Source organism: Mustela nivalis (assembly GCF_964662115.1).
Source record: "Mustela nivalis genome assembly, chromosome: 16".
NCBI classification, from domain to species: Eukaryota; Metazoa; Chordata; class Mammalia; order Carnivora; family Mustelidae; genus Mustela; species Mustela nivalis.
In genome coordinates, this window is record NC_139035.1 from 30,369,286 (window position 1) to 31,511,401 (window position 1,142,116).

The 1,142,116-nt window shown below is 50.6% G+C and overlaps 14 protein-coding genes, 7 long non-coding RNA genes and 6 pseudogenes across 74 annotated transcripts; 12 read left to right on the forward strand and 15 right to left on the reverse strand.

Annotated features, from left to right (window-relative positions):
* Positions 1–493: 493 nt before the first annotated feature.
* On the reverse strand, positions 494–19,834 carry CNIH4 (cornichon family member 4). The gene is made up of 5 exons (XM_082704520.1): positions 19,640–19,834; positions 16,086–16,154; positions 11,433–11,545; positions 4,642–4,782; positions 494–1,125 (listed from the first exon to the last, which is right to left on the reverse strand). Exons 1-5 carry the CDS (start codon positions 19,706–19,708, stop codon positions 1,098–1,100), a joined length of 420 nt encoding a protein of 139 aa, XP_082560646.1. The 5' UTR covers positions 19,709–19,834; the 3' UTR covers positions 494–1,097.
* An 11,150-nt stretch (positions 19,835–30,984) lies between these two features.
* Positions 30,985–38,215, reverse strand: LOC309850515. The gene is made up of 3 exons (XR_014304302.1): positions 37,903–38,215; positions 33,175–33,298; positions 30,985–31,104 (listed from the first exon to the last, which is right to left on the reverse strand). It is a non-coding gene; the product is annotated as an uncharacterized lncRNA (long non-coding RNA).
* Positions 38,216–38,507: 292 nt separating this feature from the next.
* On the forward strand, positions 38,508–138,239 carry NVL (nuclear VCP like). 7 transcript variants are annotated; one of them, XM_082704507.1, is made up of 23 exons: positions 38,508–38,632; positions 42,182–42,255; positions 44,839–44,886; positions 44,969–45,068; positions 49,577–49,634; positions 50,838–51,092; positions 52,678–52,807; positions 53,024–53,100; positions 53,596–53,730; positions 55,605–55,706; positions 57,309–57,426; positions 61,977–62,121; positions 72,068–72,332; positions 73,626–73,844; positions 74,742–74,846; positions 78,954–79,016; positions 85,027–85,146; positions 88,335–88,434; positions 108,088–108,194; positions 125,368–125,444; positions 127,667–127,755; positions 129,894–129,964; positions 137,950–138,239. In XM_082704507.1, exons 5-23 carry the CDS (start codon positions 49,611–49,613, stop codon positions 137,992–137,994), a joined length of 2,247 nt encoding a protein of 748 aa, XP_082560633.1. In that variant the 5' UTR covers positions 38,508–38,632; positions 42,182–42,255; positions 44,839–44,886; positions 44,969–45,068; positions 49,577–49,610; the 3' UTR covers positions 137,995–138,239. The 7 variants fall into 7 exon arrangements, 6 of the variants coding, with proteins under 6 accessions (XP_082560633.1, XP_082560630.1, XP_082560631.1 ...); XM_082704504.1 differs by having other exon boundaries at positions 38,509–38,632; positions 44,834–44,886; XR_014304285.1 differs by lacking the exon at positions 108,088–108,194 and having other exon boundaries at positions 38,509–38,632; positions 44,834–44,886.
* On the reverse strand, positions 98,646–99,748 carry LOC309849728 (hsc70-interacting protein pseudogene; annotated as a pseudogene). Its single transcript has one exon. The product of its transcript is annotated as a hsc70-interacting protein pseudogene (transcript).
* A 16,896-nt stretch (positions 138,240–155,135) lies between the features above and the next one.
* Positions 155,136–164,502, reverse strand: DEGS1 (delta 4-desaturase, sphingolipid 1). Its single transcript, XM_082704517.1, has 3 exons — positions 164,292–164,502; positions 158,992–159,734; positions 155,136–155,638 (listed from the first exon to the last, which is right to left on the reverse strand). The coding sequence occupies exons 1-3, from the start codon at positions 164,371–164,373 to the stop codon at positions 155,492–155,494; spliced, it is 972 nt and encodes a 323-aa protein (XP_082560643.1). The 5' UTR covers positions 164,374–164,502; the 3' UTR covers positions 155,136–155,491.
* Positions 164,503–164,609: 107 nt separating this feature from the next.
* LOC309850508 (F-box only protein 27 pseudogene) lies at positions 164,610–166,673 on the forward strand (annotated as a pseudogene). Its single transcript has one exon. The product of its transcript is annotated as an F-box only protein 27 pseudogene (transcript).
* An 8,748-nt stretch (positions 166,674–175,421) lies between these two features.
* Positions 175,422–201,896, reverse strand: FBXO28 (F-box protein 28). The gene is made up of 5 exons (XM_082703853.1): positions 201,591–201,896; positions 193,584–193,693; positions 189,476–189,614; positions 181,604–181,799; positions 175,422–180,178 (listed from the first exon to the last, which is right to left on the reverse strand). The coding sequence occupies exons 1-5, from the start codon at positions 201,855–201,857 to the stop codon at positions 179,784–179,786; spliced, it is 1,107 nt and encodes a 368-aa protein (XP_082559979.1). The 5' UTR covers positions 201,858–201,896; the 3' UTR covers positions 175,422–179,783.
* Positions 201,897–201,964: 68 nt separating this feature from the next.
* Positions 201,965–224,501, forward strand: LOC309850206. Its single transcript, XR_014304133.1, has 3 exons — positions 201,965–202,217; positions 222,264–222,339; positions 223,413–224,501. It is a non-coding gene; the product is annotated as an uncharacterized lncRNA (long non-coding RNA).
* Positions 224,502–253,573: 29,072 nt separating this feature from the next.
* Positions 253,574–309,213, forward strand: TP53BP2 (tumor protein p53 binding protein 2). 5 transcript variants are annotated; one of them, XM_082704501.1, is made up of 18 exons: positions 253,574–253,719; positions 276,417–276,564; positions 282,115–282,228; positions 285,357–285,439; positions 288,328–288,429; positions 290,350–290,524; positions 291,308–291,489; positions 291,828–291,992; positions 292,249–292,477; positions 293,888–293,992; positions 294,496–294,644; positions 295,333–295,792; positions 297,134–297,909; positions 300,401–300,538; positions 301,206–301,339; positions 303,100–303,266; positions 306,215–306,414; positions 308,411–309,213. In XM_082704501.1, exons 2-18 carry the CDS (start codon positions 276,417–276,419, stop codon positions 308,450–308,452), a joined length of 3,369 nt encoding a protein of 1,122 aa, XP_082560627.1. In that variant the 5' UTR covers positions 253,574–253,719; the 3' UTR covers positions 308,453–309,213. The 5 variants fall into 5 exon arrangements, with proteins under 5 accessions (XP_082560627.1, XP_082560625.1, XP_082560629.1 ...); XM_082704499.1 differs by lacking the exon at positions 253,574–253,719 and adding an exon at positions 254,566–254,816; XM_082704502.1 differs by lacking the exon at positions 253,574–253,719 and adding an exon at positions 256,178–256,210.
* Positions 309,214–312,885: 3,672 nt separating this feature from the next.
* CAPN2 (calpain 2) lies at positions 312,886–353,281 on the reverse strand. The gene is made up of 21 exons (XM_082704521.1): positions 352,909–353,281; positions 348,569–348,638; positions 331,623–331,741; positions 330,367–330,500; positions 329,338–329,506; positions 328,073–328,156; positions 326,779–326,864; positions 326,155–326,229; positions 325,535–325,695; positions 324,000–324,169; positions 322,710–322,721; positions 321,930–322,141; positions 321,159–321,195; positions 320,362–320,427; positions 319,378–319,435; positions 317,808–317,872; positions 317,111–317,179; positions 316,387–316,465; positions 315,318–315,434; positions 315,031–315,089; positions 312,886–313,736 (listed from the first exon to the last, which is right to left on the reverse strand). The coding sequence occupies exons 1-21, from the start codon at positions 353,143–353,145 to the stop codon at positions 313,713–313,715; spliced, it is 2,103 nt and encodes a 700-aa protein (XP_082560647.1). The 5' UTR covers positions 353,146–353,281; the 3' UTR covers positions 312,886–313,712.
* LOC309850517 lies at positions 348,665–351,733 on the forward strand. Its single transcript, XR_014304303.1, has 2 exons — positions 348,665–350,093; positions 351,490–351,733. It is a non-coding gene; the product is annotated as an uncharacterized lncRNA (long non-coding RNA).
* A 389-nt stretch (positions 353,282–353,670) lies between the features above and the next one.
* On the forward strand, positions 353,671–358,250 carry LOC309850518. 2 transcript variants are annotated; one of them, XR_014304305.1, is made up of 3 exons: positions 353,671–353,755; positions 357,363–357,557; positions 357,671–358,250. It is a non-coding gene; the product is annotated as an uncharacterized lncRNA (long non-coding RNA). The 2 variants fall into 2 exon arrangements; XR_014304304.1 differs by having other exon boundaries at positions 357,363–358,250.
* A 20,615-nt stretch (positions 358,251–378,865) lies between these two features.
* Positions 378,866–399,873, forward strand: LOC309850524 (calpain-8-like). Of its 2 annotated transcripts, none has more exons than XM_082704558.1 (10): positions 378,866–379,154; positions 386,061–386,130; positions 391,947–392,065; positions 392,642–392,775; positions 393,472–393,640; positions 394,481–394,570; positions 396,266–396,351; positions 398,239–398,313; positions 398,858–399,017; positions 399,556–399,873. In XM_082704558.1, the coding sequence occupies exons 1-9, from the start codon at positions 378,912–378,914 to the stop codon at positions 398,976–398,978; spliced, it is 1,107 nt and encodes a 368-aa protein (XP_082560684.1). In that variant the 5' UTR covers positions 378,866–378,911; the 3' UTR covers positions 398,979–399,017; positions 399,556–399,873. The 2 variants fall into 2 exon arrangements, with proteins under 2 accessions (XP_082560684.1, XP_082560683.1); XM_082704557.1 differs by having other exon boundaries at positions 399,598–399,873.
* A 10,704-nt stretch (positions 399,874–410,577) lies between these two features.
* LOC309850438 (sialate:O-sulfotransferase 1-like) lies at positions 410,578–414,096 on the reverse strand. 2 transcript variants are annotated; one of them, XM_082704377.1, is made up of 3 exons: positions 413,731–414,096; positions 413,115–413,241; positions 410,578–411,367 (listed from the first exon to the last, which is right to left on the reverse strand). In XM_082704377.1, the coding sequence occupies exons 1-3, from the start codon at positions 413,908–413,910 to the stop codon at positions 411,288–411,290; spliced, it is 387 nt and encodes a 128-aa protein (XP_082560503.1). In that variant the 5' UTR covers positions 413,911–414,096; the 3' UTR covers positions 410,578–411,287. The 2 variants fall into 2 exon arrangements, with proteins under 2 accessions (XP_082560503.1, XP_082560504.1); XM_082704378.1 differs by having other exon boundaries at positions 413,115–413,279.
* Positions 414,097–431,080: 16,984 nt separating this feature from the next.
* Positions 431,081–941,413, reverse strand: LOC309850529. Its single transcript, XR_014304311.1, has 2 exons — positions 940,713–941,413; positions 431,081–431,442 (listed from the first exon to the last, which is right to left on the reverse strand). It is a non-coding gene; the product is annotated as an uncharacterized lncRNA (long non-coding RNA).
* On the reverse strand, positions 434,610–448,337 carry LOC309850528. Its single transcript, XR_014304310.1, has 4 exons — positions 447,933–448,337; positions 444,951–445,039; positions 435,511–435,608; positions 434,610–435,207 (listed from the first exon to the last, which is right to left on the reverse strand). It is a non-coding gene; the product is annotated as an uncharacterized lncRNA (long non-coding RNA).
* Positions 486,635–498,226, forward strand: LOC309849669. The gene is made up of 3 exons (XR_014303829.1): positions 486,635–487,016; positions 497,460–497,738; positions 498,154–498,226. It is a non-coding gene; the product is annotated as an uncharacterized lncRNA (long non-coding RNA).
* CCDC185 (coiled-coil domain containing 185) lies at positions 517,176–519,182 on the reverse strand. The gene has a single exon (XM_082702592.1). The coding sequence runs from the start codon at positions 519,099–519,101 to the stop codon at positions 517,293–517,295; it is 1,809 nt and encodes a 602-aa protein (XP_082558718.1). The 5' UTR covers positions 519,102–519,182; the 3' UTR covers positions 517,176–517,292.
* SUSD4 (sushi domain containing 4) lies at positions 532,474–610,719 on the forward strand. Of its 7 annotated transcripts, XM_082704555.1 has the most exons (10): positions 532,478–532,636; positions 533,065–533,241; positions 577,396–577,608; positions 583,035–583,208; positions 586,539–586,727; positions 605,295–605,486; positions 606,508–606,652; positions 608,804–608,898; positions 609,113–609,180; positions 609,876–610,719. In XM_082704555.1, the coding sequence occupies exons 2-10, from the start codon at positions 533,100–533,102 to the stop codon at positions 609,885–609,887; spliced, it is 1,230 nt and encodes a 409-aa protein (XP_082560681.1). In that variant the 5' UTR covers positions 532,478–532,636; positions 533,065–533,099; the 3' UTR covers positions 609,888–610,719. The 7 variants fall into 7 exon arrangements, 4 of the variants coding, with proteins under 4 accessions (XP_082560681.1, XP_082560678.1, XP_082560680.1 ...); XR_014304306.1 differs by lacking the exons at positions 609,113–609,180; positions 609,876–610,719 and adding an exon at positions 607,135–608,088 and having other exon boundaries at positions 532,474–532,636; positions 608,804–608,893; XM_082704552.1 differs by having other exon boundaries at positions 608,804–609,180.
* Positions 677,291–696,099, forward strand: TLR5 (toll like receptor 5). 17 transcript variants are annotated; one of them, XM_082704535.1, is made up of 9 exons: positions 677,291–677,754; positions 678,095–678,201; positions 684,245–684,420; positions 685,072–685,252; positions 689,041–689,205; positions 689,419–689,620; positions 690,675–690,766; positions 691,326–691,433; positions 692,708–696,099. In XM_082704535.1, exons 7-9 carry the CDS (start codon positions 690,693–690,695, stop codon positions 695,286–695,288), a joined length of 2,763 nt encoding a protein of 920 aa, XP_082560661.1. In that variant the 5' UTR covers positions 677,291–677,754; positions 678,095–678,201; positions 684,245–684,420; positions 685,072–685,252; positions 689,041–689,205; positions 689,419–689,620; positions 690,675–690,692; the 3' UTR covers positions 695,289–696,099. The 17 variants fall into 17 exon arrangements, with proteins under 17 accessions (XP_082560661.1, XP_082560672.1, XP_082560668.1 ...); XM_082704546.1 differs by having other exon boundaries at positions 684,259–684,420; XM_082704542.1 differs by having other exon boundaries at positions 678,130–678,201; positions 692,488–696,099.
* DISP1 (dispatched RND transporter family member 1) lies at positions 735,444–910,622 on the reverse strand. Of its 10 annotated transcripts, none has more exons than XM_082704531.1 (11): positions 910,247–910,373; positions 887,101–887,226; positions 833,236–833,298; positions 786,873–787,054; positions 777,052–777,580; positions 755,087–755,116; positions 749,654–749,777; positions 748,766–748,893; positions 747,945–748,042; positions 745,890–745,987; positions 735,444–739,015 (listed from the first exon to the last, which is right to left on the reverse strand). In XM_082704531.1, the coding sequence occupies exons 5-11, from the start codon at positions 777,561–777,563 to the stop codon at positions 735,467–735,469; spliced, it is 4,539 nt and encodes a 1,512-aa protein (XP_082560657.1). In that variant the 5' UTR covers positions 777,564–777,580; positions 786,873–787,054; positions 833,236–833,298; positions 887,101–887,226; positions 910,247–910,373; the 3' UTR covers positions 735,444–735,466. The 10 variants fall into 10 exon arrangements, with proteins under 10 accessions (XP_082560657.1, XP_082560654.1, XP_082560655.1 ...); XM_082704528.1 differs by lacking the exon at positions 887,101–887,226 and adding an exon at positions 803,686–803,747 and having other exon boundaries at positions 910,247–910,355; XM_082704529.1 differs by lacking the exon at positions 887,101–887,226 and adding an exon at positions 816,043–816,217 and having other exon boundaries at positions 910,247–910,355.
* On the reverse strand, positions 860,312–910,336 carry LOC309850523 (transcription factor SOX-2-like; annotated as a pseudogene). Its single transcript, XR_014316590.1, has 3 exons — positions 910,247–910,336; positions 894,624–894,766; positions 860,312–861,502 (listed from the first exon to the last, which is right to left on the reverse strand). The product of XR_014316590.1 is annotated as a transcription factor SOX-2-like (transcript).
* Positions 923,352–924,958, forward strand: LOC309849329 (receptor-interacting serine/threonine-protein kinase 2 pseudogene; annotated as a pseudogene). Its single transcript has one exon. The product of its transcript is annotated as a receptor-interacting serine/threonine-protein kinase 2 pseudogene (transcript).
* On the forward strand, positions 927,919–929,925 carry LOC309849743 (protein O-glucosyltransferase 3 pseudogene; annotated as a pseudogene). The gene has a single exon. The product of its transcript is annotated as a protein O-glucosyltransferase 3 pseudogene (transcript).
* A 2,790-nt stretch (positions 941,414–944,203) lies between the features above and the next one.
* On the reverse strand, positions 944,204–949,296 carry LOC309850526 (sialate:O-sulfotransferase 1-like; annotated as a pseudogene). The gene is made up of 4 exons (XR_014316591.1): positions 948,915–949,296; positions 948,299–948,463; positions 946,352–946,549; positions 944,204–945,322 (listed from the first exon to the last, which is right to left on the reverse strand). The product of XR_014316591.1 is annotated as a sialate:O-sulfotransferase 1-like (transcript).
* A 14,277-nt stretch (positions 949,297–963,573) lies between these two features.
* Positions 963,574–983,356, reverse strand: LOC309850525 (uncharacterized protein). Of its 4 annotated transcripts, none has more exons than XM_082704561.1 (5): positions 983,104–983,356; positions 980,100–980,188; positions 970,602–970,699; positions 970,228–970,299; positions 963,574–964,534 (listed from the first exon to the last, which is right to left on the reverse strand). In XM_082704561.1, exons 4-5 carry the CDS (start codon positions 970,286–970,288, stop codon positions 963,651–963,653), a joined length of 945 nt encoding a protein of 314 aa, XP_082560687.1. In that variant the 5' UTR covers positions 970,289–970,299; positions 970,602–970,699; positions 980,100–980,188; positions 983,104–983,356; the 3' UTR covers positions 963,574–963,650. The 4 variants fall into 4 exon arrangements, 3 of the variants coding, with proteins under 3 accessions (XP_082560687.1, XP_082560685.1, XP_082560686.1); XR_014304309.1 differs by lacking the exon at positions 963,574–964,534 and adding an exon at positions 964,564–964,776; XM_082704559.1 differs by lacking the exon at positions 970,602–970,699.
* An 8,064-nt stretch (positions 983,357–991,420) lies between these two features.
* LOC309850527 (sushi domain-containing protein 4-like) lies at positions 991,421–1,029,291 on the reverse strand (the record flags this gene model as incomplete). The annotated part of the gene is made up of 7 exons (XM_082704562.1): positions 991,421–991,449; positions 992,146–992,522; positions 994,671–994,815; positions 995,836–996,027; positions 1,020,005–1,020,193; positions 1,023,517–1,023,690; positions 1,029,117–1,029,291. Coding segments are annotated over 7 exons (1,281 nt in total), but the record flags the coding sequence as incomplete, so codon positions are not given.
* Positions 1,029,292–1,142,116: the final 112,825 nt, after the last annotated feature.

Here is a 1,142,116-nt window from a genome sequence, read left to right on the forward strand (position 1 = left end):
GCGTCTGACCTCTTGGTGACCCCACACCTTGCATAGCTGCCCACTTCTGCCCGGACATGGGCAACTCCCTCGGATTCTGCCGTGAAACAGCTGTGTCCGACCTCGAGGCCAGGGCTCCAGATGGCGACACCAGGGCAAGAAGCAGAACCGAGAATCAATAGCTGGGTCACGTTGCCCAGCAAACAGAGCCCAAGAGCTCAACACTCACGCCAAGCCCAAGAGCAGGCCCGGCTCCAGGGAACAGAGTTTGGCTGGGGAGCTCCACGTCCGCGAGACAGCCTGTCCCTGGTCACAGGGTGGACATGGGCACGGCAGGTCAGAGGCGGCGCGGTAATGGCTCCGTGGTCACTTGGTGACCAGGCTATTCCTGCTCTAATCTGATAAGCATCTTCTACCAAATCACCTCTCCAAACCCATTAGGCAATGTATCTGAGGCCAGAATAGGTTTGAAGGTGATTTTGAAGGCAGTGGCTTTAAATGAAAATTCTTGATAAAAGTTTGAATTTTTGATTTATTTTTTTTTCTAGAAGCAGGAATTACATCATACCTGGACAAATGGCTTATGGGGTTTCACAGATTCTGCAAAGAAAGATATATTTTTTGAAATGCCATTTTCTGTTAACATTCTTATGAAAAGACTTTGAGCTGACAGTCCCATACATCTTTACACTGAATTAAATCAACAAAGCTGCCGCAAGAGGGATAATTTCTCTCTTCCTCTGCCCAGATTAACAGCACTGCTCTGCACTCTGCCTTCTCAGCAGAGAGTCTGGAGGGCTTTCCCTTTGACGTGTGTCCTTTGTTTCTCTGGCGCGCGAGGCCGGCGTGGTGCTCCCACCGCTACGTAGGGATGACAATCTTCAGCACACAGACGATGAGAAATGGGTCAGGGTCTGGGCTAAAGTTGAGAACCAGAAATCTACAAAAACTCAATTCGTGTTTTTAAATACTTTATATGGTAAAAATACAGCAAAAATATTTTTCTTTTGTTCAAAGAGGAAAAAATATACTGCTATGGCTGCGGTTCTGAGGAGTTCTGCCGCCTGTGGCTCCTGGGCTGCGTGCTGCAGACGGACTCGGGCACAGATCCTCGGGCTTCAGTCGTTTATCAAAGCTAAAATCATACTGCGGAAAGAAGAGACGAGTGTTAACCAGCGTCTCCCAAGCACAGTGCCCACGAGGTCTGCTCTGTCCGGGCTCACGTCTCCGAGGCTCAGCAACCACTGGCACTTTTTTTTTTAAAAAGAGTATCTACTTAGGGCCCCTCAAAGCCCCAACTTTTTTCATGTAACCAAAATAAATAACTGGGGAGGGGGTGGCAGCGTAACTTAAAACCAATGTTGGGCTACAGCTCAGAAGCAGCCACGGCCAGAAAACAAACCAAAATTAGTTGTCCAGCCAGACCTCACACGTGCCGTCCCCAGGACCAAGAACTGATCCCTGTCCCCCTGGGATGCCCCTGCACAGACTGCACAGCGGCTAGGAGGGCGGGCTCAGGACTCGCCCCTGCAGGCACTGAGCACCAAGCTTAGCGGCACCCCGCTTTTGCGCCAGGCTCTGTGTGGCCCCCCAGGCGCAATGTTGGGACCATGGCAGTTATCCAGTACATTCTGCTAAAACCACCACAGCCAACAGTGGCGACAGGACCGCCATCATGTCCTTGTACTGATGTCAGCCTGGCTGTGCTAAGAGCAGAGGATCAGAGCACAGAGCACTAATGGTGTCCTTACTTGTCCAAGTTTCACCACATCAGTGTACGCCATGCACAGCACAAACACACACTCTGGAAAGATGTCCGCACATTAAAGTTAGGTCAGCACAAACCCAAGTGCTTTATGTGTGTTATCTCAATTAGTCCAGATCATGACCCAGCGAGGTAGGTACTGGTTACAATCCCATTTCCAGACGAAGAAACTGAGTCGCAGAGAGCTTCAGAAAGTAGCCCTGGGTCACAGAGTAAATGGCCAGGCCCAGCCTGCACTAGGCCGACACCCAACCCAACACCAATGGCATGGGCTCCAGCACTCTCTAAGAAGATGGGTATTTCCCCCTCTAATTCCATGGGACAAACCCTGAGCGTCCACCATGCAGCAGGCAACCCGGAGAGGACCAGCTGGGGGGCCTGCATGAGGGACCAGATGACTGGGAATAAAGCCACCAGACACAGGAGCAGCCCCGAAAGGGAGAAAGTGTGACCAGCGTGTCCTCTGAGACTGCTCCCTCATCCGGGGTGCAAGCCACAGGTGACAACCAGGGGTGAGGCCACAGCAAGGTAGAAGACACAAGCTCAGAACGTGAGGCAAGAAAGAGGGATGTGGTGTCTCCCAAACCAGCCTCGAAGGCTGCCTACCTAACACTTGGTTGTGTGGGGTCCCCCTCAACCTGCCCCAGCAGCACCCCAACCCCTCCGCCCACTTCCAGTCCCGTCCCACTACCGTGAAGCCAACCACCGCCCACCCGGAGACTCGTGTGCACTTTCAAATCCCAGGACTTGGCATCTACTAGGCAGGATCCTCCTCCCAGACCCCGCATCCCCCAACCCCCACACCCACGAAGGGCTCTACTGTGATCAACACTGCTTCCAGCCCTGCCCACAGCCTCTCTCTCTGGCGGCCCAGACACCTTCAGGTAGTTTCATGTTACAAAGGGTGTGTCATCGTGTTACTAGTACACTTCTTTGCTCTTTCTTCTTCATTTTTAAAGTAAGGACTGAAAATTAAACACGTAAAATGTAAGGTGCAGTATGAGAATCAGAAAACGATACCAGTGTGTTTTTTATCCCAGTTTTTAAATTATTTTTATCTATATTTAAATCCAAGTTAGTTAACATAGATGTCTACAGATAGCAATGTATCTAAATGTCTATGTAGATAAATTCTTTTTTTTTTAAGATTTTATTCATTTATTTGACAGAGATCACAAGAAGGCAGAGAGGCAGGCGGAGACAGAGAGAGGGGGAAGCAGGCTCCCTGCTGAGCAGAGAGCCCAATGCAGGGCTCGATCGCAGGACCCTGAGATCATGACCTGAGCCGAAAGCAGAGGCTTTAATCCAGGAGCCCCTCTTTTTTTTTTTTAAAGATTTTATTTATTTATTTGATAGATCACAAGTAGGCAGAGAGGCAGGCAGAGAGAGAAGAAGAAACATGCTCCCTGCTGAGCAGAGAGCCCAATGCAAGGCTCGACCGCAGGACCCTGAGATCATGACCTGAGCCGAAGGCAGAGGCTTAATCCACTAAGCCACCCAGGCACCCCTCTTTTTTTTTTTTTGGTAACCTCTATTGCCCAACATCCCTGCTTTTCTGTATTTTAAAAACCAGGAAAGGGACCCCTGGCTGGCTCAGTTGGTGGAGTATAGGACTCTTGATCTCAGGGACAGGAATTAAAGCCCCATACTGGGCTTAGAGATTACTTTTTTAAAAAATTAACAATAGGGCGCCTGGGTGGCTCAGTGGATTAAAGCCTCTGCCTTCGGCTCAGGTCATGATCTCAGGGTCCTGGGATCGAGCCCCACATCGGGCTCTCTGCTCAGCAGGGAGCCTGCTTCCCCCTCTCTCTCTGCCTGCTTGTGATCTCTTTCTCTCTCTCAAATGAATTAATAAAATCTTTTTTAAAAATTAATGATAATAAATAAAAATTAATAATTCTTAAAAAAATTAAGAAAACTAAATATGACCAATAATGAAAACTAAAGAATCTAACCTAATTTCAATCCAAATCTAAGTCTGTGGATGGACTAAGCCCAGTGAAAGGATTTTAGAAAGCCTGCTTTATCAGGCAGACGAATGGCTCGAACTTCAAAACTCTTTCAAACAAAACAGTAATTTTTAAAAACTGCCATCTCTATGCAGTTTCTAATTACTGGAACCCTCTGAATGATAGAAATTTAGCTCAACACAAGTTCTTCCTAAGAGTCCTCATGCCTGTGTAAAAATTTAAATTTACCTAGGGAAAAGAATAGGCATGATCTAGGTAAGCTTGCATACAAAAGTTAAGTCTGACTTCTGGCCTCCAAAAGGTTTCATCAAATCATATGTGCACAATGATCTTGTTTCTCTTCCTTGCTCTATCCATCAGCCTGGGACAGATAAAGGAGTAAATGGCACGCTTATCTCTACAACACAGTTTAACATGGGACATAACGAGGCATCCCATGTCTGAGGGCCAGTCTCTGCTGGGGGCCCTCATGTCCCATGTGCCGCGACCGGAAGGCTGACGCGGTTCCACCAGAATGGGCCACCAGGGATGCTGGTGAGGCAGCGCCATGCTCAGGTCCTCACCATGGACAAAGACCAGGCCAACTCTCAGCTCTCCATGCTTGACCCCCAGGAGACCCACAGTGGGCCAGTCCCCAGGAGGATGGCCTGCACCACTCATGATCAGCAGTGAGGCCTAGACATGGGAAGAAGAGAAAGCACAAGACGGCCTCGGAGCCAAGGCATAACGAACGCCACAGAGCAGCTCCACCGCAGGTCCCACGACACACGGATTCAGTGACACATACAAAATGCACACAACCACCAGAATTCTGCAGGATCTCCCGAAGCTCTGCATCGCCCACACTAAGGCCGACAGGCCAGTGGCACCTCACCCAAGAGCGGGCATCAGATACACGGAACCGCCGCAAGGCCTCTTTAAACTCACCTATAAAGATACATGAAGAAACAGAGCAGGTGGAAGCCAAGCTTGATCATGGCTTCCTTCATGTGTGACTTCAGCTGCCCCCGGTTGTGTATCTCCGTCGGATCAAACACTCCCATGTTCCCACTCGGCACCATAATGAACCTGGTGTGCACACATTAGAGGGAAATCAGATCATCAGTATAAATACTCAAAAGTAGGTATTCAATAAGAGCCAACCTTGAAAAGTGAACCAATCGTAGCAGCCTTAAGTCCAGACCCTATGGGAACAGGGTGCCACGTGGTTTTCCTTTGAAAGATATGCTTGTTAATTTGTACTGCCATTTCCTGCTCTCTGAAAAAAATACAGTGACACGCTAGAGAAGGATATTTTACTATCGAGACCCTTTTACCCACCCATAGAAAACTCCTAATCTGGTCATTACCTACAGCCATTTTCCACCAGACACACATAAAGGGGACTCCAAACCAAACCAATCTTACCAAGTTCTTAGAAACCTCTTTATCTAACAAAGTTCTAAAATAATAAATGCAACATCTTTTCTGAAAAAGATTAATTCATGAGTGAGAGCATGTGCAGAAGCAAGCAAGGAGAGAGGCAGACGGAGAACGAGAGAGGGAATCTCAAGAACACTCCACACTGAGCAGAGCCCAACTGAGGGTTTGATCCCATGACCCAGAGCCACCCAGGGACCCCTGAGGCAAGATCTTTAGAAGAAGTAGTGACAAACATAATTATTCCCATTTCACAGAAGACAGTGAGAGATTCTGTGTCCAGATTCGAGCCCTCCTCTGTGCTCCTGCTGATCTGGAGATAACACACCTCAGTCTGCAGGTTTATAAATGGCGCCCAGCTTATAAGCACAATTTAGAGAAGAAAGAACGAAAATGCAAGTGCCTCCACAGTGAAGACAGAACTCCTCTTTAGTTAAGACACTAGATAGTTCAGAGTCAACACCCGATGTCTAAGTTTATGGAAGTCTTAACAAAAACAGGCCAAATTCAAGCTATTATTAAGTAATGATAACCTCATGAGCCAAAAATGTACTTATAGCGGCGGAGGCCTGGCCACAGTGGGACATGAATGGGCACCTCCTTCCGACTCCGAACCAATTCCTCCCACTGTTCCCACACACTCAGAAGAGTTCAACTGTTTTTAAAAAATCCTGAAGAGGGGCACCTGGATGGTTCAGTGGGTTAAGCCTCTGCCTTTGGCTCAAATCATGATCTCAGGGTCCTGAGATCGAGCCCTGCAACGGGCTCTCTATTCAGCAGGGAGCCTGCTTTCTCTCTCTCTCTGCCTGCCTCTCTGCCTACTGGTGATCTCTCTGTCAAACAAATAATAAATAAAATCTTAAAAAAATCCTGAAGATACTATGTTCAACATACCATGGAGTATTTAAGGCTTTCATATTTATTTCATGTCATCGTGTATGTCACAGTCTTCTTCCCCAAACAATTCCCTTTCCAAGTGAGGAAATCAGGCCACTTCTGGAAGGTCCAGCAGTGTAAGTGTAGGCAGCGACACCCAGACTGTGCCACTAGTGAAACAATGAGTCCCAACCTTGCATTGTCACCGAATCTTTCCTGCCACACACACAGTTTCTCAACAACAACTTCTGTGAAACCAAATGTCCCTCCCTGAGTCCCACAAATCTGAAACTCTCCCCCAAATCTTGCAGCCCACCTAGAGCTGAGTAGAGGGCTTGACACGTGAGTGTCCAGACATCTCAGCTCTGTCTCTGATAAGTCTTGTCCTCCTCTGATGTCCAAGTCACCTAGCAGCACTGTCACCATTTTCCAGGTGGTCCTCACAGACTCTCTCCACCCCACCCTTCCCCTCCCTCCTCATCCTGCTTCCACAGAGCTGGTCTTTCCAGTTCCTGCATCCCAACCTCGCTCCAGCTGCACAGTCTCAGCCCAGACTCTGAACGGGCTTCCCTACCCTCCTGGCTCTTCTCCACCATCCAATCGATACTACACGATGCTTCCAGAAAAGTCTTCGCAAAGATATTTGATCAATTTACCTATTCAAAACATGCTAAGAGGATACGTGAATGACTACTAAGCACATTAAAAGGTCCTCAATTCCCTTAGTCATTAGGGAAATGTAAATCAAAACCACAGCCAAACACCGCACCCAGCAGGATGGCCAAGTTAAAAGACACGGAGTGCCTGGCTGGCTCAGGTGGAACGGCACACGACTCTTGACCTCTGGGTCATGAGTTCGAGCACTACCCAGGGTGTGGAGAGGACTTAAATAAAAACACACAACAACAGCTTGGCGAGGACGTGGAAATGATGGAACCCTCACACACACAGCCGGCGGGAAGGTAAACCGGCACAGCTGCTTCTGAACATCTAGGCAGTTCCTCCAAAGGTGAAACAAAGTTACCGGAGGACCCAAATTTATCTAGATTTTACCCCAAAACTAGATAAAAGTCCACTCCTAGGAAAAATGAAAATGGATCTCCACACAAACATGTGCACATGAATGTTCACGGGAGAATTACTCTTAACAGCCAAAAACAAACAATTCAAATGCCCATCCAGTGCAAATGGACACACAAAACGTAGTCTACCCGTACAGTGGGCTATCATTCAGAAACACAACGGAGTGAAGAACGGACATCAGCCACCCACAGATGGATCTTGAAAACACAACAGCGAGTGAGAAAAGCCTGCCACAAAAGAGCACGTACTGAACTCTCCTCTAGGATGCGTCTGTGTGGAATAGGTCATCTTGGGTGACAGAAAGTAGAGGGTGGCTGCTGACTGGGGAGGGGAGGGCAGGAAGGAGTGGCACCTAATGGGTAGAGGGGGCTTTCCTTTGGAGTAATGAACCTGTTCTAAAATAGACTGTGGTGATGGCTGCTGAAATCTCTACACGTTCTAAAAGAATACTTTAAATGGGTGAACTTGGGGTGCCTGGGTGGCTCATTTGGTTAAACAACTGCCTTCGGCTCAGATCATGATCCTGGAGCCCAGGATCTAGTCCTGTATCGGGATCCCTGTTCAGCGGGTAGCCCACTTCTCCCTCTGACCTCTCCCCTCTCACGCTCTCTCTCATTCTCTCAAATAAAAAAAAAAAAAAAAATCGAAATGGGTGAACTCCACACTACTACTACTCTCATATTTATATACCAACTCCATGGACCAAGATTCTGTGTGACCCATCCCGTGCTTCATCTGCTCCCATTCCTCATCTCTGTGACTGCCGCCAGATGCGTCCTTAAATCTGCCCTGCACATCTGCCTCCTGGTTTCCCTTCCAGCCCTCCCCACCTCTAACATGCCCAGGGGGAGCCCCTCACCCACCCTGCACAGCTCCACTCACACAAGCTCTCCACAAGCGGCCCAAGTGCAGCCATCTGCCTCTCTTCCCAGCCAGAGTTCCCACCGCTCCTCCGGCACCTCAGTCTACCTCGAACTGAACTAGTATATTCTGTTATCCTGTGTTTTGCCTCTTTGTCCTGCGGCAGAGTCCATTTCAGATGTCTGCAGCGCCAAAAGCATAAAGCATAGACGTCTGAAAAGAGGAAACGAGCCATCTATTTTTTTTAACCTTTATTTTCTGTTTTTTAAAAAGATTTTATTTATTTGACAGAGAGGAAAGAGTGCACACAAGCAGGGGAACAGCAGAGGGATAGGGAGAAGCAGGCTCCCCACTGGGAGACCAAGGCGGAACTCGATCCCAGGACCCTGGGATCAGGACCTGAGCCGAAGGCAGATGCTTAACCGACTGAGCCCCCCAAGTGTCCCCACCCCAACCTTTCTAAAGAGAAAGTAAATCTATGAACAACCATCAATCTGTTGCAGCCATCATCAGGGCAATAAACCCACACAATCTCTATGATGACAGGGAAGAGAAGCCATGGACTCTACTGTCCTCCCCATTAAAACCTCACAGAGCCTCCTGCTATAGTCTATCCTCTGCATAAAGCAGCTGCACCCAAGCCTGCTCTTCCTCTGGCACCTGCTGGGGCCTGCAGAGGACTGATGGGGTACACTGAGATATGGCTAAGATCCAGCCTCAGAGGGTCCCGCTCTCACTCCCCAATTCACGTTCTGCTCAGAGGGACCCCAGGGGCACGGAGCTGTGCACCAGGTCTGCGCGGACCTGCACCTTAGTAGGTGGGTGAGAAGTGCATGCTTCTCACTGAACTCAGGTCAGGGGGTTGGACTATGGGATGACCACAGAAGAGCAAAAAGAAACTGGAAAGAAAAATTAAGTCTTTCCCTCCCAAAAAAAGGTATGGAGATTTAAACTCTCTTCCGTAGCTCAGGTTCTAATCTCACGATCTTTATGTATAAATTCATTCCCCCAAATCCACTCACTTCCTCATCCTCAGGCCTTCCGTTACCATGTACTCCCTAGCCTCTTTCCACCGCTCCTTTATTATTTTCTTTGTCATTCTTACTAACTGCACTTTTAAATTTGTTTTTTAAGATTTTATTTATTTATTTGAGAGAGAATGAGTAAGAGCATCAGAGAGAAGGCCAGAGGGAGAAGCAGACTCCCCAAGGAGCTGGGAGCCCGATGCAGGACTCGATGGATCATGACCTGAGCCAAAGGCTCAACCAACTGAGCCACCCAGGAGCCCTCTAACTGCACTTTTAAAAACTCAGAGGTATGGGGCATCCAGCTGGCTCAGCTGGAAAAGCGTGTGACTCCTGATCTTAGGGTCATGAGTTCTAGACCCACATGTGATGCAGAGATTACTAAACATAATAAATTAATTTTTAGGGACACCTGGGTAGCTCAGTTGGTTGGGCGGCTGCCTTCAGCTCAGGTCGTGATCCCAGCATCCTGGGATCAAGTCCCACATCAGGCTCCTTGCTTGGCTGGGAGCATGCTTCTCCCTCTGCCTCTAGCCTGCCACTCTGTGTCTGTGCTTGTGCTCTGTCTCTCTCTCTCTCTCTCTAACAAATAAATAAAATCTTTAAAAAGAAAAAAATAATAATTAATTAATTAATTTTTTAAAGATTAATAAACTTTTAAAAAATGAATAAAAATTAAAAACCACAAATCAAGATCAGCTGATGATTTTGCCCCAAAACTAGATAAAAGTAGAAAAAAAAAAACAAACACAGAAAACCAAACAAAACCTAAAAATTTAGCAGAACAGCAAACTACTAAAAATAATCTTAGGTTTGCCAAGATTATCCCACAGTTCTTTAAAGAAAATACATACTGTCTGTACAAGTGCTCAACTATACTATCACATCCAATAAGGGTTTACACCAAGCTTTTGAAAAGCTTCCTAAATTCATTAAGTTAGAATTCTGACATTATCTAGTCTGCAGACTTTAAAATGAAAGTCTCTCTGGAGCATTCCAGATATACACTAATTAAAACCTGCAGATATAAATAACAAGAATCTGGGGCACCTGGGTGGCACAGTGGGTTAGAGCCTCTGCCTTCGGTTCAGGTCATGATCCCAGGGGCCTGGGATCGAGCCCCACGTCAGGCTCTCTGCTCAGCGCGGGGAGCCTGCTTCCTTTCCTCTTTCTCTACCTGCCTCTCTGCCTACTTGTGATCTCTGTCTGTCAAATAAATAAAATCTTTTAATAAATAAATAAATAACAATAATCTTACATTCTGGGACGCCTGGGTGGCTCAGTGGGTTAAGCCGCTGCCTTCAGCTCAGATCATGATCTCAGGATCCTGGGATTGAGTCCCCCATCGGGCTCTCTGCTCAGCAGGGAGCCTGCTTCCTCCTCTCTCTCTCTCTGTTTGCCTTTCTGCCTAGTTGTGATCTGTCAAATATATCTTTAAAAAAAAAAAAATTCCCATTCAACACTTTAAAAAAAAAAAAGAATCTTACATTCTCAGGCTTTTGATCATTTTTTTTTTTAAAACAAGGTCTTCTGGGGGGCGCCTGGGTGGCTCAGTGGTTTGGGCTGCTGCCTTTGGCTCGGGTCATGATCTCAGGGTCCTGGGATCGAGCCCCGCATCGGGCTCCCTGCTCCGCAGGAAGCCTGCTTCTCTCTCTCTCTCTCTCTGCCTGCCTCTCTGCCTACTTGTGATCTCCGTCTTTCAAATAAATAAATAAAATTAAAAAAAAAAAAAAAAAAAAAACAAGGTCTTCTGGTATTTTTTTTAAGGCTTTTTTATTTATTTGACAGCGAAAGAGAGCACAGGTAGGCTGAGTGGCAGGCAGAGGGAGAGGGAGAAGCAGGCTCCCTATCGAGCAGGGAGCTTGATGGAGGGCTCGATCCCAGGACCCTGGGATCATGACCTGAACTGAATGCAGCTGCTTAACGCACTGAGCCACCCAGGCACCCCAACTTTGGGTCATTCTTAATGGAAACCACCACACAATTCCTTAGACAACTCAACTAAACATTCCATATTGTCTAAATTTATACCTGTAAATCTGTGTTTTTACAAGAGTAGATCATGCAAATTGCTACTTGCCCAGCATACCAAAGAAAATAAAAATGTATTCTGATTTAATGTAGCATTCTGCTGTCATTTATTTCATGACTGATACATATTTTATTACAGGAGAAAAAGCTATTACTTTTTTTTTTTAAGATTTTATTTATTTATTTGACAGAGAAATCACAAGTAGACGGAGAGGCAGGCAGAGAGAGAGAGAGAGAGGGAAGCAGGCTCCCTGCTGAGCAGAGAGCCCGATACGGGACTCGATTCTAGGACCCTGAGATCATGACCTGAGCCAAAGGCAGCGGCTTAACCCACTGAGCCACCCAGGCGCCCCAAGCTATTACTTTTTTTTAAATGTTCTTTTAAATTGCCATGACGCAAAGCTGTAAACAAACTATACTCACCGATATATATTCCAAGTGGCAACAGGCAAGTTGAGAAGGAAGATGAACCAGTGCAGTGAAACGAGCATTAATACCGTGACAATGGTATGGCCAATCAACTCTGGGATTACCCACTGCAAAGGAAGAACACAGTATTACATCTGCCCCTGTGCTCTTCCTGAATGCACCTTTTATTTGAAGTTAAATCAATGAATACACAGAATTTATAAGCTCGTGGTTCAAGATTATTTTTAGATTCAGATGACCCAGATCTGCATACTGCAGAAACTGCATACCCCATGCAAATACATCAGGGCACAGTTTAAAAATAACGACCTTAAATTTCAATTACGTTTTATCCTGAGCAAAGGTTCAGATTCATTCACGAAGGAGGCATGAATGACAACTAGAGGGAAAATGGAGTATCATTTACTTTCTATTCCAACATCTATGCTAAAGCCTCTTACTCTAATTTGGGGTGGTTTATATCCAGATATATAATGCCTTGAAAGTCAGAATATCAATCTTAAACATCTTCCAATCTCTAGAATCCTGATGGAAATCATTTCTCTCTCTCTCTCTCTCTCTCTCACACACACACACACACACACACACACACGGGTTCTTTAATAGATCACATTAACAGCTCAAAGTTGAGCAGATGTGGTAATGAACCAAGATGTCAGCTACTGGCTGGGCAGTACCCACTGCCCTCTATGCTCCCCTTGTCAACTGGGTGACACTCTATCTAGTTCTCCTGCACAAGAGAGCTATTTCAGCAGGTCCTCCATTCACTAGTAATCTTCCTCCCATAAGAATAGAGGTTTTTCTTCTAAAGGAAGTTAATATATTCATGCAGACACAAACTGGTAACCTGCACTTGCAGAAATGGGAAAAACTCAAGAGAGCTTAAGTAACTTGCCCAGGGTTACAAAGCTACCTAAGTGGTAGAACAATACAGTGTAAGCCCAAACCCACGGGCTCCAGGGCTCTCTGCATTAAGATTTTTAGAAACTTGTTTTTAAAAACAAAAAGGGGATTTGCTAGGCCTTAGACCTAATATGAAATCAACAGGAACTTTTTATATGTAATACAGATTTTTTTTTTTAAGTGTAACCAATTGCGCCTACTGCTGACAGGTGCGAGCGGCAGAGTCAAACCTGGAGTGGAATTCATCCTCTAGCCTCCTGATGAGTTTAGCAATCTTAAGAAGGTCGTCTGCCCTTTCTGAGCCACGACTTTCTCATCAGCCTTTTTCATCTGTAATGCAGAGCTGACAATCCCTGCTGCACAGAATTAGGGAGAGCGGGCAGTTTCCCTCTCTCTGTGCCCTCCGTCCACACAGCAGGAGCTTCCAAACTCTATTTCTTACCTTGTTTTCCATAGACCAACTGGAAGCAAAAGTTTTAGGAGGCGATACTTAACAAGATGATGATTGCTTTACTTACTTTCAACCAAGCCCTATGTTTTCATACTCTTCCCTCCTTAGCAATGTGTTGTTCTTCCCCTAATCAGCACTAGGCTTATGGCCCCCAGCAGGAGCCTGGAAAATTCTCCCCTGGAGTAACTTAACAGCACAAGAAAGAACACAGACAAAACAACTGCCCGTCCGGTACCCCAACAAAAGCCCAGGAAGATACCAATTACCCGACAGTGGAGTCTGTCTCCCAGTAAAGCATTTCAGGGCTTTACCCTTGCATATGGACAGACAGCCAGTACCAAAAATCGAGGAATGCCTCTAATTTGAGAGGGGAGAACACAGGGGTTAAGGAGCTTGGAGGGAACAGAGATAATGGAGGAAGCACAAGGAAATTTAAAAAACCACGAAATCAAGATTCTCAGAGCGCTAAGAAACTCAAACTTGAACGAAGAAGACAACAAGCTCTTAGAAACAAAAACCTGACGTAAAATGGTGTGCACCCTAGAAAATCAGAAGAGCAAGCACAGGGAACTTGAAACAAAAAGGTAGGGAAAAAAAAACAGATAAAACTTTTAAAATAGAACAGCAGATAATCAGCAGATGAATTATCCAGTTGTTGAAAAAGAAGGGGAGGGAAAGGGGTGTGGGGGGGAGGGTGTGGGGGTGGGGGCACACATTATCAAAGAAAGAAGAGATGTGCCAGGTTGAAAGAGCCACAGAAGGTAGAAACAGCACATGAAAAAAGCCTTAGGGAAGGCACAGAAAGGGGAAGCCCTGCAAAATTCCCCAAAATCCTGGAGAGAACAAGGAAGAGAAAAGACGGAGGGGAGGGGTGGGAAGGTCACATCAAAAGGTTAGAAATCAAAAGGGCATCATACTGCCCCATGTGAATGACAGGAGAATTCAGAAGACCAATGTCTTTCAAACTCTGACAGAGAATCTTCGCCAACCTCGAACGAACGCTTTGCTCAGAGAAACTATTGCCGAAGGTAAGAACAAGACATTTTCAAACAGGCAAGGCCTCCAAATTTAGACCCCATGTACCATATCTCAAGAAGCTACTCCAGCAAAACAGAACAGCAGATCGGAAGGGAGACATGACTTCCAAGGAGGGCCCAGACCAGGTATCCCAGGATGCGGGCTACGGGCGGGCCTGGAAATGGCCAGTCCAGACCACAGCAAGAGGAAAGTGGTGTCAGGAAGAAAGGTCACCTGGAAAAGAGCTCCCCTGATAGATTATTTTAATGTTTGACCCATGTAGAAAATAGTACAGGAAAACTTTAAAGATGTATCTGAAAAGACTTCATAACAGGTAAGTGAAAACTAAGGAAATTTTAAAAACGTAGCAATTATTAACACTGAGAAAGAGAAAACTATCCAGAAAAACACAAAAGAAAGAAAAATATGATGACTGTCCTATCATGAGGCTCAATACTAAAAAAGAATTAGCATGTTATTTTATTTTTTTTAAGATTTTATTTATTTATTTGACACACAGAGATCACAAGTAGGCAGAGAGGTAGGCAGAGAGAGAGACGGGGAAGCAAGCTCCCTGCTGAGCAGAGAGCCTGATGCGGAGCTCGATCCCAGGACCCTGAGATCACAACCTGAGCCGAAGGCAGAGGCTTAACCCACTGAGCCACCCAGGCTCCCCTAGCATGTTATTTTAACACTACATAGTAACAATGTAAACACAAACACTGAATATCAATTTAACCCAAAAAGGAAAATAGGAGAGGTGATGTTCAGGGAAGGAGGTACCTAAGAACTAAATCTATCATATTGCCTCAGAAGTCAATAGGGGATACTTAAAATGATAAATCAAGAAATAGCAGTTCGAGTATATAAAAGAAATATGGACATAAATATCAAAAAAAAAATTAACAGCTCAAGTGTGGAAATCAGCTTCCCCTAAAAAGTGTGACAGATATGATTCAAAGGGGTCAGACAGAGACTGCTATTTTTCAGTGTAAGATTTGTAATATCTTTGACGAGTTGTGTGCAAATATTACCTTCAGAAAAATAAAATTTTACATTAAAAAAATGACTTAACTTCAAATTGAAGGGTAATTTTCTCAATAGAAAAATCCAGGTAATCTTATCTTTGCATTTCAACTTTTATTTTTATAAAAGAAAACCCAATTAAATGCCCCCTAAAATATTGCATAAGCAAGAAATATAAAAAGAAATACAATCCAGCTGGTAAGATATATATTTAATCATTCTTGTGAAGGTGAGGAGGACTGAAACTAATATAATATGGATTACATCTCAATTTTTTTAGAAGTCTTTAAGTACAGCGGATATATACAAAATCTTTTATTTAAAATCTGTCATTATATTAAGCCATGTTCCAGAAAATACAAAATAAAGAAAACAAGAGGAGTATCGTTTACTAGAAATTTTAATTTTCCACATGTGACTTTTTCCCCTCGTTAAGTAGATGAAGAGGTGAAAAGACACACAGAATGATGTTTAGGTCAAGCCAAAAGCACCTCTTAGTATTTAGTGAATTGTTAACATGAACTTTTATCCAGAAAGCTGTTCTGTCTGCTCAGCCCATAAAATGAATCAGGACTAACTGGTTTTCCTCCATGCAGACAACCCTGCAACTCGAGAGTATTCTTAGCAACATCAAGTTCTGACTATATACCAAAAGTAAAATGGCCTTGAAACAATCCAACTCATTAATTCCATTTTTCAGCCAGCCACGAAAAGAAGATTGTCTTTTATGCAACAAAAAACAGACTGAGGTTGGGGCGCGTGGGTTGAGCCTCTGCCTTCGGCTCAGGTCAGGATCCCAGGGTCTTGGGATCGAGGCTTGCATCGGGCTCTCTGCTCAGCGGGAAGCCTGCTTCCCCCTCTCTCTCTGCCTGCCTCTCTGCCCATTTGTGATCTCTGTCAAATAAATAAAATGTTTAAAAAAAGAAAAAGACTGAGGTTTTTTGTCACGAGCAGGTAGGATGGGTTTAGACACAGAAGACAAAGACAATTACCCTCATAATGAGCCTTTCCCTCGTAAAGTACTGGTGGGCACAGGAAGAAGCACTGTAAAGAAAATTTCTGGGGAGGTCCTCTAGTATAGTTTCATGATCTAAAATACTGCAAAAACACAGCTCTACAAACATTCCAATGAATAAGCAGATAAACACTTCAAAATCAAATATACATACATTGGTTATCTGTAAGTAATCTCTGACACAGAAAGTGCAGAACTACCTTTAGCGCCGGAAATGAGTAAAGAAATGTCTTACCTTGTTTAATTTCGAGCAACATGATCTAGCATTAATGTAATCACATTCTAAATCAGACAATGTAATTATCTGAAGATCAAGATAAGGAATAATAAGACTTCTTTGAGAACAACAATTTTTATTTTTAAGTTTCAGACAGAAACCCTAATGCAACGCAGAATGAGATTTGACTTGAAAAGACTGTAGTTATCTCCGTAAAGTTCACTCATTCGACAACTCAATTTTCTGACTTCTGTTCCTTCAACAAGTTATTTTCACAAAATAATCTTATGCTCAATTCTAAAGTGACCCATATGAGACCGTTCAATGGGAGTTCCTAAAAAAATCAAACACTAACTGTTAAGAAACAGAAAATAAGGCCTTTAAAAAAAATTTAAATGTGAATTTAAACCTGAATTCCCACTAATACGAAAAGTGTTTCTCTATGACAGATTCATAAACTGTCTTTGAAGACTCAGGATGTGACAAAAGAATAAAATACAAAACTATCGATACAGGACGGTCTTATGTCAGCACGGGCCATGCCTCCTTCCAGATGACCTGTTTTCCTCATACTTTTTACAATCTCCGAAACCTTGCATATTAAATATACTTTCTACTAGAATTAAGCAAAAAATGCTTTTTAGTACCACATGCAAACTCGTTGAGGACGTGTGACTCGGAAGGAAAAGTCCTCAACGGAACGATACAAGGCCTGAGATTTGCTGTGAAATGTTCCCACATCCCCTCCCCCCGGGAAAGGAGAAAGCAAAATGCTGAAAATCACTGTTGGTCACAGAAACAGGGGGGTTATTACTCTATGGTCTCTACTTTCATGCTTGAAAATGTCCAATGAGGGACGCCTGGGTGGCTCAGTTGGTTAAGCAGCTGCCTTCGGCTCAGGTCATGATCCCAGCATCCTGGGATCGAGTCCCACATCGGGCTCCTTGCTCCACAGGGAGCCTGCTTCTCCCTCTGACTCTGCCTGTGCTCGCTCTCGCTCGCTCTCTCTCTGACAAATAAATAAATAAAATCTTTAAAAAAAGAAAAGAAAAGAAAAGAAAATGTCCAATGAAATAAGTAAAAATAAATGTTCTCACCTAAATTCTAAACATTTCCATATGGATATTCTCTCTAACACCTCTATACAATTCAAGTCAAACGCATCATTTTCTCCACAGATTGTCCGCCTCCAAATGTGTTTTCTTTCTGTCGATGACACAAGCACCATTTGCCCAAGCTCAAAACATGGCAAGTTCTCTCTGTCCTTTGTTTTATGTCCTACAAGCAGCCTCCCGCAGGTCTGGGCAACGCCCTCCTCTTCACTCCGCCCAGGAATCCCTCCTTTTCACCTGCCCACAATCAGAACTATTTCAAATCCACATGGGCCCATTCCCCAGTGGTTTACCTTCCAGTCTTTCCCATTTCCAACCCACTCTGCAGATTCATCTTCTTAATACGCCATTTGTTCATGTCAAAAATATTCAGTGGCTAGAGGATAAAGTGAAAGCCTTCCCGCCTTAACACGCAAACTCTTCAAAATCTGTTCTAACCCGGCGTTTCCCATCTGACCTTCTACTACCACCTCAATTAAGTATGTCTCTCTTTCTTAACCCAGTCATCCAGAAATGCCATAAACACACTTGAATCTTCACCTTTGCCCTGCCTGATTTTGAACTCCACCCGTTTCCTTCATGTTTCAAAGTCTGGGAAAACTTCTATCCCTACGGGACAATATTCTACCATTCTACCTCTTGCCTCTAGAATTAAGCTGGTTCAGCTATCCAAAAATACAGCAATATGCTGAATCTCATCGAAAGACGCCCTAGGGGCACCTGGGTAGCTTAGTGGGTTAAGACTCTGCCTTCAGCTCAGGCTCAGGTCATGATCTCAGGGTCCTGGGATTGAGCCCTGCATCTGGCTCTCTGCTGAACAGGGAACCTGCTTCCCCGCCACTCTCTGCCTACTTGTGATCTCTCTCTGTCAAATAAGTAAATAAAATCTTAAAAAAAAAGAAAAAAGAAAACAAACCAAAAAAACCCCTAAAGGTACCTGATTGTCTAAGTCAAATATTCCACCTAACGTTTTTTCCATACACACAAATTGGTACAAGCCACGCCCATTTTAAATTATCAAGCCTAGTTTCCAAACTGCAAACACAGAAATTCATGTTTCATTTCTCTGTAAGTCCCAGATCCTTAGGCCACAAGAGGGGCATAGGTCGTCAAAACTTGGCCCTGTGATTCTGCCCTTTCAGTTCACCAAACCCAATAAAACTCAAGGTTCTCCCTTGACTGACTGTCTCATTGGTACAGCATGTGAGCCTTGATCTTGGGGTTGTGAATTCCAGCCCCAGCCTTCTGCTACACAGATTACTTAAAAATCTTAAAACAGGGCACCTGCGTGGCTCAGTGGGTTGGGGCCTCTGCCTTCTTCTGCTCAGGTCATGATCCCAGGGTTCTGGGATCTAGTCCCACATTGGGCTCTCTGCTCGGCAGGGAGCCTGCTTCCTCTCTCTCTGCCTGCCGTTCTGACTACTTCTGATCTCTGTCAAATAAATAAATAAAATCTTAAAAAAAAAATCTTAAAACAAAACAAAGCCAACTCAAGATTCTCCTCATTAGAATTCATCAGTTCAAGTAAAAAGTGCAGCTGAAGTGGGGCGGGGGAGGCAAGCACCGTGCTGAGGGCTGAGCTCTTGTACACACCCAGAGCTGGGAAGTAAAAAGTCCCTTTGTAAAGATAAGAAACCCCAGGCGGAGAGAGGTGAAGCACTGTGCACAGCAAACATCTAGTAAAGCAAGGGGTCCTGACTGCAAATTCTGTCCTTCTCTCCAACGGACCGCCCGACTACAATACAGCGTGAGGTCACGCTGAAAACTCACGCTACAAACATCCTAAAAGCCGGGATGCTCTGGCAAAAAGTTTACTTCCATCAGAAAGCACTGAGAGTGAATTCCAAGGAAAAGAAAAACCATGCAATTCCCCGTGTTTGTTTCCTAGTATCCTAAACTGGAGGGTGCACTGGGGGACGACCAAGACTGGATGCAGGGTGCGGGTCCAACCCTCACGCGCGCTGGCCTGGACACCAGTCTGAGGACCAGCACAGGAGCAAGTCTTCCGTGCGGGCGCCGTTTCGGCACAGACACACGGGCACCCGGCCCCCCACGGTCCCCAGCAGAGGGCTGCCCCGGCCCCAGCCCCGGCCGGTCCCGCACGACGCCCACGTCCCAGGCGGCGCCAGGCCGCCAAGGCCCCGGTGCCACGACAAGGGCGGCGGTGGCTGTCTCCCACAGAGACCGGAGCCGGCTCGTCGCATCCGCTCGCCCGGGACCCCAGCGTCCCCCGCGGCCCCGCCAGGGAGGCCCGCCGCCGGGCGGCTCGGGGCGGGGCCGGGGGCGGCGGGAACGGCGGGCTTCCCGAAGGCCCTCCCTCGCTGGGCCGTCGTTCCACCCCGCCCCGGTCCCGGTCCCGACCGGGCCGCCCTCGTCCCCGCGCACCTGCCCGGCCCCGCCTCAGCCCCGTCTCCCCGGCGCCGGGCTCGGCCGGCCTCCGCCCGCCTCAGGCAAGGATACGAAGTACACCGAGAGGAAGATAAGGGCGCAACAGTCGAGGAGAGAGAAGACGAACACCACCGCCTCCATCCTCCGCCGCCGCCGCCGCCGCCGCTCCTTCCGTCAAACCGGCTCCGGCGCCCGCCGCGCCCGTCCGCCCCTGATAGGCCCTCGCCCAGGCCGCTGGGGCGCGTTGTGCGGATGCCACGGCGCGGCATGCCGGGAATTGTAGTCCGCCCCGCGAACCACCCCGGCCGCCGTAGTTCTGATGCATGCTGGAAAGTGTAGTTCGTCAGCACCAACACCCGCGAGAGGGAAGGGCGGATTCGTTCCAGAAATTATGACAAGACTTAATCAACGAGCAATTACTGAACGCTGGTAATCTGCTGCATACCTGGTACAATTTGTTATAGTGTGCGATTTTTCTTTTGGATTCCGCGTAGGCCCCACAGGATCCTCGAATTGGCAATGCTAAGACGTTTTCCTCCTGCAGCCCAAGTGTCTCCGCAACAATCCTTGGCTCGCACGTTGAGACTTGCTCTTCCTGATCTCCGTTTCTCCGGAGGTTTCACGGCCCCTTGCTTATTCTGTGACAGCAACGATTCTCTCCACTCTAGACTGTAAGATTTTTGAAGGTGTTGCAGGTCATCTCATCCATTCATTCAACAACTACTTACTGACTCTACTACCCCCACAACATGCCAGGACCTGCCCTACACCCGAGATACAGGAAAGTGCGAGGCAAGACAGGCAAATAGGTAGCGAACAAATAGAGAGGAAATGTCATTTTAAAGGCCCATTAGGGCAAAGTAATACGTTCATTCAACCAATATTTTCTGAGCAGCTTGTATATGCCAGTTCCTGGACCTTAGGGATACATGATGAATAAGAGGGGGAAAGTCCTCGCGGTCCTGCAGCTCCCATTACAGTGGGGGAGACAGAGGACAACAAACTGTATTAATGACAGGCAGTTATAAGTAATTTGAAGAGGACAGAGGAGGGGAAACTGTTGCCAACTGAACCATCAGAGAAAGGCAGGCTGAGGAACTTTTAATTTGAAATCTGAACAGCTCCCTGAAGATTTTCAGGCAGAGTGTTTGCAAACACCCTATTGCTCACAGATACTGTAGTCTTGAAGAATAGGAGAGAAGGCAGTGTGGCTGTACTAGGATGAAGAAGGATGTGAGAGTTTTGAGAGGACATCAGAGGGAGCAGGGTAAGGTCACACAGGTCTTGGGGACCCTTCCCAAAGAGTTTAACTTCTATTCTAGTGTGATAATAAACCACTGGACAGTTTTAAGTATAAAAGTACCTTGGTGTAGGGGCACCTGGGTGGCTTAGTTGGTTAAGCATCTGTCTTTGGCTCAGGTCACAATATCAGTCCTCCAACTGAGCCCTGAGTTGGAGGAGAGTAGGGGGTGGAAGGAAGGTGGAAGGGGGAGTGGGGGTGCTGCTCAGTGGGGAGTCTGCCTCTCTTCCCCCACCCCTCCCCCAGCTCATGTTTGCTCATTCACGTGCGCTGTTTCTCTCTCTCCCTCTCTCTCAAATAAATAAGTAAAATCTTAAAAAAAACAAAAAAAGTACCTTGTTCTGACTTACATTCTAAAAACATCCTTCTGTTTGGTGCACTAAATGTATGAAAGGGGGACAAGTTTGCAAGGATACCAATCAGGAGAGAAGAAGATGACTAGGGGAATTAGTATGAAGGCAAACCAACAGGATTTGCCTGACAAAGCATAAATTCATAGGATTATTAAGGGTCCATAGGTTAAAGCCAGGCAGACAGGTAACAGTTTATCTATACACCAGTTATTACTACACTCCTACTGCACCTTGTCCATACCTCTCCAGAGAGCTCACACAACACTCCTTGACATGCCCAGCCAGCCATGCCTTGGACTGCAAAAAAAGAAACAAATCTTATTAGTATTTTTGCCCCCTAGCACCTTCCATCCTGTAAATAGCTGGTGTTTCGGAATTGTTTGCCAAATGAATGACCTATACTGACTGTAAGGAGAGATTTCATTAAAATTATTACAGATTTTTAAAATATATTTTATTTATTTGACAGACATAGATCACAAGTAGGCAGAGGCAGGAGGTGGGGTGGGGGAGAAGATGGCTCCCCGCTGGGCAGACAGACCGACATGGGGCTCAATCCCAGGACCCCGAGATCATGACCTGAGCCAAAGGCAGAGGCTTTAACCCACTGAGCCACCCAGGCACCCCTGCAGATTTTCTTAAAAACATAAACCTCATTTCCCACTCCTCTCACGGAGCAGAAAACACAAGCTATCCCATATTTTTTAACTGTTGTTTTATCCTGACTAAAAAAAACGCTGGTACCACCATCAAGGGTTAGAGGTACCAGTTTTAATTAAGATAGCCTTTGTCTCATCCTACTTGAAAACTCAAAACGTGATTGAAATGTCAATTATGGGGAAAGTAAAATTTGAGAGAAGAATATTGATCAGAGTTAAAAAACAGAAAGTAGGGTGTGTGTGTGTGTGTGTGTCTGTGTGCATGTTTGTGTGCAGGCACCTATGTGTGAAAGAGAGAGATCAACACTTTTGGTTTAAATGTTTTTTTAATATTTTACTTATTTATTTGACAGAGAGAGACACAGCAAGAAAGGCAACACAAGCAGGGGAAACAGGAGAGGGAGAAATAGCTTTCCCACCATGTAGGCCGCCTGATGCAGGGCTCTATCCCAGAACCCAGGGATTATGACCTAACTCAAAGGCAGACACCTAATGACTGAGCCACCCAGGCGCCCCAAAATACAACCTATATTTTATTATTTTGATTTTTTAAAAAGATTTTATTTATTTATTTATTTGACAGACAGTGATCACAAGTAGGCAGAGAGACAGAGAGAGGAGGAAGCAGGCTCCCTGCTGAGCAGAGAGCCTGATGAGGGGCTCGATCCCAGGACCCTGGGATCATGACCCGAGCTGAAGGCAGCTGGTTTAATCCACTAAGCCACCCAGGTGCCCCCAACCTATATTTTAAACCGAAAGTGCTTGTGTTCCCTCTCTTGCTGTGTCTCTCTCTGTCAAATAAATAAATAAAATATTTTTTTAAAAAGTATTTATTTATTTGACAGAGAGAGATGACAAGCAGGCAGAGAGGCAGGCAGAGAGAGAGGAGGAAGCAGGCTCCCTGCTGAGCAGAGAGCCCGATGCGGGGCTCGATCCCAGGACCCCGAGATCATGACCTGAGCCGAAGGCAGCGGCTTAACCCTCGGAGCTACCCAGGCGCCCCCAATAAATACTTTTAAAAAATAAAAATTAAAAAATAAAATATAGGTTGTATTTTTTATTTATTTTATTTATTTTTAAGTTTTTATTTATTAATTTGACAGAGAGACCACAAACAGGGGGAGCAGCAGAGGGAGAGAGACAAGCAGGCTCCCCATTGTGCGGGGACCTAAAAATATAGTTTGAATTTTTTTTTTAATTTTTTAAAAAGATTTTATTTATTTATTTGTCAGAAAGAGAGAGAGAGCGCACAGGCAGACAGAGTAGCAGGCAGAGGCAGAGGGAGAAGCAGACTCCCTGCAGAGCAAGGAGCCCAATGTGGGACTCGATCCCAGGATGCTGGGATCGAAGCCGAAGGCAGCGGCTTAACCCACTGAGCCACCAGGCGTACCTATAGGTTCTATTTTAAAAGTTCAAATTGGGGGTGCCTGGGTGGCTCAGTGGGTTAAGCCACTGCCTTTGGCTCAGGTCATGTTCTCAGGGTCCTGGGATTGAGTCTCGCATTGGGCTCTCTGCTCAGTGGGGAGCCTGCTTCCCTTCCTCGCTCTGTGCCTGCCTCTCTGCCTACTTGTGATCTCTCTCCCTCTGTCAAATAAATAAATGAAATCTTTTAATAAATAAATAAATAAATAAAAGTCCCGATTGGGGTGCCTGGGTAGCTCAGTTGGTTAAGTGACTGCCTTCAGCTCAGGTCATGATCCCAAAGTCCTGGGATCGAGTCCCACATCAGGCTCCCTGCTACTTGGACAGTCTGCTTCTCCCTCTGACTTTCTCCCCTCTCATGCTCTCTCTCACTGTCTCTCTCACAAATAAATAAATAAGATCTTTTAAAAAAATTAAAAATAAATAAAAGTCCAAATTGAACTGTTTTGGCTTCCAGTCTGGCTTGTAAGGAGAGCTTGGAGATTACCACTGGGTCCTAACAATAATCAAAAAGCCAGGTACACTAAAAATCTTAGATATGTGAGAGAAGTGAGGTTACTGCTCCAAATAGGTGATATAGACAGACTGATAAAATCACAACTTACCAAGGCTGAAAACTCCAGGAACCAGCACTGGGGCAGGAAAACCTGAACAGTAACTGTCAAGAAGTTGGAGGCTCAGTGTGGACAAGCCTGAATATAAGAACTCCAGAGGCTGGGGCACCTGGGTGGCTCACTTGGTTAAGTGTCTGACTCTTGATTTCAGCTCAGGTCATGATTTCAGAGTTATGAGATTTAGCTCCAAGCCCTGAGCCTCCCCATGTGGCTCTGCGCTGGGCATGGCGCCTGCTTGAGATTCTCTCTGTGTGCCTTCCCCTCCCTCTCTTAAGAAAACCAAAAACAGGGGTGCCTGGGTGGCTCAATAGGTTAAAGCCTCTGCCTTCGGCTCAGTTCATGATCTCAGGGTCCTGGGATGGAGCCCCACATCGGGCCCTCTGCTCGGCAGGGAGCCTGCTTCCCTTCCTTTCTCTCTGCCTGCCTCTCTGCCTACTTGTGATCTCTGTCTGTCAAATCAATAAATAAAATCTTAAAAAAAAAAAAAAAGAAAAAGAAAAAACCCCTGGGGGGCACACTACTGTGTAGGATTTAAGGAGTTAGAATGAAAAACTCACAGTGGGGTGTCAACAGTAAATTTGAGCAGGCAGAAAAATAATCAGCAAACTTGAAGATAGACTAGTTGAAATGACATAGTCTAAGAGGAAGAAAGGAAAAACAAATAAAAATGGTCAGACCCTATGAAACCTGTGGGACACTATTAAATGCCAACATATGTGCCAGAAAAGGAGAGAGAGAAAGGAACAGGAAGAATATTTGAAAAAAATAATGACTACTATGTACATGAATCTACACATTCAATATGCTCAGTAAATGCTAAGTAGGAAAACCCAAAAGACAGCCACACCAAGACACAATATAATCAAACAATTTAAAGTCAAAGATGGAATTTTGAAAGCAAAAGAAAGAAGTAACTACTCATGCATCTCAATAAGATTAGAGTCAAAATCTCAATGAGATTAAAGTTGATTTCTTACCAGAAACCCTGGAGACCCGAAGATACTGGGGTAACAGAATCAAAGTGCTAGAAGAAGAAAACAAAACAGAACAAAGTCCCAAACAAAGAGTTCTATATCCAGAAAATTGTCCTTAAAAGTAAAAGAAAAATGCAGAACTCCCATAAGAAAATATGCAGGAAAGCTCCATTACGTTGGATTTGATAACGATTTCTTGCATATGACACCAAATACACAGACAACAAAAGCAAAAACAGATGGAACCACATGAAACATAAAAACTCCTGTGCAGGGGCACCTGGGTGGCTCAGTGGGTTAAGCCTCTGCCTTCAGTTCAGGTCATGATCCCAGGATCTTGGGATTGAGCCTCTCTGTGGGCTCTCTACTCAGTGGGGGGCCTGCTTCCCTTCCTCTCTCTCTGCCTGCCTCTCTACTTGTAATCTCTTTCTGTCAAATAAATAAATAAAATCTTTTAAAAAAAGCAAAACAAGGGGCCCCTGGGTGACTCAGTTGGTTAAAGCCTCTGCCTTCGGCTCAGGTCATGATCCCAGGGTGCTGGGATTGAGCCCCACATCGAGCTCTCTGCTCAGCCAGAAGCCTGCTTCTTCCTCTCTCTCTGCCTGCCTCTCTGCCTGCTTGTGATCTCTGTCTGTCAAATAAATAAATAAAATCTTTAAAAAACAAAATAAAACAAAACTCCTGTGCATCCATGGAAACAGCTCACAGAGCAGAAAGGCAACCCATGGAATGGAAGAAGCTCTGAAATTCTACATCTGTACAGGTTTAACAAGAATACATAAAGAAAAAAAAAAGAATACATAAAGAATTCCTACAACTCAAGAAAAACAACAACAAAAATAACCTGATTACAAAACTGGCAAGGATTCAAACAGATATTTTTCCAAAGAAGACATACAAATAGCAAACAAGCAGATAAAAGTATGCTCCACACTATTAACTAACAAACCAAGGCAAATCAAAACCATAATGAGATATTATCTCATACCCAGTAGGTTCGCACTATCAAAAACAAAAAACCCAAAAACCAAAAACAGGAAAATAACAAGTGTTGGCAATGATGTGAAAAACTGGAACCCCCATGCTCTGTTGATGGGAATGCAGAATGGTGCAGCTGCTATGAAAAAAAGTATGGAATGCCTCGGAAAAAGTAAAAGTAGGTTTACTACATGATCCAGCAATCCCACTTCTGGGTATCTCTTCACAGAATTGAAAGCAAAATCTCAAGGAGATATTGGCACACCCATGATCACTGCAGTATTGTTCAAGATAGCAGGGAGGTGGGAGCAACCCACATTTCCACTGATGCGATGAAGGGATTTAAAAATGTGATATACAAAGAAAGTAGAATATTTTTGGCCTCTAAAAAGGAGGAAACCCTGTCACATCCCATAACATGGATGAACCTTGAAGACATGACACTAAATTGAAACAAGCCAGCCACAAAAAGATAAATACTGTATGATTCCACTGATATGAAGTATCTGTAGTAGTCAGAGACGTAGAAACAGAAAGTGGAATGGTGGTTTCCAGGGGCTGGGCTGAAGGGGAAGTGGGGGCTTTTTGTTCGGGCAAATCTGTAGAGATACACAGAAGCTTCATGGTTTCCAGGGACTGCTCAGTGGCATGGGCTTTCTTCTTGGGCTGAGAAGAATGTTCTCGAACTACATGGTGTTGACACGTGCACAGCTCTGGCAAACATATGGAGAACCACTCAATTTCACACTGCAAAATAGTTAAAATGGTGAATATTTTGTTATGTAAAATTAGCTCAATTTTAAAAATCACTGAATTGTACACTTAAATCAGATACATTTGACCCCTCAATAGAGCTTTTTAAAAAGATGTATTTACTTAAGGGTGGGGGGAAGCACAGAGGGAGCAGGAGACGCAGACTCCCCACTGAGCAGGGAATCCAATGAGGGACTCAATCCCAGGACCTTGGAATCCTGACCTGAACTGAAGGTAGACACTTAACCGACTGAGCCACTCAGGTGGCCCTCAACAGAGGTTTTAAAGAAAGAGTGATGTGCTGAGTTCTCATTCAAGAATTGTTGGGCTCTTCTCAGCCATTTGCTCTTTCCCATTAATCTTAGACTCAGCTCTCAAAATTTCTTCAAATAACCTACAATTGCTCCAAATAATGTTTGTTGTGAACAACAGAAACCTCAAATGATGATGATTTAAACAAGAAAGAAGTTTATTTCTCTCTGTTCCTTGAACAGGTCAAAGGCTTCAGAGCCTTTGCACATACTCCCTACCTTTGGAAACTCTCCTCTGACAAAACCAGTTTCTGTTGACCTCAAGGTTCCTAAATATAATGTTCTCAGAAAGTCTTCTTCTGACCCCTGGGACAGACAGAGGCAGGCTCCCTCTGTTATTCCATACCACAGGACCCTGATTATTTTCTTCACCATGTTCCTCCATCGAACACCTTCTTATGAAAGGGACTACTGTGAAATCCTTGTTATTTCTCATTATTCTAATTATAGATTTATTGTTTTGCCAGCCAATGGCCAGCCCCTCTCATCAGAACATTAATAAGCTCCAGATCCATATCTGACTGTCACCCTCTCAAGGTAGCACAGACCTGACATTGAATAGACAATAAACATTTGTAGACTTAAGGCATAAAATCCCAGCTCAAAATCTTATTTTCATTCTATTTAAAATCAGGGACATGAATGAGGCAAACATCTCAAAGGAGGATGCACCTTCTTATTGAACAGAATTATTAGCTTTAACCAGATAAAATAAATCAAAGCCTTTCCCCCCCAAACCTTAGAAAACAAGGACACGGACTCAGTCTCTGGCTTCCAGCAAACAGGCAACCTCCCTTGTGAACCTGGGTAGGAAATCTGTGCCCTGCACACTCTCTCTCCTTTTCTCCCTGCCCCTCTTTTATATGGGGTGACCACATCATTTATTGCCCAGACTAAACCCTTCTGAGAGATCAAGGTAAGAAACACAATACACAGACGAACAACAGCCTGAGCCTGTCTAGAAACAGAGCTCTGACTTACACTCGACAGCATCTGTCCCAGGAAGCCAGCCTGCGACCTACAAGTCCCAGGCTCATAGAACATCAAACCGTTACTCCAGCAAACATTCCAGGAGGCCAAACAATGAATCCTGTATCAACTGGCCCCAGATGGCCAGGACCCCATTAATAAATGACACCTTCCCTGGTTTTGGTCCTCACTTTCCATTTCAGGACCAGCCAGAGAAATCCAAAACCACTCACCAGACTAGTTACACAGGATGCCCTCCTTCTAGTTAGCAGTCCCGCAGCTTCCCTGGGGCCAACAGCCTCCAGCCAGAGCCCTCCAGAAGCTGCCTCTGTTCCAGCCACACATCTCAGTCACTGGTCTGCCTGCCTTTGAGCCTCTGCCAGAACTTTACGGTGGCGGCCACCCTTGCTATTGTGAGCTCTGAATAGTCTTTACCCGTTCTCATTTGGGTGATTTTCATTTATTTCCACAAATCACTACACTGTTAATAACTATGCTGAATCAAGAGGTAAAAATCGGGACTATTCAGAGTCAGGATTAGATCACCCAAACTATAAACTCCATCAGCCCGAACCTATTTGTCGGCTAGATCAAGTCGGGGAGGGTGAAGGTGTGAAGAACGGAATGTGAAATGTACCACTAGGTGGGGTTGCGCCATTACAGATCAGAGAACGTTTCCATTATTGTGGGAAGTTCTGGACAGACGCAAGCACTCATCTTTTTTTACACAGTCAGTCATCTTTTTGGTCTGGATGTATGGAAGGGTACAAACTGAACAATGGACTTGTTGGAAATTTGTCTTCAGGGCAGTAATTACTAAAAGTAATTCCAGCTGAGAATGTTCAGGCATATCATTACTGATACCTAGTATTAACGTACTTTCAATTACTGCCTGCTGCCCTTGATAGGGTAAAGAGATGAAAAACATACTGTTTGCCCTTGAGAAGCTGGCGTTCTGAAAAGTACTTAAGGTCTGAATAGGTCGCATAGTTTGCAAATTTTGCCCAATGCAAAATTAAAATAAGGGTCCACTTCTTCAAAAAGTATTAAGAATTTCAAGGTGGAAACTTTATGTGGCAAGAAAAGAAAAAAAAAAAAAAGAGAAAGAAATCCTTTGATTCAGAACAATGAAGAATACTTTATTTATTAACAGTAATACACTTCAGGGTGCCTGGGTGGCTCAGTCATTAAGCATCTGCTTTCAGCTCAGGTCATGATCCCAGGGTCCAGGTTCGAGCCCTGCATCAGGCTCCCTGCTCAGCGGGAAGCCTGCTTCTCTCTCTGCCACTCCCCCTGCTTGTGTTCCCTCTCTTGCTATCTCTCTCTCTCTCTCTCTCTCTGTTAAATAAATAAATAAAATCTTTAATATCTTAAAAATAATAATAAATAAATAAATAAAGTAATACCTTTCTTTGACAGCCACACAAAATTTTTTAAAAAGAACAAATTTGGGGCTTTTGGGTAGCTCAGTTGGTTGGGCCTTTGCCTTCGGCTCAGGTCATGATCTCAGGGTCCTGGGATCCAGCCCTGCATCTGGCTTTCTGCTCAGCAGGGAGTCTGCTTCCCTCCCCCCTCTCTCTCTGCCTGCCTCTCTGCCTATTTGTCATCTCTGTCTGTCAAATAAATAAATAAAATCTTAAAAAAAAAGAGCAAGTTTGAAATTCTACATACCCCTGAAACAAATAATATATGCTAATATAAAAAAATAAAAAATAAAGAAAATTCTATAGTGTCAGGGAGTTAAATTTCTTTCTTTCTTTTTTAAGATTTTATTTATTTATTTGAGACAGAGATAGTGACAGAGAGGATGAAGGGGAAGATGAGGGAGAAGCAGGACCCTGAGATCATGACCTGAGCCAAGTCAGACGCTTAAGTGACTAAGCCACCCAGGTGCCCAGGGTATTAAACTTCTTAATAAAATTCAAGTTGGCATGAATATTGTCAATAAAAACAACTACTGAAGATAGTGCACTTCTTATATTTAAAATGTTTAGTGCTTTTCATGATGAAACACTTGTGCATACTATTACATTAAGCAAAATAGTTTTATTTTAAAAAACATTTTTTAATTTATTTATTTATTTATTTGAGAGAGAGAGAGAGTACGCATGACAGAGGGGAGGGTCAGAGGGAGAAGGAGGATCCCCACTGAGCAGGGAGCCTGACATGGGACTCTGGAGTCTGGGATCATGACCTGAACCAGAGGCAGTCACCCAACCAACTGAGCCACCCAGGTGCCCTAAGCGAAATATTAAAAAAAAAAAAAAAACATTTGTAACCCATAACACAGATAAACCATAGGGAGAAGCAAGGACTGGTTTATATGGGTGCTGTATACTTTCTTTTGCTTGGGGTTCATAAGTGAGGCCCCTTTTCTGGCCCTCTCACCATGCTCCCATTTGACACTAGAGATTCTTAGATTGGACATATGACTTTGATAATCTCAGGGCAAAGACCCTGATGACCCCCATTTGTCTAAACTTGGGGAAAAAAGAAAAAAGAATGTCAGGCAGCCACAGCAGACCATTAAACTAAGCGTGGGATCTTCTAAGAACGGAGGCCTTGGCGAAGGCACAGGTCATACACCCATGAAGCCAACAGAAAATGTAGATATTGTTCTGTGACAAATTACAGACCAACAAAGTATGATGCTTCAGATATGTTGTGATGCTGCTGGCCCTGTCAGCCCCTTTTTATTCTTACATTTTGCATGCTCACAATTAAATTACATTTAAACAGTTATTAAGCATTGACTCTGTGCTATTTACTGTAGGAAATCTTTGCTAAAGTTCAATATAATTGAGTACATACACAATCTAATTTTTAAAAAGATGTTATAAAAAGTTAGAATTCTTTTGCTCTTCCTCCCAAGACTCAAGAACAGGGCAGGGACTGAAACTAGTAAGCACTCAATATATTTTTGCTGAATATTCATTCAGTGGGTGGAGATTTTCACAAAGGGAAATATCAAGAAAGGCAAAAGGTAGATGGCTAGCTAGGATTCTAGAGAAGTCATAGACTGGCCAGGAAAGGCATTGTAGACAAGAGGAAATGTCAGTAAAAGCAAAGTGCTGTAAGTATTACCTTCCAGGAGAACTGGATGCCTCCTAAAAGCGGGGATTTGTTTCTTCCCAGCTAGGACCAGCACCTGTGGCCCAGCAGGCCTTCAGGACTGACCCAGTAAATGCAGGGAAGTAGATGAAGCTGGAGCCAAATGAACCAAAGTTTTGAATATTAGAGGGAGAATATATATTCAATGTACAGGTAAGAACCATTTGAAAAGGGCAGTGAAGTGATCAGAACTCTGAGGAAAAAAGAAGCCTGTGGTTTCCTTGCTGTGGTTTTGGAATATAGGTGAGGTTATATGGGGTGAAGTCTGGAGCCAAAACCCAAGAAAGAAATCTTGAGACATCTTTGGTGCAGAAAGGTGATTTTATTAAAGCATGGGTGCTGAAGGAACAGAAGGTTGGCTGAGGACAAAGCAAAAGCTGATACCCTACAACGTTCCCCCACTCCTGGGTGGCACCTATGTGACATTCTTTAGGTATTAATGTTAATACCTTGCTAAGAAGGGAAAAATGACCTTGAGAGTGGCAAGGCCTCTGGTATCCTGTGTTTTGTAGGTCTTCTTTGGCATATGAAAGTTCTATTGAAACCTCCCTTTTCCTTACTTCTCCCAACCCCATGGTATATAACCTGCCACCCCTCACGACCCCAGGGCAGCAACTCTTCCTGCCCACAGGTCCTGTTCCGTGCTTTAATAAATCACCTTTTTGCACCAGAGACATCTTAAGAATTCTTTCTTGGCCATCAGCTCTGGACCTTACTACATTCTAAAACTTCATCATTTGGTGCCCAACGTGGGGCTGAGTCTTTACATCTGGACTCTGGACTTTGGTGCAAAATTGGTGAGTACTTTCTCTCCTCTTCTTTGACTCTCATTTCAGGAGCCCTTCAAAGAGTATGGTCTTATTGGAACACTTTCATGCTGATTGCTCGGGCTGTAATCTTCTAGCCCGTGGCTACTGTATGGGGAGGAGAAAGTCTGCCTTTTGGCTGGAAGTTAGTAGCCTGGTCGAAATGGTAATAAGACCCAAAAACTTGATGCCCTCTCTCTGTTCCTCTTCTTATACTAACTTGTCTGTCTTGGGCATGGGACAGCCACCTAAGTCACCAGGACGGCTGCCAATCTTAAGACTCCTGGGTGAAGTTTCCTCCTGATTGATCTAATGTGATCTCCTCCACATCCCTGGTCTAGCATCTTCTGGCCACTGGACCTCCACTGGGAGCCCGCTGAAACCAGTACCCAATTGAATTAAAACCCAACTGGGGACCGCTTCCTAGGGACGTTGGCTGTAAGGACCACATGTGTTGGAATGTTGCTTAGACTATGACAGATTTCAGTCTTTACTGTTTCTTGTCAGTGTCCTCTACTAAGTACTTAGAGCTACAGAATTCATTAATTTCCCCTTGTAAAACTTCTCTAGTATTTTCCATGGGTTAAAAATGGCAGGGCATTAACACAGCTTCCAGACTATAGGATGGCACAGTATCTTAGTCCATTCACCAGGCACCCATCTGTAGCCTAGGATGCAGTGCGGAAGAAGAGGGATGCCAGCACCCTTTCAGGGCCTTTTACAGCGGGAATGCCTTCACAGGAAGGTAGAATGGTGATCAACAGGCCTCTGGTATCCTCCCGTCACTTTTAACACCTGGAATGTCTGACATACTGCATGAGATGCCACCCAGGAGTTGGGGGGGATTTTGGTAATGAACCTTCTTTACTTTTCTAGGAACATGGGATCCTCTTCTTCTGTTCCCAAGGGTTCTCCCTTGGGATCCCTTTTAACCCACTGGAATCAATTCAGATTGCAAGATTTAAGAAAGAAAAAAAAATGATCTTCTTCTGTAACATTGAATGGCCTCAGTACTCCTTAGGAGATGAGGGAATGTGGCCCATGAATGGGACATTAAGTTTCAAGTCAATCTGTCAGTTAGACCTCTTTTGCAGGGAGAAGGGCAAATGGACTAAAGTCCTATACGTCCAAGCTTTTATGGCCCTAAACCAGGATCTGGGCTGGCAGACCTCTTGTAGAGTGTGTTTAACCCTCAGCCCAGCCAACAGCCAATCTGTCTAAATAGACAGATTCCTCTTAATAAACCTGAGTTGGAGGAATTGCCAGCCAGTCTAAAGAAAGCGAACACTGGCTCTGTTGCTAACCCTCCTCCTTATAAACCCCAAGACCCCTTTGCCCCCAGCCCAGGTGGACATACCAGGAGCAGGACTCCCTCTCTCCCAGGAGCTCCATCTAAGTGGGGAATGCATCCTCTGAGGATTTGCAGCAGGAGTGGAGAAGTGGGCACAATTAGGGTCCATGTCCCATTCTCCATGGCAGACCTGGGTCAAGTAAAACCACAATTACGATGACATTCTAAAAATACTTCTCAATTTTATTGAAGGCTTTCAAGAAGAATCTATTATGTGTGATTTGACCTGGAAGGATATATGTATCATTTTAACTTGTTGTTGCCCCTCTGAGGAAAAAAACGAATTTGGGAGGGAGCACAGGAGTTCGCTGATGAGCCAGCAACAAGAGGAACATTCTCCAGCTGGGGGTGCTGCTGTCCCTGGCATGAAAGCACACTGAAACTACTGAGAGAATAGTCCAGGGAGAGAAAAACAGGACCATATGATCACTTGTTTAAAAGAAAGAATGAAAAAGGGATTTTCTAAACCTCTAAACTTTGATAAACTTCAGGAAGTTACACAAGGAACTTTTGAAAATCCAGCTCTATTTCAGGGACAATTGGAAGAGGCCATCTGTAAATACAGAAATTTAGACCCAGCCTCACCTGAAGGAGTAACCATACTAAACATAAGCCAGTTGGCACCTGACATCCTCTGAAAACTAACTAAAATGGCTTTAGGTCCTCAAACTCTCATCCAGCACCTACCAGAAGTAGCAACTGAAGTCTTTAATAACAGAGATATGACCTCAAGGCAAGAAAAAGACCAGAGAACTAAACGGCAGGGTAAGATACAGGCTCAAAAATAATGGCTGCTGCTATTGTGGTTTCCCACAGCACCAGACTAACCGGGGACCAAAAAAAAAAAAAAAAAAAAAAGCCAGTAACAGACAGAAAACTAGGTAAGTCCCCATGCTGTACACGTGGCCAGTTCGGACACTGGAGCAAAGACTATCCAAACATGTGTTCTCCGCTAGGGCCGTGTCCTGTCTGTAAAGAAGCAGGACGTTGGAAGAGAGACTGTCCTCATCTCCAGAGAGAGAGGAAGACAGGAAATCACTTCCCTGCCTGAGAGTCCAAGTTGGAGGAGCTGGCATAACGGGGCCCTGAGGTTGGTCCGGCTCCTTCTGACATCAAGATGACTGAGCCCTGGGTTACTCTAGGTATGGGAGGCAAGTTTATCAATATTCTTACAGACACAGGAGCCCCTTTCTCTGTCCTTATTCAGCACTCCAGCCCTACTTGCCTTTCTTTCTTTTTTTTTTTAATTTTTATTTATTTATTTATTTATTTAAAAAATTTTTAAAGATTTTATTTATTTATTTGACAGAGAGAGATCACAAGTAGGCAGAGAGGCAGGCAGAGAGAAAGAGAGAGGAGGAAGCAGGCTCCCTGCTGAGTAGAGAGCCAGGACCCTGAGATCATGACCTGAGCCGAAGGCAGCGGCTTAACCCACTGAGCCACCCAGGCGCCCCCCCTACTTGCCTTCCTAACCTTAAAGTTGTGGCATAGAAGGGGAAACTAAAACATCCTGTCAGACAAGGTCCTTAACCTGTAAATACAAAAGTCAGTTGGTCACTCGTGTTTTTCTAGTCCTTTGTCTTGCCTCAGTCCATTACTTGGATGAGATTTAATGTATAAACTGGGTAGCCAATTGGCTCTTCCTATAGAGGGGGATGGCCTGTTCTCTTTAACATCTGGAGAGCTAGAACCATACCCAACTGTCACTTCCAATGTCTGGAAGGAAGTAAATCCACAGGTCTGGGATTGTGATACTGCAGGATAGGCTCTTACAGCCTGACCCGTCAAGGTGACCTTAAAAGACCCAACCAATATACCTCTAAAAAACAACATCCTCTAAAACCTGAGGCCAAAGCTGGGTTGCTACCACTTATTGATAAGTTTCTGAGACAAGGTATTTTAAAGCCTTATCAATCTCCTCATAACACCCCAGTTTTACCAGTAAAAAAGCCAAATGGGGAATATCGGATAGTACAAGACTTAAGAGCTATAAACGAGGCAGTAACGCCTATTCAACCCTTACTGCCAAATCCGCATACTATTCTCACCCACGTCCCTGGTAACACCAACTGGTTTATAGCACTTGACTTAAAAGATGCCTGTTTTTGCATCCCACTAAGTGAGGAAAGGCAGCCACTATTTGCTTTTGAATGGACCTCACCTTCAAGCCCACAGGTTGCTCAATGAACCTGGACGGTCTTACTATAAGGATTTTAAAACACTCCTCACCTCTTTGGAGCTTCAAAGATCTCCGTGATATATCCTTGTCTGAGGGGACAATAATTCAATATGTAGATGACATTCTAATCTGTAGTCCCAAGAAGGAGACATCTGATAAAAATTCTATAACTTTACTTAATTTTTTGACAGATAGATGGTATCGTGTATCCCCTAAAAAGGCACAAATATCTCAACAAAAAGTACACTGTTTAGGATATGAACTAACACCAGGTCACTGTATTCTATCTACTGATAGAAAAAAAGGCTATATTGGATCTTGAGCCTCCCACTACAAAAAAACAACTCCGGGGGCGCTTGGGTGGCTCAGTGGGTTAAAGCCTCTGCCTTCAGCTCAGGTAGTGATCCCAGGGTCCTGGGATTGAACCCCGCATCGGGCTCTCTGCTCAGTGGGGAGCCTGTTTCCTTCTCTCTCTGCCTGCCTCTCTGCCTACGTGTAATCTCTGTCTGTCAAATAAATAAATAAAATCTTAAAAAAAAAACAAACCCCAAAACAACTCTGTATTTTTCTAGGTATGGCAGGTTTTTGCCGCCTATGGATTACTGGATTTGCACTCTTAGCCAAACCGTTGTATGGTTTTGTTAAAGGTCCTGATGAGGAATCTTTGCTCTGGACTAAAGCTCAGCAGATGGCCTTTCAAACCTTAAAAGCTAAACTCCTGTCAGCTCCACCTGTGGCGTTACCAAATTTAGAAAAACCTTTCACTGTACACGAAGCAGAAGAGCACAGCCAAGCCTTGGGAGTTCTCACCCAAAAATTAGGAAATGAAGCTAGACTGATGGGCTATTTTTTTTTTAAAGATTTTATTTATTTATTTAAAGATTTATTTGTTTATTTGACAGAGAGAGAGATCACAAGTAGGCAGAGAGGTGGGCAGAGAGAGAAGAAAGCAGGCTCCCTGCTAAGCAGAGAACCTGATGCGGGGCTCCATCCCAGGACCCTGGGATCATGACCTGAGCCGAAAGCAGAGGCTTTAACCCACTGAGCCATCCAGGGGCCCCTATTTTTTTTTTTAAGATTTTATTTATTTGACAGAGAGAGATCACAAATAAGCAGAGCGACAGGCAGAGAGCGAGAGAAAGGAGGAAGCAGGCACCCCAGCAAGCAGAGAGACCCCGATGCAGGGTTCAATCCCAGGACCCTGGGATCATGACCCGAGCTGAAAGCAGAGGCTTTAACCCACTGACCCACCCAGGCGCCCCTAACCTCCCAATTTAAAGCAAAGATGGACATGATCTGTTTTTAAATGGTATGAGCACTTAACAATTATTCCTTAAATAGCATCCCCTTACTTAATATCAAAGTCACACAAATGTGCAAAGCAATCCTACAAAATAGAATGGCCTCCCTTTTTCCTTACCTCCTCTAGCCCCATTGTTTACAACCTGCCACCCTCACAACCCCAGGGCAGCAACTCTTCCTGTCCATGGGTCCTGTCCCCGTGCTTTAGTAAGTCACTTTTTTGCACCAGAGACGTCCTAAGAATTCTTTCTTACATTTTAAAACTTCGTCATGGGGACAAGACCCATGGGTAGAAAAAGCTGCTGCAGAGTTGTGAGGGGTGACTGTTCATATACTTGGGAGTTGGGGGAGGTAACTAAGACAAAGGGAGGTTTCAAAAGGATTTTCATATGTTAAAGACTCACAGGTTACCAGAGACCTTAACCACTGTCTATGTAAGGTTGTTTTTCCCTCTACCAGGGCATTAACATGAAGACAGTTGGGAACCTCCTGGAGTAATGTCCCACAGGTCCCACCCAGGAGTTTGTGTGTGTGTGGGGGGGTGGACATTGCAGGGTGTCAGCTTGTCCTTTGACCTCAGCAAGCCTTCTGTTCCCTCATCACATCATCCTGAATAAGGAGGTTAATACGTCTAATTCCGCCTCCCTCCATCCCCAACCTTAATAAACACTGTTGTCATGATGAAGTTTTAGAACGTAGGTGAGGTTCAGTGGAGTGAAGTCCGGAGCCAATGACCAAGAAAGAATTTTGTGCAAAATAGTGCTTTGGTGCAAAATAGTGGCTTATCAAAACATGGGGACAGGACCCGTGGGCAGAGAGCGCTGTTGCCCTGGGGTTATGAGAGGTGGCAGGTTAGGTACCACTGGGTTGGGGGAGGTAAGGAAAAGGGAGATTTCAATAGAACTTTCATATGCTAAAGAGGACCTAGAAGATACTGGATACCAGAGGCCTGGCCATTGCCAAGGTCGTTTTTTCCCTTTTCAGCAAGCTATTAACATTAAGATATTGGAAGATTCCTAAAGAATATCCCATAGGTGCCACCTAGGTGTGGGGGTGGGGGAAGGCTGCAGGGTGTCAGCTTTTGCTTTGTCCTCAGCCAGCCTTCTGTTTCCTCATCAGTCACAAGCCAGGACGACCTCAAATGGGAATCTTTTAAAACACTGTGAACCAAGCAAGCACACTGAAAGGAAAGCCAGTAACTGTGTTAACTGTCCCGTTATTTATGTCTTAACGCCTCACTTGCAAATACGGACCTTTACCAGAATTCTGGGCAGCTTCTAGGTCTAGCTGTAGTCCTGCGCTGGACGCGCTCCACAAACCAGCGGCGGAAAATCACTCAAGATGACAAGCTTTCCGAACGTTGCAGACGGTATGGTCACCTGCGCACATCTGCGTGCACCTGCCTGCCCACCCCGCGCCCAGGTGCTGTCTCCCTGCGGAGCTAGGTGGCGCTGTGCTTTTACCCCTCCTTCATCGTCCTGGAGGTCTCTAGGTTTGGGGTTCATTACGATTCCGGCCCACACTAACTTTGCACGGAGCAGGGGGTGACTGGAACTTGACCCAGAACCCAAGCCGAGCCACGCAGCCCGAAAGGTGCTGGCCGAGGCCGCGCGCAGGCGTGTCCGCTCAGCGGGGAACAATAAAGTTGAGCGTGTTCAAAAGGGGTCCTTGTCTTCCAGGGCCCTCTGGACAAGCCTGCAAAATAAGACTCCCTGAAAGTCCCTGGGGTTGGCAGGTGTCGTTGTTCTCGGGGGCGTCTTCCTCACTGGCAGTGGGACAGGAGTTGCGGGGCGGCGCGAACGGCGGGCGGGCGGGCGCGGGCGGGCGCAGGCGGAGAGGGCGGCCCGGCGATCGTCGTGGGCAGCCCTGCGAGGACCCCGGGCCAGTGGAGCGGGCCGCCTAGTTGGGGCTACCCTGACGCGAGCGATGAAGCCACGACCCGCGAGGTTCGTGGACAACAGGCTGAAGCAGCGAGTCGTGCAGGTAGATACTGTGCGCGGCCCCTTCTCGGCGGCTTCCAGGCCAGGCTGGACTGGCCGCCTGTCACGGCCCGGGTCCTGGCCGGTGCGTCGGCCGCCCTTCCGCCGCGCGGAACTGCTGGGAGCCGGGGTCCGGGCGGGTGCGGCGCCTGAGGAGACGGGGAAGGGGCGAGTGCAGCCCCGGAGGAGCTGGGACGGGGACTGGTGCAGCCCGGGAGGAGACGGGAAGGGGGCGGGTGTAGCGCCTGTGGAGACCGAGAAGGAGCGGGTGCAGCCCGAGAGGAGATAGAGAAGGAGCGGGTGCAGGCCGGGAGGAGCCGGAACGGGGTCGGTTCAGCACCTGTGGAGACGGAGAAGGAGCGGGCGCAGCGCGGGAGAGACGGGACGGGGCTGGGTGTAGCGCCTGTGGAAACGGAGAAGGAGCGGGTCGGGTCTAGGCCGGGAGGAGACAGGGAAGGGGCGTGTGCAGCTCGGGAGGAGACGGGACGGGGGCGAGTGTAGCCTTGGAGAAGCTGGGGTCCGGGAGGCTGCAGCCCGGGAGGAGCCAGGATGGAGGCGAGTGTAGCCTGGAAGGAGTGAGGACGGCGGCGGTGCAGCCCGGGAGTAGCTGGCGAGGGTACAGATGCAGTCCAGGAGCCGGGACGGCGGTGGGTGCTTGGCATGGATCAGATGTTGTAATAGGCTCTTGCCTACGGGTTTTTCATTTTCATACTCATCTGTAGAAAACGGTGTGTAGTAAATGTTTTGCAGTGAGTGGCACTGTCTGCCAGCAGTCTTAGGAGGAGCGAGAAATTTCTCAGCACTCCGTACTCTGGGAGCTATATTTTCTTTCCCTTTTGCTTCGCTAGTGCTGTAGTCCTCTTTTCGGATGGGTCTCTTCCTTCCAAACTCTTAAGTGATGGAAGTGCCCTGAGCTCCTGCGCTGCTGTTTCTCTAGACTCATATTCCTCTCACCTACTTCCTAGGTGGTCTCCTCCAGTGTAAAATCTTTAAGTACTATCTATATGTTTTCTATACATTCACTAAAATTACTATAAACATAAAATTAAATATAAATATATGAGTATATAAACAGATTCAATGAAAGTATATGTACTTTTAATTTTTATTTTTAAAAATATTTATTTGAGAGAGAGAGAGCATGAGTTGTGGGGGCAGGGGACAGAGGGAGAGGGAGCAGCAGACCTCCTGTTAGCAGAGATCCCGATTTGGGGATGGATCCTGGAACTTGAGGATCATGACCCGAGCCTAAGGGAGATGCCTCACTGACTGAGCCACCCAGATGCCCCATATATTCACGTTAAGTACTGTCTGTATAGTCCCAAGACTCATGTGTCTAGTGTGGATTTTATTTTGAATAACCGTCTGCCTACTCAACATTTCCTCTTGAATGTCTGATGGGTATCTCCCACATCAGATCCATATTGAATATTTTGATATTTGCCTCCAAACCTGTTTTTTTCCTATTGTTTTCTGTTTCAGTAAATGACACTACCATCCATCCAGTTGTAAGGGCCAAAACCCTTAAAAACCATTACTCCTTCTTTGTTTTGCTTTCTGTAACCAATTTATCAGCAATTTATTCGGCTTTACCATCAAAATATACTGCAAACCCGGACACTCCTACCTCACTGTACCTCCAGCCATCATAGCCTAAACCGGTTTGATCTCTCCTAGTTCTACCTAAGGTCTGTTTTTTGCAGGGCAGCCAGGGAGGTCCTTTCAAAAGGAGCTTGGCAGAGCCCTGCTCAGAAAACCCCTCCGATGGACTCCCAGAGTTATCTAGAGAAAAACCCATCGTGAAGAATGTGATGTAGTCTGGCCCCTGTCTACTTTTTTGTCCTGTTTCCTTCTGCCATCCCCCTTACTTTCACTGTCGTCACCACACTGACCTCAGACCTGCCAGGCACATGACCTTCATTCCCGCAACTCACAGCTGCCTCTGGATGTTCCCACCACTGGCTGCTTTGCTGCTTTAACCGATGTCTCAACAGTGATTCCTAATGGCTGAATCCAGTGGCCCTTACGCAGCCCTTCACCATTTCACGTTATCCATTTTTTTCTATTGCTTTTGCTTTAGCTTACTATGAAAGCAATAGGTTCTTATGCTTTAAAATAGAAGGGTCAGAAATGCATAAAAGGAAATAAAGAATCCCTTCATCTTCATTTCTGTAGGGGTAACCATGGCGAGTTTCTGTTGTATCTTAAAGTTTTGTACATGTGTACACACTTGTGTCTATATATATGTGTGTGTATATGTATATATATTTATTCACACATAGAGGATCACCTGGTCTCTTGTCACTGGAGGCATTTATGCCGAGACCATTATCCTGTGTTAGGGATTCTTGAGAAGAAACTGCTGTCTGAAGTCAGGCATACCTTGACTGGATGAGCAGCAGGCATTGAAACTTGGAAGTGGGGGCGCCTGGGTGGCTCAGTGGGTTAAAGCCTCTGCCTTCGGCTCAGGTCATGATCCCAGGGTCCTGGGATTGGGCCCCGCATCCAGCTCTCTGCTCTGTGGAGAGCCTGCTTCCTCCTCTCTCTCTGCCTGCCTCTCTGCCTACTTGTGATCTCTCTGTGTCAAATGAATAAATAAAATGTTTGTTTTAAAAAAAAAAAAAGATTAAAAAAAAAAAAAAAGAAACTTGGAAATGGGCAGACATTCTGGGTTTGAAATCTGGCCCTGTAATTTACATGCTGCCAAGTAAGTAAGTAGCCTTTTAAAGTCTCTGAGACTTTCCCATGTATAAAGTGGGGGAGACCAACTTCCCTCATGGGACTCTGAGTGCTGCTAGAAGAATGAGTTAGAGGCCTGCAGCAGATGCCCAGAGCCCTCAGTTTCTTGGGAGCTTTTCCCGGTGCCTCCAGGCCAAGTAATACCTGCTGGGTCTGTTTATTAAACAGTTAGATTCAAGCCACTTCCTCACTATTTAATCCAAGTAACTTAGTAGCATTTTGAAATAAGTGATTTATAAAAATGGGAAAATTAATATTGTTGTGTTTCATTCTTAAATAATCATATGTGAGTGGGGTTTGTATGCCCTTTGGGTCAGATTGACTCTGACGTTCTCATATCTGATTCCACATTAAATTTTGCAAGGGATTTACTTACAGCAACTGCTGAAAATCCAGTTTTGCAAAGATATGACATCATCAAAAAGTGATTTAATATTGAAACCATGAGTGGTCTCTGGCCAGCAGTTCCTGCAGTATTGGACAGGTGGCAGATATTATGATGCTCCCTCAGACTTAAATAGCCCTTCATGCCCTTGTGAGCCTAGTGCTTTGTTCTGGGGTATTTGGGAATTTAGAGTGTTATAAGCCCTCACTTATAGCTATTTTAGTTATTGGTACCGTGCTATCATAGTGATTAATAATGTTAAATTCTCTTATTCCAGGCTTGATAATTATGTAGTGATTTTTTTAATGTTTCTGATATGCTTAATAATGAAGAGTTTACATTAAAGCATAAATGTTTGAATGGCTCAATCTCTGATTAAAATCACTGAGTTTAAAATAGTGTTGAAGTTTGTCTTATTTTCTGTTGTAGTACCTCACCAGTAACAAATGTGGCAAATATGTGGACATTGGAGTCTTAGCATCTGATTTACAAAGAATGTACAGGTAAAGAGATGTAATCTCCAGATTCATGCCTTTATTTTTAGTTTCCATCCAACAATCCAGTTGATATTAATCACTGCTGGCATTTATTCACTAGTCCAAAAGTTTAGAATTCAGTCTAGGTATACAAAGATTTATCAATTACCTATTATATGCAAGATGCTGTCCTTGTTACTAAGGGAAATGGCTGCTGCTTCCCTTTCAGTACCTTACAGTCTGGTCAGGAGTATTGCCTTTTTTCCTGTCTCATTAAAGAATTAAAACCATCAGGTATGATCTCCTTGAGCTTCCTGGCTACCTTGAAACATCTCTAGGCTTCCCCCTAAAGATTCAGTTTTTCTCTTCTGTCTCTAACTTCACCTTTCCTGATACCTCACTCCATGAATTATCACCACTTTGTATATTTCAGACCCTCTGTTTTCTTTTTCTCAGTATTCTAGTTTGCTAGGACTGCCATAAAAAAATATCGGACAGGGCGCCTTGGTGGTTCATTCATTAAGCATCTGCCTTTGGCTTAGGTCATGATCCCAGGGTCCTGGGATCAAGCCCGGTATCAGGCTTTCCACAGAGCCTGCTTCTCTCTCTGCCACTACCCTTGCTTGTGTTCCCTCTCTTGCTGTGTCTCTCTCTGTCAAATAAATAAATAAAATCTTTAAAAAAAAAAAAAAGAAAGAAAAAAATGAATCTGAGGTAGGGGATCTTAAACTACAGAAGCTTAAAGTCTCACAGTTGTGGGGCAGGAAGTCAGGGATCATTCAAGGCTCTGCCTTGCAGGTGACTGTCTTCTTCCTGTGTCCTCACCTGCTCTTTCCTCTGTGCATCTGTCTGTATCCTAATCTCTTACTCTTTTAGGATTTTATTTCTAAGTATTCTCTATACCCAGTGTGGGACTCAAACTCAGAACCGTGAGATCAGCAGTCACGTGCTCCACCAACTGAGCCAATCAGGTGCCCCTCTTACTCTTTTTTTTTTTTTTTTTAAGATTTTACTTATTTATCAGAGGGGGGGGGGGAGAGAGCGAGCACAGGCAGAGAGAATGGGAGGCAGAGGCAGAGGGAGAAGCAGGCTCCCCGCTGAGCAAGGAGCCCGATGCGGGACTCGATCCCAGGACACTGGGATCATGACCTGAGCCGAAGGCAGCTGCTTAACAACTGAGCCACCCAGGCGTCCCAAGTGCCCCTGTTACTCTTATAAAAACACCAGTTGTATTGGATTAGTTTGCTTCATTGCTTTGTCCTGTGGGCCCACTAGGATGGCCGCCCTGCCCTTAAGAGGGACAGTGCCACTTTCCAGATCTGGACCCCTGGGCCCACGGCAGTGGTGGCAGCCCTCCAACCTCTGAGCCTCCTTTAGAGTCATTCATACCTTTCCTTGAAGGGTCATGTGTGTCCACAGCTGATGGCCCCTCCTGTATAATCTTAGAACTTCAGTCGTATTCCTTCCTTCATCTTTCCTGTCTCTTCCAGTACAAGCTGCCAGTAGTTCTGATGCTGTAACCCCATTTCTTTTTTTTTATTTTTTTAATAGATTATTTATTTATTTATTTGTTTGTTTGACAGAGATCACAAGTAGGCAGAAAGGCAGGCAGAGAGAGAGAGAGGAGGAAGCAGGCTACCGGCTGAGCATAGAGCCCGATGTGAGGCTCGATCCATCCCAGGACCCTGGGATCATGACCTGAGCCAAAGGCAGAGGCTTTAACCCACTGAGCCACCCAGGCGCCCCATAACCCCATTTCTTTTTTTTTTTCTTAAAGATTTTATTTACTTGACAGAGAGAGAGATCACAAGTAGGCAGAGAGGCAGGCAGAGAGAGAGGGGGAAGCAGACTCCCCGCTGAGCAGAGAACCCCATGTGGGGCTCAATACCAGGACGCTGAGATCATGACCTGACCCGAAGGCCGAGGCCTAACCTACTGAGCCACCCAGGTGCCCCTGTAACCCCATTTCTTTTATCTTTTTCTTTTCTTTTTTTTTTTTTAAGATTTTATTTATTTATTTCACAAGTAGGCAGAGAGACAGGCAGAGAAAGGAGGAAGCAGGCTCCCCACTGAGCAGAGAGCCGGACGCGGGGCTCAATCCCAGGACCCTGAGACCACAACCCAAGCTGAAGGCCGAGGCTTAACCCACTGAGCTACCCAGGTGCCCCTGTAACTCCATTTCTAATCAAGAAAATGTTATGGGTCCCTGGGTGGATCAGTTGGTTAAGTGTCTACCTTCGGCTCAAGCCCTGGGATCAAGCCCTGTGTTGAGCTCCTTGCTCAGTGGGGAGTCTCCTCCCTCTGCCTCTGCTTCTTCCCCTTCTCATGCTATCTCTCTCTTTCTCTGTCTCTCTGAAATATATAAAATTTCAAAAGAAAAAAATTTATAGTAGTGAAATGTAAACTCAGAATTTCCTTGAAAATAAGCTTTTTTTTTTTAAGGATTTTTATTTGTCAGAGAGAGAGTGAAAATAAGTTTATGGTCAGGGTGAATACAGTGACATACTTACATACTTGTGCAAATTAATGTGATCGATTTAGATTGAGTCTAATGGGAAAACGTTGGTGGAGACCACTGTACTGAGATTCTTTTCATGTTTTTCAGTATAGACTACGGTCGAAGAAAAAGAAATGCTTTTAGGATTCAGGTAGAAAAAGGTGAGTCTTTTAGTGTTAGAACTGAATTATTAATGAAGTTAAAGAATTATTTTAGGTCATGACATTTTTCTCTTTGTTTCAGTATTTAATATAATTACTAGTGAGAAAGAACTTAAGGATCTAACAGAATTGGAAGATGAACATCTGGCAAAAAGAGCAAGACAAGACGAAGACGATAATGAGTAAGGATTACAGAAAAGGAACTGTTTTTCTTAAGCAGGAGCCCAGTCACATTGCATTTCTATTTGCAAAATTTTCAGTGGCTCTTCATCACCAGCGTTGGCTACATGTAATACTTAATCTGTCTCCAGATCTTTGCTTCAGGCCTACTGAGTACTCACAGTTGCCCAAAGAGGACATATTTTTGTGCCTTTGTATGAGTGGCTTTCTGTAACTCCCACCCAGCCTTCAAGACGCCACATTAGTGCCTTTGTTGGGCCGTCTTAGATGCCTTTCTGCAGATTTCCTTAACTCCTATTTATAGATATTTGTGATGTTGCTTGTTATATGGTGTTGAGATTGTTATGTATTATCTGCAACAGACCCATCTCATTATCTGTGTTTTCCTCTGCCCTAATACAATGCCAGATATGTAAAAAGGTACCAACTAATTTTGTCATTTAAGTAATAATATTGAGGGTTTTTATCATGAATGGGTATTCAATTTTCAAATGCTCTTTATGCACTTAATGAAGGATTTTGCTATGTTTTTTCCCTTTGTTCTATTAATTTGGTGAATTATGTTGATTTTTTTGAGTGTTAAGCGGGTTTTATATCCTGGGAAACACCCTACTTGGTCCTGATGTATTATCCTTCTTAGATATTGGAAAATCCTGTTTGCTAATCTTTTTTTGTATGTTGTTATGTCTCTATTCATACTGGTGTGCATTTTTTTCTTTTAATGATTTTGTTTATTTAATTAACAGAGAGATAGCAAGAGAAGGAACACGAGCAGGGAGAGTGGAGAGGGAGCCCTTTGCAAGGGTCTGTCTCAGGATCCTGGGATCATGACCTAAGCTGAAGGCAGATGCTTAATGACTACCACCAGGCACCCCCATTTCTTTCCTCTTTTGCAGTGTCTTCATCAAGTTTTGGTATTAGGGTTGTACTGACTTCATAATATTAGCTGGAAAATGTTTTTATGTCTCTATTTGATGAAAAAGTTAGCATAGTATTACTGTTGTTCTATCTTAGTTTGTTAGAATTCACCTAGAATTCATGTTGACCTAGAGGCTTCTTTTTGGAAGGGGTTTAGATAACATTTATTTTTGCTAGATCTAGGGCTCTTCCTATCTTCTTTTTCTTTTATCAGTGTTGGTAAATTGTGCTTTTAAGGGAACATTTCCATTTCAGCTAGGGTGTGGAATTTGTTGGCATAAAGTTCAAGATAACCCTCTCATTTTCCTTTCAATGTCTATAGTATTGTGTTGGTAGCTCCTTTTCACTTTGCTGCCTTTTCATTTGGATTACCATCATTTTCTTAACTAGTTCAACATGTGGTTCTTTCCAGTTTTGCACTATCGTGCACATAGTAAATAATCCTTTAGGACATATCTTTGTATACATTTTTAAAGATTTTACTTATTTATTTGACAGAGAGTACAAGCAAGGAGAGTGGCAGGCAGAGAGAGGGAGAAGCAGGCTTTGTACTAAGCAGGGAGCCCTATGTGGGGCTTGATCCCAGGAACTTGGGATCAGGACCCGAGCCAAAGGCAGACACCAACTGAGCCACCCAGGCACCCCCATTTCTTTGTTTTTTTTTTTTTTTTTTTAATGTTAAATTCCTGAAGTGGTTTGTCTGGGGTTTTCAAAGATACATTTTTGAGATTTCCGATACATTTGGAGTTGTCTTCCAAACAGTTGTCTGGGTTCATACTCCTAGCAGTTTTGTATAAAAAGTGCACTTCTTTTCTTTTCTTCTTTTTTTTTTTTTTTTTTTTTAAGATTTTATTTATTTGTTTGACAGACCGAGATCACATGTAGGCAGAGAGAAAGGAGGAAGCAGGCTCCCCAATGAGCAGAGAGCCCGATGTGGGGCTCGATCCCAGGACCCTGAGATCATGACCTGAGCCGAAGGCAGAGGCTGTAACCCACTGAGCCACCCAGGCGCCCCTCTTCTTTTTTTTTTTTTTAAGATTTTATTTATTTCTTAGATTGAGAGAGACAGGGAAAGAGTGAGCACAAGCAGAGGGAACAGCAGGCAGAGAGAGAAATAGACTTCCTGCTGAGGAGCAGCCTGATGCAGAACTCGATCCCAGGACACTGGGATCATGAGCCGAAGGCAGATGTATAACCGACTGAGCCACCCAGGTGTCCCTAAAGAGTGCATTTCTAGCACCCCTGTACATACAGGACCACCCCTGTGGTCCTAGTAGTACTATTCTTTAATCTTTGCCAGCTTCTTAGGTGAAAATTGATATATTTTTATTTGTAGTTTTTTGATAACTTGTGAAGTTCAGTTTTTTTTGACTCTTTCATCTTTTTTCTGTTAGTTGCTTGCTTATGGGTTTTGTCTCTTCATTTGAGAGGTATTCGAATTTTCCATATTAGTTGTCAGATATATTTGTATAAAATAATACTACCTTTTATAGGTATTGCACATGCTTGTTCCATTCTGCCATTTGTTTTTTATTTTTGTTTAAAGTGTCTTTAGGGGCACCTGGATGGTTCACTTGGTTAAGCAGCTGCCTTCGGCTCAGGTCATGATCTTAGGCTCCTGGGTTCAAGTCTTGCATTGGGCTGCCTGCTCAGTGGGGAGCCTGCTTCTCCCTCTCCCTCTGCCTCTGCCCTTACGCCCTGCTCATGTTCTCTCTCCCTCCCCGTCTCAAATAAATAAATAAATAAATAAAATCTTTAAAAAAAAAGTGTCTTTTGATTAGAGAACCTAGTCCAATTTGTCAGTCTTTATGGTTGATGCTGATATACTTAGAAAGCTCTATCACAGGAGTATATGGGATAATTACTGTACTTTTGCTTATTTATTTACAGCTTTATATTTAACTCTGTAGTCTGCTTGTATTTGTAGGGTGTGACTCATAGGCAAAATGGATTTTTTTCCTAAATAGTTGAATAATTCACCTTCTTTACATTGATTAAAAATGCCCAAACTTGTATTATTAGAATTTAATGAATAACAAGAGAATTCATGTCTTAATTATAAAAATGGGACATAACATTCACATAAGCCTTTTTGCTTAAAAAGAGTCCTTTACTTACTAATTATTTTCTAAAGACATTTGATTAAATAGTAGCAGGGTCCTATAGTTTCCTGAAGCTATTAAGTATCAACTCTGGGTTATGATGAACTGAGACTGCATTTTCAGTTTGTACTTGTTAGGATTTATGCCTGTTCCTTACTGTAGGATATGAAAACCTCTGTGTATGTTCATTTCTCATGGACAGACTTGGGAAAGCTGCAATTGGTCATGTGACTGGGTCATATAGAATTTGTTAATTTGTTACTTAGTTATTCAATTATGGCTTGCTGGAATATTTCCCCTTTTTTGGCATCTGATATTCCTAATGAGACCCTTGGGCCAGATAGGAATTTGCATTTCACTTTTATTAATTGCTAGGATTAAGATAACCACAATTAAGCATTTATTATGTACTCTAAGGACTTGGTGAGCTTCTGTTGAATCTTCTAATAAGCCAGTGAGGTGGGTATTATTTATTCTCCCTCTTTATAGATAGAGAAGCAGGTCCTCACAGAGATTAAGTAGAAGCTAGTAACCGCACTGTTGAATGTTGAATCCAGATTTCTCTTAACTCCAAAGCCTGGACTATTAACTACCATAATACTTTGCCTTAGTGTATATATATTTTTTAATTTTTATTTATTTTTTAATTTCTTTTCCATGTTTCAGAATTCATTGTTTATGAACCACACCCAGTGCTCCATGTAATATGTGCCCTCCATAACACCCAGCACCAGGCTCACCCAACCTCCCACTCCACTCCCCTCCCCTCCCCTCCAAAACCCTCGGTTTGTTTCTCAGAGTCCATAGTCTCTCCTGGTTCGTTTCCCCCTCCGATTTCCCCCAACTCCCTTCTCTCCGTCTCCCCATGCTCTCCGTGTTATTTCTTATGCTCCACAAGTAAGTGAAACCGTATGATAATTGATTCTCTCTGCTTGACTTATTTCATTTAGCATAATCTCTTCCAGTCCTGTCCATGTTGATATAAAAGTTGGGTATTCATCCTTTCTGATGGAGGCATAATATTACATAGTATATATGGACCACATCTTCTTTATCCATTGTCCATTGAAGGGCATCTTGGTTCTTTGCATAGTTTGGCGACTATGGCCATTGCTGCTACGAACATTGGGGTACACATGGCCCTTCTTTTCACTACATCTCTATCTTTGGGGTAAATACCCAGTAGTGTCTTAGTATATTTTTTTGTTTGGGTAGTAAATTTTTTAGGATGTGGGAGAAAAGCCTTTAAAATGTTTGTTTTCGGGGCGCCTGGGTGGCTCAGTGGGTTAAAGCCTCTGCCTTCAGCTCGGGTCATGATCCCGGGGTCCTGGGATCAAGCTCCGCATCGGGCTCTCCACTCGGCAGGGAGCCTGCTTCCTCCTCTCTCTCTGCCTGCCTCTCTGCCTACTTGTGATCTCTGTCTGTCAAATAAATAAATAAAGTCTTTAAAAAAAATTTAAAAAAATGTTTCTTTTCCTCTTCTCACTGAGGTATACTGAAAGCTATTCAGATGATGATTCAAATATGGAAGACTACCCAGATCCACAGGTAAGTCAGACATTTAATGGACCCATTTTGATTTTTTTTAAAAATCATTATGAACACTTCTTAAAAAAATCAGTGTGGAATAGAATAAGAGACTTTGAACACCTCCATCAATAAATAATGGAAAACTTTCTATGTATAGTGTTGAAGAATTCTCCGGATGGCCATCCTTTCAGTATTTGTGTTTATGGCTTATTTTATAAGGAAGAAAAGGGGAAGAGAGTGGCCAGAAATAAGGGCATAGGGGAAAGGAAAGGGGAATTATCAGTAAAAATTGAGAAAAGGATACATTTTCTGTCAAAGAGTTGACATTTCCAAGAAGTAGGCTTTGATTGAAGGGAAATGTAGAAATAATATGCCAGATGATTTGTAACTTACTGTATTTTTTCCCTAATGGTAATTCAGTTCTTAAATTTATTAACAAAGTTAGAATGATAATGAGTTCTATCTGATTCTGTATTGAATTGATGGGATAGTAGTGACTCTCCTTGACAACCAGCTTATTTTTACACCTAATTCTGTTGTATTTTTTTTTATTTTTAAATTTTTTTTTATTATTTTATTTTTTAAAAAATATTTTTGTTTATTTATTTGACAGAGAGAGAGATCACAAGTAGGCAGAGACGGGCAGAGAGAGAGGGGAAGCAGGTTCCCCACCGAGCAGAGAGCCCAATGTGGGGTTCGATCCCAGGACCCTGAGATCATGACCTGAGCCGAAGGCAGAGGCTCAACCCACTGAACCACCCAGGTGTCCCACTGTTGTATTTTTTTTTTTTTTAAGATTTTATTTATTTACTTGACAGAGATCACAAGTAGGCAGAGAGAGTGGGGGGGAAGCAGACTCCCCACTGAGCAGACAGCCTGATGCGGGGCTTGATCCCATGACCTGGGACCATGACCCAAGCCTAAGGCAGAGGTGGCCTGAGCTACCCAGGTGCTCCCACTGTTGTATTTTTTAAAAGGTAGTTTACTTGCTTGATTTTATTTAACTTTTTATTTAACATTTATGAATTGGTGCATTAACTTGAGGTGAAGTGGGGGGACATCATTTGTGAACAGTAAATGTTTGTTTATGAAGCATCTTATTGTGAACCCCTGTGTTTTCTGGCTGAAATGCTGTGAGAGAAGGTGGTAGTGGAATTTACAGGTAACCAGCTTCCCATGAGTACCTTCAAGTAATTCATGCTGATGTCATGTTTCTGCCAGGCAGCAAATCACATGAACAGCTCCCTACTCTCCTTATATCGGAAAGGACATTCTGATTCTGTTTCAAGTACTCCCGAGATGGAGCCCAGAGAAACCACTGGTTCGACCCCATGGACACCTTCGGGAACAGGCTCCATCCCGTTAAAGACCCCAGCCAGAGGTTCTGAGGGAGGGTGGTTTATCGACAGAACTGGTGGAAAGATGGACCTGACAGATGAGAAGAGTAATCACAAGAAGCCAGGATCTGAGATAGAGGTATTTTTGTAGTGGAATTTTAGCCCTAAGTAGTTGGAGCACATTACCACCTTTTCACTTGATGTAACATCAGCAGATTCTGTGTTTCTTGAAGGGCATGGGGATTTGAAAGCATACAGAGAACGAGGTCATGTCGCCATCATTTCTGTCCAGGTCTAAGCCTTAACTACTGAAATAACCTCCCCCCAGTTTATTTTCCATACGCAGATGTCATTTTATTTGTTTAAGATTTTATTTATTTGAGGGGGAGAGCACAGACGGAGAGGGAGATGCAGACTCCACACTGAGCAGGGAGCCCTTTGCAGGACTAGATCCCAGGACCCCGAGATCATGCCTTAGCTGATGTCAGACACTTAACTGACTGAGCCATCCAGGCACCCCACAGTTGTTGTTTTTACAAGTCAGATTGTTCCCATTCATGTATTAAAAATGGCTTTGTTCAGTCTAATCCAAGGCCTTACAGTAGCCAGGAAAATTGTGCACACGGCTACCCTACTGGCTCTTCAGTCATCTCAGCCACCATGGCCTTGAACACTCCATGCATGCTCACCTGGGGCCTGTGCGCTTGTGCTTCTGTCTGGTACTGTCCCCAGATTCCTGTGACTCATATCTTCTTTCCCTGCAATCTTGTCAGTGTCCTTTTCTGATGTGTAAAATATCCCGTAGTTGGATACTGTTTTTCTGACTCTCCTTCATCTCCTTTTTGTCAAGCACTTAGGACCACTTAAACTTACTGAGTAATTCTCTTGTTGGGTTTTTTTCTTTGACTTTCCTCACTAGAACATCAGCTTCAGGGGAATAGGACCTTTGGTTTATTTAATAGTGTCTCCCTGGCTAAAATGCAGCTAATGGGGGCACCTGGGTGGCTCAGTCAGTCGAGGTCTGAATCTTGACTTTGGTTCTGGTCATGGTCTCAGGGTCCTGGGATCGAGCACAGCATAGGGCTCTGCTCTGGGCAAGGAGCCTGCTTGAGAGTCTCTCTCTCTCTCTGCCCCTGCCCCTACTCATGCACACGTGTGCATGCTCTCTCTCTCTCTCTCTCTCTCTGTCTCATTCTCTCTAAAATAAATAACTAAAATCTCAAAAATGCATCTGACATATAGTTGTCACTTTGTTGAATTAGTGCCTAATGAGCCTTCCAAGGTGCATTTACCAGTGCCGGTTAAAAAATAGGTACTTTGGGCATGTGTTAGAGAAAGTTGGTTGTTCTGGGAGGAAGGGAAGTTAGTGCTAAACCAGTGTGTGGCTCACTTTGAGCTTAGGGTAATAACTTGAGGGAGCCTGCCCAAATGGTACACCATGAAAATACAGTGTAAGCAGTGTAAGTAGATGCCCTTTTTTTTTTCTTTAAAAACCTTTCTAAGTTCCACCCAGGGATCCAGGGTCCTGGAATTGAGTCCCACATCAGTCTCCCTATTCAGCGGGAAACCTGCTTCTCCCACTCCATCCCCCCCTGCTTGTGTTCCCTCTCTTGCTGTCTCTCTGTCAAATAAATAAATAAAATTTAAAAAAAAAAAAAAGGAAAGAAAGAAATACTGGTGCTGTGATTTCGAGTAGGGCATATCAAAACTTCTTTTCTTTCCAGGATTCCAAGGATGCTTCTCTTCTGGAGAGTAGTGAAAAAAGGAAAAGTAGGCTGAAGAGCAAAGGAAGCAAAAGGAAGAAAGACCTTCAGGAAGCAGATGGAGAAATCGAAGCTGTCCTGAAGCGGAAAGGTGCGCTGCGAGTCCTGGGGGGTGGGAGGGGGGCTGACCAGTGGGCTCAGGGAGTGGCGTCCTCAGTCCCAGCCCTTGTACCTGGACCTGCCGTGTGCAGCGATGTTTGTGAGAAAAATCTTCACTGTCCCATGGACCTTGGTTTCCTTAGACATTATTCAGTAGAATTCTGAGTTACTACTGAATCCTAATCTTTTCATTTCTTTTGTGTACAAGCTAAAGCCAAGGAGCTAGAGTTACAGGTCTCCAAGGTGAAGTTTGAAGACGTCGGAGGCAATGATACGACATTAAAGGTTAGCTTGAGTGCAGAATTTTACTGAGATGGGCTTATTGCCAAACTGTTACTCCAACAAAGTCTGCCTCTTTGTTTCTGGTAGGAACTGGGGGTGAAAAGGAGTCTAGGGAGGGGAGAAGGGCAAACCCGGCTTGTACCTTCAGGATGCTGAGGGGGAAAGAAGTGTAGTACCTTCGACTTCGCCACGACTGGAATTATAGTGTATGGAAGATACATGTTTTGTGAGTGGTACTGTTGTGGCAGAAGTAGGAGTGACAATTACTGTTCACTTAGCATCTGCTCTGTTCCACTTCCCACGCGTCATGTCTGTGATGCCGCGAGGTGGGTGCTCTGACAGTTGGGGGTGGGGGGCATGGAGAGGGTCCTCCATCAGGCACCAGAGCTGGGCTGCAGCCTTCGCTTCAGGCTAGTTGGGAGGACAGGCCGATTGCTTCCCTGGGGTTCACTCCCTCTTGGGCCGAGAAAGATGTCTTTCCTGTCTGTTCCCTGCCAGGAAGTCTGCAAGATGCTTATCCACATGCGTCACCCTGAGGTGTACTGCCACCTGGGCGCCACCCCGCCGCGTGGAGTCCTGCTGCACGGGCCACCGGGCTGTGGGAAGACCTTGCTGGCGCACGCCATTGCTGGGGTGAGGTTGGTCTTTGACTCTGTGGCTTTTGGTCCTTGTGTCCTTGTTCCTCTTCGGTCAACCTGAACCAGAATCGGCATCTTCTCTGGAGGATCAATTTCTCTCCATTGTTTTTTGTTTTTAAAGATTTTATTTATCCATTGGACAGACAGTAGTAGTAGACACAAGAAGGCAGAAAGGCAGGCAGAGAGAGAGGAAGGGAAGCAGGCTCCCCATTGAGCAGAGAGCTGGATGTGGGGCTCCATCCCAGGACCTTGGGATCATGACCTGAGCTGAAGGCAGAGGCTTTAACCCACTGAGCCACCCAGGTGCCCCTCTCCATTGTTTTTTGTTTTTTTTTTTAAGATTTTATTTATTTATTTGACACACCGAGAAGGGACACTAGCAGGGGCATCTGGGGCAGGTAGAAGGAGAGGGAGACTCCCTGCTGAGCAGGGAGCAGGGTGCGGGGCTCTATCCTAGGACCCTGAGATCATGACCTGAACTGAAGGCAGACATCTAACCACCTGAGCCACCCAGGTGCCCTCCATTTTTCTCTCCATTTTTCCCTCTTTCCTGCTGTTGTGTGCTTTAATGCAGCCAGTTACTTAGATGGCGGGGGTTGGGTGGGAAGCAAAGTGTTGTGGCTATAAACAGCCTTTTTTTTAAACACACAATTTATGTTTTGGCTACTTTCTTTCCCTTTAAGCCAGTGCTTCTTAAAAGCAGTAAATAAGAAAATGAAGGATCATATTGTTTTTCACAGAACTAAAGTTACTCAAAATTTCCATTCAGAGTCATATTCCTACACTTTTTTTTTTTAAGGTTTTCTTTCTTAATTTTTAAATAATCAAGAGATCAAGAGTCAAACGCTCCATCGATTGAGCCGGCCAGGCACCCCATGTTCTTGTACTTTTTAATATGAAAATAGCATTTCTAAATGGTGATCTTAGGTGGCAAAATACAGAGATAGCAATCTTTAATCTCATCAGATTTTTCAGAAACTGTGTTGGGTGGTAAAATGCACAACATCCGAGTGACTGCAGTTTAAAGAATAGCATTTATACCTGTGACTAGTAGGTTAGTGCTCTGCACAGGGAGCTTGTTCGTACAGAAGAACTGATGGATTTGGCTCATTCGTTCCTCTGGTTTTTTTTTTTTTTTCGTTCCTCTGTTTTGACGAAACTATTGTGTGACCACCACGTGGCAGACACTGAAATATAGTGAGGCATATAGCAAACCTAGTCTCGTAAGAGAGGTTGCGTGAGGCCACCATCAGACAAGTAAATGTCCACAATCAGTAGCGGTCATGAATGGGAGACTCGGGGTGTGGCACATGGGTGGCATCTCTGTGGGATGCCCATGGCTGAGGCAGTGATTTTCAGAATGAGTAGGAATGTGAAGTCAGGCTGGTTATTGTGTGTTGCCGGCGGAGGGTGCAGTGCTGCACTTGCCCCTCCTTCATGTCAGGAGCCTGTCCTCTGACTGGTAACGGGCACCTGCCCCATAGGCCAGGTGAGACAAGCCAGTTGTGCCAGTGGGACACAACTGTATTGTGATCCTGCTTCTCTTTTCCAGCAGATAAATAACTGGAACTTTCTGGCTCAGCTCTAAGCAGGAGGACCTGTCTCTGGAGAGCCAAGTCCCTTTACTCAGAAGAGGTGACAGCAGGGTTGCAGAGTGCCTTTAATAAAGTGAACACAAGTGGCAGGTGTCCAGGTGCTATGTTTAAGCAACCTGTAGATTTTTAAATAATCAGCCCAACACAAAAAGATGAAGTTGCTCAGAAAATCGGGTACTCAAACCAGGAAATTTTGAGAGAGGGACTGAATAAGGAACAGGTAGGAAAGATAAATTCTGACAACGTGATCATTCTTTAATGTGTTTCTACCCAGGAACTGGACCTCCCAATTCTGAAGGTAGCTGCCACAGAGATTGTGTCCGGAGTGTCTGGGGAGTCGGAGCAGAAGCTGAGGGAGCTGTTTGAGCAGGCCGTGGTGAGTCAGACACACGCTGGGTCATCAGGTCGCCCATGGTTACGACTGAGAGCCTGCGATGGCTAAATACTTCCAACTATTCACGGGTACTGACTGTTGGCTAAACACACCTGTTTAATGTGAAGTCAGGCATAAGTGTAACTGGTGAGGAGTTTGAGGCTGTCGTAGCCAGTGGTTGTGTGTTGAAAATAGATTATCCTGGTCTTGTTTCCTTTCCTTTCACTTTCCCCAAGTTAAGTTTAGCAAACAGTTTGTAAGCAGTGTGAAAATTGTTCACCTTTAGGATTATCTCATTATAAAAGCAGCCATAGAAATCCAGGATAAACTCTTCTCTACTTGCCTCTTTGAATCAATGAAAAGAAAATCCTGTTACCAGAGAAATTATGGATTGGATTTTATCCCAGCTATAATTCCTTTTGTTAAAACATGGTTGATGGCCAACGTTCCCAATCCCTGTTACCTAATGAAGCAGCACTAGGGGGCATGGATCAAAGGATAAAATGGTCCAGGCAGATCACTTGGTGCTTCTGTCCAGCTGAACTCTGATGACCATCACTTGCTCCTCCTTCCTCTTTTTCTCACTGGGTTTCCTGGTCATGGGCAGATGCTGTTGTGCTCGCCCCCAAGACCACTGTCTGTGAGCTGACTGACTGGGTGTTACCTACAGTCCTCGCTGCCCCTTGGCCCATGTTGTCACTGGGAGGATTGGAAGTGAGCTGGCCAGATCTTCCCTTTAGTTGCTGTGGTCCCTATGGTGTTGAGACGCCTTAGCCAGGCTGAGAGTCTGACCCTTAGCATGATCAGTGTCCCTGAAGAATTAGGAATGAGCTTGCTGGAGATTGCATGTCTCGATAATTTTATTTAAATTTTTCATATTAACCGATCCTCCTCTCTTTTTATTTGTTTTTATTGTGGTAAAATAAGTTAAACTTGCCATTTTAAACATTTTTTAAGTGTACATTCTGTGGTGTTAATAAATATATCCACTCACATGTTTTGTGACCATCACCCTTAACGTCTCCCCAGCCTGACCGCATGCTCTCTGGCCACTGGCCCACGCCCTCCCTCCCCAGCCCTCCGCTGCCACTCTGTTCCCTGTGGCTGTGGCTTTGCTCCAGGCAGTCGGTGCTTCTGTCGGAATCTCCTCTATCCACTCTGAGCTTTGAAGAACACACGGGGAAGGTTCTGGTCATCCACACGGCAGTAATGGGGACTCCCTTCCCTTCTTTCCTCAGTGCGTTCTTCACGGCTGACTGCTGCTGGTTCTCCGGCTTGGCTTGTGCTCCCTCCTGGGTTGTACCTCATAGCATTGCAGATACTGCTCGCTGATGACAGAATTTCAGTAACTTGGTCACCGCAAAGCATGGGTGGATGAGAGAGTTGGAAGCTTGATAGCCTGTGTGCAGTCTCTCATTGTCCTCTCTGCGGTGACTTAAGTCATATCAAAGCAGACAGGATCATGCTGGGACCTGCCTTCTTCAGTGCTGCTCGTTGGCTGAATGGCGTGAGAACTCCAGAATTTTTTAAAACATTACATACTAAACTATGCTGCAGTGTGGGGAATGTCTTTGTGATTGTCTTCTGTGATATTTTTATTTCTAGTCAAATGCACCCTGTGTCCTTTTTATTGATGAAATTGATGCTATTACCCCCAAGAGGGAAGTTGCTTCAAAAGACATGGAACGAAGAATTGTAGCCCAGCTCCTCACCTGCATGGATGGTCAGTTTAAAGTAATTCATTTTCAGATAATACGTTGTGGGTTCTTTTAATAGTGTGAGTAGCTTGAGGATATAAGACGTTTGGGTGAAATAACACCGAGTAAAAAATCCTTTTCTTAAAGGATTGTATTGTTAATTTTTTGGAGTACATCTTACAGTTATTTTAATGTGTTTATGCATACATGCGAGCATACTGACATTGTTTTGCTTTGTACAGTGCTGCGATTGCACCACTCACATTGTTCTAGGACTTGCTGTGTATATCTTAGTGCTCCTGAGAAATGTGGCTATTTTAATGCATTTAAATTTACCTTTTAACTCCTGCATGGTGTTCTTTAGGATGGACGACTTATATTGCATGTAAGCATTCCCGTTTTGATTGATGTTTAAGTTGTTTTGTTTTTTGCTTTACCAGAAGCTGTAGGGAATCTAAGTGGCCCTTTTTGTTGAAAACATACTTTTCGAGGGTAAATACCTTAAAAATTAAGGTAATGGTTAAAGGTTACATGCTTTCAGCTTTATACGAACTGGCAAACTGCCTTCAGAAGGGTTTGCATTGTACGCTTCCCCGTCCTCTGAGACGCTCTGTGTCCATGTCCCTCCACAACTCTGACTGTTACCATGTTCTTACGTTTGATAGGCTGGTGGTGATGATAAGAGATCTTACCTTGTTCTTTTACATTTCCCTGTTTTTGCAGGAGGTGGATCATTTTTCTTTATTTCTTGGCTCTTTGTATTACCCCAATCCCTTTCTCATCCTGTGCTTCCTGTGTAACTGAATTTTTTTTTTTTTAAAGATTTTTATTTATTTGAGTGAGCGAGCACGAGAGAGTGGCAGAGGGCGAGGTAGAAGCAGGCTCCCCACTGAGCAGGGAGCCCGATGCGGGGCTCGATTCCAGGACCCTGAGACCATGACCTGAGCCAAAGGCAGAGGTTTAACCCACTGAGCCACTCAGGCACCCTTGTAACTGAATTTTTAAAAATCAATTTGAAGGAGTATTTTATTTTAATTTGTTAAGGAAGCAAATTCTTTGTCAAATACAGTATAGTTACTTTCTCCCAGTCTGTAACTTGTTTTTCAGTTTTGTTAAATTGTTTTTAGATAGAAATTTGTAGGGAAGGTAAATACACTTTTGGAACTAGATCCTGTCCACCGTGAAATAGCCTGGGGTTTACATTCACAAGATACTTTCAAGTAGTACAGATTTGGGGCTCCTTGTGGTGCTGGTTGCAGGTTGCTTAGTTCTGCTGTTTTATTTTCGTGTAAAATTTTCTTGCCATGTTTTGAGGCCTCTGTTCTGAATTGCCGTATTAAAGGTATATTGTTACCAGTTATAAGATAGGTGGTTCCCTAAGAAGGGGAGAGACCCCAGGAGGCATACTGAGGCACAATGCTTATCCCACGATGGTAGAAGCTTTCTGATTTCAGAGATTTTACAATCTGGAAGAAAGGAACAAGTACCGGGCCTAAGCAGATTACCCATTACTAGAACTTTACTGACAGTTGGGGTTAGTTGGGGTTTCTGGTGTGTCTCTGTGTGTGTTTTAGGGTCTTCTCTGTGAACAGAGTAGAGAAAGCAGTCAACAGTTCGATGGACACAGTCGTGCCACAAGTAGTCTGTCCCAGGTGGTGGTTTTTCCCCTGCAGATTGAGAATTTTATGACATACTAATTCAGAGTTTACAAATTTGAATTTTAATAATTTAAAACTTTTAAGTAAATTGTTTTGAATTAGGTAATAATGAGGCCACTTAAGAGCTAATTTTACCTAATTTCAAAAAAACTTAAAACTCAGGCATAATTTTAATTATTAGGAGCTGGAAAGTATCTTAAAATATGATCTTGTCCATGAGGAAAGTGATGCACAGGGAGCCAGGGCCCAGTGTATACAGTGGGTCATCAGCAAAGCCTGGGCTAGGCTCCAGAATTCTACATACACATGTACGGCTAATAGGCTACCCGCAAATGTGTGCTTTGTTTAGGAGAGCTGATGCCCCATAAACAGGTTTTACTTTGCGTGGCAAGAAGTAAGACTTTGCTTTTTCCACAATATTTCAAAATTCAAACTTGTGGCTAATGTAACGTCAGTTTATCATGATCACGTCATACTGGTGAAAAGGGAGAAGAAGAATGGGATTTATCTTGAAGTTATTGACAGGAAGGGGTGGCCAGTCCTCTCTGAGGTCTGATTTTTATCTTTTATGCAACAGGAAAAAATAGCATTTTGACATTCGTGCTTACTGCCTGTTGATTACCTGTGGAAGGGTATTTTTCATGACGGAGGCTTTCAGATTCCCACAACTGTTCTCACTGAGTTCTGTTACTGACCCATGATACACTCAGCTTGCATCCCTGAGACCACAGTGTCTGAGTGACCCGACCTGGAAGAAGGAAGGGAATTCCTAGGTCGTTGTCGTAGCCGTGGGCATTAGACCCATTTAACCAGCCAGGGAGCGGCTTTGGCTCCATGCCAGCCTCAGTGCTGGGGCACTCAGTGTAGGCACGTCTCCGTGGGAAGCACGTGTGCTGCTCATGATTATAATGTGCCGTCTCATTTCCTTCAAGTTTTTCTTGCTTGTTCAGTGACTCTCACAGCGTGAATCTCTTCCTTGAGCTTTTATGCAGTTTTCAGAAAGTTTTTTTTTTAAGAATTTATTTATTTATTTGACACAGAGAAATCACAAGTAGGCAAAGAGGCAGGCAGAGAGAGGGGGAAGCAGGCTCCCTGCTGAGCAGAAAGCCTGATGTGGGGCTTGATCCCAGGACCCTGAGACCATGACCTGAGCTGAAAGCAGAGGCTTAACCCTCTGAACAACCCAGGTGCCCCAGTATTCTGAAAGTTTTTAAGAGCTTTCCTGTCTCACTCAAACTGACCACCTTGTGCCTCTTTTCTCAACCCAAAATCTGTCAAAGGAGTAGCTGCTGTCTGCTAAGTACAAGCTTGTGTTAGCAGTCTACACTACACTCCCTTCACTACATGTCTGTCCCTGACGTTTTACTGAGGCTACTCCTGGGACAGTCGTGGGGGAACCTCTGTTGGCCACATTTGGTGGCTTTCAGTGCTCATCTGTCTGAACTTCTGTTCAGTAGTTTCCTTGTCTAAAAACTACCTGTTCCAGGGGTGGCAGGTGTTGCCCAAGGGGCCGACTACACCCTAGTGCCTGGCACACAGCAAGCCCCAGCAAGCGTCCGTACAGTGGTTCTCCAGAGCCTTTGCGCCTGTCGGCTGCCTCGCCCTGGGCATTGTTGGCACACATGGCTTGAGCACGGGCACTGTCTTTTCTGTCCTTGCCCCATCTGTCCGGCTGCTCCTTAGCCGTTCCCTGCCGTGCCTGCCTCTGTCCCCTGTCCCTCAGACAGAGGTGGTCTGTAAGGCTTCCCACTCAGACTTCTCCTCTGCCTTCTGCCCGTTTCCTAGCTGTCTGATGAGCAGCACTTCAGCAAACAAAAACTATCTGTAATCTCAGTTTCTAATCAGCATCGACTCCTCTTCCCCCTGCTAGATACCCCATGCTCCGTGCGCTCGGGCCAGACCCGCTTCCCTTCTCTGTCCTTCTGCCCTCGCCCTTCATGCCCTTCGAGGGGAATCACTTAGTGCCTTGGCCGCCTGTGCAGCCTTACCCTGTGAGGGGCCTCTCCCCCTTCTCCCCTGTGTTCCTGCCTCATTGTCTCCTCTGTCCCCTGATGGCTGCCATCAGATAATGCTGAGCTCTCCTCTACTCTCTTCTTCTCTACTCTTAGAATTGTCTTTCCAACACACACACCTTCTCAGAAAAACTTTCTCTGGCTTCCTGTGGGCTAAGGAATATTCTACAGATTCCTCATGACTCAGCCATGAAGGTACTGAATTAGCATCTTCCTGCCTTCTTACCTGTGAGGAGTGCGACCTCAGACCTCAGGTCAGACCTCTGCTGGTCTACCCTGGCTTAGTGGAGAAGAATGAGAGAGAAATAACACTCAGGAAGGACACGCGCTGGACACTGCACTCTGCCATTCCTGAAACTGTCTCTAGATGATGCCAGAGCAACTGAAGACTGTAGTGTGTACCCCTCCCCCCCACACCCAGGTATCCACGCCACACGGCTGTTTGGAGACCTGCACTGTGCATTCTCTCCCAGTCTGCCTGCTGCCGGGCAGCCCCCCTCTGAGGCACGTGTGCCTGTGCCTCTGCTGTCACTCACACACTCTGTTCAGGCAGAACTTCAGTCACTTGGGTCTGCTTATGAATATCCTCTTTCCCTGAATGTAGCCTCTTCTGTGAAACTGTGCTGTCTTCCATTGTCTCACTGCAACGCTGTTTCTACCCATCACCATGCGTCACAAGATTTGTCCTATGGGTTTCTCAATACACTGTGAGCTGCTTGAGGACAATGTGTATTTATCCTCCTCTTGTCTTCCATGTAACAGACAATTAGTAAATGTCAGCTTTGTATGTATATTGCCGTCAAAACATGTACTGCTCTCTAACTACTCAGGTGACTTATGGAAGTGCTGTTGTCCGCCATCCCCGGTGTCTTGTTTGCTGCTCACCCTGTGTCTGCTTCTTACCAGATCTGAACACCATGGCCACGACGGCCCGGGTCCTCGTCATTGGAGCCACCAACCGACCAGATGCTTTAGACCCAGCTTTGAGACGTGCAGGAAGGTTCGACCGAGAGATATGCCTAGGGATCCCAGATGAAGCCTCCAGGGAAAGGTACACTCTTGGAAGATGAAGTTTATGTGTCGCTGTGTTGTCTGAGTGGAGTGGTTTGGAAATGAGCGCTGAGAAGTACCACATAGCCTTTTCTTTCTCTCTTCGTTTCTGTGCCAGTAACATTGATTTGGAATCCATGGCTGGTGTCACTTAGTCGGGCAATCGGCAGAGGAACAACATGGGGAGCTGTGGAGTGGAGCTGTGCTCGCTGTCCCATGCGGAGGTTACATCGAGCACCACACTCTCACCTGTTGCGCTAACCTGCTTAAGACACAGGGTTTGCAACAGAAGTTAGCCAGAGAGCTGAAAGCCATGTGTGTTCATTTGAAGACCAGCCTGTCCTAGTTGGGGGGATGGGGGGTGGGGAATGTGAGTGTTCGTGGAGCAAAGAAAGCTCCAGTAGCATCTCAGTAAGCAAAGGCCACACAGGAGGCACTGATGAGGCCAGGGAGCAGGAATCTAGCAGAGAGGTCTTCTGTAAGAGTGGATTCCTCGTGGCTTTTGGCTCCGGGTTAGTGACACTGATGTTGGCGCCGTGGTCCCCAGCAGCTTTCGGGAAGAGTGGTGTGTAGGGAGAGGGGACTGCTCATAAGGCATGTGGGTGGGAGAGAGGGTGGGGAGGAACGCATCACCCCTTCTCCTTCCCAGCTCCTCAATCATTCAGCCTTAGATTGTCGACCAGGTCCTTCCTCAGCAGCTGTAGTCCCAGTCAGGCACATGCTGATTACGTTCCCACACATGTGGTCTTCCATAGTCACTCAGGTGTTCAGGTTCATCTGCTCGTGTTTAAGCCCACAGCATGGTGATATTTAAGATTTCAGTGGTTCTTACTTATTTGGCAAACATGCTGAACATATGGCGTGTGCAGATACCACTGTGGAGGGCGAGATGACCAATGCAGAGAAGTACGAGTCCTTGCTTTCAGGACGCATCCAATCCGGTAAGAGTTCTAGAAGTCAGGCCTGTGTTCTGCCTCAAGCCTTAGTTTCACCCACGGCCCAACCTACATAAAGACATAGACACAGTGGGGCCTATCTTCGCTGCTGGATAAAATGTCTGTTCTCTGCCCAGTGTCCCTGATCAACAGAGTCCTTAAACACTTTCGTTGATGGCCGTATTTTGAAAAATTTGAAGCCACAGATAAGTTGAAAGAATAGTATGATTAGGGTCTGTATGCCCTCCAGCTGAATTCACCCCTCGCTAGAACTGTCCACTCTTGTCTTTAGCCTCGGGAAAAAAACACGTATATTTGTGTGTGTACCTTTTTTTTTTTAATTTGCCAAGCCATTTGAAGGATAGTTGGAGACGTGATGACACTTCAGCTATAAGTCCTCCGATTGGACTGTCATTCTGTGTCACACCGTTTCACATCATTCCAGGAAATTTGATATTGACACAATGATAATATCTCACTGTGTAATCCGTTCTGATTTTCCAGTTGCCCCACGAATGTCCCTTTTTAGTTGTTTGTGTTTCATCTAGATTGCACTCCGGGATCAAGCCCGGCTAAGTCCATGTGACCCTATAGCCTTAGCCTGCCTCCTCGTGGAGGAAGTGTTTTCATAACATTGGCGTTTTCTGGGTGCTGCGAAATTTGAACATTCCCAGTTATTTCCTCCTGATGACACTCAGGTTAGACACTTTGGGCAGGAATACTGCCTGGGCGGTGAGGTGTTCTTAGCATCATGTCAGGAGGCTCATAGTGTCACTTCGTGCCATCATTGGTCATGTTAGGTCCGATCGCTCCGTTAGGAAGTTTGTCAGTGTTTCCTCCTGTAAAGTTGCCTTTTTCTTGTCCACTTAATAAATGGAAACCTGACATTTCTAGTATCTGCAGTAACTATGGCTAGCTTTGTCAGTTTGTCCAAACTCCATTGTAGACTCCTCAGTGCTGTGGTGTTCACGGCAGTGTTTCACGTAGGCCAGGCGCTCTGGCTTAGTCCCGGGCTTAAGTGTCTGCTGTGCTTAAAGCCAGCTGGGGAGACTAGGGTTCAAAGCCTGAAAGACGGTAGCTCTTAAGTAGAATCATGAGTGAGACTCTTATAAAGCAGTGTATTTAGAAATATCATTTTTATTCTGGTTAAAAAAAAAAAACATAAAATTTACCATCTGAACTAGTTTTAACAGTACAGTTTAGTAGTACTAACTTGATCCAGTTTGTAGCAAATTTCTAGAACTTTGCAACTTGCAATTTCACTGTGGAAAATTAACATTCAGTGCCCCTTACACACCCATTACTCCTCCTATGAAAGAGTATTTCTTTTTCTTTCCTGCGATTTTATCATTATTAGTACTTAAAGATTGATTGATTGGAGAATAAAGATTGATTGATTGGAGAGAGAGATAGAGACCACAACCCTGAGATCATGAGCTGAACTGAAATCAAGAGTCAAACGCTCAACTGAATGAGCCACCCAGGGCTTTCCTAAGATTTAATTATTTTTTAGCAATCTCTACACCCTTCGTGGGGCTCAAACTCAAAACCCTGAGATCAAGAGTCAGACGCTCCACCAACTGAGCCAGCCAGGTGCCCCAAGAAAGAGTATTTCTTTTTTTTTTTTTTAATTTGATAGACAAAGATCACAAGTAGGCAGAGAGGCAGGCAGAGAGAGAGAGGAAGGGAAGCAGGCTCCCTACTGAGTAGAGAACCCGATGTGGGACTCTATCCCAGGACCCCGGGATCATGACCTGAGCCGAAGGCAGAGGCTTCAACCCACTGAGCCACCCAGGCGCCCCAAGAAAGAGTATTTCTGATTTGAGTCTTCGACAAAGGCAGAATACAGTTTTCTTATTTTTGTATTTGTGCCTAGCTCTGAGTGCAAAAACAAAGCAGTTATATTATTATATGCAAGTGCTAATACCTTAAATTCTAAGGTGGGGAGAATATATAAATAGAATTGAGGTATGTCAGTGTTTGTATCACTAGTTCTTAGAAGGTCATTGATTGAGGAAATACTTCAGCACCTTTTGTGTACAAAGGAGGGAGGCAGAGTGGTTGGCATTTCAGTCACTAGTGTGAGTGATTAGAAGAACAATGTGTACAAAAAGGAAAAAATAGGATGTATCAAGCAAAGCATGCCGGTCTGGGGGTTCTTAAAGGCTTCTCCGAGGAAGCTGAGACGTTAAGGATAATAGCGATGAACAGATCACTTAATGATAGATTATTCCAGGTAGGCCCTGAGGTGACTGAACTCAGTGAGTGCAGGGACCTGGAAGAACACTGAGACTGTAGAAGAGATAAGGTGTAGAAAGGCTCTCAAGGAATGCAGAAGGCACTTTACATACCCTTGTTAAGGATTTTGGATTTCTCTGTGAGTGGTGAGAAGGAATTAAAGCAGTTCAGTTATGTAGGACAGTGATGGAAAGAGATTTTTTATTTTGAAAAGATGACTGTAGCTACAATGTGAAGAATGAATGAAAGAAGAGTGAGAATGGGTTCTGGTGGTCCAGGGAGGGGCCTGTTGTAATATCCAGATGAGATGGCATTGGGCTTAAGGAGGTGGGAGGGTAGGTCAAGATAACGGGAGCATGGATAGAGCACAGCTGGGGGGAGGGCATTGCCTGGTGTGGGGAGCGTGGATACGGCACAGCTGGGGGGTTGTCTGGTAGGGGAGTGTAGATAGGGCACAGCTGGGAGTTGCCTGGTGATCAGAGCATGGATGGGGCACTGACTGGGGGAGTTCCTGGGGGCACAGCTGGGGAGTGCTTGGTGGTTGGAGTGTGGATGGGGCACAACTGCGATAATCTGAGACATTTAGCAAGTAGAGCCAGTATGTTGCATTTCTTGGCAGAAGGAATGCGTGGAAGGTGGGGGCTGTGATGGAGCAGGAGGGAATATTCCCAGGTTGCTGTGGTTTTCTCTGAGGGGTAAGAAGCAGTGGAGGTGTTAGAGGAGGATTTGGGGAGAGCTGGAGCTGATCCGGGCAGCTGGGCTAGATGTGCTTGCAGGCTGTTCAAGTGGAGATGTCAGCTTGGCAACTGGATGAGTCAGGAGCTCTAAGGAGGTACAAATTGGGGAATTATCAGCATACTGAAGGCAGCTGAATTTCTGTGAGTAGAGCAGATTAGCTGGAGTGCGAGAACCAGAGGTCGGAGGTCCTGGGGCAGGGTTAGGATCCAGAGGGAGCCGCTGGAGAGAGGAGAATGTGCGTCATGGGAGTGAGGGGACGTGAGTGTTCCCTGCAGGAGGGACTAATGAGAGCTCCGGAGGGCAGGGCTGGAGCACCGTTGTTAGAGTTGAGCACCTAGCTCAAATGAGCTATCTGAGAGCTCATGAATAGGCTGATCAGGCAGCATCCTGGTTGAGTAGTTAAGTGAGTGGTGGAAAGAGAAGGAATAAGTGAGCGGACTTTCATGATTCTGCAAAGGGAGGTGTGGACATGAAGGGGGAGAGGGAGGTAGTGGCTGTGCAAGGGGTATTGGGGTGTTGGGGGTGGGATAGGAGAAACCAGAGTACCGTGGAATGCTTTGGAAAGGAGCAAGTAGGAGGAATGGGGAATGGGAGCCCAGGGAGATGCTGGCTGCGGTGCAAGGGCTCATCCGGTGGAGCAGTTGCAGAGGGAAGGGGGGTGCAGGCCACGGAGCTTGTCACTGTGGTACTTGGAAAACGGTGTTTTCTCCATGAATCCAGCAGTGAGATCATCTGATGAAAGTCAGGCAGGTGACCTGTAGAGGCTGAAGGAGGGTGAAGGCCTGCAGTTATGTTCTTGGATGATTCGAAGTGAGCCAGCTAGGATAATGGGATTTTTTGGTGGTGTTTAGGATTGGGATGTAGAATGGTACCTAAGCCTCGTCTTGGAGTTTTTTCCTCCCCAGGAGTGCTCCCCAGTCTAGGTACAGTCCAGGAGGGAGCCGAGATTTAGAATTTAAGAAAGGAAATAGAGGCTCTGAGGTCTAAGTTGTAGAAAGAGGAGCACCTGCTGAGGAGGGGCGAGCTCAGGGATCTGTCAAGGTCCAGAGCAGATTTGGGGGAGACGGGGGACTGAGTGCGAGGGCCTCGAGCATGTGATCTCAGAGGTTGAGACAGCTCTGCTGTGCATCCCTGTACCTTTCCCTAGAGAGCTGACGTTTTCTAGCTTTCGTTGTTTACTTGTAATAAAGGAAAAATGGTAACAGTGTCTCGTTTTATCTATAAGACGGTAGGGGACCTTAACTTTGAAAGGCTTCTTGTAAGGACTGCATTAACGTACCTAGCACAGCCTCCAACATGTAGGAATCGTAAGGTACCTGTTGATGTTTTCCTGGACTTTAAAAGCATTTTGTTACAGAAAATTCCAGTGTACACGAAACAGTCTGGTAGAACTGTTCAGTTTCTGTTGCTGCAGAACAAACCACTGCAAAATTTCATGGCTTTCAACAATAGTCATTTTATTGTCTCTCACAAGTTCCATGGGTAAAGAATTTAGGTTCTGTCTCAGGATGTTGTGTGGTTGCAGAGACGGTAGCTGGAACTCCGAGCCACAGGGTTGAGCTTATTAGTGCACCTACTACCTGTCTATCTGTCCCCTCTTCCCCGTCTGTGTGGCACCCATCATGGGACCCTGTGGGCTTCCTTGGAGCCAGAAGGACTCAGGGTGGTAGGATTCTTGCTGGGCAGTTCCTCAGCCTCTGTTCCACTGCCCTGTGCTGTTGAACAGCCACAGGGCTAAGCCCAGGCTCGGGGAGAGGGGCCAGAGTGCCCACCTCCCAGTGAGAGGAGGCTCAAGAACTTAACAAACATTCTTTAAAACTCTTAGGACAGTGAACCCTATGTCTTGTCATGTTATGATCATTTCAGTCTTGTTCTATCTAGCCCCCACTTTTTTTCCTGGAGCATTTTAAAAGCAAAATCCAGGCAGTGTGTCGTTCCATCTGTAAATACTTCAGTGTCTCATGGATAAAGACTTTTTTTTTTTTAAAGATTTTATTTATTTATTTGTCAGAGAGAGAGCGAGCGCGAGCGAGCATGGGCAGACAGAGTGGAAGGCAGAGTCAGAGGGAGAAGCAGGCTCCCTGCGGAGCAAGGATCCCGAGGACGCTGGGATCATGACCTGAGCTGAAGGCAGCTGCTTAACCAGCTGAGCCACCCAGGCGTCCCGGATAAAGACTTTTTATTTAACTTCCATGCAGTGGTGTTATAAACATCACAAATAATTCTTTAATGTACCTGATATCCAAACCATAGCCACAGATTTGAAGTGTGTAATTGCGTTACAAATTCTGAGTATAACTGTATTTAGCATTTTCATTTCTCCTCTGTATAAATATTATTCCCTGCTAACCTAAGTCCTGTATCAGGATCATACAACCTTTCTTTACCATTTTAACTTTTCTGGAATTCATAATTGTATTTTTTTCATTTCCTGACCCTCTTGCAACTCTTTCACATTCTCTGTTTCCTCCAGGCATCTCTGTATGTGTGCCTGTATGTTTCGGTCTGTCCTGTGCCGTATATTACAGGGAGAGGCAGTGAGACACATGGGTAAAGTCCAAGCAACTGTACCTGCTGTGTTGGGAGTCCTGACCTGTGATGGATTAGTATCATTTCCTGTGGGTGCTTTGCTCGAGTGGCAGACTGGGGCCGACCATTCTGTTCTAAGAGTGAGGCTGATGGGACACCTGTGATGGGAGGTTTTTTGTTTGTTGTTTGTTTGTTTTTAAAATTTTATTTATTTATTTGAGAGAGAATGAGAGAGAGAGCCAGAATGAGACAGGAGAGGATCAGAGGGAGAAGCAGACTCCCTGCAAAGCAAGGAGCCCGATACAGGACTTGATCCTGGGACTCTAGGATCATGACCTGAGCCGAAGGCAGTTGCCCAACCAACTGAGCCACCCAGGTGCCCAAGTGGTAGCAGTTTTGTTGAAGCCCGAGTATCACTATAAAGCAGTCAGGTGATACTAGTTGTCATTTCAGCTAGATAATGCCACATGTCCACTTCCCTAGATGCTTTTTTGTTGAGGCACTTCAGTTTTTTTCAGAAACAGACATTGAGGCAGCACCGTAGGCTGCAGGTCTTGTGGTTGTAGTTATTGGACTCCTGACACGAGCAGGGGAAGGTGTGAGGGATCGCACATCCCATTTTCCTGGTGGATGGGGCTTGCAGTCGTCCACACACCCAGATCTCTCCTCTCCTGCTTCAGGCTCGGTGGAAAGCACACTCTGGGGATTCCTGCTGGCTGCAGGCATGCACATGGTATGGGGTCTTAGTGCTTCTCACGTGGGCTGTCCAGAACTTGCTGGTTTGGTTCTCCGCTATGGCCCCCGTTTCTGCCGCCCAGCCCTTGGGTGCCTCCATTTCCTGCTTTCTGGGGCTCGCCAGACAAATCTCTTCCCTTCTCATTAGTGCACCTCTCTGAGGAAGGTCAATCTGACTTTGTCCCCTCTCCTAGGTCATTTATCATCCACTTCATTTATCTGTCCACTTCATTTCTTCATAAGTGGCTGTCCACTTGGCCTGTGCTGATAAAAATAAATGACTGAATAAAGAAATAAAAGGCAAGCCTCTGGTGCAGAATTCCAGATTATTTATTAGGATGTACTGAGAAGGAGTGGAGTCTGACTCCCTGCACCTCAAACGGGAGCTGGGCATAGTACAGTGTGGAAGAGGGAAGGGCTAACCTCACGGCAGAGACCCTGCCAAACAGCATCCAGCCTGCTCAGGGTTCATATCCCAGTGGGGAGGGGTGTGGATGACACTCCACCTCTGTGCTCTTCTTCCTGACAATACATTAACTTAGTCTGATCACCATAAAAATATCAGACTAATCCCGCCGAGGGGTCCTCTACAAAATTCTGGGCCAGTAATCCTCAACATTACCAGTAGTAGTAGGATAGCAGTGTGAGGTGTAGTGAACTCTGTACTATCTTTGCAATAATTCGGTACATCTAAAACTTCAAAAATAACAGGTGAATTTTTTGGGTGCCTGGGTGGCTCAGTGGGTTAAGCTGCTGCCTTCGGCTCAGGTCATGATCTCAGGGTCCTGGGATCGGGTCCCGCATTGGGCTCTCTGCTCGGCGGGGAGCCTGCTTCCTCCTCTCTCTCTCTGCCTGCCTCTCTGCCTACTTGTGATCTCCCTCTGTCAAATAAATAAATAAAATCTTAAAAAAAAAAAAAACAGGTGAATTTTTAAAAAATGAGTTAAAATTCATCCTATTTATAGGCAAATAATGACATTAAACCTGGATCATTTATTCCAGAAACCCCTAATATTTTCATCTTTTCTGGGAGTTTATCGCCCTTAAGGCATCAGCTAGAGCTGATGCAGAAACCCGTGTCGGGGTGCCTTTCTCAGGTAGTAAGACGTGTACACATCAGAACCCTCTAAACACCCGTCCCTTTGGTGTCCTAGCGGTATAAAGACCTCTCTCTACATGGAGCCCCGCTGGAGCCTGGAGACTAACGTTGATGGCTTTCGAAAGACCTCATACAAATAAAGACTGAACTTCTTGTTTCCCGTTCTGTGGCTCCCTTCCAGAATGGGCCGGGGTCTGGGTGGTAAGAGTCCATACAGCCTCCTGGTTTCGTGGACTATGGATTTCATGCCTCCGGATCTTGTTATTTTTCCAGGTAGAGGACTGTTGCTGCCGTAGTCACTCTGCCATCTTGAAACTGGAAATCTCTTCCTTGGTCTTTTCTCCTCCTCTGGAGTTTCCAGAGTGTGATGACTGGAAATATCTACATTTTTTTCAGAAATATAAATTGTAACTGAGAAAAGGATGATACTTATTTTATGTTAGCAGTTTCTTCTGACATTCTGAGTATCTTAGTGTTCTCATGAAAATGGTTTTATAGTGGAAGCTTTTTTTGCTTTCCGTTGTGTAGAGTGTCTGAGTGATTTTTCATTGGTCAGTAATGTTTATCTGCTGCTTTTCTGTTCACTTACATGACCTCAGGGGACTTTTCTGGAACTTACTCTCCATCAATGCTCCTCTGCCCTACAACTTTGGAAATTCCAGACTGTATTTCCCTGTCCAAGTTCATCCATAATATCACAATATGTGAATCGTAATAACTAACACTTGGGCGCTTGCTGTAGCTCAGACGTTGTTCGGAGGGTTCAGCAGATGTTCACGCTGACCCCCCTGTGAGCGAGTGCTGCTATAATCCATAGCTAACAAGTGACAAAACCCAAGTGCACAGGGCAGCAACGGGCCCAGGCAGGGAGCGGCAGGGCCGGCTGCAGAACTCCCGGCTGGCTTGTTTCTTCACAAGCTCTTACCACAAACTGTCTGGGGTCCTCTTTTGATGGCCATTACCTGGAGACCCACATTCTCTGGCCCTACCTGGTGGTGCTTCCAGTGAGCGGGCTTTCTCTCCCATGTAGTACGGTAAAGTTGGGGAAGTAACTGTCCTAACATGAAGCTAGGGGTTAAGGTGGGCAGCAGCCTAGCTTTTTGTGACAAATAGAACTGATGGTTTACTTGAGTTTGGTGGCTTTTATTTCTGGAAGATGTCCATTTAATCTACTCTCAAAGCAGAATTTACTTCAAATAAACAGTAAGTTGTTTTATTTTGTTTTTTAAGAATTTTATTTACTTATTTGACAGAGAGAGACAGTGAGAGAGGGAACATAAGCTGAGGGAGTAGGAGAGGGAGAAGCAGGCTTCCCACTGAGCGGGGATCCCGAAGTGGGGCTTAATTCCAGGACCCTGGGATCATGACCTGAGCTGAAGGCAGATGCTTAACGACTAAGTCACCCAGGTGCCCCAGTAGTGACTTGTTTTGACTGGTGAGTCAGGAATCGGAATTTTTTAAAAAAATAATTTATTTATTCATTTGACAGAGAGATCATAAGTAGGCAAAACAGCAGGCAGAGAGAGGTTCCCTCTCTGAGCAGAGAGCCTGTTGCAGGGCCCAATCCCAGCACCCCAAGATCATCACATTAGCCGAAGGCAGAGGCACAACCCACTGAGCCACCCAGGTGCCCCAGGAATCTGAATTTCTTTTTGCTCCTGTCTTCCCTACAGAATACTTCGAACTTTGTGCAGAAAACTTAGACTTCCGGAAAGTTTCCCTTTTTGTCATTTAGCACACCTGACACCAGGCTTCGTTGGTGCTGACCTGATGGCGCTGTGCCGAGAAGCGGCCATGGGCGCGGTCAGCAGGGTCCTGATGGCATGGCAGGAACAGCAGACCATGGATCCCAAGACTGCAGTTTCGCCCCCTGGACGAGGCCGGGAATACCCAATGGGAGCCGAGCCCATTCCTGAACCACCGGCGTGTTCTGTGCAGGTACCTTCCCCTATCCTGATGTCAGCCATGCAGCAGGCATCAGTGGATTTGAGGTGTATGATTTTTGGTTTTATTGGCATTTTATCCACTGCTTGATGATCAGTTACACCCAGAATGCCTCTGGTTTCCAAAGTACAAGTTATTTTACGTTTTTAGCCGATCCTGAGTGAGATCCTTTTACAACATGCATTATAGAATTGTGGAGCAGGGATTGGCAAACCATGGGCTGCCCGCCTGCTGCCTCTTCTTGGGACATAGCTATGTTCCCATGTTTCCCACATCACCTCCCTGCTGTCCCACTTCACAGCACAGTTCACACTGGAGGCTCCCAAAGCCTATAGTGTTGACCCTGCAAGTCTATCTAGAGAAAGTTCTCCAGCTGTTGTAAGAGCACCAGACATTTAGTTCTGTTTCCTGGTTACCGTCTGCTCACGTGGACTGGCATAGTCTACGGTGAGCTTGCTGCACGTGGCTCTGGAGGATGGTCCTGCTCTAGTTGGGAGCTCTATGAGTCGTGATGACTCAGCACAACATTTATGTAGCACTTGATGGTTTGCACAGAGGCATCAAGGCTTTATGATCAGAAGAGCTGAGCATGAGAGACCATGGCCTGCCCCGGCCATGCAGCTTCTGCTCTCCAGAGCAGACATCCTGGTGTGTGGTTGCAGATGTCTTTTCCCTCCTTACCCATTTGGAACCACAGATATATCTGTTAAAATTCACAGCAAGCACAGTCCTTATATAATGCTGTACATAAGTTAGAATTTTATGAATTGAATTACTCAGTTACTCTTCACCCATCCTTTCATTTCTTTACAAAGCAAGAAGTCTGCCTTTGAAGCTCAAGGCTCGGTGTAGTCCTAGGATGCCAGCTCTCTGTTTAGGGGCAAGCCTCCGGGGAGCCATACTGTGAATGACACTCTTACTGGTGTAATTTTGGTTTAATTTCATCAAAATTCACCTGCTGTTCAATTCTTTATAAGTGAAACATGGGAATTGGTGGTTGTAGAAATGAACACGGTCAGCTGCTAGTGTGGGTCCCAGCCAGCCCTGGCGTCGCCTACAGACACCATCCTCCTGTGTTCCATTCCAGTCAGTGGACCTGCCCCCGGCCAAGTTGCTTGAGCCCTGGAGACCAAAAAAACCACTGTGTCAATGGGGGAAAATTGTTTAAACACAGGAAAGCTCTTACAGCTTAAAGAAATACTGCAGTAACAATTCTTAAAAGTACAAAATAACTTTTTCAACAGACTTCATGTTTGTTCATCTTCCCCCTCAATTGCTCCCTGTCAGGATGAGTTGAAGTGGCTGCTGGAGCTGCTAAGAAGCCAAGACCCCCTGTCCGAGGAGCAGCTGCAGGGACTGTGCATCGAGTGGGATGATTTCACTGCTGCGCTCGCCTCAGTCCAGCCCTCTGCCAAAAGGGAAGGCTTTGTCACCGTCCCCAATGTGACTTGGGCAGATATTGGTGCCCTGGAAGATATCCGGGAGGAGCTCACCATGGCAATACTGGTAGGTGTGTCTGCGGCTGAGCGCCCAGCATGTGCACAAGGCTGTGTGTCAAAACAGGCTTGGCTGTAACTTTCTCCTGTGGGTCCTGTTGGATTCTAATTAAGCCTCCAACAGCTGTTTCTCATTCTTATGAGATCTGTTTTAGACCCATTCTCATGGTTGTGCTTGAATTCTTGGCAGTGAACATTAAAAAAAAAAAAAAAAAAAAGGTTTCAACCAAGAGCCGACTATTTGAGAAATATTTTCTCAACTCGCTCACACTCCTATGGGTCAAAGCAGTTTAGTGCCTGTGAAACTTTAAATTAATATTTTTTAAAATTTTATTTATTTATTTGACAGAGAGAGAGAAAGAGGGAACCCAAGCAGGGGGGAGTGGGAGAGGGAAAAGCAGGCTTCCCACTGAGCAGGGAGCCCGATGTGGGGCTCAATCCCAGGACCCCGGGTTCATGACCTGAGCCGAAGGCAGATACTTAACAACTGAGCCATGCAGGCGCCCCTTGGATTAATTTCCTTTACGCTTACTTTTCCACTTTCCTGAGCGTTCTGTGGTTCATTAATGAAGGATGATCCACTTCGAGGTGTGGAGTTTCTGAAAGCAAAGAGCAGGGTATAGCATGTGTCTCTGGCTCCTGACCACGCAGGGCACTCCTGCTTCTGAGCCTCACAGGATGGCTCCACCTGATGCTTGGGAATTTAGGTAGCATAAAAAAACTCTTGATTTTAAGATGCTGAAGTATTGTATCCTTATGCTTAAAACGTTTGAATTCCCCAAGAGCAGGGATTCCCGTAATAATCACATGTGCCCCACACTCCTCTTGGCAGCATGCATCGAGATCATTCGGGCACACAGTATAGGATGGACATTTGTAACAACACACGTGGCTATTGTCTTCACAGGCACCAGTGCGCAACCCTGATCAGTTCCGAGCTCTTGGATTGGAGACTCCCGCTGGGGTCCTCCTGGCTGGCCCCCCCGGCTGTGGGAAAACGCTGCTGGCAAAGGTATGGGGTGAGCGCAGGGGTGAGCGTAGCTGCCCGTGTTATCCTTCTTACAATGGGGAGGAGAGTAGGAATTTAACTTCTGTCTTACAGCAAGAGGGTTTTACATAGTCTCTATTACAGACTCTTTCTAGCAAGACTGGCCTTTTCTTCAGGAAGGTTTCCCACTTTTATTTTAATTACAAAAAAATGCATCATTGAGAATTTGCACAAGAAAAAGATTTTTACATTAGCCATCACCCCATCAATTTTAACAGCAATTTACCATATTTTCTGTTATTCTGGCTTTTTAGTGAGCACTGTCATGTAACTGTGGTTTGTAGCTGACCTTGTTTATAAGTATTTTCTTCTGTGTTTCTTAATAATTGTTATTTTAAAAAAACCCTTTCCTTGCAATAGAAAATATACAGAAGCCAAAGGGGTCACACTACTTAGAATCCTCTCATGATGGCTAACTGGTTCATTCTGTGTTCAGTCCTTCCAGACATCTCCATACATGCACATCCCAATGATATGTGTGCATAACTTTGCACGTGTTTTGACAAGTATAAGGTTTTTAATGATGTTTTCCCAGCATAGCAATATGTCTTGATCATGTCAACATATATACACCTCAGTATTTTAACATCTGTCTAGTATCCTGTCATGAAGATACTCTGTAACTTACAGAAATGATGCCCCATTGAAACAACACTATGTCTAATAGTCCCGTACTTAGGTTTTTTGTATCTTAACTGATTGTTTTATTAAAATGCATTCCTGTGTAATTTTTCAATAAAAGGAATGCATGTTTCTAAAACTTTTGACCCATTACGACTTGATCAGTGTGAACCATTACCAGATTACATCTGCTCCATCACCAAAGTGCCTTCAAGATGCTTTGTGCAGATTCAACCCTGGCAGTGTGGGTATTGTCCCGCACACCCCAAGTTAGCAAGAACCAATGATGTTTTCAATGTCTGATGGTCAGGGAGGCAAAAATGGTATCGTACACTTTCTAATTCACATTTTAAAAATTACCAGTGGGCTTATCAAACTATGTATTTATTGGCTATTTTTCTTAATGAAACTGTTCATATCCTTTGCCTGTTTTTCCATTGACATGTGTGTGGTTCTATAATGATTCTTCAAATATTAAAATGGTTTTTTATTTATTTTATTTATTTTTTTTTTTTCATTTTTATGTGGGCAGATTTCTCAGTTTGTGTCTTTTTTTTTCCTTTGGAGTCATGCAAATTAGACCCCTCTTCCTTATCTGTAAGTTATGTGGGCTGTCATTTTTAATGTCTGTATAATGTTTCATCTTTTACTTAGCCCTCATCAGCTTTTTAAATTATTCGAATTACTTATAAACAGAATGAAAACTAATAGCACTTTTAGTAGGTGCCACAGCAGCTAATTTGTGACTGCTCCATAAATATCCACTAGCAACAGTAAATACCAAATATCCATATATCAAATAGCACACGTGAAGTTTTCCAAACTTACTGTTGCTGATACGACTACATTTCCTTGCTCCGTGTTCCTGCACTCTTCCAGGCCCTGGCTGTGCAGGGTCAGAGGGCACCGTGGGGGGCGGGGGCAGCAGTTTCCTGGGCATCGTTCTAAAAGGACAGAGCAGGAAAGAAGGGCCTGCCTGTGAATATGTAAATTCATCAGGCAGATGCAGGTCCTGGGCCTGGATGCCTTGCCGAGTTTGTTTACTTACTTACATTTGCCTTTGAGTAGCCCTTCCTTGGCAGAAAGGAGACAGTGTGGGTTATTTGAAATCCATAGACCGATTTTCCGGATTTTCCTCTTCTCCGTATTCCTGCCTCCCCCGACGGCCAACAACTTGGTACCTGTCTGCACCCACATTCTGGCACCAGCACCTGATGAGGGGGAATCTGACCAAGGACGCTGTGGGTGGCCTTCAGGCTCACTGGGTCCGTGAGCCCAGGTGGTATTTGTGCAGCTGTGTACTTTTTCCTGGGAGAGGGTTCACCACTTTCTTTAGATGCTCTGGGAGGTAAATGCCCGAAAATCTTGAAATGGTAGAATGTGTCCTTGAATGGCAGAAGGAAATGTTACTGTAGGAAAGTTGTGGAACTACTTATAAGTCAGAACCTGGCACCTTAGTATGGACCATAAATGAAGATTTGGTTGTTTTGTTTACTCAAAGTCACAATAAGATAGTACCATTTTTCTGAACACTGATGCAAAGAAAGTGTATGAGTAGCATAAGGTCAAGGCATATGATTGCCAGAGCCAAGACCTTGCACAGTGATAGCTGATGAGGAAACTGCAGAGAGAGGAGTGAGATCAACGAGCGTCTGGAGCTCTGGCCTGAAGCAGACAGCTCCTGACCATGTGCAGGAGGCTCAGTCTGTGAAGAAAAAGTAAATTGTGCTCACTGTGCTTCCCCTAGGAGACAAGATTGCCAACAACTTCAGGAACTCTTGGGGGGTGTTTGTGGTTAAATTTTGGTAGTCTGGCAGATAGAAGCTGAAAAGCTGATGCAGGGGCATCAGCCCTTGTTATATGTGGTCCCTGGTTCTCCTGTTTGTGTCATGTTGAATGAAAGCTGGGACAGAGACCAAGCGCTCCCTCCGAGGCAGAGCACGCATGCGTTCGTGTGTTAGGCACCTACTTGGCCACTTCCTTACTCTGCCGGCCCCTGTTGGAGGCGAACCAGGCACTTCCTGTGGTGGCATTTACTGTCTGTCTGGGGAGACAGGCAGGAAACGGTAATAGAGTAACACTGGAGATGCAGCAAGGTTAGGCTGGAAATCAGCAGATGTGCTGATACATTGGCTAGGAGGTGGCTGTTTGAGGTAGTGATGTTTGGGGATGCTCTCAGTTGGCAGTGTTCTGAGGGATGGGCTGGCCATGTGAGGCAGCAGGGATAGAAGGGGAAGGCTCCTCCAGGCAGAGGGAACAGCAGTGGCAGAATCCCTGACGTGGGGAAGGGCTTGGTGAGTTCGAGATCCAGAGAAAGCCAGTGTCTGGACTGTGGAGAAGCTGTCCTGTGCCAAACTACAGGCTTGTGAGCTGTGGTTAATGTTTCATACTGTGCTCAAAGATGAATGCGAATCCTAGGGAAATGATAGGACTGACGTGCTGGGGGCGCTGTGAGAATGGGTGGAAGGAAAGCAAGAGGGAGATGAAACTGGTCAGGGTCTTGGGTTTGGTTTCTTTGGATATCCAGACAGGAGATACAGTGGTCTGCGTGAGGGAGTATGTGGTGGAGAAGCAGAGAGCAGTGGACTCCTGCATTTTGGCATCAGAGCTGACAGGACTTGCAGGCAGATTGGATGATGTCACAAGACAGGGTCAAGGTGGGGGCCCCAGGGTTTGGGGCTAAAAGCTTTTGGAGTTGGAAGTGTGGGGTGTGGAGGGAGTTGGACAGATCCACACGTCCTGCTCTGTCAATGATGGATTTGAGATGTGTGTCCAATTGGGAGGGAGATGCCGAGCAGTCTGTTGGGTCTAGATCTGGAGCTCCAAGGTAAGGCTCTGAGGGGAGGAGAAGAGGGAGATCCCTTCCCTGGTCCTCGTGAAGCTCTGGGTGATTTGCTCAGGGTTCAGGTGACCTTCAGGTGAACGCTGTTGGATTCTGCCACATGTATAAGCACACGTGTCTCCTTCGTGCTTCTCTTTGGCTTTGAGCCATGAGGTTTAATCGTTATTAAAAATAACCAGGAAACACTGGCCTTTGACCAGGGCTGATACTGATGTTTTTGAATTTGGGGTCATGAGCTAATGATTTTTTTCACTGGGCAACAGCGTGCTAGGATGTGGAGGTTATGGTCTTACTGGGATTCCAGGCTGAGGCTACGAGTGTGCAGATGTACGTGTGTGAGCAAGTTTACAGAAACAGAACACTGACATAGATGTTCCTGTTGTCTCCATCTGACTTGCAGTCTAAGTGATTCTTAGAAAGTGAATATTCCTTGATTTTTTTTTTAACCCGTTTCTCCTTTTCCCATATGTGAGTTGCCTCTAATAAGGAAAAAATGGCTGTGAGAGAAGGGAAGCAGCATAAGCTGCAAAAGTCCCTGCTCTGTCACGAATTGCTGTCACTTTCTGCTGTACTTGTCTGACTTGTATCCTTTGGTTTTCTCTCCCTAGGCTGTTGCAAATGAGTCCGGACTGAACTTTATATCGGTCAAGGGACCTGAATTGCTCAACATGGTAAGTCATGTGGCGTCCGCCATGAGTATAGGTTGGGAGACTCGGGGCCACTCCAGTCACGGGCTGGCATGTCCTCAGTCCTGGGGATGGACGTGGCATTTGGGTAAAATCTCCACTGCGGGCGTGATGTTAGCTTTGCTCTACAGTACCGAATATGTGTAGCTGCTCTCCCAGTTAGGTCTCATCAGCTTGGCATTTCCATGTTCTCACCTGCAAAATGGAAATAACATTCAAAGTGTATGCTCCTTGCCGAGTGTTCATCACACACTGTACATACACAGTCATCCCTCAAGCAGCCTGGGTGTGAGCTGCGCAGGCCCACGTAAACATGCAGAGACTTCTCAGCAAATACAGTCCTCGCCATGTATTTTCCTCATATTTTCTTCTCTGATGCTAGTAACTTTATTGTAAGAAGTCCGCTTGTGATACACAGAACATAGAAAGTAGGTGTCAGTCGACTGTTTATGTTGTCGACTGTTAGGCTTCTGAAAGTCAACAGGCTATTGGTGGTTAAGTTTTGGGGGAGTCAAAAGTTACACATGGATTTTCGACAGCAGTGGGCAGGGGGGGTTAGTGCCCCTAACCCTTTGCACTGTTCAAGGGTCCACTGTATTATTCTTCAGCAACCCAGTGAGAGATGACTTACTGTTTCCTCTGATTCCTGATTTCCAAACAAGGAAACTGAAGTCTTCAGGCAGTGTGCACCTTGGCCAAAGTCCGAGAGCTGAGGAAGGAGAGCTGAGATTTGAGTCTTGGTTACGTGACTCCTGGTCTGCTTGCCTTGCTCTAGTGTCCTGTGGCTCAAATGACTGAGGTGTTTTTTTTTCTTTAAAGTAGGCTCCACACCCAGCATGGAGCCCAACACGAGGCTTGAACTCATGACCATAAGATCATGACCTGAGCCAAGATCAAGAGTTAGACACTCAACTGACTGAGCCACCCCAGTACCCCCAGATGACTTAAGTTTTAATAAATAAAAGTACTAAGGAGAAAAATATTACCATAGTATATAGTAACTTCTTTCCATATTTAGCAGTTGACGTAGTGTCTCAAATTTAAGAGAGTTTGAATACCTTATTATCTCTTTATCCCCATGAGAAGTAAAAATGCTATTCTGTCATGTATTCAGATGAAGAAGTGAAAGTAGTAGTGTTTATTTTAAAAGGCCTTTCGGGGTGCCCGCTGGCTCAGTCAGTGGAGCATGTGACTCTTGATCTTGGGCTTATGAGTTTGAGCCCCACGTTGGGTATAGAGATGATTTAAAATCTTTAAAAAAAATTTTAAATAAAAGGCTTTTTACATTTATACCCCTACTGGTTTTTAATGTGTTTCCTATTGTATGTGATACCTTGCTCCTAAAGTAAGGATTCATATTTAAGTGTTTCCTGTGGGCTTTCTACATACGTCTTTACTTCCCTTATGCTTCATTTCGGCGTTCTGGCAGAAGTGTTAGAAATGAACCTTGGAGGGAGAGGATTGATCAGGGATGAGACTGGAGAAGAAGGGACAGTGAAGGGCTGTCCTACCTTGCTAGAGCTGGGATTTCCTCTCCAGAATCACAGAGACCCAGCAGAGGCTATAAATTCAGCGTGTGTTGTTGTGTTAACTTTATTAGAAAGCATCCCAAGCACAGAAGTAGTTATGGAGAGTAATGGAATGAATCCTTCTTGTATTTGTCACCCAACGTTTTTTTTTATAAAGATTTTATTTATTTATTTGACAGAGAGGGAGAGATCACAAAGTAGGCAGAGAGGCAGGCAGAGAGAGAGGGGGGAGGCAGGCTCCCCGCTGAGCAGAGAGCCTGATGCGGGTCTCGATCCCAGGACCCTGAGATCATGACCTGAGCCAAAGGCAGAGGCTTAACCCACTGAGCCACCCAGGTGTCCCTTTGTCACCCAACTTTAAAAAAACACACAAAACCAAGGTGCTTGAAGCCCCCTCCAGACCTTCCCTAACCATGACCCTGTTTTCTCTCCCATAGAATTTACCATAATCTTAAATTTGGTGTTCATTTATCCTGTGTAATTTCTACATTTATTCTATATGTACTTAGCCCTCAGCAATACTCAGTATTATTGTAAATGTTTCAGGAATGTTTAGGGGACAATTAGAAATGTGAACACTTGCCAGATAGATGATGTTTAGAGAATAATTTGGAAGGAAAGGGTGGATTTGGTGACAGAGTGCAGAGTGCGCTTGTCCTGACCAGTGCTGAGTTAGGCGGGAGGAGCAGATGATGAGTGAAGCGGGGTGAGGGGCATATTTGGGGTTCCATATACTATAATGCCCACTTTGTTACATGTGTGGAATGCTTTTGTAAACAGTAAAGGAAAAACAAAAGAAAATCCACTTTACATAAATGGTATGTGGGTTTTTTGTAACTTTTTTTTTTTTGGAAGATTTTTAAAATTTATTTGATAGAGAGAGACACAGCGAGAGAGGGAACCCAAGCAGGGGGATTTGGGAGAGGGAGAAGCAGGCTTCATGCCCAACAGGGAGCCTGAATAGGGTCTCGATCCCAGAACCCTGGGATTGTGATCTGAGCCTAAGTCAGACACTTAATGACTGAGCCACCTAGGCACCCCTGTAACTTGATTTTATTATTATTTTTGTTGAACATTTTTATCATTCTTTTAGCGTTTCTGGCCCCAATTCTGGTGAGGAAGGGATTCCCCCTCAAAAACATTGAGCAATTTCAGACACCGGCAGGGTATCTAAGAACACGCACTTCTCAGTTGAGCTCAGTTCTGGCACAGTCTGCTGGGACACAGCATTGGACTCCAGAGGCTAGAGCTCAGTCCTACAGGAGGGTCCCACACCCTCCACTGCACACAGCCTCCTCCTTAGTTGCTGTTGATTTGCTAGACCAGCTCATAGAACTCAGAAATACACTTGTGTTTATTGAAGGAACTGATAAAGGATAAGAAGAGATATATGGGGCAAAGTCCCAAACAGGAGTCTTGCGAGGCTTGATGCCTGGCTGCGGGGCACACGGTAGCGAACTGGCTCCCTGGCATAGAAGGATGGAAAAACTTCCTCTTGGGTTTTTATGGAGGTGTGATTACATAGCCATAATTGGCTGAGTCACTGACCATTGGCTGATTCATTCCCCAGCTCCGTCCTATATGGGGATGTGGGGGCGAGGAGGACTGAAAATTCCATTCCTCTGACCACCCTGTCCTCCTGGCAGCCAGCCTTGCCCTCAGGTGGGGTCCAGATTCACCTTGATTAGCAAGACGTCCTTTAACTTTTGTAGTTCTGACGTTTCTCAGAAACTATGGGTGAAGATTAGATATATCTTAGTGACCAAATAAATATATCATCTAAATCATTCTATCACAGGTATTATTTTTGTTGATACGTTTACTTCGAGCTCATTAGTCTTATGTGTGGTATTCCACTGATTGAATATAACCACACTTTTAAAAAATCAGTGACGGATGTTTAGGTTGAACATTATATACACATATCCTTTCATACATTTGGGAGCTGTTTGTCCCAAGGGTATGTATTCAGAGGAGAATTGCTGTCTCTTCTAGAGTGTGTGCACTTGTAAAAATAGAAAGTTTTGCCTGCTTTTTTCCCAAGGCGGTTGTTGCTGAGTTACACCTCCCCCGGCTGTGAAGGGGGTCCCCACGTCCTCAGCAGTGCCGGTGGGATCAGCTCTGAGGAGTGCGAACGGTCATCTCACTGTGATCTGACTTGTTCTCTAGGGAGAGGTGTAGGAAGAGGTCGGTGGCAGAGTATGGAGTGATGGGCAGAGATGAGGTGGTCTGTTGGAGATCGACTTTTTGGGGTTGGAAAATGCATTTGCTCTGGGAAATTTCAGGAACAAGGGGTCTGGAGACATCCAGCAGACATGCAGATATGAGTTTGGAGCTCTGAGATTTGGTGTGGCCCCTGAAACCCTGGGAATGGGCCAGGTCTGCCAGCAGAGGGGGTGCATTCACCGGGTCCCCTGATGGCACTGGGGCAAGGAAGGAAAAACTGGCAAAGCAGGCTGGTCTCTCGAAGGGGAGGATGCCCAGGACTTCTTAAGCCTAAAAACCGGGAGGAGGCTAACTAACTCGTTGGTATAACCAGACCGAGTACCAGGAACTGGAAGTAGGTAGGACCTTGGGTTTGGCAACTAGAAGATCATTAGTGACTTTAGGGCAAATATTTTCAGTAATTGTGTTTGCAAAAGCCAGATTTTCGAGGTTGAAAAATTTAGATTCTTTAGGACCCCGAACCAGTCCAATGTATTTGTACAGGGCTCAGGGTGTGATGATTGAGGCGAATGTGAAAGTGACGCAGGCTTTCCGAGGACATCCACCATGACGCGGTGAAGGTGGACGAGCTGCAGGTCACAGTAGTAGAGACACTCTTGAGTTAGAGGAATCAGCAGACAGTTGGGAGAACTGGTGGCAGGCTGTGAGACAGTGCAGGTGGGAGGAGCACAATGAGCAGAAGTACCAAGAAAGGACAGGGCAGCCGTGAGGGAAGGACAGTTCTGCTCACAGGAGCCTTACACCTTCATCACCACCGTGATGTACCGTGTGCCTGCATGATACGGCTTTCAGATTGTTTTAGGCATTGTATTATGAAAAACCTACTTTTCTTTCTTTTTATTTAATTTTATTTATTTATTCTTGAAAACTATTTATTTATTTATTTATTTATCTGACAGAGAGAGATCACAAGTAGCAGAGAGGCAGGCAGAGAGAGAGTGGGAAGCAGGCTCCCCACTGAGCAGAGGGCCTGATGTAGGGCTCCATCCCAGGACCCTGGAATCATGACTTGAGCTGAAGACAGATGCCTAACGACTAAGCCACCCAGGTGCCCCAAAACCTGTTCTTCTTAGTCAATCGGTTCGAAATTTTACAAGAAGAATTTACAAGAAGAATGCTTCGCCAGCAGTGAGACTGTATTCTCACATGTGACTTTCTGTACGGATTAGTCTAATGTTATAGCTGCGTGTGAATTGCTGTATTCCTCAACTGAACTTTTTTATTTTGATTTAGTTTTTTTAAAGAATTTTTTAAAAGATTTTATTTATTTATTTGACAGAGACACAAGTAGGCAGAGAGGCAGGCAAAGAGAGAGAGGGAAGCAGGCTCCCTGCTGAGCAGAGAGCCCAAAGTGGGGCTGGATCCCAGGACTCTGGATCATGACTTGAGCTGAAGGTGAGGCTTAACCCACTGAGCCACCCAGGCGCCCCTAGATTTTTTTTTTTTTAAGATTTTATTTACTTATTTGACAGAGAGAGGGAACACAAGCAGGGGGAGTAGGAGAGGGCTCGCCAAGCAGGGAGCCTGATGAGGGGCTCGATCCTAGGACCCTGGGATCATGACCCGAGCTGAAGGCAGACGCTCAACGACTGAGCCACCCAGGCAACCCTTGATTTATATTTCTTTTTAAATTTTTATTTCTTTAAGTCATCTCTACACCCAACATGGGGCTTGAACTCATGGCCCCTAAATTGAGAGTCGCACACTTTTCCGAAGGAGCCAGTCAGGCACCCCTGATTTAGACTTTAACATACCATATGTCCCACAAAGCCATGGGAGGCCTCGCTGGCTCACCTACCATCTCTGAAGCCATGTGACGACATAGCTCTCCCGTCAGCAACATGACCATGTAGGTAACACAGCAGAGCAGCGGATGACAGTTAGAACCCTGCTGAATTCGGGAGAGTTACGGCTGGGTATCCTACGCGATGAAGTTTAGGAGATCCGTTCTAAAATACAGCCGAATTACGGGATTAATTGTGACCTGGAGGAGACCTTACACTCACTTTGCCTTTGTTTTGCAAATGAGGAAATTTGTAAATGTGGACAACAGCTAGTTTTTTTAAGTTGACCCATATATTGGCTATTTTTATGCATCAGAAATGGGTACCTATCCACAGTTGCATGTGATTCCCACCTCATGCTTTTTGGACTCTTGATATCTAACCGCTATTTAGAACTAAATGATTTGGCCCCAACCCCAAAGTTGACTGGTCTCTGTGTTGTTTCTGCTGTGTCAGTACGTCGGTGAGAGCGAGCGTGCTGTCCGCCAGGTGTTCCAGCGAGCCAGGAGCTCCGCACCCTGCGTCATCTTCTTTGATGAAGTAGACGCCCTGTGCCCTCGGAGGTCAGACCGGGAGGTAGGTGTAAAGTCCTAAACCTTTTGTGAGTTCTGACAAAGTCACTCCCTAAGAACACTAAGATTCTTGCAGTGAAGAAGCCTAGTAATTCAAAGTGAAGGCTGCCATGGTGACAGTTGGTTTTTCTTGGCATCTGTGTCCATTTTGTCGCTACATGGTATTGCTTAAACTGGTCTGGTTCAGGCAGGCAAGTGGCTGGGAATGGGAATGACGTGGCTTCCAAGAGCCTGCCTCATGATCATGACTCTCTTCAGGCAAATGGGTTCTGGAGACAGGAGAAAGTATAATTTAAGATTTCCTTGAAATAGGGCTGAGCTTTGACTCAGCCCTGCTCCTTGTCTACCCAGACTCCCCCTGCATCCCTGGGCTGATTTAGGGTTGGTAGGAATTTCAGTATAGTGAGTGCCTGGAAGTGCTCTTGTTATAGGGATGCTTGTCTTAAAGTCCCCAGCAGAGCGAAGCCTCCTGTAAACAACAGCCAGCCTGCAAAAGGTGGTGGAGACTATCGGATAAGGACATTCCTGGCATGATGACTAAGCCGGTGGTTTTATTTCCTTTGTGATTTATCTTTAGATAGTTGTTCGGTTATCTTCAGACAGTTGTTCTGTGCATGCCCCTAAGGTTGTAAAAACAGTTACTAAATACCTCACTTAGCTCACAAATTCCAGAAACCTTCCAGAGGCCCAAGAACAAAACTTGACTAATGTCCGAGTGATTCATGTCATAGGAAGATTGTTTCCTCATTCAAGAGTCCCAGAAAATCCTTCCACAGTCTTGTCTCTGATGGCCACGTGGGTGGCCAAGGGTTGCCCTGCCTGCTTTGACATTCTAAATCCTATGTGGGATCCAGAGCAAAGCACTGCCCTTTCTGTCCTGCTGGTTGGGGCATGGTGCCCTCTGGGTCTGACTCCTTTTTAATTCTTCTGTGGCTCCACATACGCCCTTCATTTGTCAGGAGCCCCTTTCATGGGTTTTCAGCTATCAGTCATCGACTGGGAATCTAATTTGCGGGGGTTCACCGAGATGCCGCCTGCCTCAGAGAAGTCTGCAGCCTGGGAACCTCGCTCCTAACATCTGGCTTCTCTTGCTCTCTCTTGGGTGTGTATGAACACACGTTTCCATGTTCCAGTACACGTGTTCTGCTTTTTTGATTTCTTCAAATGAGGGGGATTCTGAACATATGTTAAATTTGAATGTGTTCTCTTATTATACAGGTTATACATGAACATGTACTTGTGAGAAAATTCAAATAAAATACAAGTGCTAAGAGATAGAGTCTTCTAATTTTTTTCCCTGTTATTCTCCTTGGAGGTTACTGCTGCCAACCCTTTCATGTATGGTATTTGTCATTCTAAAACTTTCTCTGTAAACTTAAAAACATGTATGACTTAGACTTTTTTTTTTTTTTTAAGATTTTATTTACTTATTTGACAGAAATAGAGAGAGATCACAAGTAGGCAGAGAGGCAGGCAGAGAGAAGGAGAGGCAGGTTCCCTGCTGAGCAGAGAGCCTGATGCGGGGCTCAATCCCAGGACTCTGAGATCATGACCTGAGCTGAAGGCAGAGGCTTTAACCCACTGAGCCACCCAGGCGCCCCTAGACTTGTTTTTTTACACAAACATGGTCATTCATCTTGACAATTTTCCCATGTACTTAGTAACTTAATTTTTTAACGATTGCTTAAATATTCCACGGTCTGGAAACAAGTATTTCTTAAATCACACTGTTTCCAGTTGTTTCTCTTACAAACAGAACTGAAGTAACATTATCATCACATATTTCTGTGCAAGTGGGGGACTTTCAGAAGTGGGATCTCAGCGTAGATGTGTATGTATTATGATCTGAAAGCTCACACTGAATTATCCTTCACAAAAACTGCCAGTTATGCGTACCCGCCAACACTTTGTGAAAATAACCATCTCCTGTGCCTTTGTCAGCATCGGGTAACACCCATCTAAACAATTTTTGTCAATTTTTTTTTGGCAAAACATGATATTAAATCTTAATAATCATGTCCACGCTTGTCAGTAAGATTGATTGTCTTCACTGAATGTGTATTTCATCTTCTATAATTTGCTTGATCAGATATGTTGACCTTTTTGCTCTTAAAATTTTGTTCTGATTTTAGGAGCTTTTGTGTGCTCCAGAAATGAGTCCATTGTCCAGTTATGTGTGTTGGTGCTTTTTTCCCCAGTCTTTTTACTTACCTTTAATCTGCTTATTACGTACAATGTTATAATTTTAATATAGTAAAACCTGTCATCCTATTCCTGCAGATTTTGAGAGTTTCGTCTTGTTGAGGTGGGACAGGGTTTATTGTTAATCTGTGCTGCTGGACTGTTTTGCGCCTGGATTATAATTATCTTCCATCCTCTGAGATGTTGGTGTTGTGTGTCCCAGGGGTGGTAATGTGCACCAGCTACTTTCTGGAGAAATCCGCCTGTAAACTCATGACCACCTCTGCCCGTGGACTTTGTGTTCAAGAAGGGCAGTCATGACAGACACTCACAGACACAGACACAGACACAAATGCATGCACAGATACGCAGACACACGAACAATACAGACACATAGAGACACAGACACACACAGATGCACACAGAGACACACACACAGATGCGTGAATAGACACCCCACTTTTCTCATCTCCATTGTGCATTTAGTACATTTCTGTGTCCGAGTGAGTTACCCCTCTGTCTACCACCTCCCCAGATCTTTCTCTTGGATGTTGCCCCGGAGGAGATCTGCTTTGTACTGTTGGCTTTCAGGAAAAGAGGAAAAGCCTCCATGCCCCAGTCCAAGGATCTGGAGCATCTCACATCCTAGGGCATCCCTTTGCGCTCAGTGTACACATGACCCACAGGAAATCCATTGCAGCCAGCAGGTCTTTGAATAACTTGGAGGCGGGAGACTCGGGTCAGCCAGCCTTGCCTGTGTTTAGCTGAGAGGCCTGGACAGGTGGCCTCTCTGAGCCTCAATTCCTCCTTCTGGAACAGGGGATAACAGGACTTGGGGGAGTTCCTGATGGGAATGTGTTTTGCACAGCACCTCTCAGAAAAGTGATTACTGTTACCTCTTGATCAAAGATTTCATTCAAGTTTGCAAATACCCCATTTCATGTGTAAAAACATGGTGATGTGTTTTTCTTTTTATCGGGAACTGATGGAGCTGTATTTATTTATTTTTAGACGGGAGCAAGTGTCCGGGTGGTGAATCAGCTACTTACCGAGATGGACGGTCTGGAAGCTCGGCAGCAGGTTTTCATTCTGGCAGCCACCAACAGGCCAGGTGAGGAGATGGCTCTCAAATCTTTAGCATTTGAAAACCGTCGGATTTACATACAGCCTCGTAATGGAAGATTAAGTTTAGGAAATCGCTTTTTGGCTCCTCAGTTGAAATAAAACCTTAGGAAGCTTCCTTGTAAGCTAGAGTAAAAAAACATAGCATTACTGGCTAGATTTAATGAGGTTTTTCTCTGTGTTGATTCTCAGAAGGTAGTCTGGTTGGCAGAAAATTCAGAATGTATGCTCGTGATCATACAAGTATTATCAGCATTTATGTCCTGTAGTTTCTGTCAAGCTCACAGGAAAAAGAGCCAGAGTCCTTTTACTGTATCTGAAGGTAGAGGATTGGTTTTCAAGGATTTATATCAGCTTCATCCCTGTACCTGCATTTAACTTGTACTTAAAGTTGTTTGTAAGCTTCAGAGCCACGATGGGTTTAGAAAAGGCTCCACATTTCCCGAATTCTCTTCATGTCGTTCAGTCCTCTGCTGTCATGTGAGCTTCTGGCTGCCATAGTGGCCTCTGCATCCATCCGGGTGTAACTGTGTTGGCCAACAGTCCAGCTGATGAAATTGTTCTTTCAGGTCTTATAAGTTCCTTTGGAAGGTGAAACCCTCCTGAATTATATACCACTCCATTTTCAGATGGAAAATTGACAGATGTTAAGGTTTATACTTTGATGAGAGTCCAGTGCTGTCTTTGGAGTCTGATTGCACGGGGTTTGAGTCCTGGCTATGGCTTCATCTCTGGCTGTTCTGTTCCAGCCCCCGGTGATCTGATAGCCACGGGGTGACTGGTTCAGTTCTGTCACCGACCACACACAGAGCTGGCAGATCCTGTGAGTCCCCAGGTCCCCTGCTCCCCACGTCTGCTCGAGTGGTGTCTCCGGGACACCCACACTTCTGACCAGCTGCAGTTGAACAACAGATGGAATGCAGGAAAGCGCCATACACTTGGCCCTTAAATAGCGTGGTTTTGAATGATGTGGGTCTACTTGTACACAGGTTTTTCTCGATGAACACAGTGCAGTCCTGTAAACACATTTTCTCTTCCTTTAAAAAAAAATGTTTTTTTAAGATTTCATTTTTTTACTTGACAAGACACAGCGAGAGGGAACACAAGCAGGGGGAGTGTAGGAGGGAGAAGCAGGCTTCCTGCTGAGCAGGGAGCCCAATGTGGGGCTTGATCCCAGGACCCCGGAATCATGACCTGAGCCAAAGGCAGATGCTTAATGACTGAGCCACCCAGGTGTCCCCACATTTTCTCTTCCTAATGATTTGCTTAATATTTTCTCTACTTTATTAAAAGAATTTGGGACATCATACAGAGAGCATTCAAAATGTGTGCTGATTGACTTGATGTTATTGGCACAGCGTCCAGTCAGCAGTAGCTACTAGGTTTTGGGGGAATCAAAGGTTACACTCAGACTTTAGAGGCAGGGGCGAGGTGGGTAGTCAGCACCCCTAACCCTGCATTGTTTGAGGGTCAGAAGTTGCAGGTTGTTGTAAAGGAAAACATTGGCCCAGGTCCGGGGGCAGTGCAGACCCTTGGTGCCCTCTTCCCGTGGAGCTGGGTTAGAGGATCACGTACCTCACAGCCCCCTCCTGGCCCCAGTGTGCTCATCAGCTGGGAAGCTGTCCTGAGCTTTGCATCCAGAGAGAGTTTCTGGGGGGTTTTATTACATAGTCATGCCGCCCTTTCTCTGCAGAGGTCTGGCTCCAGATCCCACCACTCTAATTGCAGGGCTGGGCTTTTTGCTACCTGGCCCATCCTGGCATTGGCTTAGGGCCACCTTGAGTCCTCTCATTAGTGTAACGAAGACTCCCATCCCTCAGGAGATTCTGGGGAGTTGAAGTTTTCTGACAGGAAGGAAGAGCACTTGTATTCATCATGCATCAGCCATGGCACACCTTTCTTCATCCTTCATCCTTCGTCTGGGAGATGAGGAGAGCAATACCTACTTGGCAGGACTGTCGCACTTGTTACATGATGCCACCAGCCTGTCTCCCAGCAGATGTGGGAAGTAGCTGCTCGGTGACTTTCATCATTGCCAAGAGCACTTTGGGTGACTGCGTGGAGCGGTCTTGAGGTCACACGCTCCCAGCAGTCCTGGAAGAAACCTGGAAACTCTCTCAGATTTGCACAGAATCACAGCCTACCCTTTCTAAGTAGATACAGATTTCCAGAAGACAGATTCTGGTCTGTGATAACCCACTCTGTCTTCAGTGGCCCTCGCTGTTTTCATGTTTGGTTATTGTAAACACTTTAGCTTAATCTGTAGCCTAGGGAATAGCAGGTCCTCAGTGTCCTTGGGTTTTAATCGAATCTTCTCCTTCCAAATGGTGCAGGAGCATTTCCTTTTCTCTGGGTCGTGTTTCCTGATCTCTAGTACCTCTGAATTCTTGACAGTTCTCCAAATTCTTGGTTGTAAAACCCAGGACTGAGTAGAGGTGTCTGTGCTGAGTTTAGCCAGTTACGGTAAGAATGACAGGAAGGTGGTGCCTGCATTTTGTCCCCTCCAGCATCCCTGACATTGTTTTCCTCACTCTGCCCCTCCTCTGTTCTCTGTCCCCAGAGTAGATCCCACTGCCTTGGTGCCTACAGAAATCCAATAGTTGTTCTAGACCTTTCACCTGTTTGCCTGCCTGTGGCAGTTCTGTTCCCTTGTGTGCTGTCCTGTGACAATGTTTGATTGTTTATGACTTGCTTTCTCCCCAGCTTTCAGAAATCTCTTCTTGCCTGATGACCTTTGCCACTTGAGAAATTACTACAATACTTAGAGGCTGAAAATTGCCGTTCTTGCTTTTTCCACAATTTTGTGGGTCAGGGATTCAAGAGCTTTTTTGTGTGTCAAGAGCTTGTCTGGGAGGTTCCTCTGTGATCCACACACCATCAGCTGGCGTGGCTGGGCCAGAGGATCCCCTTCCATGGCCGTGCTCTGGCATCTCTATCTCCCCTCCTCCACTCATTGTCCTCTTTCTGGGCCTCCATATGGCTTCCCCTGGGGTCCTCATTCCCGAGTGACCACTGGGTCCCAAGAGAGGAGCGTGGAAGCCGCCATGGGTCCTGAAGGCACAAGTGGGGAGGGTGACAGGGAGACTCAGATACAAGAGCAGCAGAGGGAGAATGTGAACAACTGGGGTCACTTGAACTCTATAGACATACGTTTCTGTCCCATTCTTTTTCATCGAGCACATTGTAGCTCCCTCTTTCCATCTAGTGCTGAAGATCCATCAATCAGTGTCCTGCTGTTTAATTTCTCAGCAGATTCACTGTTTCATTCATGAAGTATTTCTTGGGTTTTTACTGTGTAAAGACTAGCAATTCAGAAAAGTTGTATCTATCCCGCTCTGAAGCTGGGACACCTGGAGTAAATGATAGACAACCAGGATCAGAGGGTAGAGGATGATGGGTAGTTGGAGGGAGAATGCTAATTTAGATACCATGGTCCGGGAAGGCTTCTTCCAAAGTGGTCTGTGAACACGTGTAGCTGGGGCGCAGGGGAGCAAGAGCACCTGGTTCTGGGGATTGCAGATAGACCACGTTCAGCAGCTCACCAGTCACATGACCAAGGCAGAGGCGCAGATGGTGGTAAAACAGGAAAGGAGTTCATTTCAGTGATGCCAACACCAGGAAGACAGTGGACTAGTAGACTAAGACAGTCTCCAAAGTGCTGCAAATACCTCCAGGTTTGCAGATGATAGGTGTGGGGCAAAGGTTGGTGGGTGGGTGCTGGTGGGCAGTGGAGGTCAGGCTTGTCTTGGGGTCAGTCCTGGGTGGGGTCTCCCTGAGGGCAGGGCAGTCCTTATTGCTTGAGCGGGGAGTGTCAGATCCTGCCAGGAGATGCTCTGCCTGCTGGGTTTTTTGCCTGAGTTATGAGATAAGCTGGAAAAAAATTTAAAAAGAGAGACAAGCTGGAAAGAAGAGCTAATTAGTTAGAAAGTACAGACTGTGGTCCAGATGGGGACTGCTGACAATCTCTTTCACAGCGACCCAAAGGACATGAAGGATGAGACATGCAGAGTCTGCGCAGAGCACTCCAGGTAGAGGGTGGGCAGTCAGTGTGAAGGCCCAGGTTGGCATGTGTGCCATGTTGCAGAACATGCTGGAAGGCGGGGTGCCTGCAGTGAGACGAATGGGCCTGGAGGAGAGTACAGGGCCTTGGAGGCCGCGGAAGGGTCTCATGTGCTTTGCTGAGATGGGGGGCCCTGTGGGGTTTTGCGTGAGGAAGTGGTACCATCCCATTTTCTTTCCTAGTCCTGTTTTTATAAACTATGGTTCTACTCTTGTTTTTTTAATTTTGTATTTGGAAGCATTTATAAGTTCACAGGAAATTATAAAAAGAGTGCACAGGGGTTCCATATACCCAGTTTATCTTAATTGTTACATTTTATGTAACTGGCAGCATGTGCCAGGTCAAAACCAGGAAACAGACATTTGTATAATAACAGACATTTGTATAATGTGTATGTGTTTCTCTGCAGTAGATTCCTGTAGTGACCATAGCGGTCAACATGGGAACTATGCCATCAGCTCCGAGATCCCCCTTGCGCTGCCCTAAATGGTAACACCCGCCTCTGTGTCTTCCCATAACTCCACACCACTGCCAACCTGCTCTCTTACCTACATGTGTCACGTCAAGAGTTTACTATAAAAGGGATCCTAGAAATGTGGCTTTTTAGGTTGGCTGTGTGCTCCTCGCATAATGCCTTTGAGGTGGCTTCAGATGCAAGTATGGCTCTGCAGTTTGCTCCTTTTTAGTGCTGAGTTGGGGAGGGCACAGTTGGTTTGACCTTTCTCTTCCAGGGCAACATTGTGGTTTTTCCACTCTGTTACACATACCATGAACCTCTGTGTGAACAGGTTCTTGCGTGGACCTAAGGATTGATTTCTCAGGAATAAATGTTTGGGAGCACAGTGGCTGGATCATATGGGAAGAATATGTTCAGTTTTTTTTTATTTTTTAAAAGATTTTTTTTTTTTTAATTTATTTGATAGAGAGTGAGAACAAGCAGGGGGAGCAGCAGGCAGAGGGAGAGGGAGGTGCAGGCTCCCCGCCAAGCGGAGTGTCAGGTGCGGTGCTCAATCCCATGATCCCAGGATCGTGACCTGAGCTAAAGGCAGGTGCACATGGTTCATGTGCTTAAGGACTGAACCACTCAGTGCCCCAATGTTCACTTTTTTTTTTTTTTTCAGGTTCTTAATTTATTTTCAGCATAACAGTATCATTATTTTTTCACCACACCCAGTGCTCCTTGCAATCCGTGCCCTCCATAATACCCACCACCTGGTACCCCAATGTTCACTTTTTTAAAGGGCTTGTCGAACCTTTTTCCAGAGTGACTGTACCATGTGACATCTCTGTAATGGCATGAGAAATCCAGTTGGTTTGCTTCCTTCCAGTATTTTGTGTTGTTACTATATTTTTTCCTAAGGGATGTATAGTGGTATCTCATCATGGTTGAAATTTGTAATTTGTATTTCTCTAATGGCTCATCAGCCATTAGAACATCTTTTTGTGTGTTTACTTACCATCCTGTATATTCTTCATTGAAGTATCTCTTGTATCTTACGCCCATTTTCTAAAATTGGATTGTATTTTTTTCAAGATTTTATTTTTAAGATAAAGTAATCTCTACAGCCAGTGTGGGTCTCAAACTTAGAACCCTGAGACCAGGAGTCCTACTCCACTGACTGAGCCAGACAGGTGCCCCTAGACTACACTTTTGTTTTCTTTTTTAAACTATTGAGTTTTGAGAGTTCTTTATATATTCTAGATATGAGTCTTTGTCGGATACATGATTTGCAATATTTTTTCTCGTTCTGCAGCTTATCCTTTCATCCTCTTAATTGAAGAGACTCCTTGTATTTTTTTAAGTTTTTATTTATTTCCTAATCTCTACACCCCAGGTGATGCTTTAACTATGACCCGAAGTTCAAGAATTGCATGTTCAGAAGGCTGAGCCAGTCAGGTACCCCTTCAGTATATTAATATTTACCTTTATATATTCTGATTTGGGGAGCATTTTTAAGAACCTTTTTCAGTCTTACGTCCCCAAAATTTTCTTCAGTGTTTTCTTCTAAAAGTTTTGTAGTCTTGTGTTTTTACAACTTAAAATCTGTAATCTATTTTTAGTTAACTTTTATTTGAGGTAGGAAACTTAAGTCTAGGTGTATTTTTTCCCCTATGAATATCCAGTTCCTCCATCATTTTTGAAGACTATTGTTCCTGCATTGAATCAGTTTTGCACCTTTATCAAAAATCAGTTGGCGTATATCAGCAATGGACAATTGGAATTTGAAATTAAAAACACAATACCATTAGGGTGCCTGGGTGTCTCAGTCAGGTAAGCATCTGACTCTTGGTTTCGGCTCATGTCAGGAATCTCAGGTTCCTGAGATTGAGCCCCACATGGGGCTCCACACTCAGTGGGAAGTCTGCTTCTCCTTTCCTCTGCTCCTCCCCCTGCTCATGTTCTCTTTCTCTCTCCCTCTCAAATAAAAATGAATAAATCTTTTCTTAAAATGACACACAATACCATTTACATTACCGCTGGAAGGAAGGAAAGTAAATAGGTCTAGGTGTAAATCGTACAAAATATGTACAAGATCTATATGAGGAGGGGCTTCTGGGTGGCCCAGTTGGCTAAGCCTCTGACTCTTGGTTTCATCTAAGGTCATGATCCCAGGGTCCTGAGATCGAGCCCAGCCTTGGACTCCCAGCTTGGCAGGAGGCTCGCTTTTCCCTCTCCCACTCCCCCACTTGTGTTCCTGCTCTCATGGTCTCTCTCTCTGCCAAGTAAATATATAAAATCTTTTAAAAAATCTTCAGGCTCCCTGCTCGGCAGGGAGCCTGCTTTTCCTTCTCTCTTTGCCTGCCTCTCTGCCTACTTGTGATCTCTCTCTCTGTGTCAAATAAATAAAAATAAAATCTTAAAAAAAAAAAAACAATGGTGCACCTGGGTGGCTCAGTGGGATAAAGCCTCTGCCTTCGGCTCAGGTCATGATCCCAGGGTCCTGGGATCAAGCCCCACATCAGGCTCTCTGCTCAGCAAGGAGCCTGTTTCCCTTCCTCTCTTTCTGCCTGCTTTTCTGCCTACTTGTGATCTCTGTCTGTCAAATAAAGAAAATTAAAAAAAAAAAAAAAAAGACGTGGTTAAGAGGATAAAAAGAGGGGTGCCTGCGTGGTTCAGTGGGTTAAGCATCTGCCTTTGGCTCCAGTCATGATCTCAGGGTCCTGGGATCGAGCCCTGTATCAGGTTCTCTGCTTAGCAGGGAGCTTACTTCCTCCCCTTTCTCTGCCTACTTGTGGTATCTCTCTCTCTCTCTGTCAAATAAAATTTTTTTTAAAAAAGAGAGAATAAAAAGACAAGACACAAACTGGAAGAAAATATTTGTGGAACACATACCTGATAAAGGACTGGGCGGTGGACTGAATGTCGTGTCCCTACCCCAAATTTATTATGTGGAAATCTTTACCCCAGATGTCAGGATATAAAAGATGGGGCCTTTGGTAATGAGGTCTGTGGCTGGGCCTTCATCAGGGGGATTAGCACCCTTATAAAAAGAGACACAATGAGAAGATGGCATAGGCTGCAGCCCATAAGAGGGCTCTTCCTGGAAACCAGCCACGGGGGCACCCTGACCTCAGACTTCAGCTCCCAGAACTGTGAGAAACAAATTTCTGTTGTGTATCATGCCACCCAATGTGTGATATTTTGTTGTAAGAGCCTAAATTGACTAAGACTGATATCCAAAATATACAAAGAACTCTTAAAAACTCAATAATGAGAAAACAAACAAATATGGTAAAGATCTAAGCAGACTCCTTACCAGAGAAGATGTACAAATGGCAGATAAAGACATGAAAAAATGTTCAACAGCATCGTATGTTATTAGGGAAATGCAAATTAAGACAGTAGAGATATGGGAGCCTGGGTGGCTCGGTGACTTAAGCCTCTGCCTTTGGCTCAGGTCATGATCTCGGGGTCCTGGGATCGAGCCCCGCATCGGGCTCTCTGCTCAGCAGGGAGCTTGCTTCCTCCTCGCTCTCTCTCTGCCTGCCTTGTGATCTCTCTCTGTCAAATAAATAAATAAATAAAATCTTAAAAAATTTAAAAAATTTAAACAGTAGAGATACCATTGCACATCTACTGGAATGGCTGAAATCCAAACACAGACAACACTAAATGGTGACAATATGGAGAAATAGGAGTTCTCACTTGTTGATGGCAGGAATGTAATAAAATGGTACAGCCACCTGAAAGACAGTCTGGCAGCTTCTTTAAAAATGAAACAGGGACGGGGCGCCTGGGTGGCTCAGGGGGTTAAGCCGCTGCCTTCGGCTCAGGTCATGATCTCAGGGTCCTGGGATCGAGTCCCACATCGGGCTCTCTGCTCAGAGGAGAGCCTGCTTCTCTCTCTCTCTCTGCCAGCCTCTCTGCCTACCTGTGATCTCTCTCTGTCAAATAAATAAATAAAATCTTAAAAAAAAAAAAAATGAAACAGGGACAACTATCTGGCTCAGGTGGTGGAGCGTGTGACTCTGGATCTCAAGAGTTGTGAGTTTGATCCCCACACTGGCTGTAGAGTTTACTTAAAGACAAAATCTTTAAAGAAAGAAACATCCTTACCATAAAGTGCCTAACTTGTAATTGTGGATGTTTCGATGCTCCTCTCAGTCCTGTTGGCTGCACATCTTTGCGGTTCTGTTGTGCATATTCATTTATAACTGTCTTTTGGTGGGCTGATATGTTTGTTCTGTCATTACATTAAGTCCTTCTCAGGCCCCTGACAGGTTTCTTTTGAAGTGTATTTTATCTGCTATTAATATGGCCATTTCTGATTTCTTTTGATTGATGTTTCCATGGTGTATCTTTTCTATCCATTTAATGTCACCCTATTGATGTTATTAACATGTGAAGTAAGTTTCTTATAAACAGCAGGTAAGGTCCTTTTTTATATTTTTTTAAGATTTTATTTATTTGACAGACAAAGATCACAAGTAGGCAGAGAGAGAGGAGGAAGCAGGCTCCCGCTGAGCAGAGAGCCCAATGTGTGGCTCGATCCCAGGACCCCGGGATCATGACCTGAGCTGAAGGCAGAGGCTTTAACCCACTGAGCCACCCAGGCACCCCAAGGTCCTTTTTAAAATCCACTCTGCCAATCTCTGCCTTTTAATTGGTGTATTTAGAGCGTTTCCATTTAGTATACATTTTTACTCTTCCCATAGTTTTTCTTTTCTGGTGTTCCTAATTTTTTTCTATCATTTTCTTTTTGTTTTAGGAACTTCCTTGAGCTATTCTTTTAGGTATGTTCAGCTTGTAGCAAATTTTCTTGGTTTTTCATTTACCTATGAATGTCTTGATTTCAGTTTCTTTCTTGAAGTCTGTCTATGCTAGATAGGCAGTTCTGGGTTGACTGTTTTCTCTGCCAGTACCTGAAAATTGTGCCACGTCCTGCCAGTGCTTGTGATTTCTGAACATAGATTAGCTCTCCTTTGAATGTTCTAACGGCACAGGGAGGGTGGTGTCACTGTTCTCTGCTTTTGTTTTTAACTTTTTATTTCTGTTTTTCAAATATTTTAGTTATTTATTGGAGACAGAGAGAGGGAGAGAGAATCCAAGTAGGCTCCATGCCCAGTGCAGAGCCTGATGTGGGGCTCAATGCCATGACCCTGAGATCACAACCTGAGCTAAAACCAAGACAGCCCACTCAGGTGCCCCTCAAATACTTTTTTTTTAGCTCTTTCTCTTTTCCTCCTGGGACTCCTGTGACACACATGTTAGATCTTTTGTTATAGTCCCTGAGGATTTGTTGCTGGTTCTTTCCATCCTGTTTTCTCCGTGTTGTTCATATTAGGTAATTTCTGTTCTTCAGGTTCACTCGTTCTCTCTGTTGTCTCCATGGTTCCGGTGAGCCTGTCCAGTGAGGTTTTCCTTTTGTTTGCTCAGTTTTGCCATTGAAAATTTTGTTTACTTTTTTTTTTAATATGTTTTTAAATATTTTTAAGGTTTAAAAAGTGTTTAAAGTTTGTAGTTCCTAGTAGGAAAACATTATCTGAATGAATACCCTAATGGCAAACCATTGTAGAATGTTTCAGTTGCATGGGGAGCAGAGGGTTAGGGATTCTCTTCACAGCACCCCAGCTTTCTTCATGAGAAGGTCAGAGGTACACTGGTTTGTATTATTGCGACATCCATTAGGTGATCGAAGTTGCTTTTCCTTCAGCAAAGGCTTTATTTGTCAGAAGGGCATTATGCTTGACCTCCAAATTTGGCTGACAATTTACTGATGAGATTCATAACCTTTGGGTTGCTCTGATATTTTGACATATTCGCTGGGTTCTGGGCCACATCCTGGAAGGCCACCATAACTTCTGGATCCTGCATGGCTGCAAGAACTTCCGGATCACTAAGAATTTCATTGAGCCCAGGCGTTCCTGCCATTCCAGGCATCCCACAGGAAAGCCACCTGGGAAAGAGCCATACTGAGCTCCTGATTGTTGTCTGGCTTCTTCCTCCCTCTGGGCTCTCTCGTGTTCTTCCGGAGCCTTCTTAACCCTTTCTATTCTTTCTTTGATCTCTCGCTTTTCACGTTTTTGCTCATATTTTCTCCAATGTTCAGCAATTTTCTGGGCCCTCGGTTGAACTTCTTTCAGCATCGCACTAGCATCTTCATCATAATCCAGTTTGCAAGCAAGGGCAAGATCATGCGCTGCTTCTTCCCAATGGCCCAGAAGTCTATGTGCTTTCTCGCGCCACTTATAAAGCTGAGCTGAATCAGGATTTATTTCAATAGCTCTATCACAGTCTCGAATGGCAGCATTTGGCTTCTGTAATTTGATGAAGACACTGGCTCTCTTGGCATACAGAATGGCCAAGCGAGGATTTAGTTTGATGGCATCTGTGAACAAGTCAGTGGCTTTCTGTAGTTCACCATCATTTAGGGCATCAATGGCAGCCACTTTTTTATCATTTGCCTGATCCATATTTCCTCAGTTATCTCTGCATTTTCATCTCCCATTTCTTGAGGAGCATCGGTATCTGGTTCAATCACACCTTCATTGTCAATTTCTAGATCACTCTCCTCACTTGATAGTTCATCTGTCTTTATGTTTTCCTCTGCCTTCTTACTATCTGGTTTTTCTTCCTTGATACTGTCTTCTGATTTAGTTTTATGAGTGGCAGGTGGTATTTTACCCCCATGCTCTCTACCCACTCCCGCAGGAAACACATTTCCTCGGTGTGCAGAACGCTCGGATCCTGCTTACACATTTTCATGAAAGCCCGAAGCTTGCTCACTTTGCAGGGGTCCATAGTCCAGAGGCAGTGGCAGGCGACAGGCACGGCTGGGGTTGCGAACCATTCCAGGCGCGGGTACTAGCTCAGCGTGATTGTGTAGAAAGGGGAGGCTCTGAAAATTTTGTTTACTTCTTTCCGTCTTCTCTTTCTTTGCTGAGACTTCATTTTTTTTTTCATTTGTTTCGAGCCTGTTCATGATTTTCCCATAAGTACTTATATTGTGGCTGTAGTAAAACCCTTGCCAGGTGACTGACTCCAACACCTGGGTCATGTCAGTGGTCCACCTTCTGTGTTTCTTTTCTCATTAAAGTTGAGATTTTTTCTGGGTCTTGTTTCAACAAGTAATTTTCAGTTGTGTTCTGGACATTTGAGTGTTTTGAAATGTTGAGTATTAACTTACATTTTCTTCGTTGGAGGCCTTCTCTGACTGTGCAGGGGAAGGGGAAGCCACCTCTTGGCCATGGGCTGAGACAGGAAGCCCAGGCTCATTGCTCTACCTCCATTCACACTCACTGGGTGGGGAGATGTGTTGTTCCTGCTGGGCGACCATTAACATCCCCTCAGCCTGGGTAGGGGCACCTCGTACTCTTCCCCACAACCTCCAGGAACCCGGGAAAAGCAGAGGTGGAAGTGTCAGCTCTCCACTGGGCCTTTTCTGACACTGCCTAGCATGAAAAGAGAAACCCAAGATGGGGAGGTAGCTGTTAAAATTCAAATGACACTGAAAAGCAAAAAATAAAATTACCCTCTCTGTCCCTGCCCAGAGGCAACCACTGGTAAAGTTATGAGCTGTTTCTTTTGTATTTTTTTTCCATATTTTCAAATAATATGCTCATATTGCTGTTTCTTATCAGTTTCATATGCTGCTGTCACTGCTTTCTCAGGCACATGAAGATTTATTATATTCACTGTTGCTCCACATGCGGCTGCCGTCCCTGCCACTGCCACCCCGTCGTCCCCACATGATACCGTTTCTGCACAACTTTTGGTCACATCAGCAGTCGGTGTTTATATTACCAGGATAGTGTACCTATTTCTCTGCGTGGACCCAGGAGTTACACTGTGATCAGAGTTCTGTTTTCACATAACCTTCTCATTCTTAGATGTAGAAACTCTAGTTTTCTTTCTCTTGCTTTGTTTTGTTTCTATTTTTCATTATCTGATAAAAATATTGACCGTGGTCAATATTATTTGTGTCCATGATTTATTTTGCCTTTGTTTCCAGAGCATTCTCTGCTCTGGCTGCAGTCTGGGCTTTTTGAGTTTGGTATATTTGAGGGTATCTCTGTTCCCTCCTCATTACTGATTGGTAGCCTGGCTGAGTACAGGATTTTGAGTTGAAAATTTTTTTTTATGATTTATAGGCCTTGCTTTTTTTTCTCTTAAAAGTTTTGTGTCGGGGGCACCTGGGTGGCTCAGTGGGTTAAAGCCTCTGCCTTCGGCTCAGGTCAGGATCCCAGGGTTCTGGGATCGAGCCCCACATCGGGCTCTCTGCTCTGCAGAGAGCCTGCTTCCTCCTCTCTCTCTCTTTGCCTGCCTCTCTGCCTACTTGTGATCTGTCTTTCAAATAAATAAATTAAAAAATCTTAAAAAAAAAAGTTTTGTGTCATACTGATCCTTTTTATGTGACATTAAAAAAAAAAATCTTATTTTTAAGTGCTCTCTACACCCAGTGTAGGGCTGAAACTCACAACCTAGAGGTCAAGAGTTGCACATTTTACCATTTCAGCCAGCCAGGCATGCCTTATGTGACATTTTGTTAATTTGTTTCATGTGTATGCTTAGCACTTGGTGAGTCTTAACCCTCTGGATTGGACTTTTAATTTTTTTTTTTTTAAGATTTTATTTATTTATTTGACAGAGAGACATCACAAGTAGGCAGAGAGGCAGGCAGAGAGAGGGGAGGAAGCAGGCTCCCTGCTGAGCAGAGAGCCGGATGGGAGTCTCCATCCCAGGACCCTGGGATCATGACCTGAGCCAAAGGCAGAGGCTTTAACCCACTGAGCCACCTAGGCACCCTGGATTGGACTTTGAAATGTCTTCTTTTCTCCTAGTCTCTATTTCTGTCTTAATTTTTCCCCTACTTTTTGAGCTACTGGTTTTCAGAAAGTAAGTGAAAGATTGTTGCGTCACCCTTCACCTGTGGTTGCCCTGTGGCCCAGCCACAGCTCTCCTGTGTTGTGTGGTCCGCCAGAGTCCACACCCTGCCCTGGAGATACCCTGCTTCCCATGCTGTCTCCACAGAGTAGTACAGCTAGACCACAGATATCTTGACTCACCTCCCTTCTTCCATACTGGCTCCAAGGGACTGTCTGTTCCCACTTCAACCCGCGTCGGGCTGGTTGGAAAAGCGGGTGCCTGGTACGCAGATGCGTGAGACTGGAAGAGCCCTGCCGGCTTATTACTTACTCTTCCGCACAGCAGGGATCTGTGTCCTACTGTAGCCACACACAATCCAGAAAGTTTCTGCCCCCAGTGTACAACTCAGGTGAAGAAACACTTCCTTTATGATGGATAAGTTTCTGGACAAGAATTAGGTATGAAGTTTCACATTTTGATAGAAAGCTTCTAGTTGAGGGTCCCCATCTGCTGTAAGCCCTTCGTAACTCTTGGGTGACAGGGGGATGGCTTACATGGAAGAGATTCACTTCACCTCATAGGATATTCAGCCACTTTGAGTTCCAAGTAAACTGCCCTGTTTCCTTACATATCTGGCCTTGGGTCATGGCGGTGCCTTGGGGCCATGGTCAGACCTGTGTGTCTTGCCCTTTGGCACAATACTTTATATATATATACATATATACATAATAATTATATATACATAATAATGTATATATGTATATAATATGTATATATGTGTGTATATATGTGCCCTTTGGCACAATACTTTATATATATATACATATATATGTATATATACATAATAATGTATATATGTATATAATATGTATATATGTATATAATTATATATACATTATATATACATATATATAGGCATATATATATATATATATATATATATATATATATATATAGGCAAACACGGCTCAGCCACCGCAGTAGTGCACGCAACACACGTCAGAGCCCCCCGCACCCCCCTCCCCCTGCCGCAGCTACTGCTGGGGAACAGGCACGGGGCACTACGGACCTCCCCCTCCCGAGGCCACTGCTCTTAAGTGCAGGAGACGGAGCTGACTTTCCTAGTACACAAAACAACCCGAGATGGAGACGGGAATGCATCCCCACATATAAGAAAGAACCGAAAATGACCTAAAAAAAAAAAAAAAGGCGAACGGTGAGCAGCGGCGGCGGCGCGGAGACGTGCAGCGGAGGTTTCTGGTTTCGGAGCCCAGCGGCCGGATGGGTGAAATCCTCCCTGCAATGGATCCTCAACAACCACTGCTTCGCCAGAGAGAAGGAGGGGGACAAAGCCAGCACCGCCGTCCACGCCGCCTGCGCCATGCATATATGCCTTTATATATATATAGCCGTGTTTGCCTACATATATATGTATATATATAATATATATATAATACTTTATATATATGTATATGTATATATAATATTTTATTTATTTGACACAGAGAGAGAGAGAGAGATCACAGGAGGCAGAGAGGCAGGCAAAGAGAGAGGGGGAAGCAGGGAAGCAGGCTCCCTGCTGAGCAAAGAGCCCAGTGCGGGGCTTGATCCCAGCACCCTGAGATCATGACCTGAACCAAAGGCAGAGGGTTAACCCACTGAGCCACCCAGGTGCCCCAGTACTTCCCTTTTAAAGATGACTTAGGCCCAGCCTCACTTCTGCTGCGTCACAGGAACCTGGTACATGAGAGAACCCAGGAAGTGTTTGTTTAGTGAATTGTAAGAAGAGGCCTACTTTTCTTTCATGAAGGCTGACCCACCTTGTAATACTTTTCACTCAACACATTATTCACGGTCTCATTAGCCTGAGGATGGATCCAGTTTGTAAGGAAATCCGCTTGATTGAGAGGTGACATAGCGTTAACTTTACCAGATTCAGATAACTTTACAAGATTCATTGGTATTGAGTGTATTTATAGACTCCTATGGCCATCCCAACCATCTGATTTTAGAACATTTCTATCACCCTAAAAAGCAATCTGTTGTTGGCCATTACTCGCCATCCTTCCCCCACCTCCAGCACTTCTGCCTATGTAGGCTTCCCTGTCCTGGCTCACTTATGTGATAGAGCTGTCAAGTCCACCTGCCTTTACCTAGCATCCCCTGTTACAGACCATAGCTAGCACGTACCAATACTTAGTCCCTCTTGCCGGATAATGGTCCCTTGTGTGGGTATACGACATTTGATTCATTCGCCAGTCAGTGGACATTTAGGTTGTTTCCACTTGGGGGCTTGTGATAATACTGCTGTAGACATCCAGGTACAAATTTTTGTGTGGGGATATATATTAAAATTTCTGTGGGGTAGATACCCAGGAGTGGGATTGCTGGGCCACGTGGTGACTGTGTTTACCATTTCAAGAAACAGCCAGACTTGTCCGCAGTATTTTACATCCTGCTAGCAATTGTAACAAAGCAGTGTGTGAGCATTACGATTTCTCCACATCCTCGCCAACACTTCTTATGTCTTTCTTTCTGGGCATAACCATTCTAGTATGAGGTAGTATTTCACTGTAGTGTATCTTCTTTTCACTTGGGTTATGCCTTGTCATGGAGTGGTAAGACTTTTAATTATTTTAGTTAGGAGTGTATACCAGATATGTGACTTGCATATGTTTTCTCCCAGTCTGTGGGTTGTCTTTTCATTTTAAATTTTGGTGAAGTCCAATTTATTAATTTTTTTAAAGCACATGCACTTTTGTTGTCATGCCATATCTTTTAAAAAATCACTGCCTAGCACAAGGTCACAGGCAGGCAGAGGGAGAAGCAAACTCCTCACTGAGCAGGGAGCCCAATGTGGGACTCGATCCCAGACCCTGTGATCATGACCTGAGCCAAAGACAGATGCTTCACTGACTAAGCCACCCAGGCGCCTCCTACGAATGTTTGCTCATCATAATTGGGATTATTAGACCAGGATTACTTTTGAGCTTGCAGATCTGGCTTTAAGATCCACTTGTATTCTTAAGTTAAAATATGTTTTACCATGTGATACTGGCATAACCACAGATTTACACATCACTGAAACATGGTAGGATCTAAAAATATTGCTCCATGTATTGAAATAATTGAGTTCTTAAAAACATGAAGGTCATGCAAGGGCGCCTGGGTGTCTCAGTTGGTTACATGTCTGACTCTTGGTTTCAGCTCAGGTCATTATCTTGGGGTCATGAAATTGAGTCTCATGTCCGGCTTTGTGGTCAGTGGTGGGTCTACTTGTCTCTCTCCCTCTGCTCCTCACCACCTCCCCACCATGAGCACGCATGCTTGCTCTTACCTCTCTCTCTCTCTCTCTCAAATAAATCAATAAATAAAAATCTTTGAAAAACTCATACACAAAAGCCACGCAGTGGACAAAGAATAGCCTTTTCAACAAAGTGCTGGAACAATCAGATATCCGTGTGCAAGGGGTGCCTGGGTGGCTTAGTCAGTTAAGCATCTGCCTTCGGCTCAGGACATGATCCCAGGGTCTTGGGATCAAGCCCTGCATTGGCTGAGGTAGGGGAGGTTGTCCCTGCTCAGCAGGGAGTCTGCTTCTCCCTCTGCCCCTCACCCACCCCACTTGTGTACTCTCTGTCTTTCAAGTAAGTAAAATCTTTTTTTTTTTTTCTTTAAAGATCTTCTTTATTTATTTGACAGATAGATCACAAGTGGCAGAGGTTGGTGGTTGGTGGGTGGGTAGCAGGCTTCCTTCTGAGCAGAGCAGAGAGGCTGATGCGGGGCTTGATTCCAGAACTGGGATCATGACCTGAGCCGAAGGCAGAGGCTTTAACCCACTGAACTACCCAGGTGCCCAGTTAATAAAATCTTTAATAAAGAAAAGATGGGGCGCCTGCGTGGCTCATTTGTTAAGCGTTGGCCTTCAGCTCAGGTCATGATCCCAGCACCCTGGGATCGAGCCCCACATCGGGCTCCCTACTCTACAGGAAGCCTGCTTCTCCCTCTCCCACTTCCCCTGCTTGTATTCCCTCTCTCACTGTCTCTCTCTCTCTGTCAAATAAATAAATAAAATCTTAAAAAAAAAAAAAAAGTCATATGCAAGAAAAATCACCTTTAACACACACTTATTACCACACGTAAAAATTAAGTCAAAATGGATCAAAGATCAGTGACAACTCACAGCTGTAAAATTCCAGGAAGAAAACAGGAGAGAAATGTTTCCTACCATGGATTAAGTGAAGATTGCTTAGGTGTGACACCAAAAGCACAATCTTTTAGAGCAAAAAGATAAATTGAACTGCTCTTCACAAGATGCCACTGAGTGAACACAAGGCCAAAACTACACTGACTAGGAAAAAATACTTACAAAGTGTATATGTGGTCAAGGATTTATATCTGGAACGTAGAATGGATTCTCAAAACTCAGCAACTGAAGAATATTAAAAATTGGCTGAACACTGCACAGACCCTTCCCTGTCATGAGTATACAGGCAGCAGATAGACCTGAAAATGTGCTCGGCCTCATTAGCCCTCAGGGAGATGCTAGTGAGATCCCGCTACAAACCTTAGAATAACTATCTAAAATGAAAACGACTATACCAAGTATTGGCAAGGAGGGGAATGTCAACTGGCACAGCTAGTCTGGAAAACAGTTTGTTGGTGTTTTTAAATTTCAGGCTACCACTGTGGTGGGATGTAGCCATACTGCTCTGCATCCCACACTTAGCAAGGGAAACACACCAAGACTGGTACATGAGTGCTCCAGAACTGGAAACCAAATGGTGATCAGCAGAGCAATGGAAGAATAAATCGAGGCATAGCTGCAATACTCCCCAACCATAAAGGAAGAATCAAGTACTGAGGCACGCAAGAACTTAGGGGAACCTGAAAACAGTTCTGTTGAGTAAAAGAAAGCAGAGTACATAGAGCGTGCTTACACATCTATAAAATTCTAGAAAATATGAACTAACCTGTAGTGATAGAACCAATGAGTGGCTGCCTGGGGACTAAGGGTGTCAGGGAAGAGCAGCAGGGAAAGGCCACAATGCAGTCCTCAGTAAGTTTTTAAATTGCAGAGGTTTCCTGAGACCTGAGTGTGTGGGGTCCTTCGCCCTATAGGGTAAGAGGGCGCTCAGGCCTGTGGGATAGCACTCTATCATCATGCTGCAGGGGTTATGCAATCAACTTTCCTTTTCTTCCTTACTTCCAAGTAGTATATCCTAGCATCTCAAGAGAAAGTCCAATATTGTGTTTAACATCAAAAGATCACTGAATTAAGTATTTAGCTTCCCCAAGGGAACTGAAGAACAAAAGTAACAGAATCAGAATTTCAGCTAGAAAGAACTCTACCTCTTTATGGAATAAATTAATGGTTAAGTCTGAGTGTGTTCATTAGAAAACACGAGACCCATTATTTATAGGTGCACTTGTGCGTGAACAAGGGTCTTATCATAGTGAGCTACGTGAAGCCTCTCTGGAATGGTTGAGGGCCTCTTCACGGAGGAATCAGGAATGTACCTAATGAACTTCAGTGTCAGGCAGAGTTTGGAGCTTGCTCTCTGCTCCTGCTACCAAGAGTCTCGTGAGGACAAACAAGGGCAAGAGTTTCTTCTGGGGGACTCTGGGAAGGCTTCCTGGAGGAAGCTATTGTTTGAGAATCCCACTATGTGTCTGAGGAAGAAAGTATTTTGGAGAAAGGAACCACTGAGAGCAAAGAGAAGAAGGCTTGAGGCTTCTAGGTTGTTTAGGGAATGGAGAGAGAGAGAGGTCTGGTCAGGGGGTGTGGGAGTTGGGGAGACTGAGGAGAGAGGGAACTAGGATGGGAGGATCGGGTCCTTTAGGGCCTTCCTCCTGTGGTGAGAGATACGGGCTTGGTTCTGCCACAGCAAGTGGTCGGCAGGTGTTTTAGAAGATAACCCTAGGGGCATTGCAGTGGGTCCCAGAGAGGGGAAGATCAGAGATGAGGCCAGTCAGAGGTTGTGACATTTGGCCCCTGAGGATAGGGTAATGGGAGGTCCCCCTGCCGGAATCCCAGGCTCCTATGGCGGGTCCTCATCTGACCCAGAGAACTTTGATGGCTCACGGGTTTGGGCAGAAACATGGGCTGGACTTTTTTGAAGGATATACTCTTTTGAAGGAGGAATTTTAATTTTAATAAGGTCTAATTTATCAATTTTTTCTTTTTAAAAAGTCGTCTTCCCACATCTCATGTTAATTATATTTTTGTAAAGATTATATTTAATTTATTGAAGACTTCACCCTCCCATCTTCTCTAGACATCATTGACCCTGCGATCCTGCGCCCTGGACGCCTGGACAAAACACTGTTTGTGGGTTTGCCACCTCCCGCAGACCGTCTGGCCATCCTAAAAACCATTACAAAAGTGAGTAAAGGAAATGGCATGGTTTCATGTGTTTCTGTCCTTTTACACACAGGTATCTGTAGTTTTAAATATTTGTTCAGCCTGTGTCTCCCAAAGAAAAAGTGAATGGTTTAAATAATTGAAGAGACTGTCCATTCATTTTATTTGCTTAAAATAAAAGGGATATTTAGAGTTAAATGCTTGACTGATGTATTTGAGATTTTACTCTAATCATACTTTTTTGTTCTTTTGAATCTTTGATTGTTATTTTAGAGAAATTGCCCTTAGAGGAATTTTAAATGGAATAGAAACTTTTGTAGCTGAGAAGTGAATAGATACAGGCCTGTTATAAATATCCACGGAAACTGAGTCTCAATCACAGTGTTGAATCTGTCCTCCATGTTTGTATAGGCCAACTTTTTTTTTTAAGATTTTATTTATTTGTGAGAGAGAATGTGAGTGCGTTGGGGGAGGGCTAGAGGGAGAGAATCTCAGGCCAATTGCACTGAGCGCAGAGCCTGATGTAGGGCTGAGTCCCATAACTCTGAGATCATGACCTGAGCTGAAACCAGGAATCGGGCGCTCAATCAGCTGCACCACCCAGGATCCCTCTCCTTTATTTTAAGTAAACTACACCTGACATGAGCCTTGAACTCCTGACCCCAAGATGAAGGGTCAACACTCTATAAGCTGAGCCAGCCAGTCTGGTGCACGCCAGCTTTATGATGCCTGTATAGTATTCATGTTGCTATTGTTATAAAAATAATAAACAACATGGACAAAATACAAAGAAGAAAGCAAATCACCCTAAATTGTATGGCTACAAAAATAATGTGCATTGACATTTTTTTAATCTTTTTTTTACGATTTTATTTATTTGACAAAGCGAAAGACAGCAAGAGAGGGAACACAAGGGGGGGAATGAGAGAGGGGGAAGCAGACTTCTCATTGAGCAGGGAACCCAATGTGGGGCTCGATCCCAGGACCCGGGATTATGACCTAAGCCAAAGGCTGATGCTTAACAACTGAGACACCCAGGTGCCCCAACTTTCTTTAATTTAAAAAAAGGCAAAGCTAAAACAGTTATCAGACCTCCAGTAAATGTTTTTCTCCATAAATGATATTATTTCCTAAAATAGCACCCTAAGTGTTAAAAATGTAAAAAGATCAGGAAAACCAGTAAGCAGCAGAACCATTCTTTTTTTTTTTTTCCCAACTCTCATTTTTGTTTTAAGATTTTTTGTTTGTTTGTTTGTTTGAGAGTAGGGGTGAGGGAGCAGATGGAGAGGGAGAGTCTTAAACAGACTTCATGCTGAGCAGGACTCAGTCTCACGACCCTGAGATCACAAGCTGAGCTGAAACCAAGAGTGGGACAAAATGGTTCATGCCTTTATTTGGTTGCTACTAGTAAACGTTAAACCTTACACGTGTGTAGGGTATTCCATTTAAAATTCCTCTTTCTGTAATGGCAGGGGAAGATTCCAGGCTTTCATTACCTAAAACTGCATAAAGCAGTGAGTGTCCGCTGCTACCTTCCAAAGGAGGGGGTACGAGGGGACATAGGGGTGCAAGGGGGACCAGCCTTCTGGGTGGAGGCCCCAGTGAGAGATGTCTGGAAGACTGCTTGGAGGAAGTGAAGCCAGAAGCTGTGAAGGGAGGTACGCCAGACGCAAAGCCATGTCCGGCACAGCAAAAAGAACATGTGTGAGAACTGGGTCTGGTGTGAACAAATAGGATGCTGGATGACTGTAGAGTTGAGGGGCAAAGGCAGAGCAGGAGAAACTCTGTTTGGACCACTGAGTGGGTGAGAGTCTGGGAAGGAGGAGGTTCTGGTAGCTTGGTCAGTCTCCTGGCGAGAGTCAGCTCGAGTCTGGGAGGTCAGGAGAGCCCTCTAGCCGCCACCAGCATGGCTTCCTGTCAGAGACATGAAGACACATGGCTTTGGTCCAGGGCTTTTGACCCAGGGCAATCTGACTCCCAACAGCCCACCTCGCGGGCAGCATCTGGGGACACTCGTTTGGGGCCCAGGTGGGGGTGATGGTATGCCAAGTAGCCCCACAGCACGAAGTACCCGAGCCAGGACGTCCGCAGAGCCACAGCCACATAGCCCTGCTGTCACATGTGTCCTTGGGTCTCTGTGGCCAGCGGGTTCTGTGACAAGTGCACGCAGCATTTTGTCCCTGTCCTGGGCTCCTTCCCGGAGCTGTCTCTGAGGCATTGTTTGCTCTGTTTAAAGTGTGTGTGTACAAACACAGACAGACAAGCATGTGCACGTGCTCCTAATTTGTTTCCATGAACTCCCGGTAGTTCTGGTGGCTGAAAAATCCTTCCACTCTTGCCCCTGGGCGAGAACTAAATACAGGCACGGACCGGAGGAGGCCTGCCTGACGGGTGCTGTGGGTGCTCAGGGCCGCCCACATTTGGACCCACAGTGATGACCGATGGCTGTTTCCCTTGTGTTTTCCTCTGTGGGCTGCTCAGCACCATGGGACAGCCTGACACGTCCTTTAGCTATAATCCCAGTGCCATTTGCCGCAGTTATTAGCCCTCAGAGTTGGGTAAAAGCACCCCACCTCAAAGGCAAAGTTATTGAGAAAAGAAGGTAATAGAATGCTGTGCGTGGGAAGTATGTGCTCCTGATGGTGTGGGCTTGCTGAGGACGGGAAACCCTCCTCTTCTCTGAGGAGCACGTCTCCTAGACCAGAGGGTGACACGCATGCTTACAAAACAACACAGGCCCATTCATTCCTGCGGCATGGAGGCAGTAGAGGGGCTGAACCGCCCAGGGGTTTCAGCTATGTGAAGAAGAAAGTCCACTGACATATGGGCACTGGGCGACCCAGGGGTGGCGTTACAGGGCTTCGTCCGTGTGGTCAGGTTTGGTCCATCCACCAGCCCCACACGTTGTTGGACCAGCTGCGTGGGGAGAGCTGTGGGCATTTGGCTCCGTGGGTTTAGTGGTTTATGGTCTCAGGTTTGGGGAGGGTGCAGGGGCCTTTGTTCCAGGTCACTTTAAGGTGGCCATACTGTTATGATTGGGTGTCTTCAGTCTCACCTGGAAGGAAGGCTGGGCCACGGGGACAGATTGCTGAAGAAGCAGCTGTCACGTGTGTCAGTGGGACAGGGGTCTGGTTGCTTGGACACTGCACTGTCTGCGCACAGACATCATGATGCAGGTCACTGTTTGTTGATGTCCATGTTCTGTGACGTCGTGTGTGTTCAACAGGGGAACACCACCAGCTGGCTGTGAGTGTGGACGTTCTCAGGTGACAGTGAACCCCTCAACAGTCTCAGGCCCCATCCTGTGTCAATCCCAGCCTTGTATTTCCAGACGATCTCCTGCGAGCATATAGTGGGGGGTGGTTAAAGAACCATTTAACTGGCGTAAATATGGAGATTTAGGAGGAAGAGTGTAGAATTAGAGACAGCCGTCCTTTGGGCAACTTCTACACACAAGCTGGGAATATGGAATGAAAAGACAGAGAAAGACATTTTAATAGGAAAATCAGTGTGACTTTAAAAGCAGCTTTCTGGGGGCGCCTGGGTGGCTCAGTGGGTTAAGCCGCTGCCTTCGGCTCAGGTCATAAATCCATGGTCCTGGGATCGAGCCCCGCATGGGGCTGTCTGCTCAGCAGGGAGCCTGCTTCCTCCTCTGTCTCTCTGCCTGCCTCTCTGCCTGCTTGTCATCTCTCTCTGTCAAATAAATAAATAAAAAATCTTAAAAATAATTTTTTAAAAAAGCGGCTTTCTGTAGCACTATGGTTTGGGCTGTTTGTGGTCAGTTCTCAGCATCTGTCAGGGATAAAGGCAAAGGAGGGCTTTCGGCGGTGTCCTCTTTGACCCTAGTGGGTATTTTTGCTTCAGTTAAGCGTGTGCTGTGTGCTTCCGCGGGAGCCTTGGAGCCTCACACACAGAACCGCAGAGGGAAAGTTCTCAACCAGTGCCTGGGCACCTGCCTGCAGGGCAGAGGGCGGATCATCCTGCGGCACGCACTCTCCCGCCTCCACCCTCCTCTCCCCTTCCTCTCTTCTCCCCACTCTTCTCCCCAATCTCCCCTCCTCCTCGAATGTTCTGTTCACGGTCTATGTTGATAGCTAGAGCCAGAGCTGGCAGAGGGACAGGATGCAGAACCTCCGATTGCCAGAAGAGAACACAGTCAGACCGCCTGCCTGGACTGAGGAAAAGTGGCATTTTCAGTGTTTACCCTTTCGGTGCTAAAGTTTGCTAGACTTTTACTCCAGTTCCCCAGATTGTTATATATACAGTTTCCTCTTCTCTTACTGATATGTGAAATTGTAGGGGGAGAGGACAGTAAAATTCTCTCATCTTGGTCCTAGAAGTCTGAAAACACTCATAGGTGAAAGCAACTTCTCAGTATCTTTTAGTCTGTTTCTTTCTTTTTTAAGATTTTATTTATTTATTTGTCAGAGAGAGAGAGCACAGGCAGAGGGAGAGGCAGGCTCCCTGCCGAGCAAGGAGCCCGATGGGGAATTCGATCCCAGGACCCTGGGATCATGACCTGAGCCCAAGGCAGACGCTCAACCACTGAGCCACCCAGGCTTCCCTTGGAGTCTCTTTCTTTCTTTCTTTCTTTTTAAGATTTTATTAATTTATTTGACAGACAGATCACAAGTAGGCGGTGGGGGGAGAGGAAGCAGGCTCCCTGCTAAACAGAAAGCCCGATGCGGGGCTAGATCCCAAGACTCTGGAATCATGACCTGAGCTGAAGGCAGAGGCTTTAACCCACTGAGCCGCCCAGGTGCCCTTGGAATCTGTTTCTTAAGAGAACTTTAGCAATAACAAATTACTTACTTGGTATGTTTGGTAATAATGTGATAGAAAGATGTTTATCACCAAAAGCCCCTTGGACAAAGGGAATTTTTTTAAACTTCTATTTCTTCCTTAATAAATGTAATTAAAACAAAATGTCTGCCAAGTGCTTTGAGATAATACATAGCCTTTAAAATAGCAGTAAATCCCACTAAAAGACTCAAAATTCCCCATTTGTTTTTTTTTTTTTTACAGTGTGTCCCAGAAGACTAAAATATATCTTAAAATCTCATCTAGAAACATTAAATTTTCATGAGCTAAGAATATCAGGTATAATAGGCAATGTCTGTGAACCTCGTAACAGTGTTCCAGGCATTTGGAATGTTTAGCTGTTGTTTCCAGTTTAGTGATGAGCAGGATACAGAGGGGTACCCTTCCATGGGTAAGTCCAAAGATTGGCAAGAAACTCCAAACTAACAATTACCATGTTATCGTGGTAAGGTGATATTAATTTTCCTTCCTTTATTTCTTTACGATCAACTATGTAAATAGATAACATTCTGATTCCAGAGTTTATTATATGACAAAGGACAGGTTTCTGTGATTAAATATAGATGTCATCATTGAAATAAAAATTATAGGGGCGCCTGTGTGGCTCATTCAGTTGAGCATCCAACTCTTGTCACAATTCAGGTTGTGATCTCAGGCTCATGAGCTTGAGCTCTGCATCACCCTCTGTGTTCAGCAGGAGTCTGCTTGGGATTCTCTCCCTCTTCCTTTCCTTCTGCGTGTGCTTGCTCTCTCTCTCTCTCAAATAAATAGATCTTTTAAAAAAACAAAAAAAGCGGGGGGCACCTGGGTGGCTCAGTCAGCGGGTTAAGCATCTATCTTCGGCTAAGGTCATAATCCCGGAATGCTGGGATCGAGTCCCACATCGGGCTCCCTGCTCAGTGGGGAGTGTGCTTCTCCCCCTTTTGCCTACCCCCCGACTCATGCACGCATGCACTCGCTCTCTCTAATAAATAAATAATAGTCTTGAAAGTAAGTAAAAAAAGAAAGAAAAGTAATGGTATAAGACAAAATACTTTTGAACCCCTGTTCTGTAACATCTGTGCTTATTCAGAATTCTAGGAATAATTGTAAAGGGGTCCTAACTTCTTTTTCTTACTTGTGATAAAATATGTTTAACTTAAATTTACCATTTTAACCATCTTTTTAATTGAAGTATAATTAACATAATGTAATATTAGATCCCAACACACACTATAGTGATTCAACACTTCCATGTGACAGCCGGTGCTCATCAGGACAGGAGCATTCTTCAATTCCCATCCGTTACATCACCCACTCCCCTACACACCCACCCCCTCTGGTGACCATCAGTGTGTTCTCCACAGTGAAGAGTTTGTTTCTTGGTTTACCTCTCTCTCTCTCTTTCCTTTTTTCCACTTTTTTCACTTGTTTTCTTTCTTAAATCCCATATACAAGTGAAATCATATCGTATTTGTCTTTCTCTGATGGATTTATTTCACTTACCATTATACTCTGTAGCTCCACCCATGTCATTTCAAATGGCAAGATTTCATTCTTTTTTATGGCTGAGTACTATTTTATTATACCACATCTTAATCCCTTCCTCACTCAGTGGACAGCGGGGCTGCTGCCATATCTTGGCTGTTATAGATAATGCAGCTATAAACATCGGGGTGCACGTGTCTCTTTGAATTAGTGTTTTTCTATTCTTAGGTAAATACCCAGTAGTGCAGTTGCTGGATTGTAGGGTAGTTTTATTTGTAATTTTTTGAGAACCTTCCCTACTGTTTTCCAGAGCAGCTGCACCAGTTTACATTCCCACCAACAGTGCTCAAGGGTTCCCCTTTCTCCATGTCCTCCCCAACACCTGTTGTGTCTTGTGTTGTTGATTTTAGCCACTTTGACATATGTGAGGTGGGATCTCCCTGCGGTTTTGATCTGCACTAACCTGGTGATCAGTGACGATGAACATCTTTTCATGTGTTTGTTGGTTATCTCTCTTGTCTTCTTTGGAGAAGTGTCTGTTCATGTCTTCTGCCCATTTTAATAGGATTATTAGGGGTTTTTTGGTGTTAAGTTGTATAAAGTTCTTTATGTATTTATGTATTTTGACATATCAGATATATCATTTGCAGTTACCTCCCATTCGGTAGGTTATCTTGTCATTTTGTTGATGGTTCCTTTGCTGTACAGGCGATTTTATCTTCATGTAGTAATGTAATTTCCCTTGGCTTTCCCTTGCCGGAGGAGACAGATCTAGAAATGTTTCTACGGCAAGTGTCAGAGACATTACTGCCTACATTTTAACCATTGTGAAGTGTACAGTTCTTTGCCATTAGTACTTTTACAGTGTTCTTCTTAAACTGTACAGTTGAACCGAGTAATTTAAAGATCAGATTGGCATAATTCTTCAGTTCATGAATCAGCAGCATACCATCCAGCAGGTAGAAAGGAGCTCCGAAGAGTTGTAGGAAAAGAAAGATTTTTTTTAAGGCAGAAAGGAGATGGGACAGGAAGTGTATTAGGAAGGAATATGTCATTTCACACCAAGTTACCTCCATAAGGGGTCAGAAGGGTCTGTTGCAGAGTGTGGGGGGATTGTCTCACTAGTTTGGACCTGCTGGTCAGAGGATCCCCTCACTGACAGAGACCCGCAGCTGATACCTTCCTTGCGTCAGAAGGTTCCCTTGCTGGTGAGGACCCGGGGCTGAAGGTCCCCTTCCTTCAGTCTTCCTGGTGGAGACCTGGGGCTGAAGGATCCCTCCCTTTGTTGGGTTTCCTCGTTGCTGTAGACCAGGAGTTCCAGACCCAGGGGCTGAAGGTGATGTGACCTTCTGGGAGAGGCTACACCTGCAGTTGGGTTGGGTGTTAAGTCTCGGTTTGCTGACTGGGACTTGGCACAACTGATTCTGTTCATGGCCTTGTCTCCTTTTTAACAATTCTCCCACTTTTGGTCCTACCTTCAGCCTACCTGAGGATGTGATAAAAATGTACGGCCCTGGCACCCCTCCCCTCTTGGTCTTCGAAGGTCTCAGTGTTTGCTGATGCTCTGTGGTAAGGACAGGTCATGACTTCAGGCTCACTGCTGCTTAGTGGGTCATTGCCTTAGTCCCATTTCTAACTCTGTTCCTGGGGAGCTTGTGGGCTGGGTTCTTAGTGACCGTAAACATGCATCTGAAGCTTTTGAGGGCATACAGCATGCTAGGGAGCCAGCTCTGGTTATTATAAGCAGAACAGTTCCCAGTGCACTTTAGGTGCACTTTGGAGCCATGGTCCCAAGACCCACACCAATCAAAATCTAGTCAGAGAAAGACCCTGTTGAAGGAATTACTTTTTGTAAGTCAAGTGGCCTGTTCGATGACTTTATGTTGCTGAGTTTCAGCTTCCCCAGAAGTGTGGGGCACACGGTCTTGGCCACAGCGTGGACACCTCCTCTTTTTATAAAATCAAGTGTGATGCTACCGTCAGAGTCAACTTTGGCCAGAGTCTATGGGTTTTTGTTGAATAGCTTTGCTGTAGGAACAGATTTGGTAATATTTTCAAGAGTTAAGGAGAGGTTCCTGATCTTAGCTGCATATACTTTTATTCCTACCCATTTCAGGAAACCTGGGACCTGCCAGAGGGAGCTAAGTTTGAATCATGAGGGCTTTCTGCTACAGCCACAGAGTCCAGGGAAATTTAAGGGTCTATAGACCACATGGACTGTTTTATTCAGGTTATGCCTGCTGTGTTTATCCCTTTGAATTAGTATTTTTGTATTCTGTAGGTAAATACCCACTACTACAATTGCTGGATCATAGGGCTGTTAATCAGAGACAGGAGAATGGACCCAGGGCTCAGAGAATCAGGCACAGTAGAGAGGGGCTGAATTTGTTCAAAAGAAACTGAGGCAGGAGTATGATGGCAGGTCCAACAGTCAATTGGAAGTTGGATTACCCGCCCCTCTCCCACTACCTTTTTGGCCAATGCCAGGGCAGAGGGAAAAGAAGAAAGGGTTTTGTGGTTAGTTGAAGTGTGAAGGTTTCCTCTGGGGACTTAGGAGGAAGCAGTCCACCTGTGGCCTGCTCCTCTGCCCATCACTTTGACTTGAGGTCTCCAGCTGCGGCAGACCAGATGTCAGGTGACGTTCTTCAGCTGTGTGCTGCTTATGCAAAGTCAAAACCCTGAACTCTGAAGGCCTTCTGCCTCAGGAGGGCCACCTGCCTGGGAGGGGCGCCTGGCATGAGGCCGTCCACGGGGGCTGGAAGGCAGTCTTTGTTCGTAGTGATTCTGATCCATAGTGGTGGGTAAACCAGAAATGTTACTGTGGAGAGTCATGGGCAGATGATTGAGGAAACAGTTCAGGACCCGGTCTAGTCACAGGTCTAGTCACAAAGCCTCAGCGGCAGTTAACAAGACTAGAACGGAATATGGACAAAGGTACGAATGAGCGTTTCTCTACAGTTACCTTCATTTTTGAATTTTAGGGGTATCAGGCTGGGAGAAAAGTAAATGTTTCACCTTTGTTTATAAAGCCTTTTCCAAACTGCTGTTAAGTCATCTATAGTTCCTCAGATGAGGAAAAATAAAATATTAAAGAACCAGCAGCGCTTCTGGCAAGAGTTGTAAAAACTGTAATCCTTAGTTTATTCAGCCCCGTGTTATTAATTCTTGTTCTGTATGAATCCAGGTTTTTGCCTTCAGTTCCAGAAATTCTTGCGCAATTTTTACACTGGATCTTAGCCAAAAGGCTGAGAAGCGATTGCGCCATTCATTTTTATGAAGTTACTGGAAACCTGTATTTGCCCGAGGGTTTTCCATGAAACTCCTTGAAGGTGACCCACTTTGGCAGGAACATTATTGCAAAAGCATCCAACTAACACAATAACTCTGTAAATGACAGACAACTTAAAAAAACCTCCATTGTTAAAGATCAATTAGAGTCCATTATGATGGGATTGACAGGAGATTTGGTTGATTGTGTAACAGAATTTTCAAATGACAACTGGGAAGACGATGGTAACATTATACTGGACGTACCAGATTCTGGGAGTCTCATGTCATTTCTGCGAGAGTCACATACCCACACAGTACTCCATAAACAAGGCTGGTACCCCACAGGGCCCCCCCGCCATGACAACATAGCAAGTAAGCCGTCATTTGACATCTCCCTCTTCATAAGGAGAGAAGAAATCTTTGGAGATGTTCTAGGGGCCCTTCAGTCAATTTCAGAATTAGCTCTAAGTTAAAAAGACTTCATTTAAGATTTGAAATTGCCAAGTTTGTCAAAAGTATCAAAGGTTTAAAACACTTGAGTAGTATCACAAGGTGTTCACAAGGTAACCATTGTGAAACTTCTAGTTACCTTCTTAAACATGGTGACACTTAAATACCTCTCAGGCAAATATCGAAAATTAAATCCTTTTGTAATTTCCCCCCATTTTTTTGAGGGGGGAGGAGCAGAGGGAGAGGGAGACAGAATCCCAGTCAGATTCCATTAGCATAGAGCCTGACGTGGGACTCAGTCTTCCCAACCCTGAGATCAGGACCTGAGCCGAAATCAAGAGTCAGACGCTCAACTGACTGAGCCACCCAGGTGCCCCTATAATTTCTTATTTAAGAGCAAACCAGGGTGCCTGGGTGGCTCAGTGGGTTAAAGCCTCTGCCTTCGGCTCAGGTCATGATCTCAGGGTCCTGGGATTGAGCCCCACATTGGGCTCTCTGCTCAGCAGGGAGCCTGCTCCCCCCCCCCATCTCTGCCTGCCTCTCTGCCTACTTGTGATCTCTCTCTGTCAAATAAATAAATAAAATCTTTAAAAAAAAAAAAAAAAAAAGGGCAGGCCAGTAATCCAAGGAAACTCGTCCTTCTGCAGATGAGAGAAAATTAAGGTTTAGTTCTACCTAAGTACAATATTGGTACTAAAGCTTCTTTAACCCATAAAGGTATTTGATGTTATTCACCTTGATCACCTGTAAAATTCTTTTTCAACTCTTAAAAACCTTAATTTGTAATGAAAATTAAGAAGTAAGCAATTGTGGACTGTCCGTTCTGTGCCTTGTCAAATTTACGAATATTGTTCATATTTTCTAGAAATGTGTTTTCTCACAGTAAACTTTTGGGTGACACAAAACATGTTTTCTAACAGATCCAAATATCTTTTGCTACTCCGCAAAGGAAACCAAATGTAGATGAACCTGGTGTAAATGATGTTTCAGTATTTCATTTGCGGATGATCTAGACATTGAATTTAGACATTGAACACTGAACTCATCATTTAACTAATTAATAAAACTTTAAGGTTTTGGGTAACCAGAAGATCTTTGGGAACTATTTGCTGAAAATTTCACCTAGAGATTCTTCTCATTTACATCTATTTAAATCATTTGTTCTTAACAGTTGTGCTTTGATTCCTTAGGAAAATTTCACTGACTTTGGACACAAAGTCATTTCAAGTTAGTTTTGGGGGCAACCGATTTTGTAATAGGTAACAGGAACTTACTTGATTAGTAAGCCCGAGTGGAAAAGACATTTCATTATATTTAGTGTTAATAACTCCAAAGACGTGGCTGTTTTAATTAAACCAACAAACCAGAAGTAGTTTTAGTCACCAAAGATTATCCTAGATCATGTGAACTGGAGGGTTGGTAAAAGCTCCAGATATTTGGGTTGGGTTTTATATTTTTTAAGGGTTTTAGGAATCCTTCCCCAAACCCTACAGAAGGCCTTTCCTTCCGTCTGGTGACATTGGCTTAGCTTAGCTCAGAGGGGAGGGCTGAAAAAAAACATTCCTATCAGGCTCTGAGTATCAGCTTCCAGTTTGACCAAGTACTGAAACAATCTTTTTAAATACTTTGTCAGTTTGTAGTTTGTTTGTAGCTGGGACAAACAGTAAATATTTCTGGCAATATTGAACCACCCCTTGGACTTAAGTGACGTCACCAGAGAGGGTGCAAAAGTTCGATCTCTTTCTGCTGGATGATACAGACAAAGGGCTGGGAGGGCGGACTCTCGTGGGAGTGTTCACCTCTGGTGGCTGTTCTGTTTCCCAGGATCCCGTCTGCAGGCTCCATACAGCTTCGGGCAGAGGTGTGGCTCTGGTATCCCCCAGACTTTGATAAGGTTTTCGTTAATTTTGATTCTGGTTCCCTGGCTGTTTCTGGAGTGAGGTCACAGCCCACTCCCACATCTCTGGGAGCCTTGCCAGCTCTGGGACTGCCCAGTGGGAGCCCTCTCTCTTGGCGGGGTGGGGAGGGGGGATGACAGGGTGTATGTGCAGGCACTACTTTGGCAGGTCTTGTTGGCTTTTGTTCCATAGTCTTTCCAAGTCAGGTCTTTGGCCTCTTATCCTGTTTTCTGCCTTCTTATCAACCCATTAATCTTACCACAGAACTCAAGTGTAGAAGCCTTCCAGGATCCTCCCTGAGCTTAGGAAATTTTTTAGCTGTGACCTTGAATTTGACTTTTGACCAAGGATTGAAAGCTGCCTGAGGAGGATGGCTGTGGCTCTGACTGTGGGTGGCCTTGTTTGAAAAGAAGCCTATTTGATAGTGACCTCTCAGTGCAAAGGGGTTGACGCTGAGGAGTGCTAGAAGGAGGAGTGCTGGAAGGAGGAGTGCTGAGCAGAATAGTGACATCGTACAGTCTTTTGTATTAGTTGCCTCTCCTTTTCAGTTTCCATTAACCTTAGGCACAGGTCTTTGAGGATAGCTATTTTGGAATTTTGAAGCATTTTGGAGGCTTCTGCACGCCAGTTAAAATAGGAGTCCCATTCTCTTTATTTGGTTTGGGAACCTTTGTTTTTAAGGACACTTTTTTTTTTTTTTTTTAGGATTTTAGTTATGTATTTGTTAGAGAGCGCAAGCAGGTGGTCTTTGAGGATAGCTATTTTGGAATTTTGAAGCATTTTGGAGGCTTCTGCACGCCAGTTAAAATAGGAGTCCCATTCTCTTTATTTGGTTTGGGAACCTTTGTTTTTAAGGACACTTTTTTTTTTTTTTTTAGGATTTTAGTTATGTATTTGTTAGAGAGCGCAAGCAGGTGGAGCAGCAGGCAGAGGGAGAGGGAGAAGCAGGCTCCCCGCTGAGCAGGGAGCCCAAAGCGGGGCTCTATCACGGACCCTGAGATCATGACCTGAGCTGAGGGCAGATGCTTAACCAACTGAGCCGCCTGCACCCCAAGAATAATTAAGATTTTAATTTGATTATTTGGTTTTTGGGTGTTGAGTTGTATCAGTTCTTTGTATAATTTGGACACTAACCCTTTATCAGATATGTCATAAGCAAATACCTTATGCTATTTAGTAGTTTACCTTGATCAACAAGTAACTGAACATAAACATGAACAAAACAGGTACTTTGGTTGATCATTTCCTTTCTCTGCAGAAGCTTTTTATTTTGATGAAGCCCTAGTAATTTATTTTGCTTGTATTTTCCTTGCCTCTGGAGACCTATCTAGAAGAACATTGCTATGGCCGATATCAGAGACATTACTGCCTATGTTCTCTTCTAGCTGTTTTATGGTTTCAGGTCTCACAATTAGGTCTTGAATCCATTTTGAGTCTTTTTGTGTGTGTGTATGGTATAGGAAAGTGGTCTAGACTCATTCTTCTGCATGTAGCTGCCCAGGTTTTCCCAGCACCATTGACTGAAGAGATTGTCTTTTCCCCATTGGATGTTCTTTCCTGCTTTGTTGAAGATTAGTTGACCATAGAGTTGTGGGTCCATCCCTGGGTTTTCTGTTCTGTTGCACTGCTCTCTGTGTTTGTTTTTGTGCCCATACCATACTGTCTTGATCACTACAGCTCTGTAATATAACATGAAGTCCAGAATCATGATGCCTCCAGCTTTGCTTTTCCAAGATTGCTTCACTCTTTGGGGTCTTTTGTGGTTCCACACAAATTTTAGGATTGTGTGTCCTAGTTCTATGAAAAATGCTGTTGGGGGACGCCTGGGTGGCTCAGTTGGTTTAGCAGCTACCTTTGGCTCGGGTCATGATCCCAGCATCCTGGGATCGAGTCCCACATCGGGCTCCTTGCTCAGCAGGGAGCCTGCTTCTCCCTCTGCCTCTGCTTGCCATTCTGTCTGCCTGTGCTCTCTCTCTCCCCCCGCCCCCGATAAATATATAAAATCTTAAAAAAAAAAAAAAAGAAAAGAAAAATGCTGTTGGTATTTTGATAGGGATTGCAATATATGTATAGATTACTTTGGGTTGTAGAGACATTTTAACAATATTTGTTCTCCCAGGGGCGCCTGGGTGGCTCAGTTGGTTGGGTGATTGCCTTCAGCTCAGGTCATGATCCTGGAGTCCTGTGATCAAGCCCCACATCGGGCTCCCTGCTCAGCAGAGAGCCTGCTTCTCCCTCTGCCTGCTGCTTTGCCTACTTGTGCTTTCTCTCTATGTCTCTGTCAAATAAAAATAAATTAAAAAATAAATTTTTTGTTTTCCCGATCCATAAGAATGGAGTGTCTCCATTTTTTTGTGTATTCAACTTTTTTTTTTTTTTTAAGATTTTTATCTATTTATTTGACAGAGAAAGACAGCCAAAGAAGGAACACAAGCATGGGGAGTGGGAGAGGGAGAAGCAGGCTTCCTGCTGAGCAGGGTGCCTGATGGGGGACTCCATCCCAGGACCCTGGGATCATGACCTGAGCTGAAGGCAGATGCTTAATAACTGAACCACCCAGACATCCCCATCTTCAATTTCTTTTATGAGTGTTTTTTTCAGAGTATCAATCTTTCAACTCTTTGGTTAGATTTATTCCTAGGTAGTTTACTGTTTTTTGGTTCAATTATAAATGCGATTGTTTTCTTAATTCTCTTTCTGCTGCTTCACTATTGGTGTATAGAAATGCAACAGATTTCTGTACATCGATTTTTGTATCCTTTGATTTTACTGAATTCATTTATCAGTTCTAGCAGTTTTTTGGTGGAGTCTTTAGGGTTTTCTACATAGAATATCATGTCATCTGCAAATACTGAGTTTTGCTTCTTCTTTCCAATTTAGATGCCTTTTATACCTTTCTGTTTTCTGACTGCTGCAGCTGGGACTTACAATAATATGTTGAATAAAAGTAGTGAGATTGAACATCCTTGTCTTGTTCCTGACCACAGAGGTCAGTTTTTCCCCATTTAGGATGATATTAGCCATGGGTTTTTCATATATGGCCTTTATTATGTTGAGTTATGTTCCCTCTAAACCTACTTTGTTGAGGGTTTTTACCATGAATGGATGTTGGACTTTGTCAGATGCTTTTCCTGCGCCTATTGAAAGGATCATATGGTTTTTATCCTTTCTCTTGTTGATGTGATGTATCACAGTGATTGATTTGCAAAGATTGGATCACCTTCATATCCCAGGAATAAATCCCACTTGATGGTGGCGAATGTCTTTTTTAATGTACTATTGGATTCAGTTTGCTCATATTTTGTTGAAAATTTTTACGTCTATGTTCCTCAGAGATATTGGCCTATAGTTCTCTTTTTTTGTGTGGTATCTTTATCTGGTTTTGGTATCAGGATCACGCTGGCCTCACAGAATGAATTTGGAAACTGTCCTTCCTCTTGTAGTTTTTGAAATAGACACTTACTGTGTTTTATTACCAAAATAAATTATAAAGTTCTAGGAACTTCCCAAAGTCCATTTAGTTGTAGATTTGAATTTTAGAACTCAGAATTCCTAATTCCTGGCCCAATGTTATTTCTTCTTTTTAGACTTTTTACTGAAGTACAATGCACATACAGAGAAGTGGAGATGTCATTAAATACTCAGCTGCCTGAGTTTCTATAAACAAAACCTCCAGATGAAGGAAGAGAACATTATCAGTTATGGTCAGAGAGCGTTAGTTGCCAGGGCTGGAGGCAGTGGGAGTGGGCAGGCCAGTGGCTCTGCGTCTAGCATTTCATTTGGGGAAGGTGGAAGAAGCTCTAGACATGAACGGCTGTACAACACTGTGAATGTACTTAATGCTACTAAACTGTACAGTTAAAAATGGTTAAACTAATAAGTTTTGTTAAGCAAATTTTACTGCAGTAAGAAAAGAGAGATCGTCACCAGAGCCTCAGAAGCTGTTCTCCTTCCTTCCCGCCACTCCCGAGCCCCCCAAACCCCTCCCCTTCCTGTGCCCCACGTTAACTGACTAAATGGAAACATTATACATTATAAGGGTCCATGCAGTCTGGCCATCTAGTTTTACACCCTTGGGAGGGAAAAAAGAAACGAGCACCAAGATTGTTTGCCTGAGGTCCCACAGAGTTTATTCCTCGTGATGTCTTCCCAGGTCAGTGTGGATTGAGTGGGAACCATAACTGTTTCTTGACTACGTGTTGGATGAACATTTGCGTTTTATCAGGTCATAGCAGATGCAGAGTTTATGAAGCTGTTAAATATGCACAGCCGGGAGGAAGAGATAGGACGCTGTGTGTCTGCGTGTGGCGCCTGGCCGTCTGGTCCAGCTCGCGGCGCCCACCATGCTGATGCGTAATACCTAACCTTGAGGTTTAAGAGCCCTTTGACTCACTCACTTTCTGTGTGTTTCTTCAACTGTTTCCTAAAGTGATACTTATTACAAAGGAAGGAGTATATGCAATATATGTGTACATTATAAAAAAGAATAATAAAGCAAAAACTCACAGACCTGCCATTTATCTCGGTCATGATTTTAAGTCACTAAAATGTCATTACATCTGTAGCGTAAGCAAATGCCTATATGTTGCTGGAATTCCGAACATGTCCTGATGTCTGTCCTTTCTGGCATCTGTTGGTATATGAGCCATTGGGGAGGTGGCACCAAGGCCTGGATCGAGTTGCAGACAAGGGCTAGGAACACACGGAGCCCAGAGGGTGTGTGGCATCCTCCCCTGGTCAAGTTCAAGGTTCTTCCCGTCTCACCTGCCAGCCTTGCTTCGAAGTACTTGCCTTATTTAATTGGCCAGAGGAAGTGTTTCTTCCCTTTAGAAAGGTTGAAGTGGTGGTTTCTGTTCTTGCTGCAACTGCACAGATTCTCAGCTCCACAAGATCAGTCAGTCATTTGCCTTTAGCTTTCTGAATATTGGAGTCCACTTCCTAACCTTGTTTCTCAAAATTGGAATTTTTTAAAAAGATTTTATTTATTTATTTATTTGACAGAGATCACAAGTAGGCAGAGAGGCAGGGAGAGCTGCTCTGCAGAGAGCCCGATGTGGGGCTCGATCTCAGGACCCTCAGATCACGCCCCAAGCTGAAGGCAGAGGCTTAACCCACTAAGCCACCCAGGCACCCCTCAAAATTGGAAATATATAGAAATCTCACAATACTGGTCTAGGAGTCAAAGATAATTCATTTAGTCAAGCGGTTATTACTGTTCATGAAGAACCTGTTCTGTGAAAAAGCCCAGATCTTTAAAGTCTCCATGAAAACTGATTTTTCTCTCTTAGAATGGCACCAGACCGCCCCTGGGTGCAGACGTGAGTTTGGAAGCCCTCGCTGCTGACCTGCGCTGTGATTGCTACTCGTGAGTACCTCAATCTCAAGTCCTGATCTCTCGATCTTGTGGACAGGATGGGGGACAGCAGTCCTATGGGGAGGGTTGAGCTTGGTGTCTGTTGAGTGCCCACGGTGGTTAGTGGCTGGCTCGGGCCTGGCTCTTCCTTCTGAGAGAAGGGACTACCCGTCTTGAGGCTCTGAGGAGCTCTGGTGCTGGGGCGCATGTGCTCCCACATCGACTCTTGGTTCCCAGCTTCCCTGACTACTGTGGCTGCCTTCGCCTGTTGTCCATCCCTTCTTCCAGAAGACCTGAGCAGACATTTCAGTGTTCCTGCTTCAGCCCTGAAGAGGGTCATCTGTGCGTGTTTTGTTCTCCAAGGCTCAGAAGGCATTTTCACAGCACACCTGCTAACCTGTACAACCATAGTGACAGCCAGAAAAGAGCGTTTCTGCTGGCAGCACGTGTGTTTGTGTGGTCATGGTTTTTGTTATTTTCTTTACGTTCAGTAAGGTGGTTAACTGTCCCACTTTGGGTACACAGAGAAGAAAACGAAACTCTCATTTCACTAACAGGGAGACGTCTGCCTCTCTGGCTTTGAAAGCCTTACTGCTTGGTTGTCCTTAATATATTTGGTGCTCGTGATATTCCTCTAGATCAGAGCCAAATATGTGCTTTCCAAAGCCAAGCGAGTAAGGTGATGTTTTCTTTCTTTATCTCTCTCTTTTTAAATTAATTTATTTCAGTGAGAGAAAGAAAGAGCGTGTGATGGGGGGAAGGGACAGAGGGAGAGAGAATCTCAAGCAGACTCCGCACTAGTGCAGAGCCTGACATGGGCTCGATCCCATGACTCTAAGACTGTCAACTGAGCTGAAACAAGAGTCCAGTGCTCAGCCAACTGTGCCTCCCAGATGCCCCGAGACAACATTTTCACATTGGAGACATTCAGGACTCTGTTACTCCACAGTGTAAACTTAAATCCCAACAGCCAGACCGACAGGGGACCATATTGGCATCTGGTTACATCCATTCTAGTCGAAGACCTTCATTTCTTGTAAAGAGGATTACACTGGAAACCATATGATCATTCTCAGGGAGTGTGGTCAGGATGCATCATTTTATCTCGTTTCTTCACATATGAGCATCGGGGCCATGACCCTCTTCTCTGTCCAGCTATCTTGGCTCAGGCATGAAGGCAGGGATTGTCTTGACGACAGGACACACTCAGAGTCACAGGTGGTGGTGGTCAGCAGAAGCCCCTCCCTCCCTCTAAGGACAGTGCACTCCTTCCCCCACTTCGATTGGGATCAAACTTGTACAACTACAGGAACTATTACACAGGGGGGATGGCTTATGTGAGTAGTTTACAGCTTGAAGAGCTAAAACACAGAGGCAGTTTAATGGCAGAACTTACCCTGGGCCACACCTTCTGGATTCTTCAGAGGAGGGTGCAGGTTTACAAAGGGGTCAGGGGTACCATTGGATACCTAACCACAGAAACGTTGCATTTAGCTAATAATTTAAGCTCTGTGGGCATTTAATGTTTTACATTGTGTTGGATGGGCAACATTATATACATGAAGTAAGTTTTAATGTCTAGAAATTAGGTTTTTGTCCCCAGGTCCAAACTTTCTCCCAAAGAGCTGCACGATTCTGTTGAAGATGTGATGTAGTGAAATGCCAGTGAGCTTGTTGAATGCTCGTTGAACTCAGGAACTGTGCTAAGTCAGCATAGTGTAGCACAAAGTAATTAAAGGCTTGTTAGCTGTCCTGCTTTAATTCATTTATGACAGGTCCACTCAGCTCAGACTTGAGTCAGGACATTAAAGACTTGCTAGCCTTTGTGCTTCCCCTTTTTGAAGTAGGTGCCATAAATGACTCGTGTAAGCTTATTCTAGGCGGTAGGTCGCGTGTGCACAGGCAGCACACTGGCAGCACAGGCCCCGTGGATGGAGATTTTATGATGAATGTGTAACTTTCTATCAACTGGGCAATTCATGTAGACTTTTTACGTTAACTTCAGTATCTATGGCTGTTAGCACAGGAATGTTTATGATTCCTTGCATTGTTTCCATCATAATTACCCTTCTTCTAAAAGCTAGAGATATTTGAAGTAAAATTGAAAAGGTCTTTTGCTGCTGACCCTAGTGGTCAGTCTGTTCCCAAGCTGTGTGGTTTTTGACTAGAAACTGCAGTCAGGCTCCATTCTTTGTGCTGTCGTAGAATAACTAAGAGCAGTTCTTCTCCTGCAGGGGTGCAGATCTCTCTGCTTTGGTTCGGGAAGCGTCCATCTGCGCCCTGAGACAGGAAATGACAAGACCGAAGGGTGGAGGTGAGACAGGTACGGTGCTTTTTGGAATGTCTCTGTTCCCTGTCGTTGTCACCTCACACCACTGCTGACCCACAAAGTGACCGTTGTCTCATGTCTGTGATGTGAAAGCTGACATGTCTCTGACAAGACCATTCCAGTAGGCTTCACCTCACATGGTGTCTGGCAGCCATCTGGTGGCTTCTCAGCCTCTTCTTCCCCCCTCAGAGTCCACGCATCTGTTTTTATTCCCACTGGGTTTCTCTGTCTCCCTCTTCCTTCTGTCTTTGGTTCCTGAGAATCCCAGGGTGAACTTTGGTTTAGTTCCCAGCGGCATCTGTGCCACCGAGATCTGTCAGCACACGTCCCTTCCCTGTGTTTTTGTTATGATTCAGTTATCCAAATCGCTTTTATTATAAGCTATTTTAGATTCCTCTTGGAGGTTGTAAGTGATGAATCACTAAATGCTACTCCTGAAACCAACATTACACTGTATGTTAACTAGAATTTAAATAAAAATTTGGAGATGGAAAAAAAAGAAAAGACCACTGGACTTAGAATCAGGAAAAAAAAAATACAAGTTGCCGTGGCATTCAGATTATATTACATGATTTAAAAAAAAAAAAAAGTTCACCCATAGAGAGCTTTATAATTCTGCATTAAAGTTAAGAATTAAAATAAAACAATAAAAATTTAAAAAGTTTTTTTTTTAAACAAAATTTAAAAATCTCTTGGAAGTAACAGATAAAATTCGCAAACCTAGACTATCTTGTAAGAAACATTGTGTAAGTGCTACTTGAGAGCAGAGTCTATGGTGTTTTGCTCTCAAGCACTTGAGAGCAGAGTCTGTTGGCTGTTTGGATATTCATGTGTAATCATGCAGCAAATTCTGACATCTGTGCTCTGCTGCAGTTTGCATTACTAGTTACCTGTCCTCTAGGGACTTAGTGTTGATATCTTCCTCACCGAAATCCTTACGCTGTTCACCTTCCACCTGACGTGTTTAACTACACATTTTATTCTATTTTTTTTTTTTAGGTAAATACGGTATCCTAATATTTTTATATTCAGTTTTAATCGTCATCGTGCAAGCTGTTTCAGGAACATTCTAAACCAAGCCTTGTTCAAAATGTAGTTATTTGATTTCCCTTACTTACATAATGGCACAACCTTATATAGAAGGAGAGCCCCTTCTGATCCAGTGTTGGGATAGTATCTCTGTATCTAATAGATATTATGACATAACGCTGTAACAGCATCTGGCATCTGGTTACATCCATATGCACTCTTAAATAGCTATAGAATATTACTTTCCACTCCCAGTTAAATTATTTGTATTATCTTAAAAAGGAACAATTTTGGCTCTTCTTCATCAAACATCGTCATTAAATTAAGGCGTTAGTGCAAAGAGGGGCCTTCAAAGCGTGATAGTGTAAGAGTGATAGTCTCTCTGCGGTGTCCTGCATTGAAACCTGGTAAGCATGGGGGGATGATGGTTAGAGGATGAGACTTCCTGACATAAAATGAGCACATTCCGGGGGTCAGATGTATTGCATGAGGCCTATTTAACAATAAGGATTATATACTTGAACGATAGATCTTAGAAAGATAGATCTTGAAAGAGTCGATCTTAGAAGTTATACACACACACACACACACACACACACACACACACACACAATCGTGTGAGGGATGTAGGTGCCAGCTAACATTTGTGACTTTATAACAACGTCTGAAATCGTCACAATAGTCACCCACCTTAAACTTCCAGGTTATATGTCAGTGATCTCTCAATAAAGGGGGCGGGTAATGAAAACAGGGACTCTAATTAAAGATGAACAAAGTACTTTTTTATATAATTTGTCCCAAAGTAAACTGTTTCAATTACTGAAGGAAAAAATTTTGCACTACAATGGACACTGATATAAAACTTAAGCATTTATTTAAAATTAAATATGGTTAGGTGTGTGTAAATTAAATGAAATTGAAAATATGTCCCAAAACATCTGATAAGCAGGGTGTTCCGGTCTGAACGACAGAACAGACCCAGTGTGATCACTATCTCGTCCCTCTTCCCTTGACCTCTTGCAAGTCAGTGTCTCAGGAGAATCTGCTTGTCAGTTGCTATTAGTGCTCCCCCCACCCAGATGTGTCTGTGATTTGCTCCCCAGGTGAACTCAAGGTCAGTCAGAAGCACTTTGAAGAAGCTTTCAAGAAAGTGAAATCTTCTATATCAAAAAAGGTAAGAAATGCTCTTAATATGTGTAGAGAAGAACTAGAATGGAGATTGTGAGCTTATGGAAACAAGGAAAATAAATGTCTTTATGGGAGCATTCTTGAGACTGTAGTTTTGTGTGTTTCTTGAAAGTCTGAAGCCGAGAGAGGGTGACGCATGTGGGTCTGTCCACCATCTGAGGATTTTTAGTCTCTTTGGTCCACGTGTCCCCTGACCTGCTCCACCCTTCCCAAGACTCTTACCTGCCTGGAGCCAGACTTCCTCGTTGGCACACGGGACTCACCCACACATTTCAGGCGGGTACAGATGTCCTCCCAGTAAGGTCAGAGAAGGGTTAAACACAAGAACTCCTTTGGTGGTAACAAGGACAGCCAATGCCACACAGAGCTGCGGGGGTGCGTCCAGCCCTCTGAAACGCCTAACTTGGGCACCGCTGTGATAAAGCTCGTTCACCTGGCTGCCTTGTTTCGGGGCTCCTGGAAATGTAATGCGCGTTAGCCGCGAGAACCTGCTTCCTGATGGACTAAAACTCCCTTTAAATCATTAGGCATTTATTATCCCAGGCCTGGTATTTCTGATGATAATTACTGATTGAAAACCTTGGAGTCAAAGTCCAAGGAGTTATGGGAGGTGGGCTGCCCTGTTTGGTGTCTCAAAATTTGCTCTGAACCTTCTAAGTGAGGTGACTGCTGTACCACTTTTATTTTTTTTTTAAAGATTTTATTTTTAGTTAATCTCTGCTCCCAAAACGGGGTTCGAATTCACAACCCCGAGATAAGAATCTCAGACTGTACTGAGTGAGCTGGCCAGGCGCCCTCCCCCCATTATGCTAACCACAGAAGCTGGTTAATTGGTCGGGGCTGGTGGTGGTTCTGATTCGGCCTGAGAAGAGTCTGCTGTACCCAGACTCAGTTCTCCGCCGTAGCTGGAAGCAGTGGTCTGCCTTTACCTCTCAGGTGTTTTTGTATCCCAGAGGAAACAGGTCTGTTCTGCTGAGCATCTTCAAGTAAAACCCAGTCTTGTGAGGCGCCTAGGGCGCCTGGGTGGCTCAGAGGGTTAAAGCCTCTGCCTTCAGCTCAGGTCATGATCTCAGGGTTCTGGGATCTCTGCCCAGCAGGGAGCCTGCTTCCCTTCCTCTCTCTCTGCCTGCCTCTCGGCCTACTTGTGATCTCTCTCTGTCAAATAAATAAATAAAATTTTAAAAATAAATAAATAAATAAGAATCATTTTTTAAAAATTAGAAAATTAAAAAAAAAAACAACAACCCTGTCTTACTCATTAAAATCGATAATAGTTTGGCAGACCGGTACTCCTCGTTTTGACGGACAAGAGATTCATGATGTTAGTGTCCTCCAGAAGGCTTCGTCATCAAAAACATGGTTTTAGTTGAAATTGTTCCTCACCCGCAGCTGGAGCCCCGGGCTTGTCAGGACTGAGAGGACATGTGGATGCGGCTCCTCCCCTAGCCTCACTGTGCTTAGTACAAATGTATCCACACGGTAGTGCACACACACAAGTTTTTTTTTTTTTTAAGATATTATTTATGTATTCATGAGAGACAGAAGAGATAGAGGCAGAGGGAGAAGCAGACTCCCCACTGAGAAGGGAGCCTGATGTGGGACTCAATCCCAGGACCACAGGATCATGACCTGAACCAAAGGCAGACACTTAACCATCTGAGCTACCCAAGCACCCGCGCACACACAGTTCTGTGATCTCCGTCAGTGTCTAGGACATTCCATCCCTTCCGAAGTTCCTTGTGGCCCCTCTGTGGCCAATGCTGACAGCACTGCCCGTGATTGCAGATCTGACCTGTCTGTGGGCTGCATCCCACCCCATGGCATGAGCTCCCCAGTCCGGCTGCTCTGCTCAGTGGAGGCTTCTGGGTTCCATCCCTGTTATGTGTCGCCCATTTCTACCTGAGCAGTTTTCCAGGATAAGAATATAGCATGGCTCCTTCTCGTTTCCTCTGCTGGGGGACACTTGGTGCTCCTGGGGTATGTGGGGCTTTCATGAGTAATGTGTGTGTGAGAGTAGTGTGCTGGCTTGCACTTCTCCCTGGTGTGCAGCTGGGGCGGCATGGCCAGGGCTCCAGACCCTTCCTTGGGGAGCCGCTGAGTCCCCCAGTGTCATAGTCCTTTCACAGCATTAAGCGGCATAGAAACTGGTATCTCATGTGCTCTCCATGAGCATCTCCGAATGGTAGGACACCCAGCAAAGTTTCACGTACCTGTGAGCTGTTTGGAGTTCTGCTGTCCTGTCCTCGTGCTTCGATCTTAAAAGCACTAGACTTGTATCTCTCCTTGCTATAAACGTGCACAGATTCTTACTTATTCAGATGTGCATGCGGAGGACATTCTCTCCAAATCTGCTGCTCACCTTTCTGTCATCTAAAAGCACCTTCTGGAGAGCAGGATCCTTGAATCCAGATGAGGGCCCACCTGGCTCCTGTGTATATGGCTTGTGCGTTCTGTCGGGAGAAATCTTGGCAATTTCAGGTTCACAAAGATTCTCACCTTTGCTTTTTTCTATACATGTCATACTTTTTAGCTTTTACATGGAGCCTTGTGATCCATCTCAAATTAATATTTTAGTTTGATGGGAGGGGAGGTGGGGGCCATGGTTCCATGTTTCCATGTGGCTCCAACTTGCTGTGACTCTGTTGAGAAGACTTCCCTATGGAGTCACCACCCCCTCTCTGAAAACCAGTTGTTCGTAGAGGCGTGGATCCGTTTCTGGATCTGACTACATCTGTCTTAATGCTACGGTATCTTTTTTGCCACTGTCTTGATGACCATAGATCTGTAAGTCGTGGGATCAGGTATAAGCTCTCCAAATTTGTCCTCTTTATCTCCCCTCAGTTTTTAAAAATATCTTAAACCCTTTTCATGTCCACATAAAGTTTATAATCAGCTTATCAATTCCTGCACAAGAAGCCTGCTGCGATTTGGAATTGGACTGAATCTAGATCAGTTATGAGAACAGCGCTTGAAAGTTTTTCACTTCATGAACTTTGTACATCTGTCCATTTAATTAGATTTGTTTAATTTCTCTCAGTTAAATTTATTCACTTTTTAATACATTTCACTTCTTAGATCCACAGGATTTACCCAGTAATGTGAACTTTCATGGTAAATATTTTACCATCTTTCATCAAATTTATTCCCAAGTAATTTATACTTTTTTGTTATTTATGGATTTTTTTTTTTTTTTACATCTTGTTTTCTAACTGTTGCTAATATATAGAAATTCAGTTAGTTTTTATCTATTGACCTTGGATAGCTCATTTATCACTCTCTTTCTTTATCTCCAAAAAGATCAGTTTTTTAGAAACTGCTGTATTTTGAAAAGTTCTCATGTTTGTTGCTTGAGTGACTTTATTACAGAGGCTACAAATGTGTCGTACAAAGTTCAAAAATCACTTGACCTGATTTCAAAATTTGGCTATGTTCTCATCCAAGCAGCTACAACAGTTAAGGGTTAAACCTTTACTTTATCTCCTTTGCACACTTTTGCAGGTGAATCTGACACCAATGTGTATTGTGCTTTTTGGGGGGGGTTCTCGGATCCTTCTCATTCCTTTTTTTCCTGATCCTTCCCAGTTGAGAACTGTGGTAAAGAACCTCTTCCTTCTGGTTGAGGATAGTGCAGTTGAAATTAGAGGCACAGGCAGGGTTGAAAGGTGTGGCACTATTTGGGATGTGAATCTGAGTAGCTCATTGATAAGCCACTTCTTTTTGCTTTTGTAATTAGGGCTCTTAGTTGTAAAGGACAGAAACCCAACTCCAACTCATGTGAGTAGGGGAAACAGAGTTGTTTGGAGGTACCTGGGTGGCTCAGTTGGTTAAGCATCTGCCTTCATCTCAGGTCATGATCCTGGGGTCCTGCGATCGAAGCCCCAGAAGTGGGGCTTGCCTCTCCCCCTCCTCATACCCTTGTGCTCGCGTGATCTCTCTCTCTCAAATAAATAAAATAAAATGATGCATCTTGAGTTTAAAAAACAACAACAGTTCATTGTTCCACTTAACAAGGATCTTGAGAGCACAGATGGCTCTAGGCATGCTGGCTGCCAAACCTCATTGCTTCCTTTCCTGGGGGAAGGTGGGAGGCTCAGACTTCTCCCAGCAAGAGAGTTCCCCACAGGCTCTAACGGGAGAGTCTCAGGGAACCCTGGGGTCAGTCCAGCCCAGGTTAAGATCCCGTGCCAGAACCAGTCAGTGTGGCCAATTAGGAAATTAGATGCTCTGGCCAGGCTGGGCTGTGAGGGGCCATGGAGTTTGGTCACGCCTTCAAGGCTTAGAATGAAAATCTGTAAATAAGATGTTGGTGACTCAGGTTAACTGACATGGTAGTGGTGGGTTTGGGGTTTGGGGTTTGGGGTCTTCCTGCTGAAAGAAAATCGCTAGATTTTGTTTACTGTACAAGGAACACACATTTTAGCCTCTCGGACCTTCTTACCAAAATGGCAGTTGCTTTGAAGTGAGTTAACATGGGATTAATGAGACGTCTAAGAAGACAGAAGTCCTGTCTCGAGGTCTACCGAGTGGGCCTTCATAGTTCTCAAATACTCAGCACACTCTTCACTTAGAGACCCAATGCAGAAATGTGTCACCTGGCCCAGTAAACCGTTGGTAACTGGTTCAGGGTGGAGGTGTCGGCAGCGAGCAGACACTCCTCTCCGGCTGTCCTTTCCGGCTGTCTGTCCTCACCAGCTGTCCATCCTCGGCCGACTCTCACTCGGGCAGGGCGAGGCCCTCGGGCTCCACTGAAGATCCCTGCCCGTCCTCACTGCTAGTGAGTGGCTGTGTCCTGTTTGGTCCCAAGAGGACCTGACAGGCTGCAATCTGTGAGGACAGATCCCTGACACAAAAGCCAGGACCCTCTGCCAGCGGCTTCTCCCAAATCCAGAGGCGAGCGTCCCGGCCGCGCGTGCATCACAGAGCAGTGTCATTCCCTGTGCCGGTTCCCTGTGCACTGGAGACTTGAGGCCCCCCAGCTACTGTCCATGTTGAGACCTTGAGGTTACTTTCCCAGGTATTTATTATCTCCCAGTACAGTCTCGTCATGCTGCTCGCTCTGGCATCGTTCCACCGTCAGGAAGGAAACCTCACTCAGACGGACAAGCCGGATTTTGTTCTTTACTTCCTCTGTTAAACCACCCCAGAGCAACTCTCCTGTTCATTTGCTCACTGGCGGCGTGTTTTTCACACCTGCTGCCCCCAGCTCTAACTTTTTCTTCTCCACACCCAGGAGTAGATGGTTCATTTCCCAGATTATTTCCACCCCATGGACAGTCCCAGGAGAACAGCTCCTCAAGTCAGAGTTTCCAGCTGTGTTTGTTTTGTTTTGTTTTGTTTTTAATTTATTTGACAGATCAAGATCACAAGTAGGCAGAGAGGCAGGCAAAGAGAGAGGAGGAAGCAGGCTCTCTGCTGAGCAGAGAGCCTGATGCGGGGCTCGATCCAAGAACCCTGAGATCATGACCTGAGCCGAAGGCAGAGGCTTAACCCACTGAGCCACCAGGTGCCCCCCAGCTGTGTTTTAATGGGTTACCTACAATCCGACTCGTTACGTGTGTCGAGTCCCTGCTGTATGCGTGCCAGGCTCTGTGCTGGACTCACAGAAAAATTGCAGGGGACAGGCTACTACACATAGAACACGTATTGACCTGGGCACTAGATCCCATCAGTGTTAGAACGGGGCTTCCATGTAGCTTTTGCTACATGGAAGGGACCAACTACATGACAGAGGCAGTGTGACTGATTTTATTAAAGACATCTGCACCTGTCATGCCAGACGTTATCAAAGCCTCTGCGGATGTCCTAGTGAGACTTAGTACTAGTGTAGTCTTCATAGTTTGGGAGATCGTAAATCTCTAAATATTTGATTTCTGAAAAACTTAGCGAATAAGAAGCTATAACTTCCCCTGGGGAAGTAGGCATCTTATGAATTTTGAATAAATATTAAATAAAGCAGACGACCAAGCTGATTATTAATTTGATCTTTTAAAAATAAGGCAGGGCATCAAGGTGAAGCCCCACACTCCCACTGGTTCTCATGAAACAATTACTTACAAAACTAGTGACAGCTGTTGGGCGGGGAGGAGACTAGCTTCCCTTGGGGCCTTTTTATCTTTATTGAACTTTGCACCATATGAAGGTCTTACCTAGTCAAGAAAAGTAAATACTGGGTGCCTGGGTGGCTCAGTGGGTTGAACCGCTGCCTTCGGCTCAGGTCATGATCTCAGCGTCCTGGGATCGAGTCCCCCATCGGGCTCTCTGCTCGGCAGGGAGCCTGCTTCCCTCTCTCTCTCTCTGCCTGCCTCTCCATCTACTTGTGATTTCTCTCTGTCAAATAAATAAATAAAATCTAAAAAATAAAAAATTTTAATTTAAAAAAAAAAAAGAAAAAGAAAAGTAAATACTGAGGGGAGCACAGCTGGTTCAATTGGTGGAACGTGTGACTCTTGATCTTTGGGCTGTGAGTTCCAGCCCCACGCTGGATGTAGAGATTACTTAAAAAACAAAAAGTTTTGAAAAATTAAAAACTAAACAGGTGCCTGGGTGGCTCAGTCGTTAAGCATCTGCCGTCAGCACAGGTCATGATCTCAGGGTCCTGGGATTGCACCCATCGTACTCTCTGCTCAGCAGGGAGCCTGCTTCCTCCTCTCTCTCTGCCTGCCTCTCTGCCTACTTGTGATTCCCCCCTTTCAAAAAATAAATAAAATCTTTAAAAAAAAAAGGAAAGAAAGAAAGGGATTGCTCTAACCTGGTTATAATGTAGGGGTGCTTAAAATGTCTTTACTGTAGATTATTCGGCACTGAAACTGATGTACAGAGGGACTGTTTTACCCTATTTCAGAGTTAATTCATCATTTCACTAATTCCTACTTTATGTTCACCTTTGAAACTGTTTGACAGGTACTTGAAAAATCACTAAAACAAGTTACTTAGATTTTTTTTTTCTAATCCGTCTTTCAGACCGGAGGTGAACATTAAGTACAGTCCAGGAAATGGGTTTCCCTAGTGAATGGGAAACGCCCTCTAGTCAGGGTCTGACTTCTCGCAGAGAGAACAAACAGAAGAGTTTGCCTTTCTCTGCCTGACCCAGGATTGTGGCCAGGATAAAAGCTAGTGGCCGTAAAGTCCCCTCTGAACACCGGACAGACCTCATACGTGTGGGACAGACCTCATCGTGGCCGCTTGTGCGAGTGTCTCGGTGTCCGCCAGACGTCGGGAACGCGGCTGTGCCTCTAGCACGGGGCCCTGGGCTGGTCGGCACATGCCATGCTAAGGCCATTTGTTGCTGTTCGAAATCGTGTAAATGGCTCTACTCCGTGGTCTTTTTAATTCCTGCTTAATTTGTGCTGGGGACCAGATGGTGCGACTGAAAGTTGCTGTGGAAAACCAAGCAGACTGCAGCAGCAGGAAAGCTGCAGGAAGACCAAGCTGGGAGTGGGGGCGGCTAACAACACTGATCTGTTTTCCAGAAGCCTCAGTAACTAAAACGCTGTGATAATGGGCCATGACCTGACCCTAATACATAACTTCTACAAACAGTCCATCATGCTGGTCCCCACACCAGTGACAGAAAGACGGGCACTGATGTGGGGGCAGCTGGGGGAGTCGGCCTCCCAGGTCCCGTGGCAGGCTGGGCACACTCCACAGAGCTGCAGGTAGAGGGACTGGGGGGCGTCCCTATCACGGTGTCGTCCCTCATCACGGTGCCGGCAGGACTGGCTTCTCCCGAGGCCACTCCCAAGGCCTCCCCGGGCCTGTCTGTTCTTCATCCGCCTTCCTGCAGAAACACTGGTCCCGCTGGCTTAGAGCCCATCGTGGGGGGGTTCCTTACAAATTCACGGCCTCCCTGAACACCTGACCTCCAGTCACGGTTACTGTGCGGTCCTGGGGGAAGATATCAGCATGCGCATTTGGGGGACGCATATCGGCCCCTGTCACACTCACGAGCTCTGTCTTGTCCTCTGTTCTCAGGACCAGGTGATGTATGAAGCTCTGCAGCGGTCCCTCAGCCGGTGACCCCGGCGGCAGCGGGCCCTGGAGCAGGTCAGTGTGTCCAGCCGGCCGAGCTGCCCGCTTGCCACCTGATGCAGAGGGCGTCCCTTGTGAGCGTGTTACTCCCGGAGTGATGTGGCCTGTTGGAGCCGAAGACTCTTTCCGTCTGGCTAGCTGGGCGCGGGAACACCCTCCCTTCTCTTTAACAAGAAAGATGTTTAACTGTTAAACTAAACTGATGACTTTTTTTAAATAAAATTTTGAAAACAGTCTCGAGTGTACTTCAGCAGAGTTGCGATCACAGTAAAAAGAACTTTGCCCTAAGCCATCTGAGTGTAAGTTGCCTGCTCGAGGCCCGGTCACCCCCAAACACTATGATGTACGTCTCCCGCGCCCCAGGCTCCCCCGATAGCCAGCCGTCACACTCAGGAAACCAGCTGTGAGACGTGGCCGTCCCGTGGCCCCCCAGCTCCGCCAGGCCTTTCTCTCCAGCTGCCCCAGGTCGTCCTTTTGACAGAAGGGCCAGGAGTGAGCTGTTCAGTCTGTTCCTGTTTCGCTCCCGTTCCCTCAAAGTTGGAGCACTTCCCGTCTCCTGACTTCTGACTCTCTGGAAGGTTCTGGGCCAGTTACTTTGTAGAAAGCCATCAGCAGTTTGTCAGTGGTATCCTCATAGACCCACCCCAGGTACGCGACCGTGGTTACGCAACTGTGGCAGGACTTTGACGAAGTGTGCTGTGTTCTCACTGCGTCCTGTCTGGTGGTGCCGTCGGGGTTTGTCCCGCTCCTGACGCAGTCCCTGTGATCCCGTGGGAGGGTGGTCCTGCTGGGCTGCTCACACGTGGCTCTTCTGGAAACCATGAGCGACTCCCTTCCTTGTGGAACATGCGACTCTCAGGTTGCCCTGGGTCTGGCCGGTTGGGAGCCCCTCCCTTGCCTGGGACAAGTCCCTGCAGCGTTCGCAAGGGCCGCGTCTCTGTTCGCTATCATCGCTCATTCGCTGTGCTGCTTGCGGCGTGATGTCACTGCAGATATGGGGCACCTGCCTTCTTTTCCTTCCATTCCGCACTCCACCTCACGCTAAGGAAATGTTTGTGCTACTTTGAAGAAGAATCAGTGGGGGCGCCTGGGTGACTCTTGGTTTCGGCTCAGGTGGTGATTCCAGGGTCCTGGGCTCGAGCCCCACATCATGCTCCCTGCTCAGCGGGGAGCCTGCTTCTCCCTCTCCCTGCCCCTGCTTGCTGGCTCTCTCTCTCTCTCTCTTAAATAAATAAAATCCCCCCACCGCCGCCGCCCAAAATGGAGAAGCTCCAGCAGATGAAGTTTCCAGCAGAGATCATTAGCTTCTCTTCCCTCCGTCCCAGTACTTGCTCTTCCTCCTGGTCACCCGAGCTCAAGCCTTGAAGGGTGTTCAGTTCTGAGCGGCGGTCAGGTCTCTGTTACACAGACGTGTTTCTGCAAACTCCCCTTCCCTTGGCCTCAAGGGCTCAGCCTCGCGCTGCCATTACCTTTCCTTATTGACCGGGGTCTGCTGGGCCTCCCGTTCCAGTCTCGCAGACACTGAAGCCAGGGCCGCCTTTCCAAAACACTCCTAAATGACATGGAGACAGAGGGTCGGGTCCCTCAGGCCTGACCTCAAGATCCAGCCTCCATGAGGAAGAGCAAAGGGCTAAGACTCGGGGCCTTGAGGAGTCTTGCAGGGCTGTGGGGGGTGGGTGTTGCAGCCAGCAGAGACCGGACCCAACCAGTCTGCACTACCGTGGGCCCCAGCGCTGACCCCTCACCGGCTTTCCTCCTCATGACCATGTGCTAACTCTTGAGCATGTTCACAGACACGCCACTCATGAAGAAGCATGATGTTTGGGTTCGCAGGTGCTAATAAACCCATAAACCCGGCCCATACATGCTTTGCTGTGACTGACCTCCCTGCCAGAGGCCCCTTTCCTCTGCACAGCTCCCTCCAGCTGGACCTTAACCCCAGCAGCCTCACCTTGAGCTCCTGTCAGCCTCTAGTCAGTTCTCCTGGGGTTCGGTTCTCAGCCCGAACTCATTAGTCTAATTATACACGGACCTTCGTGCTGTGACATCAGCCCACCCTCAGCGCCTGCCCTGTCTCCCCACCCCAGCCCTGACTGATGTGCACTCATTCCAGGGAAGCTCATTGTTCTCAGAGCCTCTGCTGGGGAGGCCCCCACCCCCTGGAGCACCTCCTGTGTCCCGACCCACCCAGTGCAGGGCGTCCGGGGCCTGAAATACCACTTCCTGAGAAGCTTTGCCTCATCGCTCCCTCTGCTTGTGCGTGGGCCGAGTTTCGTGCTGATGTGGCCGGTGGCGCCCACATGGGATCCTCCTCAAGCGCGAGACCCACGTTCTCCACGCGGCGCCCAGACCCCTTCCTGCCTCCGCGGCACTCGGAATAAGAACAAAGTAACTGTTGGGACGCCTGGGTGGCTCAGTTGGTTAAGCGGCTGCCTTTGGCTCAGGTCATGATCCCAGTGTCTTGGGATCAAGTCCCATGTCGGGCTCCTCGCTCCACGGGGAGCCTGCTTCTGCCTCTGCCTCTGCCTTCCACTCTGCCTGCCTGTGCGCTCTCTCACACTCTAACAAATAAGTAAATAAAATCTTTAAAAATAAAAAAAATAAGAACAAAGTAGCCGTTGAGTTGCATAGCCAATCTCTTCCCCACAGGAAGCTGCGTTAACACTGGGGAGATCTGATGTTTCCACCAAGGTGTCTACCCAGGTGGGACCTGGTAGCTCCGAAGAGGAGCCCGTGGGACTCTTGGGGGCGCGTCATCTGCTGCAGGGTTATTGCTCAGAAGGATTCCCAAAAAAACACTTGTCCCCGGCTGAGCAGCCCGAGTGTGCCCAAGACTCTCAGAAGACACTGTTGTGGGAGTTGGGCCTGCATGAGCATTCTCTAAAACAGAAGGCTTTAAAGATTATTTATTTATTTATTTGACAGACAGAGATCACAAGTAGGCAGAGAGGCAGGCAGAGAAAGTGGAGGAAGCAGGCTCTGTGCTGGGCAGAGAGCCTGATGCGGGGCTCGATTCCAGAACTCTGGGATCATGACCTGAGCCGAAGGCAGAGGCTTTAACTCACTGAGCCACCCAGGCGTCCCTAAAACAGAAGGCGTTAAAAAGAGACAATGTGTGTGTGTTTTACACCAAAATTCTAATTCTCTTGTTTTGCGCAGACAGGAGCACAGGCTGTCCCACTCTGGCAGGCTGTGAGGGAGCCTGGTGAGCGGAGTCTGGGTTCTCCGGAGACTCCAGGAAATTTTGCTGGCTTGAACTTTGTCAGAATTAACCGTGTAGAATGCAAAGTGAGTGTCACGATCACCGGGGGCTTGAGAAGTGCAGACACGGAGTGAAGGAAGCAGCTGTGGCACCCAAGGAAATCGTGTTTCAAGGTACAAGGTGCTGTCTAGAAAGGGGATCAGCAAATCTAACTCGATAAGCCCTTTGGGGGCACCTGCTTCATGTCTGCTGGTTTTCAGTTGCCTCCTTGATTTTTCCCAGCTCACGAAGAACTTACAGTCAGATTTTCCAGCCCTCGATTGCCACACTCAGTTCATGGTCCAGCTTAGATTCACTTATTGGAAATGCAATTAGGACTCCTGGGTGGCTCAGTCAGTTCGGCGTGTGCCTTTGGCCCAGATCATGATCCCGGTGTCGTGAGACTGAGTCCCGCATTGGGCTCCCTGCTCAGCGGGGAGTCCGCTTCTCCCAGTCCTGCTGCTGCTCCCCCTGCTCGTGCATGCGCGCTCTCTTGCTCCCAAATAAATAAATGAGTCTTTAAAAATAAATAAACGATAAAGTAATGGATGACCTGTCTTTGAATTCAAGCGGCTAGTATCAGAGGCCTCAGGCAGCAGCCGCTCAGTGGACGTTGAGCTTGTGCGGAACAGTCGAGTGTTTAAATGGCTGTCGGGTCTTTCCGAGGAGCTCATTGTCAGTGGGCTCCTAGGGCAACATGGAACCACAAAGGTGAACGTGGGAACCGTGACGATACAGTGGAATGCGTGGTTTGCCTGATTATAGTGGAAGCTGTCAACGCTACGTGTAAAAGAACAGCGCTTGGATAACCATGAGCAAGTTGCTGCTTTTGTGGGTAACCTAGTCCAAGCAGAAGGACTCCCTGAGCGCCCCTTGCTTGGATTCTCCACCCACGTGGCCAGCCTCCCTCCACCTGTCCGCGCCCACGCCTCCCACGGTGGATTACTTGGAAGGGAATCTGAGACAATGTATCATTTACTCCATAGGTATTTTAATTAAGTGATTTTTAAGTACAGAGGGTGGAGGCGAAGAAACAGCGCCTTTATTGTTCCTCCTCTGCAGTGAAAGATGGAAGGAATCAGGCAAATGGGGAACTCCCGGGACAACAGAAGGCGCCCACCTCTCTGCAGCAGTGTCAGAGGCCAGCTTGTGTCTTCCAGGCTCTGGAGAACAGTGACCATGTCCCCACAGGGCCGCCTCCAGGGGTCTGAGCACATCCGGCTCCACGGCCCTGTGGATTTTGTCTTGGAAAATATTACCAGCAGCTTCCCGAGTTGTAATGCCACAGCAGGCATTTGAATCATCTGTCAGTGTTTCTCAACTCAGGGTTACACAAGAATCACCCAAGGCTTTTCAAAAACATGCCACCTGGGCCTCACCGTGGACGGGCTGAATCAGAGTCGCTGGGTGGGGAGCAGGGAATCTCGCTCACACACTCTCCCAGGCGATTCTGATTCCCAACCCCCCCACCCCGAGGAGGACCCCCAGAACCCCACTCTCGCAGTTGAAAGGTGGGGAGCCCCAGGAAGGAATTGTGCAGGAACACACGCTAGTGATGCCCAGGGTGGAAATGCGTGGCCAGTGTGTTCTGCAACCACAGGGGCTCGCCAGCCTTGAGATGGGGGAGGTGAGGATCTGGCCCCCTTTTAGATTGCTCTCGCCATGGTTTACCCCCAGCAGTGCATGGGCTGTGGCGGGGACAGAGAGCTGACTCAAATGGGCTGTGGCCCCGGTGCCTCTCCTCCAGGTCTCAGAGCTCGCCTGAGTGCATATCCCTTGGCCCCAGAGAGAGGAGCAGGACCAGGGACTCCCTGCCCGGCCTCCTCAGCACCCACAAATAGCTCGCACACCCTCTCAGGCTGCAGTCCCCTGTGGAGGGAGCCCGGCACCCAGGCCTCATGTCCAGGTTCCAGGCGGTAAGACTCTGGCTGCACTCCCCCATAGTGCAGAGGGTCTGGGGTTGCCATTCTCTTGTGGCAGGTTTTCCACGAGCAGGCCAGTGCGAACCTGAGTTCTTCCAGGCATGGACTTGACCTTCCCTAGGCTTCTGCAACCCCGAGCCCAGTGGCAGGCCCTCTTCCGGGAGCCTCTGGGGAGGGGTGATGGGTCTAGGGCAGCCTGAGCACAGGTCATCACAGGTCATGACCACAGAGCAGTGTTTTAAACATGAAGACGAAACACCCACCATGTGCTTGGCTCACTTCTCTGTCCTTCTGTCCATTCCCTGGAGTACTGAGCACCTTGCTTTCCAAGCACCTGAGCACACAGACTTCAGCCTCTGGCAGCCAGCGCGAGTCTGGAGGCAGAAAGGCCAGAGCAGCCCACTCTGTTCTGAGCATCTCGCTGCTGGACGGGTAGCACCTAGATCACATGGTGCCCTGCTTGTGCCTCCGGGGAACCCTCAGGGCACCTCATGGAGAATGAAGCCAGGCTCTGCTCCAGCTGCCCGTGGGGACCGGCATCCAGTGGGGCATCAGGGTCCTACAAAGTGAGGCTCGGACCTGCTCAGCTTTTCGGAACAACTATAGGTTTATTGCACATCCACACATGGGTAAGACCAAGCAGTGAGTCAAAGAGCTACTGCATCATCTCACTTGTATGGGGAATCTAAAAAACAAACTGATGCAGACGCCTGAATGCAGAGGACTGATGGTTTGGGTGAAGGGGATCAAGAGCATAAACTTCCAGTTACCAATAAGTCGCGGAAATGCAAGCACAGCATGGGGAAACCAGTCAGTAGCATCCTAACAACATCATGTGGTTGCCCAGGGCGAGGACTGCGGAACGTATAGAATCGTCGAATGTATGTTCTGCACCTGAAGTGAATATAACATTGTATGTTAACTCCAATTTTATTTTTTTTTTTAAAGATTTTATTTATTTATTTGTCAGAGAGAGAGTGAATGAGAGCGAGCACAGGCAGACAGAGTGGAAGGAAGAATCAGAGGGAGAAGCAGGCTCCCTGCGGAGCAAGGAGCCCGATGTGGGACTCGATCCCAGGACGCTGGGATCATGACCTGAGCCGAAGGCAGCCGCTTAACCAACTGAGCCACCCAGGCGTCCCCGTTAACTCCAATTTTAAAAGCATTTTCTAATTAAAAGATTTGGGGGGCACCTGGGTGGCATCTGACTCTTGGTTTCAGCTCAGGTCATGATCTCAGGGTCGTGAGATAGAGCGTTGGGCCCCCTGCTCGGCCAGAAGCCTGCTTCTCCCTTTCCCACTCCCCCTTCTTGTGTTCTCTTCCTCGCTGTGTCCCTCTCTGTCAAATAAATAAATGAAATCTTTAAAAAAAAAAAAAAACTTCATAAAAACAAAGATGCACAGATGTCAATATAATGGTCCCCTCTGGGAGGGCTGCCCAGGGGTCCTCTGTGATGTGTGTTCTGGTTCATTCTTTCTTTGTCCACTTTACTGAGGCGCAGATGCATCCAGAAAGCTATGCAGCCTTGTTTACGACTTGATGAGGTTGGAGATAAGGACCCACCTGTGAAACCATTGCAACAGCCTGTGCCATAAATCTGTCAGCACCTCCCGCCCTCTTAATTAATTTCCTTATTTGTGATAAGAACAGTTGACACAAGATGGACTGTCCTTCTGAACTTGTAAGTAGTATAGTTACTTGTAACTATAAAACTTGTAACTTGTATAGTTAATAAGCACGGGCACTGCACAACACCATCGTCGTTCTCATGGTGCGACGCAGACTTTGTACCCCCGACTGGCGTCCCCTGTGCCCCCTCACCTTCACTTTGTTTCTGTTAATGATTCTCTAAGGTGTATGTATACATTTTCCGTGCTTTCCTGTATTTATGACATATTTCCCAGTGAAAACAGAGATTCAGGGATTGCTTTTAGGAAAAGCAAGCCAGCCGGGTGGGCAGAGGGATGGTGATTATCAGGCTCTAAGTCATGGAGCCAACTTTCTGTGTGTTCAGGCCAGCAGACAGCAACCGCAGGATGGGCAGAGCTGGGCGGCGGCCAGCCCTGAGTCACCGAGCAGACGTGCTCGCCTGCAGGGGTCAGCTGGTGCGGATGCATGCGTGCCTGCCCGCTGCACAAGATGAGATCTGTGCGAGTGGTTTCAGAGCAGACAGACAATGCCTTTGTCTCCTCGCTGTCTGCTTTTCCTTCCCCTGCAGCCACCAGGTGTTTGTGGAGCTCACACACCTTCTCTCTCTGTTGCCGTGGGCCTCGTGGGGCCCGCCAGGTCTCAAAGGAAGGAGATGCTTTGGCAATCCTGTCGGGTCTCCAACCATGAGAGCCTGTCCCAGGTTCCCACAGCAAATGGAAATCAGCCAAGTTCACAGACTCCTAATTGAGTCTGGCGGCCACCGTCTGAAGGGCAGAAACGTAACTGGGAGGAGAGGTTTCACTCATCTGCTCAACAGATATTTATGGACAGGCACGTGCCATGAGCCGAGCCGGGCTCCGTGCCGGTCACTGGCGGTACTGCTCTAGCAGAACCCCAGCCTGTCCTATGATCTCTCCCGGGGGTGGGGGGCAAGGTCGGTGAGCCAAGAACACAGCGCACAGAGCAGGGGCAGGGGCTGAGCGGGCAGGGGCCACCGGGGGCTAGTGCACTGCGGTATGCAGACAGGTCATGCGAGGGAATGCGCTGGGCGGCAGGAACCACGGGGCAGCCTCTGTGCGGGCTCTGAGTATGACCTCCGACCTGGCCTCACACCACCTCAGAGACCAGGGGCCCCCCAGTCAAGGGAGGAAAGGCTGTCCACTTAGTCCCAGCGTTCCACCAGCTTTTTCATCAGAAGTTTGAAAAGTAGGGGCGCCTGGGTGGCTCAGTGGGTTAAAGCCTCTGCCTTCGGCTCAGGTCCTGATCCCAGGGTCCTGGGATCGAGCCCCGCATTGGGCTCTCTGCTCAGCAGAGAGCCTGCTTCCTCCTCTCTCTCTGCCTGCCTCTTTACCTACTGTGATCTCTGTCAAATAAATAAATAAAATCTAAAAAAAAAAAAAAAAAGTGTGAAAAATAGTGATGCGTGGCCTTGGGGCTGAATTTTAACCCATTCGGTTCTCCCAGGCCCCCTGGGTGGGAGGTGTCGTCCTGGGAAGTAACCCTAGAGCACGCAAGGAGCTGGCCGCAGCCAGAGGGCAGCCAGGCGAGTCTCCCCCACTGAAAATCCCTTTCTTCGAGGAAACAAAGCACAATTATGGGAAGTTTAAAGGTCTAAGGTTTAAATAATGCTGCAAGTGTAGTCACAAGGCAGAGCAGTGACTCATCCAAGGAGAGAGGCTGAGTCCTCGGAAGTGCTGGCTGCGGGTCGGGTCAGCTGGACGAAGGGGAAGTCCAGGGCCCGGGTGGAGTGACCAGCTCAGGAGCCGGGAAACGTCTGTCATATACGTGCGGACAACTCTGCCATCTATTTTTCTGTGGCTACAGGAACTCCTAGAAATTGATGGGAAAGTGGAAAAAGGGTATACAAGCCATCCATAATCTCATTTTCAAACACCACCACTGTTACCATTTTTCGAACGTTTTCCCCCACGTTTGCCTCTGGTCGGATGGGTCAAGTGGTCTTGTCCCTGATCCAAGGTTACCGTCGCTTCCCGTGAAGTTGGTCTTGTGTTTCTGCCTGGCCGGTCACCTGCCTCCTTTCCTACCATCAGTCCAGGAGGCAGAGGGGCCTTGGGACAAATCTGTCTGCCTCGCCCCTTCCCCAGAGGCACCTGCCGGCAGGGACACTAGCAGAAATGTTGCCTCCAGCTCTGCAGGCCATTCCAATCGTTGGGACATCCCCTTCCTGAAGCTTGACACGCAACGCCACGGGAAGCTGATGAGAAGCAGAGCAGACTGGGCAGGTCACTCAAGGTCCGTGGAGTTTCTTTTTGTCTGTTTTGTTTTTTATTTTTTATTTTTATTTTTTAAAGATTTTACTTATTTACTCGGGACAGAGAGCACGAGTGGGGGGAGGCAGAGGGAGAGGGAGAAGCAGACTCCCTGCTGAGCAGAGAGCCTGTTGCAGAGCTTGATCTCAGGACCCTGAGATCATGACCTGAGCCCAAGGCAGACACTTAACCTACTGAGCCCCCAGCTCCCCTGTTTTGTTTTTTAAATCCTCTTCTTTGCTGTTGGACTTTCCCGCGCATACGGTGCTCCTTGTGGTCTGTCTGCGTCTGCTTTGGCCGCGGCACGGCTTGAACGACAAAAGCTGCTGGTTGCTGTGTTGGTCTCTGGGAATCTGGGATCAAGGTGGCGGCAGGGCAGGCTTCATGTTGATACTGGATGCAGTTGTGTTCTCTCCATGGGGCCCACGGCCTCCTCTCCATGCTCTGGCAGCTCCCCTCCTATTCGGGCACAGGTCCAGCCCGGGGCCCTGATACCACCACGATGGTGTCGGGGCTCCGGCCCTGAACACTGGGAACACACACATTGGGTCTCTGACCCTGAACAATTTCATGACCAGCCCTCTGCATCAATAAAGGGTGAGGGGTGGCAACCAGCTTCTCAGGACCCCATTTGAGGACAGTCCGCCTCATGCCATGCTCCCGGCTTCCCCCAGCCCCTTGGCAGCCTGGCAAAGGGGAGGGAGCACAGGTCAGAGCACGCGAGCTCGCTGAACTTCAGCAGGAGCATGGGGGGCATGCGGGGCTGTAACCGAAAAGCAGGTATGAGTCGGATGGCCTCAGAGAGCGATATGCATGTGAAGAAGATAAAGCAGACCCGAGTTTGTGGGGCGCTCTTCAAGAAGGACATGTGTCGGGACGCCTGGGTGGCTCAGTTGGTTAAGCAGCTGCCTTCGGCTCAGGTCATGATCCCAGCGTCCTGGGATCGAGTCCCACATCGGGCTCCTCGCTCCGCAGGGAGCCTGCTTCTCCCTCTGACTCTGCCTTCCACTCTGTCTGCCTGTGCTCGCTCTCGCTTGCTCTCTCTCTGACAAATAAATAAATCTTAAAAAAAAAAAAAAAAAGAAGGACATGTGTGGCTCTGTGAAAACACAGGGAACAGCCTTCAGTGCCCGGCTCCTGCCCGCTCTGGGGGCCTGGGTCCCCGTCACGTTGGGACCTTTCTGGGTCTGCCTCAGGGTCTCCTCTGTCCCCTCCCCCGCAGCAGACGGGTGGTGTCCCAGCAGACACTGTCAACCGGGAGTTGGCAGATGCACGGGGGTTGGCAGACATCACCCCACTCCCTCACCCTGCATAGGGACCTTTAAAAGACTGTTCTTGTAAACGTGGACCCAGAAGACAGAACAAATGGAAGGCTGCGTGAATTGCTCCCACAGCAGGGCTCTAGAGACACGTCTACCCAGGCTCCTGGGGCTACCTCTGCCCTTTGCTGACACCATTCCATGTCCCCCAGGGATCACCCTCCAAACACAGCTGTCTGTACCCACATTCTTGCCTCAGGTCTGCCTCAGGAGAAACCCCACGTCAGGCAGTGGGTGAGGAAAGGCGTCGTGCGAGCCCCGAGGGCAGGGAAGGAAGGGGCCTGGCCAAGATCCAGGCTCCTGGCCGTGGCGCCCAGAGGCCCTGCAGTCTCGGAGTCCTGAGCATGTGCGGGGCAGAAAGCAGACACTGTGGCTGGAACACGCCTGTGTGTGGGGGACCTGAGGCTGCCTCCCACGGGGCCTCAAGAGCCTGTGCATGCACGTCTGTGTGTGTGTGTGTGTGTGTGTGTGTGTGTGTGTGTGCGCGCGCGCGCGTGTGCACACGTGGCTATGCTCGCCCACGTGTGTGGGGGTGGTGTGGCAGGAGGGCATGGTGAAAGGCCGGTCCTCCCATGGCCCCACCCACCCCACCCCTGGCCACTGGCACGTCTGCACTTACCGCACATGTTCGTGGCCAGCCGTGGCTGGAAAACCCAGTCTCATGGGGCCATTCCAGTCCGAGGACAAGTGTTTATTCAAATCGGGTACATTGAAAACCTGGGAATTACCAGGATCTCGCTCCGAGGTCTCCGGGAGGTGGCCAGTCACGGATGCATAGCCTCAGTGCACAGCCCAAGCCCTGGAGCCCTGGCGGCGGACAGACCAGCAGACACAGCACAGCCAGGACTGTCCCTCGTGTCTCCCCTCTGACCCCTGACAAGTGCCTGGCCACTCCCGCCAAAACCAGGCCTCCCATGGAGTGTCTATTGTGGGTATCGATGGGCCGTGAAGAGCTGGGCTTGCTTTAGAGAGGAAACACCCAGCCACGTTCACAGAAAGTGGAGTGGGGGCGCTGGGGTGGCAGGAGGGGGCAGTGGGGAGCTGTTTGTCGGGTGTGCGTGCTCCGTTTTGGGGCTGGGGCTGTTCTGGGGCAGGGCTGAACAGCAACGCGAACATTCCTAACACCACTGACCTGCACAACCTGCCCACTTAGAAACGGGTATGAGGGTAAGCTTTATGTTACGTGTTTTTACCCCAATTCTTTTAAATTCTTAAAAAAAAAAAAAAAAAAAAAAGCAGCTCCTAAAGCTCCTATAAGAGTTTGGGCAGCACGCAGTAACCACTGTGGTTTGGAACAATCCTGACAACCAGTTTCAACACCTTTGCGTTCCCAGTGGCAGCAGGAGCCATCCCAGTGGAACCCGGGCAGTGACCGTGCCTTTACCCAACGATCCCACAAACCATCCCAGCAGTGCTGGGAGGTGACTGAGGATGGGGAAGCTGCTCAGAGGAGTTATAACCTGCCCCGGGCACACAGGCTCCGAGGGCCTGTTTTTCTTCCCCGTTGCTCTCTGAGATGTATAGAGCTGACACGGTGTCCTCGCAGTGCCCCCAGACACAGGTGACCTGGCCGGGGTCCCTTCCCAGGTCTCTGCCCTGGGCCCTGGAGCTGGGTCTGCAGCCAAGGCTCATAAACCTGGTCAAGCGGACTGGGGCTCTGGTGTCCCTGCACCCCGTGTCCGCCCACCTTTCTTGTTTTGCAATCTGGGCCCAGGTCCTGCCGGCTTTTCCCAGATTGGCTGTGTGATGTCCCCTGCAGAGCGGCGTTGCTTGGAAAGCCATGTGCTCGGAAAGCCGTGTGCTTCGGAGCCTGCTCTGAAAACTGATGACATGTGCCCTGCCGGCCGCAGGAACACTCCTCGGAGAACACGTGGGGGACTTCTCAGGCCACTCCCGCCCAGCCTGTGTGCTCCCTCGAGTGGCCCCCCTATTCTGTCCTTGGAAACTACAGGTGTCAGACTCATTGGGGAGAGAGCTCCAAATTCAAGAAAAATGTCACAGACTTTGAATTTGTTTTGTTGATTGGAAAATGAGAACGATACCAGTGTGAGGGCTGACAGCATGTGGGGGGTGCAGCCCATGCCTGGCCCCCCACCCCCATCCCCAAGCAGGAATTCCCTGGGAATTAGCAGCACCAGCGCCCCCAGTGACCTTTACTCAGAAAAGTAGTTTGGCCTGCAACATGTGGTTCTGTGAGGCGGTGACGACTGCCCTACACCTGCTCACGTTCAGCCCAGGAACAGGGAGAGGCGCCTCAGGCAGGGTAGGGGCAGGAGGACCGGAGCTGGGAACATGCCTCGGAGAGTACACTGGCTGGCCAACCCGATGCAGGGTGCCGGACTTTGGCTCTCATCCTCCTCCATTAACCGAGGATAAAAGATCACGTACTTGACATTGAGTTAAAAGGACAATGATGGCTGCATTCCAAGAGGGCAGAGATTTTCCTAGTGCGTGATCCTGCTTCTCTGCTCCATCACCAGAGAGATACATGAGGCTGCCCAGTATGCCGGGAACCAAGGGACCATGGATATTTGGTTTTGGGTTTTGGCCCATCCCGTGGAAGCACATAGCCCCTGTCAGGCTGGGAGGGGTGACACCCCCTTGCGCCCAAATCTCTCGGCAGCTCCCTGGGAGGGAAATGTGGGGCCTCAGCCACTAACCCGATACAGGACTGTCCTGTTCCCTCTGTGACAGATGGTTCGTTCCCCTGGGTTTCCTCCAGGCCTTCCTGATGGCCTGTTCCAGCCGCCATGGGAGGGAGATCGCAGAGCCCTCCCTGGATTTGCACACTGCTGATCTATGGGGATTTAGAACCCAGCGCCGAGGGCCACGCAGTTCTTCTAGGTCTTTCCCACAAAGGATTTCCGACCCAAGGAAACTGTGCACACACCGTTGGTGTTTGTGCAGGTCCTACCCTGAGGAGAAAAGGCCAGGCTTGTGCCCCAGATCCAGGAAGGGGCCCTGCCGGACAGCAGCTCAGGCCGGGGCCCCACCCCTTGCTCTGGGTCTTGTGCGCCGAATCACCCCAACCTGTGCTCGTGGCCACTTGCCCCAGCCTGTGCTCGTGGCCACTTGCCCAACGGCACTGGTGCTTTTACATGTGGGCGTCGGGAAGCTTCCCTCCGCTGGGTCATCGGCTCCTCCAGAGCGGGCTTGGCAAGCACAGAGCCCGTTTTTGTCAGACACCGCGCCCATTCTCCTCTTCCCTCAGCCCTGTCATTAACTTCCCAGGAAGCGTGCCAGCCTGCCCTGCCCCGCACGTCCTGCCCCTTCTCCCCCTCGGGGCGGCCCCCAGGCACTGTGCCCTCCTCAGCCAGAGCCTCGGCCCCGCGGGGTGCGCTGCCCTCCCCCTCCCGCCTCCACACGGGCCTCTGAGAGGGTCTTTGCTTCTCCTACCCTGGGGTTTCTGAGGGGTGTTCAGGGCTTGCCGGCCCGTCCTCACTTCCCTGCTTCATTCCACGTGACTCAGCTTAGCTCCTGGAAGACTTTCCCAGCCAGACAAGAAGCGACACATTTCCTTGTCTGAACATGGAGTCTCCAAGTCAGCCGGGCAGGTGGAGGGGCGGGCATGTGTCTCTCTGGCCGTTTCTTCCTGAGCTGGCGCGCGGGGTCCCTCCCTGGCCAGCCCCGCACAGGGTACACGTGACAGTGACTTGCAGGGCGGGTGTGGCATTGGTGGCTGCCCTGAGTCCCCTCGCCCCAGCCACGGCCACGCGGGCTCCCGTTTCAGGCACTGATTTTGGATTCCACACGCAATCCCAGGGCTGGCGCATCGGCTCCTTTTTTGGGGCCCCGTTTTGTCCGCATCCTCACTGCCTGATGCAACGCTGGCCACGAGCCCGCGGAGTGAATAGGAAATGCGCTTTTGCTATGAATTTACCTGTTAATGTCCCACAGCAAAGTTTAGATGGGCCTTCTGCTCAGCTTCTGCTCAGGGGCTGGGGCCTGGTGCTGCACACCGTGAAGGGCTGGGCACAGTCACGTAGGCGACAGCAATGCCCTCGTGAAGGCGGCCGGCGTAAATACTGAGCCTTCCTGGCTGGGCTTGTCGGCAAAGGCGCCGGCCTATGTCAACATCGGGATCCTTACCTGCCTCGGGGGGGCGGGCAGCCCTGCCACCTCCACACTGGCGCCCCCAGAAGAGGATGCGGGCACACAGAAGGAAGAATCTCAGGAGGCCGAGGAGGCTGTGGACTTGGGTCCTTTTCACTAAACCTCTTTTGTAACGTGTTCTGTAAAAAACCAAACTCTAAAAAAAAAGACTTTGAGTTTGTTAGAAGTCAGACCCCCGAGATGCAGCCTGACCCGCAGGCTCACCGGAGGAGGGTGGCTGGCAGCAGAGGGAACACGTTCTTTCCCACGCCCGTCCACGCCGGGCTCCGACGCTTCTGGCTCTCCAGTCCCACGGTCAGAGCTGCAGCTCACTCAGCGTGGCCTCGGGCCCCTTGACTCCATCCCGCTGAGCCTGTCTTCTCCTGTCCACGATGAGGATAGGAACGGTGCTCTATCCAACGGGGAAGGATTGGTAAGCTAGTGCAGGCCCAGCAGAGGGCAGGGAATCTGGGCAAATGTCCACTGTTCGCAGTACACCCCCCTCCAAGGTCAGCCACCTGCCCTCCAGCTTCTGCTGTTCTGCACGTGGCTCTCCTTTTATTCCCCGCTTGTTGACCCTGCGAGGTCTGGCAAACAGAAGTAAAGATCTTCCTGCCCTTCAGGAGTGACTGCCTCTTGGGGAAACAAACTGCACATTTCTAAACAGTATGTGGGGCCACACAATCTTCTGGCCAAACTCTAAAAAGAGTGGCGGCTGACCTGCCAGGGAGTGGGAAAGGGCTGCAGAGGCCTGGCATGAGCTCCGAAGATGAGCAAAGCAGACCAGAGGAAAAGGTGCCGGCAGAGGAGAGTTGTGCAAAGCCACAGAAGGATTTCTCATGCCCAACCCTGGTGCTCTAGAGGCGCTAGGCCTAGCTTTCCTACCACCCCCTAAGAGTCCTAGATCTCTCTTTGGAAAAGTCACTGCCACGGGCAGAAACGATGGGCTGAATTGGCAGCTGGGCACTGGACTGGTCAGGAGACCTGCCACCCGAATGAGAACTGGTAACGTGACAGCCAACAGCAGGTCTGGGGAGGGAGGACAGTGTGCGCACCATGGCCCCATGGTAACTGGGCTCAGAGAAGGCCAAGCCGGATGGGGAGCCGAGTGAAACCAGTGGCTCGAGTTCTGCAGGCAGGGAGAGTGGGAGGCCTGCCTGCCAGAGAACATAGTCAACTTAATGCATCACATCCATGGGTGCGTTTCCCAGATGCTGTTTCACTGAGCGAGGGTGTTTGAATTGTAGAGTGGGTGCTATTATCACTCTCAACCGTGAACTCAATGGTTCTTGAAGCAATAGTTTTGATCTTAGGAATTTTCCTAGGTGAGAGGGCCAGGAAGGAAAAGCAAAGTACTCTGGGGATGAAACGAGGTCTGTAGAGCAGGTTTGCCTCGCCTTCTGAGAACGAGGATGCAGCGCAGCTGGTGATTACAGGAATCAGACTTTGAAACATCTCCTAAGGACGCCTGGGTGGCTCAGTCGGTCAAGCATCTGCCTTCAGCTCAGGTCACATATCAGGGTCCTGGGATCAAGTCCCACATTGGGCTCCCTGCTCAGCAGGCAGTTGGCTTCTCCCTCTCCCTCTGCCTGGTGCTCTTCCTGCTCCTTCTCTCTCTTGCTTGCTGGCAAATAAATAAATGAAATCTTTATTTTAAAAAAAGGGTGCTTGGGGATTGCTGTTGTGTACAAATTGCAGACTACTTGATTTTTCTGATACCACATTTTATTTTTTTTAATATTTTATTTATTTATTTGACAGAGAGCACAAGTTGGGGGAGCAGCATAGGAAAAGGGAGACGCAGGCTCCCTGAGGAGCAGAGCGTGACTTGGAACTCAATCCCAGGACCCCGGGATCACAACCTAAGCCAAAGGCTTAGCTTGACCAACTGAGCCACCCAGGTTTCCCTTTTTTAAAAAAATGTTTTATTTATTTATTTGACAGGGAGCACCATCAGGGGGAGCAGCAGAGGGAGAGGGAGAAGCAGGCTCCCCGAGAAGCAGAGAGCCTGATGAATACCACGTTATTATTTTTAAAATACTTCAACATGGGGTGCCTGGGTGACTCAGTTGGTTAGGGCGACTGACTCGATTTTGGCTCAGGTCATGACCTTAGGGTCACGAGAACTCCCCCCTAGTCAAGTTCCCTGCTGGGTGTGGAGGCTGCTTGACATTCTCTCTCCCCCTCTACCTCTCCCTCTAATAAAAAAAAACAAGAAAGAAAAATGAAGATGAAAAAAATAAAACACTTCACCACGTCACACTCCATTTACCCCAGCGACACAGTTCAGCCTGGGGTACTGGCCCCGTGAAGCCAGCTGTCTGCTGTCAGACCGCACCCCCATCCTGCTGCAATACAGGGGGAGCAGCTTCTAATCTGAGAGTCGCTGCATCTGGAAAAGGAAGTTCAGTATTGGATGTGATCGATCACAGTAAGTCCTTTATTTACTTATGAGGCTCTGCAGGATTCAGGAGTGTGTCATCTCAGTTCCACTTGCAATAGTAAAAGTTAAAAATTCAGCTTACAGGGAAAGATCTTTCCAGATTTTAGGGGGGGTGGCGGCATTTTAAAGTAAACTCACCCCAGTACTGTATTATATAAAGAGAGTAAAGTATGAAAATGTGATAAATACTACTGTGATTAATAGCTCAGTTTATTAGCTGTTTTAATAAAGTACAACTTTATAGTGAAAATAATGTACTAGAAATAGCTTTTTTTAAAGCTTCTTTACAATACGCTTACAAAATGTCAGGCATCAGGGAAACTGTCCTCAACAATGATGATGCGACACACACGCTCCGTGGGAGCAAAGCTAAGCGCGGGCTGGACAGGCTGACAGTGGGAAGCCAGGGAAGCTCCGGGCGCGGGACTCACGCTTGGGACCCGCACGAGGAGCCTCTCCGCCTCACTGGGCTTCGATTAATAGTGCAGAAAGCCCACTTTGCAGCCCTCGTGAAGCTCCACAGAGAATTCCTTGAGTCCAAAGGACCTTCACTCCAGGACCACCTTGCCTTTCTGATGCCGCTTCATTCTTGAGTAGGGACTTATGGTGTCATCCGTCACAAAGTCATACAGTACTCTAATCCATGAGTTGTAGTGGGGCAGGTTGTCGTAGTACTCAGCGGCGATCTTCCTCACCTGCGAGGGCAGACATGCAAAAGTGAGTGCTGGTGGAGTCCGGCTGGACCGGACGTGACGACCAACTCCGACACAAGCACCAAGAAGAGGAACCACCCTCTGGCCGCCTCCCTCCCCAAACGCTCATATATAAGAGCCACGGCCAAACTCCAGCACAGAGCAGTTCGACAGTGACATATACTCGACCCTCTAGGATCACAGACTGTCCCATCAAGCTCTGAATGGCGGTCTGATTTTATTATTATTATTATTATTATTTTTAAATATTTTATTTATTTATTTGAGAGAGCGAGCGAGCAGCAGAGGCAGAGGGAGAAGCAGGCTCCCCGCTGAGCAGGGAGCCCGATGCAGGGCTCAATCCCAGGACCCTGAGATCACAATCTGGGCTGAAGGTAGACACTTCACTGACTAAGCTGCCCGCATGGCCCCGAATGGTGCATTTTAAATAGCTGAGCTACAGATATAAGTTATATCTTACTAAATCTGTTACAAGAAACCTTGTCACACACACCTGTTAACATCGTGCACTGTAACCACCGTAATATAAGGATCCAATAAACAGCAGGGACTTGCTGAGGACACAGCACAGAATGCTCCCTGAAGCACGCCTGACAGGAAGAGCCGCTAAGGGAAGACCAGAGCTCTGAGGACACCTGTCACGGCAGCTCAGGACTGTGATAGCAGGCAGCCAGCAGGAAGGGAACAGACACTGCTCACCATGGGCCTTGCGGCAAGTGATGTCTGAAGCAAGCAAATTCTCAGGTTGGGGAATGTTCAAGAAACCCAGTAAGATGGGGGCGCCTGGGTGGTTCAGTCCGTGAAGGGTCTGCCTTCAGCTCAGGTTGTGATCCCGGGGTCGTGAGATCGAGCCCTGAAATGGGCTCCCCCTACTCAGCGGGGAGTCTACTTCTCCCCCTGCTCCTCCCCCATGCGGTCTCTCTCTCAAATAAATAAATAAAATATTTTAAAAGAAGATTAAAAAAATAAAAAAGAAAGAAAGAAACCCTTAAGTTAAGGTACAGTTGACCTCACAGTTGAACCACACAGTCTGAGCCACATGGGTCCACGTATACACAGATGTGTTTTCACTAAACACAGTGCAGTCCTGAAAATGTGACTTCTCTTCTTTGCAATTTTCTTTTTCTTTTTTTTTTTTTTTTTAAAGATTTTATTTATTTGACAGAGAGAAATCACAAGTAGATGGAGAGGCAGGCAGAGAGAGAGAGAGGGAAGCAGGCTCCCCGCTGAGCAGAGAGCCTGACGCGGGACTCGATCTCAGGACTCTGAGATCATGACCTGAGCCGAAGGCAGCGGCTCAACCCACTGAGCCACCCAGGCGCCCTCTTCTTTGCAATTTTCTTAACACTTTCTCTTCTCGAGCTTACCTCACTGCAAGAACACTGTATATGACACGTATAATGTACAAAATACATGTTAACCGACTGCTTATATCAGGGTTCAGCTTGCTGTCAACAGTGGGCTAGTAGTTATGTTTCGGGGGCATCAAAAGTCACGTGTGGATTTTCAACCCTGTGGGGACTTGGTGCCCCCACTCCTTGTGTTGTTCAAGGATCAACTCTGTGGTTAATGTTAATGTTGTTTAAAGGGCAACCAGCTTTGTACCCTCTCTGAAAAGTAAGGGGAAATTCACTTCTTTAGTGAAGAGGCGAACGAGACCTCCCCTGCCGTCAGGCGTGTGCACAGGTCAGGCGACACAAGACACATTACACCTGCTTTCAAACTTGGCTCTGGTTGCATGGTTTTTCCCCAAACATTTTATTTTGAAAAAATGTGACACCTACAGAAAAGTTGAAAGAGCAGAACAGACACCTCAACGCCCTTAACCCAGGCCCACCACCACCCTAAGTCGCTTCCTGTCTGCATGGACATACACCATCTAATATGCTCTCTCTGCTGAGCCTTTGGAGAGCAAGCTGCGGACATGTGACAACTGACCCCTAACATGCCAGCCCAATCTCAATATGGACCTCCTAAGAACAAAGACGTTCTCCTACAAAGCCACCATGCTATTTTCACACCCAACAAAGTTAACAGCAACACAATATTCTCTGTGATACGCTATAGATTTAAAGCTTCCCCACTGACCCAATGTCCTCTCTAGACCTCTCTTTTCCTCGAGTGGGAATCCACTTGTAATCAGACGTCAGACTTAGTTCTCACGTGTTTGTCATCATGTCAATAGTTAAACTCTTATGAAGAAATCCATTAAATTCAATTGGGTAGATATGATGGCATAAAATATTTGGCAATAGCTCCCATGGGGCACCTGGGATGGCTCGGTCGTTAACCATCTGCCTTCAGCTCGGGTCATGATCCCAAGGTCCTCAGATCGAGTCCCACATTGGGCTCCATGCTCAGCGGGGAATCTGCTTCTCCCTCCCTTGGTCCCTCCCTCCACCCACCCCTGCTTGTGCTCATTTGTGCTGTCAAATAAATAAATAAAATCTTAAAAAAAAAAAAGTTAACTCCCTTATATCAGAGCTTAAAAAATTTTTAAAAACTAGTATTATATTTCATACATATTCCCCTTCTTAGAATTATGGAAACACTTTTTGGTAATAAACTGTAAAAGCCACCGATTTTGAGGAAGGGAACTCTAATAAAAGAATTCACCAAGAAGATAAGCGAAGTTACAAAGGTGGGCGTTTGCAGAGGACGGAGGGATGGGGGGGTCAAGCTGTGTTCTTTCACGTCCTCCACAAACAATACACTGCCGTGTGGGGAACAGGCAGGCCCTGCCTGCAGAAAGTTTGCCACCCTGGAAACTGTTTATGAATGCACGGGCCAACTGCGTGGGACGTCTGCATTTCCCAACAAGCCAACACATAAATCTTAGCCCATCAATGTAACAGTGATGAAAGCAAGGTGAACTTGAGCTCACTTTGCACAGAACTCCTTTCTCAATCTCTGACATAGTTTATAAGTCGGCAGATCCTCCAGCACTCCGGACCCAAGGGCCACTGCTAGGCTTTGGGACTCAGAGGGAATGTGGATGAATCTAAGGAGGGCACACAAAGGACGCACACCTGTCGTTTGCTTTGATGAGTTTAGATGGGCAAAATACACCAGAACCTTTTATTATTTTTTAAGGTTTTATTTATTTGAGAGTGAGGGAGAAACAGGCTCCTTGCTAGGCAGGGAGCCTGAGGGGGGGTGGGGGGAGGCTCGATCCCAGGTCCCAGGGGATCATGACCTGAGCCAAAGGCAGACATGTAACTGACTGAGTCAGCCACGTGTCCCTACTAGATTCCTTTTAAAATGGGAAAGCTGAGACTGATTTTGGCCATAAAGCCCCCAGAAATTAAGAGTTTGTGTCAAATCTCTTTACTTACCAGTGGAAGGCTTTTTCCAGGAATGTTGGGGAAGTCATGGTGCTCGTTATGGTAACCCACATTGAAGGTGAGCAGATTCAGAGGCCCGTAATATGAGTAGGTTTCATGTCCCTTGAGGAACATGTAATGTTCGGCTATGAAATGTCCAGAAATCGGGTGCAAACCTAGCCCCAGTAAGGATGCTGCCAACATGTAGACCAAAGATTTAACTCCCAAAACATAGTAAATTATAATGTCAAAAGTGACCTGGATCACAGTATTAATAATTTCCAGGTAAGAAATGGGTTTGGGGTTGATGAAGAGAGGTCGAAAAGCATAAAAGAGAGGCTGAAGGACCACCCATATAAACTTTCTGAAAGTGGTGCAGAAAAACCAGCCTTCAAAATCAGTGGGAATATCCACATCGATGCCATCACCCCCAAGGTAACGATGATGGTCCATGTGATACCTCTTAAAGGAGATTGAGTAGGGAACGCCAATGGGAAGATTGGCAAATATGCCAAACCAGCGATTCCACATAGCTCTGTAGTGGCCAAAGGCACTATTGTGGGAGACCTCATGAATAGCCAGAGTCACAGAGTGGTTAATGCAGCTGCCGAAGGCGTACGCCCAAAATATGACCCACTTCCAGTCCAGGTCCTTCACTAAGTAGAACGCAACCAGCTGGGTGAGAACCATCATGGTTATAATCCAGATCAAGTTGGGATCGGGTTTCATCAGGGACTTTATCTCTGGATACTTTGCTGTAAAGAAAAACAAACCAGTAACTGAGAAGAGCACACACTCGTTCTGCAATTATGATTAAATCAACACCCATTAAATTAACGCATTAATTAATTTTTTTCTTCTTCCCAATCATGATATGCCCTCCACTAGAGGCTTTATCCACTACAGGGAGGAGTATATTCCAATAGTAAAGTTATCAAATACCGCGTCACAACAAATCTGTGCAGGAAAAATTAGCCTCAAAATCTAGACTCCACACAGAACAGAAAGAAAATTACAAATGAGTAAAGATTTTATGGCGCCCAATTCCCTTTTTCACCCCTAACAGTTCTTTGTATATAAAATTGGTAAGTTTTGCAAAGTTGCGATCATAGTCTGATAAACCTATTCCAGTGTCTGACAGAAGGTACAACATATGCATATACTTTTGTATCATGTATATGTAATGTACTTACATACGATATATATTTGTTGTAAAAGACACATACTTAGATCTTATAATTTCCTTTATAATGATGGAATCACTTCTACTTGCCTGTCGTAACTTCTACCCACTTCCCTATTTTTAGACATTCAGATAGCTACGATTTCTGCCTGTGTGGCCTCCTGACAGGCATCAGGAAATCAGGATAATGTGTGAGAACTGCACGGTGCTAATTTGTCAGATTCTTATTTGCACTGTTGAATCTACATGCAAATATTCAAGTATGACCAAAAAGGCCAGTAACAGAATCTCTGCATTTTAGGCAAGTGTCCTCTAAGGGCAAATGCACACTCTTCTCTGGATCTTACCCACCCCCTCCTCCCACAACAAGAGGGAGCCCCAGGGTCTTTGGTTTTATGTGTTGCTGAGTAGGTATGACCTAGGACAGCATGAGGGGAAAGGACCTTCTTCTTGAGCTCGGTCATTCAGATAAAGAAGGGAAAGGAGCAGCTTCATCCTCATTCCTCTACATGTGAAACAAGGAATTCAATGAGAGCTTATACTGCAAGGCAGACTACCGAAGTCCGGTTTTATATATACGACATGAGGGTGGAACTAACCCAAGTGGATAACTCCCCATTTTCTCTCTCTGCTCCCTAAACTTTAATCGTCATTGGTTTAGTTCATTTTATCAACAATGAATAATTTTGGAGGCAAGAGACAAAGAAAAAGTAACCCTAGAGGCCTAGAAGTGAATTTGTCTAAAACTAGTTTTCCTTTTGCTAAACTAGCATCTGGGGAGCAATTCTCCAACAATAGAATAACAACTGTTCAGTTAATTGGTGGATAAGAAAGAATTCCTTGAAAAATTCATTCAGTAAGTAGTAGTATGTGCTTCTGCTCCAGCATCTTTACCTTATTCAAAACTTGGTTAAACCGACACATCTGACAAAGGATAGAAGGCAATACACATTCCAGATAGTCTAAAATGACGAAAGTCACCTGCCTCGTTCTCAGACAAATCAAGTTGCTCCAAGTAATTCCGTACCAAATGCTGGCAACGCTTATTTTAGTACATAAAAATCAATACTACAAGGGTACCGCTATAATGAAATAGGGAAAGAAGAGTTTTTGCAACAAATGGTGCTGGTTATCAACATCCAAAAAGATGAAGATGGACCCCTTCTTCACACCATACACAAAAAGTAACTCAAGACAGATCACAGACCTCAATACAAGAAAACTATAACACTCTCATAAGAAAACAGAAGTAAATCTCCATAACCTTTGTGATTTCTTAGATACTATACCAAAATCACAAGTGACCAATGAGCACATGAGAAATGCTCGACATTATCAGTTGTTAGGAAGACGCAAACTGAAACCAAATTGAGATGCTGGTTCACACATGCTAAAATGGTTACAATGACAAAGACAGGCAGTAATCAAGATATGAAGAAACCGGAACCCACACAAGTTGCTGGTGACAGTGTAAAACGGTCAGCTGGTTTGAAGAATCTGGTTGTTCCTCAAAATGCTAAACACAGAGCTACCAATGACCCAGCAATTCCACTCCTCGGCAGCTTTCCAAGGGGAATGAAAACATATCCATCTAATAACTTCCTCGTGAGGGTCACAACAGCATTATTCGTAGTAGTCATAAGGTGAAAACAACCCCACAGTCTAGCAACTGAAGAATGAATAAATGGAATGTGAAATAGCCATACAGTCGACTTTTCCTTGGCGGATAAAAGGAATAAAATACTGACCTAGTACAACATAGATGAACCTTGAAAACAAAATGGTAAGGGAAAGAAGCCAGTCACAAAAGACCAAGGACTGTGTAACTTCATTTATAAGAAATGTCCAGAATAGGGGCCCCTGGTTGGCTCAGTCAGTTAAGCGTCTGCCTTCTGCTCAGGTCATGGTCCCAGGGTCTTGGGATCGAGCCCTACACTGTGCTCCCTATGCAGCAAGGTGTCTGGTTGTGCGTCTGCCTGTCCCCCTGCTCATGCTCTCTCTTTCTCAAATAAAATAAAATCTTAAAAAAAAAAGTCCAGAATAGGTAAAATCTCCAGGCACAGAAAGTAGATTAGTGGTGGCCTAGCACTGAGGAGTGTGACCGGAGAACACAGGAACTGCTTTTGAGTATGGGGTTTCTTTCTGGGAAGACAAAAATGTTCTAAAACTTAAGACTGTACTGGTAGTTACACAACTGTGTGAACACACTAAAGAACACTGAATTGTATGCTTTAAATGGATGAATTTTATAGTTCGTGCATTGTCTCTTAATGAAGCTGTTAAAAAACACGGTTTCCCTGTGGATGGGCAGTAAAAGGAGCATTTCTTGTGCTGTATTACTTGACCCACTAATAACGGTCTCGTTCCTAGCCTTCATTAAGGAGGTCATTTTTTTTCTTTTTAAAAAAAGAGACATAGAATCTTAAGCAGACTTCACGCCAGCCTGGAACCTGGCTTGGGCGGGGGTGGGGGTCAGTCTTATGACCCTGAACCTGACCTGAAATCAAGAGTCAGATGCTCAACTAACTAAGCCACCTTTCAAATGAACTTTAAATATAACTCCAAACACACATTTAGCATACAGATGTCAGTTGTTAAAAAACATCCACGTTCTCACGTTCTGTCAAGGCTCTCTCTTCCCTGCCCAGACCCAGCCAATTCCAGAATTATCTCTTTATCATTTAAGTATTCTCATCTTTCCTGGGGTTATTCCATCTCCACTCCTGAAATGGGATACTGAGCAGTATTTGCACCTGCAGGGAAAAGGGCTACTATATTTTTACTGAGGAATCTGTCATCCTTTTACTTTCCCAGTGAAATGGTTCGGTGATGTTAAGTATGTGGAGAAAGGCTCATTGTCAAGATAAGCATCAATAGGCACCTTTTCACTTCCTTGATTATCTGAATATTAAATCCACGGCTAAGTTCCAGTACTGAGGCACTGGGTCTTTTACAAGGTGGACACCGCACTGTTCTTACCAGGTGTGTTGACTGTCTAAGGCATAGATCAAATGTATCAGACACTGTCTCTCCTGTGTAATCATGCAAACTATACGTTTTAATTAAAAATAAAAAGAAAGCACACACCCAATAACCGATGTCTCTTAAAAGGCTATCCTGAATACCAACTGTAAAGATTCAAGCTACCAATTTACTGATTCCATTTTTTAAAAAATCCATTTTAACTGGACCTACTAACTCCAATTTCTAAAAGCATGAAATTCCTAACTCTAGACACCCCAGCAAAATTTGGGCTGGCTTTCTCTGCTCACTGGGCAGGCAAATGGATGTTGAGAAGAAAAGCCAGGTAGGGGCTTTGTGAGAAATCATTCCTCCTATTTGACTTGGCACCCGCTGGCTTCCTGATTTTTTCGAAGAGGTGGAGAGCATCTGCCTCGATCGGAACCCCTGCACCCCTCCTCACTCTACCTACTCGTCGTCGTTAGAGTGGGGGGGGGGGTACCAGGGACTGGTTCCTGCGAGCGCCCAGCGGGGTGGTGTCTGTAACCCACTCAGCAGTGTCGGGCCCCGGCGTCAGGAGCGGCCTGGGAGCAGCTCGTGGCAGCTGAGCGCGCCCTCCACCTGCAGGGCCCGCCGAGGCCTAGCGAGCCAGGAGCGAGGGGCCCTGGATGCCCAGTGCGGGAGCAGCCGGTTAAGCTCGGCCGATCTTCCGTGCGCGGGTCTTCGCGGCCTCCAGGCGTGCCCCCCGCTCGCAGCCCACCGCCCCCTCCCCGGGCCAGGACCGCTTGCCGGCGTTAGCCCCCAGGAGCGCGGCGGCGCGGGGCTCGCAGGCCCAGGACAACGCCCTGCCCCGCACCCGCCGGCGCCCGCGCTCCCGGGGCCCGCGCCGGAGGCTCTCCGAGCCAAGGACGTGGTTGGGCCTGCCGGGAAGCCCCCCGCCCGCCGGAAGCCCCCTGGACGCCCCCGCCGGGACCCCCGATCCCCCGAGCGCCCCCTCCCTGCCGGAAACACCCGGACCTCCCCGCCGCGGCCCCCGGGACCCGGCCCGCCGCGAGCCCCCACAGGCTCTTTAACGGGCCGCGGGCGCCCGGGCGCCAGGCCGACGCGGAGAGCGCGCCCCGGCGGCGGGAGGCCGCGCGCACATAACGGAGCGCGAGCCCGGCCTCACCCAGGATCTCCTGGCGCCGGCTGGCGTGGGGCTGGTCCGTGTAGACCCACTCGAAGTCTTCTCGCGCGACGCGGTTCCCCATGGCGGCAGCTGGCGGACCCGCACCGGCTCTCGCTTCCGGCCCGGTTCCTCCGAGGCAGCCGCGCGGCAGCTCCGGGGGAAGACAGAGGCCGGGGCGGAACCCCGCGGCCCCGCCCCGCCCCGCCCCGCCAGCCCATTGGTCCTGCGCCGCCGGAGGGGGGGTCTCCTCGCCCGCCCCGCCCCCAGCCCGCCGGCCCAATGGTCCTGCCTCCAAGTCCCCGCCCCTCAGGTCCCCGCCCATCCATCCCATTGGTTTTCTCCACTGTCTGGCCCCGCCCCACTGGCCGCGCCCCGTGACGTCAGCGGCGGTCGCTAGACTAGGCAGGCTGCCCTCCACCGGCTGTAACCGCGGCGGGCTGCCGCAGCTGAGCGGTGTGGGGCGTGCCCGTCACTGGCGGCGCTTCTCGGCGGCGGCTGGAAGCGGAACCTCAGGAGGGCGCGGGCGCGCGGCCGCTCGGGGACAGTGGCGGCCACAGCCTCTTCTGCGAGGGCTTTCTGTTCCAAAATTAGGCACGACTTCTCCTTTACAAAAGGGGCTTGGGCTGAAACTACAAAGAGGAAGATACTGTTAGGACAGCAGAGAGCCACCGGCGAGGAGCCCGGGCTCTCATCCGGGTCACCGCCGCCCCTGCTCTTGGAGTGGACCATGGACGCCGGGGCCTCCCGAGGCCGGCGCGCCCGGGTCTCCGCGCGGGAGCCGGAACCCGAGGAGGTGCTGGACCTGAGCCGGCTCTCCCCGGAGCTGCTTCTGCTGGTGCTGAGCCACGTGCCCCCGCGCACGCTGCGGACCTCCTGCCGCCGGGAGTGCGGGGACTGCGTGCCCTGGTGGACAGCCAGGCTTGTGGATGCGCATCCTGGCCCGGGAGCAGGGCGCCCTGCTGCCACTTGTCCGCAGCTGCCTTCCGGCTCGCCTCGACGTTAGGCCCGGCCTCCTGAGATGCCTCCAGGCCGGTCCTCCTGAGCCGCGCGTCCTCCTGAGCCGCTTCTGCAAGCTCCGACAGTTCGGGCGCAGCCTCCTCCTCAATCCCTGCGGCCAGGAAGGCCTCCAGGGTTGGACGGTGCAGCACGGTGGGGACGGCTGGGTGGTGGAGGTAAACCTGACACAGGTGCCCGGGGCCCCCTCGCAGAACTGCTTTGTGTCTTCCTACAAATGGTGTCACAAAAAGCAGGTCTTGGATCTGGTGGAGGAGGGTTTGTGGCCAGAGCTTCTAGATAGCGGCAAGATTGAGATCTGTGTCTCTGGTGGGGAGCCCGAGACGACTATGGTTGTGTGTACCGACTCCTTGTCCAGCTTCTAGATGCCAGGCTGAACGTCCTGGATGAATTCTCTTCCTCCCCGGATCCCGTCCAGCAGGGGAACAACCACTTCTGCTTTCAGGTCACCCACGTGTTCTCCAACATCAAGACGGGCATGCGCTTTGTGTCTTTCAAACACTGGGGCCAGGACATGCAGTTCTGGGCTGGCACTATGGAGCCTGTGTCACCAACTCCAGTGTGGTCGTGCGGGCCTGACTGTCTTAGTGGAGAGCTACCCTTGAAAAACAACCTCAGCGGTGCCTTCCGGGACCTGGGACCGCTGACCAGGACTTCTCATGAACCAAGGATGGATATCACCTCCCTGGGATCCTGGGATCGAGGGGCCGCTGGGCACCCTCTTCAGGTTCTGCAAACTACTAGAAGAGAGTTCTTCCGTCAGAGCTACGTACTGCTGTTACAGGGCAGTCCTCCCCTTGGTGAGCACGGAGGAATGCTGGACCTGGAGGGGCTCTTGATCCTCCCGGCGGAGGCCATCTGCTCAGCCCCACTCCCCTCTGCCCTTGCCTTTCTGCTTCAGGGGCTTTATCGGTCCCTTTACAGAAGGCCTGCCTTCTCTGAAGTGGAATCTCGTCCTTACTGCTGGGAAAATTCCAGCCACCTCAGGTGGCAGACGGAATGTCGGCCAGCTTTAAGGCGGGGACCAGGTCTCAAAACTGAAAGCCAATTAGCCCCCCAAAATGTGTGCAGATCCTCAAGGACCCCAGTGATTGTGTGGTGTATAAAATTGTTTTTTTTTTTTTTTTTCGGCCTGAGTGGCTCAGGTTAAGTGTCTGCCTTGGCTCAGGGCATGATCTCAGGGACCTGGGATTGAGCTCTGCATCAGGCTCCCGATTGGCGGGGAGTCTGCTTCTCCCTCTGCCTCTCACTGTTCCTCTCTCTCACCCCGCTCATGTGCTCTCTTTCACAAATAAACTCTTTTTTTTTAAAAAAAATTTATATTGAAAAGTTCTGTAAACATTGAGAGAAAAATATATCAGCAACAACTATCTGCCAATCTCACATAATTTATTATTTTGCCAAAAAGAAAAAAAAAAAACCTACAATTTCTTCCAGCATTCCACCTAACAGAGTTGCTCGGAGTGGCACACACTGTGGCCTCGGAGCCTGGGATGCCGTGTGTGGGCTTCTAGTGAGAATTGGGTGGGATCCAGCCAGGTCCCCTTCCTGGGTCAGGTAGTCCTCCCTGCTGGTGGGGACCCGGGGGGAAGGCCCCCTCCCCACCTCAGGCGGTCCCTGTGCTGGTGGGGAGCCAGGGCTGAAGGATCGCTCCCTGCATCAGGGGTTCCCTCCGTGGTAGGGACCTGGGACTAAAGGTCCCCTCTTCATGTCAGGGGTTCGCCTCCCTGGTAGGGACCTGGGCTGAAGGATCCCTGCCCGCATCAGGGGTCCCCACGCTGGTGGGGAGCCAGGGCTGAAGGATCCCTCCCGCAACAGAAAGTTCCCGTCCCTGGTGGGGTCCTGGGGCTGAAGGTCCTCCCCAGCATCAGGGGTCCCTCGCTGGGGGGACCCAGGGCTGAAGTTTCCCTCCCCTTATCAGGGGTCTCCTGCAAGTTGGGACCCAGGGCTGAAAGTCCCTTTCCTGAGTCAAGAGGTCCCCCTGCTGGTGGGGGCCCGTGGCGGAATGATCTCTTCCCATGTCAGGGGCCGTTCCCCCTCTCGCCCCCCACCAGCTGGTACAGAACAGTTCAGACTCAGGGACTGAAGGTCCGGTGACCTGGGAGCAGCCAAGCGCGAAGTTGGGTTGTGTGTTAGGTCTCAGTTTGCTGACTGGGACAAAACACAATTAATTCCTTCTGTGGCCTTGTGATTTTTTTTTTTTTAACAATTCTCCCACTTTTAATCCAACGTTTTGCTCTCCTGAGGACAAGATCAAAATTTAAGGCCCTGGCGGGACGCCACCTAGATAACTCAGTAGGTGAAGCTTCTGCCTTGGGCTCAGGTCATGATCCCAGGGTTCTGGGATTGAGCCTCACATCAGGTCTCTGCTCAATGGGGAGCCTGCTTCTCCCTCTCCCGTTCTCCCTGCTGTGCACACACACACTCTCTCTCTCTGTGTCAGATGAATAAATAAAATATTTTTAAAAAGAAAAATGTATGGCCCTGGCGCCCCTCCCCACTTGGTCCCTGAAGGTCTCAGTATTTGCTGATGCTCTGTGGTAAGCACAGGTCATGACTTCAGGCTCACAGCTGCTTAGAAGGTCATTGCCTTAGTCCGGTTTCTGACTCTCCATTCCTCATGGGAGCTCCGTGGGCTGGGTTCTTAGTGGCCGTGAACATGCATCTGAAGCTTTTGAGGGCATACAGTGTACTGGGGAGCCAGCTCTGCTTATTACAAGCAGAACCATTCCCACTGTCTGGGTGCACTTTGGAGCCATGGTCCCAAGACCCACACCAATCAAAATCAAGTCAGAGAAAGACCCTGTTGAAGGATCTGCTTTTGTAAGCCAAGTAGCCTATTTGGTGACTTTATGTCGCTGAGTTTCAGCTTCCCCAGAAGTGTGGGGCATGTGGCATCAGCCACAGTGTGGACACCTTGTCCAGCTACAAGATGTTTAAAGGCGATTCTATGATCAGGAACAACTTTAGCTCTGCAAGGGCGGCTGCCACTGGTGAGATGGCGATTGTGGGCACATCTGATTTGTAATCATAAGAGCACAGCGGTGTGAACATGCCATGATTTGCATGGGCATTTATGTCTGATTGGGCAGGTACAGTTATAATTGGAGAAAGGTAAACATGAGGCACGGATGCTCTGGCCGTGAAAGGCAGATTCCTTTAGGTGACTTCGAAGGCGGAGTGGGGAGTAGTTGGAAATAGAAGAAAGACGGATCACAGGGAGGACCAGAGGTCTCTAACCATCGTGGATGGGTAGGGGGTTTTGACAACAAATCCAGCCATCTGAAAGGTTGGCCCAATTAGCAAAAGGAAGTGACCTTCCTTACCTACCCATGAGCAAGATTACAGACCGATTTATCCAAGCAGTTCCTGAAAACTGTGTGGTCATATCTGAGTCTGTGCTCGTTTCTTTCAAACATGACATTCTAATCAAACCCTTGGTCATATGGGCAGTGTTTCCAGTTGTGTCCCGTTATGAAGAAAACAGATTCTTATTGAACTTATGAAAATACTGAATTCTTGAGGGAATAATTACAGAGGAAAGGTAAATATTTCATCTTTGTTTACAAAACTACCCTTTACCAAATTGCTATAAGTCATAGATAATTTCAGAGAAGGCATTGCCTTAGGTCTGGAAAAACAAAACATTAGGGAATCAGTAGTAATTCAAACAAAAAGTAATAAAAAGTCATAATCATTGTTGTGATTTCATTCAGTTGCATATACTTAGTATTTGTTCTGCTTGAATCCAGTTTTTCTATTAATTCTGGAAATTTGTACCCCGTTTAAGTTTATGATTTTTAAGTTATCAAAAAAATTGTGCTTGTAAAGTCTTTTCCATGAATCTCTTTTTTAAAATTTTTAAAATTAAAAAAAAAGATTTTATTTTATTCATTTGATAGACAGAGATCACAAGTAGGCGGAGAGGCAGGCAGAAAGAGAGGAGGAAGCAGGCTCCGTGCTGAGCAGAGAGTTCGATGTGGGGCTCCATCCCAGGACTCCGGGATCATGACCTGAGCAGAAGGCAGTGGCTTTAACCCACTGAGCCACCCAGGTACCCCTCCATGAATCTCTTTGAAGATGAAGCATTTTGCAGAAACACTTTTACGATAGTATCAGAGTTAAACAACAAGATTGCTTTTTAATAATTGCCATTCTACCAGGTATAACGTGATATCTCATTGTGGATTCAACTGCCTTTCTTTGATGATTAGCGATACTGAGCATCTTTTCATGTGTCTTTTTGGTCATTATGTATGTTTCCTTTTTCCTATCTATCAGGCTCTGAATATCAACTTCATATTGGACAATCTGACCCCAGAGCTACTCAAAAAATCCTTTCAAATGGGAGCATCTGGGTGGCTAAGTAAGTTAGGCATTTGACTCTTGATTTCAGCATGGGTCATGATCTCAGGGTCGTAAGATCGAGCCCTGCATCAGGCTCCATGCAGAGTGTGGACCCTGTTTGGGATTCTCTCTCCTTTACCCCCTGTCCCTCCCCTACTCGTGCACATGTGTTCTCTCTCTCTGTATTAAAAAAAATCCTTTCAAATGAAACTCACCACCATTCCCATCCCCATCTGGGTTATATTTTTTATTTTTTTTCAGATAGTAATTTTCTTCAACTTATACCTTTAAGCCAAAGAATTGCCTCCCTCCCATGAAAGCCCGATAAAAAGGAAGTTGCTATGGTTAAAGTATAAAGGTTGGCAAGACATAGACAAAATTTACAGACCCTAGCAGAGGTTGGAGGAAGTGGAGAATGGAAAGCTATTGTTTAATGGGTATAGAGTTTCTGTTTGGGATGATGAAAAAGTTCTGGAATTGGATAGTGGCTGTACCACATTGTGAATATACTGAATGCCACTTAATTGTACACTTAAAAATGGTTAAAATGGCAAGCTATCTTATGTGTATTTTACCACACATATACATATGCAAACAATAGAGAGTTCAGATTAATGTGAGACACCATTAAGATTATCAATATATGTGTAATGAAAATGTAGGCAAATTTTTCAAAGAAAAAAATAGTTGAAAACTATCCACATTTATTGAAGAACATTTTTCTATACATCCAAGAAGCTCAATGGACTCCAGGTTCATGGACTCAATGGACAAAATGAGAGATCAACACCCAGGCACATCATTGCAAAAGGCTGAAACACAAGGAGAAAATCTTTTTTTTTTTTAATCATTTTTTTTAAAGATTTTATTTATTTGACAGAGAGAGAGAGATCACAAGTAGGCATAGAGGCAGGCAGAGAGAGAGAGGAGGAAGCAGGCTCCCTGCTGAGCAGAGAGCCCGATGCGGGACTCGATCCCAGGACCCTGAGATCATGACCTGAGCCGAAGGCAGCGGCTTAACCCACTGAGCCACCCAGGCGCCCCACAAGGAGAAAATCTTGAAGGAGCAAGAGAAATATGACTCATCACATATAAGGAAACCCCACAGCATAAACTTCCAATAACTCCTCATTGGAAGCAGTGGAGACCAGAAGGCAGAGGGATGGCATAGTCCAAGTGCTGGGGGGAAAACATCCTGGCAACTAAGGATCTTATATCCAGCAAAACTAACTTTTTTTTTTTTTTAAGATTTTATTTATTCATTAATCTGAAAGAGAGATGGAGAGTGCCCAAGCAGGGGGAGAGGTAGAGGGAGAGGGAGAACCAGACTCCGTGCTGATGAGCGAGCCCAACATGAGGCTTGATCCCAGGACCTGGAGATCATGACCTGAGCCAAAGGCAGACGCTTAACCAACTGAGCTACCTAGGTGCCCCATGAGAAACTATCTTTCAAATATGAAGGTAAGCATTTCCAAATAAACATAAACTGAGAGAATTTGTTGCTCAAGCAGCCATTTGATAAGAAATACTACAGGAAGTTCCTCAGGCTGAGAGCAAGTGACCCCAGAATGTAACTCAGTCCACATGAAAAAATAAAGAGCACCCACAAAGGTAAGTAATTATAACAGCTAGAATAAACACTTATTTCTTCTACTTATTTAAAAAGCAACTGTAGAAAACAGTACGTATATAATTGTATCACTGGCCTGATAGAATATATCAATATAAATAACAATAATGGCACATGCGATGGGAGCAAAGCTGCCTTAGATCAGGGAAATGATACCAGATGGTAACTCAAATCTGCAGAAAGAAATTAAGAGAAATGAAAATGGTAAATAAGGCGAGTAAAACAAACTCCATATATAGTCCCTCAGTTTGTTTCTGAAGCTCAAGATCATATAAAGTAACAATTATAACAGTGTATTTGGGATTTGTAGCATACACAGATATAATATGTTTAATGATAATAGCACAAAGCAGAGGAAAAGGAAATGAAACTACATAGATGTAACATTTCTTTTTTTTTTTTTTTTAAGATTTTAACGTAAGTTATTTGACAGACAGAGATCACAAGTAGAGGCAGGCAGAGAGAAGGGGGGAAGCAGGCTCCTCACTGAGGAGAGAGCATAATCCCAGGACCCCAAGATCATGACCTGAGCCAAAGGCAAAGGTTTAACCCACTGAGTTACCCAGGTGCCCCAGGTGTAACATTTCTATATGTCACTGGAATTAGGTTAGAATAAACTTGATAAGAATATCCTGATAAGTTAAGATGTATATGGTAAGCACATAGAGCAAACACTATGAACATAACAAAAACACGTAGTGCAAAAAATCATTAAAGGAATTAAAATTTTACAAAATAAAATATTCACTAAATATGAAAGAAATCAGCACAGAGGAATAGAAGGGGAACAAGACTTGAGACATATAAGAAACAAGTAAAATAGCAAAGATAAATCCAACTTTGTCCTAATATTAAATGTAAATGGATTAAGGAATCCAATCAAAAGGCAGAGATCGACAGACTAGATGAAAATATAAGCTCTAAATACAGATCTTCCTTAACTTTGGCCAGGGTTATGTCCTGATAAACCCTGGTAAGTTAAAAATATGAACCATAAGTCGAAATACATTTAGGGGCCTCTGGCTGGCTCAGTTGGTGGAGTGTGCAACTCTTGATCTCAGGGTTGCAAATTCGAGCCCTCCGTTGTGTGTAGAGATTACTAAAAAAAAAAAAAATCTTAAAAAAATACATTAAACACACCAAACTTACATACCATCATAGCTCAGCCATGCGTCCTTTAAATGTGCTAAAACACTTACATTGGCCTATAGTTGGGCAAAACCACTTAACACAAGGCCTGTTTTATAATAAAGTATTGAATATGTCATGTAGTTTATTGGCTATACTGTACTGAAAGTGAAAAGTAGAATGGTTGTATCAGTTGTTTACCCCCATGACCACATGGCTGACAGGATGCTGTGACTTGCTGCCACCCAGCATCGCAAGACAGTGTTGTTTCACACAGGAAAAAATAATCATTTGAAGTATGGTTTCTACTGAATGCATATTGCTTTCGAAGCATTGTAATGTCGAAAAATTGTTAGTTGAACCATTGTAAAGTTGGGGACTGTCTATATATAGGAACTACAGGAAAGACACTTCATATTCAGAGATGCAAATAACTTGAAAATAAAATAATGGGAAAAGATATGTCATGCAAGCAGCAACGATAAGAAAGCTGGAGTGGTTTTGCAAGTATTGGACACAAGAGACTTGAAACGTAGCGATAATGAGGTTCATTTTATGATGATAGCAAAACTGATCAAACTGCGGGGACCAGTAGGCATTTCAACTGTTAAAGCTGGAGATTTGAATATCCCACTTCCAATAATGGAGAGAAAAATTGTATGTGATCCACCAAGAATAGAAGACTTGGAAACACTGTGAACCCCTTGGACCTAAAGACTATGTATAGAACACTCTACACAGAAACAGCAGAAGACATATTCCTCTCAGGTGCACATGGAACATACTTTCAGATGGAAACTTAGCTTTGAAAAGTAAAAAGGATTGCAATGATATAAGGTATGTTTCCTGATCACAGTGGAATGAGAATTGAAGTAAAAAATGGAAAGCAATTTGGGAAACTCACATATATGTAGGAGTTGACCAACACAGTCCTGAATAACCAAAGGGTCAAAGATAAAGTCACAAAGAAAGTCAGAAAATACTTTGAGATGAATGGAAATGAAGACACACTACACCAAAAGTGGTGGGACACAGTCAGTCAGTACTTAGAGGGAAATCTGTAGCTGTCCGCCATCACCACCAGCCATTTTCTGAACCATTTTCCCCTTGCAAAACTGAAACCCTCTACCCCTCACCCCTCTAACCCCGGCCCTTGGGAGCCATCATTCTCCCCTCTGCACCTGTGAGTTTGACTAATCCAAGAATGTCATGTAAGTGAAGTCTCGGTACTTTTCTTTATGTGACTGACTCATTTTACTGAGTAGGCTGCCCTTGAGGTTCACCCATGTTGAAGATGGGGTCAGAGTCTCCTTGTTTTTGAAGGCTGAGTATATTCTGTGATAGGCAAAACACACCGCGCTTTGCTTCTGCGCCCGTGTCAGCGGACATGGGTCGTTTCTGCATTTTGGCCCTTGGTGAATAGCTTCTGGGAACATGGCGTGCGCTTCTCTCTTCAAGACCCTGCTGCCCAGTCCTTTTACATTCCCAGAATTGGAACTGCAGGACCATGTGGTAATTCTATCACTTTTTTAGTGTTATGAAAGGATATGATGAAGGATGGGAATCAACAGCCAGATGGAACTGATGCACGGGGTGAGATAGGGGAGAAGGGTTTGGAACCTCGTGTCCCCTCCATGCGCGTGACACAGGTTCACCCACCCAGAAGCTCCAATTTTTAATTTTTTGAGGACTCTCTTTTCCACAGCAGCTGTACGACTTTAGCTGACCGCCAACAGGGCAGGATAGTTCTGATAGCTCTACATCCTTGCCAATACTGTTAGTTTCAGGTTTTTTGTTTTGTTTTTTAAATATAGTAGCCATCACAATGGACATGAGCTGGTAGCTTTGATTTGCATTTCCCTGATGGGTGCCGGTAAACATCCTACACGTGCTTCCTGGCTATTTGATGGTATGCTTTGGAGAAATGTCTGTTTAAGTTCTCACACAGTTTTAAACTGGGTTTTTTGTTTTCATGGCTGAGATTTAGGAGATCTCTACATTGTGGCTATTAAGCACTTATCAGATGCGGGAGTTGCAATCACTCCCTGTTGTGGGGTGCCTTTTAACTGTGTGATCATGTCTTCCAAGGCACAAGACTTTTAACTTTCATGAAGTCCAATTTGTGAGAATGACTGGTGTTTTAATTTCACTGAAATTCCCAACCTCTAGTTTTCAAGCTGGAGGATATTTGGGAAAATGAACTGGTTTTCATTCCTGACAGGGCGAAAGAACCAGCGGTGACCACTCCTCTGAATTGATTGGGAACATTTATTATAGTAAGGCAGTTATGGACTTGGGTTACTGGCCTCGGACCCCGTCTACTGTGAGGCCTGCCTCATACGGGATTACAGGTCCTAGAAGCCTTAAAAATGTTTTACCTGCCGTCTCTGCCTTCTGCTCGGGTCGTGATCTCAGGGTCCTGGGATCGAGCCCCGCATCCGGCTGTCTGCTCAGCAGGGAGCCTGCTTCCTCCTCTCTCTGCCTGCTTATGATCTCTGTCAAATAAATAAATAAAATCTTAAAAAAAAAATGTTTTACCTGCCTTAGGGTGAATCCATGGCCAAAAAACTTGAGGACAAAAGTTGCCTTTTCTAAGCGCTGCCCTTCTGTGCTATTAAGTTCTACATGCCATTGACTGCTTCTAGATGTATGGAATGTTCATCTGTATAGTTATTGCTCAGCTTAGAATGAAGGCCATCTAGAGTCTCAAAGCTCCCAGCTGGTTTAGAACGTGGAACAGTATAGCAGGAAGCACCTGAGTTGGAGGTGCGCAGGTCTGTGTTCAAATCCCACTGAGGCACTTGTGTCTAATATTAGAGATACGCTGCTCAGCCTGTGGTTAAGTTCCCTAAGTGGGGTGCACCTGCTTCACCAGGCGGCTGCGAAGACCGAAAGAACACATGGAAAACACACACAGAGCTGTGCTTCTCTAGTGGGCACTAGCAACATAGCGCCCGTTAGAAGCGGACTCTGCCATCTTTTGTGCAGGAAATACAAAGAAAACAAGTAGCACTGGTTACAACACATTTATTCACGTACCCTGTTGTGTGATCGGGAAGTGCTTCTCACTCCCAGTAATTGAATTAGGTTGTAACAGTTAAAATTCCAGAAGCCAAACTAGTAATTTATTGGTGCTCATGAGCATAAGTAAACAGACATGGTACCACATAATGGAATTTTAAACACTTCTAAACTTTTGGTATAGCTTTGAATATGGACCAGTATACTTTGGCAGTGGACCTGATAGATTTCCAATATGCTTCGAAATCCCACGGTTCTTTCAGACACAACAGGAGAAATTTGGATTTAACTTTGGAATCTTGAGGACCAGAGATTCTCAGGAAGCTGGAAAAGGCCAACATTACTTAAGCCTCTACTTACCGTGAATACAATTTAGTGCTATTAGAAAGAAAACGGTGGGCAGCAGTCAACCGATTGCTGGTTTCATTTTTTTTTAGATTGCTTTAGTATTTTTTGAAAAGAATTGACCTGAGATGGTGGGCTATAGGAACTTGTTATTTCTGAGGAGTTTTAACTTTGTAACCTTCCTGGACTACCAGTTATAGAGTCTTTTGTCTCAAGAAATTGATAGCATTGTCAGATCGGACTTTATGCGTTACGTATTGGAAATAGCCGGTTCCAAGAGAGACTGCATCATATGGGCTGATTGCTTTTCAGAATGCCTCTACTCCTGACTTCAGATCGTACTTCCATGATATTTTGAGCGGGCTGGGTAAGTGCTAACAAATGGGTACTCACAGCTAGGGCAGGAGGTGAAGAATGTGCTGATCACCAAGGATGAGATTTTATGTTACATTAAATTAAAATTCTCACTGTTGGGAACAGACAAGACCAGGAGTTCCTAGATCCTAGAAAATATTATGGCTAAGGAAATAGAGAACTCAGGGAAGGGATCCACCTCCAAGAAACTTTGAGTAAAACAGAATTAAGTGCCCTGTCTTAGGAAACAGTTCACTACTGATCAGGAAGTGGGACATCACACATCGTTTCTTTGGAGATTAAAGTGCAGGCTACGAAATGGCATAGAAAACAATGCATAAAATAGTGCAATTTCAAGGTGCCGTGTTGTCTGCTTCTTACACACAGCCTCTGTTCCTATGTTCATCTTTTCTTAAAAAACAAAACAAAAAAAAAAATCCAGCTATCGTGACACCTTTAGCTTATTTATTTAGGCATGACTCATACTGTTTTACCCACCTTCTGGGCTACATAGAATATTGCAACATTTTAACAAGTAGAATAATAGTGCATACACCTTGAAACTACTAAATAGAGATTAAGGCAAGCCCCTGTAAAGTTCAGTACTCCAGAAAACACGTTTTACCAAAAGTAAAAAAAAAAAAAAAAAACCCAAAACAAAACAAAACAAACCAACCCAAAAAGCTGCTTCTAAGACCGGTGGCTTTAGGCCAGATGGCACCCCAATGGTTTTTTAAAACCATGTGATTCGTTACGGGGACTGCGTCTGCCCCATTATTTTCAGGCTCTGAAGAGCCAGAAAGGAGCTGAAAAAGCAGGAGGTTGAGTAACCTCAGGTCTTGAAAAAGACTTTGTATTTGGGATTAGGGGAAAACCGAGCCGAGTCCGTGCAGGAGAGAGGCAGAGGGCCCTGGGTGGGTGAGGTGGGGGCAAGTCCCCATGGAACTGACTGACGCCTGTTCCCCTGGGTCTGTGTTGTGGGCACTGTGCCATCATCGACTGACAAGCGCGAGTGACCCACTAACACAGAGAAGTCTCCTCTGAGAAACAGGACCCGAATAACTCATGGCATCTCACTCCAGGACAACATGACACTCACAGATGCCGCCGAAGCCACGGGTGAAGCCACGGGTGTCTGACCCCGGGCAAGATGGTTCCCATCCGGGAGGCTCATCTACGGTGTTGCTGGGGCCTGCCGGTTTTAGCTGATGAAAATCCTTTGTGATCTGTCGAACCCTCAATGCCACTCTACTATCCAAAAGCAAGCACCTGACTTTTTCTTAAGCAAGATGTCTTCGGTAAGATCGAAGACTTTAACAGATAACTGAACCGTAGTGCTTTCTTCTCCTACTCTTACGAACATTCGTGCATTCACAGGTACAACTCATGGGCCTTACGGACAGACAGTTACAAGTGAATCTTTTAGAAATTTGGACTTTACAAAGAGACAGAAAATACCTTCCGATAGTGTGGATGCTTCCTACGAAAGCCAAATACTCATGCTGACTAACAGAAGGCTCTACATACATTTAGGGTATGTAGGTGCAGTTTAAAAAGAAACCTAGGAAACTTGAAATAATTCAAGAACAACTGCTAATCATCTGAGGTTGTACCCCTTTGATGCGTAAGGATCCTACTTTATAAACCTGTAAACATGTTACCTGGTTACTCAAGAGTCTTCCTTTTACTGGGAAGGCAGACTATTCATGGCCATGAGTATCCCAGCAGGCCTGCTTCAGAGTTAGAACAATATGGCTAAATCCTAGGATTAAAAAAATGACACCTGCCGAGAAAACGAGTTCCAGACGGGGACTTTTATGGATGATCTTGGCTGACAAATGTTTTTTGGAAATTGTTTATTTTAAAATTACCTTCCCAACAAACCATGAAAACACTTGGATGTTAGATGTTTTTTTTTCTTCATTGAAAACATACTACATTGTAAATGGAGTTTCCAAGTCAGACAGAAAATTGATCAAAATCTAAGGACAGTATTATGGAAGGACAATATTAAAAATGGGTAAGAAAAAGCTTCGTTTGGTGAGATTAAAGGATGCATAACCGTGTCATGGTGGACAGGCAGAAAGGGTGGTAACCTTGTGCTTTTATTCAACTAAGGTACTTACCAAACCTTAGGTTTTTTGCAGGTGTCCAACTCCCACCTGGACAGGGGTAATTTTCTATATTACACCTAAACCTATTTTAAATAACTGAAGCCCATGGCAACAGCTGTTACGAGTTGATAAAAGAACTTATCAGTCAAATAATAACTACATAATTTAGTACATAAAATAAAACGAGGACAGTAATAGCTGAAGGTCTCAAAAATATACAACTGGGGAAAGTAACCACTGTATACAATTTGGAGGTTGTTAAAGTGACCGCTTAGAAGGGTGAACAGTGCAAGACATGCTTTTCCAGTTATACGCTCAGAACAGGAGTGCAAACAAAATTAAAGCTTCTGTTTAAAGTTGTAGGAAAAGGAAAGCTTGAAATTAGTATTTAAAAGCTTCCCTCAGGTCATCCCCCAGAAATGAAATGATCAAAATGCTTTTTCATAGTTGGATTTTCTTCAGTGAGTTTTCTTTCAGTGGTAAAACTGCATCCTACAAGTTGGGTCCCCTGCTCACACCTGTGGTGATCACGTGCTGATCCATGAACACACACGGTGGTGAGGAAGGGCCACGACCAGTCCCCAGAGGTCCGACAATGACAGAGCCTGGAGTTTGGGGTTCTTGCCTTGGCTACTATACCTGAACCCTACAGAGAACAGAGAAAGCGATGAGCTTTAGTGTTCCCTTGTTCCCCTAAAACTGGAGGACAAATGGACTAATTCCTCCCTGGAGGCAAGCTGCTATGGCAGTGGAAGGTGTTAGGCGCTCAAATAAGCTAACGCTGCTCTAGAAGGTGGAGAAGTAGAGAAGTTCAAGGTCAATACCAGTGCCAAGAGCTTTTTCCGTGAGCTGACTAGGCGATGCGGGCATGCATCCATGCAAAGGCAGGGCGTCGCCCCAGAAGAGAACTGAAAACATGTGTAGAACAACTGGATAAGTCCCTTGCCAGTAGGTTATAAAAATATATAGTCAATCCTGTAGAGGCCCCTCTTACAGTCAACACTATGGAAGTCTGTTTAGTTACCCATTACTTTGATACCAAAAAGCATTTACTACTTTTCAGACATTCCAGACAAAGGTCACTTATAACAAAAAGTCAACTTTTTTTTTTTTTTTTTTTAAACAAGAGACTGTCCATTTAAAAAGTAGGTCTTTTCTTTCAAGTGAAACAGGACACTTTCTGTATTCAACTTAACTTCTAGTCTGTCCAGACTGGTTTGTTTCAGATCCTTCTGTAATGTGCATATATGCAGGAACAAATAAACTTACTTTTAAACGTTATCTGCACAGAAAAAAGTTAACTCCTCAAAACATGATAGGACAGGTCTGGTTAGTACAAATCTATTGCAAAGTAAAAAGACTCTGTGCATCAGTTCAACCAGGAGAAGCGGGAGAAGACTGTCCCAACCGTGAGAGTTCAAGTTGAAGTTGTGTTCTGTCTGAAAGCCCAGAAGCCTCTGGGGCGTCCTGATGGGCATCACTGCTTCGGTTGCTCAACCGCGTCTTCCTTTGGAGCTTGAAAGCCCCCCACCCCCAACTTTACTTTCTATTCCGAAGACGCTTCGATTTCCTAAGGGAGTCTATGGCTTCTGGTGCCTTCTTCCGTTTCCGAGGGGACTCCTCGTTCTGCCCAGCCCCTGAGGAGTTCCCCACCGCGCTCTCCATGACCTCCCGCAGTTTGCGCTCCAGCTCCGCCAAGCGTGCGTTCTGTTCGCCTATGATCTGGGTCTGCTCTAGCAGCTTCTGGTCCTGGTCCTGAAGCTGCTTCTGCTGCTCCTGCACTTTGGTGCGAAGCTCGGAAATTTCACGCCTGAGAACAGTCACGCCGGCACCGTTTGTCTTAACCTGCTGCTGGAGTTTGGTAACCTCTTGTCTTGAAGGGTTTTGCTTGGAGAAGAGCTGCATGGTTGTGAGGGCTGCAGAAGGTCCCGGAACTGCAGAGAAATGGTTTTAAATGGTCAATTAATCACTTAAAATGTCTCCCACTACTGGTAATACTTCATTAAACTTCTTTTGAAATGGAACAGCCTTATAATATCACTTCTGATCATTTCCTCTTGGCAATCTACATCCGTCTTAACAGTAAATGAGTTTGAATTCTGATGGTTGGGTTCACGTGGCAAAGTATGGATTGCCGGGAAATGGACAAGGACTACAAAGGTAACATCGACATAAAAATCACTATCATAAATAACCTCCCTTTAAAAAAATGTTATCTCTTAAAGGTTTTCTGAAAGGACTGGATGGATCCATTCCTACCCTAAACCCGCCAAGACATATATATAAATAATATCTTCCTAGACAGATGCATTGTTCCTTCTCTCTCTGCTTACCTTTATCTAATTTCCACAAACACAGCAAGGCTTAGATCAGTTCCTACCTCTTGTCAACTCTCAGTCAACAATGGTTCTAGCTTCCTTAAGATCCTGTCTCTGCTACTCATTTGGCATTTCAATGGACCCTTCTTTAAAATGTTTCTCTTACCAGTGATAATTTAATTTCAAGTCTGGATATGTCTTACCTTTTGACATAGTAAGATCCTTGAGAGCAGACACCAAGTATTACACTTCCTTTTAGTCTCCACAGGACACAGTACAGTGCTGTGCGCGTAATAGGTACTCAATAAATAACTGATTAACGCTGAGATGCCACAGGCATTATGATTCAATTACAGCCAGCCGCTCAGTCACCCCACTGAGCACTCCAGGGAGATAACTCATCTGAACAGAACGTGACGTCTTACTAAAAAAGATTTTCCTGATTTAAACTATTTGTGAGAGTTGAAGATATTTTGAATAATTTTGTCTTTCAGTAGATAAGCGATATACTTCTCCAAAAGAGCTGCTAAAGAAGTAGCGGCAGGGCTCAAAGCAGCCTTACGTGGCCTGTCTTTTCAAGCAGCGGCCAATCTAGGGGCTGAAATAATTAAGTGAATAATCCGTGAAGAATTTGGGGGGTTTTATCTGGTATATTTCATTCTGTTTTAGCACCATGGATGTTAACTAGTCAGAAACATCAAAACGAAACAACAAAAGACACTCCACAAAATCCCCCCCCAATATACATAGCTTTTTATCCAAAATTCTAAGTTATTGTATGTCAGTAGTTACGGATATGTACAAAGATACAGCCACTAGACTGTTCTTCAAAGTGTAGTTTAAATACTGCAAAACGAGCTCAACAAACGTGCTAACAGCGATGGATCGGTTACACGAGTGACGTCATTAAAAATCACGTTGCAGACACTATTTACAGACACAGGAAAGGTCACAATATACGACTAAGTGTGGGTGCGGGGAAGCAAGTTAGGGAACTGTGTAGGAATGTTCCTTTACACTGAACATATCCACACGAGCTACCTGGAGGAGAGCCCATGAGCCTTCCGGACACATCTGATCCTGGTAACTTCCTCTTCAGAATGGGCACGATCTTCTCATCAAAGTACTCCATCGCCATGGAGGAGATGTCCCTTAGCTCTTGAAGTACTTCATGAGCTCGCTGAGGGGCTCTGGTGGAATTGACGTATCTCAACACTCGATAAATCTCATCAATCACCTACAATAAGGAGGTCTCATTAGCACTTTCAGTTTTGTCTTTATAAGAAAATGGCTCAACAGGGAGAGAGGGGACGATGCCGTCTGTACCGCATGGCTTTGGGCTTGTCATAAGCCTTCGTGTGTTTCATATGCACATTTATTAAGATTTTCTGCATCAGGTCCTGAGGCTAAGGAATCAGGATGAATAAAGTACAGCTCTTGCTCCAAAGGAAACCAGAGGGCAACAGACGCGGAAATAAGTGGTAGGAAAAGGGACATACAAGCCGCGAGAGAAACCAGAGAGTGAACTATGACGCTGAATCCTGTCTGCGGAGAGGGCTAGAGGAACTGACCCAAATCCACTTCACTCCAGCCTGAGGGTTTCCTGAAGCCCCAGGAACCCAAACAGACTTCCTGCTCTGGGACCAGGCACTCTGTCCTCGGAGATTTCGTTTCTCTTCAGACCTGCTATGGACTAGGATGAGGTCTCCTCGGATTCCCCTCTCCCACTATCAGCAAAGGGTAGTGAGAGGCCCCTTTTCACTTTAAGGGTATAACTGCAATGGGAAACACAGGCGTAACATACGTGGGGGAGAGAAAGCTCTGACCACCCTGGTTCCTAGTCCTCTTGCTGGAATGGCAGCTGAACCTGCCTCAGCTCTAATCCCTACAACTGATACACTGTGCTCCTGTAAACTGACTCGTACCTTATCTTTACCCTTTTTGGTCTTTGAGGTAATAGTGTGAAAGCAAGGTCTCTCTCCATTTGCTCAAGTCTTCCATTAGGAAAGGTAACATGTTACAGAGAGATTACGGTAGTCAAGAGGAATAATCCATGTTTTCAATAAAATTAAAACCATTCTCTTAATTCTGTCCCAAAGTTACGCACCAAGGACAAGATGAAGGAGATGACCTACACAGCTTCGACCATTCAGAGGGACTGGTGGCCACAGTGTCACATGTTAGGAAAACATGGTATTGACCCAATTTTCAAAATTATTTCACCCTGCAAGGGTTTTAATTACTTTCTGAAAATTACTTTAGCAGCAGGAATGTAAGGGCACGATAAGTCTGGAGGTCTACTAAAGGGATCACAGGCCTTAGGCTGGTCACTTATAGTATTTCTAACAGTTCGTGATTTTTCTACTTCTCAGTAGATCATTCCTTCTATCTTTTTAATAATGTCTATATCCAACATGGGCCTCAAACCCAGGGATTGCACACTCCACTGACTGAGCCAGCCGGGAGCCCCTGGCCACTCAAAGTTTTTACAGCTTTCAAATATGCTGCATGCTGAACCCCTCCTGAACCTGAGATGATAATATTTTACAAAGTACGGTATGACCATATATGATGCTTCTCTAATGCTCTAAGCTCATGTTAAAACTGGCAGCACTGGGGTGCCTGGGTGGCTCAGTGGGTTAAGCCTCTGTCTTAAGCTTAGGCTCAGATCATGGTCTCAGGATCCTGGGATCGAGCCCCGCGCTGGACTCTCTGCTCAGTGGGGAGCCTGCTTACCCCTCTTTCTCTGCCTGCCTCTCTGCCTACTTGTGATCTCTGTCAAAGATAAATAAAATCTTAAAAAAAAAACCAACAAAAAACCGGCACTGTAATAAATGACATACCATAAACACGACTGAAGTATGTGGACTATTAAGAGAATTTCTATCTTGTGTAATCTAATGTTGAGCAAAGTTCCTATTAGAAAACAGAACTTTGATGTCCTCACTTTTTCTCACATTCCATCTTTTTGTTCTACTTGAAATTTTCTTAACTTTCCCCTCTACCCCTTTTATTGAATTAAATGCTTTTTCTATATTTAAAAAATTTAAATGCACTTAAAAATGTTTGATTATTTCTATATGGCATGTGTTTAACTCTATCTCTAATGATTCTCTGTGCTCTGCTCATATTTAAGAACCCAGCACACCTGGGGTGCCTGGGTGCCTCAGTCGTTATACATCTGCCTTTGGCTCAGGTCACGATCCCAGGGTCCCAGGATGGAGCCCCACATCAGGCTCCCTGCTCAGCCTGCTTGGAAGGCTGATTCTCCCTCTTTCACTCCCCCGCTTGTGTTCCCTCTCTTGTTGTGTATGTGTGTCTGTGTGTGTGTGTCTCTGTCAAATCAATCAATCATTTAAAAAAAACCCAAAACAACACACAGACAGACAGCTCACCAGAACCCCTGTGCTTAACCCAGAGGGCAGGTGGGGTTGGGGGCAGAGGAGAAGGGAGAGGTGGAGACGAGGGGAGGGGAGGTGTGCCAAGAAAGCAGGGAGGGGACGGGGGGCGCAGGGGAGCTGATGACAAGGGGGGCGGGGTGGGGACACTGGGAAGGGGGGCGGCTGCAAAAGTCAACGCAAGAACAGATTGATTTTTCTTCTTTCATTTTAAAGGTTCGGGGACTGTATTTATTTTCAGCACAGTAAAAAGAAGAAATGTGCCCAAATAATACTGATTCTAAGAATGTCTTCATATTAAAATCAATTTTAAAAGAGATAAAAAACACAACATTCTGGAAACATTCAATAAACTCAAAGAATATTTCTCAAAATAAGGGACCCATGTTCTTCAAAAGCAAAGGAAGCCCAGGAACTATTCCACATTAAGGAGGTTATAGAGTCCAGCGGGACTGCAGACTGGGTTCTGGACTGAGAAAAAAGTCTCTAGGACGAGTTTCACTATCAGCGGTGAAATGTGCTGTGGGCTGTCAGTGAGAGAGGCCATCGTAGCAAACTTGCATTTCCTGATTTGGTAACTGTGCTGCAGCTCAGTTCGAGAATGCCCTTATCTCAGAAACCACATCAGAATATTTAAGAATAAAGGGTCATGGTATCTCCACTATTTTGAAATGGTTCAGAAGAAATAAAACAGAGAATAAAAGCAAACGGGACAGAAGGTAATAATGCGGGATCTGGATAAAAGACGTATGGAAGATCCTTGTCCTATTCTTGCAATTTCTGTGCAAATGTGAAATTGCATCAAGACATGTAGTTACCAGAAAAAAAGAAGAGACTGCAAAATGCCACACCGCTGTTCCTCCCGCCGTCTCCTGGCCCAAACATGAAAAACCAACTAACAAAACCCAATTCTCGGATTTTTAGTTTGTTCAGGGAAATCCTGCCTTGTGACCCTGCATAATCATTCACACTGAATATCCTGACTTTTGGGAACCACTGGGTTTCAGTGAGCACAGAAGCGGTATCAGAGCCACTGGTAAGGCCTTAATTAACAGGGTCTTACCCATGTTTTTCTTTACTATTCTATTTCCCAGAATGGTCAGTTGGCCTCTGTTCACTTGTGTGCTTCAGTATGTGTGAACTGCCAACACGGACGCTGAATTTTTCGTACAGTGTGACTTCTGTCAGAAGAGTTGAAAAATACCAATACAGGGCGCCTGGGTGGCTCAGTGGGTTAAGCCGCTGCCTTCAGCTCAGGTCATGATCTCAGGGTCCTGGGATCGAGTCCCGCATCGGGCTCTCTGCTCAGCGGGGAGCCTGCTTCCTTCTCTCTCTCTCTCTGCCTGCCTCTCAGTGTACTTGTAATTTCTCTCTGTCAAATAAATAAATAAAATCTTAAAAAAAAAATACCAATACAGTGGTCAGCGTCAGCAGCTGGGGCCCTACTGACCTGCAGCTGTTTCTGTTCCAATGTTTTACTGGAACACACGCACATGCCTCTGTTTCCCTCATGCTGTCCATGGCTGTTTCATGGAGCTGAGACCACGTGGCCTGCAAAGTCAGAGATGCTTACTACCTGGCCCGTTATAGAAGGAGTTTCCTGATCCTGTTCCATGATCGACAGTAGCAAACTACCAACCAGTCTGACTCTCTTTTAATGCCCTTGCGATCCATACGGTCTCCCTGTCCAGAGACCCCATTCTAAACCCCTTCCGCGAGTAAGACCTGGTTTTTCACTCAGGAGGAGGGCAGTGACCTAGCTGTTTGGAGTTGGAGAGGGGACCTGTAGGTTTAAAACATTTTTAAATACAGAGACGCAACCCACCCTCCCTTGTTAGTCCCACTCGCACTTGGAGCTTTCTAGAAGCCAGCTGTGCAGACCACACTGTCACCCAGCTCTCCCACGGCCCATCTAGGCTTTAACCTCCTCAGCTCTGCTGAATTAGCTACCACTTCTCGTGTACATTCCAGCTTCCAGAATTTTGTTGCTGCTGCTCTCCTGACTTCACTCTCATGGGTCTCGGTCTTTTTTTCCTTTTTAAACTAGCTCCTTTACTGTAAGAACAAGCTTTGGGAGGAATCTGAGGTAAACATGCATTTAATCTGTCATCTTTAACCTACCATTTGCTTTTAAGAGTAAATTTGATTGCTCTTTCAGAGAATATTTAATTTTGAGAGGCGGAGGGAATCTTAAGAAGGCTCTGGGTTGAGAATGGAGCCTGACCTGGGGCTCGATCCTGTGACCCTAAGATCACGACCAGAGCTGAAATCAAGAGTTGGTCATTTAAGCGACTGAGCCACCCAGGCACCCCAGAGAACAATTTTAAAAATGCTTTTTGCCCAAGTGTTAGTTTAAAATTCCAAAATTCTGTATGTATTGGGCATTCTAATTTAAACTATAATGTTGATATTACCCAGGTTCACTTAAGTACCTTGTAAAAGAGTAATCTGTGAATGAAATATTTACTATAGACATGAAAACGAGTTCTTTTATGAAGTACGAAAATTCCTGAATTTTTAAAAGTTTTTATTTGAAAGGTTTACCCAGGGGCACCTGGGTGGCTCAGTGGGTTAAAGCCTCTGCCTTCGGCTCAGGTCATGATCCCAGGGTCCGGGGATCAAGCCCCGCATCGGGCTCTCTGCTCAGCAGGGAGCCTGCTTCCTTTCCTCTCTCTCTGCCTCTCTGTGATTTCTGTCAAAATAAATAAAATCTTAAAAAAAAAAAAAAAAAAGGCTTATCCATTTGTCAGAGAGCGAGTGAGAGAAAAAGAGCACAAGCAGGGGGAGGGGCAGGCAGAGGGAGAAGCAGGCTCCCCACTGAGCAGGGAGCCTAAAGCGGGACTCTATCCCAGCACCCCAGGACCATGACCTGAGCTGAAGGCAGACACTTAACCTACTGAGACACCCAGATATCCCAAAAGTTCCTGAACTTTTAAGTAAAATCCAGAAGCAGGGTCTGGGGGAACACAAGAATAACCTAATATAGAAACCTTGTACCAGATCACGATTATAGGTTAACACTGAGAAAGAATTATTATTTTTTAAACATCTTATTTATCTGTCAGAGAGAGAGGGAGCAGCAGGCAGAGGGAGAGGGGGAAGCAGACTCCCCGCACAGCAGGGAGCCAAATGCAAGGTTCAATCCCAGGACCCTGGGGTCATGACCTTAGCTGAAGGCAGATGCATAACCGAGGGAGCCACCAAGTGTCCCTGAGAACTATTTTATAGAATGTACTCCTCCTTTAGGCATGTGAGGATTAAATGCCACGTCCTTTGGTTCTGAAGACAGAATGTGAGGACTTTTAGGCTGAGAAGTGCAAAAGGGGAGAAATAGGAAAACAACCCCAAATTACAAAGTGTGTTAGGTTGGCAGTTTCATTTTTGTCTAAGCAAGCTAAAAAGTACCAGCTACATGAAAATAAAAAGTAACATTCTGGGTGGTGCCTGGCTGGCTTGGTCCGTCAGTAAAGCAGACAACTCTTGCTCTGGAGGTCATGAGTCTGAGCCCCATGTTGGGCTCAGAGATTACTTAATTAAAAAAAAAAAAAAGAAAAAGAAAAAGAAAAAAAGCAATATTCTAAGGATACACAGTGTTTGTTGTTTTAGGCAAAATATAAACTAAGAAGATGGCACTTTTTAAGAAATAAAGTTATTCAAGATGAATCCAACAAAAATCATTTGTTTTTTTGGTGGGTGGGGATTTTTCAGGTTTACAGGAGAAAACTTTGGATGAGTTTTTGTGAAGACACAGGTCCTATTAAGGAAGAATCAGCAGGCTGGCGCGAAGCTTCTGTCAAACCCATCTGCCAGCTGGGCCCTGGTGCTCTTACCAAGGGTACAGGGACAGACCCTCCACTGCCGTGTGGAAAGGCAAGGCCACGCACGTGAATGTGCTCTGAGGACAGAAGTGTTTCCCGCATCTAGCTTGAGAGCAGGGACAAGGGAGAGTGAGAGGGGACGGGTCTGGGTTAAAGGTGGGCCTGGGCATTCTTGACCGCTGTGCCGCTGAGGGCCCAGGAAGGGCTGCAGTGAGGAGCTGGCCCGAGCTGATGTCCGGGGGGGCCTGCCGAGCCTTGACACCATAACATATTCTCCATGGCGCCGTGGTTTTGTTATTTTGATCCTAAAATTAACGTGAAGAGTCAACAGAAACTTGCAAAAAACCAGCAGGACTCAACTGGATTTATTTGTTCAGACAGTCAAGACCAGCATTCCAATCACATGATCCTGAATCACCCAGAAAGACCCGTCCCTTCTGTAAAGGTCAAGTACTAGGCATCTCAGCTCTGCGGCCCGTGTGGACTGAGCACACACTACTCCACTCTCGTTCGTATTAACTGGCTGAAGTGTTTCTGAGGTTATGAAAACTCTAAGATGTTTCTCAAATATTGACATTCCTAACAATGAGATAAGCAACAAAAACCACGAGGCAGCAGGGGACAACCTACACTAGTTCCATGAACTTCTCAGATCACTTGAGAGATGAGGCCTGTACATGAGATCTGGATGCAATATGGAGTAAGAATCAGAACCAATTTTTAAAGTTAAGTACTCCATAGAAGAATTTGTAGCTAACAGGAGGCAAGTGAGATATACTGAAGAATATTTCAAATAAAACAAGAAACAGGATCCCCCCCTCCATAAACATCACAGAAAACTGAAAATGGAGGAAATACAGAATATGTTAAATATAGAATATTGTTAAGTATCTATGGAAATAACCAAAAGAGAACATTCCAGTTTTTCTAGGAACTGATTAGCTCCGACCATAAGGGAATCTTTTGCTAGCATCAACTAAGTACCAAAAGGACCTTTCAATCCACCTCTGCCTCTTCCACATACGATACGAAGAGACTTCATCTGAATTTATTCTCCATTCAGGAAGCAAGATACCACAAGCACTGAGGCAGTATCTTAAGTAGCACATTGTGAACTTGGGGATGGTAAATACGCCACGACAGACTGACTTCTGGGTTCAATAAGACTACTCCTGTGCTGCTATCCAGTAACTGTCTATTCTCGCTGAATTTGGAAGTATTTAAAGTGTCTCCATGAGATGCTTCTCACACAAAACAAAAACCAGCTTGTCCCTCCTACTCCACCTCCCCCAAATCCAAATTAGAACAATCCTGAAGGCAGGGACAGTACCTGACTTATTTGCTGTCGATCTTAAACAAAGAGTAAAAGCCCACAAATGTGTTTTTCAGCAGGAACTCTGTTTTCTCTTCCTATTTATGGAAAGAGTTTGTTAACTGGAGTTGAGGACAAATTCCTAACAAGCTTTTCTAAAGAACAGCAGAGCATCTACTGTGTGTTTCACAATGAGACTTTTAAACATGAAGGTCATGTATGGTATGGACTTATTATCAGTTATTGCACCGAAACTAAACAAATCCATTCACAGAAACTCATTCCAGAAAGATGGGTACAATTCTGACATTTAAACAATCGCTTAACAATAATAGAACTTTAAGTAGTGCACTCTAGCTGTTTTGGGAAAGCAGTTCTATTTTACCTTTCCTGGGATGAAGCAACAGAGATTGGAATCCACATACTTCATGAAAGTCATGTTTAACAGTGAGAGCCTTGTTTCCACAGCAGCAAGGATGTCTGCGTGACGAGCTAACGAGTGGTTTCTTCTTTCTGACTCCCTCCTAGAGTAAGAAAAAAAAAGCAAGCATGAAAGTAATATTGTGAACTAAATGGCAGAGAAAATGACTTCCTGGGACCTCTTTTTTCTTTTTTAAAAGATTTTATTTATTTGACAGACAGAGATCAAAAGTAGGCGGAGGGGCAGGCAGAGAGAGAGGAGGAAGCAGGCTCCCCAATGAGCAGAAAGCCTGATGTGGGGCTCAATCCCGGGACCCTGGGATCATGACCTAAGCGGAAAGCAGAGGCTTAACTCACTGGGTCACCCAGGCACTCCCTTCCTGAGATTTCTAACAGTCTAATATTTACCTGTGAATTTGATACCTACAATTGGGTCATGATTTAACCGAAATCATCAATGAATCGCTATGTCCAGAAATCCCTGCCAAGGACTAGTACTCACTAATAAATTATAGGGGAGAGGGGAATCCGTTTTTTTTTTTTTTTTTTTTAAATTTTGTGTTTTGCTGTATCAAGCCTAATGGCCATTAGAATAAAAAAAAAAAATCAGAGAAATGGAAGAATTACACAGGGGTATGTGAACAAGGGACATATGTTTTTACCCATAAAATCAGCTTACTTAAACTTCTATATAAACTTTTTTTTAAACTGTTTATTTATTTTAGAGAGAGAAAGAGAGACAGAGAATGGGGGTAGGGGCAGAGAGAAATTTCAGGCAGACTCCGCGCTAAGCGGGGAGCCTAATATGTGACTCGATCTCACGACCCTGAGATCACGATCTGATCCCAAACCAAGAGTTGGTGGCTTTATTGACTGAGCCACACTGAGCTAGGCACCCCTAGCTCACTTACACTTTTCAGGTGTTACTGAAAAATACTTCACATACAAAATTCACTTTGGAGGTGTGTGACTTCATGATTTCTGGTATATTCAGAGTTGTGCACCCACCACCACCATTTAATTTCTCAACGTTTCGTGACCACAAAATGAAAGCCCGTAACTATTACCAGTCACTCCCATTCCCTAGCCCTTGGCAACCACTGGTGTACTTTCTGCTTCTACGGATCTGCCTGTTGTGGACATGGCAGGTAACTGGAGTCGTAGGATATGTGGCATTTTGAGTCTGTCCTTGTTCACGTAGCACAGCTCTCAGGGCTTATCTATGTTGGAGTGCATATCCATTCCTCTCCACTGCCTGCTGACATTTCTGTCATACAGACATGGCATCATTCTGAGGACCTGATCATCAGGTGATGACTTCTGGGCTGTTTCCACTCTCTGGCTATTATGAATAATGTGACACAGAACACTCAGGTACGTTTTTGGCGTGACTATATTTCCATCTCTTTTGCTATAGCAAAAGAGATGGAAATATGTACGGAAATGGAAATACATATATATATATATATTTTTTTTTTTTTTAAAGATTTTATTTAGGGGCACCTGGATGGCTCAGTGGGTTAAAAGCCTCTGCTTTTGGCTCAGGTCACCCCCCGCCTCTCTGCCTACTTGTGATCTCTGTCAAATAAAATCTTAAAAAAAAAAAAAAAAAGATTTTATTTATTTATTTCACAGACAGAGATCACAAGTAGGCAGCAAGGCGGCAAGAGAGAGAGATAGGGGGAAGCAGGCTCCCTGCTGAGCAGAGAGCCTGATGCGGGGCTCGATCCCACGACCCTGGGATCATGACCTGAGCCAAAGGCAGAGGCTGAGCCACTCAGGTGCCCTGGAAATACATATATTCTATGTATATAGAATATATGCTGGGTCATTTGTTAATTCTGTGTTTAGTCTTTCGAGGAACAAAGTGTTTTCTAAGGGCAGAACCACTTTACAATCGCACAAGTAATTTATGATGGTTCTGATTTGGCCACATCCTTTCCAGATTTTTTTTTGTCTTCTTTACTCTGGCCATCCAAGTGGGTGTTGTGTGCTATCTGTGTTTTGATCTGCAGTGCTACCGGCTGGGGACTGCTGATGTTGAGCACCCTGCATATGCTTAGTTAGCCTTCAGCTTCTCTTCTTTGGAGAAATGTCTCTTCAAATCCTTTGCCCCCTTTTAAACTGGGTTCCGTGTCTTTTTTATTGTTGAGATCTATGAGTTCCGCATACTACGTGGATCAAGGTCCCTCACTGGGTTATTTGAGCTGTTCACGATTTTCTCCCCTGGTGTGGGCTGTCCCTTCACCATCTTGATGTCATCCTCTGCGGCACAAGTTTAAATTCTGAGAAGGTCCAGTCTGCCTACTCTTTTGTTACTCATGCTTTAGGTGTCATAGCAAAGAAACCACTGCCGAATCCAAGTCCATGGAGGTCAGTATTGTTTCCATGTGAGGGTTTACAGTGGAGCCCTGACACTCACACTTCGACTATAGTCTACTTGGAGTTAGTTTTTGTAGATGGGATGAGGAAGGGGCCCAGCTCCATTCTTGTGCAGACACCCAGCTATCCTAGCATCATTTGGGGAAAGCATTAGTCCTTTTCCCATCGAGTTGTCTTGGCATCTGGCTTGAAAATCACTACATATCTAAGGATTTCTTGTGCATCCTCCTGGTTCCACTCCACCTGTGCAACCGCCTGTCTTTATGCCCACACCACACTGGTTTGATTACGGCAGCTTTGCAGTAAGTTTTGATATTGGAAAGGCGCAGGACTCGGTCACCTTTGTTGATCTTTTTTAAGACTGTTTTGATTAGGGGCACCTGAGTGGCTCAGTGGGTTAAAGCCTCTGCCTTCAGCTCAGGTCATGATCTCAGGGTCCTGGGATCGAGGCCCACGTCGGGAGCCTGCTTCCTCCTCTCTGTCTGCTGGCCTTCTCTGCCTACTTGTGATCTCTATCTCTGTAAAATGAATAAATAAAATCTTAAAAAAAAAAAAAAAAAAAAAAAAAAGACTGTTTTGATTCTGAGTCATCTGTATTTCTATGGAACTGTAGGATGAGCCTGACATTTTCCGCACAAACCACAGCTAGGATTTTGACAGGGCTTACACTGCATGTGCACAACCACTTGGGGAGAACCGCCACCTTCAGAACAAAAAGTCTTCCCATTCAACACCATTTAAGTCTCTTTCTATTTCTTTTACCAATGTTTTGTGGTTTTCAGCAGACCAGTCTTCTTTTGTTATAGTCATTACTAAGTATCTTATTCTCCTTGACGGTACTGTAAATGGAATTTTTTTTTTTTTTAAGTAAGATCTATGCTCAACAACCCAGAGATCAGGAGTCTCATGTTCTTGGGGCTGAGGCAGCCAGGCCCCTGCCCCTATTTTCTGAGTCTAGTTGACACACAGTGCTACAGCAGTTTTAGGGGTACAACATGGTGCTTCAGCATTTTTCTAACTTATGCCATGCTCATCCCAAGTGTAGCAGACAATGCTATTATTCTGCCATGGACTATATTCCCTGTGTTGTACTTTTTACCCCCATGACTTTTTCATTCCATCACTGGAAGCCTGCGGAGATTCCACTCCGATTCACCCACCCTGCCCATCCCTGCATCCTGCAGTTAACTTGTTTTTGGATCATTGGTTGCTAACACAATTATGCAACTCCTTTCCCGCACTGATCTTGCACCCCATATCCCTGCTGAGTTTTTATGAGCTCTAACAATTACAGGACTCCTTATGCATATGATCACATATATAGGAGATCTTGTCACCTCTGAAGAGAGAAAACGACTTCCTCCTTTCCAATCTGGAAGCTTTGAATTTCATTTTCTTGCCTAACTGCCCTGGTTAGAACCTCCAGTATAATGTTCAACAGAAATGGTTAGAGTGGGTGAACCATAGTCAAAATCACTTACTGTGATTTAGGTACCCTTCCCTATAAAAACTTGGAAACCATTTAGTATGTAGACTTACCCAAATTAAAAAAAACAAACCCCAAAACAACAGGGGTGCCCCATGTCGGGTATAGCCATTACTTTAAAGACAAAAATCCAAAAAAACCCCAACCAAGAAAGGGAAAGAAAATTCCCACTTGTAAATTATTGCCAGCACTAGGCACAACGTACCTTGGAAGTTGTGCTTTAACTTGTTTCTGACATAGATTGTGGTATCTCTCCACTTTTAGAAATCCCTGATTCAACATTCTCTGGCAGACCAAGTCCATTCTTTTACAAACCTACAGGAAGAAAGAAGGAAAAGGGAGAATTTTAACAGATAAAACCCAAATATATAACAGACAATTAACTTAGACTCCTGTTAGCTGAAAGTTCTCTGTGCCAGTACTGTTCCGCAGTTTGCAGTCTGAATCTCTAAATCAATACACATGGTAACATGTGGTGTATAGTGAGGTGAACCCCTCCTGCTTTATAACTCTTGTGGCATTATGTTAAGAAATTAATACTATGTATAGGCAAGGAATTTTACTTTTATTTTAGGTACTGGTCTGAATGTATCCCCACTACTATGGTCAGAAAATGTAGTCCTGAAGATCAATAAAACAAGATATTCAAAAAGTTTTTAATGGTTTGAAAAAAGAAAGTTCTCTGGTAGCTCAAAATGTGTATTCAAACTGATGCCCAACCTCTCATAAAGTTTATGAGCTATAACCAGAATGAGAATTCTTACTTATTTCTACAAGCCAGGGTTAACTATGGAGAGTTACTAAATACTGTCCTGTCTTCCATAATATCAAACATTTTAACATATGGAACAGAACCTTGACTATTTTGAATCCTTAAGGAAAACTATGTTTTTATACAGTAAAAGCACCTGAATTTCAACGTAACTTTTATGTGTTCTTGAGCAAGTCAGCTCAATAAAGCTGGAGCCAGCCTTCTGTAAAATTGGATAGTACCTAACTCACAGAGGTAGCATTAGGATTAAATGAAACAATACACACTAAAATCATTTTGATAAACTCTAAAGTGCTCTGTAAAAATTATGTTAAATTGTTTAACTTTGTACTAACTGGAAGATGTTGTTCCAGAGATGCCGTATTTCTGAGAAATACGTATTATCTTAATAAAACCTGGTGCACAAAATCCTTTTGTTCTTCGATTCCTGAGGATTTTGCAGTGACTCGGAGGCATCAACTTGAATGTCAGTTCCCACTGTATAGGTGTGGATATTTAAAGTGCAAGACATTGAAATAAATCTAGATCAAGGCCAAGGCGGTTAGGTGGATGCTGTCCTATGCTTGTCTCTCTCCTAGCACCCGGCACAAATGCTTGACAAATACTTGCTGAAATTGAAATGTTTGTTTTCTCTGAGAATACACAGACAAAAATTCTGGCAAACTGGATTGAAGCTAACAAAAGCTGTAATACTTATTAATGAAAGCTTTAATACTACAGTATTAAACACCATGTAGTTCCAAAATCAGAGCACACTAAATGAAAGGTATTAAGGAAAACACTTCTTTTCCATTTGAAAATAAATAAAAACAACAAATTTTAAGTAATGAAACTAAGAGTAATTCCTAGTTATATTTTAGAATATGGTGGGATCTATTTCTAACTAAACCAAACCAGCTGTCAACAGTCAACACATGGTCAGTGTCTATTAAAAAATAACATTAATAGGGGCGCCTGGGTGGCCCAGTTGGTTAAAGCTTCTGCCTTCAGCTCAGGTCATGATCTCAGGGTCCTGGGATTGAGCCCCACATCAGGCTCTCTGTTCAGCAGGGAGCCTGCTTCCTCCTCTCTCTCTGCCTGCCTCTCTGCCTACTTGTAATCTCTGTCTGTCAAATAAATAAATAAATCTTAAAAAAAAGACATTAATAAAACTAATAAATATAAACATAAATACATGTTAAAGTTTATTTGTTTTTTAGTAATTTCCACACCCATCCTGGGGCTCAAACCCATGACCCTGAGACCAAGAGTTGCACACTCCTCTGCCTGAGCCAGCCAGGTGCCCCAGTATAAATAATTTTTAAAGGAAAAATAACTCTTCAGAAAAAAAATATTTAGAGTTACATTTTTGCAAATCTCTTTGATATGTAGTTTTATAGAACAGAAATAAACTGCCATATCTGCTTCTGTATCCAGTCTACTGAAGTATTACCTTAGTTCGAGAAAGCACACAAGCACATGTTTCATGAGTTATCTGTATGCTGACATCATCACATGTCACAGAGCTCCTGGAAAGCTCCGCTGTCTACTTGTGAAAGGCAGAAATAACAACTTAAAACTATAATGAAAAGACTTCAGATCTTACAGACTCCCTCCCTGAAAGGGCCTTGGGGACCGCTCTGGGAGCCCAAGACTAAACTATAAGAACCACTGTCCCACTCCTAAATAAACATTGTCATGAGTACTGGTACTGAGATTTTAGGTAAAAAAAAAAAAAAAAAAAAAAAAAAAAATATATATATATATATATATATATATATATATATATATATGATCTACTTTTACTTTATCTTTGTTTTTGTGCTGTTGGTCATGGCTTACTGAACATCCAGGAAAGAAAGAATACCAAATTAAATGCTGTTCTTTTCTTACAATATTGATTAATGCTTAAAATATTTTTGACCTCAGCTTTTGTGGTTCTGTTCTCATTTGTCTGTCTTTGTGACCTCCTGTTTTTCCAAAACTGACGGGAAAAAATTTTACCTTACTTGTTATTAAAATACAACAAAAATCCTAGCAATCTGGTCATTTACCCAAGACAGTAAAATAAAATTCTGGAGTCTAATATATCAAGATGATGACTATGTCAAAAACTATCATGGCATTCAGAGATCAGCACAATAGATACTTATCAACATACCAGGGAGCTCACGGAATACTAGTCTCCAGTGGAGACATTCAGTTTGGGCTCCTCCGTTACTGCTGTTCTAATTAGAAGAGATGTGGTTTTTCTTTAATTATTTGAAGAGTTAAACTGCCATGTTTACCCTCTTCCATCATTTTCTAACCTAAGTAGTAATGAAATATTTTGTTCACTTTGTCTAGGAATCTTTTTTGATTTCTTATGCCACCATGGTCCTACTTAACAACGCAAGACACATATGCCATAAATTTGTGAAACCTGTAATTTTCCTATGAAACCTAATCTTAGTGTCAAATCTCGGTTGATTCTAAGATCCATATCTTTCCAGATTTTAACATTTGACATTGGAATGGTCTTACAATAATTGGCAGCATTTCTTTTTCAGAGGGCTCACAGGCTACGAAATAGAAAAGGGTGGACTTCTTTGATTTTGTTTAAGATGCTGCAGAGACTTTAAGATGTCAATAAAAGCTCTTCGGAGGGATGGGGAAGCACTGCCAGAATATACATACAAAATGATCAAGATGCATTCTGATTTCAAAAATCCTAAAACACGAAACTGTATCTTAGAATCCAGGAAATGTTGTAATAGGTTCGGATTTTTCATGTCCTTATTTAGTGCTTTACAGTTCTCAAATGAATTGAATACCTGATGCTTTTCTCCAATTAATGCAGAAGCTATTATCAAAGATTAGGCCACTTACCAATAACCCTCAAACTGGAAAGAACTTAAGACACCAGAACCTTTCCTTTCTTTTTACAGTGAGAACACGGAGGCCTTAAGAAATTATGTAACGTGTACAAAGTCAAACTATGCAGTGGCAAAAATGAAATTAAGAATTCAGGTTTCTAATTAGTATCTTTTTAAATTTAGTGATCTGCAGCTCTACAGAGTGAAACAATTATCCTAACAATTCTCAACTGATTGGTCTCAACTAACACTCTGCTGCTACAGAAAATGTTGACACAAGTCTCAAGTAGGACTTCCTGAGGCAGTATGAGATTTTAAGGACATTAGGGGGTGTTCTCATCACACTGCTAAAGTTTAGAGAGATGGTGCTAGTCTATATCTTTCTAGAATTCTTCCAAAGTTCAAAAATCAGAAGTCAATTATGAGGAAGCAATGAGACAAATCTGCACTGTAGAACATTTTATAAGCCATCTGCCCTGATTCTTCGAAAAGCCAACTGCACGAAGAATGAAAAAAGTAGGGAGAATGTTCTAGATTAAAAAGACATTCTGGGTTAAGCCTCTGCCTCCAGCTCAGGTCATGCTCCCACGGTCCTGGGATAGAGCCCCACATCGGGCTCTCTGCTCCAAGGGGAGCCTGCTTTCTCCTCTCTCTCTGCCGGCCTCTCTGCCTGCTTGTGATCCCTATCTGTCAAATAAATAAATAAAATCATTAAAAAAAAAAAAAAGAAAGAGCTGTGGTTCTCAAAGTGTGGTCTAGGGACCCCTGGGATTCCCAAGATCCTTTTGAGAGTCTGTGGGGCCAAACTAGTTTCATAATACGACGGCGTTATTTGCCACTTCTACTCTCATTCCTCCATAATATACAATGGACTTTTCCAGTGGCAACACAACACATGACAACAATTTTCTGGCAATTAATGAAGAATATACTGTCTCTTCCTGCATCTTCTAGAATTTTCTAAGGTAAGCTCTTAGGGTCTTCAGTAACTTAAAAGAGTATAAAGATGTCCCGAGGTTTAAAAAAAAAAAAAAATTGGGGCGCCTGGGTGGCTCAGTTGGTTGGACAACTGCCTTCGGCTCAGGTCATGATCCTGGAGTCCCGGGATCGAGTCCCACATTGGGCTCCCAGCTCCATGGGGAGTCTGCTTCTCCCTCTGACCTTCTCCTCGCTCATGTTCTCTCTCACTGTCTCTCTCTCAAATAAATAAATAAAATCTTTTAAAAAAATTGAAAACTACTGGCACACAGCAAGAGATGTAAGGAAGACAGCATGCCTATTAAAAAAGGAGTTAATGGTTTCTCATTTTCTTACCAATCAACGTTCTCTAAAATTTTCTAACATGTTTGAACAAAAGATATAAAAGGAACTATAAATGGGTAACATTTAACTAGCTACAGTGCTCTGAAGTATCTCAGGATGAAAGTATATAGGTATTTTGTTACCTACCAGAAAATTTCATTCCACATAATGAGCAAGACTTCTGAATTTAACCTTCAGTCATATTTATGTCCTGAACTACTAACAGGATTCCATTAAATTTATAGAAGCTCAAACCATACAGGAAAAAATTTCATAGGATACCTCTAAAACAGCTTTTAAAAAGCCTTCCATATTCATATTTCAGTGAGTGAGAACACTATGCTCACCAATCAAAGTCAAACGCTCAAACTTGGCTTAGATACACTCCTGAACTGGGGGTAGGACCTCACTTCTTAACCTTTGCCACGTGTTTCAAAAACTCTCACCCTATCAAGAGGGCCTAGGTGACAGTCTAACGCTGTATCAGCACAAATTTGTCTGATTTACTGAAAAAACAACTCAAAGTACAAGTTTTATCACTTCAAAAGCTGTGTTCCATCAAATAATTTTAAATACATTGGAAGAGTTAAGTATTTAAAGCATTATTTCTGTGTAATCAAGATTTCTAGGCTCTGGATACATTTTTGGAGCATCAATGGCAGGAAAAATGAACAAACAAACCAACAATTCAATAAGGCATTTGGATAATCCCTTGGAAAGAACTGGAGAGTCAAATTTCAATTATTCATGGCAACAGGAAGCAAAGACTATCATCAACTAAACTGAAGACACAAAGAACTGAAAAATGTTATTTTAGCAATCTCAACCAAGAGCACATCTTTTATTTTTTATTTATTTATTTTTTTAAAGATTTTATTTATTTATCAGAGAGAGAGAGTGAGCACAGGCAGACAGAGGCAGAGGGAGAAGCAGGCTCCCTGCCGAGCAAGGAGCCCGATGCGGGACTCGATCCCAGGATGCTGGGATCATGACCTGAGTTGAAGGCAGCTGCTTAACCAACTGAGCCACCCAGGTGTCCCAAGAGCACATCTTTTAAAGAAAATACAGAGTAATGAGTACATGGCTTATGTGTCTGTCTTCTAATTTAGGTGCTAACCACAGTGACAACTGAGTCCCTAGTAAGTAAATCGGAGAGAAAAAAAAACCTGAAACATCCAAACAATACATACACTAGTTCATCAACCACTGAGCTGCTGACATTTAGTGTTATGGAAACTAATTCTATTCTTAATTAGTATCACTCTCTTCCAAGCATATCCAGCCTAATCCCACTAAAAAAAAAAAAACAAAAAACAAACAAACAAACAAAAAACTTAAAATGAAAGGAGCTGGAGTAACGTGTACTCCAGATAGCAGCCTACATACTAATGTTCCTTGATTTTTTCTGGCAAAGAGCCCTTTAGATATAAGGAAAGCACGAAGCAGGCACTGTTTCTACCCTGCCAATGTCATTAAGAGACCACAATTAAATTAATGCTGACATCTAGTGGCAAGAAAAAAATCTTTCTTTTATAATGCTACCTGAATTGTACCTTATGACCCCAAACGATCAATCTGAAACCAAAGACATTTCCAAATAGCCACAAAAGATTATCCACTTAATCTACAAATTATCTATTAACCTTAAGCAAACAAAAGAATAAGAAAATAGTTCCTCATTACTAAACCAGAGGGGAAAGACCCTCTCTAGGACATAAAATTGACTTAAGAATCTTTGGGGGGGGGGGACACAGGGGAGGGTAAGGGGCTCCTTATGAAAAATCTGTTTGAAACCACAAATCTGTACCCTAAAAGTCTAGAAGAGATGACTGCTTTAAAATTAAGAACGCAACTGAGTATTTCACTTGAAAGAGATGTCATTCATTAATAAACAGTGGGATGTCCTAAGAAGCTAGTTTTCCCCCCCAAAAAATGTTTTTAATTTTTAAAAAGGTAAACGACTGACAAAAGAACAAAAAACCAGTGTTCCCCAACACTTACAAAACAGAACTGTGAATATTCCAAGCTTTACAAAGCCATTGTTTGGCTGAGAGGCTCAATTCAATCAAATGTTATGCCTAATTTCCAGACACTGTGAACATACAGCATGAATCTTGAGCAAACATCATCCTTCATAAAAATCGGACTATTTAAGATTCTACACGGAATTCTAGGATGACATGTTTGGGGAATGCAGGGACAATCAATTTTGACAAACGATTTTTCAACTGAAGTATCTTCCATTCTGCAAGACTGGCGTGGTAGAACTGCTGGGCTGACTAGAAAAGAGAAACCTGGTCATCAGTTTGAATCAAAATTAATAAACTTTCTTTAAAAAGTATGATTTCCCTTCCAAAACGCAATTAGAATCAAATTTAAACTGGGGGTGTAAACCTAAAATGTGGCACACGAACGAGAAAATGCTGTACACACTACATTCAGAAATATGTCTTTGTCCTCTTAAAAACAATCCCAAGCACAGATTGAGCTCCTACACAGAGTCGGCACAGAGTCCCTTCAAAATGTCCACCTCCTTCAATTTCCTTCCCACTTAAAGGATAAATTCCCCGACAGGAAGCCAAAGATCTTAACTGACCTAAGACATTCATCAAACCTTCAGTCCACGGTGTGGAGCGAGGTAAATTCCTCCTTTCTATAAATCACTTGAACTACTGTGATTTGAAGCTGGCGGGTGGGCCTAAGTCACTAGTTAGAAAATGAACTGCAAGAGAAACCAACCCTGTCCAGGGGCGAGGTGCTCCCCGAGGGTGGGAAGTGTCGGGGCGAGGCCGAGCCGGACGCGCTCTCGGTGGGCTCTACTTTACTGGTCACCTGGGGAGCTGGGGCCACCAAATGGCGTTCACGCCCCTCGGAGCCCCCACCGGGTTTGTGGAGGCCTCCCCGACCCTACTTCATCTTCTCCAACCGGGAAACCTGGGTCGGGGTTGGGGGGGAAGTGGGGACACAGTGCGTGATTCCTGCGGACCGACCAAACCTGGCTGGGCCCGGCCGGGGGCTGGACGCTGGTGCACAAAAGGCGGCGACCCGAGCCGCGGAGCCGGCGTTCGGGCCCGGCGGCGTTGGGACGCCCCAACTCCCGCCGCCGCCCCGCTTCCGGGCCGGGGCAGCGAGCCCCCTAGCTCCGCGGCAGGAAGGGGAGGGGGGATGACCCCGCCGCCCGGCGCCGGGACTCCGCGTCCTGGAGCCGGCTGCGGCTCCCTCCCCGGGGGACGCGCTCCCCTCTCCGCCCCTCCCCAGACCTCGGCCGGCGGAGGGGGCGGCGGGGGTCCCGCGGGGGCCTCACCAGGCGGAGCTGGCTAATTTCGTCGTAGGACATAAAGCTGAGGATGTTCTCGATGGCTACGATGGGCAGCGCCACCAGCGTGTTGTTTTGAGGCAGCTGGTCGGGAGCCAGCGCCTGGGCTGGGGGCGCCTGGGAGCCCGGCTGCGGGGCCGGGGGCGGGGGCGGGGGGGGCAGTCGCTGGGTAGAGCCGATGGCCGAAGAGGGGCCGCCGTCGCCGTGGCCGCCGCCTCCTTCCTCAGCCATCCGCTCCTCCGACGCCGCCGCCATCTTGGGGGTTTGATTTCTTCCCCCCGCTGCAAGGGGAACTAGGGCGCTTCCGGTGCGTCACTTCCGCCTCGGGCCGCGGGGCAGGGCCCCGGAGGGGTGGAGCCTGCGCGGTGGCTGGCGGCGGGATTCGGTTGAGTTGCGGTTGGTCCCCGTGGCGGTGCGGCCAGGGGGTGTTTTTCCCGGGAAGGCGACCTTTGGAGGCCCTCTGACCCGAGGCCGGCAGGGACCGGAGGGTGAGGGAGCCCGGTCGGTTGGAGTGCAGTCCGCCGGCGCGATTTTCTTGTCGCGCCTCCTGACACGGGGCGGGGAGAGTAGTGTTGCCTCGCGGGTGTGGACTCGTCGTCGTTTGTGGAGAATGAGGTAATGGTCCCTTTAAGCGAATGACGAGGAGTGAAGTACTGACTAAAGCCACCGTGTACAGGGACCTTGAAAACTTCCTGTTAAAAGAAAGAAGCCAGACCCAGAGGACAACATTGGTCTGGGGACGTCTGCAGCCGTCAAGTGCGCGGAGGGCGGAGGGGCGGTTTTCGGGCTCCGGGGCTGGAGGGAGGGAGGGGCGTCCTGCTGCGACCCCAGGGTCCTGCTGGGGGATGGAGAGTAAGGAGGGGAGCTGGGCGGCCGGGGTCCTGCTGGGGGAGGGAGGTGGGGCAAGGAGAGGAGTCCTGCTGGGGATGGAGGGGAGGGAGAGGAGTCCTGGGGGGTGGAAAGAGGGAGCGGTGTCCTGTTCTGGGGCTGGGGTCCTCCTGGGGTGGTGAAGCGGAGGGTGGGAGGAGTGGTTAGGGCGGCGGCACCTGCAGAGTGGAGGGAGAGGCATCCTGCCGGGGTGAAGATGCTTCCGGGTTAGATAGCGTGGGTGCACAACCTTGTGAGTACCCTAAAACCAGTATGTTAAAGTGGTTGTACACCTTGCGCATTGTATCTCAATGTAAACGTTGACTTAGGCAAGAGTCATTAAAAAATGCTATAAGGAGGTATATAAAGGTATGACGTGGAACGTAAAATTTAGGTAGTCTCAAAATAACTCCCCATAATTTACATGTTAATTACAAAAAAAAAATAAATAAGTTTGCAGTAGAGAAGCTGGGTGGACAACTGCCGTGATCAAGTCACCAACACTAATATCAGGCGTTTTGAGAGGGATGAACATCATGTACCTTCTGACAGGATATCCTGAAAAGAACGTGACACAAGATAGTACTCCTGAAAAAAAGAAAAAAGCAAGCATAACCTTTAGTTGAGGCAGGCAGATCTGATTAATTGTTCCATGCTCTTCAAAAACATTACTGTCATGAAAGACAAAGACTAAGGATTTGTGTCAGATTAAAAGAGGCTAAGGAGGTAAGACAGCTACATTCATAGGTGATCTTGAATTGGATCCTGGATTAGGAAAAATAGCTAAAAAGAACATTGTGACAATAGGCAAAATTTGAATATGGGTTATATATTAGATAGTATTGTAATCAATACATTTTTTTGATTTGGTTAATTTTATTGTGCTCTTGGAAGAGAATGTCCTTATTCTTAGGAAATACACATTGAAGTATTTAGAGGTCAAGGGGCAGATCTCAATTTGATCTCAAATGGTTCATTGGAGAATGAGATTAATAAAGCAAATATAAATGTTAACAAATTGTGAATCTGGATGAAGAATATACAAGAGTTCCTTGTACTATCTTGTAATTATTTCAAAATAAAAACTTTTTAAAGGTCGTGCTTGTTAAAATCAGTAAAGGGAAACCCCACCAGAGTGGATTCTGGGTGCAGAAGGGGAGAGGGAGCCGCAAAGGGAAACCCCACCAGAGTGGATTCTGGGTGCAGAAGGGGAGAGGGAGCCGCGCCACTCAAGGTCAATCACAGACCCAACAGAAGAACCCTCACCAGGGAAGGATCCCAAATTCCAGGCCCCCACAGGGAAAGGTGGACATTGCATCTCCTACAGAAGTGAGCTCCCTGGCAGTGCGGCCAGGGACAAACCACCACCACCCTGAACTCCTGTGTTTCTCCAGTGGATTTTGCTTCAGAACAGCCCTCCCAACTTCCTCCTTGTCCACAAAACCACGTTCCTGTGGTCTTGCCGTAGCTTGCGTGTCCCAAACTGCAATTCTCTGCTATTCCCGAATCCACTTCCATGGGGAAAGTAACAACTTTTATTTTTAAGGTTAGTAGTTAATATTTCCATATTTTTGTATTCTCATAATCTCCTATAACAAAGGTGAGGATGCACAGGTGACTAAATTTTGACGCTTTGTCTTCTTAGTCCTGAGTCTTAATCTCAGTCTCCAGTGTGTCCCTTCTTTTGCAGCTCTGGTTTGGAATCTGAGGGTTGCAATGTAGATGCAGAAACCACAGGAAAAGCTATGCGTAAGGGCTATGGGCAAGGGGGCAACGAACACAAGGAGATTAACTGGGGGTAGGGGTGTGTTGGCCAGAATGGGCACACTTTCTGGTGATGGGCATTAAGGAGGGCATGGGGTGTAATGAGCAATGGGTGTTACATGCAACTGCTGAATCGCTAAATCCTGACCTTGAAAAGAATAGTACACTCTAAGTTAACTAACCGAGTTTAAATAAAAAATTTAAAAAAAAGGATTGGCACACTTTACCCATTCACAGGCTCTTAAACAACTGGTCACTTCATCTACCTTGTTGCACCTGAGAAACCCTTTGAAGTTACTTCTTTAGTTCCCCCCTCGCATGTCTAGCATTCCATAAATGCTTTATGCCTAAATGTTCCTGATACAGGGCGCCTGGGTGGCTCAGTGGGTTAAGCCACTGCCTTCGGCTCAGGTCATGATCTCAGGGTCCTGGGATCGAGTCCCACGTCGGGCTCTCTGCTCAGCAGGGAGCCTGCTTCCTCCTCTCTCTCTCTGCCTGCCTCTCTGCCTACTTGTGATCTCTCTCTGTCAAATAAATAAATACAATCTTAAAGAAAAAAAAAGAAACAAACAAAATAAGGATAGCACCCGGCACTCAGAGGGGTGTGTAGCTCCTGGTCTTGGGGCCGCAAGTTCAAGCCCCATGTTGGGCTCCACACTGGGCATGGAGCCTTCTGAAAAATAAACAGAAACAGAAGCACAGGTGCTTTATGATCCACACCCTCGAACTGCACTATCCCATGTGGGGTTTTTTTTTTTTTTAAAGATTTATTTGTTTATTTGAGAGACTGTGTGCTTGCATGCAAGCTGGGGGGAGTGGGGCAGAGGCAAAGAATCTTCAAGCAGATCCCCACTGAACATGGAGCCCATAACAGGGGCTGATCCCACCACCCTGAGGTCATGACCTGGGCCAAAACTGAGAGTCCAACGCTCAACTGACTGAGCCACCCAGGTGCCCCCAAGTTTGATACTTTCTTAATAGTCAAAATTGAAATTGGACGTCTATAAATGGAACTATGTTTTAAATACATTATGGCAACTCTTTTTTTTTTTTTAAATTTATTTATTTGAGACACAGAATGAGAGGGAGAGAGAGAGCATGAGAGGAAGGAGGGTCAGAGGGAGAAGCAGACTCCCCACTGAGCAAGGAGCCTGATGTGGGACTCCATCCTGGGACTCCAGGATCATGATCTGAGCTGAAGGCTGTCCCTTAACTGACTGAGCCTCCCAGGCATCCCGGCAACTGTCATTATAAAGGAAAGCCATTGGAAATTTTTGAAAAAGTGAATCATCACTCCCGAACTTATCTGTTCTATAAATCCACTAATTACCTCCAGTTTTGTCTTTCTTGAAATGGGTGGGTGAAAAGCCTTCCTACTCCCTTCTCTTTCCATCTGTGTTCAACTAGTTAACCTAGGGCAGGCTGACCACAGATCTGCACAACAGAATACAACTTTGGAAATGACTTAAGCCATTTCCTGCCAGTAAGCTCATTCAAACTATCCTCTGTTTATGAATATTGGACTTCGTGTCCTTATGTTCCCTATACATTTTTTAATAGAAAAAATTTCAAAGCATATAGCTTTTTTCAATTACTGAAATCAATGCTTGCTTTGAAGATGCTTTCCATCAAAACAAATAGTTGTAACTAAAACGAATATTTGAACTTTCAGGAGTTCTGGGTTCTAAATGAGGCTGCATACCAGTCAAGTACTGTAAGACCTTTGTAAAACAGTGATTGTAGTATAGGATGGAAGTATGCATCTCAGGAACTCTATTTCCAGTTTCATATTTACATGAGAGAACATTACCTTCCTCCTTAAATCTCCCAAATATGAGGATGAGTTGATTCAGCAATTAAGTGGAGTTTTGAATTCCTCTGATTAATTTATTACCATGCAGACACTGTATCTCACGTATGTTATTTTGGTCTGCCTTATCCATCAACCTTCCCGGTCAGGGTATGTTGGCTTGGGTGCAGTCAGGTGTAGGGAAGGATGAACTGAGCTATGGCACCTCTACAGGAAGAAGGGCTTTGTATATGAAAAAGAGGAAACCCAAACCAGACATTGGTTTTCCTATTTGTTAGCAGGTTTATAACATACAGAGAAAGAAGGATGAGCTCACAGACGAAAAAGAAGTTTGGGGGCACCTGGGTGGCTCAGTGGTTAAGCGTCTGCCTTCTGTTCAGGTCATGATCTCTGGGTCCTGGGATCAAACCCTGAGTGAGGCTCCCTGCTCAGTGGGGAGTCAGCTTCTCTCTCTCCCGCTGCCCCTCCTCCCTGCTTGTTCTCTCTCTCAAATAAAATCTTAAAAAAAAAAAAAAAAGATTAGAGTGTTTCTACAGATTGTAATTAGCTATGTTTTTCTTTTTAATGATAGTAAGAGAAATAACAAAATTTACCATCTTAGAAAAAAAAATTACCATCTTAACCATTTCTAAGCATACAACTCAATAGTATTAAGTATATTCACACTGTTGTGCAACCAGCTCAGAACTCTTTCGTCTTGCAAAACTGAAACTCTACACCCATTAAACCACCCCCCCCATTGTCTGCCACACCCCCCACCCTTGGTAGCCACATTTCTACTTTCTGTTGCTACAGATTCGACTACTTTAGATACCTCATCTAAATCTTACTATATTGGGGGGGAGGGGTTTGGTGACTGGCTTATTTCACTGAGCATAATGTCTTCCAGGTTCATCGAGTTGAAGTGTGTGTCAGCCTCTCCTTCCTTTTAAGGGCTGTATAATATTCTGCTGGAGCCATATACAGCAGTGGGATTCCTGGATCATATGGTAGTACTATTTTTAATTTCTTGAGGAACTGCCATACTGTTTCCCAGAGCACTTACACTAGTTTTATAATCCCACCAACTGCGTGGGAGTTCCAATTTCTGTCCATCCTTGACAACACTTGTAATTTTCTGGTTTTTGGATAGTAGCCTGTGGTTGTTAATGTGAAAATGTTGGGGTTCAGAGCAAATGATCAAGAAAGAATTCTTGAGTGGTGCCTGGGTGGCTCAGTGGGTTAAAGTCTCTGCCTTCAGCTCAGGTCATGATCTCAGGGACCTGGGATTAAGCCCCACATCGGGCTCTCTGCTCAGCAGGGAGCCTGCTTCCCCCTCTCTGCCTGCCTCTCTGCCTACTTATGATATCTCTCTGTCAAATAAATAAATAAAACCTTAAAAACAAAGAATTCTTGAGACATCTTTGGTGCAGAAAGGTGGTTTTATTTTATTTTTTTTAAAGATTTTATTTATTTATTTGACAGAGAGAGATCACAAGCAGGCAGAGAGAGAGGAGGAAGCAGGCTCCCTGCTGAGCAGAGAGCCCGATGCGGGCCTCGATCCCAGGACCCTGAGATCATGACCTGAGCCGAAGGCAGAGGCTTAACCCACTGAGCCACCCAGGCGCCCAGAAAGGTGGTTTTATTAAAGCACAGAGACAGGACCCATGGGTAGAAAGAGCTGCTCTGTGGTTATGAAGAATGACTGATTATATACTTTCAAGTTGGGAGAGGGTTAGAGATAGCGAAAGTCTCTAAGGAATCTGGAAGCAAGGTTTCCAGGACCTTGAGGGGCTAGCTGTTAGGAAAAAAGTCATTTGTTACTGTTTAGTAAAACCTCAGTCATGAGACCCTTCACAGATCATGGGCTTGGAGATGAATACTAACATGTACTTTGTGGGGCAGAGATAAAGGGAGTCTCCAAACGAATTTTTATATGTTAAAGTAGACTCCTAGGATCCTGGGGGTCAGGCTAAGATTGCCTCTTGCCCTTAGCCAAGTATCAGCATCGAGGCAGCTGAGCTCCCAGAGGAAGGTCACTGCCTGTCTCAAGGATTTGTCAGTGGATTGTAAGTTGCAAGGAGATTTAATTTTTTTTCCTATATTACTTTTACCTTTGTTCTCCACATCAGTTTTGATTTGCATTTTCCAGATTGTTAGTGATGTTGAGCATTTTCTCATGTTTGTTGTTCATCTGTGTCATCTCTTTAAAAATGTCTGTTCAAATCCTTTGCCCAGCTTTTAAAAATAATTTTTATTGATTTGAGAGGGAGAGAGAATCTCAAGCAGACTTCCTGCTGAGCACAGAGCCCAAGGTGGGACTCGATCCTTCAATAGCCATGTCACAGCCTGAGCCAAAAGCAAGAGTCTAACGTTTAACCTACTGAGCCACCCAGGCACCCCTGCCCAATTTTTAACTGGGGTATTTGTTTTGTTGTTGTTGAGTTGTCTGACTTCTTTATATATTCTGGATATTAACCCCTTATCAGATACATGATTTGCAAGTAGTTTCTCTCATTCTATAGGTCGTCTTTGTGTTCTGCTGATTGTGTCCTTAGATGCACAGAAGATCTTGAAAATAGAAGTTTTTAAGTTTTCTTCACAGATGTCCCATTTGTCTGTTTTGTCTCCTGTACTCTGGGCTCATATGCAAGAAATTGTTGCCAAATCCAGTGTCATAAAAGCTTTTCTCTATAATTTTTTTTTTTTAAGGAGAGTTATAGTTTTAGGTCTTTCATTTAGGTTTTTGATCCATTGTGAGTTAATTTTTGTATATGAAGTGAGACTGGGGTCCTACTTTAGTTGTCCACATGCGTTTGCCCAGTTTTCCCAGCGCTGTTTGTTGGAGGGCAGGCACCTTTCCCTATTGATTGGTCTTGGTGACCTTGGCAGAAATCATTTGACCATGTAGTTGAGAGTTAATTTCTGGGCACTCTACTCTATTCCTTTGGTCTGTCTGTCTGTCCTTTTTTTCTTTTTTTTAAGATTAAAATTAAAAAAAAATTACTAGAGAGCATGTGAGCGGGGCAAGGGGCAGAAGGAGAGAGAGAAGCAGACTTACTTCCTGCTGAGTGGGGAGCCCAATGAGGGACTCGATCCCAGGACCCTGATATGACCTGAGCCAAAGGCAGAGACTTAGCTGACTGAGCCATCCAGGCACCTGTATGGTCTGTTCTTGCATTAGGACCACAGTCCACAATGTTTTGATTAGTATAGTTTTGTAATACATTTTGAAATCGAGAAGCATGAGGCCTCCAACTTCATTCTTCTTTAATTATCTTTTTTTTTTTTTTTAAGATTTTAAAAAGAGAGATCACAAGTAGGTAGAGAGGCTGGCAGAGAGAAAGAGAGAGAGAGAGAGAGGGAAGCAGGCTCCCTGCCGAGCAGAGAGCCCGACTCGGGACTTGATCCCATGACTCTGAGATCATGACCTGAGCCAAAGGCAGAGGCTTAACCCACTGAGCCACCCAGGCGCCCTTTAATTATCTTTTTAAAGACCCATCCCTGTGACCAGATGAGAAGTTACCTGTCATGGCCAATGCCTGAAATGCTATCATTAGATGCGTTCTTTTTAGTTTAAAGCTTTGACTCTATGGAAAGATAGCCCACTAACCTTCAACTCAGCAAATGCTGATTGGTTGCTAACCAGATAGGGTGCTGGGAAGACACCAAGATAACAGTGTTTCCCACCCTCAAGAGGATGGGGATCTGGCCACAGTATTGGTCGTCCCAGGGACTCGCAGATCTGACTCCACTGACCTGGCAGGCTGGCCGGGTCCCTCCGCATTTTCTGTACGCACTCTTCCTAGAGGTTTGCACATTCGGGTAGGTAAACAATTTCCTGGACTGATCTTCAGACCAAGTGATTCAGCGAGCTGTGCCCTCCCATCGTTTGCAAAGTCTGCAAACCAAACTGAAGCAAACATCTAAGTAGGAGTCATTACTTCCAAGTGGAAGTGTCAGGGAACTCGTCACAGTGGAGGTTACAGGTCAGCCTGGCCTAGAAGGATGGTCGTGTTGGGATCCTTCTGGAGGCTTTCTTCATGAACAAGCTGAGGAGGATGAGAGGGCATCTCAAAGGAAAAAGGAACAGTAATAGCAAGTAGCGTGGACCCTGCGACAGTAAGGAGTTGCTCATGGATTCCTCTGGGCACCAACTCCCGTGGTGCTCAGTGGTCAGTGGCACCCAATGGCCACCAGCGCCCCCTCTCCCCCCATACCTGCTGCTGCCTTCCGTGGCTATAGTGCAGTGCCTCTCGTGGGGCACCTCCCCTGGCATCCTGGAGACCAGGCTTTGTTTGGGGAGTTCCGGAGGGCAGGTTCCCAGCCTGTCCTATCAGCACCGCCCGCACAGCGATGCTCCGCCCTCCTCCGAGCCCCTGCGGTGCCCTCCCAACAAGTCTGGGTCCTCTACCGTGGAGGCTGTGTGTCTCAGCTGCAAGGAGCCTGTGGCTGCTCCCCGGTTTGCCGTGCCTGCATTGGAGTCCTTCCAGCTTACTAGCCAGTGTCTTGTTCTCATCCCCTGCTAGGGTTATGAAAGCTTGGGTGTGAACCGAACTGCCGCCATCTTGAACAAATCCCCCATAGTGGCCCCTCTGACCAGAAACCTTCCAAAGGGCAGCCCCCACCGCATTCTTCCCCTCCCTATGCCCTTGAGGCACAATCCCTGATCTGCTGGGAGGTCTGACTGTGACACATGCTGATTGTTAAGGGTCTGTCCTGGTTGTCCCAGCTTCTAGGGCTGTGAAAGCAGATCCTGAGGCAGCTGGGGTTTGGAGACCATAACTGGTGGCGGCGCAAGACTCACTTCTTCCCTAAGGTCCTTTAATAAGCCATTTCTGGTCAAGCTGGACTTGTTGGCCTTTGGTTTCTGTCTTACGGCGCCTTTGGCCACTGGAGATCTTTTCCCACCTACACTCCCTTCCACCAAATGATATTAAACTCTCCCTGTTCAATTACCGTCTGGTTTCTCTCTTTATTGGACTCTGGCTGATAATAGCAGTGAAGTTTTTACCATGAAAATTTTTTTAAGAACCCTAGTACAGACCTTTTCTGGTAAAGCCTGGGGAGGTGGGGGGTGGGGGGACGGTAGAGACTCGCCCATCTGATTGATCTCCCTCTTGTTCCCTGAGGCAGCTTCTCTAAAACAGTCTGCAAACATTGAACAGCCTTTGCTGTGAGCAGTTGGAAGCCGTGTGGAGATAGAGGAGTGATGGGGTCAGTTGTGTGTTGGGGGGGCTAATTCTGGTGATAAGGAGACTGGACTGTAAGGCAGAAAGTTGGTGTGGAGGGAAGCCAGTTAGGAGGATGGTCAAGGACAAAGAAGACTTTGGATTTGAAACAGAGCAGTGACTCTTAGAGTGGAAAAGAAATGCACGCAGAGTTAAAAATTGTTAAAATTGATAGGTCTGTAACAGTACTTAATGACCGGGTGCTAGAAATACGGTGCTGGAGAAGTTAAAGAAAACACTGTCCTACAAATTCAGCAATAGGATTGTTGTAGGAAAATGTTGGAGTCCAGAGCCATCAGCCAAGAAATAATTCTTGAGATGTTTTTGGTGCAAAAGGTCTTTTTATTAAATTAAAGCATGGGATGGGGCCAGTGGGCAGAAAGAGCTGGTCGGTGGTTCTGTCTTGTGGGTGATTCTATATTTTCAAGCTGGGAGAGGGTTAGGGAGACCGCATGTCTCTAAGGAATTTGAAAGCAAGGTTTCCAGGATCTTGTGGGGCTAGCTGTTGTTAGGAAAAGGTCATTTATTACTGCCTGGTAAAACCCTACTCATGAGACACACAGTGTGGGCCATATGCTTGGAGGATGATTGCCAACATGTATCTTGGGGGGGGAGGGGTCGAGATAAAGGACGTTTCCAAAGGAATTTTTATACTTTCAAGTAGACTTACAAGATCTTGGGTGGGGGTGGGGTGGGGTGGGGAGTTGGGCTAAGATTACCTCTTGGCCTTTGCCAAGTATTAAGGTAGCTGAGTTCCCAGAGGAAGGTCACGCTGCCTGTTTCAGGGACTTGTCAGTGGGCTGGAAGCAGTAAGAAAATTTAATTTTTTCTTTTGCCTTTATTTCTCACATCAGGGTGCCTGATAGGCCATGGAGGGAGGCAAGGGTGACGGGAAGAGGCTCAGGTTGGATGGGAGGAGAGGGAAAATGAGTCCAGGGAACGATAACCCTAGCTCGAATTTATCAAATGGTTACTATGATTCCCTGAATCTCTCCTTATACTCTGTTTTTAAATGCACCCAGGATTTTGTGTTAATCGGGAAAGACAACAGACCCAGAGACAGCCCCTTGAAAGAAGCTTTTTCCTCCTGTAGTCCCCGAGCCCAGGCCATGTGGGGGAGCAGGGGGAATGGGAAGTCTGGCCCAGAGCCTTCACGAGACTTTCACAGGGAGGAACAGGCGAAGCAGGATGGGCAAGCTGACCAAATGTAGGGGTGCCTAGTTTGAATAATTTTGGTGGCCTCCGTTACAGGAGGGTCTAGTTCTCCAGTACCAGGCCCTGGAGTGATTTAGAGACAGGGGACAGTCTTCCAAACTGCCAGAGGCTGATAAAAGGAGGGGGTGGAGTCTGGATGGGTTGGTCTGCATCTCAAGGACGAGTTCAAAGGCAGGTTATTTGCTCTCTCTAGGAATGTGCTGACCCTAAGGAATGCTTGAGGGGCAGCCTCTCCCCCAGATCAGAGTAGCCCCTGACACCAAAGCATCATAAATCTAGAAACAGAGCACATGACCTCATGTCCTCTGCTCTCCAGGATCCTCTCGTTTCAGTCTTAACTGCTCACACCCATGGTCACTTTCCGTGCCCGCAACTTTCTGTATCTTCTTCACAGTGTTCCAAGCATCTGTCTCTGGCCTCCTGTCTTTGTGCTTCATTCTCTCACCTTGATGCTAATCGTCCTCTGAACCCCGCACCTGCCCCCGTTGCTCCCAATGGCTTGTTTACTGCCCCTAGTCTGGCTCATGGCACCTTCCTGCCTGATGCTTCGAGCCTTGTGGACTTGTTACCACTTCTCCAGGCAGGGAAGCCTCTTTGCACTGTCATGCTTCTAGCTCTGACGTGGTTAGCACACACTCTGCTCACCCCTGCCTGCACTAGTGGGCTGAGCGTGGCTGCCTGTGGATATGTACCTGTGCTGACCATTATCCCTTCAACCTCACAGTCACCACCGCCAAGTGAGCCTCACTGCTGCTCTGCAGTCATTGTACGTTTCCCCAGTTCACGCCGCCCGCCATTTTCATAAGTGATTGTTTCATACCCTCCCTTCTGTGCTCAGATCTGCCGTACTTCTCACCCAGCTCCCGACTCCATTCAATGGTGACCTGGCTTCTTACATCAATGACAAACCAGACGGAGTCAGGAGAACCTCCACCAGTTCCTGATGAGCCGACTGCGGACCTGTACCTGCCCAGATGCTCCTCCTCCTCCTTTGTTCTTTTGACGCACTTGGCTAGCTCCCAGCCTGGCTGACCTTCTGCGGGGTCACCTCCCACAGGCCCCCTCCCACCTTCTCTCTGCTGCTCCAGGACTCCCTCCCGCAATCCTCCTTTCTCGCTTTTACAGTATCTCTCTTTACCTGACATTTCCGTTCCGGTACACCCACACCACTGGTTTCCCATCTTGGAAGAAGAATCTCTTCTTTTACACTGTTGGTGGGAATGCAAGTTGGTACAGCCACTTTGAAAAACAGTGTGGAGGGGCACCTGGGTGGCTCAGTCGTTAAGTGTCTGCCATTAGCTCAGGCTGTGATCCCAGGGTCCTGGAATGGTGCCCCACATGGGGCTCCCTGCTCAGTGGGAAGCCTGCTTCTCCCTCTCCCTCTCCCCTTGCTTGTGTTTCCTCTTTTGCTGTGTCTCTCTCTGTCAAATTAATAAATAAAATCTTAAAAAAACAAAACAGGGGTGCCCGGGTGGCTCAGTGGGTTAAGCCTCTGTCTTCGGCTCAGGTCATGATCTCAGGGCTTTCTGCTCAGCAGGGAGTCTCCTCCCTTGCCCCTGCCTGCCTCTTTGCCTTCTTGTGATCTCTCTCTCTGTCAAATAAAAAATAAAATCTAAAAAAAAAAAAGCAAAACCCAAAATAAACAGTGTAGAGGTTCCTCAAAAAAATAAAAATAGAGCTACCTTGTGACCCAGCAATCGTACTTCTGGGTATTTACCCAATGATACAGATGTAGTGAAAAGAAGGGCCATATGTACCCCAATGTTCATAGCAGCAATGGCCACGGTCACCAAACTGTGGAAGGAGCTGAGATGTCCTTTAACGGACGAATGGATAAAGAAGATATCGTCCATATGCACAATGGAATATTACTCAGCTATCAGAAAGGATGAATACCTAATATTTGTATCAACATGGACAGAACAGGAGGAGATTATGCTGAGTAAAATAAGCAGAGAAAGACAATTATATGGTTTCACTTATTTGTGGAGCGTAAGGAATAGCATGGAGGACAGGAGTAGAAGAAAGGGGGAAATTAAAAGGGGGATCAGAGGGGGTGACAAATCATTAGAGATTACGGACTCCGGGAAACAAACTGAGGGTTTTAGAAGAGGGGGTTGGGAATGGGTGAGCCTGGGGTTGGGTATGAAGGAGAGCCGGCACTGCATGGAGCACTGGGTGTTATATGCAAACAGTGAATCATGGAAACTACATCAAAAGCTAATGACATGCTGTATGGTGACTAACATAACATAATAAAAAAATTATTAAAAAAAAAGAAAAGAATCTCTCCAGCTCCGCTGCCCTTCCAGCCACTGTTCCATCCCTCCTTCCCCTCCCTGCAAAACTTCTTCTTCTTCTTTTTTTTTTTTTTTAAGATTTTATTTATTTATTTGACAGACAGAGATCACAAGCAAGCAGAGAGGCAGACAGAGAGAGAAGAGGAAGCAGGCTCCCTGCTGAGCAGAGAGCCCGATGCAGGGCTCGATCCCAGGACCCTGGGACCATGACCCGAGCCGAAGGCAGAGGCCCCAACCCACTGAGCCACCCAGGCGCCCCCCTGCAAAACTTCTTGAAAGAGTTGGCTGTGATTCTACCCTTAACTTCTCATGTTCTCTCTTGATCTTATTCTAATAGGCTTTTACTCCGACCACACACTTCCAAAATTGCTCTTACTAAGGTCTCTGGGGCGATGCATCGCCAAGTCGAATGGTCAATTTTCAGTTCTCATCTTACTTGACTTGTCAGGAGCATTTCACGCACTGATTGCTTTACGCCATATTTCCAGCTGAGCCCCATCAGACCTGCTCTTTCCACAGACTTCCCCATCTCTGGAAGACTTCACCCTTCCCATTGCTCAGGCCCCAAAACTTGAAGTCATTCATTAAAAATAATAACAATTTTATTGAGATATAATTTGAATATCATAAGAATCACCCACTTAAAGTATACAACTCAGTGGCTTTTAGTGTATTCACAGAGTTGTGCCACTGACACCAGTCAATTCAGAATACTTCGTCACCCCAAAAAGAGACCCTGCACCTTTCACGGAGGCCATTCTTGACTCTGCTCTCATGGCCCACCTGGAATCCATCAGGATTCTGCCTTCGATCATTCTGAATATTCCACCTCTCACCACCTCCAGTGAGCACCCAAGCCCCATCACCTCTTGCTTGGGTTGTCGTGACAGCTTCTTTGCTGGGGTCCCTGTGCCCTCTGTGGCACCTCTTCAGAATGTTCTAACCAGCAAGCCACAGCAATGTCCCAAGGCAGACCGCATCCCGCTGCAGAATGATTTCCATCCCACTCAGGAAAGCCAGAGTCCTCGCAACGGGGCATGACAGTTCTGATGTCACTGTTCCTCTTGGTCTTCTGTCACTCTGGCCTCCCCCCACCATCGGGGGCCAGTACTCACCTCTCATGGTCATTCTCTCTGTCTTCAAAGTCCCTCGCCTAGGCACTCCCGTGGTTCATTTCCTCACACAGTGGGCTTACCGGAAAGCTCAAACCTCAGCCTTCACTTGCTGCTTCTCTCACGTTCAGAGAAGCTTCTAGTGAAGGGGGATGGGGGAGGATGGGTGGACAGAAGGGAAGCTGGATATTTGAATCTCAACATTCCAGGTAAATCTTGGGACAACTAGGCATGGCCTGCCTTGGCACCTGTCAATGGGTCAGCATGTCTCCCATCTGATCAGAATCCTGGCTCCGAAAAATCTGGAGCTTTGGATAAAAATGATAGTTCCTAGACCCTACACAAGATCTACCAGATCAAAAGCATTTATCTGCTTCTGCAATAATCTTTATTGTCAGTAAACTCCACACTGATTTCTTTTCTTGCTTGCTTATGTTTTAATTTTAATTCTAGTTAGTTAACATACAGTGTAATATTAGTTTGAGGTGTACAATATGACAATTCAACACTTCCCTACATCACCCAGTGCTCATCAGGACAGACATGACCCTTCATCCCCATCACCTGTTCCACCCAATTCTCCATCCAGCTCCCCTCTGGTGACCAACAGTTTGTTTCTCTATAGTTAAGAGACTGTTTCTTGGCTTGTCTTTCTCTCTCCCCCCTGACTTCATTCGTTTGTTTTGTTTCTTAAATTCCACATATAAGTGAAAACATATGGTATTTGTCTTTCTCTGACTGACTTATTTCACTTAGCATTCATTATATTCTCTAGCTCCATCCTTGTTGCAGCAAGTGGCAAGATTTCATTCTTTTTCATGATTGAGTAATGTTCCATTTACATATTTACATTCACATACACTTCTTTTTTAATTAATCTATTTATTCGGGGAGGTAAAGGGAGAGGGAGAGAGCCTCCCAAGCAGGTTCCATGCACAGCACAGAGCCGAACACAGGGCTCAATCTCACAACCCTGAGATCATGACCAGAGCCGAAATCCAGATTGGACGCTTAACTGATGGAGCCAGGTGCCCCAATATACCACATGTTCTTTATCCATTCGTCACTCAATGGGGTGCAAATGGTCACTTTGGGGTGCTTCCATATCTTGGCTATTGTAGATAATGATGCTATAAACATCAGGGTGCATGTATCCCTTTGAATTAGTATTTTTGTATTCTTTAGGTAAATATCCAATAGTGTAATTGCTGGACCATAGGGTAGTTCTATCTGTAATATTCTGAAGGACCTCCATACTGTTGTTCACAGTGGCTGTACCAGCTTGCATTCCCACTAACAGTGCACAAGGGCTCCTCTTTCTCCACATCCTCTCCAACACCTATTATTTCTTATGTTGTTGATTTTAGCCATTCTGACAATGTGAGGTGACATCTCATTGCAGTTTTGATTTGCATTTCCCTGATGATGAGTGATGCTGAGTATCTTTTTATCTGTCTATTGACCATCTGTATGTCTTCTTTGGAAAAATGTCTGTTTACATTTTTTGCCCATTTTTATTTGGATGATTTGGGTTTTGGGTGTTGAGTTGTATAAGTTCTTTATATATTTTGGATACTAATCCTTTGTCAGATATGTCATTTGCAAACATCTCCCATTCCGTAGGCTGCCTTTCAGATTTGTTTGTGGTTTCCTTCACTGGGCAGAAGCTTTTTGTTCTGATGAAGTCCCAATAGTTTATTTTTGCTTTTGTTTCCCTTGCCTCAGGAGATATATCTAGAAAGAAACTGTTATGGCCGATGTCAAAGAGGTTACTGTTTTTTTTCTCCTCTAGGATTTTTATGGTTTCAGGGCTCACATTTAGGTCTTTCATCCATTTTGAATTTATTTTTGTGTATGGTGTAAGAAAGTGGTCCAGTTTCATTCTTTGGCATGTTGCTGTCCTATTTTCCCAACACCATTCGTGAAAAAGACTGTCTTTTCCCCACTGGATATTCTTTCCTGCTTTGCCAAAGATTAAATGACCATTAGTTCGGGTTCATCTCTGGGTTTTCCTATTCTGTTCTAACGATCTATGTGTCTGTTTTTGTGCCAGTACCATGCTGTCTTGATTACTACAGCTTTGTACTATAATTTGAGGTCTAGAATGGTGATGCCTTCAGCCTTGCTTTTCCTTTTCAAGGTTGTTTTGACTATTCAGGGTCTTTTGTGTTTCCATACAAATTTAGGGTGTTTTTTTTTTTTTTTTATTCTAGCTCTGTGAAAAATGCCATTGGTATTTTGATAAGGATTTCATTAAATCTATGGATTGGTTTGGGTGGTAGAGACATTTTAACAACATTTATTCTCCCAGTCCATGAGCATGGAATGTCTTTCCATTTCTTTGTGTCCTCTTCAATTTCTTTTCTCTGTTTTCCATGTATAAGTCTTTCACCTCTTTGGCTAGGTTTATTCCTAGGTATCTTATTGTTTTTGTCCACACCCATTTCTTGGGCATGTTATATGATTTGATTGTCTGGATTTGTTCCTTCCCCCACACCAATCTGTGTGACTGTGACTCAAGTTCAGGGTGCGCTGGAACTCAGATTTCCTGCTCAGTTCACTATTTTAAAACTCCTTTTCCTTATTTTCCTCTGACTTTGAGGCACTGGCTTATATTTTTGTGATTTTCATACAGCTTTTTGGGGAATAGGCCATCCAACTTTTTGTTTTGGGTAAATACTTTTTTTTTTCTTTCTAAATTTGCATCTGTGATTCTTTTCAAGACAAATCTTGTCTCATTTACCTCCATGTGCCTTGAGTACCTAGCATGGTACATTGGCATAGTAGATGCTAAGAAGTACCTAAGGGATTCAATTATGTGATAATGATGCAGAGTGAGGGGTGTTAATAGTTATTTGTCATTGGAATGGGGGCAGCTCTTTAACCATGGAGGGCTCAGCATCACCCTTCTCTGTGGGGGTGGCCAGCAGCAGTGTGAATCATATCTGGTCGACAGTCTGAGGAGAATTGTCCTCCAAATCCAATCCTGATCTACATAGTTTCAGGGTCACCTGGGGTACTGGTCCAAGATCAGTAAGAGACTCCTGCCTGCAGGGTCTCTGGCAGAAATTATGCAGATGATGTGACTCATTAGTAACTGCTTCATAGTTCTGCAGGCTTCCTCAGAATGTGGAGCCCTGGTTTGGAGTCCCAAGTCATAAACAAGTCAGAATGAGTCTGCAGCTTTCAAGGGAAGAAAGGCCTGCAAACTTTGTATGGAAATGAGGTATAGCCTTTCGAGCATCTCTGTTGTCCTCCCCCGTCATTGTCCTGGAGGCACAGGAGGGGCATGTTCTAGGGCATTGGTTGTGGAAGGAGGTGTAGCAGGAGGGCAACATAACCAAGTGAGGACATGCAGGGAGTTGAGGAGCAAAGCTGTTCCTATGCAGTTCCTTCTTCCATTATCATCCTCTAAACTGTCATCCCAATCATGTTAATGCTCCTGAAAATCATGCCTTCCTCATCCCAGTGTTTACGGCAGCATCATCTACAATTGCAACGATATGTAGTCAGCCCAAGTGTCCATCGACAGATGAATAGATACAGAAGTTGTATATGTGTGTGTGTGTGTGTACATGCATACTAGGGAAAATACAGCATACACACACACATACAAAATGAAATATTATTTGGCCTTAAAGAAGCAAATCTTGCCACTTAGCAACAACATGGTTGTTGCAAAATCAGTCAGTTAGAGAGAGACAAATACCGAATGATTTCACTTGTAAGTGGAATTTAAGAAACAAAACAAATGAACAAAAGGGGAAAAAAGAAACAGAGAGGCAAGGCAAAAAACAGATTCTTAACTCTAGAGAACACATGGATGGCTCCTAGAGGAATGGGGGATGAAGGGATGGGGATAAAGGTGTGTGCCTGTTGTGAGCACCACGTGTCTTATGGAAACCTGGAATCACTGTATTATACACCTAAACCTAATACTACACTGTATGATCACTAACTGGAATTTAAACAGAAACTTAAAAGCCATTATATCTTAAAAACAGAACAAGGCAAAAAAACCTCCCCAAACCCTACAAAACAGAGTGCTTGGGTGGCTCAGTCGGTTGGGCATCCGACTCTTGGTTTCAGCTGAGGTTTTGGTTTCACAGTCTGTGGGATCCAGTCCTGCATCAGACTCCTCACTCAGCCAGGGGTCTACTTGAAAAATTCTCTGCCTCTGCACATCCCTTCAAAATAAATAAACAAATCTTTAAAAAACAAAACCCAAAACCCCATAGCTTCCTTTCCTTAGTCTCTGGATCTCATAAATGACGCCTTGGTCTACTCTCTACCTGTAATTCACTGAGTGATTCAAGCCAGCCCTCCTGTTTCTTTTCTGTTACCATGTGTGGCCTGAGACGTTGCTGCCTCATGAGCTCACGGAGCAAGTAGCTTGACAGGCTTGTTGACATGGTTCTCTGAGGCTCCTTAATGAGAGGGGATGGGGAAGAGTAAGCAACATATACTTATGGATGGGACAAATCAGTTAGTGGCCCACAATCGACCCTGATCTTTTATGTCACAATGATGCTATTCTCTGCCCCAAATTAGTGGTTTCCTGATCATCAATTTAAAAAATACAGCTCCCTGGGCAACTCCTCTGGGGACGTGGACTCCGTGGACCTGAGGAGGGCACGGGGCATTAACAAGAACTCCACGTTCCTCAAGAAGTTGAAAATAGAGCTACCCTACGAACCAGCAATTGCACTGCTAGGGATTTACCCCAAAGATAGAGACGTAGTGATCCAAAGGGGCACGTGCACCCTACATTTATAGCAGCAATGGCCACAGTAGCCAAACTAGGGAAAAGAGCCCCGGTGTCTGTTGACAGGTGGATGGCTAAAAAAGGTGGTGGATATACAACGGAATATTATTATGCAGCCATCAAAATATGAAACCTTGCCATTTGCAACAGCATGGATGGAACTAGAGTGTATTATGCTAAATGAAATAAGTCAATCAGAGAAAGACAATTATCATAGGATTTCATTCATATGTGGAATTTAAGAAACGAAACAGGATCATATGGGAAGAGAAGAAGAAATAAAGCAAGATGAAATCAGAGAGGGAGACAGACTGTAAGATACTCTTAATCATAGGGAACAGACAGAGGGTTGCTGGGGGGAGCAAGTAGAGGGTTGGGGTAACTGGGAGACAGACATTAAGGAGGGCGTGTGGTGTAGTGAGTGCTAGGTGTCCTATAAGACTGATGAATCACTGATCTCTACCTCTAAATCTAATCATACATTGTATGTTAATTAATTGAATTTAAACAAAACTAACCAAAACAACAACAAAAAACCCCCAAGAACTCGACAGATTTCTCAGGTCCAGAATGTTTGGAAGCCAAATAGTGTCCACAGGATCCAAGGATGTAGATGTCATTTTGCTCTGTATCCAGATCTTCTTAGAAAAACTTACTGAGGGTCACCTGGGGAGCTCAGTTAAGCATCTGCCTTCAGCTCAGGTCATGATCCCAGGGTCCTGGGATGGAGCCCTGCATTAGGCTCCCTGCTCAGCTTCTCCCTCTCCCTCTGCTCCCGCTCCCTCTGCTTGTGCTCTCTCTCTATCAAATAAATAAAATCTTTTAAAAAAAGGAAGAAAAACTTAAAAACATTAAAGTTGAAAACAAACTATCTTTATTCCTGCCGTTTGAATATAGGGATTCCATGCTTTTGCAGTTCCTTACAAGCTATACTCACATTTTACATACTTATAAATGTAAAAATACAAAAAGTTGGGTTCTGCCTCTTTTTTGCTTACAAAACATGTCAGAAACATTTTTTCCTTGGTGTTCCACAAGTTTGGTAATTATAATGTTAAACATCTATAATTTACCTATTTACCAAGTACTGGGTGTTTTTTTTTTTTTTTTAAAGATTTTATTTATTTGACAGAGAGAGATCACAAGTAGGCAGAGAGGCAGGCAGAGAGAGAGAGAGAGAGGAGGAAGCAGGCTCCCTGCTAAAAGCAGAGAGCCCGATGTGGGACTTGATCCCAGAACCCTGAGATCATGACCTGAGCCGAAGGCAGCGGCTTAACCCACTGAGCCACCCAGGCGCCCCCTGGGTGTTTTGATTATTTCTAATTTTCTGTTTATAGCACAGATGATATAGTAAATATTTTGTGTATAAAAGTTTTACCTTTAAAATTTTTTAGAATAGTTCTTCAGGAATGATATTAGTGAATTAAAGAGTTTGCATATTTTAAGGCCAAAGTGATTAATACTGGAATATACAGTATTTCCTGTAGAAATTGATTAACTAGATTTATGTTTCAAATGCTTGTGAATCTGTAGTACATTTCCTTCACTTCTTCATATTTAAAAGTCCATTTGCCTTTATTTGCATCGTAATGGTTTAGCGGGAATGTTGTTTATACAGTGATGACCTCTCTGATGAAGTCTCTGGAATGTCACCAACGTCACTGAAGGCAAAGGAATAGCTCAAATGTCCTGAGGTGGGTGGTATGCTTGAGAATGCGGGAATGTGGGGGACAAACGGGGCGGTGGGGGGGGGCAGGTCTCGGAGGTCCTGCAGGCCATGCAAGCACAATGGAGGACATACTGTGCAGGCAGGGGAGTCACCTGTATGTCATGGGACACCAGGGAGAATAGCAGGGTGGCTGAGGATGGGGCCAGGGAGGCTAATCAGAGGCTCCTGCGTCAGGCAAGCAAGGACAGTGGCTGGCAGCGAGCCAGAGGAGGGGAAGGCGGTGAGAGACATCAGAGCGGGGTGCGGAGAGGAGTCAGTGATGCAGGATCTGAGCAAAGTAGGAGGAGAGCAGACATTTTCTGAGACAGAGGAGCCCAGTCCAGGTGAGGGGATCACGAGCTTTGCTTTGAATGTGTTCAACTTCCCTTTAAAAGCCAGTTTTATGGGAGCACCTGGCTGGCTCAGTCAGTGGAACATGTGGCTCTTGGTCTCGGGGTTTAGTTCGAGTCCCACGTTGGGTGTAGAAATGACTTAAATAAATGAACTCAAAACCCCCAGCTTCATGCAGGTATGACATGCACACAATTGATGGTGTGGTTGGTGAGTTCCACGAAGCTACCACCATAGGTGAGGTGCAGGACGTCTTCCTCACTCCGAGGGGCTCCCTGGACCCCTTCTCGGCCCCCCACCTCATGCATTCCTCGTTGCGGGGGACCACTGTCATGCATTCCACTGTCCTGGAGAGGACTTTCTGTGAAGTTTCTGTGCAAATGGAGCCATAAGCGCTGGGGAGAGCAGGAGGAATCCGACACGTCCACTGTCTGGCAGTGTTTCTTTCGCACCTGCTAAGTCCACATCCTCTCTGATAGCTTGGGGGGCAGTCTCGGGTTCTGTCCTGCCAGACTGGTTATGTAGGCTGGGACCCTACTTTCTGATCATGACTGTGAGACGACTTCTCTGTATTCTCTGCAGCCAGGAAGATCTTGTTGAGCATGACTTTCAGAAGTGTTTACAATGAAAATATTTATTTCCTCTTTCCTGATGTAAAATAACATCAGATTCCAGTGTGACTCCAGCTTACGTTGTTCTTGTCTCCAGATTCTGAGAAGTCTGCCTGTGGCGGGGAGAGCCCTTGCTCCCCACAATCACCTGCCTGTTCTAGCAAGCACATGGGCATCGGATGCTAGCCAGTGGCGCTGACCTGCTAGGCGACATCCGGGGAGGACGTCGTGTAACTCGTGCCTCATGCTCCGGTGCTAGGCCTACTCTGGACACCAAGCACAGAGCAGTCACAACCCAGGGCAGTCGCTCCTGACCCTTTTTTATATCCCTCGGCTTCCTGACGTTATTTTTAATGGTTCTTCCCATGATCATATAATAAAGAGCAGCATGTCAGAGGTCACCGGGATCCAGGAAACAGGGAGCATCAGACAGGTCTGTCAGAGGCAGGAAAGAGCTGCTCCAGGCAGGACATCCCCAGGAGGGCTGCTAAGGGTAGCATAACGGGGCCAGGATCTCACAGCAGAGATGTGAAGAACTATTGTATTGTCACTGCAACGGGAGATGTCAGTGTTGGAATCTATGTGTCCTAATGGCACATTCAACATTTGACCTGCGGGATGGCAGAACGTGGGGCACACGTCTATGGTAGCGGGTTGGTTTGTCTACAGGAAGGACCAGTTGATTTATTTAGGGAGTGACATCCTCCTTTTGCTCCCCCACTCCTCTTTATGACAATGGTGACTGCCATAGTGATTTTGCCCTTAGTCTCTGTTTTCAGCCCAAGACCTCATAGCTTCTCCACTAATGCTCGAAATACCAAAGAGCAGGAAAAATTTGAAAATGTTGCGAAGGAAAAATTTTGAGAGAGAGAGAGAAGCTAGGCATTGTGTCCATCTTTCTCATTCCTCTAGACTCTCTGTGTGCATTGAGCTACCATCAGGAAGCTAAATCATCAAGTTTGGCACCCTACAGATGTTTCTGGGGACGTTGATGACTACACAGGATTTCCTTTGTGAGCACCTGCAGAAAAACATTTTCCCTGGTCTCCACCAGGAAGAGTTGCGTCAACTTCCCGAAACACGCCGGGCATCCCGTGGTCAAATCTGCTTCCCTCTGTCCTGGAGTCTTTCGCACTCAGAGCTCGGAACCCGCGGCTCCCGTCTCTACCCAGAACAAGCCTGCCCAACTTCCTGCTGTTTCTCCTGCCCATATTCTTTTCATTTGTAATTGTCATTACACTGTTGTGTAGAATAACTGAGACTCCTGATACCCTCTTTAAAAGCAGTGGCATATAAATAAATTGTAGTTAGAAACTTGAGGGGAGAAGTCTTTGATTGTAGGGGTCTTGGGCAACTATCCTGTGGTTTTGCTGTTTGGTTTTTTCCAGTAGGCATGTAAGGTAGTGTTTTAATTCACAGGTTCTGGAGTCTGGCCACTGGGGGCTTCAGGTCTTCACTTTGCTACTTACCTCCTGTTTGAGCTAAAGTCAGTCACTTGATCTGTCTGCCCTGGTAGTTTGCTGCTTGATAATCCAGCCCATTTTTTTTTCATTTATTCAGCAAAACTCCAGGAAGTCCATTGGTTTGATTGCAAATTCTGGGTTTGCTATATTCCGGACATCCCTGAATTTTAGTCCCAGTACAGTCAGTGTACTGCTGTATTATGTGTATTTCTGTGTAACAAATTATCCCCCAAATCCAGCAAATTAATACAGCACACATATTATTTCATAGTTGGTTGTTCCGCATGAGTCACGAACCTGGGAAGGGCTTAGCTGAGTCCCCTGCTTCGGGATTTCTGTTATCTGAAGGCTCAGCTGGGGAAGAGTCAGCTTTTGAAGTTATATGGCTGTTGACACGATTCCATGCTTCAGCGGTTGTTGGACCCAGGCCTCCCTCAGCACCTTGCCATTCGCTTCACCAAAACTGGCAAGAGAGATATGCTAACAGCAACACGGAAGCCACGCTCTCTCCTACCCTGATACTGCACAGTGAAGAATCTTCTGGTCCTGGCTCCCGTTTGCGGGAGAGAACGTCTAAATCCTGAGATTTCCCCGAGCTGCAGGCATGTTTTGTTACTCAAGGAGGCCCTTCTACCCTGTTGCATTTCTGTTGATGAGGTGACCCAGGGTGACCAGTCTGGAAGACCAACCATGTGACATGGGGGCGGAGGGGGGTAGGTTGGGACTTGAGCGGGACCTCCTGTGAGGGAAAGGCTGGAGATGGAGTCCAGCCACACCAGTAACTGTTGGTAGAGCAACCACGCACCCAAGGAAACCCCAGTAAGAACTCCAGACACAAGCTCAGGGGAGCTTCCTGGCTGGTGAGCCCAGCGAAGTGCTGGCAGGTCTAGTTGTCCTGGTTCCACAGGGAGAGGGTACGGGAAGCCTGCCTCTGGGACCCGCTCCAGCTTTGTGCTGTCCTGATCTGTATCCGTTACAGTGAAACAGTAATTGTGTGTACTTTCCGTAGTTCTGTGAGTCACTCTAGGGAATGATTAAACCTGAGACGTGGTGAGAATTCCCCAGATGTGGAGCCACTTGCTCAGAAGTGGGGCGACCCGCTGGCCTGTGCCCTTAGGTGCTGAAGCCTGAGCTCCCGGAGGGTGCCTGACGTCAGACTGCACCTAATCGTGCAGGGACAGTCCCCCACCTTGCTTTACTCTGTGGGTCACAGGTAAGGCCCTGGGCTCGGCCCACATTGCAGGGCAAGGGGATTGCGTAGAGGGGAGGGGAAGCAGACACTTAAGTTTTTCTATTTTATTTTAAGATTTTATTTATTTATTTGACAGAGAGAGAGAGATCACAAGTAGGCAGAGAGGCAGGCAGAGGGGGAGAGGGAAGCAGGCTCCCCGCTGAGCAAAGAGCCTGATGGGGGGCTCGATTCTGGGACCCTGGGATCATGACCTGAGCTGAAGGCAGAAGCTTAACCCACTGAGCCACCCAGGCACCCAAGTTTTTCTATTTTAATCGTAGTGTAGTTTACATAGTGTTATATTAGCTTCAGGTGTACAATAAAGTGATTCAACAATTCTTTTTTTTTTTTTAAGATTTTATTGATTTATTTAGAGAGCATGATTGGGAGAGAGGGTTGGGGGGGATAGAGAGAGAATCTCAAGCAGACACCCCACGGAGCACAGAGACTGACCTGGGGCTTGATCTCAAGACACTGAGATCAGGACCTCACCGAAACCAAGAGTTGGATGCTTAACCAACTGAGCCCTGGTGATTCAACAGTTCTCTACATTACTCAGGGCTTATCATGTTAACTGTGCTGTTCATCCCCATCTCCTAGTTCACTCACGCCCCCTACCTCCCCTGTGGACCTACCCGTTTGTTCTCTAGAGTTAAGAATCTGGGCTCTTTTTGTTTTTTTGTTTTTGTCTCCGTTTTGTTTCTTAAATTCCAGAGTGAGGTCATTTGGTATTTGTCTTTCTCTGATGGACTTTTTCCCTTAGTATTATACCCTAGTATACCTTTATACCTTAGTCGTATACCCTCAAGATCCATTCATGTTGTTGCAAATGGCAAGATTTCACTCCTTTTTTAATGACTGAATAATATTCCATTTATGTATATTATATATGTGTGTGTGTGTATTACATATTCTTTTTTTATTTTTAAATTTTTTAAAAGATTTTTTTATTTAAGATTTAAGATTTAAGTCTTTAAATCTTAAAATTTTAAATTTAAATTTAAATCTTAATTTAAGATTTTAAGATTTTTTTTATTTTTTTAAAGATTTTATTTATTTAACAGACAGAGATCACAAGTAGGCAGAGAGGCAGGCAGAGAGAGAGGAGGAAGCAGGCTCCCTGCTGAGCAGAGAGCCCGATGCAGGGCTTGATTCCAGGACCCTGGGATCATGACCTGAACCAAAGGCAGAGGCTTTAACCCACTGAACCACCCAGGCGCCCCGTGTATTACATATTCTTTACTCATTCATCTATCTGTGCATACTTGGGCTGCTCCTCTATCTCGGCTATTGTAAATAAGGCTGCTACAAACATTCAGGTACGTGTATTTCTTGAATTAGTATTTTTGTATTCTTTGGGTAAATACCCAGCAGTGAGATTGCTGGGTCCTTGGGTAGTTCTATTTGTAACTTTTTGAGGAAACTCTATACTGATTTCCAGAGTGGCTGCACTAGCATGCATTCCCACCAACGGTGCACTAGGATTCCCCTTTCTCTTCATCCTCGCCAACCCCTGTCGTTTCTTATATTGTTGATTTTAGGCATCCTGATGGGTGTGAGGTGGGATCTCATTGTGGTTTTGATTTGTGTCTTCCTGATAACGAGTGATGTGGAACATCTTTTCATGTATCTGTTGGCCATTTGGATGTCTTCTTTGGAGAAGTGTCTAGTCTGTTCATGTCTTCTGCCCAATTTTTAGTTAGATTGCTTTGTTTTTGTTAGTTTCTCTCTCTCTCTCTTTTTTTAAAGTAATCCTAACACCCAGCATGGGAGTCAAACTCACGACCTGAAGATCAAGATTTGCACTTCTTCTGACTAAGCCAGTCAGGTGCTCTGGTCTCTAAATATTCTTATTTCTTGAATGCAGTGTCTGTCTTCTCTTCTTTCTGAGGTTATTAGTTAAGTTTTGTGCTGTCTCACTATCTCTGTAGTCTCTGTGTTCTTTGAGTTGTTTTCTTTCCTTTTTTTTTTCCCCTGTGTATTTATTATGATCTGTTTTTCATGCTGGAGATTTTCCTAGGCTGCCTGGTGGGCCTTAGATGTATTGTATTCTGCTTGTATTGAAGAGAGTCACCCTCAGAGGCTGTCTGGAAACTCTGAGTGTGTGGGTGGGGCTTGTTCATGGGTTTTGCCAAATGATGGAGGTGGAGGAGTGGCGACCCTTCAGCTAGGTTCTTAGGTCTCTACTCTTTGGACTGGTTGGACTCTGTACAGAAGGATTCGGTGCTATTTTCCCACTAGGAAAGGGACTGAGCTCAAAGTACTTCCGTATATCCATGAGAACAACACGGCAACCCTCCAAAAGAGCGTTTGTCCAGACAGTGTACCCCCTACTAATGGGGTGGGGCAGGGGCTCGGGGGCCCTGCTAGGGATCCCTTTCTGCCTCCCGCTTTTCTTATAGGCTCTTCCAACATCAACAAGAGGAAATCCAACAAGGGCAAACTCTCATGTCCTGTACTTGAAATGCAAATTCCAATTAACCCAGAACATAAGAGGAAGTGTTTAATGCCCCCTCACGGGGAAGAAGACCGAGAGCGATGTGAGGATGAGACACTACTGTCCTTCAGATGCTAATCCACGCTTGGGCTGCATGAAGGGAAGTGGAACCCTCCCTGTCCCCTCTGCGGCCTTCTGTGCCCTGGGGTCGCCTGGTCTCATTCAGGACCCCGAGTCTTTGATTTGTCTGTCCTCATTAATCGTGAAACCTGGGCTCGGGCATTTCCATCGAAGACCGTCCCTATCCTTGCCATACTGTGAGGATTGGCCTAGTCCAGAAGCCCAAGAGTCAGAATTATGGATCGGGTGGAAGGCAAGGATCTATGCCGGTCGAGTTGTGTTAAGGAGCAGGTGTTATCAGAGGTCAAGAACGGGTCAGGAATTCAGGGTGGCAGGTCACCAGCGAAGGGGCAGTGAGGTCCCCAGACTCAAGCAGACAGAGAACTCAGGCCCAAGGCTAGTATGAGTATTACTCTCCCTGACGTCTTCCTTGGGGGGCAAATCAGAAATCTAAGAGTGCGTGGGCATAAGCTTGAAGGTCACTTGTCGCTGTGATTACACCTGCTCAAACAGGAGGTCGGACTCCAGAGACGGTGGGTTCTGCTAACCTGGAGAGAGCTTCTGGAAGGTCATACTTCTCCTAACTGACCACCTAAGGGGAAAAGCATGTGATGATAACACGATACTTTGCAATCACAGAGCACTCTGGCCAAAGAACCAATCTATTCATCCCTTAAAATCCAGCTGGGGAGACCAGCTGGAGGGGGGAATAGAGAAGAGGCAGGTATGATTTCAGAGTCACACCCTACACTTTTAGGAAGTGATGGGCAAAATTCAAAATAGCCTCTCACATCTGACCATTGGAAACAAGCTCCCCACCCCCTACACCTCGCCCCGTGGTAGCTTCCCTTTCTTTCTCCGTAGGTAAGAGGAGATGAGCACCAATCTCGGCGGCCGGGCGAGGGCCAGGAGTCTACTGGGGTGAGTAAGAGTCAGGGGCAATATGTTCAGTGCGTAACCGCAGTGAGCTACTGTTTGGTGTCGCGTGGCGGGACCGACCGGTGACCCATGGCCAGGCCAAGTCCCGTGGCTGGAATGGCTGTAGCTCTTACACTTCATTGCTTGGTGATGAAAGGGGACCAGAACAGAAGCGCTGACCTCGCTCCTCTGAACCTTTCCATCCCCTTCACTCAGATTCGTTTTATTTTCAGGTATTATTTCAGGAAGATTGTCCCTCTTGATCCGAGCACACAGAAGTCCGTCCCTTACGTTTTTTTGGCAAGACTTGAATATATAATCGCCTTATCCTGGGAGCCTCCTTGAGTTAGAAAACAAACAGAACACAATTGGAAAAAACTGTCGGAGGTTACCTAACTGTGCGGAGCAATGGCCTCACTTGGAGCCTGTTTTCAGGAAACTGGCTTTGTTTTCTTGAAGAGTCTCAGGGAAGAACGTCTTGTAATGGTGCAAGGCCAGGACTCCAGGACTGGGCTTCAGCAGTTTATCCCCAGGGGCTGTTTCTGGAGAGGGGAAGCTCAGGGGTCATCTGCAGAGTCTCTTGGTCTGAAATGATCACAGGGACATTAATTCCTATGCGGGGAGGCGGCTACAGGTTGTCCCACTCAACCTTACTACATTTGCAGGACGCTTTTCAAACCAACTGTGGATAACAGGTGCAGAGGAAGAAACTGAGGCACAGAGTACACTGGCAGACCGTCTTGCTTTTGCAGCAAGGATGGGACTTCTGTCTGGGTGATGAGTTGTCTAGACAATGGTTTTCAGTGCTGGGCTCCCTGGAGTGAGAAAGGAAGGTGTGGGTCTGGGGGGACTGGGGAGGCTTGGAGTGGGCTGCTGCCTGGGAAACATGTCTATTGCGGGGAGGTTTTTTTAAAATGTTCAGTTAGTTAACATATAGTAGATTGTTAGTTTTTGATGCATGGCAGAGTTTTGTGACTCACCTTGAAAAAATTAAGTAAAAAAAAAAGAGAAAGGAAAGAATGAGAAAGGAAGTTACCCTTAAAAATGATCCATTAGGGGTGCCTGGGTGGCTTAGTCAATTGGGCAGCTGCCTTTGGCTCAGGTCATGATCCCAGTGTCCTGGATCGAGCCCTATGTCTGGCTCCTGCTCAGCAGAGAGCCTGTTTCTCCCTCTCTCTCTGCCTGCCACTCAGCCCATTTGTGCTCTCTCTATCGCTCTGTTGAATAAATAAAGTCTTTTAAAAAATGATCCAGTAGCAGTGGAATTTTCACATGCACACTGCCCGTGTTTTGCCTCAGCCCTAACTTCTTGCTCTGTTCCTTTTTGTTTTTAAGATTTTTATTTATTTGTTTGACAGAGAGAGAGATCACAAGTAGGCAGAGAGGCAGGCAGAGAGAGAGGGGGATACAGGCTCCTTGCTGAGCAGGGAGCCTGATGTGGGGCTCAATCCCATGACCTGAGCCGAAGGCCATTGAGCCACCCAGGTGCCCCCCTGCTTTGTTCCTTTGCCTTCTACTTCTTTTTCGACACCCACCGGAAAAGATGGCAGGGGGGGCTCTCTGGGCAGTGAGGACGGGCCCACCGTTTGCTCCCGGCTATCTGCCTCTCCCATAGGACGCTCAGACTCCCTTTGGATTTCCAAAGTAATTGCCACATATTACTTTTTTCATCTCTTGACCAAAGGGCTTTTTCTCCAAGGGGGGTTTGCTTGACTGGTATAATTTTGTATTTTCGGAGTCAAAACCTTAAAAATTAGATTTGCCGAAATGTCTCTCTCCTTTTGTGTCTTAGTCTGTATTCTGTATAGTACATTACTGAAGGTCAGGAAAAAAATCAAGCTCTGAAAGTGTTGTCCAATAAGTGAGCTGAACAGTCAGAACATGAGGTAGACTTTCTTGTCACTGTTCAAAGACGCGTCCAGCAAGCTTTTGCAAACAAAGCCAAGGGAGCTGCTCTCGTTGCCTTGGGAGATGGACCATCAGAGGCTCTGTGCTGCGATGGGATGCCTGCCTCGGCCAAACCTCACATCGGGTCTCATTCGTCCCAAGCCCCTCGCCTCGGTTCCTTGGCTCCTGTGCTTACTGCAAACAGTTGGCATTGAAAGCCCGCAAGGACTCTCTCCCTTAGCACAAGCACCCGGATGATTTCCCATAATTCTTGCAAAAACGAAATTAGGTTAAAAACCAAACCCGCTATTTTAAAAAACGAAAGTGTGAAATCCAAATGGCTCCCAGCAGAGAAACGCTTAGAAGCTGCAGAGAAAGTTCTGGAACAGCCAACGAATGTTCGTGGACATGCGTCTATTGATTTTTCATGAATGTCAAGGAATTTGCCTCTGGAATCAGATACCTAACACTCTGGATGAGATGGTTTGAACAGCAAGGCCTCCAGTCCCACACACCAGAGCTGGGGAAACAGCCTTCCCTCCTCTGTCCCTTGGGCTGTGACTGCCAGGTGCTAAACAATTCCGACTGAGGCTCTCAGTGGGTCTGCTGTTTACCCACCTTCATCCTCACATTCAGCCGGCCTCCCCTGCAGGGTCCTCCATAACAGGTCCAGCACGGGTATCTGTCGGAGCGTCAGCCACGAAGACGAGCCCAGCGTCTGGGAGGTGGTGACAGACTGGACACAGCAGAGGAAGGTAGGCGCCACCTGATTAACATTCAGCTTTTTAAATTTTTTATTTAAAGTAGGCTCCACACCCAGCATGGGGCTTGAACTCACGACCCTGAGACCAAGTGTCTAGGTGTTACCAACTGAGCCAGCCCGGCGCCTCCTGCTTTAGCGTTTGGTTCCATCAAGCTTCCATTGCCCCTAGATTTAAAAATGAGCACGAAGAGCACTAAAAACCACAGACTGCTGCCCCGTCTTAGGCTCCCTCCCCACCGCACCCACACTCACTTCTGTTAGGCGGTTCTTCTGAGATTCATCTCTGTATAAAACAAGCATGCTTGAACTGTTAGGTTTTGGTTTATTGATTTTGAACCTCTTCTGAGAACCTCCTGGGATGATGCATGGTTAGCGATTATAGGAAATGGAAATAGAAAGAGGGTCCAGTCTTTTTAGCTTCACAAAATGTGGCCCCATCTCCCTTTCCTATTAGCACAAGTTTGGTGGCTTCAAACAACCCCAGTGCATTATCTTACCGTTCTGTGGGCCAGCAGTCCGACAGAAGGCCAAGTGAGCTGTCATCAAGGTGTCCGCAGGGCCGTGTCCTTCCCAGGAGTCTGGGTGAGAGCCTTGCCCAGCTTCCCGATGCTGTTGGAACTCCCCGGCTCGCGGCCCTTCCTCCGCCTTCAAAACCTGGGATCGAGAGTCACGCGCTCCGCGGATGGAGCCGGCCAGGGGCCCCGACGCACCCAGGTTTAGCTCTCAGCCCCACCATGGAGAAGTTTGGAGTCCTCATGAAATTTCCCTTCTGTATCTCGGTTCCTTCATTTGCGAAACCGTGGGTGTCACAACAACACGTGTCTCCTAGGATTGTTGTAAGAATTGTGTTGTAATGGTGTTGAATCTTCGCTTGATGCCTCACACGGAAGCACCAGCTTCTCATTGGCTGTTGTCTGAGGGCAAGACCAGCAAAGCCTCCCTGGGCCCGTAGGGCCGGAGCCTGGACTGACCTGGGGGAACCCCGAGGCACATCTGCGCCTTGTTCTCAGAAGAGTGTCGCCATGCCAGGTCCACACAGACAAAGAATCGAATCCCGACAGCGAGTATGACCGCTCCATTTAAAAGTGCAGCTCCTGTGAGAGCCTCAGCCTCTTTTATCACTTATGTGAAAAACCCACGAAACGTGGAAGGGGAAGACCTGAGTCTTGAATGTTCTATTTTTGTGCTCTCTCTTTTCTTTCTTTCTTTCTTTCTTTTTTTTTTTTTTAGAAATAATTTCAAACCTACAGAAGAGGCACAGGAATAGTGCACAGAGGGGCACCCGGCTGGCTCCGTCGGTGGAGCGTGTGACTCTTCATCTCGAGGTCGTGGGTTCAAGCCCCACAATGACTGTATTTCTATTTAAAAAAAAAAAAAAAAAAGGAATAGCGTGCTGAAGCTGCACGTTTCTTGACCCCACTTTTCATGATTTTTGCACATCTGCTTTATCACTCCCTTTCCTCTCTATATTCATATTACTTTTCCTCTAAACTATTTGTGCTGCCTTACTTCAAAATACTATAGCAATGATCACCTAGAGCAAGGACGTTCTCTTGTCTAATAGGTCAATTCTGAAATCCAGGAAATTTAACCTTCCCATGATCTTATTATCTCCCATTAGCTCCTTATATAAAATTCTGCCTCTTCCCTCAATAGCGTCCTTGCAATGACTCTTCGGTGTCCTTGAATCTGGAACAAAAGCTCCGCCTTTGCTGACTCCTATGACCTTGTTATTCCTCAGAGTAGAGGTCAGTAGATTTGTAGAATGTCACTCACTTTGCTTGTGGTTTATGTTTCCTCATGATTAGATTGACATTGTGCGTGTTTGGCAAGAACGCAGAAGCGATCGTGTGTCCTACCTGGTGCGTTCTCTCCACAAACTCGTGCTATCCGTTCGTGGCACTGTTGGTGATGGTAACTGTTGGCCAGTGCTTTGATCCCTGACAAGCACAGTAAGGATGGAGGGAACAGAGAACAACACATACTTTGGAATCCAGTTAAGACTTCTTTTAGACAAATGCCAAACATGTTCCTAAGTGTTTTGTGTCTCTGTTCTCAAGTTTTTTGGGGGTGGGTAGCACATCTTCTAATTTTCAGTGAGTTTGGAAAAATCAGGCCATTGTCATGCTGTCACAAGTGGATTCTGGGAAAAATAATTTAGAACATTTCCTGACCTGGCACACACAGGCCCAGGTTGGAGAAGATGGGCTGATGGATGGATGGGGATCCTCATGCAATGCATAATGTTAAGGTAGATGGGGTGGCTGAGGGGTACTCTGATCCTGGGACTCATCAAAGCCAGAGATGGACCTAACAGCTTCCTGTCTGGTGTGGCCGGTCCCTGCCATTCTGTCCCAGACTTCTGGGCTTTACACAAGTCTGCTGGTCTAAACCCCGTAGAAGGACGGGCGTCAGTTAGGGCCCTGCTATGACCCACTTATGGCCACGGCAAATAGAAGAGCAGCGCTCAGCTGAGTAACCGGGAGGCAGAGGCCTGCAGGAAGCTGGTCAGAGGGAAGCTAGGGGAGGCAGGTGTCAACACACCAGGTCCTCTCTGGAGACACGTTTCTCACCTTTGCAGCGACGTGTCACCTGGGGCCCTTCCTTCAGGCAGCCAGGGCCCGCTGCACAGGGTGCTACTAGAAACACTAGCAAACACAGACACAAAACAGAATGATCTGACTCCCCCAAACTCCCCCAAAGGACAATCAAGAGTTGACTGAATAGTGGAATGAACAAGACATTAAAAAAAAAAAAAAAAAAAGGGAGAGTGAGACAGTGTGGGTGTTTGTCTTTGTGAATCAAGCACTCCTTTATTTCTTATTAATAATACAAACACATCGCTGTGCTCCCGGAGAAGCGGCAGGGGATGTGGCGAGGCGCACCGGCGGTCTTCCAGGCTCCAGGCGCTGGAGCGTGGTCACCCGCGGGCGATGCTGACGCCCCTGCAAGTGGCATTCTCAGAGGCAAGATGGTGATAATTCTGTTGCCTGGGGCCGATTGAAGGCACGACCGAGAGCTTCGGCCAAGACCGAGAGGAACAGGTCTCACAGGAAGCAGTGAGATGAACCAGGAGCCAGTGAAGACGCTTTTGTGCTCCTGCAAAGCTAACAGATGAGAAGTGGGGGTCACTGCAAGTCTTGGCCTGTCCTCGCGCCTCTGACTTCCTGGATTGAGGCTGCACTTCTCAGCGTAGCCAGCAGGTGGCCTCAGCTCCCTCGCGAGCACCTGGCACGGGCAAGTCTCGGGCTAGGCCAGCTGGTCTCCGGGTCCTGAAGGTGGGACGTCAGTGATCCTCTTGCCCGTGTTCTTTCCTCCGCCAGTGCTGACCTGCTACTGTGCCCATCTGCTCCTCCGTGCTCTGTTACAGCGCCTGGCGGACACTGTAAGGTTTCCATTACAAGGGAGCAGCCGATCACCCAAAGACCAACGCACACTTCAGGACAAAACACTTCCGCTCCCCCAAATTCCTTTTCTACTTGCCATAGTGTCTCCATGTAGATTTTCTATAGTTGTAACAAGTGTGCATCTACTATTGGGCATTCTACTTTTCATTCAGTGTTTTCTCACCTGAAAATTTTTATTTTATTTTTTAAAGGTTTTATTTATTTATTAGAGACAGAGACAGTGAAAGAGGGAACACAAGCAGCGGGAGTGGGAGAGGGAGAAGCAGCCTTCTGGCGGAGCAAGGAGCCCGATGTGGGACTTGATCCCAGGACCCTGGGATCCTGACCTGAGCTGAGGCAGATGCTTGACGACTGAGTCACCCAGGCGCCCCTCTCCATCCATTTTTTTAGAAGGCAAGGGGCACCTGAGTGGATCTGTGGGTTAAGCGTTTGCCTTTGGCTCCAGTCATGATCTTGGAGTCCTGGGATCGAGACTTGCATCGGGCTCTCTGCTCAGCAGGGAGCTGCTTCCCCCTCAATCTCTGCCTGCCTACCTGTGATGTCTCTCTCTCTGTGGGTGTGTGTCAAATAAATAAAATCTTTTAAAAAAGAAAGCAAAATAAAGTTTCAACCTATTTCTCACATTCCCATTATTATACATAGCATTGATATGAACCACAGGAGTTTTCGACACCAAAGTAGAAGGATCAAGAATGATTTTAAATTCTTGTTATATATTCCCAGATAGCTTTATAGGAGAAAAAACAAAACAAAACAAAACAAAACCCACATTACCTCCCGCCCCTGATTTCCACTTTCCCTAAAAGCCTCTAACTCCCAATAAAAAATAAATTGCTGGTGCTGGAATCTTGCTAAGCTGAAACCTTCCCTGCTTGCCTCCTCTCTCCCTGGCACCGGCAGGTGCCCCTTACTCCCTTCTCTGCTAGGGGCTGGTGAGCGAACAGCAGGGAGGTTGAGGACCTCAACTCTGAGGTTGGGAACCTCAGAGTCTCTTGCCAGGTGCGCATCAATGTTGTTTGGGGAAAGTGCTCAGACGCCATCTGAACGAGCAGAACATCTTATAAACTTCAGTTTTATCCATTTTCATCTTAGAGAGTGTCATGTTTTCCAATGCTGCCGGAGCCTATATCTCTTCCATTAGTGATGGGGTCAGTCGTCCCCTGCATTGTGACCCGTCTGTGCTTACGTGTCTGAAGATGACCCAGCTCGTCAAGGGAAAAATGAGCACCAACTTTATCCATTTTTAAAATTTTGTTGGATGTCATATTTTTCACTCTGGTGTTCCCAGTTTTTAATCTTCATTTAAACATTTTAAATTGTGGGGTGCCTGGGTGGTACAGTCCGTTGAGCATCTGACTCTTGGTCTTGGCTCAGGTTGTGATCTCAGGGTCATGATCGGGGGTTCTGGGATTGAGCCCTGAGTCTGGCTCCATGCTCAGTGCAGAGTCTCCTTCTCCCTCTCCCTCTGGCCCTCCCTCTTGTGTTCTTTCTTTCTCTAAAATATATAAACCTTTAAAAAGAAAGTTTTAAGTTGCATTTTTCTCGTGAAGAAGCTGTTTTGAAATTAAATACTTTTAAGTAGCTTAATAAAATGTGCAAAGCTCAATAGAGCACAAATGAAAAGTGACCACTTCCATCTAGTCTCCTAGTTTCCTTTCCAAAAGCAGCCTAGTTTTTTTGTTTTGGTTTATTTTAGTCATTTATTAGTCGCTTTTTATTACTTCCCAGATGGGTTCATTGTACAAAGTGTATATATTTTTATATTTATATATGCGCTTTATTTAAAAGCACTGAGGATAGACACAGATACACCACGTTAGTACCTTGCCTGTTTTTAATCTTCACAATGTACCTTGGAAAGGTTTCCACATTGCGATATACACTCTGTGTCCTTATCACAGGTGCATAGCATCTCGTGCAAGGATCTGTCACCGCTGGGTGAATGGCCTGCTTTGTGTAGTCATTCCAGTTATTTCCAAACTCAGGTTGCTACAGGCAGCAGCTTGGTGAAATCCTGGTTTCGCGTCCACTTGTGGGCGTGTCTGTAACATCGATGTTTAAAAGAGCAATTGCTGAGTCAGAGTATCTGAATTTGAAATTTGATAGCTACTTGTGATTTTCCCTACAGCTTTTAATTTATATGTTTAACATTATGAGAGAGGTCAACATTTTTTCATTTTATTTTATGTTTGCTTGTTTTTTAAATAAGTTCTTATGCCCAATGTGGGGCTTGAACTCACAAGCCCCAAATCAAGAGTCCCACGCTGCATGGACTGAGCCAGCCAGATGCCCCTTTTGATAAATTAAGAAGCCATCTATCTTTTCTTTTCTGAGAAATATCTATTCTTGTCCTTATGTTTTATTGGTTTAGACAATTGATATAGGAGTTCTTTATATATTAAAGGAATTGGCTCTTAGTCTCTGTGTTATTAATACTTTCTTCAGTTTTTTGCTTGCCTTTTGTCTTTGTTTTTTCAATTGCTTTTTTTCTGTTATATTTTCCTATAGAGCTTTTTTATAAAAAAATTAAAATATAGTGTATTATTTGTTTCAGGGGTACAGGTCTGTGATTCATCATCTTACACAATTCACAGCACTTTCCATAGCACATACCCTCCCCCAGTGTCCATCACCCAGTGACCCCGTCCCTCCCACCCCCCTCCCCTCCAGCAACCCTCAGGTTGTTTCCTGAGATTAAACCTTATGGTTTATCTCCCTCTCTGGTTTTATCTTGTTTCATTTTCCCCTCCCTCCCCCCCCCAAACCTCCCTGTGATCCTCTGTCTTGTTTCTCAAATTCCTCATATCAGTGGGATCATAGGATAATTGTCTTTCTCTGTTTGACTTATTTCACTGAGCATAAAACCCTCTAGTTCCATCCACGTCATTGCAAATGGCAAGATTTTGTTTTTTGATGGATGCATAATATTCCATTGTATATATATATATATATACCACATTCTTTTTTTTTTAAAGATTTTATTTATTTATTTGACAGATAGAGATCACAAGTAGGCTGAGAGGCAGGCAGTGAGAGAGAGAAGGAAGCAGGCTCCCCGCTAAGCAGACAGCCCGATGTGGGGCTCGATCCCAGGACCCTGGGATCATGACTGAAGCCAAAGGCAGAGGCTTTAACCCACTGAGCCACCCCGGTGCCCCTATATACCACATTCTTTATCCATTCATCTGTTGATGGACATCCAGGCTCTTCCCATAGTTTGGCTATTGTGGACGTTGCTACTATAAACATCGGGGTGCACGTGCCCCTCCAGATCACTACATCTGTATCTTTAGGATAAATACCCAGGAGTGCAATTGCTGGGTCATAGGGTAGCTCTATTTTCAACTTTTTGAGGAACCTCCATGCTGTTTTCCAGAGTGGCTGCACCAGCTTGCATTCCCACCAACAGTGTAGGAGGGTTCCCCTTTTTCCGCATCTTTGCCAACATCTGTCATTTCCTGACTGGTTAATTTTAGTCATTCTGACTGGTGTGAGGTGGTATCTCATTGTGGTTTTGATTTGGATTTCCCTGATGCCAAGTGATGTTGAACACTTTATCATGTATCTGTTGGCCATTTGGACACCTTATTTTCCTGCAGAACTTTTTAAGATGTAAAATTAAATGTGCAACTAAAATACATGCACGTGTATCTTCAGTGTCACAAGTTTGTGTTATTACCCACATCTGATGTCACGAGTGCTTCCTCACCTTCCCGACTGTCCTCTTCCTGAAGAAAACCCTCTTCCCAAAACACTGGTTAGTTTACTCAGGATGCTTCCTTACAACACACACAAAACAGTCTTATCCCTATAATACCACTGCACCTACTGAAGATTAACCTACCAGGTAAGGTTCAAGATTTCTTTCTAGTTCTTTTTGTCCTTTGAATATGTCCCACTAATTGGTGTGTAATTTATTTGAATTAATTTCTGTGTGGTATGGAATTAACATTTTAATTTTATTTATAAAATCTTTTTAACAAAAATTCTGTCTGGACTATGTGTCATACTTAGGATAGCTTCTCCCACTAAGATTATATAGAACTTTCTCCATGTTTCTTGAAGTACTTGTAATTTTTTAAAAAAAGATTTTATTTATTTATTTGACAGATCACAAGTAGGCAGAGAGGCAGGCAGAGAGAGAGAGAGAGAGAGAGGAGGAAGCAGGCTCCCTGCTGAGCAGAGAGCCCAATGTGGGGCTCAATCCCAGGACCCTAGGATCATGACCTGAGCCGAAGGCAGAGGCCTAACCCACTGAGCCACCCAGGCGCCCCTACTTGTAATTTTTTATCTGACATCCAACTGATGCAAGAAATACAGAATATAATAGGCTACATAGCCTAGTATTAGAGCAGTTTCTTTCTTTCTTTTTAAGATTTTGATTTATTTGAGAGAGAGAGAGAGAGAGAGCATGAGCGGGGGAAACAGCAGAGGGAGAGGGAGAAGCAGGCTCCCTACTGAGCAGGGAGCCCACTGAAAGGGATTTGCTCTTTCTGTTCCGGGTTTAGTGAAAGTCTAAGTAGCGATCTCAGATCAACCTGTTACATAAACAGAAAGGGATGAATGATTTTCAGTAGAAGGATATCGCACAGAAGGGAGGCGCAGCTGTGGGAGAGACAGGAGATCAGCCATCGTCTTCCATCCTGGAACAGTCACGGTCATGAAAAGCGCTCAACCCTAGCCTCCCAACTCCAGGCTGGGAGGGGCCTTGGAGGTGGTGTAGGGGTCTCCCACTCTCTGCCCTTTGCACACAAACCTTATTTTAGAAATCACTCTTAGTGTCTTTTTGCAGATTACCCTGGTATCCACTGAGCCTGGTCCAGGGCCACTGGTTCATTAGTCAGACCAAAAAAATTTTTTTAAAGGTTTGTTTTTTTTTTTTAAGATTTTATTTATTTATTTGACAGAGAGAGATCACAGTAGACAGAGAGGCAGGCAGAGAGAGAGAGAGAGAGGGAAGCAGGCTCCCTGCTGAGCAGGGAGCCCGATGCGGGACTCGATCCCAGGACCCTGAGATCATGACCTGAGCCGAAGGCAGTGGCTTAACCCACTGAGCCACCCAGATGCCCCTTTTTAAAGGTTTTTAAACATTTTTTTAAAGTAATCTCTACACCCAACATGGGGCTTGAACTCACAACCCTGAGACCCGGAGTCGTATGCTCTACCTACTGAGCCAGTCAGGCAACCCAGACCAAGCATTTTTATCATAAAGAGGTCTACATTTAGCATGCATTATATATATATATATATGTATATATATATATACACATATGTATATATATTTATATATATACATATTTATATAATGTGTGTCTGTGGCTATCCTCAGTGCTTTTAAATAAAGTGCATATATAAATATAAAAACATATACACTTTGTACGAGAGAAAGAGCACGTGTGCATGCGCAAGCAGGGGGAGGGGCAAAGGAAGGGAGAGACCAGCGGACTCTACCCTGAGCACAGAGCCCTATGTGGGGCTCGATCCTAGGACGCTGAGATCATAACCTAAGCCAAAATCAAGAATCAGACACTCAACCAACTGAACCACCCAGGCGCCCATAAAATGTGAACGATGCATTTTACTTGGTCTGTAGAGTGTTTACTGATACAACTGCTATCTGTTAAAAGGGAGGTTCTAGATAAACATTCTGGTTTGCGTAATTACCAGAAAGACTACAAAACAGCATTCTGAAGTCTCACCTCACTTGTTTTTTCAGGCCTAAAATTGGAGCTCAGTAAATGGGTGACAGTCCAGGGACTTCTCCCCTGAATGGCTGGGATGCCCTTCCTTCTCTGACCAGCAGGACACTCAGACTCAGAAACCACCTCTGGAGTGAGATCATTCATCTATTTCACAAAACGCTTAGAATATTGTGGCCAGTGGACCATGCCTCCAGGCTGGGAGGGACCCAAAGATAAATTTAAAATAAAACCTAGGCTAACAGACTTCACTTCTCATATGTGGAAAGGCTTTAAGCCAAGTCCATGGACACCTGTAAAGTTATAGTGGCAGATGTCTTGGGCAGTGGCAGTGAGATGATTCAAGGGTGTGGGGTCCAGGTGGGGGCTTCTTCTTGCTTGAAAGCATTCCTGGAGGAAGTGGAGTGTGCAACAGTAGTGGGGGGGGGCTTCGACATGTAGGATGGGGGGGAAGGGGCTCCTGGCATCAGAGGGAGCTGGAGGTGTCTTTCAGCCTCAGCTGAGATGGAAAAGTCTGTGAGAATCAAAACTTGCAGAAATGGGAAGCAAGAGGACGACCGTGAACCAGGAGACAGTAAGGTGTATGTGTCCAAAGGTGACAAGGTTGCAGGGTCCTAGACATGACCACCTGCCTGCGAGACAGGAGGATGTTGGGGCTTTCATGTCCCAGCATATGAGCCAGGGTCTGAAAGGGGGCTGCTTGGGACCTAGTGGGAGATCGTGAGCACCTCCATGCACTAGCAACGATGGGGAGGGAACCAGGAGGCAGCCACGTGGATAGCGTTGTAGGGTGAGACCCCCGCAGGACCTTGATCACCAAGAAGAGGACTTAGGACATTTTTTTTTCTTAAAGCACTAGATTCCTTGAAAGGCAAATCTGGCATGTGCTGGGAAGACTGTTCCTGGTCCCCGCCTGTGGCTGTTCGGAAGGTCCTTGCAGCCAGAAGTGCTCCTTAGCTGTCTCTTTCTGCCGTCATCCCCTGGGAGGGACACAGTCCTGCTTCGTGGTTCCTGTCTGTGACCCCAGCCCAGGGCCCAACTGGGGAGGAGGACCAACTGGCTGGGTGCTTTCCGGGGGGCAGGCGAGGGGGTTGGAGCCACATCCTGGCTGAGCAGAAGGCATCAGGAGGAGTCCATGGGCTGGAGGACACAACCGAGCCAGGAGGACTGTCACTTATGAGGGAACGGAGATGGGATAGGACAGCTGGACATGCACTGCCTCAAGGGTTGAGTGCAGCGGAGAACCAGGTAATCAGGTCTGCCTCGAATCATCCAGAGACTCGTCTGCAACTTCTGCCTGCGGGTGGGAGTAGTGGCCGAGACTGTGGGTGACGTTTTGAGTACCTGATTTTGGCTCGTGAGGCAGAGATATGTAAATAAGGTGGTAAAGGAGGAGGAAGACAGAATGATCACGGACACACATGTCATATACGCACATGTCGTTATATGCACAGTGTAAGTATACGTTATGTACCTAGTCCATGGTGGGCGGGAGGGAAACAATCGGATTATTTTTGTAGGCAGACAAATACATAAACATGATTTCCTAGGGCCTGGATTTCCTGAGTCTTTGGTTCAGGTCATGATCCTGAAGTCCTGGGATTGTGTCCAACATTGGGCCCCCTGCTCAGTGGGGAGCTTGCTTCTCCTTCTCCTGCTGCTGCTCCCCCTGCTTGTGTTCTCTTGCTCTCTGTCAAATAAAAATGTAAAAAAATGATTTCTTAGCAAGGCCTTCATAAACTGTTCCTTATGACATAGCTGTGACTTCAAAGCATCCTGATATGTAAAGGGTTTTTTTTAGTGGGGGGCAAGGGTTGTTACTGATGGGAATCCAGTGGGTCACACACAGCCCAGTGGCACCTCTGCCACTTAGGGACCTTAGGGACCGAGGGGTCCCTAAGCTCCGGGCTCAGCTCAGTCCTTGGATTTTTTGGTCCAGCACCTGGATTTTCTCTGTCCTCATGGGGACAGATGCATGTTCATTAGAATTCCAGCAGAATGATTTGTAAGAGGGGTTTGTTTACCTTTCCAGTGACAGAATGCCTGAGTCTCTGATCTATGCCTGTGGGAGGAAAGCTACTGTGACCTGTGCTAGAAGGGCTCTCGGTGATGGCATCGTGTGCCAGAAGGCTGTTTCCAGAGCATAGAACACAAACAAGAAAACATGGCGGTGGGCATGTGTCCCATGTTCTGGAAGCCTGAGGAACAGTCCCTTCTCAACAGAGGCTACTTCTCCACGGACATGCGGGGTCTTGGATGGAGGTAGATGCTATTGGCTTCATTGTCTCCCTGGACCCATAAGTTCTTCCCAACCCCCCTCCTCTCTGACACTTGGATCTTTCAATGACTTTAGTATTGCCAACACAAGCCATAGTCAAGGGCTTTTTCTGTTGGCTGCCGGACGACGCAGGTCCCACTTCCCAGAATTAGAGGACTGGACTCCTGTTTTAGCCCACAGTGTTGATTAAACCAGGAGTTTGGGAAGGATTTCAGCTTCTCTGAATTTTTCCCACGCTGACGAATGTGTTATTTGTGTTGGGAAATTAACATGACCTGCTTTCCAGCAGCTTTGGCTGTTCCCTCTCTGCAGCTCCAGTAAGAGGGCACAAGCCAGACAGATGGAGCATTCTAGAGGCTACCCAAACTCCTACAGCACACCCGTGTGCCCCTCCACTGATGTGCGATGTCTTTATCTGTCAGGAAGTGTGGGCCTGGACGCTTCTCTGGAGCACGGCTCCCACTGTGAATCTTTAGTTCCGGATGAACCCCTAACCTTGAACGACCTCTGGCCCGCCCTGTTGCAGGTCTGTGCAAATGTGTGAATGTCTTCCCCAAGAGAACGTTAGAAATCACGTGGTGGGGATCACCTCCCAGGCAGCAGGGAGGGAGTCCACAGGGGGCACTGGGGATCATCCTGGAGGTTGGAAGGAGGCACAGCTCAGGGGAACAGGTGGCTGGTGGGCCGCTACGTGGGTGAGGACCAGATAGGGTGAGTCATCTTGGGAAATGGAATACTGCACACACTCATGTTAGGGTTGACTTATTGGTAATGACCCACAGGGATTTAGCAAAACGTTTACTTCTGTTCTTCTGAAAGATAAACAGGGGACACCCCATGTGATCACAGGATGAGGTTAAGGGTCATTGACCCAGGAGAGATAATGCCGGCCTGTTCTCTCCTTTGTGGTATGCCACTCCTCGGCTAGCAGGACCACAGGGAGTCTAGATGATGAATAGGAAAAGTGGGGTTGGGAAGCGAGGATGCCAGGGTTTCAGTGACACTCTGGGTTACTGGGACAGACAGCTGTCCCTTGTCGAGGGGTCGGTGTTTCCCTCTGCAGAATGAAGTTCTAACAACTAGTAGACAGAGTCGTTGCGAGAATTTAATAAAATAATGTGGTTCGAGGGCTCAACAATTGTAAGCACTCAAAAAAGGAGACGGTCCTCAGTATTCGACCTAAAATGTCACTTTGTTTCTTGAGACAGCTAAGAAGAAAGACACCTGACGAGACTCAGGGCTCCCTCTTCGGTCCTCTTGGCATCTGGGGTCCCAGATGTCATTTCTCTTTCCGCATATTTGAGGTTAATATAAAACCACAGCTTTGCTGGAAGCTCAGAATCGACACACTGCTTGTTCTTATTGTTTGTTTGCGGGAGAGCATGAGACAAGATCTTGTCGCCTTCTGCCCAGGGAGGTGAGCTGTGTGTAGGTTCTAGAAGGTTGTATAGGTTCTAGAAAGTTGTGAACGGTCAGGTGCCGGGAACATCAGTCAGGCAGAATCCCACAGGGCTGAGGCCCAGGAGGTGGTGTGATGGCCACAGGCAAAGCCACCAATGGGGCACGTGCAGATGTGTGACATTTCAGGAGCTGCTGGTAGCAACGGGGTTTGTCTGCAGCTGCCACCCCTTTACAGATGTAACAACCTGCATTTCTGACTTCTGTTTTATGACAAAGGACAATGGGTATAGGACAGAGAATGTGAAGTTATTGATGGTGTTGATGACAGTGTTGTTGAGGTTGGTGCAAGGACCTCACACGTTACACATTTCCACCCCATGCTTGCCTCTTCCTGCCATGACTCGCGGAACCCTGGCACACTCCTGGGCTCTTCCTTCCCTGCCCTTCACATCCCAAAGCTTCCCTCCGCAGCACACGCGTGTCCGCGTCCCTCTTTCATCCGTACCACCAGCCTGGGTTGGGAGTGCTTTGCTTGGATTATCAACATGGGTTTTCCCTGAAGCAGAGCCTGAATAAGGACCTGCAGGGAGGGGTCAGCGGGACGGCGGAGGAGGAAAAGCATTACCGAGGGTCCACACGACTTCGAGCAATGCAGTGTCATCCCACCGGGACCTTTCAGGAAGCCTAAAGATTCTCCAGAAGAGAGAACTTTACTCAGTGTTTCTGTCCCCCGTCACTGAGGGGGACCCTGCTCTTCGCCGGGGCCTGGTGAGCGCTGAAAAACCCTGCCTGTCCCCTGGGCAGTGGTGACAGGTTCCTAATTGTCTTCCTGCCTCTGTGTCTGGCTCCACATCCTGTCCCCCCATCCACCACGACGATATGGTCGGTGTGGCCTTCAAAGGAACAGCTCTTTGCACAGACTCCTGTGCTTGAAAGCCTCCATGACATCCCTGAGAAGCGGTTAGCAGCTCAGGGGGGGCTCTCCGGACCCCTTGAGCTGCCCTTGCTGGCACCCAGACCTTCCCACTCCCCCATGTGGTCCTCCTCTACCCTTGCTGCTTCTCACCATCTGAAAGCCTACCTGTCCCTCCGGGCGCAGCTCATGTGTCGCCGGTGTCAGCCTTCCACTGCTGCATACAAGTTACCATACACCACACAGGAGACTGGCTGAGCAGGTGGGAGCCCCAGGGGGCCGCTGAGGGGCTTTCCCCTGGAGGCTGTGGGGTCACTCTGCTCCCCAGCTCATCTGGATTTCCTGCCAACCTCACTTCCTTGCTGTTGTCCCTTGTCTTGGTGAGGGTGGCTCTCAGCTACTGGAGGCCACTCTCTGGCCCCTATGCATGACCCCCATTTCAGAAGCAGCAGGATCACCTCAGTGAGATCCCCCCACATTTCAAGTCTGTTTCTTGCTGCAGGAGACTCGGTGTTTTGCCCGGGCCCACCGGGACAACTCCCTTGTGTTAGAGAAGGCAAAGCCATCACGTGGACTCATTCCACTCACGCTCTGGGGGGATGAGGTCACATAAGGCTGGGGGGCACTGGGGTCATTCCCAGAATTTGGCCCACCGCACCGCTTCTCCCAGACGGCCTTCCTCGGCGCCTTCCAGCCAGCTCTCTCCTTCCTACAGGGAGCGCCTCCGGTCCCCCCAGAAGAGGGGTCACTGGCCTTGCGGACCTGCCATGTGTCATCCCCAGTACTGGTTCCTCAATGTCTCTGAGTTACTCTTGTGCCAGGACGTATCTGGGTAATGTACTATATTTAAATATGGAAAGACACATCAGGGTCAAGAGCTTAAAAGGTGAAAGGAAAAGCACAGAGTCGTGAAATAAATGGGGTTCTATGGAAGAGGAAGGATCCATGCCCAGACGCCCATCCCAGCTGCCGCATCGTGGGGACAGACGGTGCCGGCCACCTCACACAGCGACACCTCCCGGGTCTGGCTGGCTCTCTGACGTGCATACCCTCGGCCGCCCAGGTGATGTCATGAGTGTCCTCAAAGTGACCACAAAGACCAGAACTTCCTGATTTGCGTGATTTTGTGGTGTTGTCAGAGATCACATCTGGCCAGTTGTGGGAAGAGGAGCAATAAACTTATCCTCAAGTGGCAGTTTGGTCACAGGACCTGTTCTGTTTTGTTTTTTTTTTAAAGACTTTATTTATTTATGACAGAGAAAGAGATAGCGAGAGAGGGACCACAAGCACAGGGGATCTGGAGAGGGAGAAACAGGCTCCCCACTGAGCAGGGAGCTCCATGCGGGGCTTGATCCCAGGAGCTGGGATCATGACCTGAGCTGAAGGCAGATGCTTAACCGCTGAGCCACCCAGGAGCCCCGGGCCTGTTTTTGTTTTTGTTTGTTTGTTTAGGGGAGATGATTCACATAAAAAGACCTTTAAAAAAAAAAAATCAGACATTCAGAAGAGGGGGGTATAGTTTCACCTGTAAATTGCACACGGGACAAATCTGTGCACGTGATAAGTGTGAACAAGGCTCCCTAGGAAAGCACTTTGGCATGTGGTTAAAAACTGTATTCACACCTGCAAAAACAATAATGTTAAAATTTAAATCTAACTTCGGGGGCCCTGGGGGGCTCAGTCAGTTGAGCGTCTGCCATCTAGGGCACGGATCGTGTCTTATCCATATGCTTCATATCACTACGCATGTAGTAGACGCTTGATAAAACACTGCTTAAATGAAATAAAATTTCCTCCCAGTAAATCAAGGCCTCAAGTATACGGAATAGAAAACACCCAACTTCAGGAAAGTTGGTTCATTTTTTATTTTTTTATTTGTTTTTTATTTTTTATTTGTTTAAAGATTTATTTTTTATTTTTTATTTGTTTAAAGATTTATTTGTTTGAGTGAGAGTACGAGCGAGCAAGCAGGGAAGGGAGAGGGACGAGCAGACTCTGCGCGGAGCACTGAGCCTGACAGCTGAGCTCCATCCCACAACCCTGAGATCATGACCTGAGCTGAAGGCAGCTGCCCAACCATCTGAGTCACCTGGGTGCCTCCCCACCCTTTTTTTTTTAAAGTAGGCTCCATGCCCAGCAGGGAGCCCCATGTGGGTTTTGAACACACGACCCTGAGATCAAGACCTGAGCTGAGACCAAGAGTCAGACATTCCACTGACTGAGCCCCCCAGGCGCCCCTCCTGCTTCAAATTTTGTAGTTCTTCCAAGTTTGCCTTCTCTGTGGACCTTTTTAAAAAAAATTTCTCTGGGCCTCAACTAGGGCAGTACACACGAGCTCAGACAGGACTTCTAGAAAGACTCCCCACCGTTACATTGTGCAATGCTAGGGGTGCAGCGGGATACGGACCTGCCGACGGATAATGAATGTGAGCTCATGCCTAATTGTTACTGGATAATGATGGGGTTTAAGTGTTGGTATAGAAAACCTTCTGATGAGATTTTTTTCCTTTCTAATTGTTTATCTTTGGCTACTGGGAAAAAAATTTTAAAAGTAGCAACATGATTGCCTTTGTTTAATAATTAACTGCTGGTAAAAGTGTGTGCTGGTTAAAGGGAATGTCAAGAACTCCAAGAACTGGTCCTTTCCCCAAAGGAGCCGTGCCATTTATCTACAAAACCAGTGTGTTGTTCACAGGCACTTGAAAATATTTGAATAAAGCCCATTTACAAATGGTTTAAGATGGTTTTTAAGCGACGAGAACGTAATTTATTCCAACCTAATATGTTACTAGAGACCTGGAAGGCATGCGTGCACATTCCTCTCCGTGGAATTAACACCTTTCTGTGCTGGGGACCACAGAGGCCACGGCATGATAGCCCGTGATGATGGCCAGTGGCCTTTGTGATGTCTAGGCACTTGATAGTGTCTATCGCGATCTGCTGGGCCAGACTTTTCTTGCTTGCCCATAGCGAAGCCTCAATTCAGGCTTCTGAAATCCAACTCATTCAACAGATTTTCTTTATTTTCAGGTTATGCTAGAATTGTACAGTTCTTCACACGTGCTTACGCCCGGGGCCAACCATCAGCAATGGGTTTGGGTTCCCTAGGTCCTTTTACCCTTGTTCAACCTGAGTCTCTTGTAGGCTTATAAGGGACGGCTCTTTGGGGTGATAAGTAGGCCGTAAGATAGGATAACTCTCTGGGTGCCATGGACCTCGCAGTATCCCCCCAAAATTCACAGGCTGAAGCCTTACCCTTCAATGTGGTGGTATTCGGAGGTGGGGCCGTTGAGAGAATCACATTCATGTGTGGTCATGAGGGGCGGGCCCATATTGAGATCCTGTATGAATCCTTTCTAAGAAGAGACACCAGGGAGCTCACTTTCCTTTCTGCCCCAGCGTATGTGGATACACTTCTGAGATGCCAGTCTGCCAGCGAGGGAGAGAGCCCTCACCAGGGAACAGGGCTGGCAGGCACCTTGATCTCAGACTTCCCAGCCTCCAGACCAGTGAAAAAAGAAATTCCTGTAGTTTCAGCCACCTAGACTATGATGTATATATATATATATTTTAAGATTTTATTTATTTATTTGAGAGAGAGAAAGAGAGCATGGTGGGGGTTGTGGACAGAGGCAGAAGGAGAAGCAGACACCTCGTTGAGCAGGGAGTCCCACGCAGAACTCGATCTCAGGACTCTGGGATCACGACCTGAGCTGAAGGCAGCTGCTTCACGAACTCAGCCGCCCAGGCGCCCCTAGACTGTGCTATTTAGTACAGCCGTAAGCTGACAGAGACACTGGCTTGAACCACATGCGTTAGAGACAAAGGAACAAGTCGTTCATTTAATTCCCTCCTGTGTTCATTCACGTGTGCACCTGGCTACCATGTCCAGGGCCCCGTGGTAGGCCGCCAACAATCAGCGGGAAGCAGGGATGGGTAGAAGTCACTGCTCTGTGGTTTGCAGAGTAACACCAGGAACACCAGGAACGCAGGCCAGCGTGAACATGTGGAGGTGGCGTGGGGCACAGAGGGGAGGGCCTTGGGGCTTGGCTGGAGCATGTACTGGGGAGAGCAAAGAGGGCACAGACAGTGAGGCGGAGTCTCAGAGGGTGTGGGGCAGGGACTGGGGGTGGTGGTAAAGGTGATTTGAAGCAGGGGTGTCCATTAGCACGTGTGGGACTTTGGATGGGCACTTGTGGGGATAAAACACCGGGAGTCTGAAGATATATTTGGGAACCAGAGAGGACTGAGCCCGGGTTAGAGGGGACGGAGAGAAGGTCCAGCTTGATGCCTCGCGCTCTGGTTTGAGAGAGTGAATGAGCACCTGTGCCATCCTCGGACACAGAAAGTCCTGGAAGATGACTGGACTGGGGAGAAAGGCCATACATTTGCTTTTCGATGAGCTGTGGCAGCCACACTTCGAGGCAGCTGTGCGGCGATGTCAAGCTGGCCATTGGATGGGACCGGACAGGGTCCCCGGGACTGTCCAATCCAACGGAAACGAATGCAATACTATGTGTTAGTTATACTGGAATTCAAATTAATAAAAAATCACAACTTCAGCTTCTCACTTGCTCTGGCCACATTCCATCACTACACTTGGCCCACAGCTTCCACATTTGGCTATGAGGTTCTAGAGCCCAGAGGAGCAGACCAGACCGAAATGTGGACTTTGGCCCCGTATGCTGGTGACAGTTAGGACTGTGGATGTATGAGGAAAGCAGGAAAGGGTAAGACCTGAGCCTCGAGTCAGGGCTGGTGGGGAAAATAAGGCTCAAGGACACGGAGAAGAGGCAAGGAGGGGAGGGGGAAACCCCGAGAGCCCCGTCCTGAAGCCCAGTGACAATTGCATTGGGAGAGGGAGGGGACAAGCATCGCTCCCACGAGAGAAAATGTTTAGGCATCCGTGAAATAAAAGTGACTCTGGCAAGTTTCAGACGAGGGTGGGACCAGAAGGCAGGCAGGGTGAGTGAGGGGAGGCCCAGGGTGGGGACAGAGCAGCCAACAGGAGGTAAGAACACCACGCATTATCAGGGATGCAGGGAGTTCCTCAAACCACATGGAGGTACAGCCCACAGCACAGACAGATGTCTTCAGAGCCCTGAGTTTGTCCCATAAAGTCACCAATTCTGAGTCTTTTATCACGAACACAGGTGCACACGGGCTGTCCTCCCCCCCTTCTCTCAGAGAACAGGGGTGAGCTGGGCCTGGGGTGGGGAGCGAGGAGCCATGCTCACCGCAGGTGATTCCCATAGTGATGGAAAGCCACCCATGGCTTTCATGTTTCTTTTTTAGAAACGTGGTATTATCTAGAATGTAGAGCAGACCCAAGAAGACAGAGAAGTATAATAACCATCCATGTGCTACTCACCACCTGCCCCCACGTCCTCTAACTGACTACGTGGCCCCATCCTGAGATTTGAATTTCATGTGATTTTCATGTGTCACAAAATCTTCCTCTTCTCGGGATGCCTGGGTGGCTCAGTTGGTTGAGCGGCTGCCTTCGGCTCAGGTCATGATCCCAGAGTCCTGAGATTGAGTCCCACATCAGGCTCCTTGCTTGGTGGGGAGCCTGCTTCTCCCTCTGCCTCTGCCTGCCATTCTGTCTGCCTGTGCTCCTGCTCTCTCTCTCTCTAACAAATAAATAAATAAAATCTTTAAAAAAAAAAAAATCTTCCTCTTCTCTCTGGGACTCCTCCCCTCCCCCCAGCCATTAAAGAATGTCAAAACCATTTTTGCTCATAGGCAATACACAATCAGGCGGAGAGTCAGGTTTGGCCTATGGTTTGTCAACCACAAGGATGGAATGTGGACCGGAGGGCACAAGAGGACTCGTGTTGACAGTCCCCAAGGATGCTCAGGGAGACCCCCCTGAGGCTGCAGCAGGAGTCGGGGATGAGACTTTACCAAACCTGCAGAGACGAGAGAGAATGGTAAACTTACGATTATTATTAAGTTCCATCCATTCTATGCCCAAAGGACAACATTGGGGCTGAACGTAGACAAATAAGTGAATAAATGAATAACAATTGGTTTTTGCCATTTTGTCCAGTGGGGTGAAAACTGTGTTTTTTTCTATATCACATGGTGTATTATGATTGACAAATAAACAGATAAATAAATAAAGCAAATGGGGGATCTGGGGGCCTCACTCTGTTGAGCTTTCGCCTCTTGGTTTGAGCTCAGGTCATGATCTCAAGGTGGTGGGATGGAGCCCCATGTTGGGCTCTGCATGCAGCAGGGAGTCGGTTTAGGATTGTCTCTTTTCCCTCCGCCTCTGCCCCTTCCCTGGCTTGTGCTCACGCTCTCTCTCTCAAATAAATAAATAAATAAAGCATATAATGAGCATACATATATGTATATTCATACATTTCTGTACATCCTTAAATGGCTACAGGATAGGGATGAGGTATTCATTCAACCTGACTTCCAGAGCCTTCCATAGAGGTGGGCACTTGACACATGAGTAGAAGTAGGGTAAGGGGGAAAAGGGAGATGGGGGTTCACCTTTGGGGAGGGGATAGGGGAGAGGCTGGCTGGGGTCGGACCGCTGAGGGAAATGGGAAAGGGGGTAACTGGGAGGAAGTTGTTGGGAACTCAAACACTGGACTCCTGCCCAACAGATGAGGAGAGGTACTGTGCCCCAGGCACAAGCTCCCCTTGGGGCACTCCACCCAGCTTGCGGTTATGTGGCTTATCTGTCCCACAGGCAGTGAAGGAACAGAACCCGGCCATTTTACTCCAGGTCTTCTGTCCTTGCTTCTATTTCCATGTCACCGTTTTATGAATAAGCGGGGGCTGCCGGTGCTCCTATGAAATGTAAGGTACTCTAGCATGTGACCAGCTTCTGGGTGGTAAAGAGATGTGTTCTCTATTGAGAACGGGAATTCTGATGCCCAGAATTCTTTTTCTAGATGAAGGTGGATCGTGATATCTTAGGTTGCTGCTGAGATTTCTTTCTGTGCAAAGAAAATATGAAAACCCATGTATTATGAGGCCAGTTTTTTTTTTTTTTTTTAAGTGCTCAAGGGTCCGTTTATGAGCTGCCAGTTGCCAACGAGGATCCTTGTGGGATGGGATGTCCCGCTTGCTGTCTTCTGCCCCAGCTGCTGGCAGCTTCATCCTCTGCGACAAACATCTTGGACTTACCCTTGACTTCTTTCTCTCACATCCAGAGCTAACCTGTCAGGGAATTCTTCACAATGCATCCCAAAGCCAAGTACCCGCACTACAGCCAGGCCACTGCCCAAGCCACTCTCATGTTTGGCCTGGACGACTGCAAGAGCTTCCTACATTTTCTGCGAAGTCCAACGGTTCCGCACAGCCACCAGCGTGATCCCAGGGAGAGAGAGTCAGATCGTGTGCTACAGACCTTCCCAGGGCTCTCCACTGAGCCCTCAAGTCCCGGTTGGGGGGTGGGGGTGTCACTACGCGGGCCCCTTACGGTCTCTGCAGCTGTCTAGCACCGCCCCCCCCGCCCGACGCAGACAGGCTGTCCGGAGGCCTTAGCACTGGCCAGTGCCTCCTCCTGGAAGCCTTCTGTCCTGGGGGGTGCTCCTGGACCACCCTCTTAAGAGTTGTACCTGCAGGCTCCTCCCCCGACCTCCTTCAGTCTTGTCCTTAGGACCGTCCTGGTAATTTGTGTAATCATTGATTATTAATACACTTCGCTATTGGTTTCACCGCTCATCCAATGTTTGTTCTGTGCATCGGCGTACGGCAGCGCTCAGAACAGGCGGCAGGCGATGGATGAGTACTGAACCAACGCAGCCACAGAGCCGCTTTGCTTAACTCTGGACTACGGTCCGCCCAACCTACCTAGACCTCACACAGCAGGTTTGGAGACGTTTGCATTCAAATGGAATCAGGCGCTCTTCACTATTTCCGGTATGAAGGGGGTTGGTGCGCAACACAGGGTTTAGGGGTACCTGGGAAGGGGTTGCCGGACCCAAAAAGAGTTGCCCGTCCTGGAGCTGGGCACTGGCAGGTGCTCTCCTCGCTGGCCTCACTTCTCAGCCTCGCTGCGGAGGAGGCACTTCGGGAGGGCCCCCCACTGGAGCGCCCGCAACTCGGGGGCTGCTCCACAGCTCTTCCCCGGAGCCCCCCCCACCACGGGGGCTGCTCCACAGCTCTTCCCCGGAGCCCCCACCACGGGGGCTGCCCCCAGCTCTTCCCCGGAGTCCCCACCACGGGGCTGCCCCCCCAGCTCTCCCCCGGAGCCCCCCTTCGGGGACTGCCCCGCACCGGAGCTGTTCCCCCACTGGAGCGCCCATCCTCCTCTGGGGCTGCCACGCGGACCGGGGCTTCGGCGAGGCCGCGCCGCCCCTCCCCCAGCGCGCGCCCGCCGCGGGGCTGGGGAAGCGCGCCCCCCTACAGGCGGAGGGCCGGACCGGCTAGAGCCGCAGAAAAGCGGTTCCTTGCAAGGCTGCTCGGCACACTTTAAACCGTTTTGGAGGCTTGTTTATTGACTATAGCAAAAATATCTACGCTCTTCCATTGAAGTCATTTTTAGTGTATTCCTTTACTTAGTGAAAGCGAGTCAGACAAGAGTTTTCCCATGGAACCTGGGCTACGGGCAAAGGGCTGTAGGCGGAGGCCGCGAACCCGCGCCCAGCGGGCCGCCGTGCCAGCCACCCCAGCCTGGCCCGCGCAGGCGCGCTCCCGGCCCCGCCGCGCAGGCGCGCTCCCGGACCGCCCCGCCCCCACCGCCGCGCGCGGGGGGCGGAGCGCAGAGGGCGCGCGGGCCGTCGCGGGCGCGGAGGAGACAAAGCCGCGTCGGGGCAGCTGGGGGTGGGCCCGGGGCTCGGTGGCGCCCCCGCCTGCGGGGAGGGCTCGGCGGACCGCCCACGCCGCGGCCGCCTCGCAACAGGTCGGCGGCCTTCCGGGAGCCTCGCCCTGCACTGCCGCCCCCGGCTCCCGAGACCCGGGTCCCCCGCTCGGCCCGGGCCGCGGCTCCCATGCGGTTCGGGTCCAAGATGATGCCGGTAAGCGTGCGGGCGGGCGCGGAAGTGCGCGGGGCGCGGGCGGGCGCGGGAGCCGAGCCGGGCTGCGGGCGGCGCGGCCCGACTCCGAGTCCCCAGGCCGCGGTCCCCGGCCCAGCCCCCACCCTCGGCCCCCTTCACCCCCCGGCGCAGCCCCCAGCCCTCGGCCCCCAGCCGGGGTGAGCCGCTGGCAGGCAGCCGCCGAAAGTTTACTCCGGTCTCCGCCGGGGTCCTCACTTGGTGCGCTCCTTGAGCGTCGAGAACAGGGGCCCGGAGTCTCGGTTGCTTTGTCTTTTTAAAAAACTTTTTGTGAAACAGGCATCAAACTTGCCCTTGCCTTAGTTTTGGTTGGGTTTCGCTCTCGGTGTGCGGTGGCAGCCCGAGTGTCGGATCGCGGGAGACGTGAGTGCCCGCGGCGCCTTCGGTCCACGGCCCCCTTACCCGAGCCCCGCGAATCCCCCAAGTCCTATTGAGCCCCCATCCCTCCATGAACACCCCGTCGTCACCCCCCCCCCCACCGAGTCCCCGGCCCCAGAATCCCGCGAAGCCTCCCTAGCCCCCCACCCCGATGCCCCGCCCTCAAAATCCCCGCGAACCCACGGAGCCCCCATCCCCCCACGAACCTCCACTCCCATCCCCCGAGTCCCCGGCCCCATGAATCCCCCGAAACCCCCAGCCCTCCACGAACCCCTGGCCCACCCGTTCCCCCTCCCGAGTCCCCGGATCCATGAATCCCTGAATCCCCCCCAACCCCCACGAACCCCTGGTCTCCCCTTGTTCCTCCTCGACTCCCCGGCCCCATGAATCCCCTGAACCCCCCAAACCCCCACGAACCGCCGGCCCTCCCCGTACCCCTTGTCCACCCACCCCTCGGAGTTCCCGGCCCCCTGAAACCCCCGAATCCTCCAGCACCCCCCCGACTCTGATCTCCGGCACCCCCGAGTCGCCCCCCTACGAGACCCTGGACCTCCTGGCCCCCAGCCTCTGGCCCCACGAGACCCCCGACTCCCCAACCCGCTGAATCCTCCGAACCTGGCCTCCAGTCTTAGAACCTCCGGTCTCCCCCAACCAACCCTCCGAGTCCCCGCTCCTGAAGACTACCCCCTCCCCCCGCCGCCCCCGCTCTGGCCCCCCAGGGCTGACGCTGGAGTGAAGTGGTGCTTTTCTTCTGCGCCCGCGGTGGGAGTGGGAGGGGGTGCTGGGCTGGGGGCTCGTGCCTGTGTCCCCTGCGCCCCGCGAAGTTGTGCTCGCGCCTCTCCCCCGGACCAGGGGTCATTTTGTGGCCCTTGCTGTTTCCTTATGGCTTCGTGTGCTGAGACAAAGAAGCTGGCAACTTTTACCGCATTACCCCATCTGTAGAATGGAGCGAGGACAATCGTGTTCACTTGCAGTTACAGGTAGTCGTGGTCGTCCGGGTTCACCACCCTCACCCTCACCCCTCCCGCAAAGTCATGGGAGGGCATCCTAAATGTTCACAGTCTGGGCAAACTTAGTTTATCCGGATTCATTGATTTTCAATGGTTTGGGGTATTTTGTCCTGCCAGGATTCAAGGAATTGGAAAGTGTTGAGCGTTCTGCATCCTGTTTTAGTTTAATACCTGGTTACAAAGTCAGGTTTGTGATGCAAATGCCACGTATTAAAATATGGACCATGGAAGAAGGTGAAGGAGTTTGCTATTGAAATATTTATCCCTTCGGTTTACAATTCTTCCCTCCCCACCTTTTTTATATTTCTCTTGAAATGGCTTTTGCAGGTTGTCTCTGAATTTTCCTAAAAATAGGAGCAAGATAAGTGTTGGTTTTTGCAATGGGATATCTTAAGGATGGTTTCATGTCAAGATATCCTTTGGGCTTTCTTAAAACTTAGCAGAGTTTTCCTTGTCCCTGCTGTATACCAGATGACCAGAATCTATGAAAGGTTATGTTGCTCTGGAGACTCTGTGTTAGTGAGTGGTATGGTTCCTCAGATCGCCCTCAGCCCAGACTCCCAGTGTGGGGGCAGCGCCGAAGCCAGGAGCAGCTAGGACCTCACTACTTCAGCTTCGACCTTTGTGACCAGAACCATCGTCTTTTATTTTTTAAAAAAGATTTTATTTATTTATTTGACAGACGGAGATCACAAGTAGGCAGAGAGGCAGGCAGATAGGAGGAAGCAGACTCCCGGCTGAGCAGAGAGCCCAGTGCGGGGTTTGATCCCAGGACCCTGGGATCACGACCCAAGCCGAAGGCAGAGGCTTTAACCCACTGAGCCACCCAGGCGCCCCAAGAACTATCTTCTTTTAAAAAGTGATTTGTCTCAGGTTCAGCATCTGTAAAATGGGGATTATGATCCTACGGAGGTCTTAGAGGGGGTTGGAGGATTAGGGTTGCTAGTCTTGAAGCACTCAGTACCGTGTCCAGTTTATGTGGGATTTGTAATCCTGGTGAAACCAGGGGTTTCACCTGGGGTCCTACAAACGGGAGGCAAGTTTTCATGTAGTGCCATTGTGTTAGGTGTGTCTTTATCCTGTTGCTTCTTGGGTACTGGAAAATAAACCCATTTTCTTAAATATATTTCTCATCTTTGGCTTTTAATATACTTGGACTTTTTTTTAAGATTTTATTTATTTATTTGACAGATAGAGATCACAAGTAGGCAGAGAGGCAGGCAGAGAGAGAGAGAGAGAGAGAGAGAGAGATAGAGATAGAGATAGAGGAGGAAACAGCCTCCCTGCAGAGCAGAGAGCCTGATGTAGGGCTCGATCCCAGGACCCTGGGATCATGACCTGAGCTGAAGGCAGAGGCTTTGACCCACTGAGCCACCTAGGCACCTCAGTATACTTGGATTTTAATTTTAACGTTGAGGGAAGTTTCATATTTTCTTACTTTGAAAAATTCTAACCAATTTATTGGGAAAAGCTGTGTGCTTCCTCTGAAAAAATGGATTGTCTCAGCATGTAGATAGTTGTCTTGTGCTTTTTTTTTTCTCGTTGTAGTGGTTAAATGTACATAACAAAAGTTTCCATTTTAACCATTTTTGCTTGTGTGGTTCTCTGGCACTAAGCACATTCCTTGATTTGCTCTTCTAGGCATTCTAAAGATAACAGCTTGCTGTTTAGACAGCATTATATTAAAAATGTGCAAATAAATGGTGTCTGTGTATTTTCTCACCAAATGGTAGAGAAGTAAGTGATTTTCATGTGGGACATGAAGTGATAATTGGACCCAAAACCATAGGGGGAAGGTGCATTTTAGTAGGCTAACTAAAAATAAGTAGGCAAACAGCTGAGTATCAGGGCAGAGGTAATGATAGGGTGCGGCGGAGCGGGAGTGATAATTAACACCCATTTTCAGATACCCACCAAAGCATCTCTGATTCTCTGATATTTCTACCACTTGGTAAGAAGAAACTGATTAACTTCTCCTACTTGACACCGTATTTTCCTCATCGCAGAAAGCATCGTTTGTAGGTTGAGTATGGCTCTTTAGTTGAGCCTTCCTCACTGTATTTGATTATCAGATAGAGGGAGATAATTATTGCAAACAAAATTTCTCAACTATTCAAAATGATACCAGCTATGTTTTTTCATTACTTTTATTTTGCAAAGCCATTGTATGTAAGCAGAGCCTGTATTCAAAAATGTCTTTATGAGTTAGCCAACTCTCAAAGCGTTGTTCACTGCTTCTTTTAGATGTAGCTTTACAAAAATTCCTGTTTGTGCCTGCTATCGAAATGGTGAATAAAAACAAACAAAACTGTCCATAAAATCACGAGGTATTGTGTCGTGCCCCACGGAAGGTCGGAGGACTTGAATTTGCCTGTCTCTATGGTAGATACTATGTGTTACACACATTTCTGGCTGTTACAGAATTGTGCTGTGTCTGTCTTGTCCCCTGTGGTGGCCACCAGCCTTCCCCTGTGGTGGCCACCAGCTACCTGCAGGTACAGCATTTGAGATATGGCTGGTGGGATGAACAACTGGTCTTCAAACAATTATTTAGTGTGAATTATATATCTAAGTAGCCACATGGGCCTGGTGGCCACAGCACTGACATGGCGGGCAGTTTGGCAAAGTAGCCCAAAGAGTAACTTTACGTTGCAATCACATATTTGCAGCTTCCTGTTTACATTTGCACTTAACTAAAAATTTTTTTAATTTGTTTATTGGACAGAGAGGGAGAGAGAAGGCAAGAAAGCACAAGTGGGGGTGGGGGAAGAGGCAGAAGGAGAGGCAGGTCCCAGGACCCCCTAGCACGACCTGAGCCCAAAGCAGACAGACGCGTCACACCGGCTGAGCCCCCCCAGGTGCCCCTGCATTAATACTTTCAAATGAAATCATGATGTCCTGTTTAACCTTAATGACTTGGGAAATGAGTTTCCCAGGCCCTTAGTTTAGTGTTCTCTTTGATCGAGTCTCATCGTGTGGCCCTGATACAGATCATGACTCTAAGAAAAGGACAGATCATTTTCAAAAGCTCAGTTGACCTGAGCATGATTTAAGTTTTAAGTTTGTGGCATTTTCTAGGGCTGCAGAGTGTCCTAATTATTTCTAGTTATTCTGTGATGCTGTAAGATAATACCCGATTGGGTGAGCTTCTAGTTAGGGGAGTCTAGGACAAAAAAATTGGGTTTTCGCCGCATCTTCTTTGGCAGTCTGAGGGCTGGTTGGTAGGATCTGTGTTTCTAGAGGAAACCACCTTGTGCAACTTACAGACCAGAGGCAGGACTTCTGCTTAAATACTTGTATTATTTTCCTGTGAAAGGGTGGTCTTATTTGCATATATCTTTCAAACTGAAATTATGTGTTGAAATTAAAAAGCTTTTGAGTTACAGCTTTAGAACGTTGTATTCATAGGATTATACCACAAGGTGAAAGAATTTCTCCTTGTTGAGTAGTAATGTAGCAACTTAGCTTGGTTTGACTCCAGGATAAAGTTTAAGGTAAGTTCTTTAGCTTTATAGAATTGTAGTTCTCAAAGGCTGTTAAATCATCTCTTTAAAAAAAAAATGTGGCAAATACCTCACATTTTGTGTGCTGTAGTGAGATTTGTTGCGTTGTATTCATTAAAAGCTGAAATGCATTAAGATTTTCTGTATGTTTCCCTGTTTCAGGGAAGTGGTTTAGACTTTCTAAAGAACATTAGCACAAGCTTACAGGTGCTTGTATTTTAACAGTTAACTTAAAGGGAATTTATTTATCTGGAAGGCATGAGGAGGGAGGGTCATTTACTCATATACTGTTTCTAGGAAGAACTATTTTCTCTCCAGTTCCTGTCCCCTCTCCCCCAACTGTAGAAACAGTAGGACAAAACCTGTTTTTTTTTTTTTTTCCCTGAAGCTTTTAAGGAATACTATAGACCTTTATCTCTTGGTAATCTGTGATAGTTTGTGGCACTGGTTAAAAACTCTGAAGCTAACTCCATGCCGTTTTTGGCGCTCCTGTGTTGTGCGGCCTCTGTCCAGCTCTGTGGGGACAGCATACGAGGGCCTGTTGGTGGGATATGCCGTCCCGGATTGTGAACCTCTCCCCAAGCTCTACTAAGTATGAAGTGTTTAGAACATAACTACAATTGTTTTTGAAGTTGCAAAAGGAGAATAGATATCTTTCCACATTTAAACCTAAACTGGGTGAGATGAGAAAGTTTCGAATGACAGGGAGGTGACCACCTTGTCCCCGTGCCACAGAAACACCTCAGTACGTGTTGTCTTTGTGCCTCTAACACTCCATGGAGATCTCAGCCCCTGCACAGCATTGGTGGGGTTGGGGGTAGGAGCCACCGTTTGAAGGAGACATGTGGAGTCCTCATTCTCTGGAAGATGTTTGTAAACAGGGAGAAGGAACAGAAGTGGATGGGTGCACTGGGAGACGCGGAGGATGGGGGGACGTACAGCGTCTGTGGGGACAGTGCCGTCCCCAGCCTTCAGCTGGCTCCAGGGGCGGAGTGGTACAGCAGTGACCTGATGCGCGCCACTGCTGCTGGGAAGTAGGGGAGGACGCTGAGGGACAGTGCTGGCTCTGTAGTGAGGAGTAGTGATCCAGTTTATTGAGATGAATTTGTCACGTGTAAACTAGGGCCTGATTTGGTTTGGTTTGGTTTGGTTTTTAAAGATTTTATTTGAGAGAGAGAGCACGCAAGAGCGCACTAGAGCATGAGCTGGGGGTGGGGTTGTTGGGGAGAGGGGCAGAAGGAGAAGTAGACTCCTGCTGAATGGGGAACCCCATGCTAGGGACCAACTGAGCCACCCAGACACCCCCCAGAGACTGATTTTGGATGAAATCACCTTAGATCATTGTTCTTTGTCTTTCTGTATTAACCTGTGGGTTGTGTTTGGTGGCTGTTCGGGCCAGCATCTGCTCTGCAGATACATGGGGCCCGGCCGCCATGTTCTGGGCACTGTTCTGAGAACCTGGATACAGGAGAGGATAAGACCAGGTCCAGGGAGCTTACCTCCCGTGGAGGTGAGTGGGGGGTAGTGGTGGTGGGGGAGGACGGGGAGAATAAGAGAGAAACACAAGGGGAGTGGGATTCCAGTAGGATCCTGCCGCTGGGATGGCAGCTTTATACTGGGGGACCGGGGAAGTGACAGTTCAGCTGGGACCCAAGTGCTCAAGAGGAGCTGGTCCTGTATGTCATGTGGGCAGACGCTGGGCCGCGGGCGCAGGCCTGGAGGACACAGTGCAGCCCGGGAGGCTGGTGCTTCGTGGACAGCGGAGAGGGTGCTGAGAGGGGAAATGGGCTCAGGTGGCACTGAGGTGGGGTGCAGTAGTCCCCCGGGGGAGTGGCAGCAGGAGAAGGGACCACATCTCATTGACTAGGGAAGACTCCTGCGTTGGTGTGGGCGGTGGGCTGTGCAGGTGCCCGAGGGAATCGGCCCGGGGCTGCGGGGAGAAGAAAGGCCTCTTGAGGCCCCCTGAGGAAGGTCCACAGCCAGCCGTCTAAAAGGAGGAAGAGCCATACCTTAGCACAGCGAGGGCCCAGCTGGTAGTGTGACTAGTTGTGAGCTTGTTAACCTTAAATAAAACAGTCACTTTCCCCCTGAGAGTGGTTTATTTGGGAATAGCAGAGAATTGCAGTTTGGAACACGCAAGCTATGGCAAGACCACAGGCAAGTCCAACACACGAGGGAGAGGAATGTGGTTTTGTGGATAAGAAGGAGGAAGTTGGGAGGGTTCTGAAGCAAAGTCCACTGGAAAAACATTGGAGTTTGGGGTGATGGTGGTTTATCCCCGACCACACTCCTGGGGAGCTCACTTCCTGTAGGAGATGTGGTGCCAGCCTTTCCCTATGGGGTCCTGGAATTTGGGATTCTTCTGGTGGGTCCATGATTACCTTGAGTGGTGCGGCTCCTCCTCCCCATCTGCATCCAGAATCCACTCTGGTGGGGTTTCCCTTCACTGATTTCCACTAACTCCATGGACATGTGTGTCACCTGCTTCAGTGCTCTGCGCTTGTGCCCTGGGGAAGGCCTGAGGTGAGAGAAGCAGCAGTGCCTCCCCAGGGTGGGGAGTAAGACCAGGCAGGAGCAGGGAGGACTGCCGCCCTTGCACAGGCTCCTTCCTGTGGGTCTAGAGAGAAACCAGACTTTGTCTAGAATCCCAGAGCTCTGAAGAGCTCGAGAGGAGCACACAGTTACTGTGGTTCTTTAAAACCAAGTTGGGCAAGTCCAGTTTCTGAAGGAAGCCCTAACCTTAAAAATGTTTGACAACAGCTGTCCTTTTGACCCCATGACTCTATGGCCTTGGCAGCTTCTGACAGGCTCACCTCTAAGTCCCTTTACCGATTGTTTTTTTAAAATCAGAGATATCTTCCTTTTATTGACAAATACATAGTAGCCAGCCATCTGGGAGATAAGGGTTAGAGCTGCCTCAACTCTAAAGAGTACCTGCTCATGTTTTTCCGAGCCTCACCATCCAAATACTGAGCCTCTCAGTGCAAGTGATAGAAAGACACAAAACACCCAACAAGTCAGCATCTGCTTGTGCCACCACTCTCTGGCCTGCTGTTGGAATTGTGTACCTGTTCCAGAAGATGCGCTTCCTGCCTTGTTGGTGCCCCCCAGGGGATCTGTGTGAGGACTGCTGGTGGGGTCGGACGTCTGCGTTCCTTCTGCTCACGGCAGGTTGTCCTCTATTCCATGCTTCTGTTCATGACATGCCCTGTGCCCTCTGACCTCGCGGTAACTGTGTGTGTGAGGGGGGAGGGTGACGCCAAGTGTGCACGCTGACAGTTTCTGCAGCACGTCTGTGCCCCACGGGTTGAGCACTGACTGGTCCCTGTGTATTTGTCCAGTCTTGCTCCTGCCCTCCGGCTGCACCAGCTCTGGGACCGCAGTGACGTTGTGTTCGTGCGCTGCTGGCCTCTGCCCGGGATGAGGTTTTCCGGTCTGGATGTTCCTCTTCCTGCTTGTCTCACTCAGCCTTCAGTTTCCAGTTCCATGGCGCTCCTTGAAAGGGAATGGTTGCTTCCTGCTTTCCCCGGACCTTGTGTGTGCCTACCCGGGGAGGCTCCCATGTGCGGCCCGTCTGTTTGCCACCCCGCGGTGCCCCTCCAGCTCTGGGAGGCTTGGCACACTGTTTGACACTCAGTGGGGACCTGATATTGCTGGAGTGCATGAATGGTCTTCATTTTTTTTAAAGATTATATTTATTTATTTGAGAGAGAGAGAGTGAGAACACAAGCAGGGGAAGGGGCAGAGGTAGAAGCAGACTCCCCGCTGAGCAGGGAACCCCATGTGGGACTTGATCCTAAGACCTTGGGATCATGACCTGAACTGAGGGCAGACGCCTGCTCAACCGACTGAGTCACCCAGGTGCCCCTGAGTGTTCTTTCTTTCGAGGGTCTTTGGTGAGGGTAGTTCTCGCCACCTATAGTTATGTCCACGATTGGCTTTTGGGCTTTCTTAGAGAGTTCCCAGAACTAGACTCTTTGAGAATGGAGGAACACTTTGATTACAAAATGCAAAGGCAGAAGGGGGGGACCTGGGGGCAGTGGATTGGTTGATCTCATGGCCTCATGGGCGGGTCTGAGACATAATGTGTATAGTGGAGGAAAGCAAGACGTAGGATGAAAAAGTGCCTTTCCGTGCAGCGGTTCTTGCACCCATGAAGCAGCCATGCTCAGTGCGAAGGAAGTAAGATCGGAGAGTGGGGTTCGGGCTGGCACTGACCTACTTACAGACCGTGTTTAGTTCCTTTTTGCTCTCTCTGTTTACGGCAGATACTGAAAGCAGATGGCCTAATGGGAGTTGCTCTGCTGCGTGTGATTGGAATTTGAGATCCAAGTTGGGCTTAGGGGCGTGGTTGAACAGGAGAGAACAGATTTCTTCAGTTACTCTGAGCAGAATGCCTTGTTTCCCGTTTTGAGCCCAGTCTGGTTTGGGAAGGCTCCCTTCGAAGTTTCACGGCACATTAGCTTCAGCCCCTGCTCTTGCCCCTGCTCTTGTTCCTGCTGACTGTCCTGGGCCGCGGAGCTCGGACCCCCGGGCCCTGCAGCTGCCCCCGCCTGTCACCTCTTGGGGCAAGTGCTGTCAACTTGCTGTGTGTGTGAAGTCTGAGATAGCCTGTGGGGTGGAGGAAGCCTTTCAGGGTCAACACCTCTGTCCTCAAGGAATTTATACACAGCGAGGCAGATGAGACAGGGCTGTAAACAACTGTGTGTGTCGGGGGTGGGAGGGGGTGGGGGGGTGGGTTTAGAGAAGCCAAGAGAAAGTTTCCTTGTGGCTGGAGACCCTCCTACATGTAGGAGGGGTTGGAGGCAGCTGGAGGGTCTCTGAATCATTCTAGAAGCATGGGGATGATGTGGACACCAAGGGACAGGGTGTAGGGAACAGGTGAGCTAAACCAGGGAGATGAGTGAGGAAAAGTGTGCGTTTTTAGGTTTCTTATTTGGTGATTTGAGGTCATGATTGTGCAACACATGATGTAAATGAAGTTCCCTGAAAGTTGAATTATGCAAAGATAAATGCGAGTGCTGGCGAGTGTGTGGTGTTCCCACACGGTTTCTGTTTCTGGGGTGCCTCCTGGTGCGGTGACAGTTAAGGTGTGCAGGGCAGGTCATCATGCGCCTTGGTCACCTGGACAGTATTGACAGCAGGGTCCTCCCACCCTTGCACATAACAAAGCTCGCGCTTCTCACTAGTGGGGTAGTGGGGTGGCGGGCCCACCCCAAGGGCTTCCTATTCAGGAGTTCTGCCAGGGGGGTTGCTGCAACTGAGACTTTCTGCTTTGACAGGTCCCCTATCAATAATGCTGATGCCACTGGTCTGGCAACCAGATTCTGAGACCCCGCCTCTAGTGAGCTCTGCTGTACTAGAAATTGGAAAGCCTGCTTGCTTTCCACCTGCGGGGCCCTGGTCAACCGGCCCTTATTTGTGCCTGCCTCCATTCCTGGTATACTGCCCCTTTCTGGTCGTTCCCATGTGTGGCCTTCGTGTTGGGCGTATTCCCCCAGAGTTTCCAGGTGGCTCCTTCAGCCTCTGTCCAGATGTGTCTCTGGGAACCACCCCATGTCTTAGTTTCCTCCCTTGCCTTTCTGGGCCGCACCTGGCTGGCCTAGTAGGTGCTTAGGAAATCCTAATGGGTGCAGGTGGGACACGCATCTAGGTCAACAAGCAGTTGGGGCTGGGAGGGGACAGAGCCAGGAGCTTCTCCCGAGGGACAGATGTCAGGAGGACACCAGTCCTCTGAGGCCCAGAGGTGACCGTGCTGTCGGCTCACGGGCACCTAGTGTGGATGTGATCAGACATCTGAGAGCAGCGGGCAGCTTTCTGAGACAACACGATTTTTCCATAGAGGATTTTTCTCTCAAAGTCACCACTTTGTATTTGCTATATAATTTTTTTCTGGAATGGAGGTGGTCTTGGAGGATAACCATGTTCTCTGCATGACACTGGGTGCCTGGGGGACTCCCTCTTCAGTGTTGTCCAGCTCGCTGTTGACACTTCTGGGGTGTTGATTTCCAACTTCTACTAACTTGCTGTCCTGACCAAAAGAGTAAAAAAAAATCCATTGGTGATGATTTTATGCTTTTTCTTTAACTCAGATGTGGCCGATGGAAACTGATGGACTGATTGTAAACAGTGCTGTAATAAAAAGCAGCGCACTTAGCGTCTGGGTGGGTTTAAATGTCGCAGAATCTGACCAGAGCGCTGGTAGGCGTGACTCACGGTCTCCTGTGGCCTTGAGAGGAAACTCCAGGCCAGAGTCCTCGTGGCTGGGAAGCCAGGGTGCCCTGACAGCTGACACGAGGCCCTGGCTGGTCTCTGAGGGCCAGGATGCAGCACTGGGAGGTGTGTGCCCCCTCCCCCCCAGGTTCCCCTGGGACCCCTGTGGCTACCCATGGGTACACTGGGGAGTGGGGAAGGGCATGCAGGCTGGGGAGGGAGCCGGGGAGAGCACTGGCCCATGGAGAGGCCCGCCTGTGAGGAGGCTTGGCGGAAGATCCCAGGAGGTGGGGATGACTGGCTTGTCGTTTCTAACCCTTTGGCTAACCCTTTGGTCGTTTCTAGCCCTTCTGCACTCGCAGCCTCGGCTGGGTCAAAGGGCTGTGTGCCCCTGAGCAGTGCAACGAAACTTTGGCTGATGTTTCTTGTTTGTTCCTTCTTTTCCTGTTCACTGGGATCGTGTTGAAGGAGGGGTTGCTCTGGGTGGGTGGGGTGAAGCCCAGGAAAAAAGGAGGTGTTGGCTTGCATATCTCCCCGCACCGGCAAGTGCTGAACCCCAAACCATGCAGACTCCTTCCTGGTCTCACCCCCCTGTCTCGGTCTTGTTGCTTCTTCCCGACACCGACACCGAGTTCCTGAGAGTTTTAAGGTTTGGGGAGGATTTGTGTCACCCTTCTCACAGATTGTTCCTTTTCCTCTAAGGGACATGTTTTCCCCTCTTGTGTTCTTTTCTCTCCTCGGTAAACCTGAGCGATTGAAGGTTTTCTGAGTCAGAACCCTGAAGCTGCTATCACAAAGCCTTGTTTCCTTTCTACGACGAGGAGATCTTAGACTCTCGGTTCTTTTTCCTTTCTGTGGAGCTGTACATGGTTTTGTAGATCAAAGGAATAAACTGTAGCCTCTGATACAAAGTAAATTTCTCATAAATGCCCTAACCAGTTTTTGTGGAATTTTTTTTGTTTTTTTGTATTTCCTCCTGGAAGACTCTTCCCACTTTTTATCTGAGATAATGCCTCCGTGAAGATGAGTCACTCTTGTGTTAAGACCATAACATCATAGTCACACTGAATACATGTCCTCCAAAACGGAGCTCTCTCTCTCTCTCTCTCTCTCTCTTTTTTTTTTAAGATTTTATTTATTTATTTGACAGACAGATCACAAGTAGGCAGAGAGGCAGGCAAGAGAGAGGGGGAAAGCAGGCTCCCTGCTGAGCAGAGAGCCCAATCCCAGGACCCTGAGATCATGACCTAAGCCAAAAGTAGAGGCTTAACCCACTGAGCCACCCAGGCACCCCTAAAACAGAGCTCTTAAAAATAAATCTGTGACCCATTGTTTTTAAATGAAGGTTGTCTGTGACTTGGGGATTCTGGAAGGGCCGTGACTTGGGCATGTCATGACTCACTGGTGATTGGGGTGGGGAGCCGGGCCCTGACAGAATGTTGTCTTCTCCGAGCCTTTCCTCCCCCATCGAGCAGCTTAAAAAGCAGACGGAAGTCCTTGTCCTGGCTGCCACGTTCAGTAGAGTATTTCCACATTCTTTGATCATGGTCTGTAGTCAGTGTACTTTGAAATTGAGATTATCCTGAAAGTATGTTAACATCGAGAACGTTTTAAAGTGACGTCTGTACCCGCTCTCCCGTATGTTCTTTCCAAGCCAGTTTTCCTGTTTGTGGTTTTAGATGGTTCTGATCGGGGCGCCTGGGTGGCTCAGTGGATTAAAGCCTCTGCCTTCGGCTCAGGTCATGGTCTCAGGGTCCTGGGTTCGAGCCCTGCATTGGGCTCTCTGCTCTGTGGCGAGCCCGTCTCTCTAGGCCTGTCTCTCTGCCTACTTGTGATCTCTGTCTGTCAAATAAATAAATAAAATCTTAAAAAAAAATAGATGGTTCTGATCTACGATGTCACATGATGCTGTTTCGTGGCTTGCTCTCATCACTTGCCCAACATCAGATTATTTGTGGGAGTTGGCGGCTGGGTTCTAACCCTTCCAGTGGAGGTTTTCCAACTTTGCCATGTTGCCAGATATTTTGTTTTCCATGTTACTCTTTGGAGATCTAAGCCTGTAGGGAAAATCTTGTGGCATATAGAATGTTTCTTCCTTTCAGCTATTTCTCTGGGATAAATCCCTACAAGTAAGGTCATGAGGTAGACCTAATTCTGTGGCTTTTGACACAACCCGTTTTACTTTCCAAATGGATTTTTACAGTTTATGTGGTGCAGTCGTGTCCGAATGAGTCAGTGTCCTACAGTCTCATCTCTGTTGGATCTTTTAATCAAATTGCTGATATAAGAGCTGTAAGTGGTGCCTCGTTTCAGTTTAGTTAAAACAATCACTTCCTCGTGGGTTTTGCGGTGTTTTATCTCCTGTGAGCCGCCTGTTACTTCTCTGCTCTGAAGGGTACTTTAGAGTTGATCGTGTTTTAAGGAATCTCTTCTCTTTGTGGCTCATGCTATAAAAAAATGAAGTTCCTGGTTTACAAGTTGGCAGGAAGTTAGCATGTCTTTGGTCCTGGGAGGGGTTGCGGGTGTTCACCTGTACCAAGGGAAGAAGAGCCATCTGGTCTGTCACTCCGTTGCTCTGTCACCCTGTCACCATGGCATGCGTTTTCAGGTGCCTCCACAGTTCCTGGTCCTGGCTATGAGGGCTGCCGTGCAGCTTCGGCCTGATGGTTGCTGCGTTCTTCCTGGTGACAATAATTCACCTCCGAGGTTCTCAGGAAATAGCCAGAGCTTGAATCCATGAGAACAGGCACGACTCTCATGACAGCCTCCTTGGTAGCCCCATTTTTGGGTGCTTCCCTTTGGGCCAGGGCGCTGATGAAGCCGTCTCTGCATTCTTGGGAATATGGTATTTTAAAATACACATGCCAGGAAAAGATGATGTATTTGGAAGTAAGGTTACTTTTATTTTATTGATTTATTATGCTTTCCATTAATTTGTGCCTCCGGGCTGAAACCTCAGCCTGTCTCTGATCATGTGCGTTTTTTTCATTTCTGAATTTGTTTTTTTTTTTTTTAAAGCTTTTATTTATTTATTTGACAGAGAGAAATCACAAGTAGATGGAGAGGCAGGCAGAGAGAGAGAGGGAAGCACGCTCCCTGCTGAGCAGAGAGCCCGATGAGGGACTCGATCCCAGGACCCTGAGATCATGACCTGAGCCGAAGGCAGCGGCTTAACCCACTGAGCCATCCAGGCACCCTGAATTTCTTTTTTTTTTTTTTTTTTTTTTAATATTTTATTTATTTGACAGAGATCACAAGTAGGCAGAGGGGCAGGCAGAGAGACAGAGGGAGAAGCAGGCTCCCCGCTGAGCAGAGAGCCCGATGGGGCTTGATCCCAGGACCCTGAGATCATGACCTGAGCCGAAGACAGAGGCTTAAGCTACTGAGCCACCCAGGCACCCCTGAATTTCCATTTTACCTTCAGTCTCATTCCTTTACTTTATTTAGTAAATTGTCTCATTTTTCCATAAGCACATTTCATCTCCCTTAAGAGATTTTTAACTGGGGCGCCTGAGTGGCTCAGTTAGTTAAGCATCTGCCTTGGGCTCTGGTCATGATCTCAGAGTCCTGGGATCGCGTCCCCCATTGGGCTCCCTGCTCAGCGGGGAGCCTGCTTCTCCCTCTCCCTCTGTCTCCGGGCTTGTACTCTCACTCTCTGTCAAATAAATTAATAAAATAAAATCTTTAAAAGAAAAAAAGAGAGCTTTTGTATCTTACACAAAGCATGCAGTAGGCCCTTTAAATAGTGATACAGTTCATGCTCCATGAAATTCACCCTGTGCAGTGTGTGATGCAGTAGTTTTAGTAACTTCATGGGGTTATGTAACCATCACCACCAATTCCAGAACGTTTCCATCACCCCAGATGGAAACCCCGAACTCTTGAGCAGTTACCCCACGCCCCAGCCCCAGCTCCTAGCAGCTGCTCATGGGCGTTTTGTCTCCATGCCCTTGAATCCTTGGGACGCGTCCTATGTGTGTCAGGCTTTTGTCACTCAGTACAATGCTGTCAAGGTTCATCCATGTCATAGTGTCTCCGCACTGCAGCCCTTTTGATTGCCAAACACTGTTCTGTTCTAATGTGTTGGATTTCCAAGATCTGTTTCTGGACTACTTGTTTCTTGTGGCCCCTGACTAAAGTTGAGGCAGCACTTGTGCCCCAGAAAAGCACGATGGGGCACATGCTTCCAGTATGTGTCACAGCAAGGCCCCGGGAGGCGGTGGCGACCTGTGTTCATCTTACTGATTTCATCATTGGCTCCTTAAAATATCAGTTTTCTTGTGTGTGTGGTACATAATCATTCTAGAAAACTTAAGCATGGCTGAGCTCCCAGAAAGTCCCTTCATAATCTTCTCACCCTGGCATCACTACTGTTAACTTGGTGTATACAATTCCAGGCTTTTTTCTGTGTGTGAATTGCCTGCCTGCCTGTGTGTGTGTGTGCCATCTTCCCATTTGTGGAAAAGGATGTGGTGAACAGCCCTGTAACTAAACAGTGGGTAACCAACACTATTTCAAAAATGTGTGCTTTTTCCTTCTATGATGTTTTGGTAGCAGATGATGGAAATTCCCAAGATTTAACAGTTTTATTTTTTATCTTAAAAAAATTTGTGAATTATAGGCTAAAATTGTTCTCTGCCGGGCTTAGTTGGTAGAGTCCGCTAAAATCTCTTTTTAAAAAATTTTTTTCAACATGCTAATAAAACTTTAAACAGAACAAAATAAAGCAAAGCAAAAACAGCTTCATCTTGTTTTTATTTCACTTTTTAGGGAATTAAATTACATTTTTTAAAAGATTTTATTTATTTATTTGACAGACATAGATCACAAACAGGCAGAGAAGCAGGTAGAGAGAGAGGAGGAAGCAGGCCCCCTGCCGAGCAGTGAGCCCGATGTGGGGCTCAATCCCTGGACCCTGAGATCATGACCTGAGCTGAAGGCAGAGGCTTTAACCCACTGAGCCACCCAGGCGCCCCTTAAATTACATTTTTTTTTAAAGATTTTTATTTATTTATTTGACAGAGATCACAAGTAGGCAGAGAGGCAGGCAGAGAGAGAGAGGAAGGGAAGCAGGCTCCCTGGTGAGCAGAAAGCCCAATGCGGGACTCAATCCCAGGACCCTAGGATCATGACCTGAGCCGAAGGCAGAGGCTTTAACTCACTGAGCCACCCAGGTGCCCCTTAAATTACATTTTTTAAGACTTTCTTTATCCTTTCAGAGCACAGCAGATTTCTGAACAGAGATAAAAGGAAGGTGGCTACGTGAGGAATGTATGTACCTGCTTTTTCTCAGGTTAATAGGATGATTAGCTGGCCCTCTCTTTTGATTCTCTTTTGTTTTTGTTTTTTTGCTACTCTTTCAAGTAAGAAGAAGAGAAGTGATATTTATTAAGAAACTCCCTGATTCACTTCTTCTATAAAATTTTAAATAGGTATAAATTATCACATTAAAGCCCATAATTGTGGCCAGATTATAACTTAAAAGATTTTAAATTATAAGTGATATATTAATGTAAATGATATTTAACTTTTATAACTTGGGGACATACTTATGAATACATTTAAAAGTGGATGAAATCAGGGCCCCTGGGTGGCCCAGCGGGTTAAAACCTCTGCCTTCAGTTCAGGTCATCTCAGGGTCCTGGGATCGAGCCCCACATCGGGCTCTCTGCTCAGGGGGTAGCCTGCTCCCCCCACCCCGGCCTGCCTCTCTGCCTACTTATGATCTCTCTTTGTCAAATAAATAAATAAAATCTTAAAAAATTAAAAGTGGTTGAAATGGGTTTAGAAGTGTATTTCAAAGTTGGGATGCCTTTGCTTTGTTTTACTCATATTTTTCTAGGAGGGAGAAGTAGCAGTTATAAATACTGTGGCCAGCGGCGGTAGTGGCGTCCACCCAGCAGTGGCGTGGGTGGGGGAGGCACCTCTGTGGTTGCCTGGTGTAACGTATCCCTTCTGGTGGCTGGTGGATGCCTCCGATTTGCCCTGGAGGCTCCCCCGGCTGGCCCCCTCCTCACCTCCCTGTGTCACTTACCAGAGAGTGGGGGGTGGGGAGTGGGGTGGGGGGGCACCCAGACAGCATATCAGGTTCATACCAGTCTCTCCCTGCCTTTCATATCTGCCTGCTGTCCTTAAGCATGTCTCTGGCTCTGCCTTCGTAAAAGATCCATATCCAGCCGTTTCCCTGTGTCTGCCATCACCCTACAGCTCGGGCGCTGCATGTCCTCTCAGATGGCGTGTGCGTCGTCCCCTGGATCTGTTCCCACAGCGGCCACAGTGTTGTAGATGACATCACTTCGCTACCCTGCTTGGAATCCTCCAAGGACCTCTTTTTTTAAAAAATTGAGATATGACTCACATACCACCATTCTGAAGTATGCAGTTCAGTGGTTTTTAGACTTTCCACAAGGTTGTGCAACCCTCACACTCACTCCAGCATTTTCATTGCCCCAGATGAAACCCTGTAGCTGTTAGCAGTCACTCCCCCAGCTCCCTGGCAGTCACCAGTGTCTCTGTCTCTTGACCATTTGCCTCCAGTGGGCTCTTCGATGGGAACTTTTTAGAAATGGAGCATCTTGGCCCTCTTCCCGGATCCACTCAGTCAGAGACTGAGGATGGAGCCCAGCCGTCTGCACCCCAGTTTGAGGAGCAGTGACCTTGACACCCCTATAATCCTTTCCCCTTGCTGCCCCTGCAGATGCACTCTGCCTGCCTTCCCCTCCTTGCCCTGTGCAGAAGCCTGTGGCACCCATGTCCCCTCTCCACACGGCTCCCCCTGTTTTGAATTTTGGGCCGTGTGCTGTGTTAGCTGTTCAGTAAAGGTAACCTGCACAATGGGACCGAGTCCGTAGAGCCACTGGCCTGTCAGTACCAGATGAAGGGAAAGTGTGGAAGCAGGACGATGGCTGGCTAGGGCCAGTGGGAGGACCAAGAGGACACTAGCTCTGTTCCATCGGAGTGGCCGGTGGCAGCTGTGTGCTCTGCTGCACCTCTGCACAGATGGAGGCGGACTCAGGGTGAGAGCAAGTCTGAGGGGAGCCTGTAACATGCAGGACCAAACAAGCACCTACTGTGTGCGTGCCGTGTGCTGGGCTTTGTGGTCCGCAGGGCCGAGGATGTGGCGCTAAAGAGACAGACCTCCAGCTTTCGTACTGCGGATATTCCAAAAGGGCCGATGGAGGGTAAAGCCAAATTAACCGAATACGAAGTGTGGTACCTGAGGGACCGTGCCAAAGAGAGCCCAAAGCAGGGAGGTAGGCATGCATGCGTGCGTGTGCACACATGTGTCGGGATCTAGGCAGCGATAGTGGGGAGACCCTCGCTGGGACGGCGGTGCAGACCTGCAGGTCTGGGGAGCAGGCAGGCCAGCTGCAGACAGAGCAGGGCAGGTGTACAGGCTTGGTGGGCAGGATGGCTGAGATGGAGGGGATCAGGAGAGGAGGCCTGGGGAGGCAGTGGTGGCAGGTGTTGGCTCGGGCATGTCACGAGTCCTCTAAGCCAGACCAGCGCCCCCTCCCTCCCCGTCTCCCTGCCTGATGCAGCCACAAAGCAGAGCAGCCTCCTTTCCTCCCGAGTTTACTGTCTCCCGAGTTGCGCCGCTCACAGCGCTGCTCTCTTCCCCATTTTGTCACCAGGCCCCTCTTTCCTACGAAACCCATCCTTCCTCACAGCCTTTGTTCAGGCCCTTGCTCTGGCCCAAACGCTGGCTGTAGCGTGCCGGCTGTTGTAGGAAGGTGCGCTTTGACGCTGACCCCCGAAGTTGGTGGCAGTGCTGGGAGCACCAGACTCTTAACTTTGAAGATGGGAACTGAGGCTCCGAGAGGTGACGTGGTTTCCCCAAGGAGGTCTAGCTAATAATTAACAGATTTGGAGGCAGAGCCCAGACCTCTTGCCCAGGAGTCCTGAGCAATGAATGTCACACCACCCACGTACCAGCCACCAGCCCAAGCACGTGAGCACGGGTCCTGCAGTCAGCACTGAGCGAGTCCTCACACGCGGGAGGTGGTAATGGGTCAGCTCATGCACCTGCCATTCATGCAATGCTGTGGGCTTGTGGGGAAAGGTAACCTTAAACAGAACACATCTCTCATCATTCTTACTCGTAATCATACCTTTAAGTAAACGAAGCAGTTGTTTTCCAGAAAGTAAAAGACCAGATCCCTGTTAAAGTTTGGGTTACATAGAGCATTTCCTAATATTTTCCTGCTGTAAGGAACAGCCCGAAGAGTAAAGAATGGATCCAAAGAGCAGAATTAACCCTGTCATTTTAGTAGCAAGTCGATTTCTTCATAGGTAAAGAGAGAGTTGTGCTGGCTCTGCTCGCCTGGGGTTGATGTGAGTTTCTGAGCTGCCTGTGCAGCCCGCATGGGTCCTAGTACCCCTCCCCCCTCCACGTTCCTCCCAGGGGGTGGGGTGTGGTGGGGTGGGGGTGGGGTACTAGGATCCGTGGGGACTGCTCTCGGTATCCCTGCAGTTCCACAAACACTTGTCTGCTGTGTTCAGCGCAGACACTTCCTGGTTTTGAAGTGTTCAACTTCGCAGACAGTGTTGGGTGGGTGGGGAGCTCAGAGAGCCGCTGTGGAATTCCGGAGTGTCATGAAATGTGCCCTATGATTTGTCGGAGCTCCGGCAGGCTGGAAGTCTGTGAGCATAGGCAATCTTTTTTATGTTTTTCCAGGTGATTTTTGACAAGGCTTCAGGCTTTCTGTGTGGTTTTAAAGTACTCCCTTCTTCTCTGGTTGAAGCCTGGAACGATGTGTCTTTATTAATACAGTTTGTCGGGAGGGGAAGGACCGCATAGGATTAGCTTGAAAGCTGCTCAGTTCATCCTGGGAAGCCGTATGGTTTTTTCCCATGTTTTATTTGCTGTTCACCTGTATTCACTGTATTAATTTTTCTGGGTTCCCTGCTGCGTGCTCTCATGGGCCAGGTGACTCAGTGCATTGCATGGGTTCCTGTGAGTTGAGAGCTTTGGCTGGAAAAAGGAAGAACGCGGTGACCTTAAGGAAACGTGGTGGAAGGTGAAGGAGGAGCTGCAAGGTGCCTGGTGCTGAGCCTGCTCACCCTGGGGTGGGGCGGTGTTCTCCCCTGCCGGCTCCTCCTCTCACCTGACCGCACTCCTGCGGCACCCGGCCTGACCACTTGGCTGGTGTCCATCACTCCACAAGCAGGCCCTGCGTTTTTGCAGAGAAGAGCCTCGTGCTGCTTTCTGGAGGTGGGCGAGGACGGCTGAGCCTCAGGGGGAGGCTGTGGGTGGGCCCATGTCCGCCTGAGCCCAGTGCGGGTCCTACTCATTCTGCTCTTCTGTGGCCTTAAACCCCCAACTTTTCCCAATGTTGGTGGCCCATTAATCAGTTATAGAACGTGTGCTGGACCAGAGTGGACCCACCAAAGCCTTGGCCTTCTCCTTTCGTGGGAAGAATTATTCTCGCAGGATCAGTGCTCTCAGGGGGATTGCTTTCAGGCTGTGTGTGTTTTATCCAGATACGCGCGGACCTGCGTGGAGGAGGTGCTCATGGGTTGCCATCTGCGGTTTATTTGCTGGGTCAGTTTCTTCAGCACTGGGGATTCACATTTTCAGGGGATAGTTTATCTGCGTGAAAGTTTGCTTTCTTTACTCTCAGTGTTTACTAGGAGAAAGGTGGCAGGTGGGTTGGAGGTGGAGATCTTCTGCTGTCTGATTTATTTTCTCTGCGAGGCTGGGTGAGTGTTAGCCTGACAGCCCGTTGCTCGGCTAACACCTTGTTGATGAAGACTTAGACTGTCATGTAGGTATTTGATTAAAACATTTTAGCCTTGGGGCGCCTGGGTGGCTCAGTGGTTAAGCCGCTGCCTTCGGCTCAGGTCATGATCCCAGGGTCCTGGGATCGAGCCCCCATCGGGCTCTCTGCTCAGCAGAGAGCCTGCTTCCTCCTCTCTCTCTCTGCCTGCCTCTCTGCCTACTTACGATCTCTGTCTGTCAAATAAATAAATAAAATCTTAAAAAAAAACCATTTTAGCCTTATAAGTACGATTTTTTCAGTAGGTGGTTGAAGTACGTGGTATGAATGCTAGATTTCCCTCCAGGCTGTGTGTCCTGTTTCCCAGATCCACCATCTCAGAGCAGCACACTCTTAGGTCTCCAGCCTCTTTGGCGGAGGAAGGGTGCCCGCAGCTACCCCGAATCTCCCAGTGTTGGTAGGAGGGTCTGTTTCAAGCATGGGTCTGGCACCTATGAGGAACCATGTAAGTATTTGGCAGACGAATAACAAATACAGCCTCAGAGCCTGTCTTTGTTGGGTCTTTTGTGTGAACTTGTTTGCCTGAACCCCAAGGATCCTGGAGGCTCTGCGGGCACTGCTCGCTGAGGGGCCGGACTGCTATGCCGCTCTGCACAGGGGCTAGGGAAGGGGACCCAAGGGGACTGAAGAGTGAAAGGCACAGTATGGACACTGACAGCAGCTGTCTCTCTCTGTTGGCAGATGTTTCTCACCGTGTACCTCAGTGACAGCGAGCAGCACTTCACCGAGGTCCCCGTGACCCCCGAGACGATGTGCAGAGATGTGGTGGATCTGTGCAAAGAGCCCGGCGAGAGCGAGTGCCATCTGGCTGAAGTGTGGTGTGGCTCTGGTATGAGACCCGGATGGTGCTGCTGTGTAGATGTGGCTGTGGGCGGCATGCGTGTTGTCTCTGCGGGGAAGCCGGGGACTTGCACGTGCATCAGGGTGTGACATTCTCTCGCTGGCTTCGCTGTGACGTAGGCAGCCTTTCCGCTCTTGTCCTTCTGTGCAGTATGGTGAAGACGCCGCACCCAGTACACAAGGTCAAGGACAGGCAGGTGGCCCAGCAGGGTGGGCTTCTGGGCTGGATGCGGGAAATGCTTGAGGAATGGTTCCTCTGTGCTGTGACTCAACTGAATTAGAAACGTCCTGATTGCTTTGCCCTCTCCCGGTTTTTGTAGGTTTTTAGGGAAAGCTCTTCAGTGTTGAGTTACCATGGTGGCAAAAGGCAGTGGTGAAATCATAGGCATTATTTTAGGCTTTGAAATCAGTCCCTCACTCTATTTCTTTGGAGCTCTCAAATGGAAGAGCCTGGTCTTTTTCTGGCCCCTCAGGAGTTTGTAGACGTGTGAGTAATTTTCCATAATTTCTGCCTTGTTCCTGTACGGCCTGGGTGATGTCCCACTGCTTCTTTCTCTCCCAGGGGGCCAAGGGTCCCAGCACCCGTTATACCGGGTTAATTGGGTCCACACCATTCGTAATACCTGCCTGTAGCCAAACTCCCTCCCTCCCAGGCCTCTTTGTCATCTTCAGCCAGCTTTCTTACAATTGGGTATCCTGGAAGGTCCTGTGCTCACTCCCTGAATTGCTTGCTTCTTTTCCCTTCACAAAGGAACTAGATTAGACTATTCACATAAAGAAACCCAGATGATCCTTTTCAAATGAAAATGAGATAGTCCAACTTTCCACTCCTCTGTGGCTTTCTCTTCTCCTGAGAAAAAAATCTAAATTTCTGACCTTGGGTTGTGAAGTTTGTGTCACTGTCCTTGGGCACCATTCTCCTTGGCCTGCAGCTTCCCTTCTGTTCCCGAGGAAACTAATCTCCTTCCCACCTTAGGGCCCTTGGTGCCAGCCTGTCCCACTGCCTGTGTCGCTCTCCAGGTGCTATTGCCTGCAGCTCAGCCGGAGTGTTCTGGCCTCCCAGAGACTCTCCTGGAGCATCCTGCTACCGTGGCCATGAAGCCACCCTGATTTCATCCTCCAGGTTTTGTGTGTTCATTATTTTTTTGCCATTTGACTTCCTGTAGCCCAAACACATGCGTTAGAATGTAGACTTCCTAAGAGGAGAGGCTTGCGTGTGTTGTGCGTCAGTGTTCCTGGCTCAGGGAGAGGGCCTGGCGTCCGACGCTGCTCTGTCAGTGCTTCTTGAATGACTGAATGAATGCACTGCTGGCCGCTTCTGGCTGCCTCCTTGCATTCCACAGATCATCGTGCTGTGCCCTTTACTGAGATGATGGAAAGCCCCTGTCGGGAGCGAGGAAGCAGTGTCCTTCTCTTGGGAAAGGCTCGGTGTCTCCTGGGAACTCCTGATTCCACCTGTTCTTTTTCCTCTCTGTGTCTTGCTCACTTGAGGCCCGTAACCCTTACTATGGGATGATGTTTAGAAAAGTTCCTTTCTTCTCACTCTTTTGGTTAAAAAAAAGAAGAAGAAAGAAAGAAAGAAAAAAGAAATGACCGCACCTGAATGTGGGTTTTTTGTTTTGTTTTGTTTTTGTTTTTGTTTTGCAAAAGAGGAAATAATGTGGTCAGAATGGAAACCTCTCCCCCATGCCGGTCCCCTGCTCTCAGTGTAACTGCTCAACGTAGCAGGGAACTTTTCATACTCTTGTCTCTGCATTTGTAATTGTAGTACTATAGGAGTAATTCTGTGTGTTGTCTCTTTTTCTGTTTTGGTTTTTTTTCCCCTTTCTGTAAGTAGTGTCATACATGTCAATATCCTGCAACTTAGTGTTTCAGACCAGTATGTGTAAATCCATATCATGATTTTTACTTTTTTAAAAAATTTTTTTGAGAGAGAGCGTACTCAGGGAGAGGGAGGGGAGGATGGGGAGAGAGACTCTTAGGCAGATCCCATAGCTCATGTGGAGCCTAATGTAGACTCAATCTCATAACCCTGAGATCATGACCTGAGGTGAAACCAAGAGTTGGACCCTGAACTGACTGAGGCCCCCTACCTCCAGGTACCCCTCTGCCTTTGTTTATATAAATGCTGTGGTGAGATTCCTTTCAGGAGCCTCTTGATCTGGGCAACTGTTTTTCTCTGGAGTACATACCACGAAGTGGAATTGCTTAAAGGTTCACACACTTGAAAATTTAACATGTGGTGCTGGATTGCCTTCCATAGAGGCTGGCCACTCACACCCATACCACTTATTTCTGAAAGAATCTTTTGTCAACAGTTGATAGGATAATATTTTAATTTTTGCTAAGCTGATAGCTGAGGTTGCCTGTTCTTTTGTTTGTTGGCCATTAGGGTTTCCATATTTATTTATTTATTTATTTACATTTTAAGTTAGTTCCACACCCAGAGTCAGCCTGGAGCTCAAGTCTCATGCTCCTCTGCCTGAGCCCACCCAGCACCCCTGGATTTCCATTTTTAAAATATTGTTTCTCCACAGTCTTTGCTCACGTTTCCCTTGGCACTTGTCTCTTGATTTGTAGGCATTCAAAAACAGAAACTCTTCTGGATCCTAGGCCTGTTTGTGGGATTTAAAAGGATCCTTCCCGCAAGGCTGTAAACCTACTCTCCTCTTACGTAATGCTCTAAGTTTGAAAGAATTTTCCTTCCTCCCCCATTAACTTTTGTGATTTGTGTGAGTTAGGGAGGGAATTCCTTGTTTCCTGAATAGGGAGTGAATTGTCTGAGGTGCCTTACCCAACGGTGGTTTCTTTCTCACTGACGTGAAACATCCCTGCAGGCCAGGTTAGATCTCGTGCACAGTCCTGTTTCTGGAAGCCTCATTCCGTTGCTTTTGTCTTGTTTATGAAAGGATCAAGCAGTTCTGATTACTATAGTTTAAGAGTATGTTAAGTGTCTGTAAGGCAAGTGCTTTCATTTCATTGTTGTACTTTTTCAAAAAAAATAAATGAGCCATTCTTCCATTTTTCCTTTTTCAGATAAATTTGAGGATGGCCTTGAAAGGTTCCGTGGAAGGTCGTGTTAGGACTTAGATTGGTTGGAGTGAATTCATGATTCATGTGTGGGCTGTCTGCATGATGCTGTGATTCAGAGCAAGGCCTTGGGTCTCAGGTTCCTGTCTTTTTCACTTAGTGGCTTTGTAACTGAAGCTCCTGGCCAGCCTTGCCTGTGACCCTGCGGCAGGGATGGCTGTGGGTGGAGCAGGTGGTGGGCACGGGGCACAGGCAGGACTGCGAGGTGTGTGTGTGCGTGCGCAGCCTGCTCTGCCTCCTTGGGGCTCCCAGAGCGCGCAGGGTTCCCTTCGGCGTTTCGAGGGAGTATGTGTGCGCTTGCACCAGTGTGCGTGCACGAGCATGCGTGTGTTTGGTCAGGAGGTGGCAGGTTACTCAGAAGCTCTGTTGGGGGGGTATCTGCTGGGGTGTTTCCTTTTGGGGGGTCACTTGGGATTTCTGGGGCTTAGGGGCGAGGAGGGGCACCTCTGTCACTTCCAGGGCTGCAAGCAGAGTGGCACTTTGTTGTGGCTGAGTGGACTGGGCTTGGGGTGCGTCCACAAACCTGGTGGCTGTGACGAAGAGCAGGTGCACAGTGCTTTCTGAGGCTCTTTGAGCGTTCCTCTATTAAAACTTAGTGCTGGAGTAGCTCTGCTTTTTTTTTTTTTTTTTTTTAAAGATTTTTCTATTTATTTGAGAGAATAAGAGAAAGAGTGCTAGAGAGAGAGAGAGAGAGCACAAGCAGGGAGAGGCAGAGGAAGAAATAGACTCCCCGCTGAGCAAGGAGCCTGACGTGGAACTTGATCCCAGGACCCTGAGAGCATGACCAGACCTGAAGGCAGACACTTAAGTATCTCTGGGTTTTGTTTTGTTTTTAAAGATTTTGTTTATTTATTTGACAGAGATCACAAGTAGGCAGAGGGCAGGCAGAGAGAGAGGAGGAAGCAGGCTCCCTGCTGAGCAGAGAGCCGGATGTGGGGCTTGATCCCAGGACCCCGGGATCATGACCTGAGCTGAAGGCACCCAGGTGCCCCAGTATTTCTGGTTTTAAGCAGTTGGGTCCTCGAACAATAGGTTTGGTTTTTATATCCAGGTCCTTGAGGTTGGAGGATATTTTGAGGGTAGCTTAAGACACATGATTTCTCCTGAAGTTTCCATCTATTAGAGTATTCTGTGTCCTTTTTGTCTCTAGAGAAGTTTTGACAACTGGCAGTCTCACTGGAAGAGGGGCTGGAAAGATACACAGTTGGCCCTTCAACAATGTGGGGATTCAGAGCACCGACCCTCTCGTGCAGTCAAAAATCTGCATGGGACTTTTGACTCCCCCAAACTGCACTCCTTACGTCTTAGTGTTGCCTGAAAGCTCCGCTGACCACGTCAGCAGTCCATGAATACATATTCTGGATGTTAAATATTATATACTATGTGTTCTTCAATTTGCTAGAGGGAAGAAAGTACTATTAAGAAGATCGTGGGGCACTTGGGTGGTTCCGTCAGGCAGGCATCTGAGTCTTGGTTTCTGCTCAGGTTGTGAGATCGAGCCCCATCCTGGGCTCTGTGCTCTGTGAAGAGTCTGCTTGAGATTTTCTCCCCTCTCCTTCTGCTCCTCCCCCCACCACACATGCATGTGTGCGTGCGCTCGCTCTTTCTCAAATAAATCTTAAAAAAAAGAGAGAAAATCGTAAGGAACAGAAAATACATTTCAGGACTGAACTGTATTTATCAAAAACAATTCTCCTATAAGTGGACCTAGGTGGTCATACCCATGTCATTCATGGGTCAACTCTGTTTTCAGTGCTGTAAAATAGCCTTTTGTTTAGAAGTGGGTATGTCTGATTTTTTAAACATAGTTTATAGAATTATAGCTTAAAAATATGCTAACAGTAGAATTAGCCTTTATTTAAAGATCTGATTTAGAGAGTACCTGTGCATGAGCAGGGAGAAGGACTAAAGGAAGAGCGTATCCCAAGCTGATGCTCTGCTGAGTGAGCCCTGCGTGGAGCTTGAACTCATGACCCTGACGTCATGACCTGAGCTGAAATCCAAGGTCTCTGACACTCAGCCAGCTGAGCCACCCAGGTGCCCCTACGCTGTTTATGTAGAAAGTTATTTCTAATTTCTTATTTAAATTTGAAGAACCCTAGAACGTTTGGGTTAGAAGGGACCTCAGAGGCCAAAAGTTTACAGAGACTTCTGAACCCTCAGCAAGGGTTCTGAACCCTCGGCGAGCCTATGGCCAGTCAGGAGCACTGAGATCACTCCTGTGCTCATAGCAGCCAGCCCAGACCCATTCCCCCTTCCAGCGCCCACAGCGTCGACACCGACTGTGTGTATGGAAAATCTGTGGTGCTTTATTTCTAAGAGCCTTTTAATGAGAAGAAAGCATCAAGGATGCTCAGTTTTTCCTACAGGCATAATTTGCATGAAGGATGGGTAGTAAACGCTCTTTTCTGTACCTGCAAGTCATGTGACTTCTGTTTGTTTCCTTTAGAACGTCCAGTTGCTGATAATGAGCGGATGTTTGATGTTCTGCAGAGGTTTGGCAGTCAGAGGAATGAAGTTCGTTTCTTCCTCCGTCATGAACGGCCCCCCGGCAGGGACACAGGTTGGTAACATTGTGTGAATCCGAGCAAAGCTGTGGACTTGGACTCCACACGTCGGAGAAACGGGGAGATCAGGAGCCAGGTGACGTGAGGGGTACGGGACAGGAAGGGACATGGAAGCTAGAGAAGAGGCCAGCTTCCGAGACCTTTGGAGACCTTTGGAGACCGTCGGGGAGGAAAGGGTGTGGTTTCCTTTCATTTGTTTTCTTTGAAGAGGGGAGGAGCGGGTCGAAAAAAGTCCCCAGATCAGGAGGCTAAAGTGCAGGAGAGGGGGTGTGCACCTGAGAAGGTACTCCCTCAGTGGGGACGAGGTCCTGGGCGCAGGAGGGAGCCAGTGTCCGCTGTAGCGGAGGGAGAGGGAGCCGGCGGGGATGGTGGCAGGCATGTGCTTTGTGGGATCAGGTGGAGGGGCTTCTTGTCTGAACGTTTTCTCGGGGTTGGGAAGGTATAGAGGCCAGCGTGAACTGTTGTGGGGAATAGGTGAGCGTCTGCCTGGGGCAAGGCGCAGGCTGCTGGGGCCCAGGTGAGATCACAGACTCCGAGACCAGGGGCATTCCTTCCAGGCATGCTTTAGCAGTCTGGGCGGCTCTAAGAAGATGGTTGGATTGACCCGGGCTTGGGGTTTTGCTGGTCCAGCTCAGAGGGTGGATGGGGAGAGGAGGCCATGGTCAGGACAACTTCAGCTGGTGGGAAGGGATGGAGGAGAGGGCTGCGGGGAGATGCTGGGCAGGGGAAGAGACTGCGGCCTTGGTCTTGGGCTCATGAGCAGGTGTGGTGAGAGGAACTTAGGGTCAAAAAGGAGAATGTCTGAATTTAAGATTCCAAAGGGAGCAAGCTTCTAGGTGATGAGGGCCCCATTTGGACCATGAAATGAGCGGGAATTAGAGGTCAAGAGGTTAGCTTTGGATGGAAGTCACGTGGGACGGAGGACTTGGGGGTCAGGTGCTCGCACCTGTGGGAACCGAGGGTTCGCAGTGGAGTGTGGAGACAAGGTAAGGAGGGGGAAGGTGATGATGGGCGCTGTGCCAGTAGAGGAACAGTGGGCTGAAAGCTGCTGGACCCTGAGGGTGCAGCCATCCCAGGACCCTGGCGGCCTTGTTTCCAGTCAGATCTGTGCAGGATTACTAGGTGTTTCTAAAGATGGGAGAACTTTTAAAATGGAAAGTTGAGGATTTGTGACCTCAGTACATAATGCCTGGGAGCAGTTAAGTAGGTAGCAGATGTTAATTCTCTGTATTACTGCTTTAATAACTATGTCCTTTTGGTGTCTGGTGGTTAGAAATTAGTGACTGGACTGTGGGGGCCGCTGTGGCATGTGGACACCCGTGCTTTGCAGGTGAGGGGCGCTAGCACTTTGGCCCCCTCTCCTAGGCCATGTGCCATTCTGTGCGTTCACTTCCCATCAGCACACGCATTTCCTTTGTAGTTTTACATGGGCATTGACAGCACATTTTTATTTTGTCCTTTGTTGACATTACCGCACACATCCTCGTGGAGGAAGCTGACTTGTACCTGTTGGCTGACTGTTGGCGGATCTTCTGTGTATGTAGTGGCTAAATTATTCAGGAGCCTCAGTGGCGGGCTCTCTGTCTGTAAGGTGAGAAACACCATCCAGTAGTGCAGCTCTGTTCACAGCGTCCCACACACCAGCGCCCCCCAGTGCTCGAGCGGGGACACAGCAGCGTCACTGCCCCACAGGGTGGGAACCTTTCTGCGCATTCCTCTGGACTGTGGCTGGGGGCAGGGCTGCCACAGTCTGGGAGCTGCTCACCTGGGATCTGTGCTGAGCGTGGATGTGAGCTCTTTCTCAAGCTCCCGGGGCCCTGAAAATGTCCTGTGCTGAACGTGCTCCTGCTGGTTCAGTGCCCTGTCTTTGAGGCAGCAAAGAAAGCAGTAATTCCTAAATGGTAGATTTTTTTTCTTACAGAAATATTGTGACAGATTGTGTTGTCAGAGAATTTGAACAGTATTTTAAAAATAAAGCTAATGCGTTCAAGTTAGGTGTACATGTCATACCTGGCTCTGAGGACAGACCTTTATTGGCATGGGATTCTGTGCTAAGTAGATATAGTAGACGTTTAATTCAGAGGAGATATTTAAATTTTTTTTTATTTTTAAAGATTTTATTTATTTGACAGAGGGAGACCAGTAGTAGGCAGAGAGGCATGCAGAGAGAGAGGGAAGCAGGCTCTCCGCTGAACAGAGAGCCCGAGACGGGACTCAATCCCAGGACCCCTGAGATCATGACCTGAGCTAAAGGCAGAGGCTTAACACACTGAGCCACCCAGGTGCCCCAATTCAGAGGAAATTTTAATCTGAAACTTTTCTTGGGCGATCATGTGTTTGCCAATCTCTGGGAATTACAGGTGTAAGTTTGATTCCACATACTTAAAAAATGTTTTGATGTTAATTTCTAACAATGTATCACTTTAAATTAAGACTATTTTCCTTTTATGATGCAGTGCATGGTACTGAGAGACCTGTATTTTGACTCAAAAAATTCTTTTTAGCCAAAAAACCCCACCAATATAGTGTTCCAGTTAGTACTTTTCCAAGCTAAGAAAAACGGACATTTTTCACTGAAATAAATGGAGACACACTTCACGGTACTCACGGATTACCATAAAATGCCCTCAGTAAACCAACTATTCAGAACCCCTGGAAGGTTACTTTTTTCCGAGTAAGTTCCAAGCATGGTTAATGGGCACAAGGATGGATTGATTTAACTTGCCCTTGTTCCTTCCAGTGGGAGCTCTTGGTTTCGCCGCTGAGTAGCTGGGGTACTAGGAGGAGCAGTGAGGAGCGGATGAGGCGCATGACCCGCAGTCAGAAGTATGTTACTGTTGTTGGTTTTCTGTCTTCTGCTGCCAGGATGGTGCAGCTCTCCCGGGAGCAGTCAGCACACGGTACTGTCTGCTGCTGAGTGTGCACCTTTCCAAGTAAGGTTTTCCAAAACAGGCAGAACTATGAGACCTTCACTCTGTTGTTATGAGAAAATATTTTGTTTACCGTCTACTTTCTACTTGATATTTAGGAGCAAGAATCACAGAGCTCAGAAATGAGCCAGTCCTTAATAGCATCTGCCAGCTCTTGTGGTGGGTAACGCATCAGTTTTGAATTTTCTCCTTAGTGAGTGGACCACGGACTCAGGATCCAAGTTTAAAGAGAAATGGTGTGAAAGTCCCTGCTGAACATCGAAGGAAGGAGAACGGGGTAAGTGATGGTTTATGTGCTTGCTGGCTGCTCTTGTAACTGTTCGCTCTCGCTCATTGCTACTTCATAGCCACTTTGTCACTCACCACTTAGGAAGGACGGTTTTTGCTACTTTGTTGCTCAGCGGGTTATGAAGGATGGCTGCTTTTTAGTTTTTTAGTTTTTTTTTTTTTTTTAAGATTTATTTCTTTATCTGAGAGAGGGGGGAGGAGAGAGAGCATACACAGTAGGGGTGGGAGCAGAGGGAGAGGGAGGAGCACTCTCCACTGAGCGGCACTCGATCCCAGGACCCTGAGATCATGAACTGAGCCAAAGGCAGGTGCTTCACTGACTCAGCCAACCCATACCCCTGAGGTGCCCCAACAAGGCCTGCTTTTTAAAGGGTTGTTTCAAATGTATTTCATAGAAAGGATTAATTTTAATGCTCTCTGCATGGCTGACTTTTGAGAGCAGTTAGATGCTGGATATACTGCAAATTCAGAAGGGAGGATTTTTTTGTGGGTATGATTTTGTTTTTTGCTGTAATTGCTTTAGTAAAATGACAAAGTACATGTTAATGCCCTTGCTGTTGCATGTGAATTTTAGCAAGTATCTTTGGGGGCACCTTACGGATGTTTTCTTTTCAGGGCTCAGAATTTTTAATACTGTAAGGAATTAGCTATATCATCTTTCTCCAATGTAGGGTAAATTTATGGGAGAATGCAGGCCATTTGTTCCCGCCTTGCTTTTCTCCAAATTCTCGTTTCTCTTGTGAGATCATAGAGTTCTCTTACAGAGATGAAAAGCTCATATAAGGATGACCAAAAACTGTTTTAGCCATTAACAGGGTTTGAATGCATCTCGACACAGGGTATCTTTCCCCCTCAATGGGTTTTATGGAAGTATCATAAACGGCTCACAGTTTGAGTACACAAAGTGGTAAGTTTTCACATGCCTGTACCCGTGTGAAACTGTCCCCCTCAGCCCGGTAGTGACACTATCTTTCATCCCCAGAATTTCCTCTTGTCCTTTTGCAACCCTTCCCTTCTTGCCTCTCTCCCCATCCTCCAGGACCCCCTGGTGGGTCCACTTTCTGTCACTACAAGTTAGTTTTATTTTCTGGACTTGTACATAAATGGAGTCATGCTGTCTCAAGTCTTTTTGTCTGAATTTGCTCAGCATCATTATTTTGATCCATCTCATCAGTAGTTGGTTCCTTTTTATTGCTGAGAGGTCTTGCCTTGTCCGGATGTGGCTTGTTCATCCATTTCTCTCTTGATGGATATTGGGGTTGTTTCCAGCTTTGGGTTACTCTGTATTAAGTGGTAATGAATATTTGGGTGGAAGTCTTCGTATGGGTCTATTCTTTTATTTGTCTTGAGTACATACTAGGAGGGGGAGGACAGAGTCATGTGGCAGGTGTGTGTTTACTTTTTAAGAAGCTGCAAGACCATTTTCCAAAGTGATTGTTTTAGTTTATAGTCTCATCAGAGTTCCAGTTTTTCCACATCCTTGCCAACATTTGGTGTGGTCAGTCCTTTCAGTTTTGGCTAGTAGGCTTTAGTGTGTATTTCTCTAATACCTGATGACATTGGTGTCTTTCCGTGCACTGATTTGTCATTTGTATATCTTTTTTGGTGTGAAGTATTTGTTCAGGTCTTTTGTTCATATTTTTCTTTGTTGGTTTGTTTGCTTTCTTAGTATTGGGTTTGAGAATTCTTCCTTACTCTGGATCCAGGTCCTTTATTAGGTAATATGATTTGCAAATATTTTCCCCAATCTGTGTCTTGTTCTAAATTTTGGTTAAATATAATTGCTCAACTTAGAAGTTTTGTGCTGTTACTCTACATTACATTTTATGATCCATTTTGGGTGGACATTTGTATGTTGTGTGAGAATTTAAGTTTTGTCCATGGATAGGTGGATACTCAGTTGACTGAGCCATGTTTGTTGAAAGGACTGTTTGTTACTCCAGTGCCTTTGCACTTCTGTCGAAAGTCAGTTTGCCTGGTATATGTGCAGATCTGTGTTTGTGTTCTCTGCTTCTCTGTTTTGCCATCAGCACTACCATGTTGGCCCCCAAAGCGAGCTAAGTCGTGCGGTCAGGTAGTATGAGAAACCTGGTGGGACTGTGCCCCTCAGTATACCGTCATTCAGTATACCGGGGTTATGGGTTTCCAGGGCACGGGTCTTGGGCATCTGTTAAATTGATTCCTCGGTACTCTGTGGTTTGTATGCTACTATAAATGGTATTTAAAATTTTTTTTATATTTCTGGTTGTTAATGTAAGAAATACAATGGATTTTTTGCATAGCAATAATTTATCCTGCAATCTTGCTAAACAGCTTCCTAGTTCAGGTAGCTCCTCTGTGGATTCCACACCATTTTCCTCATGGGCGACTGGATACAGCTGGATACAGCTCATGTTGTCTTCTCACTCTGCTGCACGCACTGGCTAGAATGCCTAGGATCACGTTCTATAGAGTAGACGTCTTATTTGTTCCTGATAACTCCTGAATTTTCTGATGCTAGTGCAGTATTTGTAAAGGTCGTTTTAGATTAGCTGCCAGGGCCCCAATAGCATGTTTAGTGTGATCCAACATTGTTTTTCTAATATAAATTCAGTCCAGAACAAGGTAATTCTAAATTGTTCCATTTCTGTCACAGACTACTGAGACTGTTTAATTTTCATTTATAACTTAAAAGAGTGTTGGTTTGTATATTAGTGGGTCTTCCTTCGAAACAAGTCACTGTGGGAATATTAATATAAAAATTAGTGATCCCTTTCATGTCATGGAAGAAAATGGCAAACTGTGTCCGGTGGGGCTCAGGGGAAGCTTCCACAGGCCTCCAAGGGAAGAGTCTCCGTGCTGGTCTTGCAGCTGGCTTCTTTGTGTTCTCATGTGTAGGTTAACAGCCCCAGGATGGATCTGACTCTTGCTGAGCTTCAGGAAATGGCGTCTCGCCAGCAGCAGCAGATCGAGGCCCAGCAACAAATGCTGGCTACAAAGGTAAAGGTCCTGTAAAGACTGGACAGGCCCCTCTGTGGATGCTGTTATGCCAGTGACCCCAAGATACAAGTTGATCCTGTCAGCCCATAGGTTACCTGCTTTGTGGCACTGTCTTCTCTTTACCACAGCATTTTGTGGAAATTTTTAGATCATCCAAGTTGCTTAAGATCTCCAGAACCCTAGTTCTGATCAAAATTAACCACATTATGTTGTGGATCAGGAAAACAGCAAAGGCATAAAGAGCCCTTCGACTTTGCTAGAGGGAACTGCTCTGGGCTGATCCGTCCTGAATCATTACTGCAGCAAGAGGGACTTGTAAAGTCAATCAGTGCTAACCCTGTCCCCTTCTGCTGTATGGTGCTGATAATAGGCTGCTTGCCTTTATTTGGGATATGCTGCCCCCACAGACTGGTCCTCATCCTGGCCTCGAACAGGTGAAACAGAAGCTTCTCTGTTATCATCCCCACCAGTCTCCCTGTTGTTTCTCCCGCCAGCCTGAACTCTCGTCTGACCCAGATGGCACCACGCTTCCTCCATAAAGGCTCGTGGTCAGTGCTGTGGGCTCTGTGGGCTTCTCAGCATTGTGGTCATGGCAGAAAAGCAGCCATGGACAAACTCGTGACTGGCTGTGTGACGGGGGAAACACAGATGGTGGGCTGGCTTTCACTTGTTGCCCCGGTCTGAACACTCCATGTCTGCAGCTGGCCATGCCCACGGGGACTGTATGGTTGCCGGAGTGGGGTAGACCATTGGTGCAGGGTCCCCGGCAGCATGCCCTGTGGCGTGGGTAGCGCTCACTGGGGTTCCTGTGGGCCTGCTTCTGTCTCTGACACCGGCTGCTGGTGTTTTCAAAATCAGGGATAGTGTGGCTTCTCAAACTTGAGGTTGTGAAGGAGTCCCCAGGGGGTTGTGTTGAAAATGCATATCCTGGTCCAGTGGGGACGGTTCGGGGTCTGAGAGTGCATTTCCCACTAGGCTCCCATGTGGCGCTGAGGCACCGTTTCTTGAATGTCAGGGACGTGAATTCAAATAAAAAGACCGAGTAGTAGAATGCATCTTTGACCTCAGGGTCTTCTCTTGAAACTATTTTTGTGTTATATATATTTCAGTGATATTACTCTGAGAAGTTTTATTATAAATTGTGTGGCTCTTTTACTTTTTAAAAAGATTTTATTTATTAGAGAGAGAGAGAGAGCACGTGCATGAAGGGGAGGGAGAAACAGACTCCTGGTGGAGCAGGGAGGCCTGAGCCCAGGACCCTGAGATCATGACCTGAGCTGAAGGCAGACACCCCAGGCCTCCACTGTTACTCACTTTTAGTGAAGTAACTAGTGTAATATACTAGAAACAAAGTGTTACATTGTGGGTTTTGAAGCCAGGGTGGCTTTTAAGCTTTTTGCTAAGTATGTGTGCTGAGTGTACATTAGCTGTGTGAGGTTCTGTGCAATGAGGTGCACACTCACATTTCATTTATTCCTCACCATGGCCCCATGAGGCTCTTGATCACCCTGTTTTTGGCTGAAGAAGGAGACCCCTGTCTCGGTGAGGGTTTGTGGTTTGCTGTCTCCAAGCCCATAAGTGGCAGAGCTTGGGTTATGAGTCCGAACTGGACTCCAAGGCCACCTTTGTAGTGAGTGCCTTATGTTTCTCTGTGTGCTCCTCTCCAAGCACGAGCACCCCCTGTGGGATCACTGTTCCCCAGCTGTGCAAGAACCCTCGGGAGTAAGAATGCTCATGCTTGGGTCTTACCCCAAGAGAGTGTCGGGTTGGGGCCAGGAACTGTGTCCTTCACTCCTGGCGGAGGTGGATCCAGCAGCGTGCAGCATGGCTGGTCACCACTGCCTCCGGCTACGCTCAGCTTCCTTTGGGGCCGATACACCTTTGAAAAGGATTTGCCCGATGATGGTTTCTACCTTTTAGGAGCAGCGCTTGAAGTTTTTGAAACAGCAAGATCAGCGTCAGCAGCAACAAGCTGCTGAGCAGGAGAAGCTCAAGAGGCTGAAGGAGATGGCTGAGAACCAGGAAGCTAAGCTAAAGAAGGTGCGCGCCCTGAAAGGCCATGTGGAGCAAAAGAGGCTGAGCAACGGCCGACTGGGTGAGTCACTCCTGGAGGGGCCTGGCCAGTGCATGTGGCTCCACGGGGACGGGGAAACAGGGACATGGGTGTGGGGCCCTGCGTGAGTGATGGTAAGCCATGGCTGTGTGTGTAGGCAGCTTTAAAATCAAGGCTTTTCAAAGCACAATTCCCTGCAGTTTTGATGCTTTTGGTTCGCGTGAACTGAATTTAGGTGTTGGGTGTTTCATTATTTTTTATTTTTATTATTTTGGTGGGCAGCAAAGGAGAGTTTATTGAGTGATCTAGTACAAAGCTCCCACACAGGGATGGGACCCAGGAGGGTTGCCCTTAGCTGCTGGGTTTTTTAGACAAGCTTTTTAAAAATGTACTAATGGGATTTTGTTTTTCTCTTTCTAAATACTTTTTGACTGAAAATATGATGAAGGCAAGGATTTTTATTCATATAATAGGTCCCTCTATTACAATGCTATTTTAATTAAAATTTTCATGATGTAATACCTTCCTCTACCACTATAAAACAGATGAAAAGTTCTCAATAAATTTCATTGTTTCTAAAATTTGGAGCTTAATAATATTCATAACACAAATTCTGGTAGGGATCTATTCAGAGGGAGGCACGGACATTTAGAAATGTCTATGTTGATTTCAGTTTTTTGTAAAAGAAATAGGTTGGTTCGAGGACATTTCTGAAAAACGTCTGTACTTTTTGTTAGGAAGTTTGTTGTAAAGCCCGGTTGCCTGGGAGTACTCCATTCTTATTTTTCTTTTCAACTGTTGTGGCTTTTCTTGTTCTCATTCTAGTGGAGGAGATTGAGCAAATGAATAGTTTGTTCCAGCAAAAGCAGAGGGAGCTCGTTCTGGCCGTGTCCAAAGTGGAGGAGCTGACCAGACAGTTGGAGATGCTCAAGAACGGCAGGATAGACGGACGTCACGACAGCCGGTCTGCCGCGGCTGAGCTCGACCGACTCTACAAGGAGCTGCAGGTGTGGCCTGCTCCACGGGCACAGTTGCCACAGAAGTGGCTTTAAGTGCGGGATTTTGGTTTCTTTTCCTCAAACTGGGGGTGGAACGGGGTGTGGGGGGGAAACACCCAAACCCCAGAGAGTCTAGAATAAACTTAAGGTTACCTGACACAGGAAATTGGAGGCATTCCTTACAACCACAGTGGGTGGGCTGACAGTTTAAACCATAAGATGGAAGTGGGGAGAGGTGGAGGGACCTTACGTTTTTAGAAATTATGTAATAGTCAATCATGTGATTATCTGTTTGAGAAATTTTTCTTCCTACTCCTTGGCTACACCCCCCCCCCCATTTTATTCAGTTACGAAACAAACTGAATCAGGAGCAGAATGCCAAGCTGCAGCAACAGCGTGAGTGTCTGAATAAGCGCAATTCAGAGGTGGCGGTCATGGACAAGCGTGTTAATGAGCTGCGGGACCGGCTGTGGAAGAAGAAGGCAGCCTTGCAGCAGAAGGAGAGCCTCCCGGTAAGTGGCCGCCGCTGCCCCGTGGGTCACGTGGGCAGCCGCCTCTGGAGCCGCGCCTGGGTGTCCTCCGGGCAGAGGGCCTTCTGCCGGGGACAGAGCGAGGGCCGCTGCTCCTGCTGCGGGGCTGCGGTGGGGCGGCTCCAGGACGCTGTGGGGTGAGACCCCGGAAGCGCTGATTTTTATAGGTTAGTCAGTGCCACAGCCTCTCTGAGTTGGATGTGGTGGGACTCATCATGCTCCCGTGCCTCTCCCTAAGGTCTCATCGGATGGAAACCTGCCCCCGCAAGGGCTGCCGGCGCCCAGTCGTGTGGCCGCAGTGGGGCCCTACATCCAGTCGTCCACGATGCCACGCGTCCCCTCGAGGCCTGAACTTCTGGTGAAGCCAGCTCTGCCGGACGGCTCCTTGGCCATGCAGGCTCCGGAAGGGCCGCTTAAAGTACACACACTGCCCAACATGCGCTCTGGGCCCGCCTTCCAGGGTCAAGGTAAAAGGGTTCACTTCCAGTCCCTCCCACAGCGTCTTCTTCCTGTCCTCACTGTCATTTACTCCCTGGGGTTTTAAAAAAAATGTCTTTCTATTCCTTATTCACGTTTAAGTCCTGAGAATCTTTGTGTGGTTTTTGCTAGCACTGTGATGCATTTCTTTTCTTTTCTTTTTTAAAGATTTTATTTATTAGAAAGTGAGAGCTAGAAAGAGCACACACAGAGGAAGAGGGAGATTAATTGATGTAGGACTTGATCACAGGCCTCGGGGACCATGACCTGAGCCAAAGCAGATGCTTCACCAACCACCCAGGTGTCGCCATGATATATTTTTTAACCCTAAATAATGCAATTCTGTTTGGGAATGAGATGGAATATAATATTTCTGCAATGAAGATTGTTTTGAATTCCTTCTTGTTAATGAGGACATTTTGATTTGATATTTATAACTCGACCGCTTTTTCTTTTGTGTAAAAACACTGCATATGTGGTAGAGGTCTCATCATTATGGAAGGTGAGGTGGCCAGTACATTCTGCACTGTTCTGCACCGCGAGTACGTAAGCACCAATCAGGTGGTGCTTTCTGTGTGTATGTGCTCACACAGGAGCCTTTGCTTGCTAGCTCTTTGTAGAATAAAGATAAACCGTCTGGAAGCTCACAGTGACAATAACAGAGGCATCTTGTGTTAGTGGTCTTTGCATCTGTGTAGTTCTCAGTGCGTGGGGAGGTGTGAGCGGAGTAGTGTGACTAGAGTCCTAGATGAAGGGAAGCTTGTAGGAAAGCGGGATGAAAACATCCTCATTCAGACCCCTGGGAGAAGAAATAGTGGCCAGTATTGTTTCTTTTCCCCAGCCCCTGTCACGTGTAGAATATGGCTAATGTTACAGTTGCGATTATGTTGCCATAATTACCAGGGTGAGGCCATAGAGCCCCTGGTCTGGGTTTCCCTGCAGAAGGAACTGGCTCTGTTTTGCTGCTATTAGGACAGAGCTGTGGCCTTGATGCTTCTACATCTGTGTAGAGAAAACCTGCACAGAGCACACAGATCTGTGGAAGACTGGTCCATGTCCACAGCTTTGCCTCTTTGTTGTGTGTGCGTAACTAGTGTGTCAGATATGCCTTGGAACCCTTGGTCTGCGAAGTTGAAAGTTGTTTTCTGACTAGGACAGTGACAGTTTCGTACCAGTGAGAAGCAGGGTGTCCTCACTGGTTCAGGCAGATTTTCTGTTGACTACAGTTAATCTTAAATTTGTTTCAGTAAGTTTAAATTAGGAATCTGAATTCTCATATTTTCTAAATAAGTTTAAGGGATGGTTGGGGGTCTGAAATTTCAAGCTGTTTTCAGAGCAAAAGGAACCATTAGAGATCTGTTTGGAATGCTTGGTTACTGTGGTTGCTTTCTGCATTGTAGGCTCTAAAATCCATCTGCTCGGCCCTGACTGGAGCTCCCCAAGTGCAGACATTTCCGCCAGCCAAGCCTCCGTGCCTGCGAGCTCAGGGGATGCCCCGGACCAAGGTGAGGTTCTGTTCTGATGTCTGAGAGGCACTGCACGATCTTTTTCTTCTTTTTTTAAAGATTTATTTGAGAGAGAGAGAGAGAGAGTATGAGTGGGAGGGGCAGAGGGAGAGAGAGAATTTCAGACAGACTCTGTGCTGAGTCCAATGTGGGGCTCTACTGCACAACCATAAGATTGTGACCTGAGCCACAACCAAGGGTCAGACGCTCCACTGTCTGTGTCACCACAGTCTTCTTTAGTTTGTTTTCTGGTGTGTCAAACCTGGGGACAGAGTTCACTTCCGGAACACCTTCATTTAGCTACGGAGTTCAGGTACTGGCGTAGCGTCTGGGCAGTTCTCCAGTTAACTCAATTAAAAATAGGGAAGCATGTCTTGGGGGTGTGGTTTCAAGGAGATTGAGGAGAGGGAAACTTACATGTGAAAAAGAGGTTTTACTACATGTGAAAAAGAGGTCTTACTACAAATGGCTTGAATCTCCTTGTGATTTTTTTCCATCTTTAGGTGATGATGGAGAGGTTCCCCTGAGGGAGAAGGAAAAGAAAGTGCGTCCCTTTTCGATGTTTGACACAGTGGATCAGTGTGCCGCCCCACCCCCCTTTGGGGCTCTGAGGAAGAACCAGAGCAGTGAGGACATCCTGCGGGATGCTCAGGTGTGAAGAATGGCTCAGGTTAACATTCAGTGGTAATTCTGTATATGCTCTTTAGAAGAGAGGGACTATCCTGTTGAGGGAGAGCAAGAAAAACCAAAATATTTCTGGAAGATGAGAACACAGAATTCTGTCATTTTGAATTCTGCAGCTTTAAGTGTGTTTGTGGTAATTGGAGAAAGGCTGCCATCCTTGCTGCTGGCTCCCATTTCGTGTGTTTCTCTGAAAACTGGGGCGCGTGCTGAAGCACATCGTGTGTGCACTACTCAGCGACCCTCTGGCTTCAGAATCTGGAGCCGAGGTATTGTCAGGAATGATTTGGCATGAATCTTGTGTGACTGTTAGGATCCTAGCCTTTGACTACAACGGGTGATGGTGGTGTGCTCCCAGTTGGGTGTTTTCACCACAGTGGTGTGATGAGCGAGGAGGACTTTGGATTATTGGGGTCATCTGTGAATATGTGGAGTAGGAGTCTCCGAGTCGGGGGTGATGATGAGGAAGAGGCGTGCAGGCAGGAACCATAGCGCAGTTCTCTGGTTCCTTATTAAACATAGTTCAGTGAAGAGACCTATGAGTTTTTCACTGACTTGAAAACATAGAGCCAGTATTCACGAAATTCGGTTATCTAGCACATGCTGTATACCCATTTGGACAGTGTTTTAACTGCCTTGTGTGTGTGTGTGTGTTTCAGGCTGCAAGTAAAAATGTGGCTAAAGTGCCGCCTCCTGTTCCGTCAAAACCAAAACAGATTAACTTGCCTTATTTTGGGCAAAATCCTCAGTCAGCGTCAGACCTGAAGCCAGATGGAAACCCTCCACAGTTGTCAGCAGGTGTGGCGTCCGTGGGAAGCAAACTGAAATCGGGGCAGCCACAGAGGGTCGTGGTGTCCCCCGGCGCGCCCTCGGCCAGCCAGAGCCAGGCCTTATCTGCAGCTGGGAAGCAAGAGAGTCCTCCAGCCGCGGCCGTCCGGCCCTTCACCCCACAGCCTTCCAAGGACACCCCTCCCCCACCCTTGCGGAAGCCCCAGACCGTGGCCGCCAGCTCCATATACTCCATGTACACGCAGCGTCAGGCTCCCGGGAAGAACTTTCAGCAGGCAGTGCAGAGTGCGCTAACCAAGACCCATTCCAGAGGGCCGCCCTTCTCCACCGGTAAGCTCTGGTCCCGTTTGCACTGGAGCAGGGGCGGCCCAGTCCCACCTGGAATTGTCATCTGTCCGTGACTGGCTGAGTTGACGCACACTTGTGTCCTGAGGGCTCTGTGGGGTCGCGGCTTGTCTTCTTGCCTGGGTGCTGAGCTGGGTTTTCACTCCACGTCATGGAGGGATGAGTGGGTGCCGTAGCTGAAGAAACCCGTGGTGCAGAGACAGCCTTCTCTGTCCCCGCTTGCTGGGCCCACCACGTGAGTGAGGCCCATGCAATATCCTCCCTATGGGGTTCACGCCAGGTGCTCCTGGGGTGGACGGTGGGATAGCTGCCCCAAGTCGCGCTCCCCACTGTGTCTTACGTTGCTCTCATGAGGACACAGCTGCTAGTAAGATATAGAAACATGGGAAGGCTGACAGTCTGGTGATCTGGTGGGTTCTTTCTAAGGGTCATTTGTTTATAAAACTAAAATCGAGTTCATCCTGTTTTAATTGAATAATGGTGGCTTTCTGGTCACGAAATCACGTGATTGTACCCTGAAATGTACCTCAAGTAACCAGACAACAAAGAATTTATACATGTGCTGTGGCCGATTCAGCTTCATTGAGAACTGCCGATGCAGTAATTTGGAAATTGGATAGTTTTGCTAGAATCAGAATGATAAGGGGAATGGTTTTATTAAATATACGCGGTTCTTAATGTTGTCAGCCAAATACAATCCCCCCTCCTTGATTTACTTTTAAGACATATGAAAGAGAGGGTAGTTATGTTTAGTTTTAACCCAGACGCCGGAAAGGATTGCTTTTTTATGTTGTTTCATATTTTGACATTTTAAGTTTGCTACAAGCAGTAGTTTCTTTTTTTCTTGCTTTTTAAAAAAGATTTTATTTATTTATTTGACAGGAAGATAGCAGGAGTAGGCAGAGAGGCAGGCAGAGGGAGGGGGAGAAGCAGGCTTTCCGCTGAGCAGGGAGACTGCTGTGGGGCGCGATCCCAGGATCCTGAGATTGTGACCTGATCTGAAGGCAGAGGCTTAACTCTCTAAGCCCCCCCTCTCTAAACACCCCAGCCGGTGTTTTCTTAGAGTTACAACGGCAGCATTTTCCTTCATGGTACATGAAATAATGGCACGTGTTCTCATCAGTGAGGGTTTTCATTCTGTGATAAGTTTACTGTGCTAACATGGAAGCCTTGCGTGGTCTTTTGTTGTTTTTAAAAAATCACTGTGTTGAAGAGTGCCGTGTAGTAACTGTGAAATTGAAGGAGGCTTTCAATCTTGTGCCCTGTGTCTATTACCTGCTGGTTTGATTTAATCCTCATTGGGGCTTTGTTTCCGTTTCTGATCAGTCTACGGCAAGCCTGTGATCGCTGCCGCCCAGAACCAGCAGCTGCACCTGGAGAACGTGTACTCCAGCAGCCAGAGCCAGCCTGGCAGTCCCGAGCCTGATGTGGAGCCTGTGGCCTCGGGCCAGGAGAGCCATGAGAATGAACGAATTCCTCGGCCACTCAGCCCGACCAAACTGCTGCCCTTCTTGTCCAACCCCTACCGAAACCAGAGCGATGCCGACCTGGAAGCCCTGCGCAAGAAACTTTCCAACGCGCCGAGGCCGCTCAAGAAACGGAGCTCGATCACAGAGCCGGAAGGTCCAAATGGGCCGAACATCCAGAAGCTTCTGTACCAGAGGACCACCATCGCTGCCATGGAGACCATCTCTGTTCCCTCATATCCATCCAAGCCAACGTCTGTGGTGGCCGATTCTGACAGCCCAGTTGAAACCCAGAATCCATATTTACACGTGGAGCCCGAGAAGGAGACAGTCTCTCTCATTCCTGAACCAGTGTCCCCAGAGGATGTGGGAAGCGCCAGTTCCGAGAACAGTGACATGGCAGCTCTTTCCCCGGGCCTTGATTACATGCCTGAAGGAGTTCTGGACAGCAGCCCCAGTTTCCAGAACAGTGCGGAAGAACCAAGTGCAGAGGCCCCCCACCCACTGGAAGTGTACCTGGAGGAGTATCCCCCATACCCGCCCCCACCATACCCGTCTGGGGAGCCGGAAGGGCCGGGAGAAGACTCGGGCAGCATGCGTCCACCCGAAGTCACGGGGCAGGTGTCTCTGCCTCCTGTAAGTAGTGTGGTGTCTCACAGTCCTTTCAGGAGACCCCCTTGTCACAGGTTTCCAGGTGGTTGACTCTCAAAGACCTGGAGAAACATACAACTGCTCAGGGCCACTTGCAGAGGATGGTCTGTGTGTGAATTGCCTATGGTTGCCAACAGTTGCCTTTTTATTTTACACCCCTTTTAGCGCTCAGGAGAGCTCAGAAGTATGAGTAAGATTTGGTGTATTCAGGGTAAAGAACATCTCTTTTTTAGGAAGAACCCTTCTCTTTGGGAAGAGGCAGAATTGGGTTCTTTACGATACAAACCCCACGCCGCTGTGGCGGTCCCTCTTGGGAGGCTGGCGAGGCTCTGAGGGAGGAGACCAGGCTCGGAAGCTCCCTCCCTTGACCAGCTTTGTGAAATCAGGCAGATGGTGCCCCTTTCCTCCACAGTGACATCATTCTTTTACACTGTTCTTCTTCTCAGTGATGTGTATCTTTAAGGAACTGTTTCAGGGGATCCTCAGACTTCCAACATTGGTAAACTTGGGCGTGTGTGGGACAGATGGGGGTGGGACAAGCCTGTTCCTCTCCTTCCAGGTAGGGGACCCCTGGCGTGCCCCTGAGCCCCAGCGTCCCTTCCTCCCAGGCTGTGCGTGTGTTGACTCGGGCACATGGTGCACAAGCCTTCCAATTGTCATGCCTTTGTTTGCAAGTCTGTTGTGTCCCTTTGAAGTCTTCGAGAGAGGATCAAAAATCCCAGGGTGTCCTTAAATAAAGTTGACCTTTCAGGTATAGCTGGCATTGCGCTGTTTCCGTAGGATGCGAAACCGGGAGTCTTAAAGAGATCGAAGCAAAATTGCATATTGTAGGGATTTTTTTAAAGTGTTTTATATTTTTGATCCCTCATTGCGTCTTTGAGATGTAATGGTATTCAGAGATGGTTATTGTCTTGATTTGCTCTAACTGCTGGTTACTGTGGCTGTTTGCTTCCAAGTTTTATACAGCACATTGTGGATTCTAGGGGACAGGGTTTAAGTAGGGATTAGGCCTTAAAACAGCGCTGTGCCCTGTCAGGGCGCATGGCTCCCTGCAGCTGGCGTTAAACTTGTGGGAAGGAGAGACGACTTCACACCTCTTTTTGCTGTGTCCCCACCTCCCCACCCCTCTTTAGTCGTTAAGTCAAAATGATTCACGTACCCGAGGCAGAGGAGACCGGAGGGTCACAGTGTCACTCTCTGTTCCTGTCATCCCGGGGGAGCAATTTCCTTCTTGTCTGGCTTTGCGAGAGACCGAACTGTCTGACTTTGCGAGAGACTGAACTGTGTGTCAGGCTTATTCGGAGTGTGCGTGCGGTCCTGCCCATCCCACTCGTGGCTGCATCTCATGGTCATGTGACATCTACACTTCTTGTTTCCCAGAAACAGCAGCAGTTGTAGCATGTTTGTGAAGTGGAGCGATGGCTGCTTGATGTTTTCTAAACCTCGGTGGTTTTCTGCATCCGAAATAGAGAAAGGACCAAGCTGCATAGCACAGTGAGCCTCAGGAAACTGTTGCCACTTTGCTGGGCGTGTGTAGGAAACTTACTGAATGGCTTGTTAAATCAGTCTTAACACTTTTGCTCTATTGTTTTGCTGTATTGTATTCATAGTCAAAAGGCTTGACTAATTGGCTCGTGTATCTTGGAGTGTAGTCAAATTCTGAATGTAAAATAGGGATAGCATTTTTTTTTTTAAATATTTTTATTTATTTATTTGACAGAGATCACAAGTAGGCAGAGAGGCAGACAGAGAGAGTGGGGGAAGCAGGCCCACCTCTGAGCAGGGAGCCCCGTGCGGGACTCTGGGATCATGACCCGAGCTGAAGGCAGAGGCTTTAACCCACTGAGCCACCCAGGCGCCCCAGGGATAGCATTTTAAGACTGGAAAGATTTCTTGTTAGTATACGTAAGACAGGCTGATAATACTCCTTATTTCCTTGGTTATATGCTTTCCCCTGAGGTAGCATTTCGTTATAAGATGGTTGCAGGGAAGGGATTTGAAGCCAGATGACTTGGATTTAAATCGCAGCTCTGGTGTTCCTGGCTGTGTGCCTTAACTTCCTTATCTGTAAGATGGGGTCACAGGGTTTGGTGGGGAGTCCACCAGTAGCCATTCATTAACATTAGCCATGATAAGTCTAATTGTGCTGTCGCCTGGTTTAATTGTGTGGGGTTTGCCAGCCTAACTCAGAGAGGGAACTTGAAGGCCAGTCTTGACTGATTTTGTGCCCCACAGAAAGCCAGCCTGCTCTCATCGCCTGTTAGGCCTTGCGGGCTTTGTTACACAGGTGTTACTCAGTAAGCTATGTATTGTGATTTATATAAATACGTTTCTAGATAACGTTTCATGTCCATAAAATGCGCTGATATGGATTTTTTAAATGTCCTTTTACTTTCTCAGCTGAGACATTCCTCCGCCCCTTCCCTAGGTCTGCTCTCGGAGACCGGGGTCCTTACTTCGTACCTCTCTCCCGCAGGGCAAAAGGACAAACTTGCGTAAAACTGGTTCGGAAAGGATCGCGCATGGAATGCGGGTGAAGTTCAACCCCCTCGCTTTACTCCTAGATTCATCTTTGGAGGGAGAATTTGACCTTGTACAGAGAATTATTTATGAGGTATGACTGGATTTGTAGATTTCTTAAATATGTTACATTTTGTTTCTGACTTCTGCTTAAGAAGCTCCTCTGGGGGGGAGGGGCCGAGGTAGGGACGGATACGGTGGGAGGGAGGGAGGGAGGGAGGGATGCGGAGCAGGCTTCAGTTTTGATTGTGAGTTGAAGTGCGGTGTCCCCAGCACTCTCCAGAGTACTTTTCTGTCTGGGGAGATGGTTCCCCTCTGTTTATAGTTGCTCCAGGGTGGACACGGACTCGTGCTGTTAAGTTGCACATGTGGTCCCTATTTTCAGAAGCCTACTATTTAAAATATTTTTAGTTGACCTTTTTTCCTTAACATGGGAAATGCACCTTCTCCTCAGACTCTAATTTGTGGTGGGGAGCCGGAGGGTAAATAAGCAAAAATGACTGAGGTTCCTGGCACCTGTTCATTTTTTAGACCTTTTTACAGTGAGTGCCTACTTAATGTGGCTCTTCTAGTGGTCTTATTTCTAGACCTGAGGTTGGTGTAGTCGTCTTGGCTCCTGGAGGTTTTAATTATAACTAAAAAAAAAAAAACAACCCCGCAGAGCCTATTTCTGTTCCCTTGATCCTGAAGAGCCAGGTGATAGTGACCTGAACGGTGACAGGAAGTTTGGGTGATGGCTCCCCTTCGTCTTGATGTCGCAGGTTGACGACCCGAGCCTGCCCAATGATGAGGGCATCACAGCTCTGCACAATGCTGTGTGTGCGGGCCACACGGAAATTGTGAAGTTCCTGGTGCAGTTTGGTGTGAATGTCAATGCTGCAGACAGTGATGGATGGTAAGTCCCCAGTGACCACCACCCTGGCCGCGGGGTGACGCCAGCACTGCTGGACGCTAGGAGCGCCCACAGGTGTCCTTGTGTGACAGTCCTCTTGCTCCTGTTTTGGAAGCGTGTGCAGTTTTTATGAAATATTGTAGTTGAGTGATGAGAAGATGTCCCTGAGTGGCACAGATGTGGCTGACTTGTGTGAGTTTGAGAGATATTGGTCCCAGCCCAGTCCCCCGAGCCCAGCGATGCCCATCTTCTGTCCACGGATGTCCACTGTGCATCTGCAAGAGGGAAGCAGAGTTTGTAGCATTTCCCAAGTGTATGGGACTGTGGAATTTTGTTTCACGGAGCCCTCTGCGGAATGGTCATGTGCGTGGAACCTAGAGGGCATTGTTAGAGATGATGAGTATCCTTCGTAGGATCATGGGTTATTTTTTGCACACCAAAATAAGGGGTCCTGATAGGTACTTTCACCTCCGATGACTGTAATAGAACAGAGAGCAGATTCTGTAATTCTTCTTTTTAAAGAAAGCATGAATTAGAATAAGCTTTTTCTTTGGAAGAATACAAAAAACTGTTTTTTATATACAGTTATTTAAAGGTAAACACCAGTCATTTTTTAATCTTTTCCCTTCAAATTTACATAAATATATATTTTGTAGCCTAAGTTTTTGGTTTATGTTTATAACTTAAGCAAAACAAATTCCTTTTTTTTTCTTTTTTTTAAAAAGTAAGCTCTACACCCAGCGTGGGGCTTGAACTCATGACCCCAAGATCAAGAGATAATCGTTTCCCTGACAGAGCCAGTCGACACCCCCAAAACAAATTCTTAGTGTGTCATATGTTTTTGTTTCCCTTTTACTAGCAGTTTAGGTCATATATAATTTTTCACTACTAAAAAAGCATGCAGTTAAAAATTCTGTAGTAATATTCACCAGACTTTGACCTACTGTGTTCTGGGATGCAGGGTGGGGGATCTGTGGTTTTGGAGACTGTGCACCTGAGAGGAACAGAACGGAGAGGGGCAGGAAGAGAAGGGTGGATGCGTGCAGTCTGGCCCCGGGTCGCACGCTGCTGTCTGCCTTTGAGCTAGGTGGCGGCACAGGCTTCTCCCCCCTTCCCTTGTCGGGGGTCGCCTGGAGCCCGCCTGAATGTGTGAGAGGCGGGAGGGGCTCTCCATAAGGGTGGCTGTAAGTTCCTGCCGGCCAGCGGCCTGTCAGACGGAATGGGTGTATTTCACAGTTGCTTTTCTCATCTGCATTGAATAAACAAACCTCTACTCCATGTTCAGTTTGGACTTCACAAGCTGTTAGGTGAAGGCAGTTCTCCATGAGCAGCCCGGATCCCTCGTCAGTGGGAGTGGGAAGCAAGTATGGACAGGTGCCTGTGTCGGGGGAGAAGGCCTCTGGTGTGAAGCAGGCTGTGCCCCTTGAGCTGCCCGGGACGCAGGGGTGGGTGCTGTGGAGCATCTCGCCCTGGTTTAGACCGTCACTCACATGCCTTGGCCTTGCACGTCTTGCTTGTGGTTTCTGTTGCTCTTTGTGCTGCCCCGCATAGCAGTGCCCAGTGTGGCCCGTCCTCAACCGTTCCTCCCTGTCCTCCTCTCGTGGGCTCAAATATCTGTGTTTAACTGATTTTTAGAAAACCGTGTAGGAGGTTTCCAGAAGAAGGGCCCAGACGGTAGACTCTGAGCGCTCTGCACAGACGCCGGGCCTGCCGGTGTCGTGTGCCGAGGGAGACCCTGCAGCCTGCTGTGTGTCGCCCCACAGGACCCCGCTGCACTGCGCGGCCTCCTGCAACAACGTGCAGGTGTGTAAGTTCCTGGTGGAGTCCGGAGCCGCCGTGTTCGCCACGACCTACAGCGACCTGCAGACCGCCGCGGACAAGTGCGAGGAGACGGAGGAGGGCTACACCCAGTGCTCGCAGTTCCTCTACGGTTTGTGATGAGCGCGTTCCCACGTGTTCGTGACTGTGCTGATCTGTCCTCTGCTTCTGGGGTACCGTTTGCCAAGTATGTTTATTATCAGGGAAAGCATTTTTATGGCGTGCCTAGTCCTGGGCGCTGGAAACAGGGCGGCCTTGATGCCCGCAATGAATGCGGCTTTTGTGCGTGTGTCTCTGAGCTGCCCACACGCCACGCGGTCCCTGACCCCATGCGGGCCAGACACTGGACCCCCCGTGAGTGGAGCCGCCTTCCACCACGGCCCCGAGGCTACGGCAGGGGCCATGAGCAAGCCCGCGGAGCTGGGATTTCCCACAAGATCAGACCGGTCGTGAAGTGAAGGAAAGGTGGCACCTGTTTCAGAGACCAGTTCTGGCTCTTCTGTCGTGGTTTTGCGTTTCTGATCCTGAGGGAGAACATCAGCTCTGACCCTCGAGAACAAGACAGGCCTCTCTCAGGTGGCATTTCTGTTCATGACTCTTACGAGCTGAGGTTCTCTCTTCTCAGCTGGGCTGGAGCAAAGTGAGGAGAGGAGGTGAGCAGTGCTGGGGGTCTGTGCTGTACGTGCTCCAGGAAGCTGCTCCGCCTGTCACTGGAAGGGCCGCAGAGCTGGTGAGCCTGTCCCTCTGTGAGGCTGCGTTCCCGGCTCACGGGCTGCTCTCAGGCTCAGGAGGGGTGGAGGGGTGGCCTCGCAGCTCTTCCTGTCAGTTGTGGGCACAGAGGGTGACCTTGCATTCCTGTTTCCCCATCTCTGGATTAAGAATGATTTTGATAGATTGAGATTTTACTATTAAGATATTACTATATACTTTGTTATATGAAATGCAGTGGCCGTCCTGAGCTTTACTTAATTATAGAATCTGATCTTAATTTTTTAAATTTTTAAATTTTTTAAAAGATTCTATTTATTTTTTTATAGAGACAGTCAGAAAGGGAACATGAGCAGGGGGAGTGGGAGAGGGAAAAGCAGGCTTCCCGCTGGGTAGGGAGCCTGGTGGGGGGCTCCATCCTGAGCCAAAGGCAGACGCTTAATGACTGAGCTACCCAGGTGCCCTGGAATCTGATCTTTAAAGACACGTAGGGACTTCTAATCGGAGGCTTTACTTTATGGAACATACCATGAACACCATGAAAACGTGTTTTTGCCTTAGATGTTGAAATGACCATGGCCTGGCTTCTCCCTGCTTGGGCCTGGGCGCCTGCCCTCTCGTAGCCCCTCACACCTATGGCAGCTGCGACCCTGACCGTTTTGTTCCTCATGTTGATCATTCCTTGCTTTTTAAAAAATCCCTCTGTCACCCGTGAATGAATCCTGTAATTCGGGCTGTCAGGTTGTGCCTGGGTTTGCCCTTTCTGTGAACTAAGTCACGCTGTGATTCTCTGGCTTGCCTTTCCATTCACGGTTGTTCTGGAGTCTCCTCTGTGTGGTGGCCCTGGCTCCTGCTGTCTGTCCTGCTTATGGCTACGTCTCCATATCTGTCCTTCCTCTCCACCTTGGAGCATTGGGATGCGCATTCATTCGTAGTCACAAACGGTCCTCGCGGAGTACACCTGCCAGTCCCAGGGACGCACTCCTAGTGCCTTTCCTGCTGTGTCCCCTTCTTAGTTCGGTGAATAGCAAAGTAAGGAGAAATTTTCTCCCATTCTTAGTGATTTCTTGGGTGTGAGACTGAAGTTGTTATTTTTTTATTAGACTATGATTTTCTAATTCTGACCAAATGTCTTTTAATTAGTATTTTACAGTCATTCAGATTTTCCCAGGATAATCTCACTGACACTTTGGAGAGCTGTCATTTGAGCAAACCACAGTGCCCTGGATTTCTTTCCCGCCCCATCCTGCTCCCACTCCAGCCTGGTGGGGGCCAGGTTCACTCAGGGTGTCAGCCTTGTGAATCTCATGGTCCCCTCTCATTGAAACAGGAAAGTTGGGAGCATAACCGTCCCCATAAGTAGGAGCCTGACCCTTAGTCGTTGGAACCTCTGCTGAAGTGCAGCTCCTTGTCCTGTGTCAGTTTTCCCAGAGCCACGGCAAGGTACCCAGTGCTCTGTCGTCTTAACTGATAGATGATTAAGTTTGTGATTAAATTCCGTGTCCACGGAAGCTGAAAAATCTGACTGTTCGAGGGCAAGCAGACACTTCCCTGCCTTCTTTTAAACCTGTAAAGGTGAAACCAGTAATGAGCTCTGCAGTGCTTGGGCTTCCTGACCTGACTGACTTGCCTTGCTTGCTGTGCCCCGTGCTCACCCGTACCTGCCCCATGGGCCTGTGCCTGTGCCCCCTGGACCTGTGCCCAGCCTGTGCCATCCCGTGCCCTCCCCGTGTCTGCCCTGTGCCCGCCCTGCTCCTGCCTACTGCCTGTCCTGTTATTACAACGAAAGTGGACATTTGTGAGTTTCCTTATCCTCATGACTTTATACTTGACTCTGTGTAGATTTTTTGTGTCTGAAATATTTGTGCATTCTTTGTGTCTTACAGTTTTCTTCCTCTCCCTTTCCCCACTTGGAAATGGGCAGGGACTGCTCAGTAGACATTGCCATTGTGAGCTGTGGTCATGGTTGCTCTAGGTTCCAGATCAAGCATGACGCAGTTTCTCCAGGGCTCCTCGTCCCCATGCTCAGCCGTGCTGGAGTTCGGCAGGCGGCACGCGTTCCTCTGACAGCCTAGATGCCAGCGGTTCAGTATATTCCTGGGCCTGCAGGGCTCTCTGTACTCCGAGTAAGACTAGTTTCTGAGCTGCCTTAGAGAAGATCGCGGAGGCGGAGGCTAATGTGTCTGGTGGGCGTCCCTCCCCGCCCCTGGGGCTTTTGTTCATGGGGGGCTTCTGCGCTATTTCCGGTTCAGCGTTTGCCCAGCTCTCCTCATGTGGCTTCATGGAGCCGAGGGTTTGAAGAGCAGGCGGGCCGAGTCATGCGTCCTGTGTGGTTTCTTCCTGTCATTTCAGGAGTTCAGGAGAAAATGGGCATCATGAACAAAGGAGTCCTTTATGCGCTGTGGGATTATGAGCCTCAGAATGGTGACGAGCTGCCCCTGCGAGACGGGGACTGCATGACCGTCATCCGCCGGGAGGACGAGGAAGAGACGGAGTGGTGGTGGGCACGTCTGCACGACAAGGAGGGCTACGTTCCGCGCAACCTGCTGGGGGTGAGCGAGCCATGCGGACGGGTTGCTGTGCAGGCCGGGTATGCAGGGGGCGCGGGTGTGCGTGCCTGGGCCCTAGTGGTGTGTGGGGCCCAGGTATGCGGGAGCTACCCTGTGTCAGGGGCTCTGTGCAGCTGACTGCCCTTTGCTCGCACCACATGGAATTTTAGAGTTTGGACAGTGTGAGGTTTACACTTGGTGGGTGTCCCACGTCCATATCTGCTAGCCCTTGAGGGCTAGGGTCCTGCTGCTTCCCAGCAGCTTGCGGGACATGGGTAACGTTGGCTACAAATGCTGCGTTTGCCCTCGCCAGCATCTATGGAGCTGGCAGACAGAGCCTTCACTCCTGTTCAGTGTTAAAGCTGGAAACAAACTGTACAGTCATGTGAGTGCGTGCAAGCTTTCCGTCCTGTTGTGTCAGGATAGAGGCATGGCTACGCTCACCAGGGGGCTCTGGGGAGTGTTTGCAGGGAGGCGGCAAGGAGGGTGGGCCGAGGGCAGGGAGTAGGAGTAATGTCCTGTGTGTGCAGGGGCTGGGGGTGGCAGAGTGGGAGGGGTGATGGAGAGGCTGAGAGGAGAGTCCAAACCAGAAGAGCCTGGCGGGGGTGAGTGGGGGAGAGTCGGCAGCATGGCTCCTCCCTCCACCCGTGCTCCACCCCGCCTCTATCCCTGCTTCACCCCTACACGCTCACTGTTGGGCAATAGGGTGTGGCACACGGGCACAGAGAACGCTGCCTCTAGAGACTGCTGGGGTGTCTGAAGGACAGTGGGAGGATGTTGTTCTCCTCGTGTGGACCTGCTCTGGTGTTGAGGCTGCGAACCTTGGCTCTGTGTGCGAACGCACTGCGGTGGCACATGACCTGTGTGGTGTGACTGTGGTGTCGGGACCTGGCATCTACTGATCCTCCTTGCCCGTTCCTGTGTGTCCTCTGCCCTCTGGTCCGTGGTTTCTTGTTAAGTCAGCCTTTGGGGCTTAGACAGTGTCCATTGGTAGGACCATAATGAAAATTACGAAGCACAGATGAGAGCTAAGGAACCCTGAGCCGTGAGCCCCTGAAGCTTCCCCGCCGCAGAGAAGCAGCTTGGCCTGCAGCCATATCCCCCTGAACACCAGCAGCACTTGTCACCGTTCCTTCCCTGGGAAGAACTCTGTGAACTGCCTGCGGGTCTGAGCCCTTCATTTTACTCCTCTAACAGAGCAGTCTGGGACTCAGGAACTGGGAAGCCTCACTTGTCCCAGCGAGGGGTGACCTCAGGGAGCTCTGACATCTGCAGACCAGACCCAAGATTTTCATGTTAATTTGACATTGAAATATTCTTAGCCTTTTGGAAATCTCTTTGGGGTAGAAGTGGCCTCTAAGTAACTTTTTTTGGTTTCGTTGGAGGCTGAAAAAATGGAAATCACATAAACAAGTTTTTAATCAGAGGCTCAGATGGGAGTCTGGAAGATCGTATCGACTAACGATCTTTTCTCAGGAAGATGGTCTTTTGTATAGTGTTGATCTGCCAGTTAGTTTTTCAGTTTTGGCTAGAAGTCTGACTCTCCTTTCTTACAGGGAACCTTGTTCCTTTTGTCTGGGTGGAAGGAGGGGGAGGGGGCTCTGTGTAGTTTGCCAGTTGAATTGCTAGTTTGCCTTGTTCTTGGCTTGCAGACTGCAGATCTTTGAACTTCACAGGCTCCTCTCCTGCTCCTACTGTGGAAAACAGAAAGCCACAGTAATCCACCAACAAAAAACTCCACTTACCCTCCCTTAAATTGGTAGTCTTTCAGTCTGTGGCATTTTGCGGCGGAGTCTCAGGTCCCATGAGAGTGTCAGGCTGTTGTGAGTGAAGCTGACCGACCCCGATCTCTCCTGTCCCCCTTGCGCGCGGTGTGTCACAGACCAGCTCCAGCCAATACAGGCCGAGCCTGGGGGCCAGGGCTTAGCGCTGTTGCCCCCATTACACTCCTGCGTGACTGTCTCTACAGCGTGTAAAGCATGTCTCTGTTCTCTTGCAGCTGTACCCAAGAATTAAACCAAGACAAAGGAGCTTGGCCTGAAACTTCACAGATTTTAGTTTCTGAAGAATTAATCTTTGTTATCACTAAGAAAAAGTAATGTGATTGTTTTTGGCAAAAATTTCACAAGACTGACTTTAATGACAACATAACTTGAAAGCAATGTAGAATGTCCTCTGGAAGAAAATGAAGGGTTGGAGAATTTGCTGTCTCTGGGGGACGTTCAGCACGATGGACTGCAGCAGCTTAAAAGTAAGCTGACCACACTGTTGGGGAACAGCGTTCGTGGAGCACTCGGGAAGATGAACAGTGACTGTCCTGGTTTTCTTGAGAAATAGGGCCTCGTTTGGGCTCCTGAGGGGTCGGCTTCCTTTCCCACCTCATTGGTGTTTGTCTGTACCTCCCCTGCCCCCACCAGAATGGACCAGTGCCATCGAGGTCCCCAGTAGACCCCCAGGGGACTCCTCTGCCCTCTCTGCCTCTCCCCCAAGTAGGCCCCCAGGGGACTCCGTTTCCTCGAGTGGATGTTGCTGGTGGAGAACTAACCGTTGGTCGGGTGTCCACAATCCCTGTTTGATAGGAGTTCTTCAGGACTACACATATGTTTGTGATACTGGATCCAAGCTGTACCACAGCTAATTAGATTTAGAACCTTGTTTTTAGGATGAATTTGAATCTATATTTATTGTCTTTTGTATCTTGGAAATTGGAAACGTGGCTGTATAGACTTACCCGTGATATTTGTCAAGATCATAGCTGACTTTAAAAACAATTATAATAAAATTAAACTTTTTGACTCTAAAGCTATTTACTAGCCTTACTTTTTTTGTGTCATTAAAAGCCTTTTTTAAAGTTTACAAGCCATTGGGTGGCTCATCCAGGGGGAAAATAATATTTCTTTACCAGCCTTGTGATTACATGGAAGAAGTGTTGTTTTGCTTACAGAGAACTTGGTTTTGCAGTTGGTCAGTTCTGCATTGGGTTTCGATAGAGAACCCTGGGCACAGAAGGTGTCTTTGAGATGGTCTTGTCCTTGTCTACATGGTCTACACTCATTCATGGGTTGAAAATGTACATAGGGTCTCTACATTGGTTTTTAGTATGTTACTGAGTTTGTGAATGGCTTTGGAACCCATGCTGCTTAGTGGAACTCTTCAGTTAATAGAAACCACAAATGAGAAAACAAGTGCTCACTTTTTGTTGTACATTTTTCCGAGCACCTAAATTCTAGCAAGAAAGGTGAGTGAAACACAGAACATCCCACGCTCATCAGGGTAATGGAGAAACAGTATAGACACCTTGGGCTAGCAGTCGGAAGATGTGTGTGGTGGACAGAATTCTGAGGACACCCTCTGGGGTGACAGTGTTTGGAGGTGGGGCCTCCGGGAGCCAAGGAGGCACGCACACCACCATCAGGTAGAGACCCCACACACCCCACGAAGGGTGTTTGTGCTTGAAAGGAGAAGAGGCCGCAGCCCTCCCCTCTGCCATGTGTGGACACTGCAAGAAGGTGGCCATCTGCATTCTGGGACGGGTCCTCACCAGCTGGCAAGTCAGTTGCATCCTGATCTTGGACCCACAGCCTCCAAAACTGAGAGGTAGATGTCTGTTGTGTGAGCCTCTAGGCCATGGGGTTTTGTTCTGGAGCAGAGCAGTCTAGGGGTCCTAGTTACCAGCCAGAGGCTGATCTAGGTGCTTCTGTGAGGGACTTTTCCAATCAGCAGATGTGGGGACAGGGACGTCACCCTGGGCTGCTGGGTGGGTGCAGGAGAGGTGTGAGGGACTCAGCCCACCACTGGCGGCCACAAGGAGGAAGGGGTCATGTGCCAGGGAATGCAGAAAATCGCTGTCCACAACTGGGGAGCCCCTCCTAGGGTCTGTGCTGGGACCGGCCAGTCCCATGGGGCGGGCTGGGACTCCTGCGACAGGACTGTGAGGTGATGAGTGTTCTGTGTTTTGCTTTGTTTAAGATTTAATTTTTAAGTAATCTCTTTTTTCCCAGCGTGGGGCTCGAACTTGCCACCCTGAGATCAACAGTCACACGTTCCTTCTACTGAGCCCTCCAGGTGCTGGAGGGTGGGTGTTTAAGCTGCTGAGCGAGAGGCAGCAAGTACAACAGGGCCTCTGGGACTGGTCTGGCACTTCCTAACTGTCCGTGCGGCCTTGCCCGGGGCGCACAGTTCAGCATCACTTCTGCACACCTTGGCACGTGGAGAGACCCACGCGGGTACTGCACATAGAGGTGCTGGGAAATTGTAAAGAATAGCTCAGGTGTATGGGAAGGGAAGACGTGAAAATTAGTAGGAGAGCGTGATCATGTTTCCTTCGTCCTAAACTAAGAAAATTCACTTTTATTTTCTTTTTGTTTTTCCCTTATCGTCAGCTTGAGTATCCTTGTATCAGAGGTCCTCGTGGAAATAAGTATAGGGAAGGGTCCCGGACCTGGGGTCACAGTGCTTGGAGGTAGCTGAGGGCACTAGTGGGACTTGCCGGTTACTGTGTCCAGTCAGGGTTTCTAGTCAGCCTGTGCGGTCAGCATGTGTGGCTAGTGTAGTGTTTCTGGTCACCATGTCTGTTTGGGGTTTCTGGTCAGTTAATGGTCATTGCGTCTGGTCAGCGTGTCCGGTCAGGGTTTCCTGTCAGTGCGTTTGGTCACCATGTCCAGTCAGCATATCCATCCGGTCACTGCGTCTGGTCAGCACATCTGGTCACCGCATCTGTTTGGGGTTTCCGGTTACTGTGTCCGGCCAACGTTAATGGTCACTGTGTCCAGTCAAGGTTTCCCATCAGTGCGTCTGGTCTCTGCATCCAGTTAGCATATCCAGTCACCGCATCCGGTCACTATGTCTGATCACTGTGTCCGGTCAGCACATCCGGTCACCACCATGTCTGGTCAGGGTTTCCAGTCTAGGTTTCCCATCAGTGCATCTGGTCTCTGTGTCTGGTCAGCACATCCGGTCACCACATCCAGTCACTGTGTCTGATCACTGTGTCCGGTCAGCACATCCGGTCACGCTCCAGGTTTCTGCGCAGGGGTTGAGAGCACGTGGCTTCAGCAGCTGTGGCCTCGTGCCTGTGACGTTGCTCGTGAACATGCTTTCCAATGGCTGTGCAATTCCCCGTCACGTGAGAGGTCCAGGTCTGACCCAGGCACATGCTGGTCCCCAATTTCTAGAGTGACGCCCCTGAGCCATCTTCATGGTGGCAGTTTTTAGATTTCTGAGGGGAGAGTAGGGTAGCTGGAGGGTGGGCCCTGCTGAAGAGGGGCTTCTAGTGGGGATGGGGGCCCATGGAGGACAGGGCAGAGGGCAGAGCTCACGGTGTCAAAGGCACAGAAAATTGGGAAGATGCCACTGGTTCTCCTTCATAGGTTTGGGCACTGGGAGGTAGGTGGTGGTCACGGGAAGCAACAGGGCCCGGGTGGTTGTGGGAGGCCAGGAGATGGGAGAGGAAGAGAGAGAAGAGAGAGGAGAAAGTGGAGGAGGAGGAGGAGGAGGAGGAAGGAGTGGGGGAGAGGAGAGAGGGGGGGGCAGGGAGAAAGAAGAGGAGGGAAGGAGGGGGGCGGGGGGAACGGAGGAGGAGGAGGAGGAGGAGGAGGAGAGAGAGGGAAGAATGGGAGAGGAGGGAGGGGCTGCTGGCTGGTTGGGAGGAGGGCGCGTCCCATGGTGGGAAGCAGGTGCCGCTCTCAGGGTGCTGGGATACTGCATGCAGGAGAGGACAGAGGCCGTGTGCCCAGCACAGACACTTGGAGGCCTGGGCCTGGGGCCACTTTTGGCCCCAGGGTCCAAAGATGTGGGGTGTTGATGCACCGGCTGGCTAACTTCTCCCTGTGAAGTAGGCGTTGGCGAGGGCTGCACTGTGTGGCAGAACCCCAGAAACTTGGTTAATTCTGCCCTCTTCATCCTACCATGCATAGACCTTCCCCGTGTGCTGGGACTGGACAGTGCCAAGGGAGTGGGTGAGCTGGGGCAGCTGGGCAGGTGCAGAGGGCTGGAGTCCGCAGCACGGACGTGGTTTTGCCTGGGCCTCTCCTCTTCCCACATGCCCGGGCCTCAGAGTCCTCCATCCTGCACCCTGGCCTGTGCTGCTCGCCGATGACACTCGCCAACCCTCCCTGCCTCCGCTCAGCCCGCATGTAGGGCCTGGGCACCTCCTTGCCAAGTCTGGGAGATGCCCCTCCCAATCCCATCACATCCCACTCCTCTGGCATCCCCCCAGGACTTCGTGCCTGTTCTGACAGCCCCCGGCACATCCCAACGCCCCAAGGCCTGCCGGGGCCTCCTCAGGGGAGACCAGAAGCGGGTTAGAGTCCCACCTACTTGGAGACCACTTACGAGCTTCCGGATTGTACAGTCGTGCAGGAAAGGGGAGTTCAACTGCCCATTCCTGTCACGAGGGGAGTTCAATGTAGCAGGCCAGGACCAGCGTGGGCACAAAGCCCTGGCAGGCCCTCCAGGAAGGACAGCACTGAGCGGGACGGTCTGGGCCACTCTTTATTAACAGCAGGTGTGGGAGAAGGTAAGGCAACAAGGCGATACTTGCACAAAGCTCCTAGCGTTGTCCCAGGGTGGAGTCGGGGGTCCAGCTCCCATACCACTTCCCTCCTGGCTCCACGCGCAAGCAGGGCAGGGGTGACATCCCGGTGGCAGAACTGTTGGTTCTGTCCTTGACCGTGACCCCAGGCCCCTGTGCTGGTGCACGCTTTAGGTAGCTGAGCCAGAGCTGATCCCCTTCAGCACCTGGGACACCCCCCATGTGACACCAGACTGCTCAGGGTTTGGGCTCAGACACACAGGTCACCGGTCGAGTTGACGTAAGGCTGGTATCTGGAGTGACCCACAAGACACAGGGGTGCCTTCTCGGTCGCTCCGGGGTGCCTCCTGGTTTCCCTTTTACTCTGGGGGCACAGACTGCTGCATTTTTAAACCTGAAGTTGCTCAATATTCCCAGCAGGAACCTTCTGTTCTCGGAGACAGACTCCACGTGCGGTCAGCTGTTAAAACACCTCCCTGCGCCCTCTCCCTGGTCGGCTGTCGCTGCAGACGGGAGTGTGTACAGTACGCAGATTCCAGGGTTTCTTTCAGTTTACTGAGGGTTAAGTGACTCGCTGGCATTTAATATCATGATATGCAAATCTTCGACTTTGAAGTTTGAACGTTCTGCTACCTCAAAAAGCATCTTTATTTTCAGCTACGATCATTCGTTTAAGTAAATGTTCCCGTAATTGCAAGGTCCAGATAAAAAGTTTCTCTGCGGAGGTCTAGTGCTCGGCTGATTGTCTTCAGGCAGCTTGGTTAGGACTTCAGAGGACAGAAAAGCAGAGCCACTGTTGAGGAAGGAAACAGCCATCAGCTCAGAGACCAGGGGCAAAACGAAAGGCTATTTATTCTGAGAGACCCAACTGCTGCCCACAAAGCTGAGCCAGGGTGGAGGCCTCCACGTACAGGCTTGTGGCTTCTTGATGCCACAGGCCAGGGGACCATGACCTGGAACTTGGGACACGCAACATTAGGCTCATGTGCGTCTGGCCTGTGGCTATCCCTGAAACCAGTGCCTTTGGCCCTTGCTCTCTGTTGGAGTAAAGTGGGCAATCTGGGTGCGATTCTGATCGAGCTGGTCTGGGATGGGCCTGGACCCCCGGCTTCTGCCAGGCTCCCCATGGCACGGAAGCTTGTCCTAGCAAACATGAGAGCCTCGGCTGTGGGCTGTGACTTCAGGGCGGGTGTATTCCCCAGGGATGTATGGTTGGAAAAGCAACTTAATGTTCTTTGTAACCAGCTCAAACAGATTTTCAGATGGCTGAAGCCCTTCCCAGCGCCTCACAGCAGGTGAACAGCTACTAAGCTAAGCTGCTGGCTTCCTCCAGAGTTCAAAGTGCAAGGAAAGGAGTGGCCAGGTGCCGACACCCATCCCACTTGTGACTTCACTCCTCCCTAGTACGTGGGACCTGGTCATTCTTGGGGGGCTCCAGCCCCCCGCCCAGCCCTGGGGCTGCCCCAAGCTCCATTCCCCTGAGAGCAGAGGAAATGTACAGCCTGGGAGCACAGGTGTAACCTTCCTCCTGGGGGTGAGAGAATGTTCTGGCATCAGGATGGCCAGAGAGAACACCTCGTACGTACTTCACTTTCCAGGGAGCCAGTGTCCCCCTCTGTCTGGCTTGAGGATCATCTCCCAGGTGGGCATTGTGGGGGCTCCAGACACATCCCCCAAGCTTAGTTACTACTGGGAGTGTTTTTAAAGGGGGATCTGGTCTAAGCATGACAGATCTTCCCAAACCCGCTTGAATTTCCTCCAAAGGGTTTTGTTACATGAACACTGCCTCCTGTGTGTGCTGGTCAGCGGTTCATTCTCCTAAGAGGCATCCTGCGGCCCCCTCTAACACTGCCTACTCGAGGCAAAGCCAGTGGGAGGAGGGGGTAGGAGGGTCAACAGGAGACGTGGACGGGGCTGCCAGTGAGAGTGCGTGGTGGGACCTTACAGCCACTTTTGGGCTGTCTCCCGCAGACCCAAAGACCTGTAAGGTGTAGCTTGAAGTAAGCAGCCACTAAGCCACAGGTCCCTGTGCCCCGGTGCCAGCATTCCGTCCCCCTAAGGGAGGGGCATGTGAACCACGGACTTACAGAGATGAGGTCCAACTGTATGGTCCCAGTGTTCTCGGGGTCCAGCTGCTTAAAAACCCCTGCAGAGGAAGAAGGGTCATCCCCTGTGAGCGAGGCGGAACAGAGGCCGTACTGTCCTCTTCCCCGTTTGTCCCAAGCCATTACTCCTGCCCTCTGTCCCCGTGGCAAAGGATCTTCATCGTCAACTGCAGATACGTCCTGGTTCAAGCGATCTCGCCTGAGACAAAGGGCGGGCTGCCTTCACCCCGGCAGGGCTGAGAAGGGCCTTCCCCTGAAGGGCCACTTACTGAATAGCGTTTCCAGTCGAACCAGACACCGGACAAAATTGTCGAAGTCGATGATGAGCTCGTCATCCGCAAAGCGAGCCACGATGACCTGGTGGAGCTGACAGGGCAGCTTGAAGCCTGCGGTGGGAGGAAGCCTCGAATTGAGCATCAGACGGTGCCCGAAGCTGCTCCCGTGCCTATGCCTGCACCTGCGCCTGCTCCTGCACCTGCTCCTGCTCCCGCACCTGCTCCCGCACCTGTGCCTGTACCTGCACCTGCTCTCATGCCTGCACCTGCTCTGGCGCCTGTACCTGCTCTCCCATGGAAGTGACCCTTCAGATCGCAACAACTGCTTTTGTTCCTAGGCACTCTTCTGGGGGGACTCTCGTGCTTTGCAAAGACGGTGCCTCCTGCCCTTGCTCCGGATTGCAGTCTGCTCGCCGACCCTGTCTGTCTCCTCACTGGCTGACACGAGGCTCCCCATGCCTCATCTACTGTCTGGTTAGCTCAGAATCACCTTGGAGACTAGACTCTTCTCGATGCACGGGGCAGAAACTGTTCATTGCAAAGTAGTGTGAATTCCCACCCTTTCCACAGCAGCAGGATTTCTCATGAGCCACGGCTATGTGAAAGTGATCCCATGTTCCCCACCTGCCTTGCAGCCCACTGAGGGGACATGTGCCCTGAAAGGCAAGGAGCCTGTCTCCCTGCCCTGTCCACCTATTGCCGGAATGTCATGGCGGCAAGCCAGCGTGGTCAGGCAAGAAAGGGAGGTACTGCACTTGGACCGTTTGGGAGAGAAAGATGGCTGTTTGGGTCTCTGTGGAAGGATTACATCCCAACCAATAGAGTAGAGATGCCCATTGGGTGTGAGGGACTTACCGGGGGTGGGGGGCCCGGTATGCTGAAAACTGGCTCTGCCCGCTCGACCTGCCAGGCCCTCGGAAGGAAACTTGGACTTGCGAGGGCACAGAGGGCATTTTATTTTACCAATTAGTTTTTAAAAGGGGGATGGACAGAAAGGACGAGCCAGCACCTGCCTCAATGCAGAGTAAGTGCTCACATGTTCTAAACAAAACCAAGTCCTTACCGGCTTCCTCTAAGGCTTTCCTCATCTCATAAGAGTTCATGGTACCCGACCGGTCCACGTCAATTTCCCGGTAAATTTTCTGGAATGAGCAAAGCAGTTACAAAGACCATTATGCAAAGCCAGCAGGTGACGAGTTAGCGCGTGCTGTGTGCCGCGTGGCATGAAGCTTGCCAGCTCTGCCTCGCCTCTGGCCTCGGAAAGTCACCCCGTTTCTGCTTTAAATAGCTAATAGTGTACACCTGTCTCCGTGAGTAGGCTTGTACACATGCGTGTCGGTCCACTAGCCAGCCACGGTGGACCCGTGTTGTGAAGTCACCTTTGTGCCTGGGGTGTCAAAAGTCCAAAGGACAAGAGGCTGCACAGCCTCTTGAGGACACTTTCAGGGCAGCTGGAAGGTGACCCTGTTACCGGCCACTAGCACGGAAGGGTGGGAGCAGACTAGGTCCATGGCAGAGGCTGGCCCTTGCTGTTCCTGCTGCCCATCATGCCTCTGGGGGTCAACTCCCCACTCCTGGGGATGTCCCTCTGCCCCCACAGAGGGTGCACCCGTCTTCACGGCCAGTCACAGGCCTGGTGCCCTGCCTTCCGTCCCCATGGAGGGTGCACGAGCACCCACGGCCTGACACGGACCCGGCGCCCTGTCCTCTGCCCCCACAGAGGGTGTGCTCCCAGACACGTCCCAGATATGCAGCCGCACGCCCTGCCTTCCATCCCAGGGGCACACCTGGTACTTCTGGATCTTCGTCCATAGAACGTAGAATTCCTTCAGCCCCAGCTTCCCGCTGCCATCTGACTGTGCGCCGTTAAGGAAGGTTAAGGAAAGCCCCGGGGGGTCATCGTGCGGGCGTGTCACTGGATGGCGTGGCGCCCTCCGCAGTTATGGGGAGCACCAGCTGAAGCACCTCACGCGGCACTAAGGGGCCAGAGCTGCATCCACGGGCTGGTGGAGGGCCCGGCGGGGGCCCAAGCCTGCTGAGAAGGCTCTGTCAGGTGACATGCAGGGGTGCTTCGCTGATTCTGAGACTATTTCTAGGGCCTCATGGGGGGCACTGGGATAGGAGGTGCTGGGAGCCCAGGAGACCAAACTTCTGGCAGCTCAGCCCAATCCCTGCCCTGAACGCGGTGAGGCAGGTGGGCAGGTGGCTCTGGGAAAGAGATGCCCACAGCGGGCCTCCCTGTGCCTTTAACTAGAGAAAAAACCCATGACCAGAGAAAAACAGATTCACGTCAGAAACAGGACAGTCAGGGGAGGTTTTCCAGGGCCCCTCAGGAAACCAGCCTGAGCTGCTTCGGCCCAGCGGGTGGGCATCTGCCGCTGCCTGCGCAGGGGGCTGGGGCTTCTGGCGCTCCCTATGGGGGTTTCTGAGCAGGACGGGCAGGGGCTCAACGCCCCGACTGTGCTCTGCAGCACGAAAGGATACGTCCAGCATATCCACCATGATTTTGCAGGTTTCGATGCTGAAGCCGTCTGACTTGATGTCCTGGCCTAGAAGACAAAGGATGATGGGGAAATCCCTGGGTGGGGGCGGGGGGGCTGTGCTGTCCAGAGGACCACCCCCACCCCCGGGGCAGAAACACTTGTGTGTGCCTCCAGGACAGGGGCCACTTCACCCTCTTCTAGTGGCACGGGGGCTTGCGGGGTCAGAGGGGACAGAGAGGAATGTGTATTTGCTATGTCAGCCTGTGTCCCTGTAGACTGAGAAGCCCAGGGGCCAGACACTCTCCAGAGCCACTGTGGCCCACTAGGAGAGTGGGGTACAGCAGTGGCTGGTGGCTGGCCAGAGACCCCTGTCACAAGACCCTTGTCACAGACTATGAGAGACTTGTCCTTTGTCACATCCTTGCAAATGTTGCAACGTAGTTTGTCTCCGAGCTGCCCTTGTGCGCACAGACCCCTCCACGGGCCCGGGCGGAGGCCTGGATCAGTGGGCGGCCTGGGAGGCTGAGTCCCGGCACGGCCTGGCTCTTCCCTGCCCGCCCAGTCTCCGTGTGTGTGGGAACAAGGCAGCTTTGTGGGCCACATGCCTCAGCAGCTCTGTGATTTCACTCGTGCCTGGCAGCCTCCAGGCCAAACACCAGCCTCTTGTCCTCACCCGGCCAGCCTGGGAGGAACCAGCTACGTGCGGCTCCTGAGCTGGGCACACTGCCCATGTGCTCTGGGGTGGGCGACCCCACCAGCCCAGGTACTTCTAGAGAGGTTGCTCCTGTGGGGGGTTAGGCCAGCTTCTGGGTGGAGCACGGGGCTGCTGCCGAGAACACAGCGACATCCAGGCTCTCAGGGGCTCTGGGGCGGCCGCGTTTCTCGGGGTGAATCAATGGGGAAGAAACGTGTCCCCTGAGGCTGGACCACACTTGGGGTGAATGAGCCTCAAGGTCCGTGGGAGGTGTTCCGGCTCTGCCCCAGGCCCCTCTCCTCCCCCTCCCTTTTCTTCCAGGAGACCCGACTGCCACCACCGCAGCCTTGGAGATGCCAGTCTGGCTCATGGGCTCAAACAGTAAGTCCGATGAGGCTCCTGGGCCCGCACACTGGGGACATGCTTCACGGACTGTTCTGGTGGTCTGAGTCTCTGATGGTCTCTGCCCTTGCACCCCAGCTACACAGGGAGATGTGGACTCCATCCACAACCCCGCTACATACAGCCGGGGTTCACAGCTTGGGGACTTTCGGGCCGGTGGGTGGGGCTGACTCAGCCCTCCTTGCCAGCTGCTCCTCCGAGGGGCCGCCCCACGGCACCCCTCCGGGAAGGTAGGTAGCCACCCACCCACTTCACGGGTGAGGAAAGAGCCCGGGGTCACGCGCCCGGCTTCAAGCAACAGCCCGCCGGTGGTGGGAACTGGGGTGTGGCCTCTGACCTCCACCTGGACCCTCTGTACTTTGTTTCATCGGGGCACTCAGAGACTCCTCTACTCAGTGCGGGGGGGGGGTGGGCACAGATGTTGCTGCGGGAGAGGGGGGTGGAAGGGCGCAGGGAGCCCCAGTAGGGCACTTACGCCTGGCCAACACTCTCCTCAGGATGGTCTGCAGCTCAAAGGCAGAAATCTCCGCGTCCTGTGGACATGAAGCAGAGCGTGGTTACACGAGGGGCACAGGACCCTGAAGGCCTGCTCTGGGGCAGGTGCACTAGGTGGGTCAGGGCAGGGTCTGTGATGTGCATTTCGAACGCCCCCAGGCCGCACGGTACACCTGCTCCAGGCGGACTTCAGCACCAGTTCTGAGCTCTGGAGGGTATAGGGGTAAGCCCTCCACTCCACGCGCACGTGTGGCCCCACAGGCTGTCCTCCCCTATGAAACTTGGGCCTGACTTCCTATTAAGCTGGTTAGAACCAGCACTCTTTCTGTGGCTAGGACTCCTTGGGGGTTCAGGTGCCTCTGTGCACGCACATATACTGGGTAAGGGTGGGTACCAAGCCCCAAGATTGGCTGTGGTCCCTTCTGCCTCCTGGGGCTGGGGGTGGGGTCTGTGTATGACTGGACCAGCGGGGAAATGTCTCTGTCCGTAAGAGACTGGGATGGGGGGGGGGGCACCTGCTGCACTCCGAAGGGGTGGGCCGGCTTCCTCTGCAGGACGGAGGAAGGCGCCAGGTTCTGGACCAGTGGGAGCAGCTGACAGCAGCGCGAGGCCCACATGGCTCCCGCAATCAACACAGTAGAGATTTGAAACACTTGTTCCCACCCTACCCCCGCCCCAGGTATCTTTGTGAAAATCAAGGATAAGGTCTGAGCCCCACGTCCCAGCTGGAGTGGGAGAGATGAGAGCAGGAGCCCTACCACGAGGAACACGGGGCCAGAGCGGACTCTGAACTGGCAGCCCCACTGCGTGGGCAGGACGTGGGCTGGAGCCCGAGTTCCATCCGTGTTTCCTCTCTGCTTCTGTGGTTTCCTCTGTCCCTCTGAACTGCAGTCTCCTCGAGGATGAGACCGTCCCTCCCTTGGCAGCGACCAGAGCACATGGCAGAGCCCACAGGGACACCCACCTCGCCTGCCAGCTGGGCAAACAGCCTCCTGAAGCCGTCGTCGATGTCGTCCTCGCTGGCCTCTATCTGGAAGGAGGGGCACATGGCTGGAAGCGGGTCAGAGCCAGGAGGGGGCCGCCCCCGCCTCCCGTGGGCCTACGGGCCAAGTTAGGGGCTTGACGGGAAGGATGGTAAAGATTGAAGGAACGATTTTTTCTAGTGAAGACAGGAGAGGGTTGGCGACTCTCTGGGAGGGATTAGTGAGCTCCTCACAGTGTCTTCTCTGACCTGCGACCAGAATGGCCCTCTCTGATCTATACTAGTGGGGATTCAGAAGCAGAGCCTAGCTGGAATGTTCCAGAAGGCCTGTGACAATGGCCCTCTGGGACTGTTCAGTCTCTCCCTGGGGACCCAGGACAAGCCACTGAGCCAAGGGTTATCAGGCCTGGGGACAGCAGGGGAGCCTCCCATCCTGTGGGTGGCAGTGTCCTCCCTCGACTCTGGATTTCTTGTGGGTGGGTCTCAGAGACCCTGAGCCTGAGTCACCAGTATTTCAACAGAACCTCTTGGAGCCCTTGGGGCCATGGGAACCTTGTCGCCCAGAGTTTTTATTTTATGATTAAGGAAACTGAGGCCAGGGAGTCATTGGAAACCTGAGTCCCGCACCACACGGTGGTCAGCGTGGGTGTGGGAGGCAGAGCCTAGTTGGGAGCTGTGGGCATCAAGTCCTCCTAAACCATGGCGATCCTGTGTTGTTGCTCTGGGCCCTGGGTCGTCCGCGGCAGAACAGGGGTGGGAAGTCTCGGGGCTGCACGTACCTCGTCAAGGTTGGCCTCAATCTCGTCGTCAACGACCCTGGAGACAGAAGGAAACTGTGTCACTGAGGCTGGGGTGTAGTTTGCGTGCCCAGTGCTGCCTGCAGGGCTGAGTCCCTCTCCACAATGAAGGGACTTAAGAGTCAGAAGGTCCTTCTTGGGCCCGAGGATCCCATGCCAGGCCTCTGAGAGTCTGGTTTGCCATGCCTGCATCTGGCAGAAGCCATTAGGCCCATGGCTGGCCTGACCTGGCAGTTCGCACACATGGTCCTGGGTCTTGGACAGGGAGCAGGTGGCTGTTTGCCATGTCTGCTTCCCATCTGCTCAAAGCCCCTGTGGTCTTTCAGTAAATCCCCTTTTGGTTAAGCTGCCCGAGGTGGATTACGTCTCTTGCAATCAGGCACCCAACTGAAGAGACATGGTCCTGGCGGTGGCTGCTATGAGGTGAGGCCATCCTGACGGCAGCATCAGGTGGACAGGGCCCACTGGCGCCCACCCTGGGCAGGATAGGGTTACTACCCCTGTGTGGCCATGGGGTCTGCGCTGGCCAGTCGGTCCGTGTGGTTACGTGTGGTGGTGGTGAACCTGACCACACACCACGATGCTGGAACCGCAGAGACGTCAAGTGACAACAACACTCAAGTCCTCCTTGACCCCACCTCCCCTGCTAACCCGGGCAGCGGCAGGCGTCCCAGACCAAGACATTGGGAGCCACACTTGGAGGGTTGGGACCAGCCACAGGAATCTGGAGGGCGGGGCAGTCAGGCCACCTACTGGTAGTCGGCTTTCTTCTCGGAGAAGACGCGGACACAAAAGTCCCCATCCTTGTTGGGCTCGAAGGTGGAGGGCACCAGGACGTACTCTCCCGGGGGCAGCTTGAAGCGGTTGAGCACCTCGCGCAGGTTGATGAAGGTGTCTGACCGCTCCCTCGCTCGGTGCGTCAGGAAGAAGTTTCTGCTGAGGTGGATGTTGGTCTGTCCGTACATCTGAAATGGAGGTGGGGGTAGTCAGATGCACAGTGTCTGGGTCGTTCCACATCCAGAGAAGGAGTGGCCCGGGGAAACCTGGAGGCGCGTGCAGCAGGGGCCCCCGTGTGCCCAGCTCTGCAGAGAGGCCCCACCTGCATGTGGAGGTCCTCGGGCTCCTCACAGGGGCTCGGAGATGTGCGTGGTGCGCCACACAGATGGAAGTGAGGACAGGGCCCGCCTGGGGATCCGGGCCTCCCTCTGTGTTCCCACACTATCTCACAGTCTGTGGGATGCCTCATGTCCCTTGGGCTTGTTTTAGGAGAACTGGGGGACTCTGAAGAGCCTCCTGCTGTCCCAGGACCACACAACTAAACCATGCACAGGTCCCGTGGGGCTGCCCAGGAGGCCTGGCCCTGAGCTCCGACCAGCAGGTTCTGGGACCTGAGCCACCTCACCAGGGCCGGGAGGGCATGGGGCCTCATCCTTTGCAGCCGCCTGCCCCTGCCCAGGCTTCACAGGACCCCTGAGCCGGTGGTCTAAGCCTTGTGCCCATTGGTGACCCCGTGCCAACGTCTGCCAGGCGTACCTCCTCTGGGACCTGCAGGGAGAGAGGGAAACAAGTCACTCGGCCTGCAGGGCAGCTGCGGGAAGGCCTGACTGCGTCATCGGCCCGCAGCAGCTCCTTCACAACTGTGTCCACAAGGTGGTTGTTTTCCACGCGACCCAAGCATTCCCACGCTGAAAACAAAGCCCTGATCTGACCCCTCATGGACGAGCCCTTCGCACTGTTCCTGACTCACAGAGCCCAAACCCGAGGCCCGGAGCCTCACAGGAACGGGTCTGGCTCACCCTGCCTCTGGCTCGCGAAAGCAGTACTGTGCCCTCGGGCAGACAGGGCAGTGAAGAGGGCACCGCCGGGCTAGGGGGCAGCGGGCATCTGCTCCTGGCTGCTGCCAGAGCCCCCGGGGGCATCCCAGCCCCGTGAGGTGGAGGTAAAGGGAGGGTAGTGTGTCAGTCTGGTTTTCCTGGTCACGCCCTCTCAGATCTGAAGCCTTCAGCTCCCACTGCAGAGACGAAGGGGCTCGGAGTTATGGGCCTTGTTTGAAATTATGGCGTCTAACCAACTCTGCTCCTGGTAAGCAAACGGGCAGGTGTCTCCGGGCCACGTTTCCCGTGAGGAGCGAGCAGGGCCATGTCTCCTGGCTGCTGACTTCTACCAGGTGTGGGCTCCTCTCCCCACCACCCTCTCAGGTGGCTCGGGGTATCCCTGTGACCTCGCTGGTGACCTCACGGAACGGGGGGACCCACTGGGGACTCTACCCACCAGTGGAACGGATCTGGTCAGTGCTGCAGGGAGGGGTGGAGAGGGTGCCGGGGTCCAGCCCCAGATGGCTGAGCTGGGCTTCTCTTGAACATGGTTCGAATGCAAGGACGTGCGGGAGACAGCATGAAAGCCAGTGTTCCCTGTCCAGAGCTGCTCCCAGGCCCTGCACCGGGCTGGGCTCCCACCAGCTGGGCACTGGAGCAGTTCTTGCCCTTGCCGTATTCCCAGATGGGGGTTCAGGAATCTCTATTCTTAAGTCTCCTTTGTTCCAAGGAGAGTGGTGCCAGGCCTGGGGGTAGGGTCTCAGAAGAGGCAGAAGGCCCCTAGAAATAAAGTGGACTACCCAGGAAGCTGCCTGTGGGGGCCCAGGCAGCAGCTCAGCACCTGAAGGGACCTCAAGCCTTCTCCCGAGACTGGCCGGGCCCAGATGCCGGCTCTCGTGGAAGATTCGCTTTGCCCCGGCCCAGCTCCCTGCCTGGGTCCCGCCTGGGTCCCAGGGCTGAGATGTGGGCAGGAGGGGAGGGGACAGCCCCACCGCGATGCTGCCCGCACCTCGTAGATGCCGAAGCCGATGGTGTGCATGTCCTCGCCCATCTTCCTCTGGCGCCTCCGGTGCTTCTGGATGAGGCCCACCAGGAAGGTGCAGCCGCGCTCCCCATCCTCCTGGTCCTCGTCTTCCTCCTCCAGCTTGATCAGGTACTGAGGGTTCATCCAGAAGGTGTCTGTGGCCAGAGGGGGCCGGGCTGCATCACTCAGGAGGCGGGAGCCCCAGGCGGGGGTGCAGGGGTGCAGCAGAGGTGGGCAGTGGGCATGGCAGGGGGCTTTGGCAGGGGGCGCGGTGGCGCTCGCCTAAACATGGTGGGGACTTTTCTGTACTGTTCCCTCCCACCCACCCGCAGGCTGGTCTCAGGGACTGATGGTCATCATTCTGGAAGAGGCCATTAGAGCTGGGCGGTCCCCTCGCGGTACCTCTCCCTCCCCATGCTCGATTGGAAAGTCAGAGGTTGCCCAGCTGGCTTGGCTGGGCAGGCGGGGGCACGCACCCCTGCACCTCCAGTGAACCCAGAAGCCAAGAACATCCTGTGCACAACTTAAGCCTCTTTTTCTGTGTCCCTTGTCCCCCCGGGCCTGTCCTGTTGTCCCCATGGTGTCTCTGCCGTCCCCACTTTCAAAATCTATTTACGGGAAGGACCTGCGGTTCATTCACATTCGGAATAATTGTGCTGACTGCCTTCCCCACTAATAGAATAAAGCTCTTTTTTGGGGAAAGAAAGGCTCCATCCAGGGCTGGGCTTGGCTGATCCCAGCCCTGTGCACACCGGCTGCCTGTTTTTACTGATAAAGTTTTATTAGAACACAGCCGTATCCCTTCATTTGATGGCCTTCGGGCTACAGCTATAGAGCTGGGAGTGTGATAGAACCTGATGGCTTACGAAGCCCTACATTTTTGCCATCTGGCCCTTGAGAGAGTTTGCCGACCCCTGACCTGGCGGCTGGGGCACAGTGTCTTCCCAGCACCTCTGGAACCGCCACTTGGAGGCCACAAACTTGAGGTGAAGGATGAGAGGCTCCGGGCTGGAGCAACCCGTCTGCTTGCCGGATGAGCTGCTCTGCGGCCTAGGATGCCCCTGAGGCCCTTGGGTCCCTCGTCCGCAGCACAGGACCCAGACCTGCCGCCCCAGAGAGGCCCACCATGCCAGCCCCACCGCCAGACCAGGTGTGCTCAAGTCCCTGGGAGCTCCCGGCCCAGGGTAGGTCCCTAAACCTCTGCGGGCCTGGGCAGCCTCATCTCCCAAGATGGAGCCGCAGGAACTGGTCACTGAGAGACCTGAGGAACGGCCTGATCAGCCCCTTGGGACAGTCCCTCGGGCCCAACCTGGAGCTCTTGCAGACTCAGTGTCTGCGGTGCGAGGACAGGGGCCCTGGCCCGTGTGGCAGCAGGTCCCGGGATCCCCAAGGGCGGGGTCTGGACTGTGGGCTATGTTATGTGTTAGGGCCCGTGGGTGAGGTCCCTCCCTGGGGGCCTGGCTGCCCGTGGACAGAGGGGCTGAGGGCATGAGCTGGGACTGGGCACAGTGGGGTCTTACTGGGGTAGTTCCGGCAGCCTCCCGCTGTGGAGCCCCGTCTCCAGTTCCCGTCCATCTTGGTGAGTTTCCACTTCTTATAGGACTCACTGGTGAGGGTGTCAGGGGTCAGGTTGCAAATCTCCAGACGGGAGTAGTGCCTCAGGAAGTCGCTGAAAGACATCCTGGCAGAGGCGGGGGACACAGGCACCCAGGTTACAAGACAATCCGTGGACACACACCTTGATTTTCTGCCCGAGGCCGGACAGAGAGCCGGCGGAGGTTGGGCTGCTCTGAGCACTGAGCCAGGCCTTGTGGAGGCAGCGGCGGTGGTGGGGCCCACTCACAGGCCCAGCCCAGCTCTCCAAGGGCCCATTTCCTAAGGTGCTGGGATGACCCTGCAGGGGAGAAAGGCCGTGTCTCTCCCACAGGATCTGAACGAGCTTCTCTATGAAGCTGCTCAGCTCTGAGACCCCACTGTTGAGAGGGACAAATCCGGGAGGAGGAAAAAGGGTTTCATTCAGGGTCTTCTAGGGAACAAAGGATGATGACAAAAGCCACTCCCATGCCTCCGTGCCCCAATGACATCACCTGGCTCAGCTCCCCAGAGCCCCCTGGGCTGACCCCCCTCCCTGCAGCCTTACCAGAACTCCCCGTCCTCCTGCCGTTGAGTCAGTTGCTCCCTCACCTCTGGGTCCACAGTGTTCCAGTTGGGGCAGCTGGAGAACCACGGGACAGGATGGGTGTTAGAAGCCAGTGCTATTGAGGCCTTGTCCCCAGGACCTCAGAATGCAGGCCCAGGAACACGCTTGAGCACATCTGAGGGCCCAGACCACCCCCGGCTGGGTGAGGCTCGTAGCCTTGGGCAGGGCGGGGAGGGCAGACAGAACACCAGCCATCGTCGGGAGAAGGGGAGAGCGTGGGCGGCCCACAAGGGGCAGCTCTCATAAGGGGAACGAAAAACCCCACGAGCGGCTGAGCTGGAGGCACCGGCCACCTGCCCGCCCTCCCCCACCCCCGGAAGGCCTGCCAGCGGGTGACTGCGCCAGGAAAGGTGTGCACCACAAGGTGATGGGAGGAACCCAGGGCATGCAGGAAGGCAGGCAGACTTGCTAGAGGGGCACATGCCCTGAGCGGCCCCTGGGAGTGGGGACCCGTGGCCTCTGGGCCTGGCCCCAAGGGCAACCCTCTGGCCCTGGCCCAGCCGCCAGCCTTGCGGTCTCCCTTCCTGGACCCCCCGCACCTCCCAGGGAGGGCACCCAGCTCACTTATCGTTCCACTTCCCAGTCCACTCCACTTCTCCCCAGGGGTTGCGGATACGGATCAGCTTCTGCAGGCTTCCCGCACTTTCGACCTGAAGACGGGTTATGGGGAGCAGAGGGGAGGATGTGGAGTACAAGTCAGGCCTGGAGGCACTCAGTCCCATAGCACCCCTCCATGAGCCAGGAGGTGTCAGGTCTGTGTTATGGGGGGGGGGGTCATGAGAGGGGGAAGGGCTGGACCCCTGGCCACTTGCTACTGCTGGGTGTGGACCATTCTGGGGGGTCCAGCCCATGGCAGAAGCTGTGAGCCTGGGGCTCCCGTGCACAGTGCCCCCGAGCCTCCTGACTAGCAGAGGACGCGCTGCTGTCACCCCCCGCCACAGGAAGAGGGCCGAGCAGAAGGGGACGCCCAGCCAGATCGGAGTCCCGGCAGGCGCTGCTACGAAGGGCGGGCAGCAGTTGGAGGAGTAACTACGGACTCTGCTCTCGATGCTGTAACGGGATTCATGTTTATTTCCCTCGGCAGTAAAACAGCACCGGCACCGTGTGAGATGGCTCTTTCCTGGGAGACGCATTCAGGAGCCAAGTTTGACATCTGTGACTCACTTCCAAATGGCTCAGAAAACAGCACGGGGACACAAAACAGACATGGAAAATCCTGTCAAGCCTAGGGAAAGTGTTCGGGTGTTTCCTATTATGCTGCCGTTTCAGCTTTTCCATAGACTTGAGCTTTTTCCGAAGAGAAAGATGCATGTGTGTCGGGGTGGGCGGAGAGTAAAACCAAACTTTAAGGTCGAACACCAAAAGGAGGCCCGGGAGGGTCAGAGGATGCGGGGTCCCCAGTGGGATGCGAGGCCAGCTGCGCACCAGCATGTGCAGTATCCAGTGACAGCCACTGCTATGAGCTTGTGCACACCTGCTAGGGGGCGGCTGGGCTCGCCACACTGGCCCCATGGGGACACTGTCACCATCTCTCTGACCTGAGAATGCTCCCGGAGAGAGAACTCTCCAGAGAGCTGGAGAAATGCACCCAGGCCCCCGGGGTGGCGAGAGGCAGTCAGACCTGATTGTGGATTGGTCGTGGACCAATCGTGGATCACAGGGAGAGCGCCCGAGCCGGCCCGTGGCCCACAGAGGGCAGATGCTGGCCGGCAGCAGCTCCAGGACCATCGGCCCAGCTCCCCGGGCCTCATGAGTTGGAGGCTTGGCGGCGGGGCTGTGAGACCACGAGCCCCACGCAGGCAGTCCCCCACCAGATGCGCTTCTGGGTGCCCCCCCTGCAAACTTCTGTTCACCTTACCTCCTCGGCCCCGGTGACTGAGTACGCATGCCCCTTCACCAGCTTCTGGAACGTGATGGCTTCTGAGTCCGCTATGCTGGTGATCTAGAATCATGGGAGGGGTCAGGCCACTGGGCACAGCCTTGTTCTGCCCCACTCTGCCTTCTGTTCCCCCGGGTCCATCGAGGCCCTCAGTGCCAGTCTCCCATGGCAGCTCTCAGACGGCGGGGATGGCAGGGGCAGCCGGGGGGAGAGCACTGCACCAGTGAGTGGATAGGCCTTCATGAGCCTTCGCAGGACCCTGGAGTGGGGCCGGTGGCCCCGGGCTCGGGACAGACCCAAGACGGGATCAGGTGGCCCCGAAGCCTGTGGTCTGGCCTGGCCCCACTGCGGGGTTCCCCGAGGACACTTCTGTGTATGTGGCCATCTGTGGGGTTTGCTCCTGTTCTATCGGAACTTTCTTGGGGCCCCCCGTTTCCCCCCAACTATGGGGAGGAAGGGAGGCTGGTGTGTCTGTCTCGGGCAGTGGGAAGAAGGGCTGAGAGCAGGGTCTGCAGAACAAGCCAGAATCCCTGCCTGCAGTCTGGCAGAGAGAAGACGATGGGCGGAGCCCCAGCCGGGGCAGCCACGCAATCCCGATACAGTTTCAGCACCCCCAGAAACGCAGTCTTGACTGCCAGTCTCCACCCCCGGAGACGGGGTCATCTGCAGTCTAAGACTCTCCCCCAGGGAACACTTAATAAAGTCAATTATTTCTTCAAGTTTACTAGGTTGAATTTGGTTTTTTAGCACATCAGACAGAGACTCTGGCCCCAAGAGCAGGGGTTTCTCTTTCTATCCCCATGGGGAACGGGTTCCCAGTGGCACAGGGGTGGAGAGTGGACTCAGCCCCTATCCAGAGGACGCCTGGGGACATGAGAGGGTGCACACCACCTTGTGAGGCCTAGCCAGCCAGGCCACCATGAGGAAACAGCCCCTCCCGAGCCTCCCACAGGCCTGTAGACCCTGCAGTTGGGAAGGGGAAGGGTGCCAGGCTCCAGGCCATGCAGGGCCTCTCCCCAGGGGCAGGTGTCTGCACTGGGTCCTTCCCCAGGGACCAGCAGAGGGTAGGGGACTTGCAGAACCCATGGTCCAAGCTGGCGGTGCCCAGAGGCGCCCTTGCCCCACCAGCTGTCCCCCACATGGCCTGGCTGCTGCTGGCCACCCCTGGGTTCCAGATGACACCCCTCCTGGTGGACAGGGATGGGCTCTTGCCCACCAGAGCTGGGAGAGGGGCCTGCACTCACATCGATGGAGCAGCCGAGGAGGGAGCCCTTCTGCAGGGCCTTCTGGATGATCCTGAACAGGTTGGGAGGGGCCTTCCTGAGCTCGTACCACTCGGCGATGCCCCCCGTGAAGTCCTCGAAGCCCTCAGTGGTGGCGCCCCCCGACAGTGCTTCATAACAGCCGTTGACCCTGAGGGAGGACAGATGCCGCTGCTGCTTCTCAAAGTGCCCCCCCATCCGACCTCCCGCCCTGACCCCGACCCCAACCCCATGCCTCCCTGGCTGGGGGCTCCAGAGACCCTCCGCTCAGGTTCCCCGGGACTTGGGCTCCAGCAAATCTGCAGCTCGATGGGGGGAGATCCCGGCAGTCATCAGGTCTGACCTCCCGTACTGACTCTTCTGTGTCCCCAGAAGGGCCATCCGGCTCCTTGGCTGCTTAGAACACACCAACTCGCTAATGAAAAAGGGTCTACGCACAGCACAACCTGTGGCTTCTAGCGTGATGGAGACGTGGCTCCCAGGCCCCAGACGCTGACCCCCGGCCACAGGGAGCCTGGCCCTCCTCCCTGGCAGCAGCTGCCAGGGACAGCCATCTCTGGACGCCGGAGAGCCCGGGCGGCCAGGGTGGGAGGCGCCTGCGGGGGGCGCTGCCACGGGGCTGGCGGAGGACAGGCTGCGGGCTGGGGGCGGGTCAAACCACTGCTAATGGCACACCATACGTTCTGCACCAGTTCCCGAGGTTTCCATCCCTCTGCAGGGGCCAGGAACACCCACTGGCAAAACTCCACTGTCTTTATCTGACAAAGACGTCCCCAACCTGTCTGGGAGGTGGAGGTCATCCTCAAGGTCAGCAGTCTGTGCCACACCCATTCCTGTGTGGGAGGGGTGGCTAACGTGGCCGCGACGTGGTGAGCACGGTCACTGATCAGGCACGACATGGCCAGGCAAGCACTCCTTGCACTGAGACCCCACTTCTGGCCAAAGTCGTCCTTGACTCCCACCTGCCACTTCTAGGACCCAGGCTGTCCGAGGGAGGGCCGCATCACTCACTTGGCGTAGGCCTTCTCCAGCAGCGCGCTCCAGAATTCACTGCCCTCTGCCGAGTGCACGAACAGCAGCTCCCCGTTCTTGGTGGGCAGCCTGTCGTCCACGACTACGTCCACCCACTCGCCGTACTGCCAGAACTAGGGGGCAGGGCACACGGGACGGGCTGGGGGAGGAGCCAGCAGCCACATGGGGACCCCTGGCCTCCGCAAGCCCGTCCTGGGAGGAGATGCTGCCCTTCCTCCGCCTGGCACAGCCTCACTGAGTAGCTGAGGGCAAAGGCACCTGTCCTTCCCTCCAAGCCCAGACCCACGTCTCGGACTGTGCCCCGAGTCTCCTGCTCTCTCAAGGATGCTACTTCTCATTTACCAGCATAAAAGGAGGCAGTGAGCAATAGCTCACTATTTTGTCTCAGATGTCCCAAAACAGGCTTTTCTAAACTTGGGAATGACCTCCCGAGTGCCTGCTCTACCTCCCTCCTTGCCGGTTCTGAGAGGCTTCCTACTGCTATCCTGGCAGGGCCCCCTGTCAGGCGCAGGCCAGGGAGCCTGAGGCAGCCTCTCCAAGTCCTTCTACAGAACAGCACGGTCCTAAGGGTCTGATGCACTTGGCTGAGCAAGGGAACCTATTCCAGCCTCTGGGACCTGTTCTAGCCCCCAGAGGGAGGAAGAAGGAACTCTTCTAGCCCCCAGGTCCTTACCCCCGAGGACCTGTCCTTACCCCTCCCGGGTGCTGTCCTTAGCCCACCAGGACCTGTTCTAGCTCCCAGGAACTGCCCTTAGCCACCCCCCAAAACCTGCCCTTACCCCCCATCCCCAAGGAACTCTTCTAGTCCCCAGGTCCTGTTCTTACCCCTGAGGACCTGTCCTTGGTCTCCAGGACCTGTCTTTACCCCCAGGACCTATTCTGGTCTTTTAGGGCCTGTTTTTACCCCCCAGATCCTGTCCTTAGCCCCCAGGATACGTCCTAGCTCCCAGGACCTGTTCTAGTCTCCAGGAACTGCCCTTAGCACTCCCACTTAGGACCTGTCCTTACCACCCCCTAGGAACTCTTCGAGCACTCTGGTCCTGTCCTTGGCTTCCCAGGTGCTGTCCTTACCCCCAAGAACTGTCCACAGCCCTACAGGTCCTGTCCTTATCCCCTAAGACCTGTCCTTCCCCCATGCCCGGTCCTATCCCTGGCCCCCCAGGACCTGTCTGTAGCCCCCCAGGACCTGTCTGTAGCCCCCCACTGGGGAGAAGCCTGCACGAAAATCAAGTCACCTGGAAGTGGAAAATCCCTGCATAGCTCTCCTGGAAGCTCTGGTTTAGAGGCACAACACGAGCCAGGACCTCTTCATTCAAGGTGAGGGAGGCAATGGCTGCCAGGAGCCAGCAGTCACCTGTGAACACAGCACACAGCTCCAAGCAGGGGCCTCACCCTGTCCAGCCCTGGGAGCTTGAAGCTGAGGATGGGGTGAATGCAGGTGAACACAGAGCCCCTGCGTGATGGGCAGGTTGTAGGGCTGGGTGACATCCTTAGTGCGGAGGTGACCTGGACGGAGGCAGAGGACTCACTCGTGGGAAGACACGAGCCAGCCACCTGCCTGGCCCATGGAGGACACAGCAGGAGCCCTGGAATGATGGGGTACCCACACTTCTGGGGGCACAGGGCATACAGGTGAGCTGGAGGCGGGACATGCAGTGGCGCGGATGGGACATGGTTGGTGGGCAGGAGGGCACAGAGGCCACCACCAGCAGGTCCCACACAGGCTGTCCTGCGCATCCCGCATGGGTCAGAAAAGGCTCATGGCCAGACTGTCCTCTAGGGGCGAGGGCACGTGGACAGTCACTTCTAGGGGGTGGGAGGGCACCGTGCTGGGGCACAAGGACCAGGACGGTCGGATAGGCCCCTCCTCGAGCCGCCGTGCCCCCTGCGGCTCAGGGACGGCCCAGCTGTCGCGGGAGCACGTGTGTGAAGTGGGTAAAGCACTCACACACCCACGGGAGGTGCTCTGCACGCAAGCACCATGACTGTCTTCAGTGCTCGGCAGTGAACCGTGGGCAGCAACGGTGCATCGCAGGGGCTCATGTTCACCTCCAAAGGCTGAGGCCCGCCGCAGGCCCCCTGGGCAGGCTGAGGACCTTGAGTTCGGTCTGAACAAGTGTGCGCATTCCTGTCACTTCCCACCGCAGTAACAGGATGTGGCCTTGGAGGAGCTAATGTACATCACTGGCTTCGTGCTTCCCAAGGACGGGGCTCGGGAAGGTGCTACTGAAGGTCACTGAGCTCTTCTGGATTCCGGTCGACTACTTTGTGTCCTGACGGGTGGTGTGTGTGCGGCTCTCGGAGGCCTGGGCCGGGCAGCTCTGCTCTCCCAATCTGGAACCCAACACAGGCAAACCAATTCCCTGGCTCCCTCACCGGGTGGGCGCAGTGGTGCTGGGCATGCAGGTGTGGCTTTCCGGCTCGCCTCCGGGAAGCCCCGCGTGCCTCCGAGACTCTCGCCGCTCTGAACGCTCCGTCCATGAGGCTTCAGTGGCGCAGACCCTGCCCCAGTTTCAGACGTGGGCCTGTGGTTTCCCAAGTATCACATTTCCCAGCCTGTTGTGGTCAGCCTGGAGAAGGTTCTGTGGCCACAGAACGTGAGGTGCCACGAGAGCTATATGGGGGCTTTGGCAGGAGTGAACAGGTGCTCTACTGCTGGGGAGGGGCAGCCTGCCTGGGAAAGGGCACACCTTGGAGGAAGAGGGGCTGGGAGATGGAAGGGGTTTAGAAACCAGGTCTTGCAGGCATCGCTGGAGACCTTGAATCAAGCCGCACCTGCAGCCTGATCTGCCTTGGACTCTTGGCCATGTGATGCAATGACCTCAGTCTTCCTGAGGTCCAGGGCACATGGGCAGTAGCCCTCACTGGCGGAGACCCTCAGATGTGCGGGCTACTCTCCTGGGAGCTTCCAGTCATTACCTCATCTCTTCCTCCCAGTGCTCAGTGAGGAACATATACGTGTCTGCGTCAGAGTGGAGCAGGACATGGGTGGGGAGGTTAAATGTGCTGCCAACGATTAAAGAATTATAACTGAGACTTTAAAAGGTGTGGTGCTTCAGTCCATCAGATCTCGGAGACAACCCTTTGGGTCAAGTAGGCCTTGACATGAACCAAACTGGAGACCCCTGGCGTGTTCAGAGTACGGAGCTTGCAGAGAAATCTGGTGGTGGGAGTCTTTAGTTCTCACGGGGCAGGAGGCGAGCAGCCCCACTGGGGGCATGGAAGTCTTCCCAGAGGGGCTTCCCCGTGCTGAGCCCACACTGCTGCCTGGTCAGTAAAGCAAGCTTTGGCCATTTCTGAGCATTGTGCTCTCCCACGTGGACCGTGTCACACTGTCCCCACCTGAAGCACAAACCCACCATGTGTCCACTGTTCTGGGCTCATGAGATCCCTTTTCCAGTCCTCTCCTTGTCCCCTGACCTCAGCTCCTCCCATGGCTTCGGTCCTTCTCCAGAAGCCTGGAGGTGTTTGTGATTCTTACTCTTCTTGAGTAGACTTGAGATTTTTCTGGGCCCTTTGGGCCTGTCAACACGTGGAGGACGACAGGCTTGCAGACAGAGTGGGTCAAGCATAGGACCCCAGAGGCAGAGTCCTGAAGCCAGAACCCCACCCCTGCCATGTAGCCCCTGGGAAGAGCGGCTGCAGCAGGTCCCTCCAACCCCTCCTGGTTTGGTCTCCCCGGGTCCCAGGAGCCCATGCTTTGACATGACACACTTGTGTCTGGCTCTGTGGCCTCAGACGTCACGGCAGTTCCTAGATGGGCCCGAGTGCAGGAGGGACCAGCTTCTTGTTTATCCTGGGCCATCCATCTAGGTCAGCGCTGGCTCCACACCAAGCTCAGATGACCGCTCCTCACCAGGCCCGGAGGGTCTCGCCACAGCCTGGCAATCAGGGGCCGTGTTCCATGCCTCCTGGTTTTCTTTCTTCCAGCCCCCTGGCCAGCTGGGGGGAACAAGGCCCCTGCACCTCCTGCCTCATGCAGAGCTATCCCAACCTAACAGGTGTCCTCCAAAAGGGCACGTCATCCTAGAGTGCCTTCTAGGTGACAGCACGGTGGCTTTAAGAGGTCGAGTCACCTGCTTGAGGTCACGTGTCCTGCGAGGAGCTGCGCAGGGGCAGAACCCGGGTCTGCCCTCGGTGGCAGCAGGCAGCCAGCGTGCGGGATACCGCTCAGCAGTGTGCAAAGAGCACGCTGCCCGGTTCTCTGCAAACCTTACGACATGATCACCCCTGCTGTCGTCACCTTTCTGTGGGGAAGAAATGGAAGCTCGGAGAGCACGCAGACCAGTGGTGACCCGGTCTCACAAGCAAATCCTCTAAATCAAAGCCTGGGCTTTGTTTAAAAACCGAACCTTGCTAGAGATTTCTTTTGGTCAAGGAGCATCTGATTCCTTCGACAAAGCAGAGACCCCACTAGGACTATCCTAGTGCAATCCAAATTTAAAACTGAGCGGTGATGTGCCGGCAGCTTGCTGAAGTCCTACCTGAAGGCTTAGAGGCCTCTGGAAGAGCGTGCGGTTGTCTGATAAGCTGAAAGTGTCAGGAACCCTGTTTTATGCTCAAATTCCTAACTGTCTGCCTCCGAGGGTCCATCTCTTTTCCTTACTTCCCCGTGCACGGGGGTTTTCTCGGTATCAGGGACTAGAACAGTGACATCGTGGGGATTCATGATGTGTCAGGCCCCCCACGTCATCCTCCCATTTCGTCACAGAGCAGCCAGGTGCTGTCGGCCGTGGTCACAGCAGAGCACAGGGGGCCTAGGGAGGCTGGTGGCCTCCCGAAGTCCCTGTAGCGAGCCACCATCATGGGGTCTGAGCAAAGCTTTTCATGTGTGACCTACATGGTCTTCTTTGCAAACAGGTGCCCATTTCCAAGGCACCTAAACACAGGATGTTGTTGGGGGGACTTCTGTCCTTGGGAGGGGACCTGATTGTTTCTGTGTCTGACTGCATGGCGGCTCACAAGCACCCTGCTTGCCGCCTGGATGCCACGTCTGCATGCCACTGCCCCTACACCTCCCGGAAACCCGTCCCACAACCTCCTGCTGCAGTCTTGGATCCTCCGTCCTCCCCATCATGGTCAGCCTCTCCCTTCCCCCAAATGACTCACAACCGCCCTTCTCCTCTGGACGGTTCCAAAGGGACATGGGTGGAGCCTCCCCCAGCAGAGGCTGTTTGGGTCAGCGGCCCCGGGATCTGTGTACAACCAGCTGACTGGTTCGGGACAGGGGAGACGGCAACGCACCCGGCCGCCGCTCTACTGGTTAAGCCTCAGGAAAGCCCGTGAGGCTGTCTTTCAGTGACAAGGACTGTCCGGCAAAGCCGCCACACAGACAGGCTTGGAAAGATGCAGGTGTGTATTTCCATAGGTTTTTAAATTACCTGACTGCAAGAGAGAGGTGAGGGTGGGTGGCCATCCAGACCACGGGGGACTGTCCCTGAGCGACACACCACAGAGCCCCTGCGGGTGCAGAGTCTGCTTACACTCAGTCACCGCGGATGACCTCATCTTCACTTAAGTCCATTTGTCTCAGAGCAGAGACGACGGTCGTGGGGACCTGCATGCCTCCCCACGTGCAGTGCACAATCTTCATCCTGCCCTCTGTCCCGGAGCTGGCCTCCCTGGACCAAACTGTGGGCTCCCAGCGCCTCTGGCTGCTGGGGGGTTCGGCCAGCGGGGGCCCTGGGGAGCACAGGAAGGGAGGAGGGTGCGGTGAGAGTATTTCTTCCTGGACTTCGCTTGAGCTGTGCCCCTTGACCCCGAGCACTGCTCCCTCGAGGTGGCATCTGGGCATGACCCATTTACGCTCAGCTCTTGAGTCCTGACACCAGCACCACCTCCTAAATCAGGGCCTTTCCTACCAGGGATCGGGTGATACTTCCTCACCGGGTCACAGAGGGCTTCGAACACACAGTGTGTATGGCCAACAGTGTTCGAGGCTTGGCTGACTGCAGTCTATCCCTCAACAGCTGTGCCCCCTTAGCTAACTCCAAGGGCAACACTCGGCATGGAGAAGCTCGGATAATCATTTACCCCATTTAAAACTGGGCTCAGATTCTTGGCTAGAAAAAGTCATCCTCGTAAAACTGCCACTTCCTCTTAAGTCAGTCTGTAAACTTTAGGTACTCCCAACAAAAATGGTAAAATGATCTTTTAAATTTGGAACTTAGCTTATGCAAAGTATAACATCAAGCATAGAAGAAAGTCTAGAAGGGAAGGAAGTCTACCTCTATTAGGTATTAAAACAGGCATAAAGCCACAATAATTAAAACAGTACAGAACTTGTGCGCAAGAATACAGATTCGTGACACAGAACAGAAAGTTCAGGAATCATTCTAAATGTAGGAATTTAGTGCAGATACAATATTCATATGTAGGATTGGAACAGTGGAAGGGCCATCTAGAAAAAAATCAAGTTCTAGCTCCTCTTGTCACAGGGATAAATTCTAAATGGAATAATGTTTGTAATTAAGCATTTAACATTATATTCCTTAAGTATATACTCTAATATATTATTTATATAATCTTACATAAATATGGTAAATCTAGCCATTTGTTTTATTTTTATTTTGATTGCCTATTTATGCCATATATCTTAATGGTATCTTAATATGTTAACATTATGATAACATTATAAATACAATATTTTTATACACCCACAGACATTCTGCAAAAGACAATGGAGAATTCCAATATAATGTGACTGGAGACAGGCTATTGAATTGTAATCCAGAAGCCATAAGCCTTTTGAATAATAAACTTAGTTACATTAAAGAAAAAAAAAGTTTATATGCTAAAAAAAATCACGATTAACAAAATCAAACAAAAAATAATAAGGAAAAATACTCAGATCCTAAATATCATGTATAAACTTCTCTAGTAAATAAATGACAGCTCCATAGAAAAATGGACAAAGATATAAGCAGCTCGTGAAAAAGGGAAAAACCAATGCCTTAAGCACATTAAGGGGCCCCTGCTCAGTCAGGAGCACACGGCTTTCAATCTTAGGGTTGTGAGTCTGAGCCCCAAGTTGGGGGTAGAGAATTCTTAAAAAATTTTTTTAAACCCCAAACTTCCAAAGATACTCACCCTCACTCATCATAAGAGAAAACAAAGTGGAACTACGCTGCACCATTTCTACCTTTTAGATGGCAAAAAACGAGATGTGGGGTCCCCAGAGCGGCTGTGGGAGACCCACTCTCACGCCTGTCCATGAGCACCGAGAGGCAACAGGGAGCGCACGCGCCCCCAAGATGCTGGTGCCGGGAGCCGGCCCTACAGATGCATTCATGAGAGCAACAGAGGGATGACATGGTTATTTCCTGGAGCCCCGTTGTAGCTAAGTGTCCATCCACAGGTAACCGGGGGAACAAATCAGGGGCATCTCCCCGACGAGACTACGGCAGCCAAAGAACGGAGCGAAGATGCTCCCTGCCGACCCAGCCTGACTGCCAAGCGGTGCTCAGAGAAACGGAGCACGGCACACAAGAGTATAGGTATGCCGAAAGGAAAACAAAAATGGGAGAAAACTTGGGGGGAGCATGGTAGTGGCCCTTTTTTGACTCCTGTCTTCATCCACTGAAGCTCTTATGGATAATTTTTTATGTGGTTATCTTTTGACTATGGTTTTATTACCACCAATCCTAGATTACTGGCCTCCCCAGGTTCCTTGGTTACGCCCTTACTTATGGTAAGAAAAATAGCTTAATATTAGTTATTCTAAGTGAACATCTTTATTTTATGTACGGTGCCCATCAGAATCGGTCTATCGCCAGTAAGAACAGCGCATCGACTCAGTCGCTCCTCTGACTTCCAGCGTGTGTTCTGTAGAAACGAGCTCCTCGAGAAGTTAACAGCTACTCCTTGAGAAGTGGTTTCTCTGGTCAAGGGAGTGTCCACGGGAATGCAAAGCTATGCAGGTCAAGAGCGCAGGCTTCCCAGCAAGGATCTGTGATTGCTTTGTGCGGAGAGCGGCACAATGTGCACACTTTCCACTTACTGGACGCTGGAACCTTCCACATACTTGGGGAGGGTGCACCTGGGGCTGCCCCCCCACCCCCCGGGGCAGGGTCTCCTGCAGCTGGGCTGCTCAGAACCAGATCTTCCCCGGGAGATGAGTGAGGCTCCTCTCTGGCCATCTAGCCTTGGCCCTAAATGCAGGGACCTTCTCTGGCAGCCGAGGGCCTTCTGACACCATCTGTGCCTCTTCCTGTCCCTAAATTCTGAGACCCTTTTCTTTCTGGATTGTCTTTTCTTTAGAACCTATAGTTTTCTCTACAAGACATGGTTTTATTGGATGCACTGGGGGAGGGGGGTCAGCCCCACTGAGGTGAGACACAGTAAATTTTAGCACATTCTGTCTACTTTGCCCAAAGCTGACTCCCCTGCCCAGCACCCCAGACTCAGGCAGGGACAAGGGTCGGAGCTGGGTCACTACAGGTCCTTGAGCGCCTGGGCTGCTGGTCATGCCCATCATTACAGGAGCAGACCAGGGGTTCCTGAAACACCCACTGAATGTCTGACTACAGGCTCCAGACTGGCTGGTCCCATATCCGGGCTCCTGCCCACCACACCTCCCGCTGAACTCCTGCCCCTCCAGTCTGTTCTGGAAGACACTCAACTGGTACAGGCCTGAGAGGCTGGGGGTGGGGTGGGGGGTGATTTTCTGCCCTGCTTCCTATCCTGAAAGCCCACCCGGGTACCCCAACAGCCACACGCTCAGTCAAGCAGGAGCTGCCTAGGGGAGCTTGGATCCCCCTTTTTCTGAAACTCCACACTGCATCTCGACTTAATTCCCAGAGCAGAACACAGAGTTGTCACCGCACGCTGAGACCAGACATAGAGTGGAAACTCTGGAGAGCTTCTGAGAACCTGAACCTGGGGTTGGGGGCAGCTAGGAGGCCCGCATTCTAGACACTGCCCAGGGGTGGGGGTCCAGGCCCAAGACCAACTGGCCCTAGCTTTCACTTAGGTCGGCATGGAGACCCCGTTCCCCCCGAGTGGAGATCTCAGGATCCATGCAAGGGACGTGCCCACTGGAGGCTATGTGTGTGCCTGTTTCTTCCAAGAACTGCCCTCCCTGGGCCCACAGCCTGCTCGGAAGCCCTGCCCTCTCCCTCCCGCACGCCTGGACACACTTGTGGAGACTCCATCCTCTCTGGTTCATGTCCGGTTCTGGGCTCCTGGCTGCCCGCTTTGTCCACTTTGACTGGGTTCAGCTTTCCAGCCCAGCCCCTAGGGACGCCCTTCCTGCACACCTGCCTCCCCGGGGCCACACTGTCCCAGACGCCCTCTCTGCCAGCACGGAGCTGCGAGCACAGGAAGCAGCACAGGCCGGGTGCTAAGACCTGGGTTTTGGATCCTGATCCTGCTGGTGCTGTGTGAGCTGCTCTGACCGCACGTTTGCTCAGCTGTCGAAGGCGGGGGCGGGGGGGCGCATCAGAAGGCTGTTAGGATCTGATGCAAAAGGGAAACTAGTTCCCTGGATGGGCTTCAGAGATGTGGAACCTTCTGTCCAAACTCTGCGTGAAGGTGAACGTATGTGTTTTTCTAGGGAAGGAGTTGGGACAAAGCTGGGACCCAGGACAGGTGAGGTCTCGGGCCACAGTGTGGGGTCCCCCAAAGGGAAGAGAGCTGAAAAGGGGGGCATGTAAGGAGGGGGAGACGCCCAGGGGAGGACAGGGTGCCGCGGGCCCTCACAGAACACAAAGGCAAGAGGGTTCTTTGAGGGCATAAGCACCCGGCGTGCCCCCTGAAGGGGGATGACCACCTTCTCCCTGTGTGTCTCACTGTGGGTTTCTGCACGGAATATTTACCTATGAATCTTGTGTCTAAGGCAGAGAGAGTTCACGTATTAATTTATTCATTTATCCGACGACTACGGAGTGACACTCTCTCGGCCCCCACCTGCCCAGCCAGGCACCTCTTGTGCTCACGGGCCCCAGGGAATCCACGCCGAGTCCAGACCTGCCCCCTCTTCTGACTTGTTTGGGAAAAGGGGGATTGGGCTGCATTTTGGGGTCATCAGGCACAGACACCTTGCCCTCTGGACTACCCTGACAAAGGTTTGAGTGTCTCCGGCTAGACTCACCCCTCTTGGCTCCAGCTGACCCGGAGCACACGGGGCACACACACCTTCCCCGCACAGCACTCCCGGGTAACCTGATTAATGCCTCCTCGAAGGCCCAGAGCCCTCTTCTGAAAAGACGAATTCCGACGGAGCCATGTCAGTAAATTTCCAGGGCTGTGTTCCCGGCCTCTGTGTGTGCCCTGAAGGTCATGTCTGTGCAGGGGGCGGGGTCACCTGGGGCCACGGCAGGGAGAGGGACAGGGCGGGTTTCCTAATATTTGTGGCCGCTGGGGTTTATCCAAACAGGGAGCACAGTGAGGCGGAGAATCCAGGAGACGCTGGGCTTCCGTCTCCCCCAAGGACAGTGCGGCTGCCTGCGGGGGTCCCAGAACACAAGATCCGTCAGGGCAGGGCCCGTGTCACTGCGGAGCACATGTCCCTGACTCGAGGCACACACAGCGTGCACACACTTCAAACACACACGCTGAAGAAGTGCAGACAACACACTGCCCAAGGCTGGCCCTGCCGCCTCCTGGAAGCCCTCTGAGCTTTGGTACCCCCCATTGTTGCTTCTCTTGGGGCCTTCGGCCTGACATGCCCCTGTTCCCCACAGTATTTCTGAGAGCCTCTGAGCATCCCCTCCTTGCAGGACTCTGGCGGGCAGGGACACCATCTCTTCCTCTCCTCTGCTCTCTCCTGCCTCGTTTGCTCCCCCCGTCCCCATACCTGGTGCGCGGGCTCCAGATGAAACTGGCCCTTGCTCTCAGGCACATGTACGACAGTGTGGGGACAGGTGGGGAACCACGATCACAGGTGGTGGTGAGTCCTAGGCTTCAAGTCTGAACAGGGAGGGGAGCTGCAGGAGTGGGGTGGTAAGAGAGGGTGGGCTAGGGGGAGGTGGGCTTGAACTGGTTCTGAGGAGCAGGTGGTGGGGAGGCGCCCTTGCAGGGCTAAGGAAGGGTGGGTGGGGGCACTTGTGCAGTGCAGGGGCGGCTCAGTCCCAGAGAAGCAGGGAGCAGGCACAGGTGGGACAGGGCTCGAGTGAGGGGAAGGTGAGGTGAAGAGTAGATTGGACCAGACTCTCCCAGTTCAGGGAGGGTGCTGTCTCAGCCTCTCCCTTTTTGCACCAGACCCTCCAGGCCAAATAATATGCTTACACTTTCCAGAAGGGGCCACTTCCCATGGGAAAGTGCCAACCCTGGCTGGGGCGAGGGGTCTTCCGGTGACCCCAGCCCAGTGGCTGAAAGTGCAGGAGGGGCCCTGAATCACAGGGCTAACCGTGGTCATCCTTCAAACCCATGAAAATGAACAGGAAAATCCTGTTGTTTCGAGTCACTCATGTTGGGGGTGGGTTACGACGCTAGATAAAGGGGTAGTGAGATAGGGGCCTTCCGGGAATCCGCTGTCCTGAGATCTGGCCAGGAATACCTGCCTGATGACTGTGATGGCCTGACCCGCTTTTGTGGGGAGCAGGTGCCAGCAAGACGGCGGCCAGCACGGAGATGGCAGTGTGGGGACCGTGCCTAAGGTGCCCAGTCACACTGCCGTCGCTGGGGAACCTCAGGCCCTGAGACGCAGTCCACACGGCAGCCCCAGGAGGGGAGCACCCTCCAGAAGCAGGGGCAGCCACTCTTCGGCTGCAACACCTCCGGGGGAGGGGAAGGGCTGAGCCCCTCCCACAGGTTCAAACATCCCAGCAATGTCCTGGTTCCTCCCAACTGTTGTGGGGGGCAGTCAGGAGCCTTGTCAACCTGCCCATCATTCACCACCACGGCTCCCTCCTCCAGGCTCCCTCTGACGTCCCCACCCTCCCCAAGGCACCCAGATGGGATGGTCCCTGGTTTCCCACCTAGGGCACTTTGCCACCAATTCCCCCATCCCAGGGCATTCTGGCAGTGTCTGGAGACATTTCTGATGGTCGGGTGTGGGTGGAGCTGGTGCATGTAGTGGCCAGGGGCCAGGAAAGCCCAGCCTGTTCTACAGCACGGAGGGTAGGAGGCCCTGTCCTATGTCCAGTCCCGCTGGCCCGGTCTTATGTCTTCATGAAGCTACATAAGTTCCAAAGAGACCAGATGCTAAGGCTGTTTTTGGCCACATCTGACCCTGGTTTTGGAAGGGAGGGGACAGAAGCCCCGACGGGCCAACCTGGGGCCACCCGTGGGAGCTGCTGAGGAGGGGCTTCCCTAAAGGACATGCACAGCCTGCCAGGGGGCCAGGCCTGTGAGATGGTGGCTGGGGAGTCCCAGTGGGTGTCCCTCCCATGACCCTTTCATGCCCTGTAGCACCAGCCCAGAGGAGGGTACCCCCAAATCAGAATGCCCCTACACCCAGTCACTGCTCATTTACATTGTTGACTGTGGGGGATGGGCCCCACCCCTCCCTGGCAAACACAAGCCTCCTTCCAGGATACAGCGGCATCGAATAATCCAGATCACATGTCCCTGCCCCTCCCGTCCCCTGTCCCCTGTCGGAGAGGGCCCTACAAGGAAGTAGGGAGCTGAGAATGTGAGCCATGTGGTTCCCGCCCTGACTCTGAACTTGCCTGGAACAATGGATGCTGGGAAGGGAGTCCCTGCCCCACTGCTGAGACTGGGGTGCCTGGGGCCCAGACCCAGGAGGAAGCCACCTGATGCTCTGATGCTGGTTTCAGCTATGTTCCCCAGCTTCCGGGACTGGGGCTTAGTCCAACCCACATCCTTTCTGCCCCGACCCCTGCTCCCTTCATCCACCCTCCAGGAGGAGTCCCCAAACTCCTGAGTCCCTGGAGGCATCCCCAGGGTTGAACTGTGGACAAAACCCTGCTGATTGGGGCGGGGGGGAGCCAGGTACAGGAGACCCCAGGACAAAGTGTCCCAACAAGAATGAGTTCTTGGGGCGCCTGGGTGGCTCAGTGGGTTAAGCCGCTGCCTTCGGCTCAGGTCATGATCCCAGGGTCCTGGGATCGAGCCCCGCATCGGGCTCTCTGCTCAGCAGGGAGCCTGCTTCCTCCTCTTTCTCTGCCTGCTTGTGATCTCTCTCTGTCAAATAAATAAATAAAATCTTTAAAAAAAAAAAAAAAGAATGAGTTCTTGACTCTAATCCAGACCCAGAGACAGAGAAATCGAGTCATGAAGTTCCCCACCCCACTGGGAAAGGGAGGACACAAGCCTCACCTTTGCTCCCACAGCCCAGGAGCGGGGGGTGGGGGGGAGCTCCGGCTGAAGGCGCACTATAGGCAGAGCGTGCGCCCCGTGGACGGGGCATGGAAGACAGGCCGGTGCCCCCTGAGCTCTTCTCTGAACACCACCTCCTGTACCTCTCCACAACCTTGGGGGCTGCAGAGGGCAAAGCCCAGAGCCCAGCCGGGCAGGTATGAACGCTGGCACCACGCCGACGCCCATGCCACTGGCCTCCCCAGAACCCATCTGACCCGCCCGCAGGAAGGGAGCCGCCAACCTGCAGCTACCAAGCCCCTCCCACGCGCCCCGAGCTGCGCAGGTGCGTGCAATCTCAGCCTCAGCCCTGGTGCCTCTTCTCCCCAGTTCAAGGATGAGGGAACTAGAGCCTTGGGAGGACGGTGATCCACCCAAAGCGAAGAGCCACGCACTGCAGAGCCATGGCCACGCTCTGCCTGATGGACCCCCACGTCCTCACTCTGGACCCTGACGTTCACAGGTGCTCATGGACGCATGTGCCCAGCTTGGCTTCGGGGGAGACACACAGGCCTGCAGGGACCATCTAACCGCAGAGAGGGAGGGACGGGAGGTTGGAGCCCGGTGAGCCGTGGTCTGCAGCGCCACCCCCGCGGTGCCCATATGCGCATGTGGCTGGCACAGACCACTTCCGTTCTGGTTAACTGCACAGCTGCTGGCCTGGCTCGTGGTGTGAACCACCCTCCTCCCGGGGCTCCACCCCCCCCCCCCTGCTGCAGGCCAGTGCCTCGCCAGGCCCCCCTGTGGCTGAAACTGCTGGGGGGTGATCTGAGCAGGGCTACCCAGACCTTGGAGCAGGGACATAAGTTGACCCCCTTGGGGGGTGGGTGGGGGGTACAGGAGGACTGTGGGGGTCTGCCAGCAGAGAGAACCATATTTTGGACTCACAAAATGTCAGAAGTAGTGGGACCTTAGGAAACGGATCCAACTCTCATGTCAGAGGCAGACAGCAGAGTCCAGAGGGTTGAGGCCTGGCTCTTGGCTCAGGGAGCACCTGAGAAGCGAAAGTCACAAGGGGATCAGAGGCCGGTGGGGAGCGGGGGGCCCCATAAACTCCTGGGCACCCCGGGGGCTTCAGCTGCAGATGTATGCAATGATGGGGGGCTTCTTTTGGGGGGGAATTCCTGCTGCCTTTGCTCTCTGGGGTCGGGAGGTCAGGAACACTGCTGTATACCGGCCAAGGCCAGGGCCAGCCGGGGCAGGAACAGGGGCCTGGGGGAACACAGCAGCGTCAGCGCTCCAGCCGTCCCAGCTTCTGCCACTGTCTTAGGGACAACAGGACGGGAGCAGGGAGCGCGGCGGCAGCCTTGGGGGAGCAAAGCCGTGGAGGAGTATTTCGAACTGGAAGGGAGGCTGGGAGGAAATGAGTCACAGCCACCACCCATCTGCTCCAGGACCCGGAGAGGCCCCGGTGGGGCGCTGATGATGGGGCTGGCCGCGAGGCGACGGTTGCCAAGAGAAGAGAATGTATTTACTTTCTCCACCAAACCAGCAGACACTTCATTTTTAGTCACAACTCGCATATTCCCGAACAGAGGGGCATCCTACAAGAACCATAACATGCAAGGGGGCGTGGGAAACTGCCACAGCCCAGCAGGACCCAGAAAGACGCAACAGCCAGACATAACGTGGTCCCTGATGGGGGTCCTAGAGCAGCGCCAAGACACCAGTAACCGCTGAGGAAACCCTGAGGGTGCCGGGTCATGAATGGTAACAAGCCCCCAAGCTCGGCGAGACGGGAGATCTGGGTGTGGGGTGGTTGGGGGGTCTCGGAACCATCCTGTCTGTCCTTCCATAAATCTGAGACCGTACCACAAAACAAAGGCTGTTAACATTTGCAAAAGGCACCTACTATAAAAATGACCTCTTAAAAAATTACACTGTAAATCATCCCAAAATTATTCACAGGGGTGCCTATGTGGCTCAGTTGGCTAAGTGTCCCTGACTCTTGGTTTTGGGTCACATTGTGATCTCAGGGTCGTGTGACTGAGCCCCGTGGGGGGCTCCACACTCAGTGCGGAGTCTGCTGGGGATTCTCCCTCTCCCTCTGCCCCCTCCCCTGCTTGTGTGTGTGTGTGCGCACTCTCTAATAAATCTTTAAAAAAATATAAAAATATATAAAAATTATTTAAAACACTTATTAGTAGTTAAGTTTTGGGGGAGTCAACTTACATGCGGACTTTCAGCCGTGCAGGGCATCAGCACCCCCGACCCCCTTGCGGCTCCAGGGTCAACTATATTGTCATTATTCCCACTTATGGAAGGGGAAACTGAGTCTCGGACAGCTTGGGTAACCTGCCCAAGGTCCCCCAGGCTAGTAAGCAGTGGAGGGAGCAGGTGCTTCTCTAGTGGGCTGGGCTGTGGAAAGCACACCTATAGCCATCACCCCCCATTAGGTGCTCTGGGAACCTAGGTGCCTTTTGGGGGTGGGCCCCACGAGAGGGCCTCGAGGACATGCTCCAGATGACAGTGACACGGGGTGGTGCCTTTCAAGGGCTATGACAGCTGCTGGCAGCTTTGAACCCTTCCCTGGGGGCCAAGGATGGGGAGGCGGAGAGCCAGGGGAGAGGGGAGAGAGCTGTGGGGGGCAGTGGGGGGGCTGTGGGGACTCTGGGAGCACTGGAGAAAGCTCGGCAGAGGAGTTCAGCTCCTGGATTTCCTGGGCCCCTGGGGGCGGTTGTGCCTGGGAAGAGCAGGTTACTGCCAGCGAGACCAGAGCCTACTTAGCTGCTCACTGTAGGGGCAATTCTGCAAGCCCCGCATGAACGACCTCGCTGGGGTTTTTGGCTGCAGCCCTGGAGGAGGGGGATGGTTTGGGGATGGCCTACTGCTGGGCAGACTCCCGGAAATGGAAACGTAGAAGTCCACGGACGGCACCCTACGGGGTCCCTGCTGAGCCAAGCGTGTGTCTGGGCAAAGAGTGAATTCTGCTCTGAGAACGTCACCTCCCGGTCCCCGTGACAGAGTCACAGCATCAGGACAGCTTGGAGGAGGGCAGAAAGACCTATAACTGGATCCACTTCCCTCCTTAGTGCGTTTCAGCTGTGCGGCGGTCTCTATATCCACAGCCGCACTGCTGAGGCTGTCTTCTGGTCTGCGTGGGGGTGAAGGGGTTTACAGCAGAGCTGGGGTGACTGCCTGCAGCAGGACACACCGAAGTGGGTGTGACAGTGGACTGTCACCGCTGCGGACTGTCGGGCCACATTCCATGCTGGAGCACATGGCCTGGGCTCCATGGGAGGCCGGAGGAACGACTCTAGAACAGCCAAATGCCTCGTCTGATCGATGACTTGCCCACAGTCTAGGAGCTGAGCCCACGTTGCCACTCTGCTCCTGTGGCCAGGCGCTGTAATGCTTCTGAGCCTGCTGGGACTGGCGACAGTCACCACCCCACGCCCAAAGGCCAGAGTCAGGGTGAGAGTTCAGATAATCATGTTTCCCAGATGGCCATTGAATCAGGAGACTCGGAAAGGAAAGGCCAAAGAGGGCAAGCGGCCTTAGGCGTTAGAGACCAAAAACGGAGGAATTAATTCTACAAGAGCTGATCACACTTGACCTTGTTTCTATCTGACCCAGGGCAGATCTCGGGAATTGTGCCCCTGGAATGTAAGGCCCACCCGTCTCCTCTCCTCTCAGAGAGGCCTCAAGAGGGCTTAAACACTCCACTTGCTACTTATGCTACCTGACTCTTGAGATGTCATAACCCTTGGAAGCAGATGTTCGGGCCACGTGCAGGGTCCAGTCCAGGTATGACAGATCCTCCAAGTCCCCGGGGCTGGCCCAGGCCTCTGTCAGTTCCCAAGGACCCCTGGGCATCTAGTCTATCGTTTGGGGAGTAGAGGGAAGGAAACAGGGTGTGCAGGAGGGTGTTCTCTGCAGGTAAGAATGTACTCCGGAATCTCAGGAATCCACACACAGAGGCTGGGCTCAGGCCAGCGGTCATGTTCCCTGAGAGGCATTTCCTGTGGGGCTCCTAGAGTCCCACAGTCACACAGCTGCCCTGACGTCCCTTGGCGACCAAGACTCTCCAGCCCCTTCTGCAATCATAGCCCAGGGGCTGAGGACACAGGCCCCAGAGTCCGGCTGTGCATGTCTGTGTGCCTGACCCCCAGTTCCGATGTCACTTCTGGGACCTCAGTGTCCTCATCAATAGGAATAATCACAGCACTGCCGGGATTCTGTCATCACAGCTTAGTGTCTGGGGCAGAGCGTCCACTCCATAAACACGAGTGGGTATGACTCTGAGTATTGGAACCTGTGCCAGGTGGGCCAGGAAAGGAGCTACAATTCCAAATGATCAATCTTGTCAGAGACGCTGCGGCCAGGGGCTCGGCCTCGGACCCTCAGATGCTCCCAGTTCAGCCCCCCTTGCCCCGTGTTCATTTAAATGAACATTGCCACCCCCTTTGCAGGGAGAAGCGTTGCTTCCTGCTCTTACGATCCCATGGTGAGCCCATCTTACAAACCCCAAGAACGCCCTGGTGCTCTGACTTCCCTTCAGCGGTGAGTGCAGGCTTTCCTCTTCCCGCACACTGAGTCACCATACCTGGCCCTGCAGCTGCCCGAGAACAGAGGTGTCAGGGCTGTGACTGGCCTGGGGAGTCCTTCCACCTGGCCCTCAGCCCACAGCCTGACTGCGTCATAGGCCGCTAGCCAATCTGCCCCCGTGGGACGGGGGCTCCAAGCACAAGGTGGTGAAATCCAGAAGCCCCTGCACCCTCCAGTGGGAGCATCTGTGTAACCTCAACAACCAGCCCAGAGCAGGGGACCCAGGAGGCCTCATGTGTGCCTCAGGATGGGCCCCTCAGGGGAGCAAGAATTCCAAGAAGCTTCTGGAAATGGAAACCCCAGGCTGCCAAGGGAGGGAAGGCACAGCCTTGCAGACGAGACCCCACAGCCCGCTTCAGACGCCGTCACTTACCCAGGGCTCCTTGGCAGATGTCTGTGCGAGTGGCCCCTCCAATAATAAACTTTGGGTCATCGCAGATCTCCTGCAAACGAGACCCGCAGAGTGCTGTCAGGCCACCAGGCTCCTGCTTCCAGGGTTAGGACATCCCCGTTCCTGGTGGGTGCACCAGACACCTTCTCCCCCTCCCCACCCAGGGCAAGTTAGAAACAGACTGCCATGGGCTCCTTCTCGTACTGCTGCCCATGGAAGGCGTGGAAGCCCAGCACCTCGCACTGCCGGCAACTCACTTCATCTCGCTACTTCCCCTCCACCACCTGTGGGTCCCTTGATACTCTGGGGACACCCCGCCAGCCTCTCTCCTCTGTTCCCACACATCAGCTGTATGGTCTTCATGGGATTCCTTTCCCACCCTGTGCTCTCCTGTTTCATCTCCTACCGTATTTCAAGCCTCACTGCCACCTCCTCCATGAAGCCCTCCTTCACAATCCAGCCCTTGCTCATCTCTGGGACTCTGAGACCCCAGCACTAGTACTCTGTGGTCTGGTATTTAGCTGTGCACCGTCCAGTGGTGCTGGTGGGTGTGTGCCGGGGATCGGAGCTAGTCTCCTGAATTCGCCCATGGGGCCGGGACATGGGTGGCGTCCATGTGTCAGGGACGCTGCTACAGAGTGGGGCTGTGCCTGGTGCTTCATGTCATGGGGCCCCTCAGGGACTCAGATGGGCAGGCGAAGAAACAGGAAGAAACAGGCCACGGAGATAGAACATGTAAACAATGTGTCTAAGTTACAGAGAGCTCTGGAATTTGCGACTACAGCCATAGAGAGCTCCTACGCTTCCTGCTCCCTGCTCCGGATCTGGGGCAGGGGGTGGCACTCCCTCTAACTGATTAGTAACACAGCTCTTGAGGGTGTTACAACCTCACTGATCAGTAACACAACTCAGGATGATTCCCCCTCAGCCGCATGGAGGCCAGTTTTGAACAATTCTAGCCCCTCCGCCACCCTGTCCATTTCCTGATTCTGAAACACTCCACCCCAAAGCCACAGAGGAAGCCAGCATAAATCTGGGCTTTTGTCGGCTTCCACGACCTCTGTGTGCAGGCACTCCACCCTACACCCCGTACTGTGCCCCTGGTGTGTCCCTCTGGGTCCAGCACAAGCCCTTCCTGGGTGGGGCCTGGATCCGGCCCAATGTCCCCAGTCCCCTGTCCCAGCACCTCAGTCCACAGGAGAACAGATTCCTTTCACGCCTCGCCATGGTCCCCTCCCTGCTCGGTCGGTCTGCTCGGGGGATGAGAGGACAATGCGAGTGTGTTTCTGCTGAACGGAACCTGCCAGCCCAGCACTTATGCAGCTCATCGAAGGACACACTGGGCTTGATGCCGAGAACCCAAGATTCACACCGCCATTCTTCTGTGCGCCAGGCTCTTCCCCCAGCAGGATTTTTCCACTGTTGCAGAAACTTTCCCACACCTCGGCAGCGTCTCCAAAGAAGGCAAAGCTCAGGGTGGCCCTTGGAGGTGCCACAGGAAAGTGCGGTACTGGATTAAACATGGATGCAACAGTCCTGGGGACGGGGTTGAGGGCTTGGGCTCTGGGTCCAGACGGTGGGGGGGGGGGGATCTGAACCCTGGCTCTGCCATTTTGATGGGTCCTAAGTCCCCGGCAAGGTCCTCCACCTCCTTTGGCTTTGGTTTCCTCATTTGTAGAATGGGAACTATTTGACGAGTGTACCTCCCACAGGGTGTTCTGGCGGGGGTCACCAAGTGTCCTTGGTAAGCCCTCTGCAGAAGTCAGCTATTGTTATTACCAGTGAAGAACAAGGGGATGACAGTCCCCTATCCCAGGGGCTGGAGATTCGGGCTGGAGGGTGAATAAGCAAGTCACCACAGAAGTGTGTACTCTCGGGGCACAGGGGACTTGCCCCCCCCCCCCAACTCTCACCTGACTACCCCTCTCCAGTGGCTGCACAGTCAGTGGGAGGTCAGGAAAGCGCTCCCTGGGGAGGGGCAGCGCAAGGCCTGCCTGCTCTCCCTTCCTTGGGACCCTGTGTCACAAGCTCCTCCTGTCTGCCCGTCTCTCACTCCTTCCTCCCTTGGTGACTCAACACATGACACATCCCACAGCCTCTAAAACCCCACTGCCTGCCCTACCCACCACTCCCCTGCTGCTTTTCAGACACCCTTCTGAAAGAAGCCCAACAATGGTTTTCCCTTTGGGTCCCTGACCGTCTACAGCACCCCGGTGTCTGGCTCCACATCACCTTCCCACTGCAGCTCCTCTGCCAAAGTCACCAATGACTCGCTGGTGTCCAAATCCAGGAGACATTTTGTTTTCCTTGCCTGACCCCAACCACAGCAGAGTTCCAGAAGGCAGGACAGAGGCAGAGGGCTGCTGTGAGCTGTGGGGTCTGCACACCCATGGGCTGGACAGCGTCCCAGCCCCCGCCCAGACACCTGCGTGAGCAAATATTTAACTTCTGCAAGCCTCCAGTTCTCCAACTGCTGAATGGGAACATAACAACCTCCCTGCCTCCCCTGCCCCCAACTTGTGCAGCTCCCAGCCTGTCTCATCTTGAGCAGGGGTCCTGAGATGGCCCCAGACCTCTCTCCCATCTGGAAGCACTACCGGCATGTCTACCTGCTGGGTGACCTGCCTTCCCTCACCAGCCCCTGAAGTCTAAGGAGGCAGAAACTAGATGCACCGTCCCTGGCATGTAATAGGTGCTCCGTAAATGCTTTAGTGAACAAAAGAACAAGTGAAGGCATGTGCAAATTCACTCTGTAAACTGTGAGTGAGGTGCTATGTTAGTGTCAGATGAATACATACTCTCATTTGTCACTTTCATGACTGGAACTTCAGTCAAGGCTCTCTACAGTCCTGCCTTCATTCATTCCCTGACTCCCTGAAGAATCACTGTCTTTCTCTTCACAGGTGTATCCCCAGCATCGAAGACAGTGCCTGGCATGGGAACAGGTGCTTAGGCCGCTGGATGAGGAGGCACAGATTTCTGGGGGACACACTGGTGACCAACACACACGGGGTCTCTGCAGTTTAGTGTGAAGGGGCAGATAATACATAATTACATCTGTAAACTACAAAAACACCGGAGAAATGTTAGCAGGGCTCTGTGAGGAACAATAAAAGATAAAGAATAATAAATCAATAAAGGGGAAAATACTTAGGCAACACCTCTCCTTCTAGATGAAGAAATGCAAGTAAAGAGGCTAAAAGGTGCAGGCAGGGTCACCCAGAAGGTGAGCAAGAAATGAAATCGAGTCCTAGGGACCCCATCTAGGGCATTTCTATTGCGCTTGCTGCCTACAGGCTGGGTTTTGGGTAACAAGAAACCTGGGAGGTCCAGAGGAGTAGACGCAGGGCAGCAACCTTACTCTCAAGTCAGGAATCTAGAGCCTGGGTTCCCAAGAAGCCTTGTTCAGGTTTGGTGGGGGAAGGCCAGGCAGTGTCCCATGGCAGGTGGAGCCGGCACATCCCGTGTGCTGGGGTCCCCAGCACAACCACAGGAGGGGACAAGCTGTCCCAAGACCTGCCAGGGAAGGGTGGGGATGGGACAAGGGAACTTAGAGCCAGCCCCCCCCCCAACCCGAGGTTCCCCGGGAAAGACTGGGCCTGTGCAATGAGGAGGAGCACTGGCTCCCTGCTGGATTACCCGGTCTATCCCCGTCTGTCTACCGTTAACCATCAGGGTAAATGTTATGCGGAGGTCTCACCAGCTCCCAATTGGAAAAACAAACACGAAACTCTGATTGGATAAATCTAACCACGACTGCACGAGAGAGAGTCCTTACTCACAAAAGGAACAGGCTCGGATTTCCCTGCCCCCCCCACCCCCGACGCAGACACAAGCTGAGTTAGAGCCTGACTTTCCCTGGTCAGAGATACTGCCTCCCACGCTCCTTTGCCCGCAGACTCTCCTTCCACCACCTCCCCGCCGGAGTCCAAGCAAAGTTTGCCCCAGGTTCCCTATGTCACCCCGACATCTGGCAGAGTCCAAGGCGGCTCCCGTCGCCTTCTAACTGCACCGCTGGGCAGGGCGCGCCAGACCCGGCCCGGGAAGTGCCGGGGTGGACAAAAGCCAGGCCCGCGCAGCGGACGCGCCCGCATCGAGTAACGGGGAGGGGCGCGCGCGGTGCGCTCCTGGTGCGCTTTCGGCGGCGGGCGCAGGCCCTCCACGACCCCACTGCCGCGGCCGGCCACCTCCTCCCAGCGGCGAGGCCTAGGCCCCGCACCCTGCGTCCCTCACCCACTACGGGCGCTGCGCCCCCGCCGTCCCCTGCCGCTCTCCGCCCACCCTGGCCCATTCTCCCCGCCGCCCCGTGCTCCGCGCCCTACCGTGGGCCGCTTCCACTCGATGCCCTGCGTCTTGCTGGAGTAAGGCCCCAGTTCCTTGAAGCCCAGGGAAGAAGGGATGGCCGGGAAGGAGGGGTCCTGGAAGAGCGTCCCGGCCTCCAGGCACTCGTCCCGCAGCGCCTCGTAGTCCTGGTTGAGGTACTTGATGGACTTCTCGTGCGAGCCCAGCCCCTCGGCCGTCTCTCGGTCCTTCACCAGCTTGGCTGCGATGCCGGCCATGGCGCGGGGTCTCGGCAGGGGCGCGGCGAGCAGCGACGGGTATCGGCAGGGGCGCGGCCTGGTCGGTCGCGCTGCGGCTGGACTGCAGTCAGCGGCGCTGCAGGCGGCGCCTCCCCCGGCAGCAGGCGCCCCCGCCCGGCGGGGTGTGGCCTTGGCGTCCGCGGGGTGTGGCCTCGGAGTCCCGGGGTTACGGCCTCGGCGCCGGGAGGAGGTGTGGCTTTCCGGCGGAGGTGTGGCCTCGGCGCCGGGGGGCGGGGTGCCACCTGCGGCGAGGACAGCCACCAACTCCCCGCCCAGAGTAAGAAGCGGGTACGCGACTGAATCAGCGGCCCCCACGTGGGCCCCGACTTTGTGCCCAACACCGCTGGCGGCTGTGCTGACGGTCTCATTCAAGGCTCGCAGCAACCGCGGGAGAGGGGTGTCCCCCGCTGGGGTTCCCATCCTACGGAGGCGAACAGCGGGCCTCGGAAAGGAGAGGTTGGGTGACCCAGTGTCGCACCAGCGGTCGCGGACAACTCCGGGAGTCCCAGGCCTCAGGACCGGTTGTAATCGCACGCTGCGCATCACACACAGGGGGTCGGGGCTTGCGATTGAAAATACATCCTCGCAGGTAAATGCGAATTCCAGGTTAGCACCAGTATTTCCTCAGTGTAAGTATGTCCCAGACAGTGCAGGGGCATACTTATACTAAAAAGGTACTCGTGGGGCGCCTGGCTGGCTCAGTCAGTGAAGCATGCGATCTTGATCTTGGGGTCCTGAGTTCCAGCCCCAGGTCGTGTGTAGAGATTACCAAAAACAGGTATTGTTTATCTGACGCTTACCTTGAACGGGAGGCCGGTGTCAATACTGGTGGGTTGTTTGGAGAGCCATATAGGGTGACTGCTCCCCCCCCCCCCCCGTAGGGGGGTACTGGGTTGTGGGGGAGCAAGCTTTTCAGCTCAACCAGGGAGGCATTGGTACACCCAGTTCTGCTGTCCTCCCACTCCCCACATTAAGGAGCAAGCATTTGTGTTTCAGTGGGAAGCTGGGGGCGACTTTGGCCTCCCCACCTTACCCCAGTGGGACACTTGGCCTTGCTGGAAGACATTTTTTATTGTCAGGACTGAGGATGGGCTGGGCACTGGCTTCTATGGGGTAGAAGCCAGGGATACACTGCTCAACTTCTTACACTTCCCTAGGACAGCTCCCCACGGCAAAGTGATCTGAACGTCTGGTTAGAGCACCTCTTTCCAGCCACCCGATGGTAGTCTTTCAGTGTGCATGAGTTATTTTGACTCTTGAGTTGTAGATAATGGTGGCCACCCAGTGTAGAGATGCACATGAATCCTGCCAGTGTAGGGGTCTCCCCACCCTGCGGGGATCTGCTGAGGCCGGTTGCACAGTCATTTCAATTTTCTTCATTTCATATAAACCAGTGCTTCTTGCACTTTCCCTTTGAACCAGATGTAGCATCTGCTTAGTAGCCTCAATTAATTAATGAGGTAAATGAAATCTTTAACATGTGTTCATTTTATAGCTAGATGAGAATCAGTCATGATTTAACTTTTTTAAAAAAATTATCTTTTAGGGGCGCCTGGGTGGCTCTGTCAGTGAAGTGTCTGCCTTCGGCTCAGGTCATGATCCCAGGGTTGTGGGATGGAGTCCCAAATCGTGCTCTTTGCTCAGTGGGGAGCCTGCTTCTCCCTCTCCTGCTGCTGCTCCCCCTGCTTGCACTCTCTCTCTCTGTAAAATAAATAAATAAAATCTTTTTAAAAAATTATCTTTCAGCTTGAAGAGCAGGAAGATTTGAAGAATAGGAAGTCCATCTTGAAGCATAGTTTGAGATTCGAGTATTTAGAATTTGTCCGCAAGACGATAACCTGTCAGGGAACACTTAAAAATCTTTGGAATTAAAAAGGAAGAAAGATATTCTGGGTGTTCTCTGCAATGCTAGTTTTGTTTGTTTGTTTTGTTTTGTTTTCCTTTTCTTTTCTTTTATTATGACTCTCACCAGCGCCGGACCAGGGAGCAGGTGTAGTCCTGGGGGTTTGCTTTCTTCTCGGCAGGCACCTCCAGGACGCCCTCTGTGGAGTCCTCCTGTGTGAGTTCATCCGGAACCTACGCAGTGCGATCACACCCGCCTTCGCACGCGGCCTCGCACAGGGCCCGACTGAAGTCTTCCGCGTAGTGGGCCAGCTCCTTGGGGTTCACATCAGGACTGACGTTCATCTTGTGCGAGCGGATCTGTAGGATTCTGGCCCGGACCTCCTCCCTGGACATGGGGAATTCCAGCTTTGGGTCCAGACTGCCTGAGCGGAGTTGTGTGGGTCCAGGATGTCCCCACGTTGGGTGGCTGTAGTCACCTTTAGTAGAGCTTTGGGTGGGAACCCACCCAGCTGGTTCAGAAACTGCAACAGTGTCCCCCTCACCTCCCGGTCGCAGGCTTTCTCACGAAGCAGACTTGTGGGGAGTCCCATGAGCTCCTGTCTGTGCCTTTCCCCGTGTGCAGGCTATTTCACAACCCTGTAAGTTTTAGGAAACTGACAGTAATGCAAATAACTCTTGTCTATGTTACTGCAAATAGGGTTTCCCGGAGGGAAGCTCGACCCCACAGCTTCCCTACAGCTGTTCTGTATCTATGAACAGATCTCAGTTCTGCGGTGCCCAACCCGCTGCTCTTTTAGATTCTTCTTTGAACTTTTTCTTTTTTTTTCAACACTTACTGGTTCCCTTCTTCACTGATGAGTGAAGTAAAATCTTGGACCTAGGTTCATCTTCTCTTTGAAAGTCATTATTATACTCTTTCGGGGAAGTATCTTTTGGCACACTTTTATGCACCGGCCCAGAGACTAACTTCCTGTGTTTTCCGCGTTGTCATGGAGCCTAGGGTGTGTTTTTGTTCTGTGTTGCTCCAGAGAGGAGACAGGGACCACCTATGGGCTTCATGGGTCCTGGGTTTAATTTAACAAAGAATGCTTGCACGCCAGCCTTGCCGCGCCTCGTGGAAGGGTAGAGCCCTGCGGTGAGCTCCTGAGCTCAGGCCTTCCCTAGCTTGGCCTTGGCCTAGCACCAGAACCCCTGAGAATTCCTTACTGATTCAAGCTCACAATCATGGGTTTTCCTTATCCCGTCGATTCCTCACAAATGTATATCATCTCTTTGACTAAAGTGAATACAAACTGCCTGTCTCGGTCCTTTCTTTGGGTCCCAATTTCATTACCAGGCTTCTGTGAGCATGGAATACAGCTTTGGGTCTTTGTCCTGTTAAGCGGCTCAGTGTCCATTGAATTTTTAGTCCTATTGAGCACCTGGAGGGCAGAGGGGAAGAATTCTCCCTCCCGGCCGGATGGGGTCCTGCTTCTGGGGGCTGGTTTCCTCTGAACGCCCCATGACCTGAGGGCTCCCTGGCCGGTGGTAGGACCCAGGCTGGAGGTGTTCTTCCAGCATCTCCGGCTTAAGAGTTACCAACTTGAAAGTCTGCATTGGCCTTGTTCTTGAGGGAACTTTTGCAAGGGGCGGCTGCATTTTGAAGGCACTATTTCTCTGCCCCTCAAAATCTCTTGGAGACAACCTGTGGTTTCCCCCTTTTCTGCATTTCCCAAAGAGGAGGAAGGAGCTTAGGATTCGCAAATTGCATTCTGCCACTGTGAGTATTAATTCAGATTCAAGAACTGAACCCTTGGGGCACCAGGGTGGCTTAGAGGGTTAAGCCTCTGCCTTTGGCTCAGGTCATGATCGCAACGTCCTGGGATGGAGTCCCGCATTGGGCAGGGAAGTGTGGGGGGTGTGTCTCTGCTCAGCAGGGAGTCTGCTTCCCCCTTCTCTCTGCTTGATGCTCTACCTACTTGTGATCTCTCGCGCTCTCTCTGTCAAATGAATAAAATCTTTAAAACACACACACACACACACACAAAACAAAACAAAACTGAGCCCTTGGAGCACCCGGCTGGCTCCATCCGTGGTGTGAGACTCTTGATCTCGGGGTCCTGAGTTCGAGTCCCATGTTGGGTGTGGAGATGACTTAAAAAAACAGAGAACTGATCTCTTTGTGCTTCGGGAGTAGCGTTGCCATGCACCCCATTTCCATGGAATCACCCTACTTTGGGGTTTGGGTTTGAAGTCACCAATACTGTCCCCTCCACCATTAATTCTTGTCCTTGACCAAGTGCTCAGTTGTCCATTTTTTATTCTCTGCCCTGCTTGCCCAAACTGTATTCAGCTTTGTCTCTCTCTTACAGGTGTCTGACCTCTGCTTGCCTGCAAACCTGAGAAGACACGAAGTGGAACATGACCCCTTTACCGGCGTCTCCTGGGACTTCCGGTCAGATCCACTGCTCATTTCCCTTGTTCACTTGGCTTCCCCTGCAAAGATTCTGCTTCTCTCTGTCTGCTCATCCTGTACCCTGTAAGAGACAAGCCCTCTCTGTATGCTGGTGAGATGCATGTTTCTGACATTGGAAACGTCTTGCTATTGCTATTGCAATAGTCTTTCTCTCCGATTCGAGTCTTACCTAAGTCCGGATGTGCTTTCGTCTGAAATCTCCAGGTCCTCTTTGCAAGTACCACCCCTGCCCACCTGTTCTGCTTTTGCAGCCTTGGATGAAATCGGAGACATTGACATTGGCTTCTAGCTCATGGGTTTTCTGAAAGCGCCATAACTGAGAACAGAGTGAAGAGACCGCTCTTCTTGGGACCTGTTAACTGGTTTCACTGTCCGATGTCCATGGCGCCCACCGGATTTCTTCTGGGCCTTGAGTATTTTTGGGAAAATGTGTCCACCTGACCAGTGTGATGGAGCTCACACATCTCTGGCCAGTCTCCCGGAGGCCAACTTGGCCCTGAAGGACGTGCCCTGTACCTGCCCACCCACATGTGGCTGACACTGGTCCCAGGTCCACTATGCAACATAGGAAGGGACAGACCAGCCCCACAGACAACTTCCTGCCGCCCCAGCCGCTGTCCACCAGCCTCCCAGGGCCTGGGCGCACAGGACTCCACTCACAGAGGACCTTCGCTGTCCCGAGGGACTCGAATTTGTTTTCAAATGCACGCAGTGATTACCAAGGACATGGAATGGATTTTAAAACCTGAATAAAGTGTTCTTGATACTTCTGGAGCCTCTCACAGGATGCTGTCCCACTGGCCAGTCTTTTCCGCTGGGTTCACCCAGGCGCCCACAGCCCTGCACTCCAGGCCTCGCCCTGGGGAACCTTCCTGCAGTGAGTCACCCTGCCCAGCCCAGAGCACAGAGGCTGAGTCAGAGCCAGGAGCCCAGCCTGTGCGGGTGGGGCCCAGCCTGTGTGTGTGTGTGTGTGTGTGTGTGTGTGTGTGTGTGTGTGTTTGACAGCGTCACAAAGAGAATAAAATGAGACAGAGTCACAAAGAGAATAAAACATCCCGACCACACAGCCGTGGCCCCGAGGTCCATGCTTGATGCACACTAAATCTTCACAGTCAGTCAAGGGAAACCTTCTTGGTTTTTGGCTTGTTTTACAGAAGAGGAAACAGAGGCCTTACGGAGCGGCCACGAAGGGGTGCTCTGAGCCCCCATACTGGAGCCTGTCAGGTCTCCTCTGGCCCAGGAGGGCTGTGTGGCCAGCAGGGGGCCGTTTTCTCCCCAGGGCGGAGGCCCCCAGAAAAGCGGATTCCCTTCCCCCTCCCCCTTTCTGGCCCGTGAGGAATCCTGTGTGGTTACCCCTCCCTCTTGGAGCGGCTAAAAGGCTTGTTGCTTCCTTGTGACTGCAGCTGGGGGTTGGAGAGGCCCGCTGGAGCCACCGGGTGTGGGGTAGGGGGGGTCGGGGGGTCGTGTTCCAGTGCCGGTCCAAGGGCTCGAGAGGAGTGGGTCCGAGGGCACTGCTCCTGGTGTCGTAAGACGTAAGACGGGGAGGTGCTGCAGGCTGCAGAGGGGAAGACTGGAAAGAGCACCAAAAAGCCGAAACAGCCTCCTGGGGTGGGGGAGGAGCAGAGCAGACATACTGGAGTCAAGGGGGCTGGGGCAGGGAGGGGGCAGTCAACTGCCAGCCCTGCAGTACTGGCCCTGTCTCCAAGTCATTTTGGGCCTCCACACATCCTTGCCCTCTGCTACACTGGGTCTTGGGAATTTAGACCCGTTTTCAGTACTCGCCTCTATCCGCTGCGGTATCCACCTGGATCAGGTGTATTTTTTACGTGGCTCTTTACCCCCTCCCTCCTTCCAGACACAGGGCTCAGCCCCCCAGGAATCTTGTTATTGCTGGGATCCCCCTTCCCCGGGGCCGAGATCCCAGGGACCCCTGGGTTTCCCTCGCCACTGTTGCAGCCCCTTAGTCCTCTGTTGTTGGAATAGGTCAAACAGACCGTGACTCAGTGGCAGCACCAGGAACCTGAGGGGGGGATCTGGGGCTCGTGTCTTAACCTTCCTGTGCCTCAGTCTTTCCCTCTGTAAATAGGGCTAATGACATCAGTGTGTCCCCATGTGCCCTGTAATTCTGATGGGTGGAGGCTTATGAATGTAAGGACCTATTAGCCAGAACACTTCCATCCAGGCTAAACAATAACCTTGTTGTTTAACCCTTAAACTGCCCCTGCCCCCCTTCCCCCAGGGGACTTACTCAGAAACCAGTCCCAGGTAACAAAGCCCAAATACAAGGGTGGGTCAGGCCAGGTGGAGACATCTGATCATTGGGGGGGGGCGGCGGGGGAGGGCCCCCCCAACATACTGTCTCCCTAGTTACCAAGGGCCCCGCCCTTTGGGAGCCTTTTGGGCACCAATTCTGACCAAGGTGATAGGCTAGTTCAAATATCTACTAGAATAAATTGTAATTCAATTGGTCACTTATGTGTGACCTAACATGACTGTGCAGCTTTCTCTGTGTGTTACAATTTCATTGGCCGCCTGTGTGTTGCCAGGCCCAACCAAATGGCCTTTGCCCTTAAAAGCTAGTCTGTGAAGCAGAGAGAGGTCACCCTCTCTGTAAGAGGTACGGCCCAGAACGTTTGATTTGATTCTTGATGCTTGGCGCGGAATAAAGCTTTGCTTGACCTTCGCTTTATATCAGTCTCGCTCCTTTAATCACGGACCCATTATTGGGGGACCTAACAATAAACACAGAGTGGGCTGTTGATATAAACCGGGTGAGGCTCTGGGGCTTTCCTTCTGTATCATGAGGCCCTGCAGGCACATTTTGAGGTCTGTATGACAGAATCCCAGCATTGCTGGAAATTTAGAGTCTTCTAGTTCAGTTTTTACCAAACTTTATTCAGCAAATTATAAATTCCACATGATGTTAATGGATGGTCTGTGCTGTGTATATAGGTGTGAGCATGTGGATGTTTAGTCAATAAACTAAAAAGTGTGTTTGGGACACAATTCATAGTATGTTCCCTCTTAATGAATCCTAGTGTGTATTATTATGTCAAAGGCTCTGACAAGTCCTGCAGCGAAGGTTTCTATTTAACCTAGTCTGTCATTTTTGCATCCTCCAGGAAGCAAATGCCAACACAAAGTTAGGAATGCAAGAGATTTATTGGGGGTCCTGCCTGGGGAAGATAAAGGGGAGGGGGTGCAGAGGAGGTGGCAGAAGTTTCAGATCACCATACGAGTCTGATACCAGGGAAGAGAGACAGAAAGCCCATGGGGTAGAAGGATCCCCAGTGCTGCCCTGAGAAGGTCTCAGCCAACCCTGTGGGTTGTCCTCAGCAGAGCTGGCCCATTAGCGGTCTGAACAGGGTAGAAGCAGTGGTCCCAGGGCCTCTGCTGTGTCACCGGCTGGAGCACCTGGGGAGAGCCTGTCCTCATCTTGGGTGTTCTGCAAATATTTATTCATTTTTTTCCATTTTTTAAAATTCAGGTAGAGTTGACATATTATTATGTTAATTTCAAGTGGACAGCATCATAATTCAATGTTTGTATTGCAAAGTGATCTCTGCACCAAGTAGTTAACATTCATGGCTATACATAGTCACAGACATTTTTTCCTTGTGCCATCTTTTCAGATCTACTCTCTTACAACTTCTGAATATGCACCACCCTGTGTGTTACACTCTGTGACTCATTTATTCTGTAACTGGAAGCTTATCTCTTCTGACCCCCCTTCACCCACTCTGCTCACCTTTCCCTAACCTCTACCTCTGGCAACCTCCTATCTGGTCTCTGTATCTAGGAATTTTGTTTTGTTTTGTTTTGACTCTACCTGTAAGTGAGATCACACAGTATTTGTCTTTCTCTCACTTCTTTCACTTGGTGTGATGCCTTCCAGTTTCATCCAGGATGTTGCTAGTGACAAGATTTCCTTCTTTTTAATGGCTGAGTAATATTTCACCATGTGTATAGTACCCACGGGTCCATCCTAGCCACTGACTCAGGAAATGAATAAGACTCCAGCCACCTGCTCTGTCCCAGGGAATCCTGAGGCATCCGAGGGGGTTGCATAAATCGGAAACATGGCTCTGGGTTGGGTTTACCAACACTGTTGCTGAGCGAACTTGGATGAACTCATGGTGGGAGAAGCCAGTAACTCAAGAGATGAGGGTTTGGAAAAGAAAGGGAGAAATGTATTTCCGGTGCTGGCAGATAGGGGAGGTGGCAGAGTCAAGCCTTGACAACAAACTTCTCAAATACACACATACATACAACAACCAGCCTCTCCTCTCACATGGGCTTTATAAGGGGATCTGGGGATGGGGGTGCCTGCAGGGGAGCAGGGGAGAGCGTGCGTTCATGGGTGGGGGTGAGTGTGCGTTCAGCCCAGGGTCACCAGCAGGTGAGGGACTGTGCCGGGTGTGGTCTTCTAGGCATTCCGTTGCTATCAGGGCTTTTCTGTTCTGGAATGTTCTGGTCATTGCAAAACATCTTCATGATGCCTTCAGAAAGTTGGATTAAGAAGTAAGCACGAGTTAAAGCAGTCTTGTCTATTTGTGTGGGGTTTTATTTATAATTTTTTTTTTGTTTTTAAATTTTAAGTAGGCTCCACACCCAGCGTGAACCAACTCTGGGATTGAACTCGTGACCCTGAGATCAAGATCAGTCTCAAGCTGAGATCAAGTGTCGGGCCAACTGAGCCACCCAGGTGCCCCTCGTCTTTTCCTGGTTTTAAATGACAAGGGGTCTTTAGCCGAGCACGAGGGCTGGCTGACAGACACGCCCCACATCATCAGTTCTCTGCGGATGGACACGTGAGCCGCTCCCTCGCCGAGGCTGTCATAAGTGACACCGTTGCGAACACGGGTTCTTTTTGAGTGAGGGTCTTCATTTTCCTCCCCAGATAAACCCTCACAATAACCCAATGAGATAGGTCTTGCTATGTTTTCCACGTTTACTGATGAAGAAACTGAGGCACGAGCATTGTGGTGACATGGCTGGGGTCATCTGGCCGGCGGCGAGCAATGGAGCCGCAGCTTGAGAACAAGGCTGCTTTTGGGAAGCTCGGCCCTGGACCTGGGGCCGTGGGGATTGCCGGCCTAGTGGGAAAAGAACACTCTGACTCTTAGACCCCCTGACCCCCCGCCGCGAACCCTTGTGGCCAGCTCCTTGGCGGTTCTCCTCACCACCCTTCACTGGCTCCTCTCGGTCTGAGCCTTGTGTGTGGGGCAGGCTTCTTCTGCCTCAAGACCTGCCTGGCCCAGCACCTCCTCTGCTCCCAGCTCCCATCTCAGGGGCCCTGGGTAAACGCAGCCAGTGCTTGGGACAGAAGATCAGCGCTTCCCCGGGCCTCTGGGACAGAGTATCTCCCCGCCCACCTCCGACCCTCTAAATACACACACACAGAGAAGACTTCTTGGGAGACCCAGAGATTTATTTTTTAGCATATTAAGGTAGGTTTCCAGGCATGGCTAGCAGTGCCCAGGTCATTCCCCATATGCCATTCCTTTGTATCCTTCTGTTCCCGGGAAGCCGTGTTCAGCTGCCCACACGCCAGGCTGTCGCTGTCTGTGTGAGTCTTGGGCACTGAGGCTCTTCCTGGGCCCAGAGAGAGGCTCTGACTGGGCAGCTCTCCAGAGAGAATACGAGCCCCTGCCTGGGGCCAAATAAGGGAATACCACCGAAGGGGCGTCTGAGCCGTGAGCTGAGTCTAGATGTGAGTCAGCGCTGAGCGATGTGGCCACACAGTGTCTGACTCAGAGCTTCTCCAGCTCGGAAGGCAAGAGTGAGAATGGCAAAGGCAGCAGCTCAGAGGCAGAGGAGGAGGGCTGGACTGTCTCCTTGTCTGACTGCTGCAGATGGGGGTGCAGCAGCCATGGGGGATGCCCGGGACCAGGTCGGGTTCTAGGCCGTCCACCTGCCGCCCGCTGCTCAGCCAGTGCCTGGCCTCTCCCTTCTGACTGTGACCCGGTTATGCTGGGGACACCCCTGACTCACACTCAGCAGGGAGTGTCCTGGAGGGATTTCTTTCCGCCTCAGCAGTCCAGGGACTTATCAAAAATGCAAGTCATGTCAAGACAGGAGTGCTTCCTGTTTTGTGATGTGGATTTGAATATAAATCAAACAGCACAGCCATGACCGAACAGAGCTGTAACTTAGTTCACAGAACTCTATACTTTTGCCAGGACACAAACATTCACATGTCCCATTCCCTGCTGGCCCATCAGTGCCGGAAATGGACGGACTTTCTTATTCGCCTGCCGATCCTGCTGGCATGGTACTTGGCACATGATGGGTCTGTGGGAAAGGTTATTCATGGAAGGATCACAGGCTCCAAGCTTACCCGAGGCAAAGGCTGCTGGGAACTTGAGCACTGGAATCGAGAGCACAGGTTGGGGAGTGCAGCTGGGGGCCCTGTGTCCTGTTAAAGGGGTCTCCTGATAGAGAGGATTTTTTTTTTTTAAAGATTTTATTTCTTTATTTGTCAAAGAGAGAGCATAAGCAGGGGGAGCAGCAGGCAGAGGGAGAAGCAGCCTGCCCCCTGAGCAAGGAGCCTGATGCAGGACTCTTTCCCAGGACCCTGAGATCATGACCCCAGCTGAAGGCAGATGCTTAACCGACTGAGGCCCCCAGCTGCCCAGGATGGGGAGTTTGAAGGAGCTCTTGTTTAGTAACTACAGAGAGTGTTTCAGAGCTCTGTGTTTAGAGCGGGCAGGGTGGACAAGCTCTCTTTCCAGGAGAACCAGAAGATCCCTCCCTGAGGGTGGGGTGCTCATGGCCTTTACTCCAGAGAAAGGTGAGACAAGGCTGAGCTAGCATTTCCTGCCACCTTCCTCTTTCCTCACCCTGGCAGGTTGGGTCCGTTGTTCAGGCTTCCGTGGGTGCTGGGGCAGGGGTGAGGAGTTCAGGAAATCTCTGGGGAGTCTGCTTGGGACACACAGCCCAGCCTCACCCCATGTCCGCCCCAGCGGCATTTCCAAGCTGTCAAAGTACCCGGGAAACCCTCTTGGCCTCTTGAAAATTTGTGAGAGGGGTTGGGGATGGGGTAGGGCTGGTGGTGGTCATGTTAGGGGTTGGCAGTGGTGAGGCCAGGAGGTAGGGAGGGCCTGGTCCTGCAAGGCCTCGTAGGATAGTGAGGGAGTCACCCAAGGGTCCTGGCTGACTGGGCTGTGTCGAGAGGGCCTGGGGCTGGCAGGAATGGCACACTGAGGGTCTCTTTCTGGCAGAGAACTCTTGGCCAGGACTGCCCCATCCCTCCCAGCCCCTCTTTCTTGGGTCCCGCTGGGAAAAAACAGGTTGGCGGAAGACCACAGAAGACCACGGAAGACCCCATGGTTCCTCCAGTTGTCCTACCAGTGGAATGCAGGCCATAGGCCCACCTGGGGCAAAAACACCCCTCTCCAGGCTTTTGTGGAGCCGGATGATTGGTCTGAGTCTTGGGGTCTGGTGGGGGTGGGGTTTCTAAAGACTGCGGAGACTTCCCGAAACCACAAGTGTGAGCCTGAGCTGAGTATCCACCCCATTCTGCTCTCCTTTGTGAACCAGCAGGGTGCGACCTGCTTCCGGACCTGGAGCCCTGGCGTCCGTCCGGAGGCCTCTTCCATGCTGTGTTGGCTCCACCACGCGGCAAAACACTGCGTTGCTATTTCAAAGCAAGAAAAACCTCAGCTTGGCTGTGGAAAAGGAAATCTCTGCCTCAACAGGCGTTTGATGCTTTTCAGCATTAACAACTAGAATTGGCAAAGTGTGTTGAGGGGGCTCTCCGGCGGCCACAGCTCCAGGCTCCAAAGCCCTCCGGTGTTGATACTGACCCATCTCTTTATCTCTTCTCTCATCTATCCGTCTATCTACCCATCTACCCACCCATCCATCCATCCACCCACCCACCCATCCATCCATCCACCACCACCATCCATCCATCCATCATCAACCATCCATCCATCCATCCATCTACCCACCATCTACCATCTCCCCCTCTCTCTCTCCTATCTGTCCCACCCACACCTAGCACCTGTTTAGTAATTAGTTGATTTGTCCATTCGTCCACCATCAGTGTAATTTGTGGACCAGAATCGCGCTGGGCTTTAGCGGTGAACCAGGCACAGGACAATGCTCACAGAGGACTTAGGTATGTAAACAGTAACCGTGATTACCCATGATAGTCGCTACTCTAGGAAGTGCATTTTAAGGACCCTCACCCAGATTTGGGGAGTCTTGGAAGGCTTCAGTGAGGAAGTCATAACCAAGGGGGTGCCCAGAGCTAGTTCAGCTTGTGGGAGGGTGGGTGGGCTGGCAGGAGGCGGGGAGGAGGCCAGCGAGGAGAGTGGGAGCCAGGACGGTCTGCTTGGTGAGTTATCTGGACAAGGCTGGACTGTGAGAACAAGCCTTCTACCAATACTTTTAACTTGAGTGCGGCAAATGGGTTGTTGGGGCAGGAGGACAGTAAGGAGGCTGGGTGCCTGCCGGCCCTGTGTTGGAGGAATCTCTGTCCTCTCCAGCTGCCGGCCCTGTGTTGGAGGAATCTCTGTCCTCTCCAGCTAATATGTGCACCCAAGGATTTTCTTTTCTTTTGTTTTTAAATGACTGATTCATTCATTCATTCATTTATTCATTCATTCATAAGGAATCTCTGTACCCCATACGGGCCTTGAACTTACAACCCCAAGATCAACAGTCATGTGCTCTACTGACTGAGCCACCAGGTGTCCCACATTTTCTCATTTTTTGGGGAAATGTACTTTTGCTTCATTTGTTATTTGCCGTTAAGTAGAGTCTGGACTCTTTTTTTTTTTTTTAAGATTTTATTTATTTGGCAGACAGAGATCACAAGTAGGCCGAGAGGCAGGCAGAGAGGGAGAGGGGGAAGTAGGTTCCCTGCTGAGCAGAGACCCCAATGTGGGGCTTGATCCCAGGACCCCGAGATCATGACCTGAGCTGAAAGCAGAGGCTTTAACCCCCTGAACCACCCAAAGGCCCCGAGTCTGGACTCTTTAAGGTTATATGTCAACATGTAGATTTTTGTCTGCTACTGGTGCAAATAATTTCTTTCAGGTAAAAGAAAAATAAAAGAACAAAGCCTCCAACCAAGCAAATCAGAGACAAAACCCCCCAAATCCCAAAGGTTACAGTTTCCTTGTCTTGAATGACATTAACCAGTTTTGTATATAACCCAGAATACTTATTTTAACATTTTTTATTTAGTGCCCAGAAACTTAATCTAACATTTAATATTTACTTTAAGCGACTTTACCATCCTGCTGGTTCTCTCTTAATGAAGTAAATAAATTATAAAAAAAAAATTAGGTACAAGCTCAATTTATATTTATGAAAGTGAATAAATGACATAAAATTTTGACTTCTAGGGGTGCCTGGGTGGCTCAGTGTGTTAAGCCTCTGCCTTCAGCTTAGGTCATAGTCTCAAGGTCCTGGGATCGAGCCCCGCATCGGGCTCTCTGCTTAGCGGGGGCCTTCATCCCTCTCTCTCTCTGCCTGCCCTTGTGATCTCTCTCTGTGTCAAATAAATATATCTTAAAAAAAATTTTTTTTTGACTTCTAAAAGCTATTGGGTGGCTTAGTTGGTTAAGTGTCTACCTTTGGCTTAGGTCATGATCTTTGGGTCCTGGGATCGAATTCCACGTTGGGCTCCTTGCTCAGTGCAGTCTGCTTCTCCTTCTGCTTCTGCCCCTCCTCCTGCTTCTGCTCTCTCTCTCTCAAATGAAAAAAAAAACAAACTTAAAAAAACACTTTATACTTTGTCACGTGAGTTCACATTGACCTTCACTTCCAAATGAAGACCCTATGACTTGGTTCAAAGTCTCCCCCTCTCCGTATTTGTAATACCCACCAACATTCGTACTGAGTTTCCTCATTTTCTTGCTTTAAGGTTGCACAGGAAGTAGTTTCAAGTTGCTGACCCATATTACTGTGAAAATCAAAACTACTGGCCAGCGTTCAGTATTTGTTACCAAGGACCAATGGTCAAAGTGCCACGGACAGAGTCGTTTCTGGGATCGGCTCCTGCCCCATTGTCAGGTGCTTTCAGCTTCAGGCTCAGCCAGTGTCTAGAACTGTGGGCACCTCTCGCAGGAAAACAGAGCCACTCTCCGCTCAAGTGGGTCATGTAAATAGGAACATCAAATATCCTGTAGCAGAGTGTACAAAAAATCCACTTTGATTTCCTCCCAGGAGCTGCACATTCAGTTCACCAGTGACATATTTTTACTAGGCTTTGGCTGGTATCCTAACTACATATTAGTTCTTTCCAGGCCACATGGAAAATGGTGGTATTGGCCCATTTTAATTAACTCCAGATAGTCTTCTCTATTTGGAGCACTGAGCAATTGATAGCCCTTCAGAGGGCCCCCCGATTATGAGAGAAGCATTCCCAGTTTCCAGGGCTGGGCCATTCAGAATCAGTTTTAAACAATGATGTTCCTGAGTGTCCAATTTTATATGTGGTGTCCACGTCCTTTTAGCAGCAAGGGAGTTTTTTTTTTAAGGGCTTCTATAAACGACATCTTCATTTTTACTATTTACTAGCTGGGCCGTGTACTACGCTCATGTCAGCATCAGAGACCAGATCCTAACAAAGTCAAACTCTGCAGTTTCCCTTCAGAGGAGAGAGGACCTCTCCCCTCTCTCTCAAGGGCATCCCCCTGTTTGCTGGCTCCACAGCGCCCCTACGATCTATTCTCACACATTTGAAAATATTTCATAAAAGCATCTGAGATTCATTCACATTAAGGTGTAAACAACGGACAACAGCTGAGCGCACCACTCTTCTCTGGTCGACACCCACGGACAGGAAACTCAGCGCAAACCCAAACATGGCCACATTTTTCCAAACCCAGGAAAGAAGTGCCATGTATGTATCAAGCTTTTCTTTTCACGATGTTTCTTACTTACAAAAGGTAGTAAAGGGTTAGAGGGACGAATACCATAAACCGACAGACTGCAAAAATATGCCATTTTTGGCATCATAATTTTATGTGATATGAGGAATGAGAGTACTTTATTTGAATATTTTGATTGGTCATAAGATTTGTCCGGCTCACTTTACTCAGAATTTACTTACTGAGCCATGGAAATGTATACCTTCAGTCCCCTGGGAGGTCCCGGACCCTCCACGGCCCCTAAGAGCTGCAGGGTGGGGGCTGGGCACCTTTCTAGCCTTTTCTCTGTCAGGCCCTGGGTGCAGGCTGCTCTCGGGCGCAGGGAGTTCTCATCTCACCTCACCCAAGGACACACCCTTCCCAGGTTGACCCACATCCCTCTTTGTCCTCTGAAGGGAATACTAGCAAACAGGATCCAGCTGCATTCACGTGGTAAGACTCACAGCCAAGCATAGAAGGGTTGGGGGTTGTGCGTCTGGAGGGCTCACCTGGTGGGGAATCTGACTCTTGATCTCGGGATCGTGAGTTTGAGGCCCCCATTGCGTGAACAGAATGGTGCATACGGACACAGCACAAGAAGATTGAAAATCAGACCATGGGAAAAGATCATGCAAACATTCATGAGAAGGAAGCTGGCAAAACCATATTAATAATGGACAAAATAAACTTTAGGGCAAAAAGCATCATTACAGAGAAAAGGGGGTCATCTTGTAATGAGGAAGGTTCAAATCATGAGAATATTCAAAGGAGAGGAGATATCCATGCATTTTTTTGGCTTGAATATTTTCAATCAAAGGGCAGAAAAATATCATTTTCATTGGAAATACTTTAGTGCATGTAATGCATAAAGACGTGACAAATATAGTTATATGAAAACTACAATCTCTTATACTCAACAAAATTAATAATTTCTTAATATCATATAATACCCATTTTTAAGAAAAGATTGTATTTATTTGAGAGAGAGAGAGAGAGAGAGCGCGTGCACACAAGCGGGGGGAGGGGCAGAGGGAGAGGGGAAGCAGACTCTCCAAAGAGCTGGGAGCCCGATGTGGGGCTCAATCCCAGGGCCCTGGGATATGACCTGAGCTGAAGGCAGATGCTTCACTGACTGAGCCACCCAGGCGACCCACCCAATTTTTAAAATTTAAATTCCAGTATGGTTAATATACAGTATAATATTAGTTTCAGGTGTACATGTAGTAATTCATCACTTCCACACATCACCCTGTGCTCCTCAGGACAGGTGCACTCCTTAATCCCCATTGCCTGTTCCACCCATCCCCCGCCACCTTCCCTCTGGTGACTGTCAGTTCTCTGTAATTAAGAGTGTGTTTCTTGGTTTGCCTCTCCTTCCCCAGCCCATGCTTGTTTGTGTTTTATTTCTTCAATTCCACATATGAGGGAAACCATATGGTATTCGTCTTTCTCTGATTTATTTCGCCCAGCATCATACTCTCGTAGCTCCACCCATGTTGTTGCAAATGGCATGTAATACCCATCTTATGTTCATTTTCTCCAAGTTGTCTCCAAAATGTCCCAGTTTGTTCAAATTGGATCCAAAGAAGATCCAAACATCCAAAGATTTTATTTATTTATTTGACACAGAGAGATAGGTGAGAGAGGGAACATAAGCAGGGGGAGTGGGAGAGGGAGAAGCAGGCTTCCCGCTGAGCAGGGAGCCGGATGCGGGGCTCAATCCCAGGACCCTGGGATCATGACCTGAGCCGAAGACAGATGCTTAATGACTGAGTCACCCAGGTACCCCTGTATTTGATTTTTTAAAAAGATTTTATTTTTAGGCAATCTTTATACCCAACGTGGGGCTCGAACTCACAACCCTGAGATCAAGAGTTGCACGCTCACCAACTGAGCCAGCCAGGAGCCCCAGCATAGTACTTGATTACTAGGTTTCTTAACTATGTTTAGATCTCTAACAGCCTTGTCCTCACCCCCTTTCCCCCCACGACATTGATTCGTCTATCATTTGTACTGTAGAATTTCCACATTTGGAAGCCGGCTCACGGTGTCATTGAACTTGTGTCTCTAGCCCAGTGGCTTGACTGGGGGAGGTTTTGCCTCCCAGGGAACATCTGGGAATGTCGGGGCATTTTCAGTTGCCATGACTACACAATGCTCTTGGCATTAAGTAAGGGAGGGCGGGGCTTGAGATTCATTTAAACATCCTGTGATACACAGAACAGGGCTCTAGGGGGCAGCAGAGACCACCAGCTGCCTCGGCCAGCCCCCCCATGGCTCTGGTACCTTCCAGGACGGATCCCTCACTCCAGAACATTGTTGCTTGCAGCTGGCAGTTCAGCCAGCTGGAACCTCAGCAGGTGTAAGAGGCCACATGCCGTTCACAGATGCAGGGAGGAGCAGGGGCTGTCCCTGGTGTCTCTGGCCCTTGTTCTCTGGGGCTGAAAGAAAAGCGTCTCACTGCCAGACTAGCAGCGGGAGTCCAGCAGCCGTGTGGGGACTCTGTCGAGAAAGCAGCCTCTCCCAGTTCAACCCTCCAGGTGCATTCCCCACATTCGCAAGTGATCCTTCACCTCTTTAAACCCAGCAATCGCACTACTGGGTATTTGCCCCAAAGATACGAATGTAGTGATCTGAAGGGGCACTTGCACCCCAATGATTATAGCAACAATGTCCACAATAGCCAAACTATGGAATAATCCCAGATGTCTCTGGACAGATGAATGGATAAAGAAGATGTGGTGTATGTACAATGGAATAGTACTCAGCCATCAAAAAGAATGAAATCTTGCCATTTGCAATGACGTGGATGGAACTGGTAAGTCAACCAGAGAAAGACAATTATTATGTGATTTCACTCATGTGTGGAATTTAAGAAACTAAACAGATGAACATAGGGGAAAGGAAGGAAAAATAAAATAAGACAAAATCAGAGAGGGAGATAAAACCACAAGAGACCTTGTAACACTAGCGCACAAACTGAGTATTGCTGGAGGGGAAGGGTGTGGTGGGGATAGGGTAATCAGGTGATGGACATTAAGGAGGGTATGGGTGTAATGAGCTCTGGGCGTTCTATGCAACCGATGAATCACTAAATTCCATCCCTGAAACTAACACCATATATCAAATGGACTGACTTGAAAAAAGTGTCAGTATACCATCTTAGAAGAACACATGGGCTTTTAGGCAGGATGGACCTAGGTTCAAATCCTCTTCTGCTACTTAGGAGCCAAGCGAGGCAGCTGCCTTTCCTCCTCTGGGACACATGGTTGGTGACGGCTGGTGTTACACAGGGTCGTTGTTGGGAGAACAGGAAAGGGTGCAAGCAAAGGGCTCAGCAGGAGGCTCGGCCTGTGGTGTGAGGGTGTGTGCGTAACCATGAGGGGGTACGCCTCATTTGCTCCTGGGGGGCTTGGTCCACCTCCAGGACTAATGCTGTGTTCAGTTCAGCAGGAGCCTGTCTCCTCCAGATGAGTGTAGTTGGGTTGAGCACAGACTGCAGCTCTGTGCTGCCACCCCCCACCCCCCGTGTCAGAGGAGCAAAGACCTGTGGGAAAGTAAGTGACTTCTCCAGGTGACTGAGAGGATCGGGCTGAAATCTGGGTATACTCTGGATCTGAGGCTCTTAGGCACCACATCAAAGCTACTATTTCTAGATACTTCCAGGCTTCTCCCAGCCCTTTCTAGTTTGTCTTGGTTTCCGTCATACATGCAAACCTTTTCAGACACTCACACTAGACATAGGAGCCCTGGATACAGGTGCACTTAAATTCCTCTCATTTTACCTATGTGGGGCATGATTGTATTCTGTCTCCTCCTAATCAAAGGGTGCAAGACACAAAGCTCGAGTCTAACTCCTGTGTTTGGTGAGTTATTCATTCAACACACATGCCCTGAGCATGTGTTATGTGTCCAGCGCTGGGCCACAATGAAGGGGTTTGAGAAACGGGGCAGAGACTCAAGGAGGAACAGTGCGGTTCCTGTGCGGGAAGGGTGGATGGAGGGCCACAGCAGAGCAGGGAGGGAGCAGGTGCTCTGGTTCTGGTTAGAGGGGGCTCAGAGAAGCTTTCTCCCTGTTAGTTCTGCCTGAGGAGCACGTGATGGGGGTGTGCTGGAGCCCAGGAGTGAGGGTCCTGGTGCCGCCCCCAGGAGCCCAGAGCGCTCAAAGATCCAAGGCTCTGGGGGCGGGATTCCCAGTGTATGCTACCCCCTCTGCCTGCTGGGGGATTTTGTGTTTGACTGTCACTGTTCAAAGCTGGATTCAAGGTAATTCTTTTTTTTTTTAAGATTTTATTTATTTATTTGATAGACACACAGCAAGAGAGGGAATACGGCAGGAGGAGTGGGAGAGGGAGAAGCAGGGTTCCTGCTGAGTGGGGAGCCTGACATGGGACTCGATCCCACGACCCTGGGAGCATGATCTGAGCTGAAGGTAGACGCTTAAAGACGGAGCCACCCCGGCGCCCCTAAAGATAATTCTTGATTCATGACATGCTCTCATCATTAGTCTGTGCATGGCTCTCTTTAATTATTTAATTATTAATAGTATAATGAACTCCTCTGTGTCCCTTCCCCCGTCCAAGAGCATTATGAAAACTTCAATCTCTGTCCACTTTCCCCCTTGTCCCAGCTCCCCCTCTTGAAGATGGAAAGGCCCTCTGCTCTGAGCTTTGTGCTTATCTTTCCTTTCTGGTGTGTTTGTTTGTGTGTTTATTTTTAAACATTTTATTTATTTATTTTTTAAGATTTTATGTATTTATTTGACAGAGAAAACACAGCAAGAGAGGGAATACAAGCAGGGAGAGTGGGAGAGGGAGAAGCAGGCTTCCCACCAAGCAGGGAGCCCGATGTGGGGCTTGAGCCCACCACTCCGAGGTCAAGTGCTGCCCGCTCCATGGACTGAGCCAGCCAGGCGCTCCTACTGAGTTTTGATTTGTATATTCGGATGTATGTGTTTCCCCTCCACATTCAAAGTTGCCCCACAAAGATGGGAAGGAGCTTTCGGAAACGCAGGTGAGAACCAATACGCACCCCTTGGAGCTGAGCCTGCAGCTTCCTGAGTGTATTTCATAGGAAACCTGTAGACCATGCTTCTTACTGAAGGATCCCTGAGTGATGCTGACCGTTCAAGAAAGCATGTTGTGTTTATGGGTCATTGTGTCACGGAGCACCCTGGAGGGCACAAGTCCCCAGTTAGGGCATGGGCTCCACCGCCAGGGAGCAGCACAGCCTCCCACAGTGAAACACGGGGGTGCGGCCATGCCCCAGCATCCGCATCTGTGGCAACGGTGAGGGGCTCCACACCAGGGGCAGGGCACAGACATCATGCCCCACACAGCCAATCCCATAGCCTGGTCGGCCACAAAGGGCCTGGGCGTCTCCCTCCAAACAGTGATCCAGGTCAGTCAGATTCTCTCCTGGGAGCCTGGGCTGAGTAACAGGAAGGATTATTGGCTAGTTAGCAGTGCGAGCTGCCCTTGACAAGCCCGGAGACAGAGCTGGAGCTGGAGAGGCCTCAGAGTGAGGGACAAAGGCCCCCTGACGACAGCCATGCGAGTGTGCCATCTTGGATGTGACTCTCCTGCCCTGGTCAGGTCTTCCGTTGAGGACAGCCCCTGGCTGACATCGGCCCCGAGAAAAACTCTAAGGCCAGAACTACCCAGCTAAGCTACGCCCGACTTCCTTATGCACAAAAATTGTAAGATTATAAATATTCATTGTTCTAGGTCACTAGGTTTGGGGTAACTCCTTAGCAGCAATAGGCTGCTGATTTGTGTCACATTCTGTGGATGCTCACTAGCTCAGCCGGGTTCTTTAGCTACCTGATGGCCATACCACACATCTCATGTCCTTATGCTGATCTGGGCTCATAGACACCATTTCTTACCTCTGCCCTCCAGATCTCCAACACCTGCACCCCATTCTTGCTCTCAGCTAATGTCCTCAATTCATACTCCTGAGCGTAAATGTTGCAGCCATGAGAAGAGAACATTTCACAGTCCCCTGTCACATCTCACGTGCACGCCTGCAGTGGGCCCTAATGGGGACGGATTGTCTGTGCTCTCAGCTCTAAACAGCCTTCCTCCTCAGCCTCTAGGTTGAGTCTAGTGGGCCTTTTACCCACTCAAGGACATCCCTCATGCAATTGTTTCCTTCTCTCCTTTTCCAGAAGGAAAGAGCATTGACCTGTGTCCAAATGCTACAGGCAGTCGGGTAAGAGGCGGACGAGAAGTGAGCACTGGTTTTGGCGACATCAAACCTCATGGTCATGAGGGCCATCGGCCAGTGGTCTCCCCTGAGCGTCTGACCAAGTGACGAGAAGTGAGGCCGGGTGGGGAGAAGTTGGCTCCATGAGGGTCCCGCGCCTCTGACAGAACGGTGTTGTACTGAGAAAGGGAAGGAGGGGGCGGGGCTGTGGGGGCCGGAAACCCTGACACCTTTTGTGTGCCGAAGGAGGAGGTCCAGTGGGGAGATGGACGATGCACGGCAGCCATGGCCAGGGCAGCGGGGCCTGAGGGCAGGCAGTACGTGACACAGTGACACCCTGACAACAGGAATAAGAACACACAGGAGGCCGCCAGGCGACAGGCTGCTCTCTGAAGGATCACAAGATGAGGTTCAGTGGGCACAACTCCCATCTGCCGTGGTCCCTGGCCACTGCCCTACATGGCCATCACCAGCTCCTGCCTGGTTGTCAGCAGCGGCCTCCTAGCTCCAGAGAAGAGTTCCACACGTGGAGCCCTGCACGCCTTCCACCAGTCCCTCGACGTTGCCCGTGGTAGCTGCTCTGGAATGCCAACACTCCTTCCAGGTGTTGTTTGCTCTGCCTGGTCCCAGGTGCCCTCCTCACGGCTTCCATCAAGCCCCCCAGCCATTTCAAGTCTCTTGTTCTTCAGGATCCAGCTGGAATGCCACCTCCTCCAGGAAGCCTTCCTCATCTCCTATCCCTTCAGAATTGTCACTCCTTTCTCCGAGTGTTGCTCTGTCTTTCCCACACTGGTGTTCCTCATGGGCAGGAACAGTGCTTGTTTGTTCTTTTATCCTTCTGCCTAGTGTCTACTCTGCCCAGCAGCTATGTGGGGCAGAGGCCACTTGAGTCAGTGGACTTCTTCCTATCTCGGGTCAGGGCTCTCTGCTGCAGGCCGTGCAGGTCCTGTTTCATGGCAAGAATGTGGACATGAACATCAGAAAACCCGGGGTCAGCTCTGCCACTTGAGTGACTGTGGGCTAGCCTGACAATCCGGTCTACATGCAGACCTTCTGTGGGTCTCTGATCAGCCGTGGACCTGACATTCTATCCAGCCCAAGGCATTCACAGCTTCACTCTGTCAAAATGGGTCAGTGGGATCTGGGTTGGTTGCTGAGCTTGGCTGGGCCCTTCCTGGGGTGTTGTGAACCCCCAGACCAGGAGAGGGGTGAGCCCACACTCTGGACGCCCCTCCCGCTTGCTCACGCTGGGGCACAGGGTGTGGTCTTCCAGCTCGGGCACTCTTGGGCATGAGGAGATACTCGCTGTCCTGGGCAGGTGGGGTCTGGGGATTCCTTAGAGACTGCCAACGAGCACGTGGATCACAGCGGGTCTTCTCCATCCTACTATTTTCTTTTGAGAAGAAATTCACACACTCTAAAACTCACCAGTTGAAAGTACGCAGTTCTGTGATTCTTGGCACCCTCACTGTGCTGTGGGGCCATCACTGACATCCAGCTCGGAAACACTTCCAGCACCCCAAAGAGAAACCTCATACCTGTTTGTAGTCAATTCCAGTTCCCCTGCCTGGCTAGCCCTTGACAACCAATACCTCCTCTCTATCTCTACAGATTTGCCTATTCTGGGTATTTCTCAAAACGTGAACCTCAGCAGCGCCTGACCTCGGATTCACCCCTTGCCTGCCTTAGAATTCCAAGGTGGGGAGGTTCTGCCAGGAGAAGGGCTTGATTTCACAGCACCTGGATGTAACGAGGGGGGATTCAGGCGGGCAGGTGGAAGGAGGGCGCTCACCCTGCAAAAATCCCTTGTGGAGACAGAAAATCACCAGCTGTGCTCACCGCTATGGAGGAAGGACTTGCTCGCTCCATCAGTCTGCCGGGGGTTTGCCTGGAGGTGCGGGGGGAAGGGGACCTGGGGATAGAAATTCCGCGAGGTCCCCCCCTTCGTCCACAGACATCCCTACCTAAAGGTGTGCCGTCTCCAACCCCTGCATTCGCCAAATATGTGTTCTGTCCCCACTACACTCCGGGGGACTCTCGGGGCTCAAGAGAGACAGTGGCGAGGAGCAGAACACAGAACACAGACAGGTATCTTTGTGGGGGTCAGAGTCTGGTGGGTGCAGGCGCGGCCAGGGCGTTGAAGCTCACTAGAGAGTGTGTCAGAGTGGGTGGGTTGTGGGGGGCGGGGTCCGGAGAGCCTTTTCAGGGTCCCTTGGGGTGGGTGAGCAGAGGGTGCCCCACGTGGAAGCCCACATTCCTGGACCTGGAGCAAAGACAGGAGCAGGGACTGGAGGGAGGAAAGGGCCCGATGCTTAGGGTCTTACGGGCCACATCGCCCCTTCCCTCCGTGTTCTCCTTGGAGCACTGGGCAGCCCCTAGCAGGGGAGCAGCACCGCCAGATTTGTGTTTGAAATGAGCGCTCTGGGTGGAGTCAGACTGCTCCAGTGGGCTTCAGATCTTGGGCCACAGATTCAACACTGGGAATAAGTATTTCCTTCCCATTCCCACACAGAGCAGCTGGATTTCTCCTGGAGACCACGGTGCTCAGGAGAATGCTGTGTAGAAGGAACGGAGCTGTGGTTCTGTGGTTCTGGTTTTAAAGGAGGATGGGGCCACCAGGTGAGACCAGGGGCACGTCCGGGGGCTGGTGAAGTGGGACAGTGGACGCTGGGCTGATGGTAAATCCAGGGAAAGGGCCCAAGTGAGTGAAGTTGGGGCCCCGGCGGGGCTAGGCCTGCAGTGCATCTCTCTGATGCCAGCTTGGGTCTGGAGCTTCTGGTGAAACCAGAGAAACCGTATTGTTCTGTGGACAGCTGGCTGCTTGTCTGGACCTGCCCAGCCCCCTAAGTGTTTTGTGCAGACTGTCCCTAACTCCAGGACCCACGTCAGACCCACTGACTGGCAAGGCCAGTCTCCCTGCAGAGACCCTGGGCGTCCTCCAGGTTCCCATGGCTGCTGGCATCTGTGGCCCATGGCTGTGTGGCTTCAGTCTCTGTCCCTGTGGACACATTAGCTCTTCCTTGTTGTTGTCACATCCCCTCGCCCGCATTGTGGGAGGGCACCCGCGGCTGCTGTTAGGGCCACGATGATCTCCCCTTTTCAGGAGCACTGACGTGGTCATCTCTGCAAAGGTCCTTTTTCAACCTGTTCTTTATAGGTTCCAGAGATTAGGTCCCGGGTCTTTGGGGGACCATTTTCCAGGCTGTCACATGCACGAAAGTTCAGAAATCCCTCATGTGCTCACTAGTGGTTGCCGGAGGACCAGGTGCGGTGGGGAGCGGGGGGGATGGGCGGGACAGGTCTGGGGAATGGGAGACACAGATGTCCAGGGATGAGTGAGTCATGGGGCCGGGAAGCACAGAGAGGGGAACACAGGTGACAATATTGTGCTGATCTCGTTGTGCCATGGCAGGGGGCCACCACGCTCTCAGTGGGGAGCACAATGTCTAGAGTTGTTGAATCACTTGGTCTACATCTGAGACTGATGGACCGTTACAGGTCAACTACACTCCAATGGTCAACATTAGCAGAAAAATCACAGATGGGGTCCACATCCTTCCAGTAGACCAGGCCCCGGAAACTGGAGCCACGAGAAAGTCCCAGGTTACATTTCCTCTCTGGGAGGGGAGCCCATGACTCTGAGCCCTGGGCCTTCCCTTCCAGCCCCGTTCCCCAGGAACAGCCTCAATTGCTGCAGACCACGGAGCCCTGCTGAGCCATACTCACGCTCCAGCTGGTCACTCGCCCTGCCCTGAGAGGTGGGTCCTACTATTATCTTCCATTTTAGGGAGGAGAACATTAAGGGGAAGGGAGGCTGCTCAAAATGACAGAGCTAATTACTGGTGGAGCTGGTCCAGAGACCCAAAAGCTTCATTCACACTCAGAGCCACCTTCTTGGGGGCTCACCCAGATCCTTCCTGCAGATCTCCGGTATCTCTGACTCCCTAGCAGATTAGGAATCAAACTTTCCTGGAAGGGAGGCAGAGCCCCAGCCCCTCACCCTCGTCCTGCTCAGAGCCACTGCCCCGGCTGGGGTAGACACCTGCCTAAGCTGCTGGACCTGTCTTCCCATCTCAGCCACCGGGGCCAAGGGCAGGGAAGCTGGCCTTGCCTGGGGCAGGGATGGCTGCCATCCCAACAGATTTCTTAGGGAAGGGCTCTTTGAGGCTCCCAGCCTCCTAATTGTTTGCTGAAGGGGAAGGTGGGTGAGATTCATTATCATGTGGGTACACATTTGCTTGCACTGTGACTCACTTCCCTCGGGAGCAGGCCCTTGCATAAAGGGTGACAGCCACCTGGCCTCCCAGCGGCAGGTGTCGGACAACCCTGTGTAGCTCTGCCCCGCGTCTCCTGTGTCCCCCGCGGAGCCCATGGCCATGTCAGCCCCGGTGGCCAGAGTAGCCCGGCGGCGGGCGGCCACCGAAGGTCTTGGCTCCCACCAGAAAGCCATGAAGTACTTGGGCCAGGACTTTGAGAGCCTGAGGCGACAGTGCTTGGACTCAGGAGTCCTCTTTAAGGATCCAGAGTTCCCTGCGTGCCCGTCTGCCTTGGGCTACAAGGATCTGGGGCCACACTCCCCGCAAACCCAAGGTGTTGTCTGGAAACGGCCCACGGTGAGTAGCCAGGCCTGCTCCTGGGTGTCAGATGGGACAGAGGGCTGTCGCTTCTTCAGGCAAATAGCTGAGGGAGAAGTCATTCTTTGAGGGAGAAATCATTCTTCCAGGTCCGTATTTTAGAATAGCTCCCCCGCCCCCTACCCTCGCCCTCCTTTAAAGTCTTTTTGGAGGAGCAAGGGATGGAGGGAAGAGCATTCCTGGACTTTGGAAGCAGACAAGTTAGATTTGAACCCCAGCTGGGCCTTCCTTGCACAGGTGACCTCTATGAGGCTCTCGTTTCTCCTCTGTGAAATGGTGCCCAAGGGCAGGGGATGGAGAACTGTCCTTCCCAAACCTCGGCCCGTGGCCTCCTGCTCCATGACCCTTGTCACGTGGTCTGAGCTGCGGGATCAGAGCCCCTCTGCAGGGTGGGTGTGAGCCCAAGTGAATTAAGGGCTCTGTCCTGTGTCTGGTCCACAAAACGAGCCACAAGGGACTAGGTTTTGTGGCTCCTGGCCAGGCCCCTTTTGTCTCCTCAACCATGATGGGAAAACTGAGCTGTGGGACCTGTCTTCTTGGCAGTGGTGGAAGAGGGAGCATGAGGACAGAAGGGCTCTTCAGATGTGGTCAGGACCACGGGCCAGCTCCAGCTACCTCTGCCCCTTTGCTGTGTTCCCCACCCGGTCTGCGCACAGTTCCCACGGCTGGAAGGACCCCTCCACCCTGCGCCCTGCAGCCACCATGGCCCACCTTCCCGTCCCCCTGAAACCTGTGTGGTTAATCTGAGGTGTGGGCAAAATCTGGACTGAGAATCAGTTTCGGATTCTCGCTTCAAGAGGTGGTTCAACGGGCAGGTGTGTTTTGTGCAGGGGGCTGCCTGCGCCGGTGGGGTGGGGGCGCTGGTCAGGGAGATGCCAGGAGTGAGCTCTGGTCCTGACTCTGATGGAGATGGTGGGGAGACAGGCACATGGGTGAGGCGTGGACACCCTGGGAAGAAAGATGGAAGTGCTCCACGGGGACAACCACGAGCCATGGGATCCTGGGTGTCAGGAGGCTGCAACCTAGAGGACCTGGAGCACCCCAAGGAGCCCGGGGCGGGAGAGACAGGGATGAGGACACTCTGCTTGGCCCTGAGGAGATCACTTGCTCCATTGCGCTTTCCCTCCCCACTCTGTCTCTCCTCTCCTTCCTTCCTTTCCTTATTCTAATTGCGGTAGAACGCAGTTAACGAAAGACCATCTAACCATGTTAAGTGTGTGCCAAGAGCATTTCCGCTGCTGCAGCTGTCCATCATCACCTCCAGAGCGTTTACACCCATTCATGAATCCAGGGGCCTGTGGGTTGCTTCCACCCATTGGCTCTTACGGATCACGGTTTTACGAAGACGCTATTCAAATATCTCTTTGAGACCTTGCTTTCGATTTTTCTGGGTGTCTTCGCAGAAGTGGAGTCACTGAATCATTTGGTGATTCTATTTTTGATGTTTTTTTTTAAAGAAACAAAATGCAGGGACACCTGGGTGCCTCAGTCAATTAAGCGTCTGCCTTTGGCTTAGGTCATGGTCTCAGGGTCCTGGGATTGAGCCCTGCATCAGGCTCTCTGCTCAGCCGGGAGCCTGCTTCTCCCTCTCTCTTTTCCTCTGTGCCTACTTGTGATCTCTGTCTGTCAAATAAATAAAATCTTAAAAAAAAAGAAACAAAATGCATTTTATTGGTTTCTTTTTAAAGAAAGTTAAAAAAAATCTTTTAAAAAAGATTTTTATTTATTTATTTGACACAGTGAGAGAAGGAACACAAGCAAGGAGAGAAGGAGAAGCAGACACTCCCTGCTGGGCAGAGAGCCTGATGTGCGACTCAATCCCAGGACCTGAGCCGAAGTCAGACGTTTTTTTTTTTTTTTTTTTAATAATTTATTTATTTATTTGACAGAGAGGATCACGAGTAGACAGAGAAACAGGCAGAGAGAGGAGGGAAGCAGGCTCCCTGCTGAGCAGAGAGCCCGATGTGGGGCTTGATTCGGGGCTCGATCGGAGGATCCTGAGATCATGACCTGAGCCGAAGGCAGAGGCTCAACCCACTGAGCCACCCAGGCACCCCGAAGTCAGACGTTTAATGACTGAACCACCCAGGAACCCCATTGATCTGTGTATCCCTGCTGATTAGCAATGTTGAGCATCTTTTCGTGGGTCTGTTGGCGATTTGGATGTCTTCTTTGGAGTATTGTCTGTTCGAATCATTTGCTCATGTTTAAATGGGGTCATTGGCTTTTTTGTCTCCCTGGCTGCGTTTGAGAGTGACACCTGACTTTGTTGGTCTCAGGGGACTTCACACCAGTGCTCTGATGGCCCTGCTTCTCACAAAGGTGTTAACTTTGACCTGTCCTGAGGGGAAAGCAGATGGGATCTGCTGAATATGTATGTGTGGATGCTTTTGCCCTCTTGATGATAGAATGAAGCTTGCTACTTAGATGTTTTCTGAAATCATAAATTTTGGCATCCTGCCCCTTTCAGGTGTTTTTTGCCTACTTTTGCTCTACTTTTCTAAAAGATTAAAAAAATTATTTGAGAAAGGAAGAGGGAGAGAGGAAGCATAAGTGGGAGAGCAGCAGACAGAAAGAGAAGCAGGTTCCCCGTTGAGCAGGGAGCCCGAATGGGACTTGATCCCAGGACTCTGGGATCACGACCTGAGCCCAAGGCAGACACTTCATCAACTGAGCCACTCAGGTGCACCCATTTTTTTTTTCTCCTATTTTTTAAGCTGCTAAATGGAAGGTCTGCTTGGGCTCTTCTTCTAACGGTAGAAGACAGGTTGGCCCAGATTGAAGACCTCAGGGTCAAGCTTGGGATCTCATGACTCTACGGTGATGTTCCCAGTGGCACTGGGCAAGAACAGGGCACTGTCGCAGACTCCATGGTGGTGTGTGAGACCAGTGGAGCTCTCCGCAGAGCGCTCTCCATTCTTGGCTTCCCCATCTCGCCATGCACACGGCCAGCCCGGGCCTGTGGTTTGAGGGCTGCCCAGTGTGCATGGGCCCAAGCACAGCCCAGTGGACGAGACTTTTCTCTGTGCATTTCTGTCATTTGATGAGTGCGTTGATCTTAAGGAGAAATGCAGAGAGGGGAGCAAGGTGTGTCAAGCACACCAAACGGACCCAAGAAGCAGCCAGCCTAGGTTAAGGGAGACGTGGAGGGTATGACTGTTGGGAGATAAGGGTTCGGATAAGGGGACCAGCCTTTGTCAGAGGCGGCCGCCCTTCTTCCAGCCGCTGCTCTGGACTGATGAGCTGGGGACTTTCAGTTCAGCCTTATTTATGCACAGGTCGTGTGTGCATGTGGGCGCAGAGCCTCGGAGGCGCTCTCTGGTCGGAGGGAGACAGTAGGACAGTTGGCTGAGAGTGCGGACTTGGGTGTCAGCTGGATCGGGTTCTGGTCCCTTCCGTGCTGTTCACTGGGTCTGTGACGCCACGTGATTTCCCGAGCTCCCTAGGACTCCGTTCCCTCACCTGTAAAAGGGGAGAAATAGCATTATCTACCTTGTGGGGTTTCGCATGGTGCCTGGCATGTGACAGAGCTCAGTACTAGGAGTGTCTCTGTTATTCATGTCAGAGGGGGAAGCACACATACAACGACATGCATGGGAGCTCGCGGAGGAAGCAGTTACACCTGACCGTGGAACGGGGGCCGGGCAGTGATGTGGAGGTCCAGACATTGGAGCAGGGCTGGGAAGCAGCGGGAGCAGGAAGGCCCAAGCAGGCTCTGCGCCTTTGTTCAGGGTGAACACGGCCTGGGAAAGGTGGTAATGAGAGAGGGAGTACGGGGGGAGATGGAGGTGAGGCGGGAAGCTCCGAAGGGTCCAGGACCTGAAGGGGCAGGGGTGCCGGGCTGTGATGTGGCCATAACTGTGGCGATGGTGACCAGTGTAGCAGCAGCATGGGGTGTACTGCAGTCCTGGACCAGAGCTCCCGGAATGGCCCCGGGGGAGCGTGGTCACTGAGAATGTGCCGTCCTTGTCACTTCCTGCCTTGGACTCAACACGGTGCCTGGGGCTCCCCCATGCCCTGCGTCAGGGGCTGGCATAAGCCTGAGTAATTTGTGTCTGTGTTTGTGTCTGAGTTCCTTACCCACATGTCAGTAAACATGATTACGGAGAAGACACGAGCTGCTTATGAAGGAGGAAGGATGGGGCATGGGAGGCCCCCCCTCTCCCAAAACGCTCTGCTTGCCACTTTCCCCTGTGTCCCCCACCCAAGTGTGGGTCCCGCAGGCAGGACGTGGTGACTGGGAGGGCTTTCTGTGGGCTCTAGAGGATGCACAGGACTTGTGAGTCACTGCGCTTGTTGGTTGGTATTTCTGGGCGGAGGTGTTTTGAATTGTGCTAACAAATGATGTGAGGACAGGAACATCCCCTCTGTCTATAAATCACTCTGTGCCATTCTGCCTATAACCTGTGAAATTCCTGCCAGTCTCATGAACCATTCTGTCTCCCGCACTAGATGCAAGATTGTAGCCGAGCTCATGGACCCGTTAGCTTTGAGTCGCTGAGGTTGGCAGCATGTGACCTATGTCAGTGACATGGGTGGCTGATCTGTGCGGCTCAGGGGAGCCATCAGGGGGATCATCCTACTCCGTGGCTGGGGTTTGGGTGATGTCCCAGGAGGGAGTGGCTGGCATGTGGCATTGCCGTAGGACGTGGAATCATTCGGAGCACTGAGGACCCTGGTGGAGGGCTCCCTGACTCTGAAGGGCGAGCAGAGCAGAGGAAGGAGAGGATGACGGAGGAGGAGTATTTAGAGAGGTGAGGGTACTGACAAGGGCAAGCAGGGATGCAGAAGCCAAGGGAGGAGAACTCCAGCAGGGGTGAGGAGGGAGGGGGCAGTCAGCACCTGGGGCAACCGTTCTCCCTCTGTGGTTCTGGTCGAAGGTAGAAACCAGATTTTGGGAGACTTAAGGATGAACGGGTGATAGGAGAGAACACTATTTTAAGAGGGTTTTTAAGGAGCGAGAGTCTGCGAGACCCCATTCAGTGTGTTCTCTTCCCTTCCTTACCAATGAAGCCGCACGTTCCTGTTCCAAATGAAATCTAATATGGTTTTTTTGTCCCTCTCTTTTTAAAAAAGGATGTTATTTATTTATTTGACAGAGAGAGAAAGAGGGTGTGCACGAGTTGGGGGAGCAGCAGGCAGAGGAAGAAGTAGGCTCCCCACTGAGCAGGGGGCCCTATGTGGGGCTTGATCCCACAACACTGGGATCATGACCTGAGCCGAAGGCAGACGCTTTCACCGATGGAGCCACTCAGGTGCTCTACCCCTCCCTTTTTAATTATTAATTTCTCAAATCTCTCCACCTTCTGAATTTGCAGCTTTGAGAACACCTAGCTTGGCTGACGCTGGGTCTTGGTCTAAATTGCCCTGGAGACCGCAGAAGCAGGAAACAAAGGAATAGAACGGAGGGTCCGCCCACGGAGGGCTGGCTGAAGAGCTTGCAGAAATTAGGATGAAATTCTAAGGCTCGCTCTGGGCTGGGAAAGGAGGTATAATACATTTGTGATAAAAACGGATATACATGTCAATGCTTTTATGAGAACAGACAGTTTCTGAAAGAATACAAAGGAAATGTGAGCAGCGAGGACTCTGCATACAAGCGATTTTGGTTTTATGGGCATTATTTACTTAGACTTTTTTTTCAACTTAGGTGCATATATTACTTTTTCAACAAAACACAAGTGAATAAATTTTTCTTACTACTTGGAAGAAAAGAAAGCCAGCAGGAAGGCACTGTTCCCGTTCACCTAGACGCGAGCTGGTGGCGCTGCGCAGGGTGTGGGGCTGTCACTGCAGGATCCACGGTCTGCTGCGCAGGGGGGGATCCCAGTTCCTGGTGCTGGCCCCGCCACCTGCTTCCCCGGCGTTCGGATGCACTTGCAGTCAGTCACAGGGGCCTCTTTGCTCCTTGAAGACCCACGACTGCCCGTGACCGTCTGCCTGGGGTTAGCCGGACACCCCTGTCCTGCTCCTAGACTGTCTAACCAACGGGCAGGCATCCTCTCCCGCCCGGAGAGCCTCCCAGACGCGCCCCTCCCAGGCATTTCACGTTCCCCCTTTCTGCACAAGCCCGCACCCGTTGTTATGCACTGGGCTTGTCTCTGACTTCGTGGAGGTCAGTCCGGGTTTCCCACACAGGATGGACGCACTTCGAGTGTGAGGTCTGTGCTCTTCTTCCCTGCTCTCGTCACCCTCGTGCCTGCCCCATGAGGCTATGTGTGCAGGGTGGGCGCCCCGCAGTTGTGCTGGGTAAACAGGGAAGAAAGAGCTTGGCAGGGCCCCAGCGGTGCCCCAGGCCGGTTCCACCCTGATGGTCCTGAGCACAGGGAGCGCGGGTCAGCTGCATGAACCGCCCTCCCTGCCCCGACACCTCAGCATCAGCGTCAGCGCCTGGGGCCATGGGCACATCATTGGGGAGTTGATGAGTGCACATAGCATGTAGTCAGCGTGGGGAATGTTGATCTAATGCTCTCTGTGCAAATGGGGTGTTGTCTGAGAGGGAGGTCATGTTCGAGCACATCAGTGCCAGCCTCTGCCCTTCTCTGGCCGCCGCTCACACCAGCGCTTGGCACAGCGTGCACAGTCACACCGATGCAGGTGGATGGTGGGGAGGCAGACTGTGGCTGCTGCGGCTGCTGCCCTGGACCCCTGCCTGCACCCCCACCCTGCACCTCTGCCCTGCACCCCCATCTTGTACCCCGGCCCCGCACCCCCCTACAGCCTCCTCCCTTCGCTGGCCTGCAGAGTCATCAGCAGTAGCGTGAGGGACTCACAGTAGGTGACTTGGCCTCCTCGAGGCTCTGCTCTGACGGTGGAGCTCCCCGACCCCAGCTGCGACCAGTGCGGGGTGTCTTGTGACCCGTGTTTTGTCCCCCTTGCTTTCAGGAATTGTGTCCCAGCCCCCAGTTCATTGTGGACGGAGCCACGCGAACAGACATCTGTCAGGGGAGTCTGGGTGAGTTACTGGGGACTCTCCATCTGGGGCAAGGCTGGCTGTGTGTGACATGAGTAATGGGACCTCACGTCCTGTCTGCGATATTGTGTGTGTGTCTGTGTTTCTGAGACGGTGCTCCTTGCGTGGGTCTGTGATGCTAGAACCGTAGCTCCCCGGGGCGATCTCTCCAGGCCATGGAACACCCTTCCACGCGGGAGCAATGGGCCAGGATTGTAGGTGCGCAGTGGACAGCCGCGCCGGGCGGTGCTTGACAGTTGTGGCCTGTACATGGACACCATTCACCGGATGGAGCAGCCACATCTGCACAACTGTGGGCTGGCCCAGCAGATGCTTTAAAATGAGTGAGAAAACGAGAATCCCGTCTTCCCAGCTGAGCTCCCTTTAGGGAGCCCGGGATGGTGGCAGGACCGGGCCCAGAGACGCAGGCGCCGGAGAACAATCCTACCCGTGAAGACCAACAAAGCAAACAGAAGTCCTGTGTCCACGTGGGCCTGAAAACCCTGTCCTCTCACAAGGTGCCCTCCCTTTTCCTCCTCATTCCAGCCGAGAAAATGCGTTCTCTTCCGCCTGCTGGAAGCCTTGATGAATCTGAAATTCACAGGCATTTTATTTCAAATGCTTCCCACGTTCTGGCCTTAACGAGCATTGCTCGTAGATACCCCCTTGGCCGAGCTCGCACAGCGTGAGTGCAGAACTGTGGGAATGTTCCGGGCACCCCACACGGTCATGCTCCTGCTGCCCAGAGCCACGGCCTCTGTGTCCCAAGCCCTTGTGCCGTTCGAGCCGTTTGTGTGGGGCTCACAGTGTGGGGGGGCTGGGGTGGGGTGGGGTGGGGGCAGGGCACAGCATTCTGGCCCTCCTTGTTCTGCCTTTTTACTTTGAGCTCAGTGTTTAACCTAATTAGCATGTGTCTCAGGGAAACACAGCCCCGAACGTACGCTTTTAACAGCTTCTTGCTACAGATGTTTTAACTTCGGAAAAGCTATTGAATAAGTGCCTTTTAATTGCCGGCTTGCATAGAGGTTTGAATGGTTTTGAGCAAGGAGAAAAGAGGGCTTCCGAGGAGCCTGGGTGTTGCCATGGTGAGTGCGGGCGGCTGGCCGGGCACAGAGGGACTCAACTGCTCTAGAATTCAACCTGTGGGAAGGAAGTGGGGCCACCAGCAGGAGCCCCGGGGTCAGCCCTGCTGTGTGCTGGCTTTTTGCATGAATGGAGCAGAAGGGGGCTGAGGGCCTGTGGCCGGGAGCGAGGCTCCGGCAGTGGAAATGTGGCTGCTCCTGGGTGTGGGGGTGCCCGGGGTGCTGGAGGTGCCGAGTCACAGTGCCGTTAGTCAGCCAGGCTGCCTTGTGTGGTGGGTGAGGGTTCCCCATCAGAGAGCAGTGCCGGGTGCCCCTCGGGGAGACAGGATGCGCCGCCAACAACGTGCGTTCAGAGTGCTTGCGTCTGACACCACACAGTGGGGTCTCCTCCGGGGTTAGAACATGTTCATTACTCTTGCTTGCTGTTATTTTACTACTGTTTTGAATTCATGACCTTAGACACTAGGAAGCTGTGCTGGGACAAGTCCGCTTCCTGCTTCCCATCCTTGGATGTCCGCTGCCCCGTGTGTCTGAACTGCTCCTTGTCCCGTCAGCTGAGGCGGCCACAGAGCTCTGTCTCTTCCGCTGTCAACGACAAGTGTCGTGGCAAATGCTGTCCTGTTGCGTGGGGGTGCTGGTCATTGCGTGGCAGCAGTGGTCCTGGTGGGCGTCTGGCTCCCTCCTGCTCAGCCAGGCCATCCTCCCAGAGGGGGGAGCCCCTTAGCAACCATCAGAGGTAGTGTTTGGCCAGCGCCCAGGGCCTGGCTTTCTTTAGAGACGTGATTTTAGGTGCATGAAGCCTGGGAAATCTGTGATGCTGAAGATTCGATTGCTCCCAACAGCTGCGTGGAGAATGGGGCCTATGCCCTCTTATTGTGGGGCTCGGCCTCTGCCAGAGGAGAGCGTGGCTTTGGCTCCATACCAGGAGCTAAGTGGATGTGTTTTGGGAAACATGGGCCAAACAGAAGCCCCCTGGGTCCGCAGGGCTGGGGCTGAGGAGGGGCACCGTGCTGGTCCCAGCCTCTCCTTGCTCCGTCTCCTTGGGGGGCCCCACAGCTCACCCCATCAGCATGGCCTCCATAGATGCGAGGAAAGCTCAGGTCTCTGCGATGGGGTAGGGCTAGGTGCATTGTTCCCTGGGAAGAACCTGGGCAGAGGGCTGAGGGGCATCCGTGGGATGGAGGCTGGCCACAGAGGAGGCCAGGACTGTAGCCTGGGGCCCTGAGAACCCAATCCAGCTGCTGTCTCCCAGGTCAAAACTGTCCAGCTTTGCCTCTGCAGGGGTGCAGGCAGGGATGAGGCCTGGCGGTGGCACGGTTTAGAGGGAAGGAAAAGTGGTATAGCTATGGGGCTCGGAGGGCCTGGAGGAGGCCTGGTGGTCACCCTGAGATGGCTTGGTGCAGGCGTCAGAGCCGAATCACGCTGGCCTGTGAACCCCAGGGCACACCGAAGCTGGATTTTGACAAACAAGCCCATATGAGCAGATCAGCATCCATGTCAGGGCTGGACGTGTGGTGGCACAGTGTTGTTTGCTCCCCTGGACAGTCCCTGCCTGCAGCCTGTCTCTTGCTGACCGCAACCTGTCTCCGAAAGGTTCCCCTTTCTTTTGGATCAGTGTTTCTCATTGGTTCACCTTTTTGGGTGGTTTCTTACTTCTTAAAGGCCGGCCCGTCTCCAGCCTCCCCAAGATGGCGCTCAGACATGAGGAAGGCGATCCTCCTGGGTGATTCCCGGGGTTGTCTTGTGATCCCACTCAGTTATGAGGTGCTGTCTGCCCGGAGAGAGTGTGAGACCCACAGGCTAAGGGCTCAGTCCCACGAGACTGTCCCCCCATATCTCAGACCGCAGGCTCCTGTTCCCATTGTCCTCCCCCGCACCCCCCTGTGCTTCTGACCCATCAGCTGCAGATGGAGGGCCTCACGACCCGTCGCTGGGAAACATCTCACTCCCCAGAGCACGGGTTCCTACCAGAGATCCAGCTCAGGCACAGCCAGATGGAGCAGAGGCATGGGATGAGGTCTGGGGAAGGGACGCTGATTGCCCAAACCTGCACGTGTGCGCCAAGGAGCACTGTGAGCCCCGGCCTCTGGGTATTTCTGAAGGTTCATGACAGAGGCCTGATGGAATCAGGAATCACCACTGCTAATGGGTCCCAGGGTCAGGGGATGAGATGGCTCTTAAATGTCCAACTCATTCACTGGGGTTGGTTCTCCTGGCAACCATTTGGGTCACCTAGGGGCTTTCCTAAGCCACCTTGTTAACATAACAAAAGAACCGTGCAGAAGAGGACTACCTAGCCTCTCTGGAGCTCTGGGCCCAGAAGCAGATCTAAGACCCAGCCTGCGTTTCTTTTTATAAATCACAGCCTCCAGGGCTGGCTGGTACTTATGCCAGAGTGGTCCTTGGGGTCCTGGGTGGCCCTAGGGGGGTACAACTGTGCAGGGTCAGGCCTGTTCTCCCTAGGGAGCTCCCAGGCCCAACCCTGCAGCCACCACCACTCTGGGGAGGGACCAACCTGCCTGGATCTCCTTGCCATCAGTGGATGCAGACGTCCCTGAGGCTGCCGTCTCCCCTCCTTTCTGCCTCCAGGCTCTGTGCCACCCTCACAGCCCCCGTGAATGCCCTCCGCTTAGGCTTCATCTTCAACCTAGTAGTGGCTTAACTGTTACTCCTGCTCCTGTCACTGATCAGCCTCATAAAGGGGCTACTGCAGTGATCCCAGCACTTGACCTCATCTCTGTCCCTGCTTCCCTCACCTGTCTTTCAGCCAGTGGCCCAGGGGCAGCTCTACTTCTTCCCTTGGCAATTAGGAAGTGCCCAATAAGCTGGACCCTGAGTTCTTGCTACCTATGATTTATAATAACACTAGGTGTTCAGACCTAAAGGGAATTTCTGATTTAGCACTTTCTGTTGTAAGAAAGCCTAACTCAGGATGACTGTCTCTTGGTGGACTTAAAACCAGAGCCCCTCATTGTTAGGGCTCGGGTTTGTTTGCTATTTACTGGAAGTCCTGAGGCCTTAGGGTGGAGGGGGGAAGGTTCTAGGGGGTCATTATATAAGTGTAATTAAAAAAAATCTCTTTATTGTTTTAATAACTATTAAACCCATTACTTGTATTACCCAAATAAAACATAGGAAGAACAAAGCTTAGGTAGTTCCCTGTCTTTCCCAGAGTTCAGTGACCCAGGACCCCCCCATTCTAGCTCTACAGTTAGTCCAAACTCTAACCCACAGCCAGATCTGACTGGAAGGCGGCTGGCGAGGAGGGACTCGTCCATCAAGGTATTTCCCAGGTTTTCCACCCACCTTACTCGCCACCAAAAGCCTCTTGTATCCAAACGCCTCTTGGCTGCTTCTGGCAATTAAAACTATGGTCCAAGGTCAAAGCCATGTCCCTATGGAGAAGAACCCAACGATTGTGCCACAGGCTTCAAGGCAGGTCCCCAAACAAGTTCCTGAAATGTTCTGAGCAGCAGAATAGAAGCCCACCCCCCCCAAGAGGACTTTGAAGGGGCATGTGCTGATTTGGATGTGTTCCTGAACCAACAGTCCACTCACGCCTGACAGTCCCTGGCAGGAATCCAAACACCCCCCCCTTGGAGCCCCGCGCTTGCCCAAGTGCCAGGAGGACCTGTGCAGTGTCCTGAGTGAGGCAGATGAAAAGAAAATTAAGCTCCTCCAGCTGGGCAGCCCTGTTTGATGTCAGCAACTGAGGGACGTGGAGTTTCCGTGCCTTGAATTGTAATGCGGGAGGAGTTTCTGGGTGGGTAGATGGAGACAGCTCAGCCAGGCTCGAGAACATCAGAGGGGCTGCGAGGATGCGTGTGTCCTGCGGGGTGGATGTCGGAGGGGCTGCAGAGTGGTCACTCTGTCAGATCCCCCTGGGGCCTGTGCTGGGAACCGTCACTCGCCATCTCTCCTGCTGCAGATGTTGGCGGACATGGGAGCTGTCATGCCTAGTGCATGTCCTCTTGGGCTCCCCATTCCCACAGACCGGGAGACTCAGGAGCAAACACACAGGGGCCACTGGGCATTTGTTCCAGACAAATCCATCGAGTCGTTCGGACACTTGCTATTCGTCAAGCCGGGCCCCCCTATGTGTCAGCCTCCTGCTGGGGGTGCCAGACCAGGAGTCCACATCCCTGCTGGCTGGAGGGCCCCGGGAGGTCACCCCGGGAGGCCGCCAAAGCGCTACTCAGTAGCGGCTGCTCGGATGGGTGCTGTGACCCAGTGCACAGAGCTTAGGTACTGTCCGGTCTTAAGGAAACACAAAGAGACAGAGTGACTCGTGGCTGGAGAGAAGGAGCAGGTGGCCGAGCCGTGAGGTCTTGCTAGGGGAGGGAACAAAGCAGCCACTGCCCAAGGGGAAAGGCCAGGGCATCAGAGTTTGCCTGGAGGGCAGGTTCTTGGTGGGAGCAAAGGGATGAAAGCTGGAGACATGAGTGGGATCCGCCCTGTCTTCTTTCTTTGCGCTCTCCACCCCAACCATTGGTGCTTAGGGGTGGAGTGGTCAGGGTCCTGTGATGTAGGGGCGGGCAAAGTACATCCCGTCCTGAGGACGGGACTTTGAGTGACACAGCAAGAGCCACCCGTGACCTTCAGACACGGGAGGATGATGGGGCATCTGACCTGGAAGGGGGCGAGGTGACGTGGGCGGGACGGAGCAGGGCGCTAAATGTCAGACTGGGCAGGGACATGCGGCAGGCCTGACCGGTGTGTCCCTGTGACTGGGTGCAGGTGACTGCTGGCTGCTGGCCGCCCTTGCCTCCCTAACCCTGAATGAAGGGCTGCTTCGCCGCGTGGTCCCTGGGGGCCAGGATTTCCAGCAGAACTACGCGGGGATCTTCCATTTTCAGGTACGGTGCTTGGGGCCCATGGTGACCCTGCAGCTACGTGGGGGTCGGGATACAGCCAGAAATCTGGCGTCTCTTTGGACTCCCTCAATTCTTCACCCCTGATGGCCAGCTGCTGACCTGAAGTCTTCCCGAGGGTATAAACAGTGGAGTCAAGCATGTTTCATAGCTCAAGCATGTTATACACTGTGCTCTTAGCAGAGAGCAAGTCAGAGAAAAGAAAACGTTGTTAAGAAAACTGTAAGGAAAAAAAAAAAAAAAAAGAAAACTGTAAGGAAGAGGACACCCATGGTTCAGGAAGGTACTCCATGTGTCAGCCAGCCCTCGCTGCTCTGACCGTGTCATTTGGGAATCCTTCCCATGGGCTTGGGTCCCTCCCACATCCCCAAACCAGAGACCCCCAACGCGGGCGCCTTTGCTTATCACTCACACGCTGGATGCCACGTGTCCTGTGTTCTCTGGCCTCTCCGGTGGGTGTGGATGGAAGATGCAGATCCTGCTCTTGGGGGGGCTTGGAGCTCGGCCCTCCACATGGGGTGATGTCTGAGGGGCCTCCGCCCCATGTCCCTTGCCCCCCAGTTCTGGCAGTACGGCGAGTGGGTGGAAGTGGTCGTGGACGACAGGCTGCCCACCAAGGATGGGGAGCTGCTCTTCCTCCACTCAGAGACGGGCAGCGAGTTCTGGGGAGCTCTGCTGGAGAAGGCCTACGCCAAGTGAGTAAGTGGTACAGGGCCGGGAGACCCCTGAGTCCCCGAGGATGGCACCTGCCCCACCCTGAACCCGGGGTGCCTGGCTGAGTCCCCCAGCACCTGGACACCGGGGCCAGTAGCTCTCGGCTCAGTCCTGCCCCCGTGAGGTGTGGATCAAGGTGGGGGGGTCAGCCCTACAGGTTCTTGGGGCCTCCCCATTCTCCTCCTTCAAATCCCAAAGTCAGTTCCTAGGTTAAGGTGAGTTTTTCAAACAACCATGACGAGGAAGGAACAGATGCACTTCGGTGCTGAGGCCCCGTCCAGCTCTCACCGCCCCCTTTCTGCTGGAGTTCCATGCAGGAAGCCTTCTTTGTTGTGGGTTCTGATGCGTGTCACCTACCCTGTCCTGCAACCCCATACCTTTCCAGCCTTCTTCCCGGAGTGAGCCCCCGGGGCCCTCTCTCTACCCACGGCTGCCCAGGGTTCCAACCCCCAGGAACCCAGGAAGCCAGGGTCTGTGCTGGGAAGTCTGCACTTGGCTTCCTACAGGACTTGGAGGTGGGGGTGTGTGGCTTGGTGGGAGGTAGCCAGAGCTCCCTGTCAGCCCAAAGCAAAACTGGCAAAGGGCCCTCTCTTATCTTCCAGCCCACTCTGCATCCTAGCACCAGCCCACATGGGCCCCTCCTCTGCAGATGACACACATTTTTTCTTTCCCTGCAGGCTCAACGGTTCGTATGAGGCTCTCACTGGAGGGTCCACGGTGGAGGGGTTTGAGGATCTCACTGGAGGCATTTCTGAGTTTTATGACCTGAAGAAGCCCCCAGCCCGCCTGTTTCAGATCATCCGGAAGGCCCTCCGCGCGGGGTCCCTGCTGGCCTGCTCCATTGACGTGAGTCTCCCTGCTCCCCACGGCATGGCAGGGAAGGGGCCACAGCAGCATCTGGGGCTGAACTGTGGGCAAGTCTGGGGACGGAGGGGTCCCAGACCTTATTAGTGGGTAGCAAGTGGGTACATCGTGGGAGTCGCAGCCTGCAGTGCCAGGGAATGGCCCAAGAACGGAGACCTGACCCCTGGATCCAGTATCCCACCTTTGCTGCCCCTTCCCTGCTCAGTGATCGTGAAGCTTTAGGAAACAGATACATGGTGGGTGTGGGGGGGTACCCGATGGAGTTGGAGATCCCTGAGAAGAAGGGGAGCGGATCTGGAGCCAGGGTGCATGTGCTGCCTGGGTGGGGGGGCTGGTGGTCTGGGCCCCGGGGTGGCATGGACACTGGAGCTGGCGTGTTGTTCCTGCCCCTGTCTGTCCCTGACCTGGTGGCCTTGGGCACGCAAACAGTACGTCTCTGCCAAATCTCAGTTCGAGGGTTTGCCTGGTGGGGAGATGATGGGGGGCCTAAAGGGGGGCCTGCGGATGAGGAAGGGGGAGACATGGGAGAAGCAGTCTGGCCCAGTGCGACCTTCCCAGATAACTGGCCTTCTTCAAGCGGCAGGGAGTCATTCGGGGACCTGAGGTGACGCCCTGGTGTCTGGTGGCATTTAAATCCTGTAAGTCATGCTCCAGCCCCCAAGCCACATGGCGCCTGCCTGGAGCTGCAGGACTGTTCAGAGGTCACCGAGGTCACCATTGCACCTGCACCCCAGTGTGCCCCAGAGGCCAGCCCCGACGGGGTCAGAGTCAGGGTCAGGGTCAGGGTCAGGGCCATCCTCTGTGGACTTCATCCCCAACCAGGTCTCCAGTGCAGCTGAAGCAGGAGCGGAGGCCACCACCTGCCAGAAACTGGTGAAGAGTCACGCCTACTCCATCACTGGGGTCCAAGAGGTAAAAGCTGGAGGAGAGGGGAGGGTAGCAGGTTGTGATACTGCATGCATCCAGGTCACCACAGAGAGCCTCCCGTCTGCTGAGGTCCCTCCCTGGCTGCCCAGGACGCCACCCGTGCATGGGTCCCTCTTGCTCATGGGCCCTTTGGACTCTTCCCCCTTGGAGATGGATCCCGCTGTCTGTCTGTGCCTCAGCTCCCTGGGCTCCAGCAACATGCAGATGAGACGGGCTTGGGGTGGGAGGGTGGTTTTGGAGGAGGTTGTAGAGATTGTCCATTAGATTTTCTATGTGGGTTAAGAGGTGCGTGTGCACAGGTGGAAACCCGTAGGACCCCAAAGGGGATAAAGGCAGTGATGTCGGCTCCCCCAGGATGAGGCCCAATGGAGAAGGAGCCGTGCTGCTCCTTCCTCTCCAACCCAAGCAGAAAGCATGCGCTGTAGTTTTCACGACGTTTATTTACTATATTCTGCCCAGTTGGAAAAAGCGTTTGCAGTGACTTACAGTGACGTGTGCAGACACAATCAAAACACGAAACTGAAATCCACCAGACAATGCAGGCGAGAGACAGGGCTGCCCTCGAAAAATGAGCTTTGCTCTGGGCTTCCCAACAGCCAAGCAAAAAGGGAAATGAGACGGGATCTCAGTTTTTGTTGTGTATGAAAACCCACGAGTGTTGTAATTCACCAACACGCTCTTCTGTAAAGTCATTTCCCAAACAGAGACTGAACACACATGTGTAAGCGTGGGCGAGGGCATGACGGAGGACACGGAGGGGAGTGGGACACCCAACACCTGACATCCTTTGTGTGAGTGTGTGTGTGCGGAATGTGAACACGGGGGCTCTAGTGGGGAAGGCAGTAAGTGTGAGCTTCCAGGTGTGTTTGCAGACACGCTGTCTGGGTGCCCATGCCCCTTCCACCAGGTCCTGACCTCAGTGACCTGCGCCCTCTGCATCTAGGATTCCTGAGCTGTCCCAGAGAGGTAGCCACGGCACCCAGCTCCTGGGACAGCCACAGGGCTTCAGGGCGGTGATGGTGTGTTTGCAGTGTTTGGCGCCATGTGTGCTTCCTCCAGAGGGTACTCCCCGAACGCTGGCCACCGTGCTCTGTGGCTTATTGTCATTTCATCTGGTGGGTTAAGAGCTCAGTGAGTCTTAGTCAATTACAAAATTTGAGTGCATGTGAAAGCCGACACAAACTTGTTTGTGAGCCAGACACATGGTTTGTGGAAAACAAACCAAATTGTGGAAAACAGAGCAGTTGGCCATATCTGGAAAACGTGTTAAAACAAGGGCGTGGCTCTTTGGGGACATTTGGAAAGTGCAAGTCCTCAGGGAGCAGACGGGGGGTGGTGGTGGACATGGGGTCGCAGGCTGTGGGGAGGACGCAAGGATGGGGGCAGACGTGGGGGCATGAGGGAGGTGCTGGGGCCTGGGGGTGGACATGGGGCGCGGGGGCGGTGGGCATGGGACAGATTCGGGGTTGTGGGGAAGGTGTGGGGGCCTGGGGCAGGGGGTGGACGCGGGGAGTAGGGGGTGGACGTGGGGATGCAGTGGGGGGCAGGCACGGGGTGTGGGGCAGATGCGAGGGGTCAGGGAGGGAGGCGGTCACGAGGCTGTGGTGGGGGGTTGCGGACGCGGGGGCGCCGGGCAGGGGAGCCCAGAGGCTCAGGTGCTTCCGCATGTGGACCTTGCAGGTAAATTTCCGGGGTCGTCCCGAGAAGCTGATCAGACTCCGGAACCCGTGGGGCGAAGTGGAGTGGACAGGGGCTTGGAGTGACGAGTAGGTTCTTGGTCCCCATCCTCACCCCGTGCTGTGGAAAGGCGGCTCACAAAACACAGCGCTCATGAGACCTGGGGCCCCGTGAGCATGACTGTGTTTTCGGAGCCCAGCAGCCGGTCAGGAAGGAGAACTGCTGGGCTCCTGCTGAGCAAAGCACGCCGCAGGCAGCTGGAGCATGGCTTCTGGGTCTCTGCTTGGCCTTTGCAGGCTTGGCAGCTCTGTCTCCAGAATGTTTTCCTGTTTCCCACCTGCCACACAGTGGTGATTGCCAGGGGAGGCCAGACCCGTGAGATCCCGCGCCTCCCACTGCAGACCGTCTCTCAGACAAAGGCCAAGCCCCCAGTGCCCAGTGGAGGAAGCAGGATCCGGCCCTAGGGGCCAGCTGGTGGCAGACAGCGGCGGGCATCTGGGAGGGCTGCTTGCTCTTTCCTGACAAGGTCACGGGGGGGGGGCAGACAGGCTTCCCTCACCCAGGCCTCCTGCCACTGAGGAAGCACCTGGGAAATGGGGTGTCCCTAAGCGCTCGGGAAATGCCCTGTTGTGCCCGCCCTTGCCCGCCCTTGCCCGCCAAAATGGCAAGACGTAGCCAGTCACCGCACACTTCCCTTCAGGTGTGTGCCACAGAGAGAGGTAGGTCCCGAGGGCAACAGACGCTGATTCCACTACCCGCATTGGAGCAAAACCCGAAACCTCCTTTCCACCAACTGCCCAGGAAGGGCACCCCCGCAGAACGAAATCAACGCTCTGACTTTTGGCCATTTCAGCTGACAGCTCTTTAGCAAGCTGCCCAGAGGGCTTCTGTGACCCCATCTCCTTCCCTGACACCCCCCCCCCCGGCCCAGTCTCTGAGAGGCTGCTGCAGGTGCAAAGGGGGGTGGTGTCGGCAGGTGAGGGCCGAACTCCAGCAGCTGGAGACACAGCTGGGACCATTTTTGTAGCAGCCGGTGGGGCAGGAGGACACTGGGTCTCTGAGCCACAGCTCTAAGTCAGCCCAATGTCCAGTTAACTTAAACAATCTAAATTTGTCTTAGGCTCAAAACCCAATTGGGAGATTTGATTCAGATCCAGAATTCTCTAACTTGTCTAATCTTTGTTTACAACAAGAACATTCTGAGATTTGGGTCTGATGGGTGAAAGTTTCCCTGAGCTGAAGGCGTCCTGGGTTCCCTCCTGCATGACCCCTGTGGTCCTGTGTGGCTGGACTTTCCTGGGGGAGGGTAGAGTTCGTGGTTTGCTGAAGGCATCCAGGGAAGGGACATTTTTATACCATTCGGTTCCTAGACGCTGCACACTTATTTCAGGAGACCGAGCTTGGTAAAGGTCAGGCAGGAGGCTGGAGACAGTCATTTGAATATACGTCTATGACATATATGGCCATTGCCACGGAACAGGAGGCCTCACGGGTGACACGACTTCAGGAAAATTGCTGCCCAACTGGGCCTGATGGCTGTCACTGGCGGCTCGGGAAACGGATGGTGCACCTATGCCCAGAGAGTGTCTGCCTCCCCCAGGGTCCTCACCTGAGGGACGAGCCAGAATGACAACCAGCCCATGGACCGGGGGTGCACGCCTGACAGGCAGCCTCATCCCTCTTCTCTTGGACCTGCAGCCCTGTCACAGAGTGTGGCAGTTTCAGCTAGAAATGAAGGTTCCCTGGCAGTGAAATTAAGGCAATGTCCCAGCTGCATGGCTGCGGTCCATGTCATCCCTCCCGGGATGTGTGTCCCCCTCCCCCACCACTGCCGGCCTGCTAGGGTCTGGCTCATGACCGTCTCCGCCCTCCGGGGGCCGTCTAGCTTCAGGAAACTGTGTGCTGCAGCGAACCTTTCACAAATGACCACCTTTGCTTCTCTTTTTAAAGATTTTAATTTTTACGATTTCCTTCAGTGCCCCAGAGTGGAATGACATAGACCCCAGGCAGAAGGCGGAGCTGGATAAGAAAGCGGAGGATGGCGAGTTCTGGTGAGCACGATCTGCAGGAAGTTGTCCTTCCCAGCGGGTTTCAGGAAGCCCATGTGGCTCCTGCTGGGGGCGTCCTTCTTCTCCCCCTTCACCCTTAGGCTGTCCGACCTCAGGGACTGCATGTGTCCCTGTCTCTGCTGCCCCGCCCCCTCATGAGGCAGAGCACCAATCCCATCTCAGCAAGTTGGGCTTAGCCACGTGACAGGGTGACTTCCTTTGTGGGTGGGCTAGGACAGATGACAGGGACGTCCCTTGAACATGACATGGTTTAGGGACATCTCTGCTGGGCAGACTTAAATTGGAGGACTTAAGTCTCTGCAGATTCCGAGGTGCCTGGCCCCGGTGGCAGGGGCCCATTTACTGTTCTGTCCCTCTGCCTGGTTGTTAGACGTGCGAGGGGCGCTCTCTAATGAAACAGAGATGCCAACGGTAGCCAGGGACTTGGACAGTGGCCCCGTAGACATGACAGGGTCAGAGCTGGTCCCTTGCTCTGTCCTGGAACCTGCCCCGTGAACCCAGAGCCCTCTGATCCTTCTGCCCCCAGGATGTCATTTTTGGATTTCCTGGAGCAGTTCTCCCGGCTGGAGATCTGCAACTTCTCCCCAGCCTCCCTGAGTAGCGAGGAGCTACACAAATGGGACCTGGTCCTGTTCAATGGCCGCTGATGCGGGGCTCTACCCCTGGGGGCCACACCAACTTCCCAGGTGAGCTGGACGGAGGGCTGCGGGGCCCCAAGTCCTTTTGGCCTGTCCCCCCTGGGCTGCACAATGCCTCAGCCTGTTCACTGGCTCCTGGTGCCCCGCAGGGGCCCAGCTTCTCTCTGGGCTTGGAGGCCAGGGCGGCAGGGTGGACAATGGTTCTGCAGCCCCCGGCTGAGGCTGGAGCTCAGCCAACAGGGTTCTGTAGCCTCCACGCTTCCCCCACCTGCCCCTGCCCCCCAAGGATGCCTCGTGCTCACTGTGCTCCTTTCTCACTCTTCTCCTGGTCCCTGCTGGACACGCATCCCCCTGAGATGCGTCCTGAGATGCGTGGACCCTGTGTTGCTCCAGTAGATCACGCCATGCTAAGTCTGTGTGCCCTAGCTGAACACGGAGGGTGGGGTAGAGCGGCCTGAGCCTGGGGGTCCGTGATGGCCACTCCTTCCTCCTGTGGGAGCCACTGGAGCTCCACCCCGGGAGGATATCTGGGCAACCCCTGCCTCTGCCCTAACTGGGGGGCTCTCGTCTCATTGTGGGTGGGGAGCCCTCCCCGGTTCCCTGGACATCACTGACGCATCCGACATAGGCTCCTCTCGGGCCGAGACAGCCGAGGCAGCAGGAAGAAGATGCAGAAAAAACGACCCACCTCCCAAAGGAGAAATAAAGGAAAGCAAAGCCTGCTCCCTCTGCCCCCCCAGCCCCCCAGCCCCTCTGTCCCCCCAGCCCGTCTGCCCCCCAAGCCCCTCTGCCCGCCCAGCCCCCCAACCCCCCAGTCCACCCAGCCTCCCGCTCCCGGCTCTGACGCTGATCATTGCAGGGCTGCGCTCCGAGTCCTAATAAAATCCCATGTCCGTGCAGGCTGGGTTCCGACCACTGTGTGTCTCTTCTTCACTCCCCACCCACCGCCCACCGTCCAGCCCAGAGCTCCGCGCCTGGCGGCAGCTTGGCTCACCAGCTGCAGGGCCCTGGGAGGCTCGTTTTCCTCTGCGGCACCGTGTTGCTTGGTCCACACAACGCAGGGTTAACGCCCACCAGGCAACGCGCAATGTAAACCCATGGTGTTCTGTAAGTGTAGGGCATTATGTTTGTAGCTCATTCTCTTCCTCCAGTTCTGTTCAGGAGTAAACAAAACAATGTAGGGATTGCCATGACGTTGCATTTGGAAGAAATTAAAATACGTCCGCCATTAGCGAGCGCTTAGAAAACGGGTAGGAGATGGGCCCGGATTGCTTTGGCAGCGTGGAACCGTTGGGGGCGCCCTGAGGTATCCGCCCCCAATCACCGTCTCCACCCCATCGGCACAGTCACCTAGTCACCTAGCTGTCTGGAAGGGACTGACTGTGCCTGGCCCTTTTGTAATGATGTTCTGTACGTCCACATGGGAAGCTGCAGGGACTTGACCTTGCAGTCCGCGCTTGTGCCCCAGACAGTCTGGACGTGAAGGTTCTGGTGGAGAGGAGGGACTGAGTAGGAAATGTTCTGGTTAAGTCCGTGGCTCTTGGTCTCCTGTGCATGCCTTGTTATCTCATCGAGTTGGACCCTCATTTAGGGCCTGTGAGGACCACCCCCACAGGCTGTCCTCCCCTGGGCCACATTAGTATTTCAAAACCGCTGAGGCCCGTCTTCTTCATTTACGCACTGCTGCCCAACTGTGTGCACTCCCTTGACCCACTGGACCTCTCTGTGCCTCGGAATGTGTAGTCGCTGTTTTGAAAGAGTTTTAAAAAGTTCTCTTTGAAGGGAAGCCATCTTTTAGAGTACCCATAGGTGGTGTGGCTTGTGTTCTTTTTAATTATCTCTCATGCATATTCAGTGACTTACCAGGGAGAGATGGTATCCCAATGCTCCAGCCATCTGGCTGAGGGGCAGAGGGTCAGCCCCCATGGCTGGAGGGGACAGACGCCCACCAGACCCGTTGTCTCCAGAGCCTGTGAGCAGAGGCCTCCTGAGACGTGACTCCCCTCACACCCCGAGATATTCCTCCCTGAGAGGGGCTCATCTTCACAGGCCAGGAGCTTAGAACTGGAAGACTTGGGGGTCACTCGTGAGCATTCCAGGGCAGCCCTGGCCCATCAGACCTCGAGTATTCCCAGTCAGATGGCGCTGTGCAAAGTTTCCGGATGCCACAGGATGCGTCTGCCAGTGTGTGGGAGGGGAGGGGGACAGGGAAGGAGGGCGTGCTCGCCACGCTGTGAGCAAAACTTGCCCCAGCCCACTGACTGCCAGCCGCGCCCTCTCTGGGGCGACCAAGGCTCTTCCCTTGTGTTCTTTCCCGCCTCCTCACCCCCCAAGGGGGAAACCATGCCCGGCGACCTCCTGGAGACCTCCAGCCACTTACTGGACCAATCCCCAGTTTGGAATCCATCTGGCCTAAGTGGATGACAGCCAGGAGGGGGGCATTGACGAACCCCACTGCATGGTGCTGCTGGGTCTGATGCAGAAGAATTGTCGGTGCCGGAAGAGGATAGGACAGGGTACGCTCAGCATCTGCTAGGCTGTCTACAAGGTACTTGGAGCTGGGTCACTTTTTACCGCACAATGGATGTCTTTGGTTGGACGCTGTTGGCTGGGAATCGGGGTGCATCTTTCCTGCCACTTGAATGGTCCTCATCAAGCACTCTTCTTGCCCCCCTGAATGCCTCTCCCATTGGCCTTCCGGAGGCCTGAATTCCACTATTAGAGATTCATTCCTATGGCTCACATTTCTGCTGTTAATATTCAGATGCGAAATTCCTTGAACTCTGCCTGTCATCAAGGGCTCAGGTTACTGCTTTAGACTTCCCAAGTGTAGGCTTCTCAGGGGACAGGAGCCAAGAAAGGGGGGCACAAGGCATTTGAAAGTGGAAGGGAGGCTGGGTATGGGAGGCTGTAGATTCTCCTTTCCTCCCGAGCTGGGCGACCTTGAGACAGGCAGGCATGGCTGGGGCGAGGGAGCCACACAGCCACCTTTGGTCTGGGTGCCTCTGGCTTGGGGACCACAGCCCTGTCCAGGCTGCAGTGCACCTCACAGATGTGTTGAAGCAAGGCCTTTGGCGCTCGATAAGCCCAGCCAGGAACAAATCACAATCTACTTTTTATACTGCCAAAGACTCCTTGTAACAAATTCCAGAGGGATTCATGGTGGCTGTCGTTAGGTAATTTTGTGAAGAATGAATTTCTTGAGAAAGATACAATTTTAATCAGGAAGAGCAAGAACCAGCTGGAGGCCCAACATCTCAGTGTACATTAATGCATGATGAAGAAGTGTTGTGATAAGAAGCCAGTTGCCAAGCTCATAGCCCCTGCGGCCCCTTTCTTCCCTCCACCTTGGAACTTACAGTTTTAGAGTTCAGGATGTGGTATGTGCATCTCTCATGGTGGAAAAAGGTTGAAACCTAATCCTGGCTTGATGGCGGGAGAAAGAATTTCAAATAAATACACCCACTTCTCTCCCAGCTTGGCCCTTCCACCCCACCTAGAGCCTGATGTCTCCAGACCAGATCCTGCTCATGGGGACGAACCCCCGGAAGGCGCCCTGCGTGCATTCAAGAGTGTCCACCTGGGATCATGGGGGGCACCTGGGGCTGTAGGGGGCACCTGGGGTCATAGGGAGCACCTGGGGTTTTAGGAAACACCTGTTCGTAAGGGGCCACCTGGGGTCATAGGGGACACCTGGGGTCATACGGAGTACCTGGGGTTGTAGGGAGAACCTGGGGTCATAGGGGGCAATTGGGGTTGTAGGGACCACCTAGGTTGTAGGAAGCTCCTGGTCATAGGGGAGGTCACCTGGGGCCATAGGAGCAGCTGGTGTTGTAGGGGACACCTGGGGACATAGGGAGCACCTGGGGTTGTAGGAGTCACCTGGGGTTGCAGGAAACACATGGTCATAAGGGGGCACCTGGAGTCATAGGGGACATCTGGGGCCATAGGGGGCATCCGGGGTCATAGGGGGCACATGGGTTGTAGGAAGCACCTGGGGTTGTAGGGGGCATGTGGGGTCATAGGGAAAACCTGGGATCATAGGGGTCCTGGGGTCATAGGGGACGGACATGTGGGGTCACAGGGAGCTTTTGGGGCCATAGGGGGCACCTGGGGTTGTAGGAAGCACCTAGTCATAGGGGGGCACCTGGGGCTGTAAGGGGCACCTGGGGTTGCAGGGGCACCGTTCTGTGACCCCTATAACTTACTACTAAGGCTCTGTGTCCGCAATCTGGATACCTGTGTAGGTCACCAGTTGGGGAGCAACCCCGATGCCCCAAGGCTGAAGAGCCCCGCCTGTCTGCCTGGTCCCTGTCCCCTGTCATTTTCCTGCTGTGACCACAGGCTCAGGCCAGGCAGGATTTTCACTGGGGCTTGGGATCCTGCATTTCTTTCCACAGACCTCGCCATTCTGGGTCTAGGTGCCGGTGTGCAGGTCTGAGAGCTATTAGCTCTCATCAAGATCCAGCTCATCCCTCCTGAACATGTGGGGTCCTGACCAATCACACGCCTGGAAAATAAAAAATCCAGCCCCTCCCCGTTCAGACTTCCAGTGTGAAGTGATCTCAGTCGGCCTCGAGTTCACCCAGGACAGTCTGTCTGCAGGATGTGGGGAGGGTCGCAGGGCATGGAGGGCGAGCCTCGCTGTCGTGGATGACTGCTCTTTCCTTCTGCTCCGCAGGTTTCCAAAGAGGTATGTGAGCACTGACTGGGGTGCCTTCCTTTGGGAAGATGTGGCTTGGTGGCCTCAGAGGGAAGTGGGTTCTCCTACACACTCTGGTGAGCCAGTGACCCTGGCAGGTGGCAGAGATGACGCTGGGTCCCACCCCAGTGGGACCTCCCCCCCCCGGGGGGGGATAGTGGTGACGTTTGCCCCCGTGTGCCTGGTAGAGGGCATGCCCCGGGGTCCTCTAGCCACAGGAACAAATGTCCTGATCTCTGATAAGAAAAGGAAGCACCAACTTTATCTGATTGGCTTTGGGCCCTTCCATGTTTCCTCAGTGACACAGCATCATGTCACACTTAATATCCAGGGTTTCCTGCTGATGCTCCCCTGGCTCCCCTATCCCTGGCTGGTAGAAGGGAGAGCCCCCACAGGCAGCGCCTCTGGGCAGGGGAGGGGGCCTGGCCCGTGGGAGCCAGTCGCCCCGGGAGCCCCTCCATGGCTGCACCCTGGACCCCTCTGGGTATGGAGGCTGCATCCCAGATGTTTCACTGCAGAATCTTGGGGGTGATTCCGGCCTGCAGCTGAGGTTGGGAACCACGGTTCCATGGTGGGCCCCCTCTGGGGTTGACTGTGCTAATGACGTGGGGGCTGTGCCTTTCCCGTGGCATCGTATCCCCCACTTCGCTGGTCCTCATGCTCCACCAGCTCTGTGGCATGTGACAAGGGGGCCCACATCCTCAGGACCCTGTCGGTGCCACGGGCCACCTGCCTGCTGGTCCGGGACTCACGTTGCATGTTATGAGCTCACGTGGAGGTAGTATGGGTTAGAAAATCAAAATCATTTGTCATTTCACAACTGTTGGAACCCAGTGTCCCAGAGACAGACCAGGTGTGGTCAAGGGTGTAGACACAAGGGGACCCTGTGCACTGTTGGTGGGAATGGAAATTGGTCTAGCCACGGTGACAAACATGGAGGCTCATGAAAAAAATAAACACAACTACCACATGACTCCCTAATTGCTCTACAGAGTATTTATTTGGAGAGCACAAAACACTACCTCAAAAAGAGAAATGCACTCCCATATTCACTGCAGTACTATTCACAATAGCCAAACATGGAAACATAGACATTGGGATCATTATGCTAAGTAACTCAGACACAAAAAGACAAATACCAGATCCTCTCATGGACATTCCACATGGAAACAAAAAAATACTGAACACATAGATACTGAGAACACATTGGTGGTTGCCAGATTCAAGGATGGGGGGAATAGGTGAACGTGGTCAAAGGTGCCATGCTTGAGTGATAAAAATGCCCAAGTCATGGAATATTCTGTGCAGCATAGAGACTAAACCTAGCCCTGCAGGATGGGGTACATGTTTCCCGCTATTTGAAAGTACATTTTTCCTAAGAAACTGTTCACAGCAGAATTGGTGTAAAGAAGGAGTTACCATTAAATTATACAGAAAACTAGTTGATACAAAAGTTGGGTATTCATCCTGTCTGATGGCTGCATAATATTCCATTGTATTTATGGACCGTATCTTCTTTATCCATTCATCTGTTGAAGGGCATCTTGGCTCTTTCCACAGTTTGGCGACTGTGGCCATTACTGCTATGAACATTGGGGTACATATGGCCCTTCTTTTCACTACATCTGTATCTTTGGGGTAAATAGCCAGTAGTGCAATTTCAGGGCCATAGGGTAGCTCTATTTTTAATTTCTGGAATCTTCACACTGTTTTCCAAAGTGGCTGCATAAATAATGAATCTTGCAACACTGAAAAAATAAAATAAAAAAATTAAAAATTAAAAAAATAAATAAATACTGACAGTACATATATTTTGGGGGGGATTCCTTAGACATTTTTTAAAATTAATTAATTTTTTTCAGTGTAACAGTATTCATTGTTTTTGCACCACACCCAGTGCTCCATGCAATCCGTGCCCTCTATAATACCTACCACCTTGCTCCCCCAACCTCCCACCCCCTGCCCCTTCAAAACCCTCAGATTGTTTTTCAGAGTCCATAGTCTCTCATGGTTCACCTCCCCTTCCAATTTCCCTCAACTCCCTTCTCCTCTCCATCTCTCCTTGTCCTCCACGCTATTTGTTATGCTCCACAAATAAGTGAAACCATATGATAATTGACTCTCTCTGCTCTGACAGTACATATTTAAAAAAGAAGAAGAAGAAGAAGGAGAAGGAGAAGGAGAAGGAGAAGGAGAAGGAGAAGGAGAAAAGAACAAGAAAAGAAAAGAAAAGAAAAGAAGAAAAGAAAAACTAGTGAGCATGCTCAAACTCCAAAAATTCCTTCTCTTTGACCTTTCTTAGGCCTCAGGACACAACATCCTAACAGATGCCCAAAGAAAATGGAAATAAAACAGCAGATGCTCACAGACACAATTCAAAGTGCTGGCAGCTGGATGCAGAGAGTAGTGCCCAGAAAGGAGCTGAATGGGGTGCATGCCTCCTCGGTGGTGGTTCCCCACAAGAACAGATACTGAATGCGATGCTCACTTTTCAACTCTTTTCATAAGAGGGAAATCTTCTTCAGGTTTTTTCCTATTACTGAAGCTGACTAATAACATAGATCTTTTCAAAAAGCCAAGTGTCTTACCATGAACTTTGAGAAAAGTTAGGGAGACTTTTACTTGAAAGTTGCTAAGGGGATGTTATAAGTTCTCCTGGACACAAACATCCACTGTGAAAGGTACCTGCCTCAGCAGGAGTCACAAAGACGACCTCCTGCCCTCTCCTTCCCCTTGCTCAGGGAAGGAGCTGGGAGTTACCTCAATTTCTCCTTTCTCCCATTCCCAACATCTAACCCATTGGCAAATCCTGTGAGTTCCATCTTCAACAGGTTCCCAGAACAGGGCTAACCACTCCTTCCAAGACCAACAGTCTGGTCCATGCTGGAGCCCATCTCTTGCCTGAGTTTCAGGAAAACTTCATTGTTGACCTCCCTTGCCCATCCTCAACCCTGGGACTTCTGCTCTCAGCATTGTAGCCAGGATGGCCCAGTGAAACAGGATCCCATGTGGTTATGGCCCTGCAATGGCTGTCACCCTACCGTCACCTCCCTGAGGTCATATCCTAAGCTGTCTACTGTGGCCACAGGGTCTTGTTGCTGTTCCTGGACATACCTCGTATGCTCCTGCCCCTAGGCCTTTACATATGCTTTTCCTTCCATTTAGAAGGCTCTTGATGTGACATCACTCACCTTCTTTAGATCTTGACTCGAGTATCACCTTCCTGGTGAAGTCCCACCTGGCCCCTATGTGGGTAGCAAGCAATACCCCCACTCTCCCGTCAGCACCCCAGCCCTGTCTCTAGAGCAGTTATATATTTTATAGTTCCAGAGCAGTTATCACACTCACTAGTCCATCTGGGCAAGGGAGAAATAGAGGCCTACATGGATGATTTCACCACTGACTCCTTCTGATTTCCTAGTCCAGAGCTCTGGGGGGGAAAAGGTGACCAGAGCTCTTGCACAGCCAGGATGTCCTGCCAAAAAGGTCCACCGACTGCATCCTGAACACCGTCAGGAAAATGAGCGATAAGAGGAATCCACTTGTACATGAAAACTGAAACCAGACACCTTCCTTAATTACAGGTGAGCACATACACTTCCTCTCCTTGCCTCAGGTGCTCATCCGAGGAAGCTGAGCAGAGAAGCATCCCAGGGTCCAAATCTCCCTCTGGCCAAAGTCCTGGGAAACAGAATCTCTCCTCTCTGCACCAGCTACCTGTGATTGAAGTCCAGCATCCTCCTAAGGTGGGGCAGAATGGTGCACCAGTCCCTCTTTCCTGGGACATCATCACAAACTAGGCTTTTGAGCAGTTTTCAGGAAGGAACCTGCACCAGCCACAGCAGCAGGCCACCCAGGCTCAGCCTCAGTCCCGCACATCAGGCCCCGCATGGAACTGGAGCTTTATGGAGACTGATGTAATGGCTTTATGGCCTCAGAGTGTAATGACAGGAGCTGAGATTTCAGTTCCAAATGAAAACTGGCCTCTTCCCCACTGCACAGGAATGTGGAGAGAGGATTTCTCAGGGGTGTGGCTCTGGAAGAAGTGGTTCTGTTGGCTTAATTCACAGACACCAGGCAGAGGACACCTGCTGCACCTCATCTGAGGAAGCAAGGGGCACACTGGGCAAGAATCAATAATGCTGCCTCTGAGCTGCTTCCCACCAAGCCCCCTGCTGAGATGAGGGCTTGAGAACCAAATAGGAAGGAACTTTTGAATCAGATCTGCAGCAGAAGGGCTGGCCAGGAAGCAAAGCCCTGCCCCTGGAGCAAGCTGGCCTGCACATCAAGAGTGATGGTCCACCCCCATGGCCTTACACTCTCCCAGCTCTCTGATCTGACAACCCTGCCAGGCTCAGACTTGCTCACACAATGACTCATTAGACCCAGAGACTGTTTCTCACTCCAGCTCAAGGCTTCTCAAAGAGAAGCAAACTCCAGCCTCAGAAATGTGCTCATCATTAGCTCTGAAATTTCCTGGGTTGTGTCTACACTGACCCAAACAGTTGTCATAACCAGATCATTCTCTTTCTCATATGGGTAGCCCTACATTACACATACTAATGAGAGATGCCACAAGTTCAGTCCTCATATATATATTTGACCTTGTGTTTTTCCTTTTGATATTTGTATCTCAAAGTCAATATCTAGATTGCTTTCTTAAAATAACAAGTATAATAATGACATGGGCATGTAAAGTTTTGGGTCTCTACAACCAGACAATATGGCTCTGGTTCAGATAAGGATGAACACACAACCTCTTCCCATGAAGCAAAGCCCTCAAGGATCCTGACACGCCTCATGGATGATGAGTTCCTTTGCTCCTCGGAGTTGTCTGAGTGCAAAGAATACAGGCACCCTGCAGGGTTCATTCTGTTTTCTTCATAAATTCCCAAGTTCTTTCTGACGACTAATGGTTCAAGAACTGGCAAAACGGATTTGCTGCTTCTGCATTAACAAAAAGGGGGAAATGTAACCGTCCCTCAGAATGATAGGCTGCTTGAAATATCACTAATGAGAAATTGTACTGGTCATGCAAGCATGCTTGACGATGACCTTGAGAAAACCCGAACTAGCAGCAGGCCTCCGGTGGAGAGGAGGATACACGTCCTTGAAGCCCAGCAGCTCAGGGTGGAACATCGCCTGTTTCCCTTTACCGTTGTCTCCCTGCCTCCGGAAAGCCTGCTGTTAAAATCATCCCTTTCTGTGCGCTTGCTCAGCCAAAAATTCCATGCTGCTGGGCCAGGCACAGCCTACTCTGTTTACCGGCAAGACCATGGTTGATGTAGGACTCCCATTCCTTCTGGTTGACCTACAAGACCCAAGACTAATGTATAACCTCCTCGTTCGTTGGCTGTGATCTTGTATCTAATCAATATGGGACTGAGGAGTTTTGGGGGTGACAGTCCTTTCAGCGTCGTCCTTGCTCCCTCCCTCTCCCAGGTGACTTGTTTCCTCCTCATTCTTCTCCTGAGTGCCATCAGGAAGGGGCCCCCAAATGCCTGGCAGAGGGAAGAGATGCACGGAGGGAGGCCTGGTGCTTGTATGAAGTGGGATGTCACTCAGCGCTCAGGGAGCTGTCATACCCTCAAGGCAAAGCTGTCCTCCTTTGCCCTGAGCCACAGTCTTGGATGCCAGACCCATACTCTAGGCCAGGAGTGTCTTTACATCGCCCTAGGGCTGTGAAGCAAGAAGATTCCGTGGGGTCCCCAGTGGGAGAGGAGCAGCGCTTCCAATAGGCAAGGGTGAGTCTCCCCAGTTTGCCCTCCCCAGGCCAGTGTTCTCCCAGGCCCATCCCCGAAACAGAAAACCTACTCTCACTCTTCAAGGGTCTGTCCTTCCAGCCCTACCTGCTCCGCTGGGCCATGGGAACCTGGAAATGGTGGCGTCTGGCTTCCCATGCCAGCATCCATTCGGCCCCCAACGTTTGCCCACATGACCCACAGAGGAGACTCAAGAGAGCTATGCAGAGAAACTAGAACAGGCTTTAATTAATGAAATGAACACTACCTAAAGGTTCTGAGAGGAACGTGGGGAGAGGGGAGGGGAAATCTGTGGGCAGCGGCAGGAATCCCAGGAGCTGTGGGACTGGAGGCCAAAGGGACCCAATCTCCGTGTACTGCCCCAAGGCCCATGGCCCCTGGGATCACAGACGAGGCCTCAGGCCCCCACCTTCCTTAAAAATGGTAGGCCAGGGATTGGGAAGTTTTCCCAATGTTGGCTGGCAGGCTGGGAGTCCGGTCTTGCTCCAGTACCAGGCTTGATTTGTGTCTCCCGTTCCACACTAGTCTTGCACCGGTGTCACATGGAAGTACACCACTAGATATGTCTCCAGGCAGCTATTGGCTCAGCCGAGACTCTGCCTCTTGGGCCCTTAGGAGGTGGGCTGTGATGTGGGAGAAGATGGTTTGTTGCACGGTGCAGCTCTTTTGCGTCCTCTTAGGTGCTGGGCACAGGATGACGGGTTCTTGGTGGCAAGGCTGGTGTGGGCCGTGCTGACCACAAAGGCAGGGCCATTAGGAGGAGAGGCCAGGACGCCCCGGTCCCCGCGGGCAGCCTTGTTGGAAGTGCAGCTGTCTGATCTGGAACTCTGCTTGGTCTGGTGCCTGGGGATGTGACTGAAGGGAGGAGCACTCGGGGCTCCCGACACAGGCTGGTTCATTGTGCTGGCTCCCGTGGTCCCCGACAGGGCTCTAGGGCAAGCCTGGGCCCTGTGGGCCACTTGGGGCCCTGCTCGTTGCTGCTGCAATGCAGAGTGCCCCAAATTGGAGCATAGATCTGCAACATCATCTTCTCTCCCCAAAACTGGGGGTGCTGCCGAAAGCCCCATGCTTATGGGGGCCGGCATTGTGGTGCCAGTTGGGGGTGCTGGCTGTTGGGCCCAGCATGAGACACAGCGCCAGGCAGCTGGGGGGCCGCTGTCAAGCCAGGGGCAGCGGCAGTGGGCTGGGATGTGCAGGAAGATGGCTTGTTGCATGGTGAAGCTCTTTTACACCTAATCAATCTCTGGGCACGGGATGATCCCAGCAAATACAGACATGCTGGGGCTTTTGTCTTGCTGTGGCGGTGTCAATATCCACAAATACAGCTGTGACCATCCTGCCACCTCGGATGGTGTGGGGACCCTTCGCTTTCCCTGGTCTTCACGACCACGCTCAGACAGGGACTGCCTTGGTGTCTCGACTGGGTAAACTGAGGCCCCTGGGAGCCGAGGAGGGACCAGAGCTCAGCCTCCTGCGCCTGGGGTGCCAGCAAGGGGCAAGGTGGGCTGTTGGTGATAGGAGCATCTGCCCAGACAGGGTCTTTGGCGACGGTCCTGCCCACCTGACGGCCCCACACCTGCTGCCCTCTGACTGCTCAGTGTCCCAACACTCGCCACCCGGACCCGTGTCTCAGCCACACTGCAGGGGGGGCAGCAGCCGAGCCCGGGCAGGGCCGGGAACGGGTGTCTTTGCTCAGGAGAAGAACTGCCCGGCCTCCCCGACCTCCCTCTGCCCACCTTTGCTCTTCCAGTTTCGGTCGGCCGCGTAGCCCAGGTGCCTGGTACACTTGCGGTTGAACTCGGCCACCAGGAGCTGTATGGGTTCTGGATCAGCAGGATGGCCGAGTCGAACATCTCAATCTCCCTGGGGCCGCTCTCGTGGGTCTTCTCGCAGACGGTGCGCCGGCTGCCAGTGGTCCTTCTTGCCTTTTAACCCTGCGGGGGAGACGTGGGACCGCTGAGGATGGTGATGGACCCTGCCGTGGCAGCAGGCAGAGCTGAGCGTACCTCCAGGAGACCCCACAAGTCCAGACCCTGCAGGCGCATGCCTCTGGGCGTCTGCAAGGCGATTTCCTGCAAGCATCGCCAACAACCCAAGAGGCAGTCATGGCCTCAGGCATGGCCAGAGTGTGCAGGACACCTGCCAGGATCGCAGGGCAGCACGGGGTTCTGGGCCCTTGGAGCAGCTGTCCCTGTGAGGCCGGGCTTCCAGTCCCCGCCCAAGCAGTGGGCCCTGGGGTCCTGTGGTGGGGTCCCAGCCCTCCCCACCCATAACAGAGTCACACATGGGTCAGCAAGACGCTGTGGGCACGTTCAGCGGTGGCCTTTATGCTGGGGATGGAGGGGCACCTCCCAGGAACTAGGAGTAGGGGGCTGATCAGGGGGTGCAGCCAGATGTCACAGAAGGACCCCCAGAGGGGTGCACTAGAACCTAGACTGCAGCCATATCCTGACAGACCCAGGGTCCGCCAGCCGGGGACCCATGCTCCATAAACGAACATGCATGTCTCCTGGGCTCTTGGGGACAGCGACGAGCCCCAACACCATCTGCTTCGTGAGTGGGGGAGGGGGGCATGCAAAGGTGCAGCAGGCAGGGCCAGGTTCTTTGATGCTAGGAAACAAGGCCTCTGAGTCCGGTTTGCCTCCTGGAACCCAACCTAGTTCAAACAGATCTCTGCCCCAGGCCTAACAACTGTCAGCCTTCGCCGGGGCTCCTACTGCCCAGCACCGGGGACGAGGGAAAGAGGAGCCAGGCCACGGGCTGTAAACACGGGATCAGGATCGGGATCGGGTCCCCAGCACCCCAAGACCTGCAGTGTCTTCTGTGTGCGGCAGCCTGTCCCCACAGCAACTGCTCCGTGTGTCCATGGGCCACAATCACCCAGGACAGACCGGGTGCCCATGCATGTCACTGGGGGGTCGGTGCAGAGGCCAGCGGCCACCCCGCACCAGTCCCATAAGCCTCACAGGGGGAACCCCCAGGGCCATCACACGTGGCCACGCCAGCCACTTGCAGAGCAAGACCACCAGCTGTGCAGATGGCTACGGTCCTCTAGACGAGCCGGTGGCCAGCAGCCCGTGCCATGGGACTCCACGGGCGCCAGGCCACAGCAGGCAGGACCCTGGAACAGGTCATCTGGCCGCCCCCCTGGGGGTGCCGGTAACACTCAGAGCATAAGGATGAGCGACCAGCTTTCTTGGCTTCTCCCACCAGACCAGAGCCCCCCGCCAAGGTCAGGATGCTATGGACCTGGGCTTCTCTTCCTAAACCATAGTCCGGTCAGGAATCTGGATGCAACGGGGGTGACACCTGACGGTGGACTGACAGCCCTTCACTTGGCTGGGCTTCTCGGTCCTACTCAGCACAGGGAGGCCTCTCACTTCCGCAGGGAGAGACTAGGGGCCACACAACTCCAGGGTCCTTTGCACCCATCTTCAAAAAAACAGCGCTTTGAGGAGCTCCTTCTGGCCTCCCAGAAAATCAGAAAAACGAGCCGGTGACGTCTCACAGAATTACTGCGGGTTCTGCCAACAAAGGGAAATTCGGAAAGTGGTCATAGCCTGGGAGCGTGAGCCGCCAGCATGGATGTCCCGAGTCCCAGGCCAGCCGCAGGGCTGGGAATGTGTTTGCAGTGCTGGTTCCCCGGCCCCCAGGACTCCAGGCCCTGTGGCCCTCACTCACCCTTGTTGTACAGGGTCCCATCGAAGCTGTAACTCCCCGTGTAGAAGCAGGTGACGTGCTCAATGAGGTGCCGCGCCCACATGCTCCTGGCTCCCGGGAAGCTCAGCAGAGCCACAAACACCTTGGCCTTGGTGGGCAGAAACCGCCGGTCTGTACAGCGAGTGTCTGAAAGGCCAGAGGCTGACCACCGACCGCCCCACCCGGACCCACCACCCCCTGTCTCCTGCTTCATAGATGGGGAAACCGAGGTAGTTCCGGGGGGGGAGGGGCGGCCACCCAGACTTGTGCCCAGAGAGAGCTCCGGGGATGATGAGGCCACCCACAGCCCGGGCAGGGAGCCCTGGCTCCCCGCACAGCACAGAACATTCCAGATTCTGCTGGAGGGTGGTGGGGCCCTGCTTCATGGCTCTCTTGCTGTTCCTCAAAGTACCTCCGTCCCAAGACCCAGGGAAAGGTCAGGTGTGTCCCGGGTCCAGCTTCCAGGGACAGTGGTGGCCTCCCCTCTCTACCCCAGGACGCATGCAGCCGCACTGGTCTCTCCAAATGCCCAGAGAGCACACACGGCAGACATGGCAGGGAAGGCCCCTCACACCTCATGCCCAGCGGCCGAACTCACCCTGCACGGGTAGACCTCGCAGTATCCAGCCACCCTCTGTGCCTTGGGTTCCTGGCCACATAGCGCACTATCCACGGCATCCCAGAGGCTGAACTGAGGCGTGGGGTAAGCACAGTAGCACTCCCAGCCCCACAGGATGGCCAGGGGAACTTCTGCCAGGGAGCGAGGGGGGAGAAGCATGTGGGGTGCCCACCGGGGCCAGGCCTCCCGGCTCCTGTCAACATGGACGGTGGCGATTCTTCCTGTGCAAGGCCCACTAGCATCTGCCTTGACCTCCTGTCATGATCTCAGGGTCCTGGGATGGAGCCCAGTTTAGGCTCTCTGCTCACCAGGAAGTCTGCATCTCTCCCTCTTCCCCGCCCTTTCTCTCTTACACAGAGGCTCTCTCTACAAATAAATAAATAGATAAATAAATAAATCCTTCAAAAAAAAATAAAAGCTCGTGTTTTGGCAAGCTTTTATGTTGGAATACACTAGAGAGAAATGACATGGGGCGCCTGGGTGGCTCAGTGGTTTGGGCTGCTGCCTTTGGCTCCGGTCATGATCTCAGGGTCCTGGGATCGAGCCCCGCATCGGGTTCCCTGCTCCGCAGGAAGCCTGCTTCCCTCTCTCTATCTCTGCCTGCCTCTCTGCCTACTTGTGATCTCTGTCAAATAAATAAATAAAATCTTAAAAAAAAAAAAAAGAGAGAGAAATGACACGCTTTCATTACCATAGCATACTCCCTTTTATTTTAAGCACCTTCAGGTTTGGCTCAGGTATTAGAAAGGAGAGGATTCCCATAAGGAAGGGGGAGCTCCATGAACTGTGCATTTTGGCTGTGTTGGTCTCATGATGAGTCTTCGTGTGTGGCGGGGGAGGGAGGCAGGGGCAGGGTGACCGTTTCCACCCTGTGTCATCAGGGCCACTGCTGCTCACAGGGCTCAGGGGTGGGACTGAGCCTGTTCATCCCGAAGCCTAGAGTCTCCCCTTTCCTGCACATCACATCCCTGTCCAGGGGACCAGTCCCTTGAAGTCTGCCCTACCAAATGCCTAGGTGAAGTCTCTCCTAGGGGACATTTGTAGACACTCTCCGCTACAGAAAACACAGTGAGCTCAGACCAGCAAGGGCCCTGGTGCCCTGTGGCTGTGCCCTGGGGATGTCAGGGCCAAGGTCCCCTTCTAGAATCTGTGGGGCTTCCTGGGTCCCAAACACCCAAGCGAGGGGGCCTCCTCCATCCGTCTCTGTGCCTCCCCCATCACTGCAGCACCTGTGTGTGCTTCCCAGGTTCTGGGTGGACAGCTGGAAAGGGGGGCCCTGCAGTTTTTAAAATGGACGTGGGTCTTTAGAATCATTGAGACCTATTTTTATTCGGTATTTAAACCCTATTTCCTGAATTATTTTGGTCACATCAGTTTTTCCATCTTAGAGTGACTACTTTCAAGGGCCTTCTGCTTTGTTTCAGTCATGACATGCCTTTGCTTTTTGATATTGATGTTTGAGTCATTTGACTTTCTTGCTGTTCGTTTTCACTTTATTGTTGGAATTCTCTATTTTCAGAGGGATCTGTTTTAGCTCTGGGAATGTAGGTTTAGTTAGTCAGTGGCCAATCTTTATTTCTGATTCTTTAGGTCCCTAGATCCTTGTCCAGAGGGCCATTTTTGCCTTGGCCTATTTATAGTCCCAGACAGCAGGCTCACAGGGAGCCTGGGTGAGTGTCACAGGCTCCCTAAGCTTGTCCTTAAATAATAAATAATAAAATGAAATAAATACTAAATAAAAATGATAATAAAAAATAAAATAATAATTAATAATTCATAATTAATGCAATTAATAAGAAATAAATAAATTGATAATTCAAGGCAGAATTTTTGGGACCCCTGACTGTCTATGTGTGTTAAGCATCTACCTTTCCTCAGGTCATGATGCCGGGGTCCTGGAATGGAGGCCTGCATTGGTTTCCCTGCTCAAAGGGGAGTCTGCTTCCCCCTCTGCTGCAACCCCTCCCCCTGTGCTCTCCATCTCTCTCTGACAAATATGTAAATAAAATCTTTAAAAAAATTTAAGGCAGAATTTTAGAAATAACCTCTAAAAAGACGAGCTGCCCGGGTGGCTCATTCGGTGGAGTGTGTGATGCTTGGTCTCAGGGTTGTGAGTTTGAGTCCGCCCATCCCCCCACGGTGTAGAGATGAATTCAGCTATGAGAATTTTGTCATTTTTTTCTATGGATAGATAAAAATCTATATCCACATATAAAAATATGTGAGCCAGGTTATGTTGGGACTCCCATTACTGAACAATTGGAAAGCATGTTCAACTCCATGGTCACAGACTATCCAAGAACACAGCTGGCTCCTGGCCTGGGGGGAACCGTTTTTAGCTGCTAACCGCCAGGAAAAGAAAGTCTCTTCCCAGACCAAGTTTTCAGCCTCCTGAGCCCCCGGAAGCATGTCTGTGGCCTCAGGAGCTCTCATTGCTTGAAGTCTCTGTGTGCCCCTGGTGTGGGTTGGGCCATGAGCAGATGAAAGCTCTGGTACTAGGCCAGCCCTGGACACAGGGAACGGTAGATGCCACCCACTCGTGCAAGCAGGTACAGGGTCCCACCAAACTGCTATGCACATGAGGAAGAGACTGACTAGGACACAGTGGGGGTGACCTGCCCACTGGGGACCTGACGAGCAGCCAGGAGGAAGAGCAGGATCTAGATGGCCTCACTGTATCCCTCGGTTGCTGCTCCTCCCCTCTTTCCTATCTGCCCTGTTTCTCTGTGTGTGCGTGTGCTTGTGTGTGTGTGTGTGTGTGTGTGTGTTGTCAGTCCCCTCTGTTCCTCTCCCCTCCCACCTCCTTCTGCAGTGCTGTCCCTTCTCTGCTTCTCTGTCTGCTTGCTGCCCCATCTTTCCCAACTACCTGCCACCGTGTCCACGGCAGTCAGCGTCATCTCTCAGCCCCCAGGCCACCTTTCTTGCATGCGCAGGCCAGCACCCTTAAAGCCCAAGCTGTACTTCCTGGGAGAGTGGCAAAGGGCCCTGTGGGGGACAGGGGTCCACCCCGCCTATGGGCCACCCTGCAAATGTAGCTGTCGGGGTCAGGTCCAGGCTACAGGGAACAGGCCCCACTCAAGCCCCAGTCCCAGTGTGGGGACAGCTCAGTACCTTCTCCCCCTTCCCACCTGTGTCCAACAAGCTCTAAGACCTATACAGATGAGGGAAGGTCAGGGCCTGGGCTCTAGCCAGGCCTGCAAGCCTCTAGGACCCAGCTCTCAGCATGGACTCAGGGTGGCATCAGCCTGCCAGCTGGGTGACCTGGGACAGGCGGTGAATCATCTGCGTGTCTCAGCGTCCCCAACTACGGAACAGCGGGGAGAAGACTCCCTCCTTCTTAAAGTGCCTCTGAGGACTGGATAGGGATGGACAGACATGAAGAACTTGGCACGGCAGCTGCCGCAGTCAGTGGTGAGAATTTGGTTCTGAGTGGCAGCAGCAGCGAGAGAGAAAAGCCCAGAGAGCACCAGGAATGCCCACTTGGACCTTCACCCTGTTGCTGGATTAATCAAAATGTGTAAAGAACCCTAAAGGTCTTCAGAGCATCTCCTAGAGGCCAGAGTCGCACCACATGTGAGCCCACCATCCAAGATGTCACCCAGAACCAAAGGGCCTGACACCCAGCGAAGGAGGCAATGCAGGCACTTGCCCAGGGAAGAGAAAATGCATGTAGCCCTGCCATGCCCGGCTGATGGGTCTGCAGGGGCGCGGCTATGGGACCAACTCTTGTCCCTTAGTGCTTCAGGCCCAGCCAGGGGAGAATGCTGGCACCCACTGCACTCCCGTTCCCCTTCCTCAGTTCAGCCTCCAAGCCCAAGAGATCTGTGAATCCCCCAAGGGTTGGGAACGAGGGAGTTGACCTCCCCATGGTGCCTCTGCAGGCCTGATTCTTGCACTGGGTGGTGACCCAACAGAAGCTGTGCGCGTGCACAGGGGTTCCTGCACGCACGCTCACTCCTCAGGTTCCAGGTTCTAAAGCTGTGTCCTGGCAACAGGCCCCGCATTGTGCTCTAGGCCTTCAGCCGTGACTTGGCAGCTGAAGGAGAGCGCTGCGAGCCTAGTTCGCTATCCTCAGCGTCTGACCTTACCGGACTGCTCTATGGGCACCTCCTGGAGCAGGCCATGCCCCTCCCCCCATCCCCGGGCTCTGCGGGGTCCGCACCTGCCAGGAGGGCTGGTCCGCCCCCACCGGGCTCACTGTGGCCGCAGACAACTCTTGGAGGCCAGGGCTCGCCCGGCGGTCCACGCCCCGGGGTCCACTCACAGGCGGTCTTCCAAGTACCCCGCAAGTTGGCATCCGCGCTCCGTCCTAGCAGCTTGGAGAAGGTACTCCGGGACCCTGGGGACCCCGCGCTTTCTTCTGGGGCTTCTTACCTCCTCCTGTAGGTGGGGCTGCCGGCTGAAATCAGTGCTGTCAGATGCCAGATCACAGATGTCCTGCCGCTGCCGCTCCTGCCGCTCCGAGTCCATCGAGGACACGGTCACCCCCTGTCTGCTGCAGAAGCGGGTCATCACTGGGCTGCGGCCCTCAACACCCAGAAATGACCATGGTGACTCCACAGCGGAGCAGGTGTGCAGAAATCCCAGACAGAGCGGCAAAGGGACAGCCCAGATAGAGACTCACAGAAAGGACCCTAAAGGCACTGAGGCCCCACAGGGGGCATTTAGGCGCCTGGGGGTCCATGGAGGCCTCTCTCCCTTTGTGCCCAGGCCTGGGCCTCTGCCGAGAGCCGTCCCCCGGAAAGAGAGCTCAGAAGTCCCATACAGTAAGAAGTCCCCCAGCTCCCACAGGAGCTCCTGCCCCACTCGAAATGCCATCACCAGTTCTTACAGTTCCACCAGGGGCTACCACCCGGTCCAGAAAAAGAGGCGTCTGGCCACAAGTCAGGCCTCGCAGCCCCCGAGGTCCCCCAAAAAAGTCAGCCAAGAGAGCCTCTTGTGTCCTGCCAGAGTGCCTGCACTCTGCCAAAAGAACCAGCCGGAAAAGGCTGCCGATACCACCACGGGGCAGAAGGCAGCGCAGAGGAACTATTCATCCCCAGCTGACTGTTCCAGGCCCCGAAAACGCAAGTTTCCTCTGCTGCCACACAGGCGAGGGGAGCCTCTGAGGCTGCCATCACCCCCTGAGCCGGGGTTTCGAGTGACTGTTGAGGACCTGGACCAGGAAAAAAAAGCTGCTCTCCAGCGCATCCAAGATGCTCTTCGAGGGGACACAGAGGCCACCTGCAGCTGTGGCCCAGCTAGCCCATCCAGTGCCTTGGCCCTGCCTGCTGCAGTGGCTGCTCCGCTGCCAGCCTCTGACTCCCAGGTCACCTCCAGGGACTGCTCCAGTTCTTCCCAGCCTCTCCCCTTGGGGTCTCACCCTGGCTGCAGTGGGAGCATCGTTGCATCTACCCAGGCCCCCTCGATGCCGTCCGGGGACATCACAGCCTCAGTCACAGTCCCCCCAGGGCTGCCTGCACTGCCTGGAGGTAGGGGCAACCCGGGATCCACTGTCCAGGCCCCACTCGGGGCTGTTGGTGGGCAGTGGCCCGGAGCCAGCACCCTTCAAATCTCTCCCGCGCATGGACAGCCGGCAGCTCAGGCTCCAGACCCACTCCAGGCCCTGAGCACGGCAGTAGTCCAGCTGTCCTTGGGCAGTGGCACCCAGGTAGGTTATGTGGTTCCCTTACCCGCATCTGCCTCCTGGGGGACCCGTGCCAGTGCCCAGCCAGGCTCGGTTACCTCCTCTGCTGTCCTCGCCCCTGGCGCAGCTGCTGCCCCTGGCTTGACAGCGGCCCCCCAGTTGCCCAGCACTGTGTCCCATGCTGGGCCTAGCAGCCAACACCCCGGCCCCCCAACGGGCACCACAATACCAGCCCCCATCAGCATGGGGCTTTCGGCAGCACCCACAGTTTTGGGGAGAGGAGATAATGTTGCAGGCCTGTGCACCAGATTAGGGGCTCTCTGCATCACAGCAGCAACAAGCAGGGCCCCAAATGGCCCGCAGGGCTCCAGGGCAAGCCTGGGCCCAAACACAGGGGGCCGCCCACGCCAGAGCACCTTGTCAGGGACCGCTGGAGCCAGCACGACGAACCAGCCTGTGTCGGGAGCCCCGAGTTTCCCTCCCTTCAGTCACATCCCCAGGAACCTGAGCCGGAAGAGGTCCAGATCAGACGGCTACAGCACTTCCAGCAAGGCCGTCTGCAGGGATGGGAGCATCCTGGTCTTTCCTCCTAGTGGCCCGACGTCCCTGGTCAGCAAGGCCCAGAGCAGCCTTGCCACCAAGACCCCCTCATCCCCTGCCCTGCGACTGATTAAGTGCAAAAGAGCTGCAACATGTAATAATCCATCTTTGGCCACATCACAGCCCACTGCAGCTGCCCCTGGCTTGGCAGTTGCCGCCCAGGTACTTGGCACCGTGTCCCATGCTGGGCCCAACAGCCAGCACCCTGGCCCCCCAATTGGGACCAAAATGCTGGCCCCCATCAGCATGGGGCTTTCGGCAGCACCCCCAGTTTTGGGAAGAGGGGATGATGTTGCCGATCTGTGCTCCAGATTTGGGGCACTCTGTATCACAGCAAAAATGAGCAGGGCCCCAAGTGGCCCGCAGGGCTCCAGGGCAATCCTGGGCCCGAAAACAGGGGGCCGCCCACGCCAGAGCACCCTGTCGGGGACCACGGGAGCCCGCACAACGAACCAGCCTGTATCGGGAGCCCCGAGTGCTCCTCCCTCTCGTAACATCCCTAGGCACCAGACCAAGGAGAGGTTTAGATCGGACAGCGGCACTTCCAGCAAGGCTGCCCATGGGGACGGGGGCGTCCTGGCCTCTCCTCCTAGCACCACCAGCCTTGCCACCAAGACCCCCTCATCCCCTGCCCAGAGATTGATTAGGTGCAAAAGAGCTTCACCGGGGAATAAGCCATCTTCCTGTACATCCCAGCCCACTGCCGCTGCCCCTGCCTTGACAGCGGCCCCCCAAATGCCTGGTGCTGTGTCCCATGCTGGGCCCAACATCCAGCACCCCAGCCCCCCAACTGGCACCACAATGCCAGCCCCCATCAGCATCGGGCTTTCGGCAGCATCCCCAGTTTTGGGGAGAGGAGGAGATATTGCCGATCTGTGCTCCAGATTTGGGGCACTCTGCATCTCAGCATCAACGAGCAGGGCCCCAGGTGGCCCACAGGGCTCCAGGGCAAGCCTGGGCCCGAACACAGGGGGCCGCCCACACCAGAGCACCCTGTCGGGGACCACGGGAGCCAGCACAACGAACCAGCCTGTGTCGGGAGCCCCGAGTGCTCCTCCTCCTAGTCACATCCCCAGGCACCAGACCAAGGGGAGGTCCAGATCGAACGGCGGCACTTCCAGCAAGGCTGCCCACGGGGATGGGGGCGTCCTGGCCTCTCCTCCCAGCACCACCGCCTTTGTGGTCAGCACGGCCAACACCAGCCTTGCCACCAAGACCCCCTCACCCCCTGCCCAGAGATTGACTAGGTGCAAAAGAGCTTCACCGGGGAATAAGCCATCTTCCGCAACATCCCAGCCCACTGCCGCTGGCCCTGCCTTGACAGTGGCCCCCCAAATGATCGGCGCTGTGTCCCATGCTGAGCCCAACAGCCAGCACCCCGGCCTCTCAACTGACACCACAATGCCGGCCCCCATCAGCATGGGCCTTTCGGCAGCACCCCCAGTTTTGGGGAGAGAAGATGATGTTGCCAATCTGTGCTCCAGATTTGGGGCACTCTGCATCTCAGCATCAACGAGCAGGGCCCCAGGTGGCCCGCAGGGCTCCAGGACAAGTCTGGGCCCGAACATAGGGGGCCTCCCACTCCAGGGCACCCTGTCGGGGACCACGGGCGCCCGCACAACGAAACAGCCTGTGTCGGGAGCCCTGAGTGCTGCTCCCTCTCGTCACATCCCCAGCCACCAGACTAAGGAGAGGTCTAGATTGGACGGTGGCACTTCCAGCAAGGCTGCCCACGGGGACGGGGGCGTCCTGGCCTCTCCTCCTAGCACCACTGCCTTTGTGGTCAGCACGGCCAACACCAGCCTTGCCACAAAGACCCCCTCATCCCCTGCCCAGAGATTGACTAGGCGCAAAAGAGCTTTGCCGGGCAACAAGACATCTTCCTGTACATCCCAGTCCACTGCCACTGGCCCTGTCTTGACAGCGGACCCCCAAATGCCCGGCTCTGTGTCCCATGCTGGGCCCAACAGCCAGCACCCCGGCCCCCCAATTGGGACCACAATGCCGGCCCCCATCAGCATGGGGCTTTCGGCAGCACCCCCAGTTTTGGGGAGAGGAGATGATGTTTCCGATCTGTGCTCCAGATTTGGGGCACTCTGCATCTCAGCATCAACGAGCAGAACCCCAGGTGGCCCGCAGGGCTCCAGGGCAAGCCTGGGCCTGAACACAGGGGGCCGCCCACGCCAGAGCGCCCTGTCGGGGACCACGGGAGCCAGCACAACTAACCAGCCTGTGTCGTGAGGGCCGAGTGCTCCTCCCTCTCATCACATCCCCAGCCACCAGACCAAGGAGAGGTCCAGATCGGCCGGTGGCACTTCCAGCAAGGCTGCCCGCGGGGACGGGGGCGTCCTGGCCTCCCTCCTAGGACCACCGGCTTTGTGGTCAGCACGGCCCACACCAGCCTTGCCACCAAGAACCCGTCATCCCATGCCCAGCACCTAAGAGGACGTAAAAGAGCTGCACCGTGCAACAAACCATCTTCTCCCCCATCGCAGCCCACCTCCTAAGGGCCCAAAGGGAGAGGCTTGGCTGAGCCAATAACTACCTGGAGACGTAGCTAGTGGTGTACTTCCATGTGACACCGGTGCAAGACTAGTGTGGAACGGGAGACACAAATCAAGCCTGGTACTGGAGCAAGACCGGACTTTCAGCCTTCCTTCCAACATTGGGAAAACTTCCCAATCCCTGACCTACCATTTTTTAGGAAGGTGGGGGCCTGAAGCCTCGTCTGTGATCCCAGGGGCCATGGGCCTTGGGGCAGTACACGGAGATTGGGTCCCTTTGGCCTCCAGTCCCACAGCTCCTGGGACTCCGGCCGCTGCCCACAGATTTCCCCTCCCCTCTCCCCACGTTCCTCTCAGAACCTTTAGGTAGTGTTCATTTCATTAATTAAAGCCTGTTCTAGTTTCTCTGCATAGCTCTCTTGAGTCTCCTCTGTGGGTCATGTGGGCAAACGTTGGGGGCTGAATGGAGGCTGGCATGGGAAGCCAGACGCCACCATTTCCAGGTTCCCGTGGCCCAGCGGAACGGGTAGGGCTGGAAGGACAGACCCTTGAAGAGTGAGAGTAGGTTTTCTGTTTCGGGGATGGGCCTGGGAGAACACTGGCCTGGGGAGGGCAAACTGGGGAGACTCACCCTTGCCTATTGGAAGCGCTGCTCCTCTCCCACTGGGGACCCCACGGAATCTTCTTGCTTCACAGCCCTAGGGCGATGTAAAGACACTCCTGGCCTAGAGTATGGGTCTGGCATCCAAGACTGTGGCTCAGGGCAAAGGAGGACAGCTTTGCCTTGAGGGTATGACAGCTCCCTGAGCGCTGAGTGACATCCCACTTCATACAAGCACCAGGCCTCCCTCCGTGCATCTCTTCCCTCTGCCAGGCATTTGGGGGCCCCTTCCGGATGGCACTCAGGAGAAGAATGAGGAAGAAACAAGTCACCTGGGAGAGGGAGGGAGCAAGGACGACGCTGAAAGGACTGTCACCCCCAAAACTCCTCAGTCCCATATTGATTAGATACAAGATCACAGCCAACGAACGAGGAGGTTATACATTAGTCTTGGGTCTTGTAGGTCAACCAGAAGGAATGGGAGTCCTACATCGACCATGGTCTTGCCGGTAAACAGAGTAGGCTGTGCCTGGCCCAGCAGCATGGAATTTTTGGCTGAGAAAAACTCACTCATATGTTTTTATCTAAGTTTTATCAAGGCCTGAGACAAAATTAAGGAGAAATTATGCCATAAACTAGAAATTCCCAATCTATCAGGGTAGCACACCCATCAAGGACAACACAATTATTAGTAGATCAGAACATTCTGCGGGTACCGCCCATTATCTGTGTTGAATAAATGGAAGATAACAAGAGTCAGGTGGAGCTCTCTACTACTTTGTTGAATCCTTAAAAGGGACACTTGAAAACAGGTGCCAGAAGCAGTAGGAAGCCTGATACCTTCGAAATTCACCAGCGGATAAGAAAGGCAAGCATCCTAACTGCACCCCTCCTCTGTTTCAGTGCATTGCTGCAAGAAAAACTTTAGAAATTTCCTTTGCTTTTTTTGGACAAGGTCAAGACTTAAGACTTATAGCCCAGATATCCATTACACACTCCTTGTAAAACCCCTCATCCAAGATCCAGTCCACTAAGGAGCACACTCCCAAAGCAAGAGTTAGCTACACTCCCAGTCTAAAAATATTTACTCCCCTAATTGAAATATTTACTGAATCTGAAAAACAGTGTAACCACTCTATAGTTGTCATATCCTTTTATGAGGTCAAGAAGAACACAGAATTGCATAACTAGACGAGAGCATAGAACAGTATCATTAAAACCAAGTATTCAAGGAAAACACCCACCAACTGTTCAAAAGTACAAGGTCACGAGTATAAAATAAAGGGCAGCTGTCCTAAGACCATATGCTAATGAAGCCATGTCCTGCATTTATTGTACATGGAGTTTGGGGCTTGTCAAAACAAAGCCCTCCTGCCCACCAACCCAGGTTCTTCCTTGTGGCTGATGGCATCTTGTTAGAAACATCTTAAATTTTTAAAATGCCCATCACCTGCTGCCAAACAAGCCTGATAGTTTCAAGTGAACTGAGCTACACCACATAGTTCTGAGCATAGAACAGGAAAAAGACGGTTTTAAGAAATAAAGTGGAATCCTCAAAAAATTCCACAGGGAGTGAGCAGTCAATCTAGATAACTTTCCATCTGCCCAGCTCAGACATAATCTTTAAAAAAAATTAGTTTTACATGGCTTTCTGGTTTGTTGACACAAGTAAGTTAATAAAATTGTTTTGCTAAAACCCTGATTTTTTTCCCCTTTGAACTCACACAGTATCTACATATTCCATTAGTTGCTTTTAATACTTCACTTGTCCTTTAAAAAAATCTGACTTTTAAAAGGAAGAGAGGGGTGTAAAGATATGCAGGTAAATACAATAAGTGCTTTTCTCTAAATAAGCTGCCAGCATGTTCATTGCTGTATTGCTTTTATTAGTAAAATATTGGAAGCACCTTAAATAGTTTTCATGAGGGAACTAGCTAAATAGTTATTGATATATAAAGGACTGCAATACAACTATTTTTTTTTTAAGTAGCTCTATCTGTACTATCATGAAAGATTTCCATTACAGTATTCAGTGAAAAAATTAAGTGACAGAACAATATGTATAAATGTGAAACCATGAATGTAAAAAACAAAAATATATTTGTGTGCTTGAAAGTTTGGAAGGATTTTACCAATATCTGAGAAAGAGATGGATAGAAGGGAATTACTTTTTGCTGTATACCTGTCTATGATATTTGTTTTTACTACAAGTAAGAATCAGATTGTAAAATAAAGAAAAATGTAAATCTAGAAAAAGACTCTAAGTGCACAAAAGATATACATAGGAAAATGGATATTTATATTTTCCAGTATGCTTTTTAAAATCTACACTCTAGAATTTTATATCATGGGACATATTATATATATGTAATTTAAATAAAGTAAATTTTCTAAAAAATAAAAAAAGAGTGCATGCAGAGGGGGCAGAGGGAGAGAAGGAATCTCAAGCAGACTCCATTGAGCGTGGAGCCCAATGCAGAGCTCAATCCAACGACCCCGAGATCATGACCTGAGCCAAAATCAAGAGCTGGACACTGAACAGACTGAGACACCCAGGCACCCCCCAGAGGCAACTTTAGATCCTTATCAGTGACCCTGAGCCAGCATGTCTCACCCTCAAAGTCACCCCACCCTGGACTCTGCAAACTGCTTCTCTGTTCACTAGGTGGCTGGGAGCTGAACTCTGCTGAGAGGCCGCACCAACAGGAGATTAGAGGCCCAGAAGGAAGATGGGATCTCCCCCTCCCCTCTGTGTCTTGTCCACATTGCCTAATCTAGAAGCCTAGACTGGGTGCCTTCACCCCAGTTCCAGCCCTGGATTCCAGTCTGCAGTGTTCCTGGTGCACATAGACCTAGCCTTGTTCCTGCCCCTTCAGAGATGACAGCTCCAGCAGAACTGGGAGCCCATCTCCCAGGCCCCAGGGCCACCCTGGGGCTCAGGATGCCAGCACCCAGGCTCCGAGTTTCAACTCTGCAGGGTGCCTGGTCCAAACTTCAGTTTTTTTTTCATTAACAGTAAAATACACACCATATGGAGTTTACCACTGTAATCACTTTAAGCGTACAGTTCAAAATTGTTAGGAGCATTTGCGTGGTGGGTGCAACCAAATTCCAGAACTCTTCTCATCTTACAGAATGGAAGCTTTATTCCCATTGAACAGCAACTCCCTATTTCTCTGTCCTCCCAGGCCTGGGCTGTCACCATTTGACTGTGTATCCATGATTTTGACCACTGTAGGTATTTACGTAAGTGGCATTGTACAGTAATTGTCCTTTTGTTACTAACTTATTTCCTTTAGCATGATATCCTGAAGATTCATGCATGATGAAACAGGTGTCGGAGTTCCCTTTCCTTTTAAGGCTGAAAATTATCCCATTGTGTGTATGGGCCACATTTTGTTTATCTGCTCACCATCCATGAACCCCTGCGGTGCTTCTATCTTTCGGCTACTGTGTGTAGTGCTGTTGAGAACACAGATATACAAGTATTTTTGAGATGCTGCTTTCAATTCTTGGTGTGTACCCAGAAGTTGAATTGCTGTATCATATAGTTATTCTAGTGTTAATGTTCTGAGGAATTCCTAAGTGTGAATAACTCCAAACTTTCCCCTCTGTGCTCCATGCCATAGGGGTGGTCGCTTGTTCCCCTTGTGGTGTTTTCATTATTTTTAGTTCCTCAAAAATTCTTTCTATTCAGTTGTGGATAATTTTTTTGCATATTAATTTTTGGGAGATAAACTTTAGAACCTAATGTTTAGTTACAGGATATCCAGCTTGGGTTGGGATTGGACTTGAGTACTCCACAGCATCCTGACTGGGTTCTAACAGCAATGCCCATTCCACCTGCTGAGTGAAAGACACCAATACATGACATACGCGTGACAGATGAAGGACACTCAATACATCATCCGTAGGTTTCTCACACCCTGGGTTCCCCTTGCTTAGGTCTGGAACCATGTTCCAGCCTTATCTCCAGTCTGGATTCCTTTCTTCCCCCTCCTTTTTAAAAAAAGATTTTATTAATTTATTTGAGAGAGAGAGCAGGAGAGGAGCACAGAGGAGAGGGAGAAGCAGATTGCCCACTGAACAGGAAGCCGGATGCGGGACTTGATCCCATGACCCTGAGATCATTACCTGAGCCCAAGGCAGATGCTTAACTGACTGAGCCACCCAAGAACCCCAAGTGCTTTTGTTTTTAACCAGACTTAAAACTGAGGGAAGGTACAGAGGACTGACAGACAGATGGACAGATCTGGACAACAGTTCACATTGGGACATCAGAAGGTGAAGTTCTGGAAGGTGCTGAGATTGTACAGTCCCACCTCCTGGTCCTCCAAGGAGACCAGCAGGATCGAGAGGAGTTTTGAGTTTCCAGGCCCCAGGACATTGGCTGGCAGTAGCTGGTACACGGTACCTACTCAGGAGATGAATAGGAGGAAGAAGAGGAGTGAGGTCGGCGGTGGGGACATTGGAGGGAAGGCAGGGCACCAAAGCAAGAGTAAAAAGTGATTCTTGCCAAAACTTACCTCAAAACTCGGTTCTCTTCTCTCCCAGTCTAGCTCTGTTTCTGCTAGATTATTCACATTTTTAATATTACCAATGTTGCCCAAAATGCCATCTACTTTTCTGTTGCTGACAACCATTTAACTGTGGAAGCAGTTGCCTGGAGTCCCTGCAGCTGTTGCCCCATGTACCCGAGATGACGGTATTCCAGCTGTCACCATCGAGAGCCCAGCATGCAGGAAAACAAGATACTCTGCTGCCTTAATTCTGGTGGGGATTTAATTTAATTAGCATCTGATTTACACAATGTGCTTCTGACAGCTGTGTTTGTGGAGTATCCGTGGAAACGAGAAATTACCCTTCACTGAAATCATCATCAAAGCTCATTTGTCTTCCTGCTGCACCTGACAGTCTTTGGCTGTGGGGACTTCATGTAGCTTCCAGTAAGTGACACTCCAGGGAGTGTCCTGGGGTCTGCCAAGTGTTTCGTGCAGATCCTTCATAGGAAAAATCTGGAAATGGGGCTTTGGAGGTTTGATCAAAGGATGGATATTTCTTAATAGTTGATTTTAAGACACATTAAGGTTCTCAGGAATTACCCCAGCAGAGATGAGAGAAGAACCTTGAGGCAGAGAAAACTGTGTGCAAAGGCTCAGAGGCTTGGAGAACAGGGGGATGGGCTGTGGGGCGTGTGTGTCTGAGTTTCTGCAGCTGGGGGCAGAGTGGGTGGGTGAGGACAGAGGTGGGGACACAGAGAGGGACCGTCCTCAGCCACCTGCTGCTCAGCCTGGAGGGACAGAGCTCCCTTCACGGGTACCTCGAGTTCAGAATGAGGCCACGCTACCAGGTCTCCAGTGTGTTGGGGTTTGGACCCCGGCCAGGTGGATGATGATGTGTGGGCCCCTCGACAGCTTCTCCAGGCTTGGAGTGATGGCGGCAGGGCCCCTTGGTCTGCCCTCCTGCAGGCTGAGCCAAACTGTGCCAGGGGAAGAAAACGGGGTGAGAGATTTGGGGAAACCAGCATTGGAACGTCCTGACCCTGCACTCCCCCCGGCCCCGGGGAAGCCCAGAGCCACTGTGGTGAAAGCAGGTGGGGTGGAGGGCCCGGCGGGCTGCCCTTCCTCGGAGGGAGGCCTCCACACCTGTCCCCGCCAAACTCACCGTGGTGCGGAGCCTGTCCTGGGCCATCCCACAGCCGCTCTCTGCTTAACGCTGGCAATGCTTATTGCCACGGCCCTGGCTCTGAGAATCAGTCTGGAAAGGCCCCTGATGAAACTGTTTCTCTGGAGTCGTAGGAAGACGTGAGGCCTGCCAGGAGGCCGTACCTGCCGTGCACCCAAGGGTCCCCGCACCCCCCGAAGCAAGCCTAGAGTCTCGATGGGATGGACAGCCAGATCCTGACTGCCTCCTGTGCCTAGCTCCCAACTCTGGCCCTCTCTCTTCCCGGCCCCCACACCCTGTGTGACTTTGAGGAGAAGACCCAGACACTGGGGAGGCTGGGAAGGGCACCGGAATGGCTGGAGAGCCAGGCCCACTGACCCTTGGGCCTCCCACCCTCCTGCCCAACCTGGAATTAGGACAGCATCAGCCAGACCCCCTGTTAGATGGTCCATTTCCTGCAGCAGGTCCGCAGAGACCTCCCTTCCTTCCCCGGGGAAGAGCCAGCTGCTGTGATAGCCTTGTGGCTTACAGGGGACCTCAACCAGACCTGCAGATGAGTAGAAAGATGGTTTCAGTGTACACCCAGGTCACGCTAAGTAAGTTCACATGGTTGGGTGCCCTACAGGGGGCTGGTGCTCCCGGGTGTCTGATGAGCAATGACATGCAAAGGCCCTGTGGCTGGTTCTTCTTGTGGAAGAGCCTGGAGGCACGGAAAGGGCTCTGGCTGTCCGTTGTGCAAGTGAGGTCTCCTGGAGCTCTCAGCTTCTCCATCAAGTGGGTGTTGCTCCCCTAAATGAAACAGAAGGATAGACAGGCTTCTAGACCCTGGAAACAAAGCTGCTTAATTATGTGAGCATCTTGTAACGAAGCCTCTTGTAGCTAAAATTAGATCCCGAGTGCATGAATGTGTGATAGTGTTTGCACGCCAGAATTCACTTTCCCCTTAAAACATGAGAGGAGCTCCCTGGTTCCTGGGGGGCCCTCCGCGGGGAGATGGGAGTGCTGAGGGGGGTCTACATGGCTACAAGACTGCTTGGTGTAGAGGTGTGTCTCCTGCACCTGGAAGCTCACCAGGGCTGTTGCAGTGTGGTTTGTGGGGGTCTAGTGGGAAACTGATGGGTCTGGGCCCCTAGTGCTCACTGTTCCCACCAGGACCAGTAGGCCTGAATGAGGTCGAAATGGAGTGGAAGGCAGAGCTTGAGCCAGGCAGGGCCATGCCCTGTTCCCCTCCGTTTCCCTCCCCAGCAGCCCTGGTGCCTGGGGTGGGGCTATTTAAGGTCATTGTCATCTCTGGGGTGGGGCCCCAGCTGGGCGCAGTCCAGCGGCTCCTTCCATCTCTCTGGCTACAGTGGTTTTGGGGATGGTTGCATGAGCTATGGACACCTATACACTCATTCACATGCAGAGACGATCACACTCACAGGCAGACACACATGATCCCATACGTACACACACGACCCACATGCTCACTTGGAGATACACGTGCACATGTACACACATGTCCCCATGCACTAACACACAGACACAAACACACGGGTATGTGCATGTTCACGCTCACACACACATGATCAAAGTCACACACACCGGCACCTACTCAGAGATCTGTCCAGCTCCACAATACAGACAGGAGGGTGGGTCTTGTGGGCATCCTGAACGCTGCGGAGGCCCCTCCCTCCAGAGCCCAGACTTTGTTCCCATCTGTGCTGCTTTCAGTCCCCAGAGCCAGGACCTCAATCCTGCTCTTAATTAACTGCAGAAAGGACTGGAACCTGTTAGATGGGCTCATCCTGTGTTAATTCAAATGCAAAACAGGATAAATGCTCTCAGGTTTAAACCCCCTTGGCTGGAGGACAGCTGGACAGTCAGTGCTCACTCTCAGGTGGGTCCTTCTGCCCCGGGTGACCCGTATGGCCGGGTCAATGCCCTCCAGGAACCCCACGCCTGCTGCCTTGGGAAGTTGTTTATTTGGGCTTCACGATGGGAGGAAGCTGAACAATCATAAGAATGCGTTTCTGCAAATTTTGGATTTACCTAAAGACACAAGCATGTGCCTATTAGGCATGGGGGAAATTATCAGCGAATGTTTTAAAAGAACCAATAAAAAGGAAAATATCATTGCTCGTTGTTTTTTATGGATCCTAATGTTTCTTTCTTTTTTTTTTTTTTTTTCTGATGGAAACATCAACAAACTCCCCTCCTAGATGCCGGCCACTAAATGACACAGCCAGCACACGGTAATGCAGGCACGTGGGTACCCGCCTGTCATAATTCATAATTCATCTTCAAAACGGTAATTGGCCCAACAAAAAGCACAAAATCACTGCAAAGAGCAGATTCAATAAAAAACCGATTTCACTCTCTTTTCCAAAGCAACAAGCTGGGGACGGGAGCTCTTAAGTACATATCAGGTCGCTTCTCCGATTGCCACTCCCACCCCAATTTGATGAATTCTCAGCTATTTACTGAGGACCTACTCCACTGGAATCATTAGTTAGGTACTGGAGGAAAGCAAAGTTTGAGGCAAATTCCCCATGGCCAGGAAGCACAGTCAGGTGGGGAAGGAGATAAGTTACACTGTTATGAAAGCCCCAGAAGAGAGGCAGTGTGGGTGACTCCTGCCAGGGAATCAGGGAGGGCTTTATGGAGGAGGTGGCATTTACACGTGATGGAGAGGCAGGAAGAGGGTGGGCAGCAGACTAGCACGGGGGCAGTTTTAGCGGAGTGCAGGGGGTAGTGCGGGAGCGTGCAGAAGGCAGGTGGAAGGTCCCTGATTGTGGAAGAAGCAGGTGTTGAAATTTGTAGGTGAAACCTGAGCCCCCTTCCCCTCCTGCAGTGTGGTAGGACAGCAACCTGCCCCCTGCCAGGCCCTGGGTGATCCAGCTCCCTTGGCTGCAGGCCTGCCCCCAGGAGCCCAGAAGGGCAGTGCATAGGACTCAGCCAATGCTGCTAATCAGAGGAGGCGGGGGCGTGGGGGGCGTGGTGGGGCTGTCACTGGGGTCACTGCTCACATGGGGCACAGGCCCCACAGTCAACCCCACAGCAGATGGCTCCCGGCGCTTCCAAGGCAAAAGATTTTGGAGCATTTACTGTTCAGTGCTTCTCTCCACCTCTGCTGCCGACATTCCCCTCCTTGAATGTTCGAATGCGCCAGGAAGAGACACTGAAGAGAAATGTTCAGGGGCACAGGAGGAAAATGCTAATGAGAGCCACAAAGCAGAATCCCAGGGAAGGGGAGGTCTCCTGAAGGAGTAGCCACCGGGTTGCTCCCTAACAGGGAAGTCGATTTGGTGACTGGGCAAGAGACTGTCAGAAAAGCGGGGCCCGGGGAACAGAGGCCGGGTGGCAGCCAAGGGTGGTGGGAAGGAGACCCACGATGGTGCAGGTCTGTTCGCCCGCCGGCCATCCAGACCTCCAAGGGGTATTTGCTAACAGACCGACTGACCGTGGGGAAACTAGGGGTCACAGCTTCTCTGCAGGGGAAGGCAGGTGCTGCTGGGACCTTTCCGTCTGGGAGGATCTTGGCAACATGTGGAATGTGTCCCTCAGGAACGCCCCACCTATACCTGTGGCTCTCACCTTTCTGGGGCAGAAACCCGGACTTGGGGGATCTGGGAGACATTTGCCCTTTCCCTCCCCATGCACATTCCACCTGTTGCCCACTCCGTGTGTCCCCTCTGCTTCTCCTGCGTTTCTCTGCTCCCCCTACCCCACCCAACGACCCCATGGATTCCTCTGGGACAGACTGAATCTCCAGTTTGGAGGATTCACTGCCTCATTCTAGATCTTACTTCTCAGCCTTCCCCCAGCCCCATGCCCCTCCCCCAGCCCAGAGTTCCTCCCCCATCCCCAGAGCCCTTGCCCAGGCACCACAGCCCAACCCCTGGCCCCATGCCCTTCCCAGGCCCTCAGCCCCTCCCCTCATCCCACAGCCCCTCCCCCCAGCCCTTGCCCAGGCACCACAGCCCCCCCCCCCACAGCCCTTTCCCAGGCACCACAGCCCCACCCCTGGCCCCATGCCTTTCCCAGGCCCTCAGCCCCTCCCCCCAGCCCTTGCCCAGGCACCACAGCCCCTCCCCCATCCCCAGAGCCCCAAGGCCAGGCCCTGCTCCCTCCCTGCCCTTGGGAGGGAGGTGCACCATGGTGGTCCACATGGGTGGACCATGTGACCTGTCTGGGCTAATGAGCTATTCTTGATGCAATGCCTCCAGAGGCTTGCCACGTCCTTGTGCCCTGGAGTTGGGCAAGCTTTCATTCCTGGGATCCCCCAAGAAGGTTATGCACCAGGCAGAGGCGTCACTTCAGATATGGCCTCTGCAGAAAGCTGAGGAAAAGACCCAAGTCTATTCAGGAGCCTAAAGAATGCCCCGCTCGCCCGCCCCAGAATGAGGGTAGCCCAGATCAGCTGTAGCGAGGTGAACCCGCAGAGCCCTGGTCATGAGAAGAAATAGCCTTTGTCTCAAGTCACGGAGGGTCGGATGCTTTGTTACATGGCGTGGCTGCTCTTGTTTGCGGGCTGGTGCAACCCTGGTCATCCAAGCTCCCCCCCTTCCTCCTTAAGCCCAACTGTCATAGGGATGCTCGCTGTAGCAGGAAAGACTTCCCCATGAGAGAGATTCTGACTTTCTTCCAGAGGCTTATTCCTTAGTTCACGTGCCAACATACGGAGATCCATGCTCAGCCTTAGCAGGGGCGACAAGAGGCAAGAGCGGGGTGGTTCTGCAGGAGGCTGAGACATACGCCCTTTCTTCGAGAGTGAGAGAGCAGGGCCAGAAGCCAGCAATCACATGGCAGGGTACCGGCCACGTTTCTGACCCAAGAGCAGACCACGGGGAGACAAAGTCATCATTCTGCAGATGCCCGTGTTTCTTCTTAAAGACAAATTATCTCTATTTTTTAAAAAATCCCCAGTAATTACGAGTATCCCTTCTTCTGCACACACCGCATGAGCCAGTGAGGAACTGGAATGCAACACAGCCTTCCCATATGTCAGTACCAGTTACGCCTTCTTTTAAAGCGTGTTCTGTGCATCCTTCTGGAAGGAGGTGAATGAAATGTTCTTGTAAATGGACAAATGATTCACGGGATCATGACTACTTCTCACCAGCTGCATCAATTCTAAGCAGCGATGGGACTTGGTGAGATATTATTTACAACTTGTTAAAAACACTCCTTGAGACACTTCAGGCCTGGTTCGGTCCTGGTGAGCTCAGCTGCACGTGGCTGGGATGGCAGTCGGCCGAAACTGGTCCTCCCGGCACACCCACGCTGCCTGGGCCCAGAGGAACTGCATGCCGGCGTGGGGAGGCTTCTGGAACTCTTTCCTCTGAGAGGGAGGACGGGGAAGCCTGAGACATGCACGGGACTTTACTGGGCCATCAACGAGGCATTCGATCAGGCATCGATCCAAGTGACATTCTGTCTGGTGATGGGGTCACAGCTACACAGGGCAAAGGACAAACACACAGTCCTGCTCTCAGGTTGCCTATGGTCTCACAGAGATACGGTTCCCCGTCTATTAGGTAGTCTTCAGGAAAGAAATGACCTGGCTTGCCTGTCCCTTAATCTCCTCCTCCGTCAAATTATGAAAATGAAAATGGTCATCACATCCCAGGACGGTGGGGACAGCCATGTCAGCCAACACATGTCCACCATACCCCCTTGTTCCCTGAGAGGACCCTGAGCTTGTTGGGGCGGCCATGCTTCCTGATGACGGCTCACCTTCCCAGGCTCCCTGCGGCCACGTGGGCCACGCGCCCCGGTTCCTGTCCGTGAGCACAGATAGAAATTTTGGTGAGCGCATTCCTTTCTGAGTAGAAGGACAAAGTTTTGCGAGAGACGCTGCTCATTTGCCTTCTGTCCAGAAACACCTGAATGGAACCTCTGACCACGTGGGACCAAGGGGACAGTGACGGGCTGGAGGGGCCTTGGGCTCTGGACGTGCTCCTGGGCACCTGTCAGCCGTGTTCTACTTAGTTCCAGACAGCTCTTGCTTCAGCAGCTGTCTCACGGGCGAACGTGCTCTGGACAGTGTGAGCCCACAGACTGCCAGGTGTGCAGGAAGTACTCCGTGGGGCCGCACTGTGTGGTTACTGATGCCGTGAGCACCCAGCACGGTGGCGTGGTGAGCGGGTGCGGACGCCAGATGCTTCACGGGGTCTGCAGTCCCAGCCAGTGCCACGGGCTCTGAGCCTCAGAGGTCTTTCCAGGCAGACCCCTCTGCTCCTCCCAGCTGTCCTGCCCTCCACGGGGCCTCTACATTGGCCGTTCCAGGAGGATCCAAGCCGGAGCCCTGGCTTCAGTCCTGCGCGAACCGTCCGCCTCGCTTATTTCCAATGGGGGTCTGCTCCCAGCTCACTCCCAGATGAGAACCTCCCGGAGGGACCCCTCACCATCAGTAGCCCCTTGACGTTCCCGTCCTTCGGGCCCGAGTGCCGACACTGCCACGGACATTTCAGCAAGGCCTGGGGAGACACAAAACATACCTCACTTTCAAAAATTCAATCCTAAAAAAAAAAAAAGAATCATGCAATGTTTGCTTTTTTACTGTGATATATTCTTGTTAACTTCAATATAAAAATGTTTTAACTTCCCTGCTGATGGGAAGAATTAATTGTATTCGAGGAAGATGCTGGGTGTTCAGCCGCAGTTTTGCGCGCCCCCTCAGAGGGCGTTCGGGAGCTCCCTGTCCTGTCGTCCATGGGACGTGGGTGCCCTCCTGTGACCCCTTGTTCCACACACCGTCCCGTCCTCATGGAGCGTCGTACCTCCCTGGCCACTGGCAAACTCCCGGGTGTGCTCCCGTCTGAGAGTGCCCAGCAGGCCGGCTGTGCTAACCGCTTCGGCCTCTGGTCCTACCACACACCTGTCAAGCACAGGGAACATTCTGTTCATCTTGGAAGGCTTCCAGTTACTCGTGTGTGACCAACGATCCCCACACCTAGAGACCGCTCCTCCCGAGGGGGACAGGTGCCCCAGGAGCAAGCAGGCACCAGCTGCCTGGACGCGCCTCGGTACCACAAGCGGGGAGACGTGAGGACAAAGAGAGCGTCTGAGAACGGATGTGCTGGCCGGTGACGTCCCCACGCAAGCCATCTCTGCCCCGCACCCGAGTGTGGAGGTTGAGGCTGGGGCAGGAGGGCAGGGAGGGACCTGCTTGCTGCTGGGAGGGACCCGGCACGGAGGGACCCGTCTCCGGCTCCCCGTCCCTGGTATTTCTTATCCCCAACCCCACACGGGAAACAGAGTGCTTGGTGTTCATTCTGAGTGCAGGTCAGTGGTCTGTACAGGAAACCGGGATGGGCTCTGGTGTTGGCCACATCCCCCCAGAGCCACTTCTGTGTCTCCCACTCTCAGGGGCCCAGCAGAACAAGGGGGGCTCTAGGCGTCTCCCCCAAGCCCCTCCCCTCGGAGCTCTGGAGGGGCAGGCTGCCCTCTGGGAGCTGTCCGTGGCTGTGGGCTAAGTGTCCCCCTCGTCTGCCATTAAGAGCTCCGTTATGGGAGCCGTCATAGCAGGTGTCATTGAACAGACATTAAGACCCAACTGGCCATGGTTAAGGGGACCAATAGCACATTCCTGATGTTTGAGGTGACAAAGGGAGACCCAGCCAAGCACTCATGTGATAATGGGCCGGGAAACACCCCCTGGGGGGAAGTAACAGGATGGGGGGCGGGGAGGGCATGCCCTGCCTGGGGCCCTCAGAGCATCTGCAGACTCTAAGTCAGCCTCGCCCTGGCCTCCCTGGGTCTCTGGCGCTGGACCAAGGAGGTGGGGACCGCTACCTGCCCCACCAGCCTGAGCATGTTCCAGGGAAGCCTGCCTTGTGACGGCAGGACAAAGGGTCACGCTGCCTCAGTTTCCCCCGAGCCGACGGGTCTTTGGGAGCCGAGACCAGCGTCAAAGCGAGCCGAGCTCATTTATGCTTCTGTGGGTCTGAAGGGGGCAGGCCCGTCAGGGCACTGACACCCCACCTCCAGCGGAACTGCGCATCCACACAGGTGGCCGGCCCCGCCGACCCACTCTACCACCTGCAGCCTTCCATGACCAGGAGGCGGCGCAGTGTGGGGTGCAGACAGGCGCTTTGGGTTCAGGTCTCCCTGGGTTCGACGCCCAGCTCTGCCCCCTGCGAGTCAGGCTCCTCTTTTCTGTTCCCTTGGGGCGCTGCACACACCATCCCTCTGGCCGCCCAGTTCCCTCTGCTCTGTGTTCATGCCTGCACCTGCTGGAGAGTGGAGAGCCCAGGGTCTCCTGGACCCTGCAACTTCCCAAGGGAGCAGACACCCCCTAAATCACGTTCCATCCATGAAAGTCCCTCCCCTGGGCCACGCCTGATGGCGAGCACAGCCGGAGACTATCCGCAAAGCCACCAACCTGCCTGCTGACCAGACCTCGCGCCCCCACCTGCGTACCCAGCCCCGGCCAAGCGCTCAGCTCACTCCTGCCATGCTTTCTGCTCCCAGCGCCCCAGGCACCACTTCCTCCTACCTGCTCCTCCTCCTCCCCTTTCTGAGCCCTTCCCTGCCCCCACCCTGCCTCCTCCCAGGCGGTCCCTCCCCCTGAACCTATGGCTCCCCATAGCCTCCATGTCCCTCAGCCTGTAGGCCCCTTCTGCGGGGCATGTGCCTTCAGGACCCTGCCTCGGGCAGCCGGGTCCTCCTCCTCCTCTCTCTCTGCCATGTGCTGTGGTGACCAGCAGTGTATGTGAACGTGCTCTTGCCAGACTCACCCCAGCCCTAACTGAACGTCAGGTGCACTCTACCCGCCCGCTGAGCCAGTCCCAAGGCTGCGCCCTGCCGAAGGGGTGAGAAGGTCAGCACCCCTCGTACCGGGCCTGTAACCTTGCACACTTAGCCCCCAGCCACGGACAGCCTATACTCCCCCGTGCCTGGAGTGCAGGGTACTCCCACGGGCCGCGGCCAGCCAAGCCCGCAGTGTTTCCCGTGGGTCATCCAGCCCCTCTCACACGCAGAAGTGCCTCCTCTAAGATTTCTCGTCCCCCGTGAGAGGTGGCGCTTTTACTCTTAGGACCGCGGTCCGGAGGGGGCTGAATAGTGGCCGTTAGAGAGGCACGTCTGCGTTCGCGACTCTGCAACCTGTGGCGGATACCTTTAACGGGTCTTGCCTAATGTAAATAAACGAAGGATCTCAACATGAGACGGTCCTGGATCATCCCCCAACCCAGACACAAGCGTCCTTTCCAGATACACACACACAGGACAGGACACACGGACACAGAGACAGATGGAGGGACGCAGCCATAACCACGGAAACTGGGGCCACAGCGGCTGTGCAGGGCCAGACAGACCCTGCCTCGGAGCCTGGCCTGAGTGGCTGCTGTGGCCTCACCTCGCGCATGGACGTCCGGCCCCCCCGGGACACTGATTCCGGATGCCCCAGGGACACTTAAGGGGCAGCGGGCAGCTTGTTAGAGTCTCGTGGGTACTGAGGGGCTGAGTCCCAGCCTCCCCGTGAAATGGGGGGGGGTAGTTGGTAAAAACAACCGTTTGCCCCTTGGGTTGCTGTGGACTTAAGGGTGTAGAAGAATGGACCCATGGACAGCAGGGAGGGCCCACGTGGGACACAGCATGTGCGTGGAAGGCACCTGCTGTAACAGCCCGTCTGCGGGGTCCCCAGCTCAAGCGCTCTGGTCTCCGGGGTCTCCGGGCTCACACGCTCTGGTCTGAGGGATTCCCCTTCTCAAGCACTGTGGTCTGCAGGGTTACCCGCTCTCGTGCTCTTGTCTGTGAGGTCTCCCGCTCATGCCCTCTGGTGTGCGGGGTATCCTGGGCTCCCGGTCTCTGGGCTGTAGGGTCCCTGGCTCACCCGTACTGATCTGCAGAGTCCTCTGCTCATGCATGTGCCCTGGTCTAGGGGGGTCCACCACTCACGTGCTCTAGTCTGTGGGGTCTCCAGCTCGTAAGCTCTGGTCCGCGAGGTCTCCCCGACTCTGCACTCTGGTCTGCGGAGTTTCCCTGGCTCATGCGCTCTGGTCTGTGGGGTCTCCGCCTCACGCACCCTGGTCTGCGGCACCTCACTGGATTGGGCGCTCTGGACTGTGGGGTCCCCTGCTCACGAACCCTGGTCTGTGGGGGTCTCCTGCTAACGTGCTCTCATCTGTGGGGTCTCCCCAGCTCTCATGCTCTCATCTGTGGGGTCTCCCCAGCTCACTCACTCTGGTCTGCGGGGTCTGCCCCTCATGCACTCTGTGTCCACCCCGCCACACAGCACGTGTTTCCCAGCCACCAGACTGCTGACACTCCCTGCTGAGAGGCTGTCCTGGGCTCTGTAAGATTTGAGTGGTGTCCTTCTACTGCATTCGCCCTGGCTTGGCTCCCTGTCATGTGGAACGACCCTGGCTCACTCTGGCCCAGGTTGGGAGACACCGCTGCCCTGGTGGAGAACAGCCTACTAGGTGGAGGGGCCAGGACTTCAGAACCTGGGGCTCCTGATTGCAGTGGGCTTGGGATGCAGGCAGGGGTGCAGGGTGGAGCACTGGAGCCGGCAGATGGTTAGCAAAGGCCCAAGGGTGGGCAGGCCATGCAGGTGGTACACAGACAGGGACCGGGATCGCCCTGGACAGTGGCATCAGCTGCACGGTGATTGCAGGTGCTTCGTGAAGCCGCGATGTGACGTGAGCCATCTGCCTGTCACGGGGTTGGCTGCCCCGTGGCCGTTCCTGCTGTTCCAGCCAGCTGAGTGAACCCTTAATGGGATGCGGGACAAAACATCTCTTCATGGGGCTGCAAAGCCTCCCAATCAACTCTTCAAATAATAGGCACACGCCCAAGATGGGGGTGGGAGTGTGCAGTGTGATTTGGAGGCGTGTCTCTGCCAGGGCTGAGATTTCTGTCGTGGTGATAGAGGTTCCTAAAGACCCGGGACCCCCGGCCTGTGATGACGATGATGGCTGTTGACAGACAAAGCTGAATCGGAAAAAGAGAGGCCACGCTTGGGGACTGTCACTTCATTTTCCTTTCCTGTGACTGCGGTCCAATCCACGGCGGTGCCAGCCCCTCCCTGCGGAGCTCCGGGTGGCCCTTTCACCCTCACCTGTCCTCTGCCTAGAAATTGAGGGGAAGAAGCACAAAGTCCCTCAGACTCTGGAGGTCTGAGCCCCTGCGACTCTGCCCTTTGCCCTGTGTGACTTCAGGCCAGGCGAGCCTGGACCAACTTTCTGAACAGGACAAGGACGGCCACGATGATACCACGCCTGCTTACTAGTGGCTTATTCCAGAGCCCACAGGAGTCACGATAGCACTCTGAGGGCGTGTTCTCACTACTCCCATCTTACAAAAGAGAGAGAGGCTTCGAGAGGTCAGACAGTTTGCCAAGGCCAAGCACCTCATCAGGGCCACCCTGTGTGGTTGTTCTGGTTGTGTACTGCACAAAGGAGCTCCACCTAGGGCGACAGTTACACTGCCCATGAATGCTGACGTCCAAGACAGTATGAAGTGGGCACAGGGCTCCCAGCGCCCCACTGGGCATGTCCGAGAACAATTTCCTTCATGACCCACCCAGACGCCCATGCCTGGATCCCCATGCAGGAGCACAGGAGCTCACGCTCCCTCTTGGCCTGACACCTGCTGCGGAGCAGATCCTGAGTCGGCTCTGGCTTGGCTGGGGGATGGAGCAGGTGCACGCTGGTGTCCATGAGACTGGGAACCCAAGGGAACAGCAGGTGGACGTGGGGCACCAAGAAGGACCCTGCCCAAGGACCAGGACCACGACCACAAACGCTGCTCTCTAGCAGTCTGGAGGGTAGACAACTCAAGGCAACCTTGCTGGCTGGACCCAGGCGTCACAGGGCTAGCCTCCCTGGCCTGATCTATTTCCTGCCTTTTCCAACCTGCCCTTCTGCGCCCCAGGATCTCAGGATGGCCCGAAGACAGAAGGGAGCCTCACATGAGGCCTGTCCTTCAGGGTCCGGGTGGGTCCCACCTCCTTGCTCAGTGAGGAGCACGGGAGGGGCGTCAGCTCCCACCAGGCCCCGAGATTCCTGTAGGTGGATGTTTCCCTAAATGTTCCCTGACTCCTGCCCAACATGTTCCTCTGGTGCTTCAGCAACCCCTCGGTTCCGCTCTCCAGCAAGCATGTCGGGCTCCAACTGCAGCACAATGTGCAAGTTCTCCACACACCATGCTGCACCACACGGGACGGGGACTTCATGCCAGCGGCCTCTGTCAGTACTGTGCACGACCCACTCTTCCCTTTGCACGACTGCCACTGATGATGAAGTCCTTGAGACTGTGCTAGGGTCACCTCCACCAGGAAGCCCTCCCTGATTACTCAGGAGTCGCCCTGAAGATTCTCACCCTCTCTATGTCAAATGGCAGTCCTCAGATCCGTGGCCTGTGCCCACAGGGGCCTGTACTCCCCTCTGTCATGACGTGTACCACTCTTGGTGCTCACCTTCTCCACCAAACTTTGATCCTCTCCACGCTGTGGACTCTGTCAGCAGGGACTTGACCAACTGAGAAAAGCTTTCCTCTTGGGTGGGGTGGTCTCAAGGTCTGGTGTGGACCAGAGCCAGGGACTCACAAGTCCTTGTGACTCTGCTAAGTCGGGAGCTCCTCACCAGGCCACCGCCAGCAATGTCCGAGTCTCCCCATCCCCCGCACCTCTGGCCCCCCTTCTGGTCGTGAGCTTATCTGGGACAGGGCAGCTCCTCACAGACGTGCTCTCAAACCCTCCAGCAGGCGCCGAGTGTTAGCCATTCTTCCGAGGGATACCGTGAGTGTTCCTGTGCCAGGCCGGAGCATGCGAGAATCTGACGTGACACGCTCGCCATCCTGAGAGAAGGGTCTGACCAGTGAGGAATGGGCCGCAAGGCAAACCACTGGAACACAACGTGTTCGCACTTGGGTCGAGCAAAGCGCTGTGTGACGCGGTGCTGAGACGGGCTGGCCCTACCTGGAGGAGAAGGGGTTGGCTCTGGCCGAGAACAGCGCACGCGAGTTTGGTCCCAAACTGCACAGCACTAGAGCGCCTGAGCCAGCCCTCCGGCGGCACCCAGGACGCAGGGATGAGGCATATGCAGAAGAGCCCAGCCCTGGAAGAAAGGCATCTTCACCGCCAAGACAAGGGACCTAGAATTTGCCCTGCATGCGACAGGGGCCAGGACAGTCCTGCGCTTCATAGAGACACCACCTTCTTGGGACCTGAGCCAGTGCCCCAGCAGCTGATGACTTGCTGGCTCTGAGCTCCTCCAGCAGCAGAAAGGACAGACAACCAGGAAGGCCCACGAGGCGGGAGATCGGGGGCAGCGGTCCTTCTGATGGGGATGTCCTCGTCTTGGCTGGATCCTTCTGCAGCCCTGAAAGCAGGAGCTCATCAAGGAACAGACAGAGTGACGGGGCCATGGACACCTCCTGGATCCTGGGAGCATGCTCAGGTCCGGGCGAGATGGCGCAGAGGTCAGAGAGAACATGGCCTCACTGGGTCCAGGATGCGGCCCTTCCTTCCAAGGAAGCCACGGTCTCCACATCCAAACCATCTGAACAGCTTCCCAGGCTTGTGGTCGGGATGCAGCCCTCGAGCACGGAGGGAGGGACGAAGGAATCAGATGCTGCCAGGCCTCTCCCCCAGCACCATGCACGCCATCCCCAGGACCGACCGGGGAGCCCCAGGCCAGGGCAAGCTCCTTCCCTGGACATGAGGACCTGGGCCCAGCCCTGGGGAAGCAGGACTGAGAGGAAGACTACGTTCTTGATGCTGGTCCTGCCGGCCTGGTGGTCATCCCCTCAAGACCAAGGGGCAAGAAAGAGCAAAAGACAGAGTTCTCGTCCCCAAGGATTCTCAGTCCACACAGCAAGAAAGGCCCAAAGGAGCGCCCCAGCTCATGGCCCCAAAGCCACTGGAATGTCACAGTGTCCAGCCCTTCCCTGGTTCTCCTGCACGAGTGGGAGACACAGCTCCTCTGAGAGACCCCCGCGTCCATGGCGATGCTCCCTTCCCGCATCCATGGCGACACTCCCTTGCCTGTGATCCTCCACACCCGTCTGAGCCTGGCCTGCAGCCCCAACCGTGCAAAGATCAGCTTTTTTCTCAAAACAAGGAGTTCCCTGAGGCCGGTGGCTTTGTCAAGCCCCAGGCATGGCCTGTAGCAGGTGCACCGTCCCAAGTCCTGAACAGCAGAAACACATGCCATTAGGCCCCAGCAGGAGCTCACGCGGTGGGTGCGCCACCCGCCCTAGATCCTTCCATGCTGCTCTCTGAGATGCAGGACCTTAGCACCTGGATGAGCAGAGAAGATCACTGACAGTCTTTGCCCCAATGGAGGACCATCCTTTCTCAGGGAAGTAGGTCCTTGGCGGCCAGTCACATCCCCTGTTCAAACCATGGACAACCCCTCCCTGAGCACAGCTGATGCACCCCCACCTCCACCAGGCACCCTGGAGTGTAGGACATGTACGGGCTGGGGCGAGCCTCCAGCGCTGGAGGCCAGTGGGTGACCAGCACAGAAGGGCTCTGAGGGGGTCCAGGAGTGGGCAACCCCCAAGTACCATTCCCCCGGGCTCATGGAAAGTGTCTATGCGGTGGAGAACCCTGTGAGGCCAGCCCGTGATGGTCCGCCAGCGAAGGAAGGCAGGCATCAGTTTAAGTCTGTTGTCTGTTCTTCATTTCAGGAGACTGAAACTGGGACTGCACGGTGGAAAGGTATTTCTGAACACTCAGGGTGGATAGTGGCTTCCAGGCCACTGCCATCCCTGTCACCCTGAGGTCACGGTCAGCACCGAGATGCACTGCTCACAGCCCGTCTCCCTCTTGAACTAGAGGCAGGCTGTCATGCCTCTAACGGGTTTCCCGCGGCCACCGGGAAAAGTCACCACACGCTCTCTTGTAGCTCTGGAGTCACGAGGTCTAAATTCGGGGCCGTGCTCCCCAGGCAAGTGTGTTCTCTTGTCTCCGAGGAGTCCAGACACAACTGTGCCCTTGCCCCTGGGGCCCTCCTCCACGTCCAGCAGCGGCGGCGATCCTCCACCTGCTTCCCTCGCTCCCGGTCTGTCTCTTCCACACACAAGCCCACACACAGCAACATATACACGTGTGCACACACATGCCTCTGCTTCCCTTGTCTCACCTCATCTGAGGCAGACCCACCTGCCCCCACGTAGGAAGCTCCTCACACGGAGCTGGTGTGTGGCCCAACAATCCAGGATCACCCCACCCCCAGTGAGAACCTTGAACCAGTCACATCGGCGAAGCCCCTCCTGCAAGGGGATGTCACACATTCCCAGCTTGGGGGCAGCAGGACGTGGCATCTTCTGGATGCCGGGACCCCATCTGGCCCAAGCCCCCGCCAGCTCCTCAGATGCAGCTTCTAAAGCCCCTCGGGCCTTGGCCTGACCACCCCCCCACCCCAGACAGAAGCCTATCTGTGTGGCTCTGAGCAGTGTGCCACCCCCGCCGCCCGGCCCTCAGTTTCCCGTGTGTGCAGGGCCATGGGCTTCAGTTCTGCCATCCTGCCGCAAGACCGCTCGGCACACAGGCTGAGCAGGGAGGGCCCGGCCGTTCGCTCGCAGCACGGCAGTGAGGACACCTGTGTCCAGAGAGAGAAGCCACTCACCTAGGACCCAGTCATGGAACGTGAAGAAGTCCCTCAGCTTGCGTGTTCTAATTGAATCAGCACAGATTTAACTCGGGTGTGACGTTCAGAACATGACCCATAAAAACATCCACCAGTGCTCCTCTAAGGGGCCTCCCGGAGGAAAGATGCCCTCGGGGGGTTCAGGAAAGGGCCACCTGGCTGGGGCTGTTAGCCGGAGCCTGGGAAGGGCTGGCGGGAAGTGTGTGAGGAAGGATCTACGACAGGCCAGAAGATGTCACCCTCCCACCTGGACGTCCCGAAGCAGAGGACGGGGTGTAGGGAGGGTGACCAAGCCGGCCACGGGTCCGAGGCTCAGTGTTCTTGGCTCCAAATGCCTGTGCCCCTCAGCATGGCTCTGAGATGGGTTGAAGGCAAACCCCTCGTGCTGCTCGGCTAGCAACAACCTCCAACGACAAGTGTCTACTAGACCTCCTGACCTCCATCTGACCAGCCTTCGCCCAACCCCAGAAACACTCTTACTGGTTCCCACTCTGCTAGTGAGGAAAAAGCCCTCCTAATAAAAGCTCCTCACTAATAACAAGAATCCCCTGTTGTGGAAATTTGGCGCACATTCTTCAACAACAAAAAGGAAAACAGGATGTCTGCTTTGCAGCACTTACCAGCCCTGAGAAGGAGACGTGGTGGACTCTGACTCATTTTTCCAACCACCCTGGGGAACGGAGATGCTGTCAATGTGAGCGTGAAGGAGCTGTGGGGACAGAAGTTAGAGACGGAGTCCGTGAGAGTCTAACAGATGTTATTTTTGGAACTGGATTTGGGGAAGCAGATAGAACCGTCGCTGCTGGGACTGTGAAGGTCACACCTGCACTAGGACACCACGGGCCCCAGTGTCAGAAGCAGCAGTGTCCAAGGGCCAGGACCTCCCCATCCCTCACATGGAGGATTTCCTCTAAGAACACCTCCATCCTCACATGAGGGTCCATGTCCACACAGGACGGATGAGAAAGGCTGACAGAGAGGAGCACGTGGGAGTGGGGACAGAGGTTCAAGCCGCCGGCCAAACGTGGCACGCAGCCACCAGGTAAGCCGGCGAGTGGTGCCAGGAAGGTGCTGGCAGACGTCCTGGCAGAGAGGATTGGAGAGACCACCTCCCCTGTGGACGCAGGGTGTGGGCTGGAGGCCAGGGTCACCTGTTTACTGGACTTCCTACTCCTGAGGGCGGGCTACAATCTGTCTTGTCCATGCCTCTGTGCCCCATGCAGAGGAACGTGCCCAGCAGAGAGCAGGTCCTCACAACATGGTAGCTGGCTGAAGGAACCATGAATGAGTGAGTTCCTAAGCACACGGCGCTGAACCAGCTCAGAGCTGAGCCCTCGGGACTCCAGTGCACTCTGCTGGGGGATCACCCAAGCCAGGCCGCCTCGAGGACCCCCCCAACCAGCTGCCCTCTACGCAGACTCCTCTGGCTTCTCTGGGACTCCTTTACTCAGCCCTGCCTGATGGCCGGCTGGCCACGAGGTGGGACTCAACCCAATGCAGGGGCTCCCGGGGTTCCCTGGATGGCTCCCTCCCAGCCCTGCAGCCTTTTGGCCACCAAGCCCTCCTCATTCCACCTTCCATCCTCCTTCTGCCTTACAGCTAGCTCCCTCTGTCTCGGCCGGGCCTGCATCCTGCTCTGCGTCCTGGCTCTCCGGCCAGGGGGCCCCACCCGCCTCTGCTGCACTAACAAGCCCCATTCCAGAGCCTGTGGTACCATCACTGTCACCCGAGGCAACCACAGCACGGCCACTCTCCCACCACAGGGCCCAGCATTCAGGGAGGGGAAGTCCCATCTGGCACACAGTGTTTTCACAGCAGAAACAGAAGCCAAGCCAGGGGTGGAAAAACTCAGTGCCTCCGGGATGGTTCCATAGCTGGTTGCCAAGTGTCTGATGCCCCTCCCTCCACAAGAGGGGGTTAACGGCCCCGCTGAAGGTGAGTGGGACTGCTGGCCCGCTGCGGCCAGCAAATATCTGCCCGGGTTTCCTAGGATCCCTAGACTGTGGCTTCAGGGTCCCCAGGCAGCGTGCTGGCCTCCACCTGTGCCCACAGGGCTCTGTCTCCACCGTCTGCGTGACCTAGACTTCCAACATGGGAGAATGGGGTGCAGGGCATTGCCTGAACCCTACATCAGCAACGGGCACAGAAATGTGTGCAGAGGCGGGACAGCAGGCCTGCGGCGAGGCTGGGAAATACCGCTCACCCCCCAGTAGACTGCAGCCTGGGAGTGGAAGACCGGGATCTAGGTGATGCCCGTGTCCCCAGCAGAGGGGGGCTCCCCAACGACCCCTTCAGTCTCCCCTCACAGCACCCCTTCCCCTGCCTCTCACCTCAGGACTCACAGTCAACCTGCCAGGTCACGTACAGAGACTTATCACAAACCCATGTCAATGGCAGCACACCTTCCCTGTAAAACCTGCTGTGGCTCCCAGTTCTAGTCGCCCAATGCTGCTCTAGCATCTGGGGGCTAGGAACCAAAGGCTCAGGTCATCTCCCGTGAGTGTGGGTTGACGGTGCAGGGACACATGCACAGCGGCCCTCTGCTGGCCGGCAGGGGTCGGGAGCTCTCCTACACGCTGGGCAGACATCCAGCAGGCAGGGCCTGCTGTCTGTCCTCCCCGAGGGCCTCTCTTTGCAGGTGGCCCCTCCCCCCAGCAGCATGGGGGCAGGATTGCAGGGAAGTGGGAGCATGGGATGGACCCTCAGGGGTCAGCCCTGAACAACACAGTGTCACTTCTGGCACATTCTTCACATCCAAAAAGACCGCAGGGCAGTCAAGTGCTACAGGAGGGGATGAGATCTGTCCTTGGTCGGGCGGGAGGAACTGCGTGTGCCTTTGTGGAGGGGGGACTCCCTGGGATCCATGCTGGGATGCTGCATCCCATCACTGGCTGAGAACAGGGTGCTCGGTATCCACACACTACAGAGATGCCTTGGGTCATCTCAGGAGGGTCTACACAGGGTTGACCCCAAAGTCACACCCTCCGGAGGTCTGCCCAGGGAGACTTGGGATGGTGAGACGAGGTCCCATGGGGCTGTCCGGAGCTCTGTGGTGCCTTCCCTCTCCTCCCCCCAGGGAAAGAGAGGAAACCTCCCTGGTCATAAGCCCAAGGCAGCCTTCCAGACAGACTGACATGGAGTGAGCGGGCCTTGACCAGTCGGCTGCAGCACGTGCACCCCACTGACAGCACACAAGCCTCCCGGGACCACCAAAGGGTAAGCAGGAACGTCTGCTGGACAGAGGCCAGCTCTGGGATGGGTGGCGGTGGATCCCATCAGAGTCTGCAGAGTGCACAGCAAGAACCCAGGGCTGAGGGGCACCTGGGAAGGAAGGACCACCCACCCATGCCAGGGTGCTGCCACCAGAGTCCCCGAGAATCCCCGAAGCGTCCCAGAGAGAGAGGACCAGCTTGGACACAGCCCACCCCGAGCCCCAGCCCCCGGGGGCTGCCCTCCCTCAGCTCCCCCAGTGGTGGAGAGGGGGCGTCCTTGGCCCCTGTTGCCCACGCAGCTGTCGCACCCCACGGGATACCGGGCTGAATGGGGGCTGGAGATGCAGCTGGACACCAGTGAGAGCAGTGGAAGGTCCGGCGCACACCCACCTTGGACGGCAGTTCCTCAGAATCAGGGAGCACCGCGCAGAGCCGTCAGCATACCGGGCGCACGCATTTCCCGTCTCTCGCGGCCTCGGGGGCGTGGGCTCTGCAGACTCTGGAGCAAGTCCGTCCCGCAGGCCGCAGGACCTAAGCCCAGCTCTGCCGCCTCAGCCACGCCAATGAAGGCGAAGTGCGCAGCCGCCCGTGACACCCACCAACGCGGGGCTCGAAAAAGAGTCACGGGGTGATTCAACGGGCTGAGCTGGAAGGCATGGGGTGTTCTTAGCCGAGCTCTCTCAGCGCCTTGGCAGCCGGCCTGGGGGAGCAGGCGGCTGGGCGCAGGCCGGCCGGGCGCCTCAGGGACATCCTGCTCCGCAGCTTGCCACGCTCCCTGTGAGCGCCTGCGGACGTTGCCGGCGTATTTCCGGCACTTCCGGCGTCCTGCCCGCACTTCCGGCTGCGACCATCCCTTGCAGCCGGCTGGCCTGGGTACTTAAGGCACTTCCGGGCTGGCCCTCTGATGCCCCCAGCGGGTGTGGACACCCCTGCACTTCCAGCAGCGTGGGGAGGACGGGCTGCTGCTGTGGTCCCGCCTCTTTGGGTCCATAGAAATTTTGTGTTCCATAGAAACACAAAATGTCTGGGACACCTGAGTGGCTCAGTGGGTTAAGCCTCTGCCTTCAGATCAGGTCATGATCTCAGGGTCCTGGGATCAAGTCCTGCATCAGGCTCTCTGCTTGGAAGCAGGGAGCCTGCTTTCCCCTCTGTCTCTCTGCCTGCCTCTCTGCCTACTTGTCTTCCCTCTCTCTCTCTGTCAAATAAATAAGTAAAAAAATCTTAAAAAAAGAAAAAAAAAAAGAAACACAAAATGTCTTTGTGTTCCATAGAAGTTTTAGGACTGTTTCTAGCAGCTCTGTGAAGACTGCTGATGGAATTTTGTTAGGGATTGCATTAAATTTTTTAAGAAGATTTTATTTATTTATTTGACAGAGAAAAATCACAAGTAGGCATAGAGACAGGCAAAGGGGGGGGGGGAATCAGGCTCCCCACTGAGCAGAGAGCCTGATGCAGGCCTTAAGAACCCTAAGATCCCGACCTGAGTCAAAGGCAGAGGCATTTAATAGACATTTTAATAATATTTGTTCTTCCAACCCTTGAGCATGGAATGGTTTTCCAACTTTTTGTGTATTCCTCAATATCTTTCATAAATCTTCTATGGTTCTCAGTGTACATCCCTTGAACTGCTTGGGTAGATTTATGCCTCAGTAACTTGTGCTTTTTGGAGCAATTATAAATGGGATCGATTACTTGATATCTCCTCTTGCTGCTTCATTGTTAGTGTATAGAACTGTAACTGACTTCTGTACATTGATTTTATATCCTGTGACTTTGTTGGATTTCTGTATCAGGTCTAACCATTTTTGGTGGAGTCTTTTGGGTTTTCTACATGCAGTATCATGTCATCTATGAAGAGGGAAAGTTTAATTTCTTCTTTGGCATTTTGGATGTCTTTTATTACTTTTTGTTGTCTACTGAGGCAAGGACTTCCAGTACAATGTCAAATAACAGTGGTGAGAGTTGACATCCTTGTCATGTTCCTTACCTTATGGGACAAGCTTTAATTTTTTTTCCCTTTGAGGATGATATTCACTCCTGGCCTTTCATATGTTTCTTTTAGGATATTGAGATATGCTCCTTCTATCCTTACATGGTGGAGGGATCTTTTCAAGAAAAAGATGCTGTATTTTGTCATATGTATTTTCCGCACCTATTGAGAGGACTATATGGTGCTTGTCCTTTCCTATATTAATATGGTGTATTACGTTGATGGATTTGGAGATGTTGAGCCATTCCTGAAGTGCAGTAATTAATCCCACTTGGTTAATTAAGAGGTGAATAATCCTCTTAATGTACTCTTGAATCCTATTGGCTAGTATCTTTGAGAAAATTTTTGCAACCACATTCATCAAGATATTGGCCTATAATTCTTCCTTTCGGTGGGGTATTTGTCTGGTTTGATGATCAAGGTAATGCTGGCCTCATAGAATGAGTTCAGAAGTTTTCCATTCATTTCTATTTTTTGGAACACTTTTGGAAGAATAAGCATTACTTTTTCTTTAAATATTTGGTAGAAGTTCCCTCTGGAATCCATCTGGCCTTGATATATTGTTTGTTGAGAGATTTTTTTTTTTTAAAGATTTTATTTATTTATTTGAAAGACGGAGATCACAAGTAGGCAGAGAGGCAGGCAGAGAGAGAGAGAGAGAGGGAAGCAGGCTTTCTGCGGAGCAGGGAGCCCGATGCGGGGCTCGATCCCAGGACCCTGAGATCATGACCCGAGCCAAAGGCAGCAGCCCAAACCACTGAGCCACCCAGGCGCCCCTGTTGAGAGATTTTTGATGACTGATTCAATTTCTCTGCTGTTTATGGATCTGTTCAGCTTTTCTATTTCTTCCTGATTCAGTTTTGGTAGTTTCTATGGTTCTAGGAATTTGTCCATTTCTTCCAGATGGCCCAGTTTGTTGGTATCTCATTACATATAATGTTCTCTTATGATTGTATTTCTGTGGTGTCCATTGTGTTCTTTACTGTTTCACTTAAGATTTTGAGTTCTTTCATTCCTCCTCCTCCTCCTCCTTCTCCTCCTCCTCCTTCTTCTTCTTCTTGCTAAGTTTGACTAAAGTACCCTTCCATATGCTGTCTACAAGAGACATATTTGGAACCTTAAGATACATCCAGACTGAAAGTGAAGGGATGGAGAAGAATCTTTCATGCCAACAGACCTCAAAAGAGGGTTGTGGTAGCAATTCTCTTAACAGATAAATTAGATTTTAAACTAAAGACTGTAGTCAGAGATAAGGAAGGACACCATATAATTCTTAAAGGGTCTATACACCAAGAAGATCAAACAACTGTAAATGTTTATGCCCCCAATATGGGGGCAGTCAACTACATAGGCCAACTGTTAATCAAGATAAAGGGCCATATTGAATGAATACATTAATTCTAGGGGATCTTTACATGCCACTCTCAGTAATAGACAGATCATCCAAGCAGAAAATCAATGAAGAAACAAGAGCTTTGAATGACACACTGGAATAGATGGACCTCATAGATAAATACAGAATCTTCCACCCTAAAACAACAGAATACTCATTCTTCTTGAGTGCACATGGAACCTTCTCCAGAATAGACCACATACTGGGTCACAAATCAGGGCTCAACCGATACCAAAAGATTGAGATTATTCCCTGCATATTCTCAGACCACAGTCCTTTGAAACTGGAGCTCAACCACAAGAAAACATTTGGAAGGAATTCAAACACTCAGAAGCTAAAGACCACCTTGCCTAAGAATGCTTGGATCAACCAGGAAATCAAAGAAGAACTTAATTCATGGAAACCAATGAGAATGAAGACACTTCAGTCAAAACCTATGGGATATGGCAAAGGTGGTCCTAAGGGGGAAATACATAGCCATCCAAGCCTCCCTCAAAAAAATTGAAAAATCCAGAATACAATAGCTGTCTTTACACCTTAAAGAACTGGAGAATCAACAGCAAATTAAGCCAACTCCACACACAAGAAGGGAAATAATCAAGCAGAGATCAATGGGATAGAAACTAGAGTTACAGTAGAATACATCAATGAAACTAGAAGCTGGTTTTTTTGAAAGAAACAATAAGATCGATAAACCATTGGCCAAACAAATCCAAAAGAAAAGAGAGAAGACCCAAAATAATAAAATTATGAATGAAAGGGGAGAAATCACAACTAACACCAAGGAAATAGAAACAATCATCAGAAATTATTATCAACATTTATATGCAAATAAATTAAGCAACCCAGAAGAAATGGATGCATTCCTGGAAACCTATAAACTAACAAGACTGGAAGAAATTGACAACCAGAATAGACCAATATCTAATAATGAGATTGAACAGTGATTGAAAACCTTCCCAAAACAAGAGCCCAGGACCTGACTTTTCCCTGGGGAATTCTACCAAACATTCCAAGAAGAAATAATACCTATTCTCCTGAAGCTGTTTCAAAAAATAGGAACAGAAGGGAAAGTCCAAGACTCTTTTTATGAAGCCAGCATTACCCTGATCCCCAAACCAGGCAAACACCCCACCATAAGGGAAAATTTCAGACCAATATCCCTGATGAATATGGATGCTAAGATTCTCAACAAGATCCTAGCTAATAGGGCCCAGTAGTACATTAAAAAGGTTATCCACCATGACCAAGTGGGATTTATCCCGGGGTTGCAAGGCTGGTTCAACATCCGCAAATCAATTAATGTGACAGAACAAATCAATAAGAGAAGAGACAAGAACCACATGGTCCTCTCAAATGAAGCAGAAAAAACATTTGACAAGATACAGCATCCATTTCTGATTAAAATGCTTCAAAGTATATGGATAGAGGGAGCATTCCTCAACTTCATAAAATCTATCTGTGAAAAACCCAGGGCAAATATCATCCTCAATGAGGAAAACCTGATAGCCTTCCCTTTGAGATCAGAAGCACGGCAAGGATGCCCACTCTTGCCACTGTTGTTCAACTTAGAACTAGAAGTCCTAGCAACAGTGATCAGACAACAAAAAGAAACAAAAGGTGTTCAAATTAGCAAAGAAGAAGTCAATCTCTCTCTCTTCACAGATGACATGATACTCTATATGTTAAACCCAAAAGACACCACCCCCAAACTACTAGTACTCATACAGCAATTCAGGATGTGGCAGGATACAAAAATCAATGTACAGAAATCAGCTGCTTTCTTATACACTAACAATGAAAATATAAAAAAGGAAATTAGAGAATCAATCCCATTTACTATAGTGCCAAGAACCATAAGATACCAGGGAATAAACCTAACCAAAGAGGTAAAAGATCTGTACTTGAGGAACTACAGAACACTCATGAAAGAAATTGAAGAAGACACAGAAAGATGGAAAAGCATTCTATGCTCATGGATTGGAAAAATAAACATTGTTTAAAATATCTACACTGCCTAGAGCAATCTATACTTTCAATGCCATCCCAATCAAAATTCCACCAGCACTTTTCAAGGTGCTGTAAAAAACTATCCTAAAAATTTTATGGAACTAATAGAGATCCCTAATTGCTAAGGAAATGTTGAAAAAGAAAAACAAAACTGGGGGCATAGTGTTGCCTGATTTCAAGCTTTACTACAAAGCTGTGATCCCAAGACAGCATGTCACTGGCCCAAAAACAGACACATAGACCAGTGGAACAGAGTAGAGAGCCCGGATATGGACCTGCAACTCTATAGTCAACTAATCTTTTTTTTTTTAAGATTTTATTTATTTATTTGACAGACAGAGATGATAAGCAGGCAGAGAGGCCGGCAGAGAGAGAGAGGAAGGGAAGCAGGCTCCCTGCTGAGCAGAGAGCCTGACACAGGGCTCGATCCCAGGACCTGAGACCATGACCTGGACCTGAGCCAAAGGCTTTAACCCACTGAGCCACCCAGGCACCCCAGGTCAACTAATCTTTGACAAAGCAGGAAAAAATATCCAGTGGAAACAAGACAGTCTCTTCAATAAATGGTGCTGGGAAAATTGGACAGCTATGTATAGAAGAATGAAGCTTGACCATTCCCTTACACCACATACAAAGATAAACTCAAAATGAATAAAAGAACTCAATGTGAGGCAGGAGTCTATCAAAATCCTAGAGGAAAACATAGGCAGTAACCTCTTCAACATCGGCTACAGCAACTTCTTTCAAGATATGTCTCCAAAGACAAAGGAAACATAAGTGAAAATGAACTTTTGGGACTACATCAAGATCAAAAGCTTCTGCACAGCAAAGGGAACAGTCAATGAGCCAAAGAGACAACCCACAGAATGGGAGAAGATATTTGCAAATGACATTACAGGCAATGGGCTGATATCCAAGATCTATAAAGAACTCCTCAAACTCAACACATAGAAAACAGGTAATCATGTCAAAAAAAAAAAATGGGTAGAATACACAAATAGACAATTCTCTAAGTAAGACCTACAATGGCTAATGGACACAAGAAAAAAATGTTCATCATCATTAGCCATTAGGGAGATTCAAATCAAAACCACATTGAGATACCACCTTATACCAGTTAGAAAGGCCAAAATCAACAAGACACTAAACAACAAGTGTTGGAGAGAATGTGGAGAAAGGGAAACCCTCTTACACTGTTGATGGGAATGCAAATTGGTGCAGACACTTTGGAAAACAGTGTGGAGATTCTTTTAGAAATTAAAAATAGAACTTCCCTATGACCCTGCCATTGCACTACTGGGTATTTACCCCAAAGATACAGATGTAGTGAAAAGAAGGGCCATCTCTATCCCAATGTTTAGAGCAACAATGGCCACAGTCGCCAAACTGTGGAAAGAGGCAAGATGCCCTTCAATAGCCAAATGGATAAAGAAGATATGGTCCATATATACAATGGAATATTATGCCTCCATCAGAAAGAATGAATACCCAAATTTTGTATCAACATGGTCGCAAGTGCAGGAGATTATGCTGGGTGAAGCAAGTCAAGCAGAGAAAGTCAATTATCATATGGTTTCACTTACTTGTGGAGCATAAGGAATAACATAGAGTACATTGGGAAGAGAGGAGAGGGCATTGGGGGAAAACTGAGGGGGAGATGAACCATGAGAGACTGTGGCCTCTGAGAAACAAACTGAGGGTTTTGGAGGGGAGGGGGTTGGGGGCTTGGAAGAGCCTGATGGTGCATATTAAGGAGGGCACATATTGCATGGAGAACTAGGTGTGTTTCATAAACAATGAATATTGGAACACTGAAAAAACAAAATAGAGCTTGAATTTTAAAAATGGGGAGAATATGTGAATAGATAATTTCCAATGATGGCACACAGGTGGTCAATAGACATAGAATAAGTTATTCAACATCACTAATCTTCATCAGTGAAACATAAATTAAAAACCAAATCGGTGTCAAGTCTCAAGTCTGCGGTGGGGGTTCCCATCAGAAACGTCCCCTTTGCGTATGAGGGGAAGGTCACACACAGGCACAGTGGGCTTTCCGGGGTCCTTCATGCATCACTGTGGGTCCCGTGAGCTGTCACAGGCTTGTGAAAGCTGCTGGCCCAGCCCCAGAGTTCCTGGTGCTGTGGGACTGGGGTGGGCACTTCTAACACGTCCTCCAGGATGCTCAGGCCAGCCCTTGGCTCACACTGAGGGCCACCTGCTTTTGACCCTGCCCAACCCTGCACTGTTGCTGGGCCCTTGCCCTTGTGATGTCTTTGGAAGGAAGGATGGAGGGATCCCTCTTGTCTCAGTGTCCTCCAGTTCCACGCGGGGGCCCCCAAACAGGGCTCTCTAATCTGCCTGCACCCCACCCCCACCCCGGCCATTGCTGTAACTGGGAGAGCCCCTTTCCTGACGCACTCTGAGAGAGGGCACTTCCCTACTTCAGCTCCACCGAGTACCTGCCCCTAGGGACCCCTATTTCCCCCCCTTGCTGTGTCAGGGATGGCGAGAATGACACGTAGCTCTTGGCTCCATAGTTTCATTGCTCCATAACACCTAGCCCTTGGCCGGGCCCCTGCTGGCCACCCTTCTAGCATTCTCCCACCCAGAATATGGAAGTTTGCGAGGTGTGTGTGGGCGGGTGGAATCCCAAGCGTGGAGGCTGCCCTTGGACCCGGGTCAGCAGGACCTGACTGGAGAACCCCGGGGAGTCCTGACCCAAGGTGCTAGGGGCACGTGGCTCCGCTTTCCTCCCCTGCTTAGCAGACCTGTGATCTGAAGTGGGTCTGTTGACTGTGGCTGGACGCTGTCCCCTCTGGGGTGGGTGTTCCAGGTCACCGAGAAGTCACAGCCCTGCAGCTTCTTGGCACAGGCCCTCCAACACAGTTGGCTTGAGGAAGCCACGGGAGGGTTACTCACTGTAATGACAGCCCTGGCGCCCTGTGGTCACTAATTAGCCCATGTCACACACCAGCCCCTCCCCCTACCAAACACAAAGGTCACAGGGGCGTCCTTCCTCCTCTGAGAGCCCGGAGCTGGGGGCTGCCCCTGCCTGCCAGGGGGCAAAATGGTTTCCCAGAGGCAGAGGAGAGCAGGCCCTTCTGTGCTCTTGCCTGAGGAGCAGGACTTCAGCCCCAGGTCTGAGCTGGGGGCTCAGGGCTGCTCTGCAGAGAAGGGTCTGTGCGATTGATAGTGGAGGGCTGGTGAGGGCAGATTCCCGGTGGGGAGCGCTGTGAGCTCCCAAGACCTTGCTCCGCGCTCCCTTTGCTTAACCTGGGAGGGGGCAAAGGGGCGGCCACTGCGGCATCAGGAGGTAGGTGCCTCACATGGGCCCTGACACCAGAAGTGCCCAAATACCCCTGCTGCCAGATATAGGCATGTTCTCAGCAGAACCCGGAGCCTCCCGGGGCTTCACCCAGCATTAAAAATCAGCCACCCCCATGATTCCATGGGGACACTGTCCATGATTCCGAGGGACACTGACCCTGCTCTGCTTTGCTCAGCTTCAGAACCGTACAACGCACCCCTGGGCCAGAACTTCTTCCTGGGCTGCCAGCCCTCTGCGTGCTACAGCACCCATGCCAGCCCGTGGGAGGTGTCTGGCCGGCTGCAGCTGCCCCCGGGGGAGTACAGGACGAAGACTTCTGCCTGAAGGTGTTCTCACAGAAGGCCACGGCCCTGTGCGCGTCCTGTCCCTCTGCGGTGCCGGCTGGGCTGAGGGTCCGAGCTGGGAGGCAACGCACGGCCTGGCAGGTTCACGGCCTGGGTCAGAGCTGCCGCGTCCCAGACAGGATCTGTAAACTCCCGGCTCCCACGGGTCTTCTGCTCAGTGTCCCCTTCCTGCCCCCCGCGGGTCTGTGGGATCCCAGGCTGTTTGCTTCCAACTGTTCAATGCTGGGCAGAGGGTCTCCCTCTAGTAGGGACGGCCCCTGGGCCTAGTGAGTGGGGTCCAGAGAGGGGCGCCGCTTCTTCTGCACACATGATAAACCTGTGCACACACGAGTGCACATGCCACACCCATGTATACTCCCCCACCGCACACCTACATATACATGCGCATCATACCACACACCCTGTGCGTGTTTGCACGCACGACCTGGGAGCTTGCTGGCTCATTGTCCAGAGGCCGTGTCTATAGGGATTCCCAGAACTGGGTCCTCCAGGGGTGAGAGAGAATCCCTCAGAGTGGGGCCACCAAGGCAAACATTTCAGGTTCCATGAAGGGGGCAGCTCTTGACTCGTGACAAATCCCTGGTGGGGGGTGGGGCTGGGGGTTGGGAGGGAAGGGAGGGATAAAGGTCAGGATTCAGTCTGTGTGGTTTGGTGCTAGTAGTGGCTGAGGGTCTTGGGTGGGAAGCCAGTGCTTCGGAAAAGTGAAATGCTTCCTGGAAGAACTTGATCATCTGTACTGTTTATTTACCGTATTTGTTTTTCTCCTTTCTTTGTGCTCCAGGGAGATGGGGGATGTGGTGCCTGGAAAACCACATGAGGTACGAGATCTCTCAGAACAGACGTTCTGGCACTGTGGTATACCAGGCCTTTGGGACTTTGACCCCTATCAGCTGGCGTTTGCTTCTGGAAGAGACGCCACGGAGCAGACCCCTTATTTAACCACAGACTGAGGGAGGGTCCCCGGAGCCTGGGCAGCATCTGCTGTGTGGTTCCTCCAGTGTCCAACCTCCGTCTTCTGGCTCTGACTTCTGCTGCATCCGCTAGGCTGTGACCCAATTACTTTCAAATCCTGTGGCTATTTGAGAGTCTGAAGAACACTGAGAAAACATGCATCAGCACTACTCAGCATGTTCATGTGGTTTCTAGGGTTCACAGTCTAGGGTTCACAGACTCCCGGAGGGTCTCTGGGGTGTCTCTGAAGTGGCCCCCAGGCCAGGACAGTGATTCTCTGCTGTCAGTTCTGTCCTTCTCTGAAGCAATTCCAGGTTGAAGCTGGCAACTCAGGGCTGGTGGGATTGCCTCCCCACATCAGAGAGGGAAGGCCACCCCCCCTCCCCGCCCCAGGGAGCCAACGCCGGCAGGGGTGGGTGTGTGCGATACGAACAGGGAGTGGTGGACGAGAGATCCTCATTTTCCCAGTGATCCCCTGCTGACTCTGCTCTGTGCTTCCCGCCAGCTGCACCCCAGCAAGGTGCACCAGGAGGACGGCCAGCTTGGGAGCCTTCTGGGGAAGCTTGCGGGGAAGATGAGTGGGGCCACCACACCCTCCCCCACAGGCAGGAGGTGGCGAAGACCTCAGGCCGCTTCAACCTCTGTCCCCTGGCATCCCCTTGGGCATGAAGGGCGAGGGGCCTCCTCCTGTCTTAGCTCTGGTCTCTCTCTGCCCTGTGGGGACAGCGATGGTCCCAAGGTCGCATCTCTTGCTGTATTGACGGACTCTCGGAAAGCAGGAAATCAAGAAGCAGGGCGGCCAGACATCCCTAAATCAATATGCTTCTGAGGTGGGAGAAGGCAGCTCCCTTATGCCAGCTGCCACTCACCTGCCCTCAGCTGCAGGCTTCAGGGCAGGTCCGGTGCCAGCAGTGCTTAGGCACATGGTGCCCCTGCCCCTGTCAGCCCCATGCTGTGTGAGGACTTGGGTTTATCACAATTCCAGGCCTGTGGGGGTCACACATAAGTAGAGCATGTGCACTGCTCTCTGGAGGGTACTGGGTTGTACCCCAGGGCCTTGGCTTGTGTCTCAGCTCTGGCTGCTGCACCGAGCACTGTGGACGGACCTCTAAACAGCAGGCCTGGACATCCCAGCTCTGGTGCAAGTGGTCTGGTTCTGGGCTGAGCCCCTTCCTGGCAGCAGACAGCCTTCCCGTGTGCCCTTCTGATGCAGAGACGGGTAAGGGGGCTCTGAGGCCCCTTTGCAAGGGTACTGATCCCACCATGGGAGTTCCACTCTCACTTGGGGCTTGGTCACCTCCCGCTGACCCCTCTTCCTGAGACCATCGCACTGGCCTTAGGCTCCCACACAGGGATTTGGGGGCACAATCGTTTGGTCCTTAACAGAAGAGGAAAAACATTACTGTCCACCCTGGTGAAGTTCGGGGTAGAAAATGGAATCGAAGAAAGCATGTCAGGATCCTTTTGCAGGAAATGAAACTGCACACCCAGTTCTTTCCTATTGAAGGAGCTCCTGCAAAAATGAGTCAGTTTCTGTCTTATTTGATGCTCAAACCAGTGTTTTTACTAACGAGCCTGTTGCCTTGGCTGCCGAGGGTCATGTTTTATTGAGAACATCAAGTACAATGAACAAAGAGCCTGTCTCCGCGTCCGCCGTCAGGCACCTGTCCCCCCTCCCCTGACCTGCGGGGTCCTCACTGTGGTTTAGCAGACGGCCACACGCGGCCTCCAGAAGGTCAGGCCAAGGTCTGAACACAGGCTCTTTCCCACAGTCAAGGGGGGCAGCTTGCTTGGTCCGGATACTGTGCAGAGGGTCCTGAGGTCTTCATGTGGGTGCCCGGGGGGCTCTGCAGAACCCTCCCCTTGTTGCTCCTGGTGGCTTGCCAGGGCTCAGGTGGTGAGGCCACTGGTACAAAGGATGAAAACACAGGTCACAGGGGAAGAGACACGGTGGACATCACACGGTCACTTGGAACGAAACACCAGCCCCCGTGCCCTTCTCTGCGCCTTGTGTGTCTTGCCCGAGGTCTGTCCCCATCTGAGGGTTAAATGGCAAACCTTCCTTCTGGCACACTTGAGAAATCTTCCCCAACACCTCCACACCCAGTTTGGGGGGCTCCCACGTGAAATGCCGAGGGGAGGAGCAGGTGTTTTGGGCAAGACCGCGTTAGCTTGGTGGCTGTGAACCCGCAGGAATCACATCACATGGGAAGACATGTTCCACTGTGCATGTGTATGGTGTTCACAAGTTTACAAAACTACAGGTCCTTGCTCCATGAAGGAGGGCCACGTGATTCTGAGGATGTGATGACCCTCGGCAGCAGGCATGTGGCTCCTGGTCCTGCCCATCACCACATTCTCACCGGGCCATGGGGAAGCCCAGGGAAGCTAAGAACTAGAGTTTCTAAAGATTCCCTAGGGCCCTTGCACATGCTGTCTGGTCCACATCAGCCTCACACCGTGGATATTTGCCAGGACCTGGCATGACTTGCGTTTGGGTTCCTCTTTCTAGGATTCTGAGATCGGTGCCCATGAGCTCAGGATGCCTCTGAATGAGGCCTTTTCCAAAGGTAAGTTCTTCCTTGGCGCTTTCCAGAAAGTTCGTGGGAGCCTGAGTCGTGCCAAGTAGGGGCAAGGGGGGTGAGGGAGTCAGGAGCTCAGGGGGTGCAGATGTGGAGGAGAAGGGGCCTGGGAACTCTGGCCCTGGAGGTGTCCAGCAGGGATGCGGAGTGTGGGGCTGACGCTGCTGGAAGGTGTTGGGGAGTCTTTGGAGGAAAAGCCGGGCAGAGGGTCACTCGACCGGTGGCATCGCCCCACGAAAGTACCAGGTTGATGCTGTGGGACAGTGCACATTGGAGCCATAGCTCTGACTTCCAGGGACTGGCTTCTTGTCTGGCCCAGGATGGGGATGGGGATGGGGACGAGGGTGGGGACTAGGATGGGGATGGGGATGGGGACAGGGACTGGGGTAAGGGTGGGGACGGGGACATGGGTGAGCATGGGCTGCTGGAGGCTTCCCACTGGTGGAAGGAGGGCCGGGACTGGGTTGAGATGCAGGATGTGGAGAAGGAGGCAGCTTGGGGCCTGGAGAGTCGTCAGGCTGGGGCTGAGCACAGTGTGGGCCCTGGCCCTCTGGTCTCTGCTCTCTGCTACAGCCCTGGCTTCTGCTGAGAAGGGGTGAGAGAAGAGGGGATGGCTGCAGGGTCTTTGGCTCCCAGGTGTGGGCCAGGTGAGATGGAGGCCAGCTCCAACTGGTGTGAGTGAGGAGTGTGTCAGCGCTGCCCTCGGACAGCCTGCCTTTAGACCCCGGCTCTGCCCCTGCTGCTTGCAGATTATTCAGCCTGTCTGGGCCTCCGTGTCCTCGTGTACAAAATGGGGATGCTGGTAGTCCTGACCACGTGAGAGCATTCTGAGGACGAGGTGTGGGGGCTCACCCCTACAGAATTAGCGGTCCTCTAGGAACGTACCCGGTACCAAGTGCTGTGCTCAGAAGTCACATTATCCCATCAGCTTGATGGATGTATCCTTTGCATGTTGCAGTCTTTTTCCTTTCCCTGATTTAAAGACTCCTGGACTTTTCCCGCAAGAGGGGAGGGAGAGGACGTGAGGGCCCCCTGCGCTAGTGGAGCTGGTGGCTGCAAGTGCTGCCCTCGCAGTAAGGAACTGGTTATCCCCATTTCACAGGTGAGGGGGCTCCCCCTCCCCTCCTCCAGCCCTGCCCTCCCCCTCCACCTCTGGTCTGTCCCCTGCAGCAACACGGTCCCCCCTACAGCCACCACCACCAGTTTAGACTTACCACAGGTGATAAACCCATTTGTCTTCTCCGGCCCAGTTCAACTCTGATTTACACTGAAGGATGTGTGAGAGTGTTTGGAAGGGCTGGGGGAGGCTAGAACATTCTAGGTGGAAGGAACAGTAAAAGCAAAGGGCCAGAGGGAGAATGTCTTTGTGTCTGTTTGGAGGTCACGTGCAGAGCCCATGTCAGCTCCCAGGAGGGCTGTCTGGGCTTCTGCCACCTCGGGCCGTGGGTGCACGTGAAGGCGTCCTGTTCAGGGAGGGAGTCTCCTCACTGGGGGTGGGGGTGGTCCTAGCGGGAAAAGGCAGGGCCGCTAGAGAGTAAGGGGAGGGAGTAGCTTGCCCACCAAGTGGTGACAGCAATCTGTCCACCGCTCCCGCCTCCCCCGGCCCCATGGAAAGAATGAAGTTCTGGAGCCTCGGAGGGTGGAGACGGTGAGCTTGTCCCCTGGGGCAGAGGGATGCCACATGGAACTTTCCAGAGTCTCTGCAGCCACGTGGGGGTTGTGGAGTCAGGGAAGGGGGCTTGCGGCGGGATGCTGGACAGAGGCAGCTCTCTGTAGTCCTGAAGTCTAATTTCCTTCCTTCTCTGGAGTTCTAGAACTATTCAGGCTGCTGGATGAGGACCAGAGCAGCGCGGTCTGGCTCTCCCTGGCTGAGATAGGTGGCTGGGGTTCTGGGGAACGACTTGCTGATGAGACTTGGATTCTGGATTGTCATAGGTGCTGAGTGTGGCTCGCTCAGTGACCTGTGTTATTTCCACGTGGCTCTAGCGTGCCTTCTCGGGTGGCAACTGTGGGGAGAAATGGGATTGTCCCATGGTCTTCCCAACACATACATCCCTTATTATCTTGAAGATAAAGCTACACTTTCATTTTAGATCACGCTGGGATTCCATTCCTCGCTGATCGGAATGGAAATATGGGTGGTGGGTGCAATTCAACGCCTGACTTCCAGGAACGGATGTCTTAGGTGAATGGAGAGAAGGTGATCCAAACCCAGCAGAAATGTCGGTGACCTATTTCCAATGATGTGGGGGAAATCTTCCTGAAGGTGTACCGGCAGGTACCCAGACCTCGGTGTCGACCCTGACATTGTGTGTATACACACACATGCTCGCACACTGATGCACACGCACATACCTGTTGGTGGGAAGCCCCTCTTGAGTCTGAGCCTTTCCTAAGCCACCTGTTGAGAGGGCTCATGGAGTTGGGACTGAGTTAAGGGCTCCAAGGTGCTCAGGGGAGCATGGAGTCATCACAGGTCACACCCCACCAGGCGGGAGAGTGTCTCTGGTACAGTTGTGCCAGCTCCCAGAGGAGCACAGAGCTCACACTGGGGTTCTTTTGCAGGGGCTATGTTGCGTGTTGGTCTGACCCGGGTGTGTGGACATCGGTGACAGTCCACACCAGCCCTCCTGTCTTTTTCCAGGTGGCTGAGATCCCGGTGCAGGTGGCCAGGCTCTGGGGACGTCCATAAGTGCAGGAATAGCTGCCAGGTGGAGTCTGCTGTTGCCAGTGCTTTGTCCACAGAGCCCAGTGTGGACCCGGGGACGCACTCATGAGGGGCTCACCCTGTAGGCTGGAGACTCCCTCAGTCAACGCTGACTTCAAAGCTACAGCAAAGTGTCAGGCACTTCCTCGCCTTGGAGGCCCAGAGGCCAACACCACCATGGATATCAGTCTTCGTGGGCTTGCCGTCTGGTTGAGGGAAGCAGACAAGAAGCGGAAGCAAATGAGTGAGTGAGATGGTGCGTTGGCGGAGAAATAAAGCAAGGGGAGGGGAGAACCTGTGGGAGCCACCCGGGGCGGGGAGGGCTCTGTTCAGGTGGAAAGGCCCCTCTGCCCAGTCAGTGACTTCCCCAGGCCTCAGCTTCCTTGTTGGAGGGAGCAGGTGAGGGGGTGCTTTTTTTCCAGCTCTCCGACCCCAGCGGTCTGTGTTTGGGGAATGAAAGTGCCTGGAAGCAGCTCCCAGATTACGTGGGTGGTCACCCTGGGCCACGTGGGCGGGCCAGTCTCAGAGCACGCATGCTTGGGTCCCTTCCGGGGGCAGGGGGCGGTTTTCAAGTCCTCACCCCACTCGGACTTCCCTCTCCAGCCCACGAAGGCACAAAATTAACAGCAATAACAGCTCCTTGTGCTGAGTTTTTCTAAATGCCAGGATTTCTGTGAAATGTGTCATGTGTCACTTCATCAATCCTTCCCGCTCTGCCACGCGTGCTTGTGACCTTGGGCCACCTGGTCATCACTTACCTTTCTGTCCCTAAATGTTCTCACTTGAAAATGGGGATAATTATCGGACTGACTTCATAGGGTTGTGATCGGCATGAAATGAGCTGACCCACGTGTTCAGACAGCGCGCAGCAAAGGCTCCGTCGCCGTCTGGCTGTTCACACTGCACGCACCGCTGCTGAGGACAGTGAGGTTCAGAGGCGGGAGGGCAGTCTCAGCTCCGGCTGCTGCACTGAGCACCAGCCAGAGTGGATGAGCTTGTAAACAACAGACACTGATTTCTCCCAGATCTAGGGGCTGGAAGTCCGAGGTCCGGTGCAGAGGGGCTGGTCCTGGGCTAAGACCCTTCCTGGAGGCAGACAGCCTCCCCGTGTGCCCTCCTGGTGTAGAAAAAGGAGAGGGGGCTCTGGGGACCCTTTTCAAGGGCACTGATCCCACCACAGGAGGTGCACGTTCACGTGGGGCCTGGTCACTTCCCACTGAAGCCCCCTCCTGAGACCATCGCACTGGGCTCAGGCTTTCACGTAGGGATTTGGACACAGACGTTCAGGCCATCACAGTGGCCAAGGCAGAACGCGAACCCGTGTCTGTTTGCTCGTGTGCGTGGTCCATGCCCCACACTCCTGGGATGGTTCTCGCTAGTCTGGTCCCCCATGCACGGTCCTGGCCCCAGAGGTCTGCTCCCCTGTCCCCTTCCCTGAGGGGGTTTCCGGAGGTTCTTTGAGACTCTTGAGTTGTGAGGAAAGCAGTTGACGTGTTAATGAATGGATTTCCCAGGGAGCCAAAGGACAGAGGATGAAGCCCCCAGGGAGGAGGCCCTTCTCAGCCGCATCCTGTGAGGCATCAAAGGGATGGAGGCTGAGCTGCCCAGCCGCCGCGTCCTCCGTCTCCGATGCCCTCAGGCTCCCAGTACCTGCCTTGGCCAGGGACACTGGCGTGTCTGCAACCAGTGTACCCACGATGCTTGATCTGCAGGACTGATGATGTCTGCCAGTGAGAGAATCAGTGGGAAAGGGAAAGTCAACCAGAGCCAGTTCTTTCCAGAGTACAGCGTCATTAATTTAAAATGATTTATTTAGTAAAATGGTAACATTGAGGCTAATGTTATCTCCCCGAAAGACAAACCTATTTGTTGTTTGCCACCTTGGGGTGAAGGAGTGAGGCAGGCCAGTCCTGCAGGGGGACCCATGGACCATCTGCAGGGAGGCCTCCCTCGCGCCCGGCGCCCATAGCTTCCCTCCTGCGGACAAGCCCCCTGTGGCCAGGCGTCCTGTTCTCCACATGGCAGTGATGTCCCTGAGGCTGGATGGGGACCGTGGGCATTGGACAGAAGAAGAAAAACTCCCCCCATTTCTGGTCTCTTCTGATTTGCTTAGTGTATGTTTTTCTGGGGTCATCGCTACCCTTTTAGTATTTTGTTCTGTCATTCATCTATTCTTATCTGGATAAAACAACAAGATCAACAACAACAAAACCTCCCCTTTTAAAAAAAGCACAAGAGGTAGTACCAACACACACACACACACACACACACTGGTGACTAGAATAGAGTCACACACTTGGTTTTGATTTTGGGTGTATCTTGGTTTGTTAGAAGGAACTGATTCCCCAAATTTTTTAAAGAAAAAAATTTACATATTTATATATTTATAAGGGTAAACACAATGAAGGGATGGAATATGAGTATAAAGATGAAAAATTTAAAAAAGATTCTAAAAAAGGAATTGATAAAATAAGAAGTTGGTTGAAAAAGAAAAAAAAAGAGGAAAGAGCATGATCAGGCTGGAGACTAGAACAAAGCTATGCATTAGATTTAGAGTATATTTTGATCTGTTAGAAGACATTGTATTCCAAAATCTTAAAGAAAGGATAACCTGTATGTATACAAAAAATATGGTTAAATGCAATGAAGGGATAGAATATGACTATAACAATGAAAATTTAAAAAGATTTTTTAAAAAGTACTGATAAAATAGTTTTAAAAGGTTAAAATAGGAAAGAGGAAAAATAAAAAAATTGAATAAGAAAAAAATAAAGTTTAAAACATTTAACTTTGAAAGACTAAAGAATCATGAGAAAAAAAGCCATGAATTCTATGTGTTGCTTTCCCCTAGCTCTGGAGTTTGCAGTTCATTGATCAGTGAACTCTGTTTTGGCTGGATGTTCTTGCTGATTTTCTGTGGGAGGGGTCTGCTGTAGAGATTCTCAAATGTCTTTGCCCCAAAAGGAATTGCACTGCCCTAGCCAGGCGCTGGGCTAAGTAATCTACTGGGTTTGCTCTTGGGGGCTTTTGTTCCCTGAACGCTTTCCATGCAGCTTTGAAGGACGGGAATGAAAATGGCAGCCTCCCAATCTCCGGTCCTGGAGGAGCTGAGAGCTGGGGGTCCCCTCCTCAGTGTGCCCTCAGAGAAAAGCAGTTAGTCCCTCCTGTCTCCCTGGTCTCCGGCTGCACTCCAAGCTCACCTGGCCTGTGACCAAGCATTTCTATCTCTGGCACACAGCCCTGTTTGGAGTCTCCAAACCCAGCAGATTTCTGCTGTGCGCTCCCGTGCCACTCCTTCTGGAGGAGGAAGGAGGGGGATCTCCCTGAATATGCCACTTGTGGGGTCCCTGCTTGAAGAGCATTGCCCTGACTGTGCCTCAAATTATGGCTTAAGGTAACCCTGAGCTGAGAGCCCCTCCTCAGCTCCATCTCTGCCACCGGCTTCCCTACTCTGATACCTGGCAGTTCTGCCACACTCAGGAACCCCAGGTCTTCCTGTCACCTGGAGGGTCCTGAGACCACACTGTGCCTAGGAGGTCTCCACCCCTGCTTAGCCCCTGGAGCCACGTCCCTCAGTGGAGCAGACTTCTAAAAGTTCCGATTTTGTGCTCTGCTGCTCTACCACTTGCTGAGAGCTGGCCCCTTCCCCCACGGTGTCTCTTCCTATTTATCACCTCGGATTTACTTCTCTGCATGTCCTACCTCCTGGAGAGTAGTCGCTTTTCTGTTCCTAGAATTGCAGCTCTTCTTTTCTTCTCTTTCCTCTTGAGTTTGTCGCTGTTCCAAACGGTTTAATAACTATCTAGCTGAACTATCTAGCTGGACCCAACAATATTTAGGTCTCCTACTCCTTTGCTATCTTGCTCAAAAGTCGAGTGAAGGAAACAGTGCGTTGTAACCAGATAAGCACTCAGCCTTTAACTCTTCTCCCTTAATTTCAGATTTTGGAAATGGGGTTCCTAATGAGGCACCCACCTCTGGCCCCACCTGTGTGTCAGGCTGTATGGTCGTGTCTCTTACTCCCAATGAGCAGACTAGGTGACCCATGAGCCTTTGTCCCTGAACATATTGGTTGTGTCCAGGCTGTTACGGGTATGATGGGATGTCAGGGTGGTGTCTGTGGCTGAATGGACTGAGGCTCATGGACCGAGGCTTGTGGACAGTGCACACAACCTTCCCAGGAGGAGGGAGATGCAGGGCTCTCCAAACGCAGTCTTGAGAGTCTCAAACCCCTCCTCCCCAGGGAAGGCATCACAGATTAGTGATGGGCAATTAGGAAGTGTGTTTCCAGAGAGATCTCCAGGGCAGGGAGCTCTGGGAGCCACTGTTCACCCCACTTTGTCTCTCTCCTCATCAGGAGGTCCAGAAGCTGGTTTGTAAACCCATCTGTTTGCAGAGTGCTGGGTGTGGTTTAATTCTACATCCTTCTCCAGTGTGGGGGCAGGTGTACTCGCTCTGGCCTGCATGAGTTCTTCTAGTGTGTTCTGTCTGCAGGCCACTCACCTGACCCCGGGGACTGCTGGGCAGCCGGGAATGCCAGCTGTTGTTTCTGGAGTTTTCAGACTCCAGGCAGTGTGACAAAACCCTGATTTTCATGGGGAGAGACCTGAGATCTGGTGAGTTAGTGTGGGCCTCCTGACCCTCTGTCCTCCAGCCCTTCTGAGCATTTGACCAAGGCCTGATTCCTATGGAAGGTAAACAACTGGGAATTTAGAGGAGACAGCTCACAGAGACCCCACTTCCAACACTGGTTCCAAGCTCGGAGGTTCCCAACATGGCCTCTGGGTTTGATGATTCACCGGAAGGACTCACCGAACTCACTCAAGCTCTCATATTCACAGTTATGGTTAATTACCAGAACAGGATTCAGGTGAAAACCAGCCATGGGAGGACGTGCGGGTGCAGAGCCCAGAAGGCACCAAGAGGGGAGTCTCCATTCTCCTCCCAGTGGAGTCAGGGGGTACAGGACCCAGAGTGGATCCTCTGCCCTGGGGCTTAGACCCCCACCCAGGCCTGGACCTGCGCACATCCTCATGGCTGCTCTCTGTGGCCCTGTGGGCCCTGAGGCTGAGCCAGCCCCCTGGATGGCAGAAGGACACCCCAACCTTGGGCTGGGGCCTCCTCTCCAGGCTCCTCTGTCCCAGAGGAAATGTTCCCGGCCACACGGGAGGGTCTGCCTCTCGGGCTGGGCGGTGTGGGCAGTGCACTCCCTCTGCTTCTGCCTCTTCTCTCCTTTGCATCCGAACTGTGGCTTAGTCAATTAAACGAAGAAGTCTATGCAGTTGGGTTGAGACGGGAAGTCAGACTATGCGAGTATTCGGTTTGTACGGAATATTAATTCGGGGCTACGGCAGTGCACAGACTGGGCAGTGGCTCTGGCTGCTCAGAGGCCCGTGTGGGCACTGAGTTCAGAGTGTGATTTCATTGTTTCCTGTCTGAGGCATTCATAATACAATCAATGAGCCTTCTTGCCCCGGTCACTCTGGTAAATGAGAAGTTACTCCCAAATGATCTTATCCGGTCCAATAAATAGATGAAGTTATTGAATTTATTAACATCTAAATTAAAAGGTCTGAGAAAAGCAGTTCCCATTAATCACCTTGTCAGCAGCCACCCCCATGGATAAGTGACTGGAGGCGGATTATCATTATTATCATTACTACTACTGATTTCTGGAGACACGTTGTTTTTGAACAATAACAGTGTTTTACAGAAGCTGCTCAGACAGTGTTGTTACTCATTTACAGATTTTCTGAGCCGGAAGCAAACAGGCAGTGCTGTCTGGGGCTTTCTGGTGAGGATCTGGTGCGGGGGGAAGGTGAGACCTCTGCTCTTGAAGCAGGTGCCAGAAGCGGGATGCGAAGCTGTGTGTATTTTACTGACCTCATGTCTCCCGGGGCATGAGGCTCTCCAGTTCTGGCTCTAGCCTACAAGATAGGGCCCCCTCTCCCACCCTCCTGACCCTCTCCCATTCACCTGTCGTGCTGTTTGCTAGCCTCCCGCGGTCGGGTGCCCTGGGCGCCCCTGCAAGCTGTCGTGCACTTGTGTGCTGGGGCCCTCCCATGGCCCTCAGGCTGGCTCCACGTCCCACCCCGACAGCGGGACACTTAAGCCCTCATGGCCTCTGGCTCGAGTGGTGGTCTGTCATCTGCTGCAGTCCCACGTCTGGTCTTTTGGCGGCTCGCCTGGGACCTGACCCTTCCTGAAGGGCATGGGGAAGTCCCTCCACTCTCCTGAGCTCTGTGAAGAGCCAGAGGGGGCTTGCCCGCCACCAGGGGAGACTGAGGGTGAGGTGTGTGAGGCCTTGCTGTCCCCTGTTTTGGAGCTATCAAGATCCACCAGGGGTTCAACGGGGGAGTCAGAGGCCCATTCCGGGCCAGCTGACGGAGGTGCTGTAATCTGACCTGCTCCCTGCCCCCGCCCCTGCCCCCCCCCGAAGTCCCCAGGATTCCCTGCAGGCTGTAAGGGGCTGGACTGTGAACCACGAGACCACTTTCCATAGATCAGAACCCAGCACAGGCCCCTCCAAGGTGTGAGGAGGATGGGGCTCTGGAGTCCATGCCCGGGCTGCTCCCAGCCTTAACCCCATAGAGTACATGGGTCATGGCCTCTGATGTGGCCCAATGTGGCACTCTCTGGGCCCCGGTGAGGGCTGACCTGCTGTTCTGTCCCTCTCCTCTCTCTTAGGCTAAACGCCTTTCCTAGCAGTTTCCTGAGACGCCCCTTCAGGACTGTTTCTTGGGCGGTCCTGCCTTCATGCACCGTTTTCACCCCTGCAGGGGTGGATATGAGGGTAGGGTAAGGGCGGGGTGCAGCCCATGGAAAGCCCTGAGGTCCCGCAGGGGTTTGGGCTATCCCCTGAGGGCGTGGGGATCCCTGGGGGGGGGGGTGAGTCAGGAAGAACGGCAGTGGGATCCGTGCTCTGAGCCTGTTGGAGAAGGGGAGGAGGGCGCGGCATCCTCCGCACGGGCAGTGGGCTCTGGGCTCCAGCAGCGGGGCCAGAGCGGAAGGGCTGGGCCGCAGAGGGATTTCAGGTAGCATGGCAAGAGGAGTCGGGGTGTCAGGGTGCCTAGGGTTGGAGGCTGGAGACTGAAACTGGTCACCAAGAGAGGCCGAGGCTGTCGGTCCCAGTGCTCCCCCAGGCAGAGGTGTGTGGTGTGGTGGAAAACCACCTAGGCTCTGGCTTCTCATTCTGGGACAGGCGTTAGTTGGCTGGGCCACCATCAGCCAGGGGCTTGAACAACAGACACTTAGCTCTGGCGGCTGAGTTCTGTTTCCGGGGCGGGTTCGCCGCACGGGTGGGGCGGTAAACAGCGGTCATCTTGCTATGTGGTCTCGTGGCCTCCTTTGCACTAGTTCGAGCCTGGGTATGAAAGAGCACAAGGTCTCCAGCATTTTTTCTTGTTCGGGTGCTAATGCTGTCATGTGTGCCCCCTGTCATGACCTCAACCTGCCTCCAAACACCTCCCATGAACTGGGAGGAAGGAAGACCTTCTCTCTGTTGGCCTCTGTGGCCTTCCTGGTCCCCAGACTCTCCATGATTAGGAGGTTCTCAAGGCAGATGTAGCAATGGGCCACTGTGGCTGCCTGGAGAACCTTCTAGAGCTCAGCCAGGAGCTCCGGGACCACAGAGCCTGCGGACACAACAAGTCCTTAGGTGTATTCTTCCCTTGCCTCTGGGAAGCAGCTGTTTGCAGAGGCCTGTAGAGCTTTCTCCTTTGCTTTGCAAAAAAATGTTAAGCAAACATTTAAGGAATAAGGGCTTTATAATGATGAGAGCAAACAGGAGGGATACTGGTTATTATAGAACATAAGTGTTTAAGGAAAAGAGGAAAGGAAAAGTATCTGGAAAGCTCCAGCTTGTCCTGAGCAGGTCTTCTCGGACTCGCCTTTCTCACTCTTCAAACTGTGGGTTAAAGCCTCCAGATCCTGGCCTATAGGTGGCTCCCAAGAGCCTTGGTACCCAGGTGCTTTCAGGTAAACTGAGGTCCTCCTTCTTGGATCCATAGAAAGGCAGACATGATGGCACGCCAACACCAGAGAGGACCAGCTCTGCTGGGCCCCGAACTGGGTGGCAGGCCAGGCTACGCCTAAGGGAAAGTTGGGGAGCAGAGGAGAAGGAAGCCAGGGACCCCAGGAATAGCCTCAAGGACTTGCCCACCTGGCAGGTCTAGCTGGAGTGCAGGGCTGCTTGCCAGGGAAGGTGCTGTCCGTGTTCCCCGGCTCGTTCACACACCGCCGACCCTGGGCACACTAAGCCTAAAGTTGGACAGTTTGTCCTAACATGTGATTTTGCTTGGCCTCAGCCACCCTCTCTGGGCCTCGAACCCCTCGTCTGTGACTTGGTGAGTAAAGTGTGCCTCTCCCTGGGCTGCTGTGAGGTTGCAAGAAGTGGGGCTCCCTGAGTGCCTGGCCTGAAGGCAGTGCCTGCCCGGCCACCTCTGGGGGTCCCTCCCGGTCCCAGGCAGGGGTCTGTGGGGGCCGTGAGGCCAAGGTGCTCAGCCCACAGCGATCCCCCTGGGCTCTGGCCTCCTCTCAAACTGCTCACCTAGCATCTCATCAGATGCAGAAGGTGAATGGCTTCCTGGGGGGCAGAAGGGTTCTCTAGCTCCCACTGGAAGCTGCTTTGTACAGTGACTCTAGAAAGGACACATTTCATCTCATTCCGGAGCTGGAAGGGACCTTCAGAAGCCATTTGCTGTGGCACAGGCCCAACCAGCTGTGACATCTCTTGGTGGCAAGGGTAGCTGCCTGGGAACAGGAGCACAGGGACATGGTCATGGAGCACAGGTCATGGAGCCTCGGAAAGAGGGATGTATGGAGCCTAGTGACATCCATGGCCCAGGACAGCTGGAGGAATGTTGGCTGGTGTGGACTCTGGACCCCTGCAGGCGTTGGAGATCTCTGGGCCCTTGGTTCTTAGTGGGTGCTTGGAGGAGTAGAGCCTGGGGGCTTCCCTGGGGAGGTGGGGGTTCATGGCCACACTATTTTGGGGGATTTTCCATTTCATTTCACATCCCTCCCAGCCCCACATCCCCAGGGTGTCTGAGGATCTTGATGGGGTGATCGTCACAAGGCGTGCCTCTGGCTCAGAACCACAGTGAGAAGTCCCAGTGAGGGCCCAAAGCTGGGTTAGGGTAGCCGCGGGACAGCCAGGTCTGGGTGTTGGGGACAGCAGGGTGTACACATTCCAGATGTGGCTGAGACCCAACTAGACAGAGGCTGTCTCCCGACCCAGGTGCTGATGGCCTGCAGGCAGGTGCTGCTCAGGAGAAGCAGACGATGCCATCTGCAGGTGGGCGAGGGGCTGGTGGACAGAGTGGCCTGGGCCCTGGGTGTGAGGCGGTGTTGCTGGAACCTCCCGGCAGCTGAGTGAGAGCCTCGGGGCACAGGAGACAGCAGTGGCAGCTTGACTGTGAGACCTGCTCCCCTGGCCCCTTACCTGGGGCTCCCCAGGAAACAGATTCTCCCGGAAAACACTGGAAGAACACAAACAATGACACTCATGGACACCCAGGTGTCACATGGCGTCGACACTACAGACGTGATAGGTCCTACCTGGCACATGTTGGTGTCACGTTCATTGTGAGCAGGAGCGGCTGCACACTCGGGCTTTGTCCGTGGAAGGGACCTCGCCCGGCGGTGTGGGCCCACGGAACCCAGAGCAGGTGCAGATGCAGTGGGGGAGGCGGCCCCATCTGGGAAGTGCCTGGCTGCAGGTCACTGTCTTGAGTGTGGGGTGCGCCCTTCAAAGGCCTCGCTCCTCTCCAGACTTGCTTTCTCCTCGCCCACCTGGCTCTTGGCTGAGTCCTCCCTGGGGATCGCCCTCCCACTTCCCTCGCTTGCCTGGCAAAGATGTCGGTCCCAGTAAACCTACTGCCTGATGAACTCTGCCTCCGCCTGCTTCTGGGAGCCCATGTGACGACAGCTGCAGCCCTGCAGTCTTTCCGTCCCTGTACTGCCTCCTGAGTGGGAGGAAGGATGGTGACAGAGGCTAGGGACCTGCCTGCTGCCTTGGGACCCTTAAGTGAGAGCTCTGCCCTGAGCAGTTTTCCAAAGCCTTGTAGATGCACTCAGAAGTGCAAGGAGACCCAAGAGAGGCTGCTTCACTCGCCAGGCGCCTGTGTCCTGTGCCCTCGGCTCCATGGCCAGTCTTGGAGAAACAGAGGGAGGAGAGACTTGCAGACGTCTGGGACTCCTCGTTGACCCAGACCCACGAGCATCACAGGAACAGGCCACACTAGACCTTGCTTCTAGCCAGAGAGCAAAGATCCGTATATGGGCCAGGCCCCTTGGAGTCGGGTTCTCTAGAGAAACCGTGCACACACTTGTGTGTATGTGTGTGTGTGTGTGGGGGGGGGGTTAGAGGTATTTATTGTAAGACAATGACTGACCATGGCAGAGTCTGCTGGCTCTAACACCCACAGGCACCAGCAAGTTGGGGACCCGGGGACATGATGGTCTTATCCCCTGTTATCCCCTCTTCCTCAGGATGTCAGTCTTTTATTTCTTAGGGCCTTTGAATGATGTACTAGATACACCCAGTGCATGGAGGGCAAGTTTACTGGTTTCCATGTTAATCTCATGTAAAGTACACCATCCCAGAGTCACTCTGATGTGCTTGACTGGGGGGTCTTGGCACCGTGGCGCAGCCAAGCAGATGTAAATCCGGCCATCAGCCCCCGATCACCCCACCATGGGACATCACCTCTGTTCATTTCAGGCAAGGGGACATGGCTTCCACCATCTTCCTGGAAGATGTCCAAGGACCATGCCCACGGACCACACCCATGGACCACAGGAGAGCAGGCAGGTGGCATCAGGTGAGAGAGAAACCAGGCACCTGCTAAGGTATAGCTGTCCCCACCTGGAGACGATGTCAGCCCCAAAGGGTCTTCCTCCTTCTCATGTGACTGTGGGTATTTCATGATCTACAGCACTCGGCTGGGCCTGGCATGCTGACTCTCCTAGGGCCACAAAGTAAACCCTTTAGGTGATGGGGCCATGTTCATCTGCTGCATATTCTTTGTGTTACAACTATTTAAAGACCACTGTTGGCTTGTTGGTCATATGGAGACAGTCCGAGGGCTGGACTGGCCTTCGCCAATCTTTACTCAAACTGCTAATATTCTCAGTACTCCTGGATGCTTGATATTCCCGACCCCTTCCTGTCCCTGAGGGTGCTCCCTGTCCCCTGCCTCTTTCAAACCCAGCCGCGCAATAGGGCCCTTGGGACAGAAAGTTGCAAGGTCAGCAGGACAGAAGGAGTGCCCACCAACACAGCCTCCACCCACCCAGAGGCCTCCCAGCCGAACCTGCCGTCCTGTTTGAAGCTGTGGGCCCCCCACACCTGGGCCAGAAGGGGAGGGGCTTCAGCCCACTGACCCACGCATGGCCTGGAGCCCACCCCCGGGGCCGAAGCCACATTCAGGCAGGTACTCCGAGGGGCCCTGTGGTGTCATGGAGAAGGGAGTCCCTGCCTGCAGTCCTGTGAAAGCCCTCCAGAGCCCCGGCTTGGGTTGGCGGGATTGCACCTGTCAGTTCCTTCCCAGGCCCTTGAGGGTGGGCGCTCTCTCCACTAGCTGATGGAAACGGAAGGTTCTCCCCAACCCAGAGTGAAGACAGTTACCCAAGGGACCGGCAGCACGCCGGACTTGCCCGGAGGATGGGGTTCTCTAGGGCACCCAGTGAGGCTGGCAGGGAAAGCCTACAGGGGGATGCAGGGCCCCTTGTGTGCTGGAGGTAATACTGCAGCAGAACCATCGTGAGCTGCACGCTGGGTGGCATTGCACATGTTCTCCCTGCTTGCAGGGAAGCCACCAACATCTCCAGAACCTTCTCAGCGTCCCTGGTGGTAACGCTGCCACGCTAGCTCCCAGTCTGTGACCGCTTTCCCTAGCGCCTGGTGTGTTCCTCCCCACTTTCTGTCTCTGTGAGAGTACCCCGGGGTACCTTGTCTGCAGGCAATCACATGGTGTCTGTCCTTCTGGCCCTTCTGTGTCAGACTCTGCTGGGCCCACAGGGCTCTCACAGATGCCAGTGGGTCTGGTGTGCGGCCGAGGTGGAGGCCCCCATGGGAGCAAACTGCCCAGTGCATGGGTCCAGGAGCCACGGGGACAAACTGCCCAGTGCACAGCCTTCCAGATGTTCAAGGGCAAAATGCCCAGTGCATGGGCTTCCGGAGCCCGACTGCCAGGCCCTCCAGGGCAGAATCAAGTTATTGATGTCTTTAAAGAGGTTATGAGAGGGAAAATGAGCTGGCCAAGTGTCCCCCGCAGATGTGGGCTGGGAAAGGAGGTGGTGCTTGGGGACGGAGCCTGGCCATTCCTGTCCCCTTCCCCTTGAGCCACCGCCATCTCGAGTCAGCCTGGCTTCTTCCCCCCAGAGCTTGTGGGGTGGCCGTGTCCCCCTTGCTGTCATAAACGGTGGGTAACAACATAGCCCTGGGCAGGGAGTTGGACCCGCGGTGCAGGCTCGTCTGCTTCTCCTTTCTCTGCGGCCCTGAGAGGAAGCTGTCATGTCCTAGGAGGCCATTTCCTAGCCTGTAAAGGGAAAGGGCCGTTTCAGTGGTCCTTATACTTCCCTTTAGCAGCGGGACCCTTTCCTGGGGTAAAATCTTGCATGCAGTCCGTGGTAGACACAGAGAGCAGAGCTGCTGAGTGGTATGGCGAGATAGAGCCCTGCTCATGGCCTCCCCTCCCTGAGGCCACGGAGGACACCCCACCCCACCTGCAGAACTCCCCACCCTCTCCCCCCGCTCCCTGGGTCCCTAGCAGCACCTGATTCTGGGACACGCCATCCGTTCCTACTGAATGAGGTTCCTGCTCCCACGAAGGCCACGCTGCTGGGGATGGAGCCAAGGACACTCCTGGGAGTAGCAGTCCCTGCACAGAAGGGGTTAATCACATGTGCCTTCAGAAGGCAGCTCCAGCCTGCCACGGGTACAGCCCTGTGACAGGGGTCCCTCAGTACCCCCCCCACCTCCGCAGTCCTTCTGTGGGTCCTTGGCCTCCAAAGTCCGCCTGGATGCCCCCTCCCTCAGGCTTCCCCCTCTGATGAGATGTCCCTCCACATGGGCATCGCAGCCCAACCCCCACACCTCGCCCTGCTCTCACTCTCTGCTCACTCCCTCTCGGCACTCCCCTGTTTTCTGGACCATCCCCGCTGGAGGCAGTCCCTGGGTTCCCTTTGCACCATAGGTGTGACCCCATGCCCTCATCAGTGGGATGGACAGGATGCCCGCTGCACAAGGGTGCCAGGGCATGGCTTGGGATGACACAGGCGAGACTCCTGTCTCCTCAATCTCAGAAGCCCCAGCTCCATGCAGATTGACATGGGGGAGACATAGGGGAGCAACTGCGGGACATGGGTCGGACCAGGTGAGGAAACACCCTTGGGGCCGTAGCAGGACTCAGACTCCGTCGTGCAGAGAGCTGGTTACGACCTGAGTGAGTGCCCATGATGTTCATGGCACCCCAGCAGGTCCGAATGCCACCTTGCTTGGAAGTAGGGCTGCTGCAGACAGAACCTGTTATGCCGGAAAAGGATGGCGGCGGAGCTGGGCAGGTGCGGGGCTGGGCTGGTGTCCCTGCGAGGAGGACTCTGGACGCTGATGCTCCGTAGGGAACGGCGTGCGCAGCTGCAGCCAGCATTCAGGGCACGGTGTCTGTGCCCCAGGGAGTACCAGGGACACCGTAAACTGCTGGAAGCCGGGAGAGCATGACACAGGGTGCCCCTGGCCTGAGAGGGAGTCCTCTGCAGCCACTGTGCTTGGTGTCCCGTCTCTGGCCAGAGACCACGTCTCTGCTGAGTCTGTACGTGGTTAGGGCAGCCTGCCCACTACCACAGCTGGGATCCTCTGCAGGACGGGGACCCGGGGGCTGCGAGTGACCACACAGGGCGAGCTAAGCCCGACAGCAGACCCGACGGGGCCTCACAGCCCTGGACTGACCATGTGCCTCTGAGAAGGACAGAGGGCCTCCGTGCCATGTCAGCCGTCGGCGCTGTGGTTCCTGGAGCCCAGATGGTGTGTGTCCTGCTCTTCCTGAGGACATGGGCCCTCCGAGGACTCTGCCTAGGATGTGGCCTTGCCTCGGCGCCCGTGGGGCTGAGAGAAGCTTCTGTGCACTTTGTGGTCAGCGAAGGGAGATGGGTCTGGGGAGGCCGTGCTGGCGAGTGGCCCGAGGGAAAGGCAGCAAAAGCAGTGTCCATGTCTTCCACAATCCTCGCTGTCTACAGACACTTGCATAGAGCCTGGGCCCTCGCTGCCACCCTGTGGGGCTGGCGGCCCCCGGGCAGGAGGGTGGGACCCTCCCAATCCACGAACCCTGGAGGCCCAATGCCGTCCTCTCGGGCCAGGAGAAGTGCCCTTGGACAAGCCCTTCATCTGTTGAATCATGTTTTTACATCACTCCTCAGCTCGTTTCCTCGCTCGCGTATTCATGGCACGTACGTGGGGAGACGTTCTTCTGTGTCAGGTTCCATAACCAAATCCAAGCCTGGAGTTAAAGATAAAGCAGGAGAGCTCCTGCCCTCCCGGGGCTTGCTCTCCGAAGGCGGGTAAAGAGCTAGCTTGCCCCGGGGACTCTGGGAGGAGGAGGCTCAAAGACCAGGAAAGCAGGGGGGCTGTGGGAAACGCAGCAGTCAGGGAGGCCCTGGGCTCGGGGCAGGGGGCATGAGCCACGTGGAAGTCTGGGGTGAGTTGCCTGGGCACATGTCCTACTAGGGAGGTGGGTGGGTCCTCTTGGGCCAGCCGGGACTTGGCATTTTGTTCTGAGGTGCTGGGCAGCAGGGACCCATGGCTCCAACACATATCTTTCGAGAAGACATGTCAGGCTCCTGAGGTCCCCGAGGGCATCTCCAAGGCCCATTAAGGCAAAGATCACCAAGACGCTCTGTTCCAGAGCTCTGCGGGCCAGAATAACCTGCAAACCCACAAGACTAAGTCCTACAAGCTGGCTTCTCCATTGATTCCCTTTTCCTGTAGCATCTGACTGACAGCCTGCCCATAGTTACAGACAACTGTGTGTCACAGAGCTGGTGTGGCCTCCCTGTGGGACCACCGCACGTGTCCCTGGCCTCTCCCTACACTGCACACACACACGACACATGCACATGTGTGCACATGCCATATACATGCCATGCACACGGATGTTCTGTGTGAGGCCCAGGGAGTCGGGAGTGAAACCTGAGTTCCCAGAGCCCCTCATGGGCTTGGAGACAGAGAAGGAGGAGCTTCCGGGGCAGGTGGCTGGGGCCCTTCTCCCAGCGGGACCCTGCCTCCATTCCCCATCATACTTTCCTGGTTGGGGGAAGGCTGGTGTGCTTGGCCAGGGTGGGGGCTCTAGATGAGTGCTGGGGGGCTGCAGCCCCTGTCCTGGTCTCTGGCTGGCCAACAGGACAGGATCACAGGAGCCCAGGTCACTGCCCCTCATTCCTACAGCTGCAGGGTGGCCTGTCCTCACAGGAGCATGGACGGGATCTGGCTGGAAGCAGGTGGGTAGCTCCCTGTTTGCTCCTGTATCTCTGGACCGCCTCGTCCTGGAAGGTCTGCCTCGTGGCCTGAGGACAAGTTCAGCAGCAGGTGGATTTCAGGAGCCATACAGGCTGAGGCAGACTCCTGCCACAGGATGGAGCTCATGTAGAACCATGCCTTCCCAGCCCAGAGATGCCAGGTAGCCGTGGATCCGGGCTGCAAAGACCTCTGCGGGAGCTTGTGGGTGTAGGGCCCGTCCTGAGAGCTGGTCCTCCCTCCCCGGCTTCTCCCGCATGCAGATTGATTCCCCCATTTCTTTCCACATTCACCATTTTATCTCCATAAATTTTCCAAGCTGGAGCATCACAGTGCGTTAGAGCTGTGCCTTCCATACATCAGTGCCCTAATTCATCACGCTGCTCTAGATGATGGCAGCCGAGCCCAGTAAGCCCTGCACATCCCAGCTCATAGCTTGTGAATATGGTGCTTGGAAGAGACCGAGCGGGTTCCCTGTTTCTCTTCCCTCGGGGTTCTCTTCCTCAGGAAGTCTCACTTCCACCAAACTTGGGAGGAGGGTTGGGGCGGGGGGACAGGGCTGGGCGGGCAAAATCTTGGATTTCCTCCATCTGTCCTTCCTTTGCTCTTAACAATTAATTGCAGAGCACAAGCTGCACGGCGCCTGCAGCTCACCTTGGAATTCAGGCTTCAGACACGGGGCTTGTACGTGTTTGTATGTGTCCGCCACCTGCGTCATTAGTCAACGCTCTGTCAGCAGAGTGTGTCAGCCCCCATTAGCCGGGAAGACCAGCCGATCCCATGAACCTTGACACACAGTGGAGGCTGGTGCCAGGGTTGGGGGGGCATGGGTGACCCTGGGGAGGCTTAGCCCTGGAGAGTCGACGCAGGCGGGGCTCTGATCAGGAAGGAATGCAGGCTTTTGGTTTCCAGGAGACCAGAAAGGGGCTCTGAAAATACACATCGCACCCTTTCCAGGATGGCTAAGAGCCACCTGGCCAAGGACCATACACGCCCATGCAAGTGCACAGAAACGCTCGGCCTCTGAGGGCCCCAGTTCTCTGAGTGGGAAAGTCCTCCGATATGCTGCCCAAGGATTTCTCGTGGAGGATAAAGACTGTACACAAAGACTGGGATACTGGGAGGCTACACAGCAATGCTTCTAAATAACAAAATATTGAAAATAATCTGAGTGTCCAACCATGTGTCTGCGTGTGTCTATGGTCTGTCCAGGGAGGGAGTCATGGACACAGGATAGACTCAGCTTTGGGGGATATAAACTGGATGTACAGTGTCGTCCATCTGGTTTGCCGATGCAAGTGCAGCCACGTGGGTGTCCAGAAGGAGAAGGTGCCCGCGGGTGTGACACAGCGTCTGGGAGGGTGGAGGGCGAATGATTGAGAGGCCAACTCTCGGGGTGGAGGTCAAGGATTCTGCGGATTTGTGTTTCGTTTATCTGTGTTTTCTGATTTTTCTACAATGGCACAGGTTACTTGTGTAACAAAGCATTAAGATTAAGAGACTGTATAATGCAAACCAACGTTCACAGCAGCACTGTTCACAGTAGCAAAACTGGAAACAACTCGAAGGTCCATCCGCAGATGGATGGAAAGCAGTGTGGTTGGTGTCGGAAAAGCCCGGAATGCGGTTCAGCCTGAAGACGGAAGGTCTAGGCCTTGCCGCCACGTGGATGGAGCTCAAAGACGCGTGGTCAGCCACAGGAACCAGACGCATAGGACAGTTCTGCCTGCAGGGACCTGCAGTGAGCGAACTCATGGGGACGGACGGCTGGATGAGTTGTTTGGTGGGAACGGGGTTGTTGTTGGGCAGGTGCCGTCCTTGAGGGGAATGGTGGGGACGGCCGCTCAGCAGCCGACTGAATTGTACACTTGCCGAAGGTGAAAATGGCAGAGTCCACGTTTACGTGTATTTTACCACGAAGCAACAAAGTGAGAGGATAAAATGAGGGGGCCTTCCTGGCAGGCCATCTCTGCAGCCCGGTTCAGCTCGGACGGGTGAGTCTGGGGAATCTTGCATGACACCACTACACCAGCGGCACCGGGTGAGTCTGGGGAAGATGAGAGGAGCGGCCGACTCGTGTCCGTCCATCCGTGCGGCTGCGGGCACAGACACAGGCGCTTTGGCGGGAGACCTGGAAGCTGCCGGCGTCCTCCCCTGCAAGGAACACTGTTTTCACGAGGCTAATTAACTGCATGTGCCATCCCTGTGTGTGTCTGTGTGCTCATGTCAGTGTTTGCCATGGTGAGGATGTTCACACTGATTAGAGTGGTGGCTTCGACCTATCCCTGAACAGCCAATAAGTGATCTCTTCTGGAAGCCTGTCGGCCGGCCATGCTGTGCTTCACCTGGCATCACACGTCTGTCTCTGGGTCCTGCAGACCATGAGCCCCCACCGTTAGGTTTGCGGAGGCGACGGGAGGGAGACACAGCCCCTCCTGCCTCAGAGAGACCCTGTATCGCCCGCTGCCTTCACCCAAAGCCCTTTCCCTCAGTCAGACCAGATTCCCTTCCACCCTCATCCACCCGGACCCCTCCTCTGCCAGAGCTCGTCGTGGGACAGTCCACCGGCAAAAGTGCCCCCAGGACATCCAAGGAAGGGCCGGCCCTCCCTGGCCACAGCCGACTAGCCGACCAGGCCCAGAAAAACCCCTTTGGGAGGCAAGGGCACACCAGGTTCTCTTCTCTGGACTCTGGAGTGGAAGCATGCAGACGAGGGCTCTGGCAGCCTTAGGTTTCTCTTGGTGCATGGGGTAGACGAACCCCAGCTCATGTAAGCCAAGAGTTAGCAGCCACGGTGATTCTGGCCGGCACGGGAATGAGGAGATGCAGTGGGAGGCCAGACTGCACTGCCCCAGTGAGACTCTGCTCCAACCACCCCGTTCCTCTCTTTTCTAAAGTTCAAATTTGCAGGAAAAACTGGCCAGCATGACTTGGGTCAGCATCTACTAAGGGGACTATCAGCTCTGGCCAGGGGTAAGATCCCAGGGGCAGGACTAGTGATGGGGGGTCTCCCTAGCGAAGAGGGCACCTCATGCCTGGACAGTCCCTTGGGAGGAGGTTATGGAGGGAGCCACGGTGAGCACAGAGCACAGGAAGGCGGTCTCTGAGAGGGAGGAATGACCCCAGGGCCGGGCGGGAAGCAGGAGCAGGGGGTGAGGCAGAGGGTGTGGGAAGATCTCCTTCACAAGCGAAGTTTGGGGCACAGCTGCTCTCCTCTATGGCCACTGCCTTGGCGACTCTCCTGCAGGTGAAGCCATTCTGCACGTCATTTGTCACACCCCGTGTGGGAGGACCTAGCTGCCCGTGAGGGTGGGCAGAAGGGGGATTGCTCCCCAACCATTTGCTGGGCTGTGCAGGCGGGGGCTGTTTGTGAAAATTCAGTTCCAGAGACGGCCGTGCGGAGCCTGCCTCCCAGCACCCCCGGGTCAGGGGCTCCCGGGGCTGGAGGTGAAGGACTGCACTGTGGAGGCGAGTGTAGCTGGAGACCTTCCTCCCACGTCCCTGGGGGCCAGGCCAGTGCTGCTCTGGGAGTGAGGTCCATGAGCTGAGAACCCCGAGCGGCCACCTCTGGTGTGAATGAACCGTGTAGGCCCTTGTCACCATCTGACTAGGTTCTGGCTCAGAGCGCGTGCCCCTCGAATTCTGTCCCAAGGAGGGGGCGACACAGGGTGTCCTCTCAAAGGCCTATGGATGAAGAGGACACAGCGGTGATGTGATGATGGGAAGGACTGGACGATCCACTGAGTGGCACTGCTGGGGTTTGGGGAGAAAGCTGCGGTGGACACGGGGGTAACACAGGGCAGGAAGGGGCACCGGGGCAGGGCAGGAGCTCCCCAGGCCCCTGGGGCAATGTGGGGCCAGAGAGGACAGACAAACCAGGGCAAGCTCAGGTGTCCGGAGTCTGGTCCCTGGGGTCAACAGTGGGCCAGGCAGGTCGGTCACAGAGTTCAAATGTCAGCTGGGTCAGTGGGTCGAGGGCCTGTGTCGAAAGTACAGATCATGCTGCCAGAGATGGGGAGCTGGGGGAAGTGGGCTTGCTGTGGCTGCCAGCGGCCAGGAGCAGGTACCCTGGCAACACAGGGTGGGGGCTCCCAGCTTTTGGTGAGGAGTAGTGGCGGGCTGGGGAGGGACCGTGCACAGGGTCAGCCAGGAGGAGGAGCTCAGCTCATTCAGGGGAAACAAAGTCCCACAGAGCAGAAACCGCACATCAATGACTAGCAAACTGCTTCTCCAGCCTCTCAATGCACGGAGCAAATCTCTGTCAGAGAAAGTGAGTGGCTTGGAGCTGGGATCTTTGGAGCAACAGGTGACAAACACCTGAGTTGCGAGTGGCAGCTGGAGGAGGGATTTTGGGAGCTGCCCCTGTATGTTCAATATCATCCCCCCCATCCCCCTCACCCCCCTTTCCCCCCACCCTGAGTGACCCCCGGCTGCACACAGAAGCGTAGCTCATAATCTGCCAAATTGTGGAGCCGGATCCCTTGGACCTGGCCACAGTAAGGGCTTTGCCGGCTCTCCCCCAGTCCTCGGCCAGACGCCTTGTCTCCAGATCCTAGAGTCTGTGTGTCATCTAGCAACCTGACCTGAATTTCTGTCCAGGGATCCCAGCGGGGCCCCTTTCTCCACTAAGAGTAGTTACTCCTCCCATCAACTTCTCAAGTGACTGGAAAATAAGACAAACATAAAGCAGAATGAGGCCAAAATACGGCGATGAGTACTGGGTGGTTGAAAGGTGTAGTTTGGAGGAAGGGCAAACTGGCCTGTGAACTGAACCTTCAAAATTAGGTAAAGTGACCCCATCCCAGGGGTGCTGTATGCCCCCAGGACCCCCTGTCCCACTCCCCATGGGGCAGGGCTGATGCCGTGATCAGTAGCCCCCCCAGCTCTCAAGGAGACAAAGACACAGTGAATCAAGCCCACTGAGCTGCATCCCAAAGCTCTAACCAGATACAGTCTCCTCTCCTGCTGGCAAGGAGCAGGCCTCACACCTCCACCTGTCTGAAGTGGGTGGAATTGTCCTCCATGTTCCAGAAACAGTGACATTGAAAACAGTCAGCACCCGTCAGCCCACACATGCCAGGTGGCAGCTGAGGCTCCTCTGTGCCTGTCATGTGATCTAGTCTCATGGGGTGGATGCTCTTGTGGTCCCCATTTTCCTGATGAGGAATGGAGGTGCAGAAAGGTCACGTGGCCTATAGGGCAAGGAGCCATCTCACTGTAGGTTGCTCTTAGCCTCGTGCACCCGGGTTTCTGCTTCCTACACAGCTCTGGGGAGAGTGAGTTTTGGGCATAATTGTTAGACAAAACTGTGCGATGCCATAAGGCAGGCTTCCTCTCTCCACTTGGAACTTTCAGGGACTAATCAACACGGGAGTCTTTCCCCCCAAATGCTTGTGGGCATTATCACTCTTCTGAAGCCCTCTCCTAATTGTTAGGAGTCCAGTCCTGGGTTCTAACCCCCTTGGGCCTTGTCATCCTCCTTGACACTCTGTGTCAGTGACACCAGGAGACCGGACGTTCTGACTGTCACCTTTGTTGACCTTGAGAGGCATACCTGCCCCCAGGCTTCTCATGTTAAATCTGGGACCCACTGGACATGTGTTGTTGGGTCCCCAATGTTGGGTCCCCCAGTAATGGGTCCGTGATTAAAGAAGCGAGACTGATACAAAGCGAAAGTCAAGCAAAGCTTTATTTCGCGCCAAGCATCAAGAATCAAACCGAACGTTAGGGGCCGCACCTCTTACAGAAAGGGCGACCCCTCTCTGTTTCACAGACTGGCTTTTAAGGGCAAAGTCCATGTGGTTGGGCTGGCCACGCACAGGTGGCCAATGAAATTGTAACACACAGAGAAAGCTGCATAGTCATGTTAGGTCACACATAAGTGACCAATTGAATTACAGTTTACCCTAATAGACATTTGAACCAGCCTATCGCTTTGGTCAGAATGGGCATCCAAAAGGTGCCCAAAGGGCAGGGACCATCCTTTTTGGTAACTAGGGAGATAGTATGCCCCCCCCAACACTGATCAGATGTCTCCACCTGGCCTGACCCACCCTTGTTTTTGGGCTTCGTTACCTGGGACTGGTTTCTGGGACTTGTTTTTAAGTAAGTTCCCCAGGGGGGTGGGTGCAGGGTCAATTTAAGTTTTACTGCATAAACAAAAAAATGGCAGTTCAACCGGGTGGGGCCGCTCTGGCTGAATAGGCCCTTACAGCGTGTGTGAGGGGGAGGATGTCCACAGCAGCTCCCGTCCATAAGAGACAGAGGGCTGGTGGGGGCAGCTAACAGCAAACCTCAGACCTCAGGTCCTTGGTCACATTCCCTGAGGAGACAGCATGTACTGCCCCCTGCAACCGGTGGGACACAGATGTGGACCCATGGACAACACGGTTCCCCTGCCTGTGGGGAGGCCTTCAAGAGGAGATGGCAGGCGTGTTGTGCCTTTGGGCGGGGTGGCGGGGCTGTGCACAGCAGAATCCGGTGGGTCAAAAGTGTCGTGCGGACCCAAAGGTGAATGCCGGAGGATGGCAGAGACGGTGTCAGGATAGCTGGGTCTGGAGCCATATCAGGGAAGACCTAGAAGAATAGACCCTTTTATTTTTAGCAGACGGGGAGCCCCTGATGGCTTTTTATCCTGAGCTCAGAATGGAGAGTGGCACCTATTAGAAGTTCAAAAACAGGGTTGAGAAAGGCTGAGACGAGGGGGGTGGCCATCCATGAGGGCACACACGAGTACAAAAAACCCCAGCTCACGACTTGCTTCCTTCACTCTTTCACAGAAACAAGGGACAGTCCCTCTGGGGTTCCCCGTCATAGGGTCTGCGCTCCGTGTTCGAGGTGGTTCCGTTCAGAGGTACAGGGTTCGTGCACCGCACACAGAGGAGCTGTTTTTCAAACTAAGACCCGGATTCAGCCATGGCCATCCCAGTGTGCATGGGGAAGCTGTCCCTCTCTAAGGCACGGACGTCTGACCTCTCTGGCGATGAGCACAGGCGTGAAACTCGCTTCGGGATCTAAGTGAAACCACCTGTTATCCAGATTTTAGTATCAGATTTAGTATCCAACCTTCAGTATCAGCACCAAGTAGGAGCTACCGGTTTAGAGCCTTGCCCTGTGGCACAAGAAAGGATTGTGCACAGCAGCGTTCCCTGGGGGATGGCGAGGTCCTGGGAGGGGGGAACAGACTGGAGGCTTCCCTGCCCCCCAGGGCCCTGAGGCCGTCGGGGCAGCTAAAACACCATGACCTTTTTGGTGGGAGTAATGGACAGGTACATTTCTCACTGTAATTGTGATAACTCCCTCTTTCTCTCTTGGTCATGAGCCCAAGAAGCCGGAAGTAAGAGAGGACTTTCGACAGGCTCAAAGCTTGGCTAGCATCCTCCATGGTGACTTTTCAGGTGGGGAAGAGGCAGTAGGAAACAATGAATGCTAATTAGTTTACATTCATCAAAACTGTTACCAGGCTTCTTTTTTTTCTTCTTCTTCCCAGAGCTTTTAACTGTGCCAGAGCAGGTTATCCAAATTTCACCCCTGTTTTTCAAAAATTAATAAGAGCCATACATTAGTGTAACATTCTGCCTGCTTCACAGCATATATTAGTACAGGTTTTAACTGCTGAAATTATACAGTCATAAAAAGATGATTTAGTGAAAGCAATCATATCATTTGCATTCTGGGCCTGTCTGCCCGCAGCAGTGGCCAGGAGCCATGACCACAAGGCGGCGGTGGGGGGAGGATGGGGGGGTGTTGCAGCCGAGTAATTACACCACCGTGATTCTGCCCGAGGCCCTGGGGCTGACTGCCTCCTGGGAAATGCTGTTGGAGGGATGAGAAAGCCAGGCTCATTGGAGGAGGCGGATTAGGGACGACAATGGAGTCCTGAAATCTGCCCCCCCCCAAACCCGGGGCTTGTGTTTCCCCGAGGAATCCATTCTGGCCTCAGATAAGGGAAAATTAATTGGCACGCTCTTTTGCTGAAGTGGTTTTGTGGCGGCTGGAGTGATTACCGCTCCGCCGGGGAGGGATGGCATCTGCATCACGGGAGATGAATTCTTTTATTTTCCTCTTCCCCACGTGGCACAGGACGGCAGCTGGGTATGCATACCTCGGGGCCCAGGGAAGGGCTCGCACCTGTTGGGGCAAGTGGGACTAGACCGCAGACTGGGAGTCCTGGCAGGTCCCTGATGGTCTGGACCTCGGGCTCCGCAGGGAGGAGGCGCCTGGCTTTCTTCCCAGGGGAACACACTGTGGACAAGTTTTTGAAGTCCACGGGTCGGAGCCCTGAGGGGCGGCCCCTGGGGTGGGACCCGCTCAACTGAGTGAGGACTTTGTGGAGGGAAATCCTGCGGGAGGAGAGTCTGTGAGCCTGGCTTGGAGTGCCCCATGCTGTTGGAAGCAGGTAACCTGTATTAATGTTACAAACTTTCCCACCAACCCTCCGAGGGACAAAGTTTCAAATCTCCATGGATCAGACCAGAAAACCGAGACCCTGAGAGCTTCAGGAATTGGAGCAGGAGCCATGGTGAGTGGCAGAGGGAGGCGTCAGCCCCGGGCCACGTGCTGCTAATGACCAGGCAGCACCGTGTGGCATCATCTCCCGGCCAGCTCCCCGAACGCACAATCCCGGGTGCAAAGACGGTGCCAGGAGAGCTGCAGGTATGCACCGAAGCTTGTTTCATTGAGCGTTTCGTGGACTCGGGAGGGGGGAGGCTGCTCTAGTATCTGAGACACCGAAGGAGGGCGGGAGGACACCCCGGGTTCATGCAGCGGGGGCAGCGCACCGCGGCTGCACTGGCCTGCTGCATCGGGCTCTGGGATGCGGCAAGGGCCGCCGCGGTGACTGGTGAATACAGCGTCCTCCCAGGAAAGGGCTGGGACCATCTCCCAAACACAGGTCAGACAGCATAGGGCTCCTGGAGATACCAAGGAGGGAGACGGGGCCTGGGACTCTGGCCCCACTGGGGATGACTCTGGGGGGGCCACTTGCCTCCAGACTCCTGGTGGGCCTTTGCTGTAGCTGCCGTCCCCCTCCATGAGCACAACTGAGCCCTTCAGGGAGCTTCTCTGTCCCCAAGGCCACTCTTAACACCCAGCATGTGACAGGGGCCGAGACTGGAATATTGGGCTCTCTTTCAATCCTTATGGGGAGTCTAAGAAGGGAGTTAAGGATGAGGGTGGGAGGCTTGAGTCTAGAAGGTTCCGGTCCTGCTCCCACTCCCGCATATGTCAGGTCGTGGGGCTCCTGGGATGACCATCTGCATTTCCAGTTTCTCCATGACTAGGGGAGTATGAGCTTTGAAAAACACTCTCTGATGAGTCACATTCGCCAATTGCTTGAAAAAATGAGGAAATATTGTTGGGTTCCCAATGTTGGGTCCCCCAATAAAGGGTCCGTGATTAAAGGAGCAAGACTGAGACAAAGCGAAGGTCAAGCAAAGCTTGATTTCAGGCCAAGCATCGAGAAACAAACCGACCGTCCGGGGCCACGCCTCTTACAGAGAGCGCGACCCCTCCCTGCCTCACAGACTGACTTTTGTAGCGCAAAGGCCAAGCGGTTGGGCCTGGCCACACACAGGTGGCGAATGAGATTGCAACACGCAGAGAAAGCTGCCCAGTCATGCTAGGTCACACACGGGTGGCCAATTGAACTACAATTCACCCCATAGTAGCTATTTGAATTAGCCTATCACCTTAGTCAGAATGGGTGCCCAAAGGCACCCCAAGGACAGGTCCCATACTCCTTGGTAGGTAGGAGACAGTATGCGCCCCCACTGTTTGAATGTCTCCACTGGGCCTGACCCACCCTTGTATTTGAGGTTTGTTACCTGGGACTGGTTTCCTGGGCTTGCTTTTAATTAGGTACCCCTGGGGGTGGGTGCAAGGTCAACTTAAGTTTTACTGCAAAACAACAAAATGGCAGTTCAACCGGGGTGGGGCCACTCTGGCTGGATAGGCCCTTACAATATGCAGTTCTAGGAATTAATGATAGAAATTAAGGTTCGCCATTCTGAACGTGTGGCAGGAAACCGCAGATTAAATGCAGCCCAGGTCCCATGGAGCTGACACGGATGGATAGGAGACCAACAGCAAGACAGAACAGCATGAAGCTGGGGGTGTGGGAGTGGGAGGGTCATCAAGTCCTGCTCAGCTTCCATTCAAAAGGGCAGGAGTTTGGGAAACGGAGACCTGCTTGCTCCTGACAGGGGGCCATTCCCTCCCCGGGCGCAGAAGCAAGAGGTTTGGGTGGGTCCCTGAGACACCAGTGCCCCCAGGACTCTGGTCACCCCATGCCATTCTGGGGTGGAGGTTTTGGAACCACAGCATGCTGCGGTCCCCTCGTGGGTCCACATGCTGTGCATGTGATGCACTGACCTGCCTCCTGCCACGTTTGACCTCGCTGCACATGTGGGGAAGATGACACTATTTCCACGGCTCACTGGGACAGCAGCAGGGGGGTGACGTTTGATAGGTTGTATTCTTGCAGTGGGAAGATGAAACATAAGTTCTTCCTTTTCAAAAGCAATCTCTAAGGAGAAGCTTGAGCCTATGTTTGCAGGCTTACTTCCCAACATCAGCTTTCTAATTACAATGGCTGGGCAGAAATCTTATTTGAGATTTTCATGGTTAGCCTGGGATCACTTGCGTGGCTGCGAACGGTATGACCGTGTCTCTTACTCCTCGTCTGGCTGAAACGCCCTCAATACCAGCCAAGATTCACAGAATTTGATCTCTTTAAATCATGCTTTCATGGTAAAAAAATTCAAATCCAGCAGCTTTTCCTTTTCTCCATCAACAGATAGGGTATTATGATAATATAACTGGATTTGGAATGCCGTCCAACTTGATCACGTTGGGTCTAAACAAAAGTGAACAGACTGCACAGGTATTTCTCTACTGGTCTTCAGTTGTTTTTAGGATTCGACTGTAGGTCCTGATTAATATCACTGGCACATCACACAAACCCCAATTATCTAAAGTTAAATTGTTGCTCTGAGTTCATAAAGTTGGGTCATACACATTTGTATGTCTTCACACAATTCTTGTACTTTTTAACTAATTTCTATTGGAGTCTCAAAAACTGTGAAACGATTTAAAAAGCCATTAACTATTTTTTGCTATATACTGCATCATGTAAATGATTCACAAATTGGTTTTTAAAAGGATTTAAAAAGTTTTAAAAAGAGGGAAAAGCAGGCTCTGCAGGGCTTGATCCCAGGACCCCAAGATTATGACCTGAGCCGGAATCAAGAGTTGGACGCTTAACCGACTGAGCCACTTGGGCACTCCTCATAAATTAATTTATAGTTCTTCCCTTTTTCATAAATTCCTATACAATCTGATGGACTTCACTGTGAGCCCCAGAAATGGGTATCATGACACCATTTGTTTTGATAAACGGATGGGACCAGGCAGCTTAGATTTTGGTTTTGATTTTTATGGTCTCACTCCACAAATAATTCTGATCTATAGGTAAACTTGCCCAAATGAGGGCTTCCCTGGGAAGGAAACAGGTGTTCCTTGCGCCTCCTGGTAAGGGGGCCTTACCTGGTAAGGCGTCTCCTGCGCCTCAGGGTAAGCGCATGAGTCACAATCTCCTCCTTCCTGTCTCAGCAGCTCACACACTGACTCTTGTAGTCTTTCCTCGCCTGGGGTTGTTTCGGTCCCTGTTTGCACCGCAGAGAACGTTCTTCCGAGCCCCATCTTCGGGGATTCTAACGGGATTGGTGACTGAACTCGACCGTGTTATTAAAAAATGTTCCCTGTTCCAAACATGGGGCGTGTGCGTCCCAGCCGCCGGGTCAAATGAGCCGTTCTGCAAACATGAGAAGCGTCTGGGCTTTTAGGTACTAATGGCCTGACTTCACGCTTGCTCCTCTGGTTTGATCTGATAATGATATAGCTGATCTTTGATTTGATTCTTGGAGATACGGAGAGCATTAGTTTGTTTTTCTCTGGTTCAGGTGGATGTTTTGCTATAACATGCTTTCATAGTTTGCTGGGGTTTATTCCTTCCTTTCCTTCCTTCCTTTTTTTCCCTTCTTCCCCCTCCCCGCCCCCCCCTTTCTTCCTTCTCTCTCTTCCTCTCTCCCTACCTTCCTTTCTTCCTTTCTCCTGTTTAACTGTGATAAAACACACATAACATAAATCTCACCATCTTAACCACACCATCCATCCTTCTTTCCTTCCTTCCTTCCTTCCTTCCTTCCTTCCTTCCTTCCTTCCGCCAAGAGCTATTTACTGGCAAGATTAAGGACACAAGGAAATACAGGTGCATTTCATATTCTTTAGTATATGGAAGTCACATTTCAAGTTCTGAAGAAAAACACAAGTAATGAAAGCAAGCTAAGTTTTACTAAATAACATCTGTGAAGCTCCTATCTCTGTAATTCCTTCAGTTAAAAGCACAAATTTTCCAAATTCCTGAATGAGGGTCTTCAGGTTTGTATCTTTAACAATAACCGATCACCCCCTTTCTTTTTACCTGTTTATTATTTACTATTGCGGTACAATGAACAAAAACAATCATATAAACTTGTAGTAACCATGTGTTAACATATATACATCCACTGTGAAATGAGAACACAGTATGATAATTTACAACTGTTACCTTATACAATTGTGTTTTACGTTTTTAATTATTTATTTGACAGAGAGAGACACAGCGAGAGAGAGAGAACATAAGGAGGGGAAATAGGTGAGGGAGAAGGAGAAGCAGATTCCCTGCTGATCTGGGAGCCTGATGCGGGGCTCAATCCCAGGACCCGGGGATTATGACCTAAACCGAAGACAGATGCTTAATGGCTGGGCCACCCAGGTGGCCCAAGTTTATACCCTTTAAATGACATCTCCCCGTATCTCTGAGTGCCCCTGCTCCTGGCGACCTCCATTCTACTCTGTCTTTCTAGGACTTTGACTTTTTTTTTTAGGGTTCTGCATTTAAGTGATACCGAACACTATTTGACGTTCTCTGGCTGATTTATTTCACATAATACAATGCCCTCCTGTTCCATCTATGTTGTCAAAAATGACAGGATTTCTTTCTTTTTAAATGGCTGACTAATATTCCATTATGTACACTCGTTCTCTCTATCCATTCACCTGTGGACCCAGAGGTTGTTTCCATATCTCGGCCATTATAGGTAATGCTGCAGTGAACATGGGAGTACAGATATTTCTTTAAGTTACTGATTTCACTTCCTTCAGATATTTTCCCAGAAGTAGGATTGCAGGATCATAGGGGAACTCTATTTTTAATTTTTCTGGGGCCCTCCATCCTGTTTCCCACAGCGGCTGCTCCCAGTTTGCATTCCCACCAACAGTGCATGAGGACTCCCCTTTCTTCGCATCCTCGCCAACACCCATTGCTCCTGGTGCTACTGATTTTAGCCATTCTGACGGGTGGGAGGTGAGATCTCCTTGTGGTTTTGATTTGTTTTCCCTGGTAATCAGTGATGTTGAGCATCTTCTCATGTGTCTGTTGGCCATTTGTGTGTCTTCTTTGGAAAAAACGTCTGTTCGGTTCTTTGCCCATTTTTAAATTGGATTGCTCGGGTTTTGTTTTGCTTGGCTATGGTGTTGCATGAGTTCCCTACATGCTTTAGATGTTAGCCCCATATCACACATGTGGTTTGCAAAGACACCTCATTCTGCAAGATGTCTTTCCTTTTTCTGATTGTTTTCTTGGCTGGGCACGAGGTTTTTAGTTTGTGTTTTGGTATCATACCCAAAAAATCATTACCAAAGCCAATGAGAGCTCTTCCCCTTTGTTTTCTTCTAGGATGTATGGCTTCTGGTTTTATTTTATTTTTTAAAGATTTATTTATTTATGTTGGGGGAGGCAGGGGAGGTGGAAGGAAGGTGGGAGAAGCAGATGCCCGCTGAGCATGAGCCCCAATGCGGGGCTCTATCTCATGATTCTGAGATCGTGACCTGAGCTGAAGTCAACAGTCGGAGGCTTAGCTGGCCAAGCCAGCCAGGCACCCCTAAGGTTTTACATTTAAGTAATTAGTCCATCTTAAGTTAATTTTTGGAAGTGGCTTAAGACAGGGGTCCAATTTCATTCTTTTACATGTAGATACCCAGTTTTTGCAACACCCTTTATTGAAGAGATGGTTCTTTCCCTGGTGTGTGTTCTTGGAGCCCCTACCAAGGATGCATGGCTTTATTCTGGGCTCTCCATTCTGTTCCATTGGTCTATGTGTTTTGAAGACAGCACCAAACTGTTTTCATGACTATGGCTGGTAATATACTTTGAGATCAAGAAACATGATGCCTTCAGCTTTGTCTTCTTTGAAAGGTACAGGGGACCAAGGTCAGCTGGGTCATGGAGGCCTTGGACCGCAGGTTACAGAGTTCGGTTCTCATGTCCAGAGACGACAGCGTGGGTTACTCAGAAGCTGCTTCCAATCTTTCCAGAGGATACGGAGCATGGAATGGGGGGTTTTGGAGAGAGGCATACCTGGGCCCAATCTCAGCTCTTAGCTGAGCCAGGTCTCCCAAATAAAAATTATGCATCTTGCAGACTGTGGTGAGGAATGCAGATAGTGAGCACACATAAAGTTCCTGGGTCCAAGGCCACTGTGCCGTGGGCGCCTCCAGCCCGTGGTCTCCTGTGTGCCCCCCGGCCTGCCAGTCCCTTTCCTTGTGCTGAGCTGTCCGCTCCTCTCATGGGGAGGCTTCTTGACCAGTGGTCACCATGTCTGGAAAACCATGTGGAGAGGGAGGGGAGCACGCCCACCGCCAGCTTGGCTGCTGCCTGGGGAGGACGTCCCACAGGCCTTCACGGGAGGCCCGAGTGTTCTCCATGGGGCAGCAGGTTGTTCGCAGCATTGCTAGTATTCCTCGCATGCCTCGCATCACTGTAGGAAGCCCTGTGGAGCCCCAGCAGTATGCGGGACAGAGCTCTAGCCAGAATCAGACTGGCTCAGCGTTTGTAGGTAGACCAGATGTCTGGAGCACACCAAGCCGGCAGCATCCACGTGAGAGTTCCCTCTGCCTGGCAGCCATGAGATGTGCTGCAGACCTTGTGCTAGATGGGTCCAGTGTCTCCAGGCCACGCTTTCCCGAGGAACATCTAGACCCAGCAGGCCGAACGCAGCCACTGCACCCCAGCCACCACGTCAAATGGGCAGATGTGTCTCCTGGTCCTGCAAATTACACCTGGTCACAGGTGAGTTACAGGCTTGCAGGGAGCGACCCTTTAAAGAGGCCATGTGCGGGGCGCCTGGGTGGCTCAGTGGGTTAAGCCGCTGCCTTCGGCTCAGGTCATGATCTCAGAGTCCTGGGATCGAGTCCCGCATCGGGCTCTCTGCTCGGCGGAGAGCCTGCTTCCCTCTCTCTCTCTCTCTCTGCCTGCCTCTCCATCTACTTGTGATTTCTCTCTGTCAAATAAATAAATAAAATCTTTAAAGAGGCCATGTGCACTCTGTGGTGTTTAAGTTGAGACTTGAATGTCAGCGGGAGAGCATGCATGGTACTTGGTTGTAAATAATGTGGCAGATTCTTCTTCATCCCACACAGATCACCAGAAAGGGAGGGAAATGATGGGGGTCCCTGGCCAGGCCATGCTGCCGCAATTCTGATGAAGGGTCCGGATCGGGGGCACCGCATGGGCAGAAAGCCCCCTTCCCCGCGGCTCCCGCCAACTGTGCCCCTGTGTCCCGGGGGCCACACGGGCTTGGCACAGCTCTTGCCCTCACTGTCCCCAGCCGGCCTCCTCATCCCCTGAGGTCTTGGCCATGGGCACTGCATTTCAGCAAGGCTCCTTCTCAGAGTGGGCTGGCCACCTGCCTGCTGGCTCCAGGGGTGCTGCTCCCCACGCCCTCCCACCTGCTCTGCAGCACTTCATGGTCTTGTCATTGCCCCCAGATTACAGATGGGACAACCGAGGACACAGAGATTATATCTGACCTCAGCCAACACAGCCAACACAGCCTGGAACACATTTTACCTTGTGCCCATCCTGCCTCCGCTTTTTCCTCCAAACCATGAGTGCCCAATTCCTCTCCTATAGGATGTTCTTCTCACCCCTACACTTACTTACCCCCTACTACCTTCCCTAGGACCTTGTTTCCAAGAGGCCTTAAAGACGGGAGCTAAGTTTCCTCCCTTCCTTGTCACCGGGTCTGGCATGTTTTCCATCCAATGTCTGTTCTTCTGTGGGCTGGGAAGAAAAGCCTTACTTTGAGGTAGACAGACGCCTTCTCAGGGAGAAAACAGTGTTGTGTTAGGAATTCAACGCAGAGGGCACCTCTGGCTGGGAAGCCAGCCTCTGGGTAAGGATGGGAAGCCTGGAAGGGGGGACCCTGGGAGGCGAGGTCAGCCAGGAGCCAGTTCCCCTGTTCTAGTTTGAAGAAAACTTCAGTGTTCACTGAGCACATGACATCCCAGAAGACAGTCTGCAAATCCCAGCCCTTTTGTGCCTGGCTGTGAGCATCCCCCACATCCGACCACTATTGGGAAATTCCTCCCCAGGGAGGAGTGGGCTCTCAACCCATCTTTCCAGCTGTACGCTTTGGAGACTGTTGGAACGGAGGCCACACGTGCAGAGCCCTGGGGAGACTCACAGGAGACCACAGGAGACTCACAACCTCCGCTTTGTTCTGTGAGACAAAAATTTAAACTTCTGTCTTGACTTCATGATGCCTGCTGTCACTTTGGGGGTGTCTCACTCCCACCAGTGAGAGTGTGCATTGGGACAGGTCATGGCAAGTATCACGACAGGTGTCAAGACACAGGTGTGGGGGAGCAGCTTCTTCCTAAGAACAGCATGTCCTCACGCTCTGGCCAGCCAGAGCCCCGCATCACCATCCTGACCCAGCAGGACTTTAGTGAGGCTCCCTTCACAGCGCATCTTTGTGTGTGGTCTGGGAGGAAAGTCCAGGACAGCATGTGTCCCCTCCTAGGTCAGCAGGAGGTGGGAGGGGACCAACTCCGGCGGTGCCAGTGACACAGTGTTCAGAGAGTAGACTGAGATGTGGCCGCGTTCTCCTGAGCCTGTGGAGCATAGACACATGCAGGATGGCATGGGACACACGGCTCAGTTACTCAGTGAAACTGAGTCTCAGGCGCGACCCCACAGCTGGGTGGCATCCCTCCCTCCTGTGGCATGCAGCGTGACAGCCACAGGAAGCCATCATGCAGCCGACCCCCTGCACGTGCCCCTTGCTGGCTCCACTCCACCATCTTCGTTCCTCTGCTGCTCTGCACGTGCTTAGCTCCCACCCCTGGGCCTTTGCACCTGAGAGCCTGTCTGCCTGGAGTGCCCTGCTGTCGGGGCCTCAGGTGGCTCAGCCCACCAGCCAGGGTGTTGCCCAGGGTGCCTCCCCTCTGCACCATGTTTGCCTTCCGCGCTTTTGTTCTGACCAGCTCTGGCTTCATTGCTGCTGTGCCCTCCACAGCGAGGATCCTGAAGTTCTGGATGCTTTCAGTGCACTTCCTGGCAGGGTGCTTCTGTCCACTGGAGTGTGAGCCTCATTCTGTTCTGTTTGTCCCCAGCTCTGTCCCCAGGCTCTTCTGTGGGACCCAGAGCACCAAGGTGTCGCTCTGCACCCAGGCATCATCAGCTTTGGGGCGATGTTGTGAGTCTGGATGAGATCACCTGGGAGAGGTTTTAGAAGGCAGATGAGGCTAGATGTGCGATTTGGGGGTGCTGTTCTGCTTTCCCGAGCTTGATGCACACTTGTCTGTGAAGTGTGGTTTGTAATCTCTATCAGGCAGAGGCGTTCCAGGAATTAAGTTCAATAACATATGTGAAAGCAGCTGGCATGAGGCTTGGTAGATTCTCAGAAAGTGTTATTTTCTTTCCTCGGAGTGTCCTTGTCCAATTTTATTAGGAAATGGGGGTATTTATGTAAACCATTAAGACCAAATCTAGGCAAACTGACGCTGATTGATAAACCTGCAAAAAGTTATTCTTGGGTGCTGGAAGGTGGATAAGGGAGGCACTATACGAGTTTTTCTGCTAAGAGGGCTCAGATTTCCTTGGAGAGGTGTGGGGGAGGTGGTGTGGGGGAGGTGGTGTGGGGTGGTGTGGGGGAGGGGGTGTGGGGGAGAGGGCCTGGGGGAGGATATGTGGAGGAGGGCATGGAGAGGACAGAAAATGAGGAGAAGGGTACTTCGGGCAGCATGTGAGAGCAGAGGTGGGAACACCCAGGATTCAAACCTCCATCCGCGGGAGAATGTTGGCTCCGGGCAGGAATAGAGCCGTCCGAGGTGCAGCTGACTTGGGATGAGGTTGGGAGCGATGGTGATGATGGTGGTGGTGGTGAGCCTGGTTTTGGCTGGGCTGAGTGTGAGCTGGTGGGGGGTGGGGGCGACAACATCAGGCAGAAGCCAGAGCTCGGGGAGTTTGTGCCGCTCAGGAGAGAGGCTGGGCCTAGAGCAGAGGTTCAGGGGGCCTGCGTGGAGGCACCGAGGCCTGGAGGACGTCGAGGTCAGGCACAGAGTCCGGTGACAACGTTCGCTGGAGCCCTCTCCTCATAGCTGCTTCCTCTTCCATGTGGCTGTCTGGCTTCCCCGTTTGATTCCAGATGTCACTGCTCATCCCCTTCCTCCATAAGGATATGTACCTCTCAGGCTGCTGAGTGTCCAGCACAGTGCTGACCCCCCAGCAGGTGTCACTAACTGTCCAGTATGGTCTGCATCCTAAACCAAGAAGTGATGTTTCCTACCTGCCAGATGTGTAAGCACGCATCAGATGTGTGTGTGTGTGTGTGTGTACGGTGTGTGCACGACAGGTGTGTGGGTGTGTGCGATGGGGGTGTGTGCACGTGTGCCTGTTTGTGCATGTGTGTGCGTGGGACAGGGTGTGTGTACACGCAACAGGGGTGTGTGTGTGTGCGACGGGGGTGTTCATGTGCATATGTGTGGATGTGATGGGGGTATGTGCGTGCATGTGTGTGCAATGGGTGTGTGTGTGTGACGGGGGTATACACGTGTGAGTCTTCTTATCCCTCCCACACGTTTAACCTGAGGCCCTGTCCTGACTAGTCTTGGGAGAAGAGCCCCTTCCTTGGAGTTTATCTGTCACTCTGACATCGGAGGGGATGGTGGATTGTCACAGACTCAGCTGAATATAGGGTTTTCTGGTTGCTGCAGCCCACATACTGCTCGAAGCCCCCCAGTGCAGTCAACCAGCTCTCCGTCTCCAGCGGAGCTGCCCCACCAGCGGGCCTGGCGCACAAGGGGAGAGGCCGGCCCTCGTCTTTACTGGAAACCTGCCTCCGCATTCCATGGTCTCCCCACCTTCCTCGTTCCTCGGCTGGGAACTAAGGCCATCCCGCCCCTTGGGAGGGGCCCACACTGACCCCACCGCTGCTGCTTGCCCTCCACACTCCTGTGCTCCCACGCGGGGAACGTGAAGAAGACTTGAATTAGGTAGGTCTGAGGCTCCATTGGCCTGCAAAGGTGTCCTCAGGCTGTCTGTGTGTGAGCATCTGCATGGCTGGGAGTATTTTTAGGGCCATGAGACACTAGCTCCTGAGCCGGAGTCACTGAGCAGGATCCCACGGAGCACACAGGACCCGCACCCCTCCTGTCCTGCTCCCCCCCCACCCCCGTCCTCCATGTGCACCGGGTTTCCTAAGCTATTTCCACAGCCGTGGGACAGTTTGGAACCTGTTCCAGGGAAGAGTCTCTGCTCACAGAGGTGTCACCTCCCCAATCCACCACTGTCCCCACCACCCTGGCTTGGCACCCTGGAAACGTCTTCACCCACCTCAAAGGATGGCTTGGGTTTATTTGTTTGTTTGTTTGTTTAATTTAATTTTAATGTCATTTCCCATTCCCACAGGGAAGTTACAAGACCAAGAATTTCACTCAAATTCAAGTAACGAGGGCGCCTGGGTGGCTCAGTCAGTGGAGCGTCCGACTCCTGATCTCGGCTGAGGACTCTATCTCAGGGTCATGAGATTGAGCCCCGTGTTGGGCTTCATGCTCAACGGGGAGTCTGCTGGAGATTCTCTCTCTCTCTCCCTCTCCCTGAATCCCCCTAAAATAAATAGATATTTAAAAATTTTCAAACAAATGTTGGTCTTTTATCGTGTTTGGCCTCCTCTGTCTGCTCAGGGGCCCAGAACAGTAAGACGGACGCAGCTGCTCATCCACACACCTTCTCCCGAGAATGTCCTCTGCAGCAGAAGAAACCCGACTCTGGATCCCATGGTCTCATTCCCCTTCTGGAATCTCAGGTACCGAGCATCTCTCTGTGTTCCCAATAAGATGTGTCTGATTCCGTGGAGCACCTCCTGACCCGTGTCCTGCACTCCCCTTGCTTCCCCGTGTGCTACGGGCTGGGCTGGCTGTCTGTGCACCTGTCGGGAGGCGCTCCGTCTCGGGGCTAGAGGGTGCAGCCGGGATTTCTCCCCTTCTGTAAAGTTACTTCGTAATTAGCAAGTGTCTTCTGCAGAGATGCTGTGAGATTATAAATAAATCACAAACTTCACGTTCCCTTTACATTTATGGGTTGGCTTTCTTCCAAGAGGAGGAACTTTCTAGTCTGTCTCTGTGGGTGTCGATTCTGTTTTTACAAACAAACTGTCAGCATCGTGTAAGTCCCACTGACTGAGGCCCCGAGGGATTCCCATGGGCGTCTGTCCTTGAGCCCCGCCGACAGCGAGACCGTCCATCTGTAGGAGCTGAACTGCACGAGGACGGTGAGGGCTGGGGTTCGCGGGGCTTCTGAGCAGGACAGGGCAGCAGACAAGGCTGAAGGAACTGTCTCCTATGAAAGGCTACGTGTCTGAGATGACCAGCAGCCAGGGTGTGTCCCTGTGATGAGTCAGGACGCACCCTCCACATGCACCCTGAGCTGTGGCATCTCAGAGCCCCTGGTGCTCCAGAGGGGGCCGGGATACCGGGTTCCCCCTCCTTTGGGTAGTGCCTTCAGGGGTACGGGAGCAGGACAGAGGTAGAGTGCGGCCACAAGTGCTGTAGGGGGTCCCTTGGTGTGTCTGGGAGCCACCGTGCAGGTGTCTAAGATCTTACATGAGGAGGTCCAGACAAAAGCCATTGAAGTGGAGGGTACCTCGTGCTGGAGCTGGGAGCCCACGGGACACACAGTCCCTTCCACACAGCAGCCCCCGGAAAATCCCGCTAGCTGGGCCTTCTTGGGCTGGGACAGGTGCCCCACAGGGAGCTGGTCCTTCTGCACCCCCCATGCTGTCAGCCCGGCTGGGGGTCCTCCTTCAGATCGGCAGAGTGAGCCAGGAAGTAAGACCAGGATGCCGTTGTCTCTGGCATGTGAGGACGGCATTCTCAGGAAAATCGAGGGTGGTATTAATTTATCGGTGAGTCAAGGATAATATGAGCTCCTGAATGGCCGCTTGAGTGTGTCTGGGCCACCCTGTCACATCGAAGCCTGCAGGGTTGTCTGTGGAAGGAAGCAGCTGTCAGGAAGCCTTGCTCTGAAATGCTGGGGCATTCCCACCGTGTGTGCTTCAGTTTTCATGTGTACAGTGTTTTCTACAAGACGGTGCATGTCAGGCTTCTGAAAACATGCCGAGACTCACAAGCAGGGCGGCCACGCTCTCTCCAATGTTTCAAGTGATTTTCTGGAAGCTTTGAGACAAACCAAACCCTGCTCCTGCACTGGGGCTGGACTATGCCCCCGGGGCTCAGACACCTGCTGAGACACCTGGAGGGAGCCTGACCTGAGCCCCTCTCCAAAGTCCCACAGACGCCGTGGGCTGGTGTGCTGCCCTGGGATGCTGTGTGCACGATGGCCCCCCACCCCCCATATCCTGGCCCCCAGTGGTACAGATGTCATCCGCCTGGGTCAGGGCTTCACGTGCTGCTCACTGAACAACTGTCCGGGTCTTGACCTGGCCAACAGGGACCTTCCCGCAGAGCTGTTACAATTCAATTTCAGTAAATATTTCTTGGCAGTCAATACTAGAACAGATGGGGAGGAGAGCTCAGGAAAGGCAGGCAGTCCCGCCTTCGAAACACGGACATCTTAGTTAGAACCCAACCAGTGTCGACTGAAGAGAAAGGAGCTCATGAACAGAGTCTGGGGCTGGACTCACCGGGATTGCATTTGGCCCCCAATCCTGTCGCTTGGGGGCTCGGGGGTCTGGGGGTACTGCTTGACCTCTCAGAGCCTTCCAGCAGCTTCCGTGTCTTCATTGCAAATGGAGAGTAGCAGCGCCCCCCATGGTCCCCGTAAAGATGAGTGGGGGACTGGACACAGAGCACCCAGCATGCCTCTGCGTCTAATCAGCACCCCAAGAACAGCGGCTGTGTCTGGGGCTACAGGCACACTGGGCGCTCTCACTCACCCAGCCCCCTCATGCTGCAAACCATGGACTGGGCAGGTGGTTCCTGCCTTCATCACTCTTTTAAAAGCCCCAGACCCATCTTGGGGTTCAGCAGAAGGCCCATGGGTAATGATGCTTGGGCTGACCGCTGGTTCTCCTGTCCTCCTGTCCTCCTGCTGTGTCCCCAGGTGCCCTGTCTAGCACAGGAGGCTCAGGGACACTCATGAGGAAATCTTGCGGTGGTCTGACAGTTCTGTCCCCAGCTCCCTCCTGGAGCGCCGCACTCCCTGGTAGCCCCGACCACCTCCTTTGGCATGGCTTAGGGTGGGTGGAGGTCCCATTAACAGAGCTTCTATTAAACATTCATGCTATATCCCTTCTCTTTGACCAAGGTTATTTTTCAAACACTAAACACAAATAATTATTCAAACATGTATGAAGACTGTACGATTCAAAGCCCTTCCGGAAGGTTGTACAAAGAGCAGTTGCTGTGAGGGTGGAGGAAGTAGGGGCTGTGTTCTCGCCTTCATCAGTGCCTGTGTGCTGTGGGGTGGGCACAGGTGGCCGCTGCTGGGCCCACCCTGGGAGAATGCAGGGACAGGCTTTCCAGCCCTGGGCCTCCAAACCACCATGCCCTTGGACTGGAGCAGCTCTAACCCCAGAGGTAGGAAGGAGGACTGCTTCCCAGGTTCTGAGACCTGGTGGACACGTTGGGAGTCAGGGGTTAAGTCAGTGAGTCGTGCCTCCCCTCAGGGAACTTAGCATCCAACAATGGTGCCTGTGACCTTGGCAGGGGCCTCCATGAGAAGACAACCCTGGTCTGCGCCCCACAGGCCATATATAGGGGGTGAGGGTCCGAGGAAAAGATCTGTTTCTGGTCTTTTGCCCCAAGGCCTGCAAGGCTTCTGGCAATGCAGGCTGCGAAGCCCTATGACAAGCAAGCCACCTCTTGCAGGACCTCCTGAGCCACAGGTTTGCCACCCCTTGTCCCTCTGGCCTCAAGGCCACCCAGCAAGACGAGCACTGTCATCATGCCCATTTTCCAGTGGAGGAAACTGAGCTCACAGTCACCGGGACCCAGGATTGTCCGTGAGCCTGTGGGGGGCGAAGCCCAAGTTTACACCCAGTGCGGCTGACTCTGCACTCAGCTGTTTCCAGTTCTTGCCTATTACAGATAGCGTTACTCAGAATACTTAAAATTTATAGTTGGAGATACAGTGGTCTACGTGCACAACCACATCCTCTGTGAATGATGAGAGCTGAGAACCCCCCTTTCCAAACCTTCTACGTTTTCTTCTCTTCCCTCCCCAACCCCTCCCAGTTTAAAAAGCCTTCCGCATTAAAAATCATGTTTGCGGTAGGTTTTGGTAAACTCCCCTTATCAGATTAAGGAAATCCCTTTCTATTTAATTATTTGTAAATTTTTTACAAAATCATAAATAGGTATTTTGAATTTCATCAAATGTGTTTTCTCTGTCTATTGAAATAACCATATTGTTCTGTTCTCTAATATGCTAATGTAGTGAATGATAATTACAGATTTCCTGAAGTTAAGCCTTCTATTCCTGGAATAAACCCAGACTGGTCATGATGTGCTGTCTTTTTTCACGAGGCACAGAATTCATTTTGCCATTTATGAAGGATAATTGCCTTTATGTTCGTGAATGAGGCTATGATTTTTCTTCACTGTATTTTTTGGATTTTAGTATTAAAGGCATAGTGGACTCAGAATGAATTGTTGAGTGTTATTTTTCTTTTTTACCCAAATGATTTGCATAAGATTAGACTGACAAGTTCCATGAATGTTTGGTAAAACTTAACCTAAAATCATCTGTGCCTGGTGATTCTTTGTAGGAAAATCAAACAATTGATTCACACATTTTAAGGGTTTTGAGCTATTTGGACTTTCTATTTCTTCTTGAGTTTGTTATTTTATTTTTCCTTTTTTTTTTTTTTTTTTTTAGATTTTATTTATGTATTTGTCAGAGAGAGAGCAACAGAGCACAAGCAGGGGGAGCAGCAGGCAGAGGGAGAAGCAGGATTCCCAAAGGGCAGGGAGCCCGATGCAGGGCTGGATCCCAGGACCCCAGGATCATGACCTAAGCTGAAGGCAGATGCTTAACCAACTGAGCCACCCAGGCAAACCTTGAGTTGGTGATTTTAAAGGAGTGTGTTCATTTCTTCTAAGTTTGCGCTTTTTTTTTTTTTTTAAAGATTTTATTTATTTATTTGTCAGAGAGAGAGGGAGAGAGCGAGCACAGGCGGACAGAATGGCAGGCAGAGGCAGAGGGAGAAGCAGGCTCCCCGCTGAGCAAGGAGCCCGATGCGGGACTCGATCCCAGGACGCTGGGATCATGACCTGAGCCGAAGGCAGCTGCTTAACCAACTGAGCCACCCAGGCGTCCCTAAGTTTGCGCCTTTTTATGCATTCTTTGGGTATAGTTTCTCTACAGTACACTTTTTTCTTTTTCATCCCTGTTAGAGCCTCATTATACCCTTTTTATTTTTCCGATTATTTGTGCTTCTCTTTCTTTCTTGAACAATTCTGCTAGAAGCTTGTATAACTTTACATTTTCCAAGTCCTCAGAACTGATTTGGGAGGCAGCAGGACCCTCCTTGTGAATGACAGACCCAATCCTGGGAGATCCACCTTGCAGGTGATCTCGCTTTACTACCTGGAACCCAGGAAGTAAGGTCTCCTCCTGCATCAGCAGCAACCCACCAATGAGAGACAGTGACTGCTCAGCCAACGAGAAGCTACTACACTTCCAGCTCCCAGTTTCCTCCATTGGACTTTTAGTTTACAACAGCCCCTTCTTTCCTCAATGCAAGAGAGTCTGTTCTTAACTTGTTCTGCTCTCTTGCCTGTGGTTCTGCATAGTTTACTTAGTGGAGTTTGCAATTTTTGGCTATTCCCAAAAAGAAATGCATTTTTTGCTGGTAACATAACTGGGGTTTTTATTTTTAAAGTTAATGATGTCATAAGCCATAAGCCTTGGACTATGGTATTTTCATGATTGTTTAGTTCCAACATTTAAAAATTTCTGGGAGTGTGGGCTGCTGGGTGGCTTAGTCCCTTAAGCGTCTGACTCTTGGTTTCAGCTCAGGTCATGATCTCCTGGTTGTGAGATGGGAATTCTGTTGTCACCTGTGCCCCCCTTGTTTGGCTTGGTGCTCAGCAGGGAGTCTACTTCCCTTCTCCCTCTGCCCCTCCCCCCACATGAGCACTCTCTCCCTCTCTCTTTCAAGTAAAGAAATCTTAAAATGTTTCTCTCTCTCTCTCTTTTTTTTAATCTACAAAGTTTATAAAAGTGGGATCTAAAAATTCTAAGCATACAGTTTTGAGTTCTAATTTAATTGCACTGTGGTTTGAGAACTTAGTCTATATGATGATGGACCCTTTATTCGGTATTCTTTGGTCAACTTCTGTAAATATCTTTTTGTTATATTGAGTCTGCATATTTCCGATAAACTGAATTGCTAATCCCATTTTAAAAATTTCACTAGTTTTTTGTCCTGTCAAATAAGAGGTACCTTGAACATTTTCCACTCTGATGATGAGTTTAATTTCCCTATGTGTTCTATCAATTTTGCTTTACACATATATTTAAGATTTTAGTTCTATTCTTCCTTGGTGACATTTGAAATTTTGCCATGCAAAACTGCTGAACTCTACCATTAGTGCCTCAACCCTCCCATAAACCACACAACCACTTCCTTTCTCAGCCTTTGCATGATTGGCCAGCAGGATTTTAATTTTCTCCTTTTAAGCCTTTTTATTTCCATAAGTTAGTCATGGGATTTAGATGTTAATATTATCTGTCACAGACAATGTTAATTTTTGCCCACTTATTTACTATTTTTTTGCATTTTAGACCTTTCTTCCAGGATGATTTTCTTCCTGGAGTGCGTCTTTTAAAAGTTCCATTGGCTTAGGTAGAAAACTCTGTTTTGTTTTCTCTGAAAATGTTTTATCTCACTCTCATGAGCAAAGATATTTTTGCTGGGTAGACAATTGTAGGGCATTTGTAGGTGTGATTTTTCTCTTGGCATTCAGGAGATATTATGCTGTCTCATGGCTTTTGTTTTGGCTGTTGAGAAAATTGCCATAAGTCTTACTCTTTTGAAGGTGATGTGTGTGTGTGTGTTTTAAAGATTTTATTTATTTATTTGACAGAGAGAGATCACAAGTAGGCAGAGAGGCAGGCAGAGAGAGAGAGAGGGAACCAGGCTCCCTGCTAAGCAGAGAGCCTGTTGCGGGACTTGATCCCAGGACCCTGAGATCATGACCTGAGCGGAAGGCAGTGGCTTACCCCACTGAGCCACCCAGGTGCCCCTGATGCGTTATTTTTTAATGCTTTTAAAATCTATGGCTTGTCTTTGGCATGTGACTTTCAATGTGTGGAGGTTTGGATTTAATTTTTCTTCATATTGTTTGGTAACTGTTGTTTTTACATTCATGTCCTTCATGAATTCTAGAAAAAATACCTTTAAATCTGGCCATTCCCCCATTGTCTCTCTCCTCTCTGGACTGTGATTATATTGCAACTTTTTACTCTTACTTCCTTGTCTTTTATCCTCCTTTTTTGCCCTTTACATCTTTTTCTGGGTGTTGCTTTCTGGGAAATTTCTGCAGATCTATCTTCCATTTCACTGACACTCTTTTCATTTGTGTCTAATATGCTACTTATCTCACCCTCCGAGTTATGTTTTTAATAGCAAAAACTATATTTTTCAGTTCTAAAACTTGTGTCTTTTTCAGATCTTCCTAGTCATATTTGCTAGTGCTACCTGCTTATTCATTTCAGGTTTCCAGTGCTTTCTTTTAAACATTTCATGTGTGGTTATTCTCTATTCTGGCCCTGAGAATTCCAGTATTTCACATATGTATGGGTCCTAATCTGTCTTATTCCTGCTAATTATCACTCACGAGGATTTGTATCCATGTGTGATAGTCTCTGTGAACTTGTGCTGTGCTGGCCTTGATCTGCGGAAACCTCGGGAGTTTGAAGTGTGAGCACTCTGGCATGGGTTGTGTTTGCTTTTGCCAGGAGCTAAGGATACTGCTGAGCTGGACCAAGGTCATTGCTTTCCAGTTCCTGGTCTAAACTGGGAATCTCAAGAGTCGGCTTCTCTTTTTGTCATGCTTCTCTTTCTGACATGCTTTGGAATGTTTTTAGAGTAACTCTGCTCAGGTCTCTGACTATGTATGTGCTTGTGAGTGTGTCTGAGTCTCCACGAAGGTTTTCCCTACTTCTGTAACCCCAGCAGTGCAAAGACATTATATTTTATGAAGGATATAGCTATTCTGAAGCTGTGGGAAGTGGAAGTTGGAGCCCGTTTTTTTAATAGAAGAGAGAGGGGGTGTGGGAATTCAGGGAAAGGTGGGAATATTTCATCGTCATTAAAGTGAGCCTAACTAATTGCTGGTTGTTGCTCACAGCATGTACTGCCCACATCTCATCTTGTTGTTGGTCTCTGGCTACCTCATGGGTTGAATTTTATTTTCTGAGCACCAAGAGCTCAGTGTCCTTCTTCTACTGAGCAGCTCAAGAACACGCTTACCCACTCCAGTAACCCCCATCCCATAACCGCCCGGAGAGGCCCAGTGTACAGTTGGACCAAGTATAATGCTTTATGCTATAATGCTGTCATGGACACAGAGATAAGTCCTTATGTTTGAACGTGGTGCTTCCCATGTTGGAGGCAGAGACGTCTCTCCTCTCAGATTGCAGATAGGAAACACACAAGCCTGAGGCTTTCGATGGCCATCTCCCATGGCATGTGGAGAAGGAGTCAATCTATAGCCTTGGTCAACACATGGTTCTTAGCTGAGCCTAAGGAAGATACTTACAAACTGATCCTAAAGCAATGGGTAGTTTCTGCCAGTGTATAACTTCAGCCTGTTGTGGGAGGACACCCCAGCTGTGGCATAACTGCAACATTGACCTTCTGCCCCTTGCCATCTTGAAGCCCATGCAAGGGTCATGGCTTTGAGCCATCATCCTTGTCCACCCAGCACAACAGATAGCTAGGTTAGTGGAGAAAGTAAGATTCAGAACCTTCTGGAGGGGTCCTTCCTTTGTTTTCAAGGATTAGCTCACCTCTGCTTAACCTCAAAAATGTAAGCTTGCTAGTAAATCTGACCACCTAGTTCCTTTGAGTTAAAACATCTGCAACATCAAAGAGAAACAATGGCCCCTTTTGAAGCACAGATAACTCAATTGGAAATAGAACTATTCTGGTTTCAAGTGCTATGAGAAAGGGAACTGGGTCTCACTGTAACTAGATGTGGAACTGGAAAATACTCAGAGCTTTCTGGGTTTTGAAGAAGGCAAAGCAATGACAAATGTTTGGTGTCTCAAAAAATAATCTTTTAAAAAAACCCATCATTGACTCTTGAGTATCCAGCATATAGAAAGAAGAAGACTGTTCCAGATCATCTCAGTGACTGTCCAAGCACAGGAGGGGTTAATGACGAGAATACTCACCTGAGTCAGCATTTTCTGCCGCTTCCCCACACATAGATTCGCTACATGATCAGGATGGAGGGAGGGCATTAATAAAAGCTGGTCCGATGTGGAATTAATTCAATTACACAGTCAGTGGAGGAACACTTAGGTTCCCTAGAGCCAAAGGCAATTTCTTCAAAATTCCTGATATCTTTCAGTTCAAATGCAACTAATATCATTGTCAGTCTTTAAGTTCTGCGATAAAAGACAACAGGTGTGCTAAGATTGACAGGAGTTAGATTACATTGGCATTCATTCCTCCAAAATTCTGAGCATACTTGTAAATCAGGTTTTCCTTTTAATGAAAATCTGTCCGGCATGAGACTTAAGAAAATATTATATAATAAAAGCGAACATAGCATTCGTATTGTATGTTAGCCACTGTTCTCGACTCCTTATACGTGTTAAACCATTTAATTTTCACAACTCTATGGATTATACACTCTACTTCCTTTATAGGGATCAAGACACAGACGCACGGAAGGGTGATGACCTTGTCCAAGGTCACACGTCAGATACGTGACACGGCATGGGTTTGCACATGGCAGTCTGGTTTCAGAGTCTGTGTCCTCCCCACTACCACTGAGAGGCCATGTGGTGCATTCATGGCAAGGGGGCCAACTGAGAACTGGGTTCAAATCCAGAACCAGCACTCAGATTGTGCTCAGCCTCACTGCACCTCGGGTTCTCATCTGTGAGATACCATAATACTTATATCACAGTGGTTATACAATTTAAGAATGTAATCAAATTTTAAAGTCGAGTGTACATCAGGTGCCTGGCTTGAAGTAGGCATTGGATCAAGGTTTGGCTGCTAGAAGATAGGATGTCTTGATCCCAGTTTTGATCTGATAGCTACAGATCTTCTTTGAGTTACAGTGGCGTTATGTCCCGACAAACCCATCACTCGTTGAGTATATCGTAAGTCAAAAATGCGTGTAACACAGCTAACCTACCATAGGTCCTTGGTTAGCCTCACCTACCTTAAACAGCCTGGAATGCTTAGCTTGGCCCACGGTTGGGCAAAATCATCTAATACAAAAGCCCGTTTGATAATAAATGTTGAATTTAATGTTCAAATGTGTCATGTAATTCACTGAATATAGTGTACTGAGAGTGAAGACAGAATGGTTGTCAGTGAGTGGACTGCTGAGACTCGTGATCACGTGGCTCATGTTGGCTGTGCCCACTGTGAAGGCAGGGAAAGATCAAAATTCAAGATTCGAAGTTTTTTCTATTGAATGCATTTCACCTTCACACTATTGTAGAACGGACAACTCCTGTTGAACTGCCATAAGTCAAGAGCCACCTGTTTGTAAAAGCTGTGGAAATCAGAATACCAAGGCTCGTATGCTTTCACTGAGAGAAATTTCCAACTGAAACTCCTTTAAGCCAATTCAATTCTGTGGTCAGTTTTCTAAATTGTACTGTCTTTGTTTCCACATTTTTGTATTTTTTTCAATTTTAAGACATTCTTTGCATTCAGACTATTTGCATTTATCTTTTGGTATGTTTTTGACAGTATCAAATGTGACCAATGTCAGCCTCTCTGCTCCTGTGGGCTTCCCCTTATGGGAATTATTTCTGCCAGGTTCAATTTCTGCAGGCCAAATCCTACAGATCTAAGCATTGTAAAGAAAATCTGGTTCTATCATTTAATTTTTGTCTTGATAGCAACTGTTTCTATTTGCAGTTTGAGGCACTGTTGAGCTCACTTCGTGTTAATTTCTACTAAATCTTGTTATCCTGAGGTCAATTTTTGAAGTTCCATTGTTACTAACAAAAATGCTACTTTTTCCAGCGATAAACAATGTGAGTTTTACTTTGCTTTGAGAGACCTTTTGAGATCATTGTAGATTCATGTTCAGTTTTAAGAATGCATGCAGAGAGAGCCTGGGTCTCTTTGCTCAGGGTCTCCTGATGACGACATCTCACAAACTATGGTATATTGTCCCGTGTCCCCCATCTCTGCCCCAGGACACTACACCAAGTTGGTCAAAAGACAGTATGTTTTCATCACAGAAGGCCCTTTCGGGCTGCCTTTCATGGGCACGTGTACTCTGCTCCGTCTGGACCCTACTCTGCCCACCCTGTCTGCAATTCCATCCTTTCCATCACGTTCTAGATGGAATCACACACCATGTATGTAACCATCCCTCAGAGCACTTCTCTGGATGTTCGTCCGAGTTCTGTGTGTCCATAGTTGGTTCCTTTTCATTGCTGAGGGGTGACTGGTGGGGGAGGTTTATTTATCCGCTGAGCTATCAAAGGACATCTGGGTTAGCCCAGCTCAGGGCCAGTGGGAACACAGCTGTTGGGAACATCCAGGAATAGGTTTCTCTATGAACTAAGCCTTCATTTCTCTGGAAGAGATGCCAGGAGTGCCAACACCAGGCCACGTGGTGGTGACATGTCTAGTATCTGAAGAAACTGCCAAACTGGTTTCCGGAGAGGCTGTTCCCCTTACAATCCCACGCAGCCTCTGGGAGATCTGGTTTCTCCACCTTTCATGGGGTCGCTATGTCTGACGTCAGCCCTTCTGATAGCTGAACAGTGATAGCCTGTTGTGGTTTCAAATTGCATTTTCTCATTCCATAACTCGTCATTTCATTCTTAACAGATTCTTTCTGGCCAAGCTTTGAATTTTGATGAGGCCCAACTTATGTTTTTCTTTTACAGAAGGTGTTTCTGGTGCCAAGGCTAATAACTCTGCTTAACCTTCAAGTCTGAAGATTTTCTCCAAGTTCTTCCCTAAAACATTTTACAGTATTACAATTTACATTTAAGTCTATGATTCATTTTGAGGTAATTTTGTGTAAGATGTGACCCTTGGGCTGAAGGTCTTCTCTCTGTCTCTGTATCTGTCTGTGTGTCTCTCCCTCTCTCTGTCTGCCTGTGGATATCCACTTGTTCCAGAAATGTTATGTTGAATTGGCTGTCTTCCTTCACTGAATCATGTTCGCATCTCTGTCAAAAAACACCATTAGATGTATTTGTGCCAGCCTGTTTCTGGTGTCTCTACTCTGTTCCGCTGAGGAGTGAAACCTATCCCCTCAGCAATATCGCAGGGTCCTGATTCTGTGTCCCAAGCTATAAGGTTGGGTAGACCGATCTTCTCACTGCATTTCCTGTTGGGAAATTGAGGTGTTATGTGCACATTTGAGACTAGCCTTGTCCAGATCTACAAACAAACCTACCTGGGATTGTGGTGGGAACCGCAAGCAATCTGTGAGTTTGGGGAGAATTAACATCTTTATTCTGTTGAGGCTTCTGGTCGACGGACAGTATGGTCTCCTGCTTATGTCAGTCTTTAATTTCTTTCATCCACATTTTGTGGTTTTCAGCAGACAAGTCTTACATAGGTCTTGTTTGATTTATGTCTAAGTAAACCTAGATGTGAATGGTGTCGTAGTTTAGGCAGCTGTGAATGGTATCCAATTTTTTTTTTTTTTAATTTCAAGAACCATGTGTTCGCTGATAGTATATAGAAAGACAGTGGTTTGGGGCGTCTGGGTGGCTCAGTGGATTAAAGCCTCTGCCTTCAGCTCGGGTCATGATCCCAGGGTCCTGGGATCAAGCCCCTCCTCAGGCTCTCTGCTCATGGGGGTGCCTGCTTCCCCCTCTCTCTCTGCCTACTTGTCATCTGTCTGTCAAATAAATAAAATCTTTAAAAAAAAAAAAAGAAAAAGAAAGACAGTGGCTTTTGTATGTTGATCTTTTATTCTGTGACCTTGCTGAACCCACTTATTAGAAGATTTGTGCGCATTCCTTGGGGTTGTCACCCAGACCACCCTGTCATCCGCAGCTTGGTATTATCTCTTCTGTTCTAATCTTATCTCTGATTTCCTTCCCCCACCCAGCCCTAGAACAGGCATCCTTCCTTGCTTCGGATCTGGGACACAGCATTCTTCTCTCACTGGTGGCTGTAACGTTTGCAGAATAATTTTTGGAGATGCTCTTTACTGAGCGGAGGAGTTTCCCTCTATTTTTCTGAAAGGATTACTCATGAACGGGTGTTGAGTTTTGTTAAGTGCTTTTTCCGTATCTGTTGATATGTTCTTGTGATTTTCCTTCTTCAGCCTGTTAAATACGTGAGTTATTGATATGGTGACTGTTTTAAAGAATGGATGAGACTTGAATTCTTGGAATAAATCCCACGTCCTTGTGGCATGTGATTTGCTGATGTTTTCTTAGGGACTTTTATGTCTACATTCACGAGACACATCCTTGTGCGGTTTTTGGTTTGCTTCGTTCTATCCTTGTCTGGTTGGGTATCATAGTACCACTATCTTCTAGATACGAACCAGGAAGGGGTCCTTCCTCTTTTATTGTCTGTGAGAGGCTGTGCAGAGTTGGTGTCAGCTCTCTTAAGTGTTTGTGAAATTCTTTTTTTTTTTTTTTGAAGATTTTAATTTATTTTAGAGAGAGGGTGAGAAAGAGAGAGAGAGAGAGTGAGTGCATGGCGGGGGGCAGGGGCAGAGGGAGAGGGACAAACTCTGAGCTGAGCACAGAGCTGGCCCCAGGCTCAACACCACAACCCGGAGACCACGGCCTGAGCCCAAACCAAGGCAGATGCTCAGCCCACTGAGCCACCTAGGCGCCCCTAAGTATTGGTGAAATCCTTGGCCTGGAAATTTGGGGGGAGGATTTTTTAAATTATGAATTTAATTTTATTTGCTGTTATGGACAGTTTAAGTGATCTATTTTGTCTTGGGTGAGTTGTGGTAGTTTGTGTCTGTGGAGGACTTGGTCCATTTATCTAAGTTCTCAAATTTACATGTATACAGTTGTCCCCCGTTATTACCCTTCTGACGTCTTTAGGGTCTGTAGTGATATTGCGGTTTCATTTATGATGTGGAATCTGTGTCTTCTCTTTTTTCTTTATCAGTCAGTAGAGGTTTGTCCATTTCATCTAACTTTTCAAAAATCTGTTTTTGTTTTTGTTTTTAGTTTAATTGATTTCTGCTTTTTGTTATTTTATTCTTGCTTTGAGTGTACTTTGCTTTTTTCTAGATGCTTGAGGTGGGAGCTTAGATAACTAATTTGAGAGTTTCTCTTGTATTAAAACATAGCCACTATTTTGAAAATATTTTCTTCTAGTCTGTGGCTTGTTTTCTCATTCTTTTGATCAATAATTTTTTTCTTTTTAGGGCACCTGGGTGACCCAGTAGGTTAAGCATCTGACTTTGGCTCAAGTCCTGATTTCCAGGGTCCTGAGATTGAGCCCTGCAGCAGGCTCCCGGCTCAGCAGGGAGTCTGCTTCTCCCTTCCCCCACTCCTGCTCTTATGCTCTTTCTCTCTCAAATAAATAAAATCTTTTATTTTTTTTAATTTTTAATTATTTTTTAAAAGATTTTATTTATTTATTTGACAGACAGAGATCACAAGTAGGCAGAGAGGCAGGCAGAGAGAGAGGAAGAAGCAGGCTCCCCAGTGAGCAGAGAGCCCAATGCGGAGCTCAATCCCAGGACCCTGAGATCATGACCTGAGTGAAGGCAGAGGCTTTGACCCACTGAGCCACCCAGGTGCCCCAATAAATAAAATATTTTAAAAGAAGAATTTTTTCTTTTTTTCAATTTTAGAAATTTGACTAATGAAAGGGCCTATTTAGCTAGAGCAGCTCCATCCTGACCCTGCCTCTCCCCCTTTAGGGAACTTACTTAAAAACAAGTCCCAGAAACCAGTCCCAGGTAACAAAGCACAAAAACAAGGGTGGGTCAGGCCAGATGGAGTTATCCAATCGGTGGTGTCTGTCTCTCTAGCTACCAAAGAGTATGGGCCCTGCCCTTTGGGCGCCAATTCTGACCAAGATGATAGGCGAGTTCAAATATATACTATAGGGTAAATTGTAATTCAATTGGTCACTTATGTGTGACCTAGCAGGACTGTGTAGCTTCCTCTGTGTTACAATCTCATTGGTCACTGTGTGTGGCCAGGCCCAACCACATGGCCTTTGCCCTTAAAAGCTAGTCTGTAAAGAAGAGAGAAGTCACCTCTTTGCAAGGGATGGCCCTGGCCAGTCAGTTTGATTCTTGATGCTTGGCGCAAAATAAAGCTTTGCCTGACCTTCACTTTATATCAGTCTCACTCCTTTGACCATGGACCCAACAGACGAAGATGAGTCTCTATGCATTTCTGGGGGTTTACCCTTTTTTGGGGTTCACACAACATCTGGAATATGTAAGGTTAGTTCGTTTACCAAGTTTGTAAATTTTTCAAGCCATTATTTCCTTGAGCCCTGCCTGCTTTCTCCTCCCTTCCTGCCGTGACACTAGATCTTTTGTTATAGGCCCATAAGTCCACAAGACCTTCCCCCCTCCTCTCCCCCTGCCTTGGCAAATTTTTTTGTTTCTCAGATTGGGTGGTTTTGTTTTCCTTTCTGCTGTGGAGCCTATCCACTTAGCTTTTTATTTTTGTTGCTGTGTTTTCCAGCTATAAACTTTCCATTTGGTGATTCTTTATACCTTTCATTTCTTTGCTGAGACTTTCTCTTTGCCAAGACTTAGTTTTTTGTTTTTTTTTTTGTTTTTGTTTTTTTTTTAGGTGTTTCAAGTGTGTTCATAATTGTTTACAGAAGAACTTTTATTGTATCTGCTGTAGAATCTTTAGCGATTTCTCCCACTTGTCGTCCCCATGTTGTCTTTTTCATTCAATTTGAAATATTCTTGGTTCTTGGTATGACAAGTGATTTTCAGTTGAAATCTGGTCATTCTGAGTTTCATAAGACTAGATCTTATTTAAACCTTCTGTCTTATCTGTTTTCCTCTCTCACTGCTCCAGGAGGAGGGAGGTTGAGGCCTCATTAATGCCAGGAGGAGGGAGAAGTCGAGTTTCCCAGCCAGGCTCCACTGCCACCTGCGGTGTGTGTGGGGGTTCCTCATCACTGCTGGGGGAGGGTGGGAGTGCTCACTCCCCTTGAGGCCTCATGGATACTCCCTGATGGATGGATGGTGACAAAACTTCTCACTGTTCACTAGCCTTTTCTGACAGCACCTGGCAGGAGGAGGGAGGGGCACCCTGTTACTGCATGGGGGTGGTGATGGTGGTGGTGGTGGGTAGTCATGGTGATCACGGGCATGGGGGTGGGTGGTCGTGGTGACTGTGGTGGAGGTGGCAGTGAGTGAGGGTGGGTGGGTGGGTGTGGGGGTTGGAAGCCTCAGCTCCCTGTTTGGTCTGCACTGGCACTGGGGAACTGTGATGGCAGAGGTCTTTTTTGGCATGGATAGGGGTGGGGGCCACTGGGTTTGCTGTGGTATTTGGCTGGAGTATAGCTACTGTCTGAAAGTTTTCTGTCTTATTAGGCTGCCCTTTTCCTTGTTTGGCTAGGGACAGGAGACTTGTCGGTGCTTCTGGGTTGCCTGCTTCTTCCGCTCCAGGTCTGGGATACATGCGGTAGAACGGAACCCAGGGCATTCACGCTATACGGTTCCTCAGGTCCTGAGTCCATGGCCTGTTGGCCTTCTTTCCACGTTCAGACTCTGCTGGTGTTTGTTTCACAGATGATTTTCAGGGTATATATGTATCTGGGTAATAAATAAATACATTTATTTATTCTGAGGTTGTAATAGGGAAAAGTAAGTATATTCCATCTTCTGTCAGTCTGATTTTATACTGATTATTGTTTCCAATCACATTCACCAACAACTGACTAAAAGAATGGCAGTATGCATTTCTTTCTTGGAGGAGAGCGCAGAGAATATTAGTGGCATAAAATCATAGGATAGGGATGTGGGGTTAAAACAACCTGCTTGGGGCACCTGGGTGGCTCAGTGGTTTAAGCCTCTGCCTTCAGCTCAGGTCATGATTTCAAGGTCCTGGGATCGAGGCCCGCATCGGGCTCTCTGCTCAGTGGAGAGCCTGCCTCTCTGCCTCTCTGCCTACTTGTGATCTTTGTCAAATAAATAAATAAACTCTTAAAAACAAAACAAAACAGCCTGCTTGACTGTCTCCCTGACTGTATATTGACCACTGTGGTGAGCATGGGTATGATATCTTGGACAGTGACCCTGGACTTGTAGCAGAGAGTGGAGCTTGGAAGCCATGAACTGGATCGCAGAATGGATGAGCCCCACCCAGCCCAATATTTGCGTGCTCCATGCAGACCGTCTGTCTGGGAAGGGTGACGTCAGGGCCAGCAGCCCAGGTGCCCCACATCTCACAGAGGAGGAAGAATGGAAACGAGGCTCAGAGACACCAATCAGGGTCTGATGAATGGGGGTTGAGACAGGGAAAGAGGAACTCACATATATTACCAAGAATAAAATGCAACATTTGACTGACACTGTCTGCATTGGGCTCTGGGCACTGCGCTGAGCGGCTTATGCTCATTATCTACTCGGTCTCTCCCAAGTACGAATTATAACTTTGTTTTACAGATGAGCAAGCTGAGGCTCAGGAAAGGTAACTTCCTCCACAGATCAGCCGCATCAAGAGGAGGAGTTAGATTTGCAGGAAGTCTGAAGCATCCAGCACTGTCCCACAATGCCGGGAATGCATGCAGCATGTGGCTGCAACAGTGGATTAACTTGAGGGAAGAGGAGAGAGTAGGTGGAAATTGAAGCAAGATATAGGAGCATTTTTTAAGCAAAGGAGGAAGGGCCTGATGAGGCCTCACTGGGGGTTCCCAGGGCAGGGGAAAGGACACGAAAAAGGGAGAAGGTCCCGCCCCCACTACGTGAGAATATGGGTGCTTGGGTGACCCCATCTGTGGAGGGACCAACTCTTGATTTTGACTCACATCATGATCTCAGGGTTGTGGGGTTGAGCCCCGCCTTGTGCACCAAACTCAGCGAGGGTCTGCTTGTCCATTCCCCACTCCCACGCTCTCTCAAATAAATAATACATTTTTTAAAAAGTGAGAATGTGAGTCTCATCATGATCTCTGATCAAAATCCTGACCAGATTATCTTTCATGTCATTTCAAGAAATCCTAGTAAGACAATCAGGCTTATTCATTCTCTCTTTTCAAAAGATAAATTTACATTTGAAGAAAAACCTGGCTAATTTTTCGACAGAAGCTTTGCAACGTGATGGGTTAAGTCCTACTCAGCTTGTGGCTCCTTAATTTGAAAATGCCATGCTCCTGAATCATGCTGAGTCATTCATTCAGGGCTGGTGAGGTCAATTAGACACCATGTGGGTAGAACAGATGACATCATCCACCTCCTTCAGGAGGGACAGAGGAGAAATAGATTCCAACTGAATTTTGTTCCAAAAGACTGGATAGGACTGAGCAAAGAGGAGCAGTGTGCAAAGAATCAGAGCAGAAGATTCCAGCGAGCTCTTGGATGAAGGAGCAGTATCATCCAAAACATGTCACAGAACACCAGTTTCATGGAGTGATCCAAGGAAAAAAGGGGTTCGGGGTTTGTGTAAAACTCTAGGTTCAACAATTAAATTTCTTTACTGCAGGCCTTCTCAGAGCCTTTAAAACTTTCAGGTGCATTATAAACACCTGAGGGGATGTAGTATGCACTTGTTTACCGAAATCTACCCCCCACTCACCCATTCACACAATCTCTTTTCTATCTTGGAGATTGCTCTGTCTAGTACCTCACATCTCACCTTACATTGATTATTTTATTTGTCATCTCTCAAAGCATCCCTTGGAAATACCAATTAGAATTTGTAAGTTCTGAGACAGGAAGAGACTTATGACCCAGAACTGAATTCCCTCCTGCAGACTTTAGTTCTTCAAAAATGGGCCTGGAGGTGCCTGGGTGGCTTAGTCCTTAAGTGTCTGTCTTGGGCTCAGCTCATGATCCCAGGGTCCTGAGATCAAGCCCAGATATCGTGCTCCTTCCTCAGCCAGGAGCTGGCTTCTGCCTCTCCCACACCCCTGCTTGTGTTCCTTCTCTCCTCTTTGTCAAATAAATAAAATCTTAAAAAGAAAAATGTGCCTGATGTGTGCTCCCAAGGTTACTGAAGAGCTAATATTTTCTATTTAAATCGAAACTTTGATCACAAGTCATTTTCTTAAAACCCCCAAATTTCTATCCCCAACCATCTCAGCTCCCCGCATGAATCAATGAACTAGTTCATGAGAGGAACGTGCAGCTATTTTATATACTTTTCCAAATCAGTGTTCAGTTATAATCAGATTATAGAGGGCATCCATTGCCCCCGTCTCCCTCACCCCCGTGCGGTTCACTGGCGACTGGCTCTCAGCAGCCCGGTGTCCCGGCCCCGCGCTGGGTCTCGCGCGCCCTCCGGTCCAGGAAGCTGCTGGCCAGCGCGTGGGCGTGGTCTCTTCTGGAGGCTCTGGAGATCTTCTGGAACTCCTCGAAGGTGGCATCTTTTTCCCGGGAGATCTGCTCCATCCTCTGCTCCTTTTTCCGGATGGCCTCCTTGATGCCAGCGATGTGGCACTTCTCCTCCTTCTCGGCTTTCAGCTTCAGGATGTGATGGTTCTTCTCTCGCAGGACGCTGAGCTCGTGCATGTGCTGCACCTTGTCCCTGATGTCCTTCTGGACGTTGCTCCTGGCCTGCTGCCCCTTCTGCTCCGCCAGCTCCGCCAGCAGCCGCTTGTGCATGCGCGTCTGCTCCTCCGCGGCCTGTGCGCGCCGCCGCACCTGCTGCAGCCGCTCCTCCGGCTTCTGCGACCTGTCCCTCAGCTCCCTCGGGCGCTCGTGCAGCAGGCCCTGCGGGATCTCCTGGGGCCGCTGGGAGCTCTGCTCCAGGGACAGCTTCCTCAGGAGCTCCTCAGCCTTGGCCTGGCAGTCCAGCAGGACCTTCCGGGCCTGGTAGTTGACGAGGGAACTGAGGTTGGTCTCCTGGACCTTTTTCTGGGGCTCCGCGGTGGGCAGGTTCTTCCGGTGAGAGCCCTGCTCCAGCTTCTCCTGCAGCTTCGGGCAGTCCTGCTCTCGCAGGCCTTGCACCATCCTCTCCGGCTCCTGCAAGAGCAGCTCTCGGGTCCTCCTCCGGGGCGTAGGCTCTGGCTCTGCCACCTCCCGGGCTCGCTCCGGTTTCTCCCGCAGCGCCCTGCCCGCATGCTCTGCAGACCGGGGAGCGCTCCTGGTTTTGCGGTCCCGCCGTCGGACACGCTGCTCCTTTTGCCGCCACTGCTCCTGGCTCTCCTGCAGAAGCAGCTTGCGCTCCCTCTCCAAGGTTATCTGCACCTTCTGGTCTGAGCGCTTCAGCTCCTCCCAGGCCACCGCCGCCTGCTGCTGCAGCTCCCGCATCCTCTGGGCCTTCTGGAGCCGGGTCAGCACTAGGGCCACGATCTTCTGGTCCCTGGAGGACATGACCGCCTCCTCCAGCTTGCTCTTGAGCATCTGGGCGTGCGGGCTCTGAATCTCTTTGCTGGACACTGAAGGCTGGGAGAGTTGGCTGGCTAACGACTCTAGCAGATCACTGCTGTCCCTCTTATGCGCGCACACGTACGCCGACTGCGCCCTGAATTCTTGAGATGGCACGGAAGACTTCTCTGAAGGAGCCGAGGACAGGGACCAGTGACCTGGACCCCTGCACAGCGGCACCGCCCACTGGTCTCCACTCTGTGCCTTCTCCACCCCAAAGATCCCGCTCAGGGGGGTGTATGCTCCCTCAGGGTAAGGCGAGGGCGAGTCTCCCTGGGCCGGAGGGCTGTGCTGGTGGGGCTGCCGACGCCAGACTGGGCTGTGCGCGCCGCCTCCAGGGTGAGGCTTGGGCCCTGGCTCGCCCCAGGCGTCCTCTAGGTGCCGGCCTCGGGGCTTGGGCCTCCTGGTGCGGTCTGGGGGCCTCGTGGCCACGTCGGTCAGGCTGCGGCTTTCCCTTGGCGAGTGGGAGCACCGGCGCCGGCGAGGCCCCGCGATGGGCGTGCAGCGCGGGTAGGGCCAGGGCGCTGCAACCTCGTTCACCTCTCCCGGGGTCGTGGCCCCCGAGCCCAAGCACGGCTCAGTACCCGCTCCGGGCCCACGCAGCCGTGCAGCCGACGTGCGCTTCCCGCCGGTGGCCAGGACGCAGCGCGGGGAGAAGCGGCCCAAGCCCTCCATGCTCGTGGGCGTGTGAGCTAGGGCCCTGGGCTCCTGGGCTCACGGTGCTGGGACCTCCCCCAACCCCACCCTCTGCCCTCCGACCCCCGCCCCCGGTCCATGCCTGTGACGCTCTGCTCACTTCACAATGCTGCTCTATGACTGGCCTTCCGGCACCTGCGTGGCCAGGGGGAGGGGACTGCAGGAATCAGGGGCCCCAAAAGCTGAGGGGGCACTAGGATCCCCCAGTATTTCAGGCAGGGATTGACCTCGCATTTGTATACTTTCAAGTAGCAGGATTTTAAAAGAATCTAGTGAAGGGGTCATTCCAGAACGGAACTCGGGGGGATGGTCGTGGTGCCCTGTATGCAAAGTGAGCGGAGGCTGGAGCACATTCACACACTTCCCCACCTTTTTGCCGGTTTAAGTTAGCAAGCCCCAGTATGTTTTATTTACTGTTTTTTTTTTTTTTAAACTTTAGAACAGGAAAAAGACTAGTCTATTTTTTCCTTAGTGTAGCAATTACTGCCTTTGTCAAAATATGAATGTGTGCACACTTCTGAAATAGCACCAGCAAATTACCGCTGAACCCACATCCATTGCTTTTAGTCCCTTTTCTCCAGTTTTGCGAGATTATTTTTCCTTGTTGTTTTAAAAAAATTTCATTTTACTTTTTCAGTGTTCCAAGATTCATTGTTTATGCACCATACACAGTGCTCCATGCAATATGTCCCCTCCATTACACCCACCACCAGGCTCACCCAACCTCCCAACCCCCGCCCCTCCAAAACCCTCAGATTGTTTTTCAGAGTCCACAGTCTCTCATGGTTCATCTCCCGCTCCAATTTACCCCAACTCCCTTCTCCTCTCCATCTCCCCATGTTCTCCGTGTTATTCCTTATGCTCCACAAGTAAGTGAAACCATATAATTGACTAATTTACTCAGCATAATCTCCTCCATTCCTGTTCATGTTGATACAAAAGTTGGGTATTCATCCTTTCTGATGGAGGCATAATACTCCATAGTATATATGGACCATATCTTCTTTATCCATTCATCTGTTGAAGGGCATCTTGGATTTTTCCACAGTTTGGTGATTGTGGCCATTGCTACTATGAACATTGGGGTACAGATGGCCCTTCTTTTTGCTATGTCTGTATCGTTGGGGTAAATACCCAGTAGTGCTATTGCAGGTCATAGGGAAGCTCTATTTTTAATTTTTTGAGGAATCTCTGCACTATTTTCCAAAGTGGCTGTACCAGCTTGCATTCCCACCAACAGTGTAAGAGTTCCCCTTTCTACACATCCTCTCCAACACTTGGTTGTTTCCTGTCCTATTAATTTTGTCCCTTCAAACTGGTATAAGGTGGTATCTCAATGTGGTTTTGATTTGAATCTCCCTGATAGCTAATGATGAACATTTTTTCTTCTGTCTGTTAGCCATTTGTATGTCTTCTTTGGAGAAGTGTCTGTTCATGTCTTCTGCCCATTTTTTGACGTAATTATCTGGTTTTTGGGTGCTGAGTTTGAGGAGTTCATTATAAATCTTGGATATCAGCCCTTTGTCTGTAGTGTCATTTGCAAATATCTTCTCCCATTCCATGGGTTGCCTCTTTGTTTTGTTGACTGTTTCCTTTGCTGTGAAGAAGTTTTGATCTTGATGAAGTCCCCAAAGCTCATTTTCACTTTTGTTTCCTTTGCCTTTGGAGACGTGTCTCGAAAGAAGGCACTGTGGCCCATGTTCTCCTCTGGATTTTTATAGATTCCTGCCTCACATTGAGGTCTTTTATCCATTTCGAGGTTATCTTTTTGTATGGTGTAAGAGAATGGTTGAGTTTCATTCAAAGCTGTCCAATTTCTCTAGCACCATTTATTGAAGAGACTGTCTTTTTCCGACTGTATATTTTTTCCTGCTCTGTCGAGTTGTGGGTCTATATCTGGACTCTACTCTGTTCCACCTGTCTGTGCGTCTGTTTTTGTGCCAGTACCATACTGTCTCGGGTATCACAGCTTTGTAATATAGCTTGAAATCATGCAACGTGATGCCCCCACTTTTGTTTTTCTTTTTCAACATTTCCTTAGTGATTTGGGTCTTTTCTGGTTCCATACAAATTTTAGGATTGTTTGTTCCAGCACTTCGAAAAATGCCAGTGGAATTTTGATTGGGGTGCATTTAAAGTTTAGATTGCTCTGGGCAGTATAGACATTTTAACAATGTTCATTCTTCGATCCATGAGCATGGAATGGTCTTCCATCTTTTTGTGTCTTCTTCAGTTTCTTTCATGAATGTTCTGTAGTTCCTCGTGTATAGATCCTTTACCTCGTTTGTTAGGTTTATTCCCAGGTATCTTATGGTTCTTGGTGCTAAAGTAAATGGAATGGATTCTCTAATTTCCCTTTCTGTATTTTCATTGTTGGTGTATAAGAAAGCAAATGATTTCTGTGCATTGATTTTTATCCTGCCACATTACTGAATTGCTGTATGAGTTCTAGTACTTTGGGGGTGGAGTCTTTTGGGTTTTCCATATAAAGTAACATGTCATCTGGGAAGAGAGAGAGCTTATTTTTCCTTGGTGAGGTTCCCTAAGGTCCAGGGAAAAGCACTGGATCTGATCCTGGAAAGGTGAGTCTGAGTGTCTTCAGCCACTCTCCACCTATGTGGTCTTTGGCGTTCTGGAAAAGGTGAATGGAGGAGAGGAGCTGTCCTGAGGGTGAGAGAAAGTTATCCCTAAGGGCTTTGCACTTCAGTGCATTAGTAAATGTTATGTTGATGTCCTCAGTTAAGAATTGTGAGACTTAAATGTATATATGGGTTTACAGAAGTTTCTGCAGATTTCCCAGTTTAAGAAAAGACTAGAATTAGGGCAATTCCTTATTCATCCTATGCTGTGGGTCTTGACTATGCTCCTTTGTCTGGGGTACGGTGGGGAAAAGTTCTGGGCAATATTCTCAAATATGGTCACTCCTTACAGGAGAGGACCAAGCAGGACCCTGTGAGTTACCAACTTTGCACCAATCCTCCCAGGCAGGCCCAGTAGGAATTGATAACATGTCCTTAAGACAAATCTGAGACCTGGCCATGTACCCACAGTGCAGCCTCAGAGGGACCCATCAGCACATTTGGATGGGAACAGAAGTCCGAGATTTCTGTTGGTGCTACTTATATCATCGCCAGAAAAATGCCTCTGTGATGTGAATGTTTACTAAGAGGTGACTTAAAAAAAAAAAATCAAATTCCATCTGAAATGCAATAATTTAAATTAAGAGCTATTTGGGTATGAACTGAGTCATGCTGACACTCGAGTGTCCTAGCTCTAGTTAAAGCTTTGGAAAACACCTAGGAAACTTTTCTGCCTGGAAATCGGGCTGCAGCCAGTACCAGCCACTTCCTGTCACTGCAGAACAGGGTTATGGGGGACGGAACACAGGCATCCAAGGGCCAGGAGCCCTGCCAGCAACCCGTAGAGTCCCCTTGACTGGATGCTTCACTGCTCAAGTTCTGGCTTCTTCATCCCTGCTGGAGATCATCTGTGGATTTCAGCTCCAAATGTTACTGGAAAAGGGGAGTTCTGTCCAGTAAACACTGCTTCGTTCTGTAAAGCAAAAATGAGTTAATCCATGAAAAATGCTTACAGCAGTGCCTGGCATGTGGTTGCTGCCTGATAAATATTAGAATTATCTTTATGATTATGCCAAGAGGAGTAGGACTGTAGCAGTGTAGGGATGAATGGAAAAACCCAAGTTTGGTGCAAAGCCAGGCCAAGAACCCAAGGAGTCAAATTCCCATTTGTGGGCTCTTGGCCTCTTGCTTCCCCCAGGGGGTTCTCAGAATTCCTCGTGGAGCTGGAGATGGCTCCTCCCCACCCCCTCTGTTGCTGACTGAATGAAGGGCACAGTCTTAACTTGATCGTGGCACAGGGTTAGAAGGTCATCTGGAGCCCTTGCCCACCTCGTTGCCAGGAGAAACACATCTGGGGCACAGACGTGACAAGTGGTTAGTGACTTTAACAGAATCCCTAGAAGAGAGAGGCCCAGTTCAGAAGATGAGTTCATCTGGGTTGTCAGTCAGGAGGGTTCCACGCAAGGTGCTGTTGGCATGAAAGTTAGGGGCAGCCGGGACCCCACGTGAAGACATCAGGACTGTGGCCACGCCTGGCTTCCATGAGGACCTCCATGTATGGCTGGGAGCAGAGCTTCCCACTCCAGGATTGCGGCAGCTACCGTGGGCCCCAGGCCCGGTGGGCAGCTTTGCAGCCCAGAGGCCTCTGTCCCAGCCCCTCCTCTGCCTCTCTGCCCCCCGTAGCAGCTCACGCTTTACCTGCTCTACAGCCTGGGGCTCTTGGTAACACCTCATTGAGGAGAACTGGAGTTCTACTTATAGAGAGAGCTGAAAATCTACTGTGTAGACAACAGGGAGGGGCCCAGAAGTGTCTGGAAACTGAAAGAAGTGACCTGAGTGGGTCTATGTTTTGCAACTCAGCCTGGCAGCAATGTGGGGGGCAAACTGGGGAGAAGTGAGGATTGGAGAGGGACGAGCAAGGAGATCGGTTCGGTGATCCAGGTGAGCAAAAAGGAAGGTGAACCTGGACAGAGGCTGGGGGCCAGGAGGGGTCAGGTCAGAGGTCGAGGGACCAGGACCTGAGGGTGGATTCCTCCTGGAGAAGCCTGGGCAGGAGTGAATGGTAGTGACCAGCTCCATGGAGCAACAGTCTTGGAGATGAGGAACAACAGATAAAATACCTGGAAGGGACTGGACTGAGGTGGGGGAGGAGACACATTTCCTCTGAGGGCTGCCAAGGAGGCTAGAGAGCTTGGAGCATAGCAGAAGGGGGCAGGCATTGGATGGAGCCCTGGGGAGTTGATGCCCACCCCGCCCCCCAGGGCAGATGAAAGAGATATTTTCCTAATGCTAAGCTGCCAAGCATTCCTCCATACTGCAAACAATCAACTTTCTTTTTATTTGGCAGGAAAATCCCTAATGCATTTCCCTGATGCCCCAGAATTTGGGCCTTCTGCCAAATAAAGATCTGGGACCCCTGTTTTTCATTTGTTGGAGTTTTGGAAAATATGGCAAACGTGCTCAGACCACACAATTCAGATTACTCTCAGAAATGGGAGTATGCTCTACGTGCTTCCTGGGAAGCTGGCTCTGGCCACTTCAAGTTCTCTCTCAGCACCGCTCCTGGCTCTTGGAGCTACTTTGTGGCTGGTTCCAACTGTCAAGTGTTCTAGAATGCACGCTGGAGTTCAAAAACTGACTGTGAGAGAGTAGACCAAATATGTCAACACTTTTGTATACTGGTTACTTGAGATGCTTTTTTTTTTTTAAATATTTTATTTATCTATTTGACAGAGATCATGAGTAGGCAGAGAGGCAGGCAGAGAGAGAGAGAGGGAAAGCAGGCTCCCCGCTGAGCAGAGAGCCCTACTCGGGGCTCGATTCTAGGACCCTGGGATCATGACCTGAGCCGAAGGCAGAGGCTTTAACCCACTGAGTCACCCAGGCACCCCGAGATCCTATTTTTTTTTAAATATTTTATTTATTTATTTGAGAGAAAGAGTGAGAGAGAGCATGAGCAGGCAGAGGGAGAGGGGGAAGCAGACTCCCCGCTGAGCCGGGAGCCCAATGCCAGGCTCCCACCCAGGATCCTGGGATCAACCTGAGCTGAAGGCAGATGCTTCACAAATGGAGCCCCTCAAGCGCCCCGAGATGCTATTTCAAACACAAAAAGGAACTAAAGAAGATACATTATTGGGGTGTCTGGGTGGCTCAGATGGTTAAGCCTCTGCCTTCGGCTCAAGTCATGATCCCAGGGTCCTGGGATCGAGCCCCAGATCCGTCTCCCTGCTCAGTGGGGAATCTGGTTCTTTCCCTGCCTGCTACTTCCCCTGCCTGTTCTCTCTTTCTCTCTCTCTTAAATTAAAGAAAATACATTGTCAAAGTTAATTTCACATATTGCTTGTTTTAATGTGGCTACTAGTAAATTTAAAATTGCCCCATATATAATATATATCATGGTATATTTCTATTGCATTCCTTTGAGATCACCTTTTTTAAGAAGATGATTTCTGGGTCCAAGGTGTTTTTCTCACTGGCTGGATATGAGGGTAAATTATGAATTTTCCAAATGCAGCTTTGGAATAGTTTCACAGAAATTCAGTATTTCATGCCCGCCCCATGTTTTCTTCACCTCGGCCAAGAACACAGATGCCCCAGAGTAACAGTATCTACAAATACGGCACAGAGCCACTCTCCAAGCGCGCACGCAAGACACGGACGCACTAACAATCCAAGAGCCACCAAACAGTGAAGGAAAACCAATCTCATGTGAACACCCAGGGCGGTCAGCGGAAACCTTAGGCTCATGCCCTAGGAAGAATGAAAGCTGTAGTCTGTAAACTTCTTTAAAAAAAGAAAATAGTGGGATAGGAGCCTGCCACCATGAAAGTCGGGTTTCCATAGAGACCAGCATTTACACAGGGTTCAAACCTTCCACGTGGGAGCTTCCGCACATAAGCAGGTGGAGTGGATGCGGAAGTATCCCCGTGAGCGTGGTCCCTGCCAACCCCATGTGGCTGCCCCGCAGGTGGGGCTGGCCTCCGGCGGGCACACACGGGATATACTACACAGGGGGCACAGCCAATTCTTGTGAAGAAAAGAAAGAGTCAAAATAGCACTTTCCGAGCTAATGGTGACCCAGACACACAAAATGGCACAGTTACTTACTTTTGGAATCTTATTGGAAAGAGTTTGCATCTTCCGCACTGGGACGGAAAACATATTTGCTGAACGAATAAGCAGAAGCCACGTGTAAGTGCTACAGGGCTAGGTTTGTAAGGAAGCTGAATGAATGCTGGGTGAACGTTGAGTAACTGGTTTGTGCTGCGCTGAGGGTGGCTTTAAAGGGAAGAATCTTAAAACAGGAGAAAACCAGAGCTGTGGAATCCAGTGTGGTCAAGGGGGGCAGGAGAGGATTTTAGGCATTGGCGGTGGAGCGGCACTTCAGGATTTTGATGGTTTTCCCATTTGTCACCTTTGTGCAATTAAAAGCAGATGGTAATTAGCCAATTCTTGTGAAGAAAAGAAAGAGTCAAAATAGCACTTTCCGAGCTAATGGTGACCCAGACACACAAAATGGCACAGTTACTTACTTTTGGAATCTTATTGGAAAGAGTTTGCAATGCTAAACATCCGGAGAGGTTTTTCTGTAGAAACGTGGGGGGAAGAGTTGCACGTCATCATGTACCCAGTAAGGGGTCACTTTTTCATCCTCAAGAGAACAGGCATTTTGTTGAAGTTTTTCTGAAGTTTAAGTTTATTAAAACTTTGAAAAAAAGCATGGAGTTTTTAAAGTCTGTCTTTCCGTCCCCTGGTTGGTTACAGTTGAGCCTGGGGTTTTTAACTTCAAAGGAAAAGTGTTTTTCAGGAAGCTCTGAACAAAGGGGGACCACTGGGCCATGGGGGTCTGGCCGGGGTGGTCCACTGGGTCTGTGTGTAGCATAATGCCTGTGTACGTGAGCCCTTTGCTGGAGTTAGCAGCTGGGTGTGCACCCTCGGCCCTCCCCTACCCCCCAGTTCCAGCTCGGGCACCCACATGGAGAGCTGGGGCAGGGTCTCAGCCAGGCTACTATCAGTAGGAAGTGGCTAGAGGCACCTTGGTCTACCCATCTGGGTCTCTACATGGCCACTGTTCTGGGCAACATCAGTAACTGTCCCCCCCCCCCCAAACGGAACGGGGCTTCTTCTTGAAGTCTTGGTCCCAAGACTTCTTCTTGAAGTCTTCTCTTACCTCCCTGATCAGATGGACATCCCCACTGAGAACTCTCATTCCCACTGAGGACAGCCCCATGACCGCACCCACCCCTGTCCTTGGTGGTCCCAGGTCCACTGCAGGGTTACACATGGGGGCTTTGTGAATATTTACAAAGTCCTCTGCCAGGAAGTCCCCTGAGAAAGTGTCCCCATTACTCACTGAAGCACATCCAGTACCTGCTTTGGCCACACTGGTTGTGTTTCTGTGGAAAGACACGCCCTTCCTTCATTCAGCGGATAATCGTTGCCCTTGGCGTCATGCTGGATGTGAAGATTAAGACCTTGTTCCTGCTCTCTGTCAATTTAGAGATACCCGGTAGATGGCAACCATTTCCAGAAGAAAAGTCCTGAAACATCAGGAACGTCCCAGGTGAAGGACATCCTTTCCGGGCTGGAAGCATGGGGAGTGGGGATGAGTCACGGCAGTGTCCCTCTGTGGAATGTGCGCTCCAGGAAGACCAGCATCATTGGTTTGTTCCGTCCTAGATCTCCATGGCCCAGAGAGCATCTTCCGCACTGGGACGGAAAACATATTTGCTGAACGAATAAGCAGAAGCCACGTGTAAGTGCTACAGGGCTAGGTTTGTAAGGAAGCTGAATGAATGCTGGGTGAACGTTGAGTAACTGGTTTGTGCTGCGCTGAGGGTGGCTTTAAAGGGAAGAATCTTAAAACAGGAGAAAAGGCAAGGTGATGAGATGAAAAAGAAAAGTCAGGAAGATAACACTTTTAATGTAATTAACCCCTGAAGGTCTTTCTGAAAGCACTACCAGAGGCTCCTGAAAGCCACGAACTTCAGACAGTTAAGTGGCTTTGTGCCTATGTCCCTGAATGACCACCATGGAGGAGGTGGACCTTACCTCCGAGGTTCCCTTGCTGCGCATCACTGCCCCAGGCTGGCGGGGAGAGAGGAAACCACTTCTGTGGCCTTGGCCCCGTCGTGTCTCAGCTCGTCCATTAGGGAGACATGCTTAGATGGGGGCTGCAGGGCTCCCCCGAGTGCCTTCCCCTGCACCAGGCTGCTCCAAATTTCCCACCATCATAGAATACCTGCCATGAATGTGACCAGTTAATAAGAATGGGACCCATCCCAGCTGCTTCCCAGGTGTGAGCCTCATTGTTTAGCTACCAGAGCTGCTTCTGGGAGCTGAGGCTTGGCCTGCCGCCCTCCAAGGGGCATGCATGCTTTAAGGGAGCCCAGGCTTTGTGGCTGTGCACTGTGGTTGGATGCACAGCTGGAGGAAATGACCATCAGGCAGAAGAAGCTTGTCCCACTCATGGTTTTCTAGAAACAGGAGTCATGGAAGTCTCAAGAGACACACAGGGCAGCCCCAGGTGGCTGGGAGGCGGGGAGGCCAGGAGTGGCCAGAGTGTGAGAGCATGTAGAGGAGGTGGTGGGGTGTGTGGGCTCTGGTTTACTAATCTTGGGGAGGGGCTGTCTCTCCATGGTCAGCAAGGCCCCATGTCAACATGCCGGAACACGGAAAACAAAGACGTGGTTAATACACAGCAACGTACGCTGCTACAGCAGAACATGGGAATTCCCTTTTTGCTGTGTTGTCCCCAAACACCCAGTGTGGTCACACTTATATTTGAAGCCTGTGTGATGATATGGGTGAAGCCATCTCTGTTGTCATCGTTGGCGTACTGTGATAGATTCATGATGCTGGGTGCTTTCCATGTACCTGCGGGCCAGTGGGGAACAGTCCCTTCCTGACTCCCCTCCAAGTTATTCACACAGGTCCTATGTGCCCTCCAGTCTTACATCTGTCCCATGACACTAACTGCATATTTATTTGTCAGCATCTCCATGGACTATAGACTTTTGAAGACAAAGACTGTATCTTCTCCCTACCTGTAGCCTCCATTCCTAGCGCACTGGTGGAATGCATCAGTACCCAACAGGACACTTGGCATGGCAACCAAGTGAGTGCACTCCTCCTGTTCCCCACCCCAGGCTGTAGCTCCTCTCAGAGGGCGCATCAGGTTCTTTGAAAATTCTAGATCTCCATTAAAGCATGGCTTCCATGCAGAGCTAGGTTAATGTTCTAGCATGTTCTGAGCTTTTTCATGGGTTGTGGTTGGATGTACATTTCCCTGGAGGTGCAGGATTCAGGAAACTCAGAGAGAAGGCAGGTCAATGGGCTCCAGGCTCTGGTTTTCAATGTCAGGGAGAGCTTGGTGGGCACAGTCCTTTTTCCTTCTAATAGTACTTAAATAATTCGGGAAGACAAGTTCTGATTTCTCTACTGGGGTCCCAGCTATGTACTCAGCCACAGGTGGACCAAACAGGTGAGCACAGTTCTTTTTTTTTTTTTTCCCCCAATGGAAAAAGACAGTCTCTTTATTTACTTTTTTTAATTTTAAATTTTTAATAATTTTTATAAACATATAATATATTTTTATCCCCAGGGGTACAGGTCTGTGAATCGCCAGGTTTACACACTTTACAGCACTCACCGAAGCACATACCCTCCCCAATGTCCATAATCCCAACCCCCTTCTCCCAAACCCTCTCCCCCCAGCAACCCTCAGTTTGTTTTGTGAGAAGGTGAGCACAGTTCTTGCACTGAGAACTCATGATCTAGTCAGAGGCATGGGCAGGCAAGCCCCTGTCACAGTCTGTGCCACGTGCAGTCATGAAGGGTTGGAAAACCGGTGGTCCATCTCTTGGAGGTGGTGTCTTGTGGTGAGGGTTGAGCCTTGGGGCTCTGAGATGATGCAGGAAGGAGGCAGAAGGGACCACAGGGCGTGGAGTGGTGGGGTGCGTCGGTCAGCCTGATGCTGGACATTAGGTCTTATAGCCCCTTCTTGTTCAAGACTCCTGCTCGCAGATCTCCTGTGGCTTCTCTTGCCAGAGGCCTCCTTGGTCAGGTGACTTCTCTGACCTTCGTCTCTGGTCTCCCTGTCACCCCCCCCCCCCCGATGTCCCTCCTGTTTCCTGCATGTGTCTCTTTCCTGTCAGAAAACTGTATGGCTCACTCCTTTACTTCTTCCAGGTCTTCCCTTGAAAGTACCCCCAGCTCCCCTGTTTATTTAAAAAAAAAATCCCACCTCTTTCCTCACAAAGAACATGGGATGGACTGGAAGCTCCCCCTGACCACACCAGGCCCCTCTCTGCTTTCTGGTCACCTGGTTGCCTGATGAAGACGACCTTCTCCACTTCCCTTGCAAGCAGGTACAGCCTCGTGAGCAGGTTCCCGTGAGTGACTGGTGTAACTCACTCCCCTGGAAGGAAATGTTGGCCTTAGGCTTCCCTTCTTGACCACTTTCCTCAGGCTGGAACCTGGACATGCCAGGGATCCGGCTACAGCTATATGCACGAAGACGTTATCTTAGGGGGAGGGCAGAGCAACGATGCAGAAGGTATCCGGGCACCTGAGTGACCGTGGAGCAGAGTTGCCGAGAGAGAAGAGTAACCAGTCCAAGTGACTGTGTACTGGATCGCTTCATTACACTGACTTAGCCTGGACTTCACCTCCATCCCTCCTCCACCCATTCCCCAATTTATGATTTATATTTATTATATATCTATCATATTACATATTTATTATTCTGCCCAGCACTTAACAGCTCCAGACAGACCCAGTGCTTTCCTTTGTTGGCTTAGTGTGTCTTCCTTCACCAGAACGTAAGTTCTCAAAGGGCACAGACGTTTTGTGTTCTGTGATCACTTTCTCATCCTGTTCACAGCTGGTGCTCAACTAACACATCCTGAGGGAAATACTGCTGGCCACTGAAAGTGAAATCATAATTTTTCCCCCCAAAAGAGATTCACTAAGTTTTGAAAAATGTCTCATAGTGGGCAAGGAGAGGCTGGGGGATGGAAGGGAAAAGTGAGGGAAAATAGCACAGGGACCGCAGAGTTGAAGTCGGGCCACTGCACTGTGGTCAGTCAGTGACATGGGCACAAAGCCACTCCCCTCATGCTGGGGAGACAGGCCTCAGGAGAAACCAAACGTGCTGACACCTTGATCTTGAGTGGCTGGCCTCCAAAACTGAGAAGATAGACCTGTCTTGGTCATGACCCCGCAAGGGCTACGTGGTTAGGGCTGTTTTAGCAGACCAACACAAAAGGTCCTGTAGAAAACTCACAGCTGGGGTGTTGCGGTGGCCACCCTAATGTTTGTTTTTCTTATGTTGCATGAACAGAAGCAAATTATTCAGAATAACTTCTCAGTTGCATCATGTGTGGGTCAGAAACTATATTTGCTGGAGAGGCTTTTCTAAGAGAGGTGTTGGCAAATGTACCAGGCTCCCTCAGGAAGTATTCCATGAGGCGGAATGACCGCTTATTAGAAATGTCAGGGTACTCCAGCCTAGATCCCGTGTTTGGACAGAAAAACGTGTGTGTTCCTTTTGATCCTGATGGTGTCTGTACAAATGGGTTGCGCATTGGTTGAAGAACAGAGTTCAGTAGTATATACATACATACATGTAGACCTCTTACTACGGTAAAAACGTGCATGGTCAAATATTTCTCAGCTTTGCTGATTTGATGGCTTACTGAGGGGAAAAAAATGGAGTAAATATTCAAACGGCAGAGGTCAGTTATAGGACCTCTGAAATGTGGAATGGTGCCCAACTCAGTTTCCAGAAACCCCAAAGTGAGACCGTATTAGCAGGAATTAACTTGTGCCAAAGTCTCAAACCTATGGTGTGCAAAGCGGCCATCTCAATTTGATAAAGCCTAAACAAATAAATAAATACAAACCCAATAGAATCGGGATGGTTTGCTGGTGGTATCAGGAAAATAGTTTTCAGGGCGCAAACTGCAGCGGGTAACGGGGAGCCCCCGGAAGTGAATTGCCGCCTGCCTGCACCACCTCCTTAGTTCACCCTTCAACTAGAGGGAGACCAGCCTCGGGCGGAATGGTGGGCGGAGGAGAAAGGGGTCGGGGGAGTGGGCCACCCCTATGCGGGTGCCGGGTTGTGCTCCAAGAACCACGTGGTACCCCCTGAGGACTGGGAGCCAACACCCGAACCCCTCGGGTTGAGGCCCCACCCCTCCAGAGGCCTCCCTTTCCCGGGTACCCAGGCTTCTCCAGCTGCAAGGATCGCACCCCCACCCCGCACAGGCCCCCCGCGGGACACCCGCGCAAGCGGCGCAGACCCTGGGAGAAGCCAGGGCAGTTCCAAGGCACAGGCCTCGGATCGGAGTACCCGCGGATCCTGAAGGGCAAACGCCGGGATGCCCTGGGATGGGGAGAGTCTCAGCCGCTTCGGTCGCCAACGCCGGGATGCCCTGGGATGGGGAGAGTCTCAGCCGCTTCGGTCGCCACTCGGGCCCCAAAGGGACGCGCGGAACCTTCGCGGGGACCGAGGGCTGACCTGTCGCGGGCGCGCCGCCTGGGTTGGAGGCCGCCCGGCCGCGGGGCAGGCAGGTGCAGGCGCGCGGGATTCTGATTGGTCGCGGTGCCGTGGCGGCCCCGCCCCTCGCGGCCAGGCTTCGGCGGCAGACCGCGTGCCCGTACGCGCCCCCGCCTGCCGCGCGCCCCCGCCGCCGTCCGCGCAGCCGCGTCCTCGAGCTCAGGTGGCGGGCGCGCGGCCGGGCCGGCGTCCCCACCCCCCCCGCGCCGGAGCGCCCCGGGAGCCGGAGGGGGGGCGCGGGCGGGGGGCGGGCGCCGCCGAGGCTTCCGTCTGGCTCGCGCGGCGGCTGCGGCAGAGGTCGCGCACAGATGCGGGTCGGAGCGGCGCGGGGAGGCGGCGGAGGCGGGAAGGAAGCTGCCAGAGGAGCCCCGCAGGTAAGCGCGGGAGCCCGCGGGCCAGGGAGGGGCCGCCGCGCCGGGACCCCCCGCGACCTCGGGGCAGGACCGAGAGCCGGGCGGTGGGGTAGGTCGCGCGGGGACCCGCTGCCGCTCCGCGTGGTGCCCGAGAGTGACAATGCATAGGCCCGGGCAAAAGTGCGGGTCCAGCAGGAGACGCGGGGATGCTGCGGACTTAGCGGCCGAGGTCCCCACGCAATCCCGGCCCGGCCGCCCCTCCCCCGCCGTCCACCCGCGCGGCGCCCGGCGGCGCTGCCGCGGGTTGCGCGCGCCGGGTAGGGGGGTGGGAGGTGATGCCAGTGGGGGCCGGGAGGGGGGTTCCCGCAGGGAGGGGGATGGAGGAGGGGAGGCCCCGCTGCCCCGCGGCCCCGCGGCTCAGGCACCGCCGCGTCCGCTCCTGATTGCAGGCGCCTGTGAGCCGGATGCGGTGCGTGGACGAAAGATGCATCATGGAATGAACCCGAGCCCGGGAGACGGATTTCTGGAGCAGCAGCAGCAGCAGCCGCCGCCCCCTCGCAGGCTGCTGGCCGTGGTCCTGTGGATCCAGCTGGCTCTGTGCTTCGGCCCCGCACAGCTTACGGGCGGTGAGTGACCGCAGGGTCCGCGGCGTGGGGGTGGGCGCCAGCAGGAGACCACCCTCCGCCGGGACCCCCGGCGTTTCTCCGATGCCTGCGCGCGGCGCGCCCAGGGTGCATGCACAGCCCCATGGTGCCTGGAGCTGCCCAGCGGCCCGCAGCCAGGCTCCTCCGAATGGGGCAAAATGAGCGGGCCCATTACCCTCACTTGGGCCGCGGGCGAGCCAGAGACGGGGAGAGGGCACTTCTGTGCTGAGCGCGCGTTTGTGGGCCTGTGCCTGGTGTCAGAACCCTCAGAGGACAGGGACCAGGTGTCAGCTGTCAGATAGAATCCGGGGCAAGTTGCCAACACCCCCCCCCCCTCCTCCTTGTGAGTTTGAAAGGTCTGAGGAACAGGCTAGTCTGGCAGAGGGACGGGTCTGTCGGGAAGTTCACTTTCTCTTACCTCTGGAGGTGCTGAGTTCCTGCACTGCTGTGCGGGTGTATGGGGGCCGGGGGGGGGGGGGGGGGGGAGGCACAGAGGGTCCCGTCAGGGGTGCTTCTGGGGGATGGCTTTGTATCTCCATGTCTGATTTACAGGGGAATGCAGTCGAGTGCATCCGTGGGAAGTGGGAGCTGGCTGAAAGAAAATGCAGAGCCTTGGTCCCCATCCGTGGCTGACCCTCTGTGTTTTGGGATCTGGGGGAGGGAGCTCTGTCTGCCTTGGTGGAGGAGAGGGAGGGAGGGAGTCCTGGCTGCATTTGGGAGCTGATTGCTGTCCCTTCCGGATTTCTGAGAGAGCTTGCTCATGTGCCCCTGTGAAAGGGCAGACTCCTATGTTTCCCAGCTGAACTACTGTTCATATATAAATAAGTGATAATTGTTGGAAAAGCAGGTATTGATTGCTATGAATAAGCCATTTCCCATTTAAAATGTTGCTGTTTCTGAGAGTGAAGGTGAACAAGGAGAGACATGAGTGGAAAACTAGTAAAGGGGGGTGGGGAGGGACAGCAGAGGAATCCAGGTCTCAGGCATTGTGCGGAAAGATCTGGACGTCTGGAGCATGGGGGAGCTTTTGGGGCGTGCACGTCTCAGGATTAGTGAGCGGATACTTGCTTCATCCTAGGGACCCATTTTGGCTTTCTTTGGTTTTCTAACAGGGGGTGACTTTTGGGTGCTCTTAGTTCTATAGAAATGTGTCTGAGGTAGGTGTCCTTTTCACAGAGGACATGGTCAAATGGGAGGTCAGGCCAGCCACTGTGCCGTCTGAGGGGCTCTGGTTGGCCCCTCTGTGCTGCTCCAGAGTTAGCTCTGCTTCAGGGGTGTGTGGGAGCATGGGCAGGAGGGCACAAATGGGGCTGGGCCTCCTCCTTCCTTCATCGCTTCCTCCCGGTTCTAGCTTCGACCCCTCCAACCAGGTCCATGCCATCCTTCCATCTCCTCCATCCATTTCTTCCGCATAGGTGACGGATCGTTGGGGTTCTCTTGTCCACTGTTACTGGATGTGTGAGCTTCTCAGACTGGGCTGTGCTCCTGGTTCTGCTGTTCGTGTCCACAGAGATTCTCCTGAAGGATCTCAGAGCTCAGGGCACGGCCCAGCCCCCTGGGCTCACATTAGTCCTTTATCCCCTCTTGGGAGGGAGAAGACCTCAAGCACCATCCTCCAGGCCTTGAAGGAGAAGCAGGGAGGAAGGGTTAGCTGTTCCTTCTCAGCACTCACACGCTGCAGAAAGGATAGCCACCACCTCTGTTCCACGTTGCACTCCTTGAGGCTGCGAGAATGATTTCTGGGGGAGTATTTATCGTTTCACAATTCCTCTATGGATAAACAGCTCAGGTGGACAGGGTGGGGGGTGTTCTGTGGAGTACAGCATTCAGAGACTTCTTTTCCAGGGCAGAAACTCAGGTGGAGGCTCCAGGATGGTAATGAAAACAAATCCCTTAATTCTAGACCTGTGCCTCCAAGGCTTTGCTGTGTGTTCCGTCACCTGGAATCCTACTGAAAGGCAGGCTCTCGTTCAGTTGTTCTGGGGTGGGGGAGATTCCACATTTCCGGCAAGCTCTCAGGTGATGCGTGGCTAATAGTTCAAAGATCCCGCTGAGGAGCGGTGCTTTAGACTGAGGCGTCTTTGAACGTGTTGTTTCTTACCCCAGAATCACTCCCAGTTACCAAATGCAAGGGCCTAGCGGGGAGCAGAGAACTCCTAATCTTCCCATGGTGTCCAGAGCAGGAAACCAGCCCTCCCAGAGTTCTTTCCTTTGTTTGTTTGTTTGTTTGTTAATCAAAAAGGTGCATGTTTAATAGATAGTGTTCTAAAATGTGGACTTTCATTTTTGATGACTTTCACTGGGAAAGAAAAAAAAAAACAGCACAATAGTAAGGTATGAGTCTGAGCTGGGAGGAAGAAATATGTGTCCAGTGCACATAATACAGAAAAAGCCCAAACTAGACAGAGAGAAATTGAGGAGATAATCAGAGGAAGGGGGGAAAGAACTCTGTCACAAAAAAGCCGCTTTGTTCTGGAGAGGGAGACTCACTTCAGGTCTCTGAGTCCTAGGAGAGAATCCATGAGCCTGTGTTGGCTAGAGGTGACTTTTGGGTGGCTCTTTCCCGGTTGTCTTTTGTAAGTTAGGGAAAAGGACCTGCAATTGGGGCCACGAAGACCAAATATGCTTAGAGGACTAACAGTTAGTTTGCAGGGAGACAGAGGACCTGCTGTCCCCAGAGTCTGCGCGGAGTGTGGTTTCAGCTGCTTCTGTCCCTGCAGAGACCTGCTGGGTGTTTACCTGCAGGGAAGAGGGCTCAGAGTTTGCTCTGTAAGTCCATTCCTGAAGGCAGATTCATTAGCCCATCCCTGTGCTGTCAGGAATGCAGGCAGAGCCCTGCGACTCCATAGCTTTGGGGCCTAGACCTTGGAAGCCCAGCATCCTCATCTGTAAACCAGGCATGGTGCTGCCTTGCTTCTGGGTTTGGTGTGTGGCTGGAAACCATGTAGCACGTAGTAAGTGAAAGTGGATATGCCAGAATCTTCCAGGCCCTTGTTTTATTCATTCAAAAAATCCCAAGTTCCTATCCATACCCTGTGCCAAGCACTGATGTGTACAATGTTCTTTTACCTAGAGCAACGCTCTCCTACTCTATATTCTTTTGTCCAATGAACAAGTTTCACTTGTTCAAAACAACTTTAAGTGCCATAGTCTCGTTCATATTTCCGTGGTCACTGGGCTGCCCCTCACCTGGGCTCTCACTGTGCCAAGTGTAACCCTCTCTCATCAAGCAGTCTCATCCGCTGGACCGGATGCCCACTGAAGGCAGGAACCCGGACTTTAGTCATGTCTGTGTCTCAGGCACTCAACACAGCACATGACACCCAGGACAGGCTCAGCTGATGCTGGCTGACAGCAGAAAGGAGCCCCACATTATTGCCACATTGTTTAGAAAATAATGACTCCCAGTGATCACTAAAGTGCTAGATTCATGACTATCAAGGCCACTTCTACTTGGAGGTGGCCTAAAAGGTTGGAGGTGAAATCAAGAAAGGTTCTAGAGCAGAGGTGGGCCTTAGGCTGAGGTCTGAGGGAGAGATGTTGGAGTGCTGCAAAGGGAGAGACACCTTGTGCAAAAGTGTGGGGGGCAGTCACTTGCTTGCCTGTTCAGGGAGAGTAAGGTTGACCTAGAACAGCAGATCCACGGGAAGCCAGGAGAGCAGGGCTGATCTAGAACAACACACCCATGGGGATTCAGGAGGGTGAGGCTGATTTAGAACAGCAGACCTGCAGGGAGCCAGGAGAGCAGGGCTGATCTAGAACAGTGTACCTGTGGGGAGCCAGGAGGGTCAGGTTGATCTAGAACAGCAGACCTGTGGGGAGTCAGGAAGTTTGGGCTGACCCAGAACAGCAGATCTGTGGGGAGCCAGGAGAACAGGGGTGATCTAGAAAGGCACACCTGTGGGGAGCCAGGAGAGCAGGACTGATCTGGAATAGCACACCTGTGGGAAGCCAGGATGGTAAGGAGGGCAAGTGGGTTGGAACCCTGTTGTACGGATCTTCGGAGACCGGTGAGGATTCTGAACGTCTCGCTGCAGGCTGTGAGCACTTGCTGAGGGGTTTAGGGCAGGTGTGTGATACTGTTGAGCTGTGCTTAGTTTCCTGTTTCTGCTTGCAAATCCCTGACCTGGGGCTCTCCCCCCACCCCCAGCTGCCCTCTCCATGTGTCAGAGTTATGGCCCCAGTGCGGGGAATGGGGCTTCTTGAGTTCTTGCTGTGGCTGTGGCATTGGGCTGCGTGCTTGCAGTGGGGGACGCACGTTTTCTCGGCTACTGATTCCGAGATGCCACTCTCTCCTTGGAGTCTCATTGAGAAGGTTTTCTCACCTGGCAGAGTGGGAGCTTTTCATGCAACGTGGTGTCTAAAAGTCATGGTTTCAAAGTGTGCTGGATCTGTAAGCCTGAGTCCCAACTTCTCAAGCTACAAAGTATGTGTCTTCAGCCAAAGGCCACCTTAATACATGGGAACAGCATGGAAACTCTTTCGATTTATCCACAAGGTGGAATCTGAGAGCTTTTGGAGACATGAGAAGGATTTCCTGCAGCAGGCGGCAAATCTCTCCGCTCAGAGGCCTGAGTGGTGAGGTGGAGAGGGAGTCCACGATTCTCTCATTCCTGTGGGGTAGTGAAGAGCACAGGTGAAGATCTCTCTCCTGTAAATATTGATTGGATATGCAAAGAAAAGCACCCACGGTCTCTGCCCCTGGCGTTGGAGGCAAATTTCAAAAGCTTCCAAAAGGCCGGGAGACTTGCCCTTTGGCCGGGAAGATCTGCTGCGGCACGAGGGGCCGTGGTCTTCACAGAGTCGCCGTCAAGTCCAGCCTCTGCCGCTATAGCCACGTGGCTTTGGGCAGGTGCGCACCTTCTCCCTGGCTCAGTCCTTGCCACGTTGCTGTCTCTGTTTGAGTCTGTGATTGCAGGAATGTGATGGGTTTTGACCTTGCCGTAAAGCTGGTTCTCTGTCTCACCTCTATGCCCTGGTCTTTCGTGAGTGCCTGCTGTATGCCCTGGGGATGCACAGCGAGGGGCCGCAGTCCTGCTCCCCGGGGAACCTGGCAAGTGAGGACTGGTTTCTTCTCAAAAGCTCAGATGCAAAATGCTTGTGTCAAATGATTTTTTCCCCACATATATCTTAAATTCACTATAAAACTTAGTTTTATTTATTGTTAGTGATGAGAAAGGCGATTTTTCTCAGGCTACTTTTCTCTGTCCTTGTCTTATCTTGCAAGTCCATTTGGTGTTTGACAACCGGAATAACTATACGTAGCAACGGTACATCTAAATGGACCATTGGGATCCTTCTCTGCCTTCAGGGAAAGAAGAGGAAGAAAAAGCGCCTTTCTAATTTGTTTCCATTCGCATTTCACCAAAACCGACCACAGCATTTAGGGCAGATACACCAAATACATAAACTCCTGTCTCAGATATGCCGTTTCATCAATTTCCTGTTGCATTCTCACAAGGATGAGCTATTCACCTGTTGCCACGCAGGGACGACTGGAAACAGACGGGGCAGAGTTTGGGGCTGGCCACTACCTGAGGGTTGGGTAGGTGAGTGAATCATCAGTCAGTGTGCGACACGCTGGGACCCTGAGGGTCGTTTCGATCTCAGACTCCTCCTTGGACCTCCTGAACACGGGCTGTGTTCAGTGATCGCGTGTCATAGCCTACTGGATCCCCGTGGCCCCTGACTGAGGCTGGCAGCCGCTGACCCTTACTTTACAGACAAGGAAACTGAGGCACGGAAGATCAACAGTCACTCGGTGTTGCCCAGCTGGTGAGTGAGGCACAGCGACCCAAATTATTGGTTTGACTGCAAGCTTTTCCTGTAGGCGTGGAAATCCCTATCGCTAGATGCATTTTTTAAAAAAAATTGTATTTCAAGGTGAGCATTCCTTTGTAAGCCACAGTTACTGAACATTTAGGGACTTTGGTCCTTCCTGCCCTGATATTAAAGGAGTTCTTGTAACTGGAGAGGGCAAAAGATCCAAGCAAATCTACCACACGGGACCCCACAATCAAGACAAAGTGAAGGCTGGAGTACCTGAGCCTGGAGCTCTGAAGGGAGGAAGGGAAGCAGCCAGAAGCCATGAACACCCAACGCCCGCCCCCTTCCCCCCGCCCTGGGCAGCTCTGCAGCCAAAGAGCGAGGAGGCGGGTAAGGGGCACAGCACTGGTCTGGCTCAGCCTTGCCGAGGGGCACAGCGGGGGCCCAGGGAGTCTGGGACTCTGCAGGCGGCTGTTCCTCATCCCACCTTCTGCTTATTGTCTCTCCTGGTCCTCCTTGGTGAGGCCCTTCTCCCTGTGACAAGGCCAAGCACCAGTGAAAGCTTCTGTTAATGGGTGATTACTGTGTTGTGTGCGCGTGTTTTCACACGAACCTTACCCCGCCTCTGATTTTCTTGACAACCGGGTTAAAATGATATTTTGATTCCCCCTCTCCTCTTTTTTTTTTTTCCTTCAATTTGAAGAAACATCTTCAGCAAGGTGGATCTCCTAAGGTGTACAGAATAGACAATGCAGGTTAGGAGCCAGGCCTGTGGGTCAAGACTTTCCTCTGAGTCCTGTGGGCCCAGCTGGGCCACCTGTGTACCCCATTGTGTGATGCAGATGATAATGGAGTTAGTATCAATGGAAGCGTAGAAGGGTAACTGTGCCCTAGGGTCACATAAGTGAGGAGACGTCCCCGCCGGAGGGTTAACTCTGAGGTGACAACAGGGTTTGGTAGCTGATGGAAATGGAGACTGCTGTTTGCTGTGCAGGAAGACTCATCTGATGGTCCGAGGCCAAGGCACTCAGTTTTAGGGAAGGATTTGGTCCCAACATTTCTTCTGCATTGTGGAAAAGATTGCTTCCTTCCGTAAGACAGAAGGAATTAGCCACTTAAGAAGGAAAACAAACAGATAATCAAGTTGCTCACAAAGTGGAATTAAGAGTGTGTTTTAAAATGGCTTCTTAATTGAGAGTATTGTAATTGCTTTATTAATCTGCAGCAAGGTAAACTGGGAACATCAGAGAGATAAAACAAAATAATTCCTGACGTTATTTGGAAATGACAGCGCACTTGGGAGCACATTAGCTGTGGAGCCTCTGTGACTGCACTCTGGAGGGAGGGCCCCGCGGGCCCCAGGGAGGGTGGCTGCGGGCAGGTTGCGGGCAGACCACGTGTGCACCGGCCACGCACAGTCCTGGGCTCTAGGAACGGACTTTTGTTCTCAGAAGGGAGGGAGGCTGCAGAGCCCGTAAACTTGATCAATGATCATTCATCATTATCCCAATAAATTGAGCTTTGCAAGAGGGAGGATGAGTAAGATCTTTGGAAGTGAAGGTTTGAAGGTTTGACGTGGTTGTCTGATGTTTCTGTTTGAAATCGGTGACTTTTATCTCCTGGAATGACCAGCGTGGGAGCAGAGCTGAATGGGGAAGGTCACTCAGGTACCATATTCTTTTTCCTCACAGTAACAAAACACAGATCTTCTTTTCTTTGGTCTGACTGCATTTCTGAGAGATGTGTGTGATGACACCAGTGAGTCAGGAACAGGGAAGTTCTCTTCAGAAAGAAAGAAAATCCATTCTCTCGGTGGGTCCTTTCACATCTGTGCATGTCCGACATTGGGACAGATCTGGCTGGCTTCCCAATTTAGAGCCTCATGTGTGGAGTATCCCTCGGACTTCCCTGATCCCTCCAACTTAGAAGACGCTGGTCCTGTCCTGGTGAGAAACAAACTTGTCTTGCAGGAATGTGATTGACAGGGGGTTAACCCTGAGAGGGGCTCCCAGTCCTTCAATGAGCCCCCAGCTGTCACCTGATGCAGAGTCCCAGTGTCAGACCTGAGGTTATGATGCATTTTAGCATTTTCGTTCAGGAGACGCATGTGTACATTCAGTGCTGCTATGACAGCATGTGCGCGATGGCTCTGTGTTTAGGTCACCCTCGCGGTTTGCTGTGGAGCTTCTGAATTGCTGTGTGGACATCAAAGCCTTGCCCAGACTTTCCCCTTTGTATGGTGATGGGGGACTTGGATTGTTCCTGTCACCCTTGCATTGACACCACTGCTCTGTGGAGGAGAGGGGCTCGTTTGCTTGTCATGAGGGTACGAGGCTGAGAGCTGGAGAAAGCGCAGGAAGCCCGTGTTCCTGTCATGGCCACCATCTGGCTAGGGGAGGGCCCCCTATTACGACCTGTGAAACAGGAACAGTGGTGCTTCTGCCTCCCAGGGATGCTGTGGGGATCCACTGTGTTCACAGAAGTGTCAGTGTTGGCGGGATCCAAGCCATGGCCCACAGATCAGTCACAGAAGCTTGCTCTGCTGGCTGCGCGGGCTTACAGAGCCTCCCACCATGGAGAGTGGGTTCGCAGTGAAGCTTCATGGCAGAGACCCTGGGAACGGGGGGAGGAGCGGAGAAGGCTCCCACAGACAACCGTCCAGCTGAGTGTTGAGCAGTGAGGATGTTTTCCAGGGAGGGAAGGTGTTGAGCCCTGAGCCCTGGAAGAGGAGTCGTCTGTGCTGAAAATGTACTGCAATGACACCTGCCCAGGGCAGGTAGATGGGGAAGAGACACAGGAAGGAAGCGGGACAGACAGGTGGGACCTGCAGGCGGCACTCCTGCAGAGGCACTGCGAGCCCACAATGCCTGTGTTTGGGGTGGGGTGTGATTGGATCTTTGCTTTAGGAAGGGATATTTTTATCGAGGTGAGGGATGGAGGGGAGGTGGAGAGATCTCCACTCATTGTCTTTATTGTGTTCCGGGGTAGGGGTGACTCGGGGGGAGGACACAATGGGGAAAGGACAGAGCCCTGCCCTCCGGATGTACTCTAGTGCGGCCAGTCAGGAAGCTTTCCATGGGCCCAGGAACGATTCTGGGAGGGCTCTGAGCAGAGGGGAACAGGTGCGTGTCAAGACTTTTTTAAAAAAAATTTATTTGACCGAGATCACAAGTAGGCAGAGAGGAGGCAGGGAGAGGGGGAAGCAGGCTCCCTGCTGAGCAGAGAGCCTGATGCAGGGCTCGATCCCAGGACCCTGGGATCATGACCTGAGCTGAAGGCAGAGGCTTTAACCTATGCGCCCCAATAGGTGGATATCAAGGAAGGCTGGCCATGGGTGGAGATGGACAGAGACGAGCTGCTGGTGGTCAGGCTGGGTCATGTGCAGTGACGCAGGTGAAGCCCTGCTGATCAGGAGGAGGCTGCCACTGCCTGTAGGACATCCTTTCAGTAGCCATCTGCCCAGCATGTGCGGGGGACAGAGACCCGAACTGCGTGGAGGGGCTGCCAGGGCAGCTGTCTGAGCGGAGAAGAGGATTGGAGGGTGGAGCCCGGGCAGCTCCCACACTCTCCAGTGCAGAGGAAGAGGAAGAGGTGGAGGAGGAGTGTGGGAGAGGTGGGGGAGGAGCAGGGAGGAGGGGGAGGAGATTGGGGAAGAGGTGGAGCTGGGAGGAGGGGGAAGAGCAGGGAGGAGGAGGAGAGGGGGAGGAGGGAAGAGGAGGAGCTGGTGGCATTTGCTCATAGCCAGTGTAGGCAGTACAACCACCACCAAGGAGCTCATCCCGGCTATTGGTGGCTCCTAACGTCTTGGGGCCTGGAGATTGATTCTTATGTCATTTTCTGGGTGATGTTTGAGCACCTTGGATTATGGGTATGTGTGCCAATGGGCTGGAAGGGAGGGCAGGATGGGCAGGACAGGCAGCCCACCTGTGCACAGGTGCGGGGTCTCCACTGCAGCAGAGCCTTGGTGGGGAGTGCAGAGCTGGAGGTCGGCAAGCCCTCCCTTCTGGGGACATGGTGCAGGGATGCACATGAGCGTGGTGGTTGGGGCGGGGGCGCTTTGTGCTTGGTGCAGGGGTGTGTGTGTATGGGAGTGCAGTGGCGGGGGCGGTGGTGCTGTTTGCTCAGTGTAGGGGTGCGTGAGCATGGTGGTCGGGGCGGGGGCACTATGTATGTGCTCCGCGCAGGGGGGCATGTGCATGAGTGTGGTGGTGGGGCCGGGGGTGGGCGCTGTGTGCTCCCTACAGGCATGTGTGTTTGCGTCAGCGTGGTGGCGGGGGCGCTGGGCGCTGCGTGCAGGGGCGCGTATATGTGAGTGCAGTGGTGGGGGCGGGGCCTCCTCTCAGCTCCCAGGTGCTGGGTGCTGTGTGCTCCACCCTTTGGCAGCCCCAGCTTTCAGTCCTTCAAAGACTCAGTCCTCATGGGCTTTCAGTAAGTCTTCATTGAGCGACCCCTCTGTCACCCACACCCTGTGACCAGTGCTGTCACCTCTGAATCAGCAAGTCACTTGACCTCTCCAGGCTTTGGTTTCTTCATGGGCAATTGGGGTGGTGGGCTGTTCCTCTGCACTTCTTGGGGGCAGAGGGGGCACATGGAGGAGGCAGGTCAGGGGACAGAAGCTTTATAAACACAAGACACAGCGGGATGACTGTCGGCCTGGAAGGAGAGCTCCCTCCTCGGGGCCTGGGGTGTGTCAGGGCACGGCATGGAAGCGCCCTCCGCGTGTGGGGCCTGACCTTGGGAGAGCTCAGGCGGGGTGGGGGGTGCTCCTGCTTGGGCCCTGCCATGGGTGGACCGGGGGAGGAGTCCTGTCTGCGGATGGAGAAGGTCCTCGAGCCCGCAGGAGGGACGCACCTGCAGTCGTCCCTGGGCTCAGGGCCATTTTCATGCTCGCACAAGCCTCGGGGAGGGGAATTTGCACACATGTGGGGGCAGTGATTTACCATAGTGCTCAGAGTCTGCAGCAGGGGAGGGGTTCCTCCACATGCCCCCTCTGTCTCCCTTTATCCCAGGCACCACCTCAGCTGCTGGAGGCACTGGGCCAGTGGGACACGGGGGGCAGGGGGTTGTGTTTGGATCCAGGAGTCACCAAGGGCTTTGTCCGTGTCCAGTGCCAGTCTGTGGTTGCTGCGCCTAGCATCTTCACTTACCATGCCAGGATCCCACTGACTCTTGACCCAACTGCACTCTGTGTGTTCTAGAAACATTGTAACGGTTTCTCCTGAGCAGTGTTGTGCACTGGGACCAAGGGCAGCCCTGGCATTGGGCCTCTGCAGGGAATGTTAGGTTCCTTTTCCAGGGTGGGCTCCAGGCGGGCTGGCTCTCCTGAGCTCTGGAAGCACAGAGGGACGGAGTCTGTTCTGGCCTCGTGGCTGGTCGGCGGGTCAATAGGCTCCTTAGTGGTTTGGCAGCCAAGATCTGAGACCATGGGATTAAGAGATACTGTTGAATCGAGAATTTTTACTTCTGACTCTTCCTTCCCTTTGGCTTTGGATGCCTGTGTCACTGGCAAGAAGGACACTGGTTTGGTCTTCAACCCTGTCCTGCCCTCGGCCAATGCAGCCATGAAGTGCCCGAGATTTTCCTCACTGTAGCCCGCCGGATTCAAGCAGGGCTTTGAGCTGCTGTGGGTGAGGAACTGAGGTGGTCTTGCCAGCCTCTGCCTGCCTCCCGTTGCATGGTTACTCCTAACCAAAGGAACTTAGTAAGTGCTTACTGTGTGTAAGTCCTGCTTTAGGAGCTCAGACGAGACATGGGGGAGAGGACCTGGCGTCAGGTGTGGGCAGTCCACAGACCTGTGGCTTAAACGACAGCACTTCATGTTCTTACAGTTCTGGAGGCTGGACATCAGAGGTCAGGGGCCAGCGAGGTCCATGCAGATGGCCGCCTTCTTGCTGGGGCCCCAAGTGGCCATTCCTGCCGTGTGTGGTGGGTAGAGGGAGTGGGGAGAGGGAGCTCCCCGGAGTCCCTTCTCACAAGGACACCAGCCATAGTGGCTCAGGGCTCCACCCTCATGACCTCTGTTAAGCTCAGTCACCTCCTCCAGTCGCTCAGGGGGATTTGGGCTTCAACATATGAGTCTGGGGGTAAGCGGGGACAGAAGTCAGCCCTTGGCAGGTACCTGAGGCAGACCAGTGCGAATTTTGATGAAGGGGTACTGTGAGGCCTCAGAGCTCAGGGGAGAGCAGAGAAGGCTTCCAGGAGGAGGTGATCCCAGAGCTGAGCTCTGAAGGAAGAGTGGCATGTGTGCAAATGTGCGTGTGTGTGTGTGTGTGTGTGTGAGAGAGAGAGCGAGAGAGAGAAGGGGGGTGTTAACAATCTGCTGTTTTCCAATTCGTGTGTTTTCTTAAGTCATTCCCTGAACGTTCCCCGCGGTTTGCTCTAGACAGAACCTGGAGACACTGATGTGGGGCCCGGGGATGATCCGGAAGCTCACATGTGCAGTTTCCCAAATTACAGGCCGTAATGTTTGCTCTAACCTCATCAGCCAACTGCTAGACACTCCCAGTATTTGATTACAGCTGCTGGCCCCTAAAACAATCAATTGCAAGTGGGTCCCCGGGCCACCAAGTGGGCCACGTCTGGCTTAGGTCAGGTAAACATTGAATTACTGCTGGAGTGGGCCTGCGGAGTAGTGATGGGTTAATACCTACAGTAATAGGAGGTTAGCTCTGATTGCATTTTAAGTCGCTTTGAATTTATCTTTCCCGGGGCAGTTTCTCCTCTCCCAGTCGGACGTTTCCTTTGTTCCTCCCCCTCCTCCTTCCAACATTCCGAGTTGAAGCGCACAGGGCTTCTGACCGACCTGTGGGTCCGGGTGTGGTGGCGGTGCCTGAGCTCTTCAGGGGCCTCCTCCAGGCCGATGGGGTGGGCGGTGGCCAGGCCAGCTGAGGTCGGGCTCCCCACAGTCACCCCGTCTACTCACTGCCTCCTGGGAGCCCTCTGTCTCCACCCGCATTCTAGCTTCCAGACGTGGGTGACCCCACTCCGGCGCATGGGTGTGTGCAGACTGGCGTGAGGAGCCTCACATGTATTTGTTACCCGAAAAGAGTCCAGAACATCCCAGGCTCAGGGCCAACTGCTCAGGGCCCTTGCTCAGGCAAGGGAGGACACGGTGGCCAGGGGCTTGGGAAATTGTTTCTCATACTTAGGGTTTCCTTGTTTTTGAAGTTTTGGACTTAAACGCCTGGGCTGGGGACCAGAATGTGCTGGGGACCTTTGGGTAGAGAGGCCGGGCTCACCGGGATGGGCAGGTGCCTTTGGAGTCGCCGCGCGGTTAAACCCCTCGCTCCCCTGGATGTGGCACACGCCGCAATTTAGAAAGACTGCTGTCACTCTAAATAGTAAAACAATAAGTAAGCCTCGAAGAGGCAGAGATCATTTGCTGAGCAAGAATATTCTGAGTCGTTCTGATGTGCGAGGCTCTGGGCCAGCCAGGGTGGGAGTCAGAGATGAACAACAGGCAGGACCCAAGGCCTGCGTTGTCTGGAAAGTCACATGTGGGAAATAGTCATCTTTATTTCTCCCCCCGTGAAAATGGGGGTAGAGTGAGAAATATTCCAATAAATGGCAAAAATGATGCTTCTGTCTTAGTTATCTCTGTAATTCAGCACGTCATTACGACACATTGAAGTATTATGGCCTTTCTAAGTATGATTATCTGCTATTGTTATAAACGGATAGCTTCATGGCATAGGAGAAACCGTGTTTTTGTTTTTGTTTTTCATGATGGCTATTAGAAACATAGTAAATGTCTTGCTCATTCAGACCCGTGGCCTACCCAGCATGGGCCTTGGACATGCACCCATGCTGCAGGGACCTTGGAGGGGGGATTAATCACCGCTGAGCAGGTGGACTGGGGGTCTCCCAGCAGGTTGGCAGTGGAGCCAGGATGGGGACTCTGATTTCCTCTCCCTGAAGGCTTCCCTGTGATGTCACTTGCCTTCCTGCAGATAGGTGGGGGCTGTAACGGTGGCTACCTCCCAGGGGTTCTCTGGCTTAGACGAGGTCACATGTGGAAAAGCACTTACAGCGGTGTCTGGGCCAGCATGCGAGCTCCGCGGCTGTGAGCCATCTGTACCTCCTGTGCTTCTCATTCTCCACAAATCCTCTTCAGCCTGCCTTGGGCAGGTGCTTTCCCTCACATCTTGGGTTTTAGACTTTGTGCATTCACGAGCAACTCTGTCCTCCCTTAAATTTCCCTTGGACACATTCATGGTTGGGGGGTACTCGGATAAGCTGGTACTTTCTTGCAGACTTTACTATGCAGCTGTTCTTCACCCCGTGGAGGATCCGTCTGCCCCATGTGTCCTCATCTGTCCCTGTGCCAGGTCTGTCCCCTGGGGCCTGAGGGTCCAGCCCCCTGAGGCTGGGTTGTGGGGCACTGGCAGTCAGCTGCCCACAGCTGGCATGGCAGGTCCCTTTCTGAGGGTGTGGGGAATGTGGTTGGTGGCGCTACCAGGGTTTCCCAACACACGGGGTGATGGGTCCCGAGGCCTGAGTGAAGAAATGACAGCTCCCAGTGAACACGGTTCCCGAGCCAGACCTGTTCACGCTGAGACCAGGGAGCAGGTGTCGTGGGGAACCCGTCATGTTGGAAAGTCACGGTCCCGAGCACAGTCCATGGGGTTTCACTCTCCTGACCATGGATAAGTCATTAAAGCCAATACCAAGGCTGAACTGTGATGAAGCAATTGCTGATTTCTGGGAGAAAATGAATGAACTCTGCACACACTACACCAGCAGAGCCGTGGTCTTGCCATGCTTCTGACCTTGCACATAAGAACCGAGAGTTTGAAACCTGTCCTCACCCTGTACTTTTAGGAGAGTACATTAGCACAAGTGTCCAGCTCTGCCTTGGGATACCCGTCTACGAAGAGTTATCACAGTATTGGGAAGAGCATTCCCATGAGAATCACCAAAGACTCACTGTGCACCAGGCACCATCACCGGCTTTCCCTGGGACCTCGAGCTGGGATTCCATCCCCCGGGGGTTGGGACGCAGTTTGACGGGAGGTAATTCTGTCTCCTGCCACAGTGATGGGGAAGGTCTGTGTTGAGTGCAGGCAGCACCATGGGGTCCAGGAGTAGAAACACAGGTGGAGGGCAGGGGACCAAGGCAGCGCTGTCCCTGGGCAAAGTGTGAGGCTTGGTGCTGCTCAGGGGGGCCTCACTCTGGCCTGAACTGCGAGTGTGTTTTGGAGACATGTAGGTAAGAGACACGAAGCATTGCCAGGATGGTGAGCATGACGATGGTGACATGGTGGCCATAGGCCAGCGTGTAGTGGTTGGCTGCTTTATGCATGGTTTACGTGCTTTCCACATATTAATTCGTTTAACCCTGTGACTCAGGTACTGTGTTCATCTCCATTTTCAGACCCTCAAACTGCAGTACTGGGAGACAGGTGGGCTAGGGTGGTGGGGCTGGGGTCCCATCCTGGCCCGTGGCCCCACGGCCTCCCTGCTGGGGCACTCAGCCCCAGAGCCTTTGAGGGACTTGCCAGCCTGAGGGCGGTTAAGCCCAAAACCCCAGAGGAAGGAAATGACGAACCAGAAGCATAATACCCTGAACACTGTTTCCTTCCCAAGAACTCCTCGGGAAGCCCTCGGCGAGCCCTTGTGGGGCCCTGAAAGGAGCAGCATGTTTGAGCCATGCTTTACAGCATATCTGTCCTCAGGTGTTGGACGCTGTCTAAGACACAGCGGTTGCCGTGACTGGGATTGGCGTCCAGAGGGCAGACACTAGGGGTGCCGCTGACCCCGGCCCATGCACCGGGCGGAACCACGCGGAGGGGCGCAGCCCAGCTCAGCCCTGGGCCCGAGGCTGGGAAGAGCTGCTCTGGAAAATGGTCTGGCTGTGTTGGACACCGGTGGCTGGGGCGGAGAGGACAGGAAGCCAAAAAGATGCCATGAAGCAAGGGAGGAGCGGCAGTCGGAGTTCTCGTGACGAGCGTCCGTATGTGGAATGGAAAGTCGGGGAGAAGAGTTCGTTTTAGGAAGATGGTGAATTTGGTCCCAAGACATCTGGGTTCTGACAGGTAGAACAGCCCAGCAGGTGTATGAGAATGAGGACAAAAGGACAGGTGGGGAGACACGTTGGTGCTGTGAAGGCAGATTTCTAGTCCTCTTCTGGGAAGCAGTAATTGTGATCAGTGTTTGTGGCCCAGAGAGAAGACTAAAGACCGGGAATTCACCAATGGCTCCCTGGGCCGAGGTGGGACTCAGGGAGAGCCTGGAGCCCATCTCCAAATCCCAGCTGCACAGCTCATGACCTGTGAACTCATTGCTCAGGGGACTCTGGCATTCTTGGGGGGCTTGATGGGAATCCTGCTCCCTGCCCAGGGTTCCCTGGATTTTTGGGGGGATTGATGGGAACCCCGCTCACTGCTCTGGGGGGCTGGGGAGGGTGGGCTTGGCTGGGGGCTGGCAGCCCCCCGCTGGTGGTTGCAGCTGCAGCTCTGCTATTTTTAAGCGTCTGCTCCGCTCCGGTGGAGGCTGGAGCGCTGATGCTGAATCACGATCCAGCTTGCTAAGTGCGGCGGAGCCCATGGCCTGCCAAGTACCCGACAGGCATCTGGCTCTGTGTGGTGGGTTCCGGAGGTAGCCGGGGATGGGGAGGGCGACACGACCCTGTGACAGGCAGGCCCAGTGCAGCTGTGGTTCTTGTAGGTACCCCTGGGTGTATAGACTGACAGCAGCATCTCTGCGAGTTACCGGATTGTGGCTGGCTGTGAGAGGAGGACTGTGTGCATCAAACCCGGGTATCTTTGCCATCAGTGCTTTCATTCCTTCTCCTAGAGCAGAAGGCACCGACACGCGGCCATCAGAAGGCTGCCTTGCGTACGGGAGTCAGATGGAGGAGGTTGCGCGTCTTTGCCTGGGGTCCTTCCGCATTTCTGAGACAGGAAATTTAAGCAAGTCTCCTGCAGGGGAGTCTCTCCCAAGGTAGGCCTGCCTCACTTGTGCTCTCCCTCCCCGAGCACCTGCAGGTCACAGCCGGCCTTGTGTACCTCCTGTGGGGAGGTCTTCCTGCTAGAGCCCCTGGAGGGCTCACCTCCTGGGAGAGCAGGGCCATCGTTAGGCCTGCGCGTGAGTGAGGGTTTGAAGGAGTAAGCTTCCCATTCCCTCGCTCACCTCCAGAAGGCCTTCTCTGCACCCGTGTGCCTTCATGCCTCTTCCCCAATGCAAGGGTGATGCAGATCATGCAGCTTTCCCCCGTCGGCTGAAGTGGCCCCTTGGAGGCTCCCAGAAGTTTCTAGAGCCTGAGCTGTCCATTGCAGAGGCAGGGTGGAGTTCCTAGAGCTGGGCTGTCACAGGAACGGGAGCGATGGACAGCATAGGCTGCCTGGCTTCTTGTACCTTCTTCCTTGTGGGATGCATGATATTGTGGTGCAGACAAGCATGCCACAGCCCCGGTTGAGACCATGGAGTCCTCCTTAGGGAGCATGATTAGTGCAGGAGGCTTGTGGGCCATCGCCCGGGGCAGGTGTGCCCTGGGCGAGGGTCATGGCGGCGGGCCTTAGGGGCTGTGAGGTTTGGCCCACAGATTTCTTGGCCCACGGATGTGCCGCTCTCAGGCTTATGAAGCTCCTGGCGTCCCAGAACGGCAAGAGTCACGGGGTGTGAGGACAGGTTCCTCCACAGCGGTCCTCCTCGGCCAGCCCGGGACAGAACCGAGTCTCTTTCCTCACTTCCAGCTCCCTCTTTGACCCGCCGCAGTGTGCTTCCAGCCCCCACGGCTCCGAAATTCTCCTGGGAGGTGTTGCCGTGGGAGGATGTGGGAGTGCCAACCCACGGACACTGTGGAGTCATCTGTTCTCAGTGCCCTTGAGCTCTTTGTGGCCCTTGATGGCTCTTCCTAGAGACTCCCCTCCTGTGGGCACCAGGCATCACTCACCAGTTGTTCCTCCTTCTGGTCCGTCTGTCTGCCCGCACCAGCCAGTGCAGCCAGGTGTCAGCTTCCACCCAGACCTGGGGGGTCCTCTGTCCCCATGGAGTTCTCCCTGCACCTGCCCATGGTCTGTGCCGCCGCCTCCCCAACCTACCTGAACTGAAGTATATTCTTCTTTCAAAGTGCTTCTGTCCCCAAGCTCCCCATGTCCGTCGGTGGCATCATCGTCTGCCCAGGTCTCCAGGTCTGGGGCCTGGGTACCCTGCATCCAGCATGCCCTTCCCACCCACCCTCCCCACCGCCAATGGACTGCTCATTCCAAATGTTCAGTGTTTCTGAGTTGTCTGCTGGCTCCCACATTTCCTGATGCATAAACCTTACCTATGGGGTTTTTGGTGTTCCTTTTTTTTAACACAGATGGCAGGATGGTTTCCCTGGTTCTTTTTCTTCCTTCTCTCGGGAAGCTGCCTCTTGTGTTTTGTTCAAACCGTAGTCACTTCGCAGACTTTGTAAGTGTGGTTCACTACCGAGTCCATGTATGTGGGTGACATTTCCTTTCCTTTCCTTTCCAACAATTTGTGTTTTCCCCAGGAGTTAACCATCACCTTGTTTTGTTTTGTTTTGTTTTGTTTTAATTTTCTCTTTGGCAATATTTTCTGTGTTTCTATAATAATTCTTCCCTGAGTCTCTAGAAGAGCCCTCATTCTGTCTTGATGCCCCACTCTCTGTGGCTGAATGTAGTCAGTTGGGTGAGCGATCACTCCCAGTTTTCCTGGGGACGTTACCCCTGGAGCCCACCAACCATTGCCCAGGCCTGGAGGGGCTGTTCTCCAGGTTTGCTGCGATCTCTCTGCCCCGCTGTGTTGGGCTCCCCATTTTCTGAGTCTGTCTTCCCATTTCTCAGATGAGCCCTGAGTTTGGTGGGGACAGATGTTTTAGGAGCTCCCAGAATCAGGGGGTTTGAGGGGTAACTATTTTGGGATTTGACTGTTGAATGTCTTCCCTCCTCACCTCAAATGTGACTGATAGAGTTTTGGAGGAATCGCCCCGGAGGTTCTGCCTCCTGGAACTGTTGCTGAGGAATCTGGGGTCATTCTGGTTCTCAGTCTTCCTGTGTACCTGCCCTCCTGCCACCAGAAGCCTCATGTTTTCCCTTTATATCTGGTTTCCTGAGATTTCCCAGTACCGTGCGTGGTCTGGGGGTCTGTTTGGTTACCTGTCTCTTGCTCAGCAGGCGTGGGGGCTGTGCCCCTCACTTCTGCCCCTCCCTTTCTGTGTTGCGGTTGTGATAACTCCCCTCTTCGTCCCCTCTTCTTCCTGAATTTCACGTCAGCAGGGCACTGAAACTCCCAGACTGACCCTGTAATGTTCTTATCTTTTCTCCCCAACGTTCCATCTCTTGGACTTTTTGTTCCCTTTTCTGAGAGATTGCCATAACTTTTTTCCATTTTTTTTTTGTCGAGTTTTTTTCTATCTGCCGTAATTTAATTATTAGGAACGCTTCTTTTTTATCTAATCAGTTTTATTCTAGAATAGTGCTCTGCTCTTGTTGCATGGATATGTTCTCTTGTTGTGTGGATTTGCTATCTCCTCCTCTCTCTGGGGCTATGACTGGTTATAGTTCTCTTCCTGTGGTGTGTCCTAGTTCTTCACATGCTGCTTCTCAGCTTGGAGACTGCCTGACCATCTGTGATTATCGCTGAGACCCACAAGGGCTGTGTGTACGCAGGTGCAGCGGTCTGGGCCACGGCAGGACTCAGGAACCATCGTGCAGGCACGAGCACGGCACCCAAGCACCACCAGCCCCTGACACGCTTCCTTCTGCCCTTCGTGTGGACAAGAGTGTTTTCTCGTTAACACTTTTTCTAGGAGTTTGATTTTGTCCTTAAAACCTGTATGTGGCATTCCACAGGAGTCAAGTCCAGCTCCTTTCTCTGCCCCCGCCTTGTGGGGGTCCCGTGGCACAGAGGAGAGTGGGGCCACTGGTCCCTTTCTTAGAGGCGGGAGGGGGACAGGGTGTGGCCTCCAGACCAATGAGCACCCTCACTCTGCCTCACCTCTCCCCAGACTCGAGTTAGCAGCTGCCCTCCCCACCAAAGAGCAGGGATCCTCCAGCTGCCTACCAGCCACGGGCACCCACTCAGGCCCCAGCCTGAGACTGCCTCCTGCATCTTGGAGGCAGAGCACGCACGGCCGAGAGAAGCCAAACACCAGAGCGTACAACCTGTCTTCAACCCTGAGATCAGCCCATTTTTGCTGTGTGCGTTGGGGCCAGTCAGTGAGCCCCTCAGGGCTGCAGTGTCCTACTCTGTCAGAGGAATGATAAGGTGCTTGCTTTCCAGGGCTGATAGGAGGGTTCAGAGATATGATACATGAGGTACTCAGAACCCTGCCTGGGTCTATGGCTATACGCACTGACTTCGTCCGGTCCCAGCTCCCTTGTCTCTTCTGGGAAGACCTCCGACTTCCCTGTGCAGGGCAGAGACTTGCACTCGGTGCCTCCGAACGCCACGCTCACGTCCCCTGCCATGCCTGCTGAGCTGCTGTAATTATTTAGTGTGTGTCTGTCGATCCAACCAGACCAGGCATTCTAAATCCTTCTGTGCTGTGGGTCCTTCCCTGTGGCGTTCTGCTGAAGGTGGTGGACCCATTGATAGAAATTTTCTTTTTTTTAAGATTTCTTTTATTTATTTGAGAGAGAGAGAGAGAACATGAGAAAGGGGAGGGTCAAAGGGAGAAGCAGACTCCCTGCTGAACAGGGAGCCTGACGCAGGACTCAATTCTGGGACTGCAGGATCATGGCCCGAGCTGAAGGCAGTCACCCAATGAGCCAGCCAGGTGCCCCCAGAACATTCTTACGTATAACATAAAACGCAGAGACATAGGGTTATTAAAATATTTGTAAGAACTGATCTGTGACATGACGTGTGTGCGTCTTTATTAACACATCAAGAAATGAGATTTACCACTGGGTCTAATGAGTGCCCTAATTTCAAAGGAAAGATGCGCATAGACGATATTTTGAGAACAAAAAATGGTATGAATATACCCATGACTTCTGCTGCCGACAAAGTCGCAGGGACTTCTAGCATCACTTCTGCCTTCCCGAGGAGAGGGAACGCTGCTCTTCACCAGGAGACGAGCGGAAATAAAAGATAATTCTTTCTAATCTAAGACCTCTTGGATTCTGCATTGAACATTATCTGGACTGGGAGCTTCTAAGAATTCACTGTTCCATTTATCTTTATAACTTCGGTCTCAGGTACAGAGCTTGGGACACAGGAAGGACTTAGCATGTTTCTTTTAAATTAATAAACCTAGGACATGCCACAGAACAGGTGAGGCTCCTTCCTTATTAGAAGCTAAAATCTGTAGGCAAATAACTGATGCAAGATAGAAGCTGGGAGATGCTGTAAGGCAGGCAGTTAGGAAGGTAGATGGCCAGGGATGTGTGCGTGTATGTGTGGGTGCATGTGGTCAGGAGTGCCAGGACTGGGTGTGTGTGCATGTGCGGTCTGGAGTGCAGGACCTGGGTGTGTGTGCATGTGTGTGCGTGAGGTCAGGAGTGCGGGGCCTGAGTGTATGTGTGTGTCTGTGTGTGTGTGTGTTCTGGAGTGCAGGGTCTAGGTGTGTGTGTGTGTGTCCGTGTGCTGTCCGGAGTGTAGGGCCTATGTGTGCATGTGCATGTGTTTGTGGTCAGGATTGCGGGACCTGTTGTGTGTGTGTGCGTGTGTGTGTGTGTGCGTGCCTCCATGTGTGCGGTTACGAGTATGGGGCCTTGGTGTGTGTGCATGGGTGTGTGCAGTCAAGAGTGCATGGCCTGGGTGTGTGTGTGCATGTGTGTGCAGTCAGGAGTACAGGGCCTGGGTGTGTGTGTGTGCATGTTGTGTGCATGCATGGTCAGGAGTGTGGGGCTTGGGTGTGTGTGTGTGCATATGTGTGGTCATGAGTCCAGGGCGTCTGTGTGTGTTTGTGTATGTGCAGTCGAGAGTGCAGGCCCTGGGTATGTATGTGCGTGTGTGCGCACATGGTCGGGAGTGTGGGGATTGGGTGTGTCTGTGCACGTGTGGTTTGTGTGTGCACGTGTGTGGTCAGGAGTGTGAGGCCTGGATGTACATGTGCGTGTGTATGTGCACACGTGTGGGAGGAATGCAGGGCCATGATGGAGCTGTGTGTGTCTCACATGTTGTGACTCTCTGGCTGTGAATCTCTCTCCTTGACTGGAGCAGGATTTCCATGGACACAGACCATGTTTCATTTATGTTTGTGCAATGGGACTGATAATTTGAAAATATTAAGAGGATGTATTTTCATTCCCTAATAATCATGCTCCCTGCAGTCTGGCCTGTCCCCAGGGCCAAGGAACGCAGCCCCAGGAAGGCCAAGAGAGGGAAGGAGGTCTCGAGATGAAGGCACCACCTGCCACGACAGCCAGGGGAGTGGACAGGTCTCCTTGCTGGGGAAGGGCCCTGAGGAGACACGGCTGAGGGCACTACCACCTTGCATCTGTCGGAGACCCTGGTCCCTTGGCATTGCCAGCTCACGTCGGCCACGGAAGGGAAATGCTGCAGTGATGGTGGGGCTCTCGGCGTAAAGGGAGCCAACGCAGCCACGTAAGGCAGCTGAGGGCGGCGGGCCAGGGAGTCCAGGGTATGCAGGGAGAGGAGACAGGCTGGGGATGGGCAGGAGCACAAGGCTGAGACTCCGGGTAGGGCAGTAGCAGGCAGCTTTGATGGGGGACCTCACACACACTCCCAAGCGTTCACCAGTGACAGACTCACGCCCTGGATGCCGGCAGGACGCCTGGTGGCCACGGGGCAGAGCCTCTGGGAAGAGGAGCTCCAACCCAGCTTACTGTGCCTGCCACCCTGAGGACATCTGGGTTTCCCTCCCCAGACGACTCACCAGCACTTGGAGTGCAGGGTTGGAACGCCACCTCCATGTGACGAAGCGAAGAGGCAGCGATGGGCCGCAGCAGAGCCCTGTGGCACAGTGGGACTGCACACGCTGTTCTCATCACGGCGCACCTGCCCCCAGGTCAGCACAGTCCCCGGCATCAGTCCTCCCTCTACCCAGTTGAGATGGGCCTGTGAAGTCCTCTGCCTTCATTCTATCGCGGGGGAAGGAGCCTGAGTGCCTGCTTCCGTTGGTTGTCCCCGACCAGGACGGGGCTGAAAGCTGCTGTTCTAAGTTCCCTCTCTCCTATCTTCCCCACCCTCCCGCATGCCAGATTTTAGTAAAAAAAAAAAAAAAAAATCAATAAACAAATTCCCAAAATAAGAGGATTCCTAAATAATACTATCAATGGATCAAATGGAGCCATGAAAGAAAATTCAGAGAAGACCTGACTCTAATAGAAACATGTTCACAGTGACGATGAGATGAATTTTGCAGGTTACAAAGGTTCTACAGATTTCTAGAGAAAACAACTCAAAATGTACATGAAGCTTTGTCGACGTGTGCATTTTCCTGTGAACTACAGGTTGAGCTTGTCCCAATTTCACCAAGGAAAGAAGAGCAAGCATCCTTCCTGACTGTGTGACCCGGCCGCACTCTGCCCACTCTGTGGGGGGCACAGGGTCCTTGATGGCAGGGGGCAGCCCCCACGCATGCGGGAAGAGGCAGATGGGGGTTCCAGGCCAGCGTCAGGACATGAGGAGTGTGCCTTCTCCTGGCCTGGTACCCAGGCTGGGACCCCTGTGTGACTGTCCCAGGGAGCTGGCTATACACATAAAGACTCCGTGAGATCCTATGTTAACACGCCTGCTACTCATTTGGAAGCTCCTGTTTGCCGGAACTGTGTCTTCTTGAGGGGTGAGTTGTGGTCTGGCTCTGAGGAAGCACCAGACAGAGGCTGGTTCCCAGCCGCTGCCACCCTTCTCTTTGGCCACAGAGGCAACCTTTCCCCCCAAGATGGATTGGAGTCGGGGTGGGATTGGGATGGGACAGGGTTGGGAAGGGTCGGGATGGGGTCAAAAATGGGTCAGGATGGGGTCAGGAAAGGTTCGGGATGGGGTCAGGATGGGGTTGGGACGGGGTCAGGATGGGATGGGGTCACAATGGGGTCGGGACACAGCAGGTGTAGTGTCATCTGTCATCAGTACTGAGAGTTCTTCTAAAATTTTTAAGGAGCTCTGCCATTTTCTTCTGCTCCTGGATGTGACAACGGCAGCCCAATGACTCTTACAAGACCTCCCCACCGCCGCGCCCCGGTTGTTGGACTTTGGATTTATGAGGGCTCTTGGGCCCAGCATTGCACTTGGTCCTTCCTTCGTGCCCGCATGTCCTGTGCTGTAGGGATGAGGCACGGCGATCTTGATGTCCCATGATTTGTGTGTGGTCACAGGGATGTGGCAGAGTCAGGAACACAACCACCACCAGCCCTCCTGAGCTAGCCTCTCAGTGCTCAGGGCGCAGCTGGGAGTCCTTCTGAGAGAATTCACCCACTCTGTTCCTAAATAGTCCGTGAGCCTCGGGGGGACACGCCAGGGACTCCTCTGCTTGGCGTGGACCTGTGTGTTTTCGCTTTGGCTACCCACCGCTGTCAGAGGCAGGGCGCGAGTCAGAGAAGGGCTCAGTGCTGCTGCTGCCCACCACTCGGCACCCGTGGGCCAAGTCCCCACCCTTTCCTCATGCCCTGGTTCCTGGTGCGAGCCCGACTTAGTCTGTGCCACTGAGCTTCCGCCAGCAGCTAACCCTCTGTTTGCCGCCCCATTGCCCTGGCTGGTCGACCCGCTGGCTCCTGCGACTGCACCACCATTTCGCCATTCGGTCAGAACGCGGCATGTCCTGGCCATAGAGGGGTCTGCTGTTCCAGTCCTCTGTGGATTTTGGCTTTGGTCTCATGAGCATGAGTACACGCTCCAAGCTCGGGGTCTCCAAATCCCTGTGTACCTGGGTTGTGCCAGGAAAGCAGGAGCTGGGTGCTGAGTTCAGCTGTGGCCTCTGGCTCGTGCCCTGGCTCTCGGGTCTCCCTCTGTGGATGCCTCCTATGTACGTTCAGCCCACCATCCTGTCTGGGGCGAATTTCACTTCCATTTGGAGCCTTATCCATGGGTATGGGGGCAGAAGGGGGTTAGGCCCAGCTTTCTGTTTTGATCGGGGGCAGGCTGGAACACATGGAAACAGAATTTGGGGTTATCAGCAAACTCCACCCCCAGCTCTCTTAGTCTCATAGGAACAACCATGGGTTATCTGTTCTGACTTGGTGATTTATAGTCTCATTCCAAGAAACCAGAAACACCTTTGCAAGAAATCACCTTTTCCTGGGGCAGCATCTCTCCCCTTTTTGCTTTCTGTGCCCTGCAGCCTTATGTTCCATGCATGCCCCTGCCCCACGCCCCTCAGGCTCCCCTGGGTTCACTCCTCAGGCCTTTTATGCCAGAAAGGGCCCAGCAGAAGCAGACTTAGTGATGGATGGATGGATGTCGTGGATGGACAGATGGGTGGACAGACTGGTATGGATGGATGGATGGATGCACAGCTGATGGGACAGATGGATGGTCAGTGCATGGATTATGGACGGATGGTCAGTGGGTGAATGGATGGTGGATGGATGGTCGGGCATAGATGGATGATGGTCAGTGGATGGATTATGGATGGATGGTGGATGGACAGATGCATGGATGATCGGTGGACGGGCAGAAAGATGGATGGCATAGACAGAGGGATAGTCAGTGAAGAGATGATGGACGGATGGTTGAAGGATGGTCGGTAGGCAGATGGACGGGTGGATAGATGGATGGTCGATGGAATGATGGAAAGAAGGGCATAGATGGAAAGATGGGCATAGACAAATGGACAGACAGATGGATGGTCGGTGGTGGACTATGGATGGGTTGTCGATGGAAAAATGGAAAGATGGGCATAGATGGATAGACAGATGGACAAAAGGCAGAGAAGAGGGACTCCTCCTCTCTGCAGCCACTACAACTCTCTTTCCGTCTTTCTTTGGAAAAGCTACCCACACCTGCCTTGTTATTGTGCCTGCTCGACTCAAGCACACTCCCAGCCGGGAGGTTGTGTGGTTTCTCTAGGACCACCAGAGTAAAAGTGTACCCGCAGTGGGAAAGCCACGGGCATTCCAAAACTTGAGTGGCTAGATCTCTGCCTGAAGCACCAGCCACAGATCACTGTTCTCCCTTCATGTTTAGGAGCTGAAAGTTTTCCGACGGGAAACTCTGCAGGCCTGCCCTCTCACACCTGCTTAACGTGCCTTCCAAGTGCTCCCAAGTGTCTTCATTCTTTCCATAGGTGCTGTCAGTTCTCATCAAATTTTAATTTTAAACAAAGACATTCAAAAAGCACAACCAGAGAGAAAATACGGTAGGTTCTCTGACAGCAAAGGGAGCATCACAGATGACGCCATGTGTTGGAGTGTCTGCCTTTCACTCCCTCCCAGACTAGGCACCATGAGAAACAAAGGCGCATGCATCCCATGCAGCAGGTCCCCTGAGACAGCCCCTCCCTCAGGCCACCTGTTCCAATACCAACACCGTGGTCATGCTTGTCTTGGATCCCAGCCACTCAGAGGAGCCTGTACTACCCACCCCTGACGGGAAACAGTAGCACGCACTCAGCTCTAGCTCTGGACCCTACAGGGGGCTTCCCAGTGCCACGAGGAGACCTGCTCCTGCCTGTGTAATCATCCCCTGGGCCCCAAACACAAGTTTTCAGTTTTTTCTTTATTCTTTGCAACCTTGTGTACCAGCCACGCTCTGTCCTTTGCTGTAAAACCACAGGTGAACCTGCGTACTCCATGGCTGGGGTCGAGCAAGAGCAACATGGCCTGGGGACGGCGGTCATCCACACTGGCTGCCCCGAAGCCCTTGCTGACTTCCGAGGCCCTGTTGGTTGGCGCGAGGCAGAGATGAGGTTCTCGGGGCTGAGCTAACACAGCTTGCCTGGCTGGCTCAAGCTGCACGGGGCCACCACTCACAGGACTGTGTGCGCCTCCCCCAGCAGTGCTGGGAAGATGCCATCTGCTTCCGCAACAGGCTCCGGCAAGGATCCTGAGATGCCCTGTCCCAGCTGGGAGCGCCTGTGCCCTCCCCATCTTCCCAGAGAGATCACCGCCCACACACACTGAAGGACACCGTCCAGGGTGTCCTGAAGACAGTGGTAAAGTCTCGGATGAGGCAGCCAGAGCACGCTTCATGAGCCCCCAAGGGGCTGTCCACCTCCTGTACCCTACTGGCTGTTGCCCGCTTGCATCTTGCTTCATGAAATCCCAGCCTGGTCGCTGCAGAGGAATGAGTCTTGGTGATGGAGGGACAGGTTCTCCTGTCTCTGAGCATGGCTCCTCCTGGTCAGGTGCCGGTTACGATGGGAGGCAGCTGTGGGGGGCGGGGGCTTGTTGGGGACGCTACAAGCAGCCATAAAATACATCGGATGTGGCTCGTGAAATCCTGGGCTCCCTCAGCACAGCCTGTTGTATTCCTGATGACAGACACATGTTCCTGCAGGAAATGGTACAGTATGTATGTAAACGACACATCTATATTCACACATACTACCTGGATTCCAGCAAGCGCCACCGGGATTAAATGACCTTGGTGAGGTCTTGCAAAAATCACATGTCACCTGCTGCTGGCCCCTATAACAACTTCCAGGCATCTGCGTTCTTGAACATCAGCCTTCCTGGCCCATTGAACCCACATGGTTTCTTAGCATCTGTCCATCAACCAGAGGTCCGGAGTTGTTTTTAAGGCTGTAGTTTGGATCCGAGACTTCAGCATTCGCTTCCTGGGCACTGGTGCGAGTTATTCTGCAACCCTCCGTGACGGGAAGTTGCTGTGGGAGGACCCAGACCTGCCGCTCGTCACCAGCTGTGGCAGTTTGTGTCTGCAGAACTGTTGGCCACAGTACCAGCACCTCCTGCCACGGTGAGTGTGAGGATACAGCGGGATTGCACACATAAACCACTCAGAACATGTCTTGTACTATCACCCATGCAAGAAAAAAATGACTCTGCAAGAAGTTAAAATGAAATTAGGGCTTTTTGCTAAACCCGACAGATTTAACACGTGGAGAGTTGTTTTTTTTTTTTTTTCCTTTCCCAAAACTCTACTAAAATGAGAATTAAGGAATAAGAAAACACACAAACCCCCAAAAACACTTGAAAACAAGAGAAGTGACAATGCAGAAACAGTCTCTAATTTTTTTAAAAGCAGAGGGTGGACTGAGGAGTTGGCAGAGCCACGAAGAGCAGCGTGAGGGCTTGCAGAAGCTGCGGCAGGCGAGGGGCAGGAACACCTGCAGGAGCAATCAGACCAAGGTGCTACAGGCCTGGGCCTTGGGGTGAGCCATCCCCCGTGGCATGTGCTTTGCTCACACCTTCTTCACTCTTCAGCCCAACCTAAATTCGAGGGTACCAGGTGCTGCAGAGAACAGGAAAGAGGAAGCAGGCCCAAAGTTGGGGTTTTGGGGAAAGCATAAATCCAGACCAACACCCCTCCCACAGCTTTCCCACCTCTGCAAAAACAGCCCCATCCAGGCCACTGTCTTCATCCCTCCCCCCAGGGAGACAATGGAGGCCCTCCTCCTCCTCCAGAAAGATGAACAGCTTCAGGGTGAAGAGGGAACCACCTGTCCTGACAAAGTGGCTGAATTGCCCTCTGAGCCCAGCCCTGTGCCAGGGTTCAAGGCCTGGGGGGGGGGGGGGGGGGGTTGTGTGGGGAGGGGCCCCAGGCTGCACAGCCCTGCATTCAGACCCAGAACTGACTTCTGGTGAGCAGCCTATCCCTCTCCAGGCTTGGACCTCCCACCCGAACTCTTGGGTCCATAGGAGCTGGGGAGCTGGCACACACATCTGTTTTCCAAGACACACCTACATACAGCATCAGACACTTTTTCCAAATGAGTCTTACCTGTCACCCCTAACACAGAAGACATGAGATGAGTGATGGTCCCATAGCCCCCTGCCTGGGCCTTGCTGTCTGTCTGAGGGGGATCTTGATAAGCCCCTGGGGAAAGACTTGCTGTAAGGTTCTGTAGCACCTCCCCACGTGTAGATGTCTGCCCGGCAGTTTCTACCCAGCGTGGAGCGGCTGTCTGCTGAATACCCACCCATGTTCCAGGGGGACACTCCGCTCCTCCCTCGTGGCTCCGTGTGGTCCTCCATGTGGAGACTGAGCTTTGGGCAGAGGAAGGTTAGTGACCTCATTGTCACAGGGTGGAGCGATGGAGCAAGAGCTCGGCCCCAGGGTTTGCCGTCCAGTTCGCCTATCCGTCCTCCTACCCCAAACCTGGGCCACCCGCGATGGGGGGCCGCCGGGTCCGTGCCCTGACAGGCTGGCTGTGGGTTTGGGAGTCCCCCATTCCTCAGGTTCCGTAAAGACCGCGGCTCCCGGCGCTCAGGGCTGTGAGGTACTGGGATTACAGCTGATGGTAAGTACAGGGCAGTTAGAAACCGCACAGGCAGGGTGATGGCAGGGAGAGTCCCAAATGCGGAGCACATGTCCTCGGGAGCCTCAGCCTCGGGTGTCCGCTTGCATCCCGGCAGGGAAGTGCCCTCGAGTGTGCGCATGGGCCTCTGAGGTCGCAGGGGGCTTCTCCTCCGCATGGCTGATTGCGTCACGGACCACATGGGTGAGCTGCAGCTGTAACACCCCCTCCTCCACCGAGGGCCAGCTTGGTTCACTGAAGCCCCGACCCCTGGTCTCGTGACTGGTGTTTCTGACGTGGCCCATCTCCAACCTGGGTCATCCGGCTTGTGGGCGCTGTTTGAGGGCCACCATGGGTAAGAAAGAGACGTGCTACTCAGGGGATCTGGAGGAATAGCGGGGGGGGGGGCGGGGGGGCGGGACATGCAGATTCTTACTTGCCCCCACCCACTGCCGCTGTCGCCTGGGCTTTCCCCCTTCCAGACCTCAGCCTGCCCCCATCTCAGCTAGATCCTCCCGTCCCCTGCCGGCCGGCCCCGCGGTCCTTGACCTCGTCAGCAGGCTACCACCGCCTGCCTCTGGGTAACATACCGTGCTTCTGAGTTGCAGTGATCCTGGAAACACTGTCATCCTGCCTCTCTCCAGCCGCCTGGGGACACGGGGACCGGGGACATGGGGAGCAGACCAGGGTGATTAGGGGCCCAGGCTTCTAGCTGTACTGCTCTGGGACCTCAGTTTACCAGTCTAGGTCCTTCTCAAATTACATTCGGATAGCCTTTCAGAGTTTTCAGAGAAGTTAGGGGTCTTTGCTTCCCTGGACCCCCCCCCCCAGAGGTTCAAGACAAGGTAATTCCAGATCTCTCTTTTTTACATATAGTAACAAGGCTCTGGAAGCTGATGCAATTTGCTGAAGGATATGTGTCCCTGAGGTGCTAGAACAGGTAGCTGCCACTGGGTACACCAACCCTAAGCCCCATGAGTGATTGCATGTGGATTGGTTTTCCGCATGCAGACTTGAGGCCAGAGCTTCTTTCGTGCCCAGCCCGTCCTATTTGCCAGCTAATGAGACCAATTGTAGGCTCCATAAAAAAATTAAATAGCAGCTGCTTCATTTTCTTCCTCTCCAACTTTGAAATCATGATGACCTCGTTTGCAGGCAGCTCCAGCTAGGGCTTTTGGGGCCTGTAGCGCCCAGGAACCCTGAAATGTAAGCATAGTCCTGCTGTGTTTTCGGGTTGGCCAGAGTGAAATATTCTGAGCACTGGCATTCCCAACCCGATCCAGTCACCATGTTCATGAAGCACGGGATGCCTGCTCAGCCTGGTAGCTCTAATTAATAATGCCGTTCAGGTAGGGGAAGCACCTGCAGCTTGTCTTTGGAATACTAGCAAGGAGGTGGAAGGAGCAGGTGATGTGAGCCGGGGGAAGATTAGCCAGATGTGGAATCCCAGACCCCAGATGCTGCTGTTTTAGCAACGGTCACAGAGGAACAGTGTAAGCCTTAGGATCACCCCCATCCTCAGTGCAGTTCCTCCCACTTTGTTCTGGGGTCTGGCCTATGACAACAGTATGGACTGCATCTTGGCACTAGGAAGGAAAGCCTAGTTTGCTTCTGTATCCTAGAGGTTTGGGGAGCTTATAAAATTTTGCAAGAAAAATAATAACAAACCCTGAGCTCTTTCTGAGTCAACAAACACCTGCTTGCATTTTTTCCCCCTTTGCGTTCATCTGAAATTACTGTGTTCCCACCCGGACTGTTCACAAACCCCCACCATCCCTGCGGTAATACAGTAAGGCAGCATTTCACGCTGTGGGTGAGGGTGGAAATCTGTGATGAACGGGGTGTCTTTCGATGCCCTTTAGTGAGTGTGATTTTTTTGAAAGCAAAGCTGCTCATTAGCAACCCCAGGCTGAGCAGAACAGCCTGCATCATGTGTAGCATTTCCCTTCATCCTCCAAGGTAGTGTGTTGCTGAGATCAGAGAGATTGATGTTTGTTTTGGGAAGGGTGGTGTTCCATTAGCCCGGTTTCTGCTCCGTCTCCTTTCTTCCCCAGCTAACTCCACTGACAGCATATTTATAACACAGTTTCAGAAATTTAGTAATTTGGATAGGATGTAACGGTTCATTCTCGATGTCGGCCAGACAGCACTTTTATCCCCGGCATCCATCTGTTTTGCTCTCGTGGTCTCCCAGTGCCTGCCCCGCCTGCGGCCATCGGTTTTCAGCGTGCAGGACCCCATCCCGGAATGAGACCTGTCAATCACGCCCATGGCATCTCAGTGCCCGTGGCCAGGGGACGCTCCCTATAAACCTGCGGGGGCCCGGGGAGCTGAGTCAGCACCACTTCCCCAGTGGGGAGATGATTTAGGGATACCACTATAGGGAGGTATGTGGTCTGCAGGCACCTGGGTAGATTTACCACCCACCAATACAGAGCCTGTCCTTGTATGTGCTGCCTCGGGAGAGCCCATTTCACTCTGTCCATCTCTGAGACAGTGACTTTGCCAAGATCCCCTTGGGCCGGCTCTTACCCGCCCCAGTCCGATACTCCCTTCCCAGCAGGGTTCGTTAAAACATATCGTGGGCTTCTTGATTATAAGCGTTGATCATAGAGAATTTGTAAAACACAGAAATGCATAAAGAAGACTATAAAAGTTGCTCATCAGTCCTGAATCCCAAATAACACAGGTCCTATTGGGGCATCTGTCTTTCTCTTCTACACACACGTGTGCTTTTTGTATGTTAAAAACAAGGATCATGATGTGTATGCTTTTTTGTGGTTTTTTAAATTAACTATGCAGGGAATTGTCTCATAATCACCCACATTTAATGATCAGAAGATCTTGAGAGCCTTGCGTGGTGTGAATGGATCACTAGCGACGCTGGAGGTTTGGGGGCCTGCTGTGTGGGGGCTCCTGGGGAAGTGCTGTGGGGCAGGCAGGCATGTGAGGGTTCCCGGGAGGAGGGTGATAGGGAGCACACTGGCTTGCTGTAGCGAGGCCGGAGCATCACAGCTGGCCAGCCGTGCTGAAGGAACAGTTGCGGGGTGCCGCTGAGGTCGGATCTGAATTGCTGCCCTCCCCATTTGCACCAACCCAGGGCCTGCCCGCCCTTGGAGATGGGGGAGCCTTGCAGGACCCCAGGACTCCCTGAAGTGGGACACAGCCTTTTCCTGCCTGCACCCGGGACGTTCCCCTCCGTCTCTCCACCACCGGGCCCCGAGGGAGGCCCTCCCCTCCCTTTCAGGCACTCCTGGTGCTGGAGCTCTTGTGTGGTTGGGTTTAGAACTTGGCGGTCAGACGTTGGGGGTGTGATGAGAAAGATCACATGGGGAACCCCGATTTCCTGTGTTTCATGAAGGACAAATAAGATCAGAAAAGCCTGCCTGTCAAAGATCTGTTGGGCTCAGACGCAAACACCAGTTATTGGTTGGGTCCCTCTTGTGCTCGGGGATGCCTTTCACCTGAGTCTGGTGTATCTTGGAGGAGCCGCCATGGGGGTTGACTCCTTCTCTCTTGCGCCAGACGTCTGTACTGGGGATGAGGCTCTGCGGGGAGACAGAGGGCCCAGATGTGGCAGATTCCTGCATTTTTCTAGATTAAATGTGACATCCTCAGAGCCACTCACTGCCTGGCTGGGGTGCTCCTTCCACAGTCGTTCCATGGTCCTTGGGCCAGGCAGCCACCTGGGCTTCCCGTGGTGCTGGCAGGGAGAACCCTGGGTTGTCCATCCTTGGCGGCTGCCACGTTGCCTTCTGGGGTTGCCCAGGCCCGTGTCATAGGCCTGGCTCCTCCTGGAGGGCTCAGGCTGCATCCCCCAAAGCTGATCATGATGCCAGGCCTGCTTCCCTGGCCCCTACATGCCCCTGTTCCCACGGCTGTCCCTGGGACAGAGGCAGCTGGTGAAGGGTAGACAGCATAGGGCAAGGTGCAAAAGGAAGGAGTGGTCCACACGCGGGTGTGGGGACCTGTGGGACGGTGAGGGCGTGTGTACCCTGCCACCTCCTTGTTTTCGTTTTACCCTGCAGCCCTGTTGACCTGTGGCAGGAAGCTGTTTAAGGCCGGCCTTGCCCTTCATGCTTGGAGGTGGCTGATGGAGGGACAGAGCATCAGAAGGGTCATGTGCCTGCATCTTACGGTCAGAAAAGAATGACAGAGTGGCAGACTATGCGAGTTTGTTGGAACGAATTCATGTTGTCATCCTAACCCAGAGGACAGCCTTCTATTCAACGCCTTGACCCCTATGTGTGTGTTGGAGGTCAGTTTTGGCAGTGGCCGGAGGTACAGATTCATTGGTCAGGGTGCCCATTGTTGGGGGTGCCGCACCGTGGCCTCCCCGATCAGATGCAGACCTGGGCCCCCTCATTCAGAGCTGCGTGAGTCTGCACACTCCGTTAAACTTTTTGGTCTCAGATTTCTCAGCTATAAAATGAGGGAAATTATTTTGGGTGAATTTTAAGATTCCTTCCAGCAAGAACGTTCTGTAAATTGTGTGTAGTTAAAAAGCTTCAGCTGATACATACCTACATGTTATTTTGTAGTTTTCAAAATATTTTTTAAAGATTTTATTTATCAGAGAGAGAGCACGCACACGCACGAGCACAGGGAGGGGCAGGCAGAGGGAGAGCCAGGCTCCCCGTGGAGCAGGGAGCCTGATGTGGGACTCAATCCCAGGACCCCAGGATCATGACCTGAGCCCAAGGCAGACATTTAACCAACGGCCACCCAGGCGCCCCCCCCCCTGCCATTTTCAACTTACTAATCAGCTTTGTAATTTATCCACGTGTTTGTGGGATGCCGTCGGCTAATAACCCCTAGGTTTATGTCAATGATGAGGTGTGAGTGCCCCATCTCCGGTTGATAGACGAGGCCCTCGGGTTATTCTGATGGGTGGTTTTCTATAGGAAGGCTTGTTCTGTTTCTCCATGTTGGGATGCAGTCTGGAGTAATTCTGTCGTGTTGGTCGCACATTTATGGAGCAGTATTGAAACTGGAGTGGAAAGCGTGTTAGGCATTAGCACTGTTATCGGTTTTATAGGAGCTGAAACCGAGTGAGAGGGTTTTGGAATAATTGGGTAATCAAAGCAAATTAAATCAAGAGGGGGAAATATCAGTTTTGGCATCAGATGGAGAGAGCGACGACTTCCACATCTGTGGTCTTTATGCATTTTAATCAAGTCTAAATTATGCTATTAAGATTTACTTTTGCTGCATTTACTTAGATGCTGTGACACATCTGACTTTGTATTCATCTCTGGATACTTCTCGAAACGGGGAAGCATTCTCACAGTTTCCAGGGGAAGAGTTGCTTCCCTGCGGGAGTGCCGGGTGTGGGCTGGGGCCTGGCAGGAGCCATGTCTCCAGGCCACAGGGGCTTCGGGCGGTGGGTGTGCACACCATGTGGCGGTGTGACTCTTCTGTGATCAGCAGGGCACCATGCTGGGACACAGAAGCAGCTCCATGGTCACGCGCCTGGTCTTGCTTTTTGGCCTTGTGGCTCTGCTTCCCAGGGGATCCTGCTTTTTCAGTGAAGTCTCTTTAGCTTAATAAATAGTAGCAGTGATCAGTGTTCCTTTATTCCAGATGTTTGTTAAATATGTAAAGGGAGGCCGTGTTGAACTGTGGCACGATGACATGCCATATTCACAGACAAAATTAACTTAGACGGCATTGATCGCCTTTGTTGCATTTTTTATCCTGTATCAGAAAATCTGGCCCAAACCCATTCTTGACTCAAGTGCTTTCTGCATGTGTTCTGTTTGGTTTCCATCTGACTCGCTGGTCCCCAGGAGCATGCCCATCGTTGTGCCCAGGCCGGGGAGACTGACTGCCATCTTGTGCTGCCCACCGCCCTCTGCTCCAAGTCTGGCTCATGAGATACAAAAGGCCAACTCCAGGGCTTTGTGTGACTCTCTTGACTTTCCTGAGGACGGCATTCTGGGAGTATTTGTTGTCCTTCTGACGCTCGACAGCCAAAATTTGCAGACATCTCTAGGGCAAGTTCAGAAAAGAGCCCGAATATTTTTGGAAATGAAGGTGGTTCTAGGAAATCTGGCGATTGCCCTTTGTGAAGTGAGATGTTTTTGTTCTTGAGGGAACTGGTTGAATATTAATGACGTTAACATATTAGTGATGTTATCTATGCTTGTTGTGAACTTACCATGTGCTGGTTGTCTCGCTACTTATATCTGTCAGTAGCTCTAGAAGCAGAGCTGTGACGCAGAGAGGTGAAGTAACTTACCCGAGAGCACACAGCTAGAAGAATGGCTGGGTCAGGCTACAGAGCGCATAGCCTCCCTCCACAACCTGGAGTGTCTATGTTATTTAAGGAAATTTATGTGTGCATATAGAATGACAGGGTAGGGTATGTTTAAAGCAGGGTCTTTCAAACCTTTTTTGCCTGTGAACTGTGGAAACAAATCTAGTTTCCACTGCAGATTAACAACTAATAAAACGAAAGAGTTCTCCCCCTTACTGTGTGGAATGTACTCTGATTTTTTTCTCTTTACTTTGTTTCCCAAAAGTGCCTGTTGTGACCCTTAAAATCTATTTTGTGACTTGCTGTGAGTCTGTGACCTGCAGATCAGAAACTCTAGTCAGTCCTCGATGTAAGCTCACTTTCCAGCGTCGGTGGGGGGTGGCGGGCTCACATGTTTTGTTGAGTGAATGCCTGTCAGCAGCTTTCCCCCAGTGCCTGGCGCTGGATGTTGACCCAATGAGTGTGTATATAGGTTATAATAACCCTTCCTCTCCTCCTTCCCTTTTCCTTTTAAAAACAAAGACCTGAAATTTCGGCCAAACATGGGTATCATCTGGACTGGAAGACAAAAGGTCAAGAACCACTTAATAATGATTTTGTTGCGGAAATATGGGTTATAAGTGAATTTTTATAAAGCAAATTCCATTTTCACATTGATTTTAATTACAATTTTAACAGTGTTAAATTATTAATTTGCTGTTTTTCCTGCTTTCCAACTCCTGTGAGGGTCTTCTGTGTCCCACCTGACTTCTGGAAAGGTGGTAGGCCCAGGGTGGGCTCAGCTCCCACAGTAGCCCGGGGCCACCTTGCTCAGTCCTTCCAACACTCCGTGGAAGATGTCTGTCATCAGCAGCGGGGGAGGGTCCCTCCAAGTATCTGAGGCTGACCCTGCCAAGGATGGGCCTCCCAAATGTGTAGATGGTGTTTGGTTGGCTCTGTACAGCTTGTGTGCACAACAAGTAGGTGGCTGGAAACTTCTGGCAAGTGCGTGATTCCGGGTTTCCTGACCACCATCTGTGTAGGGCATTGCGGTTGAGAAATTTGGTGTTGAGGGTTGATGGATTTGCTGGTTAGGTTTTGCCTGACGTCATTTCCTCAGCATTGTCTCTGTGGCTCTTGTCATTGGTAATGCCTTGTTTTAGACACACCCCCAGCTCTGGTGGCTTCTGGAATAAGGCAGGCTCTCCATACCCACCTGCATTGGAATAATCAGTAAAGGCCACGTGGAGATGGGATTTCTGCCGCAGAGGGACGCCCAAGGGGGCGTCTGTGGTGGTACGGAGGTGGTTGGAGGCATCCCTTGCCCGCAGGCCCTGAGGACCTGCCTAGTGGCTTCATGTTGGTGCTTATAGCTCCACAGGCCAGGTGCCTAAGTTTCCAGGGTCTTCAAACTTAGGAAAGGCGTTCCGAGAGTCTTCCCCTGACATGACAGGAGGAAGGGCTCCTCCCTGGCTGAGACACAGCCACGTCGCACTCATTAGCATCTCAGAGACTTTGTCCCCTTCACTGGTGAGGAGAAGAAGCAGAAACTGTGCAGGAGGAGCCAGGTGTGTTCGGATCCGCCAGACGGAAGCCGTCGTGTTGCTTGGAGGGACTGTCTGGTTTACGCATGGTCACTGGGATGCCCTGCCTTTACTCCGGGCCACCAAGGGCGGGAGTCTGGCGCCTTGCCTGGCTGCTTCTGGGTCAGGAGCTTCTCCCTGGGCCCCAAGCTACGACCTCTCCTGAGGCTCTCACCGCCCAGGTCGTCCATACTGTACTGTTGTCAGTGGGGGCTCCATGGCCGGCTTCCCCAAGTTGGCATGTCTCAGGTCATGCAAAAGGTTCCCCAGCCCCATCTCCCTGAGACGGTGCACCAGGAGGTGTCAGGGTGGGGGAACCACGAGGATTCTTTTCTGTGTGGTGATGAACCCTTCCCCACAGCTGTTTGCTCAGTCCTTTCTGAACAGGTATGGAGACACCAAAGCGTTGACAAATTGTCCTTTCCCTTGAAGCGCTTGCAAAGCCGTGACGATGTGAGCCCCCGCTGCATGAAAGGCCTGCTGGGGCAGCAGTGGGGGTGGCTGTGAGCCCCAGGCCAGATGGCCCCAGTGACCGGACTGGACCCCCACCCCCAGCGTCCTCTCCAGGGTGCGGCAGGGCTTAGACCCCGGCCTGTCGGTGGTCCCATGCCCACCCGTGGGGCAGACTGTGAGTGTGGGGGGCTCCGGAATCTGGCTCAGATGTGCAGACATGTGAGCTTCACCTTGGCAGGAATGCCCTTTTCTTACCCATCCCAGGACCCTCTCCCCAAGTCAGTGCATACACAGTCAATTTCTCTGTCTCTACTCTGTTCCTTCCTCCAAAGACTCACCCAGCAGTGTACAGAGAAATGGAAACCACCCCGACTTCTAAATTGATTTGGCTGCATTTGATACAGTCTTCCTTCCTCGAATATGACTTTTCAGTTATCATAAGCCCAAAGATTGCTTTTCACACTGCTTTTATTTTTATGGTTCTTTCCAGCGACTCTTATGTTGCTCACAGTAAAACGGTCTGGTGGGTTTCAACAGACTCCGAAGTCCCCAGACCTGAGGGCTCAAACCCTCATAATGAGCCTCAGGTTGGGACCCCATTCTCTGGGGTGAAGAACCCACATTCCTGTCACTGCCCCTGCTTTTAGTCGGAAGGAAAGGGAAAGAGGAGATCTCACCTTCTGCCCGGAAGCCAAACCCAAGTTACAGTCCTAGCTCTGACCTCTCGGGCAGTCACCGATGCCAGGGTCTAGGAGGGTGTCCCAGGCTGGGATTCTGGGATGGGCTTGCAGACCCAGGCACCCAGCGCTGCCCCACCCTGCAGGCTGCTTCCTGGGTCTTGGGTCCAGAGAGAAATAGTGTCTCCTGGGGTGTGGGGACGGCTGGCATTCATGTCTTTGCCTCTTTAAAGTGCCTGTGTATCTTTAGGAAGACTGCATGTGTCTGGGCTCGCCAGAGAACACAGGGCCAAGGAGGAGCAGTAGCTCCTTCTCTCGCACACATGCACACGCACACGCACACACCCAGGGACCGGCTGACACAGGGATGCAGGATGGGAAGTCCAAGTTCCGCTTGGTGAGCCAGAGGCCCAGGAGGGCTGCTGATGTGCGCTCCAGCCTGTGTCTGAGTCTGAAGGCAGGAGGACTGATGTGTCAGCCCGAGTATGCAGACAGAGAGAAAGAAATCTTTCTTACTCGATCTTTACTTCTATTCAGGTCACAAGATTAGATGAGGCCCACCCGCGTCAGGGAGGGCAGTCTGCTTTACTCAGTCTACTGACTCCAGTGGTGATCTCATCCGGAAGCACCCCACAGACACACCGAGAATACTGTGGGACCAAATGTCTGGGTACCCCAGGCCCAGTAAAGTTGACATATATGAAATGTCTCTTGTACATACGTGTTGTGTTCTGGATTGAATTTAGGAGGAACTGTTAGGGGATACTCTCTCCGGGACTTACTAAAATGGGATCTTCCCTTTTCCTTCCACGTCCCCCAAAAGAAACATTAGAAATCATCCTGTGAACTCTGTTTCCTTCCTAAGATGTGGCTGCTGGATTGTAAAGCAGAATTTGGAGCCCAGGTGGGCAGGTTCCCAGAGCCAGACCCTCTGAGCAGGCCAACTACCCCCGCATGGGTGTGCGTCTGGTGGATGGATCCCCATGTTACAGGAAATGCCAGAGCAGCCTGTGGAGACGTGGCTGAGGCTGGGGACTGTCACTGACCCTCCAGGGTACTTTGAAGAGTGGCATATGGAGCTCTGGCAAGACATGGAAGATGGTGGTCTTGCTTGATGGGATGAGGTGTCCAGAGTGAACCGAGGGCTCTTCTTACACCATCCCCCTTTCTTTCTTTCTTCCTTCCTTTCTTTCTTTCTTTCTTTCATTCATTCATTCTTTCTTTCTTTCTTTTAAATTTATTTGACAAGACAGAGATCACAAGTAGGCAGAGAGGCAGGCAGAGAGAGATGGGGAAGCAGGCTCTCTGCAGAGCAGAGAGCCCGATGCAGGGCTCAGTCCCAGGACTCTGGGATCATGACCCGAGCTGAAGGCAGAGGCTTTAATCCACTGAGCCACCCAGGTGCCGCACCACCCTACTTTCTGACAGCTGGCTCTTCACTCCTGTCTGTTTGGGCCTGGCCAGTGGCATCTTGAGTCTCGGACTGTCTGGATGCAGAGATACACAAGCTAACTGTGGTCCCTCGTAGGCAGGGGAGGGGGGCAGGGAAGGAATAAGTAAGGAGAGCACAGAGCTGGGTCCCTGAGGAAATTCCTCTGTCCTCACAGCATAGTTGTCCTATTTATTGTGAGAACAGGAGTCATTCTGATGGATCCAGGGCTGGCACCCACAGAGGCTCAGCACTCACCTGAGAGGGTTATCTCTCCTCTCTTGGAGAATAGCTCTCTTCCTGGGGCAGGGGGTGTGACAAGCTGAGGGTTTTTGCCTGTGATTGATGATCACTGTGGCTCATTTGTTAGCGGGTGTGACTGCCCAAAGAGTGTGTGTTTGAGAGAGAAACACAGAACTCAGTCCAGTCCCAACCCAGACCCACCTCTGGCCCTATGTTGCAGAGGGCGGAGGAGGGGGCGTTCTGTGCAGGTATGGATGGGAAGAAGGTTGTAAAAAAATTAAGGAATTCAGTCCACTCAGGGTGGAAGAAGAGAGGGGGTAAGAAGGTGTAGGAGAAAGCCTGTCTGTGCTAGGGGAGAGCACTTAGTGCCTCCCTCATCTGTGAAATCTATCCGTCCACCATCCATCCATCCATCCATCCTCCCACCATCCATCTATCCCCCAGCCATCCATCTACCCACCTACCCATCCATTCACCCTCCATCATCCCCCATCCACCCATCCGTCATTGATCTGTCCATCCATCCATTCACCCACCCACCAACCCACCCGTCCATCATCTCCCCATCCACCATCTATCTGTCTTCTCACCCACCCTACTCATCCATCTACCATCCTCCATCCATCCATCCATCCCCTCATCCCCCCCCATCCATCCACCTACCCGTCCATCCATCCTCCACCGTCCCCTCATCCAACATCCTCCATCCATTCATCCACCCATCCATCTATCCATGCATCCACCCTCCTCCCACCCGCCCACCCACCCATCCATCCTCCATCCATGCTCCAACCATCCATCCTCCCATTCATCCTCCCTCCCTCCCTCTATCCTTCCCTCTTTCCCTCTCACCCTCCCTCTCTCTGTCCTGCATTAGCAGCGCCTGTGGCATGCTGGAAGTGAAGGATAAGACATGGTTCTCCAACCCCAGGAGTTCACAGCCCAGTGGCAGAGGCTGTGAGGCAGAGCACAACACTGCCAGTGTGAAGCACAACACTGTTCTAGGAGAGCTGGGCACAGGTGCCTTGATGGGAAGAGAGGCTCCTGGTCATACTTTGCAGAGGGAGGGATGGCTCCCGGGGAGGTACCCATGAGCTAGTCCCAGAGGGTGGATACACCATGGGGACCACCCTTTCCACAGTGGGGGTTCTGAAAAACCCTTTCTTGTCTTGGTGGAAGTCAAGGCCCTCCTGTAGGGCTGGATCCTCTCTCCACCACACACCTGCTTCCCCATCTGCTACTCATTTGCAGTCTTTCTTTCTCCCTGCTGTGTGGACGTGGGTTCAGATCTCTTTCACTCACAATTTTTAATATGGTAACAGGAAAGTCCCTCCCTTGGCCCTAATGCAGGGATGGCTTGTGCCCTGTGATCTTCTGTCCCCATGCAGCACTATGAATGGGCAGTGCACATTGCTGCAGCCTCCCCCTGACACATGGGGAGGCAGGCTCCCCCAGGCCAGTCCAGCCCTGTAGCTGTCCCGGATCCTTCCTCTGCAGCCAGCGGCTGCATATTGCGCCTTTGCCCAGCCGCCTGCCCTGGTGGCTGAGACGCCTCCCCTTGCCTCTGCAGCCTTGCTCAGGCCATCTTGTGTTCTCATGCCCCTAGTGCCCGCTTCTGTCTGAGGCATGTGTCATTCTCTCTCTGTGTTTGTTCCCAGGAGGCTGTCCAGCTGTGCCTTCAGCTGCCACCTTTGTGCATTCATGCAGCTCAGGACATCATGGCTTCAACTTGGCTCTCCAGCTGGTCTCCCCCACCTGGCCTCGGTGTCCTGAGGTCTTAGACTCATCGTATCTACCTGCTACACTGGGACTGGTCCCCAGGCCGGTCTTCACCACGTCCCCTCTCTCTGTGTGCAGGCTCAGCGCCCAAACCTGGCAGCTGTCCTCGACGCCTCTCTTAACCCCTTCCCCTCCCCTCAGCCGCTGTCCCTTTGGTATCTGAATTCATGCATCTGGGTCCTTAGTATCTCCTGCAGCCTTGAGACTCCACATACCTCAACTACTGGCCCTCTCAGGAGCCAGACTGGCTGCTCAGAGCTGTTTGGAGAGCTTTCCAGGAGGACAGCCCTTCCCCCACCCACCCAGAGAGTGCCTAGTCTGTGGGTCTGCCTTTCACAAACCATCTTGCAGATCCTGGTGCAGCTGGGGTCCGGGAGGCATTTCTGATGGTCTTTCTGCCTCCTGAGGGCTCAGTGCAAGTGCGTCCACTGCCTGGGTGTGAAGGGGCTGAGATACCGATCTGCTCTCAGTCATGCCTTTGTTCAAGTCTCAGTCTCTGGGGTTAATATCCAAAGTATACGAAGAACTCACACAACACCCAAAGAATAAATAATTCAGTCAAGATATGGGCAGAAAACATGAACAGACATTTCTCCAAAGAAGATGTCCAAATGGTCAACACACACATGAAAAAATTTTCAACATCGCTCAGCATCAGGGAAGTACAAATCAAAACCACAGAGAGAGAGTACCTCCCACCAGACAGAATGCCTAAAATTAACAAGTCAGGAAACGACAGATGTTGGCAAGGATGCAGAGAAAGGGGATCCCTCCTGCATTGTTGGTGGGAATGCACGCTGGTGTAGGCATTCTGGAAAACAGTATGGAGGTTCCTTAAGATGTTAAAAATAGAGCTATCTGATGATCCAGCAATTTTGCTACTAGGTATTTACCTACAGCAAATGACAACACTAATTCAAAAAGATAACTTGCACCCCGATGTTCATGGCAGCATTATCTACAGTAGCCAGGGTAGGGAAGCAAGGCAAGTGTCCACTGATGGATGAATGGATAATGAAGATGTGGTATATACAGAGCAGAATATTACTCAGCCATCAATTCTGGAATGAAATCTTGTCATTTGCAAGGACATGGATGGAGCTGAGGGGGTATTATGTTAAGTGACATAGTCAATCCGAGAAGAAATACTTTATGATTTTGTGGTATCTCAAACGCAAAACAAGAGGAGAAGCAGAGCCCTGAGTACAGAGAACAGACTGGTGGTTGTGGAGGGGAGGGAAGAGAGGGATGGACAATGGGGAGAGGGAAGTCCGGTTTCCAGGAATGGGATGAATAAGTCCCAGGAGGGAACGGCACAGCACGGGAACACAGTCAGTGCTGTTGTCACAGTGAAGTGAAGTGGTGATAAGATGGCAGCCATGCTCATGTGACCGCAGTGTAACACGCACACACTTGTTGCACCACTGTGTTGTGTGCCTGACACTAACGTCACAGCTTGTGTCCCCTGCACCTAAAACAACCAAAACAGCACAATAGTCTCCAGTCCTTCACATCTCTGCTGCCTGCATCAAGTCCCAGCCTTGGGCCCACAATGCGGCGGTCAGGGTTCGTCTCCAGCTCCCCCTTCGTTGTCCCTGGGGCTCCTGCTAGAAGGGTTCTGCCCGGCCTGGCAGAGCCGTCCCTTATCCTGGGATTGAGCTCCACCATCCGCACTCCACTGGTCCCCGCAGGACCGTCCTCCCTCTGGCTGGCTCCCTGGGGGCCTCAGCCCTCCCCTGCTCCCTGCATGTATCCCAGCCCCCTGGGGCTACCCTAAGGGTGTCAGACTCTGGGGGCTGACGTCGACCAGCCCCCACGGAGGGGACACCTCCACTCTGCTGCAGACTGAAGACATGAAGCCAGCCATGTCCCTGCTCTCTGCCCCCAGCAGTGCTGATCCCGGCCCCTCCTTGGGTCATCTGTGGACCTCAGGACGCCCAGCCTGCTCTGTGGATCCACGTTGCTTCCACATAGCCCATCTTTCGAGGGTCGCCCTTTCCCAAGTGGGGTGACTGTGGAGTCTGTGGGAGTCTGTGGGCCTTTGCTCCTCCCTGGGACATGCGTGGGGGTGACGTGGGGCAGCGGCGGATTCTGAGGGTCACAAAGATGAACAGGTGACTCGTCCTTGGAGGGCTCCCAGCTCAGCACCCGTGGCGGTTGAGCTCTAGTTGGAGCACAGAATGGGTGGCTGGGAGGTTCGGAAGGTACCCAGATCCTCGGGAAGTCCGGAGGAGGCCTGGCGGGTGGGGCCAGGGTGAGGGCCGGGAAGGAGACGAGTGTTGGTGGCTCAGGCCTGTCCTGTGAGAATGCCAGCCCTGCCAGTCCTACATCCTTGGTTCTGTCCCTGAAATGTCGTCTGGCCTGCTGGGTGGCTCAGAGTCCATGCCTCCTCCCTGACCCTCCCGCCTCACCCCCCTGCAGCGTCTTGCACGGCGTCGTTCCCTGTGTGGCTTCCTTCTCCCCTGCTCCTCCCCGAGCCTCCATGAAGGGCTGTGGTCGGCCGGGGGATGGAGGACGCTCCGGGCGCTGTTCTAAGCAAGAAGCCAGTGTGGCACATGGCAGAATGCGGACATTCTGGGCTGACTGGAGTGGCTAGGTGTTCGCGGTGTGTGACAGTGTCCGTCACGGATGCAGGAAGGCTCCCAGCCTCAGAAGCGCATAATTAGAGGCTACTTTTCTTCTCTCTGTCAATGTAGGGTTTGATGACCTTCCGGTGTGTGCTGACCCAGGCGTCCCTGAGAACGGCTTTAGGACACCCGGTGGAGGGCTTTTCCTTGAAAGGTCTGTCACCCAGTTTCACTGCCAAGACGGGTTCACGCTCAAGGGCCCTACAAAGAGGCTGTGTGTGAGATATCTCAATGGAACCCTCGGCTGGATCCCCAGTGATAAGCCCTTCTGTGCACAAGAAGGTAAAGTGCCCCCCTCGTCCGTGGAGGCTGCTCATGGGGCTGTGGGGACCAGCCGCGCCAGCCCAGGGGCCCACCCCACATGCTGGCAGGAGAGCATTGTGGCCAGGCAGGGGGCAAAGGAGGCTTGGTGTCACAAGTCACCGTGTCCCTCCTCTACCGCAATGACAAACCAGGTCCTGGTTTCTGTCGAGGCAGGAGAGCAGCTCAGGTCACACCAGGGGTGCTCACTGCTGCGTCCCTAGCCAGCCGCACACTCCCAGCCCCGGCACCTGAGAAAGCAGAGTACGTGCTGCTCAGACTTGCCCGTGGAGGCAGGGACGTGTGGTACTCGGGAGATCCACTCAGTCACTGTCGCGTCTGTTCCAGGCGGGGTTTGATAGGGAGACAGGGCGGCACAGTGGGCATTTGTTTCCAGCAGTTACCCTATGGTCTCTCGTCATGGCGCGGTATCTGCCTACCTCTGGCAAGCGTGGCAGTGTCTGCTCTGTGTGCTTCATGCTGCGTGGGTGTGTGTGAGTTTAGAACACTGCTCAGAGGTTACCTGGCGGCGGGCAGGGGGCTGACTGTCTCCGCGGCAGGTTGGGCTGACGCAGGGGAAGCAGTGCCGGTGCGGGCAAGGGCTCCGTCTCTTTGCCCACCACCCCTGACCGTGGGTGTGGACGGAGCTTTCCTGACCTTGACAGCTCACTGTTTCTCGGACTTAGCATAGACCGTGTTTATGGAAGTCTTCGAAGCACCAAACTCGACTGTCACTGAGCATAGGCAAAGGCTTCCCCAAGCTGAGAGCATGCGTGGTCTCTGCTTTTATTTTCGAGGTTTTCTTCTAAAAGAGTCAAAATTAAAACAAAGAACTAAAGTGAACTAAATCGCACAGAGAAGGACAGGTGTGTGTGTGACAGGTGGAATCTCAACAACAAAACAAATGAACAAGTAAGAGAAGCGTTGGAACGAACATGGGAGTGGTGGCTGAGCAGGGCTGAGAGAGCTCCAGCTGTGAGGTGGGTCGCAGGAAGGAACATGCGCCCGGGAGTACTGTCTGTGGTACTGTGACCACGGTGTGTGGGGACAGACGGGGACACCCCTGGCGGCACTGTCGGACGTTCTGAAATATGGAATCACTGTGGTTATGCCTAAAAGCAAGAGGACATGGTTGGTCAACTATACTTCAATTAACAATGGTCAGCGTCACCATTCAAAATGGGTGCTGTGGGCCTCGGGTGGATGCTGTGTAGGGAAGGTGGCTCCCTGTGTTGCAGGTAGGAGTCTGTGTCACGTGATACAGACGCTTCTCTATATTTATTGAGATAGGCGTGTGGTATTTCCTCTTTAACTTTGCAGCCTTGCAGGTTACACAAGCTTTCTCTTGAAAATCAAAACAAATTTTTAAAAGGATTTAGAAATAAATGAATATTTTCTGCTATGCGCAGCCCATGCAGGCTGTGGTTTCCATAAGGTTTCAGTAATGAAAAGTTTATTTGGTTTTGTAGATCGACTTCCCTGATAAATCCTTTGGCCCAAGATACTCAGCATTTAAAACCCAGACAGGCTCAGGAACATATCAGGAATAGTAGAACACGCAGGCTCCGAGAATATTGCCTGGAGACAAAGGCCTTCTATTGTTTTATCATCCTGGGAAACAGAGAGCTTATCTAAAAGACAACCTCTTGCCAGTCCTGTCCTAACTACCTAATGAAGTATGCCCCAACTTAGAAGGCCTTCATTTCCCCTTGCTCACTGTGTCTCAGACACATGGACCCTCCTGTGTGTGTGTGTGTGTGTGTGTGTGTGTGTGTGAGTTTAAAAGATTTTATTTATTATTTATATGTCAGAGAGAGAGGGTGCAGGAGCAGAGGGAGAATTAGACACTGTACTGAGCCAGGAGCCCGATGCGGGACTTGATCCCAGGACCCTGGGACTGAGCCAGCCAGGTGTCCCCCTCCTGTGTGTTTTTAAGGCTTTTGCACCTGCTCTCCCTTTGCCTTAAGCTGCCTTCTCCCAGACCTGCTCGATAAGGCCACCTTGCCATGAGGCCCTGCATCATAAACATTATCTCCTCAGGGCGCCTGTCCCATGCACCCGGATTCCAGGGGCCCCTGGTAGGTCCCTGTGACCTCAGCACCTGTTCCTCCTCATGCGAGCGGCAATCACTGCATGTTAGTCTACCTCGAGGATTTACTAACTTGTTAGCGGCCTTCTCCATGCAGCGAGGGTATGAATCCTAACTCTCCGTGCCCAGCGCTTACGGCTGGGTGCTCAGCGAGTCACCAGTGGACAGATGGATGGTTGGATGGATGAATACCGGGTGTTATAAATGCAGGGGTAAACAAAACCCAACACCATCCTTTACAGTGAGGCTTTCCTGTGTGGATATGAATGCTGTGTCTCCAGGGTGGATTACGTAGTTACGTTCCTGGAAACACTTTTTAGGGAGAATGGGTGTCAGAGTTGGCACTTGAAGGAATCAGGTTCATGTTCATATATAACTGGCATTTAAAAAGGCCAGTAAATATTGGTCGTGGTATGTATTCTTAGAACTTTGCCTTTTCTGCTCCTTAGGACTCTGCTCTGTGCTAACTAATGTCATTGAATAATTTGTTCTTAGGTATAACTGTGTAATATCACCTTAATATCCCCTCTTTGACTTGTTTCTATTAAATCCCCTATTACACGAGCAGGACTCAGATGCAGCGATGCAGTGGTCTGGGGAGAAAGGATGTCTCAAAGTGGAAGCTTTGCACCCTCTCAGTTGTATCCCCAAAGTGCCCGTTTGTGTCTGTCTGTGTCGGGTTTGATCACATCCCCACTCCTGCCAGAGTCAGATACCGATGGAGCTTTATCTGTCATCCTTGGTAACGGCATTTTTGGAGCGGCTTTTAAACATTCTTCCGGCTGACGGGATGCACTCATACTGTAGGAAATTTCTCTTATTTCTGTTTGAAACTTCAGAACTGATGAAGATTATATGTATTCGTTTTTGGGCACTAAAGATTCTGGCTTCTCTGTTTCCATAGACATGAAGTGCATAGTCACGTCCGGCTAAGGATGGCCTGGCTGGGCCAGGCTCGTCTTCCTATCTCCCCTCCTCTGGTGGGGGGCTCAGGCGCCAGACGCCAAGGGTAGGATCGTAGCTCAGCTTTGGGGGGCCGACTTCTGTGAAGCTACTGCTGGTCTGTTTTGTTCTGTCCTTTATCTGGGCCACAGCCCTCCTGGCCTCCTGGCCATAGCTCCGGTGCCTGCTCCCAGCTCCCTGGTCAGTGCGAGTCTCTGCTCCATAGCAGCCAGTCCCCATGGTGACTCCATCATGAGCAGAACTTGGGAGGCCGTAGTGCCCTGGGATCCTTGGGCCATGTGCCCCATGGCGGCCCCCAGCTCCTGGCTGTGGACAGAGGCATCTGGTCAGGAGTTTAGGGCACTCTGTGTGAGTGACTGCTGCTTCTGCTCAGCCAGCGACCACACACTCACGGGCCGCAGTGTCCCTTCTGTCCACTGGCTTTACTCACTGACGCTGGCTGCCTGCTAAGGACCTGGGTCAGCTCCCGGAGAAGTCGGAAGCCAGTCAGGGGAACGGTGGCTTTGTCGCGTAAATCAGCACCATGGGGTCAGTTGGCAGCTGGGGTTTTACAGAGGGGCGCCTGGATAAAGGTGTTTTTATTTGCTCTGAGTAATGCCTGCGTTAGCACTACTAAGAAACGTGTTTCCCCGTTTCCATTAAGAAGGCAGCAGTGGTGCCAAGTTGTCACTTGCCTTGTGACTCCAGTCAGGATCATTCTGGCATTGACTTGGGAGGAATTTGTCTATTCTGGTAGAAAAATTATTGGTTAAACGTGAGAGGTTGGAAACCCCTTTCCACAGTTTGAAGCTCAAAAATGAGAGGTCGAACTAGAACCACAACAGTTTTCCATCAAGGACGCTTCCTGCTGAAATTTGCAGACAGAGGGTTGATGGGGTTGTCCCGGGGCTCCATGGCCGCACTTCCTCGACATTTCTTTGCCAGCCACATGCGGAGTCCCGGAGTGCCAAGGGCATGTGGGAGAATGCAGGGGTGCAGTCCCTGTTCTCCAGCTAATCTGGAGATGAAGGCAGATGCCACAGCCAAGCTTTGACTTTGAATGACCCCGGGAAGAGGTCATTCTGTTTTCTAGAGTCAGTTGTCAGATTCTCCATTGGTCCCTGTAAACCCAGCCCCAACCCTACATCAACCCTACATCAGAACTCCTGGGATGTGCTTTTTTTTTTTTTTTTTTAAAGATTTTATTTATTTATTTGACAGAGAGAAATTACAAGTACACTGAGAGGCAGGCAGAGAGAGAGAGAAGGAAGCAGGCTCCCTGCTGAGCAGAGAGCCCAATGCGGGACTCGATCCCAGGACCCTGAGATCATGACCCGAGCTGAAGGCAGCGGCTTAACCCACTGAGCCACCCAGGCGCCCCTGGGATGTGCTTTTTAAACCCACCTGTATTCCTGGCCATGGGCTGCTTGGGTCCCTTCCCTCCGCAGCCTCAGAACTCCTGGGCTCAGGCCTCAGAGCCAACAGTTCATGGTCAAGTCTCCCACCATTCCAAATGTATGGTTGATTCAGAAGGCTTTCGGGAGTGGCTGAGAAACCCAGTCTTACAGCATTGAGATATTCTTGGAGAAAGTTTCTGTGATTGTCGAAATGCTGTTCTTGGATTTTGCTTCATTTTTAAAACTTGCGAAGCTTGGAGCGCAACCCCTCTGTACGCCTCCGGGGATGGCTGCACATGGTTATGCGGGGACACACGCAGAATTGGGAGGAGACCGTGTTCGAAGTGGAGGGTTATAATTTATCCACTGTATTTTATCTCTTAATCACCTTCTGTGTGGACTTCCTGTTCCTGCGCCCCTGATGCTGGGCTACAGACCCTTTCCGAGTCTGTATTCTGCTCCCACCTGCTTCCAGGAAGCAGGTCACCTACCTGTGGGGGCCTGTGTGGTGTTGGCGGTTCCATGTTCTTCCATGTATAACCCGCGTGGAGCAGATCCGGTAGAAGGGAGGTGCCGGCCGGTGTGGCCCCAGCTTGTCCCCCACTGTTCTGCAAGGCCTTTTTTTCCTTCTGCCAAGGCTTTTCTTCTGCCCCAAGGCAGAGGCGGTGGGCTGGGTGGGACCATGTAGTGGGTCATTGTGAGCCCCCAGCTCTGTCCTTCCTCTCTTATTTCCAAAATCGCCTGAGGCTCCACTGCGAGATATGAAGGGTTCCAGGCTGGAGGTGAAGCTCCTTTCATGGCTGGATTGGGACATCTTGTCCTCAGTCCCCTCCAGACCAGGGGCTAGCAGTCCGTGTGCGAGGGCCTTTTATCACAGGGAAGCCTGAAGCCAGGTCCGAAAAGAAGAGCTTTGTGCCAAGCTGGGAAGCACAACAGGCTGAAATTTAAAAAAATAACGTGTCCTTTTTACACCTTTGCAGATTGCCGTATCCCTCAAATCGACGATGCTGAGATTCATAACAGGACATACAGACACGGAGACAAGCTGATCGTCACCTGTCACGAGGGATTCAAGATCCGCTACCCTGATCTGTACAACATGGTTTCTCTGTGCCGTGATGACGGGACGTGGGACAACCTGCCGCTCTGTCAAGGTAGGGGCGCGGGCTAGGAGCACGTGCGCGTCTCTCCACTGGGACGTGGAGGGAAGCAGGGCCCACCGGCTCTGGCCTTGGCATCCGCACACCCTCCCTGCGGTCCCCACCAGCCCCTCGTGCCCACCGTGAGAGCCCAGACCAGAAGAGCCCTTGTTCTTGAGCATGTTGACTTCTCCTTCACACCGAGAACCAAAAGTCTTTTAAGAAATAGGCATTTTGTAACCAGGCTGTGAGCACGATGATGAACTATGGCATTTTTAATGAAAACAGCAGAACGTTTATACTTATTTCAGTGGTGGTGAGGGTAGATTAAAGGCGCATCTTTACAGAGGCTATTTTTTCTTAACGTTATCCATTTTTATAATGCATGAGGAGCAGAAAAATAATCAAATTCAGATTTTATCCAAACTACCCAGTAAATAAGAATCCTCTTGCCTTTTTAACATTTGCCTGGGCCAACACGGAGAACCCTGTTTGTGAAAATAAGTCCTCGCGTGCACATTAATTCTGATTTTATTTTCTTGACATGTGACTTGAAAGCCAGTGCATAATTCATTCTTCGGGGAGGAGGCTTGTTTGCGCCGGAGCCTTGGCGTGTTCCGGTCGAGACGAATGCTAGCGCTGGGCTCTAGGTCATGGCTGGCAGGCTCTGATATTACTCTGCGTGCCCCGGGGTCGGAAATGAATTATTTCCTTCTGTGAGGGCTTAAGAGTCCTACATGGCCCTTTGCAGAAACAGAGGCTCTGGATCGGGAGGACCAAGGGTGGCCAGGCCACCCCTTTGTGAGCTTCTCTGCTCAAACTCCCTATGCCACGTGGCCTGCACAGATGACATTTCCAGGGATACATGTGCTCTGGGGGCACTTCTCGGGAAGATGTGGAGAGTTGTCGCGTGATCTGAGGTTGGGCTGAATATTCACGTGAACATTACCAACCACTGGTCCCTTTCCTTCCCGGGGCCAAGAACGCTTCCTCGGATGCCAGCCCCCTCTGCCTTCATGAATCCTGCATCCCCCACTGTCCCCTGTTCTCCTGCCCTTTCTAGAGGTTTCTTCCTCTTAGGTCTTGCAAATTCCGTGCACCTATTTACGAGTTCTTTTGGTCCCTATTATTTCTTAAGAAATGCCCGAGGGTGGCATCCTCATCAGGGGCTCAGGTGTGGCCTCCTGCTCTGCTCTGTCCACCACCCTGCGCTTGCATCTCAGAGCATCGCCCAGAGCTGGCTGGCTGCTCTTGGAAGGTGCCCTTCCCCGGATAGCACCGTCACCCACACCACCCTCCCTCAGGGCATGTCCCCTGCTCTGTGCCCTGACCTCATCTCCATGCAGAGGCAGGTAGGGGCCTGGCTGCCCAAGCAGTGACTGCCCAACATGGCATGGGCGTGAGGGGTCTGGCGGCATTAGATGGCCTGACACCTCGGAGCGCCACGGGGAGCATGACTGGCCCTTAGCATGACGTCTCGTCCTGTGGCTTTTCTTTGCACTCCCAGATCCGGGGGAGAGAGCCTGACAAGCCGGCTCGCCATTGCCTGGAAGTGTAAATAGAGGTTGCACCAAGCTATTGTGTCAAAGCCTGGTGTCTGCTGCCATGCTTGGGATGGGCTGTCCCCAGCCAAGGAGCATGTCTCTCTTTCCCTGGTTTACTACTGCAGTTACAACCCCTTCTGGCTTCTTTTGGGCCAGGCAAGCAGGCGGGCATGTTCCAAGGCCATGTTTTCCTTGGGAACTTTGTGTTTTGGAGAGCAGTGTCCAGACACATCTGCTGTTTACTGTGGGTCTGTCCGTTTTATATTCAGGGGACTCCAGCTTCTCTGTGGGAGTGGCCAGGAATGACACTCCTTCTTGGGAGGAGCCGCAGGCACTGTCCCTTGTGCCAGCTCATTTGAACAGCACTTAGGGACTCTGATACGGTCAGTTGTTCATGTTGACGTGCTTGTCTTACTTTTCTCAGTCACGGATTCTGTTTATTCCTGAGTCCCAATCTCCCCCTCCTCCCCGACACTTCACTTTTCCTGTGAACACAGTTCACGTTCAGCTCAACGGGTGAATCCTTCCAGGCCGTGGAGAAAGGATGTGGCCACGTGTCTCAGATGTGGCCTGGGTGGTAGTAGGCCCGTGGATCTCTGTGGCACGGGACATGTCGGCCCCAAAGGGAGCATTTTCCTAAGTTCTGCATGCCAGGGCTGCCCTGGCCTCTCTGGTCTCACGCCGAAACATAGATCCCACGTACCAGCTCACTGACCAGGGCAGTCGGCGGAGCATGAAGCCGTTCGAGACTCAGAATGTCAAAGCAAGCCAGTTCGGGAGCAGAGCTCAGACACCTGCTGCCATGGGCATGCTGTGATCCGTGCTCGGCGACTGGAAGGGAGAGTCGGGATTTCCATTATACGTTATTTACTTCACACACAATTAGTTCTCCGCGGGAAGAGCCCCAGCTCTGCAGAGTCATTATTTCCTCTAGTGAGACCACTGACCCCGACAGGAAATGCCAGGATCGCAGTGGGGGCCACACAGAACGGGATTCTGTGCCACTGGGAATGTTCCCCAGGCACAGGTTTCAACACGGAAAAGCAGCTTCCGTTTGGCAGAAGCAGAAGTGTGGGAACACAGACAGCATGGAGAATTCTAGGTGTGCTGTGGGGGCTTGCGACACCCAGCCCCATGCCTGCCGTGCATGTCCTTGGGCTCTGCGCAGACCCTGACCAGGAGCTCCTTGGGAGGGGGCCCAGTGGGGTGTATTCTGAGACACCCTTTTTCTGGGTAGTTCTCAAGGATGAGAACCATGTCAAGTGCACCTAAAATGTAAATTGATCTTCACGTGGCATCACACGGGGTCCGCAGGCCCCTGCCTCACAGTCCAAGCAGGAGAAGGGGGTTTTTGCTGCCACCTCCTCAGACCCCCCCAGGTGTCCCCATTGTTGAAACAGTTGGGGTGTATGTTTGCTGCACAGCACCTCAGTGCTTCTCACCCCCAAGAGCATGTTAGCATCACCTGGGGAGATTTTAAAAATTCGGGGTGCCCTGGCTGTGCATAGACCTAGGGCTTGCAGCCAGGATTGTGTTGCTTAAAGGTTCCCGATGATTCTGAGGTGTGTCTGGGGCTCCCTGATCCCAGCTGTACCCCCCTCACTTCCTCCCTCTTCCCCTGGGCCTCTCTGTGTGGTTTGCAAGCATTACGCCAAATTCTGCGACATGAATCGAACAGGAAAGTGGTTACAGGCGTCTGGCTGAAGAGCCCTTGGAGGCGGGCAGGGGGCCAGGGTTTTGCGGGTCTCGTTGGTGCAGAGGGGACCAAGTGCGACCATCCCTCCTCTTTTCCTCGCCACAGGCTGCCTGAGACCTCTTGCCTCTTCCAATGGCTACGCGAACATCTCCGAGTTGCAGACCTCCTTCCCCGTGGGGACGGTCATCTCCTACCACTGCTTCCCTGGGTACAAGTTGGAGGGGGCCGAGCACCTCGAGTGCCTACACAGCCTCATCTGGTCGACCAGCCCACCCCGGTGCCTTGCTCTGGAAGGTAATGTGTCCACTCTTCGGGAGGGCGACTCACAGTTACAGCGGGTGCTCCTGCGGGAGGTGACGAGCTGGGAATCCTGGTCAGTGCAACTCCCCTTCCTTTGAGTGCACACGGCCCTGAGCTGGGCCGTGAGGCTGGTCATCCCCCAAGAGGCAGGACCTACAGCTAGTCGTAAAACGGGCTTCCCCCGTCTGAGGCTTAAGGGCATCAGAGAGGCGCTTCAGGCATCAGAGGTTAAACCGTAAAATATTGCCAATTTAAGTGAAATGTCCTAAAAAATTAATTTTCTTTGCACGAAATGAAAACAGACTGTATTATGGCGTCGTTCATTTTTCCCTTGCTTTATTGTGTATCCATGCTTCTCCCTGTTCCTGTGCATTTTATGGCTTGGCTTGAGCCGTGGCTGGCACACGCTGGGAAGCCTGGAGCTGAGGGCTCCTTTCTTCCTGTTCTCCTCGAATGCGTGTCATTACCCTGAGCAGTGGTTCGCAGTAGTGAGGGGACAGGGCATCCAGGGACAGCAGCAGGTCGGGGTCTGAGGGGTTTCCTGCTAGCGAAGGTGGGCATACTGGTTCAGCTCTCAGTTTCATGTGGGTCTTGAAATTATGACTGAAGCACACACACTGATTTGTGTGTGGGCCTCTGAGCACAGCGTGCAGGACGGGTCTACGAGGGGGAAGAGGAAAACAAAAGCAGGCTCCAGTTAGGAGGCCCCTGGAGCTTTTCCTGGAAACAAGACATGACCACATGACATTCTTTCAAGGGTGTGCATGCAGCAGGGAAGACGCCGCTGGACCATGGGTTGTGTGGAGTGCTGACAGCCAAAAGAGGCCAGGGGGGCGTCCTAAAGCAGTGCTGGGGGAAGGGCAAGTGGGGGCCCCTGGGACAGCAGCAGGCATGCCCTCCTGAGTCCGGCCCCCACCTGTCCCAGGTCCCTGGGGTTGGGCCTCCAGTGCATGTGGCAGGTAAGACACGGTATGCCTGGTAAAAGCTGAATTTCAGATAAATGACAAATCATTTCTTAATTTGAGCATACTCTCAATATTGCATGGGACTTAACTCATTTGTTAAATTCTCAATTCAAATATAACTGAGCACCCAGTACTTTCACCTGTTAACTCTGGGGACCCTCACCTGCAGGGATGGGGTGTCCCCATGTCCAGAAGTGCAGGCAGGTAGAGGTGAGCCTGGGCCATAAGGAAAGGGGCTCCTGTGGGCCTGGGGGTGTCTCGCTGCTCAGAAAGCTAGAACTAGATTGGGTGGATGGAGTCATGGTTATGATTCTATCAGTCCAAGATGCCTGTTTCAAGATTTTGACAAGTTTTGTTTAAATGTTTTTCAATTGGTTACCTTCTGATAAGCTTCATTTTGAAACTTTGAGAGCTGTTTCTGTGGAGTCTGGAGGATCTGCAGGGAGCAAATGAAACAGACCCTAGTGTTAGTAGCTGGTAGCTAAGGTTGGAACACAGAACAGGAGTGTAGCCTCGTCCTCCACCAGCAAGGGCTATGGCCAGGGTAACCATTGCCACAAAGGCCACAGTGGCCTTTCCTCTGAGGTTTTGGTGTGTGTGCGCGTGCATGTATGGCTGCGTGCATCTGTGTGTGTGTACACGTGCACATGTACACGTGTATGTATGCCATGTGTGTGTGTTGAATAATCTTCGCATTTCTGCTCTCCCTGTAAAGTATCTGGTGGAAGCACTCGTGGGACCTTGAACTGCTAACTGGGCAAAGATGCCAAAACTGTGATTCAGAACCAAGAGGCACCGCGCCGACTGAAGGATTTTTGTGTTTCGAGACTTGATAGAAACGGGGCCAGGTTGAACGATGGTTCGGGGTACCAGGCAAGGATTCATGGAAGATTATCCAGATGCATCAGATGTTGCTGTTTCCTCAGCCTTACTGGAATCATATGCGGTCTTTGAAAGGAGGAGTCATGCTGTCACGGGGCACCCGTTGTCATCCCCAGGGACTCTGCCCCTTGCCCTCTGTCACCTGGTTCCCCCTTCAGTTTCCCATCTTTCTTAGCACACAGTCTGATTTTTCTTGATGTCCCAGGGAAATCCACTGCATGGTGCTGGGAAGCATGGAGCCTTCAGGGGCTTTTAAACATAGCGGTGATTTGACCCCCGAGCGCCTGGATCTGGTTGGCTGTGCCAGGGAAGTGGTTCCCTTCCGTTTTGGGGCTCCCCAGGACCCACCAGTGCGTCAGCTGTGGTCCCCACCGCAAGCCTTCTCCACACCCATAAACGTATGGCCAAAGAAAATGGAGATGTGCTGTGGTGAAATCCATAGGACATGGCAAAAAGGGGTTCTAAGCGGGAATTTCATGACGATACAGGCCTACCTCCAGGAGCATCTCAACAGTTTAGCATCACAGCACAAAGAACTAGAAAAGAAACCAATATCCAGTGTTAGTAGAAGGACGGAAATAATAAAGATCAGAGAGGAGGGGATGCCTGGGTGGCTCAGTGGGTTAAGTGTCTGTCTTAGATCGAGTCCCTGCATCGGGCTCCCGGCTCAGCAGGGAAGCTGCTTTTCCTCCTGCCTGCTGCTCCCCCTGCTTGTGCGCACATGCGCGCATGCTCTCTCTCTCTCTCAAATAAATCTTAAGAGATCAGAGAGGGAAAAAACGGCTGAAAGGACAACAGAAAGATCAATGAAACCAAGAGTAGGTTCTGTGATAAACAAAACTGACAGACCCTTAGGTCGACAACCCAAGAGGAAAAAGAGAAAGAGCTCAATTAAATAAACTCAGATATGAAAGAAAAGTTATAACTGATACTACAAGAAATACAAAGGCGTGTAAGAGACACTATGAACAATTATACGTAAGCTGGTTAGACAACCCGGGAGAAAAGAATAAATCCATGGAAACTTAAAATCTTCCCAAACCGAATCATGAAGAAATGGAAAGTCTAAATAGGCTGATGACTAGGAAGGAGATAGAGCCAGAAATCCGAAACCTCCCAGCAAACCAAAGTCCGGGACAAGACAGCTTCCCCAGGGAATTCTACCAAACATTCAGAGAAGATTTAATACCCGTTCCTCTCAAAGTCTTCCCAAAAGCTGAAGAGGAGGAAATGCTTCCAAACTCATTTTGTGAGGCTAGCATTGCTCTGACCCCCAAACCAGACAAGGACACCACAAGCAGAAAAAGTTAGAAGCCAGTATCCCTGAGGAACATAGACGTAAAAACTCAACAGAATATTAGTAAACAGAGGCAAAGGGCCAACAGACACACGAGAAGATGCTCAGCATCACTCACGGTCAGGGAAATAAAACCAGAATGACAGTGAGATCCCACCTCACATCTGCCTAAGTGGCTAAAATGAACACCACAGAGATAATAGGTGTCGGCACGCTTGCAGAGAAAGGGGAGCCCTTGTGCACAGTTGGTGGGCGTGCAAGCTGGTGCAGCTGCTCTGGAAAACAGGATGGAGGGTCCTCAAAAAAACTGGAAATAGAACTACCCTATGATCCAGGAATCACACTTCTGGGTATTTACCCAAAGCAAATGAAAATCTATGCGAAGGGAAACATGCACCCCATGTTTGCAGCAGCGTTATCCAGAACAGCCAAGATACGGATGAGCCTGAGTGTCCATCAAGTGATGAGTGGATGAAGAAGTCGTGGTATGTATGTATGCAGTGGAACATTGGTTAGCTGTCAAATTAGGAATGAGATCTTGGCACTTGGAACGGTTTGGATGGACCAGAGGGTACTAAGTATCAGGCAAAGACAAATACCACATGATTTCACTTAAATGTGGACTCTAAGAAACTCTGGTTGCCAGGCTCACTGTGGTGGCCATTGTGGGGTGTGTGTAGACTTCCAGTCCCTGTGTTGCACAACTGGTGTAATGTTGTGTCATAGACTCCACAGAAGGAAGGAGGAGGCGGGAACACAGCCATCCGTCCATGAAGGTGGGGGGCCTGGGGGTTCTTGTGCTTGTTTTTCCCAAATAGGGACGCAGTCACTCCACTTGCCATGACTGGGGCAGGGGCTCCCCATGCAGACCTCCTCCACAGGCATTTTCCCAGGAACAGGCAAGCTGGACCTTGTTAGAAGCTGGACATCAGAGTTTTTTCATCCGACCAGTCCACAGCTGAGGATGCTGGCGCTGGTTTCTACCCTTCACCGGCCGGTTTCAGACCTGATTACAGGGAATGTGCATTTCGATTTCCTGAGAACCCACCAGCACCTAGAAGGCCTGTGTAGGCCCACAGCCTTCTCCAGAGAAAGAACAAAAACAAGAGTCCGAAAATCGCTGTTCAGCCGAATGTGAAATCCCTGGAAATGTTCTGATTTAGGATCAACACTGAAAGCTAGTGTGGACATGGAGGCATTGTCCAACCCCCTCAGGTCCCAGAGGACCCCATATACTTTCCCTGGCAGGAAGCACCTTGCAGCCGTGAAGTGAACCCATGAAGGGGCAGGAGACAGGCAGCAGGAAGTCGGGGCCTTGTCACATGGCACCTGCCCTGCTCAGGGCAGCCTGAGGCCTCCTTCAGATCCAGGATACACTCAGGCCATTCCAGCCCCGCTGGGCCTGTATCCTTCCGATCTTACACGAGGAAAAGTCCGAGCACATGAAGGGTTCATCTGGGATGCGATCGTGTGTCATTGTGTTACCTGCCAACCAGTTGGGACGGTCTCCCCATGGGGCTGGTGCCCCTCCTGCCGCCCCCCGCCCAAACCAGCAAGCTGGGGAGTATAGGCTTTCTCTGCCCTCCTACACACGAGCCCCAGAAAGTGCAGAACTGTGTCCCTTCATTACCTGGACACTCTCCTGCCCTGGGTTTTAAGTAGTTCAACAGGACTGGTGGGACTGAGTCACCGCGGGATTGACTGGTGCTGAGTCTGGACCATCAGTCATGGAATTTGGAGTTGGGGATGCCTCAGACGTCTCCGGAGAGACTTTCTCCCCGACCCCACATGCCCCAGTGCCTCCTTTGCAGAAATAAAGCAGCATGGACAGAACTGAGTGGCCGTGTCCCAGGCCCGGCCGGGTGTGCAAGTCCCTCACGTGGGGCCCTCATGGCTCTCTGTCCCGTTCTTCCTCCCTTGCACTTTGCACCAGGAAGGGCAACCTCCAGAACTCCCTTTCCTTTGGGCAGCATGGCTCCGGGGGCACCCTGCATTCCTCCCTGGCACCAGCGGGAGCTCAGGCAACTGAACATCCTTGGTTCCCTCTGCTGGCTGCAGAGGGGCTGTTAATACATGGTCACTCATCCTGACAAGCACAGTGAGAGGCATGGAGCCGCCCGGCAGAGTGCAAACAGGCTCCAGCGGCCTCCAAGCTTGCCCAAGGTTACCGACTCACAGGGGGTCCTGCCCATGCACGCTCTGAGACCGCAGCCCCTCAGGTACCCTAGGACCCAGTGTGTCTGCTAGAGGTCAGGCTCTGGGTTCTAAGCCTCACTCCCTGAGTCCCTTCCTCCCATGCAAAGGGACCTGACTTGGCGGGGAGGTGGTCCCCAGGCTCCTTCCCGGCTCCACACTGTGGTACTCTGCTCTTACCCAGAGTGCACTGCCCCAGACTTCCTGCGCCCACACCGTCAGCCTTGGGTCTGCATCCCTGGGAAGGGAGCCGTGTCTGCTGAGGGTCATCTTGGCACCAGCCATGTCACTCCACATCTTTATTCAGCCTCGGAACCACTCCAGGCAATCTTACTCGCTCTCTGCCCAGAGAAACAGGTCTGGGAGCCCATGCGAACAGCCAGGACTCACTCCGCAGGGGTACTCCCTCCACGGCTCTGTGCTGGCTTCTCTGCTGCACTGCTGTTCCCGGCACCCTGGTTCTCCATTCTGGAAGAGGTTTCAGAGGAGGGAAGATACACGCTGTGATTTAACCCAAGCTGCAGGAGAGGTGATGGTGCTGGAGTGTTCTTCCGCCTTCCCTCCCTCCTTCCTGGGAGGGCTGTGGTGCAGCAGCTGGGGTGCTCTGAAGCCCGTGGGACCTGCACTCCCCTCAGCTGGCGTGGCAGCAGCAGGGACCTGCAAAGACCTCCCACCACCCAGAACACACGCGTTGGCCAACCGTGTGGTCCTCTGGGCCCTGTGAGCCTCCCCTGGGCTCTCCAGCTCCCTCTAGACTCACCCCTGACCCAGCCGCCCCTGCATTCAGTGTGAAATGGAATCAGAAGAGGAAGAAGAGCAGTGAGTGGTTTTCTTCTCTCTTTTCTCCCCAGTGCAGCAATGGGGCTTTGGTTCAAGGGAAGACAGAGGGTTTCTGCTTTATCTGCTCGCCTACCTGCACCCTTCTCTCATGTTCTCTCCTGCGTGTAAAAGGTTTCCACGGGGCCAGGTAGCACGGGCTCAGGCTCCGGCCTCTCGCCTAGACACCCCGAGGTCTGGAGGCTCCCCAGAAAGCAGTGGCCAGACTGGGCTGTGTCCCTGCACCCACACGCCAACGTTCTGTGCTTCTCGTTCACACGCTGTGCTTCCACTTCAGGTTTGCTCGCAGGAAGAGCTTTTGCTGCAGTAAAGCGTGTGTCGCTCCTCTCGTTCCGCGTCCCAAGGACCTTGAGGCCAGAGAGCGAAGTCACCGGCTGTCTCAGCCCGTGTCCTCGGCTGCTAGCCTGCCAGAGTGTGAGCAGGTTAACTTAGAGTCCTCGATAGGAACCCGGCCTAGATTAAAGTCTGACAGCATTTTTAGGTCTTACTCTCAAACATGGGAGACTCATCCATGTTCTGCGAAGACAAACGTGCGTCCTGGCCTGGAAAAGAGGCTGGCTGGGGCTCTCGCTGCCCTGTGAGCAGATGACCTCGGCTCGCAGAGCCCGCGGGAGCGGCGTGGGCACTGAGAATGTGCGAGGCTCCCTGGCGTTTACCTTAGCCCCTTGTGCCATCCCGTTTGCTGGTATCAGAAGTGCCTGTGCCAGGTACGGCATGATCCCAGCACAGCCTTCCTCTCAGGAGGAAATGCAGAACACAAGCAGTCTTGCTCACTGTTCGCAAGCAGCTGTCGGTCATCGTGGTACGTGTCCACGCTTGGCTCTCACGTCCCCGCCGGGCGATCGCAGGGGTGCTCCAGCGTTTCCCGGGGTCACTGTGCTCATGTTTTCCTCTCTCTTGCAGCAAGTACTTTGGCTGCAGCAGCCCCTTGCCTTCCTGGTCACACTCTTCCCTGCTCAGGAGCCAGCCGTGCTGTGGCATCAAGAACCCTCATTAGCTGTTTCCCCTTCTACACTGAATCCAGAAACACTGGTCTTTCTTGACTCAGAGCCAGAAGGCCTGGTCCTGGTTCCTCCAGGAGGACGGGGTTCCTGGGCTCCCTTGTCTCCTCCTTGGGCTCCTTTCCCTGGAGCTGCATGGCCCCTGGCCTGGCAGCCCCGCGCTTCCGCCCACCTCGCAGCCTGAGCTGCTGGAGGCCCCTCGCAGCACCTTGCCTGCCCTCCAGCCTTGGTAGGAACGAGTGGCCGTGGGTGCCACAGCGTTCCTGGACTCTGAGAGCTGGTTTCCCACTTCATTCGAGTAAAGAGATTTACGTGGAAGTCAGAGGTACCAGGAAAGGCCAGCAAAGGCAGCCGAACCCTGGGGTGGCTTTTTCGCCTAATAGGAACCAAAGGACACAAAGGAGAACTCGAACCACTCCAGGGATGGGGTCCCATCCAGCTGCAGCCCTGTCTCCCTTGGCTCCCACCCGCAGGTAGCCCGGTCCGTGGGGGTGGGTTCTGAAGCCAGGCCCCTCGTTCATGTCTTCGTGGGGAAAGTCTTGGATGCAGGGCTCGGGGCTGAGGGTGCATCCCTGGCCAGTGAGCAAATCAGACACTGGACACCCTCCTTGCCGGCGCTGTGGGTCTGATGAGGCCCCCAGTGTGGAGTGCCATGAGGGACCAGTGGCCAGCATTCTGCTGCAAAGCCATGCATCCATGGCGGGAGCCTGGCACCAGTGTCTCCCAGGGCTCATGCTTCTCAACGGGTCTGATTCCCACATCTTCCAGGGAACTCAGGCCAGGGAGGGCTTGTGGCTGTCACCAAGATGATTCTTGCTCTGCCTTATAACCGCCTCTGAATTTGGAGAAGCTTGCAGACGTGGGAGCTGAGGTCTTTCCGTTGTGCTGTTCATATGTCGAGTCACTGAAAGGAGTGTGGGACTCACAGCCACAAAGCTGCACCCCGGGTCTGAGCCACCGGTCACGCTGACGGAGCGACCATGTCGTGCTCAGAAATTTCATCCTGGGACAAATGGGAAAATCTCGCTGTTTGTCCCCAAACTCCAGAATATCTCCCCATTCGCTGCTGCTCCAGGCAGCGTTTCTTTCTTTCTCTGCTGTCTGCGAAGTTCCGTGCCTTGTATTTCATGCAAGTGGGAAAACCTACTTGCAGAGTAGGAAAACCTCTGGCAGTCAGGTCAGCACAGAAGGCCATAAACCCCCCAGCAGGTGGCAGTGGCAGCCCTGGGAACATCCGGGTATCCTGGGGGGTGGTTTGGGAGCCACTCCCTCCCTACTTTTCTTCACTGATGGTTGCCAGAGGGTCCTGCTTTTCCCCCAGTAATTAGACATTTGGAGGACAGGCTGGTCAACCCGTCCTACCTTTCTGCATGTATCTCAGGGTTTCGAATCATTCATTGTTTCTGTAGAACCTGTCACTGTCTTGCCTGCGTTCATAGTCTCTTTCTCTTTTTGTGCAGGAAAAGCAATTCTCATTGTTCTTGGTTTTGTTCTTGCAAAAAGATGGTGCCTGACTCTAAATTCACCCAGTTTTCTGTGGCAGGGACAGCTCATTCTTCTCCTGGGGGCATGGCTTATGTTCTGGACAGTGCATCCTGATGGATGAGATTCTAATGCAGTTTCCAGCACTTGTCTTCCTCGCGCGGGGAGAGGTGTCGAGAAGGGGGCAGTCACTGGAGTTTGAACAAAGGCAATCACAAGTGAACCTCCATCTGTGTTTTCCTACCACAAATACCTTATCCCGGGGGATATTGTTTTGGCTCAGGAAGAAAAGTGATTTTCTAGGAAGCACAGCATCCCAGAATTCTATAGCCCGCCCCAGCTGAGGAGCGTCGGGGGACCTGGCTATGCTGTGCCTGACATTATCAGGACACGGTCCCTTTGTGTTGACTCTGGGTGACTCTGTCTTTTCCCTAGAGGCAGTGCTTCCCAGCCTGGTTTCTGCGGACACAGCCCAGGGAGGGTTGGAGGCCTGTGAATCCACTCCCCAGTTGCCCTGCTCCTATCCCCTGTGCCTGGCCACTGTGGGGCATGCAGCTGGTTTAGTGCCCTTTGAGGAAATCTCAGTGTCTTGTTGTTTTGCAAGGATGCTGATGTGAGCCAGGAAACCCTCCTGGTCTGGAGGGCTGCTTTCCTGGGGACCTGGGGACTCAACCTCAGTTGCAGGCCCAGCGCGGCTTGTGTTCCTCACCTGAGGTTCACAAAGCATGGTGTACATGTGACTTACACAGCAGGGTCAGATGTCCTCGCCTTTCTGGAAATCTGGGAAGAGTTCACAGTGCCATGTTCCCTCTGAGACCCAGGGTAGGTCCGCTCCCTGCCTCGTCCGGCTCCCAGCATGGCCTCGGCGTCCCTCGCTCGTCCTCCCAGAGCTGCAGTGCGCCCTTCCCGCAGGGACTCCAGTCACGCTGGAATGAGGGCTGCCCCTCCTGCAGGAGGACCTCCCCGTAATCTGATTTCATCGCAGCATGCAAGTTGAGTTTCCAGAGATCTTGCTCACGGGTGCCTGGACTTTGGACTCCAGCATGGTTTTTTTAGGGACAGTTTAACCTGCAGCTCATGTTCTCCCTTGGCTTAGGGGGAAACAGACACCCTCTGTCTCCCCTCCACCTGCTTCCAGTTTGGAAAGATTTTCTTAAAGGTGTCCCCAGCCCATTGACCAGCCTCCCTGGGACCCTGTCCTCAACACTGCCCCAGATTTGTGTCCCCTTGGGCCCAGCGCACAGCACCCGCTGTGCCCCTGGAGGCAAGGGGTCTCCCCCACCTCCTCTTCCTCTGCCTCTTTCAACCTCTGATCTGCCCCCGCACAGCCCAGCAGATAAAGAAATTGCTGCTCAGACATCTGCCCTTGGGTGGCCTACACACCTTTCCCTGAGGCACATGTGAGACCCCATGCAGGACTCAGGAGGGAGTGAGGATCCAGAGTAACCTCATTTAAGGTCAGATCCTAGCTTGGCAGTTTATTTGTTGAGTGACCTTGGGTAAATGACCTCACCCTGCTGAGCCCTGCTTTTCTTACCTGTGCAAGTGAGGCCACAAGGAACCCGCCATGCATGGGGGTCATTGGGATTAGGTGGGGCGGTGTGCATGCAGCTCTCAGGGTCTATGAGGTCAGCGTCCCTCAGGATGGGTACCTGTGGAGTTGTGGTTGTGCTTTCTGCTTATGTTTGACTTCACTGCCCGTCATGTGATGAACGGTCACAGTAGCCATCCAAAGCCCAGGTCTCCTTTCTCATTTGTACAGATCCTACTGCACGGATGGTACCGTTTCTGTGTCATGGGTGGTGGGCATGCTGGCTCAGGACAAGGGGAGGCAGACGCCGTGGGGTGGCTTGTGTCTGGTCAGGATTTGAACCTGGGCATGGAGCGGCTGTGGGGGGTCCTGGATCCCCGGCAGTCCCGCCCTCTCCACCCTGACCCCTGCTCTGCCGACTGGCTGCTGGCCGGCTGCTCCTTTGTGTCCTCTCCTGCCCACAGCGTTGCGGCCAGCACTTCCCAGATTGGTTCTGGTGCTAGGAGCACAGGGCACTTCATGCAGAATGGCCCAGTGGCTGGGACACACCGTGGAAACCTTCGAAGCATCTTTGTGAGCGGAAGACGTGGCGGTTTATTTTCCTCATGTAATGTAGAGCCGTGCCCACGCTCGCAAGCGCACCATGCAAGCCCTTACTTCTCATCCATGAGGATTTCTGAGTAGCAAGAATGAGAAGGCACCGATGGGATGGAAGTTGGAGGGTCAGAATACTCAGTAGGCTAGTTTTGTCCTGGAAGGAGAATCTGAACACGGCCCGACACCGTGACTGCATTGACCTGGGGCGGGGTGTGATGGTGGGAGGGTTGGCTGACCGCCCGCAGGGGCAGAGCAGACCCACGCCGGCGGGACGTGCTCCTCTTCATCCTGTACCTCTGCCGGCTTCCCCTTTCAGAGAAGATGCCCCAGTTCCAGCAGGGTCTCCGGCCCGAGGGAACCCTCGTTCGGAGAAGGTTTGCAGACGCGAGAAGGCTGACACATGGATCTCTTTGTGCTTTGTGTCTCCCCTGCGGCGGTGAAGGCCCTCGGAGCGCAGTCGCTGCAGAGATGGAAGAGCTGCCTCATCAGAGCCCCCGAGTCGCCATCAGCCATCCCTGCGGCCAAGGAAGGCAGAGAAGCCGTGTGTGCCCTACGCCCTCCCCGTGCTCCCCGCGGCGGCCCTGTGTCTCAGCCGCTGCCCGCCTCACACTCCAGCCACCACAAAGCCGCACACCTGTCCTCGCTCTGCCTGGGTGCTGTGTATCTTTGTCTTCCTCCCTCAGTGTGGCGGCCCCACGATGACATGGAGCTGATGCTCCCTCCCAGCCCAGGGCAGCTGCGCAGTCCTGATCCTCACCCATCTGTCAGCTCGGACCGGAGCAGCAGACGCCAGGCTCCCTGCAGCCTGTGGAAAAGCAGAGCCCCAGCCTCGTCCCCGCCATTTGCTTCCTCGGTGGACACATGTGTTGGCCTTCCTTGTTGCTACAGCAAAACAGAAGTGGAAAATACGCCATGCTCCAGGACATTCACTGACTTTCCCTGAGCAAAAGACAAAGTTTCAGGATTCCCCTTGGAAACAGCTGGGACTTATGCCTGGAGGTCTTCTCTCCAGCTTCCTGGAATCGTGACCCAAATGCAGAGGAGACAGGGAGTTTTCTTTATTGGAAGCCTGCCGGCCACTGATGGCCAAGACGGTGACGTTGTGTGTGTCTGAGCATGGCCTGCACCCCTGCTCCTGAGGCCGCCGCTCAGACAGCATGCTTGGTGCCTCGAGATGATTGGCACTGGCCCCTCGGAGCTGCCGGCTTTCCCACCACGTCCCCAAGCTCCCCAGCCCTGCGCAGAGCAAGCTTGCCACAGTTTCTTCCAGGTCTGGGGCAGCACTTCCCGGGTGTCAGGATGGTCTGACTTGCGTGGGACCCCCACCAGGTGGCGCTGAGCTGTGTGTTCCCACTGGCTCCTGGCTGAACCCCCAGCTGGTGGTCTGGGTACTGTAGCTGGAAGCACGGGTCTGGCGGAAGGCGAAGACCCACCGCAGCCACCACGGCCACCTCATTCTCACACTGGCTCTTCTGGCTGCTGCCAGCCAGCCATGGGGCATGGGGCCTTCTTCCAACATCTGAGGCCACACCCTCACATTGGATCCCGCCCTGAGACTCACCTGGAGCCCCAAAGACCTTGCTGAGCCCAGGACCTAGTTGGGACTCACCAAGCCACACTCCCTGGTGACACCACATGCCGGCAGGATGGAGGAACCGCTATCGTGCAGGTCAGAGACATGGAGACAAGGGCCATGTGCAGTGCAGATGGCAGGTGGGCGAGTGCTGGTGTGCTGTGCATGGGAGTGTGTCCCCAGAGATGTTCCGTGGCCCCAGCAGAGGGGAAGTGGATTTTCACGTGGTGGCATTTGTGCATGTGGCCTGGTCACTCGGGCTGCAGGGGCCCATTTCTTGGGACCCCTGGGGGTCGTCTCTGCTGTGGTCAGCCCGAGGCTTGGCCCATTTCATGGCTCAGCCTGGACGTAGTATTTGTCCCATCAGCTCATGTTCCACTGACAGGTACCCAGCCACTGGGTGGCTTTGACCCTGGCGACAAGCTGGCAGTTTGGGGCAAGCAGCTCCCCAGCACCCACACTGCAGGTGGACGGCCCTGGTGCGCAGCTCTTGGCTCCCGCAGGACTAATGCACGGGGCAATGTACCTGTCCCGGCTCCAGGGCGACTCCCAGGATAGTTAGTGGCCTCGAGCTATAGGACCCCGCGTGCTTCCATCCTCACGGCACGCTCTGTGTTCGTGAGGCGCAGACTCCACGGGCTTGTCCTCTGTCACCCAGAGAGAGATAGGTCGGTGGCTGGGGACTAAGGCGGGCGACCAGAGGGTCAGGCCAGGCCTCCCCCACAGGCCTCCCTCTCAGTCCTCTGTAGGGACTCACCCGCCACTGCCAGACCACCCAAAGCTCTGCTGTGTTCCCCCTTGGATACCTGTGAGGGCCAGTCTGTTCCCTCAGGAGCTTCCTTCCACCCACTTCTGCTGGCCCATCCCTATGCCAGGAGCACTGGCATCCGGGATCTCTGAGCACCGTCCACGCCCACCCGTGTCACCCCCTCAGCTTAGTCCTAAATAGCATCCCCTCTGCTGAGATTTCTAGGGGCTCCGTGTGGCCAAGTCAGGTGTTGCTTTTCTGCTCCCAGCTTTCTTACTTGCTGGGAGCCACCCTCCTCCCCAAAGTGCTGTCCTTCCTTGGCTCCCGTGATGCGGCCTTTCACTCAACCACTCGTGCCCCTGACTGATTCCAGCGTTTGGACTGGGACCCTCCCTCCTCAGGGGAGTTTGCCCCATGCTGTGGTTTTATTTCTGTGCTCTGAGTCCAGAGCTTCAGGTGAGCTGTGGACGCTCTCCACAGCTGCCCCATCCCACATGGACACTCTCCCCATAGCAGAGACAAGCCCGGGCAAAGCCAGACCTTGGTGCCCACTTTCCAGCAATGAGCAAACCCACCAGGACAGCCCTTCCTGGCACGTAGCTCCACTATCAGGCACGGAATGTCAGAAGTCTGGGAGGCACCCTCGGTACCAGACTCCAACCCTCAGCAGTCCTGTTGTGTGAACGGACTGATGTCTGTCTCATCCTGTGTTCCTCACGGTCACTGCCCCAGTCCTGGGCCAGGCCCCCTCCTTCCTCACCTGGGTGTGGCCTGAGCCACACGACAACCTCAATGCTGCTATCCCTGCTCCCAGTGGGCCATCTCTCTCAGGGGTACCCATTCCTGCCCCCGACGGGCTGTCTCATGCAGCAGTGCCCGTCCCTGCTCCCGGTGGGCCATCTCACGTGGTGGTGCCTGTCCCTGTTCCCCGAGTGCACAGCACACACAGGCCAGACCCTGGGCTTCCTGCCCAGCCACCCCTCCACCCCCTCTCTGGACCTGGGGCCACCATTCCTGCCACTCCTCCTGGCCCCGCTGGCCCTGTCCTGTGCCTGGCCCTCTGCCAGGACGTTCCTCCCAGCAGTACCTGTAACCACCTCCTCCCTGCTCTGTGGGCATTGTGTGTTCGTTGTGCAGTGATGGAGGTGCCCGAGCTGCTCATTTGCCCACACTGAGGAAACCAGCAGCTTGGTTTCTGTTTTCTAACACAGTATATACGGATCGCTGTACAGTACTTGATAAATATGGGTTATAGAGAAAACAGAAAAACAAAGACCTGTTAGACGTTCCCCTTTAGATGATTAGATATGATGGTATTAAAATTGTATTTTAATAGAAATGGAAAACAGGGGTGCCTGGGTGGCTCAGTGGGTTAAAGCCTCTGCCTTCGGCTCAGGTCATGATCCCAGGGTCCTGGGATCGAGCCCCACATTAGGCTCTCTGCTCAGCGGGGAGCCTGCTTCCTCCTCTCTCTCTCTCTGCCTGCCTCTCTGCCAACTTGTGATCTCTGTCTGTCAAATAAATAAATAAAATCTTTAAAAAAAGAAAAGAAAGAAAGAAATGGAAAACACTCTTGGATGTTACAACAAGGTCAACTTGAAGGTCAGATTGCTACAGCCATTTCTCATTGGTTCCTTGTGTTGTGGACTAGAAGCACATGGTCAGGGTGCCTGCATTGGGCTGCCGTCCCATGGGCCATGGTGGAGACTAGCTGCTACCCTGTAGCCTGCTCTCTCCCAGGCATCCTGCACCAAGAGCCCCTCTCGCCTGGGCTACGTTGCAGCCAAGGTGGTGGTCAGGCTTCGCTGACGGCAGCTTCTCCTGGCTGTTCGACTGCCCCAGGGGAAGGAGCTCCAGACCTGCCTGCAATTCTGGGGCACAATGGGGAGACAACAGCTGGGGGCCCTAGCAGTTTCCTATCTCCATTTGCTGGAGCGAATCTGACCTTTGGAGTTGGGGTGTGGCTGGAGACCAAACCATGTGGTCAAACCATGGTGTCAGGGCTCTGGAGACAAGCAGGCCCAGCAGGGTGTGTGCAAATGTGCACTACTGTGTATATCTGTGATTTTGTTCGTGTATGTGATGCGTGTAATCCTAGTGTGTGTCCCTACTGTGTACATACACGTAATCACTACACATACACACATGGTATGTGGATACTGTCTGTGCATGTGTGCCTCGTGTACACATGTTGAATCCTATCACGCATGTGTGTACGTGTGCGTGCTTGTGTGTATATGGTATATATGTAACCCCTGTGTATATGTTCGTATTGTGCCCATGACCCTGGAACAGATGTGCTTATGCATGTACCGTGTATACATCTATGATCAAAGTGCGTATAATCTACCGTGTGTGTGTGTGCGTGAGCATGCACGTGCAAGAGATCATAGCAGCCAGGACATCCCAGGAGGCACCAATGTGCCATCTGTGAGCCTGAGGTCCTGGTGTGCCCTTGCTGTGATTCAGTCCAAGTCTGGAGGTGGAGCACCAGTGTCCCCAGTGTCCAAGGATGCAGGAGAGGCTGTGCAGAAAAAGCAATTTCCTCCCCCTTTGCCGTTCTGCTCCATTCTGTTTGGGCCTTCTGCACGATGATGATGCCCCCGCACCAGGAGGGCCACCTCAATCTGTGACTCAGATACGAGTCTCCCCCACGGACCCACCTAACAGACCCATAAGTGATGCTTTACCTGCTGTCGGGGCATCCTCGGCCCAGGGTCCCCACATCATGCAAGGGACTGGGACACATGGACCTCCCGGCGGGCTCAGTCCACCCACAGCCTGTCTCTCCTGCTCCTCTTCCTTGTGCCTGGCCCCATTCACCCCCTCGCACATGACACAGGGATGCTGTGTCGGCTGTCTCAGCAGAGCCTGTAACCACCTGATGTCCCGACCCCAAGGCTCACAAAGTCCTTGCCTGTAACTCATGATTTCTGGAGCTGTACGAGACATGGAGGGAAGCTGCCTTCCAGAAGAGTCTCTGTTCCCACCACCATGGATTCTGAGTCCCAGTGGGTGGACCAGCAGGAGCTCTGGGCCTGTGGTTGCTCTTTGACTAGCAGTTTCCAGGAACCTGTGGGTGGTTTGCAAAGCTTGCCATTTGCATGAGGCCCCTGTGGTGGGTGCTGCCTGTCCACGTGGACGCATCTGCCTCTCGGGGGGATGGAGAGGAAGGGCCCGCAGCTGGCTGGATTATAATTAATGCTTCCGTTGTCCATCTTGGCTCCTGACAGCGCACAGGCGGGGGGCTTCCTTGCCCCAAAGCTCATGGTTACTCAGGCACAATTGTCAGAGATGCTGCAAGCTGTGAAGGCAAACACTTCCTTTTCAGGGCGCGTGCGTCTGCACCTGCCGCTGGTGTCGGGACTGAGGCTTCTGCCAGGGGGTGGCTCACACGTGGCCTCAGAGCAGATGCGGCTATGACACGTCAGTACGTGCATGCCGGTGGGGCGGGGGCAGGGTGTCCCAGCTACATCAGGACCTGGTGGTGCCCAGCTGGGCCACTCTGGGCATTTGTGTCTTGCTGTTTCCATGTTCCTGCCAGTCCTCATGGGCACTCGAGGGGTGAGGAATCACTTGTTCTCCTCATTACGTGGGTGATGTAGCTAAAACCCCAAAAACCCAGACGAGCTGCCCAGCATGCCAGAGCTTGTCAGCTCGGAGCTGTGATTTGCACACAACTCTGGGAATGTCCACAGCCCATGCTTTTTTGTGCCACACCGCCTTGGTTTCCCTGTTGGATGGTTCATCTGTTCAACTTCATCATTCTGTAACACGTTGTGGGACCCTATGCGTCCAGTTTGATGCAGTGATGGGGTAGTCCTTTGTCCTTGAGACCATGGCCAGGAAGTCCTGCCGTGACCATGACTCCCTGGGCCTAGGGAACATTCTGGTAGTTTCTGATCCTAGTGGCTCTGGAACTTGCTTGGAGTGCCTGCTGGGAAAGAATCTCATGGGCCCATGTGTCCCTGACCATGGAAAGGGCCTCCCCTAGGCACAGTGCTTTGCGGTTCTGGGCTGTGGGGAGGGGACGCAGGTGGAGGTCCCAGTTAGGCTGGTCTCACCACAGATGTGGATGTTCCCCTGGGCAGCTCTGTACTGCCCTGCAGGCTGCCTCTCCCAGGCTCAGAGACTACAGGCTGGGCCAGTGGGGAGGTTGTCCCTGGGGTCCCAAGCCCTGTGCCCTGGGACTTCCCAGGTGGTGTCTGAGTTTCCCTGGGCCCTGGCTTTTGCAGGCCAGTTCCAGCCTCTGCTGGGGACCCAGCAGCAGGACCACCACATGTATCTGCACTATGGGAGGGGGCCTGCCGCTCTCTGTCAGCACGTAAGCAGTCCCCGCAGGCGTTCCTCTCTCTAGCTTCTTGGCTCCTGGCTGGCCCTGGCTGCCCACTCACGTGATGTCAGAACAGCCCCCAGACTCTCCTGTCCTATAGGTGAGGACACGAAGGCTCAGCGGTGAGAGGCCACTCAGCAGCCAGGCAGGTCCCGTGGGCTTCTGCTTCCCCATCTCCGCCAAGAGCCTGGCAGATCTCACTGCCTGTTGTTTGCAGGTCTGGAAGAGGGTGTGAAGGGGCCTCTCACCCCCACGCCTGTGAGCGGCTCTGTGCCTGGGGACCCATCTTTCTGGTGGGTCCTGGGGCTCCCTGCACACATGGTCTGCATGTGGGGGCTCCCATGCGCTGGGTGGTGAGCTTCCACGGATGTAGATTTGATGCAGGCCCCCATAGAATCTGTGCTGTGTCTCCTGGGGATGTTTAAGCAGATTGGCGGCTCTGAGTCCTGAGAAGAAACTGGAAATGACGATTTCTTTCCCCTAAAATGGAAAATAGAAGAGTTGGAGAAACCGTAAATCGCGGAGGATAGGATAAGCTTTCACTGTACTGGGAAGAGCGTCAAGGCCGGGAGAGGCTGTGTGACCTCCGTGAGGTCACACAGTGTGTGTTGGCCGAGCCAAGCCCAGGACCCAGGCTCCTTCCACACCATCTCCTGTCCCGCAGGGGCCAGCCTGGGGTCCGTATGCAGCCGGCAGGGTTGAGCCTCATGCCCTGCAGGGCCCGTGGGGACCAGGATGGGGACATCCAGGGAGGTGGACAGCCCCCATGTTGGCTGCAGCAGAGTAGACTGGGGCTCGCTGCTCCTGTCATAAGGGCTTCCTCTGTAAATACGCTAATCTCACCAACCTGGCTTTTGGGCGGGTGACACGTGTCATTAACACAGTCTCTCGATGGCGTCCCCGAGACACACATGCTCTCCGCTGTGGGAGATGACGCTCTGCTTTACCAGGGGCTGCCGGCGCCGGCCGGCTGTGCTCAGTGTGTTTAGCAGGTTCCCGGTGACCCCACGGGGGAGAGGTCTGGTGGTGCACATCCAGACGCCCCTTCCTGCTGGATGTGCGTCCTGACCGGCCAGCGGGCGGGCCATGGTGCTGACGCTGCTCTTCTCCCTGTCACCCCAGTGTGCCCGCTGCCTCCAACAGTGACTCATGGTGATTTCGTCTGCCACCCGCGGCCCTGTGAGCGCTACAGCCACGGGACTGTGGTGGAGTTCTCTTGCGACGCCGGCTACAGCCTCACCAGCGACTACAAGTACATCACTTGCCAGTACGGGCAGTGGTTCCCCTCCTACCAGGTCTACTGCATCCAGTCAGGTAAGCACGGACCACCTGGCCCATGCCGCGCTCGGTGGCCACCAGCCATGTGCTCCCTCCAGTTCCAGGGTCAGGGACACGGCGCAGAGACTCCTCTCCGTGTGTGCCCGTCCCTGGGGAGGAGGGACAGCAGCTTCTGTCTGCCCCCAGCCTGTCCCTCCCGGGGGCAGGGACCTCAGCCGTTCTCTCCTGTATAACCCAAACCCAGCCGTCCTCTCCTGTGTGAGGACGTGTGTCACAACCCAGAGGATGGCATCTCAGGGAACACCTGGTCTCTCAGATGAATGCCCAGGACCCTTGCAAACATTGGTGCTTCTTGGCGCATAGTGAATCCCTGGCCTCAGGAGTCCAGGGTACTGAGTGGGAGACAGAGACCAGGCACTCAGCCTCCCACCGTGTCCCGCACGCCCACCCCTGCCCACTCGCCCCAGCGTTTCCTGCCACAGCGTAGTGATGGCCATTGTCTGTGGGGGCAGCGCCTCATGACACGGGGCCCTTGGAGGCCCTTGGATGGCAGTGGGAGTCCGAGCATGATGTGTTCGGAGGTGGCGGCAGCAAGGGAGGATGGTAGGGGGCAGATAGCGCAGCCTGGGCTGCGGGGGTGGGAAGTGCCTTGGAAGGTAGTCAGCTGCCCCTTTTGCAGGTGTGCTGATGGCCAGAGGCGGTGGAGGGCGAGGGCCATGGCGCGCTCACCCTGCATCCCTCTATCCCTTTCTTCAACCTTTCTGGGGTACATTGCAAGCTCACTTCCCCGGGGAGACGGACTCACCCTCCCCCGCCAGAGAGGCAGGAGTGTTTCCGGCTGGGCGCCCACTCTCAGCCCCATGGGGAACACGCCCCTGAGGGTCCGTGGGCACCAGCAGAGGCCACAGAGCCAAAGGAGCGTGGGCCATGGATTCTGCATGTGGGGAGCCCCCAGACGCATGTGATAAGCATGTTGTTTCCCAGATCATCGAGCATGGGGACACATGGCCACCCCAGTCCTGAGGGCTCACACGCCACTCTGTTCTCTCCCTGGCAGAGCAAACATGGCCCAGCGCCCATGAGACCCTCCTGACTACGTGGAAGATCGTGGCATTCACGGCGACCAGCGTGCTGCTGGTGCTGCTGCTCGTCATCCTGGCCAGGATGTTCCAGACCAAGTTCAAGGCCCACTTCCCCACTAGGTGAGCGCTGGGCTCTGGTGCCTTGGGGCGGGGGAGGCGGGGGTGGTGGTGGTGAGAGCAGAGGGTCCCGGATCAGGCCAGGCAGATGGGGGAGAGCTGGGAGCAGGCGTCTGGGGCCCCGTGGGCTGGATGGGACTCGCCTCCCTCTCTCCCACCTCCCTGTGAACCCCAGGAGCTGTGGGGTGTGGTGAAGGGGTGCACAGAGTCAGGACTGCCATCATGCAGGGCCCCCCGCGACCCCATTCCCAGCCCCGCAATGTACATGGGGACCACAGGACGGATAAAGTCATGGACCTAATTAGGAGATGCTTTGAAGATGCGTGACACAGCAGAGATTCAAGAACAGCCTGTCTGGAAGTCTCTGGAGGGCGACCTGGTTCTGGGTGAGGCCTGGGGGAGAGGCAGGACCTGCTAGTCCTTGCCCCACCCATGCACGGAGATGCTTGGGGCTCATGCCTCTGTTGTCCCCATGGCCATCACAGAAGAGCAGTTCACCAGGAAGCAAGTACACCAGCTCCTCCGCGACAACAGGGCCGTCACCATAGCTGCTTGCCGGCCTCGTTCCTGGGAGAAGACGTTGCCGGGAGAGCCAGCAATGAGTGTGTGGCCATCCGGAGGCGGATGGCAGTGCCCTGGCCACCCTCCCTGACACCAGCTGCCTCCAACCACCTCCCTCCACGGAGTCCTGAGCGTCTTGGGGCTCCTGTGCCCTTGCTGGCCTCCCCTCGGGGAATTCTCACTTCCAGAAAACATGTGTCTTCGCACACGGGACACTGTCACCCCCAGAGCTGTGCGTGCCACCCATCAAAGGGGGCGCTGGTAATGGAGAAGGAGTCTCTGATGAATCACCTCACTCCCTTGCCTCCAAGGGAGTCCGGACAGTCACTCCTGCTCTTCGTCCCCAGGAGGGGCTTCAGCGTACCCGCTCCACAAGGGGTCTGTAAAGTGACCCCAGACTCTTCTGCGTGAGAATCTCTGTCTTAGAGAACTCCCTGGTTTGGGAAAAACCGTGCTCCGCTGTCCGGGTAGAAGACCACGTTCCTCAGAGCAAGCCCAGGACAGACTCCTCCTTGGGCGCACGGATGTGGGCCCTGGAGAGCTGCTCAACCAGCGCATGGAGGGGCTGAGCGCTGTGGGGGCTGTGGACAGGGCGCGCCCCGGAGGAAGGGGACTGGCTCGTCCTGGGCACGAAGACAAGAGCCAGCGGCTCTCGAGGGCTGGCGGCGAGCTCGTCTTTCATCCCCGCCTTGTTTTCCGGGAGCATGGGCCTTGCTTCTCACTCTCTGGAAGTGCACCCCACGTTTCTGCAGACTTGGGCCTGGCACTGCCCTCCTCCAGTGCTGCATCCAGACACGGCATTTCCTTGGGCTTCGGAGCCCCTGCTGCCAGCACTCTGCAATGAGGGTCTGCCCGCCGGACGCCCGTCTTCGTTCCTGGTTGGTCTAGTCCTGGCGGCAGCACTCGCGTGGGGGCCCCACAGAGGAGCCAGTCCACTGGCTGCCTGCAGCCACTGGGGCCCCATGTGGACCAGAGAGGTGTAGAGAGGTGGTCAGACGGGGCCTGTGGGATGACAGAATGTGCAGGGGCGAGGCCAGCAGCTGGAGCCACATGGGGGACCCTCCCGGCCCCACAGAGAACACGGCCCCTGCCGGTGGCCCCGTGTGGCTCTGGATCAGGAGGCTGCTGGGTCGGGGGTTGGAGCTGGGCCCACATAACCCACCGGTCAGGCAGTGAGGGAAGTCTCAGAGCTTTCCTCTTATCCCTTTGACTAAAATTGTGAGCAAAATGGCCTCAGTAGCACAGGGGGTCCCTTCCCTGGTGGGGCACAGGGTGCTGGTTTCCTGTCAGTCTGTGGCATCTTCTATGCCTAGCAGGTTCCACAAGGGGTCCTCTGGGGGCCCAGTAGACGGAGGCCAGAGATGGGAAGGAGGAACCCCAAGGGGGCACGGGGGCCCAAGACCGAGGAGGACGCTGCAGGCGGAATGTGGCCGTGGGACAGAGCGCTGCCGTGGGCCAGAGAGGGCCCAGGAAGGAGGCTGGTCCTTCCGCAGGAGCTCCATGTAGGCTCTCATCGGGGGCACAGAGGGCACTGGTGGCCTCCATCCAGGGGATGTGCTGTCTGATCTGTGGACACTGCTTTCCTTCACCCAGGGGGCCCCCGCGGAGCTCCAGCAGTGACCCGGACTTTGTGGTGGTGGACGGTGTGCCTGTCATGCTTCCATCCTATGACGAGGCTGTGAATGGAGGTATGAGGGCGTCAGGCCCAGGGTACCTGGCCTCCGTGGGCCAGGCCTGCCCCTTGCCAGTGGACGACCAGAGCCCCCCAGCATACCCTGGCTCAGGGGACATGGACATGGGCACGGGGGGGTCAGAAGCCTGTGACAGCGGCTCAGCCTCCTCTGAGCTGCTCCAGAGTCTGTATTCACCTTCTGTGTGCTTGGGGGGCACGCACCCTGACAGCGTGGACACGGGGGCTGGCACGACAGGAGAGACGGCGTCCAGCAGTCCGGGCATCGACATTGCAGATGGTGAGTGTTGGCCCCGCACCCGGCGCCAGGCCTCTCTGCAGCCTGAGCCGCTGCTTGTTGCTCTCTCTGTGTGTGTCCTGGCCATCCAGAGTGGGAGGGCTGCGGGGGCCCGTTCTTGGTTTCATAGTCTCCATGAGAACCAGGATGCATCCTTCCCTGTTCCTGCTTGGACAGGGCTCTGGGGGCTCTCAGAGACGGTCACCACGCACATGAGCAGGGGCTGGGTATGTACAGTAGGGCGGCCCCGGAGAAGCCTTATACAGGAGGGGCGCTCTCAGCAGGTGGGAGCTAACAGGCACGTGTGCTTGGCCGTTCACAGCTCATGGGGAAGAGACCCAGCTGTGTCCCCGGGGAGGCATACAGCACACGGTGCACGCAGGACCATCTGTCCCGCCAGTGGCCAAAGCTGCCCGGAGATGGCTTCTCTCCTGCATGCCCGCTGTCCCTGTGTCCCCACATCCTGCCTTTCATCTGACTTGACTCCGAAGGGCACATGGTTCAAGTCTTTCAACATTTCATTTTTCATGAGCTAGGTGTAAGATTTTCCACCAGAGGAGTGGTTTCTGTGATTATTAACTGATAAGTGTAGAACTTAACATTTTCTTTTCACTGACACCAGGAATCATTGATATTGTAGTCAAGCTTTTAATCCCCGATGCTTGCGGCTGAGTTAGTAACTGTCTGTCCTCTCACAGAGATCCCGCTAATGGAAGATGACCCGTGACCAGCAACGCCGCAAAGATTCTCCTGTCCCTGCGAGGATGGGAGCCACGCCCCTTGGAGTGAGGCCCCAGGGGATGGACTGTGGCGCCGTTGGGGGGTTTCCAGCTCACCTACATGGAGACCGTGACTCGCATCATCCATCTTGGGCTCAATGCTGCGGTGGGCACTCTCGGGGAGCAGCGACCAGGGGGTCTTCACCCCTGGTGAAGGGGTCTGGCTATCCCTGCTGCAGAGTGGGGCGGCTCCACACATGTCCCCTGGACCCCGCATCCCGTGACTTGTGCTGCGGCCACTGCCTGCCACCTTTGCAAGCATGTCCCCCGCCGATTCACCCTGCGGTCTGCTCCACGCAACACGGTTGCCGTGTGGCAGGCTCTGGGGCACGTGGGGGCTTTTCCTTAATCCGACACAGTACTGGATGCGTGAGAGAGGAATGGAAGGACACAGGCAGACTCTACTTCCTGGAACCTCATCCACAAGTGTAGTTGAGCAGCCCTGAGCCGTCCTTTGGTGAAACACAGTCATTTTCTGTGTCACGGGCTGGTGCACCACCGTGCTCTGGGTGTCTCGTGTTCGGGACTTTGTGGACAGTCGGATATGCTCGGACGTGTCTCCTGGTGGACAGGATTACAAGGCAGCATTCAGCATGACATCTCAAGGTGTCCCTTGACCGTGTGTCTCAAGAGTTGCAAGTCCCCTCCCAACGCCTGTTACGATGTAGCTCCCACTCCCAGAATGCAGCCATATGTTTATTTTCCAAAACAGAACCTGTTTCTGTAAACATGCTCCTCCTCCAAATAAAGTATGAGGCTGGGTTTTTTTCTTTCTGTTTCATCTGCGAAGTGTGCAGGCTGGCCTCCCGGGCCAGGCCACTACCCCGCTTCCCTCCCACTCCAGGGCCGTGCGCCTCTGCCGGAGGCCCACTGGTGCTGTTTCTGAGAAAATGATACAGAAATGTCTCCTCAAGCATGCTGATCTGTGGATTTGATGTCTGTCCTCCTTTGGGCTGTGGGTAAATAGAGATAAAACTCTGATCCATAAAATTCTCCATCGTCAGCGCACCAAGCTGGAAGCTTGGTCTAATCCTGTTTTATCCTGACACAGACTGATTGAAAGTTAAGTTTGAAGCATGGCTTTCATAGTGGAGCAGGTCAGGCCCAGGAAGGGTGGTGACCCTGAAAACCGGGGCTTGAGGCAACGGCTGTGAGGGGCTCCAGAGCTGGCCCGAGCAGAGGGAGCATTGCATGCATGAGGAACAACGTTTAATTACGGGAACTTCTGCACAACTTTGCACCACAAGGTACACAGAACGAGCTGGTTTTCATGAGTGTTTGTGCTTAAAAGTCCCCCTGCCCACCAGGAGGCAGAGGGCGTGGGTGGCTGGGGGTGCCAGGGTCCACTGTGGGCTGCCTCTTCCAGGCAGCTGCCCCAGGGGCCAGGCCTTCCCCATGCCTGTGCCTGTCCTCCCTTCGCGCCTCCTCACCACCCCCAAGTGGAGGGCATGTCTCTGACACCAGCTGGCGGGCCCCTCACTTTCTGGAAGAGGGCAGGTGGGAAGGGGGCAGGTCTGGCCTTGCCTCCTTCTGGGAGGTGTTCTCCTCCCAAACTAGCGAGCAGCCCCCTGACCCCTGTCAGCTGAGCACAGGGTGCCCCCCAACCCCTGCACCTGGAGTTAGGTAGTCACACATCCGGGCATCAGCGGCAACTGTGCTGGAAGTGTAGCAGCCGGTTGCAAAGAGATGCCTGCTCCTCTAACGGGATCCCCTGCACCCCCTCAGTCCCTTTAGCTTCTGGCTGTAGTCTCGCCCACAAATGCTGCTTGCTGTGACTTCTCATCTCGGTGAGGTTGTGTGGCAGGAGAGAACACCTATGACATCCCCCACACGTCCTGGTCCTGGCTTCACATGAAAGTTCAGGAAGGCCCTCTGACTCTGACACCCTGGGGACCAGTCAGCAATCAGGCTGGGGTCCCGGGTTGGGGAGAGCACCCTCCCCAGCTCTGCACTCTGCCCTGGGGAAAGGAGTCTCCTGAGACTGGAGCCTGCAGCCCAGAGCCCCGACTGCCTGTGGTCTACCCATGGTGCCCTGGTTTCCAGGAACCAGAGGGGAGTTCTCTGCTGCAAGTCCAGCCGACGTTCCAGGACATCCTCTCACTTCACTGCCATGAGGCTTGTTTTAATTGGAAAGTTTGACTTGCTGGTGTGTGCCCTTCAGAGCCTTTCACGCCAGCGTGCGCCTGTCCTGGCAGCTGCACGAGACTGCCTCCCACTCCCTGGCCACGCGGCAGGCCCAGGCCAGTGGGGAGTCCGAGGCTTGCGGCCCCACCTGCTGGGTCCAGATGCCCCTCGCGCTCCGGTGGTGCCACCCTCCACACCCCAGGGCCCGGTGTCCCCATGGGGACAGCACAACATCATGGGACAGCATGGCTTGGTCGCAGCCACCTCCCTGCTTCCAGTCCCGCCTCTGCCACTAACGCGCTGGGTGTTTGGATGACGGGTTGCCTCCTGGGGCCTCTGTCTCCTGATGTGGAAGTAAGAGCTGGCTCCCCTTTGGCCTTCCCTGCTGGGCTGTGGCGAGGGCCGCGAGCGCCGGACGCATACCCAGCAGGTGTTGGTGAGCAATGGCTGTTCTACCTGTTGCTGAGCATGGGTGAGGCTGTCACATGGCCAATTTCCAGACACCTCTCACCTGCCTGGGTCCCCGTGACCCTGAGAATGCTTGCAGGCGCACCGTGCTGGGGGTGCCCCCAGGGGGTGGGCAGAAAAGTCGGATGCCCTTTTCCCTGGGCCCATCCCCTCAGGAGCCCCTCCCTGGCTTCTGTATGCTGAGGCTTCCATGATGGGGAAGGTGTCTGATTCTCAGAATGCTCTGGAAGCTTCAGCTCAGGGAGGGCAGGACAGCCTTGGGAATTTCCCTGAGGACTCCAAAGGACCCAGATCACCTCCACAGGCAGCTCCGTAGGTTAACATGAACACCACCTCCCTAATTTTATAGTCTGTCTCAAATGAAAGAATCTCACCCCTGGGCCAAAGGATTGATCACAGCCAAGACATGCCTCTCTTGCTGCTCAGGAAGGGCATGGTGATCTGGAATGGGTGGCTCACGGGGGCCTCCCCTGAGCACCTGAGGCTGTGCAAGGGGACCCAGGGGTTATTGGTGTTTATAAGAACTGGTTGTTCAATGAATGAACAAATGCATAGTATCAACTGCTGGCTCAGCTTTTCACTCCTGGGCAGCCATTCACTGCTACCCCCTTTCAATAAACCCATTACCTCTGAGTTTACAAGTCATTCAAACACCAGCAGGAGGCATACTAGATCAGGAATGTTCTAACCAAGTCCTGAGGAGGGAGGATGACCATGGGAATACCAGCCAAAGGGAAGCGTCAAAGAATAGGTAGGTTTTGAATGACACAAACGCTTTGTTAGAGGTGAATGTTTTAATAACAAGAGATAGGAGGTGAGGATCCCAAAGAGAAAACACTATGTTAACAGATATGAAAATGCATGAATTAAGATTTTTTGAAAGATTTTATTTATTTGACAGAGCAGGAAAGAGAACGAGAGAGAGGGAGAGTGTGTGAGCAGGGGGAGCAGCAGAGAGAGAGGGAGAAGCAGACTCCCCGCTGAGCAAGGGGCCCTAACCAGGGGACCCTGAGATCATGATCTGACCAAAGTCAGATGTTTAACTGACTGAGCCACCCAGGCACCTCAAAATAAGATTTTTTGAGGAGCCAGGAGCTTGGCTCACAGAGAAAAGAAAGGCAGGGTAAGTCAGGACAAGACCATGAACGACCTTGAAGAAACTCAGATTTTCTTCAGTAACAATGTGGCACCTTTGAAGATTTTTGATAAGGGGGATGACCTGATGAGTCATGGTTTGAAAGAAAAGTCGCCAGCATAAGGGAGAGAACATACCAGCTGAGAGATGCCCTCCCTAGTTTGAAAGACTTTCAGCGTTTCCACTTGCAAAGCAATAATCAAGAACCAGGGACGCCTGGGTGGCTCAGTTGGTTGAGCAGCTGCCTTCGGCTCAAGTCATGATCCCGGCGTCCTGGGATCGAGTCCCACATCGGGCTCCTTGCTCTGCAGGGAGCCTGCTTCTCCGTCTGACTCTGCCTTCCACTCTGTCTGCCTGTGCCCGCTCTCGCTCACTCTCTCTGACAAATAAATAAAATCTTAAAAAAAAAAAAATCAAGAACCATGTCCACCAGCAAAGCCTGGAAGCAGGGTTACTGCCACGGAAATGAGTTTCAGAGATGACATGACGTGTCAGATTCCAGTGATGGATGGACTCCCAGGTGAGAGTCAAGGGTGTCGGTGAAGGATGCTGCTTCTGTCTGGGCCAACAGCAAGAATGTGATGCCATGCAGAAGAGGGAATGGTGAAAATAACAAATCCTTCCCATTCAGCCTGTCGTTTGTACACCTGACACATATCGAACTTTCTTGGTTCCATTCTGGCATGATAGGATATGAAAATTAAAATTATCTGCTCTAGTGTTTTTCAAAGTCAGGTCCTCAGACTGCTGTTTCTTGACATGCACAAGTGATTTGATGAGCAAAACAATACATGTGAGCATAGTAAATACTCTGCAAAGTCCTGCAGTGAAAAAACCCTCTTCATTTTGTTTACAGTGAACTACTCCAAAAAATTAAGTTTTTCTAAACTTCTTAAAAACAAAACTTATGAATGAATGAATGAATGAAGAACATATTTTGAGAAAAACCAATTTAGTCCAAACTCCTCGTTTCGTAGATTAGAAAACCAAGCCCAGGGATACCCAGTGGCTTTTCCAAAGTCAGAGAACTTTTCAGAGTCAGGACTGGAATCTTCTTTCCAGAATTCTGTATGCAGTACTCTTCCTTCTGGGTTTCCAATTACTACAACGGTGATTTGTGCAGCCTCCCTGAACTGGAACCAGCCGGAGGGCAGAAGACGCTTTGGTCCTGCCTGCCCCTTCTCTCAGATCCCCTCCCTCCGCAGGCACAGAGCTCCCTCAAACCGTAGGCTTGGCTGGTCTTTCGACCTTCCCTTCCAACCTTTGCAGGGCTGAACAATACACATTCAACTGAGTAAATGAAAAGATCGCATTGGCTTTATTGAGCAATTCATGAATTGGGCAGCATTCCATCTTCGAACTCCAGAAGAATGGGTGTCTCTCCAGTTAGAATGGACAAAATGAATAAGACAGAAAACAACAAGTGTTGGTGAGGATGTGGAGAAAAAGGAACCCTCTTACACTGTTGGTGGGAATGCAAGTTGGTGCAGTCACTTTGGAAAACAGTGTGGAGATTCCTTAACAAATTAAAAATAGAGCTTCCCTATGACTCTGCAATTGCACTACTAGGTATTTATCCCAAAGATACAGATGTAGTGAAAAGAAGGGACATATTTACCCCAGTGTTCATAGCAGCAATGGCCACAATTGCCAAACTGTGGAAAGAGCCAAGATGCCCTTCAGCAGATGAATGGATAAAGAAAATATGGTCTATACACACACACACACACACACACACACACATACACTATGGAGTATTATGCCTCCATCAGAAAGAATGATGGAGTCATCCCACACAAAATTTCTATGGACCCAAAGAGGCGGGACCACAGCAGCAGCCCGTCCTCCCCACGCTGCTGGAAGTGCAGGGGTGTCCACACCCGCTGGGGGCATCAGAGGGCCGGCCAGGAAGTGCCTTAGGTATCCCAGGCCAGCCGGCCGCAAGGGATGGGCGCAGCCGGAAGTGCGGGCAGGACGCCGGAAGTGCCGGAAATACGCCGGCAACGTCCGCAGGCGCTCACAGGGAGCGTGGCAAGCTGCGGAGCAGGATGTCCCTGAGGCGCCCGGCCGGCCTGCGCCCAGCCGCCTGCTCCCTCAGGCCGGCTGCCAAGGCGCTGAGAGAGCTCGGCTAAGGACACCCCACGCCTTCCAGCTCAGCCCGTTGAATCACCCCGTGACTTTTTCGAGCCCCGCGTTGGTGGGTGTCACGGGCGGCTGCGCACTTCGCCTCCATTGGCGTGGCTGAGGCGGCAGAGCTGGGCTTAGGTCCTGCGGCCTGCGGGATAGACTTGCTCCAGAGTCTGCAGAGCCCACGCCCCCGAGGCCGCGAGAGACGGGAAATGCGTGCGCCCGGTATGCTGACGGCTCTGCGCGGTGCTCCCTGATTCTGAGGAACTGCCGTCCAAGGTGGGTGTGCGCCGGACCTTCCACTGCTCTCACTGGTGTCCAGCTGCATCTCCAGCCCCCATTCAGCCCGGTATCCCGTGGGGTGCGACAGCTGCGTGGGCAACAGGGGCCAAGGACGCCCCCTCTCCACCACTGGGGGAGCTGAGGGAGGGCAGCCCCCGGGGGCTGGGGCTCGGGGTGGGCTGCGTCCAAGCTGGTCCTCTCTCTCTGGGACGCTTCGGGGATTCTCGGGGACTCTGGTGGCAGCACCCTGGCATGGGTGGGTGGTCCTTCCTTCCCAGGTGCCCCTCAGCCCTGGGTTCTTGCTGTGAACTCTGCAGACTCTGATGGGATCCACCGCCACCCATCCCAGAGCTGGCCTCTGTCCAGCAGACGTTCCTGCTTACCCTTTGGTGGTCCCGGGAGGCTTGTGTGCTGTCAGTGGGGTGCACGTGCTGCAGCCGACGTGGTCAAGGCTCGCTCAGTCCATGTCAGTCTGGAAGGCTGCCTTGGGCTTATGACCAGGGAGGTTTCCTCTCTTTCCCTGGGGGGAGGAGAGGGAAGGCACCACAGAGCTCCGGACAGCCCCATGGGACCTCGTCTCACCATCCCAAGTCTCCCTGGGCAGACCTCCGGAGTGTGTGACTTTGGGGTCAACCCTGTGTAGACCCTCCTGAGATGACCCAAGGCATCTCTGTAGTGTGTGGATACCGAGCACCCTGTTCTCAGCCGGTGATGGGATGCAGCATCCCAGCATGGATCCCAGGGAGTCCCCCCTCCACAAAGGCACACGCAGTTCCTCCTGCCCGACCGAGGACAGATCTCATCCCCTCCTGTAGCACTTGACTGCCCTGCGGTCTTTTTGGATGTGAAGAATGTGCCAGAAGTGACACTGTGTTGTTCAGGGCTGACCCCTGAGGGTCCATCCCATGCTCCCACTTCCCTGCAATCCTGCCCCCATGCTGCTGGGGGGAGGGGCCACCTGCAAAGAGAGGCCCTCGGGGAGGACAGACAGCAGGCCCTGCTGCTGGATGTCTGCCCAGCCTGTAGGAGAGCTCCCGACCCCCGCCGGCCAGCAGAGGGCCGCTGTGCATGTGTCCCCGCCCTATCAAGCCACACTCACGGGAGATGACCTGAGCCTGTGGTTCCTAGCCCCCAGATGCTGGAGCCGCATTGGGCGACTGGAAGTGGGAGCCACAGCAGGTTTTACAGGGAAGGTGTGCTGCCATTGACATGGGTTTGTGATAGATCTCTGTACGTGACCTGGCAGGTTGACTGTGTATCCTGAGGTGAGAGGCAGGGGAAGGGGTGCTGTGAGGGGAGACTGAAGGGGTCGTTGGGGAGCCCCCCTCTGCTGAGGACACGGGCATCACCTAGATCCCGGTCTTCCACTCCCAGGCTGCAGTCTACTGGGGAGTGAGTGCTATTTCCCAGCCTCACCGCAGGCCTTCTGTCCCGCCTCTCTGCACACATTTCTGCGCCCGTTGCTGGTGTAGGGTTTAGGCAATGCCCTGCACCCCATTCTCCCGTGGTGGAAGTCCAGGTCACGCAGACGGTGGAGACAGAGCCCTGTGGGCACAGGTGGAGGCCAGCACGCTGCCTGGGGACCCTGCAGCCACAGCTTAGGGATCCCAGGAAATCCGGGCGGACATTTGCTGGCTGCAGCGGGCCAGCAGTCCCACTCCCCTTCAGCGGGGCCGTTAACCCCCTCTTGTGGAGGGAGGGACATCAGACACTTGGGGACCAGCTATGGAACCATCCCAGAGGCACTGAGTTTTTCCACCCCTGGCTTGGCTTCTGTTTCTGCCGTGAAAACGCTGTGTCCCAGACGGGACTTCCCCTCCCTGAATGCTGGGCCCTGTGGTGGGAGAGTGGCCGTGCTGTGGTTGCCTCGGGTGACAGTGATGGTACCACAGGCTCTGGAATGGGGCTTGCTTGTTAGTGCAGCAGAGGCGGGTGGGGCCCCCTGGCCGGAGGGCCAGGACGCAGGGCAGGATGCAGGGCCGGCCGAGACGGAGGGAGCTAGCTGTATGGTAGAAGGAGGATGGAAGGTGGAATGAGGAGGGCTTGGTGGTCAAAAGTCTGCGGGGCTGGGAGGGAGCCGCCCGGGGAACCCCAGGAGCCCCTGCATTGGGTTGGGTCCCACCTCGTGGCCAGCCGGCCATCAGGCAGGGCTGAGTAAAGGAGTCCCAGAGAAGCCAGAGTCTGCATAGAGGGCAGCTGGTTGGGGGGGTCCTCGAGGCGGCCTGGCTTGGGTGATCCCCCAGCAGAGTGCGCTGGAGTCCCGAGGGCTGAGCTCTGAGCTGGTTCAGCGCCGTGTGCTTAGGAACTCACTCATTCATGGTTCCTTCAGCCAGCTACCATGTTGTGAGGACCTGCTCTCTGCTGGGCACGTTCCTCTGCATGGGGCACAGAGGCATGGACAAGACAGATTGTAGCCAGCCCTCAGGAGTTGGAAGTCCAGTAAACAGGTGACCCTGGCTTCCTGCCCACACCCTGCGTTTACAGGGGAGGTGGTCTCCAATCCTCTCTGCCAGGACATCTGCCGGCACCTTCCTGGCACCACTCGTCGGCTTACCTGGTGGCTGTGTGCCACGTTTGGCCGGCGGCTTGAACCTCTGTCCCCACTCCCACGTGCTCCTTTCTGTGTCAGCCTTTCTCATCCGTCCTGTGTGGACATGGACCCTCATGTGAGGATGGAGGTGTTCTCAGAGGAAATCCTCCATGTGAGGGATGGGGAGGTCCTGGCCCTTGGAAGCTGCTGCTTCTGACACTGGGGCCCGTGCTGTCCTAGCGCAGGTGTGACCTTCACAGCCCCAGCAGCAACGGTTCTATCTGCTTCCCCAAATCCAGTTCCAAAAATAACATCTGTTAGACTCTCACGGACTTCATCTCTAACTTCTGTCCCCACAGCTCCTTCATGCTCACATTGACAGCATCTCCGTTCCCCAGCGTGGTTGGAAAAATGAGTCAGAGTCCACCACGTCTCCTTCTCAGGGCTGGTAAGTGCTGCAAAGCAGACATCCTGTTTTCCTTTTTGTTGTTGAAGAATGTGTGCCAAATTTCCACAAGAGGGGATTCTTGTTATTAGTGAGGAGCTTTTATTAGGAGGTCTTTTTCCTCACTAGCAGAGTGGGAACCAGTAAGAGTGTTTCTGGGGTTGGGCGAAGGCTGGTCAGACGGAGGTCAGGAGGTCTAGTGGACACTTGTCGTTGGAGGTTGTTGCTGGCCGAGCAGCACGAGGGGTTTGCCTTCAACCCATCTCAGAGCCATGCTGAGGGGCACAGGCATCTTGGAGCCAAGAACACTGAGCCTCAGACCCGTGGCCGGCTTGGTCACCCTCCCTACACCCCGTCCTCTGCTTCGGGACGTCCAGGTGGGAGGGTGACATCTTCTGGCCTGTCGTAGATCCTTCCTCACACGCTTCCTGCCAGCCCTTCCCAGGCTCCGGCTAACAGCCCCAGCCAGGTGGCCCTTTCCTGAACCCCCCGAGGGCATCTTTCCTCCGGGAGGCCCCGTAGAGCAGCACTGGTGGATGTTTTTATGGGTCATGTTCTGAACGTCACACCCGAGTTAAATCTGTGCTGATTCAATTAGAACACGCAAGCTGAGGGACTTCTTCACGTTCCATGACTGGGTCCTAGGTGAGTGGCTTCTCTCTCTGGACACAGGTGTCCTCACTGCCGTGCTGCTAGCGAACGGCCGGGCCCTCCCTGCTCAGCCTATGTGCCAAGCGGTCTTGCGGCTGGATGGCAGAACTGGAAGCCCATGGCCCTGCACACACGGGAAACTGAGGGCCGGGCGGCGGGGGTGGCACACTGCTCAGAGCCACACAGATAGGCTTCTGTCTGGGGTGGGGGGGTGGTCAGGCCAAGGCCCGAGGGGCTTTAGAAGCTGCATCTGAGGAGCTGGCGGGGGCTTGGGCCAGATGGGGTCCCGGCATCCGGAAGATGCCACGTCCTGCTGCCCCCAAGCTAGGAATGTGTGACGTCCCCTTGCAGGAGGGGCTTCGCCGATGTGACTGGTTCAAGGTTCTCACTGGGGGTGGGGTGATCCTGGATTGTTGGGCCACACACCAGCTCCGTGCAAGGAGCCTCCTACGTGGGGGCAGGTGGGTCTGCATCAGATGAGGTGAGACAAGGGAAGCAGAGGTATGTGTGTGCACACGTGTATATGTTGCTGTGTGTGGGCTTGTATGTGGAAGAGATAGACCGGGAGTGAGGGAAGCAGGTGGAGGATCGCCACCGCTGCTGGACGTGGAGGAGGGCCCCAGGGGCAAGGGCACAGTTGTGTCTGGACTCCTCGGAGACAAGAGAACACACTTGCCTGGGGAGCATGGCCCCGAATTTAGACCTCGTGACTCCAGAGCTACAAGAGAGCGTGTGGTGACTTTTCCCGGTGGCCGCGGGAAACCCGTTAGAGGCATGACAGCCTGCCTCTAGTTCAAGAGGGAGACGGGCTGTGAGCAGTGCATCTCGGTGCTGACCGTGACCTCAGGGTAACAGGGATGGCAGTGGCCTGGAAGCCACCATCCACCCTGAGTGTTCAGAAATACCTTTCCACCGTGCAGTCCCAGTTTCAGTCTCCTGAAATGAAGAACAGACAACAGACTTAAACTGATGCCTGCCTTCCTTCGCTGGCGGACCATCACGGGCTGGCCTCACAGGGTTCTCCACCGCATAGATACTTTCCATGAGCCCGGGGGAATGGTACTTGGGGGTTGCCCACTCCTGGACCCCCTCAGAGCCCTTCTGTGCTGGTCACCCACTGGCCTCCAGCGCTGGAGGCTCACCCCAGCCCGTACATGTCCTACACTCCAGGGTGCCTGGTGGAGGTGGGGGTGCATCAGCTGTGCTCAGGGAGGGGTTGCCCATGGTTTGAACAGGGGATGTGACTGGCCGCCAAGGACCTACTTCCCTGAGAAAGGATGGTCCTCCATTGGGGCAAAGACTGTCAGTGATCTTCTCTGCTCATCCAGGTGCTAAGGTCCTGCATCTCAGAGAGCAGCATGGAAGGATCTAGGGCGGGTGGCGCACCCACCGCGTGAGCTCCTGCTGGGGCCTAATGGCATGTGTTTCTGCAGTTCAGGACTTGGGACGGTGCACCTGCTACAGGCCATGCCTGGGGAACTCCTTGTTTTGAGAAAAAAGCTGATCCTTGCATGGTTGGGGCTGCAGGCCAGGCTCAGACGGGTGTGGAGGATCACAGGCAAGGGAGCGTCACCATGGATGCGGAAAGGGAGCATCGCCATGGACGCGGGGGGTCTCTCAGAGGAGCTGTATCTCCCACTCATGCAGGAGAACCAGGGAGGGGCTGGACACTGTGACATTCCAGTGGCTTTGGGGCCATGAGCTGGGGCGCTCCTTTGGGCCTTTCTTGCTGTGTGGACTGAGAATCCTTGGGGACGAGAACTCTGTCTTTTGCTCTTTCTTGCCCCTTGGTCTTGAGGGGATGACCACCAGGCCGGCAGGACCAGCATCAAGAACGTAGTCTTCCTCTCCGTCCTGCTTCCCCAGGGCTGGGCCCAGGTCCTCATGTCCAGGGAAGGAGCTTGCCCTGGCCTGGGGCTCCCCGGTCGGTCCTGGGGATGGCGTGCATGGTGCTGGGGGAGAGGCCTGGCAGCATCTGATTCCTTCGTCCCTCCCTCCGTGCTCGAGGGCTGCATCCCAACCACAAGCCTGGGAAGCTGTTCAGATGGTTTGGATGTGGAGACCGAGGCTTCCTTGGAAGGAAGGGCCGCATCCTGGACCCAGTGAGCCCATGTTCTCTCTGACCTCTGCGCCATCTCACCCGGACCTGAGCATGCTCCCAGGATCCAGGAGGTGTCCATGGCCCCGTCACTCTGTCTGTTCCTTGGTGAGCTCCTGCTTTGAGGGCTGCAGAAGGTTCCGGCCAAGAAGAGGACATCCCCGTCAGAAGGACCGCTGCCCCCGGTCTCCCGCCTCGTGGGCCTTCCTGGTTGTCTGTCCTTTCTGCTGCCAGAGGAGCTCAGAGCCAGCAAGGCATCAGCTGCTGGGGCGCTGGCTCAGGTCCCAAGAAGGTGGTATCTCTATGAAGCGCGGGACTGTGTTGGCCCCTGTCGCATGCAGGGCAAATTCTAGGTCCCTTGTCCAGGCGGTGAAGATGCCTTTCTTCCAGGGCTGGGCTCTTCTGGATATCCCTCATCCCTGCGTCCTGCGTGCCACCGGAGGGCTGGCTCAGGCGCTCTAGTGCTGTGCAGTTTGGAACCAACCTCGTGTGCGCTGCTTGGATCAGCCTACCTGTTCTCTGCCAGAGCCAACCCCTTCTCCTCCACTAGGGCCAGCCCGTCTCAGCACCGCGTCGCACAGCGCTTTGCTCGACCCAAGTGTGAACACGTCGTGTTCCAGTGGTTTGCCTTGCGGCCCATTCCTCACTGGTCAGACCCTTCTCTGAGGATGGGGAGCGTGTCACGTCAGATTTTCGCATGCTCCGTCCTGGCACAGGAACGCTCACGGTATCCCTGGGAAGAATGGCTAGCACTCGGCGCCTGCTGGAGGGTTTGAGAGCACGTCTGTGAGGAGCTGCCCTGTCCCAGATAAGCTCAGGACCAGAAGGGGGGCCAGAGGTGCGGGGGATGGGGAGCCTCGGACATTGCTGGCGGTGGCCTGGTGAGGAGCTCCCGACTTAGCAGAGTCACAAGGACTTGTGAGTCCCTGGCTCTGGTCCACACCAGACCTTGAGACCACCCCACCCAAGAGGAAAGCTTTTCTCAGTTGGTCAAGTCCCTGCTGACAGAGTCCACAGCGTGGAGAGGATCAAAGTTTGGTGGAGAAGGTGAGCACCAAGAGTGGTACACGTCATGACAGAGGGGAGTACAGGCCCCTTTGGGCACAGGCCACGGATCTGAGGACTGCCATTTGACATAGAGAGGGTGAGAATCTTCAGGGCGACTCCTGAGTAATCAGGGAGGGCTTCCTGGTGGAGGTGACCCTAGCACAGTCTCAAGGACTTCATCATCAGTGGCAGTCGTGCAAAGGGAAGAGTGGGTCGTGCACAGTACTGACAGAGGCCGCTGGCATGAAGTCCCCGTCCCGTGTGGTGCAGCATGGTGTGTGGAGAACTTGCACATTGTGCTGCAGTTGGAGCCCGACATGCTTGCTGGAGAGCGGAACCGAGGGGTTGCTGAAGCACCAGAGGAACATGTTGGGCAGGAGTCAGGGAACATTTAGGGAAACATCCACCTACAGGAATCTCGGGGCCTGGTGGGAGCTGACGCCCCTCCCGTGCTCCTCACTGAGCAAGGAGGTGGGACCCACCCGGACCCTGAAGGACAGGCCTCATGTGAGGCTCCCTTCTGTCTTCGGGCCATCCTGAGATCCTGGGGCGCAGAAGGGCAAGTTGGAAAAGGCAGGAAATAGATCAGGCCAGGGAGGCTAGCCCTGTGATGCCTGGGTCCAGGCAGCAAGGTTGCCTTGAGTTGTCTACCCTCCAGACTGCTAGAGAGCAGCGTTTGTGGTCGTGGTCCTGGTCCTTGGGCAGGGTCCTTCTTGGTGCCCCACGTCCACCTGCTGTTCCCTTGGGTTCCCAGTCTCATGGACACCAGCGTGCACCTGCTCCATCCCCCAGCTAGGCAGCCAGAGCCGACTCAGGATCTGCTCCGCAGCAGGTGTCAGGCCAAGAGGGAGCGTGAGCTCCTGTGCTCCTGCATGGGGATCCAGGCATGGGCGTCTGGGTGGGTCATGAAGGAAATTGTTCTCAGACATGCCCAGTGGGGCGCTGGGAGCCCTGTGCCCACTTCATACTGTCTTGGACGTCAGCATTCATGGGCAGTGTAACTGTCACCCTAGGTGGAGCTCTTTTGTGCAGTACACAACCAGAACAACCACACAGGGTGGCCCTGATGAGGTGCTTAGCCTTGGCAAACTGTCTGATTTCTCGAAGCCTCTCTCTCTTTTGTAAGATGGGAGTAGTGAGAACACGCCTCATCGTGACTCCTGTGGGCTCTGGAATAAGCCACTAGTAAGCAGGTGTGGTATCATCGTGGCCACCCTTGTCCTGTTCAGAAAGGTGGGCCAGGCTCGCATGGCCTGAAGTCACACAGCAGCAAAGGGCAGAGTCGCATGGGCTCAGACCTCCAGAGTCTGAGGGACTTCGTGCTTCTTCCCCTCAGTTTCTAGGCAGAGGACAGGTGAGGGTGAAAGGGCCACCCGGAGCTCCGCGGGGAGGGTCTGGCACCGCCGTGGATTGGACCGCAGTCACAGGAAAGGAAAATGAAGTGACAGTCCCCAAGCGTGGTCTCTCTTTTTCCGATTCAGCTTTGTCTGTGAACAGCCATCATCGTCATCACAGGCCGGGGGTCCCGGGTCTTTAGGAACCTCTATCACCACGACAGAAATCTCAGCCCTGGCAGAGACACGCCTCCAAATCACACTGCACACTCCCACCCCCATCTTGGGCATGTGCCTATTATTTGAAGAGTTGATTGGGAGGCTTTGCAGCCCCGTGAAGAGATGTTTTGTCCCGCATCCCATTAAGGGTTCACTCAGCTGGCTGGAACAGCAGGAACAGCCACGGGGCAGCCAACCCCGTGACAGGCAGATGGCTCACTTCACATCGCGGCTTCACGAAGCACCTGCAGTCACCGTGCAGCTGATGCCACTGTCCAGGGCGATCCCGGTCCCTGTCTGTGTACCACCGGCATGGCCTGCCCACCCCTGGGCCTTTGCTAACCATCTGCCGGCTCCAGTGCTCCACCCTGCACCCCTGCCTGCATCCCAAGCCCACTGCAATCAGGAGCCCCAGGTTCTGAAGTCCTGGCCCCTCCACCTAGTAGGCTGTTCTCCACCAGGGCAGCGGTGTCTCCCAACCTGGGCCAGAGTGAGCCAGGGTCGTTCCACATGACAGGGAGCCAAGCCAGGGCGAATGCAGTAGAAGGACACCACTCAAATCTTACAGAGCCCAGGACAGCCTCTCAGCAGGGAGTGTCAGCAGTCTGGTGGCTGGGAAACACGTGCTGTGTGGCGGGGTGGACACAGAGTGCATGAGGGGCAGACCCCGCAGACCAGAGTGAGTGAGCTGGGGAGACCCCACAGATGAGAGCACGAGAGCTGGGGAGACCCCACAGATGAGAGCACGTTAGCAGGAGACCCCCACAGACCAGGGTTCGTGAGCAGGGGACCCCACAGTAAAGAGCGCCCAAGCCAGTGAGGTGCCGCAGACCAGGGTGCGTGAGGCGGAGACCCCACAGACCAGAGCGCATGAGCCAGGGAAACTTCGCAGACCAGAGTGCAGAGTCGGGGAGACCTCGCGGACCAGAGCTTACGAGCTGGAGACCCCACAGACTAGAGCACGTGAGTGGTGGACCCCCCTAGACCAGGGCACATGCATGAGCAGAGGACTCTGCAGATCAGTAGGGGTGAGCCAGGGACACTACAGCCCAGAGACCGGGAGCCCAGGATACCCCGCACACCAGAGAGCATGAGCGGGAGACCTCACAGACAAGAGCACGAGAGCGGGTGACCCTGCAGACCACAGTGCTTGAGAAGGGGAATCCCTCAGACCAGAGCGTGTGAGCCCGGAGACCCCGGAGACCAGAGCGCTTAAGCTGGGGACCCCGCTGACGGGCTGTTACAGCAGGTGCCTTCCACGCACATGCTGTGTCCCACGTGGGCCCTCCCTGGGGTCCATGGGCCCATTCTTCTACACCCTTAAGTCCACAGCAACCCAGGGGGCAAAGGGTTGTTTATACCAACTACCCCCCCCCATTTCACGGGGAGGCTGGGACTCCGCCCCTCAGCACCCACGAGACTCTAACAAGCTGCCCGCTGCCCCTTAAGTGTCCCTGGGGCATCCAGAATCAGTGTCCCGGGGGGGCCGGACGTCCATGCGTGAGGCAAGGCCACAGCAGCCACTCAGGCCAGGCTCCGAGGCAGGGTCTGTCTGGCCCTGCACAGCCACTGTGGCCCCAGTGTCCGTGGTTATGGCTGCGTCCCTCCATCTGTCTCTGTGTCCGTGTGTCCTGTCCTGTGTATGTGTATCTGGTAAGGACACTTGTGTCTGGGTTGGGGGGTGATCCAGGACCGTCTCATGTTGAGATCCTTCGTTTATTTACATTAGGCAAGACCCGTTAAAGGTATCCGCCACAGGTTGCAGAGTCGCGAACGCAGACGTGCCTCTCTAGCGGCCACTATTCAGCCCCCTCCGGACCGCGGTCCTAAGAGTAAAAGCGCCACCTCTCACGGGGGACGAGAAATCTTAGAGGAGGCACTTCTGTGTGTGAGAGGGGCTGGATGACCCACGGGAAACACTGCGGGCTTGGCTGGCCGCGGCCCGTGGGAGTACCCTGCACTCCAGGCACGGGGGAGTATAGGCTGTCCGTGGCTGGGGGCTAATTGTGCAAGGTTACAGGCCCGGCATGAGGGGTTCTGACCTTCTCACCCCTTCAGCAGGGCGCAGCCTTGGGACTGGCTCAGCGGGCGGGTAGAGTGCACCTGACATTCAGTTAGGGCCGGGGTGAGTCTGGCAAGAGCACGTTCACATACACTGCTGGTCACCACAGCACATGGCAGAGAGAGAGGAGGAGGAGGACCCGGCTGCCCGAGGCAGGGTCCTGAAGGCACATGCCCCGCAGAAGGGGCCTACAGGCTGAGGGACATGGAGGCTATGGGGAGCCATAGGTTCAGGGGGAGGGACGGCCTGGGAGGAGGCAGGGTGGGGGCAGGGAAGGGCTCAGAAAGGGGAGGAGGAGGAGCAGGTAGGAGGAAGTGGTGCCTGGGGCGCTGGGAGCAGAAAGCATGGCAGGAGTGAGCTGAGCGCATGGCCGGGGCTGGGTACGCAGGTGGGGGCGCGAGGTCTGGTCAGCGGGCAGGTTGGTGGCTTTGCGGATAGTCTCCGGCTGTGCTCGCCATCGGGCGTGGCCCAGGGGAGGAACCTTCATGGATGGAACGTGATTTAGGGGGTGTCTGCTCCCTTGGGGAGTGGCAGAGTCCAGGAGACCCTGGGCTCTCCACTCTCCAGCAGGTGCAGGCATGAACACAGAGCAGAGGGAACTGGGCGGCCAGAGGGATGGTATGCGCAGCGCCCCAAGGGAACAGAAAAGAGGAGCCTGACTCGCAGGGGGCAGAGCTGGGCGTCGAACCCAGGGAGACCTGAACCCAAAGCGCCTGTCTGCACCCCACACTGCGCCGCCTCCTGGTCATGGAAGGCTGCAGGTGGTAGAGTGGGTCGGCGGGGCCGGCCACCTGTGCGGATGCGCAGTTCCGCTGGAGGTGGGGTGTTGGTGCCCTGACGGGCCTGCCCCCTTCAGACCCACAGAAGCATAAATGAGCTCGGCTCGCTTTGACGCTGGTCTCGGCTCCCAAAGACCCGTCGGCTCAGGGGAAACTGAGGCAGCGTGACCCTTTGTCCTGACGTCACAAGGCAGGCTTCCCTGGAACATGCTCAGGCTCGCGGGGCAGGTAGCGGTCCCCACCTCCTTGGTCCAGCGCCAGAGACCCAGGGAGGCCAGGGCGAGGCTGACTTAGAGTCTGCAGATGCTCTGAGGGCCCCAGGCAGGGCATGCCCTCCCCGCCCCCCATCCTGTTACTTCCCCCCAGGGGGTGTTTCCCGGCCCTTTATCACATGAGTCCTTGGCTGGGTCTCCCTTTGTCACCTCAAACATCAGGAATGTGCTGTTGGTCCCCTTAACCATGGCCAGTTGGGTCTTAATGTCTGTTCAATGACACCTGCTATGACGGCTCCCATAACGGAGATCTTAATGGCAAACGAGGGGGACACTTAGCCCACAGCCACGGACAGCTCCCGGAGGGCAGCCTGCCCCTCCAGAGGGCCGAGGGGAGGGGCCTGGGGGAGACGCCTAGAACCCCCCTTGTTCTGCTGGGCCCCTGAGAGTGGGGGACACAGAAGTGGCTCTGGGGGGATGTGGCCAACACCAGAGCCCATCCCGGTTTCCTGTACAGATCACTGACCTGCGCTCAGAATGAACACCAAGCACTCTGTTTCTCGTGTGGGGTTGGGGATAAGAAATACCAGGGACGGGAGCTGGAGGGGTCCCTCCGTGCCGGGTCCCTCCCAGCAGCAAGCAGGTCCCTCCCTGCCCTCCTGCCCCAGCCTCAACCTCCACACTCGGGTGCGGGGCAGAGACGGCTTGCGAGGGTGCGTGGGGACGTCACCGGCCAGCACATCCGTTTTCAGACGCTCTCTTTGTCCTCACGTCTCCCCGCTTGTGGTACCGAGGCGAGTCCAGGCAGCTGGTGCCCGCTTGCTCCTGGGGCACCTGTCCCCCTCGGGAGGAGGGGTCTCTAGGTGTGGGGATCGTTGGTCACACACGAGTAACTGGAAGCCTTCCACGATGAACAGAATGTTCCCTGTGCTTGACAGGTGTGTGGTGGGACCAGAGGCCGAAGCGGTTAGCACAGCCGGCCTGCTGGGCACTCTCAGACGGGAGCACACCCGGGAGTTTGCCAGTGGCCAGGGAGGTACGACGCTCCATGAGGACGGGACGGTGTGTGGAACAAGGGGTCACAGGAGGGCACCCACGTCCCACGGACGACAGGACAGGGAACTCCCGAACACCCTCTGAGGGGGCGCGCAGAACTACGGCTGAACACCCAGCATCTTCCTCGAATACAATTAATTCTTTCCATCAGCAGGGAAGTTAAAACATTTTTATATTGAAGTTAACAAGAATATATCACAGTAAAAAAGCAAACATTGCATGGTTCTTTTTTTTTTTTTTAGGATTGAATTTTTGAAAGTGAGGTATGTTTTGTGTCTCCCCAGGCCTTGCTGAAATGTCCGTGGCAGTGTCGGCACTCGGGCCCGAAGGACGGGAACGTCAAGGGGCTACTGATGGTGAGGGGTCCCTCCGGGAGGTTCTCATCTGGGAGTGAGCTGGGAGCAGACCCCCATTGGAAATAAGCGAGGCGGACGATTCGTGCAGGACGGAAGCCAGGGCTCCGGCTTGGATCCTCCTGGAACGGCCAATGTAGAGGCCCCGTGGAGGGCAGGACAGCTGGGAGGAGCAGAGGGGTCCGCCTGGAAAGACCTCTGAGGCTCAGAGCCCGTGGCACTGGCTGGGACTGCAGGCCCCGTGAAGCATCTGGCGTCCGCACCCGCTCACCACGCCACCGTGCTGGGTGCTCACGGCATCAGTAACCACACAGTTCGGCCCCACAGAGTACTTCCCGCACACCTGGCAGTCTGTGGGCTCACACTGTCCAGAGCACGTTCGCCCATGAGACAGCTGCTGAAGCAAGAGCTGTCTGGAACTAAGTAGAACACGGCTGACAGGTGCCCAGGAGCACGTCCGGAGCCCAAGGCCCCTCCAGCCCGTCACTGTCCCCTTGGTCCCACGTGGTCAGAGGTTCCATTCAGGTGTTTCTGGAGAGAAGGCAAATGAGCAGCGTCTCTCACGAAACTTTGTCCTTTTACTCAGAAAGGAATGCGCTCACCAAAATTTCTATCTATGCTTACGGACAGGAACCGGGGCGCGTGGCCCACGTGGCCGCAGGGAGCCTGGGAAGGTGAGCCGTCATCAGGAAGCATGGCCACCCCAACAAGCTCAGGGTCCTCTCAGGGAACAAGGGGGTATGGTGGACATGTTTTGGCTGACGTGGCTGTCCCCACCGTCCTGGGATGTGATGACCATTTTCATTTTCATAATTTGACGGAGGAGGAGATTAAGGGACAGGCAAGCCAGGTCATTTCTTTCCTGAAGACTACCTAATAGACGGGGAACCGTATCTCTGTGAGACCATAGGCAACCTGAGAGCAGGACTGTGTGTTTGTCCTTTGCCCTGTGTAGCTGTGACCCCATCACCAGACAGAATGTCACTTGGATCGATGCCTGATCGAATGCCTCGTTGATGGCCCAGTAAAGTCCCGTGCATGTCTCAGGCTTCCCCGTCCTCCCTCTCAGAGGAAAGAGCTCCAGAAGCCTCCCCATGCCGGCATGCAGTTCCTCTGGGCCCAGGCAGCGTGGGTGTGCCGGGAGGACCAGTTTCGGCCGACTGCCATCCCAGCCACGTGCAGCTGAGCTCACCAGGACCAAACAAGGCCCGAAGTGTCTCAAGGAGTGTTTTTAACAAGTTGTAAATAATATCTCACCAAGTCCCATCGCTGCCTAGAATTGATGCAGCTGGTGAGAAGTAGTCATGATCCCGTGAATCATTTGTCCATTTACAAGAACATTTCATTCACCTCCTTCCAGAAGGATGCACAGAACACGCTTTAAAAGAAGGCGTAACTGGTACTGACATATGGGAAGGCTGTGTTGCATTCCAGTTCCTCACTGGCTCATGCGGTGTGTGCAGAAGAAGGGATACTCATAATTACTGGGGATTTTTTTAAAAATAGAGATAATTTGTCTTAAGAAACACGGGCATCTGCAGAATGATGACTTTGTCTCCCTGTGGTCTGCTCTTGGGTTAGAAACTTGGCCGGTACCCTGCCATGTGATTGCTGGCTTCTGGCCCTGCTCTCTCACTCTGGAAGAAAGGGCGTATGTCTCAGCCTCCTGCAGAACCACCCCGCTCTTGCCTCTTGTCGCCCCTGCTAAAGCTGAGCATGGATCTCCGTATGTTGGCACGTGAACTAAGGATTAAGCCTCTGGAAGAAAGTCAGAATATCTCTAATGGGGAAGTCTTTCCTGCTACAGCGACCATCCTTATAACAGTTGGGCTTAAGGAGGAAGGGGGGGAGCTTGGATGACCAGGGTTGCATCAGTCTGCAAACCGAGCAGCCACGCCACGTAACAAAGCATCCGACCCTCAGTGACTTGAGACAAAGGCTATTTCTTCTCATGACCAGGGTTCTGCGGGTTCTCCTCGCTACAGCTGATCTGGGCTACCCTCATTCTGGGGCGGGCGAGTGGGGCATGGCTTTAGGCTCCTGAATAGACTTGGGTCTTTTCCTCAGGTTTCAGCAGAGGCCATATCTGAAGTGGCGCCTCTGCCTGGTGCATAACCTTCTCGGGGGATCCCAGGAATGAAAGCTTGCCCAACTCCAGGGCACAAGGACGTGGCAAGCCTCTGGAGGCATTGCATCAAGAATAGCTCATTAGCCCAGACAGGTCACATGGTCCACCCATGTGGACCACCATGGTGCACCTCCCTCCAAAGGGCAGGGAGGGAGCAGGGCCTGGCCTGGATGGGGGAGGGGCTGTGGTGCCTGGGAAAGGGCTATGGGGTGGGGTGGAGGGGATGTGGTGCCTGGACCAGGGCTGGGCGGGGGGAGCTGTGGGGTGGGGGGAGGGGCTAAGGGCCTGGGAAGGGCATGGGGCCAGGGGTGGGGCTGTGGTGCCTGGGCAAGGGCTCTGGGGATAAGGGAGGGGCTGTGGTGCCTGGGAAAGGGCTGTGGGGTGGGGGGGAGGGGCTGTGGTGCCCGGGCAAGGACTGGGGGGAGGGGGGAGGAACTCTGGGATGGGGGAGGGGCTGTGGGGCCTTGGGAGGGGCATGGGGCTGGGGGAAGGCTGAGAAGTAAGATCTAGAATGAGGCAGTGAATCCTCCAAACTGGAGATTCAGTCTGTCCCAGAGGAAACCATGGGGTCGTTGGGTGGGGTAGGGGGAGCAGAGAAACGCAGGAGAAGCAGAGGGGACACACGGAGTGGGCAACAGGTGAAATGTGCATGGGGAGGGAAAGGGCAAATGTCTCCCAGATCCCCCAAGTCCGGGTTTCTGCCCCAGAAAGGTGAGAGCCACAGGTGTAGGTGGGGCGTTCCTGAGGGACACATTCCACATGTTGCCAAGATCCTCCCAGACTAAAAGGTCCCAGCAGCACCTGCCTTCCCCTGCAGAGAAGCTGTGACCCCTAGTTTCCCCACAGTCAGTCGGTCTGTTAGCAAATACCCCTTGGAGGTCTGGATGGCCGGCGGGAGAGCAGACCTGCACCAGCGTGGGTCTCCTTCCCACCACCCTTGGCTGCCACCCGGCCTCTGTTCCCCGGGCCCCGCTTTTCTGACAGTCTCTTGCCCAGTCACCAAATCGACTTCCCTGTTAGGGAGCAACCAGGTGGCCACTCCTTCAGGAGACCTCCCCTTCCCTGGGATTCTGCTTTGTGGCTCTCATTAGCATTTTCCTCCTGTGCCCCTGAACATTTCTCTTCAGTGTCTCTTCCTGGCGCATTCGAACATTCAAGGAGGGGAATGTCGGCAGCAGAGGTGGAGAGAAGCACTGAACAGTAAATGCTCCAAAATCTTTTGCCTTGGAAGCGCCGGGAGCCATCTGCTGTGGGGTTGACTGTGGGGCCTGTGCCCCATGTGAGCAGTGACACCAGTGACAGCCCCCCCACGCCCCCCACGCCCCTGCCTCCTCTGATTAGCAGCATTGGCTGAGTCCTATGCACTGCCCTTCTGGGCTCCTGGGGGCAGGCCTGCAGCCAAGGGAGCTGGACCACCCAGGGCCTGGCAGGGGGCAGGTTGCTGTCCTACCACACTGCAGGAGGGGAAGGGGGCTCAGGTTTCACCTACAAATTTCAACACCTGCTTCTTCCACAATCAGGGACCTTCCACCTGCCTTCTGCACGCTCCCGCACTACCCCCTGCACTCCGCTAAAACTGCCCCGGTGCTAGTCTGCTGCCCACCCTCTTCCTGCCTCTCCATCACGTGTAAATGCCACCTCCTCCATAAAGCCCTCCCTGATTCCCTGGCAGGAGTCACCCACACTGCCTCTCTTCTGGGGCTTTCATAACAGTGTAACTTATCTCCTTCCCCACCTGACTGTGCTTCCTGGCCATGGGGAATTTGCCTCAAACTTTGCTTTCCTCTAGTACCTAACTAATGATTCCAGTGGAGTAGGCCCTCAGTAAATAGCTGAGAATTCATCAAATTGGGGTGGGAGTGGCAATCGGAGAAGCGACCTGATATGTACTTAAGAGCTCCCGTCCCCAGCTTGTTGCTTTGGAAAAGAGAGTGAAATCGGTTTTTTATTGAATCTGCTCTTTGCAGTGATTTTGTGCTTTTTGTTGGGCCAATTACCGTTTTGAAGATGAATTATGAATTATGACAGGCGGGTACCCGCGTGCCTGCATTACCGTGTGCTGGCTGTGTCATTTAGTGGCCGGCATCTAGGAGGGGAGTTTGTTGATGTTTCCATCAGAAAAAAAAAAAAAAAAGAAAGAAACATTAGGATCCATAAAAAACAACGAGCAATGATATTTTCCTTTTTATTGGTTCTTTTAAAACATTCGCTGATAATTTCCCCCATGCCTAATAGGCACATGCTTGTGTCTTTAGGTAAATCCAAAATTTGCAGAAACGCATTCTTATGATTGTTCAGCTTCCTCCCATCGTGAAGCCCAAATGAACAACTTCCCAAGGCAGCAGGCGTGGGGTTCCTGGAGGGCATTGACCCGGCCATACGGGTCACCCGGGGCAGAAGGACTCACCTGAGAGTGAGCACTGACTGTCCAGCTGTCCTCCAGCCAAGGGGGTTTAAACCTGAGAGCATTTATCCTGTTTTGCATTTGAATTAACACAGGATGAGCCCATCTAACAGGTTCCAGTCCTTTCTGCAGTTAATTAAGAGCAGGATTGAGGTCCTGGCTCTGGGGACTGAAAGCAGCACAGATGGGAACAAAGTCTGGACTCTGGAGGGAGGGGCCTCCGCAGCGTTCAGGATGCCCACAAGACCCACCCTCCTGTCTGTATTGTGGAGCTGGACAGATCTCTGAGTAGGTGCCGGTGTGTGTGACTTTGATCATGTGTGTGTGAGCGTGAACATGCACATACCCGTGTGTTTGTGTCTGTGTGTTAGTGCATGGGGACATGTGTGTACATGTGCACGTGTATCTCCAAGTGAGCATGTGGGTCGTGTGTGTACGTATGGGATCATGTGTGTCTGCCTGTGAGTGTGATCGTCTCTGCATGTGAATGAGTGTATAGGTGTCCATAGCTCATGCAACCATCCCCAAAACCACTGTAGCCAGAGAGATGGAAGGAGCTGCTGGACTGCGCCCAGCTGGGGCCCCACCCCAGAGATGACAATAACCTTAAATAGCCCCACCCCAGGCACCAGGGCTGCTGGGGAGGGAAACGGAGGGGAACAGGGCATGGCCCTGCCTGGCTCAAGCTCTGCCTTCCACTCCATTTCGACCTCATTCAGGCCTACTGGTCCTGGTGGGAACAGTGAGCACTAGGGGCCCAGACCCATCAGTTTCCCACTAGACCCCCACAAACCACACTGCAACAGCCCTGGTGAGCTTCCAGGTGCAGGAGACACACCTCTACCCCAAGCAGTCTTGTAGCCATGTAGACCCCCCTCAGCACTCCCATCTCCCCGCGGAGGGCCCCCCAGGAACCAGGGAGCTCCTCTCATGTTTTAAGGGGAAAGTGAATTCTGGCGTGCAAACACTATCACACATTCATGCACTCGGGATCTAATTTTAGCTACAAGAGGCTTCGTTACAAGATGCTCACATAATTAAGCAGCTTTGTTTCCAGGGTCTAGAAGCCTGTCTATCCTTCTGTTTCATTTAGGGGAGCAGCAGCCACTTGATGGAGAAGCTGAGAGCTCCAGGAGGCCTCACTTGCACAACGGACAGCCAGAGCCCTTTCCGTTCCTCCAGGCTCTCCCACAAGAAGAACCAGCCACAGGGCCTTTGCATGTCATTGCTCATCAGACACCCGGGAGCACCAGCCCCCTGTAGGGCAGCCAACCATGTGAACTGACTCAGCGTGACCTGGGTGTACACTGAACCCATCTTTCTACTCATCTGCAGGTCTGGTTGAGGTCCCCTGTAAGCCACAAGGCTATCACAGCAGCTGGCTCTTCCCCGGGGAAGGAAGGGAGGTCTCTGCGGACCTGCTGCAGGAAATGGACCATCTACCAGGGGGTCTGGCTGATGCTGTCCTAATTCCAGGTTGGGCAGGAGGGTGGGAGGCCCAAGGGTCAGTGGGCCTGGCCCTCCAGCCATTCCGGTGCCCTTCCCAGCCTCCCCAGCGTCTGGGTCTTCTCCTCAAAGTCACACAGGGTGTGGGGGCCGGGAAGAGAGAGGGCCAGAGTTGGGAGCTAGGCACAGGAGGCAGTCAGGATCTGGCTGTCCATCCCATCAAGACTCTAGGCTTCCTTCGGGGGGTGCGGGGACCCTTGGGTGCACGGCAGGTACGGCCTCCTGGCAGGCCTCACGTCTTCCTACGACTCCAGAGAAACAGTTTCATCAGGGGCCTTTCCAGACTGATTCTCAGAGCCAGGGCCGTGGCAATAAGCGTTGCCAGCGTTAAGCAGAGAGCGGCTGTGGGACGGCCCAGGACAGGCTCCGCACCACGGTGAGTTTGGCGGGGACAGGTGTGGAGGCCTCCCTCCGAGGAAGGGCAGCCCGCCGGGCCCTCCACCCCACCTGCTTTCACCACAGTGGCTCTGGGCTTCCCCGGGGCCGGGGGGAGTGCAGGGTCAGGACGTTCCAATGCTGGTTTCCCCAAATCTCTCACCCCGTTTTCTTCCCCTGGCACAGTTTGGCTCAGCCTGCAGGAGGGCAGACCAAGGGGCCCTGCCGCCATCACTCCAAGCCTGGAGAAGCTGTCGAGGGGCCCACACATCATCATCCACCTGGCCGGGGTCCAAACCCCAACACACTGGAGACCTGGTAGCGCGGCCTCATTCTGAACTCGAGGTACCCGTGAAGGGAGCTCTGTCCCTCCAGGCTGAGCAGCAGGTGGCTGAGGACGGTCCCTCTCTGTGTCCCCACCTCTGTCCTCACCCACCCACTCTGCCCCCAGCTGCAGAAACTCAGACACACACGCCCCACAGCCCATCCCCCTGTTCTCCAAGCACCTGAGCCTTTGCACACAGTTTTCTCTGCCTCAAGGTTCTTCTCTCATCTCTGCTGGGGTAATTCCTGACAACCTTAATGTGTCTTAAAATCCACTATTAAGAAATATCCATCCTTTGGTCAAACCTCCAAAGCCCCATTTCCAGATTTTTCCTATGAAGGATCTGCACGAAACACTTGGCAGACCCCAGGACACTCCCTGGAGTGTCACTTACTGGAAGCTACATGAAGTCCCCACAGCCAAAGACTGTCAGGTGCAGCAGGAAGACAAATGAGCTTTGATGATGATTTCAGTGAAGGGTAATTTCTCGTGTCCACGGATACTCCACAAACACAGCTGTCAGAAGCACATTGTGTAAATCAGATGCTAATTAAATTAAATCCCCACCAGAATTAAGGCAGCAGAGTATCTTGTTTTCCTGCATGCTGGGCTCTCGATGGTGACAGCTGGAATACCGTCATCTCGGGTACATGGGGCAACAGCTGCAGAGACTCCAGGCAACTGCTTCCACAGTTAAATGGTTGTCAGCAACAGAAAAGTAGATGGCATTTTTGGCAACATTGGTAATATTAAAAATGTGAATAATCTAGCAGAAACAGAGCTAGACTGGGAGAGAAGAGAACCGAGTTTTGAGGTTAAGTTTCGGCAAGAATCACTTTTTACTCTTGCTTTGGTGCCCTGCCTTCCCTCCAACGTCCCCACCGCTGACCTCACTCCTCTTCTTCCTCCTATTCATCTCCTGAGTAGGTACCATGTACCAGCTACTGCCAGCCAATGTCCTGGGGCCTGGACACTCAAAACTCCTCTCGATCCTGCTGGTCTCCTTGGAGGACCAGGAGGTGGGACTGTCCAATCTCAGCACCTTCCAGAACTTCACCTTCTGATGTCCCAATGTGAACTGTTGTCCAGATCTGTCCATCTGTCTGTCAGTCCTCTGTCTGTACCTTCCCTCAGCTTTAAGTCTGGTTAAAAACAAAAGCACTTGGGGTTCTTGGGTGGCTCAGTCAGTTAAGCATCTGCCTTGGGCTCAGGGTCATGGGATCAAGTCCCGCATCTGGCTTCCTGTTCAGTGGGCAATCTGCTTCTCCCTCTCCTCTGTGCTCCTCTCCTGCTCTCTCTCTCAAATAAATTAATAAAATCTTTTTTTAAAAAGGAGGGGGAAGAAAGGAATCCAGACTGGAGATAAGGCTGGAATATGGTTCCAGGCCTAAGCAAGGGGAACCCAGGGTGTGAGAAACCTACGGATGATGTACTGAGTGTCCTTCATCTGTCACGCGTATGTCATGTATTGGTGTCTTTCACTCAGCAGGTGGAATGGGCATTGCTGTTAGAACCCAGTCAGGATGCTGTGGAGTACTCAAGTCCAATCCCAACCCAAGCTGGATATCCTGTAACTAAACATTAGGTTCTAAAGTTTATCTCCCAAAAATTAATAGGCAACAAAATTATCCACAACTGAATAGAAAGAATTTTTGAGGAACTAAAAATAATGAAAACACCACAAGGGGAACAAGCGACCACCCCTATGGCATGGAGCACAGAGGGGAAAGTTTGGAGTTATTCACACTTAGGAATTCCTCAGAACATTAACACTAGAATAACTATATGATACAGCAATTCAACTTCTGGGTACACACCAAGAATTGAAAGCAGCATCTCAAAAATACTTGTATATCTGTGTTCTCAACAGCACTACACACAGTAGCCAAAAGATAGAAGCACCCCAGGGGTTCATGGATGGTGAGCAGATAAACAAAATGTGGCCCATACACACAATGGGATAATTTTCAGCCTTAAAAGGAAAGGGAACTCCGACACCTGTTTCATCATGCATGAATCTTCAGGATATCATGCTAAAGGAAATAAGTTAGTAACAAAAGGACAATTACTGTACAATGCCACTTACATAAATACCTACAGTGGTCAAAATCATGGATACACAGTCAAATGGTGACAGCCCAGGCCTGGGAGGACAGAGAAATAGGGAGTTGCTGTTCAATGGGAATAAAGCTTCCATTCTGTAAGATGAGAAGAGTTCTGGAATTTGGTTGCACCCACCACGCAAATGCTCCTAACAATTTTGAACTGTACGCTTAAAGTGATTACAGTGGTAAACTCCATATGGTGTGTATTTTACTGTTAATGAAAAAAAAACTGAAGTTTGGACCAGGCACCCTGCAGAGTTGAAACTCGGAGCCTGGGTGCTGGCATCCTGAGCCCCAGGGTGGCCCTGGGGCCTGGGAGATGGGCTCCCAGTTCCGCTGGAGCTGTCATCTCTGAAGGGGCAGGAACAAGGCTAGGTCTATGTGCACCAGGAACACTGCAGACTGGAATCCAGGGCTGGAACTGGGGTGAAGGCACCCAGTCTAGGCTTCTAGATTAGGCAATGTGGACAAGACACAGAGGGGAGGGGGAGATCCCGTCTTCCTTCTGGGCCTCTAATCTCCTGTTGGTGCGGCCTCTCAGCAGAGTTCAGCTCCCAGCCACCTAGTGAACAGAGAAGCAGGTTGCAGAGTCCAGGGTGGGGTGACTTTGAGGGTGAGACATGCTGGCTCAGGGTCACTGATAAGGATCTAAAGTTGCCTCTGGGGGGTGCCTGGGTGTCTCAGTCTGTTCAGTGTCCAGCTCTTGATTTTGGCTCAGGTCATGATCTCGGGGTCGTTGGATTGAGCTCTGCATTGGGCTCCACGCTCAATGGAGTCTGCTTGAGATTCCTTCTCTCCCTCTGCCCCCTCTGCATGCACTCTTTTTTTTTTTATTTTTTAGAAAATTTACTTTATTTAAATTACATATATATAATATGTCCCATGATATAAAATTCTAGAGTGTAGATTTTAAAAAGCATACTGGAAAATATAAATATCCATTTTCCTATGTATATCTTTTGTGCACTTAGAGTCTTTTTCTAGATTTACATTTTTCTTTATTTTACAATCTGATTCTTACTTGTAGTAAAAACAAATATCATAGACAGGTATACAGCAAAAAGTAATTCCCTTCTATCCATCTCTTTCTCAGATATTGGTAAAATCCTTCCAAACTTTCAAGCACACAAATATATTTTTGTTTTTTACATTCATGGTTTCACATTTATACATGTTGTTCTGTCACTTAATTTTTTCACTGAATACTGTAATGGAAATCTTTCATGATGGTACAGATAGAGCTACTTAAAAAAATAGTTGTATTGCAGTCCTTTATATATCAATAACTATTTAGCTAGTTCCCTCATGAAAACTATTTAAGGTGCTTCCAATATTTTACTAATAAAAGCAATACAGCAATGAACATGCTGGCAGCTTATTTAGAGAAAAGCACTTATTGTATTTACCTGCATATCTTTACACCCCTCTCTTCCTTTTAAAAGTCAGATTTTTTGAAAGGACAAGTGAAGTATTAAAAGCAACTAATGGAATATGTAGATACTGTGTGAGTTCAAAGGGGAAAAAAATCAGGGTTTTAGCAAAACAATTTTATTAAGTTACTTGTGTCAACAAACTAGAAAGCCATGTAAAACTAATTTTTTTAAAAGATTATGTCTGAGCTGGGCAGATGGAAAGTTATCTAGATTGACTGCTCACTCCCTGTGGAATTTTTTGAGGATTCCACTTTATTTCTTAAAACCGTCCTTTTCCTGTTCCATGCTCAGAACTATGTGGTGTAGCTCAGTTCACTTGAAACTATCAGGCTTGTTTGGCAGCAGGTGGTGGGCATTTTAAAAATTTAAGATGTTTCTAACAAGATGCCATCAGCCACAAGGAAGAACCTGGGTTGGTGGGCAGGAGGGCTTTGTTTTGACAAGCCCCAAACTCCATGTACAATAAATGCAGGACATGGCTTCATTAGCATATGGTCTTAGGACAGCTGCCCTTTATTTTATACTCGTGACCTTGTACTTTTGAACAGTTGGTGGGTGTTTTCCTTGAATACTTGGTTTTGATGATACTGTTCTATGCTCTCGTCTAGTTATGCAATTCTGTGTTCTTCTTGACCTCATAAAAGGATATGACAACTATAGAGTGGTTACACTGTTTTTCAGATTCAGTAAATATTTCAATTAGGGGAGTAAATATTTTTAGACTGGGAGTGTAGCTAACTCTTGCTTTGGGAGTGTGCTCCTTAGTGGAGTGGATCTTGGATGAGGGGTTTTACAAGGAGTGTGTAATGGATATCTGGGCTATAAGTCTTAAGTCTTGACCTTGTCCAAAAAAAGCAAAGGAAATTTCTAAAGTTTTTCTTGCAGCAATGCACTGAAACAGAGGAGGGGTGCAGTTAGGATGCTTGCCTTTCTTATCCGCTGGTGAATTTCGAAGGTATCAGGCTTCCTACTGCTTCTGGCACCTGTTTTCAAGTGTCCCTTTTAAGGATTCAACAAAGTAGTAGAGAGCTCCACCTGACTCTTGTTATCTTCCATTTATTCAACATAGATAATGGGCGGTACCCTCAGAATGTTCTGTTCTACTAATAATTGTGTTGTCCTTGATGGGTGTGCTAACCTGATAGATTGGGAATTTCTAGTTTATGGCATAATTTCTCCTTAATTTTGTCTCAGGCCTTGATAAAACTTAGATAAAAACATATGAGTGAGTTTTTCTCAGCCAAAAATTCCATGCTGCTGGGCCAGGCACAGCCTACTCTGTTTACCGGCAAGACCATGGTCGATGTAGGACTCCCATTCCTTCTGGTTGACCTACAAGACCCAAGACTAATGTATAACCTCCTCGTTCGTTGGCTGTGATCTTGTATCTAATCAATATGGGACTGAGGAGTTTTGGGGGTGACAGTCCTTTCAGCGTCGTCCTTGCTCCCTCCCTCTCCCAGGTGACTTGTTTCTTCCTCATTCTTCTCCTGAGTGCCATCAGGAAGGGGCCCCCAAATGCCTGGCAGAGGGAAGAGATGCACGGAGGGAGGCCTGGTGCTTGTATGAAGTGGGATGTCACTCAGCGCTCAGGGAGCTGTCATACCCTCAAGGCAAAGCTGTCCTCCTTTGCCCTGAGCCACAGTCTTGGATGCCAGACCCATACTCTAGGCCAGGAGTGTCTTTACATCGCCCTAGGGCTGTGAAGCAAGAAGATTCCGTGGGGTCCCCAGTGGGAGAGGAGCAGCGCTTCTAATAGGCAAGGGTGAGTCTCCCCAGTTTGCCCTCCCCAGGCCAGTGTTCTCCCAGGTCCATCCCCGAAACAGAAAACCTACTCTCACTCTTCAAGGGTCTGTCCTTCCAGCCCTACCCGCTCCGCTGGGCCACGGGAACCTGGAAATGGTGGTGTCTGGCTTCCCATGCCAGCATCCATTCGGCCCCCAACGTTTGCCCACATGACCCACAGAGGAGACTCAAGAGAGCTATGCAGAGAAACTAGAACAGGCTTTAATTAATGAAATGAACACTACCTAAAGGTTCTGAGAGGAATGTGGGGAGAGGGGAGGGGAAATCTGTGGGTAGCGGCAGGAGTCCCAGGAGCTGTGGGACTGGAGGCCAAAGGGACCCGATCTCCGTGTACTGCCCCAAGGCCCATGGCCCCTGGGATCACAGAGGAGGCTTCAGGCCCCCACCTTCCTAAAAAATGGTAGGTCAGGGATTGGGAAGTTTTCCCAATGTTGGAAGGAAGGCTGAGAGTCCGGTCTTGCTCCAGTACCAGGCTTGATTTGTGTCTCCCGTTCCACACTAGTCTTGCACCAGTGTCACATGGAAGTACACCACTAGCTACGTCTCCAGGTAGTTATTGGCTCAGCCGAGCCTCTCCCTTTGGGCCCTTAGGAGGTGGGCTGTGATGGGGGAGAAGATGGTTTGTTGCATGGTGCAGCTCTTTTACGTCCTCTTAGGTGCTGGGCATGGGATGACGGGTTCTTGGTGGCAAGGCTGGTGTGGGCCGTGCTGACCACAAAGCCGGTGGTCCTAGGAGGAGAGGCTAGGACGCCCCCGTCCCCGCGGGCAGCCTTGCTGGAAGTGCCACCGGCCGATCTGGACCTCTCCTTGGTCTGGTGGCTGGGGATGTGACGAGAGGGAGGAGCACTCGGGGCTCACGACACAGGCTGGTTAGTTGTGCTGGCTCCCGTGGTCCCCAACAGGGCGCTCTGGCGTGGGCGGCCCCCTGTGTTCAGGCCCAGGCTTGCCCTGGAGCCCTGCGGGCCACCTGGGGTTCTGCTCATTGATGCTGAGATGCAGAGTGCCCCAAATCTGGAGCACAGATCGGAAACATCATCTCCTCTCCCCATAACTGGGGGTGCTGCCGAAAGCCCCATGCTGATGGGGGCTGGCATTGTGGTCCCAATTGGGGGGCCGGGGTGCTGGCTGTTGGGCCCAGCATGGGACACAGAGCCGGGCATTTGGGGGTCCGCTGTCAAGGCAGGGCCAGCGGCAGTGGGCTGGGATGTACAGGAAGATGTCTTGTTGCCCGGCAAAGCTATTTTGCGCCTAGTCAATCTCTGGGCAGGGGATGAGGGGGTCTTTGTGGCAAGGCTGGTGTTGGCCGTGCTGACCACAAAGGCAGTGGTGCTAGGAGGAGAGGCCAGGACGCCCCCGTCCCCATGGGCAGCCTTACTGGAAGTGCCGCCGTCCGATCTAAACCTCTCCTTAATCTGGTGGCTGGGGATGTGACGAGAGGGAGCAGCACTCAGGGCTCCCGACACAGGCTGTTTCGTTGTGCGGGCTCCTGTGGTCCCCGACAGGGTGCCCTGGAGTTGGCGGCCCCCTATGTTCGGGCCCAGACTTGCCCTGGAGCCCTGCAGGCCACCTGGGGCCCTGCTCGTTGATGCTGAGATGCAGAGTGCCCCAAATCTGGAGCACAGATCGGCAACATCATCTCCTCTCCCCAAAACTGGGGGTGCTGCCGAAAGGCCCATGCTGATGGGGGCGGGCATTGTGGTGTCAGTTGAGCGGCCGGGGTGCTGGCTGTTGGGCCCAGCATGGGACACAGTGCCGGGCATTTGGGGGGCTGCTGTCAAGGCAGGGCCAGCGGCAATGTGCTGGGATGTGCAGGAAGATGGCTTATTCCCCGGTGAAGCTCTTTTGCACATAGTCAATCTCTGGGCAGGGGATGAGGGGGTCTTTGTGGCAAGGCTGGTGTTGGCCGTGCTGACCACAAAGGTGGTGGTGCTAGGAGGAGAGGCCAGGATGCCCCTGTCTCCACGGGCAGCCTTGCTGGAAGTGCCACCGTCCAATCTGGACCTCCCCTTGGTCTGGTGCCTGGGGATGTGACTAGGAGGAGGAGCACTCGGGGCTCCCGACACAGGCTGGTTCGTCGTGCTGGCTCCCGTGGTCCCCGACAGGGTGCTCTGGCGTGGGTGGCCCCCTGTGTTCGGGCCCAGGCTTGCCCTGGAGCCCTGCGGGCCACCTGGGGCCCTGCTCGTTGATGCTGAGATGCAGAGTGCCCCAAATCTGGAGCACAGATCGGCAATATCTCCTCCTCTCCCCAAAACTGGGGATGCTGCCGAAAGCCCAATGCTGATGGGGGCTGGCATTGTGGTGCCAGTTGGGGGGCCGGGGTGCTGGATGTTGGGCCCAGCATGGGAAACAGCACCAGGCATTTGGGGGGCCGCTGTCAAGGCAGGGGCAGCGGCAGTGGGCTGGGATGTACAGGAAGATGGCTTATTCCCCGGTGAAGCTCTTTTGCACCTAATCAATCTCTGGGCAGGGGATGAGGGGGTCTTGGTGGCAAGGCTGGTGGTGCTAGGAGGAGAGGCCAGGACGCCCCCGTCCCCGTGGGCAGCCTTGCTGGAAGTGCCGCCGTCCGATCTAAACCTCTCCTTGGTCTGGTGCCTGGGGATGTGACGAGAGGGAGGAGCACTCGGGGCTCCCGATACAGGCTGGTTCGTTGTGTGGGCTCCCGTGGTCCCGGACAGGGCGCTCTTGCGTGGGCAGCCCCCTGTTTTCGGGCCCAGGATTGCCCTGGAGCCCTGCCGGCCACTTGGGGCCCTGCTCATTTTTGCTGTGATACAGAGTGCCCCAAATCTGGAGCACAGATCGGCAACATCATCCCCTCTTCCCAAAACTGGGGGTGCTGCCGAAAGCCCCATGTTGATGGGGGCCAGCATTTTGGTCCCAATTGGGGGGCCAGGGTGCTGGCTGTTGGGCCCAGCATGGGACACGGTGCCAAGTACCTGGGCGGCAACTGCCAAGCCAGGGGCAGCTGCAGTGGGCTGTGATGTGGCCAAAGATGGATTATTACACATTGCAGCTCTTTTGCACTTAATCAGTCGCAGGGCAGGGGATGAGGGGGTCTTGGTGGCAAGGCTGCTCTGGGCCTTGCTGACCAGGGACGTCGGGCCACTAGGAGGAAAGGCCAGGATGCTCCCATCCCTGCAGACGGCCTTGCTGGAAGTGCTGTAGCCGTCTGATCTGGACCTCTTCCGGCTCAGGTTCCTGGGGATGTGACTGAAGGGAGGGAAACTCGGGGCTCCCGACACAGGCTGGTTCGTCGTGCTGGCTCCAGCGGTCCCTGACAAGGTGCTCTGGCGTGGGCGGCCCCCTGTGTTTGGGCCCAGGCTTGCCCTGGAGCCCTGCGGGCCATTTGGGGCCCTGCTTGTTGCTGCTGTGATGCAGAGAGCCCCTAATCTGGTGCACAGGCCTGCAACATTATCTCCTCTCCCCAAAACTGTGGGTGCTGCCGAAAGCCCCATGCTGATGGGGGCCGGTATTGTGGTGCCCGTTGGGGGGCCGGGGTGTTGGCTGCTAGGCCCAGCATGGGACACAGTGCTGGGCAACTGGGGGGCCTCTGTCAAGCCAGGGGCAGCAGCTGCGCCAGGGGCGAGGACAGCAGAGGAGGTAACCGAGCCTGGCTGGGCACTGGCACGGGTCCCCCGGGAGGCAGATGCGGGTAAGGGAACCACATAACCTACCTGGGTGCCACTGCCCAAGGACAGCTGGACTACTGCTGTGCTCAGGGCCTGGAGTGGGTCTGGAGCCTGAGCTGCCGGCTGTCCATGCGCGGGAGAGATTTGAAGGGTGCTGGCTCCGGGCCACTGCCCACCAACAGCCCCGAGTGGGGCCTGGACAGTGGATCCCGGGTTGCCCCTACCTCCAGGCAGTGCAGGCAGCCCTGGGGGGACTGTGACTGAGGCTGTGATGTCCCCGGACGGCATCGAGGGGGCCTGGGTAGATGCAACGTTGCTCCCACTGCAGCCAGGGTGAGACCCCAAGGGGAGAGGCTGGGAAGAACTGGAGCAGTCCCTGGAGGTGACCTGGGAGTCAGAGGCTGGCAGCGGAGCAGCCACTGCAGCAGGCAGGGCCAAGGCACTGGATGGGCTAGCTGGGCCACAGCTGCAGGTGGCCTCTGTGTCCCCTCGAAGAGCATCTTGGATGCGCTGGAGAGCAGCTTTTTTTTCCCGGTCCAGGTCCTCAACAGTCACTCGAAACCCCGGCTCAGGGGGTGATGGCAGCCTCAGAGGCTCCCCTCGCCTGTGTGGCAGCAGAGGAAACTTGCGTTTTCGGGGCCTGGAACAGTCAGCTGGGGATGAATAGTTCCTCTGCGCTGCCTTCTGCCCCGTGGTGGTATCGGCAGCCTTTTCCGGCTGGTTCTTTTGGCAGAGTGCAGGCACTCTGGCAGGACACAAGAGGCTCTCTTGGCTGACTTTTTTGGGGGACCTCGGGGGCTGCGAGGCCTGACTTGTGGCCAGACGCCTCTTTTTCTGGACCGGGTGGTAGCCCCTGGTGGAACTGTAAGAACTGGTGATGGCATTTCGAGTGGGGCAGGAGCTCCTGTGGGAGCTGGGGGACTTCTTACTGTATGGGTCTTCTGAGCTCTCTTTCCGGGGGACGGCTCTCGGCAGAGGCCCAGGCCTGGGCACAAAGGGAGAGAGGCCTCCATGGACCCCCAGGCGCCTAAATGCCCCCTGTGGGGCCTCAGTGCCTTTAGGGTCCTTTCTGTGAGTCTCTATCTGGGCTGTCCCTTTGCCGCTCTGTCTGGGATTTCTGCACACCTGCTCCGCTGTGGAGTCACCATGGTCATTTCTGGGTGTTGAGGGCCGCAGCCCAGTGATGGCCCGCTTCTGCAGCAGACAGGGGGTGACCGTGTCCTCGATGGACTCGGAGCGGCAGCGGCAGGACATCTGTGATCTGGCATCTGACAGCACTGATTTCAGCCGGCAGCCCCACCTACAGGAGGAGGTAAGAAGCCCCAGAAGAAAGCGCGGGGTCGCCAGGGTCCCGGAGTACCTTCTCCAAGCTGCTAGGACGGAGCGCGGATGCCAACTTGCGGGGTACTTGGAAGACCGCCTGTGAGTGGACCCCGGGGCGTGGACTGCCGGGCGAGCCCTGGCCTCCAAGAGTTGTCTGCGGCCACAGTGAGCCCGGTGGGGGCGGACCAGCCCTCCTGGCAGGTGCGGACCCCGCAGAGCCCGGGGATGGGGGGAGGGGCATGGCCTGCTCAAGGAGTTGCCCATAGAGCAGTCCAGTAAGGTCAGACGCTGAGGATAGCGAACTAGGCTCGCAGCGCTCTCCTTCAGCTGCCAAGTCACGGCTGAAGGCCTAGAGCACAATGCGGGGCCTGTTGCCAGGACACAGCTTTAGAACCTGGAACCTGAGGAGTGAGCGCGCGTGCAGGAACCCCTGTGCACGCGCACAGCTTCTGTTGGGTCACCGCCCAGTGCAAGAATCAGGCCTGCAGAGGCACCATGGGGGGGTCAACTCCCTCGTTCCCAACCCTTGGGGGATTCACAGATCTCTTGGGCTTGAAGGCTGAACTGAGGAAGGGGAACGGGAGTGCAGTGGGTGCCAGCATTCTCCCCTGGCTGGGCCTGAAGCACTAAGGGACAAGAGTTGGTCCCATAGCCGCGCCCCTGCAGACCCATCAGCCGGGCATGGCAGGGCTACATGCATTTTCTCTTCCCTGGGCAAGTGCCTGCATTGTCTCCTTCGCTGGGTGTCAGGCCCTTTGTTTCTGGGTGACATCTTGGACGGTGGGCTCACATGTGGTGCGACTCTGGCCTCTAGGAGACGCTCTGAAGACCTTTAGGGTTCTTTACCCATTTTGATTAATCCAGCAACAGGGTGAAGGTCCAAGTGGGCATTCCTGGTGCTCTCTGGGCTTTTCTCTCTCGCTGCTGCTGCCACTCAGAACCAAATTCTCACCACTGACTGCGGCAGCTGCCGTGCCAAGTTCTTCATGTCTGTCCATCCCTATCCAGTCCTCAGAGGCACTTTAAGAAGGAGGGAGTCTTCCCCCCGCTGTTCCGTAGCTGGGGACGCTGAGACACGCAGATGATTCACCGCCTGTCCCAGGTCACCCAGCTGGCAGGCTGATGCCACCCTGAGTCCATGCTGAGAGCTGGGTCCTAGAGGCTTGCAGGCCTGGCTAGAGCCCAGGCCCTGACCTTCCCTCATCTGTATAGGTCTTAGAGCTTGTTGGACACAGGTGGGAAGGGGGAGAAGGTGCTGAGCAGTCCCCACACTGGGACTGGGGCTTGAGTGGGGCCTGTTCCCTGTAGCCTGGACCTGACCCCGACAGCTACATTTGCAGGGTGGCCCATAGGCGGGGTGGACCCCTGTCCCCCACAGGGCCCTTTGCCACTCTCCCAGGAAGTACAGCTTGGGCTTTAAGGGTGCTGGCCTGCGTATGCAAGAAAGGTGGCCTGGGGGCTGAGAGATGACGCTGACTGCCGTGGACACGGTGGCAGGTAGTTGGGAAAGATGGGGCAGCAAGCAGACAGAGAAGCAGAGAAGGGACAGCACTGCAGAAGGAGGTGGGAGGGGAGAGGAACAGAGGGGACTGACAACACACACACACACACACACACACACACACACACAAGCACATGCACACGTACACACAGAGAAACAGGGCAGATAGGAAAGAGGGGAGGAGCAGCGACCGAGGGATACAGTGAGGCCATCTAGATCCTGCTCTTCCTCCTGGCTGCTCGTCAGGTCCCCAGTGGGCAGGTCACCCCCACTGTGTCCTAGTCAGTCTCTTCCTCATGTGCATAGCAGTTTGGTGGGACCCTGTACCTGCTTGCACGAGTGGGTGGCATCTACCGTTCCCTGTGTCCAGGGCTGGCCTAGTACCAGAGCTTTCATCTGCTCATGGCCCAACCCACACCAGGGGCACACAGAGACTTCAAGCAATGAGAGCTCCTGAGGCCACAGACATGCTTCCGGGGGCTCAGGAGGCTGAAAACTTGGCCTGGGAAGAGACTTTCTTTCCTTGGCAGTTAGCAGCTGAAAACGGTTCCCCCCAGGCCAGGAGCCAGCTGTGTTCTTGGATAGTCTGTGACCATGGAGTTGAACATGCTTTCCAATTGTTCAGTAATGGGAGTCCCAACATAACCTGGCTCACATATTTTTATATGTGGATATAGATTTTTATCTATCCATAGAAAAAAATGACAAAATTCTCATAGCTGAATTCATCTCTACACCGTGGGGGGATGGGCAGACTCAAACTCACAACCCTGAGACCAAGCATCACACACTCCACCGAATGAGCCACCCGGGCAGCTCGTCTTTTTAGAGGTTATTTCTAAAATTCTGCCTTAAATTTTTTTAAAGATTTTATTTACATATTTGTCAGAGAGAGATGGAGAGCACAGGGGGAGGGGTTGCAGCAGAGGGGGAAGTAGACACCCCTTTGAGCAGGGAAAGCAATGCGGGCCTCCATTCCAGGACCCCGGCATCATGACCTGAGGAAAGGTAGATGCTTAACACACATAGACAGTCAGGGGTCCCAAAAATTCTGCCTTGAATTATCAATTTATTTATTTCTTATTAATTGCATTAATTATGAATTATTAATTATTTTATTTTTTATTATCATTTTTATTTAGTATTTATTTCATTTTATTATTTATTATTTAAGGACAAGCTTAGGGAGCCTGTGACACTCACCCAGGCTCACTGTGAGCCTGCTGTCTGGGACTATAAATAGGAACATTTGCTGATAGAACTGTAGGCCAAGGCAAAAATGGCCCTCTGGACAAGGATCTAGGGACCTAAAGAATCAGAAATAAAGATTGGCCACTGACTAACTAAACCTACATTCCCAGAGCTAAAACAGATCCCTCTGAAAATAGAGAATTCCAACAATAAAGTGAAAACGAACAGCAAGAAAGTCAAATGACTCAAACATCAATATCAAAAAGCAAAGGCATGTCATGACTGAAACAAAGCAGAAGGCCCTTGAAAGTAGTCACTCTAAGATGGAAAAACTGATGTGACCAAAATAATTCAGAGAGGAAATAGGGTTTAAATACCGAATAAAAATAGGTCTCAATGATTCTAAAGACCCACGTCCATTTTAAAAACTGCAGGGCCCCCCTTTCCAGCTGTCTACCCAGAACCTGGGAAGCACACACAGGTGCTGCAGTGATGGGGGAGGCACAGAGATGGATGGAAGAGGCCCCCTCGCTTGGGTGTCTGGGACCCAGGAAGCCCCACAGATTCTAGAAGGGGACCTTGGCCCTGACATCCCCAGGGCACAGAGCCACAGGGCACCAGGGCCCTTGCTGGTCTGAGCTCACTGTGTTTTCTGTAGCTGAGAGTGTCTACAAATGTCCCCCAGGAGAGACTTCACCTAGGCATTTGGTAGGGCAGACTTCAAGGGACTGGTCCCCTGGACAGGGATGTGATGTGCAGGAAAGGGGAGACTCTAGGCTTCGGGATGAACAGGCTCCGTCCAACCCCCGAGCCCCGTGAGCAGCAGTGGCCCTGATGACACAGGGTGGGAACGGTCACCCTGCCCCTGCCTCCCTCCCCCGCCACACACGAAGACTCATCATGAGACCAACACAGCCAAAATGCACAGTTCATGGAGCTCCCCCTTCCTTATGGGAATCCTCTCCTTTCTTAAACTTGAGCCAAACCTGAAGGTGCTTAAAATAAAAGGGAGTATGCTATGGTAATGAAAGCGTGTCATTTCTCTCTAGTGTATATTCCAACATGAAAGCTTGCCAAAACATGAGCTTTTATTTATTTTTTTTGAAGGATTTATTGATCTATTTATCTATTTGGAGAGAGAGCCTCTGTGTAAGAGAGGAGGGGCGGGGAAGAGGGAGAGATGCAGACTTCCTGGTGAGCAGAGAGCCCAAACTGGGCTCCATCCCAGGACCCTGAGATCATGACAGGAGGTCAAGGCAGATGCTAGTGGGCCTGGCCACCCAGGCTCCCTGAAATAGGAGCTGGTAAAACGGGACCAAACCAGCTACCATTACATTACTGAACAGTGGAATTGGAGAACACATAGATGGAATAGAAGTCCTTTGAATCCTGCTTCTTTAACTATTTCCAGGGAAATAGGGCATGAACACCGGCCTCAGGTTTCCCTTCACACTCAACTCAGGTTGAGAAACGGTGCCATCATGTGACCCCATGTTTCCTGCCTCAGGCGGGGAGCCTCCAGTGTCCCCTCCTTGATACTAGCACCACCCCGTACCCACAGGGAAGCATGGTGGGTCCTGCATGAGCCCTGCCCTGCCTGTGTCTTCACACTTTTCTCAAGAGCTCTGAGTTGGGGGAGTCAGAGCTATCCCCAAAGTCTCTTAATTTAAAGATTTTACTTAGTATTTGAGAAAGATCTGGAGTGCAAGAGAAGAGGGTAGGGGCAGAGGGAGTGGGAGAAAGAGACTCCCCACAGTGCAGGGGGCCAGATGAGGGGCTTGATCCTAGGACCCTGGGATCAGGACCCAAGCCAAAGGCAGAGGCTTTAACCCACTGAGCCACCCAGGCGCCCCTGTGGATAGGTTTATTACTAGTGCCTCGAACGCCCTGGCATGCACAGCATCCCATCCCCCCCCCCATTTTCAGAGTGTGCTTGGACTCCTCCGAGAAGTTGACCCCCTCCCTGGGGGGTGCTGCCCCAGACCGCCGTGCCCACGTCCCCCCAGGTGCGCCCTCATGGCCAAAGTCTGTGGCGCCTTTGCCCTGGTTCTCCTGCTGCAGGTGCTTGAAGTGCGGCTGCAGAACACCTCTGCACCTCCACCGCGCAAATCCCTGCAGCAGCTCAGTCAGTTGCCAGGGGTCTGGATGCATCCTGCCTGCCCCCCCACCCCAACCCCCCACCCCCCGAGGGCGCCTGGGCGCCACCCTCGCTGCCTCCCTGGACCCGCCTGCAGCCCCGAGGCGGCCAACTGAGCCCTTGCTCCGCCAGCGCTGGAGGCGCTACTGGCTGTTAGTGCAGCGCTCTGGGCCCCAGCGGCCCGGCTGGCGCTGGCCCGGCTCTGGCGATCAGCTGCTCCAGGCAGTGGTGGCAGCAGCAGCTGAGCTAGCTAGGCCCTGGGAGGGCAGGCAGCATCTCGGGCTCCTCCCGCTCACCCCAGGGCCGGTGACTTCTCTCCCCACCCCTCCCACTCTCAACCCTTGTTCATTGCTGTGAAGGGTTTTCCTTGTTTGTTTTAGGGAAAGAGCACACGTGCGTGGGGGAGGGGGGAAGGGCAGGACCAAGAGAGAGACCTAGTGGACTCTGCCCTGAGCCCAGAGCTTGCCTCAGGGCTCAATCTCAACAGCCTGAGATCACCACCTGAGCCAGAACCCAGAGTTGGGCACTTCACTGAGGGTGCTGCCTAGGTGTCCCTCAGCTGTTGTTGACCAATTTCTGGAGAGGGGCGCTCCGTTGGTTGAGCCACTGCCTTGGGCTCAGGTCATGACCCCGGACTTGCAGGATCTCATCCAGCATTGGGCTCCCCGCTCCTTGGGGAGTCGGCTTCTCCCTCAGCCTTGTTTTATGGGCTTGAATGTGGTTGATCTCAACGAGTATTTCCGGCGTCCTTGGGTTTTCTGCATTTGTTGGGCCTTGTGTTCCAGTGCCAAACAGGTCAAGTAGATTGAATGGATTTTTACATATATGTATATATATCTCCACTTTTTAAAAAAACTTCTGTTACTTGTAAATTAAGGTTTTTATTTTTTCTCTTTATGCTATCCTGTCTCAGAAATGCTGCTCTTTGCTGCCCGGTAGTGTCCTTAACATTACCTCCCATGGAGGGATAATATTCAAACTAATAAAATTAGAAATGACTCTAAATACTAAGATCTGTATTGTAGTAAGAACAGAATAATTATCCATCAAAAAGTAGACTTAGGTGATCTCTATGAAAATCCCAATGCATTTTTTTTTACAGAAATAAAAACAGCTATTGCAAAATTCATACGGAATCTCAAGAGAACAAGTATAGCCAAGACAATCTTGAACAAGAATGCAGTAGGAGTTCTTACAGTTCCTGATTTCGAAACTTATCATAAAACAACAGTGCTAAAAGCAATGTAGTACTCGAATAAAGACAGACCTATAGGTCAGTGGAGAGAACAGGGAATCCAGTAATAAGCTCTCCTCTAAATGGTCAAATGATCTTTGGCAAAGGTGCCAAGATCATTCAATGGGGAAAGGAGAGCCTTTTTAACAAATGCTTTTAGGGAAATTGCAAATTCACAAGCAACACAGTGAAGTGTACTTTACACCATATACAAAACTTCACTCAAAATGAGTCAAAAACTTAATGTAAGAACTACAACTATACAACTTTTAGAAGAATACAGGGGAAAGTCTTTATGATATAGGACGTGGAAATGAATTCCTTGATACAACAGGAAAAGCGCAGGCAGCAAAAAATTAACACAGAAAAAGTGAACACATTTGACGCAGAGAGAGAGAGAGAGTGAGCACAAGTATGCAGAGCCACAGGCAGAGGGAGAGGCAGAAGCAGGATCTCTGCTTAGCCAGGAGCCTGATGTGGGGCTTGATCCCTGGCATCATGACCTGAGCCCAAGGCAGGTGCTTAACCAACTGAACCACCCAGGTTCCTCTAAAGATAACTTTTACAGAGTTGTTCAAGGTAATGAAAAACAAAAATAAAAACAGGAACAAGGAAATCCAACTCTGTAGATGTGTGTATGAGGACATACATTGATACATATCTACATAGCTTTATGCAGTCCATAAAGCCTGAGAGAGGGTGAGGGGCCACACACCTGCTCAGGAGGCGCTCAGCGCGGCCTCCCAGGGCTGCCCTCCGCCCACTGGCGCCGGGACTGCAGAGTGCTGGCCCACCTGACAGGCTCCCAGACTCCAGGCCTGGTCCTGTTATACGGTTGTGCATGGAGACATCACCCAGGGTACTGGCTGGTGACAGGGTCTCGGTGTTATTGAGGCGGGTGGGCAAAGCGGGCACCACAGCGAGGCCTGAAGAGTGTGGCAAGAGTGCAATCTGTTGAGCTGGAACATTCCAGAAGGCCCAGCAGCCAGGACCCCACTCCGGGCTGTACTACTCCACCTGGGCTGGAGGACAGCTTGTGGGTTTGGGGAGCCTTCCTGGGGCTGGTGGGAGTTTGGGTCTTAACCCACAGCACAGCGAGGGGTGGCAGCGGCATGTCACATTTCTGGATCTACTTTTCTCCTCATACTTGCACAGCAGGGACATAAAATTTTCCAGAATATCAGCCGCTTGGGTGGCCTAGTGCAGATCTGTGGGAGGAAGGAGGGACGAGGCAAGGACGGACACCATCCCCCAGAGCTGGGAGGAGAAGGAAGGAGGAACAGAAGGGGGACAGACACTATTCCCCAGGAGCTGGTGGGAGAAGGAAGGGGGGTGAGGGATATCATTCCCAGGGAGCTAGCGGAAGGAAGGAGGAATGGAGGGGGGACAGACACCATCCTGTGGAGCTGGTGGGAGAAGAAGGAGGGACAGAGAGGGGGCAGAAACCATCCCGCGGAGCTAGCAGGAGAAGTGGCCTGAGGTCAGCATCTGCAGCCACGTGGTCCCTTGTCGGTGACCGTGGTGGAGAGATTCGGGTGCCCAGGGGTCTGGCCCACCACACGCTGTCCAGAGCGGTCTGCTGTCTGGCTTGAAACCCCACTGACTCTATTTGCCACTTGCTAGACCTTGAGCCCACCATTTCCCCCCAACAGGCACCAACAGCCAGGGGCACCACGTCTTACCAGAGACCCATTCTGCCCCACATGGAGGACGGTCATGTACTGTGGGTGCTTCGGGCTGCCGGAGAACGGCACCCACACCTTCCCAGCCTCCCTGGAGCAGGCCAACGCGATGGTGGACGCGTGCTCAGGGTTTTGTTCCCAGAAGGTAAGGGCACCTGTGATGTGTGCGTGTGTGCCATGCGCTGCACGGGGCAGGAGCCTGGGCCAGATGCAGGTTTGGGATGGCCATGTCATCTGTCTTGCATGGGCACCCCAGGCTGGCCAGGATGCTGTCCGCTGGGCCACAAGGCTGGAAGGATCGTGCCTTCCCCGATGGCAGGTGTCAAACTGACTGGGTTTGTTAGTGGGATGTGCTGGCTCAGGCTTGGGAAGAGTGGATGGCTTATCGGTTGTGCCCATGGACAGGGCTGGGCACTGAACCCGGTGTCAGGGCCATGGTCACACGTGTGCCTTTGTCTCAGCCAGGGCTCAGAGATGATTCTGCAGAGGGTGGGCGGGGTGCAGAGGCCTCTGTCCCGGCCTCGTGCGGGAGCTCTAGGTGGGACATAGTGGTCAAGGCCAGGTGGGGCTGGTAGGCAATGGGACCCCCAGAGTGCTGAGGTCTGGGGTGCAGTCCAGTGGCCCACATGTGGGCCCCGGGGCATGGCAGTAGGCTGAGGTCTGGGGACCCCCATGTGCTGGGGACTGTGACCGGAGGCCAGGCAACAGGATGGGGCTAGGACGGGAGCGTCCTGGTGATGGTGGCGTATATGTCCTTGTTCATCCGGCGGCAGCCACACCCCTCGCCACATAGGAAGTCACTCTGCCCTCCTAACGGCCATGTCTGGTGGGTGCTGGGACATGCTGTGATTGTGGCTGAGGAAACGGAGGTGGAGAAGGTCACAAATGCTGTCCAAGGTCACCCATCCCCTATGTGGGGGAGCTGGGATTTGGACCCAGGTAGGCCCCCTGGTTCTAACCCTGCTGGTAGCTCGGAGCTGCAGGAAGTGGGCTTCTGGGGATGCCGGGGAGCCTGCCCTACGTGGTGCCTCTTGAGTCGCGCCCAATAGGGCCGAGACAGAGACTTTCCTGCACTTTCCAGCCCAAGCAGCAGCCTTTGGAGTGGGTCTCTGTGGCTCTAGCATTTCAGGGTGTCTGGGGTGTCCTTGGGGGCTCACAGCATCTGGTTGAGGCCCCCGTTCCCATGCTCCGCATGTGGGAGCAGAGCTGTGGGTGGAAGGCCGTGTGCACCTGCTATGCGCGGCCCTCCCAGGGCTTCTGCACACCTGCCGGAGGTCCGCAACCCTGGAGTGCCCACTGCCATCGCCAGTCCAAGGAGCTCGGCTGCACCAGACCTGGCCGCTCCATCTGCAAACCTGGAGGTGCCCCACGTGCCAGGTGACCCACTTTACCCTCCCGGTGCTCCGAGGGGGACACGCTGCCCCCACATACTGCCTGAGCCAGAGGGGGTCGTGGCCGTGGGAGCAGGCGCCCGTCCTGTCCGGACGGTGCCACGGTTCCTGATGAGTGGCCTCTGGGGAGGGGACGGGCAGCTCCTGTTCCTCTCCCTGTGGGTTGGGCTCAGGGACTGCTCCGTCCTGGCACGGGCAGCCCTTTCCCCATCTTGGGCTCCCTCGCTCTGACATCCTGGTGTTTACAAGACCCCTCCCCCGCTGTGGAGCACTTCTGTGGTTTTCAGTGTTCCGATTTGGTGAGCGAGGGCACAGGGACTTCACGGACCCCCACCGTGGAGCCAAGGCTGGGGTCGGGCTGGCCTTCTCAAGGGACGGTCTGGGTCGCACGCTGTCAGGGGCGTTTGTGGCCCCAGAGGGGACATCTCCACCGTGGTTTGTGGGTTGGTTGAGATGGTTCAGGAACATCATGATGTGGTCGGACAGAAGGACACGCGGGGCACCGTCAGTGCCATGACTGTCTTGACCACCGGCAAGGGGCTCAGCCAATGTCACGTGTGTCCAAGCACAGAGAAGCCATCTGGTCTGATATTCTGCGGCCAAAGGGACAGACCTGCCCTGTCTCCATGCCTGGACCTGGGATGGCAGACATGGGGCTGGCAAGGGGCTCCAGCACGGTGGGCAGACGAGCTGCTGGCCCCTGACGCTTCCACAGGGATCCTGCATGCGGCCGGAGGTCCCCTCTCCCTGCACCTGCTCCTGGTCTGTCGGAAGGCGAGAATGAAGGGAGACAAGTGTAAGCTCTTCCTACAGATGACTGATGACTTGGGCGGGTCTTCCTGGGCTTTCCTGTGGTGCTGACCCGGCTTGTTCCCTACACCACGGCTGTTCTGCGGACCACCTGGATCCCGGCAGGTGCAGGCTGTCCCGGGGTGGGGGAAGGGCGCTGCCTCTACAGCTGGCCAGCGGTGGGGCACTGAGCATCTGGGTTTTGTGAATTAACCCTCTCAACCTCAGGAGGTTTATCCCTTTGCTAAAATGCTCACCGGTCCTGTCTGCTGGTGACCACCTAGCACAGCCTTGGGCTTCTCTCATGATTTTGGCCATAAACCTGTCGACATTACACCGGGTGTCTTCAGAGAAAATGTATTGTGTTCTGGGGGTGGATGCCTATAAAGGAACACACGTCTATTTTAGAAAATTTGGAAAATGTGAAATTAAATTAGAACTCACCAGTGACGTTACTGCATCAGAGAAAACTACCAATGGCATTTAACATCTTTAGGTCTTTTGTTCAAAGGGTATGTTGCCAGAAGCCGAATCTTTAACATTGAATCTTTCGGGGCACGTGGGTGGCTCAGCCCGTTGAGCGTCCAACTCTTAGCTCAGCTCAGCTCATGGTCTCAGGGTCGTGAGATCAAATCCCGCCTTGGGCTCTGTGCTGGGCATGGAGGCTGCTTAAAGAAAAAAAAAAAAAAGGAATCTCTCCTTCCATTTTTCTTTGTTCCATGTGTCCCTTGTGGCAGGAGACTCCCCTCCTGCCCACTCTGGGCTCTTTCTTCGCAGTTACAAGCCAAGCTGCCATGAACATTCTGGAAGGTCAAGCTTCAGCAGCTCATCATGCTCTCATCGTGTCATCACACATGGAGTCACTGGTGTGAGGGACTCACGTGTCTCCTGCGTCACTTGTGAGACCTCAGATGCGTTTCCACAAGCGAGTCATGTGGCCTCATTCCAAAGACGGTGGAACTCACAGTAGCTTTCTATCACTTCAGAGACCATACATACTTTTGGCTTGTGCCCCCCTGGTGGTTTAGTAATTTAAGCTCTCTTCAACATCTGATTCCCATGCTGCAACCCCCTAGCTGCTGATTAGCTGCAGCCGGGGTATTGCAGGGTGGGGTACTTTCTTGGAACTAAAGCAGGGAGGGGGTCCCTGGAACTAAAGCAAAGTAGGGGAAAGTTCAGCCCTTGGGCCTGAGATGGCTGCCCAAGCTAAGATGGCTGTACTTATGCTAACCCACTTTTACATCCCCCCCTATTAGTTGTTCATAATGAGGAATCTTGTTCCTTTGTAGGGCAGTCGTGGGGGCCCTCAGGAGTGGGCAACTTTTCATATTGTTGTCTTAAGACCAGGAGTTGGACGGTATTAACACGGTTCTTTACAAAATTAATAAGTTTGTTTAGAATGCAGGGGCCAAAAGTTAAAATGAGCCCAAGCAAAACAAATGGGTCAGCTAAGGTAGAAACTAGGGTGGTGAACCAGGGGGACTTATTAAACCAAGCCTCAAACCAGTTCTCCTGTGCTTCTCTTTCTTTCTCTTGGCTAATCCCTCTCATACCTTAGCCATGGATTCCTTGATTACTCCCGAATGATCTGCGTAAAAGCAGCATTCTTCTCCTAGTGCAACACATAGTCCCCCCTGTTGCAGGAACAACAAATTAAGCCCTATTCTATTCTGGAGTACTACCTCAGACAGGGAGGTAAGAGATAAAGGAATTATTAAAGTAGATTTATAGAATCCTGGTTGGATCTATTGGGGTAGGGTGTTGGTCAGGCTAGGATTGTCCTTAGCAAAACATCAAGGTGAGGGAAGTTAAGTCCCCAGGGGAGAGCCACTCTGTCTGTTTCAAGGGCTTGTTAGTAGGTAAGGAATTTTTTTTTTTAAGATTTTATTCATTCATTTGACAGAGAGATAGATCACAAGTAGGCAGAGAGGCAGGCAGAGAGAGAGAAGAAGCAGTCTCCCTGCTGAGCAGAGAGCCCGATGCGGGGCTCGATCCCAGGACCCCGAGATCATGACCTGAGCTGAAGGCAGAAGCTTTAACCCACTGAGCCACCCAGGCGCCCCAGTAAGGAATTTTAATGATTTTCTTCTGCCTCTGTTTCCCACATAGGCTAAACGTGAGGTGGGATGGCCTTAATTTTCTTGGCCCCCATATTTCCCCCTGAACAATTTTGACCCTTAAATCTTTAAGGTTGTTGAAGGTGGAAGGTCTCATCTTCTGTAATTTCTTCCTGCTGAATAGGGGTGTAGAGTTGTCCCTACCTACTCGGGTCAACACTGGTCCATTGGGGAATGTGTAGGGGAGTTATGAAAGACAGAGGCAGCTGAGTCCAGCCAGGGTTTAAATCAATCATTAAAGGAGAGAGGGACTGTTTAAAGTGCTAACCTGAGTAGGTCAGAACCCAAGAAATCAAGATGGCTGCAGTTATGTCAGGGCTAGACTCGAGGTGGGTACAGCTTTGTTTTTCTTGGCCTCCACACGCTCAGAACGCCTCACTCAGTCACTCCCCCTCCTGCTCGGATGCTGCCCACTCAGACCCCTCCACTAGGACACCCCCCCCAGCTTGGATGCCCCCCACTCGGATTGCCCTGCTCAGATGCTGTGTCACCAGCGCCAAGGAAAGAAGCCAGAAGAAACACGTTTTCAAACTATCAATGGTAAAACAGAAATTGGGATCCACCATGCTTACAGAAAATACAGAATTATCTTCATATTCTCTCTACAGAAACAATGATAGAAAATCACTGTCCTAGAAAGACACGAAAGAACAGAGGCCACAGCATGTAGGCAGGCATGTGATGGACTACTGGCAGCGGGTAATCGATCATTTATAGACTGTTTTGTTATTTCCGTCTCTGTGTGCCATCTTTGTGATGTCTGTGGGGCCAGCTTATTGAGATCTATAATTTGTTGTGATTTCTTAGTCTAAGGAAATAGTCAATTTTATACAGCACATGCTAGTTTGCATCTTTTTCTTAATAAGAGCCTTCAGAAGGCGGGCCTGCCGGCTCGCTGAGGGTGTGGGCGGCCTGGGTGACTCCCACATCCCACTCTGGGACTGAAGCAGCCCAGCCAGTGCTCAGGGTAGAGATGCAGCCCCTGATAACACAGAGGAGGTTGGAGGACACTGTGACCAACCAGAGGTTTTCACTGCATTCCCCGGAGCATTATCCCTGGCAGGGCTCCCCACCACCCTAGGGCACTAGGGAAACCATTCCACACATCTACATTACAAAGGCTTAAAAAAAACTGTTAAACCAATATATCTTTAAGCGTTTTCCCATAGCCTGAGCCTTCTCCAGCCTTTGCCAAGCTTGTTCCGGCCTCCATGTGACCTGGAGTCCCTTGGCCCAGTGACGTCACCCTGCGTTCAGGTGGAGCTCCCACCTGGTGACGTCACCACGCAGCCAGGCAGAGCTCCTGTGGAATGACCTCACCCCATGCTGAGGTGCAGCTCCTTGCCCTCACTCAGTCCGTGTTGCTGACAGTCCTGTGGTTTTTCTATTTACTAGACAAATGTCACCATCTGGTGAAGCCAGGAGACCCGGTTTCCAGGTCTCTGTCACTGAATGTAGGCCTCTGAGCTGATGTCCTTCACCTCTTCCTGTGGCTCCCAAACTTGTAAGACTGGGGGGCCTCTTGCTGATGTAGCCATGCTTTTAGAATTTCTAGCCTCTGGGGCGCTTGGGTGGCACAGTGGTTGAGCACTGGGCTCTTTTTCTTTGTTAAAGATTGTGTTTATTTGAGAGAGAGGGAGAGTGGCAGCAGAGGGAGAGGCAGACTCCTTGCCAAGTAAGCAGCCCTACATGGGGCTCAATCCCTGGACCCTGGAATCATAACCTGGGTTGAAGGCAGCCACTTAACAGAGCCACCCAGGTGCCCCTAAACTTTGGACACTCGGTCTCAACTCAGGTCATGATCTCGGGGTCGTGGGAGCTCTTTGGGAGGCAGCTGGAGCCTTACTCCCTGGAGGCCTTCCCAGGACAGTTCCACCTGCTCCCGGGCTGACCCCTTCCTCTCAAGCCCCCCACAAGGACACCTGTGGGTGGCCGGCTGCCGGCAACTTCAGGTCAGCCTGCCACACACGGGGGGTTGCAGGCCCATCCGTCCTGTGGTGTGCGCTCCTTTCCCAGCACTCAGCATGGTGCCGGTACAGGGGCTCCTCCCGGGTACCCCCAGATCCAGGGAAAATCCCCAGCTGGGGTACACCCACCTGCTGGGGGACACAGATAATTTTACATGCTATGTGGGCAGCCTTCTTTGGAGATTCAGGTTTTTGCTTTTTAGCCTTTGGGGGAAGGAAAGTGGGTCCTGGAGTGATCCTGGCACAGGTGAGCTGAGCTCCTGACCCCACCAGCCTGTGATCTCAGCCCAAAGGCCTAGAAAATGCTGGGTCCCAAGGACTCTGCCCGAGGGAGGCTTGCTCAAAGAGTCAGGTGTGGGCCAGTTCGGAACCCCCTGAATTCCACCAGTGTCTACAACACAGACATTGAAACCTCCATGGTGCTCTGTGCCCAGAGGCCCCTGTGGGACCAAGCAAACCTGCTGGGGGGACCAGCAGGCTCTGCCCCCAGGACAAGCCCGCATTGGAAGCCAGCAAGGCTGGACAGGGGCCTGGACAGTGCCAGCAGCTATGGCTGCCGCTGACAGCACCGCCTGGCCATCACTCCCACCGGGGCCTCCCGCACCCACGGAACGGGAACATGCCCCCCCCCCACATACCAGCGGGCCCTCCACCTCAGACCAGCTCCAGCCCCTCCCAAGGGCATCGGGTATGCTGCCTCTCCCACCTACCGGGCCCCCTGTTGGGTCTTCAGCTCTCAGAGTAAGGATCCCTGAAGGTCCTCCGTGCCTGGAGCCCTGTTCCCCTGCCAGGCCTGTCCCAGCTCTCTGCCATCCTAGTCCTCTGTGGCCCAGTCCTGGAGGATCCAGGAGGGGCAGGTTGGACTCTGCTGTAGCTATTCCCAGGGTCCAGCTCTGTCTCTCCCACCTGGTCACCAGTGAACGCTCTTTGAGTGAACAAATGAATGAATGAACGATCCTGAGCTTCTGGGAATGACTGCAAATAGCAGACACTTTTGTGCACTGCCAGAGAGGGTTTGGGGATGGACTCGGCTCTCATATGAGCAAATGGAGTCTGTCCTCTCCAGAAGGGGGTGTCTCCTCCGTCCCAGAGTGGGGAGCCTTCCCCTTGAGAAGCAAGGACCCTAGACCCAAGCAGCAGAGCTTCTGGGGTCCTCTCCTGCCAGACCCTGGGTGTCAGCCTGAGAGTGGAGGGTTCAAGAGGGGGCCTGGAAGCATCCCGGTGAGCTTGGTCCCCTTCTCACCTGCTTTCCCAGAAGCCACAGAAGGATCGTTCCTGTGCTCCCAGGGCTGCTCAGACCCCAGGCAGAGATGCAGGATGTGTTCCCTTCCAGGATGCTCCCCTGGCACTGCTCCCTAGCATTCTCCAGGTTCGTTCGCATGGCAGAAATGCCTTCTTTTCCAAGCCAAATAGTCTCCCTTTTTGTGTTTGTGCCACACAAACTGGGTGCCAGGGACGGCGGCGGTGAGGACATCTGGGCTCTGGCTGGCTGCTGGGTTCGGGTTGAGGCCCTGTCCTCACAGGCAGCGTGACTTTCAGTGTGTCACATGCGTGGCTGTACCACTTTCATCTGTCGTCCCCCTTGGGAGCTGGGCACCTGCCGAGAGGAGGGCCGGAGCACACAGTGGGTGCTCCTCAGCTGCGGGGAGGGAGGCCTCAGACCCCTGCAATGTCGGGCAGTCACTGGGGGGACCTTGAAGACGTGCTCGGGGGAAGGAGCCTTCTGCATAGGATTCCACTTACTCGAGCAGATGGTGGAGACATCGGGACCCTGGCTGCCTCCTGGGCTGGGCGCTGGGACCCGCGGAGGCCGGGAGGGCAGGAATAATCTGGCAAGGCGGCAATGCCATGCAGCCTCAAGAGTTCGGATTAGGCAGCTGCTTTCCTTTCTTGAAACTCAGTAAGTTTGACCTGAACATTTCACTGCAAGTACATTTACCCCAAAATAAAAATCTGTAAAAAAAAAAAGGTTACCTCTAGTTCGTGTCACACACAGAATTTAGGGGGAACTCTGCAAATGTTCATGGTGTTCAAACCCCCATCCTGGCGAGGCCCCTGGGACACACCCCTGTCCACCCTGCCTCAGTGTGAGGCAGCTCTGTCTTCCGCATCCCAGTCCATTCACCTGGCCTTGTCCCAGAACCTTCCTCCTCCTGCTGTCCCCAGAAGCCTAGAAGAGCACCCAGAATTCAGCCACCGGAGTGATAGGGCCTCAGACAGCACCAGGCTCACCTGGCCGGGGGGGAACTGCTGAGGGGGGAACGGGTGGGACCTGAGCCCCGCTCAGTAAGGAGGATGTCGGGTTCCCCCACAACACAGGGCGAGGCCTGGCTGCCAGCCCCCCTGACCAGTCTGCTGGTCACCGCCTCACCCCTCCTCTGGCCCAGGGCAGAGGCAGCTGTGAGGAGGCGTCCTGCTGTATCTCCACGGCAGGGCCCATCTGCGCACGTGTGTCCTTGTCAGGACACTGAGTCCATGGGTCACGCACAGAGAGGTTTACTGTAAGGAGCTGGCTCTCGCAGTCATGGAACCTGCAGAGCCCATGTTCCTGCTCCAGTCCGGAGCCTGGCAGCCACTGTGGGACCAGCAAGAGCTGCGTCTCAGCTTTAAGGCCATCAGGCAGGATCCCCCCCACATTCAAGGGATTGATGGTCAGCCTTGTCTGCCACTTAGCCCTCAACGGATTGGACGAGGCCCACCCTCTGAGGAGCGCAGTCTATGGATTCAGGTGTTAATCCCACCCAGGAATGCTGGGAACAACATGCAACTAAGTATGTAGGACCCCCGTGGCCCAGTCATGTTGGCCTGTAAGACTTCTCATCACACACGCCCGGAACCGATCACTGATGGCCCCTTCCTTGCTAACAGGTGTCTGGCAAGTCTGGCATGGCCAAGATCCCAGCCCTGAGCTGGGACAACAGGTGTCTGTCCCCAAGTCAGCAGACCCCGCTGTTCTCCGACTCTCTCACCTTGGCTGCCCCCCACCAGGGGCTGAGCCCAGGAAGGCTGCACGTTTCTCAGTCTGGGGGGACTGGCCGCAGCCCCTGGAAGGCACATATCCACTTCTCCAGCCAGCAGGTACCCAGCACAAGGCAGCAGACATTTGGTAAGAGGCACCCTCTCTGGCCTTGCTGATGGCATGGGCATAGCCTGAGGGAGGAGGCAGAGCTCTTCAGCAGCCCCTGGGGGCCCCAGGGCTCCTCCGGGCAGGGCTGGGGGCAGGCCCCACGGGCTGCAGCAGGAAGCCGGGAAGCAGGCAGGGGCTGGTGCTTAACCCCCCCACCCCGTGAATGCGAGCACCCTGTACCGGCATCCCTCTGCCCCACGCCCTCCAGCCCCTGCAGCATCACATCTCATCAACAACAGCCCAACATCAGGGCTGGGACCTAAGCAGGCACGACAATCAGCTCCATGTCCGGTCCCCCGCTGGCCTGGCCGTGGAAGTCCAGCTGAGGTCTGAGAACCCGCTTTCCTAACCAGGTGGTCTAACCGGTCAGCGCTTCCCTGGACTAAGAGGGGAGTTCCCTGTTGGGCGGCCATTAACAAAACGTGCCAGACTGTGAGGGGGGGGGGCTTGAACAGGACCATTGTTTCTGGCAGTTCGGAGGCCAGGAGTCTGTGGTCACGGTGGTTGCATGGCGGGGTTCTGGAGAGAGCCCCCCTTTTGTGGCTCACGGCCATTTTCCTGCTGCTTTGACACGTGGCAGAGAGCGCACTGTTGTCTGTCTGTTTGCATGAGGGCACCACCAGGGCCCTGTCGCGAGAGCCCCGTCCTCGCCACCTCTTCACCCTCCAAATACCATCACCCTGGGAGTCAGGGCTTTGCACGTGGACTTCAGGGGCTGACAAACACTCAGTCCCTAGCACCCCCCTGAATCTTGTCTCTCTGCCTCCCCAGCACCCATAGCACAGATTGCATTTGTGTCTGCTGGGGATGGGACACGCCAGGTGAGGACTGGGGAGCTGGGGGAGCCCAGAGAGAGAACAGAAGCATGTCGTGAGTGGACGTGACCTTGCCAGGTCAACAACACTTGGTCCAGTCGAGCTGCAGATGCTCCAGGCTCTTCTTCTCTCTCTCAGGACCCAGAGGTTTCTAAGGCCAGACGTTCCAGGCAAAAAGGGGCAAATATCCTTGTTTAACCCTACTTTGTGACAATGAGGGAGACTGGGCTCTTTTCCTCTGTTTACTGGACTCCTGGGTCATGTCTTGCATGGTTTTCTTACTAGGATTTCTATCCTAGTCTATCTATCTTGGGAAAACACGCTTCATTCGTAGACCCTCGCTAGCCCTCTCCATCCCCCCAGTGGAAATATAAATCAGTTGTCTGCTCTCTGACTTTGCTTATGGACTTTTCTTGTCCTACAGAAGGCCCAATTTTCACAAGGCAACATATTTTTACCCTTTCTCTGATGGCTTACGAGGTCCCCTCCTCAGCTAGGACGAATTCCCTCACCCAAGCTTTTACATGCTTTTATAGAAATTCTCCTATTCTCCTCCCTTCATGTTTTCTTTGGATGCAAATACTTAACTCACATAGAACTTGTTTCTATATGCACTTGCGGCAGGGTCTCTTGCTGGTCCTCTGGAAGTTGAAGAAACGGCTGTGTGGGTACAATTTAAGTAAACCACCTCTGCGTCTGGCTGAAGATGCCACCATCACAGTGTGGCTCCCTCTGTCCGTCCACATCTCCTCCTGGGCCCTGTCGTCCGCACCCCCACCCCTCCAGGGCCTAATCCGGGCCGTCCAGGCACTGAAGAGCGAGTCTGCATTGTATCTTCGACTGAAGCTGGTCCTCTCTCCTTCCCACTTTTCTTCATGAATATTCTCTGAACTTTTGAAATCTGAAAGTATTTTATCCACGTGAAATTTAAAGTTACTTTATCCAGTTCTTGAAAGTGGCATTTTTATGGGCGCCTGGGTGGCTCAGTCGGTGAGCGTCTTACTCTTGATTTCGGTTCAGGTGGCAGTCTTGGGGTTCTGAGATCAAGTCCTACATTGGCCTCTGCACTCAGTCCACAGTCTGCTTGAAGATTCCCTCCTCCATCCCTTTCTCTCAAATAGGTAATCTTTTTTAAAAAGTAGCATTTTAATTATAATAGCCCTAGATGTATATGTTAGCTTCCTAAGGCCTAGCACGCTCTGATATTAACCCTTTTCTGCACCTGTTTTGTACATTTCGAGCTGTTGAAATTCCATTTTATGTCCTTTGGTTCAATTCCATCATCTTATTTGAAGAAGCAGCATACCTTTCTTAGCCTTAGGAAGTGTATTGTTTTGTTGCTCTTACAAATGGGATAAAAAACTCTGCATTGCTCTACCTTTCTAAATTCTACCTTTCTAAATTGTAATAAAACCTGAGAGATTATCTAGGTATGTTCCCAGTCATCTGTGAATGAAGGTATTTTCCGTCCTTTCCCAATATTTATTGCCCTGGGTTCACTTTCCCAATCCACAGAATCAGTTAAAACCTCCAGCACCGTGTCGACCCATTGTGGTGAGAGCGTCCCCAGATCTTGTTCTCGAGAGAACACAACGTCTCCCAGCATTTTCTGTTTAGTAAAATGTTTGATCTGGGGTTTCAGTGAAGAGTTTTTATCATGTTTAAGTAGTTTCTCTCCATACTCAACAACTTCTTAGGGGCAAAAAAGAATACATACTTGTCAGATACATGAGGGAAGTACCAAATATCTGTGAAATTACGTCCATAAATTGTGAGGCGTAAATCATATTTCCATTTTCTCCACAACACTATGAAACTCATCATACTTTTGTGGTTAGAAAATTCAAAACAAAAAAAATCATGCTTGGGAAACCTCACTTCCCTCATCTCCCAGCGGGGCGTCTGCACCAGGGTCTGTGGTCCCCGGCCCGGCCCCCAGCCCAGCAGCCCACTGATTGCAGGACCTCCACGTGCTCCACGGGCCCTGGGGAGCAGCGGGCAGAGGGGAGGGCAAGTGGAGGGGAGAGAGAGGAAAGCGTGGGAGAGGTCGGCGTCCAGGTGGAGGCCAGGGTCAGAGGGGTCTGAGGTGGACAGCAGCAGCTGCCAGGCCCGTGATGGAGAGGGGACAAAGCTGGTGTCTTTGCCACACCTGCCACACATGACCCTTATGTCCCTGAATGAATCACTCCAGGGAGGGCTGTGGAAGCAGGTCCGAATCCCACCTTGGGCAATGCTCTGCCACCGGGGGTGTGCCGTTGAGTCCCCAAGTCTCCTCCTTGAGAGGTCTAGGTGCTCTGGCTTTGTGTCCACAGCCTGACCTGCCCCCTGGGGAAGGGGAGGTTCGCAGGGCAGCTCAGGGATACACAACAAACATGCAGCCTGGGGGCCTGACTCTGCTGCAGGTCAGGGCCTCCTGCACTCCTCGCCCCCACAATGCCCAACTTGGCTGCTGTTGACCTCCGGTCCCCTGCCGGTGGGGCTTCCTGAACCCAAGTCTTTCCTGTCCCCCCAGGGAAGGCGGTGACAGGGGCATATGGAGGGCACCCTGCCCCCACACAGACTCTGAAGACTAGCCCCTCCACCCTCCACCCCTGCCCATCTCGAGCACCCCCAGTCTGAGGCAGCAGGACGACTGCTGCGGCGGTCCTGAATGTCAGGGTACAGGCTTTGCCACGGCCGTGTGGGGACAATGGTGGGGACAGCGGCAGGGACAACAGCGGGGGCAGTGAGCCTGGACCATGCCTGCCTGAGGGGCCATGGGGGCCCAGGAGATGCCATCCTGCCACAAGTCAGGGTGTCTGTGAGCCAGTGTCCCTGCCGTGGGGGGCTTTTTGTACACAGGCCGCCCCGGAAGACCACCAGCCACATGCCTTCCCCTTTAAGAACCCCAGCAGGCAGGACAGGGTCAAACATGCATACACAGGACACTAATTCATATTTCTCCATACATATAGAACTGTGTCTCACCAACTTAAATATTCTCCAAGAATATCCCTGGCATCTTCGTGTGCGCCAGGATGTCAATGTGCCCTACTTTCCTCAGCCGGTGTCCCTTTGCTAGGTGGTTCACTTTTCCCATTGTCTGAGAATCACAGACAATGCTGCAGGGATCCAACCACTCAACAATATTATTGCAAGAAAACCAAAAAACAAAAAACCAAACCAAACGAAGACGAAGAATTTAGTTCCCAGGAAGGTCTGAGGGAGGGGGCTCTCGGGCGGTGTTCGTGCTCTCACGCAGAAGCTAGTGGGAGCCAGGAGGGGCGTGGTGAGCTTCAGAACAGCGCGTTCTCGGGCATAACCACGCCGGCCCGGGCTGCTGGGTCGTGTGATCCCCTGGAGGGGAAGAGACACAGTCCTGGTGTCGTGAACCCCACCCAGGAGAAAAACGGCAGCCGGAAGACCAACCAGGTAAATCGCTCCATGTCCAAGGGGAGGAGGCTGGGGGCTGTGAGGGCAGGAACCCTCCCCCTCCTGCTAGAAGCAAATGTCGGGATGGGTGAGACACCTGTCTCCCAGCAGGGAGTCGCACTGCTTTGGGTTGGAGCACCCTCCTCGCCCAGCAGGTTGGACATACTTTCATGAGTTTATAGCCCCTTGATGCTTCTTCTCCCATGAAGAGGCAGGTCTGGACGTGTGGGAGGCGGCTCTTCTTTCAGCACGGCCGCTCTCCCCTGAGGACACCATTTGTCCCCCCAGCGCTGGGCATTGGTCTGCCCCTGTGAGGTTTGGGGAAAGAAGAGGCTGAGATGTGACAGACCCTGTGTCCCTCCAGGCAACCAGGGGCCCGAGGGCTCTGGGGAGGGCTTGTAGAGGGCTGCAGTTTTGCATGTGTGCACATACACACACTCCCAGGGAACACTCCCAGCCGGTCGCTGTTGTTTACAGAGCATTTGCAAGGCAGGGCAGGTGCGTGCGAGCAAGGGTGGAGGGGAGGACCGCTCACAGGAAGACCCTCAGGAGCACTGGTACAGACCCGGAGTTTTTAGCCCAAACTATGAGGAAGGTCAAGGGTACAGGCCTGGGGAGTGGGCACAATTGGCCACCCCCAGCCCAGCAGTCCAGAGCATCAGAAGTAACTGACACAGAGGGAGAAAGTGAGCGTGGAGGCATGCAGACACAGGGAGTAAGACACAGAAGGAGGACAGCCAGCCCCTGAGTGCACACGGGCACACGGAATCCATGGTCCCAGGCATTCCCGGCGCCAAGCAAACCCACTTCTGCAGGCGCACACATCAGTCCTGGGAGGAAGATGGGATTCTCTGTGCTTTCTGGAAAATTAGGTCTGAGCTGTGAGAACTGAGACGTGGCCAGGGAGGGTGTGCGGGAGCGGATGCACCGGTCTGTGGAGATAGGAGGTGTTGGTGGCTGCGGGGACACAGTCTGTAGATCACAGGAGGAGCCACTTTCCTGGTGGGAACCCCAGCCTGTCCTTGAGCTGGTACAGCAGCAACTGTTTCCCCTCCCGGGCCACAACACACAAGGCCAAGGCACCACTTGCCCCCCCATCCCCGCAGCTGTGCCACATGCCCTCCACGAGTCCAGAAGTCTGGAAGGTCAACCTTGGGGGCTCCAGGCTAGGCGCCTGCAGGCTGAACCAATGGCAGGAAGCAAAAGACCTGGGCATGGAATACAATAAGGGCTCAGACCCCACATGCTACAGGGACTCAGAGGAAAAGGGACTGTAGTGGGGGAGCTGGAGCCTCCAGAAGGCACTCAGGGGGAGCTAAGGACAGTGTAATGGGGGGCTGGCTGGGGGAGAGGGGTTCCAGACAGAGGTGGGAATGAGCCAGCTACTGTCCCGACGACTCCAAAGGGCCTTCACACCTGGACACATGGCTCCGGGTAGCCTGGGTGTCAGTTCCCACGTAAATTTTCTCTCTTCCCATTAAAACATTGGTGGGGATGGGGGTGAGTCCCCACTAAAAAATATGTCTAACAGTCAATCTATCCCCATTCCTAACCACAAAGTTTGTAAGCTTGGATGGAGGAGCCCAGAGGCAGATAGGAGACCTCATCCCTCCCCTCAGATTCCAAAACACAAAATCCACAGAGAGCCAGAAAGCCAGCAGCTCCATTACAAGCAGGAAGGAGCCATTCTCCTTTCGGCCAGTCCTTTCTTCATGCACTTGCTCACAGACTCCATTTCCAAAGCTGATGGGGTGGGCAGTGAGAGGTGGCAAGAGGGAGGGACACAGGTTGGGGCCACCCCAACCCCCGAAGCAGTGGCTCTGAGTACAGGACTTTCACACTCAGAGAACAGGCTGAGGAGGACACATGTCATCCAGGGGAATGGAGGTATGATAGCCCCTAGACCTGGGAATCAGGTTGGCAGAGATGAATCTAGAAAGGGAAACGGACACAGGGGTAAGTGAGCAGAGGAGCCACATGCCCCTCTGAGGACATACGCTGCACCTGGACAGATCCCTGCTCCCCTCCAGAAGGAGTAAAGCAAACCCTAAGCATACCGTGGGACACAGGAAACGTCCATCACCCTGCCAACTTAGACAATGTCCCGATCTATGCGGGGGGTTTTCTGCAGAAACCTGAAGGGAAGCTGAGAAGCCCTACTTGGCATTCTGTAAAGGATCTGAGCTCATGAAGCAGAGCTGAGGGAGAACAGCCTAGGATGAAGACAAGAGGTCTTATAGGGATGATGAGAAACTCCAGGAGTGTTAAAATTCACATGGGTGCCAGGTATCACTCCCCGGATGGCGCTCTAACCTCAGAGGGGGAATACGTCTTCCCCACAGAGGGCCCGATGTTTCCTGCCCCGACACCGAAATCACACTGAGACCGTGGGAAATGGAGAAGGTCACCTGCAGACCTAGCTCCCCATCACAGCAGATACAGGGACAACGTGAGCTAAACACACTGAGAGGAAACAGACAAACCCCTAATGTGGGACAGTGTACATGTGACACCCTGGAAAAGCATGGGGCTTTAGGAAGTGGCTGCTCTGGGTTAAAGACTAAAGGGCCCAAAGGTCAGAAAGTGATATGTGAACTTTGACCTCGCACGGGACTGGGGGAAAAGTCCTGGGCTGGTGGGGGGACAGTCAGGGAGGTCTGAATATGGACTGGTTTTTGGATACTGGGGAATTAGTCCTAGTTTTTAGGTGCAATGCAGCATTAATATTATAAAGAAGAGAACTTCCTTTTAAGAGACCCTGCTGGAGTCCTTCAAGGGGGCATGTTACAATAGTTGCAGTTTGTTTCCAGATAGATCAACATTTATAATGTGCATATATTACAAATGAATAAAATATTGATTATTGTTGTGTATGGGATGACCTCTGTCTTATCCCCGCTTTTGCATTTGGTAACTTTTCACAATAAGAAGTTGGGGTGGGCCATGTTGTGTGGGTAAAGGGCTGAGCTGGCTGTGATCTACTAGTCAGTAAGAGCAGAAATGAGAGAGGGGCACCTGGGTGGCTCAGTAGGTTAAGCCTCGGCCTCTTGACTGCGGCTCAGATCATGATCTCGGGGTCTGGGGTCTTGGGATCCAGCCTTGTGCTGAGCCCTGCATGAGGTTCCACACTGGGCATGGAATCAGCTTGAGATTCTCTCTCTCCCTCTGCCCCTTTCCCCGCCCCTGCTTGTTCTCTCTCTCTCTCTCAAAAGGAAGGAAGGGAAGAGAATGGAGCCCCAGCATGGGAATGGGTGGTGTTCCTGAAGAAGAAGTTGCAGCCAAGAGAAAGGATCGGGAGCAGAATTAACACAGCTCACAGCCGAAGTATAAAACAGTCTGGATTCCAGGCAAAAGCAATTAACTTGACTCATTTCTAGAAACCTTCCATAAGTAGTCTTTGATTATAAAGAAATCCAAGAAAATACTATAACCATTCCCAGAAAAAAAAATTTTTAGATTTGCTTTATAAACAAAGAGAAGGATTTTATGTTACAAACTTCTTGGCAATGCTAAGTATTTTCTTAAAGTGACCTCCAGTGCGCTTTGAGTGAAGAAAGTAAGAATTCAAGAATATTATTCCCAGCCAAATTACTTGTGATATGTGGTATAAAAATATTCTGTATAAAAACCTTCTCACGTATGGGCATAGAAAACACAACTTTTGGGGGGTAAAGTTACATACATAAACCTATGCCCCATTCAACCAAGAGCTAAATTTAGAACACGAGACTGGTGAAGCCACATCAAATGTGTTTGTGGGTCCTCTCCCACTGGATCTGGATCCCAACTTTAGTGTAGTCAGATTATGGCTTCCTAAAGCAAAGCATGACCGCGCAGAGTCCCCTCACCTTTTCCTTCCGGCGTTGGCGTCCTTCCTAGCACCAGGCGGTGTGATGTGGGGCGCACACACCACCCCCCGCTGGAGGCACCTGTTCCCGTGTGCGGTGTGTTGGAGGGTGTTAGAGGCACCCACAGGGCCTGGAAGACACGCACCGCCCCTGGCTAGAGGCTCCTCTCCCGAGCTCATGGGCCCTGCAAGAACATTGTTGCTCTTTTCTCCTGCAGCCATGAGTAGGAATGAACCATTAGAGTGGCAGAGGGCTCTTCCAGGGGAATCACCCAAGAATCTTTTTTGGCATTTTCACCCAATACCAAGGAACTTTAATAGCACAGAGGACACTCTCAGTGTTTTCCTGCTTTACATTGTCATTTTCTGTAATATTTTGCTTCGTAAAAATAAAGTCACTCAACTCTGCCGTCACCACGTGATGGCTGTATAGCCAGTAGTTGGAAAGGAAGTCATCTGGGAGTTTAGCAGCACTTAGAACTGGGTGGGTGACAAACCCTGCGTGGTCTCTTCCTTGCTCACTGTCCTAGAACTTCCAGCCAACAGGAACCAGGTGCCACCTTTGAGATGGAAACAATCATTTAAAAGGAAGTCAAGGCAATTTCAGAGCAATGAGCCATGGGCTCTTAGCAAAGAGGAGGGCCATGAAGACCGCAGGCTGGGGGTTTGCCTGTGGCCAGAGGCAAGAGGCCAGGACAGAGCTCGGGAGGGTCTGGCTGCACAGAGACCCTTCTGCTTACTCGTGTGTTCCCTGCAGTCATGGGACAACCACAGTGAGGGGCTTCGATGGCGCGGGGTGCTCCTGCACGAAGCATGCGCACGGTGGACACACAGCCAACTTCCCACAATGCTGGGGTGTGTGAGGGAATAAGCAGCACACTGACGGGGCGAGGTGGCAGGCAGGGAGGGTGGAATCCCACTCCCAGTGAGAGGCAGGCAGTGGGAACCACAGGGACAACAAAGGGGAAGAAGGACAGGAGGATGGCAGGAGGGGCAGGGGCCGGGAGTCAAGTTTGGAGGCTACCAGAGGGACAGGGACAAGGAGAAGCCACTGGAAGACTGTTAAGTGGTGGGACTCCCGAGTCTCCGACCTGATGTGGAGCTGGTTGGGGTCAGCCATTGGTGGCAGTGGCAGGACCTGGCCAGTAGTGAACCAGCCCAGCTGTGCCCCCAGGGTGGCCTCTGACCCCATGTACCCTATGCTGTCTTGTGGCCTGCACATCTGTGGCATGCCCCCTGTGGCATGCATGTGCATTGTGGTCCTGTGACAGGACCACGGCACCATGACAACAACCGCGTGGTCCCCACACCCGCCAGGCTGCACGGTTTCAGGCCACATGCTGTTGTCACCCTGATAAAGCCTCGGATATCCATCCCAGGGTCACAGTGCTGGGCTTCGTACGTGGTGCTGCCGAGGAGAGATTCGGTGAACACCTGTCAACGGGGGACAGAAGGGGCAAGGGGTGACTCAGGGCCGCGCTGATGGAGACGGACAGGGACCTGGCTGCCAGGAAACAGGACAGCCCTCTCTGCACACAGGAGCTGCAAGAGGAAGCCGGCGCCACCACACCTGGCATGGGCAGGCTGACCTGGGCAGGGAGCTGGCAGCTCTGGGTCTGACCAGATCCAGGTGACCCACTGTGTCACAGAGCATGGCCTAGAGGCCGAATTGCCAGCACCTGCCTCTTCTGGGACACAGGGAGTCAACACAGACACTGCTCACCATCGAGTGCCCCTGAAGAAGGCTTTCCGGCTGGCATCTTGGGACAGTTGAGTGTGGGTGAAGCAAGGACTTGGGTTCCATCTCTAGCTCCTCCCGCCCAGAAGAGGAAGGGAAAAAGGAACATCTCACCTTCTCATGTTCTCACAACTGGAGTGGCCAGGAAAGCGTCTCCCCTGTCACACTCGCTTGGTGCCCAGGACCCAGGAGGTCAGATGCCCACCCGACCCAGCACCACCACCCACGCAGCCCGCAGCTGAGCCTGAAACTGCGGTGTGTGGGCACAGTGCCCGGGGTCACCCGCTTAGGCCAATGGCTGGGCGCTCACTAATCCCCCGCCCTGTGGGGGGAAAGGTGCCCACCTTGACGGGGACCTGGAGAAGGAAGGGGAGGGCGAGGAACAGGGCCCAGGAGGGAGCAGCCGTGCCATCCTGGGACCAGAGGGCCCTGGGTCTAAAGTCTGTGTCTGGGCTCGAGTGGAGAGGAGAGAGGCTAAGCACACATGGCTCCTGGTAGTAAAAAGCTCTGCTTTGGCCAAAAAAGAGGAAGAAAAGGGGAACGAGGATGTGGGCAGCAAGAGGCTCTGCAGATCCCGTGGGGGTGTTTCTGAAGGCCGGGAAGCCATGGTCGGCCCACACGGAAGGGCAGTGTCCACTGGTATAAGGTGACTTCCTCTCCGAAGGGGGAGCCCCGGCCACGGGCTCTTCTGGAGTTCAGGGCTCCACCAGGAAGGTGCAGGCTTCCTGCGTTCCTGAGCTCACCATTAATGCCGGTCCTGGAGAGTCATGAATGACCTCGCCCTGCTGAACACGCTTTATTTCTCCGACATCTGCAACCCATAGCAGACGGGCTGTCCCAGCTGCACTCCCCATGCATCCCCTCGATGTGTGGGGGGGTGCCCAACAGCAACTTCCAGGACTCCGATTACAGGGCATGGCCCAGAGGCCCTCGTGGGCTGCCGCAGACAAAGTCCATGCCCTACGGTCCCTAAGTGCGGCCGCCGAAAGCACAGTGAAGTCACGTAGCTTTCCATGAGGCTTGCTGGCATTTCCATTCTTCCCACCAGTGCTGACTGAGCACTGGCTGCAAGTGGTACCCAAAGCCAGGCCAGGGACAGAAAGGTGCAGATAAACCTGCATAACGATCTCCGACATGCTGGCTGAAAACCGCTCCAGTGTGCTAAGCCACGTGTTCTGCAGGTCAGAAACCCAGGTGTGTTGCTGGGCTCCCTGCTCTGGGTCTCACAAACCTAAAACCACAGTGTCTGCTGGGCTGCACCAGTTTCCAGAGCTCAAAGTTGCTGGCAGAGCTCGGTCTCACACTCTGCGGGTGGAAGCCCCCATGTTCTTGCTGACCGGTGGCCGGACCACTTGCCCTCTGGGGGCTGTCCTCAGGTCCTGACAACGGGGCTGTCCGCTTCTTCAAAGTCCACTAAGATGGAGTGCTGTAGATGTGACCTGGTCAAGGGACAGATGACCCTCCAGGCATTGCTGGCCCCACATTCAAGGGGCAGGTGTGCCGGGCGTGGACATCCTAGTGGCCTATCGGAGATCTGCCAGCCCAGCGCACCTGCATCAGGCTCCATCCAGTGGGACACTTCACTCTTCGTGGTGTTTAATTTCTCCTTCTTGAGATCCACATGATGATGACCTTCCTAGTTCCTCTTTCTTGGGGTTCCTATTTTTCTTCCACTTAATGTGACTTTTCCTCTCCTTGTAGTGAGAAAAACTGGTCACATGCATCATACACACTTGTCTGACGGTTACCGATCTGCAGTTCCTTGTCTGTCCTACTTTTGCTGGACACTTGGGTGATTCCTAATTTGGTGATGGTATTAATTATCTACTTTTGTATAACGAATCATCCCCAAAACTTAGTGGCTTAAAACAGCCTGTTGTGTCACTGTTTCTGGAGGCTGGGACTCTGGGCCTGGCTGTCTGGGCCCCCCGACTCTGGCGTCTCCCACGGCTGCTGCCCAGATGCTGACCGGGGTTGGGATCTCATGTCAGCCCCTGCCTGGACTGAAGTCATGTCCATGTTTACTTGGGTTGTTGGCAAGAGTCACTTCTCACAGGCTGTTGGATTAAGGCTTCAGGTCCTCACTGGTGGTTAGTAATCTGCCCCCCCCCCCCCGCCGGCACTCCCTGCCACAGGGACGCAGCCATGAGGCAGTCTTGCAGGTGGCCTCCTAAGAGAGCCAGTAGCCAGGGAAGGGACCGGAGAGAAGGTGTAAACAAGTGGAAATCATGGTATTTTGTGAGTTCATCTCAGGAGTGGCCGCTGTGTGACATTCCGTCAGTGAGAAGCAAGTCGCTGGTCCAGCCCACACACCAGAGGACAGGTTGCAAGGACAGAAGAATGCCAGGGGGTGGGAATCCCTGGGCACTGTTCTAAAAATGAAGCACCTTCCCATATGTCCTGTGGCGTGTGCCAACTCCCAGCCATACCTGGGCAGGCATGGAATTTCTGGGTGTCAGGAGACGTGGACCTTCAGCTGTCCTAGATAGTGAGTGTCTGCTTCCCCCAGGGCCCATGCCAGCTCACGTGCCCACTGGCAACATTTCTGTCACTTCATATCATCACCAACGCTTGTTATTACCAGACTTTTTATTTTGGGTCAACATTTGACTTTCTCAGATCATAGGATGAGGTCTGGCCTTTCCCATTTATATATTCCATGACGGTCTTGGATTTGCTCTTCTGTGGAGAGAGTACTGGCCTGCTCTTTTGTCTGTTTCCCTGTTCTTTCCTTACTGATTTGTGTGGCTTCTTCATATAGTCTGGATTCTTGCTTTTTGGTGGTTACGGGAATTGCGAGAATCTTCCTAGTTTTCTTTCCTGCCCCTGCAGTCTTTAAATGAAATCTTTGGATGAACAGGGGTCTTATTTGAACATAATTACATTTAACAGTCTTTGTCTTTACAAACTCTTACTCCCTTTCCTTGGCCTTGACTTTGCCGGTCTTCTAGATGCGGTTTTTCACCGATGTCTCCAGCTGTCACTTCTGTCCTGATGCCTCCTGGCCTGTCTCCACGTACGACTTCAGCTGTCTGCTCAACGGTGCCACCTGCCCTTCCCACAAACAGCCAGTGCACCCTGAAATGAGCTCAACCTACGCTTCCGAGTCCACCTTCTGCCATGCTCCTGTCCTCCCGGTGTTTCCTGATTCCACGAATCAGCTAATGCACATACAGAACAGAGCAGAGCACATGGCAAGCCCTCAGTAAATGTCAGCTCTGGGTATCACATCCCTCCCACCCTGCACAGTGCTCGGCTCATAAAAACACACAGACACTTCACTGGTGAAAGCAAATGAGTAGCACTTCCCAGGAGGGTGTGGGGAAGGGAGGAACATCCCAGACCATGTTAGGATGCCCAGAGACTTCCAGGGCCCACTCATCAGCACTGCTCCTGGCCCCAAGGGGCTCAGTGCTGCTCCTGGCCCCAAGGGGCGCAGTCCTGCTCCATGGCCCTGTCTTTGGACAGATGAGGTCACTGGGTGGGGGCGAGGGGGGTGACAACTTCCATGTGAATGGCCAGAACCGCTAGGGTCTCCTCACATGTGGCCCTTGAGTGAGCCCCCGGTTCTCTCTCTCTTTATGGCTTGGGAGGAGCTGGTCGCCAAAGTCTTTGCTGCTCAGAACTGAAGGCTGTCACTTGATTTGTTCATTAAAATCCAGAGTAGTGGGGCGTGTGGGTGGTTCAGTTGGCTAAGTATCTGCTTAGGTCATGATCTCAGCATCCTGGGATCCAGCCCCCGCACCACCATGGGCTGCTCTGAGTCTCTCAGGATCTTGGAAATCTGGGTGGAAGTTTGGACAAGGGGTGGGAGCTCTGTGCGGGGACTCTAGGAGCACGGAAGAGCTCCTCCTCACCAGCTCAGCTGTGTCTTTGTGAGGTTACTCCAGGTCTCCTCTGCACCAGGGCAGGAGGGGTGGCCTTGCTGGCCTGGATGACCCCAATGACAGTCCAGGGGCAGCCCCGTTCCCTTGGCTCCAGGGCGCCTCAAGCACCCAGCACCCACTTGCCCCAGCCTCCAGGCCCCCAAGTCCACGGGTCCCCTACATTCTTCCTCGTTCCCGCAGCCCCAGAGCATCCGGGGCGCCTCCCATGGGCCCTGGGGTTGGAGCAGGAGGTCCCTCCACGGGTCAATGAACTGAAAATGGTGGCCTGGACCGCAGTTCCGGGCCTGACGGGTGCAGGGCTTGCCCGAACGGGCAAGTGGGTGGGGCCTGGACGATGGGAGGGGTGGGGATGTGGCAGGGTGGTGGGCGGGGCCGAGCAAGCAGGCAGGAATAAAGCAGGCAGGTGGGCAGAGCCAGAGCTGCTCCGGTGGGCAGGGCCGGATCTGTCTGAGGGCGGGGATAGGAGCGGAGTCCCGGCAGGTGGGAGGGCCCGGATCCGTCCGGGGGCGGGAATGGGGGCGGGACGGTGGGTGGGGCTCGGGGGCGCCCTGCCCCGGACCTTCCAGGAGGAGGGGCTGGGAGGAGCGCTCGGAGGCGCTAGCGAGCCTTCCCAGGATGTGGGCGCCGGGCCGCGGACGAGGACGGGCCAGGGGACGGGACTGGGACCGGGCTGCCGGCGGGGTCGGTCGCCAACCGGGGGCGTCCCAGACCGCTTCCTGCTCTCCTCCCGGGACCCTCGGTGGCCGGCTAGTGCCGGGCTGGTGGCCGGTGGGTGGCCCACCGCGAAGCCCTGGCTCTGTCGACGTCACTTGCACCCCACCTTTGGGAAGCTGTCAGACTTTGTCACGTTCGCTTTCGTCCCCACCTGGAACGGGGCAGATGGCTTCACTGTCTTAGAAAAGGGAGCCAGCCAGGCCCGCGGGTGCCGTGGAAATCCCAGAACTCTGCCCAGCTGCCTGACTAGGGGCCTGAGCCCCGCCCACCGAGAGCACCGGGAAAGCAGGCTCCACGGTAAATATTGTTGGCCTTTATGTTATCAACAATCTGCCGATGAAGACTGGGGAAAGCACGGCTGGAATGACATCCTCCCAGGCGTGAGGGTGGATTTGGTTGATTTTCTTAGGAGTGAGGGGTGTGCTGCTCCAGGAAGCCTATCTGCAGAGACCATGTTGGGTGGGAATCGGCAGCAGGGGCCTTCTCGTCCCCGTGGGTTGTGTGTGTAGTCACTTAGTGTTTGAACACACCTGTCCTGCACAGTGACTCACAGACAAGCAGCTTAAGTAACCTCAGCATTCTTAGGGAGTGTCCCCGAGCAATGAATGACCCAATCAGTATGATGTCCTGTTTGAAGGTCAGGCACAAATAGGATGCTGTCCTCTTGCTCAGTGCCTGGAAAGGAGCCCTGGGGCTGCTGATGCTGGCGGTGGCCACCCTGGGGAGCAGCCAGTGCCCCACCAGGTGAGTGTGGCCGAATCACTTTTCTCTGTGTTTACTCAGCCTGGCTGCGCGTTGACAAATCTGTCCAGGACCCATGGACCCCTGACTTGCTTCATCCTTGTTCTCGTGGGGGAACACAGTGGCCAGCAACTTAACAGTGAGGCAGGCACAGCCAGTTACAGGGGACACGGTGGGGAAGGGCCGTGGGGGAAGTTCTGTGGTACTATGAACTAATCCCTTAACTGTGGGGTTGCAGGCAGGTTCCATGGGGTTCCAGAGGAAGGGCCCAGGCCAGAGCTAATTACTAAGCACACTTAAGCAGTCACCCATGCCTCTCAGTCTCCACGGTACCCCCACCCTGAGTTGTCACGGGATTGTCCTGAGTGTGTCAGCTCTAAGCAAAGCAGGGAGTATTGAGTTGCTATGATCTGAATGCAAAGCTGTCCCTGCCAGGTTTTTGGCTTTGTATTTTTGGAAGAAAGACTTCTTAGGTGGTTGTGTCTAGCATCACAGAGCCTTCTTTGTTCATTTGCGTGCATGAGGAAGTTCAGCTTTGCTGAGTGTTGAAATCAGAATAGGCCTGCTTGTTCATTTCTGCATGCTTATAGACTCAGCAGAAAGCTCTGGAACGTGCAGTTCCTGGGTCCGGATGTGCTCATTTCGTGCTTCGTTTCATGGAAAGGAATGCAGCCGGCAGGTCCAGACTTCAGTCTGGCTGCATGCTAGGGTGACTGCCAGCGCTGGCTTTGCAGCCCTCACCCCGTGTGTGCTCTGCTCTGCAGGGCTCACTCCAGGCTGTGGCACTGTTCCTGCCCTCCAGAGGCTCCAGGTTCAGGGTCATCCCTTGTGAGAGCCACTGAGTGCAAAATTGTGTGCTGTCATTTGCTAATTGAAAGACAGCCAGTGTGGGCTGCTCAAGACAGCAGGGCTTTGGGGAGCTACTTGTCTTCCTCAGGATTTAGAAATGGCAGTCAAGGACTGCGCCAAACAGGGGAAGAAGGCCCAATGATAATATTTGAAGGCTATGGATACTTACAAAGGCCCTCACTGTCAGCCATGTGCAGTCCAGATCCCCTGCCTCCCTTTTCAGCTCTGGCCACTCTCTTTGTGTCTCCTGACATGCCGACCTTCCAGAAGGCCTTTTTTGTATGCCTCACTTTCCTTACATTGTTGGGTCCCCCAATAATGGGTCCGTGATGAAGGGAGCGAGACTAATACAAAGCAAAGGTCAAGCAAAGCTTTATTTCACGCCAAGCATCAAGAATCAAACCAGCAGTCAAACAGACTGGTCAGGGCCACCCCTTACAGAGAGGACCACCCCTCTCTGTTTCACCGTCTAACTTATATAGAGCAAAGGCCATGTGGTTGGGCTGGCCACACACAGGTGGCCAATGAAATTGTAATACACAGAGAAAACTGCACAGTCATGCTAGGTGACCAATTGAATTACAATTTACACTAGTAGACCTTTGAACCAGCTTATCACCTTGGTCAGAATTGGCATCCAAAAGGTGCTCAAAGGGTGGGGCCCATACCCCTGGTAGCTAGGAGACAGTATGCGCCCCCACTGATTGAATACCTCCACCTGGCCTGACCCACCCTTGTATTTGGGCTTTGTTACCTGGGACTAGTTTCTGGGACTTGTTCTTAAGTAAGTTCCCCTGGGCAGGGGGCGGGGGTGGGGGGGAGTCAATTTAAGTTTTACAACAAAATGTCAGTTCAACTGGGGTGGGGCTGCTCTGGCCGAATAGGCCCTTACAGCATTTGCTCTCCTGCCCAGGGTGTTCTGTTGGGTAATCTTCTGCATGTCAGAGAGTACCTTCTCCAATGAAGACAGGCAGAGCTGGAGAGCCCCTTCTCTGGCTTCCATTGCTCTCTGCATGGACCTCTGTAGGTGCTCTTGCCCCAACCCCCCACTGCCCTTCAGACGGGAGGGGTCTTTGCCCCACTTCCTGCAGCAGGGCCACATCTCCCTCATCTAGGGACCCTCTGAGCCACTGCTGGTGCTGGCGCAGAGCAAGCATTTGGTAAATAATCCTTGGTTGCAGCCCAGCCACACACAGGACACAGGGAAGTGCCTTGCCCACTCAGTGCAGAAAGTGTGGGCTGAGCATTTTTCCTGGGACTGTGAGACTGAGTACATTTAGTAGAGCCAGATCCCAGGGGGCTTGAGGAGTTTGTGTTCAGTGCAGCAGCAGGAGTACAGACCCCAGAAGCCCCCACAGCCCCCAGGACAGAATGCAGGTCCTTCTTGGCAGCAGAATAGCCTGTCTAGCCCCAGCCCCACCGGTCCCACAAGCTCACAGCTGTACCTTCCCCGCCACTCTGCCTATGGGGGCCTGGGTTCCCTCCCACCCTTGACCATGCTGCTTGGCAGCCTCTGTGGAGACGGCTCCCTGCTCTCCCTGGCTGACGGCTCCCGTGGCAGAGCATGGTGGTGTCACGAGAGACGGGTCCACTGACATGCTTCTCACTCTGAGTCCAGGTGAGGCCAGAGCCAGTTACTTGGGAGCATGAGTGCTGGGGATAGTCCAACCTGTGGGAGCAAAGGGGATTCATGAGCCAGGGGGTGGGGGGAGGAGAAGGGAGAGGTGGAAAATGGAATGACAGAAAGACGGGAGCAAAGTCAAGGATGACAAAGGAGGCGGCTCGGGTCATGATCCCAGGGTCCACCCTCTCTCTCTGCCTGCCTCTGCTTACTTGTGATTTCTGTCAAATAAATAAGTAAAATCAATAAAATCTTTAAAAAAAAAAAAGAAAAGAAACGATAAAAGAAACAGGGGCCCAAGAGTCCATGCTACAGAAGACACTGGGGAGATTCAGACAAGAATTGAGGAGGAGGTGGTGGTCTCCAGGAGGGGGCACCCGTAGGGAAGGTGGGGGGCCAGCAGAGGCCAGCTAATAGGCAGTAGAGACAAGGGGCCCTTCTAAGGCTCCCAGTCTGAGGGACTGGCCCTGAAGGGAGCAGTGATCCAATCAGGAGAAGATGCTGTTTGTCTTAATGATAAGAGATCTGATCCCTGTTTGGGAAACAAAAGTGGGAAGACCCTGCAAGCTTCTCCAGCCACACACCTGGCTTCCAGGTCACCCTCATCATGATAAGCATACAGAAAGGGGACAAGGGAAATTAAACTTGTCAAGGATGCCCAGATGGTGGCCATAGGAGGACAAGAACCTGACTTTCCCCTCTCCCCGCCCAGGGCTTTGGCCCTGGGGCCCTGCATCTTGGAAGTTACCACCCACAGCTAATAGGAGCCAAGTCTCTGGCCAAGTCCACCCCACCCAGAATGGAGCCCAGCCTCGGGGCAGTCAGCCCAGGGTGGATCCCACCTCATGAACCTCCCTAGGGTTGAGAGCAGGGGTGTGTTCCCCAGCCGGCCCTGTTCCCAGTCCAATCAGAGCCACCAGTGAAATCTTCCCTCCCACATTCCTCCCTGCCCCTGGCTGGGGAGACCCAGGACCCTTCCTCCTGGCCTGGCTCCCCCCTCACCCTCCCTTCTCAAGTGCAGTGTAATCTCTCTTCTCTATTTCCATTCTCCTAGTCTAACAGAGCAAAGTTTAATAGGTTTTCCTTCCCTGTGCCTCCTGACAGCTGCCTCAATTTACATCACAATGACGATAATTTCTGCCTTTGCAGAGATCTGTCATTACTTCAGGGGATGCAATGGGGCACTTCTCAGCTTTCTGCTGGGGGCTTTGGCTCCAGACCTTGCAGCTGCCCCTCCAGGCAATTTGCTTGGCCACCTGCACGCTGACTTTACCAAGTTGCATTTGGGGGCACTGTGAGAGCCTCAGATGTGAATTTTCTGCAGATGGAGAGGGATATTCAGTTCCTTGGTGAGCTCTCTATTCTCAAGGAGTTTAAAAGGGGGTCCTGCTAGTTGTTGGTCTTTAAAAATCACCCAAATGGAATTACTTTCTTCGTCAGATGTTTTAAACCTGTACTAAGGAATGTGTAATGAACAGACCAAAGAGAAGCCATTTTGTTGGGTTTGCAACATACTGTCTCCAGAATATGGGTGCCTCTGCATGCCTCAGTGGTGTGGAGGGGACCACCACTGAAGACATTAAAGGCCATCAGGCAAGATTTTACATAACTTCCTGAAGACATTAAAGGCCATCAGGCAAGATTTTATATAACTTCCTGAAGACATTAAAGGCCATCAGGCAAGATTTTACATAACTTCCTGTGAGGGCGGAAAAGGGAAGCAGCAGATCGCCCCAGTATTGGGAGAAGCTCCGTTTCCTTGTCATTGCTCTCCTTCGGTGGTTCCTAAAGGGAATGAGCGCGTTCCCAGCGAGGTGCCCTCGGATAAATGATGTCTGTGTACTTAGGCAAGAAGCGTTAGCGGGTTTCGTGTCAGTAACCGGTTGCTCTGGGTTGGGCACGGGGGTGTCCCTGGGGAAGTACACTTTCTGTCGCCAGTGCAAGGATGATTGCACTGGTGCTCAGAGAGGCGAGGTGCTTGCTCCAGGTCACACGTCCATTAAACTGGGAGCCAGCACTTGAATCCAGCTGCAAACTTGGTCCTCGTTCCGATTCTCCCAGCCCATCAGATGTAGAGCTCCGAGCGCGCGTGGGCGGGGTGGACAGTCCCTTCTGAGACCGGGCTGGGGAAGAAGACGTCCGGGTCGGAGCGAGCCCCGCTCCCCGTGCGCTGCCGCTCCTGCGGGCTGGGGAGCCCGCCTCTGCCGCCCCCTGCCGGTATGCGGGGGGTGGGGGGGTGGGGAGCGTCCCGTGCACCTGTGTGCTCAGCTGCACCTGAACCCATGAGGCCTGTCCCACCCCCACCCAGAGGCTTCAACTGATCCCCCTTTGCAACCATTTGATGCTACACCTTCAGGGCTGCGAAGAGTTGGGGGCGAACTCAGAAGTGATCCCACAGCATCTCGTCAGCAGTGAGCAGTGACGGAGGAGAAGCCACTTGCCACTCAGGCTGCCGGTGGTGGGTCGGGGAACCGCCGGTTAGGATCTCCTGGAGGCTTGCTTCAAGGGCGGAGTCTCAGCTCCCAGCCCAGCCTGCTGACTTAACCAGCTTAACCAGCAAGGTCTCCATGTGATTTCTGTGCAGAGCACCCACTCAGGCTCTCTACCTGCTTCCCGGTGTATTCCACTTTGGGTATTTTGGAAGATCAAAATGATGACTAAGTTTGCCGCTGGATGTAAGCCCCAGTCCCCAGTGTAACAGCTGCGTGAGCTGGAGCAAGCGCCGGGCCACTCTGAGCATGGGTGAGATCGTGTCTGCAGCGAGGCCAAGCGCGAGACATCTCCCACCGGCAGGACCCCTCCTTCTCCATCTGAGCCCTGGTGGTGTCTTCCTCAGTGTTGCCTCACTCGACCCTAACTTACCTAGCCGGCCTGCTTAGAAGTGTCCCACTCTGATGGCAACCTTCGCGTTTGCCGCAGAAACCTGCAAGTCCCGTGCTCACCTCGGTGCAGTGAGCTTACCATGTGTCCCTGGCTTGGTTGAGCTTCAGTCGCCAAATGCCGGCGGGGATTTCATGGAAGGTCCCACAAGACCCTTCCTCAGCACCGCTCTGATTCCGTGAGGAATGCTTTTGATTGTGAAAGGGTAGAGTTTCCCTCTCTGGGGTCCCAGGGAAGCAAGTTGCCTGCCTGCCTGGCTCCGGCAGCCACCTTCTGAACAGGGGCTGGGCCCGAGGTTTCCAGGAACCTTCAGCTCTCAAGTTCCACGTGCCTTGACTCACAAAACGGTCTTGGTTTTTTCCAATTAAAATTCTGCTCCATAAGAGACCCAGCTGTAATTGCGAATTCCTCCACAAAGACAATCGCTGTATGGCATAGCAAAACAGTACACAGTGGCCTCCGGGAGGCTCCGTTCCTTGAGCATCCGACTTGGTTTCTGCTCAGGTCATGAAATTGAGCCCCGTGTCCCGCTCTGTGCTCAGTGCGGAGTCTGCTTGAGATTCTCTCTCCTTCTCCCTCTGCCCCTCCCCACTGCTCATGCGTGCTCGCTCTCTAAATAAATAAATATAATCTTTAAAAAGCAAAAAAAGAAAAGAAAAACATGCATAACGTTTTCTGTTTCTCCTCCTTAATTAGCTTCTCTCCTTTAGGAAAAGCAAAGCCCTTTCTCTTGATTTTACCAAATTAGCTGACCACCCCCATCACTGATGAAGCTCCTGTGGTCTCCGGAATGGAAGCAGTGGAACAGTCGGGGGCCTGGGCCCCTAGAATGAGGAGGCCATGTCTGGAGCTCCCTGTTTTAGGCCTTGGAGGTGAGTGCTCCTGATGGAAATAAATCTTCAGAGAATCAGCAGGGAATATTACTGGGGTGTTTAAGCTACGCTACTTCAGGTATATAGCATGAATAAAAATGGAGTCCCTGCCCTCAAGGATTGTGCACTCTTGGGGGTCAGGCATGACATAATGAATATATTGTCATACGGGTGTGACTGGCACATCAGGGCAGGGAGATAAAATGGGCCCAGAGGGGTGTGAGGATTGTTTGGTAGGGGAGCTGACCCTGGATGAGCCCATGGGATGGACAGAAGCCCTCCAAGCCTGGGGTCCAGCCTCAGCAGGGAACTTGGGTGGAGGATAGGTCCCAGGACTGCAGCCTAGGTCTGGAGCAGAGGACCAGATTGCTACCTGGCCCTGAAGCCTTCGGCCCCCAAGAGTGTGACCTCCAGGGGCACAAGGAGCCAGTGAGGCTGCTGACCAGAGCTGAGTGAGAGGGGCGTGTGTCACTGGGGGACCAGCTGGGAGGTCTCCGCCCTGCCCAGGTGGGGGTGGGGGCCGAGCCATGTCCAGAGGGGAGGGGAGTCGATGCTGGCAGTGTCCTGGGGTGAATCTCGCAGGACTGGCCACCAGCTGCACCGAGGTCACACTGGAGGCTTCTCCCAGTCTGACCTTGCCTATTGCTCTAGGGTTGAAGAATATGTAGGCTGAAGATGGAAATACACAACAAGGATTGGCAAGGGTCAAATGGGCTTGGAATTTGGAGGGAGTGCTACAGGTGCCCAGAGGGATATTCCCAGCTGTGTCCAGATGAGCGGGAAGAACAAGGGACAGACTCACTCTCGGATGCTGATGGTGTAGCGCTCCCAGGTAAGTGCTCCCGGCCAAGAGGGACACGACCGGATCGGCCCCCGCCCAGACCAGTCCTTTCAGGGACTCAGAGGATGCACACCAGTCCCCAGCATGCTGGCAGCAGTGCCTGCACGGGTGGGGGAGAGGGGAGTGGTGGCCTCAGAGCAGGAGGGATGGCCCAGAGGCCCGCCTCTGAGGCGAATTCAGTCACTCAGGGCACACCTGCCACATGGTACGTCCTGGCTGCTGGCATCATGGCAGAGAACAAAAGAGAGGACACCTGTCCTCAGCAGCAGAATTCTGATTTACAGAAAGATGGCTTTTAGAAAAACATGGCCCTCAGGACAGCGTGGCCTCCCAGGTGCCCCCTGGGAGGTTTGTGTCTGCGGGATGCCGTGTTCTGCTGGTAAACACGCGTGTCCTTTGACTCCACTTGGTGTCCTGGCCTCAAGCCTTTGTGCAAGGTGGACCCAGCCCTCCACACCTGCCTTCAGATACAGTTCGGGATTTTCCCTGCTATGTGAACTCTGGAGAAACTCTCACCATCCCCATTTGGAATGAACTTAGTGTTTTTCTCAGTGAGACCTCTGTGCCTGCCCACTGTGGGCCACCACCAGCCCAGCTCAGACTCCGGGTGCTTACAGGGCCCAGGACCAAGAGGGTCTGTGAAGGATTGAGGGGCCCCCCCTGGCTGGGGCTAAGTGTGAAGACGTGCCCAGAACTCATCTGAGCTTAGCCAGCCTGTCTGCTGTCCCAGCCATTAGCTCAGGAAAGGGCACTTGCTCCCTTAATGGCTGGGATCAAAGCTAAGTGGGTTTGACTGAAATGGGAGGGCTGCTGGCTCTCTTCCCCCCACTCTCATTATCATAATTAACAGTGCTTGGCAGGGGTGATGGGCCATACTGACCGTGCCACTCCCGTGGCCCTCAGAGTCCAGACCCCAGCTAGCGCACGTACATGGACTCACGCTGTCTCTGGCCTCTGTGACTGGGCATGATGTCCTTGAGGATCGCCAGGTCACACCGAGCATTGGCATCTCCTCTGCATCAAGACTGACTCGGACATTGTGTGGACGCCACGTCTTGTCAACCTACTCATCTGTCAGTGGATGTCCCCACTGTCCCCAGACCAACTAAACCATCTCTTGGTGTGGACCCATGTACCTGTACTGTTTTCACGTCTCTGGTGATTTCGAAGGACAGCTGAGTTCAAGAACCCTCCATCTACACCAGGGAGTCTCCGGTTTGTGTGTGCAGAAAATTCACCCTTGTTGAGAGTCCAGAGGCCTGTTGTGAGGCTGTGTCCTGTCCCTGCACTTCCTCCTCTGGGCTCCCCAGGGACTCTGACCTGCCATCCCGGGAGAGACTTTCCTTGCTTGTCTGTCCCTTGTTGAAGTGGAACCACACCAGGGCTGGGGAACAGATGCACCCAGGTCCCTGAGCCTCTGAGATCTTGAGTCCACACCAGACCCAGCAGGTCCCTGAGCCCATCCTGCAAGCTCACCAGGCTCCTAGATACACGGCAGCTTTTACCTTTCCTGAACTGGAATCCTTAGCCTTGAACTGGAGCACAGTCCCTGCTGATGTAGTGCGTGGTATGAATAACCATCTCGTTTGATTCACGTGCTAGGAGGTGCAGATTTCATGTGAGCTTGTGAGTAGTTTCTTAGCTTTAAATGAAGAAAACTGGGCCCAGCTGAGCCACCCCACATTTGAATAAACGCGACACACTTGGCAACCTGTCACGGACCTTGGTTCCTCACGCATATCTGCTGTCACAGCGGTCCAACCTGCTTCTAGGGATCCCCTGTGCCCCCTGTCTCCCTCAGCTCAGTGCAAGCCTGGGACACAGGCTCTGTGGCCCTGAAGGTGGAGGTGGCCTACTGTCTTGTGTCTTTCACAGCTATATAACACCTCTGTGACTGTGCTACCTTCTCTCTATCAGGTGGTTTTTCGGTACCACTGGGGAAGATTTAGATGCTAGCCCCCTCTCCCCAGAATCCCTGTTTCTGTTGCATGAATTTGTGTAGCATGGGATTCTGGGGGGAGGAACGCGTGTGTCGCCGGATGCACACACCATTAACACCGTAAGGCTTGTCCATCTTGTGCTCTGTAATGATTCAGGAGCGCATGTCCATGTCCTGCACCTGCCGCTCCCAGCAGCTCTAGGTGTCCGCTCTCTGCAACAGAGCCTGGGGAGAAGTGAGCGGGTCCTCTGAACTTTGCTCCACGTGTGCACACCCTTCCTGCGCCCCCTGCTTTGCCCCACGTAGAGGCCCTTGGTCTTCTGTCTCGGATTGTCCACACCTGCTGTCGCGTGCTGCCTGCCACCTTCTCGTGGACGTCTGACGGGGTCTGGAGCAACTTCGCAGCTTGCTTCTCATTGTTAGAGTCAACATACCCTGCAACAGGACCTGTTCGAACCCACGTTGGCTTCTGGCTCCCATTCCAGGACCCTCCACTTGGGCAGTCACACCTCCCCACACCTGTCGGCTTACCTGTCCTGGAGCTTGACCCCCAAAGTCCCCTTCAGAGGTAGAAATAGTGTTTCACACCTTCCTACATTTCATACGATAATCGGTCTGCATAGTCCCTTTGTGGTACAACATACACCTAAATAATTTTCTTTAAAATCTGGCCTTACCCATCTCACTGTACCATAGACCTGACAGCTCAGCATCTTGGAGTGTGTTGCGTGGGGCTCCCGTATAGCACTCGTTACCGCCGCAAGTTCAGGGCCAAGCTCTGAAACACGCATTTGGGGGATGACTCCAGGCAAGCAATTGCCTGGAACAAGGCAAAATCGAAACTAGGAAATTTGACTCTGTTATTCTGAGCCAGTGTTCTTGCTTGCATGTCTGTGCAGGGGGTTTTCTGTCTGGTTACATAAGACAAGAATTCATTCTGATGTTTGAACAAAATAGCATCTGTGAGACAGTCAGCAGTGTGGGGGTCGAGTGAGCTCTTCCTGCAAATACTGCTGGTTTGGTACCAGGGCACATTTGTCTTATACTCACTAAAATCCTCATTTGTGAAATCAAAGTTTCTATTCTGTTCAAGGACAAAGGTTGGCAAACTGTGGTATTCGGACTGCAAAGCCTGAAATATTTACCATCTGGCCCTTTGTAGAACTTTTTTAAAAAACGTTTTTAAAGGATTTTTTTAAAGGGTTTTTTTGTTGTTGTTGTTTTCTTTTTTTTTTTAACTTATGCATTTGAGAGAGAAAGACAGAGAGGGAGTGAAAGCATGAGCAGGGGGAGGGTCAAAGGCAGAGGGAGAAGCAGGCTCCCCACCAAGCAGGGAGCCCAATGCGGGGCTCGATTCCAGAACCCTGGGATCATGACCTGAGCCAAAGGCACACGCTTAATGGACTGAGCCACCCAGGCGTCTCTGCAGAATGTTTTCTGAGCCCTGTTCTGGAAGGTGAAATGTGCTGGTTGTTCCACGTGAGTGATGAGCTGGAAGGAGCCAACGTTAGGAGGTCTGTGAAGCCCCGAAGCTAGGGGCAGTTTGGTTTGTTATGTGTATATGCATTTTTGGAGATCAAGGAATCAGAGCTATGGGAGTCTCAAAAGGGTCCATGACGTCAAAGTATTAAGAACTGCTGTAGAGTGTGGTCTGCGGCTGGGCAGGGAGGCTGGCATACGTGTGTCCCTGCCTATTGCTTTAGGGCCCTGTTCCCACTGTGAGACAGGAAGAAGGTTGCAGGAAACAGAGTGTGGTCTTCCCTAACCTCGTGTCTCCCACATCCTCTGTATTTTTCCTGCCTCCTTCTAAGCACATTTGAGAATCTCTGTGTGTTTCTAGGAGAATCTGCCTCCTGAGAACCACGTCTCCCACTGCGTGGCCCAGTGTGGACCACCACAGCTGCACCAGATTCTGGAATCACAGCCCGGAGCATGTGCCAGGAGGTGCGATCCCGATGCGGGTCGCCACCGGAGACCCGCAGTCTCTCATCTCTTCTCCGTGAAGGTGCCAGGCTGCCCTTCCCTGGCTGGTTTGCTCAGAAATTGGGAAGGCAGGGATGGTGTTGTCCCAGAGCTGGTGGCTGCGCAGGGCTGGCGCTCTTCTGGGGCTGCTGTGGGGCCGTAACCCCACATCTTGCCTCACCGGTTTCTACTTGCTTTCTGGTGGGTCTCCACTTTATCTACCGAGATCACCCTGAACTTGAGTCCCACTTCCCAGAATGCAGGTGTGTCTACTGTAAACTCAAGGACACTGGCTCCAAGGCCCACCTGAACCCAGAAGGAATTCACTAAGGAAGGAAGAGGCAGTTCTGCTATCAGGATTCGTGAGATCATCCCTGCGAGAGAACCGAGAGAACCGCAAGCTATGTGGGTGGAGAGGCAAGGGAAGAACTTCCGGCTTTAATCATCCTGTGCCTCTGGTGAGCGGGGACAGGAGGGACTGGAAGCTTTGCCTCTGGGCCGCAGTGATGAATGCAGCAGCTTTCTACGACAAATGTTTAAATCCCCAAACTTTTCCATTTTGAAATGGAATCACAGCTCTAATCTAATTCACCCATATGCATAATTTTAATGAGATCAACATAAGGTGCCCTAACAGGAATATCCAAAAGAAATTAAAGGGAAGTCATTTATGACAAATTAATAGAAGTTGCACACGAGGAGGCAAAATGAATGATTTGGACTCTCCCCTTCATGTACTGGATTTAAGAGTCATAAGAAAATACTCAATGGACATTCCTTAAACTTTTTTAAAAATTACATTTGACATTTAGAAATGAGGGCTGAGTAAACTGGCTCACACACACGCGCACACACTCATGTGTGCACACACGTGCCTACAGACAGATGTGCGGCACCCTTGTGAACACGTGCACACACGCAGAGGTGAGTGCACACACTTGTGCACACGTGTGTGTGCACAGACAAAGCACACATGCGTATACACACACACATGCATGTGTACCCACACAGTTCCGGGCGTCCCCCCACCCCGGGGCCTGCGCACCATGAAGGGATTTTCCTGGAAGGGTGAATAAGTCCCCCTAAAGCTCCAAATGGTAAAGGTACAAGCTTCCCTAGATTCACAAGGTGGTCATGTACCTGGAAAAGTCAGTATTTAGGAAAACAGTGCAAGCAACATGCCGTTGGCCCCAAGAAGAGAGGCAGGCTCTGAGGTGATTTTGAGCATGGGTTTCACCCCTGCGGTGGCCTGGTGGGACAGCCCCCTGCTGCGGGCGCCCAACCAGCCTCCTTGCTCCCTGGGAGGCTTCTGTCACCTCCTCTCCATGATCAGAACCCCCTGTAGCCTCCCACATGCTCACGGGATGCTCTGGCCGAGGCGGCTTCCCCATCGGGAGCTCCTGAATCTCTAGGACGATTCGTGGATAAAATGCAGTTTTCTTCTTAGCAGAGGCAGTTCCTTCCGCAGATCGCCCGTGGGGTGACTCATTCCCCTTTGTTTCTCCTTTTTAGCAGCGCACATCCTTCCCAATGCTTGCTGCGCTGACGGCAACATCACCGTCAGGGAGACAGACAGCAGACAAGGAAACCCGTGGCTGCACAAGGTGATTGAGGGCTTGGGATCGTGGCTTTCACAGAAACACACAGGGTAGTTTCCAAAGAGTCAGGGGTGGGGAGTTGTTGCAACTAGTGAGTGTGGGAAAAGACTCTTGAGGAAGTGTGGATGTGAGATCTACCCATGGGAGCGGCATACAGGAAGCAGCACGTGCCAAGGTACTGAGGTTGGACAGATTTGGAGGATGCAGATGGAGCCCCGTGTGACGAACTCCCACCAGATGCTGGGCCTCTCCTTTTCCTGTTCTTTCCTCCTGTCTCTGCTCAAAACATCATCGGCGGGGGTGAGGGGGTGGGGGGCGGGGGGAGGGGGGCGGGGAGGAAGGGGGGCAGGGGGGGAGGGGGGGGAGGGGGAGAGGTGCTCTCCTGGCCACTCCACAAACAGCTGGCGGCCCCTTGCCCTGGCAGTCCTGGTCTCTGTGCTCCCTGGTAGATGGTTGATGTTCCTTCTTCAGTTGGGTGGCGCCCTTTTCCCACTTCCCTGCACTATAACAAGCCTGTGGGGAAGAGTGTGGTCTGTTTGTTCACTCCCTCCTGTGTCCCAAACAGTGCCCAGCACATGGCAGACATGCAGATGATGCTCGGGGAGACAGGCGGAGCCAGGCTGCAGAAGTGGGAGGAGGGGAGCTGCCTGGGGAAGACAAGGAGGGGCCAGAAGTGAGCGGGGATGGGGCCAGGGCGGTGGGGGTGCGTCTCCAGGCCACAGGGAGGGCGAGTGGCCCATGGGAGGTGAGGGGCCTCTGCTGCTGTGGCCCTGGTCCCCTGCCTCGGCCTCAGGTGGGAATGACAGAGAAATGAGGGGCCCTGGTGGACAATCTCGCTCCGCGGAGTTCTTCCCCTTCATTAGTAAATGTGCGGTTTGGAGGCTTGGGGTCAACTCCGGCTCCACGCCCACTTCTTTTTTTTTTTTTTTTTAAGATTTTTATTTATTTATTTGATAGACAGAGAGAGATCACAAGTAGGCAGAGAGGCAGGCAAAGGGGGGGGGGGGAAGCAGGCTTCCCGCTTTGCAGAGAGCCCGATGCGGGGCTCGATTCCAGGACCCTGAGATCACGACCCGAGCCAAAGGCAGAGGCTTAAACCACTGAGCCACCCAGGCGCCCCTGACACCCACTTGTGATTTGCTGTAATCTAGGTGTCTCAGCCTCAGGGTTTCCATGGAAACCCCACCACAGATCAACCCCAAGGCGGAGCAAAACCTCCACAGAGTCAGGGTCCAGCTCCACAGGACGCTGTCGCTGAGGCAGCGGGGTAACGCTCTGTGCAGACCCGCACCTGCTTCCTGTTTCCCTCCTACCTTCGCCCCATTTTCCTTCCTGAGAGTCACAGAGTACTTCCTTCCTTTTGGAGGTTCCACAGAGAGCCGGCCGAATGCGCCCCGGGCACAGGAGGTGGGGCCTCTCTCCACCTGGTGTAGGGCTGGGGACACAAGCCAGATGCAAGTAGGGATGCCCTGACCTGAGACCTGCCCACCCCATCAGGCAGGCCATGTTGACATGCCGTGTCTGATGCTTGTGGAGGGTGAGGAGGACCAGCGTCTGTGTGATCCAACAGGCCATGTGTGTGTAGCGAGGGCAGCGGTGTGGATGGCCCATGCCCTGGGCAGGGTAGGTGGGGAGCTGCCACGGAGCCGTTGGCAGGGGAAGAGTGGTTCCTGGCAGGGGAGGGGGGAGGGGAACACAAATGTGTCTCTGCCTGCTGTTTTCTTCAGCTTCCTCGGCAGACCTTGAATGAGTGATTGCATGAACGAGTGAATGAGAAAGGGACTTGTTGTAAAGGTCAGGTATTTCTGAGGGGCTTAGAACAGTGCTCACCACCCTACACCGCAGTGCAAGTCAGAGAGAAGAGCACCATCTACATGGACACGTAAGCCATGGCCACGCCTGCGGGGTCTCGGGGAGACTGTTTTCATTCTCCCTCCTTCCCCACAGGAGCATGGGAGGCTACCTGGACCTTCTGTTGGGGGTAGTGCTCGTGGTCAGCCCTGTGCTAACAATTCCTTCCTGCACCTCTGATGGCCAGAGGGCCTTGTATCGATCCTGCAACCTAACCCAGGTGCCGCCGGTCCCCAGCACCACCCAGATCCTCCTGCTTAGCTTCAACTATATCCGGACTGTGACAACCACGTCTTTCCCCTTCCTGGAGCAGCTGCAGCTGCTGGAGCTTGGGACTCAGTTTACCCCCCTTACCATCGGCAGAGAGGCCTTCAGAAACCTGCCCAACCTCAGGGTGTTGGACCTGGGCAAGAGTCAGGTGGATTTCCTGCATCCCGATGCTTTCCAGGGGCTGCCCCGCCTGCAGGAACTTAGACTCTTCCACTGTGGTCTGTCCGATAAGACATTAAAAGATGGTTATTTCAGAAATTTGGAGTCTTTGTCTCGCCTGGACCTGTCCAAAAATCAGATTCAAAGCCTTAACCTTCACCCTTCATTCTGGGAATTAAATTCCCTGAAGTCCATTGATTTTTCCCTCAACCAGATACCCGTCGTGTGTGAACATGAGCTTCAGCCACTGCAAGGGAAAACGCTCTCACTGTTAAACCTCGCCGCCAATCAGTTGTACAGCAGGGGCTCCATGGACTGGGGCACATGCATGAACCCATTCAAGAACATGGTCTTGGAGACCCTGGATGTTTCTGGCAATGGCTGGACTGCAGACATCACAGGCAACTTCAGCAGGGCTGTCAGTGGGAGCCAGATCTCCTCCCTGGTGCTGGCCCACCATATTATGGGGCCCGGGTTTGGCTTCCAGAACATCAGGGACCCCAACCGGGACACGTTTGCAGGCCTGGCCAGGAGCACGCTGCTGTGGCTGGACCTGTCCTATGGCTTCATCTTCTCCCTGAACTTCCGAGTCTTTGAGGCCCTCAAGGACTTGAAGCTCCTGCAACTGGCCCACAACAAGATCAACAGGATTGCAGAAGAAGCGTTTTATGGCCTCGACAGCCTCCAGGTTCTCAACATGTCCTACAACCTCCTGGGGGAGCTTTATGATTCTGATTTCTCCGGACTCCGTCAGGTAGCCTATATTGATCTCCAAAACAACCATATTGGGATCATTCAGAGCCAGACCTTCAGGTTCCTGAAAACGTTACAGACCTTGGATCTGCGGGACAATGCTCTTAAAACAATCTCTTTCCTGCCAAGCCTAGACACCATCTTCTTGGGTAGCAATAAGCTGGCGGCCTTGCCGGACATGGAGCTTAAAGCCAGCTTCATCCACTTGTCAGAAAACAGGCTGGAGGATCTGGATGATCTCTACTTCCTCCTCCAGGTCCCCGACCTCCAGGTCCTCATTCTGAATCAAAACCGCTTTTCCTCGTGCGGCCGTGCTCGCGGCCTGGCAGGGAGCCTCAGCCTGGAAACGCTTTTCCTCGGAAGAAACATGTTGCAGCTTGCCTGGGAAACCGGCTTCTGCTGGGATGTGTTCAAGGGACTTTCACGGCTCCGGGTCCTGTATCTGAACAATAACTACCTGACCTTCATCCCGCCGGGGGCCCTTGGCGATCTGAGTGCGCTGAGGGGTCTCGACCTCAGCTCCAACAGGCTGATGGCGCTTGCTCCTGGTGACCTGCCCGCCAACCTGGAGGTGCTGGACGTGTCCAGAAACCAGCTCCTGACCCTGGACCCCAACCTGCTGGCGTCCCTCACCGCCGTGGACATAGCACACAACAAATTCATCTGTGAGTGTGACCTCCGTTCTCTCGTTGTTTGGCTCAACCAGACCAACGTCACCGTGCTTGGGTCTGGTGCAGACATCTCCTGCACGTACCCCAACGCACTCGCAGGGACCCCCCTCTCCTCTGTCTCCATGGAGGACTGTGATGAAGAGGAGGTCTTGAAGGCTCTACGGTTGTCTCTTTTCGTCTCCTCCACGGTGACCCTGACTCTGTTCCTCGTGACAGTCTTCGTGTCTACCAAGCTCCGGGGCCTTGGCTTCATTTGCTACAGGGCGGCCTGCAGACTGCTACCCACGGTCCAGGCCGAGCGCCACGAGTCCAAGCCGTACAGATACGATGCATACCTCTGCTTCAGTGGCAGAGACTTTGCGTGGGTGCAGCGGGCTCTGCTCAGACACCTGGATGCTCAGTATAGTGCCCAGAACAGATTCAACCTGTGCTTTGAAGAAAGAGACTTTGTCCCGGGGCGGGAGCATATCGCCAACATCCAGGATGCCGTGTGGGGCAGCAGGAAGGTGGTCTGCCTCGTGAGCCGACACTTCCTCCGGGACGGGTGGTGCCTGGAAGCCTTTGCCTACGCCCAGAGCAGGTGTGTGTCTGATGCGGACGGTGCCCTCATCCTGGTGATCGTGGGGTCCCTGTCCCGGTTCCAGCTGATGAAGCACCGGGGCATTGCAGGGTTTGTGCGGAAACGGCACTACCTGAGGTGGCCCGAGGACCTCCAGGACGTGGGCTGGTTCCTTCACACACTCTCCCAGCACATTCTGAAGAGAGAGAAGGACACCATCAGGAATGGGAGCATCCAGCTGCAGGCTGTGGTGACCGTCTCCTAGCCAAGGAGCATTTCCCCCTAATCTCACGCCACGGATAACTCTTACTGTTTTGGGGTCCTGTTTGGGAGGTTTTTTGTTTTTTGATTTTTTTTTTCTATTAGGAAAACAACATAGCTCTGAATTCTCATAGCCACATGATGCCTGGTCTCACTGACCCGGAAATGCAAAGGAATCTTGTTCTCTCCAGACTCACTGAACAGGACACACCTTCGTCATGGGAAGGGCACGAGGAGAGGCATCCCAGGTGGCTGAGAGCCTTTCTCTGGTGCTCGCTCAGTTGGCAAGGGGTGCCCTGTGCTCTGCAGAACAACACTGAGGAGGAAGAATGGAAAAGAGGGTGTGTCTCCTGCTTCCACCGCAGGGAGGATGCCCCTGCTGGGTGCCGGTCCTGCTCGCTCTGAGATAAGCACTGGCCCCACAGAAGCTGGCTGGAGAGGACCTGGATCTTGTCGAGACCATAGCGCTCTCCCTGTTCCTCATGAGCTCTTCTTCACACGTGGCCTGTGTTCCCCTTCCTTCTCTCCCACACCCCGCTCATGCACTGTGCTACACGGGGAGCCTCGTTCCAGGCCTGATTCTGCTGCTCAGGCGCTGTGTGACCTCAAGCACATGACAACCCCCCTCTGGGCCTGCTTTTTTATCTGCAGGTCAGGTGCTATCTACCAAGGACCTCAGGCTTCTCAGATCTTCTCCTTAGTTACCTTGCTGGCCCCAAGGGCATGCACACACAGAGGGGCCTTCTGGAGGCAGTCAAAACTCTGAAGTTGTATTTTTTTTTTTAATCTTAAAAGAAGTCTCTGTATATTTTGCATTCTGTCTTTTTGTATGTTTATTTTAATACAGAAATGTTTTTCTGCAAAAGTATTAAGAAAATTTAAACCAAGGAAGGTATGCCAGAATATTGCTGGTGGCTTCACACACAGCCCCCTAAGCCCAGCAGCCCCAGCTCGGCTGCCACATTTGAGGGGCGCCCTTAGGCCAGGGCCCAGTGTTCCAAAATGTCTTTCCTGTCCCCTGGCCCTAACTCCTCTGGAACATCGCCCCCCCCCCCAAACCCCGACCCTCCACCTCTTCTTTCTGGAAAGTTCTCCCAGCTCTGCCCATCCATCCTTTGTGTTCTTCAAAACCCCACCCACCCAGCCTCCTGGGAGGCCTCCAACCCAGAATGCTCTTAAATTCTCAGCACCTAACCTGTTCTCCTAAGACAAGAACTTGTGACTTCCTGTGAGAGCTGTGAGCCTGTCTGGCTGCTCACCCCTCTGGGCTATAAGCTCCGTGGGAAGACCTTCCTTCTGTGTCCTACCCTCACTGGCTGTCAGAGACCATGAATGGTTTTGGGAAGGAATTCCTTCTCTCCGTCTTCCTCCTCGTCTTCCTGGCGAATTTCCTAGCACAACTGCCCTTTCCTGTAACCCTACAGATTTTTGTCACCGGCCTAGACAGAGCCCCTGATGGCAGGGACGTTGTCTTATTCATCACTGTATCCTGAGCCCCATATGGTGCCTGATCCATAGCACATGCTTAATAAGGGTGTGGTGAATGGATCAAGTGTGCTGGGAAGCCCAGCTCCGGGGAGGTGCTGGTGCTGGGTGGAGAGCAGAAGGGCCAGGAGCCCGAGGCTCATTTCAAACCATGCAGCATGGTGCGGGACTCCTGGGTGGGGGGGACGGTCTTAGCCTCTGTGAGCAACCAGGGGTTGGACTAGAATGAGGAGATGCAGAGATTAGATGGGGGGATGGAGGGGTGGAGGGATGAAGAATGGGGTGATGGAGGAATGCGGTGATGGAGGGTGGGGTGGTGGCGGGCCGGGGGGAGAGGATGGGGGGATGAAGGGATGATGGGGATGGAGGAGTGGGGAAGAGGGCATGAGGGGTAGAGGGCTGGGGCATGGAGGGATGAGGGGGATGGGGGGCGGGGTGATGGAGAGATGGGGTGCTGGAGCGGTGGGATGATGCAAGATGAAGGAAGAGTGAGTGGCACCTGGGTGGCTCAGTGGGTTAAAGCCTCTGCTTTCGGCTCAGGTCATGATCCCAGGGTCCTGGGATTGAGCCCCGCGTCGGGCTCTCTGCTCAGCAGGGAGCCTGCTCCCTCCTCTCTCTCTCTGCTGCCTCTCAGCCTACTTGTGATCTCTGTCTGTCAAATAAATAAATAAAATCTTAAAAAAAAAAGATGAAGGAAGAGAGAGAGAAGCAGCTTCTTGTGGGCGTTGTACTAGGAAACGCAGTGACGGAAAACACCCACGGCGCTAAGGCTCTGCTGTAGGATCAGTTTGGACCAGGAATCAGGAAGATGGTAAAAGGCTACCGGCTCAGGACAAACCTTCCTGCCCCCGTGGGGCAGTCGTGCTTCTCCCCACGCTGCAGGAACCTGGTCTTGCGTCAGGACCGCTGGAAGGGCATTCCCTTGTCCTGGTGGGGTGGGGGACTCGGGGGCCGTGCTAGCCCAGGTACCCCCTTGCTTTTGGGGGACTGTCCCCATGACTGTTTTCCAAGCCAAACCCGGACCTGTGGAAGGACAGGGGTGAGGGTATCTGGGATCAGTAGGTTGGAACAGGAGGATGGAGTCCGTTTCACAACCCTATCTAATCCTCTGACTTAAAAACCCTAATGGTAGTAATTTTCCTAATGAAACACATTTAGAAAGCACCTTTTTGATGTTTCTGTCATAATTAATGGGGAGCTGTTCACCACAGATGTCCCGGCCACTGTTGAATCGACAGGCCACTCTTTATTCCTGAATTTCTCTTTCGAAGTGTCGCTACACAAGAGCTGTGGGAGGAAGGGCTGGTTGCGTCATGTTTGGACTGCGACAAGTGAACAGTGACTGTCTGTGGAAGTCCTGCTGCTTCCACAGGGACCCCAAGCGAAGCTGGAGATGCAAGTGCTACAGACAGACCATGCAAGGAATTTGCGGGACCTGCTTGGCGCTGTGGTCGGGGTTACCTGGACAAGGTGGCCCCATTCCTGACTATGTGCTGGAGATAGTGTTTGTTTTCTGAGGGCAGGCATCTCGCCTCCCCAGAAAGGTCACCCCCCGGAGACATGATAAATCTCAGTGACATCATGTCTCACTGGGGCCCCAGGCCCTGCAGGAAGCAGGTGTTCCCTCAGAGTTTTCCCACTGCCCTGACCTGGGCTTGCCACTGGAGCAGCCCTGAGGGCTTAACCCTTGAGGCAGTGTTCATGGTTTCTGATGGCCTTGGCCATCACTGGTCCGGGCTCTTCCCTGATGCTGCTATGTTATAAGGCCAGTGTTGTCCAGGCCTCAGGTCGTGCCAAGCCTGGAGAGGTTAGCAAACCCTCACAGGGTTTCTGTGTGCCGGGCCATTGTACACAAGAGGACTTTTTGGAGAGAGGGCCTGGAGTCACCACGTGCTTCTAAGGAAGACCGTGAGGCACAGGAGTCAAAGAAAAGGAGAGAGTCCGGTGTGGGCTGTTGGCCGGCACAGGCACAGCCCCTAGATGAGCCAGGGCTTCGTGCCCAGCGAGCATCCTCGGAGGACGCCACCGCGGAAAGCACTCTGCTCATGGCATCCAGCCGGCTGGGTGCTGTTGAACTGCTTGGAGCCCCAGGTCAGGGGGTCTCCGACGTTGACCCCCACCTCCCCACTAGAAGAAGCAAGGATCATGGTTCCAGCACAAAATTACTGTGTGTCAAGGCCAGGTGGGGCACGGGGAGCGCACGGGCCACCTGCTCTCTGCCAGGCTGGACGCCCATCCTTGCGCTCCGGGCAAAACCAGCTTGTTGTTTGAGATGGAAACCTGTGGGTGGTTCTCTAACATGAACACGGATCCCACGTGTATACGTCCATGGGTTTGTATACACATCTGCCCAGATGGGAGCTCTTCCTCAGACAAGACGGGAAGTGTTTCTGTCACCTTGAGAACTCCCTCCTGCCCCTCCCCTGCAGAACCTGCCCGTGCCCCAACACAGGCGGCCAGGGCCAGGGCTCCTGCCAGCACGGGTGAGTGGAGCCTTCTAGAACTTCACGTAAGTACAGTCACTCAGTTAACCCCCTGTACCTGGCTGGACATTGAGCGGTTTGCTCCTCTTCCTGTGTTTGATGGAGTCACCAGCAGGCATCTGTTGCGTCTCCCACGGAGGCTCGCCCTCCCTCACAGAACAGGGCTGCTGCACATGGAGCAGGTGCAGCTGGTCCTTCACGGCTCTTTGCACCTGCTCCCATTGCTCTGGGGTAATTAACTGGGGTGAGGGGGTTGCAGGATAGTGTCCATCCGGCACTTTCCAGAATGGCTTTCATGGCTGCCAAGGGCATGAGGTTCTGCTGGCCCCACGGCCCTAGCCTATGGCACCTGGCCTCCCACCTGCTTTTTCCTGCGGACCCTTGTGGTGAGCACCAGCACAATCAGGAGCCGGGTGACCCAGGGTGAAGGTGGGAAAGGCTGTTGGGGGCCGCCTCTGCCACCCGCCTGTACCTGCTGTGTCCGGGCTTCTTGCTGGAGGCCCTGAAAGCGGGCGGCGGGCGGACACACCCCTGCGCATGGCCCCAAGCACTGCGCCATCTTCCACACTTTCACAGGACGAAACACAGACCCATGAAGGATGAGCGACCCACTCAGCCGGTAAACTGTCCACACTGGGGTTCTCCAGACTCTTCTGTTCAACCCCACGTGGGGCCTGAACTTGATTCATGACTCCGGGGCAAATTGGCAAACTCCTCTGAGATTACGTTTCCTCACTTGTTTTATGGGGTGAAGAGCAGGGTTTTATGATGTTATCCAAGCCCATCTGGGTGCTTGGCGTCTTGCTCCGGTGTGATGACCCTGAGGGTCTTCACTAGTTCTGCTGCTGTGTCTCCTGAGACAGACAGTCCCTGTGGGGCGGTGTCTGCTGCCAGGGACAGTGGGGTCCTCCTCCTAAGCAAGGAGGGCCCTTTGGGACTGTCAGGGACCAGCCCACGGGGCCAGCAACAAAACCAGTGAGACACGTGCTCCCCGCTCCCATCTGAGGTCTGAAATGTGCTTATGTTTGCACTAAGGAAGCTATGCTCTTTCCTCCTCTTAGAACCTCCTGCGTATCTGAGGATGGACCCTCGCATGTATTATTTATGTCAGGAAAAATAGTGGCATTTCAACAACGTTCTCAGCCACCCCTCTTCACCCTCACAGTGCAGACCCCAGCGAAGCTAGGTGGAGGCTTACAATGAGCTCTATCTGCTTTTCCACACCTGACATCCTGTGACGAGTACGGGCGGATGGAGAAAGCAGACATGACCGCTAGATGGCAGCCGCGAGCAACAAACTGGGTTTCGGGTGGTGCCTGGCTGGCTCCCCAGGAGGATCCCTGCCCCAGCTGACCTACCAGAGACAGTGAGGCCGCAGGGGCAGAGAGCCTTCGTGTCTGGGCTGGGTCTTTGCACAGAGAGCTCCGAAGGCCAGTGGCGGTCTGGGGCCTTCTGTGGTCCCAGGTCCCAAGATCGATGGCTGGCAGTTGTTGGGTATAGTTTCATGAGTTATGGGTTATGCAAGGTCAGCAGACATTAACTGGTTATAGATCTACTCTCCTTCAATCACTCCACGTTCTCCTCCACTGTAGGGCCCATTCAGAGAGCTGCAGGGTTGTCCCCAGACTGCTGCCTGAGTGGCTTGGATCCCCCATTCCTGCACCGTGTCTCAGCCATTGCATGTGAAGGCCCCGGAGCCTGAGAGCAGACCTGCCACCTGTCACCACCGGGGTCAGCCTCTGCACATGTGCTTCTGAGGTAAGGACAAACTAAGTTTCCGGGCATCTCAAAGGTCCCCACCAACACCTCAGCTCTGCTCAGTTGGCAGATCCTCCATCATCCCAGCAAAGCCAGACGACAACCTACTTCATCCCAGGACCACCAACGACATTCTGGGCTAGGTATAAAAATGAAAGTGAAATAATACCATCGCATTTGAGATGCCGCCGACTGTGTTATCTGATGAACCAGTAATACGTGGGACGACTGTGTAATGCATCCTGTTCGTTCAGTGTTAACTATGAAAACACGCTCCCTGACTCAGTGGATGCAATGGGTGAGTGTGGCTGAGCCCACGGTCTTCCTGCCACATATGTCCCCTCCCCAGCCCTGTGGTGTCAAGAAGGTCTCCGAGGTCCCTTTCTGATCCCACACCCCCGGGCGAGGCTCAGAGTGCCTTCTCCGGCCCAGATGCACTCACAGGAGGAGGGACCCTGGGTCTCTCAGACATGAGGAGCCTCAGCACCTGACATTCTTAGCAGCAGGACACACAGCGGCTGGTGGGAAGCAGTGGTCCTCAGTGGCAGGGGCTGCCAAAAGTGGCAGCAGATGGAGGGTTAGGGCAAATGCTGGGAGGTAGACCCCACCCAGGAGGGACCACACATGCCCCCTAGGGAAAGAAAACAAACGTTTTGAGTTCCCAGAGGAGACCCCTGCAATGAGAGACGAACAAGTGCAATTGTTGATGCAGAGATGTCCAGGGCACACGAGTAGGACAGGGACTGGACCAGAATGACAGCCATGACAAGTCTGCCCACGGTCGATGGTATTCTGTCCCCTGTCCTGTAGCCCAGTCAGTCCTCCCAGGATGTAGTCTGTGACACCTGTGGTCCTTTGGAGGATCCATCCTCAGCAGACAAGGACGTTCAGAGAAACCTCCCACTGTACCTGCTGTCCTCCAAGGTGGATGGCTGGCTGGGTGGATGGAGGGACAGATGGAAAGATGGATGGATGGATGGATGGATGGATGGATGGATGGATGGAAGGATGGGTGGGTGGGTGGATGGACGGACACATAGATGGTCACTGTCAAATGCTATGTGGAAATCCTATAAGAAAGGGCATGGCTTATCTCGTGAAGTTCACTGATGCACTCAGAGCAGTGTCAGGAAGCAGAGAGCAATTGTTTGGGGGAGTTTGGGGGGAATGACTAGTGCTGGAATGGCTAGTGGAGACAGCAAGTATAGACTGCTTTTGGAAGCAGCTTGGCTGAGGAGGGCAGAAAAGACAGGTATTTAGGAGGTAGGGTGGTTAAGAAAAGGATTTGGGTCTGCTATAAGATGGATGAGCCTAGATGCGTTGATGTGCTGGTGGGAGGGGGGGGCTACTGAGGACCAAGGAGCAAGAGGAGGGTCCTGGTTGGGGGCGGGTACAAACAGGGGTGGGCACAGCGTGGTGAGGGGAGGATGGTGGGATGCAGGCTCAGGAGCTTCTCCACGACACCCAGGGCTATGGCCACAGGACGTGCCTGAACTTGGGAGAAAAAGGTTAAACCTCAGTCTTGCAGACCTGTTTTTTTCCCTGTGTCAATAGAAAGCATTTGAGCAGTACTGCATGGACACCTCTCCACCTTCCCTTCCCAGGCCCTGGTGGATGGGCTCTTGGCTGCACCAGCTCTTCATTCTATGTGTTTGGGTGGAACTTTCTTCATCGGTCCCGTCAAGCAACATAGTGTGTATGTGATTTCATCTTGTTTAAAGTTTCAGTTGGGAAAATTAAGCCATGTAGATTGGTCATGGAAAGAAACGTTCACTTCTGCTAATAATCTGGATTTGGATTTGCATTTTAGCGAACACTGAAGAATTCTCTCTCCCACGAGCTCCCTCCTCATTAATTGCACTTCACTTTCATGGAAAAAAATTTCCTTGAAGTGTTCCATGATCTGAGTCAGTCTTGAAGTGAATCTTTTGGGGGGAAATGTGAGCTAAAATTGCTTCAGCTGTTTTTGACTGGTGGGATGTTGGAACACACACACACACACACACACACACACACACACACACACTCATGCATGCGCACATGCTTCCTCTCTTTAGAAGAGAGGAAAGAAACACGCTGACCTATTTTTACACCCGTGCAGCTCGCCATCAGCGGAGCCATAAACCCCAAACTTGGCAAGGCTGGGCTGACATCTTTGAAGAGGCGAACCCAGCTGGCTCCAAGGGACATGGCTGCAGACATCACAAAAGTTTAAAACCCTGCATCCGAGCCTGGGGAGGAAACATTTCTTACCCTGAGTTTAAGCAAACCTCATTATAGGATCCCCACTAAAAAGCTTCAGGGATGTTGCCAGCTGCCATTTCTTTCATTAAAAACAGCCTCAAAGAGGAAGAAAAAGCAGAGAGAAGGCTCCCGAGCTCCTGCAGACACCTTAGCTGATGCCAGAGACAATCGTGAGAGTTTTTCGGGATGGATGTGGGTATTTTAAACCTGCATTTGAAGCAGGAACAGTAAAGCCCCAGGCACTGGGAGGCTGGATCTCAGGACACCCGCAGATCTGATTCCTGGAACTTGAGACACTGCATCTCCCATGAAACAACAGCCGCACTGTGTCCCTGGATGGACTGGCCTGGTTTAGGGTGTGGGGTCTGGTGTGGGCCACCTCCGGAGGGAAGGGCGCCCAGAGGTACTGGGCACCTGGGGTTTGGAAGCAAGATCCATGTTCAGAGTCCGCTCTGGGAATTCCTGGACACTCTTGCAGGGCTGGCGTGAGGCCGGCAGAAAATGGTGTCCGGCCAGCGGTGGCCACACGGAGTGGTGTTGGGAGTGGGCCCCCGAGCCACATACCTGCCTTTGCAGGTTCACTGATCGCTCCTTGGCTGCATCCTGGAGCCTCAGCCTTCCTGTCTGTAGGATGGCCATGGCGACGATGGTGAGATCGGCCGGGTCTGAAACACACACATTGCCCTCCAGGTGTTAGGGTTCAGCCGACAGAACATGGTGTGCGGGGTATGCTGGACTAGAGGGCGGCTTATTTTAGGAGTGTTGTGTGCACGCGGGAAAATACAAGAGCAGGTGTGCATTGCCAATGGCATCACCAGGCTGAAAGGAGAGCCTGCTCTCCCTCTTGTCAGACCCATGTCAAGGCCCCACCTCTGGGTCCCCACGGTGAGGCATGGGGCCTCAGAGGCCAGACCCCTCAGCAGCACCAGCTCCCCACATGGTGAGGCCACACTCATTGTCATGGTGCCCTGGCAGCCAAGAGCCCCCAACTTGATTTCCTGGAACAGCCTCAGAGAACATCCTCAGCTCCTTCCCACCTCTATCCCTGGGCTGCAGCCCCCCTTGTGCGTCCCTCAGCCCATGGAGGGGGGGCCCAGCTCCAGCCGTAGACTCTCCCTGACAAGTCTACAGGGCCCTCGTCCTCACAACAGGGCCTGGCTCGCAGCCAGAGGCAGCAGGTCTGGGAGATGTGAACCCATTATCCTCTGACCGCTAAGATCCATTGCCAACATGCTGTCCCCGAAACCATTAGCATCCCTTTCAAAGAGAATTTATTAAGTGGGAAGAGATTCTTAGACACTGTCAGGCAAATTCCATTTTTTGGCGCCCGAGGAAAACAGCCGCCTGGTTTAGATCAGCCTCTGGTGCCAAATGCCTCGGCCAGAATTCTCATGTCCTGAGTGTGAGAGCCGAGGGAGCAGTGGCCACAACCTTGTGGACATGGGGCTCTTCTAGTGACGTCCAAACCCTCCAGTTTTGGGAGGGGAATCTGCTAGGGCCCGCAGGCGGCCCAGACTCCAGAAGCTGGCTTTGAACACCTGCTGTGTACCATGCCAGGTGCTGGGGTGCAGGAGAAAGGAACCGGCCCTGGCCATCAGGAGAGGCCGCTGACAGCTGGAGGGGATGGAGAGGCATGGGCTGGGTGCTCACGCAGCACGACAGAGCCTGCTGGAAGGACACACACTCAGGTGTGTGGTCAAGTGTGCAGAATGAGGCCTGGAGCTGGTCCCAGAGAGGCAAGTAGGATCTGGGTTTGCTGGAGCCTCTGGGGAACCCCCAGCAGCTCTTGGTCTTGCCCTTGAGCCAAACTGGGCATCCTCATGTTGCTTCCCCAGCACAAATCTAACTCCACTGCGGGGACAGACCAGGGAATTCTTGCTGAAGGGCTCCCAAGGAGATGGGGGAGAAGTGTCCACACTCCCCAGAAAGCAGAACTTCGCTGAGCCCCAGGTCGGGGTCTCTGTTCCCTCAGCAGTGGCTCGCCCTGACCCCACAGCCCCTAGACCCGAATGCTGCCCCCCAAACTTCCAATCCTTGGGCTCTTGGACTCCGGATCACAGAAGGAAAGATGCAGGGGCCACCAGAGCAGAGCTCTGCATTTTGGGGGCTGAATCATATGCCCTGAAAAGTCTACATGTTCTTCAGCGTGTGACCTCGACAAGTGTCCTTAGAAAAGGGGATGTGTGCAGGCAGGCCCATGTATAGGTATGCCGTGGGAGGGACGCAGGCAGCGCAGGAGCCAGGCCCAGAGTGCCATGTTTCTCTGAGCCTCAGAAGGGGCTACGGTGTGACACCAGTAGGCATGGGACCCCAGCCCTTCCTGACACCGTGCAGAGGGACACACAAGCTTGGGAAGGGGAAGATGACAAACCAAGTGCCTGGAGACATGAAGGTGGCAGGACGCCTGGCCGTGAGGAGCACCAGACACCGCGGAGGGCGGGTGGTGGATGGCAGGGTGGGGGCGGCTGGGCCCCGGAAAGTCAGGGTGAATCCCACCGCGAGATTGTGCCCTCTGCCCTCCCCCGGGGTGGCAGGTAGGCAGCCTCTCTCCTGGAGCAGGAGCAGGTGTGCCTCCAGCCCTGGCATCCACTTCCCTCTGCAGTCCCTGTCCCCACACCTGTACCGAACTCGCTGCCTGGCTCCCCGGGCCTTGCGGGTGCCCAGCCTCGCTCTGCAGATGGGCGGGGTCCCCACACGCTGGAGGGTGACCAAGCTGGCTGGGGAGCCAGATTGTCTGAGCCACAGGCTCCTCACCTATGCGGCAGGGCAGCCGAAGCCAGGGTCTCCCCCGTTCTAACACTCTGGGGATCTTCTAGTCATTGTCACACCCTAACAGCAGGGCTGTTCTGACAAAAAACAGGGCGTGGGGTGGGAATGGTGTTTTCTGGACACTCCGGGGTCCCGGCCAGGCCCACACTCCCGGCCAGCACATCCCCAGCATCTCCCAAGGAGCTGGGGGGTCTCCTCTGGGATCAAGGGCGGCAGACCCCCATGGACCCCGCAGACCCCAGCAGCCTCTGGTGGCCACTCCCCTCATCGCCCCCAGGTGGCGCTGCAGGACCTCCACCCAGGAAGCCAAGAGGGGGGACTTTCAGTTCAAGACCCAGCCTTCCAGAGCTTTCCAGAGGAGCTGGGTGAGGTCCTCTCACGGGTCCCTGCCGCTGACGTCAGATGACACAGTGCCCAGAGCCTGGAATTCCCACCTGGCGCCACTGAGTCCTGTCTGTTCCTGGACGCCACCTTTCCTGCCTTCAGAAACCAAATGAATGCACATGCCTTCCTGGCCACACATACCTGCATGCGCACTCGCACACACACACAAACACACAAACACCCCATGGGTGCATACACACACACACACACAATGAGTGTGCAGACACACACACCCACCGTGGGTGCACAGACGGTGGACACACGCGCACACACATACAGAACATTGTTGACTTGTGGTCCCAGACTGGACTGGTGTGAAATCCAAGCTGACTGGGGCTGAGCTGGGGGATGATCTGTGCAAGGGGAGACCCTGGGCCCCAGGGGGAGCTGGCCAGCCCCACTGTAGCCCCAGCTGCTGCTGTGGGCAGCAAGGCTGCAAGTGGACAAAGACTGTGGAATATTCTAGTAACCTTGACAGATCCCGTTTTCTCAGACTTCTGCCATTTTTGTCAGGAGTTCCAGGCTCCGGAGAATAAAGCACCGCTTACAAGCGAATGGAAGGGGAAGGTCGGAGCTGAGTGACCCTGAATCACATCTCTGACATGTGAGGAGGGAGCCTCCCTTGTCCTTACTCTGGGGTCAGAGGGAAGGTGGCTTTTCTTGCAGACGGGCCTGTGGGACCCTGTTCCTTACCCCCACTCCCTGTCCTGGAGCTCGAGGACAGAGACCCCAGGCCCTGGCCTGCCACTGTCTGCTGCTCCGTGGAGCCAGGCTGCCCCGGGCGCCGTCTCCTTGCAGGACGGCAAGGCCTGAGCTCAGTCCCTGTGGCTGGGATGAGAGTAAATGCCAGCGTGAGAGGCAGTGGCTGCAGGACCCTGAGCTGTGTGCCCTTTCCATGCTGTCTTAGTGTGATGGCCAAGCCAACAGAGGGGTCGATGCCCCTGGCCAAGTCTGTTCCACGATGTGTGAATCCCAGCCAGTTGCACTCAACTAACCAGCTGGCCATTAACTTGGTTAACTTGGTGCTGGGCAGGTAGGGTTTGCTCTGTCAGCCAGTTTCTCAACAGTGACCAGCAACCATCTGGCCAAACGAGGACGGCCAGAAGGTGCAGCATGCTAAGTGTCACTGCATAAGGCCTGGACAGTGGGAGGAACTCCAGGAAAGGTATTGGGGTGCCTGTCTCTCTTCTGTGGGGCTGCGTGGGTTCTGGTACCTGCCACGCCTGGGCTTCATGGACTGCTGCGGGGCAGCAGCCTCACACGGAAGGACAGACAGGTCAAGTCACCTGTGCATGCAAGCCCTCTGTGTCCCCTTCCCCTGGCCCCACCAAGGCTACCCTTCCCTGTGGCTCCGACGGAGAAGTCCGGCCTGATGCTGGTGCAGGGAAGCGTCTGAGTGAGGTCACAGACTGGCCTAGGTGGACGGAGCCCAAGCTTCCTGAAGGCCTAGTAAATACCCATCCTGCTCCCAGTCTGCCCCAGGAAGGTCTGCTTCACTTCAAGGGCCTTCCAGGGACAGAGCAGCGTGCAGGGGTGGCAGGACAGCCTGCTGGGCCCATGGCTGTGTGTGCCGTGTCTCCACTGGAGAGCAGCTGCAGACATTACCTCATCTCCCAGACACTAGCCTCCAGACCTCCAGTTTGGGGGGAATGGGACTCCCTCCCTCTCCCCTCCCTGCTCCCCGCACCCTACCCATGTGTGGACCAGGGAGGCTGCCAACACCCGGAAGGGCAGGGGGGCGTCCAGAAACTCATGAGGGAAAGTGAATCTTCCTGGACCCCTTCCCTACAGCGCCACAGAGGGTCCGCTTGAGCCGGAGCCGGACCCTGCTGTTAGGGGTGTGGGTGTGGAGTGGCGCCCAGGGCTGTCCAGTGCCACCTCCGGCCTAGAGATCGGTGGGTCCTTCTCTTCTTCCTCCCTGTGCCCTGGCCTTTGTGTCTAGCTTAGCTCTGTATCAATGTCGTCTTCCCTGCCCCGTGTCCGTCCACCCTCCCTACCCCCGGGCCCAACCGTTGTCCCCACCCCTGTGTCTGTGGTCCTCCCCACCCCCGTCTTGTCCCATGACTGCTGTCCACCACCACGCCCCCCACTGGCCTCGTGTCCTTTGTTTTCCTCAGGACAAGGACTTATATTCACTTTAGTCTCAGAGACCCTTCTGTGGGGAATGGCTTTTACATAATAGTTGCTCAGTAAGTGAGAAGTTAAATAAAATGAATTAGTTTCATGATGTGCAGATAATGGGGGAGGACCTCGGCCTCCGCTTGAACCCAGAAGGTGGATGCCAGGGGGGGAGGACTTGTCTGCACCAGCCCCTTGTCTGTCACTATGGTCGGCAGCCCCTGTGGAAGGCCCACATGCCGATAAGACCCTCATGCCCCACTGCCCCCGCGGGCTGGGCTGTGTACTTGGGGTGAGGCCATGCCCTTGCACCTTGTGGGAGCGGAGTGGTCTGTGCAGCAGTATGGAAGGGAGGACTTTCTGGGACGGAGTCTGCCATGGGTTTACTTGCTCTGGATTTCCTTCCTTTCTTGGGGGCTGTTATGGGGATTTCCCACTCATCTTCAAGACTATAAAGCAATCTCAGTAAACCAAAGGCGGAAGAAAGGATGGGGAGGAGCTCAGCCAACCAGGTGCTTCTGATGGTCCCACAGCTCCAAACAGGAAGGCTGCACTTTCCAGTGTGGACGTGGCCTCTGGTAAGAGGAAATCTGCACCTGCTGGGGGAGCCAGGAGAAGAGAGTGTGTGTGGTTCTGGAGTCTAGCACACTCGGGGAGCATCCTCTCAGCTCTCGTGTGGAACAGGGGCCTGTCGCTGAGGCGTCGGTGTCCAGACTACAGGAGGGCGTTCTCGTGGTCAGAGCCCGAGGGTCCACGTGTAGATTTTATGGGATGCCTGCTTTGTTTCAATCCTTGAGGATATTTCCACTTCAACCGTGTGTCTGAGTTGGGCTAACATGGAGGGAAACGGAGGCACCGTGGCAAGAAGAGTGGGGCCTCAGCCCAGACGGTGATTTTCAAAATCCCAGAGTGAATCTGGGAGCTGACCAATGCCTCGCGGGTTCGAGTTGGTGTTTCCCATCTGCTCTTGGTGAGCAAATGGGTTCTGCAGGCCTGTTTTGTTTTTTAATCTAATGCCTGTTTTTCTTTAGTGGTGCCTGATACAAGAGCTGATGAGCCCAGCAACACAAAGAGCCTTCACTCAACCGGACAAATTGTGAGCAGAGAATATATCCACGTAGAGGCTCATCGTTGAGCCATACATTTTCAGCACACTGCTAATGAACCAAGAGCCTCTAGCTGAGGACGGTGCGTGAATGAGCTGTTGTGCTCAGGATAGAGACGCCTATCCAGGAATGCACCTCTCGTGGCCCACGGCTGCGGACATGCAGCTCCCACACTCCGGCCTGCAGGACTGACGTGTCACTGGCCCATAGTGGCACAGCCCACGGTCACATTGTCACTCGCTCCTGCCCAAGACCACAGAGAGCAAACTGTCTCCTGCTAAAGAAAGAAGGGACCGCCCACAAGGGTGTGGGGCCCTTGCTGCTCCTGGGCCTGGGCAGTCGTCACCTGTGGTCACTTGGGCTCCTCCACCCGCCCACCCTCACGCCCCACCTCCCCCCCCACCCCCACCCAGCAGTCTATTCAGCAGCCCAGGGGCCCCTCTGAAGCCAGGAAGTTTGCTCTCCGTCTGTTCTATTTCGAGAGCTTGGACTTGGCCCTGGAATTTTACAAGCCTGGGAGAAACTGGAGTCTTGGCGCTTTCCTCTGCTCCCCCAGGGCCCCTGTCTTCTGTGTCTGCGGGACTTGGAGGGGTCGGGTCCCCAGTTTGGCAGCAGGGGAGGCTGCGGGAGGCTTTACAGAGGGCTCCCAATGCAGGGAAGCGAAAATCTGTGACTTCTGTGATCCCTCGGCTAGAGTACATGAGAGGAATCTCTTAGCTGACATTGGGGCAAAATAAACTGACTTCCATTGAGAGGGCTCCTGACCACGAAGATAAACAGCCCGTGACAATGTGTTTATGTTCCTAGGACATCGGGATGCTTGTCTGAGTCCCCACCCCATGGCCAGTGTGCGGGAGAGAGCCTGGCCCACAGCAGGTGCTTGGTAATGGTGAAGGGATGGAGGGAGGTACCCATGTCATAGCTGTGTGTCCTCAGACCCAGGGCACCGAGGGAGGAACATGGGGGTCCCTCCTACCGACATTTGGGGACAAAAGTCGAAATTCCACACCTGAAAACCAGCACACTATCTTCACGTTTCTGCTTCAGTCCCCTCAGTCCCGTTGAGGAAAGGATGCAGTGGGGACCTCAGCCCCACTCCCGAAACAGAGACACTGTGGTGACACACTGGCGTTGGTCCCAGGAGTTACTTCAGGGATGGCCAATGGCAGAAATCTTGCATGCGCCACATGCACAGAAATCACACGTTAGGAACAACCCTGGGTTGGTGCGGCCCCATCTCTGTGTGGCAGAAACAGAGGGTTTTCCACGCAGCACCAGCGGCCACAGGCTGGACCCCCCTGTGTGGGGCTGTCCCATGCACACAGGATGCCAGTGGCCAGTGGGACAACCAAAACTGTCTCCAGACCTTGGTCAGCATCCCCTCGGGGGATGAGAGCATCCAAGGTCAACCAGTTGAGCTGCAGGGACTTTAAGGAAGAAAGTATATTTTCCTGCTGGGAAGGCTGGGGCTGATGGAGGCTCAGTGAGCTGCCTCTTTCCTTGAGGTGATGGGGCCTAGGGACCCAGAGAGGCTCATGGATGCCCCAGTGGACTCAGTGCAGCTCCTCAGAGCTGTGCAGGAGGACACCTGTCATCCTGGGCGTGGAAGCCACAGCACTCCCCCAAACTCCACCCCCACCCCTGCCCAGGGTTCCAGCCGCTCTGGGTCCATGTGCCCTCCTGCTCGGATTCTAAGGCCTCGCTTCAGCCAGGCCATGCCAGGCAGCCCCAGCCCAGAAGTGGGACTCTTCGAAGGGACCTTCCTTGGAGTTCCTCCTGGGTGCTGCCTTCCCCTGTTTCTCTGCCCTGTGCAGGTGTTTCCTTGGGGTTCCCTGGCGCCCTGGTGGGGCTGCGTGCATGTTCTCAGCACGGCAGTAACAAGTGGGGGGCGGCAGGTGCTTTCTCTGCCTGTCTCCTCCTTCCAGGCCGAATGCAGAGCACATCAGGGACTTGCAGAGTGGAGGCCTGGGTCCCTGCATGTTCTTGGGAAGGGCACTTCTGGACCAGGAACGTTCTCACCAGACCGCGGAATGAATGAGAAATAACCGCTGTTAAAGACCGGGCATCAGAAGGTGTCTGTCCTGCAACCAGCATCCCTAGGAAAGCACATGTCACAGGGGACTGAGGTCTCAGGGGTTCTTGATGGGGGTGGAAGCCATCGTGGCACCTAATGAGATCACCATGGTCCTTGTGCAGAGCTTCAGGAGCTCCTTTGGCCTGCGGGGTTCCCACGGGGGTGCTGGGTCCCTTCCTGAGTGTGTGGTGCGGAGCCAGGAGGCTCGCAGATGAGACTGTTGTCAGAAAATAAAGCCTCAGGCTTGAGAAGCTTACCTCCAGTACACACCCTCCGATTTTTTCACCTAAAATCTTCCCATGGAGACATATATTTTTTTGTTTTTTTTTAAAGATTTTATTTATTTATTTGACGGAGAGATCACAAGTAGATGGAGACAGAGGCAGGCAGAGAGAGAGAGAGAGAGAGAGAGAGAAGCAGGCTCCCTGCTGAGCAGAGAGCCGGATGCAGGACTCGATCCCAGGACCCTGAGATCATGACGTGAGCCAAAGGCAGCGGCTTAACCCACTGAGCCACCCAGGCGCCCCGAGACATATGTTCCTGAGTCATGAAACAGCAAGGACAACCCAAGCCTTGGGCTTATCCTCTTCATTTCACCGTGTTTGTCCCCAGAACAAAGAACAAGGACTTGTCCCCAAGTCACTCTTTCCCAGACCAAGGAATGGACCAGCCCTGAGGTGCAGCCTCAGAGCCACATAAAGAACATTTTAACTACTTTCAGAATAACCCTTTGCCTCTGCTTTCAAGGGTTCAGAAATAGTGAGGCTCAGTCTTAGAGCACCCAGCTGCTGGGTGTTATATTAGAACATATCCTAATGATCAGCAAAGAGACATCTGTCTCTGGAACGGTCATTTGCAGGAAGATAGGAACCTCTGGTTTCAGCTGGGATAGTGGGTCCAGACCCCTGATGAATGGGGCCCAGGAAGTCCAAGGGCCACCCAGCCTGGAGACATCACCTTGGTGCAGACAGGCCAACAGCCCCTGGGGACATGGGGAGCCCGCACAGAGACTGTGCGCCATGAGCCTGCGGGTCTGTCATTTGTCACTCGGTGAGAGCCCACCGCAGCCGCACCGCCTTCTTTCAAGCCGGTGACCACTGGCATTATCTGGGTTTGGGGCCAGATCTGTACCTTCCTCCTAAGTTTAGAAGGGCCTTTTTTGGGGGCCACATACATGGCCACTCAACGGCCCAGCTGGCCCACACATCTGGTTCTGAACCGTCTGTTCAGGACTAATTCTTCATGACCTCTCGAGAGCTCTCCCACCAGCCATCTTATGAGTTCCCGGGTAAAGGGTGCCAGGCTGCACAGCCTTCCCCCACTGTGCCCCCTTTCTCCACACAGCCCTCCCTAAGCATGCTCAGACCACAGGACCGTTTCCTCAGCTCTTGGGACCTGGGTCAGCCTTTTGGGACATATTCACTGACTCAATGAAAGTTTATTGAGCACCCACTATGTACTAAGTGCTAGAGATGGAGAATAAATACATCAAATGGCCCTACCTTCTTGGGGACCTGCCAATCATCATTCACAAGCCAAGATTTTCCCCTCTTTCAGACCCAGCCTGATGCTGGTAACTCTGCTTTCAAGCTCAAAGACCACCTTGTAATTCTCACTCAGCTCCCCAAGGAGCCCAGCCCCAGGGAAAGAACTCAGCAGACCCCTCCATGGTCGAAGTGGGGGCGTGGATTCCTGGTTCAGAGGGTCAAGGAGTTCGCAGCAAGTTGCCCAAGTCCTCCAGACATATGTGAGGACGCTGGCTCCCAACCAAACACCTTTGGCACTGACAACACCACAACGGAAGCTGGTGTACACTCAGGGCCGAAGAATGAGAGAGGGCTGTCTGCGGGTGGAGTGGCAGGTACGGGGACTGTGGTGTCCCAGGAGACAGACGCCCCCGGGGGGATGGCTGCTGAGCCCTTCCGGGACTCCCACTCTCCAGGCCCGAAGCAGTTCCAGGAACCGCTGGGGCATCATCCCCAATACTCGCCTGCTCATTCAGCCCTTACCACATGAACACCTGCCACGTGCCTTGTTCCGGGCACTGTGTTGCAGGTCCCTGACCTGAGGGGCTTTACAGCGATCAACACAACAGATGAACACACTTCTGTGATGAGCAGACTTGAGCAATGGGGCACATGGGGTGGTTTGAGGAGCCCACTCCAAAAGGTGGTGGCCTGTCCATGTGGTGGTGGCTCTAGAGGCAGAGCGAGAGGACCTGGGGTCATCCTGCTGCAGGCCCTGTCACCTTCCAGTGCTGGATACAGAGAAGCAGGCGCTCCAGGCGGGGTGTGGGTGGGGCAGCTGTGGGCGGCGGAGGCGGGGGTGGCATTGTTGCGAGGGGACAGGTGGTCTGGCGACGGAGCGCTCTGGGAAGGGGTCTCATGCTGCCCTCTGTGCACCACAGGAAACCATCACAGGGTCTCGAGTACGATCCTCAAGTCGGCTGATGGGGGAGGGACAGCATGCATCGGGGGGCACAGGCAGCTCGGTGGGGAGGCGGGGAAACTGGCGCAGAGTCCTGGCAGGCTCATGACCAGTGAGATGATCGATCGGAGGCTCAGAAGGCAGAGTTGACCGCTGACAAGCTCCATCCCGATCTTCATTTAGTCCAGGAAGGGAAAGAGATGTGCAAACAGGGCAGTGCCTCTCAGGTCAGCCCCCACCATCATCGCGACTGGGGCCAATGGCGATGCTCTGGAATGACACCAATGATGTGAGGTTTGATTTTCACTGACTCCAACTGTGTAAGCCCCGCAGAGCCCAAGGGGTACACACTGCTTCAGCGTGAATGCAGTGACTCCGTGTTCAGCCCTCCTGTGGGCCCATAGACGAGGTTACCGCACAGATCCTGGCCATGGACTGAGGTCTCTGTCCTATAGATGAAGTCAGAGTGACAGAGTGGTATCTGCATTCCTCCCAGTCCTACTGGGAGAAACACGCCCATTTCAGCACAAAAGTTCAGGCCATAAGACCATGCACAAGCCCAGGCCTGCCCACGCGGGGTCCCGGGACAACCTAGCCTGGGGGGCTGGACCGTAGGCAGACATGCCCCCTCTGGTCCTAGTTCTGCTTTGCTCTAGTGCTGAGCCCAGTTCCCCTATTTCCAAGGTAGCGACACCATCTTCTCTTCCTTCCCTGTGGGAGATGAAGGCCTGCTCTTGGAAGACACTGCTGTGGTGTTTGTGGGACCTATGAGGCTCAAAACAGGAGACTGGCAGTGAGCGGCTGTTACCTCACACCTGAGACACACCCTCGTGGGCAAAGCCCTGTGAACAGATGATGGCGTGCAGGTACAGTAAGCCCAAGAGAATCCAGAAGGTATCAGGATTAATACGGTCACTGGACAGAAGGTCAATGTACACAACTGAAGTGTAGTTCTATATATGAGCAGAAAATGAAAACTGGGAAAATTCTCAGTGTCACTTACAAAAACATCAGAAAGAATCAGATACCTGGGAACAAGCCCAACAAGAGCATTTGAGACTCTACAGGATTGCAGAAAAGGACTGTAGACGTCCAAGCAAGTGGAGACACACCATGGTCATGAACTGGAAGGCTCAGGTTTTTTAGGTTTAAATAGATCTATCATAACCATTGGAATCCCAGAAGTGTTTTTTGTATATTTTTGAGAACATTGAGAAGCCAGTGGATGCTCTGGTGGATGGGCCCTCGGTAGGGTCCTTTGTAGGACAGAAGGAGCAGCCCCAGAGAGCTGCTGCCACTGGGAGGGGTGCCCCCGAGCACCTCATGGCCAATGGGCGTGTCTTTCCTAGGAGGTGCCAACGTCATCCTTGCATGGCAGCACAGGATGTCTGCATGGGTCATAGGAAGGACGAGGTGGCCCATGTCTACACGGCAGGAAGTTGGGGTCAGGCGGAACTGCAGCAGGTGCAGGTCTAGTTAGAAGGTGCTGGGAGAGGGTGGTCTGGAGCACCCTCGAGGTGGGGCTGCCTGTGGGACGCCAGCGCCTGAAGCCTGCGCTGGAAAAGCCTATTGAGACTCTTCCGTGATTTTCCAGTTCCCACTGCATTTAGGCAAAAAGTGTGGACTGTGTTGTGAAAGAAAAGGTGACCCACCTCAAACCTCAAAACCAGTCCTGCTTCCAGAAGGCCTCCTCCTCCATTGTCCTCTGTTTTGGCCAAATTTCCCCCGTGGATGGGTAGAAACGTCTGTGGAGACCCAGCTGTTTGCTTCCCCAGAGCATATTCATACCTGCAGAAGCTTCCAGAACACGGAATTTACTGTGCTCTATAGAAGCACGTGGCTCAGCCATACAACCAGACCATAAAAGAAGGAATTTTGCCAAAGTCAAGGAAAGACCCATCTGCCATCAAAAGGGCCTGGAAAGTGCTAGTGGGAATGGACAAGACTCAGCTCACGAGGACACAGATGGGTGCAGTTCCTGGATTTCACAGGCAGGTGGCATCCCCGCAGGCATCCAGGAGGAGACCCAACAATGATGAGACGTTCTCCACAGAAGCCACATGTGGGGAGCACCTGGGTGGCTCAGTTGTTAAGTATCTGCCTTTAGCTCAGGTCATGATTTCAGGGTCCTGGGATCGAGCCCCACATCGGGCTCCCTGCTCACTGGGAAGCCTGCTTCTCCCTCTGCCTGCTGCTCCCCTGCTTGTGCTCTCTTTCTCTCTGTCAAATAAATAAATAAAATCTTAAAAATAAAAAGAAAGAAGCCACACATGTTTGCAGCAGACTTCCTGCCTGACTAGACTCAGTGTCCTCACGTTTTCTTAGGGAAATGATTTCACCCCCAAAACTGAACACCTGCCAGCGGACCACTCTTGTGCAAAATGAAAACATCATTAGGCCAAGACTCGGAAAGTTTTTCAGTGGGAAGGTAATGTTTCTGGAAGATACTATGAGAGAATGTCCTTCAAGGTACAGAAGAGTGGACTTGAAGCAGAGCAATGAGATCTAGGAGCAGCGTGTGGTGAAGACACGGTGGCTCGGGCAGAGCTCACAGGGACATGGGACTGGGACATGTAATGTGACCGGTACAAGGAGAAGCCTAAAGTAAAAACCAAATGGTGAAAACACAGAGAGAAACATGTCAATACCTGACACAGGAGAAGAAGGTCTGGAACGGCGACTCGGCCACTGAGTGGGACACTCCTGATGACAGGGAGGCGTGCGAAAGTCTCGGAGGAACCTGCTCCATCGAGTGTGGAACCAGCAGACCAAGAACCCAAGAGCGCATGGTTTTCATTGCAGCACCGGATTTCCTGATACACCCCAAACAGTATGGTTTGCTTTCTAGATTTCAAGGATTAATCCAAGCGAGGCCTCCAACTGCACATTTTGGAAACACTGAATGTTAAGGAAAACCCAATAAACTGTGTTCTTGCAGGGGTGGCAGGGAGACAGACCCACCTGAGTGGGGCCCAGAGGCGGAGTGCCTGCCAGAGACTCACTGCTGTCCTCCTCCTGGGGCACCTTCAATTCACACAGGCGCACCGCGCACACACTGGCAGCCTCACCACGATGCCACAGGTGCCTCCTCCTCTCTGAAAATGTTCGGCTGCGGGTGAGGGTCGCCTGCCACAAAGACAGCTGCTGGCCGTCCGCTGCTGCCCCGGCCCCCGGAGGGTCAGCCAGAGCCCCGAGGTGCGTTCTGCTCTGCGGCGGAGTGGACATGGCGGCAGGGTGGCAGTGCTGGCTGCTTCCTCGGGGGTGACATCTCAACACGTCATGGAGCTCTACCCTCCAGACTCATGCACTTGACATGCGTGAATCTCTCCAAGAAGTCAGAAAATGAAAAATAAAGGGACAGGGAGAGTCTGTTACAGGAAGCAAAGAAATGGGTTCTGGGCTGGAGGTAGATGTGGGGTCAAGGGCCAGGTGTTTACAGCATGTTTCCTGCACTAAGGAGGCCTTAGTGGGGAGGGGGTATTGATGATGACGAGCAGGGTAGTCCCAGCTGTTGAGTGGGGGACCCAGATAGGGTCCGACCTGAGACAGCAGGACATTCCAGGCCCTTGGGGGGTCCAACACTGGGGCATCACTCTGACCCTACCCTCCATGCCCCTGCTCTGTCCCTGCAGCTCTGGGGCTCAGAGCCAGCAGGCACCTCCTGCCCCCGGCCCCGGGCCCTTGGAGGAGGCCCAAAGTGATGATGAGCCCCGTGAGCTGGAATCTGCTGGAGAAGCAGACTCCATCACCCAACTCCTCAGATGTTTGGCATCAAGACATCAGATCACTGGCATTAGAACCTTGCTTGAAGTTGGGCCCAGGGCACCCACTGCCCTCCCCGTGGCTACTCAGTATGGTGAGGGGCGTGGCCCCAGCAATGCCCAGTTCCCCAGTTCTGTGTCCTTGAGTGGAGTGCATAGATGCTAGGAATCGGCCAGACTCCCAGCCAGGGTGTCTCCGTGGATGTGCTGCTCGGGTCAGGCCACCAATGCCCCTCAGGGCCCTCCTGCGCCTCTGGCTGTTGGATCACAGCCCACACTCACCATGCATAATAACTAATTGGTCAATTAAGTACAGGGAGCAAAAACAAACTCTGGACAGAGCAAGATGCTGGCTAATGGGTCGGCTGACAGGCTGGGGCCTGGGCTGCGGGAGGGGGAGGCCAGCTGTGCTCGGGAACATGGGAGCCAGTGGGCCTGGGCTGCCAAGGTGGGAGGAAGGGTGGGGAGAAACTACTTGGGGCTTTGTTGGGTGTTGGGCCGTTTTTGTTTGGGATGTCGTCATAAATTGACCCCACATGTAGGTGGTCTCAAAGACAGAACTGAGGAAGAAATACTTCAATTTTCGGGGATAGAATCAATGTCTCAAGGTTCCAGGCCCCACGAGCTCACCTCCCCAGGGCTGCCCAGACCTTCAGACCTCGAGCTGCCAGGCCCTGGATGGGACAGGATGGGACAGGATGGGTGGTGGGCTTGCCTGTAAGCAGATCACAGAGGAGACCTTGCCCGGTGGGCCAGGACAAGCTCCCCGGCCTGCAGCCCCTCCCAGGCCAACAGCCCCCAACCAGGCTTGCTCAGGGTTAGTGACAGGGTCCCCAGCCAGTGGCTGCCTCTGCCTCCCTGGAAATGCATGTACGGACATCAGCCACTGCTCATGTGACAGCCACGTTGTCCCTGAGCCTGATGAGGCCCAGAGATCCCACAGCCCTGACATCCACTTCAGGGGGCCCCTCAGATGCAGGCCTTCCCAGGGGGCAGGGTCCATAGGTTCAGCCCATGCCCTGCCTCACAGAATCTGAAGTGTGCTTGGCGGACCCCAGACCCCAGACTCCCTCTGTGACGGCCCCGAGCTACTTACAGGACTCGCATGGGACTTCTCCTCCAGGATGGTCTGTCCTAGCTACAGCCACCAGGCAGCTCTCTGTAGGTAGGGGACCAGAGCAAAGGCTCATGCAAGTCCACAGGGCACATGCGAGGCCCAGGCAACGCAGGGCAGGACCCTGCTGGCAGGGAAGGGGACCGCAGCCCCCCCTCCCTCACCTCCACCTTCTGCAGCACAGAATTCAAAATTCAAAATTGAACCTGGCCTGGATTCCAGTTGCCAAGAGGGTACATTTGTCAAGGCTAGAGAAAAGAACATGTCATGTTATGGCTTCTTGTAACAAAAGCTTAGATGTGGGCTCCTGCGCCAGGTCCTGTGCATGTCAGGGCACGTGTGCCCAGAACAGGGGAAGGACCTGCTCCCAGAGCCCACCCCTCAGTGATGGAGGCTGCTTGAGCTCAGTCAAGGTGTTGGATTTGAGGAGGCACATTTTTCCCGTGTTGGTCTGTGCCGGCCGCGTGTGCTGTGGTGCCCTTAGCTCTCCAGTGCCCTCATGCCATCCGTGGGCCCCCCAGTATCCTCCTCCCTCTTCCTTCCACACCCACCTGGGCTGTGGGTCTTCTCCTCCTTTTTTTTTTTTTATTAAAGATTTTATTTATTTGACAGACAGAGATCACAGGTAGTCAGAGAGGCAGAGAGAGAGAGAGAGGAGGAAGCAGGCTCCCCACTGAGCAGAGAGCCTGATGCGGGGCTTGATCCCAGGACCCGAGATCATGACCTGAGCCGAAGGCAGAGGCTCAACCCACTGAGCCACCGAGGCGCCCCATGGGTCTTCTTCTCCTGATTTGCAGCTGGGCCACTGTCCTTCCTGACCCTGCTGGAGTGCAGATGTCTCCCTGCATGACCCGGCGGGGCTCCTTCTACACCTCTCACCCAGCTCCTGCGGGTTCTTGGTGTTCTTGGTGTCTCTTTCACCCCAGACAGTGGCACCTCTGGTGGCCCCGTGGCTGGTTCTGTGTGGAGCAGGCATGGACCGACAAGCGCAAGTGGACACTAGTGTTTGGGGCGTCGGCTGGTGTCTGGGAGTCGGGGGCTCTGTGCTAGACCCGAGTTAGTGGAGAGTTCCTCTGTCCCAGGGGCAGTGTCCACACCTTCACAGTGGCCACAATGACGTGGAAGTGGCTGCCACTACCCATGCCCCACTCCCGGCGACAAGCCCACAGTCCCTTCCTCACCCCATAAGGCAGCACAAGGGCCAGTGAGGGGACAACACCAGCAAAAACCAGACATCAGACCAACCGGCCCGAATGCCCCATAGGATGGTCCCAATGGACCGTGTGCTTCTTCCCACAACATCCGACTGCAAGGGCTTTCCAGGGAACAAATGCACAGAAAGGGGCTGAACTGAGAGGTGAGGGTTCTGGAATGCTCCCTGGGAGGGAACTTACAATCCTAAGTGCCAAAATGCCCTGCACTGATTGGTGTCAGCATCTACGCCAGGAGGCACCATCTGTGCTGCCAGCCAGGGCCCAGCCGAGATGTCCGTCCCAACTGCACCTCACCAGACCCCACACGACTCCATCTTGACCTAATGGCCTCAGCATCGGCTGTCCCCAAGTGGGGCTGGGTTCAGAGGGACTGGTGGTAGGACTTCAACACTGTTACCCCTGCCACCAAGACTCCCCGTGAACCCCTGTCACCACGCCCCATCCCGACACACAAGGAAGCTCACACCTTCCTTTATGTTTCTGAGAAATGTTACGGCATCGAGTGGCAACCCCAGAGCATGTCTGATGTGTCCAAGGTCGGCTCTTGGCTCGGAACAACCTCTCAACTCAGGACAAGCCAGAGAGGAACGGGGAACCGGCCTGACCCAAGGCTTCTAAGGGTTGACCTTGGCCTCCCGGGCAGCCGGCAGCAGGACCGCGGTGACGCGGGCACCTCTACAGGCTGAAGGCCGGATGTACGGAGCTGCCTGATGGACTGAATGGCTACGGGCATTTGGGGTGTTTGGGTTGCTAAAAGGAGAATCCGTATTTTCGAGCTGGGGTTTTTGTTCCTGTTATGCTTTTGCCTAAAGATGGCAGGCTTGGAGGACAGATGTTGGAGCCACCACGTAAGCTGGACAAGTCCTTCTTTCAGGCCCATGTTCGGGGTGGGAACCATGACCAGAGTCATGTTCCCAGCCTGCCTGCTGTGCCCCTGGCACCCTCGGGGTGCTGCTCCCACTGTCGTCACCTCGTGATCCTGGGAGAGCTGGGAGGAGCAGACACTGCCTGCATTCTGTGTGCTGGGGCCACCAGGCAAGTCCTTCCTGGGAGGACGTGGATGTCCTGCAGAGCCACACGGAGAGCTCCTCCCGTGGCGTCAGATGCCGGCAGCAGAAAGGCCTCTGGGCTGGAAGCGAACCAGTCCTCTTCCCAGCAGAAGCCAGGAGTGTGAGGAGGACCAACCCTCAGGCCTCCATGTGACCCCCCCCACCCCGCCCTTCATCAGTAAAGGCCTCTCGGGAAAAGAGCTAAGGAAATAAAAAATCTCTGGATTTTCTGTCTGCTGCGGACCCTCTGGGCGCTCCCCCAGACCCCCCTGTGCCAAACCCAATTTTGCTCACACCCTGCAATCCACCCTGGCTGCCTCCCCTCCCCCAGGGCGCTGCCTGGCCTGGTCTTGCCCTGGCACTTGGCGCATCTGTAACTAGCATTTGGGGCGTTCACCGTGTCCGTGTGCCCAGACGGCAAGTCTCCTACAGTGGACACCTGCCCTCACCCACAGTCCACCGTGTGCCCTCAACAGTGGTGGGAGCACCAGTGAGCAAACTCTTTCCAGAAGGAGGATGGCACGGGGGAGCCTCTGCGGCCTCTGGACACTGGGGAGGGACTGGCATCTGCGCTGGACCTGCGCGGCCTCTGAGCGGAGTTGACTGGCCAAGGCCAAGGCTGATCAGGGCAAGCGGCTTCATCACCTGCCATCCAGGTTGGTTTACCACCGAGTGGCCACTCAGAGAGCAGTGAGTCATGCACTGGTTCTGGAAGCTTCAGAACCTGGAAGTAAGTCATGCACTTGTTCTGGAAACTTCTGCCTGAGGCAAACTTGTCACACACATTGGTTGGCTCGAGTAAGTCACATGGCCGTGTCTGAGCTTCATGGTCTTCCTCCTGTCCTTATCCTGTACTTCCCCATCTCGGGAAGCAGGCCTCAGGGAGAGCCTGGGGAGTGTGGGCTTGGCTTCCTGCTGTCACCGTGGCAGATGCCTGCCCTGCACACATTCAAGCGGGGGAGAAAGGAAGAGAGGGCCTTGAGCCCCATTTCCCCTGACACCCATGCGTTGGTCAGCACCAGGCCTGGAGCCCCAGCTGGAGCCTGTGGGGGCCACAGTCAACGTTTCCTTCTCCCAGCCCGGAGGCCTCAGGGAAGCAATTCCACAGACCCTGAGGCAAACCCTCTCTGCGGGCGTCCTTGCAGGGTCCTGGCCCCAGTCTGCTGCAGGCCAGGCCGGCCAGCTATTCGAGAAGTCCACACTCCCTAGTGGTGAGGGAGTGAGTCTCCAAGTGCTGGGTCTGTTCGCCCCAGGACAGCACGTGGGCTTTGTGGTGGCGCCGGCAGACGCTGCTTGCCTCCCTGGTGACCTGGCGAGCCTCTCTCCCTGACGTCCTGCCGGCTGGTTCTTGGCCGCAGCTGCAATGATTTCCTCATCTAGCGTCTGATATGAACTTATACAAGCTCCCTTCAAAATGCTTAGTTACCGTGTTTTTCTGAAACATGGAAGTGCGTCTTCCCAGCCACCCAAGCCCCCTGGGGAAGAAAGTAGAGGCTGGTAGTTCGTGCTGTGAACCTGGGTCCTGGAAAGGCCACCTGGGCTGGGGAGCTGTCTGCCCCCCTTGGAAGCCACAGGCAGGCTCGGTCCCGGGGACACAGCTTCCCTTGGCTTCTCCCGGCTCCTGCTCTTTGGCGGGGAGGGCTCAGGAGGCTCTTTGTCCTTTCATCTTTCACAATGGGCTAACGTGTGCCCTGGAGCTCCCGGTGGGTTTGCTGGGCTCCGAGCATGTGCACCTGTGCCTCTGACCCTGCATGAGTGAAGGGCAGAGAGATGTGCTCAGAGTGGCTGTCCAGGAGCATCCTGTGCAGACTCGCGCACTGGGGTCCCTTCACCACCACTCCTGCCAACTAGAGTGTGCTGGGTGTGGGGCTCGGCCCAGAGAGTCGAGCTCATGGTTGCCAGCTGGGGATTTCCCAGGCAGTGTTACCCTGATCTGCACACGCCCACGATGCTTGCTTCTAAACACTGGCCCACCCTGACCTTCCTCCAGACCCTTGGCCCACAGAGCCCGCACTTCATTGGGAGCTCTAACTTTTCTGTGAATTGTGCCACAAAGTCCATGCAGAATTCAGTCCTCCAGTGGCTGCTGGTGTGCCTGAGTCGTAAAGGGCGAGCATTGCTGTCTGCCCTCTGACCCACTGGAGGCTCCATCCTGCATGTGGTTTGAATGGAGGGCAGAGAGCGTGGGGAGTCAGTGAACATCACGTCCAGACCTGTGGCCCTCTGCTCCGTGGCACGTTAGAATTGCCCACTGATGCTTGAAGACACGGGTGCCCAGACCACATCCTGACCAGCAAAATCAGAATCTGTGCAAGAAGGACTCGGGCATAAGTGCGTTTCCACCCGGGCACATGGAGAAGCTGAGCCGCACACCAGGTGCACACACTTCACGTGGGGTCCTGCCCATGGGTGGGGTCTCCTCCCGTGGGGATCCTGGGTTTCCAATAAGCTCGAAGTCACGCTGCCGCCCATCCACACACCTCACCTCGAATTACAAGGCGCTCAATGACGTTCCAAACTTTCTGGAACTGCCCTGAGCACATTTCGTGACAGCTGCTCATGACAGCTAAGTCCCCTGTGATGCACAAAGCTGAGTTCAAGTGTGTGCGTCAATGATTGGAGAGAACAGAGTGCATTTCGAAGTGCCCAAGTGCTCGGTCCTTCTGATGCCCCACACAGCTCCGACCCCAGGGCCTGCTGACAACACTCAGTGTCTCCGCCGACAGAGCCACCTCTAAGGGCTCCTGCTGGGGCCATGCAAGCTCCGAGCTTGTCCTGCACCAGGGTGCATGTGGCGGGGGCAGCCTGGGTCTGGGAGCAGGGGAAGGCCATGGCTGGGGCTGCCGGGGACGGGGAGGGAGAAAAGCCTCTGTGGCGGCGAGTTCTGATGGCTCCCTTCCTGATAATCCGAAATCCTAACAGTGTGAAACCAGAGAAGTAGGTCCAGCTGTTTTTCACATCAAGTCCCCGTTGCAGCCCCCACTCCGTCCTTGCAGGACTGGGGGAGGTTCACCCCAGGCTCCCACCACAGCCCCTGCCCTGGAGACTCCCTGTTCACTAAGCATCCCTGCACTTGAGAGTCTTGTGGGGCCTCTGGATGGATGGACGGGAGCAGCTGCCTCCCTGGGAGACGGGGGCCAGGCTGCTCTGCAGGCACCATGTGACAGAGGCACAGGGCGTGCAGCCACCTTGGTGCCCTGCCAGCCCCGCGGGGGGCCTGCCCTGGGGTTCCATGGGGCATCTCACTTCCCGTCATGCTTGCGTTGTGCGGGCCAGGGCTGCAGGAGAAACCAGGGATGCCTGTCCTCCCTCCATAGGGTTCTGGGGCCAGGGACACAGCTTTGGTTCTGACCCGAGGTACATCCCGTGGGGTCTGCAGGCTGCCTTCTCCCTTAGGAGCCTGCTGCCTGCGGCCCGATGACAGACAATTGCACTTGGCCCTAGAACGTCTATGTCCAGGTCCCAGGAAAGGCGGCTGCATCACTTGAACCCAAACAGTGGTTAGGCCCCTGTCTGAGAATGTGGGGAAGCCTGCACATTATTGGAGTGAGCATGGCCCCGGGCAGGGGTGGTGCTGGGACTTGGGTGGCGCTCTCTCAGGAGAGCAGTGATGGAGCACCCGGCACAGGGACCCAGTGCTGCCGTCCCTTATATCCTGTCCAGGAACTAATTCTGGGGTGCAGGGGTTCAGGGGACCCTCCACTCCTGGCTTCACCTGCACACCCTTGGCAAATGCACAAGCTGACTGGGCCTCCCCAGATCCCTCCATCCACCAATGATCCCTGTCCCCAACCCCCCCGAGAGCCCTGCTCCCTAACCTCAGTTTACCTGCTAAGCACTTTCTCATGAAAACTCCAAAGGCTCAGATTTCAAAGCTGCTGAGAACAAGGGGAAGTGGTGTTCACAGCTAGGCAAAGCAGGTGCTGGGCAGCAGGTCTGAGATCCCGACGGGATGGGGGAAGCAGAGGCACACGGGGAGGAGCCCACCACTGGACTCCACCTCCCAGGCTTCTCGACCATGAGTGCCGCCGCCCTCCTCCTCTGATGGAGATACTGAGGATCATGGAGGCTCATGGAGCGAACGACCCTCTGCCATCCGGCTCAAAACAGGTCCTGAGCACACATCTCCCCACCCCTCGCCCCATCCCATGAGTTCTGACGTTGAAGAGAAAGCTCAGCAGTGGGTGGGAGGGAGGCAGGGCCGGCAGCCCCCAGATCAGTGTGGCCACCGGGGACTCCTGTCTCACCTGCCGGGAGCAGATCCTGAGAGCCCCCTCACCTCCTGTCCCCAGGCTTCCTACGGGAGCCCATGTTTATGGGAACTCGAGAGCCATGGAAGCTGTGAGGGACAGTTTCAGTGGAAACAAATTAATGTGAAAAGTCAGGTCCTTGGTCATGCACGGCACTTGGGGGACTCCTTCTGGTCGGGGGCCTTCAGACCTTCCTGTCTTGCTCTTCTTGTGCCTGGTTGTGGGGAAGGCCAGTGCTCTTGTGGGTCCATGTCACGTGGTCCCCTGCTTCCCTGCTGGTCCTGCTGGCCCCCTCGGCCCAGGCTGCCACCCAGACCCAGGAGGCACAGGTTCTTGTGGTCATGGGGTCCCCATGGGCCTGTCCCCCAGGGTCTCTGCAGAAGAGGGGCCAGTGTGGGAAGACCGTACATCCTGGCACACACAGACCCCATTCACGGCCCATGGTGTGCAGACAGGGTCACAGATGCCTGAGGCAGCAAGAGGGACTCTTCCCTCCTGCAGCCCAGACCAGACAGGCAAAGGGACCACCCCAGGTCTTACTGGTGTAGGCTGAGGCTGGAGTAGAAGCCCCTTGGCCCCCAGGACCCTGGCTTCCCTCTGTGCTCCCCCTGCAGGCCTGGCCTGGAGGGGACTGGGGGACACTCCCAGCCTTCCCGCTGGGAGAAGTCCTGAGAAGATGCAGAGCAGGGACCATCCTGTCACTAGTCAGGATGTCCCTTTCTTCCAGTTGGAAAGAAACAGCTCATTCAAGAAACTTCCGTGCCTGGGTGGCCTTCTGTTTACTCCTCCCAACCTGCTCTAGCCACAGAGAAGGAAGAGCGGTCCATTCTCTCTGCTTCCTGCTCGACCCCAAACAACTGTTTCCTAGGGCGGGGCAGATGCCACCAGGCCAGTGCCTGCGAGAAAGTGGGCAGGGGGTCCTTGACGCCAGTGGGCAGCAAGGTGATGAAAAGGGGCCCAGGCCCGCCTAAGGCAGGCGGCTCCCCTGCCTAAGCATCTCAAGGCCTGCAGAAGACAGGCCCCTCTGCATACCTTGCCCCTGAATCGGATGCGAATCCCGACAGGAAACTGACCGAGAGCACTGGCCACCCAGTCAGTGGACAGTGAGCAGTCCTTGCCAGAGGGAGGAGGTAGCAGGGGACCACCAAGAACCCAGTGGGCACAGCGTCCCCAACAAATGGTCAGCCTGTGTTGGCAGACAGTCACTACTCCCAGTCCTTGTTTTCCAGATGAGGCAGGGACCTACCGCATTTCTCCTCCTCTGACTTTCACCTCCAGAGTCCAGACCAATGGGTCAGTCCCCCCTTGGACAATGAGACTTCCCATTCAACATTCACTTGCTGCTTTTTCTGTCTTTATCTTTGCTTTAACAAAAAAAAAAAATGTCACTCATCACGGGAAGAAAATAATTCTGCCTCTAATGCCAATGAGGGCACAGACCTAGAGCACTGCTGGCTCTCACCATGCCCTTGATTCCTCGGGGCCCAGCCCTGACCTCCCAGCAAGCCAGTCGGGTGCTCCCAGCTCATCGTGGGTGGATGGGAGCCTGTCTCTCCTCATGCACAGCAACCGCGATACCCAGAATGTTCTCCCTACATCAGACCTCTGGATCTGCCCCATTTTCCATGTGGACAAAGAGCCAGTGAGGCCCTGCTGATGCTATTCCCAGTCCTTGCACTAATGGATTGTCTTGCCTTAGGGAAACAAAGGAATCTAAGCACATCTTCTTGTCTGTGTGCTCCCCCCTTTGTCCGTGGTCCTCTTCTTGGTCAGGTGGGCCAGCCTCATGGGGAAACTGCTGGGGGGTCAGGCAGAGTCCCTGCCTCCACCCCAGCAGGGGTGCCCTTTGGTGGAGCTGTCTATGCCATTGGCATTTGCTGGGGAAGTGGAAGTTTCAGAGGCTATGAGGTCCTGACATTGCTGCTAGGAAATTTAGGACAGTAGTTAACTTAAGGGTTCTGGGTAGAACTTCAAACCCTAAGTGAAATCCTAAACCTGGCAGAAGTCAGTATCTTGTGGAAGTGAAGACAAGGTGTTAGCAGGGATGTCTAATGTACCTGCCTGCATTTCGCTCCTTTCTCCATCCCCTCAATGGGGCCGAGACTGAGCCCACCAGGAAGCCCCTTCCCTGCGCCCCCCCACATTGTGTTGAGTAGGGCCCTGAGCTGCACCAGACAGAACCTATCCTGGCTGGTTTTCAAAGCACCGCACTTCTTAAGGGACATCAGGAAACTCACTGAAATCTTGCAAGGGCTGGAGTTGAGGGCACCAACCTTCCAGGAACAAGGTGGGTACCTCCCTGAAGAACGGCTGTGGTCCGGGAGCTACCAACCACCATCCGCAAAACCCAGGATCACCTGCATTTGCGGAGGTGCCTGTCCCTGCTGGTGTGATTCTGACAGGACTGGCCAAGCCCATGCCTACAGCCCTGGGGCAGGAGGGCTGGGCATATCTTCTGGACAGAAAGCAGGTTCCCAGCAGTGGCGAAGCTTTCCAAGTAGGCACAGACTGTTAAACTTTGGGGGTGCCCAATGGTGGACAAAGCCTGACACACACGCAGGATTCCCCTTTCTGCAAATCCTTGGGTGAGGTGAGTCTAGGCTCGAGCCCCCACAGCAGAAGCCGGTTCAGTGTTTACATTTAGAGCATCCAAAGAAGTCTACTGAGGAAAGGATTTGGATCACAGCCTTCCGAGATCATGTGTGAGCAACCATCACAATAGTCCTCAGCTGTTAGCAATGGCCACTTAACCTTCCAAGTGTGTGCATCGCCACCCCCAGTGCTGGCAGCAGCCAGGTGGGCTGCGTCTGGGAGTCCAAGGACACCCCTTGCTGAAAGCCCAGCTCTGCAGCTACATTTCCCGATCTCTTGCCCTCAGTTTGCACATCCATAAAGTACGATTGTGTGCTGACTTCAACAGGTCATTAAAGGCTGGACGGATGGTGGGTGAAAAGGGACACTTTCCAGGATTCCCCGCCCCTTCCCCTTCCTTTCTTCCACCTCAAGTCAGCATTTCTGCCCCTCAGGCATCAAGGATTTTCTTATTTAAAAAATACCTACAACAGGAGCACCTGGGTGACTCAGAGGGTTAAAGCCGCTGCCTTCGGCTCGGGTCATGATCCCAGGGTCCTGGGATGGAGGCCCACATCGGGCTCTCTGCTCAGCAGGGAGCCTGCTTCCTCCTCTCTCTCTCTCTGCCTGCCTCTCTGCCTACTTGTGATCACTGTCTGTCAAGTGGATAAATAAAATCTTAAAAAAAAAAAAACCCTACAACAAATTAAGTAAAAATGACCTATATTCCAGGCACATTGAGAAAATATATACAATAAATATACATGTAACATGAAATTACTCTTTTGTTAGTAATTAGTCCCTCACTGGACTCTATGCCCCAAAGGGAGCCTCTGCTACATGTTTTCTATCAATGTGAACATTTTATTTGAAACTCTGTTTTTTCCACTTAATAAACCTTGGGTATCTTTCCAGGTCAGCTTATAAATACCCATGTCATATTTTTTTTTTTAAAGATTTTATTTTATTTATTTATCAGAGGCGGGGGGAGAGAGCGAGCATAGGCAGACAGAGTGGCAGCAGAGGCAGAGGGAGAAGCAGGCTCCCTGCTGAGCAAGGAGCCCGATGTGGGACTCGATCCCAGGACGCTGGGATCATGACCTGAGCCGAAGGCAGCTGCTCAACCAACTGAGCCACCCAGGCGTCCCACCCATGTCATATTTTTAAGGACAACACAAAGAATTCCATAGTTATATTGAGTGAAAACAGTGATGTGACTTCTAGAACATAAGTAAATGCCACTTATTTAAAACCCAGTGATGTCCCAGGGAGATGGACTAGAGCAGGATGAAGCCTTCATTATCTTGTGGCATCTGCACAAACACCCATATGGGAGACCCCACACGTGCACATCTACATTCTCTACACTACGCACACCAGCTGTTGCAGTGGCAGACAGACAGCGTCAGTGTGATGTAGAGCTGGCGAACAACCCTCTGGGGCTGTGCTCTGCGTAAAAGCATCTCATGCATCTTGTCCACTGAGTCTTTGCTGTTCTGTGAGGACAGCATCACCAACTTTGGTTTATGGATGTGGAAGCTGAGGTCCTGCTCTTCATCCTAGGTCTTCCAAATCCCTCCATCTTTTGTTCATACCAGGAGACTCTAGAATGCTCAAGACACTGAACCATTGTCCCGATACCTTCATATCTCCCATTTGAACAGAAGTCTTCTTATGCAGTTACCTGTTTTGCAAATCCCCCCCCCTTTTTTTTTCTTGGAGGGTGTAAGATCTGCTTAAGGGCAAAAGCTTCCAGAAGGCAGAAGCTGTATATTGTCAGAGGTGTTCTCTCACGCCCTGCACGTCACAGCACTCAGTGAGTCTGTGTGGCTTTGGCACGACAGGGTGCCCTGCTAGAGTGCTGCAGTTCTGTCTCTCAAGGAGTTCTGTATGTAATGAGGGACACAGATAATCAGGTGATTGCAACACCAGGCAGAGGATGCTAACTGTAAGCCAGTGCTATAGGGACCCCAGGTTGGTTCCGTGTGACCCCCAGGACCCCACACTGCATAAAGGACCCACCCACCTGATTTTCCAAAGACCCAAGAATGACTCCAAAACACAAAGGACCGAAAAACCTCCCTCCTGCCCTGAATGGGCTCAAGAATCCAGAGGAGTTCTCCCACCCAGAGTGGTTTGCAATAATCAATGTGCAGATGAGAAAAATCAGTTTTTGTCTCCAAGGCATGATCTGTCCCTAAATTGTTTTCTGAGTCATGGTTATTTAGAGGAGGGACTGAATTTTGTCCCAAAGTTTGCTTTTCTAACCTCTGCTCTCTCTTGGATGGTCAAGTGCCATGTGATTTGTCATGGTTGGCGGGGAATCATCCACAGAAAGGAAGACTCCCTGTCTGGCATTCGAAGCCTGGGCTCTGTGATAGAAATATCCAACCACTGAAGATCATCCAGTCCATCTCTCTCCCCATCTGGCACGCACAGTACAGGAAGGAACAGGCACCTGTGCATCAGCCTGAATGAGGGCATCCCAGAGATTTCGTGCTTCCAAAGCCTTCTCCAGATCTCTGCACGAGCAGCTTTGCTGAAGGAAAGAGAAGCTGTGGCTTTGCATCCTGCCACCCTTGAAGGCACCACTGTGTGCAGCTCATGATCGCTGCTGGGACGCAGGGAACCAGAGGACACCAGTGGACCCCAGAGCCGCCCAAGGAGGGTCATGGCTTTGGGTGGGAAGCAGCCCACAAAGTTCATGCTTAGGACCCTTTAAAAATAGATGCTGTTTCACTCTTCTCAACCAGTGTTTAAACACTGGATAATGTTTGGGGCGCCTGGGTGGCTCAGGGGGTTAAGCCTCTGCCTTCGGCTCAGGTCGTGATCTCAGGGTCCTGGGATCGAGCCCCGCATCAGGCTCTCTGCTCAGCGGGGAGCCTGCTTCCCCCCTTCTCTCTCTCTGCCTGCCTCTCTCCCTACTTGCGGTCTCTCTCTCTCTCTGTCCAATAAATAAATAAAAACTTTTAAAAAAATAAAAAAAGAACATTGGATAAGGTTTTGCCTTGAGATACTCCTGGACTGCTCGGCGTCAGTGAGGTGGCAGCAAGGTGAGAGCTCACAGCAGGGTCTCAAACTGGAGCTTGGCTTCCTCACACAGGTTAAACAGGTCTTATAACCTCTCTCAGATGGACTTACTTAGCAAATCCTTTCCCCTTTAAGTGCAGAAAGCTAAACTTAAGTTCACAGATCAAAAATGTCCAATTAGTGGTTAAAGGCTTAGTTGTGACTTGGCCACAGATTAAAACCAGATCTTGTAGGAATCTTACTGGGCTCCAAAGAAAAACATCTCTTGCTAAAAACAGTCTGCCCCTTCATGTTTTAGATGATGTAGATCACATTATACAAAGTTATGTGGAAAAAATGTGAATAGAAGGGCAGACATCAAAGTTTAGCTATTCCGGTTGATTTGAGCACAGGAAGTGTCGTCCCCGAGTCTCGGACAGTTCCAGGCAGGGCTCCCACCCTGACCCACAACAGGATGCATGCATGTCCCATTTCTGACGTCTGGTGGGAACAGTGGGGGCATTGACTGGTAAGCCAACATTGGCTTAAATCCCCAAATACAGCTCCTCATAACCATGTGGGCCACTGACTGACCTTCTTACTCAAATTAAAAGTACATGGTTCTCAAGGTTACTGAATGTCCTGGCCAGGCAGAGCACTCCTGAGTGTAGAACATTGCTTTGTGCCCTACTGTCCCTAAATCCGTGAGCTGCCCCAGATCTCAGAGGGGCTTTGCTGACATGCCGCAGACACCCGTCAGTCCCCAACAGCACGCCGCCCTTGCTGCGCTCATGCATACTGAGTGCTCAGGGGAGTGGAGGGCATGGCACAGACCCTTGTGACACACTGTGCTTTCTAAAGCTTATGAGAGCAGTAGTTAGACTCTTGTATTTTATCCCCCCATGAAAAATCCTAAATTTGGGCAGTTAAAGCATTAAGAACAAAAGATACAAGATTTTACCGACCAACCATAGATAGTCATTACTGATCTTTTCCCTGTAGATTTATAGGAAATGTGACACATATTTATAGGAAATGAAACATGGAGGAAAGTGGCTATTTTACGAAAAACACTGCAGATTAATATGACAATTGGACATAACAAACTGAATGTTGGCAAACATTCTGGAAAGATGCGTAATGGTATAATAGGTATTTGAACATGATAGTATATTCTGCATTAAAAAAAAAAAAATCCCTTCCTGATTTCAACAAATTTCTAAGTTCACAGCTGTGTCTCAATTTTATGAAAAAAATCTAGTTAAGTCTTTTGGATGTTTTTTACATGGATGTAATCTTTTCCTTCTAAAATGACTCTGCTGGGGCACCTGGGTGGCTTGGTGGGTTAAAGCCTCTGCCTTCAGCTCAGGTCATGATCCCAGGGTCCTGGGATCGAGCTCCACATCCGGCTCTCTGCTCAGTGGGGAGCCTGCTTCCTCCTCTGACTGCCTCTCTGCCTACTTGTAATCTGTGTCAAATAAATAAATAAAATCTTTAAAAAAACAAATAAAATGACTCTGCTCATTAAAGAGAAGACACAGCTATTTTCAATCATGATTTCCTCGTATTTCATTCAGAACTGTCCTAACCACCGGAGGAAAGATGGTTTCCATGGGAGACCAGGTGAGTCAGGACTATCACCCGATCTTCTGTAAGACCCCATCTTCAAACCACCAGCTGCAATAGTTTCAAAGCCAGAACGATGAAGGCTGCAGCAGAGGGTGATAAAGAAACTGCACAGAACAAGAGCGGAGCACCGCCTCAGACAACAGCAGTTCAAAGCAGGGAACGAATGCGTGCGGATACGGCCTGCGACTCTTCACTGACGCGCTGTGCGCTTGGGGCCTGTCCCGCTTTTCCATTGACTCGAGATGGAAGAGGTGACTCTGTAGGGAAGAAGTGACGGATGAATCTGGGAACACGGGCTCGAACCTGAAAGTACATTTTGTCATAAATACTGTCGAACAACAAGTACTTCCCAGGGAAAGCATTCTTTCCTCATGTGTAACTTAACCGCTTACCTGCTTTACAATTATCCACAAGGAGACCGTGGATGGAATTTCTCTGTGAGACAAAATGAAAATAGGGTCCCTTTGCTGCCCAGTAATGAGGAATTAAAAAAAAAAAAAAAAGATTTCTAGTGCCAGCTACCAAACTCTTTAAGAAATTCCTGCATGAAAAATATAGGCAGTTCAAAGCCTCAAATTGGCAGATGTAACCCACTTGGGTTTACAGCCACACTCAAGGTTCAGGGTAATGAGGCAGAGCGGAGGAAAGACGGGCCCATGGCTCCTGGAGCCAGAGCAGGTGCGGCAGGCTGACTGTGGGGCTGGCCAAGGGATTGGGGGACAGAGGACCCCTCCCTTCTTGGCTTCCCTGACAGCCTTTCAGGGAGACTGTTCAGAAGTGTGTCTCAGATCATCCTTAAACTCAGTCTGTGTCCGTGCTGCCATAAGGCTGCTTTGGGTCACCACACTTCACAGTTACAGGTTTTCACAGGAAAAATAAGGAGTCCTCTTTTCAAACATTCTCTCACTTACCCTCTTCCTCTAACAGAGCCGAGTGCACTGAGGATGGACAGAAGCAGCTCAGCGTCCACACCAGGCCTGAAAGGTGGGTTCCCTCCACACTGCATGAGGTTCAGCAGTGACGTCTGAGCCACGCGTTACTTCTGTCCCCAAGAGAACAGACAGGAGCACCGCTCAGCTCTCCCCTCGGGGCCTTCAGACAGGCAGGGGTTGTCCGGATGGCTCTCAGTCAGCGTCTGAACAGCTTAAGAGCCTGTGGGGGAAGAGCAGTGGAGGGAGCAGAGATGCCGTGGCAGGACATCTCCAGGGATACCGCATGGCAAGATTGGAGGTGTGTTTTCGCTGCAGACAATGGAAGGACCAATGGGTAGAAAAGCCACAGGACAACAGACTGCAGTGAGCCAGGGAGTCAGGTAGGGAATCCCTTGTCACCGAATAATGGAGAAGCCAGAAAGCTACTTATTAGAAAGGTGGGTTGGCGTCAGGGAACATAAGGTCCTTTCCAACGCCTAACAGCTTCCTTTAGGCCCTAGAATAATTGGATCCAATTTGGAAAACAATTCTCAGAAAATAAGCAATATGGCTTTTGGAAAGAATGTTGTTATTAAAAACATTTCCAGGGGCGCTTGGGTGCCTCAATCGGTCAAGCATCTGCTTTTGGCTCAGGTCATGATCTCAGAGTCCTGAGATCAAGTCCTGTGTCTGGCTCCCTGAGGGAGCCAGTTTCTCCCCTGCCTGACATTCCCCTGCTTGTGCTCTTCCTCTCTCTCTCTGTCAAATAAATAAATAAAAATCTTAACACATTTCCACCCACTCTCTTGGGAGGACCAAAATAGAGGCAGGAACATGGGTGCAGTGGCACAAGGAGGCCACCTGCCCTGGATCTCGGGCCCCAGATCGATGTGACGGCAGAGGTGGTGGAGCTTCATGGGGCACCCTCACCCTGGGAGCTTCCAGGGCCCATGGGCTGTCTCCCCCGTGCCTGTCCACGTGTGCCTGACCCCACCAAGTGCAGCGCTGCTCCTCTCCAGGCATAACATACGTGAGGCGAGGATGGTGCACTCACCTTCTGAGTGACCAGACATAAGACCTGAATGCTGTGCTTTTGGGTCAAAGTGAGTCACTGGCTTCACAAAAGTTCTACTCATGCAAACAGGAAGAAAGCACCATTAATATGCATAGCAATTAATATAAATTTTAGTATGTAGTTCCTGAATCCCACCAAAGTATCTCTATCACAATCAGTGTTTATCTTGGGCCATTGGAAGTCGGAATGACTGCACCCCAGTCAGGGTATCAGGTGAGCAGGGTGGCCAGAGAGACCCCATGCTTCTGGAAGCTTCTGACTCTGCACCTGGGGCTCACTGCAACTGCACAGCAAAGACGCCGGCCAGCACTCAGCAAGCTGAGCATCAAGGTTAAAAAAAACAAAAACAAAAACACAAAAAAACCACCTGTTCGATCAGCCAACACTGATGGAATATGTTTGTTGACTGTTCATACAGGATATGAAAACACCCCATGATTTTTTTTTTAAGATTTTATTTATTTATTTGACAGAGATCACAAGTAGGCAGAGAGGCAGGCAGAGAGAGAGAGAGAGAGAAGGAAGCAGGCTCCCCGCTGAGCAGAGAGCCCGATGCGGGACTCAATCCCAGGACCCTGAGATCATGACCTGAGCCGAAGGCAGCGGCTTAACCCACTGAGCCACCCAGGCACCCACACCCCATGATTTTTAATGAAGTGAAGCCCATTTCCTTCCCAAACTTCTGGATTTCACTGTTCCATTTCAAAGGAACAATTGAGAGGCACTGATTTAGAATTTAACACTGTATTTATTAGAGTGTTTTTATTAACAAACTTTCACTAGAAAGTTCTGAGTGTGTCAGTGCAGGGGGCACACTGGCTTCACACTCCAGCATCTGATGGCCTGCACACCCGCACGTCACCCGGACCCCTCGGCCACAGCTCTGGGGGTCATTAGGGCAGCACCGGGCGTCCCCTGTGCAGTGGTTAAACACGGGTTTTGGTTCATTCTGATTTAAATATTTGGAGTCCTGTGACAGGCATGGCTCAGCTTTCCTTTCTGCCTCATCTGCCGGACCCCCCGGACCCAAGCCCTTGTTCATGGCCCCTCTGCTGCCCTCCATGTTCCTGAAGTCTCTGTCTCTGGAGAGTCCCCTTTGGCTGTTCTCGGGATCATAGCTGGGTTTTTGTAAAGACCCGGGGCTTCTGTGAACACAGGATGGAGGCTCTGGGGTCTGTGGACTGGGCTCTTCTGTGCCCTGGACACCATGGACATTGGTCTTGCCGACTTTCTCCTGGACCTGCACGTGCTGTGCCGGGTGGATAAAGAGGCCTGTGGGCAGGGGGGTCTGCACTCCCAGCTGTCGGGCTCTGCCCTGCAGGCAGGGGCAGTGGCGGATGTGTGGGACAGCGCATACAAAGCCTTCGGGGGCTTTCTGCACGTGCACAAAGCTGTTAGCGGCAGCACATCGGGTGCACAGGCCATCGCCTGCCTGTACACAAGCATGCGGGCTGGGGCTCAAGTGTCTGTAGGCGTTTGGGCAACGACACTGCTGATTCAGAGAGAAGAAGTGACACAGGGTGTGCTGCTCGAGAGCGGGTGGGAAGGAGACAGGGCTGGTTTCCTGTTTGGAGCTCGGACTGTAAGCGGCTTGCACAGGCGGCCCCAGACTCTTGGCCTGGCTGCTGAAATACTCGGAGCAGATGTGGGTCTCCTCATAAGCTGCCTTATCAGATGTGGAGCAGCTGTGGGATGCCAGGGGCTCTAACTCGTAAAACTCCTGCTCCATGTCAGATTTCTGGGCTCTGGGGTCAAAGTGATAATCACTCACGGCACGTGCTTTACTCTGTCCCTTGTCAGCAGGGGTCGCGGACAGGGCGTGAGAGAATGCACTGCACTGCAGCTTCCTGGGCAGCGGAATCTGCCCACAGGTGCCCTGTGGCCCGAGGCAGCGGCACATGCACTGGAAAAAGAAGGTGGCAAAGGCCCAGCTGATGCACATGATGAGCATCATGAAGGCGCCCAGCTGGGTGTACGCCAGAACTGTGGACGGCATCATCATGGCCCCCGCCACAAAGGTGGTCAGCGCAGCCATAGCAATGGCAGAGCCCATGCGGCTCAGGGAGAAGATCACCTTCCCCTCCCGGTCGGCATCTGGGGCCAGGCGGTAAGCGACCCCGTAGTGGACAGCAAAATCAACGGATAGGCCAACAGCCACTGAGATGATGACAGACTCCAGGACGTTCAGCTCCCAGCCCAGCAGGACAAGAGAGCCGACAGTGACGAATATGGTCCCGGCAATGGAGATGATGGCATACAGGCTAATGATGACATTCCAGGTGGTGAGCAGCATGACGCTGAAGGCCACAGCCACGGAAAGCCCCATGGCAATGAGCGTGCCATCGGAGAGGCTGTCCTGGAGGTCATAGAACTCCAGGTTGCTGACGAACCAGCCATTGCTGAGGCCCTCGGGGGCCGAGCTGAGCTCCCGGGAGATCCACGTGTCCACCTCCTTGTAGAACTGGTGCATCTTCTCATAGGCCAGTGTGAAGAGGTAGGTGCTCTGGAACTCCAGCACGACCGCCCGGATGGTATCATTGACATCGAACCGTGGTCCCGGGGTCTTGCTGTCCAGATGGTAGCCGGTACTTCTCTCCAGCTCCATTATGGCCCTCTTGATGCATAGCTCGAAGATCTCCTGTTTGTAGGGGAAGCTCCAGCGCCGGCAGCACAGATACAGGGCAGGCTCATCGCAGTCCTGGTTCTCCATCCACTGCTTGAATGTCTCGATGAAGCAGCTGGTGAAGTCCTGCTCCTCCGTCTGGTAGAAGAAAGTCTGGTTTCTCAGCTTCTGACAGAAGTGCAGGATCCAGACCTGGGAAGCTGGGCTTGCGATGTTAAAGCTGCCATCCAGCACCAGCTTCCCCTTACTCTTGGGGTTCAGAGGGTCTCCGTTGTCTTCTGGGGACACGCCCCAGACCACAGTGATGGGCATGTGCAGCTCCTCCCCACGGTGGACACGCTCAAACATGAAGAGCTTCTTGTACTCGGCATCGTAGCGCTCAAAGGGATGGGAGGGCCTGAAGAGCTGAAACTCAGACAGCTCCAGGGATGGCAGCTTCATCTTGGGGTTCACACACACAACATAGGCCCCGCCCACGGTCAGGGCCAGGAACCACAGCAGCCAAAGGTAGCGGAACTTAATGACGATGCATGGCAGCACCTTCTCAAAAAAAATGCGCGAGGCTTCTGAAATAGCTAAGAGCACCCTGTGGCATGTCTGGCGGGCCACTGTCCAGCAGCTCTTGCCCTCAAAGACCTGCTGAGGTGGCTTCTTGAAGCAGCCGAACATGTTGAGGAGGTAGCGCTCATGCAGGACGACAACGGCTGGGAGCCATGTGACCATCAGCACATAGTTCACCAGGATGGCAGTCCCCGCGTACACGCCGAAGCAGCGGATGGCAGTGATGTTGCTTACATAGTTGGCGTAGAAGGCGGCGGCTGTGGTGAAGCTGGTGACAAACATGGACAGTGCCGCGTGCTGCAGAGTGATGCCCACTGTTTCCGTAGTCGCTGCGTGTGGCCGGTCGAACTTGGTGTAGCTCCACACATCACATAGGACAAATGCATCGTCTGCACCAATTCCAACCAGAATAACAAGCGCGGTGAGGTTCATGAAAGGGAAGAACTCGAAGTTGAACACCACACGGTAGAGGAAATAGGAGACGATGAGGGAGCTGATGACGGCGAACATGGTCATCAGTGTGATGAACAGGGACCTGGTGTAGGTGCACATGACCAGGAGGACCAGCAGGACCGCAATGGCCGGGTAGGTGGTATCTGTCAGCAGGTAGTCCTGGAACAGGCTGTGTTTGATGCCGAATTCAATGCCCGCCACAGTGGTAACACCGTCTGAGCCATTCCAGTGCTCGAAGTTGTCCAGGTAGATGTCCATCATGCTCTCCCCCTTCTCTGTGGGAGAAAAGAGCATGCTGTACTTGAGAGCCGGCACGGAGGGGCTAGCTGTCTGCGCGGTTAGGAAGTCCTTGTCCACCAGGTAGTGCAGGATCTGGTAGACCGCGTTGTACTTGGTGCATTTGCGAGGTACACCCGTGCACTTGAGCTGCCCCTTTCTCCTGGCGCCCGCGTCCCAGCAGTCGGGCTCCAGGGTGCCATTGTGGTAATGCTTGGCACATGCGCGCACCAGCTTCAGGGTGTGAGACACGTCTCGCTCCACGATCTTCTGGCAGGACGACCTGTTGTTGAGGATGGCGATGTAGTTCCCCAGTGTCCAGCTGGGGCAGCAGGATGCGGCCGTGGTCCTCTGGCACAGGTCACCGAACTGCGGGTGGGATCTAATCTGCAGAGGGAGACATGCGGAGACCGGAGTTTACAAACGCTTCACCCAGAGGCCCGAATTAAAGCGGCCTTGAGGGGCAGGTTAAATAGCTATCCTCCGGGGCGCCTGGGTGGCTCAGTGGGTTAAGCCACTGCCTTCGGCTCAGGTCATGATCTCAGGGTCCTGGGATCGAGTCCCGCAACAGGCTCTCTGCTCCACAGGGAGCCTGCTTCTTCCTCTCTCTCTCTGCCTGCCTCTCTGCCTACTTGTGATCTCTCTCTGTCAAATAAAAAAATAAAATCTTTAAAAAAAAAAAATAGCTATCCTCCTAGTTAGGTGTCAGTTGGGAACAGGTAGCTGTCCCCCAGACCCGCCGGAGGCTTCCCTCCAGACAGCAAACTGCTCAGCGTGCAGGGGACCCAATGCTGGCTTGGTTTTAAGGAGAACACAGCAGTAGTAGCTCTTTAGGAAATAGGCCTTTTCCAAGTTACTTTAAAAGGCAATGAAAAGGACAGGCCTTGGGCTCACGTATGGAAACTACAGGATTAATTTAAGAGAACGGTTGTCTGACTGATGGAGGAAACAGATTGGTGGCTTTGTCTAAAACTTCTGGTTATCGGCATGAAATTTTTGGTGACAAAGGTAATATATCTCAACCAACTTAGATGGAAGCAAAGATGATATTCCCCCAGAAAGCTATCAGTGAGCCCCCAGGTGACATGGTGAGAACTGATGTTAGGGGTGCACGAGAGACCAGGGGTGAAATGGTTTCCTGAGAAATGAGCAGAACAGGGCAAGGGTCCTAAATTACAACAGTTTGCATATCTGATTAACAAAATATTTAGGTAGGAGTTGATTTCTTCCACTTCCTTCAAAACTTATTGGAGCTGGCTGAAACTCTCTGGGTTTTGGTGATGTGGGATCTGCTGCGTGGTCGCTGTAGGATGGCTCTGGGTCTGGTGTGGACAGTGCCTTTCTTACAGCTGTTCCTGGAGGCCTTTCTTCTCTGGCTGCTCTTGTTACAGCAAACTCAAAACTGACTCCAATGCCAAGGGTGGGGTTGCTGGAATATGGCAGAGCCTTCACAACTTGGTACAAATCTGTAACTGTGAGAGCGGCCCCTCTTTCCTGAGGTTGAGTTTAGGAACTATGTCCAGAGCTTTTCTGTAGAAAGCAATCACTCATTTCTATTTACCAAAGGCTGCTCCAGGGAGGAGACTCCAAAGTTCAGAAAGGGCATGAGTGTGTTTCCTCTGCCGTGATTAAACTACTCTCTACCTTTATTAAAGCTGACTCTATCAATCATAGGGATCATTGGCACAAATAGTCTTGGGAACTTAGAATGATCCCAGAACCCTGTTCCCAGTACCCCTCGAAGGCCGGGCTGTCAAGCCGCTTCAGTGGTACCAGTCCTGGGGGCGGGTACAGAGGACAAAACACTGCCCATGTACAGCAAGAGTTGGAGCTGGGCGACCCCCAGGGGGAGTCATTATACTAGTCTACCTCTGCATACATTTAAAAATTTCCATAATAAAGCATTTTAAAAGGGCACGCTTTCGAAGGTAGAAACAGATGAGCCAAAAGGGTTATTATTCAAGTATACTAAAATGTTTACTTTAACAAAGGCTTGATTTTCAGCTCATTTCTAAAGAGCAATAATTATTCGACATTCTATAACACAGGATGATTAATATTTAATTAAATTTAAAATAAATGTATTATATATTATTTAAAATAATTTATTTAATTTTAAAATAAAATTAATAAACATATTCACACGTGCTAAGTCGGGTGAAACGGAACCACCTAATAATAAGTAACAGAAAACCCTGGGATAGCACCGTTCTGGGTTTTGTGGCAGATAACTAGTTCCCATCCCACAAAGAAGTATCACACAAGTCCCTGGAGTCAGCCTGGTGAGTGAGAAGAAAGGGGATACAGCCTCAGCACTGGGCAGTCTCAGAAGGAGGAAAATGATCACGTCTGTTACAAAGCCTGCCACCAGCTTCACACCTGTAGTTGCTTAAAGAACCAAATGTTAATGGTAAAGGGAACAGGGTTGCCAGCCAAAGCCTGGAAAGAAATGACTTCAAATAACCTTTTCAAATAGTGGCAGGGTTTGCATATGAGCATGACCAAAGATTAAAAAGTTAGACAAGATAAATGCCGACCAAAGGCATATCAAAACTAGAATCTAGTGAGCCACTGAGCACCAGTCCTCCAGTTCACAGGTATAGTTGGTTGATGGACAACCTTCCATACAGTCCTCGAGGACTCTGCCAGAGTTAGAAACAAGGACAGAGAAAAGATGCTGTGACTGATACTTTTTACCCTGAGCTGGGTGACAACACCCTGAATCTAATGGAAGGGAGCCCCAGAGACTGTATAGGCTCCCATGGAGGAAAACCCTGTATTGTCATCCATCCATCCACCCACCCATCATCCATCCATCCATCCATCCACCATCCAGCCACCATCTATCCACCTATCCATCCACCATCCACCCATCCACCAATCCACCATCCATCCATTCACCTATCCACCGATCCATCCACCATCCACCACCATCCATCCATCCATCCATCCATCCATCCACCATCCACCCATCCACCATCCATCCATTCACCTATCTACCCATCCATCCACCATCTACTATCCAACCATCCACCCACCAACCATCCATCTCCCCATCCATCTATCCACCATCCATCCATCTCCCCACCCACCATCCAACCATCCATCCATCCATCCACCATCCATCCATCCAGCATTCATCCTTCCATCCTTCCATCCTCACATCCATTCATCCATTCATCTATCCTAAAGAGAAAACAGAATTTACTGGGCACCTACACACAAAGAAGGGCAGGAGGGTACAGAGGTTCTTGCCCCGGAGCTGCTCACAGTGACAGAGAGAAATCAGGATTCAGTGTGGAAAGGAGCATACTGTGTGTCAGGGTCTGTGCGAACCTGCAGGGGGGTGCCCAAGTCTTTGGGTGATGGGATGACAACACCAGCCTGGGGTACGCGCCTGGGGCGGTAAGACACTCCGGCATTTGTTACATCACGGGGCTGGAAGAGACTGCGAGCAGGCACATCCTCACACAAAAGGTGTACTTTCTGCCACATTGTTGCAAAAGAGATGTCACTGGAGTGATTTCAACATCTTTTAAGTCATCAAACTAAGAACAGCTAGTGGGAGTAATTTCTTGTAGCTCATGAGAAAGTAGCCATTGCCATTCTAGTCAGTCACAGATTGGCTGTTTTGGGGAACTGTCTTGTTGCTGTGGTTATAACGTCTGTGTACACATCTGTTGCCTGACCACAGCAGAGGTGAGGTTGATTTAGAAGCAGGGGGAAGCAAGAAAGAGAAAAAGAAGAAACCAGCAGAGTTTTAAATGACACCTTAACTTTTAAAACTACTGGCAAAGTTGGCAAAAGTTGTAAAAGGCCGAGAACAGAGTGAGAACAAAGAATGTGCCCTACCATGGGTCCCATCCACTCTCCTCTCATGTGGCAAACCCTCTTGTACTAAAGTTCAAGGGACCCAGGGGCCCTCCAACCCTCTTGATGAGCCTGATGTGCTACCTACTGCACTAAGGAGGCACCTTCCCCAGCCCTCTTTAAAACAAGCATCAGGAGGCCCATTTTCTGGGGTCCACTAAGCTTCAGGGGGTCTCCTGTGTCCATAAAGCCTATGCAGTGAACAGGGTGGCAGGCACTAACTTTCGAATCTCCTCTTCAAAGCCGCTCCTCAAGTTCTAACTTCTATGAAGCACAAAGACTGAGGAATAGGGAGAAGGGTTTCCAGCAGAGTCAAGATCTGAGAACCACACTCTGGCTACTGATGGAGGTCTGCCAGCACATCCCTGGGGAGGGAGATCTGGGCAGTCGGCTGAGCCTCCTGAGGACACAAGCATTCTCTGAGGAGGCACTCTGGAAACCAAAGCCCACTGGAACCATGAACTGAAATGGACTCAGGTTGGGGGTTCCATGTGCCGTAAACACAAGCAGGTGAAAATGGCCACATCTGGCCTGAGACGCCATGCCAATCGCCAGCTGCAGGTAAGCTCTTCTGCATGGTATCACTTGCTGTGTGTCCCATCCACTGATGGTGGCTGACGGCTATGACATCGGGGAGGGGAAGGGATGGCCCAGGCTGACCAGTAGCCTGGGGAGGACACAGCTTGCTTGTGTCACCACCAAGCTAGACAACACTCTGTAAAGGCTCTCGAGCTGGGAGACCCGGAATGGGTCCAGTAATAATCTGCAGGCTGAACTGCTATGCATCAGTTGTCACTTAGGGTGTCACGGGACACATTAACTCCTTTGTCAGAAGGTTATCGCTGGGCACTTGCTGCAGAGGCCAAGACTGGAATAGAAAGGTGTATGCAATTGGTAAAACAGTATTTAACGAGTAAAATGATAACCTGTTCTGTGAGGCAGAATTATGGGGCCCTGACCCTCTGTTTATTCATTTGTTGTTGTGGGTCTGTAACTGGCTTGACCATTTGGGCAGACACATTTTGGGTCTGTTCCTCGACTTTTCAGAAGAGGACTGGGTGCCCGTCATGTTCCCGCCAGGAATCACACACTCAAACTCAGGGCCTTCAGTGCTGACTCTGAGTCCACAGAGGGAAATACTCAGACAAGGGGCACACTGCTCCCTCCAGTCCATACATTTTGCAAATGCAATCAAGTCAGACCACTGGGAAGCCACACACTTAGACTTCATTGTTTCAATTTCTTACAGAAATTCCTTTTGCCATAAGTTCTCCTGTGACCAGCCTGAGACTTGGCTTAGAAATCAGCTCAGCTTCATGACTGCACGTCTCTTGAACATGCTGTTAACTAAGAACTTTGTGCATGACATCACATTTCTTCTGCGGGGGGCCATGGAGATCACGCTCCCCCCCGCCCCGTTAGGACAGGGAAGTCCAGTCTTCTTCTAATACTGCAGGTTGTTGTCCTCTTTGTGATTTTTGTCACCGACTGCGAATTCCACTTTGCTCTGGTGGCCAGGGAGGGAGGGGACAGGTGAGCAGCAACCACGAGTGAGCATGGGGGACTATGGGCACATATCGCTGCATAGAAGTCACATGTGTGGCTTTACCTTTTCCTCCCATGGTTTTTCCTTCAATTTAGCCATTTTGTCTTCTCTGTAGTCCTTCCTATGAGCCACCTACTCATGCTGATTTTTACCGTCTGATAGCATCTGATACATATTCACATGTGTATGAAATAATGTCCTGCATCCATTCATGAAAGTGTCCACAAAGTGTCCACAGTGCTCATGGGCTTGAGAGTTGCTGGGTCCATGCAGAGCCCAGCAGCACTCATAATCAGGCTGTTGCTCATTCGAGGCCACGAGGATTCTTTAAATCCTTTTATTTGCTTGTGTTCTGAATGGAGAAGTGTATGCCAAGGTTAAGAGGTGGATGGGGATTTGAACCCAGCCTTCCTTGAGTCTCTTTCCTGCCATGCATCACATGCAGAAGACAACCACCCCTTTTCCCTTGTCTTGTTGTATCCTGTATGCTATTTTCCACTCAGAGGATCCTCAATTCATAGCAACGTCCTGAGGACTACATGAAATAACCCCGTCAAGTGTTTGAGACACACACTGACAAATTCAAATTCAACAATACCCAACACCCAGCAGCTACTGATCAGCTGTGTGGATCCGGTGGCCTGAGAGCCTTTGGGGGAGGGAAGGTCTAAAGGTCAACAGCAAAGGTAGGGAATCAAGGCCTAGAAGGTATGGAGTTCCTGAATCATTCTGTTGAGTGTGGTCAGCATGTCACCGTCTGTGAAGTCGCATCTCAAGTGCCAAGGTCAGAGGCTGACTACGGGGAGGGGTGAGAATGCCGAGCAGGAAGTCCTGCAGATAAAAACTGACCAGTGGTTAAGAACCTCGGTTTGTGTGGAGAGGTTGGTGACTTTGGCCTGTTTGAACTGGACAGAGAAAATATGGTGCTCACGGAAAATCCTAATAGCTGGGCCGGCAGACAACACAGAGTCTTTCAGAATGAGGAATAAAGTCGGGAGGTCTGGGACCCAAGGGGGGAGCCCAGCCTGTTTCCTCGAGAAGCCCTGTGGCCAGCCCAGGGCCCTGCACCAGGGGTCAGTCTAGCTCTCAGGTGGGCATGTGATGACACTTCCTGCTATTAGTGAGTTTCTGCATTAGAGTTACACTAGGCATACAGCCAACTCCTCTTATGCCTGGTTCCTGAGCTTGGGTAGGTGCAGCAGTGACAGCAGACAGCAAGCTCTCCTGGGAGAATCCACCTCTGAGCACACGGAACTGACACCTTATTCAGGCCTGGAGGCTGATGTCACAGTTTCTGGGGCTGATGTCTTCTGGCTCCAGAGACTGAGGACAGACGGCTTTTTGTTTTGAATCCTCTGTCTTCAAGATATTCAGCCCGGAGGACAATCTGGGCTGGATTCCTCATCATTTACAGAGTCACCTACACCCCTGGATGTCCTTTTTCCCCAGCCTGGGCCCTAAATCTGCCCCAGATACCCACTGTTGCCACTGGTTGCTCACTGTGGAGTGGAGATGCTGACAGTGGCCTCAGGAGGAGACACAGCAACTAGCTTTGGAGAGACAGCACCCAAGAGAAGAAAAGACCAAGTCTGAGCTGTGAGATGGGGCAGTGGCAAGGAAAGTACTCTTTGCTGAAGAAGGCGGCAGGCGTCAAAGATGGGGCCAGGTAGAGGCGCTCAGATCCTGGGATCTACAAGCATGAGAGCTGGCCTCGGGCATGTGGTCCCCAGGAGTAAGGCCTAAGTAAGTACTGTCATTCCACAAGTCACTGGGGTCAGCAGGGAACATACTGGCAAAAATATAACCTTATTTTTTCTCAACACATTTCAGTTTTTCTTTACATACCCTTGAATTATCTACATTGCACATTGATTTAATGGCAGGTAAATTCCATAGTGTCTCCCCTCCAGCTGAAGTAAATACTACTCTGGAATATCGGTCACCTGGTGACATGAAAAAGAAAAGAAAAAGGTTTATAATTGTCCATTTTTTCATCAGATTCAGCATTCAGGAGCAACTCAGAGTGGGGAAGCAGTGGGACAAGTCATTAACAGCAGGGAGTCTTTCCTTGATAAATTCCAGGAGGAAAAAAAATAAAGCAATGCTATAATATTGTTTCTGCTCACAGCCTTTGTCTACTCACAACATCTGAAAACTCGTAGGCATTATAAAACAGATCCATTTCTGATCAGACTGTGATTAGGAACAGTAATCTGTAAGAACTCTCAGCACAAAATTAACTGAATGTCTCCCTCTAAATTTTGAAACATGTCACCAGAATGGGGTATAAAACCCAAGAAGGATCCATTAGGGGATATCAAGAGTGGATGTTCTCTTGGGCAGCTAACCAGGGAGGAAAAAGCTGGTAATCATTTTAAAAGCACTAAAAACAGTCAACCGGATATCGAACGATGGCCAGGGTTGCAGACATATTCCACGTTCTGGCTGGGTCCATGGTCTCTCTGGGCCACCAGAGTCTAGAATAAATACTGTGATAATCACACTAACACAGGCCGGCGGTGGGACAGGCAAACCCAGCCCTGAGGTCAGAAGCGGTGGAACCAGGTCCTGCCTTGCCCCAGCTCTGGAGATGAGCGGCTCCTCTGAACCCTCGTCTCTTGTTTGAAAGCACATCTCTCTCAAACAGGTGTGAGAACTAAAGGAAAAACAGCGGGTCAGTGCTGTTTCTGCTCCTTTTGCCATTAGAAGAACTTCATATGATAAAACGAAGTGAACTCAACTTTCTGTTATCTAAAATGCCTAATAGTGATGACAAAGAAAACCAATCTGAAAATTTATGAATAAAGCTTTATTACGTGAGCTTTTATTCATGATTATGAAGTTTTCTTTTATAAACCATTTTCTTCACTAAATGGCCATTATCTATGTGGACTGATTTCGAAGAGTGGAACAAACCCATGCAAACAAAGGACAGAATTCTCCCTAATTTCCTACTTTCATCTCTCAGTTACTATACAGTGAAACAGACCCTCAGCTAGCTCTAGAAACATCAGGAGGTCCAGTGAGGTCCTCTAACGAGACAGGAAAATGCACACGTTAGGGGGATTTTCAACAACAATTTTAAAAAGCTGCTTTTAAAAAAAAGCACTGGTAGGAAGATTCACTGACAGAGAGGCTGCAGTTCCTCATGCCTGCTCTCCGTGGCTAAGCAGCCCACTCCCCATGCACCGGTGTCCCTGAGGCTGTACTCTATGCCACAGCAGATGCTGGTTAGTCAATCTGTTGCCAGTGTCTGGAAACGTAGCGATGCTACATTAAAATCTGGATTCCTGACCTCAGGGAAGTTCTTATATATCCGGGCCCTCATTCCTGCAAGGCCACATTCAGTGGAGCTAGGTGGCAGCAATTTGCGCTCCATAACATGATGTCATATCCCACTGTCTGATGCATTCACGTGAGAGGCTGGCCCCTGAGGCATTCCAACTGTGGGCCTCTGGACCATATTCTGTTCATCTTTCTATCCCTAATGCCTAAGGTACAGAGAAGGCTTTTATATATGCTTTCTGAATGAAAACAAAACTCAAGTATATTTCTGATAATATAGTAGATTATTTTAGAGTTTGATACAAAAATATGTACTTGTTATCTCACTGAGAATATTTTTTAAAAAATTTAATAAATTTAAATGATAAGAAATTTGGTTTAAGGTCAAGTTTTTTTGGATATTTTTTATCTTCCTTAAAACTGAATCTAACTCAATACTCTCATTAATTATAGGTAAATAAATTCAGAGGAGTGCTTGACTGACCTTGAGAAGAAAAACTAACAGCTAATATCTGTGTCAGTGCCCAGCATCTCCACCCACCAGTCTTGAGTTACTCATGCTCCATCTTGAGTACAAGGAGCCCCAAGGGGCTGTTCACCTAGGATGCCACTCACTCGGAACATCGCAGAAAAAGCTGTCTTTGTGGAAGTTCCAGTCAACTTCTCTTTTCTCTCTTTCATAGTGATCATCTGACCATCTATCATCCCGATGGCTGAAATGGAACAACAATGTGATCTTCAATAAAGCACTTGTGACAGCACAGGGAATGTAGTCAACAATGTCGCAATAGCATTGCATGGTGGCAGACGGAGGCGAGCACGGTGTAGGGCGCAGACTTGTTGACTTGCTCTTATATATCCGAAGCTAAACTATGTGTGTCCACCACAATGCAATCATAAAAATATAAAAATAAAGTACTAGATTTTTAAGGCCAATAAGGATACCAGTAATGGTATACCACAGCCATGACCTAATTGAAATTAAAAGGACTGGGACGCCTGGGTGGCTCAGTCATTAGGTGTCTGCCTTTGGCTGAGGTTGTGATCCTAGGGTCCTGTGATAGAGTCTCGCATGGGGCTCCCCACTCAGTGGGAAGCCTGCTTCTCCCTCTCCCACTCCCCCTTCTTGTAATCCCTCTCTTACTGTCTCTCTCTCTGTGTGTCAAATAAATAAATAAAATCTTTAAAAAAAGAAATTAAAAGGATTAATATAAGCAACCAACATTTTCTCACTTCTGTAAAAGAAAAAAAAGCCAAGCCCTCTCTCTTTTTTTTTACCTTAATACAACAAAATCTTAAAAGACAACAAAAATGTAAACCAATTCAGTGGCAAAGGGTTTTGAGCCACACACTGGCATTTAATCATCTTGCTTAGGCAATCCTTAACAGCGGAATTTATCAAGTAATGTTTTGGGTAAAAATTAATAAACCATTACCTTTTGGCTTGTTCATCTGCATATTTAAAAGGATAATTTGCTAATGTTGCTTTGTATCCTGTATTTTTCACCATGTTATTCCACGTGACCAATCTCTGGCCTATCGCAGTCCCTCTTGGCTCAAAACCCTGAGACAAAATATTACAAATTCCCATTAGTGCATTTCTCTTCAGGCTATGAATGGTTACAGCAGTTTGGGAAAGCAATGCTGGGGCAACACGTAGTTTTCAACAGAAACACAGAGGCTCCTCGCAGCTGTCCCAGGAATGGACAGTACTGAGCAAGACGGCAGCTGCTGTTCACCATGACAAGGCAGTTTGGCTCTCTGGTGTGTGACCTGTCTCAGCAAAGAGAAATAACCATATCTGGGAGCTTCTCTTCCAAAATCATACCTAAGCAATTAGCAAATACTCACTTTGATGTTATAAAATAATTACGGTGTAATCGAATTATGACATGCACGTTAAGAGTGTTTTATGGGAACACTTACTTAAAAACAGACCCTGCTATCTCTTAGTAAAACTGAAATTTCTTTCACTTCTTGGAGGGGAGGGAAGAAAAAGAGACATTCAGTCTTAACGACTTTGTGAAAATACTTTCATGGAATGCAGATTCTCCATTTTATTGCTTTTTAGCTTAAACATGGGAGCCAAGAAGCAAAATTTCCAGGTCTGTAATGGCGAGCAAATTCCTTGACTTTTTAAGAACCTGAAAATAGGATGACAAGGGTTTACTTTTCAGAAAGAGAGCTGCATACTCCTCCTGATGGCTTGAGAAGGTTTTTAAAGAAATGGGATACTAAATTACATAATGTTACACGTTTTAAAATACTGAATTTCTTGAGATAATTGTGGGCTACAGCAATCCGATGGGCTAAATTGTCCTTACCAGCAGTGGATCAGAGAAGTCAGGAAGTTCGGGCACTAACACCCCAACCAAGGCACAGACGACGATGAACACAGTGCACATACCCAGCACCACCACGGGCCAGTCAGCTATCAGGGACGCGTAGCTGCAGAGCAGAGAGGAGCACACACAAGGCCACTTAGAAGCAATAGAGGCTTGCTGCCTGAGAGAGCAATGTGTTAAATCCTCCTTGTTCAGACCTAGTCCTAGAGTTTATCAATCAAAGATGCAGTGAGATGATAAGACAGACAGCATTTCACATCTATGTCTGTTCCTCGAGAGATCTCCAATCTACACCCTCACGTGGGGAGAGAACATACTGGAACCCAGGACCCATCCTCCTGCAGCCTCTTCTGGAACTTGTTTCATCATCCTTGTACTCTGGCAGTTCTCGGAGAACTCAGCCCACAAAGAGGCTCATGTATCCATCTTCAGAATAACCAAACCAAACCCAAAACTTCCCACAAATATGCCACTTTCCTTCCAGCTGGAACTATAACGAACATGTCAGCCTCAGTTCCAGGAGAGAGAGATACCTGTTTCCTGAATTCATGTAGTGTTGTATTGCCACCTGGACCAGCACCTTCTGGAAGGCGCCCTGTGAGTACCTGCCCCTTCCTTCACTCTCCAACCAACCTCAGCAGGGGGGTCTTGGTTTCCCTTCCCTGTCACCAACCCTGCCCCGGGTCGGAGTCATTTCTTCCAGGCGTCCCTCCCTTCTGTAAGATCCTGGGTTTTACTGTAGTGACACATGAAGATCTTGAAATGGGCTCTGCTGAACAGAAGTTGATGGAACAGAATTCTTCAAAAAATTCAAAAATGTATCTTGTCAACTTCAGGTTTCTTGAATTTTTATTAGAGAAAAAAGAAGAATTTCACTTGTGGACAATTACTTTCAAATCCTTGACAATGTTAGCTCACTTGACTGCTATGATGGCTGTTTCTGGCTTCTTACTTCTATGTGTCTGGGTTATTTCTTTAAAATCAGACCACAGGTTTAATAAGGCTGGAGGCTCTAAACGTCACTCAGAAAAGCTGCTGTTTGTCTCCAAGACAAGTTTGCTTGTGTTTCCATTCTGATCACTCAACACCACGGATCTGGCTTCCTGTGGGTATTGACTTCAAATGAAATTTTAACACGGAAATTAAAATACAGCATAATTCTGCTTTAAGGGAACACTCGCCCAGGGATTTTTCAGTGTTGTTCTTCTCAAGGTCGTCTCAGGAGCAGGAAGAATGATCGGTTGCACTTACCAGTGGCTCCTACGTGTCACAGGTGTCACCTCACTTAATTCTCACAGCTTTTTGAGATGCGCTGCAGATCTGTGCTCTGAGTCACAGAGCTGGGCCAGCATGCTGACTACTGTTGGCAACACCGGACTACACATGTGAAAGGGCCTGAGAGAGAAGATTGTAACAGGCCTCATCACAAGAAAACAAAATTCTCTACCTCTGTGTGATGGCAGATACAATGCAGACTTGCTGTGGTGAACGTTTCACAATACATACAAATACTGAGTTGCCATGTAGGGTGCCCGAAGCTAACATAATGCTCTATGTCAGTTGCAGCTCAATAACAAAGTCACAAATAGGAGCCCCAGCCATCTGGCTCTAGAGAGGGGCCTCCCAATCACCATGATATTGTCTCTTGCTCCAAACACGAGAGAAACAAAACACATCAGGACTAAGTCCACTTGCCACAAGAGTGTGCACCCCCAAATTCACATTTTACACTGAATATCTAATCCACACTAACAGTTCATTTCATGATGCAAAACCACCAAGATCCATAGGCCCTCAAGTCTGAGTATTACTCACAAGCCTGCAAATTCTGAATTTAACAACTCACTCTGGAAAAATTATGCTAGATAAGATGGACGATCCTTGGAACACAATTCTGAATGTAATGAAAACATATAAATCACGGAGGCTGATTTGGCTTGTTCAAAGGTACACACTGTTTCCAGAACACGCCCAGTGCTGATAGTCTCCCCGACTCTGTTTCCTCCTCCGCCAAATGCAAACTCAGGATGAAAGCAACGAGTGTGGAAGCAATCTAGTCCTTTGTCAACAGCACCCTTGAGACTTTCTGTTCTTAGCTTCAGCCTTAACAAGAAAGAGTCCTTTACATTTTAGATCTTTAAAATATCAGCTCTGTGAAATGAAAATGGCCCCAGGCTTAGACAATTACTCCCTATACTTTGAATGGACCAATCTCCTTGCAAATGGACCGTAAATTCTGCCTTCTTACCTACAAACGCATTAACAGCAGAGGGCACTGGGCCTGGAAGTGCTTCCTTTTCTCTCCGTGGGTCAATTTCCCCAGATGACTTCTTGTTTTGTGTTCTGAAAAGTCTGCACACACACACAACCTGAACACCCCTTTCAATCGTTGCTTTTCTTCCCTTGAGCACACTGGGGTTTGATTTTCCTGTCCTAGGAGGAAATCCATGTGTGTGCATGGATTGCACATGGAAACTTCATGGCATTAGTGATGGCCGTACGCTTCTTCCAAACCTAAGAGAGGTTTAGAGGCTCCAACTCCCTCCTCCTGCAGCGCGTGTCTCACAGGCGAAGCTCTCCTGAGATACTGTTCACACTTCTTGGAGTCACCCCACTGAGCACTGCGTGGGGGTACATCCACAAGGGTCTCTCCTCGATACCTCGTGACTGCTGCCTGCACTGGATATTGCTTAGCCATGGGGACCACGTGAGAAACACAAGTCACATGTACAATATGAAACCCAGACAACGTTGTAATACTAAGATAAAAATCTAATAAAGCAGGAAAACCAGAGAAGCAAGGAAATTAAATATGGCCTATAAATGTCACCGTTACATTTTTCACTAATCCCACTCCTGATGAGCCTGGGTTCAAGGCCTGTATGGTACCTAAGTAAAAAGAATAAAGTATTTGTGCATTATGTTTCTGAAAAATGAACCACATGTGTGGGAAAGATGTGTCAAAAGGCCCACTGCTTTGACTGTGATACCTCCTCCTGCTGTCACGTAGTCCTGTCCTGCTTGTGCCCACTCTCGTTCTGGAAACTTCCAGATGCTACCACAGCGTAACTGCAGATGCCTTCGGCCTCTGTACCTCAGCGTTTCCCAGCTGGTGATAGGGAGGAGCTCTCTGGGAGGCCCTGCAGGATGCTAAGTCCCAGAGAAGACACAGATTGGAGGCACTTGTCCCTTCTACAGGACAGGGACACGTGTTGCAGCTGAGCTGGGGATCCATGCAGGCGTGCAGCTGGCTTCCTGGCTCAGGCTGTCACCCACATGGCAGTTTGCACGAGTATCCTGCTGCACGCTCAGAGATCCTGAAGTAACTGTCCCAACAAATTCATGAAGTGTCTTTCAGGGTTAACCTTTGCTTGGGGCCATGGTGTAGGGGCCAGTTCTAAATGGGCCATTTGTACCACAATGGGCCTCCACAGGGTATTTTCCTCTCTTAGCTCACAAAGCTGTTTTCCTCTGCCATTCCTGGCTTCTCTAGAAACAGGCTCTCCTTTCTTCCTTCCCTTTGAGCAGAAATCAGGGCTTCACACAGTGTGAGTGTCCTGGACCCAGGCCCCCCTTCCCGACTGAATACCCAACCCATAACCCCTTGCAGCCTGGCTGTGCTCTTTCGAACCTGCCAAAGCCAACAGACTAGTCCTCTTTTCGGTTTCCATTCGCCCTCAACTGAGCGGTATTTGACACTTCAGTTATTTAACACTTTCGCGGTATTTAACACTTTCTTCCTGAAAATTTCTTTTTCCTTGTTTTTCTTTTCCCTTCTATTTCTCTTAACCATTCCTTATTTCTCTTGTCCCTTAAGGGCAAGCATTTCAAAATGTTATTAATCATAGTTTTCCTAGTGACATCAGCTATCAGTTTAGTGGGAGGACTGACCGAAACTTGTGGAATTTCCCAGAAGAACATAGGATACAGAATTCTCTCTTTGTTTGGAAGTAACAAAGTCAATGCTGTTAGCGTCACAGAATAAGGTGACGCTGGTGTCAAGGAGTAAAAACATGGGAGATGCAAACTTCACCATTAAGGGACGCAGAACCTGATACAGAAAATCAGACAACTTTACAAGTACTTACAAAACCAAGTAAAGAAGTATGTGTTTTTAGAGGGTTACAGATAAATATTTTGTGAATTCAACAGGGATTACTTTCAGCTAGTGCAAGGGAATCAGAAAAGGCTTTTTTGAAGAAGTTCTATTTGTATGTATAGGTACTCAAAAGAAGACATAAGGACCTGTAAAAATACCAATCTAATAAAAGAAAAAACACAAATGAATGTCATCAAAATGCAAAACTCTTAGTCACTACAGAGGGCTCTATTATTTGTAGAAAAATGGAAATTCATTTCCCAACATGCCATATTTAGTTCTATAACCTCTCCCTTGGATAAACACAGTCTATCCAGACAATGGACGGTCATTCAGCCTTTGGAAGGAAGGACATTCTGCCACTGCACAGATGAGCATGGAGGGCATCCTGCTGAGTGACATGGGCCAGTCCCAACAGGATAGAAACCATGGGGCTGCACTCACGGGAGGCGTCAGCGGGGTCCATTTCATAGAGTTGGAAAGTAGACAGTGGCACCGGTGGCTGGGGGTGGGAGGAATGGGCAGTGCTATTTAATGGGGGCAGAGTCTCTGCTCTGCAGGGCAAAGGCAGTTCTGGAGGTAACCATGCCCCACAGTGACTTGAACTTGGGAGCCACAGAGCTGTGAACTTGCACACGGTTAAAATGGCAGATTTTATACTCTATTTTAGCACAATTTTTAAAAAATAAGTAATTTTTAAATGGAAAGGGAATTTACAAATGAAAATTTATGTAGTAATTCTACTCAAAAGAGAGGATAAGGGTTTGGTCATCAGTGCTTCCCTAGCAGATGAGTTTCAAAGATTTCATAGTCACCTACATCTGGAACCACCACCTACAAGCACATCATCTTTTAAAAAGAAACACCCATTTAACATTCTGCTTTTTGACTGAAAAGATAAAACTTCAAAATTTCCACATGAAAGAATACCTCCATTTTAATATGGTAACCACATTTTGTGGAAGAAACACAGACAACTGATCTGGAACAAAGGGCTACAAACTCAACTGCTGGCAGACAGGAGAACAGCGATTCTGTCCTTGGCAAGTAAGAAAAGAAGGAAGGGACCCATGGAAGGAGCCAATATAGATTGTTAAACACAAACAGAATCTAAAGACTAAACTTCTACCTTCAGGTCAAACTTCCTTTGGGAGTGAGGATTACTCAATCAGCCAAGTCAGAGGAAATGTACTTTTCCTTCATAAAAATATGAATGAGAAAGGCAGAAACAGCAGCAAAATGTGAACAAAGGATTGAAGAGAAAAGTATGCAACTAACTTCATCATTTAAGGAGATGATACAGCTTACTTTACCTTCTTGGTAATTTGAAAGGTCTGCACGGTCTGAAAAAAAAGCAGAGGAAAAGCAATCAGAAACAAGACATCATAACATGAAGGCTTTTTATGTGCACTTGGCATTGTGTGAAGGCACAAGGTGGAGATGCAGGTGGAGTCCCCACACACTGGGCGGAGGGAGGGGACGGGTAGGGAAGGGGGAGGGTGTCAGAGCAGCTGCCCAGGACGTGGACATATAAATGGATGACTTGACAACTGAATTAAATGACACAATTACATGAAAAGGCACAGCCGACATGCACAGGTTGGATAAGCACACTCGTCAGATGCTAGGGGTAGAGGTGTGTGGATGCCACGGACCTGAGGGCACAGTGGGAAGGAGCGACACCATGGCGTCAGTGAAGGGCTCAAAAGGGGCTTTCATTCAAAACAGCCACTACTCAAGAAGTTATGAGGAATATTTAAACTGGAGGGTAAATCTACCCAAAAAGCAAAACACCATATTTTCATTATAATTACATATTCGTTTTTAAAGCTTTATTGAGATATAATTCATAAACCATTCAATTAGTCCATTGAAAGTGTACTGGTGACTGGTAGCTTTTAGTGCCTCCACACCCTGGTTTTTAAAGAACATGCTACCTGAACACCAGTGATGAAGCTTCTCTTGAGCCTGAAGAGAAAACCACTTTTACAGAGCGGGAGAGTAAGGCACTGAACAAAGAAGCAAATCACTTGTATCTGAACCCTTAGTATTTACTCACAGTGTTCAAATCATACATCCTTAAACGACCTCCTGAACCCAACAGACTTTGTTGTCTCTAGGTCTAGAGTGACCCTCAGAGCCACGACTCTGGGACAGAGAAATGATAGTTTATTCTATAGGTTTTGGGTCGTAACAAATGTAAATTTTCTCTCTCCTCCTACTCACCCCCACTAACTTCTTTTTTTAACAGATAAATTCATGGATCTATGACTAGTTTACTTCCTAGAGGCAGAAACACCCACAGACTCCTCACATTCTTTCTGCTTGAATAAAGACTTCATTTTGTGTGATATTTAAAGAAGTAGAGATGGTCAGATCCATTGTATAAGGAAAACGGGTTACCACCAAGATACCTCGTGGGAACACATGAAATCCCTTTGACACAACAAGTGGATGTGTGAAATGATATGACAACAGGCAGACACGAGACCCATCTGATTTCGCCATTGGTGATGGTTCTTTGGTTGCCTCTCACTACAGGGCACCTGCAGAGGAGGCCCGCAAGGCATTCCCTGCACTTCCATCCACTAGAAGCTGTCTTCTTCCATCTGTAAAATCCTTCCAATTTGCTTTTAATCTCTACCTAATACAACCTGCAGGATGAGTTTTATCTAATCTCAGTATTGCGTTGATAAATAACAATTCTAAAAACAAGCAAATCTAACCTTTATTACAGAGCAAAATAGTCTTTTTTAGAATTCATTCACCTTTGATACCACGTAAACTCACAGCCAAAACCAAACAAACAGAAATAATCTCAGGTGGGAACACCTGCCTGTTCTTTGGTTAGGTTTTGGCCTCTTTCAATGGGATAAAAAAAAAAAACCAAAGCAAAACAAAACAAAACAAAACAAAACAAAACAAAAAAAACAAAAAACCAAAGCAGATGGCATTTGCTCGGTGACAGAGTCCCAGGGATGAGATTGGGTTGAGTGCCATTCCCAGACGACCAGTTCCAGAATGCATTTCTGTACACGAGTGGGTGACAAAAACATCATTATAGGCAAAGCTCTAATCTGCATAAGAAAGCACTTTGTAATTATGTCAGTCGGGCCCTGGCAATTAGGAGTAAGATGCTGGGCACCTCACACCTGAGAACAAGAACAGTTGGGGACTGTGGCTCCAGGACCCCGATGGCAGTGAACTGTGCTGTGTGCACATCGCTCGGTCAAGGGCACAACTAAGGAGCCTGCAAAGTCCTCAGGAAGGCGGCACGGAGGTATGGAGTAGGGGTATCTCCGTGATGGGGTTGAGGCAGATAGAGAGGCAAGGGAAGTCATTAAAAAGGCAATAGATAAAAAGAAGTATGAGAGGAAAGTTAACAAGAAAGGAAAAATGTGGAAAAACTATAAATGGTGTTTTTGTTTCCCTTGTGTTTTCTCTCTTGTAACAATGTCTGGGGATAGAGTAGGAGATTGCAGGGTGAGGGAAAGGTGGTTAGGAAACCATAAACCTGCCACCCATCCATCTAGATTGCTCCTGTTGACAAAGTTCCAGAATTAATATCACAACTTAGAAAGAGACAGTGTCAGGCTTCACAAATTCTAAGTCAATCTTGTTAGCGGTTGGGAACATCAAAGCCATGGGGGAAAACTGCATTATTTATTTATATTTTTTCTTATTTATTTTTTAAGTTAAAGTGTAGCTGACACAGGCTGTGACGTTAGTGTCAGGCACGTGACACGCTGACGTGACAAGTGTGTGCGTTACGCTGCAGTCACATGAGTGTGGCTACCATCTGTCACTGCTCTTTACTGTGACAACAGCACTGACTGTGTTCCCGTGCTGTGCTGTTCCTCCTGGGACCTATTCATCCCATTCCTGGAAACCGGACTTCCCTCTCCCCATCGTCCATCCCTCACCTTCCTTCCCTCTGCAACTGGCTCTGTTTCTGCTCTTGTTTGTTTTGTGTTTTAGACTCCACATATGAATGAAATCATATGATAACTGCCTTTCTCTAGCTGACTATGTCATTCAGCATAATACCCTTTGGCCCATCCATGTTGTTACAAATGGCAAGATTTCACCCTTTTTTATAGCTAAGTAATATTCCAGGGTGTGTGTGTGTGTGTGTGTGTGTGCGCGCGCGCGCGCATACTGACCACATTTTCTTTTTTAAATTATTTTTTAAAACTGCAGTATTTTATTTATTTTTTTGAGTAATCTCCACACCCAATGTGGGGCTTGAACTGAGAACCCTGAGGTCAAGAGTCTTAAGAGTCATATGTCCTACCGACGGAACCAGCCAGGAGCCCCACTACCACATCTTCTTTATCCATTCATTACGTGATGGACACTTGGGCTCTTCTGTATCCTGGCTGCTGTAGATAATGCTGAGATAAACATGGTATGCATGTTTCCTTCCAAATCAGGGTTTTCATTTGCTTTGGATAAATGCCCAGCAGTGCCATTACTGGATTGTAGGGGAGCTCTATTTTGAACTTTCTGAGGAACTTCCATACTGTTTCCCACAGCGGCTGCACCAGTTTGCATTCCCACCAACATGACGGCTCCCCTTTCTCCACATCCTGGCCAGCAACTGGTGCTCCTTGTGTTGTTGATTTTAGCCAGCCTGACAGGTGTGAGGTGTTCGCTCACTGTGGTTTTGATTGGTATTGCCTTGATGACCAGTGATGTTGAGCATCTTCTCATGTTGGCCATTTGGATGTCTTCTTTGGAAAAAGGTCTATTCAGGTCCTCTGCCCCATTTTTTAGCTGAATTATTTGGGATTTTCTTGGTATTGAGCTGTGTAAGCTCTCCATACATTATGGATATTAAGCCCTTATTAAGCTTAATTATATTAATGGATATTAATATCCATTAATTATTATTAATAATTAAAATGGATATTAAGCCCTAATGGTATTAGATGTACCATTTGTGAATATCTTCTTCTGTTTAGTAGATGGCCTTGTCATTTTGTTGATGATTTCCTTTGCTGGCAAAGCTAAAAAGGCAAAAGCTTTTTACTTTGGTGTAATGCTAATAGTTTAATTTTGCTTTTGTTTCTCTTGCCTCGGGAGACATATCTAGAAAAATGTTGCTAATGCTGATGTCAAAGAGTTTCCTGCTAATGATTTCTTTTAGGATTTTTATGGCTTCAGGTCTCACATTTAGGTCTGTAATCCATTTTGAGTTTATCTTTGTGTATGGTGTCAGAAAGTGGCCTAGTTTCATTCTTCCTCATGCAGCTGTCCAGTTTTCCCAACACCATTTGTTGAAGAGACTGTCTTTTCCGCATAAGATTTTCTTGTTTCTGTTGTCAAAGGCTAATTAACCGTTTAAGCCTGGGCTTACTTTTGGGTACTCCACTCTGTTCCATTCCCTCTTTTTGAAAAAACTGAGGTATAACTAACATATAATATTAGTTTCAGGAGTACAAGCTTATGATCAATATTTGGATTCACTGCACAATGATCCTAAGTCTGGTTAACACTGACATAGCTTTGCATATTTCTGAAGAGTGAAAATGCTTTGAAGGAAATATACTTTCTGCTTCGTGGCTGTAGTCAAATTTAAGTAAGAAAGTGCCTAAAGTAGCATGTTCTTTTCTCAATTGTCCCCCTGGATTGTACCATATTGCCTGTTTGTAAAAGAGGGCAGTTTGCAAATAGTAACTTTTCAGTTCAGCGCTAGTATGTGAGGAAGCAAGTACCTTAAAGTAAAGAATCCACACCCTGATGAGTGTTCTTGAAAGATTTCCAACAAAAGCAAAAGCATTCTTTGTCCTCCAGTGTTTGCACAGATCATCTCAGGGACCCTTGGGTGCTTCGAGAAGATGAAACAAGCACCCTGGATGTTCACGTACCAGAGCTGGGTGTGCTGGGGTGATGCACTTCCTGAATACTTGCAGACATCCACTCCATGTGGGTCATTTTGCATCTGGAGTTGTTACCACCAAGGAGCTCCAGCTACCACACGAAGCACAAAATGAACCATGTGGGCAGATGAAAGGGCTAGCAGTGGAGGACCGCCGCTTAAAGACCATCTCACAAACACCAAGCGCTTTATAAATATTAACAAAGACATTCAGTACATATTAAATGCTTGAGTATGAGGAAATTGTCTTTTTTTAAAAAGATTTTCTTTCTTTCAGAGAGAGAGTGGGGAGGGGCAAAGGGAGGGAGAATCTCGAGCAGACTCCGTGCTGAACACAGAGCTTGACACAGGACTTGATCTCGCAAGCCTGAGATCATGACCTCGATCACGACCAAGAGTCTGATGCTCAACCAACTGAGCCACACAGCCTCGGTCCCCTAAATATGTAAATGTATTAAAAAAAATTTGGAGGGGAACTCAGCAAATCAATAGCCCTCTTTACCCCGGGGGAAAGAATCAAGGATGAGCCCTACTTTGCATTTTTGAATTCATGAGAATGTATTCGTGAATCGGTTGTATAATTAAACAGAAGAGAAAGAATTTTTATAAAGAGAAATTGGGAACTTGTTCATTTAGGTATGTGTGACTGAAATATTTTATTTGAAAATTTCTCTCACTGATACAGAATCCTGACTAACTACATACTAGATGAAAAGAGGTAACACTACACACAGATCATAATTTTCAAAGAACTTAAAATCCATTAAATATGAAGTTGGTAGTTCTGCTCAGTTCAAACATTTACTGCATGGTTTAAGTGACAAGTAATCTGATGGTCAACGGAATGAATCCCTTGGAGGCTTAATGAGACCAGGGTCCCAGGCTCCTCACCAGGGATAGGCTTCAGTAGCCTTGGGGCAGGACCTACACAGTCCCAGCCAGGGCGACTGCCTTGGAGAGTTGCCAGGAAGATATGACATCCAGACAAAAATAGCTGGAGAATAATACAAAAGAAGCAGAACTTAAAGGTATGGGGCAAACATAGAGTGGACAGAGAACAGGGAGATAAGGTGAAGACAGAGTAATCCTGAGAATAGCGCTGAACTGGATCCGAGAAGCAGAATATGAGTGAGGTCTTGGGGGGAAGGCTGGGCTCAGAGAGGTGACAGGAGGTGGACGGAAAGCAAACTTCACACATTGTGCAGGACCTTCCCAAGCAGAAGGAGTTGAGTCACAGCGACAGTTCGGGGGCAGCCTAATGAGGTAAGGGCTGCTGTGGGGCCGAAAACTCTATTTTAGGATGAATGATCTAGGGCTGGAGTACAGGGTGAACCCCAAGGAGAAGCACTGAAGACTCCGGGAGCCCTGGCTCGGAGCTAGTGAGTGTTCTAGGAGCACAGCAATGGGAGAAAGAAAAAGAATAACTTCTAGCTTCCTTTAGTGAAGAATCTAATGAATACGGGGATAAAAATTCTTAGTATGTATTTTCATAAATATATATGGTATGACCAGAAAACATTCTGGTGAAATGCTGAATAAAGCAGGTTGATCCATCCTAAGTGCCTTAGAACACACTTCCATACTCAGTGGTGTTAATATTCCTTTATGATGACCTACAATCAGAAATGCCTAAAACGACATTGAGCATCTTTATAGAATGAACTAAAATAGCAGTAGGGCCCATGGAAGAGAAGTTAGTGACGATTTGGATGGAGAGATTGTCCGAAAGTCTGGTCTGGAGGTTGAGGGCACAGTTTTGTAAGCACGTGTTTGAGACTGACATTAAACCTGGTTCAACAAATACATTTAATTGCTCTCATTAAGACACAGAAACACTTCTCACTTTCAAAATTCTATGGATCTTATCTATAAAAAAGGAAAACCATTTCTGTATTTTCACTACAAAGTATTCAAATTATATTAAATAATAGCATGTATGTTAATCACGACCTCAGTGAAGGGACATCTGAATTTAAGTCGAAGTCGCCAGTTTTCCACGAGGACAGGGCCCTCCTTGGTGAGACAGAGACCATAGCAGAAACACAAACATCCTTCACTAACCTGTTGGTCACCTCCTCCTCCAAGTCCTCCTGGTCCCCAGTTTTGGGTTTGACTTGTCCATATTTGGTTCACCATGAAAACAATTATTTGAGCTCAAAATTACAAGACACGTCATTCACCTTTCTTTCTTTCTTTCTTTTTTTTTTTTTTTTGTCATTCACCTTTCTTAAAATTCATTTCCCACATATTTGGGATTACATTGCCTCTACAAAATTACTCTTTATCATACAAGTTTGAGTATTGAAGGTTGAAAGTCATACGTGCTACTTAAAAAACAAAACAAAACAAAAAAACCTTTGAGGGGGAGTTACAAAAATGATAAAAATCTACTGTATCAAAATGAATTCCGACAGTGTAAGCAATACCTCGCAGCTGTTGTGACATCTTCATTGTGCAGGCCAGGAGGACAGGCCAGTGCTCACCATCCACAGAAATTCTTTCGTTATGCTTTTAAGAACACCAGTATATAGAGAAACAAAATTTTCTTAACCACATTTGCTCACATTTATCTGTAGCTTAGAAACTAAATTTACATAACTCCACTGCCAAAAGATCCAATAAAGATCAAAGCAAAACCCAAACAAGGTCAGCTTTTGTAAAAATAATATGGATAGAAAAGAGATTCCTTCTCAGCCGGAAGTCCAAGGTTAAAAAAATCAACTAAGCTGAAAGGAATCTGACGAGAACAAATGGGAATTTTCTGAGGGAACATGAGGAAGAGCCCAGAGTGGCGGGGCCCACCTGTTCTCAGGCCACAGTGAGAAGCACCACAGCAGCGAGGCAGAAACTTCTGGGCCGCTGTGTTTGGCTCCGAGTGGTGCAGACTCTATGCCAATGACACCCAAACACCACAGAACAGAGTCTGGACAGAGTCTGGACATGTATCCTGAGGACAATGTAACAAGAAGATCATGATGGCAGGTCAGGAAGCCTGTGATTAACAGGGGTTTAAGTGAGGGCCCCAAGCTCTCCGACTTCAGCCTCTTCTTCTGTACAATAAACAGAACTGGATTCTATCATTTCTAAAGCCCTCTCCTGCTTTGAAATTCTGCTGTATTCTGTGGAGCTTTAGATCCTTCAGATCACTACCTGGGTATCTGAACACCAAGCCATCCGACAAGAGCTGGAAAGCCAGGCGCCCCCAATCAGAGTTCGAGGCTGAAATCGTCATGTGAATAATCAATGGAAATGATCTTCCACAAGAGAGGGAAGAACTCGTGTCTTAAAATGTTTTGAAAAATAATGCTGACTCTTCATGTGAACAGCAAGTGAGAGAGATGTATTGTAAACCACTAAATTGATGGTTGAATGAAAAAGGTGCTAAAAAAAGGGGGCTTGGTAGGAGGACTCCCCACATTTTGGCTTCAGATGAGTATGCAGGTGCAAACCATGAGGTCAGCAGCACATGCCTGAGTGGGCGAGTGTCACAGGGAGACTGCAGGGACCCCAGACGCTCAAGGGTAGTGGTGTCCCCAGCGTAGCTGACATGTAAGAGCACTCAGGCTTTCCATTAGTCCCTCACTTGAGTCTCCCACCTACTATTACAGAAAGGCAGCATAAAATATTCATTTAAAAAAATTTAAACAAATTAGTTTGATGGGCTTTTTCACTTAGTAAGTTTTGTCCATTCTCAAATAGGAACGTTAACTATTTTTTTTTAAAGATTTTATTTTATTTATTTGAGAGAATGAGTGAGCATACACAAACAGAGGAGAGGTAGAGGCAGAGGGAGAAGCAGGCTCCCTGCTCAGCTGGACTCAATCCCTAGAACCCTGAGATCATGACTCCAGACAAAGGCAGATGTTTAACTGACTGAGCCACCCAGGCACCCTAGAACTTCAACCTTCAAAGGAAGGGCAAAGCTTTGAGGGGAGATATATTTTCTGTTTTAATGTTGGTTTTGTTTTCCAATTGTAAAATGAACATACTCATGCTTTTAAAGCCTGAAAATGCAGAAAATCATGCAGGAAAAGCAATCATCGACACTCTCACTACAAAGATCTAACCTCTATATTCTTTTCGATCTAGTTCCTTTCAATATGTTCTCCTTTGTGCCTAAATCTACATGTCGAACACGCACAGTTAGGGCACAATTGGATATGTAACATGTCATCACCTCAGATTATGAGCTTTTCCTAAGGAATTAAAACTTCCTGAAAACAAAACATTCTGTAGCCATATGGTGTACTATTGCAGGTATGATGATTTATTTAACATATACACACAGCAGTAATCACACACTCCTCTCTTTGGCATGTCCATGTGATTGTGTGTTCACATGTACGCACACACATCTCTCCCACTCACGTATGGGAACCTGGTGACAGCTGGGAAACATCACAGTTATGGCAACTATTTTTCCTACTTGCTGTCTGGTCTGTTTTTAACATGATTTTTGGACACGCATCTTAAAATTTCCATAGTTGCAACTTTCCTTTGTAATTTCGGGAACTACTTTTACCATTGAAGAGTGACCTTTGACCCAGATGTCTGTGTTCTTCCCAATTTCCCCTCAGTAACTGAGGCCAGCCCCATTACTTCATGATGCCTTGGCCGTCATCTTCTGCAAAGCTCTGCTTTCAGGGGAAACGAGGGTCTAAATGTTCATTTCATAAAACACATGTGATGACAGCAAGCTGATCACGGAGCAGCTGCTGAGGCCCCCAGACCCACTGGGCACATCTGTGCAGCTGTTCACATGGGTTCACTGTCAGTGGTGATAGCTGTGGATCCTGACTGACGATGGCCTTCGTAGCCTATGCTAGTGGTGCAAGAATCTCTCGGTGAGTGGGCACTCACCTTAGCAAGATCTGGGGATATTGGGTCAGGAAAACACCTCCCATCTCCTCCAGGCTTTTGTCAGAAGCAGCAGCAAATGTTAGGCTCCATTTGAGACTGAGAGCTGGGTGGAAGTCAGAAGCCCACAGAGTCATCAAGAGGTTTTACTTTAGTGAGGTTTTATGTATACCGAGGTCTGTCTGATCTATCCTGGTGGGTCCACAGATTCCATGGTTTTCACAGAATCACACTATTTTTGTTATTTTGGCTTCAGGACAGACAAGAGCTGGGACAGAGCGAACTTAGGAAATCCTATTCCCTTTAGAGAACTAATGGGTTTACAGTGTTACTGCTGTATCCGTGACTTCACAGTGACTCTGGGGAGGGAGAGAACAGCAGGGCTAACGAGAGGACTGCAGTTCTCCAGAGATGTGTGCATCCTACGTTACAGCCCAGAACTAAGGTCCTGAAGGAGATTTCAGAAGCCCTCAGCTCACTCAGAACCACTTCCTAACAGGATAACGGCATGAGCCTCAGAGGGAGAATTACAGCAGACTCCCAGATGCTTTCCTAATATGAAACAATTTCTCACAAAGTAAACGTACTTTCCGTTCTAAGTCAACTGAGAGCAGTACGTTTCCCCGAACCTGACTTCTGTCATAGGATGAGGTATTTTGGAAGAAAAGGCTTACACATGTAGACTCTCTCATGTCAGAAATGTTAGAAACACCCTCTCTGTTCCTTCCTCCTGGCCCTAAATCTGGCTCTTCCATATGGAAAATTGCAATCTTTTTATAACCTTGGCTTAGTTCTATTGTAAGGCCTTCAACAGATGGATGGAAAAGATGTGTACTGTCTCTACATGGATGGCTCTTTATGTCTCCATATTACTGAATCATTCCTTTTGCCATCTCTTCTCTACCCTAGAAGCTCCAATTCACTAGGCACTTGTTGAGGAGGAAAAGGCAGAAAATAGTTTCTACTCTCAAGCACCACGACGGGAAGATGGGTAGCCGACAAGAGATGCTAGCAGGAAAGCAAACTGGGCAAGAATGTGATCGTGTCACAAAAGGCTCTACCCTTCTGCTTCTGAATAAAAATGCAGCTGTGGAGCACGTGGTGTGTTCTCTTCAAATCCCAGAAAACATTTATCCACACAAACAGCAAGGGGATGAGTCGGGGCTGGGTGCGGGGGGTGGGGGGGGGGCACGGGTGGAGCTGGGAGGATGACAAAGTCTTGGAGGAAAGCACCCCATGCCTTCCTCCTGCCTCTTAACCCCTCCTGCTGCATAACCAGGAAGAGAAATGTCTTCCAAAATGTCTTCCAAAATGAGGAAAGGACATTTTAGTTTTTCAAAGGCCTTACATCATTCCTATTTCACCCGGCTTGTCGGTAAGAGGCACAAAGTGTAAGTGTTGGACCTGATGGATTTTCATGCATGTGCATGTCCGTGTGTCTCCCACTCAGGTTTGGATACAAGACCCCCCAGCAGGCCAGGAAGCTCCCCGATGCTCCCTCAACCAATTGCCATACTCTGCCCCCACAGGTAAGCAATGTTCAGGCTTCCCTCACCACACTCTGAGTTTTGCCTAAAGGGCTGCCTTTTTTAAAGACAGCTGAAGAGAAAAGTTTCAGGTCAAACCTGGAATAAAATTTAGCTTCGCTCAAACTTAGGAAAATATGTAAAGGTGAAGCCCTAGTAACATTTCAGTGGATGGCTCACAGATGAGCATCCACTGGCCCTTTGTCTCTGATGAGCAACACAACCTCGTCCATCAAGGGTACTCTTGGTTCAATTTTCTGCCATTTATGCTACTTCTGAGTAGGTTATTTAAAAAAATCCATATTGTTCTGTTTCTTGACATTTTAGTTTCTTCCAAAATTCACGATCTTGCCCAAGTCAATGGTATCTACTTACAATAAGCTATGCTTACTTGTGTCTAATTAACAAAGGTACCCAGGCTTCCATTTAAGGGTTTCAAAGTGCTCTCCTCTGATACTTTAGCAGAATATTTGAAGGAAGACGTCCTACATGCTACTGTGAATACAGAGACATCCATCACATGATAGATATGGGCAGGAAGTAGGGATTTGAAAAAAAATTTTTTAAAAGATTTTATTTATTTATTTTTCAGACAGAAACAGAGAGCACAAGCTGTCAGGGGTGGGGGCACAGAGGCAGAAGGAGAATCAGAGTCCCCACTGAGCAGGGAGACTGATGTGGGACTTGATCCTGGGACCCTGGGTCATGACCTAAACTGAGGACAGACACTTCATCAATTGAACCACTCCGGCACTCCGGGGATCTGAAATCTTTAACAGACAAGAGCGGGTAGGAAAACCACAATGAAAAGGTATGGGAAGAGGAAAAAGTGGCTCAGTGAGCAGCACAGAGGCAGGATGGTCATAGCACTCAGGAAGAGCAGAAGCACTCTGGGGCTACTGAGAGGAAACTGTGTACGGACGGGTCATCAGTGGGGGCTGTGAACCACAGAACTCAGGAGAAGAAAGGAGATGGGTGTCACCGGTCTGGGTATCACCGGGAAAGGGGAAGGGGGACAGTCAGCCTGCAGGTCATACAGAGGACAGGCATGAAGTCTAATTACATATTACAAACCCTCAGGGGCGTCGGGGGCAAACTGACATCTGAAGCAGCTGGTCCTATCCGGACAGCTCCTCCATAAATGGCATGTTACCCTTCAAAATTGCAAGATAGACTCATTACTGCTGGCATTTCCACCACCACTGTGTTTGAGTGCAGCGTGGATAGGACACAGAGAGTGGGGAAATGAGGTAGACTCTCCCTTCGGTCTGTGTGAGAAGCATGTGAGGAGCGGCCACTGTGTCCTGGCCTGAAACTCCTGCAGCCAGAGGCCCATCATCTGGATGTGATCAGTGATCTTGGAGGTGAGCCCGTGCAGTGCTTATACCATGGCAGTCCTGACTCGTGAACTTCTGCGGACACTAAGACACCTCGCAGTTAGAGACCAGGACTCACCCGGAGCCCCACACTCTCTCTGAAATGGCACTTCATGGTCTCATTTAGCACTGGACAGAATCAACAGCTCTGAACTCCTTGGGCTGTTTGCAGGATTAAATCAGAGAGCATGTGTAGAACATAGTACAAGGTCTGGTATATGGGAAGGGTTTGATGAAACCATTAATATTGTTAAAAATTTGAGACTTTCTGCCACCGAAATCCATTTTCTTTGCCGAAGACACAGGTACAATGCACGATCAAGTCCCATCTCATAATTTTGAAAGAATTTTACTCATTTATGTGTTTACTTAAGACTGCTATTCATTATACCAGAATACTTTAGAATATTTTTGGTAGTGATAAGCCTTACTATTAAAATTCTTAGGTAATTTTGTGATGGCATTATGGAAGGACATAGTCATGGGATGGCAGAATAAAAATAATTTGAATGTTATATAATCTTAAATGCAATGTTAATGGAAAACTAGTCTTAATCGTGCACATGACCAGACATATTCAAGGAGGTCATGAACACAGACCCCATTAGTAGTTGGTTGTATTTCCACACAAAGCCTCTATTCACAGGTGAGAGAAGGGGAGACACGACTCTTGATGATTACCTTCATCCTTCCCTCCCCATCTTCACACCTTGGCGGCACACCTAAAATCCATGTGAGTGATAATTCACACTTGATTCACACTGATAAAGAACTGCTTTTCTTCCTATTTCAAACCATGCTGAATTTACATCTAAGATACATCTAGACTCCTGATTATGACCATTTCTACCTTCAGTAATGAATGTCTACACTTATAACACACAAGTTTTATATTTTCTTTATGACTGACGGGAAATGCCAGTCTATGAGAGAAAATAAGGCATGTTTTTCAAAGTGACCAAACTGCTACAATGTCTGGTTATGGGCAATCTTTCTGCCGAGTCCCCTTTGCTGTCTTTCACTTCTATACACTTGAGAGCCCAGGTAAACATTTAGTGGCTACTGGTCAGCTGAGAAAATCCTACCTCTATTAAATAATTTGTAGTTTCCCTCCTGGAGACAATAAAAATTTTGCAGAGATGTAATAAAAGATTCAGCAGACACAATGATAGAAACGTGCATTTTGAACATATTTAAAAATCCCTAAGGCAACTTAATCAAAACTGGCAGAAGAGGAATGCCTGACACTTAAAGACGTCTCTCCAGTGGGGATACGGAGGGAAGAGTAAGAATAGTGGCCTCCATTAGTAAGTAGGCCTGGTGACCCGTGGAGGCATTTCTATGCGATGTTCCAAAAGCATGTTTGTGCATACTATACGTGATTCTCTGTCTGTCCCACTCAGACTCAAAGCCCCTCAGCTGGGACAAATCCTACTTATTAGTAGAGTCTAGTCCTAAGAAGCAAGCAAGAAATGATGCTATTTTGTCCCCAGTGATTTCAATAAACAAGAAAGGAATTGTGTTATCCCAAACTGGGGGAAGATGGGTAAGGATGTCACTTCCTCTGCTATTATTAGTGAATTACCTCCTCTTTAGGGAGCGCTAGTTAAAAGGCAGCTCTCCGGCTGGCTGCTCCCTGAAAGGTGAAGGAAGAGGGGCGTGGGAAATTCATTTTCAAATACATTTTGTCTCTGCCACTTAGGAGAAAGAGGAGAGGCAGTAACCAAAGGTTGAAATACCACATGGCTCTGGTCCCATGCAATGCACATCCTAAAAGAGGAATCCAAGAATGCCTTATGTTTTCACAAGGAAACTGTTCAAAGACATTAGAACACTGAATAAAAGGCACAATCAGTTCATTTAGAATAGTTTTAAATGGCTGAAAAGTGGCTTTGGTTAAGAGAAAGCATTCTTCCTCAGCCCATAAAGTTACATCTGCATGGTTTAGTTGGAGCCCATAAAGCAAACAGCCTCATGCGGTACAGTTAACGTTATACTAAATTATAAAGCACGTGCCCTTAAATGTGAGCCTTTGCACACCAGACAACTGCTGTGAGCCTTACCCCAATCATACTAAATAAGAGGACAGCATATACTTTCTTAGTAAGATGTGAATAATAATCACTAACAAGAGATCCAAGAAAAGCTCAAAAAAAGCCAGCAAAATCTTATTAAACTTAACTGACTTAAGAGCAAGGAATGCTGGAACGAAGTCTAAAATCCTCAAGCCAAAATACTCACCAGACACAAACGCTGCTCGAGTAGAATGTGTTTTGGGAGAAGAAGGTGAGGTAAGAAAGTAAAGCCAGAAAAAAAATCAGTAGTGTGGAGCTCAATGTTGGGTTTAATTCTGTGTGTGTGTGGGGGGGGGGGCATTTTAATAATTGGATAATACATTTAAATGCATGCCTCCTAGGGATTGCTTTACAATGAAATAATTTTATTTTCTGGTGATCAATAAGGTGGCCAAAGGCTGACAATTAAAAACTCCTAGGCTAATCCCTAAAAAATGAAGACCCAGAATATTTAGTGTTGGCTGGGGCCCTAAAGTAACCTAAGTCTTAATTATGTGTAAATGGAAACAAAGACTCAGTCTACCATTAATCAGATTTCCATTTAAACTGATGAATGGCAGGAAGAAAATCTGTTACAGTCATCTCACTCACTGAGATCTGTTACCCTGTTCCTGTTCAGGGTTACGGACTTGTCCCTGAACTACCGCCCTTCCTTCCTCTAGCAAACACACTCCCTCCCTGACTCCAATGCCAGGTCAAGGAGTTGGGGGAAACCGTGCAGGATCCCTGAGCCAGGGCCAAGAGGCATAATGAAAGCAGTGTCTCAGGAAGGGGAGGTGGGCAGGCCCAGGTGACCACAGACACAGAAATAGGGTCTGAAGGAATGAATGTGCTTCTTACTAGATACCCAGAGCAGTGCTTAGAAGCAGTAAACTGCTCACATTCCAGTAGAAAGCAACATGCTTGAATCTCAAACTACTAGGTAACGATTCAAACCACTTAATTTGCAAATCCATGTAGAACATGGTATCACATCTCATCCTACAGCTTCTCCTTTGAGTTTGCTTTCTAAATTCATAAAATACATATGAACAAAGATTTCGGGAATTCATGGTTCATCCACCAGTTTTATAAAGTCACTCTTGCGGGACCTGCAAATATCCTGGAGGGGGCTGGGGCTGAGCAAACAGAAAGGTTATTCCTGGCCAACTTCTGGAGTAAAGATTCCAGGTCCCACCTGACTTTCTCAAAGGGGCTCCAGAGCCGGGTAAGATGGCAGCTTGGGAGCTGTGTGAGGGCCTCGTCTCTACATGTCTTCCTTTTCCTCCTTATAAACGAGTCTGTGATTTTTTTTTTTTTAAGATTTTATTTATTCATTTGAGAGAGAGAGAAAGGGAGAGAGAGTAGAGGGTGGGGCAGAGGGAGAGAGAGAATCTCAAGCCAGCTCCGCATTGAGCTGAGATTCCAGAATGAGGCCACATGGCACCGCCCTCCATGCCCCCACTCCATACTCCCACTCCCATCCCCTTTAGGCCTCCAGCTCCTGCCGCCCCCCACACCCTCACTCCCACCCTCTCCAGACCTCCTGCTGCCCCATCCAGACCTGCTCCTGTTGCCTCCAGTCCCCCCTCCAGACCTCCTGCTCCTGCTGTCTCCCCATGCCCATCCCTTCCAGGGCTCCTGCTCCTGTGGGCCAGGTTTAGGAAAGGCCCTGAATCCCTCTCTGGGACTCACATGACTCTCTAGATTGTGTCTGTGCTCAGACAGCAGCTGCGTTTGCTCCATGTCTACCCACCGAGACCATCATGGCCCCTGATGCCAGTGACCAGTCTAACTTCATGAGCTTTCCTTAAAAAGTTTAAACTCTGTGAATTTTTCATTACATAAGATGTTCCAAGAATTACTGTTTTGTGATCATTCACTCAACAAATATTCACTGAAGGACACCTGGGTGGCTCAGTTGGTTGGACGGCTGCCTTGGGCTCAGGTCATGATCCTGGAGTCCTGGGATCAAGTCCTACATCGGGCTCCCAGCTCCATGGGGAGTCTGCTTCTCCCTCTGACCTTCTCCTCGCTCATGCTCTCGCTGTCTCTCAAATAAATAAATAAAATCTTTAAAAACAAACAAACAAAAAAACAAAACCCCACAAATATTCACTGAGTTCCAGCTATGCTGCAGGCACAGTTTATATCCAAAATACCAACCAACTGGCTAGATACCTTGTTTGTGCTTAAAAAAAAAAAAAAAAAAAAGAGAGAGAGAGATGTATTTTTATGGAGTTAATTTGTTGAAAAGAACATAAAATAGCATAGCAATCAAAATTCTCTTAATAAACATTAAGTTATATAAATTCTTTTAAGTGACAGCTAGCCATCCACTTACATTTGGAAATTGGGTGCTCTCTTTGGAAATAGGGTATAAACGATTGGCTCTTCTTGAAGAGATGTACCTGATCCTTTCACTTGGGTTTACTGTTGGTCAAATTTCTTAAGTTTCTTTAAACTACTTTTTAGCCAAAAGAAAAAGAGAAAAATTAAAACATTTCTTTTTTTCCCCCCTTCAGTCTCTAAAACAACTCTCACTGACACAGAAAGGAGGTGAAGAAAGAACATGTTTGCCTCATTCCAAAAAATTAATCAGTTTTATGAAAGAAAGAGGGCATTGTTTGCTGACATGTACTATGAAAGCAGAAGACGACCAAGGTCCAAATTCTGAAATGAGCATTTCACAGCCCCCTCTGAAATCCGTTCCTTTATCCACATTATTCTCTCAGAGAAGTCTTACCATAAAACAGGCCTTCACCCCATCCGCCTGCCAGACGGACTGACTTGGGCAAGCAAGCTTGGAACATTTTAGATTTTACAAATATTATCCTATTTTAAAAGTTAATTTTGACTACTTTAAGGAATTTAAAAATAACCTCAGTTTCAATGAACTCAAGATTCAATCTTACCAGATTTCTAAAATTAACCCCATACTCAGATGACATATTAACATTAGCACAGTGGCTCTGGGTCCCCTGGGCAGGGAGGCCCGCTTATTCTCTATAATCCTCTCCTTATCCAGACGGCGAGTCAGGGACCGTCTGCTACACTTGTTCTTCTGGGGGCTAGGGTCAGTGGGGACAAGAGTGAAAAGCAATACATCATGCGTTTATTTCAGCCAGGAGTCAACCATAGCTTGATTTCTGAAACAAGACTAATGGAGTGAAGAGCAGCAGCTAGGAGAAAGAGAAGAAACAGGAACACACCAGAAGAGAATGGTGACTCCCATCTTTGCAGAGACAGAAGGGAAGGCCAGGAGAAACGAATGCCTGCCCGAGACATGAAGACAGCAAGTGGCCTGGCCAGGACTCATGTGGGCGTGTGTGTGTGAAGCCGTGTGCACACCCCTCACCTGGCACGGGGAGCAGGGGAGAAAGAGCTGGAAGAGTGAAAGGCGAGTCATAAAGTAGTGGCCGTGGTGCCTCCCAGGATGGCTGTGTCTCCCAGAAAAGCTCTGTCTGACACTGTATTGTAGACCTGCCATCGACAAATGAAATGTGCAGATAGCTTTGCTTTCAGGTTCATCTAAATAACATGGCAACGGCTTTTGTGGGTGTAACTGGGGCCGCTAGAGGGTACCAATCCACTACAATGTTTTATAGTTGGGAGGTTTTAAGTCCTTTAGATTTTTGAAGAAAAGGGATTTTATCTTTGGACATTACCCTATGATACAGTAAGCAAAACATAAGCAGTCAAACCCCAATTAACCAGAATCATGTGGACAAAAAAAGGGTATCATTCACTGTCAAATACGGCCGTCACTCTACCTCGCTGGAGCTCCATTTGTTACCACAGAGGTCAGAAGGAACCTCAGTTGCTCCAAGAGAAAAGAGAGCCTTGCCCACGGAAACACCCTAGCAGAACGCACATGTCCAGTATGGAAGCCCCAGGCACAGGTGAATGGTGCCCAGGAGACTTAGAACTAAATTCTGAGGTTCACTGGGCCCTGTGAGCAGCGCGCAGCTAAAGCATGCAGTGGGACCACCCCATCCTCCAACACGCCTGCCCAGCAGTCCCACCATCTGTAAGTAAAGGCTCATGATTATGTTGCTCTTAGTAAGAGAGGAAAACAGGAGGGAAGAATTTATGCGTCTATGATCTGGTTCTCCTGAATATATGGAAGAGCGCCGCAGTTTCACTTCTGGACCTTGGGCACCTACCTAGAGTCCACACAGGCCCAGACTCAGACCACGTCCACACCACCCCCGCCCCTCTGAAGGTGAGGACCACGCGGTCTGTACCTCTGCTTTCAGCACCTGACACCAGGTACGTAAGTACTCATTGACTACTTGCTGAGCAATTGAAGCACTAACCTGCAATTTTTCCACTCATCACACAGCATCTTAGAAAAGCCATCTGGTTTGAGTCTAGTGATTAGGGCAAATCACAGACACTGGGATCAGCATCAATGCCAGGTTCATGCCACAATGCTAGTGAAGTGTTCACTGGGATTTCTCTTTCAAATGTCCCAGCTAAAGAGAAATAACTCAATCGCCAGGGCTCAGGAAAGGGGAAAAGGGTGGATCATTGCAGAGCACGAGCATCACAGGAAGGCAGTTTGAGAAACAATGCTCAGAGCTGTCATTTGGCCTAGGGTGTTATGATATACTGTACACCAAGAAACCAGATTTCAGGAAGTAGATTCTCTCCTAACATAAAACAAGAATTATCCCTTCCTACTTTTTTTTTAAGAAGAGCTGAAAGCAAGTAGTGTCCTAGGGGAGAGCAAACAGAACACCTCTGAGCAAGTGAGCCAGATGCTGGAAGAATCCAGAAGGACAATAGGAGAAGGTGACACACGCTACAAATGGCATATGGCACAATGTTTGGGGCGGGGACAAGGTTGTGCCCTGTTGTCAGCTCCTTTCATGGGCTCCTCCATGCCAAGCCTACTCAGCAGCACAGCTCTTGAGCCTCTGGCAGTGGGGCACACTCAGAGTGACCATCTGCCTGCAAAACTACCTTCAGGGAAGTAGAAGTGTGCTTGCTGGGCACCCAGAACTCACATCATCCCTGCCATGATCACGAGTTTGGGACTTGCCAAGCATCATTCATGGCATCCTCTGCCTCAATTGGAAACAGCTCAGAGCTTGCACTGGGAATCTGCTATTTCATTCATAGTCTCATCCTGTTCATAATTACATTTGCGATGCCCGGCACGCACTCAGAAAATACTGTTGATTGTATAAATAAGTAAATGTTGAAACTAATATAATCCTGTATGTCAATTATAGCTTATAAAGACATGTCTTAAGTGAAGTATGTGATAGACAAAACTGTGAAGAGACACTCCTGTACAGACGTCTGTAGAAGATTCCATCTGTTACACGGAGTTGATCAAAAGGCTCAAATTCTTGAGAAACATTCTGGATAGGAAACATTTCTCAAGGAATATTCCACTTTTTCCTCCAACTTTTCTTGATAGACAAATATGACATTTTTATCTGTTTTTTAATGCTATTCTATTTATTTATTTTTTATTAAAGATTTTATTAATCTATTATTTGAGAGAGGGAGAACAGGCGAGCAGAGGGGGAGAGAGAGAGAGCATCTTAAACACTCCACCCAGCATGGAGCCTGACATGGGGCTCGATTTCATGACCTCTCACAAGCTCATGACCTGAGCTGAAACCAAGAGTCACCCACTGAACTGACTGAGCCAACCCCATGCCATCTTATTTAAAGCTGTATGAACACAGGACTCTCATCCCTTTAAGAATACATACAGAGACGCTATGGTAAAGTCCTGCCTGTGTATTAAAACAATGCGTTACCTGCCTATAGGTTTAATATTTTCTGAAGTTTTTAAAAAGTGGGATCAGCCTCAAAATATAGAGGTATCTGTCTCCCCTCACATCCTGCAACCATATAACTGATGATTCTAAAGTGTCAATATCAGTGGCCAGATAATTTTAAAGTCAAACACTTCCACAGTTTAATTCAAAGTAGAAGGAGCCTAGAACTGGTCAGGTAGCACAACGCTATCAGGACAAGCCTTCAGGGAAATAGCTTTGGCCCATCCTTCGCGTAGTTCTGTGACTAAAACACTCTCGCCCCTGACTTGGAAAATGTATTTAGAAACTGCAAGAACACACTGCAGAGGACAGTCCTCCGAGACCCACTGTCATTCCCCATCTCCCTCTGTGTTTTTTTTAAAATGGTGAAACCAGATAATGTCAACAGCAACCCAAACCTGATAAAGGTGTAAAGGATCCATTCCTCAACAACCCCTTTCCGGATCTGATCCTTTTTTTATGGAGCTATAATTGACATACAGGGTTATATTAGTTTCAACATGATTTGATGTTTGTATACGTTATGAATTTAGCACCACAATAAATCTGTCACCACTCATAGTTACAAAAGCTTTTTCTTGCCATGAGAGCTTTTAAGATCTCCTTTATTAACCACTTCCAAGCACATAGCCCTGTGTTCTTAGCTACAGTCCGCACACCATATGTATGTGACTTCCCCAGGACATACTTCCCAACTGGAGGTCTGACTGACTCTGTAGGTGACAGTGAGCCTGTCCCAGGTACACAGTGCATTGTGACTCAGCAACAGAGAGGCAAACTATGCGGCAGTGAGTCGTGTTTCCAACACTATGCTAAGTGGAAACCATGGGACACTGACGTGTACACACTGTATGACCACATTTGCATGAGCTTTCCAGGCAAAACCAGCACGCGGTAGCAGAGCTCAAAGTGGTGATCGTGTGGGAAGACAGCAGGAATGAGGAGGAGGTGGCTGGAGGAAACGTTCTCTGTCACCCCAGAAAGAAATGCTCCAAGTGGGCGGAGGTGTGGACCACAAGGCTCAATGCCGATGGAGTTGTGCGTGTCAGACTGGCGCATCTCCCTGGGTGTGAACTCTCCCCTCACTGGCAAAGGAGAGTGCTTTCCCAGCTCACTGAAAGCTCATAACCCACAAATATGAACTAATACTTGGTCTTACAAAGCACTCAGTGTTTCAGAAAATACCAGCATCGCTCACCTGCAGTTCGTGTGGAAGACACAGAGCAGAAAGCACGCATTGGGCTAGAGCGGGTGCCAGACACGACACAGGTGTGCCCAGCACATTTCCGTCTACCAGGCCCCAAAACACTTCATAAAATGTAGTTTTCAGAGACCTACGCTGCAGATCGACAGGGTCCCCCCTTGAGAGATGGTCTGATCTCAACAAGGTCAACCAAAGCACATGAACAGAGCTGGTGGACACGCTGCTTGGAAGCACGCGGAAGTGCCTGCTTCATTGTCATAAAGGTTGCTGACCACCAAGACTCCTGTTCAGGCAGCCTTGTCACAGATGTAACCCCCATGAGTAGTAGCAACAGCTGCTGACAGTAAAAGCTTCATGGAACGTTGTAAGTCAAGGCCACCAGGACAGCGAACTGACAGACAGGCAGGCAGCACATGAGAGTCGATCAACGGATGAGACAGGGACATATTATTTCACATGCATTCTGGTTTCCTCCCACTGACACCTGTGGGCTCCTCCCTTTGGGGAAATTGACACAAGCAGGAGCATTTGTGCCTACTTGGTGGGGCACAAAGGTGAGCAGAACCTGTGTACACTTACCTGAAGCCGGCCACATGCGGCTGCCCGGGCTGGTGTGGGAAACGGCCAGGCCATGCATGGTGCAGGCAGAAGGGCGGAGAGGGCTGCAGGCAGCACGCAGCCTGGTAGACGGGCGTACGGCTGGGGCACAGAGGTGCAGAATACTCGGAGTGTGGCTGCAAGCAGCATGAGGCCAGAGCAGAAGGCGGGGCGGGGCCAGCCTCGGGCCGGCCCTCTGGGTGACTGCTCTGGCTGGCCAGGGGCCGATGGAATGGGCACGGGTGGCAGCATGGGGACAGCATGGCGGGCGCTCTTTGGTGGCTGTCCATGGGCAGAAAGGAGGACTTCACGGTGCCATTGACCTGCAGGCATCCATTCGGACTCACTTTAGTCCTCAGGGCCTCTCTGGCTGCAAGCTGCTGGGTGGCGAGGTCCCCGTCACAGAGTGGGACGGCGCCGAGGGTGGGAGCACTGGTTGTCACGCTGCCATTGCCCAGACCCACAAAATCACTGTTTCCATCGCTCACCGCCATGTTCTGACTTCTTGGCCCTAAGAGAGAAAATGATATAAAATCAGCCATTGACAGGCAGACAGGCAAAGATGCAGACAAGACAGGAAAGATACTGGAAGGAGTTGAGAGTGCAGGGAAAGCAGCAGCCTCTGCAAGGGGCCCAGCAGCCCCATGCACCTGAAGAGCCACCGTCCCGCCCACGCCTCCCCACCTCTGCTTTTGGCCCTTCTCTCCCTGTCCTTGTCCTCAGTGTGAAGGACGGGGTAAGACTTATCGCATTTTAGGGGAGGACAGGGAAAGACAGAGCACCAACATCACCCTTCGACTCTTCACCCAGGTGTGAGCCGTTAGGACACAGGAGTAATGGAAAAATGAAGGGCCACCATGAGGACAGTGAGTTGTGTAGTTTAAAATAATTTGGATATTTTTTTCCCCCTAAAGATCTTTATTTATTTATTTGACAGAGAGAGACACAGCGAGAGAGGGAACACAAGCAGGGGGAGTTTGGAGAGGGAGAAGCACGGCTCCATCCTAGGACCTGAACTGAAGGCAGATGCTTAACTAATTGAGCCACCCAGGCACCCTTATTTTGAATAATCTTTTTAAAAAGATTTTATTTATTTATTTCACAGGCAGAGATCACAAGCAGGCAGAGAGGCAGGCAGAGAGAGAGGGGGAAGCAGGCTCCCCGCTGAGCAGAGAGTCCGATGCGGGGCTTGATCCCAGGACCCTGGGATCATGACCTGAGTCGAAGGCAGAGGCTTTAACCCACTGAGCCACCCAGGTGCCCCTAATTTGAATAATCTTAAGAATGTCTTAAGACATTAGAAAAATCTCAAGAAAATATGATCTTTCCCCTAAGTCTCTCAGGTCCTAGAATAAGAAGAAACAAAAGAAAATAAAAAGCAATCAGCTAAGCCAAGATATCAGACACCAGAGTTTTCTCTCAACTGATGATTAGAATGCTTAAAAAATGAATAAGCATGCCATGTAAGCTGCCAAGAACGTATTACTTTGTCCTCTATGTTATGTAGCATTGTTTGCACATGAGAAAAAGAATAGTACGAGTGGGATTTGCTTGAAATGAGGTTTTTGTTCTTAACTTTTTTTTCCCTCTTACTAGAAGGTCCAGGGCTTCAATGGAAAGGAAAATTAATAGTCAAATTACCAGTAGCAGGTTTCTGTCCATCAACAAACAAAAGCAAAAACACACAACCTCCTCCCTCCCCTCTCACCCACCTCCCCTCTGACCCCGTGCACAAGATGGAATCTGCAGTAAGAACAATGGGTGCCCCCACTGCCTGCGGTCTATTTATCCCACACGTGAATTCAAGCCAACAAGAGAAACACCGCCGTGTGGCTCTCTAAACCTTTGGGCAGGGCACTCCTTGAAGCAGGTAGAACAGCCTCCAGAATAGTCCCTCCCTGGTCTCTCCCCACCTCCTGCGGACACACAGGCACCAGAAGAAATCACCAGGGCTCAGTCTGAGCACGCGGCCATCGGACCTGGCAAACCTGCCTACCCCCTGCCCCAGGAAGGTCCCAGTGTGCACTGTCACGCATTCCATGCCCCCACAGCAGGGGATTTCCTGAGCAGAGCACGCCACAGCAATGCATGTCCAATCTGATACTGGTGCCCAGAAAATGTTAGCCACAACTCCAGCATCATTACCGTATTTCCCTTCTGGACAGAAAAAGCCTCCTCAAACACACGCACAAATTCAGCATCATAAGAAATGGAAGAATTATATGGATGTCAAAAAATTTCTTTGTAAATTATTTAAAACAAAGACTCTATAAACCTCAGAATATATGTAAAACTGTGTTTGCTGACTTTCCTCCTCCCTTGTTAACACTTCTGAAAGTGGTCACAGGTCACAGGTCCCACCCTCCTTTGCAGGGACCAGGGGGAGGGGTTCGTAGTAAAGGCAGTTTCCCTCTCTGGGCTAAGCATAGGGCTCTGGTAGGTCTGCGTGTCACCCGCCCAGGGAGGGGCTGCAGGCGGGCCTCCCCTCACCTTTTCAGTGTGCTGGCAAGGCAAGAACTCACCCTGAGGCCACTCAGGAGGGATCTGTCACTCAGCTTCCTCTCCCCAAAGAATGTATCCTCCCTTTTGCTAACAACAAAAAAAGCTGCATACAAATATCTGAGAACAATAAGACAGGAATCATGGGGCCTCTAAAGAGGCACTAGACTTTCCAAAGCTAAGGGAAATACAAGATGCTTTGTACTCTGAAGTGCAAGGCAGCCCAGAACGTATTAACACAGGACATAAGTGTGATCACATCCCAGAACCACTTCACACACAGGCATCATGGGCTCCTCTTCCCGCACCAGGGACCCACATCATCTCTCCAGAACTCAGCCCGGCTGCCCCAGCTTGTGGGGTCCCTGGGCCAATGGGGAACCAACTCTGCTGACCTCACCACACGGAGGACTGAGGGGGAACGTTTTCTCTGATTTGCTGGTCTGTCTTTACCATCAGGATCATTAATATCCCCTCAGATAAATAATTTTGTCCATCAGTCCTATCAATGCTAACCACAGCTGTTGCGGAAGTTATGCTGGCACCAAGCATCACCCAACCACCCAAATCCTCAAAGTTTTAACAAAAAAGTGGGCGTTAAACAGTGTCCCAGCCTCTAGCAGCCTTCCCAGTGTCCCCGATGTCCCGGCAGACTCTCTAGTTCCCTCTGCGTCCCCATCTTCCAACTGGACGCTTCTCCCAGAAAAGAGAGTTTTTGGTAACCAGAATCCCAAGATCATTCTTAGTTTTACGCAAACACATCATTAGGTGATTATATAAGAGCTACACAGACTTGTGCAGGCTTGCCAAGGGGCCTAATCACCAGTTCTAACATTTCCCCCACTACTGGTAAAATTCACTCCAAGTGCCAAATCATGACTTACAAATGGATTTTTGGAACATAACCTGCTTCTTAAGTTGGAGACTTCTTTCGATGGAGTAGGCACTAGTAGAGAGTAAACAACCACTTGAACTCTGACTGGCTTGTATTTGAAATAAGTCACATGAGCTTCCTATGATTCGGGTTCTTCAATCTTAAAATAGGAACAATCAAACTGACTTTATAAATAAGTTGTGAACTAGAAGGAAAAAATAATTAAAAGCGAAAACAGAAAAAAAAATTATTCTAAGAAATGTCTGTGGATTAAGTTCAGTGGGTGTATTTGGCCTGGAAAATAGCAAAGTTTCGATCCGAATTCAAGAAGGGATCCCACGGCCTTACAGACAAAGATCTTCTTTCTTGAGAAAAAGATCTGGTCTGAGCCTAAGACAGAGAGAGCCGAGAGGAAAGCAGATGAGACAGAGGAAGAGTCCACTTAATAAAAAGGAACTATCCAGACAGATGTAATGCCACATGATTATGTCTGCAGTGAGGTTTAAAGAAAGTTCTGGATCAAATACCCTCAACTGCAAATCACCCATTTTCCCTGGGGCCATCACACATGGAGGAGGCCAAAAGAAAGCTGTTCTGAGTTGCTACTGGCTTGAGGTGTGACAGGGCCCCACGGCCAGAAATATCACTGTATTTCCCTGTTGTTAGTGAACACAATGCACCAGTATCAATACACTCAAAGCCACTAATCCCACACCCCTTATCTCACCTCTTCTACCAGCGGGCTCTTTAACGAGGGCTTTGGCGGTTCGGGGGGCCATAAGGCCTTTGGTTAAGTACCCTCTACTGATTACATTTTAAAATTTAATTCCTTTTTTCTTGGAGCCTCAGTTCTTCCCATGTCCTAATCAGAATAATAATCAACGTCCATCTCATAGGACCACCATTAAGGGCTTAGAAGAGGAAGGAAAGCTTCCAGGCTCATTTACAAGGCCAGCCTTACCCTGATAGTAAAACCACACAAGAACACGGCAAGGAAGAGAACTACAGGCCAATATCCCTGATGAACAGAGAGGCAAAAACCCCAAGGAAATATTAGCAAACTGGGTTCAAGAATACATTAAAAGGATTATACATCGTGATCAAACAGGATTCATTCCTGGGATACAAGGATGGTTCCACATTCATACATCATTCATGTGTTAATGTGACACATCACATTAACAGAATGACAGAGAAGAATCATACAGTCATCTCAATAGTTGTAGAAAAAGCTTCTGACAAAGTTCAACATACAAAGTTCAACAAAGTGGGTACAAGATGAACAGACCTCAATGTAGTAAAGAGCATATATGATAAACCCTCAGCTAACATCATCGGTAATGGTGAAAATCTGAAAGCTTCTCCTTTACCATCAGGAACAAAAGAAGGATGTCTACTCTTGACACCTTTATTTAACACAGTATTGGAAGTCCTAGCCAGAGCAATTAGGCAAGAAAAAGAAATAAAAGGTCTCCAAGTCAGAAGAGAAGTGAAACTGTCACTCCTTGCAGACACTATGATATTATGCATAGAATCCCCTGAAGACTCCACCACAAAACTGTGAGACTAAGTGAATTCAGTGAAGTTGCAGGATATGAAATCAATATACAAAATCATAAAGGCTATGCATTGATGATGGAAGAATTATCATAATTGCCTGATTGAGTTTAAGAATATAAAGAGATAAAAAATAATGCCTCCTAGCTTTAAAGCCAAAATTATGCTTAAAACAGCAGCTGAGGGGGTCCGGGGTGCTGTAGTTGATGAAGCATCTGACTTCGGCTCAGGTCATGATCCCAGGGTCCTGGAATCAAGCCCCATGTCCGGCTTCCTGTTCCATGGGAAGCCTGCTTCTCCCTCTCCCTCTGCTTGCTGCTCTGCCACTTGTGCTCTGTCAAATAAATAAATAAAATCTTTAAAACAAAATATGGGGCACCTGGGTGGCTCAGTCAGTTAGGTGTCTGCCTTCAGCTCAGGTCATCATCCCAGAGTCCCAGGATCAAGCCCCACATTAAGCTCCCTACATAGCAGTAAGCCTGCTTCTCCTCTGCTCACCCCTTTCTCTGCCTTGTGTCCTCTCTTTCTAATAAATAAATTAAATCTTAAAAAAAAAAAAAAAAACCCAAACCCAGCAGCTGAGACATCTGTTGCTTAGAAGAAACACTGTGGGTGGATCTGAGTCCGAAAGCTGACTTTACTACTCTCCACCTTTGAGAACATGGGTCAAATGATTTACACTCTTACAGTCTCTACTCTTGCTTTCAAATGCAAGTTAGCATAACCATCTAAGAGAGCAACATGGCACTCCAAAATAGGTATTTTAAATATCCTCCTCTTTTGACCACAGTACTACTAATAATTTAGATTTTGGATATACTTGAACAATGTGTAAAGATAAATGTACAGATAAGGATGTTACAGACTGCACCACTCTCTGTACCAGTGAAAACTGGAAATGATCTAAAATATCAGCAATGGCAGACTTAAATTCTGTCATATCTGTACACTGGGTACTCTGCACCAAAAAAAAAAAAAAAAAAAAGAGAGAGAGAGAGAGAGAGAGAAAAGAATGCATTAGATCAGGCTATATTACTTGGAAAGAAGTCCAAAGTACATCTTTATGTGTAAATAAAACCTAGCTACAGAACAGCCTGCAGGGTATGAATCCAGTCCACTGAAAAAGGAGAGAGATACTTATTTACGGTTAGGATACACAGATAGTTTCCAGAAGGACATACAAAATGCTAGCACTGTTTCCTGCTGCAGTGCTGGACTGGGAATTTTTGGAAGGGTAGAGAAGACTTTCACATTTCATTTTCTGTAGTACCTATAACTTTGGCTATAACTGTATCTTCTTTATAGTAATAAAATATTAATAAAACAACATAGAAAGTCACTAGCACTGAGACTAGCATTTCATAAAAGGTAATTATCATTAAAATGTAAAAACAAACAATTTGTCTTTTACCTTACAGGATGACTAAACATCTATTCAGTGGGCGCCCTTTACATTGTTTTATCAGTGGGCGTTTTACATTGTTTATCTTCCAAAATGTATCTGCTGTGTTACAGTAACACCCATACAATATACTGAGTAACTGGATGAAGCAGGAAATGAACAGGAAGTTGAGGGGCAAGAGTGGATGATACAATGTATTCAGGACAGGTTCCCATGTCAGGTTTCTGGAAACACACATGATGATCCACTGGACCAAAGGTATCTACGAACCAAGAAAGAGAACCATGACCAGTGCCATAGGTGGCTGGCAGATACCGCAGACCCTGCAGAGACCCCTTCGCTCGTGTTTCAACATAGAGAGAAACGTCATTGGAGTTCTTGTGATTACAGGGATCACATGATCACGTCCTACACTGGTTTGGGACCCAGAAAACTTACAATTTAGCTATAGAATATACAATTACATGTAATATACATAATTAGTATAATTAAATATAATAAGATAATAATACATACTTTTATAATATAAGGAAATTACATTTAAAAGACAGAAAGTAGGGATGCCTGAGTAGCTCAGTTGGTTAAGCATCTGCCTTCAGCTCAGGTCATGATCCCAGGGTCCTAGGATCGAGTACCGCGTTGGGCTCCCTGCTGAGCAGGGAGTCTGCTTCTCCTTCTGCCCCTTCCTCCCCTGCTTTCTCTCTGTCTCTGCTTTCTGTCTCTGACAAGTAAATAAATAAAGTCTTTGTAGTATATATATATATATATATATTTTTTAATGAATAAAAATAAAAAGTGTCACATTGAATATATTATTGTATAACCACAGTAAGACCTGTTTATGAAAATTTTATCCATCAACATATTGTATTCATCAACATATTCTCTAGAAAATAAGTTACAGGACACAGGGTCACAAAGGCCATCGAGCTATTTCAGTGGCTGGCAGGGCACAGAGACCTCTAATGCATTGAGATGAAAACCTCATCATAGCTACCTGAAATTGGAAGTCAGGACTACGAGCACAGTCAGGAGACTACCAAGTTGAAATCTAAATGCCATGATGAAAAGAATACACAGACCTGATCCAATCACCATGGTGACCTCCAGCACAGCCAGCATGACCTATAACAAGGAGGGGCTCACCAGCTGGAGGAGCGCCCTCCCCACTCCCATCGATGGCTCCAGCATTCCACTAGCAGGACCCCACTTGACTCGACCCCCAGACAAGCAGGCGGGGCAGCCGTCACCAGTCCATTTTGCTGAAGAGAACTGGAGAAGCAGAGTCTCTAGTGGTTGACCAGGAATCCTGAGGCCCAGGATTTCAGGGCCTTCTGCTAAAGGACTCTCTGTAAGTTCAATCACAGATTCTAGTACAACCCTCACCTTTAGCAGATCCATATCACCAAACCCAACAGCTGGCAGCAAGACGGGTTCCCTAGCATGGTTCCAAGCTCCAGCCCGTTACCTTCCCAGAAGCGTGATGCTCCCCACAGCACAGCTTCACCGAGTAAAACACAGAACACCATCCCACCGTTTCTCAAACTCAAGGATCACCTGGGGCTGGGGCTACAGTGCAGATCTGGCTCCAGTCCACCTGAGCGGGTCAGCAGGGCTCCAGCAAGATGCCCACACTGCAAGTCCTTGGAGCACATCTTGTGCAGCAAGGCAAACCACAGACCTGCAGCAGGCCTCAGTTATGGCAAAAGAGGCACAATTCCAGCAGCACAGGTCAGGCAGGGAAAGGAAAGGAGTGCCAGAAACAAAGGCTTGCTGTTCCGAAGAAGTAACACATTTTAAGAGGTTGTAGCTGGTAACTAAGTTTAAGGACAGTTGACTCAAGTGCTACAGGCACAGATTTCAATCATTCTGGTGCAACTCACCAATAGGGATCAAAGCACCGCACCCAGTTCACGGGTGAGACAATCTTCTTTCCTCAGGTGGTACCAGATATCAGGGTATGGATGTATAAAAACATACCAGGTATAAAGGCATTCGGCCGCCTGTATCCATTATTTATCAAATATATTTGAACATGAAATTGTTCCTCTAAAATGGCTGGACGCTCGTCCTGAATGAAGGCTTCATTTCTGATCACTGCCAGCAGGTTGGCCTGTTAATACTGGTGCTGTGGCCAGAAGGTTAAGTAGCTTCTCCAGGTGCAGCAAGGATGTCCTGTGGGCTCTTGTGCAGTGCTGCTAAGCTGGTCTATAGAAGGGACCAGAAGCCGTGTCTCCAGGGACTTTTTTTTTTACCCTTAAAAGGCTACTAAAACTGTTTTTTGTTTTTTTTTTTTTTAAATCATCTCAGTGAGTCAAGTGCTTTCCTTATAATACCTCTTTGTAGATACTACTAAACCCACTACAGAGAACCTGAATGTTCAAAGTATTGAAGTGGAACTAATCTAACTGACACTATTGGGATTCCCTCTCAGACCACCCCGCCAAGACTCTCCTGCCACCTCAAGTTGCTCCCAGGAAAGGGCCCGGCTCCTGGAGCTTTAATGGGACCCCTGGAGGCAACAGATAGAAAACTCAGTCTGAAGCCCCACATGGAAAAACAGCCTCTGAATTCAGTATTTCCTGACAGTTTCAGAAGGTACAATTCAGCATCCAAGAGCATCAGAGACAGATTTCACTGAATTATGAATCACGTTATGCAAACCTGAAAGGCAAGGCAGGGGGGCTGAACTTTGTTGTCATGCACAATTTCAAAACATAACTGTGACCTGAGAACCAAATCTGTATCTTTACTCAGACACTCAGGCTTGTGAAGGAACTGACAAGACCGGTCACGCACGAGGAAACAGAATCTTCTCCCCTTCTGAGACAAGTTGCCTTTTCTTATTTTTGTTTGAGTTCAGGAACTTCCTACCACAAAGCTCTCCTTCCACAAGAACACTGATCAGTTGTCTTCACTGATGAGAATTTTATATGTTACAAAGAACTATACAGAAATGTTGTTATTATCTGAGTGGTAGTGAGAGTTAATGAGTGCTGCTGTCATTCCCCTTCCTCAGAAATGGCACTAAAGCAGAAGCTGTCTTCCGGAGCACCTATCCTCTTGAGCACATGCCCCCTGAGAGCCCCCTGCGTGCTCCAATGCTCTCCTCACACCATGAAGAAGCAAACCGACTGATCCCAGAAATCTGAGTCACAGATCACTCTTAGAATGAAAACATAACTATGTTCTATTCAATGTACATTATCAAGAAGGTAGTTTCCATTTACGACAATAAACACCACCTTTGAAAATGAAATCTATTATTTTTATATAACCTCTTTTAATATAACAGTTGATACCGATAAAGACATCATAAACCGTAAAAAATGTTTCATCATTACAACAACTGTTCACGGTATTTACAAACAGCTTCATGATATGGGAAAAAAATAGTCTGACAAATTTTCCCTCCCAGATTTACAACTAAAAATTATAAAAGTTAAATAACCTTAGGCAGATCTTACTTACAGTGTCACTGCAAATATGAAAACCCGGAGTCTGGGAAGCAGTCCTGTCACCAGTTGAGAATCCAGTCGTCTGAGCAGAGACCCATGCAGGAAGATGCTGGGTCTTTCTCAGCTGCAGAAATGCCAATCTCTGTTTTCTTGTGTGTTTTATGTCCAAGGTGCCTTTGACAACAACAGGTCTTCCTAGGAAGAGAAATGTAAAATAAAGCTTATATTTTACATGGGATAATGACAGCCAAGAATATCTTCTTGATGAACACATGTCTCCTGAAATTCCTATTTCAGAAGGACCATCGCTGCACTGCGGTGATGACAGTTTTCAGAGTTCCCTTTTCCAAGTTCATCCACAGAAATTATCAGTATGCACGGCAGGCACAATGTCTCCATACATCTATGGCCTTCAAAAAGAAAGGCTTCTTGTGTCTCTGAGTTTCAGTTTCACATGAGCTCATGGGTAAAACTAAGACTATATAAAATAAAACCAGAGGTGTTTTCTCTCGTTATTAGTATCAATCAAAGGTCTTTCACAGAAGTTCTGGAAAGTCTTCCTAGAGCCAGCCACGACCAGTGTCTAGACTCGGCCACAAGTCTTGAAGGGAACGTAACACATACAACAAATGTTTACAAAGGTACGAGTCTCTTAGAATACTCTCAACCCTTTCTGCACTTTAAAATCACTTTAGTAATATTAAAAAAAAAAAAAATTGCAGACCCAGGGCCTTGACCCCAGAGGTTCTAACTGAATTCATACTGGAATGGACTGTGGTCATTAGTATTTTTTAAAAGCTCCTCAGATGATTCCCATGTGTGGCTAGGCTTGAGAATCACTGATTTATGCTTCTTATTAATTAATGCTGACCAAGCCACAGAGCAAGCAACTGACACTCAAAATATTCAACATGCAAAAAATATTGCTTCAAATGCAGAATGCTGCTCTCTACTCAAAGATTGGAACTGGTACTCCATGTCAGACGTGCTTTGGAGCATTTAGATGATCTTAACTTCTCTTCTGTAACAGTAAAGAGTCCTTCTGAAGTTCTGAAAGTGGGGACGAGGGCACGCTAAGGAGAAAGCCTTTGTCACACAGTCTGAGAGACAACAGTGAGGAATTCACACGCATCAGTGTTGTGAAAAGGTAAAAACATGACGTCGCGAGGCCTCAGACCCACAGGTTATTTGAGATTGAAGTTTAGGATACAGCCTATTTGACTAATGAGTTTATTTAACCCTCAAGAAAAAGTATGTCCCCAACCCCTTGTTAGTCTTCAAAATGAAGTCCTAAGCCCTTGTATTTTTTTTTTAAGATTTATTTATTTGACAGAGAGAGACACTGGGAGAGAGAGAACACAGGCAGGGGGAGTGGGAGAGGGAGAAGCAGGCTTCCCGGTGAGCAGGGAGCCCGATGCAGGACTCCATCCCAGCATCCTGGGACCATGACCTGAGCTGAAGGCAGATGCTTAACGACTGAGCCCCCCAGAGGCCCCCCCAAGCCCTCATATTAAAAGAGCATGTTCTCTGAAATTTTGTGCCAAAAAAAAAAAAAAAAAGGAAAAGAAAGAAAAAGACGTGTGATTGTATTTTAAGTATCTTAAATGTTCCAATGCTTAGACCAGAGAGCCTCAGACACCAGGCCTGCATCTCACCTCACATCCTGACAAGTAAGAATTAAAAGATGCTCCGTCCGTAAGCAGCAACCCCCCTCTGCGATAGGTCAGGCCAATGTGTAGGCCATAAGATTGCATCTGAAAATACTGCCTCAAGTGAAAACACACAACAGGAAACCTCGCAATCTGGCGAGCTCTCTGGGAAACTGCAGCTCTTCCCCAGCAGAAACAAGATCCTATTACGGAGCTTAACTGACATGGTGAACAGACCACAAGTAAGCTCGAAGACACCAGGAATGTTAATACTTCACACATCTCAGAAACTCAAAACTGAGCAGCGAGCTCAAAGGAAAAACACGTCACTGAGATAAATCAAATCAAGAACATTCTACTCCTACATATTGTGAGGCAAAAGAATGTGAGAGAATTTTTCAGATGTCCTCCCCGACACAGAAACTGAGATCAATCACCATGAAGGACTCCGGGCTGTTTGGTTTAGATGGTAACTGTTGTTTTTTAACACCGCTCTTGGAATCATCTAAGCTTTCCCCACAAATGCTAACGGGTCTGATGGCAGGCTCCCACGCCCTGCTGTTCTGTGAAGTCTGAGCAGAAGCAAATCCGATTTCCTAGAGCAGCGCCCCAAAGGGGTTCTTTCTCCAGAGTCCAGGAAACAGCGTCACAAGGACCTCCTTCATTCCACTGAGCAATTGAGCAGTCCCTCCAGGTACTAGTTAGTATGAGACATAGTTAAAAATGCCCTTTTACTTAAAGAACTCTGAAATTTACCTGCAGCTTAGGGAAACATCAAATTCATAAAGACTTTTATTCTTCCTTGCATTGGATCAGTAACTTCCCTGTGTGTGAGAACCTGGGTGTGACATTCATAAAGCTGTTTGTCTTTATTGACATTATTACCATGAACGGTTGTGAGCTTGACCTGTTCTCCTGGAGGCAGCAGATGGACTGAAATCACAGTGACTGGCTATGCGGGATCCTCATTTGCCTACAAAGGGAACCAACTCATGTTTTCCAGTGAAATAGGTGAAGGTCTTTCTTTAGCAAGCATTTACTGAGCAGCTACTGTGTTCACTGAGAATGATTCTCTTGGAATCTGTGATGTGCACCTGCAGGGTATGAACCTGCTTCCTGAGTTTTACTCAATTTACTTTGTTTTGTATTTTTCCCAAGAAGAACAGGCTAGGCACCTTGCCCGTCTTGTCCTAAACACCCATGTGTACTTCCTGTGTTAGGGTGTGATCAGAACTTGCCATTTTAAAGACTAGGTGTGTTCACAGAGGCAGTGTGGCAAGGCTGCCGGCTGCGCTCTGGGTTATGGGTGAGGTATGCACCCTGCTCCCACCAAGCCTGCAAAAGGCACAGGACCAGCATGTGTGACCCACTGGCAAGTGGCTCCCCCACAGATGCCAACAAGGGCTGACTGGTTCAGTATAAACTACAGACAATGGGTTCAAGTTAAAAAGGTGGGATGAATCGGTCTGAGGATACACAGTATTTTCTAGATGAGGTGAGGTTTACATGTGTTTTCTAAGCTGTTTCATAGGTCACCCATTTCAGACACTTTCACATTTTTCATAATCAGTGCAAGCAGCTCCTGCTCACAATCTTCCAGTTCACATCTAAGATGGAAACTAGATGAAGTATGGAAGATATATGAAAAAACTCTGTCTTACTTGTGTACACTGAAACAAGAAGTTACAAATGAGATGTAATCTAATAGAGTATTCCAATGTTCAAGTTTGGCAATGAAAGCAGGTAGATTAATTAGAAACAAAAGTGTAAAAATAAATGACATAATGCAAAAAGATTATTTATTTTAGCATTTTAAGAGTAGAAATGTGCCAGCAGACATTAAAACCACACGGGGCAGTAAATCCACTGTCCACAAGTAAAATACGTATTAGTTTGGCATTTATTTACATATCTTAGTGACTCCTGAGGCTTCAAAGGGAACTAGAGTTTTCTTAATTATAAATACTATGATTGAAAACAACCTTCGTGTGGGTAAAAAGGATATATTCATTCTTTTTCTTTGAACAGGAATACCTGTTAGACAAAATTTTACCAAATTGTTAACTGTGCTCTCAATTTCTTGCATTATCACCGAAGAAACTCATATACGATCAATGATTGGCATGAAATACCTCAGTTTTGACAACACTTTTAATCTGCTTAATTTCTTTAAAATTCACATTTGACTCTCGGACAAATATTGCACAAATTATACTAGTCTGAATTTTCCTGCCAATGGCATAGAAATTGTCCATTCTATTTTAAGCAGAAGTGAACACAGCAGGGATAAGAAGGATGCCCTTTAAGGTACAGACTTGCAACAGGCAGTAAACCAGTCAGAAAACTCATGCAGGGTAAAGAATCCACACAGCAACACTGAACTACCACCATCAAACCTGCTAAGACACTAAAACTTCACTAACCCCAACACTGGACAGAAAGGGGAACCATGTAACAGGAGAGCGGTGCTAAATATCACTACCACAGGGTTCATTGGTATAATACATAAATGTACTAAATCAATACACCCATGCCTACAATTTACACAATGGTAAATGTCAAATGTATTCAATAAGAAAGAAAACATATGAACTTGGCCCATGTATTCCGACTTCCACTCTGAGTGGTAAATCCAATTATAATGCATGAAACATGTCATCAACTCAAACACAGCCTGAGGTTGCACACAGCCTGTGTATTTAAGACAAGCGTCGCCACGACTTACGCTTGCTGTGGACGCTTAGCTGAGATAGAAATCTGTGTCAGACTTCTATCCATATAGCTTGGAAGATTCTAATATTTTCTCATCTTTTTACCATATTTAATTCACATGAGTGAGTAAAGTAATTCCTAGGGTTCTAAACCTAATTTTCTACCAGCTAGCAACGAAGGAAGAACATATTTTCAAGATCCTCTCATTTAGAAGAGGCTAAAGACGACCCTAAAGCATGAAAGAACAGAAACTACTTTAAATCTGCACATTTTAATAAGCCCCAAAAATGGCTGACTTTACCTTACTGTGGCAGATCAAAATTCAAATAACCTTCATAAGATTTTTAGCGTGTTATTAAGATGCCATTCAAAGTTCATACCAAGAAAAAAACCTATGAGTTGAAATTAAAATTTGATCCTTGAAGAAGAGGACAAAGTTCCATTTTTAAATAGATTCTCAAAACAACAACTGCACACATACAGAAGCATGAGTAAATGTCTTACCTTCGCGTGTAAAGAACAGAGCCTGGCTGGGGCTACTCTTGAGGGACCAAGGGACCCCAACAGCAAGAGCTTCAGGAGAGGTGGGCGGACTGAGGGTGAGCACAGGCAGAGGGCTTTGAATTTCAAGTGTGAGGGGTTGGGACTCTCAGTGTCTGAGCTCCTATAGGACAGGAGCGCCTTCTCTCACCCCGCCCCCCACCCCCCACTCCCCCTGCCCCAGGGGCAGGGTCTGGGCAACAGGGAACAGCTGGCACACAGAGGCTGGATCTGAGCACAAGGTCAGCCAGCCAGGATATGAAGGTGACATATAATTTCTAGCCTTTTCCTGCTTCGACCAAGGAAACAGCAACAAGGACTGTTTTTACTTATAACTTGCTTTGATCTTTTGGATTTAAAGTTACTTAGTAGATTAAAGCCATGTTAGCTGATATTATTTGCTTGCTTAGGCTAACTTAAGTGTTATGGATTCAGTTTTCTGACACATAGGGCTACTACATTTAAACTAACACAAATAAACACCAACTGTGTTTATTTCCAAGTTCCTACTTTAAGGGCAGAAAGTTCAGAGTTTTTAAGAGGCAGAGTCTTCTTTATTAAAGAGGAAAGTATTATTTAAAGCAGTGATAAGTGTTTCCTTTCAATTTTCCTAAGCAAAACAGCAGTTTGTTAAGTGACTTTGACACTACTTTTTATATACGTGTGACCCTGATGAGTCATTATTTTAAATTCCCAATGTAAAAATCTTGTAAATATCTGATATCAGCAAATAAATACTTTCCATTTACAGCCACTGGCAAATAAGTAATCATTTACTGAAACCATGAAATCTAATTTTTCATGATCTCTCTAATAAAAAAAATGTAACAGGCAATATTGATTAATTATATAAAGACAGCACTTTCAAAATTAAAGAAATTAACATCAAAAGCACATGTAATCAAAGAAAAAATAGGTAACACTGAACTTTGTTAAAATAAAGAAATTTTATACATCAAACAACATTATCAAGAAAGTGAAGACAACTCACAGAAGAGGAGATATCTGCAAATCATGTATCTAAGAGGCTAGTATCCACATTATAGAAAACACAACAATAAAAAGACAAGTAATACAATCTAATGGTCAAAGTTTTAGAATAGACATTTTTTCAAAAAAAAGTATGAATGGCTAATATGCACATGAAAAGTTGTTCGACATCACTAATAATTAAGGAAATGCAAAATAAAAGCATATCCATACCAGCGGCAACCACTAAGATGGCCATAACAGGAAAGAAGGGAGGGAGGAGGGAGGGAGGAAGGAGGGAAGAAAAGGGGGGGGGGGAGAAGGAAGGAGGGGGTAAGGAGAGAGGAGGAAGGAAGGAGATAGGGAGGGAGGGAGGGAGGAAGGGGAAAGGAGGGAAGAGGGAAGAAGGAGGGACGGAGGGCGGAAGGGAGGGAAGGAAGCAGGTCTGGAGTTCCCTAAACAAATGAAACAGTTACTGTCAGGGTAGGACAAAAGCACCACGCCTAGCACAGTGTTTGTGGATTCCCTATTTGCAAGTTTGCATACTAGCTCCAGTTTGCTCCTAACCCCAAATCATCCTGGCAGGGGTTTCACATTACTTCTGACATGCACACACACATAGTGAAAAATTCAAGTTCTCCAACACACATGCTCCCATGTGACAGTGAACACAGTGACACCCTGTCTTGTTTTAGCTCACAGGCAATAAACAACCGTTCTTTAGTGCCATGTTTTTTTCACATTTCTGTGCTTTTCATTGGCAATTTCACTGTTTAAACTGGCCTCAAAGAGCAGTGAGCAGCCTGTCTGTTGTTCATAAGCTCGTGAAGGTGTGATGTGTATGTTAGGTATGATTTCTTCAAGCATGAGTTATACGACTGCTGGCCATGAACCTGATGTCCCCAAACCAACAATATGTTAGATAATGTGTCTCTCCACAGAAACACACACAAAACAAGGTCATGTACTGACTGATCATCCAAAATGGAAGCAAGGCTCAAAGGCACCTAATCATGCATTTCCCTGATTTGGTGTCAGCAGCGACCGTAAGGAATAGAAACACCGCAAGCAACAAGAGGAGTGAAAACCCTGGTTCATACAAACACTTGCACCTGGGTGTTCACAACAGCACTGTAATCATAACAGCAAGAAAGCAACTCAAATTTGCGTCAATGACACATGGACAAACAAAAGCTATACACACACACGATGGGACATTATTCAGCCAGAAGGATGAAGGGCACACGTGACAACATAGACAAACCTGGGAAACAGGACGTTAAGTGAAAGCCCAGACATGAAAGGTCATACACTGCATGGTTGCATTTATAGGAAACATCTAGAAAATTCATATCCATAGAGACAGAAAGCAGGTGAGTGGTTGCCAGGGGCTGGGGTGGGAGTGGGTTGGGACTCAGGGAGTAACTGCTATGGGGGAGGCAAGTTCTTTTTGGGTGATAAAAATGTTCTGGAATTCAACAGAGGTGATGGTGCATGACCCTGTGAATTTCTGGAATACGATTTTATCTCAACAACAAAAAAAAATAAGTATAAAGTTCCAGCCTTTAGCTCAGAGGCCTTCCAACTTGAGTGTGTGTCCGAACGTCCAGGAAGGCTAGGAGAAGGTAGACTGCTGCATCCCAACCTCCCAGGGCTCTGATCAGGTAATGCAGACCCTGCTGATCTGAGCCCACATTCTGTCTGATTAGGTAATGCAGACCCTGCTGATCTGAGTCCACAATCTGAGAACCAGCATATGAACGTCCCTGTTTTACGCCCCAAAGTAATACAATACTGCAGGTCAATTACACTTCAACTAAAAATAACATAATTGCAAACATCGAAAAAATAAAGACATTGTATGAGCTCCTCCAGGGTAGGAAGGTAACCTTTCTCCTATATCCTCTGAATTTATACATAGAAGAAATAATCCTGGGGAAAAAGACAAAGATGGAAGAAGAGAAGCATTTACTCAAGTAAATACATTAAAACATTCAGTCTCTGAAACCACAGGGTGTTTGAATTCCATGTCATATGGATGCCAAATGTTGTTTAAGACCAAAAAATCTCCAAAAAAGGGGGAAGAACTACAATGAACGTGAAGGTATTTTAGCATTCTTTGATGGTCTGAAGAGGACTTTGGCTCAGTTTATTAAAGCAGCTAAACCCATAGCATCGTGCTTGTTGTTGCAAGAGATGCAAACAAAGGTTCTAGAGCTGTTGATCCATACATTACCTCAAGAAACCCCTTAAATTAGTTACGGTGCTACAGAAACCAAAGACCCAAACTCTTCAACTCATAAACCTGCAAAGTCTTATTTATATTATTAACCAAGTCACTGATTGGTGTATTTTAATTACTTTACTTAAAGATGCTGGGTCCATGTTGAAGCAGACCATTTAAAGTACCCCTCTGGCATGGTCACATGCATTACATTACTATTTCACAAATAACTATCAGGATTACTTCCAAGGGCTTCTGTATGTTTCTCAATATACTATTTAGAGTAAAAAGCGAAGTGCTAGTAAATTTTAAAAGTTCTCCTGTTCTCTGAAAACAATATTGTTTTCTCTGAGGTCCCATTATCAAGGGATCTTTCTCCCTCCAGGACTAGACAGATGTTGGGTGGGAGATAGGACAGAGACAGGAGCCGGCAGGGGGGGAAAGCATGGGGCCCTCGGAGAAGGGTAGACGGGTCTGCTGAGTGACAAACTCTTTCACACTGGAACACAGTCCAAAACGTCGCTCCAGGTTTTGCTGTATTTACTAATGTTCCCATCCGATAATGTCCTTGTATGCCACACAGCACGTATGATGCAGTGAAGCACTGGGTCAGCATGGTCCTCCTAAAGGACACATCCAGAGAAGGGGATCATAGGAACATTCTGAAGGTAATACTCCACATCACAGTCCTCAGTGTCCCCAACAATGTGCAGAGTTCAGAGCATGCGGCTGCCCTGTCCTGGCCACAACTGGGGGTCAGTGCCCCCAGCCAGCCCAGTGACCTTCTAATATCACACCCCCCAGTCTACAGAAGCCACACATTGCACAAGATGGCTTCCGGATCCCTCCCAGATCTGAGTTTTTATGATTCTGGGCATTACTGCAGACGCATAAAAGGAGTCCCAAGTTTACTCTTCACATTACACATTGGAAGCCGAGGTAGTGAGTTTGGAGCAAAACCAAGACATCCACCTTGTAGACTCCTCTCACTAGACACTTGGATTCCTTCATGTTAACATCTTCCTTTAAAATCCCATTTCGTGTTGAATAGCCTGCAACCGAAATCAACTCTGACAGACGCACGCTTTGTGACCATGAACCTTCCAGTCTGACAACCCAAGATCTGCTCCTCATCCTGGCCACATGCTCCAGCCACTGGCCCTCGCCGCACCCTCCTCCCAGCTCCTCCCTGCAGTCTGGGGTTGGCACCCACTCACTTCACTACCCGCCTCACACAGGCCTTTTGGCGGCATCCCCTCCACTGCATCTCCTGCTCCTCTGGTTTTCTCCCAGGTTTGTCAACACTACTGAAAAGCCACCAGACGGGGAAGCAGAGACCTTCCCTGGAGCAGGCTCTCACCTCTCAGCAGGCTGCCTATGCCGCTGAGACTCACCACCCACTCTTCTTCTCTGAAATCCCACAGGGCCAGCTAAAAATCTTTCCCATGCTCCCTCCCTTCGCCCTCTCCACAAACAGTGCTACGTCTTTCATGGAAAAGAATGAGACTATTTGGCCATGGGTTCCTTCAAATGTTATCATCTCTCCCTTAAACTTTTTCAGGCAGTCCTTCTCCACGTCTGGTCCACTTTCTGAAATTAACTACTTACCCCCTATATCTCTGCCATCCAGTAAGGGAGCCACAAGCCACATGTGACAATTTACACTTAAATGAAAATGCCACGAAACTGGAATTTTAGCAGGTCCAGCGTTCTCTTCTTGTCAGACAGTCCTTCTCACCCCTTCTTAGTCCTACCCACCATCTGACCAAACCCTTCCTTCAGAAATGAAAAGCGACAGTCCTTTCTCAATACTCACTTTCTTTTTATTAAATTTCTTCATCTCGTAATGCCCCTGGCAAGACTCTCTTCTCCTTGCTCAGTCTCTGCTGTTCTCACGTCCTCTGCATGCAGGACCTCAATTCCCTTTTCCTGGAGGATGCTTGTAATTCTCTTATTCTAAATCTTAGTGACACCCCAGACTCTTGTCAGCTGTCTCCTGCCTGTGTTGTCACATTCAACTTCTTCCCCTGCCTTTTCTTTTTTAAATAAAGACTTTATTTGAGGGAGAGAGCATGTCCAGGGGCAGAGCTGCAGGCAGAGGGAGAAGGAGGCTCCCTGCTGAGCAGGAAGCCTGATGCGGGGACTCGATCCTTGGACCCTAAGATCATGACCTCAGCTGAAGGCAGACAGATGCTTACCCAACTGAGCCCCCCAGAAGTCCCTGAACTTCTTTTCTAAGTTCCATTTCTGCAGCTCTTGCTATCTCAGGACATTTCAAGAGCTGTGGAAGCAGCTCAAACTCAGTAATCGAAAAATACCGTCATCCCCCCAATCCATAGGGACATGTGCAAGACCCCCATGGGCATGTGAAACAGCAGACAGGCTGGGCCCCTGCATGACCGTTCCCACACAGACACGCTCAGGATGGAGCTTCCTGTATAAACGAGGTGCAGGTGGGATAAATGACAGTAACTCAGGATAAAACATAGCCGTCACAACACAACACGGTAATAACAGCGCGTGAACGTGGCTTCTCCCTCTGAACATCGTCTTCCTGTGATGGAGATGACATATAGGATGAAGGGCACAGGCATGCAACACGGCACTGGCTGCCCCTGAGCCTCAGGTCACACATCAGCAGGAGGGTCATCTGCCTCCAGACTGTGGCTGACCGCGGGGAACTGAACCCATGGAAAGCCAAACCCAGAAAAGCTGAGGCGGGGGGTGGAGACAGGGTATGGACAGACGGACTACTGTATAATTACCACGTCATCCTCAGACAGCCTCTTGATGTTCCTGTGTTTATTTATCCTCTCACTCACTGAAGCCCGAACTCTAACTGAAATACATATTTACTGAACGCCTGCCTGTGTGGCATCCTGACCCCCTCCCGGCTGCCTGCGGGCGCTGCACTCTACTGTCCTCCCTGCTGGAGCCGCTGGCGGGCACGCCCCTCCTCGGCTTCCCAGACTGCCCAGTCTGCCCTCAAACCGCTGCTGCAGCTGCAGCCGTACTCTCCCTCATTCAGGCAACCAAGAGGTTCCAGAGTCTCCATTGGAACAGGCAAATTTGGGTATACTATGCCCAGTCCAGGAAACACAAGCCGCTGCTCCAGGAGCACAAGGTCAAGTTTCAAGTCCCTGGCCAGCACATGAGACCCTTTGGTTATGGCCCTTCTCATGCAGTGCTCTTGCCAAACAGAATGGGCTACACACACACACACGCATACACACGGCGTTGCGGCGCTAATCACTCTCCCTCACCAACGGTGGTCTCTGCTCACTCTTCCTGTGGCCAAATCTTATCCATTCTTCACAACACAGGACGGGTAACGTCCTGCCACAAAGACTTCCCAGGCCACCCAGCTGGGAGTTCTCCAGTCCTTCTCCCTGAATCTCTTTTACGGCATGTACACCTTAGTTCTTTATCATGGTCATTTTTAAAAAGGATTGTATTTATTCCATAGAGAAAGAGAGGAGGAGCAGAGGGAGAGGGACAAGCAGACCCCACACCAAATGCAAAGCCCCACGTGGGCTCGATCCCACAACCCTGACATCCTGACCTGAGCTGAAACCAGGGGTCGGACACTTAACCAACTGAACCACCCATGAGCCTGTATCTTGCTCATTTTTATACCTCTTTCACCCCCTTCATCTACACTTAACCCCACAAAATCTAACACCATCATTTTTATACCCCTCAGGAAGATCTATCATGTGACAAGTACCTGACAATTATTTATTGGATAGAAAGATGTTTTACAATTTGCTACCATTGTACTCTTAACTTCGGTATGTTATTACAATACTTTGTTAAATAGAATAAATGTGGTTTTGAAATGCAAAATAAAACTCAGTATACAAAATCTTTTTTTTTTCCAGCTGATTTCTATGAGCGCCAAGGACCACTTCCACTGTGATTATGGGAAAGAAACAGCCAAGATTCAATATATTTTAAGTATGACTACAATATGTTTAACTATTGTTGGCTTATAAATTTAGAGTAAATTGCTGTTGAATCATAAGAAATATCATGATTGGCTTTTCATGCTTTTATCCAAACCAGTGGAGGTCACTCCAGCAGCAAATATGCAAGCTTATTCTTGGGAAGTTTTAAAGCTTATTTTTATTTTGTTTCTAAGGTAGGGTTTTCCTTGGCACTGGCATAAATATTCTTAAACAATGAACACAAATAAAAGCTTTCTTTCACAGTGAGCCATAATTTAACTTTCTTTCTAACTGCCAGTTGGTCTTTGCTGGCATGAATGATAAGTGTCCTGGAAACAAGGAGATCTGGGAAGTCTTCGTTTTTATTCATTACATCCTTTGCTTGATTTGATTCAACACCAGGAAACTCTGCACATTTTATCAATAATCCAGAAAGCATTTTAGTCATCACAAATGAAATTTACTCATTAATCTATAAACTTCTAGAAATTTTCCTGAAGATCAGAAGTGGGCACACATATTTTAAAGCACAACGCAATAAGGTTCTTAGTGACTTTTCAGAGAAAAGGTAGTTTTCTATTTTCCTATGGAGAAAAAAATCTGAACACGCAATACTAAAATGGACGAAAATTTGAGCCCTCCTTGGCCTAATCAAGAGTAAAGAAACCTTTTTAAATGTGAAAACCAACTCAGTCAGTTAGTTTGGTTTGGGTTTCAAGAATTCTGGTAAACATTCTGACTTTGCGTGAGCAGCGGACTTAGCAGCAGGAACACCTCATCCCACTGAAGGCATACGGAATGTGTTATGTTTTAGAGGAAGGGAGGAAGCCCAGAGTTGATAGTTTCACATCAAAAACAAGCTGGAACATATCAGTCATAACAAAACAACTAGACTGTAGATCAGCTAAGAATATAATCTTGTCATGCATGATGATTTAAAGGCAAAGCATAATGCACCCATGGGCTCTGGAGAGCTTCCAAAATATTTTTGGTTTGCAATATAAGATTTCAAAGGAAGATACTTTATTTTCACAGTTGATGCTCCTGGTATGACATATACTCCTCAAATGAAGACCACTGTCTTAACTCTGAATCTAATTGGAATATATTTTAAGGATTTCAGCTGCACTGCTACCAAATAAATCTAAATAAATCTAAATGAATGTGGTGTGTGTAGATTAAGAGCAGGATTATGACCAATAAATTGAAATACTTGATTATAAGCCAGACTTCTAATATTTATGGAGAAAGTTACACTTACTTTTTGTATGTCATGAAATAAAAATACAGGCAAGTTCATTTTCCAAAAGTCAGACTTGGTAGGAAAATAGCTGTGTCACTCACATACAGACACCTGTCGCCGCTGCCGAGGGCTCCTGTTAAGTGACACTATGACACGCTGCATTCTTGGACATAAGAGGAAATCATACAGGAGAAAGTAAATGAGATTCCTGGTCCCATTTATTTATCCTTTCTGTAATGTGTGGTAATATTATTTTTGGCAGGCAAAGAACCTTAAACTACTCAAACTCTGAGGCAGAAAACAGCATTTAGGAGTCTATTTCACAAATGCAGTGGGAGTCATTTCCTATGTGGAAAACACACTCATAAGTGATTCAGAAGTTCAAAATAGTCCAAAATTATGAAACTGGTGCCACGTCTGGCTGATTCAGAGAAAGTTTATATGGAAAAAAGCTCTGTGAGATGCCCCTAACGAGATAAGAAAGGAGGTGATAACAAAGAAAGGAGAAGGGTATGTACTCGTATCAGAACCCAAGACAGTGAGATACACTCTAGACTACTTTGGCTGCTCAGAGCCACCAGAGAAGCCGGGCAGGGGCTCACTTCATAAGGGACATACTTATAAAGCAGGTCATTGTATCAGGGTTTTGAGTTATGCTAACAATAGCTTACCACCACCATGACCTCTGCCTTCAACAGAAACAGACAAGAGGTAGTCATCTCAATATCATTAGTAATATCCAGTACTTAGATTTGCAAAGACCTGTCACAGGACAATGAAAGATGAAAAGAAAAACAAACAAACAAACAAAAATGGGGTGGGAGGGTGGAACCTGGAGAAATGGAACCAGTGAGTCATTTGCTTCATTCCTGAGTTAAGGCATCTACGGTGTCTGGTCACCGAACAGTCTTGGCCTCCCTGGATATCTCCAGGAACGCCCAAGTATGACCCTTATTTAATAACCTCAACTTAATAACCTATTAATTCCCTCATACAGCAGTACAACATCACCCTGAGCCACAGAAAGGAAACACTGTACATTCCCCCGCGCCTTCCCTATGGGATATTAAGCAACTTGGCACTTATTCCTTCTTCTGCCAGTGGAATGCCTTAGTAACAGGCATCACACCCTGCTGGCTTTGCAAGGAATCAAATCCAGCACCAAGGATCAAGTTTAGAACCCCTATATAGAAACAAGTGGGACTGTCACAAATCTCTAAAATGATCTCTAAAGCTAAAATGTATTTCTTACTTAGATCAAAGAAGCCTAACTCTTAGGAATGACTGCTTTTCCTAATCTCTGATTATATTTGGAACAATGGCTACAAAGACTGCCCAGGATAACTGCGGCTGAGCTCAGATTCTCTGAAGCCAGGAGGACATGAAAGATGCTCAGTCTTGGGGCATCTGGCTGATTCAGTCACTGGAACGTGTGACCCTAGATCCAGGGGTCATAAGTTCGAGCCCAATGTTGGATGTACAGATTACTTAAAAATAAAATTTAAAAAAATCAGATGCTCAGTCTTTGCTCCTGTGACATTAAGTTCCTCACATTTTTGTCAGACTAAATTTTACAAGATCTCTCAGCATTATCTCTTATGAAGGGGGTAGTATTTACAGAGCTTATTCTCACAGCAACAAGTAACTGTGGATCCTTCTCAAGGGAGCAAGGAAGAAGCAGGGGGTGAGAAAACTGAAAGAGAAAGTCCTGGTGCTCACGTCTTGGTTCTACAGCAAAGCCCCTCAAGCTGGTCCAAAGAAACCTGAATCTTAATTAATAAAAAAGCACAAAACACACGGGGTCACAAGAAAAAAAAAAATTTCTGACCCCAACTTCAAAGCATAAAACTAATATTCCATTGGTATAATACCTTTCTTTTTTTTTTTTTTCTAAAAGAAACCTGTTTAGTTTCTTTTTTTTTTTTAAGATTTTATTTGTTAGAGCGCAAGCACAGGCAGACAGAGTGGCAGGCTAGAGGCAGAGGCAGAAGCAGGCTCCCTGCTGAGCAAGGAGCCTGATGTGGGACTCGATCCCAGGACGCTGGGATCATGACCTGAGCCAAAGGCAGCCGCTTAACCAACTGAGCCACCCAGGCGTCCCAGTATAATACCTTTCAAAAGGCAACTAAGTTTGTGTATAGTAATACACTTTCACTTCTGGATTCTGTTGCTCTGTCTGAAAAGCTCAACTGTGCATTTGCACAGTCTCCCTAAAAGAGCTTTTATTTCTAAGAAGTTCCTTCTGAAAACCTAAATCCTGGCGTCTTTGATCAAGACTGACTTCAAATAGAGGGACAAGTGGTTTCTTGATAGCCTGAAAATTTTCACTAGATCTCGGGCATCATAGTAACCCACCTGGGCCGGAGGAACCAAGAGCATCACTTACACAGCAGACCTCACCCAGGCTCTGTTCAGAGCATTTCTTAAAAAATCAAGTACTCCTACTTTCAAGTACGAATATGGGAATAAAACAAGTTATCCCCACTTGGCTCTGGAGGAGACCAATTATACAGGAACAGGAGGTATGAATCTCAAATTTTATAAGTTATCCAAAAGACAGATGCTAATAACATTGTGATTTCATGTTTCATCTGCTCTTTCACTGAATGTTTAATATCTTGAGACTTCTTCTTTAATATGAAAGGTTAAATAATAAAAGCAGAGGAAAAGTGGGGAATAAAGCATTTATGAGTAAAGAAAAAAATATAGTTCAAGTTATTTTAATATTTTGTGAATCAACTTTCTTTTCAAATAAGCCCTTGAACTTGGAACTCAGACTGGATAACGTGGGTCTTAATGATTAACACCTGTACTCTAAATTGATACCTACAAGCTAATAGTTTGATAAATGAAAGCTAATTATTTTATTCATGAAAATAAACTTAAGTCATTAATTTCTTGGCATAATTCTTTGATATTTTATTAAATGACTGTTTTAATTTTATATTTCATTTCTGACCATGTTTGAGGTAAGCCTTTAGGAGACGGTGGGGCAATACTTTACAACTTCGAAATAAATCTTTACCATGCTAAGTTCCAATCACCACTTTCTACTTTATTCTACCACTTTAAAGTATGGCTCAGTTTTTTTTTTTTTTTAAAGTATAGGTTTGTTTGTTGTTTTATTTTCAGCATTCCTGCTATTAACATATACTCCTACAGGCTGAGAGTCCTGCAAATGTCTTGTGGTCTGAGATCACGTGGCTGCCTCTGGCAGCTGGGCCTTCCTCTCGCCCCCATTCCCGCATAGGCACCAATACTCAGACATGAAAGTGCTTCCCTATCACTTAGCCATTTTTCTAGTTCACATTCTTTAGTGAAACCTCAAATAACCAAACAAGTTCAACAAAAGTTTACCGGAGCTTATGAATATAGTGCTCATGGCTTTTCTTCTGCTGCTGTCTAATGAGCCCAGAGAAAAAGGGTAGAAAGAACAGCTTGGTTAATATAGGGGTCAAATTCCCCCCCACCAAAATAGTGCAGGTATATGGGAAGTGGACAATGACCACAGAGTTGAGGTGGTGAGTTTAAGACATACTCACCAAATAACAGGGAAGAAGGGCAGCAAGGCAGAACTCGGGCCATCTGAGGAGAACACAGGGAGCTGAAGGGAGAGGACGAAATATATCACTGAATCTAGGAAGGCAGTGGGGAATTTGGGGGTTTTATGCTGTCATCAAAGACAGAGAGGTCCTCTTGGTTCCTACACCAATTTACTGGCAGCAGGAACACAACTGGAGCAAACCGTGTCCCCCGAGAGTCACCATAGGGCTGGGAATTAGAGTTCCCGTGCACTGTGGTTCTCCCTGAGATTTCAGCTTCATTCTCTTCTTATGATCCCTAACAGCCATTATAACCCTGGATCCCACGGCCGTGGTTAAGGCGTGTGACTAAGAGCCTGTGAAACACAGGGAATTGCAGGGGTCCCGAGTGGAGAGACGCAGCAGGGTCCTCAGAACACCACAGCACCTGCCCCCAATACTTCCTGCATCTGGAATGGCCACCTCAGTCCCTCAGGATCTGTCTCCTCCCCCTGCAGGAGAGAGCCACCAGAGGGTCTCCCCAGTGTTACCATAGAGCAAAGTAAATGTAAGCTCTCAGTTCCTTTGTGGCAGATATGTTTTTTTTGTTGTTGTTGTTTTTAAATATTTTATTTATTTATTTGACAGAGGGAGAGAGAGATCACAAGCAGGCAAAGAAGCAGGCAGAGAGAGGGGGAAGCAGGATCCCTGCCAAGCAGAGAGCCCGATCCCAGGACCCTGGGATCATGACCTGAGCTGAAGGCAGGGGCTCAACCCACTGAGCCACCCAGGTGCCCCTGTGGCAGATATGTTATCTTCTGGACAATTCAGGGAGAAATAGCGACAGGCTTCCATTGGGAGCAGATACTCGCTGCTGCTGGGACACCCTTAATTTATACCAATCCCTGAGCAGCCTTTATTCAGTCTGAGGATCACTGGAGGGACAAAGGAAAAATGGGTTTGAACCATAAGTTAAAGTAATACAAGGAGATGAACCCGTTTCTCTTGATACAGAGACACTCCCATGCCCCTGAGAAGGGCTCCAAAAAAATCCACTACTTTCTTACATAAATCCTCACATTGGGACAAACTGCCCTCAGCGTTGAGTTCTGAACCTCATTACCTATGTGCACTGTGCTCATGATGCTGGCTCCTGTGAGAGCTGCAAAGCTGAATGCTGTTTCCTCAAGGTTACAGCTAAAACCTCCTTTTCTCCTTTTCGACTATGTTGGGCAATCAAAGGAAAGAAGGATTTCTCTGAGCCCAATCAAACAGCTAGTTTCTGTGCCTGTACTGGATATTTGCGGGGTCATAAGGGCTTCTATTTTTATAGTTGGAGTAAGTGAATTAAAGCTGTTTATTAGCACATCAGGTTCACACCTGACTCCCACTCCTCTGACATAGTCTCCCCCTCCTGTACTACTACCCAATCTCACCCATGTGCTCCCTCTGGGATAATTCTCTTCCTGTTGATTGTATTTTTTTGGTATTTCCTCTGGGAGGTTATGTGAATGGTAAATACTTTTATTTTATATATTTTAAATTTTCTTAATTTTGTTCTCCTCCTGAAACAACAGTTTAGGAAGATACAAGATTCTACACACACTGTCCTTTTTTCTTAGCCCTGCTGGATTATTACTTCCCTGTCTTCTGGCATCTCAGCTGCCAAGGACAAGTCTATTAAGGGAAACCTTTCCTCTCTCCGTTGTACAATTCTATGTCTAAGATAGTTCATGTGAATTGCTTTTATTTGCTGTTTGGTCCCTGGCATCCTTCTGATCTGCTGCTTCTTGACCTTCATTGATTCTGGAAGACTTGGGGTTGGGTGCCCAGCCCTTCTTCCTGAGCATCCCAGACACACTCATCTATAATCTTTGTGAGAAAGTTCCAAGAGTGGATTCAATGTCCCAGGTTTTGCTCTGTCTTCCTTAACAGATGCTTTGTCACTGAGGTTTGCAGGATCATTTTTGAAAGAGAGGTCATTTTTGTTTTGTTTCGACCTTGTTCTCCTGACAACTGTCTTCATAGCTGCCTGCACTTAGTTCTTCTCCCAGCCTGTGTTCACGTACATGCTCTAAGACAGTGTGGATATTAGCATTTTAGAGCTTCAGTTCTATGGTGATATCAGGAATAGAACAGAACCAGCAGACAATCTGCCTTCGTTTCTGGACAAACCATGTTTTTATCCCACTTTCTTTCCTTGCTTCACAGCTTCTAACAACACTACGGCCCCAACACATGGCAGAGCTAGTGACTTTTTGTGTCTAGTCACAATGGTGATGGAAATCAGGTGGGGGAAGAAGGGTTCTCGCTTCCACTCCTTCCTACAAGCAAGGAGCCTGGCTCCACTGCCCCTGTCCCAATAGCCAAGGAGCCCTCGTGCACCTTCCCACTCTGGCCAGAAGACTGGTTGGCTCACCGTTCCAAGTTCCAGTCCGATCACAACTTCTTATCTCTGAGCACATTCTGATCTTTGAGGTGTTCATCTTGATCTTTGGGTTGGCTGTTGTCACTTCCATTTTCTCTCTTCTGTTCTGTCATCAGCATGTAGAGGATGGTGTGGAACATCAGGCCTACAGAACGGGAGCCTCACTGACCAGGACTCTCCTGGCACCCAGCGTGGTGCCTAATACACAACAGGTAAGTGCACACAACCCAATGTTGATGGAGTTTTGAGTCAGCATAGCACAGCATCAATAGTGGCATATATGTTTTATTTGCTTTGATTAAAAATAGCCATGTCTAGGGAACCCGGGTGGCTCAGTTGGTTAAGCCACTGCCTTCGGCTCAGGTCATGATCCTAGAATTCTGGGATCAAGTCCCGCTTCGGGCTGCCTGCTCAGTGGGGAGTCTGCTTCTTCCTCTGACTCTCTCCCCTCCCATGCTCTCTCACTCTCATTCTCTCTCAAATAAATAAATAAAATCTTAAAAAAATAGCCATGTCCACGCCAGCCACACAAATGTGACAATTTCCTATATTACTCATAACAAGCTTGAAATAGTTCTAATTCTAAAAACACCAGCGAGCTAATGGGTATTCTCTACATTTAATGTATTATTGATGACATGATCCTAAGAAAAATGTTTTTCGGATCTGAAACTGAAATTTACATGAATCGGCTCAAATCCATTTAGCCAACATCATTCTCAATCCCAGAACACCTGGATGGCGCAAGCAGTTAAATGTTTGACACTTGGTTTTGGCTGAGGTCTTGAAGTTGGTGTCCTGATCTCAGGGTTGTGATCTTGTGATTCTGGAATTGAGCCCTGCATTGGGCTTTGTACTTGGTGTGGAGTCTGCTTGGGATTCCCTCTCTTCCTCTGCCCCTCACCTCATGTGCGCTCTCTCTTTCTCTAAAATAAATAAATAAATAAATAAAATCTTTAAAAAAGAGAGAAAGTAGTAAGCCATTCCAAGAAGCTTTTCTACAGGAAGTGTGTAATGTAAGGAAAAACAGTGTCTCCCAACCAATCCTGAAACCATCAGGATAAAATACATTTGCAAAGCATAGCATATAAATACCACAGGAAGAAGAGTAATAATCCCCAGGAATTCTCAAAAAAGAAAAAAAAATGAAGAAAAAGAAAGAAAAGTTCAAAGAATAAAAATTTTTCAGATGGCTTCAGCACTGACTAGGAGAAAATGATCTTTGATTTTTTTTTAAAAGACTTCCATTTATTTAACATGGAAATATTTTTGGTACAGAGAAATTAAATTTATTAGTTTGTTGATTTCAAAATAAATAATGCTTAAGAATATCCAGCTGCCACTGACTTAATTCTCTGGGCATCACACAGCTGCTCTGACTGATAGTTTTACCTTCCAGGAGAAAAAACACACTGCATGCAAGTGTGTCATTCTGGTTCGAGTTAGTTTCATTCCCGCTATCACATAATATATTGACCATGTATTTTACAAAGAAGTCTTTGGTTACTTCTGAGTAAATTGATAACCTGCAAAGCTGAAAGCCTGTGGTCACTCCATCGAAGTACAAACATCACTTTCTTTTAAAACTCTGTACATTCCAGACTCATAATCTCTTGACAGCTGTGCTAAATCATCAAATCTTTAAACCACCCTGTCTTCTGTTGGAAATGACCCTAGTGGTCGTCTTTCCTATAGAATTCCTGATCCTTGGCTGTTCCTTGATGAGCCTGCTGATACCAGCGTCCCTGGAAGGCCCATTTAAAACTCACCAGCAGATTCCAATTTAGGGATGTGCATTTCTTTTTTTTTTTTTAAAGATTTTATTTATTTGACAGAGATCACAAGTAGGCAGAGAGGCAGGCAGATAGAGAGTGAGAGAAGGAAGCAGGCTCCCTGCTGAGCAGAGAGCCCGACGTGGGACTCGATCCCAGGACCCTGAGATCATGACCTGAGCCGAAGGCAGTGGCTTAACCCACTGAGCCACCCAGGCGCCCCGGGATGTGCATTTCTAACAAGCTGTGGAAGCTGCTGGTTGGAGAACCTCACTTTGAGAACCATTGCTCTAGCTTCTTTCTTTCCCCTTTCACGACATCCAATTGAGTTAAACCAGTCCTCCTCAGGCCAGACATCAATCTAACAAGCAGAGCTGTCACATGAAAGCTAAAACAACTTCCTTTCCTCCCTTAGCCCCTCTGTTAATCAGACTCCTCGTCCATCCCCACAGCATCTCTTGTCCAACCAACCAAACCCTTTCACAGCTCTGACTACCTGTGATCTCACTTGGCTAGAAGGCTCTCCTTATCTGCCAATAAATGGTCACTCTTTTATCATTTCTTATTCATTCATTCAGTACAATAACTATTTATGAGTCACCATACTTAGTGCTATGAAAAATACTGAGGTCAAAACCAGCTATAATTAGCCTCAAATCAACAAATATCCCATGACTCCATATCTGTCTTAGAAATTAAATTGTTTAAACAAGCAAAAAATAAGTTCCCCCAAAGCATTCTGAACTGGTTTTTCCAGGAGTGGAAATGGATATGTGGTATATCTAGTGTAGTCTCTTTCCTGGCCCTCTCATAACTTAGTATCTATTTTATTTTTTAAAGATTTTATTTATTTATTTAACAGAGAGAGATCCCAAGTAGGCAGAGAGGCAGGCAGAGAGAGATGAGGAAGCAGGCTCCCTGCTGAGCAGAGAGCCTGATGTGAGGCTCAATCCCAGAACCCTGAGATCATGACCTGAGCTAAAAGCAGAGGCTTAACCCACTGAGCCACCTAGGTGCCCCTTAGTATCCATTTTAAAGAGTTCTAAAGAGTTAAGAGTGTAACAAAGATTCCACTATGTATATGCTAAATTGATTTGCAACCTCATGCTGTAGGCTTAAGAAAACTAATTGCTGGTAATTACAAACTCATGCTGGGTATTCTCTCTACATAGAAGGAAACTGAAGTATTTGAGGGCCTGAGATAAGCCTGCCATCTTGGTATTCCTGGAGCTTAATGGCACAGGACAGCTCAAGATCTAGACAAAAGGATGAAACCACTCCCTGCCTGCTATATTTTTCAGATGAAATATTTTTACAGACAACACCATGGCAATATATATTCAGTGGTCATATATTACTCAGCCTTTTGAACCAAACATTTTCCTAATCCTTAAAGTCCTATGAGTACATTTTTACTCTTCTTACTCGTGCTTAATTTTTAAATAATATTTATTCATTTTCCAGTGCAGATCTTAATGAAGTCATTCAAGTTATCCAAAACTAATAAGCCCATGGAATAAATGGAATTAGTAATGATAAAGGAAGCTTTCACACAGACCCAATTAAGTCAATTTTATAATTTTATTAAAGCATGACAGAAGAGCCCATGTAAGTGCAATAAAGTTTAATGGAAACTCAGTCTGGTCCTAAGAGTGGGCATCACAGGCAATGAAAGCATAACTTATAAATAAGAAACAGTCTTACAAAAAGTCTCTATTTCCTCAGAAATTAGGCAACATCTACCCATGTTCAAATTTATGCACTCAGAGCTGTGGATAGCTAAACTGATGCTATATACTGCTTGTACAGTTTGCATTTGAAAAATGAAGTTATTCTTTAATTAGCATTTCTAAGCCAAAGTTAACGGCTGTTTGAAAATGAGGCTCATTACATGATTCTGTAAATGTACTCGTAATAACTGACATTACCACGCAGCTGTATAAACATATTTACCATGACATTTTTCTTCTACCGCAGGTGTATATTTTCCATTCTGAGCATTAGTAAGTAATATGTATCTCAGACTAGCCTGGCTTAGTAGTAACACTGAAGGGAAAAAATATTTCTTAAATTATTTAACTATTTGTAGAATAAAATGTTAATCTCACAGAACATATGTCATAAATACATCTTATTTTTGTATTTTTCTGCTCCGACTTATCCCTGAAAGGGCTTATGGTAGCCATGTAATTCCTTTTTTCTTTTAGATATATTAACAATAAAATCTTCATCTAAAAGTTCAATGAAATCAGCCTCAAAATAAATAATCTGATTTGCATGACCAGCAGACATTACTTGCAACCTGAGTATATTTTGTGTTTTTCTAGTAACACAATAAAATATTTTTAAAAAGGTAAAATATTCCATAATATAATCAAATAACTAGGAATCATTCAGCAAGTCCCTGAACAAGCTAAAGATAAATTACTCTCTCTAAATTTAATATAAAGTATCACATTAAGAGGAAAGGTTTCAGGAATGAACTTTTAGCCTTTATGAACATCAAGAATGGTAATGTGGTTAGGTGATAAAAGTCTACAAATATTTTAGCACACAAGGAGCATATTTGATACCGTTCTGAACCAATGGCTTAGAAACAACTTACAATGATCACTTACAAGCAGAGGTTTAGGAAACTCCCACAAAATCTATCTAACAATTCTGAAGCTTCACTCTTGGAGACTACTTTTTAGTTTTGGAAAAATAAAACTGATTAAAAACCTCACACTGGCAAGTAATCAAATACCTTCCATGTCTCAAGTGATTTCTTTTTTTTCTTCTTCTTTTTTAAAGATTTACTTATTTATTTTAGAGACAGATGGAAAGAGAGTGTGAGCAGGAGGGGCAGAGGGAGAGGGGGAGAAAATCTCAAGCCGACTCTGCACAGAGCACAGGGCTGATGCAGGGCTTGATCAGGAGCCTGAGATCAGGACTTGAGCCAAAACCAAGAGTTAGATGCTCAAAACAGCCCCCCCGCCCCAGATGCCTACAGGGATTTCTAAAGATATTGTACCCTTTACATAAAGGACATAAGACTATTTTTCAGCTGGTGCCGAGTGCCTATTAGCTTCACCCTTCCTGAAGGAAGGAATACACAAACTTTTATTTTCCATAAAAGGGATCTGAATTGTGGGGAACCCAGCACACATGCTGAGTTCTATTAGATCTGAACATGAACAATGGAGGAGACGAGGACAATACAAGATGTATTTAAGCACAAACTTGATGCTGATTTGTGCTGCTGTCTCGTGCTGAGCAAGCGCCCAAACACACAGCTTCCAATACACAGGAGCAGTGCTCTTCCCCAGTCTCTGCGCAAACACCCCTGGAGACTGGGAAGATCCCTGGCATCTGATAAATCCAGGATTTAGAATATTAATGTTTAGTATACCTTGAAGGTGATGTCAACTGTCTCTGGCACCTTACACAGTGCAGTTCAGGTCCCACTTCACCTACCATCTCTGCACAGTGATCACAAGGCAGACCAAGGAATAGGAGCTTGCAGGGCTTTTCTGTGTCCTCACTCATCCCAGAGCAGAAGCGTAGTAATTTTTGTAACAAAGCAATCTGCTATAGTCAAGCATGTGCTCCAAATTCTTCCCACTATAATATCAGAAGATACATTTAAATAATGTATACAACTTAATATTTACTGTTAGAATTAATGCTTCTTTAGTTCTATCAAAATACCGACCCACTTCTTTGATCATAGTGATTTTTGCCTCTCACATTTGCATCTGGGTTCAATTTTCCTTCTAGTTGAAGGATATAGTTCTGCAGCTCTTTTTGGCAAAAATCTACTGATAGGACACATCCTCAGTCTCTGCAGATCCCGAAATGTCTTCTCTTCACTGTTACTCTTAAATTATTGCCCCTAGAACTTTGAAGGTGTTAGCCCACAGCCTTCTGACACCTGCTAGGAAGTCGGCTGTCAGTCTTAGGAAGGAAACCTACCTTTGTCTGCAGTCATTGCTAGCATTTTCTTTTCGACGACTATTTCACACCTGGTCCTGGCTCTTCCAGCCTCTCACAAATCTGCCTCCATCCTCGTGCTGGGCTAATGACCTGGGTTTCTAGTTTCCCGGGGATACATGAACAATCAGTGTCCACACTCACTGCCAGGGGCCCAGCAGCAACTGCACGCAGGCCAGCTCTCTGACAGCTGCCTTCTCCTACAGATAAAGGACTCTCACGCATGAGGCTAACTAACCCTACACTTGTGCCCTAGATGCATTCTCTCATATGCTACAGAACTCTGCCCAATACTTCTCACAAAATCTTCCCTCTCTACTGGCTCACCCCATCAGTTCATAAATAAGCTCTTAGTTTTTCTGTTTTAAAAATAACAAGACAAATATAAAACCTCCCCTCAGCTCACACCCAGATATCCAGACAAAGCCCCTACCTTCAGCAACCACATATCACTCTGTTCTTATAATATTGGCTTTGATCACAGGTGAGATCATAGTCAAGTTTGTTGGGATCACACTGGGATCACTTGAGATCGTGGTTCACTACTGCCATATTTATCTATCTTTAATTTTTCAGGTGAGTTACTATCCTGCCTTAAAAGTATGTTCTGGGAGGAACCATGATATCTTTTAGTAGATGAATGGGTAAATGAACACATGCACACAATGGAACATTACTCAGAGCTAAAAAGAAATGACATTTCAAGTCATGAACAGACATGGAGGAATCTTAAATACTTATTACTACATGAAAGAAGCTGATCTGAAAAGGCTACATGTTGTAGGAGTCCAACTACAGCACATTTTGGAAAAGGAAAAACTGTGGAGACAATATAAAGATCTGTGGTTGCCAGGGGTCAAGGGGGAAGGGAAAGATGAAGAGGTTTATGAGGGTAGTAAAAACACTGTGATAACGATAACAATAGACACACATCATTACACATCTGTCCAAATCCACAGAACGCACACCACCAAGAATGAGCTCTAATGAATACAACTATGGTCTCTGGATAATTACGATGCGTCCATGTAGGTCCACCTACCCTAACAAGTGTCCCATCTGGTGAGGATGTTGACAGTGGGGGAGACTATGCATGCATGGGATTGGGGAACACAGAGGAGCTCTCTCGGCCTCCCTCTCCATCTTGCTATGAAACTAAAACTGCTCTAGAACAAATACTACTTCTTTTTTTTTAAAGTAAGTTCTGGGTTATTTTGGTTATTGCTGTTTTCATTGAAAGTCTAACTAAAGTCAAGTTTCAGTCTTTCAGACTGATATACCATCCAGTTTGCAAATTTGTTGAAGGATGGGACTTCATATTTCAATTCCTTGTTTGGTAGGATCCCCAACAGAAAAAAAGAAAACAGAAGCCAAGAACAACAACAAATGAAGGGTATGATGAATTGAAAAGCCATTCACCAACTAGATTTTCTGTTTCCTGTCTCATCTATTGAGATAGATAATCCAAATTCCCTGCATTGTGTGACCATATATGGATGACCTGTTTAATTCACCTTGTTTCACCTTGTTTAATTCTCATCTTCCCAGGAGAATCAAGTACCATGATTATCTCCATTTCATCAATGAGAAAATGAAGGTTTAACAACACTGCAGAACTGACAATAAAGCCTGGCATCTGAGACCAGAGCCTAGACTCTTACTCACTGCACAGGTCAGTCCTAAGGACTCAGGCTTGTAAGGTAACGTGTGCTCTCAAACACATAAGTCCTGTCAGGGTTTAAGGAACTAAACTACTAGAATTTTACTTGTTTTAATTAATCTTACTAACTTACCTAATGACAGAACATATACTATACTTTTTATTAAACTTTATTGTAAAATTAATTGAACTCTTGAAGTCAGAAAACTTTTGGGCGTGTAAAAGCCATTACTTTTGGAAAAATTGGATTAAGGCAACAGACAGCTCTACATAGAAATTGACATTAAATCTCTTCTTGCTCTAGTTAAACAATCTCATTCCTTTAAGCCAAACAATATAAAATAAGGCCTTCACCCTTTGCAATGAGAATATCATTAAAATGGAGATTTTATTATTGAAAACTTGGTTAACATAAAAATTGTGTTTGAATGCCCACAACTTAGAAATCGTAGATGACAATTCATCAACTGAGAAGACATCTATCTTAGTCTTCATCTGACATCTGCCTGAGAAAATTAGATACGGAAGGCAGAGACTGAAGGAAAGCAAGTTACTTTTAAAACTGTTGTAGATATCCTCTTACTGTTAGAACCTAAGACTCTATTTTCTTGGTTTCCCCCCTATGATCAACAGGTGAAAATTTCAGGAGACAGCACAAGGCAGTGGAAAGACTGTATGAAACATAATTTTTGTGCACTTCGGTTTTCTTGTGGCCTTATTGTATGAATCAACTGAAAAGTAAAGGTCTGTATTCACACCAAGCGTTATTTCAAAAAGAAGCTGCTCAAAAATGTATTTGCAACTTATTTTCTAAAAAGATATATAAATCTTTTCTCAGAAGCATCAAAGATTAAATGTCACAAAAGTTAAAGTAGCTCAGTGTTAGTTAATTGAAGTAGCTCAGTGTTAGTAACTAGTGTTAGTGTTAGTTACTTTGATAAACCAGATCAGGGCCCAAGTACACCAACTAGCTTGTTTAATTTAAACTGGTCTGAAAATCAAGCTCAGATATCAGGAGATGTAAGGGAATGAAAGTAATGCAATATGTATTATATAAGCTAACCCTGGAGGCAACTTCACATAGTGTCTATTAAAAATGGAAACTGTGCCTTCCCTGCCAACCCCAGTGGGCTGTTGGGGAGATCACGAGAGATGCCACATTTGAAAAACACTGGCGGCGGGGGTTGGGGGGTGATGCCTGGGTGGCTCAGTCTGTTGAGTGTCTGACTCTTGATTTCAGCTCAGGTCATGATCTCATGTGCCCCGAGATGGAGCCCACCATCCGGCTCTGTGCTCAGTGGGGAGTCTGTCTGCTGGAGATTCTCTTTCCCTCTGCTCCGCCCACTCACACTCTCTCTCACCCTTTCTCTCTTAAGTAAATAAATAATCTTTTTTTTTTAAAGATTTTATTCACTTATTTGACAGAGAGAGATCACAAGTAGGCAGAGAGGCAGACAGAGAGAGAGGAGGAAGCAGGCTCCCTGCCTACCAGAGAGCCCGAAGCGGGTCTCGATCCCAGAACCCTGGGATCACGACCCGAGCCGAAGGCAGAGGCTTTAACCCACTGAGCCACCCAGGCGCCCCGTAAATAAATAATCTTAAACAACAACAACAGCAGGGCGCCTGGGTGGCTCAGTGGGTTAAGCCGCTGCCTTCGGCTCAGGTCATGATCTCAGGGTCCTGGGATCGAGTCCCGCATCAGGCTCTCTGCTCAGCAGGGAGCCTGCTTCCCTCTCTCTCTCTCTCTGCCTGCCTCTCCATCTACTTGTGATTTCTCTCTGTCAAATAAATAAATAAAATCTTAAAAACAACAACAACAACAACATGGTTTAAGTGTTAGGCACTTTTTTAATTGAAAAAAAAGTTTTCTTGTTATTATTAAACCAAAATTCAACAGGAAGGGTTTCAAGACCTATAAATGACCTAGAAATTTTCATTTGTTTTTCAAGAGAAGCACTTTTCCTCCTCAAAGAACATTCTATGCCACATAAAAATCAAGCTGATACTTCAATCATTGTGTCCCTCCCCCAACCGTTGTATGAACTCGGGTCTTTTAAAAAATAATTCCCCTTCCCACCTCTGTAAAAGACATTCTGATCTGGTTTAAACTTTTATAATACATCAACTGGTACAGATTTTCCCCACTCAAAAAGATGTTTATATCCCTGAAGCTAAATTTCTTCCATGTGCTATAAGCTATAACCAACCCTGGAGAAAGCGACCAAAACTTTACAAATAAGGCCATTTCATAAGCAAGTTTATGTTTTTGCTCCAAGAACTCAGCTAGTGAGAATCAGATACCAATAAACCATCTGTAAGGAAAGCAGGACAGGGCATGCAGGTGCTGCTGACCAGCAGCTGAAGACAGAGATGGGGGAACGAGTGCTCTCAGTACTCAGTTAACACAGGGAAAATTTTCTCCAAAGGAAATCCAAAAGGAATACAATCGTGTTTTTAAGGCACGTGTAGTTTAACCAAGACACCAAGTACTTGAGCCTCTGAAGGTACAGTCAAATATATATATATATAATAATACTGGTACGCACATTAAGTATATAAGCCATTCACTGAAAGTGAGAGCTATGGATGTTCAGAAGCTTTTCCTGGAGACAGCAGGGCAGACCTCGTTATTTCTCGATCACACCACATCTGTTAGGTGCAGCATTAAACCATTCATAACCAGCTCATAGAACGGCCTCCTCGAAGGGTTAGTACAACCCCCTGGAAAGACAGAACGGCTCCTTGCAAATTTAAGTGATCATATACTTTCTCACAAATACACAAAACTAGATGCTAACAGTATTTTAATCCTTGAAAATGTAATTTCACTTTCTTACTTTTAAACAGCTTTGTTGATGTATCATTTCCACACAACAACATGAACAGATTTCAGTGAGTTTTTGAAAAATGGGTGGGCTTGGCCACGTGACCACTACCACATTTGAGCTACAGAGTATGCCACTTCTTGCCCCCTTTCCAGCCAGCCTCCCGACTCCATGCCACTCCAGCCAGCACCGATTAACTCCTGTGTTCATAGATGCCTCTTTCCCACTAGAACACTGACTCAAAGACTGCACCACAATGCATTTACACGTTCTACTGTGGATACACGCCAAGGTTATTTCCAGCTTTTGTCGATTATAGATAGAGCTGATGTGAACACTCATGCACAAGTCTTTGTTTTCACTAACTGCGAAGCGATGGAATTGCATATGTGTTTACTCAGAGACTGGCTGTTGGGCATGTGGTAATGCCACGTTCCCACCAACTGAAAATGTTCCACTCATGCTGCTTTCTGTCCAACACTTGTTCTTCTCAGTCTTTCTTATTTTAGCCATTCTGGTGGTTGTAAGTGGTATCTTGCTGTGAACTGTATTTTATTTTATCTTTTAGATCTTATTTTTAAGCAATCTCTACACCCAATATAGGACTCAAAACTACAGCCCTGAGATCAAGAATCACGAGCCCCCTTGCTATGAATTTTGAATAACTGAAGTGTCTTTTCAGGTCTGCCCATTTTTTAAAAATCATCTTATTACTGTATTATAAAAGTTCACTAGATCTTCCAGATACAAGCTCTTTGTCACACATTGTTTCACAAATATTTTGTCCGACTTTATGATCTTGCTTTTTCATTTTTTAGATAGTAACTTTTGAAGGCCAGAAACATGTACAGTCTTGAAGTCCAATTTATCAAAACATTTTTTTAATCGTATGAATAGTGATTTTCTCCTAAGAAGTTGTTATGGTCTAAATGTTTATGCCTACCCTCCCCCCCAATTCATAGTTACATCCTAATGTGATGGATTAGGAAGTGGGCCTGTAGGAGGTGATCAGGCCATGTGGATGAGGCCCTCATGAATGGGATTAGTACCCTTAGAGACCAGAGAGAACCCCAAGGAGAATTTCACGTTCAGGAGGATGGCCCTCACCTGACCACGTTAGCACCCTGATCTTGGACTTCCAGCCTTCAGACCTCTGAGAAATAAAGTCTGTTTTTTGTAAGCCACCCCTGCCTGTGCTACTTTGTTACAGGGGCTTGAGTGCACCAAGAAATCTCTGCCTAACCTAAGTATACAAAGGCTTTCCATGATTTGTTCTATAAGATTCAGGTTTAGGTTTTACAACATTTAGGTCTATGATAGATTTTTTACAGACCTTGGTATTTGCTGTGAGACAGAGATCAAGGTTATCTCACCTGATCCCCACGAGATCCAGTTAACCCAGCATCACAGGTTGAAAGGCTAATGTTTGGCAACTCTGCCAAAAAGCCAATTGGCAAGTGGGTAGGAGAAGAATAAATGAAACAAGATGGGATTGGGAGGGAGACAAACCATAAGTGACTCTTAATCTCACAAAACAAACTGAGGGTTGCTGGGGGGAGGGGGTTTGGGAGAAGGGGGTGGGATTATGCACATTGGGGAGGGTATGTGCTTTGGTGAGTGCTGTGAAGTGTGTAAACCTGGCGATTCACAGACCTGTACCCCTGGGGATAAAAATATATGCTTATAAAAAAAATAAAAAATAGAAATAAAACTAAAAAAAAAAAGCCAATTGGCTATATACGTGTGGGTCTATTTCTGGACTCTTCATTCTGTTGTGTTTATCTGTTTGTCTATCAATCATGCTCTCTTAATGAGGAGAAGTGGACTTTATTTCTTCTGTCTTGGTATCAGGAGTCAGAAGCAGAGCAGCTGCTGATGCTGACACATCCCTTCAACAAGGAGTAGTAACAGATTGAGAAAAATGGCAAAATTTTTTATTTTGGTATTCTTTAAAAAGGATCACTTCTAGGGGTGCCTAGGTAGTTTAGTCGACTAGTTGAGGGTCTGACTCTTGATTTCAGTTCAGGTCATGATCTCAGGGTCATAGGATCGAGCCCCCATGCAGGATTCTGTGCTCAGTGGGGAGCCTGCTTGAGATTTTCTCTCCTCTGCCCCTCCCCCACGTGCACACACCTGTGAAAACATATGCACATGCACGCTCTCTCTCTCTCTCAAATAAATAATAAATCTTGTTTAAAAATGGTCACTTATTTTTAAAACAATAAATATAAGCCAAATGTGTTATGTGCTTAATGTTTTAAATTAGTAATGCTAAAATGTGTTAAACTAGTTTTCTAAGTTGACTTTTATTCAGTAAACTATTTGGAATGAATATAGAGGCAAAAAAGCACCATGGGGGCTAGCTCCATAAAGGGTTGTCAGTAAGCCTTTCAGAATTTCCCCCAAATGCTTTCCCTGATCTTCAGCTGGAGAGTGCTCCCTCAGACTCACCCTGGTCAGCTCTCCCCAACTATAACCACCCTGCCCTGGCCAGCCAGGACAGCCTGCTTGGCCATGATAACCAAGAGGTATGAGTTCACGCTTTCTTTAGAGAGAAAACAGAAATCATCTTTTAGATTTTGAAATTCATCCATATTTCCATGCATCCTTAGTTCCTTCCCAGGAAGGAAAAAGGAAAGAAGTGTCCCTCCTTCTTTGCTGTATTCTCTACCCATGTCCTTCATCTTAGCCTCAGTGTCTCACGTGGTGAATCTGTCACATTTCTGAAATCAGAAACTGGGATCCCCGAGATTCTCAGTATCACACTTTAGTCTGTATTTTTTCATACATTTATGTTTTAAATAACAAGCGACAGAAATTATACACAGTGAATAATTTTTCCAAGATAGAATTATATTAAAAGCTTCAGACATTCCCTGTGACACAAGATATTTAGTAACAAAGGCATGGATTATTATTATTATTATTAACCACCAACATATTATAATAAGATTACATATTCCAGTAACATGTAAAAACAATCTATACTTCACAGACATCTAATAACAGAAAATAGTAAATGAAATAAACATAATGTAAATGTCCAACAAAAGTCATTTAAAAATTAAAAGATATATAAAAGTCATCATATTTTATTTTTTAGTTTTTTTAAGTAGGCTCCACACCCAGGGTGGAGCCCAACATGGGGCCTGAAATCATGACATGAGACCGAGACCTGAGCTGAGACTAAGAGCCAGACGCTTAACTGACTGAGTCATCTAAGTGCCCCAAAAGTCATCTTTTTTTTTTTTTTTGAGAGAGAGCACCAGTGCGGGAGAGGGAAAGAAACTCCCACGTGGACTCTATGCCCACCTTAGAGCCTGACTGGGGCTCGATCTCACAACCTTGAGATTATGACCTGAGCCGAAACAAGACTCAGATGCTTAACTGACTAAGCCACCATTTTTTTTTTAACGAAAGTCATCATTTTTAATTTTTTTTTATTTTTTATTTGTTAGAAAGATTTTATTTATTTATTTGATAGAAATCACAAGCAGATGGAGAGGCAGGCAGAGAGAGAGAGAGAGCAGGAAGCAGGCTCCCCACTGAGCAGAGAGCCCGATGCGGGGCTCGATCCCAGAACTCCGGGATCATGACCTGAGCCGAAGGCAGAGGCTTTAACCCGCTGAGCCACCCAGGCGCCCCAAAAGTCATCATTTTTTAACAAAATTTTTAAAACACACAAAACAGTGACAGTCTTAATCTCTGTTTCATGACAAATGATCCAGACACAGAAAAGTTTCTTTCATTCTGCACGGATGCAAAAAAAGCACCAAGGGGTCTAGCTCCACAAAGGGCTGTCAGTTGTGACAAATGGGTGGCCTAGGCATTTGGGTATATTTTGCTTCATTTAAACTCATTTCCGTTTTTTGTTTTCTTAAAATCCAATATAGTTGACATACAGTATAATACTAGTTTCAGGTGTACAATATAGTGATTTCACAGTTCCATATGTCACCTGGTGCTCATCATGACGGGTAAACTCCTTCATCCCCATCACCTTACCCTCCATCCCCCTCCAACCTCCTCCCGGGTGAACATCAGCATGTTCTCTAGAGTTAAGAGTCTGTTTCTTGGTTTGTCTTTTTTTTTTTAAACTTTGTTCACTTGTTCTGTTTCTTAAATTCCATACCCATCCCCCGCCCCCAATTTCCTTTTTTAATGGTGAGATCATTTTGCCTGCTTACCCTGATTTTGGTTTTGCTAATGAGGCCAGTATTGGGTCATGAATTCAGATTATAAATCAGTTTCAATCCCACAGTCACACTCACAGCTTTGTTCTACTCAAGTACTAACAATAATTGCAGCCTGTAGCAAGTATCAAGTCCTGGAAACTGTCAGCAAACATAATGAGGTAGCATTCCAATAATGTCATTTGAATCTTCTAGAGAGGGAAATGGCATAGCATAGACCCACAGATCCAGACCTCCACTTTGCATGAATCCTGGCTAGTTCTTGGAACACCACTCCTTGGAATCATACAAAGTGATGAAGTATATAATGATCTTATTAATACTTATTTTGTGGGGTTTTGGAGGGCTCAGTCAGTTAACTGTCTGCTTTAGGTAAGGTAATTATCCTAAGGTCCTGTGATTGAGCCCCGTGTCAGGCTCCCTGCTCAGCAGGGAGTCTGCTTCTCTCTCTCCCTTTGCTTTTCCCCCTGCTTGTGCGCTCTCTCTCTCTCAGATAAATAAATAAAATCTTTAAAATAAATACTTTGTTTGCAAAAACGACTCACTGTTAGCAGCAGACATGACTAAGAATACCATGAATACATGTAACAGCCAAATGTAACAGGAGAGTGTGAATTTTTCCTTCCTGCATGCTCCTGTCCAGGTTCCCAGGAATGTGTGCCCTGGCCCCTGACACCTGCACCCAGGTTTCCTGCTCTCGCTTAAGATTTGATGTCAGCAGGACCCTTTGAATCAATCTGTGCCTTGATTGCTGATCCTTAATTTTTACAGGAGAGTTACAATATTTTCCTGATTTCCCCACCATTTAGGGGCGGGGAAAAGGACATAAATTGTGCAAGGTATTTTCATCACCTGCCCTTCCCATTCCCACTGATTTCCTGCTCTTGGCTTCCAATCAAACCATTCTGAGTGCTGCCTTCCTTCCCCTCTCCCCTGCCACTGCTCAGTACATTTACTAAGTATTCTTATGTTGTAATATAAATGTATACTATGTAAAAATCCTTACTAATGATTTACTCCTGCTCCTCCTCAACACACAACAGTCAGGTTTCCACTCTCACCTCCCACAGAGCCTGGTTTTTGACCTCTGCTCTCTTCTCAGTTCTCCTCCTCCTCTTCCACCTCCATGTAGCACCTGCTGCCACTAATCAGTCCTCTAACTTGGTTTTCTGAGCAGGGCTCCATCCAGGTACCTCCTACTGCCTTTCTGTAGGCTGCTTGGTCTGACCTCTTCCTCCAGTGAAGGTTCCCCCCAGGTTCTAAGGAGCCCAGGACTTCCATCTGAGACACTATTCCTGAGTGATTTCAGCACACTCTGACCCAGGCCGCCCTGACCCCCAGGTCCTTCCCTGCAACTGCAGCCTTGTTCCTGACCGACAGATACAAACTTCTGTCTGCTGGATTTCAGCACCTGGAGATGGCAATCCTGCTTTCTTTTAGGCCATGTTCAGGGCACATGCGGCCTCTGCACCTGTCCTATCGTTAGCATGTCCTAGGGCCACCTCACTGCACTGGCTCTCAACTCTGTCCTTCAGTTAGCCAGGCTTCCTTCCAACATGAGACCTTCACATGCTGTCCTCCCTTCCTAAGAAAAAAGTCTTCCCCTCCCCTCTTCTTCACTTGGCCAACAGGTGTTTTGAGTTGCCATGTCCTTCCAGATTCACACACTGAAGTCCTAACCCCAACACCGCAGAACGACCTCATTAGGAAGTAGGGTCAAAACCGAGGAATTTCTTAGCTGAGCTCCTATGCCTGGTGTTCTGATATAAAGGGGAAGCTTGGACACACACACAGGGAGAATGCCTGTGTCAGCATGAAGGCAAAGATGGGGGTGATGTGTCTACAACCCAGAAATGTGAAAGACTGCCCACAATCACTAGAAGCTAGGAGAGAGGATGGAAGAGATTCTCCTCAGAAGCCTCAGAAGGAACACCTCGATCTCAGACTTCTAGTTTCCAGACTATGAGACAATAAATTTCTGCCGTTTAAGCCACCAGTCTGTGACACTTCATATGGCAGACCCTTGGAAACTGACATACCTAGTCGTCATTCAATCTTAGCTCAAATGTCACCTACTCCAGGAAGGCCTCCCCGTCTCCCTCAAAATGAACTAGTCCCCACCTCCCTCACTTACATGGTCTCACTCTATTCTTCCTTTGTGGCCTTTATCTTATTTATCTGTGTGATTCATTACACTGGCATTGATCTCCTCTAGTCTATAAAACAGACTATGTCCAGGTCCATGGCTATTTCTTTCTGGCCTTGAGGTCCTGGCCCCAATCTGAAGTTAGCTCAATCATCTATGTATGTATTTACTTACTATTTGCTTCTTCCTCCACCAAGCATGACCCTCGCCTGTAGGATTGCGCCAGGTGTGTGGCCGGTGTGCAGTAAGCTTGCCCTTCCATAGACAACTAACCCCAGAACCCAGGCCTGCTCTGCCCACTGCTGACTGTGTCCCCAGCGTACAGTCACACAGAAGGCTGAAAAAATGACTGAAGGAGCCTATGTAGTATGGCGGGCATTGTAAGGATGCTGTAATCACTTAAAAACAATGAAAGTTTGAGGACTATAACCTTCTCTTTATTAAAGAAAATCTTGTTAAGCACTAATACATTCTTCATCAACTCATTTCTGCTTTCCAGCTGATATTTAATATTTAAGAATATTTGCCAACAAAAGAACTCAAAAGGCACAGCTCTTAGCTATGACTGATCTCAAAATGATTTAAATTCGTGGACTGAAGATTTCAAAACTTTCAACAAAACCAAAAGACAACTGACAGAATGGGAGAAGATATTCTAAAATGACATATCAGATAAAGGGCTAGTATCCAAAGTCTATTAAGAACTTATCAAACTCGGGGCACCTGGGTGGCTCAGTGGGTTAAGCCTCTGCCTTCGGCTCAGGTCATGATCCCAGGGTCCTGGGATCGAGCCCCACATCGGGCTTTCTGCTCTGCAGGTAGCCTGCTTCCTCCTCTCTCTCTGCCTGCCTCTCTGCCTACTTGTGATCTCTGTCAGATAAATAAAGAAAAAATCTTTAAAAAAAAAAAAAAGAACTTATCAAACTCAACACCCAAAGAACAAATAACCTAATCAAGAAATGGGCAGAAGACATAAACAGACATTTCTGCAAAGAAGACATCCAAATGACAGACACATGAAAAAGTGCTCATCATCACTCAGCATCGGGGAAATACAAATCAAAACCATAATGAGATACCACCTCACACCAGTCAGTATGGCTAAAATTAACAAGTCAGGAAATGACAGATGTTGGCGAGAACGTGGAAAAAGGGGAACCCTCCTACACTGTTGGTGGGAATGCAATGTCGTGACCCAAAAGGGCACATGCACCTGAATGTTTATAGCAGCAATGTCCACAATAGCCAAACTATGAAAAGAACCTAGATGTCCATCAACAGATGAATGGATAAAGAAGATGTCATGTATACATCAGAATACAACGGAATTCTATGCAGCCATCAAAAGAAATGAAATCTTGGCATTTGCAATGACATGGATGGAACTAGAGGGTATTATGCTGAGCGAAATAAGTCAATCAGAGAAAGATAATTATCATATGATCTCTCTGATATGAGGAATTTGAGAGGCACAGTGAGGAGTTGTGGGGGGAAGGGAAGGAAAAAATGAAACAATATGGGATTGGGAGGAAGAAAAACCATAAGACTCTTAATCTCACGAAATAAACTGAGGGTTGCTGGGGGGTGAGGGGGTAGGGCTAGGGTGGTTGGGTTATGGACATTGGGGAGGGTATGTGCTATGGTAAGTGCTGTGAAATGTGTAAGACTGATAATTCACAGACCTGTACTCCTGGGGCAAATAATACATTATATGTTAATTTAATAAAAACAAAACACACAACATGGGGCTCAATATGAGATCATGACCTGAGCTGAAATCAAGAATTGGATGCTTAACCAACTGAGCCAACCAAGTACCCCGCAACACTGAGAAATTTTAAAAAATTATTTTTACTGGGGCATCTGGGTGCCTCTGCCTTTGGCTCAGGTCATGATCTCAGGGTCCTGGGATCAAGTCCTGCATTGGGCTCTCTGCTCAGAAGGGAGCCTGCTTCCCCCTCTCTTTGCCTGCCTCTCTGCCTACTTGTGATTGCTCTCTGTCAAATAAATCAATAAAATCTTTAAAAAAATTATTTTTACCCATTATCCTAAGTTTCTAACAGAATAGGGACTTTGCTTTTTTATGTGTTTCCTATGGTCTTTGCCCAAAGCACATACATTTCATGTAGTTGTAATAATATATGGCCATGACTATGAGAAAAATGATAAGCCAATTCAAAACTATATTTGGAAGAAAATCAGTATCACACAAAACAAGAGATATTGTCCCAAGTGCTATTGTTTGTATGGCATCTTCAATCAGAAAATCTCTCAAAAGAGTTCCTTTTACACAGGAATCTTTAGGAATTGCAGAAAAGCACTTATTGGAGGGAAAAAAGACATCCTATCATTAATTATCTGAGCAGACAAGGTAACTGAACACCAAACAGAACCCTGGCTTTCAGGGGATTAGATGTCAATTTATTTAATACTCGCTTACTTGGATTTTGACATTTCTTCTTCCCTCATTCTTAAAGTAAAAATTCTTGACCTACTACTTATCTAAAAGGTTTCAAGGCTAAAAACAAGTAAACAACTAAATAAACTAAGAAATCTCTTAGAAGTCTTTCCAACAACAACAAAAACCCACCAAAACACAGAACACAAGCAGTGACTCAGGATAAGGCTGTCACTGAAGTAACATAAAAAGAAACTCTAAAATGTTTGTAGTTCTCGTAAAAGCACTGGGGATGTTGTGGAAGTTTGTGGGAGAAAATAAGGATCATTGGAACATCTTCTGTTACCTTCAGTGGACAGCAACGATAAAAACAGCGTACACTGAACGTTTCAGAGATCTTTTCACTCTTGTGGACATGCTAATAGCACCCCACTGGGCACACCCTTGCTTCAGAAAAAAAACTTAACAAAAGTAGAAGCTTTATCTCTTTTCATTCAATATGCTACCACGAAAAATTTCACTTAAACTCTTAAGATTGGCTTATCTAACACATGTAATAGCTTGAAATTTTACTGTTTAGAAGATGGTTTGTTCCATCTGTGTGTGTAAATACCACACATGTGTGTAGGGACCTGGTACCATTCATGCTTGTGCTGTGGCCAGCCTGTGTCACCCAGGGTGGGGGTGGGGGGGGGTCACTGGGATTTCCTCTCCAGCTGATATCAAACTGTACCACAGGCCCTTCTCTGTGCCGCATATACATCACTCAGCGGCGAGGGGGGAAGCTCAAAGAGAGAATACTGTGACTGTTTGGGGTAAGTCTACAAAGCTAAACCACAAAGTAGGAATGGTCTTCAATGAAACAACTGGTAGGAAATGCCAACTTGATCCTCACATTCAGAGAGACCAACTTTGCAAATCCACCCAAACCGTGAACTCCTTAAAGTTCCTTAATCAATATTCAAAGTCCAAGCAGCCAAGGCCCCAGGAGAGTCTCTATTGGAACCCAGGATCATTGACTGGAACAATCAGATGGTAAAGGGTCCGCAGCACCACTTCTCTGCTATTGTAACCTCTGAACCCCACTCCCACCTAATACATTAGGACAAAAGCTGTTTCTTTTCTTTTCTTTTTTTTAAAATTTTATTTATTTGGGGCGCCTGGGTGGCTCAGTAGGTTAAAGCCTCTGCCTTCAGCTCAGGTCATGATCTCAGGGTCCTGGGATCGAGCCCCACATTGGGCTCTCTGCTCAGCAGGGAGCCTGTTTTCCTTCCTCTCTCTGCCTGCCTCTCTGCCTACTTGTGATCTCTGTCTCTGTCAAATAAATTTGACAGAGAGAGAGACAGCAAGAGAGGAAACACAAGCAGGGAAAATGGGGGAGGGGGAAATGGGCTCCCCACTAAGCAGGGAGCCCAATGCAGGGCTCGATCTCAGAACCCTGGCATCATGACCTGAGCCAAAGGCAGAGATTTAATGACAGAGCCACCCAGGTGCCCCAGCTCTTTCCATTCTCAAGGACATCATTATTTTGAACAGGAAGATGTTCAAAACAAAAGCAAGATGATATTTATAAATAATAAAGCAAATCAGGCCATTGACAAACTGAAAAGGCAGCTGGCTAAATGGGAGAAGATATTTGCAAATCATACATCTGATAAAGGGCTAATATTCAAAATATATAAAGAACACACATAACTCAATCGAAAAAAATCCTGATTTTTAAAATGGGCAGACAACCTGAAGAGCCATTTTTCCGAAGGAGACATATAGACGGCCAACATACACATGAAAAGAGGCTCAACATCACTGATCATCAGGTAAACGCAAATCAAAACCGCAGTGAAATCTCACCTCATGACTGTCAGAATGGTTAAAATCAGCAACATAAAAAACAACAGGTGTTGGTGAGGATATGGAGAAAGGGTAACCTTCCGGCACTGTTCCTGGGAATGCAGACTGGTGCAACCAGTGTGGACAACGGGGTGGAGGGTCCCCAACAAATGAAAAGGAGAACTACCCTATGATCCAGCAATGCGACTTCTGGATATTTATTGGAAGAAAAGGAAAACACTAACTTGAAAAGATGTCTCCAGCCCCATGGTTACTGCAGCATTACTGACAACAGTCAGGATGTGGAAGTAGCCCAGGTGTCTGCCGATGGCTGAATGAATGAAGAAGATGTGAATGTGTGTGTGTGTGTGTGTGAGTGTGCGTGTTACCATATCCCTATTCAACCATAAAAAAGGATGAAGCCTTGCCATTTGCAACAACACAGATGGACCCTGAGAATGTGAGGATAACTGAAGTAAGTCAGACAGCGAGGAGAGAAACATGAGTGCCAGAGGATCACCCTTATTTGTGGAATCGAAAACAAACAAACAAACAAACAAAAAAACTCCCCAAACTCACAGGTACAGAGAATAGACAGGTAGTTGCCAGAGGTGGGGGAGGTAGAGAGTGGGAGAAAAGGAGTTGTTGTTTTTAGTTTAAAGGAATTGAATTTTTAAAAAACAAGATTGAACTTTTTAAAAAAGACCAATGTAGTATTTATAAGTAATTACTTAGTTCAGGAAACTCTTATGCCTGACACTATTCAGTATTTTGACCTAGGAGTGTCAGAATAATGGGAGAAAAAAATAGTCTGATGGGTTTACTTTACTCTCAACTGGTAGAGAAATGTCCAGATGCTCTGGCTACGATCAGGACAGCCACTCAGAAGGATGACAAACCACACAAAAATAAGGTTTGTAATTCAGGTATTCAAACAAGTATTTTAAAAATGTGCCTGTCTCAACAAGCAAGGTTTTAAGGTGTGAGAGGGTAACACAAACCAGCTTTTGGTTTCCGATTTCCCATTAACCTGACCTCAGGGAAGAGAAACTCGATAACTCCACATCTCTGAACTGAATCGTCAGCATCTGTGGTGATTTTTTTCCCCACTTGAAACCCTTCACTGAAAACATCTCAACCGCACACTTGGTATGTGTGCAGAGTTGTGCACTCATTCGTCACCTGGCCCTTCCCAGAAATGTCTGCAAGGACATAGGCCACCGGCCAGAGGACTTGAAGGGCCTACCACACCCCGCCCAACTTCCCATTGAGGAGTCCTCTTCAACAACTAATCCTCTACCTATAGGGAAGCTAGATTAACTCCAAATAATCTCTCTCAAAACTTTAAGTAAACATGGTGTTTCAAATAACCCGCAGCTATTTTCAACTCCCTTCTGGCAGAGGAATTTTCTTTCTAGGCTTTTCTAGGTCACCTGACTGGCCCCGGGTATGCCAAGATTGCCTTGAGTCACTCTGCTTCAAAGGAAGTGCAACCTAAGACGGTCTCACAACAGTTCCAACATCAAAGTCCATGCAGCTTCCTCTACCGCTGGGATCCACAGGCCGAGTCTACACAAGCTCAGGGAACTTGAAACAGCTGGCCCCCAGCCAGCCATATTTGTGCTCAGCTGCCTCCTATCCTAGTCAATCCTCGTGGAGGAAGAAATGCAGGCATTCTTTACAGGAGAGATCCACACTCGGCCTTCCTATCACCTGCGTGGGTAAGTCTTAGTGTTTTCAGACCTTTTCAGTGTAGTTCTAAAGGACATAGTAGGTGCTCAGCAAACATTTCCTTACTGCAAGAATACCTGAATCGGGCAGCTTCTCCATGGGTATGTTGTTCCCCTTCTGCCTCTGATGTTCTCCCAGCACTCACACTAGAGAGCCCAGCCCCTCGCTCTGTGCCATCAGCATCAGGAAAACGTGGAGAAGAAACACTAAAGGAGCATGAGCATCAGCTCCAGTGTTGGAGCTTGAGAGGTCTCCCCACAGCTGAGAGGCAGGGACTCCACGGGTGACAGCACACACAGCAGATGAAGCCTAAACATGGCCTACTGAGCTGACCTTTGCAGGGTTTTCACATTTTCTCATGGGGCAGAACACACTGGTGCTCTTTTTGAAGTATCACACTGAGTTTGCATGAGATGGCATAAAACAGGATCTATTTAATTCTATAAGACAAATTAGGAATCACTTCACTGCAGAAAGTGTTACTATATATATATCCACCCCCTCCAAGAAATTTATTTCTTCGGGGCACCTGGGTGGCTCAGTCAGTGAAGTGTCTGCTTTGGCTGAGGTCATGATCTCAGAGTCCTGGGATCAAGCCCAGCATGAGGCTCCCTGCTCAGTGGGGAGTCTGTTTCTCCCTCTCCCTCCTTGTGCTCTCTCTCTCAAGTAAAAAAATAAAAAATCTTTTTTTAAAAAAGGAACAAAAATAAAAGCAATTCTTGAAATGCTTCCCTTTAAAAAATCAACCAAGGGCCTATATCACACACAAAAAACAAGTTTATGAATTTTATATGATCATTTAAAAGTCTGGCATTAACAATAACATAATTTAACTGTTCATTTGTCTTTCCACGTAATGTACTAACAAAAGGTAAGAAAAGATATGAATAATTTGGGGCACCTGGGTGGCTCAGTGTAAAGCCTCTGCCTTCAGCTCAGGTCATGATCCCAGGGTCCTGGGATGGAGCCCCACATCGGGCTTTCCGCTCAGCAGGGAGCCTGCTTCCTCCTCTCTCTCTGCCTGCCTCTCTGCCTACTTGTGATCTCTCTCTGTCAAATAAATAAATAAAATCTTTAAAAAATATATGAATAATTTATAAAAGAAAAACTCAAAACTGGGCAAATCCTATCCAGTTAATCTATTTTTCAGGAAACTTGGAAGAGACCACGTTTATTGGACACAGCAGAGACACACCCAGGCAGCCTGTGGGACATCAGAGCACCACAGAAGCTGATTTAAGAATGAAACCATGACACAGTCAGGGAGGCTGAAACAGGGAAGATGGCTCCACACGCACCCCTAACTCTGCCCCTGCCAATCCTCTCCCAAGAAGCGGATCCAGCCCCACACAGGCCTTGGAGAGCCATAGCAACCCCCTTAACTCAGGAAGAAGGGAGACCCCAGGTCCCACATCCCCTTCCAGGGCACCTGCTAGGTCAGTCCCCTTTTCACTCTTACTCCCTCATAAGTGTCCAGTGCAGTTTTCTGGAGGCTACATGATGAGCAACGTTGTAGCAGACTAAGCAAACAGAAAAATCCAGCTCTTTCTAGTGAGCCAGACAGTAAAGAAATCTGTAAACAGTGTAAAACCCTGCCATTGTTCTCTTCTTTTTATTTGGAAAAATAGTTATTTTTTTCACAAAATATGTTATTTATCTTAACATGTAATAGGTTTATTTTTTTAATGAATTAATGACTATTTAAATTTTTTTATTTTTTATTTATTTATTTTTGTTTGTTTGTTTGTTTTAAAGATTTTATTTATTTGTCAGAGAGAGAGGGAGAGAGAGCAAGCACAGGCAGACAGAATGGCAGGCAGAGCCTGAGGGAGAGGCAAGCTCCCTGCCGAGCAAGGAGCCCGATGTGGGACTCGATCCCAGGACGCTGGGATCATGACCTGAGCCAAAGGCAGCTGCTTAACCAACTGAGCCACCCAGGCGTCCCTAAATTTTTTTTATTTTTAAATTTTTAAAAATATTTTATTTATTTGACAGACAGAGATCACAAGTAGGTAGAGAGGCAGGCAGAGAGAGAGGGGGAAGCAGGCTCCCTGCTAAGCAGAGAGCCAGATGCAGGGCTCGATCCCAGGACCCTGGGATCATGACCTGAGCTGAGAGGCTTAACCCACTGAGCCACCCAGGTGCCCCTAAAATTATTTTTTTTAAGGATTTTTTAATTTATTCATTTGAGACAGACAGACACAGACAGAACACAAGCAGTGGGGAGCTGGAGAGGGAGAAGCAGACTCTCTGATGAGCAGGGAGCCTGACGTGGGGCTCAATCCCAGGACCCCAAGATCATGACCTGAGCTGAGGGTGGATGCCTAACCAACTGAGCCACCCAGGAGCCCCCTAAAATTCTGTTTTAATTCCTACCATGGTAAAGATTGATAGCTGTAACTCACATAAACAAAAGCTCCTTGAAGTCCTCAACCAATGTAAAGAGTATAAAAGGTTCTACAGATCAAAGAGTCTGGGCACTGCAGCTCTGCTGGCTGGAAATGTCTAGGCAAAGACTGAGGACAAGGGAGACCCCAAGCAGCTCACCTTGCTACAATGCCAGGGTGGGCTAATCCATTTATACTTACTGCCTTATGTTCTAATAATTATTTTGTTTTGAAGATCCTGGAACTCTCATTAATCGGGACTAGGTCAATCCCATTTAATCAATGTAACACACCAACCAGTCACTTAAATTCTGGGATTCTTTATCCTCTCTTTTGGGGAAGGGAGGAATATTGTGTTGCCAGACATTTAGTCCTGAGTGAAGCATCCCCAATTCCAGCTAAACTACCTGGAGTGGTCATAGAGAGTTCTGCAGTGTCAGATATCCTGAAAACACCCTAAGGGGATCTTCAGTTTGTCCATGTGGCAAACCATTCACATCTGCCCTCAATATTGTTTTTAAGAGAAAGTCATTTTTTTCTTTGTTACAAAGCAATAAAATGAAAACTTTTTTCTTCCACCCTTTGTGCTCCTGAGCACATACCTCCAATTTAGAATATAAATTACAGAAATATACTTTTGTACCAAAAAATTCATTAAATTCAAAAACACACAAATTAGAAATTTGTTAACAGGACAATGTAAATAATAAAGTATTGTTTTAGTTATTTATTTAGTTATTTAGTTATTATTTCAAAAACTGCTTCACTATAACATTTTTATTTATTATTTATATATTGACATAGTAAGGACAGTTTTAAATGTATGTATGTGTGTGTATATATATGCATTTTTTTAAAAACCTCTGGTATTGGGGCACCTCCTGGCTGGCTTAGTCAGTAAAGCATCCAGCCCTTGCTGTCAGGTCGTGAGTTCAAGGCCCACACTGGGTGTAGAACTTACTTAAAAAAACAAACCAACCAACAAACAAAAAACCAGGGGTGTCTAGGGAGCTCAGTCAGTGAAGTGTCCACCCACTGATCTCAGCTCAGGTCTTAATCTCGGGGTTGTGAGTTTGAGCCCCAAGTTGGCCACATAGAGCCTACTTAAAAAACAAAACAAAACAAAACACAACCCTGGTCCTAATTTCAGTTTATTTAGGTACCAGTGGTTGTCGCCATGGGGAAGAAAAATCTCAAAGATAATATGTGGATCCAAACAGAAGTAGTACATCTTTAGCTGCACTACCAAATCACTTGCTTTTCTCTCTACCAATGAGAAGACCAATGAGTCTTCCTGTACTGCGAATTTAAAATGTCAATAAGCTCCAAGTGGTGACTTTAATTGCTAATAATCTCAAGGTACGATATGCTCAGTGTGAAATCAATCACTAATAAGAGGCACATATCTAATAAGCTGAAGAACTAGGGTTCAAAGCCAAAAAATATGATTCAAAGTCAGGCCATAACCCTTGTTCTCGAAGTGTGACACACAACCAGCTACATCTGCTAGGAGCTTATTACAAATACAGAGTCCCAGGCCCCAAGCCAGATGTACTGACTCTGATTCTGCTTTTGAACTAAATCCTCAGATGATCTGTGTACCTACTAAAATTGAGAAGCACTGCTCTAGAACACATACATATTTTTAAAATTGCCTGAATGCTTAGTATCCAAGAACATCTGACTACAGATGCTCCCTAGAGAGTTCAACTTCATATAGTTCGATATCTAGATATTCTTACAAGCCTGAAATGACTTCTATTTGAAAGAGTCAGAGACCTAAAATGATCTGTTTCTCTAGATGGCTGTTTTTTTACCACGATAGCTGACCAGAGAAGTACAGATAGTCTGCATTTGTTGGGCCTTCTAGGGAAAAGCTTCCACAAAATCATGATTTACTTTCACTGTAGTCTCTTATATTGCACATCGATGTAAGAAATAGCTATTCTAAAACCTCCAAGAGCCCCCCTAAAATATGAACCCCTCAAAGGCACGAGCCAGGTCTCAGTTATTCTGTCTCACTAGGGAACAAGTATAGCACCCCAGCACATAGTAGTGATGCAATATATTTGTTACATGGATACATGAAAGAATGAACACAGCTCTCATCTCAACTCCCTTTTTGTGTGGATGTTTTGATAAACACCACGTGTACACTTTCACACCCTCATGACAACCCTTGAAAGTACAGACTCAGGGAGGGAAAGTAACTTACCCAACATTACACACCTGATTAGAGATCGGATGTAAATTCAGGTCTGACTTCACAGCCCAGGGGCTACACCACTGGTTCTGAAAAAAGGTGAAAATCAGAATCATCTGAGGAACTTGTAAAAACTGTTCCGTACTTTTGGAGCACATCTTTCTATCCTTTTCTGACTTTTAGAACCTACGTTCAATCGACCACACCCCACACTGAGTACAGACACTAACAAAGGACCCTAACTGGGTTACAAGTGAGTCACAACCATAGGCAGAGGAAGGAAATGGTCCTAATAAACTCAATTACACTGTTTTGACTGAATACTGTGAGACTAAAGAAAAAGGAACTACATAAAGATTATGTGTTTTTCATAGGGGTATAGGTTGGCCATTCTGAAATTGCTCAATGCCCCAGGTTTTTCAGTGTGGGCACTACTGGCATTTTGGACCATTTAATTCTAGTGTGGGGGCCATCCTGGGCACATCTCTGGTCTGCCATTAGCACTCCCCCACCTGAGTTGCGACAATGGACTATGTCTCCAGACAGTGCCAAATGGCCTTTGGGGACAAACCGACCTCCAGTTAGAGTCATTGCTTTTTGTGTCTACAAGATTTGAAGAAATAAGTAAATGTATTATAGATAACAGGAGACAAGTCTCTCACTGCTGGAGAAACAAGTGACCAGTAGGATGGGCGATTTTAGAAACAACCCTGTCCTATGGTATTTGAGTCAGAGGTATGTAGATACTGAAATCAATGTGTGCAGCTGAGTCCACACGCATATGTGTGTTAACTAGCTCCATCCAGCCAGACAGACCTACGAGCAAAAATGCCCAAACAGCAGGCGGCACATCCAGCATCCTAATCCTGATTTTGCATTACATGCCACTCTCCAGTACAGGAAACCGTTGGAGTTCTAGAGCCATTGCAGAAAAAAAATAGAAGACGAGCTTGGAATATTTTGTGATGCGTCAAAGTATAAATGTGCTAAAAAAAATGTGGAAAGAAGTCAAAAGCTAATTCAAAGGAGTTCACATGGCCACGGTTGCAACCATCTGAGCAGAATAACAAATTAATGATGGTACTGGATGAAAGCCCACAGGGTCCTATAAACACTCCTGAGGCCACAGTGACATAAATAAGTAAATGAAAGAAAAGAGACAGTTTTTCCTTACAGTCGCTTTCCAATTATTAATGTGGAAGGAAGGGTAAAAATAAACAATCAAGCAAGTACCATAGTGATACTTGTTGTAGGCAAGAGTCACAGCGTTTTGATGAGAATCAGGATATTTACAAAGTCATCAAGCCACAGATGCTGTTGACTATAAGAATAACTACTATGGTATCCTGGTATCTGCTTAATGAAGCTTTGTTGAGAAATAGGATATTTGCAAAGTACCTCCTCACAAGATACTTAATTACAAAGGAACAAATAGTAACTTTACAGAGGGAAACAAACCTGGGTGGACACCATAAGAAATCAAAGTTACCATCACCAGTAATAAGACTTGACATCATCTACCCCTTATAGGATCTACTAAGGTATACAACTCCTGTGGTATTTCTGCCCCAATGTATAACCTCAGTCTAATACAAGAAAACATCAGATATACCCAAATTGAGAGACATTTACCAAAAAGAAAAAAAAAAAAGGCTCTTCAAAATTGCCAACATCATGGAAGATAAAGACTGAGGAGCTACATCACACCCTGAAAGAGACTGGGCAAACAAGACAATTGAGCGCAATGTGGGTTCCTAGATCAGATTCTGGGCCACAAAAAGGATATAAATGGGAAAACTGGCAAAATTCAAATAAGGCTTATAGATCAGTTAATAGTATTATGACAATATTCATTTCCTTGTTTTTTTAATAATTGTGCTATCGTTACATAGGGTAACATGAAGAGAAGCTAAATGAAGAGTCAAGGGGACCTCTCTAAGTTTGTATTTTAAGATTTTATTTATTTATTTTATGGGGGGCGGTGAATGGGGACAGGGTAGAGGGCAGAGGGAAAGGGAGAATCTCAGGAAAACTCCCCACAGAGTGAGCACACAGCCTGACCCCGGGCTCCATCCCTGGACCCTGAGATCGCGACCTGAGCTAAAATCAAAAGTCAGGCACTCTATGGACTGAGCCACCCAGGTGTCCCTGTTTTTTCAAGGTTTAAATTTATTTCAAAATAAACACTTGGGAACAGGGGCCAGGGCATTTATGTTTTTAAACATCTCAAGTGGGGCACCTGGGGGATCAGTCATTAAGCATCTGCCTTCAGCTCAAATCATGATCCCGGGGTCCTGGGATGGAGTCCCACATCAGGCTACCTGCTCAAAGGGAAGCCTGCTTCTCCCTCTCCAGCTCCCCCAAGCTTGTATTCCCTCTCTCACTATCTCTCTCTCTCATAAATAAATAAAATCTTTAAAAATAAACAAACGGGGACGCCTGGGTGGCTCAGTTGGTTAAGCAGCTGCCTTCGGCTCAGGTCATGATCCCAGTGTCCTGGGATCGAGTCCCACATCGGGCTCCTTGCTCCGCAGGGAGCCTGCTTCTCCCTCTGCCTCTGCCTTCCAGGCTGTCTGCCTGTGCTTGCTCTCGCTCTCTCTCTCTCTCTCTGACAAATAAATAAATAAAATCTTTAAAAAAAATTAAAAAAATAAAAAATAAACAAACGGACATCTCAAGTGATTCTGGTGAAGTCACCCGGCAGGAGTTTGGAAGCCTGCACCAGCAATCAGAGTCTAGAGAAAATAGTGATGGACAAAATCGAACCCCTGACTGACAGCCAGCTACAGGACAGGTCCTCTACTGGGGAACCAGGGTGAGAAAGACAAGACGGGTCCTTGTCTTCTGAGCTGTTACTCTGCCGGCTCTCTTCATCATCAGAGTCCCTTCCCCTCGTGGTGTGTCACTGGCCCCCACCACGGTGCGGGTGCAGATGGCATGTGTCTACCCGGAAGCACAGTTAGCACACCGTCCAGGTTCGCCATATTCTGGCACCGTGATTCTCCACACTGCCCACTTCCGGAGCCATGGCTGTACTTCCACTGAGCCTTGTGCAAGCACATGCACGAGTCTATCTGCAGAATTAACAGCTCTGTGCGTGCTTGTGGCTGAGCCACTATGTCTTGCAACTCCTGCACAGTCTGTCTCTAAACAATCAATCTGCAAAGTGGAAAAAATAAGGTTTCTATACAACACTTGGTCCGCGTGCATACCCTTGGTCTCTTGCAGCTGTGTCTAAGTCTTTTCAATTATTTTCTTAAGATAAATGTTTATGCTTGGAATTCCTGGGTCAGAGGCTATGAACATATTTATGGTGCTTAAGCTGTTCTCTACATCCTTCAACCTGACAAGGACTGAGCTTCCTCTTCTTTAAAAAAAAAAAGAAAAGAAAAGAAAAGAAAATGTCAGTTTAAAAAACATGAAATTATTCTCCTGCCTTATTTTAACTGGCATTTCTTTAGTTAACAGTATCCTTCCACTAATCTAATTGCTGTATGGACTCATATCTTTTCCAAAGGCTGGTCCAGGCATAATCTTACCTATTTCAGGAAAGCCTTTTACATGGGACAGACTTTGACATTCTTTCTGAAAAAGTCCCTTGGAAAACTTTTATCTTCTCTGACAATATTTTTAATTTCTCCACTGGATATTAGTTTCTGCATATCTGTACAGATCCTCTATGCTGATGTTTAACATACTTTCAATTGTTGCCATTATCATTTATGTCCAGTGAGACTGGCCCGTCACAGAAATAAGGAATTTATGTAATTCCATATAAACTGTTTTCTTTGTTCTGTCAAATTCCATGGAAAACCAAGTCAGACAAATGGGAAATGCTGTAAAAGAGGAACACATAGGAAGTTGTAAAACTACAACAAAGGAAACATAGAGAGAATTTCTCCATTTACAAAGTTATAAAGAGAAAAATTCAGTTCCTTTGCATTAACCTGCAAATTTGCAGTATTTCTTCTTCCCTCACCAGACAAAGATGCTTTCAGATGTAATGCAGACAAGACAAGTTCCCACCAGACATCAATCTCCTCCTTTTGCCATGCTATTAGAGTCCTCCAGATACCTGCCATTCCCAAATTACTACACTAGTTAGAGAAAATGTTCCTTTGTGGTGCAGATGATTGGAATGGCCCTAGAGTAGTAAAGAGAAATTCATACACCTGCAAGGAGGAATTAAATTTAGAAGCTAAATCTAAAGAGATGAGAAAAATCGTTGCAAAATAACATTATTATACTTATTTGCAATGTGCATTTTATCTTAAATGATCTGCAATGTACAAGTATTTTATTCTTTATTATCTCATGACATGTACACATACGGTAACGAGACCATGATGGAAAAGATTAAGAGAAGCTAAAAATTCTCCATGTCAGGCTCAGAAGGAAATGAGACAATTCCTTGTCTGCTCATGTAGTACTTCCTTTCAAGATGGGGCAAGGTTCTAACTCAACAGAAAAGAAAGAAAAGCTGTTTTTCTAAATGTTAATTATTGAAGTCCCCACCTCAAAATTTCCTTTAATCAAATGTTTTCATTTGGTAAAATAGTCTTATTTCATGAGCACGTGTTGGATACATAAACCCACACAAATATATATGAAGGTACTCACTCAAAAATCTGTTCCTGTCTACTCTTTCCAAAATAGGAACATCTTTTGTGTCCCTTCCAAAATCTAGAATTAAAGAGTGTCAAAGTAGTATTCTTCCTTTGAACCAAAACCAAAGGTACATGATCTGTAAAAATACTTGAGCACAACAACTGAAAATACCGTGTTGCTAATTTTACAAGCTCAAATTATACCCCAATGTCAGCTGCCTCTGCCAATAAATCCACAACGGAGCCGCAAATGCAGCTCCTCCCTCACCACTGTAAGGAGAACTTCAGAAAGAAAAAAGACAGAAGCTCTTGTCTGAATCTCCCGTTCCTTCCTTAAAATCCGTGGATGTGAACAATGGGAATGGTTCTGCATCAATGGTGCTAAAAGGTATGGAGCAGTTCCCTGTCATGGGACACAGCAGGCCTGTGAGTGTTCTCAAAGTAACATGAGTTCAAACCAGCTTTCCTGTACAGCACCCTCTCCTGCTGCTCTTCTAGAAGGCTACTCGGCCCCCTCTTCACACTCAGGAAAGCTGCACTTCCCCCAGAAGGGCTCAGGAATCCCTCAGTAGTTTGGACAGGAAAAGTGTTGCCCTCTCTTTGGAAAACATAGGTGCTTTCTCTGGAACAAACAGCCTTAGACTGCTAGGAAGGCCAAGGCAGTCTGCATTCCCTCCCATGGGAATATCGCCCCAGAAGTTATTTTAAGTAAATACTGTCTGCTCTCTTTCTGGTGACGGACATAGTGCATGCATACTGAAGAAACACTGGATGGCACAGAAAAGCATGAACACAGATAAAATAATCACCCACAATCCCAAAGCCGGCATGCTCTCTCAACATCCCAGTGCCTGTATTTCCAGACCCATATATGTGCCCATGTTCCTCTTTTTACAACAGAGCCGGGATTGTGCTGTTTCCTCCCTACTTAATAGGACAACCCAGTTCTCAAGTTAAGCTTCATAAATATAAATTGGAATGGTTGCATAATATTCTATCATGGTGATACCTCATAATTTATTCAAAAATTCCTGATAACATTTAGATTGCTTCTGATTTTTATAATTAAGAAATCTCAGTGAATTACCTTCATACATTACTTTTTCATGTGTACTGTCATTTCCTTAAGACTCCCAGCAGTGGAGTCTTGATGCATACGATAAAGCCATTCTCTTGAAGTGTTCCGTACTCCACAAGTAAGGCATGAATGTTCATTCTGACAAACCGTCAACAGCATGAAGTTTTTGTCAAATGTTTATTTAAAAATGTTTATCTTTGTGCTTCTCCATTTTCTTAAACTACACCTGAAGTCCTTGATCTTCTCCCATTACCTGCCAGTTTTCAAAATGAGTTGGTTCCTTAGCAATCTCTAAATGTGATCCATGGGGACCGAGATCTAGTTCTCTAATTAACCAGTGTCTGGGGCCCAGCTCACACCTTCTCCCCACTTTCTGGCTGCCTTTTATTGCTGGCAGAGACATGGGGATGACCTCAGAGACATGGGGAGCAGCTCCACAGTCAGGGTTGGATAGAGGGAAGCGATCTTGGGAGCGAGGAGGAGCAAACCAATATACTCGCCCATCGATCACCCACTCTACATGGTGCTTTAGCCACAGTGAACTCTCAACAAGTGTTTGTTTAACTCATGAAAGTTGGAAAACACTGCAAACATGAACGTATTAATAGGCACTTCAGCTGAGGGTGGCAATGAGAGGAATATCACGGTCATTCTGGTAACAGTGGTTAGACCCAAACCATTTATTTAGAACACTGTTAAGTTCCTTGGTATTTGTTCACTATTTATTTTAGGCTTTAACTCTGTGTTTGTGTAACAGTGTAAACTTAGGAATGTGCACCACAAAGCACTCTATTCTATTTAAAGATGGAGACCTTTAGGGTGAACAGCTACTGGCAAAAAGGACTAAGGGAGTAAGGACCAAGACTTTTTGCCAATGGCACAGATGTTTCAAAAAACTACCCACGGACTTGTGGATGTAGTTTCCACCTCTCAGTTCTCATCTTCTAAAAAGCCATGTGAACTCTGACTACCCTGGGCCCTCCAGCAGATCAATGTGTAAGACTTCCTAACAATGCCCCCATTGTTTACAGTTGTTCCCACGCCATCCTTCAAGAATGTTTTTGGTTCAGGCACTCTAGTCCACCCAACTGCATCTTTCTTTGTTCTTCTCATCCCCACTTACCCAGCTGGGACTTCAGAGGGCCACACATCTGACTCGTGCCTTCTAGCTTCATCTCCAGTCCCTCCCCCTGGAGCTGGCCTCCTTGGGGTTCCTCTCTGGCTGTGCCCCCTCCAGCAGCACTTCTGGGCTGTGCCTTTGGGCTGGACCACACCACCCTCTCTTTTTCACTGCTCTTTTTCTTCAAAGCCTAGCCCTAAGACATTTGTCAGAGAAGACTTTTAGGACCTCCCCAACCAGCTTCCGGCCCCAGTCCTAGTCAGTTTGCACGGCTGTAGCCAGAAACTCATATAGACTGGGGGGCTCAAACAACAAACACTTACTTCTCACATTCTGGAGTCTGGGCAGTCCCAGATCCAGGTACCAGCATGCCAGAAAGGGCTTGTGGTGAGAGCCCCCTTCTTGGTTTCCTCAGTAGGACAGCTGGCGAAACACGATCTCTCCCATCTCTTCTTACTAGAGCACTAATCCCACCATGAGGACGCCACCCTCAAGAACTACCTACCTCTTAAGGACCCCATCTTCAAATGCCATCACACCGGGGATTAGAGTTTCAACAATGAATCTGAGGGGACACAAATTTGTGGTCCATAATATCCCCTATTAGAGGGAATTACACTTGCACATGTCTTTCAAGATACAGATTACAGGTGTCATTTATATATGCGTGGGTGATTAGCTGATGGCCTACCTCCCCTATGATGTAAGGGCAAGGATGATGTCTGTTGGGGCTCAGACCTCACTCCCAGTTCTTAGCATTTCTGCATCAACAACTATAAAAGGCACTTTAGGGATGCTATTAATTCCTAACAAACTAGGATTGAGACACTATTTTTTTAAATTATTTTATTTTTTGTCATAAAAAGGGAGTGTGTTTGTGAGCCAAGGGAAGGGGAAAGGGCAGAAGGAGAGAGACAGAATCTTAAGCAGGCTCCATGCTTGATACAAGCCTGACATGGGGCTCAATCTCCTGACCCTGAGATCTGAGCTGAAAGCAAGTGTTAGACGCTTAACTGACTAAGCCACCCAGGAGCCCCGCGGTATTATTATCCTTACTTTAGAGATGAGATCACAAGCTCAGAGAGGTAAAGCCATGAGCTGAGGGCCAGAGTCCAAAGAAGCAGAGAGGGCAGACCCATGACTCTGACTCCAGCGGTCACACTGTCTTTCTCTCCTTGCTACTTTTATGGTATCTCCAAGTACTTATTTTAATCTGTGTGCACATAAAGTATTTCAAACATAAGAAAGAAAAAAGATATAATGAGTGCCCATGCCCTCATATCCCAGCTTTATAGACATCTTTAAATTCTGTCTTATCTGCCCCCCCACCATATTAAGTAGATTCCCCTGCAGAACATTCTGCAATCCTCTTCCCTTTCTTCATGCTAAAGATGTGACTGCTATCCTGAATCTGGGGTTTTCACTTGCAAGTATTTCTTGGGCTGTTGCTCCATATGTATCCATACACAACAGAGTACCGTCATGCAAGTCCTCAACTTCCTGTAAATGCAGTCACATCACGTGCAGTGCTCCCAAGTGTTGACTCACTGCTTCTTCTGCAATCCCTGCTCTCACACAGCTCTGCTTCCTCCTTCTAACTGCTAAGGTTTAATCCACAGTGTGGAGATGTTAAAGTTCACTCACATACTCGCTTTGATGGACACTGAGGGGTTCTGGTATTTTACAACTGCTGACAGTGCTGCAATGAACCTCTTTCTGCCTCTGGTACAAGTGGGCAATTCCCAAGGCTCCAGTGACCTTGAACAATGCAGGTCTGAACTGCACAGGTCTGCTCCTACACATATGTTACAGGACATGACTGTGTATGTTCTCTTCCTTGTGATTTTCCTAATGCTTCCTGTATTGTATGAGTGCAGTACACAATACATACAACAGACAGGATATGTGCTCATTGACAAGGTATCAGTAAGGTTTCCCAGTCAACAGTAGGCTCTTAGTAGTGAAGTTTGGAGTCAAAAGTTACATAGAAACTTTTGATTGCCTGGGAAGTTGGTGCTCCTAATCCTTCCATTACTCATTAAGAAGTGAAATTGTTCATGTACACAGAGGAATCCATGCACAGAAAGAGCCAATCTGCTTACCAACATGCGGGTACTCCTTTCATTTTAATTGATTAAAGATTAAAGATACAACACATTATATACTCGGAAAGCTGAGTCTTTTCTGGTCCCACAAACACTGATCAACCAAACCTCTCCCCGTATACACAAAGCAAGTGAGTAAGGTTTATGATATAAAATGAGTATCCAAACCAAGAAATTTATTAAACATTTGTTCTGTGTCAGACACGATCTAAGAATTCCATTCATTCACTCATTCATTCATTCCAGTAGGCTCTAAAGAACCCTAGTCCACAGGCACTGCTGGCTCAGGTCTTGGCTATCCTCTTGTGGTCTTTTTTTTTTTTTTTCCTTAAGATTTTATTTATCTACTTAACAGAGAGAGAGAGATCACAAGTAGGCAGAGAGGCAGGCGGTGGGGGGGGGGGGGGGGAGTAGAGAGCCTGAGGTGGGGCTCGATCCCAGGACTCTGGGATCATGACCTGAGCAGAAGGCAAAGGCTTAACCCACTGAGCCACAAAGGTGCCCCACTCTCATGGTCTTTTAAAGACACTAATTTTGTGCTACTTTAATGAAAACATAAAAGCCTGACACAAGAGCAACTGATGATGCACACCGATCTTGGCCAAGAAATGTGTTAGTATTTTGTTGTCTCCACCCCAAGTACACTCAAATTGTGACTGGTATTTTTCTTCAAGTTTTAAAATTGACTAGTTTTTAAGTTCGATGTGAATAATGGCTTTCTTAGTGCTACGTGAGGCCTATGACTAACACACTTCCAGTAAATATTTACATTCAAAAATATTTCTCTTTTATTAGTACCTGTGATTTAAAATAAACAAATAGCATCTTGGGAGTGAGGCATCCCTTCTGTTGGAAAATTACAAGGTTATCTGCACTTGTTTCGGTTACTAAAGGCTCAGAGCCTTAGAATTTAAGAAAATTTGCAAAATGCAAAAAGTTCATGTTCTCTTTTTAAATGAAAATTATAATTACACTAAGCAACTCATTTCTTGACAAAAGAAAGTTCTGAGTCTTCACTAAACCATGGGCATGAGAATTTATTAGCCTTGATTTCCCATGGAAACATTCATCTTTTATTGGAAAATATACTTATTTAATCAGTTTGATGCTAAATACAAAAGCTTATGAATTATGTAAATGCTTAAAATTATGTGAATGAACAATGTAAGCATTTGAAAAATGTGATCTTAGGGAAAGCACATCGGAAAATTATCCTCAAGATGTTCTTTCTGTATATGTTACTAATGAAGAATTTCAGTGTATTAGAAATCATCCAAACAGAGCCAATCAGTAGCCAGGTAATAATTTGTGATTTTCTTCTATGGGAAATTTTACTTACTGATTTCACTGTTATAAGTTTATTAAACACACACACACACACACACACACACAATACTACTAAAAACATCAGTGTTTGCGCATACACTAAAATTGGAACAATACAGAAAAGATCACATGGCCCCTGAGCACAGATGACATGGAAACTTATGAAGCAGCCTGTATTTTTTATTTTTTTTTTATTTTTTATTTTTTTTGAGAGCGAGAGAGACAGAGCCCATGTGTGCATGAGCTGGGGTGGTGGGATGCACAGGGAGAGAGAGAATCTTAAGCAGGCTCTGTCCAGTGCAACTCGGGGCTCAATCTCATGACCCTGAGATCGTGACCTGAGCTGAAATCAGGAGTCACATGGTCAACTGAGGCACCCATGTGCCCCTGGCATTCCCTATTTTTTTTTAAAAAAATCACAAATACACAAAGCTATAGGTTGATTTTAATTTTTATTTATTAGGTCTTTTTCATAACAAAAATAATAGATGCTTCTTGAAACAAATTAAACAATCTAATGATAAACAAAAAAAGAAACAACAAGGTTTCTAGATCCCACTCCAGGAGACAACGCATACCCCATGCACATTCACAGATAGAGAAACCTCTCATATGTAACATACATGTATATACGTTGTATGTGCATGTATATATCCCTACATTCCTCATATGGAGACATATGATATAAACACACATGTGCAGGATTTTATTTTTGATCAGATAATACATACTACTTTGCAACTTGCCTTTTCCACTAATATCCTGCTACACCTTTTCTCACAACACAGAGCATTCAGTCTATGTGATGCCCACACCTTTACTCCCTTCTCCTGAGGGATGTTCAGATTCTTCCTGAATGAATGCTCACCACCCTAAACCCTTCCCTGTGGGCCTCCCTCTCATTAACCCCTTCTGCATCCAACACTCCGGGAGCGCTAGGAAGAACAGAAAAGCTCCTTCTTAATCCCAATTTTACGGGTAAGGCTACACCTCACTGTCCCCCGTTTGAATATATTTAACATACTGCCTAGATAAATCTGCATGGAAAGACACTAATATGTTACATGGTAGTGAGAAGTCTATTAGTTATAAGAAAGATACACAAGACAGAGAACCATGGACCCCAGACTCGATTTCCAGTTTCAGGTGAGCCACCAATGTGACACTGAAAAGCTGCATAACTATTCGAAGGGCCATTTCCTCCCCTACATAATGAGCTGCGTGAACTAGATAATTTCTAGTCCCTTCACACTAAAATCAATGATCCTATATTGTTCAATGAATGCAGGCTTTATGACAGTCCAAAGAGGGTATTTACTAAAAACCTTTGTGTAACTCCCACAAAGATTTACTAACAAATGAACAGTGGAAGCAATATTAAAAGAACACATATCTTAACAACTCAAGAAAGCAAACTTTTTTAAGTATTTAAATTTAAGTATTTCCATAAGAACATTATAATTACCTATTTAAAACTTATATGCTAATCACAATTATAATGGTCATTTTATTGAAGCAGTAACTAAAAATCTCACGTTATTATATATGTTTGGCTCAGTTACGATTATTACAGATCTTGAAAATAAAAAATTTTTTAAAAATGTAGTTAGTGTTGAATGGCTACTGGGAACTTGCCTGTATTTCCACCTCAGCTATTCAGTTTCTAGATTAAGTTTCTTCACTTAAAAAAACACAGACGTACCCCCAAAGCTTTAGGATTCACTCACTCATTACATGATCTTTATCCAGCATGTCTAGGGTGCTGGGCAGACACTGTGCTGTTCCAGGGCCACAACTATGGGAAAGACCCATGCCTCCCTGGTGTGGCCCCCTACCGCTAGGACGGCACACACCTACAGTTCTGCACCGCAGACTGTTTTCTAATTCAAACTGGTCCCTCCATCACTAGACTCGATTCAGTTAAATTTCAACATACTTCTGTTAAAAGATTTGTGTGTCATTTTTTTTTAAGATTTTTTTTTTTTTTTTTTTTTGGACAGAGAGTGAGAGAGGGAATGTAAGCAGGGAAGTGGGAGAGAGAGAAGCAGGCTTCCCACTGAGCAGGGAGCCCGATGTGGGGCTCGAGCCCAGGATCTTGGGATCATGACCTGAGATGCCCAATGACTAAGCCACCCAGCAGCTCCTCAGGTGTCATTTTTTACAAATATTCTGCTGCATTTTTTTTTTTCTTTTTTGAGAGAGAGAGTGTGTGAGAAAGCGAGAGCAGAGAGAGAAGTAGGGAGAAAGATAATCCTGAGCAGCCTTCATGCCCAATGTGGAGCCCATCCAGGGCTTGATCTCACAACTCTGGGATCATGACCCGAGCCACAATCAGGAGTCCCACCCTCAGCCAACTGAGCCACCCAGGCACCCCTCTGCTGCATTCTTTTATTTATTTAAGATTTTATTTGATAGAGCGAAAGAGGGAACACAAGCTAGGGGAGTGGGAGAGGGAGAAGCAGGCTTCCCACCCATCAGGGAGCCTGACATGGGGCTCGATCCCAGGACCCTGATATCATGACCTGAGCCAAAGGCAGATGATTAACGACTGAGCCCCCCCAGGGGCCTCTCTACTGTATTCTCAAACACAGAAAGGAAAGTTAGTGTTTACTTCAACCAGCAAGAGAGGCTTGGCTCACTGTAAATTTATAGGAAAGGGTGACAAGAATTACTTCACACCCATGAGTACCTTTAGTTCACAAGTGAAATGAAAATGTACCTGCATGTTAATTTGCATGATGTTTGTCGCACTCAAAAACATATAAAACAGAATGAAATACAAAACAAACCGCAAAACACTGCATGGATCCCATTTCTGAGGCCATGTTCTCCTGTGAGAGAAAGCAGTGAAGACAAAGCCAGCATGGACAAGAGATGAGGCTGTGCCCGGGGAGGGGGGAGGTGTAGGGGGAGGGGAAAATGGCCAGCCTGGAAAAAGACCCCCACTGGACCCTCTACCCCGCCCATGTCCTCCTGTTTAAGGGGAAGAATGGGTGGGCTGGCAGAGCACGGACCCACGGAGGTAAACATGAGTTTTCCTGGGTAACTCCCACCAGTCCTCATGCTGGTCTGGTTCCTGGGGGGCCTACTCCTTGAAGAAGGCACTGCATTATCATAAACCCAACAGGGGACCCTGAAGTGACAATTCAAAGAGAAAAAAAGTAACTTTGTGCTATAAGTGCAAAGATATTTCTGGAAATATGCCAATTACACCTGCCTCTAATAGTTACTACCATGAGCCCGTGTGTCAATTAGTAATATTAGGCTGACTCAAGAGCAGTCTCTGCAGCAGGGAAGCAAGATAAAACACTTTAAGCCCCACCCCCCTCTCCCTACGCCATGAAGTAATAATCCAGGGGCACCTGGGTGGCTCAGTCCAGTAAGCAATCAATTCGTTTCAGCTCAGGTCATGATCTCAGGGTCTTAAGTGGAGCCCTATGTCAGGTTCCGTGCTCTGTGGGGAGTCAGCTTGGGATTCTATCTCCCTCTGCCCCACCCCCTGGTCGCACGCATGCATTCTCTTTCTCTTCCTCTTTAATTAATAATAGTAATAATGATGATGATAACAATGAATCTTGGAACACTGAAAAAATAAAATTTAACAAAAGAAAGAAATCCAAAAAACTTTACTTTCAAACATTTAATCTTAGAAAAGAGTATGTAAACTGTTAGTTTTTCTTTAAATAGGAAGAGATTTCAAGACTGAAGTTGTTTAAATGTCTTGATTTTTCTTAGTTTTAAAAGATGGAGAATCCTGGCATTCCCCACTCTTAAGCATGGGGACAAAAAAAGGTTTCTGTAAATGTTTAAAGAAACCATATTAGAAGAAAACGTCTTTAAAACAGAAAATGGTCAATTCCCAGCCAACTATGGAAAAGTCTACTAAACATAAAACTAACCCCCTTGTTTCTTCCTAAGTATCTGGTAGCATGACTCGTTAGAAATTACATTGTGAATTCTATCCTAGAGGTTACAATGCATATGCTACACTTAATATCCTTCAGGTAAAGAGAAAAAGCAAATACAAAAAAGAATAAAGTAGTTTTTTAAACAAGTTTCTAGGAATAAAATAAGAGTTTATAGAACAAGGAGTTACTTAGTTTTAATTATATCAAGACAAATATAGGCATTTCCTGAAGTTTAAGGAAAAAAATCCACTTCATGAAGGAACATCATTAACGGCTGTCCTAAATTGTAAATCTACAACCTTTGAGGGCATAGGTCAATGAAACTCCACTGTCCCCCCCACCCCCAGATTACTCATAGTTAATATAGCTGGCAATGAGTCTGAAGGTTATCAGAGATTTCTGATCACTTATTCATACGTTATCTTCAAGCATTCTTTCTTATTTAATAACAAGCCCAAATGACATGGAAATTCTTTTTGTCTGACAGCGAGGGTGTAGGAATAGAATTCAGATGAAAAACTTATTTCACGTTGTAGAGCTGACAAATGAGAAAAATGTGCCAGACTCTGCAAGCTACAATTTCTGTAATTAGAAAAACAGGAACCTTTTCAATGGTGCTGCCCAAATCTGAGGTTATTCAAATAAAAGAACTGTTTTTCTTACAGGGTAATTTTATTTTTATTTATGACTTTTTCTTACTGGAAAACAATTGTTCCTATTAATTGAATAATTTCTCTGCATCAAGCTTTAAATGGCAAAAAACAAGAGTACTTGGGGTGCCTAAGTGACTCAGTCGGTTATGTGTCCAATCTTGGTTTCGGCTCAGCTCATGATCTTGGGGTCATGGGATTGAGCCACATGTTGGGGTCCACGCTCAGCTCAGAGTCTACTTGGGAGTCTGTCTTCCTCTCCCTCTGCCCCTCCCACTCATGCTCTATAAATAAATAAATAAATATTAAAGAAACAACAAAAAAACCCAAATCAAGAATACTTATATGGAGTCCTATCTCAGCTGGTTTAAAATAAAATAGGAAGATATTAGAGAGGAAAGAACCACTTGTTCAACAAAATTATTTACCATCTACCTCATGCCAAATATTGGTCACAGCAGTGCGAATATATACAGAGATAACACTGTAATGACTGTATTTACTCATTCATTCATCCAAATCCTTAAACCATGGATTTACCACTCAATGCCAAAGACTTGGACAAGATACTAGTGACACATAAAAGTATCACAGAGTCAGGTTTCCCCTATTGGAGTTACAAACATGCTATGACTAGAACAAATCATGGGCTGCTGGATTTGTCAAGTGTTCACTCAGATACAGAGCTTTAATTCAGACACAGAGGTGTGTTATACACACACAGGTACACATAGTCCCTGGTTCAGTACGAGAGATCTGAGACCTGACAGGATCTAACGTCAACAACAAATTAGTAGCCACGTGCATGCCAAGCACCCAGATCTTGCCTTTACAACACCATTCTTCACAAAAAGGAACCAAGACAACCTATAAAAAGGCCGAGTCCAGGGCTGGGGCAAAGAAAGTACACGAAGAACTTAAAACATTTTGTTACGCCAAGAAGTATGAAATTCTCAAAGAATGATGAAGACATTTCCAAAGGTCAGAGTAACAGTTAGTAGGTAGGGGCTCCCACAGACCAAAGCAGGAATAATTTCAAGCATCAGAATAATTAATGACTGTAAGGAATAGAACTCCTTGAATAAAGTAAGAACCTTATAAGTTTGAATGAATATAAATTTTAAAAAGTAAGAAGGGGAAACTCTTTCTTAGAGCATAATACCAACTAACAAATAGGGAAGGCTGGAAGGATGGACGCAGTGACTGTAGAGTGAAAGGTTGATGAGGAACCAGGTATTTATAGTTTCAAAGCTTCTCCCCACAAATTACATATTAATTACAAAGGGGGAACAATCATTTTACAGTGGAGAACACTGGTGGATGCAATCTCATGGACTGACAAATCAGTGTATTTGCTAGTTTGGGCAGCAAAGCCAGAGAAGGGATGTTGTGCCGCCTTCGTATCTCCTATCGGCAAGTACATGATGTCAAATACAAACTCCAACTGAATCATGAGGACACATTAGACAAACCCAAGCTGAGGACTACTCTACAAAATAATTGAACTCTACTCTTCAAAGGTCAAGAAAGTAAAGAAAGATTAAAGAACTGCTCCAGATTGAATTAAAGGAGGACACAAGGGTTACGTGGACCATCTGACTCTGGACCGGAAAGAAGTGGCTGTACCAGACAGCACGAGACTGTGGACTACAGGGGAGCACAGCAGTATATCAAGGCTAACTACAGACAATGGCACTTTAAAAGAGAATGGACTACTTGGGAATTACATAGTGAAATATTTAGGGGTAAAGGGGCATGATGGCGGCAACTTACTCTCAAATGGTTCAGAAAAACACTATGCATATATAAAAAATTAAAGATGTGGGCACCCAGGGGGCTCAGTTGGTTAAGGTTCTGCCTTTTGACTTCAGCTCAGGACACAATCTCAGACCCTGGAATCAAGGCCCACATTGAGCTTCCTGATCAGCAATGAGTCTGATTGGGGACTCTCTCTCTCCTTCTCCCTCTGCCCAGACCCCCACATGCGAGCACACTCAATCTATCTCTCAAATAAATAAATATATCTTTTAAAAAAATGAAAACTCAGTAAACAATTGGTAAATCTGGAAAAACAGTATATGAGATTTCCTTGTACTAATTTTGTTAACTCTTAAGTTCAAAATTATACCAGAATAAAAAGTTACAAACAAAACACTATAGTTAATCCACTCATGAAAGTAGTCCTTCGGCTGACAGTTAAGACTTTATAAAAGTCACACAGTGGACAAAAATGAAAAGAACATAGATTCCTACCCTTGAGGACAGCTTAGTGTTGAAAGGATTGCTCAGCCTTTCAGGAAAACAAATGATTAAATTATCTTCATTTTTTTAAGATTCTATTTTTTAAAGGAATCTTGACACCCAACATGGGGCTCGAACTCACACCCCCAAGGTCAAGAGCCATATGCTCTATGGACAGAACCAGTCAGACACCCCTAAAATTATCTTATTACTCTTCTCTTCTAATGCACCCAAAATACCTCATGAGGAAAGCATATTGTGAAGGACGTGAACATTTTCCCTGCTGTACTAGAAGTTCGATAATAAACATTCCTAAAAATAAATGTCTGTCTCCTGAGAAACAGAATTTTTGCTTTAAAAATATTTCTGTTGTACATGATCTATATTACAACAACATTACTAGGGAATTCAGGGAGTGTGGCTTTACTAACAAATATTATTTTTAAACGCCAAGTTAATCATTCACTATGGTGAATGAATTTTGGAAGAACAGTAGGATGATGATCAAGAACACCATATGGTGAGAAGGTGGAATGTTTGGGAAGGACTGGAAGTCAAGGGAGAGTACTTTAGCAAGAGGTGGGTGCAGACATCCACGCAAAGGACGTCTGAAAAGCTGTGCTGAGAGTCATGAACACGTGCTGAGCTGTTCTGACTTCATAACCAGACCAAGCCAAGGGATGGCCACACAGAAAGGCAGAAACAGCACCATGAGCAGTCTCTGGCCCATGCTGAGTGCTGAGCGGGGTCCCTGCCTCCCGATTCAGAGGAGGGGACCAGGCCAGGATGTGACAGAGATGGGATTCAAATCCAGGCTCATCTGACTCAGAAGCCAAGCTCTTAATCACTACATGATTACTTAATTGCTACATGAACCTGTGTTTCATGGTGTAAGAGAACTCTGGTCAAACATCTGAAGATCTCCCATGTGCACGGAGTATGACAGGCACTTAATGATAAACAACCTAATCCCTGATTCCACAGAATTTCTGGTCTAGAATACGTAAATGGATGGAATAACAAAGCACTAGCAGGCTTCTCTAGAGTGAAATGTGCTATCAGTAATTCGAGGTTACAATACAATTACTACCAATGGCTCATAAGGGGTGGCCTTGGTACATAAACGCAAAGTCACCACAAAAGAAACCAAGAACCAGGGGCAGAATGCTCCCAGCCACTCACTGGCCTGTGATGGAACTGACTGTCTTAAGGTCTCTTAAGTACACAGTAATTCAGAAGGCAGGACGGCAAAGACAGAAACAGAATAAGACATGGGACTGTCCCAGAGGGAGGGCTTCTTGGCCTAGGGACAGCCACACTCTGGTGACAACTGTGACCTTAGTGGAGGAATGAGTAGTCCTTGGTTCCATCAAATATCTGAAATTTAATTTTTACTTTTATCAAAACAACCTATTTACATAGTTTTAATATTTTTTTTAATATTTTATTTTATTTTTTTAAACATTTTATTTATTTATCAGAGAGAGAGGGGGAGAGAGCGAGCACGGGCAGACAGAGTGGCAGGCAGAGGCAGAGGGAGAAGCAGGCTCCCTGCTGGGCAAGGAACCATTTTAAAAGTAGTTCTACAGGGCCCATATTGGGGGGAAAGTGGTTTCCTGCCCCTCCTTGCTTCCCCTACACCTTCTCCTCATTCATTACCTGCAGTTCACATGTTCATAACTGCTTTGCAAATTTTTTCAAGTAGGCTCCACGCCCAACGTGGGGCTCAAACCCACAACCCCAAGATCAAGAGTTGTACACTCCATCGATGGAGCCAGCCAGGCACCCCCTGCTTTTTAAGTCTTTCAGGCATTACATATGGACTTCACACAGGTGATAGGAATGTAGCTCTCCAGAGCATCCCTCCCCCTTCTCTGGAAATCACACCTGTTTGCTAAATCATCACTTTTCACATTACAACTAAATAGTACCTCAATATTATTCCCAAAGGAATCACCTATAGAACAATGATCACAGTTCCTCTCTTGACAAGATGTTTCCTTCTAATCTGCAGCCTCCTATTTTTCTGCTCATCTTCTTAATACAAGATGATTCAGTGACAACACCTCCAGGCCTGTGACATGTGCACACAGGACAGCAAACAACTCCCAACTTCATGGGATCTAGAGTCTAAAGTACACAAGCCTGGACAACAGCGGTCCCCCCAACCTGTCCTGGAGCTCCTCCTGTCCTGTCCGTCCTGACAGCCCTGCCCATCATGACACTGCTCTTGTCCTGTCTGTCCTGTCCATCCCATCTGTCCTGTACCTCCTCCTGTCCTGTCCATACTGTACCTCCTCTTGTCCTGTCCATCCTATCTTGGAGCTCCTCCTGCTGGGGTCCTATACCTCCACCTGCCCAGCAAACACCAGGCCGGCTCCCTCTAGCTACATCTTGTTACCTCCATTCCCACTTTATTGTCTGCCTCCCTGCCTGCTGAAATCTATTTTGGGGAAGATAGTCTCCATTTGATGTCCCAGACCTTCTACTGAATTAATAATCTTCCAATATCCAAGAGCCCTATTTATTCCGTGAATGATCCTTTCTGGAGCCCTTGTTGTTCCACAGACACAGCGGATTTTAATCCGCTGAGGATTTTAATTACAGTTTCCTTCAAATGTCTTTTGCTCCTTTATTGATTCTGCTCCTTTCACATTCTTTTTTTAATCTTCCTGTCTGTTTTAGTTTCTTTCATGTGAGAGACTTTCCTCCAGCATGTCTGTCCAAGTCAAGAGACAGCAGAGACATAAGCAGTAGCTGTATATTAATGGCAGAACTGTTTTTTTTCCCTAGAGAGAGATCCTCCATTCACCTGTGTGTGTGTCTGTTGAGGGTGGAGAAAGGGGGGTGGGTATAAGCCTGGGAGCCTCTGTGTGTTGGCCAAAATTGGGCAGAGAGCATTGCAACTCAGTATGCAGACTCTGGTTTGATTCTGTTAAAATGTTAAGTCAGACTGTGTTACTCAAACTCATTCGAAGAAAAAGCAAGGACTTACAATAGCCAGCCAGGCCCTACATGATCTCCACTGCCCACCCCATGGCCCTTCAGTACTCCTGACCTCATCTCTCACTCTTCTCCACCAGCTGACCACCTTGCGGCTTCAGTCTTGCATCTCCCTCAGGACCTTTGCACTACCTGTTCCTCCACCCAGGACACTACCACCTCCAATCTGCAAAGCTCTTTCACTCTCCCAGTGCAATACTCAAATGGCTCCCACTTGGCCACCTCGTTTTAAACCACAGCCCTTCCCCCCAGAACTCACAACTTCCCTGATTCCAAGTTCTTCTTCTCTAAGTATTTATCACTTCTGACATCCTAGGCAAATAACTTTACTACATCTACTATTTACTGTTCATCTCCTCCCACAAGAACAAAGCTTTTTGATCCATTGAGATCACCCATACAGACCCAATACCTGTGACAGTATTCACCCCGTCCTTAGCTGTGCCCAACTTAAGGATTCTGAAAATACAGCACTGGTCTTCTGTTACAGCGAGGAAAGGCAGTCCGCCGGCCACATGCAGCAGAGACAGGAGCCCAGGAACCCAGTTTTCAAACAATTCTCCTGTTTGCAGCTCCTGCAGCATGCTCGCCCTCAGAGACAGCCCATGCCCTCCAGGTCTGTGGCCTCCAGGGACACGATCTTCAGTCACTCACTTCTTATCTGCTTCTACCCTGTTCTGTCCTCTCTGCTCTACAGTACCCATCAGCACAGCGCTGGACGATCCACAGTCCAGCCTCCAAAATGCTGGTCAAGTTCATTCTATGGTTGTCACCCTCCATTCCATTACAGTCAGTTCAGTGAGAGTTCATAGGGGCCAGAAAATAGAGCACATGTTCAGTTTACCACATTTACCTGTGCTGCTAACTATCTGAATCCCAGAACTAGCTCCCCCTTTCCATACTCCCTTGCTCACCAAGAAACCTGATGCTGATTACAGCTCCTCAGCTCTGGTGCCGGCTAGAGTCTGCTCTGTAGAGTCCTATTAGTAGGCAGTAAGTGCAGTTATCTTGCTCTGTGACCTTGATAATGTCTCCCCAGGAGAGAGAGCTGGAGGCTTAAGAGGCTGACATACCAGCAGACTGAACGTCACACGAAGATAACATAATCTAGAAGCCTCTTGGGAGATAACCAGTGAACCTTTCATTTTTCATACATTTATCCTTTATGCTAAGTATTTTCATTTTTTAAATTTCCGCAGAACACAATTAGATTTTTTAAAAAAATATCTATTTTTGAGAGAGAGACAGAGAGAGAGGGTGCAAGTAGGGGAAGGAGCAGAAGGAGAAAGAACCCTCAAGCAGAAAAACCAAGAGCTGGACACCTAACTGAGTTGCCCAGGTGCCCCCAGAATACAGTTGGATTTAAAAAAGAACGGAAGGCCGAAAAAAAAAAATCTGTAAGATAAATATAAATATATAGGCAAATAGGTAGGCAGGGGATGGGTGAGCAAGCGGACAGACTGGACAGAGACAGACAATTCACAATAAATATATAATGGATCATTTACTGAGTACCAAACATGCCACAGGCCTTACATAGGTATCCTATACCTACCATATCATTAACCTGCACACTAACTCTGTAATCTGTTATGCTATTTTATTTAAAAACAAAAATGAAACAAAACAAAAAACCCTAAAACCAAGTATCTTAAGTCACTGGCCTGAGGTCACAGAGTCAGCTGAGATAAAGTCAAAACTGCCCAATTCCAAGTTCCATGATTCTTATTCCATACACAGTTTTTAAGTGTCCATTAATACAGTTTAAAACGTGAAATGGGGGTGCGCCTGGGTGGCTCAGTGGGTTAAAGCCTCTGCCTTCAGCTCAGGTCATGATCCCAGGACCCTGGGATCGAGCCCCACATCGGGCTCTCTGCTCGCCGGAGAGCCTGCTTCCCTTCCTTCTCTCTCTGCTTGCCTCTCCGCGTGCTTGTGATCTCTGTCTGTCAAATAAATAAAAATCTTTAAAAAAAATAAAATAAATAAAATAAAATGAGAAATGGAGGGCACCTGGGTGGCTCAGAGGGTTAAAGCCTCTGCCTTCAGCTCAGGTCATGATCCCAGGGTCCTGGGATTGAGCCCCGCATCGGGCTCTCTGCTCAGCGGGGAGCCTGCTTCCCTTCCTCTCTCTCTGCCTGCCTCTCTGCCTACTTGTGATCTTTGTCTGTCAAATAAATAAATAAAAATCCTCAAAAATAAATAAATATAAAAAATTTTAAAAATCAAAAAAATAAAAAATAAATAAATAAAAATAAAATGTGAAATGAATACATTCTGATCTGATTTTAACAGAATGTTAAATGGTGACAACATTTTGAATGTTTCCCAAAGCACTATTATTTTTATAACTTGTAATAAACATTAAAACATACTGTCCATCCAGCTCAACATCCTGTCCCAAAATGGCCAGTAGCATCAGTCGATATCCTGTGGTAGGAAAGAGCTGCTTTCCCTCATACCAGCTTCAACACCTTAGGGCCAACCCCCAACACAGTCTTGTTTTTCTAGAAGACTCTGCCCCACACTGGTCCTCCCCTGTGCTGTGTCTATGAGCAAGCCCACACCCACCAGGCCAACAACAAAGCCCAGTTATGTCAGGGTAGAGAAGGCCTCCACTTCCAGCCGCTGGAATCTCCAGCACATGATCACGCCTTCTCATGGGAAAAGGCAAACACTGCCTTTGGGTTCAGAAAAGAAAAATTAAAAACAGTGAGCAGCCATACCTGGATTAGTAATGAGTGACAGCAGCACAGCCGGGAATTATTAGTTTCATCTGGGCCGGAAGGAGCCTCAGTGCAGGAATTTTTGGCTGTAGCTCTGCTCTTTGCTGAGAATTCTGAAAATTAAACACTGATCCCCTCGAAGTGGAATGTGCCTATGCAGATCACAGAAGCGCGCTGGCCGTTGCAGCCAGAGGTTTATATGAGATCTAATAAAGGACTACACGTCGGAATACAGTTTTCAATTTTTCCATTTGAACTCAATAAAAAATAAATGACAGTCATGGCGCTCAAAATATTCACACCCTGGAGCTGCCAAGCTAAATAATTCAGTATCTTTTTGAACAGAAAAATCTTTTCCCCCAGGACATATTTTTCAAAGTATTAAATGTTCTGTTAGCTCAGCCCTCCTTCTGCAGCCAGCTGCATTCTGTTTTTGAAACTGGAGAATGATGGTCTGCCTCTCCCGTAATTGGAGAAAAATTCCAGTCCCATTACGTAGGAAGCATTCAAATCACACACCCTTACAAGTTTATAAGTTATGGTATTCTTAATATTATGCAAACTCTGAATTAGTGAAAATATCTTCAAAAGGTGGAGAGAAAAATGTGCTTTGAAATAAAAAAGGGAAGCATTTTACACTGCATAATTAAGCTAGTTAACTCTTTAAATTTTGTTCATTAAGCATGAAAAGCACTTAGTAACCTAGTAAGATTAATTACAAAAATCAGGACACCTTGATTTGATGAAGACGTGGCCTTAGTGAGGCAGCCCGGGGTGTGCATCTGTCCCCAGGCACCTAAGAACCATCTCTATGTGCTGATCCTGCCAAGGTTAAGACTCATTATGGCTACAATCTGCTGCTTTCTAAATAGTTTAGAGTGCTGGTTACTTCTGTACCTATTCTTAACGAAGATAAGGCAAGTTTTTCATTAGGTAAGAAAACTGAAGAGTATCTTTCAGGGCTTTCAAACGCTGATTAACATTTAAATCCATCATTTCTAATAGCTCTTACTTTCCTGGCTCTCACAGTGTGGAAGTCCACTGTTAAACAGTTCCTTCCCCTACTCTCCTTGTGTGAGAAGGGCAGAGGAGGCCAGAATAGGGAAGGCCCATGAGAAGGTTCCTGTGATGGTTCCTCATCACAGGCAGAGATGCTTCCGGGACTGGCACACACACTCTACCTCAGGCAGGCTCTGAGACAGAGTCAAGAACTTCCACTGCTTTCAAGTTCTTTGTTTGGCTTCATAGCAGCTCCCTAGTTAAGGGGAGTAGGGTGGGCTGAGTCCCCACTCATGGCATCTCTGCAAACCTACTCCCCCGGAAGTCCCCAGGGTTGTCTGGGGGGCCCCTGTGCCCCCGAGACAAAGGTGAAAATGATTTACACTGAACTACCCTGGCTTCCCCATAGACGGGACTGTTGGTACTCTGGAGCACCCATTCTAGTCCCCCAATTTTGTTCATCGAAAACAGCTTGACATCCCCACATATATTTCAGCACTCAGCTTTCAAAGCACCGTCTTCTGGATAAGCAAATAAAAAAAAGAGGATCTGTTCTGATGAACAGGAGGGAAAGCCCTGAAGCCACCATTCCAGCAATAGTGAAGTGGCCCAGACCAGACTGGTTGGCGGAAGGTAGGGCACACAGACATCTCCAGGAGCAGCTTCCGGCACCAGCTTCCGTGCCGTGGTTCTGTGGTATCAGGGACTATCCCCTTCCCTCCTGCACAGGCAGCCGCCTACACTGCTTCTGTATGTACCCACATGTCTGCATTTCCAGGGCAAAGTTTCTGTTTCCAGGCACAAATACTACTGGATGACTGCAGCTTCGTCTCTGAACTGCCACAAAATCATGGCCTGGCACCGACTTTATTATTAAAACACAGAATAAACATTAATTATCAAAACTAGGCAAAGGGCTCTACTTTTTCTGCCAAGTAACTCATGGGAGGTGGCTTTTTAAAGCAAAGACTACCCTCTCCTCAGGCCCTATTCATCTGTTTCCTGTACCTGAGGCTATTTGTATATGAACATATGTAGGACGTACACTTACACACTTACATGTCTGTCTCCAAGGCAAGAACCGTCAGTGCCAAGTGCACTGGCACACGGCCCATGCAAGCACCTGCGAGGCACCATCACAACAATGTTCACTAGCATACTGCCCAAGCGAGTACCCGTGAGGCACAGTCACTGCCAAGTTCACTAGCACACTGCCAGAGTGAGTACGCACAAGGCACTGTCAGTGCCACGTTCACCAGCACACTGCCCAAGTTACTGCAACATTCATTAGCACACTGCCCGAGTCAGTACCCGCAAGGCACAGTCACAGCCACGTTCGCTAGCACACTGCCTGAGTAAGTACCCACAAGGCACTGCCAGTGCCATGTTCACTGGCACATGGTCAGAGTGAGCACCTGCGAGGCACCATCAGTGCCACCTTCACCAGCACACTGCCCGAGTGCGCACCCGTGAGGCACAGACACTGCCATGTTCACTAGGACACTGCCTGAGCGAGCACCCTCAAGGCATAGTCACCGCCACATTCACCAGCACACAGCCCAAGTGTGTAGCCACAAGGCACCGTCACAGCCACCTTCACCAGCAAACTGCCCGAGCAAGTACCCACGATGCACCATCACTGCCATGTTCACTAGCACATGACCCAAGCGAATGCACTTAATTACTTTCGTTAAACGTGTTTGTGACACCCTGTTAGCTAAGTCCCACACACTAAACCAGGATTAATCACCAGTAGCTTTTTAAAAGGGGGGTAAGGTGCTTGTGTTTGTTAATTTGGTTTGGTTACTCCCCAGTAGAATTAAGACCCTTGAAAAAGGACATTTTATTTTTGAGGTCCGAATTAGCAGTGCAGAAATAAAAGCAGCATTGATTTCAAAGGAGTATTTTCCTTCTCTCAACTGTGATACATAAGATGTGTTACTTGGGTATCTCGTCCTCCTAGAGGAGGTCTGACTTTGTCAGGCTATCATGGTGAGTCACATGAATGATGATCTTAATTAAGAAGACAACTTTGCACTTTGGCTGACTAGAAAAATATAGACAAAAAGTCTACATTATTGTTTTGTTATAGAAAACCTGTCTGCCTTCAAATGCTTATGAGAAACCCCAAATGCTGTCAATCTGAACTTTTTTCCTAACGAGTTTGTAAATGATTCCAAATAAAGCGCTCCTCCACTGGACAATTAGCTTCAAAAATATAGAATGCTTTTGTTTCCAAGTTGGAAAAAATACAATTAAAATGAGAAACATCTATTTTGTTTTCAGTAGAGCTGGCCACTTGTTAGGAATATCTGAAATGGAAAAGTACTACAAAATGCTTTTTATAACCCTAACACCATTAAAATACTTTTTTTCATATTTCAAAAATTTATTTATCTCAAACTGTGCATAATGGAGTAAAAACTTAAGTTGAAAATGTACCTGTTATAAGGATGGTATTAGTTCAAATATATACATGGATTCTTGGCAGACTGATTCAAATAATACAGAACCAAATCTTTAAAATACAACTACGGAAAATAAAGGGGGGGACCTTAAAATATCACAATAAATTTACAGAAATATTACAAACCATAAGAAAATATTTCAAACACAGTAATTTCATGTTTTTTTTTTTTTTATCTGAACAAAATGGAAAGTTGGGAAACAAAAGCTATTATAAATTACCAACGAAGTCAACCTGTATGGCCATTTTTGCTTTTAACAGTAAGTTAAAAAAAAATTTAGTACAATCTAAAACTTTTTCCCCTTTAAAGAAGACCATGGAGATGGTTTTGCCAGTACTTATTCTAATTTTTCCTTTTGTACAATTTTTAAACAATTACAATGTCCAAATCTGAATATTTTTCTTCTTTCCACGTTTGCAACTGTCCTAAATTTCAGCTGCAGAATCAAAATTCAGCAAGAAGCCTCTCCTTGAAAAATATTGGCAAATTCTCAGCTTATAAACAATGGACATTTTGATTGCCATGTTTATCTCCATAAATACTGTACAAAAGTTGCTTGCAAATATTAAAACATTTTTTTTCCTCGCTTGGAGACTAGCTCTAAATATTATTGGTAAAGACTTTTGCAAACTTTCTGCAAAGCTCCTACCATATCACTAGAACTTTTAAAAAGTTTTGCGTAGTTTTCTTTCCTCCAGATCTATACAAGGTCCATTCCCTCGCCCGCCCCACCCCCCCAATTTTCTCTGTACAAAAATAGTCCCCCCAAAAGAAGTCCAGGATCTCTCATAAAAGTTTTCTCGTTGGTATCACAGTTTTTTCATGAGTGTGGATGGGATTGGTGTTCTCTTTTGCAGCTGTCATTTGCTGCGGGTGATGATTTTTTTTTTTTTTTTTTAGCGTACCGGGTTTTTCTCCATGCTGTTCCTTACTCTCCTCCCCATTTCTCTCGTTTTTCTTTGAAAATTTCTCCCCCCCTCTAGTTCACTGTCTGGCCCTCACATGTGTGAGAGGGGCAGTGTGCCGTTAATGGCCGTGCCGGGCACCGGGCCGCTCCGGTAGTGCTGGGACATGTGAAGTCTGCTGGGAGCGGCGGGCTCCGGCACCTCGGCGCCGGGGAGGTACATGGTGATCATGTCCTGGAGGTCCCCAGCCTGGCAGGGCGCCCTGGAGTGGGAGGAAGAGGTAACCACAGGGGGGCTGGAGCTGGCCTCGGACTTGACCACCAAGCCCATGGAGCCAAGCGCCATGCCTGGTGTGCCCTGCTGCGAGTAGGACATGCTGTATGTGGGCGAGCCGTTCATGTAGGTCTGCGAGCTGCTCATGGAGTTGTACTGCAGTGCGCTTACGTCGTAGCGGTGCATGGGCTGCATCTGCGCGGCGCCGTGTGCGTTGAGGCCCGGGTGCTGCGGGTAGCCCAGTTGGTCCTGCATCATGCTGTAGCTGCCATTGCTACAGCCGTTCATGTGCGCGTAGCTGTCCATGCGCTGGTTCACGCCCGCGCAGAGGGCGGCGCCCACCCCGACCCCGCTCGCCACGCTGTTGCCGCCGGGGTCCAGCAGCCCGCCGAGCAGCGTGTACTTATCCTTCTTCATGAGCTTCTTGGTTTTCCGCCGGGGCCGGTATTTATAATCCGGGTGCTCCTTCATGTGCAGCACTTGCAGCCGCTTGGCCTCGTCGATGAACGGCCGCTTCTCCGTCTCCGACAAAAGTTTCCACTCAGCGCCCAGGTGCTTGCTGATCTCCGAGTTGTGCATCTTGGGGGTTCTCCTGGGCCATCTTGAGCCGCTGCCCGTGGGACCACACCATGAAGGCGTTCATGGGCCGCTTGGCACGGTCCGGGCTGTTCTGGTTGCCGCCCGCCGCCGCCGCCGCCGCCGCCCCCCGAAGTTGGCTACGGGCCCATCGGCTTCAGCTCCATCTCCATCATGTTGTACATGCGGGCGCTGTGCGCAGGCCCGGCCCGCCGGCGGCCGCCGACCCTCGGCCCGGCCGGGACTTTGGGGGGCCCGCGGGCGGGGGGAGAGGAGGAGGGGAAGTGGGCGGGGGTGTCGGGAGCGCAGGGCTCCATGAGAAAAATCAGGCGAAGAATAATTTGGGGGATGAAAAGAGAGAGAGAAGCAAACTGGAATCAGGATCAAAAAAAGCGCTTCCCTCCTCTTCTGGCCAATCCTGCCACGCCGATGATTGTTGTTATTTTTTGGAAAGGCTTAAGCCTGGGGCTCAAACTTCTCTCCCATTCTTTCTCTCTCCTCTTCTTTCTCTCAATCCTAGTCTTAAAGAGGCAGCAAACTACTTTCCCCCTTTTGCAAACACTCTTCTCTGCCTTGACAACTCCTGATACTTTTTTTGAACAAGTTAATAGATAACCATCCACCATTAAAATATTTAAAAGCAGAGCTGTTACACTCAAATATTAAAGCACACCCAGGAATGCAACAGTTAATGAATTATTGGGGAATAATTAAGTCCCTTTATACTTGTCTGGTGCAGATCTCCTGTCCTCCCTGAATGCAGAGAATAAAGTGCAGAGCACCTTCCTGTGTACAGAGGTTCCCTGATACCCAAGAAGTAAATGGAAAGGGGCCCCACAAATCATTTGGGAAGGAGGACATCTTCAACTCAGAGAACTCGTGAAATCCTCTAAAACTGGGGAAGAACTAAGGGAATTTCCCTTAAATAATGCATCTTCACAGAATCTTGCCTACAATTCCAGCGATTCAGCAGCCCTGCTGAAGGCACGCAAAGACAGGAGCATCACAAGGAAGAAGGAATCACGGCCACTGGGCTGTCAGGCAAAGGGACAGGAATTGGGAAATCTAAAAGTATAATAACCCTTGGGGTAAAGTGGGAAAAACAGAGAGTGAGAAGAGAGAAAAAGGGAAGGACAAGGGAGTTGGTGGAACTGAGAACACATGGGAAGATGAGAACACCGAGGAGGAGGGGGAAAAGCAATAGGCCGGAGTGAAGGAGGGAGGGAGGAGGTCTGCTGGCATCTCTCACGGCAGCGCCCCTGTCAATCCTGCAAGCACTGCAGGACATCCACCTTGCACATGTCCCAGCTCGGGAGCTGGAGGCACAGAATGGGGAGGCAGCCTTGCCGCCGACCAGGAAGTGACTTCAACAGAGGCCTGCTGCCCCACCCCGCCCATGCCCTGTGCTTTTCTCCACATCCCTCTTTCAGAGGATGCTCTAATATGTGTGGGGCATCAGAATGCATTCTCCTTCTCAGGGGGCACCCTTTCAGAATCTCAGTGACATGCTTGTCAGGAGCCAAAATGGTCAGGGTGTTCTTTTCTCTTTTTCTGGATGTGCTGTGATATAATCGATGTATCACACTGGGTCATGATGTTCATTCCAACTGAACTGGTACTTTTATTTTAAGGCTTTTGATTTTTAGAAATTTCATAATTCCACTTGTCAAAATGCATCATATACATTAAAATATTATTTTAAAAAATGTACTAGAGGGGCACCTGGGTGGCTCAGTGGGTTAAACCGCTGCCTTCGGCTCAGGTCATGATCCCAGGGTCCTGGGATCGAGTCCCGCATCCGGCTCTCTGCTGAGCGGAGAGCCTGCTTTCCTCTCTCTCTCTCTCTGCCTGCCTCTCTGCCTACTTGTGATCTCTCTCTGTCAAATAAATAAATAAAATCTTTAAAAAAATGTACTAGAAACAAAACTGTCACAGTCACTCATGAAGGTACTTCAAGTTCCACAGTCTTTCTAAGGTACATGTTTGTCAGACCGGCCGCCAACTACTTCCCTGACATTATTGTCAACAATACTATTTTGTGAATGCTGCCTTCCCAAATCATGGAATTCTTTTTCTAGCTACACTGATCTGGAAAGGTTTATGTTATACAGATCTGGTCTATTGCATCTAGCATGGTTCTGATTTAGATGGCCCTTTTTGCACACATACTCAGTTTACAAGTAACTTCATTCTTCCCAGAGTTTCAGTAATTGGTATTTTTCACACAGTTACCCCGCAAAAATAGAACATATGCCTCAAAGCTGGCATGCCCCGACAGTGTGTTTCTTTTCTACAAGTGAATGGCTAAAATCATCTTGTCATAGGTGTAGAACATACATAGAACAGACACTTGGAATTTTAAAATGCATTAATTTGATCTTTTCAAAAAACCACACAAACTACTTACATGACTTTAGTCACAGAATTAGAAGCATTCAGAGAAACCATTAATAACATACAGAAATTACCACCATTTTGTTAATATATGGTATATACACATTCACTATTCAGGATTAAACATGGACTATATAGAGTTAATGTATTTAATAGAAAATACACAAAGGAAGCATTCCCAAAATGTGGCTTTTTGCTTTTGAGACTGGCATTTTACAAGGATTTGGGGGTGAAGGAGGGGGCGGATATATACTACTCTGAGATGTAGTTCATGGGAAGCTAGCATTAAAACAGTATTTAAGGGGCACCTGGGTGGCTCAGTCATTTGAGCTTCTGACTCTCGTTTTCAGTTCAGGTCATAACCTCAGGGTCATTGGATCAAGCCCTGCGTCAGGCTCCACACTTAAAACAGAGTCTGCTTGAGATTCTCTCTTTTCCTCTGCCCCTCCCCCACCCCACACACATGTGTAGAGTACAAAAATGAGACATTCTGAGTTTTTATGGAAAAAAAAGAGATGCCAATACTTCTTGCTATGCTTTTTATGTTTCTTTTTCAATTTTCACTCTTACTGTTTCAATAGTGGATTCCTTCTCTACTGAGATGCTAATAACAATGGGTAGTATGTGTTGACTGCAGTAGACAGCTAGCTCTAGTCATTTTCTTACTGAGGTGTAACTGACATACATTACATTAGTTTCAGGTGCAGAATATATTTTTATATTTGTACTGATTGTTAAATGATCACCAAAGTAAGCAACGTTCAACTATGCAACTACAGTGTTATTTTTTATAAAGATTTTATTTTATTTATTTGACAGAGAGAGAGAGAGAGAGTACAAGCAGGGGGAGCAGCAGGTGGGGGAGAAGCAGGCTCCTCACTGAGCAGGGGGCCCGATATGGGGCTCCATCTCAGTATCTTGAGATCATGACCTGAGCCAAAGCAGCCACTTAACCAATGTAGCCACCCAGGCGCCCCTGCACTACAGTGTTATTAACCCTGTCACTAGTTTACTTTATAACTGGAGGTTTGTTCCCTTTATTCCCCTTTATCCATTTCCCCCATCCCACACCCCCTGCCTCTGGCAACCATCAATCTGTTCTCTGTATTCAGGTGCTTGGTTTTTATTTTCTAGATTCCACAAATAAGTGAGATCACACAGTATTTGTCTTTCTGTGACTTATTTCATTTGGCATGATGCCCCCAAGATCCATGCTTGTTGTTGCAAATGGCAAGATCTCATTGTTTTTCATGGTTGAGTAATATTCCAATGTGTACATAATCACACCTTCTCTACTCATTATTAATCATTGGACATCCATTTCTCATGCAATGCTCACAATCACCCTGTGAGGTGTTATCCCACTATTGGGCAAACAGCGGAACAAAGAGATAAAAGGGACATACATATGAATGCAGGAAAACAACAATGTAAAGCAGAATTGGGTAGAGATGGCATCTCAGCTCAGACGGGGAAAGACAGACCAGTGAACATCAATGTTGGCATAACTGGATTCCATTTCGACAACTCCAAACTCCATTTGGACACATCAAATAGAATTAGATCCTAAAACACCCCCAAGTAAATGTCAGGTGGATTAAAGATTCAAATGTCAAAAATAAAACAAAAGGCATAAAGAGTACTACAAATACTTTTATGAACTTAGCTGGTGACATGAAAGTCAGAAACAAAAAGAGAGAAAGAGAAACTGATGAAATTGTCTATTGTCAGGTTTAAAATTCTAACTGGTCTCTTCCTTCCTTCAGTTCTTTCCACCCAATAGAGTAACTGGGACAAGATTCACTCTCTTCCCTTCTTCCCTCTCCCTTCCCTCACCTTTTCCCGTCCCCCAGGCAGGGCATGGCTGCTGGGAAAGGGGAGCCAACAAGTCCTATAGCAAAAATCTAGCTAATTATAGCCAGAAGAGTTGTACATATAAGGGATTGAACAAGTAAGCAAAATCCTGAGGTTAGTGGGAGGCAGGCTGCATGAAAAGAAGAAAGCCCTATCACACCAGACTACAACAGAGGGTATTTATACAGATGAACAAATACAGAAACACAGATATATATTCCCTGTGTAGACACCTGGGTGTGTACACACACACATGCACATTCATATATGACAGGACGTAAAAGCAATGAGGGCTTGGCAGTAGTGAGCACACCAAGTGTCTAGATCTTTGTTTCAAACACTGTTCTCCACAAGGAAGAACTGGAGCTCTTGGGAGAAATGACTGGGTACAGAGCTTGAGCAGGGAAAGAACAAGATGAGCCCAGAACACCTCTTTAGAAGGGGCTGTAGAGATGTGCCAAACACTGAAAACCATACACTTAAGATGGGTACATTTTATTATACACAAATTATCTCAATAAAGTTAATTTTTTAATTTTTTTAAAGATTTAATTTATTTATTTGAAAGAGAGAGCATGGTCTCAGAGAGAGGCAGAGGGAGAAAGAGAAGCGGGCTCCCCAGTGAGCAGGGAGCCTCACCCAAGGCTCAGTCCCAGGACCCTGGGATCATGACCTGAGCTGAAAGCAGACACAACTGAGCCATCCAGGTACCCCCGATAAAGTTAATTTTATTAAAAAACTAGACTGAGAGACTAAAAAAAATGTTCGTTTAACATTGGTTACCAAGATTACACATGTTTCTGACTTCTCCCCAGCCAGCTCAAGGTATTCAGGGTAGAAGTATTTGGTCATCTGCAAAACATATTTTAGTAATACAAAGCTCAGGTATGTATCATTGGTTCTCCTTCATGAATATCATTCTGCGTCCACATTTTTAAAAATACTTTTAAAATGTTTAAACAAGGGGCGCCTGGGTGACTCAGTTAGCTAAGCAAGCATCTGACCCTTGATTTTGACTCAGGTTATGATCTCACATCATGAGATCAGTCCCTGAGTTGGGCTCTGCACTGGGCATGGAGCCTGTTTAAGGATTTTCTCTCTCCCTCTCTCTCTGCTCCCCAAACCTTAAAAAAAAAAAAAAAAAGTTTAAACGAGATTTATCCATACATAGAGATAGTGCCATTACAGCCTTGTTCACAAAATCCAAGAATGGAAATAGCGTAAAGGTCAGCCAAAGAGGACTAAGCACATGCCCCATCATCCCTCCAAGGGACTAGTAAGCAGCTCTGTATGCATAGATACCTACTGTCTACAGACTGGAGTCTCACAGGAGCCAGCATTATCCATTCAAAAACCTAAAGCAGACATCACGCTCAACTAATCAGGCACATAAACAAGCCTTCTAAGGGCCTCTCATTACTCTTAAAATGAAACCCAAACCATTTGCCTTGGCCCTACCTGGCCTAGCGCCTGCCTGACTCCTTTACCTTCCATGCCCCCATCAGTATTGATTTCTTTACCTTCCCGAAGCCTCCTTCTGCTCATCTTCCCTTGGCTAGGCACTTCTTGTCAGACAGGTCTCCATTGCTTCTAAGACCATCCCTAAGCACCATAAAATAACCCTATTTTAATACTCATCCTTTCTCTCCATGTGTGTGTTTATCTCCCCTACCTGAATGTGAGCTCCATGAGAATAGAGATCTTGCATATTTTTTTTAAAGATTTTATTTATTTATTTGACAGACAGATCACAAGTAGGCAGAGAGACAGGCAGAGAGAGTGGAGGAAGCAGGCTCCCCGCCCAGGAGAGAGCCCAATGCAGGGCTCCATCCCAGGACACTGGGGTCATGACCTGAGCTGAAGGCAGAGGCTTTAACCCACTGAGCCACCCAGGTGCCCCAGAGATCTTGCATATTTTGTTCGCTGCTTTATTCCCAGGATGTGTGCCAGCCAGGCACTTATTAATACACATGTTGGCCAAATAAATGATCTCTAAGATGTGTTGTGAAATAGGGGAGAGGGCACAGACGCTGCTTGTGGTATAAATAAAAAATATGCAGATATCACATACATGTTTGTATCTGCATACAATCTCAGGAAGGAGACTGAACGAACTGGCATCAGCTGTCGCTTCTAAGGACAGGGGAAGGTTAGAGGGACTAATAACTTTACCCCTTTTGAATTTTTTACCACACGCATACAGTATCTATCTTAAAAAGTAATCTGAGTTAGAAGCTGTTACTCCTCAAACACAGTAATATTCAATATTAGAAATATTAAGTAATATTAGAAAATGAACTTCAGAAAGCATGTCGTTTTACAGCTTTACAGAGCCTTCCCACACTTCTGAAAGGAAACAATATCCCCAACCAACACAGTCCTTTCACTCTCCTGCCATTGTATGTACTTGTTAACTGCGCTTACTCATCATCATAAAGATATTTTGATTCTGTTTGTTTACAACATTGAAAATGGATCCCAAACAAATCTACTACTTTCCATCTTTCTTCCTCCTAATGAACACCCACGGCTGTTATTCTCCATGTAAATCATGCCACAGAACACAGGTTTAAAAAAAAAAAGCAGAAGGCAATACTTGCCCAAAACAATAGGCTCAAGAAATAATTACAGAAATCTCCCTAGGACAATTACAAAAATTACTCCAATCTGTTTGGAGTTAATGACATTTTATTCTATATGAGCAATATTCTACATTGTGGCTCTGGACCAAAATAATATAAACCAAAACAAATAAAAAATAAATTATTAAACTGAACATTTAAATTTCACTTTTAACAGAATTAATTTTTTTCAAAATTAAAAATTAAACTGGTAGGAAACCAACATTTAAAATATTAAGAAATTAAAAATAGAGCTTCCCTATGATCCTGCAATTGCACTACTGGGTATTTACCCCAAAGATACAGATGGAGTGAAAAGAAGGGCCATCTGTACCCCAATGTTCATAGCAGCAATGGCCACAGTCGCCAAACTATAGAAAGAAACAAGATGCCCTTCAACAGATGAATGGATAAAGAAAATGTGGTCCATATATACTGTGAAGTATTATGCCCCCATCAGAAAGGATGAATACGCAACTTTTGTATCAACATGGACGGGATTGGAAGAGATTATGCTGAGTGAAATAAGTCAAGCAGAGAGAGTCAATTATCATATGGTTTCGCTTATTTGTGGAGCATAAGGAATAACATGGAAGACAGGGGGAGATGGAGAGGAGAAGGGAGTTGGGGGAAATTGGAGGGGGAGACAAACCATGAGAGACTGTGGACTCTGAGGAACTGAGGGTTTTGGATGAGAGAGGGATGGGAAGTTAGGTGAGCCTGGTGGTGGGTATTATGGACGGCACGTATTGCATGGAGCACTGGGTGTGGTGCATAAACAATGAATTCTGGAACACTGAAAAGAAATTTAAAAAATTAATAAAAATTTTTTAAAAAGGGAAAAAAATAAAATAAAATATATTTTCAAAGTATCCTAGAAGTTAAACCTGATAAATTTACATTTTACTCAGGTAAAAATAGCAGATATTCAATAAAGGACATTGACTAGTTGCTAAGAATTCAGTTTCACTGTAAATCATTCTGAATATTAGAAACATGTAAAGTGATTCATACATTTCTAAATACTATTTAAATAGAAATATAAATAATATAAATAAATAATATAAATACTATACCCATATAGTATCTAAATACTGTATCTCAAAACATACTTCCACCCCAAAATCTTGCATCTTACAGAGGGGGAAAAAGTAAAGAGTAGGGCTTCAAAATTGTCTCTCAATAGCATGATCATTAAACTATCTGGCTGAGGTCCAGATAAAGCCAAAATACACAAACATGCGCGCAAAAACAAATTAACTCACAGTCATAATAAAAATCATTCAAAACAACCTAAACATATTGTTCAAATAACAAGAAGCTCATCAAGAACCCTGTTAAGAACTGTTTCCCGTGCTAATGTCACATTGCAGATCTACATAATGTTTCAAAAACACTAGTTGAAAACACATCTAATAGCTATGTAATTTTAAGTCTTTTATCTTACATTGAGAAATTACACAAATTCAAACAAATTTAAATAAAAAATACTCTGGGTTTTTTTTTTTTTTTTAAGAGCCCTTTAAAGAAGAGTATGCATAGTTAAAAGTCAAAACACACACATAAACCACTAGATGGTATTTACTATGAATCTAATCATTCTGTCTCCATTTCTGTTTTTGCTTTAGGATGACAAATGGAGTGCAGAATCAATCTTGAATGCACACAGAACATTAGTGACACTTCTGCCTTTCTTCAACAGTTACCACAAGCCAAGTGAGTTAGGTTTGAGTATTCAAAGAAATAGCCACTTTGCAAACTCTTTTGCTCAGCCAAAAACAAACAGTAAGGTATCTGAATTATGATTTTACCTTTTTTTTTTTTTAAAGATTTTATTTATTTATTTATTTGACAGACAGAGATCACAAGCAGGCAGAGAGGCAGGCAGAGAGAGAGGAGGAAGCAGGCTTCCCACTGAGCAGAGAGCCTGATCTGGGGCTCTATCACAGGACTCTGGGATCATGACCTGAGCCAAAGGCAGAGGCTTAACCCACTGAGCCACCCAGGTGCCCCGATTTTACCTTTTTAATCACTAGATTATAAAAAACTATTCTTTTAACCTTTATAGATAAATGATTGACAGTTTTCTTGAAATGTACAATCAGAAAGCTTAAGTATCCCATTTTTAGTCAGGTCAACGAGCTATAAACCCTAAATGCGAAGTCTGAAGTTTTTACTGTTAATCAGCAATTCCCATCCTTTAAATTCAAAACACCTCTTTCACAGTCTACAACTAAAATAAAGCAATTGTTGGACACCCTGGGGAGTTATTCCAAACTCCACTTCACAATATCTTAAATTACTCACTTAGAAACACTATTATCAATACAAATTCTGCTGTAATTGTTCCATTCTGCTTCCTTGACACATGGCACACAGCCATATAATGTCTTTTTTGCATTCTGAAAAACTCAACATCTTACTTAGAAACAGCTTTGAAACTTGGCTCGTGGCCTGTTCGTAATTGATACTACAGCTTAAATACCTTTCCAGCAAAGTTACAATAACTTCAAAATACTCTGGGATCAACCATTAAAATGTTTTTGTTTCGGTTACAACACTAATGAGCACCAAATGTTAGAATTTGTTTTAACAACCTAATACATCAAGGATTTTCTTAAAAGGGAAAGCTAGATCAGCTATCCATTATATAACGAAAGGCAGATTAGTCAGTGTTGATACAGATAATGCTTGAAGATTTAATACTTAGAGTGCATAATCAAGAATCTAAAAGTTAAATTCAGAAAGCCTGCTCAGTCAGCCATCATGGTTTTTCCCTGTGAAGATACCAAATTTCTGCTCATGGAAGCCTCCTTCCCTTTCATGCTTTGCATTAGCCAATCAACCCTCACCGTGATGTCCCCATTCCTGTCAAAGGGGTGACACTACCATGCTTTACTATACTTTTTCGTAGTACAAAGGAATTAAAGTACCGAGGAAGCAAAAAGCCATTAAAGGAAATCTCAACATATCAGGTTTATTAAAGCCTGGTAAGAAGCGCTGATATGACAAGATTTTACAAACAAAAGTGTAAATGCTATTTTAAAAATACAACAAAAGGAAAGAATGGAGCATTTAGATATATTCTGGAGATGAACACTTGGCATGCAAACAATCAGCAGGGTAAGGACTGCTGCCACCCCGCGGGTGTCTTCCCTGGACCCAAGTGCACTTGGCAGAGGGAAGCACACTGGCACCCACAGCGGCCACCACGACAGTCACACAGGCATCTCTGGCTTTGCAGCTGCTCCTGCTCCTTCCGAGGTGGCTTGTCTGCAGACTGGCCTCTGCCTTCAGATCACCTCCACATCTAAGCATCATGACTGCTACAACCACCATAACTAATTTCATCTTTCTTTTCCAGCATCTTTTCACTTTCCTCAGCATCCTATCACTTTTTTCTTATTTTTTCCATTCTAGGTAACTTAATATTTCTTGATATTCAAGCTGGACTTTTACAGAACTCAACAAACAGGTGCCTTTCCTTTGGTTTAACAATTATTAATCCTTCCTTTTGGCTTTAATGGTCAAGCCTTGGGTTCTTGTCAATTTTTATCACTGCTCAAGTTTTTTTTTCCTTCATCATTAGGTAAGATCTCTCTTTTGCCTTATTTCCATGTTTCATTCTACTCTCAATGAGGATGCAGCTCACTAAATAACTAAGGTTTCATGAGACATGCCATATTAAGAATCCGTAGCAGATTCATTTATAAAGAAATGACTTAGCAAGCAAATACTATAAATAAGATTCATGTCATAAAAGCTAAAGCCTTTGAAAGAAATGCTAAAAATAATCTCAAGTATTTCAGAAGTATCTACATATTTGCACCTGAACTAACTGTAAGTAACTGATATTTATTCTTTAAAGAATTTCCACCCAGAATCTCTTGCTTGGGAATATTTTGTTAGTATAATTGGTGATGAAATATTTACAGTGATAAAACTCATTTCTTTAAAAAACAGTCTGTATTTTTTATATTATCTTGGATTTGCATGACTTCCCCAAGAGTTGGAATTAATAAGGCTTATCATTGTGACCCTATGTACCAAGTAGAGAATAATTAAGTCATTTGTAAATATTATGCCTACAAATATAAGGAACCATAGCATATAAATTCAAAGAAGATTCATTGTAACTTCAATTTCTAACAATTTCTAAGTGCTAGTTCCTAAAATCTATTTATTAACTAGAAATGAAATGATGGTAGATTTTTGATGGATTGTTATTCTGAAACCTCAGCAAAACACTACGTTGTTACACTGCTATACTGCGCACCATTATTTCTCAGTCTGTGGATCATAAAGGGCCAACAGATATTATGGAGAAAAGGGTTCTAAGTTCCAACAAATGTGGAGGTAAGGAAGCGAAGCCAGTTTTTATCACTACAAGATTTCTCTGTACCATTAACATATTCATATATACTGTAGCTCCTCAAAGCACATGTGCTGACCCAACCATCTGTGTGTGTGTTGGGAGGGGTGGTATTGATGCAACTGTTCCTCAGCTTATGATTACAAAACCACACTGCAGCGGAGCATCCCCCAAAAGTAAAGTCTCACAGAATATATTTTGGCAAATACTAAGATTTACAGAGAATAGTCACTATTTGTTGTTTTTAATCTTTAACATAAAGCAATTTCTGCAAGATGCTGTATTTGTAAAGGTACTGGTTACTGGGGAAAGAGGAAAGGCATAAAGGTTAAAAAAAGAGATAAAGTCAACATTCTTCTCCTAAGAACAGTGACACCCGAAAAGATAAACAACGCTCTGTTCACATTTAACCTTTCTGCTGTAGCTGTACACGAATTCAACAGATAATTCCTTTTTTTTTTTTTTTTTTTCAATGACAGGCTTTGCTTAAGAGATGGCACAGAATTTAGACATTTCACTTTTTCAAAATTCAGGCTAATGGGGACTTTAAAACAACTAAAATACTAATATCCAAAGGCTTTTAAAGGGCTGCATATAGCCAAAAACAAAATGTAAATTGAGTGCCTTGATTTGTGTGATACCAAACTCAAACTAGAGTGGAGCATGAACCTTCATAGTGTTCTCCTAGATCACAGAATTGGGTAAGGAGAAAGACATTCCAATTCCTCAGGTCCCAGGGCTATTAGAGCAGACCAAGGGCAGTCCTAGGTTCAGATTTCACTAGGTGTCTAGCACAGGTGTCAAAAATAACAGCTAGATGTCTAAAAATCCAACCCTTCTGATCCAACAACTCTCATTTCTTCTGACACCTCAAAGATGCTTCAGACAGAAAGAGCACTTTACCAGCAGAAAGGTAAAGCAACCCACCATTACATTGGAAATAATGCCCACTTGCCACTATCAATAGTTTATCAATGTAACTATTAAAGGCACACTTAAAATATACTTACAAAAAATGTAACTTTTTAAATAACCCAATATATTCATTATATAGCTTGATGATAAAAGGTAAGTATAGTGAAAGTTACTTTCAGAAAATTTCTATTTTAGCAAAATTTTACTATAAACAATAAGATAAACCCCACTCGTATGGACAGTCTTCTGGAGAGATGGAAATAGATTCCGAGTTGGTATTTTTAAAGACAGGAGTATACCTACTGTGGTCTTGAAGCACAGACTCTGGAACCCAGACACAGCTGCAAATCCCACTGAGACTCATACTAGCCAGTAACTCTGAGCAAGTTACCTAACTTGTCAGTGCCTCAGTTTCCCCACGTTTGTCACATAATATCAACAGCCACCTCCTAAGGTTTTCATGAGAAGAGTATGACTTATGGCGAAGAGGACCAGACTCATAAAAAGCACTACATCAATATTTGTTATATACGCCATTATTTGTTACAGAATCCTAATTACAAAGGAAAAATACTTGAAGTTTGTTAACTTTTTTGTTGTTGTTTTTAAAGATTTTACTTACTTATTAGAGAGAGAGAGAGAATAAGCTGGGGGAACAGCAGGTAGAGAGGGAGAGAAGCAGGCTCCCTGCTCAGAGGGACTTGATCCCAGGACCCTGTGATGATGACCTGAGCTGAAGACAAGATGCTTAACGGACTGAGCCACCCAGGCATCCCAAAGTTTAGTAAGTTTTTAAAAGGAAGGACTCAAATACCTAAGGAAAGCAAATGAAACATATTCATAACAGAAGGATTTATGGATGACAGTGATATGTGTACCAACTTAAAAATTGGTTCTTATTCCCTAACTCATGGACTCCTTCACGCAAAAACATGCTCATGGCTTTGTGCACACCCAGCACTGTGCTAGGTGCACAGTCACAAGGATAAGCAAGATAAAATCTTTGACCCAAGATTACAGGGGTACTCTGCTCACTTTAGCGTTTATTAAAAACTTAATGTTAATAAACTATATGTATATCGTACATAATTAAATGGTGTAACTGCACACAAATGTGGTTTTATTGTCATGGTTTTTAAGAACCCTCTAGACATAACGCCAGTGAAAGGTCAAACTGGTGACTCAGGTGGATAAGCACATGTAATCACATTTTCCCTTCTGCTCCACACTCACTAGCTGATTAGAACCTGCTGGAAAGGATAGCCTGGTTCTGGGAGCTCAACTTAAAAGAAACTTGTACTGTTTTCTTTACCAAATAATTTGATTGCTCTGAGAGAAATGAACAGGGACAATTTGAAGCCTGCAATGTGCCTCTTTTGTCTCAGGCAGGTTTCCAGTTGCTCTTAGACCCTCATGTTTCTGCTGTGGGTTGTGATACATAGCCTGATCATCCTTCTAACTTGGCCACTTGTATCAACCTTACCTAGTAATCTCCAGATTTTCCAAATATACACCATGCACACAAAACTTCAATCAACACAAATAAATGATCACAGTATTTAAAAGAAAACTTTTATATACAAATTTTTGAAAGATTTAAGTCTATATTCCCTTTAAGAGCAGATAGCAATTACCTAAATACCTCTCTCCCTTCGTACTCTCTCAGCAGCTGAAATCAGCAGTGTATTTCTAAATATTTAGGATATCAGATTCTACATTCTTAGGAAAAGTCTAACTTCTAGACTTAGACTACTCCACTGGACAAAATTAGTTGCATGTGATTATCTTTAAATTGTTCACAAAAAAATGTTTTGTTTTGTTTTGTTTTTTACAGAGAGAGCACATAGAGGGTGCCCAGAGATCTAGCTGAGATCATGACCTCAGCAGAAATACAGTTGGACGCTTAACTGACTTAGCCACCCAGGCACCTGCCCCAAATATTTGATATCTTTCAAATTTTCTCACTAAAATACAATTCCTCAACTATTGTAAATGACTTGTATCAACTCACCATTCTGTCAAAATTGAAAAGACAAGACCAGTGGCAAGATAGAGATCATACTAAGCAGAAACGATATTGATCCTATATGATCTAAGCAGAAACAGCCCAAGAATGGAAGGGAAGACAAAGTTAACTGAAGAGGAGTAAATATCATCTTATAAACAAGACAGGCATGACCACTATGTGGCCACAGATGTGAACCCTTGAATCTTCAGTCACATTACTGAGTAGGAATACCACTGCTGAGTTGTAGGGCACGCATCTATGGTTCCACTGGCCTTCAGGAAGTGACCAGTGAAGAAGCTTTGTTCCCAATGTAGGGGTCAGCACAGAATGTAAAAGAATAACCAGGAAACAACCATGTAGAGCTGCATGAATACTGATTCCCCAGATGGGAATCTGAATACCACTTAGTAATTCACTCATGTTACTCAACCTCTGTGTTCCATATATATTATATAGTATAGCTTAAAGTCAGGCCATGTAATGCCCCCAGCTTTGTTTCTCTTTATCATCATTTCTGTGGCGATTCAGGGTCTTTTCTAGTTCCATACAAATTTTAGGATTGTTTGTTCTAGCACTTTGAAAAATGATGTTGGTATTTTGATTGGGATGGCACTGAAAATAGAGATTGCTCTGGGCAGCACAGACATTTTAACAATGTTTACTCTTCCGACCCATGAGCATGGAATGTTTTTCCATCTTTCTGAGTCTTCTTCGAGTTCTTTCATGAGTGTTCTGTAATTCATATAGATCCTTTCCCTCTTTAGTTAGGTTTATTCCTAGGTACCTTATGGTTTTTGGTGCTATAGTAAATGGAATCGATTCTCTAATTTCCCTTTCTATATTTTCATTGTTAATGTATAAGAAAGAAACTAATTTCTGTACAGTGATTTTGTATCCTGCCACATTACTAAATTGCTGTTTGAGTTCTAGTACTTTGGGTGTGGAGTCTTTTGGGTTTTCCACATCCAAAGCATCTTGTCATCAGTGAAGAGAGAGAGTTAGACTTCTTTGCCATTTTGAACACCTTTTCTTTGCTTTTGGTGTCTGATTACTGTTGCTAGGACTTCTAGTACTATGTTGAACAACAGTGGCAAGAGTGGGCATCCTTGTCATGTTCTGATCTTCAAAGAAAGGCTCTCAGCTTTTCCCACATTAAGAATGATATTCACTATGGGTTTTTCATAGATGGATTTTATGAAATTGAGGAATGTTCTCTCTATCCCTATAGCTGAAGAGTTTTAATCAGGAAAGGCTGCTGTACCTTCTCAAATGCTTTTTCTGCATCAGTTGAGAGGATCATGTGGTTCTTGTCTCTTCTCTTATTGATATGTTCTATCACGCTGATTGATTTGCAAATGTTGAACCACCCTTGCACCCAGGGATAAATCCCATCTGGTCATGATGGATAATCTTTTCAATGTACTGTTGGATCCCAACAGTAGGATTTGCTAGGATCTTCTTGAGAATTTTGGAATCCATATTCATCAGGGATATTGGTCTGAAATTCTCATTTTTGATGGGGTCATTGCCTGGTTTAGGGCGATGCTGGCCTCATGAAGAGTCTGGAAGTTTTCCTTCTGTTTCTATTTTTTGAAACAGCTTCAGGAGTATAGGTATTATTTCTTTGATGCAGACATGCATCCATTTTTTTCTAGGTTGCTTAACTTATTGGCATATAGTAGTTGATAATTTCCGATGATTGTTTCTAGTTCCTTGGGGTTAGTTGCGATCTCTCTCCTTTCATTCACAATTCTATTAACTTGGGTCCTTCCTCTTTTCTTTTGCAGAAGTCTGGTCAGTGGTTTATTGATCTTATTTTTTCAAAGAACCACCTTCTAGTTTTGTTGATGTTTCTACAATATTTCTGGGTTCTAATTCATCAGTCTCTGCTCTACTCTTAATTATTTTCCTTCTTGTGCATGGGTTAGGCTTAATTCGTTATGGATTCTCCAGTTCTTTAAGGTGTAAAGACAGTTTGTGTATTTAGGTTTTTTCTATTTTTTTGAAAGAGGATTGGATAGCCATGTATTTCCCCCTTAGGTCCGCCTTTGCTGTATCCCATAGGTTTTAGACCGATGTGTTTTCATTCTCATTGGTTTCCATGAATTGTTTAAGTTCTTCTTTGATTTCCTGGTTGACCCAAACATTCTTAAGAAGGATGGTCTTTTACCTTCCAAGTTTTTTAATTTCTTCCAAACTTTTTCTTGTGGTTGAGTTCCAAAGCATTTGTGGTCTGTGAATATGCAGGGAATCATATCAATCTTTCGGTATCAGTGGAGACCTGATTTGGGACCCAGTATATGGTCTTTTCTGGAGAAAGTTTCATGTTCACTAGAGAAGAATGAGTATTCTGTTGTTTTAGGGTGGAATGTTCTGTATATATCTATGAGGTCCATCTGGCCCAGTGTGTCTTTCAAAGCTCTTGTTTCTTTGTTAATTTTCTACTTAAATGATCTATTACTGAGAGTGGAGTGTTGAGGTCTCCTACATTTATATATTATTATTAATATGTCTATTTTGGTTAACAGTTGGCTTATGTAGTTGGTGGCTCCCATATTGGGGGCATAGATATTTACAATTGTTAGATCTTCTTGTTGGATAGACCCTTCCAGAATGATATAGTGTCCTTCTGTACCTCTAACTACAGTCTTTAGCTTAAAATCTAATTTGTCTAATATAAGAATTGCTACCCCAGCTTTCTTTTGCAGTCTGTTGGCATGAAAAATGCTTCTCCATCCCTTCACTTTCAGTCTATATGTATCTTTAGGTTCAAAATGAGTCTCTTGTAGACAGCATATGAACGGGTCCTATCTTTTTATCCAATCTGCAACCCTGTGCTCTTTTATGGGGGCATTTAGACTGTTACTGAAAGATATTATTTTACTGTCATTATGTTGCCTGAAAAGTCCTTATTTTTACAGATTGTCTCTGTAAATTTCTATTCTATATCACTCTGGTGGTCTTTCTCATTTTATAGAACCCCACTTAATATTTCTTGCAGGGCCAGCTTAGTGGTCACATGTTCTTTCAGTTTTTGCCTGTCTTGGAAGCTCCTTATCTCTTCATGCATTCTGAATGACAGCCTTGCTGGATGAAGTATTCTTGGCTGCATGTTCCTCTCATGAATATGTCTTGCCAGTCCTTTCTGGCTTGCCAGGTCTCAATGGACAGATCTTATGTTATTCTGATGTTCCTCCCTCTGTACATAAGGAATCTCTTGCCCCTAACTGCCTTTAAGATGGTTTCCTTGGTTCTAAGATTTGCGAATTTTACTATTACCTCCCAGAGCATTGGTCTATTCTCCTTGATCTTGGGAAGGGTCCTCTCTGCCTCTAGGACACAAATCCTTATATCATTCCCCAGATTAGTTTAGTTCTCAGCTAGGATTTACTCATATATATCTTCTGGGCCACTGTATCTCCCAAATCGAGGATTGCCCCTGCAAGAAGGCTACCCATACTGCTGAGAAGCTCAGTGATGGCTATCCTCGTAAGGCCAGGCTGGCCACTAGAAACACTGCTAGAGAGCTGGGTTCCCTGAGGCACAAAGACCTGGTCCCAGTGCCTGGATGTGTGATAATCCCAAGGTTCAGAGCTGCCCAAGGGGCTGATTCCAGGAGCGGTGGAAACTACACTCTGGTTAGCTCCTTCCTCTGCCCAAACTCACTTCACAAGCCCTCACTTTCCTACAGGTGTTGCTTCCAAGAGAATTGTCTAAAAAACCTCCTGCATGCAAATCTCTGCCTCAAATCTCGATTGCCTGGAGAACCAGACCTAAGACAAACTTAAACATTCCAAAATGCTGCATGAAATAAAACAAACATTCCTTAAACACACAGTAAGAAATTAAGTGCTGAGAGGCCAAAATCAGGCAGGAGAAGGAGACCAGAGCAGTCAGCATGAACTGACTGTAGTTGCTGGGGGGAGATTTACCGGTTTCAATAACCAAGGAGCTCAAATTTTAACACACCTATCAAGTAGCTGGAAATGAGGACTTAACCCTGAGTGACAGGAAACTGGAATAAAACACCCTCATAAAACCAATTTCGCCATCAAGGAAGCTTAGCTATACCTTGGCCTGAGTTCTAAGTGGATTAAAAAAAAAAATCCCCAAAAGCTACACTGAGAATTTGAGTTATATGCCAGCCTTCACAAAGGCCTGAAGTTCAAATTTATACTACCTGCCTGCATGATCCAAGAAATCCAAGTCTCAGAAATTTATAAAAAGAGTGATTTCAGGCCAATACTAGCCATGGTATACCTAGCAGAAACAAATGTATAACTACTCTGGGCCCACAGAATTCCACGAGGGAAAGAACAGAAAGAAAAACAATCAGACAACAAAACACTTCAAATAACAGTACAGATAGGAACTATAAAGTATGCTTAGAATTATTAAAAACAAAAGTCTTTATAAAACTTTGAGGAGGAAAAAAAAAGGGACAGCACCAGAGAGGCCATGTAACTTTGGAGGAAAAAAGAAAGAACTTTATAAGCATTGAAATGAAAAAAAAAAAAAAAAAAAAAGTGCACAGTGGGTTCAAGAGCAGATTAGAAACATAAATTTTAAGGAAAGCTTCTAGGAAAAAGACAATAATAGTTTGTTAACGGGTAAAAACCAATAGAATTTGAAGAATTAGAGAAGAACAATTTATAAAAAGCATAAAGACATAAAATATGATGATGATTATGGTACTCAGTAATCAAAGCAGAAATATTAAAAATAAGCACAGGTAATGGATACTGTGGTTGCCTTCCCAACGTCCATGCCCCGTCATTGTTTTTTTGTTTGTTTGTTTAGTTTTGTTTTTGAGTAATATTCCTGCTTCATATAACCTATATGTTTTGGGGGCCTAGAGCCACCCTCATTCTAGAAACAGGGCATGAAACTCAGAGGCAAGGTTAAACAGTATAATCACTGCCCCCCAACTCTACCCTGAGGTTTGGAGAGGTTATCTGGTAACTTCTGGGAAAGAACCTCTCTCAACTTGGAGCTGCTCAGCCATTTTGGAACCATGAGGGAAGCCAGCCTAAATACAGTCAACATGTAGATCAGAGCAGAGCTGAGAGAACTGCAGACAAAAAGAACAAGAGTTTTGATCAAATAGCATGTAAGACTGACCTATCTCTAAACTTTCAAGTTAGGTAAACAGAATAAATCTCTACTGTTTCATGTAGCTAGTTGGGTTTTCTGTTATTTGCAACTAGAAGCATTCTGTCTGAGACCCATGGTAAAAGACTAAGTTCTAGCTGATCTACCACTAAAATTTCCACTCATTTTAGACTGAATACAAGTTTTGAATGAGAAATTATTAGGCTATCTTTCAGAATTGGCTTAGAAGCAAAACAAGGATATGCCTGACATGGGAGATTTTCAGGAATGCCAAGACTGTAATTCCCCAGGAGCCAGGAAAGCTGAGCATTCCCAAATGAAAAGCCTAGCATATGGTAACACAATTTCCATAGAAAAGGGTAAAGATGATGGAGCCAAAGGGAAAACAGGACATATGTAAATGAGGTTTGCCCCTGGAGCAGTCCACTGAGTAAGAATCTACCTCATCTTAAGTCTTTGTTTTCATGCTATTTATTTAAACTGTACTATTTTAAAACACTGAAAGCCTCCGGTTAAAATAGATCTATTCCCACTTATTCCTGAAACTCCAGTAAAATGCCAGTGAAGCCATTTTCTTTAAAGTATGAAACACTTAATTATGAAGACTAGAAGTGATTATAGACCAAAGAGGTTAATCAAATTTTGGAAGCTGGAAAGCAGAGGTGTGAGCACTTTCTGGCATAGCAGAATAGAGAAAATTGAAACCTAACTTTATATAATCAAAAGGATACCAACAAGAAGGTAATTGACAATGAAGAATCGTAGATAAGGCTCAGGACAATGGGCAAGACAATGGTAGGTGGGGCTAGAATCAGAAGGAGAGAAAGATTCATGAGACAGCTGGATTAAAAATGTTCTCTCTGATTCTCCGAGTCTCTTTCCAGCAGGATGAAAACAGACTCTGATGGACTCTAGACTGAGGGGCTGCAGGCGCTGAGTATGAGGCTGAGACACCACAGGGAAGCAGAGAGGACAGAGGCCAAGTTTATATGCTAAGCAATGAGGTACCACTGCCCCAGCTCTCTCCCCTACTCAACCTCCAGAATCTGGTGGCCAGTCTTACACCCCCTTGATAGGAGACAGGATTCCTCTTTGGGAAGAAAACCAGAAAAGATTACAGGCATTAAGAGTCAGAGATGTGTAATAAAATAAATCTGGTCTTCATCTAACAGCCCTGGAATGAAAGCCATGCACACAGCTTCCACTAAGACTTCTCAAATTAGCCAAGCACTTGAGAAACATGTGAGGAATTCCTCTGCATGAAAGACAGAAACCAAACAACAGAAAAACAAATGGAAAAGAGATAATACGGTACACAAAGAAGTCCTGTATTTTTTTTTTAACTGAAACTAACATCTTCAGATGGATGAGATAAGTGTGTCCATAAAGCACTAACAGGGCCTATCCAAAGAAATGTTTACACAACAAGAAAAAGCTTTTGAGATTTTAAAATGAGAGCAGAAACATAAATACATATATAATATGAAGACTGGAAGATAAAGCAGAGGAAAAGTCCCAGATACTAGAAAGAGAGAAAGAAGAAAAAAAGAAAATTAGAAGACCAAAATCCAGGAGATCCAATACTAGACTTTAGAAATTCTAGAAAAGAGAAAAGGGAGAAGAAATAATCAAAAAGGTAATACAAGAAAAATTTCCCATAAACCCCAAGTCAAACAAGTTATGGGAAAAAGTGAATATAACTTGCAGTCACTGTAACTCCACTATAAATAATAGTTCATTACAATAATGAAGTCATTGACCAATCAAAAATCGTGTACCTGGGGCGCCTGGGTGGCCCAGTGGGTTAAGCCGCTGCCTTCGGCTCAGGTCATGATCTCAGGGTCCTAAGATCGAGTCCCGCATCAGGCTCTCTGCTCAGCAGGGAGCCTGCTTCCTCCTCTCTCTCTCTGCCTGCCTCACTTGTGATCTCTCTCTGTCAAATAAATAAAATCTTAAAAAAAAAATCGTGTACCTATTATGGAGAACCAATGCTGAAGGGGAGAGGGAGAGAACTGAAAAGCGAGATATAAAAGAGGTCAATCCTCAACTACCTCATTAAAAAGTCAACAGTTAAGTGACAAATGAAGAAACAGCATCATAAATAATATTTAAAAATACAGAGGTAAATGCCAGAAAAAACTGCTAAAAGAATTCAAACCAGATGCCTCTGGGGCTACTGACCCACATCTTTCTCTAGAGGCTTGACCTCATTGGTTGGCTTTTTAACAGTGGTTAAACCCATAAACCTTTGTAAGAAACAACCATTTATAATATCAAGTAGCATGAAATACCTCTCCATATATTTTTACATTCATTTATGTCTAAATTAAATAATTTTTCCAAGAATTAAGTCCAGTTAATATCCAATTAAGTCCAATTAATAACCATACAGTTAAAAAATTATTTTTCTTAGAAGCTTCAAGATCCACTCTTCTACTTTCAGATATGCAATATGGTATCATTAATTATAATCAATGCTATACATTACATCCCCACAACTTATTTTATAACTGCAAATTTGTACCTTTTGACCCCCTTCACCTATTTTGCCCACCTGCACCCTTGGTCTTGGGCAACTGCCAATCTGTTCCCTATATACATGAGCTCAGTTTTTCATCTTCAGGTTCCACATGTGAGATCATATGGTATTTGTTTTTTTATGTCTGACTTATTTCACTTAGCATAATGCCCTCAACGTCTATCAGTGTTGTAGTAAATGGGAAGATTTCATTTCTATGGTTATTATATTTAAATATAGATACATACACACACACACACACACACACACACACACACACATTATGTTTTCTTTATCTATTCAGCCATTGATGGACACTTAGGCTGCTTCCACATCTTGGCTACTGTAAATAATGCTGCAATGAACATAGGGGTACAGATACGTTTTGGATGAGTGCTTTCATCTTCTTCAGATACTCAGAAGTAGAAATGCTGGATTCTACAGTAGCTGTATTTTCAATTTTCTTGAGAAACCTCTACATTGTTTTCCACAGTGGCTGTACAAATTTGTATTTCCCCCACCCAAAAAATTTTTTTAAATAAATAAAACAATAAAACATATGTGTATAAGCATGAAAAAAATTTACATTCTCACCAACACTGCACGAGGGTTCCCTTTTCTCCATATCTTTACCAACTTGCTATCTCTTGTCTTTTTTATAATGGCCATTCTAAGAGGTGTGAGGTGATATCTCACTGGGGTTTTGATTTGCACTTCCCTGACAACTGGTGATGTTGAGTAGCTTTTCATGAACCTGCTAGCCAGCTGTATGTCTTCTTTGGAAAAATGTTTGTTCAGATCCTCTGCCCATTTGTTAACCACAATGTTTTCTGCCACTGAGTTGTATGGGTTCTTTATATATGTGGATCTTAGCCCCTTATATCAGATATATGATTCACAAATATTTTCTGACATGCAGGAGGCAACCCACAACTCTTTAAGGTGGTGTTTTATTTAGGCCACTAGGTAGAATGCAACAAACTGTAACAGCTGTAACAAAGAAGTACAGAAATGCAAGGGCTTAAGTAAGACAGAAGTTTATTTCTCTCTCACCTAACAGTTCAAAGTGAAGTTGGTCCTCATTTGGTGTCTACCTGTGGATCCAAGGCTGCTGCTTCAATTCTTGTCATTTCCCAGCCAAAGAGAAACAGGAATTGAGGACATTCAGGGCAAATAACTGTCTTTAAGAAGAAGACCCAGAAGTTGCCCACAACTCTTCCTTCCAAATACCAGGGTCCCAAGCTTAGTCACAGAGCCACATCCAAGCGAATCTTGCTAGGGAATGCAGTTGGGGTGGGATGTCATGGGTTAGCTAATATAGGGGTGGGACCAGAAAGCTCAAAAGAAGAAAAAAAAATGACTACTGCGGTACAGTTAGCAGTGTTTGTCACAGGTAAGTATTATCATCCCTCCTTCTTAAATGAGGAAATTGAGATTCAGAGCTATCTACCAAAGGTCCCATAGCTAATAATAATTAAGCCAAGATTCAACTGCATATTCTGTCTCTAGATCCTATACTATTTCTACTAAACCATGCTAAGTGACAAAAGGAATACATATTATTTTTAAATTTCTTGCTAGGAGCGCCTGGGTGGCTCAGTCGGTTATGTGTCTGCCTTTGGCTCAGGTCACGATTTCAGGGTCCTAGGATCGAGCCCCACACTGGGTTCCCCACTCAGTGGGAAGTCTACTTCTCTCTTTCCCCCTGTCTCTCCCTCCACCCCCACTCATGCTCTCTCTCTCAAATAAAATCTTATTTCCTGCTAAATACGGCACAACTGGATTGGTTCTAACCAAACACTCCTGGATATCCAAAAGTAGTTGCCTCCCCACCCACAGCAGAAATGACCTGTCCACTTCCATCTAAGAGGTTTAGCCTGCCTATGGAAATAGTAAAGATCTCCCAAAGGCAGCAAAACATTGTCATGCAAGACAACGCTGACTGTCCTCAGGACTCACCTCTCCCACCCCTCTATGTTTCTAGACCTATAACCAGACTCAAGTCCCACCAGGTACCTAGAGGTGGGATACAAAGTGTGACTCATGAGGAAGTGCACTACATTTCAAAAGAACTACTTGGGTTTTCTAATTTGTACAAGGAGAAATCTAAGGAACATGTACAGGAATGGAGATTTAAGGCCATGGAATAACAGTGGAAGAAACATCAAGTTGGATCAAGCTGAATTGATTGGTACGAGCTCACAAAGAAGAAATTCTGCATTTAATGTTTCAGCTCAGGGAGTTAGCAAAGGCTCTAACGATTGGTCAGTTCATTGGTTGGTTGGCTGAAAGGCAGATCAAAATATGCTGTGCCTGTGAGCAGCCTGGAAATGCCCAAGCTTCCTTGATTTAATGCAGAGGAAGGGATTCAAAGGCTCAGGGAGACCAGACAATTAGAGTGGACTGTCATTTAAGATCAGCTCACTCGGTGGGGGAGGATCCAGAAGATATAATTTTCACCCATACATAGAGAAATGAATTTGTGAGGAGAGGTCCCAGCCTTCTTGAAGAGCTCCATTAATTGCTCTCCCCTATAAGCCAGACCTTACACTGGGAACTGTAGCCAACTCAACTGGAAAACCTGAAAGCAATGGGAGTAATTGGATCCCAGAAGGGCAGCAGCCAAGTGACAGCACTCAAGAGCCAAATGCAAGGCAAGTATAGTTACTGTAATGGACAGCAGCCAAAACCACCATTAGAACAGCAGGACTCTTCCAGGCCTGTGGCACTGGCTGGTTACCCATGGTGCTGCCAGAAGTGATGTAGATACGAAGTCTACTAAATTCCCACCTGATCTGCAGAAGCAGAAAAAGATTTAGGTCAAGTGAACAAAAGTCTAACTCAAAACACAAATAGAGCCATGGTCCTCCAGTCAATTCCCAGACTTAAATCAGTTTACAGATCTAGAGTCCCCAACCCAACATGGGGCTTGAACTCAAGACCCTGAGGTCAAGACCTGAGCTGAGATCAAGAATCAGATGCTGAACCGACCAAGCCCCCCAGCTGCCCCCAGTCCAGAAACAAAGAGAAGGCCCAGTCCCCTTGAGGAAGGACCCTGGCACACCACTGAAAATGAATACAATTAATGGTTCTTCCAGCATCCCTCCAAAGATGCCTACAGAGGCCTTTCATAAACTGTGCACTGGAGAAATGGAAATAATTACACCTTTCAAAACTAATGGATACTGGGTCTGAAATGACACAGACTACAGGAAACCCAAAACATCATGTGGCCCTCCAGTATGGGCTTATACAGAGGTCACGTGATCAATGGAGTTTTGGCTCAGACCTGTCTCACATGGGCCCGGGGTCCCCAAATCTATCATGCAGTTATTTCCCCAGTGCCAGAATGCATAACTAGAATACGCGTACTTAGCAGCTGGCAGAATCCGCACATGGGTTCCCTGAACTGTGCAATGAGGGGTTACATGGAAAGGCCAAGTGGAAGCCAGGAGAACTAACCAAGGAAAATAATTCTGATTAGAAGCAATACCACATCCCTACAGGGATTGCCGAGTTTACTCCTACCATCAAGGAGCTGAGAGCTGTGGGGAGAGGGATGCCTACCACATCTCCGTGAAAATCCTACTGGAGAGAAGACAGAAGGATCCTGAAGAACAATGGACCATCTGAAGTTAACCAAATGAGAACTCCAATTATAGCTGCTGCGCTAGATGTTCTCCCACTGCATGGGTGAATGCATCCCGCTGGGAGCTGGCAGGCACCTACTGATCTAGCAAATACCCTTTTCCGAAGACCTGTCCAGAAGGCCCTCCAAAAGCAGTTTGCTTTCAGCTGCCAAGGTCTGTGATACATCCTTACTGTCTTACCTCAGGAGCATATCAACTCTCCAGCTGTAAGGCATAACTCAGTTCCCAGAGACCTGGATCTCCTTTCCTTTGCACAGATCTTCCACTGGTCCATTACATTGATGGCATTGTGGTGACCAGGCCCTACTGAAGGAAAAGTAGGAACTACTCTAGCCTGGCTGGTAAGACACATCGAAGCATGCTGACCACCCATCCTCTCCGAGATGAGGGGAAAATTGTATCTGGTCCCTCCTACAACCCAAGAAACATACTCCTCATTTGGGTGTATGACTCCAGCCCACTTACCCAGTGACTGGAAAAGCTGCTGGTTTGACTGGGGCTGTGCCCCTTGGGTCACGTGATGCAGTGGATCCCATGGCATCTGAAGTACCAGTGGCAGATGTGAATGTGTTTGGAGCATCTTGCAGTCCCCTGAAAGTGAGTCACCACAGGCCTTCAGGATTTTGGAGTAAGGCCTGGCCATCACCCTCAGACAATTACTCTCCTTTTAAGACATGCTCTTAGCCTGCTAGAGGGCCTTCATAAATATTAAATGCTTGGCTATGGGCCCCAAATTACCATAAGACCTGAGCAGCCCATCCCACCAAACGCACAGCTTGGCCTGCACAGCCACACTCCATCATCAAATGTACATGATGCATACATGGTCAGGCCCAAGCAGGCCCCGAAAGCATAAGACAGACAGATGAAGTAGCCCAAACACCCATGGCCCTCACTCCTGCTGCTCTGCCTTTTCTCTCCCCGCCTGCACCTACAGCTTCATGGGGAGTTCCTTTTGACTTCCTAGCAGATGGAGACTCAAGCCTGTCTACAGACAGGTTGCCTGACAAGCAGGCACTGCCAGAAATGGCACTAGCCCTCCTCCTCTGGGGCATGGCTCAAGGACAACAGTGAAGGGAAAAGCCTCTCAGTGGACAGACTCGGAGCAGCGCATCTGGCTGTGCCCTATGCTTGGAAGAAGAAATGACCAGACACTCGACTCTAACAATTCGTGGGCTGTAGCCAGTGGTTTGGCTGGATGGTCAGGGCCATGGGAGAAAGAGAATCAGAAAACTGGGAACAAAGAAACCTGGGAAAGACGAATGTAGCCAGACCTCTCTAAATGGGCAAAATGTATGAAGATCTCTGGGTTCCATGTGAATACTCACCAAAGGTAACTTTAGCAGAGGAGGATTTTAACAATCAAGTGCCTAAGACGATCTGTTCTGTGGCTATCAGTTAGCCTCTTTCACCAGCAACCCCCAGGTTAACTGGCAAGCTCATGAAGGTATTCTTGGTGGCAATGCTAGAGGATATGCATGGGCTCAGGAACACACACTTCCACTCACCAAGGCTGACATGGCTACAGCCATCACTGCCAGCTGTAGGGAACAAAACTGAGCCCCTAATATGGCACAATTCCCCAGGACACTAGGCCACTTCCATTATGGGAGAGTCAGCATTGTATCCTTACTGGAATGAACACCCTTGGATATTGATTTCCCTTCCTTAAACACAAGGGTTCTGCCAAAACTACCATCCGTGGATTATAAAATACCTTATCCACCATCATGGTATTTTGCATTGCTTTTGATCAAGGAACTTACCTCAGAGGAAAAGACCTGAAGGAGCTAGCTTGATACAACAGTGGAATGGCAATAAAAATAAACTACATGGTGTATGTCAAGGACAACAGTATTTTTCATACTTGCTTGATTTGTCCACAAGAAAAATAATTTTAAATGACGGCTAATCTTGTTTAGTGTCTCACAAAATTTTCAGGAGCAATTCAGACATTATTGTTAAGAACAAGTGAATTAATGTAAGTGGGATTAAAGTTTATAAATGAGCTATTTAAAACAATCATTATGTTTTATAACATGTCTACTTAAGAAGTTTCCAGAATTTTCTTGGAAAAAACTTATCTATACTAAGTTAAGTTATGATGGAAAGTTGTACTTAAAGGAGGCATATGCCTCTAGAAATTGGAAGTAGTGTATTCATAAATTTACTAGTATACTAAAGATGGTTAATATGTGGCAGACAGTTCATAGTTGTCTATTCCTTAGTTTTCACTGAAAATTAAGGTTACTAAAGATTAAAAATTCTTATCGACTATGTAAATGAAACTACTAAAAAGAATATAGACGACGAAGAAGAAAAATATACAAAGTATGCAAGGAAAATAAGATGTGTTTATGGTAAGAAAAAGTATACAAGGTATAAAGGATTATGATTTTGTTGAGAGAGAGTAATTTGTCCTAATACAAGATACAACTGGCTGTTCTAGAAAGAGAAAAAGGAAAATAGGACAAAAACGGAGTAGATATTTTATTTATTTTGTGTTTATTTATTGTGTATTCAAGTTGCTAAGATTAAATAGACTAATTTGTTAGTCAAAAAAAAAAAAAAGATGGGGGTACCTGGGTGGCTCAGTCAGTTAGGCGTAGGACTTCTGATTTTGGCTCAGGTCATGATCTCAGGGTTGTGAGACTGAGCCATGCATCAGTCTCCACACTCAGCAGGGAGCCTGCTTGAGATTCTCTTTCTCCCTCTCCCTCTGCCCCTCTATATGAGTGCTCACTCTCTCTCTCAAATAAATAAATCTTAAAAAAAAAAAAAAGATGAACCTTAATATCAGAAGTATATTGATGTAAAAGTAGAATGACAGATTTTCTTGGATTATTGGTCTGCTTTCATTAAGAAACCAAAAAAAGATTGGTTCCCAGGAAGATTACTTAAAAGATAACAAAGTTTTGTGTGTTATCAGAATGATTTCCTAGGCTTCACGTTGTCTTTATCGGGTCCTTGATTACTTAAGAAAACCAAACCTTCTCAATATTAAAAGAACTAAGGGTTTTAAGAACTTTTTTTGGTCACTTTGGTTAAATAGATAATCACGTATTATAATGATCCGTGGTACTATTTAATCAAATATTCAAATCTTTTGACATTTTGACAAGCTTTCCAAAATCAAATTCAAAATAAAGTCTTTTTTAACTAAACTAGCTTTGTTATTTTAAAGAGGGTCCCTGGAAAATCTCAAAGGATTTGTTTCTCACTTTGTGAGAAATATTAAACTAATGAAGTTTAATCAAATAAACTCCATGGGAAGCATTGTCAAATAAATGATAACTTTCTTTCGGTTTTATTTGTATGGATACATGCCATTAATATAAGTATTTCAGAACTGTATGAAGTTCACAGAAATTTTCAGTACTCTTTATGTTCATGATGTTTTGAGCAAATTAACATTTCCAATTTTTCTCCCACCTTCCTGCCTTGGAAGCAGTAAGAACCCAAACTGTCCTTTTCTTGAAGCTCTGCAAGCTGAGGATACTTGATTTGATTTAAACATCTGAGAAATCGCCCCAACAGATCACATGTGAGCAACCTTCCTGCCTGCAGCCATGTGGGCCACTCGGAAAGTTCACTGAAACATGTGGTGACCCCAGAGACATTCAAATTGCAAACCAGGAAAATCTGTCAGATTGTCTCTGCCTGTCCTCACTCTACCATCTCCAAATGGTAGACATCTAGACATCTTAACTGCCTGCTTTCTGGACTCAACATCTAGACATCTTAACTGCCTGCTTTCTGGACTCAAAAACGGAGTTTAGAGTTTGTTCTAAACATTAATCTTTGTTTTTCTTTTATCTCTGGAAAAATGTCTTCTTCAATGCCTGACTGCTCATACCACAGAGAGGTCTACTGTAGGTTAGGGTATCTACACCCACCTATATACTACCACCTCCTGAAATGAGACACAACTGTTTGACAGGACTGACCACTTCCCAGGACAGAAACTGGTTCTGTGGGTTGTGGGACAGTCTACCAACTCAGGGTTTGGACTATAAAATTTCTTGGAAAAGTTTCACATGGTGGAATGACAAGGTTCAGGACGTGCTACCCCAGAATACAGCACCTTGGCATATTGAATATTATAAACTGAAGGAATATGAGAAATAGCACATGCAGGAAGGACTACCTAAACTTCCCCTGAAGTAGGTCATAAGGCCCTCGAATGAGGTGTCCTCCCTGAGGGAGGGAGGGAAGGAGAATACTTTTCTCTAAAGATGGAGGGACACCAAAAAGACTCTTTGTTTTCCTCTGTTTGCTACTCTTAACTCATACTCCTTTTTTTCCTATCATATTTTTCATTTTCCCTCTACTTTTGATGAAACCCAGGATAAAAATTGGTTTTAAGCATTTTTTTATCTTCATTTCCTTCTGAAGCCTCTGTACATAAAATTTGTATTAAATAAAATTTGTATGCTTTCTTTCAAAAGTCTTCTGTTATAGAGAACTTAGAAAGGAAACTGGTATTTTCTCCTCTACAATAAAGCACCAGATGACTTCCCAAAAACAAAAACAAAAAAAACACTTCTGAATACTCCCCCTTCTGGAGGCTTATATTGACTGTCCTCTTGAGGAAGAAAGAGAAAAGTCTGAAAACAGATCTTTTAGTGGGGCATTAAGTATTGTTTTACCTTGAATCTTATTCTGAGATAAACAGGAGCCAAGAATTACTTAATCTGAGCATCGACTACCATGTGTAAGCTCAGGTAGGAGCAAATACTCTTAAGAATATTTATAATATTGGGGCACCTGGGTGGCTCAGTGGGTTAAAGCTTTGGCCTTTGGCTCAGGTCATGATCCCAGGTCCTGGGATTGAGTCCCGCATTGGGCTCTCTGCTCAGCAGGGAGCCTGCTTCCCCCTCTCCCTCTGCCTGCCTCTCTGCCTACTTGTGATCTCTTTCTGTCAAAAAAAAAAAAACAAAAACAAAAACAAAAAAAAAAAAACTTACTTGTATTGGAATTTTGTGAAGTTCTGAGGATTTACCTTCTTCAAGGGCCTCCGTAATCTTCAAAGAGATGATAACTGAGAACTCATCAGTTCTCTTCAGATTTTAGGCTCAAGAACAGTTTTTTTAATTAATAGAAATTAGATAAGAGAAATTGTCCTTGTATCTGTTTTAACTCATGTTTTTAAGTGAAGAAATCATGCATTATCAAAAATGGTGTCTGTTCTATTTTTCATCTAATCTCCTTATTTAGCAATAAATATTAGGAGGGCATGTAGAAGTAGAAAATAATTTTAGAGCAGTGTTTCCTAGATTCTTCTTTCCTTCATATAATCTTACAATGTGAGTACCTACATAAGATATGTGTTTTCCTTTGTTCACTAAACATTGTTAAATACCATTTTAACAGGAAAGATGATTAATCCATATTTTTATTTTTTACTTGGTTAACATTTTATCAAGTTATTATTTCTGTAGCAGGCGGTGTTAATTCAATGATGCTGGCAGGAGCTTTCAGTTTGTGCTAAGAAAAAAGATGAGCATTTGAAGGGAAACAATTGCTTGCTTTTAAGTGTGATGTTGAGTAATGACTAAGTGCATTCATTTGCACAGTCAGTATAACCTCCAGAAAGATTTTTCCATGCCTTTTCCTCAAGTGGATCATGTGATCTGGTGTTTATCTTTGACTTGAATACCTTCAAGTCTTACAAACCACGTAATGTGACCATGAAATCAATCAGTTGTTTCAAAGGTCTCTTTGCAAGCAGATTTTATTTTTTTATTCTGGGAGGGGGTGGTATCAGGTTATTGCAATGAAGCCTGTACAGTCTATGTGTATATACTGGAAACTTTTCTCCCCTTGCCTTCACGTTCTTTACAGTGACTCTCAATGCACAGATTTCTACACTACTTTTTAGTTCTCTTCTCCAAACAGTCCCTGCCAGCAAAGAGTTAGCTTTGTGCTAAGGCGAACAGGCCATTATGTTTTTAAAAATTAAACAGTGTATATGGCACTTTGTAGCTGTCTTTTATAGATAGATGACAAAAAGTCAATGCCTGTGAGATTGTAACTTCTGCTCTTTCTTCTTTATTTTAGGGGTGATGGGGAAGGAGCTAATCTCTAAAGAATGGTGAAGTCTGTGAAGAACCTGCAGAGATTGTTATGGTAGCACATGGAATTGATGGATCTTCTGGATTTCTACACCTGCAATGTTCTCAACGTAGGTTTCCTCTAAAAACTGTCTGTGGGTCTTTTTTTCTTCTGCAGGACATGTGTACACATTTGTTGTACAGGACCTTTAATATGCTGGCCTTAGACTGTGCTAATGTGAAATGCTTCTCAGATGATTTTCTTAAAAACTGGGTTGTTTTAACATTGAATGTCAGCATTATTATTTGATGAGTGCTACCTCTCCATTATACATACATACACATGTGAAATTATGAATGAGGCAGTGACGTGTGAAATACATGGCTAGTATTTTGGGAGCAGTGAGTTTATTTTTGGATAAAAAAGTTATTCTCAAATCTATTTAACAAATACATGCATGCCAATTGTCTATGACGTGTAAAGATCAATGTCTGATGCTGGCTAGAATTTAGAAACAGCTATACATTCTCATCCCTGTCTTCAATGACCCACATCCTGTACTTGATAGGTATAAGTGCTGTAGTGATTCAGAAGAGATCATCACGGACAATGAGATTAGAGAAAACTTGGGACATAATGAACTGGGTTTCAGGATTTGTTTGTAGGCTAAATTTGTATTTTGCTTTTATAGATTTCAGAGAGTGCAGGACACGACGTTCTGTTAAATAGTAGGCAGTAACTCAAAAGACACGTATCAGTTGTCAGAGCAGCTTCACTGACCAAAAGATAACTTCAGATTTTGAAAAGGTCATTATTCTTTATTTGGGTTATATTTGTATCCTGGACATAGATAATAATCTTCTCAAACTAAATTAGAGTCATCTAGACTAGAAGATACACCAATCATGTCATACTCTCTCTATCCTGAAGTTATCATCTCCAGTCCACCTTTGGTAATACTACTGATTTTAATTTTCCAATCCTGACAACCACTACTATACTATATGAAGTGGACAATGGGGATAAGTTGTTGTCTTGCAAATATTTGAAAACTTTTCCCAGGAGCACCTAGGTGACACAGTTAGTTAAGCAACCGACTCGATTTTGGCTCAGTTCATGATCTCAGGGTCATGAGATCAAGCTCTGCACTGACTGTGGAGCCTGCCTGTGATTCTCTCTCCCTCTCCTCGCCTGCGCTCTCTCTCTCATTAAAAAACAATAAAATAAAATAAAGACACTTTTGAAATATCCCATCAGGTTTCAGACAGAACAAAGAATGAAAATTCCTGGCAACACCCTAAAATTCCCCCAACGCCCACTTTTTTTTGTTTTTGTTTTTGTTTTCTAAACCAAAGGTATACCTATTTCAAGTGACTCCAAACTGATGAGCCTTTTATGACTTAAAACCAATGAGCCTTTTATGGCTCAAACATGGACACAACCAGGCTTCCCCAAAGAGGCTGCAGAAGATATAGACCTCTCAAGATCTAGAGCCACCCCCAAAGACAGCCAAAAGAAAGAGTAAGACAACACCCCTGAGAAGTAGCAATAGTGGGGAGGACATTAGCCAAAAATGGGGTGCCACATCCCTGGGAACCCCAACCTGCATCTGGCCAACTGTACACACAAGTCCAATAACTCATATGCCCCAGCAGGGAGAAAGGCAAGCCAGGCTTTCAGGACACAAGGAGACAGACAGGAGATGGAGGAGAACAGCTGTCCCTGGGAGGGAGAAGATCCGTACTCACCTGGTTACCCAAAACCAAATTCATGAGAGTCACAATTCAAAGATCTGATTTTAACAACTATTTTTCTCTTGCTAATCTGAACTTGGAAAGGAAGGGAAAAAGAAAACTATTTCCTTCCTCTCTTTAGTGTAGACTGGGCACTACAGACAGAGATGTGGGACAGCTGACTGTGGCAAGAAGTCTTACCTTTCCTGGGCTTTTGTCAGTTTTCCCAAGATTCCATCTGCAGACTATGGATTGGGGTGCCCCAGCCATGCCCTCATGGTCACCAGAAACTATAGGGGAGGAAAATATCTTTTCTCTCTCCCTTCTAAAAGTTGACTGGCTCTCTGTAACAGAAGACAGAGTAATAAGAGAAAAGCATATCAATTTATATAACATAAATATGTGACAGAAGGACCTTCAGAAGGAAATTAAGACCAAAGAAATGTTTTTATACTAGATATAACAAGGAATAGAGTCATGGAAAAATGTGATGAGATAAAGAAGTAGTAAAATGGGGACACTTAGCAAGGACTATTCTTTAAATTCCCCTTGGCATTACTCCATCAGAGATAAGGATGATCCTTTCCTCTGGGTTTAGTGAGGGCACCTCTCATATGTGGGTCTTATGACCTGTTTCGGGGGAAGGTCAGAAAATCCTTCCTATACCTGCCATTTCTCAAATTCCTTCAGCTTAAAATATTCAACATGCCAAAGTGCCATATTTTGGGGTAGCATGTCCTGAGCCCCATCATTCTCTTTCAAACAAGTTGTTTCTGGGGCACCTGGGGGGCTGAAACAAGTTATTTCTTATGACCCTCAATGGAAGAGTTTTGCCTGTTAGTAAGAATGGGTATATAAGTCCTCCCCAACCCCAGATTCAATGCAAAACACTTCAATCAAGCACACAACAATGTGGACTTCTTTGACAGTGCAAACCCAATGGCTGGAGATTCCCTAAAAATGCTGTATTATATATTTTTAAACTATTTTTTAAATGTATGGCAGAGCCAGCTATAAAGACAGAGAAATGTTCTAAGGCAGAAATGGTAAGAAAGCACAAATCTAGAGGTGAGTTAGTTCTGAAACCAGCATGTCCTAGGCACATGTGCACAGTCCTGGTGGCTAGCACTTGAAGTGGGGAGAGGAGAAGTGATAGGAAACAGGATAACAGGAGGTGCAACTGGGGAGCCTAAGCAAAGTGTAGAGTCAGAGCACAGCCCCTCCCACAGAAAGCCCTAAAGGGGGGATACATTATTTCTTTTTAAGATTTTATTTATTTCTTTGACAGAGATCACAAGCAGGCAGAGAGGCAGGCAGAGAGAGAGGAAGGGAAGCAAGCTCCCTGCCAAGCAGAGAGCCCGATGTGGGGCTTGATCCCAGGACCCTGGGATCATGAACTGAGCCGAAGGCAGTGGCCCAACCCACTGAGCCACCCAGGCACCCCAAGGGGGTATAAATTAAAAATAATTCATCTTCCTGTCAATAGGTACAAAAAATTGAACAAAAGAAGAAAAAAAATAAATGCATATGGGTAAATCTAAATACTGTATTATTTCGGGGGTTAAAAGATCAAGTCCCGGGATGCCTGGGTGGCTCAGTCAGTTAAGCATCTGCCTTTGGCTCGGGTCATGATACCAGGGTCCTGGGATCAAGTCCTGCACAAGTCCCACATTAGGCTCCTTGCTCAGTGGGACATTTAGTGCTCCCTCTGCTGCTCCCCCTGCTTGTGACTTGCATATGCTTTCTCTCTCACAAATAAATAAAATGTTAAAAAAAAAAAAAATCAAGTCCCAGAACCCACAATACCAATAAAAATAGTTTGTATCAGAAAAAGACTGATCTTGGATGGCTCAGTCAGTTTAGTGTCTGCCTTAGGCTCAAGTCATGATCCCAGCCAGGTCCTGGGATTGAGTCCTGCATTGGGCTCCCTGCTCAGTGGGGAATCTGATTTTCTTTCCGCCCCCCGCCCCCAGCCCCAGCTCATGCTCTCTCTAAAATAAACAAAGTCTTTGAAAAAAATTATGTTATCTCATCGATACGTAACTTATTTCAGTTAATTAAAATTTGTCAAAATTCATAATTGAGCATATAATCCCAAAATACAATGAAATAATATCTGTTGTATAAAGATTATTTTGTGAATTTAGAAACTGATCCAAAAATCAGAATGTTCAGTAAAGCTTAGTAAGTCAAGTGTTTCCCAATGATAGTGTTATAAAGGTTGACTCCAAGGACAAAAGAAAGTGAAAAACTCTTTGTTTGACAACCCACATATGGATTATCCGTGTGCTCATCCCATCCCCACTTTAAATTGTCCATGGCCAATTTTAAATTCTGAGTAGACTTTTTTCTCTTCTACACAGGACACTTCCAGAACTTCCCCATCTGTACATTTTAGAGAACAGAAATTTATTTCCATGCCTAAGATAAACTTCAAATGACAGATCTGCCCCTAAACTCCAATATAACCCAAAATACAGTATGAATGCTTTAACTTTTTGTTTCTCCCAGTACAAAGGTTTGGCTACCAACTTGAAAGCAGTATGTCACAGAGTCAACAAGGTGACATAGTCCTCTCACCTGAAATAAAAGCTGAACTGTTTTTGCCAAGACACCAACTGGCAACCACTAAAACTAAAGAAGAAAGTTCTATTTGACTAGAAATGTAAAATCCCGCATGTACACACAGACTCTGATAGGGCACATGGACTTCCGGGAGTAGGAAGCTTCAACGGAACTGGATGATGTCTACACCTGAAGGCGTCAGAGCTTGCTGTCCTGCAGAGTAGTTAAGGGCTGTGGCCCTGAGGTTAGGATGCCCAGATTTGGATCCCAGCCCTGACGACGGTTTAACACAGGTAAGCTATTTAGCGTCCATATAGTCCAGTCTCCATCTGGGAGGCAGGCACAACAGCCCTTAACAGGACTGCAGTAAGGATTAAATTAGATATGACAGATGTAAAAGTCCTCAGCATAAAAATCACACGGTAAATATTCCATAACTGTGAGCTAGCTATGGAATTATTATCCTGTTTCTAATATTATTTTACAATGCCACACTACCAGAAATGTCAAAAAGCACCTCAAGCAGTGGCTAAATAAATTATAATTTTGTCACTTGCTGATAAGAAACAATGCAAATGCCCACCATATAGCATTCCGCAAACACAGTAACTAGATCCAATGCCAAGCAGCCACATATTAAGTCATTAAAAATTATTAAGACATCACAGTGGAGACTCATCTGCTCACTCAAGCCCAAAGAACTGATCACTAATAATCAAGTCACAGTATTGAGGGACTAATGAAAATTTTCTACAATATGCTGCTGCAGTGACCTTGAGGGGGCAACCATAAAAAAACCCCAATAAAGTCAAAAAGAATCAAGAACCATACAAAGTATGCTATGACCACAGCACTCTGATATGCCAGCCTCACAGCCTGGGCAGCTGGGGGCCAGCAGGCGCTAACGGGAGGCTCTTCACAACAGCTGAGTTCTCTCGTGTTCCATGGGTACAAGTACCCATAGCAGATAATTCTAGAAGTCTGGTTTGTGTTTGACACTGACAGCCTAAGAAAACCTTAGCAGTCTCAGGGAAAGTAACACCTATGCCCAAAACCTACAACTCGGGGATGAAAAGAAAAGACTGAAGAAAAACTGAATTCTTACACCACCCCTGGGGCCGAAACTATTTGAGACCCAACTGTGAACTGGCAGCTACCACCATCAGTATCACCTGCACCAGTTCCTAGAGCAGGAATCTAAGAACCGCTTACCCGTAGCCCCTAATTCACTCTTCATTTCAAAGCAGGCTTTTTGTCTCAGTTTAAAAAGATCGAGAATGTCTAAAATTCTCTTTGCAGCAAATGGAAATGCATTCATCATTACTCCCCATTATCCTTTTCAGCTGGCAATAACATGTGGTTATAAAGCAGAAAAACAAGAAAGAGTCTGGGCGGTGTTGTCAAAGCTCAGATTCCAGCCCTGCCCTGTAGCCGGCTATAATATGAGAAAGTTCCTGCTTCACATTCCAAAAGAAATTCATTCTTCTGTGATCAGCCCTCTACTTTAACTGCCTCCTTTCTTTGTGTCATTGTTTTTTATCCACGCGCAGCAAATATTTTGTAAGCATTTACTAAACTACTTTAAGCTAGAAGCTACATTATGGCACCATCCTTGAAAGAGTTATCCATAATACCCTGATTGCATTTCATGCAAGTTTAAAGTGGAACACTACTGTGAGTGCGTGGATATTAAGAACAATTCTAGAAGCAACATGCTGCTTATACTCTCTAGGAAGTACCTGAGGGTAGATGCCAAATTTAAGGCTCTTTTGAAACACAGCGGAAAACGGTGTACAATCAAAAGCAGATAAGCTTTAGAATTTTATTTCCACTGTCTGTGTTACAAATTTAGACAAATTACTTGATCTCTCCAAACTTCGGTTTCCTCACCATAAAAGGGAAATATAAATATCTACCTTAAATAAGGTTATTGTGAGGGCTGAATACAATGTCTCCTAAATGCCCTGTGCAGTGCCCAGTATGTAGCATATGATCAATAAATAGAAGCCAGTGTTATTAGAGACATTTTCAACAAGAGGAACACATGTAGTGGTGACTTACACTTTGGGGTGGAAAAAATTCATTATATCAACAGAACTTATTATTACTGTTCTAAAAAGAACAAGTGAAATCATAAGCTTCACAGGAGAACCTGTAACTCAATACCATAAATTAGGAGCACTTAACTTATGGCAAGGTGGAAGACAGGAACCTACAAATTAAGAAGTGAGTTAGGTACATTTCATAAAAAGAGTAGTTAAACAACAACAACAAAAAAATGTAATGAGATTACGGAGGAAGGACCTGAAGAAGGAAGAAAGTCATGAAGCAGCTATACTGATATGTCAAGTTGAGAAAGCCCTACCTCTCCCCATTATCATTTCTCCTCTTCTGACTCCTCTAGGGAAGAAACATGTTCTTCAGAAACTGGAAGTCCAAAATAAAGAAGTCTGAAGAGACCAGGTAAACAAGCAATCTCTACATATTAAACCATGTACTAATGCTCAAGACTGATAGGTTTTTGTTTGGTTCTGCAAATTTCACTTTAAAATACATATACAATTTAAATAGTGTACCTTAGGAGCAGGTCTATTGATCATCCACACCTTCCTCTGAATTAACATAATCAAATAAGGAAAATTTCACTGGGAGGAGAGGTTAAGGTACTAGAGGGAGAGAGAAATGGGTGATACAGCAGAGCAGGGAACGAAAGAGCCTTAAGGGTTCCAGAGAGACCTATACTCAACAGATGTCCAAGTACCAGCAAGGCTCCTTAGAATGAAACTAAACACTCCAGGTTACTCTGTTCTGAACACGAGGGAAACGGCTCCCGGGTCTGGTTCAGAAATAATCACATTGTACAGTTGGAGCCTCATGTCTAGTCATCTCAAATTTTATCCCATACACAAAAAAAATCTGTTAGACTACTACCGAGTCTATATCCAGAAATGGTTTTATATCTTAAGATGCAATTATTGGAGAAAATGTCTTTTTAAGGCAGTCCTCTTTGGAGAAGGTATCCACTGAAATACTACATTTTGTTTTCTACTCAAAACCTGATGGAAATAACCCTTTGAAGAGGAAAGGGAGAAGCTGCTTCAAAATCCTGCACCTTCACTCCCCTTTCCAACTGTATCTTCCTAGTTATAGTCCAAAAGGCAAAAAAAAAAAGTAATAAAATTGGAAATAATGCCATAGTTAAGTATACTGTTTCAATTTGATGAAATGAAATCTGCAATTGAAATACAACCCCCCAAAAAAGGGCAGAGCTTATTCAGAAGGACCAAGCCTGTTGACCACAGAGATGAAGTAGCACTATCTATGGTCAGAGATGTGCCCCTGCCTGGAGATATTAAAGCTGAAGTAAGAAACCACATTGAACAGCTGTGGGCTGGCACGAAGTAGCTGGAGTGAGCATAAGCGAAGGGGAGAAAGAAGAAGAATCTCTAGTGACAGCTTCTGATTAAGACTCTCAGCCAGCAGCCAGGATACAGTATATAAACGCTACCATTTTTAGTACTAGGAGCGCCAGGCATTATGCAAATGAGTGCATGGTGTACATAATCTCCTTTACTCCCTCTACTGGCTATGTGCAGTGGGTATTAATATGCTTATTTTGCAGGTAAGGAAGAAAACGTGGACAATGCCTAAACCCTCGCAACCTTCTAAAGGACCCATTTACTTCCTACAATGTTTTCACAATGCCCCACAGAACCCTTAAAATTCCCTCTTGGAAGGATTTCCAAACTCCACCCTGTGCTTTCTCAGACAACACTTGAGTTCCAACAGCTCCTATTTCTCTACTAACCTCCTCAGGAAAGAAAGCCCTCCCAAGCAACTTCTTCCGAACCACACATTCTCCCCGACTTGAGAGCCTCTGAAATATCCCCTGGGAATCATCCCATGGCTAGCTTGTACTTCCCTGTGAAATCTAGGTCCCAGGGGTATCCCATGTTACTGTGGCCCTAAGCAGATATGCTATCCACCTGTGCACACCATGGGACACACCCACTTCTCTCTGCCCACCCTCCCCCCAGTGTCACCAAGTGGCCTAAATATCATCTCCATTCTCTGGACTATCAATTCATACTCAATCCCTTAAGTAATGACTCAAAATCACCCTCTCTTCAGAAAAGCCCTTTACTTCTCTGGAATCACTCTCATCACAGAACCATACTGGATTGAAAATCAGATCCGGCTTCTAATGATGGTTCTTTGACTCACTGTGTTACCTGGACAAAATCATCCACCTTCCTGGGACTGGTTTCTCAACCACAAATGAGGAGAATTTGATGAAATAAGCTCAAAACTAATTCCCACCGCTTAAGAATTTTTTTTATGCAAAAAGGCTAGTAACAACTTATAAAAAAAGAGTTATAAAATTCTTAAATTATTCAGGGTACTCCAAATTTTAAAAATTAATACACAATATATAAAAACTATGAAAAACAGAACTTTTACATTTCAAAGGGTGACAAGATTGATTTAATTGTCCATTTTCTATTCTTTATTTGACACATGAATGAAGACCCAGGTAATCCCTTGGAAGCTACTGGTCTATGAATATAGACATTATCCTCATCAGTACTCAGTACCCAGTATTTTTTTTTATATATTTTTAATTTATTTATTTGACAGACAGAGATCACAAGTAGGCAGAGAGGCAGGCAGAGAGATGGGGAAGCAGGCTCCCTGGAGAGCAGAGAGCCTGATGCGGGGCTCGATCCCAGGACCCCGAGATCATGACCTGAGCCAAAGGCAGAGGCTTTAACCCACTGAACCACCCAGGCGCCCCTACTACCCAGTATTTTAACATACCAAATATGTTTCAAGAACTGTGAAAGTTGGTCTTATGGTCAACCTGGTTGGAAGGTATTTTGTAGATGTGGTTAATATTTCTTCAAGAAGCTGACTTTATATAAAGGAGATTACCCACAATTGTGTGGGTAGGACTCATCTACTTAGCTGTAGGCTTAAGAACAAAAACTGAGGTTTCCCAGAGAAGGAATATCTGCCTCAAGTCTGACAGCATCAATGCTTGCCTGACGTTCCAGCCTGTCAGTCTGCCCTACAAATTCTGGACTTACTAATCCCTACAACTTCATGAGCCAATTCCTTCAAATAAATCTCTCTCTTTTTTTAAACATTTTATTTTTTTAAGATATTATTTTTTTATTTGACAGACAGAGATCATAAGGAGGCGGAGAGGCAGGCAGAGAAAGGGAAAGGAGGAAGCAGGCCCCCCACTGAGCAGAGAGCCCAATGTGGGGCTCGATCCCAGAACCCCGAGATCATGACCCGAGACGAAGGCAGAGGCCTAACCCACTGAGCCACCCAGGGGCCCCCAAATAAATCTCTTTTGAAACAAACACACATATATATACTGGCTCTGTTTCTCTGGGGAGCCCAAGACACCAACATACTCAGACTAAGACTGGTATTTTTTTTCCTTTTTGTTTGTTTTTTAAAGATTTTATTTATTTAACAGAGAGAGACACAGGAAGAGAGGGAAAACAAGCAGGGGGAGTGGAAAAGGGAGAAGCAGCCTCCCCGCTGAGCACAGAGCCCAATATGAAGCTCAATACCAGGACCCTGGGATCATGACCAGAGCAGAACGCAGACACTTAATGACTGAGCCACCCAGGTGCCCTTTTTTTTTTTTTTTAAATAAGGGTTAACAGATGTCTGTTTCTTGCAACCTCTTCTTTAAAATATAAAAGCATTTTTTAAATGTTAAAGTATTTTAAATAAGTGCTCAGAAGGTTATTTTTAAGTTAGTACTTCCTGCACAATGCCAACAAACTAGCAATACCACTATCACTGTGCTTTTCTTTACTAAAATACATAGGAGGGAAAAGAACAGTGATATTTCCTACATGGAATTTTTATGCTCCAAAACTGATTTACGAAGACTGTGAGATTCTATTTTTTTTTCTCATTGTCATGGCTTTGAAAGTATTTCCTCACTACCTGTTAGTGTAACATCACTGTGGGGAAAGTCAACCATCAGCTCAATCTCAAACACTGAGGAACCATACCAAATAGAGGTAGACTTTGTCCTACTTGGTGACATTTGCAAAATCAAGCTGAGTATTCTCCAGCTCTAATTTTTATTGTTGATCCCTCAACTGGTGAATCTTCAACAGTGACACAGAAAAAGATTTCTGAATCACTACACACAAAACTACTAAGGATCTAAGAATCACACACTTAGTGACAGCAGTTCACACACTGCTGCCATTCAAAAAACATTATGATACATGATAACTAGAAACTTGTTCTGTAAAGAGGCCAGTAGTGTTTAGGCCTTGCAGGCCATAAAGTCTCTATGGCCACCACTCACACCTCTGCTGGTGTCGCTCCAAAGCAGTCAATGACAATCCAGAAATGGATAAGCATATCTGTGTTCCAACACAACTTTACCTACTAACATAGGCCATTGTTAGCGGGGTAGGGGGGGTGTACTTTGCTGACCCCTGCCATATACTCAGAAAATCACCCAGCTGTTAAAGTCCCTGGAGATCACAACATCCCACTTGATGCCAAAATGCCTATAGTTACATCCCTGACAAACAGGTATCTGGTCTCTGTTTAAGTCCCAGTGACTGTCCTGCTCAGGGTAGTTCCCATAATTAGACTCTTCTCCAAGCTAGACAGTGTTTCTCCATGAGGGACACCAAGATTTTAGGATGGGATATTTTCTTGTTGTGTCGGACTGCCCAAAGCACTGTGGGTCATTATGCACCCCTGATTCCTAAACACTAAATGCTAACTACACACACATACATCCCTCACTGTGACAAACAAATACTTTCCCACAGATTTCCAAATCCCCTAGGATGGAGGTGTTGGCACCCAGTGGGTCAAGATGCACTGAATTGTATCAGCAATGGGAGTATGTGGTAGGCGTCCTTTGCAGCCATTCCTCCTTCAACCTACAGCAGATAGAATAAATCACAGTATTCTTTAATACCAAGCGTGGACTCTGTCTCACATTTTTAACAGTGTTCAAGAATGAATCAGAATCATGATGTTAGCACATATGTGTTGTCCCTAATCTAAAAAGAGTTCTGTATACACACTCTGAAGACAAACTGGCTTCCTCTGATTTTATAAGGCCGAAACATAATACGGTTTAATTTTAAAACCTATGGGGCTTTGTTAAAGTTTGGTTTTGAGAATGGCTGAGGGGCACTGAAGACACCGAGGGCCACTGAAGGTGGACCGAGGTTAGGAGTGCAAGACACGCAGCAGCCCTGGGCACAGCTCAGTTCCGCACCATGAGGTCATCCTGCGTCCTGTCTGAGTGGCAAATATCCCATCAGAAACATATGTGGACAGAAAACCATGCTCCCATGAGCTATGTAGCTATCACCAATCCAAAGCCAGCCCTGACTCCACAAAAGCTTGAAGAGCTAACTATTATAAATGTAAAAGACAAAGCTTAAAGGATAAGCATGTAAGAAAACAGAGACCAAAATAGATCACTACAGGCTCAAATGCTGAACCTCTGAGACCCAGGCAGGATCAAATTTAACAGGAATAAACGTAAAGTCCCGTGGTTCAGTTAAAAAAATAGGTGCACAGGTACGGGGGCCAGACTAACAGATTTCCCATGAAAATTTGGGGGGCTTTGACTTACTAAATGCTTAATATAAGAGCAGGATGTGTCTTCTTAAATGTTAATGTCATTTTGGACTTCAATAATATTGAACATGCAGTAATAGAACCTTACAGTAAGTAATGGTCCCGCCATTTGCTGCCTTAATCTGATATCTAAAATAGTGCAGACAATTATGGAAGCCATATTTTTAAGATACAGCCAACCTAGTGCAGCTAGAATAGTATGATCAGGACGGTAACAGATCTAGGTAGAGATAATATTTAACCTGAGAAGACACATTTATCCTTAAATACGTGACAAAATTTTACATTGCAAAGAGAAAATAGACCTATGTTGCTCTGGATGATATAACTAAAACAAATAGATAAGAACCACAATAGGTAATTTGGATCTGTTATAAGTAAAAAAATAATCTTATAACTGGAGCCTCCCAACAATGAACCAAGGCTGATTAGAAAAATGTGAACACCTTGTTACTCTAAGTTTTCCTGCAAGGGCCATAAAAAAATCCCTTCCCATAAATCCCAGGAAGGGAAGGGTCATGAAAGTATCCAAATTAGGCAGAAGACTAGATTAAATGACTACTACCATCTACTCTAATCCTGAAATGATATTATTTTAAGTGCAGAAGAAAAGATTAAGTAGAGTCAGTGCTTTCTTCTCTTAACACCAAGTTCAGTTGGTGAAAAGGGAGAACAAGAAAGCCAAATACATCCAAAAATATGTGATACAGAAGTACCTAAAAGCGAGATGCAGTAGAACAGGTGACTCAGGATAAAGGGTATGTGGATTTGAGGTCAGAAGACCAGGGGTTGCATCCTAGATCGAACACAGCCTCATTCCAGAGGATATCGGGTAAGTGACTGACTGAATTTTTCTACAGCTCATGGTTTCCGTCTCTGACATGGGATACTACCTGTCCTGCCCTAAGGACCAAATGACTAGATAAGAGAAGCACTCTATAAATAACTTACACATAAATGATCAGTCATTCATTATTCTACTTAGAGTCTTCCAAGCTCTGCTCATTGCACTTTAAAAAGGATATGAAAAACCTGGGATCTTGAAACCAACCAACATAAGGTCCTGTGAACAGACTAAAGACATAGAAAGAATATCTTTAGGTACAAATCCTAAAGGTATAAAAATAGTCTTACTTGAGGGATTAACAAGGTATTTATTACAAAATAGGCCAAATGTCCTTAAGAAGGATACTGTTCAGCTGTTTTCAATAACCAAGGACTAGAGATTAAGAGGAGGCAGATTTGGGGCACCCAGGTGTCTCAGTCAGTTGAGTGTCTTGGTTTGACTGAGCCAAAATCCTCTTGGTTTTGCCTCAAGTCATGATCTCAGGGTCCTGAGATCAAGTGGGCAGCAGCTCCTTGCTCAGCAGAGAGTCTGCTTGAAGATTCTCTCCCTCTGCTCCTTCCTCCATGCATGCTCTCTCTCTCTCAATTAAATAAAATAAATCTTAAAAAAAAAAAAGAGGCAGACTTGAATGAATGTAAGCAAGATCAGGTATGTCTAAGAAAAACATTTACGTGCTTGTTTTGAGATCAAATGAAAATGTATAAGCCACAAAGCAACAAACAGACATAGGAATTATAACCCCAGTTCAGGATGATAAGACCTTGGAAGAGGCTACAGAGGTCTAGAAATCAAAGCGCACTGGTCGTGGACTAGCCAACATTCACCACCCTTCAATGAGGCACATCAGAGTGTCTACCAACATACTTTCTAGCACTAGCATTGGGTGAATTAGAGCCAATCAATTAACTATTTGTTAGGAAAGAAACATAAAGTCAGAAGTATATTTTACATGAGCCTTCTACTGGGGGGACCTGGTTGACTTGGTCAGAAAAGCACGTGACTCCTGATTTCGGGGTCATGAGTTTAAGCTCATGTTGGGGGTAGAGTTTACTTAAAAAAAAAAAAAGCGTTCTTTTTCTCAAATGATAAAGCAAATGGGGTAAATGGGGTAAAATGTTAATAGGTAAATCCAAATAAAACGTATACAAGTGGTTCCTTGTACTATTTTTGTTTTTGCAACACTATTCAATCACTGTGGAAGAGTCACCACTTAAGTTTAAAATATTGGGTCTTGACTCTGATAGTCCTTATCTGCATAGTAGTTAGCTCTTATGATAAAGTCTAGAACTTGATAATGCATCACTTCCTAGAATCTGCCCTACCTCCTCCACTTTAATTAAGACAAATCTATTCAAATATACTGCCTGGCGTTCTCATCAATCTCCTCACTTTCTTCTTCTAGATATTGAAAATAAACACCAATGCTAAAATAAACCTCGGTATTTATTTTTTTCATTCACATTTCAACCCTTCCTTCAAGCTTTTCCATGATTCCTAATTACCACGTAAACTTTTGACTTCAAGAGCCTCTGCCAGGTCATTCTCAAGGAGGTGAGAGAAGTAGGAGGGATCCCTCTTTCTGCCCCCTGCAGGTGATAAAGGATTCATTGTAGGGTACTTTAAAACGATGATAAAGCCACCTAAGTCTTTCTGCTTTTATTTTCTCCAAGCACCGGCAATTCTAACAATGTCAGGGCTAAGATACTCCAAACCACCAGAGACCGCTCCCACCATCACCTCTTAACACATCAACGGTAATGGTTGCTTCCCCCACATCTTTTATTTGAGTTTTTCTTTTCATTAGGATCTCAAATTAAAGCAAACCAACAAAGAAAAGTAGTAAAAGAGCAAAGACTAATGGCAATCAGAGTATGTTCTAGAATATCTCCGACTGTATCACTTTAATAGGAAAGTTCGTGTATAATTTATTGTGATGCCTCAACTCTAAGCAAAACTGAGTCCATTTATATAACCCAACCTATTATGATTTTTAGCATTAAAACTATTTTTTAAACAATAATAAAGTAAAAAATGGCTCATAGACATAACTAAGTGTCTGGAGAGTTGAAAATTTGCCAAGATTTATGGGATCAGACTCAGGAGAATGAACAAGACTGCACCAACAGGACTTCAGCCCTTTTGGCGACTCTGATCCCCCATGTCACACTGGGGCCAGGTTACCTTAGTCACTGAGAGAAAAGGTCTAACTTGGCAGAAGAAAAAGACAGAAGTCCTTCTAAAAGAAGGGGTTGACTATGCCTCAGCCAATCTTGCTGAGGACCATGCTTACATTACAGACAAGGCAGCTGGCTGGTAAGTTAGCAGAAAATCAACACTCTCCTTGGACCCTCCTTGTCCAGAAGCAGTATTCCTCAGCAGTAACAAATACTCCTGATTCCATCAAGTGGCAGAAAAGGCCTTTCTAACTAGGGGGTACAGATAACTGAGAATGGACTATGTAATTATAAAATTGACAATCAGAGAACACAGAACCAAAAAACAACATAGCAAACTACTTCATATATTACAAACAGGTGATGATGGAAAACAACAGAGTGTAAATACATGTATACAAAAACAGACTTGACTTTGGGCTATCAGTGTTTTAGTAGTTCTCCCAAAGCACAGATATGTATTTTACCATAGCAGAAACAAAAAGAAATAATAAATCCATAAGAATAACTAGTAACTTGCTGTACCCTCATAAAAAATAGACACATTTTACAGTTTAACCAATAGTGGAAAAGTCCTACAGAATAACACATAGATTTATCCATAAAATCTTAATAATTTACTCAATTAGGACAAAGAACAAAAATTCCAAAGATTATCCAGAACATAGACCAATCAAATTTCAAATATATCATTCAGACATATAACTAGAAACTTGCCATAGAAGGCAAGCTCTTGTGTTTCAAAAACAAGCCTTTCCTCTACCCAAACTAAAGTTTTAAGATCTGCACACTTTTTCAAGTGTTTTACCTCCCAAAAGTTAACGGAAAAGGAAAACACATTTTTTAAACCAAGATTTTATAAAAAATTGAGGACAAACCTTGTCAGAAAAAGAACATTATCTAATTTAAAGAAATGAGATTGAATTAATATGTATGTATGTAAATGTACACAATGGTTAATTCCATAACTATAAAGATCAGTGTCTTTTCATTTTCTAATTTGAGAAATTATTCAATATGCTCAATTACATGTTAAAGCATTGTTTATTCCTAAGCATTGCTTTCCAATCATGTCCCTAAATATAAGGAAACCATAACTATGTCACTCAAGCACAGACTTTCAAATCCATCAAGAGTTTATGCATGTTACTAATATTGTAATCTGAAATCTGGAACAGAGTAGATCTTAACTGTTTTCCCCACCCCCCCAAAAAAAGATGATTAAGTATGTGTGGTGATAATCTGTCATCAGTTTGACTGATGACTATTTATTAATAAATATTTTATAGCTCCATAAAACTGGGGTTGTGGAGGAATTTATAAGCTAGCAAGACAGTAAGGCACCAATAAATGTAAAATATTCTGGTTTATTTAATTAGTGCAAGTCAGACCACCAAATCAGATCCAAAAATTCCCTGTACCAATACAGTAATTTGCAAAATAAAAAAGTTTAACACTTGAAATAGCAAACACCTGCAACAGGCAAGGGCTCATCAGATCTCACCCTCCACCAACCACAGTGGAATGGCTGTCCCTTGCTACCCTGCCCAGTTTGTACACCCGAGGCTCACAGCCAGCTGTCTCCATAATTACACTTACGGGAGACACTACATGATATAGAGTGGGATGCACAAATTCATTGCAGGCAATAAAGCTTATATATAACACAGACAATAGCTGAAATTAATAATGATTACCTCCGTCAAGGTTACAACAAGCCCATACACTTCACTGAACACTAAGGAAAACTAAATGTGTTTAATGTGTACATGACGACAGATCTGGGGTCATTAGTATTTGTTAACACGCTGTCAACTGCAACGTAGTAGAAATGTAAGGTAAGTAAATTCTCAGGAACTAGTGGAAATCGGCTGCAGGGCTCTGTAAAGTTGAGCTTTCTGGTTAAACCGAGCAGGAAGCAATAGGTAACTCGGTGGAAGCGCGTCGGTGAAGCAGAAGGGGAGTGAGTCCCACTGCCGTTGTGAAGGCACATTCAGTAGCTAACCCAGAGCGCTGCCCACTCAGGGAAGACCGCCCAGCAGGACCACGGGTCTCGGGGGCGCCTGGCTGGCGCCGTCAGGGGATGGAAGTCCCAGCCCCACCGCGGGGCAGACGACTACAGGTAGTGCATGACCTGACGGCTCTGACAAAGACAGCGGCACGAGTGACCGCGGACAGCGGAGAATCCACGTTTTCCCGGGAATGCGAGCTCTACTCCGGAGACCCGGACTGGGTGAGCACACACACGCCCGTTAGCCAGCACCACCTGGCACGCGGGTCCCACGAGCTCGGCGTCCAGCAGCGGGCGGCCGGCCACCTGCCCTACGCTCGGAGTCCGCACCCTTCCCGTCTGCGACCCCCGGACGACTGCTGACCCTTGCCGCCAGCTGCGGACGCCGCCCCGCGGTCCGCGTCCTCCGGGCTCCCGCCTTCCGGGACGCATCCCCAGCCCAGGGTCGCCCGCGACCCCCGCCCGGGGCTCCCCCTCACGCCTGTCCTCGGGGTCACCCGCGCCCGCGGCCCCCGACCATGCTCGCCTCCCTCAAGCCCCGGCGCGCCCTCCGGCCGGTGTCCGGCCGCCGCGTCCCTACCCGGTCTCCACGTCCCGCAGCGCAGGGTAGCAGCGGCGGCGACGGGGCCGAGACACCTCCACTGAAGAGACGAGCGCCAGAACGCGCCAGCTCGGACGCCGACCCGGAGCCGGCTTCCGCCTCCCACAGGAAGGCGTCAGCGGGCGGGACCGGAAGTCCCGCCCCCGCCTGGAGGCGCGGGGTAGGAGAGGCAGGGGCGCTTTGGCGGCCGCCCATCCCCCGGCACTAGCTCGGTGCGCCGCGGTCAAGTCGGAAGGCGTGCGTCGTGGCCCGCGGAGCGCCTGAGCCTGGCGGGAGGCCACCACACGTCCGCGGGCTGACCGGGAGCGGGGTGACGGGAGCGGGCTACGAGCTGAAGGCCGGAGGAGGCGGGAGTGCATGCCGGGGAGAGGGGCGCCGGACACAGCTCGGCCGCGTGGGGGAGCCGAGGGTGGGGCGCGGGGGACTGCGTCGGGGAGCCCTGGGTCTGCATGGCGGGGGGGCGGGCCGCGGGGCGCATTGGGGAAGGCTGTGGGCATGTCGCCCCCACCGAGCGAGATGGCAGCTGAAGCCGCAGGGAAGCACAGAGTGGGCTGAGAAAGATGAAACTTGACTACGCGCTACAGTAATGAGGATCGTTGGCTCCCTGTGGTTATTTTCTGGCTTGCTACTAGTGTTTAATAAGTACCTTCTTGTACACCAGGCCCCGCTTTTCCGTTTTAGAAAGAAAAAGCATGACAACAATTTTTCTTTAACTTTTGGTAGTAGCAAGGTATGTTGTGAAATAACAGGATTGTTACAGAGGAACGGGAGAATGGAGGTCGTACGGAGTCTGTACCTCAAGGTCACAGCATCCGCTCTGGATGGAGTAGAAGGGTACAGCTTGGGTCTCCCCACCTTGGGGAGGCGAGCCGTCCATTTGTGGTGGTGTATGAAATAACCCAATCATGTGGTAGAGAGTTGTAACTGAAGGAATGAGAAGATGGTGTGTGAGTGTGTGCGCGAGCGTGCGCTGGACCAAGTGCACAGGGGCTAGGCTATCAAGAAGTAAAATATATCAGGCACTCCATGAAATGTTTGGCTATAGGTCATCACAGCTGTTGGTTGCTTAGTTGTTAGAATGCCCTAACACACAGGGCAATCCCTTAAAGAGCCATATATGCATATACAGGTGACCCTCTTCTAGGGCAACCAAACGTCTTGGTTTGCCCAGGATTGAGGGGAATCCCAGGACACTGGAATTGTGGTGCTTAAACTGGGATAGTGCTAGGAAAAGTGGGACAAGTTGGTCCTGCTATCATCCCCTGTAAAACAGATTAATCCAGAGATGGACACATCTTAAATCAGGCCACTTAGACGTTTCCCCCACCCCCAGGAATTTAAAACATGGCATAGGAAAACACAGAAGATGGCCGTTAGAGCAGTCACATAAAGGGCAGTGCCCTAAAGAAAAGATCAAAGATCACCCTTTGCGAGGCAGGAGATACCCCTGTGTACTTCCAGACATTTTGTTGCTTGACTAGCCAGAGAAGGCTTCTGCTGCTTGCAGGCACCCACAGCACACCCTTGTTGAACACTATCCGCTCTCAGAGCCTCTGCTGAATGGGTCCATAGTCATTGCCACAGCAAACTGCAACAGATCCACCACAACACCAAATAGCTTAAGAATTTCATGCGCAGATCTGGGTCATAATCGGAGCTGTAGTTGGTCTCTCTTGTTGAGCTTAAAAGGTCATGTGAACCTAGAATTGGCTTAGGCATGAGCAAGATGTCCGAGGTCGGTGGAGCGAAAGAGGGGAAACTGGAGGGAAGAGAGAAGACAGCATTACCTGAGAGGTGTTCATCTTAGTCCCCACCTGCCAGGTTTTGATTTCTACTCCCTGTGGTGTCCTGCTACACTTCCTGTCCTCAAATTGTATTAAAATTCTGTGTCCTTCTGGGATACCTGGGGGGCTCAGTGTGATTTCGGCTCAGGTCATGATCTCAGGGTCCCAAGATGGAGCCCCGTGTCAGGCTCTGCACTCAGTGGGAAGTCTGCTAGAGATTCTCCCTCCGCCGCTTCCCCTCCAAAATAAATTTTAAAAAATATTTTAAAAACTAAAATAAATTCTGTGTCTTTCCAATAAAGTCCGCATTTTTCTTGTGTTGGTTTTAGTAGATTTCTATTCCCAACACTGAAACAGGACAGCAATTCACAAGGCACAGATTGCCTGCTCATCCTACAGCAACCCACTCTTCTCACCAGAGCTCTGAAGCCAGTTTGTCCTCCCAGGCCAAGGACAGGAGGAAGATTTGCACACCTCCACTGCTGTCTGGTCCCTTCAGGAAAACTGCCTCAGTATCACAGGGTGCATGGGAGGGAAACAGGGAAACCATGTATTCCAAAGTCATTATGCAGAGGGGAGAAGGAAAGTCCACTTGGACGGAGCGGTTTTCCCAAGGTCAAATAGTTCAACCGTCCCAGAGACAGGACTGGTTCAAATCTCCTCCCTCCTAGTCTGTGACCTGATTTTCTGGTAGGGAGGGGGGAGTGCAATACCCCCCCGAACCCCACTGCAAAGTCCCCAAGTGTGCAGCTGAACATCCTGGCCTCCAGCATCAGCCAGACTGAAAAATCATGACTTCCATTTCATTGTCAGTGATGGTGGCAAACAGAGCTTACTCAGAGCCTGGAGAGAATGTTTTAAGAAAAAATCTCAGGACTCACCAACTGGCTCAGACAGATGAATGGGTTCATTAATAGAGCTAGTAAGGCTAGTTTAAAGTATGTATTTACACTTTTCTGTACTCCATCTCATGCACACATGGGTGTTTTTCTTATTTGTATTCATAAAGATCAACCAACATCACCATCCTCAGCAGCACTAAAGTCCACAGCTGAGCCTTCGTCCCTTTGCACACAATTACTGGTAATTTGTTGCAAAATAAACTCCTGTAGTTGGAGGCAATCAGAACAGCATGTTCCTGGGAATACTAACTGCTTACTGTAAAAATCATATTAATTAAAATTATGTATGGACTGATAAGGTCAGCCAATGTTCTCCAGTTGATAATTCCCAACTGGGCTGCAGGGTCCTAAAAGCAAGGTATTTTTTTATGAGGCTCTCAATCTATTGTGATTCAATAATACTGCTTTAAGTGAAAGTTTATTCATTACATTTAAGGTGGCGTTTTCTTCCTAAAAGAGGAGTCTGGGGAATTGCCCCAGAAATGTCCCCCAATTGATTGGCACATTTAAAAACACAACCTTAGATATTTTGGTCTAATTTGTTTTATTGTGGTGAAAGATATGAAACACAAAATTTACATTTTGGCCACGCTCAAATGCATACACTAGACATTGTACATCATAATGTTGTGTGGCAGCTGTCCCCATCCATCCCTAGAACTTTCTCATCGTCCCATACTGAAACTTCAGACCCATGAAACAGTAACTCTCTATTCCCTAGCTCCCCTAAATCTGATTTTGGTCTAGGTTTATAGGTTTTATATCCCACAGAAATATGTTCAATACAGATCTATAGCCTCTGCAAATAAACATTTATAGATAGAAATAAAATAGGGCCTTACTCACCTCTTGTCTCCTATGGAATTCAAATGAAACCTGTGATTTCCACAGGGACACCTTGTATAATAATCAGGTATTTCTACTTCAAACCTCTTTAAGACCTATACTCGTGGAAACACCGCCTGTAAAACACCATAGAGAAACTTGGCATGGTTCTCATTAACTGGAAATTTAGGGTGGTTGTGTTCTGAAGGACTTTTATACGAGCTGATAACTGTAAATGCCAATCCGTGCTTGTCTTTCTGCAAAAGCAACAAACACCCTACACATCTGATCAGAGCTCAAGCCTCATTATGTTTTCCTCCCAGTGGTTTCACAACTAAGCAGCAATGCTCCTACCAGACAAAGCTTTACCTGCTTCACCCCAGCGGGGCTGGTAGAACAAGCCTTTCATCATGAATAAAGGTTGCACTACACAGTTTGGTAACAGAAGTAGACACGCAGTTCTACTCCCGACTTGGAAATTTTACCACTAGCTAAATAATAGAATGATTTTTCAGCTCTGAGTCTCAATGATACAAACTTACTTCCAAACTTTCTAGGCCGTGTGAAGCCAAGGACCCTCCTGGCAAATTCTGTGGGGCCCCTTCTGGGTCATCACACCTGGACTGCCTGCATATAAGCATGTCCCAAAGATTGCATGGAACAAACTTATCATAAGAAAGTATTTACTTATTCTTTATGTGAATTTCGAATCTGAGCATCCTCTAATTTTATTTGTGAGCTCTGGCAACCCTGTTGTACATAATCAAGATTCCTTAAGTATAGCATTGCACTCTTCCTCTTCCAAAATATGTATAGGGCATTAGCCGGTCTCACAACAATCCACCCTTGTACACTTCCCTTAACATTTCATAATAAAAGACAGAAGCAAGTCAACAGATCTGTGAAGGGTACTGTTGAGAACTCAATGGAATGTGTGGAAGCCTGAATTCAAGAGAGAGATCTGATTTCCACATGGTTGTAAAGCAGTAACTTAAGGTGGAGGCAGAGTTCTAGAGTCTAGGATTTTACCCGAGAACTCGGTGGGCAAGTGGTTTTAAGCTGGACTGGTTGCTTCATGGTACTGACTTTTGAAGTATTTTTCTGTAGTGTTCTTTTTTTTTTTTTCCTTAAGTCATGTTCTATATCTTTTATTCATTCATTCATTCTTTCTTTCTTTCTTTCTTTTGCCTCATGGCAGTCAAGTAGAATTTTCATATTAGAGGAGTACAGCCTAGAAAATATTGGAGGAATTTCTGGAAGAGGGAACACTGAGACATTTGCAATGCCAACCTCGCTCTCCGCACCCTCTTTACTCTCTGCACTGTCTTTACTATTCACTCCAACAAAGACTGGGAGAGCAGACACCCTTCCCAGGCCAGGAACGTGCATGTGCCCACTCATGGCCTGGAGATCTGCCTGTGCCCTCCCTGGGCTGGGGACCTGTGTCAGTCGCCCAAGCCCCCAGCCCTTGGGCCTCCATGCAGAGGCCCCTGTCCTCTTCCTGGCCCTTGTCTCACTTTGTCACCTGAGACATCTTGCAAGCATTGTCTGTAAACACCTGTGACTTCTCTCTATGTGGAATATGACCAATAGTATCTAGACAGACACAGGGCTTTCCTATCCGTCCTTTTTAAATATTAGCCTTTTGCCAACAACCTTCTTATCAACTAAGCATGCTCTCAGTCTTCTGTTCATTCAGCAGGTATCCAGACAGCGTCAGCCCTGCTCAGCTTATCAGGAAACAAGACAAAACAATCCCTACCATGAGCAGTTTGCATTCTAAAGGCTTGTGGCTGGGGGGTGGGGGGCAAAAATAAACGGTGTAGCAATAAATATCTTAAATATGTTACAATTTAACAGTTATTTATTCACATGATGATAAATGTTCATTTGTTATAACTTAACATGTTTATCTTACACCATGATAAATATTTTAGGAAAAAGTAGGGCACTGTGAAAGACAGGGGCAGTGGTGGGGAGGGAGTGAATTACAATCATCAAGAAGTGGTACTGGAACAGAGACTTGAAAAAAGTGAATAGAGGGCACATTTGGGGAAAAGTTCCAAGCCAGAACAGCCCGGGCAAAGGCCCTGAGGCAGGAGTAGGAAAATTGAATTCTGATGTCCAGCTCTGAAGCTTGCAGTGTGCTCACACGTGTTTCGGATCCAGCTCAGGCTCAGACTAGACTCCCTTCCAGAATGACTGATTTGCCTGCATTTCTGTCTGCCCCCTGCTCCTAACCCTGTGGACTCTTCCCTTTACCCACTGCCCCTGGGAGGTTACCATGGGGTCAGGAGTGGGACATTATTTCTGCTTTCTATTGGCATTAGCTGGGCTGATCCTTTGCCTTGGGAATGACTGTGGGGACCAGCCCCCAGCCTCATCAGGTCCCTGGAGTGTGGGAGTCTGCAGTGTTCCCCAGTCTCCTAGCCCTGTAGACAGGATGCTCCCTGCCTCCCTCCCCAGGTGATGTCCATCACCTGGGTAACCAATTCCCTACACAGATGGTCTTCTTTCGGGTGACTTATTCCTGCATGGAGCTTGACAGATGAGGAAGCTAGAATCGACATCCCTGAAGTCACAGGCTGTGTTTTATTGGGCTCCGATTCCAAGTACCCAGCAGAGAACCCAGCCAGTGACTGTTCTTGATCAAGGTTTGCTGAACGAATAAGGCACAAATATCCTCTCTACTCAGCAGCTAAGTAAACTGAGACCAGGGACTGGAGGCATGACAGCCAGCCCAAACTTTGTCATTACAGATTCAGAGAACTGCCTTGGTTTGCCTTGTCAGAGTAGGGCAACCTGTGCCCAAGCCCCCCCCCCCCCCCCGCCTTGCAGAGGGAATTTGTGCAGAACAGGGAGGACACACATGGCGAACACAGTCGGGAAGAGTCAGTCCTCATGCACACGGTCACTAGTCCATGGAGGCTCTGAAGCAAGGAGAGAGTGTTTAGGTTAAAATTATTTACTGAAATCATTAGCATTTGGCCCAGTGCCCACTGAAAGTCTGCCAAAACCCGGGCCACTTACCAACAGGGAGCCCCAGCCAGACGCTGAGCAGCTTAGTTTCATTTGCTCTGAAAATAGAAAAGAACATCCCTCTGGGAATACTCATGCACTAAGGAAATGCCACCCCTGTTTTAAATGCTGGACTGTATTCCCGAAAGGAAATTGGGTTGTAATAGAAATGAAGCCCGTGGTACCCTGACCACGGAGCAGGGCTGCTCGGCCCCGCGTGCAGTGAGCATGGAACAGACATGATGCTCTCCCACCCACATTCTTTATTAGAGCTCCAGTCGATGACGAAATCAGCCTGCAGAACTTAGACTGCTTCGGATGAGAGTCTGTTTGAGTCTGATGCACTTTTCCAACCGGACTACTGCCTCCACATAAACTCCTTTTTTTGGATTGCTGTCATGGCCTCCAGACTGGACTTCTGGCCACTTGCTCGGGCCATACTACAGGTTGCTGTCGGGTGTTTTTCCAAATCTCCTTTATTTGGTTCAAATACGAGCTTTATCCCTTACTGACTGTGTGGCCTTAGTTAACTTGGTCACCCTCTTTGTGCATTGGCTTCATCATCTAAAATGGGGACGATAACAGTACCTACCAGATAAAACTGGTACCAGGTTGAAGTTAAGTTAAAGCGGGTGGAGTACTGAGGACTATGCCTGCACACTGACACCGAGATATAAGTGGTGGTCATTCTTGTCACACATGCAAACACTGGTTGGCTTCTTGCCGCTTTGGGGATAAAATGCACTCCTTTAGCAGGTACGGGTTTTCCTCCTCAGAACCTCCAGCTGTCTGTCTAGATTCATCCTCCAGCTTTTCCTTTTCCACTTCTTCCCATGATTATGCGTCTCCTCACCCCTCTGACAAAACCTATGTTCTTTCAAGAAAGTTCTGTGAGTGGGAACTTGAACACTGCTGTCTCCCCTGTCTTTTCTTATTGAGTGTCTTTTCATGTGCTTTTCTCTATACGTGGAACATTCTTCTGCCTCTTCTTCCATGACACATGCCATCCACCTTCCAGGCCCTCCCAGCGATGACTCTCTCTGTGCAATCCCCCAGCGTCCTTCAAACAGGGAAAGCAGCTCTGGTCCTCCAGGCCAACGGAAGCCTTCATGTCTCTGAAGGGCCAATAACCACCGTGTACGCCTCCTCAGGCCATTGTTTCTTGTCTCTCCTCATATGAACTCATACTCCCTAGAAGGCAGGAAACATACCAAGACCGATGACTTCAGTGCCTGGCATGTGTCTGAGAAATGTGCAAGTAAATGAACTGATCACAGAAGAGCAATTTGGAAAAGGGCAAGGGGACTGGCCCATCACTCGAGGCCTCCTGCACCACCGTCGCTAGGTGAGAGGAGCTGAGACTTTGGGCCAGCGTGACTTCTGGCTCCATGACTCTAAGAGAAGCTAGGAAAGTTCCGTGCCATGTGTTAACATAGTTGGTTGGATGCAAATGGTAAACCTGACCTGGACTCCAGTGTTGTCATTTCATTGTACTACTTTTTTCAATTTTTATACTAAAAAGATGTGTAAATACATACGATGGACTAAATGTTGGTTCTCAAGGTAATGAGTTTCGTGAGAGTTCACAGACAGGAGAGCTCAGGTGCACTCATGTTTCATACAAGGGGTCGTCCTTCCAACTGGAAGATCTGAAAAATGCACATTGAATCTATGCCTCTTGCTAAGAAAAGTCAAATGCAGAGAATGATGAAGTGGTGGGTGAAGAAAGGCGGGTGCTGCAGGGGCAGAACAAAGGAGCTGCTTGCCAAGAGGACGGTCGACAGTGAGGTGAGCAGGGAGCGAGCTGTCCACGCTGCTCCAAATCCCCAGTCAGTGTGTTTATGTCACTGACATGCAAAATGAAAAAGGTCCAGCAGTGGAAACGCTAGCAGCGTTTCCTCGATGGACACACAGAGGACGCAGCCGGGAAGATATCTCTTGTCCTCTGTGAAGTTTCTCCTTTTCAGACTTGACTATGTCACAGCGAAGTCTGACACGGATCATATGGGAAAGTAGAGGTGAAACAATGAGCCTGCAAGGAAAATCGGTCCTACATATATTTTTTAAAGATTTTATTTATTTATTTGACACACACACACACACACAGAGAGAGAGAGAGAGAGAGAGAGTAGGAACAGGGGGAACGGCAGGCAGAAGGAGAAGCAGGCTCCCCACTGAGCAGGGAGCCCAATGCGGGACTCAATCCCAGGACTCTCAGATGATGACCTGAGCTGCAGGCAGATGCTTCACCGAATGAGCCACCCAGGCGTCCCCCTTCCTTTTAAAAACAAGCGTATGTTTAAAATATTAAAATCATTAAGGCTGAAGAAATACCAAGGAAGATGTGGGGGTACAGGAACCCTCGTGTTTTTCTGGGAATGGGATCAGGACAGCGCTGTGGGAAATAACATGGAGGGTCTTCACAAAGGTAAAAACAGAAATACCATATAATCCAGTAATTCTACTACTGGGTATTTACCCAAAGAAAACAGAAACAATTCGGAAAGCTGTGTGCGCCCTATATTTATTGCAGCATTTTTTACAGTAGTAAGAGGAACGGATAGTGATGTGGTATAGACTGATAATGGAACATTGCATAGCCATCGAATTAGGAATGAGATCTTGCCATTTGAAATGATGTGGATGGAGCTAGAGGGTGCTATATTAAGTGACATAAGTCTATCAGAGAAGGACAAATACCATACGATTTCACACATATGTGGAATCTAAATCTCAAAACAAACAAGAGCAGGGTGCCTACTGCTCCCGCTCTCTTTCTGTCAAATAAATAAAATCTTTAAAACAAACAAACATAAAACCCTTAGTCATGATATGAAATGTAGTTTTTTTTTTAATTAATAAAAATGAAGAAATGCTTTAGACCATTTTACCTTTATCTTCCTGTTTATTCACAGATGAAAGAGAAAGAGAAACTTTCCTGCTTTTTCTTCTCAGGCTCCCAAGGAGATCTGTTTACAGAGGTAGAGAACATTCTTTTTCTGCATAGAAAGCTCAGCTTCCAGAGGCAGGGTGCAGCCCTTACCTCTAGCACCCAGTGAGAGCGGTCAGACCTGGGTTCCTGTGAGTGTCCTTGGACCCACAACTGTTCCTCAAAATTTAACATTTTTGGAAATAAATAAAATAGAAGGGTTTTTTTGTGTTTTTTTGAATGGAAATCTTTAGGACGCTTGGGTCCTGGGATTGAGTCCTGCATCGGGCTCCCAGCTCATGGAGAAGCCGGCTTTCTCTCTCACTCCCCCTGCTTGTGTTCCTTCTCTCACTGTGTCTCTCTCTGTCAAATAAATAAATTAATTAATTTTTAAAAAGGAAATTTTTAAACAGAAGTGCCCAGATAAAAGTATAATATTACCCCAAGTTTTAAAACAGTCATTTTGTACAGTTTTCAGGGCTGGGGGAAGAATCCTGTTTCACCGTGCGTCCAGCCAGCAGATCCAAGTGTAGGTTGGGAAGAGTGTCACCCCACAGACGAAATGGGAGGCAGCACCTTCGGCTGAAGTTCTCTAGGATCTCAGATATCCAATCCGATTACTTGTGTAAGAACGCAGACTTGTTGGATCCCTTCAGGAAATTTTATTTAAAAACTATGGTCATTTTTCTACCTCATGGTCTCTGCTTGTGCCCCCTCTTCCTTCAACAAATGGGAAACGCCTGAAATGATCACTGGGAACAAGAGGAGAACCTTGGGCGCCTGGGTGGCTCAGTGGGTTAAGCCTCTGCATTAGGCTCAGGTCGTGATCTCAGGGTCCTGGGATTGAGGCCTGCATCAGGCTCTCTGCTCGGCAGGGAGCCTGCTTCCTCCTCCTCTCTCTCTCTCTGCCTGCCTCTCTGCCTACTTGTGATCTTTCTCTAACAAATAAATAAATAAAATCTTAAAAAAAAAAAAAAAAGAGGAGAACTTTCTCCCATCCTTCGTGAAGGTCAAAGCTCAGAATTCAGCCAAACCGCTCACAATATGCAAACCCTGCCTTGTGGGGGAGGCAACAGCTCTCTCCCCTCAGGGATAGACCTTCAGGAATTTAGGGCTTCTGGACCTTCATTGTGCTATTCCCTCCACCCATTTTCAGCTGTCTTTGCTCTGAGGACCTTGGGGTTGGTTTTACTTTGTTTTGTTTTGTTTTGTTTTGTTTTTTCTGGACATCACCCAGATGTCAGCGATTCTTAACCTTATTTCACTCATGACCCCTTTCGAGAACAAGGTGAAGGGTTTGCATCTATTCCTCCATGACAAAGCATGCCCATGCGCACACTTGTGCACACTCAGTTTTGTGTATGATTTCCATATGCTCACGGACAATCTTTTGGTTTGGGTCTTATCTTAGAAAACCTTAACTATATAGATAATGTGGACCCAATATATTAGAAACAAATATAGCCTATGTTTGTAAAGTCTTTGCAATGAATGGTTCCACACAGCTCAGTCCCTTCCCCGGGCAAGTTTTTCGAGCCTGGGTTTCAGAAACACACACCATTAGAGCCAACCCAGCCCATCTCCTCGCCTTGGGCTGGTTTCACGGTCTGCAGAGTAAAAGATTCAGGAATGCTGACCAGACTACATGTTTTGCCTGAGGTTGTACTTCTCTATTACCAGAACATCCTTTGAATTAGCCTTTCTTTGGAAAAATATCTTGACTAATTTGTACTCCCTCCTCCCTGCTCCCACCTTCCCTGAATCATACTTCTTTATCTAGAGGTGAGGAAGATGGAAACATGACCAAGATAAGAAAGTCAAACTGTATTTGTGAAATACCTGTGGTGTCATGGGTCCTGAGTTTCTGAGTACAAATATGCAATGACTTGTGTTGTCAAAATAATCATTCTCACGTGGAACAAATCTTGAGACTGGAGAATTTAGCGGTGCCATTAAAACTAATGAGGATTATGATTGTCCATTAATTTGACAATGAGAGTTTAATTGCAGTGGGACACTATAGAGATATTTTTCATTTATATACGAAAAGATAAATCCAAGGACTGTAGTACTTTAAGAAGCCATTTCAAAGCCTTTTTGATACCATCTATTTCAAACTACCAGACCTCTTTCAGGGGCTTTGAATCAGAAGATTCCTGAGTAAAAGCCAAGTAGGTAGAAAGGAAGAACAGTAAGTAGAAGGAGATGTTCCAACATCTTAAAACAAAACTGTATTTTTGTTATTTGCCATTTCTGCGTATGCACGCATTCTTGAGGAGAACATGAAGAGGGGCCGAGCACAGGGGCATGTTTGCAGGCACAGAGTATGGCCAGAAGAAGGACACAGGAGCACAGCTCTGGGACACCAGTCAGGAAGCAAATGGAGGCGGCAGCCCAGCCTAGCACACCTGCCTTGTCAGAATGTCTAAGGCAGAAGTGAGCGGCTGTCTGGATATGAGGGATTAAGGACCCAGGGCTGCTCCAGACTGAGCCAGGGAGGGAGGCTCTGGCAGCGATCTGGTTGGAAGAGGGTAGGGGAATTTCCCTGGAGCTGTTTCCAAAGCAAGCCTGCCTAAACTATGACAAGTGCTTGCTGTGGATTTTCCTGATTTGGGGTAACCTGAAGAAGGCCAATGGACCTCTGGTGCAAGGTGTCCCCTAAGTCCTCCTCTGGAGCTTCTGTTAACATGCTATCTTGCTCCTTCTCTCCCCTTTTTTCTCTCAGAAATAACCTGCTAGCTACCCCGCTTCCCACTCCTCACCTGGGCCATCTCTGCCCCCAGCCCCTCTGTGTGCAAATCCCCGTGCCCACTCCTCTGAGCAGAGTCACTTTAGTGGAAGCTCATGGGTCATTCTCTCATCTGGACTCCCTTAAGGGTGTTCATTAAGACCATTTAATGAGTACAGTTTATAGCAGACAGGTTTTAGTGACTGTCTCTCATTATAACAAACGTGGCTCACATTTATTCTTCTGCTTTTCCAAGGACTTTACATGAATCTATGCATCCAATCCTCACTATAACTAGAGATTCCCTTGGCCTATCCCTGAACTTTGTAATAATGAAATTGTGCAATAGGTACATTGTAGCTTCTTGTACTCCACATTTTGTCTGTGAGATTCCTCAGCAGTGTTGGGAGTACAGTAGCTCACTCATCTTCATTGTGTCTAGAATTCTAATGCTTCCACGAGAACAAGAGCTGCCCATGTCATTTTACACGAGGACATCAGAGCAATACGCCTCCATTCCCATCTAATGCCAGGATTACTCGTGCTTGAGTTCCCAAAGTTCTCCGCAGATATTTTAATTACAGTTTTAAAATAAAGCTCTTGCCAAAAGGAAAGAAAAGGAGAAATTTTACCAGTGAAATTCCTTGCTTGTGATTGAAGTAAGCGGGAGAATTCTGAAGCTGGTCTCTGGGCTCTAGGCTTGAGTTTAAGAAGGTAGAGCCAGATGGCCTGCCTCCTGACCTAGTGTCCCTCCACGAGAAGTGCCTGGCAGCTCTAGCTCCCGCACAGGGGGGCAGGTGCGGGCGCCCAAGCGCAGCCGATGAGCCCCAGAAACCACCGAAGCACCAGGCACACCCAGAGCGGGCCAGCGGCCTGAGCGCCCACAGGGTTCCCGACCATGAACCAGGAGGGTATCTGCAGCGCCCTGCCTACCATTCCCTGCCACAAGCTCCCCGACCTGCGCTACCTGAGCCGCAGCGGGTCAGGCACCGTGTCCTCCGCCCGCCACGCAGACTGGCACGTTCAGGTTGCCGTGAAGCAGCTGCACATCCACACCCCCCTGCTCGACAGTGAAAGAAATGATGTTTTAAGAGAAGCTGAAGTTTTACACAAAGCTAGATTTAGTTACATTCTTCCAATTTGGGGAATTTGCAATGAGCCTGAATTTTGGGGAATAGTTACGGAATATATGCCAAATGGATCATTAAATGAATTCCTCCATAGAAAAACGGAATATCCTGATGTTGCTTGGCCACTGAGATTTCGCATCCTGCATGAAATTGCACTGGGTGTAAACTACTTGCACAATATGAATCCTCCTCTACTTCATCATGACTTAAAGACTCAAAATATCTTATTGGATAATGAATTTCATGTTAAGATTGCAGATTTTGGTTTATCAAAATGGCGTATGATGTCCCTCTCACAAACATGGACTAGTAAATCTTCACCAGAAGGAGGGACAATTATCTATATGCCACCTGAGAACTATGAACCTGGACAAAAATCAAGAGCCAGCGTCAAGCATGATATCTATAGCTTTGCAGTGATCATGTGGGAAGTCTTATCCAGAAAACAGCCTTTTGAAGAAGTCACCAATCCTTTGCAGATCATGTATAGTGTATCACAAGGACATCGACCTAACACTAATGAAGAAAGTTTGCCACTTGATATACCTCATCGAACACTTATGAGCTCTCTAATAGAAAGTGGATGGGCACAAAATCCAGATGAAAGACCATCTTTCTTAAAATGTTTAATAGAACTTGAACCAGTTCTGAGGACATTTGAAGAGATAACTTTTCTTGAAGCTGTTATTCAACTAAAGAAAACAAAGTTACAGAGTACTTTGAGCACTATTCACTTATGTGACAAGAAGAAAATGGACTCATCTCTGAACACACCTATAACTCATGGACCACAGGAGGAATCATGTGGATCCTCTCAGCTCCATGAAAGTAGTGATTCTACTATAGCCTCAAAGTCCCTGACAGCTCCTCAAGAAAATGATTTTTTATCTAGAAAAACTCAAGACTTTTCTACACTGTGTCACTATCCAGTAAATCACAGTTGCAATAGTAACATTTCTGCAGTTCAGAAGAGGAAATTTTGTGATCACAAGACCACCCCAGGCTCTTTAGCAGGGATAACTCCACTCTCAGCTGAGGGAAATTCAGAGCGATTACAGCCTGGCATAGCCCAACAGTGGATCCAGAGTAAAAGGAAAGACATTGTGACCCAAATGACAGAAGCCTGCCTTAACCAGTCCCTAGATGCTCTTCTGTCCAGGGACTTAATCATGAAGGAGGACTATGAACTCATTAGTACCAAACCTACAAGGACTTCAAAAGTCAGACAGTTACTGGACACCACTGACATCCAAGGAGAAGAATTTGCCAAAGTTATAGTACAAAAGTTGAAAGATAACAAGCAAATGGGTCTTCAACCTTACCCGGAAATACTTGTGGTTTCTTGATCACAATCTTTATATTTATTTCAAAATAAAAGCTCATAAGTGGGAAAAAAAAAAAAAAAAAAGAAGAAGAAGAAGGTAGAGCCAGATCTTAGCAAAGTTCAGGAAAAGGAACAGAAATGTCATCTTTGGAAGCAGATGCCATACTTTAAGAAGGTGGAAAAGAGGAAAAATTAAACTTCTTAGGTAATAGTTCTCATTGTCTGTAAGTTACACTTCCAAGTTCCAAGTACTGACCATTCCCGGATCCCAGGGGTTCGCTTACTGAGTAGCCCGCAGGCTCCAAATGTACCCAATCATCCAAACCCCAGTGATAGCCACATACATGGACGTTTGAAGACTTAGGAAGTTGGACATCTTCTCCAGATTATCCCTTTTAAATCGAAAGTCTTGTTGCTTTACATTTAAAATCTCACGGCTTTGACAGCCAAGTTGTGGCGGTGAAGACCTTTACCAAATACTTTGCTACCTGGTATCAGGAGAGGAGACTGGACTCCAATGAACCTACAGAACCAACAAGGTGGCTGGATCTTTCAGGATGCCAAGACAATAGAGAAGAACCTGGTTGTTTCTGTCTTTATTTTACAGAAAAGAACAATTATATTCTCATTAAAATTTCAGGCAAAAATGAACAGTTTCCTTCCCCAGCAGACAGCTGGACATGAGGGTCCGTGGTCAGAGGACAAATTGTCAGAGCAAATCGAGTGACGGATGCAGCTTTGTCTTATTCACTCTGGTATCTGCAGCCTACAGGCCCAGCGCAGTCCCGGGGCATCTGTAACACCCAGGAAATAGTCGCTGGATGGATGGAACAGGGATGGGAATGAACAGATCACAGCGAGGCAGGTGATGGTCAGAGTCAAGGGAACGAAAGGAGGACAAGCAGAAGTCTCCCTCTTTCTGTAAATTAGGAGAAACACAATAAATAGGTAACTTTCAAAATTACACAGAGAAAAACAATCTCTAATTCTTCAGAAAAAGGGCATTCTGAGGACATGAGGAAAAGCTATGTTGACCCACAGCGACATCTCGTGACCAGTCTGCAAGCAGCATTCAGCCCCGTGAGAAAGGAGGGTGGAGAGCTGACAGGTGCAGCAGGTGAGAGACTGCTAAGGTTTTCGGGGGGCTTGGCACTTTACTAAGCCCTTGTATCTGCCTTATTTCACCTGGTATCTTAGCCAGATGACACAGACTGTAATCAAGTCCGATGGGGTCTGGGCTCCTGGTGAGCTGGGCTCCCTCTGCTCTCTGTCACAGATGGGAAGGGGTGGGCGGGAGGACGCAGCCCCTCAGCAGTGCCAGACGACAGAGATGCATGGAGGGCTGGGCAGCCACCGCAAGACCTGCACAGTGTCTCCTCAGGGGGAATGAGGTCTCTGTCTGCACTGGGGGGCCCATGAGTGACCTTTCCAACCCCTCTTCCCTGAAAGCCCCGGACCCCAGAGCCCGGCATCTGCCACATGACTGTGTCAGGATTTGTGTTCACAGGATGTTCCCAACACACTGGTCCCAATGGTCTCAAAGGGCTACAGCTGGTCTCAATGGTCTTATGTCTCCAGCCTTTAAAATGCCCACATTTTAATGACTGATGGACAATTTCTGTCCCCTGTCTTGGACTCTGGCTTCCTCAAGTGAGGGTCTTTCTTGTACCTGCAGCCCCAGCACTTGGGGAATGTAAATAGGAAATAAACTTTTGGGACTTCATCAAAATCAAAAGCTTCTTCACAGCAAAAGAAATAGTCAACAAAACAAAGAGGCAACCCACGGAATGGGAGAAGATATTTGCAAATGACAGTACAGACTAAAGGTTGATATCTAGGATCTATAAAGAACTCCTCAAACTCAACACACACAAAACAGACAATCATATAAAAAAAAGTGGGCAGAAGATATGAACAGACACTTCTCCAGTGTAGACATACAAATGGCTATCAGATACATGAAAAAATGTTCATCACTAGCCATCAGGGAGATTCAAATTAAAACCACATTGAGATACCACCTTACACCAGTTAGACTGGCCAAAATTAGCAAGACAGGAAACAACGTGTTGGAGAGGATGTGGAGAAAGGGGAACCCTCTTACACTGTTGGTGGGAATGCAAGTTGGTGCAGCCTCTTTGGAGAACAGTGTGGAGATTCCTCAAGAAATTAAAAATAGAACTTCCCTATGATCCTGCAATTGCACTACTGGGTATTTACCCCAAAGATACAGATGGAGTGAAAAGAAGGGCCATCTGTACCCCAATGTTTATAGCAGCAATGGCCACAGTCGCCAAACTGTGGAAAGAACCAAGATGCCCTCCAATGGACGAATGGATAAGGAAGATGTGGTCCATATACACTATGGAGTATTATGCCTCCATCAGAAAGGACGAATATCCAACTTTTGTAGCAACGTGGATGGGACTGGAAGAGATTATGCTGAATGAGATAAGTCAAGCAGAGAGAGTCAATTATCATATGGTTTCACTTATTGTGGAGCATAACAAATAGCATGGAGGACATGGGGAGATAGGAGAAGGGAGTTGGGTGAAATTGGAAGGGGAGGTGAATCATGAGAGACTATGGACTCTGAAAAACAATCTGAGGGTTTTGAAGGGGCAGGGGGTGGGAGGTCGGGGTACCAGGTGGTGGGTATTTGAGAGGGCACGGATTGCATGGAGCACTGGGTGTGGTGCAAAAATAATGAATACTGTTATGTTGAAAATAAACCAAAAAAAATTAAAAAAAAAAAAAAAAGAAAGAAGAAGCAGAGACAGGGAAGTTCCCTGGTTTTTTTTTTTTTTTTTTTTTTTTTGTTTTTTTTAACCCAAAACTCCAGGACACAAATATTCAAAGGTGTTCCTCCTCTCTCTCTATCAGGAAGGACAAAAAGAAATTGCCAGCAACTTTATTTTCTTATTATTTTTTAAAAAGATTTATTTATTTATTTGACAGTTAAAATGAGCATAAGAGTGCATGCAGAGAGCCAGACGCCGGACCCCGCGACCATGCGCCGCCTCCCGCCGGCCGCGCTGCTGCCGCTGCCACTCGCCCTGCTCGTGGCCATGGGGGGCCCCAAGGCGCCGGTCTGTGCGCCGTGGAGCCTGGTGTGGGGGCCCGGGCTGCGGGCGGGCGTCGTGCTGCCCGTCTGCTACTTCTACCTGCAGGCCGTGAACTCGCAGGGCCAGAACCTCACTCGCTCGCCCCCAGGTCAAACACTATTCAAAGTAGTAATCAAATCTCTTTCACCTAAAGAGTTAGTCCGGATTCACGTCCCCAAACCTTTGGACAAGAACGATGGGACATTTTTGATGCGATATAGGATGTATGAAACTGCCAGCGAAGGGCTGAAGATAGAGGTCCTTTACGGTGATGAGCACGTGGCTCAGTCTCCTTATATTTTGAAAGGACCAGTGTACCACGAGGACTGTGAATGTCCAGAAGGGGATCCTCAGGCCTGGCAGAAAACTTTCTTCTCCAACCAAGGAACCACAGATTGCAAAGGATTTTGCTTCCTTCCCCGGCATCAATCTCCAGCAGATGCTAAATGAAGTTCCAAAAAAGTTTGGGGATGAGAGGGGTGCCATTGTTCACTACACGATTCTCAATAACCGCATCTACCGGAGATCTTTAGGGAAGTACACAGACTTCAAAATGTTCCCGGATGAGATTTTGCTATCACTGGCAAGAAAGGTCCTTCTCCCCGATTTAAAATTTTATATTAATCTTGGAGATTGGTCTCTGGAGCATCGGCAAGTCAATGAAATCCCGGGCCCTTTGCCTATTATTTCATGGTGCGGCTCCCTGGATTCACGGGACATTATCCTTCCAACGTATGACATCACCCACTCCACGCTCGAAGCAATGAGGGGTGTCACCAATGATCTCCTCTCTATTCAGGGAAATACAGGGCCTTCCTGGATCAACAAAACCGAGAAAGCTTTCTTCAGAGGTAGAGATAGCCGAGAAGACAGGCTCCAGTTGGTACAGCTCTCCAAGGAAAATCCAGAGCTCCTAGATGCAGGAATTCCAGGATATTTCTTTTTCCAAGAGAAAGAAAAGGAGCTTGGAAAAGCTAACTTGACAGGTTTCTTTGATTTCTTTAAGTACAAGTATCAAGTGAATGTGGATGGGATCGTGGCGGCTTACAGATATCCATACCTCATGTTGGGTGACAGCTTGGTTTTGAAGCAGGACTCTACGTATTACGAACATTTCTATATGGCACTAACGCCTTGGAAACATTATGTTCCAATTAAAAGAAATCTTAGTGATTTACTAGAGAAAGTTAAGTGGGCCAAGGAAAATGATGGAGAAGCCAGGAAGATTGCAAAAGAAGGGCAGCTGGCCGCGAGGGAGCTGCTGCAGCCACACCGGCTCTTCTGCTACTATTACGGAGTACTCCAGAAATACGCAAGCGCCAGTCCAGCAAACCCAAAATACGTGATGGGATGGAGCCCGTTCCTCAGTCAGATGATAATGCGTCCCCGTGCCAGTGCCTCCGGGAAAGATCTTCCAGAGAAGAGCTTTAAGTCAGCTCCCATCGACAGTCCTGCAAGTGCCAGCGACAGGTTGAAGGCAAGCCTTCAGACAGAGGCCGGGCAGCGGTGAACGCAGTCGAGGAGACATGTGGACAGGCGGAGCAAGATGAGAGCAAGTGTTACAGGTCTGTTTGAATATAATTTTCTGTTGTGTAAAAACCTCCATCATCAACATCACAGTTTCTCGAAACAGAAAACTTGCAGGTCACTGTGGACAGAGAGGCTTTGCCAGAATAGAAATCATTCCCTGTGAAATGATTTCCACCATATTTCCTAGTTTGTTCACTTTCCCTCTCCCTCTTCCAACTATGAAGGAAAAATGTTGGTGCAGGTTCCTCCCCTCTTATTGAATAATTTCTCCTCCTACAAGCTGCTTTGGACATTCTGTAATAGCAAACCTCCTCTTGGAAGGTCTGATAAGGATAATCAAGGAAGAAGAGCGTGGCTCCCTTGTTGAAGGTAGCTGGGAGACTGTGGAGGCCACATTTTTCTGGCCCAGCAGCATGGAATTTTTGGCTGAGCAAGCGCACAGAAAGGGATGATTTTAACAGCAGGCTTTCCGGAGGCAGGGAGACCACGGTAAAGGGAAACAGGCGATGTTCCACCCTGAGCTGCTGGGCTTCAAGGACGCGTATCCTCCTCTCCACCGGAGGCCTGCTGCTAGTTCGGGTTTTCTCAAGGTCATCGTCAAGCATGCTTGCATGACCAGTACAATTTCTCATTAGTGATATTTCAAGCAGCCTATCATTCTGAGGGACGGTTACATTTCCCCCTTTTTGTTAATGCAGAAGCAGCAAAATCCGTTTTGCAAGTTCTTGAACCATTAGTCATCAGAAAGATTTCCATGAGCATCTGAGGACTAAGCATAAAATGATTATAGCAATAAAAAGTGTCATCATTCCACCTATAATGCCAGCACCAGTGTTTTGATCCAAGCAAAGGGGTTTACATCAGATAAAATATCATTAATCCTTTGAGTGAAACTCACACTTGGAACTGATGGCAAGGATCACAGGGAATGCCCTGAATAGTATCTTGAAGGTGTTTAATATCCACAGTTAAATTACCACCCTCATGACTACTAATATGGGTCTGGGATGTATCACATAGCACAGCATGGCCTGGGACTTGAGCATAAGTAGAAGTACTTGACTGTGACATTTAGATATAAGGAATGTGGCAAGTCTGTGGGTTTCCATGATATTTCTATATCCATCATTTTCATATATTCTCTCCTCAATTTAGTTAATGTCTAAATCTGCACTCTCATTCTATCAGTCCTATTTTTTTCCCCTTGAGATGTCTTTAGATTGAGATCCACTGTTTCTTGGTCAAATAAATCATTTAAATTTTTTGTTTAATCATCAGTTGAAAGGGATTTTAACTCTCCCCAGTGCAGGTTTTTTGTCTTCATAAGAAAAATTTTAAAATACCCATCTGCCTTATTAAGTTCCTGATTTTTATCTGAATTACAACCCAGATTTCCTAATTTAAATGAGAATTGGTTGAACAAGCATTTTTTCATTTCATTTTTCATTCAATTTTTCATTTCACTTCATTTTTCATTTGCAAGCAGTCTGCTCTTTGGGTTCATCCACTTGTTGTTCTGCTCTGCTTCTCCTGTAGCTGACATAGGATGTGGCCTCTTATCAGTCCACTTGGCAAATAATAAGGGCTTATTGTGGCCCTAGGGGAACATGGCAATCTACCCAAAGCCCCCCTAGGACGGAGCTGTGACGATGCAGATCCCCGATCTGGACCACAGAGTGGTGTTTCCATTCACTGGGGCGGGAACTGCAGATCTGTGTGGTCTAAAGTGTTTAGGTCAGAAATGGAAACTGGCTCACACGGTTATGACCCAGGCAGGAGAAGACCAATGTCCCAGCTCAAAGACAGAGGGTTAGAAAGAGGGACTTCTCCCTTACTCAGCCTTTTTGTTCTGGCTCAGCCAGTTGGATGAGGCCTGGCAGCATGGGGGTGGCAATCTGTTTTACTTAGTAACCGATTCAAATGTTAGTCTCGTCCAGAAACAATCTCATAGGCCCAGAGCAAAGTTTCACCTGATTGGGCACCTTGTGGTCCAGCGAAGCCAACACAAAAAATGAACCATCGCAGCATATTCCACAAGAGTGAATGAAGCTTCTGGGTCATGGGGAAATGATACCAAATGAGGTCACGGAGGAAGAAAAGAGAGATTCCCATGTAGGAGGCTGTGCCAGTACATCTGAAGACCTTTTAAGTGCTTTAAAATTTCATGGAGAGTTTTATCCACATTTTCCATGTTCTAATCCTTGTGGCATCCTTGAGAGTACCTTCAAATCTGGCTTCCAGTTAATTAATCCCTCTGTATCTGCTTAGCCCTCTAGCTGAGTTTATAATTTTAGTTATTTCGTTTGTCAATTCTAGAAGTTTCGCCTGGGTTCCTTTCAAATGTCTGGACATTTTTGGTAATCTTTCATCTTGATGTCAATACTTTCTTTTGAAAATATACAGAGTCTGTCATTGGCAGTATGTGGTCTTTGCAAGCTTTTCTTCTCCTTCTCCTGCCCCTCCCCTCCCCTCCCCTCCCCTCCCCTCCCCTCCCTGCCCCTATCCCCTAATCCTCCTCCTCCTCCACCTTCTTCTTTGGTTCACATTCTTCACTGTTGTGTGGGTTCTGATTATTTCCTCAAAAGTTTTTTAATAGGACTATATTAATGCCTGGCTTTAAAGCACATTCCTATAGAGTAAATTTTATACGTATTCCTCTAGGTACCTCCAATGCGAGTAGATGTAGTAAGCTCAGATTTTGACTTCGATTTTTCCGTCCAGTGAATTTCAGGCCATGAAAATTAATAAAGGGAATTTATAAATAAAATGAATGGAAATTAATATGTAAGGGCTTAATTGTTCATGTTAAAAATAACCATGCTTTGGGAGAGGAGTGGTTTCCCAGTGCATTTAAGGAGATGACCTTAAGCATCCCATCTTGCAACCTGGAGATCTTGTCTACTGCAAAAGAATTCCAGAAAAAAAACCTCTTCAAGTCCTTTGGAAAGGCACATATCAGGTCTTGCTAACCAACCCTGTGCTGCCAAACTCCAGGGAATAGGCTCTTGGATTCAGGTGGCACATTGGAGGAAATCCCCAGATTCTGTGGGACCTGCACACCATGCGGTGACCTTAAAGTACAGATTTCCCAGCACTGAAGTGGATGGCATCTCAAGAGACAGCTTTGCCATGATGCCTGGATGAGACCCATGTACCTTTTCTCACCCTCGCTTCCTCTCTCCTTCGTCGAAAGACAGCGCTCCATCCCACATTTACCAAACCCTTGCATTTTTGTTGTTGTTGTTGTTATGATCTCTCAGAAACCGCCTCCTCATAACGCCATGACAAATCAATCTTTCCCCTTGTTTGTGCTGGGGGGCAGAGGTTTCTGAATCCACAAGTCTTTCTTTATCCGGGACCAATGACAGGCTCTGGATTCTTAGCCACATTCACGGTCTCCGCATTTGCACACTTACAGGATGTATTATTGGATAACGTTGGTTTCTGGACAGTACTTTGATATAATACAATTCTAATGCAGCTTTGACAAAATCTTGCTGTTTTGCAAATAGTTGTCCACCTGTTGTGTCATGTCTATACCTGAGCTGCATCTTCCCGAGGGCACTTGGTTAATTCTCTGACCGGCTGCTTGCAGGGCCCAATATTCTGTTTTCATGGCTGTTTGAAGCAGGGACTCCAGGAGGCATGCATGGCTCTGGGTTGGCCTCATTAGGGAGAACTGTTCTCTCCTAAGTCACAATAAGTGCCAATAACTATTTTCAGTCGGCTACTTTCTGACCTAGGGTCCTGATTTAGAACCACAATACAATTGGGAATTTTCATGTGAATTTTTATTTTTCTTAAAGATTTTATTTATGTATTTATTTAAGAGAGAGAGCATATGCAGCAGGAGCAGCAGGCAGAGGGAGAGGGAGAAGCAGACTCTTCTGCTGAGCAGAGAACCCGATGTGGGACTCTATCTGACCCCAGGACCCCAGGATCATGACCTGAGGTGAAGGCACATGCTTAACCGACTGAACCACCCAGGGGTCCTGGCTTTATTTATTTGAGAGAGAATGCATGTGCTAGCTCTTGTGCGAACAGAGGAAGGTGCAGAGGGGGAGGGAGAGGGAGAGAGAATCCTGAGATAATGAACAATCACTCACGACAGAACAGGAACTACTTACTGACAACAGGCAAGTGAGTCAGGGGGTCATCTCCACCCCCTGCATTTGGCAGAGACTCAAGTCAAAGGCAGGCAGAGGAGCGGGAAAGCTTTCGGGTGGTGAAAGGGGAAGGTCCGATGACAGGTTGTTGGGGTGGGGGGGCAGGACAGGAGCTGACAGAAGAGGGCTCTTCTATGTCGTAGACCATATCCGAAGAGCATATCTATTTCCCCTCTTGGTCTCAAGTTTGGGGGTGTGTGTGCGAAGTTGGGAGCAAGAACAAGAAAAGCTATCTGGGGCCGATCACTGCAGAGATGTGGCTTGGCTTTCCAGGAGGGCCTCTGCAGAGCTTGTGGGTCCAGTCCTGCCTGGTTCCTTGTCAGATTCAGAAAGTTCCGTAGACTGGAACCCCTCTCCTAAGCTCTCTTCAGACAACTGAACACCTTCTATGGATAGAGAAACTGTATTTCATAACAACTATGATCAGTACTATACATAATAATTACAATAATGATCAATAATAATTATAATCATCTACATATCATTCAATGTATAAATATTAATATGTATGAAATTATATAGTCTATATATCACGCTTATAGCATGTATGTAATTATACATATTTATAATAATTATGATAACATAAGTGATCAACTAAATTAAAACATAATAAAGTAATACATTAACAAAGTATTAAATAATAAAACTTTTATGATAAAAATAATTGGCTCACTGGGAGCCAGAGATGCTCCTTTTCCTTATTGTGAGTGGTCTCAATGCTTTAGGCTGCCAGGTTCTGATCTCCAGATAACTGAGAGTTTCTGTACATGGATTATCAGTGTTTTAGAGCACTTGTTGTAAGGGACCACCGCCTTCATGACCAGACTATGATCTGCCTTGTGTGGGCCCCACGAACTCTGGCAAGACCCTTCTGTTGTCAAAGGTCTTCAGTGAAGGCCCTGAGAATTTGATCTCAACTTGAAAAATTGTGTGATGAAAAATACATGCACAGAGGCATGAGGGACAATGTTGGTTTGACAATAGATTTTAGTATTTAAAAGCACTGGTATTTTAGAATGCCATCTTGAGGGGTACGTGCAAATAGTAAAAGGGATACAGCACTTAACCGTGGGTGCTGAAGAGCTGAGTTGCAGTCCTTATTTAGCATTTCCAGATCCCTTGAGATCCTTCGTAGTAGGATCAGTGGGTATAGCTGGCTCAGTGGGTATAGCATGTGCCTCTTGATCTTGGGGTCATGAGTTCAAGCTCCACACTGCGCATAGAGATTACTTTAAAAAAATGCCATCTTGAATGTAAAGGAACTTGAAGAGGCTGATAATATCTGGAAACACTACGAAGGATCTCAGGGAATCTGGAAATGCTAGAAAAGGACTGCAACTCAGCTCTTCAGCACCCACGGTTAAGTGCTGTATCCCTTTTACTATTTGCACATCATCAAGACAAGCCATCTGCTCACTCAGTACAAGAGACCAAAAGCTACTTTGAATCTGAACCACTTGCATGTGGAAAATGCTAAATCTTCATCCTTACTTGCTGGATGACTCGCATGTCCTGCAAGACAGCTTCTCTCAGGTGATGAATTCGTTAGAAGGAAAAGACAGGTGTCGGGCTGTGAGAAGATGGCATCTGATGAACACAATGGTTTCCCAAAGGCCTTGAACCTACCGTGTTCTTTTCTCATTGCAATTTTATTTTGGCATCGAGTTCATAATAGCTCCAATATTCCTCTAGTTATCTCAGACTCTCCTTTCTAGTCAAGTGAACATTCTGTAAATCAGAAGAATGATCATTGGCATTCACATCATGCACACACAACTGAGAGAGAATGGGTTCTCTGTTTACCCCTGGATTCTCTGTTTATCCTCAAAGCCTGCCTCCTCCTCTGTTCTGTTTCCTCTGTATTCTGAGTGAAAGTGGATGGAATTCATGGCTCAGGGAAATCAATCCCTTATGAAGAACTCAGCCTGGGTCTGTGGGCAGAGTGTGGTGTCACTGGTACTTTCCCTAAGATCTCTATCAGTTCCGAGATCTTGGGATTTTGTTTTATTGTCTGTGGGGTGGTGTTTGTTTGTTTGTTTGTTGTATACTGGCCTTATATATTGGGGGAAAAAACAAGTACCAAAAACTTCAGTTAATCTCTTTAACAGAAAGGAGTAACCTGCCATAGTGAAATTAACCTAAAAAAATTAAAAACACCATGTATGTTTCTTTGATGACATCTAAAGCCTCATTCCACTCTTAAGAGCAATGACATTGTTTTAGTTGTTGAGAGGAATTAGATGAAATGTAGGCACAGTGCAGGCATCACTAATTACTATTCTATCATTTTCGAATATTTTGAATGGAAGACTACTGTATAAAATCAGGATACAACATAACATGGGTATATTTTCCTAAAAGTCTTAAGTGTATGAAAAAAAGAAAAGCAATTTTCAGGTAATAGATACAAAATTTTAAAACCAGCCAAAGAAGTATAGTTTATACCAGCTAAATGCAAGCTGACATGGATTTCACAAGATAACAAAGCCAGAATCATCTGTATCTTCATCCATTAACTGCTCATGTGTCTTGATGAGCTCGCCAGCCTGCACAAGCCATAAAGATACAACCCCAGCCATAGACAGAGCCTTGGAAAATTTGTCCACTGGACTCTGGGCCAGGATATTAGTCAGGTGAAGGATGGGCTCTCCCAGGCACCTCCAGGCCCAAGCTGGGCCAGGTCTGGGCTCTAGAGTGGAGTTGAAAATTTCACCAGGGGCACCCTGCCTGGGCTTTTCTCAGCCAGTGTGAGCGCTGCCGGTCTCACGAGTACGATTCTGAAATACCCATGGACAAAAACCCCTCCTTCCTTTGTGGTCCTCAGTCCGTTGGACACCCTTTGGAGTGGAAGGGTGGGGGATTTCTTCTCAGCATAGAGGGCTCTGAGCTGCAGTGGTCAGGGCCATGGGCAGGGGGTGAGAACTCTGGGGATAGCTGGGCGAAGGACAGCCAGCGGCCCCCTGCACGAAGGCTCCAGCTGGGGTTCTGGCAGAGCTGGGCAGAAAGGAGTACATTTGGGTCTCATTCCTGAGGAGCTGGGGGCCAAATGTCCAGTGAGTACACAGGAACCAAGAAAGACACTGTCCACACATGGTGGCTCTCAGCAGGGGGTCTGGGCCCAGGGACCCCCGCGCCTGCTATCCACACCCAGCTAGAACCCTTGTAAGGTGAAGGGGCGGTGCCTGGCAGTTTGCTTGGGTCCTGGGTTGGGCCAATGGGGAGGACCGGGATTCTGGGAGGAAGCACCTGCCGGGCTGGGAGAGTGAGGCTGCTGCAGGGCCCGTGGGCGTGGGGAGTGCCAAAAGGCACCACACAAATTGAGCATGCCCAGCAGCCAGGGACCAGGGAGCAGAGAGGAAAGGGGGGAGGGGACCGCAGCCACCCAGGGTCCCTTGTTCTTCTCCAGTGACAGTATTCATAAAGAGGAACTGAGTACCCCGCATTTTGCTAGGCCTGTGGAATATCAAGGGTCTGACATTCTGCCCTCAAGGAGCTTATGGTCGGGTGGGGGGGACAGACACTCCAACCACACAGGCGTGAACGAGGGGGCCTGTGTTTGCCTGTGTTGGCACGGATCAGGGAAGGCTTCCTGGAGGAGGCAGCATCTCAGCCGGTGCAAGAGGACAAGGATGGTTCAGCTTGTCTGCAGGGGATGGGGGTTCCCAGCACAAGGGCCTGCAGTGAGCCAGAGGTGGGCTGGGTGCTGGGTGTGGGCTGGAGAAGCCAGATGGGAGGCTGAAGGGGGAGGTGTGTTTGAGGAGTTCAGTCCCCAATATGCTTTATGACTCGAGCCATCCCTGATGTGGTGGGCTGCAGGTTACAGCCGCGTTGATAACTGTGCTTTTCCTATCGGCCTTCATGAATCTGTCCTTCCCACCAGTTAGAATATGAAATCTGGCAACACATGGGATGTGGGGTGTTTGCTTATGAACCGGCCGGCCACTCTGCTGAGGGCTTTGATCCCTCACACGGCGCCGTGGTGTCCTCTTGTAGGAGAGGAAGAAGGAAAAGCAAGCTTGTGCTGGTGGCTGTCACACGCTCTAAGGGACCAGTCATTTGGGGGCTGCACTTCTCTGTGTAGGGTCCGTCTGTGCACAGGGTCTGTGCATGTCCAGTTCTCTGCATGAGGGTCTGTCCTGCGCTATCACACAGCTCGTGATCTCCCACAGCAGGGGACCCACTGTGATGGCCGTGTCTCCCCTTTGGGCTTCCAGATCCTGAGGCCTGATCTGTTCATTTGTACTGGCTGGGGGCTGGACGTGTTTTGGGTGCGTGCGGGGAGCCCACCACATGTCCCTTTGCAGGCTCCGAATTGCCCATGGGGGGATGGTGCCTCCAAAAAACATCACAGAGATACCATGTGATGAAGTCTCCTGCGGTTGGAAGGCTTGGAGACCCTGAGTTTGGCAGAAAAAGCTAACATCAAGTAAATTTTATCTTGAACCCAAGCAATGCTGGGATCCGTTTCGGTTGATGCAGTGATGGGGTAGTCCTTAGTCCTTGAGACCAAGGCCAGGAAGTCCTGCCGTGACCATGACTCCCTGGGCCTAGGGAACATTCTGGTAGTTTCCAATCCTAGTGGCTCTGGAACTTGCTTGGAGTGCCTGCTGGGAAAGAATCCCATGGGCCCATGTGTCCCTGACCATGGAAAGGGACTCCCCTAGGCACAGTGCTGTAGGGGTTCTGGGCTGTGGAGGGTGGACGCAGGTGGAGGTCCCAGTTAGGCTGGTCTCACCACAGATGTGGATGTTCCCCTGGGCAGCTCTGGCAAGGCGGCGTTCACTCCTCTGCCTCCAAGTCGGGGCAGTATTCCTGACCCTGCCTGCTGGCTCCTGAAACCTCAGGCCCCAACCGCGACCTGTACTACCCTGCAGGCTGCCTCTCCCAGGCTCAGAGACTACAGGCTGGGCCAGTGGGGAGTTTGGCCCTGGGGTCCCAAGCCCTGTGCCCTGGGACTTCCCAGGTGGTGTCTGAGTTTCCCTGGGCCCTGGCTTTTGCAGGCCAGTTCCAGCCTCTGCTGGGGACTCAGCAGCAGGACCACCACATGTGTCTGCACTGTGGGGGGGCCTGCCGCTCTCTGTCAGCACGTAAGCAGTCCCTGAGGGAGTTCCTCTCTCTAGCTTCTTGGCTCCTGGCTGGCCCTGGCTGCCCACTCACGTGATGTCAGAACAGCCCCCAGACTCTCCTGTCCTATAGGTGAGGACACGAAGGCTCAGCGGTGAGAGGCCACTCAGCAGCCAGGCAGGGTCCTGTGAGCTTCTGTTTCCCCATCTCCGCCAAGAGCCTGGCAGATCTCACTGCCTGTTGTTTGCAGGCCTGGAAGAGGGTGTGAAGGGGCCTCTCACCCCCACGCCTGTGAGCGGCTCTGTGCCCGGGGACCCATCTTTCTGGTGTGCCCTGGGGCTCCCTGCACACATGGTCTGCATGTGGGGGCTCCCATGCGCTGGGTGGTGGGCTTCCACGGATGTAGATTTGACGCAGGCCCCCATAGAATCTGTGCTGTGTCTCCTGGGGATGTTTAAGCAGACTGGCGGCTCTGAGTCCTGAGAAGAAACTGGAAATGACGATTTCTTTCCCCTAAAATGGAAAATAGAAGAGTTGGAGAAACCGTAAATCGCGCAGGGTAGGAAAAGCTTTCACTGTACTTGGAAGAGCGTCAAGGCCGGGAGAGGCTATGTGACCTCCGTGAGGTCACACAGTGTGTGTTGGCCGAGCCAAGCCCAGGACCCAGGACCCAGGCTCATTCCACACCACCTTGGGGCTCTGGGGATGGGGGAGGGGCTGTGGTGCCTGGGCAAGGGATGGGGGAGGGGCTGTGGGGTGGGGGAAGGGGCTGAGGGCCTGGGAAGGGCATGGGGCCAGGGGTGGGGCTGTGGTGCCTGGGCAAGGGCTCTGGGGATGGGGAAGGGGCTGGGGGTCTTGGGAGGGGCATGGGGCTGGGGGAAGGCTGAGAAGTAAGATCTAGAATGAGGTAGTGAATCCTCCAAACTGGAGATTCAGTCTGTTCCAGAGGAAACCATGGGGTCGTTGGGTGGGGTAGGGGGAGCAGAGAAACGCAGGAGAAGCAGAGGGGACACACGGAGTGGGCAACAGGTGGAATGTGCATGGGGAGGGAAAGGGCAAATGTCTCCCAGATCCCCCAAGTCCGGGTTTCTGCCCCAGAAAGGTGAGAGCCACAGGTGTAGGTGGGGCGTTCCTGAGGGACACATTCCACATGTTGCCAAGATCCTCCGAGACGGAAAGGTCCCAGCAGCACCTGCCTTCCCCTGCAGAGAAGCTGTGACCCCTAGTTTCCCCACAGTCAGTCGGTCTGTTAGCAAATACCCCTTGGAGGTCTGGATGGCCGGCGGGCGAGCAGACCTGCACCAGCGTGGGTCTCCTTCCCACCACCCTTGGCTGCCACCCGGCCTCTGTTCCCCGGGCCCCGCTTTTCTGAGAGTCTCTTGCCCAGTCACCAAATCGACTTCCCTGTTAGAGAGCAACCAGGTTGCCACTCCTTCAGGAGACCTCCCCTTCCCTGGGATTCTGCTTTGTGGCTCTCATTAGCATTTCCCTCCTGTGCCCCTGAACATTTCTCTTCAGTGTCTCTTCCTGGCGCATTCGAACATTCAAGGAGGGGAATGTCGGTAGCAGAGGTGGAGAGAAACACTGAACAGTAAATGCTCCAAAATCTTTTGCCTTGGAAGCGCCGGGAGCCATCTGCTGTGGGGTTGACTGTGGGGCCTGTGCCCCATGTGAGCAGTGACCCCAGTCACAGCCCCCCCCATGCCCTCCCACGCCCCCGCCTCCTCTCATGAGCAGCATTGGCACAGTCCTTTGCATTGCCCTTCTGGGCTCCTGGGGGCAGGCCTGCAGCCAAGGGAGCTGGACCACCCAGGGCCTGGCAGGGGGCGGGTTGCTGTCCTGACCACACTGCAGGAGGGGAAGGGGGCTCAGGTTTCACCTACAAATTTCAACACCTGCTTCTTCCACAATCAGGGACCTTCCACCTGCCTTTCCGCACACTCCTGCACTACCCCCTACACTCCGCTAAATCTGCCCCCGTGCTAGTCTGAGCTCCTGCCCACCCTCTTCCTGCCTCTCCATCACGTGTAAATGCCACCTCCTCCATAAAGCCCTCCCTGATTCCCTGGCAGGAGTCACCCACACTGCCTCTCTTCTGGGGCGTTTCATAACAGTGTAACTTATCTCCTTCCCCACCTGACTGTGCTTCCTGGCCATGGGGAATTTGCCTCAAACTTTGCTTTCCTCAGTACCTAACTAATGATTCCAGTGGAGTAGGTCCTCAGTAAATAGCTGAGAATTCATCAAATTGGGGTGGGAGTGGCAATCCGAGAAGCGACCTGATATGTACTTAAGAGCTCCCGTCCCCAGCTTGTTGCTTTGGAAAAGAGAGTGAAATTGGTTTTTTATTGAATCTGCTCTTTGCAGAGTGATTTTGTGCTCTTTGTTGGGCCAATTACAGTTATGAAGATGAATTATGACAGGCGGGCACCCGCGTGCCTGCATTACCGTGTGCTGGCTGTGTCATTTAGTGGCCGGCATCTAGGAGGGGAGTTTGTTGATGTTTCCATCAGAAAAAAAAAAAAAAAAAAAGAAACATTAGGATCCATAAAAAACAACGAGCAATGATATTTTCCTTTTTATTGGTCATTTTAAAACATTCGCTGATAATTTCCCCCATGCTTAATAGGCACATGCTTGTGTCTTTAGGCCAAAATTTGCAGAAACGCATTCTTATGATTGTTCAGCTTCCTCCCATCGTGAAGCCCAAATGAACAACTTCCCAAGGCAGCAGGCGTGGGTCTCCTGGAGGGCATTGACCCGGCCAAACGGGTCACCCGGGACAGAAGGACTCACCTGAGAGTGAGCACTGACTGTCCAGCTGTCCTCCAGCCAAGGGGGTTTAAACCTGAGAGCATTAAAGGCAGCACAGATGGGGGAACAAAGCCTGGGCTCTGGAGGGAGGGGCCTCCGCAGCCTTCAGGATGCCCACAAGACCCACCCTCCTGTCTGTATTGTGGAGCTGGACAGACCTCTGAGTAGGTGCCGGTGTGTGTGACTTTGATCATGTGTGTGTGAGCGTGAATATGCACATACCCGTGTGTTTGTGTCTGTGTGTTAGTGCATGGGGACATGTGTGTACATGTGCACGTGTATCTCCAAGTGAGCATGTGGGTCGCGTATGTACGTATGTGATCATGTGTGTCTGTCTGTGAGTGTGATCGTCTCTGCATGTGAATGAGTGTATACGTGTGTGTGAATGTGTGTACATGTATGCAGATGAGTGTGAGCACGTGTCTGCATGTGAGTGGGTGGGTGTGAGCATGTGTATGTGTGCGTGTGTGTCTGTGTTAGTGCATGGGGAGCATGTGTGTACACATGCACACTTGTCTCCATGTGAGTGTGCATATGTGGGTCATGCATGTTCATGTGATCATGTGTGTATGCTGTGTGATTGTGCGTTCATGAGAATGAGTGATTGTATGGATGTGCATGTAAGTGTGTGTGTGTGTGAGCATGCATGACTGTGTGTTCCCATGTCTCCAGAAGTCCCCCGTGGTGAGTGATTGGGGACGAGAAGTCAGGATATGCTGCAGGGCTGGGACTCCGTGCAGCACCAGGGAAGGTAGGCAGTGGCCAGCAGGCAAGGGGGCCAGGCCCCATCTGTGTGTGCTCCTGGCTGCGCCCCATGGGCATGTGACCTCTCCCTGAGCTGAGTGTGTCTGCCACAGGCCCGCCAGTGCCTTGGGCTTCTCTGGGACCAACACACAGGTTACTCCTGCATTTCCATTGCGCCTGCTGCTCTGCAAGCCTCTGTGGTTCCCGCAAGCAGAGTCACAGCTGTGGCCCGGCATCTGCTGGGCCGGGGCAGCTCTCCATCTGCCCTCTTGCTTCCTGTAGCCCGCTTGGCTCTTTTTGGCTCTGCAGACATTTCCTGCCTGCACTTTTTCTGACACCAAGTAGCCGTGTTTGAACCTGCTTTCCCTGGAGGCTCCCGTGCGAGGCTGTGAGCACACCAGAGTTCCCACCCCGTGGGCCTGGGGCCTCCTCCAAGTTTGTGTCCCCCGAGACTGTCACGGGCCTGGACCCAGAAGCTAGGCCATCCCTGTCTGTATCCCTGGGAGTGTGTGCGATGGTGCATGATTGTAAGCAAGGTTTTCCCAAGTGGCAGGAAATGCTGGGTCTTACCACATGGGCTTTAGGTAATCCTTGTGTTAAGTCAACAAGCAGGTAATTACTCTGTATTTGTGTGATTTCCCTGAAATCATTTCATGATTCATTTGCTCATCCATGTGCTTGAATAGTCATTCAGCAAACATTGAGCAAGCACCTATTGATGCCAATGGGTATGAGCTGTTGTGCAGGAGCTGGGTTCTAATCGCAGCCGATCACCCCACCCAATCGCTCAGGAGCCCGTTTGCTTATCTGTTCAGGGGGCCTCCTGAGGCTGATCGCCTCCCCAGCGTCTGGGTCTTCTCCTTAAAGTCACACAGGGGGTGGGGGCTGGGAAGAGAGAGGGCCAGAGTTGGGAGCTAGGCACAGGAGGCAGTCAGGATCTGGCTGTCCATCCCATCGAGACTCTAGGCTTGCTTCGGGGGGTGCGGGGACCCTTGGGTGCACGGCAGGTACGGCCTCCTGGCAGGCCTCACGTCTTCCTACGACTCCAGAGAAACAGTTTCATCAGGGGCCTTTCCAGACTGATTCTCGGAGCCAGGGCCGTGGCAATAAGCGTTGCCAGCGTTAAGCAGAGAGCGGCTGTGGGACGGCCCAGGACAGGCTCCGCACCACGGGGAGTTTGGCGGGGACAGGTGTGGAGGCCTCCCTCCGAGGAAGGGCAGCCCGCCGGGCCCTCCACCCCACCTGCTTTCACCACAGTGGCTCTGGGCTTCCCCGGGGCCAGGGGGAGTGCAGGGTCAGGACGTTCCAATGCTGGTTTCCCCAAATCTCTCACCCCGTTTTCTTCCCCTGGCACAGTTTGGCTCAGCCTGCAGGAGGGCAGACCAAGGGGCCCTGCCGCCATCACTCCAAGCCTGGAGAAGCTGTCGAGGGGCCCACACACCATCATCCACCTGGCCGGGGTCCAAACCCCAACACACTGGAGACCTGGTAGCGCGGCCTCATTCTGAACCCGAGGTACCCCTGAAGGGAGCTCTGTCCCTCCAGGCTGAGCAGCAGGTGGCTGAGGACGGTCCCTCTCTGTGTCCCCACCTCTGTCCTCACCCACCCACTCCGCCCCCAGCTGCAGAAACTCAGACACACACGCCCTACAGCCCATCCCCCTGTTCTCCAAGCCCCTGAGCCTTTGCACACAGTTTTCTCTGCCTCAAGGTCCTTCTCTCATCTCTGCTGGGGTAATTCCAGACCAGCCCATATGGTGACCCTGAGCCTGCACGGCAAGCACAGTCCTCTGCTACTGGGTTTCTTCACCTCTGTGACTACCCCTCCTCTGCCCCCTGTGGCTGTGTGCTGGGGTGGGCGGCTTTTCACCTCTCTCCTCAGCCACCAGCCAGCTAGCACAGAGCAGCCTGCTGCGCTCGTGAGGACCCTTCCTCCGTGGTGAATGAGTGGGAAAGACAGCAGGCTCCCACAGAGACACAGGGTGTGGTGACGAGGCCCAGGGATCCCGTAGCAGGGGGTGGGTGTTGGGGGGGTGGGTGTATGAGAACTCAGAGGGTTTGCCACCGGTTCAAGTGACTCCAAGAACCATCCCTCCTGGGTCTCCCCATGTGCACCCCAAGCTTCCACCTGGAGGCCAGCCCTTCCCTGCCCCATGCCCCCTTGCCCCACACCCTGCCTCTAGGACATAGGAAAAAGCCAGGCAGGTGGCCCCTCCACAGGTGCTGACATTGGATGGGATAGTTGTCGGGGGGTGCACAGAGCTGTGGCAGGTCCTGAGGTCAGTGTGCATGGGGTTGGGTGAGGCTCCACTCTGCACTGCCATCCGGTCTACGGAGAAGGGAGATGCAGGGCTGTGAACCCGGGAGCCTGGTGGCCATACCACAGATGTTCACAGGGTGTCATATGTGCCGTTTAGGGTCACAGGGTTCAGCAGCCTCCATGAGTTCACATCCACGCTGCGGTACTTGCTGTCCACAGCACTGACGTCTGCCCAGCCCCACACCAGGGGGCAAGGATCCCGGCCAGGAAGCCTGCAGTGGGAAGCAGGAGAGCCCAGCGCACATGCCGGGGCCGGCATTGCCAAGTCCGAGCGGGTCCCCACAAACGAGCAGCGGTGCGTGCAGTGGGTCTGTGAGCATGGGGTTCCTGTGGCGGCTCTGGCAGCCAGCCCCATGGAGTAGTGTCAGGGCGGCGCGGGCGGCCTGGCCCCGCTGTGGTCATGCAGCACCTTGTCTACCGTCCAGATGTAGCCGTGGATTAGAGCCCTCATCTCAGGGGTGAAGAGCTCAGGGTCGTGCGGGCGCTGGCCACACCGTCAGAAGCTGCCCTCTTTGTTGTTCTCCACGCACCGCAGACACTCCTCACACGGGGACACGTTGAGGAAGGCCACCATCTCCCGAGTGTGAGCAGCTCCTCCTAGTGCACCACCAGCAGCTGCTTGCTGACCTGCAGCCAGTCCAGCATGTGGTAGATGCACACGAAGTCTGGCCACTCTGCAGGGAGAGACGCACAGGTCGGCCCCGCCTCCTGTGCGCTCAGGCGGGGAGCCGGGGAGGCGGGCTACCAGGGCAGGTGGCCTCTGGGACCAGGCCCTCCTGACGACTGGCGGGCAGTAAGATAAGCACCTCGGGGCCAGCCTGGGTCACTGGGCCATGTCTGCCTCAGTGGCCGTGCAGCCCCACACAAGGACAGGTGTAGCATGTGTGGAGAGAACTGGGTCCCTCTCTCAGGGACAGTGAGCGCACTGCCTGCGGGGCCCACGCCAGGGCAGGGAGAGCCACGTGGCCCACACGGCACAGCAGTGTTCTTCTCGAGTGGGAGATGGGGTGATCCTGATCCACGCTCACCTTGCCCTGGGTGATGGGGACAAGCAGGGGCACCGGGAGAAGGGGTGCAGACCTGAGCACCTGCCGGGGTCTTCCTGTGAAGCTAAGTAAGTGAGGTCCCTGCCTGATGACCACCATGTCCCGTGGGGGTGGCCAGTCCACCCCATGACTCTGATGGGCAGCCCACAAAGTTTGGGGAGGATCTATCCATGAGAGCTTATCCAAGCAAATACAGACGTGCTGGGGCTTTTGTCTTGCTGGGGTGGTGTCAATATCCACAAATACAGCTGTGACCATCCTGCCACCTCGGATGGTGTGGGGACCCTTCGCTTTCCCTGGTCTTCACGACCACGCTCAGACAGGGACTGCCTTGGTGTCTCAACTGGGTAAACTGAGGCCCCTGGGAGCCGAGGAGGGACCAGAGCTCAGCCTCCTGCGCCTGGGGTGCCAGCAAGGGGCAAGGTGGGCTGGAGGTGATAGGAGCATCTGCCCGGACAGGATCTGTGGCGACGGTCCTGCCCAACTGACGACCCCACACCTGCTGCCCTCTGACTGCTCAGTGTCCCAACACTCGCCACCCGGACCCGTGTCCCAGCCACACTGCGGGGGGCCGCGGCCGAGCCCGGGCAGGGCCTGGAACGGGTGTCTTTGCACAGGAGAAGAACTGCCCGGCCTCCCCAACCTCCCTCTGCCCACCTTTGCTCTTCCAGTTTCGGTCGGCCGCGTAGCCCAGGTGCCTGGTACACTTGCGGTTGAACTCGGCCACCAGGAGCTGTATGGGTTCTGGATCAGCAGGATGGCCGAGTCGAACATCTCAATCTCCCTGGGGCCGCTCTCGTGGGTCTTCTCGCAGACGGTGCGCCGGCTGCCAGTGGTCCTTCTTGCCTTTTAACCCTGCGGGGGAGACGTGGGGCCGCTGAGGATGGTGATGGACCCTGCCGTGGCAGCAGGCAGAGCTGAGCGTACCTCCAGGAGACCCCACAAGTCCAGACCCTGCAGGCGCATGCCTCTGGGCGTCTGCAAGGCGATTTCCTGCAAGCATCGCCAACAACCCAAGAGGCAGTCATGGCCTCAGGCATGGCCAGAGTGGGCAGGACACCTGCCAGGATCGCAGGGCAGCACGGGGTTCTGGGCCCTTGGAGCAGCTGTCCCTGTGAGGCCGGGCTTCCAGCCCCCGCCCAAGCAGTGGGCCCTGGGGTCCTGTTGTGGGGTCCCAGCCCTCCCCACCCATAACAGAGTCACACATGGGTCAGCAAGACGCTGTGGGCTCGTTCAGCGGTGGCCTTTATGCTGGGGATGGAGGGGCACCTCCCAGGAACTAGGAGTAGGGGGCTGATCAGGGGGTGCAGCCAGATGTCACAGAAGGACCCCCAGAGGGGTGCACTAGAACCTAGACTGCAGCCATATCCTGACAGACCCAGGGTCCGCCAGCCGGGGACCCATGCTCCATAAACGAACATGCATGTCTCCTGGGCTCTTGGGGACAGCGACGAGCCCCAACACCATCTGCTTCGTGAGTGGGGGAGGGGGGCATGCAAAGGTGCAGCAGGCAGGGCCAGGTTCTTTGATGTTAGGAAACAAGGCCTCTGAGTCCGGTTTGCCTCCTGGAACCCAACCTAGTTCAAACAGATCTCTGCCCCAGGCCTAACAACTGTCAGCCTTCGCCGGGGCTCCTACTGCCCAGCACCGGGGACGAGGGAAAGAGGAGCCAGGCCACGGGCTGTAAACACGGGATCAGGATCGGGATCGGGTCCCCAGCACCCCAAGACCTGCAGTGTCTTCTGTGTGCGGCGGCCTGTCCCCACAGCAGCTGCTCCGTGTGTCCCATGGGCCACAATCACCCAGGACAGACCGGGTGCCCATGCATGTCACTGGGGGGTCGGTGCAGAGGCCAGCGGCCACCCCGCACCAGTCCCATAAGCCTCACAGGGGGAACCCCCAGGGCCATCACACGTGGCCACGCCAGCCACTTGCAGAGCAAGATCACCAGCTGTGCAGATGGCTACGGTCCTCTAGACGAGCCGGTGGCCAGCAGCCTGTGCCATGGGACTCCACGGGCGCCAGGCCACAGCAGGCAGGACCCTGGAACAGGTCATCTGGCCGCCCCCCCTGGGGGTGCCGGTAACACTCAGAGCATAAGGATAAGCGACCAGCTTTCTTGGCTTCTCCCACCAGACCAGAGCCCCCCGCCAAGGTCAGGATGCTATGGACCTGGGCTTCTGTTCCTAAACCATAGTCCGGTCAGGAATCTGGATGCAACGGGGGTGACACATGACGGTGGACTGACAGCCCTTCACTTGGCTGGGGTTCTCGGTCCTACTCAGCACAGGGAGGCCTCTCACTTCCGCAGGGAGAGACTAGGGGCCACACAACTCCAGGGTCCTTTGCACCCATCTTCAAAAAAACAGCGCTTTGAGGAGCTCCTTCTAGCCTCCCAGAAAATCAGAAAAACGAGCCGGTGACGTCTCACAGAATTACTGCGGGTTCTGCCAACAAAGGGAAATTCGGAAAGTGGTCATAGCCTGGGAGCGTGAGCCGCCAGCATGGATGTCCCGAGTCCCAGGCCAGCCGCAGGGCTGGGAATGTGTTTGCAGTGCTGGTTCCCCGGCCCCCAGGACTCCAGGCCCTGTGGCCCTCACTCACCCTTGTTGTACAGGGTCCCATCGAAGCTGTAACTCCCCGTGTAGAAGCAGGTGACGTGCTCAATGAGGTGCCGCACCCACATGCTCCTGGCTCCCGGGAAGCTCAGCAGAGCCACAAACACCTTGGCCTTGGTGGGCAGAAACCGCCGGTCTGTACAGCGAGTGTCTGAAAGGCCAGAGGCTGACCACCGACCGCCCCACCCGGACCCACCACCCCCTGTCTCCTGCTTCATAGATGGGGAAACCGAGGTAGTTGCGGGGGGGGAGGGGCGGCCACCCAGACTTGTGCCCAGAGAGAGCTCCGGGGATGATGAGGCCACCCACAGCCCGGGCAGGGAGCCCTGGCTCCCCGCACAGCACAGAACATTCCAGATTCTGCTGGAGGGTGGTGGGGCCCTGCTTCATGGCTCTCCTGCTGTTCCTCAAAGTACCTCCATCCCAAGACCCAGGGAAAGGTCAGGTGTGTCCCGGGTCCAGCTTCCAGGGACAGTGGTGGCCTCCCCTCTCTACCCCAGGACGCATGCAGCCGCACTGGTCTCTCCAAATGCCCAGAGAGCACACACGGCAGACATGGCAGAGAAGGCCCCTCACACCTCATGCCCAGCAGCCGAACTCACCCTGCACAGGCTTCTGGTAGACCTCGCAGTATCCAGCCACCCTCTGTGCCTTGGGTTCCTGGCCACATAGCGCACTATCCACGGCATCCCAGAGGCTGAACTGAGGCGTGGGGTAAGCACAGTAGCACTCCCAGCCCCACAGGATGGCCAGGGGAACTTCTGCCGGGGAGCGAGGGGGGAGAAGCATGTGGGGTGCCCACCGGGGCCAGGCCTCCTGGCTCCTGTCAACATGGATGGTGGCGATTCTTCCCGTGCAAGGCACACTAGCATCTGCCTTGACCTCCTGTCATGATCTCAGGATCCTGGGATGGAGCCCAGTTTAGGCTCTCTGCTCACCAGGAAGTCTGCATCTCTCCCTCTTCCCCGCCCTTCCTCTCTTACACAGAGGCTCTCTCTACAAATAAATAAATAGATAAATAAATCCTTCAAAAAAAAATAAAAGCTCGTGTTTTGGCAAGCTTTCATGTTGGAATACACTAGAGAGAAATGACATGGGGCGCCTGGGTGGCTCAGTGGTTTGGGCTGCTGCCTTCGGCTCGGATCATGATCTCAGGGTCCTGGGATCGAGCCCCGCACTGGGCTCCCTGCTCCGCAGGAAGCCTGCTTCCCTCTCTCTCTCTATCTCTGCCTGCCTCTCTGCCTACTTGTGATCTCTGTCAAATAAATAAAATCTTAAAAAAAGAGAGAGAAATGACACGTTTTCATTACCATAGCATACTCCCTTTTATTTTAAGCACCTTCAGGTTTGGCTCAGGTATTAGAAAGGAGAGGATTCCCATAAGGAAGGGGGAGCTCCATGAACTGTGCATTTTGGCTGTGTTGGTCTCATGATGAGTCTTCGTGTGTGGCGGGGGAGGGAGGCAGGGGCAGGGTGACCGTTCCCACCCTGTGTCATCAGGGCCACTGCTGCTCACGGGGCTTGGGGGTGGGACTGAGCCTGTTCATCCCGAAGCCTAGAGTCTCCCCTTTCCTGCACATCACATCACTGTCCAGGGGACCAGTCCCTTGAAGTCTGCCCTACCAAATGCCTAGGTGAAGTCTCTCCTGGGGGACATTTGTAGACACTCTCAGCTACAGAAAACACAGTGAGCTCAGCAAGGGCCCTGGTGCCCTGTGGCTCTGTGCCCTGGGGATGTCAGGGCCAAGGTCCCCTTCTAGAATCTGTGGGGCTTCCTGGGTCCCAGACACCCAAGTGAGGGGGCCTCCTCCATCCATCTCTGTGCCTCCCCCATCACTGCAGCACCTGTGTGTGCTTCCCAGGTTCTGGGTGGACAGCTGGAAAGGGGGGCCCTGCAGTTTTTAAAATGGACGTGGGTCTTTAGAATCATTGAGACCTATTTTTATTCGGTATTTAAACCCTATTTCCTCTCTGAATTATTTTGGTCACATCAGTTTTTCCATCGTAGAGTGACTACTTTCAAGGGCCTTCTACTTTGTTTCAGTCATGACATGCCTTTGCTTTTTGATATTGATGTTTGAGTCATTTGACTTTCTTGCTGTTCGTTTTCACTTTATTGTTGGAATTCTCTATTTTCAGAGGGATCTGCTTTTAGCTCTGGGAATGTAGGTTTAGTTAGTCAGTGGCCAATCTTTATTTCTGATTTTTTAGGTCCCTAGATCCTTGTCCAGAGGGCCATTTTTGCCTTGGCCTACAGTTCTATCAGCAAATGTTCCTATTTATAGTCCCAGACAGCAGGCTCACAGGGAGCCTGGGTGAGTATCACAGGCTCCCTAAGCTTGTCCTTAAATAATAAATAATAAAATGAAATAAATACTAAATAATAATAATAAATAAAATAATAAAATAAATTAATTTTAAAATAAAATTAATAAAGGAAAAATAAAATAATAATTCATAATTAATGCAATTAATAAGAAATAAATAAATTGATAATTCAAGGCAGAATTTTTGGGACCCCTGACTGTTTATGTGTGTTAAGCATCTGCCTTTCCTCAGGTCATGATGCCGGGGTCCTGGAATGGAGGCCCGCATTGGTTTCCCTGCTCAAAGGGGAGTCTGCTTCCCCCTCTGCTGCAACCCCTCCCCCTGTGCTCTCCATCTCTCTCTGACAAATATGTAAATAAAATCTTTTAAAAATTTTAAGGCAGAATTTTAGAAATAACCTTTAAAAAGACGAGCTGCCCGGGTGGCTCATTTGGTGTAGTGTGTGATGCTTGGTCTCAGGGTTGTGAGTTTGAGTCGCACCCCCCCCCCCCCGGCCACGGTGTAGAGATGAATTCAGGTATGAGAAATAACCTCTAAAAACAAAGAATTTTATCATTTTTTTCTATGGATAGATAAAAATCTATATCCACATATAAAAATATGTGAGCCAGGTTATGTTGGGACTCCCATTACTGAACAATTGGAAAGCATGTTCAACTCCATGGTCACAGACTATCCAAGAACACAGCTGGCTCCTGGCCTGGGGGGAACCGTTTTCAGCTGCTAACCTCCAGGGAAAGAAAGTCTCTTCCCAGGCCAAGTTTTCAGCCTCCTGAGCCCCCAGAAGCATGTCTGTGGCCTCAGGAGCTCTCATTGCTTGAAGTCTCTGTGTGCCCCTGGTGTGTGTTGGGCCATGAGCAGATGAAAGCTCTGGTACTAGGCCAGCCCTGGACACAGGGAACGGTAGATGCCACCCACTCGTGCAAGCAGGTACAGGGTCCCACCAAACTGCTATGCACATGAGGAAGAGACTGACTAGGACACAGTGGGGGTGACCTGCCCACTGGGGACCTGACGAGCAGCCAGGAGGAAGAGCAGGATGTAGATGGCCTCACTGTATCCCTCGGTCGCTGCTCCTCCCCTCTTTCCTATCTGCCCTGTTTCTCTGTGTGTGCGTGTGCATGTGCTTGTGTGTGTGTGTGTGTGTGTTGTCAGTCCCCTCTGTTCCTCTCCCCTCCCACCTCCTTCTGCAGTGCTGTCCCTTCTCTGCTTCTCTGTCTGCTTGCTGCCCCATCTTTCCCAACTACCGGCCACCGTGTCCATGGCAGTCAGCGTCATCTCTCAGCCCCCAGGCCACCTTTCTTGCATGCGCAGGCCAGCACCCTTAAAGCCCAAGATGTACTTCCTGGGAGAGTGGCAAAGGGCCCTGTGGGGGACAGGGGTCCACCCCGCCTATTGGCCACGCTGCAAATGTAGCTGTTGAGGTCAGGGCCAGGCTACAGGGAACAGGCCCCACTCAAGCCCCAGTCCCAGTGTGGGGGCTGCTCAGCACCTTTTCCCCCTTCCCACCTGTGTCCAACAAGCTCTAAGACCTATACAGATGAGGGAAGGTCAGGGCCTGAGCTCTAGCCAGGCCTGCAAGCCTCTAGGACCCAGCTCTCAGCATGGACTCAGGGTGGCATCAGCCTGCCAGCTGGGTGACCTGGGACAGGCGGTGAATCATCTGCGTGTCTCAGCGTCCCCAACTATGGAACAGCGGGGAGAAGACTCCCTCCTTCTTAAAGTGCCTCTGAGGACTGGATAGGGATGGACAGACATGAAGAACTTGGCACGGCAGCTGCCGCAGTCAGTGGTGAGAATTCGGTTCCGAGTGGCAGCAGCAGCGAGAGAGAAAAGCCCAGAGAGCACCAGGAATGCCCACTTGGACCTTCACCCTGTTGCTAAATTAATCAAAATGGGTAAAGAACCCTAAAGGTCTTCAGAGCGTCTCCTAGAGGCCAGAGTCGCACCACATGTGAGCCCACCGTCCAAGAAGTCACCCAGAACCAAAGGGCCTGACACCCAGCGAGGGAGGCAATGCAGGCACTTGCCCAGGGAAGAGAAAATGCATGTAGCCCTGCCATGCCCGGCTGATGGGTCTGCAGGGGCGCGGCTATGGGACCAACTCTTGTCCCTTAGTGCTTCAGGCCCAGCCAGGGGAGAATGCTGGCACCCACTGCACTCCCGTTCCCCTTCCTCAGTTCAGCCTTCAAGCCCAAGAGATCTGTGAATCCCCCAAGGGTTGGGAACGAGGGAGTTGACCCCCCCATGGCGCCTCTGCAGGCCTGATTCTTGCACTGAGCGGTGACCCAACAGAAGCTGTGCGCGTGCACAATGGTTCCTGCATGCCCACTCACTCCTCAGGTTCCAGGTTCTAAAGCTGTGTCCTGGCAACAGGCCCAGCATTGTGCTCTAGGCCTTCAGCTGTGACTTGGCAGCTGAAGGAGAGCGCTGCGAGCCTAGTTCGCTATCCTCAGCGTCTGACCTTACCGGACTGCTCTATGGGCACCTCCTTGAGCAGGCCATGCCCCTCCCCCCATCCCCGGGCTCTGCGGGGTCCGCACCTGCCAGGAGGGCTGGTCCGCCCCCACCGGGCTCACTGTGGCCGCAGACAACTCTTGGAGGCCAGGGCTCGCCCGGCGGTCCACGCCCCGGGGTCCACTCACAGGCGGTCTTCCAAGTACCCCGCAAGTTGGCATCCGCGCTCCGTCCTAGCAGCTTGGAGAAGGTACTCCGGGACCCTGGCGACCCCGCGCTTTCTTCTGGGGCTTCTTACCTCCTCCTGTAGGTGGGGCTGCCGGCTGAAATCAGTGCTGTCAGATGCCAGATCACAGATGTCCTGCCGCTGCCGCTCGGAGTCCATCGAGGACACGGTCGCCCCCTGTCGGCTGCAGAAGCGGGTCATCACTGGGCTGCGGCCCTCAACACCCAGAAATGACCATGGTGACTCCACAGCGGAGCAGGTGTGCAGAAATCCCAGACAGAGCGGCAAAGGGACAGCCCAGATAGAGACTCACAGAAAGGACCCTAAAGGCACTGAGGCCCCACAGGGGGCATTTAGGCGCCTGGGGGTCCACGAAGGCCTCTCTTCCTTTGTGCCCAGGCCTGGGCCTCTGCCGAGAGCCGTCCCCCGGAAAGAGAGCTCAGAAGACCCATACAGTAAGAAGTCCCCCAGCTCCCACAGGAGCTCCTGCCCCACTCGAAATGCCATCACCAGTTCTTACAGTTCCACCAGGGGCTGCCACCCGGTCCAGAAAAAGAGGCGTCTGGCCACAAGTCAGGCCTCGCAGCCCCCGAGGTCCCCCAAAAAAGTCAGCCAAGAGAGCCTCTTGTGTCCAGCCAGAGTGCCTGCACTCTGCCAAAAGAACCAGCTGGAAAAGGCTGCCGATACCACCACGGGGCAGAAGGCAGCGCGGAGGAACTATTCATCCCCAGCTGACTGTTCCAGGCCCCGAAAACGCAAGTTTCCTCTGCTGCCACACAGGCGAGGGGAGCCTCTGAGGCTGCCATCACCCCCTGAGCCGGGGTTTCGAGTGACGGTTGAGGACCTGGACTGGGAAAAAAAAGCTGCTCTCCAGCGCATCCAAGATGCTCTTCGAGGGGACACAGAGGCCACCTGCAGCTGTGGCCCAGCTAGCCCATCCAGTGCCTTGGCCCTGTCTGCTGCAGTGGCTGCTCCGCTGCCAGCCTCTGATTCCCAGGTCACCTCCAGGGACTGCTCCAGTTCTTCCCAGCCTCTCCCCTTGGGGTCTCACCCTGGCTGCAGTGTGAGCAACGTTACATCTACCCAGGCCCCCTCGATGCCGTCCGGGGACATCACAGCCTCAGTCACAGTCCCCCCAGGGCTGCCTGCACTGCCTGGAGGTAGGGGCAACCCGGGATCCACTGCCCAGGCCCCACTCGGGGCTGTTGGTGGGCAGTGGCCCGGAGCCAGCACCCTTCAAATCTCTCCCGCGCATGGACAGCCGGCAGCTCAGGCTCCAGACCCACTCCAGGCCCTGAGCACGGCAGTAGTCCAGCTGTCCTTGGGCAGTGGCACCCAGGTAGGTTATGTGGTTCCCTTACCCGCATCTGCCTCCCGGGGGACCCGTGCCAGTGCCCAGCCAGGCTTGGTAACCTCCTCTGCTGGCCTCGCCCCTGGCGCAGCTGCTGCCCCTGGCTTGACAGCGGCCCCCCAGTTGCACAGTGCTGTGTCCCATGCTGGGCCTAGCAGCCAAAACCCCGGCCCCCCAACGGGCACCACAATGCCGGCCCCCATCAGCATGGGGCTTTCGGCAGCACCCACAGTTTTGGGGAGAGGAGATAATGTTGCAGGCCTGTGCTCCAGATTAGGGGCTCTCTGCATCACAGCAGCAACAAGCAGGGCCCCAAATGGCCCACAGGGCTCCAGGGCAAGCCTGGGCCCAAACACAGGGGGCCGCCCACGCCAGAGCACCTTGTCGGGGACCGCTGGAGCCAGCACGACGAACCAGCCTGTGTCGGGAGCCCCGAGTTTCCCTCCCTTCAGTCACATCCCCAGGAACCTGAGCCGGAAGAGGTCCAGATCGGACGGCTACAGCACTTCCAGCAAGGCTGCCTGCAGGGACGGGAGCATCCTGGCCTTTCCTCCTAGTGGCCCCACGTCCCTGGTCAGCAAGGCCCAGAGCAGCCTTGCCACCAAGACCCCCTCATCCGCTGCCCTGCGACTGCTTAAGTGCAAAAGAGCTGCAACCTGTAATAATCCATCTTCGGCCACATCACAGCCCACTGCAGCTGCCCCTGGTTTGGCAGTTGCCGCCCAGGTACTTGGCACTGTGTCCCATGCTGGGCCCAACAGCCAGCACCCCGGCCCCCCAATTGGACCCACAATGCCGGCCCCCATCAGCATGGGGCTTTCGGCAGCACCCCCAGTTTTGGGGAGAGGGGATGATGTTGCCGATCTGTGCTCCAGATTTGGGGCACTCTGTATCACAGCAAAAATGAGCAGGGCCCCAAGTGGCCCGCAGGGCTCCAGGGCAAACCTGGGCCCAAACACAGGGGGCCGCCCATGCCAGAGCACCCTGTCGGGGACCACGGAAGCCAGCACAACTAACCAGCCTGTGTCGGGAGCCCCGAGTGCTGCTCCCTCATGTCACATCCCCAGGCACCAGACCAAGGAGAGGTCCAGATCAGACAGCGGCACTTCCAGCAAAGCTGCCCGCGGGGATGGGGGCGTCCTGGCCTCTCCTCCTAGCACCACCGCCTTTGTGGTCAGCACGGCCCACACCAGCCTTGCCACCAAGAGCCCCTCATCCCCTGCCCAGAGATTGACTAGGTGCAGAAGAGCTTCACTGGGGAATAAGCCATCTTCCTGCACATCCCAGCCCACTGCCGCTGGCCCTGCCTTGACAGCGGCCCACCAAATGCCTGGTGCTGTGTCCCATGCTGGGCCCAACATCCAGCATCCCAGCCCCCCAACTGGCACCACAATGCCGGCCCCCATCAGCATGGGGCTTTCGGCAGCATCCCCAGTTTTGGGGAGAGGAGGAGATATTGCCGATCTGTGCTCCAGATTTGGGGCACTCTGCATCTCAGCATCAATGAGCAGGGCCCCAGGTGGCCCGCAGGGCTCCAGGGCAAGCCTGGGCCCGAACACAGGGGGCCGCCCACACCAGAGCACCCTGTCGGGGACCACGGGAGCCAGCACAACGAACCAGCCTGTGTCGGGAGCCCCGAGTGCTCCTCCTTCTAGTTACATCCCAAGGCACAAGACCAAGGGGAGGTCCAGATCGGACGGCAGCACTTCCAGCAAGGCTGCCCACGGGGACAGGGGCATCCTGGCCTCTCCTCCTAGCACCACCACCTTTGTGGTCAGCACGGCCAACATCAGCCTTGCCACCAAGACCCCCTCATCACCTGCCCAGAGATTGATTAGGTGCAAAAGAGCTTCACTGGGGAATAAGCCATCTTCCTGCACATCCCAGCCCACTGCCGCTGGCCCTGCCTTGACAGCGGCCCACCAAATGCCCGGTGCTGTGTCCCATGCTGGGCCCAACATCCAGCACCCCAGCCCCCCAACTGACACCACAATGCCGGCCCCCATCAGCATGGGGCTTTTGGCAGCACCCCCAGTTTTGGGGAGAGGAGAGGAAGTTGCTGATCTGTGCTCCAGATTTGGGGCACTCTGCATCTCAGCATCAACGAGCAGGGCCCCAGGTGGCCCGCAGGGCTCCAGGGCAAGCCTGGGCCCGAACACAGGGGGCCGCCCACGCCAGACCACCCTGTCGTTGACCACGGGAGCCAGCACAACGAACCAGCCTGTGTCGGGAGCCCCGAGTGCTCCTCCCTCTCGTCACATCCCCAGGCACCAGACCAAGGAGAGGTCCAGATCGGACCGTGGCACTTCCAGCAAGGCTGCCTGCGGGGACGGGGGCGTCCTGGCCTCTCCTCCTAGCACCACCACCTTTGTGGTCAGCACGGCCAACACCAGCCTTGCCACCAAGACCCCCTCTTCCCCTGCCCAGAGATTGACTAGGTGCAAAAGAGCTACACCGGGGAATAAGCCATCTTCCTGCACATCCCGGCCCACTGCCGCTGTCCCTGCCTTGACAGCGGCCCCCCAAATGCCCGGCTCTGTGTCCCATGCTGGGCCCAACAGCCAGCACCCCGGACTCTCAACTGACACCACAATGCCGGCCCCCATCAGCATGGGGCTTTTGGCAGCACCCCCAGTTTTGGGGGGAGGAGATGATGTTGCCGATCTGTGCTCCAGATTTGGGGCACTCTGCATCTCAGCATCAACGAGCAGGGCCCCAGGTGGCCCGCAGGGCTCCAGGGCAAGCCTGGGCCTGAACACAGGGGGCCGCCCACGCCAGAGCACCTTGTCGTTGACCACGGGAGCCAGCACAACTAACCAGCCTGTGTCGGGAGCCCCGAGTGCTCCTCCCTCTCATCACATCCCCAGGCACCAGACCAAGGAGAGGTCCAGATCGGACGGCAGCACTTCCAGCAAGGCTGCCCACGGGGATGGGGGCGTCCTGGCCTCTCCTCCTAGCACCACCGGCTTTGTGGTCAGCACGGCCCACACCAGCCTTGCCACCAAGAACCCGTCATCCCATGCCCCGCACCTAAGAGGACGTAAAAGAGCTGCACCGTGCAAGAAACCATCTTCTCTCCCCTCACAGCCCACCTCCTAAGGGCCCAAAGGGAGAGGCTCGGCTGAGCCAATAACTACCTGGAGACGTAGTTAGTGGTGTACTTCCATGTGACACCGGTGCAAGACTAGTGTGGATCGGGAGACACAAATCAAGCCTGGTACTGGAGCAAGACCGGACTCTCAGCCTTCCTTCCAACATTGGGAAAACTTCCCAATCCCTGACCTACCATTTTTAAGGAAGGTGGGGGCCTGAAGCCTCGCCTGTGATCCCAGGGGCCATGGGCCTTGGGACAGTACACGGAGATCGGGTCCCTTTGGCCTCCAGTCCCACAGCTCCTGGGACTCCTGCCGCTACCCACAGATTTCCCCTCTCCTCTCCCTACGTTCCTCTCAGAACCTTTAGGTAGTGTTCAATTCATTAATTAAAGACTGTTCTAGTTTCTCTGCATAGCTCTCTTGAGTCTCCTCTGTGGGTCATGTGGGCAAACGTTGGGGGCCGAATGGAGGCTGGCATGGGAAGCCAGACGCCACCATTTCCAGGTTCCCGAGGCCCAGGGGAGCGGGTAGGGCTGGAAGGACAGACCCTTGAAGAGTGGGAGTAGGTTTTCCGTTTCGGGGATGGGCCTGGGAGAACACTGGCCTGGGGAGGGCAAACTGGGGAGACTCACCCTTGCCTATTGGAAGCGCTGCTCCTCTCCCACTGGGGACCCCACGGAATCTTCTTGCTTCACAGCCCTAGGGCGATGTAAAGACACTCCTGGCCTAGAGTATGGGTCTGGCATCCAAGACTGTGGCTCAGGGCAAAGGAGGACAGCTTTGCCTTGAGGGTATGACAGCTCCCTGAGCGCTGAGTGACATCCCACTTCATACAAGCACCAGGCCTCCCTCCGTGCATCTCTTCCCTCTGCCAGGCATTTGGGGGCCCCTTCCTGTTGGCACTCAGGAGAAGAATGAGGAAGAAACAAGTCACCTGGGAGAGGGAGGGAGCAAGGACGACGCTGAAAGGACTGTCACCCCCAAAACTCTTCAGTCCCATATTGATTAGATACAAGATCACAAGCAACGAACGAGGAGGTTATACATTAGTCTTGGGTCTTGTAGGTCAACCAGAAGGAATGGGAGTCCTACATCGACCATAGTCTTGCCGGTAAACAGAGTAGGCTGTGCCTGGCCCAGAAGCATGGAATTTTTGGCTGAGAAAAACTCACTCGTATGTTTTTAGCTAAGTTTTATCAAGGCCTGAGAAAAAATTAAGGAGAAATTATGCCATAAACTAGAAATTCCCAATCTATCAGGGTAGCACACCCATCAAGGACAACACAATTATTAGTAGATCAGAACATTCTGCGGGTACTGCCCATTATCTGTGTTGAATAAATGGAAGAGAACAAGAGTCAGGTGGAGCTCTCTACTACTTTGTTGAATCCTTAAAAGGGACACTTGAAAACAGGTGCCAGAAGCAGTAGGAAGCCTCCACCAGCGGATAAGAAAGGCAAGCATCCTAACTGCACCCCTCCTCTGTTTCAGTGCATTGCTGCAAGAAAAACTTTAGAAACTTCCTTTGCTTTTTTTGGACAGGGTCAAGACTTAAGACTTATAGCCCAGATATCCATTACACACTCCTTGTAAAACCCCTCATCCACTCCACTAAGGAGCACACTCCCAAAGCAAGAGTTAGCTACACTCCCAGTCTAAAAATATTTACTCCCCTAATTGAAATATTTACTGAATCTGAAAAACAGTGTAACCACTTTATAGTTGTCATATCCTTTTATGAGGTCAAGAAGAACACCGAATTGCATAACTAGACGAGAGCATAGAACAGTATCATCAAAACCAAGTATTCAAAGAAAACACCCACCAACTGTTCAAAAGTACAAGGTCACGAGTATAAAATAAAGGGCAGCTGTCCTAAGACCTTATGCTAATGAAGCCATGTCCTGCATTTATTGTACATGGAGTTTGGGGCTTGTCAAAACAAAGCCCTCCTGCCCACCAACCCAGGTTCTTCCTTATGGCTGATGACGTCTTGTTAGAAACATCTAAATTTTTAATATGCCCATCACCTGCTGCCAAACAAGCCTGATAGTTTCAAGTGAACTGAGCTACACCACATAGTTCTGAGCATGGAACAGGAAAAGGACGGTTTTAGGAAATAAAGTGGAATCCTCAAAAAATTCCACAGGGAGTGAGCAGTCAATCTAGATAACTTTGCATCTGCCCAGCTCAGACATAATCTTTAAAAAAAATTAGTTTTACATGGCTTTCTGGTTTGTTGACACAAGTAACTTAATAAAATTGTTTTGCTAAAACCCTGATTTTTTTCCCCTTTGAACTCACACAGTATCTACATATTCCATTAGTTGCTTTTAATACTTCACTTGTCCTTTCAAAAAATCTGACTTTTAAAAGGAAGAGAGGGGTGTAAAGATATGCAGGTAAATACAATAAGTGCTTTTCTCTAAATAAGCTGCCAGCATGTTCATTGCTGTATTGCTTTTATTAGTAAAATATTGGAAGCACCTTAAATAGTTTTCATGAGGGAACTAGCTAAATAGTTATTGATATATAAAGGGCTGCCATACAACTATTTTTTTTAAGTAGCTCTATCTGTACTATCATGAAAGATTTCCATTACAGTATTCAGTGAAAAAATTAAGTGACAGAACAACATGTATAAATGTGAAACCATGAATGTAAAAAACAAAAATATATTTGTGTGCTTGAAAGTTTGGAAGGATTTTACCAATATCTGAGAAAGAGATGGATAGAAGGGAATTACTTTTTGCTGTATACCTGTCTATGATATTTGTTTTACTACAAGGAAGAATCAGATTGTAAAATAAAGAAAAATGTAAACCTAGGAAAAGACTCTAAGTGCCAAAAGATATACATAGGAAAATGGATATTTATATTTTCTAGTATGCTTTTTAAAATCTACTCTCTAGAATTTTATGTCATGGGACATATTATATATACCTTTTAAATAAAGTAAATTTTCTAAAAAAAAAAAAAAGTGCATGCAGCGGGGGCAGAGGGAGAGAAGGAATCTCAAGCAGACTCCATGCTGAGTGTGGAGCCCAATGCAGAGCTCAATCCAACGACCCCGAGATCATGACCTGAGCCAAAATCAAGAGCTGGACACTGAACAGACTGAGACACCCAGGCACCCCCCAGAGGCAACTTTAAATCCTTATCAGTGACCCTGAGCCAGCATGTCTCACCCTCAAAGTCACCCCACCCTGGACTCTGCAAACTGCTTCTCTGTTCACTAGGTGGCTGGGAGCTGAACTCTGCTGAGAGGCCGCACCAACAGGAGATTAGAGGCCCAGAAGGAAGACGGGATCTCCCCCTCCCCTCTGTGTCTTGTCCACATTGCCTAATCTAGAAGCCTAGACTGGGTGCCTTCAGCCCCAGTTCCAGCCCTGGATTCCAGTCTGCAGTGTTCCTGGTGCACATAGACCTAGCCTTGTTCCTGCCCCTTCAGAGATGACAGCTCCAGCGGAACTGGGAGCCCATCTCCCAGCCCCCAGGGCCACCCTGGGGCTCAGGATGCCAGCACCCAGGCTCCGAGTTTCAACTCTGCAGGGTGCCTGGTCCAAACTTCAGTTTTTTTTTTTTCATTAACAGTAAAATACACACCATATGGAGTTTACCACTGTAATCACTTTAAGCGTACAGTTCAAAATTGTTAGGAGCATTTGCGTGGTGGGTTCAACCAAATTCCAGAACTCTTCTCATCTTACAGAATGGAAGCTTTATTCCCATTGAACAGCAACTCCCTATTTCTCTGTCCTCCCAGGCCTGGGCTGTCACCATTTTACTGTGTATCCATGATTTTGACCACTGTAGGTATTTACGTAAGTGGCATTGTACAGTAATTGTCCTTTTGTTACTAACTTATTTCCTCTAGCATGATATCCTGAAGATTCATGCATGATGAAACAGGTGTCGGAGTTCCCCTTCCTTTTAAGGCTGAAAATTATCCCATTGTGTGTATGGGCCACATTTTGTTTATCTGCTCACCATCCATGAACCCCTGGGGTGCTTCTATCTTTCGGCTACTGTGTGTAGTGCTGTTGAGAACACAGATATACAAGTATTTTTGAGATGCTGCTTTCAATTCTTGGTGTGTACCCAGAAGTTGAATTGCTGTATCATATAGTTATTCTAGTGTTAATGTTCTGAGGAATTCCTAAGTGTGAATAACTCCAAACTTTCCCCTCTGTGCTCCATGCCATAGGGGTGGTCGCTTGTTCCCCTTGTGGTGTTTCCATTATTTTTAGTTCCTCAAAAATTCTTTCTATTCAGTTGTGGATAATTTTGTTGCCTATTAATTTTTGGAAGATAAACTTTAGAACCTAATGTTTAGTTACAGGATATCCAGCTTGGGTTGGGATTGGACTTGAGTACTCCACAGCATCCTGACTGGGTTCTAACAGCGATGCCCATTCACCTGCTGAGTGAAAGACACCAATACATGACATACGCGTGACAGATGAAGGACACTCAGTACATCATCCGTAGGTTTCTCACACCCTGGGTTCCCCTTGCTTAGGTCTGGAACCATGTTCCAGCCTTATCTCCAGTCTGGATTCCTTTCTGCCCCCTCCTTTTTTAAAAAAAATTTTATTAATTTATTTGAGAGAGAGAGCAGGAGAGGAGCACAGAGGAGAGGGAGAAGCAGATTGCCCACTGAACAGGAAGCCAGATGCGGGACTTGATCCCATGACCCTGAGATCATTACCTGAGCCCAAGGCAGATGCTTAACTGACTGAGCCACCCAAGAACCCCAAGTGCTTTTGTTTTTAACCAGACTTAAAACTGAGGGAAGGTACAGACAGAGGACTGACAGACAGATGGACAGATCTGGACAACAGTTCACATTGGGACATCAGAAGGTGAAGTTCTGGAAGGTGCTGAGATTGGACAGTCCCACCTCCTGGTCCTCCAAGGAGACCAGCAGGATCGAGAGGAGTTTTGAGTGTCCAGGCCCCAGGACATTGGCTGGCAGTAGTTGGTACATGGTACCTACTGAGGAGATGAATAGGAGGAAGAAGAGGAGTGAGGTCGGCGGTGGGGACGTTGGAGGGAAGGCAGGGCACCAAAGCAAGAGTAAAAAGTGATTCTTGCCGAAACTTACCTCAAAACTCGGTTCTCTTCTCTCCCAGTCTAGCTCTGTTTCTGTTAGATTATTCACATTTTTAATATTACCAATGTTGCCAAAAATGCCATCTACTTTTCTGTTGCTGACAACCATTTAACTGTGGAAGCAGTTGCCTGGAGTCCCTGCAGCTGTTGCCCCATGTACCTGAGATGACGGTATTCCAGCTGTCACCATCGAGAGCCCAGCATGCAGGAAAACAAGATACTCTGCTGCCTTAATTCTGGTGGGGATTTAATTTAATTAGCATCTGATTTACACAATGTGCTTCTGACAGCTGTGTTTGTGGAGTATCCGTGGACACGAGAAATTACCCTTCATTGAAATCATCATCAAAGCTCATTTGTCTTCCTGCTGACCTGACAGTCTTTGGCTGTGGGGACTTCCTGTAGCTTCCAGTAAGTGGCACTCCAGGGAGTGTCCTGGGGTCTGCCAAGTGTTTCGTGCAGATCCTTCATAGGAAAAATCTGGAAATGGGGCTTTGGAGGTTTGATCAAAGGATGGATATTTCTTAATAGTGGATTTTAAGACACATTAAGGTTCTCAGGAATTACCCCAGCAGAGATGAGAGAAGAACCTTCTCAGGGGCTTGGAGAACAGGGGGATGGGCTGTGGGGCGTGTGAGTCTGAGTTTCTGCAGCTGGGGGTGGAGTGGGTGGGTGAGGATAGAGGTGGGGACACAGAGAGGGACCGTCCTCAGCCACCTGCTGCTCAGCCTGGAGGGACAGAGCTCCCTTCAGGGGTACCTCGAGTTCAGAATGAGGCCGCGCTACCAGGTCTCCAGTGTGTTGGGGTTTGGACCCTGGCCAGGTGGATGATGGTGTGTGGGCCCCTCGACAGCTTCTCCAGGCTTGGAGTGATGGCGGCAGGGCCCCTTGGTCTGCCCTCCTGCAGGCTGAGCCAAACTGTGCCAGGGGAAGAAAACGGGGTGAGAGATTTGGGGAAACCAGCATTGGAACGTCCTGACCCTGCACTCCCCCCGGCCCCGGGGAAGCCCAGAGCCACTGTGGTGAAAGCAGGTGGGGTGGAGGGCCCGGTGGGCTGCCCTTCCTCGGAGGGAGGCCTCCACACCTGTCCCCGCCAAACTCCCCGTGGTGCGGAGCCTGTCCTGGGCCGTCCCACAGCCGCTCTCTGCTTAACGCTGGCAACGCTTATTGCCACGTCCCTGGCTCTGAGAATCAGTCTGGAAAGGCCCCTGATGAAACTGTTTCTCTGGAGTCGTAGGAAGACGTGAGGCCTGCCAGGAGGCCGTACCTGCCGTGCACCCAAGGGTCCCCGCACCCCCCGAAGCAAGCCTAGAGTCTCGATGGGATGGACAGCCAGATCCTGACTGCCTCCTGTGCCTAGCTCCCAACTCTGGCCCTCTCTCTTCCTGGCCCCCACCCCCCGTGTGACTTTAAGGAGAAGACCCAGACGCTGGGGAGGCTGGGAAGGGCACCGGAATGGCTGGAGGGCCAGGCCCACTGACCCTTGGGCCTCCCACCCTCCTGCCCAACCTGGAATCAGGACATCATCAGCCGGACCCCCTGGTAGATGGTCTATTTCCTGTAGCAGGTCCGCAGAGACCTCCCTTCCTTCCCCGGGGAAGAGCCAGCTGCTGTGGTAGCCTTGTGGCTTACAGGGGACCTCAACCAGACCTGCAGATGAGTAGAAAGATGGTTTCAGTGTACACCCAGGTCACGCTAAGTAAATTCACATGGTTGGGTGCCCTACAGGGGGCTGGTGCTCCCGGGTGTCTGATGAGCAATGACATGCAAAGGCCCTGTGGCTGGTTCTTCTTGTGGGAGAGCCTGGAGGAACGGAAAGGGCTCTGGCTGTCCGTTGTGTAAGTGAGGCCTCCTGGAGCTCTCAGCTTTTCCATCAAGTGGCTGCTGCTCCCCTAAATGAAACAGAAGGATAGACAGGCTTCCAGACCCCAGGAACTAAGCTGCTTAATTATGTGAGCATCTTGTAACGAAGCCTCTTGCAGCTAAAATTAGATCCCGAGTGCATGAATGTGTGATAATGTTTGCACACTAGAATTCACTTTCCCCTTAAAACATGAGAGGAGCTCCCTGGTTCCTGGGGGGCCCTCAGCAGGGAGATGGGAGTGCTGAGGGGGGTCTACATGGCTACCAGAATGCTTGGGGTAGAGGTAGGTCTCCTGCACCTGGAAGCTCACCAGGGCTGTTGCAGTGTGGTTTGTGGGGGTCTAGTGGGAAACTGATGGGTCTGGGCCCCTAGTGCTCACTGTTCCCACCAGGACCAGTAGGCCTGAATGAGGTCGAAATGGAGTGGAAGGCAGAGCTTGAGCCAGGCAGGGCCATGCCCTGTTCCCCTCCGTTTCCCACCCCAGCAGCCCTGGTGCCTGGGGTGGGGTTATTTAAGGTCATTGTCATCTCTGGGGTGGGGCGCCAGCTGGGCACAGTCCAGCGGCTCCTTCCATCTCTCTGGCTACAGTGGTTTGGGGGATGGTTGCATGAACTATGGACACCTATACACTCATTCACATGCAGAGATGATCACACTCACAGGCAGACACACATGATCACATACGTACACACACGACCCACATGCTCACTTGGAGATACACGTGCACATGTACACACATGGCCCCATGCACTAACACACAGACACAAACACACGGGTATGTGCATATTCACGCTCACACACACATGATCAAAGTCACACACACCGGCACCTACTCAGAGGTCTGTCCAGCTCCACAATACAGACAGGAGGGTGGGTCTTGTGGGCATCCTGAAGGCTGCGGAGGCCCCTCCCTCCAGAGCCCAGGCTTTGTTCCCCCATCTGTGCTGCCTTTAATGCTCTCAGGTTTAAACCCCCTTGGCTGGAGGACAGCTGGACAGTCAGTGCTCACTCTCAGGTGAGTCCTTCTGTCCCGGGTGACCCGTATGGCCAGGTCAATGCCCTCCAGGAACCCCACGCCTGCTGCCTTGGGAAGTTGTTCATTTGGGCTTCACGATGGGAGGAAGCTGAACAATCATAAGAATGCGTTTCTGCAAATTTTGGATTTACCTAAAGACACAAGCATGTGCCTATTAAACATGGGGGAAATTATCAGCGAATGTTTTAAAATGACCAATAAAAAGGAAAATATCATTGCTCGTTGTTTTTTATGGATCCTAATGTTTCTTTTTTTTTTTCTGATGGAAACATCAACAAACTCCCCTCCTAGATGCCGGCCACTAAATGACACAGCCAGCACACGGTAATGCAGGCACGCGGGTACCCGCCTGTCATAATTCATCTTCAAAACTGTAATTGGCCCAACAAAGAGCACAAAATCACTCTGCAAAGAGCAGATTCAATAAAAAACCAATTTCACTCTCTTTTCCAAAGCAACAAGCTGGGGACGGGAGCTCTTAAGTACATATCAGGTCGCTTCTCGGATTGCCACTCCCACCCCAATTTGATGAATTCTCGCCTATTTATTGAGGACCTACTCCACTGGAATCATTAGTTAGGTACTGAGGAAAGCAAAGTTTGAGGCAAATTCCCCATGGCCAGGAAGCACAGTCAGGTGGGGAAGGAGATAAGTTACACTGTTATGAACGCCCCAGAAGAGAGGCAGTGTGGGTGACTCCTGCCAGGGAATCAGGGAGGGCTTTATGAAGGAGGTGGCATTTACACGTGATGGAGAGGCAGGAAGAGGGTGGGCAGGAGCTCAGACTAGCACGGGGGCAGATTTAGTGGAGTGCAGAGGGTAGTGCGGGAGTGTGCGGAAAGGCAGGTGGAAGGTTCCTGATTGTGGAAGAAGCAGGTGTTGAAATTTGTAGGTGAAACCTGAGCCCCCTTCCCCTCCTACGGTGTGTTAGGACAGCAACCTGCCCCCTGCCAGGCCCTGGGTGGTCCAGCTCCCTTGGCTGCAGGCCTGCCCCCAGGAGCCCAGAAGGGCAGTGCAAAAGACTTTGCCAATGCTGCTCATGAGAGGAGGCAGGGGCGTGGAGGGGCGTGGAGGGGTGTGGGGGGGCTGTCACTGGGGTCACTGCTCACATGGGGCACAGGCCCCACAGTCAACCCCACAGCAGATGGCTCCCGGTGCTTCCAAGGCAAAAGATTTTGGAGCATTTACTGTTCAGTGCTTCTCTCCACCTCTGCTGCCGACATTCCCCTCCTTGAATGTTCGAATGCGCCAGGAAGAGACACTGAAGAGAAATGTTCAGGGGCACAGGAGGAAAATGCTAATGAGAGCCACAAAGCAGAATCCCAGGGAAGGGGAGGTCTCCTGAAGGAGTGGCAACCTGGTTGCTCTCTAACAGGGAAGTCGATTTGGTGACTGGGCAAGAGACTCAGAAAAGCGGGGCCCGGGGAACAGAGGCCGGGTGGCAGCCAAGGGTGGTGGGAAGGAGACCCACGCTGGTGCAGGTCTGCTTGCCCGCCGGCCATCCAGACCTCCAAGGGGTATTTGCTAACAGACCGACTGACTGTGGGGAAACTAGGGGTCACAGCTTCTCTGCAGGGGAAGGCAGGTGCTGCTGGGACCTTTCCGTCTCGGAGGATCTTGGCAACATGTGGAATGTGTCCCTCAGGAACGCCCCACCTATACCTGTGGCTCTCACCTTTCTGGGGCAGAAACCCGGACTTGGGGGATCTGGGAGACATTTGCCCTTTCCCTCCCCATGCACATTCCACCTGTTGCCCACTCCGTGTGTCCCCTCTGCTTCTCCTGCGTTTCTCTGCTCCCCCTACCCCACCCAACGACCCCATGGATTCCTCTGGGACAGACTGAATCTCCAGTTTGGAGGATTCACTGCCTCATTCTAGATCTTACTTCTCAGCCTTCCCCCAGCCCCATGCCCCTCCCAACGCCCCCCAGCCCCTCCCCCAGCCCAGAGTTCCTCCCCCATCCCTAGAGCCCTTGCCCAGGCACCACAGCCCCACCCCTGGCCCCATGCCCTTCCCAGGCCCTCAGCCCCTCCCCACACCCCACAGCGCCTCCCCCCAGCCCTTGCCCAGGCACCACAGCCCCTCCCCCCCACCCCACAGCCCTTGCCCAGGCACCACAGCCCCTCCCCCATCCCCAGAGCCCCAAGGCCAGGCCCTGCTCCCTCCCTGCCCTTGGGAGGGAGGTGCACCATGGTGGTCCACATGGGTGGATTTTGTGACCTGTCTGGGCTAATGAGCTATTCTTGATGCAATGCCTCCAGAGGCTTGCCACGTCCTTGTGCCCTGGAGTTGGGCAAGCTTTCATTCCTGGGATCCCCCGAGAAGGTTATGTACCAGGCAGAGGCGTCACTTCAGATATGGCCTCTGCAGAAAGCTGAGGAAAAGACCCAAGTCTATTCAGGAGCCTAAAGCCATGCCCCGCTCGCTCGCCCCAGAATGAGGGTAGCCCAGATCAGCTGTAGCGAGGTGAACCCGCAGAATCCTGGTTATGAGAAGAAATAGCCTTTGTCTCAAGTCACTGAGGGTCTGATGCTTTGTTACGTGGCGTGGCTGCTCGGTTTGCGGGCTGATGCAACCCTGGTCATCCAAGCTCCCCCCCTTCCTCCTTAAGCCCAACTGTCATAGGGATGGTCGCTGTAGCAGGAAAGACTTCCCCATGAGAGATATTCTGACTTTCTTCCAGAGGCTTAATCCTTAGTTCACGTGCCAACATACGGAGATCCATGCTCAGCCTTAGCAGGGGTGACAAGAGGCAAGAGCGGGGTGGTTCTGCAGGAGGCTGAGACATACGCCCTTTCTTCGAGAGTGAGAGAGCAGGGCCAGAAGCCAGCAATCACATGGCAGGGTACCGGCCACGTTTCTGACCAAGAGCAGACCACGGGGAGACAAAGTCATCATTCTGCAGATGCCCGTGTTTCTTCTTAAAGACAAATTATCTCTATTTTTTAAAAAATCCCCAGTAATTACGAGTATCCCTTCTTCTGCACACACCGCATGAGCCAGTGAGGAACTGGAATGCAACACAGCCTTCCCATATGTCAGTACCAGTTACGCCTTCTTTTAAAGCGTGTTCTGTGCATCCTTCTGGAAGGAGGTGAATGAAATGTTCTTGTAAATGGACAAACGATTCATGGGATCATGACTACTTCTCACCAGCTGCATCAATTCTAGGCAGCGATGGGACTTGGTGAGATATTATTTACAACTTGTTAAAAACACTCCTTGAGACACTTCGGGCCTTGTTTGGTCCTGGTGAGCTCAGCTGCACGTGGCTGGGATGGCAGTCGGCCGAAACTGGTCCTCCCGGCACACCCACGCTGCCTGGGCCCAGAGGAACTGCATGCCGGCGTGGGGAGGCTTCTGGAACTCTTTCCTCTGAGAGGGAGGACGGGGAAGCCTGAGACATGCACGGGACTTTACTGGGCCATCAACGAGGCATTCGATCAGGCATCGGTCCAAGTGACATTCTGTCTGGTGATGGGGTCACAGCTACACAGGGCAAAGGACAAACACACAGTCCTGCTCTCAGGTTGCCTATGGTCTCACAGAGATACGGTTCCCCATCTATTAGGTAGTCTTCAGGAAAGAAATGACCTGGCTTGCCTGTCCCTTAATCTCCTCCTCCGTCAAATTATGAAAATGAAAATGGTCATCACATCCCAGGACGGTGGGGACAGCCATGTCAGCCAACACATGTCCACCATACCCCCTTGTTCCCTGAGAGGACCCTGAGCTTGTTGGGGTGGCCATGCTTCCTGATGACGGCTCACCTTCTCAGGCTCCCTGCGGCCACGTGGGCCACGCGCCCCGGTTCCTGTCCATGAGCACAGATAGAAATTTTGGTGAGCGCATTCCTTTCTGAGTAAAAGGACAAAGTTTCGCGAGAGACGCTGCTCATTTGCCTTCTCTCCAGAAACACCTGAATGGAACCTCTGACCACGTGGGACCAAGGGGACAGTGACGGGCTGGAGGGGCCTTGGGCTCCGGACGTGCTCCTGGGCACCTGTCAGCCGTGTTCTACTTAGTTCCAGACAGCTCTTGCTTCAGCAGCTGTCTCATGGGCGAACGTGCTCTGGACAGTGTGAGCCCACAGACTGCAAGGTGTGCAGGAAGTACTCCTTGGGGCCGCACTGTGTGGTTACTGATGCCGTGAGCACCCAGCACGGTGGCGTGGTGAGCGGGTGCGGACGCCAGATGCTTCACGGGGCCTGCAGTCCCAGCCAGTGCCACGGGCTCTGAGCCTCAGAGGTCTTTCCAGGCGGACCCCTCTGCTCCTCCCAGCTGTCCTGCCCTCCACGGGGCTTCTACATTGGCTGTTCCAGGAGGATCCAAGCCGGAGCCCTGGCTTCAGTCCTGCGCGAACCGTCCGCCTCGCTTATTTCCAATGGGGGTCTGCTCCCAGCTCACTCCCAGATGAGAACCTCCCGGAGGGACCCCTCACCATCAGTAGCCCCTTGACGCTCCCGTCCTTCGGGCCCAAGTGCCGACACTGCCACGGACATTTCAGCAAGGCCTGGGGAGACACAAAACAGACCTCACTTTCAAAAATTCAATCCTAAAAAAAAAAAAGAACCATGCAATGTTTGCTTTTTTACTGTGATATATTCTTGTTAACTTCAATATAAAAATGTTTTAACTTCCCTGCTGATGGGAAGAATTAATTGTATTCGAGGAAGATGCTGGGTGTTCAGCCGCAGTTCTGCGCGCCCCCTCAGAGGGCGTTCGGGAGCTCCCTGTCCTGTCGTCCATGGGACGTGGGTGCCCTCCTGTGACCCCTTGTTCCACACACCGTCCCGTCCTCATGGAGCGTCGTACCTCCCTGGCCACTGGCAAACTCCCGGGTGTGCTCCCGTCTGAGAGAGCCCAGCAGGCCGGCTGTGCTAACCGCTTAGGCCTCTGGTCCCACCACACACCTGTCAAGCACAGGGAACATTCTGTTCATCGTGGAAGGCTTCCAGTTACTCGTGTGTGACCAATGATCCCCACACCTAGAGACCCCTCCTCCCGAGGGGGACAGGTGCCCCAAGAGCAAGCAGGCACCAGCTGCCTGGACGCGCCTCGGTACCACAAGCGGGGAGGCGTGAGGACAAAGAGAGCGTCTGAGAACGGATGTGCCGGCCGGTGACGTCCCCACGCACCCTCGCAAGCCGTCTCTGCCCCGCACCCGAGTGTGGAGGTTGAGGCTGGGGCAGGAGGGCAGGGAGGGACCTGCTTGCTGCTGGGAGGGACCCGGCACGGAAGGACCCGTCTCCAGCTCCCCGTCCCTGGTATTTCTTATCCCCAACCCCACACGGGAAACAGAGTGCTTGGTGTTCATTCTGAGCGCAGGTCAGTGGTCTGTACAGGAAACCGGGATGGGCTCTGGTGTTGGCCACATCCCCCCAGAGCCACTTCTGTGTCCCCCACTCTCAGGGGCCCAGCAGAACTAGGGGGGCTCTAGGCGTCTCCCGCAAGCCCCTCCCCTCTGAGCTCTGGAGGGGCAGGCTGCCCTCCGGGAGCTGTCCGTGGCTGTGGGCTAAGCGTCCCCCTCGTCTGCCATTAAGAGCTCCGTTATGGGAGCCGTCATAGCAGGTGTCATTGAACAGACATTAAGACCCAACTGGCCATGGTTAAGGGGACCAATAGCACATTCCTGATGTTTGAGGTGACAAAGGGAGACCCAGCCAAGCAAACATGTGATAATGGGCCGGGAAACACCCCCTGGGGGGAAGTAACAGGATGGGGGGCAGGGAGGGCATGCCCTGCCTGGGGCCCTCAGAGCATCTGCAGACTCTAAGTCAGCCTTGCCCTGGCCTCCCTGGGTCTCTGGCGCTGGACCAAGGAGGTGGGGACCGCTACCTGCACCGCCAGCCTGAGCATGTTCCGGGGAAGCCTGCCTTGTGACGGCAGGACAAAGGGTCACGCTGCCTCAGTTTCCTCTGAGCTGACGGTTCTTTGGGAGCCAAGACCAGTGTCAAAGCAAGCCGAGCTCATTTATGCTTCTGTGGGTCTGAAGGGGGCAGGCCCGTCAGGGCACCGACACCCCACCTCCAGTGGAACTGCGCATCCGCACAGGTAGCCGGCCCCGCTGACCCACTCTCCCACCTGCAGCCTTCCATGACCAGGAGGCGGCGCAGTGTGGGGTGCAGATGGGCGCTTTGGGTTCAGGTCTCCCTGGGTTTGACGCCCAGCTCTGCCCCTTGAGAGTCAGGCTCCTCTTTTCTGTTCCCTTGGGGCGCTGTGCACACCATCCCTCTGGCCGCCCAGTTCCCTCTGCTCTGTGTTCATGCCTGCACCTGCTGGAGAGTGGAGAGCCCAGGGTCTCCTGGACCCTGCCACTCCCCAAGGGAGCAGACACCTACTAAATCACGTTCCATCCATGAAGGTCCCTTCCCTGGGCCACGCCCGATGGTGAGCACAGCCGGAGACTATCCGCAAACCCACCAACCTGCCCACTGACCAGACCTCGCGCCCCAACCTGCGTACCCAGCCGGGCCATGCGCTCAGCTCACTCCTGCCATGCTTTCTGCTCCCAGCGCCCCAGGTACCACTTCCTCCTACCTGCTCCTCCTCCTCCCCTTTCTGAGCCCTTCCCTGCACCCACCCTGCCTCCTCCCAGGCGGTCCCTCCCCCTGAACCTATGGCTCCCCATAGCCTCCATGTCCCTCAGCCTGTAGGCCCCTTCTGCGGGGCACGTGCCTTCAGGACCCTGCCTCGGGCAGCCGGGTCCTCCTCCTCCTCTCTCTCTGCCATGTGCTGTGGTGACCAGCAGTGTATGTGAACGTGCTCTTGCCAGACTCACCCCAGCCCTAACTGAACGTCAGGTGCACTCTACCCGCCCGCTGAGCCAGTCCCAGGGCTGCGCCCTGCTGAAGGGGTGAGAAGGTCAGCACCCCTCGTGCCGGGCCTGTAACCTTGCACACTTAGCCCCCAGCCACGGACAGCCTATACTCCCCCGTGCCTGGAGTGCAGGGTACTCCCACGGGCCGCGGCCAGCCAAGCCCGCAGTGTTTCCCGTGGGTCATCCAGCCCCTCTCACGTGCACAAGTGCCTCCTCTAAGATTTCTCGTTCCCCGTGAGTGGTGGCGCTTTTACTCTTAGGACCGCGCTCACTGCGTCAGACATCGCGGTCCGGAAGGGGCTGAACAGTGGCTGCTAGAGAGGCACGTCTGCGTTCGCGACTCTGCAACCTGTGGCGGATACCTTTAACGGGTCTTGCCTAATGTAAATAAACGAAGGATCTCAACATGAGACGGTCCTGGATCATCCCCCAACCCAGACACAAGCGTCCTTTCCAGATACACACACACAGGACAGGACACACGGACACAGAGACAGATGGAGGGACGCAGCCATAACCACGGACACTGGGGCCACAGCGGCTGTGCAGGGCCAGACAGACCCTGCCTCAGAGCCTGGCCTGAGTGGCTGCTGTGGCCTCGCCTCGCGCATGGACGTCCGGCCCCCCCGGGACACTGATTCCAGATCCCCCAGGGACACTTAAGGGGCAGCGGGCAGCTTGTTAGAGTCTCGTGGGTGCTGAGGGGCGGAGTCCCAGCCTCCCCGTGAAATGGGGGGGGGGGTAGTTGGTAAAAACAACCCTTTGCCCCCTGGGTTGTTGTGGACTTAAGGGTGTAGAAGAATGGACCCATGGACAGCAGGGAGGGCCCACTTGGGACACAGCGTGTGCGTGGAAGGCACCTGCTGTAACAGCTCGTCTGCGGGGTCCCCAGCTCAAGCGCTCTGGTCTCCGGGGTCTCCGGGCTCACACGCTCTGGTCTGAGGGATTCCCCTTCTCATGCACTGTGGTCTGCAGGGTCACCCGCTCTCGTGCTCTTGTCTGTGAGGTCTCCCGCTCATGCACTCTGGTGTGCGGGGTATCCTGGGCTCCCGGTCTCTGGTCTGTAGGGTCCCTGGCTCACCCGTACTGATCTGCAGAGTCCTCTCCTCATGTGCCCTGGTCTGCGGGGGTCCACCGCTCAAGTACTCTAGTCTGTGGGGTCTCCAGCTCGTAAGCTCTGGTCCGCGAGGTCTCCCCGACTCTGCACTCTGGTCTGCGGAGTTTCCCTGGCTCATGCGCTCTGGTCTGTGGGGTCTCCCCCTCACGCACCCTGGTCTGTGGCACCTCCCTGGCTTGGGCGCTCTGGACTGTGGGGTCCCCTGCTCACGAACCCTGGTCTGTGGGGGTCTCCTGCTAACGCGCTCTCGTCTGTGGGGTCTCCCCAGCTCTCGTGCTCTAGTCTGGGGGGGTCTCCCCAGCTCTGCACTCTGGTCTATTGGGTCTCCCCAGCTCATAAGCTCTAGTCAGCAGGGTCTCCCCAGCTCGCTCACTCTGGTCTGCCGGGTCTGCCCCTCATGCACTCTGTGTCCACCCCGCCACACAGCACATGTTTCCCAGCCACCACACTGCTGACACTCCCTGCTGAGAGGCTGTCCTGGGCTCTGTAAGATTTGAGTGGTTTTCTTCTACTGCATTCGCCCCGGCTTGGCTCCCTGTCATGCGGAACGACCCTGGCTCACTCTGGCCCAGATTGGGAGACACCGCTGCCCTGGTGGAGAACAGCCTACTAGGTGGAGGGGCCAGGACTTCAGAACCTGGGGCTCCCGCTTGCAGCGGGCTTGGGATGCAGGCAGGGTTGCTGGGTGGAGCACTGGAGCCGGCAGATGGTTAGCAAAGGCCCCGGGGTGGGCAGGCCATGCAGGCGGTACACAGACAGGGACCTGGATCACCCTGGACAGTGGCACCAGCTGCACAGTGACTGCAGGTGCTTCGTGAAGCCGCGATGTGACGTGAGCCATCTGCCTGTCACGGGGTTGGCTGCCCCGTGGCTGTTCCTGCTGTTCCAGCCAGCTGAGTGAACCCTTAATGGGATGCGGGACAAAACATCTCTTCACAGGGCTGCAAAGCCTCCCAATCAACTCTTCAAATAATAGGCACACGCCCAAGATGGGGAGTGTCTCTGCCAGGGCTGAGATTTCTGTCGTGGTGATAGAGGTTCCTAAAGACCCGGGCCCCCCGGCCTGTGATGACGATAATGGCTGTTGATAGACAAAGCTGAATAGGAAAAAGAGAGACCACGCTTGGGGACTGTCACTTCATTTTCCTTTCCTGTGACTGCGGTCCAATCCAAGGCAGTGCCAGCCCCTCCCCGGGGAGCTCCAGGGTGGCCCTCTCCCCCTCACCTGTCCTCTGCCTAGAAACTGAGGGGAAGAAGCACAAAGTCCCTCAGACTCTGGAGGTCTGAGCCCATGCGACTCTGCCCTTTGCTGCTGTGTGACTTCAGGCCAGGCGAGCCTGCACCACCTTTCTGAACAGGAAAAAGACGGCCACGATGATACCACGCCTGCTTACTAGTGGCTTATTCCAGAGCCCACAGGAGTCACGATAGCACTCTGAGGGTGTGTTCTCACTACTCCATCTTACAAAAGAGAGAGAGGCTTCGAGAGGTCAGACAGTTTGCCAAGGCCAAGCACCTCATCAGGGCCACCCTGTGTGGTTGTTCCGGTTGTGTACTGCACAAAGGAGCTCTACCTAGGGCGACAGTTACACTGCTGATGAATGCTGAGGTCCAAGACAGCATGAAGTGGGCACAGGGCTCCTAGCACCCCACTGGGCATGTCCGAGAACGATTACCTTCAAGATCCACCCAGACACCCATGCCCAGATCCCCATGCAGGAGCACAGGAGCTCACGCTCCCTCTTGTCCTGACACCTGCTGCGGAGCAGACCCTGAGTCGGCTCTGGCTGCCTGGCTGGAGGATGGAGCAGGTGCATGCTGGTGTCCATGAGACTGGGAGCCCAAGGGAACAGCAGGTGGACGTGGGGTACCAAGCAGGACCCTGCCCAAGGACCAGGACCACAAACGCTGCTCTCTAGCAGTGTGGAGGGTAGACAACTCAAGGCAATCTTGCTGGCTGGACCCAGGCGTCACAGGGCTAGCCACCCTGGCCTGACCGGTTTCCTGCCTTTTCCAACCTGCCCTTCTGCGCCCCAGGATCTCAGGACGGCCCAAAGACAGAAGGGAGCCTCACGAGGCCTGTCCTTCTGGGTCCGGGTGGGTTCCACCTGCTTGCTCAGTGAGGAGCACAGGAGGGGTGTCAGCTCTCCCCAGGCCCCGAGATTCCTATAGGTGGATGTTTCCCTAAATGTTCCCTGACTCCTGCCCAACATGCTCCTCCGGTGCTTCAGCAACCCCTTGGTTCCACCCTCCAGCAAGCATGTCGGGCTCCAGCTGCAGCACAATGTGCGAGTTCTCCACACACCATGCTGCACCACACGGGACGGGAACTTCATGCCAGCGGCCTCTGTCAGTACTGTGCACGACCCACTCTTCCCTTTGTACGACTGCCACTGATGATGAAGTCCTTGAGACTGTGCTAGGGTCACCTCCACCAGGAAGCCCTCCCTGATTACTCAGGAGTCGCCCTGAAGATTCTCACCCTCTCTATGTCAAATGACAGTCCTCAGGTCCGTTGCCTGTGCCCACAGGGGCCTGCACTCCCCACTGTCATGACGTGTACCACTCTTGGTGCTCACCTTCTCCACCAGACTTTGATCCTCTCCACGCTGTGGACTCTGTCAGCAGGGACTTGACCAACTGAGAAAAGCTTTCCTCTTGGGTGGTGTGGTCTCAAGGTCTGGTGTAGACCAGAGCCAGGGACTCACAAGTCCTTGTGACTCTGCTAAGTCGGGAGCTCCTCACCAGGCCACCGCCAGCAATGTCCGAGGCTCCCCATCCCCCGCACCTCTGGCCCCCCTTCTGGTCCTGAGCTTATCTGGGACAGGGCAGCTCCTCACAGACGTGCTCTCAAACCCTCCAGCAGGCGCCGAGTGCTACCCATTCTTCCCAGGGATACCGTGAGCGTTCCTGTGCCAGGACGGAGCATGCGAGAATCTGATGTGACACACTCCCCATCCTCAGAGAAGGGTCTGACCAGTGAGGAATGGGCCACAAGGCAAACCACTGGAACGCGACGTGTTTGCACTTGGGTCGAGCAAAGCGCTGTGCAACGCGGTGCTGAGACGGGCTGGCCCTAGCTGGAGGAGAAGGGGTTGGCTCTGGCTGAGAACAGCGTACGCGAGTTTGGTCCCAAACTTCACAGCACTAGAGCGCCTGACCAGCCCTCCATGCGTCACGCAGGACGCAGGGAAGAGGGATATCCAGAAGAGCCCAGCCCTGGAAGAAAGGCATCTTCACCGCCAGGACAAGGGACCTAGAATTTGCCCTGCATGCGACGGGTGCCAGGACAGTCCCGCGCTTCATAGAGACACCACCTTCTTGGGACCTGAGCCAGCGCCCCAACAGATGATGACTTGCTCGCTCTGAGCTCCTCCGGCAGCAGAAAGGACAGACAACCAGGAAGGCCCAGGAGGTGGGAGACCGGGGGCAGCTGTCCTTCTGACGGGGATGTCCTCTTCTTGGCCGGATCCTTCTGCAGCCCTCAAAGCAGGAGCTCATCAAGGAACAGACAGAGTGACCGGGCCATGGACACCTCCTGGATCCTGGGAGCATGCTCAGGTCCGGGCGAGATGGCGCAGAGGTCAGAGAGAACATGGCCTCACTGGGTCGAGGATGCGGCCCTTCCTTCCAAGGAAGCCTCGGTCTCCACATCCAAACCATCTGAACAGCTTCCCAGGCTTGTGGTCGGGATGCAGCCCTCGAGCACGGAGGGAGGGACGAAGGAATCAGATGCTGCCAGGCCTCTCCCCCAGCACCATGCACGCCATCCCCAGGACCGACCGGGGAGCCCCAGGCCAGGGCAAGCTCCTGCCCTGGACATGAGGACCTGGGCCCAGCCCTGGGGAAGCAGGACGGAGAGGAAGACTACGTTCTTGGTGCTGGTCCTGCCGGCCTGCTGGTCATCCCCTCAGGACCAAGGGGCAAGAAAGAGCAAAAGACAGAGTTCTCATCCCCAGGGATTCTCAGTCCACACAGCAAGAAAGACCCAAAGGAGCACCCCAGCTCATGGCCCCAAAGCCACTGGAATGTCACAGTGTCTAGCCCCTCCTTGGTTCTCCTGCACGAGTGGGAGACACAGCTCCTCTGAGAGACCCCCGCGTCCATGGCGATGCTCCCTTCCCGCATCCATGGCGACGCTCCCTTGCCTGTGATCCTCCACACCCGTCTGAGCTGGGCCTGCAGCCCAAACCATGCAAAGATCAGCTTTTTCTCAAAACAAGGAGTTCCCTGAGGCCGGTGTCTTTGTGAAGCCCCAGGCAAGGCCTGCAGCAAGGTGCACGGTCCCGAGTCCTGAACTGCAGAAACACGTGCCATTAGGGCCCCGCAGAAGCTCATGCGGTGTGTGCGCCACCCGCCCTAAATCCTTCCATGCTGCTCTCTGAGATGCAGGACCTTAGCACCTGGATGAGCAGAGAAGATCACTGACAGTCTTTGCCCCAATGGAGGACCCTCCTTTCTCAGGGAAGTAGGTCCTTGGTGGCCAGTCACATCCCCTGGTCAAACCATGGGGCAACCCCTCCCTGAGCACGGCTGATGCACCCGCACCTCCACCAGGCACCCTGGAGTGCAGGACATGTACGGGCTGGGGCGAGCCTCCATGCTGGAGGCCAGTGGGTGTCCCGCACAGAAGGGCTCTGGGGGGTCCAGGAGTGGGCAGCCCCCAAGAACCATTCCCCGGGCTCATGGAAACTGTCCACACGGTGGAGAACCCCATGAGGCCAGCCCGTGATGGTCCGCCAGCAAAGGAAGGCAGGCATCAGTTTAAGTCTGTTGTCCGTTCTTCATTCCAGGAGACTGAAACTGGGACCGCACGGTGGAAAGCTATTTCTGAACACTCAGAGTGGATGGTGGCTTCGAGGCCACTGCCATCCCCGTCACCCTGAGGTCACAGTCAGCACCGAGACGCACTGCTCACAGCCCGTCTCCCTCTTGAACTAGAGGCAGGCTGTCATGCCTCTAACGGGTTTCCCACAGCCACCGGGAAAAGTCACCACACGCACTCTTGTAGCTCTGCAGTCACAAGGTCTAAATTCGGGGCCGTGCTCCCCAGGCAAGTGTGTTCTCTTGTCTCCGAGGAGTCCAGACACAACTGTGCCCTTGCCCCTTGGGCCCTCCTCCACCTCCAACAGCGCCTGCGATCCTCCACCTGCTTCCCTCGCTCCCGGTCTGTCTCTTCCACACACAAGCCCACACACAGCAACATATACACGTGTGCACACACATGCCTCTGCTTCCCTTGTCTCACCTCATCTGATGCAGACCCACCTGCCCCCACGTAGGAGGCTCCTCGCACGGAGCTGGTGTGTGGCCCAACAATCCAGGATCACCCCACCCCCAGTGAGAACCTTGAACCAGTCACATCGGTGAAGCCCCTCCTGCAAGGGGATGTCACACATTCCCAGCTTGGGGGCAGCAGGACGTGGCATCTTCTGGAGGCCGGGACCCCACCTGGTCCAAGCCCCGGCCAGCTCCTCAGGTGCAGCTTCTAAAGCCCCTCGGGCCTTGGCCTGACCACCCCCCCACCCCAGACAGAAGCCTATCTGTGTGGCTCTGAGCAGTGTGCCACCCCCGCTGCCCGGCCCTCAGTTTCCCGTGTGTGCAGGGCCATGGGCTTCCAGTTCTGCCATCCAGCCGCAAGACTGCTTGGCACACAGGCTGAGCAGGGAGGGCCCGGCCATTCGCTCGCAGCACGGCAGTGAGGACACCTGTGTCCAGAGAGAGAAGGCGCTCACCCAGGACCCAGTCATGGAACGTGAAGAAGTCCCTCAGCTTGCGTGTTCTAATTGATTCAGCACAGATTTAACTCGGGTGTGACGTTCAGAACATGACCCATAAAAACATCCACCAGTGCTGCTCTACGGGGCCTCCCGGAGTTAAGATGGCTCGGGGGGTTCAGGAAAGGGCCACCTGGCTGGGGCTGTTAGCCCGAGGCTGGGAAGGGCTGGTGGGAAGCGTGTGAGGAAGGATCTACGACAGGCCAGAAGATGTCACCCTCCCACCTGGACGTCCCGAAGCAGAGGACGGGGTGTAGGGAGGGTGACCAAGCCGGCCACGGGTCCGAGGCTCAGTGTTCTTGGCTCCAAGATGCCTGTGCCCCTCAGCATGGCTCTGAGATGGGTTGAAGGCAAACCCCTCGTGCTGATCGGCCAGCAACAACCTCCAATGACAAGTGTCCACTAGACCTCCTGACCTCCGTCTGACCAGCCTTCGCCCAACCCCAGAAACACTCTGACTGGTTCCCACTCTGCTAGTGAGGAAAAAGCCCTCCTAATAAAAGCTCCTCACTAATAACAAGAATCCTCTCTTGTGGAAATTTGGCACACATTCTTCAACAACAAATAGGAAAACAGGATGTCTGCTTTGCAGCACTTACCAGCCCTGAGAAGGAGACGTGGTGGACTCTGACTCATTTTTCCAACCACGCTGGGGAACGGAGATGCTGTCAATGTGAGCGTGAAGGAGCTGTGGGGAAAGAAGTTAGAGATGGAGTCCGTGAGAATCTAACACATGTTATTTTTGGAACTGGATTTGGGGCAGCAGATAGAACCATCGCTGCTGGGGCTGTGAAGGTCACACCTGCACTAGGACACCAGGGGCCCCAGTGTCAGAAGCAGCAGCGTCCAAGGGCCAGGACCTCCCCATCCCTCACATGGAGGATTTCCTCTGAGAACACCTCCATCCTCACATGAGGGTCCATGTCCACACAGGACGGATGAGAAAGGCTGACACAGAGAGGAGCATGTGGGCATGGGGACAGAGGTTCAAGCCGCCGGCCTAACGTGGCACGCAGCCACCAGGTAAGCCGGCGAGTGGTGCCAGGAAGGTGCCGACAGACGTCCTGGCAGAGAGGATTGGAGAGACCACCTCCCCTGTGGACGCAGGGTGTGGGCAGGAGACAGGGTCACCTGTTTACTGGACTTCCAACTCCTGAGGGCTGGCTACAATCTGTCTTGTCCATGCCTCTGTGCCCCATGCAGAGGAACGGGCCCAGCAGAGAGCAGGTCCTCACAACATGGTAGCTGGCTGAAGGAACCATGAATGAGTGAGTTCCTAAGCACACGGCGCTGAACCAGCTCAGAGCTGAGCCCTCGGGACTCCAGCGCACTCTGCTGGGGGATCACCCAAGCCAGGCCACCTCGAGGAACCCCCCCCCCCAACCAGCTGCCCTCTACGCAGACTCCTCTGGCTTCTCTGGGACTCCTTTACTCAGCCCTGCCTGATGGCCGGCTGGCCACGAGGTGGGACACAACCCAATGCAGGGGCTCCCGGGGTTCCCCGGACGGCTCCCTCCCAGCCCCGCAGACTTTTGGCCACCAAGCCCTCCTCATTCCACCTTCCATCCTCCTTCTGCCTTACAGCTAGCTCCCTCCGTCTCGGCCGGGCCTGCATCCTGCCCTGCGTCCTGGCCCTCCGGCCAGGGGGCCCCACCCGCCTCTGCTGCACTAACAAGCAAGCCCCATTCCAGAGCCTGTGGTACCATCACTGTCACCCGAGGCAACCACAGTACGGCCACTCTCCCACCACAGGGCCCAGCATTCAGGGAGGGGAAGTCCCATCTGGGACACAGTGTTTTCACGGCAGAAACAGAAGCCAAGCCAGGGGTGGAAAAACTCAGTGCCTCTGGGATGGTTCCATAGCTGGTCCCCAAGTGTCTGATGCCCCTCCCTCCACAAGAGGGGGTTAACGGCCCCGCTGAAGGTGAGTGGGACTGCGGGCCCGCTGCAGCCAGCAAATGTCCGCCCGGGTTTCCTGGGACCCCTAGGCTGTGGCTGCAGGGTCCCCAGGCAGCGTGCTGGCCTCCACCTGTGCCCACAGGGCTCTGTCTCCACCGTCTGGGTGACCTGGACTTCCAACACGGGAGAATAGGGTGCAGGGCATTGCCTGAACCCTAAACCAGCAACGGGTGCAGAAATGTGTGCAGAGAGGCGGGACAGCAGGCCTGCGGCTGGGAAATACCGCTCACCCCCCAGTAGACTGCAGCCTGGGAGTGGAAGACCGGGATCTAGGTGATGCCCGTGTCCCCAGCAGAGGGGGGCTCCCCAACCACCCCTTCAGTCTCCCCTCACAGCACCCCTTCCCCTGCCTCTCACCTCAAAACACACAGTCAACCTGCCAGGTCACGTACAGAGACCTATCACAAACCCATGTCAATGGCAGCACACCTTCCCTGTAAAACCTGCTGTGGCTCCCACTTCCAGTTGCCCAATGCGGCTCCAGCATCTGGGGGCTAGGAACCATAGGCTCAGGTCATCTCCCCTGAGTGTGGGTTGATGGGGCCGGGACACATGCACAGCGGCCCTCTGCTGGCCGGCAGGGGTCGGGAGCTCTCCTACATGCTGGGCAGACATCCAGCAGGCAGGGCCTGCTGTCTGTCCCCCCCCCCCCCCCCGCCCCCGAGGGCCTCTCTTTGCAGGTGGCCCCTCCCCCGAGCAGCATGGGGGCAGGATTGCAGGGAAGTGGGAGCATGGGATGGACCCTCAAGGGTCAGCCCTGAACAACACAGTGTCACTTCTGGCACAGTTTTCACATCCAAAAAGACCGCAGGGCAGTCAAGTGCTACAGGAGGGGATGAGATCTGTCCTCGGTCGGGCGGGAGGAACAGCGTGTGCCTTTGTGGAGGGGGGACTCCCTGGGATCCATGCTGGGATGCTGCATCCATCACCGGCTGAGAACAGGGTGCTCAGTATCCACACACTACAGAGATGCCTTGGCTCATCTCAGGAGGGTCTACACAGGGTTGACCCCAAAGTCACACACTCCGGAGGTCTGCCCAGGGAGACTTGGGATGGTGAGACGAGTTCCCATGGGGCTGTCCGGAGCTCTGTGGTGCCTTCCCTCTCCTCCCCCCAGGGAAAGAGAGGAAACCTCCCTGGTCATAAGCCCAAGGCAGCCTTCCAGACAGACTGACATGGACTGAGCGAGCCTTGACCACGTCGGCTGCAGCACGTGCACCCCACTGACAGCACACAAGCCTCCCGGGACCACCAAAGGGTAAGCAGGAACGTCTGCTGGACAGAGGCCAGCTCTGGGATGGGTGGCGGTGGATCCCATCAGAGTCTGCAGAGTTCACAGCAAGAACCCAGGGCTGAGGGGCACCTGGGAAGGAAGGACCACCCACCCATGCCAGGGTGCTGCCACCAGAGTCCCCGAGAATCCCCGAAGCGTCCCAGAGAGAGAGGACCAGCTTGGACGCAGCCCACCCCGAGCCCCAGCCCCCGGGGGCTGCCCTCCCTCAGCTCCCCCAGTGGTGGAGAGGGGGCGTCCTTGGCCCCTGTTGCCCACGCAGCTGTCGCACCCCACGGGATACCGGGCTGAATGGGGGCTGGAGATGCAGCTGGACACCAGTGAGAGCAGTGGAAGGTCCGGCGCACACCCACCTTGGACGGCAGTTCCTCAGACTCAGGGAGCACCGCGCAGAGCCGTCAGCATACCGGGCGCACGCATTTCCCGTCTCTCGCGGCCTCGGGGGCGTGGGCTCTGCAGACTCTGGAGCAAGTCCATCCCGCAGGCCGCAGGACCTAAGCCCAGCTCTGCCGCCTCAGCCACGCCAATGGAGGCGAAGTGCGCAGCCGCCCGTGACACCCACCAACGCGGGGCTCGAAAAAGAGTCACGGGGTGATTCAACGGGCTGAGCTGGAAGACATGGGGTGTCCTTAGCCGAGCTCTCTCAGCGCCTTGGCAGCCGGCCTGGGGGAGCAGGCGGCTGGGCGCAGGCCGGCCGGCGCCTCAGGGACATCCTGCTCCGCAGCTTGCCACGCTCCCTGTGAGCGCCTGCGGACGTTGCCCGCGTATTTCCGGCACTTCCGGCGTCCTGCCCGCACTTCCGGTTGCGCCCATCCCATGCGGCAGGCTGGCCTGGATACTTAAGGCACTTCCGGGCCGGCCCTCTGATGCCCCCAGCGGGTGTGGACACCCCTGCACTTCCAGCAGCGTGGGGAGGACGGGCTGCTGCTGTGGTCCCGCCTCTTTGTGTCCATAGAAATTTTGTGTTCCATAGAAACACAAAATGTCTGGGACGCCTGAGTGGCTCAGAGGGTTAAGCCTCTGCCTGCAGATCAGGTCATGATCTCAGGGTCCTGGGATCAAGTCCTGCATCAGGCTCTCTGCTCGGAAGCAGGGAGCCTGCTTTCCCCTCTGTCTCTCTGCCTGCCTCTCTGCCTACTTGTCATCCCTCTCTCTCTGTCAAATAAATAAGTAAAAAAACTTTAAAAAAAAAAAAAAGAAAGAAAGAAACACAAAATGTCTTTGTGTTCCATAGAAGTTTTAGGACTGTTTCTAGCAGCTCTGTGAAAACTGCTGATGGAATTTTGTTAGGGATTGCATTAAATTTTTTAAGAAGATTTTATTTATTTATTTGACAGAGAAAAATCACAAGTAGGCATAGAGACAGGCAAAGGGCGGGGGAGGGGGGAATCAGGCTCCCCACTGAGAGAGAGCCTGATGCAGGCCTCGAGAACCCTAAGATCTCGACCTGAGTTAAAGGCAGAGGCTTAACACTGAGCCACTCAGGCGACCTAGACATTTTATGGATCTAACTGACTTCCATATCGAGCAGGTGCTAGGTTCTCGCTTAGTCCAAAGTGCCTAATTTAATTAATTATATAACAAAACATCTTTTGAATCAATAAAGTAAATTCAAATGGTTTTCTGATTCTTGACATTCTGGGTCACTCTCTGACACTTTGTGGCTTGTAAAGCAGTTAAGTTAAAGTCAGTTTTTGTATTTTTTCTATCTAATAATGGAGTCACCTAACCTTTCATCCATAGAGTGAAAATTCAGGAAATCTGCCATGATCAGGGAAGGTCTTTGGCAGCCACAGTCTCCCACCTTTCCGTCTTTGCCTGGATTAGCAGCCAGCCAGAAGTTGTTTGGGTCTTTTTCATCTTCATAGGGATCTTGATGAGGATGCCCTTCAATTATCCCTGTGAAGGTTTCTAACCTTTGCCAAACTTCAGCACCTCCAACCACACCATGTAGTTATTTCTTATCCCTACAGCTAAATGAAGCCAACCATATCAATTTTATTCTCAGGGCATTTTTAAAGCAATGCCAAGTGCTAGCAAACATAGTAGTCAGCTTTTGAGGCAAAAGAGGGGGAAAAGGTGAATGCCTTTCAGGGAAAAACATTTCCTTGTATAGCCTCATTGACACCAGGGATAAGGACAGAGAAACATGCTTCTGTCAACACGAGTTAAATTGGGTGATATTGATACCGAGAAAAAGAATGCGAAGGACCTTGCAACAAATCACCCAAAAGGAGGCAGATGTTACTTTTCTGAGACATGTACTCTGTCCTCTTTACTTGCTCAAGCAGCTGCATAAACCAGGGAGAAGAGGTTGACACAAAAATTTTATTTGGAATTGACTGAATTTTGGCAGAAAACATGTCCCAAGATAACTATTTCATGATGGTCTTTGGTTGTCTTGGGGAAAATTTAGTTTCGCTGACAGGGCCCAAGATTATGTTGATGGTGGAGTGCTTCTTCAGAACTTCAAATTGTGAGAAAGGTAGCTCTTGAAACTTCATTGATTTTATTCATGCTAATTTATTAATTAATGCTGATTTTAGTCAGTAACTTGAAATATCATTTTTCCTCACTGGCTATATGATGGTTAGTTTTATGTGTCAGCTTAGTTGGGGTCTAGGACCCACCTATTTATTCAGGCACAATCCAGGTGGTGCTGTGAAGTTGTTTGGTAGATGTGGTTAATAACAACAATAAGTTGACTTGAAATGAAAGAGATTGTTCTCAATAATGGAGATGGGCTTCATCCAATTAGCCAAAGGGACTTAAGAGCAAAAACTGAGGTTTCTCAAAGAGGAAAGAATTCTGTGGGTCATGACCACAGCATCAAACCCCACCTGAGTCTCCAGAATGATGGCCTATCCTATGGATTTTCATGTGCCAACCCCACATCCCATAAGCCAATCCCTTGACTCTTTTCATTTGGAGAATCCTGATACAGTTGCTATCCAGCATGTTTTTTTTTAAGAAGTTACCACTACTTACACATAAATGGAATGATAAACCATACTCACAGATTGGAAGAATTAATATTAAAATGTGGATACTACCCAAAGCCATCTAGAGATTCAGTGCAATCCCTATCAAAATACCAATAGTACTTTTGACAGAACTAGATTGAAGAATCCTGAACTTTGTATGGAACCACAAAATACCCCAAATAGCTAAAGCAATATTGACAAAGAAGAACAAAGCTGAAGGCATCACAGTCCCAGAGTTCAAGATAGATTACAAAGCCATCATAATCAGGGCAGCATGACCTTGACACAGAAACACACATTCATTTTTTTTAAATTTAATTCTTTCAGTGTTCCAAGATTCATTGTTTATGCACCACACCCAGTGCTCCATGCAATACATGCCCTCCTTAATACCCACCACCAGGCTCACTCAACCCCCAACCTCCTCCCCTCCAAAACCTTTAGTTTGTTTCTCAGAGTCCACAGTCTCTCATGGTTTGCCTCCCTCTCCAATTTCCCCCAAATCCATTCTCCTCCCCTTCTCCCAACGTACTCTCTGTTATTCCTTATGCTCCACAAGTAAGTGAATCCATGATAACTGACTCTCTCTGCTTGACTAATTTATTCAGCATAATCTCCTCCAGTCCCATCCATGTTGATAAAAAGTTGGGTATTCATTCTTTCTGATGGAGGCATAATACTCCATAGTGTGTGTGTGTGTGTGTGTGTGTGTGTGTGTGTGTGTGTGTGTATAGACCATATTTTCTTTATCCATTCATCTGTTGAAGGGCATCTTGGCTCTTTCCACTGTTTGGCAATTGTGGCCATTGCTGCTATGAACACTGGGGTAAATATGTCCCTTCTTTCACTACATCTGTATCTTTGGGATAAATACCTAGTAGTGCAATTGCAGAGTCATAGGGAAGCTCTATTTTTAATTTGTTAAGGAATCTCCACACCATTTTCCAAAGTGACTGCTCCAACTTGCATTTCCACCAACAGTGTAAGAGGGTTCCTTTTTCTCCACATCCTCACCAACACTTGTTGTTTCTTGTCTTATTCATTTTGTCCATTCTAACTAGAGAGACACACATTCTTCTGGAGTTCGAAGATGGAATGCTGCCCAATTCATAAATTGTTCAATAAAGCCAATGCGATCTTTTCATTTACTCAGTTGAATGTGTATTGTTCAGCCCTGCAAAGGTTGGAAGGGAAGGTCGAAAGAGCAGCCAAGCCTACGGTTTGAGGGAGCTCTGTGCCTGCGGAGGGAGGGGATCTGAGAGAAGGGGCAGGCAGGACCAAAGCGTCTTCTGCCCTCCGGCTGGTTCCAGTTCAGGGAGGCTGCACAAATCACCGTTGTAGTAATTGGAAACCCAGAAGGAAGAGTACTGCATACAGAATTCTGGAAAGAAGATTCCAGTCCTGACTCTGAAAAGTTCTCTGACTTTGGAAAAGCCACTGGGTATCCCTGGGCTTGGTTTTCTAATCTACAAAATGAGGAGTTTGGACTAAATTGGTTTTTCTCAAAATATGTTCTTCATTCATTCATTCATACGTTTTGTTTTTAAGAAGTTTAGAAAAACTTAATTTTTTGGAGTAGTTCACTGTAAACAAAATGAAGAGGGTTTTTTCACTGCAGGACTTTGCAGAGTATTTACTATGCTCACATGTATTGTTTTGCTCATCAAATCACTTGTGCATGTCGAGAAACAGCAGTCTGAGGACCTGACTTTGAAAAACACTATAGCAGATAATTTTAATTTTCATATCCTATCATTCCAGAATGGAACCAAGAAAACTGGGCATGTGTCAGGTGTACAAACGACAGGCTAAATGGGAAAGAATTTGTTATTTTCACCATTCCCTCTTCTTCATGGCATCACATTCTTGTTGTTGGCCCAGACAGAAGCAGCATACTTCAGCGACACCCTTGACTCTCACCTGGGAGTCCATCCATCACTGGAATCTGACACTTCATGTCATCTCTGAAACTCATTTCCGTGGCAGTAACCCTGCTTCCAGGCTTTGCTGGTGGACATGGTTCTTGATTATTGCTTTGCAAGTGGAAACACTGAAAGTCTTTCAAACTAGGGAGGGCATCTCTCAGCTGGTATGTTCTCTCCCTTATGCCGGCGACTTTTCTGTCAAACCTTGACTCTCATCAGGTCATCCCCCTTATCAAAAATCTTCAAAGGTGCCACATTGTTACGGAATAAAATCTGAGTTTCTTCAAGGTCGTTCATGGTCTTGTCCTGACTTACACTTCCTTTCTTCTCTCTGTGAGCAAAGATCCTGGATCCTCAAAAATTCTTATTTTGAGGTGCCTGGGTGCTCAGTCAGTTAAACATCTGAATTTGGCTCAGATCATGATCTCAGGGTCCCCTGGTTAGGGCCCCTTACTCAGCAGGGAGTCTGCTTCTCCCTCTCTCTCTGCTGCTCCCCCTGCTCACACACTCTCCCTCTCTCTCGTTCTCTTTCCTGCTCTGTCAAATAAATAAAATCTTTCAAAAAATCTTAATTCATGCATTTTCATATTTGTTAACATAGTGTTGTTCTCTCTTTGGGATCCTCACCTCCTATCTCTTGTTATTAAAACATTCACCTCTAACAAAGTATTTGTGTCATTCAAAACCTACCTGTTCTTTCACACTTCCCTTTGGCTGGTATTCCGATGGTCATCCTCCCTCCTCAGGACTTGATTAAAGCATTCCTGATCTAGTATGCCTCCTGCTGGTCTTTGAATGACTTGTAAACTCAGAGGTAATGGGTTTATTGAAGGGGGGTAGCAGTGAATGGCTGCCCAAGACTGAAAAGCTGAGCCAGCAGTCAACCACACTTGATACTATGCATTTGTTCATTCATTGAACAACCAGTTCTTATAAACACCAATAATCCCTGAGTCCCCTTGCACAGCCTCAGGTGCTCAGGGGAGGCCCCCGTGAGCCAGCCATTCCAGATCACCATGCCCTTCCTGAGCAGCAAGAGAGGCATGTCTTGGCTGTGATCAATCCTTTGGCCCAGGGGTGAGATTCTTTCATTTGAGACAGACTATAAAATTAGGGAAGTGGTGTTCATGTTAACCTACGGAGCTGCCTGTGGAGGTGATCTGGGTCCTTTGGAGTCCTCAGGGAAATTCCCAAGGTTGTCCTGCCCTCCATGAGCTGAAGCTTCCAGAGAATTCTGAGAATCAGACACCTTCCCCTTCATGGAAGCCTCAGCATACAGAAGCCAGGGAGGGGCTCCTGAGGGGATGGGCCCAGGGAAAAGGGCATCCGACTTTTCTGCCCACCCCCTGGGGGCACCCCCGGCACGGTGCGCCTGCAAGCATTCTCAGGGTCACGGGGACCCAGGCAGGTGAGAGGTGTCTGGAAATGAGCCATGTGACAGCCTCACCCATGCTCAGCAACAGGGAGAACAGCCATTGCTCACCAACATCTGCTGGGTATGCGTCCGGCGCTCGCTGCCCTCGCCACAGCCCAGCAGGGAAGGCCAAAGGGGAGCCAGCTCTTACTTCCACATCAGGAGACAGAGGTCCCAGGTGGCAACCCGTCATCCAAACACCCAGCGCGTTAGTGGCAGAGGCGGGACTGGAAGTGGGAAGGTGGCTGCGACCAAGCCATGCTGTCCCATGATGTTGTGCTGTCCCCATGGGGACACCAGGCCCTGGGGTGTGGAGGGCGGCAGCACAGGAGCGCGAGGGGCATCTGGACCCAGCAGGTGGGGCCGCAAGCCTCGGACTCCCCACTGGCCTGGGCCTGCTGCGTGGCCAGGGAGTGGGAGGCAGTCTCGTGCGGCTGCCAGGACAGGCGCACGCTGGCGGGGAAGGCTCTGAAGGGCACACACCAGCAAGTCAAACTTTCCAATTAAAACAAGCCTCATGGCAGTGAAGTGTGAGGATGTCCTGGGATGTCGGCTGGACTTGCAGCAGAGAACTCCCCTCTGGTTCCTGGAAACCAGGGGCACCATGGGTAGACCACAGGCAGTCGGGGCTCTGGGCTGCAGGCTCCAGTCTCAGGAGACTCCTTTCCCCAGGGCAGAGTGCGGAGCTGGGGAGGGTGCTCTCCCCAACCCGGGACCCCAGCCTGATTGCTAACTGGTCCCCAGGGTGTCAGAGTCAGAGGACCTTCCTGAACTTTCATGTGAAGCCAGGACCAGGACGTGTGGGGGATGTCATAGGTGTTCTCTCCTGCCACACAACCTCACCGAGATGAGAAGTCACAGCAAGCAGCATTTGTGGGCGAGACTACAGCCAGAAGCTAAAGGGACTGAGGGGGTGCAGGGGATCCCGTTAGAGGAGCAGGCATCTCTTTGCAACCGGCTGCTACACTTCCAGCACAGTTGCCGCTGATGCCCGGATGTGTGACTACCTAACTCCAGGTGCAGGGGTTGGGGGGCACCCTGTGCTCAGCTGACAGGGGTCAGGGGGCTGCTCGCTAGTTTGGGAGGAGAACACCTCCCAGAAGGAGGCAAGGCCAGACCTGCCCCCTTCCCACCTGCCCTCTTCCAAAAAGTGAGGGGCCCGCCAGCTGGTGTCAGAGACATGCCCTCCACTTGGGGGTGGTGAGGAGGCGCGAAGGGAGGACAGGCACAGGCATGGGGAAGGCCTGGCCCCTGGGGCAGCTGCCTGGAAGAGGCAGCCCACAGTGGACCCTGGCACCCCAGCCGCCCACGCCCTCTGCCTCCTGGTGGGCAGGGGGACATTTAAGCACAAACACTCATGAAAACCAGCTCATTCTGTGTACCTTGTGGTGCAAGTTGTGCAGAAGTTCCCGTAATTAAACGTTGTTCCTCGTGCATGCAATGCTCCCTCCGCTCAGGCCGGCTCAGGAGCCCCTCACAGCCGTTGCCTCAAGCCCTGGTTATCAGGGTCACCACCCCTCCTGGGCCTGTCCCGCTCCACTATGAAAGCCATGCTTCAAAATGTCATGTTATTAACTTTCAATCAGTCTGTGTCAGGATAAAACAGGATTAGACCAAGCTTCCGCTTGGTGCTCTGACGATGGAGAATATTATGGATCAGAGTTTTATCTCTATTTACCCACAGCCCAGAGGAGGACAGACATCAAATCCACAGATCAGCATGTTCGAGGAGACATTTCTGTATCATTTTCTCAGAAACAGCACCAGTGGGCCTGGGGGTCCTCCCGGCAGAGGCGCACGGCCCCGGAGTGGGAGGGAAGCGGGGTAGTGGCCTGGGCCGGGAGGCCAGCCTGCACACTTCGCAGATGAAACAGAAAGAAAAAAACCCAGCCTCATACTTTATTTGGAGGAGGAGCATGTTTACAGAAACAGGTTCTGTTTTGGACAATAAACATACGGCTGCATTCTGGGAGTGGGAGCCACATCGTAACAAGCGTTGGAAGTGGACTTGCAACTCTCAAGACACACGGTCAAGGGACACCTTGAGATGTCATGCTGAATGCTGCCTTGTAATCCTGTCCACCAGGAGACACGTCCGAGCATATCCGACCGTCCACAAAGTCCCGAACACGAGACACCCAGAGCATGGTGGTGCACCAGCCCGTGACACAGAAAATGACTGTGTTTCACCAAAGGACGGCTCAGGGCTGCTCAACTACACTTGTGGATGAGGTTCCAGGAAGTAGAGTCTGCCTGTGTCCTTCCATTCCTCTCTCACGCATCCAGTACTGTGTCGGATTAAGGAAAAGCCCCCACGTGCCCCAGAGCCTGCCACACGGCAGCCGTGTCACGGGTCATCTTCCATTAGCGGGATCTCTGTGAGAGGACAGACAGTTACTAACTCAGCCGCAAGCATCGGGGATTAAAAGCTTGACTACAATATCAATGATTCCTGGTGTCAGTGAAAAGAAAATGTTAAGTTCTACACTTATCAGTTAATAATCACAGAAACCACTCCTCTGGTGGAAAATCTTACACCTAGCTCATGAAAAATGAAATGTTGAAAGACTTGAACCATGTGCCCTTCGGAGTCAAGTCAGATGAAAGGCAGGATGTGGGGACACAGGGACAGCGGGCATGCAGGAGAGAAGCCATCTCCGGGCAGCTTTGGCCACTGGCGGGACAGATGGTCCTGCGTGCACCGTGTGCTGTATGCCTCCCCGGGGACACAGCTGGGTCTCTTCCCCATGAGCTGTGAACGGCCAAGCACACGTGCCTGTTAGCTCCCACCTGCTGAGAGCGCCCCTCCTGTATAAGGCTTCTCCGGGGCCGCCCTACTGTACATACCCAGCCCCTGCTCATGTGCGTGGTGACCGTCTCTGAGAGCCCCCAGAGCCCTGTCCAAAGCAGGAACAGGGAAGGATGCATCCTGGTTCTCGTGGAGACTATGAAACCAAGAACGGGCCCCCGCAGCCCTCCCACTCTGGATGGCCTGGACACACACAGAGAGAGCAACAAGCAGCGGCTCAGGCTGCAGAGAGGCCTGGCGCCGGGTGTGGGGCCAAAACTCACCATCTGCAAGGTCGATGCCCGGACTGCTGGACGCCGTCTCTCCTGTCGTGCCAGCCCCCATGTCCACGCTGTCAGGGTGTGTGCCCCCCAAGCACACAGAAGGTGAATACAGACTCTGGAGCAGCTCAGAGGAGGCTGAGCCGCTGTCACAGGCTTCTGACCCCCCCGTGCCCATGTCCATGTCCCCTGAGCCAGGGTATGCTGGGGGGCTCTGATCATCCACTGGCAAGGGGCAGGCCTGGCCCACGGAGGCCAGGTACCCTGGGCCTGACGCCCTCATACCTCCATTCACAACCTCATCGTAGGATGGAAGCATGACAGGCACACCGTCCACCACCACAAAGTCCGGGTCACTGCTGGAGCTCCGCGGGGGCCCCCTGGGTGAAGGAAAGCAGTGTCCACAGATCAGACAGCACGTCCCCTGGATGGAGGCCACCAGTGCCCTCTGTGCCCCCGATGAGAGCCTACATGGAGCTCCTGCGGAAGGACCAGCCTCCTTCCTGGGCCCTCTCTGGCCCACGGCAGCGCTCTGTCCCACGGCCACATTCCGCCTGCAGCGTCCTCCTCGGTCTTGGGCCCCCGTGCCCCCTTGGGGTTCCTCCTTCCCATCTCTGGCCTCTGTCTACTGGGCCCCCAGAGGACCCCTTGTGGAGCCTGCTAGGCATAGAAGACGCCACAGACTGACAGGAAACCAGGACCCCGTGCCCCACCAGGGAAGGGACCCCCTGTGCTACTGAGGCCATTTTGCTCACAATTTTAGTCAAAGGGATAAGAGGAAAGCTCTGAGACTTCCCTCACTGTCTGACCGGTGGGTTATGTGGGCCCAGCTCCAACCCCTGACCCAGCAGCCTCCTGATCCAGAGCCACACGGGGCCACCAGCAGGGGCCGTGTTCTCTGTGGGGCCGGGAGGGTCCCCCATGTGGCTCCAGCTGCTGGCCTCGCCCCTGCACATTCTGTCATCCCACAGGCCCCGACTGACCACCTCTTCACACCTCCCTGGTCCCCATGGGGCCCCAGTGGCCCCAGTGGACTGGCTGGCTCCTCTGTGGGGCCCCCACGCGAGTGCTGCCGCCAGGACTAGACCAACCAGGAACGAAGACGGGCGTCCGGCGGGCAGACCCTCGTTGCAGAGTGCTGGGAGCAGGGGCTCCGAAGCCCAAGGAAATGCCGTGTCTGGATGCAGCACTGGAGGAGGGCAGTGCCAGGCCCAAGTCTGCAGAAACGTGGGGTGCACTTCCAGAGAGTGAGAAGCAAGGCCCATGCTCCCGGAAAACAAGGCGGGGATGAAAGACGAGCTCACCGCCAGCCCTCGAGAGCCGCTGGCTCTTGTCTTCGTGCCCAGGACGAGCCAGTCCCCTTCCTCCGGGGCGTGCCCTGTCCACAGCCCCCACAGCGCTCAGCCCCTCCATGCGCTGGTTGAGCAGCTCTCCAGGGCCCACATCCATGCGCCCAAGGAGGAGTCTGTCCTGGGCTTGCTCCGAGGAACGTGCTCTTCTACCCGGACAGCGGAGCACGGTTTTTCCCAAACCAGGGATTTCTCTAAGACAGAGATGCTCACGCGGAAGAGTCTGGGGTCACTTTACAGACCCCTTGTGGAACGGGTTCCCTGAAGACCCTCTTGGGGAGGAAGAGCAGGAATGACTGTCCCGGATGCCCCTGGAGGCAAGGGAGGGAGGTGATTCATCAGAGACCCCTTCTCCACTACCAGCGCCCCCTTTGATGGGTGGCACGCACAGCTCTGGGGGTGACAGTGTCCCGTGTGCGAAGACACATGTTTTCTGGAAATGAGAATTCCCGGAGGGGAGGCCAGCAAGGGCACAGGAGCCCCAAGACACTCAGGACTCCGTGGAGGGAGGTGGCTGGAGGCAGCTGGTGTCAGGGAGGGTGGCCAGGGCACTGCCATCCGCCTCCGGATGGCCATACACTCATTGCTGGCTCTCCCAGCAACGTCTTCTCCCAGGAACGAGGCCGGCAAGCAGCTATGGTGACGGCCCTGTTGTCGCGGAGGAGCTGGTGTACTTGCTTCCTGGTGAACTGCTCTTCTGTGATGGCCATGGGGACAACAGAGGCATGAGCCCCAAGCATCTCCGTGCATGGGTGGAGCAAGGACTAGCAGGTCCTGCCCCTCCCCCATGCCTGACCCAGAACCAGGTCGCCCTCCAGAGACTTCCAGACAGGCTGTTCTTGAATCTCTGCTGTGTCACGTATCTTCACAGCATCTCCTAATTAGGTCCATGACTTTATCCGTCCTGTGGTCCCCATGTATATTGCGGCGATGGGAATGGGGTCGCGGGGGGCCCTGCATGATGGCAGTCCTGACTCTGTGCACCCCTTCACCACACCCCACAGCTCCCGGGGTTCACAGGGAGGTGGGAGAGAGGGAGGCGAGTCCCATCCAGCCCACGTGGCCCCAGACACCTGCTCCCAGCTCTCCCCCATCTGCCTGGCCTGATCCGGGACCCTCTGCTCTCACCACCACCACCCCCGCCTCCCCCGCCCCAAGGCACCAGAGCCCAGCGCTCACCTAGTGGGGAAGTGGGCCTTGCACTTGGTCTGGAACATCCTGGCCAGGATGACAAGCAGCAGCACCAGCAGCACGCTGGTCGCCGTGAATGCCACGATCTTCCACGTAGTCAGGAGGGTCTCATGGGCGCTGGGCCATGTTTGCTCTGCCGGGGAGAGAACAGAGTGGCGTGTGAGCCCTCAGGACTGGGGTGGCCATGTGTCCCCGTGCTCGATGATCTGGGAAACAACATGCTTATCACATGCGTCTGGGGCTCCCCACATGCAGAATCTATGGCCCACGCTCCTTTGGCTCTGTGGCCTCTGCTGGTTCCACGGACCCTCAGGGGCGTGTTCCCCATGGGGCTGAGAGTGGGCGCCCAGCCAGAAACACTCCTGCCTCTCTGGCAGGGGAGGGTGAGTCCGTCTCCCCGGGGAAGTGAGCTTGCAATGTACCCCAGAAAGGTTGAAGAAAGGGACAGAGGGATGCAGGGTGAGCGCGCCATGGCCCTCGCCCTCCACCGCCTCTGGCCATCAGCACACCTGCAAAAGGGGCAGCTGACTACCTTCCAAGGCACTTCCCACCCCCGCAGCCCAGGCTGCGCTATCTGCCCCCTACCATCCTCCCTTGCTGCCGCCACCTCCGAACACATCATGCTCGGACTCCCACTGCCATCCAAGGGCCTCCAAGGGCCCCGTGTCATGAGGCGCTGCCCCCACAGACAATGGCCATCACTACTGCTGTGGCAGGAAACGCTGGGGCGAGTGGGCAGGGGTGGGCGTGCGGGACACGGTGGGAGGCTGAGTGCCTGGTCTCTGTCTCCCACTCACTACCCTGGATTCCTGAGGCCAGGGATTCACTATGCGCCAAGAAGCACCAATGTTTGCAAGGGTCCTGGGCGTTCATCTGTGAGACCAGGTGTTCCCTGAGATGCCATCCTGTGGGTTGTGACAATCGTCCTCACACAGGAGAGGACGGCTGGGTTTGGGTTATACAGGAGAGAACGGCTGAGGTCCCTGCCCCCGGGAGGGACAGGCTGGGGGCAGACAGAAGCTGCTGTCCCTCCTCCCCAGGGACGGGCACACACGGAGAGGAGTCTCTGCGCCGTGTCCCTGACCCTGGAACTGGAGGGAGCACATGGCCGGTGGCCACCGAGCGCGGCATGGGCCAGGTGGTCCGTGCTTACCTGACTGGATGCAGTAGACCTGGTAGGAGGGGAACCACTGCCCGTACTGGCAAGTGATGTACTTGTAGTCGCTGGTGAGGCTGTAGCCGGCGTCGCAAGAGAACTCCACCACAGTCCCGTGGCTGTAGCGCTCACAGGGCCGCGGGTGGCAGACGAAATCACCATGAGTCACTGTTGGAGGCAGCGGGCACACTGGGGTGACAGGGAGAAGAGCAGCGTCAGCACCATGGCCCGCCCGCTGGCCGGTCAGGACGCACATCCAGCAGGAAGGGGCGTCTGGATGTGCACCACCAGACCTCTCCCCCGTGGGGTCACCGGGAACCTGCTAAACACACTGAGCACAGCCGGCCGGCGTCGGCAGCCCCTGGTAAAGCAGAGCGTCATCTCCCACAGCGGAGAGCATGCGTGTCTCGGGGACCCCATCGAGAGACTGTGTTAATGACACGTGACACCCGCCCAAAAGCCAGGTTGGTGAGATTAGCATATTTACAGAGGAAGCCCGTATGACAGGAGCAGCGAGCCCCAGTCTACTCTGCTGCAGCCAACATGGGGGCTGTCCACCTCCCTGGGTGTCCCCATCCCGGTCCCCACGGGCCCTGCAGGGGGTGAGGCTCAACCCTGCCGGCTGCATGCAGACCTCGGGCTGGCCCCTGCGGGACAGCAGGTGGTTTGGAAGGAGCCTGGGTCCTGGGCTTGGCTCAGCCAACACACACTGTGTGACCTCCCGGAGGTCACACAGCCTCTCCCGGCCTTGACGCTCTTCCCAGTACAGTGAAAGCTTTTCCTACCCTGCGCGATTTACGGTTTCTCCAACTCTTCTATTTTCCATTTTAGGGGAAAGAAATCGTCATTTCCAGTTTCTTCTCAGGACTCAGAGCTGCCAATCTGCTTAAACATCCCTAGGAGACACAGCACAGATTCTATGGGGACCTGCGTCAAATCTACATCCGTGGAAGCCCACCACCCAGCGCATGGGAGCCCCCACATGCAGACCATGTGTGCAGGGAGCCCCAGGGCCCACCAGAAAGATGGGTCCCCGGGCACAGAGCCGCTCACAGGCGTGGGGTGAGAGGCCCCTTCACACCCTCTTCCAGGCCTGCAAACAACAGGCAGTGAGATCTGCCAGGCTCTTGGCGGAGATGGGGAAGCAGAAGCCCACGGGACCTGCCTGGCTGCTGAGTGGCCTCTCACCACTGAGCCTTCGTGTCCTCACCTATAGGACAGGAGAGTCTGGGGGCTGTTCTGACATCACGTGAGTGGGCAGCCAGGGCCAGCCAGGAGCCAAGAAGCTAGAGAGAGGAACGCCTGCGGGGACTGCTTACGTGCTGACAGAGAGCGGCAGGCCCCCCCCCCTCCCGCAGTGCAGACACATGTGGTGGTCCTGCTGCTGGGTCCCCAGCAGAGGCTGGAACTGGCCTGCAAAAGCCAGGGCCCAGGGAAACTCAGACACCACCTGGGAAGTCCCAGGGCACAGGGGTTGGGACCCCAGGGCCAACCTCCCTACTGGCCCAGCCTGTAGTCTCTGAGCGGGGGGCTGGGAGAGGCAGCCTGCAGGGTAGTACAGGTCGTGGTTGGGGCCTGAGGTTGCAGAAGCCAGCAGGCAGGGTCAGGAATACTGCCCCGACTTGGAGGCAGAGGAGTGAAGGCCGCCTTCCCAGAGCTGCCCAGGGGAACATCCACATCTGCAGTGAGACCAGCCTAACTGGGACCTCCACCTGCGTCTCTCCGCCCCCACAGCCCAGAACCTCAAAGCACTATGCCTAGGGAAGGCCCTTTCCATGGTCAGGGACACATGGGCCCATGGGATTCTTTCCTAGCAGGCACTCCAAGCAAGTTCCAGAGCCACTAGGATCGGAAACTACCATAATGTTCCCTAGGCCCAGAGAGCCATGGTCACGGCAGGACTTCCTAGCCTTGGTCTCAAGGACAAAGGACTACCCCATCACTGCATCAACCTGGACGCATAGGGTCCCACAACGTGTTACAGAATGACGAAGTTGAACAGATGAACCATCCAGCAGAGAAACCAAGGCAGTGTGGCACAAAAAAGCATGGGCTGTGGACATTCCCAGAGTTGTGTGCAAATCACAGCTCCGAGCTGACAAGCTCTGGCATGCTGGGCAGCTTGTCTGGGTTTTGGGGGTTTTAGCTACATCACCCATGTAATGAGGAGAACAAGTGATTCCTCACCCCTCCGGTGCCCATGAGGACTGGCAGGAACACGGAAGCAGCAAGACGCAAATGCCCAGAGTGGCCCAGCTGGGCACCACCAGGTCCTGATGTAGCTGGGATACACTCCCCCCGCCCCACCGGCATGCACGTACTGACGTGTCATAGCCGCATCTGCTCTGAGGCCACGTGTGAGCCACCCCCTGGCAGAAGCCTCAGTCCCGACACCAGCGGCAGGTGCAGACGCACGCGCCCTGAAAAGGAAGTGTTTCCCTTCACAGCTTGCAGCATCTCTGACAATCGCGCCTGAGTAACCATGAGCTTTGGGGCAAGGAAGCCCCCTGCCTGTGCGCTGTCAGGAGTCAAGATGGACAACGGAAGCATTAATTATAATCCAGCCAGCTGCAGGCCCTTCCTCTCCATCCCCCCGAGAGGCAGATGCGTCCACATGGACAGGCAGCACCCACCACAGGGGCCTCATGCACATGGCAAGCTTTGCAAACCACCCACAGGTTCCTGGAAACTGCTAGTCAAAGAGCAACCACAGACCCAAAGCTCCTGCTGGTCCACCCACCGGGTCTCGGAACCCACGGTGGTGCGAACAGACACTCTTCTGGAAGGCAGCTTCCCTCCATGTCTCGTACAGCTCTAGAAATCATGAGTTACAGGCAAGGACTTTGTGAGCATTGGGGTCGGGACATCAGGTGGTTACAGGCTCTGCTGAGACAGCCGACACAGCATCCCTGTGTCATGCGCGAGGGGGTGAATGGGGCCAGGCACGAGGAAGAGGAGCAGGAGAGACAGGCTGTGGGTGGACTGAGCCCGCCGGGAGGTCCATGTGTCCCAGTCCCTTGCGTGGATGATTTGGGGACCCTGGGCCGAGGATGCCCCGACAGCAGGTAAAGCATTACTTCTGGGTCTGTTAGGTGGTTCCGTGGGGGAGACTCGTGTCCGAGTCACAGATTGAGGTGGCCCTCCCGGTGCGGGGGCATCATCATCGTGCAGAAGGCCCAAACAGAATGGAGCAGAACAGCAAAGGGGGAGGAAATTGCTTTCTCTGCACAGCCTCTCCTGCCTCCTTGGACACTGGGGACGCTGGTGCTCCACCTCCAGACTTGGACTGAATCACAGCAAGGGCACACCAGGACCTCAGGCTCACAGATGGCACATTGGTGCCTCCTGGGATGTCCTGGCTGCTATGATCTCTTGCACGTGCATGCGCACGCACACACACACAGTAGATTATACGCATTGTGATCACAGATGTGTACACAGAACATGCATATGCACATCTGTTCCAGGGTCACAGACACAATGCGAACATATACACAAGGGTTACATATATGCTGTATACACACAAGCGCGTGCACATACACACACGCATGCTAGGATTCAACATGTGTACACGAGGCACACATGCACAGACAGTATCCACATACCGTGTGTGTATGTGTAGTGATTACGTGTATGTACACAGTAGGGACACACACTAGGATTCCACGCATCACATACACGAACACAATCACAGATATACACAGTAGTGCACATTTGCACGCACCCTGCTGGGCCTGCTTGTCTCCAGAGCCCTGACACCATGGTTTGGCAACATGGTTTGGTCTCCAGCCACACCCCAACTCCAAAGGTCAGATTCGCTCCAGCAAATGGAGATAGGAAACCGCCAGGGCCCCCCTGAAGACTCAGCTGTTGTCTCCCCATTGTGCCCCAGAATTGCAGGCAGGTCTGGAGCTCCTTCCCCTGGGGCAGTCGAACAGCCAGGAGAAGCTGCCGTCAGCGAAGCCTGACCACCACCTTGGCTGCAACGTAGCCCAGGCGAGAGGGGCTCTTGGTGCAGGATGCCTGGGAGGGAGCAGGCTACAGGGGAGCAGCTAGTCTCCACCATGGCCCATGGGACCGCAGCCCAATGCAGGCACCCTGACCATGTGCTTCTAGTCCACAACACGAGGAACCAATGAGAAATGGCTGTAGCAATCTGACCTTCAAGTTGACCTTGTAACATCCAAGAGTGTTTTCCATTTCTTTCTTTCTTTTCTTTTTTTAAAGATTTTATTTATTTATTTGACAGACAGAGATCACAAGTTGGCAGAGAGGCAGGCAGAGAGAGAGAGAGGAGGAAGCAGGCTCCCCGCTGAGCAGAGAGCCTAATGTGGGGCTCGATCCCAGGACTCTGGGATCATGACCTGAGCCGAAGGCAGAGGCTTTAACCCACTGAGCCACCCAGGCACCCCTGTTTTCCATTTCTATTAAAATACAATTTTAATACCATCATATCTAATCATCTAAAGGGGAACGTCCACCAGGTCTTTGTTTTTCTGTTTTCTCTATAACCCATGTTTATCAAGTATTACACAGCGATCGGTCTACACTGTGTTAGAAAACAGAAACCAAGCCGCTGGTTCCCTCAGTGTGGGCAAAGGATCAGCTCGGGCACCTCCATCACTGCACAACGAACACACAATGCCCACAGAGCAGGGAGGAGCTGGTTACAGGTACTGCTGGGAGGAACGTCCTGGCAGAGGGCCAGGCACAGGACAGGGCCAGCGGGGCCAGGAGGAGTGGCAGGAATGGTGGCCCCAGTTCCAGAGAAAGGGTGGAGGGGTGGCTGGGCAGGAAGCCCAGGGTCTGGCCTGTGTGTGCTGTGCACTCGGGGAACAGGGACAGGCACCACCACGTGAGATGGCCCACCGGGAGCAGGGATGGGCACTGCTGCATGAGATAGCCCGTCGGGGGCAGGAATGGGTACCCCTGAGAGAGATGGCCCACTGGGAACAGGGACAGCAGCATTGAGGTTGTCGTGTGGCTCAGGCCACACCCAGGTGAGGAAGGAGGGGGCCTGGCCCAGGACTGGGGCAGTGACCGTGAGGAACACAGGATGAGACAGACATCAGTCCGTTCACACAACAGGACTGCTGACGGTTGGAGTCTGGTACCGAGGGTGCCTCCCAGACTTCTGACATTCCGTGCCTGATAGTGGAGCTACGTGCCAGGAAGGGCTGTCCTGGTGGGTTTGCTCATTGCTGGAAAGTGGGCACCAAGGTCCGGCTTTGCCCGGGCTTGTCTCCGCTAAGGGGAGAGTGTCCATGTGGGATGGGGCAGCTGTGGAGAGCGTCCACAGCTCACCTGAAGCTCTGGACTCAGAGCACAGAAATAAAACCACAGCATGGGGCAAACTCCCCTGAGGAGGGAGGGTCCCAGTCCAAATGCTGGAATCAGTTGGGGGAGAATTTAGTCCATTTACATTTAAGGTACTTACTGATAGGTGTGTACTTAATGCTATTTTGTGGTTTCTTGGCTGTTGTTTCTCTCTGTTCCTTTCTTCTCTTTCTCTCTTCCCTGTGGTTTGAGAACTTTCTCAATTGTAATGTTCAGATCCCACTCTTTTGTCTATTTACTATACATTTTTGCTTTGTGATCACCGTCAGGTTCACATACATGTACCTATATTTACCTCAGTGCATTTTAAGTTCATAGCAACATAAATTTGAATCAGATGGCCATATCACTGGAGCCAAGGAAGGAGAGCACTTTGGGGAGGAGGGTGGCTTCCAGCAAGTAAGAAAGCTGGGAGCAGAAAAGCAACACCTGGCTTGGCCACACGGAGCCCCTAGAAACCTCAGCAGAGGGGATGCTATTTAGGACTAAGCTGAGGGGCGACACGGGTGGGTGCGAACGGTGCTCAGAGATCCCGGATGCCAGTGCTCCTCGCATGGGGATGGGACAGCAGAAGTGGGTGGAAGGAAGCTCCCGAGGGAAAAGACTGGCCCTCATAGGTATCCAGGGGGGAACACAGCAGAGCTTTGGGTGGTCTGGCAGTGGCGGGCGAGTCCCTACAGAGGACTGAGAGGGAGGCCTGTGGGGGAGGCCTGGCCTGACCCTCTGGTCGCCCGCCTCAGTCCCCAGCCACGGACCTATCTCTCTCTGGGTGCCAGAGGAGGACAAGCCCGTGGAGTCTGCGCCTCACGAACACAGAGTGTGCCGTGGGGATGGAAGCACGCGGGGTCCTACAGCCCGAGGCCACTAACTATCCTGGGAGTCGCCCTGGAGCAGGGACAGGTACATTGCCCCGTGCGTTAGTGCTCGTCCTGCGGGAGCCAAGAGCTGCGCACCAGGGCCGTCCACCTGCAGTGTGGGTGCCGGGGAGCTGCTTGCCCCAAACTGCCAGCTTGTCGCCAGGGTCAAAGCCACCCAGTGGCTGGGTCCCTGTCAGTGGAACATGAGCTGATGGGACAAATACTACGTCCAGGCTGAGCCACGAAATGGGCCAAGCCTCGGGCTGACCACAGCAGAGATGACCCCCAGGGGTCCCAAGAAATGGGCCCCTGCAGCCCGAATGACCAGGCCACATGCACAAATGCCACCACGTGAAAATCCACTTCCCCTCTGCTGGGGCCACGGAACATCTCTGGGGACACACTCCCATCCACGGCCCACCAGCACTCACCAACCTGCCATCTGCACTGCACATGGCCCTTGTCTCCATGTCTCTGAGCTGCACGATAGCGGTTCCTCCATCCTGCAGGCATGTGGTGTCACCAGGGAGCGTGGCTTGGTGAGTCCCAACTAGGTCCTGGGCTCAGCAAGGTCTTTGGGGCTCCAGGTGAGTCTCAGGGCGGGATCCAATGTGAGGGTGTGGCCTCAGATGCTGGAAGAAGGCCCCATGCCCCATGGCTGGCTGGAAGCAGCCAGAAGAGCCAGTGTGAGAATGAGGTGGCCGTGGTGGCTGCGGTGGGTCTTCGCCTTCCGCCAGACCCGTGCTTCCAGTTACAGTACCCAGACCACCAGCTGGGGGTTCAGCCAGGAGCCCGTGGGAACACACAGCTCAGCACCACCTGGTGGGGGTCCCACGCAAGTCAGACCATCCTGACACCCGGGAAGTGCTGCCCCAGACCTGGAGGAAACTGTGGCAAGCTTGCTCTGCGCAGGGCTGGGGAGCGTGAGGACGCGGTGGGAAAGCCGGCAGCTCCGAGGGGCCAGTGCCAATCATCTCGAGGCACCAAGCATGCTGTCTGAGCGGCGGCCTCAGGAGCAGGGGTGCAGGCCATGCTCAGACACACACAACGTCACCGTCTTGGCCATCAGTGGCCGGCAGGCTTCCAATAAAGAAAACTCCCTGTCTCCTCTGCATTTGGGTCACGATTCCAGGAAGCTGGAGAGAAGACCTCCAGGCATAAGTCCCAGCTGTTTCCAAGGGGAATCCTGAAACTTTGTCTTTTGCTCAGGGAAAGTCAGTGAATGTCCTGGAGCATGGCGTATTTTCCACTTCTGTTTTGCTGTAGCAACAAGGAAGGCCAACACATGTGTCCACCGAGGAAGCAAATGGTGGGGACGAGGCTGGGGCTCTGCTTTTCCACAGGCTGCAGGGAGCCTGGCGTCTGCTGCTCTGGTCCGAGCTGACAGATGGGTGAGGATCAGGACTGCGCAGCTGCCCTGGGCTGGGAGGGGGCATCAGCTCCATGTCATCGTGGGGCCGCCACACTGAGGGAGGAAGACAAAGATACACAGCACCCAGGCAGAGCGAGGACAGGTGTGCGGCTTTGTGGTGGCTGGAGTGTGAGGCGGGCAGCGGCTGAGATACAGGGCCGCCGCGGGGAGCACGGGGAGGGCGTAGGGCACACACGGCTTCTCTGCCTTCCTTGGCCGCAGGGATGGCTGATGGCGACTCGGGGGCTCTGATGAGGCAGCTCTTCCATCTCTGCAGCGACTGCGCTCCGAGGGCCTTCACCGCCGCAGGGGAGACACAAAGCACAAAGAGATCCATGTGTCAGCCTTCTCGCGTCTGCAAACCTTCTCCGAACGAGGGTTCCCTCGGGCCGGAGACCCTGCTGGAACTGGGGCATCTTCTCTGAAAGGGGAAGCCGGCAGAGGTACAGGATGAAGAGGAGCGCGTCCCGCCGGCGTGGGTCTGCTCTGCCCCTGCGGGCGGTCAGCCAACCCTCCCACCATCACACCCCGCCCCAGGTCAATGCAGTCACGGTGTCGGGCCGTGTTCAGATTCTCCTTCCAGGACAAAACTAGCCTACTGAGTATTCTGACCCTCCAACTTCCATCCCATCGGTGCCTTCTCATTCTTGCTACTCAGAAATCCTCATGGATGAGAAGTAAGGGCTTGCATGGTGCGCTTGCGAGCGTGGGCACGGCTCTACATTACATGCGGAAAATAAACCGCCACGTCTTCCGCTCACAAAGACGCTTCGAAGGTTTCCACGGTGTGTCCCAGCCACTGGGCCATTCTGCAAGAAGTGCCCTGTGCTCCTAGCACCAGAACCAATCTGGGAAGTGCTGGCCGCGACGCTGTGGGCAGGAGAGGACACAAAGGAGCAGCCGGCCAGCAGCCAGTCGGCAGAGCAGGGGTCAGGGTGGAGAGGGCGGGACTGCCGGGGATCCAGGACCCCCCACAGCCGCTCCATGCCCAGGTTCAAATCCTGACCAGACACAAGCCACCCCACGGCGTCTGCCTCCCCTTGTCCTGAGCCAGCGTGCCCACCACCCATGACACAGAAATGGTACCATCCGTGCAGTAGGATCTGTACAAATGAGAAAGGAGACCTGGGCTTTGGATGGCTACTGTGACCGTTCATCACGTGACGGGCAGTGAAGTCAAACATAAGCAGAAAGCACAACCACAACTCCACTGGTACCCACCCTGAGGGACGCTGACCTCATAGACCCTGAGAGCTGCATGCACACCGCCCCACCTAATCCCAATGACCCCCATGCATGGCGGGTTCCTTGTGGCCTCACTTGCACAGGTAAGGGAAGCAGGGCTCAGCAGGGTGAGGTCATTTACCCAAGGTCACTCAACAAATAAACTGCCAAGCGAGGATCTGACCTTAAATGAGGTTACTCTGGATCCTCACTCCCTCCTGAGTCCTGCATGGGGTCCCACATGTGCCTCAGGGAAGGGTGTGTAGGCCACCCAAGGGCAGATGTCTGAGCAGCAATTTCTTTATCTGCTGGGCTGTGCGGGGGCAGATCAGAGGTTGAAAGAGGCAGAGAAAGAGGAGGTGGGGGAGACCCCTTGCCTCCAGGGGCACAGCGGATGCTGTGCGCTGGGCCCAAGGGGACACAAATCTGGGGCAGTGTTGAGGACAGGGTCCCAGGGAGGCTGGTCAATGGGCTGGGGACACCTTGAAGAAAATCTTTCCAAACTGGAAGCAGGTGGAGGGGAGACAGAGGATGTCTGTTTCCCCCTAAGCCAAGGGAGAACATGAGCTGCAGGTTAAACTGTCCCTAAAAAAACCATGCTGGAGTCCGAAGTCCAGGCACCCGTGAGCAAGATCTCTGGAAACTCAACTTGCGTGCTGCGATGAAATCAGATTACGGGGAGGTCCTCCTGCAGGAGGGGCAGCCCTCATTCCAGCGTGACTGGAGTCCCTGCGGGAAGGGCGCACTGCAGCTCTGGGAGGACGAGCGAGGGACGCCGAGGCCATGCTGGGAGCCGGACGAGGCAGGGAGCGGACCTACCCTGGGTCTCAGAGGGAACATGGCACTGTGAACTCTTCCCAGATTTCCAGAAAGGCAAGGACATATGACCCTGCTGTGTAAGTCACTCGTACACCAGGCTTTGTGAACCTCAGGCGAGGAACACAAGCCGCGCTGGGCCTGCAACTGAGGTTGAGTCCCCAGGTCCCCAGGAAAGCAGCCCTCCAGACCAGGAGGGTTTCCTGGCTCACATCAGCATCCTTGCAAAACAACAAGACACTGAGATTTCCTCAAAGGGCACTAAACCAGCTGCATGCCCCACAGTGGCCAGGCACAGGGGACAGGAGCAGGGCAACTGGGGAGTGGATTCACAGGCCTCCAACCCTCCCTGGGCTGTGTCCGCAGAAACCAGGCTGGGAAGCACTGCCTCTAGGAACAAGACAGAGTCACCTAGAGTCAACACAAAGGGACCGTGTCCTGATAATGTCAGGCACAGCATAGCCAGGTCCCCTGACGCTCCTCAGCTGGGGCAGGCTATAGAATTCTGGGCTGCCGTGCTTCCTAGAAAATCACTTTTCTTCCTGAGCCAAAACAATATCCCCCGGGATAAGGTATTTGTGGTAGGAAAACATGGATGGAGGTTCACTTGTGATTGCCTTTGTTCAAACTCCAGTGACTGCCCCCTTCTTGATGCCTCTCCCCGCGCGAGGAAGACAAGTGCTGGAAACCGCATTAGAATCTCATCCATCAGGATGCACTGGCCAGAACGTAAGCCAGGCCCCCAGGAGAAGAATGAGTTCTCCCTGCCACAGAAAGCTGGGTGAATTTAGAGTCAGGCACCATCTTTTTGCAAGAACAAAACCAAGAACAATGAGAATTGCTTTTCCTACACAAAAAGAGAAAGAGACTATGAACGCAGGCAAGACAGTGACAGGTTCTACAGAAACAATGAATGATTCGAAACCCTGAGATACATGCAGAAAGGTAGGACGGGTTGACCAGCCTGTCCTCCAAATGTCTAATTACTGGGGGAAAAGCAGGACCCTCTGGCAACCATCAGTGAAGAAAAGTAGGGAGGGAGTGGCTCCCAAACCACCCCCCAGGATACCAGGATGTTCCCAGGGCTGCCACTGCCACCTGCTGGGGGGTTTATGGCCTTCTGTGCTGATCTGACTGCCAGAGGTTTTCCTACTCTGCAAGTAGGTTTTCCCACTTGCATGAAATACAAGGCACGGAACTTCGCAGACAGCAGAGAAAGAAAGAAACGCTGCCTAGAGCAGCAGCGAATGGGGAGATATTCTGGAGTTTGGGGACAAACAGTGAGATTTTCCCATTTGTCCCAGGATGAAATTTCTGAGCACGACATGGTCGCTCCGTCAGCGTGACCGGTGGCTCAGACCCGGGGTGCAGCTTTGTGGCTGTGAGTCCCACACTCCTTTCAGTGACTCGACATATGAACAGCACAACGGGAAGACCTCAGCTCCCACGTCTACAAGCTTCTCCAAATTCAGAGGCGGTTATAAGGCAGAGCAAGAATCATCTTGGTGACAGCCACAAGCCCTCCCTGGCCTGAGTTCCCTGGAAGGTGTGGGAATCAGACCCGTTGAGAAGCATGAGCCCTGGGAGACACTGGTGCCAGGCTCCCGCCATGGATGCATGGCTTTGCAGCAGAATGCTGGCCACTGGTCCCTCATGGCACTCCACACTGGGGGCCTCATCAGACCCACAGCGCCGGCAAGGAGGGTGTCCAGTGTCTGATTTGCTCACTGGCCAGGGATGCACCCTCAGCCACGAGCCCTGCATCCAAGACTTTCCCCACGAAGACGTGAACGAGGGGCCTGGCTTCAGAACCCACCCCCACGGGCCGGGCTACCTGCGGGTGGGAGCCAAGGGAGACAGGGCTGCAGCTGGATGGGACCCCATCCCTGGAGTGGTTCGAGTCCTCCTTTGTGTCCCTTGGTTCCTATTAGGCGGAAAAGCCACTCCAGGGTTTGGCTGCCTTTGCTGGCCTTTCCTGGTACCTCTGACTTCCACGTAAATCTCTTTACTCGAATGAGGTGGGAAACCAGCTCTCAGAGTCCAGGAACGCTGCGGCACCCACGGCCACTCGTTCCAACCGAGGCTGGAGGGCAGGCAAGGTGCTGCGAGGGGCCTCCAGCAGCTCAGGCTGCGAGGTGGGCGGAAGCGCGGGGCTGCCAGGCCAGGGGCCATGCAGCTCCAGGGAAAGGAGCCCAAGGAGGAGACAAGGGAGCCCAGGAACCCCGTCCTCCTGGAGGAACCAGGACCAGGCCTTCTGGCTCTGAGTCCAGAAAGACCAGTGTTTCTGGATTCAGTGTAGAAGGGGAAACAGCTAATGAGGGTTCTTGATGCCACAGCATGGCTGGCTCCTGAGCAGGGAAGAGTGTGACCAGGAAGGCAAGGGGCTGCTGCAGCCAAAATACTTGCTGCAAGAGAGAGGAAAACATGAGCACAGTGACCCCGGGAAACGCTGGAGCACCCCTGCGATCGCCCGGCGGGGACGTGAGAGCCAAGCGTGGACACGTACCACGATGACCGACAGCTGCTTGCGAACAGTGAGCAAGACTGCTTGTGTTCTGCATTTCCTCCTGAGAGGGAGGCTGTGCTGGGATCACGCTGTACCTGGCACAGGCACTTCTGATACCAGCAAACGGGATGGCACAAGGGGCTAAGGTAAGCACCAGGGAGCCTCGCACATTCTCAGTGCCCACGCCGCTCCCGCGGGCTCCACGAGCCGAGGTCATCTGCTCACAGGGCAGCGAGAGCCCCAGCCAGCCTCTTTTCCAGGCCAGGACGCACGTTTGTCTTTGCAGAACATGGATGAGTCTCCCATGTTTGAGAGTAAGACCTAAAAATGCTGTCAGACTTTAATCTAGGCTGGGTTCCTATCGAGGACTCTAAGTTAACCTGCTCACACTCTGGCAGGCTAGCAGCCGAGGACACGGGCTGAGACAGCCGGTGACTTCGCTCTCTGGCCTCAAGGTCCTTGGGACGCGGAACCAGAGAAGCGACACACGCTTTACTGCAGCAAAAGCTCTTCCTGCGAGCAAACCTGAAGTGGAAGCACAGCGTGTGGACAAGAAGCACAGAGCGTTGGCCTGGGGGTGCAGGGACACAGCCCAGTCTGGCCACTGCTTTCTGGGGAGCCTCCAGACCTCGGGGTGTCTAGGCGAGAGGCCGGAGCCTGAGCCCGTGCTACCTGGCCCCGTGGAAACCTTTTACACGCAGGAGAGAACACGAGAGAAGGGTGCAGGTAGGCGAGCAGATAAAGCAGAAACCCTCTATCTTCCCTTGAGCCAAAGCCCCATTGCTGCACTGGGGAGAAAAGAGAAAAGAAAACCACTCACTGCTCTTCTTCCTCTTCTGATACCATTTCACACCGAATGCAGGGGCGTCTGGGTCAGGGTTGAGTCTAGAGGGAGCTGGAGAGCCCAGGGGAGGCTCACAGGGCCCAGAGGACCACACGGTTGGCCAACGTGTGTGTTCTGGGTGGTGGGAGGTCTTTGCAGGTCCCTGCTGATGCCATGCCAGCTGAGGGGAGTGCAGGTCCCACGGGCTTCAGAGCACCCCAGCTGCTGCACCACAGCCCTCCCAGGAAGGAGGGAGGGAAGGCGGAAGAACACTCCAGCACCATCACATCTCCTGCGGCTTGGGTTAAATCACAGCGTGTATCTTCCCTCCTCTGAAACCTCTTCCAGAATGGAGAACCAGGGTGCCGGGAACAGCAGTGCAGCAGAGAAGCCAGCACAGAGCCGTGGAGGGAGTACCCCTGCGGAGTGAGTCCTGGCTGTTCGCATGGGCTCCCAGACCTGTTTCTCTGGGCAGAGAGCGAGTAAGATTGCCTGGAGTGGTTCCGAGGCTGAATAAAGATGTGGAGTGACATGGCTGGTGCCAAGATGACCCTCAGCAGACTCAGCTCCCTTCCCAGGGATGCAGACCCAAGGCTGACGGTGTGGGCGCAGGAAGTCTGGGGCAGTGCACTCTGGGTAAGAGCAGAGTCCCACAGTGTGGAGCCGGGAAGGAGCCTGGGGACCACCTCCCCGCCAAGTCAGGTCCCTTTGCATGGGAGGAAGGGACTCAGGGAGTGAGACTTAGAACCCAGAGCCTGACCTCTAGCAGACACACTGGGTCCTAGAGTACCTGAGGGGCTGCGGCCTCAGAGCATGCATGGGCAGGAACCCCTGTGAGTCGGAAACCTTGGGCAAGCTTGGAGGCCGCTGGAGCCTGTTTGCACTCTGCCGGGCGGCTCCATGCCTCTCACTGTGCTTGTCAGGATGAGTGACCATGTATTAACAGCCCCTCTGCAGCCGGCGGAGGGAACCAAGGACGTTCGGTTGCCTGAGCTCCTGCTGGTGCCAGGGAGGAATGCAGGGTGCCCCCGGAGCCATGTTGCCCAAAAGGAAAGGGAGTTCTGGAGGTTGCCCTTCCTGGTGCAAAGTGCAAGGGAGGAAGAACGGGACAGAGAGCCATGAGGGCCCCACGTGAGGGACTTGCACACCCGGCCGGGCCTGGGACATGGCCACTCAGTTCTGTCCATGCTGCTTTATTTCTGCAAAGGAGGCACTGGGGCATGTGGGGTCGGGGAGAAAGTCTCTCCGGAGACGTCTGAGGCATCCCCAACTCTGAATTCCATGACTGATGGTCCAGACTCAGCACCAGTCAATCCCGCGGTGACTCGGTCCCACCAGTCCTGTTGAGCTACTTAAAACCCAGGGCAGGAGAGTGTCCAGGTAATGAAGGGACACAGTTCTGCACTTTCTGGGGCTCGTGTGTAGGAGGGCAGAGAAAGCCTATACTCCCCAGCTTGCTGGTCTGGGCGGGGGGCGGCAGGAGGGGCACCAGCCCCACGGGGAGACCATCCCAATTGGTTGGCAGGTAACACAATGACACACGATCGCATCCCAGATGAACCCTTCATGTGCTCAGACTTTTCCTCGTGTAAGATCGGAAGGATACAGGCCCAGCGGGGCTGGAATGGCCTGAGTGTATCCTGGATCTCAAGGAGGCCTCAGGCTGCCCTGAGCAGGGCAGGTGCCATGTGACAAGGCCCCGACTTCCTGCTGCCTGTCTCCTGCCCCTTCATGGGTTCACTTCACGGCTGCAAGGTGCTTCCTGCCAGGGAAAGTATATGGGGTCCTCTGGGACCTGAGGGGGTTGGACAATGCCTCCATGTTCACACTAGCTTTCAGTGTTGATCCTAAATCAGAACATTTCCAGGGATTTCACATTCGGCTAAACAGTGATTTTCAGACTCTTGTTTTTGTTCTTTCTCTGGAGAAGGCTGTGGGCCTACACAGGCCTTCTAGGCGCTGGCGGGTTCTCAGGAAATCGAAATGCACATTCCCTGTAATCAGGTCTGAAACCGGCCGGTGAAGGGTAGAAACCAGCGCCAGCATCCTCAGCTGTGGACTGGTCGGATGTAAAAACTCTGATGTCCAGCTTCTAACAAGGTCCAGCTTGCCTGTTCCTGGGAAAATGCCTGTGGAGGAGGTCTGCATGGGGAGCCCCTGCCCCAGTCATGGCAAGTGGAGTGACTGCGTCCCTATTTGGGAAAAACAAGCACAAGAACCCCCAGGCCCCCCACCTTCATGGACGGATGGCTGTGTTCCCGCCTCCTCCTTCCTTCTGTGGAGTCTATGACACAACATTACACCAGTTGTGCAACACAGGGACTGGAAGTCTACACACACCCCACAATGGCCACCACAGTGAGCCTGGCAACCAGAGTTTCTTAGAGTCCACATTTAAGTGAAATCATGTGGTATTTGTCTTTGCCTGATACTTAGTACCCTCTGGTCCATCCAAACCGTTCCAAGTGCCAAGATCTCATTCCTAATTTGACAGCTCACCAATGTTCCACTGCATACATACATACCACGACTTCTTCATCCACTCATCACTTGATGGACACTCAGGCTCATCCGTATCTTGGCTGTTCTGGATAACGCTGCTGCAAACATGGGGTGCATGTTTCCCTTCGCATAGATTTTCATTTGCTTTGGGTAAATACCCAGAAGTGTGATTCCTGGATCATAGGGTAGTTCTATTTCCAGTTTTTTTGAGGACCCTCCATCCTGTTTTCCAGAGCAGCTGCACCAGCTTGCACGCCTACCAACTGTGCACAAGGGCTCCCCTTTCTCCTCAAGCTTGCCGACACCTATTATCTCTGTGTTGTTCATTTTAGCCACTTAGGCAGGTGTGAGGTGGGATCTCACTGTCATTCTGGTTTTATTTCCCTGACCGTGAGTGATGCTGAGCATCTTCTCGTGTGTCTGTTGGCCCTTTGCCTCTGTTTACTAATATTCTGTTGAGTTTTTACGTCTATGTTCCTCAGGGATACTGGCCTGTAACTTTTTCTGCTTGTGGTGTCCTTGTCTGGTTTGGGGGTCAGAGCAATGCTAGCCTCACAAAATGAGTTTGGAAGCATTTCCTCCTCTTCAGCTTTTGGGAAGACTTTGAGAGGAACGGGTATTAAATCTTCTCTGAATGTTTGGTAGAATTCCCTGGGGAAGCTGTCTTGTCCCGGACTTTGGTTTGCTGGGAGGTTTCGGATTTCTGGCTCTATCTCCTTCCTAGTCATCAGCCTATTTAGACTTTCCATTTCTTCATGATTCGGTTTGGGAAGATTTTAAGTTTCCATGGAAACGCATTCCTTTCTCCCGGGTTGTCTAACCGGCTTATGTATAATTGTTCATAGTGTCTCTTACACGCCTTTGTATTTCTTGTAGTATCAGTTATAACTTTTCTTTCATATCCGAGTTTATTTAATTGAGCTCTTTCTCTTTTTCCTCTTGGGGAGTCGACCTAAGGGTCTGTCAGTTTGGTTTATCACAGAACCTACTCTTGGTTTCATTGATCTTTCTGTTGTCCTTTCAGCCGTTTTTTCCCTCTCTGATCTTTTAAGATTTGAGAGAGAGAGAGAGAGAGCATGCGCGCATGTGCACACAAGCAGGGGGAGCAGCAGGCAGGAGGAAAAGCAGCTTCCCTGCTGAGCCGGGAGCCCGATGCAGGGACTCGATCTAAGACAGACACTTAACCCACTGAGCCACCCAGGCATCCCCTCCTCTCTGATCTTTATTATTTCCTTCCTTCTACTAACAATGGATATCGGTTTCTTTTCTAGTTCTTTGTGCTGTGATGCTAAACTGTTGAGATGCTCCTGGAGGTAGGCCTGTATCGTCATGAAATTCCCGCTTAGAACCCCTTTTTGCCATGTCCTATGGATTTCACCACAGCACATCTCCATTTTCTTTGGCCATACGTTTATTTCTCCTATGACCCAGCACTTGTTCAGTCATATATCATTTACTCTACATATCTATACTTTTTCCAGATTCCTTCTTGTCCTTGATTTCTAGTTTCCTACCTTTCAGTTCAGAAAAGATGCTTGATAGGGTTTCGGTCTTCCTGTGTTCTCTAAAGTTGTTCTGTGGCCCAACAGGTGACCTGCCCTGGGCAGCACACCACGTGTCCTTGAGAAGAACGAGTATCCTGCTATGTTTGGTTGGAATAGTCTGCACATACCTGTTAAATCCATCTGGCTTAATGGGTCGATAGAGACTGATGTTTCCTGATTGACTTTTTGTCCTTTCCTTACAACCACCCACGGACGTAAATGGGATGTTAAAGCCCCTTGTTATTATTGTATCAGCTAGATCAACTTCTCCCCTTGGATCTTTTAATGTTTCTTTACATATTTAGGTGCTCCTGTGTTGGGTACAAACACATTTATAAAAGCTCCCTCTTCTTGATGAATTGGCACATTTATCATTCTGTAGTATGGTAGTCAAGGATATTTCACTGTCCTTTGTTACAGTCTTTGTCTCCAAGTCTCTGATGGAAATGTTGCTACCCCAGTTTTCTCACTAACTTCCACGTGCATGGGATGACTTCTGCCCTTCCCTTTCAGTCCCTGTCCTGACTTCTGAAGAGAGTCCTCTGTAGGCAGCAGAAACGTGAGTCTCCTCTTTGAATCTATTAACCCACTCCCTGGCTTTTGTTTGGAGAATTTAGTCCATTTACATTTAAGGTAATTACTGACAGGTGTGTACTTACTGCTATTTTGTGGTTTTTTTGGCTGTTGTTTCTCTCTGTTCCTTTCTTCTCTTTCTCTCTTCCCTTGTGGTTTGAGAACTTTCTCAAGTGTTATGTTCAGATCCAACTCTCTTTTGTCTATTTACTCTACATTTTTGCTTTGTGGTCACCGTCAGGTTCACATACATGTACCTATATTTACCTCAGTGCATTTTAAGTTCATAGCAACATAAATTTGAATGCATTCCAGAACAGGACATTTTTATGTTGTCACCTTTTGTATCGCTTTATTTTATATATCTGTTAACTAACTAACTAACTAATGTAGTTTCAGTTAATTTTGTTACTTTTGTCTTTTAACTTTCAAAGTAGCTTTATAAGTAATTAAGCCACTACCTTTACTATATACTTAATCTTTTAAGTGAGGTTTTTAGATTCACATTTTTTTGTTATTAATTAGTGCCATTGCTTTTCAGTTTAATCACTTCTTGTAAGGCCAGTTGAGTAGGGATGAATTCCATTAGCTTTTGTTTGTCTAGAAAACTGTTCATTTCCCCTTTCATTCGGAATGACAACCTTACAGGATAGAGTATTCTTGGTTGGACATTTTCTCCCTTCAGCACTTAGAATATGTCCTGCTGCTCCCTTCTGACTTGCAAAGTTTCTGAGAAATCTGCTGATAGTCCATGGGTTTCCCTTGCATGTAATAAGCTGTTTCTCTCTTGCTGCTTTTAAGATTCTCTCATTACCCTTTGACATTTTAATTAAAATGTGTCTTTATGTGGGAGCTCTTTTGATTTATCCAATTTGGCACTCCCTGGGTTTCTTGGATGTGGACATCTCTTCCCTTCTCAGATGAAGGATATCTGGGGCTGCAAATTTTTTTTCTGCAAGTAATTTTTCTCCCCCTCCTTCTCCTTCTGGGAAGCTCACAATGTGGATGCTATTCCATGTGATGTCCCAGAGATCCCTTATGTTATCTACATTTGTCAAGCCTCTTTTTTCTTTTTGCTGCACTGTCTGGGTGAGTTCCACTGCTTCTATGTCTTCTGTTCTTTTGTTCATCAGCTGTTGAGTCCCTCTAGTATATTTCTCAGTTCAGTTCTTGTATTCTTGAGCTCTGTGACTTCTGTTTGGTACCTTCTTGTTTTCTCTTTGTTCAAGATCTCACTGTGTTCATCCATTCTTTTCCTGGGTTTGGTGAGGATCTTTATGACCATTACTTTGAATTCTTTGTCAGAAGGATTACTTAGCCCTGTATAACTAAGGTCTTTTTCTTGGGTCTTATCTTGCTTTTTCATCTGAAACATATTTCTCTGTGTCCTATTTTGCTTGACTCTCTGTGTTTGTTTTTATGGGTAGGTGAAACAGCTACCTCTCTCCAACTTGGAGGGACATTTGGAGGTGATGAAACTTCTTTGTCACCCTGCCCTAGCTCTTGGCTGTCTCTCAAACCTTTGTGATTTTTTAAACTGCCTGATCTATTCTTGGTAAGTCTCCCCATTGAAGGTATGCCAAGACCCGTCAGTAGGAATCTCACTTAGTACATTGCTTTTGGCTGACTGGTAGCCAGACCCTCAGGCAGCAGCTTTTAAAGTCTGCAAATATATATGGTCCTATGGGTCCTATGTGACCCTCTGGTCTCTAGACCAGGAGATGTGGGGGTCCCCTGGATGACATGGCAAATCTTGATCCTTTCTAGATTTCATTCCAACTTTTTCCATAGATACCTACCGAAAGAAGGACTTCTAGTTAAAGGATCTAGTTCTCTAACTTAACAGTAGGAGACCAAAGAATCTTTAACTGGGGGGGGGGGCAGTCAGAATCAAGGATTCCAAGTTCCACATTTGAGCTTCAACCACTGGCCTTTCCAGTGTTTGCCACCCTCCTCAAAGATGTAGTCATGGGACCTCTGCTGGCAACCTGAACCAGGAATGCCAGTCAGCAGATCCCCACCACTCTGAGCTACTTCCAGGCCATTAGAAAACCTGAATGTGAGGAGAATGTTCTGGATACTTAAGGCTTTTGGATGGTTCTTCCCCACGTAGGGAAGAATGCTGGGCAGTTAGTGCCTCTTCCTTGACAGTCCCAGGGTGCATGCTAGTCCCTGTGTAAGTACTATTGCACAGGTCTTTCACTGACTTATTTGTACACCCCTCAATATCATCCATGTTCCTACCCTTCAACCACTGGGCTGGCATCCTCACACACACAGAGACATGCCGCCTAGGCCAACGAGCTCTACTGAGCTTCAAAATGTGTAGCCCTCCATAGGAGTGAGGTGCTCAGACTCCTCTTCCTTCAAAGCTCAAGCCAAGAGAGAAAACTTACTTCTGTTCTGTCTCCAGGGGAAAGAAACAAAACCCCAACAAATCCCCAGGTAGAAATTTTCCTTTTACAGTTGTGATACCACTTGCAGGAACTGTCACTCCACCCCTCCCAAATGCACAGACACTCATGTGCCCCTTGGTAAAGGTAGCCGCGCGCCCAACGAGGAATGTCTGGAATGGCGCTGGGCCCTGGATAAGGGGACTTACCACCTGCTTCTTCCCATTAGAGTATAAATTCTTCGGAATAACAAACTACTTCTGGTATTTTCTTTGTCATTCCCCAGTGCCCACTCTGGTGCTGCCCTGTGCCTAGCAGGTGTTCAAGACACACCAGTGACAACATAAACTGAGTCCTAGCACTTGTAAATATGAAAATGCCCACATTCATTGTTACAGGTCAGGAGTTTCTTTGTTTTTCTAAAGATGTATTGGATTGTGTGTGTGTGTGTGTGTGTGTGAAAGAGACAGAAAGGGATGAAGGCAGAATGGATGTTGCACAGGGATGACAACCCCCGAGGCTGCAGTGAGCCAGGCTGGCACACGGGGACGTGTGGGGCTCTGGCCAAGTACATTTATACGCACACATCTATTTTTGAAGGATGGATCAACAACCTGGTTCAAGTCCTCATGATTTCTGTTGCTTTAACCACTGCCCCCAGCTCAGCTGCAGGGAACACAGGCTCCAGAGGCGTCTACTCTCAGTACAAGCGCACAGACATCAGAAAACACAACCCGTACCTTTGAAGAAGCTGCCAGAGCTTTTCCTTCCAAAGCATAAACTCCTTCACAAAGCGAGGCATCCGTTCTGGGCTTGCTGACATGTGTGTGGGGCTGCCTGATGCCAGTGCCAGAGAGGCCTGATCTCAGAAGTGGCCCCGCGGCCCATGGAGGACAGGAGGCCCCACATGGCAGAAAGAGCCGCCATAGCCAAAGAGATGGAGCGTCCGGACATGTCATGTCACCCTTGAGGTGTCCATCCGGGGGTGCGAGAGGAGACACAAGCCCGGCCAGGCTCTGCACCATGATGGGAACATGGGGTGCCAGGGGGGCAGTGAGCGGCTCTTGTCTGCCACACATCCCCTGAGGTGGAGAGCTCCACAGGGTCAGCAGCCAGTCTAGAAAGATGAACCCCTTCCTACGTGTTAGTGCTTCCAAATTGTTTGACTCTGCAAGAAAAGGTTATAAAAACATCACACTGCTTGCCCACGAGGCTGCAAAGTGATCAGAACAAGCTAGTTAGGTGACGTACCCTGACGATAACACGCGCGAGCTCTGACAGGACAGGGACCCATGTCGAGGTCCCAGTGCACCTGTTTCCCAGCTATGTCACTTGCTGAGTTTCTGGAACTTTACAAGCCCAGGCTGGCCCATCTGTGAAGTGTGTCAAAACCAGCGCCTGCCTCACAAGGCGCTAAGTGGCTTGCCACATCAAACCTCTGGCCACATGCTAAGCTCTCAGAACCAATGGCATCACTGGTGCTGCTGAGCACCTCCTCCTGACACATGGGATTCACCTTCCACGCGAGCACCAGGACACCCTGGACGATCCTGAGTGTGCACAGAAGTGTGGGTACTGGGCTCACATGGCCACGCCCAGGTTCTCACTTATTTACTTCATGTGCCTCTGCACAGAATTCCAAGAAGAATGATAACAGTGGCCCTGGAGGGAACACCCAGCATGTGCCACAAGCCTCCCTAAATGTGTGATGTCCATGCTGGATTCTCACGGTGTCAGGAGGAGCGATGACCATCTGCCCCATGTGACAGGTGAGGGAACAGGGCTGACAGAGCTAAGTGATGCACCCCACGGCAAAGCCATCGTGTGGGAACCTACGATGTGAGCCCAACCAGTCAGACGTCAGTCCACGCTCTTGCTCAACATGCACACTGCCTCCCGACCACTTGGGCACCCCATCTCCTGGCTGTTGGTGGGTGTGGAGAAGGCTTGGGGTGGGGACCACAGCCGACGCACTGGTGGGTTCCGGGGAGCGCCAAAACAGAAGGGAACCACTTCCCTGGCACAGCCAACCAGACCCAGGCACTCAGGGGGCAGATCACCCCTACATTTAAAAGCCCCTGAAGGCTCCATGCTTCCCAGCACCATGCAGTGGATTTCCCTGGGACATCAAGAAAAATCAGACTGTGTGCTAAGAAAGATGGGAAACTGAAGGGGGAACCAGGTGACAGAGGGCAAGGGGCAGAGTCCCTGGGGATGACAACGGGTGCCCCGTGACAGCATGACTCCTCCTTTCAAAGACCGCATATGATTCCAGTAAGGCTGAGGAAACAGCAACATCTGATGCATCTGGATAATCTTCCATGAATCCTTGCCTGGTACCCCGAACCATCGTTCAACCTGGCCCCGTTTCTATCAAGTCTCGAAACACAAAAATCCTTCAGTCGGCGCTGTGCCTCTTGGTTCTGAATCACAGTTTTGGCATCTTTGCCCAGTTAGCAGTTCAAGATCCCACGAGTGCTTCCACCAGATACTTTACAGGGAGAGCAGACATGCGAGGATTATTAAACACATACACATGGTGTACATACATGTGTACATGTGCATGTGTACGCACACACACATGCACGCATCCATGCATGCGCACACTCGCACACCAAAACCTCAGAGGAAAGGCCACTGTGGCCTTTGTGGCAGCGGTCACTCTGGCCATAGCCCTTGCTGGCGGAGGACGAGGCTACACTCCAGTTCTGTGTTCCAACCTTAGCTACCAGCTACTAACACTAGGGTCTGTTTCATTTGCTCCCTGCAGATCCTCCAGACTCCACAGAAACAGCTCTCAAAGCTTCAAAATGAAGCTTATCGGAAGGTAACCGATTGAAAAACATTTAAACAAAACTTGTCAAAATCTTGAAACAGGCATCTTGGACTGATAGAATCGTAATCATGACACCGTCCACCCAATCTAGTTCTGGCTTTCTGAGCAACGAGACACCCCCAGGCCCAGAGGAGCCCCTTTCCTTATGGCCCAGGCTCACCTCTACCTGCCTGCACTTCTGGACATGGGGGACACCCCATCCCTGCAGGTGAGGGTCCCCAGAGTTAACAGGTGAAAGTACTGGGTGCTCAGTTATATTTGAATTGAGAATTTAACAAATGAGTTAAGTCCCATGCAATATTGAGAGTACGCTCAAATTAAGAAATGATTTGTCATTTATCTGAAATTCAGCTTTTACCAGGCATACCGTGTCTTACCTGCCACATGCACTGGAGGCCCAACCCCAGGGACCTGGGACGGGTGGGGGCCGGACTCACGAGGGCATGCCTGCTGCTGTCCCAGGGGCCCCCACTTGCCCTTCCCCCAGCACTGCTTTAGGACGCCCCCCTGGCCTCTTTTGGCTGTCAGCACTCCACACAACCCATGGTCCAGCGGCGTCTTCCCTGCTGCATGCACACCCTTGAAAGAACGTCATGTGGTCGTGTCTTGTTTCCAGGAAAAGCTCCAGGGGCCTCCTAACTGGAGCCTGCTTTTGTTTTCCTCTTCCCCCTCGTAGACCCGTCCTGCACGCTGTGCTCAGAGGCCCACACGCAAATCAGTGTGTGTGCTTCAGTCATAATTTCAAGACCCACATGAAACTGAGAGCTGAACCAGTATGCCCACCTTCGCTAGCAGGAAACCCCTCAGACCCCGACCTGCTGCTGTCCCTGGATGCCCTGTCCCCTCACTACTGCGAACCACTGCTCAGGGTAATGACACACATTCGAGGAGAACAGGAAGAAAGGAGCCCTCAGCTCCAGGCTTCCCAGCGTGTGCCAGCCACGGCTCAAGACCAGCCATAAAATGCACAGGAACAGGGAGAAGCACGGACAACACAATAAAGCGAGGAGAAATGAATGACACCATAATACAGTCTGTTTTCAATTCGTGCAGAGAAAATTAATTTTTTAGGACATTTCACTTAACTTGGCAATATTTTATGGTTTAACCTCTGATGCCTGAAGCGCCTCTCTTTCATGCCCTTAAGCCTCAGACGGGGGAAGCCCGTTTTACGACTAGCTGTAGGTCCTGCCTCTTGGGGGATGACCAGCCTCATGGCCCAGCTCAGGGCCGTGTGCACTCAAAGGAACTGGAGTTGTGCTGACCAGGGTTCCCAGGTCGTTACCTCCCGCAGGAGCACCCGCTGTAACTGTGAGTCACTCTCCCGAAGAGTGGACACATTACCTTCCAGAGCAAGGAACCGGCGTGGGCTGGTCGACCAGATGAGGCTGTGTAGGCACTCGAGGTGCTCGGCCCCCTCCAACTTGTACCCAGGGCAGCAGTGGTAGGAGATGACCGTCCCCATGCGGAAGGAGGTCTGCAACTCGGAGATGTTCGCGTAGCCATTGGAAGAGGCAAGAGGTCTCAGGCAGCCTGTGGCGAGGAAAAGAGGAGGGACGGTCGCACTTGGTCCCCTCTGCACCAACGAGACCCGCAAAACCCTGGTCCCCTGCCCACCTCCAAAAGCTCTTCAGCAAGACGCCCGTAACCACTTTCCTGTTCGATTCATGTCGCAGAATTTGGTGTCATGCTTGCAAACCACACAGAGAGGCCCAGGGGAAGAGGGAGGAAGTGAGGGGGGTACAGCTGGGATCAGGGAGCCCCAGACACACCTCAGAACCTTTAAGCAACACAATCCTGGCTGCGAGCCCTAGGTCTATGCACAGCCAGGGCACCCCGAATTTTTTAAATCTCCCCAGGTGATGCTAACATGCTCTTGGGGGTGAGAAGCACTGAGGTGCTGTGCAGCAAACATACACCCCAACTGTTTCAACAATGGGGACACCTGGGGGGGGTCTGAGGAGGTGGCAGCAAAAACCCCCTTCCCCTGCTTGGACTGGAAGGCAGGGGCCTGCGGACCCCGTGTGATGCCACGTGAAGATCAATTTGCATTTTAGGTGCACTTGACATGGTTCTCAGCCTTGAGAACTACCCAGAAAAAGGGTGTCTCAGAATACACCCCTCTCGGCCCCCTCCTAAGGAGCTCCTGGTCAGGGTCTGCGCAGAGCCCAAGGACATGCACGGCAGGCATGGGGCTGGGTGTCGCAAGCCCCCACAGCACACCCAGAATTCTCCATGCTGTCTGTGTTCCCACACTTCTGCTTCTGCCAAACGGAAGCTGCTTTTCCGTGTTGAAACCTGTGCCTGGGGAACATTCCCAGGGGCACAGAATCCCGTTCTGTGTGGCCCCCGCTGCGATCCTGGCATTTCCTGTCGGGGTCAGTGGTCTCACTAGAGGAAATAATGACTCTGCAGAGCTGGGGCTCTTCCCGCGGAGAACTAATTGTGTGTGAAGTAAATAACGTATAATGGAAATCCCGACTCTCCCTTCCAGTCGCCGAGCACGGATCACAGCATGCCCATGGCAGCAGGTGTCTGAGCTCTGCTCCCGAGCTGGCTTGCTTTGACATTCTGAGCCTCGAACGGCTTCATGCTCCGCCGACTGCCCTGGTCAGTGAGCTGGTACGTGGGATCGATGTTTCGGCGTGAGACCAGAGAGGCCAGGGCAGCCCTGGCATGCAGAACTTAGGGAAATGCTCCCTTTGGGGCCGACAGTGTCCCGTGCCACAGAGATCCACGGGCCTACTACCACCCAGGCCACATCTGAGACACGTGGCCACATCCTTTCTACACGGCCTGGAAGGATTTACCCGTTGAGCTGAACATGAACTGTGTTCACAGGAAAAGTGAAGTGTCAGGGAGGAGGGGGAGATTGGGACTCAGGAATAAACAGAATCCGTGACTGAGAAAAGTAAGACAAGCACGTCAACATGAACAACTGACCGTATCAGAGTCCCTAAGTGCTGTTCAAATGAGCTGGCACAAGGGACAGTGCCTGCGGCTCCTCCCAAGAAGGAGTGTCATTCCTGGCCACTCCCACAGAGAAGCTGGAGTCCCCTGAATATAAAACGGACAGACCCACAGTGAACAGCAGGTGCGTCTGGACACTGCTCTCCAAAACACAAAGTTCCCAAGGAAAATATGGCCTTGGAACATGCCCGCCTGCTTGCCTGCCCCAAAAGAAGCCAGAAGGGGTTGTAACTGCAGTAGTAAACCAGGGAAAGAGAGACATGCTCCTTGGCTGGGGACAGCCCATCCCAAGCATGGCAGCAGACACCAGGCTTTGACACAATAGCTTGGTGCAACCTCTATTTACACTTCCAGGCAATGGCGAGCCGGCTTGTCAGGCTCTCTCCCCCGGATCTGGAAGTGCAAAGAAAAGCCACAGGACGAGACGTCATGCTAAGGGCCAGTCATGCTCCCCGTGGCGCTCCGAGGTGTCAGGCCATCTAATGCCGCCAGACCCCTCACGCCCATGCCATGTTGGGCAGTCACTGCTTGGGCAGCCAGGCCCCTACCTGCCTCTGCATGGAGATGAGTTCAGGGCACAGAGCAGGGGACATGCCCTGAGGGAGGGTGGTGTGGGTGACGGTGCTATCCGGGGAAGGGCACCTTCCGAGAGCAGCCAGCCGGCTCTGGGCGACGCTCTGAGATGCAAGTGCAGGGTGGTGGACAGAGCAGAGCAGGAGGCCACACCTGAGCCCCTGATGAGGATGCCACCCTCGGGCATTTCATAAGAAATAATAGGGACCAAAAGAACTTGTAAATAGGTACACGGAATTTGCAAGACCTAAGAGGGAGAAACCTCTAGAAAGGGCAGTAGAACAGGGGACAGTGGGGGATGCAGGATTCATGAAGGCAGAGGGGGCTGGCATCCGAGGGAGCGTTCTTGGCCCCGGGAAGGAAAGGGACCAGTCGTTGGTAATGTTCACGTGAATATTCAGCCCAACCTCAGATCACGGTGACAACTCTCCACAGCCTCCCGAGAAGTGCCCCCAGAGCACATATATCCCTGGAAATGTCATCTGTGCAGGCTACGTGGCACAGGGAGTTTGAGCAGAGAAGCTCACAAAGGGGTGGCCTGGCCGCCCTTGGTCCTCCCGATCCAGAGCCTCTGTTTCTGCAAAGGGCCATGTAGGACTCTTAAGCCCTCACAGAAGGAAATAATTCATTTCCGACCCCAGAGCACGCAGAGTAATATCAGAGCCTGCCAGCCATGACCTAGAGCCCAGCGCTAGCATTCGTCTCGACCGGAACACGCCAAGGCTCCGGCGCAAACAAGCCTCCTCCCCGAAGAATGAATTATGCACTGGCTTTCAAGTCACATGTCAAGAAAATAAAATCAGAATTAATGTGCACGGAAGGACTTATTTTCACAAACAGGGTCCTCCGTGTTGGCCCAGGCAAATGTTAAAAAGGCAAGAGGATTCTTATTTACTGGGTAGTTTGGATAAAATCTGAATTTGATTATTTTTCTGCTCCTCATGCATTATAAAAATGGATAACGTTAAGAAAAAATAGCCTCTGTAAAGATGCGTCTTTAATCTACCCTCACTACCACTGAAATAAGTATAAATGTTCTGCTGTTTTCATTAAAAATGCCATAGTTCATCATCGTGCTCACAGCCTGGTTACAAAATGCCTATTTCTTAAAAGACTTTTGGTTCTCGGTGTGAAGGAGAAGTCAACATGCTCAAGAACAAGGGCTCTTCTGGTCTGGGCTCTCACGGTGGGCACGAGGGGCTGTTGGGGACCGCAGGGAGGGTGTGCGGATGCCAAGGCCAGAGCCGGTGGGCCCTGCTTCCCTCCACGTCCCAGTGGAGAGACGCGCACGTGTTCCCAGCCCGCGCCCCTACCTTGACAGAGCGGCACGTTGTCCCACGTCCCGTCATCACGGCACAGAGAAACCATGTTGTACAGATCAGGGTAGCGGATCTTGAATCCCTCGTGACAGGTGACGATCAGCTTGTCTCCGTGTCTGTATGTCCTGTTATGAATCTCAGCATCGTCGATTTGAGGGATACGGCAATCTGCAAAGGTGTAAAATGGACACGTTATTTTTTTAAATTTCAGCCTGTTGTGCTTCCCAGCTTGGCACAAAGCTCTTCTTTTCGGACCTGGCTTCAGGCCTCCCTGTGATAAAAGGCCCTCGCACACGGACTGCTAGCCCCTGGTCTGGAGGGGACTGAGGACAAGATGTCCCAATCCAGCCATGAAAGGAGCTTCACCTCCAGCCTGGAACCCTTCACACCTCGCAGTGGAGCCTCAGGCGATTTTGGAACTAAGAGAGGAAGGACAGAGCTGGGGGCTCACAATGACCTGCTAAGTGGTCCCACCCAGCCTACCGCCTCTGCCTTGGGGCAGAAGAAAAAAAAGGCCTTGCAGAACAGTGGGGGACAAGCTGGGGCCACACCGGCCGGCACCTCCCTTCTACCGGATCTGCTCCACGCGGGTAATAACATGGAAGCACATGCAACCACCAACACCACACAGCCCCCCACAGGTAGGTGACCTGCTTCCTGGAAGCAGGTGGGAGCAGAATACAGACTCGGAAAGGGTCTGTAGCCCAGCATCAGGGGCGCAGGAACAGGAAGTCCACACAGAACGTGATTGAGAGATAAAATACAGTGGATAAATTATAACCCTCCACTTCGAACACGGTCTCCTCCCAATTCCGCGTGTGTCCCCACATAACCTTGTGCAGCCATCCCCGGAGGTGTACAGAGGGGTTGCGCTCCAAGCTTCGCAAGTTTTAAAAATGAAGCAAAATCCAAGAACAGCATTTCGACAATCACAGAAACTTTCTCCAAGAGTATCTCAATGCTGTAAGACTGGGTTTCTCAGCCACTCCCGAAAGCCTTCTGAATCAGCCATATGGTTGGAATGGTGGGAGACTTGACCATGAACTGTTGGCTCTGAGGCCTGAGCCCAGGAGTCCTGAGGCTGCGGAGGGAAGGGACCCAAGCAGCCCATGGCCGGGAACACAGGTGGGTTTAAAAAGCACATCCCAGGAGTTTTGATGTAGGGTTGGGGCTGGGTTTACAGGGACCAATGAAGAATCTGACAACAGACTCTAGAAAACAGGATGACCTCTTCCCGGGGTCATTCAAAGTCAAAGCTTGGGTGTGGCATCTGCCTTCATCTCCAGATTAGCTGGAGAGCAGGGACTGCACCCCTGCATTCTCCCACATGCCCTTGGCACTCCGGGACTCCACACGTGGCTGGCAAAGAAATGTCAAGGAAGTGCGGCCATGGAGCCCCGGGACAACCCCATCAAACCTCTGTCTGCAAATTTCAGCAGGAAGCGTCCTTGATGGAAAACTGTTGTGGTTCTAGTTCGACCTCTCATTTTTGAGCTTCAAACTGTGGAAAGGGGTTTCCAACCTCTCACGTTTAACCAAAAATTTTTCTACCAGAATAGACAAATTCCCCCAAAGTCAATGCCAGAATGATCCTGACTGGAGTCACAAGGCAAGTGACAACTTGGCACCACTGCTGCCTTCTTAATGGAAACGGGAAATCACGTTTCTCAGTAGTGCTAATGCAGGCATTAGTCAGAGCAAATAAAAACACCTTTATCCAGGCGCCCCTCTGTAAAACCCCAGCTGCCAACTAACCCCATGGTGCTGATTTACGCGACAAAGCCACCGTTCCCCTGACTGGCTTCCGACTTCTCCGGGAGCTGACCCAGGTCCTTAGCAGACAGCCAGCGTCAGTGAGTAAAGCCAGTGGACAGAAGGGACACTGCGGCCCGTGAGTGTGTGGTCACTGGCTGTGCAGAAGCAGCAGTCACTCACACAGAGTGCCCTGAACTCCTGACCAGATGCCTCTGTCCACAGCCAGGAGCTGGGGGCCACCACGGGGCACATGGCCCAAGGATCCCAGGGCACTACGGCCTCCCAAGTTCTGCTCATGATGGAGTCACCATGGGGACTGGCTGCTATGGAACAGAGACTCGCACTGACCAGGGAGCTGGGAGCAGGCACCGGAGCTATGGCCAGGAGGCCAGGAGGGCTGTGGCCCAGATAAAGGACAGAACAAAACAGACCAGCAGTAGCTTCACAGAAGTCGGCCCCCCAAAGCTGAGCTATGACCCTACCCTTGGCGTCTGGCGCCTGAGCCCCCCACCAGAGGAGGGGAGATAGGAAGACGAGCCTGGCCCAGCCAGGCCATCCTTAGCCGGACGTGACTATGCACTTCATGTCTATGGAAACAGAGAAGCCAGGATCTTTAGTGCCCCAAAACAAATACATATAATCTTCATCAGTTCTGAAGTTTCAAACAGAAATAAGAGAAATTTCCTACAGTATGAGTGCATCCCGTCAGCCGGAAGAATGTTTAAAAGCCGCTCCAAAAATGCCGTTACCAAGGATGACAGATAAAGCTCCATCGGTATCTGACTCTGGCAGGAGTGGGGATGTGATCAAACCCAACACAGACAGACACAAACGGGCACTTTGGGGATACAACTGAGAGGGTGCAAAGCTTCCACTTTGAGACATCCTTTCTCCCCAGACCACTGCATCGCTGCATCTGAGTCCTGCTCGTGTAATAGGGGATTTAATAGAAACAAGTCAAAGAGGGGATATTAAGGTGATATTACACAGTTATACCTAAGAACAAATTATTCAATGACATTAGTTAGCATAGAGCAGAGTCCTAAGGAGCAGAAAAGGCAAAGTTCTAAGAATACATACCACGACCAATATTTACTGGCCTTTTTAAATGCCAGTTATATGTGAACATGAACCTGATTCCTTCAAGTGCCAACTCTGACACCCATTCTCCCTAAAAAGTGTTTCCAGGAACATAACTACGTAATCGACCCTGGAGCATTCATATCCACACAGGAAAGGTGCTGGAAGCCTCGCTGTAAAGGATGGTGTTGGGTTTTGTTTACCCCTGCATTTATAACACCCAGTATTCATCCATCCAACCATCCATCTGTCCACTGGTGACTCGCTGAGCACCCAGCTGCAAGCGCTGGGCACGGAGAGTTAGGAATCCTACCCTCGCTGCATGGAGAAGGCCGCTAACAAGTTAGTAAATCTGCGAGGTAGAGACTAACATGCAGTGATTGCCGCTCGCATGAGGAGGAACAGGTGCTGAGGTCACAGGGACCTACCAGGGGCCCCTGGAATCCGGGTGCATGGGACAGGCACCCTGAGGAGATAATGTTTATGATGCAGGGCCACATGGCAAGGTGGCCTTATCGAGCAGATCTGGGAGAAGACAGCTTTAGGCAGAGGGAGAGTAAGTGCAAAAGCCAGGAGAACACGAGTGTCCTTAAAAACACACAGGAGGAGGGGACGCCTGGGTGGCTCAGTGGGTTAAGCCGCTGCCTTCGGCTCAGGTCATGATCTCAGGGTCCTAGGATGGAGTCCCGCATCAGGCTCTGCTCAGCGGGGAGCCTGCTTCCTTCTCTCTCTCTCTGCCTGCCTCTCCATCTACTTGTGATTTCTCTCTGTCAAATAAATAAATAAATAATCTTAAAAAAAAAAAAACACACACAGGAGGGGGACACCTGGCTGGCTCAGTCCCAGGGTCCTGGGATCAAGTCCCGCATCGGGCTCCTGGCTCAGTACAGTGTCTAATTCTCCCTCTGCTCCTGCACGCTCTCTCTCTGACATATAAATAATAAATAAAATCTTTTAAACACACACACACACACACACACACACACACACACACACACACACACAGGAGGGTCCATGTGTCTGAGACACAGTGAGCAAGGGGAAATGAAGGCCTTCTAAGTTGGGGCATACTTCATTAGGTAGTTAGGACAGGACTGGCAAGAGGTTGTCTTTTAGATAAGCTGTTTCCCAGGATGATAAAACAATAGAAGGCCTTTGTCTCCAGGCAATATTCGCGGAGCCTGCGTGTTCTACTATTGCTGATATGTTCCTGAGCCTGTCTGGGTTTTAAATGCTGAGTATCTTGGGCCAAAGGATTTATCACGGAAGTTGATCTACAAAACCAAATAAACTTTTCATTACTGAAACCTTATGGAAACCACAGCCTGCATGGGCTGCGCATAGCAGAAAATATTCATTTATTTCTAAAATCCTTTTCAAAATTTGTTTTGATTTTTCAAGAGAAAGCTTGTGTAACCTGCAAGGCTGCAAAGTTAAAGAGGAAAAACCACATGCCTGTCTCAATAAATATAGAGAAGCATCTGTATCAAGGGACACAGACTCCTACCTGCAACACAGGGAGCCACCTTCCCTACACAGCATCCACCCGAGGCCCATAGCACCCGTTCTGAATGGTGACGCTGACCATTATTAATTGAAGGATACTTGACCAACCATGCCCTCTTGCTATTAGGCATAACCACGGTGATTCCATATTTCAGAACTTCCGACAGTGCCGCCAGGGGTGTCCCCGTCTGTCCCCACACACCGTGGTCACAGTACCACAGACAGTACTCCCGGGCGCATGTTCCTTCCTGCGACCCACCTCACAGCTGGAGCTCTCTCAGCCCTGCTCAGCCACCACTCCCATGTTCGTTCCAACGCTTCTCTTACTTGTTCATTTGTTTTGTTGTTGAGATTCCACCTGTCACACACACACCTGTCCTTCTCTGTGTGATTTAGTTCACTTTACTTCTTTGTTTTAATTTTGACTCTTTTAGAAAAAGACCTCAAAAATAAAAGCAGAGACCATGCATGCTCTCAGCTTGGGGAAGCCTTTGCCTATGCTCAGTGACAGTCGAGTTCGGTGCTTCGAAGACTTCCATAAACACGGTCTATGCTAATTCCGAAAAACAGTGAGCTGTCAAGGTCAGGAAAGCTCCATCCACACCCACGGTCAGGGGTGGTGGGGAGAGACGGAGCCCTTGCCCGCACCGGCACTGCCTCCCTTGCATCAGCCCAACCTGCCGCGGAGACAGTCAGCCCCCTGCCCGCCGCCAGGTAACCTCTGAGCAGTGTTCTAAACACACACACCCACGCAGCATGAACCACACAGAGCAGACACCGCCACGCTTGCCAGAGGTAGGCAGATACCGCGCCATGACGAGAGACCATAGAGTAACTGCTGGAAACAAATGCCCACTGTGCCGCCCTGTCTCCCTATCAAAACCCGCCTGGAACAGATGCGACAGTGACTGAGTGGATCTCCCGAGTACCACACGTTCCTGCCTCCACGGGCAAGTCTGAGCAGCACGTACTCTGCTTTCTCAGGCGCCGGGGCTGGGAGTGCACGGCTGGCTAGGGACGCAGCAGTGAGCACCCCTGGTGTGACCTGAGCTGCTCTCCTGCCTCGACAGAAACCAGGACCTGGGTCGTCATTGAGGTTGAGGAGGGACACGGTGACTTGTGACACCGAGCCTCCTTTGCGCCCGGCCTGGCCACAATGCTCTCCCGCCAGCATGTGGGGTGGGCCCCTGGGCTGGCGCGGCTGGTCCCCACAGCCCCACGAGCAGCCTCCACGGACGAGGGGGGCACTTTACCTTCTTGTGCACAGAAGGGCTTATCACTGGGGATCCAGCTGAGGGTTCCATTGAGATGTCTCACACACAGCCTCTTTGTAGGGCCCTGGAGCGTGAACCCGTCTTGGCAGTGAAACTGGGTGACAGACCTTTCAAGGAAAAGCCCTCCACCGGGTGTCCTGAAGCCATTCTCAGGGACACCGGAAGGTCATCGAACCCTACATTGACAGAGAGAAGAAAAGGAGCCTCTAAATATGTGCTTCCGAGGCTGGGAGCCTTCCTGCATCCGTGACGGACACTGTCACACACCACCAACACCTAGCCACTCCAATCAGCCCAGATTGTCCGCATTCTGCCGTGTGCCACACTGGCTTCTTGCTTAGAACAGCGCCCGGAGCGTCCTCCATCCCCCGGCCGACCACAGCCCTTCATGGAGGCTCGGGGAGGAGCAGGGGAGAAGGAAGCCACACAGGGAACGACGCCGTGCAAGACGCTGCAGGGGGGTGAGGCGGGAGGGTCAGGGAGGAGGCATGGACTCTGAGCCACCCAGCAGGCCAGACGACATTTCAGGGACAGAACCAAGGATGTAGGACTGGCAGGGCTGGCATTCTCACAGGACAGGCCTGAGCCACCAACACTCGTCTCCTCCCCGGCCCTCAGCCTGGCCCCACCCGCCAGGCCTCCTCCGGACTTCCCGAGGATCTGGGTACCTTCCGAACCTCCCAGCCGCCCATTCTGTGCTCCAACTAGAGCTCAACCGCCACGGGTGCTGAGCTGGGAGCCCTCCAAGGACGAGTCACCTGTTCATCTTTGTGACCCTCAGAATCCGCCGCTGCCCCACGTCACCCCCACGCATGTCCCAGGGAGGAGCAAAGGCCCACAGACTCCCACAGACTCCACAGTCACCCCACTTGGGAAGGGGTGACCCTCGACAGCTGGGCTATGTGGAAGCAATGTGGATCCACAGAGCAGGCTGGGCGTCCTGAGGTCCACAGATGACCCAAGGAGGGGCCAGGATCAGCACTGCTGGGGGCGGAGAGCAGGGACATGGCTGGCTTCATGTCTTCAGTCTGCAGCAGAGTGGAGGTGCCCCCTCCGTGGGGGCTGGTCGACATCAGCCCCCAGAGTCTGACACCCTTAGGGTAGCCCCAGGGGGCTGGGATACATGCAGGGAGCAGGGGAGGGCTGAGGCCCCCAGGGAGCCAGCCAGAGGGAGGACGGTCCTGCGGGGACCAGTGGAGTGCGGATGGTGGAGCTCAATCCCAGGATAAGGGACGGCTCTGCCAGGCTGGGCAGAACCCTTCTAGCAGGACCCCCAGGGACAACGAAGGGGAGCTGGAGACGGACCCTGACCACCGCATGTGGGCCCAGGGCTGGGACTTGATGCAGGCAGCAGAGATGTGAAGGAGTGGAGACTATTGTGCTGTTTTGGTTGTTTTAGGTGCAGGGGATACAAGCTGTAACGTTAGTGTCAGGGACACAACACAGTGGTGCAACAAGTGTGCATGTTACACTGCGGTCACATGAGCATGGCTGCCATCTTATCACCACTTCACTTCACTGTGACAACAGCACTGACTGTGTTCCCGTGCTGTGCCGTTCCCTCCTGGGACTTATTCATCCCATTCCTGGAAACCGGACTTCCCTCTCCCCATTGTCCATCCCTCTCTTCCCTCCCCTCCACAACCACCAGTCTGTTCTCTGTACTCAGGGCTCTGCTTCTCCTCTTGTTTTGTGTTTGAGATACCACAAAATCTTAAAGTATTTCTTCTCGGATTGACTATGTCACTTAACATAATACCTCCTTAGCTCCATCCATGTCCTTGCAAATGACAAGATTTCATTCCAGAATTGATGGCTGAGTAATATTCTGCTCTGTATATACCACACCTTCATTATCCATTCATCCATCAGTGGACACTTGCCTTGCTTCCCTACCCTGGCTACTGTAGATAACGCTGCCATGAACATCGGGGTGCAAGTTATCTTTTTGAATTAGTGTTGTCATTTGCTTTAGGTAAATACCTAGTAGCACAATTGCTGGATCCTCAGATAGCTCTATTTTTAACACCTTAAGGAACCTCCATACTGTTTTCCAGAATGCCTACACCAGCTTGCATTCCCACCAACAATGCAGGAGGGATCCCCTTTCTCTGCATCCTTGCCAACATCTGTCGTTTCCTGACTTGTTAATTTTAGGCATTCTGTCTGGTGGGAGGTACTCTCTCTCTGTGGTATTGATTTGTACTTCCCTGATGCTGAGCGATGTTGAAAATTTTTTCATGTGTGTGTTGACCATTTGGACGTCTTCTTTGGAGAAATGTCTGTTCATGTTTTCTGCCCATATCTTGACTGTATTATTTATTCTTTGGGTGTTGTGTGAGTTCTTCATATACTTTGGATATTAACCACAGAGACTGAGACTTGAACAAAGGCATGACTGAGAGCAGATCGGTATCTCAGCCCCTTCACACCCAGGCAGTGGACGCACTTCCACTGAGCCCTCAGGAGGCAGAAAGACCATCAGAAATGCCTCCCGGACCCCAGCTGCACCAGGATCTGCAAGATGGTTTGTGAAAGGCAGACCCACAGACTAGGCACTCTCTGGGTGGGTGGGGGAAGGGCTGTCCTCCTGGAAAGCTCTCCAAACAGCTCTGAGCAGCCAGTCTGGCTCCTGAGAGGGCCAGTAGTTGAGGTATGTGGAGTCTCAAGGCTGCAGGAGAAGTTACTGCATGAATTCAGATGCATGAATTCAGATATCAAAGGGACTGCGGCTGAGGGGAGGGGAAGGGGTTAAGAGAGGCGTCGAGGACAGCTGCCAGGTTTGAGCGCTGAGCCTGCACACAGAGAGAGGGGACGTGGTGAAGACCGGCCTGGGGACCAGTCCCAGTGTAGCAGGTAGATACGATGAGTCTAAGACCTCAGGACCCCGAGGCCAGGTGGGGGAGACCAGCTGGAGAGCCAAGTTGAAGCCATGATGTCCTGAGCTGCATGAATGCACAAAGGTGGCAGCTGAAGGCGCAGCTGGACAGCCTCCTGGGAACAAACACAGAGAGAGGATGACACATGCCTCAGACAGAAGCGGGCACTAGGGGCATGAGAACACAAGATGGCCTGAGCAAGGCTGCAGAGGCAAGGGGAGGCGTCTCAGCCACCAGGGCAGGCGGCTGGGCAAAGGCGCAATATGCAGCCGCTGGCTGCAGAGGAAGGATCCAGGACAGCTACAGGGCTGGACTGGCCTGGGGGAGCCTGCCTCCCCATGTGTCAGGGGGAGGCTGCAGCAAATGTGCACTGCCCATTCATAGTGCTGCATGGGGACAGAAGATCACAGGGCACAAGCCATACCTGCATTCGGGCCAAGGGAGGGACTTTCCTGTTACCATATTAAAAATTGAGAGTGAAAGAGATCTGAACCCATGTCCACACAGCAGGGAGAAAGAAAGACTGCAAATGAGTAGCAGATGGGGAAGCAGGTGTGTGGTGGAGAGAGGATCCAGCCCTACAGGAGGGCCTTGACTTCCACCAAGACAAGAAAGGGTTTTTCAGAACCCCCACTGCGGAAAGGGTGGTCCCCATGGTGTATCCACCCTCTGGGACTAGCTCATGGGTACCTCCCCGGGAGCCATCCCTCCCTCTGCAAAGTATGACCAGGAGCCTCTCTTCCCATCAAGGCACCTGTGCCCAGCTCTCCTAGAGCACCCTTCACCCTGGCAGTGTTGTGCTCTGCCTCACAGCCTCTGCCACTGGGCTGTGAAGTCCTGGGGTTGGAGAACCATGTCTTATCCTTCACTTCCAGCATGCCACAGGCGCTGCTAATGCAGGACAGAGAGAGGGAGGGTGAGAGGGAAGGAGGGAAGGATAGAGGGAGGGAGGGAGGATGAATGGGAGGATGGATGGTTGGAGCATGGATGGAGGATGGATGGGTGGGTGGGCGGGTGGGAGGAGGGTGGATGCATGGATAGATGGATGGGTGGATGAATGGATGGAGGATGTTGGATGAGGGGACGGTGGAGGATGGATGGATGGGTAGGTGGATGGATGGGTGGGGGGGATGAGGGGATGGATGGATGGATGGAGGATGGTAGATGGATGAGTAGGGTGGGTGAGAAGACAGATAGATGGTGGATGGGGGGATGATGGACGGGTGGGGTGGTGGGTGGGTGAATGGATGGATGGACAGATCAATGACGGATGGGTGGATGGGGGATGATGGAGGGTGAATGGATGGGTAGGTGGGTAGATGGATGGATGGGGGATAGATGGATGGTGGGAGGATGGATGGATGGATGGATGGTGGACGGATGGATTTCACAGATGAGGGAGGCACTAAGTGCTCTCCCCTAGCACAGACAGGCTTTCTCCTACACCTTCTTACCCCCTCCCTTCTTCCACCCTGAGTGGACTGAATTCCTTAATTTTTTTACAACCTTCTTCCCATCCATACCTGCACAGAACGCCCCCTCCTCCGCCCTCTGCAACATAGGGCCAGAGGTGGGTCTGGGTTGGGACTGGACTGAGTCATGTGTTTCTCTCTCAAACACACACTCTTTGGGCAGTCACACCCGCTAACAAATGAGCCACAGTGATCATCAATCACAGGCACAAACCCTCAGCTTGTCACACCCCCTGCCCCAGGCAGAGAGCTATTCTCCAAGAGAGGAGAGATAACCCTCTCAGGTGAGTGCTGAGCCTCTGTGGGTGCCAGCCCTGGATCCATCAGAATGACTCCTGTTCTCACAATAAATAGGACAACTATGCTGTGAGGACAGAGGAATTTCCTCAGGGACCCAGCTCTGTGCTCTCCTTACTTATTCCTTCCCTGCCCCCCTCCCCTGCCTACGAGGGACCACAGTTAGCTTGTGTATCCCTGCATCCAGACAGTCCGAGACTCAAGATGCCACTGGCCAGGCCCAAACAGACAGGAGTGAAGAGCCAGCTGTCAGAAAGTAGGGTGGTGCGGCACCTGGGTGGCTCAGTGGATTAAAGCCTCTGCCTTCAGCTCCGGTCATGATCCCAGAGTCCTGGGACTGAGCCCTGCATCGGGCTCTCTGCTCTGCAGAGAGCCTGCTTCCCCATCTCTCTCTGCCTGCCTCTCTGCCTACTTGTGATCTCTGTCTTGTCAAATAAATTTAAAAGAAAGAAAGAAAGAAAGAAAGAATGAACGAAAGAAAGAAAGAGAAAGGAAGGAAGAAAGAAAGAAAGGGGGATGGTGTAAGAAGAGCCCTCGGTTCACTCTGGACACCTCATCCCATCAAGCAAGACCACCATCTTCCATGTCTTGCCAGAGCTCCATATGCCACTCTTCAAAGTACCATGGGGCTGTGCATGCACCCTGGGCACGCCGCGCGCAGGCATCGGAGAAACGCCGGGGGTCCCGGCGGAGGGTGGTCTCCCTTTGGCGCCCACCCCCGCGCCGTGGACCCTGAGGTCACTCACCGCCCGTAAGCTGTGCGGGGCCGAAGCACAGAGCCAGCTGGATCTACAGGACCACGGACAGCAGCCTGCGAGGGGGCAGCGGCTGCTGCTGCTGCTGCTGCTTCTCCAGAAATCCGTCTCCCGGGCTCCGGTTCATTCCATGATGCATCTTTCGTCCAGGCACCGCACCCGGCTCACAGGCGCCTGCAATCAGGAGCAGACGCGGCGGTGCCTGAGCCGCCGGGCCGCGGGGCAGCGGGGCCTCCCCTCCTCCATCCCCCTCCCTGCGGGAACCCCCCTCCAGGCCCCCACTGGCTTCACCACCCACCCCCCTACCCGCCGCACACAACCCGCGGCAGCGCCCGGAGGCGCCGCGCGGGTGGACGTCGGGGGAGGGGCGGCCTGGTCGGGATTGGGCTGGAACCTTGGCCACTAAGTCCGAAGCATCCCCGCGTCTCCTGCTGGACCCGCACTTTTGCCGGGGCCTATGCGTTTTCACTCTCGGGCACCTCGCGGCGTGGCAGCGGGTCCCCGCGCGACCTACCCCACCTCCGGGCTCTTGGTCGTGCCCCGAGGTCGCGGGGGTTCCCGGCGAGATGGACCCTCCCTGGCCCGCGGGCTCCCGCGCTTACCTACGGGGCTTCTCTGGCAGCTTCCTTCCCGCCTCTGCCGCCTCACTGTGCCCCTCTGACCCGCATCTGTGCGCGACCTCTGCGCCGCCACCGCGCTAGCCAGAGGGAAGCCTCGGCAGCGCCAGACCCCCGCCCGCGCACCCCCTCCGGCTCCCGCGGCACCGGGACCAATCAGAACCCCGCGCGCCTGTACCTGCCTGCCCCGCGGCCAGGCGGCCTCCAACCCACGCGACGGGCCCGCGACATGTCAGCCCTCAGTCCCCGCGAAGGTTCCGCGCGTCCCTTTGGGGCCCGAGTGGCGACCGAAGCGGCTGAGACCCTCCCCATCCCAGGGCATCCCAGCGTTTGCCCTTCAGGATCCGCGGGTACTCCGATCCGAGGCCTGTGCCTTGGAACTGCCCTGGCCTCTCCCAGCGTCTGCGCCGCTTGCGCGGGTGTCCCGCGGGGGGCCTGTGCGGGGTGGGGGTGCGATCCTTGCAGCTGAAGAAGCCTGGGGACACGGGAAAGGGAGCCCTCTGGAGGGGTGGGGCCTCAACCCGAGGGGTTCGGGTGTTGGCTCCCAGTCCTCAGGGGGTAGCCTGAGCCTCCACGTGGTTCTTGGAGCACAACCCGGCACCCGCATGGGGGTGGCCCACTCCCCCGACCCCTTTCTCCTCCGCCCACCGTTCCGCCCGAGGCTGGTCTCCCTTTAGTTGAAGGATGAACTAAGGAGGTGGTGCAGGCAGGCGGCAATTCACTTCCGGGGCTCCCCGTTTTGCCGCTGCAGTTTGCGCCCTGAAAACCATTTTCCTTATACCAACAGCAAATCATCCCGATTCTATCGGGTTTGGATTTATTTCTTTGTTTAGGCTTTATCAAATTGAGATGGCCGCTTTGCACACCGTAGGTTTGACACTTTGGCACAAGTTAATTCCTGCTAATACGGTCTCACTTTGGGGGTTCTGGAATCTGAGTTGGGCACCATTCCACATTTCGGAGGTCCTATAACTGACCTCTGCCGTTTGAATATTTACTCCCATTTTTTTCGCCCTCAGTAAGCCATCCAATCAGCAAAGCTGAGAAATAGTTGACCATGCACGTTTGTACCGTAGTAAGAGGTCTACATGTATGTATATTCTACTGAACTCTGTTCTTCAACCAATGCGCAACCCATTTGTACAGACACCATCAGGATCAAAATGAACACACACGTTTTTCTGTCCAAACACGGGATCTAGGCTGGAGTCCCCTGACATTTCTATAAGCGGTCATTCCGCCTCTTGGAATACTTCCTGAGGGAGCCTGGTACATTCGCCAACACCTCTCTTAGAAAAGCCTCTCCAGCAAATATAGTTTCTGACCCACATATGATGCAACAGAGAAGTTATTCTGAATAATTTGCTTCCGTTCATGCAACATAAGAAAAACAAACATGAGGGTGGCCACCGCAACACCCCAGCTGTGAGTTTTCTATAGGACCTTTTGTGTTGGTCTGCTAAAACAGCCCTAACCACGTAGCCCTTGCGGGGTCATGACCAAGACACGTCTATCTTCTCAGTTTTGGAGGCCAGCCACTCAAGATCAAGGTGTCAGCACGTTTGGTTTCTCCTGAGGCCTGTCTCCCCAGCATGAGGGGAGTGGCTTTGTGCCCATGTCACTGCCTGACCACAGTGCAGTGGCCCGACTTCAACTCTGCGGTCCCTGTGCTATTTTCCCTCACTTTTCCCTTCCATCCCCCAGCCTCTCCCTGCCCACTATGAGACATTTTTCAAAACGTAGTGAATCTCTTTTGGGGGGAAAAATTATGATTTCACTTTCAGTGGCCAGCAGTATTTCCCTCAGGATGTGTTAGTTGAGCACCAGCTGTGAACAGGATGAGAAAGTGATCACAGAACACAAAACTTCTGTGCCCTTTGAGAACTTACGTTCCGGTGAAGGAAGACACAAGAAGCCAACAAAGGAAAGCACTGGGTCTGTCTGGAGCTGTTTAGTGCTGGGCAGAATAATAAATATGTAATATGATAGATATATAATAAATATAAATCGTAAATTGGGGAATGGGTGGAGGATGGATGGAGGTGAAGTCCAGGCTAAGTCAGTGTAATGAAGCGATCCAGTACACAGTCACTTGGACTGGTTACTCTTCTCTCTCAGCATCTCTGCTCCACAGTCACTCAGGTGCCCCGATACCTTCTGCATCGTTGCTCTGCCCTCCCCCTAAGATAACGTCTTCGTGCATATAGCTGTAGCCGGATCCCTGGCATGTCCAGGTTTCAGCCTGAGGAAAGTGGTCAAGAAGGGAAGCCTAAGGCCTACATTTCCTTCCAGGGGAGTGAGTTACACCAGTCACTCACGGGAACCTGCTCACGAGGCTGTACCTGCTTGCAAGGGAATTGGAGAAGGTCGTCTTCATCAGGCAACCAGGTGACCAGAAAGATGAGAGGGGCCTGGTGTGGTCAGGGGGAGCTTCCAGTCTAGCCCATGTTCTTTGTGAGGAAAGAGGTGGGATTTTTTTTTAAATAAACAGGGGAGCTGGGGGTACTTTCAAGGGAAGACCTGGAAGAAGTAAAGGAGGGAGCCATACAGTTTTCTGACAGGAAAGAGACACATGCAGGAAACAGGAGGGACATGGGGGGCTGTGGCAGGGAGACCAGAGACGAAGGTCAGAGAAGTCACCTGACCAAGGAGGCCTCTAAGACCTTGGCCGTGGTCCATCTTTTTTTTTTTTTTTTAAGATTTTATTTATTTATTTGACTGAGAGAGATCACAAGTAGGCAGAGATGCAGGCAGAGAGAGAGAGGAGGAAGCAGGCTCCCTGCTGAGCAGAGAGCCCGATGCGGGACTCGATCCCAGGACCCTGAGATCATGACCTGAGCCGAAGGCAGCGGCTTAACCCACTGAGCCACCCAGGCGCCCCTTGGCCGTGGTCCATCTTTCACTCAGAGTGGCAAGAGAAGCCACGGGAGATCTGCGAACAGGAGTCTTGAACAAGAAGGGGCCATAAGACCTAATGTCCAGCATCAGGCTGACCGACGCTCCCCACCACTCCACGCCCTGTGGTCCCTTCTGCCTCCCTCCTGCATCATCTCAGAGCCCCAAGGCTCAACCCTCACCACAAGACACCACCTCCAAGAGATAGAACACCGGTTTTCCAACACCCACCTTCCAACTCTTCATGACTGCACGTGGCACAGACTGTGACAGGGGCTTGCCTGCCCATGCCTCTGACTAGATCATGAGTTCTCAGTGCAAGAACTTTGCTCACCTTCTCACAAAACAAACTGAGGGTTGCTGGGGGGAGAGGGTTTGGGAGAAGGGGGTTGGGATTATGGACATTGGGGAGGGTATGTGCTTCGGTGAGTGCTGTAAAGTGTGTAAACCTGGCGATTCACAGACCTGTACCCCTGGGGATAAAAATATATGTTTATAAAAATTATAAAAAATTAAAAATTAAAAAAAGTAAATAAAGAGACTGTCTTTTTCCATTGGGAAAAAAAAAAAAGAACTGTGCTCACCTGTTTGGTCCACCTGTGGCTGAGTACACAGCTGTGACCCCAGTAGAGAAATCAGAACTTGTTTCCCGAATTATTTAATTACTATTAGAAGGAAAAAGGAAAAAGCCTGGAGCCCATTGACCTGCCTTCTCTCTGAGTTTCCTGAATCCTGCACCTCCAGGGAAACGTACATCCAACCACAACCCATGAAAAAGCTCAGAACATGCCAGAACATTAACCTAGCTCTGCATGGAAGCCGTGCTTGAATGGAGATCTAGAATTTTCAAAGAACCTGATGCGCCCTCTGAGAGGAGCTACAGCCTGGGGTGGGGAACAGGAGGAGTGCACTCACTTGGCTGCCATGCCAAGTGTCCTGTTGGGTACTGATGCATTCCACCAGTGCACTAGGAATGGAGGCTACAGGTGGGGAGAAGATACAGTCTTTGTCTTCAAAAGTCTATAGTCCATGGAGATGCTGACAAATAAATATGCAGTTAGTGTCATGGGACAGATGTAAGACTGGAGGGCACATAGGACCTGTGTGAATAACTTGGAGGGGAGTCAGGAAGGGACTGTTCCCCACTGGCCCGCAGGTACATGGAAAGCACCCAGCATCATGAATCTATCACAGTACGCCAACGATGACAACAGAGATGGCTTCACCCATATCATCACACAGGCTTCAAATATAAGTGTGACCACACTGGGTGCTTGGGGACAACACAGCAAAAAGGGAATTCCCATGTTGCTGCTGTAGCAGCGTACGTTGCTGTGTATTAACCACGTCTTTGTTTTCCGTGTTCCGGCATGTTGACACGGGGCCTTGCTGACCATGGAGAGACAGCCCCTCCCCAAGATTAGTAAACCAGAGCCCACACACCCCACCACCTCCTCTACATGCTCTCACACTCTGGCCACTCCTGGCCTCCCCGCCTCCCAGCCACCTGGGGCTGCCCTGTGTGTCTCTTGAGACTTCCATGACTCCTGTTTCTAGAAAACCATGAGTGGGACAAGCTTCTTCTGCCTGATGGTCATTTCCTCCATCTGTGCATCCAACCACAGTGCACAGCCACAAAGCCTGGGCTCCCTTAAAGCATGCATGCCCCTTGGAGGGCGGCAGGCCAAGCCTCAGCTCCCAGAAGCAGCTCTGGTAGCTAAACAATGAGGCTCACACCTGGGAAGCAGCTGGGATGGGTCCCATTCTTAACTGGTCACATTCATGGCAGGTATTCTATGATGGTGGGAAATTTGGAGCAGCCTGGTGCAGGGGAAGGCACTCGGGGGAGCCCTGCAGCCCCCATCTAAGCATATCTCCCTAATGGACGAGCTGAGACACGACGGGGCCAAGGCCACAGGAGTGGTTTCCTCTCTCCCCGCCAGCCTGGGGCAGTGATGCGCAGCAAGGGAACCTCGGAGGTAAGGTCCACCTCCTCCATGGTGGTCATTCAGGGACATAGGCACAAAGCCACTTAACTGTCTGAAGTTCGTGGCTTTCAGGAGCCTCTGGTAGTGCTTTCAGAAAGACCTTCAGGGGTTAATTACATTAAAAGTGTTATCTTCCTGACCTTTTTTTCATCTCATCACCTTGCCTTTTCTCCTGTTTTAAGATTCTTCCCTTTAAAGCCACCCTCAGCGCAGCACAAACCAGTTACTCAACGTTCACCCAGCATTCATTCAGCTTCCTTACAAACCTAGCCCTGTAGCACTTACACGTGGCTTCTGCTTATTCGTTCAGCAAATATGTTTTCCGTCCCAGTGCGGAAGATGCTCTCCGGGCCATGGAGATCTAGGACGAAACAAACCAATGATGCTGGTCTTCCTGGAGCGCACATTCCACAGAGGGACACTGCCGTGACTCATCCCCACTCCCCATGCTTCCAGCCCGGAAAGGATGTCCTTCACCTGGGACGTTCCTGATGTTTCAGGACTTTTCTTCTGGAAATGGTTGCCATCTACTGGGAATCTCTAAATTGACAGAGAGCAGGAACAAGGTCTTAATCTTCACATCCATCATGACGCCAAGGGCAACGATTATCCGCTGAATGAAGGAAGGGCGTGTCTTTCCACAGAAACACAACCAGTGTGGCCAAAGCAGGCACTGGACGTGCTTCAGTGAGTGATGGGGACATTTTCTCAGGGGACTTCCTGGCAGAGGACTTTGTAAATATTCACAAAGCCCCCATGTGTAACCCTGCAGTGGACCTGGGACCACCAAGGACAGGGGTGGGTGCGGTCATGGGGCTGTCCTCAGTGGGAATGAGAGTTCTCAGTGGGGATGTCCATCTGGTCAGGGAGGTAAGAGAAGACTTCAAGAAGAAGTCTTGGGACCAAGATTTCAAGAAGAAGCCCCGTTCCTTTGGGGGGGGGGAGCGGAAACAGTTACTGATGTTGCCCAGAACAGTGGCCATGTAGAGACCCAGATGGATAGACCAAGGTGCCTCTAGCCACCTCCTACTGATAGTAGCCTGGCCGAGACCCTGCCCCAGCTCTCCATGTGGGTGCCCGGGCTGGAACTGGGGGCTAGGGGAGGGCCGAGGGTGCGCTCCTACTGATAGTAGCCTGGCCAAGACCCTGCCCCAGCTCTCCATGTGGGTGCCCGGGCTGGAACTGGGGGCTAGGGGAGGGCCGAGGGTGCGCACCCAGCTGCTAACTCCAGCAAAGGGCTCACGTACACGGGCATTATGTTACACGCAGACCCAGTGGACCACCCCGGCCAGATCCCCATGGCACAGCGGTCCCCCTTGTTCAGAGCTTCCTGAAAAACACTTTTCCTTTGAAGTTAAAAACCCCAGGCTCAACTGTAACCAACCAGGGGAGGGAAAGACAGACTTTAAAAACTCCATGCTTTTTTTAAAAGTTTTAACAAACTTAAACTTCAGAAAAACTTCAACAAAATGCCTGTTCTCTTGAGGATGAAAAAGTGACCCCTTACCGGGTACATGATGACATGCAACTCTTCCCCCCACGTTTCTACCAGAAAAACCTCTCCGGATGTTTAGCATTGCAAACTCTTTCCAATAAGATTCCAAAGTAAGTAACTGTGCCGTTTTGTGTGTCTGGGTCATCATTAGCTGGGAAAGTGCTATTTTGACTCTTTCTTTTCTTCACAAGAATTGGCTAATTACCATCTGCTTTTAATTGCACAAAGGTGACAAATGGGAAAACCATCAAAATCCTGAAGTGCCGCTCCACCGCCAATGCCTAAAATCCTCTCCTGCCCCCCTTGACCACACTGGATTCCACAGCTCTGGTTTGGGTCCTCACTCCATCACCACGGGATGCCCCATCTGTGCCCCCTGTGTAGTACATCCCGTGTGTGCCCGCCGGAGGCCAGCCCCACCTGCGTGGCAGCCGCATGGGGTTGGCAGGGACCACGCTCACGGGGATGCTTCCGCATCCACTCCACCTGCTTACGTGCGGAAGCTCCCACGTGGAAGGTTCGAACCGTGCCTAAATGCTGGTCTCCATGGAAACCCGACTTTCATGGTGCCAGGCTCCTATCCCACTATTTTCTTTTTTTAAAGAAGTTTACAGACTACAGCTTTCATTCTTCGTAGGGCATGAGCCTAAGGTTTCCGCTGACCGCCCGGGGTGCTCACATGAGATTGGTTTTCCTTCACTGTTTGGTGGCTCTTGGATTGTTAATGCGTCCGTGTCTTGCGTGCGCGCTTGGAGAGTGGCGCTGTGCCGTATTTGTAGATACTGTTACTCTGGGGCATCTGTGTTCTTGGGCGAGGTGAAGAAAACATGGGGAGGGCATGAAATACTGAATTTCTGTGAAACTATTCCAAAGCTGCATTTGGAAAATACATAATTTACCCTCATATCCAGCCAGTGAGAAAAACACCTTGGACCCAGAAATTATCTTCTTAAAAAAGGTGATCTCAAAGGAATGCAATAGAAATATACCATGATATATATTATATATGGGGCAATTTTAAATTTACTAGTAGCCACATTAAAACAAGCAATATGTGAAATTAACTTTGACAATGTATTTTCTTTAATTTAAGAGAGAGAGAAAGAGAGAACAGGCAGGGGAAGTAGCAGGCAGGGAAAGAACCAGATTCCCCACTGAGCAGGGAGACGGATCTGGGGCTCGATCCCAGGACCCTGGGATCATGACTTGAGCCGAAGGCAGAGGCTTAACCATCTGAGCCACCCAGACACCCCAATAATGTATCTTCTTTAGTTCCTTTTTGTGTTTGAAATAGCATCTCGGGGCGCTTGAGGGGCTCCATTTGTGAAGCGTCTGCCTTCAGCTCAGGTTGATCCCAGGATCCTGGGTGGGAGCCTGGCATTGGGCTCCCGGCTCAGCGGGGAGTCTGCTTCCCCCTCTCCCTCTGCCTGCTCATGCTCTCTCTCACTCTTTCTCTCAAATAAATAAATAAAATATTTAAAAAAAATAGCATCTCGGGGTGCCTGGGTGACTCAGTGGGTTAAAGCCTCTGCCTTCGGGTCAGGTCATGATCCCAGGGTCCTAGAATCGAGCCCCGAATAGGGCTCTCTGCTCAGCGGGGAGCCTGCTTTCCCTCTCTCTCTCTCTACCTGCCTCTCTGCCTACTCATGATCTCTGTCAAATAGATAAATAAAATATTAAAAAAAAAAAGCATCTCAAGTAACCAGTATACAAAAGTGTTGACATATTTGGTCTACTCTCTCACAGTCAGTTTTTGAACTCCAGCATGCATTCTAGAACATTTGACAGTTGGAACCAGCCACAAAGTAGCTCTAAGAGCCAGGAGCGGTGCTGAGAGAGAACTTGAAGTGGCCAGAGCCAGCTTCCCAGGAAGCACGTAGAGCATACTCCCATTTCTGAGAGTAATCTGAATTGTGTGGTCTGAGCACGTTTGCCATATTTTCCAAAACTCCAACAAATGAAAAACAGGGGTCCCAGATCTTTATTTGGCAGAAGGCCCAAATTCTGGGGCATCAGGGAAATGCATTAGGGATTTTCCTGCCAAATAAAAAGAAAGTTGATTGTTTGCAGTATGGAGGAATGCTTGGCAGCTTAGCATTGGGAAAATATCTCTTTCATCTGCCCTGGGGGGCGGGGTGGGCATCAACTCCCCAGGGCTCCATCCAATGCCTGCCCCCTTCTGCTATGCTCCAAGCTCTCTAGCCTCCTTGGCAGCCCTCAGAGGAAATGTGTCTCCTCCCCCACCTCAGTCCAGTCCCTTCCAGGTATTTTATCTGTTGTTCCTCATCTCCAAGACTGTTGCTCCATGGAGCTGGTCACTACCATTCACTCCTGCCCAGGCTTCTCCAGGAGGAATCCACCCTCAGGTCCTGGTCCCTCGACCTCTGACCTGACCCCTCCTGGCCCCCAGCCTCTGTCCAGGTTCACCTTCCTTTTTGCTCACCTGGATCACCGAACCGATCTCCTTGCTCGTCCCTCTCCAATCCTCACTTCTCCCCAGTTTGCCCCCCACATTGCTGCCAGGCTGAGTTGCAAAACATAGACCCACTCAGGTCACTTCTTTCAGTTTCCAGACACTTCTGGGCCCCTCCCTGTTGTCTACACAGTAGATTTTCAGCTCTCTCTATAAGTAGAACTCCAGTTCTCCTCAATGAGGTGTTACCAAGAGCCCCAGGCTGTAGAGCAGGTAAAGCGTGAGCTGCTCCGGGGGGCAGAGAGGCAGAGGAGGGGCTGGGACAGAGGCCTCTGGGCTGCAAAGCTGCCCACCGGGCCTGGGGCCCACGGTAGCTGCCGCAATCCTGGAGTGGGAAGCTCTGCTCCCAGCCAGACATGGAGGTCCTCATGGAAGCCAGGCGTGGCCACAGTCCTGATGTCTTCACGTGGGGTCCCGGCTGCCCCTAACTTTCATGCCAACAGCACCTTGCGTGGAACCCTCCTGACTGACAACCCAGATGAACTCATCTTCTGAACTGGGCCTCTCTCTTCTAGGGATTCTGTTAAAGTCACTAACCACTTGTCACGTCTGTGCCCCAGATGTGTTTCTCCTGGCAACGAGGTGGGCAAGGGCTCCAGATGACCTTCTAACCCTGTGCCACGATCAAGTTAAGACTGTGAGCACCAGGAATGCCCACTTGGACCTTCACCCTGTTGCTGGATTAATCAAAATGGGTAAAGAACCCTAAAGGTCTTCAGAGCATCTCCTAGAGGCCAGAGTCGCACCACATGTGAGCCCACCATCCAAGATGTCACCCAGAACCAAAGGGCCTGACACCCAGAGAAGGAGGCAATGCAGGCACTTGCCCAGGGAAGAGAAAATGCATGTAGCCCTGCCATGCCCGGCTGATGGGTCTGCAGGGGCGCGGCTATGGGACCAACTCTTGTCCCTTAGTGCTTCAGGCCCAGCCAGGGGAGAATGCTGGCACCCACTGCACTCCCGTTCCCCTTCCTCAGTTCAGCCTCCAAGCCCAAGAGATCTGTGAATCCCCCAAGGGTTGGGAACGAGGGAGTTGACCCCCACATGGCGCCTCTGCAGGCCTGATTCTTGCACTGGCTGGTGACCCAACAGAAGCTGTGCGCGTGCACAGGGGTTCCTGCACGCGCGCTCACTCCTCAGGTTCCAGGTTCTAAAGCTGTGTCCTGGCAACAGGCCCCGCATTGTGCTCTAGGCCTTCAGCCGTGACTTGGCAGCTGAAGGAGAGCGCTGCGAGCCTAGTTCGCTATCCTCAGCGTCTGACCTTACCGGACTGCTCTATGGGCACCTCCTGGAGCAGGCCATGCCCCTCCCCCCATCCCCGGGCTCTGCGGGGTCCGCACCTGCCAGGAGGGCTGGTCCGCCCCCACCGGGCTCACTGTGGCCGCAGACAACTCTTGGAGGCCAGGGCTCGCCCGGCGGTCCACGCCCCGGGGTCCACTCACAGGCGGTCTTCCAAGTACCCCGCAAGTTGGCATCCGCGCTCCGTCCTAGCAGCTTGGAGAAGGTACTCAGGGACCCTGGCGACCCCGCGCTTTCTTCTGGGGCTTCTTACCTCCTCCTGTAGGTGGGGCTGCCGGCTGAAATCAGTGCTGTCAGATGCCAGATCACAGATGTCCTGCCGCTGCCGCTCCGAGTCCATCGAGGACACGGTCACCCCCTGTCTGCTGCAGAAGCGGGTCATCACTGGGCTGCGGCCCTCAACACCCAGAAATGACCATGGTGACTCCACAGCGGAACAGGTGTGCAGAAATCCCAGACAGAGCGGCAAAGGGACAGCCCAGATAGAGACTCACAGAAAGGACCCTAAAGGCACTGAGGCCCCACAGGGGGCATTTAGGCGCCTGGGGGTCCACGGAGGCCTCTCTCCCTTTGTGCCCAGGCCTGGGCCTCTGCCGAGGGCCGTCCCCCGGAAAGAGAGCTCAGAAGACCCATACAGTAAGAAGTCCCCCAGCTCCCACAGGAGCTCCTGCCCCACTCGAAATGCCATCACCAGTTCTTACAGTTCCACCAGGGGCTGCCACCCGGTCCAGAAAAAGAGGCGTCTGGCCACAAGTCAGGCCTTGCAGCCCCCGAGGTCCCCCAAAAAAGTCAGCCAAGAGAGCCTCTTGTGTCCAGCCAGAGTGCCTGCACTCTGCCAAAAGAACCAGCCGGAAAAGGCTGCCGATACCACCACGGGGCAGAAGGCAGCGCAGAGGAACTATTCATCCCCAGCTGACTGTTCCAGGCCCCGAAAACGCAAGTTTCCTCTGCTGCCACACAGGCGAGGGGAGCCTCTGAGGCTGCCATCACCCCCTGAGCCGGGGTTTCGAGTGACGGTTGAGGACCTGGACCGGGAAAGAAAAGCTGCTCTCCAGTGCATCCAAGATGCTCTTCGAGGGGACACAGAGGCCACCTGCAGCTGTGGCCCAGCTAGCCCATCCAGTGCCTTGGCCCTGCCTGCTGCAGTGGCTGCTCCGCTGCCAGCCTCTGACTCCCAGGTCACCTCCAGGGACTGCTCCAGTTCTTCCCAGCCTCTCCCTTTGGGGTCTCACCCTGGCTGCAGTGGGAGCAACGTTGCATCTACCCAGGCCCCCTCGATGCCGTCCGGGGACATCACAGCCTCAGTCACAGTCCCCCCAGGGCTGCCTGCACTGCCTGGAGGTAGGGGCAACCCGGGATCCACTGCCCAGGCCCCACTCGGGGCTGTTGGTGGGCAGTGGCCCGGAGCCAGCACCCTTCAAATCTCTCCCGCGCATGGACAGCCGGCAGCTCAGGCTCCAGACCCACTCCAGGCCCTGAGCACGGCAGTAGTCCAGCTGTCCTTGGGCAGTGGCACCCAGGTAGGTTATGTGGTTCCCTTACCCGCATCTGCCTCCCGGGGGACCCGTGCCAGTGCCCAGCCAGGCTTGGTAACCTCCTCTGCTGGCCTCGCCCCTGGCGCAGCTGCTGCCCCTGGCTTGACAGCGGCCCCCCAGTTGCCCAGCGCTGTGCCCCATGCTGGGCCCAACAACCAGCACCCCGGCCCCCCAACTGGCACCACAATGCCGGCCCCCATCAGCATGGGGCTTTCGGCAGCACCCACAGTTTTGGGGAGAGGGGATGATGTTGCAGGCCTGTGCACCAGATTAGGGGCTCTCTGCATCACAGCAGCAACAAGCAGGGCCCCAAATGGCCCACAGGGCTCCAGGGCAAGCCTGGGCCCAAACACAGGGGGCCACCCACGCCAGAGCACCTTGTCGGGGACCGCTGGAGCCAGCACGACGAACCAGCCTGTGTCGGGAGCCCCGAGTTTCCCTCCCTTCAGTCACATCCCCAGGAACCTGAGCCGGAAGAGGTCCAGATCGGACGGCTACAGCACTTCCAGCAAGGCCGCCTGCAGGGATGGGAGCATCCTGGCCTTTCCTCCTAGTGGCTCCACGTCTCTGGTCAGCAAGGCCCAGAGCAGCCATGCCACCAAGACCCCCTCATCCCCTGCCCTGCGACTGATTACGTGCAAAAGAGCTGCAACATGTAATAATCCATCTTCGGCCACTTCACAGTCCACTGCAGCTGCCCCTGGCTTGGCAGTTGCCGCCCAGGTACTTGGCACCGTGTCCCATGCTGGGCCCAAAAGCCAGCACCCTGGCCCCCCAATTGGGACCGCAATGCAGGCCACCATCAGCATGGGGCTTTGGCCAGCACCCCCAGTTTGGGGGAGAGGGGATGATGTTGCCGATCTGTGCTCCAGATTTGGAGCACTCTGCATCTCAGCATCAACGAGCAGGGCCCCAGGTGGCCCGCAGGGCTCCAGGGCAAGCCTGGGCCCGAACACAGGGGGCCGCCCACGCCAGAGCACCCTGTCGGGGACCACGGGAGCCAGCACAACGAACCAGCCTGTGTCGGGAGCCCCGAGTGCTCCTCCCTCTAGTCACATCCCCAGGCACAAGACCAAGGGGAGGTCCAGATCAGAGGGCGGCACTTCCAGCAAGGCTGCCCACGGGGACGGGGGGGGTCCTGGCCACTCCTCCTAGCACCACCGCCTTTGTGGTCAGCACGGCCCACACCAGCCTTGCCACCAAGACCCCCTCATCCCCTGCCCAGAGATTGACTAGGTGCAGAAGAGCTTCAGTGGGCAACAAGCCATCTTCCTGCACATCCCAGCCCACTGTCGCTGCCCCTGCCTTCACAGCGGCCCCCCAAATGCCCAGCACTGTGTCCCATGCTGGGCCCAACAGCCAGCACCCCGGCCCCCAAACTGACACCTCAATGCCGGCCACCATCAGCTTGGGGCTTTCGGCAGCACCCCCAGTTTTGGGGAGAGGGGATGATGTTGCCGATCTATGCTCCAGATTTGGAGCACTCTGCATCTCAGCATCAACGAGCAGGGCCCCAGGTGGCCTGCAGAGCTCCAGGGCAAGCCTGGGCCCGAACACAGGGGGCCGCCCACGCCAGAGCACCCTGTCGGGGACCACGGGAGCCAGCACAACGAACCAGCCTCTGTCGGGAGCCCCGAGTGCTCCTCCTCCTAGTCACATCCACAGGCACAAGACCAAGGGGAGGTCTAGATCGGAGGGCGGCACTTCCAGCAAGGCTGCCCACGGGGACGGGGGCGTCCTGGCCACTCCTCCTAGCACCACCGCCTTTGTGGTCAGCACGGCCCACACCAGCCTTGCCACCAAGACCCCCTCATCCCCTGCCCAGAGATTGACTAGGTGCAGAAGAGCTTCAGCGGGCAACAAGATATCTTCCTGCACATCCCAGCAGACTGCCGCTGCCCCTGCCTTGACAGCGGCCCCCCAAATGCCCAGCACTGTGTCCCATGCTGGGCCCAACAGCCAGCACCCCGGCCCCCAAACTGACACCACAATGCCGGCCACCATCAGCAAGGGGCTTTCGGCAGCACCCCCAGTTTTGGGGAGGGGAGATGATGTTGCCGATCTGTGCTCCAGATTTAGGGCACTCTGCATCTCAGCATCAACGAGCAGGGCCCCAAGTGGCCTGTAGGGCTCCAGGGCAAGCCTGGGCCCGAACACAGGGGGCCGCCCACACCAGAGCACCCTGTCGGGGTCCACGGGTGCCAGCACAACGAACCAGCCTCTGTCGGGAGCCCCGAGTGCTCCTCCCTCTAGTCACATCCCCAGGCACCAGACCAAGGAGAGGTCCAGATCGGCCGGCGGCTTTTCCAGCAAGGCTGCCCACGGGGACGGGGGCGTCCTGGCCTCTCCTCCTAGCACCACCATTTTTGTGGTCAGCACGGCCCACACCAGCCTTGCCACCAAGAACCCGTCATCCCGTGGCCAGCACCTAAGAGGACGTAAAAGAGCTGCAGCGTGCAAGAAACCATCTTCTCCCCCATCATAGCCCACCTCTTAAGGGCCCAAAGGGAGAGGCTTGGCTGAGCCAATAACTACCTGGAGACATATCTAGTGGTGTACTTCCACCTTCCAACATTGGGAAAACTTCCCAATCCCTGACCTACCATTTTTAAGGAAGGTGGGGGCCTGAAGCCTCGTCTGTGATCCCAGGGGCCATGGGCCTTCGGACAGTACACGGTAATCGGGTCCCTTGGGCCTCCAGTCCCACAGCTCCTGGGACTCCTGCCGCTGCACACAGATTTCCCCTCCCCTCTCCCCACGTTCCTCTCAGAACCTTTAGGTAGTGTTCATTTCATTAATAAAAGCCTGTTCTAGTTTCTCTGCATAGCTCTCTTGAGTCTCCTCTGTGGGTCATGTGGGCAAAAGTTGGGGGCCGAATGGAGGCTGGCATGGGAAGCCAGACGCCACCGTTTCCAGGTTCCCGTGGCCCAGCAGAGCGGGTAGGGCTGGAAGGACAGACCCTTGAAGAGTGAGAGTAGGTTTTCCGTTTCGGGGATGGGCCTGGGAGAACACTGGCCTGGGGAGGGCAAACTGGGGAGACTCACCCTTGTCTATTGGAAGCGCTGCTCCTCTCTCACTGGGGACCCCACGGAATCTTCTTGCTTCACAGCCCTAGGGCGATGTAAAGACACTCCTGGCCTAGAGTATGGGTCTGGCATCCACGACTGTGGCTCAGGGCAAAGGAGGACAGCTTTGCCTTGAGGGTATGACAGCTCCCTGAGCGCTGAGTGACATCCCACTTCATACAAGCACCAGGCCTCCCTCCGTGCATCTCTTCCCTCTGCCAGGCATTTGGGGGCCCCTTCCGGATGGCACTCAGGAGAAGAATGAGGAAGAAACAAGTCACCTGGGAGAGGGAGGGAGCAAGGACGACGCTGAAAGGACTGTCACCCCCAAAACTCCTCAGTCCCATATTGATTGGATACAAGATCACAGCCAACGAACGAGGAGGTTATACATTAGTCTTGGGTCTTGTAGGTCAACCAGAAGGAATGGGAGTCCTACATCGACCATAGTCTTGCCGGTAAACAGAGTAGGCTGTGCCTGGCCCAGCAGCATGGAATTTTTGGCGGAGAAAAACTCACTCATATGTTTTTAGCTAAGTTTTATCAAGGCCTGAGACAAAATTAAGGAGAAATTATGCCATAAACTAGAGATTCCCAATCTATCAGGGTAGCACACCCATCAAGGACAACACAATTATTAGTAGATCAGAACATTCTGCGGGTACCGCCCATTATCTGTGTTGAATAAATGGAAGATAACAAGAGTCAGGTGGAGCTCTCTACTACTTTGTTGAATCCTTAAAAGGGACACTTGAAAACAGGTGCCAGAAGCAGTAGGAAGCCTGATACCTTCGAAATTCACCAGCGGATAAGAAAGGCAAGCATCCTAACTGCACCCCTCCTCTGTTTCAGTGCATTGCTGCAAGAAAAACTTTAGAAATTTCCTTTGCTTTTTTTGGATAGCCCAGATATCCATTACACACTCCTTGTAAAACCCCTCATCCAAGATCCACTCCACTAAGGAGCACACTCCCAAAGCAAGAGTTAGATACACTCCCAGTCTAAAATTATTTACTCCCCTAATTGAAATATTTACTGAATCTGAACAACAGTGTAACCACTTTATAGTTGTCATATCCTTTTATGAGGTCAAGAAGAACACAGAATTGCCTAACTAGACGAGAGCCTAGAACAGTATCATCAAAACCAAGTATTCAAGGAAAACACCCACCAACTGTTCAAAAGTACAAGGTCACGAGTATAAAATAAAGGGCAGCTGTCCTAAGACCATATGCTAATGAAGCCATGTCCTGTATTTATTGTACATGGAGTTTGGGGCTTGTCAAAACAAAGCCCTCCTGCCCACCAACCCAGGTTCTTCCTTGTGGCTGATGGCATCTTGTTAGAAACATCTTAAATTTTTAAAATGCCCATCACCTGCTGCCAAACAAGCCTGATAGTTTCAAGTGAACTGAGCTACACCACATAGTTCTGAGCGTGGAACAGGAAAAGGACAATTTTAAGAAATAAAGTGGAATCCTCAAAAAATTCCACAGGGAGTGAGCAGTCAATCTAGATAACTTTCCATCTGCCCAGCTCAGACATAATCTTTAAAAAAAATTAGTTTTACATGGCTTTCTGGTTTGTTGACACAAGTAACTTAATAAAATTGTTCTGCTAAAACCCTGATTTTTTCCCCTTTGAACTCACACAGTATCTACATATTCCATTAGTTGCTTTTAATACTTCACTTGTCCTTTAAAAAAATCTTTTAAAAGGAAGAGAGGGGTGTAAAGATATGCAGGTAAATACAATAAGTGCTTTTCTCTAAATAAGCTGCCAGCATGTTCATTGCTGTATTGCTTTTATGAGTAAAATATTGGAAGCACCTTAAAGAGTTTTCATGAGGGAACTAGCTAAATAGTTATTGATATATAAAGGACTGCAATACAACTATTTTTTTTAAGTAGCTCTATCTGTACTATCATGAAAGATTTCCATTACAGTATTCAGTGAATAAATTAAGTGACAGAACAACATGTATAAATGCGAAACCATGAATGTAAAAAACAAAAATATATTTGTGTGCTTGAAAGTTTGAAAGGATTTTACCAATATCTGAGAAAGAGATGGATAGAAGGGAATTACTTTTTGCTGTATACCTGTCTATGATATTTGTTTTTACTACAAGTAAGAATCAGATTGTAAAATAAAGAAAAATGTAAACCTAGAAAAAATCTCTAAGTGCACAAAAGATATACATAGGAAAATGGATATTTATATTTTCCAGTATGCTTTTTAAAATCTACTATCTAGAATTTTATATCATGGGACATATTATATATATGTAATTTCAATAAAGTAAATTTTCTAAAAAAAAAAAAAAAAGAGTGCATGCAGAGGGGGCAGAGGGAGAGAAGGAATCTCAAGCAGACTCCATTGAGCGTGGAGCCCAATGCAGAGCTCAATCCAACGACCCCGAGATCATGACCTGAGCCAAAATCAAGAGCTGGACACTGAACAGACTGAGACACCCAGGCACCCCCCAGAGGCAACTTTAGATCCTTATCAGTGACCCTGAGCCAGCATGTCTCACCCTCAAAGTCACCCCACCCTGGACTCTGCAAACTGCTTCTCTGTTCACTAGGTGGCTGGGAGCTGAACTCTGTTGCATGAGCTATGGACACGTATACACTCATTCACATGCAGAGACGATCACACTCACAGGCAGACACACATGATCACATACGTACACACACGACCCACATGCTCACTTGGAGATACACGTGCACATGTACACACATGGCCCCATGCACTAACACACAGACACAAACACACGGGTATGTGCATGTTCACGCTCACACACACATGATCAAAGTCACACACACCGGCACCTACTCAGAGGTCTGTCCAGCTCCACAATACAGACAGGAGGGTGGGTCTTGTGGGCATCCTGAAGGCTGCGGAGGCCCCTCCCTCCAGAGCCCAGGCTTTGTTCCCCCATCTGTGCTGCCTTTAATGCTCTCAGGTTTAAACCCCCTTGGCTGGAGGACAGCTGGACAGTCAGTGCTCACTCTCAGGTGAGTCCTTCTGTCCCGGGTGACCCGTTTGGCCGGGTCAATGCCCTCCAGGAGACCCACGCCTGCTGCCTTGGGGAGTTGTTCATTTGGGCTTCACGATGGGAGGAAGCTGAACAATCATAAGAATGCGTTTCTGCAAATTTTGGATTTACCTAAAGACACAAGCATGTGCCTATTAGGCATGGGGGAAATTATCAGTGAATGTTTTAAAAGAACCAATAAAAAGGAAAATATCATTGCTCGTTGTTTTTTATGGATCCTAATGTTTCTTTCTTTTTTTTTTTTTTTTCTAATGGAAACATCAACAAACTCCCCTCCTAGATGCCGGCCACTAAATGACACAGCCAGCACACGGTAATGCAGGCACGCGGGTACCCGCCTGTCATAATTCATCTTCAAAACTGTAATTGGCCCAACAAAGAGCACAAAATCACTGCAAAGAGCAGATTCAATAAAAAACCGATTTCACTCTCTTTTCCAAAGCAACAAGCCGGGGACGGGAGCTCTTAAGTACATATCAGGTCGCTTCTCCGATTGCCACTCCCACCCCAATTTGATGAATTCTCAGCTATTTACTGAGGACCTACTCCACTGGAATCATTAGTTAGGTACTGGAGGAAAGCAAAGTTTGAGGCAAATTCCCCATGGCCAGGAAGCACAGTCAGGTGGGGAAGGAGATAAGTTACACTGTTATGAAAGCCCCAGAAGAGAGGCAGTGTGGGTGACTCCTGCCAGGGAATCAGGGAGGGCTTTATGGAGGAGGTGGCATTTACACGTGATGGAGAGGCAGGAAGAGGGTGGGCAGGAGCTCAGACTAGCACGGGGGCAGTTTTAGCGGAGTGCAGGGGGTAGTGCGGGAGCGTGCAGAAAGGCAGGTGGAAGGTCCCTGATTGTGGAAGAAGCAGGTGTTGAAATTTGTAGGTGAAACCTGAGCCCCCTTCCCCTCCTACAGTGTGGTAGGACAGCAACCTGCCCCCTGCCAGGCCCTGGGTGGTCCAGCTCCCTTGGCTGCAGGCCTGCCCCCAGGAGCCCAGAAGGGCAATGCAAAGGACTCAGCCAATGCTGCTAATCAGAGGAGGCGGGGGCGGGGGGGGCCTGGGGGGGCTGTCACTGGGGTCACTGCTCACATGGGGCACAGGCCCCACAGTCAACCCCACAGCAGATGGCTCCCGGCACTTCCAAGGCAAAAGATTTTGGAGCATTTACTGTTCAGTGATTCTCTCCACCTCTGCTGCTGACATTCCCCTCCTTGAATGTTCGAATGTGCCAGGAAGAGACACTGAAGAGAAATGTTCAGGGGCACAGGAGGGAAATGCTAATGAGAGCCACAAAGCAGAATCCCAGGGAAGGGGAAGTCTCCTGAAGGAGTGGCAACCGGGTTGCTCCCTAACAGGGAAGTCGATTTGGTGACTGGGCAAGAGACTGTCAGAAAAGCGGGGCCCGGGGAACAGAGGCCGGGTGGCAGCCAAGGGTGGTGGGAAGGAGACCCACGCTGGTGCAGGTCTGCTCGCCCGCCGGCCATCCAGACCTCCAAGGGGTATTTGCTAACAGACCGACTGACTGTGGGGAAACTAGGGGTCACAGCTTCTCTGCAGGGGAAGGCAGGTGCTGCTGGGACCTTTCCGACTCGGAGGATCTTGGCAACATGTGGAATGTGTCCCTCAGGAACGCCCCACCTACACCTGTGGCTCTCACCTTTCTGGGGCAGAAACCCGGACTTGGGGGATCTGGGAGACATTTGCCCTTTCCCTCCCCATGCACATTCCACCTGTTGCCCACTCCGTGTGTCCCCTCTGCTTCTCCTGCGTTTCTCTGCTCCCCCTACCCCACCCAACGACCCCATGGTTTCCTCTGGAACAGACTGAATCTCCAGTTTGGAGGATTCACTACCTCATTCTAGATCTTACTTCTCAGCCTTCCCCCAGCCCCATGCCCCTCCCAAGACCCCCAGCCCCATCCCCCCACCCCACAGCCCCTCCCCCCAGCCCTTGCCCAGGCACCACAGCCCCTCCCCCCCACCCCACAGCCCTTTTCCCAGGCACCACAGCCCCTCCCCCATCCCCAGAGCCCTTCCCAGGCACCAAAGCCCCACCCCTGGCCCCATGCCCTTCCCAGGCCCTCAGCCCCTCCCCCCACCCCACAGCCCTTCCCCCCAGCCCTTGCCCAGGCACCACAGCCCCTCCACCCCACCCTAAAGCCCTTTCCCAGGCACCACAGCCCCTCCCCCATCCCCAGAGCCCCAAGGCCAGGCCCTGCTCCCTCCCTGCCCTTGGGAGGGAGGTGCACCATGGTGGTCCACATGGGTGGACCATGTGACCTGTCTGGGCTAATGAGCTATTCTTGATGCAATGCCTCCAGAGGCTTGCCACGTCCTTGTGCCCTGGAGTTGGGCAAGCTTTCATTCCTGGGATCCCCCAAGAAGGTTATGCACCAGGCAGAGGCGTCACTTCAGATATGGCCTCTGCAGAAAGCTGAGGAAAAGACCCAAGTCTATTCAGGAGCCTAAAGAATGCCCCGCTCGCCCGCCCCAGAATGAGGGTAGCCCAGATCAGCTGTAGCGAGGTGAACCCGCAGAGCCCTGGTCATGAGAAGAAATAGCCTTTGTCTCAAGTCACGGAGGGTCGGATGCTTTGTTCCATGGCGTGGCTGCTCTGTTTGCGGGCTGGTGCAACCCTGGTCATCCAAGCTCCCCCCCTTCCTCCTTAAGCCCAACTGTCATAGGGATGCTCGCTGTAGCAGGAAAGACTTCCCCATGAGAGAGATTCTGACTTTCTTCCAGAGGCTTATTCCTTAGTTCACGTGCCAACATACGGAGATCCATGCTCAGCCTTAGCAGGGGCGACAAGAGGCAAGAGCGGGGTGGTTCTGCAGGAGGCTGAGACATACGCCCTTTCTTCGAGAGTGAGAGAGCAGGGCCAGAAGCCAGCAATCACATGGCAGGGTACCGGCCAAGTTTCTGACCCAAGAGCAGACCACGGGGAGACAAAGTCATCATTCTGCAGATGCCCGTGTTTCTTCTTAAAGACAAATTATCTCTATTTTTTAAAAAATCCCCAGTAATTACGAGTATCCCTTCTTCTGCACACACCGCATGAGCCAGTGAGGAACTGGAATGCAACACAGCCTTCCCATATGTCAGTACCAGTTATGCCTTCTTTTAAAGCGTGTTCTGTGCATCCTTCTGGAAGGAGGTGAATGAAATGTTCTTGTAAATGGACAAATGATTCACGGGATCATGACTACTTCTCACCAGCTGCATCAATTCTAGGCAGCGATGGGACTTGGTGAGATATTATTTACAACTTGTTAAAAACACTCCTTGAGACACTTCGGGCCTTGTTCGGTCCTGGTGAGCTCAGCTGCACGTGGCTGGGATGGCAGTCGGCCGAAACTGGTCCTCCCGGCACACCCACGCTGCCTGGGCCCAGAGGAACTGCATGCCGGCGTGGGGAGGCTTCTGGAACTCTTTCCTCTGAGAGGGAGGACGGGGAAGCCTGAGACATGCACGGGACTTTACTGGGCCATCAACGAGGCATTCGATCAGGCATCGATCCAAGTGACATTCTGTCTGGTGATGGGGTCACAGCTACACAGGGCAAAGGACAAACACACAGTCCTGCTCTCAGGTTGCCTATGGTCTCACAGAGATACGGTTCCCCGTCTATTAGGTAGTCTTCAGGAAAGAAATGACCTGGCTTGCCTGTCCCTTAATCTCCTCCTCCGTCAAATTATGAAAATGAAAATGGTCATCACATCCCAGGACGGTGGGGACAGCCATGTCAGCCAACACATGTCCACCATACCCCCTTGTTCCCTGAGAGGACCCTGAGCTTCTTGGGGCGGCCATGCTTCCTGATGACGGCTCACCTTCTCAGGCTCCCTGCGGCCACGTGGGCCACGCGCCCCGGTTCCTGTCCGTGAGCACAGATAGAAATTTTGGTGAGCGCATTCCTTTCTGAGTAAAAGGACAAAGTTTCGCGAGAGACGCTGCTCATTTGCCTTCTCTCCAGAAACACCTGAATGGAACCTCTGACCACGTGGGACCAAGGGGACAGTGACGGGCTGGAGGGGCCTTGGGCTCCGGACGTGCTCCTGGGCACCTGTCAGCCGTGTTCTACTTAGTTCCAGAAAGCTCTTGCTTTAGCAGCTGTCTCACGGGCGAACATGCTCTGGACAGTGTGAGCCCACAGACTGCAAGGTGTGCAGGAAGTACTCCTTGGGGCCGCACTGTGTGGTTACTGATGCCGTGAGCACCCAGCACGGTGGCGTGGTGAGCGGGTGCGGACGCCAGATGCTTCACGGGGTCTGCAGTCCCAGCCAGTGCCACGGGCTCTGAGCCTCAGAGGTCTTTCCAGGCGGACCCCTCTGCTCCTCCCAGCTGTCCTGCCCTCCACGGGGCTTCTACATTGGCCGTTCCAGGAGGATCCAAGCCAGAGCCCTGGCTACCGTCCTGCACGAATCGTCCGCCTCGCTTATTTCCAATGGGGGTCTGCTCCCAGCTCACTCCCAGATGAGAACCTCCCGGAGGGACCCCTCACCATCAGTAGCCCCTTGACGTTCCCGTCCTTCGGGCCCGAGTGCCGACACTGCCACGGACATTTCAGCAAGGCCTGGGGAGACACAAAACATACCTCACTTTCAAAAAGTCAATCCTAAGAAAAAAAAAAGAACCATGCAATGTTTGCTTTTTTACTGTGATATATTCTTGTTAACTTCAATATAAAAATGTTTTAACTTCCCTGCTGATGGAAAGAATTAATTGTATTCGAGGAAGATCCTGGGTGTTCAGCCGCAGTTTTGCGCGCCCCCTCAGAGGGCGTTCGGGAGCTCCCTGTCCTGTCGTCCATGGGACGTGGGTGCCCTCCTGTGACCTCTTGTTCCACACACCGTCCCGTCCTCATGGAGCGTCGTACCTCCCTGGCCACTGACAAACTCCCGGGTGTGCTCCCGTCTGAGAGAGCCCAGCAGGCCGGCTGTGCTAACCGCTTAGGCCTCTGGTCCCACCACACACCTGTCAAGCACAGGGAACATTCTGTTCATCGTGGAAGGCTTCCAGTTACTCGTGTGTGACCAACGATCCCCACACCTAGAGACCCCTCCTCCCGAGGGGGACATGTGCCCCAGGAGCAAGCAGGCACCAGCTGCCTGGACGCGCCTCGGTACCACAAGCGGGGAGGCGTGAGGACAAAGAGAGCGTCTGAGAACGGATGTGCCGGCCGGTGACGTCCCCACGCACCCTCGCAAGCCGTCTCTGCCCCGCACCCGAGTGTGGAGGTTGAGGCTGGGGCAGGAGGGCAGGGAGGGACCTGCTTGCTGCTGGGAGGGACCCGGCACGGAGGGACCCGTCTCCCGCTCCCCGTCCCTGGTATTTCTTATCCCCAACCCCACACGGGAAACAGAGTGCTTGGTGTTCATTCTGAGCGCAGGTCAGTGGTCTGTACAGGAAACCGGGATGGGTTCTGATGTTGGCCACATCCCCCCAGAGCCACTTCTGTGTCTCCCACTCTCAGGGGCCCAGCAGAACAAGGGGGGCTCTAGGTGTCTCCCCCAAGCCCCTCCCCTCGGCCCTCTGGAGGGGCAGGCTGCCCTCCGGGATCTGTCCATGGCTGTGGGCTAAGTGTCCGAGGTCTAACAGCCCCTCGTCTGCCATTAAGAGCTCCGTTATGGGAGCCTTCATAGCAGGTGTCATTGAACAGACATTAAGACCCAACTGGCCATGGTTAAGGGGACCATTAGCACATGCCTGATGTTTGCCCTGACAAAGGGTGACCCAGCCAAGCACTCATGTGATAATGGGCTGGGAAACACTCCCTGGGGCGAAGAAACAGGATGGGGTTGCGGGGTGGGCACGCCCTGCCTGGGGCCCTCAGAGCATCTGAGGACTCTAAGTCAGCCTCGCCATGGCCTCCCTGGGTCTCTGGCGCTCGACCAAGGAGGTGGGGACCGCTGCCTGCCCCACCAGCCAGAGCATGCTCCGGGGAAGCTTGCCTTGTGACGGCAGGACAAAGGGTCACGCTGCCTCAGTTGCCCCTGAGCTGACGGGTCTTTGGGAGCCGAGACCAGCGTCAAAGCGAGCTGAGATCATTTATGCTTCTGTGGGTCTGAAGGGGGCAGGCCCGTCAGGGCACCGACACCCCACCTCCAGCAGAACTGTGCATCCGCACAGGTGGCCGGCCCCACCAACCCACTCTCCCACCTGCAGCCTTCCATGACCAGGAGGCGGCGCAGTGTGGGGTGCAGATGGGCGCTTTGGGTTCAGGTCTCCCTGGGTTCGACGCCCAGCTCTGCCCCCTGCGAGTCAGGCTCCTCTTTTCTGTTCCCTTGGGGCGCTGCGCATACCATCCCTCTGGCCGCCCAGTTCCCTCTGCTCTGTGTTCATGCCTGCACCTGCTGGAGAGTGGAGAGCCCAGGGTCTCCTGGACCCTGCCACTCCCCAAGGGAGCAGACACCCCCTAAATCACGTTCCATCCATGAAGGTCCTTCCCCTGGGCCACGCCCGATGGCGAGCACAGCCGGAGACTATCCGCAAAGCCACCAACCTGCCCGCTGACCAGACCTTGCGCCCCCACCTGCGTACCCAGCCCTGGCCATGCGCTCAGCTCACTCCTGCCATGCTTTCTGCTCCCAGCGCCCCAGGTACCACTTCCTCCTACCTGCTCCTCCTCCTCCCCTTTCTGAGCCCTTCCCTGCCCCCACCCTGCCTCCTCCCAGGCGGTCCCTCCCCCTGAACCTATGGCTCCCCATAGCCTCTATGTCCCTCAGCCTGTAGGCCCCTTCTGCGGGGCATGTGCCTTCAGGAACCTGCCTCGGGCAGCCGGGTCCTCCTCCTCCTCTCTCTCTGCCATGTGCTGTGGTGACCAGCAGTGTATGTGAACGTGCTCTTGCCAGACTCATCCCAGCCCTAACTGAACGTCAGGTGCACTCTACCCGCCCGCTGAGCCAGTCCCAGGGCTGCGCCCTGCCGAAGGGGTGGGAAGGTCAGCACACCTCGTGCCGGGCCTGTAACCTTGCACACTTAGCCCCCAGCCACGGACAGCCTATACTCCCCTGTGCCTGGAGTGCAGGGTACTCCCACGGGCCGCGGCCAGCCAAGCCCGCAGTGTTTCCCGTGGGTCATCCAGCCCCTCTCACGTGCACAAGTGCCTCCTCTAAGATTTCTCGTTCCCCGTGAGTGGTGGCGCTTTTACTCTTAAGACCGCGCTCACTGCGTCAGACATCGCGGTCCGGAAGGGGCTGAACAGTGGCTGCTAGAGAGGCACGTCTGCGTTCGCGACTCTGCAACCTGTGGCGGATACCTTTAACGGGTCTTGCCTAATGTAAATAAACGAAGGATCTCAACATGAGACGGTCCTGGATCATCCCCCAACCCAGACACAAGCGTCCTTTCCAGATACACACACACAGGACAGGACACACGGACACAGAGACAGATGGAGGGACGCAGCCATAACCACGGACACTGGGGCCACAGCGGCTGTGCAGGGCCAGACAGACCCTGCCTCACAGCCTGGCCTGAGTGGCTGCTGTGGCCTCGCCTCGCGCATGGACATACGGCCCCCCCGGACACTGATTCCGGATGCCCCACGGACACTTAAGGGGCAGCGGGCAGCTTGTTAGAGTCTCGTGGGTACCGAGGGGCTGAGTCCCAGCCTCCCCATGAAATGGGGGGGGGTAGTTGGTAAAAACAACCGTTTGCCCCTTGGGTTGCTCTGGACTTAAGGGTGTAGAAGAATGGACCCATGGACAGCAGGGAGGGCCCACGTGGGACACAGCATGTGCGTGGAAGGCACCTGCTGTAACAGTCCGTCTGCGGGGTCCCCAGCTCAAGCGCTCTGGTCTCCGGGGTCTCCGGGCTCACACGCTCTGGTCTGAGGGATTCCCCTTCTCATGCACTGTGGTCTGCAGGTTCACCCAGTCTCGTGCTCTTGTCTGTGAGGTCTCCCGCTCATGCACTCTGGTGTGCGGGGTATCCTGGGCTCCCGATCTCTGGTCTGTAGGGACCCTGGCTCACCCGTACTGATCTGCAGAGTCCTCTGCTCATGAGCCCTGGTCTAGTGGGTCCACTGCTCACATGATCGAGTCTGTAAGGTCTCCGGCTCGTAAGCTCTGGTCCGCGAGGTCTCCCCGACTCTGCACTCTGGTCTGCGGAATTTCCGTGGCTCATGCGCTCTGGTCTGTGGGGTCTCCCCCTCACGCACCCTGGTCTGCAGCACCTCCCTGCCTTGGGCGCTCTGGACTGTGGGGTCCCCTGCTCACGAACCCTGGTCTGTGGGGGTCTCCTGCTAACGCACTCTCATCTGTGGGGTCTCCCCAGCTCTCGTGCTCTAGTCTGGGGGGTCTCCCCAGCTCTACACTCTGGTCTATGGGGTCTCCCCAGCTCATAAGCTCTAGTCGGCAGGGTCTCCCCAGCTCACTCACTCTGGTCTGCGGGGTCTGCCCCTCATGCACTCTGTGTCCACCCCGCAACACAGCATGTGTTTCCCAGCCACCACACTGCTGACACTCCCTGCTGAGAGACTGTCCTGGGCTCTGTAAGATTTGAGTGGTGTCCTTCCACTGCATTCGCCCCGGCTTGGCTCCCTGTCATGCGGAACGACCCTGGCTCACTCTGGCCCAGGTTGGGAGACACCGCTGCCCTGGTGGAGAATAGCCTACTAGGTGGAGGGGCCAGGACTTCAGAACCTGGTGCTCCTGAGTGCAGTGGGCTTGGGATGCAGGCAGGGGTGCCGGGTGGAGCACTGGAGCCGGCAGATGGTTAGCAAAGGCCCTGGGGTGGGCAGGCCATGCAGGCGGTACACAGACAGGGACCCGGATCGCCCTGGACAGTGGCACCAGCTGCACGGTGACTGCAGGTGCTTCCTGAAGCTGCGATGTGACGGGAGCCATCTGCCCGTCAAGGGGTTGGCTGCCCCTTGGCTGTTCCTGCTGTTCCAGCCAGCTGAGTAAACCCTTAATGGGATGCGGGACAAAACATCTCTTCACGGGGCTGCAAAGCCTCCCAATCAACTCTTCAAATAAGAGTCACACGCCCAGGATGGGGGTGGGAGTGTGCAGTGTGATTTGGAGCAGTGTCTCTGCCAGGGCTGAGATTTCTGTCGTGGTGATAGAGGTTCCTAAAGACCAGGGTCCCCCCGGCCTGGGATGACGATACTGGCTGTTGACAGACAAAGCTGAATTGCAAAAAGAGAGACCACGCTTGGGGAATGTCACTTCATTTTCCTTTCCTGTGACTGCGGTCCAATCCATGGCGGTGCCAGCCCCTCCCCGCGGAGCTCCAGGGTGGCCCTTTCCCCCTCACCTGTCCTCTGCCTAGAAACTGAGGGGAAGAAGCACGAAGTCCCTCAGACTCTGGAGGTCTGAGCCCATGCGACTCTGCCCTTTGCTGCTGTGTGACTTCAGGCCATGCGAGCCTGGCCCACCTTTCTGAACAGGACAAGGGTGGCCACGATGATACCACGCCTGCTTACTAGTGGCTTATTCCAGAGCCCACAGGAGTCACGATAGCACTCTGAGGGCGGGTTCTTACTACTCCCATCTTACAAAAGAGAGAGAGGCTTCGAGAGGTCAGACAGTTTGCCAAGGCCAAGCACCTCATCAGGGCCACCCTGTGTGGTTGTTCCGGTTGTGTACTGCAAAAAGGAGCTCCACCTAGGGCGACAGTTACACTGCCGATGAATGCTGACGTCCAAGACAGCATGAAGAGGGCACAGGGCTCCCAGCGTGGCACTGGGCATGTCCGAGAACGATTTCCTTCATGACCCACCCACACGCCCATGCCCGGATCCCCATGCAGGAGCACAGGAGCTCACGCTCCCTCTTGGCCTGACACCTGCTGTGGAGCAGACCCTGAGTCGGCTCTGGCTGCCTGGCTGGAGGATGGAGCAGGTGCATGCTGGTGTCCATGAGACTGGGAGCCCAAGGGAACAGCAGGTGGACGTGGGGCACCAAGCAGGACCCTGCCCAAGGACCAGGACCACAAACACTGCTCTCTAGCAGTCGGGAGGGTAGACATCCCAAGGCAACCTTGCTGGCTGGACCCAGGAATCACAGGGCTAGCCTCCCTGGCCTGACCTGTTTCATGCCTTTTCCAACCTGCCCTTCTGCGCCCCAGGATCTCAGGATGGCCCAAAGACAGAAGGGAGCCTCACATGAGGCCTGTCCTCCAGGGCCCGGGTGGGTCCCACCTGCTTGCTCAGTGAGGAGCATGGGAGGGGCGTCAGCTCTCACCAGGCCTCGAGATTTCTGTAGGTGGATGTGTCCCTAAATGTTCCCTGACTCCTGCCCAACATGTTCCTCTGGTGCTTCAGCAACCCCTCCGAACCGCCCTCCAGCAAGCATGTCGGGCTCCAACTGCAGCACGATGTGCGAGTTCTCCACACACCATGCTGCACCACACGGGACGGGGACTTCATGCCAGCGGCCTCTGTCAGTACTGTGCACGACCCACTCTTCCCTTTGCACGACTGCCACTGATGATGAAGTCCTTGAGACTGTGCTAGGGTCACCTCCACCAGGAAGCCCTCTCTGATTACTCAGGAGTCGCCCTGAAGATTCTCACCCTCTCTATGTCAAATGACAGTCCTCAGCTCCGTGGCCTGTGCCCAGGTGCCTGCACTCCCCTCTGTCATGACGTGTACCACTCTTGGTGCTCACCTTCTCCACCAGACTTTGATCTTTTCCACGCTGTGGACTCTATCAGCAGGGACTTGACCAACTGAGAAAAGCTTTCTCAAGGTCTGGTGTGGACCATAGCCAGGGACTCACAAGTCCTTGTGACTCTGCTAAGTCGGGAGCTCCTCACCAGGCCACCGCCAGCAATGTCCGAGGCTCCCCATCCCCCGCACCTATGGCCCCCCTTCTGGTCCTGAGCTTATCTGGGACAGGGCAGCTCCTCACAGACGTGCTCTCAAACCCTCCAGCAGGCGCCGAGTGCTACCCATTCTTCCCAGGGATACCGTGAGCGTTCCTGTGCCAGGACGGAGCATGCGAGAATCTGATGTGACACGCTCGCCATCCTCAGAGAAGGTTCTGACCAGTGAGGAATGGGCCGCAAGGCAAACCACTGGAACAAGACGTGTTTGCATTGGGTCGAGCAAAGCGCTGTGCAACGCGGTCCTGAGACGGGCTGGCCCTACATGGAGGAGAAGGGGTTGGCTCTGGCCGAGAACAGCGCACGCGAGTTTGGTCCCAAACTGCACAGCACCAGAGCGCCTGACCAGCCCTCCATGCGTCACGCAGGATGCAGGGAAGAGGGATATCCAGAAGAGCCCAGCCCTGGAAGAAAGGCATCTTCACCGCCTGGACAAGGGACCTAGAATTTGCCCTGCATGCGACAGGTGCCAGGACAGTCCCGTACTTCATAGAGACACCACCTTCTTGGGACCTGAGCCAGCGCCCCAGCAGCTGATGCCTTGCTGGCTCTGAGCTCCTCCGGCAGCAGAAAGGACAGACAACCAGGAAGGCCCAGGAGGTGGGAGACCGGGGGCAGCTGTCCTTCTGATGGGGATGTCCTCTTCTTGGCCAGAACCTTCTGCAGCCCTCAAAGCAGGAGCTCATCAAGGAACAGACAGAGTGACCGGGCCATGGACACCTCCTGGATCCTGGGAGCATGCTCAGGTCCGGGCGAGATGGCGCAGAGGTCAGAGAGAACATGGCCTCACTGGGTCGAGGATGCGGCCCTTCCTTCCAAGGAAGCCTCGGTCTCCACATCCAAACCATCTGAACAGCTTCCCAGGCTTGTGGTCGGGATGCAGCCCTCGAGCACGGAGGGAGGGACGAAGGAATCAGATGCTGCCAGGCCTCTCCCCCAGCACCATGCACGCCATCCCCAGGACCGACCGGGGAGCCCCAGGCCAGGGCAAGCTCCTGCCCTGGACATGAGGACCTGGGCCCAGCCCTGGGGAAGCAGGACGGAGAGGAAGACTACGTTCTTGGTGCTGGTCCTGCCGGCCTGCTGGTCATCCCCTCAGGACCAAGGGGCAAGAAAGAGCAAAAGACAGAGTTCTCATCCCCAGGGATTCTCAGTCCACACAGCAAGAAAGACCCAAAGGAGCACCCCAGCTCATGGCCCCAAAGCCACTGGAATGTCACAGTGTCTAGCCCCTCCTTGGTTCTCCTGCACGAGTGGGAGACACAGCTCCTCTGAGAGACCCCCGCGTCCATGGCGATGCTCCCTTCCCGCATCCATGGCGATGCCTGTGATCCTCCACACCCGTCTGAGCTGGGCCTGCAGCCCAAACCATGCAAAGATCAGCTTTTTCTCAAAACAAGGAGTTCCCTGAGGCCGGTGGCTTTGTCAAGCCCCAGGCATGGCCTGCAGCAGGTGCACGGTCCCTAGTCCTGAACTGCAGAAACACGTGCCATTAGGCCACCGTAGAAGCTCATGCGGTGGGTGCGCCACCTGCCCTAGATCCTTCCAAGCTGCTCTCTGAGATGCAGGACCTTAGCACCTGGATGAGCAAAGATCACTGACAGTCTTTGCCCAATGGAGGACCCTCCTTTCTCAGGGAAGTAGGTCCTTGGTGGCCAGTCACATCCCCTGGTCAAACCATGGGGCAACCGCTCCCTGAGCACAGCTGATGCACCCCCACCCCCACCAGGCACCCTGGAGTGTAGGACATGTACGGGCTGGGGCGAGCCTCCAGCGCTGGAGGCCAGTGGGTGACCAGCACACAAAGGCTCTGGGGGCGTCCAGGAGTGGGCAGCCCACAAGAACCATTCCCCCGGTCTCATGGAAACTGTCCACGTGGCGGAGAACCTCGTGAGGCCAGCCCGTGATGGTCCGCCAGCGAAGGAATTAGTTTAAGTCTGATGTCTGCTCTTCATTCCAGGAGACGGAAACTGGGACCGCACCGTGGAAAGCTATTTCTGAACACTCAGAGTGGATGGTGGCTTCCAGTCCACTGCCATCCACGTCACCCTGAGGTCACGGTCAGCACCGAGACGCACTGCTCACAGCCCGTCTCCCTCTTGAACTAGAGGCAGGCTCTCATGCCTCTAACGGGTTTCCCGCGGCCACCGGGAAAAGTCACCACACGCTCTCTTGTAGCTCTGGAGTCACGAGGTCTAAATTCGGGGCCGTGCTCCCCAGGCAAGTGTGTTCTCTTGTCTCCGAGGAGTCCAGACCCAACTGTGCCCTTGCCCCTTGGGCCCTCCTCCACCTCCAGCAGCGCCTGCAATCCTCTACCTGCTTCCCTCGCTCCCGGTCTGTCTCTTCCACACACAAGCCCACACACAGCAACATATACACGTGTGCACACACATGCCTCTGCTTCCCTTGTCTCACCTCATCTGAGGCAGACCCACCTGCCCCCACATAGGAAGCTCCTCACACGGAGCTGGTGTGTGGCCCAACAATCCAGGATCACCCCACCCCCAGTGAGAACCTTGAACCAGTCACATCGGCGAAGCCCCTCCTGCAAGGGGATGTCACACATTCCCAGCTTGGGGGCAGCAGGACGTGGCATCTTCTGGAGGCCGGGACCCCACCTGGCCCAAGCCCCGGCCAGCTCCTCAGGTGCAGCTTCTAAAGCCCCTCGGGCCTTGGCCTGACCACCCCCCACCCCAGACAGAAGCCTATCTGTGTGGCTCTGAGCAGTGTGCCACCCCCGCCACCCGGCCCTCAGTTTCCCGTGTGTGCAGGGCCATGGGCTTCCAGTTCTGCCATCCAGCCGCAAGACCGCTTGGCACATAGGCTGAGCAGGGAGGGCCCGGCCGTTCGCTAGCAGCACGGCAGTGAGGACACCTGTGTCCAGAGAGAGAAGCCACTCACCTAGGACCCAGTCATGGAACGTGAAGAAGTCCCTCAGCTTGCGTGTTCTAATTGAATCAGCACAGATTTAACTCGGGTGTGACGTTCAGAACATGACCCATAAAAACATCCACCAGTGCTGCTCTACGGGGCCTCCCGGAGGAAAGATGCCCTCGGGGGGTTCAGGAAAGGGCCACCTGGCTGGGGCTGTCAGCCAGAGGCTGGAAAGGGCTGGCGGGAAGCGTGTCAGGAAGGATCTACGACAGGCCAGAAGATGTCACCCTCCCACCTGGACGTCCCGAAGCAGAGGACGGGGTGTAGCGAGGGTGACCAAGCTGGCCACGGGTCCGAGGCTCAGTGTTCTTGGCTCCAAGATGCCTGTGCCCCTCAGCATGGCTCTGAGATGGGTTGAAGGCAAACCCCTCGTGCTGATCGGCCAGCAACAACCTCCAACGACAAGTGTCCACTAGACCTCCTGACCTCCGTCTGACCAGCCTTCGCCCAACCCCAGAAACACTCTTACTGGTTCCCACTCTGCTAGTGAGGAAAAAGCCCTCCTAATAAAAGCTCCTCACTAATAACAAGAATCCTCTCTTGTGGAAATTTGGCACACATTCTTCAACAACAAAAAGGAAAACAGGATGTATGCTTTGCAGCACTTACCAGCCCTGAGAAGGAGACGTGGTAGACTCTGACTCATTTTTCCAACCACGCTGGGGAACGGAGATGCTGTCAATGTGAGCGTGAAGGAGCTGTGGGGACAGAAGTTAGAGATGAAGTCCGTGAGAGTCTAACAGATGTTATTTTTGGAACTGGATGTGGGGCAGCAGATAGAACCGTCCCTGCTGGGGCTGTGAAGGTCACACCTGTGCTAGGACACCAGGGGCCCCAGTATCAGAAGCAGAGCTTCCAAGGGCCAGGACCTCCCCATCCCTCACATGGAGGATTTCCTCTAAGAACACCTCCATCCTCACATGAGGGTCCATGTCCACACAGGACGGATGAGAAAGGCTGACACAGAGAGGAGCATGTGGGAATGGGGACAGAGGTTCAAGCCACCGGCCAAACGTGGCACGTAGCCACCAGGTAAAGCGGCGTGTGGTGCCAGGAAGGTGCCATCAGACGTCCTGGCAGAGAGGATTGGAGAGAACACCTCCCCTGCAGACGCAGGGTGTGGGCAGGAGGCCAGGGTCACCTGTGTACTGGACTTCCAACTCCTGAGGGCTGGCTACAATCTGTCTTGTCCATGCCTCTGTGCCCCATGCAGAGAAACGGGCCCAGCAGAGAGCAGGTCCTCACAACATGGTAGCTGGCTGAAGGAACCATGAATGAGTGAGTTCCTAAGCACACGGCGCTGAACCAGCTCAGAGCTGGGCCCTCGGGACTCCAGCGCACTCTGCTGGGGGATCACCCAAGCCAGGCCGCCTCGAGGACCCCCCCAACCAGCTGCCCTCTACGCAGACTCCTCTGGCTTCTCTGGGACTCCTTTACTCAGCCCTCCCTGATGGCCGGCTGGCCACGAGGTGGGACACAACCCAATGCAGGGGCTCCCGGGGTTCCCCGGACGGCTCCCTCCCAGCCCCGCAGACTTTTGGCCACCAAGCCCTCCTCATTCCACCTTCCATCCTCCTTCTGCCTTACAGCTAGCTCCCTCCGTCTCGGCCGGGCCTGCATCCTGCCCTGCGTCCTGGCCCTCTGGCCAGGGGGCCCGACCCGCCTCTGCTGCACTAACAAGCAAGCCCCATTCCAGAGCCTGTGGTACCATCACTCTCACCCGAGGCAACCACAGTACGGCCACTCTCCCACCACAGGGCCCAGCATTCAGGGAGGGGAAGTCCCGTCTGAGATACTGCGTTTTCACGGTAGAAAGAGAAGCCAAGCCAGGAGTGGAAAAACTCAGTGCCTCCGGGATGGTGCCATAGCTGGTCCCCAAGTGTCTGATGCCCCTCCCTCCATAAGACGGAGTTAAGGGCCCCACTCTAGGTGAGTGGGACTGCGGGCCCGCTGCAGCCAGCAAATGTCTGCCCGGGTTTCCTGGGATCCCTAGGGTGTGGCTGCAGGGTCCCCAGGCAGCGTGCTGGCCTCCACCTGTGCCCACAGGGCTCTATCTCCACCGTCTGGGTGACCTGGACATCCACCACGGGAGGATGGGGTGCAGGGCATTGCCTGAACCCTACACCAGCAACGGGCGCAGAAATGTGTGCAGAGAGGCGGGACAGCAGGCCTGCGGCGAGGTTGGGAAATACGGCTCACCCCCCAGTAGACTGCCGCCTGGGAGTGGAAGACCGGGATCTAGGTGATGCCCGTGTCCCCAGCAGAGGGGGGCTCCCCAACGACCCCTTCAGTCTCCCCTCACAGCACCCCTTCCCCTGCCTCTCACCTCAGGACACACAGTCAACCTGCCAGATCAGGTACATAGACTTATCACAAACCCATGTCAAAGGCAGCACACCTTCCCTGTAAAACCTGCTGTGGCTCCCCGTTCCAGTCGCCCAATGCGGCTCCAGCATCTGGGGGCTAGGAACCAAAGGCTCAGGTCATCTCCCGTGAGTGTGGATTGACGGTGCAGGGACACATGCACAGCGGCCCTCTGCTGGCCGGCAGGGGTCGGGAGCTCTCCTACACGCTGGGCAGACATCCAGCAGGCAGAGCCTGCTGTCTGTCCTCCCCGAGGGCCTCTCTTTGCAGGTGGCCCCTCCCCCCAGCAGCATGGGGGCAGGATTGCAGGGAAGTGGGAGCATGGGATGGACCCTCAGGGGTCAGCCCTGAACAACACAGTGTCACTTCTGGCACATTCTTCACATCCAAAAAGACCGCAGGGCAGTCAAGTGCTACAGGAGGGGATGAGATCTGTCCTCGGTCGGGCAGGAGGAACAGCGTGTGCCTTTGTGGAGGGGGGACTCCCTGGGATCCATGCTGGGATGCTGCATCTCATCACAAGCTGAGAACAGGGTGCTCGGTATCCACACACTACAGAGATGCCTTGGGTCATCTCAGGAGGGTCTACATAGGGTTGACCCCAAAGTCACACACTCCGGAGGTCTGCCCAGGGAGACTTGGGATGCTGAGACGAGGTCCCATAGGCACAGACCATGAGCAGGTGCAGGGAGAACTCCATGGGGAAGGAGGACCCCCAGGTCTGGGTGGAAACTGACACCTGGCTGCACTGGCTGGTGCGGGCAGACAGACGGACCAGAAGGAGGAACAACTGGTGAGTGATGCCTGGTGCCCACAGGAGGGGAGTCTCTAGAAAGAGCCATCAAGGGCCACAAAGAGCTCAAGGGCACTGAGAACAGATGACTCCACAGTGTCCGTGGGTTGGCACTCCCACATCCTCCCAGGGCAACACCTCCCAGGAGAATTTCGGAGCCATGGGGGCTGGAAGCACACTGTGGCGGGTCAAAGAGGGAGCTGGGAGTGAGGAAAGAGACTCGGTTCTGTCCCGGGCTGGCCGAGGAGGACCGCTGTGGAGGAACCTGTCCTCACACCCCATGACTCTTGCCGTTCTGAAACGCCAGGAGCTTCATAAGCCTGAGAGCGGCACATCCATGGGCCAAGAAATGTGTGGGCCAAACCTCACAGCCCCTAAGGCCCGCCGCCATGACCCTCACCCAGGGCACACCTGCCCCGGGCGATGGCCCACAAGCCTCCTGCACTAATCATGCTCCCTAAGGAGGACTCCATGGTCTCAACCGGGGCTGTGACATGCTTGTCTGCACCACAATATCATGCATCCCACAGGAAGAAGGTACAAGAAGCCAGGCAGCCTATGCTGTCCATCGCTCCCCTTGCCATGACAGCCCAGTACTAGGAACTCCACCCTGCCTCTGCAATGGAAAGCTCAGGCTCTAGAAACTTCTGGGAGCCTCCAAGGGGCCACTTCAGCCGACGGGGGAAAGCCACCCCTCATGGTATGGAGCCAGCCAGGGTGCTGGCTGGCTCCATGATCTGCATCACCCTTGCATTGGGGAAGAGGCAAGAAGGCACACGGGTGCAGAGAAGGCCTTCTGGAGGTGAGCACGGGACTGGGAAGCTTACTCCTTCAAACCCTCACTCACGCGCAGGCCTAACGATGTCCCTGCTCTCCCAGGAGGTGAGCCCTCCAGGGGCTCTAGCAGGAAGACCTCCCCACAGGAGGTACACAAGGCCGGCTGTGACCTACAGGTGCTCGGGGAGGGAGAGCACAAGTGAGGCAGGCCTACCTTGGGAGAGACTCCCCTGCAGGAGACTTGCTTAAATTTCCTGTCTCAGAAATGCAGAAGGACCCCAGACAAAGACGCGCAACCTCCTCCATCTGACTCCCGTGCGCAAGGCAGCCTTCTGATGGCCGCGCGTCGGTGCCTTCTGCTCTAGGAGAAGGAATGAAAGCAGCACTGATGGCAAAGATACCCGGGTTTGATGCACACAGTCCTCATCTCACAGCCAGCCACAATCCGGTAACTCGCAGAGATGCTGCTGTCAGTCTATACACCCAGGGGTGCGTACAAGAACCACAGCCGCACTGGGCCTGCCTGGCCCCCGTCACAGGGTCGTGTCACCCTCCCCAACCCCGGCTACCTCCGGAACCCGCCACGCAGAGCCAGATGCCTGTCCGGTACTTGGCAGGCCATGGGCTCCGCCGCACTTAGCAAGCTGGATCGTGATTCAGCATCAGGCGCCGGCAGCCTCCACCGGAGCGAGGCAGTCGCTTAAAAATAGCAGAGCTGTGGCTGCATCCACCAGTGGGGGGCTGCTAGCCCCCAGCCAAGACCAACCTCCCCAGCCCCCCAGAGCAGTGAGCGGGGTTCCCATCAATCCCCCCAAAAATCCAGGGAACCCTGGGCAGGGAGCGGGGTTCCCATCAAGCCCCCCAAGAATGCCAGGGTCCCCTGAGCAATGAGCTCACAGGTCATGAGCTGTGCAGCTGGGATTTGGAGATGGGCTCCAGGCTCTCCCTGAGTCCCACCTCGGCCCAGGGAGCCATTGGTGAATTCCCGGTCTTTAGTCTTCTCTCTGGGCCACAAACACTGATCACAATTACTGCTTCCCAGAAGAGGACTAGAAATCTGCCTTCACAGCACCAATGTGTCTCCCCACCTGTCCCTTTGTCCTCATTCTCATACACCTGCTGGGCTGTTCTACCTGTCAGAACACAGATGTCTTGGGACCAAATTCACCATCTTCCTAATAGGAACTCTTCTCCCCGACTTTCCATTCCACATACGGACACTCGTCACGAGAACTCCGAATACCGCTCCTCCCTTGCTTCATGGCATCTTTTTGGCTTCCTGTCCCCTCCGCCCCAGCCACCGGTGTCCAACACAGCCAGACCATTTTCCAGAGCAGCTCTTCCCAGCCTCGGGCCCAGGGCTGAGCTGGGCTGCGCGCCTCCGCGTGGTTCCACCCGGTGCATGGGCCGGGGTCAGCGGCACCCCTAGTGTCTGCCCTCGGGACGCCAATCCCAGTCACGGCAACCGCTGTGTCTCAGACAGCGTCCAACACCTGAGGACAGATATGCTACAAAGCATGGCTCAAACATGCTGCTCCTTCCAGGGTCCCGCAAGGGCTCGCCGAGGGCTTCCCGAGGAGTTCTTGGGAAGGAAACAGTGTTCAGGGTATTATGCTTCTGGTTCGTCATTTCCTTCCTCTGGGGTTTTGGGCTTCACCGCCCTCAGGCTGGCAAGTCCCTCAAAGGCTCTGGGGATGAGTGCCCCAGCAGGGAGGCCGTGGGGCCACGGGCCAGGATGGGACCCCAGCCCCACCACCCTAGCCCGCCTGTATCCCAATACTGCAGTTTGAGGTCTGAAAATGGAGATGAACACAGTACCTGAGTCACAGGGTTAAACGAATTAATATGTGGAAAGCATGTAAACCATGCATAAAGCAGTCAACCACTTCACGCTAGCCTATGGCCACCATGTCACCATCGTCATGCTCACCATTCTGGCAATGCTTCGTGTCTCTTACCTACATGTCTCCAAAACACACTCGCAGTTCAGGCCAGAGTGAGGCCCCCCCAAGCAGCACCAAGCCTCACACTTTGCCCAGGGACAGCGCTGCCTTTGTCCCCTGCCCTCCACCCGTGTTTCTACTCCTGGACCCCACGGTGCTGCCTGCACTCAACACAGAACTTCCCCATCACTGCGGCAGGAGACAGAATTACCTCCCGTCAAACTGTGTCCCAACCCCCGGGGGATGGAATCCCAGCTCGAGGTCCCAGGGAAAGCCGGTGACGGTGCCTGGTGCACAGTGAGTCCTTGGTGATTCTCATGGGAATGCTCTTCCCAATACTGTGATAACTCTTCGCAGAGGGGTATCCCAAGGCAGAGCTGGACACTTGTGCTAAGGTATTCTCCTAAAAGTACAGGGTGAGGACAGGTTTCAAACTCTCGGTTCTTATGTGCAAGGTCAGAAGCATGGCAAGACCACGGCTCTGCTGGTGTAGTGTGTGCAGAGTTCATTCATTTTCTCCCAGAAATCAGCAATTGCTTCATCACAGTTCAGCCTTGGTATTGGCTTTAATGACTTATCCATGGTCAGGAGAGTGAAACCCCATGGACTGTGCTCGGGACCGTGACTTTCCCAACATGACGGGTTCCCCACGACAACTGCTCCCTGGTCTCAGCGTGAACAGGTCTGGCTCAGGAACCGTGTTCACTGGGAGCTGTCATTTCTTCACTCAGGCCTCGGGACCCATCACCCCGTGTGTTGGGAAACCCTGGTAGCGCCACCAACCACATTCCCCACACCCTCAGAAAGGGACCTGCCATGCCAGCTGTGGGCAGCTGACTGCCAATGCCCCACAACCCTTCCTCCGGGGGCTGGAACCTCAGGCCCCAGGGGACAGACCTAGCACAGGGACAGATGAGGACACATGGGGCAGACAGATCCTCCACGGGGTCAAGAACAGCTGCATAGTAAAGTCTGCAAGAAAGTACCAGCTTATCCAAGTACCCCCCAACCATGAATGTGTCCAAGGGAAATTTAAGAGAGGACAGAGTTGCTCGTGAATGCACAAAGTCTAAAACCCAAGATGTGAGGGAAAGCACCTGCCCAAGGCAGGCTGAAGTGGATTTGTGGAGAATGAGATGCACAGGAGGTACGGATGGCTCGCAGCCGCGGAGCTCGCATGCTGGCCCAGACACCGCTGTAAGTGCTTTTCCACATGTGACCTCGTCTAAGCCAGAGAACCCCTGGGAGGTGGCCACCGTTACAGCCCCCACCTATCTGCAGGAAGGCAAGTGACATCACAGGGAAGCCCTCAGGGAGAGGAAATCAGGCTCGCCATCCTGGCTCCACTGCCAGCCTGCTGGGAGACCCCCAGTCCACCTGCTCAGCGATGATTAATCCACCCTCTGAGGTCCCTGCAGCATGGGTGCGTATCCAGGGCCCACGCTGGGTAGGCCACGGGTCTGAACGACCAAGACATTTACTATGTTGCTAATAGCCATCATGGGAAACAAAAACAAAAACACGGTTTCTCCTATGGCACGAAGCTATCCGTTTATAACAATAGCAGATAATCACACTTAGAAAGCCCATAATATTTCAATGTGTCCTAATGACGTGCTGAATTACAGAGATAACTAAGACAGAAGCATCATTTTTGCCATTTATTGGAGTATTTCTCACTCTACGCCCATTTTCACGGGGGGAGAAATAAAGATGACTATTTCCCACATGTGACTTTCCAGACAACGCAGGCCTTGGGTCCTGCCTGTTGTTCATCTCTGACTCCCACCCTGGCTGGCCCAGAGCCTCGCACATCAGAACGATTCAGAATATTCTTGCTCAGCAAATGATCGCTGCCTCTTCGAGGCTTACTTATTGTTTTACTATTTAGAGTGAAACGGCTGGACAGCAGTCTTTCTAAATTGCGGCGCGTGCCACAGCCAGGGGAGCGAGTGGTTTAACCGCGGGGCGACTCCAAAGGCACCTGCCCATCCCGGTGAGCCCGGCCTCTCCACCCAAAGGTCCGCAGCACATTCTGGTCCCAAGCCCAGGCATTTAAGTCCAAAACTTCAAAAACAAGGAAACCCTAAGTATGAGAAACAGTTTCCCAAGCCCCTGGCCACCGTGTCCTCCCTTGCCTGAGCAAGGGCCCTGAGCAGTTGGCCCTGAGCCTGGGATGTTCTGGACTCTTTTCGGGTAACGAATGCATGTGAGGCTCCTCACACCAGTCTGCACACACCCCTGCGCCGGAGTGGGGCCACCCACATCTGGAAGCTAGAATGTGGGTGGAGACAGAGGGCTCCCAGGAGGCAGTGAGTAGACGGGTGACTGTGGGGAGCCCGACCTCAGCTGGCCTGGCCACCGCCCACCCCATCGGCCTGGAGGAGGCCCCTGAAGAGCTCAGGCCCAGCCACCACACCCGGACCCACAGGTAGGTCAGAAGCCCTGTGCGCTTCAACTGGGAATGTTGGAAGGAGGAGGGGAGGAACAAAGTAAAGGTCCGACTGGGAGAGGAAAAACCGCCCCGGGAGAGATAGATGCAAAGCGACTTAAAATGCAATCCGAGCCAACCTCCTACTACTGTAGGTATTAACCCATCACTACTCCGCAGGCCCACTCCAGCAGTAATTCAATGTTTACCTGACCTAAGCCAGACGTGGCCTACTTGGTGGCCCGGGGACCCACTTGCAATTGATTGTTTTAGGGGCCAGCAGCTGTAATCAAATACTGGGAGTGTCTAGCAGTTGGCTGATGAGGTTAGAGCAAACATTACGGCCTGTAATTTGGGAAACTGCACATGTGAGCTTCCGGATCATCCCCGGGCCCCACATCAGTGTCTCCAAGTTCTGTGTAGAGCAAACCGCGGGGAACGTTCAGGGAATGACTTAAGAAAACACACGAATTGGAAAACAGCAGATTGTTAACACCCCCCTTCTCTCTCACACACACACACACGCACATTTGCACACATGCCACTCTTCCTTCAGAGCTCAGCTCTGGATCACCTCCTCCTGGAAGCCTTCTCTGCTCTCCCCTGAGCTCTGAGGCCTCACAGTACCCCTTCATCAAAATTCACACTGGTCTGTGTCAGGTACCTGCCAAGGGCTGACTTCTGTCCCCCCTTACCCCCAGACTCATATGTTGAAACCCAAATCCCCCTGAGCAACTGGAGGAGGTGACTCAGATTAACAGAGGTCATGAGGGTGGAGCCCTGAGCCACTATGGCTGGTGTCCTCGTGAGAAGGGACTCCGGGGAGCTCCCTCTCCCCACTCCCTCTACCCACCACACACGGCAGGAATGGCCACTTGGGGCCCCAGCAAGAAGGCGGCCATCTGCATGGACCTCGCTGGCCCCTGACCTCTGATGTCCAGCCTCCAGAACTGCAAGAACATGAAGTGCTGTCTTTTAAGCCACAGGTCTGTGGACTGCCCACACCTGACGCCAGGTCCTCTCCCCCATGTCTCGTCTGAGCTCCTAAAGCAGGACTTACACACAGTAAGCACTTACTAAGTTCCTTTGGTTAGGAGGAACCATGCAACGGGAGGCAGGCAGAGGCTGGCAAGACCACCTCAGTTCCTCACCCACAGCAGCTCAAAGCCCTGCTTGAATCCGGCGGGCTACAGTGAGGAAAATCTCGGGCCCTTCAGGGCTGCATTGGCCGAGGGCAGGACAGGGTTGAAGACTAAACCAGTGTCCTTCTTGCCAGTGACACAGGCATCCAAAGCCAAAGGGAAGGAAGAGTCAGAAGTAAAAATTCTCGATTCAACAGTATCTCTTAATCCCATGGTCTCAGATCTTGGCTGCCAAACCACTAAGGAGCCTATTGACCCGCCGACCAGCCACGAGGCCAGAACAGACTCCGTCCCTCTGTGCTTCCAGAGCTCAGGAGAGCCAGCCCGCCTGGAGCCCACCCTGGAAAAGGAACCTAACATTCCCTGCAGAGGCCCAATGCCAGGGCTGCCCTTGGTCCCAGTGCACAACACTGCTCAGGAGAAACCGTTACAATGTTTCTAGAACACACAGAGTGCAGTTGGGTCAAGAGTCAGTGGGATCCTGGCATGGTAAGTGAAGATGCTAGGCGCAGCAACCACAGACTGGCACTGGACACGGACAAAGCCCTTGGTGACTCCTGGATCCAAACACAACCCCCTGCCCCCCGTGTCCCACTGGCCCAGTGCCTCCAGCAGCTGAGGTGGTGCCTGGGATAAAGGGAGACAGAGGGGGCATGTGGAGGAACCCCTCCCCTGCTGCAGACTCATTGGGGCTGTCCGGAGTTCTGTGGTGCCTTCCCTCTCCTCCCCCCAGGGAAAGAGAGGAAACCTCCCTGGTCATAAGCCCAAGGCAGCCTTCCAGACTGACATGGACTGAGCGAGCCTTGACCACGTCGGCTGCAGCACGTGCACCCCACTGACAGCACACAAGCCTCCCGGGACCACCAAAGGGTAAGCAGGAACGTCTGCTGGACAGAGGCCAGCTCTGGGATGGGTGGCGGTGGATCCCATCAGAGTCTGCAGAGTTCACAGCAAGAACCCAGGGCTGAGGGGCACCTGGGAAGGAAGGACCACCCACCCATGCCAGGGTGCTGCCACCAGAGTCCCCGAGAATCCCCGAAGCGTCCCAGAGAGAGAGGACCAGCTTGGACGCAGCCCACCCCGAGCCCCAGCCCCCGGGGGCTGCCCTCCCTCAGCTCCCCCAGTGGTGGAGAGGGGGCGTCCTTGGCCCCTGTTGCCCACGCAGCTGTCGCACCCCACGGGATACCGGGCTGAATGGGGGCTGGAGATGCAGCTGGACACCAGTGAGAGCAGTGGAAGGTCCGGCGCACACCCACCTTGGACGGCAGTTCCTCAGAATCAGGGAGCACCGCGCAGAGCCGTCAGCATACCGGGCGCACGCATTTCCCGTCTCTCGCGGCCTCGGGGGCGTGGGCTCTGCAGACTCTGGAGCAAGTCCATCCCGCAGGCCGCAGGACCTAAGCCCAGCTCTGCCGCCTCAGCCACGCCAATGGAGGCGAGGTGCGCAGCCGCCCGTGACACCCACCAACGCGGGGCTCGAAAAAGAGTCACGGGGTGATTCAACGGGCTGAGCTGGAAGGCATGGGGTGTCCTTAGCCGAGCTCTCTCAGCGCCTTGGCAGCCGGCCTGGGGGAGCAGGCGGCTGGGCGCAGGCCGGCCGGGCGCCTCAGGGACATCCTGCTCCGCAGCTTGCCACGCTCCCTGTGAGCGCCTGTGGACGTTGCCGGCGTATTTCCGGCACTTCCGGCGTCCTGCCCGCACTTCCGGCTGCGCCCATCCCATGCGGCCGGCTGGCCTGGATACTTAAGGCACTTCCGGGCCGGCCCTCTGATGCCCCTAGCGGGTGTGGACACCCCTGCACTTCCAGCAGCGTGGGGAGGACCGGCTGCTGCTGTGGTCCCGCCTCTTTGTGTCCATAGAAATTTTGTGTTCCATAGAAACACAAAATGTCTGGGACGCCTGAGTGGCTCAGAGGGTTAAGCCTCTGCCTTCAGATCAGGTCATGATCTCAGGGTCCTGGGATCAAGTCCTGCATCAGGCTCTCTGCTCGGAAGCAGGGAGCCTGCTTTCCCCTCTGTCTCTCTGCCTGCCTCTCTGCCTACTTGTCATCCCTCTCTCTCTCTGTCAAATAAATAAGTTAAAAAATGTTAAAAAAAAAAAAAAGAAAAGAAAAGAAACACAAAATGTCTTTGTGTTCCATAGAAGTTTTAGGACTGTTTCGAGCAGCTCTGTGAAAACTGCTGATGGAATTCTGTTAGGGATTGCATTAAATTTTTTAAGAAGATTTTATTTATTTCTTTAACAGAGAAAAATCACAAGTAGGCATAGAGACAGGCAAAGGGCGGGGGAGGGGGGAATCAGGCTCCCCACTGAGAGAGAGCCTGATGCAGGCCTCGAGAACCCTAAGATCCCGACCTGAGTTAAAGGCAGAGGCTTAACACTGAGCCACTCAGGCACCCTAGACATTTAATGGATCTAACTGACTTCCATATCGAGCAGGTGCTAGGTTCTCGCTTAGTCCAACGTGCCTAATTTAATTAATTATATAACAAAACATCTTTTAAATCAATAAAGTAAATTCAAATGGTTTTCTGATTCTTGACATTCTGACACTTTGTGGTGTGTAAAGCAGTTAAGTTAAAGTCAGTTTTTCTATGTTTCTGTCTAATAATGGAGTCACCTAACCTTTCATCCATAGAGTGAAAATTCAGGAAATCTGCCATGATCAGGGAAGGTCTTTGGCAGCCACAGTCTCCCACCTTTCCGTCTTTGCCTGGATGAGCAGCCAGCCAGAAGTTGTTTGGGTCTTTTTCATCTTCATAGGGATCTTGATGAGGATGCCCTTCAATTATCCCTGTGAAGGTTTCTAACCTTTGCCAAACTTCAGCACCTCCAACCACACCATGTAGTTATTTCTTATCCCTACAGCTAAATGAAGCCAACCATATCAATTTTATTCTCAGGGCATTTTTACAGCAATGCCAAGTGCTAGCAAACATAGGAGTCAGCTTTTGAGGCAAAAGAGGGGGAAAAGGTGAATGTCTTTCAGGGAAAAACATTTCCTTGTATAGCCTCATTGACACCAGAGACAAGGACAGAGAAACATGCTTCTGTCAACACGAGTTTAATTGGGTGATATTGATCCCGAGAAAAAGAATGCAAAGGACCCTGCAACAAATCACCCAAAAGGAGGCGGATGTTACTTTCCTGAGACATGTACTCTGTCCTCTTTACTTGCTCAAGCAGCTGCATAAACCAGGGAGAAGAGGTTGACACAAAAATCTTATTTGGAATTGACTGAATTTTGGCAGAAAACATGTCCCAAGATAACTATTTCATGATGGTCTTTGGTTGTCTTGGGGAAAATTTAGTTTCGCTGAGAGGGCCCAAGAATATGTTGATGGTGGAGTGCTTCTTCAGAACTTCAAATTGTGAGAAAGGTAGCTCTTCAAACTTCATTGATTTTATTCATGCTAATTTATTAATTAATGCTGATTTTAGTCAGTAACTTGAAATATCATTTTTCCTCACTGGCTATATGATGGTTTGGTTAGTTTTATGTGTCAGCTTAGTTGGGGTCTAGGACCCACCTATTTATTCAGGCACAATCCAGGTGGTGCTGTGAAGTTGTTTGGTAGATGTGGTTAATAACAACAATAAGTTGACTTGAAATGAAAGAGATTGTTCTCAATAATGGAGATGGGCTTCATCCAATCAGCCAAAGGGACTTAAGAGCAAAAACTGAGGTTTCTCAAAGAGGAAAGAATTCTGTGGGTCATGACCACAGCATCAAACCCCACCTGAGTCTCCAGAATGATGGCCTATCCTATGGATTTTCATGTGCCAACCCCACATCCCATAAGCCAATCCCTTGACTCTTTTCATTTGGAGAATCCTGATACAGTTGCTATCCAGCATGTTTTTTTAAGAAGTTACCACTACTTACACATAAATGGAATGATAAACCATACTCACAGATTGGAAGAATTAATATTAAAATGTGGATACTACCCAAAGCCATCTAGAGATTCAGTGCAATCCCTATCAAAATACCAATAGTACTTTTGACAGAACTAGATTGAAGTATCCTGAACTTTGTATGGAACCACAAAATACCCCAAATAGCTAAAGCAATATGACAAAGAAGAACAAAGCTGAAGGCATCACAGTCCCAGAGTTCAAGATAAATTGCAAAGCCATCATAATCAGGGCAGCATGACCTTGACACAGAAACACACACTCTTTTTTTTTTAATTTAATTTAATTCTTTCAGTGTTCCAAGATTCATTGTTTATGCACCACACCCAGTGCTCCATGCAATACATGCCCTCCTTAATACCCACCACCAGGCTCACTCAACCCCCAACCTCCTCCCCTCCAAAACCTTTAGTTTGTTTCTCAGAGTCCACAGTCTCTCATGGTTTGCCTCCCTCTCCAATTTCCCCCAAATCCATTCTCCTCCCCTTCTCCCAATGTACTCTCTGTTATTCCTTATGCTCCACAAGTAAGTGAATCCATGATAACTGACTCTCTCTGCTTGACTAATTTATTCAGCATAATCTCCTCCAGTCCCATCCATGTTGATAAAAAGTTGGGTATTCATTCTTTCTGATGGAGGCATAATACTCCATAGTGTGTGTGTGTGTGTGTGTGTGTGTGTGTGTGTGAGAAAGAGACAGAAAGGGATGAAGGCAGAATGGACGTTGCACAGGGATGACAACTCCCGAGGCCGCAGTGAGCCAGGCTGGCACACGGGGACGCATGGGGCTCTGGCCAAGTACATTTATACGCACACATCTATTTTTGAAGGATAGACCAACAACCTGGTTCAAGACCTCATGATTTCTGTTGCTTTATCCACTGCCCCCAGCTCAGCTGCAGGGAACACAGGCTCCAGAGGCGTCTACTCTCAGTACAAGCGCACAGACATCAGAAAACACAACCCGTACCTTTGAAGAAGCCGCCAGAGCTTTTCCTTCCAAAGCATAAACTCCGTCACAAAGCGAGGCATCCGTTCTGGGCTTGCTGACATGTGTGTGGGGCTGCCTGATGCCAGTGCCAGAGAGGCCTGATCTCAGAAGATGCCCCGCGGCCCATGGAGGACAGGAGGCCCCACATGGCAGAAAGAGCCGCCATAGCAAAAGAGATGGAGCGTCCGGACACGTCATGTCACCCTTGAGGTGTCCATCCGGGCCTGCGAGAGGAGACACAAGCCTGGCCAGGCTCTGCACCATGATGGGGACATGGGGTGCCAGGGGGGCAGTGAGCGGCTCTTGTCCGCCACACATCCCCTGAGGTGGAGAGCTCCACAGGGTCAGCAGCCAGTCTAGAAAGATGAACCCCTTCCTACGTGTTAGTGCTTCCAAATTGTTTGACTCTGCAAGAAAAGGTTATAAAAACATCACACTGCTTGCCCACGAGGCTGCAAAGTGATCAGAACAAGCTAGTTAGGTGACGTACCCTGACGATAACACGCGCGAGCTCTGACAGGACAGGGACCCATGTCGAGGTCCCAGTGCACCCGTTTCCCAGCTATGTCATTTGCTGAGTTTCTGGAACTTTACAAGCCCAGGCTGGCCCATCTGTGAAGTGCGTCAAAACCAGCGCCTGCCTCACAAGGCGCTAAGTGGCTTGCCACATCAACCCTCTGGCCACATTCTAAGCTCTCAGAACCAATGGCATCACTGGTGCTGCTCAGCACCTCCTCCTGACACGTGGGATTCACCTTCCACGCGAGCACCAGAACACCCTGGACGATCCCGAGTGTGCACAGAAGTGTGGGTACTGGGCTCACATGGCCACGCCCAGGTTCTCACTTATTTACTTAATGTGCATCTGCACAGAATTCCAAGAAGAACGATAACAGTGGCCCTGGAGGGAACACCCAGCATGTGCCACAAGCCTCCCTAAATGTGTGATGTCCATGCTGGATTCTCACGGTGTCAGGAGGAGCGATGACCATCTGCCCCATGTGACAGGTGAGGGAACAGGGCTGACAGAGCTAAGTGATGCACCCCACGGCAAAGCCATCGTGTGGGAACCTACGATGTGAGCCCAAACAGTCAGACGTCAGTCCACGCTCTTGCTCAACATTGCACGCTGCCTCCCGACCCACTTGGGGACCCCATCTCCTGGCTGTTGGTGGGTGTGGAGAAGGCTTGGGGTGGGGACCACAGCCGACGCACTGGTGGGTCCCGGGGAGCCCCAAAACGGGAGGGAACCACTTTCCTGGCACAGCCAACCAGACCCAGGCGCTCAGGGGGCAGATCACCCCTACATTTAAAAGCCCCTGAAGGCTCCATGCTTCCCAGCACCATGCAGTGGATTTCCCTGGGACATCAAGAAAAATCAGACTGTGTGCTAAGAAAGATGGGAAACTGAAGGGGGAACCAGATGACAGAGGGCAAGGGGCAGAGTCCCTGGGGATGACAACGGGTGCCCCGTGACAGCATGACTCCTCCTTTCAAAGACCGCATATGATTCCAGTAAGGCTGAGGAAACAGCAACATCTGATGCATCTGGATAATCTTCCATGAATCCTTGCCTGGTACCCCGAACCATCGTTCAACCTGGCCCCGTTTCTATCAAGTCTCGAAACACAAAAATCCTTCAGTCGGCGCTGTGCCTCTTGGTTCTGAATCACAGTTTTGGCATCTTTGCCCAGTTAGCAGTTCAAGATCCCACGAGTGCTTCCACCAGATACTTTACAGGGAGAGCAGACATGCGAGGACTATTAAACACATACACATGGTGTACATACATGTGTACATGTGCATGTGTACGCACACACACATGCACGCAGCCATGCATGCGCACACTCGCACACCAAAACCTCAGAGGAAAGGCCACTGTGGCCTTTGTGGCAGCGGTCACTCTGGCCATAGCCCTTGCTGGTGGAGGACGAGGCTACACTCCAGTTCTGTGTTCCAACCTTAGCTACCAGCTACTAACACTAGGGTCTGTTTCATTTGCTCCCTGCAGATCCTCCAGACTCCACAGAAACAGCTCTCAAAGCTTCAAAATGAAGCTTATCGGAAGGTAACCGATTGAAAAACATTTAAACAAAACTTGTCAAAATCTTGAAACAGGCATCTTGGACTGATAGAATCGTAATCATGACACCGTCCACCCAATCTAGTTCTGGCTTTCTGAGCAACGAGACACCCCCAGGCCCAGAGGAGCCCCTTTCCTTATGGCCCAGGCTCACCTCTACCTGCCTGCACTTCTGGACATGGGGGACACCGCATCCCTGCAGGTGAGGGTCCCCAGAGTTAACAGGTGAAAGTACTGGGTGCTCAGTTATATTTGAATTGAGAATTTAACAAATGAGTTAAGTCCCATGCAATATTGAGAGTACGCTCAAATTAAGAAATGATTTGTCATTTATCTGAAATTCAGCTTTTACCAGGCATACCGTGTCTTACCTGCCACATGCACTGGAGGCCCAACCCCAGGGACCTGGGACGGGTGGGGGCCGGACTCACGAGGGCATGCCTGCTGCTGTCCCAGGGGCCCCCACTTGCCCTTCCCCCAGCACTGCTTTAGGACGCCCCCCTGGCCTCTTTTGGCTGTCAGCACTCCACACAACCCATGGTCCAGCGGCGTCTTCCCTGCTGCATGCACACCCTTGAAAGAACGTCATGTGGTCGTGTCTTGTTTCCAGGAAAAGCTCCAGGGGCCTCCTAACTGGAGCCTGTTTTTGTTTTCCTCTTCCCCCTCGTAGACCCGTCCTGCACGCTGTGCTCAGAGGCCCACACGCAAATCAGTGTGTGTGCTTCAGTCATAATTTCAAGACCCACATGAAACTGAGAGCTGAACCAGTATGCCCACCTTCGCTAGCAGGAAACCCCTCAGACCCCGACCTGCTGCTGTCCCTGGATGCCCTGTCCCCTCACTACTGCGAACCACTGCTCAGGGTAATGACACACATTCGAGGAGAACAGGAAGAAAGGAGCCCTCAGCTCCAGGCTTCCCAGCGTGTGCCAGCCACGGCTCAAGACCAGCCATAAAATGCACAAGAACAGGGAGAAGCACGGACAACACAATAAAGCAAGGAGAAAATGAATGACGCCATAATACAGTCTGTTTTCATTTCGTGCAGAGAAAATTAATTTTTTAGGACATTTCACTTAACTTGGCAATATTTTACGGTTTAACCTCTGATGCCTGAAGCGCCTCTCTTTCCTGCCCTTCAGCCTCAGACGGGGGAAGCCCGTTTTACAACTAGCTGTAGGTCCTGCCTCTTGGGGGATGACCAGCCTCATGGCCCAGCTCAGGGCCGTGTGCACTCAAAGGAAGGGGAGTTGCGCTGACCAGGATTCCCATCTCATCACCTCCCGCAGGAGCACCCGCTGTAACTGTGAGTCACCCTCCTGAAGAGTGGACACATTACTTTCCAGAGCAAGGAACCGGCATGGGCTGGTCGACCAGATGAGGCTGTGTAGGCACTCGAGGTGCTTGGCCCCCTCCAACTTGTACCCAGGGCAGCAGTGGTAGGACATGACATCCCCACGGGGAAGGAGGTCTGCAACTCGGAGATGTTCGCGTAGCCATTGGAAGAGGCAAGAGGTCTCAGGCAGCCTGTGGCGAGGAAAAGAGGAGGGACGGTCGCACTTGGTCCCCTCTGCACCAACGAGACCCGCCAAACCCTGGCCCCCTGCCCGCCTCCAAGGGCTCTTCAGCCAGACGCCCGTAACCACTTTCCTGTTCGATTCATGTCGCAGAATTTGGCGTTATGCTTGCAAACCACACAGAGAGGCCCAGGGGAAGAGGGAGGAATTGAGGGGGGTACAGCTGGGATCAGGGAGCCCCAGACACACCTCAGAATCATCCGGGAACCTTTAAGCAACACAATCCTGGCTGCGAGCCCTAGGTCTATGCACAGCCAGGGCACCCCGAATTTTTTAAATCTCCCCAGGTGATGCTAACATGCTCCTGGGTGTGAGAAGCACTGAGGTGCTGTGCAGCAAACATACACCCCAACTGTTTCAACAATGGGGACACCTGGGGGGGTCTGAGGAGGTGGCAGCAAAAACACCCTTCCCCTGCTTGGACTGTGAGGCAGGGGCCTGCGGACCCCGTGTGATGCTACGTGAAGATCAATTTGCATTTTAGGTACACTTGACATGGTTCTCAGCCTTGAGAACTACCCAGAAAAAGGGTGTCTCAGAATACACCCCTCTCGGCCCCCTCCCAAGGAGCTCCTGGTCAGGGTCTGCGCAGAGCCCAAGGACATGCACGGCAGGCATGGGGCTGGGTGTCGCAAGCCCCCACAGCACACCCAGAATTCTCCATGCTGTCTGTGTTCCCACACTTCTGCTTCTGCCAAACGGAAGCTGCTTTTCCGTGTTGAAACCTGTGCCTGGGGAACATTCCCAGAATCCCGTTCTGTGTGGCCCCCGCTGCGATCCTGGCATTTCCTGTCGGGGTCAGTGGTCTCACTAGAGGAAATAATGACTCTGCAGAGCTGGGGCTCTTCCCGCGGAGAACTAATTGTGTGTGAAGTAAATAACGTATAATGGAAATCCCGACTCTCCCTTCCAGTCGCCGAGCACGGATCACAGCATGCCCATGGCAGCAGGTGTCTGAGCTCTGCTCCCGAGCTGGCTTGCTTTGACATTCTGAGCCTCGAACGGCTTCATGCTCCGCCGACTGCCCTGGTCAGTGAGCTGGTACGTGGGATCGATGTTTCGGCGTGAGACCAGAGAGGCCAGGGCAGCCCTGGCATGCAGAACTTAGGGAAATGCTCCCTTTGGGGCCGACAGTGTCCCGTGCCACAGAGATCCACGGGCCTACTACCACCCAGGCCACATCTGAGACACGTGGCCACATCCTTTCTACACGGCCTGGAAGGATTTACCCGTTGAGCTGAACATGAACTGTGTTCACAGGAAAAGTGAAGTGTCGGGGAAGAGGGGGAGATTGGGACTCAGGAATAAACAGAATCCGTGACTGAGAAAAGTAAGACAAGCACGTCAACATGAATAACTGACCGTATCAGAGTCCCTAAGTGCTGTTCAAATGAGCTGGCACAAGGGACAGTGCCTGCGGCTCCTCCCAAGAAGGAGTGTCATTCCTGGCCACTCCCACAGAGAAGCTGGAGTCCCCTGAATATAAAACGGACAGACCCACAGTGAACAGCAGGTGCGTCTGGACACTGCTCTCCAAAACACAAAGTTCCCAAGGAAAACATGGCCTTGGAACATGCCCACCTGCTTGCCTGCCCCAAAAGAAGCCAGAAGGGGTTGTAACTGCAGTAGTAAACCAGGGAAAGAGAGACATGCTCCTTGGCTGGGGACAGCCCATCCCAAGCATGGCAGCAGACACCAGGCTTTGACACAATAGCTTGGTGCAACCTCTATTTACACTTCCAGGCAATGGCGAGCCGGCTTGTCAGGCTCTCTCCCCCGGATCTGGAAGTGCAAAGAAAAGCCACAGGACGAAACGTCATGCTAAGGGCCAGTCATGCTCCCCGTGGCGCTCCGAGGTGTTAGGCCATCTAATGCCGCCAGACCCCTCACGCCCATGCCATGTTGGGCAGTCACTGCTTGGGCAGCCAGGCCCCTACCTGCCTCTGCATGGAGATGAGTTCAGGGCACAGAGCAGGGGACATGCCCTGAGGGAGGGTGGTGTGGGTGACGGTGCTATCCGGGGAAGGGCACCTTCCGAGAGCAGCCAGCCGGCTCTGGGCGACGCTCTGAGATGCAAGCGCAGGGTGGTGGACAGAGCAGAGCAGGAGGCCACACCTGAGCCCCTGATGAGGATGCCACCCTCGGGCATTTCATAAGAAATAATAGGGACCAAAAAAACTCGTAAATAGGTGCACGGAATTTGCAAGACCTAAGAGGGAGAAACCTCTAGAAAGGGCAGGAGAACAGGGGACAGTGGGGGATGCAGGATTCATGAAGGCAGAGGGGGCTGGCGTCCGAGGGAGCGTTCTTGGCCCCGGGAAGGAAAGGGACCAGTCGTTGGTAATGTTCACGTGAATATTCAGCCCAACCTCAGATCACGGTGACAACTCTCCACAGCCTCCCGAGAAGTGCCCCCAGAGCACATATATCCCTGGAAATGTCATCTGTGTAGGCTACGTGGCACAGGGAGTTTGAGCAGAGAAGCTCACAAAGGGGTGGCCTGGCCGCCCTTGGTCCTCCCGATCCAGAGCCTCTGTTTCTGCAAGGGCCATGTAGGACTCTTAAGCCCTCACAGAAGGAAATAATTCATTTCCGACCCCGGGGCACGCAGAGTAATATCAGAGCCTGCCAGCCATGACCTAGAGCCCAGCGCTAGCATTCGTCTCGACCGGAACACGCCAAGGCTCCGGCGCAAACAAGCCTCCTCCCCGAAGAATGAATTATGCACTGGCTTTCAAGTCACATGTCAAGAAAATAAAATCAGAATTAATGTGCACGGAAGGACTTATTTTCATAAACAGGGTCCTCCGTGTTGGCCCAGGCAAATGTTAAAAAGGCAAGAGGATTCTTATTTACTGGGTAGTTTGGATAAAATCTGAATTTGATTATTTTTCTGCTCCTCATGCATTATAAAAATGGATAACGTTAAGAAAAAATAGCCTCTGTAAAGATGCGTCTTTAATCTACCCTCACTACCACTGAAATAAGTATAAACGTTCTGCTGTTTTCATTAAAAATGCCATAGTTCATCATCGTGCTCACAGCCTGGTGACAAAATGCCTATTTCTTAAAAGACTTTTGGTTCTCGGTGTGAAGGAGAAGTCAACATGCTCAAGAACAAGGGCTCTTCTGGTCTGGGCTCTCACGGTGGGCACGAGGGGCTGGTGGGGACCGCAGGGAGGGTGTGCGGATGCCAAGGCCAGAGCCGGTGGGCCCTGCTTCCCTCCACGTCCCAGTGGAGAGACGCGCACGTGTTCCCAGCCCGCGCCCCTACCTTGACAGAGCGGCAGGTTGTCCCACGTCCCGTCATCACGGCACAGAGAAACCATGTTGTACAGATCAGGGTAGCGGATCTTGAATCCCTCGTGACAGGTGACGATCAGCTTGTCTCCGTGTCTGTATGTCCTGTTATGAATCTCAGCATCGTCGATTTGAGGGATACGGCAATCTGCAAAGGTGTAAAATGGACACGTTATTTTTTTAAATTTCAGCCTGTTGTGCTTCCCAGCTTGGCACAAAGCTCTTCTTTTCGGACCTGGCTTCAGGCTTCCCTGTGATAAAAGGCCCTCGCACAGGGACTGCTAGCCCCTGGTCTGGAGGGGACTGAGGACAAGATGTCCCAATCCAGCCATGAAAGGAGCTTCACCTCCAGCCTGGAACCCTTCACACCTCGCAGTGGAGCCTCAGGCGATTTTGGAACTAAGAGAGGAAGGACAGAGCTGGGGGCTCACAATGACCTGCTAAGTGGTCCCACCCAGCCTACCGCCTCTGCCTTGGGGCAGAAGAAAAAAAAGGCCTTGCAGAACAGTGGGGGACAAGCTGGGGCCACACCGGCCGGCACCTCCCTTCTACCGGATCTGCTCCACGCGGGTAATAACATGGAAGCACATGCAACCACCAACACCACACAGCCCCCCACAGGTAGGTGACCTGCTTCCTGGAAGCAGGTGGGAGCAGAATACAGACTCGGAAAGGGTCTGTAGCCCAGCATCAGGGGCGCAGGAACAGGAAGTCCACACAGAACGTGATTGAGAGATAAAATACAGTGGATAAATTATAACCCTCCACTTCGAACACGGTCTCCTCCCAATTCCGCGTGTGTCCCCACATAACCTTGTGCAGCCATCCCCGGAGGCGTACAGAGGGGTTGCGCTCCAAGCTTCGCAAGTTTTAAAAATGAAGCAAAATCCAAGAACAGCATTTCGACAATCACAGAAACTTTCTCCAAGAGTATCTCAATGCTGTAAGACTGGGTTTCTCAGCCACTCCCGAAAGCCTTCTGAATCAGCCATATGGTTGGAATGGTGGGAGACTTGACCATGAACTGTTGGCTCTGAGGCCTGAGCCCAGGAGTCCTGAGGCTGCGGAGGGAAGGGACCCAAGCAGCCCATGGCCGGGAACACAGGTGGGTTTAAAAAGCACATCCCAGGAGTTTTGATGTAGGGTTGGGGCTGGGTTTACAGGGACCAATGAAGAATCTGACAACAGACTCTAGAAAACAGGATGACCTCTTCCCGGGGTCATTCAAAGTCAAAGCTTGGGTGTGGCATCTGCCTTCATCTCCAGATTAGCTGGAGAGCAGGGACTGCACCCCTGCATTCTCCCACATGCCCTTGGCACTCCGGGACTCCACACGTGGCTGGCAAAGAAATGTCAAGGAAGTGCGGCCATGGAGCCCCGGGACAACCCCATCAAACCTCTGTCTGCAAATTTCAGCAGGAAGCGTCCTTGATGGAAAACTGTTGTGGTTCTAGTTCGACCTCTCATTTTTGAGCTTCAAACTGTGGAAAGGGGTTTCCAACCTCTCACGTTTAACCAAAAATTTTTCTACCAGAATAGACAAATTCCCCCAAAGTCAATGCCAGAATGATCCTGACTGGAGTCACAAGGCAAGTGACAACTTGGCACCACTGCTGCCTTCTTAATGGAAACGGGAAATCACGTTTCTCAGTAGTGCTAACACAGGCATTAGTCAGAGCAAATAAAAACACCTTTATCCAGGCGCCCCTCTGTAAAACCCCAGCTGCCAACTAACCCCATGGTGCTGATTTACGCGACAAAGCCACCGTTCCCCTGACTGGCTTCCGACTTCTCCGGGAGCTGACCCAGGTCCTTAGCAGACAGCCAGCGTCAGTGAGTAAAGCCAGTGGACAGAAGGGACACTGCGGCCCGTGAGTGTGTGGTCACTGGCTGTGCAGAAGCAGCAGTCACTCACACAGAGTGCCCTGAACTCCTGACCAGATGCCTCTGTCCACAGCCAGGAGCTGGGGGCCACCACGGGGCACATGGCCCAAGGATCCCAGGGCACTACGGCCTCCCAAGTTCTGCTCATGATGGAGTCACCATGGGGACTGGCTGCTATGGAACAGAGACTCGCACTGACCAGGGAGCTGGGAGCAGGCACCGGAGCTATGGCCAGGAGGCCAGGAGGGCTGTGGCCCAGATAAAGGACAGAACAAAACAGACCAGCAGTAGCTTCACAGAAGTCGGCCCCCCAAAGCTGAGCTATGATCCTACCCTTGGCGTCTGGCGCCTGAGCCCCCCACCAGAGGAGGGGAGATAGGAAGACGAGCCTGGCCCAGCCAGGCCATCCTTAGCCGGACGTGACTATGCACTTCATGTCTATGGAAACAGAGAAGCCAGGATCTTTAGTGCCCCAAAACAAATACATATAATCTTCATCAGTTCTGAAGTTTCAAACAGAAATAAGAGAAATTTCCTACAGTATGAGTGCATCCCGTCAGCCGGAAGAATGTTTAAAAGCCGCTCCAAAAATGCCGTTACCAAGGATGACAGATAAAGCTCCATCGGTATCTGACTCTGGCAGGAGTGGGGATGTGATCAAACCCGACACAGACAGACACAAACGGGCACTTTGGGGATACAACGGAGAGGGTGCAAAGCTTCCACTTTGAGACATCCTTTCTCCCCAGACCACTGCATCGCTGCATCTGAGTCCTGCTCGTGTAATAGGGGATTTAATAGAAACAAGTCAAAGAGGGGATATTAAGGTGATATTACACAGTTATACCTAAGAACAAATTATTCAATGACATTAGTTAGCATAGAGCAGAGTCCTAAGGAGCAGAAAAGGCAAAGTTCTAAGAATACATACCACGACCAATATTTACTGGCCTTTTTAAATGCCAGTTATATATGAACATGAACCTGATTCCTTCAAGTGCCAACTCTGACACCCATTCTCCCTAAAAAGTGTTTCCAGGAACATAACTACGTAATCGACCCTGGAGCATTCATATCCACACAGGAAAGGTGCTGGAAGCCTCGCTGTAAAGGATGGTGTTGGGTTTTGTTTACCCCTGCATTTATAACACCCGGTATTCATCCATCCAACCATCCATCTGTCCACTGGTGACTCGCTGAGCACCCAGCTGCAAGCGCTGGGCACGGAGAGTTAGGAATCCTACCCTCGCTGCATGGAGAAGGCCGCTAACAAGTTAGTAAATCTGCGAGGTAGAGACTAACATGCAGTGATTGCCGCTCGCATGTGGAGGAACAGGTGCTGAGGTCACAGGGACCTACCAGGGGCCCCTGGAATCCGGGTGCATGGGACAGGCACCCTGAGGAGATAATGTTTATGATGCAGGGCCACATGGCAAGGTGGCCTTATCGAGCAGATCTGGGAGAAGACAGCTTTAGGCAGAGGGAGAGTAAGTGCAAAAGCCAGGAGAACACGAGTGTCCTTAAAAACACACAGGAGGAGGGGACGCCTGGGTGGCTCAGTGGGTTAAGCCGCTGCCTTCGGCTCAGGTCATGATCTCAGGGTCCTAGGATGGATTCCCGCATCGGGCTCTGCTCAGCGGGGAGCCTGCTTCCTTCTCTCTCTCTCTGCCTGCCTCTCCATCTACTTGTGATTTCTCTCTGTCAAATAAATAAATAAAAAATCTTAAAAAAAAAACCACACACACAGGAGGGGGACACCTGGCTGGCTCAGTCCCAGGGTCCTGGGATCAAGTCCCGCATCGGGCACCTGGCTCAGTACAGTGTCTAATTCTCCCTCTGCTCCTGCACGCTCTCTCTCTCTGACATATAAATAATAAATAAAATCTTTTAAACACACACACACACACACACACACACACACACACAGGAGGGTCCATGTGTCTGAGACACAGTGAGCAAGGGGAAATGAAGGCCTTCTAAGTTGGGGCATACTTCATTAGGTAGTTAGGACAGGACTGGCAAGAGGTTGTCTTTTAGATAAGCTGTTTCCCAGGATGATAAAACAATAGAAGGCCTTTGTCTCCAGGCAATATTCGCGGAGCCTGCGTGTTCTACTATTGCTGATATGTTCCTGAGCCTGTCTGGGTTTTAAATGCTGAGTATCTTGGGCCAAAGGATTTATCACGGAAGTTGATCTACAAAACCAAATAAACTTTTCATTACTGAAACCTTATGGAAACCACAGCCTGCATGGGCTGCGCATAGCAGAAAATATTCATTTATTTCTAAAATCCTTTTCAAAATTTGTTTTGATTTTTCAAGAGAAAGCTTGTGTAACCTGCAAGGCTGCAAAGTTAAAGAGGAAAAACCACATGCCTGTCTCAATAAATATAGAGAAGCATCTGTATCAAGGGACACAGACTCCTACCTGCAACACAGGGAGCCACCTTCCCTACACAGCATCCACCCGAGGCCCATAGCACCCGTTCTGAATGGTGACGCTGACCATTATTAATTGAAGGATACTTGACCAACCATGCCCTCTTGCTATTAGGCATAACCACGGTGATTCCATATTTCAGAACTTCCGACAGTGCCGCCAGGGGTGTCCCCGTCTGTCCCCACACACCGTGGTCACAGTACCACAGACAGTACTCCCGGGCGCATGTTCCTTCCTGCGACCCACCTCACAGCTGGAGCTCTCTCAGCCCTGCTCAGCCACCACTCCCATGTTCGTTCCAACGCTTCTCTTACTTGTTCATTTGTTTTGTTGTTGAGATTCCACCTGTCACACACACACCTGTCCTTCTCTGTGTGATTTAGTTCACTTTACTTCTTTGTTTTAATTTTGACTCTTTTAGAAAAAGACCTCAAAAATAAAAGCAGAGACCATGCATGCTCTCAGCTTGGGGAAGCCTTTGCCTATGCTCAGTGACAGTCGAGTTCGGTGCTTCGAAGACTTCCATAAACACGGTCTATGCTAATTCCAAAAACAGTGAGCTGTCAAGGTCAGGAAAGCTCCATCCACACCCACGGTCAGGGGTGGTGGGGAGAGACGGAGCCCTTGCCCGCACTGGCACTGCCTCCCTTGCATCAGCCCAACCTGCCGCGGAGACAGTCAGCCCCCTGCCCGCCGCCAGGTAACCTCTGAGCAGTGTTCTAAACTCACACACACCCACGCAGCATGAAGCACACAGAGCAGACACCGCCACGCTTGCCAGAGGTAGGCAGATAACGCGCCATGACGAGAGACCATAGGGTAACTGCTGGAAACAAATGCCCACTGTGCCGCCCTGTCTCCCTATCAAAACCCGCCTGGAACAGACGCGACAGTGACTGAGTGGATCTCCCGAGTACCACACGTTCCTGCCTCCACGGGCAAGTCTGCTTTCTCAGGCGCCGGGGCTGGGAGTGCGCGGCTGGCTAGGGACGCAGCAGTGAGCACCCCTGGTGTGACCTGAGCTGCTCTCCTGCCTCGACAGAAACCAGGACCTGGGTCGTCATTGAGGTTGAGGAGGGACACGGTGACTTGTGACACCGAGCCTCCTTTGCGCCCGGCCTGGCCACAATGCTCTCCCGCCAGCATGTGGGGTGGGCCCCTGGGCTGGCGCGGCTGGTCCCCACAGCCCCACGAGCAGCCTCCACGGACGAGGGGGGCACTTTACCTTCTTGTGCACAGAAGGGCTTATCACTGGGGATCCAGCCGAGGGTTCCATTGAGATGTCTCACACACAGCCTCTTTGTAGGGCCCTGGAGCATGAACCCGTCTTGGCAGTGAAACTGGGTGTCAGACCTTTCAAGGAAAAGCCAACCACCAGGTGTCCTGAAGCCATTCTCAGGGACACCGGAAGGTCATCGAACCCTACATTGACAGAGAGAAGAAAAGGAGCCTCTAAATATGTGCTTCCGAGGCTGGGTCCCTAGGATGAAGCAAGGATAAACTCACTAATCCTGAGACGTGCACGCCCCAAAAGCTCCCCCATGCTCCAGATGTCCAGATCTTTCCACACAATGCCTGAGACCTGGATTCCTCTGCGGTCCCTCCCCACCCCCCTTTACTAGTTTTCCACTCATGTCTCTCCTTGTTCCCCTTCACTCTCTGAACAGCAATATTTTAAATGGGAAATGGTTTATCCATAGCAATCAATACCTGCTTTTCCACCAATTATCACTTATTTATATATGAACAGTAGTTCAGCTGGGAAACATAGGAGTCTGCCCTTGCACAGGGGCACATGAGCAAGCTCTCTCAGAAATCCGGAAGGGACAGCAATCAGCTCCCAAATGCAGCCAGGACTCCCTCCCTCCCTCTCCTCCACCAAGGCAGACAGAGCTCCCTCCCCCAGATCCCAAAACACAGAGGGTCAGCCACGGATGGGGACCAAGGCTCTGCATTTTCTTTCAGCCAGCTCCCACTTCCCACGGATGCACTCGACTGCATTCCCCTGTAAATCAGACATGGAGATACAAAGCCATCCCCCAGAAGCACGCCTGACGGGACCCTCTGTGCCCCAGCCCGGCCCCCATACACCCGCACAGCAGTGCAGGAACTCAGCACCTCCATAGGTAAGAGAAAGTGAACTTCCCGACAGACCCGTCCCTCTGCCAGACTAGCCTGTTCCTCAGACATTTCACACTCACAAGGAGGATGGGTGGGGGGGGGGCAACCTGCCCCGGCTTCTATCTGACAGCTGACACCTGGTCCCTGTCCACTGAGGGTTCCGACACCATGCACAGGCCCACAAACACGCGCTCAGCTCAGAAGTGCCCTCTCCCTCTCTCTGGCTCGCCCGCGGCCCAAGTGAGGGTAATGGGCCCGCTCATTTTGCCCCATTCGGAGGAGCCTGGCTGCGGGCCGCTGGGCAGCTCCAGGCACCATGGGGCTGTGCATGCACCCTGGGCGCGCCGCGCGCAGGCATCGGAGAAACGCCGGGGGTCCCGGCGGAGGGTGGTCTCCTGTTGGCGCCCACCCCAGCGCCGTGGACCCTGAGGTCACTCACCGCCCGTAAGCTGTGCGGGGCCGAAGCACAGAGCCAGCTGGATCTACAGGACCACGGCCAGCAGCCTGCGAGGGGGCAGCGGCTGCTGCTGCTGCTGCTTCTCCAGAAATCCGTCTCCCGGGCTCCGGTTCATTCCATGATGCATCTTTCGTCCAGGCACCGCACCCGGCTCACAGGCGCCTGCAATCAGGAGCGGACGCGGCGGTGCCTGAGCCGCGGGGCAGCGGGGCCTCCCCTCCTCCATCCCCCTCCCTGCGGGAACCCCCCTCCCGGCCCCCACTGGCATCACCACCCACCCCCCAACCCGCCGCGCGCAACCCGCGGCAGCGCCACGAGGCGCCGCGCGTGTGGACGGCGGGGGAAGGGCGGCCTGGCCGGGATTGCGCCGGAACCTTGGCCACTAAGTCGGAAGCATCCCCGCGTCTCCTGCTGGATCCGAACTTTTGCCGGGGCCTATGCGTTTTCACTCTCGGGCACCTCGCGGCGTGGTAGCGGGTCCCCGCGCGTCCTACCCCACCTCAGGGCTCTCGGTCGTGCCCCGAGGTCGCGGGGGTTCCTGGCGCGGCGGCCCCTCCCTGGCCCGCGGGCTCCCGCGCTTACCTACGGGGCTTCTCTGGCAGCTTCCTTCCCGCCTCTGCCGCCTCCCTGCGCCGCTCTGACCCGCATCTGTGCGCGACCTCTGCGCCCCACCGCGCTAGCCACAGGGAAGCCTCGGCAGCGCCAGTCCCCCGCACGCGCCCACCTCCGGCTCCCGCGGCACCGGGACCAATCAGAATCCCGCACGCCTGCACCTGCCTGCCCCGCGGCCAGGCGGCCTCCAACCCACGCGGGGGGCCCGCGACCTGTCAGCCCTCGGTCCCCGCGAAGGTTCCGCGCGTCCCTTTGGGGCCCGAGTGGCGACCAAAGCGGCTGAGTACCTCCCCATCCCAGGGCATCCCAGCGTTTGCCCTTCAGGATCCGCGGGTACTCCGATCCGAGGCCTGTGCCTTGGAACTGCCCTGGCCTCTCCGAGCGTCTGCGCCGCTTGCGCGGGTGTCCCGCGGGGGGTCTGCGGGGTGGGGGTGCGATCCTTGCAGCTGAAGAAGCCTGGGTACCCGGGAAAGGGAGCCCTCTGGAGGGGTGGGGCCTCAACCCGAGGGGTTCGGGTGTTGGCTCCCAGTCCTCAGGGGGTAGCCTGAGCCTCCACGTGGTTCTTGGAGCACACCCGGCACCCGCATAGGGGTGGCCCACTCCCCCGACCCCTTTCTCCTCCGCCCACCGTTCCGCCCGAGGCTGGTCTCCCTCTAGTTGAAGGGTGAACTAAGGAGGTGGTGCGGGCAGGCGGCAATTCACTTCCGGGGCTCCCCGTTTTGCCGCTGCAGTTTGCGCCCTGAAAAACATTTTCCTGATACCAAAAGCAAATCATCCCGATTCTATCGGGTTTGGATTTATTTCTTTGTTTAGGCTTTATCAAATTGAGATGGCCGCTTTGCACACCGTAGGTTTGACACTTTGGCACAAGTTAATTCCTGCTAATACGGTCTCACTTTGGGGGTTCTGGAATCTGAGTTGGGCACCATTCCACATTTCGGAGGTCCTATAACTGACCTCTGCCGTTTGAATATTTACTCCCATTTTTTTCCCCCTCAGTAAGCCATCCAATCAGCAAAGCTGAGAAATAGTTGACCATGCACGTTTTTACCGTAGTAAGAGGTCTACATGTATGTATATTCTACTGAACTCTGTTCTTCAACCAATGCGCAACCCATTTGTACAGACACCATCAGGATCAAAAGGAACACACACGTTTTTCTGTCCAAACACGGGATCTAGGCTGGAGTCCCCTGACATTTCTAATAAGCGGTCATTCTGCCTCATGGAATACTTCCTGAGGGAGCCTGGTACATTCGCCAACACCTCTCTTAGAAAAGCCTCTCCAGCAAATATAGTTTCTGACCCACACATGATGCAACAGAGAAGTTATTCTGAATAATTTGCTTCCGTTCATGCAACATAAGAAAAACCAACATGAGGGTGGCCACCGCAACACCCCAACTGTGAGTTTTCTATAGGACCTTTTGTGTTGGTCTGCTAAAACAGCCCTAACCACGTAGCCCTTGTGGGGTCATGACCAAGACAGGTCTATCTTCTCAGTTTTGGAGGCCAGCCACTCAAAATCAAAGTGTCAGCACGTTTGGTTTCTCCTGAGGCCTGTCTCCCCAGCATGAGGGGAGTGGCTTTGTGCCCATGTCACTGACTGACCACAGTGCAGTGGCCCGACTTCAACTCTGCGGTCCCTGTGCTATTTTCCCTTCCATCCCCCAGCCTCTCCCTGCCCACTATGAGACATTTTTCAAAACGTAGTGAATCTCTTTTGGGCTGGAAAATTATGATTTCACTTTCAGTGGCCAGCAGTATTTCCCTCAGGATGTGTTAGTTGAGCACCAGAGGTGACCATGAGGAGAAAGTGATAACAGAACACAAAACTTCTGTGCCCTTTGAGAACTTACGTTCCGGTGAAGGAAGACACAAGAAGCCAACAAAGGAAAGCACTGGGTCTGTCTGGAGCTGTTAAGTGCTGGGCAGAATAATAAATATGTAATATGATAGATATATAATAAATATAAATCGTAAATTGGGGAATGGGTGGAGGATGGATGGAGGTGAAGTCCAGGCTAAGTCAGTGTAATGAAGCGATCCAGTACACAGTCACTTGGACTGGTGACTCTTCTCTCTCGGCATCTCTGCTCCACAGTCACTCAGGTGCCCCGATACCTTCTGCATCGTTGCTCTGCCCTCCCCCTAAGATAACGTCTTCGTGCATATAGCTGTAGCCGGATCCCTGGCATGTCCAGGTTCCAGCCTGAGGAAAGTGGTCAAGAAGGGAAGCCTAAGGCCAACGATCCGTCACCTATGCGGAAGAAATGGATGGAGGAGATGGAAGGATGGCATGGACCTGGTTGGAGGGGTCGAAGCTAGAACCGGGAGGAAGCGATGAAGGAAGGAGGAGGCCCAGCCCCATTTGTGCCCTCCTGCCCATGCTCCCACACACCCCAGAAGCAGAGCTAACTCTGTAGCAGCACAGAGGGGCCAACCAGATACCCTCAGACGGCACAGTGGCTGCCCTGACCTCCCATTTGACCATGTCCTCTCTGAAAAGGACACCTACCTCAGACACATTTCTATAGAACTAAGAGCACCCAAAAGTCACCCCCTGTTAGAAAACCAAAGAAAGCCAAAATGGGTCCCTAGGATGAAGCAAGTATCCGCTCACTAATCCTGAGACGTGCACGCCCCAAAAGCTCCCCCATGCTCCAGATGTCCAGATCTTTCCGCACAATGCCTGAGACCTGGATTCCTCTGTGGTCCCTCCCCACCCCCCTTTACTAGTTTTCCACTCATGTCTCTCCTTGTTCCCCTTCACTCTCTGAACAGCAATATTTTAAATGGGAAATGGTTTATCCATAGCAATCAATACCTGCTTTTCCACCAATTATCACTTATTTATATATGAACAGTAGTTCAGCTGGGAAACATAGGAGTCTGCCCTTGCACAGGGGCACATGAGCAAGCTCTCTCAGAAATCCGGAAGGGACAGCAATCAGCTCCCAAATGCAGCCAGGACTCCCTCCCTCCCTCTCCTCCACCAAGGCAGACAGAGCTCCCTACCCCAGATCCCAAAACACAGAGGGAGAGCCACGGATGGGGACCAAGGCTCCCCATTTTCTTTCAGCCAGCTCCCACTTCCCACGGATGCACTCGACTGCATTCCCCTGTAAATCAGACATGGAGATACAAAGCCATCCCCCAGAAGCACCCCTGACGGGACCCTCTGTGCCCCAGCCCGGCCCCCATACACCCGCACAGCAGTGCAGGAACTCAGCACCTCCAGAGGTAAGAGAAAGTGAACTTCCCGACAGACCCGTCCCTCTGCCAGACTAGCCTGTTCCTCAGACATTTCACACTCACAAAAAGGATGGGTGGGGGGGGGCATCCTGCCCCGGCTTCTATCTGACAGCTGACACCTGGTCCCTGTCCACTGAGGGTTCCGACACCATGCACAGGCCCACAAACACGCGCTCAGCTCAGAAGTGCCCTCTCCCTCTCTCTGGCTCGCCCGCGGCCCAAGAGAGGGTAATGGGCCCGCTCATTTTGCCCCATTCGGAGGAGCCTGGCTGCGGGCCGCTGGGCAGCTCCAGGCACCATGGGGCTGTGCATGCACCCTGGGCACGCCGCGCGCAGGCATCGGAGAAACGCCTGGGGTCCCGGCGGAGGGTGGTCTCCTGTTGGCGCCCACCCCAGCGCCGTGGACCCTGAGGTCACTCACCGCCCGTAAGCTGTGCGGGGCCGAAGCACAGAGCCAGCTGGATCTACAGGACCACGGCCAGCAGCCTGCGAGGGGGCAGCGGCTGCTGCTGCTGCTGCTTCTCCAGAAATCCGTCTCCCGGGCTCCGGTTCATTCCATGATGCATCTTTCGTCCAGGCACCGCACCCGGCTCACAGGCGCCTGCAATCAGGAGCGGACGCGGCGGTGCCTGAGCCGCGGGGCCGCGGGGCAGCGGGGCCTCCCCTCCTCCATCCCCCTCCCTGCGGGAACCCCCCTCCCGGCCCCCACTGGCATCACCACCCACCCCCCTACCCGCCGCGCGCAACCCGCGGAATCGCCACGAGGCGCCGCGCGGGTGGACGGCGGTGGAGGGGCGGCCTGGCCGGGATTGCACCGGAACCTTGGCCACTAAGTCCGAAGCATCCCCGCGTCTCCTGCTTGACCCGCACTTTTGCCGGGGCCTATGCGTTTTCAATCTTGGGCACATCGCGGCGTGGCAGCGGGACCCGCGCGACCTACCCCACCTCCGGGCTCTCGGTCGTGCCCCGAGGTCGCGGGGGATCCCGGCGCGGCGGACCCTCCTTGGCCAGCGGGCTCCCGCGCTTACCTACGGGGCTTCTCTGGCAGCTTCCTTCCCGCCTCTGCCGCCTCCCTGCGCCGCTCTGACATGCATCTGTGCGCGACCTCTGCGCCGCCACCGCGCTATCCTGAGGGAAGCCTCCGCAGAGCCAGACCCCCGCCCGCGCCCCCCCTCCGGCTCCCGCGGCACCGGGACCAATCAGATCCCGCGCGCCTGCACCTGCCTGCCCCGCGGCCAGGCGGCCTCCAATCCACGCGGCGGGCCCGCGACATGTCAGCCCTCAGTCCCCGCAAAGATTCCCCGCGACCCATTGGGGCCCGAGTGGCGACTGAAGCGGCTGAGACCCTCCCCATCCCAGGCCATCCCAGCGTTTGCCCTTCAGGATCCGCGGGTACTCCGATCTGAGGCCTGTGCCTTGGAACTGCCCTGGCCTCTCCGAGCGTCTGCGCCGCTTGCGCGGGTGTCCCGCGGGGGGTCTGCGGGGTGGGGGTGCGATCCTTGCAGCTGAAGAAGCCTGGGTACCCGGGAAAGGGAGGCCTCTGGAGGGGTGGGGCCTCAACCTGAGGGGTTCGGGTGTTGGCTCCCAGTCCTCAGGGGGTAGCCTGAGCCTCCACGTGGTTCTTGGAGCACAACCCGGCACCCGCATAGGGGTGGCCCACTCCCCCGACCCCTTTCTCCTCCGCCCACCGTTCCGCCCGAGGCTGGTCTCCCTCTAGTTGAAGGGTGAACTAAGGAGGTGGTGCAGGCAGGCGGCAATTCACTTCCGGGGCTCCCCGTTTTGCCGCTGCAGTTTGCGCCCTGAAAACCATTTTCCTGATACCAACAGCAAATCATCCCGATTCTATCGGGTTTGGATTTATTTCTTTGTTTAGGCTTTATCAAATTGAGATGGCCGCTTTGCACACCGTAGGTTTGACACTTTGGCACAAGTTAATTCCTGCTAATACGGTCTCACTTTGGGGGTTCTGGAATCTGAGTTGGGCACCATTCCACATTTCGGAGGTCCTATAACTGACCTCTGCCGTTTGAATATTTACTCCCATTTTTTTCCCCCTCAGTAAGCCATCCAATCAGCAAAGCTGAGAAATAGTTGACCATGCACGTTTTTACCGTAGTAAGAGGTCTACATGTATGTATATTCTACTGAACTCTGTTCTTCAACCAATGCGCAACCCATTTGTACAGACACCATCAGGATCAAAAGGAACACACACGTTTTTCTGTCCAAACACGGGATCTAGGCTGGAGTCCCCTGACATTTCTAATAAGCGGTCATTCTGCCTCATGGAATACTTCCTGAGGGAGCCTGGTACATTCGCCAACACCTCTCTTAGAAAAGCCTCTCCAGCAAATATAGTTTCTGACCCACACATGATGCAACAGAGAAGTTATTCTGAATAATTTGCTTCCGTTCATGCAACATAAGAAAAACCAACATGAGGGTGGCCACCGCAACACCCCAACTGTGAGTTTTCTATAGGACCTTTTGTGTTGGTCTGCTAAAACAGCCCTAACCACGTAGCCCTTGTGGGGTCATGACCAAGACAGGTCTATCTTCTCAGTTTTGGAGGCCAGCCACTCAAAATCAAAGTGTCAGCACGTTTGGTTTCTCCTGAGGCCTGTCTCCCCAGCATGAGGGGAGTGGCTTTGTGCCCATGTCACTGACTGACCACAGTGCAGTGGCCCGACTTCAACTCTGCGGTCCCTGTGCTATTTTCCCTTCCATCCCCCAGCCTCTCCCTGCCCACTATGAGACATTTTTCAAAACGTAGTGAATCTCTTTTGGGCTGGAAAATTATGATTTCACTTTCAGTGGCCAGCAGTATTTCCCTCAGGATGTGTTAGTTGAGCACCAGAGGTGACCATGAGGAGAAAGTGATAACAGAACACAAAACTTCTGTGCCCTTTGAGAACTTACGTTCCGGTGAAGGAAGACACAAGAAGCCAACAAAGGAAAGCACTGGGTCTGTCTGGAGCTGTTAAGTGCTGGGCAGAATAATAAATATGTAATATGATAGATATATAATAAATATAAATCGTAAATTGGGGAATGGGTGGAGGATGGATGGAGGTGAAGTCCAGGCTAAGTCAGTGTAATGAAGCGATCCAGTACACAGTCACTTGGACTGGTGACTCTTCTCTCTCGGCATCTCTGCTCCACAGTCACTCAGGTGCCCCGATACCTTCTGCATCGTTGCTCTGCCCTCCCCCTAAGATAACGTCTTCGTGCATATAGCTGTAGCCGGATCCCTGGCATGTCCAGGTTCCAGCCTGAGGAAAGTGGTCAAGAAGGGAAGCCTAAGGCCAACGATCCGTCACCTATGCGGAAGAAATGGATGGAGGAGATGGAAGGATGGCATGGACCTGGTTGGAGGGGTCGAAGCTAGAACCGGGAGGAAGCGATGAAGGAAGGAGGAGGCCCAGCCCCATTTGTGCCCTCCTGCCCATGCTCCCACACACCCCAGAAGCAGAGCTAACTCTGTAGCAGCACAGAGGGGCCAACCAGATACCCTCAGACGGCACAGTGGCTGCCCTGACCTCCCATTTGACCATGTCCTCTCTGAAAAGGACACCTACCTCAGACACATTTCTATAGAACTAAGAGCACCCAAAAGTCACCCCCTGTTAGAAAACCAAAGAAAGCCAAAATGGGTCCCTAGGATGAAGCAAGTATCCGCTCACTAATCCTGAGACGTGCACGCCCCAAAAGCTCCCCCATGCTCCAGATGTCCAGATCTTTCCGCACAATGCCTGAGACCTGGATTCCTCTGCGGTCCCTCCCCACCCCCCTTTACTAGTTTTCCACTCATGTCTCTCCTTGTTCCCCTTCACTCTCTGAACAGCAATATTTTAAATGGGAAATGGTTTATCCATAGCAATCAATACCTGCTTTTCCACCAATTATCACTTATTTATATATGAACAGTAGTTCAGCTGGGAAACATAGGAGTCTGCCCTTGCACAGGGGCACATGAGCAAGCTCTCTCAGAAATCCGGAAGGGACAGCAATCAGCTCCCAAATGCAGCCAGGACTCCCTCCCTCCCTCTCCTCCACCAAGGCAGACAGAGCTCCCTCCCCCAGATCCCAAAACACAGAGGGAGAGCCACGGATGGGGACCAAGGCTCCCCATTTTCTTTCAGCCAGCTCCCACTTCCCACGGATGCACTCGACTGCATTCCCCTGTAAATCAGACATGGAGATACAAAGCCATCCCCCAGAAGCACCCCTGACGGGACCCTCTGTGCCCCAGCCCGGCCCCCATACACCCGCACAGCAGTGCAGGAACTCAGCACCTCCAGAGGTAAGAGAAAGTGAACTTCCCGACAGACCCGTCCCTCTGCCAGACTAGCCTGTTCCTCAGACATTTCACACTCACAAAAAGGATGGGTGGGGGGGGGCATCCTGCCCCGGCTTCTATCTGACAGCTGACACCTGGTCCCTGTCCACTGAGGGTTCCGACACCATGCACAGGCCCACAAACACGCGCTCAGCTCAGAAGTGCCCTCTCCCTCTCTCTGGCTCGCCCGCGGCCCAAGAGAGGGTAATGGGCCCGCTCATTTTGCCCCATTCGGAGGAGCCTGGCTGCGGGCCGCTGGGCAGCTCCAGGCACCATGGGGCTGTGCATGCACCCTGGGCACGCCGCGCGCAGGCATCGGAGAAACGCCTGGGGTCCCGGCGGAGGGTGGTCTCCTGTTGGCGCCCACCCCCGCGCCGTGGACCCTGAGGTCACTCACCGCCCGTAAGCTGTGCGGGGCCGAAGCACAGAGCCAGCTGGATCTACAGGACCACGGCCAGCAGCCTGCGAGGGGGCAGCGGCTGCTGCTGCTGCTGCTTCTCCAGAAATCCGTCTCCCGGGCTCCGGTTCATTCCATGATGCATCTTTCGTCCAGGCACCGCACCCGGCTCACAGGCGCCTGCAATCAGGAGCGGACGCGGCGGTGCCTGAGCCGCGGGGCCGCGGGGCAGCGGGGCCTCCCCTCCTCCATCCCCCTCCCTGCGGGAACCCCCCTCCCGGCCCCCACTGGCATCACCACCCACCCCCCTACCCGCCGCGCGCAACCCGCGGAATCGCCACGAGGCGCCGCGCGGGTGGACGGCGGTGGAGGGGCGGCCTGGCCGGGATTGCACCGGAACCTTGGCCACTAAGTCCGAAGCATCCCCGCGTCTCCTGCTTGACCCGCACTTTTGCCGGGGCCTATGCGTTTTCAATCTTGGGCACATCGCGGCGTGGCAGCGGGACCCGCGCGACCTACCCCACCTCCGGGCTCTCGGTCGTGCCCCGAGGTCGCGGGGGATCCCGGCGCGGCGGACCCTCCTTGGCCAGCGGGCTCCCGCGCTTACCTACGGGGCTTCTCTGGCAGCTTCCTTCCCGCCTCTGCCGCCTCCCTGCGCCGCTCTGACATGCATCTGTGCGCGACCTCTGCGCCGCCACCGCGCTATCCTGAGGGAAGCCTCCGCAGAGCCAGACCCCCGCCCGCGCCCCCCCTCCGGCTCCCGCGGCACCGGGACCAATCAGATCCCGCGCGCCTGCACCTGCCTGCCCCGCGGCCAGGCGGCCTCCAATCCACGCGGCGGGCCCGCGACATGTCAGCCCTCAGTCCCCGCAAAGATTCCCCGCGACCCATTGGGGCCCGAGTGGCGACTGAAGAGGCTGAGACCCTCCCCATCCCAGGCCATCCCAGCGTTTGCCCTTCAGGATCCGCGGGTACTCCGATCCGAGGCCTGTGCCTTGGAACTGCCCTGGCCTCTCCGAGCGTCTGCGCCGCTTGCGCGGGTGTCCCGCGGGGGGTCTGCGGGGTGGGGGTGCGATCCTTGCAGCTGAAGAAGCCTGGGTACCCGGGAAAGGGAGGCCTCTGGAGGGGTGGGGCCTCAACCCGAGGGGTTCGGGTGTTGGCTCCCAGTCCTCAGGGGGTAGCCTGAGCCTCCACGTGGTTCTTGGAGCACAACCCGGCACCCGCAAGGGGTGGCCCACTCCCCCGACCCCTTTCTCCTCCGCCCACCGTTCTGCCCGAGGCTGGTCTCCCTCTAGTTGAAGGGTGAACTAAGGAGGTGGTGCAGGCAGGCGGCAATTCACTTCCGGGGCTCCCCGTTTTGCCGCTGCAGTTTGCGCCCTGAAAACCATTTTCCTGATACCAACAGCAAATCATCCCGATTCTATCGGGTTTGGATTTATTTCTTTGTTTAGACTTTATCAAATTGAGATGGCCGCTTTGCACACCGTAGGTTTGACACTTTGGCACAAGTTAATTCCTGCTAATACGGTCTCACTTTGGGGGTTCTGGAATCTGAGTTGGGCACCATTCCACATTTCGGAGGTCCTATAACTGACCTCTACCGTTTGAATATTTACTCCCATTTTTTTCCCCCTCAGTAAGCCATCCAATCAGCAAAGCTGAGAAATAGTTGACCATGCACGTTTGTACCGTAGTAAGAGGTCTACATGTATGTATATTCTACTGAACTCTGTTCTTCAACCAATGCGCAACCCATTTGTACAGACACCATCAGGATCAAAAGGAACACACACGTTTTTCTGTCCAAACACGGGATCTAGGCTGGAGTCCCCTGACATTTCTAATAAGCGGTCATTCTGCCTCATGGAATACTTCCTGAGGGAGCCTGGTACATTCGCCAACACCTCTCTTAGAAAAGCCTCTCCAGCAAATATAGTTTCTGACCCACACATGATGCAACAGAGAAGTTATTCTGAATAATTTGCTTCCGTTCATGCAACATAAGAAAAACAAACATGAGGGTGGCCACCCCAACACCCCCAGCTGTGAGTTTTCTATAGGACCTTTTGTGTTGGTCTTCTAAAACAGGCCTAACCACGTAGCCCTTGCGGGGTCATGACCAAGACAGGTCTATCTTCTCAGTTTTGGAGGCCAGCCACTCAAGATCAAGGTGTAAGCACGTTTGGTTTCTCCTGAGGCCTGTCTCCCCAGCATGAGGGGAGTGGCTTTGTGCCCATGTCACTGCCTGACCACAGTGCAGTGGCCCGACTTCAACTCTGCGGTCCCTGTGCTATTTTCCCTCACTTTTCCCTTCCATCCCCCAGCCTCTCCCTGCCCACTATGAGACATTTTTCAAAACGTAGTGAATCTCTTTTGGGGGGAAAAATTATGATTTCACTTTCAGTGGCCAGCAGTATTTCCCTCAGGATGTGTTAGTTGAGCACCAGCTGTGAACAGGATGAGAAAGTGATCACAGAACACAAAACTTCTGTGCCCTTTGAGAACTTACGTTCCGGTGAAGGAAGACACAAGAAGCCAACAAAGGAAAGCACTGGGTCTGTCTGGAGCTGTTAAGTGCTGGGCAGAATAATAAATATGTAATATGATAGATATATAATAAATATAAATCGTAAATTGGGGAATGGGTGGAGGATGGATGGAGGTGAAGTCCAGGCTAAGTCAGTGTAATGAAGCGATCCAGTACACAGTCACTTGGACTGGTTACTCTTCTCTCTCAGCATCTCTGCTCCACAGTCACTCAGGTGCCCCGATACCTTCTGCATCGTGGCTCTGCCCTCCCCCTAAGATAACGTCTTCGTGCATATAGCTGTAGCCGGATCCCTGGCATGTCCAGGTTCCAGCCTGAGGAAAGTGGTCAAGAAGGGAAGCCTAAGGCCAACGATCCGTCACCTATGCGGAAGAAATGGATGGAGGAGATGGAAGGATGGCATGGACCTGGTTGGAGGGGTCGAGGCTAGAACCGGGAGGAAGCGATGAAGGAAGGAGGAGGCCCAGCCCCATTTGTGCCCTCCTGCCCATGCTCCCACACACCCCAGAAGCAGAGCTCACTCTGGAGCAGCACAGAGGGGCCAACCAGATCCCCTCAGACGGCACAGTGGCTGCCCTGACCTCCCATTTGACCATGTCCTCTGTGAAAAGGACACCTACCTCAGACACATTTCTATAGAACTAAGAGCACCCAAAAGTCACCCCCTGTTAGAAAACCAGAGAAAGCCAAAATGGGTCCCTAGGATGAAGCAAGTATCCGCTCACTAATCCTGAGACGTGCACGCCCCAAAAGCTCCCCCATGCTCCAGATGTCCAGATCTTTCCGCACAATGCCTGAGACCTGGATTCCTCTGCGGTCCCTCCCCACCCCCCTTTACTAGTTTTCCACTCATGTCTCTCCTTGTTCCCCTTCACTCTCTGAACAGCAATATTTTAAATGGGAAATGGTTTATCCATAGCAATCAATACCTGCTTTTCCACCAATTATCACTTATTTATATATGAACAGTAGTTCAGCTGGGAAACATAGGAGTCTGCCCTTGCACAGGGGCACATGAGCAAGCTCTCTCAGAAATCCGGAAGGGACAGCAATCAGCTCCCAAATGCAGCCAGGACTCCCTCCCTCCCTCTCCTCCACCAAGGCAGACAGAGCTCCCTCCCCCAGATCCCAAAACACAGAGGGTCAGCCACGGATGGGGACCAAGGCTCTGCATTTTCTTTCAGCCAGCTCCCACTTCCCACGGATGCACTCGACTGCATTCCCCTGGAAATCAGACATGGAGATACAAAGCCATCCCCCAGAAGCACCCCTGACGGGACCCTCTGTGCCCCAGCCCGGCCCCCATACACCCGCACAGCAGTGCAGGAACTCAGCACCTCCAGAGGTAAGAGAAAGTGAACTTCCCGACAGACCCGTCCCTCTGCCAGACTAGCCTGTTCCTCAGACATTTCACACTCACAAAAAGGATGGGTGGGGGGGGGCAACCTGCCCCGGCTTCTATCTGACAGCTGACACCTGGTCCCTGTCCACTGAGGGTTCCGACACCATGCACAGGCCCACAAACACGCGCTCAGCTCAGAAGTGCCCTCTCCCTCTCTCTGGCTCGCCCGCGGCCCAAGAGAGGGTAATGGGCCCGCTCATTTTGCCCCATTCGGAGGAGCCTGGCTGCGGGCCGCTGGGCAGCTCCAGGCACCATGGGGCTGTGCAGGCACCCTGGGCACGCCGCGCGCAGGCATCGGAGAAACGCCGGGGGTCCCGGCGGAGGGTGGTCTCCTGTTGGCGCCCACCCCCGCGCCGTGGACCCTGAGGTCACTCACCGCCCGTAAGCTGTGCGGGCCGAAGCACAGAGCCAGCTGGATCTACAGGACCACGGCCAGCAGCCTGCGAGGGGGCAGCGGCTGCTGCTGCTGCTGCTTCTCCAGAAATCCGTCTCCCGGGCTCCGGTTCATTCCATGATGCATCTTTCGTCCAGGCACCGCACCCGGCTCACAGGCGCCTGCAATCAGGAGCGGACGCGGCGGTGCCTGAGCCGCGGGGCCGCGGGGCCTCCCCTCCTCCATCCCCCTCCCTGCGGGAACCCCCCTCCCGGCCCCCACTGGCATCACCACCCACCCCCCTACCCGCCGCGCGCAACCCGCGGCAGCGCCACGAGGCGCCGCGCGTGTGGACGGCGGGGGAAGGGCGGCCTGGCCGGGATTGCGCCGGAACCTTGGCCACTAAGTCGGAAGCATCCCCGCGTCTCCTGCTGGACCCGCACTTTTGCCGGGGCCTATGCGTTTTCACTCTCGGGCACCTCGCGGCGTGGTAGCGGGTCCCCGCGCGTCCTACCCCACCTCAGGGCTCTCGGTCGTGCCCCGAGGTCGCGGGGGTTCCTGGCGCGGCGGCCCCTCCCTGGCCCGCGGGCTCCCGCGCTTACCTACGGGGCTTCTCTGGCAGCTTCCTTCCCGCCTCTGCCGCCTCCCTGCGCCGCTCTGACCCGCATCTGTGCGCGACCTCTGCGCCCAACCGCGCTAGCCACAGGGAAGCCTAGGCAGCGCCAGTCCCCCGCACGTGCCCCCCCTCCGGCTCCCGCGGCACCGGGACCAATCAGAATCCCGCGCGCCTGCACCTGCCTGCCCCGCGGCCAGGCGGCCTCCAACCCACGCGGGGGGCCCGCGACCTGTCAGCCCTCGGTCCCCGCGAAGGTTCCGCGCGTCCCTTTGGGGCCCGAGAGCGACCGAAGCGGCTGAGTACCTCCCCATCCCAGGGCATCCCAGCGTTTGCCCTTCAGGATCCGCGGGTACTCCGATCCGAGGCCTGTGCCTTGGAACTGCCCTGGCCTCTCCGAGCGTCTGCGCCGCTTGCGCGTGTGTCCCGCGGGGGGCCTGTGCGGGGTGGGGGTGCGATCCATGCAGCTGAAGAAGCCTGGGTACCCGGGAAAGGGAGGCCTCTGGAGGGGTGGGGCCTCAACCTGAGGGGTTCGGGTGTTGGCTCCCAGTCCTCAGGGGGTAGCCTGAGCCTCCACGTGGTTCTTGGAGCACAACCCGGCACCCGCATAGGGGTGGCCCACTCCCCCGACCCCTTTCTCCTCCGCCCACCGTTCCGCCCGAGGCTGGTCTCCCTCTAGTTGAAGGGTGAACTAAGGAGGTGGTGCAGGCAGGCGGCAATTCACTTCCGGGGCTCCCCGTTTTGCCGCTGCAGTTTGCGCCCTGAAAAACATTTTCCTGATACCAACAGCAAATCATCCCGATTCTATCGGGTTTGGATTTATTTCTTTGTTTAGGCTTTATCAAATTGAGATGGCCGCTTTGCACACCGTAGGTTTGACACTTTGGCACAAGTTAATTCCTGCTAATACGGTCTCACTTTGGGGGTTCTGGAATCTGAGTTGGGCACCATTCCACATTTCGGAGGTCCTATAACTGACCTCTGCCGTTTGAATATTTACTCCCATTTTTTTCCCCCTCAGTAAGCCATCCAATCAGCAAAGCTGAGAAATAGTTGACCATGCACGTTTTTACCGTAGTAAGAGGTCTACATGTATGTATATTCTACTGAACTCTGTTCTTCAACCAATGCGCAACCCATTTGTACAGACACCATCAGGATCAAAAGGAACACACACGTTTTTCTGTCCAAACACGGGATCTAGGCTGGAGTCCCCTGACATTTCTAATAAGCGGTCATTCCGCCTCATGGAATACTTCCTGAGGGAGCCTGGTACATTCGCCAACACCTCTCTTAGAAAAGCCTCTCCAGCAAATATAGTTTCTGACCCACACATGATGCAACAGAGAAGTTATTCTGAATAATTTGCTTCCGTTCATGCAACATAAGAAAAACCAACATGAGGGTGGCCACCGCAACACCCCAACTGTGAGTTTTCTATAGGACCTTTTGTGTTGGTCTGCTAAAACAGCCCTAACCACGTAGCCCTTGCGGGGTCATGACCAAGACAGGTCTATCTTCTCAGTTTTGGAGGCCAGCCACTCAAGATCAAAGTGTCAGCACGTTTGGTTTCTCCTGAGGCCTGTCTCCCCAGCATGAGGGGAGTGGCTTTGTGCCCATGTCACTGACTGACCACAGTGCAGTGGCCCGACTTCAACTCTGCGGTCCCTGTGCTATTTTCCCTTCCATCCCCCAGCCTCTCCCTGCCCACTATGAGACATTTTTCAAAACGTAGTGAATCTCTTTTGGGCTGGAAAATTATGATTTCACTTTCAGTGACCAGAAGTATTTCCCTCAGGATGTGTTAGTTGAGCACCAGAGGTGACCACGAGGAGAAAGTGATCACAGAACACAAAACTTCTGTGCCCTTTGAGAACTTACGTTCCGGTGAAGGAAGACACAAGAAGCCAACAAAGGAAAGCACTGGGTCTGTCTGGAGCTGTTAAGTGCTGGGCAGAATAATAAATATGTAATATGATAGATATATAATAAATATAAATCATAAATTGGGGAATGGGTGGAGGATGGATGGAGGTGAAGTCCAGGCTAAGTCAGTGTAATGAAGCGATCCAGTACACAGTCACTTGGACTGGTTACTCTTCTCTCTCAGCATCTCTGCTCCACAGTCACTCAGGTGCCCCGATACCTTCTGCATCGTTGCTCTGCCCTCCCCCTAAGATAACGTCTTCGTGCATATAGCTGTAGCCGGATCCCTGGCATGTCCAGGTTCCAGCCTGAGGAAAGTGGTCAAGAAGGGAAGCCTAAGGCCAACGATCCGTCACCTATGCGGAAGAAATGGATGGAGGAGATGGAAGGATGGCATGGACCTGGTTGGAGGGGTCGAGGCTAGAACCGGGAGGAAGCGATGAAGGAAGGAGGAGGCCCAGCCCCATTTGTGCCCTCCTGCCCATGCTCCCACACACCCCAGAAGCAGAGCTAACTCTGGAGCAGCACAGAGGGGCCAACCAGATCCCCTCAGATGGCACAGTGGCTGCCCTGACCTCCCATTTGACCATGTCCTCTGTGAAAAGGACACCTACCTCAGACACATTTCTATAGAACTAAGAGCACCCAAAAGTCACCCCCTGTTAGAAAACCAAAGAAAGCCAAAATGGGTCCCTAGGATGAAGCATGTATCCGCTCACCAATCCTGAGACGTGCACGCCCCAAAAGCTCCCCCATGCTCCAGATGTCCAGATCTTTCCGCACAATGCCTGAGACCTGGATTCCTCTGCGGTCCCTCCCCACCCCCCTTTACTAGTTTTCCACTCATGTCTCTCCTTGTTCCCCTTCACTCTCTGAACAGCAATATTTTAAATGGGAAATGGTTTATCCATAGCAATCAATACCTGCTTTTCCACCAATTATCACTTATTTATATATGAACAGTAGTTCAGCTGGGAAACATAGGAGTCTGCCCTTGCACAGGGGCACATGAGCAAGCTCTCTCAGAAATCCGGAAGGGACAGCAATCAGCTCCCAAATGCAGCCAGGACTCCCTCCCTCCCTCTCCTCGACCAAGGCAGACAGAGCTCCCTCCCCCAGATCCCAAAACACAGAGGGTCAGCCACGGATGGGGACTTAGGCTCCCCATTTTCTTTCAGCCAGCTCCCACTTCCCACGGATGCACTCGACTGCATTCCCCTGGAAATCAGACATGGAGATACAAAGCCATCCCCCAGAAGCACCCCTGACGGGACCCTCTGTGCCCCAGCCCGGACCCCATAAACCCGCACAGCAGTGCAGGAACTCAGCACCTCCAGAGGTAAGAGAAAGTGAACTTCCCGACAGACCCGTCCCTTTGCCAGACTAGCCTGTTCCTCAGATATTTCACACTCACAAGGAGGATGGGTGGGGGGGGCAACCAGCCCTGGATTCTATCTGACAGCTGACACCTGGTCCCTGTCCACTGAGGGTTCCGACACCATGCACAGGCCCACAAACACGCGCTCAGCTCAGAAGTGCCCTCTCCCTCTCTCTGGCTCGCCCGCGGCCCAAGTGAGGGTAATGGGCCCGCTCATTTTGCCCCATTGGGAGGAGCCTGGCTGCGGGCCGCTGGGCAGCTCCAGGCACCATGGGGCTGTGCATGCACCCTGGGCGCGCAGCGCGCAGGCATCGGAGAAACGCCGGGGGTCCCGGCGGAGGGTGGTCTCCTGTTGGCGCCCACCCTCGCGCCGTGGACCCTGAGGTCACTCACCGCCCGTAAGCTGTGCGGGGCCAAAGCACAGAGCCAGCTGGATCTACAGGACCACGGCCAGCAACCTGCGAGGGGGCAGCGGCGGCTGCTGCTGCTGCTTCTCCAGATATCCGTCTCCCGGGCTCCGGTTCATTCCATGATGCATATTTCGTCCAGGCACCGCATCCGGCTCACAGGCGCCTGCAATCTGGAGCGGACGCGGCGGTGCCAGAGCCGCTGGGCCGCGGGGCAGCGGGGCCTCGCCTCCTCCATTCCCCTCCCTGCGGGAACCCCCCTCCCGGCCCCCACTGGCATCACCACCCTCCCCCTACCCGCCGCGCGCAACCCGCAGCAGCGCCACGAGGCGCCGCGCAGGTGGACGGCTGGGGAGGGGCGGCCTGGGGGGATTGCGCCGGAACCTTGGCCACTAAGTCCGAAGCATCCCCGCGTCTCCTGCTGGACCCGTACTTTTGCCGGGGCCTATGCGTTTTCACTCTCGGGCACCTCGCGGCGTGGCAGCGGGTCCCCGAGCGACCTACCCCACCTCCGGGCTCCTGGTCGTGCCCTGAGGTCGCGGGGGTTCCAGGCGCGGCGGACCCTCCCTGGCCCGCGGGCTCCCGCGCTTACCTACGGGGCTTCTCTGGCAGCTTCCTTCCCGCCTCTGCCGCCTCCCTGCGCCGCTCTGACCCGCACCTGTGCGCGACCTCTGCGCGGCCAGCGCGCTAGCCAGAGGGAAGCCTCGGCAGCGCCAGACCCCCGCCCGTGCCCCCCCTCCGGCTCCCGCGGCACCGGGACCAATCAGAATCCCGCGCGCCTGCACCTGCCTGCCCCGCGGCCAGGCGGCCTCCAACCCACGCGGCGGGCCCGCGACATGTCAGCCCTCGGTCCCTGCGAAGGTTCCGCGCGTCCCTTTGGGCCCGAGTGGCGACCGAAGCGGCTGAGACCCTCCCCATCCCAGGGCATCCCAGCGTTTGCCCTTCAGGATCCGCGGGTACTCCGATCCGAGGCCTGTGCCTTGGAACTGCCCTGGCCTCTCCCAGCGTCTGCGCCGCTTGCGCGGGTGTCCCGCGGGGGGCCTGTGCGGGGTGGGGGTGCGATCCTTGCAGCTGAAGAAGCCTGGGTACCCGGGAAAGGGAGGCCTCTGGAGGGGTGGGGCCTCAACCCGAGGGGTTCGGGTGTTGGCTCCCAGTCCTCAGGGGGTAGCCTGAGCCTCCACGTGGTTCTTGGAGCACAACCCGGCACCCGCATAGGGGTGGCCCACTCCCCCGACCCCTTTCTCGTCCGCGGACCCCTTTCCCCTCCGCCCACCGTTCCGCCCGAGACTGGTCTCCCTCTAGTTGAAGGGTGAACTAATGAGGTGGTGCAGGCAGGGGGCAATTCACTTCCGGGGCTCCCCGTTTTGCCGCTGCAGTTTACGCCCTGAAAACCATTTTCCTGATACCAACAGCAAATCATCCCGATTCTATCGGGTTTGGATTTATTTCTTTATTTAGGCTTTATCAAATTGAGATGGCCGCTTTGCACACCGTAGGTTTGACACTTTGGCACAAGTTAATTCCTGCTAATACGGTCTCACTTTGGGGGTTCTGGAATCTGAGTTGGGCACCATTCCACATTTCGGAGGTCCTATAACTGACCTCTGCCATTTGAATATTTACTCCCATTTTTTTCCCCCTCAGTAAGCCATCCAATCAGCAAAGCTGAGAAATAGTTGACCATGCACGTTTGTACCGTAGTAAGAGGTCTACATGTATGTATATTCTACTGAACTCTGTTCTTCAACCAATGCGCAACCCATTTGTACAGACACCATCAGGATCAAAAGGAACACACACGTTTTTCTGTCCAAACACGGGATCTAGGCTGGAGTCCCCTGACATTTCTAATAAGCGGTCATTCCGCCTCATGGAATACTTCCTGAGGGAGCCTGGTACATTCGCCAACACCTCTCTTAGAAAAGCCTCTCCAGCAAATATAGTTTCTGACCCACACATGATGCAACAGAGAAGTTAATCTGAATAATTTGCTCCCGTTCATGCAACATAAGAAAAACCAACATAAGGGTGGCCACCGCAACACCCCAGCTGTGAGTTTTCTATAGGACCTTTTGTGTTGGTCTGCTAAAACAGCCCTAACCACGTAGCCCTTGTGGGGTCATGACCAAGACAGGTCTATCTTCTCAGTTTTGGAGGCCAGCCACTCAAGATCAAGGTGTCAGCACGTTTGGTTTCTCCTGAGGCCTGTCTCCCCAGCATGAGGGGAGTGGCTTTGTGCCCATGTCACTGCCTGAGCACAGTGCAGTGGCCCGACTTCAACTCTGCGGTCCCTGTGCTATTTTCCCTCACTTTTCCCTTCCATCCCCCAGCCTCTCCCTGCCCACTATGAGACATTTTTCAAAACGTAGTGAATCTCTTTTGGGGGGAAAAATTATGATTTCACTTTCAGTGGCCAGCAGTATTTCCCTCAGGATGTGTTAGTTGAGCACCAGCTGTGAACAGGATGAGAAAGTGATCACAGAACACAAAACTTCTGTGCCCTTTGAGAACTTACGTTCCGGTGAAGGAAGACACAAGAAGCCAACAAAGGAAAGCACTGGGTCTGTCTGGAGCTGTTAAGTGCTGGGCAGAATAATAAATATGTAATATGATAGATATATAATAAATATAAATCGTAAATTGGGGAATGGGTGGAGGATGGATGGAGGTGAAGTCCAGGCTAAGTCAGTGTAATGAAGCGATCCAGTACACAGTCACTTGGACTGGTGACTCTTCTCTCTCAGCATCTCTGCTCCACAGTCACTCAGGTGCCCCGATACCTTCTGCATCGTTGCTCTGCCCTCCCCCTAAGATAACGTCTTCGTGCATATAGCTGTAGCCGGATCCCTGGCATGTCCAGGTTTCAGCCTGAGGAAAGTGGTCAAGAAGGGAAGCCTAAGGCCTACATTTCCTTCCAGGGGAGTGAGTTACACCAGTCACTCACGGGAACCTGCTCACGAGGCTGTACCTGCTTGCAAGGGAATTGGAGAAGGTCGTCTTCATCAGGCAACCAGGTGACCAGAAAGAAGAGAGGGGCCTGGTGTGGTCAGGGGGAGCTTCCAGTCTAGCCCATGTTCTTTGTGAGGAAAGAGGTGGGATTTTTTTTTAAATAAACAGGGGAGCTGGGGGTACTTTCAAGGGAAGACCTGGAAGAAGTAAAGGAGGGAGCCATACAGTTTTCTGACAGGAAAGAGACACATGCAGGAAACAGGAGGGACATGGGGGGCTGTGGCAGGGAGACCAGAGACGAAGGTCAGAGAAGTCACCTGACCAAGGAGGCCTCTAAGGCCTTGGCCGTGGTCCATCTTTTTTTGTTTTTTAAGATTTTATTTATTTATTTGACTGAGAGAGATCACAAGTAGGCAGAGATGCAGGCAGAGAGAGAGAGGAGGAAGCAGGCTCCCTGCTGAGCAGAGAGCCCGATGCGGGACTCGATCCCAGGACCCTGAGATCATGACCTGAGCCGAAGGCAGCGGCTTAACCCACTGAGCCACCCAGGCGCCCCTTGGCCGTGGTCCATCTTTCACTCAGAGTGGCAAGAGAAGCCACGGGAGATCTGCGAACAGGAGTCTTGAACAAGAAGGGGCCATAAGACCTAATGTCCAGCATCAGGCTGACCGACGCTCCCCACCACTCCACGCCCTGTGGTCCCTTCTGCCTCCCTCCTGCATCATCTCAGAGCCCCAAGGCTCAACCCTCACCACAAGACACCACCTCCAAGAGATAGAACACCGGTTTTCCAACACCCACCTTCCAACCCTTCATGACTGCACGTGGCACAGACTGTGACAGGGGCTTGCCTGCCCATGCCTCTGACTAGATCATGAGTTCTCAGTGCAAGAACTTTGCTCACCTTCTCACAAAACAAACTGAGGGTTGCTGGGGGGAGAGGGTTTGGGAGAAGGGGGTTGGGATTATGGACATTGGGGAGGGTATGTGCTTCGGTGAGTGCTGTAAAGTGTGTAAACCTGGCGATTCACAGACCTGTACCCCTGGGGATAAAAATATATGTTTATAAAAATTATAAAAAATTAAAAATTAAAAAAAGTAAATAAAGAGACTGTCTTTTTCCATTGGAAAAAAAAAAAAAAAGAACTGTGCTCACCTGTTTGGTCCACCTGTGGCTGAGTACACAGCTGTGACCCCAGTAGAGAAATCAGAACTTGTTTCCCGAATTATTTAATTACTATTAGAAGGAAAAAGGAAAAAGCCTGGAGCCCATTGACCTGCCTTCTCTCTGAGTTTCCTGAATCCTGCACCTCCAGGGAAACGTACATCCAACCACAACCCATGAAAAAGCTCAGAACATGCCAGAACATTAACCTAGCTCTGCATGGAAGCCGTGCTTGAATGGAGATCTAGAATTTTCAAAGAACCTGATGCGCCCTCTGAGAGGAGCTACAGCCTGGGGTGGGGAACAGGAGGAGTGCACTCACTTGGCTGCCATGCCAAGTGTCCTGTTGGGTACTGATGCATTCCACCAGTGCACTAGGAATGGAGGCTACAGGTGGGGAGAAGATACAGTCTTTGTCTTCAAAAGTCTATAGTCCATGGAGATGCTGACAAATAAATATGCAGTTAGTGTCATGGGACAGATGTAAGACTGGAGGGCACATAGGACCTGTGTGAATAACTTGGAGGGGAGTCAGGAAGGGACTGTTCCCCACTGGCCCGCAGGTACATGGAAAGCACCCAGCATCATGAATCTATCACAGTACGCCAACGATGACAACAGAGATGGCTTCACCCATATCATCACACAGGCTTCAAATATAAGTGTGACCACACTGGGTGCTTGGGGACAACACAGCAAAAAGGGAATTCCCATGTTGCTGCTGTAGCAGCGTACGTTGCTGTGTATTAACCACGTCTTTGTTTTCCGTGTTCCGGCATGTTGACACGGGGCCTTGCTGACCATGGAGAGACAGCCCCTCCCCAAGATTAGTAAACCAGAGCCCACACACCCCACCACCTCCTCTACATGCTCTCACACTCTGGCCACTCCTGGCCTCCCCGCCTCCCAGCCACCTGGGGCTGCCCTGTGTGTCTCTTGAGACTTCCATGACTCCTGTTTCTAGAAAACCATGAGTGGGACAAGCTTCTTCTGCCTGATGGTCATTTCCTCCATCTGTGCATCCAACCACAGTGCACAGCCACAAAGCCTGGGCTCCCTTAAAGCATGCATGCCCCTTGGAGGGCGGCAGGCCAAGCCTCAGCTCCCAGAAGCAGCTCTGGTAGCTAAACAATGAGGCTCACACCTGGGAAGCAGCTGGGATGGGTCCCATTCTTAACTGGTCACATTCATGGCAGGTATTCTATGATGGTGGGAAATTTGGAGCAGCCTGGTGCAGGGGAAGGCACTCGGGGGAGCCCTGCAGCCCCCATCTAAGCATATCTCCCTAATGGACGAGCTGAGACACGACGGGGCCAAGGCCACAGGAGTGGTTTCCTCTCTCCCCGCCAGCCTGGGGCAGTGATGCGCAGCAAGGGAACCTCGGAGGTAAGGTCCACCTCCTCCATGGTGGTCATTCAGGGACATAGGCACAAAGCCACTTAACTGTCTGAAGTTCGTGGCTTTCAGGAGCCTCTGGTAGTGCTTTCAGAAAGACCTTCAGGGGTTAATTACATTAAAAGTGTTATCTTCCTGACCTTTTTTTCATCTCATCACCTTGCCTTTTCTCCTGTTTTAAGATTCTTCCCTTTAAAGCCACCCTCAGCGCAGCACAAACCAGTTACTCAACGTTCACCCAGCATTCATTCAGCTTCCTTACAAACCTAGCCCTGTAGCACTTACACGTGGCTTCTGCTTATTCGTTCAGCAAATATGTTTTCCGTCCCAGTGCGGAAGATGCTCTCCGGGCCATGGAGATCTAGGACGAAACAAACCAATGATGCTGGTCTTCCTGGAGCGCACATTCCACAGAGGGACACTGCCGTGACTCATCCCCACTCCCCATGCTTCCAGCCCGGAAAGGATGTCCTTCACCTGGGACGTTCCTGATGTTTCAGGACTTTTCTTCTGGAAATGGTTGCCATCTACTGGGAATCTCTAAATTGACAGAGAGCAGGAACAAGGTCTTAATCTTCACATCCATCATGACGCCAAGGGCAACGATTATCCGCTGAATGAAGGAAGGGCGTGTCTTTCCACAGAAACACAACCAGTGTGGCCAAAGCAGGCACTGGACGTGCTTCAGTGAGTGATGGGGACATTTTCTCAGGGGACTTCCTGGCAGAGGACTTTGTAAATATTCACAAAGCCCCCATGTGTAACCCTGCAGTGGACCTGGGACCACCAAGGACAGGGGTGGGTGCGGTCATGGGGCTGTCCTCAGTGGGAATGAGAGTTCTCAGTGGGGATGTCCATCTGGTCAGGGAGGTAAGAGAAGACTTCAAGAAGAAGTCTTGGGACCAAGATTTCAAGAAGAAGCCCCGTTCCTTTGGGGGGGGGAGCGGAAACAGTTACTGATGTTGCCCAGAACAGTGGCCATGTAGAGACCCAGATGGATAGACCAAGGTGCCTCTAGCCACCTCCTACTGATAGTAGCCTGGCCGAGACCCTGCCCCAGCTCTCCATGTGGGTGCCCGGGCTGGAACTGGGGGCTAGGGGAGGGCCGAGGGTGCGCTCCTACTGATAGTAGCCTGGCCAAGACCCTGCCCCAGCTCTCCATGTGGGTGCCCGGGCTGGAACTGGGGGCTAGGGGAGGGCCGAGGGTGCGCACCCAGCTGCTAACTCCAGCAAAGGGCTCACGTACACGGGCATTATGCTACACGCAGACCCAGTGGACCACCCCGGCCAGATCCCCATGGCACAGCGGTCCCCCTTGTTCAGAGCTTCCTGAAAAACACTTTTCCTTTGAAGTTAAAAACCCCAGGCTCAACTGTAACCAACCAGGGGAGGGAAAGACAGACTTTAAAAACTCCATGCTTTTTTTAAAAGTTTTAACAAACTTAAACTTCAGAAAAACTTCAACAAAATGCCTGTTCTCTTGAGGATGAAAAAGTGACCCCTTACCGGGTACATGATGACATGCAACTCTTCCCCCCACGTTTCTACCAGAAAAACCTCTCCGGATGTTTAGCATTGCAAACTCTTTCCAATAAGATTCCAAAGTAAGTAACTGTGCCGTTTTGTGTGTCTGGGTCATCATTAGCTGGGAAAGTGCTATTTTGACTCTTTCTTTTCTTCACAAGAATTGGCTAATTACCATCTGCTTTTAATTGCACAAAGGTGACAAACGGGAAAACCATCAAAATCCTGAAGTGCCGCTCCACCGCCAATGCCTAAAATCCTCTCCTGCCCCCCTTGACCACACTGGATTCCACAGCTCTGGTTTGGGTCCTCACTCCATCACCACGGGATGCCCCATCTGTGCCCCCTGTGTAGTACATCCCGTGTGTGCCCACCGGAGGCCAGCCCCACCTGCGCGGCAGCCGCATGGGGTTGGCAGGGACCACGCTCACGGGGATGCTTCCGCATCCACTCCACCTGCTTACGTGCGGAAGCTCCCACGTGGAAGGTTCGAACCGTGCCTAAATGCTGGTCTCCATGGAAACCCGACTTTCATGGTGCCAGGCTCCTATCCCACTATTTTCTTTTTTTAAAGAAGTTTACAGACTACAGCTTTCATTCTTCGTAGGGCATGAGCCTAAGGTTTCCGCTGACCGCCCAGGGTGCTCACATGAGATTGGTTTTCCTTCACTGTTTGGTGGCTCTTGGATTGTTAATGCGTCCGTGTCTTGCGTGCGCGCTTGGAGAGTGGCGCTGTGCCGTATTTGTAGATACTGTTACTCTGGGGCATCTGTGTTCTTGGGCGAGGTGAAGAAAACATGGGGAGGGCATGAAATACTGAATTTCTGTGAAACTATTCCAAAGCTGCATTTGGAAAATACATAATTTACCCTCATATCCAGCCAGTGAGAAAAACACCTTGGACCCAGAAATTATCTTCTTAAAAAAGGTGATCTCAAAGGAATGCAATAGAAATATACCATGATATATATTATATATGGGGCAATTTTAAATTTACTAGTAGCCACATTAAAACAAGCAATATGTGAAATTAACTTTGACAATGTATTTTCTTTAATTTAAGAGAGAGAGAAAGAGAGAACAGGCAGGGGAAGTAGCAGGCAGGGAAAGAACCAGATTCCCCACTGAGCAGGGAGACGGATCTGGGGCTCGATCCCAGGACCCTGGGATCATGACTTGAGCCGAAGGCAGAGGCTTAACCATCTGAGCCACCCAGACACACCAATAATGTATCTTCTTTAGTTCCTTTTTGTGTTTGAAATAGCATCTCGGGGCGCTTGAGGGGCTCCATTTGTGAAGCGTCTGCCTTCAGCTCAGGTTGATCCCAGGATCCTGGGTGGGAGCCTGGCATTGGGCTCCCGGCTCAGCGGGGAGTCCGCTTCCCCCTCTCCCTCTGCCTGCTCATGCTCTCTCTCACTCTTTCTCTCAAATAAATAAATAAAGTATTAAAAAAAAATAGCATCTCGGGGTGCCTGGGTGACTCAGTGGGTTAAAGCCTCTGCCTTCGGCTCAGGTCATGATCACAGGGTCCTAGAATCGAGCCCCGAATAGGGCTCTCTGCTCAGCGGGGAGCCTGCTTTCCCTCTCTCTCTCTCTACCTGCCTCTCTGCCTACTCATGATCTCTGTCAAATAGATAAATAAAATATTAAAAAAAAAAAGCATCTCAAGTAACCAGTATACAAAAGTGTTGACATATTTGGTCTACTCTCTCACAGTCAGTTTTTGAACTCCAGCATGCATTCTAGAACATTTGACAGTTGGAACCAGCCACAAAGTAGCTCTAAGAGCCAGGAGCGGTGCTGAGAGAGAACTTGAAGTGGCCAGAGCCAGCTTCCCAGGAAGCACGTAGAGCATACTCCCATTTCTGAGAGTAATCTGAATTGTGTGGTCTGAGCACGTTTGCCATATTTTCCAAAACTCCAACAAATGAAAAACAGGGGTCCCAGATCTTTATTTGGCAGAAGGCCCAAATTCTGGGGCATCAGGGAAATGCATTAGGGATTTTCCTGCCAAATAAAAAGAAAGTTGATTGTTTGCAGTATGGAGGAATGCTTGGCAGCTTAGCATTAGGAAAATATCTCTTTCATCTGCCCTGGGGGGCGGGGTGGGCATCAACTCCCCAGGGCTCCATCCAATGCCTGCCCCCTTCTGCTATGCTCCAGGCTCTCTAGCCTCCTTGGCAGCCCTCAGAGGAAATGTGTCTCCTCCCCCACCTCAGTCCAGTCCCTTCCAGGTATTTTATCTGTTGTTCCTCATCTCCAAGACTGTTGCTCCATGGAGCTGGTCACTACCATTCACTCCTGCCCAGGCTTCTCCAGGAGGAATCCACCCTCAGGTCCTGGTCCCTCGACCTCTGACCTGACCCCTCCTGGCCCCCAGCCTCTGTCCAGGTTCACCTTCCTTTTTGCTCACCTGGATCACCGAACCGATCTCCTTGCTCGTCCCTCTCCAATCCTCACTTCTCCCCAGTTTGCCCCCCACATTGCTGCCAGGCTGAGTTGCAAAACATAGACCCACTCAGGTCACTTCTTTCAGTTTCCAGACACTTCTGGGCCCCTCCCTGTTGTCTACACAGTAGATTTTCAGCTCTCTCTATAAGTAGAACTCCAGTTCTCCTCAATGAGGTGTTACCAAGAGCCCCAGGCTGTAGAGCAGGTAAAGCGTGAGCTGCTCCGGGGGGCAGAGAGGCAGAGGAGGGGCTGGGACAGAGGCCTCTGGGCTGCAAAGCTGCCCACCGGGCCTGGGGCCCACGGTAGCTGCCGCAATCCTGGAGTGGGAAGCTCTGCTCCCAGCCAGACATGGAGGTCCTCATGGAAGCCAGGCGTGGCCACAGTCCTGATGTCTTCACGTGGGGTCCCGGCTGCCCCTAACTTTCATGCCAACAGCACCTTGCGTGGAACCCTCCTGACTGACAACCCAGATGAACTCATCTTCTGAACTGGGCCTCTCTCTTCTAGGGATTCTGTTAAAGTCACTAACCACTTGTCACGTCTGTGCCCCAGATGTGTTTCTCCTGGCAACGAGGTGGGCAAGGGCTCCAGATGACCTTCTAACCCTGTGCCACGATCAAGTTAAGACTGTGAGCACCAGGAATGCCCACTTGGACCTTCACCCTGTTGCTGGATTAATCAAAATGGGTAAAGAACCCTAAAGGTCTTCAGAGCATCTCCTAGAGGCCAGAGTCGCACCACATGTGAGCCCACCCTCCAAGATGTCACCCAGAACCAAAGGGCCTGACACCCAGAGAAGGAGGCAATGCAGGCACTTGCCCAGGGAAGAGAAAATGCATGTAGCCCTGCCATGCCCGGCTGATGGGTCTGCAGGGGCGCGGCTATGGGACCAACTCTTGTCCCTTAGTGCTTCAGGCCCAGCCAGGGGAGAATGCTGGCACCCACTGCACTCCCGTTCCCCTTCCTCAGTTCAGCCTCCAAGCCCAAGAGATCTGTGAATCCCCCAAGGGTTGGGAACGAGGGAGTTGACCCCCACATGGCGCCTCTGCAGGCCTGATTCTTGCACTGGCTGGTGACCCAACAGAAGCTGTGCGCGTGCACAGGGGTTCCTGCACGCGCGCTCACTCCTCAGGTTCCAGGTTCTAAAGATGCGTCCTGGCAACAGGCCCCGCATTGTGCTCTAGGCCTTCAGCCGTGACTTGGCAGCTGAAGGAGAGCGCTGCGAGCCTAGTTCGCTATCCTCAGCGTCTGACCTTACCGGACTGCTCTATGGGCACCACCTGGAGCAGTCCATGCCCCTCCCCCCATCCCCGGGCTCTGCGGGGTCCGCACCTGCCAGGAGGGCTGGTCCGCCCCCACCGGGCTCACTGTGGCCGCAGACAACTCTTGGAGGCCAGGGCTCGCCCGGCAGTCCACGCCCCGGGGTCCACTCACAGGCGGTCTTCCAAGTACCCCGCAAGTTGGCATCCGCGCTCCGTCCTAGCAGCTTGGAGAAGGTACTCAGGGACCCTGGCGACCCCGCGCTTTCTTCTGGGGCTTCTTACCTCCTCCTGTAGGTGGGGCTGCCGGCTGAAATCAGTGCTGTCAGATGCCAGATCACAGATGTCCTGCCGCTGCCGCTCCGAGTCCATCGAGGACACGGTCACCCCCTGTCTGCTGCAGAAGCGGGTCATCACTGGGCTGCGGCCCTCAACACCCAGAAATGACCATGGTGACTCCACAGCGGAACAGGTGTGCAGAAATCCCAGACAGAGCGGCAAAGGGACAGCCCAGATAGAGACTCACAGAAAGGACCCTAAAGGCACTGAGGCCCCACAGGGGGCATTTAGGCGCCTGGGGGTCCACGGAGGCCTCTCTCCCTTTGTGCCCAGGCCTGGGCCTCTGCCGAGGGCCGTCCCCCGGAAAGAGAGCTCAGAAGACCCATACAGTAAGAAGTCCCCCAGCTCCCACAGGAGCTCCTGCCCCACTCGAAATGCCATCACCAGTTCTTACAGTTCCACCAGGGGCTGCCACCCGGTCCAGAAAAAGAGGCGTCTGGCCACAAGTCAGGCCTTGCAGCCCCCGAGGTCCCCCAAAAAAGTCAGCCAAGAGAGCCTCTTGTGTCCAGCCAGAGTGCCTGCACTCTGCCAAAAGAACCAGCCGGAAAAGGCTGCCGATACCACCACGGGGCAGAAGGCAGCGCAGAGGAACTATTCATCCCCAGCTGACTGTTCCAGGCCCCGAAAACGCAAGTTTCCTCTGCTGCCACACAGGCGAGGGGAGCCTCTGAGGCTGCCATCACCCCCTGAGCCGGGGTTTCGAGTGACGGTTGAGGACCTGGACCAGGAAAGAAAAGCTGCTCTCCAGTGCATCCAAGATGCTCTTCGAGGGGACACAGAGGCCACCTGCAGCTGTGGCCCAGCTAGCCCATCCAGTGCCTTGGCCCTGCCTGCTGCAGTGGCTGCTCCGCTGCCAGCCTCTGACTCCCAGGTCACCTCCAGGGACTGCTCCAGTTCTTCCCAGCCTCTCCCTTTGGGGTCTCACCCTGGCTGCAGTGGGAGCAACGTTGCATCTACCCAGGCCCCCTCGATGCCGTCCGGGGACATCACAGCCTCAGTCACAGTCCCCCCAGGGCTGCCTGCACTGCCTGGAGGTAGGGGCAACCCGGGATCCACTGCCCAGGCCCCACTCGGGGCTGTTGGTGGGCAGTGGCCCGGAGCCAGCACCCTTCAAATCTCTCCCGCGCATGGACAGCCGGCAGCTCAGGCTCCAGACCCACTCCAGGCCCTGAGCACGGCAGTAGTCCAGCTGTCCTTGGGCAGTGGCACCCAGGTAGGTTATGTGGTTCCCTTACCCGCATCTGCCTCCCGGGGGACCCGTGCCAGTGCCCAGCCAGGCTCGGTAACCTCCTCTGCTGTCCTCGCCCCTGGCGCAGCTGCTGCCCCTGGCTTGACAGCGGCCCCCCAGTTGCCCAGCGCTGTGCCCCATGCTGGGCCCAACAACCAGCACCCCGGCCCCCCAACTGGCACCACAATGCCGGCCCCCATCAGCATGGGGCTTTCGGCAGCACCCACAGTTTTGGGGAGAGGGGATGATGTTGCAGGCCTGTGCACCAGATTAGGGGCTCTCTGCATCACAGCAGCAACAAGCAGGGCCCCAAATGGCCCACAGGGCTCCAGGGCAAGCCTGGGCCCAAACACAGGGGGCCACCCACGCCAGAGCACCTTGTCGGGGACCGCTGGAGCCAGCACGACGAACCAGCCTGTGTCGGGAGCCCCGAGTTTCCCTCCCTTCAGTCACATCCCCAGGAACCTGAGCCGGAAGAGGTCCAGATCGGACGGCTACAGCACTTCCAGCAAGGCCGCCTGCAGGGATGGGAGCATCCTGGCCTTTCCTCCTAGTGGCTCCACGTCTCTGGTCAGCAAGGCCCAGAGCAGCCATGCCACCAAGACCCCATCATCCCCTGCCCTGCGACTGATTACGTGCAAAAGAGCTGCAACATGTAATAATCCATCTTCGGCCACTTCACAGTCCACTGCAGCTGCCCCTGGCTTGGCAGTTGCCGCCCAGGTACTTGGCACCGTGTCCCATGCTGGGCCCAAAAGCCAGCACCCTGGCCCCCCAATTGGGACCGCAATGCAGGCCACCATCAGCATGGGGCTTTGGCCAGCACCCCCAGTTTGGGGGAGAGGGGATGATGTTGCCGATCTGTGCTCCAGATTTGGAGCACTCTGCATCTCAGCATCAACGAGCAGGGCCCCAGGTGGCCCGCAGGGCTCCAGGGCAAGCCTGGGCCCGAACACAGGGGGCCGCCCACGCCAGAGCACCCTGTCGGGGACCACGGGAGCCAGCACAACGAACCAGCCTGTGTCGGGAGCCCCGAGTGCTCCTCCTCCTAGTCACATCCCCAGGCACAAGACCAAGGGGAGGTCCAGATCGGAGGGCGGCACTTCCAGCAAGGCTGCCCACGGGGACGGGGGCGTCCTGGCCACTCCTCCTAGCACCACCGCCTTTGTGGTCAGCACGGCCCACACCAGCCTTGCCACCAAGACCCCCTCATCCCCTGCCCAGAGATTGACTAGGTGCAGAAGAGCTTCAGCGGGCAACAAGATATCTTCCTGCACATCCCAGCAGACTGCCGCTGCCCCTGCCTTGACAGCGGCCCCCCAAATGCCCAGCACTGTGTCCCATGCTGGGCCCAACAGCCAGCACCCCGGCCCCCAAACTGACACCACAATGCCGGCCACCATCAGCAAGGGGCTTTCGGCAGCACCCCCAGTTTTGGGGAGGGGAGATGATGTTGCCGATCTGTGCTCCAGATTTGGAGCACTCTGCATCTCAGCAACAACGAGCAGGGCCCCAAGTGGCCTGTAGGGCTCCAGGGCAAGCCTGGGCCCGAACACAGGGGGCCGCCCACACCAGAGCACCCTGTCGGGGTCCACGGGTGCCAGCACAACGAACCAGCCTCTGTCGGGAGCCCCGAGTGCTCCTCCCTCTAGTCACATCCCCAGGCACCAGACCAAGGAGAGGTCCAGATCGGCCGGCGGCTTTTCCAGCAAGGCTGCCCACGGGGACGGGGGCGTCCTGGCCTCTCCTCCTAGCACCACCATTTTTGTGGTCAGCACGGCCCACACCAGCCTTGCCACCAAGAACCCGTCATCCCGTGGCCAGCACCTAAGAGGACGTAAAAGAGCTGCAGCGTGCAAGAAACCATCTTCTCCCCCATCATAGCCCACCTCTTAAGGGCCCAAAGGGAGAGGCTTGGCTGAGCCAATAACTACCTGGAGACATATCTAGTGGTGTACTTCCACCTTCCAACATTGGGAAAACTTCCCAATCCCTGACCTACCATTTTTAAGGAAGGTGGGGGCCTGAAGCCTCGTCTGTGATCCCAGGGGCCATGGGCCTTCGGACAGTACACGGTAATCGGGTCCCTTGGGCCTCCAGTCCCACAGCTCCTGGGACTCCTGCCGCTGCACACAGATTTCCCCTCCCCTCTCCCCACGCTCCTCTCAGAACCTTTAGGTAGTGTTCATTTCATTAATAAAAGCCTGTTCTAGTTTCTCTGCATAGCTCTCTTGAGTCTCCTCTGTGGGTCATGTGGGCAAAAGTTGGGGGCCGAATGGAGGCTGGCATGGGAAGCCAGACGCCACCGTTTCCAGGTTCCCGTGGCCCAGCAGAGCGGGTAGGGCTGGAAGGACAGACCCTTGAAGAGTGAGAGTAGGTTTTCCGTTTCGGGGATGGGCCTGGGAGAACACTGGCCTGGGGAGGGCAAACTGGGGAGACTCACCCTTGCCTATTGGAAGCGCTGCTCCTCTCTCACTGGGGACCCCACGGAATCTTCTTGCTTCACAGCCCTAGGGCGATGTAAAGACACTCCTGGCCTAGAGTATGGGTCTGGCATCCACGACTGTGGCTCAGGGCAAAGGAGGACAGCTTTGCCTTGAGGGTCTGACAGCTCCCTGAGCGGTGAGTGACATCCCACTTCATACAAGCACCAGGCCTCCCTCCGTGCATCTCTTCCCTCTGCCAGGCATTTGGGGGCCCCTTCCGGATGGCACTCAGGAGAAGAATGAGGAAGAAACAAGTCACCTGGGAGAGGGAGGGAGCAAGGACGACGCTGAAAGGACTGTCACCCCCAAAACTCCTCAGTCCCATATTGATTGGATACAAGATCACAGCCAACGAACGAGGAGGTTATACATTAGTCTTGGGTCTTGTAGGTCAACCAGAAGGAATGGGAGTCCTACATCGACCATAGTCTTGCCGGTAAACAGAGTAGGCTGTGCCTGGCCCAGCAGCATGGAATTTTTGGCGGAGAAAAACTCACTCATATGTTTTTAGCTAAGTTTTATCAAGGCCTGAGACAAAATTAAGGAGAAATTATGCCATAAACTAGAGATTCCCAATCTATCAGGGTAGCACACCCATCAAGGACAACACAATTATTAGTAGATCAGAACATTCTGCGGGTACCGCCCATTATCTGTGTTGAATAAATGGAAGATAACAAGAGTCAGGTGGAGCTCTCTACTACTTTGTTGAATCCTTAAAAGGGACACTTGAAAACAGGTGCCAGAAGCAGTAGGAAGCCTGATACCTTCGAAATTCACCAGCGGATAAGAAAGGCAAGCATCCTAACTGCACCCCTCCTCTGTTTCAGTGCATTGCTGCAAGAAAAACTTTAGAAATTTCCTTTGCTTTTTTTGGATAGCCCAGATATCCATTACACACTCCTTGTAAAACCCCTCATCCAAGATCCACTCCACTAAGGAGCACACTCCCAAGCAAGAGTTAGATACACTCCCAGTCTAAAATTATTTACTCCCCTAATTGAAATATTTACTGAATCTGAACAACAGTGTAACCACTTTATAGTTGTCATATCCTTTTATGAGGTCAAGAAGAACACAGAATTGCCTAACTAGACGAGAGCCTAGAACAGTATCATCAAAACCAAGTATTCAAGGAAAACACCCACCAACTGTTCAAAAGTACAAGGTCACGAGTATAAAATAAAGGGCAGCTGTCCTAAGACCATATGCTAATGAAGCCATGTCCTGTATTTATTGTACATGGAGTTTGGGGCTTGTCAAAACAAAGCCCTCCTGCCCACCAACCCAGGTTCTTCCTTGTGGCTGATGGCATCTTGTTAGAAACATCTTAAATTTTTAAAATGCCCATCACCTGCTGCCAAACAAGCCTGATAGTTTCAAGTGAACTGAGCTACACCACATAGTTCTGAGCGTGGAACAGGAAAAGGACAATTTTAAGAAATAAAGTGGAATCCTCAAAAAATTCCACAGGGAGTGAGCAGTCAATCTAGATAACTTTCCATCTGCCCAGCTCAGACATAATCTTTAAAAAAAATTAGTTTTACATGGCTTTCTGGTTTGTTGACACAAGTAACTTAATAAAATTGTTCTGCTAAAACCCTGATTTTTTCCCCTTTGAACTCACACAGTATCTACATATTCCATTAGTTGCTTTTAATACTTCACTTGTCCTTTAAAAAAATCTTTTAAAAGGAAGAGAGGGGTGTAAAGATATGCAGGTAAATACAATAAGTGCTTTTCTCTAAATAAGCTGCCAGCATGTTCATTGCTGTATTGCTTTTATGAGTAAAATATTGGAAGCACCTTAAAGAGTTTTCATGAGGGAACTAGCTAAATAGTTATTGATATATAAAGGACTGCAATACAACTATTTTTTTTAAGTAGCTCTATCTGTACTATCATGAAAGATTTCCATTACAGTATTCAGTGAATAAATTAAGTGACAGAACAACATGTATAAATGCGAAACCATGAATGTAAAAAACAAAAATATATTTGTGTGCTTGAAAGTTTGAAAGGATTTTACCAATATCTGAGAAAGAGATGGATAGAAGGGAATTACTTTTTGCTGTATACCTGTCTATGATATTTGTTTTTACTACAAGTAAGAATCAGATTGTAAAATAAAGAAAAATGTAAACCTAGAAAAAATCTCTAAGTGCACAAAAGATATACATAGGAAAATGGATATTTATATTTTCCAGTATGCTTTTTAAAATCTACTATCTAGAATTTTATATCATGGGACATATTATATATATGTAATTTCAATAAAGTAAATTTTCTAAAAAAAAAAAAAAAAGAGTGCATGCAGAGGGGGCAGAGGGAGAGAAGGAATCTCAAGCAGACTCCATTGAGCGTGGAGCCCAATGCAGAGCTCAATCCAACGACCCCGAGATCATGACCTGAGCCAAAATCAAGAGCTGGACACTGAACAGACTGAGACACCCAGGCACCCCCCAGAGGCAACTTTAGATCCTTATCAGTGACCCTGAGCCAGCATGTCTCACCCTCAAAGTCACCCCACCCTGGACTCTGCAAACTGCTTCTCTGTTCACTAGGTGGCTGGGAGCTGAACTCTGTTGCATGAGCTATGGACACGTATACACTCATTCACATGCAGAGACGATCACACTCACAGGCAGACACACATGATCACATACGTACACACACGACCCACATGCTCACTTGGAGATACACGTGCACATGTACACACATGGCCCCATGCACTAACACACAGACACAAACACACGGGTATGTGCATGTTCACGCTCACACACACATGATCAAAGTCACACACACCGGCACCTACTCAGAGGTCTGTCCAGCTCCACAATACAGACAGGAGGGTGGGTCTTGTGGGCATCCTGAAGGCTGCGGAGGCCCCTCCCTCCAGAGCCCAGGCTTTGTTCCCCCATCTGTGCTGCCTTTAATGCTCTCAGGTTTAAACCCCCTTGGCTGGAGGACAGCTGGACAGTCAGTGCTCACTCTCAGGTGAGTCCTTCTGTCCCGGGTGACCCGTTTGGCCGGGTCAATGCCCTCCAGGAGACCCACGCCTGCTGCCTTGGGGAGTTGTTCATTTGGGCTTCACGATGGGAGGAAGCTGAACAATCATAAGAATGCGTTTCTGCAAATTTTGGATTTACCTAAAGACACAAGCATGTGCCTATTAGGCATGGGGGAAATTATCAGTGAATGTTTTAAAAGAACCAATAAAAAGGAAAATATCATTGCTCGTTGTTTTTTATGGATCCTAATGTTTCTTTCTTTTTTTTTTTTTTTTCTAATGGAAACATCAACAAACTCCCCTCCTAGATGCCGGCCACTAAATGACACAGCCAGCACACGGTAATGCAGGCACGCGGGTACCCGCCTGTCATAATTCATCTTCAAAACTGTAATTGGCCCAACAAAGAGCACAAAATCACTGCAAAGAGCAGATTCAATAAAAAACCGATTTCACTCTCTTTTCCAAAGCAACAAGCCGGGGACGGGAGCTCTTAAGTACATATCAGGTCGCTTCTCCGATTGCCACTCCCACCCCAATTTGATGAATTCTCAGCTATTTACTGAGGACCTACTCCACTGGAATCATTAGTTAGGTACTGGAGGAAAGCAAAGTTTGAGGCAAATTCCCCATGGCCAGGAAGCACAGTCAGGTGGGGAAGGAGATAAGTTACACTGTTATGAAAGCCCCAGAAGAGAGGCAGTGTGGGTGACTCCTGCCAGGGAATCAGGGAGGGCTTTATGGAGGAGGTGGCATTTACACGTGATGGAGAGGCAGGAAGAGGGTGGGCAGGAGCTCAGACTAGCACGGGGGCAGTTTTAGCGGAGTGCAGGGGGTAGTGCGGGAGCGTGCAGAAAGGCAGGTGGAAGGTCCCTGATTGTGGAAGAAGCAGGTGTTGAAATTTGTAGGTGAAACCTGAGCCCCCTTCCCCTCCTACAGTGTGGTAGGACAGCAACCTGCCCCCTGCCAGGCCCTGGGTGGTCCAGCTCCCTTGGCTGCAGGCCTGCCCCCAGGAGCCCAGAAGGGCAATGCAAAGGACTCAGCCAATGCTGCTAATCAGAGGAGGCGGGGGCGGGGGGGGCCTGGGGGGGCTGTCACTGGGGTCACTGCTCACATGGGGCACAGGCCCCACAGTCAACCCCACAGCAGATGGCTCCCGGCACTTCCAAGGCAAAAGATTTTGGAGCATTTACTGTTCAGTGATTCTCTCCACCTCTGCTGCTGACATTCCCCTCCTTGAATGTTCGAATGTGCCAGGAAGAGACACTGAAGAGAAATGTTCAGGGGCACAGGAGGGAAATGCTAATGAGAGCCACAAAGCAGAATCCCAGGGAAGGGGAAGTCTCCTGAAGGAGTGGCAACCGGGTTGCTCCCTAACAGGGAAGTCGATTTGGTGACTGGGCAAGAGACTGTCAGAAAAGCGGGGCCCGGGGAACAGAGGCCGGGTGGCAGCCAAGGGTGGTGGGAAGGAGACCCACGCTGGTGCAGGTCTGCTCGCCCGCCGGCCATCCAGACCTCCAAGGGGTATTTGCTAACAGACCGACTGACTGTGGGGAAACTAGGGGTCACAGCTTCTCTGCAGGGGAAGGCAGGTGCTGCTGGGACCTTTCCGACTCGGAGGATCTTGGCAACATGTGGAATGTGTCCCTCAGGAACGCCCCACCTACACCTGTGGCTCTCACCTTTCTGGGGCAGAAACCCGGACTTGGGGGATCTGGGAGACATTTGCCCTTTCCCTCCCCATGCACATTCCACCTGTTGCCCACTCCGTGTGTCCCCTCTGCTTCTCCTGCGTTTCTCTGCTCCCCCTACCCCACCCAACGACCCCATGGTTTCCTCTGGAACAGACTGAATCTCCAGTTTGGAGGATTCACTACCTCATTCTAGATCTTACTTCTCAGCCTTCCCCCAGCCCCATGCCCCTCCCAAGACCCCCAGCCCCATCCCCCCACCCCACAGCCCCTCCCCCCAGCCCTTGCCCAGGCACCACAGCCCCTCCCCCCCACCCCACAGCCCTTTTCCCAGGCACCACAGCCCCTCCCCCATCCCCAGAGCCCTTCCCAGGCACCAAAGCCCCACCCCTGGCCCCATGCCCTTCCCAGGCCCTCAGCCCCTCCCCCCACCCCACAGCCCTTCCCCCCAGCCCTTGCCCAGGCACCACAGCCCCTCCACCCCACCCTAAAGCCCTTTCCCAGGCACCACAGCCCCTCCCCCATCCCCAGAGCCCCAAGGCCAGGCCCTGCTCCCTCCCTGCCCTTGGGAGGGAGGTGCACCATGGTGGTCCACATGGGTGGACCATGTGACCTGTCTGGGCTAATGAGCTATTCTTGATGCAATGCCTCCAGAGGCTTGCCACGTCCTTGTGCCCTGGAGTTGGGCAAGCTTTCATTCCTGGGATCCCCCAAGAAGGTTATGCACCAGGCAGAGGCGTCACTTCAGATATGGCCTCTGCAGAAAGCTGAGGAAAAGACCCAAGTCTATTCAGGAGCCTAAAGAATGCCCCGCTCGCCCGCCCCAGAATGAGGGTAGCCCAGATCAGCTGTAGCGAGGTGAACCCGCAGAGCCCTGGTCATGAGAAGAAATAGCCTTTGTCTCAAGTCACGGAGGGTCGGATGCTTTGTTCCATGGCGTGGCTGCTCTGTTTGCGGGCTGGTGCAACCCTGGTCATCCAAGCTCCCCCCCTTCCTCCTTAAGCCCAACTGTCATAGGGATGCTCGCTGTAGCAGGAAAGACTTCCCCATGAGAGAGATTCTGACTTTCTTCCAGAGGCTTATTCCTTAGTTCACGTGCCAACATACGGAGATCCATGCTCAGCCTTAGCAGGGGCGACAAGAGGCAAGAGCGGGGTGGTTCTGCAGGAGGCTGAGACATACGCCCTTTCTTCGAGAGTGAGAGAGCAGGGCCAGAAGCCAGCAATCACATGGCAGGGTACCGGCCAAGTTTCTGACCCAAGAGCAGACCACGGGGAGACAAAGTCATCATTCTGCAGATGCCCGTGTTTCTTCTTAAAGACAAATTATCTCTATTTTTTAAAAAATCCCCAGTAATTACGAGTATCCCTTCTTCTGCACACACCGCATGAGCCAGTGAGGAACTGGAATGCAACACAGCCTTCCCATATGTCAGTACCAGTTATGCCTTCTTTTAAAGCGTGTTCTGTGCATCCTTCTGGAAGGAGGTGAATGAAATGTTCTTGTAAATGGACAAATGATTCACGGGATCATGACTACTTCTCACCAGCTGCATCAATTCTAGGCAGCGATGGGACTTGGTGAGATATTATTTACAACTTGTTAAAAACACTCCTTGAGACACTTCGGGCCTTGTTCGGTCCTGGTGAGCTCAGCTGCACGTGGCTGGGATGGCAGTCGGCCGAAACTGGTCCTCCCGGCACACCCACGCTGCCTGGGCCCAGAGGAACTGCATGCCGGCGTGGGGAGGCTTCTGGAACTCTTTCCTCTGAGAGGGAGGACGGGGAAGCCTGAGACATGCACGGGACTTTACTGGGCCATCAACGAGGCATTCGATCAGGCATCGATCCAAGTGACATTCTGTCTGGTGATGGGGTCACAGCTACACAGGGCAAAGGACAAACACACAGTCCTGCTCTCAGGTTGCCTATGGTCTCACAGAGATACGGTTCCCCGTCTATTAGGTAGTCTTCAGGAAAGAAATGACCTGGCTTGCCTGTCCCTTAATCTCCTCCTCCGTCAAATTATGAAAATGAAAATGGTCATCACATCCCAGGACGGTGGGGACAGCCATGTCAGCCAACACATGTCCACCATACCCCCTTGTTCCCTGAGAGGACCCTGAGCTTCTTGGGGCGGCCATGCTTCCTGATGACGGCTCACCTTCTCAGGCTCCCTGCGGCCACGTGGGCCACGCGCCCCGGTTCCTGTCCGTGAGCACAGATAGAAATTTTGGTGAGCGCATTCCTTTCTGAGTAAAAGGACAAAGTTTCGCGAGAGACGCTGCTCATTTGCCTTCTCTCCAGAAACACCTGAATGGAACCTCTGACCACGTGGGACCAAGGGGACAGTGACGGGCTGGAGGGGCCTTGGGCTCCGGACGTGCTCCTGGGCACCTGTCAGCCGTGTTCTACTTAGTTCCAGAAAGCTCTTGCTTTAGCAGCTGTCTCACGGGCGAACATGCTCTGGACAGTGTGAGCCCACAGACTGCAAGGTGTGCAGGAAGTACTCCTTGGGGCCGCACTGTGTGGTTACTGATGCCGTGAGCACCCAGCACGGTGGCGTGGTGAGCGGGTGCGGACGCCAGATGCTTCACGGGGTCTGCAGTCCCAGCCAGTGCCACGGGCTCTGAGCCTCAGAGGTCTTTCCAGGCGGACCCCTCTGCTCCTCCCAGCTGTCCTGCCCTCCACGGGGCTTCTACATTGGCCGTTCCAGGAGGATCCAAGCCAGAGCCCTGGCTACCGTCCTGCACGAATCGTCCGCCTCGCTTATTTCCAATGGGGGTCTGCTCCCAGCTCACTCCCAGATGAGAACCTCCCGGAGGGACCCCTCACCATCAGTAGCCCCTTGACGTTCCCGTCCTTCGGGCCCGAGTGCCGACACTGCCACGGACATTTCAGCAAGGCCTGGGGAGACACAAAACATACCTCACTTTCAAAAAGTCAATCCTAAGAAAAAAAAAAGAACCATGCAATGTTTGCTTTTTTACTGTGATATATTCTTGTTAACTTCAATATAAAAATGTTTTAACTTCCCTGCTGATGGAAAGAATTAATTGTATTCGAGGAAGATCCTGGGTGTTCAGCCGCAGTTTTGCGCGCCCCCTCAGAGGGCGTTCGGGAGCTCCCTGTCCTGTCGTCCATGGGACGTGGGTGCCCTCCTGTGACCTCTTGTTCCACACACCGTCCCGTCCTCATGGAGCGTCGTACCTCCCTGGCCACTGACAAACTCCCGGGTGTGCTCCCGTCTGAGAGAGCCCAGCAGGCCGGCTGTGCTAACCGCTTAGGCCTCTGGTCCCACCACACACCTGTCAAGCACAGGGAACATTCTGTTCATCGTGGAAGGCTTCCAGTTACTCGTGTGTGACCAACGATCCCCACACCTAGAGACCCCTCCTCCCGAGGGGGACATGTGCCCCAGGAGCAAGCAGGCACCAGCTGCCTGGACGCGCCTCGGTACCACAAGCGGGGAGGCGTGAGGACAAAGAGAGCGTCTGAGAACGGATGTGCCGGCCGGTGACGTCCCCACGCACCCTCGCAAGCCGTCTCTGCCCCGCACCCGAGTGTGGAGGTTGAGGCTGGGGCAGGAGGGCAGGGAGGGACCTGCTTGCTGCTGGGAGGGACCCGGCACGGAGGGACCCGTCTCCCGCTCCCCGTCCCTGGTATTTCTTATCCCCAACCCCACACGGGAAACAGAGTGCTTGGTGTTCATTCTGAGCGCAGGTCAGTGGTCTGTACAGGAAACCGGGATGGGTTCTGATGTTGGCCACATCCCCCCAGAGCCACTTCTGTGTCTCCCACTCTCAGGGGCCCAGCAGAACAAGGGGGGCTCTAGGTGTCTCCCCCAAGCCCCTCCCCTCGGCCCTCTGGAGGGGCAGGCTGCCCTCCGGGATCTGTCCATGGCTGTGGGCTAAGTGTCCGAGGTCTAACAGCCCCTCGTCTGCCATTAAGAGCTCCGTTATGGGAGCCTTCATAGCAGGTGTCATTGAACAGACATTAAGACCCAACTGGCCATGGTTAAGGGGACCATTAGCACATGCCTGATGTTTGCCCTGACAAAGGGTGACCCAGCCAAGCACTCATGTGATAATGGGCTGGGAAACACTCCCTGGGGCGAAGAAACAGGATGGGGTTGCGGGGTGGGCACGCCCTGCCTGGGGCCCTCAGAGCATCTGAGGACTCTAAGTCAGCCTCGCCATGGCCTCCCTGGGTCTCTGGCGCTCGACCAAGGAGGTGGGGACCGCTGCCTGCCCCACCAGCCAGAGCATGCTCCGGGGAAGCTTGCCTTGTGACGGCAGGACAAAGGGTCACGCTGCCTCAGTTGCCCCTGAGCTGACGGGTCTTTGGGAGCCGAGACCAGCGTCAAAGCGAGCTGAGATCATTTATGCTTCTGTGGGTCTGAAGGGGGCAGGCCCGTCAGGGCACCGACACCCCACCTCCAGCAGAACTGTGCATCCGCACAGGTGGCCGGCCCCACCAACCCACTCTCCCACCTGCAGCCTTCCATGACCAGGAGGCGGCGCAGTGTGGGGTGCAGATGGGCGCTTTGGGTTCAGGTCTCCCTGGGTTCGACGCCCAGCTCTGCCCCCTGCGAGTCAGGCTCCTCTTTTCTGTTCCCTTGGGGCGCTGCGCATACCATCCCTCTGGCCGCCCAGTTCCCTCTGCTCTGTGTTCATGCCTGCACCTGCTGGAGAGTGGAGAGCCCAGGGTCTCCTGGACCCTGCCACTCCCCAAGGGAGCAGACACCCCCTAAATCACGTTCCATCCATGAAGGTCCTTCCCCTGGGCCACGCCCGATGGCGAGCACAGCCGGAGACTATCCGCAAAGCCACCAACCTGCCCGCTGACCAGACCTTGCGCCCCCACCTGCGTACCCAGCCCTGGCCATGCGCTCAGCTCACTCCTGCCATGCTTTCTGCTCCCAGCGCCCCAGGTACCACTTCCTCCTACCTGCTCCTCCTCCTCCCCTTTCTGAGCCCTTCCCTGCCCCCACCCTGCCTCCTCCCAGGCGGTCCCTCCCCCTGAACCTATGGCTCCCCATAGCCTCTATGTCCCTCAGCCTGTAGGCCCCTTCTGCGGGGCATGTGCCTTCAGGAACCTGCCTCGGGCAGCCGGGTCCTCCTCCTCCTCTCTCTCTGCCATGTGCTGTGGTGACCAGCAGTGTATGTGAACGTGCTCTTGCCAGACTCATCCCAGCCCTAACTGAACGTCAGGTGCACTCTACCCGCCCGCTGAGCCAGTCCCAGGGCTGCGCCCTGCCGAAGGGGTGGGAAGGTCAGCACACCTCGTGCCGGGCCTGTAACCTTGCACACTTAGCCCCCAGCCACGGACAGCCTATACTCCCCTGTGCCTGGAGTGCAGGGTACTCCCACGGGCCGCGGCCAGCCAAGCCCGCAGTGTTTCCCGTGGGTCATCCAGCCCCTCTCACGTGCACAAGTGCCTCCTCTAAGATTTCTCGTTCCCCGTGAGTGGTGGCGCTTTTACTCTTAAGACCGCGCTCACTGCGTCAGACATCGCGGTCCGGAAGGGGCTGAACAGTGGCTGCTAGAGAGGCACGTCTGCGTTCGCGACTCTGCAACCTGTGGCGGATACCTTTAACGGGTCTTGCCTAATGTAAATAAACGAAGGATCTCAACATGAGACGGTCCTGGATCATCCCCCAACCCAGACACAAGCGTCCTTTCCAGATACACACACACAGGACAGGACACACGGACACAGAGACAGATGGAGGGACGCAGCCATAACCACGGACACTGGGGCCACAGCGGCTGTGCAGGGCCAGACAGACCCTGCCTCACAGCCTGGCCTGAGTGGCTGCTGTGGCCTCGCCTCGCGCATGGACATACGGCCCCCCCGGACACTGATTCCGGATGCCCCACGGACACTTAAGGGGCAGCGGGCAGCTTGTTAGAGTCTCGTGGGTACCGAGGGGCTGAGTCCCAGCCTCCCCATGAAATGGGGGGGGGTAGTTGGTAAAAACAACCGTTTGCCCCTTGGGTTGCTCTGGACTTAAGGGTGTAGAAGAATGGACCCATGGACAGCAGGGAGGGCCCACGTGGGACACAGCATGTGCGTGGAAGGCACCTGCTGTAACAGTCCGTCTGCGGGGTCCCCAGCTCAAGCGCTCTGGTCTCCGGGGTCTCCGGGCTCACACGCTCTGGTCTGAGGGATTCCCCTTCTCATGCACTGTGGTCTGCAGGTTCACCCAGTCTCGTGCTCTTGTCTGTGAGGTCTCCCGCTCATGCACTCTGGTGTGCGGGGTATCCTGGGCTCCCGATCTCTGGTCTGTAGGGACCCTGGCTCACCCGTACTGATCTGCAGAGTCCTCTGCTCATGAGCCCTGGTCTAGTGGGTCCACTGCTCACATGATCGAGTCTGTAAGGTCTCCGGCTCGTAAGCTCTGGTCCGCGAGGTCTCCCCGACTCTGCACTCTGGTCTGCGGAATTTCCGTGGCTCATGCGCTCTGGTCTGTGGGGTCTCCCCCTCACGCACCCTGGTCTGCAGCACCTCCCTGCCTTGGGCGCTCTGGACTGTGGGGTCCCCTGCTCACGAACCCTGGTCTGTGGGGGTCTCCTGCTAACGCACTCTCATCTGTGGGGTCTCCCCAGCTCTCGTGCTCTAGTCTGGGGGGTCTCCCCAGCTCTACACTCTGGTCTATGGGGTCTCCCCAGCTCATAAGCTCTAGTCGGCAGGGTCTCCCCAGCTCACTCACTCTGGCCTGCGGGGTCTGCCCCTCATGCACTCTGTGTCCACCCCGCCACACAGCATGTGTTTCCCAGCCACCACACTGCTGACACTCCCTGCTGAGAGACTGTCCTGGGCTCTGTAAGATTTGAGTGGTGTCCTTCCACTGCATTCGCCCCGGCTTGGCTCCCTGTCATGCGGAACGACCCTGGCTCACTCTGGCCCAGGTTGGGAGACACCGCTGCCCTGGTGGAGAATAGCCTACTAGGTGGAGGGGCCAGGACTTCAGAACCTGGTGCTCCTGAGTGCAGTGGGCTTGGGATGCAGGCAGGGGTGCCGGGTGGAGCACTGGAGCCGGCAGATGGTTAGCAAAGGCCCTGGGGTGGGCAGGCCATGCAGGCGGTACACAGACAGGGACCCGGATCTCCCTGGACAGTGGCACCAGCTGCACGGTGACTGCAGGTGCTTCCTGAAGCTGCGATGTGACGGGAGCCATCTGCCCGTCAAGGGGTTGGCTGCCCCTTGGCTGTTCCTGCTGTTCCAGCCAGCTGAGTAAACCCTTAATGGGATGCGGGACAAAACATCTCTTCACGGGGCTGCAAAGCCTCCCAATCAACTCTTCAAATAAGAGTCACACGCCCAGGATGGGGGTGGGAGTGTGCAGTGTGATTTGGAGCAGTGTCTCTGCCAGGGCTGAGATTTCTGTCGTGGTGATAGAGGTTCCTAAAGACCAGGGTCCCCCCGGCCTGGGATGACGATACTGGCTGTTGACAGACAAAGCTGAATTGCAAAAAGAGAGACCACGCTTGGGGAATGTCACTTCATTTTCCTTTCCTGTGACTGCGGTCCAATCCATGGCGGTGCCAGCCCCTCCCCGCGGAGCTCCAGGGTGGCCCTTTCCCCCTCACCTGTCCTCTGCCTAGAAACTGAGGGGAAGAAGCACGAAGTCCCTCAGACTCTGGAGGTCTGAGCCCATGCGACTCTGCCCTTTGCTGCTGTGTGACTTCAGGCCATGCGAGCCTGGCCCACCTTTCTGAACAGGACAAGGGTGGCCACGATGATACCACGCCTGCTTACTAGTGGCTTATTCCAGAGCCCACAGGAGTCACGATAGCACTCTGAGGGCGGGTTCTTACTACTCCCATCTTACAAAAGAGAGAGAGGCTTCGAGAGGTCAGACAGTTTGCCAAGGCCAAGCACCTCATCAGGGCCACCCTGTGTGGTTGTTCCGGTTGTGTACTGCAAAAAGGAGCTCCACCTAGGGCGACAGTTACACTGCCGATGAATGCTGACGTCCAAGACAGCATGAAGAGGGCACAGGGCTCCCAGCGTGGCACTGGGCATGTCCGAGAACGATTTCCTTCATGACCCACCCACACGCCCATGCCCGGATCCCCATGCAGGAGCACAGGAGCTCACGCTCCCTCTTGGCCTGACACCTGCTGTGGAGCAGACCCTGAGTCGGCTCTGGCTGCCTGGCTGGAGGATGGAGCAGGTGCATGCTGGTGTCCATGAGACTGGGAGCCCAAGGGAACAGCAGGTGGACGTGGGGCACCAAGCAGGACCCTGCCCAAGGACCAGGACCACAAACACTGCTCTCTAGCAGTCGGGAGGGTAGACATCCCAAGGCAACCTTGCTGGCTGGACCCAGGAATCACAGGGCTAGCCTCCCTGGCCTGACCTGTTTCATGCCTTTTCCAACCTGCCCTTCTGCGCCCCAGGATCTCAGGATGGCCCAAAGACAGAAGGGAGCCTCACATGAGGCCTGTCCTCCAGGGCCCGGGTGGGTCCCACCTGCTTGCTCAGTGAGGAGCATGGGAGGGGCGTCAGCTCTCACCAGGCCTCGAGATTTCTGTAGGTGGATGTGTCCCTAAATGTTCCCTGACTCCTGCCCAACATGTTCCTCTGGTGCTTCAGCAACCCCTCCGAACCGCCCTCCAGCAAGCATGTCGGGCTCCAACTGCAGCACGATGTGCGAGTTCTCCACACACCATGCTGCACCACACGGGACGGGGACTTCATGCCAGCGGCCTCTGTCAGTACTGTGCACGACCCACTCTTCCCTTTGCACGACTGCCACTGATGATGAAGTCCTTGAGACTGTGCTAGGGTCACCTCCACCAGGAAGCCCTCTCTGATTACTCAGGAGTCGCCCTGAAGATTCTCACCCTCTCTATGTCAAATGACAGTCCTCAGCTCCGTGGCCTGTGCCCAGGTGCCTGCACTCCCCTCTGTCATGACGTGTACCACTCTTGGTGCTCACCTTCTCCACCAGACTTTGATCTTTTCCACGCTGTGGACTCTATCAGCAGGGACTTGACCAACTGAGAAAAGCTTTCTCAAGGTCTGGTGTGGACCATAGCCAGGGACTCACAAGTCCTTGTGACTCTGCTAAGTCGGGAGCTCCTCACCAGGCCACCGCCAGCAATGTCCGAGGCTCCCCATCCCCCGCACCTATGGCCCCCCTTCTGGTCCTGAGCTTATCTGGGACAGGGCAGCTCCTCACAGACGTGCTCTCAAACCCTCCAGCAGGCGCCGAGTGCTACCCATTCTTCCCAGGGATACCGTGAGCGTTCCTGTGCCAGGACGGAGCATGCGAGAATCTGATGTGACACGCTCGCCATCCTCAGAGAAGGTTCTGACCAGTGAGGAATGGGCCGCAAGGCAAACCACTGGAACAAGACGTGTTTGCATTGGGTCGAGCAAAGCGCTGTGCAACGCGGTCCTGAGACGGGCTGGCCCTACATGGAGGAGAAGGGGTTGGCTCTGGCCGAGAACAGCGCACGCGAGTTTGGTCCCAAACTGCACAGCACCAGAGCGCCTGACCAGCCCTCCATGCGTCACGCAGGATGCAGGGAAGAGGGATATCCAGAAGAGCCCAGCCCTGGAAGAAAGGCATCTTCACCGCCTGGACAAGGGACCTAGAATTTGCCCTGCATGCGACAGGTGCCAGGACAGTCCCGTACTTCATAGAGACACCACCTTCTTGGGACCTGAGCCAGCGCCCCAGCAGCTGATGCCTTACTGGCTCTGAGCTCCTCCGGCAGCAGAAAGGACAGACAACCAGGAAGGCCCAGGAGGTGGGAGACCGGGGGCAGCTGTCCTTCTGATGGGGATGTCCTCTTCTTGGCCAGAACCTTCTGCAGCCCTCAAAGCAGAAGCTCATCAAGGATCAGACAGAGTGACCGGGCCATGGACACCTCCTGGATCCTGGGAGCATGCTCAGGTCCGGGCGAGATGGCGCAGAGGTCAGAGAGAACATGGCCTCACTGGGTCGAGGATGCGGCCCTTCCTTCCAAGGAAGCCTCGGTCTCCACATCCAAACCATCTGAACAGCTTCCCAGGCTTGTGGTCGGGATGCAGCCCTCGAGCACGGAGGGAGGGACGAAGGAATCAGATGCTGCCAGGCCTCTCCCCCAGCACCATGCACGCCATCCCCAGGACCGACCGGGGAGCCCCAGGCCAGGGCAAGCTCCTGCCCTGGACATGAGGACCTGGGCCCAGCCCTGGGGAAGCAGGACGGAGAGGAAGACTACGTTCTTGGTGCTGGTCCTGCCGGCCTGCTGGTCATCCCCTCAGGACCAAGGGGCAAGAAAGAGCAAAAGACAGAGTTCTCATCCCCAGGGATTCTCAGTCCACACAGCAAGAAAGACCCAAAGGAGCACCCCAGCTCATGGCCCCAAAGCCACTGGAATGTCACAGTGTCTAGCCCCTCCTTGGTTCTCCTGCA

Bases quoted from the DNA above. Each gene is read 5' to 3' on its own strand.
- CNIH4 (XM_082704520.1), bottom strand. From the start codon at position 19,708: ATGGAGGCGGTGGTGTTCGTCTTCTCTCTCCTCGACTGTTGCGCCCTT. The intron at 16,155-19,639 runs GTATCCTTGCCT...CTTGATCTTCAG, and splicing joins TCTTCCTCTCGGTGTACTTC to ATAATTACATTGTCTGATTT. The intron at 1,126-4,641 runs GTGAGTTTAAAG...TTCTTTCCGCAG, and splicing joins TTCTTCATGTATCTTTATAG to TATGATTTTAGCTTTGATAA.
- TLR5 (XM_082704535.1), top strand. From the start codon at position 690,693: ATGCTTGCTGCGCTGACGGCAACATCACCGTCAGGGAGACAGACAGCA. The intron at 690,767-691,325 runs GTGATTGAGGGC...TGTCCCAAACAG, and splicing joins GAAACCCGTGGCTGCACAAG to TGCCCAGCACATGGCAGACA. The intron at 691,434-692,707 runs GTGAGCGGGGAT...CCTTCCCCACAG, and splicing joins AAGACAAGGAGGGGCCAGAA to GAGCATGGGAGGCTACCTGG.
- FBXO28 (XM_082703853.1), bottom strand. From the start codon at position 201,857: ATGGCGGCGGCGTCGGAGGAGCGGATGGCTGAGGAAGGAGGCGGCGGC. The intron at 181,800-189,475 runs GTAAAATAGAAC...TCCTTATTGTAG, and splicing joins GTTGCTTCATCCCAGGAAAG to GTGATTGATGAGATTTATCG. The intron at 180,179-181,603 runs GTAGCTCGTGTG...ATTTCTCTGCAG, and splicing joins GCTCATGGGCTCTCCTCCAG to TTCCGGGACCTTCTGCAGCC.
- SUSD4 (XM_082704552.1), top strand. From the start codon at position 533,100: ATGCATCATGGAATGAACCCGAGCCCGGGAGACGGATTTCTGGAGCAG. The intron at 605,487-606,507 runs GTAAGCACGGAC...TCTCCCTGGCAG, and splicing joins GGTCTACTGCATCCAGTCAG to AGCAAACATGGCCCAGCGCC. The intron at 606,653-608,803 runs GTGAGCGCTGGG...TCCTTCACCCAG, and splicing joins AAGGCCCACTTCCCCACTAG to GGGGCCCCCGCGGAGCTCCA.
- DEGS1 (XM_082704517.1), bottom strand. From the start codon at position 164,373: ATGGGGAACCGCGTCGCGCGAGAAGACTTCGAGTGGGTCTACACGGAC. The intron at 159,735-164,291 runs GTGAGGCCGGGC...TTTTCTTTACAG, and splicing joins CCGGCGCCAGGAGATCCTGG to CAAAGTATCCAGAGATAAAG. The intron at 155,639-158,991 runs GTAAGTAAAGAG...CTGCCCTCGCAG, and splicing joins CTGGAAAAAGCCTTCCACTG to GTGAGGAAGATCGCCGCTGA.
- CAPN2 (XM_082704521.1), bottom strand. From the start codon at position 353,145: ATGGCCGGCATCGCAGCCAAGCTGGTGAAGGACCGAGAGACGGCCGAG. The intron at 330,501-331,622 runs GTGACTTGATTT...CCTGCCCCCTAG, and splicing joins CAGGGATTTTCCACTTCCAG to TTCTGGCAGTACGGCGAGTG. The intron at 315,090-315,317 runs GTAAGTGGCCCT...CTTCCTCTGCAG, and splicing joins TCGACTGGAAACGCTATTCA to GGGTTTTTAAGCAGCTGGAC.
- LOC309850524 (XM_082704558.1), top strand. From the start codon at position 378,912: ATGGCCATGTCAGCCCCGGTGGCCAGAGTAGCCCGGCGGCGGGCGGCC. The intron at 396,352-398,238 runs GTAGGTTCTTGG...GATTTCCTTCAG, and splicing joins ACAGGGGCTTGGAGTGACGA to TGCCCCAGAGTGGAATGACA. The intron at 398,314-398,857 runs GTGAGCACGATC...TTCTGCCCCCAG, and splicing joins GCGGAGGATGGCGAGTTCTG to GATGTCATTTTTGGATTTCC.
- NVL (XM_082704504.1), top strand. From the start codon at position 38,576: ATGAAGCCACGACCCGCGAGGTTCGTGGACAACAGGCTGAAGCAGCGA. The intron at 44,887-44,968 runs GTGAGTCTTTTA...TCTTTGTTTCAG, and splicing joins TAGGATTCAGGTAGAAAAAG to TATTTAATATAATTACTAGT. The intron at 74,847-78,953 runs GTATGGGGTGAG...TTCTCTCCCTAG, and splicing joins GGAAAACGCTGCTGGCAAAG to GCTGTTGCAAATGAGTCCGG.
- DISP1 (XM_082704532.1), bottom strand. From the start codon at position 777,563: ATGGCGGTGAGCGATGGAAACAGTGATTTTGTGGGTCTGGGCAATGGC. The intron at 749,778-755,086 runs GTAAAGTAAGCT...TCTGCTCTGCAG, and splicing joins CCTTTCAAATTACCAAGAAG to CTACGCGTCCCTGATAGCTG. The intron at 748,043-748,765 runs GTAATGGTTTAT...GTTCCATTTCAG, and splicing joins GCAGATGAACAAGCCAAAAG to CCATCGGGATGATAGATGGT.
- CCDC185 (XM_082702592.1), bottom strand. From the start codon at position 519,101: ATGGAGGGCTTGGGCCGCTTCTCCCCGCGCTGCGTCCTGGCCACCGGC.
- LOC309850438 (XM_082704377.1), bottom strand. From the start codon at position 413,910: ATGCTTCTCCCCCCTCGCTCCCTGGCAGAAGTTCCCCTGGCCATCCTG. The intron at 413,242-413,730 runs GTGAGTTCGGCC...CTGCCCACCAAG, and splicing joins GCGAGGTCTACCCGTGCAGG to GCCAAGGTGTTTGTGGCTCT. The intron at 411,368-413,114 runs GTGAGTGAGGGC...TCTCCCCCGCAG, and splicing joins TGGGACCCTGTACAACAAGG to GGTTAAAAGGCAAGAAGGAC.
- LOC309850525 (XM_082704559.1), bottom strand. From the start codon at position 980,136: ATGAGTCAGAGTCCACCACGTCTCCTTCTCAGGGCTG. The intron at 970,300-980,099 runs GTAAGTGCTGCA...GTGTCTCCCCAG, and splicing joins ACGTCTCCTTCTCAGGGCTG to GCCTTGCTGAAATGTCCGTG. The intron at 964,535-970,227 runs GTGAGGGGTCCC...ACTCATCTGCAG, and splicing joins GCGTCAAGGGGCTACTGATG to GTCTGGTTGAGGTCCCCTGT.
- TP53BP2 (XM_082704499.1), top strand. From the start codon at position 254,790: ATGCGGTTCGGGTCCAAGATGATGCCG. The intron at 294,645-295,332 runs GTGTGAAGAATG...TGTGTGTTTCAG, and splicing joins ACATCCTGCGGGATGCTCAG to GCTGCAAGTAAAAATGTGGC. The intron at 300,539-301,205 runs GTATGACTGGAT...TTGATGTCGCAG, and splicing joins TACAGAGAATTATTTATGAG to GTTGACGACCCGAGCCTGCC.